The sequence below is a fragment of the Mustelus asterias genome, chromosome 2, assembly GCF_964213995.1.
Source record: "Mustelus asterias chromosome 2, sMusAst1.hap1.1, whole genome shotgun sequence".
NCBI classification, from domain to species: Eukaryota; Metazoa; Chordata; class Chondrichthyes; order Carcharhiniformes; family Triakidae; genus Mustelus; species Mustelus asterias.
Genome location: NC_135802.1, coordinates 165,587,122 through 166,588,800, shown reverse-complemented (window position 1 = coordinate 166,588,800; position 1,001,679 = coordinate 165,587,122). Strand labels below are relative to the sequence as shown.

Here is a 1,001,679-nt window from a genome sequence, read left to right as displayed (position 1 = left end):
AGCACAAGTACCCGTCCAGTTTGATTTGAAATATTCAGCCCACCCCATTGTCACCTGATGTTATCAATTATTAAATTGTTCAGACAAATCAGACTAAAAGGGGGAATTGTCTTCAAGTGGTTATGAAAAGTAAGGGCATGTTCACATTGATGTTTACAAGCGTTTTTTTCAGTAATCTTCCCTCCCCCATATTATTACCGATGACTAATTTCTCCAGCTGAATGTCAAGTTTCAGAATGACTCTGAGAATCTTCAGCTTTTGCTAATCAGGACACTTTGCATAATGAACATTCAAATTGATTAAACTTCAGCGATATTTAGCAGAGCATTATTATTTCCACCTTTACCCTCCCTCGCACTGCACCCCCACAGCAACAACCTGCACCCCCACAAACACCACAGCAACAACCCCCCACAAACACCACAGCAACAACCCCCCACAAATACCAAGCAACAACCCCCCACACCCCACAAACACCACGGCAACAACTCCCCACAAACACCACAGCAACAACCCCCCACAAACACCACAGCAACAACCTGCACCCCCCACAAACACCACAGCAACAACCCCCCACAAATACCAAGCAACAACCCCCCACACCCCACCAACACCACAGCAACAACCCCCCACAAACACCAAGCAACAACCACCCAGCCCCCACAAACACCACAGCAACAAACCCCCACCCCCACAGACACCCAGCAACAACCCCCCACAAACACCACAGCAACAACCCCCACAAGCACCACAGCAACAACCCCCCTCCCCCACCCCCACCCCCACAAACACCCAGCAACAACGCCCCACCCCCACGTTGGAACATTCTCTTGGGAAAAGCTTGCATCTCCAACTGGAGCTCAGATGGCCTTTACGTCGGGAGTTGTGGCTATATCTCGGTTGTTTTGATGATATCTAATAGTTTGAAGCATGTTAACTTTAAATCTATATTAATTACTTGGACAAATTACACAAATACAATGTGGGGTGCGAGCTTTAGGAACTGTCTCTGTGCTCACCTACATTGGGCTCTGTTCAACAGCACACTGACTCAGGGTCATGTTACATCACTGTGTGGGTGGCACTGTACACGGTCACACATTAACCCAGACCCTAATACAAACGTTATAAAGAGTCACTAGAAATCTGCATGATACCCATGAGGCAATGGTTGAAGGGTGTGGAGACCAGAGGTCAGAGAGGACGGGAAGGGGTGGACTGGGGAAGGGGCGGAACAGGGTGGGCCAGAGGAAGGAGGTGTCCTGGGTGTGAGTGGCAGTGGGTGGAGGAGTTCAGGGCCTGAAGAGAGAGTGGGGGGAGGTCAGAGCCAGGAAGTTAGTGTTGGAGCCATGGTGGGGGTTGCACTGTGATGGGGGAGGAGGGGGTGGGGGGGGGGGGGGGGGTGGTGGGTGCTGGGTTGGGAGTGGGGGTGGGGGTGTTGCGTTAGATCCTCTGACGTATCGTCTATGTGCAGGATGTCCCCTGTGGGGCTGGGTCTGGGTCTTTACATAATTACTCTGGAGTTCAAAGTGCTTCTTTTCCTTCTAACTCTTTCAGAGTAACTATCAGGGTAAAGCTGGCAGAACCATCTGAATTTAGTGATTTAAGTCAGTTTCTCGGATGGTTCCCAGCCCAGTCCAACTGTCCAGGGGAAGTTAGCATTTCTGGAGAATTGCCAGGTAAACCCTTACCTGGGAACATCCGAGAGGGATTCCCCAGCGCTTCATTGGGGTAACCCCCCACATGCAACACTGACAAACCCAGAAGTTATGGGCCTCAGTGTTGAGCCCAGCTAAATGATCATCTTCAGTTACTGTCCCGGGCACTCCCTCACACCTCGGAGTCATATCTGGAGATGTTTTGCACATTCGGCAATCTGCAGCTATCTGCAAATGTCAGAGATTCTGCTCGTAACGACAATTAAATGCTGTTTTCAATCAAACGAACAGACTCGGACTTGCTGAAGGATATGGTGCCCTGTACACTCGCAGTATGAACAGGAAGTATACTTACTCCATCAATCTGCAGTTGTAGGGTGACCCTTACCCCCACATAATGCACATGGCGGCTGCTAACATAGGCTGCATTCTTACAACATCTTCATTCTGTCAATTACATCCCTCACCCTTTGCAGATACGATGACAAGGAAGTGGGAATAAAGGACTGGCCCTTCTGAATGGTCCAAGTGCCTGATCTATGTCCTCCCAATTGAAATGGAAATAATTCAGAATAGGAGAGGCGATGATGGCCTAATGGTATTATCGCTGGACTATGAATGCAGAACACAGCTCATGCTCTGATTACCCTGGTTCAAATCCTGTCATGGATGGCATGGGGAAGTTGGGCTGAAGGGCCTGTTTCCATGTTGTAAACCTCTCTGACTCTATGAATTTGAATTCAATAAAAAATGTCTGAAATTAAGAATCTATTGATGACCATGAAACCATTGTTGGAAAAACCCATCTGGTTCACTTCCTTCCCTTCAGAGAAGGAAATCTCAGTGGAGGCCTTATCTGGAGGTTGCAGTTTCATGGGAGCCACTTGAATCAAGAATATCAGGGATATGGGCCAAATGCGGGCAATTGGGACTAGCTTAGGGGTAAAAAGAAAGGGCGACATGGACAAGTTGGGCCGAAGGGCCTGTTTCCATGCTGTAAACCTCGATGACTCTTTGAGAACACTGCGGATGGTGGAAATCTGAAATAAAATTGAGAATGTTGGAAATACTCAGCAGGTTAGGCTGCATCTGTGCAGAGAGCCATTAACTCTGTCCGGATTTCTGTGGCCGCTCACGCCCCATCACTGCTGCCAGAGAGGATGGAGAATTTGACGCTCAGCTAAATCTCCATTCATTGCAGCGGGACTGGAGAATCCTGCTGGTGTGAACAGCCAGAGAATCTTACCCACTGTTTCACTCTCCACAGATGCTGCCTGAGCTGCTCAGTATTTGCAGCAGGTGTAATTATTTCTCAGCTTTACTCTCCAAAGAGGGTAACCAAAAGTTGGGCCGAAGGGCCTGTTTCCATGCTGTAAACCTCTAAAGAGCCTGGTTTAAGCATTGGGACCTCCTGTGAAATCTGTTTCCTGACTCGACACAGCCAGTAATTGTGATCTGAAATTTTACAATTATCTGCAGTAATCTTCTAATATTTTTCTTTCAGTTGCTAAATAACTTTCTACAATAATATATTTTGTGGCATTTTCCAAAACCTTCTTTTTAAATTCCTCCTTTGTAGAAGCTTTACTGGGAAAAATAAAATCTTTCACATTTTCCAAAGTGCACACACCTGTTTGCAAACGGACTAATCTTTTTCGATTCTGAGGTTTGAATTGTGTTTTACATGAAGGTGGCACTTTTCTTTCCCAGATGATTGCTGTTACATTTTTGCTGTTCAAAGACTATTTTATTATTCAAAGGATCTGGCAACCATTTCTATATGTGAGCTTCAATCCTTACAATTTAAAATCTGTGTTCCTCATTTTCTGTCTTGTAGAATAGAATTGCCTTGTCTAACATTTAACCCTGATGGAGGTGAATTATGCATTAGAATTTGGAAATAGTTACTATTAAATCTTCACATGATTCAATTGTGGAAAATATTACACGCTAAACTGGGCTGTCACTCGTTGAAACAATTACTTCAATTTATCTGCAATTTAGAAATCAAAGAGGAATATGAGATCAGCATTAAACATTACAAGACATTATCGGTTCAATCTACATCTTTCAGTCAGTCTTAAATGGTTAATAACTGTTACAAATCCTGCCTGGAAAACTAAATGCTAATAGCACTCAATTCTCTGCTCTAAATTAATTTCCATAATTATTCATGGCATCACCAGAAGACTCAGACACCTCCAGAAAGTATATCCGTGGGAGAACAATCTCGCATTGACAAATCTTGAAGGATGGTGGCAATAAATGTCAACATTCTATGAGGACGGGATAAAAATGCTTTTAGAGACCCATCAAAGTCATCTCAGTAAAGAACGGATCAAAGCTGAAGGGACAGGGCTCCATGTGTTTGCTATGCATTCTTTCACAGGATGTGGGTGGCGCTGGCTAGACCAGCATTTATTGCCCATTGCCAAGTGCCCCTTGAGAAGGTGGTGGTGAGATGCCTTCCTGAATCACTGCAGTGCCTGAGGTGTAGAAACACCCACAGTGTTGTTAGGGAGGGAGTTTCAGGAGCAGTGAATGAATGTAGATATTATTCCAAGTCAGAACCTCCAGATGGTGGTGTTTACGTTCATCTGCTCCCTTGTCCTTCTCGGAGGTAGAAGAAGCAGGTTTGGAAGGTGCTGTCGAAGGAGGCTTGGTGAGTTGCTGCAGTGTATCTAAGTAAATGACACACACTGCTGTTATCATAGAATCAAAGGATCTCGACAGTGCAGAAGAAGGCCATTTGGCCCATCGAGTCTGACTTACCACAATCCCATCCAGGCCTTTCCCCTTGACCCCACAAATTTACCCCGATAGTCCCCTGACACTATGGGGCAATTTAGCATGGTCAATCAACCTAACCCGCACATCTTTGGACTGTGGGAGGAAACTGGAGGAAACCCATGCGGCCAGAGAGAATGTGCAAACTCCACACAGACAGTGACCAGAGGCCGGAATTGAACCCGGGTCCCTGGCGCTTTGAGGCAGCTGTGCTAATCACTGTGCCACCATGCTGCCCGAGTTACAAATCATTGGTAGTACAGAGAGTGAGTGTTGAATGTTTGCGGATGCTAATCAAGTGGGGTGACTTTGCCTGGATGGTGTCGAGCTTCTTGAATGCTGTTGGAGTTGCATTCATCCAGGCAAGTGGGGAGTATTCCATAACACTGTGCCACTAATGTCGCCGTACACATTGCAGCCTGTTTGTCAGGAGATGCAGCCAATTTTCAGGGCACAGGTGAGTATTGCTGCTCTGACACATGCAATGCCACTTTCTGCAAGTTTCCCCAGCAGTTGGCCTTGCTGCACATCAATCTCCCAGATACTCCTGATATGATTGGTGTGCATGGGCCTATAGGAATGATTGGCAGCATCTTTGTGGAAAGGAATGAGGGTGGCAGGACTGGATCATATGCAGGGGGCAGGGCTATGGTTGTGTGCATGGGGTGAGGCTGTGTCATGTGCAGGGGCGGGGCTGGGTCATGTGCAGGGGGCGGGGCTGGGGCCATGTGAAAGGGGTGGGGTCGTGTGCAGAGGGCGGGGCTGGGGTCATGTGCAGGAGCGCGGCTGGGTCATGTGCAGGGGGTGGGGCTGTGGGCAGAGGGCGGTGCTGGGGTCGTGTGCAGGGGGCGGGCCATGTGCAGAGGGCGGGGCTGGGGTCGTGTGCAGGGGCGGAGCTGGGCCGTGAGCAGGGGGCGGGGCTGGGGCCATGTGTAGGGGCGGGGTTGGGGCCGTATGCAGGGGGTGGGGCTGGAGCCGTGTGCAGGGGGCGGGGCTGGGGCTGTGTGCAGGGGGCGGGGCTGGGCCGTGTGCAGGGGGTGGGGCTTGGCCGTGAGCAGGGGGCGGGGCTGGGGCCATGTGTTGGGGCGGGGTTGGGGCCGTATGCAGGGGGTGGGGCTGGGGCCGTGTGCAGGGGGCGGGGCTGGGGCTGTGTGCAGGGGGCGGGGCTGGGCCGTGTGCAGGGGGTGGGGCTGGGCCGTGTGTAGGGGGCGGGGCTGGGGCCGTGTGCAGGGTGTGGGGCTGGGCCATGTGCGGGGGTGGGGCTATGCCGTGTGCAGGGGGTGGGGCTGGGCCATGTGCGGGGGGTGGGGCTGGGCCGTGTGCAGGGGGTGGGGCTGGGGCCGTGTGCAGGGGGTGGGGCTGGGGTCGTGTGTAGGGGGCGGGGCTGGGGCCGTGTGCAGGGTGTGGGGCTGGGCCATGTGCGGGGGTGGGGCTATGCCGTGTGCAGGGGGTGGGGCTGGGCCATGTGCGGGGGGTGGGGCTGGGCCGTGTGCAGGGGGTGGGGCTGGGGCCGTGTGCAGGGGGTGGGGCTGGGGTCGTGTGCAGGGGGCGGGGCTGGGGCCATGCGCAGGGGGCAGGTTTGTGTGATGGATTGGTCTACATTCACGACCTTTTGTAGTGTCTTGGGCAGAGCAGGAGCCATACCAAGCTGTGATACAACCAGAAAGAATGCTTCCTATGGTGCATCCGTAAAAGTAGAGGACATGCCGAATTTCCTTAGTCTTCTGAGAATGTAGAAGCGTGGGTGGGCTTTCTTAGCTATAGTGTCAGCATGGGGGGACCAGGACAGGCTGTTGCTGATCTGGATACCTAAAACGTGAAGCTCTTGACCCCTTTCCACTTCATCCCCGTTGATGGGCGGCACGGTAGCACAGTGGTTAGCACTGCTGCTTCACAGCTCCAGGGTCCCGGGTTCGATTCCCGGCTCGGGTCACTGTCTATGTGGAGTTTGCACATTCTCCTCGTGTCTGCATGGGTTTCCTCCGGGTGCTCCGGTTTCCTCACACAGTCCAAAGATGTGCGGGTTAGGTTGATTGGCCAGGTTAAAAATTGCCCCTTAGAGTCCTGGGATGTGTAGGTTAGAGGGATTAGCGGGTAAATATGTGGGGGTAGGGCCTGGGTGGGATTGTGGTTGGTGCAGACTCGATGGGCCCGAATGGCCTCCTTCTGCACTGTAGGGTTTCTATGATTTCTATGATTCTATGTAGACAGGGGCATGTTCTCCTTTACGCTTCTTGAAGTCGATGACAATCTCCTTTGTTTAGCTGACATTTAGACAGAGATTACTGTTGCCGCATCAGTTCACCAAATTCTTTATCTCATTCCTGTACTCTGTCTCGTCATTGTTTGAGATCCGACCAACTACGGTGGTGTCTTCAGCAAACTTAAAAATCGAATTGGAGGGGAATTTGGTCGCACAGTCATAGGTGTATAGGGAGTATATTAGGGTGCCGAGAACACAGCCTTGTGGGACACTGGGGTTGAAGATGATCATGGAGGAGGTGTTGTTGCCCATTCTGATTGATCTGTGGGTTAGGAAGTTCAGGATCCAGTCGCAGAGGGAGGAGCCGAGGCCCAGGCCATGGAGCCATGAGGCTGATACCATAAATCTCCAGATTTCCCAGAAGAAAGAACAGGAAAGAGGAAAACCTAGAGACAGAGTGCAGTCTCGGTGAGAGAGGGAGAGAGGGCCCACAGACAGACTATTTATCAATTTCATTGCATCTGTCTATCCTCCATCCACTGTGACACAGACCTCAATGCTCAAACTGTGGATAAACCAGGATTTTGCATAAACTAGACAGTTTTTCTTATGTTTTCTGATTCAACTTAAAGGTTCCAAGATCTTGTCTACTGTTGCACCTTGGGTTGCCATTTAAAGATGTTTCCTTCAATATTTCCTGTAGATGTTTTCTATTTATTTGACATTCCCGCTGTCTATGAACCACCCTCAAACTCGTTATTTTGCATTGTTCTACAAAAAACATTTCCACTTTTTGATCTATTTCCTAACCCATCAATATCTATCCACAATTGGTCTACTTGTATTTACAGCCTCTTCCCCTTTACAATTTGGGGATGTTTGATTATTTCAGCTTCAGTCCCTTGCTCCAAATCATTAATAAATATCAGAAATAAAAATGGTTTCAGAACCAATTCTACCCAACTCATTGAGAAAAGTTAATTACAGATTCGATATTTTCTAAGTAGATTAAATCTATTGACTTCCTTTTGTCAATTAAATCCATTATATCTTCAAAGGACCCCAGCATTTCAAACAAGATTGACCATCTGTAATGTGTTGGTGAGTTATTTTTACACAATGTTTCTTCCAATGCCTCATCATTCTCTCTTTCAGGATACAGGGCCCTATTTTACCATTTTGATTCTGAATGCTGGGTGGACTTGAAACTGGGAGTGTTTCAGATCTGACTTTTAGACCTGTTCTCAGGCGCCCCCATACACGCTCTGCCTGAAAAAATACCAGCGATTCCGAATCACGCTGCAGAAGCCTGTGGGCAGGGCTTAACGCACCCGAAATCCTGCAGCTCCGATTGGCGCCTCCAACTGCGCATGCACAGAAAAAAAATGATAGAATGCAGCTCCCCTGCCACATCGCTCCCGGGCCAGATAATGCCTCCATAGACATTGCCCTATCCCCACAACATCACTGACCCCTTTATTCCCTCCACCCCCTCCCACCACCAGACTGATTGTGGGCCCCTCGCCCCTTTCACCCCCTCCACCAATCTCAAGCAGAGAGCCGTTGGATGCTCGGCACTTACCTCCTCACTAACCCTCACTGATGGAGCGCCCAAATTGGCCTTATATGGAGCATGTCTATTTTGCACCGATTCTGGATGGGCGAAAGCGGTGGTAAAGGGGGAAGTGTCGGTAAGGTTGGGTGTGCGGCCCATTAAGTCAATTTAAATGCATGCAAATACATTTAAATGGCTGTCGGGCTTGTTTCGGGCATGGTCTCAATCACGGCGATTTTCGGGCCTTGGTAAAGGGGGAATCGGCGTGAAGGTGGGCACAGATCGCGCTCCCCCCCTCACGCCTGACTTTACCAAGTTTTCACACCTGAAAACGGGTGCAACGCGATGGTAAAATTGAGCCCTTAGTGTATTATCCTGCCCGTGGTGGGTGTCAGACTCACAGATCTGAAGGTTTATCCTTCTGTTTCTGTTTCTCTGATTGGTAGCTCATTCACCTCTCCATCCCCTTTTCACACATATCAGGATATGGCAAATTCTCTTTGCTACCTCCTTTAACTCTCTATCGTGGAGTCTATCAGTCCTCAGCCTCGAGCTCCTCCAGCATCCTGAGTACATCTTAGTGGGCAGATTCCATCAGCTTCTCTTCCTCTTGTCTTCAAAAGTTTCATCTTTTAAATGGAATTTTGTCTTCAGATTTTTCCCACAAATGCACAGAATCCACTTCCAAACAACCATTCTGTTTCCTGCCCTGACTTTAATGATTTTGATAGTTTTATACACTTTTACCTCTTATTCCTCAACTGACCTTCTGCACAGTCTAGCCTCTAGAAATAGTTTAGGACTTATTTGCAATTGTGCTTCTGAAGATATTCCTGTTTCCCGGCAGCGTCTAAAATCATCAACTATAATTGGCATTTACACAGTGCAGTCAGGAGAGGAAAACTTCACAATGATATAATCAATCAACAATCAATATTGAACCAACACAGATATCTGAATGGTCAATCCAAACCGTGGCCAAAGGTTGGGATTTAAGGAGGAGTTTGCAGAAAGTGCAAAGAGTTCATGTCCAGTTGGGTGAAGAGTAGCTGTCAGATACAGGGGAAGGCAGTGTTCCGGGGGACGGGGAGAAGAGAGGAGGATGAAACTACACTGATTAATCCATCATTCTTTTTTGCAATAGTCACCCTTGATTTTGAATTCTCGACACAGTTTGACATTTTATTTGTTTTACTTGGTGATGCTCTCATTAATTCCATACATCTCTGCTTTTTACTATTGGAGCAGATTTTGTTGTCCTCTAATTAGACCTTTGACAGTATTCCAATTACTTTCTCTGCCCACTCTGTGTAAAGTTTACACCAATCCATCATTTTTAATACCTCACTCATGCCCTTAATGTTTTCTTTCCTGAAGTTAAAAAGTCTTTGCTGCGGTCCTCTCATCTTCTCAGTTTTTTAAAAACTCCATCATTACCATAGCCACTGGCAGGAAGCTGCACCATGTCCTGGGCTCTTCAATGTCGAGCTTCCCAGACCATTTAAAACTTGCAGTCACTCACTCTAATCTTTCTCAATAAACAAAGGCTGAAGCCTCCACTGCAAGAATATTATCTCAGTGATAATAAGGACTCTCAGACCCAGATACTTTGAGAATGTTCCAGACAAAGCACTCTCTTCACAAAATTGGATGTTGATAGTGGCTTCTGGACAAAGAATCCAGATTGTTAACTACTTTTATCATCCCATTGGATCATTCTTGTTTTAGCTGGTCACCATTCAGAATTGCTGCTGCAGCTGAGATATTCCAAAGAATGATATCTCACACTCTGGAAGGGATGGAAGGAAAAATACGTCATGTAGAAAACATTTTCGCACACAGCTGAAAGGAAGAACATGACATCAAATGAGAACAATCCTCAATATTCTACAAAAAGCAGGTTGAAGATTAAATGATAAATGTGAATTTACAAAGGCTATGATAAAGTACTTGGTCTTCGTTGTGCAAATGTCGAGATTACTGCCAACCCACCAAAAACCAAGCTAATTACAGAGTTCCCAGCAGCCTAAAAACATTTGAGAATGACAATCGCTTCTTTACATGATCAATCCAGGAGAGAAATTCCAACCAATCTCGGCAGAAATCATTGCGCCATTAAACAGCTGTTGAAGCAAGGTGGTGTTGGAACATTGAGAGGCAAAATGTTGAAAACAAGATCACAAATCTCTTATGTTCATCAGAAATTCTAGCACATTATGATTGAGAATTGCCAATAATTGTAGCAGTGGCTTCATTGGCCGCGGTTCTCCTGATCAGATCCTAAATCCTCCTGCCAGCGGGAAAACAGGATTGTTACCCATTCACCTGCCAAGTAGGATTCTCCCACCTATACGATGCAAATTGATGCATTGCACGAGACATGTCGGCCAGATTGGCTGTACGGAGTTTGGGGTGCTGTTTTTAAAGGGAGCCCCAGTCTCCCTGAGCACAGAGTTACTGATGTAACAATGACGCAATGCCACATAATTAAGTAACTGGATGGATATGGAAATACAATCTCATGTAGAGTTACTGAGATGTACAACAGCTCTGAATAAATGAGTATGGTTTTTACAAATTACAGACTGAAGCAGCTTTCTTATCAGAAAACGCAAAAAACTCCATCGAGACCCTTAACTCAAGGTGAAACAGAATACGGGACTTTCTGCTCTGTCTGTTGTTATTCAGCACCAGATGGTATCTTTATGGGAAGCTGGTATCACCTTGGATCAGCCATAGTCACTCTCATTGCTCCACTCTGTCCTCGACCATCTGTGCCAGTGACATGAGTCTGCAGTCAGTCCCAATCAGAGGCAAAAGTTATCATTCAACTGGAAGACTCGTATTTATGGAACATCTTATCTTAGATTTCAGAGATTACAAAACTCCTCGCATGCAGGGATGATGGGTTACATCACTCATATCACTCCAACTTGAATTAATTTGGTTGAAACAGAGCAAAGAATTGGGGGATTTTGAACATCAGTGAAGTACGCCGATAGCCACTTCCATTTGTATTTTCTGTGATTTAACCCACCAAGCCACACCTGTTGATTAAAACTCAGATCTTCTGACTGGTCTGGAAGATTCGTCAAATTGTCCTCATTTTTACCGAGTAATAAATACCAAGAAACACATTTTCATATTGTCAAAGCCAGATCATGCCTTACGAGCCTGATTGAATTTTTTGAGGATGTGACTAAAAACATTGCTGAAGGAAGAGCAGTAGATGTAGTATATATGGACTTCAGCAAGGCATTTGATAAGGTGCACCATGCAAGGCTTATTGAGAAAGTGAGGGGGCATGGGATCCAAGGGGACATTGCTTTGTGGACCCAGAACTGGCTTGCCCACAGAAGGCAAAGAGTGGTTATAGATGGGTCATATTCTGCATGGAGGTCGGTCACCAGTGGAGTGCCCCAGGGATCTGTTCTGGGACCCTTACTCTTTGTGATTTTTATAAATGACCTGGATGAGGAAATGGAGGGATGGGTTGGTAAGTTTGCTGATGACACAAAGGTTGGAGGTGTTGTGGATAGTGTGGAGGGATGTCAGAAGTTGCAGCGAGACATTGATAGGATGCAAGACTGGGCGGAGAAGTGGCAGATGGAGTTCAACCCAGATAAGTGTGAGGTGGTTCATTTTGGCAGGTCAAATAGGATGGCGGAATATAATATTAATGGTAGGACTCTTGGCAGAGTGGAAGATCAGAAGGATCTTGGGGTCCGAGTTCATAGGACGCTCAAAGCAGCTGTGCAGGTTGAGGCTGCGGTTAAGAAGGCGTATGGTGTACTGGCCTTCATCAATCGAGGAATTGAGTTTAGGAGTCGTGAGATAATGTTGCAGCTATATAAGACCCTGGTCAGACCCCACTTGGAGTACTGTGCTCAGTTCTGGTCGCCTCATTACAGGAAGAATGTGAAAGCCATAGAAAGGGTGCAGAGGAGATTTACAAGGATGTTGCCTGGGTTGGGGAGCATGCCTTATGAGGATAGGTTGAGTGAGTTCGGCCTTTTCTCCTTGGAGAGACAAAGGATGAGGGGTGACCTGATAGAGGTGTATAAGATGTTGAGAGGTATTGATCGAGTGGTAGTCAGAGGCTTTTTCCCAGGGCTGAAATGGTTGCCACAAGAGGACACAGGTTTAAGGTGCTGGGGAGTAGGTACAAAGGAGATGTCAGGGGTAAGTTTTTCACTCAGAGGGTGGTGGGTGCGTGGAATGGGCTGCCAGCAATGGTGGTAGAGGCGGATTCAATAGGGTATTTTAAGAGACTTTTAGATAAGTACATGGAACTTAGTAAGATAGAGGGTTATAGGTAAGCCTAATAATCGCTAAGGTAGGGACATGTTCGGCACAACTTTGTGGGCTGAAGGGCCTGTATTGTGCTGTAATTTTTCTATGTTTCTTCTATGTTTCAATGTATATCCAAAATATTAAGTTTACCAAGAAAATTACCACACTAAGTATGACGATGAAAATGTTAGATAGTTACTTTATTCAATCTGTTTTCAATGATTTATTTTAGAAAGTAACCTTTATACATATATCTGTAACTAGATACGTGTCTTATGTTGAGTGGAACGTATTTGGGCACAGCAGGTGATTTTGAACCTCAGATTCTCAAGCCCTTCACCACTGGGGTCCACCTCATGTCAGGCTCTGTTCTCGACTTAGCGATAGAGATTGATCACTGAGATTAGTTAATAACTCCATTATCATTGAGCATGCAAAAACCAGGGTCGTAGAAATTGATCTAGATGAAGCATCCTAATCTTCAGCCATTAATTCCTAAATCCCGATGAACAATGCTGTTTACCTCCGTGGACCCAGCATCTTACAAATCCTTCATCACGCTCTTTAATTAAACCATCTTTTTTGGTATTAATTCCAAGTTGCATTCTGGCCTCTCGAAGCTTACACATTATTGATTTATATTTTGAGCTGCTGAATTAATTCAGCTTGCCTTCTGGACTTGCAGAATCTCACTGGCTGTCCTGTCTGGAGACAGTACACATTTCTTTAACCTGTGCCTAATGCTCCCTCCACTCACATTGTCTGTATCTTTAAGACTTGATTCGCATTCTAATCAGTATTCTGTAACTTGATTTTGTGTCTCTGTATGCTCTGTTTGAGAGCAGATATCCATTCCATCTGACGAAGGAGCAGGGCTCCGAAAGCTAATGGCATTTTCTACCAAATAAACCTGTTGGACTTTAACCTGGTGTTGTTAAAACTCTTGCTGAATTAATTCTACATCAGAAAAAAAGGTGGAACATACAACCTCCATTGGTGTTTTAAGAGGTTAAAAAGAGAATTGTAAAGTATTCAGAGCACAAAACAGGATTATCCTCCCAGTATGTCCATTCTGGTGCTGTTTGTGTTCCACATCAATGGCCACTCATCCTTCTTTGTCTCAATCAATCAACATGTCCTTGTGTTCCTTTCTCCCTCATATGTTTATCGATCTTCTTCTTAAATGCATCAATGCTATTCACCTAAACTACTCTTTATGGGAGAGAGTTCCACATTCGAATCACTCTCTGTATAAAGATTCCACAATCCCACTGACTGATTTCCCACCTTTCACCCTCCATATATCTGAGCTCATGTAAACGCTACTGCCCCATATCCTAACTTGCAGAATTCCTGCTCATTCATCTCCCCGGTATTGTGATCTCCATTTGTCTCTGGTCCAGTAACTTGTCAATTACAAAATTATCATTGCTGTGTTCAAACGTCTCCGTGGGAATCACCCCTCCTGATGTCTCTGACCTTCTTCAGCATTTAGAACATAGAACATAGAACATTACAGCGCAGAACAGGCCCTTCGGCCCACGATGTTGCACCGACCAGTTAAAAAAAAAACTGTGACCCTCCAACCTAAACCAATTTCTTTTCGTCCATGAACCTATCTACGGATCTCTTAAACGCCCCCAAACTAGGCGCATTTACAACTGATGCTGGCAGGGCATTCCAATCCCTCACCACCCTCTGGGTAAAGAACCTACCCCTGACATCGGTTCTATAACTACCCCCCCTCAATTTAAAGCCATGCCCCCTCGTGCTGGATTTCTCCATCAGAGGAAAAAGGCTATCACTATCCACCCTATCTAAACCTCTAATCATCTTATATGTTTCAATAAGATCCCCTCTTAGCCGCCGCCTTTCCAGCGAAAACAATCCCAAATCCCTCAGCCTCTCCTCATAGGATCTCCCCTCCATACCAGGCAACATCCTGGTAAACCTCCTCTGCACCCTCTCCAAAGCCTCCACATCCTTCCTGTAATGTGGGGACCAGAACTGCACACAGTACTCCAAGTGCGGCCGCACCAGAGTTGTGTACAGTTGCAACATAACGCTACGACTCCTAAATTCAATCCCCCTACCAATAAACGCCAAGACACCATATGCCTTCTTAACAACCTTATCTACTTGATTCCCAACTTTCAGGGATCTATGCACACATACACCTAGATCCCTCTGCTCCTCCACACTATTCAAAGTCCTCCCGTTAGCCCTATACTCAACACATCTGTTATTCCTACCAAAGTGAATTACCTCACACTTCTCCGCATTAAACTCCATCCGCCACCTCTCGGCCCAACTTTGCAACCTGTCTAAGTCTTCCTGCAAACTACGACACCCTTCCTCACTGTCTACCACACCACCGACTTTGGTGTCATCAGCAAATTTGCTAATCCACCCAACTATACCCTCATCCAGATCATTAATAAATATTACAAACAGCAGTGGCCCCAAAACAGATCCCTGAGGTACACCACTTGTAACTGCACTCCATGATGAATATTTACTATCAACCACCACCCTCTGTTTCCTATCCGCTAGCCAATTCCTGATCCAATTTCCTAGATCACCCCCAATCCCATACATCTGCATTTTCTGCAGAAGCCTACCATGGTGAACCTTATCAAACGCCTTACTAAAATCCATATATACCACGTCCACTGCCTTGCCCCCATCCACCTCCTTGGTCACTTTCTCAAAAAACTCAATAAGGTTAGTAAGGCACGACCTACCTGCCACAAAACCATGCTGACTATCACCTATCAATTCATTACTCTCCAAATAACTATAAATCCTATCCCTTATAATTTTTTCCAACATCTTGCCGACAACAGAAGTGAGACTCACCGGTCTATAATTCCCGGGGAAGTCTCTGTTCCCCTTCTTAAACAATGGGACAACATTCGCTAACCTCCAATCTTCTGGTACTATACCAGAGGCCAACGACGACCTGAAGATCAGAGCCAGAGGCTCTGCAATCACTTCTCTTGCCTCCCAGAGAATCCTTGGATAAATCCCATCCGGACCAGGGGATTTATCTATTTTCAGACCCTCCAGAATATCCTGCACATCCTCCTTATCAACTGTAATACTGTCTATTCTACTCCCCTGCAACCCAGTGTCCTCCTCAGCTATATTCATGTCCCCTTGCGTGAACACCGAAGAGAAATATTGGTTCAATGCTTCACCAATCTCCTCCGGTTCCACACATAACTTCCCTCTACCATCTATAACTGGCCCTAAACTTGCCCTAACCAACCTTCTGTTCTTGACATACCTATAGAACGCCTTAGGATTCTCTTTAACCCTATCCGCCAAAGTCTTCTCATGTCCCCTTTTAGCCCTTCTAAGCTCGCTCTTCAACTCCCTCTTAGCCAATCTAAAGCTTTCTAGTGCACTACCCGAGTGCTCACGTCTCATCCGAACATAAGCCTCCTTTTTCTTTTTAACCAACAAAGAAACTTTTTTGGTGCACCACGGTTCCCTAGCCCTACCAATTCCTCCTTGCCTGACAGGGACATACCTATCACAGACTCGCAGTAGCTGCTCCTTGAAAAAACTCCACATGTCGGACGTTCCCAGTCCCTGTAATCTCCTAGTCCAACCTATGTTTCCTAATTCTCTCCTAATAGCCTCATAATTACCCTTCCCCCAGCTAAAACCACTGGCCCGAGGTTCATGCCTATCCCTTTCCATCACTAAGGTGAACGTAACCGAATTGTGGTCACTATCACCAAAATGCACACCAACTTCCAAGTCTAGCACCTGGTCTGGCTCATTTCCCAGCACCAGATCCAATATAGCCTCACCTCTAGTTGGCCTGTCTACATACTGAGTCAAAAAACCTTCCTGCACGCTTTGAACAAAAACTGACCCCTCTAACGAGCTAGAGCTATAACAATTCCAGTCAATATTAGTCAAGTTAAAATCCCCCATAACAATTGCCCTATTACTTTCACTCCTAAGCAGGATTGACTCCGCAATCCTTTCCTCAACCTCTCTAGAACTTTTAGGAGGTCTATAAAAGACTCCCAACAGGGTGACCTCTCCTCTCCTATTTCTAATCTCCGCCCATACTACCTCAACAGATAAGTCCTCATCAAACCTCCTCTCTGACACTGTGATACAATCTCTGACCAATAATGCTACCCCTCCCCCTCTTCTACCTCCTTCCCTACTTCGACTAAAACATTTGAACCCCGGGACCTGCAGCATCCATTCCTGCCCCTGCTCTATCCATGTCTCTGAAATAGCCACAACATCGAAGTCCCAGGTACTGATCCACGCTGCAAGTTCACCCACTTTATTGCGAATACTCCTGGCATTGAAGTATACACATTTCAAACCCTGCTCCACCCCACCTCTGCAATGCCGTGCATTGCAGTCCCCATCCATGCATCCCTCACTTTCAGCCCCACTACTCAGGATCCCTCCCCCCCCCCGAATCAGTTTAAACCTCCCTGCATGGCCTTAGCAAATTTACCCCCCAGGATATTGGTCCCCTTCTGATTAAGGTGTAGACCATCCTTCTCATAGAGGTCACACCTTCCCCAGTACGAGCCCCAATTGCTTAAGTACCTGAACCCCTCCCTCCTGCACCATCCCCTCAGCCATGAATTCAAACCTTCCCTCTCCCTATTCCTCTCTAAACTATCCCGTGGTACAGGCAAGAGTCCAGAGATAACCACTCTGTCAGTCTTGGCCTTTAGTTTCCACCCCAACTCCATAAATCCCTGCCTAATATCCCCTTCCCCTATCCTCCCTATGTCGTGTGTCCCCACATGTACAATAACTTGTGGTTTATCTCCCTCCCCCCTAAGAGTCCTGAATACCCTGTCAGACACATCCCGGACCCCAGCCCCTGGTAGGCAACACACCAACCCTGAGTCCCTACCTTTAGTTCCGACCCTCCTATCTGTCCCCTTAATTGTGGAGTCCCCAATCACAAGGCCCAGTCTTTTACAGCCCCTAACCACCTGAGCTTTCTCACTCGGCTCACCCCCAGAGATCTGCTCTCTATGCTCAGTTGATTCCTCCTCAACTGTAGCCTCCAGCACCGAAAACCTATTATGGAGGGGATCCGCCCCAGGGGATTGTCTTCCCGATTGCTTCTTACCCCTCCTCCTGGCATTGACCCAAGCCTCATTTCTAGGAGTTACTATTTCTCTATAACTCCTATCAACTTCCACCTCTGCCTCCCGAATTATGCGGAGTTCCTCTAACTCCCCCTCCAGCTCCTTTACACGCTTCTCCAGAAGCTGCAATCTAATGCACTTCTTACAACTAAAATCTCCTGAAACACTACTGGATTTCCTCACCACATACATCCCACAGGACCCTCAAATATCTGTGCTCCCAATTCTGGCCTCTTGTGTATCTCTCTTTCTTATCTCTGAATCTTTGGTGACCAGGCCTTCAACAGCTTGGGCCCTATGCTCTAGAATTCCTCCCTCGGCCATAATTCTCCCCAAAAAGTTCCAAGTGTTGAATTCACGGGAAAACCGGTGTAAACCACGCTGATTTTCTCAGTGCGACTTCAGACAAGAATCTCCCACACTCTGTGCAATGCAGAGGTTACTATCGGGAATATCAGTAAAAACTCGGGGGGATGGGGCCTAGTCATGCCAGAATCGGACAGTTCTGATGCCAGATGGGCAGTGCCAAGGTGCCCCCTGGGCATGGGCATTTTGCCCCTTGGGCAGTGCTAGGGGGCACAGGCTGGCACTGCCAGGGTGCCCATGCCCAGGGGGCACTACTTCCTCCACCACCTGACCTCCCGGGGGCCCTATTGCCCCCCCTTTCACTCCAATGGGGACGTCCCGCTAGTTCCCCAAAAATGGGGAGCTAGTCTGAACCCCATCGGAGTGAAATACTTCTGGCGGGGGTGGGAGATGCTAGCGGGGCTGGAGAATTCAGTCCAGGACCCGATAATCACATTAAAATTAGGTTAAAAACAGATGCAAAGTACTTACCTGGTGTTCCCGCCGGTTTCCAGTGCAGCTCAGACGGCGCCGGATATCCCGTGCTGGGCGATGCGCATGCGGTGGGAATGCATGTCCGAATCTCCCGAATCAACCGACACGTGATTCTCCCGGCCTACCACACTAAAACGTTAGCATCTTGGGATGGGAAAATCTCTCCAACTCTCTGTTCTTCTTTAATACAATCAATAAAACCTACCTATTTGAGTAAGTTTTTGGTCACCTGTAGCTCTGCGTGGCTCAGTGTTTCAGCCAATAAACTATCTGGTGCTTTTCCTACATCAGGTGTATGTTGCTGATATTTTAATAAGGCTATAAACATTCAGATATACAGGATAACACAAAAATGTGATTACAAAAATCAAAATACATGCCAGGCCAAAACGAGAAGATGTCTGTCAGGTGATCTGTCTATTTCTAAGAGCTCTGAATCTGAGGGGAGGGTCTGGGAGCCGAGAGGAGTGGAGCAGGACAGAGCCACTGGTGATAGTCTTGGACTTCACCTGGTAAGGATCAATCCTGACGGTGACTGTGCCTCCATGTTGGGGCAGTTGCTGCTGTCACAGACTCTCCTATCTCACTTACAGGAAGAATGTCAAAGTGCCCCCTTCCCCTCTTGTGTTGTCACTATATAAACTCACCATGGTGATGGTGATGGAGTGCAGGCCTGCGCGAATCTCCAGCAGATACTGTGTTTCCATTGGCATCCTCCATCCACCCCATGGAGACCTCGATGTGTGCAGATGAGGGCTACTCTCTATCAGACAGCAGGTGGAGGGTCTCCACTCTGCTGAGGGTTTCCAACAGTTCTTCCTGGTGCTTCTTGCAGGCTTTCCACCGTTAGTTGGAAGATGGATTTCTGAGGCTCATTTTCCGAGGCTCACAGATGTCTCTTTCCCAGCAGTCCTCCAAGAGCCAGGGAGCTCGGATGAACATGCCTCCTCCTGCTGCCGACATGTGTCTGTGTGGTGATCACCAGACTCTGAGATCCTTCCTGAACTAGCATGAATACCCATCGAGACGTGAGTACCTGAGTTGCTGGAGGGTGCAAGTAAGCAGTGTGATGGCTCCATGGGTGTAGAGCTCATCTCTTCCACAACCTCCCGGTTCATCTCTGGGCTGTCACTCAGAATGGAAGAGGAGCAACAGCTGGACATCCCTGGCTCATCCACTCAGAGCTCACAGCTGTTTCTGCTCCCTTCTAATCCCCTCAACCTCTGGCCCCGTTAACCTTGCCCTCTGGCGTCTCAGAGGAAACAGCTGACCCATTGGTGGAAAGTCAAAGTCAGCCAGGGCCCTCCAGGCCTCAGCTCTCCAGAGGACGGCTGCCAAAGTCATCAAAGACAACAGGGCTGACAACCCCACAAGCTGCCCTCACCTCTGCTGCATGTCTCAGGGCAGCACCTAGAAGAGTGTACCACATAACATAATCAGATGTTGATCACAAGTCGTTGCACAGGTGAACACTGTCACTGTGTTATCTGCAAATACATTCACTGCCACTCAGTATGTTCAGTGTTGCCATTCTGCGTCATTGTATAACCCATCACCAGCTCCGCCCACTCTCAATTTTGAAGGCAATGGTCAACATCCACTTTTCCACCCTCACCCCCTCAGTTCCCCTCCCCCAGGTACCCAGGTCCTTGCCCCATCACTGCGAACCACCCTCACCTTCCCCCCCACCCCCCCACTGCTTCACCTTCCTGCACCTTGCAGTTACTCTGCAACCCGAGCCCATCTCCTCCAGAAATCTCCAGGTGATAATGTACATTTCCGACCTGCCTGAAAGACATCTGTCAGCGGGTTGAGTCTGCGGAACTCTCTTCCACAGAGCGCGGTGGAGACAGGGTCATCGAATATTTTTAGGGGCTGAATTAGATTCTTGCTTGACAAGAAAGTCAAACGGTAGGAAGGAAAGTTTAAAAGCTTATTGATTAGTGTCACAAGTAAGCTGACATTAACACTGCAATGAAGTTACTGTGAAAATCCCCCAGTCGCCACACTCTGGTGCCTGTTCGGGTACACTGAAGGAGAATTTAGCATGGCTCATTCACCTAACCAGCACGTCTTTTGGACTGTGGGAGGAAACTGAAGCACCCGGAGGAAACCCACGCAGACACGGGGAGAATGTGCAGACTCCGCACAGACAATGTCCCAAGCTGAGAAGTGAACCCGGGCCCCTGGCGCTGTGAAGCAGCAGTGCTAATCACTGTGCCACCATGCCGCCCCAGTTCAGCCATGGTCTTATTGAATGGTGCAGAATGCTTGAGGGACTACGACTCCTGCTTTCTATCTTTGTATGCTCACTGTTAGAGGTCTGTGCGCTCTTTCCCACTGCTCCTCTTCTTCCTTCATTCACTGATGGAGCTGGAACATCTTTTAGCTTTCTGAAGTTTACACAGACTCTACAATCAAAACTGCAACAAATTGGAGACAAAATAGACAGGGAGATGTAATCAAACTGATGAGAGAACAATTCCAGTGATCCAAACCGAGAATGAGTGCTTGTGAACCGCGCTCAGATTGGGTGGGGGTAAAAGGCAGTGTTTACTCACTCAGAAATGGTGTTTCTGTGTTTAAATATGTTTATTCAAAAATATGTAACAAGCTTCCACCTGCTTCCGACAAGAGTGCAAACATTTAAATCAATGCTGACTTGGAAATTGCATTGAGAAGGTCTTGAGTCATTTTAGGCAATGGATTTTTTCTTACTCATAAAACTGATTGAAGAGACACAACAATGTTTTCCCAGCTCTGCGATTGGAATATTTGGTGAAATTTAAAGAGAGAATTAAAGAGAGGCTGAGAAAATACAACACCCTGAATTTGGAAAATGTTAAATGAGCTTTCAAACCATTGGCAGCAATTAACAATGTGAAGATCACATCACCAGTTACAGACAAAGAAAATAAAGTGAAGGAAACCCAAAGGCCCAGATTTTCTGATCTTAAACAATGGGAGGGAGGGAGGGTGGTCGGTACACCTGGAGAGTTCAGAATCTGGAGGCATGGCTAATCTTAACACAGTAAGAAGTCTCACAACACCAGGTTAAAGTCCAACAGGTTTATTTGGTAGCTAATACCACATCATGACCACAATCTTAACACCACAGCTTTAGTTATAATTGAAGACACACCACTTCCAGCTTAGATGTCCAGTGACAGGAACCCATGGGAATGTCCTCTGGTAGTTTGGTGCCTGAAGGTCATGGTGAGGAGGGTTCCGTAACCAGGGGGGTGGGAAACTAAAGTATCTCTTTGCTTGGTGAATGTAAGATGCTGTTTCAGAGAGTTGGTGCGAATGCAATGGGCCAAATGGTCTCTTCGTGCACTGTAAGGATTCTATCGGATTGCCTTCACTAAATGAATATTTTTCGCCAGTATTCACACTGGAGAGGGACAGGGTTGTTGAGGGGAGTACTGAGATGCAGGCTGTTGGACTGGATGGGATTGATGTTCATAAGGAGGAGGTGTTAGCAATTCTAGAAAGGGTCAAAATTGATAAGTCCCCTGGGCCGGATGGGATTTATCCTAGGATTCTCTGGGAGGCTAGAGAGGAGATTGCAGAGCCTTTGGCTTTGATCTTTGTGTCGTCATTGTCTACAGGAATAGTGCCAGAAGACTGGAGGATAGCAAATGTTGTCCCCTTGTTCAAGAAGGGGAGTAGGGGCAACCCTAGTAATTATAGACTGGTGAGCCTTACTTCTGTTGTGGGCAAAGTATTGGAAAGGATTATAAGCGACAGGATTTATACTCACCGAGAAAGGAATAATTTGATGAGGGATAGTCAGCACGGTTTTGTGAAGGGTAGGTCGTGCCTCACAAACCTTACTGAGTTCTTTGAGAAGGTGAGCAAAGAGGTGGATGAGGGTAAAGCGGTTGATGTGCTGTATATGGATTTCAGCAAAGCGTTTGATAAGGTTCCCCATGGTAAGCTTTTGCAGAAAATATGGACACATGGGATTGAGGGTGATTTAAAGGTTTGGATCAGGAATTGGCCAGCTGTAAGAAAACAGAGGGTGGTGGTTGATGGGAAATATTCATCCTGGAGTTCAGTTACTAGTGGTGTACCGCAAGGATCTGTTTTGGGGCCACTGCTGTTTGTCATTTTTATTAATGACCTGGATGAGGGTGTGGAAGGATGGATTAGTAAATTTGCGGATGACACTAAAGTCGGTGGAGTTGTAGACAGTGCGGAGGGAAGTGGCAGGTTACAGAGGGACATAGATAAGCTGCAGAGCTGGGCTGAGAGGTGGCATATGGAGTTTAATGCGGAAAAGTGTGAGGTGATTCACTTTGGAAGGAGTAACAGGAATACAGAGTACTGGGCTAATGGTAAGATACTTGGAAGTGTGGATGAACAGAGGGATCTGGGTGTCCATGTGCATAGATCCCTGAAAGTTGGCACCCAGGTTGATAGGGTTGTTAAGAAGGCGTACGGTGTGTTAGCTTTTATTGGTAGAGGGATTGAGTTTCGGAGCCAGGAGGTCATGCTGCAACTGTACAAAACTCAGGTGCGGCCGCATTTGGAGTATTGCATACAGTTGTGGTCGCCGCATTATAGGAAAGATGTGGAAGTGTTGGAAAGGGTGCAGAGGAGATTTACCAGGATGTTGCCTGGTATGGTGGGAAAATCATATGAGGAAAGGCTGAGGGGCTTGAGGTTGTTTTCGTTAGAGAGAAGGTTAAGAGGTGACTTAATAGAGGCATACAAGATGATCAGAGGATTAGATAGGGTGGATAGTGAGAGCCTTTTTCCTCGGATGGTGATAGCTAGCATGAGGGGACATAGCTTTAAATTGAGGGGTGAGAGATATAGGACAGATGTTAGGGGTAGGTTCTTTACTCAGAGAGTAGTAAGGGCGTGGAATGCCCTGCCTGCAGCAGTAGTGGACTCGTCAACATTGAGAGCATTCAAATGGTTCTTGGATAAACATATGGATGATATTGGAATAGTGTAGATTAGAGGGGCTTTAGATTGGTTCCACTGGTCGGTGCAACATCGAGGGCCGAAGGGCCTGTACTGCGCTGTAATGTTCTATGTTCTATGTTACACTACTCTCTCTGCTTTAAGCTAACATTATGTGGTATCAAAAATGTCATTGGGCCATATTTTTTAACAATTTTTGAATCCGCAACCTGGGTTTAGACAGAAACTCGATGATGATGATTTAAAATCGTAAACATCACGACATCCAGGAATGCAGCATGCTTCAGTCAATAAGAGTGAGAGTTTTTACATTTAACCCAGCCTGCCCCACATTCTCACGGATAGCTCGGCTCATGTGCCAGCAGGACAGATAACAATTGGTGCAACCCGGGTTTCAGTTCTCTGAGTCTCAGATGATGATGCCTCAAGAGCCTGATTGAAGGCTGGTCTTTCTTACCAAGGAGGAACTCAGACAGAAGAGCAGTGGAAGGATGTGAAGATAGGCTTCATTGGAACCTTTAGCAGCTGTACCAGCTATCTGCCGCCTGTCGTACAATAATGGCAGACATCCTTGCAATGAATGGAAAAACTCTTGCATTTTACTCTCTGAAAATCCATGCCTGGTATAACTGGCTCCCTACAGCCTGTGCCAGCTTGGTGCGTTCAGATATTATTGCTGACATTATGGCAGGTGCAGCCAATCAGGATTTCCTAGTTTGCCTCCTTTGCTGTGGTGTCAGTGAAAGCACGCCGTACTCAGATTACAGGAGATTACAGTAGGCCAGGCATTCCCAAATCTTTGAGATCGGTTCCACTGTCCCAGCTTCTCCTGGGAACAGAGGCCTCCACATCCACTGATCTGCCATGGAAGGTTCATCTCCATCTGCACCTGAATGTGGCCAGAACATCACTCAATGCAATCTGACAGGTGGAATTTCCATTGGGAAACCCACCAAAGCGCACAAAACGCGAAACAGCAACAAGAAACAAAATAAGAAAAATGAGCCATGACTGGTTTAATAATGCATTTACATTGCTGTGCCCTTTAAACACCTTTCTGACCATCGCCTCACGCACAGAACAGCAGAGAATCTCGTTATCAAGAACATCAGTACAATCAAAGCCCTAAAATTCCAAATGTCATCAGTTGGAGACCTCACAAGGACAACAAAGGTAAATTCGATGGCTACAAGTTGTCATTTATGTATATTTGAAATAATTGATCTCTCATGAAATATGCATTCACAAACTGAAGTTTGTAATTCTGTGCAATAACTACTCCATGAGATAAAAGCAAAATACTGTGGATGCTGGAATCTGAAACAAAAACAGAAAAATGCTGGAAAATCAAGCAGGTCCGACAGCGTCTGTGGAGAGAGAATGTTTCGAGTCTGGAAGATTCTTTGGCAGAGTAACTTCATGGTTTACAGGCTGAGAGAGAGAGTCCATAGCAGGGATAGGCAGTGCTGTTTGCTCACTGATCTGATGCCCCAATCTCAGACACAGTGAGTGATGGAGCTCATCAACAGACGTGAAACGCAAAGAACTCAAACATTGAAGTTGAGTTGCAAGAATAATTCTCCAAAGGCCCAGTGTGGGTAAGGCCGGACTCGTGTGCAGTGGCCTCCTTGTCCTCCCTGTTCTCCCTCTTGTCATTGGTGTTCTTGCTGCAAGCACACTCGTCCGTGAGTGAAATAAACTGTGGGCATCATCAGTAAAAATAGATCAACAACTAACCTGTGGGTCAGCAATGAATTTGGCCAATCAAATAATACCAGGTTATTGTAATTAAATATATCAATGTAGTTTGCAATGGAAAGAAATAAAAATAGCCGATTCTATTCTGCGGTTTGATTGCTTTGCCTCTGTGAAGGTTTTTATAATTACGCAAATTAATTTTACTGAAAACATGATCTGTATCTGAACCATTGCAATTTCAAACACATTTTGGTGCGATTGGTCAATTGTGACCAAACATAACCCTGGCTTGAAGGTGTTCTTCGTGATGCTATTTATGGGTGGATATTATGTGTTTTTGGATCCATGGTGTGTGGAGCGTATCCGGCATTCCTGGAAATCTATAAGCTGGCACCCAAGGGTGTATCACCCCTATGGGAACCAGATCAATCATGGGTCAGCAGCAGCTCTTTGAGAACAAAACAAAACGTACTTACCTTGTTGATGGCAGCTTGTTGCTTGGTTACAGAAGCCTAGCTTCTACAGCTATGACTCCTGTTCTATTGCAACCCAATTTCTCACTGGGGGCAGACCAAATCATTGCTTTAGGTAGCAACCACTGCCTGGATAATAGGCTGACCCACTTTGGGGTTGGGTGTATTTCAGGCGAATCTGGGGTGTGAGAGACAACATTGTGGAATTGGTGCTCTCAGGTTTGGGTGCCCATGCAATGAAGTCCAATTTCTACTTCGTCTCCATTAAAAAAATTCAGCCAATTTTCCCATCTGCAATTCAATTTCATTCTCCTCCATTTTTCAAAAACCCTTTTTTGTTTCTTGCTTTACTGAGAGAGAGAGACATGCCACCTTGATTCTTTTAACATCTCCTCATTGCCGAATTGAAATGATCTCCGCAAATTCCAAATCATCCCATGGTTGTCATCACATGTTAATTTTCCATCATTTTTCCTCCCTGAATATTCGCAGCTTCTTCACAATAATATTTGCATACCTCATTCTTGGTCTTTGCTCATGTTGTCCTCTGTTCTTGTTTTCTCTCAGCCTATTCGGGCACTCACCTTGTCTTCCATCTCCAAGATCATCATTCCCTGTGTAGCATCTTCTTCTGATATTTGCCATTTTTATCTCTCCCAATCAAACCTCTACTTAAGAGTGTTTGAAGAATTAATTGAAGGATTTACTGCAGTATAATCTATTGAAGTTAATCAGATTTTTAAAAAAATAATAAACATCAGATTACTAAATTCTGCATAATTTATTGAAGGAACTAAGAACCAGTTTGGCTTTGGGGAATCACGTGCCCACAGATTTTAATGTTGACATTTCAGCTCAGCAAACAAGCTATTTGTGGAATAGTCTGTGGGAAACCTGGCAAAGTTTCTCAACACATAAGTAAGAGAATGTACATAACGAGAATACAGTCCTTCAATTTGGGAAAATAAATTTTAGTCTCTGTTGGCGGTGTGTGAAAGCTATTTCTACATTACTACACTTTGTTGGGCCAACATTATGATCTTCTCTGAGTCATAGAGTCATAGAGGTTTACAGCATGGAAACAGGCCCTTCGGCCCAACTTGTCCATGCCGCCCTTTTTTTTTAAACCCCTAAGTTCAAAGATGTGCAGGTTAGGTTGATTGGCCAGGTTATAAATTGCCCCTTAGAGTCCTGGGATGCGTAGGTTAGAGGGATTAGCGGGTAAATATGTGGGGGTAGGGCCTGGGTGGGATTGTGGTCGGTGCAGACTCGATGGGCTGAATGGCCTCCTTCTGCACTGTAGGGTTTCTATGTTTCTATGATTTCTATGATAAGTTAGTCCCAATTGCCCGCATTTGGCACATATCCCTCTATACCCATTTTACCCATGCAACTGTCTAAATGCTTTTTAAAAGACAAAATTGTACCCGCCTCTACTGCTGCCTCTGGCAGCTTGTTCCAGACACTCACCACCCTCTGTCTGAAAAAATTGCCCCTCTGGACACTTTTGTATCTCTCCCCTCTCACCTTAAACCTATGCCCTCTAGTTTTAGACTCCCCTACCTTTGGGAAAAGATATTGACTATCTAGCTGATCTATGCCCCTCATTATTTTATAGACCTCTATAAGATCACCCCTCAGCCTTCCACACTCCAGAGAAAAAGATCCCAGTCTATCCAGCCTCTCCATATAACTCAAACCATCAAGTCCCGGTAGCATCCTAGTAAATCTTTTTTGCACTCTTTCTAGTTTAATAATATCCTTTCTATAATAGGGTGACCAGAACTGTACACAGTGTTCTAAGTGCGGCCTTACCAATGTCTTGTACAACTTCAACAAGACGTCCCAACTCCTGTAGTCAATGTGCTGACCAATGAAACCAAGCATGCCAAATGCCTTCTTCACCACTCTGTCCACCTGTGACTCCACTTTCAAGGAGTCCTTTGCCAATTTCTCAAGCAGCATGGAACATCAGCTATGTATCACACAGCTGCTTCTCGGTGCTAATGGCAAATTTAACACTCATTAATACTGGCAAAAGAAGAATCTTGCCGACTACCTCAGGTTGAAGATAGCACAGGTACCTGCATCAGGCAGCTTACCTTGAAGAAATGTTTGTCAAGCTACAACCCATGATCTATCACAGGAAGTCCCACCGTACACATTCTATAATGAAGGCTTCTTTGAATTGAATATCACCCGATTCAGAAGGAATACTCTTTCAAGGTCATTGTCATACAGAACATCTGTTGCAATATAATCATCTAATAGTATGAACTGCAGTGTACTGCTTCGTATCTATTTTATTCCAGAATTAGTGTATGAAAAATAAAAGAACATGTTATAAAAACATGGCTGTGATGCTCTACAATGTCACAATTTTAATTCCAGACCTTTATAGGCCAAACTATCTTGACATGTGTAATCAAACTGCCTGTACTTAAACTATAGCACAGTATCTTTTATTGTGGAACAATGAACTTTATTAAACAATAAAAAATATACACCAGGGAAAATATTTTGTTTATTTTTTATATTTTCAAAATGTGTTCTTTTCATTTGTTTGTCGAACCCATCTTTCAAAATATTAAAAGGGCACTTGCTGCTACTGTAAAATTGTGGAACAGTTGTAGCTGGAGAAATGAAAATCAGATTTTTTTGTTGTGTTTTACATACAAGTGTTTTACTATGGGAATGAAAACTAATTGGTTCTTTCTGATTCGTCTACTCCGTACAGTTCTGACAGTTTTTTGAATTGAGGTCCCCAGTCTCCAATATAATTATAATCCTGTTCCGACTGCGTGGTGACTGAATCCAGTGAACTTATTGACCCTGCTATGGACCCATGACCTTCGTACGCGTATGTCTGGAGAGAGTCATAAGGAGGAACACTGAGATCCAGGTCAGCTTCCTGCAGTTTTTGTGTAATAAACTCATGAATGTCAGGGCCGTTTGGGGCTGAGGGGGTTCTGTGTCTGGGCATAGGTTGTACATCTGGTCTGACATCTCGTCGATATCGCACTTCCTCAGCGACTGCAGGGTTTCTCAGAGCTGTGATGTCGAATGCCTCCGTGTCCTCCTCGCCGCCTCCCTCATCATCATACGTCACCACATTCTCTCGGATATCTTCTTCCGAAATAATGAGGGGTTCTTTTTTACTTCGTTTCAGGGTGATGAACAGAACGATGATAGCTGCAGAGACAAGGCAGTTGAGGCAATGAGTTTTCCGGGGAAAAGCAACTTGGGGATTCATCCCTGATCATATTAGCAAAAGTTTGATGTGTTTTCCTAAAATTACCAACAGAGAGATTTCACCCTGATCAGTTTGCTCGAAGATTAATCACAATTCGACTGAATGTGAATTTCAGGAAATGGTGAATACATCGGAAACATGTGAACAGAATGAGAAGAGGGAGCAAAGTGGTTGTAATTTCAGTACAATATTTCCAATAGATAAATCTTAGTGAGAGCGGGAGCAATAAGGGAGCTGATTCCTAACAAACTAATATCTGGGTGCATGTGGTGGAAACACAAACTAACATTTGGCATCTTACCTTCAAAGTCATTTACAATTGCTTCTCAATCCGACAAACAACCCATCACATTCAGGATTCTGCTCCAGAGATTAATTTTTAATTTGCTTATGAGAAATTTCATCAATGCGTGGCATAATAAGAGTTAGTTATGATTCGATTAGGTCCAGTAATGGGGACAAAGTTTGAGATTCCAGTTACTCACTAAGATAATAAAGCTACAGGATTCCATAGTTTGAAGTGAACCGGTGATTTTTGTTTACTATACAAGTCACCAAAGCAAGTGGCCAACATGATGTATCTTAAACTCTAACATCCAGAATTAACACAAGTCAACGTGAATTAACAGGCCAACTGTAGTTGAACACAAACCACAGACTACACACTCAGTGGCAGACACAACTAAGACAAGTCCCACAATTCACACCCTGACATCAGTGATCCAGGTTCGATTCTGGCCTCAGGTGTGTGAAGTTTGCACGTTCTCCCTGTGTCTGAGCAGGTTTCCTCCCAGTGCTCTGCTTTCCTCCCATGGCCCAAAGATGTGTGGATTAGGTGGATTGGCCATGGTAAATGTATGGGGTTATGGAGATAGGGCAGAGAGGAGGGGCTGGGTAGGATGCTCTTTCGGAGAGTCGATGCAGACTCGATGGGCCAGATGGCCTATTTCTATACCATAGGAATTCTATGATTCTATAGAGACAAATGTCATGGGCCAGGATGTTACAATACCATCATCTATCAGCATTGACAATGTTGTTCATATCTTCACATATCTAGGCTCCACAATCACCGACAATCCACCACTTGATGCTGAAATGAACAGAAGCTTTGTGAAAGCTGCAGCTGTTGTGTCGAAGTTGAGTAAGGGACAAAGAAACAACAGCAACCCGACGGAGAAACACCAAACTGTGGATCTACCAAGCCTGTCTCCTCAGAGCACACCTCTCCTGTGACCTGGACAACATAGGCTAGGCTGAACAGTTTCCACCTGCACTGTCTTACAGTATCCTTGGCATCTCTTGGCAGGACAAGGTCACCAACTCTGAGGTCCTGGATCATTCTAATTCTATCAGCATACACTCATTGCTAAGGCAACGATGTATGTCCTGGCATGGCCACATTTAGAGTCAGAGGTTTACAACATGAAAACAGGCCCTTCGGCCCAACTTGTCCATGCTGCCCCTTTTTTTAACCCCTAAGCTAGCCCCGATTGCCCGCATTTGGCCCATATCCCTCTATACCCATCTTACCCATGTAACTTACCCATGTTTAAACTCTTTTTAAAAGACAAAATTGTACCCGCCTCTACTACTACCTCTGGCAGCTTGTTCCAGATACTCACTACCCTCTGTGAGAAAAAATTGCCCCTCTGGACCCTTTTGCATCTCTCCCCTCTCACCTTAAACCTGTGTCCTCTAGGTTTAGATTCACCTACCTTTGGGAAAAGATATTGACTATCTAGCTGATCTGTGCCCTCATTATTTTATAGACCTCTATAAGATCACCCCTAAGCCTACGCTCCAGAGAAAAGAGTCCCGGTCTATCCAGCCTCTCCTTATAACTCAAACCATCAAGTCCTGGTAGCATCCTATTAAATCTTTTCTGCACTCTTTCTAGTTTAATAATATCCTGTTGGATATTTGTTGGTTGGATGATGACCGTATACTCAATGAATTTCGGTTAAGTGAGTTTGCCACAGGAACATTGAACTTAGAAGCTGGAGAAGCCCATTTAACCCTTTAAACCTACTCCATCATTCAATAAGATCATTGCTGATCTGGTTGTGGTCACCATTCCACTTTTCTGTTTGTCCCCATAACTCTTAACTCCTTTGTCTATCAATAATCTGTCTAACTCTGCCTTGAATAAACTCAGTGACCGAGTCTCCATTGCTCTCTGGGGAAGAGAATTCCACAGATTAACCACCCTTTGAGAGAAAAGGTTCTCCCCATCGCTGTTTCAAACATTAGACCATTGGTTATAAATTCTTTCCCCCAGTTCTAGTCTTTCCCACAAGTAGAACATTCTCCCTGTATCCACCCTGTCAAATCTCCTCCTGATTATCACTCACTGCGGGAAAATGTTTCTCCTCATTTTGCTTCTGTCACAAATTATTTTAGTTCTGTGCCCCCTCATTCTCAATCCTTTCACCAATGGGAACCGTTTCTCCCAATGGACTCTGTCCAGACTTCTCATGATTGCGAATACTTCTGTCAAATCTCCCCTCAACATTCTCTTCTTTAAGAAAAGCAGTCCTAATTCTCCAATCTTTCTTCTGAACTGAAGTTCCTCATTCCTGGAACCATTCTCATGAACTTTTTCTGCACAGTCTGTAATGCTTTCACATCCTTCTGAAAGTGTGACACACAATCCAGCTGACGTTGAACTAGTGTCTTATTCAACATTATCTCCTTGCTTTTGTACTCTATGCCCCCATCTGCAAAGGCCTGGATACTGGATGCTTCATTAACTACTCTTTCAAGGTGTCCAGCCATGTTCACTAAGTTATGAAATGACACACAAACACCCAGATCCCTCTGCTCCTACACCACCTCCCTCACAGTCACAACTTGCATTTTATATTGTCTCGCCATGTTCTTCCTACTAAAATGTGTTAGCTCACCCTTCTCCGCCTTGAACTTCCAATGTCATCGACCTGTCCACTCCAATAACCTATGACCTTTTGAAGTTCATAATACTTTATACACTCAGACCCAGAAATTCCATTCAGCTGCATTTCAATGTTAGTAGCAAACCAATCTCAGCTTGACATAAATAAATAAACAAAACTACATGTTTCCATTTATTTAATTTAACAAATTGAATGTTTAGCTTTTTTAGTAACGAGTTATCATTTGAGAGATGGCTGTTAATTTATTACCAAATAAGATGAATCAACATTTGCAATTATGAAAGAACCCGACTAAACTTCCATTAATACCAGCATTACGATTACCTGGGGGAATCGATCCAATTCAGTCGCTTGTCTCTGGCATATAAAGATCTTTCAAAGAATAAATATGTTTGTTGAAGACCTATGTTGTGATTCATTGGCTAAATTATTTTCCAGTAACCCAGTTATGAATTATAAATCAAGACTGTCGATTCATGAATAATTCCGTGTGGATTCTCTGAGTGTCATTATCACAGAATTCACTCACATCAGCATGCTTTCCATATTTTCACAAAACTTAACTGCAACCCCTCATGAAGGTTGTGGTAAATGCTCCAAAGATGTGCAGGTAAGGTTGATTGACCATGTTAAATTGTCCTTTAGTGTCATCGGGATGAGCGGGGTAAATATGTGGGGTTACGGGGATCGGTCCTGGGTGGGATTGTTCTCGATGCAAGCTCAATGGGCCAAATGGCCTCCTTCTGCACTCGATGATTCTATGAATAACATCTTCCCCCAAGCAAAACTGCCCAACATTGAAGCTCAAATCACTCAGAATCTGCTCCCACTGGGCATGGCATGTTATTCACAGACTTCCAAAGCAACTGTGATACTCAGAACTCAATCACGGCAGTGCAGACATCATTGGATTAGCAATGAGTAGATGCTGATGGAATAACATACTCCACCACCTTGGAGCTGGTGACCCTGTCCTCCAGGAGATGCTGTGGGTACATCTGAGACAACAAAGGTGGAAAATGTTCACACTTTCCTCCAGCAAGCATACGTTGTCAAGGACAAGAGGAGTGAAATTTGGATGTAGGCTTGATAGACTCAGTTTGGTGTTCTCAGTCAGGTTGCTGTTGTTCCAACTCTCTCTTACTCAGCTTGGACATTAGGGGCGGGTGATTCTCCCAGCCTGCTGCGCTGTTTTAGCAACTCAGTGGGCTGGGAGACTCAAGCAGAGGCCACTGAGCAGGCTCCCTGCTGGACGCCACATCCTCCGCGAGACTCTGGACACCAGATATCTGGCGCAGAGCTGCATAACTTATTTAAATGCTTACTTAAGCATAATTTACATTGAATTAGCAGGCTCGGGACTGAAATCTCTGTGCCTGCTAGTGTCTATCGCCCTGCCGGGAGTGGTTCACTCCAGTGGGGCAGTGGGGTTTATAATAGCTCCCCACTTCTGGGGAACTGGCGGCCTGACCCCACTGGAGTGAAGGGGGGGCCATCGAGGCCTTCAGGAGGCCGGGGGCAATGGGGGTGCCCCCGGGCATTGTGAACTTGGTGGTGCCAGCCTGGCCCCCTGGCACTGCCCAAGGGACAACGTGGCAATGCCTGGAGGCAGGCCCGGTCATATTCAGGGGGCATGGGGCCAGTGATCGGGCCATGGGGGGATTGGAGGGGCAGCAATGGAGGGTTGTTGTGCTGGCCAGCGATCGGGGGGCTGGCGGTACGGGGCTGCTGCACATGTGCCGATCTCGGCGCCATGCTCCTGGTATCTCCAGCGGGAGAAGGCCCCGCCCACTGATTTCTCATGTAAGTCACGCTAGTGCACTCTGCATTGCACAGAGCGTGGGAGATTCATTTTGAAAATCCTGTTCAAAAAAACAGGATTTACTCCAGTTTTTCTGGGAGAATCCCACCAATAGCTATAGCTTTCGTGATGCATGTATTGATTTCAGCATCAGGTGACAGATTGTTGGTGATTATGGAGCCTAGATATGTGAAACTATCAACAACCTCCAGCATCACATTATTAATGCTGATAGATGGTAGTATGGCAACTTCCTGAACCATTGTCTTCCTGACGGTGGTGGTCAAACCAAACTCTTTACAGGTGAGAGGAGTCTGTCCATTTGCCGCTGCAGCTGTTCCTCAGTCTGGAATGTTATTGTGTCATTGTCAGCATAGAGCCACTCTCTGACCAGGTGAGCGAGGCTGATTCGCTCTCTGTCAGTTCGGGTGTGTCTATAGATGCTCTCTATAGATGAGCTGAAGACAATGACAGTAGCACCATTCAAACATGCCAGAGTGTCTGTGCCAGGAAGTGATCTTCTTAATCCGGCAACTGCAAGAAAATGCCGTGAATAAAAGAGCCGATTGTCTTCATTGATCTCACCACGGCATTCAACCGTGTGAGCAGAGGTGGTCTATTTAAGCTGGTGGAGAAGTTTGGCTGTCTACCAAAGTGGCTGAATGTGATCTCCTCTTTCCATGACAACAGGATGGGTTTGGTCAGGTATGACAGGGCAACATCAGAACCCTCTGAGCTCCACAATGGGTTCAAACAGGGCTGTGCTCTGGCATTTCTTCTCTTTGCTGCTGTATTTAACTTCAGGCCATCTAAAGAACATATACCTAAATACCAAAACTGATGGGAAGCTTTGCTTGCCTTAAGCTAAAGTAGCTTGTGGACAATATTAGATTAAGTGAATTTCTTACTGCTCGTCCACACTTGTCCATTAAGAGCCACTTCAACATTCTCACCTTTTCGGGATATTTCCATTTGATCAAAGCTACAGAATTTTGATGCTGGAATTGCCAACAGGAATTGTTTCATTACAGCAGGCCAGCGAGTGATTTCCCCTTTGTCTCCTAATTTTAAAATTACTATGCTAACCCATTGGGATCCAGTTCAGTTTATTGCCAAGATAAAATTGACACTTGGCCAAGATAGCAGATACAAAGGGCAAAGAAAGCTTGTTCAAACATCTTAAAGAATGAGAGAAATGCTGAGACTAGGAGATATTTAGGGAGGATATTCCAGAGCAGAGGGCCTCATTGTTTGGGCAGTGTGTATGTTTACAAGGCCAGACATTACAGAGGTTGTGCACTTGAATGAAGCAGAGGTAGGGAAGGGCACAGCCTTGAAGGAATTTGAACACAGATGAGAAATTTGAATTGGAGACACTGGGGATTGGGAGTGAAAGTAGGTCAGTGATCAAAATGGCAGTGGATGAAGAGACTTGGTGTGAGTTAAAATAGGAGCAGCGGGACTTCTCAGCAAGTTGTAGTTACGCAATGTGGCAGATGATAATCCAATCAGGAGTGTATCAGAGTCTACAGGTGAGACAAACATGGATGAGGGCTTTAGCAGTTCGGTTAATGTGTGTTTTGATGTTATGGAGGTGAAAATAGTTGGTCTTGAGTATAAAAATTGTCAGGTCATGTTGCAGCTGTACAGAACCTTAGTTAGGCCTCATTTAGAATATTGGTGTACAATTCAGGTTGCCACACTACCAGAAGGATGTGGATGCTTTGGAGAGGGTACAGAAAAGATTTACCAGGACGTTGCGTGGTCTGGAGGGTGAAGGGGGAAAAATATACAGATGGGTACACATAAGATGGCTGCCTGGCACACAAACAGTCACCTGGGAAAGAGACATTAAACAGGCACTGACTTTCAGCCACCTGAGACTAAAACATAAAGGACAGACAGCTATTCAAAGTTAAACATGCAGGAATCAAATCCTACAGGAAGCCAGCCAGGGTTTAAGGATAAGGACAATAGGGGTAGATAATGAGATTAGCTACAGGTGGGATCGGGAATACATAACTGCAGGAAAACCAATTACTCTAAATTACTATATGAATAGGCCGAAACTAAAACCATTGATAGCCACTGACGTAGGAAATGTATCCATTCATAAGACAATGCGATGTTAACATGTTCATGTCTGTATCTGTCTGTATTTGTCTATAACGATGTGTTAACGATCGATCACCTACTTGATTACAATGATGTGATAATGGCTAGATGTCCGGTCCATCTATTGTGTAAAGGGTATAATGATGGACCGCTCCTATTGTCTCATTGAGAGAAGGTTTGCTGCTTGTTAGTGCCTTTTCTCCATGAAGCTTCATTAAAATAAAACTGTATTCTTGAAACCTTCAAGCCTGACTCAGTGGTACATTTCTTACAACAAGTGTATTAGCTATGAGAAGAGGTTGAATAAACTCAGTTTGTTCTCACTGGAACGACGGAGGTTGAGGGGTGACCTGATAGACGTCTATAAGATTATGAGGGGCATGGACAGAATGGATAGTTAGATGCTCTTTCCTCGGGTAGTAAAGTCAAGTACTGGGGGATATAGGTTTAAGGTGCTTGGGGAAAAGTTTAGAGGGGATGTGCGAGGCAGGTTTTTTATACAGAGAGTGGTGAATGTCTGGAATGCCTGGGGAGGTGGTGGGAGCAGGTACAATTGCGGCATTTAAAGGACATCTAGATGAATAGGATGGGAATGGAAGGATACGGACTCCGTAAGTGCATATGGTTTTAGTTTAGGCAGGCATCATGATCAGCGCAGGCTTGGAGGGCCGAAGGGCCTGTTCCTGTGCTGTATTTTTCTTTGCTCTTTGTTCTATGTCTTTGTGCTGGGGAGGATATGGGGTTCGAAGTGAAACTAAAGGTCAAAGGTGATGCCAACATTGTGAAAAGTCCAGTTCCTGTGACAGTGTCCAGTGGAATTGATGGCAAGGGGGCATTGGCTGATGGGTTGAGACTCAGAGACTCTAATTACTATCTGCTAAATGTTGACGTGACTGAGAGGGTGCTAAAAGTATTAAACATGTCCCCCGCTCCCCCAAGGTGCGTCGTTAACCATAGAAGCTTTCATGTCTATAATTCAGGTTCATTCATAACTTATTTCATGCAGACTGGGGAAAAATATTTGCTTCTCATTCCACACGGTGATCTCAATAAATTTTGAAGTTTTATTTGGAGAATTGGAATATTGAAATGTTAGCTTACTAAGTTTTACTGAATCTGAGTACTTCATTGTGATTTATTTTGTAATCACACAGTGTATTTTTATAGTCGAATGATTAGTTGAAAGATATTGTTAAATCTGAAATAAGGCAGATGCAGATGGTGAGGATTACACAGTGAACAGCATGTAGAAAGTATATTTTCATTGTTCTGAACAGATGCCCCATATTCTTTGCTCATGACTTATTTAATTGAGAGCCGTATCTGTAATATCAATGGCAGGTGTTGGAAATAATTTGCTGTTTTGCGGTTTCTCATTCAGTCATTAGCCAATCTGTAGGCTGTTTTATCTAATCAGATTTATTTCCGGACTGCCCATAAGGATGAGAATTTCCTCTGTGGAACACAGCAGTCACCAGCCCTTGCATTCAAATAATAATACAGGCCGATTTGACTCCAATAACCTGATCCTACAAGATTAGTGCATTACAGTTTATGATAAATGGCCTCCTTCCTGGTAGAAAATTACTTTTTGAATCGTCAGAGCATCATAAAAGGACTCACAATAATGTTAGATTCCCGTATGGGAGAAAGTAAGCAACACATGTCTCAGCTAGCTCTTGGAGATAAAATTAACATTGTCTTATATGCTTGCAGTGCAGAAGATAGGAACCAATCAGCAGAAAGGTACACATGGGGTAAATCTACATAAACACCCACATTAATAGTTCACGTTTTTCTTTGTCCAGATACATATGCGGTTTGATTTTTGTTTTCATTTTTGAAAGGGAATCAAAATGAAAGGAAACAAATCATTTCAAAATAGGATTCATTTCAACAAATAACTAATTGAAGAAGTGAAGACACCAGAAACTTGCAATTTTGGAACTCACTCCCAGTCTCTCTAATAAGAGGATGTGCGATGATTAGGAACAATGTGCTGGTTTATTTAGTGTAATTAAAATTAGTGGCGATTTGGGAGGAATTGGAATGCAGTCAGGTGATTGAAGGGCTTGTTTGATATATGACTTATTTGAAACCCTGAAATGAGGTCATTGGCTTGAAGTGAGTGCAGGTATCAGTTACAATCTTTACAATGTATTAGCCAGCCCATTGAGATTGAGGATGACTTGTTTCCCCAATTGTTCAATGTGTTCTGAGACAGCTGATAAATCCAATGCACAATCTGCAGACACTCCTATTACTTCACTCTCTCAGCTCCAAATTAGAGCCCTTAGTAACTGGCAGTTCAGTAGGTTAAACCAGGATGACAAAGATTTAGGGGACAGAAACCTTTTCCTTTTGCCTCAGAGTCATAAAATTGATGAGTTGGATGAGTATATGACCATTCAATTAAAAATAAAAATGGGCAGAAAGTGGGTAATGAGAACAGGAATGTTATACCCCTGCCCCTTCTTCCACCATCACCACACAGCTTTACCCTCTGCAATATTAGCCAAGTTTGGTCTATGTGTGATTTAGAGTGTAGGTGATATTGAGGTTCTGTAATATTGTAAAGACTAACCAAGTCAATTGGCTTTGCTTCTGATTACTGTTTCAAATGATGCTTTAAGTGCATTAGGCTGACGTTATGATGCAACATTTAAATGGTTTAGTGGGATACAATGTGTTCTGTTTCTGCTGAAATATTAAACCAAAACTATTTGTCCATCCTCATGTGTCATTCGGATAAAAATATGGAGATTTCCCAGTGTCCCAGCCAGCACTGACAAAAAATTAGGCCAAAGTTTTTGTGTAGACAAAGAGGCTCTCCATCTCAGCTTGCTATTTCACTCTCTTTGTTGATATAAGCCTGAAGGTTGTCCACAAGACCATAAGATATAGGAGCAGAGTTAGGCCATTTGGCCCATCGAGTCTGCTCCAATATTCAATTATGACTGATACGATTCTCATCCCCATTCTCCTGCCTTCTCCTGTAACCCTTGATCCCTTTACTGATCAAGAACCTATCTATGTCTGTCTTAAAGACACCCAATGATCTGGCCTCCACAGCCTTCTATGGCAATGAGTTCCACGGATTCACCACCCTCTGGCTGAAGAAATTCCTCCTCATCTCAGTTTTAAAGGAGCGTCCCTTATCTGTGAGGTTGTGCCCTCAAGTTCTAGTCTCTCCCACCAGTGGAAACACTACATATCATTGCATGATTAGTGTTGTATGACTGATTTCAGAACCTTTCATTGCCACAGTGGGTGCCTTTTAGTTCACAGTTTAATTAAACAACCCCAAGTGGCTAGAAAGACTTCGAAGTGGGACTATGGGCCCGGTTTTACCATTTTGATTCTAAGTGCTGGGTGGACTTGAAACTAGGAGTGTTTCAGATCCGACTTTTAGACCCGTTCTCAGGCGCCCCCATACGCACTCTGCCTGAAAAAATATCAGCAATTCCGAATCGCGCTGCAGAAGCCTGTGGGCAGGGCATATCACGCCCAAAACACTGCAACTCCGATCGGAGCCTCCAACTGCACATGCGCAGAAAAAAAAAGATAGAGAAGCGCTCCCCTGCCACATTGCTCCCGGGCCTCCCCCCAGCCCCCACAGTCATTGTCCCACCCCCACAACATAACTGACCCCTTTATCCCCCACCACCCCACCACCCAGACCGATGGAGAGGCCCCTCCCCCTTCCCCCTCCCACCGATCACACGCAGAGTGGCAGCAGACCCCCCTTCCCCCCCCCACAGGTTACACGCAGAGTTCCAGCGGATCCCCCCTGCCCCCCTGCCCCCCTTGCCCCCCCACCAGAGAGCCATCTGACCCACCTCCTCCCCTCCCACCACTGATCTGAGTCAGAGAGCTGCTGGAAGCTCGGAACTTACCTCCTCAGAAGCTGGAGCACCTGAATCGGACCTTTGTAGACCATGTCTGTTTCATACCAAATCTGGACGGGCGAATGCGATGGTAAAGGGGGAAGTGCCGGTAAATTTGGGTGTCCAACCCATTAAGTCAATTTAAATGCATGCAAATGCATTTACATTGACGTTGCGCCCGGTCCCGATCGCGGCCATTTTCGGCCCTTGGTAAAGGGGGAACCGACACGGAGGTGGGCGCAGATCGCACGACTTGCCTCACGCCCAACTTTACCAAGTTTTTGCGCCCGAAAACGGGTGCAACTTGATGAATTCCAATGCCTGTTCGGACACACTGAGGGAGAATTTAGCATGGCCAATGGACCTAACCAGCATGTTTTTGAGATTAAAGAAAGTTAAATGGAGTGAATAGGTTTTTATCAATAGGAGTGTTTTTTTTTTAACTGGTGAATTCATCAATAGACACTGAAGAACTTTATTTAATCTCAGCATGTGTCTTGAGGTCTGCCCATGATTGATATTGTGTGAGTTGGCATCGTAGGTGTAAGGGCAAAGGATGGTGAGTGGGGGACATAGATTTGTATGAGTTGTTACTAAGTTGGCATTGTGGCAATAAAGGGCCATTGCGGTAGGTACAGGGGCATAGGTTGGGCCATAAGGAAGGTGGGAGGCATGAGGTGGCATGGTGAGGGCATGATAAGGGCTGCTTTTTGTTTCATTTCATTGCTTTAACAGTGTCAGGCCTTCCACCCAGCCCACCTCCACACCCAGCAACCTCTCAGCTCTTTCCGGGGCTGCCTGTCATGACTCACATATTCATCCTCCTCCGGGATGCAAAATCCTACCTTCCTGAGAACCTGTTCCTGGGTCGGTATGCGGAGCCTGAAATTGCAGAAACTCAAGAAAGCAGCTCATCACCATCTCCTGAGGGGCAACAAAGGATGGGCAATAAGTGCTGATCTAGCCAGAGATGCACTCATCCCATAAAATGAATAAGAAAGAAATTGTCCTCACTCTGCGTTCCCGATCTGGGAGCAAAGCATCAGTCCATGGAGCCCTAACAGCAAAGAAGCAGGCCATTTGGCCAATTGAACCCATGCTGGCTTTCTATAGAGCAATCTAATCAGCTCCATTCCCCTGAGGTTACTGATGTTTGTGGGACATTGCTATCTGTAACAATGCTGCCAAGTACAATACTGACTGCTCTTCACAAACTATTAATTGGATGGAAAGTACAGAGTAAAGTCTTAAAAGAGCTGATGATGTGCTCCATAAATGCAAGCTCTTGCTTTCGTAATCAGCATTTAATACTGAGTTAAATCCCGTATCAGAATCCAAGCTGACTTTAACACTCTCCATGCACTAATTTCTAATTAGTGTTGCATTGGTGCTCAAGTTAAAATTATTCAGAATTCTGACCCATGACCTTTCCTAACCTAGATCTGAGAAAAAGCTTTGGCATGTCAAAATACTGTACTTGTTAAAACGAAACCTTTCCTCACTTGGTTTAAACTAAGTCAAATGTAAGGAAGGGTATTTCACTGCAGTAACATTCATTTAACATTGCAGGAAAGAAAATAAGCCAAGCAAATCCTCCGGGCATCATTTGTGCCTCGCACATCACAGACAACTCTGTGTACTCTGGCTTTAAGCAAAGATAATCTAAATGGATTACAAGATTTATTAGTTTCATTTTTCTTGTCTATGAGTTTATTGGGGAACTGAAACCACTGCTACTGTGTATTAAAAAAAAAGTTTAGCATAGCTTCAAAGTGGCAGCACAATTCTTTAGATGATCAATTGCATTGGAAAAGGTTGCACGAAGGAGTGTCCACATTGAGAGAAAGGGATCGTAGGCAGATGGTTGAGGGGAGTGTACTCTTGTGTCCAAGCCTGTTGGATGGTTGTGATTTTGTATGTGAATCGAAATGCCTGGCCCTGAAGGTTTTGAGGAGATGTCAGCTTGTGAGAAAGCTTATGGGACAAAATGAAATGCTGGTGAGACATACCTGGTGATTCAGAGTGGATCTATAAAAGGAGAGCTTCTGGAAACCTACAGAAAGTTTGACACACCATCATATCGGGGTCCAGGATTTACTCAGAGCAGCTCCCATTCCATGGGTTCATTTTTATTTGGGAAGAATGAGAGATAAATTATGAAAGGAAATGTGCATGGTCAAGGTCGCTGGGCATCATTCTAATTTGCCATGATTGGAGCTGTCCTCCCAGAACCACTGGGCAGGCAACACACTAAGAAGTTACAGCTCTTAAATGCAATCCTTGGGCTCACAAATGTAATTTGCTAATACTTATTCAATTGTATCTTAGTCCAAATCTCAAAAGATCAGCCTGAATACAGCAGAATGATATTTTCACATTCTCACTCACTCATTCTTCTGGCTAATCTGAGAGAGATGATCGATTTCATTCTTGTTTTGTGCTGTGAATCCATGGCAACTAGGACCTTGTTTTAGATTGCTAATCTTCATTCCACAGAAAGTCACAGGAAAAGAAAGTTTCATTTTTATCACCTCGAACTGGGCTGAAGTCTAGACTCAGGTGGAATAGGAAAGTATCCAGCACTACTCTGTCACAAATATGATATAATTAAGTAACATTAATTATTTGTTTACTGCCAGGTCCAGGGCTCACTGAGCCGAGATCTTTTGGTCGTCTGCTTCATAATCCTTCAGAGGAATAGACGGTAAAAGGACCAGCTGATTCACTCTTGCCCAATTACCTTAACAGCCAAAGTGAATTTCAGCCCAGTATCCCGAGGGTGTGTGTGATCCACTGGACTGGCTTCATGAACCCTCAAAACTGATGAAAACAAAACAAAATCTATCAAACACGAATAAGTTAATTGCTGCGGTGATGGTCCGAAATGACTAAAAGAAGTTCTTTAATCACCATTAGTAGAGTATGAAAAAGTAACTAACTTGTCTTTCTGCTGTCACTAACGTATTTCACACGTTACTTGCACATTGGAGTTAAGCAATAACAATGGAGAGGGAGTTGAGAAATTGAGATTTTAAGCCATACAGGATTTCTTCATCTTCTTCACTCCCAACATCTATTTTGTGAGGTAGCACCTTCAATTGGCTTTTTAAAAACTCTAAAAGTCATTCTTTTAGCTAATCAAGAGCTGAGAAGGATATAGTCACAATAAGGATGGAGGCTGGGTGGATTTATAGTGTGCTAGATATTCAAAATAAAGAAGATTGTGAGTTTTCATCTTTACAGGTAATTGTACTCAGGCAGGATCAAACTGAAATTATCAGAAGAAAGATTGAGAAATCAAAGATTCTCCGTACAGAAATGTTTTACCATTTCCACATTTCAGTGGGTCAAATACACCAGCAGAATATTGAATGGGCTAAAATTGATCTGGGTCGATAATGCAAATTGGTCGAGAGTGAATTAACTGTGCTTTTTACCCTCTGTTCCTCCTTTGAAGGGTTGGAAGGCAGAGGGTCAGTCAATGTTGCAATCATTAGTCCAAGGTGAATTTCACCATTACTAAGGTCTTACTGTTACCATTTGTGTACAAAGCACTTACCCAGGAGGATGATGATGCACAGTAAAATGGCTATTAACGCCCCAGTGCTCAAACCGGCTGCAGAGAGATAGGCTTCAGCGCTGCATGTTCGAACCTTGCCATTTCTTTCACAAGCACACACCCTGATAGTGAGAGTGCCTGTGCTGCTCAGAATGGGGTCTCCGCTGTCAGAGACCACCACTGGTAGCTGGTAGACTTCCTGGAGGTGCCGGCTGAATTTCCTTCTTCGTATCATCACACTCGCTGTGCTGTCTACAACAAGAAACATTATACAACAACCGAAACACGAGGTAAGATGTTAAAGAAAAACAGCACCCAAAATGGGTCCTTTATTAAGTGTCAGCTTAGAATTTACATGGTGTGATATTAATGTAAGAATACAAAATTGACCCATATCTGGTACTGAAATTTGAAAATGATTCCAAATTGGAGATTTATTAACAAAATGCAGATTTGCGAATAGCAAATAAATCGCAATTGAAATTCAACAGAGCAAAGTGTGAGGTAATGTGTTCTGGTCGGTGGACTCAGGAGCTGATTGGTCTTTGAATGTGAAGAAGCTAAATGGGAGAGAGGAGCAAACAGAATTGGGAATACAGATACAAACATCACCAATACAGTTTGACAAGTAAACAATGTAACCCGAATACTGGGGTCCATTTGTAGAGGAATTCAATACTTGAGTCAGAGGTGAATGGTCAATTTGTAAAGAACCATGCTCAGAGCACACCTGGAGTATTGTGTGCAGTTAGAGTCTGCAATCTAGTGTAAGATCATTGAAGCATTGGAAAATGGGTAGGAAAGAATTACAACATTGTTAATAGAAATGAGAGCATGCAGCTATCAAGAATGATTCAATAGTATGGGGCTCTTTCTCCTGGGAAAGAGAAAGAGGAGACGTGAAAACAATCTTTAAATTTAGTATGGGAAGCGGTAATTAGATTGGAAGAAGGCTTCCTTTAGTACGTTGGACCTCTGTGGCCTACTAACATTAGTCACAAGCAGGTTTAGCATAACTTCCCAACTTTTCAGTTTTATCCCTTTAAAAATAAATCTAGTGCTTGGCTTGCCTTTCTCATGGCCTTGACATTTTGTGGTGTAACTCTCAGTGATTAAGAGAATGATGATCATCTCCAACAAGCAAGTCGGGATGGCAATAGATGCTGACCAGGCCGATCTCCTGGATGATTTTTTAAATGACAAAAGAGGAAGAGAATTATGTTTTGGGTCCAAAAGAGAAAATGCTGGAAAATCTCAGCAGGTCTGGCAGCATCTGTAAGGAGAGAAAAGAGCTGATGTTTCGAGTCCAGATGGCCCTTTGCCAAAGCTCATCTGGACTCAAAACGTCAGCTCTTTTCCCTCCTTACAGATGCTGCCAGACCTGCTGAGATTTTCCAGCATTTTCTCTTTTGCTTTCAGATTCCAGCATCTGCAGTAATTTGCTTTTATCCTATGTTTTGGGTTGATGTCCCTTCCCTGTAACTGACATTGGAGTCAAAGAGTGATAGCAATATGCATTGGAGAGTGGGAAAGGAAATGGGATCACCATCCTGCACCGTTCCCACCCGCTATTTGCTGCCCCCACATCCCAGCCCACCTCCGGGGCAGTATTAATTTCCATCTATTAACTTTTCTTTTCTCTTCACAAGTGCTGCCTGGCCTGCTGAGTATTTCCAGCACTTTCTATTTTATTTCAGAATTCCAGCATCCTCAGTTCTTTTTATCATCAGATTTTTTTCAAAGAAGGAGTTAGATATAGTACTTGGGGCGAAGGAGATGAGGAAGATGGGATCAGGTTATTGAGTTGGATGATCAGCCATGATCAGAATGGATGGTGGAGCAGGCTCGAAGGGCTGAATGGCCTCCTCCTGCTCCTATTTTCTATGTTTCTATCACATGTAACATAATCTGGACCAAAGAATCATCATCTCATTTTTGTTTGTTTTCTTTCCTGTTTTTTAAACTGTATTTTCATTCGGTCCCTGTCCCTGCGAAGATGGTGATGAATGTGAAATAAAATATTCGTGTCTTGAAAGTAATTTCTTCAAATATTAACATACAGATGTGGAACGCATGCACATGAAATGTCATTATGTCATATCACAAAGCGGGGGCTGATTTGTTTAAAACATACAGTGTAGCACCTCCGTTGAAATCATAGAAATTAAGCATTTATATGCGAAATGAGCAAAGCCAACTTTCAAAGCATTTGTACTTGAAGTTGCCTTTAACACTGGCATGAATCCTCACAGCTGAAAGGACAATGTGAAAGTGATGGTGAATGAGAATGATTCTGTGTGATCACACCAGGTGATCTGAACCTAACTAACCGTGTGAAAATAAAGCAATCAAATTGGATGACTTTCAAAAAGGATGTTATCGGAGAATTATATCTTTGTACCAGTTTCATCATCAACTGTAAATCATGGTCACATTGAGTTAATTGTGCATTCATTTCTGAACTTGTCTACACAGCAGTAAAAGCGTTATTTCAACAACAAGAAATGGCCCAAAAATCTGCTCATTTTTAAATGAATCACTGCACTTGAAAATGCAGTCTTTATTTTTTAAACTTTTAAATATGTGCATTTTTTGATTTCTAACTTCATACCTGTGGTAATGTATTTTTCAATTCAAGTTCAGCTTATGAATTAATTCAAAATGACAGAGCTGTAATTTTTCAGCTCCTTTGACCCACATATTGAAATTTAATTTTCAGTTTAAATCATGCTTTTAAGATGTCAGTCATTGCTCCAAGAAGTAACCTAGCAACAATTGCAAACACCACATCAGCCGTACAGGGGGTTCGCAGTTACCTGTCACTTTGTACAGAAGCTGCAAGGCCAATTAAAGAGAAGGTGAGGAAGAAACACATTGGCACAGAGGGTAGTTACAACATTGGATCCTCTGTCAGAAAATGCTGGTTAAAGCAAAGGTATACATCTTTTCTGAAGACAATGAGATGGTTGCTCGGAAAGATGGTGAAAAATGAAGTGAAGAATGAGGGAAGGCTTTGATTGGTCATGTGAAGATAGTAAGAAGTCTTACAACACCAGGTTAACGTCTTACAGGTTTATTTGGCAGCATCAGCTTTCGGAGTCTCGCTCCTTCTTCAGGTGAGTGAGGACTCACTCACCTGATGAAGGAGCAGCGCTCTGAAAGCTTGTGCTGCCAAACAAACCTGTTGGACTTTAACCTGGTGTTGTGAGACTTCTTACTGTGCCCATCCCAGTCCAACGCCGGCAACTCCACATCATGTGAAAATAGACATGTCTGATGGGTCAAACTGTATGGTTCTGTCTTTAAAAATCTTTACTCCTTAAAATTATTGATCATAGCCTAGAAATGATTGTGTGCAAAATTTCTATATGCATGCTTAATGTAATTATATCAAATTCCTCTTTCCACTAATTGATTATTGGTTTTAAATGGTAAAATCTGTGTCTGAGACTCAGAGAGATAGGCTTTGTGGGATAATATAAAAGAGACGATAGTGAACCCACAGCTTAAGTCCTGTCACCCTCCCCCTATCCCCACCTTGTGCTTTTTCCATTGAAGTGAATGGAGATGAACTTCAGGCCTAGTGCAATACACCACTGTCCATTTTACCTTTCCACACCGACCCTCTGTATTTTCTTTAACACTTGTTCGAGAAGAGAGCCAGATTACAAAGACTTCCCTGACACTTCTTCATGTGATCCAATAGTTCTGAATGTCTTTGATTACCTCCTGCTCCTTTTTTAGATGGCAGGAAAATTGTTGATATGCTGGAAGCAATCAGCATGTCTCACATTTGTACAGGTACCTTGCGAGTAAAGTTTCTAAATCACTGAACTCGAATGGGGTGCTTTCTGTCATCATTTTGGAGGACCCCAATCTCCCATCCAGGAAATCTCAGTGCAGAATTATCCCATGAATCATATTCAATGTTACCTTTGATTTATCAATTCAATCCAACTCATTCTTCATAAGGCTCGAAAATGATGCACCCATAATTGTGCAATAGACCCCCTCTGATGTGCAAGTTAAGTAGATTGGCCATGCTAAGTTGTCCCTTAGTGTCCAACGATGTATACATTGGATGGATTAGCCATGGTAAATGGGGATAGGACAGGGGGCGGTGGGCCTGGGTAAGATACTCTTTCGGAGAGTCAGTGCAGACTCAATTGGTCAAATGGTCTCACTCTGCACTGTAGGGATTGTATGGATCCTATGGGTTGGAGGGTGTGGAGAGTGAGGATACTTTGTAAAGTTCTGACCCCTGGCTTGTAACGAATGTAACCACAAACAGCTCAAACCATTGTGATTCCCGGGGCAAATGGAAAAGGCAATATAATTGAATGTTCAGTGAAGCAGTTTGCCAGAATGTCTTTTTCTGCAATAATGTAGGTGGCTGATAATTTCGCAGTTGGATTCTTACCTTCATTATCCCGCAGTGTAAAATTTGGGTTTGGCGGAAGCCCCTCCACAAAGGAAAAGTAAAACCGTGGTCCATTGGCAAAGTCATCCTTATCAACAGCACGTACTGTCTGAATCACCTGGACAAAAATCAGACAAGCTCCATCAAGCTGTGATAGAAACATAGAAACATAGAAAACTACAGCACAAAACAGGCCCTTCGGCCCCACAAGTTGTGCCGAACATATCCCTACCTTTTAGGCCTACCTATAACCCTCCATCCTATTAAGTCCCATGTATTCATCCAGGAGTCTCTTAAAAGACCCTATTGAGTTTGCCTCCACCACCACTGACGGCAGCCAATTCCACTCGCCCACCACCCTCTGTGTGAAAAACTTCCCCCTAACATTTCCCTTGTACCTACCTCCCAGCACCTTAAACCCGTGTCCTCTCGTAGCAGCCATTTCCACCCTGGGAAAAAGCCTCTGAGAGTCCACCCGATCTATGCCTCTCAACATCTTATATACCTCTATTAGGTCTCCTCTCATCCTACGTCTCTCCAAGGAGAAAAGACCAAGCTCCCTCAGCCTATCCTCATAAGGCATGCCACTCAATCCAGGCAACATCCTTGTAAATCTCCTCTGCACCCTTTCAATCTTTTCCACATCCTTCCTGTAATGAGCCGACCAGAACTGAGCACAGTACTCCAAGTGGGGCCTGACGAGGGTCTTATATAGCTGCATCATTATCCCTGGACTCCTAAACTCAATCCCTCGATTGATAAAGGCCAGCACACCACACGCCTTCTTAACCACCTCCTCCACCTGCGGGGCCGCTTTTAGAGTCCTATGGACCCGGACCCCAAGGTCCTTCTGATCCTCTACAGTACTAAGAGTCTTTCCCTTTATATTGTACTCCTTCATCCCATATGACCTGCCAAAATGGACCACTACGCATTTATCTGGGTTGAAGTCCATCTGCCACTTCTCCGCCCAGCCTTGCATCCTATCTATGTCCCTCTGTAACTTCTGACATCCCTCTAATGTTGAACAAATGTGATATTTTCACATTTGTTCAACATTAGTGTTGATCAATAAGGGGATCAGGGGTTATGGGGAAAAGGCAGGAGAATGAGGATGAGAAAAAAATATCAGCCATGATTGAATGGTGGAGCAGACTCGATGGGCCGAGTGGCCTAATTCTGCTCCTATGTCTTATGGTCTTATGAATCACCAATTCATAATCATGTGTTTATACAAAAATTGTTATATGATGGATTTTGAGAAAATTGAAACCTGTCACATGTTTCTTCCTCTAACTCTGAATGCAAAAGAACAAAAAGGTGTTACTCATACCTACCCGAACCTTGCTTTCCGTATCTGGTCAGATAATGTTCGAAATTTACTGTGGTCAATGCAAATGAAACTTGTTTACCTGACCAGGTCGGGCATTTTCACAAAGAATTGTGTCATAATCCTCAGAAAGTTCTGGAGTATTGTCATTAACATCAAGAATGTTAATGGCAACTGGAACTTGAGTCAGCTGAGACAGGTTGTCTGTGAGACATAAAATCATGACAGAAATAAGTTAATGTCTTCTTTCCCACCCCGACACAAATACATTTGTTAACACAGCACAATGGACCTGACTTTCAAAGATGAATTCATGCAAATCTCTGCTGGAGACCATGAATTTCCTCTACCACTCAGCAGAAAGCTGCAGGATTAGTGGTCTCAATTTCTAGATATCGATTGGCCCTGGGTGAGATGTCCCACGACCAGCACAGACCAAAGATCTGGGCCATGGGCCATGGTCCTGGCTTTAATATGTGTGTTATTTAGCATGATGCAAATCCAACTCAACTTAATTTCCCATGTAACCAGCATATACCTGTATATATCACTGATTTGCTACGAATTATCTAAGAAAAAGCCCAGAGGGGTTAAATGGATGCAGAATATACTGCAGTAAGTGAATGTCTGGGGCATGGGGACAGTGGGTGTATGTGTGGTGTGTGTGTGTGTGTCTGCGTGTGAGTGTGTGTGTGGGTGAGTGGTGTGGGAGTGTGTGTGAGTGAGAGTGTGTGAGTGTCTGTGTGTCTGCATGTGTGTGTGCGTGTCCGTGTGTGTGTGTGAGTGTGTGCATGTGAGAGTGTGTGTGTGTGTGTGTGAATGTGTGTGTGTGTGTGTGAATCTGTGTGTGTGTGAATCTGTGTGTGTGTGGGAGTGTGTGGGAGTGGGAGTGTGATTATGTGTATGAGTGTGTGTGTGTGAGTGTGTGTGGGAGTGTGTGTGGGAGTGTGTGGGTGAGTGGTGTGGGAGTGTGTGTGAGTGAGAGTGTGTGAGTGTCTGTGTGTCTGCATGTGTGTGCGCGTGTCCGTGTGTGTGTGTGTGTGTGAATGTGTGTGTGTGTGTAAATCTGTGTGTGTGTGTGTGTGTGTGAGTGTGTGTGTGAGAGTGTGTGTGAGAGTGTGAGTGTGTGTGTGAATGTGTGTGTGTGTGTGTGTGAATCTGTGTGTGTGTGTGAATGTGTGTGTGTGTGTGAATGTGTGTGTGTGTGTGTGTGTGTGAGTGTGAGTGTGTGTGTGTGAGTGTGAGTGTGTGTGAATGTGAGTGTGAGTGTGTGTGAATGTGTGTGTGTGTGAATGTGTGTGTGTGTGAATCTGTGTGTGTGTGTGTGAATGTGTGTGTGTGTGTGAATCTGTGTGTGTGTGTGTGTGTGTGTGTGTGTGATTATGTGTGTGAGTGTGCGAGTGTGTGTGGGAGTGTGTGTGTGTGTGTGTGTGTGTGTGCGCGTGTGTGTGTGGTGAGTGAGAGTGTGTGTGTGTGGGGGGGGCGGTGGCAGGGGGAGCAGGCAAATTGAAAACAATGGAAAGTAAAATCAGCTGGGGTGAGAAAATGGACAGTCAACCCAATCCGATGCTGTCAATTTCCTGCTGGGTCATTTTAATATTAGCCCCAGATTTTAGCACAGAAATCCAGCATTAGGAAGAGACCAGGCTTTGCAATAATAAATGGAAGAGCTTGTAACAAATTAATTCAGATAGATCGCCAGATGTGGGGTCGTTAAAGCCAAGGAAAGCTTGTCAGCCTGAAGTTTGATTGTTTTTCTACAATATAAGTAAAATATTTCAACTCACGCTTACCAAATTCTGATGCAATGATGGTGATGTTGTGCCAAGGTGCGTTTTCTCTGTCAAGTTGCTTCATGGTTTTAATAACCCCACTGTTTGCATCTACACTGAAATATTCCTCTGCTTCCTCATCATGTTCAATGGCGTACCTAATTAATAGAAAGTATTTCAAAATACTTAAAGACAAAGGAGGAAAATTATGTGTAGAACCAAAGGAAGTGGGTGAGATCCGTAATGAGTACTTTGCATCGGTATTCACAAAGGAGAGGGACACGTCGATTGATGGTGTCTTGGAGGGATGTGTAAACCCTTTAGAACAAGTCATCATTATGAGGGAGGAAGTGTCAGGTGAATTAAAAAGCATTAAGGTAGACAAATCCCCAGGGCCAGATGGCATCTATCCCAGATTAGTGAGGGAGACAAGAGATGAAATTGCTGGGCCTCTAACAGAAATCTTTGTTTCCTCATTGGCCACAGGTGAGGTCCCAGAGGATTGGAGGATAGCCAATGTTGTCCTGTTATTTAAGAAGGGCAGCAAGGATAACCCAGGTAATTATAGGTCAGTGAGCTTGACGTCAGTGATAGTGAAATTGTTGGAGAAGATTCTTAGGGATAGGGTCTATAGACATTTGGAACTGAATGCTTATTAGCGACAGACAGCATAGTTTTGTACAAGGGAGGTCATGTCTCACTAATTTGAATGAGTTTTTTGAGGAGGTGACAAAAATGATTGATGAGGGAAGGACTGTGGATGTTGTCTATATGGACTTTAGTAAAGCATTTGACAAGGCCCCTCATGGCAGGCTGGTGTAGAAGATTAAATCACATGGGATCGGGGTGAACTAGCTAGATGGATTCAGAACTGGCTTGGCCATAGAAGACAGAGGGTAGCAGTGGAAGGGTGTTTTTCTGAATGGAGGTCTATAATTAGTGGTGATCCTCAGGGATCAGTGCTGGGACCTCTGTTGCTTGTAATATATTTAAATGACTTGGAAGAAAATGTAGCTGGTCTGATTAGCAAGATTGCAGATGATGCTAAGATTGCTGGAGTTGCGGATAGTGATGAAGATTGTCAGAGAATACAGCAGGATATCGATAGGCTGGAAAATAAACAGCAGAACCATCAGGAGCAGAGACACACAGATCTGGGAGCACAGGTCCACAGATCCTTCAAAGTGGCAGCACAGGTGGAAAATGTGGTGAAGAAAGCATACGGCATGCTTGCCTTCATCAGCTGAGGCATCGAGTACAAAAGTTGGCAAATTATGTTACAGTTATATAAAACATTGGTTCGGCCACATTTGGAATACTGCATCCAATTCTGGTCACCACACTACCAGAAGGATGTGGAGGCTTTGGAGAGAGTGCAGAAAAGATTTACCAGGATGTTGTCTGTTATGGAGGGTATTAGCTATGAGGAGAGATTGAATAAACTGGGATTGTTCTCCCTGGAAAGACAGAGGCTGAGGGGCGACCTGATAGAAGTTTATAAAATTATGAGGAGTATGGATAGGGTGAACAGTTGGAAGCTTTTTCCCAGGGCAGAAATGACAATCACAAGGGGGCACAAGTTCAAGGTAAGGGGGAAGGTTCAGTGGAGATGTGCGGGGGAAGTTTTTTACACAGAGGGTGGTGGGGGCCTGGAATGTACTGCCAAGTGAGGTGGTTGAGGCAGACACATTAGTGACATTTAAGACTTATCTGGATAGACACATGAACAGATGGGGAATAGGCGGTTGGTCGAGATAGGACATCATGATCGGCACAGGCTTGGTGGGCCGAAGGGCCTGTTACTGTGCTGTACTGTTCCTTGTTCTTTGTTATTTACAAAAAGGTACAGCTACGTGCAAAATAGCAATAAAATGAGGAGCAATAAATAAATGTATTTGTTTGAATTAGACTGAACCTGAATTATTAATTACATTGAAATATGCCCTTCTGCTCTTAGTTGAACAACCATCTGTTTTAAGCATCTTTCCCTTTTACAGTGAGTTGTTTATCACTTTGAGAAATGTATTTATGTTAAGCACCTTTCCAATAATATGAACAATATGACTGAATGGAAAAGTTCACTATTTTTTATTCAGGAACTAAGATTGGAAAGAAAAATGAAAGAAAGGCTTGTATCACTACAGCTACTGTCATAGCCCCAGGACTGACCAACATGTTTTATAGCCAATGAAATGCCTGTGGAGAAAACCTAGCCAGTTTGCATACAGGAAGTACCTGCATGTGGTAACGGTTAGATTATCTGTTTTAATGATGTTAATTGAGGCATAAATATTGACCATGACACTGGAGATGATCCTTTGTTCTAGTGTTGTGTTATTTCCTCGGGTGAATGGAGCGGTAACTAGGGGGCATAACTATAGGGTTCATGGTGGGAGATATAGGAAGGATGTCCGAGGTAGGTTTTTTACTCAGAGACTGGTTGGGGTGTGGAATGGACTGCCTGCAGGGATAGTGGAGTCAGAAACTTTAGGAACATTTAAGAAGCTATTGGATAGGCACATGGAGTACTTCGGGATGATAGGGAGGAAATAGCTTGATCTGGGTTTCAGACAAAGCTCGGCACAACATCGTGGGCCGAAGGGCCTGTTCTGTACTGCACTGTTCTATGTTCTATGTTCTATGTTGTGGGATCACTTATGTCCACCTGAGAGGGCAGATGGGACCCACTGGATTAATGTCTCATCTCAAAAACAGCAGGCGTCCCAAAGCCGTAAGTCTGCCCCTCACCCGCTCCGATTCCAGTGGGGGGCCGGGGGGGGGTGGTGGGGGGGGGCGGTGGCGGGGGAGGGGGGGTACAATTTCAGCCACCATTTCCAACAGTGCAGCACTCCTTTAGTACCACAGTGAATTGTCAGCCCAGTTTCTGGGCTCAAGCCTTTGGAGTGAAACTGGATTGCAAAACGTTTCTGACTTAAAGGCAAGAATGCTCCCATGGAGCCAAAACTGACAAATAAAGAAAAGAGGAGACAGATCATAAGGTAATGATTTGATTCAAAACTCCAACATTAAAAAGGTGTGTCCTCTGTCACACAGATTAAGAAAGGTAAGAGTTATACTGATGAGAGGTTCAGAGAAAGAGTGAATGAGACTGAGGATGTAGGGAGAATAAAGGTGGGTTTAAAATTTTGCGTGGGATTCCCTGGCCTCCTCATGGCAACTTTCCCATGGCGGGAGGTGGCAGACCATTGGCCAGTGGCAAGATCTTCTGGTCCTGCTGCTGTCAATGAGATTTCCCATTGGCTCAACCTCACATTGCCGGGAAACCCACGGAGGGGATGCGCTGTTGGCGGGATCAGGAGACTCCATCAGCGTGAACAACCGTAAAGTTCCGGCCAATACATTTGGAGCTTAAAGGGAAAAGGAAAGCAAATTCCGAGGGTCACTGTTGTATCAATGAAATAAAGGTAAGAAAGTTTGCAATGAAAAGGAATATGATAGAGACCAGGGGTGAGAGAGGCAACAACAATCAAACAATAAACAATTCAGAGACATCCATGGATTCATTCAGAGTGAAAGTCTGATTGGACAAGAGTGGTGGGTATAAAATAAATCCATTGGACGGATGAAAATGTGTATGGTCAACCATTAAACCATCTGATTGAAAATCCGAGCAACCTCAGATGGTCAGGGGCAGTTAACCAATTTATTGGAGTTCTTTGAAGAAGTAACATATGCTGTGATAAAGGGGAACCAGTGGATGTTCTGAACTTCAGATTGATAATGTGCCACATAGAGGTTAAAAGCTCATAACATAGGGGGTAATCTATTGGCATGGATAGAAGACAGACCAGCTAACATGAAACAGAGAGTAGGTATAAATAGATATTTGTAGTTGGCAGTAAGTGATGAGTAGTATGGCACGGGGATCAGTGCTGGGGCCTCAATTTTTACAATTTCTATAAATTATTTGGATGAAGTACTTGGGAGTCTAAAACTAGAGGGCATAGGTTTAAGGTGAGAAGGGAGAGATACAAAAGTGTCCAGAGGGGCAATTTTTTCACACAGAGGGTGGTGAGTGTCTGTAACAAGCTGCCAGAGGTAGGAGTAGAGGCGGGTACAATTTTATCTTTTAAAAAGCATTGAGACAGTACAGAGGGATATGGGCCAAACTCGGGCAACTGGGACTAGCTTAGGGGTTTAAAAAAAAGGGCGGCATGGACAAGTTGGGCCGAAGAGTCTGTTTCCATGCTGTAAACCTCTATGATTCCATGACTCTAAGTAACAAAGATACGGTTCCTGAATTTGCTAATGACACAAATATAGCTAAGATTATAAGATGTGAGGAGGACATCAGGAGACCACAAAAAGATATAGATTTGTTGTTCTGCTCTGACAAAGGGTCAAACTCGAAACGTTGGCTCTATTCTCTCTCCACGAATGCTGTCAGACTTGCTGAGATTTTCCAGCATTTTCTGCTTTTTATTTCAGATTCCAGCAACCACAATATTTTGGGTTTATTATAGGTAAGTTGTTAGTGGGCAAAGTTCTGGGAAATGGAGCATAATGTAGGAAAATGTAAAACTGTCCGTTTTGGCAGGAAAAGTAAAAAAGAAGCTTATTATCTAAATGGTGAGAGATTGCAAAGCTCTGAGATTCAGATGGATCCAGTGTCCAAGTATGCAGGTACAGCAAACAATTCGGAAAGCTAATAGAATGTAGTCATTTACTGTGAGGGGAATTGATTATATAAGTAGGGAGGTTACACTTCAATGGTACAGGACATTGGAGAGACTGTGTACAGTATTGGTCACCTTATTTCAGGAAAGATGTAAATGCATTTGAAGCAGTTTAGAGAAAGTTAACTAATCTAATACCTGGACTGGGTGGGTTGCCTTATGAGCAAAGGTTGGACTGGCTCGGCTTGTATATTCACTGGAGTTTAGAAGAGTAAGAGGCAACTTGACTGAAACATAGGGATATTGACAAGGTGGATGCAAAGAGGATATTTCCTGTTGTAGGAGAATTGAGAACTATGTGTCACCGTTTAAAAATAAGTGGGTCACCCACTTAAGACAGAGATGAGGAGAATGTTTTCTCTCAGAGGGTCGTGAGTTTTTAGAACTCTCTTCCTGCAGTAAGAAGTCTCACAACACCAGGTTAAAGTCCAACAGGTTTATTTGGAAGCACGAGCTTTCAGAGTGCTGCTCCTTCATCAGGTGAGTGAGATCTACTCATCTGATGAAGGAGCAGCACTCCGAAAGCTTGTGATTACAAATAAACCTGCTGGACTTTAACCTGGTGTTGTGAGACTTTTTATTCTTCCTCACAAGGCAGTGGAAGCAGAGTCTTTGAATATTTTTGAGGCAGAACGAGATTGATTCTTGATTACCAAGAGGTGAAAGGTGGGAACATGGAGTTGAGTTAAGGCCACAATCAGATCAGCCACAATCTTCTTGAATGATAGATCAGGCTTGAGGGGCCGAGTGGCCTCCTCCTGATTCATATGTTCATAGGTAATTAGTTCTTGCTCTGCAGTCTTTCAAAAGTTTATTTAATTCGTTTGCTGAAGCATCAATGCCTTTTGATCTTTTCCATTTCTTTCTTGCCTCATTAATCAGTTCCCCCTCTCTCTACCATGGACATACTTTATTAGCTTCAAAACAAACTTACTTTATTTGAAATTAAAGTGAAGGATTTGGCTGAGTGGAAAACAGATACAGCTAAGCTGAAAAAGAGCTTGACTCACCAATCAAAGTGCAATTAAATTGAGTTACATTCTCCACATTGTTTCAATGTGTCTGTTGTCTGGATGACACTTATAAAAACACAGCCTAAAGCATTAAGTGTAAAGAATGGGTTGCACTTCAATTATCATGAGTGGGGAAGCTCCTTTGGAATGACCTCTAGTCTCTATTATATAATATTGTTACATAGAAAATATAATTCCAAAGATATTCACCAGAAGCAGATAATAATTTGAACATTTAAACTAAAAGCAATATTGCCTCAGGTAATTCTTGGATCATACTTCACATCTCAGTGGAATTTAAATTCTGTCTAGCAACATCTATAATAAGTGTACAAGACATTAATCTACCCCCCCCCCCCCCCCCCCCCGCTCTTCTAACATCAAACGCAGTAGACCACTCACTTTCACTCTTGAGGAGTCTTCTCCGAAATTAAGCAATCATTCTTCAAGGGTAACATCAGCGTGGGAGTCAGTTTTAAGATGTATTCACTTACAGATTTAACATTCTCAACCCATTCGGGTTCACATCACATTGTGATTTACATCCATTTTTATTCTAGAACATTCAGGACCTAACATTTCTGGTATTCCACTCCAGCAGCATAGGACTCCAACTGCTGATGACTCTGCCCCTTGACTCTATCCCAAATTTCCGGCTTTTCCTTAGGGAGGGTATCAGCCTTGAATTACTTAATGTTCTTATTGTTTAATATTTATCTGAAGAAGAGTCAACGGACTCAAAACGTTAACTCTGTTTTTCTCTCTCCACAGGTTCACCAATGTCCTTTAGGGAAGGAAATAGAACCATAGAACCATAGAAAATTACAGCTCAGAAACAGGCCTTTTGGCCCTTCTTGTCAGTGCTGAACCATTTTTTGCCTAGTCCCACTGACCTGCACTTGGACCATATCCCTCCACACCCCTCTCATCCATGAACCCATCCAAGTTTTTCTTAAATGTTAAAAGTGACCCCGCATTTACCACTTTATCCGGCAGCTCATTCCACACTCCCACCACTCTCTGCGTGAAGAAGCCCCCCCTAATATTCCCTTTAAACTTTTCTCCTTTCACCCTTAACCCATGCCCTCTCATTTGTTTCTCCCCTAGCCTCAGCGGAAAAAGCCTGCTTGCATTCACTCTATCTATACCCATCAAAATCTTATACACCTCTATCAAATCTCCCCTCAATCTTCTACGCTCCAGGGAATAAAGTCCCAACCTATTCAATCTCTCTCTATAACTCAGCTTCTCAAATGCTGGCAACATCCTTGTGAACCTTCTCTGCACTCTTTCAACCTTATTTACATCCTTCCTGTAAGTAGGTGACCAAAACTGTACACAATACTCCAAATTCGGCCTTACCAATGCCTTATATAACCCTACCATAACACTCCAAATTTTACACTCGATACTCTGATTTATAAAGGCCAATGTACCAAAGGCACTCTTTACGACCCTATCCACCTGTGACGTCACTTTTAGGGAATTCTGTACCTGTATTCCCAGATCCCTCTGTTCAACTGCACTCCTCAGAGTCCTACCATTTACCCTGCAGGTTCTACTTTGGTTTGTCCTTCCAAAGTGCAATATCTCACACTTGTCTGCGTTAAATTCCATTTGCCATTTTTCAGCCCATTTTTCTAGTTGGTCCAAATCTCTCTGCAAACTTTGAAAACCTTCCTCACTGTCCACTACACCTCCAATCTTTGTATCATCAGCAAACTTGCTGATCCAATTGACCACATTATCATCCAGATCATTGGTATAGATGACAAACAACAATGGACCCAACACCGATCCCTACAGCACACCACTAGTCACAGGCCTCCACTCAGAGAAGCAATCCTCCACAACCACTCTCTGGCTTCTTCCATTGAGCCAGTGTCTAATCCAATTTACTACCTCCCCATGTATACCTAGCGACTGAACCTTCCTAACTAACTTCCCATGAGGGACGTTGTCAAAGGCCTTGCTGAAATCCAGGTAGACAACATCCACCGCCTTCCCTTCATCCACTTTCCTGGTAACCTCCTCGAAAAACTCTAATAGATTGGTCAAACATGACCTACCACGCACAAAGCCATGTTGACTCTCCCTAATAAGTCCCTGTCTATCCAAATATTTGTAGATCCTATCCCTTATCACACCTTCCAATAACTTGCCCACCACCGACATCAAACTTACTGGCCTATAATTTCCCGGATTTCTTTTGGAACCTTTTTTAAACAACGGAACAACATGAGCCACCCTCCAATCATCCGGCCCCACCCCCGTGAATACTGACATTTTAAATATGTCTGCCAGGGCCCCTGCAAGTTCAACACTAGCTTCCCTCAAGGTCTGTGGGAATACCCTGTCCGGTCCTGGGGATTTATCTGTCCTTCCCTGGTCTGGCCTACATGTGACTCCAGAGCCACAGCAATGTGGTTGACTCTCAACTGCCCTTGGGCAACTAGGGATGGACAATAAATGCTGACCAGCCAGTGACGCCCATGTCCCACAAATGAATTCAAAAAAGAGGCTGCCCCAGACCCAAGACAAAAGCAAGATACTGCAGATGCTGGAATCTGAAACTAAAACAGAAAATGCTGGAAAATCTCAGCAGGTCTGACAGCATCTTTGGAGAGAGAATAGAGCCAATGTTTCGAGGCTGGATGACCCTTTACTTGAAATGTTGACTCTATTCTCTTCCCACAGATGCTGTCAGACCTGCTGAGATTTTCCAGCATTTTCTGTTTTTACTCCATATTTTGTCAGATTCACAGCACAGAACGAGGTCAGTTTGTCTAACAGATTCATGTGCGGTTGACTCTTCTCCCACCCTTTCTCATCGATACCTCCTAGATTCCTTTCTCCCTACTGTGATTATCCAAGTACATTTTTGCAGTGTCTGCAATCACTCCCTGTGGTAGCAAGTTCCACATTCTGGCCACTCTCTGCAGCCAAGGAATTTCTCCCGAGCCCCGAGTACAAAAAAGGCAAATGGATGCTGGAAATCTGAAATGAAAACAGAAGATTTAGGAAGTACTCAGCGGGTCTGGCAGTGGTTGCAGGAGCGGTACAGAGTTAATGTTTCAGTTCTCTGAGTTTCATCAGTTCTGGGTTATGGAATCACTCGGGGGTTTGGTGCTGGATGTGGGGTCAGTCTGGGTGGGAAGGGTGGATTTAGTCCGAATGTTACCAATCAACGCAAACTGAGAAACTGACGGCCTTAGCTGAGATTGTTTGAATGAACATAGATGGAGCAATGGTTCTGCAACCTTCCAGATTACTAAGGTTCAACATTAACCGATTGAATACCTTACGGGATTCTGACATTATCTAATTCCAATGGGAATTATTTGTAGAATGCTGGGATGTGTAACTTCATCCAGGATTATAGGGTCTTATTTCTCCTCTGGATATATATTGATTTTGCTTCGTAAGATTTTAGACTCTTGAATCTAAGCTGCCAAAAGGCTTTTGGAGCAGGCAGCTGTGCAAACAACTGAGGCCTGCATTGTTTTTCTGGAGTGTATTAGTGTCAATGAGATTGGAGTTGTTCAGTGCGATAGGGCAACATGCTACGTTCTTTATGTTGCCTCACTCAGCAAAAACAAATAGCACTGATTAAATTTAAATCACATCTCCCTTCTGATTGGTTGGCAGATTTTGGGAGTGGGACAATCTTTCTCAAAGGGGCTGACACCAAGGACGGGATTTTCTGTCTTGCCCCAAAACCGGAAAATCCCACCCAAGGTCAACAGACCTTTCTGTGGTCCGTCCCCCCGCCCGCTATGATTCCCGTGGAGGGCGGGACGGGAAAATACCACCCAATGCTTCAGTCAACTACTTTCCTGAACCACGTCAAATAGAGTCACGTCTTTCCCATAAGCTGAGACGGGCTTACTCCAGACCTTCTGGTTGGTGGCAGCACTGCCTCTTTTATGTTAAATCCATTAATTCTGTTTCTTTTCTACAGACGGTGCCAGGCTTTCTGAATATCGCCAGCATCTTCTGTTTTTATAGCGTATTTACAGCATCTGCAGTATTTTATTCTAATAAAGTTTGTGAAATTTGTGTTGACTTTTGCAGTCTTTGTCTTGTTTTTCTCATTTATACTTCCCAATGGCACCATCAAAAGTGAGAGATTTGTCAGTGTTGGAGAATACTTTGGCACTTTTAGCATACATTTTCAGCAATAGGTAATTGCAGAGTCCACTGCAGAGTAATGTTCCTTCAGCACAGCAGGAAAAGAAACAAGCTTTGTCTCACCTCAGGAGAACCCAGTTTAGTTCACGAACCTATTACCCTGCTGGTTTGCTCTCTCTGCATCAACCAATACATCACCAAAATTAATTTCCCACAAAGCAGAGATAGGTTTCATTCAGTGTCAGAGGTGAGATGGGAGTGACTGCCCTTGACATTAAGGCAGCATTTGACTGAGTGTGGCCTCAAGGAGCCCTGAAAAACCAAAGCCAATGAGATTCAGGGGAAAACTCTCCACTGGTTGGAGTCATGCCTGGCACAAAGGAAGATGTTTGTAGTTATTGGAAGTCAATCATTCAACTCCCAGGACATCACTGCAGGAGTTCCTCAGGTAATGTCTCAGGCCCAACCATCTTCAGCGGCTTCAGCAATGACCTTCTCTCCATTGTAAGGTCAGAAGTGGGATGTTCTCCAATGACTGAACAATGTTCAGCAACATTCACAACTTCTCACATACTGGTGCAGTCCATGTCCAAATGCAACAAGAACTGGACAATATCCAGGCTTGGGCTGACAAATGGCAAGTAATAATTGCATCACACAAGTGCCAGTCAATGTCCATCTCCAACAAGAGAGGATCTAAGCATCATCCCTTGGGGTTCAATGGCATTACCCTTCCTTCAAACGGGTGTCCAGCGATTCAACCAGAAATAGATGGGAGAGCATTTTAACATACAATCACAGTCCTATGCCCTTGAAAAATTAATTTTCAAGGAGAAATGGCTAAAGCACCATTTGTGACTCCTCAGATACTGAAGCAGTCCCTATGGAAATGCACCAAGATCTGGACAATATCCAAGCTTGGGCTGACAAGTGGCAAATAACATTCACAAAGAACAAAGAAGAGTACAGCACAGAAAACAGGCCCTTCGGCCCTCCAAGTCTGTGCCGCTCATTAGTCCAACTAGACGATTCATTTGTATCCCTCCATTCCCAGACTGCTCATGTGACTATCCAGGTAAGTCTTAAACTATCCAGGTAAGTCTTAAACGAAGCCACACAAATGCCAGGCAATGACCATCACCAATAAGAGACACTCTAACCACCGCTCCTTGACATTCAATGGTGTAACCGTCACTGAATCCCCCACTGTCAACATCCTTGGGGTTACCATTGACCAGAAACTCAACTGGATTTGCCACATAAACACAGTAGCTACAAGAGCAGGCCAGAGGTTAGGAATACTGCGGCGAGTAACTCACCTCCTGACTCCCCAAAGCCTATACACCATCTACAAGGCACAAGTCAGGAGTGTGATTGAATGCTCCCCACTCGCCTGGATGGGCGCAGTTCCAACAACACTTCTGAAGATTGACACCATCCAGGACAAAGCAGCCACACTTGACTGTTACCCCTTCCACAAACATTCACTCCCTCCACCACTGACACACAGTGGCAGCTGTGTGTACCATTTACAAGCTGCACTGCAGGAATTCATCAAGACTCCTTCAACAGCACCTTCCAAACTCACAATCACTATCATCTGACCTGGACCAAGTTCCTGTCCTGGGGTGGAGGGCCCTGCATTAATTCACTACCTCACTCAGACCTCCTTTATTCTCGTAGTTTAATTAAAGACTGAAATTAAAATGATGGATGTGAATTGACATTTTCTTCGGCTGGTAAAATATTCTCTCAGTGAAAGCAAATTGAAAAATGACCTTGCCCTTTAACTTGATGCAAGGAAAGAAAAATCATTTTTTTGGGAAGGCTAAAGGTAAATTGTTTGTAACTTCTCAAAATCTCGTGTGTTTAACCATCGAATATTACCAAGATTTATTTCTGAATAAAAAATTTACAAACTTTACTCCAGCTACTTGGTGCCAGATACTGTATTGATTCCAAGGTTGTTGGAAAACAGTCGCTCCTGTTATCTCCAAACATGCTTTGAATTTAAAACTAATCAACTCCTAAATCTTGGCTATTTCCCTGAAATACATTAATTCATCGGTCAAGGCAGCATGAGTATTCTAAGTATTAATACAAAGATATTGAAGTAAAAAACTGACATGTTTATGTATGCCATTATTCTACTAATCTGCAGGTCATAGATTGAATAATAACAACCACCTGCATTTATGTAGCACCATTAATGCAATAAAACATCTCAAGCTGCTTCACAGGACAGGCATCCCGCTGCATTTGGCTCTATATAAGGAGATATTCGGGGCAGATGGCCAGCAGCTTGTCAAAGAGGCAGTTTTTAAGGAGCATTTCAAAGAAGGATAGAAAGTAGAGAGTTAGAAAGGTTTAAGGAGGGAATTCCAGAATGTTGGAGCAAGATAACTAAAGATACGGTCACCAACAGTGAAGAAATTTAAAATGGGGATGTTTAAGGATTTTTATTTATTCATTCATGGGATGTGGACATTTCATTTATTGTCCATTCCTGAGGCATTTAAGAGTCAACCACATTGTCGCGGCTCTGGAGTCACATGTTGGCCAGGCCAGATACGGATGGTAAAGTCGGGTGCGAGGCCTTTATCGCGATCTGCACCCACGTCCGCACAGATCGCCACTTTACCGAGACCCACGAATGGCGGGGATCCGTTCCACGCCCAAATCGGGCGCAACGACAATTTAAATGCATTTGCATGCATTTAAATTGAATTAATGAACTGCCCGCCCAGATTTCCTTCCCTAAATGGGTATTAATGGACCAGATGGGTTTTTAACAACAATCAACAATGGTTTCATCGTCATCATTAGACTTTCAATTCCATATTTTTATTGAATTCAAATCTCAACATCTGCTGTGGTGAGATTTGAACCTGTGTCCCGAGAGCATTATCCTGGGTCACTGGATTACCAATCCAGTGGCATACCACTACGCAACTGCCTTCCCTTAGAGAATGTCAGAATTAGAGGAGGACAGATATCTTGCAGGCTTTGGGGTTAGTGGAGTTGACAGAGATTGGGAGGGACAAGGATCTGGAGGGATTTGAAAGCAAAAGTGAAGATTGTAAAATGAAGACTTTGTTTGACCATGAACCACCTAAAGTCAGTGCGCACTGAGCTACTAGGTATATGGGACTTGCTGTGACTTAGGGCATGGACCACACACTGTTAGATGACCACAGTTCACTGAGATTTAAATGTGGGAGAGCAGCTGGGATTGCGTCGCAATAATCAAGTTCAGAGTTTAAAATGGCATCAGTGACGGTTTCAGGAACAGATCAGCTGAGACAGAGACCTGGCTAGGTGTTGTTATGGATGTTCAACTAGATGAGATTAGTAATGGTGCAGTGATATGCTCGGAAGCTCATCTTGGTTAAAATATGACACGAAGGGTGCGAAGAGTCTGGTTCAGCCTGAAAAGGTTGCTGGGAAGAGCAATGGGGTTGGTAACCAGGGAACAGAGCTTCCAACAAAGGGCAAAATCGAAGCATCTTCTTCACATCATCGACAGTGGTGAACACATAATAAGCAGAATCCTCTGTACAAACTAAACACATTCAGCCGGTGTGACACAGCCAGGTATTCCCAAATGGAAAACTTCTGTCATTCCAAAAAACACAAATGTATTGATCTGATGGAAGAAATCTTTATTTTTATGCAATTTTGGAAAGTTCTACAATGTTTGCAAGGGCAGCAGTGATGTGCTCTACTCATTAACTTAGCGAAGACCGCTGTCACCTGCCCCATAATCTTTTGAAGCCTTTAACGTTTCTCAATTCAACGTAGTTAATATTGGCTTTTTGTTTCAGGTATGCTGTGGTAATATTACAAAAATCATTATTCCGAAGCATTCTGGCAACAAGTCAGAACTATTAATGAATGCTTGATGCATTTTTAAAAATGCTGAATCTCATTATATTAAGCTAACCAGATGCTATTTCCCAGTCTTACCCTCCTCTTCACTGCACCTCTCTCCATCTGACAGTCTGGACGATGAACTTCACAACAGTACAAATCGGCTGATGATATTTTTCTCCTCTCATTCAGGTGGAACGTTACACTATACTGCAGTTTCCCAGAAAATGAACTCTGCCTTTGAAGTCGATTTCAATCTTGCTCTATTCAGGAAACTTGCAAATTTCTTATTGAAAAATGGAGACCATAAGCTTCAAATAGAATAACTTAAAATGAACTGTGTGCCTCCAATGCAAACTTAATATAGAAAGCACCAGGAAATTTTGTGATTGTTGTTAGCTTTTGTTTTGAATGTTAGGATCATTTATTGATCAATAAAGTTAAAGTATAAGCGTATGATGGGTCACTAACATTAGTAAGCCTTGAATTAAATGCAGAAAGGTCTTACCTGATGAGATTTTTGGCATTGTCAGGGTCTTGCGCTGTTACTGTTCCAACCACAGTTCCTAACTTTGTATTTTCTTGAACATCCATTACATAAAAGGGCAATGAGAACACAGGAGGTTCGTCCACATCTCCGATAATAATCTTCAGATTCGCAGTGTCCTTGAATGGACCCAACTTCCAAAAGCGAGGATCAATGTGAGTGTTTTCTCCTTCTATTTTTATTGTCAATACCTTCTTCTTTTCATAGTTTAGTGGCTGAGGGACAGTTCGCAGAGGTACGTTACTCGTTGATGATCCAATGGACAACACAAGATCATACATTTCAATTTTACAAAGATAAAAAAAAATCATCACCTTCTTTAGAATAATAACTCCTTCCCTGGTATCTTTGTCTGTGGAAATGGTGAAAGTGCCCAGACCATCTCCATCAATGATATTGTATTTCATATCTGCATTCAATCCAATGTCAGGATCTGTTGCCTTAATCTTACCGACAGCTGTGCCCACAGCAGCTGACTCTGGTACATACAGCTGGTAGTGTTCTGTGAATAAATAGAGGGAGGGATATTTGAAATATTGATTGTTGAGCACAACATAAAGATAATCCCTGTCAATGAATAATCATGAATACCAAACTGCCAGTAAATTAAGTGCATGTGAAGAAGACAGTTACATAGATATAAGGGGAGAGTTGGCTATGCAAATAGATTAAAAAGTGTGTGTTACAAAGAGTAATTTTGAATACAGAATGCTCTTATGCGAAGTTTCTCCTATGGAATTGTCTCACTGGCATCTGTGGAGGATTCTGATCATGTGCGGGTTTAGGAGAGTTTGGCAGGCTGCAAGAGGATGTTCTGAAAACAAAACCTGTTTTACCAGTGCTCCTATTTTCATAGTTATTACTGTGATTAATGTTCTGCTGAGTTACTGTTATTGTTAAACTCTGTTGTTTATTTATATAAAGACAATCATTCTTTAAACAACACATTTGACTATCCTTATTTATGGTCTTAAGTTGTCACAACTTTCTGAGACAAGGAGAAAATAGCAAGTGAACAGAAAACAAAGCTTTTCAATGTTCAGTGTGGCAGCAGGAGGCTGCACACAGCAAGTCGCTTACATCAGGACTCTAATCGATGGACTTTATTTATCAGAAGTTAGCAACACCATTGAGTCTATTCAGTTTTCTTATTGGTCAGCTCTGATCATTCCTGTCTTTAAAAATGATGGCAAGGTGCGCAAATACGGTGACTACAAGCTCACCATTAACCAGGTTTCCAAGTTAGATGCTTATCCATTACCTCAGGTGAAAGATTTGTTTTCAACTCTTGCGGGAGACAAGACATTTTCAAACCTGGACATGAGCCAGGCACATCAACAACTCTCGCTGAAGGAAGATCCAAAGCAGTACATGGTCGTCAATACATGTAAAGGGTTGTTCAGGTACAATCGTTTGGATTTTGGTGTATTCTCTAGTCTGCAGCCTGTTGCAAGGCATTCCTCAGGTTGCAGTCAACTCTATGAAATCTTAATTACGGGAAAGGCTGAGGAGGAGCATCTCAGCAATCTGGATCAAGTTTTTAAAATGTTTTCATTTAAAAGTGCATTTTCCAGACACAAAGGGCCCGATTTTACCAACAATTTGCGCCTGGTTTTGGGCGTGAAATCACGGTAAAGTCGGGTGTGAGGCCTTTATCGCGATCTGCACCCACGTCCGCACAGATCGCCACTTTACCGAGACCCATGAATGGCGGGGATCCGTTCCGCACCCAAATCGGGCGCACTGATGATTTAAATGCATTTGCATGCATTTAAATTGAATTAATGAACTGCCCGCCCAACTCTATCAGCATTTTCCCCTTTACCGCCGCGTTTACCAATCCGGAACCACACTTTTAGGGACCTGCTGAATAAAAGTCTGAATCAGGCGCTTCCTCAGTGAGGGTTGGCGAGGAGGTAGGTGCATGGCGTCCGAAAGCTCTCTGCTACTCATGGGTGTCCTGTTGTTGCGGCCATTTTGCTGTCCTGGGTCGGTGGCGGCTCTGCGAGTGTGTGGGGGGGCGGGGGGGCTGTTGCTGTGCACGATCTCCGATGTCTGTCTGGCAGCACGGACCCGGGTCTCAGCACTGACCTCGGGTCCTGCAGCGCTGCTGGGTCCCAGCACCGCAGCTCACTTCAGGCTGAAGGATGTGCACAAAGCCCTTGCAGATCGCACTGCTGCAGCTTCTCAACGTTACCAGGGGCTGTGACTGTGTGGAGCATGGGGCTGGGGGGATTGGGGGATATGAGGGGAGCTGTGATTGTCGGTGTGCTAGGGGCAAGCAGCGTTGCATGACTCCAACATTTATTCATCTCCACCTCCCCCAATCCACTCCCCCCCGCCTCCCGCCCCCCCCCCCCCCCAACCCCACCCCTCCTTTCAGAGTGACGAGATGCCTTTTGCAATGCGACCAATCGATCTTGCTGTTCTTCTGGTTGCTGCTGGAGTTGAGGAGGAGGACATGGAGGAAGAACTGCGGGCCCAGGAGGCCCGGGCTGTACCACTTGCAGGACCGGAGGGAGACGACCATCAGAGGCAGGAGGTGGCCGCCATTCACCCAGAGTGGGTGCTGCGGAGAAGGAGGGAGCAGAGACCCTGGCAGCTCCGTGCACGAGTGCCCTTCGAGGAGATGTCGGACACCGTGTGCCGCCGACGTCTCCGACTCTGAAAGGATACCGTGCGACACCTGTGCAACCTGTAGAGGCAGGTGGCGGGGGGGCACCCACTCTCAGGGGCTGTCAGATTGACGGCTGCTCTGAACTTCTATGCGACTGGCACTTCCCAGAGCCCGAGCGGAGATGTCTGTGGCATCTCCCAGTCTTCAGTGCACACCTGTGTCAAGCAGGTCACTGAAGCTCTGTCTGCCCGGGCTGGACAGGACATCAAATTCAACCTGGACCCGGCCCATCAGGAAGCCGGGCTGCGGGTTCGCTGCAATTGCGGGGATGCTGAATGTGCAGGGGGCGGTCGACTGCACCCATGTCGCCCTCAGGGCCCCCCTACAGAATCCACAACAATTTGTCAATAGGAAGGGGATCCACTCCCTGAATGTACAAATCGTGTGTGACCACAATATGACCATCATGCACGTCTGCACCAGACACCCAGGCAGCGTGCACGACAGCTTCATTGTCAGGAGGACGGACATCCCGCAAGCATTTGAGGAGGGGCCCAGGCTGCGGGGTGGCTCCTGGGTGATATGGGTTACCCGCTTCGGACATGGCTGATGATGCCTGTGCGGAGGCCTGTGACTGAGGCGGAGACCCGTTATAATGAGGCCCATGTAGCCACTTGCTCGACAGTGGAGAGGTGCATTGGGCTCCTCTAGATGCGGTTCCGGTGCCTGGACCGATCCGGAGCGGCCCTCCAGTACAGCCCCCTGATCTCCTCCCGCATAGTGGTGGTGCGCTGTGCCCTGCACCATCTGGCTCTGCAGCAAGGTGACCTCTTGGAGGAGAAAGAGTACGTGGAGAATGACCAGCCGGCCGTCACTGGAGAGGATGACCAGCAGGAGGAGGAGGAAGGGGAGGAGGAGGAAGAGGAGGATGAGAGCACCGTGGAACACCTGCCAGGTGGTACAGGGCTGGCATCTCAGCTGAGGCATGAAAGGGTGGGTAGGAAGGCTCTGATAACCAGGCGGTTCAGTCACTAGGGGATGGTGATTGTGGGTTCCATTCCCCTCCACCCCCAAAAAATGCCTTCCATTTATCCTGCACATTGTCACACCAGAGTGGTGGGCCTGGGCACACTGCTCGCGATATTTTTTCCAGGCAGGAGGGTGAAGATGACACGCCCATTAGTGACAGACAGCATGGTTTCATAAGAGGGAGGTCGTGCCTGTAAAATTTGGTGGAGTTTTTTGAGGAAGTGCCAAAAATGGTTGACGAAGGAAGGGCCGTGGATGTCGTCTACATGGATTTCAGTCAGGCATTTGACAAAGTACCACATGGCAGGTTGGTTCAGAAGGTTAAGGCTCATGGGATACAAGGAGAGGTGGCTAGATGGGTAGAGAACTGGCTTGACCACAGGAGACAGAGGGTAGCAGTCGAAGGGTCTTTTTCCAGCTGGAGGTCTGTGGCCGGTGGTGATCCGCAGGGCGCTGTAATAGGACCTCTGCTATTTAGAAACATAATGTGGAGATGCCGGCGTTGGACTGGGGTAAACACAGTAAGAAGTTTAACAACACCAGGTTAAAGTCCAACAGGTTTATTTGGTAGCAAAAGCCACACAAGCTTTCGGAGCTCTAAGCCCCTTCTTCAGGTGAGTGGGAATTCTGTTCACAAACAGAGCATATAAAGACACAGACTCAATTTACATGAATAATGGTTGAATGCGAATACTTACAACTAATCAAGTCTTTAAGAAACAAAACAATGTGAGTGGAGAGAGCATCAAGACAGGCTAAAAAGATGTGTATTGTCTCTATTATGTCTCCTCTCATCCTACGTCTCTCCAAGGAGAAAAGACCAAGCTCCCTCAGCCTATCCTCATAAGGCATGCCACTCAATCCAGGCAACATCCTTGTAAATCTCCTCTGCACCCTTTCAATCTTTTCCACATCCTTCCTGTAATGAGGCGACCAGAACTGAGCACAGTGCTCCAAGTGGGGTCTGGCGAGGGTCTTATATAGCTCCATCATTATCCCCGGACTCCTAAACTCAATCCCTCGATTGATAAAGGCCAGCACACCATACGCCTTCTTAACCACCTCCTCCACCTGCGGGGCCGATTTTAGAGTCCTATGGACCCAGACCCCAAGGTCCTTCTGATCCTCTACCGTACTAAGAGTCTTTCCCTTTATATTGTACTCCTTCATCCCACTCGACCTGCCAAAATGGACCACTACGCATTTATCTGGGTTGAAGTCCATCTGCCACTTCCCCGCCCAGTCTTGCATCCTATCTATGTCCCTCTGTAACTTCTGACATCCCTCCAGACTATCCACAACCCCACCAAACTTCGTGTCGTCGGCAAACTTACCAACCCATCCCTCCACTTCCTCATCCAGGTCATTTATGAAAATGACAAACAGCAAGGGTCCCAGAACAGATCCCTGGGGCACACCACTGGTGACCGACCTCCAATTAGAAAAAGACCCATCTATACACACTCTCTGCCTCCTTTGGGCAAGCCAGTTCTGGATCCACAGGGCAGCAGCCCCTTGGATCCCATGCCCTCTCACTTTTTCTAGAAGCCTTGCATGGGGGACCTTATCGAACGCCTTGCTAAAATCTATAGAAACCACATCTACCGCTTTCCCTTCGTCAATGTGTTTAGTCATATTTTCGAAGAACTCCACCAGGCTCGTAAGGCATGATGTGCCTTTGACAAAGCCATGCTGAGTATTTCTGAGCATACTAAACCTCTCTAAATGCTCATAAATCTTGTCCCTCAGGATCTTCTCCATCAGCTTACCAACCACTGAGGTTAGACTCACCGGTCGGGAATTTCCTGGGCTATTCCTATTCCCCTTCTTGAAAATTGGAACCACATCCGCAATCCTCCAATCCTCCGGCACCTCTCCCATCTCCATCGACGACGCAAAGATCATCGCCAGAGGCTCTGCAATCTCTTCCCTCGCCTCCCACAGTAACCTCGGGTACATCCCATCCGGACCCGGCGACTTATCTATCTTGATGCCATTCAAAGATTCCAGCACAACCTCTTTCTTAAAGTCCACATACTCAATCTTTTCAGTCCACCGCAAGCCCGCAGTATATCCACCCAGGTCCTTCTCCTCTGTGAAAACCGAGGCAAAATACTCATTAAGCACCTCTGCCATTTCGACTGGTTCCGTACAGACTTTCCCGCCTTCACCTTTTATAGGCCCTATTGCTTCACGTCTCATCCTTTTACTCTTCACATATTTATAGAACGCCTTAGGGTTTTCCTTAATCCTACCTGCCAAGGCCTTCTCGTGACCCCCTTCTGGCTCTCCTATTTTTCCTTCTTTAGTCCCTTCCTACAAGCCGTATACTCATCTAGATCCCTATCTTCACCAAGCTCTCTGAACCTTTTGTATGCTTTCCTTTTCTTCTCGACTAGGTCCCGCACAGCTTTCGTGCACCATGGTTCCTTTAACCTACCAACACCTCCCTGTCTGCTCGGAACATTGTCCTGTAGAACTCTGGACAGACATTCCTTGAAAAACTGCCACCTCTCTTCAGTACATTTCCCCGAGAATACCTCCTTACAATTTACTCCTCTAATTTGCTGCCTTATGTCTTCATATTTCCCCTTACTCCATACAAACGCTTTTCTAGCTTGCCTGATCCTCTCTTTTTCCAAAGCAAGCATAAAGGAGACAGAGTTATGATCGCTATCCCCAAGATGCTCTCCCACTGAGAGATCTGACACCTGTCCAGGCTCATTGGTCAGTATCAGATCAAGTACAGCCTCGCCTCTTGTAGGCTTGTCCACATGCTGTGTTAGGAAACCCTTCTGAACACACCTAATGAACTCCCCCCCCCCATCCAATCCCCTTACCCTAGGGATATTCCAATCTATGTTTGGGAAATCGAAGTCTCCCATCACAACAACTCTGCTATTGCTGCATCTCTCCAGGATCTGTTTCCCTATCTGCTCCTCCACCTCCCTGTTACTATTGGGCGGCCTATAGAAAACTCCCAGCAAAGTGATCGACCCCTTCCCACTCCGAACTTCCACCCACAGAGACTCTGTAGACAATCCCTCCACAGCATACACCTTCTCTACAGCTGTGATACTATCCCTGATCAGCAGTGCCACTCCACCCCCTCTCTTGCCTCCCTCCCTGTCCTTCCTGAAACATCTGAATCCCGGCACCTGGAGTATCCAGTCCTGTCCCTGAAACAACCAAGTCTCCGTAATGGCCACCACATCACACTTCCAGGCATCGATCCACGCTCTGAGCTCATCCCCTTTATTCACTATACTCCTGGCATTAAAGTAAACACATTTCAATCCTTTGGTCTGAGCTCCCCCCTTCTCTATCCCCGTCCATCCTCCCTCTTGCACCGTCTGTAACCCTTCTCTGTTTGCGAGCTAACTTCCTCGCTCCCAGTCACCTCGTCTCGATCCCCTCCCCCCAGCATATCTAGTTTAAAAACTCTCCCCAGTAGCCTTAGCCAACCTTCCCGCCAGGATATTGGTCCCCCTGGGATTCAAGTGCCACCCGTCTTTTGTGTACAGGTCACACCTGCCCCGAACGAGATCCCAATGGTCCAGGAACCTGAATCCCTGCCCCCTGCACCAGTCCCTCAGCCACACATTCATCCTCCACCTCACTCCATTCCTGCCCTCACGCTCCTGTGGCACAGGCAGCAATCCTGAGATTTGCTTCCCTCCTTCTCAGCTGTCTCCCTAATTCCCTATATTCTCTTTTCATGACCCCTTCCCCCTTCCTTCCCACATCAGCGGTACCAATATGTACCGCTGCCTCTGGCTCCTCTCCCTCCCCGCTCAGGATTTCTGGGAGTCGACCAGCGACATCCTGGATCCCAGCCCCAGGGAGGCAGACCACCATCCGAGACTCCCGTCTGCCTCCGCAAAAACGCCTGTCCGTCCCCCTGACTGTCGAGTCCCCGATTAACACTGCCTTCCTCCTCTTTTCCTTAGCCCTCTGAGTTCCAGGACCGGATTCCACTCCGGAGACACGGCCACTGCTGCTTCCCCCAGGCGGGCTGTCCCCCCCAGCAGTACTCAGGCAGGAGTACTTGTTGTGTAGGGGCACATCCACCGGGGTGCTCTCTATCACCTGAGCTTTTCCCTTCCTGCCCGTCACCCACTTGGCCTCCACCCGTGGCCCTGGTGTGACCACCTGATGATAGCTCTTGTCTATCACCTCCTCATTCTACCTTAACAGCCGAAGATCCTTGAGCTGCTGTTCCAGCTCCTTAACACGACCCCTCAGGAACCGCAGCTCGACACACCCCTCACAGATGTGGATGTCCGGGAGGCCAGGTGCCTTCAGGACCTCCCACATCCTACACTGGGAACAACACGCTGGCTTCACACTCATATTTGCCCCTTTATCCCAAGGTACACAGAGAAAAGTAAACAAGAATGATAAAACTCACCCCTGCTCGCCCTGTCTCCGAAGCTCTATGAGCGAAAGCCCTTGTAGCTCACACTCTGCTTCTCACTCACTCTGCTGCCCACTCCAGACGCTGCCCGCTGTATACTGCAGCCTACCTTTTATACTTCGCGCACTTAAAAAACCCTTCCCAGACTCCCTCGCAGCCCACTTCTGGTTTTCAGTTTAAAATTCAGAAAAATACTGCTACAAAAATAAAGGCAAAAAAACCACACTCACTGAGTAAATAAATAAATAAATAAATAAATAAGTCTCTCACCAGCACTCCTGCCACAAATCACTCCCTCTCTGCTTGCTCCAGTGGAACAATTTGTGATATATATATAAATGATTTGGAAGAAGGTGTAACTGGTGTTATCAGCAAGTTTGCGGATGACACAAAGATGGCTGGACTTGCGGATAGCGATGAACATTGTCGGACAATACAGCAGGATATAGATAGGCTGGAAAATTGGTTGGAGAAATGGTAGATGGAATTTAATCCAGATAAATGCCAAGTGATGCATTTTGGAAGAAATAATGTAGGGGGGAGTTATACTTTAAATGGCAGAGCCATCAAGAGTATAGAAACACAGAGGGATCTAGGTGTGCAAGTCCACAAATCCTTGAAGGTGGCAGCACAGGTGGAGAAGGTGGTGAAGAAGGCATATGGTATGCTTGCCTTTATAGGACGGGGTATAGAGTATAAAAGCTGGAGTCTGATGTTGCAGCTGTATAGAACGCTGGTTAGGCCACATTTGGAATATTGCGTCCAGTTCTGGTCGCTGCACTACCAGAAGGACGTGGAGGCGTTAGAGAGAGTGCAGAGAAGGTTTACCATGATGTTGCCTGGTATGGAGGGTCTTATCTATGAAGAGAAATTGGGTAAACTGGGCTTGTTCTCCCTGGAAAGACGGCGAATGAGGGGAGACCTAATAGCGGTGTACAAAATTATGAAGGGGATAGATAGGGTGAACAGTGGGAAGCTTTTTCCCAGGTCGGAGGTGACGATCATGAGGGGTCACGGGCTCAAGGTGAGAGAGGCGAGGTATAACTCAGATATCAGAGGGACATTTTTTACACAGAGGGTGGTGGGGGCCTGGAATGCGCTGCCAAGTAGGGTGGTGGAGGCAGACACGCTGACATCGTTTAAGACTTACCTGGATAGTCACATGAGCAGCCTGGGAATGGAGGGATACAAACGAATGGTCTAGTTGGACCAATGAACGGCACAGGCTTGGAGGGCCGAAGAGCCTGTTTCCTGTGCTGTACTGTTCTTTGTTCTTTGTTCTGTCTCATGGGTAAGGGATCCAAAACCCCCATACAGGGCCCTTGGGCGGGTGGGTTGGGGGACGGGAGGTCATCGTTCGTGGGTTATGAGAGAACAATGGCTTCCTTTTCTCAGTGACCCTCCATTGAGGGGCCTCCCCAACTGATCTCACCATGAGGCATCCATCGGGTGATCCTCAATGGGGCAGGGAACCTATTCGAGACAACCTATTCGCAGGTGGTTGTGGAGAAAAAAACATTTATTTACAATAAACGTGTTCAAATACTTGTGACAAGAAAACACTAAGGTGCCGACCGTCCTTTCTAACCAGTGCAGCCCGTCACCCCCGTGCCATCTCAGTGCAACTACAACTTCCTAACCTTACGCTGCCTCACACTGCACCTCAGTGACTCCCCAGAATGTACTTCGGAGGTGGAGGGGGCCAGCTGCCGACCTCGCCCCGTGGGCCTGTGATACTCGTGGCGGGCGTCCTCTGGAGGCCCTGGACCTTGAGGGCCCTGGCCGGCTTCCAGGTGTCTGGGATGTTTCCATGACACCCTCTTCATCCCGCTGCCCCTGAGATGCCCCAGTGTCAGGAAGGGGGGAGTCAGAAGGTGTTGCCATAGCCACAGTCTCCTGACTGGAAGGCCACGGCGTGGGCTCACGCCCTTCCTCCTCCCTTGGGGTCTCTTTTGGCCCCTGGGTCACTCCATGGGATACTGGTCCTTCTGCAGTGAGCTCCAGAAGCTCCGGCATCACCTGGCACTAACAGTCCTGGAGGACCACCTGCATCCCACCCATGGTGGTCGACCCCTCCGCGATGGCCACTTGAGTCGCGGGCCATCTCTCAATGGCCGCAGCAAGTGCCCTCTGAGACTGGGCCATACTCTGCAAGCCCTTAGCCGTGGCCCTCTGCGACTGGGCCAGGGTCTGCAAGCCCTTGGCCGTGGACCTCTGAGACTGGGCCACCTTCTCAAGGGTTGCTGCCATTGCCCGCTGTGTCTCAGTGCTGTCCCTCTGGGTCTCCTGCAAGCTCTCGAGCCTCTCAGCCATGGGCCGCAGAATCTCAAGAAGCCTGCTCAGTCCCTGGCCTACTGTGACACAGCCATTGCTTGGAGCCTGCCACCCATGGTGAGGATCCCCTGCTCCAGGCTTTCCACTGCAGACGCCACCCTTGCAGTGTCGCCATTGGAAGCACGCATGACAGGCAATAGCTGTTCCACCTGAAAGCTTTGGGACTCCTCCCAGCAGCCTCGCAGTTGGTCCAGTGTGGTCGTCAGCCCCTCCTGCATTCCCTGGCTCTGTTGCTGCATCTCCAGCAGCTGAGGGAGATCTCAGAGGCCCAGCATGTAGCCTGGGGCCAGCTGAGTCCTCGCCTCCAGCAAACCCCCGCATGCCAGAGGCCTCGGATGTTTCCTCCTCCACCTCTTGCACCCGAAACCTGTGCCTCCAAGAAGTTGCCTCAATGTGAGTGTAGGAATGACAGGAGCTCACGTCTGGACAGCAGACCGACCATGCTGTCGCTGACAGCCCGCGTCTCCCCTTCTCTGGTGAGCTCCAGTCCCGCTCCTCGGACGGGGTGAGGACCTGGAGGTCTGGCTCACCACCCCCTGTCTTCACCCTCTCACGAGTGTTGTGCTCGGTCTTCTTCTGTGGAGACAGATGGAACCATGAAATAAATGGTGGTGTAACTCATGCAGAGAATCAGGTGGTGACCCTTAGAGGGCAAACACAGTGAGGCTCATTGGGGGGAAAGGAAGGAGGTGCTTGGGGGTCAGGAGCTGGAAGCATGCAGGGTGCTGGGAATGGGAGGATCTGGAGGAGATATGGGGGAGCATGCTGAATGGGGTTCAGCACTCACCCTTGCTGCACGGATGAGGTCACTGATTTTTTTCTATCACTGCCTCACGGTTCGGGGGGCCAGAGCCCTGGCACTGACCGAGGCAATGACTGCCTCCCAGGTCTCATGGCCATCAGCCCCCCTGGGTCTGCGTCCTCCTGGGAGGAAGAGGGTGGCCCGCCTCGCCTCTGCTGCATCCAGCAGCCTCCCCAAGTCGTCCTCAGAAAATCGGGGGGCTGGTCGTGCGCACATTGTCCTGGACTGCCTGCCTGTCCATTCTGGAGTTTCTTATGGAGCTGCCCTTCGTTCGGGCAGATCAGCTGCAGACAGTTTGACAGAGCATTCCAGCAAGTTCCATGCAGTTTGCTTGTTAGCATTGAGGGGGAGGCAAGTGAGCACTTGCAGGTGTGCTGCTGGGGAGGGGGGGGGGGGGTGGGTGGGGGGGTGGGGGGGGGGGTGGGAGCGGGGCGGTGGTGGTGGATGAGTGTCTCAATGATTAGTGACAGGGGAGAGAGAGGGGGTGTCACACAGCCATCGGAGTGTAAGTGGGATGGGGCCTTGTGCGGGATTATCCGGCCCGGCAGTGATGTGACGGGCGCGCTTTTCCGATGTTTTTTCTAACTGCACATGCGCGGTTCAGAGCTCCGATCGTTCTGGCAGTGCTAAGCCCCGCCCACAGCGCGAATGGGACTGGAGATGGCTGAGAGCGTATGGGGGCGCCTGAAAGCAGATTTCTAAGTCGGATCTGTACTACGCCCAGATTCGACACTTCGAATGAAAATGGTAAAATCGGGCCCAAAGTGTAGAGTATCTGGAACACAGAATCACTGTACAAGGCTTGTCAACCGTGGAGGGGAAGCGTCAAGCCATTAAGGACGCTCCAGAGCTCAGGAATGTCGGAGCTCAGGTGAGTTTTGGGCTTAGCAAATTATTCTGGAAAGTTCTTGTCAGTCATGTCAACAGTGTTGGCTCCATTGTATCTACTTCCGCGCAAAGAAACCAAATGGAAGTGGGAATCCACACAGAAGAAGACTTTCAAAGATGTGAAAGCTCTGCTGTAATTGGCTAATCTGCTAGCCCATTCTGACCCAGACACAGAGCCTATCCTGTCGTGCGATGCCTCGCCCTGCACTGGGGGGGCAGTACCTTGTCAGTCAATAGCGGATGGGTCTGAAAAACCCATTGGTTTTGTATCTAGGACACTGACATTGGCTGAAAAGGGATATTCACAGTTGGACAAAGAGGGTCGAGCTATTATTTTTGCAGTGAAAAGATTCCATCAATGCCTCTATGGATGTTTATTCACTGCATGCACTGACCACAAGCCAATGATGAGTTTTCTCAGTGAGCCGAAATGTATTTCTCCCATGGCCTCAGTAAGAATACAGCACTGGGTGCTTATATTGTCAGCTTATCAGTACAATATCATGTACAGAGCAGAGAAGGATATTGCTAATGCAGATGTGTTGAGTCATCTCCTTTTACTGGAATTGCCATCCAAGATATTGTATCCTCCTGAGACAATTTTGTGACTCGAGAGACTTGCACAATGCAGGTGATACAGGGTAAGCTGAGAATGTAAGCTGTGAGGACACAAAAGGGCTGGAGAAAGGTTAAGTGAGTGGGCAACAAGATAGCGAGTGGATGGAGTGCAGTGGGAGGAAGTGTGAGGTTATTCACTCTGGTCAAAGCAGAATATTTTAAAAAAGGGATGGAACTTATAAATATGGATGTCTATAGAAACGTGGGAGTGGTCTTGCAAAGAATACAAAAGGTTAGCATGCCAGTATAGCAAATAATTAAGAAAGCAAATGGTATATCAGTCTTTATTGCAAGTGGATCTGAGCTCAAGAATTGGGAGTTTGGTGAGACCACACCTGGAATATTACACGGTCTGTATTGATCTCCATATTTAAAGAAGGATATGGTTCCATTGGTGGCAATACAGCCAAGGGTCATGAGATTGGTCCCTGGGATGAGAGGCTGAGAGGTAGTTTCCCCTGGCTGTGAATTCTGGGACACAGCCTCAGGATGAGAAGCTGATCATTTTGAATGGAGATGAGAAATTTCTTCACTCGCTGTGAAACTTTGGAATTGTCCATCGCAGGTGATTGGCAAGCTCCACCGTTGGATATATTTACAGCTGGGATAGACTGACTGCTGATTGCTCAGGGAATCAAGGGATAGGGTGGGAAATGGGAAATTGGAACTGAAATTGGAAAGATAAGCCATGGTTTTACTGAATGGTTTTACTGAATGGTTTTACTGAATGGTTTTACTGAATGGCGGAACAGGCTCGACTGGCAGTGCAATTTTTTTCTGCTGCTATTTCTTATGTTCTTATCTGAATTAACTAATTATCTAATGACCTGAATATAAAAAAAAATCACAGGCTGCTGGGAAAAGGCCCAGGGAGTGGGACATCCTGAATAACTCTTACAGAGAGCCATCATGGTCACAATAGGCTGAGTGGCCTCCTTCAGCACAATAACCATTCTGTGATTCTGAAGGTGGCTGTGGAACTGATAGACTTTCTCTGGAATACAATGAGGAAAGTAAAATGCTAACCTATCACAGTATCTCAAAGCACAGATGGAAGAAAATGTAGACAGCATTCACAGTGGTTCAGAAAGTAATTCTGATTTGAATTTGATATGATATAATGTTATTACATGTATGTGATAAAAGCTAATAGACCTTCTCTCCACAGATGCTCCCTGACATTTTTTTCTCTTATTCTTTTCATTTAACATGGATGTCACTGGCCAGACCAGCATTTGTTGCCCATCCCTAATTGCCCTTGAACTGAGTGTCTCGCTGGGTTATTTCAGAGGGGCAGTTGAGAGTCACCCACATTGTGGTGGGTCTGGAGTCACATGTCGGCCACACAGGGTAAGAATGGCAGATTTCCTTCCCTGAAGGACATTCGTGAACTCAATGGATTTTTAAAACAAACAATGATAGTTTCAGGGTCACCTTTACTGAGACGAGGGTCGGAAATCTCCGACCTCGCCCGCAGCTGGGATTCTCCGACCTTGCCCCACGGCTGGGATTCTCCCATCTCGCCCGCGGCTGGGATTCTCCCATCTCGTCCGCAGCTGGGATTCTCCCATCTCGCCCGCGGCTGGGATTCTCCGACCTCGCCCGCGGCTGGGATTCTCCGACCTCGCTCGCGGCTGGGATTCTCCGACCTCGCCCGCGGCTGGGATTCTCCGACCTCGCCCGCGGCTGGGATTCTCCGACCTCGCCCGCGGCTGGGATTCTCCGACCTCGCCCGCAGCTGGGATTCTCCGACCTCGCCCGCAGCTGGGATTCTCCGACCTTGCCCGGGGCTGGGATTCTCCAGTCTCACTTGCGGCTGGGATTCTCTGACCTCGCCCGGGGCTGGGATTCTCCGACCTTGCCCGGGGCTGGGATTCTCCAGTCTCACTTGCGGCTGGGATTCTCTGACCTCGCCCGCGGCTGGGATTCTCCAACCTGGCCCACGGCTGGGATTTTCCGGTCCCGCTGCAGTGAATGGAGGTTTGGCTGGCAGCCGTGGTGGGGTGTGCAACATCGGAGGATTTCAGCCGTGCTTTCATATTTCCTGTTTCTAAACCGAATTTAAATTCCACCAGCTGTGGTGATAGCTGGCTTTGAACTCATGTCCCTATAGCAGAAACTAAATCAGTGGATTTATAGTCCACTGAAATTCCCACTGCACTGCTCTCTACTCTAATGTTGCAGAGAGGTAGCAGACCTGATGAGTATCTCCAGCGTTTTCTGTTCTTATTTCAGATTTCCAGCATCCGCAGCATTTTGCTTTGATTTTAATTCATTTATTATTGTCTGACCCTATCACTGAATGCTGACTTTGAAAGGTTACAGTTTGGAGGCCCTTTTTTAAAGAGGTTTCTTCTTGGAACACAGAGGGAAGCATTACTCAGTCCATCGAATATAACAAAGCATTTTATGAAAAAAATTGACACAAGCTTTTCTTTGTATTGGATGAAGGTTGGCAGAAGGAGTCTGAAGTGTCAGTCAGGTGTGTGGATTCAGATATCTATATCGACAGAGCTTGTGGTTTGATGGGGATGTCATGAGAGTCAAGTGGCAGTCAGGAAACCACTGATCCTTCACACAGAGTAAGGGAAACCATTACTTTGCTATTTAGGGAGAATAAATGTTTTCAAAGAGGGTCACAACAGAGAGAAGCATTGCAAAGAGAAAAAGCAATCTGTGAGTAAGTGCACTGTGTAAGTGAAACGAGCAAGAATAAATGTGGTCAAAGACAATGAAAGATTAACAAGGAACGGTAGAACCACAACATGGGAGTTTAGCTCAAAAAATGGACACAGAGAGCAAATCAAACTTGGAAAAGTTTGTGTGGAAAAGGTGCAAATGAAGTGTGGTTAATTGTCACAATCTGCAGTCCAAAGTTGAAGGGGATTAGTGTCGGCAGAGAGCTGAATTTTACAGGCACCCAGAGATTGGGGAGCGGATGAATGCAGCACCCCAGCAGGAAGCTGTTCCTGGCGCTTGCCCATTTAAACTGCCCTGATGCAGGAAATATTGTTTTCACCAGAAAGACAGAGGCTGAGCGGGAGACCTGATAGAGGTCTACAAAATTATGAGAGGCACAGACAGGGTGGATTGTCAGAGACTTTTCCCCAGGGTGGAACTGTCAATTACAAGGGATACAGGTTCAAGGGGAGAGGGGGAAAGTTTAAGGGAAATGTGCGGAGGAAGTTTTTCACACACAGAGTGGTGGGTGCCTGGAACGCGCTGCCAGAGAAGGTGGTGGAAGCAGGCACATTAGTAACATTTAAGAGGCATCTGAATGGGTGCATGAATAGGGAGGGAATAGAGGGATATGGACCGAATAAGGGCTGAAGGTCCTTTTTTAGTTTAGTTAGTGCATCATGATCGGCACAGGCTTGGAGGACCGAAGGGCCTGTTCCTGTGCTGTACTTTTCTTTGTTCTTCCTTGTTCTTTGAAAAGTGCCTGCCCATGGGCCAAATTGAGGTGGTTAAGTGGCCACATTACAAAGAACAAAGAAGAAAGAAAATTACAGCACAGGAACAGGCCCTTCGGCCCTCCAAGCCTGCACCGACCATGCTGCCCGACTGAACTAAAAACCCCTACCCTTCCGGGGACCATATCCCTCTATTCCCATCCTATTCATGTACTTGACAAGACGCCCCTTAAAAGTCACTACTGTATCCCCTTCCACTACCTCCCCGGCAATGAATTCCAGGCACCCATTACTCTCTGTGTAAAAATTCTGTCTCGTACATCTCATTTAAACCTTGTCCCTCACACCTTAAACCTATGCCCCCTAGTAATTGACTCTTCTACCCTGGGAAAAAGCTTCTGACTATCCACTCTGTCCATGCCCCTCATAATCTTGTAGACTTCCATCAGGTCTCCCCTCAACCTCCGTCGTTCCAGTGAGAACAAACCATGTTTCTCCAATCTCTCCTCATAGCTAATGCCCTCCATACCAGGCAACATCCTGGTAAATCTTTTCTGTACCCTCTCCAAAGCCTCCACATCCTTCTGGCAGTGTGGCGACCAGAATTGAACACTATATTCCAAATGTGGCCGAACTAAGGTTCTATAAAGCTGCAACATGACTTGCCAATTTTTAAACTCAATACCCCGGCCGATGAAGGCAAGCATGCTGTATGCCTTCTTGACTACCTTCTCCACCTGCATTGCCACTTTCAGTGACCTATGCACCTGTACACCCAGATCCCTTTGCCTATCAAACTTTTAAGGGTTCTGCCATTTACTGTATATTTCCTAGTTGTATTAGACCTTCCAAAATGCATTACCTCACAATTTTCCAGATTAAACTCCATCTGCCATCTCTCTGCCCAAGTCTCCAACTGATCTACATCATGTTGTATCCTCTGATGGTCCTCATCGCTATCCGCAAATCCACCAACCTTTGTGTCGTCCGCAAACTTACTAATCAATCCAGTTACATTTTCCTCCAAATCATTTATATATATTACAAACAGCAAAGGTCCCAGCACTGATCCCTGAGGAATGCCACTTGTCACAGTCCTCCATTCAGAAACGCACCCTTCCACAGTTACCCTCTGTCTTCTTTGACCGAGTAAGAAGTTTAACAACATCAGGTTAAAGTCCAACAGGTTTATTTGGTAGCAAAAGCCACTAGCTTTCGGAGTCCCAAGCCCCTTCTTCAGGTGACTCACCTGGTGTTGTTAAATTTCTTACTGTGTTTACCCCAGTCCAACGCCGGCATCTCCACATCATGACTTCTTTGACTGAGCCAGTTTTGTATCCACCTTGCCAGCTCACCTCTGATCCCATGCGACTTCACCTTCTGCACCAGTCTGCCATGAGGGACCTTGTCAAAGGCCTTACTGAAGTCCATGTAGACAACATCCACTGCCCTACCCTCATCAATCATCTTCGTCACTTCCTCGAAAAACTCGATCAAGTTCGTGAGACACGACTTCCCCTTCACAAAACCATGTGGCCTCTCACTAATACGTCCCCTTATTTCCAAGTGGGAGTAAATCCTGTCTCGAAGAATCCTCTCCAATAATTTCCCTACCACTGACGTAAGGCTCACCGGCCTGTAATTACCTGGATTATTCTTGCTATCCTTCTTAACAAAGGAACAACATTGGCTCTTCTACAATCCTCTGGGACCTCCCCTGTTGCCAGTGAGGATACAAAGATTTCTCTCAAGGCCCCAGCAATTTCCTCTCTTGCCTCTGTCAGTATTTTGGGGTATATCCCATCAGGCCCTGGGGACTTGTCAACCTTAATGTTTCTCAAAAATCCCAACACCTCGTCCTTTTTGATCTCAACATGACTCAAACTATCTACACATCCTTTCTCAGACTCATCATCCACCAAGTCCTTCTCTTTGGTGAATACTGACGCAAAGTATTCATTTAATACCTCGCCCATTTCCTCTGGCTCCACGCAGTGATTCCCTCCCTGGCTACCCTCTTGCTTTTTATATATGTATAAAAAGCCTTGGGATTTTCCTTAATCCTGCTGGTAAATGCTTTTTCATGACCCCTTTTAGCCATTTAAATGGAGGTGTCTCCCTTTTAGGACCCCTTTGGCCATCAGAGGCCCATATCCAAGCTTTTCACTCCCTCCCCGCAGTTCCCGTAACTTCTGGCCTGTCTGCACCGGCCCCTCCACCTGCCTCATTCGCCCTGCTCTCTGAGCCCTGCCAGTCTGGACCCAGCAGGATCCTAGACTGAACTCAGAGTAGGTTCATTGAGGCACGCTTTCCTGTGGGACTGCTGCAATACCAACAGTGACCATAGCTCCCAGTGGCACAATAGGACAAGCCATCTGATTGGCCAGCATTTGTCAGAGGCAGAGCCTCCTCACTGATGTGGGTATGATGGCTGTTAAATGGCTGTGTGATGAGTCAGCAATGAGCTGACCCCTGACATTCACACTGGGGACATCAGCTCCAGGGTAAAGTTCAGCTCAGCTCAGCAATGTGGAGAAATACAGATACTATATTATGGCATTGGCCATGCTAAATTGCCCCTTAGTGACCCGGGATGCGTAGGTTTCGAGGGATTAGTGAGGTAAATATATGGGGTTACAGGGATTGGTGTCGGTGCAGACTCGATGGGCCGAATGGCCTCCTTCTGCACTGTAGGATTTTTAATGATTCTATACAGTTTTGGGGTGGCACGGGGGCACAGTGGTTAGCACTGCTGCCTCACAGCGCCAGGGACCCAGGTTCAATTCCCTGCTTGGGTCACTGTCTGTGTGGAGTTTGCACATTCTCCTCGTGTCTTCATGGATTTCCTCCGGGTGCTCCGGTTTCCTCCCACAGTCCAAAGATATGCAGGTTAGATTGATTGGTCATGGTAAATTGCCCCATAGAGTTAGGGGAAATAGCAGGGTAAATATGTGGGGTCAAGGAGATAGGGCCTGGATGGGACTGTTGTCTCTGTAGACTTGATGGGCTGAATGGCCTCCTTCTGCACTGTAAGGATTCTCTGATTCTAACATCAGTAATATAATTTTGACTTCTTCGTTAGTAAAGTGGTTAGTATCCCTGCCTGTCACGTGGGAGACTGGGGTTCAATTCCCCGACGGGAAGTTAATCTCCATTCAGCATGGTCGGTGCAGGCTTGGAGGGCCGAAGGGCCTGTCCTGTGCTGTAATTTTCTTTGCTCTTTGTTATCAGTGAAGAATGGAATGAATGGCCTTTGATGGAGAGTGGTGCCCTTAACCCAGGTGATAACTGTGCATGACTCACACAGGCTACATGTGAAAAGGGGACCAAAATTTGAGAGATTAGGCAATTAATACTAGATCACAGAAAAATTAGATGTTGTTCGCTGATGGTGGGAGTTAGGGATACAAATGAGACTGGGCATATTACGCAGCTGGATGTTTGTTATTAGGATAAAAATTACAATCACCAAGTTTTTTCAAACATTTAATGGAAAATACTTCAACCTCACACTCTGAGCAGGGTGTTTGAGATGTGGATCAAAGGCTAAGCTCCAGGGTTCTCATCTATCTCCAATTCATGCTCCCTTGTAGTTCCTCATTGTGACTTGAGCAGATTCTTCTCAGCTCTGCTTTCAACCTGGGATGTCAAATGCATCTATAACTTGCTGATTATTTTGTTTTTTTAATGAAGTATCTGGGAGTTCAAGTTACTATTGTTGTTGGATCTCAATGGGAAAACTCCAAAGGGAAGAAGATTGTTGCACACAGCGGGATCTGACCAGCCCAAACACACTGCACTTTAATCCAAACTTCAAGTCTTATTCTCCTCCCACGCCCCAATATTCAGACACTGAGTTGTTATTTGAAGGGTGAATTATGTCAGTCTCAGTCCTGCTGTTTGCTTTCCATTTGCAACAACAATTTAGCCAAATAGACCAATGTCAGTAAAATGGTTTGTGTTGGTGAGATATTGAAGCTCTTTAAACAATGACAGGGATTCGATTTTCCCAGGTGAGCTTTCCCAGTATAAAGACCAGGTGAAGATTCCCAGTTCCTGATGTATTTGACCATCAAGACCATGGCAGGAAAACTGCTCCCATTTTTATCAGCGGGATCAGTGATAGGAGAGGAGAATCCCACGAGAGGCTCGAACTGCATTCCACACCAGCGTAGAGGCATCGTCCCCATGAGTGACAGAATTCCCTGCCACAGAAGGCGGTGGAGGTCAGGTCTTTGAGTATATTTAGGACAGAGATAGATAGGTTCTTGATTGGTAAGGGGATCAAAGGTTACGGGGAAAAGGTGGGAAAGTAGGTTTGAGAAACTTATCAGCCCTGATTGAATGGCGGAGCAGACTCAATGGGCCGAATGGTCTAATTCGGCTCCTATACCTTATGGTCATCTAACAGGAAGTCAAGATTCAACATTGGATCCATATTACAATAAATTAGCATCACCTTACACCTGGTTAAACCCCACCCTCCCCCACCCACTGGTTACGTGTACATCAACGTGAATTATGACAGCTGTCCCGCAGTGTGCACCTGGCAAACAGAACTTGCAGGAGAGGCTCAGGTAAGTGCATCGCTCAAGGGGAGAGGGTCACCCATAGGCACTGCCCCCGGCTCAGCCTCAGCTGTACCAGGTGGAATTGCTGGGATGTGAGGGGGGGGTGTTGCTTGGGGCAGGAGTGGATGTTTGAGGGAGTGTTCCTTAGGAGACGGAGTGCATGGAAAGGGGTGCGGTGCTGTGTTCTATTTTTAATTTTTTGGACTGGGAGCAACCCCCGATATTTAGAAAGTGAAGCTGCCGGCAGGGGTGGGGGGGCTCAGTCAAAGGGCAGTTGGGGCAGCAGCTTCAAGGTCGCTTTTCCAATCTGCTGTGATTTTAGGGAAAATGCCACTCAATATGTAGCAGGGCATCAGAGACTGCAGAAAGAAAGCAATTGCCTGTACGATCGACCATGCCTTTGTAATACGGCACAAACCTTTGGTGAAGTATTGTGTAATTCTACAATATGCAGCATATTGATTAGAACCTTGTACTTACTTTGTGGGAATCTGGGAGGGTTGTCATTGGCGTCAGTTAGTGTTATATTAATAGTTGTCGAACCCGACAGCCCACCTATCTGTCCAGCCATATCTTTGGCTTGAATGACGACAGAATATTGTTCCCTTGCTTCCCTGTCCATGTTGGGTAAGGCTGTTCTGATGACTCCTGAAAGATAGTGGAAAGAAAATCAGTGCTTCAGCCTCCATGGAATAATAACAGTTTGTTTTGTACAAGACCATTTCTCCACTTGTAACAAAATAAAGGTTTATCCATTTGAAATGTGCCCTGCGCTGGTAAAAATGGCACACCCTTTTCTGAATGCTTTGAATATGAAATAGGTCTCCATAAAAAAAAGCAATGCTGCATGTATTATCAATAAAAGACAAGAAATATGTAATTCCTAAAACAAATCAAATTTTCCTTGAATTTGTTTAATGCTGAAAAAAAGTACAAACATTTGACTAAATTAAGACAACTTATGTTAATTTGCTTAATCAGCGGTTCCCCTTTAAACATTTTAAATTTTAATCAACCGTTATTAATACCAGATAGAATTCCAATGGACAAAATCACTTTTCCTAAATATGTATTTAAATATATAGATAACTAAATTAGGACAAGAACTTCAAATGACTCACAATAGAATTAAAAGATGTTATTCACAATGTAAATGCAAAACATGATTTATATTTCATTTTGTTTTGCCTAACTCTGCCTAAAGGAACCTTTTAATATCTAATCTTTTATGAATACACCGTCCTAAACATTTTTATATCAACTATTTCTGACAGTATGCTCTTAGCAAAGTTGACATTCGCCAATTAATATTTTAGTGAAAAGTAGATTGACACAGGACACGCTAAATTACTATGATAAACAAAACAAACAGGATGTTTAATGATATTCCTAAGCCAGTCGAGTGCCTCAGACGTGACCAGCGGGAAGCTCCTCAACCTCTCAAGACTGAAAGCCAAGACTGAAGTGCAGCAAGTCCTGGTCAGAGAGTTCCTGGATACTGATGATGCTGCATGTGTTTCCCAGACAGAAGGCCAGTTGCACAGGCTTATGGATCATCTGTCATGTGCTTATGTCATATCTTCTTTCACTATCAGTGTCAAGGAAGCTGTCGGTACGAGACGGGGCATTGTGTACCTGCCTATGGTCAGATTCATAAACACACCACTGGATACAGGCAGTAAATTCTATGATTGAATCAATGGTGAGAGACAACTTGCTTCTGTACAGAGAGCTCAGTATATGCATTGGGAAGGCAGCCACCAACTTTGGTCGACTAACAAAACAGACATGGAAAAAACAACAGAACTGACCTGTGGGACATGGCGCTTATGTACAAGGCCTGTATCCCAGCACATTGCTGTATGACTCAGTGCGGCTTGGACAACCTACACCTCCCAACAACAACAAAAGCTCAATAAATTCAATCCAGTGTCTCCAATACATCCTTGACATCGCATGGAAAGACAAAGTTACCAATGAAACAGTCCTTTCTGGGGCAACATGCTCATGGTAATCATGTAATGAAGGCTTTGCTGGTTTGGTGATGTAGACAGGATGGAAGATGGCTGCATTTCCCAAGGATGCACGATGCAGGAAGGGAGCCTGTACCAAGAGACCAATCCAAAACTCTGATTGGAAGATGATGCAAAAAGGAACACAAGAGCCCTCAGCACCGTCACTGAGGACAAATGGGAAACTCTCGCTGATGGTTGATGCAAATGGCGACACCAGCTGTGGGATAGAGTTAGTCACCATGACAACAGGTGGTTTCAGAAGCTCCAATGCAGAGACCAGCCCTGTAAACAAAGTGTCAGCAGAGATCTTAGAATCTTAGAAACCCTACAGTACAGAAAGAGGCCATTCGTCCCATCGAGTCTGCACCGACCACAATCCCACCCAGGCCCTACCCCCATATCCCTACATATTTACCCACTAATCCCTCTAACCTACGCATCCCAGGACACTAAGGGCAATTTTAGCATGGCCAATCAACCGAACCCGCACATCTTTGGACTGTGGGAGGAAACTGGAGCACCCGGAGGAAACCCACGCAGACACGAGGAGAATGTGCAAACTCCACACAGACAGTGACCCAAGCTGGGAATCGAACCCAGGTCCCTGGAGCTGTGAAGCAGCAGTACTAACCACTGTGCTACCGTGCCGCCCACATTCCACACCACCAGCAAAGGACAACTCGCTGTTTGAGACTTGTGACAGACTTGTCCAGTCCTGAATCATCTTGTTCAGCTGTTGAAAGTTCTGCAGCAAATGGTCTCGTCTGATCTCACCAAATTTCTGAGGCTGCATTTCAGCATCTCTGATGTTGAACAGAATATAAATGAGAAGATGTCCAGCCTTGTTCAGTGCCTGTCCAGGTGAGGCCACATTGAAGCATTGTGCTCAGGAAAAGCCACAACGCTCTTCCCGGACATTGAAGAATTAAATGATGAGGAAAGATGGGAGTAACTTCAAGTCTTTAGCTTTTGAAAGGAGAAGAAGGACTTTATAGAAATCTATGACGTACTAACGACACAGTTAAGCTTAACCCTGAGCACTAGAACATGGTTTCCGGGTTAAAACCAATGAAAGAGAAGTCAGGAAACAGTTTCTTTCCCACATGGAAGAGTAATAAACATTTGCAATCATCTTTCAGGTAACATTAGGGAGGCAGAACAGAACTGGGACTCATTCAGTTAGATATGTGAGAGCGGGTCTCTTTATCAGTATGGTTGAATTAGAATGAGATCACCTTATCTATATCTCTCTTGTGATCATGTACGCACACCCATTCTAAACAAACTCATCAATCCAACCCAGTGCGAATGACCGGGAAGGTTGGAATGGACAAATCACACAGGTTCGGTTGTTTCTAGATAATTCTGTGTGAACTTCAACAATTGGAATTACTGACTGGATCATTTAAAATCAAAATGTGCATCAAAATCAGAGCAATGGGACTTTTATTTGAAGTTTAATGGCTTTGCTCACTTTTATAATAGAGAAGGAATTGGTTTCCATAGAAGCACTATCTGATTGTTAACAGCACACATAACATGGATGTGATATTTATGATGTTATTATACTCTTTATCTATCTGGGATTATAAGTGTTATGATAATTCTTCCAGAAAATGTTAATGAAAGATTGCTACTGCTGTTGGGGACATTTCCTGAGTCAGCTGCTTTGCACTGTATTTGCTTATATCTTGCCGAATTCCCCTCCAGGTATCCACTTTCAGTAAGATCATTCATCCTGGATTAGCGACTATAATCTTCAGCATCTTAATGTCTAAAGTGTGTACAGAGATAGAGAATTCAGGCTCACTGACAAACAGGTCTTCAAAACACAAAACTGACACGTTTGGCTGACAATGTTGAACTAACAGTAATGACAATGCGAGTAATTTTCCTCCTGATCCCCATTCTTCTCCAGGAACTGATTTCTAATGCCGCTTAAGTCGATGCCAGTCCAGGATAAATGCTGACCCAGCTGCTTTGTCCTGGATGGTGAGCCTTTTGAGTGTTGTTGAAGCTGCACTCATCCAGGAAACTGGAGAGTATTCTATTACACCCCTGACTTGTCCCTTGTAGATGGTGGACATCTACTTTCTCGGAAGACTCAGGAAATTCGGCATGTCAGCTACGACTCTCAACAACTTTTACAGATGCACCATAGAAAGCATTCTTTCTGGTTGTATCACAGCTTGGTATGGCTCCTGCTCTGCCCAAGACCGCAAGTAAATGCAAACGGTCGCGAATGTAGCCCAATCCATCACGCAAACCAGCCTCCCATCCATTGACACTGTCTACACTTCCCACTGCCTCAGCAAAGCAGCCAGCATAATTAAGGACCCCACGCACCCCTGACATTCTCTCTTCCACCTTCTTCCGTCGGGAAAAAGATACAAAAAGATACAAACATCTGAGGTCACGTACCAACCGACTCAAGAACAGCTTCTTCCCTGCTGCTGTCAGACTTTTGAATGGACTTACCTTGCATTAAGTTGATCTTTCTCTACACCCTAGCTATGATTGTAACACGACATTCTGCACTCTCTTGTTTCCTTCTCTATGAACGGTATGCTTTGTCTGTATAGCGCGCAAGAAACAATACATTTCACTGTATGTTAATACATGTGACAATAATAAATCAAATCAAATTAAAGGATATGAGCAGAAGGATTTTGGATGAATGGGAGCTTGTAAAATTCACCCACTGATTTCTACAAAATGACTGTAAATGGGACACATTGGAGATATTTTTCACCTGTTTCTCACCTGGCAAATGGGGGGTTGGGGGGCAGTTGAAAATTGGAATGAGGGGACATTGTTCTCTCATTGGTGTCTAAAGAGGCACTTTTCATGTAGATTCTAGACTTGGCTCTTTCCGTGGCAAGAATCTTAAATATGCAAATACCCCCGGATTCCAAGATTCAAGGAGAAATGGTTCGAGGGAGGGGAGAGCCACATGTTGACAAATCAGGAAAAAGAATATGTATCCTGAGTTAGAGACTAGGAAAACACACTAAACCAAGGAGACGCAGCTGAGCAAAGGTGACTGAATGCTTGAATTACAAGGGGATTTCAGTAGAATGTTAAAGATGAAGAGAGCAACAGAGATACAAAAACTAGCAGCTTGGTGCAGGTTCTGCCTTGAATGCTTCTCTCAGATGGGGGGGGGGGGGGGGGCAGGATACACAGCTGATCAGAGTCAGGGAACAGATTATAAAAAATTATTGATTAATGGGATGCTGACAATACTGGAATTTATTGCCCATTTCTAATTGCCCCTTGGAAAGGTGGTTGTGAGCTGCTTTCTGGAACTGTTGCAGTCCATGTGGTGTAGCTACACCCAGGATTCTGATCCAGCGACAATGAAGGAATGGTAATATATTTCCAAGGCAGGATGGCGTTTTACTTGAAGGAGAATTTCACGGTGGTAGTATTCCCAGGTATCTGCTGCCTTTGTCCTTCTGGTGGTGGAGGTTGGAAGTTTGGAAGGTGCTGCAGTATATCTTGTAATGTGGAGATGCCGGCGTTGGACTGGGGTAAACACAGTAAGAAGTTTAACAACACCAGGTTAAAGTCCAACAGGTTTATTTGGTAGCAAAAGCCACACAAGCTTTCGGAGCTCCAAGCCCCTTCTTCAGGTGAGTGGGAATTCTGTTCACAAACAGGGCATATAAAGACACAGACTCAATTTACATGAATAATGGTTGGAATGCGAATACTTACAACTAATCAAGTCTTTAAGAAACAAAACAAAGTGAGTGGAGAGAGCATCAAGACAGGCTAAAGAGATGTGTATTGTCTCCAGAATGGACAGTCAGTGAAACTTTACAGGTCCAGGCAGGCTGTGGGGATTACAAATAGTGTGACATGAACCCAATATCCCGGTTGAGGCCGTCCTCGTGTGTGGTCGTCGTTTCTTCTGAATTCCAATGAGTATAGCCCCAGTCTACTCAGTCTCTCCTCATAAGCCAATCCTCTCAAATCCGGAATCAATGTAGTGAATCTCCTCTGCACCCCCTCCAGTGCCAGTATATCCTTTCTCAAGTAAGGAGACCAAAATTGTACACAGTACTCCAGGTGTGGCCTCACCAGCACCTTATACAGCTGCAACATAACCTCGCTGTTATTTAACTCCATCCCTCTAGCAATGAAGGACAAAATTCCATTTGCCTTCTTAATTACCTGCTGCACCTGCAAACCAACTCCTTGAGATTCCTGCACAAGGACACCCAGGTCCCTCTGCACAGCAGCATGCTGCAATTTTTTACCATTTAAATAATAGTCCGTTTTGCTATTATTCCTACCAAAATGGATGACCTCACATTTACAACATTGTACTCCATCTGCCAGATCCTCGCCCACTCACTTAGACTATTTATATCCCTTTGCAGGCTTTCAACGTTCTCTGCACACTTTGCTCTGCCACCAATTTAGTGTCATCTGCGAATTTTGACAAACTACACTTGATCCCCAACTCCAAATCATCCATGTAAATCATAAATAATTGCGGTCCTAACACTGATCCCTGAGGCACACCACTAGTCACTGATCGCCAACCAGAAAACATCCAGTTACCCCCACTCTTTGCTTTCTGTTAGTTAACCAATCCTCTATCCATGCTGATACATTACCCGTAACACCGTGCACCTTTATCTTATGTAGCAGTCTTTGGTGCGGCACCTTGTCAAATGCCTTCTGGAAATCCAGATACACCACATCCACAGGTTCCCCATTGTCCACTGCATATGTAATGTTCTCAAAGAATTGCATTAAATTAGTCAAACATGATTTTCCCTTTATGAACCCTTACCAATGGGACAATTTATGTCCAGATGTCTCGCTATTTCTTCCTTGATGATAGATTCAAGCATTTTCCCTACTACAGACGTTAAGCTAACCGGCCTATAGTTACCCGCCTTTTGTTTACCTCCTTTTTTAAACAGTGGAAATTGCAATTGAAACTGCATTAAAACAATCAAATATTATTCACCCTTAACCAATTGCATTCTATAGATAACATTCCAATGGTCCCAATAGCACATATTCATCAATTATTTATAAAGTTAAAGTTAATTTATAGTCACAAGTAGCCTTACATTAACACTGTAGTGGAGTTATTATGAAAATCCCCACATTCCGGCGCCTGTTCGGGTACACTGAGGGAGAATTTAGCACGGCCAATGGACCTAACCAACACATCTTTCAGAATGTGGGAGGAAACCGGAGCACCCGGAGGAAACCCACGCAGACACATGGAGAACGTGCAAACTCCACACAAACAGTGGCCCAAACCGGGAATTGAACCCGGGTCCCTGATTTGGTTAGCTGTTTTTGTTAGATCCGTTAGATGTTAGTTTGATTTGGTTAGATCTGTTCCTATCCTTAGCTTTCAGTCTCCTCGCAACAGTTCTTTTTCCAACTCTTTTGTTAACCGATTTAATTAACATACCAATAAACCATTTTTTCTGGAATGTTTTCTATAATCCTCACTCTCCAGAGTCGGAAAAAGTAAATATTTCTTCGAGTCTCTAGTCTTGCTTTAGGCTTGTTAATTTTGTATTTGAATCTTCCAGTTCCGTGATTGCTATTTAAATTAAATTAAGTAGAAATCTTGCTTGAAAGCAACAAAGAACTTCCTACCATTACTTTAAGAGTGTGTTTCAAATGAGTACAAATCCAATTAAATATATCCAAATACAGTCAGTGAGGTTAGTTTGAGTTTGTTCAAAGATTATTTGGCTCATGAACCAGCTTTGGGCCCGCTTCCAGCAAACTGAACCAATGGAAAACTGCCCAAGCATCTCTTGTCCACTAAAAACGGGGCAATTCAACCCAGCCAATTACCGTACCACAGTCTACTCTCAATCATCGGCAACGTGATGGAAGGTATTGTTGACAATGCAGCAAGCGCACTTACTCTGCATTTGGACGCTCAGTTTGGGTTTCTCCAGGACCAATCAGCTCCTAACCTCTTTACAACCTTGGTACAAATCTGGACAAAAGAGCAGAACTCAAGAAGTGAGATGAGAGTGACTACCCTTGACATCAAGGAAGGATTTCACCGAGTACATGAGAACTCAAGAACATGAGAAATAGAAGCAGGATTGGGCCATCAGGTCCATCAAACCTGCCCCACCTTTTCATAGAATGATGGCTGCTCTATATCGGCCTTTGCGAGAAGAAATTTCTACGTACCTGTTTGAAATGACCGGCCCTTTATCTTGTAGTTGTGTCCCCTTGTTCAAGACTCCCCCGGCAGTGAAAACATCTCAGCATCTATCCTGTCAAGCCCCAGGATGGCATTAAAAACCCCTAGCAAAATCGAAATCTATGGGAATCTGGGGGCAAGACTCTCCATTGGTTAAAGCCATGCCGCGTACAAAGGAATATCATTATAGTTGCTAACAAGCAATCATTTCAACGGAGGACATTGCTACAGGAGTTCTTCTGATCATTGGCCAAACTATCTCAGCAGCCTCATTAACGGCTTTTCCATCCCTCATCAGATCAGCGTTCAGTTCCAGTCACAAATCCAAATAATGAAGCATTCTGCTCCTACGTACCCTGAATAGCGGACAACATTTAGGTTTGGGCTAGCAAGTGACAAGTGACTCTCCTGTCACACAAGTGTGAGGCACTGACCATCACGAACCAGAAAGAATGTAACCATTGCCCCCTGAAATTCAATGCAATTACAATCACTGAATCCCCCACTCTTAACATCCTGCTGATTACTATTGTGCAGAAAGTGAACTGGATTAGCCATATCAGTCATCATTGGCTGATTTTTCATTGAGGATGATGATGACTCAGGCGCATGAATTTCAGCCAAGGATGTTCATGGAAATGAACAAGCTGATTCTCAACCCACAGATAAGAGTCATAGAGGTTTACAGCATGGAAACAGACCCTTCAGCCCAATTTGTCTATCCCGCCCAGTTTTTACCATTAAGCTAGTCCCAATTGCCCGTGTTTGGCCCATATCCCTCTTTACCCATCTTACCCATCTGTCTAAAACAGTCTTTTTAAAACACAAAATTGTACCCGCCTCTACTACTACCTCTAGCAGCTTGTTCCAGACACTCACCATCCTCTGTGTGAAATAATTGCCCCTCTGGACCCTTTTGTATCTCTCCTCTCTCACCTTAAACTTATGCCCTCTAGTTTTAGACTCCCCTACCTTTGGGAAAAGATATTGACTATCTAGCTGATCTATGCCCCTCATTATTTTATAGACCTCTATAAGATCACCCCTAAGCCTCCTACGCTCCAGAGATAAAGACCCAGTCTATCCAGCCTCTCCTTATAACTCAAACCATCAAGTCCCGGTAACATCCTAGTAAATCTTTTCTGCACTCTTTCTAGTTTAATAATGGTAACAAGTCTCACAACACCAGGTTAAAGTCCAACAGGTTTATTTGGAATCACGAGCTTTCGGAACACTGCTCACCTGATGAAGGAGCAGCGCTCTGAAAGCTCTGATTCCAAATAAACCTGTTGGACTTTAACCTGGTGTTGTGAGACTTCTTACTGTGCCCACCCTAGTCCAACGCTGGCATCTCGATATCATAGTTTAATAATATACTTTCTATAATAAGGTGACCAGAACTGTACACCAAGTGTGGCCTTACCAATGTCTTGTACAACTTCAAGAAGACGTCCCAACTCCTGTATTCAATGTTCTGACCAATGAAACCAAGTATGCCAAATGCCTTCTCCACCACTCTGTCCACCTGTGACTCCACTTTCAAGGAGTTATGAACCTGTACCCCTAGATCTCTTTGTTCTATATCTCTTCCCAGTGCTCTACCGTTAACTGAGTAAGTCCTGCCCTGGTTCAATCTACCAAAATGCATCACCTCGTATTTATCTAAATTAAACTCCATCTGCCATTCATCAGTCCATTGGCCCAATTGATCAAGATCCCATTGCAATCCTGGATGAGCTTCTTCACTGTTCACCATGCCACCAACCTTGGTGTCATCTGCAAACTTACTAACCATGCCTCCTAAATTCTCATCCAAATCATTAATAGAAATGACAAGTAACAGTGGACCCAGCATGGACCCCTGAGGCACACCGCTGATCAAGGCCTCCTGTTTGAAAAACAACCCTCAACAACACCCTCTGTCTTCTGTCATCAAGCCAATTTTGGATCCATTTAGATATCTCACCCTGGATCCTGTGAGATTTAACCTTATGCAACAGCCTACCATGTGGTACCTTGTCAAAGGCCTTGCTAAAATCCTTGTAGACAATGTTGACTGCACTGCCCTCATTTATCTTCTTGGTTTGGGTTTCTCAAACCGGCGGCACGGTAGCACAGTGGTTGGCGGCACAGTAGCACAGTGGTTAGCACTGCTGCTTCACAGCTCCAGGGTCCCGGGTTCGATTCCCGGCTCAGGTCACTGTCTGTGTGGAGTTTGCACATTCTCCTCGTGTCTGCGTGGGTTTCCTCCAGGTGCTCCGGTTTCCTCCCACAGTCCAAAGATGTGCAGGTTAGGTTGATTGGCCATGCTAAAATTGCCCCTTAGTGTCCTGGGATGCGTAGGTTAAAGGGATTAGTGGGTAAATATCTGGGGGTAGGGCCTGGGTGGGATTGTGGTCAATGCAGACTCGATGGGCCGAATGGCCTCCTTCTGCACTGTAGGGTTTCTATGTTTCTATGTTTCTATGGTTACCCCTTCAAAAAAACTCAATCAAATTTGTGAGACATGATTTTCCACTCACACAGTTATGCTGACCGTCCCTAATCAGTCCTTGCCTCTCTAAATTGGGGCGGCATGGTAGCACAGTGGTTAGCACTGCTGCTTCACAGCTCCAGGGACCTGGGTTCGATTCCCGGCTTGGGTCACTGTCTGTGTGGAGTTTGCACATTCTCCTCGTGTCTGCGTGGGTTTCCTCCAGATGCTCCGGTTTCCTCCCACAGTCCAAAGATGTGCGGGTTAGGTTGATTGGCCATGCTAAAATTGCCCCTTAGTGTCCTGGGATGCACAGATTAGAGGGATTAGTGGGTAAAATATGTAGGGATATGGGGGTAGGGCCTGGGTGGGATTGTGGTCGGTGCAGACTCGATGGGCCGAATGGCCTCTTTCTGTACTATATGGTTTCTATGATTTCTATAAATGCCTGCAGATCCTGTCTTTCAGAATACCTTCTAACAACTTAGCCACTACAGACATTAGGCTCACCAGCCTGTAGTTCCTAGACTTTTCCCTGCAGCCCTTCTTAAACAAAGGCACGACATTTGCCAACCTCCAATCTTCAGGCACCTCGCCTGTGACTATAGATGACTCAAGTATCTCTGCTACGGGACTTGGGATTTCCTCCCTAACCTCCCACACCGTCCAGGGATACACTTTATTAGGTCCTGGAGATTTATCTACCTTGATCCGCTTTAAGACTTCCAGCACCTCCTTTTCTATAATATGTACACTCCTCAAGACATCACTATTTATTTCCCCAAGTTCCCTCACATCCAAGTCTTTCTTATCAGTAAATACAGAACCTTCTAAACCCACAACAAACTCTACTGCCAGAAAGAGCAAGGGCAGCAGGTGCATGAGGACAGAACCCTCTTCAATTTCCACTCCAAACACATATCATTCTGATCTGAAAACATATCACTTTCCTTTCATTGTTAAGAACATAAGAACTAGAAGCTGGAGTAGGCCATTTGGCCCCTCAAGCCTGCTTTGCCATTCAATAAGATCATGGCTAATCTTTTTGTGGACTCAACTCCACTTACCCATCTGTTCAACTGTTCAAAAACCTATCTATCCTTGCTTTAAAAACATTCAATGAGGTAGTTTTAACTGCTTTATTGGGTAGGGAATTCCACAGATTCACAACCCCTTGTGTGAAAAAGTTCCTCCTGAACTCAGTCCTAAATCTGCTCCCACTTATTTTGAGGCTATGCCCCCTAGTTATAGTTTCACCTGCCAGTGGAAACAACTTCCCTGCTTCTATCTTATCTATTCCCTTCATAATCTTATATGTTGCCATAAGATCTCCCTTCATTCTTCTGAATTCCAATGAGTGTAGCCCCAGTCTATTCAGTCCCTCCTCATAAGCCAACCTTCTCAACTTCGGAATCAACCTAGTGAATCTCCTCTGTACCCTTTCCAGTGCCAGTATATCCTTTCTCAAGTAAGGAGACCAAAACTGTACACAGTACTCCAGTTGTGGCCTCACCAGCACCTTATACAGCTGCAACATAACCTCTCTGTTATTTACTCCTTCCCTCTAACAATGAAGGACAAAATTCCATTTGCCTTCTTAATTACCTGCTGCACCTGCAAACCAACTCTTTGAGAGTCTTGCACAAGGACACCCAGGTCCCTCTGCACAGCAGCATGCTGCAATTTTTACCATTTAAATAAGAGTCCATTTTGCTGTTATTCCTACCAAAATGGATGACCTCACATTTACCAACATTGTACTCCATCTGCCAGACCCTCGCCCACTCACTTAGACATTGTTATTGGGTCAAAATCCTCAAACTCCCTCCTGTCAGGAAACAGAGGTAGTTTTAAGTAATCTATATTTGCATTGGCGAGTATTAGAAATAAGATACAGCTTTATGTCAGTTCAATTTTGTGTTTCTGTGTGAAAAAGGGTTAAAACTGCAGTTAGCTCATATTAAACAAAGATGCCTGCATGTCTCGTGGGTTTTTGTTTCATTTCAAATTATACTTACATTGCAATTAAAGGGTTTACAATGCAAAGAAAGACTAGGCTGTTGCTTAGCAACCACAGGCCATCCTAGGTTAGTAAGAAGTTTTGAGATTAGTTTTAAGTTGGACCCAGAGGCAGCTAGACAGGAGGAGGGAGCTGCAAAAAGCAGACTTTCCAAAAGAAAACCAGAAAGTTCAGAAATAGACAGTTAAGTTTAATGAATGAAGAACAGGAAGCTGAACAAAGAGAATTTGAATAAAGGGCTGCAACAATGCTGTGAGTTAAAGAGAAAGCTCAAGAACCAGATTTAAAGTCAGATAGAAGCCAAGTATTCATGGTAAATATAAAGTTTGGTGACACCTTAACACAGCCTGTGAAGCAATAGCATTCTGTTGGCATTGTTGGATACCTGAGAGAGTGTGTGGAAGCACGTGGCATTCCAAGGCAGAGGAATACTCACAGGAGAGACAGAAATCCTGGAAATGGATCCTTGGTGAAGGAATCTGAGAGAAAACTGTGTTTGGGAGAAGGTTCTAAGGTGTGTTTCTTTGCAAATGGAGTTTGGAAACAAATGTGTGGAAGTCAGAGTTCCAGTGAGACCAGTTATCTCACAATGGGAAAGGCATCTGGGAGAGTTGATAAGAAATCCACAGAAGTTATATTGGGTGGCATCCGGCATCTTGTTCCACTGAGCGTTGTATCTGACCACAGTTGGCCTGTTGATGTACATGGACTGTGTACTTACCAAGAACATTATAGCATATGATATATTTTGTAACTAGTGTTATCCTTGCAAATCTGTTCATATCTGTGAAGATATAGATGGGGTGAAGACGTGGCGTATTATGAGTAATCTTCTCATGTTTAATAAATATTTTATTATGTTGTTAGAATGTAACCGTCAGTCCTGTGACTCTGTTCATTCATGTACAAAAAATAAAAGTTACAGTCTTTTGAGTAAGGATTCCGTTTGGGGGCCTGATTGTCCAGCACTAACTTCAGCTGGGATCGTCACACTCCCTAATGGCATTGTGGGTGAACCCACCTGACATGGACTGCAGCGGTTCAAGATGGCAGCTTACTACCATTTTCCCAAGGGCAATTAGGAATGGGCAATAAATGTTTGCCAAGTCAGAGATCTCCATGTCCCAAGAATGGAAAAAAAATACATACAAAAGGTAAGTAAAGAAAGCTTTCCATTTGATTTTGGTTTTTGGTGTGGTCAAACCCGATTGCAAGTAGGAACACACCAGCTCTTTGGCAAGAATTCAATTTCACTGTGGGTCAGGAAATGATATTAATTGAAATAACATTTTTGATACATGTTCTGAATGTTTTAAGCTGACAGCCATGTGGAGGTACTTAAAAAAATTAAAATATCACAAAGCTGCAAACGGCAGAATTTATAAGGAAAAGGATGAATGAAATTTAATGCCTTTCTTTAGGGGCAAGTTCTTCTCTGCACAAGAGAATGGCAAACCGTTACAAGTGGTGAAATTATCTCTTTAAAACTGTGTAGTGGTTATATACATGTTTGATGAGTTTTGCTGTTATAATTGCCTTTAGTGTATAATTAAATTGCTCATGTCATTTGTGCATAACTATTAGCTACTCTACTAGTTACAGGGTCAACGCTAGTGGGTGGCCTCACAGCCAGCTGATGAGCTTCTTGCAAAATAGAAAGCTTTTCTGTGACTTCCCCCGGCACACATGCATTTGTTCCAGAGACGTCCTTTCCTGTATTTCATGTAGTCTCTTGGCTTTCAGAGGGTTGCTTCGTGTTATCCTCACCAGTTTGCCTATTGCCTGCAATGCCACTTATGACTGAGTGGCCAAATTCCCCTCCAACTTGATGACACCACCGTATTGGGTCGTATCTCAAACAATGATGAGACAGAGTACCGAAAAGAGATAGAGAATCTGGTGAACTGGTGTGACAACAATAATCTCTTCTTCAATGTCAACAAAACAAAGGATACGATCATCGATTTCAGGGAACGTAGTGGAGGACTTGCCCCTGGCTACATTCACAGTGATGAAGGGGAAGTGGTCAAGAGCTTCAAGTTTCTAGGTGTCCAGATCACTGACAGCCTGTCCTGTTCCCTCCACGCCGATGCTATAGCTAAGAAAGCCCACCAATGCCTCTACTTTCTCAGGAGGCTTAGGAAATTCAGCATGTCCACTAAGGTTCTCACCTAATTTTACAGATGGACCATAGAAAGCATCCTTTCTGGATATATCACAGCTTGGTATGGCTCCTGCTTTGACCAAGACTGCAAGAAACTACAAAGGGTTGAGAACGTGGTCCAGTCCATCACACAACCAGCCTCTCATCCATTGACACCATCCACGCTTCCCACTGCCTCGGAAAAGCCGCCAGCATAATCAAGGTCCCCTTGCACCCCGGACATACTCTCTTCCACCTTCTTCTGTCAGGAAAAAGATACAAAAGTCTGAGAACAAATACCAACCAATTCAAGTACAGCTTCTTCTCTGCTGCCATCAGAATTTTGAATGGTCCCATCATATATTAAGCTGATCTTTCTCTTCTTCCTATCTGTGATGGTAACACTATATTCTGCATCCTCCTTTCCTTCTCCCCTATGTACTCTATGAATGGTATGCTTTGTCTGTATGGCGCGCAAGAAACAATACTTTTCACTGTATCCCAATATATGTGACAATAATAAATTAAATCAAATCAAAGTCCAGCATCAACTTGCTCATTCATACAAAGCTTGAATATCTCTGAAAAGATAGACAGGTTGCCAAATTTATTTTATCTTGCACTCATCAGAACAAATGCAAGAATTCCACATTTAAAATGATCATCACAATTTATTCCGCAGGTAAAAATGGTGCTGATTGGTTGGCCAGTTAACTCTGGTTGGCTGAGGCACTGTCATTGAGAAAGTAAAAGAGAACCTATAGGCTCCCCAAGCTCTGAGGTAACTAAAAAAGGTGTAAGGCTAGAAGATATTCCTTTGGTTTGCAGAGAATGGGTCCTTGTGCATGAATGTGTGTTGCTCCGAGCAATTGGCCGTAGACAATCACCAGCTCTCTCTTGCTATCAGTCAATGCACACATTGGGATTCCTACAGCTTCATGGCTATAAGACTGGCCTTCTCAGCAGTCTGTTCAATGAGGCCCTTACCATTTGCTCATCTTGCGAGTTTGATGCAGAAATTGAGCACAGGAAATCTGGTCAATGGCGAATCTCATCAGATCGTTGTTCACTCTGTACTTCATAAGTTCACACATGGGCCAAAGGCCACCATTCTCTGAGCACACCAGGATGGCTTTTTTACAGCCCAAACTCAAAGCCAATGTGAGTGGTGCCCTCATGGAACACGGATAAAGAGGGAAAATGCATAATAATCACAATGTCCATAGATTTGACCCTCTAACACCTGGTCAAATGGTCAGGATCCAGGACACACATTGCTATGACAGGTTGGTGGTGGTACACAGCTGTGCGCTGCAGCTGGTGGTGGTACACAGCTGTGCCCTGCAGCTGAGCATTTATGTGGTAGCTTCAGACACTACGCACTGTGTACAAAACCAATGTCACCTACCACACCTGTTGGAACGAGCATCAGCAGAAGTCATGGCACCCCAGCCAATCAGCCTCCAACACAGACTCCCTACACCAGTGGAAATGGAATCCCATCCAGAGGCCTGTGCAACAACCCCTGCATCCACAGGGTACACCAATGAAGCAGCCCAGACCGTCCACAATGAGAACACCAGACTGAAAATATCCAGAGCACAACCAAGTGGCACTATCACACACTCAGGGTCTATGAACAAACCAAAGACAAGGTTCACACTGCATAACGTGCAAGTCTACACTTGGCCTTCGTCTTTCTTCTTCATACAACAAAACGGGGCGTAGGGGGGAGTGGGGGGGAGGCACAATGGGCTGGGCACAAAGGGCTGCAACATCTCAACCCATGTCTCCCCTGTGTAAATAGTTAGGTATTGCTAGCCTGTTCAATCTGTATGTTATGAAATGGTTTGTACACAATTGCTGTTTATGCACACTGTTACATCTCAGTACCATCGGCTTTCCAACTTAAAGGGGAAAGAAGCAAACTGAGTTGTCATGTGATGATGTGGTGATGCGGTTACTGAAGAGGTTACGGGCAGAGTACGAGCATGGTGTAGTTGCTCAGCTAAAATAAAGTATTGTTTGTAACAACTCCTTGGTTACCAGTCGTTGGGAACCCAGCACTTCTACAAGTATCATGTCATGTGTCTTCTATTTTCTCTCAATCTCTGAATGGTCACATTGTGTAATTTTAAATTTCTAAACAGATTTCCAGGAGGTTCCTCCTGGAATGAGCTGTTTCATATTTAGGGATCCAGAGTGATCCCTGTTATGAGTGACTTCAGCCTCTATATAGAACAGAGATTGAGACATCAAAGTCAAGTCCATGGAAGCTCCTTCCTGTGTTACCCTTTCCTCGATTGAGTTTAATGTAACTTTTATAGCTGTTATTTTTAAATCTACTCCATAATTTGCTGCATCCTTGCCAGCAATTCTTTGCATTGGAATGTTATTTTGTAGCATATTCTCAGCAACTATTCCTTTCCCTTGGGTTCTGTGCCGCTACTTTACATTAATATTCATGGCCGACTAAAGTGTTCTTTCCAAATTACATGATTTCTTTTGGGCTTCACCTCAGGTGTTTAAAATGATCAGGTAAATGTTATGTGCGATTTCCTCCCTTGTTGGCCGTATCCTTTGCAGGATCCAAGGCCTTGATAAAAACCTACTGCCAACAAACTGCATAAGGAACATGTGTTGGGCACATCGGGGTAAATCTTAACTCTGTGTGATTGAGTAGCCAACCAGCAGCTTGTTTGACATCTCTCACCATTCTTACTTCGATTGAAATGAACCAATAGGAAGCTGCAGGAAGAGGAGAGCTGTTGCTGATTCGCTGCTACTCGTTCTACCCGAGAACACAAGAACACAAGAAATAGAAAAAGGAGTGGGCCATTCGGCCCTTCAAGCCTGCCCCACTATTCAGTACGATCATGGCTGATCTATGCTGGCCTCAGCTTCTTTTCTGTGTTATTTCCCCATTGCCCTCTATTCGATCTATCAAATATTTATCCCCCTCCAGTTTAAATACTTCTAATGATGCAGCCTCCACCACACTGGGGAGGCGATGGCTGAGTGGTATTATCGCTAGACTATTCATGCAAAAATGTAGCTAACATTCTGGGGACCTGGGTTCAAATCCCGCCACAGCAGATGGTGGAATTTGAATTCAATAAAAAAAATCTGGAATTATGAATCTACTGATGACCATGAAACCATTGTCGACTGTCGGAAAAACCCATCTGGTTCACTGATGTCCCTTTAGGGAAGGAAATCTGCCGTCCTTACCTGGTCTGGCCTACATGTGACTGCAGAGCCACAGCAATGTGGTTGACTCTCAACTGCCCTCCAAGGGCAACTAGGGATGGGCAATAAATGCTGGCCAGCCAGTGACACCCATGTCCCATGAATGATTAAAAACAATTCCTTTGGAGCAAAGAATTCCACAGATTCACCACCCTCTGCAAGAAGAAATTTCTATACACCTCAGTTTTAAATGATTGGCCCCGGGTCTCTAAGACTGCCCTGTTTGAATTTGCTTAGCTCCATCTTTCCACGGACAGCTTGTATTCCATAATTAGGTAAAGAAATCTTTTATCATTTACACCCAGTGACTGGGTCACTTTAATGCTTGTGGAACGTTAAAGAACAATTATTACAGAACACTCTGGAGGACTTTTCTTCCTCAAACATGGAATCGCATTTTTTAAGCAGCGATTCTATTAACAGGTTATAATTTTTGAGCAGACAAAGGTAATTCTATCACATTCTCAAACAGAGAATGGCTCGGGACGATTGACATTCTGCTTTCGGGCTAATATTCCTTTGTTCACCATTCTCAATGCGCTAACACATTCTTGTCAAATGCCCATATCTCTTGGCAATTGGTGAAATTGCAGGATGACAGAAAATGGTTCTGACTCCATGAAGAAAGCACAGATAAAAAGTTGCCCCAAACCAGTAAAATAGTGAACCAGTTATCATCCAGAGAAACTTCATCGTCTCAGAAGCAAAGAATAGGCAATTGGACCGATAAACATTGAAGCACTCAAAATGACAATAAATAGTATTAAGGATAAAGTAAATGGAAGGAACCCCAGATTAATCAGTAAAGAACAAAGGTGTTTGGAGTAAATTATAATCAATAATGAAATAAAAGAAAATAAGACGAGAAGCATTGTCATTCCAAAGAAGAAATTTCCCGACACTAAACTTTAGGCCATTGAATAGTTAAAAGTGACATCTTGACATACATTTCAAAATTAATTTCACAAATCATTTTTTGTACTTGCCACATGTCTGAATCACATTCTGCTGTGTACTTTCTATATCCATATTCAGCTAGCTTTTCATTTTAATGATTGCACATAACTGTTTTTTGCTGAAGATTTTTAAAAATGGAAGGTGGGCTTGCCATTGCCACGAGGAATGGCTCAAGTGATCTTATTGCACTGTCCTATACAATGGACATTGCATAGAATAGGCAGCAGAGAAACATGCTGGTTAGCCTCAACATTTCTTGCTGGTGTTTATGCTCCATTTGAACCTTCTTCCAAGGAACTCTATTCAACATGATTTGGACTTTTGCGAATCCCGCAGCCTAAATCTATTCCTGACCAACAGACGTCCGTCAATGCTGGGCTTGTGATGTGCTTGGCAAAAAGGCAACGTGCTGGCTTTGGACCATATGGTGTTGAGCCGGCTGTAGAGCCAGCAGAGTGTGGACATGTCCTAGACTTTGTGGTTTGCCATGGGGAAGAAGCACAATGGGGCTTCAGCAATGTGGAGAGATAGAAAAAAATTGTGTTTGTTCTCTTTAGAATAGGGAAGGTTAAGAGATTTTGTAGGAATGTTCAAAATCCCCAAGGGTTTTGTTGGAGGAAATCAGGAGAAACTGCATCCAATAGTTGAAGGGGCAGTAACCAGAGGAACAGAGATTAATGTAATGAGCATAAGAAGCAAGGGAGAAATTAGTAGAATTTTTTAATAAAGCAAGGTTATTGGGATCTTGAAAACCTGCCTAAAATGGATGGTGGAAGCAGGTTCAAGAGGAATTTTAAAAAGGAATCAGATAAATAGATGCAAAGGAAAAAAACTTGCAAGGGGATGGGGAAAGCGCTGGGGATGGGGCTAATTGGGTAAATCTGTCAACCAGCCCAGACACAATGGGCTGAATGGTCTCTTCCTGCAGGTTTCCGTGATTCTAAGTGAGGGCAGTGGTTTGGGGTGGGGGAATGGGGTAAGGTGTAGGAGGGCTATGTGTCAGCCTGCAGTCTCCATTATTTTTATGGAGCACAGAGCATTCCTCCCCTGGAGCAGAATAATCATGTGAAATGTGAGTTTCCCGAACCACACAGTCTTTCAGCTCACTCCAATCCCTTCTCTCTGAAAATGGCAACTTCTCAACAATGTTTGTCCTTGTGAAATAAGACTGTGATGAATTGTATCAAATGTCAAACAGATTGGGGTCAATGGAAAAACACTCAGTGAAACAGTGGATCAGTAAATTAGCTGATGACACCAAGATTGGTGGAGTAGTGGATGAGGTGGAGGGCTGTTGTAGGCTGCAAAGAGACATAGATCGGATGCAAAGCTGGGCTGAAAAATGGTAAATGGAGTTTAACCCTGATAAATGTGAGGTGATTCATTTTGGTAGGACTAATTTAAATGTGGATTACAGGGTCAAAGGTAGGGTTCTGAAGACTGTGGAGGAACAGAGAGATCTTGGGGTCCATATCCACAGATCTCTAAAGGTTGCCACTCAAGTGGACAAAGCTGTAAAGAAGGCCTATAGTGTGTTAGCTTTTATTAACAGGGGGTTGGAGTTTAAGAGCCATGGGGTTATGCTGCAACTGTACAGGACCTTGGTGAGACCACATTTGGAATATTGTGTGCAGTTCTGGTCACCTCACTATAAGAAGGATGTGGAAGCACTGGAAAGAGTGCAGAGGAGATTTACCAGGATGCTGCCTGGTTTGGAGGGTAGGTCTTATGAGGAAAGGTTGAGGGAGCTAGGGCTGTTCTCACTGGAGCGGAGGAGGCTGAGGGGAGACTTAATAGAGGTTTATAAAATGATGAAGGGGATAGATAGAGTGAACATTCAAAGACTATTTCCTCGGGTGGATGGAGCTATTACAAGGGGGCATAACTATAGAGTTCGTGGTGGGAGATACAGGAAGGATATCAGAGGTAGGTTCTTTACGCAGAGAGTGGTTGGGGTGTGGAATGGACTGCCTGCAGTGATAGTGGAGTCAGACACTTGAGGAACATTTAAGCGGTTATTGGATAGGCACATGGAGCACACCAGGATGATAGGGAGTGGGATAGCTTGATTTTGGTTTCAGATAAAGCTCAGCACAACATCGTGGGCCGAAGGGCCTGTTCTGTGCTGTACTGTTCTATGTTCTATGTTCTAAACATTGGCGGAAAATTTTCAGAGATCTATCTCCACATAAGTGTAATAAAATAAACCTTACAGATAATCTGGTGCCTTTAACAAAGTAAAATAACTTTACAGAAGGAGGGTCAATGTTTACGCGGGAATGATTGGCAGATAACCCCGGGTGGGCAGAGGAGCCGGTAATGAGAGGTGAGAAGGGACAAGGGAGGAAAGTGAATTCCAAGGGTTAAGCCAAGTTCTGGTACCAATGGTGGGGGGGCGGGCGGGCGGGGGGGGGGGGGGGGGGGGCGGGGTGGAGATCGAGCTTCAGAAAGAGAAAGGCAGCAATTGGAGGAAAAGGCTGAGGTTGTGGTGTTGCAAGACCGTGGGGAAATTGGAAACAAAGTGAAGATTTTGAACTCACTGTTGGATACGGGAATCGGAACGGGCGGGACGTGGAGCATGGGCAGGTCCGTTGACCTTGGGTGGGATTTTCCAGTTTTGGGACAAGCGCTGTAAAATCATGCCCTGTGCTACAAGTGACTGTAGCTATATTCTGATGTGAATGGTTAATGTATCCAACAATATTAAAGTGAGCATTCAGCTGATATTGAGGAATTGGTTAAGAGGATGGAAAGAGGTGTTTAGAATGAACATATTGACTATGAATGTTGCAGACAGAATTCCCAGGCTGTTGTGCAATAAAGCAGTCGGGATACAACTGAAAATATGGATACACCCTGAACAGTTGTGTGTGTCAAAGGAATCTCTGAAATAAAGCATTTGTTTGCACAATCCAGTCAAATATCTTTGCTGCAGTTTGCCTCTCATCCTGAGAGTACCTGCTGGCTTTGGAACTGGTGGTAATATCTTCCAGATAACAAAGAGACAGTAGTTGACGTGTTAGCTTTCAGGCAGTGAACAGGACTTGTGGTCCGAATAGGAAATGAGCAGACTTCCAAACATCGCAAGTTGCTTCCATGACTTTTCCCCGCTTTCTCATTTTGAGCTTCGGAATTATTATTGCGCGTTCTGATGTTTCGCCTTTCAGAGCAACAAAAGCAACCTGGTCATTTTCTTCAGGTAATAGTTTCTATTCTCACCATGGCCAAGTTGAATGCAGGGTGCAGTTCCCTGTCCTCTGGAGATATATTTGGATTGCTGTCACTCCTTGTAAATTGGTTGCAGTTTCTTAACAAGTGGATGAAAGTGAATTGAACGAACAGCAGAAAGCAAAGCTGATAGAATTTCTGTGCAAGTTTTGATAGTTTCATTCAGGGATATATTAAATATGACTTGCATTTTTAAGGGACAGATACTTTTTGGTTCATTTATTATTAAAGGATGAAGGGGGAGTGAAATTAATGCTGGAGTATCGGAAGTGTGATATTGTTTGCCCGCAATGTCAGCCTTCCCTCATGTCAGCTGTGACTCAGTTCACAGCACTCTCTGGCTCACATTGTCATGGATTCAACTTCCACTCCATAACCTGGGCAAAAGGATGAAGGCTAACATTTTAATGCAGCACAGCAATAGACAGAAACGGGTCAGGAAGGCAGCTCACCATCACCTTCTCAGGGCAATAAATACCAGTCTAGCCAGCGACACCCAAATCCCAATAAATGAATGAAGCAAACTGTTGGAGGTGCTATCTTTTGGATCAGATGTTAAACTGAGACTCTGTCCTTGCTCAGTGGATGTCAAAGATCCAATGGTACTATTTTTAAAAAGTAGCGTTATTCCTGTGATTCTACTCAATATTTATCCCTCAATCCACATCACAAAAACAGGTGATCTGGTCATTTTCTGCTGCTGGTTGGAGTTGTGCTGTGTGAAAGTTGCTGCTGTGCTTCCTATGTTTTGTAATTATTTTATAAATTGAGTTTGTGTCTTTATATGCCCTGTTTGTGAACTGAAATCCCACTCACCTGACGAAGGAGCAGCGAGCGCTCCGAAAGCTAGTGGCTTTTGCTACCAAATAAACCTGTTGGACTTTAACCTGGTGTTGTGAGGCTTCTTACTGTGTTTACCCCAGTCCAACGCCAGCATCTCCACATCATGACTTCCTATGTTAGACCAGGGACTACACTTCAAAGGTTCTTCAAAGGTTCTTACCAGCCATTCATGCCACGCTCCCACTACAGCAAGGTCGGAGAATTTGGCGCCCAGCCGAATCTCTGTTCACTGCAGCCGGATGGGAAAGTCCCAGCAACGTGAATGGCCATAACGTTCCAGCCAATGTTTCATCTTAACTCAAGTCCAGGAGGATCACCTCAATTTATCCTGTGTCATGTTCTAGTTCATTTAAGTGATGGTTTTGCAGAATGATTGTATTTGTTGATCTGTTGGGGACCTTCGGCATTATAAACCACCCTACGCTTGTACTGAAACTGGCAAGTATTTTCAGAAGTAGGAAAATGAGCCAGAACTTCTCCAGCCTGCTCCAGAATCAACCACTCTCTGTCAAGAAGGGTATTCGTCTGCTCTATGGAATGGATTGTCCCAAGCCTCAGTGCTCGCACCCCTGCCATTTACTTCAGTGACCAATCAGAATTCACCAACATATAAAGACTCATCTGTGCAAATTATCTCAGCATCATCAGCCAATTTATAGATATTGAGGTCATTCAGCTCATCCTACAGGCCCTCTTGGAGAACACCAGCATGTATGGTCCATTGCAAAGCAATGGCATGGGCTTTCAACTTAAAACACTATCACCCAAGCAAAAAATTCAACCTAAGAAGCTGGACCCTTGAGGCTCATGTGCTGCTAATATACCTACCGTGTGGTCAAATTAGCCAGAAATGGGACATTAAAGAAGCATATTCAGACGTTTAAAAGGTAAATGATCTCTCGGAACTGTGAACTCCAGAAATGGCCTGCATTAAATGGGAAACTGATCCCAAAGGCTTTTGAGCAACCAATTTGGCCATAAATTGCTAAATTGTGGAATGTGTCTCAATGTGCCCTTGCACAGATTAGTACTGAACTCAATCAATCCTTTGAAACTGCACTCTACACTGTCACTATCCCACCTCTTGGTGTATGTACCAACATTAATGAGGTGGGACATCCACAAACCTATGATGTGAAGTATCCATTGAATGCACATGTTCCACTGGTTAAGAAGCTAAAGTTCAGAAAAAAATTTTACTTCTGAGATTTGCTGAATCTGTGGAGTGACACGGAGTAAAGATATGAAAGGAAATGATGATGAGTTTAGAGAACAGTTCCTTCAGAAAAATTCCATCAATTCCAGAATTGTAATTGTAATGTAAATATTGAATGTAAATATTGATGGATCCTAAATCAAGCGAGGGACAGGCTGGCAAAGAGCAGTGAAAATCTGACCAAACGGACGTTGATATAAGAAGTTGAAATGGAGTGTGGGAAGCTGAGGTGAACATTTTAACTTTGCCTGATGCAGTCACCCCCTCAGCACCCTGTACTCTGAAGAAACTGTTTGAAATAAATGACAGTAGTAACCACTGACATTGCTTTTGGACACTTTGAGAATGAATAATAACTGATTACACATTGTTAAGTATTCAATCAAATAGAAGTTCTGGAAGTCTATAAAAATCTACAGAAAACGCACACTAGTAATATCCATGATCAAATTCCACAGTTGAATTTTGGCAGTGATTTTTATCCCAAAACCCCATCTGGTATTAAATTACAAGCTGCTTGAATGCCTGCCAGTTTTGCAAGGCTGATCACTCTTAATTAATATGCTCTTTGTCACATTTGAGACAAAGCTTTAAAAAGCAACATCTGCAGGATAAAATGTCATACAGATCCTCATGTTTATACACAGGACAACATCGCGATTAATTATATTATTGGATTGCTAATGGTGTTGGATACTATAAGATGACTAATTATTTAGTTGCTAATGAGGATATGCAAAAGACAAAGATACCAGCAGAAAGTTTGACAACCAGAAACACGGTTAGAGACAATAGAAAAGGGCTTTCCTCTACCAGATAGAGGGATTGGGGAACGGATTCCAGGGAATATAGTTGAATCAGGATCAAATGAAGACCCACCTGCTTGGTCAAGTCTACACAAAAGAATCTATGACCTATTTCAAGGGATTTCTCCCAATACCCTTGCCAATCCTCCCCCGTCAATGAATGCTGCCAACAAAAAAAGCAATTGATTCATTATTCAACAATTTGAATGTTTCCAAGATCACACTGTGTACAAATTGGCAGCTGTGCTTGTCTGCATTAATATCAGTAAGTGCATTGCAAAAGGAATTCTTTGGAGGGAATGTGTGAAGACATCAATATTTTGCTAGTTTTTGTGCTTCTTGCCATTTGAAGAAGAACTTGATTGGCATGTATAGAGGATGATGGATTGCAGGAATGCTTGATTTTCTTTCAGACAAGCAAGAAGAAGGAATTGTGATGTTCTTTATATTGAGAGAAATCCATGATAGAACAATCTATGCCTTAAACGACTTTATTGGCCATGTGGACTTGCTCACTCTGGACTTGTGAATGGGATGTTCCTCGTTATGTCAGGAAATAAGTTTGAGTTCAAACATCTTAATGTAGAAAGAATGATGCACGTAAATATTATAACATCAATGAATTCAGAAAGCAATTGGAGATATTTTTGAAGAGAAAAGAGATTTAAGAGAATGGCAGAGTCCAGAAAAGTCAAAAGAAAACTGGCTTATCTGTTTATTTCTGTACTTAAGAGAAGTTTACAGAATAAAGGTGTACTACAGTAGGTGGGGAGATGATGGCATAGTGATATTGTCACTGGACGAGTAATCCGGTGACCCAAGGTAATGCTTTGGGGACATGGGTTTGAATTCCGCCACGGCAGATGGTGGAATTTGAATTCAACTAAAAAATCTGGTATTACGAGTCTAATGATGACATAAAAACCCATCTGATTCACTATTGTCCTTTAGGGAAGGATATCTGCCATCCTTACCTGGTCTGGCCTATATGTGACTCCAGAGCCACAGCAATGCCCTTAGGGGTGGATAATAAATGTTGGTGCAGCCCCCAAATTACCATGAGATTTTTGACATATTCCCACCACAAGTCCAGCAGCAACAAGAGGTAAGGACTCTGAAATGGCTGGTGCCAGCCTTTGCTGCCAGTTTCTAAGGTTATTTATTTGGGAAAGGACCTGTGCCACCTTAATGTTGAAATGCTTATGGCCATTTATTCCCCGCGGCAAAGTTTCATTGATGTCATTCCTGGATCTTCTGGCTGTCAAACCAGAAGACTGAATAAGAAGTTGTGTAACTGGCTAAAAGTCAAAGCAGGCCAGTGGAAGTTGTATCCATCTGGGTCATACTGAGTTCCAGTATGTGATAGTTTAGTAACCTGTGAACTTCCAGCTCACTGTTTAAGATGAACATAATGGGGATGAATTTCTTTAGGGCTTCTGCCACTCTGCTGCTGGAACGTCGATAAACTTTATCTCTGTATGTAAATATGATTTCTGACATCTTCCTTCAAATTTACAATGATAGAACAGGAAATACCCCAAAACATTCACCTCCCAACCATTCAATATTCTCAGTCGAGTCAACTGAGATATACACTGACACTGACTTTTCTTCATTTCCCCTTACGCCCAGGGACAATTTCATTTTCCTTCACATCATGCAGCAATAAGTACAACACTGATGCTGTGACTATTGGGCCCATGCTTAAGTTGCCAAAACTGGACCCCTGCCAAGACACCACAGGAGCATAGCCCAGCAGAAAACCTGACTGCATTCGCTGCCACTTTGTTAATGATGTAACAGGCAGTCATTGGAGTTAGAGCACCGATTGAGTTTAATTTCCTGTGCATGGCTGTATCTGTGCCTCAAAGCCTTCACTTGGCTCTGACCATTGGAGGACACTCTCAAAGAGGCTTGTGAATGAAAAGGGAAGAGTAGAAGGGTCTTCCAAACTCTCAGAGCATGAGGGGAAGTCAAGGTTGGACATATCTCTGGGTATTTTATTATGTTGATGTTTTAATGGAAAGTGGGGTGAGTTGTACCCAAATGTGCATTGAGTCTTATAGATATGACCAATTAATAATGTCTTTCATTATGACCCAAAACATCAGAAAAATCCAATGTGCGGGTTCGGTTGATTGGCCATGATAAATTGCCCCTTAGTGTCGGGGGATTAGCAGTGTAAATGTGTGGGGTTACAGGGATAGGGCCTGGGTGACATTGTTGTTGGTGCAGGCTTGATGGGCCAAATGGCCTCCTTCTGCACTGTAGATTTTATGATTCTATAAATTAATCTTTAGTATTCAAAATGTGAGTTTTGTTAAAATCTTATTTTCAAAACAATCAGCAAAACTCCTCTAATCGTTCTTATATTTTTAAGTGTTCCATTGCTCACAATACTCAATGTTCTCAAATAATAGTGGGAAAAAGTAAACTTGCTCTGGAATTTAGATGAGCTGACTGGGCTAGTCGACCTCAGACTTCTCGCTTGCTCCCTGGTTTTTAAATTCATTTAAATGGTAAGGACAAAGTTCATTGCACATCCCTAATTGTTTATGTTGTTATTAAGTGAAAATAAAAATCTGATGAATTATAATAAATTAATTATTTAAGAATATCGATTGTAATTTAAAATAGAAAAAGATCTCTATATGCTATCCTAATTGTAAGAGGGCTCAGACCTCACACTCTGTATTTTTATTAAATATATTTATGACAGCACAGTGACATAGTAGTTAGCACTGCTACCTCACAGCTCTCCCTGGGTTCAATTCTGGCCTGGAGGACTGTCTGTGTTGAGTCTGCACATTCTCCCCGTTTTATACATACATTAGGAACAAGAGGGTGGTTAGGGAAAGAATCGGACCTCTCAGGGGCAAAGGAGGGGAATTATGCTTAGAACCAAAGGAAGTAGGAGAGATCCGAAACAGATACTTTGCATCAGTGTTCACAAAGGAGAGGGACATGTTGACTGGGAGTGTCTCAGAGAGATGTGTTGACCCGTTCGAAAAAATCTCAATTACGGGGGAGGAAGTGTTCGGTTTTTTAGGAAACATTAAGACAGACAAATCCCCAGGGCCGGATGGCATCTATCCAAGACTCCTCAGGGAGGCAAGAGATGAAATTGCTGGGCCTCTAACAGGAATCTTTGTCTCTTCACTGGACACAGGTGAAGTCCCAGAGGATTGGAGGACAGCAAATGCGGTCCCATTATTTAAGAAGGGTAGCAAGGATAACCCAGATAATTATAGGCCGGTGAGCTTGATGTCCGTGGTAGGGAAATTGTTGGAGAAGATTCTTAGAGATAGGATATATGCGCATTTAGAACTGAATAATCTCATTAGCGAAAGACCGCATGGTTTTGTACAAGGGAGGTCATGCTTCATAAATTTGGTTGAGTTTTTTGAGGAGGTGACAAAAACGATTGACGAGGGAAGCGCCATGGATGTCGTCTATATGGATTTTAGTAAAGCATTTGACAAGGTCCCTCATGGCAGGCTGGTGCAAAAGGTTAAATCTCATGGGATAAAAGGTGAGCTAGCTAGATGGGTGGAGAACTGGCTTAGCCATAGAATTCAGAGGGTAACAGTGGAGGGGTCTTTTTCCGGTTGGAGGTCTGTGACTTGTCGCATTCTTGGACACACGCATCTCCATTAAGGACGGTCACCTCAGCACCTCACTGTACCGCAAGCCCACGGATAACCTCACGATGCTCCATTTCTCCAGCTTCCACCCTAAACACGTAAAAGAAGCCATCCCCTACAGACAAGCCCTCCGTAAACACAGGATCTGCTCAGATGAGGGGGATCACAACAGACAGCTTCAGACACTGAAAGATGCCCTCATAAGAACAGGATATGGCGCTCGACTCATCGATCAACAGTTCCGACGCGCCACAGTGAAAAACCGCACCGACCTCCTCAGAAGACAAACACGGGACACGGTGGACAGAGTACCCTTCGTCGTCCAGTACTGCCCCGAAGCGGAGAAGCTATGGCATCTCCTCCGGAGCCTTCAACATGTCATTGATGAAGACGAACATCTCACCAAGGCCATCCCCACACCTCATTTCTTGCCTTCAAACAACCGCACAACCTCAAACAGATCATTGTTCGCAGCAAACTACCCAGCCTTCAGGAGAACAGTGACCACGACACCACACAACCCTGCCACAAGCAACCTCTGCAAGGCGTGCCGGATCATCGACACGGATGCCATCATCTCACGTGAGAATACCATCCACCAGGTACACGGTACCTACTCTTGCAACTCGGCCAACGTTGTCTACCTGCTACGCTTCAGGAAAGGATGTCCCGAGGCATGGTACATTGGGGAAACCATGCAGATGCTACGACAACGGATGAATGAACACCGCTCGACAATCACCAGGCAAGACTGTTCTCTTCGTGTGGGGGAACACTTCAGCAGTCACGGGCATTCAGCCTCTGATCTTCGGGTAAGCGTTCTCAAAGCGGCCATCACGACACACGACAGCGCAGAGTCGCTGAGCAGAAACTGATAGCCAAGTTCCGCACACATGAGGATGGCCTAAACCGGGATGTTGGGTTTATGTCACACTATCAGTAACCCCCACAGCTTGCCTCCTGGACTTGTAGAATCTCACTTACTGTCCTGTCTGGAGACAATACACATCTCTTTAACCTGTGCTTAATGCTCCCTCCACTCACATTGTCTGTATCTTTAAGACCTGGTTGGCTGTGGAGATTCACAATCTAATCAGTATTCTGTAACTTGATTTTGTGTCTCTGTGCCCTGTTTGAGAGCTGATTTCCACTCCATCTGACGAAGGAGCAGCGCTCCGAAAGCTAATGGCATTTGCTACCAAATAAACCTGTTGGACTCTAACCTGGTGTTGTTAAAATTCTTACTGTGTTTCCCCCAGTCCAACGCCGGCATCTCCACATCATGACTAGTGGTGTTCCGCAGGGCTCTGTCCTGGGACCTCTGCTGTTTGTGATATATATAAATGATTTGGAGGAAGATGTAGCTGGTGTGATCAGTAAGTTTGCGGATGACACAAAGATTGCTGGAGTTGCGGATAGTGATGAACTTTGTCAGAGAATACAGCAGGATATAGATAGGCTGGAACATTGGGTGGAGAAATGGCAGATGGAATTTAATCCAGATAAATGTGAAGTGATGCATTTCGGTAGATCTAATGTAAGGGGGAGCTGTACAATAAATGGCAGAACCATCAGGAGTATAGACACACAGAGGGACCTGGGTGTACAAATCCACAGATCCTTAAAGGTGGCAGCACAGGTGGAGAGGGTGGTCAAGAAGGCATATGGCATTCTTGCCTTTATTGGACGGGGCATAGAATATAAAAGTTGGCATATGATGTTGCGGCTGTATAGAACGTTGGTTAGGCCACATTTGGAGTTATGAAAATTATGAAGGGCATAGATAGGGTGAACAGTGGGAAGCTTTTTCCCAGGTTGGAGGTGACAAACACAAGGGGTCACGGGTTCAAGGTGAAGGGGCAAGGTTCAACACAGATGTCAGGGGGATGTATTTTACACAGAGGGTGTTAGGGGCCTGGAATGCACTCCCAAGCAAGGTGATTGAGGTGGACACGCTGGGATCGTTTAAGACTTATCTAGATAGCCACATGAACAGACAGGGAATAGAGGGATACAAACGAATGGTCTAGTTGGGCACATGAGCGGCGCAGGCTTGGAGGGCCGAAGGGCCTGTTCCTGTGCTGTATTGTTCTTTGTCCTTTGTGTCTGTGTGGGATTCCTTCGGGTGCTCTAGTTTGCTCCCACAGTCTGAAAATGTGCAGATTAGGTGGATTGGCCATGCTAAATTGCCCCTTAGTGTCAGGGGGATTAGCAGGGTAAATACATGGGGGCTACAGGGATGGGGCCTGGGTGGGATTGTTGTCTGTGCAGGCTTGATGGGCTGATTGGCCTCCTTCTGCACTGTAGGGATTCTATGATTCGATTCTGAGATATAGTGATACCCTCATTGCTGATGTCTAGATTTAAAAAGAACTGGGTAAAGGCACTTCTAAAATGGTTGAAGCTACATCTGTCCGTGACCCTTGGACATTAAGAGCTAATCTGGAAGCTTTGCAGAAACTGATACCTCGTTATCTCTGAAGATCACCCCCTTTTGGCTGCAGAGACCAAATTCTAAAGGAAATATACAAAGGCAATCTACATTTCATGAATGAGGCCTGGCCAACTGGAGCCTATTTGTCTGCTGGGACAAAGAACTCCCCAACGTCCCTTTAAGATGTAATGGCTGGAACATTACCAATCTCAGTGATCCAGACAAAGATACAGATCCTTTGCCAGAGTGGACAGGTGGGAGTCATATGACAGGAACTCCTGGCTGATGGAACCTGTAATGTTGCCTTGTGGTGCTTAAGAATCTCAAGTCTGCCATTTTTCCGTCACCCTCGCAGCAGTACAGCAAAGGGCCTCTGCCCAGACTCAATACTTGGCCCCCATCTACATATTTCTACAACAACCTTCGGGGAGACAATGGCCCAGTGGCATCATCACTCGACTATTAATCCAGAAACTCAGCTCATGTTCTGGGGACCTGGGTTTGAATCCCACCAGAATAGATGGTGTTATTTGAATTCAATAAAAAAAATCTGGAATTCTGAATCATGAAACCATTGTCAATTGTCAGAAAAATCCAACCCATGAATTATCCAGAATCAGTTTTCAACCTGCCTGTCTCGGTGTAGGAATACACCATTGGACTCCGGACTCACGTGAAATAATAACTCTTACATCTGTTGTCTCTGTCCTGTAAATCTTTCTTTCTCTCTCTACTATACGCACACAAAGGAGTCAGCCCTTCTGTGATTTGAGTGTGAACAAATAAACTAACACTCTGACATTATCCAACTAGGTTTGTTTTATCCCTCTGGGTTTGTTGTGGGAAATTAGAATCACAGGAAAACTGAGGGCGAGCAAATTAAAATGCCTTCCTGTTTATGGACGGGTGTTGAAAGAAAATATCAGGGCTGTTTAAATTGAACCTCCCCCCTCCGCCACCCCCCCCCCCCCCCAACCCACCTCATCCCACCCCCACTGTAACGCTAACATCATGTTAACAATATAGTGCTACATGAGACTGTTCCATTAATAGCCATGTTTGGTCAATAATCTATTCATGCTCAGACAGTTTAACATTTAATTAATTAACAATGACAGATAGACTATTGGAATGAATTTAATCATTTGTCACAATTCATCATCATGTGTTGAATGCTGCTACTGCAGTTTTGTGTTGTAGGTGTATGTTATAAATTCTCCATGAATGCAAAGATGTCAAAATTCAAACTTTGATGGATCCCTTATTTAAAATATGAGAAACAGTTCTTCATCTTTTTCCACAATGACTTAGAATTGTCATAATATAATCATTCTGCTTTTAAAATTACAATGATTATAGAATTTGTTCATTAATAGTTCAGCAATATTGTGAGCAATATTCCAAGCCAGTGAATAACAGGCTCTTTAAAATAAATTCTATTTGAAGAATAGACAAATTAAATTAGTGTGACTAATTCACCGGATACATCTATAATTTTATCTGATTGCATAAAAAATGCAGAAGGAAAGTTGTTATTTCTAAAAAGATAAATGAAAAAAATAACAGAGCCTTGTATAGAAGTGCAGCCCTGATTTTTGGGTCCTGTAGCTGGGCTTCGAGGTCCCAAATGGCACTCACAGTGTGCATATGCATTTCCAGTGCAAGTCCTGTAGGACACCATTTTGCTGAGGATGTTAGTGTGCTCACAGTGTACACAACATTCGGCCCATCGAGTCTGCACCGACTACAATCCCCCCAGGCCCTATTCCTGTAACTCCACGTATTTACCCTGCTATTCCCCCTGGCATCAAAGGCAATTTAGCATGGCCAATCAACCTAACCGGCTCAACTTTCAGACTGTGGGAGGAAACCGGAGCATCCGGAGGAAACCCACGCAGATACAGCAAGAACATACAAACTCAGTGACCCAAGCCGGGAATCAAACCTGGGTTCGGGTTCCTGTGAGGCAGCAGTGCCAACCACTGTGCCACTATATCTGCCAGAAGTGTGCAGAGTGGACAGCTTAAGACACCAGAACTGCCATTTTACATTCAACACGCTAGGTGACATTCCGTCTCCATCATGTATGGCTGAAGATGCAATGAAAGACCGCCCTCACCCCCCCCCCCCCCCCACCCAACTACCCTCCCACCTCGCCAATCACCCCCTCCTCTCCCCGCCTCGCCAACACCCCACCTTTATTTCAGCATTTCAACTACATCCCGGTGAATTGTTGACTGATTTCTATTGGCTGTTATCATGGTTATCTATGTATTTGGTGGTATCTAGAGGTATTTAAAGAAATTAAATTCAATAGCGAGTGGGGTGCAGATGCTGAAGGACCTGGTCCTGACATCGAGGCTTCGGCACAACCGATTTTCCCAGACATGGACACAGTCGTAGCCATTTTACTTGGAATACAGCATAACTTGGAGAAAAAGTGGCCACACAGAACAGAACACACTGCTGGAGGGGGAAGGGAAAGAGTCTCCGAGCAGGAGATCTTACCTGCTTATATAGTGTTCAGACAGCAATTCGCACACCTGAACCTCAGTAAGGAATGTTTTCGCAGATGTCTCTACTGCATGAAGGATGTTCAAACTAAAATTGCTACAATCACAACTGCAACCTCAGAGTGGGGCAAGGATGGCTTTGCCCCACACCAGGATAATCAGTGGTGGAAATTTATTCTTCAGACACTATCGAGGCTGCAGCTGGTAAGATTTGCTACATCTCCCAGTTCACCGTCCACTAGTGCATAAAGAAGGTCAGAGAGACACAGCGTTCCGACAGAGATAAATATATTCCATTCTCTTTTGCCAGACAGGAATGGGCATGGAGTTTTGTGTAAATTGATGATGTCCTAAAGATGCCATTCAGTGCACCCACATCACTGTGCACTCAGAGAAGTTCTGCAATTCTGCCACCAAAAGGGGCTTCCACTCCCTGGAGTAGGGCCTTGTGCAGTGAATCATGTTGATCAGTGCCTGGTATAATGACGATGTGGAGATGCCGGCGTTGGACTGGGGTAAACACAGTAAGAAGTTTAACAACACCAGGTTAAAGTCCAACAGGTTTATTTGGTAGCAAAAGCCACACAACCTTTCGGAGCTGCAAGCCCCTTCTTCAGGTGAGTGGGAATTCTGTTCACAAACAGAGCATATAAAGACACAAACTCAATTTACATGAATAATGGTTGGAATGCGAATACTTACAACTAATCAAGTCTTTAAGAAACAAAACAACGTGAGTGGAGAGAGCATCAAGACAGGCTAAAAAGATGTGTATTGTCTCCAGACAAGACAGCCAGTGAAACTCTGTGGGGGTTACAAATAGTGTGACATGAACCCAATATCTCGGTTGAGGCCGTCCTCGTGTGTGCGGAACTTGGCTATCAGTTTCTGCTCAGCGACTCTGCGCCGTCGTGTGTCGCGAAGGCCGCTTTGGAGAACGCTTACCCGAATATCAGAGGCCGAATTAGTTGTAAGTATTCGCATTCCAACCATTATTCATGTAAATTGAGTCTGTGTCTTTATATGCTCTGTTTGTGAACAGAATTCCCACTCACCTGAAGAAGGGGCTTGCAGCTCCGAAAGCTTGTGTGGCTTTTGCTACCAAATAAACCTGTTGGACTTTAACCTGGTGTCGGTAAACTTCTTACTGTGGTATAATGACCACAGTCATGATGCCTTCATCCAGCGACAGGCCCCTGTACCAGTGCCAGTCACCAGAGGGTGGCTACAGGACAACACCTGCTGCCCACATGCCAGTGCACGACCCGTACAGCATGAATACGATGAAAACCAAGCTGCCATGTGAACTGTGTTAGAGCAGACATTGACATATTGAAACATGTCCACTGCCTGGATTACTCTGGTGTCGTCCTGGAGTGGTCAGCACGCGGATGTGACGGTGGGTCGTGGTCTGTTACATGCTGCACACCCCCATCCTCATAGAAACACAACTCTTGCCAGGAGGGATGAGTGGCTGAGGAACTGGAGGAGGAAGAGGAAGAGAGGAGGAACGGCACGGTAGCCCAGTGGTTAGCACTGCTGCCTCACACCGCTATGGGCCTGGGTTCGATTCATGGTTTGGGTCACTGTGTGGAGTTTGCACATCCTCCCCGTGCCTGTGGGTTTCCTCCGGGTGCTCCAGTTTCCTCTCACAGTCCAAAGATGGGCAGGTTAGGTGGATTGGCCATGCTAAATTGACCCTTCATGTCCAAAGATGTGTAGGTTAGGTGGATTAGCAGGGTTAATACGTGGGGTTACAGGGAGAGGGCCTGGGTAGGATGTATTGTTGGAGAGTCGGTGCTCGGCAGGCTGAATGGCTTCCTTCTGCACTGTAGCAATTCTATGATTTTATGGAACCTGTAGAGTCCTGTTCAGGCTGAGTTATCCATAAACAACACATCAGATCTTCACGCCAGCAAATGAAATCCAAATTCATCATCCACTGAGATTCCTCTGCCTCCCTATCCTTCTGTCACTGTGCACCTGACCATACTGCAAAAATAAAAGCAAACATTCCAAACCAAATTTATAAATGCTATCATTCCAGATTCCACACAAGCATTAAATTTGTGAATTCCATTTGAGTCTGTCTTCCATGTGTTTTTATCTGTCCAGTACTCTGACATAGTTCTGACCAAGGGTTGAAGCATGGTTGGTGGAAGCTGGTTGACTTTCACTGGGGGAGATGGCCTTGCAGGATGAGCTTGAGCAGATCTGGCCTTTGAGTATCCAGCCTTGGACTGCTCCATCTCAGTACAGACCACAGAAATCTGGCCTGTTGTAATTAGAGGCCATGATGTGGAGATGCCGGAGTTGGACTGGGGTAAACACAGTAAGAAGTCTCACAACACCAGGTTAAAGTCCAACAGGTTTATTTGGTAGCAAATACCATAAGCTTTCGGAGCGCTGCTCCTTCGTCAGATGGAGTGAAAATGTACTCTCAAACAGACACGGGACACAGTGGACAGAGTACCCTTCGTTGTCCAGTACTTCCCCGGAGCGGAGAAGCTACGGCATCTCCTCCGGAGCCTTCAACATGTCATTGATGAAGACGAACATCTCGCCAAGGCCATCCCCACACCCCCACTTCTTGCCTTCAAACAACCGCACAACCTCAAACAGACCATTGTCCGCAGCAAACTACCCAGCCTTCAGGAGAACAGTGACCATGACACCACACAACCCTGCCACAGCAACCTCTGCAAGACGTGCCGGATCATCGACACAGATGCCATCATCTCACGTGAGAACACCATCCACCAGGTACACGGCACATACTCTTGCAATTCGGCCAATGTTGTCTACCTGATACGCTGCAAGAAAGGATGTCCCGAGGCATGGTACATTGGGGAAACTATGCAGACGCTGCGACAACGGATGAATGAACACCGCTCGACAATCACCAGGCAAGACTGTTCTCTTCCTGTTGGGGAGCACTTCAGCGGTCACGGGCATTCGGCCTCCGATATTCGGGTAAGCGTTCTCCAAGGCGGCCTTCGCGACACACGACAGCGCAGAGTCGCTGAGCAGAAACTGATAGCCAAGTTCCGCACACACGAGGACGGCCTCAACCGGGATATTGGGTTCATGTCACACTATTTGTAACTCCCACAGTTGCGTGGACCTGCAGAGTTTCACTGGCTGTCTTGTCTGGAGACAATACACATCTTTTTAGCCTGTCTTGATGCTCTCTCCACTCACATTGTTTCGTTTCTTAAAGACTTGATTAGTTGTAAGTATTCGCATTCCAACCATTATTCATGTAAATTGAGTCTGTGTCTTTATAAGCTCTGTTTGTGAACAGAATTCCCACTCACCTGAAGAAGGGGCTTAGAGCTCCGAAAGCTTGTGTGGCTTTTGCTACCAAATAAACCTGTTGGACTTTAACCTGGTGTTGTTAAACTTCTTACTGTGTTTACCCCAGTCCAACGCCGGCATCTCCACATCATCTCAAACAGTGCACAGAGACACAAAATATCAAGTTACAGAATACTGATTAGAATGCGAAACCCTACAGCCAGCCAGGTCTTAAAGGTACAGACAATGTGGGTGGAGGGAGCATTAAACACAGGTGAAAGAGCTGTGTATTGTCTCCAGACAGGACAGCCTTGCCTGGTGATTGTCGAGTGGTGTTCATCCATCCGTTGTCGTACATTGTCATACATTGGGGAAACCATGCAGACGCTACGACAGTGGATGAATGAACACCGCTCGACAATCACCAGGCAAGACTGTTCTCTTCCTGTGGGGGAGCACTTCAGCAGTCACGGGCATTCAGCCTTGGATCTTCAGGTAAGCGTTTTCCAAGGCGGCCTTTACGACACACGACAGCGCAGAGTCGCTGAGCAGAAACTGATAGCCAAGTTCCGCACACATGAGGACGGCCTAAACCGGGATGTTGGATTTATGTCACATTATCAGTAACCCCCACAGCTTGCCCCCAGGACTTGCAGAATCTCACTAGCTGTTCTGTCTGGAGACAATACACATCTCTTTAACCTGTGTTTAATGCTCCCTCCACCCACATTGTCTGCATCTTTAAGACCTGGCTGGCTGTAGGGATTTGCATTCTAATCAGTATTCTGTAACTTGATTTTTTGTGTCTCTGTGCACTGTTTGAGAGTACATTTCCACTCCATCTGACAAAGGAGCAGCGCTCCGAAAGCTTATGGTATTTGCTACCAAATAAACCTGTTGGACTTTAACCTGGTGTTGTGAGACTTCTTACTGTAATTAGAGGCAGCAGCAAGGGCAATGCTGGAATTGCATTGGTGGGAGCATGGATGCTGTCATCTTGAGAGAGCGCCTTATCACTCCAAATAATCTACTGGACTAATGTGAGAGCAGGAAAACTTCTTTGCTGTCCACAGCCATGGTGTCAGCAGCCTGAACTTCTGTGACTTCATTCTGAGCTTCCGAATGCCGCAGGCAGTGATTAGCTTCTGCAGAAGGATCATTTAAATCTGATATGTCAGTGTTGTTTCTCTCTCCACAGATGCTGCCAGACCTGTTGAGTTTATCCAGCATTGAGCTGCAGTGGAAGCTGAGATGTCAGTCACATGATTAGATCCGCAATGTCCTGGCGGAGTTGGCCACCATTTCAATACTAAAAACGATCAGCTGATGTGTGATCACACTCTCCGCACCACCACCACTCCTCTCTCCCTGCCCTATATTTGTATCATGTCTGCCCAGTGTCTGCGCACATGTCAAAGCAGCCTCTCAGTTATGTGGTGCAGCTGTCATGGTTGAATAGCTGTGAGATATGGGTGTGCGGCTTGCAGCAATGCTTAGGTGTGAGGGTGATGTGAAGCTATGAATGTTAGAGTTGTGATTGGCATGCGCTGTTGGATGGTGAGGAGATTTATGCGGTTTCTCGAGGGATATTTCTTGATGGGATGATGGGATATTGGTGGAAATAAAGGAGAGTATTAAATTAAAAATTGATGCGTACTGAGTGGCCGAAACTAGTGGGGAATTCGAAGATTGGGAAAGCTTTAAAAAACAACAAAGAACTACTAAGAAAGCGATAAAAGAAAGGAAAGATAGATTATGAAACTAAACTAGCACAAAATATAAAAACTGATCGTAAAAGTTTTTACAAATATATAAAAAGGAAAAGAGCAGCTAAAGTAAATGTTGGACCCTTCGAAGCCAAGAAGGGGGATTTAATAATGGGAAACGAGGAAATGGCCGAGGCCTTAAACAAGTTTTTGTGTCGGTCTTCACGGTAGAGGACACAAATAGCTTACCGAAAATTGACGATCGTGGGACTGTAGGGGGTGAGGTCCTTAAAACGATTACTATTACTATAGAGATAGTGCTTGGTAGGCTAATGGGATTAAAGGTAGACAAGTCCCCGGGCCCGGATGGAATGCATCCCAGAGTACTGAAAGAAATGGCAGAAGTAATAGCAGATACGTTGGTTGTAATTTATCAAAATTTGCTGGACTCTGTGGAAGTGCCGGCTGATTGAAAAACAGCTAATGTGACGCCACTGTTTAAAAAAGGAGGTAGACAAAGGGCAGGTAACTACAGGCCGGTTAGCTTAACGTCCGTAGTTGGGAAACTGCTGGAATCCATCATTAAAGAAGAAATAGCAGGACACCTGGAAAAAAATAGTTCGATCAAGCAGAGGCAGCATGGATTCATGAACGGAAAGTCGTGTTTGACGAATTTACTGGATTTTTATGAAGATGTAACGAGTGCGGTTGACAGAGGGGAACCGGTGGATGTGGTGTTTTTGGATTTCCAGAAAGCGTTCGATAAGGTGCCTCACAAAAGGTTGCTGCAGAAGATTAAGGTACACGGAGTTGGGGGTAAAGTGTTAGCGTGGATTGAGGATTGGCTATCTAACAGGAAGCAGAGAGTTGGAATAAATGGGTGCTTTTCTGGTTGGCAGTTGGTGACTAGTGGCGTGCCGCAGGGATCGGTGCTGGGGCCTCAACTGTTTACCATATACATAGACGATCTGGAGGAGGGGACCGAGTGTAGGGTAACAAAGTTTGCGGATGACACAAAGCTGAGTGGGAAAGTGAATTGCGTGGAGGATGCAGAAAGTCTGCAGAGAGATTTGGATAGGCTAAGTGAGTGGGCGAGGATCTGGCAGATGGAGTATAACATTGACAAGTGTGAGGTTATCCACTTTGGAAGGAATAGTAGTAAAATGGACTATTATTTAAATGGTGAAAAATTACAACATGCTACTGTGCAGAGGGACCTGGGGGTCCTTGTGCATGAATCGCAAAAACTCAGTCTGCAGGTGCAGCAGGTGATCAAGAAGGCAAATGGAATGTTGCCTTTTATCACAAAGGGGATGGAGTATAAAAGCAGGGAGGTCTTGCTGCAATTGCACAAGGTACTGGTGAGGCCGCAATGAGAGTACTGTGTGCAATTTTGGTCCCCTTATTTGTGGAAGGATATATTGGCCTCGGAGGGAGTACAGAGAAGGTTCACCAGGTTGATACCGGAGATGAGGGAGTTAGCTTATGAGGAGAGATTGAGTAGATTGGGCCTGTACTCATTGGAGTTTAGAAGGCTGAGGGGAGATCTTATAGAGACATATAAGATAATGAAAGGGCTGGACAGGGTAGAGGCAGAGAGATTCTTTCCACTTAGCAAGGAAACAAGAACTAGAGGACACAGCCTCAAAATAAGGGGGGTCAGTTTAGAACAGAGTTGAGGAGGAACTTCTTCTCTCAGAAGGTAGTGAATCTCTGGAATTCTCTACCCATTGAAGCAGTGGAGGCTACCTCGTTAAATATGTTTAAGTCATAGGTAGATAGATTTCTGATCAATAAGGGAATTAAAGGTTATGGGGAGCAGGCGGGTAAGTGGAACTAAACCATTATCAGATCAGCCATGATCTTGATGAATGGCGGGGCAGGCTCGAGGGGCTAGATGGCCTACCCCTGCTCCTATTTCTTATGTTCTTATTATTTACTGACCTTGAAGACGCATTTCTTTTTATTCATTCATAGAATGTGGGTGTCGCTGGCTGGACCGGCATTTATTGCCCATTCCTAATTGCCCTTGAACTGAGCAGCTTGCTGGGCCATTTCAGAGGGCATGTGTTAAGAGACAACTGGCGTCACATGTAGGCCAGACTGGGTAAGGATGGCAAATTTCCTTCCCTAAAGGACATTGGTGAACCAGATGGGTTTTTACGACAATTGACAATGGTTTCATGATCATCGTTAGAATTTTAATTCCAGATTTTTATTGAATTCAAATTTCATTATCTGCCCTGGTGGGATTTGAACCCGGGTCCCCAGAGCATTACCCTGGGTCTCTGGATTACTAGTGACTAGTGGATTAAAGTGACAATGCCATTACACCACCACCTTCCCTGAGGTCGTGTATTTAAAGTTTGGAAGGATGAGAGGAGATCTGATTGATGCATTTAAAATACTAAAAGGGATTGATAAACTCAATGGGGACCAAATGTTTCCCCTTGTTAGGCAACCTAGAACAAGAGGTGACAGGGATAGGTTGAGTTGCGTTAGATTTAAAAGTGAGATAAGGAAGAATTACTTCTCGCAGAGGGTGGTGAATTTGTGGGACTCGCTGCCCCATAACACGGTGGAGTCTGAATGGTTTCAAGAAGGAGATAGATATATTTCTCATTTAAAAAAGGAGTCAGGGGATATGGAGAACAGGTGGGGAGGTGGATTTGAGACCAGGGAGAGATCAGCCCTGACCTGATTGAATGATGGAGCAGGCTCAAAGGGCTGGATTTGTCTACTTAGAAACATAGAAACATAGAAAAACTACAGCACAAACAGGCCCTTCGGCCCACAAGTTGTGCCGAACACGTCCCTACCTTCTAGACCTACCTATAACCCTCCATCCTATTAAGCTCCATGTACTCATCCAGGAGTCTCTTCAAAGACCCTATTGAGTTCGCCTCCACCACCACTGACGGCAGCCGATTCCACTCGCCCACCACCCTCTGTGTGAAAAACTTACCCCTAACATCTCCCCTGTACCTACCCCCCAGCACCTTAAACCTGTGTCCTCTCATAGCAGACATTTCCTGGGAAAAAGCCTCTGAGAGTCCATCCGATCTATGCCTCTCAACATCTTATACACCTCTATTAGGTCTCCTCTCATCCTTCGTCTCTCCAAGGAGAAAAGACCGAGCTCCCTCAGCCTATCCTCATAAGGCATGCCACTCAATCCAGGCAACATCCTTGTAAATCTCCTCTGCACCCTTTCAATCTTTTCCACATCCTTCCTATAGTGAGGCGACCAGAACTGAGCACAGTACTCCAAGTGGGGTCTGACGAGGGTCTTATATAGCTGCATCATTATCCCCGGACTCCTAAACTCAATCTCTCGATTGATAAAGGCCAGCACACCATACGCCTTCTTAACCACCCCCTCCACCTGCGGGGCCGATTTTAGAGTCCTATGGACCCGGACCCCAAGGTCCTTCTGATCCTCTACAGTACTAAGAGTCTTTCCCTTTATATTGTACTCCTTCATCCCATTTGACCTACCAAAATGGACCACTACGCATTTATCTGGGTTGAAGTCCATCTGCCACTTGTCCGCCCAGTCTTGCATCCCTCCAGACTATCCACAACCCCACCAACCTTCTGCTACTAATTCCTCTGTTCCTATGAATTGTGTGTGGCATTGTACCCAGACCCTTGGAGCTTGGTTCCTAACAGTGAGTGGAATGGTTTTCCGCTTTCACTGCCTTCACAAAGGTCGCCTGGAAAATTTCCCACCCGTTATGGACACATGACTCCACCCCTCTCCACCTCCAGTGTGGTGTCAGAACATCTGACAACCCATTTTTCCCAATGGTTTTCCATTCTGAGTGTGTCCCGAGTCAAAATCAATTGTAGAATTAGTTTCAGCTCCTGTTGCAGTGAGAGTTAATGCACGTCCCCTTTAAGAGGTGCAAGTGGTTTTAAATGGCTCAGGCGAGGTTTAATTCACGCCAGCCTCTCTGTGACACCCTGCTCAGGTGTGTCGCCATTCCACAATATGCGCTGGCTGAACACTACAACTAGGTTAATTAACTGAGAGCACGAACTTGACCTGCCTCAGAAACAATGGGTTTGGGTTAATCCCACATCACCAGCCCCCATGCATCCACTTTCAGGGGCTGTTAAGGCTCCCCCCACTCTCCCTGCCCCCCTCAGACGATGAGGGAAGTATAATATACGAATAAATAGTTTTGAAATGCAGCAGTATAAGGGATTAAAGTATTAATTCAGTGAGGCTGGAACTGTTCACATTATTCATGATACAAGTGATAAATGATAATTGGCACATTGGCTGAGTGTGAAGAGGCTTGGTATTTGCATGTTAAATTCAGCTGTGTTGATTTGCTGAAGAGCTTTAACATTGAAAAATTCATGATGCTAAATGGCCCCTAAGATAGGATTTAATCGAAATAAATAAGAAATGTCACACTGTTTAGAAATCCAATACTAATGCACTCAGTGGATTGTGAGCAAAATGATCTAATAAGGAGATTTTTTTTACCAGCTTTACATAGAAACTGATAAGAATGAGGTATTTTAGTATTTCAACATATTTTTCCTGCAAGTAGATAAGTCTGTATAAAGTATGTTCTCGGCACCTATTTCATCGGATTTGTGACACAGCTTTTGTGATGTATTTATCATGCATATGAATGAAGAATGGCTCATCAAATTACTGCTCATGTCTAACTCCATAATATTACCATTTTGACATGAATCTGTAGACTGGCTCTTCAAGCAGTTAATTCACCAGTGAATCATAGAATCCCTGCAGTGCAGAAAGAGGCCACTTGGCCCATCGAGTCTACACTAACTCTCCGAAAGAGAATTTTACCCAAGTCCACCCCCTTTGCCCTGTTCCCGTAACCCCACACATTTACCACGGCCAATCCACCCAAAGTACTCATCTTTGGACACTTAGGGACAAGTTAGCATGGCCAATTCACCTAATCTGAACATCTTTGGACTGTGGGAGGAAACCGGAACACCTGGAGGGAACCCACACAGGCATGGGGAGAACATACAAACTCCACACAGACAATGATGTGAGGCTGGCATTGAACCCGGGTCCCTGGCACTGCGAGGCAGTAGTGCTAACCACTGTGCCACCGTGCTGCCTTTATCCATAACAACCAAGAGCTCATTGACTTCTCATCTCTAACACTCATATTTCCAAGCCCGTTTTGATTTGATTTTATAAACACATAAGGGTCATTATTGCTCCCTTGTTACCTCAATGTATCCAGTGTGTCATTCTGTGGGGGTGGGGATTGCAAACCACTTTTAACCCAATGCCTGTTGAAAACATGACAGCGGTGGGCAGCCCCAACACTAACTGCGCACCTCAGCATGGGGTCAATTGCACATCAGGCTAGCATTAATTAAAAGGAACTCGCACCTCATAGAGGGAAGGTGCATTGTGGCTGCCACACTCATTCAGCCGGTTAAGAAACACACTCGACACAGGAAGGGACCTGAGGAATGCCACAGCAGATCAGCGAGAGGGCTCTGAGCTTCTCGGACCTGGCTCTGGAGGCCAGAGTCCAGGATGCTTAAAGGAGCAGAAAGTTGATCCATGTGCAAGGGGTCAGGAGGCCCTCCAGGCAGACAGTGAAGACAGTGGGAGCAGATAACCTTGGAGGCCAATGTCAGCAGCTTGGCCCAAGGACCTAGGAACAGCATCAGATTTATTCATAACCTCACGTGAATGATCAGGATCACTAAATGCACTTTCCAATCTCATATCCCAACAATTATTTTTTATTTATACGTGTGACATGGGCATCATTGGCTGGCCAGCATTTATTGCCCATCCCTAGTTGCCCTTGGAGGGCAGTTGCAAGTTAACCACACATTGCTGGAGCTCTGGTGTCACAAGTAGGCCAGACCAGGTAAGGATGGTAGATTTCCTTCAGCTGACATTCTGTTCAATTCAGCACAGCCTTTGTCACTCACCGATCAGGAATCTCTAGCAATAAGAATTCATGTCCAGATTGTGTCACTGCTCGTTCCTGCGGGTGACATAGAATTGCGATCTGCATATGGTGTGCCCAGGGCACAGGTGGGCTGCAGGCAGGCCAGGATAAACAGTCATGTGGGTGCCAGGTCCCTGGAGTGGGAGAGGTCGTACACAAGGCAGGGGCAGCTGAGGACATGGTTGGAGCAGTGAGCAGGAGAGCAAGTACACAGAAATTCTTGCTGCGTTCTCACTGGCCTGTCACAGAATCTGCTGCCATTGTGATGATGCGTGGAGCCACTCTGCTCAAACTTGGTGCAGAGCTTTGTACAGAGCCCGGAGCACCAGGATGGAAGTGGTGACCAACTCCAGAGCACACTTGTGGACACAGGCCTGATGAAAGGTCTGATGGTCGATGTTGCAGCTTCCATGGCAGCAGTAGCCACCAGAAGGCCGAGTGTTGTAGTGTAAAGGCTGAGCGAGGCTTCAGAGTGACAGCTTGTTGTCAGACAGGTCCAGCTAGCTGCAACAGACTCAGACAGCTGCTTCCATGGCCACAGATACCAGCAACTAAAGAGGCTGGCTGGGTTGGACAATCGTTCAGAAAGGGCACTGCTCAAGGGTGTCCTCCCAGCTACCTGCAGTCTCCCCACTGAATGTCAATAGCCTCCTACGGCCATGCAGAAGCCACTGGGGTGGCACCATGTCGGGGCATTAGGTCAGGCAAAGACACCTGCAAGACAGACACAAATGGAATGCACATGGCTGAAGAACTGTATTCAGTAAGCTTGGAGATTCTTGCACCAGACAGACAAATACTCAGCAGTCAGCAGTTTGCAGGATGTTTTGTTAAACATTTTATTGAGAAACCCAAGGAGAGGGATGAAGGCCAATATTACAACTGAACAAATGAGCTGAAAGAAATGGAGAAGAAGTTAAGCTAGCTCAGGTTCCAGGTTGTTTCAGGTTCCGACATCCAGGGTATCTTGCTTATTTTAGTGAGATACATTGGGTGTGACTTTCCAGCCACACTCCTCCCAAAACCGGAAAATCCTTCCCGAGGTCAACGGACCTTTCCATGGTCTGCCCTTCGCCCACTAGGATTCCCAAAGTGAGCGGAACAGGAAAATTCGCTCCATTAAGTTTGAATTGGAAAGGCCTTTGGATTACAGGAAGAAGCAAAAAGAGCAGAATTTGAGGTCTTCTGTGCGTGGAGTTGTGGTTAGGAGGGGGACTGTGAAATTCCGTGGGTTTCTTTCCTGCCCACCTACCCACTGGCCTCGAACCTGACTACAATTTAATGTGCAATGGCGAGGTCTCGGGCAGCCTGACCCTGCTCACTCCAACTGAGGCCTTTAAATGGTCAGCTAATGGCTACTTACCTGGTAGGGTGAGCTGTGAGGAGGATGCAGAGATGCTCCAGCGTGATTTGGACAGGCTGAGTGTGTGGCATGTGCATGGCAGATGCTGTATAATGTGGATAAATGTGAGGTTATCCACTTTGGTAGCAATAATAGAAGGCAGATTATTACTTGAAAGGGTGCAAATTGAGAGAGGTGAATACTCAGCGAGACCTTGGTGTCCTCGTGCATCAATCACTGAAAGTAAGCGTGCAGGTACAGCAGGCAGTAAAGAAGGCAAATGGTATGATGGCCTTCATAGCGAGAGGATTTAGGGATGTTTTACTGCAATTATACAGGGCGTTGGTGAGGCCACACCTGGAGTATTGCGTGCAGTTTTGGTGTCTTTATCTGGGAAAGGATGTCCTTGCTATAGAGAGAATACAGCGAAGGTTTACCAGGCTGATTCCTGGGATGGCAGGACTGTCATATGAGAAGAGATTAAATCAATTAGGGTTATATTCACTGGAGTTTGGAAAAGTGAGAGGGGAATCTCATAGATACTTATAATGTTCTAACAGGGTTGGATAGGGTGGATTCAGAAAGAATGTTCTCAATGGTGGGGACTCTAGAACTCGGGGTCATAGTTTGAGGGTAATGGGCAAACCTTTTAGGACTGAGGTGAGGAGAAATTTCTTTGCCCAGAGGGTGGTGAATGTGTGGAATTCACTCCCACAGAATCTAATCGAGGCCAAACATTGTGTGATTTCAAGAAGGAATTAGATATAGCTCTTGGGGCTAAAGGGGTCAAGGGAAATGGGGGTGGAGGCGGGATCAGGATATTGAATTCGATGATCAGCCATGATTAAATAGAACAGCGGAGCAGGCCTGAAGGGCCTCCTGCTTCTATATTCTACGTACATTTCCGTCTAAGCCCAGCATCTAATTGTAAAGGGGGTGGGGGGGGGGGGGGGGGTGATTTGTGCCTCTTTCATAGGCCACTTTTCTGATCAGAGGACCCATACCAAAGACTTCCCCCATCACCATGTGCCCATTCCTCACGGGCCTTTGCAGCCTGGCCCCCACCCCTCCTGCCTCCTCTGCTGCCCTTGGTGAGGAACCTCCAAATCTACCTATCACCTGGCTCCTGGCTGTTTTTTGCTGGGGCTGGAAGCAGTTGCAGGAGTGACCACTGCTCCCATTGGTGCCGCTGGGGCCAGCGAGAAACCAATAATAAAAACAGAAAATGCTGGAAAAACTCTGCAGGTCTGACAGCATTTATGGGCGAAAGCTTTGAGTCAAATATGACTCTTCATCAGAACCCTAACGAATCTATCGGGAGTGGACCTCCCTCCTGAATCACTGTCCCATTTCTAGCAGTGCTAGTCAGCTGCAGGGCTGCCTCGCAGGGGAGGTATGGATTTTATGGTGGCTTATTTTGGCAGCGGGACAGTAAACTTCACCCTCTGTAAAGCCCTGCCCAAAACGCGAGTAGATATAAAGTTGGTGCCATTGAAACGCAAAGATAATGGCCGGAATTCTCCATCCATTCATGCTGGTGGGATTCTCCGGTTTCGCCGGCAGTGCACCCCTACCCTTGGGTTTCCTGCCAGGGTGGGGTGATATCAATGGGAATTTCCATTGACAGCAGCGGGACCAGAGAACCCCGCCGCTAGCAAACAATGCGCCACCTCCCGCTGGCGGGAAACACATGGCTAGGAGGCCAGAAAATCTCCCCTGATATAACAGATCCTTACTCCAATAAGTTTACATGTTTTGTACATTAAGTCCGGATTTGCGGAGCTGCCTCTTTCAAAGCGACAATTCAAACAATAAATTCCAGTACCGTACTTTGGTTGAAAGAATCAGTTATCCCAGAGTCTCATAGCTTCAAAATCAATTAATGTATTCAATAATCCTCCATAAAGCCTGTCTAATATGGTTTCCCAAACAAATTGCAATTGATACTGAACAAGGCTCACCAGTGATGAGATTAAAGAACAAGTTAGATTGATCTTTCTGAACTATGCACATGATAAAGTTTGATCAATTAATTTTGTTATCCCACATTGAGATTTGCTTCAAAATGAATCAATTGAATGTTTAGCATGTATAGCACTAACACAGGAGGATGAATGGAATCGAGCCATCTGGGTCTGTGTTGCTCGAAGTTCATAATTCTGCATATTGCCTTTGAAGACTCCATAGCAACACAGTAGGTTCTCACTGCTCAGTTTAACAATTTTAGAATATGCCAGCGCAAGGTTCAATTAAACATCGTGTCGCATAAGCCCTGGAATTGCTGTTGGCATAATGCCACCTGCTACTATCAAATGTGCAATAATGTAAGGGGCATGGTTTGGGGTACAATTTCCTTCACAACTGCTGTAATAATCATTTTTACTTTAAACACCAATGAAATTCATGCCAAAGTACAATTAATGCAGCTTATTGGGCACTTATAAGGAAAGTGTGTCATTTCTACACTGTTCATTTGATGTATTGATTTCTTTCACACAGAATAAGTGCTGCTCAAGGGACTGCAATGCGAAAGCTGCAATTTACATTTCAAACTGATTTGTATCGGATTTCCTCCCCAATTCCTTGGTTTCTGTACAAAATGAGAACTACATTCGGAACTCTCCCCAAACTGGGCTTACATCAAAGGCAGCAAGCAACATACAAGCTGCTGCAAACAGCGTACATTGTGAAACCTCGTTATCACTCTATTATAGAGTGAGCTTCCAGTGCCGGATAATGACAGCAGCGATGTGTCTGAGATATATCAGGAAGCTATTGTCTAAAATCTTTGTACAACATACAAATCAATTCTGCACTGCCAGTAGCAGTCACAATCAGCACAGGCCATGATCTTTATACATCAGCTATTTGCAGATTAGCCCGGGCTACATCCGCAGCATTAACCAGTTTCCTGCCTCATCTGCAGTTTGCAAGCTCCAGCAGCTGACTCAGCATGTCAGCCCTTGCAGTATCTGGACTAAACAGGAAAACCCTCCAAATTCCAGACAGTTCCTTCACAATGAAAGACTGTCTTCATGCAGTTTAGGTGATCATACAGGAGGATCATAATGGGACTTTAAAATAAATATGTATATAACCTTTTTAGCTCCTGTTCACCATTGTTTGCAGGATTGTAATCGATGAGACCTTCAGACTCTGGGACCAACAGCAGTTCTGTCCAATTGTGTTGCTGTTCCATGTCCAGTCACTTGAAAATAATGGTGAAGGTGCAACTACAAAATAATGCACCCGTGCCCTTTCCTTGCACCCTTTCACATTTTTTCAGCTACTTATCTAATGCTCTGCTCTGTTCAGGAAGCAGCCTTATTTTGCAAAAACAATTCTGAAGGGCTAAACTTTAGCTTTTTTAGTGATAATCTTGAATTTTTTAAGCCTTGGTTTTCCTGGAGGAGATACCCGTTTTGCTCCAAAACAACTTTCAGCAACATTCTCACAAATATCGCTCCTGCCATTCCAAGATGGATTAGACACTGGCTCAAAGGAAGAACTGATGTGGAGATGCCGGCGTTGGACTAGGGTAAACACAGTAAGAAGTTTAACAACACCAGGTTAAAGTCCAACAGGTTTATTTGGTAGCAAAAGCCACACAAGCTTTCGGAGCTGCAAGCCCCTTCTTCAGGTGAGTGGGAATTCTGTTCACAAACAGAGCATATAAAGACACAAACTCAATTTACATGAATAATGGTTGGAATGCGAATACTTACAACTAATCAAGTCTTTAAGAAACAAAACAGCATGAGTGGAACAAAGAAAGAACAAAGAAAATTACAGCACAGGAACAGGCCCTTCGGCCCTCCAAGCCTGCACCGACCATGCTGCCCGACTTAACTAAAACCCCTATCCTTCTGGGGACTGTATCGCTCTATTCCCATCCTATTCATGTATTTGTCTAGATGCCCTTCAAAAGTCACTACCGTATCCGCTTCCACTCCCTCCCCCGGCAGCGAGTTCCAGGTACCCACCATCTTCTGTGTAAATAATCTGCCTCGTACATCTCCTTTAAACCTTGCCCCTCGCACCTTAAACCTGTGCCCCCTAGTAACTGACTCTTCCACCCTAGGGAAAAGCTTCTGACTATCCACTCTGTCCATGCCTCTCATAATCTTGTAGACTTCTATCAGGTCTCCCCTCAACCTCCGTCGCTCCAGTGAGAACAAACCAAGTTTCTCCAACCTCTCCTCATAGCTAATGCCCTCCATGCCAGGCAACATCCTGGTCAATCTTTTCTGTACCCTCTCCAAAGCCTCCACATCCTTCTGGTAATGTGGCGACCAGAATTGAACACTATATTCCAAGTGTAGCCAGCTCTGTGTACAGTACAGAAACATAGAAGATAGGAGGAGGAGGCCATTCGGCCCTGCGATCATGCTCCGCCATTCATTAAGATCATGGCTCATCATCCAACTCAATAGCCTAATCCTGCTTTCTCCCCATAACCTTTGATCCCATTCGCCCCAAGTGCTATCTCCAGCCGCCTCTTGAATACATTCAATGTTTTGGCATCAACTACTTCCCGTGGTAATGAATTCCTCAGGCTCACCGGGTGAAAAAATGTCTCCGCACCTCCGTCCTAAATGCTCTACCCTGAGCTCTCTGACTGTGACCCTGGTTCTGGACTCCCTCACCATCGGGAATATCTTCCCTGGACCTACCCAGTCTAGTCCAGTTACAATTGTTTTTTCCGAGTGAATCTGAGTGTGCGTGTATGTGTGTGTGTGATGCTCTCTCTCTCTCGGTATTATGATCGCTATTTCCCAGTGAATCTCTGTGTGGGTGCGATGCTCTCTCTCTCTCGGTATTATGGTCACTATTTCCCAGTGAATGTCTGTGTGTGTGCGATGCTCTCTCTCTCTCTCTCTCGGTATTATGATCACTATTTCCCAGTGAATCTCTGTGTGCGATGCTCTCTCTCTCTCTCGGTATTATGATCACTATTTCCCAGTGAATGTCTGTGTGTGTGCGATGCTCTCTCTCTCGGTATTATGATCACTATTTCCCAGTGAATCTCTGTGTGTGTGCGATGCTCTCTCTCTCTCTCGGTATTATGATCACTATTTCCCAGTGAATCTCTGTGTGTGTGCGATGCTCTCTCTCTCTCTCTCTCGGTATTATGATCACTATTTCCCAGTGAATCTCTGTGTGTGTGCGATGCTCTCTCTCTCTCGGTATTATGATCACTATTTCCCACTGAATCTCTGTGTGTGTGCGATGCTCTCTCTCTCTCGGTATTATGATCACTATTTCCCAGTGAATCTCTGTGTGTGTGCGATGCTCTCTCTCTCTCTCGGTATTATGATCGCTATTTCCCAGTGAATCTCTTTGTGTGTGTGATGCTCTCCCTCTCTCTCTCTCGGTATTATGATCACTATTTCCCAGTGAATCTCTGTGTGTGTGTGATGCTCTCTCTCTCTCGGTATTATGATCGCTATTGCCCAGTGAATGTCTGTGTGTGTGCGATGCTCTCTCTCTCTCGGTATTATGATCACTATTTCCCAGTGAATGTCTGTGTGTGTGCGATGCTCTCTCTCACTCTCTCTCGGTGTTATGATCGCTATTTCCCAGTTAATCTCTGTGTGTGTGCGATGCTCTCTCTCACTCTCTCTCGGTATGATGATCACTATTTCCCAGTGAATCTCTGTGTGTGCGATGCTCTCTATCTTGGTATTATGATCACTATTTCCCAGTGAATGTCTGTGTGTGTGCGATGCTCTCTCTCACTCTCTCTCGGTATTATGATCGCTATTTCCCAGTTAATCTCTGTGTGTGTGCGATGCTCTCTCTCACTCTCTCTCGGTATGATGATCACTATTTCCCAGTGAATCTCTGTGTGTGCGATGCTCTCTCTCTTGGTATTATGATCACTATTTCCCAGTGAATGTCTGTGTGTGTGCGATGCTCTCTCTCACTCTCTCTCGGTATTATGATCGCTATTTCCCAGTTAATCTCTGTGTGTGTGCGATGCTCTCTCTCACTCTCTCTCGGTATGATGATCACTATTTCCCAGTGAATTTCTGTGTGCGCAATGCTCTCTCTCTTGGTATTATGATCACTATTTCCCAGTGAATATCTGTGTGTGTGCGATTCTCTCTCTCTCGGTATTATGATCACTATTTTCCAGTGAATCACTGTGTGTGTGATGCTCTCTCTCTCTCTCTCGGTATTATGATCACTATTTCCCAGTGAATCTCTGTGTGTGTGCGCGATGCTCTCTCTCTCTCGGTATTATGATCGCTATTTCCCAGTTAATCTCTCTGTGTGTGCGATGCTCTCTCTCTCTCTCTCGGTATTATGATCACTATTTCCCAGTGAATGTCTGTGTGTGTGCGATGCTCTCTCTCTCGGTATTATGGTCACTATTTCCCAGTGAATCTCGGTGTGTGTGCGATGCTCTCTCTCTCTCTCTCTCTCTCTCGGTATTATGATCGCTATTTCCCAGTGAATCTCTGTGTGTGTGCGATGCTCTCTCTCTCTCTCTCTCTCGGTATTATGGTCACTATTTCCCAGTGAATCTCTGTGTGTGTGCGATGCTCTCTCTCTCTCTCTCGGTATTATGATCGCTATTTCCCAGTGAATCTCTGTGTGTGTGCGATGCTCTCTCTCTCTCTCTCTCTCGGTATTATGGTCACTATTTCCCAGTGAATCTCGGTGTGTGTGCGATGCTCTCTCTCTCGGTATTATGGTCACTATTTCCCAGTGAATCTCGGTGTGTGTGCGATGCTCTCTCTCTCGGTATTATGATCGCTATTTCCCAGTGAATCTCTGTGTGTGTGCGATGCTCTCTCTCACTCTCTCTCGGTATGATGATCACTATTTCCCAGTGAATCTCTGTGTGTGCGATGCTCTCTATCTTGGTATTATGATCACTATTTCCCAGTGAATGTCTGTGTGTGTGGAGAGAGCATCAAGACAGGCTAAAAAGATGTGTATTGTCTCCAGACAAGACAGCCAGTGAAACTCTGTGGGGGTTACAAATAGTGGGACATGAACCCAATATCCCGGTTGAGGCTGTCCTCGTGTGTGCGGAACTTGGCTATCAGTTTCTGCTCAGCGACTCTGCGCCATCGTGTGTCACGAAGGCCGCCTTGGAGAACGCTTACCCGAATATCAGAGGCCGAATGCCCGTGACCGCTGAAGTGCTCCCCAACAGGAAGAGAACCGTCTTGCCTGGTGATTGTCGAGCAGTGTTCATTCATCCGTTGTCGTAGCGTCTGCATAGTTTCCCCAATGTACCATGCCTCGGGACATCCTTTCTTGCAGCGTATCAGGTAGACAACGTTGGCCGAATTGCAAGAGTATGTACCGTGTACCTGGTGGATGGTGTTCTCACGTGAGATGATGGCATCTGTGTCGATGATCCGGCACGTCTTGCAGAGGTTGCTGTGGCAGGGTTGTGTGGTGTCATGGTCACTGTTCTCCTGAAGGCTGGTTAGTTTGCTGCGGACAATGGTCTGTTTGAGGTTGTGCGGTTGTTTGAAGGCAAGAAGTGGGGGTGTGGGGATGGCCTTGGCAAGATGTTCGTCTTCATCAATGACATGTTGAAGGCAAGAAGTGGGGGTGTGGGGATGGCCTTGGCGAGATGTTCGTCTTCATCAATGTCATGTTGAAGGCTCCGGAGGAGATGCCGTAGCTTCTCCGCTCTGGGGAAGTACTGGACAACGAAGGGTACTCTGTCCACTGTGTCCCGTGTTTGTTTTCTGAGGAGGTCGGTGCGGTTTTTCGCTGTGGCGCGTTGGAACTGTTGATCAATGAGTCGAGCGCCATATCCTGTTCTTATGAGGTCATCTTTCAGCGTCTGTAGGTGTCTGTTGCGATCCTCCTCATCCGAGCAGATCCTGTGTTTACGGAGGGCTTGTCCGTAGGGGATGGCTTCTTTAACGTGTTTAGGGTGGAAGCTGGAGAAGTGGAGCATCGTGAGGTTATCCGTGGGCTTGCGGTACAGTGAGGTGCTGAGGTGACCGTCCTTAATGGAGATGCGCGTGTCCAAGAATGCAACCGATTCCGGAGAGTAGTCTATGGTGAGTCTGATGGTGGGATGGAACTTGTTGATGTCATCATAGAGTTGTTTCAGTGATTGTTCACCATGAGTCCAAAGGAAGAAAATGTCATCGATGTATCTAGTGTATAGCATCGGTTGAAGTTCCCGTGCTGTGAAGAAGTCTTGTTCGAACCTGTGCATGAAGATGTTGGCATATTCGGGTAAGCGTTCTCCAAGGCGGCCTTCGCGACACATGACGGCGCAGAGTCGCTGAGCAGAAACTGATAGCCAAGTTCCGCACACACGAGGACAGCCTCAACCGGGATATTGGGTTCATGTCCCACTATTTGTAACCCCCACAGAGTTTCACTGGCTGTCTTGTCTGGAGACAATACACATCTTTTTAGCCTGTCTTGATGCTCTCTCCACTCATGCTGTTTTGTTTCTTAAAGACTTGATTAGTTGTAAGTATTCGCATTCCAACCATTATTCATGTAAATTGAGTTTGTGTCTTTATATGCTCTGTTTGTGAACAGAATTCCCACTCACCTGAAGAAGGGGCTTGCAGCTCCGAAAGCTTGTGTGGCTTTTGCTACCAAATAAACCTGTTGGACTTTAACCTGGTGTTGTTAAACTTCTTTCAATGGAAGAAGCCAGAGAGTGGTTGTGGAGGATTGCTTCTCTGAGTGGAGGCCTGTAACTAGTGGTGTGCCGCAGGGATCGGTGTTGGGTCCATTGTTGTTTGTCATCTATATCAATGATCTGGATGATAATGTGGTAAATTGGATCAGCAAATTTGCTGATGATACAAAGATTGGAGGTGTAGTGGACAGTGAGGAAGGTTTTCAAAGCTTGCAGAGGGATTTTGACCAACTAGAAAAATGGGCTGAAAAATGGCAAATGGAATTTAACGCAGCCAAGTGTGAGATATTGCACTTTGGAAGGACAAACCAAAGTAGAACCTATAGGGTAAATGGTAGGACTCTGAAGAGTGCAGTTGAACAGAGGGATCTGGGAATACAGGTACAGAATTCCCTAAAAGTGACGTCACAGGTGGATAGGGTCGTAAAGAGTGCCTTTAGTACATTGGCCTTTATAAATCGGAGTATCGAGTAGAAAAGTTGGAGTGTTATGGTAAGGTTATATAAGGCATTGGTGAGGCCGAATTTAGAGTATTATGTAATTTTGGTCACCTCGTTACAGGAAGGATGTAAAGGTTGAAAGAGTGCAGAGAAGGTTCACAAGGATGTTGCCGGCATTTGAGAAGCTGAGTTACAGAGAGAGATTGAATAGGTTGGGACTTTATTCCCTGGAGCGTAGAAGAATGAGGGGAGATTTGATAGAGGTGTATAAGATTTTGATGGATATAGATAGAGTGAATGCAAGCAGGCTTTTTCCACTGAGGCTAGGGGAGAAAAAAACCCAGAGGGCATGGGTTAAGGGTGAAAGGAGAAAAGTTTAAAGGGAATTAACATGGATTGACGATTGGCTGTCAGACAGAAGGCAGAGAGTTGGGATAAAAGGTTCTTTCTCAGAATGGCAACCGGTGACAAGTGGTGTCCCGCAGGGTTCAGTGTTGGGGCCACAGCTGTTCTCTTTATATATTAACGATCTAGATGACGGGACTGGGAGCATTCTGGCCAAGTTTGCCGATGATACAAAGATAGGTGGAGGGGCAGGTAGTATTGAGGAGGTGGGGAGGCTGCAGAAAGATTTAGACAGTTTAGGAGAGTGGTCCAAGAAGTGGCTGATGAAATTCAACGTGGGCAAGTGCGAGGTCGTACACTTTGGAAAAAAGAATAGAGGCATGGACTATTTTCTAAACGGTGACAAAATTCATAATGCTAAAGTGCAAAGGGACTTGGGAGTCCTAGTCCAGGATTCTCTAAAGGTAAACTTGCAGGTTGAGTCCGTAATTAAGAAAGCAAATGTAATGTTGTCATTTATCTCAAGAGGCTTGGAATACAAAAGCAGGGATGTACTTCTGAGGCTTTATAAAGCACTGGTTAGGCCCCATTTGGAGTACTGTGAGCAATTTTGGGCCCCACACCTCAGGAAGGACATACTGGCACTGGAGCGGGTCCAGCGGAGATTCACACGGATGATCCCAGGAATGGTAGGCCTGACATACGATGAACGTCTGAGGATCGTGGGATTATATTCATTGGAGTTTAGGAGGTTGAGGGGAGATCTGATAGAAACTTACAAGATAATGAACGGCTTAGATAGGATGGACGTAGGGAAGTTGTTTCCATTAACAGGGGAGACTAGGACGCGGGGGCACAGCCTTAGAATAAAAGGGAGTCACTTTAGAACAGAGATGAGGAGAAATTTCTTCAGCCAGAGAGTGGTGGGTCTGTGGAATTCATTGCCACAGAGGGCTGTGGAGGCCGAGACGTTGAGCGTCTTCAAGACAGAAATTGATAAATTCTTGATTTCTCGAGGAATTAAGGGCTATGGGGAGAGAGCGGGTAAATGGAGTTGAAATCAACCATGATTGAATGGTGGAGTGGACTCGATGGGCCGAATGGCCTTACTTCCGCTCCTATGTCTTATGGTCTTATGGTCTTATGGAATATTAGGGGGGGCTTCTTCACGCAGAGAGTGGTGGGAGTGTGGAATGAGCTGCCGGATAAAGTGGTAAATGCTTTTAACTTTTAACATTTAAGAAAAACTTGGATGGGTTCATGGATGAGAGGGGTGTGGAGGGATATGGTCCAAGTGCAGGTCAGTGGAACTAGGCAAAAAATGGTTCGGCACAGACAAGGGCCAAAAGGCCTGATTCTGAGCTGTAATTTTTTATGGTTCTATGGTTCTAAGATAGCTGTACCTATTTAGGGAGACCTATTGTGCGGAGAGGAGCAAGGCTTGTCAGCATGTTTAACCTGATATTAATGCTTTGTTGATCCCCAGTCTGAAGTCCAGCATTTGCAGCACTGAACAGTCCTCACAGAAACCTTATAAAGTCAAATGTGAGATGAAGACATCAGACTTCTCAATGCAGCTATTCAGAACTGGTGGCTCCGTTTGTGTGAGAGATTAATGCTTCACAACAACACTGAATAGCTCCTGTACCGACTGCCTAATTGCTTTAATTCTCCTCACCACAAAAAAGCGAACAGGATAATGCTGACATTTCAAATTCCTTTGCAGCAATGTTGTTAGTGATAGGTAATGGGCAATAATTGGATGCACTGGACCACACTCCGATCATAACTGGACAATACCATGCAATTGGCAGTACAATGAAGGTTTATGTTGACTTCAATTTCAAGCCTCACAAAACACTGGCACAGCATTAAATAAACAATGAAATACGTTTTTTCATCTCTGCTGACTTCAAAAGAGCTCTACAGAACAGCAAACACTTATCAGATTATTTGTAGCTTTAATACTTCACTGCTCCAATCAACTTTTCAGGTATTTCCAACTATTATAACTTCTTATTCAGTTCAAGAATGGATGGGTCACATCACACACTGTGAAGATTGCTCTTCTTTATATTTATCATAATGTCAAACATTACAACCTCGCTCATTTCACCATTCTGTGTGCAAAAGAGCATCACTGCACTAAATTTTAACTTATTTCTTCCTGTTCAACCCTTCAATTTAAAGCAGATTCAAAGTTGCAATGTATAATTGAGCAATGGATGACAGCTCATTAAACATCGTTCACTCTTTCAAGTCTACTGGGGAGCGATCAAATGTATCCAGAACTTGGAGCTCATTTTCTTTCATCCATTGCACAAACGAAGCAGCACCTCAAACGCGACTCTAACACACTAACAATGAAGTGTAGAAACCTCAGGGTATCAATGCAGAGGGGGTATAAAAACACAATGCAGGGTTGGAATGACAGCTGTCAGAAGGTATTACAGTGGTTTGAGGAAAATTCTGCATTAGGCACATTGCAATTCATACAAGCATTCGAACAAACCTGCATTGGTTCTATCGAGAATAACCCCGGGCAAGATACATCCGTTTGTGAAAATCTTCTCATTATTGATGCGATCTCAGGGAGCACTCGGGCACAGTTTAGCCTTGACTCACAGTGTGGATAAATGTGCCATTTTATATGCCACAGACCAGCATCAATCAACACAATCACTGAAACATGATGGTGCAGATCCTACATATTTTCCTAACTCTTAACACCATAACATCTGCTCCTGTAAAAATGACAAATCAAAGGGTTAACTGGCTGAGATTATTCTTTTATAGAATTGATCAATCACGGAGGTGGTGAAAATAAACGAATTGGGTGTTGGATTGGAGCAGCTCACGATGAATGCAAAATTGGAAAGATTGCTATTTGGACCAGACCAGTAATGATTGACATTCACATTGGTGAAGATGACGTCAGATGAGGTTTGTCAAAAGGAGGGAAGGTCCTGGTGTTTTACCGGCAAAGGTTCACAATAAGATTGAGGTTGAAATTAACTTTAAATTTTGATATGTGGTTGGGCCAATCATCTTTTCCATCTTCATTACCAGATTGACAAATGTGGGACCATTCCCTCACATGTCAAATAAAAGGAAAATAGGAGCGATCTTCCTGGGGAAGGCAATTGTTTTGGTTTCTTTCAGCATGTAATCCCAGTTGTACAATGTCCTGATCGTTGTTGTGCTCAGACAGTCCACCACAGTGAGGTGGCAGTCTGTAAAACCCTCAGGAGCTGACTGTCTCTCCTTCCTGCTGTTTATCTGCTTTGATCACTGTGTCTATGCGCATCTCTGATTTTCTTCAGCAATTCTCTGATTTCTGACTGCAATCTTTTTTTTTTCTTTGTTTGCTGCTCTTTATCTGATTTTAACTGGATCGTGACTGACCATCTACCTCAACACTATGTTCAAAAGCTATCCCCATATGTCATAATGTCGTTGGTATTAGGAAATCTACTGACTTCTATCTTGAACAGACTCAATGATTGAGCAGCTATGGCCCTCTCAGCAGAGAATTCCAAAGATTCACCCCCTTCTGACAGAAGCAATTCTCCTGATCTTGGCTCTAAATGGCCTACTTCTTATTCTGAGATTGTGTCCCTTGGTTCTAGACGCCCCAGAAAGGGAAATATCCTTCCTGTATCTATCCTGTTGAGCCCTGTGAGAATTTTGTACATTTCAAAGAGGTCACCTCTCATACGTCTAACACTGTCACCTCAATCTCACCTCATAGAACAATCTTGCTATCCCAGGAATCAGTCTGGTGAACTTCCATTGCACCCCCTCGATGGCCAGTATATCCTCCCTCAGATATTATAAGGTAGGTCCATTCAGTAATAAATTCTAGTAGTTTCCAATGATGAATGTCAGGCGGACAGGTCTGTTGTTCCCTGTTTTCTCTTTCTCCTTTCTTAAATAGTGGGTTACATTTCAATCTGCAGCACTCTTCCAGAATAGAATTTGGGAAGATGCATCCAATATCTCTGCAGCCACTTCTTTCAACATTCTGTGATGTAGATCAACAGGCCCAGGGGACTTATAAACCTCCAGTCCCATTAATTTCTCCAGCACTATTTCCTTACTAATATTAATTACCTTTAAGTCCTGGTCCTGGATCTCACTAATCCCTCATCTTCCTAATATTTCAGCGATGTTTTTATGTCTTCTTCTGTGAAGACAGACATAAAGGGCAGAATTTTACCGGCATGTCCGCCCGAGGTTCATACGATCCCGCCCACGGCCAACGAAGAAGGCCTTTCTCCGAGCCTCACTCGCTCCCGGAATCGGGGCGGGCGTGCCAGTAAAATTCCAGCCAAAGGGTGGGATTATCTGGTCTCATGCGACTCAAGACCAGGAATTCCTGCCAAACCTCAACGGACCTTTAAATGGTTCACCAAATTTTCTGTTCGCCCACTATGATTCCCACAGTGGGCAGGACAATAAAATTCCAGCTAAAGTATTTGTTTAGCTTCTCATTTCCCATTATAAATTCTCCAATCTTTGCCTGTAATGGGCCCACATTTGCCTTTACTAATATTTTCACTTTTACATACCTATAGAAGCCATTACAATCCAGTTTTATATTCCTCGCCAGGTGATTTTCATGTTCGATATTGTCTTTTTTTTTAACAATTTCTTGATTTTACTTTGCTAAATTTTAAAATGTCCCCAATCATTTGGCTTCCTCTTTATTGGCAATTTTATATGTTTCTTCCTTTGAACTAATAGAATCTTTAACTTCTCTTGTTAGCCATGGTTGAATCACTTTTCCTGCTGATTTTTTGTACCTCAATGCAATCCAAATGTGTTCTTAACCATATATTAATTCTTTAAACGCGAGCCAGTGCCTTTTTACCATGAAAGGTTAAATTTAGTTCCCCAATCTACCTCAGACAATTTGCCCCGCATTATAGCTCCCTTTGTTTAGAATAAAAACCTGAGTTTAAGATTGAACGACATCACTTTAAAACTTCTTATAAATTTTCATATCATGGTAAAGGCTTCTGTGCAACAAGATTATTAATTAGCTCTTTCTCAGTGCTCAATGCTACATCTGAAATAACCCATTCTCTTGCTGATTCCTCACCACACTATCCCAGAAAACCATTGTATCTGTACCCAGAGGTTTTGTCGTCCTCAGCATTAATGTTAATGAGGTTTCCCCAGCCTATCTAGATATTGAATTCCTCTATGATTACTGTGTTAGCTGTTACATGCACCTCTAATTTATACTGTGTCCAACATTTCCACTACCATTCGGAAGCCTACAAATAACTCCTACAGAAACATGCTGCCCCTTCCTGTTCCTCAGCTCCACCCAAACTGTTTCAGCACCTTGATTGTCTAAGCCCCTCTCTCACCAATATATCAATCCCATCAATTATTAGCAGTGTGACATCACCTCCTCTTCGGTGTTGCCTATCCTTCCCAAACATCAAATGCCTTGAATTTTCAGCTCCCAGCCCTGCTGACTCTGCAGCCAGGTCTCCGTAGGGAGAATTGGTTCATTCCAGTTTACTTCTATTTACCGTCAGCTGAGCTACCATGTGGTGAATTCTGTTTAGCATTCAGATAGAGTGCCCTTAATTCTGTCTTATTATTTTCATAATCCTCAAGCTTCAAGTTTTAAGGTGTCCAGATCACCAACAACCAGTCTTGGTCCCCCCATGCCGACACTATAGTTAAGAAAGCCCATCAACACCTTTACTTTCTCAGAAGACTAAGGAAATTTGGCATGTCAGCTATGACTCTCACCAACTTTTACAGATGCACCATAGAAAGCGTTCTTACCTTGCATCAGTCTTCATGGTGGAAGACACCAGTGGGATGCCAGAGCTCCAGAGAATCAGGGGGCACAGGTGAGTGTAGTAGCCATTACTAAGGAGAAGGTTCTGGGGAAACTGAAAGGTCTGAAGGTGGATAAATCACCTGGACCGGATGGACTACACCCAGGGTTCTAAAAGAGATAGCTGAGGAAGTTGTGGAGGCATTGGTGGTGATCTTTCAGGAATCACTGGAGGCAGGGAGGATGGAAAGCACCTAATGTAACACCGCTGTTTAATAAAGGAGGGAGGCAGCAGACAAGAAATTATAGGCTGGTTAGTCTGACTTTGGTCATTGGCAAGATTTTAGAGTCCATTATTAAAGATGAGATCGTGGAGTTCTTGGAAGTGCACGATAAAATAGGACTGAGTCAGCACGGCTTCATCAAGGGGAGGTCGTATCTGACAAATCTGTTTGCGTTCTTTGAGGAAATAGCAAGGAAGTTCGATAAAGGAGTACCAGTGGACGTGATTTATTTAGATTTCAAAAAGACGTTTGACAAGGTGCCGCATAGGAGACTGTTAAATAAGTTAAGTGCCCATGGTGTTAAGGGTAAGATCCTGGCATGGATTGAGGATTGGCTGACTGGCAGAAGGCAAAGAGTGGGGATAAAGTAGTCTTTTTCAGGATGGCAGCTGGTGACTAGTGGTGTGCCTCAGGGGTTGGTGCTGGGACCACAACTTTTTGCAATATATATTAACAATTTGGAAGAATGAGCTGAAGGCATTGTTGCTAAGTTCGCAGATGATACAGAAATATGTAGAGGGACAGGTAGCATTGAGGAAGCAGGGGGCTGCAAAATAACTTGGACAGGTTAGGAGAGTGGGCAAAGAAGTGGCAGATGGAATACAATGTGAAAAAGTGTGAGGTTATGCATTTTGGAAGGAGAAATGGAGGCATAGACTATTTTCTAAATGGGAAAATGCTTAGGAAATCAGAAACACAAAGGGACTTGGGAGTCATTGTTCAAGATTCTCTTAAGATTAAAGTGCAGGTTCAGTCGGCAGTTAGGAAGGCAAATGCAATGTTAGCAGTCATGTTGAGAAGGCGAGAATACCAGAGCAGGGATGTGCTTCTGAGGCTCTATAAAGCTCTGGTCAGACCCCATTTGGAGAATTGTGAGCAGTTTTGGGTCCCGTGTCAAAGGAAGGATGTCATAGAAACCCTACAGTGCAGAAGGGAGCCATTCGGCTCATTGAGTCTGCACCCACAACAATCCCACCTGGGCCCTATTCCCGTAACCCCACACATTTACCCTGTTCATCCCTCTAACCTACGCATCCCAGATCATTAAGGGACAATTTATCATGGCCAATGCACGTATGTGCTGGCCTTGGAAATGATCCAGAGGAGGTTCACAAGAATGATCCCAGGAATGAAGAGCTTGTCATATGAGGAAAGGTTGAAGACTCTGAGTCTGTACTTGTCGGAGTTTAGAAGGATGAGGGGGGGATCTTATTGAAACTTACTGAATACTCCAAGGCCTGGATAGAGTGGACGTGGAGAGGAAGTTTCCATGAGTAGGAAAAACTAGAACCACAGGGCACAACCTCAGAGTAAAGGGACAATCCTTTAAAACAGAGATGAGGAGGAATTTCTTCAGCCAGGGAGTGGCGAATCTGTGGAACTCTTTGCCGCAGAAGGCTGTGGAGGCCACATAATTGAGTGTCTTTAACAAAGAACAAAGAACAATACAGCACAGGAACAGGCCCTTTGGCCCTCCAAGCCCGCGCCGCTCCCTGGTCCAAACTAGACCATTCTTTTGTATCCCTCCATTCCCACTCCGTTCATATAGCTGTCTAGATAAGTCTTAAACGTTCCCAGTGTGTCCGCCTCCACCACCTTGCCTGGCAGCGCATTCCAGGCCCCCACCACCCTCTGTGTAAAATATGTCCTTCTGATATCTGTGTTAAACCTCCCCCCCTTCACCTTGAACCTATGACCCCTCGTGAACGTCACCACCGACCTGGGGAAAAGCTTCCCACCGTTCACCCTATCTATGCCTTTCATAATTTTATACACCTCTATTAAGTCTCCCCTCATCCTCCGTCTTTCCAGGGAGAACAACCCCAGTTTACCCAATCTCTCCTCATAACTAAGCCCCTCCATACCAGGTAACATCCTGGTAAACCTCCTCTGTACTCTCTCCAAAGCCTCCACGTCCTTCTGGTAGTGTGGCGACCAGAACTGGACGCAGTATTCCAAATGCGGCCGAACCAACGTTCTATACATCTGCAACATCAGACCCCAACTTTTATACTCTATGCCCCGTCCTAGAAAGGCAAGCATGCCATATGCCTTCTTCACCGCCTTCTCCACCTGTGACGTCACTTTCAAGGATCTGTGGACTTGCACACCCAGGTCCCTCTGCGTATCTACACCCTTTATGGTTCTGCCATTTATCATATAGCTCCTCCCTACATTATTTCTACCAAAATGCATCACTTCGCATTCATCAGGATTGAACTCCATTTGCCATTTCTTTGCCCAAATTTCCAGCCTATCTATATCCTTCTGTAGCTTCTGACAATGCTCCTCACTATCTGCAAGTCCTGCCAATTTTGTGTCGTCCGCAAACTTACTGATCACCCCAGTTACACCTTCTTCCAGGTCATTTATATAAATCACAAACAGCAGAGGTCCCAATACAGAGCCCTGCGGAGCACCACTAGTCACAGGCCTCCAGCCGGAAAAAGACCCTTCCACTACCACCCTCTGTCTTCTGTTCTCCACCCATCTAGCCACCTCCCCCTTTATCCCATGGGATCCAACCTTTTTCACCAGCCTACCATGAGGGACTTTGTCAAGCGCTTTACTAAAGTCCATATAGACGACATCCACGGCCCTTCCCTCGTCAACCATTCTGGTCACTTCTTCAAAAAACTCCACCAAGTTAGTGAGGCATGACCTCCCTCTCACAAAACCATGCTGACTATCGTTAATGAGTTTATTCCTTTCTAAATGTGCATACATCCTATCTCTAAGAATCTTCTCCAACAACTTCCCCACCACGGACGTCAAGCTCACCGGCCTATAATTACCCGGGTTATCCTTCCTACCCTTCTTAAATAACGGGACCACATTAGCTATCCTCCAATCCTCTGGGACCTCACCTGCGTCCAGTGACGAGACAAAGATTTGCGTCAGAGGCCCAGCGATTTCATCTCTCGTCTCCCTGAGCAGCCTTGGATAGATTCCATCAGGCCCTGGGGATTTGTCAGTCTTTAACTTCTCCAACAAACCTAACACTTCCTCCTTTGTAATGGAGATTTTCTCCAACGGTTCAACACTCCCCTCCGAGACACTCCCAGTCAACACATCCCTCTCCTTTGTGAATACCGACGCAAAGTATTCATTTAGGATCTCCCCTACTTCTTTGGGCTCCAAGCATAATTCCCTGAGAGGTCCGATTTTGTCCCTGAGAGGTCCGATTTTTTCCCTGACAACCCTTTTGTTCCTAACGTATGAATAAAATGCCTTGGGATTCTCCTTAATCCTGTCTGCCAAGAACATTTCGCGACCCCTTTTTGCTCTTCTAATTCCCTGTTTGAGTTCTTTCCTACTTTCTTTGTACTCCTCCAGAGCTCCCTCCGTTTTTAGCTGCCTGGACCTACCATACGCCTCTCTTTTCTTTTTGACCAGTCCCTCAATTTCCCTGGTTATCCACGGTTCTCGAATCCTACCCTTCCTATCCGTTTTAACAGGCACATGCCTATCCTGCAGCCCTAACAACTGTTCCTTAAAAGACTCCCACATCCAGATGTGGATTTACCCTCAAACAGCCTCTCCCAATCAAGAGCAGCCAATTTCTGCCAAATCCCACTACAGTTAGCCTTCCCCCAATCCAACACCTTACCCTTGGGACACCACTCATCCTTTTCCATCACTATCCTAAAGCTAACAGAATTGTGGTCACTATTTGCCACATGTTCCCCTACCGAAACTTTGAAGACCTGACCGGGCTCATTCCCCAGTACGAGGTCCAGTATAGCCCCCTCTCCAGTCGGGCTATCTACATATTGTTCCAAAGAACCCTCCTGTACGCATTTTACAAATTCCTCCCCATTCAGAGTCCCAGCTCTCAGCGATTTCCAGTCTATACCAGAGAAATTGAAGTCTCCCTTTACAACAACCCTATTTTTCCTGCACCTATCCAGTATCTCCTGACATATCCGTTCTTCCACTTCCCTTGGGCTGTTGGGGGGCCTGTAGTACACCCCCAACATAGTGACTGCGCCCTTCCTGTTTCTAAGCTCCACCCAGAGTGACTCGTTACACGACCCCTCTGAATTGTCCTCCCTCTGCACCGCTGTAATATGCTCTCCAACTAATACTGCTACTCCCCCACCTCTTTTGGCCCCTCCTCTGTCTCGCCTAAAACACTTGTACCCCGGAATATTCAGCTGCCAGTCCTGTCCCTCTTTCAACCAAGTCTCTGTCACCGCAACCACATCCAAATTCCTTGTGAGCATTAAGGCCCTAAGTTCATCTGTCTTACCTGCTACGCTCCTTGCATTGAAGTATAAGCACTCCAGACCTCCAGGCCCAGTGAGGTCATCCTCCCCCAGAGTGCTCTTCTTCTTTGCCAGCCTTGTCCCAGCCCCAAGCTCGTCCCCAGCCTCTACACTTGTAGACCTAATATTTTGATCCCCTCCCCCCTGCCATACGAGTTTAAACCCCCCCGAACTGCACTAGCAAAACTCCCAGCCAGGATATTCGTGCCCTTCCAACTTAGTTGTGACCCGTCTTTCTTGTACAGGTGCCATCCTCTCCTGAAAACTTCCCATTGATCTAGGAAAATGAAGCCCTCCCTCCTGGACCAGTCCTTTAGCCAAGCACAGAGACAGCTTTAAGACAGAGAAAGATAGGTTCTTGATTAATAAGGGGATAAGGGGTTATGGGGAAAAGGCAGGAGAATTCTAAACAGACATAAAGGGCAAAAGAGTAACAGAGGAGAGAGTAGGGCCTCTTAAGTATCAACAAGGTCATCTAAGTGCGGATCCACAAGAGATGGGTGTGATCCTAAATGAATATTTCTCATCAGTATTTACTGTTGAGAAAAGCATGGATGTTAGGGAACTTAGGGAAATAAATAGAAATGTCTTGAGGAGTGTACATATTACAGAGAAGGAGGTGCTGGAAGTCTTAAAATGCATCAAAGTAGATAAATTCCCGGAACCTGATGAAATGTATCCCAAGACATTTTGGGAGGCGAGGGAGGAAATTTCAGGTCACCAAGCAGGGATATTTGAATCATCGATAGTCACGGCTGAGGTGCCTGAAGATTGGAGGGTGGCAAATGTTGTGCCGTTGTTTAAAAAGGGGTGCTGGGAAAAGTCTGGGAACTACAGGCCAGTGAGCCTCACATCTGTGGTGGGTAAGTTGTTGGAAGGTATTTTGAGAGACAAGATAGAAACATAGAACATAGAACAGTACAGCACAGAGCAGGCCTTTCGGCCCACGATGTTGTGCCGAGCTTTATCTGAAACCAAGATCAAGCTGTCCCACTCCCTATCATCCTGGTGTGCTCCATGTGTCTATCCAATAACCGCTTAAATGTTCCTAAAGTGTCTGACTCCACTATCACTGCAGGCAGTCCATTCCACACCCCAACCACTCTCTGAGTAAAGAACCTACCTCGGACAGCCTTCCTATATCTCCCACCATGAACCCTATAGTTATGCCCCCTTGTAATAGCTCCATCCACCCGAGGAAAAAGTCTTTGAACGTTCACTCTATCTATCCCCCTCATCATCTTATAAACCTCTATTAAGTCTCCCCTCAACCTCCTCCACTCCAGAGAGAACAGCCCGAGCTCCCTCAACATTTCCTCATAAGACCTACCCTCCAAACCAGGCAGCATCCTGGTAAATCTCCTTTGCACTCTTTCCAGCGCTTCCACATCCTTCTTATAGTGAGGTGACCAGAACTGCACACAACACTCCAAATGTGGTCTCACCAAGGTCCTGTACAGTTGCAGCATAACCCCACGGCTCTTAAACTCCAACCCCCTGTTAATAAAAGCTAAGTAAGAAGTCTCACAACACCAGGTTAAAGTCCAACAGGTTTATTTGGTAGCAAATACCATAAGCTTTCGGAGCGCTGCCCCTTCGTCAGATGGAGTGAAAATCTGTTCTCCAACAGTGCACAGAGACACACAAATCAAGTTACAGAATACTAATTAGAATGCAAATCTCTACAGCTAGCCAGGTCTTAAATGTACAGATAATGTGGGTGGAGGGAACATTAAACACAGGTTAAAGAGATGTGTATTGTCTCCAGACAGAACAGCTTGTAAGATTCTGCAAGATCAGGGGGAAAGCTGTGGGGGTTACTGATAATGTGACATAAATCCAACATCCCGGTTTAGGCCGTCCTCATGTGTGCGGAACTTGGCTATCAGTTTCTGCTCAGCAACTCTGCGCTGTCGTGTGTCGTGAAGGCCGCCTTGGAGAACGCTTACCTGAAGATCCAAGGCTGAATGCCCGTGACTGCTGAAGTGCTCCCCCACAGGAAGAGAACAGTCTTGCCTGGTGATTGTCGAGCGGTGTTCATTCATCCGTTGTCGTAGCGTCTGCATGGTTTCCCCAATGTACCATGCCTCGGGACATCCTTTCCTGCAGCGTATCAGGTAGACAACGTTGGCCGAGTTGCAAGAGTATGTACCGTGTACCTGGTAGATGGTGTCCTCACGTGAGATGATGGCATCCGTGTCGATGATCCGGCACGTCTAGCAGAGGTTGCTGTGGCAGGGTTGTGTGGTGTCATGGTCACTGTTCTCCTGAAGGCTGGGTAGTTTGCTGCGGACAATGGTCTGTTTGAGGTTGCGTGGTTGTTTGAAGGCAAGAAGTGGGGGTGTGGGGATGGCCTTGGCGAGATGTTCGTCTTCATCAATGACATGTTGAAGGCTCCGGAGGAGATGCCGTAGCTTCTCCGCTCCGGGGAAGTACTGGACGACGAAGGGTACTCCGTTCACCGTGTCCCGTGTTTGTCTTCTGAGGAGGTCGGTGCGGTTTTTCGCTGTGACGCGTCGGAACTGTTGATCGATGAGTTGAGCGCCATATCCTGTTCTTATGAGGGCATCTTTCAGCGTCTGGAGGTGTCTGTTGCGATCCTCCTCATCCGAGCAGATCCTGTGTATTCGGAGGGCTTGTCCATAGGGGATGGCTTCTTTAACGTGTTTAGGGTGGAAGCTGGAGAAGTGGAGCATCATGAGGTTATCCGTGGGCTTGCAGTACAGTGAGGTGCTGAGGTGACCGTCCTGAATGGAGATGCGTGTGTCCAAGAATTCAACCGATTCTGGAGAGTAGTCTATGGTGAGTCTGATGGTGGGATGGAACTTGTTGATGTCATCATATAGTTGTTTCAGTGATTGTTCACCATGAGTCCAAAGGAAGAAAATGTCATCGATGGATCTAGTGTATAGCATCGGTTGAAGGTCCTGTGCGATGAAGAAGTCTTGTTCGAACCTGTGCATGAAGATGTTGGCATATTGAGGTGCGAATTTTGTCCCCATGGCTGTTCCGTGTACAAGACTTCTTCACCGCACAGGACCTTCAACCGATGCTATACACCAGATACATCGATGACATTTTCTTCCTTTGGAGTCATGGTGAGCAATAACTGTAACAACTATATGATGACATCAACAAGTTCCATCCCACCATCAGACTCACCATGGACTACTCTCCGGAATCGGTTGCATTCTTGGACACACGCATCTCCATTAAGGACGGTCACCTCAGCACCTCACTGCACCGCAAACCCACGGATAACCTCATGATGCTCCACTTCTCCAGCTTCCACCCTAAACACATAAAACAAGCCATCCCCTACAGACAAGCCCTCCGAATACACAGGATCTGCTCAGATGAGGAGGATCGCAACAGACACCTCCAGACGCTGAAAGATGCCCTCATAAGAACAGGATATGGCGCTCGACTCATCGATCAACAGTTCCGACGCGCCACAGCGAAAAACCGCACCGACCTCCTCAGAAGACAAACATGGGACACGGTGGACAGAGTACCCTTCGTTGTCCAGTACTTCCCCGGAGCGGAGAAGCTATGGCATCCCCTCCGGAGCCTTCAACATGTCATTGATGAAGACGAACATCTCGTCAAGGCCATCCCCACACACCCACTTCTTGCCTTCAAACAACCACGCAACCTCAAACAGACCATTGTCCGCAGCAAACTACCCAGCCTTCAGGAGAACAGTGACCACAACACCACACAACCCTGCCACAGCAACCTCTGCAAGACGTGCCGGATCATCGACACGGATGCCATCATCTCACGTGAGAACACCATCTACCAAGTACACAGTACCTACTCTTGCAACTAGGCCAACGTTGTCTACCTGATACGCTGCAAGAAAGGATGTCCCGAGGCATGGTACATTGGGGAAACCATGCAGACGCTACGACAACGGATGAATGAACACCGCTCGACAATCACCAGGCAAGACTATTCTCTTCCTGTGGGGGAGCACTTCAGCAGTCACGGGCATTCAGCCTTGGATCTTCAGGTAAGCGTTCTCCAAGGCGGCCTTTACGACACACGACAGCGCAGAGTCACTGAGCAGAAACTGATAGCCAAGTTCCGCACACAGGAGGACGGCCTAAACCGGGATGTTGGATTTATGTCACATTATCAGTAACCCTCCCAGAGCTTGTTGGATTTGTGTCACATTATCAGTAACCCCCACAGCTTCACTCCTGGACTTGCAGAATTCCACAAGCTGTTCTATCTGGAGACAATACACATCTCTTTAACCTGTGTTGAATGCTCCCTCCACCCACATTGTCTGTACATTTAAGACCTGGCTGGCTGTAGAGATTTGCTTTCTAATCAGTATTCTGTAATTTGATTTCTGTGTCTGTGTACTGTTTGAGAACGGATATCCACTCCATCTGACGAAGGAGCTCTGCTCCGAAAGCTTATGGTATTTGCGACCAAATAAACCTGTTGGGCTTTAACCTGGTGTTGTGAGACTTCTTACTTCGATCAGATAGCCAGTTACCTATCCAATCGGTCAACTTTCCCTCTATCCCACACCTCCTTACTTTCTTCATAAGCCGACCATGGGGGACCTTATCAAACGCTTTACTAAAATCCATGTATATGACATCAACTGCCCTACCTTCATCAACACACTTAGATAACTCCTCAGAAAATTCAATCAAATTTGTGAGGCACAACTTGCCCTTCACGAATTTGTGCTGACTATCCCGGATTAATCCGCATCTTTCTAAATGGTCGTAAATCCATCCCTTAAGGATCTTTTCCATCAACTTACCAACCACCAAAGTGAGACTAACGGGCCTATAATTACCAGGGTCATTTCAATTCCCTTTCTTAAACAGAGGAACAACATTCGCCACTCTCCAGTCCTCTGGCACCATCCCCGTGGACAGTGAGGACCCAAAGATCAAAGCCAAAGGCTCTGCAATCTCATCCCTTGCCTCCCAAAGAATCCTAGGATATATTTCATCAGGCCCATGGGACTTATTGATCTTCAGTTTATTCAAAACTGCTAGTACATCCTCCCTCCGAACATCTACTTCCTCCAGCCTATTAGCCTGTAACACCTTCTCTTCCTCAAAAACATGGCCCCTCTCCTTGGTGAACACTGAAGAAAAGTATTCATTCATCACCTCGCCTATCTCTACTGACTCCATACACAAGTTCCCACGACTGTCCTTGACCGGCCCTAATCTCACCCTGGTCATTCTTTTATTCCTCACATAAGAGTAAAAAGCCTTGGGGTTTTCCTTGGTCTGACCCACCAAGGACTTCTCATGCCCCTCCTAGCTCGCCGAAGCCCCTTTTTCAGCTCATTCCTTGCCAACTTGTAACCCTCAATCAAGCCATCTGAACCTTGTTTCCTCATCCCTACATAAGCTTCCCTCTTCCTTTTTACAAGACATTCCACCTCTTTTGTGAACCATCGTTCCCTCACTTGGCCATTTCCTCCCTGCCTGACAGGGACCTACCTATCAAGGACACCCAGTATTTGTTCCTTGAAAAAGTTCCACTTTTCATTAGTGCCTTTCCCTGACAGTTTCTGTTCCCATCTTATGCCCCCTAATTTTTGCCTAATCACATCATAATTACCTCTCCCCCAATTATAAACCTTGCCCTGCCGTACGGCCCTATCCCTCTCCATTGCAATAATAAAAGACACCGAATTGTGGTCACTATCTCCAAAGTGCTCTCCCACAACTAAATCTAACACTTGGCCCGGTTCATTTCCCAGTACCAAATCCAATGTGGCCTCACCTCTTGTCGGCCTATCCACATATTGTGTCAGGAAACCCTCCTGCACACACTGCACAAAAACTGCCCCATCCGAACTATTCGACCTACAAAGGTTCCAATCAATATTTGGAAAGTTAAAGTCCCCCATGACAACTACCCTGTGACCCCCACACCTATCCATAATCTGCTTAGCAATTTCTTCCTCCACATCTCTATTACTATTTGGGGGCCTATAGTAAACTCCTAACAACGTGACCGCTCCTTTCCTATTTCTAACTTCAGCCCATATTACCTCAGTGTGCAGATCCCCCTCGAAGTGCCTTTCCGCAGCCGTTAAACTATCTTTGATTAACAATGCCACTCCTCCACCTCTTTTACCAGCTTCCCTACACTTACTGAAACATCTATACCCTGGAACGTCCAACAACCATTCCTATCCTTGTTCTACCCATGTCTCCGTAATGGCCACAACATCGTAGTCCCAAGTACCAATCCACGTCCCAAGTTCATCTACCTTGTTCCGGATGCTCCTTGCATTGAAGTAGACACACTTCAACCCACCTTCCCGTCTACCGGTACCCACCCTTGATCTTAATACCTTCCCCAATACCTCACCACCCTCAACACTGACTTCCAGACTACAACTCCTTTTCCCACCCCCGACAAATTAGTTTAAATCCCCCTGAAGAGCCGTAGCAAATTTCCCTCCCAGGATATTGGTGCCCCTCGACAGGCATTTAGAGATGCAAGTACTGATTAGGGACAGTCAGCATGGCTTTGTGAGTGGAAAATCATGTGTCACAAATTTGATTGAGTTTTTTGAAGGGGTGACCAAGAAGGTAGATCAGGGCAATGCAGTTGATGTTGTCTACATGGACTTTAGCAAGGCCTTTGACAAAGTACTGCAAAGTAGGTTGTTTTATAAGGTTAAATCACATGGGATCCAGGGTGAGGTAGCCAAATGGATACAAAATTGGCTTGATGACAGAAGCTGAAGGATGGTTGTAGAGGGTTGTTTTTCAAACTGGAGGCCGATGACCAGCAGTGTGCCTCAGGGATCAGTGCTGGGTCCATTGTTATTTGTCATTTATATTAATGATTTGGATGAGAATATAGGAGACATGGTTCGTAAATTTGCAGATGACACCAAGATTGGTGGCAAAGCGGATAGTGAAGAAAGTTATCTGGGATTGCAACGGGATTTGATCAATTGGGCCAGTGGGCTGACGAGTGGCAGATGGAGTTTAATTTAGATAAATGTGAGGTGATGCATTTTTGTAGATTGTACTAGGGAGGACTTACTCAGTTAATGGTAGGGCATTGGGGAGAGTTACAGAACAAAGAGATCTCGGGGCACATGTTCATTGCTCCTTGAAAGTGGAGTCACAGGTGGACAGAGTGGTGAAGAAGGCCTTCGGCATGGTTGGTTTCATTGGTGAGAACATTGAATACAGGAATTGGGACCATAGAACCATAGAACCATAGAAAATTACAGCTCAGAAACAGGCCTTTTGGCCCTTCTTGTCTGTGCTGAACCATTTTATGCCTAGTCCCACTGACCTGCACTTGGACCATATCCCTCCACACCCCTCTCATCTATGAACCCGTCCAAGTTTTTCTTAAATGTTAAAAGTGGCCCCGCATTTACCACTTTATCCGGCAGCTCATTCCACACTCCCACCACTCTCTGCGTGAAGAAGCCCCCCCTAATATTCCCTTTAAACTTTTCTCCTTTCACCCTTAACCCATGCCCTCTGGTTTTTTTCTCCCCTCGCCTCAGCGGAAAAAGCCTCCTTGCATTCACGTCTTGTTGAAGTTGTACAAGACATTAGTAAGGCCACAATTGGAATACTGTGTGCAATTCTGTTCACCCTATTATAGAAAGGATATTATTAAACCAGAAAGAGTGCAGAAAAGATTTATTAGGATCCTACCGGGACTTGATGGTTTGAGTTATAAGGAGAAGCTGGGTAGACTGGGACTTTTTTCTCTGGAGCGTAGAAGGCTGAGGGATGATCTTATAGAGGTCTATAAAATAATGAGGGGCATAGATCAGCGAGATAGTCAATATCTTTTCGCAAAGGTCGAGGAGTCTAAAACTAGAGGGCATAGGTTTAAGTTGAGAGGGGAAAAATACAAAAGTGTTCAGAGGGGCAATCTTGTCACACAGAGGGTGATGAGTGTCTGGAACAAGCTGCCAGAGGTAGTCGTAGAGGCAGGTGCAATGTTGTCTTTTAAAAAGCATTTAGACAGCTACGTGGGTAAGATGGGTATAGAGGGATATGGGCCAAATGTGGGCAATTGAGACTCGCTGAAAAGGCCTGTTTCTGTGCTGTAATGTTCTATGGTTCTATGATAGGCTGAGTGGCTTAATTCTGCTCCTATGTCTTATGGTCTTATGGTCTTTCTGGCTGTAGCACAGCTTGGTATGGCTCCTGCTCTGCCCAAGACCGCAAGAAACTACAAAAGGTTATGAATATAGCCCAATCCATCACACAAACCAGCCTCCCATGCATTGACTCCATCTACACTTCCTGCTGCCTCGGCAAAGCAGCCAGCATAATTAAGGAGCACATGCACCCCGGGCATTCCCTCTTCCACCTTCTTCAGTTAGGAAAAAGATACAAAAGTGTGAGGTCACGTACCAACCAATTCAAGAACAGCTTCTTCCCTGCTGTCATCAGAATGGACCTACCTTGTATTAAGTTGATCTTTCTCTACACCCTAGCTATGACTGTAACACTAAATTCTGCACTTTCTTGCTTTGTTCTCTATATACAGCATGCTTTGTCTGTATAGCGCAAGAAACAATACTTTTCAGTGTATGTTAATACATGTGACAATAATAAATCAAATCACAAATCTCTCGCCTTAACTGTTGGTGCAGTTCAAGCACACTGTCCCTTCCTGCCAGACTCTGATAACCAGTTTCCTTATTGCTATCCTGTACTCTTACCTTCTCTCTCTTTAGTTATTACATCATTCATTCAGATGCTTCTCTTTGGGTCAATGCTTGCCAACATCCTCAACAATCCTTTTCATAATACACTTTCCGCCCTCCTGGAAGATTATTTTCGTCAGTAGATTTATGGAGAACCACACTATTTAAATCTCTGCCCTCATCAATTGCCATCACATTTCCCTCTGACAGGTCCAACCTTTCTGAATTCCTCCTTATTCAGCTCTTTTTTGAGTGGTAAGATTCCTGTCAAACACCTTGGGAAATTTTACTTCGATACAGGCACGATATGAATTCAAGTTGTTGTTGCTGTCATCTACCAGCACATAATCAGCAAACTGTTCCTGAAGAGATAGCGAGGACTCTTCCACTTGGAACATGCCTTTGTAGAAACTCCCGTCCACAGATATGAATTTGTGAGTAGAATTTCCACCTAGATTTTCCTGATCTGCCAATGCAATGTCAGCATAGAATCCCCTACAAATTCCCAACCCATAAACATCTAACATTGAACACAATCTAACACTAATAATAAACATTTTATCATGGGACCAAGGTGCATTCAACCATAGATTAAAAGTTCGCTGCTTTAATTTCTCTGTGCACTGGAATGGGACCGCAGTGTATAGATGAAGTTTGAAACAAGTAAGCTCAATGCATGGGTAACTAACTCTGTGTTCCACTGCAACATTATAAAACTTGTATTGTCTAATCCCATTCACAGACGCATCATAATCCCTCTGTCTAAAATTTGCAGCAAGTGATCTGGGGATTGGATAGGCAAGGAGAGTTGAGTCAGAAGATCAGCCATGAGTGTACAGAGGCAGGTTGAGGGGCCATGTGGTCGATTCCTGCTCCTATTCCTTGTGTTCTTATCTCAACTTCTGAAGGAAATAAAGAACACAAGACAGGAATTTGTTGATAATATCATAAAATGCATCTGCTACGGGATACTCTAAGGGAAACACTTATGTTCACCATGAAGAGGATAGTATTGATTTGTTTCCAGGGTATATCAATGTATTTCTTGGTTTGAGATGAAATGTATTTGCTGTTGTAGAGTTGGTTCAAATGTTTCCTAAAGGTCGTGGATGTAAAAGTTGCACTAAATCTATGTTGCTGCTTGGTGGGGAGTCACTATGTTCCGAATTGACTTTCATACTTTGAAACTTTCTAAATTGGGGCAAGGCCAATTTTGATGGTATCAGGCAGGAACTTTCAACAGTTAATTGGGGGAGTCTATGGGAAGGCAAAAGGACGTCTGGTAAGTGGGAGGCTTTCAAAAGTGTATTACCCAGGGTTCAGGATAAGCACATTTCTCTTAGAGTGAAGGACAAGGCTGGTAGAAGGAGGGAACGCTGGATGACTTGGGATATTGAGACCCTGGTCAAGAAGATGAAGGAGGCATATGACATGTATAGGTAGCTGGGATCAAGTGAATCCCTTGAAGAGCATAAAGGGTATCAGAGTAAAGTTAAGAGAGAAATCAGGAGGGCATTGAGGGGACACAAGATTGTTTTGGCAGATAAAGCAAAGGAGAATCCAAATAGCTTCTACAAATACATAAAGAGCAAAAGAGTAACAAGGGAGAGAGTAGGATCATTTAAGGATCAACAAGGTCATCTATGTCTGAATCCACAATGATGGATGAGATCCTAAATGAATATTTCTCATCAGTATTCACTGTTGAGAAAAGCATGGATGTTAGGGAATTTGGGGAAATAAATAGTGATGTCTTGAGGAGTGTACATTTAATAGAGAATGAGGTGCTGGAAGTCTTAAAGCGCATCATAGCAGATAAATCCCCGGGACCCGATGAAGTGTATCCCAGGACATTGTGGGAGGCTAGGGAGGAAATTGCGGGTCCCCTGGCAGAGATATTTGAATCATCGATAGTCACAGGTGAGGTGCCTGAAGATTGGAAGGTGGCAAATGTTGTGCCTTTATTTAAAAGGGCTGCAGGGAAAAGCTTGGGAACGACACTGCCTCATATCTGCAGTGGTAAGTTGTTGGAAGATATTTTGAGAGACAAGATCTACAGGCATTTAGAGATGCAAGGACTGATTAGGGACAGTCAGCATGGCTTTGTGAGTGGAAAATCATTTCTCTCAAATTTGAATGAGTTTTTTGAAGGGGAAACCAAGAAGGTTGATGACATTGCAGTTGATGTTGTCTATTTTAGCAAGGCCTTTGACAAGGTACTGCATGGTAGGTTGTTTTATAAGGTTAAATCACACGGGATCCAGGGTGAGGTAGCCAAATGGATACAAAATTGTCTTGATGACAGAAGACAGAGGGTGGTTGTAGAGGGTTGTTTTTCAAACTGGAGGCCTGTGGCCAGTGGTGTGCCTCAGGGATCGGTGCTGGGTCCATTGTTATTTGTCATTTATATTAATAATTTGGATGAGAATAAAGGAGGCATGGTTAGTGAGTTTGCAGATGACACCAAAATTGGTGGCAAAGTGGACAGTGAAGAAGTTTATCGAGGATTGCAATGGGATCTTGATCAATTGGGCCAGTGAGCTGATGATTGGCAGATGGAGTTTAATTTAGATAAATGCGAGATGCTGCATTTTGGTAGATCGAACCAGGGTAAGACTTACTCAGTTAATGGTAGGACGTTGGGGAGAGTTATAGAACAAAGAAATCTCGGGGTACAGGTTCATAGCTCCTTGAAAGTGGAATCATAGGTGGAGAGAGTGGTGAAGAAGGCATTTGGCATGGTTGGTTTCATTGGTCAGAACATTGATTACAGGAGTTGGGACATCTTGCTGAAGTTGTACAAGACATTGGTAAGGCCACACTTGGAATACTGTGTACAGTTCTGGTCACCCTATTATAGAAAGGATATTATTACATTAGAAATAATGTAGAAAAGATTTACTAGGATGCTACTGGGACTTGATGGTTTGAGTTATAAGGAGAGGCGAGATAAACTGGAACTTTTTTCTCTGGAGCATAGGAGGCTCAGGGGTGACCTTATAGAGGTCTATAAAATAAAGAGGGGTATAGATCAGCTAGAATGTCAATATCTTTTTCCAAAGGTAGGGGAGTCTAAAACTAGAGGTCATAGGTTTAAGGTGAGAGGAGAGAGATTCAGAAAGGTCCAGAGGGGCAATTTTTTCACACAGAGGGTGGTGAGTGTCTGGAACAAGCTGCCAGAGGTAGTAGTAGAGGCGGGTACAATTTGGTCTTTTAAAAAGCATTTCGACAGTTGCATGGGTAAGATGAGTACAGAGGGATATGGGCCAAATGTGGGCAATTGGGACTAGCTTAGGGGTTAAAAAAGGGGCGGCATGGACAAGTTGGGCCAAAGGGCCTGTTTCCATGCTGTAAACCTCTATGACTCTATGATTCAGTATCTTAGTGACACAATGAGCAGAGCTTTTGCAAAAAATGGCAAAGTGTCAGGTTCTGTCCGAAAACCGGCATCTTTCTTCCCAGGAAATCAGGTGGGTTTTCCATCCAGATTTTTCCACAGTTTGCCATTTTAAAGCAGGGAAGGGGGGTTGTGTTTTGCACCATCACAGTGAGGGATGTAAAAACGCCCACAAGCCAGGCCCACACCAACGGGGGTGCCATTTTGAAAGGGCGCCTTGATCTCAAATCAATCAAATCAAATCAAATCAAATCAGCCTCCCTCCCACCCACGTGAAGCGAGCCCCTACTATGGGGTCAGCCATAGGCCCCACCCACTAGGCCTTGCCCCAGCACTGCCAAGTTGCCAGGGCACTGCTCTGCCATGTCCCTGACCACCCAGGGGCCACAATGGCCTCTGAGCTCTCGGCATGGTTATCCCATTTGGTCTCCGATTTTGGAGACCAGGAGTGATTCCCACTGGCATAACATCATGCTGGCGGTGGGAATATCTGACATTCCTGGACGATTCTACATTAAGCCGGTTTTGAAAATTTAAATTAATTTAATTTAAGGGTAATCAGGTTCATGCTCTCACTGGGCGTGAATCTGATGATGTCGGAGGGCGAGGGGGCGGGGGGGCGGGCGGTAAGATTGCATTCTGAGATCTCGCTGGTATAAGTCCTGTTATGTCCCACTCATGAGAGCTTCCAGCCAAACTGGGATTTGTGTCTGCGGTGAACGGGACGAGAAAGTTGTCCCCGTTGTCTTGGACTTAGATACGCTTAACGGGAAAAGAATAAAGTGAACATTTATGAAAATTAAACCATGGCTACTATTAATATTTATTAATTTTTATAAAACGTTTGGATATTTTTGTTGGGTCCAAGAATTTGTATATGTCTTTTTCATCTTGTGGACCATAAACTCTCATTCACGTCACCCCTTTCACATCAGCAGGAAGCATATAAGTGATCGGGATGTTTGTCAGTGTCATGTGGAGAGGAGAACAAGCCAGGGAGACACAATGGAATTTGACTGGATGAGTAGCTAATTCCCAGAGGTATGAAGTCTCTTCATCTACAAATGGGGAGAGCCGTTGACCTGTTTATTTGAAACAAGTTAAGGTCCTTGTTAAAACGGCTGACAAGAGTTATTAGATACAAGGATATTCGGGCCAATTTTAGGATGTTGCCAGTGGGGTGCATCACCTGTTGGTGAAAAAAAATTTGAAAGTTTTCACTCTCAAACATCCCCACACGAACGTTCACACAGTGCAGTTCCCAGGTTAATAAACCAAAGCACATTCATACAACACAGCATGCAATCTGAAAGAACCACCATCAATAGATCACAAAACATCTCAATATAATTCATGTCACAGGTTCAATTCTTGCCATGTTGAGGTGGGAGCGTTTGTCGACAGTGAGTGTATTTATCATCATGAGGCTGTTTCTGCAAACTGCAATTTCAATTAGCAAGGCTCTTCAACGGGACTAAGGCTACACAAACTTTCCCCTTGCATCTAATTGTTGATTACACCATTTGGTTTCCAGGCAAATGCAATTTCTGAGCACAAAGCAAGTGTTAGGACATGAAGCAATTTGCAAAGTGTTGACAAAAAATGTAATTAGACCTGCTAGACAGCGAGATGTATCGAGCGTCATTTTACAGCACAGAAGAGGCCATTCAGCCCACTGAGATCATGTCAGGACTCGACATCAGGAATTCTGACATGTAGTACCATGTTTTGTGCAGAGAAGAAGTGTCACCTCAGTGTTTCAATTTGCAATGTTTGAGAGCTAATCTTCCTGACGAGCTCAATTTCACAACCATTAACCACTTTCTATCACATCATTGCCACGTACAATAACTCGATATTTGATTAGAAATCGAGCAGTGGAAATTTGAAAGACAAAGGTGAAAATCCTTTGATATTTTCTTGGGGTTTAAAAGAGTCAGAAAACCTGATAATGAAAAACATTTAAAATGTTAAATGCTCTCTCTTCCTGCCCTTTTTCTCCTCCAATGAGGAGAGATTACTAAGACCATCCCAAACTATTGTGGAAATCTAATATTTCACACTGAGAGTTGCATAGTTAGCTGTAACAGCACACAAAGAGGCCATTCAGCCTCCCTCCATCTCGGCCGCTTACCCACACCCCCACCCCCAGCAGAGCTCCCTCCCTTTCCCTACCACCGTGGCAGAGTTCCCCCCTGTTGTGACAGCACACAAAGAGACCATTCGGCCTACTGTGCCTGTGCTAGCTCCCAGGATGAACTATTTCACTGATCACACTTTCCCAATTTTACAGACGAGAATTCTAGGCTGGAATTTTACCAGCGTGGGGAGGTATTGGGCAGCTCACACGCCTGCTGAACAACGGACACCTTTAAGTGGCCAGTCAGTGACATTTCACCCACAGCAGCAGAGCCGATGCCAAGTATCAGTCCGGGTTTAACTGGTTGACAGGAAGGGGGCAGAATGTCTTCTTTTTGGCCCCTGTGCCAATCAACCTCCCTCCCCTGATGCATCAAGGTATCACGCACCCCCCGCTGCGTTTCCTCTCCACTCCCTGTTCTGTCCACCCGAGCCCACCACACCCCCCAGGTTCTAATGAGATCCAAACCTACTTTGATTTGGGCTCCATGGCAACATGTTTCCTTCTGGGGCTTCCCAGCAGGGACCACTGATCCCAATGCCAATGTTGGGAAAAGGGAGCTGCTGGGCAAACGAGGGCAGGCTGGGTATTGGCACCATGTCCACAGTGTACATTTCAGCCCATAGAGTCCAGGAGACCATTCAGCCCATCGTGTCGATTCAAGCTGTCTGTAACTGTAAATTAGCTAGTTCAACTGCCCCACTCTATCAGCAGCAGATTCCTTTCCCTCCAAATGTTTATCCAGTCCCCTTTTGAAACTTATGATTGAGTCTGCCTCTAACACTCAGACTGCACATGACTAATCCTATTCATTCTGTGAATTTTGGCTCTTGATCCTACCCACCAGTGCAAACAATGCAAACATTTAGGACTGAGTTGAGGAGGAACTTCTTCACACAAAGGGTTGTGAATCTGTGGAATTCCCTGCCCAATGAAGCAGTTGAGGCTACCTCATTGAATGTTTTCAAGGCAAGGATAGATACATTTTTTAAAGGAATTAAGGGTCATGGTGAGTGGGCGGGTAATTGGAGCTGAGTCCACGAAAAGATCAGCCATGATGTTATTGAATGGCGGAGCAGGCTCGAGGGGCCAGATGTCCTACTCCTGCTCCTAGTTCTTATGCTCTTATGTTTCTCCCACTGCCTCGGTCCAGACCTCTCATGATTTTGAGCCCCTCCATCAAATCTCCTCCCAACCTCCCCTTCTCTCGGGAGAACAAGCACAACCTTTCCAGTTGTATGGAAAATTCCTCAACCCTGGAACCCATTCTTTCCAGCAGCCTTTTCCAAGGCTTCACATCTTTCTCAAAGTGTATTGGCCGGAATTGAACACGTTACACCAGTTTTATAGAGTTTTAGTGCTACTTCCTTGCTTTTGTCACTTGTGGTCTGGATGTTTTGTAGGTTTTGGGAAAATGGGTTGGCATATTCTGAACTGGAAACCCAACTCATACGTGACATTGGGTGAGATGTTTGTAATTTCATGCAGGGTTTGGGTATTCAGCATAATTGTGTGAGCTGTGATGATGAGGAGTGTGTGTCTATAGGCGGGCTGGTTAGCAGGCTCAACACAGCAGGTCAGCTTGCAAGATCATTTAAAGGCAGCCTAAACCTCATCCCTGACCACTGTTATGGTTCAGGTTAGAATCTCCAAAGTTGTTTTTGAAGCCCATCTGAATCCAAAGTTTTGTATTTTGAATTTGGCTAGGATAAGCATGATATGCTTCATTTCAGGTATGATTCAAGTGACCCATTAGGGAGCTTTTATCAAACAAAGTTTATTTAAGAATATAGTTAACATGTATTGTAAGAAAATTAGCAATAACTTTTATCAATTACAAACAAGAAACAAACAATCATGATAATGTATAACCCTTAACAAAGATCTCTACAATGTTCCAATCAAACCAGTCCCATAGACAAAGGTCCCTTTTCACAGGTTTAACACAGCACAGACTAATGTTCATGTGATACTGAGATCGAGGCCATTAGTTGAATTCTGCAGTCAAATGCTCGGCTCAGAACAGTTTGAAGACAAGACAGCTTCCCAAAACATCAGAGAGATCCTGTTTTCAACTAACCAACAGAATTTTCAAAACAATAGGGAGAGAGGGAAACCACTTCTTTTTAGCTTGCTGTCCTTTCCAAAACCAAAAACTCAAACCTGCAGCTCCAAACTGAAACTGAAAGTGAATCCCTGTCACCTGACCTGCCGACAGTTTGTTTTCTCTTCCCAACAATGACATCACCTAAGGCTGTGAGCATGAATTTAAAAAAAACTCTTAAAGGTACACTGACATCACACTCCCCCTACCCACCCCACATATCACCCTATATACCCTGAAATCCCTCATTCCATCTCCTTGCCCCCATGTATCCTCCACAGTCAACTACCCAGGACCCAATATTTACACACCTCAGGAGCTACACAATGGTAATAAGAATTATTTAAAATGCAGGTGTAAAAAAACCCCATGACTGTGTCATAAAACTCTGCAAAGATCTGTCATTGATAGAACAAAAAAAAATTTCTCCATTGATAAAAGCTATTAAATTGTCTAGACAAACTACCATGTACTCTGAAACCCACATTACAGTATGGTTCATAGAAATCATAGAAACCCTACAGTGCAGAAGGAGGCCATTCGGCCCATCGAGTCTGCACCGACCACAATCCCACCCAGGCCCTACGCCCACATATTTTACCCACTAATCCCTCTAACCTACGCATCCCAGGACTCTAAGGGGCAATTTTTTTTTTTAAACCTGGCCAATCAACCTAACCCGCACATCTTCGGACTGTGGGAGGAAACCGGAGCACCCGGAGGAAACCCACGCAGACACGAGGAGAATGTGCAAACTCCACACAGACAGTGACCCGATCCGGGAATCGAACCCGGGACCCTGGAGCTGTGAAGCAGCAGTGCTAACCACTGTGCTACCGTGCCGTTCATGGATGAGAAGGGTGTGAAGGGATATGGTCCAAGTGCAGGTCAGTGGGACTAGGCAAAAATGGTTCGGCACAGACAAGAAGGGCCAAAAGGCCTGTTTCTGAGCTGTAATTTTCTATGGTTTCTATGTTCACAAGGATGTTGCCGGGACTTGAGAAGCTGAGTTACAGAGAGAAATTGAATAGATTGGGACTTTATTTCCTGGAGCGTAGAAGAATGAGGGGAGATATGATCGAGGTGTATAAGATTTTGATGGGTATAGATAGAGTGAATGCAAGCAGGCTTTTTCCACTGAGGCTAGGGGAGAAATAAAACCAGAGGGCACTGGTTAAGGGTGAAAGGAGAAAAGTTTAAAGGGAATATTAGGGGGGGCTTCTTCACGCAGAGAGTGGTGGGAGTGTGGAATGAGCTGCCAGATAAAGTAGTAAATGCATTTAACATTTAAGAAAAACTTGGACGGGTTCATGGATGAGAGGGGTGTGGAGGGATATGGTCCAAGTGCAGATCAGTGGGACTAGGCAAAAAATGGTTCGGCACAGACAAGAAGGGCCAAAAGACCTGTTTCTGAGCTGTAATTTTCTATGGTTTCTATGAGTATGATATTATAATCTCATAAAACTGATGGTTAATCCCTCCAAAATTTGCATTAAAAAAAACTGAGTTCTCCATAAGAGTTTGGAACTCAGCCAAGCAATCATAATGGTTACAGCTAATAAAACATCATTATAACAACGAGAGCCTGAAATTGAAAGAACAGATGGATTATTCTCCATTTCAGAGCATACTTGCCTGTGGGGGGAGCATGAAATTAGTTTTTATATAACTTTCAAAAGCACTTTTTTTCTACAGTTAAAGCTATTTAAATTCCAGGGCCAAACATGACAAAGGACATTCACCAATGCAGTTTTCTACATTTCTGAATACTAAAAAGGTGCGGTGTATTTGCGTGTACTGGAAGCTACATATATTAATATACAGGGCAGTTGATCTTCACAAACAGAAAGAGCATGTACACACATTACACCTGTTTCAATTAAACAAAATAATTGATGGACATTTGCTGACTTATTCCTCAGGGCAATGCCTTGACCAATCAAGGTCAAACTGCCTCGTTCAAATTTCAAATAGTTCTTAGCAATTAACTGTCAGTCACTTAGTGCATTCTCCACGGCAACACCTCTACCAATCAGAGTCTACTTGCCAACCTTCTCATACATTATAAATTGTTGATATTGGTATTCTTGTGAAGTGCCCTAATGAGTGCAAGACAAAAAAAAACTTTGACATGTTTCTTGTTTCAGCAATGTTCGCCTCCAAATTACTATTTTTGCATAATGACATTTTCTTAAATGAAAAAGGTATTGCACTGCATGTCAACACTTAGACAATGATGGTCAATGTAATGGTTAGCTTACTTTTAACACATTGTATTAAAACCACATCTCCATTGCAATATACTATCTAATAATGACGTTTCAAGGTGTCAAACATTTTAGACTGACCATTCAAAATGTTCCTGATTCCTCAGTCAGCTTCCCCCAGTGGTTACAATTTTTCCAAGGAAGTGAGTTTCATTTTTAGGGCTTCCAAAATCTACACCAACATATACAAATAATGTGCAGCAGGAAATGCAATCTTTCCGTGATCTCAGAATGGGACTCTGACCTCTGAAGAAGAGTGTGTATGTGTGTGCGTGCGTGTGTGCACGGTGTGTGAGTGTGTGTGCAAGAGTGTGTGAGTGTGAGTGTGTGCATGGTGTGTGTGTGTTAATGTATGTAGGTGTGTGTGTGCGGTGTGTGTGTCTGTGTGCAAGAGTGTGAGTGTATGCATGGTGTGTGTGTGTGTGTGTGTGTGTGTGTGTGTGTGTGTGTGTGTGCGTGCTTGTTGCTCCCGAGGCCTTCCTGTCCCACAAAAAAGTACACACAGAAACAGTGTCAGGTTTGGCAGGCACAGAAAAAATGTTTACCCTGGCAAAAAACCCCACAAAGTTTAACAATTTGCCATTCAGTTCACACCTCCATTGGGAAATGGAAATCTGATCCTTAGCTCTATTTATAAACGCTCAGGATCCAGCATGCCTTTTAAACCCCTTTTACCTTCGACAATCAGTGCACCAAGAATTACCTTTTCCTTATTTTTTTTCACAAATTTATCCAATTCCTTCCTGAGCGATACTGTTGACCCTCTTTCCATTTGGCCCTTTCAGGCAGCACATTCCAGACCATAACAATGAATTGTTTAAAATAATACTCCCCATCTTTTCTCTGGTGCTTTTGGTAATTATCTTTGTTAAGCATTGATTGAAGAGTGTGCACCTCATTCATTCAGCTCGGACTGGTCTCAATTGAAATCTGCATTCATTTCATGTGTTCAAATGCCACCTGACAATGTTGTGTATTAAACAGCACTGAGTCAGGAAAGATTCGATTCCACTTTCCCCAGAGATTACTACTCGCCTTCAGTCGGTGAGAAGAAGAGATTTAAGAAACTCCATCAGCCAGTTCTCCATAATCGAATTCACTAACATTGTCAGCTAGTCTCGCAGCCTCAAATGAACCTGTCAACATCAAGACTGAACTGCAGTGAGTTGTTGTTAGGTTAACATGGAAGTAAAGCTGCTTCTTATATTGAACTGCTTACTACCAGCTAATTAGAACATAGAACATAGAACATAGAAAGCCACAGCACAAACAGGCCCTTCGGCCCACAAGTTGCGCCGATCACATCCCCACCTCTAGGCCTATCTATAGCCCTCAATCCCATTAAATCCCATGTACTCATCCAGAAGTCTCTTAAAAGACCCCAACGAGTTTGCCTCCACCACCACCGACGTCAGCCGATTCCACTCACCCACCACCCTCTGAGTGAAAAACTTACCCCTGACATCTCTTCTGTACCTACCCCCCAGCACCTTAAACCTGTGTCCTCTCGTAATTAGTGAACCTTCCCATGAATATAGCAGCAGTTTAACACCAACACCCAAATCTCATCTTTTTAAAATGATGGTATCCATATCTCTCTCTTTCCTTGTGGGTAATTAACTCTCTGTCAGATTGTTTAACATCATTCTCAGGCTGCATTCCATTCTGACCACACGGATATTTGAAGCCAGGATTGATTGGGATTTGGGAATGCTGAGATAACACACAGTATGGGGACTGGTACTTCAGCTGCTGAACCTGGACAATAGACAAGACAAATTAATATTGACTGATCTCCACACTCTGCTCAGTACCAACACAGTGTGAGACCTATGTGAAATGACCTCATCTGGTGATGTGCATGATGCTAAACAAATAAACATCTTACATCAACAAGTCTGACAATGAGTTATGGAAAATTGTTGCAGGTGTAACTGAATGCTCATCTACTTTGCAGAGTAGACCTTAACAGAGGCATGCCTCTCCCTTTCCTCATTTTATCTTACATTATTATTCTAGTTTTAAATTCTTCCATGGTCTCCTACAGCCACACCGCCCCAAGATATCAATCCTCCGCTAATTTCTTCTCTTCAGCATTCCACATTTTATTTGCTACACCATTGGTGACATTGCCTTCAGCAGCCTAGGCTCCAAACTCAACAATTTCCTCCTCTCAGCCTCTCTAGCCCACTTTCCCCTTTAAAATACGTGTTTAAACTCATGTTTCTGACTGAGCTTTTGGCCATCATGCTAATATCTCTTTACGTGTCTCAGTGTCAGGTTTTCCTTCATACTGCTCCTGCAAAGGGCCCGTGGATATGTTATTCTGTTAAAGGCGCTATATAAATACACATTGGCCGGAATTCACCGGTCGTTCACATCTCACACACCGTTGCCAGTGAGAACGGAGACTTTGACTTGGAGTATTGTGAGCAATTTTGGGCCCCACACCTCAGAAAGGACATACTGGCACTGGAGCGGGTCCAGCGGAGATTCACACGGATGATCCCAGGAATGGTAGGCCTGACATACGATGAACATCTGAGGATCGTGGGATTATATTCATTGGAGTTTAGGAGGTTGAGGGGAGATCTAATAGAAACTTACATGATAATGAACGGCTTAGATAGGATGGACGTAGGGAAGTTGTTTCCATTAGCAGGGGAGACTAGGACGCGGGGGCACAGCCTTAGAATAAAAGGGAGTCACTTTAGAACAGAGATGAGGAGAAATTTCTTCAGCCAGAGAGTGGTAGGTCTGTGGAATTCATTGCCACAGAGGGCTGTGGAGGCCGAGACGTTGAGCGTCTTCAAGACAGAAATTCTTGATTTCTCGAGGAATTAAGGGCTATGGGGAGAGAGCGGGTAAATGGAGTTGAAATCAACCATGATTGAATGGTGGAGTGGACTCGATGGGCCGAATGGCCTTACTTCCGCTCCTATGTCTTATGGTCTTATGGTCTTATTAGACAAAGATGGTGACACAATGAAACAAAAGTATATTTCTTGTTCATATCTTCCTCCTGTGACGCTAGTGTGCCTTCAAGAAATGTGTTTTTTTTAAATCATGTTCTCTGCAGTTATAAGCAGCTTTGGTATTTTTCCATTGTTGCTGGGCTGTCTGGTTAGACGTTCTTTTATTGCTGCTTCAGTGGTTTAAATGGGGTTTATTTTTACTCAGGGCCTCAGATACTTTCTGGGATTTTTTATGACCCTGCATTGTTAGGGTGAAGAATGATTGTCAGGTCAGGTGACAGGCATTCTTTCATTTTCAGGTTGGCTGCTGTTTTAGTTTAGAAGGCGTTTGGACATCAGACTGAAAAGCAGTGTTTCTTTCTCTCCCTGGAATTGTAAATTCTGCTGACGAGCTGGAAGCAGATCTCCTGGCCTTCTCGGAGTGAAAATTCTGCAGTTTGGGAGTTTCTCTTTCTCTTTTCCTGGTGTTTTGGGAAGCTGACTTCAAGTTTGTCTGTGGATGTATCAAGAGGATTGCAACATACAACCAAAGGACTAAGTTCCTGCATCATGTAAGCATTCATATTTTCTATGCTAAACCTGTGGTTAGGGTTTCATTTATGGGATTTGTTGGTTGGAATGATATTTCACTGTTAAGGTTGATACAATATCGTGGTTGTTTTGTTTTTGTTTGTAATTGGTAAAAGTTATTGCTAATTTTCTTACTATATATTTTAACTGTATTCTAACATAAACTTTGTTTGATAAAAGCTCCCTATTGGGTCATTTGAACCATACCTGAAGTGAAACATCCCATGCTCACCCTAGCCAAATTCAAACTGCAAAATTTATGATCCAGGAAGGTTTCATAAAACACTTTGGAGTTTCTGACTTGAATTATAACACTTCTTGCAAATTCTTCCCTTTTATACGTCATGTGATTATCAGTCTCGAGAAGTCCTTTTGTAGCTTTCGGTGCAACCTTGGTGTTATACCTAATCATCCTCACAAGTGTTTTTATTTTAATGAGGCTTGTTAATGTTATTATGAATTGTAGATGTTTTATTTATTTCATATGGGCCGGACTAAGTAAGGATGGCAGATTTCCTTCCCTGAAGGATATTAGTGAACCAGATGGGTTGTCACTATTACTGAGAGTAGCCTTTCATTAAATTAGTAATGGAAATGTCTGCTGCTGAGATGGGATTTGAACTCATGTCTCTCGAGCATCATTACTCGTCTATCAACATAACTATTATGCTGCTATTCCCTATGAGAGTGAAATGAGTTTAAAGCTATAATTTAATCTAGGTTTGGATCGTAGCCGCAGAACAAGGCTGTTTCATTTTACTAACCTGTCATTTGAAACCCTCGAGAAAATGTCACTTTCTTGCCGAATTCCTATTATCCATAATTCTATGTTCAGAGTTTGCCGGATGTAAGAGAGATAATCCTGGATAATTTCACAGGTTTTGTAGTAAAAACTCACGTAGATTTGAAAGTCAAATGGAATTGCATAACTCCCCAAATATCACTGCAAAATAAATATCACTTTCTCTCAATGTTTGAAACACTTTGCTGCAAGGTGCAATGTTCATTGTATCCTCTTCAATAACAGACACAGCATTTTGAACAAGAAATTCTACAGTGGAGAAAATGTTGAAGAATTGTTAAGACTTATTTTTTTCAGATACTATTGTGTACACAAAGGCATTTGGTTTCCTAACCTCACTGACATGGCTCTCCCTGCATGGCTGCTGTAGAAATCAGCCCCAACTGTGTTCATGTTTCCATTCCACATTGGCTGTTTTGATGAATGAATATGACAATGGTCACAGTGCAAGCTGCTTCTCCTATTGACTGGGATCCCCTGCAGACCTGACAACTGAAAGGTTGGCAGAGAAACATTGAATATCAATGAAAACTATCTGTAAAAACATATCCCTTTTCGAAACTCATAGTAACATTATTTAAATGAGGTGAACCCTCATTGCGGCCGTTCAGACAAGTCTATCATGTACTGAATATTCCTGTGTTAAGCAAATGTTGCAGTTGATGTTATTTTACCTTTAAATGGGGAGAAAAAGTTTACTATTTCTGACTTGTCATTAAGCCATAATTTCAAAGAGAAAGTTGGGAGCATGGGAGACCAACTGCTGAGTTTGACATCTTGTAGCAATGAATGCTTAAGGCATTTTTGTGTTGGGTACAAGAATAATGGTGCCTCAATAATGACACATTGAGACCTGTCACATCTGCTAACAACCATATGTAACTGTCTCTCTGTTTGTGATTTGTGAAGTAAAAATGAAATTCATGATAATTAACAGATACAAATTAGCAGGAAGGTCAAAGTAACAAACAGCATCTGTGCTTAAGGTCCTCTGAGATATTACCAGGCAACGTTCATGTTCGTGAAGTCATCCAAGGAGTAAGTAAAAAAGGGCAAGCAATCTGGCAGACACAATTTTTGGAGTGAGTGATGATGTCTTTGATGTTACATCATCAGACCAAACTCCCAACATGGCTTGATGATGACTCGTTCATTTACACATCTACATAAGGCACTGTCAGTTGTCAGATTTTGAATCATATATTCTCTTCAATGACATACAAAACATCACTGTTTATGGAGCGCTGTGGAGGTAACTACCTTAAAAGAAATACCCTCTGTTGTACAGTACGGAGAAAACAATTCAAATGTCTTGCATAGATTAATCGAGAAATCAAACAAAAAAATAATTCATCGCTTTGTGGTACTGCACTCGATTCTTGCTGAATAAAAAGATGCTGTTGAAGCTTTTTGTCTTCCACTCATCAGGACAGATGCAAGAATACCAGATTCCAGAGGGGAACAACAATTTATACTGCATTAGAAAAAGGGGTGCTGATTGCTTGGCAACTAGGATTTGATTGGATGAGATGTCACTGTGGTCAATTCATCAAGAAGTTATTATCCCCCATGCTTTTGTTGATTCAAGCAAGGCACACTGCCTGGACATATTCCTTCTGTCTGCACAATACCTGGACATATTCCTTCTGTCTGCACAATACCTGGACATATTCCTTTTGCCTGCGCAACACCTGGACATATCCCTTTTGCCTGCACAGTGCTGGTCTCTGTGTATGAATATTTGTAGCTTTTATCAAATGTAAGTGAGTCACATTGCGAGCACGCCTGATAATCTTAAATTGGTTGTTGGCATAATTCTTGCTACACATGGATTGTTCAGCAAATGCTGCCTCATCATTAAACTGCATCAAATCTTTAGAGATTTTGTTCTGAGCTTTTTCAAGCACAGGTTGAGTGAATACAGTCAGTCAGTAATCTGCCCGTTGCAAACAGCTGAAGGAATGTGCTATTTGGTACGATCCACGCCAGTCATTGGGCCATTGACATTACCGCAACTGCACCATTCTCCCCACCCCCCCCCATGGGATGGAGCAAGTTAAGCACTGTAAGGAAATTACTGCATGCAACTGCTGAATCTTATATAGTAAACATGTCATCTATGTATTGGAAATATGTAAAGGGATTGAGATAAATGGTCATTCCATTGAAAACGTGTTTCTCCTGGAAATCAAAGAAAGAGCTGGCTTGAATGGGGCAGACACAATGACACCATCTACTCTGGAATACATTGTGTGATTAAAGCTGAATTCAATTGCACCCATCACTGAGTTCATAAGTTCAAAGATTAGAGAATTAGACCATGATGGAGGGTCTAGATTGCCACAGTGCATTGACATGACTGAAATATCTATGGTTTCCTTGAGGAGCGCATTCGTGAAAAGGCTCTCAATGTGGAATGAGCACATGGATGTGGCATTGCTGTTGGTGCACAGATCATGTACAGTCCTTGCAAAAGGGAAGGAATCTTTCACCGTGTGTGTGAAATACTCACTCGACTCTGGTTGTTTATAATTAAATAATGAATTAATAATGGCCAGCCATCTGTATTACAGTAAAGGATGAAGGGGAGGAAGGTTAATTAGTGAGTATACCCTAAACTAGGATTTAGTTCCAGCTCACTGCACTCTCACTTTGGAGTCAGAAGATCATTCATTCCTCCCCCGCCTCAGAGACGTATTAAATTCACACCATTGAGACGGACACCTTCATGCAGTGCTGAGGGAATGCTGCAAGTGCCGGCTTTCAGATGAGACAATAAAGCAAGGCTGTGCCTGTCCTCTTGTGTGGTTGTAAAACATCCCACGGCATTATCTGGAAGATGAGCAGCAGAGCTTTCCCTGGCGTCCTGGTCAATATTTATTCCTTCACTAAAAACAGATTATCTGATCACTATAACATTGCTGTTTTTGCACCTTGCTCTGTCCAAATTGCTTGTTACATTTCTCTGTATTACAACCGTAACAATATTTAGTTGGCTGCAGAATGCCTGAGGATGATGTGAGGTTGTAAAAAACATTATATAAATGCAAGTTATTTCCTTTTATCAGATCAGTCAACCTGCTACTTTCTCTTTGCGTTTGCTCATGCTGTCAAGTAAGTCTTCTGTGTTGCAAATGTACGATTCGATTTATAACACGCATCACAGACAAGTGGGTAAACAGCACAGTTTTCACTTCACAACAGGCTGTCCTATTATGCTGCTAATTTGAAAGCCTTGTTACTTGTGTGTGTTGAACAAGGCTGCGAGCAAGGGCTTTTAGAATAGATTAGTGTACACCACAGATCGTGAGGGGCCTACAGCACAGTGACTAATTTATAAATCTGTAACCAAAGGTCAAAACAAAGAGCAGATATTAAGTGCCATTTGTGCGTGTTTTACATAATGGTAGATTATCATGTCAGCATTTTCGGATTATTGAAGAAATCTTGCCCAAATTTAGATAGACAATGACCAAACATTGAGAATTACGGTTGGCTTTTCCAGAACTTTTTCCACATAGTGGAAAGTGTAGAGTCAGGACCCCCCATTGTTTACCTATGTGGCTATCTGAGGATTAAGTGCGGAATTTTCCTGTCTCGCCCACCACGGGAATTGTAACGAGCGGAACACGAACCCTACAAAGGTCTGCTGACCTTGGTCGGGATTTTCCGGTCTTGGACTGAGCGCAGCTGGAAAATCCCACCCCAAGGAACTGTGTTGAAGAGCTGGTCCGATGTTGCAGTGAAGCAAGACGGGATTTCTAACCAATGGCACCCACACCGCTCTGATACTGCCTCATGACTCGGAAAATCCAGATACTGCCTGCTCACATTTCCAGGAGGCGAAAAGACAATGGATGTGGGCAGAGGTGACAGGCTTGGATTTCTGAATTTGATAGTTGGTCCAATTTGCATTTCTCAAGCACAACTTGAAAATCCAGCCCATTGAATCTGACTGTTGGGGGTTGTGAGGAACATGCGTTTCTCACCAGCTGAGCCAGGGCTGTGGCTGGAATATCATGATGTGGAGATGCCGGCGTTGGACTGGGGTAAACACAGTAAGAAGTTTAACAACACCAGGTTAAAGTCCAACAGGTTCATTTGGTAGCAAATGCCACTAGCTTTCGGAGCGTGCTGCTCCTTCGTCAGGTGGAGTGGGAGATGTGCTCACAAACAGGATATACAGAGATACAAATTCAATTTACAGAATAATGATTGGAATGCTAATCAAGCTAATCAATGCTAATACAGCTAATCAAGTCTTAAAAGTACAGACAATGTGAGTGGAGAGAGCATTAAACACAGGTTAAAGAGGGCGGCACGGTAGCACAGTGGTTAGGGCGGTACGGTAGCACAGTGGTTAGCACTGCTGCTTCATAGCTCCAGGGACCTGGGTTCGATTCCCGGCTTGGGTCACTGTCTGTGTGGAGTTTGCACATTCTCCTCGTGTCTGTGTGGGTTTCCTCCGGGTGCTCCGGTTTCCTCCCACAGTCCAAAGATGTGCGGGTTATGTTGATTGACCATGCTAAAATTGCCCTTAGTGTCCTGAGATGCGTAGGTTAGAGGGATTAGTGGGTAAATATGTAGGGATATGGGAGTAGGGCCTAGGTGGGATTGTGGTCGGTGCAGACTCGATGGGCTGAATGCCTCTTTCTGTACTGTAGGGTTTCTTTCTATGATTTCTATGTGTATTGTCTCCAGACAGGACAGCTAGTGAGATTTTGCAAGTCCAGGCAAGTTGTGGGGGTGACAGAATGTGTGACATGAACCCAAGATCCCGATTGAGGCCAACCTCATGTATGCGGAACTTGGCTATCAGTTTCTGCTCAGCGATTCTGCGCCGTCGTGTGTCGTGAAGGCCGCCTTGGAGAACGCTTACCCGAAGATCAGAGGCTGAATGCCTGTGACCGCTGAAGTGCTCCCCAACAGGAAGAGAACAGTCTTACCTGGTGATTGTCGAGCGGTGTTCATTCATCTGTTGTCGTAGCGTCTGCATGGTCTTCATGGAATATCACACAGATTGTCCCATGACCCAGTACTGAAAAAGCATTCAATATCCTGGCTTGGGAAGGCAAGGCAAGTATTGCCTGCCTTAAATAGGACTCCAAATTCTCTTATGAGTAATAGATAAATTGTCAGAAGATTCTTGTCTCTGTGGTTGGTTTTCATCAAGATTGACTTGAGTTGGAAAGAAATTGATTTTCAGAACGTTAGGCATTTCCAAGGTGAGATCCGTGTGTTTGTTTAGCAAGAATCCAAAGGCAAGTAAGTCATAAAAATCTGTTACCATGGGAGACAACCTTTTCTGAGTGGGCAGTTGATGAATTTGACTTTGGCTTTGGAATCCACTGAAATAAAGGTTCCACAACCTGAAATGATTCCTGTCAGATTGACCGTCACTCTCTGTTCCTTTATTTTCTCCTCTCAGGGCAGTAACCAACAACAACAAACAACAGCTTGTATTTATATGGCGCCTTTAAGATTGCAAAATAGCCCAAGGCATCTCATAATTACAAGGCATCACAAAATTAATCACTTGCTCACAGAGGGTGATGTTAGGGTAGATGGGCAAAGGCATTGTCAAAAAGGTAGGCTTTAAGGAGTTTCTTAAAGGAGGGGAGAAAGATGGAGAGGTTTGTTGGGGTGCGGGGAGGGGGAGGGGGGGATTCCACCACTTTGGCCCCTTGCAGTGAAGGAATGGCTGCCAATTTTGGAGCAATTAAAATCAGGGGAGCAAAAGGCTGGAAATGGAGGAGTGCAGATAGCTCAGAGAATGGAGGAATTTCCAGAGTTAGACAGTGGTGGAAGTACAGAGGGTTTTGAAAACACAGGTCTCTGCTCACATGGCACGAGGGCTCATACCCAACTGCCCCAGGGAGCAGGGGCCTCAGCGTGTGCAGGACCACCTCCTCCTGCTCAGGAACACAGGCTAAACTCTGACTGCACCATCTGTGGTAAATAGTTATGTTGGCAAGTTTTGTTCTTACAAAAATGATTTAATGTAATTCTATTTAAAATGTTATAACAGGAAAATGATGACCTCCTTTCAAATCGACTGCCTCATTGCACCAATCACTGATGTTTTTCGATTACAGACAATAATGTAACTATCTTCATTGTTGAATTCTGTTTACGGGTGTATTATCTGGTCATTGTCACATTGTTGTTTGTGGGAGCTTGCTATGCACAAATTGGTTGTCACGGCTCCATATCGACTATGTCCAATCAAATCATTGTTACCTGAGAGTCCATTTATCACACCCTTTATAATAGATTATATTCTAGCATCTTCCCTTCTATTAATGTCAAGCTAACAGGTCTGTAGTTCCCTGTTTTCTCTCTCCCTCTCTTCTTAAACAGTGGGGTGACATTTGCTACCTTCCAATCTGCAGGAATTCCTCAAGAATCTGTACAATTTTGGAAGATGACCACCAATGCATTCACTATCTTCATAACTGTCCTTTTCAACACTCTGGGATGTAGAATTGCACGTCCTGGGAATTTACCATCCTTCAGTCCCATTAATTTCTCCATCACAACCTTTTTACAAATACTAATTTCCTTCAATTCCTCATTCTCCCAAATCCCTTTGATCTCTAATTCTGGGAGATTTATTGCATCTTCCACAGTGAAAACTAACGTAACCATTTAGTTTCTCTGTCATTTCTTTATTCCCCATTATAAAATCTCCAGGCTTTGCCTGTAATGGATCCACATTTGTCTTAGCTAAACGTTTCCAATAGAAGATTTTTCAGTCCAATTTTACGTTTTTTGCTGGATTACGTTCATGTTCCAGTCTCCCAGTCTTCATCAGTTTCTTGGTCCTCCTTTGTTGTCTTCTAAAAATCTCCCAATCTTCAGGTTTGCTACTATTTCTGACACATTTATCTCTTTAAATCTTATACAATCCTTAACTTCCTTATAAAATATGATCTTAATGGCAGAGGAACTACCCAAGGCCAAGAGATTGTGAAATGGCACTGGGGGTATGAGGGCCATGGATTGAGTTGAAGGTCATGGGTTGGCATCGGATGGGGGGTCGGGGGGGGGGGGGGGGGGGGGGTGGCGGGGGGGTGAATGGGAGAATGATGCGGCATAGATTGGTCTGGATGGGGCCTGGCATTCTCCCAACCTCCTGGTTTCCAACAATCAGAACCGTCGCAATGTGGAATGGCCCCAGTCCAAAATCCATTCTCAGCCTGTGAGGACATGGAAGAGAGAGAGGAGAGAGAGAGAGATAGCGAGAGAAAGAGGGAGAGAGAGAGTGAGAGAGAGAGAAAGAGAGAGTGAGAGAAACGAGAGAGAGAGAGAGATAAGAGAAAGACACAGAGGGAGAGAGAAAGAGAGAGGGAGAAGAGAGAGGAGAGAGTAACAGAGGAAGAGAGAGAAAGAGAGAGAAAGACAGAGAGAAAGAGAAAGAGACAGAGAGAGAGAGAGAGGCAGACAGAGGGAGAGAGAAAGAGGGAGAAAGAAGAGAAGAGAGAGAGAGAGACCAGAGAGAGAGAGAGACAGAGGGAGAGAAAGAAAGAGAGAGCGAAAAAGAGAGAGACACAGAAACAGAGAATGAGAGAGAATGAGAGAGAGAGGGAGAGAGTTCGCAATGTTATCCATCTTTTCACTCTAATGTCCTCCCTCATCCCGATGTGGTGCAATGGCTGGAGGGTGTCCAGCCCTCAGCATCTCCCCCTGTGCTGCAAAGCATGATGGCAGCTGCTGTCCACAACATCCAGCTGGTATGGTGAGGCCTTTGCCCCTTGGCCTTCTTCATCATGACCTCCTATCCCCATCAGCCCTCTCTTCACAGCACCTACACAATACTTTTGAATGTGCTGCAAGTGGTGAAGACTGAAGGATATCTTCAATAGGAGATGTGAGCCTCTGGGGGACGCTAGGCTGCACTGACTGACACTGGCATTGGTCTGAATCAGAGTTTCCATCATGCTCTTTAGTGAGACCCAGCAAGCCTCTGGGTGTGTTCCTATCACCCAGTGGGATCAGGATGAGACATGAGGGAGCAGCTGGCACACGAGGACAGCGAGCAGCATGCTTTATGGAGCTTCCCGTGTGTATCAGCGTTGCGGCTGTTTCTGTGATAGGGGCTATCTGACAGCAATGTTTTCTGCTGCTACTGGGACGCCTGATCCTCGTGTGCACTCACCTTTCCCTCAAATGGGGTGGGACTGTGAATGAAGGGAGTTCCATCAGGTGAGCCAATGTCCAGCGCTCATGTAGGGTTTGAAGGGAGAGAGGGTGTGGGCCAGTGACACTTGCTGTGTGTGAGGGGAGCTAGGACAGGGCTGGCCTGAGGTGGGGGTTTCTGCATGAGGATCGGCTATGACAGACTGTGTGAGGTTAACAGGTCCGGGTATGCAGGGGTCTAAATGTCCTCGGTGCATGGTTCCCATGGAACCAGAAGGTCAGAGCGGAGATCAGACGCAGAGGGAACCAACACTTTGATCATTCCGGTGCCTGAAACTGATATGAATGGAGTTAACTGCAACACCTCAAAATGTCAATGGAGGCAGAAGACTTCCCTCACATCACCTCCTTCCTTCCAACTTCACCCCGGTTACTCCCGTTGTGATGGACATGCCCCCTAGGTAAGACCAAAGAGTTTAAAAATGAACATTTACCTCCAAGCTTCCCTCAGACGCCTTGCTGCCAGGTCTCCGCTTTTCAAGAGTAGCATCAAACTACGCCCACGTGACTTCCAGCAGTGAGGGTGGGTGAATCTCATGAGGCTGCTGTGTCTGGGGTCAGTCCCGCTAATGACATTCAATGCAGGTATTTGCATCATTATTGGGCTGCCGCCCGCTCTGGGCAGGAACCTGATCGGAGCCAGCAGGGCAGGGCGGATGAATCCCGATTTCCTTGATGCCTGCCGGGAATCCCAATATTTGGCCGACGTCCCATTCAGCGGGACCATCGAGATTCCCGCCAGCCATCCGAGGTGGTCAGAAGATCACGCTCTTTGTGTTTCTTTCAGCTCCAGACATCTGGAAAGTGGCAATCACCAATTTTGAAATGCCAAGTTCAGCATTGTTAAAGAACCCCGAGCAGTTTATTGTTTCTACTCATTCTCAGAAAAATGGTGATTAAAAATGAATCAAAGTGAAAGAGATAAAGGACTCGAGTGATAATTGCTCCCTATAAATTCTCCAACTGACAGTGATAAAAAAATGTTTAAGAAGTTCCATGCCAAGGCACATATTTTAATTAAATCTCTCCCATGCTTATGAAGGTGTTAATTGATATATAGTAAATTTATAGGATTAAGTTAGGAAGGTAAAAATAATTTTCCACTTTCATAAGAAGACAAGAACACTTAAATGTTACCTTTATCTATAAATTAATTAACCCAACAGAATGCAGGGTTAGAACAGCTTTTGATTGGATGTAGCATAGGAGCTCCCTGTGCCTTTATTATAAAAGTGCTGTCGTTTTTGACAGATAATTTCTTGGTGAAACTCCAAAGATCAACAACAGCAGCAACAAGGAGCTCCAGGATATTTTCACTCCTGAATCCCATTTAAATGTTGCCGGTTGACTTCCCACTCATTCCGGATGGAAACTCACACAGGTTGGAAGCTTCCTGCCAACTCCAGCTAGATAGTCAGTCAGCCTTGAGACCATCCCAACATGTTCTCCCTGAAATGAAGGACTTTTAGAAGCTCATACATTTCTCAAAAGAACAAGAGGAAAAGAAGGTAGTTGGAGAACAATTTTAATCCTAACCTCCACATGGCAGCCGGTTGAGTGCGAAGTTTAAATGTCCCCAAGGTACTAACCTGGCAGAACTTTCAACATCCCTAGCTCAGGTAATCATCCAAACCTGGAGGGGCCTTTTTGACCCTCATTGGAACTGGATTGAAACTGATACCGGGTGGTCTGAACAGGAAGCAAGAGTGAGTTTCACATTCGGAAAGCCTCTGCTGAAGAATTGATATTTACATTTTCTGCAGTCTTTCCCCTCCTGACCTCTGCAACTCCCTCATAATCTCTCATGAATTCTCCATCCCTCTGATGCCAGTTTCCTGTGTAACTTTCTCTACCTTCACCCTATCTTCACAGCAATGCATTCAGCCAATTAAATTCCATTCTCTAGACTGCCCTCCTGTGAACCCTCCATCTCTCCACCTTCCTCCCCTCCTTTATACGTTCCCTCCACCTAAAAATATATCACTCTGCTTAAAATCTGTTTCTCTTTGGCTCTGTTTCTAAGGATACCTCTGTTAATCTACTTGGAGAGGATTTTACAATATTGAAACTGTTTCACTATTAAAAGTTGCTGAGTTGTTTTACTTAAGCAAAGTTCAGATGGGGTTGGTGAACCCAGGTCAGATTGGTAAACTGATCTAAATTGCTTATTGGCAGATCAATGAAAACACCAAAGGCTTGTTGCAATCTCAAAGAGCTGATTGCTGGATTTTGAGAAATTATTTGTTACACTTGACCAACAAATGCTTTAATCTGGAGAGTTGCGAAAATAATGGATTTTTACCGACGAAACAAAGTGTAATGGTTTCCCGAATCTGATATGAATCCGATTAAACTGCACACCTGCACAATGCATTTTTCAGAATTTGTTGATGTTTCATATTGGCCAGCGTCTGTGGGATGCATTATTTATACAACAATCAGAAAAGCTGTCCTCAAGAAAATTAACAAGTTAAAGCCATGTTCGGAAGTATTGTGAGAACTAATTCACAAGGCTATGTTCTCAGCCCCCTACTATACTCCTTATACACCTATGACTGTGCGGCCAAATTCCCCTCCAATTCGATTTTCAAGTTTGCTGACGACGCCACCTTAGTGGGTCAGATCTCAAACAATGACGAGACAGAGTACAGGAATGAGATAGAGAATCTGGTGAACTGGTGCAGCAAAGATAATCTTTCCCTCAATGTCAACAAAATGAAGGAGATTGTTATCGACTTTAGGAAGAGTAAAGGAGAACATGCCCCTGTCTACATCAATGGGGACAAAGTAGAAAGGGACGAGGGCTTCAAGGTTTTAGGTGTTCAGATCACCAACAACCTGTCCTGGTCCCCCCATGCCGACACTATAGTTAAGAAAGTCCACCAACGCCTCTAATTTCTCAGAAGACTAAGGAAATTTGGCGTGTCAGCTACGACTCTCACCAACGTTTACAGATGCACCATAGAAAGCATTCTTTCTGGTTGTATCACAGCTTGGTATGGCTCCTGCTCTGCCCTAGACTGCAAGGAACTACAAAAGGTCATGAATGTAGCCCAATTCATCACGCAAACCAGCCTCCCATCCATTGACTCTGTCTATACATCCCACTGCCTCGGGGAAGTAGCCAGCATAATTAAGGATCCCACGCACCCGGGCATTCTCTCTTCCACCTTCTTCCTTCGTGAGAAAGATACAAAAGTCTGAGGTCACGTACCAACTGACTCAAGAACAGCTTCTTCCTGTCAGACTTTTGATGGACTTACCTTGCATTAAGTTGATCTTTCTCTACATCCTAGCTATGACTGTAACACTACATTCTGCACTCTCTCCTTTACTTCTCTATGAATGGTATGCTTTGTCTGTATAGCTACTCCCTTGTCACTCTGTTTTCTGAGGAATTTGCGGCATTTTTCCATTACATCCAGCATAGAGGATGGACTTAACAGCCTGTTAGCAGATTCTATAATAACTGGATGCAATACTCTAGCTGAGGTCTGAACCAGAGGTTTTTAAAGTTCAGCATAAATTTTCTCCTTTTGTAGTCAATGCTTCCAATTATGAAGCCTGAGATCCCATATGCTTTGCTCAGCATTCTCAGTATGTCCTGCCACCTCCAAAGATCAATACAAATACACCCCCAGGTCACTAAAATACTGTTCAGTGGTTACAATGATTTCAAGGATGTGATTAATGTAAGCAGTCATATAACCACATATTGTATTGCAAAGAATTTGCAATTATTGATTTTCTTTCTCCGTTCACTGAGTTCTGCAGGCTGAGAGAATAATGTCTGGTTTTCGGACAGTTGGATCTGGGATACTGTATCCTGCATTAAATTCCCACTTGTCTGCCCATTCTGTTAGTGAAATAACTCCTCAGAGATTGGTGTCCCTTCACCAGATTCCCTTTATTTACAAACTTATCTCCAATCCTAAGAGTGCTTCAGGTACAAAGTCAGCATCCGAAGTAGCCCTGACACTCTTCTCTATCTACACGGTGAGACTCCCCGATTGGGCAGGCAATCATTACATCAATCAGGCAGCTCAGACTCAAGAGGCCAACCCCATGCGCCTCGTTAAGGTTATTACTCCACGCCTATCCAGATCCAGTTGGAGGTGATTTGTATCATCTTCACTCCTTGCCATTTTCAGTAGCTTTGTGAGTAACATAGAAACATAGAAGATTGGAGCAGGAGGAGGCCATTCAGCCCTTTGAGCCATTCAGATCATGGCTTATCATCCAACTCAATAGCCTAATCCTGCTTTCTCCCCATAACATTTGATCCCATTTGCCCCAAGTGCTATATTCAGCCACCTCTTGAATGCATTCAATGTTTTGACATCAACTACTTCCTGTGGTAATGAATTCCACAGGCTCACCACTCTTTGGGTGAAGAAATGTCTCCTCACCTCTGTCCTAAATGGTCCACCCTGAATCCTTAGACTGTAACCCCTTGTTCTGGACTCCCCCACCATCGGAAACATCCTCCCTGCATCTATCCAGTCTAGGCCTGTTAGAATTTTATAAGTCTCTATAAGATCCCCCCCCCTCATTCCTCTGAACTCCAGCGAAAACAATCCTAACCTAGTCAATCTCTCCTCATACATCAGTCCCGCCAACTCTGGAATCAGCCTGGTAAACCTTCACTGCACTCCCTCGAGAGCAAGAACATCCTTCCTCAGAAAAGGAGCACACAATATTCTAGGTGTGGTCTCACCAAGGCCCTGTATAATTACAACAACACATCCCTACTCCTGTACTCGAAACCTCTCACAATGAAGGCCAACATACCATTTGCCTTCTTTACCGCCTGCTGCACCTGCATGCTTACCTTCAGTGACTGGTGCACAAGGACACCCAGGTCCCGCTGCACGATCCTCTCTCCCAATTTGCAGCCATTCAGGTAGGAATCTGCCTTCTTGTTTTTGCTTCCAATGTGAAAAACCTCACACTTATCCAAATTATACTTCATCTGCCATTGATTAGCCCACTCACCCAACTTGTCCAGATCATTCTGAAGGATCTCTGCATCTCGTCATAGTTCAACCTCCCACTCAACTTAGTATCATCTGCAAACTTTGAGATGTTACACTTTGTTCCCTCATTCAAATCATTAATATATATTGTGAATAACTGGGGTCCCAGCACCGATCCCTGTGGCACCCCACTAATTACTGCCTGCCAATTTGAAAGGGACCTATTAATTCCTACTCTTTGTTTCCTCTCTTCCAACCAGTTTTCTATCCACCACTATATGCTTCCTCCAATCCCATGTGCTTGAGCTGCAGGATGGAGTGAGTAGCAGATATCATTGGCTGTCTTGCTACAGAAAATAATGGCCCATTATTTTTATTTTCTAGCTGCAAGTGTTCTCACACTTTAATGTGTTTCTGGTTTTATATTGTACTTCTGGTACTCATCTGATTGTGCTTTCTATTTTCATTTAGCCAGAAAGAAATATATCCAGCAACATGAAGAGTGGTTGGGAGCACAGTGCTACTCAGATTACTGCAAAGGGGAGTCATTGATCAACTTTAAGTTACACATTTCTGCTGAAGGAGGATTTTCAAATTGCACGGACCTGGGGGAACAAGCCCCACTGTGCAACTGGCAGACGGTGGCTAAATCATTGGTGTCATTTACCTTTATATCCTTCAAATCATGCAGTATTTAAACAACATATCTAATGTGATGTATGTCATGACTTATAGTTTTGGGCTTATTACGTGAAGAAGACCTTTCATTGAAACCATCAGATAGAATCAGTCAACCATCTCAACGTAAATTACTTTGGTTAATGAGTTTCATTGCCCGTTAACAGGAGAAAGATAGGATCGCTCAGACAAGGGTACATTTCACACACATCTCACCAGTCATTTAACAGAATATCATAGAGAATGATTGCAACAACTGGCCAATGTTGACTCATGTTTCATTCAACATGTTTTGCAATATGTGTTGTTATAACTGGGATGGCAGCAGTGCGTCGTTTCTCTAGCACCACTCTGCAAATTGCACGATTAGTTTAAAAGTTTAATGCACTCACTAAAATGACCAATTATTTATTTTTGCTGCTGTTAGCTGCAGGATAAAAGAGACTTTAACCAAGAGACTTTATCCATCAATAAACTCAGAATTGTTGATCTATTATAAAACAAAATTTCCTTTATTAAAACATGTTGCAAGAACTGACCACACACACACAATTGTACAACTATCTATCCCTTTTTAAAAATACTCCAGCACGCAGAATCACAGAGTTGTTTTGGCGCAGAAGGGAGGCCATTCAACCCATCATATCCACACCCACATACACGCCCACACATGCCACTGTTCCCAGTGCAAAAAATAGCTGAGACAATCAGTGGAATTCTTTATGGAAATAACAGTGAAAGTTGGGTACATGGATTTTCAGATGGTGTTGGATATGGTTTTACTTAGGTTGCTTTTGATTCATTTAACACTCATGGAGTTTCAGTTTGACTTTGGAACAAAAGAGTGAAAGGTGATATTGAATCAAACAGACATGGCACAAATCTCTTTGCAATGTCAAAGTAGTGGAAATGTATCAACGGCAGCTAAATCAATATCATTCATTTTACTATCTTCCAAAGTTAAATATACCCAGGTGGATTGCAGTCTGAGTGTTTCTTTCATACTTAAAAGGAGTTAAGATGTGGACCAAGTACTGTGGACAGGAACGTGTGGATTTACCACTGAGCTGCTGCTTATTCCAGTCAGACCAATCTCAATCGAGGTGGCCAGAGCTCCTGATACCAATGGGAACCTCATTAATATCCACAAGTGACACAGTTACAGCCTCTGCCCAGTTACAGACAGATGCTGCTCTCAGTCCCCGATGATTCGAAATGCTGTGCAGTGACCAGTCTGTGTGACCACGAAATGGATCTTTAGCGACGGTTGGGAATGCAGGTTTGACAGATCTCTTTACGCCAGACTTTGTAGGTTTTGACACATTCACCTTTGATGCATGTTTCTGGCTAAGAAGTATCATTTTCGTCTCTGAGGCAGAAGGTCATGGATTGCAACCACACTCCAGATTTTCAACTCAAAATGTGTTTTTGTGACAAAGGAAACACTGTCCAGTCGAAACTGAGGGAGTGCCACAGAATTGAGAGAGGAGTACACCATTGGGAGATACTCGTAGACAGCGCTGCACGCTTGAAGGTGCCATCTATTGGATAAGGTGTTAAATCATTATCCCTCTCGGAGGAGCAGAAAGATCCCATGGCTTTATTCTAATGGAGAACAGGAGAGTTCTCCCTGAGTTACTGGCCAATATTTATCTCTTTAATCAACATCACAGAAACAGATTATCTGGTCATTATCGCACTGTTGTTTGTAGAGTTGATGGTGCACAGAGTTTCTGCTGTCTTTTCTACATTACAACAGCCAATAAACTTCAAAGGTACTTCATTGGCTATAAAGCATTTGGGGTCATCCTGAGACATGAGCAGCGCGGTATATAATTGCAAATCTTTCTTTATCCAGAGGACATCAATCCATCTCAGATAACTGCCGCTGATCTGACATTGTGAGAACTGAGAACTTCCCTTTGCACATCACTCCAATGTTTCATCTTAAATCATAGAATCATAGAAACCCTACAGAACAGAAAGAGGCCATTCGGCCCATCAAGTCTGCACCGACCACAATCCCACCCAGGCCCTACCCCGATATACCTACATATTTACCCACTAATCCCTCTAGCCTACACATCTCAGGACTCTAACAGGCAATTTTTTAGCATGGCCAATCAACCTAACACGCACATCTTTGGACTGTGGGAGGAAACCGGAGCACCCGGAGGAAATGAAGGAAACCCATGGGAAAATATTGCCCAGTTGGGCTGGTTGGTGCCAGAGTGTGTGCCTGGTGTGTAAGTTATAGACATTCCAAAACATTGTTAGATAAAACCAAAGGGTATGTGAATCCTACCTGTGTTGGGATCCACGGAAAAGTATGGCTGCCCCTGCAGGATACTGTACACCACCCTGGCACTGTTTCCATACGTCGGGTCATCAGCATCTGTAGCTGTTATCTGGAGTACAGAAGTGCCTGTATAAAGACACAGAGAAAAGGACTCAACGAAAACTATTCGTAAAATAAAGAATTGTCCCTTAGAAAACCAAAGAATGTTGTTACATATTTGAATTAACTTTTAAATTTTGCTATGCAAGTAACATTACGAGAGGTTTTACTTTTATACTCTGCTCTGATTACATTGAAAATAGTTTATATATTTAAATATTTACTAATGGATCTGTAGGTCCATTGGGTTGAATGCCTCCCCAACAAGTTTAATTCCTGTCCAAATTAAATAAGATTGGATAATTCCAACAAAACTCCCTGAGTCATCAACATGATACAATCCCTAACAAGATTCAGTGAGCATGTTCAAATAGCCATGAAGATGTTTGGTGTGGGAAATAGTTCTTAAATATATTCTTGTTCTTGCAGACAAGAGAAAGAGACGACACATGTCCTTTCCCATTTACTCTCATATCACTTCTCAGAATGAGGAGCGTAAAGATGAACAGCATGGGCAAGATCAATAATGAAACCACTGCTATACTGGGCTCAATCATTGAATGATGAGAGAGGGTCACTCGTGCTTTCTGGGATTGCAGTACTGTGTTCGCTGCAGTTCGGAGCAAAATTTGGAGTCGTCTCTCCAAAATCCCGCCCATTTTTGCTTTGTCAGAGTTCCCCGTGGATTTGCACGGAGTGTTACGCAATGATGTAAAATGAGGGAAAGACATCAGCTGATATGTCCCAAACACTGAAGACCGCTGAGGACCTTGGAGAAAATTTAATCATTAATAAAACATAATTGAGCAAAACAATCTTAGAAATATGGAATAAAAACAGAAACTGCTGGGAAAACTCAGCAGGTCAGTCGGCATCTGTGGAGAGAGAAACAGAATCAACATCCCGAGTCTGCATGACTCTTCTTCAGAGCTATGGATTGCTTTGAGGCAACTGCTCTTCCTCAGAGAATGCAGCTCCACCTTTGAATTCTTCATGCTTTTAGCTCGTGACTCCAGTTGACTGACACTGATTGGGGAGAGATTTTTAACCTGTGGGTACGTTGATATTACTCACTGCCCTCTTTTGATTTGATTTGATTTATTATTGTCACATGTATTAGTATACTGTGAAAAGTATTGTTTCTTGCACGCTATACAAACAAGACATACCATTCATAGAGAAGGAAAGGAGAGAATGCAGAATGTAGTGTTACAGGGTGTAGAGAAAGATCAACTTAGTGCAAGGTAAGTCCATTCAAAAGTCTCATATCCCATTTAGTGCTTCAGTGTCAATGTCTTGTTTTAGAACGTTCTTTTGAAGCATGTTGGGATGTTTTACTGTGTTAATTTTGTTAATGGCACCATATGGATGCAAGTTGTTGTTGTCCTTGTTATTATTTCTTCCAAAGCTGACATTATCCCAGAGGTATATCCCAGAGAATTACCAGTCCAGACATTTTATCCTCGGATTGAACCCTAAGCCGGAATCAGGCAGCTGCGCACAAGAAATGCAGCAAACCACCCAGATATCCCAGCGCAAGGCCCCAGTGGTTTAAAGGGGCATCACCATTAGAATCACATAGTGCAGGAGAGGCCCTTCAGCCCATCGAGTCTGCACCGACACGCGAGAAACACCTGAACTCCCACCTAATCCCATTTACAGCACTTGGCCCATAGCGTTGAATGCTATGATGTGCCAAGTGTTCATCCAGATACTTTTGAAAGGATGCAAGGCATCCTGCCTCCACCTCCCTCCCAGGCAGCACATTCCAGACTGTCACCACCCTCTGAGTAAAAAGGTTTTTACCCACATCCCCCTAAACCTTCTGCCCCTCACCTTGAACCTATGTCCCCTTGTGAATGACCCTTCAACTAAGGGGAACAGCTGCTCCTTATCCACTCTGTCCATGCCCCTCATAATCTTGAACAGATGGAGCCCAGGGCAGGAATGTACTGAACTTGCTGGTGGAATCCAGTAATTAATTTCTGCTGCTTCTGTCCCCATGAGGAAAGGCAAGGAAATTACAATTGACCTGCTGGGAAATCCATGGTTAAGATAGCAACTCCATTGCCAGGAGTGTCGGGCACTGATGTCAAATGAGGGAAAGGCATCAGCTGATACATCCCAAACTGAAGATGGCCAAGGACCTTGGAGCAAATGTAATCCTTAATGAACAGGACATGGATTTATATACAGGGAACACTCCAATTACCTGCTGATCAGAGTGCTCTTTGTATATAAATCCATGTCCTGTTTGTCTCTGCAGAATCCCAGAAAAAATTGTAGCTTGCGGAGAGAGTGCAGGAGGTTGGTGATGAGTCCTCTGGATAATTCAAACTTCCTCCCAAAGGTTTCCATTCAATGGGATGGATCATAATTTGTCCTTTTTTGTAGAATCTTTCTTAATAAGACTATTATTCATCTCCAGCGCAATTTTCAAAATTGCGATAATCTGCAAACAAGCTGCTCCATGATTCTCCTAAGGCAGATCATCCTGATATACAGAGGATATTTTGCATGGCATAGAAACATAATGGAGAGTAGGGTTTACAAACAGGGCATGTATAGACACAGACTCAATTGCAAGATAATGGTTGGAATGTGAATTCTTCGGGTAGGCGTTCTTCAAGACACATGATAACACAGAATTGCTGTGCAGAAACGGATAGCCAAGTTCTGCATGCATGAGGATGGCCTCAACTGGGATCTTGGGTTTATGTCACACTACATGTAACCCCCACCATTTGGCCTGGGCTTGCAAAATCCTACTAACTGTCCTGGCTTGAGACAATTCACACCTCTTTAATCTGTGCTTAACCCTCTCTCCACTCACATTGTCTGCACCTATAAAGACTTGATTAGCTGTTAAGACTCACATTCCAACCATTATCTCGTAATTGAGTTTGTGTCTATATATGCCCTGCTTGTGAAACCTACCTCTCCACTCACCTGATGAAGGGGCAGTGCTCCGAAAGCTTGTGCTACCAAATAAACCTGTTGGACTTTAACCTAGTGTTGTGAGACTTCTTACTGTACATTTAATATCTGAGGCTGGTATTTATACATTGCAGCAAAGCAGTTTCTAAATCACAATAATTCAAAATGACATAAGCCCAGATGCAGATTGTCCCCCATGTGTAAAACCCAGCAGCGTGCAACCCCGAGAGAGGCTGTTTCACAACATTTATGCTGTGTATTGAGTGAAGTACATCTTCAATGCCAGATTCTTAAAAATTGCTGAAAGATTTTTTTTTAAAGATTAAAGAATTACTGACCAGAAGTTTCATCCACTCAAGGTTATCTCTGGAATTGTTGGAATGGGTTCCAGTGTCTGCAATATCAATTGAGCATTGCTTTGCTGTGTGAATTGTCTGGCCCAGTTCTGCTGAACTCAACTTATTTCAGGATTCGTGGGGAATCAAAGGATATGAGAATGAGGAGGAAAGTGGATTTGAGGTTGAAAATTGGCCACAATTGTATTGAATGGAAGGGCAGGTTTCACAGGCTGTCAGGTGGTTTCCATTGCTCACATTCTTATGTTCAGCTGTACGATATAACTGCAGCCTAAAATAACTCAATCTTGTATTCCCTCCTTAAATAAAACAGGAATACAAAGTTATTCTTCAAATAATTGTATTTGTCATAAAATCCAAATTCATAGCTTATATAGTGGTTAAAGGCTTCACCCTCAACGGGTACAATCACAATCACATATTCTAGGCTTGTATAAAACAATATTAATCTAAATAATGAGAAAGCTATTCAGCACATGTGACAGACATTCAGGTCCTGATTTTACCAGTGCGATCTTACGAGCCTCGGGCGGGCGTGCTGGTAAAATTCCAGGCTTAGTTTCATTTCTCAGGGGTTAATGACAGCTGAACTTATTACTATATCATTCCCAGTTTAGCAAGCTTAACAAAGTACTGTTGAGAGAACACATGGTTGTAAAATGCCTCAGTTGTGTTTACATATATACGCAGGATGGAATTTGGGTTAGTCTCTCAATGATTTTGGGTGTGCTTTCTTTTTAATGATATATTGCTGATAGACTGCTGCTGCAGCTCAAATAGTTAAATGGTTAAAACCATTCATTCTCAGATTGCTTTAAGGTTAAACGTGGCAGGGTAAAATTGAAATGACTGCTGTTTAGCTTCTCCTGAGGTGTGAAATGTATTATTCAAACCTGTTAACTTATTTTTGCAGCCACATTCTGACACAAAATAGCCAAGACAGTCTGAAGATAGAAAATGGAACAGTAAGCCATGATGTAAACCAATTGATATCGAATTTGATTTGGTTTATTATTGTCACATGTATCTGTATACAGTGAAAAGCATTGTTTCTTTCCCGCTGGACCGGAATTCTCTGGCCGTTCACGCCCCGCTGCCACTGTCAGCAAGAATGGAGAATTTGGCACTCAGCCAAATCTCCATTCACTGCAGCAGGACCGGAGAATCCCGCTGGAATTAACAGCTGGAAAACTCCACCGCTGGTGTTTGTAAGAACTGTGTACACAATAACATTTGCAACGCTGCAATGAATCAGCTTGTAACGCCGCCTAGAATGATCTTGAGTTTTCTTTAACAATTCGTCGAATTGGGATTGAAAGGATTGGTGGAGGTTATGTCTCAACCCAGGATAAAACAGGTAATTATATTTATTTTCTTGTTTGCCCACTGCTGAAGACATTGCTCATGATCCACACGATAAAACGGTTGTCATATTTGGTTTGTCAGTTTGCAATTGTCTTACATAGCTGAATATTAAATGCACCTCCCACTCCATATCAAAGCATGTCCAGCTTATTAGTAGACAATTGCCTAGAGTTCTATGGAGACCCTTGAAAAGGAGTGGTGATTAAATCGAGAGATATATTGATGACCTTCTCCATTCATCACCTTTAACCTCTGCCCGTAGAGGAGGGGCAGCCTTGCCAAACTTTGTCACACTGCAGTCAGATGACAGTGCTGCAAATAATCAGAATATTATTACAGAATGGTCCAAAGCTTAGAATTTCATAGAATTTCATCAAATCCCTAGGCGCTCAGCCTCTGCGAGGTAGAGACCCAACACCTCACCCCCTGCCCAGGGCACCTTCCCATGCAATTGTAGAAGGTGCAACACCTGCCCCTTTACCTCCTCCCTGCTCACCATCCCAGGGCCTAAACACCCCTTTCAGGTGAAGCAGCACTTCACATGCACCTCCTTCAATCTGGTCTATTGTATTCGCTGCTCTCAATATGGTTTATTCTACATCATAGAAACATAGAAAATAGGTAAAGGTGGAGTCCATTTGGTCCTTTGAGCCTGCACCACCATTCAATATGATCATGGTTGATCATAAACTTTCAGTTTCCCACTCCTGCTTTCTCTCCATACTCCTTGATCCCTTTAGCCACAAGGGCCATGTCCAACTCCCTCTTGAACATATCTAATGAACTGGCCCCAACAGCTTTCTGTGGTAGGGAATTCCACGGGTTCATAAGTCTCTGAGTGAAGAAGTTCTTCCTCATCTCAGTCCTGAATGGCTTACCCCTTATTCTTAAACTCTGACCCCTAGTTCTGGACTTCCCCAACATCAGGAACATCAGAGAGACCAAACAATGACTGGGTGATTGCTTTGCTGAACACCTTCAGTTCGTCTGCAAGCAGGACCCAGACCTTCTTGTTGCTTGCCACTTCAACACACCACCCTGCTCTCCTGCCCACATGTCCGCCCTTGGCCTTTTGCAATGTTCTAGCAAACCCCAACGCAAACTGGAGGAACAGCATCTCAACTTCCCATTGGGCATTTTACAGCCTTCCGGACTGAACATTGAGTTTAACAACTTCAGAGGATGAACTCTCCCCTCCACCTTCACCCCATTTCCATTTATTTTGTTTAACTTTGTTTCTTCTTTTCATCTCATTCATTCACTTTTATCGCCCTTCTTTCTCACTTCCATTTTTCCGTTTCTCCATTCCAGCTCTCCCTCTTGCCACCTCTCCTCACCAACCACTTTCAGGGCAATTGCCATAATCCTCGGGCAGTCCCACCTGTATCTCATGTTAATAATCTGTTCTGCCATTCACGCATTCTGATCACTTAATGGACACTTTTATCACCTTCTCAGCCTTCTGTATCCTCATTTACATTCCCTTTGTCCCATTCCTGTCCACCTCCCCACCCTTGCAGTATAAATCTCTGCAGATCCTCTTTGCTCTCAGCTCTGACAAAGGGTCATCGAGACTTGAAACGTTGGCTCGATTCTCTCTCCACAGATGTTGTCAGACCTGCTGAGGTTTTCCAGCATTTTCTGTTTTTGGAAGTTTAATCTTCCGGGGCAATTCTCACATAGATCTGTGCATCAAGATTTTCAAGGGGTCCTGATGCACATCTTCAGTTGTACATCTGATCTCTGATGATCCAGACGCCAAAAGATTTGTGCCAAGATGCCTCTGGTGTGTCAGTCTAGACTAGAATGACCCGCCGAGATTACCACAATGAACACATCACTGGGATTTCCCATAGAACCACCTGCCACAATGGATATAGATGGTGTTTTAGGCTCACCCGACATCAACCAAAGAACAAAGAACAGTACAGCACAGGAAACAGGCCCTTCGGCCCTCCAAGCCTGTGCCGCTCCTTGGTCCAACTAGACCAATCGTTTGTATCCCTCCATTCCCAGGCTGCTCATGTGACTATCCAGGTAAGTCTTAAACGATGTCAGCGTGCCTGTCTCCACCACCCTACTTGGCAGCGCATTCCAGGTCCCCACCACCCTCTGTGTAAAAAACGTCCCTCTGATGTCTGAGTTATACTTCGCCCCTCTCAGCTTGAGCCCGTGACCCCTCGTGATCGTCACCTCCGACCTGGGAAAAAGCTTCCCACTGTTCACCCTATCTATACCCTTCATAATTTTGTACACCTCTATTAGATCTCCCCTCATTCTCCGTCTTTCCAAGGAGAACAACCCCAGTCTACCCAATCTCTCCTCATAGCTAAGACCCTCCATACCAGGCAACATCCTGGTAAACCTTCTCTGCACTCTCTCTAAAGCCTCCACGTCCTTCTGGTAGTGCAGCGACCAGAACTGGACGCAGTACTCCAAATGCGGCCTAACCAGCGTTCTATACAGCTGCAACATCAGACTCCAGCTTTTATACTCTATACCCCGTCCTATAAAGGCAAGCATACCATATGGAACCTAGGGAGTTCAGGAAGTAAATTGAAATGACATCACTTCTCGCATCATTATTAGATTAATTAAGAATTAATTAGTTAACAATTGCCAGGTAAACAAGCAAAGGAAGGAATTAAAATGACCAATCCCACTTTGTAGCGACAACAAATCAGTAATAAAATTCCAGGCGGCAGTGTTCTGCATAATACCTAATCAGTAATCCCCTTAGCGGTCTGGTAATGCCGCTGTGTTGGGCTGTCTCTCACCATTCTCTACAACACACCAGTGCATTCTATTCATGAGCTTCAAAATGAAGTAAACAAGGGGAGTAAGTGAAAAGACTGCCATTGTTCTGACTCCGCCAATCAGATGCTGCAACAAACACATTGCTGCAACTAAAAGAATTTCAAAAGGCTGATAGATATTTCAGAAAAATTACATAACAACAAATTTGAGACTGATGATGATGAGATTTTGTTTGCTTAAAGATTACTGTTATCATGGTGATGAGTTTTTAAGCTCCTTCCTCCTGCCTAAACACAATTTAATTGAAGCTTTGTTCTGTCGGATATTAAGCAGACTCACACTACACCTAATCCTGCAAAGCTGAAATACACCTGCCTTTTATCCTCAGTAAACAATTCGGGTGAGCCGAGTGAGAAAGCTCAGGTGGTTAGGGGCTGTAAAAGACTGGGCCTTGTGATTGGGGACTCCACAATTAAGGGGACAGATAGGAGGGTCGGAACTAAAGGTAGGGACTCAGGGTTGGTGTGTTGCCTACCAGGGGCTGGGGTCCGGGATGTGTCTGACAGGGTATTCAGGACTCTTAGGGGGGAGGGAGATAAACCACAAGTTATTGTACATGTGGGGACACACGACATAGGGAGGATAGGGGAAGGGGATATTAGGCAGGGATTTATGGAGTTGGGGTGGAAACTAAAGGCCAAGACTGACAGAGTGGTTATCTCTGGACTCTTGCCTGTACCACGGGATAGTTTAGAGAGGAATAGGGAGAGGGAAGGTTTGAATTCATGGCTGAAGGGATGGTGCAGGAGGGAGGGGTTCAGGTACTTAAGCAATTGGGGCTCGTACTGGGGAAGGTGTGACCTCTATGAGAAGGATGGTCTACACCTTAATCAGAAGGGGACCAATATCCTGGGGGGTAAATTTGCTAAGGCCATGCAGGGAGGTTTAAACTGATTCGGGGGGGGGGAGGGATCCTGAGTAGTGGGGCTGAAAGTGAGGGATGCATGGATGGGGACTGCAATGCACGGCATTGCAGAGGTGGGGTGGAGCAGGGTTTGAAATGTGTATACTTCAATGCCAGGAGTATTCGCAATAAAGTGGGTGAACTTGCAGCGTGGATCAGTACCTGGGACTTCGATGTTGTGGCTATTTCAGAGACATGGATAGAGCAGGGGCAGGAATGGATGCTGCAGGTCCCGGGGTTCAAATGTTTTAGTCGAAGTAGGGAAGGAGGTAGAAGAGGGGGAGGGGTAGCATTATTGGTCAGAGATTGTATCACAGTGTCAGAGAGGAGGTTTGATGAGGACTTATCTGTTGAGGTAGTATGGGCGGAGATTAGAAATAGGAGAGGAGAGGTCACCCTGTTGGGAGTCTTTTATAGACCTCCTAAAAGTTCTAGAGAGGTTGAGGAAAGGATTGCGGAGTCAATCCTGCTTAGGAGTGAAAGTAATAGGGCAATTGTTATGGGGGATTTTAACTTGACTAATATTGACTGGAATTGTTATAGCTCTAGCTCGTTAGAGGGGTCAGTTTTTGTTCAAAGCGTGCAGGAAGGTTTTTTGACTCAGTATGTAGACAGGCCAACTAGAGGTGAGGCTATATTGGATCTGGTGCTGGGAAATGAGCCAGACCAGGTGCTAGACTTGGAAGTTGGTGTGCATTTTGGTGATAGTGACCACAATTCGGTTACGTTCACCTTAGTGATGGAAAGGGATAGGCATGAACCTCGGGCCAGTGGTTTTAGCTGGGGGAAGGGTAATTATGAGGCTATTAGGAGAGAATTAGGAAACATAGGTTGGACTAGGAGATTACAGGGACTGGGAACGTCCGACATGTGGAGTTTTTTCAAGGAGCAGCTACTGCGAGTCTGTGATAGGTATGTCCCTGTCAGGCAAGGAGGAATTGGTAGGGCTAGGGAACCGTGGTGCACCAAAAAAGTTTCTTTGTTGGTTAAAAAGAAAAAGGAGGCTTATGTTCGGATGAGACGTGAGCACTCGGGTAGTGCACTAGAAAGCTTTAGATTGGCTAAGAGGGAGTTGAAGAGCGAGCTTAGAAGGGCTAAAAGGGGACATGAGAAGACTTTGGCGGATAGGGTTAAAGAGAATCCTAAGGCGTTCTATAGGTATGTCAAGAACAGAAGGTTGGTTAGGGCAAGTTTAGGGCCAGTTATAGATGGCAGAGGGAAGTTATGTGTGGAACCGGAGGAGATTGGTGAAGCATTGAACCAATATTTCTCTTCGGTGTTCACGCAAGGGGACATGAATATAGCTGAGGAGGACACTGGGTTGCAAGGGAGTAGAATAGACAGTATTACAGTTGATAAGGAGGATGTGCAGGATATTCTGGAGGGTCTGAAAATAGATAAATCCCCTGGTCCGGATGGGATTTATCCAAGGATTCTCTGGGAGGCAAGAGAAGTGATTGCAGAGCCTCTGGCTCTGATCTTCAGGTCGTCGTTGGCCTCTGGTATAGTACCAGAAGATTGGAGGTTAGCGAATGTTGTCCCATTGTTTAAGAAGGGGAACAGAGACTTCCCCGGGAATTATAGACCGGTGAGTCTCACTTCTGTTGTCGGCAAGATGTTGGAAAAAATTATAAGGGATAGGATTTATAGTTATTTGGAGAGTAATGAATTGATAGGTGATAGTCAGCATGGTTTTGTGGCAGGTAGGTCGTGCCTTACTAACCTTATTGAGTTTTTTGAGAAAGTGACCAAGGAGGTGGATGGGGGCAAGGCAGTGGACGTGGTATATATGGATTTTAGTAAGGCGTTTGATAAGGTTCACCATGGTAGGCTTCTGCAGAAAATGCAGATGTATGGGATTGGGGGTGATCTAGGAAATTGGATCAGGAATTGGCTAGCGGATAGGAAACAGAGGGTGGTGGTTGATAGTAAATATTCATCATGGAGTGCGGTTACAAGTGGTGTACCTCAGGGATCTGTTTTGGGGCCACTGCTGTTTGTAATATTTATTAATGATCTGGATGAGGGTATAGTTGGGTGGATTAGCAAATTTGCTGATGACACCAAAGTCGGTGGTGTGGTAGACAGTGAGGAAGGGTGTCGTAGTTTGCAGGAAGACTTAGACAGGTTGCAAAGTTGGGCCGAGAGGTGGCGGATGGAGTTTAATGCGGAGAAGTGTGAGGTAATTCACTTTGGTAGGAATAACAGATGTGTTGAGTATAGGGCTAACGGGAGGACTTTGAATAGTGTGGAGGAGCAGAGGGATCTAGGTGTATGTGTGCATAGATCCCTGAAAGTTGGGAATCAAGTAGATAAGGTTGTTAAGAAGGCATATGGTGTCTTGGTGTTTATTGGTAGGGGGATTGAATTTAGGAGTCGTAGCGTTATGTTGCAACTGTACACAACTCTGGTGCGGCCGCACTTGGAGTACTGTGTGCAGTTCTGGTCCCCACATTACAGGAAGGATGTGGAGGCTTTGGAGAGGGTGCAGAGGAGGTTTACCAGGATGTTGCCTGGTATGGAGGGGAGATCCTATGAGGAGAGGCTGAGGGATTTGGGATTGTTTTCGCTGGAAAGGCGGCGGCTAAGAGGGGATCTTATTGAAACATATAAGATGATTAGAGGTTTAGATAGGGTGGATAGTGATAGCCTTTTTCCTCTGATGGAGAAATCCAGCACGAGGGGGCATGGCTTTAAATTGAGGGGGGGTAGTTATAGAACCGATGTCAGGGGTAGGTTCTTTACCCAGAGGGTGGTGAGGGATTGGAATGCCCTGCCAGCATCAGTAGTAAATGCGCCTAGTTTGGGGGCGTTTAAGAGATCCGTAGATAGGTTCATGGACGAAAAGAAATTGGTTTAGGTTGGAGGGTCACAGTTTTTTTTTTTAACTGGTCGGTGCAACATCGTGGGCCGAAGGGCCTGTTCTGCGCTGTAATGTTCTATGTTCTATGTTCTATGTTCTAAACTCGCCACCCTTATCTCCAGCAAGTACATGGAGCTCCTGGGTTTCATTGCTGATGGTCTTGAATTTCAGGGGGAATTCAGGCAGATAACAGGAGGGGCATTAACAGAGTTCTGCAGCAAATGAGGAAAGGTGGTGGGGTGATGGGGGAGAGGTGCAATTGTAATGCGGGGCACCAGGGGTTGGGGAAAGGCTGAGAGCGGGGTGGAAGAGTGTTGTGAGGATTGGAGGAGCAGCAATTTCGCGAACAGAACTTGCACTCAGCGGTTAATGTATAAACTGCAATGGTCCTTCTAAGGACCACAGGTGAGGCTGTTCAACACCTGATAAAGATGGGTGGGACACACCCTTCGGTCCTGAAACCTACACCAGCATCTGGTGCATGACTGATTGTGCTCGAGGTTCAAGATTCTATTCTAAGTTCTTCAGCTCAGGCACTGGGATTGAAAAAGCAAAGTTAGTGACATCAACTTGCAGAACTGACTAACAAACCTATAGTTAAAAGCCCATTCTCTGATAACTGATACCACAACTGATCCTGGTATTCAAGCTGGAAATGGTAATGTTTGGTTCTTCAGTGTCTGTTTTAGTTGGTGCTTCACTCCTGACCTGCTGTTTATATTCGCAGTGAATGTGGCAATGAAGGATCAGGAATCAGGCAGCTACTTACTAACATTTTAATATTCCATGTATAAAGCCGGTAACCATGCTGATTTATAATTATTAGACATAATTTAAACTACCGTTGCTCTTGCATGAAAGCTAATGAAGCTCCTTCCTCAACCAAAATCAACTCCAATTTGCAGCACTCAGCGAGCAACATTATTTCAAGAAAGCTAATGGCATTCCCATCAAAGGTAAGGCCTGGAATATTATATCTATTCTCACATTGGGCGAGGAAAGTAGTTCAGGCAATGATCATCTCACTCACTGGCTGGACAGCTGGTGACACCCTGCCCCACTTCTTTTGGGGAGAGCCAGCTGGATTGAGTGACAATCAGGCATTTGAACAGGCCTTCCGCAGGATCAAGGACCCCCTGGGTGAAAACCCCACCTCTGAGAGCTGGCACCCAATTGGACACTGGTAGCTCTTCAATGCAGGTAGTGCCACTTGGGGACAGTGGCAGCAACTGGCAATGTATCCACCAATATCCAATGAAGTCTCAGGCCAGAAGTGAGTGAGGGTGGGATAGGGATCACGGCGGGGGTGGTGGGGGTAGTGGTGGGGCTTGGAATGAATGGGAGGGTGGAAAGGGGACTTGAACATTAGAGTAGGAAGCTGACTATTGGCGATCCCCCTCCCCCCCATCAATCAGGCTTCGATTAAGCGCTGAGTGCCTGACAATGAGAGATCCTTCCCACCCTATCCCACCTCCTCACCGGGAGCCGACAAGCCAGAGTTTGCTATTACATAGAAACATAGAAGATAGGAGCAGGAGAAGGCCATTCGGCCCTTCGAACCTGCTCCACCATTCATTACGATCATGGCTGAGCATCCAACTCAAGAGCTTAATCCTGCTTTCTCCCCATAACCTTTGATCCCATTCTCCCCAAGTGCTATATCCAGCCGCCTCTTGAATACATTCAATGTTTTGGCATCAACTACTTCCTGTGGTAATGAATTCCACAGGCTCACCACTCTTTGGGTGAAGAAATGTCTCCTCACTTCCATCCTAAATGGTCCACCTGATTCAGGCTCCTCATGAGGTGACTGTCCCGCTCGCTGCCGGTTAAATATCAGCCAAAGTGGAATGAGGCCTTTAAATGGGCATTAATTGCCTGTGTTAGAGACTCAATGGGCAGTGGAGTGGAAAGGCCATCTCTCAGCCTTCCTGACCAGGATTGAATGAAGTCAGAGGTGGGAAGGCAGTGGAATCCATCCTCTGCCACTCTGCACCCTTCCATCCTACAAAGCGTGAAATGGTTGCCATGCTGACAGACCAGATAAACATTTACAGAATCTTTGGTGTTATTTCAGATTTCCAGAACATTTTTTATTGGGAATTTGATTTCTATCTCAAAACCAAGACATTGTTGAAATGTGCTTTGCAAACAGGGTCTCTTTAGTATGTATTGTTAAACGATTATGTGATTTTATAATAGTTGTCGACGAGGCTGCAATCGGAAGTGAACATCAGCTAACTGGCAACAGATACTGGAGAAATTGGAGCAGAATAAAAGATTGCCACTGGAGACAGGGAATTACTCCCAAATCAAACATATAAATCTTCATATAGGATCATCTTTTAAAATATCTATATCCTATAGCTCATTTGGAAAAGCTATTGAATAAATTATCCCTAAAACACAGAAGGTTTTACTCTGTGATTGTTCAAAAATGAATTGTTCTTAATATCTCCTTCCCTTGTGATTTGTCTGTGTTCTTGGCTCCACCTGATTGGGAACGTTTCAGCAAAACCATTAAGAGTCCTGAAACCACCTCTAACATGTCAACATGAATAATCATCAACAAACTGCCTCATTGGCTGTCCAGTGATTTAGTAAATGAAATACATGGGGCAGAATCCTCTGCACAGAGTGCGGGCTGAGGTGAGAAACCAGGCGTGTGGCAATCCAGATTCTCAAACACTGTGCACAGAAAACCTGGGGCGTGCTTTTCACCGTTACGGTGGTGGGCAGGGCCCGATAGAGCCAGCAACACCGGCTCCACAGAGAGCGGGGAGCACTTTTTAAAGCGCATCCTGATCTGTGCTGAAAAAAATACTTCTTACCTGTGCCACCCCTCTTCCCCCTGCCCCCCAAGGACACAGAGAACCCCACCCCCCTTCACAACCACAAGCTCCAGGACAACGCCCCACATGTATAAGGGGAACACAAACACCAGGGCAACCCTCCCATGCATAAGCGGATTGCCCCAATGGAGTTCCCCAGTGGGCCCACTCCGGCAGTGTTACCCAGGCAATGCCTGGACATGTTCCACTCTCCCCGGAGGCTACACTTACCTTTGTGTCGCCAGTGGGTTCCCCTTGACTACTTCACGTTTTGCAAATTAGTTGCAAACCTGCTTGACGTGAATTCTTTATGTGGCAGGAACAAATGATAGGGAAGCCCTTTAAGTGTATCTAAATTTAGTAAAATGTATTTGAATGAAGTTCCTGCCCTTTCTGGGCAGGAAACTCGTTACATCAACTGTGAGGGGCAGCGTAAATAGGAAAACGTTACTTTTAAAAAATTCATTCGTGGGACATGGGTGTCGCTGCTGGCCAGCATTTATTGCCCATTCCTAGCTGCCCTTGAGAAGGTGGTGGTGAGCTGCCTTCTTGAATCGCTGCAGTCCATGTGCTGTGGGTTGACCCACAATGCCGTTAGGGAGGGAATTCCAGGATTTTGACCCAGCGACAGAGAAGGAACGGCGATATATTTACAAGTCAGGATGGTGCGTGGCTCGGAGGGGAACTTGCAGGTGGTGGTGTTCCCAGGTATCTGCTGCCCTTGTCCTTCCAGATGGACGTGGTCATGTGATCTTTGGTGAATTGCTGCAGTGCATCTTGTAGATAGAACACACTGCTGCTACTGAACATCAGCGGTGGAGGGAATGGATGTTTGTAGATGAGGTGCCATTCAAGTGGGCTGCTTTGTCCTGGATGGTGTCAAGCTTCTTGAGTGTTTTTGGAGCTGCGCCTATCCAGGCAAGTGGGGAGTATTCCATCACACTCCTGACTTGTGCCTTTTGGATCATGGATAGGCTTTGGGGAGTCAGGAGGCGAGTTGCTCACCGCAGTATTCCTAGTCTCTAACCTGTTCTTATAGCCACTGCATTTATGTAGCGAGTCCAGTTGAGTTTCTGGTCAATGATAACTCCAAGGATGTTGACAGTGGGGATTCAGTGATGGTTACACCATTGACTGTCAAGGACCAGTGGTTAGAGTGTCTCTTATTGGTGATGGTCATTGCCTGGCATTTGTGTGGCGTGAATGTTACTTGCCACTTGTCAGCCCAAGCCTAGATATTATCCAGACCTTGTTGCAGTTGAACATGGACTGCTTCAATATCTGGGGAGTCGCGAATGGTGCTGAACATTGTGCAATCATCTGCGAACATCCCCACTTCCAATCTTATGACGGAGGGAAGGTCATTGAGCCTAGGACACTACCCTGAGGGACACGAGCTGAGATGACTGACCCTCCACAACCATAACCATCTTCCTGTGTACCAGGTATGACTCCAACCAGTGGAGAGTTTGCCCCCGATACCCAATGATTCCAGTTTGGCTAGGGCTCCTTGATGCCACATTCAGACGAATGCGGTCTTGATGTTAAGGGCAGTCACTCTCACCTCACCTCTGGAATTCAGCTCTTTTGTCCATGTTTGAACCAAGGCTGCAATGAGGTCAGGAGCTGAGCGACCCTGGCGAAACCCAAACTGGGCGTCACTGAGCAGGTTATTGCTGAGCAGGTGCTGCTTGATCGCACTGTTGATAACCCATTCCATCACTTTCCTGATGATCGAGAGTAGACTGATTGGGCGGTGATTGGCCAGGTTGGATTCATCCTGCTTTTTGTGTACAGGACATACCTGGGCAATTTTCCACATTGTTGGGTAGATGCCAGTGTTGTAACTGTACTGGAACAGTTTGGCTAGGGGAGCAGCAAGTTCTGGAACACAAGTCTTTAGTACTATTGCCAGAATGTTATCAGGGCCCATTGCCTTTGCAGTATCCAGTACCTCCAACTGTTTCTTGATATCACATGGAGTGAATTGAATTGGCTGGAGACTGGCATCTGAGATAGAAATATCGAAACTGGAAGCAGGAGTAGGCCATTCGGCCCTTTGAGCCTGCCCTGCCATTCATTTTGACCATGGCTGATCATCAAATTCAATATCCTGGTCCCCACTTTCCCCCGTATTCCTTGTTCCCTTTCGCCCCAAGAGCTATATCTTATTTCTTCTTGAAATCAGACATTATCCTGGCTTCAACTACATTTGGGGGTAGTGAATTCGACACATTCAACACCCTCTGGGTGAAGAAATATCTCCTCACCTCAGTTTTAAAAGGTTTACCCCTTATTCTCAATCTATGATCGCCAGTTCTGGAGTCCCCCCACCATCGGGAACATTCTGTCTGAATCTATCCTGTCTAACCCTGTTAGAATTTTATAAGTTTCTGTGAGATCCCCTCTCACTCTTCTAAACTCCAATGAATATAATCCTAACTGACTTAGTCTCTCCTCATATGACAGACCTACCATCCCAGGAATCAGCCTGGTAAACCATCGCTGTGGTCCCTCTATAGCAAGGACATCCTACCTCAGATAAGGACACCAAAACTGCACACAATGCTCCAGTTGTAGCCTCACCAATGCCCTATACAATTACTATCCCCATATTCAAATCCTCTCACTATGAAGGCCAGCATACCATTTGCCTTCTTTACTGCCTGCTGGACCTGCTGTACTTTCAGTGATTGATGCACAAGAACTCCAAGGTCTCATTGAATGTCCATCTCTTTCAATTTACACCCATTTAAGTAATAATCTGCCTTCCTATTATTGCTACAAAAGTGGATAACCTCACAGTTATCCACATTATACTGCATCTACCATGCAGATACCCACACACTCAGCCCGCCCAAATCAACTGAAGTATCTCTGCATCCTCCTCACAGCTCACTCTCCCACAACTTTGTATTATCTGCAAATTTGGCAATAATACATTCAGTTCCCTCTTCCAAATCATTAATACATAATGTGAACAGTTGGGGTCCTAGCACAGATCCCTGCAGAACCCCACTAGTCACTGACTGCCAATCAGAAAATGACCCAGTTATGCCAACTCTTTGCTTCCTATCTGCTAACCAGCTTTCTATCCATCTCAAGACATTACCTGCAATCCCATAGAACAATACAGCACAGTACAGGCCCTTCGGCCCTCGATGAAGTGCCGAGCTTTGTCCGAAACCAAGATCAAGCTATCCCACTCCCTATCATTCTGGTGTGTTCCATGTGCCTATCCAATAACCGCTTGAAAGTTCCTAAAGTGTCAAACTCCACTATCAAAGCAGGCAGTCTATTCCACACCCCAACCACTCTCTGAGTAAAGAACCTTTCTCGAACATCCTTCCTGTATCTCCCACCATGAACCTTATAGTTATGCCCCCTAATAATAGCTACATCCACCCGAGGAAATAGTAGCTGAACGTCCACTCTATCTATCCCCCTCATCATCTTATAAACCTCTAATAAGTCGCCTCTCATCCTCCTCCACTCTGAAGAGAAAAGCCCTAGCTCCCTCAACCTTTCCTCATAAGACCTACCCTCCAAACCGGTAAATCTCCTCTGCACTCTCTCCAATGCTTCCACGTCCTTCTTATAGTGAGGTGACCAGAACTGCACACAATATTCCAAATGTGGTCTCACCAAGGTCCTGTACAGTTGCAGCATAACCCCACGGCTCTTAAACTCAAACCCCCTGTTAATAAATGCTAACACACTATAGGCCTTCTTCACGGCTCTATCCACTTGAGTGGCAACCTTCAGAGATCTGTGGATATGAACTCCAAGATCTCTCTGTTCCTCCACATTCCTTAGAACCCTACCATTGACCCTGTAATCCGCATTCAAATTTGTCCTACCAAAATGAATCACCTCGCACTTATCAGGGTTAAACTCCATCTGTCATTTTTCGGCCCAGCTCTGCATCCTATCACTGTCTCTTTGCAGCCTACAACAGCCCTCCACCTCATCCACTACTCCACCAATCTTGGTGTCATCAGCAAATTTACTGACCCACCCGAAAGCACATGTGTTTTAACTTTACATAGTAGTCCGTTATGTGAGACCTTGTGGAAAGCCTTTCGAAAGTCTAAATAAACCACATCCACTGGTGCTCCTCAACTATACTAGTTACATCCTGTGGTGAACCATCGTTGGTTCCCACTAGATAGTACTGAGCCAGGGTCTGGCCAGTACTACAAGTATGTATATATGTTGCTGTTGGGGTTAGGGATGGATTGTTACACCTTGTATTATAGTTATTGTGGTACATCCCAGTCGGGCTCCGCCTCCTGGGAGAGGTATAAAGGTCTCTGCTCTGTCTGGGACCCCTCAGTCTGGGATCGTGTAGAAAATTAGTAGCTTCGTTGTTACAGCAAATAAAAGCCTTTATTTCCTGAGCATCTCAAGCCTCGTGTGTGATAACGCGCATCACATCCTCAAAGAGTTCCAATGGATCTGGGGACCACTGGAGGAGGCCGAGATGGATCATCCACTCGGTACTTCTGGCTGAAGATTGCTGCAAAGAATCTTGCTGGCAAGAATCTTGTTTTCTGATTCTCGCAAGATTTTGCATCCACGTCACTGTTTATGCTCATGGCCAATGCAAAAGCCCAAAATCGCCCCAATAACATTAATGCAAGTTCTTCCTTTTTTCCTGTTGATCTGACACAGTGTGAGGCATCGTCATCAAAATCCTTCAATTCCAGGTTGAAACTTAACATTTTACAAACTAGATCAACTGATCCTTCAGAATCTACTTCCGAAACATGAAAGTCTTTTAGTTATTTTATAAAAGCAAATTACTGCGGATGCTGGAATCTGAAACCAAAAGAGAAAACGATGGAAAATCTCAGCAGGTCTGGCAGCATCTGTAAGGAGAGAAAAGAGCTGATGTTTCGAATCCAGATGACCCTTTGTCAAAGCTTCTCTTTTGGCTTCAGTTATTTCAATTATTCTTATTGTTAAACCATCACAAATCAAATATTTTTAAAATGACCAAATATATCACCGGGGCCAATTCTGTTTTCTGTTTTGAAGGGCAGAGCAGAAGATTAAATGTCTATACTATAATGAAGAATGATTATATTAAGACACAAAGAAAAAGAATATTTTTAGATCCATTAGAAAAATGAATCATTGGATGATTCCTATATTTTAAACAGAAATATATGTTAAAGAGGAACTTAATTTGCAAAAATAAATTTGTTAATTCTTCAATGGAAATACAGTTACCTATTATACAAACTCAATATTCTGAGAGTGATAGAGGTTGAAAAAAGGGAAAAACACTGAAAGATATCACAAGACTGGTCCAAAGAAGGATACATTGGCATTGATGAGCAAACACATCTAAAGAGTTAGATTTCAAAGATTAAAGGAAATTCCAAAGTTTAGGTTTGCAGCTGAAGGCACAACCATCAATGGTAAGGAAAACGAAACTCGTGAAATGCCTTGGGAATTCTTTCCTACATTCTTGGTGACACATGAAAGGAAGTTGATGTTGCCATCAAAAATAATTGTCTGGAAATATCTTCTCCCACTCTATCAAGTTAAACGTCAAAGATTAGAAATATCCCACAATAAACAAGTCAGTGACAGTTTTTCATGTGTGCGTCAAGACTCTGAGTAATGACAAGTTGCTTTGTCTTGGGAAGTACTAAAGACAAGTCTCCGAGAACAAAGAACAGTACAGTACAGCACAGGAAACAGGCCCTTCGGCCCTCCAAGCCTGTGCCGCTCATTGGTCCAACTAGACCAATCGTTTGTATCCCTCCATTCCCAGACTGCTCATGTGACTATCCAGCTAAGTCTTAAACGATGCCAGCATGTCTGCCTCCACCACCCTACTTGGCAGCGCATTCCAGGCCCCCACCACTCTCTGTGTAAAAAACATCCCTCTGATATCTGAGTTATACCTCGCCCATCTCACCATGAGCCTGTGACCCCTCGTGATCGTCACCTCTGACCTGGGAAAAAGCTTCCCACTGTTCACCCTATCTATACCCTTCATAATCTTGTACACCTCTATTAGATCTCCCCTCATTCTCCGTCTTTCCAGGGAGAACAAGCCCAGTTTACCCAATCTCTCCTCATAGCTAAGACCCTCCATACCAGGCAACATCCTGGTAAACCTTCTCTGCACTCTCTCCAATGCCTCCACATCCTTCTGGTAGTGCGGCGACCAGAACTGGACGCAGTACTCCAAATGTGGCCTAACCAGCGTTCTATACAGCTGCATCATCAGACTCCAGCTTTTATACTCTATACCCCATCCGATAAAGGCAAGCATACCATATGCCTTCTTCACCACCTTCTCCACCTGTGTTGCCACCTTCAAGGATTTGTTGACTTGCACACCTAGGTCCCTCTGTGTTTCTATTTCCTATTTGTAGCATTCTATTGTAATCACGATCCTATGTATGCCAGCTGAAATAGACAGGCCCTTTGGCTGTTTGAGGTCACCCCCTCCAACCCCCAGTCTCAGCAGAATTGTAGTGCATGGAATTTCAGAGTATGTGGGACATTACCTGACTCAGTGCTCGAGGTGGCCATGTATACACTGTTAGGGACCAGATCTGAAACTCCAGGGTATGTTATGAAGTTAGCGTAGATCCCAACATTTTTGATTTTAGCATTAGGGTTTGATTCAATTGACCCACGAGGAAGCTTTTACTAAAAAAACACTTTACCTTAGTACACAGTTGGAATATAGCAAAAATAATTAGTATAACTTTTACCAATTAAAATATTTAAACATGACAAAGTATAATTCTTAACAGTGAGCCATCTCTATAATTCAAATTTTAAGCAGTCAGTACCCCATAGAAATAAATCATTTTTAAAAAATCAACACAGATACAGATGCTCATGCAGATGCCAGATTTCCAAACTTTTAACAACTTTGGACAAAAATCCAGACAGACAACTGTCTTCTGTCTCTCATACAGCAGCCTCCAGAGAAAGATCCACTCCACAAACAGCAGAATCTCTGAGAAAGAGATTTATTTCCTGGCATATCCCAGTCTCAAAATCCAGAGAGGAAAAGACAGGCACTGCTCTCTAATAACCCCAAGCAGCATCGAAGCTTGATTTTCCTGTGTAAGCCTGGCTCCACTTGGTCACATAATTTTTCTGTCATCAGCCTCATCAAGTCCTGCTCTGCAAAACCCCAGGGGAACACTAAAATAACAGAATAGTCAATAGTCTAGATTAAAACAAATATTCTAGCAATTAGGAGCAATTATGCTGCTGCAGTAACAACTAGTCAGTTACAGACTAAGTGGCACTGGTGTTGGAACAGGCTGTTTAAAAAAATCCCGCACAAAAACATGACTCAAATGCATATCTTAAAGGCACAGTGCCGTCACAACATTGTGATGATGTATACACAGGAAGTGACTAGTCAGCAGCATGGGAATTCTCCTCCAGTTTGGGCAGACACACAGCATGTAAGAGCTTCTAAGATCTCTCAGCAAAGAGTTTAACTTGTTAGGCCTTTGTCACCATTTCCATTAAACCGAATAACTTGCAAACACAATTGGTAGGTGAGCACTACCCTGTTTATGTCCGACAGATGCACTGCAACTCAGCTCTGCTGAGTGGGAACACTGGAAATAATGCGGAAAGTTAAGATCAACATGCAATCAGATCAAATGTTAACTATGAGCAGAAACAAGTGTGAATAAAATGACAACTTCTCTGAATGAAATAACATGATCAGAAGCTAACCCCTGTTTACCCAAATGTGCTTACATGACTGCGCCTGACTTAAAACCAGGGAGACGGGGAGTAAATGTCAGGAGAAGATTAGTTGCAAATGAGAAGAAGGAATAAGTCTCAAGCACTCAAGACACAGACAGAATTCTGCAAGCTGTTGTGTAAATAATGGAATATCTTTGGAGAAAAAGCAAGTTTACTGACAATTCTCAAACATTTAGGAAAACGTATCTGTTGGTTACATGTCACTGGATGAAAGTGCTGTAGAGTGCTGGATACTGTTTGCTGGGTCATAATCAAGGCATCATAGTCTTAAGTAAGTAGATTAACTTCATGTATTTATTAACTACAAGAACTATGTACATTTTCTACAGTAAAAGTTTCAAACTAGGAGCTGTATCCAATGCTTAAAACTCCTCAAGTTTTGATAAATTGTCAACAAAACTCTATTTATCACCTGCTGACTATTTTCTGCATTTTCTGTTTTTATCTGATGGGGGAATTATCTTAAAAAATGGAGTAAATCCAGTCAAGGTGATGTCAGGAGGCACATCTTCACAGGACATGGTGGGAGTCTAAAAATCTCACTCCCAATGGGTTTTGGATCTTTGACCAATTGAAATTTTCAAGATTGAGATGAGTGGATTTTTATTGGGAAAGGATATCGAGCTGATGTGGAGATTCAGGGGGTTGAGTAAGCCTCGGTGGTGGGCGGTGGGTTGGGTTGGGTTGGGTCAGGCCTGCAGGAGGGGGTGTGTCGGGCCTCCTGACACTGTGGGGGCACAAGTTGAGCACCAGGGTGAGGAGAATCCCATCAGGGGCTGGGGTGGGGTGAGTGGGTGGGTGGCGTGGGGCATTCCATCGAGGTTCATTTCAGTAGGTAGGGGGAGTCCCGTTGGTGGGGAAGGTAATTGTCGGGGGGTGGGGGGGGGGGGGGGGGGGTGGGGGGGGGGACTAGTGGCAGTGTGGAGACAGTCAGGGGATTGGGGGTGTCCCTTGTGGAGATCGATGTTATGGGGGGAGGTCCATGAGAGGTGGGAAAGGGGGTTGGTCTGAGTCTGTACAACAATTACCCAGGAATGATCTCTTGTACCTGTTTCTAGGTAACTATTGGTGTAATCCTGGCGGAACCATCCAACTCTGTGATTGAAATCACATTTTCAGATAGTTCCAATGCAGGGCAATGGCCCAGAGTAACTTAACACTTCTGGGCAAACTCTGACCTGTAAACAACCGAGGGGTTTCCACAGCACATCTCTGGGGAACGCCCAGAGAGGACGCTGGGGAGCTCAGGAGTTATGGTCTGTTAATAATTCTTGACAAGATTAACAATTCTGTGGACAAATGTGGGGAAATTAAAGAAAGCTAGCATGGATTTGTCAAGGTCAAATCATGTTTAACTAACTTGTTTGCGATTTTTTGATGCCATAACAGAGAGGGTTGATGAGGGTAATGTCGTTGATGTGAGGTGCATGGACTTCCAAAATGAATTTGATAATGTACCAGGTAACAGGCTAGTGAATAAAGTTGGAGCTCATGGTTAAATAGTAACAACATGGATACGAAATTGACTGAGTGGCAATCGTAGTGACTGGTTGTTTTGCAGACTGGAGGCAGGTTTATAGTGAAGTTCCCCAGGGATTGATGTTAAGGTCTCTGCTCTTTCTGGTACATGTTTATGAGTTAAACCTTGGTGTACAGAGCACAATTTCAAAATTTGTGAATGATATGGAACTTGGAAACATTCTGAACCATTAGGAGGACAGTGTAGAAATTCAAGGGGACATGGACGAATTGGTGGAACGGGCGAACAATTGACAAATGAAATCTAATGCCGAGAAGTGTGAATGGATTCATTCTGGTCTGAAGAACTTGGAGAAATATTATAAAATAAAGAATCTAAATGGGGTGTAGAGGGACCTAGGCATATATCTGCATAAATCACTGCAGGCGGCAGGACAGGTTGAGATAGCAGTTTCTAGAACGTTAGGAATCCTGGGCATTATAAACAGGGGTAGAGAGCACTAGAACAAGGAAGTTGTGTTGAAATTGCATTAACCATTAGCTCAGCCACAGCCCGAGTACTGCATCCAGTTCTGGGTGCCACATTCAGGAAAAATGTGAATACATTCGAGAGAGTGCAGGAAAACGGTACGGTAGCACAGTGGTTAGCACTGCTGCTTCACAGCTCCAGGGTCCCGGGTTCGATTCCCGACTCGGGTCACTGTCTGTGTGGAGTTTGCACATTCTCCTCGTGTCTGCGTGGGTTTCCTCCGGGTGCTCCGGTTTCCTCCCACAGTCCAAAGATGTGCGGGTTAGGTTGATTGGCCAGGTTAAAAAAATTGTCCCTGAGATGCGTAGTTAGAGGGATTAGCGGGTAAATGTGTGGGGGTAGGGCCTGGGTGGGATTGTGGTCGGTGCAGACTCGATGGGCCGAATGGCCTCCTTCTGCACTGTAGGGTTTCTATGTTTCTATGTTTCTAAAACATTCGTGAGAATGGCTCAAGAGTGATGAACTTCAGTTATGAAGATAGACTGGAGAGGTTGGGATTGGTCTCCTTGGAGAAGAGAAGGCTGAGAGGAGATTTGTTCGAGCTTTTCAGAATCATGAGGGGTCTGGACAGAGGGTAGATAGGGAGAAACTGTTCCCACTAGTGGAAGATGGAGAATCAGATTGTCAACAGAAACAACAGTGATGTAAGGAGAAGCTTTTTCACACAGTGAGTGGTTAGAATCAGGAATACACTGCCTGATGGAAGCAGGGTCAACTGAGACATTCAAAGGGGAACTGGATCATTATCTAAAAATGAAATATTTTCAGGGTTGTGTGGAAAAGGCTGGGGGGTGGGACTAAGTGAGTTGCTCTTTCAGAGAACCAGCACAGACACAATGGGCCAAATGACTATGTTGCAACCACTCTGTAAATGAATAATAAAACAGGCTTAAGGGGCTGAACAACCTTCACCTATTCCTTTGATTTGTATTTTAACATATTAACTGCTTATTTGAGCTAACAAGAAAATTCTAACCCTTTCTTTCCTGTTTCACATTTATTATTCAATCTCAATGATTTAAAGGATTTGAGACAGGCAGGACTTGTCTGATTTAATTCTACTCTTCTCAATCTAACAGATACAGATTCACATGAAAAGGATCAAAATACTTTAAATTTATGACAATTATTTGTAATTCTTTGGAAATTAATGTAAACAAATACAATAAAGATAAACTGGGTACATCAGGCAGTAGGAATTCTCTCGTGACTGATCAGGCTCACTAAGCAGCTGATTAGTTTTGTGATTTTATAAAACAGAACATGTAGAAACAAAATTCATCATGGTCTGAAATGATTCATGTTCAGTAACAAGGTGACATGGAAACTGGAAAAGCCTGTGAGATGTGAAGCAAATAAAAAATATACATTTATATAGCACCTTTCACGACCTCAACCTCTGAGGTACTTCTGTGAAGAGTGCACACTGTTGTAATGCAGGAAATACCACAACCAATGTTCGTCAGCAATTTCCACAAACAACAACATAATAATGGTTAGATAATCTGTCCTCGTTGATTGAGGGATCAGTATTAGCCAGGACGCCAAAGTGTTAGCTTCCCTACGCTTCTTTGAAATAGGAATTGTTTATCACCCACCCAGGAGGGCAGGTGGAATATCAGATTAACATCTCATCTGCAGGGTGGCACTTTTGACAGTGCAGCACTCCCTCAGTCCTGCACCAGATTGTCCACCTAGATTTTTGTGCTCAAGTCCTGGAGTGTGATTTGAACCCACAACTTTCTGTCAGGGATGAGCCTGTAGCCAGCTGAGCCCTGGGTGACAATGGTGGCCAATGACTTCTGCTTTCAATGACAGAAGGAAAAGTTTGCTCAAACATGGCTTCATTCCAGTTCTTTTGTTCAACAGCGAATGCTTTGCTCATCATCCATGGGGAATTGGTTGTAATTTTCCAAAATTCCCTGGATTCTGGAAAGGTCTCAGTGAATTATAAAACCACAGATGCAATATTTCTAATTAGAAAGGAGAAAGAGAGGAAGAAGGAGCCAACAGGCCAGTTAAGCTAACATTAAAAAAATGCTGGAATCCGTTATTAAGAAAGCAGGATGTTTAGAAAATCTAAATCGAGTCAAGCAGAGTCAACACGGTTTTAGAAAAAGGAAATTGAGTTTGTGTCTTTATATGCCCTGTTTGTGAACAGAACTCCCACTTACCTGATGAAGGGGTAGCGCTCCGAAAGCTAGTGGCTTGTGCTACCAAGTAAACCTGTTGGACTTTAACCTGGTGTTGTGAGACTTCTTACATTAAAGGTTACCACACACTATATGAACTCATGGACGGGAAATTTCCCATCCTGCCCACCATAGGAATTATAGCAGGCGGGAGGGGGTTCCATGCAAAGGTCCGTTGACCTCTGGTTTTGGGGCGAGTGCGGCCAGAAAAATCCTGCCCCCAGTGTTGGGGTTCTTGCATTAGTGTGAAAAGAGGGTTGACAAACTAATAGAAAACAAAAACCTAGAATCAATGTGTAATTTTCAAGTCGGCAAACTGTAACTAGTGGAGTGCTGCAGGGGTCAGAACTGCAGTCTCAATGGTGTATAATCCATATTCATGACTTGGATGAAGGGACAGACTGTATTGTAATTTATGAAGGAGAGAAAGATGGGTAGGAAAGGAAGTTGTGTGAAGGACACAGAGGGCCCAATCTTGCCATTGCGTTGCACCCGTTTTCGGGTGCGAAAACATGGTACAGTCATGTGTGAAGCCATTAATGCGATCAGCGCCCGCGTCCGCGCACATTGCCACTTTACCAAAACCCGGGAACGGCGGCGATTCGATTCGCGCCCGAAACAGGCGCAACGGTGATTTAAATGCATTTGCATGCATTTAAATTGAATTAATGAACTGCCCGCCCAACTTTATCAGCATTTCCCCCATTACCACCACGTTTACCGATCTGGAACCACGCCGTAATGGACCTGCTAAATAAAAGTCTGAATCGGGCGCTCCAGCTGCTGAAGAGGTGCGTTCAGAGCTTCCAACGGCTCCCTGACTCAGATCAGTGGTGGGGGGGAGGAGGGAGGCGGGTCACATCATTCTCTGGCTGGGGGGGGAGGGGTGTGAGGCCAGATTGTTGTCTGGTTGGGGGGGGAAAAGAGGAGGAGGCGGGTCAGATGTATCTCTGGGGGGGGTGGGGGGGGGCGGCGGCTGATCATTGTCTGGTGGGGAGGGAGGAGGAGGCGGGTCAGATGTTCCTCTTGGGGGGGTGGGGGGGGCGGTGGCTGATCATTGTCTGGTGGGGAGGGAGGAGGAGGCGGGTCAGATGTTCCTCTGGGGGGGGTGGTGAGTGAGGCCAGATTGTTGTCTGGTTGGGGGGGTAAAGGAGGAGGAGGCGGGTCAGATATATCTCTGGGAGGGGGTGGTGAGTGAGGCCAAACCATTCTCTGGGGGGGGAATGAGTGAGGCCAGATCGTTGTCTGGGGTGGGGGGGGGGGGGTGGGGGTGAGTGAGGCCAGACCATTCTCGGGGGTGGGGGGGGGGGGTGGGGGGGGAGTGAGGCCAGATCGTTGTCTGGGGGGGGGGGGGGATGGAGGGAGGCCTGATCGCTTACTGGTGGTGGGGGGGGGGGGGGGGGCAGATGGAACTCTGGTGGGGGGGGAATCAGATAGATATCTGGGGGGGGGGTTGGGGGGGGGAGCATGGAGGGGGGTCAGGGGGGTCCGCTGCCACTCTGCGTGCGATCGGTGGGGAGGAGGGGGGAAAGGGTGGTGATCGGTCTGTGCAGTGAGGGGAGGGTGAATAAGGAGGACAGTGATGTGTGTGGGTTGTGGGGGGTGGGTAAGGGGGACAGTGATGTCTGTGGGTAGTGGGGGGGTTGATAAGGGGGACAGTGATGTGTGTGGGTAGTGGGGGGTGGATTAGGGGGACAGTGATGTCTGTGGGTAGTGGGGGGGGTTGATAAGGGGGACAGTGATGTGTGTGGGTAGTGGGGGGGTTGATAAGGGGGACAGTGATGTGTGTGGGTAGTGGGGGGGGTTGATAAGGGGACAGTGATGTGTGTGGGTAGTGGGGGGGTGGATTAGGGGGACAGTGATGTGTGTGGGTAGTGGGGGGGGTTGATAAGGGGGACAGTGATGTCTGTGGGTAGTGGGGGGGGTTGATAAGGGGGACAGTGATGTCTGTGGGTAGCGCGGGGGGTGGATAAGGGGGACAGTGATGTGTGTGTGCACCATCGCTCCTGCTTTTCGCTCCCGGGCCGCTTCCTCCGTTTTCTGCGGCCCGGGAGCGATCTGACACGGGCGCGCTTTTGCAATTTTTTTTCCAACCGCGCATGCGCAGTTCAGAACTCCGATCGTTTCGGCCGCGCTAAGCTCCGCCCACTGCGCGAATGGGACTGGAGATGTTATTTTCAGGCTGAGTGCGTATGGGGGGCGCCTGAAAGCAGATTTCCAAGTCGGATCTGCATTACACCCAGATTCAGCACTTCGAATGAAAATGGTCAAATCAGACCCAGAGAGTCTGAAAAGGGATACAGATCGGTTCGGTGGGTGGAGTGGACAGAAAATTGGCAGATGAAGTATAATGTGGGAAAATGTAACGTTGTGCACTTTGACAGGACAGAATATTATTTAAATAGAGAGAGACTCCAGTGCAGAGGGACCTGGATGTCTTGGTACACGAATCACAAAAACGTTACCATGCAGGTGCAGCAAGTAATTTGGAAGACAAATGGAATATTGACCATTAGTGCTGGGGGGATGGAGTATAAAAGTTGGGACGTCTTGTTGCAACTGTACAGTGCATTGGTTAGACCACACGTGGAGTACACATTACAATTTTGGTCACTTACTTAAGGAGGGACAAACTTACATTGAAGACAGTTCAGAGAAAGTTCATGAGCTTGATTTCTGGGGTGAGGAAAAGTTGAGCAGCTTGGGGAAAGATTCTTTGGAGTTTAAAAGAATGAGATGTAGTCTGATTGAAGCATTTAAAATTCTGAAAGGACTTGACAATGTGTATGCTGAGAGAATGTAGCGGAACCTAAAACTGACAGGCAGAATTTCAAATCAATGGATCTCCCATTTAGTGTGGAGATGCTCGGTTTGTGAACACGGCTTCCACTCACCTGATGAAGGGGCAGCGCTCCGAAAGCTTGTGGCTTGTGCTACCAAATAAACCTGTTGGACTTTAACCTGGTGTTGTGAGACTTGTTACTGTGCTCTCCCATTTAGCACAGAGACGAGGGGGAATTACTTCTCTCAGAAGGTGATTCATATTTGGAACTGACTATCTCGGACAGCAGTGCAGGCTGGGTTATTGGATATTTATATATAGGGGAGGTGATGGCCAAGTGGTATTATCGCTAGGCTATTAATCCAGAAATTTAGCTAATGTTCTGGGGACCCAGGTTCGAATCCTGCCACAGCAATGGTGGAATATGAATTCAATAAAAAATATCTGGAATTAAGAATCTACTGATAACCATGAAACCATTGTCGATTGTCGGAAAAACCCATCTGGTTCACTAATGTTCTTTAGGGAAGGAAATCTGCCATCCTTACCCGGTCTTGCTACATGTGACTCCAGAGCCACAGCAATGTGGTTGACTCTCAACTGCCCTCCGAAAGGGCCTGGCAAGCCATTCAGCTCAAGGGCAACTAGGAATGGGCAATAAATGTCTCACGAACGAATAAAAAAAAATACAAAGCTGAGTTAGATCTACAAGGGATGTGAAAGGCAGACAGGAAAGTCGAATTAAGGCCACATCGTATTAACCAAAAGATTACAAAATGGTAGAGCAGGCAGGAGGGGGCCACATGGCTGACACCTGCCCATATTTCTCATATTAACTTCTGAGTTGAAATGTGAAGTTACCCTGTTTAATGGATCATTGCCATGTTTTTGCTAACAGAGCACAATTCAACAGGAGCCAGTAGATTAAAGCTGTGATTTAGGTTTCGGATGTATAAACACATACAGCACATCACAGGGGTTCTGATAAAATTTAAAAACAGCTGGATACTTCTGGCTTTGTGAAGGCAATACATTAAAACATTGCTAATAGCTTCTGCTTCTGAAATCATAACCGATCTCAGTTACATGCTTTTCAGTCTGATTATATTCCTCAGGATTTACATTAGATTTGCATAAAAAGTGCTGTTTTATGTGAGGAATTAATGGAAAATAGCAGTGCTGGAGTTAAGTGTGACCAAAAGAATGTTGCTTTCTGATATACCTCTGCTATTGAATAAAGATGCTGAGTCGAAAGACTCATGCACGTTAATTCAACACAATGAGATTGCATTCGGCCGGGGAGAGTGGGAGCTCTGGAGCTCTGAATAAGAAAATCCGTGGAACACCCATACACTGACTATCATTGTTTTCATTTATTTGGAATTTTACAGATTTAGTGAGATTTATGTTTGTCATTTTAAGGGAAACACTGGCCCTTAAAAAGCAAAAATAATACAAAACCTGAAAGTGTTGTAGATGAAGTTGGAGTATGATAATGTTGAACTTCAAAAGGGCTTGGGCTGGTTGGTGGAATGGACGGACAAGTGGCAAATGAGGTTTAATGCAGTGAAGTGTGGAATGATTCATTTTGGTAGGAAGAACATGGAGACACAATGAAAGATCACAATACTAAAGGGGGTACAAGAGCAGAAGGGCCTACGTGTGTATGTGCATAAGTCATTAAAGGTGGCAGGAGAGGCTGAAAGAGTGGTGAGCAAAGCATACAGCAGCCTGAGCTTTATCAATAGGGGCACAGAGTACAAAAGCAAGGAAGCTGTGCTAAATCTGTATGAAATACTGCTTCAAGCACAGCTGGAGAATTGCATCCAGTCCTGGGAAGGATGTGCAAGTATTAGCAAAGTTGCAGAAAAGATTTGTGAGAATAGTTCTATGCAAATTCATTGCCGACTCAAGGTTAACTTATTCACCCCCCACTTACACACTGCCCGTGGTAACTCATATCCTCCATGCCAAGTGCTCCATGATATGACAATTGCACAATACACCAGATACAACTTTTGCACTTTGTGATATTTTCATTTTATCTGGTGTGCTGAGAGAGGTCATTATGGGTTAATAGTCTGCAATTCATTGGTAGGCCATTTCAGGATATATGTGAGAAGTGGAATATCAATCACACTGCTTCTTCTCCTCATTACTTAGATCTATTGGCCCAACTGAACAAATGATTCCCATGTTGGCATGTGAAGAAACGAAGATTGATGAAGACAAATGTAGGTCCCTTATAGTCAGGCACAGTGGAATTAATAATGGGGAACAAAGAAACAGCCGAACAGCTAAATACATATTTTGTTTTTGTCTTCACAAAGAATCACAGAATTACAGAATCCCGACAGTGTAGAAGGAGGCTATTCAGCCCATCAAGCCTGTACCGACAACAATCCCACCCTGGCCCTATTCCTGTAATCCCATGTGTTTACTCTGCTAATCTCCTGAACACTAAGCAGCAATTTACCATGGCCAATCAACTTAACCTACACTTCTTCACAAAGGAGGATACAAGTAATGCACCAGAAATGTTGGGGAACACAGGGTTTAGCGAGAGGGAGGAACAGAAGGAAACCAGTTTTAGTAAGCAATTCATGGGATTGAGGGCCAATAAATCCTCAGGGTCTGATAATCAAATCCCAGGGTATTGAAGGAAGTGACTCTGGAAATAATGTATGCATTGGTGGTCATCTTCCAATGTTCTATAGACTCTGGAACAGTTCCTATGGATTGGAGGGTAGCGAATGTAAGCCCAATATTTAAGAAGGGTGGGTAGTGGGAAAATTGGAAATTCTAGACCAGTCAGCCTGAATATCAGTAGTGCAGAAAATGTTAGAGTCCATGCTAAAAGATTCAATCGCAGAGCACTTTGAAAACAGTGGCAGGATTAGAGAGAGTCAGCATGGGTTTGCAAAAGGGGAAACATGCTTGATAAATCAACAGGGATTCTTTAAGATGTAACTGGTAGATTTGATGAGGGGGAGCCAGTGGATGTGATTTATTTGGACCTTCAAAAGGCTTTCATCAAAATCCCACAGAAGAGATTAGCGTTAAAATTAAAGCAAATGGGATTCAGATTCAGGTATTGAGATGGATAGAAAACTGGTTGAGAGACAGGAAATGAAGAGTAGGAATAAACAGGTCTTTTTCCAAGTGGCAGGAAGTGACTAGTGAGGTACCACAGGGATTGCTGCTAGGACTCCAGCTATTCACAATGGATATTAATGATTTAAATGAGGGAACTAAATGTAATATCTCCAATTTTGCAGATGACACAAAGCTGGGTGCGAGGGTAAGCTCTCAGGAAGATACAGAAATGCTTCAGTGTGATTTGGATAAGTTGAGTGAGTGGGCACATATGGATAAAAGTGTGGTTATCTACTTTGGTAGCAAAAACAGGAAGGCAGATTATTATCTGAATGGCTATAGATTGAGAGAGGGGAATATGCAACGAGACCTGAGTGTCTTTGTACACCAGTCACTGAAGGTAAGCGTGGAGGTGCAACAGGCAGTAAAAAAGGCAAATGGTATGTTGGCCTTCATAGTGAGAGGATTCGAGTACAGGAACAGGGATGTCTTGCTGAAATTATAAAGGGCCTTGATGAGGCCACACCTGGAACATTATGTACAGTTTTGGTCTCCTTATCTGAGGAAGGATGTTTTTGCTATGAAGGAGTATAATTTACCAGACTGATTCCTGGGATTTCGGGACTAACGTATGAGGAACAATTGAGTTGGCTAGGATTGTATTTGCTGGAATTTGGAAGAATGAGGGAGGATCTCATGGAAAGCTATAAAGTTCTAACACGACTAGAAGGGTAGATGCAAGAAGGAAGTTCCTGATGGTGGGGGAGTCCAGAACCAGGGGTCACAGTCCAAGGATACAGAGTAAACAATTTAGGACTGAGATGAGGAGAAATTTTTTCATTAAGAGAGTGGTGAGCCTGCAGAATTCCCTACGATATAAAGCAGTTGAGGCCCAAACATTGTATGTTTGAATAAGTTATATAATCAGCCATGATTAAAATGAATGGAGGAGCAGGCTCGATGGGCCGAATAGCCTCCCATTGCTCCTATCTTTCTATGAAATACCTAATCCTCAATGTAGACAGACCAAGGAAGATCTTCACATTGCAATGTTATATTTAAGAGAGACACCTTTAATTGTAACTATTCCATCACCTCCAGAGCTGATGTCTGGTAGACCAGTGTGTACAATCTACCTACTCTTACCCATTCCACTCTCTCAGAAACGAGATAGCATTAAACTACAAGAGAAGATGGCCAACATGCAGGTACAGAACTGCACAATTTACAGTTGGGACAACAAGCCCACATCCAGGACCCCACAGAATGTAGGAGACAACCGGCCGATGTGACAAGGATTTGTTCAGAAACAAGATCATATCAAATCATCATACACAAAAACGCAAAGGTGAGGGCAACCAAGAACAAATCCGATCCTTTCCAGCTCCTCATCAACCATACAGCCCTATTGCATCGAGGACTGGATCTAAAAATCAACCAGAAACAGCATCCAACAAACACGATGCCGTAAATCCTTGTGAGAAATTACACAAACCTCCAGAAAAGGTTATTATTACAAGATCTGGATGTACCAGTAATTTAGCGTTACACTTTAGAAACGCAGAGATTCATCAGTCCTATACACTTATTTCATGGTAACTAAACACAAACATGAATTGTAAATAGTTATGCTTACACACACACGCACACACACATGCACGCTTACCCTCTGATGACTTCAAGCTTTACACTTAACTGTTCCCATGTGCCTAGTCTCAATAAATAACCCACAACATTTTCACTCGATCCCTTATGAGGGATTGGTGCCTTGTGTCTTTTAGAGTAAAGAAGCCCAAGTTATTACATTATTATAATAACACGACATTCTCATGCCCTCCTCCCTCCTTGCTGTGGACAGATGAGAATTTGGTCCAAGGCTACAGGCTTCTGTCGCCTTTTGGGGCATTTTTGGAAATGGGTATCCGTTGGCTGTCAGATGATGTAATTGAAGTGAGAGGCTACAACATCCAATCTCACTTCATTTCCATGGAGATACTGGACATGTACCTGTTGCAGACAAGGCATGGGTGGTTTCTGGCCTCCCCATGGCGTGTTTCTCGTGGCCTTTGGTCCCGCTGCTGACCAGGCTTTTCCCACTGACTGCACTCCACACTGCCGGCAAACCTGTGCCGGGGGTGTGTTGGTGGCAGGACCAGAAGATCTGGCTGGTGTGATCATCTTGAAAATTCCAGCCAGAGTCTTGAGGAACCCTGAATTTTCTGCAATAATGTCAAGGAGGCAGGAAGCTGATGAAGCACCAGACCGCTCTGTATGGCATGAGAGAAATGAATGTGTCCCAAGTGCAGCACAGTGGCACAGTGGTTAGCAGTGCTGCCTGACAGCGTCAGGGACCCGGGTTCAATTCTGGCCTCAGGTCGCTAGCTGTGTGGAGTTTGGATGTTCTCCCCGTGTCTGCGTGGGTTTCCTATGGGTGCTCCAGTTTCATAGAACATATAGAACATAGAACAGTACAGCACAGAACAGGCCCTTTGGCCCACGATGTTGTACCGAGCTTTATCTGAAACCAAGATCAAGCTATTCCACTCCCTATCATCCTGGTGTGCTCCATGTGCTTATCCAATAACCGCTTAAATGTTCCTAAAGTGTCTGACTCCACTATCACTGCAGGCAGTCCATTCCACACCCCAACCACTCTCTGCGTAAAGAACCTACCTCTGATATCCTTCCTATATCTCCCACCATGAACCCTATAGTTTTGCCCCCTTGTAATAGCTCCATCCACCCGAGGAAATAGTCTTTGAACGTTCACACTATCTATCCCCTTCATCATTTTATAAACCTCTATTATGTCTCCCCTCAGCCTCCTCTGCTCCAGAGAGAACAGCCCTCGCTCCCTCAACCTTTCCTCATAAGACCTACCCTCCAAACCAGGCAGCATCCTGGTAAATCTCCTCTGCACTCTTTCCAGCGCTTCCACATCCTTCTTATAGTGAGGTGACCAGAACTGCACACAATATTCCAAATGTGGACTCACGAAAGTCCTGTACAGTTGCAGCATAACCCCACGGCTCTTAAAGTCCAACCCCCTGTTAATAAAAGCTAACACACTATAGGCCTTCTTCACAGCTCTATCCACTTGAGTGGCAACCTTTAGAGATCTGTGGATATGGACCCCAAGATCTCTCTGTTCCTCCACAGTCTTCAGAACCCTACCTTTGACCCTGTAATCCACATTTAAATTAGTCCTACTAAAATGAATCACCTCACATTTATCAGGGTTAAACTCCATTTGCCATTTTTCAGCCCAGCTTTGCATCCTATCTATGTCTCTTTGCAGCCTACAACAGCCATCCACTACTCCACCAATCTTGGTGTCATCAGCAAATTTACTGATCCACCCTTCAGCCCCCTCCTCTAAGTCATTAATAAAAATCACAAAGAGCAGAGGACCAAGCACTGATCCCTGTGGCACTCCGCTAGCAACCTGCTTCCAGTCCGAAAATTTTCCATCCACCACCACCCTCTGTCTTCGATCAGATAGCGAGTTACCTATCCAATCGGCCAACTTTCCCTCTATCCCACACCTCCTCACTTTCATCATAAGCCGACCATGGGGGACCTTATCAAACGCCTTACTAAAATCCATGTATATGACATCAACTGCCCTACCTTCATCAACACACTTAGTTCCAATGCACCATATTCCAACGCTGTGCGGGTTAAGTAGATTGTCCATGCTAAATTGCCCCTTAGTGTCAGGGGGACTAGCTGGGATAAATGCATGGGGTTATGGGGATAGGGCCTGGGTGGGATTGTGGTCAGTGCAGACTCAATGGGCCGCCTTCTGCACTGTGGGGAGTCTATTATTCAAGAAGTATCTCAGTCAGGAATATCAGGGCTCTCACATTTGTACATTTTCATTAAGACAGTGGCTTATTAAGATGAGCATCGACCCTTTAGAGCAAATTAATTTACAAGGAAGGGATACACTCGCACAATCGTTGCCCTGAAACATTAGCTCCTGTATTGATACATTAACGTGCAGTGATAGAAAACTCCAATTGTTAAATCAAAACCTTACCAACTTCAGACATTTCGGGGACAGAAGCAGAATAGGGTCCTTCCAAAAACGTTGGTGCGTTATCATTTATATCCTGCACCTTGATGATAAACTCAGATTCTGGTTCAAGGGGTTTGTTTGTTTTTCTGTCCAGAGCTTGAGCGTGAAGAATATAATGTACCCTCTGCTCACGATCTAAACTTTTGGTTGCGTGAATATCTCCTGTGCTGTCATCAATAACGAAAATGGAGCCAGCTCCTTCCCCTGAAAGGATGTACTTGACTGATCCATCACCGTTATCTGCATTCGAGTGAAGCTGAAAGACATATAGGGATTGGTTAAGCATCTGTATATAAATACGGCCACATCTTAATTACATTCTGTGATGTTTACACTTTCTCCTAACTCTTGATGTGATAAGGATTTCATGGACATTGGTCACATTCTGACACCTTATCCAACTACCCACACTTCATGTGATCACATCGAACACTTTGTATAGCTATTCAACCATGAGGTCATTTGAGATAGGTGTGTTTTCACCTGACATTTTCCAGCAAATGCTCATGAGGAATATTGGATAATTTTCTTTATCCTAGGTTAATTTTAGCACAGTAACGATGATTCCAGCTGCGTGATTCCACAGTTGAGTATCAGTCACATAAAGTGTATTTATAAGCTTCAGATCTGAGAATTCCAGCATTTCATTGTCAGACCAGATCATTCCCATCTTCCCAGTTTTGTGTTTAAATTGCACATTGCTGTGTTTTAGTGAGGATATATTCCGTGACACACGTAATTCTTTCAAATTTTAGATTGCGAGCAAAATTACAAAGCTGTTGTAAACAAACAGAAAACAATCGTCAAAGCTCTCACTGATTGGTTTAGAGAGATACAGCAAGTAATTAGAGAAACTAATACGATGATATTGTTTATTGTGAGGAGAATTGATTCCAATAATATGGAGGCTAAGCTTCAGTTGTACAGGGCATTGGTAAGACCACATCTGGAGTATTGTGTACAGTATTGGTCTCCTTATTTAAGGAAAGATGTAAATGCATTAATTCAGAAAAGGTTTACCAGACTAACACTAAAATTATAGTGCCAAGGGGAGCGGGCCAGTGGGGGTCCGGGGGTCCTGATCCTACTCTGCACTCGGAAGTGGCAGAGGGAGAGAGGCCAGAGATATGGCCAGGCACCAGGGTGACGGTGGGGCGGAGGGAGGGGGGGGGGATAGATCGAGGTGGGACAGGGGGGCGTACGGGGTAGTCACCCTTCTCTCCCAACCTTTTTTCCCTCCAGCTCCCTATTTTATTATCACATTCAGCTCATGCTTCATTGAAAACAAGTGGTGAGTTTGAAGTTAGCTGCCTTGAAAGATCGGGAAAAAAATAGCAGCTGCTCTGTCAGCCCTCTGAAAGTTTGCAGTATTGAGCTTCGAGTCCATTCGCAAACTGAAAATTTAAAGCAGTTTGATACGCTAATTTATTTCCTTCCAGATGGAGACAGCCCAGATCCCAGAGCTGTCCGTCACTCGCCTGGATGTGAATGCTTTGAGGTGTGAGATTGGAAGAATTTGTCAAGTTTGTTGCACAGCATTGGAACACAGTAGGACAATTCTGGAGGAGTTTGAAAAGCTGATGTCTCTGGCTCACTGTTGGACACAAGCCATGAATCTTCCCTCATCTCTGTTTCTGTCAAAATTCCAACTGGGACACAGGCAATCAAAAAAGTTTCTCTCATAATATCTTGGACCACTCTTGGAATCAGGAGTTTTATAATGGAAAGCGGCCAGGCTGACAGGTAGGGAGGACTTGCAGAGGATGCCAGGCAATTCTGAATGCACAAAAAATGTTCAGCGCTGCTACAAGACGGAGGAGTGCGGAAAGAGATGAATAATGTCAATCATGGGAAGATGATTGGTTCCACTGGAGATGCAGCTTCCCAAAGGAAGCTGGAATCAGACTTGTAGGTCGCACTCAATATTGGGTTCTTGCTCCATAGAACTGCAGTTACTAAACTTCCCTTTTCCAGTTCCATGACTTGAAATAAGATCTGGCAGGTTGAACAAGAACCTGATTGGTGTGCTGATAAAGTGCCATCAAAAACTTTTACTGGCTTGGAATATCTGTGTGATTGTAACCATAGAGTACAGACTTCTAAGAGTCTGGCTTAGCAGAGAAGGAGTTTAACAACACCAGGTTAAAGTCCAACAGGTTTATTTGGTAGCAAAAGCCACACAAGCTTTCGGAGCTGCAAGCCCCTTCTTCAGGTGAGTGGGAATTCTGTTCACAAACAGAGCATATAAAGACACAAACTCAATTTACATGAATAATGGTTGGAATGCGAATACTTACAACTAATCAAGTCTTTAAGAAACAAAACAATGTGAGTGGAGAGAGCATCAAGACAGGCTAAAAAGATGTGTATTGTCTCCAGACAAGACAGCCAGTGAAACTCTGTGGGGGTTACAAATAATGTGCCATGAACCCAATATCCCGGTTGAGGCCGTCCTCGTCCCGAGGACTATTTGTAACCCCCACAGAGTTTCACTGGCTGTCTTGTCTGGAGACAATACACATCTTTTTAGCCTGTCTTGATGCTCTCTCCACTCACATTGTTTTGTTTCTTAAAGACTTGATTAGTTGTAAGTATTCGCATTCCAACCATTATTCATGTAAATTGAGGTTGTGTCTTTATATGCTCTGTTTGTGAACAGAATTCCCACTCACCTGAAGAAGGGGCTTGCAGCTCCGAAAGCTTGTGTGGCTTTTGCTACCAAATAAACCTGTTGGACTTTAACCTGGTGTTGTTAAACTTCTTACTGTGTTTACCCCAGTCCAACGCCGGCATCTCCACATCATGATTAGCAGAGAAGTACATAGAGGATTATTGTCATCTGTGATTTGGGAATCTGCAGCTACCAAGCAGACACAGTGCGGCATCAGTATTGTTCAGGTATCCCAGCAAGAAGTCTCACAACACCAGGTTAAAGTCCAACAGGTTTATTTGGTATCATGAGCTTTTGGAGCGCTGCCCCTTCATCAAGTGAGTGGAGAGTTGGGTTCACAAACAGGGCATATATAGACATGGACTCAATTGCAAGATAATGGTTGGAATGCGAGTCTTTACAGATAATCAAGTCTTTATAGATACAGACAGTGCAAGTGAAGAGAAGGTTAAGCACAGGTTAAATGGGTGTGAATGGTCTCAAGCCAGGACAGTTAGTGAGATTTTGCAAGCCCAGGCCACAAGGTGGAGGTTACAGGTAGTGTGACATGAACCTAAGATCTCGGTTGAGGCCGTCCTCATGTGGAACTTGGCTATCAGTTTCTGCTCGGCGATTCTGCGTTGTCAAGTATTTTGAAAGCCGCCTTGAAGAACGCTTACCCGAAGATCGGAGGCTGAATGCCTTTGACTGCTGAAGTGTTCCCCGACTGGAAGGGAACACTCCTGCCTGGTGATTGTCATGAACATAGAACATAGAAAGCCACAGCACAAACAGGCCCTTCGGCCCACAAGTTGCGCCGATCACATCCCCACCTCTAGGCCTATCTATAGCCCTCAATCCCATTAAATCCCATGTACTCATCCAGAAGTCTCTTAAAAGACCCCAACGAGTTTGCCTCCACCACCACCGACGTCAGCCGATTCCACTCACCCACCACCCTCTGAGTGAAAAACTTACCCCTGACATCCCCCCTGTACCTACCCCCCAGCACCTTAAACCTGTGTCCTCTCGTAGCAACCATTTCAGCCCTTGGAAATAGCCTCTGAGAGTCCACCCTATCCAGACCCCTCAACATCTTGTAAACCTCTATCAGGTCACCTCTCATCCTTCGTCTCTCCAGGGAGAAGAGACCAAGCTCCCTCAACCTATCCTCATAAGGCATGCCCCCCAATCCAGGCAACATCCTTGTAAATCTCCTCTGCACCCTTTCAATGGCTTCAACATCTTTCCTGTAATGAGGTGACCAGAACTGCGCGCAGTACTCCAAGTGGGGTCTAACCAGGGTCCTATAAAGCTGCAGCATGTGGTGCCATTCATCCATTGTGGTAGCGTCTGCATGGTCTCACCAATGTACCATGCCTTAGGACATCCTTCCTGCTCCTGATGAAGGAGCAGTGCTCTGAAAACTCGTGATTCCAAATAAACCTGTTGGACTTTAACTTGGTGTTGTGAGACTTCTTACTGTGCCCACCCCAGTCCAATGCTGGCATCTCCACATTCATGTATCCTGACCTGTGAAGGTAGTCACAGTAAGAGTTTTAACAACACCAGGTTAAAGTCCAACAGGTTTATTTGGTAGCAAATGCCATTAGCTTTCGGAGTGCTGCTCCTTCATCAGATGGAGTAGATATCTGCTCTCAAACAGGGCACAGAGACACAAAATCAAGTTACAGAATACAGACAAGTTACAGAAAGATACAGACAATGTGAGTGGAGGGAGCATTAAGCACAGGTTAAAGAGATGTGTATTGTCTCCAGACAGGACAGCCAGTGAGATTCTGCAAGTCCAGGAGGCAAGCTATGAAGGTAGTACCAGCAGATTGGCAGAGGAAGTTCTCCCCCGAAACACCACATCCACTTCAGCAGCCATCAAACCGATGATCAGATCATAGAGTCATAGAGGTTTACAGCATGGAAACAGGCCCTTCGGCCCAACTTGTCCATGCCGTGATGTGAAACTACTGAATCACTTGCTGCACTGAAGAGTGATAGGGTGGAATGCACCTGCCACAGGAATCATAGCGGGCAGGGTGGGAACATGCAAAGGTCCATTAACCTCAGGCAGGAATTTCTGGAGAGTGCGGACGGAATATCCCGTTCACAGTAACAGAGTCATGGAGGTATACAGGTATACAGAAGAGAAAAAGACTCTTCGGCATTGCATCTGCGCCGGTCAAAGACCTGTCACCTAACTGCTTTAATTCCACTTTCCAGCAGTTGGCCCATAGCCGTATATGCCTTGGTATTGCAAGTGCACGTCTAAATACTTCTTCAATGCTGTGAGGGTCTCTGTCTCCACCACCCTTTCAGGCAGTGAGTTCGAGACTCCCATCCCCTCTGGGTGAAATTTTTTTCCTCACATCCCCTCTAAACCTCCTGCTCCTTACTTTAAATCTATGTCCCCTAGTCAGGCTTTTCTTTTCCTTCAACAATTTCCCATTCTCTTCTTAGTCTTGTTCCTTGGAAAACATTGCAAATGGACTGAGAGGCCTTTAGCAAAACTCCTTCTTTGCAATCCATTTTAATTTTCTGCATTCCTTTAATTTAACTCACATTCCAGCTTCTCCTGACACTGATGTTCTTTGAAGATTGTCCAAACTTTCAGTGGATTCAACGCTAATAATCGGACAGAGAAAAACTGAAGATAAGGGCAGTTGATGTCATATACATGGATTTTAGTAAGGTGTTTGATAAGGTCCCCCATGTCGGCTTATGATGAAAGTAAGGAGGTGTGGGATAGAGGGAAAGTTGGCCGATTGGATAGGTAACTGGCTGTCTGATCGAATGTGGAGATGCCGGCGTTGGACTGGGGTAAACACAGTAAGAAGTTTAACAACACCAGGTTAAAGTCCAACAGGTTTATTTGGTAGCAAAAGGTGTGTGGCTTTTGCTACCAAATAAACCTATTGGACTTTAACCTGGTGTTGTTAAACTTCTTACTGTGTCTGATCGAAGACAGAGGGTGGTGGTGGATGGAAAATGTTCGGACTGGAGGCAGGTTGCTAGCGGAGTGCCACAGGGATCAGTGCTTGGTCCTCTGCTCTTTGTGATTTTTATTAATGACTTAGAGGAGGGGGCTGAAGGGTGGATCAGTAAATTTGCTGATGACACCAAGATTGGTGGAGTAGTAGATGAGGTGGAGGGCTGTTGTAGTCTGCAAAAAGACATAGATAGGATGCAAAGCGGGGCTGAAAAATGGCAAATGGAGTTTAACCCTAATAAATGTGAGGTGATTCATTTCGGTAGGACTAATTTAAATGTAGATTACAGGGTCAAAGGTAGGGTTCTGAAGACTGTGGAGGAACAGAGAGATCTTGGGGTTCATATCTACAGATCTCTAAAGGTTGCCACTCAAGTGGATAGAGCTGTGAAGAAGGCCTATAGTGTGTGAGCTTTTATTAACAGAGGGTTGGAGTTTAAGAGCCGTGGGATTATGCTGCAACTGTACAGGACCTTGGTGAGACCACATTTGGAATATTGTGTGCAGTTCTGGTCACCCCACTATAAGAAGGATGTAGAAGCGCTGGAAAGAGTGCAGAGGAGATTTACCAGGATGCTGCCTGGTTTGGAGGGTAGGTCTTGTGAGGAAAGGTTGAGGGAGCTAGGGCTGTTCGCACTGGAGCGGAGGAGGCTGAGGGGAAACTTAATAGAGGTTTATAAAATGATGAAGGGGATAGATAGAGTGAACGTTCAAAGACTATTTCCTCGGGTGGATGGAGCTATTACAAGGGGGCATAACTATAGGGTTCATGGTGGGAGATATCGGAAGGATATCAGAGGTAGGTTCTTTACGCAGAGAGTGGTTGGGGTGTGGAATGGACTGCCTGCAGTGATAGTGGAGTCAGACACTTTAGGAACATTTAAGCGGTTATTGGATAGGCACATGGAGCACACCAGGATGATAGGGAGTGGGATAGCTTGATCTTGGTTTCAGATAAAACTCGGCACAACATCGTGGGCCGAAAGGCCTGTTCTGTGCTGTACTGTTCTATGTTCTATGTTCTATAAAGAATTCACTTCCATGACAGTTAGTAACCCACTAATGGCCATTTTGCCTTTACACAGACTGAAAGAAAAGGAAAGTTTAGGCCACAGTTTGAATTTCTGTCTGATCTTCAATTCGCTTTGCTGCATCTCATCAATGTAAAATATTGATAGATTTACATCTTTCCCACACATAAACCTTTCATTTCTACAGGAGGGAGAATGAAGTGTGCTTCACATGAAACAAGAAGTAACATAAAAGTGAAGCAGCAATCGTAGGAGTCCAGTAAGACTCTCTCAAGTACTTGTATGCGTATTCTGTGAAGAAAATCTCACAGCAATCATGATGCTCATGTACGGTGAAATTACAAAAGATTGTTAAGCTTCATTATGCTGCAGTGATCCTATAACTGAGTATGCTAAGTGTCTGAGGATGATTGTGCTTTGTGTCTCGATTGTTATTACCATAGTTATTCTTCTGAACACGTATTTTACTGAAAATGTTGAAATTAAGCCTTTCAACAAAACACAACTGCAACAAAGTATAACACAGTAACATCCATAATTTTGGAATATAAATGGGAAATAACGATACTTGAGTAATTAGAAGGCTGCTGTCTAACCAGGAGGCTGGGAGATTTTGTAACATTATGCCCACAAGAATGAAGCTCAAGTGAGAAAAGATTATTGCTTTGAAATAATTCCCTTAAATGCAAAGCTCATTACTCATCCACAATTCCTGTTTAATGACAGGGTTTGCTAACTCTCAGTATGACTCACTTCAGGGTAAGCAAGTGTGTTTACACCAAAGAATTAAAATCTTGATCTTTTCGATGTAAAGTGTTGGAGAAACACTAGCATTGATTATCAGAAAATACTGCACATGTAGAAGTTCATATTTATAAATTCTATCAAGGGATGTTAAATTAAATAACATTTGGTAAAGGTGTATTTTAAAGCTAGCCCCATTACCAAACACTGTTAACTCAATACGGTGTTCCAACAATAACTTTGAATCAACAATCCAATGATGGAATCTGGGACTTGCAATTGTTACTGTATTAAAATATTCAAATAAAGTAGCCCTCCAAAAGACAACAAAGAACAAACAGAGGAATGTACAGCACAGGAACAGGCCCTTCGGCCCTCCAAGCCTGCACCGATCATGATGCCTGCCTAAACTAAAACCATGTGCACTTACAGAGTCCGTATCCTTCCATTCCCACCCTATTCACGTATTTGTCTAGATGCTCCTTAAATGCCGCTATTGTACCTGCTCCCATCACCTCCCCTGGCAGCGCATTCCAGACATTCACCACACTCTGTGTAAAACACATGCCTCGCACATCTTCTCTAAACTTTCCTCCATGCACCTTAACCTATGTCCCATCGTACTTGACTTTTCTACCCTAGGAAAGAGCATCTGACTATCCACTCTGTCCAGTGAGGTTATGTTGCAGCTGTATAAGTTGCTGGCGAGGCCACACCTGGAGTACTGTGTACAGTTTGGTCTCCTTGACTTGAGAAAGGATATACTGGCACTGCAGGGGGTGCAGAGGAGATTCACTAGATTGATTCCGGAGTTGAGAGGGTTGGCTTATGACTATTCACTCTGTCCATGCCACTCATAATCTTGCAAACCTCTATCAGGTCACCCCCCCTACCTCTGTTGTTCCAGTGAGAACAAACCGAGTTTATCCAACCTCTCCTCATACCTAATACTCTCCAGACCAGGCAACATCCTATTAAACCTCTTATGTACCCTCTCCAAAGCATCCACATCCTTCAGGTAGTGTGGCAACCTGAATTGTACACAATATTCTAAATGAGCCGAACTAAGGTTCTGGACAGCTGCACCATGACTTGCAAATTTTTATACTCAATGCCCCGACCGATGAAGACAAGCATGGCGTATGCCTTCTTGAATATAAGAACATAAGAACATTAGAATTAGGAGCAGGAGTAGGCCATCTGGCCCCTCGAGCCTGCTCCGTCATTCAATAAGATCATGACTGATCTTTTTGTGGACTCAGCTCCACTTACCCACCCGCTCACCATAACCCTTAATTCCTTTACTGTTCAAAGATTTATCTATCTTTGCCTTAAAAACATTCAATGAGGTAGCCTCAGCTGCTTCACTGGGCAGGGAATTCCACAGATTCACAACCCTTTGTGTGAAGTTCCTCCTCAACTCAGCCCTAAATCTGCTTCCCCTTATTTTGAGGCTGTGCCCCCTAGTTCTAGTTTCACCTGCCAGTGGAAACAACTTCCCTGCTTTTGTCTTATCTATTCCCTTCATAATCTTATATGTTTCTACAAGATCTCCCCTCCCAGTGAAGCAGCTGAATTCCAATGAGTATAGCCCCAGTCTACTTAGTCTCTCCTCATAAGCCAATCCTCTCAACTCCGGAATCAACCGAGTGAATCTCCTCTGCACCCCCTCCAGTGCCAGTATATCCTTTCTCAAGTCAAGGTGGCCAAAATTGTACACAGTACTCCAGATGTGGCCTCACGAGCACTTTTACAGCTGCAACATAACCTCACTGTTTTTAAACTCCATCCCTCTCGCAATGAAGGACAAAATTCCATTTGCCTTCTTAATTACCTGCTGCACCTGCAAACCAACTCCTTGAGATTCCTGCACAAGGAACCCAGGTCCCTCTGCACAGCAGCATGCTGCAATTTTTTACCATTTAAATAATAGTCCATTTTGCTGTTATTCCTACCAAAATGGATGACCTCACATTTACCAACATTGTACTCCATCTGCCAGACCCTCGCCCACTCACTTAGATTATCTATATCCCTTTTCAGGCTTTCAGCATCCTCTGCACACTTTGTTCTGCCACCCATATTAGTGTCATCTGCGAATTTTGACACACTACATTTGGTCCCCAACTCCAAATCATCTACGTAAATCGTAAACAATTGCGGTCCCAACACTGATCCCTGAGGCACAACACTAGTCACTGATCGCCAACCAGAAAAACACCCAGTTACCCCCACTCTTTGCTTTCTGTTAGTTAACCAATCCTTTATCCATGCTGATACATTACCCGTAACACCGTGCACCTTTATCTTATGTAGCAGTTTTTGGTGCGGCACCTTGTCAAATGCCTTCTGGAAATCCAGGTACACCACATCCACAGGTTCCCCATTGTCCACTGCACATGTAAAGTTCTCAAAGAATTCCACCAAATTAGTCAAACATGATCTTCCCTTCATGAACCCATGCTGCGCCTTACCAATGGGACAATTTATATCCAGGTGTCTCGCTATTTCTTCCTTGATGATACCTTGACTACCTTATCGACTTGCGTTGCAACTTTCAGTGATCGGTGGACATGTACACCCAGATCCCTCTGCCTGTCAATACTCCTTTGATATGAAATGACTGGAAACTATATTGTGACACATTTACTGATGCTAGACCAAAATCCTGGAACTCCTTCCTAATAGCACTATGGATCCACCCACACCACATGGACTGCAGCGGTTTAAGAAGGCAACTCGCCACCACCTTCTCAAGGGGCCATTAGGAACAGGTTGTAAATGCTTGGCCTAGTCAGCGAAGCCCATAACCCATGGACAAAGAAAAGAAAACTGTGATTGAGAGGACTATGCTTTGTTTAAATTTAAAGAAACCCATTACAAGATGTCATCAGTTCCACAAAATTCCTCGGTCCACAGAATTCAACAGAATGTTTCTTCATTTAAATCTATTATTGTGGACAAAATGGTCCTTTTGGATTTCCATGATCTGCTTCATTTAATCTCCGTCAATCACTGCATTTAAAGCTATTGGTAACTGTTGGATATTTACATGACTGGATTATTTTTCTATTACGTATCGGATCTGCTGATGGAAAAGTACAATTTCATTCATTTATCTACCTTTGGATTTATTCACTACCTATAATTACTTGCAGGAAATGGGATGATAAAAACTGCCAGATGGATACCATTTTGTTGCAAATAGAATATTTTACTCATTAAATTCAAAGCCCCATGGTGTTTGCTAAAGCCACAAATATATGCCAGATACAGGATAAAGCTATCTTTCCTTTGCCCCAATAACATGCTTTATCCCAGCCATATTTATGCGAATTTTTCATTTTCCTCACAACAATCCACTGCATTTTTTTTCCAATGGGATATCAACGTGTTCAAAATGCAGTTTTGTGTTTTAGTTCTGAAACTATTTTGCACACAGATTTTTGTTCAATTTATACTTGAGATGTGGGGCAGGACCATATTTCATTGCCTATTTCCAATTGTCCTTCAAAGGTTAGTTGACATAATCTAGAATCATTTGGTAGGGGATTCTGGGATATTGAGCCTGCAAAAAGGGGACATGAAATTGTTTTGGCTGATAAGGCAAAGGAGAATCCAAAGAGCTTCTACAAATACATAAGGGGCAAAAGAGTAACAAGGGAGAGAGTAGGGCCTCTTAAGTATCAACAAGGTAATCTATGTGTGGATCCACAAGAGATGGGTGAGATCCTAAATGAATATTTCTCATCAGTATTTACTGTTGAGAAAAACATGGATGTTAGGGAACTTGGGGAAATAAATATTGAAGTCTTGAGGAGTGTACATATTACAGAGAAGGAGGTGCTGGAAGTCTTAAAGCGCATCAAGGTAGATAAATCTGTGGGACCTGATGAGGTATATCCCAGGATGTTATGGGAGGCTAGGGAGGAAATTGCGGGTCCCCTAGCCGAGATATTTGAATCATCGATAGTCACGGGTGAGGTGCCTGAAGATTGGAGAGTGGCAAATGTTGTGCCTTTGTTTAAAAAGGGCTGCAGGGAAAAGCCTGGGAACTACAGGTCAGTGAGCCTCACATCTGTGGTGGGTAAATTGTTGGAAGGTATTTTGAGAGACAGGATCTACAGGCATTTAGAGATGCAAGGACTGATTAGGGATAGTCAGCATGGCTTTGTGAGTGGAAAATCATGTCTCACAAATTTAATTGAGTTTTTTGAAAGGCTAACCAAGAAGGGAGATGAGGGCAGTGCAGTTGATGTTGTCTACATGGACATTAGCAAGGCCTTTGACAAGGTACCACATGGTAGGTTGTTGCATAAAGTTAAATCTCACGGGATCCAGGGTGAGGTATCTAAAATGGATGCAAAATTGGCTTCTTGACAGAAGCCAATTTTTGTATAGGTGGTTGTAGAGAGTTGTTTTTCAAACTGGAGGCCTGTGACCAGCAGTGTGCCTCAGGGATCAGTGCTGGGCCCACTGTTATTTGTCATTTATATTAATGATTTGGATGAGAATATAGGGGGCATGGTTAGTAAGTTTGCAGATGACACCAAGATTGGTGGCATAGTGGACAGTGAGGAAGGTTATCTCCAATTGCAGCAGGATCTTGATCAATTGGACCAGTGGGCTGACGAATGGCAGATGGAGTTTAATTTAGACAAATGCGAGGTGATGCATTTTGGTAGATTGAACCAGGGCAGGACTTACTCAGTTAATGGTAGGGCGTTGGGGAGAGTTACAGAACAAAGAGATCTAGAGATACATATTCATAGCTCCTTGAAAGTGGAGTCACAGGTGGACAGAGTGGTGAAGAAGGCATCCGGTATGCTTGGTTTCATCGGTCAGAACATTGAATACAGGAGTTGGGATGTCTTGTTGAAGTTGTACAAGACATTGGTAAGGCCACACTTGGAATACTGTGTGCAATTCTGGTCATCCTATTATAGACAGGATATTATTAAACGAGAAAGAGTGCAGAAAAGATTTACGAGGATGCTACCGGGACTTGATGGATTGAGTTATAAGGAGAGGCTGAATAGACTGGGACATTTTTCCTCTGGAGCATAGGAGGCTGAGGGGTGACCTTATAGAGGTCTATAAAATAATGAGGGGCCTAGACAAGGTAGATAGTCAATATCTTTTCCCAAAGGTAGGGGAGTCTAAAACTAGAGGGCATAGGTTTAAGGTGAGAGGGGAGAGATACAAAAATGTCCAGAGGGGCAATTTTTTCAGACAGAGGGTGGTGAGTGTCTGGAACAAGCTGCCAGAGGTAGTAGTAGAGGCGGGTACAATTTTATCTTTTAAAAAGCATTTAGATAGTTACATGGGTACGATGGGTATAGAGGGATATGGGCCAAATGCGGGCAATTGGGATTTGTTTAGGGGTTTTTAAAAAATAGGGCGGCATGGACAAGTTGGGCCAAAGGGCCTGTTTCCAAGCTGTAAACCTCTATGACTCTATGACTCTAATGGTTGGCACTGCTGCCTCGCAGCGCCAGAGACATGGGCTCAATTACAGCCTTGGGTCACTGTCAGTGCGAAGTCTGCACGTTCTCCTCACAATCCGAAAGATGTGCTGGTTAGGTGCATTGGCCATGCTAAATTCTCCCTCAGTGTACCCCAACAGGTGCCGGAGTGTGGCGACTCGGAGATTTTCACAGTAACTTCATTGCAGTGCTAATGTAAGCCTTCTTGCGACACTAATAAATAAATTTAAACTTAAGGGCCAGGGTTCCATTCCAGCCTTGGGTCATTGCCTGTGTGGAGTTTGCACATTCTCCCCGTGTCTGCATGGGTTTCCTCCGGGTGCTGCGGTTTCCTCCCACAGTCCAAAGATGTGCAGGTTAAGTGGATTGGCCATGCTAAATTGTCCCTTAGTGTCCCACAATGTGGTTCACATTCACCACCAACACCTGAACACTCACCATTAAAATTGCCCCTTTATCTTTCTATCTCGCCTCCTCATGGTCAGGCGGTGTCAAAGGACTTTGCAATCCAGATTCACTCAGGATAGTGACATAAGTTCATAAGACCATTAATAAAACAAAGCACAGCACAGTGATTCATTTCAGGGATAGAGTTAAAAAGCAGATTCTTATAAACTTGTATACAACCTCAGTTTAAGTTTATTTATTGATGTCACAAGTAGGCTTTCATTAACACTGCAATGAAGTTACTGTGAAAATCTTGATCCACCAGTGTATATATTATAGAAGCGATATGGAGATACGAGAGAGGGTGCAAGAAAGATTTATTGGTATAATTCCAGAGCTGTGAGGTTAAACAATTTAAAAAGATTGAATGGGCTAACACTCTTTTTCCTGGAAAATGGAAGACAGAGAGTTGATCTGATTGATGTCTCAAAGATCATGAAAGGATTTGATAGGGTGGATGCTGAGATAATGGGTGGAATTCTCCCATCTGGGGACACAGTCCTCTGTCAGGGTGGGAACGTATGCAGAGGCCGACAGGAAAACACGCCCAAATACCACAGTCCTGACCTCATTAATTATGCACTTTATTCTGTGACAGGGCAATCTTGGATAGCATGCATTCCACTGTCCTATCAGGCATCAGATTACAAAGGTGCCCAACACCACTGACCCACTATTGAAGAAGAAAGAAATCCTGAGAGTGAAGCGGGATCCCTGGGAGCTGCCTGAGAGCCTCCTGAGAAAGAAGATGGATCTCGAAAAACCTTTTGATGCTGAAAGGTGGACGCCCACCTGGACACCAAATCTGGAAGGTCCACTCGTAGACTTGCCCCCCACCCACTGCTCTGATGTTCCAGGATCTAGGGTTGCCATCAGCCTCCCTCCTGGAGGCAGCACCAGGCATTATTCCGGTGATTCCCAACATCTGCACACCACGCTGTTCCAAGTCTATTTAGCACTGGCGTGTTTTCCCAGTGGTATAGTGGAGAATCAGGTGGGTGGGTAACTGGGCCTTCATTAGTGGGATATAAATGAGTTTTCCTCTGGCCTCCAGTGAGTTTCTTGATCCACCACCGTGGCCACCAGTGGAAGGTTGCGCAGGAAATGCACGCCGACTCATCACCAATTTTTGGGCCTTCTGCTGAATTCTCTACGCCACCCCTGCCTGCCGCCCTTGAAACCACCAACAGTGATTTGGGAGAATTTTGCCTAATGTGTCCAATTGTGTGAGACAAGAGCTAAAGCACCATAACCATAAGATAGTCACTAATAAATCCAGAGAGCGGTGGGAATGCAGATTTGCTTCCACAAGGAATAATTGAGGTGAATCATATCGATGCATTCAATATGAAGCTCGGTAAATATATGACAGAGAAAGGAATATAAGGAGCTGTTGGCCGGTTGAGATGATGGACTGGTGATACGTGGATAATGTGAAAATGGGCCAGCTGGGCTGTATGGCCTCTTGCTGTGCTGTAAGCACTCTGTAATTAAATGGTGTGAGTTTGTTTTCATTTATTACATCCACCAAGACAATTAATTGCTTTGTGTTTAAACCCGGGAGAAATAATTTTCATTCAGGGTATGAAAGATGTTCTGCCCAAGTGCCCTTTAGTAATAACTTGCAAGAAATTTTTTAAATTGAAAATATAGTAAAAGTAACACTGCTTCAAATCCTCTGAAATAATGATTCAGAAGGGCGGGTGGCATGGTGGCACAGTGGTTAGCACTGCTGCCTCACAGCAGCACGGACCCGGGGTCAATTCCGGGCTTAGGTCACTGTCTGTCTGGAATTTGCACGTTCTCCCTGTGTCCACATGGGTTTCCTCCGGGTACTCCGGTTTCCTCCCACAATCCAAAGATGTGTGGGTTAAGTTGATTGGCCTTGCTAATTTGCCCCCTAGTGTCCCAAGATGTGTAGGTTAGGGGGATTAGCTCGGTAAATATGTGGAGTTACGGAGATAGGGGCTGGATGGGATTATTGTCGGTGCAGGCTTGATGGGCTGAATGGCTTCCTCCTGCACATAGAACAGTACAGCAAAGAACAGGCCCTTCGGCCCACGATGTTGTGCCGAACGTTTTCTGAAACCAAGATCAAGCTATCCCACTCCCTATCATCCTGGTGTGCTCCATGTGCCTATCCAACAACCGCTTGAAAGTTCCTAAAGTGTATCACAGCAGGCAGTCCATTCCACACCGCAACCACTCTCTGAGTACAGAACCTACCTCGTACATCCCTCCTATATCTTCCACCATGAACGTTATAGTTATGCCCCCTAGTAACAGCTACATCCACACGAGGAAATAGTCCCTGAATGTCCACTCTATCTATCCCCCTCATCATCTTATAAACTTCTATTAGGTCGCCTCTCAACCTCCTCCGCTCTAAAGAGAAAAGCCCTAGCTCCCTCAACCTTTCCTCATAAGACCTACCCTCCAAACCAGGCAGCATCCTGGTAAATCTCCTCTGCACTCTCTCCAATGCTTCCACATCATTCTTATAGTGAGGTGACCAGAACTGCACACAATATTCCAAATGTAGTCTCACCAAGGTCCTGTACAGTTGCAGCATAACCCCACGGCTCTTAAACTCCAACCCCCTGTTAATAAACGCTAACACACTATAGGCCTTCTTCACGGCTCTATCCACTTGAGTGGCAACCTTCAGAGATCTGTGGATATGAACCCCAAGATCTCTCTGTTCCTCCACATTCCTCAGAACCCTACCTTTGACCCTGTAATCCGCATTCAAATTTGTCCTACCAAAATGAATCACCTCACACTTATCACGGTTAAACTCCATCTGCCATTTTTCAGCCCAGCTTTGCATCCTATCTATGTCTCTTTGCAGCCTACAACAGCCCTCCACCTCATCCACTACTCCACCAATCTTGGTGTCATCAGCAAATTTACTGATCCACCCTTCAGCCCCCTCCTCCACGTCATTGATAAAAATCACAAATAGCAGAGGACCCAGCACTGATCCCTGTGGTACACTGCTGGTAACTGGTCTCCAGTCAGAAAATTTTCCGTGCACGGTAGAGATTCAATGAGAATTTTATGAGACAACCTCAAATACGACCACAGTTGTGGTGTGTGTTGCTGAATGTCTCAAAGCACTCAGTGGTGTGATTGTTTCTGTTAACGAGGTACAGCATCAGCTCATATGTAGCAAATGAGACTTAGAGTTGGCAGGAAATAGAAATGGTTTCTGTAGCCACTGTTTTTATTTGTCGCTGGTATTGAAATATTGCTGCCAATATTCAAATGTTGTGTGAAAGGTAATCATAGAAATCATAGAAACCCTACAGTGCAGAAGGAGGCCATTCGGCCCATCGAGTCTGCACCGACCACAATCCCACCCAGGCCCTACCCCCACATATTTACCCGCTAATCCCGCTAACCTACGCATCTCAGAACTCTAAGGGGCAATTTTTAACCTAGCCAATCAACCTAACCTGCACATCTTTGGACTGTGGGAGGAAACCGGAGCACCCGGAGGAAACCCACGCAGACACGAGGAGAATGTGCAAACTCCACACAGACAGTGACCCGAGCCGGGAATCGAACCCGGGACCCTGGAGCTGTGAAGCAGCAGTGCTAACCACTGTGCTACCGTGCCGCCCCGGTAAGGGAAGAAACTTTTCAAAGAAAAAGGACGAACAGGACATCACTTCACAGACACAAAGTATTTTGAACTGTGTTTACCCTTGTAATGAAGGGTTTTCAATCCATAAATAAATACTAATAGATGCAGTTAAAATAAAAATGATACACATACACATGGAAATGTATATGGCTTGTGGTCTGTTTGAGGATAAGTTTACCTTTCAAAAACATTTGACCAATGTGCTCCTGGGAGCTATTTGTTATTAAAAGATAATTTCTTATTGAAAATAATTTCTGTCACCCTGACAGGTGGGCAACTTACATTTTCGATGTGGGTACTCAGTGGAAAATCAGACATCAAGTGGAAACATTGGAAAAGCTGCACATTTTCCACACAGATCACTACTCGGTCATTATGTTCTATTTCTATCGATAGCATAATATTTCCCTGTTATAAAAAGGACATAGAGAAGATGGCTTCCTCCAATGGATCCTTTCAACTCTCGCTCTTAGATTCAAACTCAGCCCCACCTGACTGGACAAAATTCTCCTCTCCTGAATTGAATGCACAAGTCCTAAATAAAATACTCTCCTGAGAATAATGCTTGCCCCAATGAGGATCATGCTGCAGAACAAATGGCTCCTCCTGGTACAAACCTGTCAATCTCTCTCGCAGAGGCCGCAAATAACAACAGAGAAAATGGAAAAATATTGTTCAGAACCTGCACGATAAGGAACATTCTCTGAGATTAGAACTAAGGTTTGTTTCTGAAGGATCTTTATTCTGAATCAACATTGTGATGTATTTATTTTTTGGTGCTAAATCTGGGAACATTAAAGAAATCAATACCTGTTCCTGCTTTGTCATGACCCATCTGATCAAAAGGTTTGTTTAAAGAGACAGTGTATTAGCAAAGGAGGAAATAAAATAGAATTAGGTTGTGAACTGGATTAAGTATGAGAGGTTTGACCATTCACTTTCTACAGTAATTTGTGAATGTTAGCTTGGAGCATGGAACAATAAGATTGGAAAAGTTAATCGAACGCGATAGTGTTAGCTTCACGACAAAGTAGGAAGATACCAGAATCCTGGTAACACCCAGCAAAGCTGAAGTGTTGGTGTTAAAGATATATATAATTATATTGTATATATATATAAAGGAGATGAGGAAGTCCCGTGCCTGGCTAATATTGAATTGAGAATTTGGGCTGATGCTCAAACAGTGATTTTTAATTAAGTGAAAATATTGAAAATTTGCAACAATTGAATAAGTGAGAAATAAATTCATGGAGCAGGAAACCTGGGAGAATGTGATTCTGGAAATTTGGCAGGATTACAACAAGTACCACACTCTGCCGTTGACCTGAATGATATTCATGGGGATCAGTGATAAGGACCAAGTTGACAGTCACAGGAAGATGCGTCTGGGGGATTCTCACCTCCAGCAAAGAGACCAAAATTCCTGGATCACTGGCTCAGTGTCAGGGCCTGGTTTAAATCCAGAAAAAATTCTCTCTCCATCCCCATGGTCTGTTAGATCCTGAATACAAACACAGGCTTGATATCTTTCAGAGGTCTTGTGCTGAATTTTGAATGCGAGCCTTCTTTTAAGAGAATAGGGAGTCATTGATCTCTATCACACGCCTCCTGAAAGTCCAGGACCTCATGAATTTGGGTTCTGACAGAGATTGCACACTTCCAACAAACTCCTGTTGGAATGATTGAGGAACTAAGAGGTCTCCAACTTTATTTGTGCCGATTTAAATTAAAACTCTAACCTTAATGCTGGCAGATGGGATTAGATGGGATTTCAGGTGTTCCTAATGTGTCAGTGCGGACTCGATGGGCTGAAGGACTTCTTCTACACTGTATGATTCTATGATTGCAGTCATTCATTGGAATATTTTCCCAAATCCTGAGAAGTCAAGATACTAAAATGTTTTTCTTTGTTTTAATATATAGTATACGATGTAGCAGAAGATAAAATGAAAAATACAAGTTATATGCCCAGAGACAGAGACCAATGGATTACAAAGAAACTCTCAACTGATTTGATACAGTAGTTATACTGACATTTGATCAATGAATCCAAATCAAAGCTTTTGACATCTTTTTTATTGGTTTATGGGGGGTGGGCATCGCTGGCAAGGCCAGCATTTATTGTCCATTCCTATTTGCCCTTTAGAAGGTGGTGATGAGCTGGCTTTTTGAATTGCTGATGTTATTGTGGTGTAGGTGCACTCACAGTGCTGTTAGGATACAGTTGTTGAGCCTGTGGCAATGAAGGAACAGCAATGTATTTCAGGATGATGTATGGCTTGGAGGGGAACTTGGAGGGTTTTCCTATCCATCTGCAGCCCTCATCCTCGAAGTGGTAGAGATGGGCGGGTGCTGTTGAAGGAGGCTTGGCAAGTTGCTGCAATGCAACTTGTGGATGGAAAGTGTGGCTGGGATTTTACGGCCTTGCTCAACCCGAGATCAAAAACATCCCACCCGAGGTCAAGAGACCTTGCCATTGTCTGCCCCTCGCCCGCTCCGATTCCCGGGGCGGGCAGGGTGGTGGAATTCCGGTGTATATCATTGCTTTTGGATGCACTGCTGCTTAATCTGCAGATGGAGACTTGGCCAAGCAAGTAGCTGCAACCTCCAAAACTGAATGTTGATATTTTATTAAACAGAAGCTTGCTATAATTGAGACACTGCAACTCAAACAGAAAATGTTGGAGTTCTAATAAATGACACGTTAACCAATCTTTTCCTGAGATGGCTGTCTAACTCTCCCATAGGGGTGGCACGGTGGCACAGTGATCATAGAAACCCTACAGTACAGAAAGAGGCCATTCGGCCCATCGAGTCTGCACCAACCACAATCCCACCCAGGCCCTACCCCCATATCCCTACATATTTTACCCACTAATCCCTCTAAACTACGCATCCCAGGACACTAAGGGGCAATTTTAGCATGGCCAATCAACCTAACCCGCACATCTTTGGGCTGTGGGAGGAAACCGGAGCACCCGGAGGAAACCCACGCAGACACGAGGAGAATGTGCAAACTCCACACAGACAGTGACCCAAGCCAGGAATCGAACCCAGGTCCCTGGAGCTGTGAAGCAGCAGTGCTAACCACTGTGCTACCATGCCGCACTAATGCTTCACAGCGCCAGGGACCCAGGTTCAATTCCCAGCTTGGGTCACTCTATGTGTGGAGTTTGTGCATTCTCCCCGTGTCTGTGTGGGTTTCCTCCTGGTGCTCCGGTTTCCTCCCACAGTCTGAAAGACATGCTGATTAGGTGCATTGACCCGAGCAGGTGCCAGACTGTGGCGACTAGGGGAATTTCACAATAACTTCATTGCAGTGTTAATGTAAGCATTACTTGTGACTAATAAATAAACTTTACTTTTACTTTACGTGTTTCCAGCATTTTCTGCTTTTGTTTCAGATTTGAACATTTATTTTAATTTGTACTGTGATTCTGTGTGGTGAGATGTTGTCTCCCCTGGTTGGGGAATCCAATACTCATGGGAATGAGTTCAGGTGAAGGGTTTTGGTCATCAGGACTGAACAGAAATTTCTTCATTCAGAAGGTTGTGCATGTTTGGACTTCCCTACCTCAGAGGGTTTTATTCAGGACAGAGATTGATGCATTGGATACAAATAAATACAAGGTTATGTCAGCAGAAAAGTGTAGTTTTTGTTGAAAGTCAGTATTAATCTGATGAAAGGTGGAGCAGGCTCAAGGAGTCATACGATCAACACCAGGTTCTATTTCTGCTCCTGCCTCATCACAGCCTTGGTCCAAACATGATCCAAAAACTGACATTAAGACATGAGGTGAGAGTAACGACCGTTGACATCAAGGCTGCATTTGAATGAGTGGAACATCAAGGAGCCCTAACAAAACTGCAGTCAATAGAAATCAGGGTTGAAGTCATACCTGGCACAAAGGAAGATGGTTGTAGTGGTTGGAGGTCAAACATCTCAGCTCCAGGACATCACTGCAGGAGTTCCTCAGGGTGGTGTCCTCAGCCCAGCCACCTGCAGATAATTCACCAATGACCTTCCTTTCACCATAAAGGTCAGAAGTGGAGATGTTCACTGATGACTGACCATTCCTCAGATACTGAAGCAGTCTCTGACCATATACAGCAAGACATGGACAATATCCAGGCTTAGGATAATAAATGACAAGTAACATTCATGCTGCAAGTGCCAGGCAATGACCACTTCCAATAAGAGAGAATCTAACCATCACCCTTTGACCTTCAATGATATTACCATCACTGAATCTTCCACTACCTACATTCTGGAAATTACTAGTGACCAGAAACTGAACTGGACCAGCCCATGTAGATACACTGTGGCTTCAAGAGCAGGTTAAAGGCCAGGCGAGTAACTCACCTCCTGATTCCCCAAAGCTTGTCCACCATTTGCAAAGCTCAAATCAGGAGCAGAACAAATGGAACACTATCCATTAGCTTGGTTGAATGAAGCTCCCAACAACAGTCAAGAAGCTTTTCACCATCCAGGACAAAGCAGCCCACTCGATGGCACCCCTTCCACAAACATCTACTCCCACCACCACCAATGCACAATAACAGCAGTGTGCACCATCGAGAAGATACACTGCAGCAATACACTAAGGTTTCTTGTACAGCATCTTCCAAACCAGAACTTCTATCATCTAAAAAGACAAGGGCAGCAGATGCTTGGGGAACACCACCACCTGGAAGCTACACACTATCCTGACTTGGAAATATATTGGCCTTTCTTTCACTGTCCATGGATCAAAATCCCTCCCTAACAGCACTGTGAGTGGACCTACACTACATGGACTGCAGCGGTTCAAGAAAGCTGCTCATTGCCACCTTCTCAAGGGTAATTAGGAATGGGCACAAAATGCTGGCCAAGCCAGTGATGGCCACATCCCGTGAAAGAAAAAAATATCTCATGACCTAATGTTATATTAAATAATTAATGCTGCAGTAATTCTGAAACCAAGTTATTCCATGTTTAATTATTGTCTGCGTAATAAATAATCATGTCATATTAATTTACATAGAAATCATGAAATAAGTGAGTTGCTAATGATAACACCAACTGATTCAGGCAAGTTCACTTTTGTGGTTCTCGACACACGAGAAAATGTAAACGTTTAATTAGAGTGTTATAGTTACACTTGACTAAAATGTTGATAATTAATTAAATGATATATTGCTGCCTTTGATTCACTGAATAATTGATAATCAGTCACCCAATAATGTAACCATCATAGCACATGTTTCAAAACTGCCTTAATACACTCTGAGAAAGATAGCTTGTAAAATTAGTTCACAAGCTATCTCCTCAGTTAAGTTTTGTTAAATAGGTGTCAAGGTGTATCACTGTTGCTACTGATGACATGATGTGGAGATGCCGGTGCTGGACTGGGGTAAGCACAGTAAGAACTCTCACAACACTAGGTTAAAGTCCAGCAGGTTTATTTGGTAGCACAAGCTTTCGGAGTGTCGCTCCTTCTTCAGGTGAATGAGGAGTTGTGTTCACAAACAGGGCATATAGACACAGTGGCACAGTAGCACAGTGGCTAGCACTGCTGCTTCACAGTTCCAGGGACCTGGGTTCGAATCCTGGCTCGGGTTGCTGTCTGTGTGGAGTTTGCACATTCTCCCTGTGTCTGCGTGGGTTTCCTTCGGGTGCTCCGGTTTCCTCCCACAGTCCAAAGATGTGCGGGCTAGGTTGATTGGCCATTCTAAATTGCCCCTTAGTGTCCCGGGATGCATGGGTTAGTGGGTAAAATATGTAGGGATATGTGGATAGGGCCTGGGTGGGATTGTGGTTGGTGCAGACTCAATGGGCCGAATGGCCTCTTTCTGCACAGTAGGATTCTATTATACAAACTCCATTTACAAGATAATGGTTGGAATGCAAGTCTTTACAGATAATCAAGTCTTAAAGGTACAGACAATGTGAGTGGAGAGAGGGTTAAGCACAGGTTAAAGAGGTGTTCATTGTCTCCACCCAGGACAGTTGGTGAGATTTTGCAAGTCCAGGCAAGTCGTGGGGGTTACAGATAGTGTGACATGAACCCAAGCTCCCAGTTGAGGCCGTCCTCATGTGCGGAATTTGGCTGTCAGTTTCTGCTCAGTCACAGGCATTCAGCCTCTGGTCTTCGGGTAAGCGTTCTCCAAGGTGGCCTTCGCGACACATGACAACGCATAATTACCGAGCCAAGTTCCCCGCACATGAGGACGGCCTCAATCAGGATCTTGGGTTCATGTCATACGATCTGTAACACCCACGACTTGCCTGGGCTTGCAAAATTTCACTAACTGTCCTGGCTGGAGACAATGAACACCTCTTTAACCTGTGTTTAACCCTCTCTCCACTCACATTGTCTGTACCTTTAAGACTTGATTATCTGTAAAGACTCGCAGTCCAACCATTATCTTGTAAATTGAGTTTGTGTCTATATATGCCCTGTTTGTGAACACAACTCTTCACTCACCTGAAGAAGGAGCGACACTCTGAAAGCTTGTGCTACCAAATAAACCTGTTGGAATTAAACCTAGTGTTGTGAGAGTTCTTACTCTACTGATGACACACAGGGAGATTCTGAATGCTCCACTCACAGTTGCTCTGTAGCTTGTGTTTCTAGCTGGTATTAAAGGAATTACATTGCTTGGATTGATTTCCTCTCTCTTGCCACAGTGCCAAACAGTGCCAAAGCTCTTCCATCCTGGGAAAGCTTTTTCCCGAGGTGGAAGAGTCAATTACTAGGCGGCACAGGTTTAAGGTGCGAGGGGCAAGGTTTAAAGGAGATGTACGAGGCAGATGTTTTACACAGAGGGTGATGGGGGCCTGGAACTCATTGCCGGGGGAGGTAGTGGAAGCGGATACGGTAGTGACTTTTAAAGGGCGCCTTGACAAATACATGAATAGGATGGGAATAGAGGGATATGGTCCCCGGAAGGGTAGGCGGTTTTAGTAAAGTCGGGCAGCATGGTCGGTGCAGGCTTGGAGGGCCGAAGGGCCTGTTTCTGTGCTGTAATCTTCTTTGTTCTTTATTCTTTAGGGATATGGTCCCTGGAAGGGTAGGGGGTTTTAGTTCAGTCGGGCAGCATGGCAGTGCAGGCTTGGAGGGCCGAAGAGCTGTTCCTGCGCTATAATTTTCTTTGTTCTTCCTCCGTTCATGGGCAGAGTGAGTCTGTGCTCTAAATATATGAAAGAGTAATCAAAATCCGACTGAAAAAAAATGATTAAGCAAGAAGTCAGAAAAAATATAAGTTAATACATTTTTTTTTTGGGTTATTTGTGGATAAAGTGATCCTAAAATATGGTTTGGATGAGTCCTCAACCACACTCGGTGAGATTTAAAAAGGCTTTGACCTGTATTTGAAACTCCATATAACGGAGAATACAGATATTAAAGAAAGGTCAAAAACACCCTGAAGGGACAAGGCGACCCAGAGTTAGGAATACAAAAGACCCAAGAGTGATGAAGACAGAAGGCCCCAGGTCAAGAGGGACTGGAGTCCCACAACAAGGGAGATGGAAGAATCAAGGCTGAAGGAGACAGGAAACTCCAGAGTGAGGGAGACAGAAGACCCTAGGCCAAGAGAGACACAAGGCCCCAGAGTTTGGGAGACATGAGACCCCAGACTGAAGGAGACAATACCTAAGGAAACCATTAGATGGCCACAAAGCTGAAGAGTTTTGTGCAGAAGTAAAGGCTGAGAGACAACCAAAAGGCTTAAAAATAGGCCTCTCTGATAATGTTGATTTATTTTCCAAGCTGCAACAGCAGCTGGCAGTGCAGACTAAGTAGCTAGCTGTGAATGAAAGAAAGCTATTTGAAGCAACCTGAAGGAAATAAAACCTGGAAAATTAAATGAAGCTATTCAATAAGCAAATGTTTGTATCAAAGATGATTTGGAAGAATTCAACAAGAAGTACAGCCAAGCACAACAATGGGCAGAGGATGTTGTCCTGAAAGATTCTTCGACAAATCAATGCATGCCGATGGAATAACATAATGAGCTCAAAGTTACTTTGAATACTTTTTCAGAAAAAGCAGTTTTGGAACGATCAGTTGTGTAAAGCAATGCATTAAAACATAGCACGAGTTCACAAGAGATCAACAAGAAGGTAAACAGTTGAAGGAACTACTGATTGTCCTCCCCTTCAAACAAACGGAGTAAGTAACCCTTGAACAGCATGAAGAAATTAAGATTAACTTGAACAGCAAAATGCGGGAATAGCAGAAGAAACGTAAGGAGACTATTGCATTACAAGAAAACTCAAGACGGAGCAATTGAGCTGCACAAATAAAAGGGAACCTGGTGAAGGACCTTCACGTGCTACAAGGATCTCTTAGGTCAAAGTTTGTTCCTCTCAAAAATGATAAAGAAAATATAAATGAAATTAATGTCACTCTGAATCAGCTGAAGAATGATTTGACAGAGCAGGCTCCACAATTAACAGAAGTTCTATGAAGAAATTGAGGTGTTAATTACATTGTTTAATTAAAAATTAAATTACATTATGTAGAATTATAATCATTGCAAAATAGCCTGCCATCATAAGACACAATAAGTGTGGGAACCCATAAAGAAAACCTTGAATGCCTTACCGCTGGAAGAAAGCCAAATTCCTGCAAGAACCTAGACAATAGACAACATGGCCGTCACGGATTCACAAAACTATTGATATAAACTGTTTTTGTGGAATGCGATAAGAACATAAGAACATAAGAACTAGGAACAGGAGTAGGCCATCTAGCCCCTCGAGCCTGCCCCGCCATTCAATAAGATCATGGCTGATCTGAAGCGAATCAGTTCCACTTACCCGCCTGATCCCTATAACCCCTAATTCTCTTACCGATCAGGAATCCATTTATCCGTGATTTAAACATATTCAACGAGGTGGCCTCCACCACTTCAGTGGGCAGAGAATTCCAGAGATTCACCACCCTCTGAGAGAAGAAGTTCCTCCTCAACTCTGTCTTTTGTTATTGCAATGGAGAGGGATAGGGCCGTACGGCAGGGCAAGGTTTACAATTGGGGGAGGGGTAATTATGATGCGATTAGGCAAGAATTAGGGGGCATAAGTTGGGAACAGAAACTGTCAGAGAAAGGAACTAATGAAAAGTGGAATTTTTTCAAGGAACAAATACTGGATGTCCTTGATAGGTATGTTCCTGTCAGGCAGGGAGGAAATGGCCGAGTGAGGGAACCATGGTTCACAAAAGAGGTGGAATGTCTTGTGAAAAGGAAGAGGGAAGCTTATGTCGGGATGAGGAAACAAGGTTCAGATGGCTCGATTGAGGGTTACAAGTTAGCAAGGAATGAGCTGAAAAAGGGGCTTAGGAGAGCTAGGAGGGGACATGAGAAGTCCTTGGCGGGTCGGATCAAGGAAAACCCCAAGGCTTTTTACTCTTATGTGAGGAATAAAAGAATGACCAGGGTGAGGTTAGGGCCGGTCAAGGACAGTAGTGGGAACTTGTGTATGGAGTCAGTAGAGATAGGCGAGGTGATGAATGAATACTTTTCTTCAGTGTTCACCAAGGAGAGGGGCCATGTTTTTGAGGAAGAGAAGGTGTTACAGGCTAATAGGCTGGAGGAAATAGATGTTCGGAGGGAGGATGTCCTGGCAGTTTTTGAATAAACTGAAGGTCGATAAGTCCCCTGGGCCTGATGAAATGTATCCTAGGATTCTTTGGGAGGCAAGGGATGAGATTGCAGAGCCTTTGGCGTTGATCTTTGGGTCCTCGCTGTCCACGGGGATGATGCCAGAGGACTGGAGAATGGCGAATGTTGTTCCTCTGTTTAAGAAAGGAAATAGAAATGACCCTGGTAATTATAGACCGGTTAGTCTTACTTCGGTGGTTGGTAAATTGATGGAAAGGGTCCTTAGGGATGGGATTTACGACCATTTAGAAAGATGCGGATTAATCCGAGATAGTCAGCACGGATTCGTGAAGGGCAAGTCGTGCCTCACAAATTTGATAGAATTTTTTGAGGAGGTAACTAAGTGTGTTGATGAAGGTAGGGCAGTTGATGTCATATACATGGATTTTAGTAAGGCGTTTGATAAGGTTCCCCATGGTCGGCTTATGATGAAAGTGAGGAGGTGTGGGATAGAGGGAAAGTTGGCCGATTGGATAGGCAACTGGCTGTCTGACCGAAGACAGAGGGTGGTGGTCGATGGAAAATTTTCGGATTGGAGGCAGGTTGCTAGCGGTGTGCCGCAGGGATCAGTGCTTGGTCCTCTGCTCTTTGTGATTTTTATTAATGACTTAGAGGAGGGGGCTGAAGGGTGGATCAGTAAATTTGCTGATGACACCAAGATTGGTGGAGTAGTGGATGAGGTGGAGGGCTGTTGTAGGCTGCAAAGAGACATAGATAGGATGCAAAGCTGGGCTGAAAAATGGCAAATGGAGTTTAACCCTGATAAATGTGAGGTGATTCATTTTGGTCGGACAAATTTAAATGTGGATTACAGGGTCAAAGGTAGGGTTCTGAAGACTGTGGAGGAACAGAGAGATCTTGGGGTCCATATCCACAGATCTCTAAAGGTTGCCACTCAAGTGGATAGAGCTGTGAAGAAGGCCTGTAGTGTGTTAGCTTTTATTAACAGGGGGTTGGAGTTTAAGAGCCGTGGGGTTATGCTGCAACTGTACAGGACCTTGGTGAGACCACATTTGGAATATTGTGTGCAGTTCTGGTCACCTCACTATAGGAAGGATGTGGAAGCGCTGGAAGGAGTGCAGAGGAGATTTACCAGGATGCTGCCTGGTTTGGAGGGTAGGTCATATGAGGAAAGGTTGAGGGAGCTAGGGCTATTCTCTCTGGAGCGGAGGAGGCTGAGGGGAGACTTAATAGAGGTGTATAAAATGATGAAGGGGATAGATAGAGTGAACGTTCAAAGACTATTTCCTCGGGTGGATGGAGCTATTACAAGGGGGCATAACTATAGGGTTCGTGGTGGGAGATACAGGACGGATATCAGAGGTAGGTTCTTTACGCAGAGAGTGGTTGGGGTGTGGAATGGACTGCCTGCAGTGATAGTGGAGTCAGACACTTTAGAAACATTTAAGCGGTTATTGGATAGGCACATGGAGCACACCAGGATGATAGGGAGTGGGATAGCTTGATCTTGGTTTCAGATAAAGCTCGGCACAACATCGTGGGCCGAAGGGCCTGTTCTGTGCTGTACTGTTCTATGTTCTATGTTCTATGTTCTAAACTGACCCCCCTTTATTTTGAGGCTGTGCCCTCTAGTTCTAGTTTCCTTTCTAAGTGGAAAGAATCTCTCCATCTCTACCCTATCCAGCCCCTTCATTATCTTATAGGTCTCTATAAGATCCCCCCTCAGCCTTCTAAATTCCAATGAATACAAACCCAATCTGCTCAGTCTCTCCTCATAATCAACACCCCTCATCTCTGGTATCAACCTGGTGAACCTTCTCTGCACTCCCTCCAAGGCCAATATATCCTTCCGCAAATAAGGGGACCAATACTGCACACAGTATTCCAGCTGTGGCCTCACCAATGCCCTGTACAGATGCAGCAAGACATCTCTGCTTTTATATTCTATCCCCCTTGCGATATAGGCCAACATCCCATTTGCCTTCTTGATCACCTGTTGCACCTGCAGACTGGGTTTTTGCGTCTCATGCACAAGGACCCCCAGGTCCCTCTGCACAGCAGCATGTTGTAATTTCTTTCCATTTAGATAATCATCCAATTTGCTATTATTTCCTCCAAAGTGAATAACCTCGCATTTGTTAACGTTATACTCCATCTGCCAGATCCTCACCCACTCACTCAGCCTGTCCAAATCTCTCTGCAGACCTTCTATGCCCTCCGCACGATTCACTTTTCCACTTATCTTTGTGTCGTCTGCAAACTTTGTTACCCTACACTCAGTCCCCTCCTCCAGATCGTCTATAAAAATGGTAAATAGTTGAGGCCCCAGTATCGATCCCTGCGGCACGCCACTAGTTACCATCTGCCAACCAGAAAAGCACCCATTTATTCCGACTCTCTGCTTCCTGTCGGACAGCCAATCCCCAATCCACGCTAACACCCTACCCCCAACTCCGTGTGACTCAATCTTCTTCAGCAACCTTTTGTGAGGCACCTTATCAAACGCCTTTTGGAAATCCAAAAACACCGCATCCACCAGTTCCCCTCCGTCAACTGCACTAGTCACATCTTCATAAAAATCCAACAAGTTCGTCAAGCACGACTTTCCCCTCATGAATCCATGCTGCGTCTGCTTAATCAAACCATTCTTATCCAGGTGGCCTGCTATTTCTTCTTTAATGATGGATTCCAGCATTTTCCCAACTACAGACGTTAAGCTAACCGCCTTTTGTCTATTTCCTTTTTTAAACAGCGGCATAACATTAGCCGTTTTCCAATCCGCCGGCACTACCCCAGAATCCAACGAATTTTGATAAATAATCACTAACGCATCCGCTATTACCTCTGACATTTCTTTCAGTACCCCGGGATGCATTCCATCCGGGCCCGGGGACTTTTCCACCTTCAGTCCCGTTAGTTTACCAAGCACTGCCTCCCTGGTAACATTAATTGTATTGAGTACCTCTCCTCCTACCAACCCTCTATCGCTAATATTCGGTAAACTATTTGTGTCTTCCACCGTGAAGACCGACACAAAAAACTTATTTAAAGTTTCAGCCATTTCCTCATTTCCCACTATTAAATCCCCCCTCTCGTCCTCCAAGGGTCCAACATTCACTCTTGCCACTCTATTCCTTTTTATATATTTGTAAAAGCTTTTACTATCATTTTTTATATTTAGAGCTAGCCTAGCTTCATAACCTATCTTTCCTTTCTTTATTGCTTTCTTAGTCGTTCTTTGTTGTCTCTTAAAGTTTTCCCAATCTTCCGATTCTCCACTATTTTTGGCCACTCTGTACGCATCGGTCTTTAATTTAATACTCTCCTTAATTTCCTTCGTTATCCACGGCTGGTTATCCCTTTTCTTACAGTCCTTCTTTATCACCGGAATATATTGTTGCTGAGTACTGAAAAGGATCTCCTTAAAAATCCTCCACTGTTCCTCAGCTGTCCTACCTACCAGTCTGCTCTCCCAGTCCGCCTTAGCCAATTCAGCCCTCATCCTATCGTACTTCCCTCTGTTCAAACAGAGGACAGTAGTATGGGACCCTACTTTCTCCTCTTCCATTTGTATCAGAAATTTGACCATATTGTGATCACTTGACCCAAGAGGGTCCTTCACAAGAACATCCTTAATTCTACCTTCCTCGTTACACATTACCAGATCTAAGATAACTCGTTCCCTCGTCGGTTCTGTAACATACTGTTCAAAGTAACTATCCTGACAGCATTCTAAGAACTCTTCCTCCATCCCACCCCTTCCAACTTGAGCAATGAACTATAACAACTTGTCTTGTAACAGCTACAGAGACAAAGACAATTTCTTAAAAAGCCAACTCAGAGATACAGCCACACTGATGTAGGTCAGCCATTTTTAGGGCACAAAGGATTGGGATCAGAGAATTCCCCTTCGTAGGGTGAGACAAAAACACTCCATACTATTCAGAAATGACACCGGATTGTAAATATCATCTTCCTCAAATCAATATTTGTTTGAATATCCAAATTGTTTCTCAGGGTACATTTAAAAATTGTTTGTAACCTTGAATACAATTGTCATGTCATAACTAAATTTAATTACCATATATTATAAAGTATGTATTACTATCATTTAATATATAATTGATTCTTGTAATAAAGATTCATAATCAAGTATAAAAGAGTTGTAATCTCATATTGAGGTCCTTACAAGCTCACACAGGGATAACAATATCCTAGAATTCTGAAGGTAAGATTATTAGTGCCAATATTGGTAAACTTAAAGAAGTTTTTTTTCTGCTATGATATTGCTATTTTTATATTGCATCGTGCAATAACATTGCTGGTTCAAAAACCTCTCAGAGGGAAGACATTTCAGTTCAGGACCCGGTTTATACCTGGTAAAACTGGCAAATCTCCTGTAATGATCTGAAATTTCTCTTAGTTGAAGTTTTCAACTAACAATATGTTTGACTGGGTGGGTTTACCTTGATGGGCAGTAAAAATAGCAGAACCATTAACATAATATTTCAGGAGGAAGTCAGGAGGTACAAGACAAAGGCTGAAGATTGGGGGATTTAATGATAGTAATGCCATTGAAAGTACAGGGGCGATGGTTAGATCCTTTCTTTATTGGAGATTGTCATTGCTGGCAACTGTGTGGTTTGAATGTTACTTGTCCAGGTTATGCTGCATTTAGACATGGACTGCTGCAGTACCTGAAGAGTCACAAATGGTGCTGAACATTGTGCAGTCATCAGCAAACATCCCACTTCTGGCTTTAAGATGGAGGGAAGGTCATTGATGAAGCAGCTGAAGATGGTTGAGCCTAGGACAGTATCCTGAGGAACTCCTGCAGTGATGTCCTGGGACTGAGATGATTGACCTCCAATAACTACAAACATCTTCCTTTGTGCCAGGTATAACTCTCACCAGTGGAGAGTTTTCCCTCTGATTCACATTGACTTCGGTTTTGCTAGGGCACCTTGATCACACACTTGGTCAAATGCTGCCTTGATGACAAAAACAGTCACTCTCACCTCACCTCTTGAACTCAGTTGTTGATGATTAGACCAAGGCTGTAATGATGTCAGAAGCTGAGTGGCCCTGGCTGGGCCCAAACTGAGTGTCAGTGAGCAAGTTATTGCTGAGTAAGTGCGACTTGATGATCTCTTCCATAACTTTACTGATGATTGAGAGTAGACTCATGGGGATGTTGGCCGCTTGGATTTGTCCTGCTTCTTGTAGACAATGGATGGACTTCATGTCAAATTGCAGGCATAGGTCACATAAATAGTGTGGCCAGGGAGCTGGTGCTTGCAGAGATGCCACAGAACTGTCCATTCCACTGAACTTGCTCTATGGTTCTATATTAAGGCAATGTTTGTTGTGCCGAAGTGCAAGATTTGGATGTTGGGATATATCACTAATTAGCTTCACACTGAGGGGACGATTCTCCCATTGCGACCCACAACTTTTCTGGTGGGTCGCGGTGGGAGATGCACGTCACCAGCCTTGCTCTGGGATTTGCATACGCGTATCTCCCAGAACCAGAAAACAGTTGGAGACCAGACCACGCTGGAAACCGACAGGAAGGCAGGTAAGTCTTTGAACCTTTTTTTAATGTGTTTTAAATGTATTTTAAATGTAATTATTGGGAACTTTCCGGTCCCAATTGAATCTCCCACCCAGCCAGGAGTACTTCTTTCCGGCGGGGTTTAGAGTAGCTCCCCACATTCGGGGAACTAGCGGAACACCCTGTTTGAATGAAGGGGGGGCAATTGGGGTACCCCAGGGATGGGCAGTGGGGGGGGTGGGGGGTGGAGCCCCCTGGGCATAGGCACCCTGGCAATGCCAGCCTGTGCCCCCTGGCACTGCCCAAGGGGCAAAGTGCCCATGCCCAGGGGGCATCTTGACACTGCCCACTGAGCATCGGGCAGTGCCAGGGGGCAGGGCCTATTGTGGGCAGGGCCTAGGGCAATCGGCAGGGGTGGACGGTCCCACTGCCACTGTGCATTGGAATTGGTCTGGGATGGAGGGAGGGCAGCAGTTGGGGTGGGCTGGGGGGTGGGTGGTCGTCACTAGTGGGTGGAGGGGGCTGGACATTAGGGTGGTCTGGGGTGGGGTGGGTTCAGGGCTTGCCCGGGAATTGTTGTGGGGTCCACGATCGGGCCATGGGGCAGGGGGGGGGGGGAGCTGGCTGGAGGGGCAGCACTGTGGGGGTCCTGGGCTGGCTAGCGATTGAGCTGTCCAGCAAGCAGGGAGACTGACAGATCGGGGCCATTGCGCATGTGCAGAGTTCCAGAACTGTCAGACTCCAGCATGAATAGGCCCCACCCCCCTGGGCTTTTAATGAGATTCCCGACTGGGACCTCGGCAGTGCACAGAGTGCGGAGATTCGAGTGAGAAGTTGAACTGACAAAACAGTTGTGATCGAGAACAGTTTTCCCGCCAATTCAGCGCTTTTAGGAAAATCACCCCCTGAGTTACAAGCAACACTTACCTGGTGGACATGTCACAGACACAGTACTTACGACACACTGCTCCACGGCACTGATATAGAATACCATTCACCAGGGCCGATAGAGGTCCTTCGTTATTTGTATTTAATCGTCCAGAAGCACCAACAATGACATTGAATGATTCATTTCTGACAGTTTAAGTTTTATTCTATTCTGTCCAATCACCTAATCTCACTGTGCTGACTGAGTTATACTCCTGTTTCAGAGTGAAAAGTGGAATTCATAACAAGGCACCTCCTGTCTTTTTACAACCAACAAAATAGTTTTACATTCACATACCTTATCCCTTCTATCACTGGTGACAATATACATCCCATTGGTGTAATCTTTTAACACTCCCATATATTTCCTGGACAAAGCACTTAATAACTGCCTATGGAACCTCATTGTGACTTCCAAAGCTCCCTTGGAACAGACAGTAACTTTATAGCCTGACAGTTAAAGGAGAAAAGGTTGGAAAAGCAATGGTAAGTACAATATATTGGTGGGGTTCTTTATAGTCCTTCCTTTCACAAATGAATTCCACACCAAACATCAACCAATGTCACTTATATTAGCTTCAAATTCAAACAGTAACAAAGAAAAACCCTGAACCATGGTATACTATGTCCCAATAGAATCCAATTCAGAACAAAGAAATCCACAATGCAGATATAATTAAAGCGCAGGACAAATGCAAACACCTTAAACAAGCACATCATTAATTATGTTTGTTAATATGCAGTGTAAGATTTATGCAAAACATATTACACCAAACAGTTGCCATTAAACAGTCAGAATTTGAGACAAATGGAGGGATTAATTTTCAATGTTCTTTGAGATAATCTTCACAGTACTATGGTCAGGAATAAGTCAGACTTGATTAATTTGATTTGATTTATTATTGTCACGTATTAACATACAGTGAAAAGTATTGTTTCTTGCGCACTATACAGACAAAGCATACTGTACATAGAGAAGGAACGGAGAAGGTGCAGAATGTAGTGTCACAGTCATAGCTGGGCTGAAGAGAAAGATCAACTCAATATAAGGTAGGTCCATTCAAAAGTCTGATGGCAGCAGGGAAGAAACTGTTCTCAGTTGGTACGAGATCTAAGACTTTTATGTATCTTTCATAATTTTATATCTCTATAATATTACATATTCTAGAATGATACAAATTTCCGAACCAACAATTTTATTTTGATAGGTAATGGGGAGCAAGCAGGAAAATGGAGTTAAAGCTACAATCAGACCGGTCTTGATCTTATTCAATGCTGGAACAGGTATGAAGGGCCAAATGGCCTATTTCTGCTCCTCTTTCTGACGTCCTTCTGTTCCTGTTGTCATGATTTTGTTGTTCTTTTGTGTCAATTCGAATCTCAGAATAAGGGGAAGGCCACTTAGGATTGAGGTGAAGAGGAATTTCTTCATTCAGAGGGTGGTGAACTTTGGAATTCTCTGCCCCAAAGGCCGTAGAAGCTCAATCATTGAACCTGTTCAAGGCAGAACTCGATAGATTTCTGGAGACTCATGACCTCAAGGGATTTGGAGATAACATGGGAACATGGCATTGAGGTAAATGATCAAATGATCAGCCGTGATCCAATTGGACAGCGGAGACGGGCTGAAGGGCCTACTCCTGCTTCTATGTTCAAATGACCTCTGCCCTCATTTCATTTTGCATTTCTTTGCTGTTTTGTTTTCCCTCTTGGTTCCTTTTCTTTGCAATCGGACAGCAATTATTCAGGATCCTGCTATTCACACCTCCTCGAGACACATCTGCCGGCATTCTACCGTCCCGCCCACCATAGGAATTGGAGCAATGGGAAGGTCCGTTGATCTCGGGTGGGATTTTCCAGTCTTGGGTTGAGCAAGGCCGTAAAATCCTGCCCATCTTGTCTTCACCAGTCCCTTTACCACTCCCTCTAGTCTTGTGCCATGAAAATCTATGCCACTTAACATCTCCTGCCTCCACCCTATCACAGATCTTCTCTTTTGTTCTTCTTCCCACCCTCCTCCCTTTCTCATCATAGAAATCATAGAAACCCTACAGTACAGAAAGAGGCCATTCGGCCCATCGAGTCTGCACCGACCACAATCCCACCCAGGCCCTACCCCCATATCCCTACATATTTTACCCGCTAATCCCCCTAATCTACGCATCCCAGGACACTAAGGGGCAATTTTAGCATGGCCAATCAACCTAACCCGCACATCTTTGGACTGTGGGAGGAAACCGGAGCACCCGGAGGAAACCCACGCAGACACGAGGAGAATGTGCAAACTCCACACAGACAGTGACCCAAGCCGGGAATCGAACCCAGGTCCCTGGAGCTGTGAAGCAGCAGTGCTAACAACTGTGCTACCATGCCGCCCTTGTTACATTTCATTCATGTTACGTTTGTACCTTTCCAATTTTAATGAGAGGTCACCTCGCTGAAAGATTGTTGGGATTTTCTGGCTCATGCATGGCGGATCCTATTGCAACGGATGCAGTAAGTCAGTTAAACAGCCTTTGACTTTGGCGGGACTGGAAGATGTTGCTGGCAGGATGTCATGTGGAGGCAGTAGATAACCCTGTTTCTCTCAAGACCAAGACCGCCAGGCCCATTGATTTTCCAGCATTTTCTGTTTTTATTTCAGATTTGCAGCACCTACAGAGTTGTGCTTTTGTCGTAGAGAAACTCACATTTTTGTTTCAACCTTTGTGGAAGTCAATAGGAATGGAAAACAATATTTAAAACTTCTCTTTTCATTGCACAGGCTTCATCTTGGGCTTCTTGTTTTGGGTGTTAATTCTGGTTAGCAGGGGAAATGGAATGAAAGCAGATACTGGAGGATTACCAATGAGGATGCAGATAGGAACATAGCTTGCACAGGGGCTAACTAAATCAGGTCCCACTTCTAAATCCTACATTGCACCCTAATCACTGTTGAAAGGTGCAATTACAGCATGTCCCGGCTTTCACAGAGAGAAAAATAAGTGCAAAGAGGATTAATTTTTCTCGCTGAAGTATCTCACACAAAAAGGATTACATTTTTAAAATGTGCTCACAACTCTCCAAAAAACGCTTTGTGGATTAGTTTTCTTTGGTCCACTAAGATTAAACATTCCAGTGAACTGGAAAGTTATGTTTTAATCAAATAGAAATTTACCTGGAATTTTCTGCATTTATCATTGACTATCACGCATTTAATTGATTCATTCAGTGGTAAATCTCCAAAGTTATTGTCATGAAAGCGATTGGATATACTTTCTGATCATTAGTTGAATCTTGATCACCCAATAGCCCAAAACGACCCACAGAATCACAGAATGCTACCATGCAGAAGAGGCCCTTTGGCCCATTGAGTCGGCACCGACGCATGAAAGGCCCTGACCTGCCCACCCTAATCCCACTTGCCAGCACTTGGCCCATAGCCTTGAATGTTATGACATGCCAAGTACTCATCCAGGTACTTTTTAAAGGATGTGAGGCATCCCGCCTCCACCACCCTCCCAGGCAGTGCATTCCAGACCCTCACCACCCTCTGAGTAAAAAGGTTTTTCCTCAAATCCCCCCCAAACCTCCCACCCCTCACTTTTAACTCGTGTTGCCTCATAACTGACCCTTCAAATAAGGGGAACAGCTGCTCCCTATCCACCCTGTCCATGCCCCTCATAATCTTGTACACCTCGATCAGATCGCCCCTCAGTCTTCTCTGCTCCAGGGAAAACAACCCAAGCCTATCCAACCTCTCTTTATAACTTAAATGTTCCATCCCAGGCAACGTCCTAGTGAATCTCCTCTGCACCCCTTCCAGTGCGTTCATGTTCTTCCTATAATGTGGTGACCAGAAATGCACACACTACTCCAGCTGTGGCCTCACCAAAGTTCTACACAACTCCATCATGACCTCTCTGCTTTTGTAATCTATACCCTGATTGGTGAAGGCGAGTGTGCCATATGCCTTTTTCACCACCCTATTAACCTGCTTTTCCGCCTTCAGAGATCTATGGACAAACACGCCAAGTTCCCTTTGACCCAAAGAGTTTAAATCGTTAGCTGTGAATAGATAGATTTCTCACGACTATTAAATGTTTGAACAAAGCAATGTATCTAATAAGTTCCCCTGTCCCCAGTGAATGACAATCTAATTTGTGAACTAAAGCACTCAATTGTCCTTTTAGCAATTTCTAAGTAAAATCCACTAAACTGTCAATAGATTAAACCAAGTGCACAGCAGGAAGCATTTCCTAAGAACGCAAATGCACATTAACTGAAGAACAGCACAGGGAAATGGATTTTTTAGGTCAGGATACACGTGTAATTAAACAACAGCAGGATTAGAACATCTCAACCATCACAACACAATACACAAGCAACCTGAACTCTTCTAAAGGCTGTTTCATTGGACTGTGCAAAAATGATTGAATGATGGAGCCAATAAAAATGACAAAATAGTTATGTGGAATCCAATAAATTATTCAGCAACTATCAATATAGTCATTGTAAATACCATGATAAACAGATAGCTTAATTTTCATTTACTGTGATAATTGTAAGTTGTTTTAAATCAATATCGGGTGGAAGAGACATTCGGAATCTTTGATTGAAGTTTGGTCAGAATTGGAAAGAGTGATGATATTCCATCACATCCTCCTTAACCTACCAGAAGCTACTGCTTTAACAATCATATCAATGGCCGTGAGTTTTGTCCATCTCATCCAATTTTGTCACAAATAGAAATGGGCGGCACGGTAGCACAGTGGTTAGCACTGCTGCTTCACAGCTCCAGGGACCTGGGTTCGATTCCCGGCTCGGGTCACTGTCTGTGTGGAGTTTGCACATTCTCCTCGTGTCTGCGTGGGTTTCCTCCGGGTGCTCCGGTTTCCTCCCACAGTCCAAAGATGTGCTGGTTAGGTTGATTGGCCATGCTAAAAATTGCCCCTTAGAGTCCTGAAATGCGTAGGTTAGAGGGATTAGCGGGTAAATATGTAGGGATATGGGGGTAGGGCCTGGGTGGGATTGTGGTCGGTGCAGACTCGATGGGCCGAATGGCCTCCTTCTGCACTGTAGGGTTTCTATGATTTCTATGATAAACAAATAAATCAAATATAACTCCATGATAAAAATTCATATCAAAAACAAACTACATTAATATTCACTCTTCTCTGCTACAATAACTCCAGGAGTTGGCTGTATTGCACAAAATAAAGTAAAGCAAAACCACAAGCCTGTGGTGAACACAAACAGGTCCCAATCGGTCCAATGCAATAATGGACCCACTCAGGGGCCTGCTTTATACAGGGCTTGCTACATGATCTCCACCTGCTGAGTTAATTACCAATGCCCAGGGAGCTCATATTCAAAGAGTCCGACAGGGAGGTCAATCAGTAATTTCCCATGCAAGTCCTGGGGATTATCATATTTGCATATCATAATTTATACCCTTCAACCTGCAAGTGAAATTATTTCAGAATAAAGTCTGAACACCCTTGACTGGTGTACGATACGCTCTTCTCGTTCAGCTACATGTTAAATAGTATTCTCTAAATATTTACCATCAAGCTCCCATATCATATTGCTACATTACTAGGCATACATACTCTGTGTTTTGTGCTTATTTAATGGTTAATGTAGCAATTCTCAAAAAGATGAAGGCTAACCAGCTTTACCCAGCCTCAACATAGGGTCTCTGAGCTGGATTTAGCACTCCCCTGCTGACAGATTTGAAGTGGAGATGCCGGCGTTGGACTGGGGTGAACACAGTAAGAAGTCTAACACCACCAGGTTAACGTCCAACAGGTTTATTTGGTAGCAAATACCACTTGGCATTTGCTACCAAATAAACCTGTTGGATTTTGACCTGGTGTTGTCAGACTTCTTACTGTGCAGACAGATTTCAAGGCCGGGTGGCAAGTTAAATCCAGCATACAGCCTGCCCACTCCTGTCCCACCACAATTATACCGGAGGCAGAGGTAGGCCCACCTCAAGTAGCCAGCCCAGCAGCTGGGGAGTAGGAGGCATCCACCTATTAACGTCCAATTGGCTGGGGGAGAATGCGGCATGATGGTATTGTCACTGGTTTAGTAATCCAGGGCTCAGGCTAGTGCTCATAGACACAGGTTCAAATCCCCACCGTCATTTAGGGAAGGAAATCTGCCATCCTACCTTGTCCAAACTACATGTGAGTCCCAGCCCACAGAAACTGCCTAGCAAGCTATTCAGTTCAAGGGCAATTAGGGATGGGCAACGAATTGAAGCCTTGTTAGTGACACCCACATCCCAGGAAGGAATAAAGAAGCAATAAAATGACTGAAGGGTAGCTGTTCTTCCCATAGGGAGAGTCTCTGTGACTCTGTAGCTGGGGCAAGGAGACAGTGCTGATTGAAATTCAGCCCAATATTCCAACACAATTAACCAGTGTTGGGAAGTCATATCCTCAATGTGTCTAATAACAAAATAAAAACAACATCTGGCCTCAGCTACGATCATCAAGGTGAAATATCAGTTGCTCCCTCACTGAATTAGAGTGTTCCCTGCAAAACAAATTGATGTCCCAAGGAATTTATATCCATTAGTTGACATTGCAACTTTTAAATGAACAACGCAAAAAGAAGCTGAAGTGATAGTTTAACTTAGAGCAGCTACAGGGTTTGGAGTGACGTATAAAGTCATGTAAGCACATTGCACCAGTCAGCTCATCAGAGAAAGACACAATTACAGAATCACACAGTGCAGGAGGCCATTCAGCCCATTCATGTGTCTGCTTTTCGAAGAAGCTCTCAAATTCATCTTCCCCTCTCCTCACCTTTTCCCCACAGCCCTCCAATTATTCCTTTCAAATATTCATCCAATTCCCTTTTGAAAGATAACGGTGAATCCACTTCCACTGCCCTATCAGGCAGCGCATTCCCCATCACAACAAGCTGAGTGTTTATTAACAGCATTTGAATTCTCACATTGAGATTATTTCAAAGTAAACATACCGAGAAAAATAAATCAATGTGCGATTGTAAGAATGAAATCAGCTACCTTGCCCACGTACTGAGCTTCTGGGCCGATGTGTTCTTCTAAAACAAAGAATTGGTTCCAGACCCAACCACGTTTGGGGCGATGGTGAACTTGCTTCTCTTCCTCTAAGTGCTTGCTTTGATTTCTCTCCACCTTGATCGAGTTCTGGACAGACATTGTGAAGCAAATAAAACCAAGATAGAGCAGCACAGGACACACAGAATGATTGGATGGAGTTTTCATTGTGAGACCAAGACGAATTTGATCCGAATTCTTTTGCTATTTTCAAATGTTTCCTCAGTGCAGATCTGGCACCGATAAATCCAACATCAGAAGGAAATCCAAGGAGATGTTAATCCTTCCATGGTTTGAGTACCACTGGGGAAGTGCCAACATTTATTCACATTGTGGAAGAAATTCTTTACCCACGATGTTGATGTTCTGTGGATCACATCAGATCTTCCTGTGACTTAACATGTTAGACCTATTGAGAAGATAAGCAGAAATAATAATCATTATAATCAGAAAAGCAAATTCCTTCCATTGACTCATACACCTGAGGCATTTAAAAAGCATCCACACGCTTTCTATTATCTGACACCCAGGAACAGATTGTAAAGTTCTTTTCTGAAACGTAATGATCAAAGATGTGAATAGGAACTTGATTCCAGCAAATTCACTGAAACACAAGTTGCATACGGGAAACACCAGCCGTGTTTTACAAAGGTCTTGTATTTTCTGTTTGATCTGTTAACGTGACAAGGCTATGATTTGGTAAAAACATTCTGCAGCTTCCACTTTAGACTGTAAAGGCTTGAATTATTCTCAGTAATCTTTAAGTATTATTACAAACTTGAGTGAAGAAAATGTGCTTTAAAATGCTTTCTGTAGAGAGAAAGTTACAATTAAATCATTTGGTGAAATATAACTCTGCTCATACAGCAAAATGCAAATATTAAGCAATCAGAGAGCAGCTGCTATCTGCATCCCAGCTGTATTATGATGCATCCACCAAACATTTCAGAAATAGTTATAACTGGCATTAATGTAACACCTTTAAAATCATAAAACAACCCAGGGTGTTTCACAGGGAACGTCACAAACAAAATCTGGCACCGGGCCACATAAAACAATATTATTGGATTCCCTCCTGATTTCCCTTTGACAGCCATCCACCCACTCCTTAACTGATTGAACTTTCCCCCTCTGGTTACCCTCACTCCACCAGATCACCCTTATCACCCACTGCCCACATCAACACGCGCACCCCCAGGTCACTCTCACCCAATCACCACACCCCACATTAACCTTTGGAACTTAAGGCTGGCTGATAGTGTTGACATCCAAGAAGCCAATTTCATCAGGATGCCTAATCGGAACCGAACTGGGACCCACAAATTTCCTGAATAATCAGGGTGAGGTAAAGGTCAAAGTTAGGATGGTCCTCTCTGAGATTCTGCATTCCAAAACTCAGCTGCAACTAATTGATAAGAACAGCTTGCAATAACATTACATCTTTTATACATTAAACGTTTCCACAATGCTTCACGGGAGTGAGTACTACACAGAGCCATTAAAAAAACATCGCTGGTGTCAATCATCATTGCTTTAAATCACCAATCCAACAGGTTTGAAAAGGCTTTGACATTTTGGACAAATAGGTACGCATGAAACTTGGTTAAGGATTTTAAATGTTACACACACATCAGAGACAAAGACAGAGTCTGCACAGAAGCTCCAAGCAGACTGGAATCTAAACCAAGAATCAATCTCACCAACTTTTACAGATGCACCATAGAAAGCATTCTTTCTGGTTGTATCACAGCTTGGTATGGCTCCTGCTCTGCCCAAGACCACAAGGAAGAACAAAAAGTTGTGAATGTAGCCCAGTCCATCACGCAAACCAGCCTCCCATCCATTGACTCTGTCTACACTTCCCGCTGTCTCGGAAAAGCAGCCAGCATAATTAAGGACCCCATGCACCCCAGACATTCTCTCCTCCACCTTCTTCTGTCAGGAAAAAGATACAAAAGTCTGAGATCACGTACCAACCGACTCAAGAACAGCTTTTTCCCTGCTGCCATCGGACTTTTGAATGCACCTACCTTGCATTAAGTTGATCTTTCTCTACACCCTAACAATGACTGTAACACTACATTCTGCACTCTTTCGTTCCCTTCTCTATGAATGGTATGTTTTCTCTGTATAGTGCGCAAGAAACAATACTTTTCACTGTATACTAATACATGTGGCAATAATAAATCAAATCAAAGAATAGAGAGTTTATACTGAGTGTGGATCTCCAGAAAGTGTCGGCAGTACAGGAATAAGATTGACACGACTTTCATTACTGAATGCCTCCGTGGCACAATGAATAATTCGCCAAAGCAGTGTTCACACAGAGACTACATATTACACAAAATATGTTAATATATGATTAACATCAAAAAATGGAAACATCATTCGACCATGTGATTGGGGTTTCTACACAGATATTTAACCAACACAACAAATTCTGCCATTTTACTTATGCACAAGACTGGAAATCTATGACAACGGAACAAACCTTTTGAAACAGAAGAACGTCTTCCTTGAAGACCTTCAGAAAATTTATTTTTGCTTCGAGTAAGCCAATTAGCTACCCATCATAGGAAACATATTTTGTTTTAATTATTTTATGGATTGTGGGTGCACTGTCAAGACCAGTCGATACAGCGAAGCAATTTGATAATGTTTCCGTGAAGTTTCCAAACAGGTTTCTATGGGAAATGCAACAAATTAAGATTTTTTTTACTGGAATCTGTTCAGAGCACAGCATGAGGTAATGGTTATTTACTTCTGGGATCTGAAATTTGAAATCAAATTTATCCCAAGCTAAGAGGATTTAAGTTTCATTCAGCTGTTATCTATTTTGGATTTAGATGGAATGAGTTTAGGCAGCAAAATTCAATTCCTGAAGAGCTCTGATCCTCAGTAACAAACTGCCACTAAACTATTTCCTCACATAGGGAGATAACAGGCCGGGCAAGTGGAAAATGTCTCCCATCGATGCATTAAAGGGAATTCTTCAGAAATGAAACTGAGTAATGGGACCTTTAAAAAGAGCAACAACCTGTATTTGCATTGTGCCTTCAACATAATGAAGCATCTCAGTGTGTTTCACAAGAGTGTTATAAAGCTAAATTTGACAGAGTCAGATAAGGCAGGACAGATGTTAAACCACTTGGGCAAAAAGGTAAGTTTTCAGGAGCATCTTAAAAAGCAGGAGAAAATGAGAGGTGGAAAAGTTTAGGGATGGGATCCCAGAGTTTATGAGCCAGGCAGCTGAAGACACAATCACAAATGGCGAAGTGATTAACGTTATTCAATTTGACTATGCTACTTTTCCAAAGGTTTGAAAATCAGATTATAGCAACTACTTCATACTCGTTAAAAAATAGTCATCTTGTTCTGATGGAAGATATTAGCAAATCTTTCATCTTCAATTGGGGCATGAAATTAGCAGCAATTGATTGGCCACTAGTTTATACAATTGACAGGGAGTCCATTAGCTCAGTTGGCTGGACAACTGGTTAGCGATGCAGAGTGATGCCAACAGCGCCAGTTTGATTCCCATACCAGCTGAGGTTATTCGTGAAGGTCCCACCTTCTCAACCTTGCCCCTTGCCTGAGGTGTGGCGATCCTCCAGTCACATCACCACCAGTCAGCTCTCCCTCTCAAAGTCACCTGGGACTATGGCAAGTTAACCGTTATACAACTCACTGAATACCCCTCTCCACTGAAGTGGTCAGGTGGGCAATATCAAGCGAAACTGATCTCTTAGTCAGATTTATACATTGTACAACATTGAACGTTACAATCCTCGCAAGAAACCTTTGCACTTTCTGTTCAACTCACATTCAATGTGACAGTTTCTTCAATTATTGACCCTATTCGTAATCCAAACCAATATTGGAATACTCTTCTACTCTTTAAGACTGAGCAAGTAACTATAATGAATTCCAACAAGTTTAGAATTTGCCGTGCTTGCTAAGTATGGAAATGTAACATTTGTTTTCATCGCCGAACACTTCTATTGCATACGTTGGCAGAGTAATATGTGACAAATATATTTAGTTCTTAGATGCTAACATTGTTTCTGGCTAAAATCTCTCAATTCTGGAAGTTAGGCAAGATAAGTAATTGTGATTTTAATCTCTGTTTGTCAATTTAGTAGAAGAAGATGAGGATTCACTGAATAGTAGCACTGACGTAAGTTTCCACTCGTTATAAGGAATAGGAGGCCATTTGGGCCATCAAGCCTGCTGGCCCATTCAACAAGATCCAGGGTTGATTTCCCTCAGCCTCACCTTCTCACATAATCCTCACAGCGAGGGAAAGCAGATCACCTCACAGACAGTTTAATGTTTTATTTTCAGTCCGAAAGTCTGACTAACGCTAAAGCCTCCAACTTGCTCCATTATTTATAAGCCAATCTTATGCCATGATCTTCGACCTGAAAACAGTACAAAAGGAACATTTGGAATTTGTTTCTTTAAAGGATCTGTGGAATCTGTGATGTGTATAATCCCTCCAATACAGAACGAGGCCATTTGGCCCATCAAATCTGCACCGGCTCTCTAACATATCCAGGTCCTCGCCCCGAACCTAACCCCATCACCCCACACATTCACCCTGGCTAATCCATCTAACCTAGACATCTTGTGTCACTAAAGGGGAATTTAGCATATCCAATCCAACTAACCAGCGCATCTTTTGGACTGTGGGAGGAAACCGGAGCACCCGGAGGAAACCCACGCAGACACAGGGAGAATGTGCAAACTCCACACAGACAGTGGCGCAAGGCTGGAATCGAACCTGGGTCTCTGGTGCTGCGAGGCAGCAGTGCTCACCACTATGCCACCATATGTTTTCAAGAATGTTTGGAAAGGAATTTTAAGAGATTGCATCAATTGCAAAGGGATCAAATATAATTTTCTTGAGTCATAAGAAATATTAGTCATGTGACCTGGTGACCCTTGATCTTGAATCATTACCAGTTGAGAAAGAAGCTGTGTGGCTGACAGGCGCAAATTCGAGCTGCAGAACCCCTGATTTGGGTTCCCTTTGTGAAGGAGCTGAAAGATAGGAAATCAGTCATTTAATTTTACTCCTTTGCATCAATATTCACTGAGTTCCAGGACAGAGTGCAGTAGACCAGAGGGATCTGGGAATACAGATACATAATTCCCTAAAAGTGGCGTCACAGGTAGATAGGGTCGTAAAGAGTGCTTTTGGTACATTGGCCTTTATAAATCAAAGTATTGAGTATAGGAGTTGGAATGTTATGGTGAGGTTGTATAAGACATTGGTGAGGCTGAATTTAGAGTATTGTGTGCAGTTTTGGTCACCTAATTACAGGAAGGATATTAATAAGGTTGAAAGAGTGCAGAGAAAGTTTACAAGGATGTTGCCGGGACTTGAGAAACTGAGTTACAGAGAAAGGTTGAATAGGTTAGGACTTTATTCCCTGCAGCGTAGAAGAATGAGGGGAGATTTGTTAGAGGTGTATAAAATTATGATGGGTATAAATAGAATGAATGCAAGCAGGCTTTTTCCACTGAGGCTAGGGGAGAAAAAAACCAGAGGACATGGGTTAAGGGTGAAAGGAGAAAAGTTTAAAGGGAATATTAGAGTGGGCTTCTTCACACAGAGAATGGTGGGAGTTTGGAATGAGTTGCCAGATGAAGTGGTGAATGCGGGCTCACTTTTAACATTTAAGAAAAACTTGGACAGGTACATGGATGAGAGGGGTGTGGAGGGATATGGTCCAGTTGCAGGTCAGTGGGACTGGGCAGAAAAATGGTTTGGCACAGCCAAGAAGGGCCAAAAGGCCTGTTTCTGTGCTGTAATGTTCTATGGTTCTATGGTTCTAGATTCAGTGAGGCTGGAATTGAACCTGGGACATTGGTGCTGTGAGCCAGCAGTGCTAACCACTGTATCACTGTGCCACCCCACAATGTATGTGGATTCCATTCCCCTCTCCCACTGCAAGAGTGGAATGTACTGGCCGACACAAACTGAAATGTTTCCAGATAGGTTCAGGACTGATGGAGAGGGTACACAGAATTAAACCCCAAATCAGGCAGCAATGGCACTGCAGCATGAATAGGCTTGGCCTTTCAATCCCAGCTCCATTCAGGTGCAGCTCCTGGCTGGAGCACTGGCTCACTGAATCTGTCCGCACAGCAAAGGAATGTCTGGCACTTCGCAAAGATGCAAAGGAATGAAACAAAATGACTTAGTGTCAGGAGGATTAGCAGGGTAAATACGTGAGGTTACAGGGATAGAGCCTGGGTGGGATTGTTGTCAGTACAGGTTCAAAGGGCCAAATGGCCTCCTTCTGCACTATAGGGATTCTATGAGCTTCCAAGTGCAGACTCGATGTGAATTTCCAACATTTCAGACAGCAGGATGTGTGCCCCCGGATCCACCCACCAATGCACTTAGCTAGAGAAATGGAAAATTCTGCCCAGTGTGTGAGTTTCTGAATTAGAGACAAAATTGGATCATTGGATACTCTGTCCTCAAAAGTCTTACTCTCCACATTTCAGCAGGTTAATATTTTATGCAATTTTCTATGTTCTACCCTCGGCTAATTCTTATTAAGTTGCGAAATGATCTTTGGTTGAACCATGGTTGTATTGAACATGGATCTACACTGTCCAACAGACTCAATGTCCACAGGCAGTGAGGGCAGATACTGACTTTGACTTTGTGTGTAACTTGAATAACAGTGAATTGAGACATTTCTACAGATCCCCCACTTTTTATTTCCATGGATTTTTACTTCTACTGATTTGGTTGTTTTGTATCTGGGAAAACCTGTCAAATCCTAGCCAGTGTAAGCTTCGCCTAGACTTGACGTATTTTGCTGATGGATCCTGAATCAGGTAAAATGCTTCAGTTCAATATCCTGACAATTTTTGTTCGAGTTCGAAAGGTTCATTTAGGTTCAACATACGATTCAATTTGTCATCATTCTACCCATTTCTAATGATAACTGGACACTGCAGGCCCACAGAGTGCAGGGGTAGTCTGGAGTGGTCAGTGAGAAGACTTAGGGCCTGATTTTACCAAAACTTCGTGCATCGCAGTAAAGTTGGGCGTCAGGCCTATACCGCGATCTGCACCCGATTCCTAGCAGATCACGGCTTTACCGACACCCGATCCGGGCGCGGGTCCGGCCCACGCCCGAATCAGGCGGCCCGACGATTTAAATGCATTAGCATTGTTCAGCCAGTGCGAGACAGAGAGGAGCGATTTATTGCAGGAGTGCTGGGGTAAGAGATCTACTTTTAAAATACTTTTAATTTAAAAATAATACTTTTAATTTAGTTTAAATTACTTTTTTGCAGGTGTTTTTCTAAAAAAAAACTTTGAACTCTGACCCGGAAGTAGGACGCTGGGTGTTCTGGGAAGGGTCAAATTTTTCTTCAGTGCGCGGGAGGTTTAAAAGCAGGCCGCACTATTCAGCGGACAGCGTCGTTAGCAGGCAGCGGAGTGAGAGCTGTAAGGGTTTTGGCTCTAAGGGCTCAGGCGGAAAGGGCGAGGCGGTGAACGTTTAATTCTTAAGTACGTTTCTCTGTGTTCCTTGAAATAAGAAGGGAAATTATGAGTGTGAGGCCAGTCTGTTGTTTCCAATGTAGGATGTGGGAGGTCCTGGAGGCTCCTCGCCTCCCGGACGTCCATATCTGTGATGGGTGTGTTGAGCTGCGGTTCCTAAGGGACCGTGTTAGAGAACTGGAACTGCAGCTCGAGGATCTTCGTCTGGTTAGGGAAAATGAGGTGGTGATAGACAGGAGCTATCAGCAGGTGGTCACACCAGGGCCACGGGAGGCAGACAAGTGGGTAACGTCCAGGAAGGGGAAAGCTCGGGTGATAGAGAGCACCCCGGTGGATGTGCCCCTTCACAATAAGTACTCCTGTCTGAGTACTGCTGGGGGGGACAGCCCACCTGGGGGAAGCAGCAGTGGCCGTGTCTCTGGAGCAGAGTCCGGCCCTGTAACTCAGAGGGCTAAGGAAAGGAGGGGGAAGGCAGTATTAATCAGGGACTCAACAGTAAGTGGGTCAGACAGGCGTTTTTGCGGAGGCAGACGGGAGTCTCGGATGGTGGTCTGCCGCCCTGGTGCCGGGATCCGGGATGTCTCCGACCGCGTCCCAGATATTCTGAGGTGGGAGGGAGAGGAGCCAGAGATCGTGGTACATATTGGTACCGCTGACATAGGTAGGAAGACGGAAGTGATCATGAAAAGAGAATATAGGGAGTTAGGTAGACAGTTGGGAAGGAGGAAAGCAAAAGTAGTAATCTCAGGATTGCTGCCTGTGCCACGGGAAAGTGAGAGCAGGAATGGAGTGAGGTGGAGGATGAATGCATGGCTGAGGGACTGGAGTGGGGGGCAGGGATTCAGGTTCCTCGATCATTGGTACCTCTTTAGGGGAAGGTGTGACCTGTACAAAAAAGACGGGTGGCACTTGAATCCTAGGGGGACCAATATCCTGGCAGGAAGGTTGGCTAAGGCTACTGGGGAGACTTTGAACTAGAAAGGGCGGGGGGAGGGAATCGTGATGAGGTGACTGAGAGCGAGGAGGTTAGCCCACAAATGGAGAAGGATTGTACACAGTGTAAGAGGGAGAATAGACGGGTGATGGAGAAGGGGAGAGCTCAGACCAAAGGTTTGAGATGTGTCTATTTTAACGCCAGGAGTGTAGTGAATAAAGTGGGTGAGCTTAGAGTGTGGATCGATGCTTAGAAGTGTGATGTGGTGGCCATTACGGAGACTTGGGGACAGGGACAGGACTGGATACTTCAGGTGCCGGGTTTCAGATGTTTCAGAAAGGACAGAGAGGGAGGCAAAAGAGTGGGGGGAGTGGCACTGCTGATCAGGGATAGTGTCACAGCTGTAGAGAAAGTGGAAGTCGTGGAGGGATTGTCTACGGAGTCTCTGTGGGTGGAAGTTCGGAGCGGGAAGGGATCGATAACTTTGCTGGGTGTTTTCTACAGGCCGCCCAATAGTAACAGGGATGTTGAGGAGCAGATAGGGAAACAGATCCTGGAGAGATGTAGGAATAACAGGGTTGTCGTGATGGAAGACTTTAATTTCTTGAACATCGATTGGAATATCCCTAGGGTAAGGGGTTTGGATGGGGAGGAGTTTGTTAGGTGTGTTCAGGAGGGTTTTCTGACACAGCATGTGGATAAGCCTACAAGAGGAGAGGCTGTACGCGATCTGGTACTGGCTAATGAGCCTGGACAGGTATCGGATCTCTCAGTGGGGGAGCATCTTGGGGATAGTGATCATAACTCTATCTCCTTTACACTAGCATTGGAAAGAGATAGGATCGGGCAAGCTAGGAAAGTGTTTATCTGGAGTAAGGGGAAATATGAAGCCATCAGGTAGGAGATTTGAGGTGTAGATTGGAAGGAGGCATTCTCGAGGAAAAGTACTGAAGTAAGGTGGCAGATTTTCAAGGAATGTTTGTCTGGAGTTCTGCATGACAACGTTACGATGAGACAGGGAGGGGTTGGTAGGTTACAGGAACCCTGGTGCACGAAAGCTGTGCTGACCCTAGTGAGAAAGAAAAGGAAAGCGTACAGATTTTTCAGATAAAGCTCGGCACAACATCGTGGCCGAAGGGCCTGTTCTGTGCTGTACTGTTCTATGTTCTATGTTCTATGTACAAAAGGTTCAGAGAGCTAGGCGATGATAGGGATCTAGATGAGTATGCGGCTTGTAGGAAGGGACTTAAGAAAGAAATTAGGAGGGCCAGAAGGGGTCACGAGAAGGCTTTGGCAGGTAAGATTAAGGAGAACCCTAAGGCGTTCTATAAATATGTGAAGAGTAAAAGGATGAGATGTGAAGGAATAGGACCTATAAAATGCGAAGGTGAGAAAGTTTGTACAGAACCGGAAGAAATAGCAGAGGTGCTGAATGAATATTTTACCTCGGTATTCACGGTGGAAAAAGACCTGGGTGGTTGTACTACAGGATTAAGGTGGACTGAAAAGATTGAGTATGTGGACATTAAGAAAGAGGATGTGTTGGAAATTTTGAATAGCATCAAGATAGATAAGTCGCCGGGACTGGATGGGACGTACCCCAGGTTACTGTGGGAGGCGAGGGAAGAGATTGCAAAGCCTCTGGCGATGATCTTTGCGTCGTCGATGGAGACGGGAGAGGTTCCGGAGGATTGGAGGATTGCGGATGTGGTTCCTATGTTCAAGAAAGGGAATAGGGATAGCCCAGGAAATTACTGACCGGTGAGTCTAACCTCAGTGGTTGGTAAGTTGATGGAGAAGATCCTGAGGGACAGGATTTATGAACATTTAGAGAAGTTTAGTATGCTCAAAAGTAGTCAGCACGGCTTTGTCAAAGGCAAATCATGCCTTCTGAGCCTGGTGGAGTTCTCTGAAAATGTGACTAAACACATTGACAAAGGAAAAGCGGTAGATGTGGTTTACATGGACTTCAGCAAGGCGTTCAATAAGGTCCCCCATGCAAGACTTCTCGAGAAAGTGAGAGGGCATGAGATCCAAGGGGCTGTTGCCTTGTGGATTCAGAACTGGCTTGCCTGCAGAAGGCAGACAGTGGTTGTAGATGGGTCTTTTTCTAAATGGAGGTTGGTCACCAGTGGAGTGCCCCAGGGATCTGTTCTGGGACCCTTGCTGTTTGTCATTTTCATAAATGACCTGGATGAGGCAGTGGAGGGATGGGTTGGTAAGTTTGCCGATGACACGAAGGTTGGTGGTGTTGTGGATAGGTTGGAGGGATGTCAGAAGCTGCAGCGTGACATAGATAGGATGCAAGACTGGGCGGAGAAGTGGCAGATGGACTTCAACCCGGATAAATGTGTAGTGGTCCATTTTGGCAGGTCAAATGGGATGAAGGAGTATAATATCAAGGGTAAGACTCTTAGCAGTGTAGAGGATCAGAAGGATCTTGGGGTCCGGGTCCATAGGACTCTCAAATCGGCCTCGCAGGTAGAGGAGGTGGTTAAGAAGGCGTATGGTGTGCTGGCCTTCATCAATCGAGGGATTGAGTTTAGGAGTCAGGAGATCAGCTACTCTTCCCTGCAGGGGTAAGAGAGTGGGAGAGATGGCTGTGGCTGGTAGTGTACCAGTGATGGTGTATCCCTTTACAGGCCCAGCTTGGTCCTTCTCCAGTGTCTCCTCTTGGACTTGTACTGATCTTGTTGCCGGTTTTCATGCGGATCCACTGTGGAATCGGTTGGTTCTGCTTCATCTTCTTAGCGAGGAATCGCTTCATCCTGAAGGTTTTGTGGGATGGCATGGCCGCACGTCCACTCCGGCAGGAGGGATTCGTTCCTCCAGTGGGGAGGAGGGATCGCCCGCAGAGTGGTGGCAGACTTCCGCTGCCCCCTCCCTCCCCACCGATCAGCCGCAGACTGGTAGTGGAACCCCCCCCCGACCAGAGGATGATCTGGGTCACCCCCCCCCACCTCCCCCGCCCCTGCCCCCCCACCACGCTCCCCCAACCAGAGGATGATCGTCAGAGAGCCGCTCTCTCTGCTTTCTGCTTTTTGTTTCTTTTGCGCCCGGGCGGGCTGTCAGATTTTTTTTGAACTGCGCATGCGCAGTTCAGAGCTCTGATCGGTCCGCCAGCGCTAAGCCCCGCCCACAGCCGGATCGGACCGGAGCTGGCAAAACGCGTATGGGCGCGCTGGAAAGAGGATTCCAGGCTCGGATCTATTTGACGCCCAGATTCGGCACTTAGACTCAAAATGGTAAAATCAGGCCCTTAGTGTGGTGTGAAGGTTGGAGGATGGCAGTGAGCAGCATTTGTTAACATAGAGGTCAGAAGATATGATGTTCAAAGGGAGTTTTGAACAAGACTTCAAGTTTATAAACAGTTTGCTTCAGTCTTACAAGATTGCAAGAGGAAGGCATGGAATCAATGACACAAGGGAGTAAAGTTTGTGATCGAGTAAAGAGAATGGTCTTAGTTTTCCCAAAACTATTCTCACCAGTTGACGGTACAGAGATAGTCAACAGGTCAGGAGAGGTGATGGATAGATCTACTTTAAAATATCTCCTTAATCATCTGCCACTGCATCTCAAATGACCCATCCCTTAACCTATTTTTCCCAGTTCACTTTAGCCAGCTCTGTCTTCATGCCTTCATAAATGGCCTCATTTAAGTTTAAAACATTAGTTTTAGATCCACTCTTCTCTCCCTCAAACTGAATGGGAAATTCAATCATATTATGATCATTACGACCTAAAGACGCTTTCACTCTGAGGTCAGCAATTAATCCTAGCTCACTGTACATTACCAGATCGAGTACAGCCTGCTCTCTGGTTGGTGCTAAAACATGCTGCTGTAAGAAATTATCCCCAAAAACACTATGATTGGCAAATTGGCATTAGGACAATTTGATCCCGTCGAGGGTAAACATTGACCTGCATTTGTTTTCCATGTAATTCAGTGAATCTAAATTCCCCAGCCCGAGGCAGAGGGGAAGAGTTATATGAAACTGAAGAAATGCAAAGATAAATGAGTTCAGAAAGTAGATGAGAGGAATATGAAACAAATCATAATTGAGCTGCTGCGGGCAAACTATGTGTGTGAGATTGACTTGAACTGCAATTGAGAATTAAGGAATAGAGCAAATGGTTATTGAATTACTTGCATGAGTGTTACCAAGACAGAAGCTACTCATCACCAAAGCTTTTGCAAATACACATCTGAAATATTGCTTGATCTTCAATAAACAGAACATCAGGAACTTTAAACATTTGGCTGCAAAAAGAAGATTAGAAAACATGAATGACACATGGGCGGCACGGTAGCACAGTGGTTAGCACTGCTGCTTCACAGCTCCAGGGTCCTGGGTTCGATTCCTGGCTCAGGTCACTGTCTGTGTGGAGTTTGCACATTCTCCTCGTGTCTGCGTGGGTTTCCTCCGGGTGCTCCGGTTTCCTCCCACAGTCCAAAGATGTGTGGGTTAGGTTGATTGGCCAGGTTAAAAATTGCCCCTTAGAGTCCTGGGATGCGTAGGTTAGAGGGATTAGCGGGTAAAAAAAAAGGGATTAGCGGGTAGGGCCTGGGTGGGATTGTGGTCGGTGCAGACTCGATGGGCCGAATGGCCTCCTTCTGCACTGTAGGGTTTCTATATTTCTATGACCATGAAGGAACTAAGGCATTAAATTAACTTTGTTTGATTATAAAGATTTAGATAAGCTCTGACATAAAATACATGCCAGACTTCAATCTATTTTCAGAGATTTATTACCTGAAACCAATGTGCATCATTTGCATATCATACTTTTGTGCATGGTGGCACAGTGGTTGGCACTGCTGCCTCACAGCACCAGGGACCCAGGTTCGATTCCAGCCTCGGGTAACTGTCTATGTGGAGTTTGCACATTCTCCCCCGTGTCTGCGTGGGTTTCCTCTGGGGGCTCCGGTTTCCTCCCGTAGTCCAAAGGTGTACAGGTTCAGTGAATTGGCCATGCTAAATTGCCCCTTAGTGTCAGGGGGATTAGCAGGGTAAATACGTGGGGTTACGGGAATAGGGCCTGGATGGGATTGTTGTTGGTGCAGGCCCAATGGGCTAAATGGCCTCCTTCTGCACTGTAGAATATGATTTGTTTAACACACTTTCTTGGACTGACAGATTAGTATTTCATTTACACTTTGTAGGAATCATTTTGAAGTAACACAAAATGGATTTTGTGAGAAAGTTCCTTGTTGTCTTGGCAAAGACTCTGGTCTACATGGGAAAATGACTGGGACCTGCCTGTAGGAAGCATCAAGGTTTCCTTTCACCAATGAGAAAAAGCCATGTGCTGAAAGTGATCAGAGCAGCAACATTCACTGATGAATGTGTCGAGCAGCTTTTGGGTAACGTGTGACACGAGAGAGTTGCCCTGAGGGAAGCTGTGTGGGAATATGTTGCACCATGCAGTAGAAGGAGCTGGTGCATTGAGTTAATGCTGCATCAACCATCCAGTTCCCAGCCTGCCCAACACCGAGGGTGGAATTTTCCAGTCACCCCACAGTGGGTTTAATGGCGGGCGAGGGGAACAATGCGATGGGATTTTTCCTGCCGGAATAATATAATGGTGGAAACGTATGCTCACATCCATTATGGTGGTTTGTAATTCCCACCAGAGACCAGTGTGAAACCGTTTTGCATCCTGTTAATGGAATATTTCCAAAGCTCCGACTGGAATCTTCCCCTGGTCACCCCGCCCAATTATCCACACCGTCAATGGGTTTTCACATTGGTCCAGAATACATCTGTACCAACATCGCGTGCCAATGTCAGAAATACCTGCAAGAGGCCTGGGGGGCTGGCCGTGGGGATCCAAGGGAAGGTGGAGGCCTTCAGCAGCCAGACTCTGGAACATCACGTGCAGCAATAGGTGCAGCATCTACAATGTGGATCTTCTAACATTGGGATCTTCCAGGAGGTCTATCTTCTATTCTCATAAGAACATAAGAAATAGGAGCAGGAGTAGGCCACCTAGCCCCTCGAGCCTGCCCCGCCATTCAATAAGATCATGGCTGATCTGAAGTGGATCAGTTCCACTTACCCGCCTGATCCCTATAACCCCTAATTCCCTTACTGATCAGGAATCCATCTATCCGTGATTTAAACATATTCAACGAGGAAGCCTCCACCACTTCAGTGGGCAGAGAATTCCAGAGATTCACCACCCTCTGAGAGAAGAAGTTCCTCCTCAACTCTGTCCTAAACTGACTCCCCTTTATTTTGAGGCTGTGCCCTCTAGTTCTAGCTTCCTTTCTAAGTGGAAAGAATCTCTCCACCTCGACCCTATCCAGCCCCTTCATTATCTTATAGGCCTCTATAAGATCCCCCCTCAGTCTTCTAAATTCCAACGAGTACAAACCCAATCTGCTCAGTCTCTCCTCATAATCAACACCCCTCATCTCTGGTATCAACCTGGTGAACCTTCTCTGCACTCCCTCCGAGGCCAATATATTCTTCCGCAAATAAGGGGACCAATACTGCACACAGTATTCCAGCTGCGGCCTCACCAATGCCCTGTACAGATGCAGCAAGACATCTCTGCTTTTATATTCTATCCCCCTTGCGAAATAGGCCAACATCCCATTTGCCTTCTTGATCACCTGTTGCACCTGCAGACTGGGTTTTTGCATCTCATGCACAAGGACCCCCAGGTCCCTTTGCAGAGTAGCATGTTGTAATTTTTTTCCATTTGGATAATAATCCAATTTGCTATTATTTCCTCCAAAGTGAATAACTTCGCATTTGTCAACGTTATACTCCATCTGCCAGATCCTCGCCCACTCAGTGCTGAGTCAGTTGATGTCTGGGTGTATTTTAAATATGGAACAAGCCACCCAGCCTGCCCCACTCTGCACAGCATCAGGAAAATCCTGAACTTAATTGTTAATTAGGCCGGCATTGGGTGGTATGGCACAAATTCCCACAGGTCTTCATGGTGGTAAACTTCCCCTCTTCCTGCCCCCGCCATAGAACTTAGTCCTGGAATGGAAAATTCCTACCCATGTTCCGGAAATAATTTTCTCCTTTCCATAATCTTTAATGTAGATCAGATGGTGCTGACAATGTGAGCGTGGGAACAAAAACAATAGCTTACATTTATGTTAAAGGTGCTACATAAATGTAAGGTGACAGGAAATGACAAAGACAAGTGGGCGATTCTCCCAAAAAAATCCTAAGTGCTGAATTCGCGGAAAAACTGGTGTAAATCACGATTGTTTTTTCAGTGGGATTTCAAACAAGAATCTCCCCACTCTGTGCAACGCTGAGGTCACAATTGTGATTATCATTAAACGCTCGTGGGCGAGGTCTATTCACGCCGGAGTCTGACAGTTCCAGAACTCTGCGCATGCGCAGTGGCCCCAATCTGTCAGCCTGCAGCTTGCTGGCCAGCTCGATCACTGGCCACTCTGGGACCCTTGCAGTGCTACCCCCCCAAATCTCCCATAACCCAATCGCGGCTCCCATGACCATTCCCGGGCCATTCCCAATGTCCCCCCCCCCCCCTGCTGTCCAGGAGCACCTCGATCCCCAATCTCCAGAGCACCCTGATCTAGAGCATCCCCAGCAGTGATGATCCCCCCAATCCCCATCCCATCAGACCCCCTCTTGGGAGGCAGAACCCCCCCCGGCAGACCATGCCCCCCCCTCCCCCCCGAGCCTGCCCCGATCACTGACCTCCCTCCAGCCCTGACCGATCCCAATGACAGAATGGCAGCAGGACCCACACCCCCACCAATGACTCCTATTGGGACCTCTGCTGTTTTATATAAACGATCTGGAAGAAGGTGTAACTGGGGTGATCAGTAAGTTTGCGGAAGACACGAAACTGGCAGGACTTGCAGATAGTGAGGAACATTGACAGAGGCTACAGAAGGATACAGATAGGCTGGAAATTTAGGCAAAGAAATGGCAGATGGAGTTCAATCCTGATAAATGCGAGGTGATGCATTTTGGTAGAAATAATGTAGGGAGGAGCTATACGATAAATGGCAGAACCATAAAGGGTGTAGATATGCAGAGGGACCTGGGTGTGCAAGTCCACAGATCCTTGAAGGTGACGTCACAGGTGGAGAAGGTAGTGAATAAGGCACATGGCATGCTTGCCTTTATAGGACGGGGCATAGAGTATAAAAGTTGGGGTCTGATGTTGCAGTTGTATAGAACGTTGGTTCGGCCGCATTTGGAATACTGCGCCCAGTTCTGGTCACCACATGACCAGAAGGACGTGGAGGCTTTAGAGAGAGTGCAGAGGAGGTTTACCAGGATGTTGCCTGGTATGGAAGGGCTTAGTTATGAGGAGAGATTGAGTAAACTGGGGTTGTTCTCACTGGAAAGACGGAGGATGAGGCGTGACCTAATAGAGGTGTATAAAATTATGAAAGGCATAGATAGGGTGAACGGTGGGAAGCTTTTTCCCAGGTCGGTGGTGACGTTCACGAGGGGTCATAGGTTCAAGGTGAAGGGGGGGAGGTTTAACACGGATATCAGAAGGACGTATTTTACAGAGAGGATGGTGGGGGCCTGGAATGCGCTGCCGGGCAAGGTGGTGGTGGCGGACACACTGGGAACGTTTAAGACTTATCTAGATAGCCACATGAACGGAGTGGGAATGGAGGGATACAAAAGAATGGTCTACTTTGGACCAGAGAGCGGCACGGGCTTGGAGGGCCGAAGGGCCTGTTCCTGTGCTGTATTGTTTTTTGTTCTTTGTTCTAAGCCCTGCCCCTAGGCCCCGCCCCATTGGCACTGCCCGATGCCCGGTGGGCAGTGCCAAGGTGTCCCCTGGGCATGGGCATTTTGCCCCTTGGCCAGTGCTGGGGGACATAAGGTTGGCAATGCCAGGTTACCAATGCCCAAGGGGCACCACACCCCTGCCACCTGACCCCCAGGGGGGCCACGATTGCCCCCCTTCACTCCAGCAGGATTCCCCGCTAGTTCCCTGAAAGTGGGGAGCTACTCTAAACCCCGCCGGAATTAAAATGCACTGGCGGGGTGGGCGACGCAAGCGGACTCGGAGACTTCAGTTCCGGGCCTGATTATCACATGCAAATAACATTAAAATAAGATTTAAATCACTCAGCTGCTGTTCCCGCCAGTTCCCAGCATGGTCCGGACTGCGCCGGATATACGGCGCTCAGAGATGCACGCGTCGGGGATGGATGTGCGAATCCCGTGAATCGGCCCATGCGCAATTTTCCCAGTTTGTCGCACTTAAAAATTAACGTGTCAGGATGGAAGAATCGCCCCCAACGAGTGGAGTTTTCCACTCTGTACACTGAGTGCTGGATGAGGTGAGAAAACCTAATTATCTGTGTACACCTAGTGGGTTCCCTTTGCCTGGTTCACATTTTTCAAAAGCAGTTGTAAACCTCACCGATGTGGGGCAGAATTTTCTCATCCCTCCCCACGGGAATCATTGCCCGCGGGGGGAGGGGAGGGGACAACATGCAAATGTCCGTTGACCTCAGGTGGAATTTTCTGGTTTTGGGGTGAGCGCAGCAGGAAAATCCCACCCGTGCTGTCACGTTGGTGAGGGGCAATTTTCCATTGCGGGAGGAACATTGGGCACAGAAGCCCTTTAATTCCATTATAATTTATGGAAATAAGATTCCCGACCTTTCTGGGCAGGAATTATGTCACTTGTGAGTGGTGGGGAAAGTTGGGAAAGGGGATGTCGCTGGCACGAATCTTGTTTTCTGAGTCTCGTGAGATTTTGTGTCCACGTCACCGTTTGCGCTCACGGCGAAAGCGGCCCCACAATCGCCCCAAAGATTTAATTATGTAACAATTACACAATCATGAACCATAGAACCATAGAAAAGTTACAGCACAGAAGGAGGCCATTTGGCCTATCTTGTCCATGCCAGCCCGAGGTATTTAATTGCCCTTTCTAATCCCACCTTTCTGCACCCGGTCCATAGTCCTGTGGCTTACAGCACTTAAGGTGCAGATCCAGGTATTTTTGAATGAGTTTAGGGTCTCTACCCCCACCACCAACTCGGGCAGCGAATTCCAGACACCCACCACCCTCTGTGTAAAAATGTTCTTCATGTCCCCTCTATACCTATTGCCACTTATCTTGAATCTATGTCTCCTGGTTCTAGAATTCTCCACCAAGGAAAACAATTTTATCCTGTCAACTCTATCTCATCCCCTCATAATGTTGTACATCTCTATCTTTCACTCTAGTTTTAATGATGTGTGATAGCATTGGAGGCATTTGTTTCATGTTCTCATTATCAATGGACAGAATGCGTTTCAGGGCTTTTGCTTCCATCTTCAAAATATTAAGCTTCCACAATACTTTCCGCAGACAGTTAATCATTCGGATTATGCATTTATCGGGAACATCAGCTCTCGAGGAAATTGAATATTTTCCGTGTGAAATATCTGCAGGAAGACAGGGTTTTGGTTGCAGTCAGAGTTCAGGCTAATCCATTCGTAACAATCCGAGATTTAAGCAGAATTACTGTCGGCCAATGACAAGGCTTTAACTGCGAACAATCTGAATACCTTGTAGGTGTTAAGAATATAAAAAGTCAACAACTCAAGATTCAACACATTTTCTATTTCAAATTTGCACCAAATGTAAGAATTTGAAAATGTTACGGGTAATTTTAGAAACGTGCTTTTCCAGCAATAGAGTGTCCAATCCACAAGCTCAATATTTTCTCTACTTTCTCAGAAGACGAAAGAAATTTGGCATGTCAGCGACGACTCTCACCATCTTTTACAAATGCACCATAGAAAGCATTCTTTCTGGTTGTATCACAGCTTGGTATGGCTCCTACTCTGCCCAAGACCACAAGGAACTACAAAAGGTCATCGCTCAAACCAGCCTCCCATCCATTGACTCTGCCTGCACTTCCTGCTGCTTCAGAAAAGCAGCCAGCATAATTAAGGATCCCACGCACCCTGGACATTCTCTCTTCCACCTTCTTCCTTTGAAAAAAAGATACAAAAGTCTGAGTTCACGTACCAACCGACTCAAGAACATCTTCTTCCCTGCAGCTGTCAGACTTTTGAATGGACTTCCTTGCATTAAGTTGATCTTTCTCTACACGCTAGCTATGACTGCAACACGACATTCTGCACTCTCTCCTTTCCTGCTCTATGAACGGCATGCTTTGTCTGTATAGTGCGCAAGAAACAATACTTTTCACTGTATGTTAATACATGTGACAATAATAAATCAAATCAAATATTGTAAAAAAGACCATTCTGATCTACTGGGAAAAGATAACAATGAACAGTTTTGTTCATGGATAAACAAGGAGGTTCAGTGGAGCATTGTATTTGTATACAATACTGACATCTTGCTGCCGTTCACACCAATGGGATCTTACATTCTTGCTGATGGCAAGCCTCCATCATGGGTTTCCCAGCAGCGAGAGGTATGGTCAACAGGACACCCCATTGACAATGGTGGAACCGTAAGATTCCACTGCAGTGAGTGGTGCACCGCCTCCCACTGCCATGAAGAGAAAGGAAAATCCCGCCCAATGTACTGAACAACACATCTGCAGAACTATAAATATCAAGTGGGGAGAAGCGGCAGAAAGAATGCTTTTGTATTTTGTATTGTCTGATTTTGAAAATCAGACCCAGAAAACAAAGTAAGAAGTCTGGAGGTTTCTGAGTTCAGGGATTATAAATGGATGCTGAAATGGTTGTTGCACAAAACAAAGGAGTAATAAACAGGCCCTGGAACTCATATGAGAGGAGAGAAATTATGTGGTGTTTATAATGAGAAAACTAACATCGTTACAATCATATTTGTGAGCCATAAGGAAAGTTGTTAGAGCTGTTACTATCTGAAAAAGTCATGGTAATATATCTTGAGGTAGAATGATGGTTGGAATGAAGGGTGATTAAGCAGTGGTGTGGCATCCCAAACAACATGGGAAAAGCTGGAAGGGAAATATTTCATGAGGTAGGTAATGAAGAACATGCTGTGAAATGGAGAGCTATAAAATCAGAGCTAGCTACAATCCAATCTACAAACATTCTGTAGGAAGGGGTCCACTATTTTAACAACCACAGCAGAAATATTAAATAGGAACATAGGAACAGGAGTAGGCCATTCAGTCCATTAAGCCTGTGCCACCATTTATACGATTATGGCTGATTGGACACTTCAATGCCTTTTATCCCAACTTTCCCATTACCCTTTACATCATTGTTCATCAAAAATCAGTCAACCTCAGCTTTAAACAGACTCATGGACTGAGCTTCCACAGCGCTCTGGGTAAAGAATTCCAAAGATTCACAATACTCTCTGTAAAGAAATTTATCGTCCTCTCAGTCCAAAGTGGCATCCTCCTTACTTTGAAAATTTGCCCCCAGGTTCTAGACTTCCCAACCAGGGGAAATATCTGACCTTCATCTACCCTGTCTATTCCTTTAAGTATTTTGTAGCTTTCAATCACCTCTCATTCTTCAATACTCTAGAGAATAGAGGCCTAGTTTCCCCAATCTCTCTTTGTAAAATAACCCTGCCACCCTGGGAACAAGCCTGGTGAACCCTGGGAACAAGCCTGGTGAACCTTTGTTGCATTCCCTCTATGGTAATAATATTTTTTTTCTGAGGGAAGGGGACTAAAGCTGCACACAGTGCTCCAGGTGCAGTCTAACCAAACTCCCATACAATTGAAGCAATACCTCACTACTCCTGTACTCAGATCCTCTTGTGATAAAGGCTAACATTCCAATAGCCTTCCGAATAGTTGGAAGTCATGTCTCCAAGTCTGCGCTGGTGACATCGACCTTTGTCCTCTGGAGTGAATATAGTGAGTGTATTGTCAATGTTTTGCTGCCGGCTAATAATGTCTCCCAGTGCACTGACAACTCACACATTAGCCTCATCATAGGAACTTTCCTTCCAGTGATAGTGAAAAGTGGAAAATCCAGCCTGGGACAGAGTGAGAGAGTTGAAGAATGAAATGGACAGTAACGTATTAAATAGGTATGAAACTTGGACTGAATTATAAATATTATGTATCAGTATTTGCCACCAATTTAATAACGAGTTTAATGGTGCATTCCTTCCTAAATCTGGGAAGTTGTCTAAGAAATTGTACTGCGGGAAAAATATCCAACAAATTGTGATTTGTGAATGTTACTGAATGATGTAGTTTGCATTATTACCAGAAAAGCACACCAGATGAAGTTAAATCTAGCACTGAAAAGTGTAATAATCCTCTTAAATGGAAGATTACTGTCTCTTTATCACTGCTCTACCTCTCTGGTTCAGATCGGAAACAATTGAAATGATGGATCAGCTTGGAAATTGTACTTCGAGATTTTTATCAATGTATTTTTTTGATTTACTTTTGCTGACTGTCTCTTTTGTTTCTGAGCTAATCTTTCTTACTTTCTGTAATCAGGTGAATTAGTGTCAAATAAATAAATGTGAAATAGATATTTATTTGACACTAATTCATCTGAGTTCATTCTCAGCCTCTGCTTCTTTCTCAATCCTGAAACCCCATTGGTCGAGGATATAGATAGAATGGGCAAGTTCTTCCGGCAGTTTACACTGGCTGGATTTTCCAGTCCTCGCTGACGGTGCAACCCTGCCGTGGGTTTCCTGACGACGGGTTGGGGGGGGTGGATTCAATGGGAATTCTCAATGACAGTGGGGGGACCAGAAGATCCCATTGCCAACCAATGGTGAGCTGAGAAACACGGCGTGAGGAGGCCAGCGAATCTCGCCCAATAGGCACGAGCCAAGCCTCAAGCCTCTTCACCTAATAATGCTCAGAGTGGATAGCCACTCATATTATTGAACCCCATCATGGAGATCATTGCCAGGGACTGCGACAAGAATGTTACTCCAATGTTTGTCTCAGGATGGCCAGGTTCAGGGGAGCGCGTCAGAGTGCCAACACTGCTCAGTACCACAGACCAGTGGATACCTCACTGAACTAGTATTCCAAAGCTTGGAATAATGATCCAGAGAAAACAATTTCCATTTCCACCACAATAGCTATGACATTTATATTCAGTAATAAGCAAAGATCATGAATGGTGTACATGAAACTAGCAGCTTATCGTAAACCCCCCAAATAGATTACAAATGACCGACATGGAAGAAAACCTACTGTCCTGAGGACTCTGGATCTGTATTCAATGGAGTTTAGAAGGATGACAGGGATCTCAATGAAACTTACAGAATACTGAAAGGCCTGGATAGAGTGGACATGGAGAAGCTGTGTCCATGAGTAGGAGAGACTAGGATCCAAGGGCAAACCTCAGAGTAAAGAACCTTTAGAACTGAGATGAGGAGGAATTTCTTCAGCCAGAGGATGGTGAATCTGTGGGATTCATTGCCACAGAAGGCTATGGAGGCCGGGTCATTGAGGGTATTTAAGACAGAGATAGATAGGTTCTTGATTGGTAAAGGGATCAAATGTTATAGGGAAAAGGCAGGAGAATAGGTTCTAGAAACCTATCAGCCCTGATTGAATGGCAGAGCAGAGTCAATGGGCCTAATTACCTCATTCTGCTCCTATATCTTATGGCCTTATGGTCCTTGCTTATTCTGGCCTTTCTGAAACACCAGACCTACAGCATTGCCATTCACCCACTGAAATGGAACAGCAAAAAGTCCTTTCCTGGTCTATTTTGAACTAATATTGAGTAATTTTAAAAATCTCACCGCAAAAGGCTGCAACGAATGGTCACCTGCAAGTCACTTGACCTATATTGTGTACTGAAACACCCCCACCCCCCTCCCCCAATCTCAAGAGGGAACAAAACAAACCCTGCAGACTGATGTTGAATCAACGCCTCATCCTGAAACCAATTCAAAAGGTTAATTTCAAATTGATTCAAACACAAAGGCACTCGTTGTCCCAAAATGAAAACATGGGCTGCGCAATCAACACACCGTCCTTGGTTTGGAAAAAAGACTCGGAAGTCACACAATGTGGATGCCAGTTTAGTTATCCAGTCTAAGTTCAACAAATGCTGCTTGCAGAGACAGAACTCCACCAGAAACCATCCAACAAGCTGCAATTCATTTAAGCAGCTAAGGTAAAAAATAGCAATACTTCAAATTGGGAGAAGGACTACTCCCTAAACTGGTTCAACTTTGAGTTCACCTGAGAACCAACTTCCTGGAAATTCAACTACGGGAAACCATACAGCTTCCTGATAATCATTCGATTTACCAAACTATCCCTTCAACTTTTCACCTCCATTTAAGAAACTGTGATAATTATAAGTTGCAACAATATTATTTTATTTTTAAGAGCATCTAATTGTTGTTTGTGTGTGAGAGATTTTGTTTTAAATTCTGGGGGCATGTGTGCGATAATAAAAAACTTCCTTTGTTTTTGAACTCACCCTGAGGCTAAGCTGACACTCCCCTCTTACACAAACATACTGATCATGGGCAGTTGTTGAGAAGGTGGATCACCAACACCTTCTCAAGAGCAACTTGGCCATGGGCAATAATTTTTGGCCTTACCAATGTTGCCCACGTTTTAGTGAGTTAATAAAGCAAAACTTCACAATGTATTGCAACCTGTACAGTGTTTGTCTTGAAGACCAGCAAAAGTAACAACCTCTAAAATATATAATACCACATCCTCTCCCTTCTGTCCACCATCCTCTCCGTTCTCCTCCCCTAATCCCTGCCCCCAGTCCATTCCCTCTCCCTTTCCCAAATCTTTCCCCTTTCACCTTCCCTTCTCTCCCCCACTGCATTCACTCAACTAAAATAGTTCCAGTTTCATCTCTGGTGTCTCAGACTGAAAATCAATCAAAGACTGAAATTAATCCTTCTGGCTTTCTATTTTGCCTTTAACTAATATCTGTGAATAGGAATGAGAATGCATAAGAAGCTTCTGCTTTTGTATTTTCTTCATTATTTCTTCCAAATATCAGCAATCCAATCTGCTTGATTTTCTGAATCACATGGTGAATTTGCAGAACACTTTGTAAATCACAATTATTCTTTCAGTGCTAATTTCCTGCTGGAAATTAGGACACTTTAGGAACATTTAAGCGGTTATTGGATAGGCACATGGAGCACACCAGGATGGTAGGGAGTGGGATAGCTTGATCTTGGTTTCAGATGAAGGTCGGCACAACATCGTGGGCCGAAGGGCCTGTTCTGTGCTGTACTGTTCTATGTTCTATGTTCTATGGCATATTTTTACTTTTAATTCTTCTTATCAATAATCTCACTCACTGCAGTGGATCCATTAGAACTGACAAATAATGAAGAGAGTACAGTGACTATTTCCTTTGTTAATTGGGTAGATGAGAAGAGTGAAATGTGCTCTCATTTCACCGATTTGATTAATAAGTGCACCAGTCACACGTGGGAGTGTATGGAGAGACTGCATTGCTGACCATCTCTCCTCTAGCACAGTGACAGGTCAGATGAGTGAGATTGTGAGAGGGGAAGGACCAGATGACCCACAGAGGTTTCAGACAGGTTTATAGCAGGACAGTTATCGTGCTGATGGTTCACTCAGTTTGTTCAACTCACTTGCAGCGAGCAGATTAAGTTAATACTATGGGAACTATCAGGCCCAATCAGGAGTTGTTTAGTGTGATATACAATTTGCGAATTAAATTAAATTTAGAAAGATCCGTGACTATTTTATTGCAATGCTACATCAGCAAATAAATGGATCCAAAGGCAGCCGGTCGCTGAATCAATTTAATGATGTAATGTTTCTTGTCCCATTTCTTTTAACTGTGCACATGTTTATTAATGATGTGATAGTGTCTCGCCAAGATAGTTAACTTAGTATGCTGTGCCTTTAGCTCAACACAGCTTCCTTTTCAACTGAAATGCCACATTCTGCACGGTACAGCGTGTATGTGAATCAATACTGAAGTGAAGTAGTAAATAAAACCTAGTCAATTCCCCATCACACGAAGCAACCCCTCCAGCTTACCACTAACCAGTTCCATTACTGCCATCCCCTCAAGCCCTTCACTAACCCTACCCACTCAAGCTCTCTATCCGCTTATTACCCTCACTCCGCTGTCACTCACCCTCCCAATCCCACCTGCTCCTTCCAAATTCAAGAACTGAGAAGCAAGCAATCCCCTCAGATCAACAAGTCCATCTTCTCTTCTCTCCAGCACCACTTTTTAAAGTTTAATTTCACCCCCATCCTCTTGCTGTGTTGCTGGATGATCAATTGGAAATCAGAGACTTAAATGATCAGTTTAATAGCCAGCACAAAGTTGGGATAATTCCCTGATTTCAAATTCAAGCAGTTTATTTTGTTTAGAAAAGTCCATGAACTATAATTAACGATTGACACCTGGGATAATCTTAATTTTTTATGACAGTGTAAAACAGATTGTACAAAACTCTCTCTCTTTTACCTCCTTCTCTATCCCCAGTGCAGGGATAATTTCACCCTGAGCTCTCTGGGACAGAAATTCAAGGAATGTGATGGAACACAGATTTTATACCTGCTTCAGTAAAGAGTGAAATCAGAATCATAGAATCCCTACACTGCCGGAGGAGGCCATTTGGCCCATCGAGTCTGCACTGGCTCTTCGAAACAGCATCTTGCCCAGACCCTATCCACGTAACCTCGCACATTTACCCACTATCCTTCTAACTTACACATCTTGGGACACTCAGGCTTAATTTAGCTGTACATCTTTGGAGCGTGGGAGGAAACAGGAGCACCGGAGGAAACCCACGCAGACACGGGGAGAATATACAAACTCTCCACAGACAATTACCCGAAACCAGAATTGAACCTGGATTCCTGGCGCTGTGAAGCAGCAATGCCAACCACTGTGCCACCGTGCCGCCCACAGGTGGGTGTGAAACCAACATTGTTCCCAATCCCGAGTTTCCCGACTAGTGGTGGTGGTGGGGGGAGGAGGGGAGGTGCGGGGGGGGGGGGGGGGGGGGGGGGGGTTAAAATTACCCCCATTTAGACAGGGTTTAAGTTCAGCATTGCACCTAATCCATGGCCTTCCTACCCGATGAGTTTAGATAATGTTGCTTCTCTTCACCTTAAGGTTGTAAGTGTGTAATCAGGACATTATCATCATTTTTCTCTCACATGTACACAAATACATTTAGAAGCATATTATAAAAACACTGAGATTTATCTCCCTGTTTTGCAAAATTGTTTGAATGAAAGTTATTGAGAATCTCGGGAAATATCGGCACATCCTGAAACCACACAATCCAAATCTAGATCTGTTAAATCTACCCAATTCAAATCCAGCTGTTTCAAGAGCCAATGAAAGTGACAGCCGGGTGGCACAGTAGCACAGTGACGGGCGGCACGGTGGCACGGTGACGGGTGGCGTGGTAGCACAGTGATGGGTGGCACGGTAGCACAGTGACGGGCGGCACGGTAGCACAGTGACGGGCGGCGCGGTGGCACAGTGACGGGCGGCACGGTGGCACAGTGACGGGCGGCACGGTGGCACAGTGATGGGCAGCACGGTGGCACAGTGATGGGCAGTACGGTGCCACAGTGATGGGCAGTACGGTGCCACAGTGATGGGCAGCACGGTGGCACAGTGACGGGCGGCGCGGTGGCACAGTGACGGCAGCACGGTGACACAGTGATGGGTGGCACGGTGGCACAGTGATGGGTGGCACGGTGGCACAGTGACGGGTGGTACGGTGGCACAGTGACGGGCAGCGCGGTAGCAAAGTGACGAGCGGCGCGGTGGCACAGTGACGGGTGGCACGGTAGCACAGTGACGGGCGGCACGGTAGCACAGTGACGGGCGGCGCGGTAGCAAAGTGATGAGCGGCGCGGTGGCACAGTGATGGGTGGCACGGTAGCACAGTGACGGGCGGCACGGTGGCACAGTGACGGCTGGCCCGGTAGCACAGTGACGGCTGGCACAGTGGCACAGTGGTTAGCACTGATGCTTCACAGCTCCACGGACCCGGGTTAGATTCCTGGCTTGGGTCACTGTCTGTGTGGAGTTTGCACATTCTCCTCGTGTCTGTGTGGGCTTCCTCCGGGTGCTCCGGTTTCCTCCCACAGTCCAAAGATGTGCGGGTTAGGTTGATTGGTCATGCTAAATTGCCCCTTAGTGTCCTGGGATGCATAGATTAGAGGGATTAGCAGGTAAAATATGGAGGGATATGGGGGTAGGGCCTGGGTGGGATTGTGGTCGGTGCGGATTCGATGGGCCAGATGGCCTCTTTCTGCACTGTAGGGTTTCTATGATTTCTAACTCCTTGAAAGTGGAGTGACAGGTGGGTTGAGTGGTGAAGAAGGCATTCCGCATGCTTGGTTTCATTGGTCAGAACATTGAATACAGGAGTTGGGACATCTTGTTGAAGTTATACAAGACATTGGTGAGACCACACTTGGAGTATTGTGTACTGTTCTGGTCACCCTATTATAGAAAGCATATGATTAAACTAGAAAGTGTGCAGAAAAGATGCTATAGGGTCTTGATGGTTTGAGTTATAATAAGGGGCTGGATAGTCTGGGACTTTTTTCCCCATGAATAGGCTTAGGGGTGGTCTTATAGAGGTCTATAAAATAATGAGGGCATGGATATAGCAGCTTTATAGAAGCTTAGTTAGGCTGCACTTGGAATATAGTGTTCAATTCTGGTCGACACATTACCAGAAAGATGTGGAGGCTTTGGAGAGGGTTCAGAAAAGATTTACCAGGATGTTGCCTGGTATGGAGGGCATGAGCTATGAGGAGAGGTTGGAGAAACTTGGTTTGTTCTCACTGGAACGACGGTGGTTGAGGGGTGACCTGATAGAAATCTACAAGATTATGAGATGCATGGACAGAGTGGATAGTCAGAAGCTTTTTCCCAGGGTGGAAGAGTCAGTTACTAGGGGGCCTAGGTTTAGGGTGCGAGGGGCAAGGTTCAAAGGAGATGTATGAGGCAAGTTTTTTAACAGAAGATGGTGGGTGCCTGGAACTCGCTGCCGGGGGAGGTAGTGGAAGCGGATACGATAGTGAGGTTTTTGGGGCATCTGGACAAATACATGAATAGGATGGGAATAGAGGGATATGGTCCCTGGAAGGGTAGGGGGTTTTAGTTCAGTCAGGCAGCATGGTCGGTGCAGGCTTGGAGGGCCGAAGGGCCTGTTCCTGTGCTGTAATTCTCTTTGTTCTAACTCAGCGCTATCTCGAGCACAGCAAGTGGCATTAACACCCATTTTGTTAATTTTATAAAGTTGCCTTCAGAGGAAACCCTGTAAATCTGGCACTTTCCAACAAGAATATGATGAAGCACCGTCGTACAGAAACATTGAGTGGAATTTTCTCGTTCCGCCCGCCACAGGAATCATAGTGGTTGGGACATGGACCATGCAAAGGTTCGTTGACCTCGGATGGGGTTTTATTGCCTTGGAGTGAGCGTGGTTGGAAAATCCTGCCCACAGTTTACACACAGAGCCAGAATCAGGTTTGGGGACCATCAGCTAAGCCGTACATTGTCAAGCCTAACAGACACTGAGTCCCTTTTCTTCCATATGTTTGCCGGTCTTTGTGAAGATTTGAATTACTGAAAATAATGTCATTCTAATTATCAAAAACGCTTGCCGGCAGAAGCAAAACATTCTAAAATTGCAATTTTTTTTATCAAGTTCAAAAGTCAAACCTGGGCATGATCAAAGCATAATTGCTGAAAATCTGATGTTGTTTAGAATATGAATTCTGAATCTGTAAAAGGGAGGGAGCAAGAAATGGGAGACTACAGATCGGATAGCGTTACATCAGTGTCAGGGAAAATGATGGAATCTATTATAAAGGATGTGATAAATAGACACTTAGATAATAGTGATCTGATTGGGGATAGCCAATGTTGATTTATGAATTGGAAATCATAGTCAATGAATCTGCTGATGTTTTTTCGAGGATGTTAACAGCATTGACAAAGTGGATGTGGCAGATCTGTATTTTCAGAAGGCTTTGATAAAGTCCCATCCAGCAAAACTAGAGCAGCAGGGATAGGAGGCAATATACTGGCATGGATAAAGGAGTGATTAACAGGCAGAACACAGAGTAGAAATAAGTGGGAGGCTGTGAGTAGTGGAGGAGCTCCCACCCACCTGACGAAGGAACAGCCTGTTCCAAAACCAAGTGGCTTTTGCTACCAAATAAACCTGTTGGACTTTAACCTGGTGTTGTTAGACTTCTTACTGTGTTTACCCCAGTCCAGCGCCGGCATCTCCACATCATGTAGTGGAGTAATGCAGGGATCAATACCCGGGACCCAGCTGTTCAAAATTATATCGATGATCTGGATGTGGGAACCAAGTGTAATATTTCCAAAGCTGCATTTAACACAAAGCTAGGTGGGATTTTGTGTTGCTGGAAAGATGCAAAATGGTTCCAAGAGGATTTGGATAGTGAGTGAGCCAGAACATGGCAGATGGAATATAATATGGAAAAGTGTTATCCGCTTCAATGGGGAGGACAGATGTGCAGAGTATTTCTTAAATGGTAAGAGATTAGGAAATGTAGATGTACAAAAGGACCTTGGTGTCCTCATCAATAAGTCAGTTAAAGCTTACACACAGGTGCAGCAAACTATTAGGAAATCTAATGGTATGTTCGCCTTAATCAGGAGAGGATTTGAGTACAGGCTTCAATTGTATCGAATTTTAGAATAGTGTGTGCAGTTTTGGTTCCCTTACCTGAGGAAGGATATTATTGCCTTAGAAGGAATGTAACAAAGGTTCTCCAGACTTGATTGTTCTGAGGATAGTGGGGCTGTCTTCTGAAGGGAGATTGGGAAAAGTGGGTTTGTATTCTCTGGACTTTTGAAGGATGAGACTGATTTCATTGAAAGCTATAAAACATTTATCAGAATAGACAGGGTGGGGACGGATAAGATGTTTCCCCTGGTTAGGGAGTTTAGGACCAGGAAGCATAATTTCATAAAAGGGGGAAACCACTTAGGAGGGAGATGAGGAGGATCTTTTTTACTCAGAGGGTTGTGAATTATTGGAATTCTCTGCCACAGAGAGTTGTGGGAGCTCAGTCATTGAGAATGATTTAAGCAGAGATTGATAGATTTCTGAATACCAATGACATAAAGGAATAACTTGGAAAAAAAGGCATTGAAGTGGAAGATCAGCCATGATCGTATTGAATGGGGGAAGCAAGCGCGGTGGGCTGAACGACCGACTCCTCTGCCCGTGTTCGGATCAGATTGAGAAAATGTCAAGTTTCAAAAGTAAAACATTTAGATTATAGGGTGGGATTTTCCAGCCACGCTCGCCCCGAAACCGGAAAATCCCGCCCGAGGTCAACCGACCTTTGCACGGTCCGTCCCTTGCCCACTTTGATTCCTATGGTGTTCAGAATGGGAAAATTTGCCCCATAAACTACAAAGTGGAAACCAAACAATCCAAGGTGACGATAACTGTCAAATTTGCTTGGAGTCTCCATTAGAAAGACTTTATCAGGAGGAAAACAAAATCTCTTCAAAGATTTTGAAATTTACACCATTAATTCAATGCATCAGTGTGTTACTCACTGTCGGTAAATATGTAGCCATGATGTGGAGATGCTGGCGTTGGACTGGGGTAAACACAGTAAGAAGTCTCACAACACCAGGTTAAAGTCCAACAGGTTTATTTGGTAGCAAAATCCACTAGCTTTCGGAGCGCTGTCCTTTCGTCAGGTGAGTGGGAGTTCTGTTCACAAACAGGGCATATAAAGACACAAACTCAATTTACAAAATAATGATTGGAATGCGAGTCTTTACAGGTAATCAAGTCTTAAAGGTACAGACAATGTGAGTGGAGAGAGGGTTAAGCACAGGTTAAAGAGATGTGTATTGTCTCCAGCCGGGATAGTTAGTGAGATTTTGCAAGCCCAGGCAAGTCGTTATGGGGGTTACAGATAGTGTGACATGAACCCAAGATCCCGGTTGAGGCCGTCCTCATGTGTGCGGAACTTGGCTATCAGTCTCTGCTCAGCGACTCTGTGCTGTCGTGTGTTGTGAAGTCAGCCTTGGAGAACGCTTACCCGAAGATCAGAGGCCGAATGCCCATGACTGCTGAAATGTTCCCCAACAGGAAGAGAACACTCTTGCCTGGTGATTGTCGAGCGGTGTTCATTCATCCATTGTCGTAGCGTCTGCATGGTCTCCCCAGTGTACCATGCCTCGGGACATCCTTTCCTGCAGCGTATCAGGTAGACAACGTTGGCCGAGTTACAAGAGTATTTACCGTGTACCTGGTGGATGGTGTTCTCAAGTGAGATGATGGCATCTGTGTCGATGATCTGACACGTCTTGCAGAGGTTGCTGTGGCAGGGTTGTGTGGTGTCGTGGTCACTGTTCTCCAGAAGGCTGGGTAGTTTGCTGCAGACAATGGTCTGTTTGAGGTTGTGCGGTTGTTTGAAAGCAAGACGTGGGGGTGTGGGGATGGCCTTGGCGAGATGTTCATCTTCATCAATGACATGTTGAAGGCTCTGGAGAAGATGTCATAGCTTCTCCGTTCCGGGGAGGTACTGGACGACGAAGGGTACTCTGTCCACCGTGTCCCGTGTTTGTCTTCTGAGGAGGTCGGTGCGGTTTTTCGCTGTGGCGCGTCGGAACTGTCGATCGATGAGTCTAGCGCCATATCCTGTTCTTATGAGGGCATCTTCCAGCGTCTGGAGGTGTCTGTTGCGATCTTCCTCATCCGAGCAGATCCTGTGTATTCGGAGGGCTTGTCCGTAGGGGATGGCTTCTTTAACGTGTTTAGGGTGGAAGCTGAAGAAGTGGAGCGTCGTGAGGTTATCCGTGGGCTTGCGGTACAGTGAAGTGCTGGGGTGACCGTCTTTAATAGAGATGCGTGTGTCCAAGAATGTAACCGATTCCGGAGAGTAGTCCATGGTGAGTCTGATGGTGGGATGGAACTTGTTGATGTCATCATATAGTTGTTTCAGTGATTGTTCACCATGAGTCCAAAGGAAGAAAATGTCATCGATGTATCTAGCGTATAACATCGGTTGAAGGTCCTGTGCGGTGAAGAGGTCTTGTTCAAAGCTGTGCATGAAGTTGTTTGCATATTGAGGTGCGAATTTGGTCCCCATGGCTGTTCCATGTGTCTGGATGAAGAACTGGTTGTTGAAGGTGAAGACATTGTGGTCCACTCATCATGGACTACTCTCCAGAATCGGTTGCCTTCTTGGACACACACATCTCCAATAAGGACGGTCACCTCAGCATCTCACTATACCGCAAGCCCACGGATAACCTCACGATGCTCCACTTCTCCAGCTTCCACCCTAAACACGTTAAAGAAGCCATCCCCTACGGACAAGCCCTCCGTATACACAGGATCTGCTCGGATGAGGAGGATTGCAACAGACACTTCCAGATGCTGAAAGATGCCCTCATAACAACAGGATATGGTGCTCGAGTCATCGATCGACAGTTCCGACGCGCCACAGCGAAAAACTGCACCGACCTCCTCAGAAGACAAACACGGGACACGGTGGACAGAGTACCCTTCGTCGTCCAGTACTTCCCCGGAGCGGAGAAGCTACGACATCTTCTCTGGAGCCTTCAACATGTCATTGATGAAGACGAACATCTCACCAAGGCCATCCCCACATGCCCACTTCTTGCCTTCAAACAACCACGCAACCTCAAACAGACCATTGTCCGCAGCAAACTACTCAGTCTTCAGGAGAACAGTGACCACGACACCACACAACCCTGCCACAGCAACCTCTGCAAGACGTGCCGGATCATCGACACGGATGTCATCATCTCACATGAGAACACCATCCACCAGGTACACGGTACATACACTTGCAACTCGGCCAACGTTGTCTACCTGATACGCTGCAGGAAAGGATGTCCCGAGGCATGGTACATTGGGGAGACCATGCAGACGCTACGACAACGGATGAATGAACACCGCTCGACAATCACCAGGCAAGACTGTTTTCTTCCTGTTGGGGAACACTTCAGCGGTCATGGGCATTTGGCCTCTGATCTTCGGGTAAGCGTTCTCCAAGGCGGCCTTCACGACACACGACAGCACAGAGTCGCTGAGCAGAGACTGATAGCCAAGTTCAGCACACATGAGGACGGCCTCAACCGGGATCTTGGGTTCATGTCACATTATCTGTAACCCCCATAACGACTTGCCTGGGCTTGCAAAATCCCACTAACTGTCCTGTGTGGAGACAATACACATCTCTTTAACCTGTGCTTCACGCTCTCTCCACTCGCATTATCTATACCTTTAAGACTTGATTACCTGTAAAGGCTCGCATTCCAACCATTATTTTGTAAATTTAGTTTGTGTCTTTATATGCCCTGTTTGTGAACAGAACTCTCACTTACCTGATGAAGGGGCAGCGCTCCGAAAGCTTGTGGATTTTGATCCCAAATAAACCTGTTGGACTTTAACCTGGTGTTGTGAGACTTCTTACGGTAAATATGTAACCAGGGTCCAGGTAAATACCATTAAATAGCTTGTTATTATTTGTCCTTTGCTCCTAAGAGAGTTTTGTTCCTTTCATGTCTTTGTTAGCCCTAAGGCCAAGTAATCTTCTTCAGGGAAAAGTAAATAGTTTATTTTGCAAGGTCTGATGTGCTCCACAAATTTCTTTTATTTCACACACCATCTATTTCACAACCACTTTGTACAAATTCCGCGCCAAGGTAATGCTGCAAACCCAGAACAGCTTTTCCCCCACATAGCATGGAAAAAAATCTCCCCAGAGTTCTCTACTGCCCACTCAGGGGGTCAAACACACAAATCACAGCAGTTAGCAATCCTCCCACCAAAACAAATCAGCAACAAGTGCGGACAAGGAGTAATACATTTATCTCTCTCTTAATTCAAGAAACAGAGGCATCTTTCACCAGAGGGAACACTATCCAGTTTGGAAAAGGAGCATTCCCCAGTTAGAAATGCTGCCTCTTTATTGTTTGATATAAAGCTGCTTCTGGATCCCTCAGATAGAGGAGGGGGGGACAGTAATTGGCAGTTTTGTCTCTTCTGCCAACTTGTAACTTCTGCTTGTCACCAATCAAGACAACAAGTTATTTTTTGATGCTTAAGTCACACTCCCATTGATTATTTTATCCATAAACCTTTTGCTGATTTTTTTCAAAATGGATCTGTATGCACAAGCCAGGAAATGTCTGGATCTAATTACACCTTTGATAATTTATCATTCTAAATAGTGAATTCCTGAAGATTAATGGTCAGTTGATTGATCCGAGAAAGGATCAGTTATTAATCTGATAAGAATATTCACTGTTTGTTTTAGATTGCTCTCTTGAAATTAAATTGGGATTTAACCTTTTCCAAATATTAGGATTTCCGATGTAAATGTGTTGCTAACTTAACCTTGAAGCAATAAATCCCTTAAAATAGTATCTTAGCGGCAACAGGTCATATGATTGATCTCACCACCTGTGCCCAGAGCGCACAAACTTGTGCATGATGCTCATGGCAGCCATTTGGCTCAGATCTCCATCGAGAGTGAAAGTCAATGGGAACATTCCCCAGACTAAACCCAGGTACATTTTCCTCTGAAATGCTTGGGTTTTTAATTAGTATTAACGATCAGAAATTTCAGAGCGGTTTGTATTGAATTTGGAACAAGAAATTTGGCTTCATTAAGTTCTTGAACTATGAGGAAAATCTGCCCCTAATGGTCCATTATTCCCGACAGCTGTACTTGCCAATTGTCCTTGAGTAATATTCGGGGATAATATGCCAATGAGAAAGTGTTTACACTTTATCTAGGAGGTTATGTTAAAACTCACGTGTCCTGACTGATCTACAGGATGAAGGATCTGGTTCCAGTCCCACACCGTTCAGGATATTTCTGTGAAACTGAGTGAGGAGAACTATTTCAGATAACTGTGTCAAACAGAGATGGTAATTTGATTTCCAGCTTGGGTCACTGTCTGCGCAGAGTTTGCGCGTTCTCCCCGTGTCTACGTGGGTTTCCTCCAGGTGCTCTGGTTTCCTCCCACACAGTCCAAAGACCGTGCTGGTTAGGTGCATTGACCTTAACAGGCGCTGGTGTGGCACAACTAGAGGATTTTCACAGTAACTTCATTGCAGTGTTAATGTAAGCCTTACTTGTGACTAATAAATAAACTTTACATTTACTTTGCTTTTCATTTCACCAAGTGAATACTGTTGTTATCACGTGGCAACCAACGAACAACTAATTTAACAGGATGAGCAAATCATAGAGCTCATCGACACAGCATTCCATGTTTAAGATTGTTCCTGAAGTTGAAACTCTACAGTATCAAATATTCACTCAGTTTAAAGTCTAGCTGGAATTTCCCGGCTGTTTGGGTTGTGGGACTTTCTGTTCCGCTGCAGTGAACGGAGATTTGGCTCAGCACCAAATTCTCCATCCTTGCTTGCAGCAGCTGCGGGGCGTGAACAGCCAGAGAATTCATGTCTCCCCTTCCATTCAAATTCCTTGTACAGCAAAAACACATGGCAAAGTGTAAAATCAAATCAAACTTCACCCTCTTAACTTGTGTAAGTTCACTGTTCAAACTGGTAAACTGTAACTTAGCTGAAAAAATCATCAATTGTGGTTTGTTTCTGCTCCTTCATTGGCAATTCATTCTAAACTGTTCCTCATCATTTCAGAACTTTTACCTTTCTGTTTCTTGTCCCATTGTTACACACGATCACATCCATCCTTAAAGTCTGCACCTCGAAACATGGCCTCATTGTTTACCATTTCTTTCATTGCTCTCCCCTATTGCCCTTCTTCATGGGCATTCGTTGCATCTTGAGGAAAGAGGTGGTTCTTTTATCCTTCAAAAGCATACCCAAAGCCCTTTCTTTCTAAAGTTTTGGCAGCTACTATTGGCTGGAGTTCTCTGGTGTCACACGCCCTACCACTGCTGTGGGTGAGGAGTGAAAATTTGACGCTCAGCCAAATCTCCGTTCACTGCAGCGGGACTGGAGAATCCCAGTTGTGGGTGAGGTTGGAGAATTCCCGCCATTAACTCTCAAACCCCAGTCTCATGAATATCATTTGGACAATGCTGCACTGTCATCCACCCTCTCAACGGGAAAGAAAATATCTCATTGCACAATCTGAAACAGCAACAGGAAAAATGTGCCCTGTTGTCCTGCTCAACATCTCTGACACGGATTCTCTGGTCTTTATCATATTGCTGCCTATGGAATCGAGCTGTGTGCAAATTGGCTGCTGCATTTCCGACAACAGAGTCTATCCTTCAAAAAATATTTCATTGGTTGTGAAATACTTTGGGATTTTCTGAGATTTCTTAAAGGTGCAATCAGTATAGAAGTTGTCTCTTTCTTAACTCTGGTCTATTGGCTGTAGAGATAAGCAGTTTACAGCCTTCCCGCCAACAGGAACATCTGGGCCCACCAACAGTGAACTTCCACCGCATCTTTCCTGGCAATGGGAAGGAGGTGCATACAATGGGAATCCTGTTGACAGCGGCGGGACAAGAAGATCACACTGTCGGCCAACGGATGGCCACCTTCACCATGGTGAAGCGCACCACATGGGCGTGTGGTCAATCCCAGCCACAGACTTTGCGGGAAACTCACTGGACTGGGAGACGGGATTGTCATTTGATGCCAAGGAAAGATGTTTACTGAAGGAAGCAAATTCGTTATCTGCTTCTGAGTGACAGGAAGACAAGACAGTTATTGTTAGGGATTTCGACTTGCCTGCCAAAGCTAATCCAAAATCTTTGAGAGTTCTGTTACAGGACACAAAGAAAATACACTATCGTAAGGAGATCATGTGCCCATCATGAACATCCCAGAACTGTGTGGAGGAGGCCATGAGAAACTTCTATGCAAGTGTACATTCTGGCAGCAAAATGAATGTTTCTTTGCTTATTTTATATCTTTCCACAAACTTTTTTCCCCTTTTTGGGAATATTGAGGCAGTGTTACAGGCTGACTAGAAACCTGTATAATCATGTCACAGTGAGGCTAGGTGACATCAGGCAGTCGAGACAGTTGGAAGAGCAGATGCACTGACTGAGCAATCTGTTCAATCCACTGTTGTGTGATCAGCAACTCAATAATCTTTCAAGTTTGAGCTGTTCAAAGCTCCATTGCAGCTTTTTCACGAGGAACGAGGAGTCAACATTGCTGTCCTGTAACTGGAATGTTTCTCCTAGTTCTCCTGGCAGCAGGAGGGAGCATTCTTCACAGGATAGTCCAAGTCTGGCAGTAATTTTTCTTTTGAAGCAAACACGTATGCTAGTTTTGCAATGAGTTAGTTCGACATTACAAATTAATTGTATATATCTTCTGTTCAGCTAAAGATACTGACGATTGTGATTGGGAAATTACAATGAAATGTGTCTTGTTCTACAGATTAATAATATTTCATTTAGCTGGATTGTTTTCTGGTTATGTAAGGCACAACTTCTCAGTTTTGTCTTCAATTTTGTATCTTCCTTTTCTATTGACAAACTGTGCCCAACTTTTTAAACATTTGCTCTTGAGATGTGGGTGTCACTGGCCAGCCCAGCATTTATTGCCCATCCCCAATTGCCCCTTGGGAGGGTGGTAGTGAGCAGCCTTCTTCAAAACACTGCAGTCCATGTGGTGTAGGTGCACCCACAGTGCTGTTAGTTAGGGAGTTCCAGATTGTGACGCAGCGACAGTGAAGGAATGATGATATATTTGAAAGTCAGGATGGTGTAAACTTGCCTTTTCAGAATGGCAGGTGGGTGGATCTGCAATTATTTCTGAAATGTTCTGTTTGGTTTGACTTCTTTTCTCTTGTCGAATATCTGTTGATATTCATACGAAGGGCTGGTGTCTAACTGATGTTAGGAATGTGTAATTATGTCCTTGAAATAGTTATATGCCAAATGTATCCATTCAGTAAATGTACTGTAATGCAATGCAAACTGTTGTGATGGACAGAATACATTGTTCAACAAGGGGCATGCCAATTTTCAACATTGAACCATGTTTTCCCATTCATCAGCACAGCAAGGTTCATTGCTTCAACTCCGTACGCTGATCACTCTGATTTTCAGCGCACTGATCAATGTCAGATCAAAGGCTGGTCTTTCCAGATGAAACTTTGGAAGGACTTTTTAAAATCAACTTGATCCGTTCCAAAAAGTTGCCTCAACTGCAGTGCTTAACCAAATGGCAACAGAGTGTGACCTCCAGGCCAGCCATGCTATGTAAAGTAAGTCACATCATTATCACCTACTAGATGGCAATAGGTTGGTGATAAAATCACTGCTTTGCAAATTACCTCCCAATATCTGTTAATTTTATACCATAACATAATCTTGCATGACATTGACAAATAAAATACGAAATAGATGTGAAAATAAATTGAAGGTGAAAATATATTTAAAACTTTTTGTAATCCATTGAAGGTCCCAATTTCTTGGCAGATTTAATTGTTCCTGCTGTTAAAAATAGAATATTCATTATCCAAAATGAACACTTAGAGACTTTTTAATAAAGCACTTTGTGGATTGGTATTTAAATAATTCCATCTCCCTATTTGAAAGCTTTTTATTCGATTCACTTTATTTTCTGTTCTCAGTGAAAGCTGCTGTCTCAGAAAGCTTGTAGTGCTTCCATTTGAAATGGAAATGTTGGTCTTCAATACTCCAGGGAAAAGCACACTTGAACGGCTGACCAACTAAATATTGAATTAATATTTAAAACACAGCAGGCCAAGTAAAATCAGAATGCAAGCGAGCAATTCAAAAATCCAACCAACCTGACTTCATACCTCAAAACTGCCATTTCCTTCTCCAAAATATTAATTACAATAAAATATTACACTGCTGTAATTCAGAATCTACCAATGGAATCAATCTTACCTTGTGTAATTTTCTTTAGTATTTAACAAGTATTCATGCTTGTCACTTCACCAGCATCTCCGGTGATCCTAGTCCTTTGAGAGGCATGCGACTGTGTGATTTCAAATCTCTAATCTCAGATGAACAGTTTCTGCACATCTAAAGAGCAGCCTCTCTGATTGGCTATGGCTCTGATTCCTTTCCTTTTCATCTCATACTTTCTCTCTCTCTCTCTCTCTTTCTCGTTCTCCCTTTCTCCTCCTTTTCATTTCTGTATGAGTACTTCAGGGCAAAGTAAAAATGATTACGGGAAGCACTGAGTGCCTCAGTCCAAGAAAGTTAATTAATAAAAGCGAAAGGCTTGCAGCCTAATTTGCAGTCCTATTGAAAAATGGCAGCATCTGAGCGGCACTGTAAACTCATCAATCCCAGACAGAAGGGTATTGCCAGTCAGGTGGAGTCACAGCACACAGACGGAGAGATATGAGCCCTTTGGAAGAGAGCTGATCATAAATTTCACACACTGTGCAAAGCCATTGCATCTACTAAACACTTAACTTCAAGCTCATCCATCAGAAAGCCACAATCTACCTCCAACTACACGCTGCAGCTCAGGGGATGTCCTTTAGTACCTTGATTGGGAGCAGCTCAAGGCAAATAGAAATCATTTTCCAAATTGCACCTAAATCCATCAGGGGCAAGAATAAATTGGAAAATATGCAAAAATAAAACCCAGCAGCATCTTTGTTTAAACCTACCTCCAAAATCACAGAGCTGGATATAATTTATACTCTCGTCAGATAAGAACAACAATTCAGATAAGCTTCATGTAAAATTCATAGTGAAATTGTCACCTTGTTCCACTTATACTGTCTCCTTCAGTTTGAATGAAAAGTACTGTAAGACTAAATAACAGCTGTGCTTTTACCTAGCACCATGGATACTCTAGTGAACGTATAATTAATGCAGCATCTGTGCAGGATCTCCGATAGGCACTATTATACGTGTAATCAGAGGGGGATGTGCAATGAACCTGCTCGGACAATTGATGTGGGACAGATCAGTGACAAATCGATGGTCAGCAAAATAGTACACGTTATTGAATGGCCACTTAATTCCCTGGTGAATGTTAGAAGTTGAGTGGTTGTACCCAGTAATCTTTTCCTATTTCACCAACTGCCCCAAGTGGAAATGTGTGGCTGACTTTGAATTGCTCAGTGTCTGCTGTGTTGTCAGGTCAGGAGAGCCCCAGATTGAATGCCCGGCCTCTGGCCACTTAGTTGATCTCAGTCTGAGCAGCTGTCCTGGTAAAGATAGTAGGGTAGGTGGGGGCGAATCAATCAGATTTCTTGTTCTTCCCGCGCTGGGAAGAGTGTGTTATGATTAACTTGGCTTTGATCAACAGTATGGACAGAGGGATGTTGAGTGAGAAACAGGGCTGAATCTTATTGGGCCTGCAGGACGAGGCTGGCAAGGGAGGAAATTGGGAGTGGGGGTGGAATTGGGAGAGGGAGTGGGGGTGGAATTGGGAGAGGGAGTGGGGGTGGAATTGGGAGAGGGAGTGGGGGTGGAATTGGGAGGGGGAGTGGGGGTGGAATTGGGAGAGGGAGTGGGGGTGGAATTGGGAGAGGGAGTGGGGGTGGAATTGGGAGAGGGAGTGGGGGTGGAATTGGGAGAGGGAGTGGGGATGGAATTGGGAGAGGGAGTGGGGGTGGAATTGGGAGAGGGAGTGGGGGTGGAATTGGGAGAGGGAGTGGGGGTGGAATTGGGAGAGGGAGTGGGGATGGAATTGGGAGAGGGAGTGGGGGTGGAATTGGGAGAGGGAGTGGGGGTGGAATTGGGAGAGGGAGTGGGGGTGGAATTGGGAGAGGGAGTGGGGGTGGAATTGGGAGAGGGAGTGGGGGTGGAATTGGGAGAGGGAGTGGGGGTGGAATTGGGAGAGGGAGTGGGGATGGAATTGGGAGAGGGAGTGGGGGTGGAATTGGGAGAGGGAGTGGGGGTGGAATTGGGAGAGGGAGTGGGGGTGGAATTGGGAGAGGGAGTGGGGGTGGAATTGGGAGAGGGAGTGGGGCTGGAATTGGGAGAGGGAGTGGGGGTGGAATTGGGAGAGGGAGTGGGGATGGAATTGGGAGAGGGAGTGGGGATGGAATTGGGAGAGGGAGTGGGGGTGGAATTGGGAGAGGGAGTGGGGATGGAATTGGGAGAGGGAGTGGGGGTGGAATTGGGAGAGGGAGTGGGGATGGAATTGGGAGAGGGAGTGGGAATGGAATTGGGAGGGGGAGTTGGCGGTGGAATTGGGAGGGGGAGTGGGAGTGGAGTCCCCATCTTCTTTCTGTTGTCGTGGTATTTTGTCAACAGCAGAGATGGTGGAAGATTCCCCTCATGCTCAAAGATGGATTGTTCTGTTACGTGGCGATTTAAGGGTATCTCATTGCCACCGTCAGCATTTTACCACTTGTCGATGGGCCTATGGCTACATGGGGAGACTGCTAGTCTCCCTGTTGACTCAGGGGTGGGCTCCCTCCCATCTGGACACACTGTGGCTTGCAGAGAAGGTCCACACAGCAGCAATGGCAGCTCACCCTCACCAACCACCGCCCTCCCCCTCTAGACCTGTCACTGTGTCTTGCTTGACTGACCTTGACAAAGCTTGACCCTCTGTGAGGCCAGCATCATCGATAAACCTTTTAGCCAGTGTTGTGGTCACCCTCCCAATGGCACTGCTGGAGGTAGAAGACTCCGATTAGAGAAGCAGGAGGAGGCCATTCGGCCCTTCGGGCCTGCTCCACCATTCATCTTGATTATGGCTGATCATCGAATTCAATATCCTGATTCCTCACTTCCTCCCATATCCCTCAATCCCTTTAGCCCCAAGAGCTATATCTAATTTCTAATTTCTTCTTGAAATCATTTGGCCTCAACTGCATTCTGTGGGAGTGAATTCCACACATTCACCACTGTCTGGGTGAAGAAATTTCTCCTCACCTCAGTTCTGAAAGGTTTACCCCTTATCCTCAAACTATGACCCCTAGTTCTGGACTCACCCACCATTGGGAACATTCTTTCTGAATCTACCCTGTCTAACCCTGTTAGAATTTTATAAGTTTCTATGAGATCACCTCTCACCCTTCTAAACTTCAGTTAATACAATCCTAACTGACTTAGTCTCTCCTCATATAACAGACCTGCCATCCTAGGAATCAGTCTGGTAAATCTTTGTTGTACTCTCTTGATAGCAAGGACATCCTTCTTCAGATAGCACAGTGGTTAGCACTGCTGCTTCACAGCTTCAGCGACCTGGGTTCGATTCCCGGCTTGGGTCACTGTCTGTGTGGAGTTTGCACATTCTCCTCGTGTCTGCGTGGGTTTCCTCCGGGTGCTCCGGTTTCCTCCCACAGTCCACAGATGAGCGGGCTAGGTTGATTGGCCATGCTAAAATTGCCCCTGTTCTGAGATGTGTAGGTTAGAGGTATTAGCGGGTAAATGTGTAGGGATATGGGGGTAGGGCCTGGGTGGGATTGTGGTCGGTGCAGGCTCGATGGGCCAGATGGCCTCCTTCTGCACTGTAGGGTTTCTATGATTCTATGATTCTATAAGGACACCAAAACTGCACACAATACTCCAGGCCTGGATAGAGTGGACGTGGAGAGGATGTTTCCACTAGTAGGAAAAACTAGAACAGAGGGTACAACCTCAGGCTAAAGGGACGATCCTTTAAAACAGAGATGAGGAGGAATTTCTTCAGCCAGAGAGTGGTGAATCTGTGGAATTCTTTGCCATAGAGGGCTGTGGAAGCTGGGTCATTGAGTGTCTTTAAGACAGAGGTCGATAAGTTCTTTATTAATGAGGGGATCAGCGGGGAAAAGGCAGGAGAATGGGGATGAGAAAAATATCAGCCATGATCGAATGGCAGAGCAGACTCGATGGGCCGAGTGGCCTAATTCTGCTCCTATGTCTTATGGTCTCACCAACGCTCTATACAATTGCAGCAAAACATTCCTATCCAGTGGCACTGATTGGTTGGCAAAATTTAGGGCTTTCATCCCTAAAAGGCACAGGATTGCTGGCGGCAACTCATGAACTGCAAGATGGACAGACTGGAGCTCTCAGAGACAGCCCAAGGAGCAATTACCCCCAGCTTTCCAGTTCATCACCACCCACATAAAATCCAGTCATTGGGATATTTATGCTCAAAACCTGGATATTTATGCTCAAAACCTGGATATTGACAGAATTCCTTGGAATTATACCAGAGGCAAAGTCAAAACTTTCAGGAGAGGGAGAGACTAATTTTCTTTACTTTATATAAAACTCACTCAAAATACAGGTATCCATATTTGGTCTCTGACATAAGCCTATGGTAAGAGCAGGTACATACCCCAAACAGAAACATATTTCTATGAAATACACTGATGGTCATTGCCAGTCATGATGTGGAGATGCCGGCGTTGGACTGGGGTAAACACAGTAAGAAGTTTAACAACACCAGGTTAAAGTCCAACAGGTTTATTTGGTAGCAAATGCCACTCGCTTTCGGAGCACTGCCCCTTTCGTCAGGTGGACGAAGGGGCAGCGCTCTGAAAGCTAATGGCATTTGCGACCAAATAAACCTGTTGGACTTTAACCTGGTGTTGTTAAACTTCTTACAGTCATTACCAGCCCAGGATACCCCAAGGACATTTTCTTACTTCCAACCTTATGGCAAAACAGCCAATCTCAGCGGTTGTCTCAATGGGCAGCTGTTAGTTCAGTTCAGTGTTAATATTTCCTTCTCCTGATCACAGACATTTGCCATCTGGAGCCACTGGGCTCAATGAGCAGTTCCTCTGGGATAAACAAAAGGGAAATCTCAAGTCCAGCCCTGACAGCAGTAAGACACTACCTGTCCATGTAAAGGTCACCGCTCTATTCCATTTCAGCACCTCCCTGAACAGCAAGGTAAGCTCCACAGCTGCAAACTATTCACAAAGTTTCAGCAGAGGAATATCTTCCCCAGTAACACAGTTGGAGAATCACTGCACAGTGCTGACCATGTAAAGAGTGGAATATAAACCAAATACTACAGATGCTGGAACCTGAAAATAAAACAGAAAATGTTGGAAACACACAGTTAGGTCTGATAGCGTCTTGGAGAGAAATGTTTCAAGTCCGTTAACTATAAAGGGTAAATCTTCTGTTCTGTGTCTCTGCCCAAGTGGCAGGGTATGTGATGGCATAACGGTATTGTCACTGGACTTGGAATCCAGAGATCCAGGGTCATCTTTACTGGAAGATGTGAGGGGACTGCACAGAGTTGAGATTTTCCTCCAATGGATGAAGGAAGAGTAAGACAACCTCTGCAACCAATGAGATGCGAATGTAAGTATCTGAGGAGTTAAGCAGAAAAAGTGTGGTCCATCCATTCTGGAGGTAACACACCGACAGGAACTAGGAGCTCAGGAAGGCGAAACATGTGACTGATGCAGCTGAAGGTGAGTGAAGTTACCAATCACCTGTCAATCAGTGATAGTAATTGGTGACAGAAGTGTAATGAGCTGCAGCCTCTCACCTGGCCATGGCTGCAGCTCTTCCAAGGTTCAAAGCCTCTGAATTGTTTTTTTTTAAACTGGATAATTGGTTGTCTGGCAGACATAAAGGGATTCACCACTTGCCTCAGAACACAACCATGGGGAAAATGGCAGAGGGCAGAATGTCATTGAGATTTAACTCACTGTGGCCCCATTTTCCCTCTCAGCTGAAGGTAAACAACTCATGGCGGCACGGTGGCACAGTGGTACAGTGGTTAGCACTGCTGTCTCACAGCGCCAGGGACCCAGATTCAATTCCGGCCTTGGGTCACTGTCTGTGTGGAGTTTGCACATTCTCCCTGTGTCTGTGTGGGCTTCCTCCAGGTGCTGCAGTTTCCTCCTGCAGTCCGAACATGTGCAGGTTAAGTGGATTGGCCATGCTAAATTGCCGCTCAGTGTCCCAAGATGTATAGTTTAGGGGAATTAGCGGGGTGACTATGTGGGGTGCCTGGGTAAGATGCTCTATCAGAATAGGTGCAGATTTGATGGGCTAAATGGCCTCCTTCTGCACGGGAGGGATTTTATGAACTCATGGCACTAATCAAAGAAGATTATAGGAATTCTCACCAGTGTCCTGGCCAATGTTTATCCCTCAATCAACATCACAAGAACAGGCTAGCTGGCATTATCATATTGTTATTGAGTTAGGGTTAGGGTTTTGTTGAGCATAACGTAGCAACCATGTTTCCTACATTACAACAGTGACTACATTTTAAAGCTGCAAAGCACCGTGGGACATACTGACGTCATGGAAGGTACTACACAAATGCAAGTCTGTTTTCTCCTAATCGCTCCATTGATCCATGGACATCACTGTGCCGATGTGAAACCTCATCCTCTGCCCATGGGATCTTGCTATTTGCTCCTTGATCGATGATCTGATGGAGTCCAATCTGTTGTGGCCCTATTGCCAAGGCAGATGCTCACAGCACAAATCCTCAAATACGATTGGCTGTGCACATGGCCATGTGTGGGGCCTCTCTAATCAACATAATCATCTTCCTTTATGTTGAAAACACCTCCTTCCTCTTTACAGCAGCTCCAGACAATATCCCTCTATCCAAGCACCAAAACCTGGGCCTTCACACTCTATCAAATATTCCACCAACCCCCTCACCAAGCCCCTCACCAAGCCCCTCACCAACCCCCTCACCAACCCCCTCCTCACCCCCTCACCAACCCCCTCACCAACCCCCTCACCAACCCCCTCACCAATCCCCTCACCAACCCTCTCACCAACCCTCTCACCAACCCCCTCACCAACCCCCTCACCAACCCCCTCCTCACCCCCTCACCAACCCCCTCACCAACCCCCTCACCAACCCCCTCACCAACCCCCTCACCAACCCTCTCACCAACCCCCTGTGAGCGTATAACTAACTACATCATCAAAATGGCCCTGAAATTGCTGAAAAATATTGGCAGGTCCATGACGCTAGGCATTATTAATTTGTAAAAAGAACCAGCATTTGTGGTGAAGGAGGGAATAGGCTGTGATATTCCACAAATTGCTATTGATTTGCAATACTTTGCCATGAGCCTCAACAAACTAAAACATTGCAATTGCCCTCTGATCCTCCCTAATGAAGTTCATTGCATACCATCATATTTCAGCACTTACACTATTAATGCAATTAATTCAGTGCCATGAACTGGGAATCAATTGGTGGGCGTTTGTTTGATGGTGTATTGTAGGGTACTGACATGACAACATTAGAGACCCATCAGAAATTGATGACTCGCGGAGTCTTGTTCCCATGGACATTAACTTCTTCCTAAAGGTTTTTTAATTTTTTTAATGTATTCTGGCAGTATTTCTGTGCCAATTGTGCCAGCCAGACTCCTGTTACTGTCAGAAAGAAATCATTTTCAGGATGCAAAGCTGAAACAAAGAGGAGGATAAAAGCTGAATGAGATGGGACTTTGTCCTTTCTCATCCAGGAATCCCTATGTTCCTCATTAGGATTATCCTGTTGTTTCAATCCTTCACAGTCAATAATGTCCATATATTTAACACATGCATCCTGCCTTGCATGAATAATATCACATGGACCAATACTACAATTCCCAATCAGGGTTACAATGTTTTCTTGATCTTTTGTTTTATTCACATTCTTGCTTTCCTTTCTTTTCTTAATCTGCATGCGGACGGGGAGGCGATGGCCTGGTGGTATTATCGCTTGACTATTAATCCAGAAACCCAGATAATGTTATGGGGACCCGGGTTCGAATCCCGCCACGGCAGATGGTGGAATTAGAATTCAATAAAAATATCTGGAATTAAGAATCGACTGATGACCATGAAACCATTGTCGACTGTTGGAAAAACCCATCTGGTTCACTAATGTCCTTTAGGGAAAGAAATCTGGCGTCTTTACCCGGTCTGGCCGACATGTGACTCCAGAGCCACAGCAATGTGGTTGACTCTCAACTACCTTCTGAAATGGCCGAGCAAGCCACTCAGTTGTGACAATCGCTACAAAGTCTGAACAAAGAAATGAAACCAGAAGGACCCCCTGGCATCGACCTAGGCACCGGAAAAGACAATGACAAAACAAACAGCCCTGTCAACCCTGCAAAGTCCTCCTTACTGATATCTGGGGGCTAGTGCCAAAATTGTGAGAGCTGTCTCACAGACCAGTCAAGCAACAGCCTGACATAGTCATTCTCAAGGAACCATACCTTACAGATAACCCCCCAGACACCTATTACCATCCCTGGATGTGTCCTGTCCCACAGGCAGGACAGACCCAGCAGAGGTGGTGGCACAGTGGTATACAGTCGGGAGGGAGTTGCTCTGGGAGATCTTAACATCGACTCCAGGCCCCATGAAGTCTCATGGCTTCAGGTTAAACATGGGCAAGGAAACCTCTTACTGGTTACCATGGACTGTCCTCCTTCGGTTGTCCTCATGTCACACTATTTGTAACCCCCACAGAGTTTCACTGGCTGTCTTGTCTGGAGACAATACACATCTTTTTAGCCTGTCTTGATGCTCTCTCCACTCACATTGTTTTGTTTCTTAAAGACTTGATTAGTTGTAAGTATTCGCATTCCAACCATTATTCATGTAAATTGAGGTTGTGTCTTTATATGCTCTGTTTGTGAACAGAATTCCCACTCACCTGAAGAAGGGGCTTGCAGCTCCGAAAGCTTGTGTGGCTTTTGCTACCAAATAAACCTGTTGGACTTTAACCTGGTGTTGTTAAACTTCTTACTCCTTCGGTTTACCAGGATGTTGCCTGGTATGGTGGGAAAATCGTATGAGGAAAGGCTGAGGGGCTTGAGGTTGTTTTCGTTAGAGAGAAGAAGGTTAAGAGGTGACTTAATAGAGGCATACAGGATGATCAGAGGATTAGATAGGGTGGATAGTGAGAGCCTTTTTCCTCGGATGGTGATGGCTAGCACGAGGGGACATAGCTTTAAATTGAGGGGTGAGAGATATAGGACAGATGTTAGAGGTAGGTTCTTTACTCAGAGAGTAGTAAGGGCGTGGAATGCCCTGCCTGCAGCAGTAGTGGACTCGTCAACATTAAGAGCATTCAAATGGTTATTGGATAAACATATGGATGATATTGGAATAGTGTAGATTAGAGGGGCTTTAGATTGGTTCCACTGGACGGCGCAACATCGAGGGCCGAAGGGCCTGTACTGCCCTGTAATGTTCTATGTTCGGCTGATGAATCAGTATTCCTCCATGTTGAACAAAACTTGAAGGAAGCACTGAGGGTGGCAGGGGCGCAAAATGTACTCTGGGTGGGGGATTTCAATGTCCACCACCAAGAGTGGCTCAGCAGCAGCACTACTGATCGAGCTGGTCGGGTCCTAAAGGATATAATTGCTAGATTGAGTCTGCAGCAGGTGGTGAAGGAACCAACAAGAGGAAATAACAGTCTTGACCTCACCCTTACCAATCTGCCGGCTGCAGATGCATCTGTCCATGACAGTATTGTTAGAGTGACCACCGCACACTCCTTGTGGAGATGAAGTCCCGCCTTCACATTGAGAATAACCTCCAAAGTGTTGTGTGGCACTGTCATCGTGCTAAATGGGACAGACTTCAAACAGATCTAGCGACTCAAGACTGGGTATCCATGAGGTGCTGAGGGCCATCAACAGCAGCGGAATTGCACTCCAGCACAATCTGCAACCTCATGGCCCGGCACATCCCCCACTCAACCATTACCATCAAGCCAGGGGATCAACCCTGGTTCAATGGAGAGTGCAGGAGGACATGCCAGGAGCAGCACCAGGCATACCTAAAAATGAGGTATCAAACTGGTGAAGCTAGCAAACAGGACTACTTGCATGCCAAACAGCAAAAGCAGCAAGTGATAGACAGAGCTAAGCGATCCCACAACCAACGGATTAGATGTAAGTTCTGCAGTCCTGCCACATCCAGCTGTGAATGATGGTGGACAATTAAACAACTCACTGGAGGAGGAGGCTCCACAAATAGCCCCATCCTCAATGATGGAGGAGCCCAGCACATCAGTGTGAAAGATAAGGCTGAAGTATTCGCAACAAGCTTCAGCCAGAAGTGCCGAGTGGATGATCCATCTCAGCCTCCTCCAGTGGTCCCCAGCATCTCAGGTGCCAGTCTCCAGCCAATTCGATTCACTCCACGTGATATGAAGAAACGGTTGGAGGCACGGGATACTGCAAAGGCAATGGGCTCCGACAACATTCCGGCAATAGTACTGAAGACGTGTGCTCCAGAACTTGCCGCTCCCCTAGCTAAGCTCTTCCAGTACAGTTACAACACTGGCATCTACCCAGCAATGTGGAAAATTGCCCAGGTATATCCTGTACACAAAAAGCAGGACAGACCCAACCCAGCCAATTTCTGCCCAATCAGTCTACTCTCGATCATCAGTAAAATGATGGAAGGGTCATCAACAGTTCAATCTAGCAGCACCTGCTCAGCAATAACCTGCTCAGTGACGCCCAGTTTGGGTTTCGCCAGGGTCACTCAGCTCCTGACCTCATTACAACCTTGGTTCAAACATGGACAAAAGGGCTGAATTCCAGAGGTGAGGTGAGAGTGACAGCCCTTGACATCAAGGCCGCATTCGACCAAGTGTGGCATTAAGGAGCCCTAGCAAAACTGGAATCAATGGGTATCAGTGGGCAAACTTTCCGCTGTTTGGTGTCATACCTGGTACATAGGAAGATGGTTGTGGTTGTGGAGGGTCAGTCATCTCAGCTCCAGGACATCTCTGCAGGAGGCCTATCAATCTTCAGCTGCTTCATCAATGACCTTCCATAGGCCATAAGACCACAAGACATAGGAGCAGAACTAGGCCACTCGGCCCATCGAGTCTGTTCCGCCATTCAATCATGGCTGATATTTTTCTCATCCCCATTCTCCTGTCTTTTCCCCATAAGCCCTGACCACCTTATTAATCAAGAACCTATCTATCTCTGTCTTAAAGACACTCAATGGCCTGGCCTCCGCAACCTTCTGTGGCAAAGAGTTCCACAGATTTACCACTCTCTGGCTGAAGAAATTCCTCCACATCTCTGTTTTAAAGGATCATGCCTTTAGCCTGAGGTTGTGTCCTCTGGTTCTAGTTTTTCCCACAAGTGGAAACATCCTCTCCACATCCACTCTATCCAGGCCTCGCAATATCCTGTAAGTTTCAATAAGATCCCCCCTCATCCGTCTAAACTCCAACGAGTATAGTCCCAGAGTCCTCAACTGTTCCTCATATGACAAGCTCTTCATTCCAGGGACCATTCTTGTGAACCTCCTCTGGACCCTTTCCAAGGCCAGCACACCCTTCCTTAGATATGGGGCCCAAAACTGTTCACAATACTCCAAATGGGGTCTGACCAGAGCCTTATACAGCCTCAGAAATACATCCTTGCTCTTGTATTCCAACCCTCTTGACATGAATGCTAATATTGCATTTGCCTTCCTAACTGCCGACTGAACCTGCACGTTAACCTTAAGAGAATCTTGAACAATGACTCACAAGTGACTTTTTGTTTCCCTCCATCATAAGGTCAGAAGTGGGGATGTTAGCCGATGATTGTACAATGTTCAGCACCATTTGCGACTCCTCAGATACTGTTCAAAGTCCATGTTCAAAGGCAACAAATCTGGACAATATCTGGGCTTGAGCTGACAAGTGGCAAGTAACATTAGCGCCACACAAATGCCAGGCAATGACCATCGCCAATAAGAGACATTCTAACCACCGCCCCTTGATATTCAATGGTGTAACCATCACTGAATCCCCCACTGTCAACATCCTGGGGGTTACCATTGACCAGAAACTCAACTGGACTCACCTACAAGAGCAGGTCAGAGGCTAGGAATAGTAGGTTAGTAACTCACCTCCTGACTCCCCAAAGCCTATCCACCATCTACAAGGCATAAGTCAGGAGTGTGATGGAATACTCCCCACTTGTCTGGATGGGTACAGCTCCAACAACACTCAAGAAGCTTGGCACCATCCAGGACAAAGCAGTCTGCTTGATTGGCACCACATCTACAAACATTCAATCCCTCCACCACCGACGCTCAGTAGCAGCAGTGTGTACTATCTACAAGTTGAACTGCAGCAATTCACCAAAGATTCTTAGACAGCACCTTCCAAACCCACGACGACTTCCATCTAGAAGGACGAGGGCAGCAGATAAATGGGAACGCTGCCATCCGCAAGCTCCCCTCTAAGCCACTCACCATCCTGACTTGGAAATATATCGCCGTTCCTTCGCAGTCACTGGGCCAAAATCCTGCAATTCCCTCCCTAAAGGCATTGTGGGTCAACTCACACAACATGGACTGCAGCAATTCAAGAAGGCAGCTCACCACCATCTTCTCAAGGGCAACTCATGATGGGCAATAAATGCTGGCCAGCCAGCGGTGCCCTTGTCCCATAAATGAATAAAAAAACTTGGACAATCAAATTAGCAATGGTGGTCTAAAAGATTATTCGTTCAAATTCTTTTATGACAATTTCCTGGCACAATATATTTTGGAACCAACAAGGGGTAAAGCTGTTTTAGATCTAGTATGGTGCAATGCAGCAGAGTTAATTGGTAATGCCACAACAGAAGATCCATTGCGAAATAGTGATCATAATACAATTTAATTCCCACATTTAAGTTTGCAACTGATATACTCCAATCACAAACAAGAATCTTAAACTTAAACAAAGACAATTACAGAGGCACAGTAAGGAACTCCATATCATAATTATAGAGGCATGAGGAAAGAAGTGGCTAAGGATGATTGGATAAATAGATTTAACGGTATGGTGGTAAATAAACAATGCAACATACTTAAAGAAATAATTCAATATGTTCCACTTGAGGTTGAGGAAAATATTAGATTAAAAAGAATGTTGTAAAGAGTAGTAGAATTCATAGAATCCCCACAGTGCAGAAGAAGGCCATTCAGCCCATCGAGTCTGCACCGACCACAATACCACCCAGGTCCTATCCCCATAAACCCACATATTTACCCTGCTAATCCACTGAAACTAGGGTTAATTTAGCATGGCCAATCAATGTAACCTGCGCATCTTTGGACTGTGGGAGGAAACCAGAATATCCGGAGGAAACCCACGCAGACACGGGGAGAATGTGCAAACTCCACATAAACAGTGAACTGAGGCCGGAATTGAACCCGGGTCCCTGGCGCTGTGAGGATTTGGAAACTCGTAATGAGCCACCAAAAAATTAATAGAAAAAGGGAAAAAATTGAACTTGAGAATAAACTTCTCAATTTCTTGGATAGACCTTTTAGCATGATGTGGACCAATATCAAATCTTTTTTCCAGAAATTTGAGAGCTGAAGCTCGAGAAAAGAAGTTTTCATCGTTCTCCAGATTCTCCATTCCAACCATTTCTGAGCCAATGAGTTGTGAGCACTCATTTGGATCATGTGACACCATCTTTGCAGCCCATGCATTTGTAAGTTTTTGGACATAATCCAATTCTTGTGTCTGATTGAATCATCAAGCAAAGTCTACAGAAACTATAGAACAGGTTTTGATTTTTGTGGCCAGTTTACATTTTAGAACTTCCAGACAACTTGCACCAAACATCTGACCAATCACTGCATTGGGGTAGTGGGGGGGGGGGCTAACCAATATTTCAGTATAAAGCAATGTGTTATATCCAGGGGTGTGAAGTATCATTTTGTATTAACTACTGTAAAATACTGTAAAATATTTGCCATGCCAAAATGATCCAATTTTACTGTTGTCTTTTTGTCCTTTGGCAATAGCTTTCCAACACAATTGATTATTTTCCCTGAAAGACAAAATAACCTATCTAGCTTCTTTACATTTCCAACAGCCTCAGGAGTCACAGTGGTGCTGGCATTTCACATGCATTGCCGTAGTGCTACAAGGAATCTGTGATATACTTTATGGTCTCTGTCATTCGAAATGTCCAAAAGGGAAAGAGAGAAGTGAAACACGACATACCTCCTGAATCAGAGTGTTGCTGCCTGTATACATTCATTCTATGGGACAGCATGTCAAACTCTCCCAACCTACTTACTGGATATAGTATTGGAGTTATCCTTCTGCACCCATGCACAGACTTACTCAACACAAACCTCTGTTACAAGTCGACATCACAGAAACAGGCCATTTGGCATTTAAACTCCAAATGAGTCTCCTCCAATTACTCTTCATCTAATCCTATCAACATACTTTGCTATCCTTTGTCATGTGCTGATCCAATTTCCTCCAAATTCAGCTACTCAGCTCAACTACTCCTTGTGGGAAGCAAGTTCCACATTCTCAGCACTCTCTAAGTAAAGACATTTCCACTAAACTCTCTGTTGGACAATTTGTGACCATCTTATATTTATGGACTCTAAGTTTGATCCCTCCCACAAGTGAAAATGTCTTCTCTACATCGACCCAAACAAACCATTTTATTATCTCAAAGACTTGTATCAGGTGACCCTTTGGCTGGCTCTTGTTCAGAGCATAAAGCCCCAGCCTGTTCATTAGAAATCATAGAAATCATAGAAACCCTACAGTACAGAAAGAGGCCATTCGGCCCATCGAGTCTGCACCGACCACAATCCCACCCAGGCCCTACCCCCATTATCCCTACATATTTTACCCGCTAATCCCTCTACTCTACGCATCCCAGGACACTAAGGGGCAATTTTAGCATGGCCAATCAACCTAACCCGCACATCTTTGGACTGTGGGAGGAAACCGGAGCACCCGGAGGAAACCCACGCAGACACGAGGAGAATGTGCAAACTCCACACAGACAGTGACCCAAGCCGGGAATCGAACCCAGGTCCCTGGAGCTGTGAAGCAGCAGTGCTAACCACTGTGCTACCGTGCCGCATTCTTTCCCAATAGATAAAACCTTTGAGATCTGGTGCCATCATTTTTTAATCTTTTTATGAATCTTCTTCAGTGCCTTTATGTTCATTTTATAATACGAAGAGCAGAACTGTGAGTAAAATGGGTTACTAAAGATGTTTCAGCCTGAGATGCACGCAAAAACAGTCACTTAATTAATCCTGTGCAGTGGGAAGGAAGGTCGGAATAAGACAAATTAAATTAAAATCTGTTGTGAATATCTAACAGTGTCGGATCTTAAAACACATGCAACAGAAATTAGAATCGAAACAGAATTTCAATTCTCTCATTAGTTGAATGTACTTGGTGAATCAGATACTTGTGTTCAAAAAGAAGTGTGTCGCTTGCAGTAATATTCCAGCTGCTTCAGTCACACGTGTCAGGTGACGACTAATACATGAATCTTGATGCTGAACCATGTTTCTACATTTAGCATTGACACGGAGCCATTCCTCATTTAATTATTTTCCTCAAAGCAGGATTAAAGGCACCCTACAAGTAATACTGCTCCAAAGTTAAGAACACAGGAGAAACCAGGAAGAAGAAAAGGCAATGCTGCTCACTGAGTCCTATCTTGTCTGGATATTAACTCCTGTGTTTTGAAAAACTGCAGGTTTTTTGCCTCAATCAAAACCATTCCAAATAGTTATCAATCATAGAATCCCTACAGTGCACAAGGCAGTCATTCGGCCTATCGAGTCTGCACCAACCACAATCCCACCCAGGCCTATCCCCATAACCCCCATGCATTTACCCCAGCTAGTCCCCCTAACACCAAGGGGCAATTTAGCATGGCCATTCCACCTACTCTGCACATCTTTGGACTGTGGGAGGAAACCGGAGCACCCAGAGGAAACCCACGCAGACATGGGGAAAACGTACAAACTCCATACGGACAGTGATCCAAGCCGGGAATTGAACCCTCGTCTCTGGTGCTGTGAAACAGCAGTGCTAACCACTGTGCCGCCCTGGCACAGTGGTTAGCACTGCTGCTGGATTAAAGGAGTTAAAGGACAATTAACAGCAAATTAGGAGCAAATCTGATCAAGTGACATTTCATTACAGGATCAACGTGACCAGAATAACTGAATCCCTATTCTGAGATTAATATCCACTGATACGACATAGCGAGGTATGCTCAAACTTGCTACTTAAACACGAGCTACAATATGAAAAGTATTTTTTTGCTTTTGGTCTGCATTTTTTGTGAGTAGCAACTGAGGGATATTTTCAATGATCCACCCCTTCAGGTTTTAAAGTGTAACATAACGCACACTTAAAACCACAAATGAGATCAAGTTGAACAGAATGATTTGCAGGATGCCAAACTTACATTGCAATTCTGCTGGAAAATCTGATAGGATGTCAGCAACTTGATGACATCACTCCCAGTTATCAGGTCTGCACTGATTTATTTACAAATAAACCATTTTGGAAAGTCTGCCAGATTCAGCTTTCAAAAACCTTCATCAAAAGTTTCATCATAAAACAAAGTGAGAATGCAGTGCATGACAACACGGAAAGTGCTTTGCTCGACAGACCTGATTTCGATGCTGAGGTGAGTGTTAACTCTATTTAATGACATTAAAGGACTTCAGACAGCAGGAGGGGTGGAGTGATGAAGAATGTTTCTGTTCCAAAGTAGGTAAGAGCAAATTGCATGAAATAGTGCACTCAGATAGCTTAATTAAAGGTTAATAGTAGTTACCCGTAGTCACCTAGCATAATCCGTCTTAGTTTATATAGAAATAGTTGGGGTGGCACAGTGGGTAGCACTGCTGCCTCACAGCACCAGGGACACAGGTTCAATTCCAGCCTCGCATCACTGTCTGTGTGGAGTTTGCACATTCTCCCCATGTTTGCGTGGGTTTCCTCCGGGTGCTCCGGTTTCCTCCCACAGTCCAAATGACGTGCTGGTTAGGTTGATTGACCATGCTAAATTGCCCCTCGTGTCAGGGAATTAACATGGTAAATATGTGGGGTTACGGGGAGGGGGTCTGGATGGGATTGTGGTTGGTGCAAACTCAATGGGCCAAATGGCATCCTTTTGCATTGTAGGGATTCGAGTTAGCAGAGAATACATTATCAGTAACTCATTCACATCAATATGTTCCCAATCACACCATTATCCTCAAACCTCTTATTTCAAGGATTTTTGGAAAAGTCCTTGAATGAGTGAAAGGGATCCATTGCGATTATATTTAGGTGTTGAGATATATATGTCTTTCCTTTAATTTAAACTGATGGGAAATCCTGTCTTTTGTCTGTTCTTAAGAGTCACAGCACTAAAGGCATTAAAATACTTTGTGCAGAATTTATTCAGCCTGTTCGCCATGGCTGCAAAATACTGCGAGAGGGCCATCATGGGATTTGCGTCAATGAGATTATGGAATACGACCTCCCCGCCCCCCCCCCTCTATCCCCCACCCCCCTGCCCCACCACCACCACCCCAACCAGTGATGTGAGCAGGTTCATGCCCAGAGAGGATGTGAACCTGATTTGGATGAATTTAAATACATTTTAAGGTCATTAAACGGCTTTACACTGTAGTGTTTGGCCATAATGAATCCTTTCCCCTCCCCTCCCAACATTCCCCAACCCCCGGTGGCTGGGTATCCTCTCGGTGCGAAGCCCCAACTGTTTTTTGAGAACCAGTCATGATGACCACGGTGGGGGCACGTAAGTGAATTTAACCCCCAGGTGGTGTGGGACAGCATCTTGGCACTGCCAACCTGGTGCTGCCATGGGTAGACTGTCTGCAGAGCCCCATTGCGGGGGGGGGGGGGATTCCTCTTACGTGTGGGGGTGAGAGGCCCAGTGGTTGATGGGGAGGAGGAGGGGGGGCGGAGTTGTGCATGCACAATGGTACCCCTACAGCTCAATAGCCAGCTTCCCGGAGTGAATCGGCTTTGTCCACTCCCCTTACTGGCAAGAATCACACTTGGCCTCATTTTCTTTTTTAAGTGCCGTACAATTGTGTCTGTGAGCTCACCAAAAAAAATGGGTGTGAATCTCTCCCGTTTTCACATATATTTGGCACACTAAGTTTTTTTTGTTAGATCACCCCCTTAGTTCTACTTCTGCGCATTAATTTGAAGCAATATTCCAGATTGACGCTTTCTATCTTCATAACAAGCTTACACACGCTTATAATATTGTCTCTTGGATGTTTCTGTTCCAAATTGGGATGTTCAAATTTCTGCAATCTTTTCTCAAATAGCCCAGTTCTGGGACCTGATGGTTCCTCTCTGCTTTCAGCAATATTCAGGGACTGAGCAAACTCAAGCTCGAGAAAGTTGAATCTTTTCCTTCTTTGATCTATTTTCTCCTATTTTAGCTTGCAGTTCAACATTCTGTTGGCATTGTTGATTGATGATCTGCATTAATTGATCATTTAGTATCTGGCCATTGTTAGCCATTTCAATACCATGCATATTTCTGCCTTTCTGCAGCTGCAGTTAGGTCCTTTCCATTCTTTCACTGAATTATAGATCCCATCTAAATCGTTGGCCCAAATTTTACAGATAGCATCAAAGGGACAGTGCTTAACAGTCTTTACACAGATTGTGGGGTTTTGAACAGAATGTTGCTGAACCAGTAGTGTGGCACATGTACAGGAGATGAGGCTGTGTAGGCAGGGTAAACAACATCATGTTTGGATTCTCCAGCCCTGCTGCTGTGAATGGAGATTTGGCTGAGCGCCAAATTCCCTGTCCTCACTGGCCGCGTTGGGGGCGGGGGGGGGGGGGGGGGGAAGGGGGGGGAATGTAAACAGCCAGAGAATTCCAGCCCATGTCTCTTCAACCAATCAGATTGAAGAATGCTGACTGAGATACACAGTATAAATCAAGAACTGTTTCAGTTATTTCTAATTTATTCAAAAATCATATACAGGAAATAAAATAAAGTGAGGGAAAGAGATCAAAAAGATTGAATTAAGACAGAGAATTGAAAGAGACAGAAAAAAAAAGAAATAATGAAAATAAGGTTATTTTCATTTTTTTTAAACCTCCAGCAATAATTCAGATCTGAAGGAACAACAATTGCTCACTGGTCAAATTAAACTTTTAGAGCCAGAGAGGTTGTTTTCTAATCATTAAGACTTTATATGTTATTAATGTTGCAAAGTTGCTGCTTGTAAAATTGTCTGTTAAAAAGGTGGGGTTTTTTTCCGAGCTTAGAGTTTTAAAAAAATGTGAGTACACAGAGAGTCCAAAGTGAAACATTTGTATTGAGAGGCCAGGCAGTAGCATTGCCAAGACAACAAGCGGTTTTTGAATTTTGCCCAATCAGTTTAAATTAAGCACCTATCAGATTTGAATTTGATGCTTTGTTAACCTGAGAATCAATGCTATTGTGGGGATGTTGGTATGTCATCAGGGGTATAAGAGACAGCTCTCAGCTCCAGAGAGACACAGCAACTGCCTCTGCCACAACTAATAGCTTTTAGCTCAAAGCCTCATCTGAATAGAAAAGGTACCAAAAAGGAGACAGATTCCAGACAGAAAAAAGAAGACAGAAGATTCCGGAAGACAACAAACCTGGTTGAAATTGAGAGTGACTAAAAGTTCTACTTTTTTTTGTCAATAAGCGGGAATTGTATTAATCTAAACGGCATTCAATTAGAATAGTGTTTTATTTGGTTTGTTAATAGTTTAGTTAACCTGTTCACTGTTAGATAAATAAAGTGTCATTTATAAATTTTAACAAGAGAGTGTCTCAGGTAGTTATTTGGATTTAACCATTAAAAGTTGTTGAAGAGCCGATCGTGCCACTACACACTCACTTTAACAGATTATAAGGTGAGGCACTCCTCCTGGAGTGGTTAGTTCTCAAAGAGGGGATCTCAGCATCCCCTTTATAACATTAAAGAATCATTTCCACCAGAATGCATTTGCCCCAACTCTTTCTGGAATATTTAATGACTATCTAGTGAGTAAATACAGTAACTTCATACTTCCACATGGAATTAATTACCAGGTTTCTGGATTTCAGTATTTGCCTGTGAATGTGCAGAATTTGAAAGTTGCTGTGGGATTTACTCCACTCCTGTTAGTGCAAATCCTCTAACCTTCATTCTTAACTCAAAATCTGGGCTATTGAATTTCTTCCTCATTATGCTGCCTCTTCTAGTTAGATAGCATCTTCAAATCTGACCATTATACATTGATTTTTTTTAGATCCAGGGTGTTTCTTCAATTTGTAAAAGTAGTGGTGCCATCGCTAAGCTCCAAGATAGCTGAGTTCTTAACGACCCACTCAGACACAGCTTCTCTAATGAGTACATGTTATGGAGTTTGGTAGGAAGAATAAAGGATCTGGGTATTATTTAAATGGGGGTGCTGTGTTGGGTCCCCTGGGGGGAAAACGGGGGGGGGTCATGTGTATGCGGGGTGTCCTATGCGAGACTGGGTCTGGGTGCTTAGATAGTTACTCCAAAGTTCAAAGTATTTTTTCCTTCTAACTCTTTCAGAGTAACTCTCGGTAAAACTGGCAAAAGCATCCAAAGATAATGATTTCAATCACTTTTGTCAGATGGTTTCCAGGCCAGCACACTTGTCCATAGGAAGTTAACAGTTCTGGTAAACCCCTACCTGGCACTTCCCAGAGGGATTCCTGAGCGCATCATTGGAAAAAACCCAAATATCACACTGGGGAACCAGGAGGTTTTGGGCCAATGGTCGCATAACCAATTCCAATCATTTTTATGAGAAGGAAAAGTAAGCTGAATGTATTTGACATAACTTGTGTCTGTTGTGTGATTCTATTTTAATATGGGCGCACATTGACCTGTTCCCAGACTCCAGCACCTCCCCTATATCCATGAACATTCCCCTAATGATTGTCACGGATCTACAAATCTTTCCCCAGCTTTTTTCAGCATAATTTAGCTCAACAAAAAGACCATCTATCAATGGAGGATTTATTTGTTTTGAGTCCAATTAGCATGTCTGGGACTTCCATCTAATTTAGAACCAAGTTATTGATTTTATTGGAATATCTTTGTTTGGTGGAGCTTAAATCTTCCCTTGTGAATACTTAATTAAAACCAAATTGATGAATCTCCATGATATATCTCAGGTGCAAATGCAAAACTGATCTACCAATTTGGATATAAAACAGGGTATTAGGTTCTTCTTCTTCTCCTTAATAAAAAGGTTTCTTGCTGAAATAGGCTAAGGTTAGAAAATGACCCACACAGGAAATCCAGACATCTACAGATCTACAGACATCCAAAGATGCCAAAAGATAGTACTGGACAAGGTGGAGTCCCAGGCTAGCCACACGGACCCCTACAGACTATGGCAAGGTCTGCAAGACATAACAGGCTACAAGATGAAGGCATGTAAAATCGCTGGTCGAATGCATCGCTCCCCACTGAGATCAATGCATTCTATGCCTGTTTTGAGCAAGAGATCAGTGAGAGCACACCCTCCACCCTGGAAGCCTCGGACAAGCCTGTATCTGAGGTCACCATCGCAGATGTCAAATCAGCCTTCTTGAAGGTCAACCCACAGAAAGCGACTGGCCCGGATGGGGTACCCAAACGGACACTTAGATATTGTGTGGACCAGCTGGCGGGGATATTCGCAAACATCTTTAACCTCTTTGCATCAATCTGAGGTCCATATCTGCTTCAAGATGACCACCATCATTCCAGTACCAAAGAAAAGCCAGGCAGCGTGTCTTAATGGCAATCGTCCAGTGCCTCTGACATCCATCATTATGAAGTGCTTCGAAAGGTTAATCATGGCACAAATCAATTCCAGCCTCCCAGATTGCTTGGTTCCACTACAGTTCACCTATCACAGGTCCACAGCAGACACCATCTCCCTGGCCCGACACTCAACCCTGAAAAACCTAGATAACAAAGACACCTATGTATGGACTACAGCTCAGCCTTCAACACCATTATTCCGACAAAACTCATCTCCAAACTCCGTGGCCTGGCGCTCGGCCCCTCCCTCTGCAACTGGACCCCAGACTTCTTAACCCATAGACCGCAGTCAGTAAGGATAGGCAACAACACCTCCTCCACAATCATCCTCAACACCGGTGCCCCACAAGGCCCCTTACACACCTACAACTGTGTGGCCAAATTTCCGTCCAACTCAATTTTCAAGTTTGCTGATGACACCACCGTAGTGGGTTGGATCTCAAACAATGATGAGACAGAGTACAGGAAAGAGATAGAAAATCTGGTGAACTGGTGCGGCAACAATAATCTCTCCCTCAATGTCAACAAAACAATGGAGATTGTCATCGACTTCAGGAAGCATAGTGGAGAACATACACCCGTCTACATCAATGGGGGCAAAGTCGAAAGGGTCGAGAGCTTCAAGTTTCTAGGTGTCCTTCCATGTCAAAACTATAGTCAAGAAAGCCCATGAACAGCTCTACTTTCTCAGAAGATTAAGGATTAAGGAAATTTGGCATGTCATCTACAACTCTCACCAACTTTTACAGATGCACCATAGAAAGCATTCTTTCTGATTGTATCACAGCTTGGTATGGCTCCTACTCTGCCCAACACTGCAAGAAACGACAAAATGTTGTGAATGTAGCCCAATCCATCACGCAAATCAGCCTCCCATCCATTGACTCTGTCTACACTTCGCACTGCCTTGGAAAAGCAGCCAGCATAATTAAGGACCCCACATACCCCGCACATTCTCTCTTCCACTTGCTTCCTTCGCAAAAAAGATACAAAAGTCTGAGGTCACGTACCAACCAACTCAAGAACAGCTTCTACCCTGCTGCTTTCAGACTTTCAAATGGACTTACCCTGCATTAAGTTGATCTTTCTCTACACCCTAGCTATGACTGTCACATTATGTTCTGCATTCTCTCCTTTCCTTCTCCATAAACGGGATGCTTTGTCTGTATAGTGCGTGAAACAATACTTTTCACTGTATACTAATTACTAATACATGTGACAATAATAAATCAAATCATCCATTCATCCAACAGCACCTCAAAAAAAGTGAAGATATCAAGAACATGAAGCAAACCGACCGATTCAACATCATTGAAAGTTTAAAAAAGTATTGAAGCCAAAGGAGCTGAAACCACATTGATAGCAGACGGATGTGAAACTGTTCACCAGTAGAGGACAGGTTACTAGTCTGTCTTGTTTGTTCACTTGTCAGTAACTGATGTTTATCCAGCAGAAGAAACTCTTCAGTAGAGGCAACAAAATGAGACAAAACTGATTTCAACTTACAAATCAAAGGAACAGGTTTAGTAAAGAAACTTCATTACTCCAGCACTTGAGGCCTCACCCTGGGCCATTCCAAAGCTCCCACAAACCCCAGCAGCTTCTTATTTACACTAGTTCAGTGACAGACAGCATGGTTTTGTAAGAGGGAGGTCGTGCCTTACAAATTTGGTGGATTTTTTTGAGGAAGTGACAAAAACGGTTGACAAAGGAAGGGCCGTGGATGTCGTCTATATGGATTTCAGTAAGGCATTTGACAAAGTCCCACATGGCAGGTTGGTTAAAAAGGTTAAGGCTCATGGGATACAAGGAGAAGTGGCTAGATGAGTGGAGAACTGGCTTGGCCATAGGATCTGACAATGCTCCTGACGAAGGAGCAGCGCTCCGAAAGCTAATGGTATTTGCTACCAAATAAACCTGTTGGACTTTAACCTGGTGTTGTTAAAACTCTTACTTGGCCCATCGGAGACAGAGGGTAGTGGTCGAAGGGTCTTTTTCCGGCTGGAGGTCTGTGACCAGTGGTGTTCCGCAAGGCTCTGTACTGGGACCTCTGCTATTTGTGATAGATATAAATGATTTGGAAGAAGGTGTAACTGGTGTTATCAGCAAGTTTGCGGATGACACAAAGATGGCTGGACTTGTGGATAGCGATGAGCATTGTCGGGCAATACAGCAGGATATAGATAGGCTGGAAAATTGGGCGGAGAGGTGGCAGATGGAATTTAATCCAGATAAATGCCAAGTGATGCATTTTGGAAGAAATAATGTAGGGAGGAGTTATACAATAAATGGCAGAGTCATCAAGGGTATAGAAACACAGAGGGACCTAGGTGTGCAAGTCCACAAATCCTTGAAGGTGACAACACAGGTGGAGAAGGTGGTGAAGAAGGCATATGGTATGCTTGCCTTTATAGGACGGGGTATAGAGTATAAAAGCTGGAGTCTGATGATGCAGCTGTATAGAACGCTGGTTAGGCCACATTTGGAGTACTGCGTCCAGTTCTGGTCGCCGCACGACCAGAAGAATGTGGAGGCGTTAGAGAGAGTGCAGAGAAGGTTACCAGGATGTTGCCTGGTATGGAGGGTCTTAGCTATGAGGAGAGATTGGGTTGTTCTCCCTGGAAAGATGGAGAATGAGGGGATTTCTAATAGAGGTGTACAAGATTATGAAGGGGATAGATAGGGTGAACGGTGGGAAGCTTTTTCCCAGATCAGAAGTGACGATCACGAGGGGTCACGGGCTCAAGGTGAGAGGGGCGAAGTATAACTCAGATATTAGAGGGATGTTTTTTACACAGAGGGTGGTGGGGGCCTGGAATGCGCTGCCAAGTAGGGTGGTGGAGGCAGACACGCTGACATCGTTTAAGACTTACCTGGATAGTCACATGAGCAGCCTGGGAATGGAGGGATACAAACGATTGGTCTAGTTGGACCAAGGAGCGGCACAGGCTTGGAGGGCTGAAGGGCCTGTTTCCTGTGCTGTACTGTTCTTTTGTTCTTTATTAGTTAGTAACTGGAACAAACTGGTTAGAAGGGGCTCAATTAAATGTTCAGTCTGTGCTGAATTGGCTGTACTCAGGGAACAGGTTGTGGGACAAGTCAATTCCTCATATTATTCCTGAGGTATGAAGGGAACGTCAGCCTAGTTTTCCACTGTTGATCATTGGCACTTGGTGCAAAATGATGCTTGAGTGTGAACCTGATTACGCCACTGGCAAGGGGTGACAAAAATCAGAAATCGTAATCTCACCAGTGAGGTTCGCAATTTCTCAGCTGCGCGGATGTAACCCCATAAGACCATAAGACACAGGAGCAGAATTGGGCCACTCAGCCCATCGAGTCTGCTCCGCCATTCAATCATGGTTGATATTTTTCTCATCCCCATTCTCCTGCCTTTTCCCCATAACCCCTGATCCCCTTATCAATCAAGAATCTATCTATCTCTGTCTTAAAGACACTCAATGACCTGGCCTCCACAGCCTTCTGCGGCAAAGAGTTCCACAGATTCACCACTCTCTGGCTGAAGAAATTTCTTCTCATCTCTGTTTTAAAGGATCGTCCCTTTAGCCTGAGGTTGTGTCCTCTGGTTTGAGTTTTTCCTACTAGTGGAAACATCCTCTCCACGTCCACTCAATCCAGCAACACCCGCAGTCCCAGTTGACATTTCTGCGGACGGTGAGATGAGACTCAAGATCCCACCCATAGAGTCATGGAGTTTTACAGCACAGAAAGGGGCCCTTCGGCCCATCGTGTCAGTGCCGACCATCAAGCACCTATCTATTCTAATCCTATTTTCCAGCACTTGGTCTGTAGCCATGTATGTTATTGTGTTTCAAGTGCTCATCTAAATGCTTCTTAAATGTTGTTGTGAGGGTTCCCGCCTCTACCACTCTTTCAGGCAGAGAGTTCCAGATTCCCACCACCCTCTGGGTGAAAAAGTGGTTTACTAAATCCTCTCTGAATGTCCTGCCCTTAACTTAACTTGGGGAGGTGATGGCCTAGTGGTATTATCATTAGACTATTAATCCAGAAACTCAACTAATGTTCTGGAGACCCGGGTTCGGTAGAATTTGAATTCAATAAAAAATATCTGGAATTAAGCATCTACTGATGACCATGAAACCATTGTCAATTCTCGGAAAAACCCATCTGGTTCACAAATGTCCTTTAGGGAAGGAAATCTGCTGTCCTAACCCAGTCTGGTCTGCATATGGCTCCAGAGCCACAGCAATGTGTGGTTGACTCTCAACTGCCCTCCAAGGGGAACCAGGGATGGGCAATAAATGCTGGCCAGCCCGCGATGCCCATGTCCCACGAAAGAATATATAATCTATGCCCCCTGGTAATTGACCTCTCTGCTAAGGAGAAATGTGTATTCTGTTCCACCTTATCTAATTCCCTCGTAATTATCTACTCCAAAAAAAACAACCCCAGCCTATCCAGCCTCTCTTCGTAACAGAAACACTCGAGCCCAGGCAACATCCTGGTCAATCTCTTTCTCACTCTCTCGTGCAACCACATCCTTGCTATAGCGTGACTGCACATCGTACTCTACCAATGGCCTACTCAGCATTTTATACAACTTCATCATAACCTCCCTACTTTTATATTCAATGGCCGCAATCTCCCTGGCCCGCTTGCTAACTCGTATGGGATTTTTACCGAGAAGCTCTCCGAATGATCTTCCCCTCCCCCCCCCCCCCCCCCCCGCCAGTGATGTCTTCATGTAATCAGATTCATACCCAACAGGGATGTGAAACTGATTACCATTAATTTGCATTGATTTAAATATTCCTAAACAGCATAACACTGTATCTTCAGAGGAAGTCATGTTTTTTCCTTCTCCGCCACCCCCCGCCACTGCTCTCCAGGTACAGAGGGATCTGGGCGTCCTGGTGCATGAATTGCAGAAAGTTAGCATGCAGGTAAGCTAGTGATTGGAAAGACAAATAATATGTTGGCATTTATTGTGAGGGGAATGGAATTTAAAAGTAGGGAAGCTATACTTTCACTGCACACAGACTGTTTTTAATTCTTCCGACCAAACTGGGCAAGTTCATGTGTTATTCTCCATGTGCCAAATTTTTGCTGCCTCACTTAGCCTGTTTCTGTCCCTTTGCAGGCTCCTTATGACCTCTTCAAACTTACTTTCCTACCAATCTTTGTGGCATCAGCAAAGTTGGCAACCATAAATCTGGTCGTTCACCCAAATTATTGATATAAATTGTAAATAGTTGAGGCCCCAGCAAAGCAGAACTCCACTTGTTATAAAGGATCCACTTGTTACAAAGGGATGACAAAGGGTCGCCTGGACTCGAAGCATCAGCTCTTTTCTCTCCTTACAGATGCTGCCAGGCCTGCTGAGATTTTCCAGCTTTTTCTCTTTTGGTTTCACTTGTTACATCTTGCCAATCCATGCATAGCCAATTATGCCTATTCTTTGTTTCCTGTTAGCTGACCAATCCCAATCCTCTCTCCATGCCAAAGTGGTATCCCCACTCTTGCTCTATAAAGTAACCATTGATGTGGCACCTTGTCAAATACCTTCTGAAAATATAAGTAGAGCGCATCCACAGGTTCCCCTTTAGCCAAGTTACTTTTTGCTTCCTCAAAGAACTCCAATAAATTAGTCAAGCATGATTTCCCTTTCACAATGGATGACAAGAGAGATTGTGAGCTCAGTGTAAAAGAAGATGGAGACGAACATCAACTTCAGAAAATTGAAAACGGATAAGGCTCTTCAGAAATACAAAGATAGCAGGAAAGAGCTTAAACAGGGACTTAGGAAGGCTCAAGGGGCCATGAAATGTCCTTGGCAGGCAGGATTAAGGAGAATCTTTTTATGCGTATATAAGGAGAAAGAGGCTAGCTAAGGGTAGATCCACACAAGGACAGTGGAGGGGATTTGTGTGTGGAGCCAGATGAGGTGGGCGAGGTCCTTAACGAATACTTTACATCAGTATTCACAAAGGAGAAGGATGTTGTGGATGGTGAGTGTAGAAAGGAGGATGTTAACATTTTAGGACATGTTGAGATAAAAAGGCAGGAGGTATTGGAGGTTTGAAAAAAACATTAAGATGAACAAGTCCCCAGGGCCAGATAGGGCTTATCCCAGAATACTGAGAGAGGTGAGGGAAGAAATTGCTGAGGCCTTGGCCAAAATTTTTGTATCCTCTTTAGCTATGGGTGAGGTACCAGAGGATTGGAGAGTAGCTAACATTGTTCCTCTGTTTAAGAAGGGCTGAAGAGACAATCTGGGAAATTACAGGCCTGTGAGCCTTACATCAGTGGTGGGGAAGTTATTGGAGAAGATTCTTAGGGACAGGATGTACTCACATCTGGCTTATTAACGATAGGTAGCATGGTTTTGTGAAGGGGAGGTCATGTCTCACAAACTTGATTGAGTTCTTTGAGGAAGTGACAAGAAAAATTGACCACGGCAGGGCAGTGGATGTTGTATACATGGACTTTAGTAAAGCCTTCGATAAGGTTCCTCCTGGCTGACTGATACAGAAGGTGAAGACATATGGAATCCGAGTTGAGCTGGTAAGATGGATACAAAACTGGCTTGGGCATAGAAAGCAGAGAGTAGCAGTGGAAGGGTACTTTTCTAACTGGATGTCTCTGACAAGCGGTGTTCCACAAGGATCAGTTCTGGAGCCTCTGTTGTTTGTAATATACATAAATGATTTGGAGGAAAAAGTAGGTGGTCCGATTAGTAAATATGCAGATGATACAAAAATTTGGGGAGCAGCGGGTAGTGAGGAGGATTGTCAGAAGATACCGCAGGATATAAATCAGCTGAAAGATGGCAGATGGGATTTAATCCGGACAAATCTGAGGTGATGCGATTTGGAAGGTCTACTGCAGAAGGAAATTATAGAGTAAATGGTTAAATGGTAGAGCCCTTTGAAATATTAGCACACAGAGGGATCTAGGCATGCAAATCCACAGTTCCCTGAAGGTGGAACTCAGGTGGACAAGGTGGGCAAGAAGATGTATGGCATGCTGCCCTTCATCGGTCGGGGTGTTGAGTATAGGAATTGGAAAATCATGTTGCAGCTGTATAAGACTTTGGTTAGGCTGCATTTGGAATATTGTGTACAATTCTGGTCGCCACACTATCGGAAGGCTGTTGAGGCATTGGAAAGGGTGCAGGAGAGATTTACCAGGATGTTGCCTGGTTTGGAGGATATGGACTATGAAAAAAGGTTGAACAAACTTGGATTGTTTTCATTGAAGCATCAGAGGATGAGGGGGGACCTGATAGAGGTTTTATGATAGGCTTGGATAGAGTGGATAGTCAGAGTCTTTTTGCCAGAGTCGAAGGGTCAATTACTCGGGAGTGTAGGTTGAAAGTAAGAGGGGGAAAGTTTAAAAGAGATGTAAGCTTTTCACACAGAGGGCGGTGAATGCCTGGAACGCGCTGCTGGAGGAGGTGGTGGAAGCAGATTCTATAACAACGTTCAAGAGGCATCTGGATAGATACATGAATAGGCCGGGAATAGAGGGATATGGACCACATAGAGGAAAGAAAATATTAGATTCGAGAGGCATCTGTGTCAGCACAGACTTGGTGGGCCGAAGGGCCTGTTCCTGTGCTGTACTGTTCTTTGTTCTTTGTTTGAAACCATGTTGACTCTGCATTAGGATTTGTGAGGTTGCAGATTTGGAAGGTTCTGTCAAAAAAGCATGAGTAAACTCTTGCAGTGCATCTTGTAGCTAGTACACACTGCTGCCACTGTGTGGCACAAGTGGAGGGAGTGAAAGTTGAAGGTGATGGATGAGGTGTCGATAAGTGCTGAATGTCCTGAATTGCGTCGAGCTTGAGTGTTTGTGGATTGTACTCAATCAGGAAAATGGGGGGTGGGGGGGGGGGCGTGTGGTTTGCATCATAGTCCTGAGTTACAGGGAGTCTTTATGTGATAACCCCCCGGACTTGCATGGGGAATCACTGATTGACCTCCCTGTAGGACTTGTTGAATATGAGCTCCTTGGTGATTGGTAATTAACTCACCATGTGGAGCTTGTATACCGAGCCCTTTATAAAGGTTCTGCCTTTATAAAGCAGAACCCTGAGTGGGTCCATTATTGCATCATCCCAGTTGGGACCTGTTTGTGTTCACCTCAGGCTTGTGGTTTTGCTTTATTTTGTGAAATAAAGCACTGTTCCTTTACAGCTGACTCCTGGAGTTATTATACTTTGGGGATCAGGAGCTGGTTTATTTGTTGCAGAATTCCCAGCCTCTGATCTGCTTTTGTTGCTACTGTACTGATATGGGTCGTTCAATTCAGTTTCTGGTGAATGCTGACCTCCAGGATACTGACACTGGGGGATTGAATGATGATAATGCCATTAAATGTCAATGGCAAATAGTTAGATTATCTCCAGTTGGAGATGGTCATTGCCTGGCAATCATGTGGCATGAATCTTACTTGCCATTTGTCAGCCCAAGCCTGGATATTGTCCAAGTCTTGCTGCGTATGAACACAAACTGCTTCAATATTTGATGATTTCCAATTGGTGCTGAACATTGGGCAATCATCAATCAGTGAACACCCTATGATTGAAGGATAGTCATTGACAAAACAACACCTCTGAAAATGGTTGGTCCTAAGATACTGCCTTCGTAGAATCATAGAAAGGATACAGTGCTGAAGGAGGCCATTTGGTCCATCGAGTCTGCACCGACAACAATTCTACCCAGGCCCTATCCCCGTAACCCCACATATTTACCCTGACACTAAGGGGCAATTTAGCACAGCCAATCAACCTAACCCACACATCTTTGGAGTGTGAGAGGAAACCGGAGCACCCGGAGGAAACCCACACAGACACAGGGAGAATGTGCAAACTCCACACAGACAGTGACCCAAGGCCAGAATTAAACCCGGGTCCCTGGTGCTGTGAGGCAACAATGTTAAGCACTGTGGCACCGTGCCCTGAGGAATTTTTGCAGCGATTTCCTGCTACTGAGATGATTGACCTCCAACAACCACAAACATCATCCTTTGTGCCAGGTATGGCTTCAACCAGTGGAGAGTTTTCCCCCTGATTGCCACTGACTCCAATCTTGCTTGGACTCCTTGATGCCACACTCAGTCAAATGCTGCCTCAATGTCAAGGGCTGTTAATCTCACCTCACCTCTGACACTCAGCTCTTTTTCCATGTTTGGACCAAGACTGTAATGAGGTCAGAAGCTGAGTGATCCTGGCAAAACCCAAACTGAGCGTCACTGAGCAGGTTATTGTTGTTTAGGTCACACTGCAGACAATTCCTTCCAAACCCTCCAGGATTGGCCTGGTGTTTCCACAAGTTCAGTATCAATCTCCAGGATTCTGCTGTGTGAAATCCTGGATAAAAATTATCAGGTTATTCATAAAAAAATACATATCACCATCTTTGAACATTTATTTGTACAAGATGTAAAAATGTTGAAAATGGGAAGTTGTCAGTGAAGTGTCATTCTGATTTGTAATTAGCATAGTATGGATGTGTTGCTGAGAATGGCAGAGGCATGGGAACAAGTCAAAGCTCCAGGAACATATTGAATCACAGTTGGAAACCCTGCCTTCCATGTCTTTATTGGTGATTGAAAGAAGGTCAGTGAGGCAGTAATTTGCTGGATTGAATTTGTCCTGCTTTTTATGGACAGGATTTATCCGGGAAATTTTCCACATTGTCAGATAGGTGCCAATGTTGTACTCTGAAGATTCTATACGATCGTAGTCAGCACTTTGAGGCATTAACTTTTTCCAGAATGATATGCTTAATTATGTTGATATTCCCGGTGTCATATTATCTTTATGATGACACAGTTACTCGTATCTGTGTCTGAATTTGAACAACTACCCATCAGTCTTTGCACTGTCATGTAACTTATTTGCTCTTCTTCTGCATCACAGTTTACTAAATTGAAATCTGAATATTTCCATTTTCCCCGTGAGAGTTTATCCCGCACTCTGTCTGCAGACTGTTCTATTTAAAACACAAATACGATAAGTCCAGCTGGTGTGCTCTGAAAAGCTTTTTAATAGCTAATAATATCAAAGCATTGGCAGAGATTTAGCAGCAAGCTGGCTATTTATCCTTTCAGTAAGGGAGGATATGCGGCTTCAGGAGTCAACACAAATAACGTTTGCTATATTTGTAAAAAGAATTGGCATTAGACATTTGTTATGTCTTCCATAGTGTGTTCCCGACTGGTTGATCAATTGAGTGATCATCAGAGCAAGTGTAAATATTTGCACATTTTAAATTAACAATCCCAGTGCAGAGTTTGAGTGACAGGAATGCACACCAGCAAGGCGGAGATGATACAGCACAGATGGAGACCACTCAACCCATCATCCCTGTTCTAGCTCCTTGAAATAGCTATTCAAGTCATCCTACTCTGCAGCCAACCTGATTCATAGTCTACAAAATTTTTTAACCCTTAAAGGTAAGAAGTTGGCATTAAAAAGCACTGCAATTAAGGTAATGTTATGGCAACTGCAAGCAGGCCACTGGCAAAATTGTAACCCGAGTGTCTCACCACATGCTTTCATTCATCAAAATCTGAGCAGAAAATTAGCTAACTGAAATGCCAACATGGAATGTTTGTTTGAGCTACTCCTCAGTAAACCAAAGGTTTCACCAACAGATGTTGACATATTTACTTGGCAGTGGCTGTTCAGCAACAAATATTTTTTATTTAGCTCAATCTCTGATAAAGCAACAAGAAATAGTGAAACAGCTCAGAAGTGGGGCGGCACGGTGGCACAGTGGTTGGCACGGCTGCCTCACAGCGCCAGGGACCCAGATTCAATTCCGGCCTCGAGTGACTGTGTGGAGTTTGCACATTCTCCCCGTGTCTGCGTGGGTTTCCTCCGGGTGCTCCGGATTCCGCCTACAGTACAAAGATGTACGGGTTAGGTGCATTGGCTATGCTACATTGCCCCTTAGTGTCCCAAGATGTATAGGTGAGGGGGATTAACGGGATAAATACTTGGGGTTATGGGAAACAGGTCTGGGTGGATTGCCCCTTAGTGTCAGGGGGATTACGTGGGGCTACAAGGATGGGGCCTGGGTGGGATTGTTGTCACTGCAGACTTGATGGGCCAAATGGCTTCCTGCTGCACTGTAGGGATTCTATGTTGGGCAGTTTTGGTCACAAATACAAGCCTGATATTGGGAGCTATTTGTAAATTCTGAGCTGCTTATTGTTCACATCTTCGCATTCTGATCAATCTGAGTGAATCTTCGCGAGCATGTGGTTTCACTGAGTTTCAAATTAAAACAAAAATGAGTCACGCTGAAAGTTGTTTCATCTTTATTCCAGTCCTGTGGACATCCTGAGAACAGCAATTCCGCTATCTGACCTTTCAGCAGACATTTAATTACCCAACAGCACTGATGTAAAGCTTATGTTTTCAGGGGGTTAACTGCTTTGTCCGACAATTTAAGCTCAATGACCCCATGGATGGTATTAGTAAATTTGGGGAATATTTAATTCACACTGACTGGCAACTCATTTTTATGTTTCTTTTCCCTTGCTGCATCACGATATAACTGTCTAGAAACTGCACTCATTTAACGTGTAATAAAAAACAGATTTCACTGGAGTAAATAAAGGGAAACATGGAGAGTGGGGGAGGATTCGCCGCCACAACCGCCCAAGTCCGGAAATTCCCACCTGAGTTCAACGGATTTTACATAGTCCATCAAATGTTCTGTCCCGCCCGCTATGACTCCCGCGGTGAGTGAGACAGGAAATTTCTGGCAGTGGCGGTAGACTGTACATAGAAACTAGAAGCAGGAGAAGGCCATTCAGCCCTTTGAGCCTCCTCCGCCATTCATTGTGATCATGGCTGATCATCGAATTCAATATCCTGATCCCCCACCCCTCCCCCACTCCTCCCCCACTCCTCCCCACTTCCCCATCCCTCCCCACTTCCCCCATATCCCTTGATCCCTTTTGCCCCAAGAGCTGTATTTAGTTTCTTCTTGAAATCAGACAACGTTTTGGCTTCAACTACATTCTGTGGGAGTGAATTCCACACATTCACCACCCTCTGGGTGAAGAAATTTCTCCTCACCTCAGTTCTAAAAGGTTTACCCCCTTATCCTCAAACTATGACCCCTAGTTCCGGGCTCTCCCACCATCAGGAACATTCTTTCTGAATCTACCCTGTCTAACCCTGTTAGAATTTTATAAGTTTCTATGAGATCCCCTCTCACTCTTCTCAACTCCAGTGAATATAATCCTAACTGACTTAATCTCTCCTCACGTGACAGACTGAACATGAACAATTTCAATACAGGCATACTTTCACTGACTTCCAAGCTCACAATGAAGGTTCCTCTTATCAGGACCCACGCCATAACACCCAATAGGCTATGGTTCACACACTCCCTCCTGATAGGCCCCAGGAAGGTCATGTGGCCCACAAACACCCACCCCTTAAAGGGAACACGCTACCACAACAAAGTCTGTAAGGGAATGCCTCTTTTCTTAACCAGCTTATGAAAGCACTGTTTGCATCTACCACTTTCATACTCTTGACTATTACAAAGTGATATAATTTAGGGGGTGGCTGCGGCATATTATAACCAATCCATTTGAAAAGGTCTGCGAATGGCTATAAGCACAATGGAACTAAAATGAAACCCTTCCCTTCATACACAACTGAGTTGTTCCATAAGACTCACAATCTTGTCTCACAATATCTGACTGCAGAATGCTTTGAAAACTCCAGGAGAGTCACTTATGTATTAGAATCCTCCCCTCTCCAACAATGCCCCCCATGGATCCCAAAGTCACATTTATTGTGAGTGTGTCTGACATTAGACTGTGCTTATGTAGAAACAGGGCTATAAAGAATACTTCCTCTCAGTATGCTTTAAATAAAAGCTCCCATCATTTGACCTCAAAGGTGACTTGAACTGTGAAAAAGGAGATTCACATTAAGCTGGTATGACATTTCTGAGGTGAATCTCCAACCGCTTTTACCAAATAGAGAAAAAGTCAGCACACTTATCAGGCAGGTAATTGCCAGCATGGCAGTGCCTGAACTAAACCGAGGCTGCTCTAATTACAAACTGCAGGGGACATATACAGCTCGAATCATCAGACCCCAAACTGCATGCACTCTCTGTGGGTCTGTGAGTATAATTGGAGCAGGAAAGTGCATGTTTCCAATCTACTTGAGATGAAATTTAAAACACAAGACTGTTATGTTGGTTATTAACTGAGTGAATTTAAGTAGTAAGGTATTTCAAAGCTAATCTGATAAGCTCCTGCTATTGTTAGAGATGAACTTGTGTTTAAGAAGGACAACAAGGCTCGCAATAAATAAAATGAACCAATTCTGTCAACTAATTTTAATTCCAAATGGCTATTGAGCACGGTATACTAAAGGAAAAATAGACTTTAACAGATAACTGCACTATTAGTTAATGTTGAACTTCTTCTACCAATCATCCCCATTCACAATATTACCAATATTAATAACCCCAGTAGCAGCACCCTACCTTTCCCATATTCAGGTATCGGAGGTGTGCATTCATCAATAAAGATAATTGGAAAAATGTCACACTAATCTCTATAGGCACAAATCTGCTTTATTATTCATATCAGGAGGTTTGGTAAAATCTATCCCAGTCATCAAGTGGGATAAGTTTTTGTTTATCAATGAACTACCTTCATAAAAGCATGAAGTTAACTTGTATAAATGAACTCTGTCATTTAAAATATTTACTGAGAGCAGAGATAAATTCCATACTGTGTTTTCCCAAGTTCCTCGTGGTCCCAGAGGAGATTTGTTAATGTAAAGTGAAGATACCAGCTCCACTTCAGGATAGCTTAAAGAAATTTCCCAGCATCTTCAGCCAATTATTTTTTTTTCTCAGCTGCCTCAGTCACAGCTCTCCCTTCACTTTGCAATCAAGACAAACGGTCCGTAAGGATCTTCTGCAGCCCTGCCTGAACTTGCTCCTTTCTCTGCTCTTATCTCCCCTCGTGTCCTCTCGTGTTTATCTTCTCCACGAGATCTAGCTCCTGTTCTCCTGATACCATTTTCCTGAAACGGCTGACAGCTCAGATTCCTTCTCTGGTCCCCATGATTGCTGACATTATAAATCGTTTCCTCTCCTCAAATCCCATCTTCTTCACAATTCCCACTGTCGATCCCCACCCTAAAATAAAATAGCTTGACCCCCTCTGTTCCTGAGAAATATCGCACCATTCTTATCTTCCTCCATCAGTCTGTGCAACCTTTCACATGTTCAATCACATCCCTTTTCCCCAACTCTCAGCAAAGTGAACCTGTCCTCACTGATCCAATCATGCCTAGAACATTCCTGGCAATGGTTTCTGTTCTTTCGTTCTTACATTGGATGTGGATGTCACTGGCTAGGCCAGTATTTATTGCCCATCTCTAAATGCTCTTGAACCACTACAGTCCGTATGGTGTAGGTACACCATAGTGCAGTTAGCCTGCTGTTTGACACAGGGACAGACAGGAAAGTGGAGTTGAGGCCACAATCAGATCAGTTGTGATCTTACTGAATGATAGAGCAGGCTAGAGGGGCCGAGTGGCCTCGAGTCACTAATCTGTTTCTTATCATCATGGTACAGTGGTTAGCACTGCTGCCTCACAGCACCAGGGACCTGGGTTCGATTCCCGGATTGGGTCATTGTCTGTGTGGAGTCTGCACCGAGGAGGGCCGAAGGGCCTGTTTCCTGTGCTGTACTGTTCTTTGTTCTTTGTTCTTCTCCCTGTGTCTGCATGGGTTTCCACCGGGTGCTCCGGTTTTCTCCCACAGTCCGAAAGATGTGCTGGTTAGGTGAATTGGCCATGCTAAATTCTCCCTCAGTGTACCCGAACATGCGCCGGAGTGTGGCGACTAGGGGGTTTTCACAGTAACTTCAATGTAAGCTTACTTCTGACAATAATAAATAAACTTACGGTTTTATGTTTTTTTGAGTGAGGTTTGCTCATATTTGGCTTGGGAAGACTCAAAACAGATGGGGAATCATTAGAATTCCGGTGTTTCATGATCATGTGAAAATGTGAGAATAACGATATTGACATAAATATTTATTTGTGGAGCTTTGGTGAATGAATTATTTACTTCACAGGAATCAATTAATAAGGACTCGAGCGGACATGGTAAAAGGTTCTGCCCAATCCTTGGGCTGGTATTAGGAATTACATGAGGTTTAGCACTGGTCTACACTGTTGCTCCTGACCATTCTACATGAGATCAACAAGGCACAGCGCAGGAATAGAGGCAGCAACAGTCAGCAGGAGACAGCTAGAGATGGGTTTATTGGCATTACAAATGGTTATAATGCTACACATTGTGTTGATTGGCAGAAAGAGGGGCTTTGAAATGGAGATAAGTTGGGTGAGTGGGTTGACGTGGATGAGTCAGACAATAAGGTGGCTGAGCGTGTTCAAATTAAAAACAGCATCAGAGAATGGATTGTTTGTGACAGAACTTAGTGTCACAGAAGTAAGCAGTCGAGTCATAGGTTTCTCCATTACTGCTTCAAAACTTTAATCTCCCTGTCAAAAGCAGCACTAACTTGTGGAAGGCAATAGTGAATGGGTTACAGCACCAACTGAGAGTTAGGCTTAAAAAGCATGGACCCCCTTTGAGCTGCTCCAGTAAAACAGCAAGGTAGTTTCTCTTCTTCCCATTAGACTGTGTGAAGTAATAAGCTGCTGAGCAAATCCTTACTTTAAATGAGCATTAACCCACACATGTTGCCAATCTTTGATCCTTCCCTGTTCTCATGGGTGAATCTCACAGAAACCTATAAAATTCTAACAGGAGGAGACAGGGCAGATGCAAGAAGAATATTCCCAATGTTAGAGTGTAACCGGTGACAACTTTGTATTGGTTGTAATGTGACCAGTGGGAACAAGATGTAAGGGTCAGCTGACCCAGTAAGCTGTGGAACGAATTACAAAGTGATGTAATAGTCAGCTGACCAGCTGGTTCACTATAAATAAGAAACATGTAGAATTGCTGGAAGCTTGGATTGGCCCAGGGCCAGGCTCCAAGTTTGAAGTAATGATGTTTCTTTATTAAACCCTTTCTTTGATTTATAAGTTGGAGTAAGTTTTGTTGTATTTTTGTTATCTACACTTCTGAAGACTTCTGTCTGAAGAAACACCCAATGGTGGTGGAATCCAAAATAGGGGTCACAGTCTGAGGATACAGAGTAGACCGTTTAGGACCAAGATGAGAGAAATGTTTTCACCCAGAGAGTGGTCAGCCTGTGGAATTCACTACCACAGAGAGTAATTGGGGCCAAAACATTGTATGCTTTCAAGGAGGAATTAGATATAGCTCTTAGGGCGAAAGGGTTCAAAGGATATGGGGGGGAGGGGAGAAGGTGGGATCAGGTATTGTGTTGGATGATCAGCCATGATCATAATGAATGGCGGAGCAGGCTCAAAGGGCTGAATGGCCTCCTCCTGCTCCTGCTCCTATTTTCTCTTTTTCTATGTTTTTCTGTAACGATTTTCCATCACAATGTCCCGAATTCCCCGAAGCAGCAACAATAAAGTCACATCCGGAAAAATCATTACAAAATTTGGACTTTCACCATAATCTATCAGAGTAGTTAAATGACATCTGGTTATTGGTAATAAAGAATTTTACTTGAATTAACTACATACTTTAATCTCATTATTTGAATCTGAATATGAATCTGTTCGTATTGAGACAGTTTAATCTATAGTTGATGGGTGATATGTTTCTATGATGAGAAAGAGGGTTACAATGCAGCAGGATCTTGTATTTGGAATTTACTTTGTTCTTCTGTTGCAAATAAGTCTCACTAAACATTTTCTCTAATGCTCGAGAGTCAGGTCATGGGATACCTGGAGTCAGTTCAGCAATGGGATGAAGGCCCATCAACTGTCTTGAGGCTCCTATTGAGAAGGATCCTGTTGTTGGACAGGGATTTCAGTGAATCCAGAACAATCGTGAGAGGATGTCCCAAGGTAAAATCCAAATTGGTTTTAATTGATCCCTCCCTACATGGAGGGGACAGAGATTTGAATCCCTTGACATCTTGACAGTTCTGATGAGCTTTGACAGTTCCCTTGACAATTTAATGGTTCCAATGACTTTATCCACTTTTTACACAGAGTCATGTCTACTTTTAACAGTCCCAAAGGGCACCTGATTTCACACAAGAGCCACTTTATAGAACATAGAACAGTACAGCACAGAACAGGCCCTTCGGCCCACGATGTTGTGCCAAGCTTTATCTGAAACCAAGATCAAGCTATCCCACTCCCTATCATCCTGGTGTGCTCCATGTGCCTATCCAATAACCGCTTAAATGTTCCTCAAGTGTCTGACTCCACTATCACTGCAGGCAGTCCATTCCACACCCCAACCACTCTCTGCGGAAAGAACCTACCTCTGATATCCTTCCGATATCTCCCACCATGAACCCTATAGTTATGCCCCCTTGTAATAGCTCCATCCACCCGAGGAAATAGTCTTTGAACGTACACTCTATCTATCCCCGTCATCATTTTATAAACCTCTATTAAGTCTCCCTTCAGCCTCCTCCACTACTGAGAGAACAGCCCTAGCTCCCTCAACCTTTCCTCATAAGACCTACCCTCCAAACCAGGCAGCATCCTGGTAAATCTCCTCTGCACTCTTTCCAGCGCTTCCACATCCTTCTTATAGTGAGGTGACCAGAACTGCACACAATATTCCAAATGTGGTCTCACCAAGGTCCTGTACAGTTGCAGCAAAACCCCACGGCTCTTAAACTCCAACCCCCTGTTAATAAAAGCTAACACACTATAGGCCTTCTTCACAGCTCTATCCACTTGAGTGGCAACCTTTAGAGATCTGTGGATATGGACCCCAAGATCTCTCGGTTCCTCCACAGTCTTCAGAACCCTACCTTTGACCCTGTAATCCACATTTAAATTAGTCCTACCAAAATGAATCACCTCACATTTATCAGGGTTAAACTCCATTTGCCATTTTTCAGCCCAGCTTTGCATCCTATCTATGTCTCTTTGCAGCCTACAACAGCCCTCCACCTCATCCACTACTCCACCAATCTTGATGTCATCAGCAAATTTACTGATCCACCCTTCAGCCCGCTCCTCGAAGTCATTAATAAAAATCACAAAGAGCAGAGAACCAAGCACTGATCCCTGTGGCACTCCGCTAGCAACTTGCCTCCAATCCGAAAATTTTCCATCCACCACCACCCTCTGTCTTCGATCAGATAGCGAGTTACCTATCCAATCGCCCAACTTTCCCTCTATCCCACACCACCTTACTTTCATCATGAGCCGACCATGGGGGATCTTATCAAACGCCTTACTAAAATCCATGTATATGACATCAACTGCCCTACCTTCATCAACACACTTAGTTACCTCCTCAAAAAATTCAATCAAATTTGTGAGGCACGACTTGCCCTTCACGAATCCGTGCTGACTATCCCGGATTAATCCGCATCTTTCTAACTGGTCGTGAATCCCATCTCTCAGGACCTTTTCCATCAATTTACCAACCACCGAAGTAAGACTAACCGGTCTATAATTACCAGGGTCATTTCTATTCCCTTTCTTAAACAGAGGAACAACATTCGCCACTCTCCAGTCCACTGGCACCATCCCCGTGGACAGTGAGGACCCAAAAATCAAAGCCAAAGGCTCTGCAATCTCATCCCTTGCCTCCCAAAGAATCCTAGGATATATTTCATCAGGCCCAGGGGACTTATCGACCTTCAGTTTATTCAAAACTGACAGTACATCCTCCCTCCGAACATCTATTTCCTCCAGCCTATTAGCCTGTAACACCTTCTCTTCCTCAAAAACATGGCCCCTCTCCTTGGTGAACACTGAAGAAAGGTATTCATTCATCACCTCGCCTATCTCTACTGACTCCATACACAAGTTCCCACTACTGTCCTTGACCGGCCCTAACCTCACCCTGGTCATTCTTTTATTCCTCACATAAGAGTAAAAAGCCTTGGGGTTTTCCTTGATCCGACCCGCCAAGGACTTCTCATGTCCCCTCCTAGCTCTCCTAAGCCCCTTTTTCAGCTCATTCCTTGCTAACTTGTAACCCTCAACCGAGCCATCTGAACCTTGTTTCCTCATCCCTACATAAGCTTCCCTCTTCCTTTTCACAAGACATTCCACCTCTTTCGTGAACCATTGTTCCCTCACTCGGCCATTTCCTTCCTGCCTGACAGGGACATACCTATCAAGGACACCCAGTATTTGTTCCTTGAAAAAGTTCCACTTTTCATTAGTGCCTTTCCCTGACAGTTTCTGTTCCCATCTTATGCCCCCTAATTCTTGCCTAATCGCATCATAATTACCTCTCCCCCAATTGTAAACCAGTCCAGAGAGATTGTTTATCTCTCTGGACTGTTCTAGAAGGGAATCTCCAAAGTATTCTACGAACTTTGGACCTTCTCCTGATATTCTCCATCACTACAGAAATACTCCTACCAACTACCTGGCAGCTTGAATTCATAAAGAAAACATAAATTATTTGAAAAGTGGAAAAAGAACAGACTCTCAGTGAATACATTTAAGGGGCTGATTTTCCCACTCTGCCCTGGGATGCGAATGATGACCTGGGTGGAAGTCAGGTGGATCAGCGAGGATGACACATCCTCCATTATCCCTGGGTGGGATTCTTTATAGGTGAACTGTTTCCCACGTCCAGTTGTCTTGAAGTCCGCCCCGGGGATTATTAACATTATGATCGAAAGAGGAAAATCTGCTGCTGGGTTCCCCAGTGAATTGCAGAAATTTCAGGACAACCAACTTGAAAAGATGCCTGTGCAGTCCAAAATCAGTCAGAGTTTAACAACACCAGGTTAAAGTCCAACAGGTTTATTAGGTAGCAAAAGCCACACAAGCTTTCGGAGCCTTAAGCCCCTTCTTCAGGTGAGTGGGAATTAGAAACATAGAAAAACTACAGCACAAACAGGCCCTTCAGCCCACTAGTTGTGCCGAACACATCCCTACCTTCTAGACCTACCTATAACCCTCCATCCTATTAAGCTCCATGTACTCATCCAGGAGTCTCTTAAAAGACCCTATTGAGTTCGCCTCCACCACCACTGACGGCAGCCGATTCCACTCGCCCACCACCCTCTGTGTGAAAAACTTACCCCTAACATCTCCCCTGTACCTACCCCCCAGCACCCTGAATTCTGTTCACAAACAGGGCATATAAAGACACAAACTCAATTTACATGAATAATGGTTGGAATGCGAATACTTACAGCTAATCACGTCTTTAAGATACAAACAATGTGAGTGGAGAGAGCATCAAGACAGGCTAAAGAGATGTGTATTGTCTCCAGACAGGACAGTCAGCGAGACTCTGCAGGTCCAGGCAAGCTGTGGGGATTACAGATAGTGTGACATGAACCCAATAACCCGGTTGAGGCCGTCCTCATGTGTGCGGAACTTGGCTATCAGTTTCTGCTCAGCGACTCTGCGCCGTCGTGTGTCGTGAAGGCCGCCTTGGAGAACGCTAACCCGAATATCAGAGGCCGAATGCCCGTGACCAAAATCAGATATGGATGCAGACCCTTTACCAAATGTAGCGCACATAAAAATGCAAATGTTCTGTTTATTTTAAAAGGATATTTCCCATTGAATTGCAACATTCAGAACGATTTAGTTAATGATAAATAGACCGAAGAATCATCCAAGTTTGGCCAAAAGATGATGATAAAGACAGAAAGGCACGTGGAAGATGTAACAAATAGCCAGTGTTACTTTGCGTCATAGAATGTTATCTTGTGGGCTACTGTCCACTGAAAGCTTCCCTGCTGTCTGTAGTATTGCAAATTGCTCAATCCTGTTGTTAGTATTAATGAAAAAGCAATGTGGCTTGTCTGTATCTGACTCTTATCCTTTGCTGGTTGGGTAAATACGTGGACTGAATTCAAAATATTTGCAGCCATGTCCAAAAACATTATAGAGACAACGTTTACACAAAACAAAAAGACAATTTTATAAACCTTTGATCACTGCTTTGCACATACCTGATGTAATGGATCAGAATTTAACTAAAGTGTATCATTGCATGGTACATAATCGAAAGAAAATAAGCCTGGGCTGACATTCCAGCGCATGTACCACATTATCACAGATGCTGAATTTGGCACAAGGCATGAAACCAAACTTTGATGTTTCAGGGGGATATCAAAGATTCCATGGTACTATTCAGAATAAAGAGAATAGATGTCCCATTTGAGCCTTCCTCCCTCAGTCAGATCATCAATCATTAAAATAACAACTGGCATTTATATAGGGCCTTTATTGAACAAGAAAGTCCCAGTGTGCTTCACAGGTACATTATCAAACAGCCCTGTGGCACTGTGGTTAGCACTGCTGACTCACTGTGCCAGGGACCCAGGTTCAATTCTGGCCTTGAGTCACTGTGTGAGTGGAGTTCACACATTATCCCCTTGGCTGCGTGGGTTTCCTCTGGGTGCTCTGGTTTCCTCCCACACTCCAAAGATGTGTGGGTTAGATTGATTGGCCATGGTATGCTTGCCTTTATAGGACGGGGTATAGAGTATAAAAGCTGGAGTCTGATGATGCAGCTGTATAGAACGCTGGTTAGGCCACATTTGGAGTACTGCGTCCAGTTCTGGTCGCCGCACTACCAGAAGGACGTGGAGGCATTGGAGAGAGTGCAGAGAAGGTTTACCAGGATGTTGCCTGGTATGGAGGGTCTTAGCTATGAGGAGAGATTGGGTAGACTGGGGTTGTTCTCCTTGGAGAGACGGAGAATGAGGGGAGATCTAATAGAGGTATACAAGATTATGAAGGGTATAGATAGGGTGAACAGTGGGAAGCTTTTTCCCAGGTCGGAGGTGACGATCACGAGGGGTCACGGGCTCAAGCTGAGAGGGGTGAAGTATAACTCAGACATCAGAGGGACGTTTTTTACACTGAGGGTGGTGGGGGCCTGGAATGCGCTGCCAAGTAGGGTGGTGGAGGCAGGCACGCTGACATCGTTTAAGACTTACCTGGATAGTCACATGAGCAGCCTGGGAATGGAGGGATACAAACGATTGGTCTAGTTGGACCAAGGAGCGGCACAGGCTTGGAGGGCCGAAGGGCCTGTTTCCTGTGCTGTACTGTTCTTTGTTCTTTGTTCTTTGCCAAATTGCCCCTTAGTGTCAGGACAATTAACAGGATAAATACGTAGAGTTACATGGGTAGGGCCTAGGAAGGATTGTTGTCAGTGCTTGCTGGATGGGCCGAATAATCTCCTTCTGCATTGTAGGGATTTTATGTTTCTATAATTTTGAGATTCATCCATGTAAGATTATGGGATAGGTGGCCAAAAAGCTTGGTCAAACAGGTACATTTTATGGAGCATCGTAATGGTGAAAAGAGAAACAGAGACATTTCTGAAAGTAACTCCAGAACTTTGCGCCTGTCTACCCATCATAGAGCAATAAAAACAGGGGATGTGCAAGAGCTTGGGTTAAGGTTCCTGACGTGCTGTGGTGAGTAGGAGCTAACATGGATAAGGAGCTAAAGAAGAAATGAAGCAACACAGGGTTTGGAAATCAAGGAATGAGCCTTGTTTGACTACAGAAAGTATCATTGCAACTCCAAGCATCATTCACCCAGTGAAGTATTGAATATTTCCTCTGTGATGGAGAAACAATTATAAAATTAGGTACAATTTTTTTCCTTGAGCAATTAAAAACATTTTTAATGAAGATATGTTAGATGTTAATGTAAGCACTTTCACCCTCATTAGAACGATTTCAGTTTGAGTATTATTTCTGCTACAAGGTTACTGGACCTTAGCCGCTGACTTTTTCAGGTTAGAGGTTGTGCCACATTATAAAATTCTCATTTTAACAGACACCTCATTATAATAGGGAAAATATGCAATTCTCAAGGGTCGTATTATAACGAGGTTTGTGTGTGCTGAAACCATTAGAATCAGCAGCTCATCAGCCTACGAACACTGAGGTAAGCAGATGCTGACACTATCTAATCCTTTATTCAAGACAGGATGTTTCCTCTGCACCTGGAACTGTCATAACTCAAACTGGAGAATTCAGGCCACATCTCTGCTGAACAGTCACGACAGTGCAAGAATTGCCAGGAATGAAGGATTTCAAAAACTCCCAAAGGGCGGGATTTTCCAGCCCATCCCGCCAGCAGGATCTTCCAGTGCTGCTGAAGGCGATATCCGTGGTGCATTTCCTGGGAGCGGGATGGGCGAGCCACACAAAATGCCACAGACATTGACGGGACCAGAAATTCCTCCGGTGGCCAATGGTGAATGGCCTCTACGACTGGAAAATATGTCACAGGGTCAGGAAACTCTCACCCTCAGCTTTGGACTAACCAGCAAGGGGAGGGCTGGAAACAATTATACCAACGTTAACCAGCATTACATACTTCTCAAGTAGCTAGGATAGAAAAAAAAATAAAGGGAATGATTAAAGGATTCAACTGAACTCGTTAAGGAATATCCATTGAAAGCTCAAATGTGCCAAGTAGAAAAAAACACAGCATCTCAAAATTTAACAGATAAAAGAAAGAGGGTGAACAAGGAGAACATTAAACAGAAAAAATAAACTGATGATATCAGGTAAATGCACAAAGGTCCAGATGAAGAGATTTGGGGATAATACTGATTCAGTGTGATGATGTAGAACAGGTAGAGCAAATCAACAAGTCACTGTGGCCTGCATTCTGGCAATCATTCCTTCAGCAGAATCTCCAGCTGGAGGTGAGGGTGGCAGCAATGATGATAAGTAAGTGACACTTATACTTGGGCGGGGAACAGCCAATTAGCTAAAGCATATGTGAGGAGTCCAGCAAATCAAGTGGCGGGGAAAGCAGGAAGTTGATCACTCCGCCAATACATCGAGAGGTCATTGGTCTGGGCGCCATAGTTAAAGGGCAACCAGAGAAGCATTCATTCCCTGCAAGCCGGGAGCATTATTCTCACTGCCTGAGGAGCCATTGGGAACAACAACTGCTGCCACCCTCCCTTTCCACCTGTTGATTGTCTCACTTGCTATGTCTGAGTGTGAACGGTGACGAGCTCGCTGCTCAGTGACGCCTCACTGCAGGTTCTTCTCCAGGTCTGGGAAAGGTGGTAGGTCCTGTTCCCCAGAGATGGCATCAAAGGACGTCCTGCCAGGCTAAGGCAGCCTGGACAGAGGTAACAACACAGCTCAGTGCCAAGTGGGGCCACAGAAGAACCTGGGCCTAGTGCTGAAAAAGGGTGAATGATCGGTAAGGGTAAGTGGCACCGTGTAGTTACTGCCTCCTGAGGGCACCAGGCAGTGTGAATGTGCGAGCGCAGAGTGTAGTCAGCCTGGGTTTTAGGCCTTAGCAGGAGGTGGGACTTGTAGACTGAATGCATTGGACCCACTTCCTGTTGTGAATGTTGTACGAGGTGGGGGACAGCGTGGGTGTCACAGGGCTACTGGCGAGAGTTCAGGAACAGCCATTGGCTCATTAAGTGATTATTCACCCTCAGAATGACATCAATCATTCTGTCTGTCTAGAAGAGAATCAAGCTCATAACTGGAGGGAGTCTGATAATGACGAGGGGCGTGGGGTGTCATTGGCATAAAAATCCTCACAGCACTTTGAGGAGGAGGCCATTCTGGGGAAAGCCATTACTGAGCGCACACCAATGGAGGGAGTGGAATCTCAGAGTAATCCAGTGGGACAGACTTCAGTCTGCTGTTGACAGATGGACATCAGGACTAACGTCTGAAACATTGTCGAGAAAAGGGAGTGGGCAGAACCATCAGCTAATTCTTTTTGTTTTGTACTGCAGATCCTTGCAGCAAGACCAACCGGAGTTAGCCTCGCTCCACTTCCATCTCTCCCTCGGTCACTACCTCTGACGATGGTGATTCAGAATTCTCACAAGATACACCATTGCCGCGTTCACCTGCACATATACAGAACAAAACCTTAACCTTGGTAAATGTGAAAACAGAAATGTGAAAATTTCTGAAGCTGCGCTGTTGCTATGAAGCCCTGCCAGACATTAATGCAAACTGAAGATGAGGCTTATTTCTCAAAGTCATTCACAAAAAGCAATATGGAACCTTACAAAATTTACCCTGTCTTCCGCGACAATTTAAACAGGAAGGAAATAAATAACTGTGAAAAGCAGACCTTGCTTTAAGATTTTAAAACGCGATTCTTCATCAAGATTGCCATTTGTCTCACCTTTCTGGTGATGACTATGCTTCATGTGAACTCTAACCCATCAGAGCAACACAAAGGAATGTAGCTAACCTTGGAAACCAAGCTGTTCATTTTCCTCACAATTAAAATGGCAGCTAGCATTCTAAAATGGCTGCCTTGATTGCCTCTGTCCATGATGTTTATTCTCTTATCTGCACCGATACTGGGACTAATAATCTCAGACTGACAGAGGAGATACAGACAGACTGAAGAGCGAGCAGGAAGGATGCACAGAGATACACTAACCTCAATTGTGAGACAAAGTTGAGGTCCTGGGGTGAAAAAAAATAGAAAAATAAACTTGAATAGAACTGGTTCACCTTTCATTTTGATTTTTAATGTGTCCATTTTATTTATTATTTGATTGTGAGTCCTGATCAAGCACAACTGGTTTTGCAGAGTTGCCAATCGAGTGATAAGAATTGAGTAATACAATTCAAATAAAACAAGAAAAGAAGCCACAATTTAATTTGCTTCACCCTGCACAATACTTTAACGCTATTTCTCAATAATCTATTCGACAACTGAGGAAAACAATTCCAAAAAATTCAGAGCAATGAATTGAGCACAAAGATAGACCATTAAATTAATCAGAATTCTGAACAATGGCTTTTAATTTTGTTAAGGTTTATTCATTAATATGCTAAGCTGTTCCAGGGTCTGATGAGGAGTAAGCATATATCTTTTAAAATCAGCTGTAATGATTTGCCTTTACACAAGAATAGGGCAATCTGGGAATCTATGTTTAAATTTAATTTCTGTGTTCCTGAGGCAGACGATACCTCAAAACTGAACTGAGAATGGAAGTGAAAGGGAAGCAGAACAGATAAAAATGGAAATGAAACGCAACTTCCCAATCACTGAGGAAATCAGTAGTAAGGTGAGGTTGGTAACCTTGTTGAGAGATATAAAAGGACACAGATCAGTCCGATCTGAGCTGTACATAAGAACATAGGAACTAGGAGCAGGAGGAGGCCATTTGATTTGATTTGATTTATTCTTGTCATGTATTGAGATACAGTGAAAAGTATTGTTTCTTGCTGTTATACAGACAAAGCATACTGTTCATAGAGAAGGAAAGAAGAAAGTGCAGAATGTAGTGTTACAGTCATAGCAAGGGTGTAGAGAAAGATCAACTTAGTGTGTGGTAGGTCCATTCAAAAGTCTGATGGCAGCAGGGAAGAAGCTGTTCTTGAGTCGGTTGGTACGTGACCTCAGACTTTTGTATCTTTTTCCCGAAGGAAGAAGGTGGAAGAGAGAATGTTGGGGTGCGTGGGGTCCTTAATTATGCTGGCTGTTTTTCCAAGGTAGCGGGAAGTGTAGACAGTGTCAATGGGCGGGAGGCTGGTTTGCGTGATGGATTGGGCTACATTCACGACCTTTTGTAGTTCCTTGCGGTCTTGGGCAGAGCAGGAGCCATACCAAGCTGTGATACAACCAGAAATAATACTTTCTATGGTGCATCTGTAAAAGTTGGTGAGATGCCAAATTTCCTGAACCTCCTGAGAAAGTAGAGGTGTTGATGGGCTTTTTTAACCATACCATCGGCGTGGAGAGACCAGGGCAGGTTGTTGGTGATTTGGACACCTAGCAACTTGAAGCTCTCGAGCATTTCTACTTCATCCCCATTGATGTAGAGAGGGGCATTTTCTCCACTCGGCTTCCTGAAGTTGATGACTATCTCTTTCGTTTTGTTGACAGTGAGGGAGAGATTATTGTTGTTGCACTAGTTCACCAGTTCAATCCCTTGACACTGCTCTGCCATGCAATACAATCATGGCTGATCTCATCTTGGCCTCATCTCCATCTTCCTGCCCACTCTCCATAATCCTTCATCCCACTGCAATTAAAAACCTATCTATCTGCTCCTTCAATGTGTTTATTGTTCCAGTGAAAACTGCATTTTGGGGTGGAGAAGTCCACAGATTCACCACCATTTATATGAAGTAATTCCCCCTCATCTCTGTTTTAAATCTGCCACCCTTTTGCCTAAAGCTATGGCCTCTTGTTCTAGAATGTTTAACAAGGGGAGACATTAGATCTACATCTACCCTGTCAATGCCCTTTAGCATCTTACAGCATAATTTATACCTCAGTTAGATTTCTTTTCATTCTTCTAAACTCCAGCGAGTATAGGGATAAATTGTTCAATCTCTCTGCAAAAGACAAGTCCTTCATCCCTGGAATCAATCTAGAACCTTCTCTGAACCAGTCGTTGAATCCACTGGAGTAAAACAGACAAGCTGAAGAAGTTACAAGAAGAAGAGACTAAATCTAGGAGCTGATGACAGGCAAAGAGAGGAAGTTGCTGCAGCTGTTTGTGTTACTGGATGGTAACAGTAGTGGATCTACACTAACCGGATAGATCTGAACAGCTTCTCCAGATGTGTGCTCTTAGTGAAAAAGACTGTGTCCGTAGAACTTGGGATGGTGTTACTGTCAGCTGGGAATCTGATTAGCCTCTCTGACCAGAAGGAAGAGCTTAAATTCTTCATGAGGAAGACAGAGTTTGAAGGACTTTATGACTGACTGTCTTCACTATAAACTGAGTGGAATGCTAACACCATTCGTATGATCTCTCTTAGTTGTGAGTGTTACTTAAGGTGCAATTGATAGAAGTTAAAGAAATTATTGGTCTCTACCAAGATCAAATGAACATACGAACATATGAATTAGGAGCACAAATGGTGGTACAGTGGTTAGCACTGCTGCCTCACAGCGCCAGGGACCCGGGTTCAAAGAACAGTACAGCACAGGAAACAGGCCCTTTGGCCCTCCAAGCCTGTGCCGCTCCTTGGTCCAACTAGACCAATCGTTTGTATCCCTCCATTCCCAGGCTGCTCATGTGACTATCCAGGTAAGTCTTAAACGATGTCAGCGTGCCTGCCTCCACCACCCTACTTGGCAGCGCATTCCAGGCCCCCACCACCCTCAGTGTAAAAAACGTCCCTCTGATGTCTGAGTTATACTTCGCCCCTCTCAGCTTGAGCCCGTGACCCCTCGTGATCGTCACCTCCGACCTGGGAAAAAGCTTCCCACTGTTCACCCTATCTATACCCTTCATAATCTTGTATACCTCTATTAGATATCCCCTCATTCTCCGTCTTTCCAAGGAGAACAACCCCAGTCTACCCAATCTCTCCTCATAGCTAAGACCCTCCATACCAGGCAACATCCTGGTAAACCTTCTCTGCACTCTCTCCAATGCCTCCACGTCCTTCTGGTAGTGCGGCGACCAGAACTGGACGCAGTACTCCAAATGTGGCCTAACCAGCGTTCTATACTGCTGCATCATCAGACTCCAGCTTTTATACTCTATCCCCCGTCCTATAAAGGCAAGCATACCATATGCCTTCTTCACCACCTTCTCCACCTGTGTTGCCACCTTCAAGGATTTGTGGACTTGCACACCTAGGTCCCTCTGTGTTTCTATACTCCTGATGACTCTGCCATTTATTGTATAACTCCTCCCTACATTATTTCTTCCAAAATGCATCACTTCGCATTTATCCGGATTAAATTCCATCTGCCACCTCTCTGCCCAATTTTCCAGCCTATCTATATCCTGCTGTATTGCCCGACAATGCTCTTCGCTATCCGCAATTCCAGCCATCTTCGTGTCATCCGCAAACTTGCTGATTACACCAGTTACACCTTCTTCTAAATCATTTATATATATCACAAATAGCAGAGGTCCCAGTACAGAGCCCTGCGGAACACCACTGGTCAATTCCCAGCTTGGGTCACTGTCTGTGCGGAGTCTGCACGTTCTCCCCGTGTCTGCGTGGGTTTCCTCCGGGTGTTCCGGTTTCCTCCCACAGTCCAAAAGACATGCTGGTTAGGTGCATTGGCCGTGCTAAATTCTCCCTCAGTGTACCCGAACAGGCGCCAGATTGTGGCGGATTTTCACAGTAACTTCATTGCAGTGTTAATGTAAGCTGACTTGTGACACTAATAAATAAACTTAAACTCAAACAGGAATAGGCTATTTGTCCCCTCAGGCCTGCTCTCCTTTTCAATAAGATCATGGCTAATCTGAATGTGGCCTAAACTCCACTTTTCTACCTATCCCCTCTACCCTCTGATCCCTTTTCGATCAGGAACATATCTCATTCAGCCTTAACAATATGCAAATACCCTGTCTCCACCACTCACTGGGGAAGAGAGTCATCTCCCCACCCTCTGAAATCTCCTTTCAGCACCTAACTTGTCAATCCCCACAGAATCCTCGATGTTTCAATAAGATCACCTCTCAATCTTCTAAACTCCAATGAATAAAGGCTCACCTTGTCTCACCTTTCTTCATAGGATGATTCCCTTATCCCAGGAATCAGTCGAATGAACCGCTTCCAAAGCAATTATATCCTTTCTTAAAGAAGGAAAGTAAAGCTGTATGCAGTATTGCAGATTGTAACACAAAGAATAACTTGACAACAAATGCCGACATCAGCTCTGACTTTCAGGAGTGTAATAAACATGCATCTTGCCTCAGGGAATTTCTCAGCAGATCTTCACACATCATTTCAGATTGTCTCGCTGACTGAGGTATATTTGTCTTCATAAATCTTGTTCATTGCACCCATTGTACAGAGCATCATTCAAAGTATCATGAGAAAACTAACGACCTGCCCTACCCTACCCTACATTCCCACTTTGGGTTCATATGCTAAAGTACCTGTGTATTACTGAACATCATCTCTGCAATAACTAATTGAGGACCCAGGGAAATGCACTGGGACCTGAGTTCAGATTTCGCCATGGCAGATGATGAAATTTGAATTAATTAAAACTCTAATGATTACTGTGAAACCATTGACGATTGTTATAAAAACCCATCTCGTTCACCAATATCCTTTAGGTAATCTGTCATCCTCACCTGATCTGACCGACATGCGACTCCAGACCCATAACAATGTGGCTGACTCTTAATTGCCTTCAGGGATGGGTAACAAATGCTGGCCTAGCCAGCGATGTCCACACCCCATGAACGAATAAAAACTGGAGGTCTGTGGGCATGTTGGGGAAGTCCTGAGGCATCCTGACAGCTGCCCCAATCATGCAGATGACCCTACTGCTTTCATAGAATCATAGAATCAAACAGTGCAGAAGAGGCCCTTTGGTCCATCAAGTCTGCACCGACATATGTGAAACACCTGATCTCCCACCCAATCCCATTTACCAGCACTTCGTCCATAGTCCTGAATGTTATGATGTGCCAAGTGCTCATCCAGTTGCTTTTTAAAGGATGTGATGCAACCCGCCCCCACCACCCTCCCAGGCAGCACATTCCAGACCCTCACCACCCTGTGAGTAAAAATGTTTTTCCTCACATCTCCCCAAATCTCCTGCCCCTCATCTTGGACCTTGCTCCCCCATGACTGACCCTTCAACTAAGGAGAACAGCTGTTCCTTATCCACTCTGTCCATGTTCCTCCTTGTACACCTCGATCAGGTCGCCTTGTGTCCGCTGTTACCAGTACCCTGCACAGCCACACTTTGGCCAACAGCATTAGCCCCCCTCCTTCATATCTGGGTTAAATCTCAATAATGAATAGATGGGATGAGTTCCTTTTTTTCCTGCAAAGCAGTTTTAATGTCACTCCATGTGTTTGTAGAGTGACAGTAAATTATCCTTTATTTAGACCAATTGGAATGATTATGCCTAACTCTTCAAATTACTTTGCAATTAATTTTTAATGCTACTCTAACTGAAATCAAAAGTATTTATTTCAAGCAAGTTAAACTTTCAATTTAACAGCGGGTAAAGAATATTCTTCTGGTATGTTAACTAGGTGTACGGTAATGCTAGGAGACGGTGGGTGGAATTAGTAAATCTCCCTGTGGAACAATGGACTGTTTAGAACATAGAACATAGAACAGTACAGCACAGAACAGGCCCTTCGGCCCACGATGTTGTGCCGAGCTTTATCTGAAACCAAGATCAAGCTATCCCACTCCCTATCATCCTGGTGTGCTCCATGTGCCTATCCAATAACCGCTTAAATGTTTCTAAAGTGTCTGACTCCACTATCACTGCAGGCAGTCCATTCCACACCCCAACCACTCTCTGCGTAAAGAACCTACCTCTGATATCCGTCCTGTATCTCCCACCACGAACCCTATAGTTATGCCCCCTTGTAATAGCTCCATCCACCCGAGGAAATAGTCTTTGAACGTTCACTCTATCTATCCCCTTCATCATTTTATACACCTCTATTAAGTCTCCCCTCAGCCTCCTCCGCTCCAGAGAGAACAGCCCTAGCTCCCTCAACCTTTCCTCATATGACCTACCCTCCAAACCAGGCAGCATCCTGGTAAATCTCCTCTGCACTCCTTCCAGCGCTTCCACATCCTTCCTATAGTGAGGTGACCAGAACTGCTCACAATATTCCAAATGTGGTCTCACCAAGGTCCTGTACAGTTGCAGCATAACCCCACGGCTCTTAAACTCCAACCCCCTGTTAATAAAAGCTAACGCACTATAGGCCTTCTTCACAGCTCTATCCACTTGACTGGCAACCTTTAGAGATCTGTGGATATGGACCCCAAGATCTCTCTGTTCCTCCACAGTCTTCAGAACCCTACCTTTGACCCTGTAATCCACATTTAAATTAGTCCTACCAAAATGAATCACCTCACATTTATCAGGGTTAAACTCCATTTGCCATTTTTCAGCCCAGCTTTGCATCCTATCTATGTCTCTTTGCAGCCTACAACAGCCCTCCACCTCATCCACTACTCCACCAATCTTGGTGTCATCAGCAAATTTACTGATCCACCCTTCAGCCCGCTCCTCTAAGTCATTAATAAAAATCACAAAGAGCAGAGGACCAAGCATTGATCCCTGCGGCACACCGCTAGCAACCTGCCTCCAATCCGAAAATTTTCCATCGACCACCACCCTCTGTCTTCGGTCAGACAGCCAGTTACCTATCCAATCGGCCAACTTTCCCTCTATCCCACACCTCCTCACTTTCATCATAAGCCGACCATGGGGGACCTTATCAAACGCCTTACTAAAATCCATGTATATGACATCAACTGCCCTACCTTCATCAACACACTTAGTTACCTCCTCAAAAAATTCTATCAAATTTGTGAGGCACGACTTGCCCTTCACGAATCCGTGCTGACTATCTCGGATTAATCCGCATCTTTCTAAATGGTCGTAAATCCCATCCCTAAGGACCCTTTCCATCAATTTACCAACCACCGAAGTAAGACTAACCGGTCTATAATTACCAGGGTCATTTCTATTCCCTTTCTTAAACAGAGGAACAACATTCGCCATTCTCCAGTCCTCTGGCACCATCCCCGTGGACAGCGAGGACCCAAAGATCAACGCCAAAGGCTCTGCAATCTCATCCCTTGCCTCCCAAAGAATCCTAGGATACATTTCATCAGGCCCAGGGGACTTATCGACCTTCAGTTTATTCAAAACTGCCAAGACATCCTCCCTCCGAACATCTATTTCCTCCAGCCTATTAGCCTGTAACACCTTCTCTTCCTCAAAAACATGGCCCCTCTCCTTGGTGAACACTGAAGAAAAGTATTAATTCATCACCTCGCCTATCTCTACTGACTCCATACACAAGTTCCCACTACTGTCCTTGACCGGCCCTAACCTCACCCTGGTCATTCTTTTATTCCTCACATAAGAGTAAAAAGCCTTGGGGTTTTCCTTGATCCGACCCGCCAAGGACTTCTCATGTCCCCTCCTAGCTCTCCTAAGCCCCTTTTTCAGCTCATTCCTTGCTAACTTGTAACCCTCAATCAAGCCATCTGAACCTTGTTTCCTCATCCCTACATAAGCTTCCCTCTTCCTTTTCACAAGACATTCCACCTCTTTTGTGAACCATCGTTCCCTCACTTGGCCATTTCCTCCCTGCCTGACAGGAACATACCTATCAAGGACATCCAGTATTTGTTCCTTGAAAAAATTCCACTTTTCATTAGTTCCTTTCTCTGACAGTTTCTGTTCCCAACTTATGCCCCCTAATTCTTGCCTAATCGCATCATAATTACCCCTCCCCCAATTGTAAACCTTGCCCTGCCGTACGGCCCTATCCCTCTCCATTGCAATAACAAAAGACACCGAATTGTTTCTTCAGCTTTCTCTGAGATGCAGTGGTGAAGCAGACTATTGTAAAGCTTTAGCCTCCATCTAACTGTACCACACCTGCCCTAGGGATGACTGATGCTCATATTACATACTCAAAATAGAAAACGTCCCATTCCTCTGCATTAACGTTCTCCATTTTAATGAGTTCAGTGCATGAAAAAGCTGTAAGAACATGAACCTGAATGAGACTTTACTCACTCAAGGTTGCCAGGATAAATGAAGATGGCAAGGCTTTAAGGAAACCAGTATATTCTTGCAGGTTGGAATACAATGATGACTGTGGCTTTGAGAATCAGAATTCAATCACCTAGAACTGAAGAGTAAGGAAGGATTTCATCGCTTCAGATTTAGCAGCTATGAAAATAGATAACTATACTGATCGCACTCCAGAAACATAATGAACAGGAAAAGCAAAACATTCAGACACTCCAGAATAACTGATGGTGAATGAAAGAAGATACAAATTAGACCAAAAATGAATAACTAAAACTATCATTGAAATAAAAATAGATACTGGAGTTAAAAGCACATGACGAGCATCTCTAGTGCAGGTATTCAATTATGTTACCATTTCAGTTCAGCTGCAGACTACAGAAATCCTTTAAAGGAGTGATCAGTGATGTACTGAGAGCACAGCTCACACTGTGAGGCTCAGAAACATGAAATAAATAACCTTAGACCAACCTCCGTGAAAATTAATGGAAAAATAAAGATCTGAAGTGGGCCACCTTTGGCATCGTGAGAATTCTCACACCGCTGAAGTCAAATTAGGGCCGCTGAGGATAATCACTGCATACAGATTAAAAACAACATAAGACACGCATCAGCAAGAACTCCAGTACCTTTCTCTCCCATTATCCCCAATTTGCTCTAATTTCAGTATCTCCTCCCTGAGGTGGCCAGATTGAAGTCCCCCGGATGTGTTTTTCCAGGATGTTCTTGATCTTTCATACTTTCAAGAACAAAGAACAAAGAAAATTACAGCACAGGAACAGGCCCTTTGGCCCTCCAAGTCTGCACCGACCATGCTGCCCGACTGAACTAAAACCCCCTACCCTTCCGGGGATCATATCCCTCTATTCCCAGCTTATTCATGTATTCCTTTTCCTCTTCAGTGCTGCAGGGTCTTTGATTGTGGCTGGAGTCTGGGTTAGGTGAAATGCTTTTGCCTATGATTTCTTTGACTGTCTTATTCATCGCTGACTCTATCCACCTAACTGGGTGTCTTGTGGAGTCATTCCATCACAGTGCCTGTGCACTCTGCAGCCAGGGATCAGCTGTGGGGAGCTCCGCACTCTGGAACTGGTGATTGACCAGGCTGGTGAGGTGGGTGAGGGTGCGATCGACCGGGCCAGTAGGGGGATGTCAGGGCAACATCCAGGTGGGGAGGCCAGTGATATCTGTGGGGGTGGTGGGTGGCGGGCGATATCCAAGGGCTGCGGGTTCTTGATCGATCTCTCTGTTCTGTGCAACAGAGTAGAGAGATCTGATCATGTGCAATTGTGCCCTCTAGTGTGTGCAGCTGGCTTTCAGGTGAGCTTAGGCCTCCACCCCAACCCCTGCCAGCAGGAATCAGATCATGCATCATTTTCTAAACTATGCGTCGTAAGATTTCATTCGTGGCCTTGCCAAAAAAGTGGATCTGTAACTCTCCCATTTTCACGCTCATTCAGCACTTGGAATGTTTTTAGTAAGATTGCCCCAGAGTTTTGTGACTGAGATTGATGAGGGATGTGCTGAGTGAACTGCTTAGCTAATTTGATCAACTTTAGTTCTTCCTGCTATTCAATGTGTAGTTTATAGTGCATTATCAAACACAATTTGCCTGTGAACTCATGTTTAACTTGATTCTGTAAATGTTGATTCTAGGTCTTCAAGAAGAGGTGGTAACTCAAAATAATATTTAGTGTTTGCTTTGTTTGACTCATGTACAGAGAAAATTATTTCATTTAAACTGTGGAATCTGGTTACTTAAATTCTTCAAGTGGAGCAGAACAGATCTACCAAACTGATTCCTGGGATGGCAGGTCTGATGTATGAGGAGAGATTGAGTCGATTAGGATTATATTCACTGGAGTTCAGAAGAATAAGGGGAGATCTCATAGAAACCTATAAAATTCTAACAGGACTAGACAGGGTAGATGCAAGAAGGATGTTCCTCATAGTGGAGGTGTCCAGAATCAGGGTCACAGTCTAAGGATACAGGGTAGAACGTTTCGGACGGAGATGAGGAGACATTTCTTCACCCAAAGAGTGGTCAGCCTGTGGAATTCACTCCCATGGAAAGCAGTTGAGTCCAAAACATCATGTGGGTGATTCTCCCAGCCTACTGTGTTGCTCCAGCAATGCAACGGGCCGGGAGACATCAGCAGAGGCCGTTTAGTGGGCCTTCTCCTGGGTGCCATGGCCTCGGCGCATCTCTGACTCCAGGTTTTTTGGAGTCATCATCTCCGCACCAGAAATAGCTAATTTAAATATTTCAATTTCAATGTCATTAGCAAGTTCGGGACTGAGGTCTCCAGGCCCACGAGCGTGTCCACCTCTCTGCAGGAGTTCACAACAGCCTCCCACGGAAGGGGAACTGGTGGCCACTGGGGGGATCAGAGGCCATGGAGGCCCCCCTGAGGAGGTTGTGGTTGGGGGGGTGTCCCTGGCCAGTGCAAGCCTGGCCCCCTGGAACTGCACAAGGGGAAATCTGACAATGCCCATGGGGCACCTTGGCACTGCCTACACTGCATTGGGCAGTGTCAAGGAGGTGGGTCTGTTGGGGGCAGGGCCTATATGGGCAAAAGGAGGGGGTGGCGGATCCCCCGCGGGGGATCCCGCTGCCACTCTGCAGAGGATCACAGGCAAAGGGAGGGAAGGGGGTAATCAGGGCTGGCCATCCGGGTGGGGTGGGTTGGGGCTGCTGCGGGGATGAACGAAGTCGGGGATATCGGGGCTGGTGGGATGGGGGAGACATCGGAGCTGGCTCGGAAAGGTCTGGGAGGGATAGGGGCGTGGGGAGGTCAGAGTGGCAGCCTTGTGGGGTCACGGAACTGGCCAGCGATTTGGAGGCCAGCAGTGTGGGGCCATGGCACATGAGCCATTCTCCGCTCTGAAAGATCGGCGCATGCACAGTGGCCCTCTCAGAGCTATGCTGCCGGCCTCTCCAGCAGGAATAGGCCCTGCCCACTGATTTTCAGTGGGAATCCCGTTGGGGCACTCTGCAGTGTACAAAATGATTCATTCTGAAAATCCCGCTACAAAAATAGTGGGAGTTACTCCAATTTTCATGCGAATCTAGCAATTATTTTGGGAGAACCACCCCCTCTATGTTTTCAATAAGCAGTTAGATAAAACCCTGGGGCGAAGGGGATCAAAGGATAGGAGGGGGAGGCGGGATCAGGCTATTGAGTTGGATGATCAGCCTATGTTTAACTAAATAGTTAGAATTTCAAATTCTTTCTTTTACAAATAAAGGATGACATTCTCCCAAGTCCCCCTCCCCCAGAGACTGGTTAATGCTGGGATAAAGATGCAGCCACAATCCCTCTCACAAGATTCTCTGTGATGTTAGTGTGAAATCACGCTGACATGAAACACCTTCAGAACTACTTAGGGTGCAGATGTTGGGACTCAACTGGACAATGCCTGGGGCCGCCTTCGTAGTTCAGGATGGAGGTCGCCTGCAACCCTGGACCAGGGAACACCACAGCAGTGGGCAGCAACTGAGGTGGATGTTCCAGTTTCGGTGCCCTGGAGAGGGTCCATCTTCCAGCCTCAGAATGTTCCTGGAGATCCATCATCGTTTTCAGGAGGTCCACCTTTTTCCCCAATGATGGGTCAGCGATGTTGGGCACCTTTTCAATATGGCGCCCGGATAGGATGCCATCCAAGCCCAGAATATTGTGCAAAACACCTGGGTGCATAATTACTGAGGGCACAGTGAGAAAATTTGGCTTGTTTTCCCGCCAGCTGCCGCAACAGGAAACATTCCACATTCCCGCCTGCACCACGGGATTGAGTCCCAAAATGGAAAAATTCCACCCAATGTTATTGACCGCTACAGAGATCGTAACAGCAAACGGAGAGCAAATCTATGAGACAGCTCAATCAGTTTGATGGTAATTAACGTGGGTGTGATGTGTGGCTCAGGAGAAACCAGTTGAATTGAGTTAAGCTGCTCCAACAATGATACTGTCAGAATTTCCAAGGAATACTCTGTCCTGGAGTGACAAGGTCTGTGTCCCAATGACCTTGCTGCATTGCCTAGCACCAGGTGCAATCCCAGTGGATGCACTCATTTGCTCTAACATTGACTTTTTGTGTTGTCTTGCCCATGTTATAGTAACAATGCCTCAGACTTTTAATCAAGATTCTGTAGGTCGAATCATTCTCTCAACAATCCTAAAAATATCATTGCATCAAGTGGCAAGGCCATTTGTAGCAGTGGAGACAGGGAAGTGACCTGAAGCCATCAGAATGGTCACAATAAAGCCCACAACAGAAATGCAGACAAGCCCGCAGCGAAGACACAACTAATGAATATTAACTAAACAGAGACTCCACAATATGATAGTCCATAGTATCACTGCCTGAGATATACAGCATTGTCTGTGATACAGGGATTTGGCTATCAATTGTGCCTGGAATAGTTTGCACATACAGAATACCAAACAGTTAAAATAACTCTCATCTGGCTAATAACACACAAACAACCTCACATAGGCTGCTTCTAAAACTGAAGCAATATAATGCTAATTAACTAATAAAATAGCTATTTTCCAATATTATTTGATAAAGACGTCCAAATTATTATTGCAACAGCAGATGATCAAAATAATGAGGAACAAATAAAAACAGGAAATGCTCAGTAGGTCTGACAGTGTCTGTGGAGAGAAACTGAGTTAAGGGCCTGTGTTTTCCAATGGTTGTGAGGTTACTGCTGTCAGGACAGTATGAGGTCTGAGTTTGCTTCCGTTGTCTGCACAGCAGCCCACACAACGTGCTGGGAGGTGACCTTGTAATTGGCTCCCTCCTGGCGATGGGTCCCACTGCAGCAATGTCAGCCCAATTAGTTCCAGTTTCCTGCCCAGATCACCTTTGCCAGTAGATATTGGGGATTTTTTTTGTGTATAACCAGTCCCATGCAATAAATATTCCAACAAAATCAATAGAAAGGCAAAGAAGTTATTCCCTAATTCAGTGTCCCTGCACCAACAAAACATGACTTAACAGCACAACCCAATTACAAAAGGAGCTGGATTTCTCCTCCTTTGGTGGAGGTCGCAGGATGCAAGTTGAATGCCTTGCACTGAGGCCAAAACACAAATGATTTTGCCTCCTGATTGCTGTTCCCAAACTTGCTAAAATAAAAAAAAACATCTACACTTATTGGCACCAGACAAAAATATCAGCCTTAGTTTCCAAAGGAAGCAAACCCACCAGCAGCCAGCCAAAGGGGTTAAACATCCAATTGACTGGAATTTTCCATTGCCCGTGTGATTATTAGGTTGGGACAGGGTGACATGTACAGGCAGCCATCTTGTTTTTCACTTCTCTGATGCGAGGCAGTGGCTGCGTGATGTGTTTGGAGTTCAGCTGAGAGTTTGACGTCCCTTTCTTGTCGACATTTCAGACCATTCCTTCTGTTTGTCATGAGGTGTTTATATTGTTTACCTTGTTCCTCTGGTAATTCCTGTCAGAGCATTTCTGCCCATTGCAACCTGCATTTCTGCCAAGGGGAAAGTGTCCTCTGCTGGGGGCACCTCCTCTGAGGAGGAGGAGGAGGAGGAAGAGAGGGGCAGAGGGCGGGGCAGAGGGCGGGACAGAGAGGGGGCAGAGTGCGGGGCAGTGGGCGGGGCAGAGGGTGGGGCAGCAGGCGGGGCAGAGGGCGGGGCAGAGGGCGGGGCAGAGGGCCAGGACAGAGGGTGGGGCAGAGGGTGGGGCAGAGGGAGGGGCAGAGGGCGGAACAGAAAACGAGGAGACCAGGTGCTCACAGGCAGCATTGCAGGGAGAGAGCCCTGGATGAGGACCCCAAGGCAGCTCCACACTTCTCAGCTACTTCAATACGTACGAGGTCCAGCTCTGCAGGAGATGCGGCCTCCCCAGGTACACTGTGACTTTGTTATGTCACATGGTTGACCTCCAACTGTGTGGATGGATATCTAATACCTGGAGGTGGCAGCTGTCCTTGGGGTCAGTGGGGTATCTGAGTGGAGTGCCCCAATCAGCTCTCCATAGCTGCACCAAGCTCATAACTGGTGCTCTGTTCAGACGAGTCGATTCATTCATCTATTACGAGGCCAGGCTGAGTGAGCCAGAGGATTCACAGCTATTGCTGCGCCCACATCCAGGATGCCACATGCTGTACCCATGTGGGTGTCAAGGCTACAGTGGGTCAGTTGTGCAACTTTTTTGAGTAAGAAGGGTTATCAGGCCATGAACATCCAGATAGTGTGTGACCACAGAACTGAGATTCAGCCAAGTCTGAGCGAGGGACCAAGCAGCTCCCGCGATGCACATTCTGTGACACTCCCAGTACCAAGGCTGTTCATGTCTCCAGCTCAGCTGGATGGTTGGTTGCTGGGTAACAAAGAGTATTCATTGAAAAGATGGTTCATAATGAATGTCACTCTGCATCCTCGCACAGAGGCAGAAGACAGATACAATCAGTGTCATGCCTCCACAAGGCAGTGGTTGAGAGGAGAGTCGGGCTATCCAGAATGTTCCGGGCATTCCCTGCAATACCCTCCAGAGCGAGTGTCACTTATTGTCATGGTCTGCTGCACTCTGCACTGGCAATGAGGGGGGACCCCCCCCGAGGATGAGGACCCCAAGGCAGCTCCACACTTCTCAGACAAAGAATCTGCAGATCAAACAGAGGAGCTCACGAAGGCACAGGGTCAGAATGAGGAGGCAGTATTGAGGAACATTCCGGGAGGCAGAGACATCAGTGGGACATTGATTCTGTGCTCCTTCAGCTAGGCTGCTAAGACTTGACTTCCACCTCAGTCCATGGGCACCGAGTCAGTCACACACATTTCTGACCAGGCAATGCCATGAGCCAGTGTTACCCCACAGCCTCTGTAATACAGTTTGTTGCCCCAGCCTTCCAACATCAGACACTGATGAGGCCAACACCAATGACAAACAAGAGGGAAACTCAGGTCATCACAAGACAATATTTATTGATATTCTTATCAAACAAGGAACTAACACAGAAACAGAACATAACTTTGATGAAATGAATGACATTCACCCATGGAAGCCTATCGTTGGCATGGCATTGGGCGCAGGTTGCTGCCTCTGCTTCCTCTTGGCCAGGATAACCTTAGCAGCTCCAGCTGGCTTCAGAAGATGCCACAATCAATGGCAGGGGTGCAACGGAGCTGTTGTCCTCATCCACAGCACCCTGAGAGGAGCCCACAGAGGTGCCAAGCAGCTCAGCCGCCAGTGTGAGGCACGTCTGCACCTCTCTGCTTACCACAAATGGACGGGCACCTCACGAAGAGACTTGATGCCCCATCCATCTCTCACATTAACACTGACCCCCTGGGTAATCGCCGGTGTGAGGGTTTGCCGGTCTGAGTGCAACTTCAGGAGCCCCTGGTTCTGTTCCTGGAGCTGCCTGTCTCAGAGCTGCTTCTCTCTCAATCCAGGAGGCTGTGCATTCAGTGCTCAGGATCAGTGCAGTCCTAACATTCTGCATGGATTCCTCCACATTCTGCATGGCACGCAGACCCTGAGCATCGCCATCGGATCTTCCCACACACCCTGCTGGACATCCAGAGGCTGGGCATTTGCCTCGGACCTAACCTTCATCTGGTCTCATGCAGTCCACTGGTCACTGGCATGCTGAGATCTCATTAGATCTGCTAGCTCCTCCAGTGAGTGTGATGTGCCCGAACCACGATGCACTCCAAACTGAGCCAACACACTATAAACCATCGCAGTGCCTGTATCTGTGCTGGTGCTTGGTGCAGGGACATGGGTGCATCACTCAGTGGTTCCTCGCCGGGTGTTAAGGGGGGGCTCCTCAGGGTTAGTGTTCTGAGGGAGTAACCCCTGATGTCATTAAGAAGATTCTCACTATGTGTTTGTGAAAGCAGCCAATCGCTTGTCTCAATGATCATGTGCTTCATTGGGAAATTGTGAGTGGCCAATCTCTGGGGACTCTGGACTTACCCCTCACTGAGTGCCACAGCCCAGCCCATCCTGCACATCTCCCCAGCCTCCCGGCCACCCACTGAACACTTAACATCCCCTCAAACCCCTGCCTCACCAACACGTGAGGACTTTGCTCCTTGTTTCCCTTCCAGGTTCAGGACGTCTGTCCCAAATGTGGACATGAGCAGGATGTTGGACACCACCACCAGTCTGTGTGCATCCCAGCATGCTCTGCTTTCTCTTCTCCTGAATGTGAACAAGTACATCATCCATCCAGCCCTTATCTACTCCACCATTCCCACCTCAATAGTCCCTCCCCAGAAGGGTCAGAGTGCTATTCTTCAAGTTTCCTCACACACTCCAAAGATATGTGGGTTAGTTTGATTGGCCATGCTGAATTGCCCCTTAGTGTCAGGGGGACTAGCAGGGTAAGTATGTAGGGTTATGGGGATAGGGCCTGGGTGGGTTGTTTGTCAGTGCAGGCTTGATGGGCCAAATGGCCTCCTTTAGCAGTGTAGGGATTCTATGATTCTATGAAGCCTTTTCCAACACTGCCTCCATGCCTGCTCACCTGCGCAGACACCTCTGTCCAGATTTTGTCTGGTTGGGGAAGGGGGCTCCTCTGACCGTGAGAACTTCATGCCTGGCACTCTCTGCCTCCATTGAAGCAGGCAGGCTGCTGTCCGAGATTCATGGAGCACCAGCATTGCCAGGCCGCTCGCTGTGCTCATCAGAGGCTGAAAATTCCCGATTCCTCATCAACAATTCGGCTGCTCCCAAACTCCTGGCAGCTTTCCGTGAGCTGCCAGGGTTCCTTTCATGCTTCCCTCTTGGTTACCGTCCGACGTGGTGCCTGCCACGATCCCACCCCCATTGGCAGTGCTGCACCAGTGCTCAGGTGTGTTCTTTGCTGACCACCTCCTAATGGGCCAGCCAATGTGAAATCACGGCCAATGCGACCACATCTGGCCACACTGATAATGTGCTCGACCAGCACAAACTTCAGGACACGGTCTTTGAACCGTACTGGAGGAGGCTATTTGGCCCATTATGACTGTGCTACCTCCTTGGAACTTAATGAATCGAATTTCCCCAAATTGCTGAGAATTTGGGTTCCCACCAACATGTTCATTTGTGCCATCAATGTCTGTGGTACCAACTCATCTACAAACTGATGTGAACACAAGGTAAATTTACAATTTACCACTGAGGCATTAAGCACTGCCTGGGCCACAGGGAAATCTGCCAGGGAGCTCTAGATGCCCATTGCTCAGTCAGGCAGCTTCGTCACTCAGTAATGTCAATGAAATCAAAATGAAGCAGGTTTCTGGCACAGGTATGCAACCCTCCCAACCAGAGAAATTCTCATATCGTCAGACCCCTGATTTCCACATCAAAAGAGGTTTTATACCACACCAGATTTGGCTTTGCACAGATTTCAGGCAAAGCGGAACAGGGCAGCATGTAAAACAGGTGATTCCCATCAGATCGGTTCAGTTAATTTGCTACACAAATTCTCCAAACTCTGCCGTAACACAGCAACGGGACAGTTTCAGATTTGGTGAAAGCGGACAACAGTGAGATTCAATGCTTAAAAGGAGAACAATTTAAAGGTATCCCTGAACAAGAATGTGAAAGTGCAAAGTCCTTGTTACCATTCATGTAAATGACACCACTTTACAGGATGTTCCACCATGAGCACCGCTGAGATCAGACACATAGAGAAAGCTGCAACCTCTGCCTCCTGCAGCCTCTCAGCAACTGAGCTGACGAAAACACAGGTAAGAGGGAAATAGATAAAGATTAATTGGCTCATAGTACTGAAGGTATTTTATTCAACATGCACAACTGTTGCTGAAAACAGTCCAAGAATTTTTATTCACGAGAGGCTACAAAGGGAATTGTGGCAACAGGAACATAAATCTCACTTAAAGTTTTTCACATGAATATGCATTGAGATATTGTGAAAATATGCCACTGTTGTCCTGAAGGATTTTAATCAACTTATAATCAAATATTCAAATATAGAGGCTGTTGAGTGAATGTGAAAAAATAACACTTGCTGATGTTTAATGATAAAATTGTCTCAGCGAATGCCATCATTCTTTTTTGAGCAGGTGATAATTGTTGTATTAAAACACAGCAAACACATCCAGATTTTACATAAGAACATAACAAATGTTATGAATGGGATTTTAAAAATCACTTGTTCCAAAGTGGTTTTTATCTTTTTGTGAATCAGTCTCACTGAGCTTCCTTGTCATGATATTTCTCAATCCCTATTCGCCTCAGAAACAAAAACACAGTTTAGTTTTTCCCTTTATTCCCTCGGTGTTAACAATCACCTGGTGAGAACAGCAAGGTGAAATCAGACATGGAGAATTCACACCAATTACAGAAACCAACTCATCTTCCCACTGTTCGTTAAAATGTTAGAAAATCAATTCAGCTCTTTTACTGGCTGACAATCTTCCCTTTATAGTTTCCTTCCTATATTCCAATTAGGGGAGAGAGGCAAAATTCTTCCCTATTATTCTCAGATTGGTACCTATTTTAAACATTCATTCACATCTTCCTCTGAATTTCCTGATTATGTTTTACGATTTAAATTTTAATTTCTTCCTTCACCACAGCAATCAGTTTGTCTGATCAACACTTGATTAATATTATGTGTGTGTGTGTGAGAGAGAGAGAGAGTGTATGTTTGACTGTTTGCCTGTGTATTTGTGTGTGTTTGTTTGACTCTGTGGGCCCGATTTTACCATTTTGATTCAAAGTGCTGAATCTGGGAGTGTTTCAGATCCGACTTGGAAACCTGTTCTCAGGCGCCCCCATACACACTCTGCCTGACAAAATAGCAGTGATTCTGAATCGCGCTGCACAAGCCTGTGGGTGGGGCTTATCACGCCCGAAATCCTGCAGCTCCAATCGGAGCCTTCAACTGCGCATGTGCAGTAAAAAACATTTTGAAAAACGCCCCCCTGCCACATCGCTCCCAGGCCGGATAATGCCTCCCCCCCGGCCCCCACAGGCTGACCCCCTTATCACCCCACCCCCTCCAATACCCAGACTGATCGCAGCCCCCTGCCCCTTCCCCCAACCAATCCCCCACAGAGTGGCAGCGGGCTCCTGCCCCTGCCCCCATGCCCCCCACAACCAGAGAATGATCTGACCCGCCTCCCTCCCCCACCCAACACCAATCTGAGTCAGAGAGCCGCCGGAAGCTCTTAACTTATCCGCTTCAGAAGCTGGAGCACCCGAAACAGACCTTTGTGGACCATGTCTGTTTCGCGCCGAATCTGGATGGGCGAACGCGATGGTAAAGGGGGAAATGCTGGTAAGTTTGGGCGTCAAGCTCATTAAGTCAATTTAACTGCATTCAAATGCATTTAAATTGATGTCGCGCCCTTTTTGGGCGCGGTGCTGAATGTGGCCATTTTAGGCGCTTGGTAAAGGGGGAATGGTCGCGGTGGTGGTCGCAGATCATGCTACTCAACTCACGCCCAACTTTACCAAGTTTTTGCGCCCGAAAATGAGCGGAACTTGTTGGTAAAATTGGGCCCTGTGTGTGCGTGTGTGTGCGTGTGTGTGAGAGTGTGTGCGTGTGTGTGAGAGTGTGTGAGAGTGTGTGCGTGTGTGTGCGTGTGTGTGAGAGTGTGTGCGTGTGTGTGAGAGTGTGTGTGTGCTAAAATGGTGTCCCATTGGAAAACAGTTTGGGAACCACTGGTATAGAGGTGCAGATTAAGAACTTGAATAACTGCCTTTGATTGTATATTATGAATGCATTGGGATTTACAAACCTTAACTACATTTATGAAGGAGTGCATTGCTTAACTGTCGATGAAGATGAATTTTATTCTGGATCCCTGTACATTTGCGCTTCAGCTCTTATTTTCACGTGATTGCGTTTAAAAATACACTCCGTGGTGTCTTGAAATGTTTTATGCCTCAGATACATAGTTATAAGAAGTTCACACACACTTGGTTAGACATTCTAACATTACTCTATCAGTAAGAAAATTACAAAATCATGAATGCCTGTTGCCCCCAAGCATTCTGGATTGGCAAGGTTACCGTGCAACAAGATGGCAGCCACTGGGGAGGTTACAGTGCAACAAGATGGCAGCCACTGGAGAGGTTACAGTGCAACAAGATAGCAGCCACTGGAGAGGTTACAGTGCAACAAGATAGCAGCCACTGGAGAGGTTACAGTGCAACAAGATGGCAGCCACTGGAGAGGTTACCGTGCAACAAGATGGCAGCCACTGGAGAGGTTATAGTGCAACAAGATGGCAGCCACTGGAGAGGTTACAGTGCAACAAGATGGCAGCCACTGGAGAGGTAAATAAGATGGCAGCCACTGAAGGTGGGCCTTGTCTGCAGGTGGGGTGGGGGCGAGGGGAGGGGGGGGGCTGTATTCACTAAAATCCTTATCATTCAGGAAAATACAATACTCTTTTATTATTGTGAGATGTCAAAAATTACGTTAAAATTTTATTCAACCCATCACGAACTTCTGCAAAGCCGAAGGGTCAACTAAAAATGAAGAACCTTTCTTGCAGCTAAGCAAAAAACTGCCACTTACTTTAACAATCAAGCTTTGAGATTTTAACTCATTTTTTCACTCACAGTTAGTGAACAGCTTTGCCTTGTTCCACATTGCATTGTTGTATCATACAAACAAAATTAAAACTGTAATCCCTCTTGATAGCGTTTCATTTGATAAATCTGCTTCTTTACATTTAAAGAAATTTCACTAAACGATAAGTATCCGTTGAAAGTATCACCTAATTTTTTTTCTCCTGAAACATCCAGAATTTTGCCTTTGATGGCACTGGACCAAGCACACCTTAGTTTTTAAACATATTGGCATCAGAAAAATAGATGACGGCTCCAAAATCTGTTGATACCTGCATTGTGAATAGAGAGTTCAATACATTTGAACCTTTAGTTAGAAGGGGCTGTGTGAACTGAGATGTATTACACCGAGTAAACCTACTGGTTTGATTAGTAAGTTTGCGGATGACACAAAGGTTGATGGATTTGCAGATAGCGATGAGGACCTTCAGAGGATACAGCAGGATATAGATCAGTTGGAGACTTGGGCAGAGAGATGGCAGATGGAGCTTAATCCGGACAAATGTGAGGTAATGCATTTTGGAAGGTCTAATAATGATAGGAAATATACAGTAAGAGTATTGATAGGCAGAGAGATCTGGATGTACAGGTTCACAGGTCACTGAAAGTGGCAACGCAGGTAGAGAAGGTAGTCAGGAAGGCATACGGCATGCTTGCCCTCATTGGCCGGGGCATTGAGTTTAAAAATTGGCAAGACATGTTGCAGCTTTACAGAAACTTACTTAGACCGCACTTGGGATATAGTGTTCAATTCTGGTCGCAACACTACCAGAAAGATGTGGAGGCTTTGGAGAGCGTACAGAAAAGATTTACCTGGATGTTGCCTGGTATGGAGGACATTAGCTATGAGGAGAGGTTGGAGAAACTTGGTTTGTTCTCACTGGAGCGACGGAGGTTGAGGGGAGACCTGATAGAAGTCTACAAGATTATGAGAGGCATGGACAGAGTGGATACTCAGAAGCTTTTTCCCAGGGTGGAAGAGTCAATTACTAGGGGGCACAGGTTTAAGGTGTGAGGGCAAGGTTTAAAGGAGATGTACGAGGCAAGTTTTTTACACAGAGGATGGTGGATGCCTGGAATTCGCTGCCAGGGGAGGTAGTGGAAGCGGATACGATAGTGATTTTTAAGAGGTGTCTGACAAATCCATGAATAGGATGGGAATAGAGGAATATGGTCCTCGGAAGGGTAGGCGGTTTTAGTTAAGTCGGGCAGCACGGTCAGTGCAGGCTTGGAGGGCCGAAGGGCCTGTTCCTGTGCTGTAATTTTCTTTGTTCTTTCTTTGTCTACACAATGGGCAGTGGCTTCAGTTTAATTCTAGTCATGTCATCATAATGACCTGAATTGATTGTGTTACAATGCAGCTATTTTTCACATTCTTTACAGTAGCACACAATCAGCCTGGATCAATCTGTCTGATGTGCAAACTCTATACTTTGGACCTGTTGAAAAACTACTTTTTCAAACATCATTTAAATTAATTAGCTACGAGGTACATATAAAACTCAAGATAAGAAGTGAGAGAGCAGGGGAACCTGCAGGAAGGAATCATGGAAGCAGAGGAAGAAGCCATTCGCTCTATCATGTCACTGCCAACTCTTCACGGCAGCAACTCGACTAACTTCAATCCCTCTCCCCCCCCGCTCAACCAGCCCTACTCTTTTTCTCGACAGATAATTATCTAATTCCCTATTATCAGCAAGATGTGAAATTACAGACTCGGAACAGGTCCAGGTTTGAAATTTACTCTGTAAACAGTACCTTTTCAAAACGATACAACAACTCAAGCCCACACAAACAATATGCCTTATTTCCTGTAACAATCCCTCACTCTAATGCCATCAACATGGAGCGAGGCATTGGTTTACCGGTCCTACTGAAGAACAATAAATTGCCTTTCCATTTCTCTCTGAAACTTACCTCTAAAAGGAGATTCTCCCTGAGCTTGAAGCCCATTTATGTGGAAAACCAGTTGCGGGAAGTGGACGCACCTTCACGTCCTTGTAGCACTGCCAACTGTGGTCAGAGTTAAACAAAACCCCAAACCCTGTTACAGGACTGAAGGGCAGAGAAACAAACTGCAGTTCTAATTCTGGTAATTCCTTTCTAATCCCTCTTGATCACCTTGGAGAAATAAATCCTATGAAAGGATAATCTTAATAAGTGATTTACACAATAAAATGTCATTTGTGTTCAATCGCACGTGTTTTTGCATTCGAAAGAGGACTACAAGGAAAGGGAGTTGGAATTCTAAAAAGAAAGACATGTGCAGTGTTGGGAAAAGAAACCAGGCAAAGGGAGTATCTGCGCATAATTTGTAAAATTAATCCAGAGTTTGTAATTCTAATGAAAGATAAACTCAAATATCATTTTGCATCTTTAATTATTCTCATGAAGGTTTAATCATGAAGATTTGTGCCAATTTCAGGAGCTTTGCTTGATTATAATTTCTCAAAGAAAGTGCATCTGTATTCCCATTGTTCATAGATAATGTAACCAACTCAATAGACATTTGCAACAAGTATACATCACTCAGGAATCATAAAATCATAGAATCCCTACAGTGCAGAAGGAGGCCATTCAGCCCATCGAGTCTGCACCTACCACAATCCCACCCAAGTCCTATCTCCATAACCCCATGCATTTACCCTAGCTAGTTCCCCCTAACACTAAGGGGCGATTTAACATGGCCAATCCACCTAACTTGCACATCTTTGGACTGTGGGAGGAAACTGGAGCATCCGGAGGAGACCCACGCAGACATAAGAACATAGAACATAAGACTAGGAGCAGGAGTAGGCCATCTGGCCCCTCGAGCCTGCTCCGCCATTCAATAAGATCATGGCTGATCTTTTTGTGGACTCAGCTCCACTTACCCACTCACCATAACCCTTAATTCCTTTACTGTTCAAAAATGTATCTGTCCTTGCCTTAAAAACATTCAATGAGGTAGCTTCAACTGCTTCACTGGGCAGGAAATTCCACAGATTCTTCACAACCCTTTGTGTGAAGAAGTTCCTCCTCAACTCAGTCCTAAATCTGCTTCCCCTTATTTTGAGGCTATGCCCCCTAGTTCTAGTTTCACCCGCCAGTGGAAACAACTTCCCTGCTTCTATCTTATCTATTCCCTTCATAATCTTATATGTTTCTATAAGATCTCCCCTCATTCTTCTGAATTCCAATGAGTATAGCCCCAGTCTACTCATTCTCTCCTCATAAGCCAACCCTCTCAACTTCGGAATCAACCTAGTGAATCTCCTCTGCACTCCCTCCAGTGCCAGTATATCCTTTCTCAAGTAAGGAAATCAAAACTGTACACAGTACTCCAGGTGTGGCCTCACCAGCACCTTATACAGCTGCAACATAATCTCGCTGTTTTTAAACTCCATCCCTCTCGCAATGAAGGACAAAATTCCATTTGCCTTCTTAATTACCTGCTGCACCTGCGAACCAACTCCTTGAGATTCCTTGCACAAGGACACCCAGGTCCCTCTGCACAGCAGCATGCTGCAATTTTTTACCATTTAAATAATAGTCCATTTTGCTGTTATTCCTACCAAAATGGATGACCTCACATTTACCAACATTGTACTCCATCTGCCAGACCCTCGCTCACTCACTTAGACTATCTATATCCCTTTGCAGACTTTCAGCATCCTCTGCACACTTTGCGCTTCTTCCCATCTTAGTGTCAGCTGCGAATTTTGACACACTACACTTGGTCCCCAACTCCAAATCATCTATGTAAATCGTAAACAATTGCGGTCCAAGCACTGATCCCTGAAGCACACCACTAGTCACTGATCGCCAACCAGAAAAACGCCCATTTATCCCCACTCTCTGCTTTCTGTTAGTTTACCAATCCTCTATCCATGCTAATACATTACCCGTAACACTGTGCACCTTTATCTTATGTAGCAGTCTTTGGTGCAGCACCTTGTCAAATGCCTTCTGGAAATCCAGATACACCACATCCACAGGTTCCCCATTGTCCACTGCACATGTAATGTTCTCAAAGAATTCCACCAAATTAGTCAAACATAACCTGCCCTTCATGAACCCATGCTGCGTCTTAACAATGGGACAATTTATATCCAGATGTCTCCAGACACAGGGAGAATGCACAAACTCCACACAGACAGTGACCAGGAATTGAACCTGGGCCCCTGGAGCTGTGAGGCACTGTCCCCTGACACTGACCCCTGACATTGTCCCCTGACATTGACCCTTGACACTGACCCCTGACATTGTCCCCTGACACTGACCCCTGACACTGACCCCTGAGGCACTTCCTAGCCCCCTACAATTTTCATGGAGTCAGGCTAGCTTCTCCATGGCCCGTGGGTCAGTCTCTCACAGGAATCATGAACCAGAGTCTGCATTTGGAAACCTTTTGAAAGGCAAGTTCAAAAAATCTGATCCTTGCCCCATGCACCCTCCATGGCCTTCATGCCCTCTCTATGTCACTCCCATGACCCCCATGCCACCACCAAGCCATTCATCCAATACTTATCATGTACAGAACTACTGAACCCTGTAATAGAAATGGCAAGTATTGAAATGCTGATTTAAAAAAACACCTATTCCGAAATCTTAGAAAAGAAATCTGCTGTTCCTAAAGCCCAACGTAAGTGCCAATCTGACAAGAAGTTATAATATCAATAAGGAAGTTTCAATTGCTTCATACCTCTTAATATTGCTTAATCTTGTCGAATAAACACGCAGGCATTGACAAAAGAGATCGCAAATGACAACTGATTATAACCATACAACGTTGTTAATAAAGCAAAGTAAACACTCTACTTAGTTGTCAAAACAGAACACCAGCTGAAATAATGCATTGAGAGCATTGGAGCTCAGCCAAGCCTTCACTATGAGCACAAGTGGAGAACCAAGATGTCTGGCCATCTGTTTCAATTGAAAGAATTCCCAGGTGGCCTCATTTTCTCAACATACACCCAATCAAGCGCGTTAATAATTGTAGGTTTGAATGAGAGCACCTCTCATTCTTCTAAACTCTATGAATGTAAGCCTAGTGTTTATTCAGTGGGCAAACCCTTCATCCAGGAACTAGTCGAGTGAACTTTTGTCAACAAGTAACTATTGAAATTGCAATGTCCTTTTTTCTAACTGCAGGCTGGCAGCATTTGTTTTAATTTAAAGGGAAAGGGATTTAAATAACTTGACAGCTGGACAGTTCCATAGATGTTATCCACTTGTTAAACACATTTACTATGAACAATGATTACAATGTACAGTTTATTGTGTTCACTTTGCAATGTACCAACTGAAAAGTTTTGTTCAATGTTAAAGTAGAAGTATGGGGCAGAATTTTGCCTTTTATTGGCAAAGTGTTGTCTCGGGCAGGAGAAGCAGAGGGTAACTCACCTGCCAACTACACTGCCAACTTTTCTCAACGCAGTTTTCGGCATTTTGTCAAAAGAAATGGATAAGCCTTCCAGCAAATTTAAAACGTAATGGTGCAAATTTAAATCATGCCCTGATTAAAAAGAAAAGAAAGCCCTCCCCTGCAATGGAACTCCCTGCCCCTCACCACAGGACTCACCTTCCTCCCCACCATGAAAATCCCCCCACTTCCCCACACCTCTCCCACAGAATGACTATCCCCCTCCAGCACTGCCCCAGTACTTCACCCCCGGCACTGCCCCCAACACTACCCTGGCACTGTCCCCAGACACTGATCCCTGACACTGTCTCCTGACACTGTCCCCGGACACTGTCCCCTGACACTGTCTCCTGACACTGTCCCCGGATACTGTCCCCGGACACTGTCTCCTGACACTGTCCCCGGACACTGACCCTTGACACTGTCCCCTGACATTGCCCCCTGACACTATCCCCTGACACTGTCCCCTGACACTGTCCCCTGACACTGTCCCCTGACACTGACTCCTGGCACTGTCCCCTGACACCGTCCCCTGACACCATCCCCGGACACTGTCCCCTGACACTGTCCCCTGACACCGTCCCCTGACACTGAACATGACACTGTCCCCTGACACTGCCCCCTGACACCGTCCCCTGACACCATCCCCGGACACTGTCCCCTGACACTGACTCCTGGCACCGTCCCCTGACACTGACCATGACACTGTCCCCAGACACTGCCCCCAGCACTACCCTGACACTGTCCCCGGACACTGTCCCCTGACACTGTCCCCTGACACTGTCCCCGGACACTGTCCCCGGACACTGTCCCCGGACACTGTCCCCGGACACTGTCCCCTGACATGTCCCCTGACACTGTCCCCAACACTGTCCCCGGACACTGTCCCCGGAAACTGTCCCCGGACACTGTCCCCAACACTGTCCCCGGACACTGTCCCCGGACACTGTCCCCAACACTGTCCCCGGAAACTGTCCCCGGACACTGTCCCCAACACTGTCCCCGGCATTGCCCCCCTGACACTGACCCTTGACACTGTCCCCTGACACTGTCCCCGGACACTGTCCCCAACACTGTCCCCGGAAACTGTCCCCGGACACTGTCCCCAACACTGTCCCCGGCATTGCCCCCCTGACACTGTCCCCGGACACTGTCCCCTTGACACTGTCCCCTGACACTGTCCCCTGACACTGTCCCCGGACACTGTCCCCGGACACTGTCCCCGGACACTGTCCCCTTGACACTGTCCCCTGACACTGTCCCCTGACACTGTCCCCGGACACTGTCCCCGGACACTGTCCCCGGACACTGTCCCCGAAACTGAACCCGGACACTGTCCCCTGACACTGTCCCCTGACACTGTCCCCGGACACTGTCCCCGGACACTGTCCCTGGACACTGTCCCCGGACACTGACCCTTGACACTGTCCCCGAAACTGAACCCGGACACTGTCCCCTGACACTGTCCCCTGACACTGTCCCCGGACACTGTCCCCGGACACTGTCCCCGAACACTGTCCCTGGACACTGACCCTTGACACTGTCCCCGAAACTGAACCCGGACACTGTCCCCTGACACTGTCCCCTGACACTGTCCCCGGACACTGTCCCCAACACTGTCCCCGGACACTGTCCCCGGACACTGTCCCCGGACACTGTCCCCGGACACTGTCCCCTGACACTGTCCCCCTGACACTGTCCCCCTGACACTGTCCCCCTGACACTGCCCCCTGACACTGTCCCCCTGACACTGTCCCCCTGACACTGCCCCCTGACACTGTCCCCCTGACACTGTCCCCCTGACACTGTCCCCCTGACACTGTCCCCCTGACACTGCCCCCTGACACTGTCCCCTTGACACTGTCCCCTGACACTGTCCCCTGACACTGTCCCCGGACACTGTCCCCGGACACTGTCCCCGGACACTGTCCCCTTGACACTGTCCCCTGACACTGTCCCCTGACACTGTCCCCGGACACTGTCCCCGGACACTGTCCCCGGACACTGTCCCCGAAACTGAACCCGGACACTGTCCCCTGACACTGTCCCCTGACACTGTCCCCGGACACTGTCCCCGGACACTGTCCCTGGACACTGTCCCCGGACACTGACCCTTGACACTGTCCCCGAAACTGAACCCGGACACTGTCCCCTGACACTGTCCCCTGACACTGTCCCCGGACACTGTCCCCGGACACTGTCCCCGAACACTGTCCCTGGACACTGACCCTTGACACTGTCCCCGAAACTGAACCCGGACACTGTCCCCTGACACTGTCCCCTGACACTGTCCCCGGACACTGTCCCCAACACTGTCCCCGGACACTGTCCCCGGACACTGTCCCCGGACACTGTCCCCGGACACTGTCCCCTGACACTGTCCCCCTGACACTGTCCCCCTGACACTGTCCCCCTGACACTGCCCCCTGACACTGTCCCCCTGACACTGTCCCCCTGACACTGCCCCCTGACACTGTCCCCCTGACACTGTCCCCCTGACACTGTCCCCCTGACACTGTCCCCCTGACACTGCCCCCTGACACTGTCCCCCTGACACTGTCCCCCTGACACTGTCCCCCTGACACTGTCCCCCTGACACTGCCCCCTGACACTGTCCCCCTGACACTGTCCCCCTGACACTGTCCCCCTGACACTGCCCCCCTGGCACTGTCCCCCTGACACTGCCCTCTGACACTGTCCCCCTGACACTGTCCCCCTGACACTGCCCCCTGACACTGTCCCTCTGACACTGCCCCCCTGGCACTGCCCCCCTGACACTGCCCCCCTGGCACTGTCCCCTGGTGTGGAGATGCCGGCGTTGGACTGGGGTAAACACAATAAGAAGTTTAACAACACCAGGTTAAAGTCCAACTGTCCCCTGGCACAGCCCCAGCAATTATATGTCCTGATATGCACAGTTAAATTGATGCAACTCGGCATCCCGGGGGGCATGGGGACAATCGAGCAGGAAAATCCTGCTGGTGTAAACATTGTTCTGGGACTCCCGCTCGATTCGCTGCCCTCTCCACCGTTCCTGCCTCCCGAAAACAGGAGCTGAATATCACCTCCGTGTTGTACGGTTAGAGTCAAAACATTGATCAGAGAGACAAGAAACTACTTTGGTTTTCAATAAATGAGCAAAGTAACATGACGATATTCCTGACATGTATCTGGAGGAAGCTTCAGTGAACAGCTGTTAAATGTAATTTTATCCTCAGGTATGAGGCAAATCAGCTCCCAGAAAGATGTGACTCACCTATAAGATAATGGCAACATGGCATTGTCTTTTTGCAGCAAATTCTTACCCGCCACTTGAGTGATTCTCACAAAGATAAAGTACCTGGCGATTCTCAGTCCAGCAGTTGCTTTCCTGTCAGCTGTTGTTCTGCCATTTCAGTGTCACAATATTTAAATTAAATGTCATCCTGGACTCTCACCTCTGAGACAGAAGGTTGTGGGTTCAAGTCCCACTTAAGACACTTGAGAATATAATCCAGGCTTGCACTCACAGTGAAATTTATATTCCGTTTTCAGGTTCCAGTTGGACTATTGGGGATATTCGGATGAGATGTTAAACTAAGGCCCACCAGCTGCTCCCTCTGTTCAACGCAAATAATGGCATGGTTCCAAGGGCAGAGGAATTCTCTCACAGCCCTGATCAGCAGGAGGTGGTGGCATTGGGGTAATGTTGGTGGCGAGTAAGCTCGAGACCCAGGCCAGTTCTCCGGGGACATGGGTTCAAATCCTACCCCGGCAGCTGGTTGAGTGAAAATTTGGTTAATAAATCTGGAATTTAAAAAAGCTTGTCTTAGTAATAGTGACCATGAAGCTATTGTCGATTGTTGGAAAAGCCCATCCAGTTCACTGTGCCCTTTTTTGGGAAGGAAATCTGCCATCCTTATTTGGTCTAACTGACCTCTGAAATGGTGCAGCAAGCCACTCAGCTTCTCGAGGGCAATCAGGGAGGAGCAATGACTGCTGGTCCAGCCAGTGACGCCCACATGCAATGAAAAAATAAAAACTGTAACCCTCAACCTACACCATGAAACAAATTACCTCGTAGTTTATCTCACTGCTGTTTGTGGGATCTTGCTGTGTACAAATTGGTTGCCACATTTCACAGTGGCAACAGTTCAAATAGTCATACAATGATTTGGGATATCCTGAGGTCAGACTGCTTTTATCCTGAATTCACTTTGAGCTCTGACTGCGACTTTTACATTTCCTCTTTCTGCCTGTGGCTTCAAATCAGCATCTGAAGTCAGGACTTCAGCGTAAACAGGGAAAGTTTCCCCTCAACAGAACCACAGGAATGCACAAGACTGGAAAGCACAATATCCATCTCCCAGCAGAGATCCCAAATTTAAAAGGAGAACAGATTCCACAATCTCAATTCCAGATTTGATATTCTCACTGAATTCCTGTCAAATTTCCTTCCAACATTTCTAATGCACCATGACGAATCACCTATTGATGAGAATCTATTGGCTTGGTGCTGTTGTGGGTCCCATCTGCAAAAGGACAAGCCAGTTAGCAGGAACACTGCAGGAACATAATGATCCATTTATTATTAATATTTGTACACCCCAAGTAGACACAGAGTTTTCTCATTTTATGCCTAGGTTCAAGAAATATAATCTTTGAATTTGGAACTCACCAAGGTTCTTAACCCAGCACCTTCCAAATCCATGACCACTAATACCTCGAAGGACAAGAGCAGCAGGTACCTGGGAACACCGCCACCTGGAGGTTCCTCTCCAAGTCACGCACGATTTGACTTGGAAATATATCACCGTTCCTTCACTGTCGTTGGGTCAAAATTCTGGAACTTTCTCCCGAACAGCACGGTGGATGTACCTACACCCCAGGAAGGCAGCTCATCACCACCTTCTCAGGGGCAATTAGATATGGGCAATAAATGCTGGCCCAGCCAGTGACTCCCACATCCGGTAATTGAATAAATACATGGATAAGAATCACCAGAACAGGGGGCTCGGATCCTCTGAAAATGCATCTGCAAGTTATCTGCAGATAAAGATCTCTCCAGTATTTATTTGATTCACTTAACAACTTACAAAATGGAAGCTGCTGAGGAATCCAAGTCTGAGCTGGGTTCCTGCTTTGGCTGAACTGGGCAATAACTTGCTTCTGTTGCTCAGTATATTTTAATATGCTTGCAGCATCACACTGAAAGTGGATAACAAGAAAATGTCAGGAGCGGAACAGGACAGGAGGAAATGCTAAAGGCCAAATGAACTGTGATATCAAACAGTAGGTAAAACCAGCCTGAAATCACACACTCAAACACACACACTTACACACACACACACTCACACACACACACTCATAGAGTTATAGGGTCATAGAGGTTTACAGCATGGAAACAGGCCCTTCGGCCCACTTGTCCATGCCGCCCTTTCCTTTTAAAACCCCTAAACCAATCCCAATTACCTGCATTTGGCCCATATCCCTCTATATCCATCGTACCCATGTAACTGTCTAGATGCTTTTTAAAAGATAAAATTGTACCCGCCTCTACTACTACCTCTGGCAGCTTGTTCCAGACATTCACCACCCTCTGTGTGAAAAAATTGCCCCTCTGGACACTTTTGTATCTCTCCCCTCTCACCTTAAACCTATGCCCTCTAGTTTTAGACTCCCCTACCTTTGGGAAAAGATATTGACTATCTACCTTGTCTATGCCCCTCATTATTTTATAGACCTCTATAAGGTCACCCCTCAGCCTCCTACGCTCCAGAGAAAAAAGTCCCAGTCTATTCAGCCTCTCCTTATAACTCAATCCATCAAGTCCCGGTAGCATCCGAGTAAATCTTTTTTGCATTCTTTCTAGTTTAATAATATCCTTTCTATAATAGGGTGACCAGAATTCCAATGTGGCCTTACCAATGTCTTGTACAACTTCAAGAAGACGTCCCAACTCCTGTATTCAATGTTCTGACCGATGAAACCACTCTGTCCACTTGTGACTCCACTTTCAAGGAGCTATGAACATGTACCCCTAGATCTCTTTGTTCTGTAACTCTCCCCATCGCCCTACCATTAACTGAGTAAGTCCTGCCCTGGTTCAATCTACCAAAATGCATCACCTTGCATTTGTCTAAATTAAACTCCATCTACCATTCGTCAGCCTACTGGCCCAATTGATCAAGATCCCGTTGCAATTGGAGATAGCTTTTTTCACTGTCCACTATGCCACCAATCTTGGTGTCATCGGCAAACTTACTAACCATGCCCCCTATATTCTCATCCAAATCATTAATATAAATGACGAATAACAGTGGGCCCAGCACTGATCCCTGAGGCACACCGCTGGTCACAGGCCTCCAGTTTGAAAAACAACTCTCTACAACCACCCGACAGAAGCCAATTTTGTATCCATTTAGATACCTCACCCTGGGTCCCGTGAGATTTAACTTTATGCAACAACCTACCATGCGGTACCTTGTCAAAGGCACACACTCACACACACACACACACACTCACACATCGACACACAGACACACACACTCACTCACACACACACACACGCACACACTCACACACTCACTCACTCACACACAGATACACACACACACATACACACACACAGACGCACTCATACTCACACATTCACACACACTCACACTCACGCACACACATGCATGTACACACACGTGCACACACACACACACATATAGAGACACACACACTCACGCACACACACGCACTCTCACACATACACACACTCACACACACACTCATACACACACACTCCCACACACACACGCACACACACAGACACAAACACACTCACACACACACACACACTCACACATGCACACACACACATGTGCACACACACACGTGCATGCGCACACACACACGCACGCACGCACATGCATGCATATACATACACACACACACACTCAAACCAAAAAATAAACAAGAAACGTTGATCGATTGTAAAAAAGCTGCAGATAGCATTACTGCTAAAAAGGGTCAGGAAACCCTTTTCATGAAATCAGCACACATCATCCTGCCATCTTTACGAGTGAAAAGTGGGACAGGAACACTGCAATTGTTACTTGTGGACTGTTTGACCAAACACATCATTTCTGATCATTTATTCCCTGTGACTTGTCCTCATGTTGAGTTTCAAAATAATATGAAAGAAGCTCATAGATTCAAACATAACAGAGTCGCATCTACTGACAAATAGGGAGCCATAGAATCATAGAATCCCTACAGTGCAGAAGGAGGCCTTTCGGCCCATCGAGCCTGCACTGACCACAATCCCACCCAGGCCCTATCCCCATAACCCCAGGCATTTACCCCGTTAATCCCCCTGGCACTAAGGGCCAATCAACTTAACCTACACATCTTTGGAGTGTGGGAGGAAACTGGAGCACCCGGAGGAAACCCACGCAGATACGTAGAGAATGTGCAAACTCCACACAGACAGTCACCCAAGGCCAGTATCAAACTCGGGTCCCTGGCACTGTGAGGCAGCGGTGTTAACAAGTGTGCCACTGTGCTGCCCCAATCCCCTTTGAAAATCAATGCAGAAGGCTCCATAATCACTGACCGTACATGCATACTGTTTCCAAGTACGTGTGAAATGAAATGGATCCCACGCTGCTCCATAATGAAACAAGCTGCAGTGTGTAACAAGGTGAACCTTTTGGCACGGACTGGCAGACAGGCTATCCATCAACATGCGATTGCTGCTTTACCTCATTATCTTACTATTGTGTTTACTTCAATCATTTTCTTACGCTCTGAGGAAGTCTGAAGCTTGTTAATACTTGAAATATTGTATAATTCAGCTGCAGTGCAAACTATGTCACACACTTTACGCCACAAAAAAAAATGTAAGGGCTGCATTTCCATAGAGCCTTTCAATATCTCTGCAGTCCTAAAACACTCGACAGTAAATGGGGAACTTTGTTATTTTGGAATGCAGTTGTTGTGATTGACACGGGTAATGGCCAATTAATGCACAATAAACTCCTACAAATAGCAATGTGATCGTCACCAGCTCACCTGTTCTAAGGTGTTGGTTTCGAGAGAAATATCACCTCTGCCTATGGTGGATGCAGAGTGTATCAAAGCTTTCAAAAGGGAACTGGATAAACATTGAGAGAAGAAAAAGGTTGCTGGGACCTGAGGGAAGGGCAGTGAGTGGGACTAACTGGTAGCTCCAGAGGTGCTGCTGCAGATTTGATGGGCCAAATGGCTGTTTTTGTATTTCATTCTATGACATGGGCAGAAAGCTGTAGCTCACGGTGAAAACAGTGACACAGAACAAAACAAAAACAGTTTCACATTCACCAGAGGAGGCACTTCACGTTTAACAACTCACATCAAAGCCAGCACCTCTGACAGTGCCACACTCCCTTATTGCTGCAGTATGAATCTGAATTATGTGTCTAAGACTCTGCAGTGGAATTTAAACCCACAGTTTTCTACTTGAGAGGTGAGAGATTTATCTGTTGTGTCACAATTACACCTTTTTACAAATGGCAAAAACAAAGAGTAAATTGAAACTGTTTTACTTTAACTGCCACGAATGCAGGGTGAATTATTTTGGGTTTCACAGTGTTATAATTGCAAGGTTTATAAGATGGTTTTACTTCAAATTTAGGATAAACAAAGGGGTCATGTGACCTGTGCTGTCGGCAGTCTGCTGAGCAGTAAGCCCGGGTAGTTTGATTGTTAGGCATCAAAGGAAGGTTTAACTTGTTTGATTGAAAAGATGGTACAGGGTTTTTATGCTTGTTGGTAGGAATCTCTGACTGAGTCTCCCAAAATCCCAGGACAGTGCTCTCAGTATCCAGTTATAAACAGTGTTACTGTCAATTTACTTCTGAGGTGAAAGAGAGTTGATTAGCATTTCTATCCAGATGCAAGGTTAATACAGCCATTGGTGAGGGAGTGGGCAGAGGAAACCATTTTTGAGATCAGGTTACAGGCTTCCCTCCAAATAAGTGCATATCATAAACATGCAGCACCTCTGTGTTGAGCAGGGAGAAGACGTTTCCTGAGTTTGCCAGCTACTGCAACCAGATAGTGGAGGGAGGTGGCCTCTGGTCAAAGAGACACATTCTGTATTCCAATAGATTTATTCTGGCATGGCAATGGGGAAGAAAATCATTGTAACTGCTGTTGATGGACTTTAGAAACTCTTCATAATCAGAGGAAAGTGTCAGGAGATGCCCACTCAAATATTATTCGACAAAATGGCAATACAGAAATACATTGCAATCTGGGAGAAACCCTGGACTGCTTGCGAAAAGGGCTATGATTCCATGGGCAACCTGATGTTTGAAAAGTAAACACGGGGATCATCACTTTCTGTACTTAAAAGTATAAGATATCTACAAATAGAAAGTAATTTTTGGTCAATAGTGCTTTTAGTCATTTGTTACAATAAAAGTTTTAAAACATAAATTCTTCCCATACCATTATTTCAGCTCCAGCAACTAGAAGTTCAAATCTCTTTCGAAATTCATCAAACTCAATGGAGACAAAATTACAGTCAATAAAACTACATCAAAAAATATCAAAAACCTGATTCTGTCGAGTGGATGTCACCAGTCCACTTTGCTCCCAAAGATAAACCCTGTGTCTTCAGTTCTCCCAGTTTCCTTCTGAAATCTGCTACAAAGAACAAAGAACAATACAGCACAGGAACAGGCCCTTCGGCCCTCCAAGCCCGCACCGCTCCCTGGTCCAAACTAGACCATTCTTTTGTATCCCTCCATTCCCACTCCGTTCATGTGGCTATCTAGATAAGTCTTAAATAAGTCCCAGTGTGTCCGCCTCCACCACCCTGCCCGGCAGCGCATTCCAGGCCCCCACCACCTTCTGTGTAAAATACATCCTTCTGATATCCGTGTTAAACCTCCCCCCCCTCACCTTGAACCTATGACCCCTCGTGAACATCACCACCGACCTGGGAAAAAGCTTCCCACAGTTCACCCTATCTATGCCTTTCATAATTTTATACACCTCTATTAGGTCACCCCTCATCCTCCATCTTTCCAGTGAGAACAACCCCAGTTTACCCAATCTTTCCTCATAACTAAGCCCTTCCATACCAGGCAACATCCTGGTAAACCTCCTCCGTACTCTCTCCAAAGCCTCCACGTCCTTCCGGTAGTGTGGCGACCAGAACTGGGCGCAGTATTCCAAATGCGGCCGAACCAACGTTCTATACAACCGCAACATCAGACCCCAACTTTTATACTCTATGCCCCGTCCTAGAAAGGCAAGCATGCCATATGCCTTCTTCACTACCTTCTCCACCTGTGACGTCACCTTCAAGGATCTGTGGACTTGCACACCCAGATCCCTCTGCGTATCTACACCCTTTATGGTTCTGCCATTTATCGTATAGCTTCCCCTTACGTTAGTTCCACCAAAATGCATCACTTCGCATTTATCAGGATTGAACTCCATCTGCCATTTCTTTGCCCCAATTTCCAGCCTATCTATATCCTTCTACAGCCTCTGACAATGTTCCTCACTATCTGCAAGTCCAGCCATTTTTGTGTCGTCCGCAAACTTACTGATCACCCCAGTTACACCTTCTTCCAGATCGTTTATATAAATCACAAATAGCAGAGGTCCCAATACAGAGCCCTGTGGAACACCACTAGTCACAGGCATCCAGCCGGAAAAAGACCCTTCCACTACCACCCTCTGTCTTCTGTGACCAAGCCAGTTCTCCACCCATCTAGCCACCTCCCCCTTTATCCCATGAGATCCAACATTTTGCACCAAGCTACCATGAGGGACTTTATCAAACGCCTTACTAAAGTCCATATAGACGACATCCACGGCCCTTCCCTCATCAACCATTCTAGTCACTTCTTCAAAAAACTCCACCAGGTTAGTGAGGCATGACCTCCCTCTCACAAAACCATGCTGACTATCGTTAATGAGTTTATTCCTTTCTAAATGCACATACATCCTATCTCTAAGAATCCTCTCCAACAACTTCCCTACCACGGACGTCAAGCTCACTGGCCTATAATTTCCCGGGTTATCCTTCCTACCCTTCTTAAATAACAGGACCACATTAGCTACCCTCCAATCCTCTGGGACCTCACCTGTGTCCAGTGACGAGACAAAGATTTGTGTCAGAGGCCCAGTGATTTCATCTCTCATCTCCCTGAGCAGCCTTGGATAGATTCCATCAGGCCCTGGGGATTTGACAGTCTTTATATTCCCTAAAAACCTAACACTTCCTCCCTTGTAATGGAGGTTTTCTCTAACGGGTCAACACTCCCCTCCGAGACACCCCCAGTCAACACATGCCTCTCCTTTGTGAATACCGATGCAAAGTATTCATTTAGGATCTCCCCTACTTCTTTAGGCTCTAAGCATAATTCCCCACTTTTGTCCCTGAGAGGTCCGAATTTTTCCCTGACAACCCTTTTGTTCCTAACGTACCACTGAGGGAGAAATCATACAATCTCTACAGTACAGAAGGAGGCCATTCAGTCCATCAAGTCTGCACCGACAACAGTCCCACCCAGGCCCTATCCCCGTAACCCCACATATTTACCCCACTAATCCCTCTAACCTTCACATCCCGGACACTAAAGTGCAATTTAGCATGGCCAATCAACCTAACCCGCACATCTTTGGACTGTGGGAGGAAACTGGAGCACCCGAAGGAAACTCATGCAGACACAGGGAGAATGTGCAAACTCCAAACAGCCAGCCACGCAAGACCAGAATCGAACCTGGGTCTCTGATGCTGTGAGACAGCAGTGCTAACCATTGTGCCACCGTGCTGCCCATTCTGTGTCAGGAGCACAATTTTGTAAAGCTAAGTGTGTTTGCAGCTAAAATGATGGCAAACTGAGATTGTTCTGTCTGGATTCCACAGCAACATTGTCTAAACTGAAGAATGTTGGGGCATCAAGCAGCAGTTATGACTCTGTGCGAAGGACTCTGGTTTCTGAGTCAGAGACTGTGGATTCTAATCCCAGTCCAGAGACTTGAGCACAAAATGCAGACTGATAGTCCCGGAGCAGAGCGGTGGAAGAGCTGTACTGTCAGACTGCTGTCTCTTGGATGAGACACATGAATCTAAACCCTGGCTGTATTCTTAAGCACAATAAGAAGTCTCACAACACCCAAAGGGGCAGCGCTCCGAAAGCTAGTGGCTTGTGCTACCAAATAAACCTGGTGTTGTGAGACTTCTTATTGTGCTTACCTCAGTCCAATGCCGGCATCTCCACATCATGTATTCTTAAATGCATTCAAAAGATTCTGTTGCTTTATTGTAAGTAAAGCAGATGAGTTCTCGTGGTATCCTGATTAATATTTATCTCTCAATAAACATCACTAAATCAATAACTGGTCATTATCTCATTGCTTTATGAGGGATCTATAGAACCATAGAATCTCTGCCATGCAGAAAGAGTAAGAAGTCTCACAACACCAGGTTAAAGTCCAACAGGTTCATTTGGTAGCAAAAGCCACTAGCTTTCAGAGCGCTGCTCCTTCGTCAGGCAAGTGGGAGTTCTGTTCACAAACAGGGCAAATAAAGACACAAACTCAATTTACAAAATAATGGTTGGAATGTGAGTCTTTACAGGTAATCAAGTCTTAAAGGTTGTCAGAAAAACCCATCTGGTTCACCGATGTCCTTCAGGGAAGGAAATCTGCTGTCCTTACCTAGTCTGGCCTACATGTGACTCCAGAGCCACAGCAATATGGTTGACTCTCAACTGCCCTCAGGCAACTTGGGATGGGCAAAAAATGCTGGTCAGCCTGTGACGCCCATGTTCCATGAATGAATAATTGGTGTCCTAATCTGAAGGATGTCCTTGTTATAGAGGGAGTACAGTGAAGATTTACCAGGCTGATTCCTGGGATGGCAGGTCTGTCATATGAGGAGAGACTAATTCGGTTAGGATTATATTCACTGGAGTTTAGAAAAGTAAGGGGATCTCATAGAAACTTATTAAATTTTAAGAGGATTAGATAGGGTAAAGTCAGAAAGAATGGCTGGAATTTTACCACCCCACCCACCACGGGAATTGGAGCGGGTGAGGGGTGGACCATGGAAATGTCTGTTGATCTTGGGTGGGGTTTTATGGTTTCAGGGGCAGCGAGGCCATAAAATCCCATCCAATGTTCCCGATGATGGGGGAGACCAGAACTAGAGCAAAAAGCAAAGACAGCACAGGGACAGGCCCTTCGGTCCTCCAAGCTTGTGCCAATCATGATGCCCTAACTAAACTAAAAAAAACAACCTCCAGCCCTTACTCGGTCCATATCCCTCTATTCCCTCCCTATTCATGCACCCATCCAGATGCCTCTTAAATGTTGCTAATGTGCCTGCTTCCACCACCTCCTCTGGCAGCGCGTTCCAGGCACCCACCACTCTCTGTGTGAAAAACTTCCCCCACACATCTGCCTTAAGCTTTCCCCCTCTCACCTTGAACCTGTGCCCCCTTGTAATTGACACAATTTAACACCGGGTTGATGGGAAAAAAGCCTCTGACTATCCACCCTGTCTGTGCCCATCATAGGTCATAGTTTGGAGATAAAGGGTAAACCTTTTAGGACTGAGGTGAGGAGGAATTTCTTTACCCAAAGAGTGATGAATGTGTGGAATTCACTATCAAAGAAAGTAGTTGAGGCCAAAACATTGTGCGATTTCAAGAAGAAATTAGATGTAGCATTTGGGGCTAAAGGGATCAAGGAAAAAAAGGGGTAGGTGGGATCAGGAGATTGAATTGGATGATCAACCATGATCATAATGAATGGCGGAGCAGGCTCGAAGGGCCGAATGGCCTACCCCTGCTTCTAGTTTCTATGTCAATCCCAGCGGATGCGCAGAGCACCAAATTCCCCATGACCAGGATTCTCTGATTTAAAAAGAAGTTGCACTAAAAGCTTGTTGACATCATTTCTCCAGGACCTCAATAATATGGAGAACTCTGCACAGTGTGCCAAATATTCTCTGCTTTTCAATTCTTTTCTGAATGAAGAACAATGGGCAGGTTTTTACTCCTCGCTCACTGGAAATTTTCGTCCAAGGTCAATGGACCTTTCCGTTGTCCACCCCTCGCCCACTCCAATTCCATGGCGGGTGGGATGGTAGAAATGTGGCGAAAGTGTTATTTGCCTTTTTTAAAAATGACCTTATTAAGATATACACAAATCACCACAACTAGTCGTATATGCACTCCAGGTCCCTCTGCATCTATGCCCCTTTTGGATCCTTACCTTTGTCTCAGTATGCTGCCATGATAGATAATTCCAGACCCAATGATGATGATGATGACATGGTAACATCATGAATGAAGGCTCAGACTGTATTGTCCAACTTGCTGATGATACATAAGAAACCAAGTTGTGAGGAGGATACTAAGCGCCTGCAAAGCGATCTTGATAAGTTGAGAGAGAGGAGAAAAATGGCAGATGGAGTATAACGTGGGAAAATGTGAGATTGTCCACATTGGCAGGAAGAATAGAAAAGCAGAATATTATTAAAATGAAGAGGTATTGCAGCATGCTGTGGCTGTACAGAGGGATCTGGTTGTCCTTGTACATGAATCACAAAACATTAGCATGGAGGTATAACAAGCAAGTAGGAAGTGAAATCGAATCTTGGCCTTTATTGCAGGGAGATTTATAAAAGTAAGGTTGTCTTGCTACAATTGTATAGGGTATTGGTGAGACCATATCTGGAATACTGTGCACAGATTTGGTTTGGGTTATGGAGTGTTAATTTGCACTGGAAGCAGTTCAGTGAAGGTTCTTTATTATACTGTCTTGGGATAAGGAGGTTGTCTTATGAGGAAAGATTGGAGAGTCTGGATCAGTGCTCATTGCAGTTTAGATGAATGAGAGATGATCTGATTGAAACATATGATTTTGAGAGGGCCTGATGGAATAAATGGTGAGGTGATAAATCCCCTGATGAAAGAAAGTAGGGAGCATAGTTTCAAAATAAGGGATCTCCCTTTAAGTCAGAGGTGAGGAGAAAGTTCTTCTCTTAGAGGGTTTGTCAGGAAAGCATGTTTGGACAAATAATCTTCCACAGTTCGCTCAATCTATTCCCTTCCACAGAGAGCAGTGGGGGCTGGGTTATTGAATTTATTCAAGGCTGAGTAGACAGATTTTTGATTGACAAGTGAGTCAAGTTACAGGGGCAGAGGTTGGAGTTCAGGTCACAATTCGATCAGCCATAATCTTACTGAATAGCGAAGCAGGTTCAAAGGATTGAATGGCCTGCTCCTGCTTCTGTTTCTTATGACCTTATGACCTTAAAGTGTTCTTGAATTATAATTAGTGGGTTGTTGCATGCATCGTGTAGATAGTAAGGTATTGTGCTAATGGAGGGGCTTTATCCAGTGCCAGGGATGTCAAGCAAGTAAAATGTTGTGTTCATGATATTGTCCAGCTCCTTTGGTATTGGTTCAGTGAATGGTGTCACTTTGCTATCCTGATTTGTGATATTAGATAAGCTTTAAGGAATTAGATTGTGCCATGTGCAATATTCAGCTGTTGCCATGTTCATTGAAACCAGATTGCTAATAAGGCTGATCCAGTGAAGCTGTTGATGGAGATGACACGATGTAACAGAAAGGAACTGAGTGCTGGTCGTATCTTTGAAGGTATTTGAAATTGTCATTGCCTATGTCACCAGCAGGAGAGCAGGGTCAATTTAAACTACCCTGATTTCCCCATTCTATACACATCCATGAACAGAAAGATTTGTTTATGTTCCGATTTCCCCCTTTATAATTGGTGGAGTATTTTCCCCAACCTTTACATCTGGAAATTAATGAGGTGCACAGAAAACTCGAGGAAGGATGAAAATAAAAGGGTTGGTTTAATTTTACACACACGCAAATGCGTGCGAGAGGGATTTTGCAACCTCCAGCCTTTTTTTATGTTCACACAATAAATGGGGTTAAGGAGGGTTCAGGACATGACCACAATAAAAATACAAGTTTTGGTTTTACATGCATCCAGAGTCTGGAATCAGAAGTCAATTGGCATGTTCATTCCAAGGGGAGATTGACCAATGTAGAATTCCCCCTTCTGTCCGAGAGTGAGGCTGCATGGCAGGAGAAGGCATATAGAATAAGTTAATCTGGAGGCATGAGTTCCACAGTTCCAGCAGTTGGCAGGTCTGATGAGAGTTCAAGGTCTTTCTGCTTCCACCAGCTTAATGATAGACAGCACAGATAGTTGTCTGGAGATCTGTTCACATTGGACACCAGACAGTAACTACTGGAGTTCAGTTCCAAGACACCACAGTACAACTTGGAGAAGGTCATGTGACACACCTCCTCCTATAAAGTCATAAAATGACTTATAAAATAATCCACCTGATGACTAATGTACATATATATATATTTACATCTCAACTCTGATACCTGGCAATGTAGTGGTATGGACGTTACTGTTACTTTTCAGCCAAAATGCTGTCCATGTCTGGCATAAACTGGCATGGGTGGTTTCATTATCAGAGGAGTTGTAAATGGAGTTAAATACTGTGTTGATGAGCAAAGAGCCTCAGTGATGTCCTTCTTCAAGAGGGGAAGGTCACTGAGCAAACTGCAGAACATGCCCCAGCACGCTTTCCAGGCAAACTCCAGCAGTGATATCTTGGGATATTTGACCTCCAGCAACCACGACCATTTTCCCTTGTATCCAAGAAGCAAGGCTGCAAATACCGGGTGGGAATCTTCTCATTTTTAGGCAGAGTTGTGCAACGGGTGGGAAATGAGGCAGTGGGAAGAGCCGGCCCCAAGGGTAACCTCCTATTTTTAGGGACCTAGAAAATTTGTTAAGCAGTGGGTCCCACAATGTGTTGCTGGTGGACAGTGCCAGGGGCAGTGTCAGAGGCAGTGCCGGGGACAGTGCCAGAGGATAGTACCCGGAGGCAGTGTCAGAGGCAGTGCCGGGGACAGTGCCAGAGGATAGTACCCGGAGGCAGTGTCAGAGGCAGTACCGGGGGCAGTGCCAGGGGACAGTGTCAGGATACTGCCAGAGTATGGCACACTCCCCCCTGGGTGGGAGGGGAGGAGAGGAGGGGGGGAAATGCACTCACCTGCACATCTCCAGTGGATTCTGTGCGCCAAGGGAATGTCGTGGGGGACCTGTCGGGATTTACATTATCGTGAATGGACAATCTAATGGGGTAGAGTCGATCAGACATAAAGACCTGATGAAATTTAAATACATTTAATGTCAGCATTATGCCTTTGGCAGCAGGTGGGGACAATCAGAACAAGAAATCCACCAACATCAACCATGGTTTGGAATTCCCCCAGAATTTCCTGTCCTCACAACCTAACCCAGCCCCCAAAAACAGGAACAGAAAATTCCCACCCCCTGGATGGCTTTCCATTGACCTCAGTGACTTTCACTTTGCTCGGTTTCCTTCCTGGTGGGTCAACCTAATAAAGAAACTAACTGCTAAGAATATGCAAATAAAGGGATTAGATTTTATCACTGATTGCCAAGCATATTTGAATATTAATTGTGACTATAATAGGTGATATTAGCTTAACAAGGATTGTAAAATTAAAGTTAAGCAATAAAAATAAATAGACATGAGAAACACTGAAAGGTACGAATACATTGAAAATAAAATTAACATTTGCAAATCTCATTAATTATTAAATATGCAAATGCATTTGCAAGATTTTTCAACAGGGAAACTTTCACCTGTGGCAACATGAACCGTTCATCACAGTGGGAACCGCAGCAACATATATCTGTGCAATGAACACCAGTGGTTGTGACACAATGGTTTTGAAGGGCAAATTCTCAACACACACACACACACAGGAACACACACACACAAGTGCACGCATGCACACACACACATGCATACACACACAGGCACACATGCACACACACACACAGGAACACACACATGTGCACGCATACACACAGACACACACGCACACACACGTGCACACATGTACATACACACATGCATGCACACACATGCACACACACACACATACACACGTGCGCTGGAATTTCACTGCTCTGCAGAAAAAACAGGAATTGGAGCGCGTGAGGAGGGGACAATGGGAAGCTCCATTGTCCTTGGGTGGGATTTTATGGTTTCGGGATGAGCGAGGCTGGAAAATATCGCCCACAGGATTAATTTTCAGAAGGAGCAGAATTTTCCCAAGCCTCAGCCAGGCACGGGCACCACAACAAATCAGGAAAACCACTGGAGACCAGAGTCAATCCCATTTGCATCCTGCTGATAGGCCAGTATGAAATATGTGTGGAACAACATGGCGTGCAGATGTCAGGATTCATCTGGACAATGCCTGGGGCTGCCTTGTGAGCACAAGATAGATGCTGCCAGCAACCTGGATACTGGAACATCACAGCAGTGAACAAAGAACAAAGAACACTACAGCACAGGAAACAGGCCCTTCGGCCCTCCAAGCCTGTGCCGCTCCTTGGTCCAACTAGACCAATCGTTTGTATCCCTCCATTCCCAGGCTGCTCATGTGACTATCCAGGTAAGTCTTAAACGATGTCAGCATGTCTGCCTCCACCACCCTACTTGGCAGCGCATTCCAGGCCCCCACCACCCTCTGTGTAAAAAACATCCCTCTAATATCTGAGTTATACTTCGCCCCTCTCACCTTGAGCCCGTGACCCCTCGTGATCGTCACTTCTGATCTGGGAAAAAGCTTCCCACCGTTCACCCTATCTATCCCCTTCATAATCTTGTACACCTCTATTAAATCTCCCCTCATTCTCTGTCTTTCCAGGGAGAACAACCCCAGTTTACCCAATCTCTCCTCATAGCTAAGATCCTCCATACCACGCAACATTCTGTTAAACCTTCTCTGCACTCTCTCTAACGCCTCCACGTCCTTCTGGTAGTGCGGTGACCAGAACTGGACGCAGTACTCCAAATGTGGCCTAACCAGCGTTCTATACAGCTGCAACATCAGACTCCAGCTTTTATACTCGATACCCCATCCGATAAAGGCAAGCATACCATATGCCTTCTTCACCACCTTCTCCACCTGTGAGAAAATCTCCATTACAAGAGAGGAAGTGTTAGGTTTTTTAGGGAACATTAAAACTGACAAAGCCCCAGGGCCTGATGGCATCTATCCTCGACTGCTCAGGGAGACGAGAGGTGAAATTGCTGGGCCTCTGACGGAAATCTTTGTCGCTTCTTTGGACACGGGTGAGATCCCTGAGGATTGGAGGATATCGAATGTGGTCCCGTTGTTTAAGAAGGGTAGCAGGGATAACCCAGGAAATTATAGGCCGGTGAGCTTGACGTCCGTGGTAGGGAAGTTGTTGGAGAGGATTCTTAGAGACAGGATGTATGTGCATTTAGAACGAAACAATCTCATTAGTGACAGACAGCATGGTTTTGTAAGAGGGAGGTTGTGCCTTACAAATTTGGTGGAGTTTTTTGAGGAAGTGACAAAAACGGTTGATGAAGGAAGGGCCATGGATGTCGTCTATATGGATTTCAGTAAGGCATTTGACAAAGTCCCACATGGCAGGTTGGTTAAGAAGGTTAAGGCTCATGGGATACAAGGAGAAGTGGCTGGATGGGTGGAGAACTGGCTTGGCCATAGGAGACAGAGGGTAGTGGTCGAAGGGTCTTTTTCCGGCTGGAGGTCTGTGACCAGTGGTGATCCGCAGGGCTCTGTACTGGGACCTCTGCTATTTGTGATATATATAAATGATTTGGAAGAAGGTGTAACTGGTGTAATCAGCAAGTTTGCGGATGACACAAAGATGGCTGGAATTGCGGCTAGCGAAGAGCATTGTCGGGCAATACAGCAGGATATAGATAGGCTGGAAAATTGGGCGGAGAGGTGGCAGATGGAATTTAATCCGGATAAATGCGAAGTGATGCATTTTGGAAGAAATAATGTAGGGAGGAGTTATACAATAAATGGCAGAGTCATCAGGAGTATAGAAACACAGAGGGACCTAGGTGTGCAAGTCCACAAATCCTTGAAGGTGGCAACACAGGTGAAGAAGGTGGTGAAGAAGGCATATGGTATGCTTGCCTTTATAGGACGGGGTATAGAGTATAAAAGCTGGAGTCTGATGATGCAGCAGTATAGAACGCTGGTTAGGCCACATTTGGAGTACTGCGTCCAGTTCTGGTCGCCGCACTACCAGAAGGACGTGGAGGCATTGGAGAGAGTGCAGAGAAGGTTTACCAGGATGTTGCCTGGTATGGAGGGTCTTAGCTATGAGGAGAGATTGGGTAGACTGGGGTTGTTCTCCTTGGAAAGACGGAGAATGAGGGGAGATCTAATAGAGGTATACAAGATTATGAAGGGTATAGATAGGGTGAACAGTTGGAAGCTTTTTCCCAGGTCGGAGGTGACGATCACGAGGGGTCACGGGCTCAAGCTGAGAGGGGCGAAGTATAACTCAGAGCTCAGAGGGACGTTTTTTACACAGAGGGTGGTGGGGGCCTGGAATGCGCTGCCAAGTAGGGTGGTGGAGGCAGGCACGCTGACATCGTTTAAGACTTACCTGGATTGTCACATGAGCAGCCTGGGAATGGAGGGATACAAACGATTGGTCTAGTTGGACCAAGGAGCGGCACAGGCTTGGAGGGCTGAAGGGCCTGTTTCCTGTGCTGTACTGTTCTTTGTTCTTTGTGTTGCCGCCTTCAAGGATTTGTGGACTTGCACACCTAGGTCCCTCTGTGTTTCTATTCTCCTGATGACTCTGCCATTTATTCTACAACTCCCCCCTACATTATTTCTTCCAAAATGCATCACTTGGCATTTATCCAGATTAAATTCCATCTGCCATTTCTCCGCCCAATTTTCCAGCCTATCTATATCCTGCTGTATTGCCCAACAATGCTCATCGCTATCCACAAGTCCAGCCATCTTCGTGTCATCCGCAAACTTGCTGATAACACCAGTTACACCTTCTTCCAAATCATTTATATATATCACAAATAGCAGAGGTCCCAGTACAGAGCCCTGCAGAACACCACTGGTCACAGACCTCCAGCCGGAAAAAGACCCTTTGACCGCTACCCTCTGTCTCCTATGGCCAAGCCAGTTCTCCACCCATCCAGCCACTTCTCCTTGTATCCCATGAGCCTTAACCTTCTTAACCAACCTGCCATGTGGGACTTTGTCAAATGCCTTACTGAAATCCATATAGACGACATCCATGGCCCTTCCTTCGTCAACCGTTTTTGTCACTTCCTCAAAACACTCCACCAAATTTGTAAGGCACGACCTCCCTCTTACAAAACCATGCTGTCTGTCACTAATAAGATTGTTCCGTTCTAAATGCACATACATCCTGTCTCTAAGAATCCTCTCCAACAACTTCCCTACCACGGACGTCAAGCTCACCGGCCTATAATTTCCCGGGTTATCCCTGCTACCCTTCTTAAACAACGGGACCACATTCGCTATCCTCCAATCCTCAGGGACCTCACCTGTGTCCAAAGAAGCGACAAAGATTTCCGTCAGAGTCGGGGGAAGCAACTACATGTGGACCTTCCAGATTCAGTGTCCTGGAGGGTCTCCATCTTCCAGCCTCAGAATGTTCCTTGTGATCCATCTTCTTTCTCAGGAGCTCCATCTTTTGGTCTGAGTTTTCCTGGAGATCCATCTTGATTTTCATACGGTCCATCATTTTTCTTCAATAGTGGGTCAGTGATGTTGGGCGCCTTTTCAATGTTGCACCCAGACGCAATGGCAAACTCTGCAGCATCAGGCCTGTCCCAATATGAAAACAGCACAAAGCCCCTGGGTGCATAATTCCTGCGATCGGGCTGGAAAGATTGGTGCATTTTCTGGTGGCCTCCACAGTGGGAAACATTTCACGTTCCCGCTCTCACCACGGGACTGAATCCAAATAGGAAAAATTCCACCAATTACTGAGGTGGCTATGAAAGATTCTGCCTCATAGTTCCATAGCTATTCTGTTACATTTACATTATCGTATTATTTTTCTGTGCAGACTGTGGTTTGCGTGGTATTTTGGGTTTTTTTAATTGATGTTCTTCATTGTTGACTTCTGTTTCAATCAGTCAAACCCATCCCTTACCAACCCAGAGTTGTCTTTTCCTGTCCTTATTCTTTGTAAAGCTAGCATGCCCAGGACTAACAGAGGTCACTTGTTCTTGTAACTCTACTTATTGGAATGTGAAATCTTCCCCACTTTAATCAATGGAAGACACTGCATTGATCAATGAGCCAGTTCCTTGAACAGTAATGTGGTTAGTGAAGAGTGCTCAATGTGAACATTACAGAAACATAGATACATAGAAAAAAGAAGCAGGAGTAGGCCATTTGGCCCTTCGAGCCTGCTCCGCCATTCATTTTGATCATGGCTGGTCATTGAATTCAATATCCTGATCTACCCTACCCCACATATCCCTTGATCCCTTTAGCCCCAAGAGCTATATCTAATTTCCTCTTCAAATCAGACAATGTTTTGGCCTCAACTACTTTCTGTGGTAGTGAATTCCACAGATTCACCACTCTCTGGATGAAGAATTACAGATTCAAATTAATTACAAACATTACTAATTGCCTCAAAATGTCAAAATAGCAGAGTCTTGTGCTGCACTTATAAATGCAAATCTGACACGCAAAGCTCTTATATCGCAATCTGTCAGCTAGAATCCTCTGAATAGGCTTCTGTCTTTGCTGCTTTCAGCCCAAATGCTAATTTCACAGGCAACTAGTTAAATACCTATAGTCTGAGGGTCTTGGCTACCATGCTGTCCGCAAAGAATCACATCCTCACCTCACACACACTTCGAGTCTTCTGTTGATTTTCAGAAGAAAAGTATTCCGTCTGTCCACATAAATATCGCTTCCACTTCCAGTCATTTTTAAAGATATCTCTTAGCCTCTCTGTTTGCAGTTCACCAAATTAACAAACTGACCACATCTAACAGAACAACACCAAAAGAGCAATATGTCAAAAAGTATTTCTTAAGAATAATGCCTCTGAACTAAATCTATTTTTTTCAATATGTATTCACTGCATCTTGAAAATATGAGTGGTCCATAACTTCAACCCAGTTTGTGCTGTGACTGTAAAGGAAGTAAATCCAATGAATCATCTATTATAGATGAAAAGGACTACATCTATATAACATGGGTTGTATGGGCAGATTATTTAGCTGTGGTGAAAACATTTAACTGGTTTAATCTCCATGGTGTTTGATTTTAACAATATAAAATGTTGTTCACATATTTTTCCCTGGGTCACTGTTTTATTTTTATTATTTTTCCTTTTCTCTTCTTAACTTATGTTTTAAAAACTAAGCAGAAAAATATATTAAGTTCAATATTGTTTGACAGAAAAAAATCATTGTGCTATTCTTTACTGAAATCTGCAGCTGTCAATTGTGGTTATTATTCAAAGTTATAGCTTTCCTTAAATATGTTTTGAACATCTTTAGATTGTTGTAATTTGTGTTATCAATTATTATTCACTATTACTTTTTAATTATCTGCATATAGTTTTACAAACATACTCACCAAATAGCAAGCTCCTCTACAAAACAGAATGATTTATAAAAATTAATCAAACAGATTTAGCATTTTTATTATTAACATATTTGTTTCAATGTTAGATTTTATTTTGGGCAGTTTTATATGAATGTGTTTCAATCAAGTTAAATTAGAATTGTGTTTTTGCATCTTTATTCTTCAACCTTTTATTAGGGATAGTTTTTTTTAAACTGTAGCAGCAATATAAACTAACCAAGAGGCATCTGCCCATCAGACGAACATATAAAGGGATTCTAATTATTGATTATGTGCAAATTGAACTAAAGTAATTTGACAAATCAAATCATACGCTCCTGAAGGAAGGATAAATCACTGTCGACCCACAGACCAAAGACTTTCAGGTCACTTTGTTGTGGAAATATTTGAGTTTGCAGCTTCTCTGGCAGTGCTGACCTATTCCCTGGTGATCAGTGTGTGACAACAAGCTGCCTGGGAGAGACAGTTACAAGTCTTGTGCTGAATTTCTGGCATTGGGCAGTAGGCTTGCAGCTTTCATTCAGTCTGTATTGGAGGGACCAGGGAAAATCGGAATAGAATAATCTTCATTCTTAATTGCCATAATCATCTCACCGGCAAACTCCAACATCAACCTGTGCCCGTACAGAACCTTGAACATAATAACATGGGGGGTACGGTGGTTAGCACTGCTGCCTCACAGCACCAGGGACCCGGGTTCAATTCCACCCTCGGGGAGCTATTTGTGTGGAGTTTTCACGTTCTCCACATATCTGCATGGGGTTCCTCAGGGTGCTCCGGTTTCCTCTCACAATGGCACAGTGGTTAGCACAGCTGCCTCACAGCGCCATGGACCTGGATCCAATTCCGGCCTTGGGTGACTGTCAATGTGGAGTTTGCACGTTCTCCCTGTGCCTGTGTGGGTTTCTCCCACAATCTAAAAATGTTCAGGTTAGGTGGATTGACCATGCTAAATTGCCCCTTAGTCTCCCAAGATGTGTAAGTTAGGTGAATTGGCCATGATAAATGCGTAAGGTTACGGGGATAGGGCAGAGGGGAGGGCCTGGGTGGGATGCTCTTTTGAAGAGTCAGTGCAGACTCGATGAGCCAAATGACCTCTTTCTGCACTGTAGGGGTTCTATGGTTCTATGTCCCAAGCTACGTCATAGAAATGCTATTTTCAAAAAAAACATAAATGGAAATATTACAACAGGTGATACCGTAGCTTTTAAGGAGTATCTTAAAGGAGAAGGGGTGGATAGGGGGAAAGGTGAGGGAGGGAATTCCAGAGCTTTGGGCTTTGATATTTGAATCCAGGAACAGCTATGGTGGAGTGCTTAAAATCAGGGATATAAGAAGCCAGAAGTGGAAAGCACAGACATTGAAAACATAAATGTGTACATCTTAGGATTCCCCAGCCCTTTGATGATGAGCTGGGAGGTGGGAAGGCTGTAAAAATGGCAGTCGGAAGGTGTCATGGGTACCCGATGTCTTCCAGACCATTTTGTCAGTGTTGAGAAAACTAGCAGATGGGTTGCCCATCAAGAGCCCAATTAATCAACTTGGTGGCCCTCTTCCTGAGGGTGGGGACAGCATTAAAGGAACACTGGGAACAAGCAGAAGCTGATATGACTGATTTCATCTCAGAGAACATTGATGCTTCCTCATTCCAAATAAAAGAATTGAATTAGATTCATGCACACACTCCTGGCCTTGGAGTGAAGCAGCATAAGAACAAGGTTTAATGAAACGAAAAGTGCCTCAAACTCCCTGGTTGGAAGGTAAACTATTGATCTCAAGTGCAGTCAATATTTGTCTAATATTGCCCAATGATATTTGGAAGCAATTGGGTACCATGTTGGTACAAAGCAATAAAATTCAGCAGGATTTCAGCAGCTGTGTCAGGCTGACATCAAGTTTACATTAATCCTGTAAATGTTGCTGCCAGATGTCATTTGACATATAAAACTGAGGAGAAATCTGCTCATATGATTGGCAGCTAACACAAGTCCATTATCGGATTAACTGCATCGCCTTGTTGAATATTCATGATTTGTCCAGTATTTGAAAACAAGTTTCCCATTAAAAGGGACGGTCTTTCTGTTCTCATTTTTCCCCAAGTTTGAAAAAGTTAGTAACAGACGTGTGGGGAGGGGACTTTCTCTTGATGAGGGACGGGAGAACGCTGTTTTATTGACTATAAACAAACAGTCAGCTAATGATAGCACATTGTGAGAAATTGCAGGTGTTAAAGCTGACAGATTCACAGTTTATTGGTAGTCATTTGTTACGAGTACAGACAAAGGTAGCATCATGCTTATCAGGTGTAAATGGGTAAACAGAATAATCTAGGCACAAGGACAGAAAATGTTGGAAAACTCAGCACGTCTGGTAGCATCTGTGATGAGAGAAACAGTTTCAAGTCAATGGCCGGAATTCTCCGGCCGTTCATGCCGGTGGGATTCTCCCGTGGGGTTCCCGCCGGTGTGGGGTAACATCAGTGGGAATTCACATTGATAGTGACGGGACCAGATAATCCCACTGCCAGCAAACAATGTGTCACCTCCCGCCAGCGGGAAACACGCGGCTAGGAGGCTGGAGAATCTTGCCCTATGTGACTCTTCAGAGCTAAAGAGAGAGAGAGGAATATGATGGATTTTATACATTACGGGGGAGGGGGGGGGGCAGCTGGAAAAGAGTAAAAGGTCAGTGATTGGTGGGAGCTAGGAGGGGTTGCAACAAAGATGTGTTGGTCATGAGACAGAGGAAGTGTTAATCTCAGGAGGCCGTGTGAGTAGTTACTTAAAGGTAAGATATTAGAATGTGTTAATGGGAGATAAAAGGTCAGCGCTCGGTGAAAGCAAAACTTAAGAACAAGTGACAGATGGCCCAGTGTGGGTGGTGGGGGTGGGAGGAGGGGGTGTGGGTGGTGGGGGTGGGAGGAGGGGTGTGGAGGACGATGGGGTAGGGGTTGATTTTTACATCTAGGCCACTGATATTCATGGAAAATCTAACAGTATTGGTAGAATTCCCAAACTACTGGTCACAATTTTGCAACTCAATGCAGTCAAAGTGGATTGAGATCTATTCAATGATCATTCATCGATGCTGCTCAAGATTCACCCACTAACACTAAAAATGTTATTCATGGACAAAGAAGTGTAACAACAATTACGGTTATTTTCAGTAAGATAATATGTGATGGTGATGGGGGAGCGGGTGACAATGAACGTGGGATGTGGATCATAAAGAAAACAGGAATAAGGTACAGGTTAGAAATAGCAGAAACTGGAGATTAAATTTAGCAACAGCAGTGATCATTCTGAAAACGGAGGTCATCAGTTTCAGCAAAGAACGAAAGCCAGCTTCAAATCATCTATCTACTTCTTGTCAATAAGACTAAAGGTAAGGAACATTCATCTTCTCCCTGAACACTGGCAATATCTTCAACTAGACTGCTTTCAATCCCTCAACAATGCAGATCACCTCAGTTACTGGTAAATATACATACTAGAATATTATAGAACAGAATACGGCAATAGCCTGTGTGGAGACAAACTTACAGTTAAAACTGTGCATGAAAAGAATGTAAGAACATCACACATTTAATTCTGTCTAATTTTGCTCTATAATAAATCATAGAATCATAGAATCCCTCCAGTGCAGAAGGAGGCCATTCAGCCTGCACTGACAACAATCCACCAAGGTCCTATCCCCTTTACCCCACGTATTTACCCTACAAATCAACCCAGACACTAAAGGGACAATTTAGCATGGCCAATCAATGTAACCTGCACATCTTTGCATTGTGAGGGGAAACCAGAGCACCCCGTGGAAACCCACGCAGACACGGGGAGAACGTACAGACTCTGCACAGTGACCCGAGGCCAGAATTGAACCTGGCTCTCTGGCGCTGTGAGGCAGCAGAGCTAACCACTGTGCCACGATGCCGCCCCATAAGCTTGTGAAATGCCTTGGAAAATGTTAAAGGTGCTGCATAAACAAGGATGGGCCCGGAGGGGGAGGGTGCAGACAGTACCAATCCCTCAGATAAACCGAGGGCTTCTGACCTCGCCTGTGGCTGAGTTTCTCTGGTTCCACTGCTGCAAGCAGAGATTTGGCCAAGCGGGGCAGGCGAGAATGGAGAATTGCGGCCGGGTTTCTCGCGCTCCAGACAGAGCAGCTGGAGCAGTAGCCAGCTTTAAATAAATTGGAGAGTTTGTAAAGTCAGTCTGTCAGTGTCAATATCACTGAGATCCTGTCGTGCTGCTGCTGACCTTCAGGCAGCTTTGTGAATCCAATGTTTATTTTTGAACAACCCGCCAGTAAACTGAAGCTGCCTCTCGGGATCAACAGCAGCACAGCAACTGTCAAGAGAGTGTTCATGCTTGAAGATTAGTAGGTATGTGTGTGTGTGTGCGTGCGTGTGTGTGTGTGTATGTGTTGTACATGCATGCATGTATGTGTTTGTGTATGTGTGTGCACGTGTGTGTTTGCATGTGTGTGTACGTGCATGCATATGTGCGTGCCCGTGTCTGTGTGTGTGTGTGTGTATGTGCCCACACACGTGGGAGTTGGACCAAGATTGGGGGAAGGTTAGAAGGGGGAACATTGCGCCTGTTTCAGCGAAACAAAATAAGTGATACCCATTCTCTTGTTCATTCCACAGGGCAATGCCTTGACCAATCAGAGTCAAGCTGCCGAGTTAAAATTTCAAACAATACTTGGCAGTTAACTGTCAGTTGCTGTTAACTAGTGCATTCTCCATGGCAACACTTCTAGCAATTTGAGTCCACTTGCCAACCAATCAGCACCCTCTTCTCATCCAGTGTGAAGTTGTTGTTTCCCCTGACATTGGTATTTTGTGGTTGTCCTGATGAGTGAAAGACAAAAAGCTTTGACAAATTGCCTTTTCTTCAGAAACATTCAAATTCTGTGCAGCCAAACGACTGTAATGATATGAATTTACTGTCACCACATCCTTATGGTGCAATGTGCAGGAGATGTTAGTGAGGGCTGAAGAGATCACCGTGTTTCACAGTGTTATTAATAACCAATGGGTATCTTTTCAACTGAACAATATTGTACAATGCTGTTAAAGTTTGCAATTGCTGCTTTGTTTAAAAGTCATGGTGGAATGCAATGTTGGCATTCATGTCGAGAGGGCTAGAATACAAGGCAGGAATGTACTTCTGAGGCTGTATAAGGCTCTGGTCAGATCACATTTGGAGTATTGTGAGCAGTTATGGGCCCCGTATCCAAGGAAGGAACTGCTGGCCTTGGAGAGGGTCCAGAAGAGATTCACAAGAATGATCCCTGGAATGAAGAGATTGTCGTATGAGGAACGGTTGAGGACTCTGGGTCTGTACTCATTGGAGTTTGGAAGGATCATAGAAATCATAGAATCATAGAAACCCTACAGTGCAGAAGGAGGCCATTCGGCCCATCGAGTCTGCACCGACCACAATCCCACCCAGGCCCTACCCCCACATATTTACCCGCTAATCCCTCTAACCTACGCATTTTAGGATTCTAAGGGGCAGTTTTTAACCTGGCCAATCAACCTAACCCGCACATCTTTGGACTGTGGGAGGAAACCGGAGCACCCGGAGGAAACCCACGCAGACACAAGGAGAACGTGCAAACTCCACACAGACAGTGACCCGAGCCGGGAATCGAACCCAGGACCCTGGAGCTGTGAAGCAGCAGTGCTAACCACTGCGCTACCGTGAGGGGGGATCTTATTGAAACTTACAGGATATTGCGAGGCCTGGATAGAGTGGACGTGGAGAGAATGTTTCCACTCGTAGGAAAAACTAGAACCAGAGGACACAACCTCAGGCTAAAGGGACAATCCTTTAAAACAGAGTTGAGGAGGAATTTCTTCAGCCAGAAAATGGTGAATCTGTGGAACTCTTTGCTGCAGAAGGCTGTGGAGGCCAGGTCATTGAGTGTCTTTAAGACAGAGGTAGGTAGGTTCTTGATTAATAAGGGGATCAGGGGTTATGGGGAAAAGGCAGGAGAATGGGGATGAGAAAAAAATCAGTCACGATTGAATGGTGGAGCAGACTCGATGGGTCGAGTGGCCCAATTCTGCTCCTATGTCTTATTGTCTTATGATCTTCTGGAATCGCCTATAGTGCACACACAAACCAATGCTGCATTATATTGTTGATGCTCTCATTAATCATCCATGCTGGATATATCCCGGACAATATTTGTAACCAGATGCCAACAACGGGTGTTATCCCGTGTGGGAATGCCTTGTTGTACTATCACTAGACTATTAATTCAGAAAATCAGCAAACATTCTGGGGCCCCAGGTTCGAATCTCACCATGGGAGCTGGTGGGATTTGAATTTTAAAAATATATCTGGAATTAAGAGACTACTGATGATCAGGAAACCATTGCCGATTGTCAGAAAAACTCATCTGGTTCACCAATGTCCTTTAGCGAAGGAAATCTGCCATCCTTGCCTGGTCTGGCCTGCATGTGACTCCAGAGCCACAGCAATGTGGTTGACTCTCAACTGCCCTCCAAGGGCGACTTGGGATGGGCAAAAATGCTGGCCAGACAACAACGTCCATGTCCCACAAATGAATAAAAATTAGTCATTCTACTGGGACCTTTCCGTGATTGTTTGGCAATTGACTGGTGGATCTTAAAAGGGGAAATCATAATGCCTGATTGAGGGGGAGGTTAAAATGGGTGGGGGTAGGGGGGGGGTGGGTGGCGACAAGGCGAGTGGGAGGGTTTAAATAAAGAGAAGCGTCGGGACCCATCTTTCCCCTCCCTGGGGCTCATACTCATTCAATACAACATTAATGACAGACGATATAAACTGGAAGGGCACAAATATTCTGGCCGGAAGGTTTGCTTGTGTCACATAGGAGGAGGTATTGGGGTTCTTGAGAAACATTAAGGTAAACAAGTCCCCAGGACTGATGGAATATACCCCAGAATACTGAGAGAGGCGAGGGAAGAAATTGCTGGGGCCTTGAGAGAAATCTTTGTATGCTCACTGGCTACAGGGGAGGTCATGTCTTTATATGCCCTGTTTGTGAACAGAACTCCCACTTACCTGATGAAGGAGCAGTGCTCCGAAAGCTCGTGGCTTTTGCTACCAAATAAACCTGTTGGACTTTAACCTGGTGTTGTTAAACTTCTGACTGTCTTAACGCTCTCTCCAGTCACATTGTCTGTACCTTTAAGACTTGATTACCTGTAAAGGCTCGCATTCCAACCATTAATTTGTAAATTGAGTATGTATCTTTATATGCCCCGTTTGTGAACAGAACTCCCACATACCTGACGAAGGAGCAGCGCTCTGAAAGCTGGTGGCTTTTGCTACCAAATAAACCTGTTGGACTTTAACCTGGTGTTGTGAGACTTCTTATTGTGTTTACCCTAGTCCAACACTGGCATCTCCACATCATGACTACAGGGGAGGTCCCAGAGGATTGGAGAATAGCCAGTGTTGTTGCTTTGTTTAAGAAGGGTAGCAAGAATAATCCAGGTCATTGCAGGCCGGTGAGCCTTACGTCAGTGGTAGGGAAATTATTGGAGAGGATTCTTTGAGACAGGATTTACTCCCACTTGAAAATAAGTGGATGTATTAGCAAAAGGCTAATACATCCTTTTATGACGGGGAGGTCGTGTCTCACTCACTTGATCGAGTTTTTCGAGGAAGTGATGAAGATGATTGATGAGGGTAGGGCAGTGGATGTTGTCTACATGGACTTCAGTAAGGCCTTTGACAAGGCCCCTCATGGCAACTGGTACAGAAGGTGAAGTTGCATGGGATCAGAGGTGAGCTGGCAAGGTGGATACATAACTGGCTCGGTCATAGAAGACAGAGGGTAGCATTGGTAGGGTGCGTTTCTGAATGAAGGGCTGTGACAAGTGGTGTTCCTCAGGGATCAGTGCTGGGACCTTTGCTGTTTGTAATATATATAAATGATTTGGAGGAAAATGTAACTGGTTTGATTCGTAGCTTTGCGGACGACACAAAGGTTGGTGGATTTGCAGATAGTGATGAGGATTATCAGAGGATACAGCAGGATATAGATCGGTTGGAGACTTGGGCGGAGAGATGGCAGATGGAGTTTAATCCAGACTAATGTGAGATAATGCATTTTGGAAGACCAATACAGATAGGAAATATACAGTAAATGGCAGAACCCTTAAGAGTATTGATAGGCAGAGGGATCTGGGTATACAGGTACATAGGTCACTGAAAGTAGCAACGCAGGTGGAGAAGGTAGTCAAGAAGGCATATGGCATGCTTACCTTCATCGACTGGGACATTGAGTTTAAAAGTTGGCAAGTCATGTTGCAGCTTGAGAGAACCTTAGTTAGGCCACACTTGGAATATAGTGTTCAATTCTGGTTGCCACACTACCAGAAGGATGTGGAGGCTTTGGAGAGGGTACAGAAAATATTTACCAGGATGTTGCCTGGCATGGAGGGCATGAGCTATGAGGAGAGGTTGAAGAAACTTGGTTTGTTCTCACTGGAACGATGGAGGTTGAGGGGCGACCTGATAAAAGTCTACAAGATTATGAGGGGCATGGACAGAGTGGATAGTCAGAAGCTTTTACCCAGGGTGGAAGAGTCAATTACTAGGGGGCGTAGGTTTAAGGTGTGAGGGGCAAGATTTAAAGGAAATGTATGAGGCAAGTTTTTTACACAGAGGATGGTGGGTGCTGATGCACGATTAAATCACTCGGGAGGCTAGATTGTACCCTGGAAATAAAGGCTTTTATTACTGACAAGAATGGAGCACACTATATACAATACAATCCCAGACTAAAGGGTCACCAGGCAGTGCAGTGACGTTTATACTTCCCCTGGTAGGCGGAGCCAACTGGAGTGTACCACAGAACAATATCAGCAGGTAGAACAGCCCAACCCTAACACCAACAGTAACTACAGTAACATATCTACAAAAACCCATAGTGCTGACCATCCATGGCTCAGCACTCATAGTGGTAACCAACTAATGGTTCACCACATTCACCCCTCCTTTAAAACAAAGGCCGGCGGGGCAAAAAAAACCAGAACAACTGTTCATACATTCACTAGTTCAGTCGTATTGGAGGACCGCACCGTCTCTGCGACCTCCTCAACACTGGCAGTAACGCTGGTTCTGGTAACCGTGGTGACCTCCTCTCCAAGGCGGTGTCCAGTGACTCCTCCAGTTCCTCACGGACAGGTGGATCACGAGGTGGCGACAATCTGCTGGACTCGGGCACGCCTCGAGGTGGTGACAATCTCCTGGACTCAGGCAAGCTGTACACGGGAGTAAGAGGATTAAGTGGTGGTCCCGATACTGCCCGCGCCGTGTCAGGAGGGGAGATAAGGGTCGGGGGTCCCTAACTAGGGGTGTGGAAGCGACTGGGGTTTCCAAGTCCCCTGCAGGCGCCAGATCTCTAATAGAGACCGTGTCCTCTTGCCCGTCAGGATATGCCACATAGGCATATTGAGGGTTGGCGTGGAGGAGGTGGACCTGTTCAACCAAAGTGTCGGACTTGCGGGTCCTAACATGCCGCCGCAGGAGGACAGGTCCTGAGTGCGTCAACCAAGACGGTAATGAGGTCCCAGAGGAAGACTTCCTAGGGAAGGAAAACATCCTCTCATGTGGAGTAGCGTTGGTTGCCGTACACAGGAGTGAGCGGATAGAATGGAGCGCATCAGAGAGTACCTCTTGCCAACGGGAGACTGGAAGACCTTTAGACCTCAACGCCAGTAAGACAGCCTTCCAGACTGTAGCATTTTCTCATTCAACCTGTCCGTTACCCCTAGGGTTGTAACTCGTAGTTCTACTTGAGGCAATCCCTTTTGAGAGCAGGTATTGCCTCAAGTCGTCACTCATGAATGACGAGCCCCTATCACTGTGGATATAGCTGGGGTAACCGAACAGGGTGAAAAGATCCTGTAATGCTTTGATAACCGTGGCAGTGGTCGTATCAGAACAGGGAATGACAAAAGGGAATCGTGAGTACTCGTCAATCATATTGAGGAAGTACGCGTTCCGATCTGTCGAAGGTAGGGGGCCCTTGAAGTCCACACTCAGTCTTTCGAAAGGGCGAGTGGCTTTAATGAGGTGTGCCCTGTCAGGTCGGTAGAAGTGCGGTTTGCATTCAGCACATACCTGGCAGCTTCGGGTTATGGACCTGACATCCTCCACTGAGTAGGGTAGATTCCGGGCCTTGACGAAATGGAAGAGCCGAGTGACCTCCGGATGGCAGAGATCATTGTGGAGGGCCTGTAATCGATTCTCCTGCACACTTGCACATGTTCCACGCGACAGGGCGTCTGAGGGCTCATTGAGCTTCCCTGGACGGTACATGATATCATAATTGTAGGTGGAGAGTTCGATTCTCCACCTCAAGATTTTATCATTTTTGATCTTACCCCGTAACGTGTTGTTGAACATGAACGCCACGGACCGCTGGTCCGTGAGCAGGGTGAATCGTTTACCCGCCAAATAATGGCGCCAATACCGAACGGCCTCCACAATGGCCTGGGCCTCCTTTTCCACCGCAGAGTGCCGAATTTCGGGGCCTTGGAGGGTGCGAGAGAAAAAGGCGACGGGCCTGCCCACCTGGTTAAGTGTGGTGGCCAGGGCGAAATCAGATGCATCACTCTCCACCTGAAAGGGGATGGACTCATCAACAGCGTGCATCGTGGCTTTTGCGATGTCGGCCTTTATCCCTTCAAAGGCTAAGCGAGCCTCTGTTGCTAGGGGAAAGGAGGTAGACTTGATGAGCGGATGGGCTTTGTCCGCATAATTGGGAACCCACTGTGCATAGTATGAGAAGAAGCCTAAGCATCTTCTCAGTGCTTTGATGCTAGTGGGCAGGGGAAGTTCCAGGAGGGGACGCATACGGTCTGGATCAGGGCCAAGGACCCCGTTTTCCACCACGTATCCGAGAATTGCTAGGCGGAGCTTGCTAAATACGCACTTCTCCCTGTTGTAGGTCAGATTCAGGCGAGACGCAGTGCGTAAAAATCTAAGGAGGTTGGCATCGTGGTCCTGCTGGTCATGGCTGCAGATAGTGACATTATCCAGGTACGGGAAGGTAGCCCGCAGCCCGTTCTGGTCCACCATTCGGTCCATTGCATGCTGGAAGACCGAGACCCCATTCGTGACGCCAAAGGGAACCCTTAAAAAGTGATAAAGACGACCATCCGCCTCAAAGGCTGTGTATTTTCGGTCCTCTGGGCGAATGGGGAGCTGGTGGTAAGCTGACTTCAAGTCAATGGTGGAGAACACCCGGTACTGCGCAATCTGGTTGACCATATCAGATATGCGCAGGAGAGGATACGCATCCAGCTGCGTATATCTATTAATGGTCTGACTGTAGTCCATGACCATCCGGGGTTTGTTTCCAGTTTTAACCACCACTACTTGCGCTCTCCATGGACTAGAGCTCGGTTGGATGATTCCTTCCCTGAGGAGCCGCTGAACTTCAGATCGAATAAAGATCCGATCCTCAGTGCTGTAACGCCTGCTCTTGGTTGCGATGGGCTTGCAGCCTGGCACAAGATTCTCGAATAAAGATGGTGGGGTGATTCTGAGTGTCGAGAGGCTACACGTGGAGCGTGCTGGGCAATTTGGAGGCTGCTGTGCTCCCACTGAAAGTGGAGGTAGTGGCCCATCGTACTGCAGGGTTACACTCCTCAGGTGGACCATAAAGTCTAGTCCCAGGAGCATCGGAGCGCAAAGGTGCGGTAACACAAGGAGCCTGAAGTTCTCGTAAACTGTGCCCCGCACCGTTAGGTTGACCACGCAGCTCCCTAGCACGGTAACAGACCGGGACCTCGACACCATCAAAATTGTCTGTCTGACAGTCCGTACTCGGAGACCGCACCGTTTCACGGTGTCAGGGTGAATGAAGCTCTCCGTGCTCCCGCTGTCAAACAAACAATGAATTTGGCGTCCATTTACCTCTATGCCCATCATGGACTTGTCGAGTCTGTGAGGCTTGGCCAGGTCCAGGATGATTGACGCCACCGTTGGGTCTTGGGTGCCACTGCAGGCAGCTGAGATGGTTGATGATGATGACCCCTGCTGGTCGTCCGCGGTCGGTGCCGACCAAAATGGCTGCGCCCATGGATCGCACGTGGTCGGTGGCGCTAAAAGTGGCGGCCCCTGCAGGTCGCACGTGTCTTGCGTCTCCGTCGTCAGGAATGGCGGCGCTCTGGAATCGCACGTGGTGGAAGACCTCGAAGACACTAGAGACAAGGAGACAGGCTCAGGAGAATCACACGCCGCACTGCTATGTTTGGAGAGTGGTTTGGTCCTGCAGACTTTGGCATAATGTCCTTTCTTTCCACACGCGGAGCACAATACCGTTCTAGCTGGACATCGCTGCCGAGGGTGTTTCGCCAATCCACAGAAGTAACACCGCGGGCCTCCTGGAGCTGCTGCCGTCGTCAGGTCCGAGGTTGGAAACACAATCGCGCAGTTTTTCGGAGCCGCTGAATAAAGTAGAGTCGGTGGCTGTACTTGCCACGATGTTCCCACGCAGTTAGTGAGGTACGTTTCTAGACTTCTAGAGGCCGTCTCCATAGCGTCAGCCAATTCTACTGTCTTAGCGAGGTCTAGATTACCTTGCTCTAGCAGCCGAAGGCGAATATACGACGAGCCGATTCCCGCCACGAACGCATCGCGAATCAAGTCGTTCGTACACTGGGCCGCCGACACTGGCTTGCAGTTGCAGGCTCTGGCTAGCTGCTGAAGTTCACACAGGTACTGTTCTGTCGTTTCGCCGGGCTGCCGCCATCGAGTGGCTAGAAGGTGTCGAGCATGGATCTCGTTTGGCGATTTGTTATACCGTTTCCTAAGTAGTTCGATGGCCCCTTTGTAGTCTTGGGCATCGCGGATTGATAAGTATACAGTGTCACTTACCCTCGCGTGGAGGACCCGCAGTCTATCGGCGTCGTTTTGAATGGCTGTTGGGGCATCGATGTAGTCTTGAAAACACTTTGACCAATGGTCGAAAGTGTTCGACGCTCCTGACGCATGTGGATCTAAAGTAAGCCGATCGGGTTTCAACATTTGCTCCATGGTTTTTAAAAAAAATTTTTGTCAGTAATAAAATTGATGCGCGATTAAATCACTCGGGAGACTAGAATGTACCCGGGAAATAAAGGCTTTTATTACTGACAAGAATGGAGCACACTATATACAATACAATCCCAGACTAAAGGGTCACCAGGCAGTGCAGTGACCTTTATACTTCCCCTGGTAGGCGGAGCCAACTGGAGTGTACCACAGAACAATATCAACAGGTAGAACAGCCCAACCCTAACCCCAACAGTAATTACAGTAACATATCTACAAACACCCATAGTGCTGACCATCCATGGCTCAGCACTCATAGTGGTAACCAACTATGGTTCACCACAGGTGCCTAGAACCCGCTGCCGGGGGAGGTCGTGGAAGCGGATACGATCGTGACTTTTAAGGGGCGTCTCGACAAATACATGAACAGGATGGGAATAGAGGCATACGGTCCCTGGAAAGGTAGGGGGCTTTAATTCAATTGGGCAGCATGGTCGATGCAGGCTTGGAGGGCCGAAAGGCCTGTTCCTGTGCTGTTATTTTCTTTGTTTTGTGTTCTTTGATACTCCTGTACTCTTGCCTTGCACTACACAATCAGGAGAACAGCTCCTTAAAGGCATATCATCTCAGAAAAAAATAGACTTGCATTTATATAGCACCTTTCATGATCTCAAGACGTTCCAAAAGTGCTTTACAACCAATGAAACACCCGTGCAATGTATACACTGCAGCAACAGCAGCTGGTCATGTTTATTTTTTATTCGGTAATATACCAAAAGAGCAATGTGGAACAACGCAAATGGTTAAGACACTAAAACCATTTACAATCCCTTCTGTACATTTTCTTTCCAGGAAATTTGGAAAATGGAATCTCTACATCAACAAGAAGAAGAGTGAAGCTTGTGCTTATTATTTGCTTTGAAAAGATATAAATGTTTCATGAACACAAAAAAAAGCTAAAAATAAAATTTGGTTCTTTGCAATAATGTTTCTGGGAATGATCAGAGATTCAGGAATACAGCACCAGTCCTCTGTCATTCGTGCTGACACATCTCAGTTTTAGCACCAGGGAATCACTGAGCTGTAGCCAGGAATGTAGAAGCCATTGATCATACTTGTAAGATTTCCGTAGACCCATCCAATTTAGCAGATATCACAGCATCACTCATTTTGCTCAGGTGTGATGATCCTACATAAAAACGAGGAAGCGTTGTTGCCAGCACAGCTGCTGTTTCGGATAAATGAAAGCTGATTATCTTAATCTGCAATGGAGCAGGTTGGTGGTACCATGGGGAGTAGAATGTTTCAACAGGACGTTGCAGCTGTTAAATGAAGGCAAATTGAAAGCCTACCACTGACCAGATAGCAAGTCGAGGCAGCAACAATATGGTGCGGAGCGAAGCTGGCGAAATTAACCCTTTGTAAAATTATCAGATTCCCAAAAAGCAAAATGAGGAACAGCGGCCTCCAGACCTCCAGTGCCCTGTTATCAGTAGGATTCGAGTGACAAATCCAGAATACAACAAATATGGTGGACGAATATTTGGGGCGAATGGGATCAAAGGTTATGGGGAAAAAGCAGGATTAGGCTATTGAGTTGGATGATCAGCCATGATCGTAATGAATAGCGGAGCAGGCTCGAAGGGCCAAATGGCCTCCTCCTGCTTCTATGTTTCTATGTTTCTGTGTTTCTTTCTATGTTTCTATGACTGGAAATTTCCTGAATTTGGTCCCAATATGGGCTGGGGTTCTCTGACCTTGTCCGCAGCTCAGATTCTCCACTCCCGCTGCAGCGAACGGAGACTTGGCTGATCGCCAGATTCTCAATTCTTGCTGGCAGCAAGGTGAACGAGATCGGAGAATTCCAGCCATGCCATCTCACTCAGTGGGTGCAGAAAAGAGAATTGGGTGGACAAACCTCAGCACCTCACTCTCTGATCTGCACTCCTGTAAGGCAGTGGGACTGAATTGTCCACTTTTAAAGCTTGTATCAGTTAGAGTCTTAGAGTCATAGAGGTTTACAGCATGGAAACAGGCCCTTCAGCCCAACGTCTCCATGCCAACCTTTTTAAAAAAAAACCCTGAGCTAATCCCGATTGCCCGCATTTGGCCCATAGCCCTCTATACACATAGAACATAGAACATTACAACGCACTACAGGCCCTTCGGCCCTCGATGTTGCGCCGACCAGTGGTACCAATCTAACGCCCCTCTAATCTACACTATTCCAATATCATCCATATGTTTATCCAATAACCACTTGAACGCTCTCAACATTGACGAGTCCACCACTGCTGCAGGCAGGGCATTCCATGCCCTTACTACTCTCTGAGTAAAGAACCTACCTCTAACATCTGTCCTATATCTCTCACCCCTCAATTTAAAGCTATGTCCCCTCATGCTAGCCAACACCATCCGAGGAAAAAGGCTTTCACTATCCACCCTATCTAATCCTCTGATCATCTTGTATGCCTCTATTAAGTCACCTCTTAACCTTCTTCTCTCTAACGAAAACAACCTCAAGCCCCTCAGCCTTTCCTCATACAATTTTCCCACCATACCAGGCAACATCCTGGTAAATCTCCTCTGCACCCTTTCCAACACTTCCACATCTTTCCAATAATACGGCGACCAGAACTGTACGCAATACTCCAAATGCGGCCGCACCAGAGTTTTGTACAGTTGCAGCATCACCTCCTGGCTCCGAAACTCAATCCCTCTACCAATAAAAGCGAACACACCGTACGCCTTCTTAACAACCCTATCAACCTGGGTGCCAACTTTCAGGGATCTATGCACATGGACACCCCGATCCCTCTGTTCATCCACACTACCAAGTATCTTACCATTAGCCCAGTACTCTGTATTCCTGTTACTCCTTCCAAAGTGAATCACCTCACACTTTTCCGCATTAAACTCCATTTGCCACCTCTCAGCCCAGCTCTGCAGCTTATCTATGTCCCTCTGTAACCTGCTACTTCCCTCCGCACTGTCTACAACTCTACCGACTTTAGTGTCATCCGCAAATTTACTAATCCATCCTTCCACGCCCTCATCCAAGTCATTAATAAAAATGACAAACAGCAGTGGCCCCAAAACAGATCCTTGCGGTACACCACTAGTAACTGAACTCCAGGATGAATATTTCCCATCAACCACCACCCTTTGTTTTCTTACAGCTAGCCAATTCCTGATCCAAACCACTAAATCACCCTCAATCCCATGTGTCCGTATTTTCTGCAAAAGCTTACCATGGGGAACCTTATCAAACGCTTTGCTGAAATCCATATACACCACATCAACCGCTTTACCCTCATCCACCTCTTTAGTCACCTTCTCAAAGAACTCAATAAGGTTTGTGAGGCACGACCTTCCCTTCACAAAACCGTGCTGACTATCCCTAATCAAATTATTCCTTTCTAGGTGATTATAAATCCTATCTCTTATAATCCTTTCCAATACTTTGCCCACAACAGAAGTAAGACTCACCGGTCTATAATTACCAGGGTTGTCCCTACTACCCTTCTTGAACAAGGGGACAACATTTGCTATCCTCCAGTCTTCTGGCACTGTTCCTGCAGACAATGACGACACAAAGATCAAAGCCAAAGGCTCTGCAATCTCCTCTCTCGCCTCCCAGAGAATCCTAGGATAAATCCCATCTGGCCCAGGGGACTTATCTACTTTTACCCTTTCCAGAATTGCTAACACCTCCTCCTTATGAACATCAATCCCATCCAGTCCAACAGCCTGCATCTCAGTACTCCCCTCGACAACACTGTCCCTCTCCTGTGTGAATACCAATGAAAAATATTCATTTAGTGCCTCTCCTATCTCTTCAGACTCCACGCACAACATCCCACTACTGTCCTTGACTGGCCCTAATCTTACCCTAGTCATTCTTTTACTCCTGACATACCTATAGAAAGCTTTAGGGTTTTCCTTTATCCTACCTGCCAAAGACTTCTCATGTCCCCTCCTGGCTCTTCTTAACTCTTTCTTTAGGTCCTTCCTGGCTAACTTGTAACTCTCAAGCGCCCTAACTGAGCCTTCACGTCTCATCTTAACATAAGTCTCCTTCTTCCTCTTCACAAGAGATTCAACCTCCTTAATAAACCATGGTTCCCTCACACGTCTGCTTCCTCCCTGCCTGACAGGTACATATTTATCAAGGACGCGTAGTAGCTGTTCCTTGAACAAGTTCCACATTACAATTGTGCCCATCCCATGCAGTTTCCTTCCCCAACCTATGCCAGCTCATGTACCCATGTAACTATCTAAATGCTTTTTAAAAGATAAAATTGTACCCGCCTCTACTACTACTTCTGGCAGCTTGTTCCAGACACTCACCACCCTCTGTGTGAAAAGATTTCCCCTCTGGACGCTTTTGTATCTCTCCCCTCTGACCTTAAACCTATGTCCTCTAGTTTTAGACTCCCCTACCTTTGGGAAAAGATATTGACTATCTACCTTGTCTATGCCCCTAATTATTTTATAGACCTCTAATAAGGTCACCCCTTAGCCTCCTACGCTCCAGAGAAAAAAGTCCCAGTCTATTCAGCCTCTCCTTATAACTCAATCCATCAAGTCCCGGTAGCATTTAGAATTTGTGTGTGGAGCCAAATGAAGTAGGTGAGGTCCTTAACGAGTACTTTGCATCAGTATTCACAAAGGAGAAGGATGTGGTGGATAGTGAGTGTAGAAAGAAGGATGTTGATATTCTTGGACATGTTAAGAGGTTTGGAAAAACATCAAGGTGGACATGTTCCCAGGGCCAGAAAGTGTCTAGCTAATAATAATGAGAGGCGAGGGAAGAAACTGCTGAGGCCTTGGCTGAAATCTTTGTAACCTCTTTAGCCACAGGCGAGGTACCAGAGGATTGGAGAGTAGCTAACATTGTTCCTCTCTGTTCAAGAGGGGCAGAAGAGACAATTCGGGAAATTACAGGCCTGTGAGCCTTACATCAGTGGTGGGGAAATTATTGGAGAAGATTCTTAGGGACAGGATGTACCCACATCTGGAAAAGAATAGGCTTATTAGCAATCGACATGGTTTTGTGAAGGGGAAATCGTGTCTCATAAACTTGATTGAGTTCTTTGAGGAAGTAGTTGGGAGATACCCTGGGACAGTTTTTTTTTCCCACAGAATAGTCCAAGTGTTTAGTTTTGATTTAGCTGCAGTTAGAAACTGGATGAGGTTGGCAGTGTCTCTGTCTCTGTCTCTCTCTCTCTTCAGAGGAAAGTTCTAGGATTGGGAAGCCTCAGAGTTTTAATCCAACATTCAAAAGACCAATTCATAGTAGGTGCTAAAAAGCTGCACAATCCAGCATCACGTGAGCAAACTTGCTTTTTGTGACAAGTCTAGAAAATTGTTGTAAGTTTGTGAGATGTTATTTGACTTGGAACATCATAGATAGCTAGCTGTTAAGGTTTATACTGTATCATGTTCGATTCATGTCAGTGGTAAAAGTTATGCTGTATATTATTATATTTTAACTATGTTATTAAATAAACTTTGTTTGATAAAAGCTTCCTTGTGGGTCACTTGAATTATACCTGCAGTAAAATGTCTTAATGTCAACATTAAGAGCAGTCAAATGGTTATTGGATAAACATATGGATGATATTGGAATAGTGTAGATTAGAGGGGCTTTAGATTAGTACCACTGGTCGGTGCAACATCGAGGGCCGAAGGGCCTGTACTGCGCTGTAATGTTCTATGTTCTATGTAAAACACCTTATGCTTACCAATGCCAAAATCAAATGTAACAATTTAGGATCTAGACTATTTTCATAAAACACCTTGGAGTTTCAAGCCTGGGTCCTAACAACCACTTCGAGAAGGGCTCCAATGGGTCCCGTCCATCAGTCCAGAACAAGAAAGTTGCACTAGACAACAATGAAAGTTTATTTTAAATAATTTACAACAAGTCCCTCAGTAACAAGGATTCTGATTGGAATAGGGGTCAGATACTGGAGATGATGGGAACAGGCTGGGGTTTCACTCAACCTAATAGTGGAATGGACAGCCACTGTGAGGGTAAATCCCATTGGGAGGGTAAATCCCAGTGGGAGGGTAAATCCCATTGGGAGGGTAAATCCCAGTGGGAGGGTAAATCCCATTGGGAGGGTAAATCCCAGTGGGAGGGTAAATCCCACTGGGAGGGTAAATCCCACTGGGGAGGGTGTAAATCAGGCATTGTTGGGCATAGCCAGTGCTGGAAGATGTCAAAATGCACACTGTGATACACAAGATTCAGCGCACAGAGGTCTTCAGGCCCATAGTATATATGTAGATCAGACACCTTTCTCCTTAGAAAGCAATGGTGCACCTGTCCTTGGTAAGATAAGAATGAATACAGCTCTTTGTTAATAAGGAGAGGATATGCCTCATCACTACATCTGAAAGCTAATATTGACAGGTCAATTCCGTCAGGCTCCAGTCTTCAGGAACAATTGCAGGTAGAATTTCACTCAGTGTCATTTGCTGAACAATCAATAAGAGCTTATTTTAATAAGCATCAAAAATACCATCTTCCTAATCAGCTCTCACAGTGTATTGCAGACCCCTGACTGTCATCATAGAATTGAAACATCTGTTAAATTAACAGTTAAGATGATGACAGCACGCTAACATTTGATAAATAATGCAAATAGAAGGTAGCTGTTCATGCCTTTCGCTGCGAGATTAAACTAACCATGTTTCCTTCACTGTCTTGATCCCACGAGTAGCTGTTCCTAATACTGACACTGGAGAACTGTTAATAACCAGAGTGAACTAATTACAGATTTTTCTGCCTGTTTGCCTGACAGGATTGATTGAGAGAATAAACAGTGGGTGTTGCTTACTTACACAGTTCATGATGGAAAGGCTATTATAGCATATGGGAGATAGATTCATATTGATCTTGTCCAAAATATCCCTGTTATGAATTCAGGCCGACACTAGGCACCTTGCTGGGTCCTGTAGCATCAATCATTTGAGCAGTTTGAGTGTCTCACTGTTATGGGAGTTGACTCACATTGCCCTATATCTGGTTTCACAATAGTATAACCCAGAGATGTACCAAAGGCATGTCACTGAGTGACTAGGAGCAGATATTAGTTTGTTTCTTCAATCTCTCCAAAGGTGGATTGAATAAATATATGGGGAAGCATGAAATATGTATCATTATGTTGCTTTAGTCTGAACATGCAGAAACGCATAATGCAATCGTTACTATCCCAGCTGATGTTAATACTGGACAAGTCAGATCCCAGACTGAAACCTGGCTTGATAGATTTAACTTTGTTTTTTCAGAAAATCATGGAGGTTAGCTACTGAACATATTCACAATAAATCTGCCAGTGTATTTTTAACACAAAGGATGAAACATTTATTAAACACGAAAAATGAACTATATTTCATTAAATGTGGGTAAGATTTCAATGCAAATGCCAGAAAATGATTCAATCTCATACCGTTCCTGTTATCCCCATAATACCCTTACAGACACAAAAACTCCAGTGAAGATTTACCACTTTTTGAACACCATGACTTCAGCTGGCTAAGTTTGAAACTGTTTTCCTCTGCTGGACTTCTGAATATTCACTAGATACTCTTCCTCAATCGGTGTCTCTTGTCGAGACACCCAATAAACACACTCTAGACTCACCATTACTTTATCACATGAGTTCCCTAAAATCAGGTCCCTGGCAGTCTGGCAGGATTTCTTGCTGGAGAGCCTTTTTAAAAAAAACACATTTATTAGTCACAAGGCTTACTTTAACACTGCAATGAACTTACTGCGAAATTTCTCTGGTCGCCACATTCTGGCACCTGTTTGGGTCAATGCACCTAACCGGCACATCTTTCGGACTGTGGGAGGAAACTAGAGCACCCGAAAGAAACCCACGCAGACACAGGGAGAACGTGCAAACTCTGCTTAGGCTTAGTGACCTAAGCCGGGAATCGAACCTAGGTCTCTGGCGCTGTGAAGCAGCAGTGCTAACCACTGTGCTACTGTGCCGCTCTTTTAGACCTTTTGTGTGAGGCTCTCTGGTACACATACGCTAAGTGACTGAACTTATTTTCTCTTTTCCTGTGTCTCTATCCCTCTGTTCCTGGCACCAGCACAGTTTTTTCTACTTTATGTTTTTGTTTTGACTTCACTAATACACTAACTCTTTGGTAACCCATCTCTTCAGTTCAAGAGTTGTAACTTCACATGAAAAATGTGTACAAACATGGCCGTTGACATGCCAGTCCCCAACTCACAAAAAAGCTCAATGTGAAATTAGACTGAGGTTTCATCTTTCTTAACATACAAACACAAACTATAAAAATCTAAAGCTATACATTGTTACTGACACAATCAACACAGTCTTTGCATGATAGTACTGATGCACCATCAATCAAGCAAAGACTAGTTTGCATACAAGAACAAATAGGCTTTTATTAGCAAAAGACTTGGAGCACACCCAGGCCGATGAACTGGTCCAGACTGAGGCAGGAGGGTGGGGAGCAGTCGCCTTTATACCTGGACCAGGAGTCCCGGGCAGGGCCGGCAGGGACGCGTCCAGACATGTCACACACACAGGTAATAAGCTAACAGTGGTTTACCACAAGTACAAAATCAACTACATCCCATACGACTCCACATCAGGAGTCATCTTATTGACTTAAACAACATCTCCTAAATTCTCCTCCTATTGGAGAGTTACCATGGGTTGGAATCAACATCGGGCAATGTAAAATCACCAATAATCTACCAGGGTGATCTGAATAGCCAAACAGCCGAGTGTTAAAACTACAAAATGATCCTTCATTTAGTTACTAGCTCTGGGTCAAATGGAGATGTAGTCCTCGAGCAGCCAGTTAAAGGGCGGCATCACTTTCAGCAAATTGACAGAAAGAACAGCAGCCTCGGGGCTGCTGGAAAGATTTCCAGTGAACCTGGAGGAGCTGCTGTTGACAAAAGTCTGGGTCAGAAGGGACTGTCTGATGGGTATAACTGGTAACAATGTCCTGCAGGCTGTGTAGAGAGTGGTGAGAGGGCAGGCAATAGCGTCATGCTGCTGGAATACAGGCCACCACTTGTGTTGGGTTCTGAGTCTGATTAACAATGCGTGGGGGGAGTGGGAGGGGGAGGGAGAATACCGTCCAGATGGTATTAGCCAGACTCAGAGACATGTTACTCAGAAACACTTGGCAGGTGACAGATAATTTTCAGCATTTATTTCAAGTGATCTTCAGGCGTTTAAAGCACCCAATACACCTTCATTGATTGGTCCAGAGAACTTTCTGTCACACGAGATCAATCTCAGCATTCCAGGCGTCCTTGTTAGCTCTGGTGCAACAACAACTTACAATTATATAATGTCGGGGACCTCAATGGAATATATTTGTATCTCATTATCGGGCCCATCCACCAGAATCATACCATCCATGCAGGGGCCTGAGAAACAGGAGACACGGTTCACAGCATTGCTGTCTGATGGATGATGCAGTGCTGGATCCTCACTTGGTTTATTGCTGCTGACCTCACCATCGTGATGTGGAGATGCCGGCGTTGGACTGGGGTAAACACAGTAAGAAGTTTAACAACACCAGGTTAAAGTCCAACAGGTTTATTTGGTAGCAAAAGCCACACAAGCTTTCGGAGCTCTAAGCCCTCACCATCAGCACAGGAGTGATCGATCTCCTCTCTGGCCAGCTGGATGGCTCTGTCCTCAAAGTCCACAAGCACCTTCAGCTCTGGCACTCCTCTGCCTGTCTCTAACCTCAGCCTCTTATCTTCTACCAAATTTTCCTGCATGAATGTTGCGAGCCAACATTGCCTGCATGAAGACAATGGAGAGAGTGTAAGCAGGGCGTGTACCAGAGCAGATGCTAAGAATGCCTGGCATGTGTGATTAGGGAGCGGAGCCAGTGAAATAATGAGGATTCATCCCACAGGGGAGATGTGTGGGAGAGCGAGTGGTGGGTGTGCCTTGAACTGTCAATGAGTGAGACCTCTGTGGATGTGTGCTGAGTGTGTGAGTGTGTGAGCTGAGAGTGATTGACCCTGGCAGAATGGAGGAGATCATTCATCCTCTTCCCACACTGGACACCTGTCCTCTTCTGCAGGGCATTGGCAGTGACCACCACTGCCACTACTGCCCATGCTGGGTTGGTGCCCGTACTGGCTGGTTTTCTTCCTGAGTGCGGCACTTCACATCGGCACAGAATGCCAGCACATCACATCGGCCTCTACAGCATCGAGCAGCCTCTCCAGGGAGGCACTGGAGGATTTTGGGGCAGTCGTTCTCCAGCGATCTGTGAAATGTGGCTGCTGTGGACTGGGCGGCCTATCAATGTGGAGCTCTGATGATGGCAGCGCTGAGGTGATGGCAGAGCGGGCGAATCAGAGGCTGCCTTCCAGCGATACGGCGTGGAACCCATGCATGAACATTTTTGGCACTAAGTGCCGCACCATCTCATGCATTGTGTCAAATCCACCTCAGACCTCGAGACTAAAGATCACATTGAACTCTGGTGTGGATTTTGCTTCTTATCACAGAGCCTCTTCGAAGGTCTTCTATATCTTCAGGTGAATAGATTGGTAATCCACCTTCCTTCTTTATAGAATAGGACTCTACATGGGCTGAGTTGAGAAGTTTAGGAGCCAGAATTTGACTTCTGCAGAGTCTCTGCTCTCCAATTTTGCCTCTAACTTTCTATACATCATGCAAGAATTGAATTAACAAAAATCTTAAAAATAGAGATTGGAACTGGGATTTAGGTAGAGCAGGAAGTTTACCGAGATTAGTTTGAGAAGGTTGTGAGTGGCAATTTCTATCTGAAGTGAATCTCCTCAAAGTGTAAAGAACATTCTTGATGCATTTTCAGTCATTGACCAAGGAGTCCATTCCTCCATCCACCCTGATCCATTCAGAGGACATGTTTACTTTTTAAATTCCGTTTCTTTATTGCTGCTTGTTTCTTTGATTTTATTGCAATTCTTGTCACCCTAGTAACCTGCTTCATCTAGTGTGTCCTTGCCTCTTTGAGAAGCAGCAGGTTTTGGATTGTTCTCTGGGACCAAGTCTTGGCTTCCCTTCTGGGAGTATCTCAGACCAGTCTCCCCACCCCCATCTCATTCCCAGGTATGCTTTACATGGCCTCCAGGAATTTATTAGAACATACGCTGATTTTCCAGGGTTCCCTATCTGCAAAGAGCATAAGGCCCATTTAGGATTAAATCCTTATCTCTGGAAGATTCCCATCCCAGGGATATCGGATGCATTACTAGCTGTACTTACACACCTCTGCAGATCAGTTTGCTGACCCTTCCACTGACTGCGGAGTTCACCACGTTGACACTTAGTGAATGGAAGTCTCACACATTACAACTCTAGTGATGCACTGGAGCGATTGAAATACCAGTCCGTTTGTGCTACAGTTCTACAACTGCAATTTCTGCAATTACATTCGACAGTGTGGTACTGCTCTGTAATTATAATTACACAAGAAATTAAATAGAAGATTCTTTGACTTCATGGTAAATTTACCATGCATGAACATTTCAAAGAGCCTTGATGTGAATTTGAGATTCTTTACCTAAGGGCAATTGAGCACAGTGGGATAAGCATCCAATTTGTAGTAAATGTCAGTGTCATCCAGAGAGACTCAAGTTGGGAATGCAGTTTTGTTTTGAAATTGTTGGACATGCAGATTTGGTGCAGTGTGAGGCACCAGAATGGATGCTGTTCCTTCTTACACATCCTATCATTCTGTGTTCCGGTATTATGCGCAATTATTCATTTCTGTTTTACTCATGATGGCTGATGTTATCTTTCTGAATTACCAAAGTTTTTGGAGCTTGAAAATCAATGAACTTTTGAGTGATGGCAATGGAGACAGAGTGGCATCTCATCAGGCAAATGAGTTTGCTGAAAGATATATTACCGTGCTGACAAAACTGTTATCCTTCATGGTTACAATGCAGCTGAACCAGCACAGAGTACACGGCAGGAGCCCAGACAACAGCTTCTGGGGGGGATTTTGACCAAATTGCACAGTGGGTTAGGGAGAGATTTCAAAGTTTAAAGTGTTGAAATTGACAGAGCGTTAGAAACCCAGTTCAATCACAGCACCTTCCACTTTCACTGCAGCACACTGGGGCTGCACGTGAGAATGCCCCCCCGCCCACCCCACCGCCAACCCCCCGCCCCCCCACCCCCCCCAACCCCCCCCGAACCCCCCCCCCCCGCTTTGAGAGGCGGATTGCCAATGTAATTATACCAATAACTCTTGAACAGCTGTTTTAACACTGGTTTCTAAATGTAACAGTGGCTACACTGGTTTCCCAAGCTTCCTAGAACCAGCCAGTGAAAGAGATGCAAGAGGTGAGAGAGAATTGAAGGAGAGCAGAATTAATAATCAGCAAACATTTCTCCAACTATGAATCTTCCTTGTCTGAGTGAAAAGCCTTTGTTCAAAGGGTTTGTTTACAAAGTGTGCTTTCACTGTCTTGCAGATCATTCCTGCCAGTTTGGAGTGCAAGCTACACTTTCCACGTGTTAAACAGCAGGTCAATAAAGGTGCCACTTTCCCTGGGATCTCAGATGGGGATTCTGATGAGGAACAGCAGCAGCACAAGGGGAACCTCAGCAAGGAGCAGCAACAATCCTCTTCTCCCCCATCTACTGTCCCACAGGAGAGAAAGGATAGGCACAGAGCTCCAGCTTGTAGGAGGCCAGAGTTCTAGTAAGGGAATATAATACAGTATAATATATAACAAAATATATCATATAATATATAAAATATCACTTAATATAATATAATAATATATAATATAACATAATAATATATCAAGGATATAGACAAAGGATCAGTTTATTTGCGGTCCTGCCCAGACCCAGTGCCACAGGAGGCTCAGGCTATCATTCAGGTGCTGACATTTGCGACCTCCTGGAAGCAGACTTGCTGCGAAGTGGACCAGGTGAACACAGATTGTCAGTGGCTGTCAAATTCATCACCGGCCTAAATCTCTTCACCTCCAGCTCCTTCCAGGGAGCTGCAGGGTGATTTGTAGCATTTTGCAGTCTGCTGCCTGCAGATACAGCTGGTGATCAGTGTCATGGTTTCCAGGGGCAGGAACTATGTGCAGTTAGCCAGTCAGAAAGTTCTTAGAACATAGAACATAGAAAGCCACAGCACAAACAGGCCCTTCGGCCCACGAGTTGCGCTGATCATATCCCCACCTCTAGGCCTATGTATAGCCCTCAATCCCATTAAATCCCATGTACTCATCCAGAAGTCTCTTAAAAGACCCCAACGAGTTTGCCTCCACCACCACCGACGTCAGCCGATTCCACTCACCCACCACCCTCTGAGTGAAAAACTTACTTTAAGTTTATTTATTAGTGTCACAAGCAGGCTTACATTAACACTGCAATGAAGTTCCTGTGAAACTCCTCGAGTCAATGAGCAAGCTCTGAGCTTTGCCCTACTGCCTGATTTTCCAAATGTCTGCGGAGGCATTGACTGCATATGAGTGGCAATCAGGGAGCTCGCAGATCAACCTGTGGTCATCAGTCACTCTGCCTTCCAGTCCATCAAGGTGCAGCTCATGTGGAATCACGGAAAGTTCTTGCACACACATCTTGTGTGTGTGTGCAAGATTCCCAGAGCTTTAACTCTGCCCAGCCCACATTCCTGAACACTATACACCAGTGTTAGTGATTGCCTCCTTGGAGATAAGGGCCACCTATTCTAGAACTGTCATTAAGAAAGCAATCAGAATGCTGAAGATGTGCTTCAGATGCCTGGACTGATCTAGTGGATCCCTTCTCTATGCAGGAGATCAGGTCTTGAGAATCTTTGTGATCCACTGTGCTCCGCATAGCTGCGCTTTGCAGCTGATGCAGAAGAAGAGGCTGATTGCAGTGACTGTTCTTCAAAGGAGGAGCAACATGAGGAGCTTGAGGAAGAGATTGAGGGATGTGGCATGGTTGGGACGCCAACAACAGTGCACATTCCTCCCGCCATGGTCCAGTTCCGACAAGTTGTAGTTAGATTGAACCCCATCTTCTTCAAGCTTCAAGCTTTTAGGTGTCCAGATCACCAACAACCTGTCCTGGTCCCTCCATGCCGACACTATAGTTAAGAAAGCCCACCGATGCCTCTACTTTCTCAGAAGACTAGAAAAATTTGACATGTCAGCTGCGACTCTCACCAACTTTTACAGTTGCACCATAGAAAGCATTCCTTCTGGTTGTATCACAGCTTGGTCTGGCCCCTGCTCTGCCCAAGACCGCAAGAAACTACAAAAGGTTGTGAATGTATCCCAATCCATCACGCAAACCAGCCTCCCATCCATTGACACTTCCTGCTGCCTCAGAAAAGCAGCCAGCATAATCAAGGACTCCACGCACCCCGCACATTCACTCTTCCACTTTCTTCCTTCGGGAAAAAGATACAAAAGTCTGAGGTCACGTACCAACCGACTCAAGAACAGCTTCTTCCCTGCTGCTGTCAGACTTTTGAATGGACCTACCTCGCATTAAGTTGATCTTTCTCTACATCCTAGCTGTGACTGTAACACTACATTCTGCACTCTCTTCTTTCCTTCTCTATGAACGGTATGCTTTGCCTGTATAGTGCACAAGAAACAATACTTTTCACTGTATACTAATACATGTGACAATAATAAATCAAATCAAATCAAATCTAAATTGGCTTGAGCCCTCCACCCCGCCCCAATCACAAGTCAACAAAACGTCACATCACCTATGAGTGGTCCTTACCTCTTGTCTTAGCGATTATCACAAGGCACAAAGCCACTTGCCAGGCAACAGGTAAAAATGGGTAAAACAGGAAATATTATAAACGATTATATTTTATGTCATGAAAAATTGAACAGAAACTTAATATTGTGATAAGCTCTCATGTGCACATTTCTGTTGCCATGTGAACATTTCACCAATAATTTCCAATGTTTTAGGAGTAAATGATGTTAACATAGAAAGCCACAGCACAAACAGGCCCTTCGGCCCACAAGTTGCGCCGATCACATCCCCACCTCTAGGCCTATCTATAGCCCTCAATCCCATTAAATCCCATGTACTCATCCAGAAGTCTCTTAAAAGACCCCAACGAGTTTGCCTCCACCACCACCGACGTCAGCCGATTCCACTCACCCACCACCCTCTGAGTGAAAAACTTACCCCTGACATCCCCCCTGTACCTACCCCCCAGCACCTTAAACCTGTGTCCTCTCGTAGCAACCATTTCAGCCCTTGGAAATAGCCTCTGAGAGTCCACCCTATCCAGACCCCTCAACATCTTGTAAACCTCTATCAGGTCACCTCTCATCCTTCGTCTCTCCAGGGAGAAGAGACCAAGCTCCCTCAACCTATCCTCATAAGGCATGCCCCCCAATCCAGGCAACATCCTTGTAAATCTCCTCTGCACCCTTTCAATGGCTTCAACATCTTTCCTGTAATGAGGTGACCAGAACTGCGCGCAGTACTCCAAGTGGGGTCTAACCAGGGTCCTATAAAGCTGCAGCATTATCTCCCGACTCCTAAACTCAATCCCTCGATTAATGAAGGCCAGTACGCCATACGCCTTCTTGACCGCATCCTCCACCTGCGAGGCCGATTTAAGAGTCCTATGGACCCGGACCCCAAGGTCCTTCTGATCCTCTACACTGCTAAGAATGGTACCCTTCATTTTATGCTGCTGCTTCATCCCATTGGATCTGTTTATGTCATTCCTTTGGCATATAGCTGAGTGAAGACAGCAAACAAATCTGAGATTGCCTATCAATTTTACATTGAGGGTGTTTATACCCTAAACAACACTAAGATTGCCACAGAGTTATGATAATACTGAGGACAAAACCTGTAAACTGGGACAAGTCCCAGATTTAGCTCCTGAAATAGATTAAGATGACAATGTCCTTCAGCCATTTATCCTTCTCTTGTTGTCCAAAGCAATGTTGTCTTGTGAGTTCTTGCTATATCTCTAAAATCTCCTAAAAATAAAAGTAACAGCTGATAGCTGTATAAACACAAGTCTCGCATTTCAACCATTATCTTGTAAATTGAGTTTGTGTCTTTATATGCCCTGTTTGTGAACACAACTCCCACTCACCTGATGAAGGGGCACTGCTCCTGAAGCTTGTGGCTTGTGCTACCAAATAAACCTGTCGGACTTTAAGCTGGTGTTGTGAGACTTCTTACTAAACACAAGTGTGGCAGAGCTAAAGTCCTGGCCAATCCCTCGCCATCAGCCAGAGACCTATTCTCCACCTCCAAAACAGAGTTACTTACAAGGCAAGGGTGCATTAGTATCGCCTGTCTTGACTATCCTTGCAGGCAATTTGGTCCACAGTTGTGTTGCATCTGGGGTCAATTAGCTTCCACCATTAAAGGTTTTGGGGTTTTAGTCATTCGTCCCACTGAGGTTGTTCAATGGTGTGAAGGTTAAAAGCTGGGAATTTCTCACAACATTCCATTCACGATGATGTAGGAAAGAGCATGTGAAAGACCTGAATGTGTCCCCTCCCAACAGAATTCAACAGGTCTGGGCAAACAGAGTCAAGTCAAGTTCCACCCCAAACTCCCAGATTTCTGGAATCACCGTTCAGTAATCTCTGACTGCCAATTTGTTTTTGTTCATTCACAAGATGTGGCTGTCACCGGTTGGCCCAGCATTTGTTGCCCATCTCTAATTGGCCATGAATTGAGTGGTTTGCTAGGCCATTTCAGCGAACATTTGAAGAGTCAACCACATTGCTGTGGGTCCCAGACTGGATAAGGACGGCAGATTTCCTTTCCTAAAGGACATTAGTGAACCAGATGGGTTTTTACAACCGGCAATGGTTTCATGGTTATCATTAAACTTTTAATTCCAGATTGAATTCAAATTTCATCATCTGCCATGGTGTGATTCGGGCCCGGATCCCCAGAGCATTACCCTGGGTCTTTGTTTAATAGTCCAGTGACAATACGGCCACTGCCTCCCCTGGTCCAATTCTCAGTCTGGATTTTACCAAAATCCTAAATAAGACCCAACCCGAGAGTTCTCAATAGGCCTGCCATTTGCAATTTGTGCAGATGTGTGTCTTATCATGTTGTATCCCTGATGTTCCAGTCACTGTCATGGAGAATATCCCGATTTACATGTAGCATTCTGTTTTAAAGCTGAACCTGGGTGATGGGCATGTGCAGACTGGCTAACCAATGTAGCATCACCACCCAGACAGATATATTTCACGCCAGTCACTGAATAGCAATCAGTGACAGGCTAGTTTCTCTCATCTCCAACCCAACAACACAAGGACAAATTGCTGTCATTCTACCTTTACCCTCGCTGGGATCAGCCTTATAAATCCATGTTGACACTCTCTGATCAACTGGAATTCACCACCAACCCAGATCAAAGCTGCAATGTTATTGATTTGCACATCCACATTCCCCTGGGGTAGAGTGCGCATTGATTCACTCGGTCAGTAGTCAGCTTAAATATTCTACTCAATACTATTCTCAAATCTCAGTCTAATGCACAGTAATTGTTGTCTCTAGATAGCCGTGGTCACAAATTAATTTCTCCATAATTGGTGAAGAAAACACTGCAACATAAATTTGGCATTCGGAAGAGCTGCTGAAATGTTTCAGTGACAGTGACGAGGGCTGTGTGAGAGAGAATGATGACGAGATTCCCAAAAGGTCACATTTACATGTTTGCTTTCTCCTCGGTATTCTTCATCCCTCAACTGAACTCCGTGGGGAGAAATGAAAGAGCACTGTTGGATTTACTATCAAGGTGCAAATGTGGTATGGGTCGCAGAATAATTACATTGCATAAAATGGAGATCTAAAGGGTGAAATGTTTTCGCACCAAACAATCTGACTTATTATTGATTTCTAAAGCTAGTGTCACAAACTGATAAATATACAACCTGAAGGTAGGTCACACTCCAAAATAATAACATAAATAAACAACAGCTTGTAATTACTGCAATAATTTTCAAATGCAGACACTGCAATTGGTAATTAAACTGAACCTAATTTTTCAAGATCTCGTTTAGGAAGTAAAGAGAAGCAATTAGTTGTGACTTCATTAATCATTGGACTGTTATTATCAAAAGGCAAGACTCTAAGTTATAATGTCTGTGACAAAATCAGGAACCCAACCGAGCTTTTGTAATTTATTTCAGAAATCTGTGAAAAAGCTCTGAATCTAAGTATTTATTAACTCGTGTGTTTTTGATAGAAGTCGCTGTGATATAGTCAGGGAAGAATTCCTTGATTTTATTTGTTACAATATCGCAATCGTACTTGTGAATGTCTCTTCTGTTTTCTCAAAAAACAATCCAAGTTCTAAAAGAATATGTTGATGATTCATTGAAAATATCAAAGGGAGGAAATCTTCCTGAGAATTCATTTCCAATGTTGCTTCCCTTTGAACATTTCACCATAATAATGGTCAAATCCACCCAATTACAAGAGATGGCTTCAGTTTTTAATTTTTTTTGATCACCTTTAGCTGAAACAAAATAATCTTGAAGAAATAAAAGGTTTCTTTGGTTCAAATATGAAGTTAAAGTTTTAAAGTCTATTTATTTATTAGCGTCACAAGTAGGCTTACATTAACACTGCAATGCAGTTACTGTGAAAATCCCCCAGTCGCCACACTCCAGTGCCTGCTCGGGTACACTGAGGGAGAATTTGGTAGGGCCATTCGGATTGTGGGGGGAAACCGGAGCACCCGGAGGAAACCCACGCAGACACAGGGAGAATGTGCAGACTCCACACAGACAGAGACCCAAGCCGGGAATCAAACCCGGGTCCCTGGCGCTGTGAGGCAGCAGTGCTAACCACTGTGCAAATATCTTCATTGAGAGAGGAGAAAGGTGTCGGCAGCAATTTGTTAGGATACTTCTACCATGCAGAAACAATTTGATAGCAGCTTTAACATAGTGTAAAGTCCTAAGTTGCTTCTCGAGATTGTTATCAAACAAATTTTGACACTGAGGCAAAGAGTCAAAGATCGAAACCTTGTCGCAGTTGAACAAATTGTAAAGAACATTTAAATGGAGAAAGGAGAGGGTGAGAGGTGGAGATATAAGGGAGGAAGTTTCAGAGTTTCCACTCGCTGTTCACATTATTACACAAAGTCAAAATCTACCCCATTGCTGCCAATATCCCACACTTTGCTTTCTGATCTCCAGTTGTAATGGGGGAAGGCTGGACCCAGAAGAAGAATCACAAGAAAATGTTTTCAGCCCCTCACACTGCTTCTCTGCCTGAATTACAATGGGAGATCAGGAGAAGTCCTGAGGAACATCAGGACCATTCATTCTAATTAAATACTCATTGACCTCTGAGCCATGTTCAAGAACAAGTTAGAGATACTTTGAATACGACATGGTATGGCAAATTTCCCACTTACAGCATTGAATATGATAGATTTTGTATTTGAAGTAAATATCGGTTCCAGTATCAATCACGGAAGTGTAATCTTGTCAATCTAACTAGACTCAGTTATCTTATCCAGCGTCATGCGACTTACTGCCCCCTCTAGATGATAAGTGCTTAACCCAGTCACTGGTGAAGCTCCAGATCACATGACCAACTTTTTGGTGGGAAATGGAAAGGGGAGGCGATTGAAAATTGATTAAAATGGAGGAATTAGAGTGTTGTTTGAAGAGGAAGAATCTGCACGGTAACAGGGGGAAGGCAGAAGAATGGCACCAAATGGAATCAGGGGAACTCTCCGCTGGTTGGAATCATACCTGGCACAAAGGAACATGGTCGCAGTGGTTGGAAGTCAATCATCTCAGCTCCTGGACATCACTGCAGGAGTTCCTCAGGTAGTGTCCTAGACCCAACCATCTTCTGCTGCTTCATCAATGACCTGCCTTCCATCATAAGGTCAGAGGTGGGGATGTTCGCTGATGACTGTACCATTCGTGACTCCTCAGATACTGAAGCTGTTCATATCCAAATGCAGCAAGACTTGGATAATATCCAGGCTTGGATTGACAAGTGGCAAGTAACATTCGTACAACACAAATGCCAGGCCATAACCATCACAAATAAGAGATAATCTAACCATCACCCCTTAATATTCAATGGCATTGCCATCACTGAATCCCCCACCATCAAAAACCTGGGGGTTACCATTGACCAAAAACCAAACTGAACAAGCCATATAAATACTGTGGCTACCACAGCAGATCAGGGGTTAGGAATCCTGCAGAGAGTAACTCATCTACTGACTTCCCAAAGCCTGTCCACCATCTACAAGTTACAAGTCAGGAGTGTGATGCAATACTCCTGTAAGGGACTGAGGAAAATTTGTGGGGAAGACATTTACCAGTGTTTTTTGTCCCTTGTGGGTTTCAGTGTCCTATTTGCCGGGTGGGTGCAGTGAACAGGATGCTGTTGGTTGAGTGATGTGGGCTGGGCCAATGGGATTGCTCTGGGAGCGGGAAGAAAAAAAAGGCGCCAGGAAGTGAAGCAGCTGCAGAGCTGGGGAGGGAGTGTGCAGAAGAGGGACAGCCACGTTTTTTGAAGAGAAGCTTTTCAGAGGCAGTAAAAACTCAGTTCGAAGTGAATCTTTCTCAGGTAGAACTGCTTGGTTTTTCATGACTGCCGAGGAGGACAGCCTTCTGCGCACTGGACCTGCGTTACTACACAGATAGCTCGTGGCACCTCTGCCTCGTGTGCTTGCTCCATCATCTTCCCTCTCGTAGACCCGTCTGGACTGTGTGTGTGTGTCGGGGTTAAGTGAGTACTATCAGACAGGAACGGTAACAGAATGTGGTTTTCTTCAGATGTGCACCAACGGATGGGCCCCAACGTTTAAAATTCAAAGTGCTTGGTGATATTCTGAACATTTCTCAGGTTAAAACTGTTATTTGGAAAATCTTCAGTTGGGATTCTTTACTTGTTTATATCTGCTAATTATATTTGTTATTAAATTTTTTTGTTATTCCGTTTACCTTGTTGTTCCAAACCTTTTCTCATTATAAGGTTTATCTCAACATTTTTGGAGGCACCGCACTAAACATACTCAAATCCTTTCCATGCAAGCCTGTACTGGCATTTATGGGTAAACAGGAAATTTATCCAGCTCTCCATCAACTGCTAGGAATTCAGGATCCTGTAAATCGAACAGTTAAATAGTAGCCCCATCTAGTGATCAGCAGGGGGTTACACTCCCCATTTGCCTGGATGGTGCAGCTCCAACAACACTCAAGAAGCTCAACACCATCCAGGACAAAGCAGCAAAATTGATTGGCATCCCATCCACGCCACATTACACATCCATTCCCTCCACCACTATCGCACAGTGGCAGCCGTGTGTACCATCTCCAAGATGCACTCCAGGAACTCAACAGTGCTCTTTCAAAGGTACCTTCCAAATCCACAACCTCTGCCACGTTGAAGGACCAAGGCAGAAGATACCTGGGAACACCACCACCCACAAGTTCCCCTCCAAGTCACTCAGCATCCTGATTTGAAAATGTATCACCATTCCTTCACTGTCACTGGGTCAAAATCCTGGCACTTCCTCCTAAAATGCGTTCCTAGCAGTTTATGAAGGTAGTACACCACACTCTCAAGAGGAATTAGGAATGGGCATTAAGTACTGGCCTAGCCAGTGATACCCACATTCCATAAATTGCCTTGCAAATACAATGGGTGGAATGGTCTCCTTGTGTGTTGCAACAACTCTGTGATTCTGTGAGAAAGTTTACCAATTTCTACTAAAATATGTCCAGATGATTCTTTTGAAATATGTCCCTGTGAGAAGGCATGATGTGGAGATGCCGGCGTTGGACTGGGGTGAACACAGTAAGAAGTCTCACAACACCAAGTTAAAGTCCAACAGGTTTATTTGGTAGCAAATACCATAAGCTTTCGGAGTGCTGCTCCTTTGTCAGATGGAGTGGAATCCTTCTACTCCATCTGACGAAGGAGCAGTGCTCTGAAAGCTTATGGTGTTTGCTACCAAATAAACCTGTTGGACTTTAACCTGGTGTCCTGTGAGAAGGGGCAGGATCAGACGCACCACAGGACTGGAGTTTGACACTTGGTTTCGAAAATCCTGTTAATACTCCTGGGCATGGAGGATCTTTCCTTTGGTATCCACTTGGTTTGAAGGGCAAGGGCTCACCTCACTAACGAGGTCTACTTGAAATGTGCCTCGAGACATCCAATCAGTCTGTACTGGAATCAAAATAGAAAATGCCGTAAAGACTCAGCAGGTTAACTCTGTTTCTCTCTCCGCAGCTGCAGTCAGACCTGCTGAGTTTATCCAACAGTTTCTGTTTTTATTTCAGATTTCCAACATTAGCAGTATTTTGCTTTCACTACAGTTCCTGCTGGATATATGCTTATGTCAAAAAGCTATCTATAATTGAGTGGCAACTATTGCTAAGTTGACAATCATAAAAAGGCAACTCCAGTGACTGATCTGGGAAACGGGAACACTCAGGTTAGCACAACAGCAGGTCATAGATGTCTGTAAAAAAAAAATTCCTGTGGCAGACGATTGAATATTCATCCTGATTGGCTGTCACTGAGTTTGGAGTGCTTGATGCTGGATAATTAATGTGATGGCCTTTGATCCAGGAGTGGAACAATGAGGACAATTTATAATTTCTTTAAAATGTCCATGGAATCTGTAATTATCTTTAAGCAAGTTTGAAAAGAATTGTTAATAATTTGCATGAATTGCAAAGGGACAAACTGTAATTCTGCTACATAATAAGAAACACTGGTCCATGTGACCAGGTGACCCTTGACCCAGCATCGATACTAGGAAGGAAGGTAAGATGTGAAAGCCACACACTGAGGAGACAGAAAATGAAATTACTTCCATTGACATAGACAGTTGTGGATTGAAGGCATTAGCGCACATATGCAGACACATAGATTAAGCAGACAGACAGAAACAGGAACAGAGAGAAGAAATAAAATCTCTCCCTCAGGGAGAAGTCAGTTTTTCTGTTAGACAGTAAAGGAGACAGCAGCTCTTGCAAGTAGTGTGTGAGCTGACTAAAAGGGCCTAACATCTGGAAAGCTCTGTGTATCACTCAGCAAGGCTGCTGGGTGTTTATTTTGCACAACAGTTTTATTGGTTGGTTAGTTTGAAAAGGAGCTCTAAAAAGTGACACCTTCAGGACCGCCTGACCTGAGGGAGAGAGGGTTCAGAAAAATGTGATGATAATACTACCCATTAAATTCAAAGGTAAAAGCTGTTGTTTGATAGGGCTCATGACCGACACCGCGTGAGTAATAAGCAGCATATTGTGGAACGGTGTAGCTATGTAGTGCTACGTGTATGGGTGGGTGATGTGGGTGCTTGTGATAGTGTCAGACATGTCTTGTATAGACTATTTAAAGAGGAATTTATCTTTTTATTGGAACTCTTATTCACCTGTTATTTCATGTTTAATTTACAATGATTGTGTTTTATGTTAAAGTAAAAGTTACAAAGAGTGAAATTTAGTTGGTAATTTCTATTTTGAGGGGGTCATTCTGAAAATGTGATTATTTTTGTTAAAACTTTGGCCACAGAGAGCCTAACATTAACAAAGTCAAAAATATTCTGCTGCTTAGTTGCTTATGGATAGAAATTGATATATTTTTCTCTGTAATTATCTAATTCTCACTGTCATTCTCTGCCTACCAGTCTTGGGATGGCTGGACAGATGTATGAGGCGAGATTGAGTCGGTTAGGATTGTTTTTGCTGGAGTTCAGAAGAATGAGGGGAAACCTCATCAAAACCTATAAAATGCTAATAGGTCCAGACAGGGTAGCTGAAGGAAGGATATTCCCGATGGTGGGCATGTCCAGAACTAGGGGTCACAGTCTGAGGATACAGAGTAAACTATTTAGGACAGAGATGAAGACAAGTTTCTTCACCCAGAGACGGGTGAGCCTGTGGAATTCAATACCACAGAAACCAGGTGAAGCTAAAACATTGTATGTGTTCAAGAAGGGGCAAAGGGGATCAAAGGATATGGGGGGTAAGGTGGGATCAGGTTAACGTGTTGGACGATCAGCCATGAACATAATGAATGGTGGAGCAGACTGATGCACCATCAATCAAGCAAAGACTAGTTTGTATGCAAGAACAAATAGGCTTTTATTAGCAAAAGACTTGGAGCACACCCATGCTGATGAACTGGTCCAGACTGAGGCAGGGGGGTGGGGAGCAGTCGCCTTTATACCTGGACCAGGGGGGGAGGAGTCCCGGGCAGGGCCGGCAGGGGCATGTCCAGGCATGTCACACACACACAGGCAATAAGCTAACAGTGGTTTACCACATTCACCCCCTGTTTTTAAAAAAGAGTCCGGCGGGGGTGAGGTGGGTGGAACGATATTTACAGAATTACAAATTTAGTCTCTCTGGGGGCTTGATCTGCCGCTGTGACCGCCGTAGTGCCGGTTGTGGTGTCGGTTCAGGTGGCCACGGTGTTGGATCAGGCGCCAGGTCTTGGTCGCTCGAGTCGTCTGTAGTCCCTTCAGATTGTCAGCTGCGTGGTGGCGGCTCCTGGGGCTCAGGCGTGCTGTATATGGGGCTAGCGGAGCATGCTGTGGCTCTGGTGCTGTATGGACAACGTTGGGGGTTGGGGGTGTGGGGTTGTGGGTCGTAGTGGTCCTTGGGGCACCTACTTGCTAGGTCTCGAATAGAGACCGTGTCCCCCCGCCCGTCGGGGTATGCCACATAGGTGTATTGGGGGTTGGCGTGGAGGAATTGGACCCTTTCGATCAGGGGGTCCGACTTATAGGTCCTCACATGCTTCCGGAGCAGGACAGGGCCTGGGGACGTCAGCCACGACGGTAGTGAGGTCCCCGAGGATGACTTCCTGGGGAAAACAAACATTCTTTCATGAGGGGTAGCATTGGTAGCTGTGCAAAGGAGTGATCTAATCGAGTGTAGTGCATCAGGGAGGACCTCTTGCCAGCGGGAGACTGGAAGACCTTTAGACCTCAGACCTAGTAAAACAGCCTTCCAGACTGTCACGTTCTCCCTCTCTACCTATCCATTCCCCCTGGGGTTGTAGCTGGTGGTCCTACTCGAGGCTATGCCTTTGGAGAGCAGGTACTGTCGTAGCTCATCACTCATAAAGGAGGATCCCCGGTCGCTATGGAAATAGCGAGGGAAACCGAACAGGGTGAAGAGGCTGTGCAGGGCCCTGACGACTGTAGCCTCGAAAGCAGTATATTGGTGGTCCTCCGGGCGGATAGGGAGCTGGTGGTATGCAGATTTTAAGTCGATGGTGGAGAACACTCGATATTGCGCAATCTGATTTACCATGTCAGATATGCGGGGAAGGGGGTACACGTCCAGCTGTGTGTATTGGTTAATGGTCTGACTGTAGTCAATGACCATGCGATATTTCTCCCCAGTTTTAACAACTACTACTTGGGCTCTCCAGGGGCTGGTACTGGCCTCAATGATCCCCTCCCCGAGGAGCCATTGTACTTCGGACCTGATAAAAGCTCTGTCTCCAGCACTGTACCGTCTGCTCTTGGTGGCGATGGGCTTGCAATCGGGGGTGAGATTCTCAAACAGTGAGGGGGGGGCGACTTTAAGGGTCGAGAGGCCGCAGGTGGTGCATGGTGGGCGATCTAAAAACTGCTGATTGCAAACGGAGAGCGGGGGAAAAGGCCCATTATACTCCATGGTGACGCTCTGAAGATGACTCAGCAAATCTAGCCCCAGGAGTACGGCAGCGCAGAGTTGTGGCAGCACGAGGAGCCTGAAGTTTTTGTACACTGTGCCCCGTACAGTCAGGGTCGCCACGCAGTACCTGAGGACATCCACCGAGTGGGACTTTGAAGCCATGGAGATCGTTTGCTTCACTGTCAGTACTGAAAGGGCGTAGTGACTCACTGTGTTAGGGTGAATAAAGCTCTCCGTACTCCCAGAGTCAAATAAAGTTTGTAATGTGACCGTTTACCTCGATGTTCATCATGGACCTGGCAGGTTGGTGAGGCCTGGACTGGTCCAGCGTAATCGAAGCCACCGTTGAATTTTGCGAGTGTCGCACGCGGCTGACGGCGTCCAAGATGGCAGCCCGCATGGCCCACACACAGCTGATGGCATCCAAGATGGCGGCCCGCACGGCTCACACACGGCTACCAGCGCCCAAGATGGCGGCCCCCGTGGGTCGCACGTGGCGCTACTGGGCTTGGAGGTCGATTTCGCTCTGCATACCTTCACATAATGGCCCTTCTTTCCACACCCGGAGCAGATCGCATCCTTTGCCGGGCAGCGTTGTCGGGGGTGCTTCCCCTGGCCGCAGAAGTAGCACTTCGGGCCTGCCGCAACGGTCGGGTCATTGGTTGGGCGTGGTGTGGTGTAGGCCTGCGGCCCTCCCGAGTACAGAGGTGACGGCGACCGCGGTGTCCACGATGCGCCCCCGTGGTCGGGGGTGTAGGCCTCGAGATTACGGAAGGCCACCTCTAACGAGTCGGCAAGCGCCACAATCTTTTGTAGGTCCAGCCCACCCTGTTCCAGCAGTCGTTGTCGGATATAGTTTGACCTGACATCCGTGACATAGGCATCTCTGATTAAGTCCTCAGTGTTTTGGGCGGCTGTTACGGTCTTGCAGTTGCAGGCCCTGCCAAGTGCTCGCAACACACGCAGGAATTCGTCACCCAATTCTCTTGGCTGTTGTCTGCGAGTAGCCAGGAGATTTCTGGCATAGATTTCATTCGACTGTTTGTTGTACTGGCCTTTTAAAAGTTCGATCGCATCCTTGTAAGTTTCAGCATCTCTACTCACGATGAATACTTGATCGCTTACCCGGGCGTGGAGCACGTGTATCTTGTCGGTTTCAGTCCGGACGACGGAGGAGGCGGTGAGGAAAGTTTCAAAACAGCGCAGCCAGTGATCGAAGCTGTTAGAGGCTCCTACAGCTTGAGGGTCCAATTCGAGTTTGTCGGGTTTCAGTATCTGCTCCATCCCAAAACTTTTGCAAATAAAATTGATGCACCATCAATCAAGCAAAGACTAGTTTGCATGCAAGAACAAATAGGCTTTTATTAGCAAAAGACTTGGAGCACACCCATGCTGATGAACTGGTCCAGACTGAGGCAGGGGGGTGGGGAGCAGTCGCCTTTATACCTGGACCGGAGGGGGGGGTGGGGGGGGGGGGGTGGGAGTCCCAGGCAGGGCCGGCAGGGACGTGTCCAGACATGTCACTCACACAGGCAATGAGCTAACAGTGGTTTACCACACAGACTTGAAGGGCCGAATGTCCTCCTCCTGCTCCTATTTTCTATGTTTCTATGTTAAGTTCACATACTCACTGATTCTCTTTATGACTCTCACACATTTCTCATTGTGACTTTGTCTATATTCAAGCTGTTTTTTATCGATTTTGCTTTATCACTCTGGGGTTAGATTTTGACTTGGAGTGACAGTAAAAGAAGTGTCCGTGAGTCAGCAGCCGGCTTTATGTGTCCTTTACTCTCCACCGATTTTAGTCAGGAGAGATGTATAGCAGGCGATTGATCCAATACTACCCCTTTTACACCATAATTCAAAGTCATATTGAACAGAGTGTAAATGTCACTGCTGACATGTTGGTTGCCACCAGGTCAGTTTTCGATAAGAAATGTATGAATCCCAGGAACATCACAGGTTGTGGATAAACAACAGAGGCTGGAACCAGAGTGCAGGCTAGTCGCAGCGACTCTGGGATGTAAGTGGATAGTTAAATTGGGCAAGAGTCTTCCTTCAGGATGAACACCTAATCAGTTAATTCGATTCAAAGAGAACAAGAGAAAATGCTCACAGCAAAGATTAATGGCAGAGCTCCGATCAAATACTGCTATTTTCCAACAAGTTTGGGCCGTTTTGTTCGGCCTTTTGTGACCATGGGAACAATAACCCCATTTGTTCCCAGAGACTCATCATTTCTCTAAAAAGCAATGGAAGTGACAAGATGAAAGATAATATTCAACATTTTTATTAATATTCATAGATAGAACTTCATTAATGAACCGTTAAATAGTTTTAGTGCTTTGAACTGTGACAGAAATGCACAAATGCATGGTTAATTTTCAGCTTGGCCGTTTGAGGAAATACAGTGAAGGACAAACAAAAAGAAAAGAGTCTTCTAACCTTGAGGGCCAGGATAAACACCTCCACTAACTTGTTTTGATTAATGGGCTCCTCCTTCATTTGTCTCAGGCTACTCCACCCAGCAAGCTGGTAAATAATGAGTGTTAGTGAGCAGATTGTGTGTGGGCGTGGGCAAAAACGGGGAGAAAATGTAAAAATAAATATTTTAAATCATCAGCGTGAAACAAGCAATTAACTTCCCATTAGCCAACGTTGGAAGTTCAGAGCGACATTCAGAGGAACCGCAGTTACAAGCTCACAGCCACATGATCCAACCTCCCAACTGAGGTATTCAGAATGACTGAATGAGCGGTTCTGGTTCTAGTTGACCATACAGTCACAGTGAATCATTTCTGACAAAACTGGCATCTGATGAATTTATTGAACATTTCAAATGAAAAGTTATTTAATGATTTTTTTACTACAAACATCATCATGTCACCCATGGTAACCCCAGTTGATCGCGGTGATGCCCCAGCCACAGAAATCAATGCAGCCTGTGAGGTGCATCTGAATCAGAGAGGCTTCACTGAGGAATATCACTAACACTCTCAACAATGCTGAGCACATTCTTCCACTCCTGAAGCTCTTACCAGTAATTCAACAAATCAGGTAAGTAATTAGTTACCAGTGATGCAGTGATGATTATATAATTCCCAGAGTTGCTCTCAGTAGAAAAACAAACTTATCAGCACAGGAGTTTGAGCATTCACTAAGTCGTCTTTCACACCCTCATAGTATGATGAAGGTCATAGAAAATGCCGGAACACCTACCTACGAGAGGAATATAGAGGCCAGAGAAGACCATTCAGCACCTCAAACCTGTTCTATCATTCAGTGGACTCATGACTGATCTGCATCCCAACTCTATTCACTTGACTTGGTTCCAAATCCTTCAAAATCCCTTCCCAGCAAAGCTCTATCGATCTGCAAATTATAATGATTGATTGAGCTCACATCCGTTCTAATGGGGGAGAGAGTTCTAAACTTTTACCACACTTTACGTGAAGAATGTTTCCCAGCTTCTCTCCTCAATTACCTGGCTCAGATTTTAAGATGACGTCCCCTTGTCCTCGACAACTGCACCAAGAGAAAACGTTCCTATCTACTCTCCCATTTTCTTCCAAAATCCTAAAACCTTCCGTCAAATCTTCCATGTTTCAAGGGATGAAAGATTACATACATAATCTATTCTTGTAATCTAACACTGGGAAATCTGATATTAGTCTGATAAACCTGCCTTTAGTGAAGGACAGGAGAGATTTTAGCAGCTACCCATAAGGCAGTAAATGTCATTGAATGCTCCTCTAGATGAAGCGCTGACTCTTCAATATCAGATATGCAGATCTTGTCATCATTCGTCCTTCGTTATTGAAGAAGACCAACTTCATCAGTCATCCAGGCGATGGGCTGTGCGGGTGTTAAGGTCACTGATGAGTTCTACCTTAGCATGAAACATTCGCGTGCACTGAGAGCAGGACAATGAGGCTGGAGGGTAGTGGGGGGGACATTCTTCTCATGGTTTTTATGTGCTGCGCGCTTGTTTTGGACTGACACTATCCATTGCTTCTTGTTTGCTGATAGACCTTTGGAAACTGCATTCCTCCAGGCTGAACAATCCTGGGCAAGGGTCTCCCATGATGCAGTGTCAGTTTCAAACTCCTTGAGGGAGGCTTTCGGGGAATCCTTGAAGGATTTCCTCTGGCCGCTATGGGAACATGCAGTTCTGCAGCTCACCGTAGAAGATTGGCTCAGGGAGCCTGGCATTCTGGTGGCATGTCCAGCCCATTGGAGCAGATTGTGTTGTAATATTGTGAGGATACTAACCATGCTGGTTCTCCCAAGGATCTCTGTTGCTACTTGATGTTGAGCTTGCTGAGGCAACAATGGTGGAAGCGATTTATTTTCTTTGCATGTTGCTGGTGGACAGTTCGGGACTCACTCACGTAGAGAGGAGTGGAAAAGACAAGTTTGGTTTTTAGGCTCCCCCGTCTCGGTTCCCAAACTGAATAGCAAAGTCTTCCAAAGGACACACAGGCCTTGGCAATTCTGGCATCATAAGTATGAACACAGCGTGAGAGAGAGCCGCCTGTAAGTGAACTTGCTCACAATGGCCAGCGGCTGATTATTTACTCCTCATTGGGCTTTCCTGGAGCAGGTTGAAATGTAACTTCTGTTTTCTTTGTGATACGCAGTTGTAAATATTATAAAACAGCTAAAACCCACTAAATTAATGCATAGATGGTCCATATAGTTACCCATGATTTAGTGGATTGCATTTTCACCTGCCGAGCCTGCCGCTTGGCATGGGACTTCCCCTCTGCCAGTTTAAATACCAGTGTTGGCGGGTGAGGCCATGAAGGATCTCAATTAACCTGCTGGTGGGTGGGCCAACTAATGCCACTCACGCTGCTAATGGCAGGAACAGACAGTGCTGGATTTAACCCTCTCCACCCAACCCCCAGCCTTCAGACCCATCGCCAGGGTAGTTTAAAAGTTAAGCCCATTCTGTTTCTCTCTCCACAGAGACTACAGATCTGCTGAAATTCTTTCCAGCACTTTTCTTGTTAGTTCTGTGCATTAACTGACTTGTTCCAGCAGCGAGGCAGCTCACAAACCTATTTGGTCACCCACATTGTTTCAGACACACATCAGCTGTTTTGGTCTTAACCACAGTGACAATGTTTGTAGGGGAGGCAGCAGCATAGTGGTATTGTCACTGGATTAGGAATCCAGAGACCTCGGGCAAGCTCTGGGGACTTGGGCTCAAATCCCCTCATGGCAAATTGTGGACTTTGAATTCAATAAAAATCTGAGATTAAAAGTCTAATACTTTAAATTAGACATAGCTCTTGGGGCTAAAGGGTGATGGGGGGGAAGGGGAATCAAGATATTGAATTTGGTCATCCATGATCATAATGAATGGCGGAGCAGCTTGAAGGGTTGGATGGCCTACTCCTAGTTTCTATGTTTTCCTCACTCATAGAGGTTTACAGCATGGAAACAGGCCCTTCAGCCCAACTTGTCCATGGAAACAGGCCCTTCAGCCCAACTTGCCTCATTCAGTAAGTGAGACATTTGTACGCAATGAAAATCGCTCCAGGATTCTCCCTTGATCATGTAACAGAGACATGCAAAGAGATATTGCACCAATTCTGCTGCTAGTTGTACTGCAAGGTGTGGTTTCAGTGTAAATTCGATGGAATGTTCAGGCACTGAGGAAAATCTAGCCCATCTTGTTGTGTATTTTCCAGAGTTTGTGATTTTTTTCCTTTACGCCTCAATTAATTTCTCCTGCAATTTTTGCAGTGTGGCCAAATAATTAGTATAGACTTCAGAAAAGATTACAATTTTATAATAAAACAGATTAAAGCCTCTGTAAAGCTACCAGAGAAAGAATTATCATTTGAATCTGCTGAATGACCGGCTAATACTCACACCAGCAATAAGTTCTAGTTTATGTTGCCCTTTTGTCAAAAAGATTTATTTCCTTTCACTGGAAATATGAATTATCATTCCCTGCAATCATTAAAAAAAAAACTGCACTCAAATATAATCTGCAAGACCAGGACTGGGCAGTTGAATTTGTTTGTCATTAGGTCGATCCAACTGACAGGTTCAGAGTGTGAGCTTTGCAATCTTTTCTGCTCCTATTGACTATTAATCTCACTCCTCACATGAGTCTGTCATTGTTGCCACAAGGATTATTTGAGGTTTTTCTCCTCCTGTTTATCGCACACCCGTCCAAACAACGTTCATTACGAATGTGATATTAATCTCCAAACAAATAAGGCAGACAAGGATTGGGGGTGGAGCTGAGGGGGGCCTTGGAGGTCGGGTAAGGAGCGAAATGTGGGTAACGTGATGTCACCTTGCTGCAAATGTTTCTGTCTCGTTCTGTACAGCGGTGTGTCGCAGGCTGTCTCAGAGTCTCACTGCAGGCATGTGGGTCACTATTAGCATATTTCAATTGAGCTCCCACAGTGCAAGTGGAGGCTCAATTTAAAATTGATTGTAGCTGCTCCAGTTTCCAAGAGTTGGGAAATTGGGCAGTGAAATGGAGGTGGGAACTACTGACTCCACAAGGTCAGTGACTTTTGCAGCACTGCTTGTGGGCCAGGAGGAGCAGGTGTATTGGAAGGCGACATACTGAGGGAAACTATAACCAGAAATTGGACAATGTGCAGTTAAAATGGAGCTTGGAAGTTATCCAATACTTTCTAATCGGACTGACTGCAATTTAAAATTAAAAAAGACAAAAAATCAGCATCAAGTTTAACAAGCTCCGATTTTAAATACACAGGTTCGAGCTTCCCGCCGACAAGCCTGCCAGGAGAAGGCCAGAAGAGGGCCAAGTACATTTACATTTTGAACATATTAAATGTTTCCCTGCCTTAGGCTCGCTCTTGCTATCCATCCCCAAAGAACAATGGTTCACACTGAGCTCAAGGATTGTGTCTGCTTCAGGAAGGATTTGAAGGCATTACAGAAAGTAAGGACGGTCCCAGGCCTGACAAGCCTTAGTGACGTTTGTAGTTTGGAGACGCTGAGACAGTTTTCTCTGGAGAAGACCGAGAGGAGATTTAACAGGTATTCAAAATCAGGAAGGGTCAGGACAGAGCTGTTAGTGAGAAGCTGCTCCCATTGGGGGAAGAATCAGGAAGCAGAAGGTACAGATGCAGTGAGAATGAACAAAAGAAACAATGGGGATGTGAGGAAAAATATCTTCACACAGCCAGTAGGTTTTTTTATTCATTCATGGGACATGTGCGTTGCTGGCTGGCCAGCATCTATTGCCCATCCCTCATTGCCCTTGTTCAGAGGGCAGTTAAGAGGCAGCCATGTTGCTGTGGCTCTGGAGTCACATGTTGGCCAGACAGGGTGAGGACGGAAGATTTCCTTCCCTAAAGGACATTAGTGAATCAGATGGATTTTTCTGACAATTGACAATGGTTTCATGGTCATCGGTAGATTCTTAATTCCAGACATTTTTATTGAATTCAAATTCCACCATCTGCTGTGGCTGGATTTGAACCCAGGTCCTCAGAACATGAGCTGAGTTTTTGGATTAATAGTCTAGCGATAATCCCCCCCCCCCTCCACTCCACCCTCCCCCCCCACCACCCCCCCCCCATCTGCCCCCCCACCACCCCTTCCCCCCACCCCCCCTCCCCAGTAGGGATTGGAATGCACTGCCTGACACAGTATTGGAGGTAAGTTCAATTGAAGCTTTCAAAATGAGATTGTTATCTGAAAAGGAAGTATGTGCAGGGTTACAGAGAGAAGGTGGGTCATGATCTGAGGTGAATTGCTCCAGCAGAGAGCTGGTGCAGACATGATTGGCTGAGTGACCTTCATCTGTTCTGCGACATGATTCTGTGATCTCCACTGAGCCACCCATAATCCTTGTATCTGACGGCATGGAGCTTTCCATTGGATGCCCTGCTTGTAGCTTCCCAAATCCTCACTCCATTTCCTTGGCCAGGCACATATTCCCACTGGCTTTGGAATGGAGTGCAATCTATCTCATGTAAATGAGGCCCAGGAGCTAAAATCTCTCCAATATAAATCAAGTGAGAAGTTCTGTCAGACTTAGTCAGACATGATGAAGCACACTGCTTCTGTGAATTCAGAGGGTAAAGCGGCAGTCTTCGCACGCTCAGCACCTGTGTATGCAGATGTTCCGCAGACTTTGTGTACCAAGAGTGGAAGAAGCAACCAGGGTCATCTTCAACATTCTAGAAGCAAAGGTTAGGGAAGCGAGCGAGAAATACAAATGTTCCTGTCATTCCAGCAATGTCTGAAACATTGTCCACTGGTTTATGCACATTATCAGAGGAACTAGCAAGACATTTGCGCAACGGGTTAGATTTCACAGTTCTGAATATCTAAAAGAGGGATTAAGGTGTTTCTGGCTAATCCTAGGGCTGGTACTAGCTCTTATATGTTGTTTGTAAAAACTGCAATGACAACAACCTGCATTTACATAGTGCCTTTTAGAGCAAAACATCCCGAGACAATTAACAAGTGCATTGTCAATGAAAACATTTTTGGCATCACACTACATAGGGGCATACTAGGACAGTTGACCAAAAACTTGATGAAAGAGATAAGTTTTAAGGAGCACCGTTAAAGGAGGGAGAGGCAGAGAGATTTAATTTGGGAATTCCAGAGCATGAAACCCGGGCAGCTGAAGACAAAGCTCCCAGTGATGGAATGATGGCCAGAACTGGAGGAATATCACAATCTCAAAGGCTTGTAGGGCTGGAAGAAATCATAAAGCTGAGGAGGGATCTGAAAACAAAGATGAAGATTTTTGTTATGCTGTAGCTGTTGTGGCGTTGTCAAGAGATTTCAGATGTTGTGAAATAACTCCTCAAAGGCCAGTGTCCCTTCACCAGATTCCTTTGTTTGCAACTCTATTCCACTCCTAAGAGTGCTGCAGATACAAAGTCAGAATCCAGAGAGTCGGCGGACCGGACATAAATATATACACACACAGGTGAGGCTCGCTGATCGGATAGGCAATCATTACCTCAATCAGGGAGCTCATAGTTCAAGAGACCCACTCCATGGGCCTCATTCAGATCATTACACTTTGTTAAGAACAAAACGTAAATACTAATGTGGGAAACGTAGGTCCAGGAGGTTTATGGAGTGTGAAGGTTGTCCTGGGGCAAAGCACAGTTCTACATGCTTACTCCATGGTTCCAGAAGTGAAAAGTCTGAGACAGGACTCTCTCTCTCTCCCTCTCTGGTGTGATCACTCACTCTCCGTTCCTATTGGTCCCTCAAGTCAGGTCACTCACTTCTGCTGTACTGTCTTAAAGTGACAGACACCACACACGCAACACTTTTTAACGAGGATGAGGATCTAAAGAGTCATTTTGGACTCAAAACGTTAACTTTGTTCATCTCTCCACAGATGCGGCCAGGCTGGCTGAGTTTTCCCAGCACTTTCTGTTTTTATATTAGATATGAGGATAACAAAGAACAAAGAACAAAGAAAATTACAGCACAGGAACAGGCCCTTCGGCCCTCCAAGCCTGCACCAACCATGCTGCCCGACTGAACTAAAGCCCCCTAGCCTTCCAGGGACCATATCCCTCTATTCCCATCCTATTCGTGTATTTGTCAAGACGCCCCTTAAAAGTCACTATCGTATCCGCTTCCACTACCTCCCCGGCAATGAGTTCCAGGCACCCACTACTCTCTGTGTAAAAGACCTGCCTTGTACATCTCCTTTAAACCTTGCCCCTCGCACCTTAAACCTGTGCCCCCTAGTAATTGACTCTTTCACCCTGGGAAAAAGCTTCTGAATATCCACTCTGTCCATGCCTCTCATAATCTTGTAGACTTCTATCAGATCGCCCCTCAACCTACGTCATTCCAGTGAGAACAAACCAAGTTTCTCCAACCTCTCCTCATAGCTACTGCCTTCCATTCCAGGCAACATCCTGGTAAATCTTTTCTGTACCCTCTCCAAAGCCTCCACATCCTTCTGGTAGTGAGGCGACCAGAATTCCAAGTGCGGCCTAACTAAGATTCTATAAAGCTGCAACATGACTTGCCAATTTTTAAACTCAATGCCCCGGCCGATGAAAGCAAACATGCCATATGCTTTCTTGACTACCTACTCCACCTGCATTGCCACTTTCAGTGACCTGTGTACCTGTACACTCAGATCCCTTTGCCTATCAATACTCTGAAGGGTTCTGTCATTTACTGTATATTTCCTATCTGTATTAGACCTTTCAAAATGCATTACCTCACATTTGTCTGGATTAAACTCCATCTGCCATCTCTCCGCCCAAGTCTCCAACTGATCTATATCCTGCTGTATCCTCTGATGGTCCTCATCGCTATCTGCAAATCCACCAACCTTTGTGTCGTCTGCAAACTTACTAATCAAACCAGTTACATTTTCCTCAAAATCATTTATATATATTACAAACAACAAAGGTCCCCATCACTGATTCCTGAGGGACGCCACTTGTCACAGCCCTCCATTCAGAAATGCACCCTTCCACTGCTACCCTCTGTCTTCTTTGGCCAAGCCAGTTTTGTATCCACCTTGCCAACTCACCTCTGATCCCATGCGACTTCACCTTCTGCACCAATCTGCCATGAGAGAGCTTGTCAAAGGCCTTACTGAAGTCCATGTAGACAACATCCACTGCCCTACCCTCATCAATCATCTTTGAAACTTCCTCGAAAAACTCAATCAAGGTCGTGAGACATGACCTCCCCTTCACAAAACCATGTTGCCTCTCACTAATACGTCCACTTATTTCCAAGTGGGAATAAATCCTGTCTCGAAGAATACTCTCCAATAATTTCCCTACTACTGATGTGAGGCTCACCGGCCTGTAATTACCTGGATTATTCTTGCTACCCTTCTTAAACAAAGGAACAATATTGGCTATTCTCCAATCCCCGGGGCCTCTCCTGTAGCCAGTGAGGATACAAAGATTTCTCTCAAGGCCCCAGCAATTTCCTCCCTTGCCTCTCTCAGTATTCTGGGGTATATCCCATCAGGCCCTGGGGACTTGTCTACCTTAATGTTTCTCAAAAACACTAATACCTCCTCCCTTTTGATCTCAACATGACTCAAACTATCTACACACCCTTTCCCAGACTCATCATCCACCAAGTCCTTCTCTTTGGTGAATGCTGACGCAAACTACTCATTTGATACCTCACCCATTTCCTCTGGCTCCACGCATAGATTCCCTCCCTTGTCCTTGAGTGGGCCAACCCTCCCCCTGGCGACCCTCTTGCTCTTTACATATGTATAAAAAGCCTTGGGATTTTCCTTAATCTTGCTGGCCAATGCTTTTTCGTGACCCCTTTTAGCCCTCCTTACTCCTTGCTTAAGTTTCTTTCTACTTTCCTTGTACTCCACACTTGCTTCATGTGTTCCCAGCCTCCTAGCTTAGACAAATGCTTCCTTTGATGTGAAAATTGAGCCATTATTAGACTGGGAGATGAGTGGATGGACCTTGAAACGGGCTAAGTTACAACAGCCTAATTTTGGATGACCAAAGTTTGATGCAGCGTGAATGATGGGAGAGCAGCCAGAAGGGCGTTGGAGTCGTCAAGTCCAGATGTGTCAAATGTATGGATGAGGATTTCAGCAATGGATGAGCTGAAGAAGGGTCATAATTGAGTAATGTTGTCGTGTGGAAGTAGCAGTCTTGGCGATTGATCGGATGTGTGGTTGGAAGTTCACTTTGAGATCAAATACAGCCTAAGGTTTGCACATTTATCTTGTCACTTTTTTTTATTTGATAACTACACAGCATCCAGGTAATGTCGTCCATTCAGGTGATTTAGTTCCCTGTGTAATAAGGAGAAGCAATAAGTCAAAAATCTCAGAAAGGAGACGTTATAAATCTTTGCTAATACAACAGCCCTGACTGTTTTTAACTTTTCCCACTGACAGCATAAAACTGGGACTAATTTTTTCAAGCAATGGTGGGCAAACTGAAGACCTTTGGCAATTGTTTAATGTAACGTTTAATGGAATTGTTTAATAGAATGGATCTTCTGCTGCTTTTGACACATTCACTGAGTTAACATTTTATATTTTTGTACCAAGAGTTGGATTTTTCCCTTCTCAGTCTTCATGTTCAGTGTCTCCTGGAAAGAGGTTTACAGGTGATGGAGAGACGACATGCCTTTTCTTCCATTAACTTAAGTAGAAGGACATTTGGAACAACTCAATTATGAATGAAGAGTTTGGCTTATTCAACTCTCTTAACGGCTCTCTGCCCTGGCAATGTTCATCAGGGAAACAGTAAAGATAATCATCATTACTTTCTCAGCAATCTCTGGACAACAGACTGTAAACCCTGTTCACACATGGATCCTGTTTAGCCCAGATCCTCAGTGGAAGGAAGTTATGGGAGCAAATCAGTCAAATCCCAGTGCAGATTCTAGCAAAAGGCTCATCCCACATCATTTCCTTGATTTAGCTACATAAACATGTCCAGGATAACACATCTTTTAGCTGGGATAAACGATCAGAGCAATGCAATATTCTCTGACAGTCAGAGGGGAATTGGCTCATGTAAAATTGCCAATACCCTCTTTATACTCCAGGCATCACCCTGTGAAAGGTGTTGAATGAAACAAACCACAACATCATCAGCTTTACTGTTCTCCTCATCAGGTGTGTTAGACTCTGTCCAATCCACTGTTGACCCTCTTCACCCACTTCTAGTCCTCACTCCAGTTCAACCAATCATTTGGCTTCACAGAAGCAAGCAGGATAGAACATAAAACATAGAACAGTACAGCACAGAACAGGCCCTTCGGCCCACGATGTTGTGCCGAGCTTTGTCTGAAACCAAGATCAAGCTATCCCACTCCCTATCATCCTGGTGTGCTCCATGTGCCTATCCAATAACCGCTTAAATGTTCCTCAAGTGTCTGACTCCACTATCACTGCAGGCAGTCCATTCGACACCCCAACCACTCTCTGCGTAAAGAACCTACCTCTGATATCCTTCCTATATCTCCCACCATGAACTCTATAGTTATGCCCCCTTGTAATAGCTCCATCCACCCGAGGAAATAGTCTTTGAATGTACACTCTATCTATCCCCTTCATCATTTTATAAACCTCTATTAAGTCTCCCTTCAGCCTCCTCCGCTCCAGAGAGAACAGCCCTAGCTCCCTCAACCTTTCCTCATAAGACCTACCCTCCAAACCAGGCAGCATCCTGGTAAATCTCCTCTGCACTCTTTCCAGCGCTCCCACATCCTTCATACAGTGAGGTGACCAGAACTGCACACAATATTCCAAATGTGGTCTCACCAAGGTCCTGTACAGTTGCAGCATAACCCCACGGCTCTTAAACTCCAACCCCCTGTTAATAAAAGCTAACACACGATATGCCTTCTTCACAGCTCTATCCACTTGAGTGGCAACCTTTAGAGATCTGTGGATATGGACCCCAAGATCTCTCTGTTCCTCCACAGTCTTCAGAACCCTACCTTTGACCCTGTAATCCACATTTAAATTAGTCCTACCAAAATGAATCACCTCACATTTATCAGGGTTAAACTCCATTTGCCATTTTTCAGCCCAGCTTTGCATCCTATCTATGTCTCTTTGCAGCCTACAACAGCCCTCCACCTCATCCACTACTCCACCAATCTTGGTGTCATCAGCAAATTTACTGATCCACCCTTCAGCCCCCTCCTCTAAGTCATTAATAAAAATCACAAAGAGCAGAGGACCAAGCACTGATCCCTGCGGCACTCCGCTAGCAACCTGCCTCCAATCCGAAAAATTTCCATCCACCACCACCCTCTGTCTTCGATCAGACAGCCAGTTACCTATCCAATCGGCCAACTTTCCCCCTATCCCACACCTCCTCACTTTCATCATAAGCCGATGTTTTTTGATTTAATGGTCTCTCAGCATTGCTTTCCCATCCCACACAACAAACAGAATGGAACAGTCACAGTGATAGCCCCAGCCACCAGATGGTGATCCATTGACAACCAAGCTGTATGTGAGGGAACTCCAATGGATTAAATCCCAAACTGGCAGCTGCTATTGTGCCATTGGAATTCCCTTTCACACCAGGGCCAATTCCCCACGTAAGTGAGCTGCCTGATCACCAGAGGCTGGTCAGTGCTGGCAGCTCCACCCCCTGTGGTGGCCACTACCAGTACTGCAATAGCGAGAATGAGCATTGATGCTGGAGCTCCAGAACTCAGGTAAATTGGTTTGAATTATTTGGCACAATCGGGGAGGCAAGAGGGGGGCAGTGGGGGGGGGGGGGGTGGCGTGGAGAATGGTAGTCATTGTGAAGGAGGACAAGTTGTGGCCTTTCTGCAAATCCCTTACTTGTTGCCAGTGGGTCCCACCATTGGGCATAACCAGCCCGACAAGCAAGGAACCAAAAGGGAAAATGCTGGAAAATCTCAGCAGGTCTGGCAGCATCTGTAAGGAGAGAAAAGAGCTGACGTTTCGAGTCCAGATGACCCTTTGTCAATGCTGTTTGACAAACTTGTTTGAGCTCTGTCAAAGGCTCTTCTAGACTCGAAACGTCAGCTCTTGTCTCTCCTCACAGATGCTGTCGGACCTGCTGAGATTTTCTAGCATTTTCTCTTTTGGTTTCAGATTCCAGCAGTAATTCGCGTTCATTCCGACAAGCAAGGACCCCCCCACCCCCGACCACTCAACCACCCCCCGCAACCATTCACCCCCCACCCCCCCGCACCCTCAACATCAGGCTGTAGACATGCTCACTGCTTGAGCCTCTCAGTTGCAGTCCAGTAAAGGAAACACAAATCTGCTTCTTCATAAACTCCTTTATTTTGTGATTCAACTCCACATACACATCTCCAACACCCAGTGCCACCTAAAACCCCTTTATATGTCCCGGTGGTACGATTAAAAAATTTACATATAAATTAGGTCCAAAGTAGAAGGTAGCAGTTCACCTATTGCTAACACCTGTCAGGAATTAGTTGGCTGTTTCTTCACAGGATGTGGCCCCCACCTGCTGTTGGTTGGTTACCTATGACAGTGGAATAAGGCCCTTAAATCAATCATCATAGAATCATAGAAGCCCCACAGTGCAGAAGACGATCATACAGTTCATTGAGCCTGCACCAACAATGAACTCACCCAGGTCCTATCCCTGTAACCCGACGTATTTACCCTGCTAGTCCCCCTGACAGTAAAGAACAATTTAGCATGGTCAATCAACCTAATCCTCACATCTTTGGACTGTGGGAGGAAACCGGAGCACCCGGAGGAAATCCACGCAGACACGGGGAGAACGTGCAGACAGTTACCCAAGGCTGGAATTGAACCCGGGGCCCTGGCACTGTGAGGTAGCAGTGCTAACCACTGTGCCACCGTGCCGCTGTGCAAGGGCCTCAATTGGCCTGCAGGCAGGAAGATTGGTCTCAACCTTTCTTGAACTTAATTAAGTGGAGTTACAAATTTGGCAAGCTGTCCATGCCAAGCCTTTGCATCCCATCAAACAACCTCCTCCCCACCTCCCAACCCACTCCCAGGGAAACATTACAGTCTGCACAATATTATTTGATTATACCGAAATGTAGAAACTCTTCATGGCCTTCTTATCCTGTGGCAGCACTTTTTTGGTTCTCATTTAATCTAGGACTAATTTAAATGTGGATTACAGGGTCAAAGGTAGGGTTCTGAAGACTGTGGAGAAACAGAGAGATCTTGGGGTCCATATCTACAGATCTCTCAAAGTTGCCACTCAAGTGGATAGAGCTGTAAAGAAGGCCTATCGTGTGTTAGCTTTTATTAACAGGGGGTTGGAGTTTAAGAGCCGTGGGGTTATGCTGCAACTGGACAGGACCTTGGTGAGACCACATTTGGAATATTGTGTGCAGTTCTGGTCACCTCACTATATGAAGGATGTGGGAGCGCTGGAAAGAGTGCAGAGGAGATTTACCAGGATGCTGCCTGGTTTGGAGGGTAGGTCTTATGAGGAAAGGTTGAGGGAGCTAGGGCTGTTCTCTCTGGAGCGGAGGAGGCTGAGGGGAGACTTAATAGAGGTTTATAAAATGATGAAGGGGATAGATAGAGTGAACGTTCAAAGACTATTTCCTCGGGTGGATGGAGCTATTACAAGGGGGCATAACTATAGAGTTCATGGTGGGAGATATAGGAAGGATATCAGAGATAGGTTCTTTACGCAGAGAGTGGTTGGGGTGTGGAATGGACTGCCTGCCGTGATAGTGGAGTCAGACACTTGAGGAACATTTAAGCGGTTATTGGATAGGCACATGGAGCACACCAGGATGATAGGGAGTGGGACAGCTTGATCTTGGTTTCAGATAAAGCTCGGCACAACATCGTGGGCTGAAGGGCCTGTTCTGTGCTGTACTGTTCTATGTTCTATGTTCTAATTTTCAATTAGAAAGCTGAAATATCAGAAATCGGAGCACTTTTATACAGACCTTCCATGACTCAAGAATTAACTTTCATCAAAATATCATTCAGAACAGAGTGTTCTGAAATTGTTCTTTCAATACAATGGTAAACCCTTCCAACAGAAAAATGTAAAGTGCTTCTACATTTTACACTTGCTGCTTTGCGTCAGTCTTCACAGTAGAAGACATGAGTAATATCCCAACAATTCAGGAAAGTCAGGGGGCAGAGTTGAATATGGTTGCCATCACAAAGGAGAAAGTGCTAGAGAAACTAAAAGGTCTGAAAATTGATAAATCTCCGGGCCCAGATGGGCTACATCCTAGAGTTCTAAAGGAGATAGCTGAAGAAATAGTGGAGGCGTTAGTTATGATCTTTCAAAAGTCACTGGAGTCAGGGAAAGTCCCAGAGGATTGGAAAATCGCTGTTGTAACCCCACTGTTCAAGAAGGGAACAAGAAAAAAGATGGAAAATTATAGGCCAATTAGCCTAACCTCAGTTGTTGGCAAAATTCTAGAATCCATCGTTAAGGATGAGATTTCTAAATTCTTGGAAGTGCAGGGTCGGATTAAGACAAGTCAGCATGGATTTAGTAAGGGGAGGTCGTGCCTGACAAACCTGTTAGAGTTCTTTGAAGAGATAACAAATAGGTTAGACCAAGGAGAGCCAATGGATGTTATCTATCTTGACTTCCAAAAGGCCTTTGACAAGGTGCCTCACGGGAGACTGCTGAGTAAAATAAGGGCCCATGGTATTCGAGGCAAGGTACTAACATGGATTGACGATTGGCTGTCAGACAGAAGGCAGAGAGTTGGGATAAAAGGTTCTTTCTCAGAATGGCAACCGGTGACAAGTGGTGTCCCGCAGGGTTCAGTGTTGGGGCCACAGCTGTTCTCTTTATATATTAACGATCTAGATGACGGGACTGGGAGCATTCTGGCCAAGTTTGCCGATGATACAAAGATAGGTGGAGGGGCAGGTAGTATTGAGGAGGTGGGGAGGCTGCAGAAAGATTTAGACAGTTTAGGAGAGTGGTCCAAGAAGTGGCTGATGAAATTCAACGTGGGCAAGTGCGAGGTCGTACACTTTGGAAAAAAGAATAGAGGCATGGACTATTTTCTAAACGGTGACAAAATTCATAATGCTAAAGTGCAAAGGGACTTGGGAGTCCTAGTCCAGGATTCTCTAAAGGTAAACTTGCAGGTTGAGTCCGTAATTAGGAAAGCAAATGTAATGTTGTCATTTATCTCAAGAGGCTTGGAATACAAAAGCAGGGATGTACTTCTGAGGCTTTATAAAGCACTGGTTAGGCCCCATTTGGAGTACTGTGAGCAATTTTGGGCCCCACACCTCAGGAAGGACATACTGGCACTGGAGCGGGTCCAGCGGAGATTCACACGGATGATCCCAGGAATGGTAGGCCTGACATACGATGAACGTCTGAGGATCGTGGGATTATATTCATTGGAGTTTAGGAGGTTGAGGGGAGATCTGATAGAAACTTACAAGATAATGAACGGCTTAGATAGGATGGACGTAGGGAAGTTGTTTCCATTAACAGGGGAGACTAGGACGCGGGGGCACAGCCTTAGAATAAAAGGGAGTCACTTTAGAACAGAGATGAGGAGAAATTTCTTCAGCCAGAGAGTGGTGGGTCTGTGGAATTCATTGCCACAGAGGGCTGTGGAGGCCGAGACGTTGAGCGTCTTCAAGACAGAAATTGATAAATTCTTGATTTCTCGAGGAATTAAGGGCTATGGGGAGAGAGCGGGTAAATGGAGTTGAAATCAACCATGATTGAATGGTGGAGTGGACTCGATGGGCCGAATGGCCTTACTTCCGCTCCTATGTCTTATGGTCTTATGGTCTTTAGATTCCATAACATAGTTACGGTCAAATCCCTGACTCGAGATTTTTCTTTTCATAAAATAAAGTGTACTCTCCTATTCCATTGCAGAGAACAAAATCCCATCAACCTTGAGTTTGGGCCTTTATTTTGTGCTACCTTCAACTTCAGCTGGTTTATGAAAGCGCTGTGAATCATTGCAATCAGCAGTACTAACAATAAATTTGCTCTCATCCGTTTTCTTAGGGAAGAAGAAAATGGAAACTTCCTTCTCTCTGTATTTTTACATTCAATCAATGGCTTCTTTCAGTCCGAGGAGTGTAATATAATGGACTATTTTTTTCTCAAGGATCTTAAAGAGAATTGAATGATTGGGAAACAGCTGCAAACATGTTTGTTTTATTCTGAGGCATTTAAGGTTTTACAAACATTCAAGTGAATTTGTCTTCAGAGGTTAGTTGGTAATTTTTTCCTTAACTCAGTTTCATACCACTCAGTAATTCTGACTCCCTCTAGATATTCCTCATTGTGAGGGGCGAAGACCTCATTCAGTATAATTTTTTGAATAAAATACATAGAGATATGCTCATTATTGTCACGATTAAAAATTTCAAACTGGACAAAGACCTTAAATGGCTGAATCTATGCCTGTCTGTAACTCAGAACAAAAGAAGCTAGCCTGCATCACTGAGCAAACTCACACCTCGCTATCCCTGAAGAACCCGTACACTAATTACCTCTGTAAGCTGCCCAGACCAAATTCAAAGGGAGCTACACAAAGGCTATCTGCATTTTTGTAACAAAGGCTGTCCAACAGGTGTCTCCTCGTCTGCTCAGACAAAGGAGTCTGCAGTCTTCCTTTCAATTTTAATTGGTAAGACACTTAGCAATCTTGAAGACCCAGACAATGGAAACACATCCTTTGTTAAAGACAGTGAGGAAGGTGGGAGTCACGTGACATGGGCTTCCAGTTTGTGTAACCAGTAATATTGCCTTGTCGAACTGCAACGTCTCAGTCTGTTGTTTACCAACTAACTGGCAGCCTCACAACCCCCCAGGTCGAACACTTGGCCCCATCTGCATGCTGGAAATTCTGTACCATCGCCTACAGGACTGATCCATCTCGGTGTGTCTATCTCATCACGTGAAGTCAATACCATTGGAAAAGTTAAAAATCCAGCATTGATTTTCAACCCACCGACATCCATGAGGAAATAGTTCATTGGACTTTGATTCTTGATTCCTGAATACATCTGAAACAATATTTCTTTTCTCTGTGGTCTCTGCACGGTAATCTTTATTTCCCTCTCCCAGTTACTGTTTGAATGCAAAGAAGGTAATGTTGCGATCCTTCTCCTGTGTTCTGAGTATGTGCAAATAAACCAACCCTTTGTACTCATCCTATCTGGTGTTTACTGTGGGCTGAAGAATAGAAAGTTGGATCGCACCAAAAACTGAAGGGTTGGGAAAGATGCCACTCGGTATAAAGAAATCAAAAACACCTTTCTGTTTACAGACCGGCATTGAAAGGAGGTATTAGTGCTGTTGAAATTAACTCCCCCTCCTGTTTGTAACATCATCTCAGGGCTGAGCAACAAGCCATGTTTATTTCAATGCTGGTCATCTAGCTCTCTGCCTCACTGTGGGAACTGAAATTTTGCATCAGCATTATCTTTGCAGTCATCAGGCAGTTCTGGTTTCCTGGATCAAAATTTATGTTTTGATTATGCTAAATTACATTTTGCCTCTACACTCAATAAAAATATGGCCATTAAATGCACCACAGTACAGGGATCAACGCTTCCTTCAGTACATGCTGGCAGTTAAACAGAAAGTGCCCATTCTGCAGCACCAAATCACATTTAATCCATTATTATTCCCAATTGATTTTACAGTTATTCAGTCAAACTAAGTGGGCTCAGTAAGCAGTGACAGTAACAGCACCAACTTTCTTGTGTGTAGTGTAGTTAATAAAACAAGCATCCCAAGACACTTCACAGCAACAACTGTTATAAGACTAAATTTGACCCTGAGGTCCAGATTTTGCTGGAGCTGCACTCAGGTCATGCTCGTTGGTTAGACATGTTTATGCACATTGAGGTTTTTCATCCTTTTTTGCCACAAATTTACTGTAATTGTTTGCTGCTAGCAGGAGAGGAATGGGATGTCTGGGACCCAAGTGAGCAAGAGACAGCTTATCTTGTTAATGAGTGAGATTAAAATGTTGAGAAATACGCAGAGGGCAGATTGAGGAAGGTGAATTACAGTAAGCGAGTTCACATCAAATACAGAGAAATAAAGAGAGGAAAAAAAAGATTGAATTAAAAGAGAGAATAAACAGATAAGGAAAAGCAAGAAAAAAAATGTTGATATTTTTAAAATCTCGTGAAACATTTCACAGCTGAAAAGAATGTGACTTCACACTTTGAGATTGTTTTCTTTCTGGATCAATGAGTTTGAACTGCAATGATCACATCATTAGTCGGGCAAGTTTGCTGCTAATTACTAGAATGAACTTTCTGTGATGGGTTTAATGGACAATAATGTACACAAAGCAAAAACGTTACAAAACTCCAGGAGAGGTTAGATATGTTGGTGATTTTGGAGAGTTTACGATGGAGAGGTGCAAATTGTCCAACAGTTTGGGATGATTCACAGGATATCTTTGCAATGCCGAAAGTTGTTGCTGGTTTGGGCATTAATGATGACATGACATCACTCTGTTTTCCTCTGGCCCATGAAGATAGACAACCATAAACCTGCTCAAAGAAGTAGGTTTTAAAGAGCATCTTAAAGCAAGAAATGGAGATAGAGGGGATTGGGAAGTGAGTTATGGAGCTTTGGACTGGGACAGCCAAAGGTACAAGAGGCCAAAAACAGAGAAGTTCAAAAATCGTGGTGTTTTCTAGCTGTGGCGGAATTTAGAGACACGGTGGAGGTGTGGGAGTGGGACATGAAAGATTGTGAAAATAAGGATAAACATTTTAAATTTCAGGCATTCCCTGCCTCTGAGAACTGGCTTGATGGGTGAGTGGGGCTTGTGGAGAGATCAAATACAGGCAGCAGCATTCTGAATGAGTGCAAGTTTAGAGATGGTGTAATATTGGAGGTGGCTAGGAGAATATTGGAATGGGTAAATCTGGAGGTTAAAAAAGAAACTGCATCCATCCAGCAGCAGAAATCCTGAGGCAAGATTGGAGATGGGTGATGCCATGAAGTGGAAATATGAGGTCTTTGTAGAGGTCTAGCTCAGCACAAGTTCAACTTCAGGTCAAATAGGACATGAAGATTGGGAATGCTCTGGTTCATCTTCAAACAGCTGCCAGTGATGGAATGGAGTCAGTGGCGAGGGAACGGAGATTGCAGCAAGGCTGAAAACAATGCACTGACTATCCTGGAAGTTTTGGAAATATCTGTTCAACCAATATGGAATACCAGACAAGCAGGCTGACAAATTAAATTCAGTGGAGGGCTCACAAAAGATGATGGTGAGGGACAACTGCAAGGTACATGTGTAATCTTAATGATGCGTTTCTGGAATGTGTCACTGAGGAACAGCACAGAATGGAATCCTGTCACTTCAGTATTTATACCAGAGATCGGGAATCCTTTGAACAGGAACAATTTATCAGAATGATTTGTGGTATCATGATTTGAAACAATGGCCATTCACCTCTGGGACCAATATTCCAACATAATGTCAACCATACTCGTCATCATTCGTCCTTCAGTATTGAAGAAAACCACCTTCATTTGTCATCCAGGTGTTGGGCTGTGTGGGCGTGATGGCGGCTGATGTGTCCTATCTTGATGTGGAGATGCCGGCATTGGACTGGGGTAAACACAGTAAGAAGTCTAACAACACCAGGTTAAAGTCCAACAGGTTTATTTGGTAGCAAAAGCAACGAGCTTTTGCTACCAAATAAACCTGTTGGACTTTAACCTGGTGTTGTAAGACTTCTTACTGTGTCCTATCTTAGCAGGAAACATTCTAGTGCAGTGAGAGCAGGACAAGGAGGCTGCTGGGTTGCTGGGGGAACATTGTTCTCATGCTTTAAAGATGGCGTGCACCTGTTTTGGACTGGCACTATCCATCGCTCCTCATTTGCTGATGGGCCTTTGGGAGTTGCGCTCCTCCAGGCTGCGCAATACTGGGCAAGGGTCTCCCATGGTATGGTCTCGATTTTAAAGTCCCTGAGGGAGGCTTTCAGGGAATCCTTGAAGCGATTCCTCTGGCCGCCGCGGGAACATGCTGTTCTGCAGTTCACAGTAAAAGATTCACTCGGGGAATCGGTTGTCAGGCATTCTGGTGGAATGTCCAGCCTATCAGAGCAGTAACATTGTGAAGATACTGACCGTGCTGCTTCTCCCGAGGATCTCTATTGTTGAGGAGCTTGCGGAGGCAGCAAAGGTGGAAGCAATTGATTTTCTTTATGTATGACTCCAGTCCAGCTCTCACTTGTGTCACAAGAAGTGGAGAGGATGACTGTTCAGGAGACCGTGAACTTGATTTTTAGCCTCCCCCCTCTCCATTCCCAAACTGAATCACAAAGTCCTCTGACAGGAGCACAACATGTCCTTTCTGTATTTATACCAAAGATCAGGGGGTGATTTTCCTAACCCGCTGTATCACTTTTGCAGCGCAGCGGGCCAGGAGACTCGAGCAGAGGACATTCCACAGGCTCCCCACTGGGCGCCACGGCCTCCACACATCTCCGGCAGCTGGATATCTGGCGCTGTGAGCTCCGTGCCAGAAATCAGCACAAAGCTTAATAATTCATGCAAATGCTCATTTAAATGCTATTTAAATATTATTAGTGGGTCCGGGACTGAAATCTCTGGGCCCACTTGCTCCTTCCCCCTCCCCACCAGGAGTGGTCACTCCAGCGTGGTTTCCTATAGCTCCCCACTTGTGGAGAGCTGGCAGCCTGACCACATAGGACTGAAGTGGAGGCCATCGAGGTGAGAGTCGGGGGCCGGGAGTGCCCCCTGGGCATGGGCACCCTGGCAGTGACAGCCTAGGCCCCCGGCACTGCCCAAGGTGCGGAATAGTGTGAGGTGATTCACTTTGGAAGGAGTAACAGGAATACAGAGTACTGGGCTAATGATAAGATACTTGGTAGTGTGGATGAACAGAGGGATCTGGGTGTCCATGTGCATAGATCCCTGAAAGTTGGCACCCAGGTTGATAGGGTTGTTAAGAAGGCGTACGGTGTGTTAGCTTTTATTGGTAGAGGGATTGAGTTTCGGAGCCAGGAGGTCATGTTACAGCTGTACAAAACTCTGGTGCGGTCGCATTTGGAGTATTGCGTACAGTTCTGGTCGCTGTATTATAGGAAAGATGTGGAAGTGTCGGAAAGGGTGCAGAGGAGATTTACCAGGATGTTGCCTGGTATGGTGGGAAAATCATATGAGGAAAGGTTGTTTTCGTTGGAGAGAAGGTTAAGGGGTGACTTAATAGAGGCACACAAGATGATCAGAGGATTAGATAGGGTGGATAGTGAAAGCCTTTTTCCTCGGATGGTGATGGCTAGCACGAGGGGACATAGCTTTAAATTGAGGGGTGAGAGATATAGGACAGATGTTAGAGGTAGGTTCTTTACTTAGAGAGTAGTAAGAGCGTGGAATGCCCTGCCTGCAGCAGTAGTGGACTCGTCAACATTAAGAGCATTCAAATGGTCATTGGATAAACATATGGATGATATTGGAATAGTGTAGGTTAGAGGGGCTTTAGATTGGTTCCACTGGTCGGCGCAACATCGAGGGCCGAAGGGCCTGTACTGCGCTGTAATGTTCTATGTTCTTAAGGTGAAAAATGCCAATGTCCTGGAAGGACCAAGGCAGTGCCAAGGGAGATGAGGCCTAATGGGGTGGGGCCTAATGTGGACGGGGCCTCTGAAGGGCAATCGGTGAGGGTGGGTGTCCCATTGCCACTCTGCACTTGGGCTAAGTGACAGAGGGAGGGATGCCAGCGATTGGGGCTGGTCATCGGGGTGGGGGGAGGGGGAGGGTCAGTTTGCTGGTTTGAATACAAAGCAAAACTCTGTGGATGCTGGAAATCTGAAATAAAAACAGGAAGTGCTGGACAAACAGCAGATCCAGCAGCATCAGTGGAGAGAGAAACACAGTTAACGTTTCGAGTCTATATGACCCTTACATAGAACTGGCCGTCTCTCCATGTACTACAAGCTTTTTATTCAAAGATAAATTGTTCATCTACACCATTAAACCATCTTGATTTTGAACTCACTGCTTTCAGCCTAAAGTCGGCCGAATCACCAACCTGAAAGAGTGATATGTTATCTAACTTTACTAGAATTTAAATTGCTTAACCCATCCGCCCACTCCAATATATTTGTGTGTGTGTGTGAACTCTGAGTGTGTTTGGAAGTCAGGGTGTTTTTATTATTTTTCTTTGATCTGGTTAAGTACAATAAATTCTCCTTTTCAAAATCTCAAGGAAACCTGCCTCTTTGTGCCTATTGCAATCATAGCACGTAAACAGCTAAACCACTTACTCAATTCACAAGCATATCCTTTTAAAAGCCTCTGCCACAATCAAACAAGGAGTGGGAGAAGAAATTAGCTATCTTACTCCTCCTCACCTGGTGGCAACAACTGCAACAAAACCCCCTTGTCACAAATAATGAGGAATTCAGGGCAGAGCTTAGCTTGGAATATTGAGCAGTTGTGTATGGGATTTTTCCAGAAGTTCTTTGAATTAGAGCTGGAAGCTCTCAAGTTAGTGCGTGTAATCCCTGAGCTCAGCAGGGAGATAAGAGCTGAGAAACAGCTGTAAGCCAGAAGCAAAAGACCAATCAGAAATCAGGAGTATTTCTGGCACTAACCGAGAGTGCAGAGGAAGCCACACTGGAGCAGAGAAGTCTATAGTTGTCAGGCTGCAAGGCAGATTTGGACGGTCACTGAGCCAAATGTTAACTGAAGGATGTCAATAAAATTTCATGCCTCAGAGCATAGCTGGAACACTGTAGAGAAACAAAGTGAATTCCAGAGAGCTGTGGCACTTAGGTTTGGTCAAAATAAGTAAAGAGATCTCAAAAATTTTAATAAGGAGAAATTATAAGAAAAAAGGGGAGGGGGGGTTCAGTTGAGAATTTTAACCTAAAGGATATGTGATTGTGTTTTAAACTGTTTTCTAATGCAAGGTATTTGTATTTACCCAGGAAAGTGGATATTTAGCTGTGTTTGTTTTATTTGTTTCTTTGACAGTAGTGTTCATAGGTTTTAAACCATAGAATTGCGTGTAACTTATTTTAGTTTTTCACAAGATGTTTGAATTTTTCTTTAGTGTTAACAGTATCACAGTCTCTCGGAGGAACATAACACACACCCCCTTGAGGAAGTATAGCTGTTTAAATCCCATTGTTGCTGCCCAAATGGATGCCTGATCTTTGAAGCAGGACAAAGGCACTGTACCAATCTCTGACCACTCCTCCTGCACCTTCACTACTGTCAACCTTCACCCACTAGAATGCCGTTGTAAATTATATCTTAATGCCTGGCTTTGCTGTAGGTTCCAAAATGTTTTCTTTGGTCTGTCAGCAATGAATGCAGACACGAACCTGCCCGGCCATCATCCACAGAACAAAGAGTGAGTTTGGGGATTTTAGCTGCTCCATACCCACCTCCTAGCAGTCATGATGTTGATGAAGATGCAGCATCAAGAGAAGTCCTCCCCCTCAGTTCTCTGATCTCCTGTGTGTCGGCCTTGGAGCACACTGTGATCATCTCTGATACTGGAAGCTGTCTCGGGTAACACTGGGTTTCCAGATGCAGGTTCACTGCCACCCCTCGCACTTTCTTTCTGTCTGGGGACAGTCTGAATGGAACAGCACAGATCTCAACATCTTTTCAGTACTGCTGTCCGCTTTTGAATTTTTGAATGTGTCAAGATCCCAGCATGTGCTGTGGAGGTGGCTGCACAGCGGGAGGTCCAAGATACAATACATTTGGGGTGTTTAATTAATTTGTCAGCAGTGAAACAAAGTGATTGGGTCCCCCTGAGCAAAACCTATGCCAGTGCAGTCACATGATGGAGATTCACTCTCTGCCTGCGTAGCTTTTGCTCTTCAGTTCTCTTCACCTCCATGTCATCACTGCCCCCTCCGTCCTCCCCACCATTCCCACCGCCCAGACCCATCACAGACCCCCTCCCTCCCTCACCGATTGCATACAGAGTGGCAGTGGGTCCCTCTCCCCCATTTCCTCCCCCATTGGCCCGCCCCCATAGGCCCCACCCCCAGGCACTGCCCATTGGGCATATCCCAGGTGCCCAGTGGGCACAGTCCAGGTGCCAGGGTGGCACTGTCCAAGGGGCACCCCAACTTGCCCTCGGTTTCCCCTGGGACCCTCAACAGCCTCCAGTTCCACTGCCGATGCCAACACGACTGTTCTCCGTTCATGGGGAGCAGGTGTTTTCCTTGCTGGAGAGAACCTCTCCTGGCGAGGCCGTAAAGGCAAGCAAGCCTGGACGATTGAGTGCCGGGCTCACTAAACACATTGAAATCAACATTGAAACAAATTTACATAAATTAATCAGCCACTCGCTCATTTCCAGTGAGAGGCTGACTGCATCGGAAATCCAGGTGTCGCAAAATCGCGACAGGCGCGTAAACCAACGACATTCGTGCTAGCCACTTTACACCCAATTTTACAAAATTTTCCCACCGCAAAACGGGCATAAAGAGGTCGTAAAATTCCGCTCTTTACGATGCTGCGTAAACATTTCAGTTGGCAATTGGCAGAATGCAGCAGAAATTCAAACCATTATCTCTGACCTACAATACCACGCATTCACTATCTAATGCTTGTTAAACAAAGACCTAAAATAACCATTTTCCTGTTGCAAGTGATAAAGTGTTGCTCTGATAGTGAACTACAATTAAATTAAAATATATGTGAGGAAGAATTACAAAGCTATAGTGAATAGAAAGTCCATTAACTGCATCACAAAAAATTCTATTAGCATTTGGAATATCCATCTTAATTGATTATGGATTGAACCTTGGTTAAGCACCGTTTTTTCCCACTGCTTTCTTTTAATTGCTTCTTTCTTCTACTTCAGTTGGAGCTGCCACTGGATAATGGGGATAAATCTCCGGGTTTTATTGCTCACCTTTATTTGTTTAGCAGAATATTTAAATCTAATACATAACTTTTCAGCTGAAAAGCCAAAGATGTCTATGGCGATGTGTTGAGAAAGAAGGTATGAATGCATTGTGGATCAGGTATGGAACCCTAGCCCTCTTCAAGTGGAATATTCTGCTGTCTCTGAGAGTCTAAATTGTGGACATGCTCTAAGCAGGAGACAGGGATATAGGGACTGGGCAGGAAGGTGGAGTTGAGGTAGGAGATCAGCCATGATCTTATTGAAGGGTGAAGCAGGCTTGAGGGACCGGAAACATCAAATGTGAAGTAAGTTACTTTCCAGCTTTGCATCTCCAGTGCTGCAGCTACTGAGGGTTGATGTGGGCAGGTTGGACTGCAGATAAAGCGGGAGAATGTGGCAAGGCAATGGGTGGATTTCAGATTGAGAATGGGAACCCTGAAGTCAGGTCACTTTGGCACAGAGAGACTGTGAAGATTGGAGAGCACAGTAAGAAGTCTCACAACACCAGGTTAAAGTCCAACAGGTTTATTTGGTAGCAAATACCAGTAATACTGCTGTGAGCGGGAGGTCACAATGCACGGCATTTTGAATAAGTTATGATCTATGGGAGGCAGAAGTGGGCTGATTAGCCAGGACAGCATTAGAGCTGATAGACGTATTTGTAGCAAAGTAGAGAGGAGTAAACTCAGTGTGGATTAAATAGTACGGTGACATTCTACATTCTTGTTCAGCTTGAGGGGCACCCTGGGAGCTTGATATAGTCAGGAGTTTGTAGCTGCGATTGGAGGCAGAAAGGATGCCTTTGGTTTTGCTGTCATTATGCTCCAGGATGCTGGTTAGTTGTAATATTTGATAATTAACTTGGACAGGATGGAATTCCATTAAACATTGGCATAATTTCCTCTTCATTTCTTTCTCCTTCACTCGGTTCAGTTTGGTATTATAATTACAATACATCAGGGAGTTCTTTGCCTCCAGCAGGGACTCTGATTGTGCAGTGGTGCAAGTCCCTGAACGTATGGCTCCTTATAGAAAGTTTACACTAAAGGAAATGGAATTAAACATGTAACATCGTCACTGAACTTCAGAATCTTGATGAGCTCTTTGAACTCTTTAAATCTCAATGAATTGATGTGGACCTGGATATCAGACAAGGCATGATGCCCCTGACAATCTCTGCTGTCCACCTTAATGTCCCCAACTCTACAGCTAAACTTTCCCAAAATCTTACTTTGTCAAAGTAACATACCAGTTGGTATTTTTCTCACAGACAGCCATTTTCTGTTAACCTTTATGCGTATTATCAAATAAAACAAAAAAACACTGGAAAGATCGAGCACAGTAACAGTTTTAACAACACCAGGTTAAAGTCTAACAGGTTTATTTGGTAGCAAATGCCATTACCAAATAAACCTGTTGGACGTTAACCTGGTGTTGTTAAAACTCTTACTGTGTTTACCCCAGTCCAATGCCGGCATCTCCACATCAAGATAGAGCAAGTCAGGGAAAGGATAGAGATTTCAAACACAGGTAGACAGATTTTTAAGAGTTAAGAACATTAAGTTGGAGAGAGAAGGGTTGTCCAAAATTGGGCACTTTATTGTTCAGGAAAACTGCAGATTGTTGAATAATATATCAAGAGAAAACATTTCTCAGACAATAGGAAGAAACACCTTAATAATTCCAGACTTTCAGCAGAACAAAACCAAGCTGTGTTCTCCAGGAGCATTCTGATATCACTATATTGAGTTGTGACTGTATATTTCTATGATTTGGAATAATTGAATAACTGGAGATTTATTCACCAAAGTCACTGGGACAATAGGCTGGGACTTTCCGACAGTTCATGGGATTTTCTGTCCTCACTCACGGTGCGCCCCTGCCGTGGGTTTCCTGGTGGTTTGGGGAGTGTTCAATGGGAAATCCCATTGACAACAGCGGGACCAGAAGATCCCGCCACCGGCCAATGGTGCGCTGCTTCCCGCTACAAGGAATATGCTGCGGGGAGGCCGGGGAATCCCGCCCTAACTTTAACGTAGGAAGCTCAATGTCCGGTGCGGATTTCACTACAGTGCACCATGATCTGTTGGTTTTATTGGAGGGTAAAATCAGACCGGATACAAACAATGTAGTAAAATTTAACGAGTGGTTCCCCACCTCCCCCATTGAAAAAAAATGAGCGGGGAACGCACCCTGCTCCTGATTGCTGCCCGCATCCTCTCCCCCCCCCCCCCCCAAACCGCAGGTCATTCACAACCCCCTCCCCCCGGCACCCCAGCTCATCCACTCTCTGCCATTCGAGGAAGAAATCCCACTTCCGTGAGCTGCCAGCCAGTCCACCCTGGACCTCGCCCAGCACCTTGCGAGGTTAGGGTCGGGTGGCTGGGCCACAGGAAAGTCCCTTGTAGAATTTCCTGGGCCTCCAATGCTGCAAATCCTCCTCCACGGGGCTGTAACATTCTGCCCCATTGCACCCACACTGTCAATGTCCTGAGGGGCAGGTGAGTCTCTATCTCCCACCTTTTGGTGGGTTATCATTTCACCCAATCCTGCAGGTCCCTCATCTGGAGAACTGGGCTGAAAATAGCCCCAGAATTTAAAAAAACAGTCGTCAAGTTCAAAGATACACTCTATCTATCCTTAAAATTCTTCAAAGTAATTTCCAGGGAAGTGTCATCTGATCATCTCCTGGATCTGCATTTTCCTCACAGACGCCTGGAATTTCTGCTTTCAAAAAGCTTTTAACATCTTTGTGATTTATTTAGGTTTGAAATTGATGTCGTGTCCAGAACCTTGTAAGGATAATTGATTTTTATATTTCATTTGTGCCCTTTTATGAAAGGTCCCCAGATTATTCCCGGCTATAAGACGGTTCTTGGGTTGCGAATAAGGTGCACAAAGACTGAGGCAATATGAGATTCCTGTTTTGATTTATGACTCTGGAGTCTATTAGATGGTATTACCATTCGCCAAGAAGTCATTGACTGATTATGGTTAAGTGTTCGGTCCACAGAGTGGTCTATGCACCTGGTAGAAGTAATCTGATGGCTGTAACATGGAGAGGCACTGTGTGAACATAGCTGCTTTTTGAATGGATCTTAAATGAGGTTCAGCACAGAACCCGACTGACCTTGACAATAGCTGCATTAAACACTTTTTAAAAATTACTTTTTTTCCCCCAAAGTAATTCCCTTGAGCCAAAATGTCAGGAACTCACTTTTTTCTGTGTGAATATCACAATATCCCAACAAGAAATACACGTGAAATAATGACTAACTTTTCAATTAAACATTGCTTCAATATGCCCTTTCTTTACACAGACCACCAGGGGGATAGGAAATTAAATTACTTACAATTCTGGAGACGGCGTGAGGGGAACTCCTCAATTATAAAAATATCTCAGCTAGTTAATCTTGCCGAATTTGGGGCAGCTTGCAGCAGAGACCATCTTCAAAACGTACATCAGTGACATCAATCGGAGAGGGGAGGGTCTTCTCTGAAAAGCCTAAAGAATTGGAAGATAGGCAATTTTAGGTTTCACTTCTCTGGTGCAGCAACAAACATACATTTACAAAAATAGAGGAGAGAAGATGGTGAGCTGGCGTACTGGCACGCCGTGGCCCACCTCTATTCAGAGGACATTTGCAATGCCTAACCCCGCGCATACCCACAATTCATCAAATGGCAAATGGCAAATTAACGGGCCACCTCCCCATTTGCCATCGTCGGGGGTTTCCAGGGGACAGAGTTCAGAATGTTCCTCCTCTGCAAGGGAGGCTGGAGGCCTCCAATGTATGAGCAGCGAGGTCCTCCTGAGGCCAAAGTGCCCGGAGCAGCAGCAAAACCTAGGGAGTGGCTGTGTCAACAGGAGACTGTGGAAATCAGAGACATCTGTCTCCACAAATTCCACCTGCAATGTGAAGTCTTCCTCGAATCAATTAAATCTCAACCATTCGTAACGCAGCCTTCAGCTGTGAAATTGCCTCCTCCTATTGGTCAGACTACGGACACAACAGAAAGACCGAGACACAGGCCAGATTCTGCTCACATTATGCCCTCACTTAACTATCTGCTTGCCACTAAAACAGCGCTGGTGTGTTTCCACCTCCCGAGAATGCATAAGGAGCCAGGAATACATGAGGCAGTTAGGCTGAAGCTTTCATGCCTAGAATTCATCACTCTCACACCTTTAAATCTACCTCTCAGAACTGGCAACACCACAACCCATCATTCTCATTGCTGTCTAATCCACACACTCCATTATCACACAACAGGCAAGCGGCAGCATGAGAAACACACTAAACAGCGGAAACCCTCAGACTGACTCAGAAATGAACCTTGGGACATCCCTCTCTGGTCCATAAGGCAATCACACATGCCCCTGGAGAAGACAGTCACTGAAAGTCCCCTCGATCCCCCCTCCAGCTTCTGCATGTAGACATGTTGGTCACACTCAGGAACTCATTCCACCTCCATCTAAATGTAACAAATCCACAGATATAGATTTGAACTCACTTTATTTGATTTGATTTATTATTGTCACATGTATTAACATACAGTGAAAAGTATTGTTTCCTGCGTGCCATACGGACAAAGCATACCGTTCATAGAGAAGGGAATGAGAGTGCAGAATGTAGCTTCTTCCCTACTGCCATCAGACTTTTGAATGGACCGACCTTGCATTAAGTTGATCTTTCTCTACACCCTAGCTATGACTGTAACGTTACACTCTGCTCTCTCTCGTATCTACATGCAGAAGCTGGTCAGGGGTTAGAATTCACTCAATGTTGAAAATGCAATCCCAGCTTCACAATGGCTGGGGGCTGATGCTAAACACAGCAGGAAGGGGTGGGCAACAACTTGATCGATCAGCCTCTGAAAAGCTGCAATCTACTCATGGTTTCCTGCAGTGGGAAGCAACTGGCAGCAGCCACTCACTCGTCTCACTCAACAACAACAACTTTCATTCATATAGCATCATTCGCGTGGTAAATCATCCCATGGCACCTGTTGTACAAAAGGCAGTCGATGTATCCTCGCCCATTCTCCTCCATAATTGAAGGTGAAAAATCAGCATTGTGTTTCTCCTCAAATGCTCCTTAAACCAATCTCTGACCCAGCAATTCAATCAGACTCAATGGAAATCCAATTTCGATCATCCATTAATCAAACTGTGCCGGGGTTGGCAGGAAAGTGGAGTCAAGGCCACAATCAAATCAGCCATGATCTTATCAAATTGTGGGGCAGGCCCGAGGGGCTGAATGGCCTACTCCTGTTCCTAATTCATATATTTATATGTAAATATATAAATGCAAAGGGAATTTGTTAAATTCCAATCCACCAAACAGAAACATAAAAATGATGAAGGAATCTACAAGCTCAGTTATTCTGCATCATCACATTTGATGCCATCACCTCGATTTTCTTTTCCCTGAGAACTATAAAATGCAGTTAGTTTGTTGCTGCCAGCACTGAATTGATCCTGGTCATCCATTACAATAACTTTCGGTGTAGCACATCCACTGGGTGGTCTCACTCTGATTTTTTTATTGTACCAGCAACATCAGGCGAATGCTGTGTGAATATCTGATCTTACAATTATGGATAGAGAGAGAAAGAGACAAAGTGGGACTGAGACAAGGTTTGAAACACATGTCATTTCTGTCCACTCCCATTAAACAACACGGTTAATCCTTTGATGTACAAATGGAGATTAATGAATTAAGTCATGATGAAAACAGTGAAAGTTAATGCTTCGTCTTAACAATTAAAAGGTAATTAATTTCCATTTGAGTTGAAACTTGCATTTGTTGAAACTTGAATTATTGGATTATTATTTTTAATCAGATAATTCTGCAGTGTGCACGAAGAAGTACAAAGCAAGTCGTTTGTTGTATGTATTTAAATGCACTTGTGAGATCCCATTAATTTAATGAACATAATTTGTTACAGCGCTGTAGATTGTCTCTCCAAATACCATTAACAACCAACAGAAAGATGCACTTAAATTAGAATCAAAAGGCTCCACCAGCTATTAGGAACTAGGCTTCTAATCGAGCCAGACCAGTAAGATGCAAGTTTCATTGACAGCCTTATGTGAAATGAGTTTGGACAATCTTAATTCAGTTCCAAATAGGCACGGACCCAAACACTGAACTACCCAAAGTTACTGCTAAACAGCTCCAATTTATCAATGTCATTGGTTGTTTGGTGTGGGGAATGGATGGCTGTCACACTGATTGCAACAACCAGTGCAACTCTTCAATTAGAGACAGCTTTAGTCTTCAGATAAGTGTGATATTCCTCACCTACAAGTCCTTGATGGTAACACTAGAAATGTTGCATTAACCCTATATAAACCAAATTTATCAAGCTAAAATAATAAAGCAAGATTAAAACCAACAGAGCATTTTGGTTTAGTTCTATAAATTACATAAATAATGTGGCCTCTCTAATCACAAAGAAATTAAGGGGGCTTTGACATTTTTCTGCAGTATTTGGGGTAGAAATTGATAGGTTTGTGCCTGTTTCTTGAGCCACGTCAAAGGCTTGTGCCTTTGAGGAAACAGATGTGATAAAAGCTCTAATTGTTTTTTGTTAACTTCAGTGCAACAAGAAAACAAATGCTCTCCTCTTGAGTTACATCATTCACTCCTTGATGTTCAGTTAATACAAAGAATGTCCAACAATACAATTAAACAAAATTGTCAATCAGACTATTAATCAGAACAAACTATTCACACAACTGAAGAACAAAACAGAGCTGTAAGGATGGTAAAGAGGGAGCTTGTTGCCTCAGTCATAGAGGTTTACAACATGAAAACAGGCTCTTCAGCCCAACTTGTCCATGCTGTCCTTTTTTTTAACCACTAAGCTAGTCCCAATTGCCCGCATTTGGCCCATATCCCTCTATACCCATCTTACCCATGTAACTCTCTAAACGCTTTTTAAAAGACAAAATTGTACCCGCCTCTACGACTACCTCTGGCAGCTTGTTCCAGATACTCACCACCCTCTGTGTGAAATAAATTGGTAAGAAGTTTAACAACACCAGGTTAAAGTCCAACAGGTTTATTTGGTAGCAAAAGCCACACAAGCTTTCGGAGCCTTAAGCCCCTTCTTCAGGTGAGCAGACAAGATACCGAAAGGACTACAGATCAGGAACCCACTCAGGTCAACTTATAACACAGACTAGGCTGAGAGACTTTGCCGTCGCACTTCTCTCACCCTCCTCAAACACCTCATACACCAGCTCTACAGCAAACGCCGCAGCCTGGAAACCAAGATAGAGTCCATATTCTCAACTTGCGTTCAGGATGCAGACCAGCTGCGAAAATCTGCCAAGCAGACGAGACAAAGGAACTACACCATCTACGTGCACACCAAGAACAGGAAACTTGAGAAACTCGGCATCACCACCAGCAGCAACCAAGCCTCCCCCGGTACCACAGGAGAAAACAGTACCACTGCAGGGAAGTCCATTGTCAACTTGTCCGACTACACACTTCAACCAGACGAAATCGAAGTTCTCAGCCGAGGGCTTAATTTTTGCCCCACCACCAAAATAGACCCCATCAGTCTCGCAGCGGACACAGGTGAATTCATCAGGCGAATGAGGCTGCGGGAGTTCCTCCACAAACCCCAAGAGGCCAACAGCAGACACAATGAGACAACAAATGAACCGGAACAGCCAACAGAGAGATCCGCAGTGCATCCGAAGAGGAAAGAGTCGAATTGGACTCCTCCGGAAGGCCGCTGCCCTCGACTTGACATGTATGCCCAAGCCATCAGGAGGTGCGTCAACACCAAATTCATCAGCCGTACTCACAAGACAGCCCCGAACATCACCCAAGCACAACGTAACGCCATCCACGCTCTCAAGACACACCGCAACATTGTCATCAAACCAGCAGACAAAGGAGGGGCCATCGTCATACTGAACAGAACGGATTACTGCAAAGAAGTGTTCAGACAACTAAACAACGAGGAACACTACAGACAGTTACCCGCAGATCCAACCAAGGAACACACCCGTCAACTCAACACTCTGATCAAGACCTTTGATCCGGACCTTCAGAGCACCCTCCGTGCTTTCATCCCAAGTACTCCCCGCATTGGAGATCTCTACTGCCTCCCAAAGATACACAAGACAAACACACTCGGCTGTCCCACTGTATCGGGCAATGGGACCCTGTGCGAGAACCTCTCCGGCTATGTCGAGGGCATCCTGAAACCCATTGGACAAAGAACCCCCAGCTTTTGTCGCGACACGATGGACTTCCTACAGAAACTCGGCACACATGGAGCAGTTGAACCAGAAGCGCTCCTCGTCACAATGGATGTCTCGGCACTCTACACCAGCATCCCCCACGATGATGGCATTGCTGCAACGGCCTTAGTGCTCAGCGCCGACAACTGCTAGTTTCCAGATGCAATTTTACAACTCATCTGCTTCATCCTGGACCACAATATAGATCATAGATCATAGAAAACCTACAGTGCAGAAGGAGGCCATTCGGCCCATCGAGTCTGCACCGACCACAATCTCTCCCAGGCCCTACCCCACATATTTACCTGCTAATCCCTCTAACCTACGCATCTCAGGACTCTAAGGGGCAATTTTTAACCGGGCCAATCAACCTAACCCGCACATCTTTGGACTGTGGGAGGAAACCGGAGCACCCGGAGAAAACCCACGCAGACACGAGGAGAATGTGCAAACTCCACACAGACAGTGACCCGAGCCGGGAATCGAACCCAGGACCCTGGAGCTGTGAAGCAGCAGTGCTAACCACTGTGCTACCGTCAACCTTCAACAACCAGTTCTTTATCCATTCACACGGAACAGCCATGGGGACCAAATTCGCACCTCAATATGCCAACATCTTCATGCACAGGTTCGAACAAGACTTCTTCACCGCACAGGACCTTCAACCGATGCTATACACTAGATACATCGATGACATTTTCTTCCTTTGGACTCATGGTGAACAATCACTGAAACAACTATATGACGACATCAACAAGTTCCATCCCACCATCAGACTCACCATGGACTACTCTCCGGAATCGGTTGCATTCTTGGATACACGCATCTCCATTAAGGACGGTCACCTCAGCACCTCACTGTACCGCACGATGCTCCACTTCTCCAGCTTCCACCCTAAACACGTTAAAGAAGCCATCCCCTACGGACAAGCCCTCCGTATACACAGGATCTGCTCAGATGAGGAGGATCGCAACAGACACCTCCAGACGCTGGAAGATGCCCTCATAAGAACAGGATATGGCGCTCGACTCATCGATCGATAGTTCCGACGCGCCACAGCGAAAAACCACACCGACCTCCTCAGAAGACAAACACGGGACACGGTGGACAGAGTACCCTTCGTCGTCCAGTACTTCCCCGGAGCGGAGAAGCTACGGCATCTCCTCCGGAGCCTTCAACATGTCATTGATGAAGATGAACATCTCGCCAAGGCCATCCCCACACCCCCACTTCTTGCCTTCAAACAACCGCACAACCTCAAACAGACCATTGTCCGCAGCAAACTACCCAGCTTTCAGGAGAACAGTGACCACGACACCACACAACCCTGCCACAGCAACCTCTGCAAGACCTCGACACAGATGCCATAATCTCACGTGAGAACACCATCTACCAGGTACACGGTACATACTCTTGCAACTCGGCCAACGTTGTCTACCTGATACGCTGCAGGAAAGGATGTCCCGAGGCATGGTACATTGAGAAAACCATGCAGACGCTGCGACAATGGATGAACGAACACCACTCGACAATCACCAGGCAAGACTGTTCTCTTCCTGTTGGGGAGCACGTCAGCGGTCACGGGCATTCGGCCTCTGATATTGGGGTAAGCGTTCTCCAGGGCGGCCTTCACGACACATGACGGCGCAGAGTAGCTGAGCAGAAACTGATAGCCAAGTTCCGCACACATGAGGATGGCCTCAACCAGGATATTGGGTTCATGTCACACTATCTGTAATCCCCACAGCTTGCCTGGACCTCCAGAGTCTCACTGGCTGTCCTGTCTGGAGACAATACACATCTCTTTAACCTGTGCTAATGCTCTCTCCACTCACATTGTTTGTATCTTAAAGACTTGATTAGCTGTAAGTATTCGCATTCCAACCATTATTCTGTAAATTGAGTTTGTGTCTTCATATGTCCTGTTTGTGAACAGAATTCCCACTCACCTGAAAAAGGGGCTTAAGGCTCCGAAAGCTCGTGTGGCTTTTGCTACCAAATAAATCTGTTGGACTTTAACCTGGTGTTGTTAAACTTCTTACTGTGTTTACCCCAGTCCAACGCCGGCATCTCCACATCATGAAATAAATTGCCCCTCTGGACCCTTTTGTATCTCTCCCCTCTCACCTTAAACCTATGCCCTCTAGTTTTAGACTCCCCTACCTTTGGGAAAAGATATTGACTATCTAGCTGATCTATGCCCCTCCTTATTTTATAGACCTCTATAAGTTCACCCCTCAGCCTCTTACACTCCAGAGAAAAAAGTCCCAGTCTATCCGGCTTCTCCTTATAACTCACACTAGTCATTGCAGCTTGTGGTCTTTTGATGGCCTGGTACAATAACACATTAAATAAATTGTAACTGTGGGAAGATCACAGCCTGAGTATATGAGTATTAATCATTTCTTTCATCCAGCTGAACTGTGGAAATGCTCTCTTGTTTAACTGCAAAGTGACTGAGTGCATTTTCCACTGGTCCCAATTTTAAATATTTCTTCAAATTTAACTAAAATAAATCAAAACAGTAGGCGCGATCTTATCTCCCGCTCATGCCACGTTCCCAATTGAAGATGGAGATTTTGGCGACAAGTTAAATCTCTGTGCTCTGCAGCGGAATGGGAAAATCCTGCTGGTTTGAACGGTCGGAAAATTCCTGCCAGTAAATCAGTCATACTCAGTGAAAAGCAACAAGACACTAATAAAGGTGTCTGCATCCAGAGAGACATACTGCTCCCCACGAGCATTGCTCAATTTAATATGACACAGGAAGATTCAAAGCCAAGAATATATGGATAGGTGGTGGACATGCCACTGGTCCTGGCCCCTTTCTTCACTGCCGTCAAGTGTAAATGCTTGTGAGTTCACCTGTTTCGAGTTCCAAGCCATTCTCCCCAGAACAGCGGTATACTATGCTGGGCAAACTGCATTATGTCTATAGCATCTTGAGAATTTGGAGATAGATACAGGAGAAGATGGAAAGAACGTTTTCCCAACAGCATCATGTGACAGGTCAAGGCTCCAAAGTTCTGACAGCTGTCATCTCATGTTGCAGGACCAGTCCTTTGCAGGAAAAGCTGTTGAGGTATAATGCCCAACTGAAACTTTTGCTGCAATCACTCTTGGATATTCTACATGCCAGCTAATGTTATGGTCAATTATTAATGTTTCAGGGGGAATTGGAGGTGTAGTGGTAAGGTCATTGGACCAGTAATCCACAGGCCCAGCCTAATACTCTGCGGACACAGGTTCAAATCTTCCCACAGCAGCTGGAGGAATTTAAATTTAATTAATAAATCTGGGATTGAAAACTAGTCTTATTAATGGTGACGAAGAAACCATTGTAGATTGTGTTATGACATGGAAGATGTAAATGATGATCTCCGCAAATCCCAAAGGGATTTGCAATTTTGTATTATGAGGAGGTTTACAGAAACGAAGAAGTAACTTCTCGGACCAATTGTGATTATTTTAAATAAAAGTTACACATTAGTAAAACAAAGAGTTTTTTTAAATGACATTGAAAGCACAAGGACACTTTAACGCTGCTAATGGTACTTTTAAACCTTTCCAAACAGATCTTGACTTAAATCACTCAAAGCTAAAACCCCTTAAATGGCAACAGTCCTTATAGATTTTCTAATCAATAAAATTCCAGTAACTTCACCACACAACGCTTTGCTGCTTGTAAGGTGTACTCCGAGCGTGACAGCAAACTGGTTTTTCAGGTCTGGCCTCATCCACATACTGTCTCCTCTGAGATCTCACCAGTTACCATCCACACAGTCTTCCACATTTTCTTAAATCTGTTTTTCCCCTTTGATTTTGTCTTCTGTTTCCTACAATCTTTTAGAAGTTCCATTATTTCAGACTTTATCGACCCATTTTTTAAAAATATGTGGCTACGATATTTTAAAAGTGCACTTACCTTATCTTTCTTTCTTTATTTACTAACTTCCAATTTGCATTTGTACTTCTTTGGAATACAACAGCCAACTTCAAACCACTTTTTTTTGTGTATGCAAATTTTTATTCGAGCTCTCCTGGGTTCCTCTGTTCATCAGCATATCAAACCAACTGACCTTTCTTATTGACGTTTGGTATTTGCAGTCTTTCTGTCTTTCTTTTATTCATTTATGGGGCATGGGCATCGCTGGCCAGCCAGCATTATTGCCCTTAGTTGGCCCATTTCAAAGGACAGTTGAAAGTCAACCACATTGCTGTGGCTCTGGAGTCACATGTCGGCCAGACCAGGTAAGGACGGCAGATTTCCTTCCTTAAAGGACATTAGTGAACCAGATGGACTTTTCTAACAATTGACAATGGTTTCATAGTCAACATTAGATCCTTAATTCCAGATATTCTTTATTGAATTCAAATTCCACTATCTGCTGTGGTGGGATTCGAACCTGGGTCCCCAGAATATTAGCTGAGTTTCTGGATTAATAATCTGGTGATAATACAACGAGAATATCGTTGCTCTGATCCAATTAAACAAGTCACACCCCCAGAAGCTGGATTTGCACTATATGAGAATATGACAGTGAAATTACAAAAGACAAAATCTTAAAACTCTAATTTTCCTGACACCTCTCTCCTCTTTTGGAAAATGAATGATCACAATTCAAAGAGACAGCTTCATTTCCTCAAACCCTTTGAGTTCCTCAGAGTATTCTCCGAGGCCCAACTATCTTTAGCTGTTTCATCATAGCCTTTCCTTTCATTATAAGATCACAAGTGGGGATATTCGCTGATGACACTATGTACAGCACCAGTTGTGACTCCTCAGATACTGAAGAAGTCTGAGTCCATATGCAGTAAAACCTGAACAGTATCCACACTTGGGCTGATAGGTAGCAAGTAACATTCTCCAAAATCTTACCATCTCCCATTGACGTTTCATGGCATGAACATCACTAACGCTCCCACTATAAATGCAAGGGAACACCACCACCTGCAAAATCCCCGCCAAAAAAGACAACATCCTGACTTGGAACTGTATTGCCATTCCTTCACTATCTCTGGGTCAAAATCCTGGAACTCTCTTCCTAACAGCACTGTAGATTTACCTACACAACATGGACTCCAGCGGTTCAAGAAGGTAGCTCACCACCACCTTCTCAAGTGGCCACTAGGGATGGCTATAAAATGTTGGCCTAGCCAGAGACGATCACATCCCATGAAAGACAAAAGAAACATCAATATCTTGGGGGTTACCATTGACCAAAAACTGAACTGGACTAGCCATATAAATACTGTGGCTACAAAAGCAGATCAAAGGCTAGGAATCCTGCAGTGCGTTACTAATCTCCTGACTCCCTAAAGCCTGTCCACCATCTACAAGGCACAAGTCAGAAGTGTGCTGGAAATCTCCCGACTTGCCTGGATGGGTACAGCTCCAAAAACACTCAAGAAGCTCCATCCAGGTCAAAGCAGCCCCGCTTGAATGTTACCCCTCCCACAAACCTTCACTCCTTTCACCACTGACGAACAGTAACAGGCATGTGTATCAGGTATAAGATGCACTGCAGCAACTCACAAAGGCTCGTTCAATATAACACCTTCAAAATCCATTACCTCTACCACCTAGAAGAACAAGAGCAGCAGATACCTGGGAACACCACCATAGAACATAGAGAAGTACAGCACAGGAACAGGCTCTTCGACCCATGATGTTGTGCCGAACATGATGCCAAATTATATTAATCCCGTCTGCCTCCCCTTGGTCCATATCCTCTATTCCTTGCATAATCATGTGCTTATCTAAAAGCCCCTTAAACACCCCGATCATATCTGCCTCCACCACCACCCCTGGCAGCACATGCCAGGCACCTACCACTCTCTGTGTAAAAAACTTGTTCTCACATCTCCTTTGAACTTTCCCCCTCTCACTTTAAGTGCATGCCCCCTAGTATTAAACATTTCAACTCTGGGAACACCTGGAGGTTCCCGTGTAAGTCACTCACCATCCTGACTCGGAAACATATCGCTGTTCCCTCACTGTTACTGGGTCAAAATCCTGGAAGTCCCTCCCTAACAGCATTGTGGCTGTACCTACACCACATGGACTGCAGCAGTTCAAGAAGACAGCTCACCATTGTTAAAATGTAACCAGTGACAACTTTGTTTTGGATGTAATGTGACCAATGGGAACAAGATGTAAGGGTCAGCTGACCCAGTAACCATGGAACCAATTACAGAGTGATGTAATAGTCAGCTGACCAGCTGATTCACTACAAGTAAAGAACTGTGTAGAATTGTGGGGAGCTTGGATTGGCCCAGGGCGAGGCACCAAGTTTGGAGTAATGATGTTTCTTTATTAGACTCTTTCTTTGATTTATAAGTTAGAGTAGGTTTTGTTGTATTTTCATTAGCTGCATTTTGAAGAGTTCCTTCTGAGGAAACAGCCACCACCTTCTCAAGGGCAACTCGGGACAGGCAATAAATGCTGGTCTCACATCCTATGAATGGATAAATAACAAAATACGGAGTCAGTGATGTCTGGAGATCTTTGCATATTGCTTCGTTCCAGTTTAACAATTTATTTCACAAACACATGGACTGATTGTTTTTAGATTCATAAATCTGCTTGTATGCACAGTGACCAATGACTTGCTAAATTTTCATTTATGAAATTCATACGAGGTTGACAAGTAGATTAATAGCTCAACAAACTTACAGCGTATAATTTTGTTTTGAAATGAGAAACATTATAAGATGTTTTTTCCACCTGCCTTGCCAGCTTTTTCTTTCAAAATGCTAATTCCGTGTAACGGAAAAAAGAGGAAAAAGGACAAATTGCAACAGCAAAAGTTGATTGTTTTGTCAGCTCTCGGCAGGAGTCGCCACACCCACCTTGGATAAAAGCTGCTATTTAACGTCTGACGTTGTCTCACCGGACAGGATATTGTTACGGAGACCCCAGGGAAGGGAGAAATGGGTGTCCAGATCTGGAACCTTTCAGCATTGGGATCAGATCAGCGATTATCCTGGAGCGCGACTCTTAATTGGCTGCCTAGTAAGGATGGCAGGCGGATTCTCCATGGTGCCCTTCCAATCAGAGGGCTGGTCAATCTCTAGTTTTACAGCCCCACAGTGAGAGCTGCATGTGGCTGAGGTCGGCTGAAGACTGCAAGGCCGCCTCAGCAGAGATGGCCTTTTAAAGCAAAAGTGAAAATAAATAAATCAGAGGGGTGAATATGGCAATCTCTAAGTAGGTTGGAAATCCCTTTAGTTGAATTGTTGGAGCCACAGGAAGCAGCCAATCCAGCTTTGACAAAGGGTCATCTGAACTCAAAATGCCAGCTCTTTTCTCTCCTTACAGAAGCTGCCAGACCTGCTGAGATTTTCCAGCATTTTCTCTTTTGGTTTCAGATTCCAGCATCTACAGTAATTTGCTTTTATTTAAGCAGCCAATCCTATTGGCCACCACATCTCTGGGGAATGAAGCCTCCAACCAATAACACAATCTGCAAGCCACAAGTCAGGAGAGTGATGGAATACAGTTGGAGTATTGTGAGCAGTTTTGGGCCCCATATCTAAGGAAGGATGTGTTGGCCTTGGAAAGAGTCCAGAGGAGGTTCACAAGAATGATCCCTGGAATGAAGAGCTTGTCGTATGAGGAACGGTTGAGGACTCTGGGTCTGTACTTGTTGGAGTTTAGCAGGATGAGGGGGGGGATCTTATTGAAACTTGCAGGATACTGCGAGGCCTGGATAGAGTGGACGTGGAGAGGATGTTTCCACTAGTAGGAAAAACTAGAACCAGAGGGCACAACTTCAGGCGAAAGGGATGATCCTTTAAAACAGATGAGGAGGAATTTCTTCGGCCAGAGAGTGGTGAATCTGTGGAACTCTTTGCCACAGAAGGCCGCGGAGGCCAGGTCATTGAGTGGCTTTACGACAGAGATAGATAGGTTCTTGATTGATAAGGGGATCGGGATTATGGGGAAAAGGCAGGAGAATGAGGATGAGAAAACTATCAGCCATGATTGAATGGCGGAGCAGACTCGGTGGACTGAGTGACCTAATTCTGCTCCTATGTCTTATGGTCTTATGGTCTTACTCTCCTCATAGAAATCATAGAAACCATAGAAACCCTACAGTGCAGAAGGAGGCCATTCGGCCCATCGAGTCTGCACCGACCACAATCCCACCCAGGCCCTACCCCCACATATTTTACCCACTAATCCCTCCAACCTATGCATCCCAGGACTCTAAGGGGCAATTTATTTTTTTTAACCTGGCCAATCTACCTAACCCGCACATCTTTGGACTGTGGGAGGAAACCGGAGCACCCGGAGGAAACCCACGCAGACACGAGGAGAATGTGCAAACTCCACACAGACAGTGACCCGAGCCGGGAATCGAACCCGGGACCCTGGAGCTGTGAAGCAGTAGTGCTAACCACTGCTGTTGGCTGGGTGAGTGCAACTCCCAACTGCACTCAAGAAACTGAACACCATCCAGGACAAAGCAACCATCTTGATTGGCACCCCATCCACAAACATTCACTCCCTCCACCATTGACACACAGTAGCAGCAGTGTGAGCCATCTACAAGATGCACTGCAGGAACTCATCGAGGCTCCTTAGGCAGCACCTTCCAAACCCATGACCACTTCCATTTAGAAGGACAAGAGCAGCAGATACTGGGAACACCACCACCTGGAAGTTCTCCTCCAAGTCACTCACCATTCTGATTTGGAGTCATATTGCTGTTTCTTCACTGTCACTGGGTCAAAATCCTGGAACTCCCTCCCTAACAGCACTGTGGGTGTACCTACACCACATGGACTGCAGCGATTCAAGAAAGCAGCTCATCACCACCTTCTCAAGGGCAACTAGGTATGGGCAATAAGTGCTGGCCCAGACAGCGACACTCACATTCTGTGAATAATTTTTTGAAAAATGCCTGCAGGCCTAACTTTGGAGGTGACATAATGTGATGACAATGAGACATTGTCTCTGAATGATCCAGCTCGCTCTGCCTAAACCAGTCATGGTGGTTCCTCAGCAACAGAGTGATCGATTCAGACAGACTATCTGTACCTGCCTTCCTCCCTCGTTATTAACTCCTCATCCTCATCCAAGTTCAGGTGTGTGACTGAAATTCCAAAGGAATTTCCATCCTCAACTGTTTAGTTGCAGCAGGTCGATGGCTCAGAGGAGAAGTTTACTGTGTGAAAACTCTTGCATACAACCGTGTCACAATCCAACACCTCACACACTTTGAGCAGCAGGGATAAACCCAATCTCAGAAATGTGTATAAACAAATAAAGAGTCCAAGACATTTTCAGCAGCTTTTCAAGAGGTAACATTCAGGATAAAGTTTCGGAATGATTTGTGCTGGGTTAAACACGCTCAGTAATCTCTCTGGATCGATGGTTGTCAGACTCTCAACCAATGGGTTTCCTCACATAATATCTGAGTCTGTTGTGGACCACTTGACAAAGATTGATTGTTTCATCAGTCAACAACTTCATTCTGGCGATGTCATCGCACCGCCATGGCAGAAGGTGCGCTAGATGGCTTTCAGTCTTGTTAATTCTGATGTTGTGATTCAAAGATCTGAACTTTAAAGTTCAAAGTATCTGTTGTATAAGAGCAAGCAGGACTGGGGTGGTAAAGATCCCCCCCAAACTTATGGAAATGTCTCTGGCCTTCATGGCCATGAATATTCATAAATCATCAGTTTGTCAGGAAGCTTTGCCTCTTGTGAGGTTTCCATAAACATTCTGACCTAGATTTTCATCATCAGGTTGGGTAGCGGAAACTGGGAAAATTCACAACTTATCCGCCCACCTTGGCCTAAGGGATATTGTATCATAATCCAATTTTTTCATTTTAATAAAAGTTTTCCCTTTATTGTTAAAATTAATTTGCGGTGCTGTGAATCTATCCCTCAATGTTTTGTGATAAAAGTAAAAGTTATAGCTCTTTGAGCCAGGGTTCCTTTCTGGCCTCTTTCTGTCCAGTTATGACACCAGCTGGGAAGAGTAACTCTTTAAACATCTGGCCCAATTCCACGAATATTAAGAGGAGTAGGACATGCGGCTCTCTGCATTGTAGCCGGAGAGATCGGGAGGGTACGGCTTTCGACAGGAACCAGCTTCCACTCTTTAAAGACATTCCTGAAAGCAGGCAACTTGGGAATGGGGTCTTGGATCCTGGAATGGGGACCCACACGCCATTTTGAAGGGACTCTCTAATCATCCTGACTCTGTGAAAATTCAGTCCTTACACTTTTGAGCATCAGGAAGTTGGCATGATTGATGTGAAGCCTCGTTCTGTAAACCAGGATCTCAGAACCCCCACCTGCAGCAAAAGCCCACCATCAGCTCTCCGTCTAATCTGCTGACCACATCGGAATTCCAAATCATTTCAAGTTTCATGCCATGGATCTCTTAAAAATTCCATCTTTAGAGGTTCTGATGATAACAGCAGAAAACTGCAGGTGAGCAAATCATTTGCAACAGTCTAAATTTACAAGAAATGGCTTTGAAAAATTCAAGTGAATAGCATTAGCAATGTTTCAGTAAATAGTTTTTGTAGTTGTGAACATACAAATTAAGAGCCAGAATAGGCCATTCGCCTCTTGAGCTCATTCTGTTATTAATAAGATAATAGCTGATCAAATTGTTGCCTCAAAGTTCAGGTATCTGCAATTGGCTCTGTTAAAAGTTTCTAGGTGCTGAAGGATAATTGGAGATTTCAAGGCTGAAGACATTCCCTTTCTGTTGGGTAAGAACATGGAAGAATATGAAATCAAGATGGAGTTGAAGTACAGATCAGCTTCAATCTAATGAGATGGAGATCTGGACGAGGAACTGAATGGTCTCATCCTGTCCCTATTCAGTGCAAAACATATACACGATTGGTCTTAACTGACTCGATAGAATGAGTTATAAACCATCGGGGAGAATTCCTCTGACTGCTCCAGAGAACATTTACATTTGGCCCACAAATTTTTCTTCTGGGCCATATTCCTATAAAAACTGTGAAGAATTCAAAAAATAGATCCATGATTTTATTGGAAATTTGTAATGAGAATAACAGTCCACATGAAATCCAGGGCTTTCTTCCCCCAAACCCGACCGATTCCCTACTTGTTCCAGCATATCTTACGGTTCATTTGATTCAGCCTTGTTAGTTAGCGACTGCTTCACCGCAGCTTCACCTGAATAAGATGGTGAAGCTCCGAACTCTGAATGGAGGGAACATTTTGAGAAGTGCCCAGCTGGTGGGGGGGCTCCCTCATTCTGTGTGTCTGCTGGGAACTCAGATCGTCACTTTGTAAAATCAGCTCAGCTGATCTGATGTGTCACCAAGAGTATGTGCAAGAGAATAATCATTACACGTCACGTTCTGGATGCCTAAATTATTCTGCTTTCTTATGAAAAATATAACAATTTAAGAAGCTGTGTCTTCAGCAAACAGATTGGAAGTGAAATTCTTCCAGCAGATAAAGAATATGCAATGTGACTATCTTCCTCACACACAAACTCATCCACACAAACTTCCACTCTCACACACAGTCACTCCCTCTTTCACACACACACTTAAAGCATTATTTCACACACATACCGCCCCGCCCGCCACGGAATCGCAGTGCCCGAGGGACAGGCAAAGGAAATGTCCGTTGACCTCCGGCAGGATTTTCCTGTCTCGCTCAACCGAGGCTGTAAAATCCTGCCCTCAGTCTCACACACACTCTCACACACACTCTCACACTCTCTCTCACACACACTCTCACACACACTCTCACACACACTCTCACACACACACTCTCACACACTCTCACACACACTCTCACACACATCTAAACACTCTGTCTCACACACTCTCACACACACACACTCTCACACACACTCTCACACACACACTCTCACACACACTCTCACACTCTCTCTCACACACACTCTCACACACACTCTCACACACACTCTCACACACACTCTCACACTCTCTCTCACACACACTCTCACACACACTCTCACACACACTCTCACACACACACTCTCACACACACTCTCACACACTCTCACACACACTCTCACACACATCTAAACACTCTGTCTCACACACTCTCACACACACACACTCTCACACACACTCTCACACACACTCTCACACACACACTCTCACACACACTCTCACACTCTCTCTCACACACACTCTCACACACACTCTCACACACACTCTCACACACACTCTCACACACACTCTCACACTCTCTCTCACACACACTCTCACACACACTCTCACACACACTCTCACACACACACTCTCACACACACTCTCACACACTCTCACACACATCTAAACACTCTGTCTCACACACTCTCACACACACACACTCTCACACACACTCTCACACACACTCTCACACACACTCTCACACACACACTCTCACACACACTCACACACACTCTCACACTCTCTCTCACACACACTCTCACACACACTCTCACACTCTCTCTCACACACACTCTCACACACACTCTCACACACACACTCTCACACACACTCTCACACACATCTAAACACTCTGTCTCACACACTCTCACACACACACTCTCACACACACTCTCACACACATCTAAACACTCTGTCTCACACACTCTCACACACACTTAAACACTCTCTCCCACACACACTCTCACACACTCTCACACACATCTAAACACTCTGTCTCACACACTCTCACACACACACACTCTCACACACACTCTCACACACACTCTCACACACACTCTCACACACACACTCTCACACACACTCACACACACTCTCACACTCTCTCTCACACACACTCTCACACACACTCTCACACTCTCTCTCACACACACTCTCACACACACTCTCACACACACACTCTCACACACACTCTCACACACATCTAAACACTCTGTCTCACACACTCTCACACACACACTCTCACACACACTCTCACACACATCTAAACACTCTGTCTCACACACTCTCACACACACTTAAACACTCTCTCCCACACACACTCTCACACACACTCACACACACATCTAAACACTCTGTCTCACACACTCTCACACACTTAAACACTCTCTCCCACACACACTCACACACACATCTAAACACTCTGTCTCACACACTCTCACACACACTTAAACACTCTCTCACACACACTCTCACACACACACATCTAAACACTCTCTCACACACACTCTCACACACTCTGTCTCACACACTCTCACACACACTTAAACACTCTCTCACACACACACTCTCACACACACTCACACACACTCTCACACACTCTCTCTCACACACACTCTGTCTCACACACTCACACACACACTTAAACACTCTCTCACACACACTCTCACACACACTCTCATACACACACACACTCTCACACACTCTCACACACACTCTCACACGCACTCTCTCACACATACTTAAACACTCTCTCACTCACTCTTAAACACTCACATACACACTCTCACATACACACTCACACTCTCACACACACTCTCTCATACACACTTTCTCACACACACTCTCTCACACACACTCTCTCACACATACTTAAACACTCTCAAACACTCACATACACACTCTCACATACACACTCACACTCTCACACACACTCATACACACTTTCTCACACACACTCTCTCACACACTCTCTCACACATACTTAAACACTCTCTCACTCACTCTTAAACACTCACATACACACTCTCACATACACTCTCTCACACTCACACTCATACACTCTCACACATACTTTCTCACACATTCTCTCTCTCTCACACACACACACACACACACACTGACTCACACACTTTCTCATACACACTCTTACAGAACACACACACAAACACACACGTCTGAAGTTCTTGCAGAGTAAATGTGACTGATTATGCAAGTTTGATTCAATTAGATGCTGTTTCAAAAATTTTTTGATGTTGTGATAATACTTAATGTAACCTTATAATCTTCTGCCAGTGATTATATCAATCACTACATCTGGTGAGATATGCTGATACTGATTCAGCGTTTATTCCATTCCATGCTCAGTAATTAGGGGATATAATTAGCTTATAAATCTTGGCTAACCAATTAACGTCTTTGTATGCAATTTCAAAAAAGACACAGTAATAAAATGCGATTGTTGAAAGGAAAGTGTTGCCTTGTGTAACTCTCATTCGGTATAATTCAGTCAAAAGAGGTTCTGCAAATGTCATTTAGGGTCATTTTAAAGAATAAACAGAGGGAACACATCAAAGCAGAGAATAATCGACAAGATTTTTATGTTGAGAAATGAAACAATTATGATTCAAAAGCACCATTAAAAATAAAGATTTGCATATCTATAGCTGCTTTCATGTTCTGAGACATCCCAGAGTGATTCAGTGAACACAGTAGTGTTTGAAGTTAGAATATCAGAAATGAGGCAGGAATTTGCTCACACCAAGCTCCCAGAAATAGCAATCAAAGTGACCAGACTATTGGGTCCCTCTGACTCCCAGTCATACAGAATCGAAACACTAACTCCTTTCCTCTCTCCACGGATGCTGCCAGACCTGCTGAGTTTATCCAGCATTTCCTGTTTTTATTTCAGATTTCCAATTTCTGCAGAATGTTTTTTTTAAACCAGGCAAACAGCTTGTTCAGCAATGCACTATGGCCATGAAAGCCTGGAGGAAAAGGTGGCGGCACGGGGGCACAGTGGTTAGCACTGTTGCCTCACAGCGCCAGGGACCCAGGTTCAATTCTGGCCTCGGGTCACTGTCTGTGTGGAGTTTGCAAATTCTCCCTGTGTCTGCGTGGGTTTTCTCCGGGTGCTCCGGTTTCCTCCCACAGTCCAAACATGTGCAGGTTAGGTGGATTGGCCGTGCTAAAATTGACTCTAGTGTCAGGGGGATTAGGGGGGTAAATATGTGGGGTAATGGGAATAGGGCTTGGGTGGGATTGTGATCGGTGTAGACGCGATGGGCCGAATGGCCTCCTTCTGCACTGTAGTGATTCTATGAAATTATTGGTCGGAAGGGATATAGATAGGTTGTGAGGGGGCAAAAAAATGAGCAGATACGGTATGATGTGGGGAAATGTGAGGGTGTCCACTTTGGCAGGAAGAATAGAGAAGCTGAATATTATTTAAATTGAGAGAAACTACAGCTTGGTACAAAGTAAATTGGAAGAATCTGTTCCCACTCTTGAAAGGATCGAGAATGAGACAGCACAAATATAAAATAATTGTCAAAAGAAACAAATATATTAGAAACATTTTTCACATGTGCAGATGGTTACGGTCTGGAATGTAATACCGGACAATATGGTGGAGGCAAGTTCAACTGAGGCATTCAAGGGGGAATGAGACTCATTTGTTTTCAATACCTGGGTCATAGTTCATACTAACATTTTACAGGTAATGAATAGGGAAGATTAAAGTACATCTGTAGGAAATGTGATAAATGCAACTAAAGCAGAGTGAAGACTGTTACATTTAAAAGGTTGAAGCCATGTTGTGTTAAAGAGTTGACAGTGAGAAAGGGAAGATCATAAGGCAGCCGATGGGTTTACTTCACAGGCGAACTGGAGATGGGGGTGGGAAAATCCTGGCTGTTCAAACCGGCGGGTTCTTCTGGTCCTGCTGATGGTGCACACCTGCCGCAGGCTTCCCGGCAGTGTGGGATGAGGCCAATATAAAATCCAGGAGATCCTGTGTGGATGAACAGCGTGCTGCCTCTCACCATAGGAAACACACCATGGGAAGGCCAGAAAATCCCCCCCTTACCCCGACCCCCGCTCTCCCCGTCTACACTGCTTTCAATGAAATGTAGCTCTGTTCTGAGAGTTGTTTAGTTTTGGAAGTTAGTGCTACAATTAATTTAAAAGGATTCTGTAAGACTTGGAAGGCTACATCGTCATGGAGATGGGTGGAGTTTAAGGAAGCTCTAGCGTTTCAATTTATCTGTGTGTTTGTTGAAGGAGTGAGTGTCCTGCACTAGAGGAAAAGCCAGACTAAAAAGATGTTGCTGTCATTAAGTCACCGAGTGAATTGAAGGAAGATAAGGGGCTATGCAAACTTAAAATGATAAAATCCTTCATTATTCTTTCTGAAGTTGACTGCAGCTCAGTAGTTCTTTGTCGGCCTTTGAGCAGGTTATGCACTCATGGCCTCCTCCAGAGAATTGAGCAATGACATCAAGGCTGACACTCTGGTGCAGCACGGAGGGAATGCTCTATTGTCAGACTGAGACATTGAACTAAGACCCTGTCTGTTCTCTCAAATGGACTTAAAAGATTTCACTGTTTCAAAGAAGTGCAGGGAAAAGTTATCTATAACAACCATAAGATCATCACAGAATGTTTACAGCACAGAAAGAGGCCATTCAACCCATCATAAAGGTGCCAGTAAATTACAGATTCAGTCCCCTACAAAGGATTTAGTTCCTTGAACTTCCCGGAAGATATTTTGGGTGGGGACATGCCTTTGCTGGTAACCAACTTTGCGGATGTATCTGGATTGGATTCATGAGCCATTTCTGAAAGTGATAAAGTCCTTGTCACTGAGTACCCAGACAATGACCTGATGGTCTTGTTGGAAATAACATGGCCGAGCGAGCGGATCGGTGCAGGATCAGTGAAACATGACTCCTGCTCGGAAATTGGACACAGACTTCTGTGACGGTTGCTGAGGGAGCAGGATGCTACTCTGCACAAAAAGACACCAGTGTAATGATGGATAACAACCAGAGCAATGTGGGTGCAATCAGCAGCACCTTGCAGGATAAGGAAGACTGAAATATGCCTGAGAATGAATGCAGCAGAATCCTCATACATTCTGCCCATTGGGAAGGTGATATAAGATTCCACTTACAAAACCACTGTGACCACTTGGCCATAACAACATGGCAAATGCTGCTGATGTCACCTGCAGCAACCTGGAAGGAGCCAATAACATAAGGCAGTGCCGTCCATGGCCTTGAACAAGGCCCGAGCAGGTGACAGAGCTCAGGGACAGGCAGCTCAGTGAGGTCAAAGTGCCTGAGACATTTCTCTCTGTGAAGAGACATTGCTCCTTAATGATGTGCTGCAGAGATAGCCTTCTACACAATCTCCTTCTCCTCCTGTTTCTTCCCCTAGCAGCTCCAGCTCTCCCCTGTCATCTCCACTGCTCCCTCGCATTCTACAGGAGAATTATGACACCACCCGTCACTGGAATAAAACTGTTCTGAATGCATCTAAGAGCTATCCAGCACCAGGAAAACCTTGTTGGCACAAATCAGTGTGAAGGAAATGTTATTTTTATATTTTTCTGGAGACGACTATGGTAATCTGTAAATCAGGGTTTGAGTGTTGTGTGTGTGTCTGACTATTTTACTTAAGCTGAGTGCCTACGGGTTTGAGAATCTTAAAGCAGCTCGGTGTGAAAGGCAGGCATTTGAAGTGAATAGGGCCGAGTTGGATGTTCTACAGGCAAATAAGACATGGATAGAAATTTGCATTAGGAGATAAAAAGGTTTTTGTGTTTAGTTGTTAAATTTCAAAGGGAAGTAAAAAGGAGTTTACCACTGGAAAAAAATCATCCACAAATAAGACCAAGTTATGAAATTTTCTTTTACTGGAAGGTTGAAAGGAGAACTTAGCAGATCTGAATTTCCTGGGAAAGGTGAGAAGGATAAGGACAATGGGAAAAGATGAAAAAACATGTTTAAAGAGAGGTTGGGAGCTGCGTTGAGGTGCAGCTGCTGAAGAGAATGCCCTATGCTGGATCAGAACTGTGAATAAGTGAATTGAGCACTTTCACAAAGTAGGGTTTTGGTTTAAAGTCTTGAATTTCCATAGCCTTATGAGAAAGAAGCCTTGTGAAATACTTCCCCTACAGGAACAGTGGGTTGTGCTTTATGGTAATATTACTGGAATTTTATCGATGTAACATCCATTAAGACTATTGACTAAAGGGGTGTTTATTTGTCAGACAAACAAGTGAGAATATTTTAGGGGAATGTTCTGTAAGATTAATTTTAACTGTATAAATATAAAATTGAGAATTTTCATTTCTCAATAAATGTTTTAATTTAATATTTATATATTCAAAAGTGTTACTGGAACTTGTGGCTCCTAAATTCAATACACAGGCTCTCGTAGTAAAATACAAATGGGAAATAGTTGGGATCACTTGTCAAGTTTCCCTTTTTGGGATTTGATTCGCAAGACGCTTACCACTGGATCATGACATCAGAAATCAGTTGCAAAAAACAGAAAATAGACCAAAAATACCCAAAAGTTAACCAACTAAAGAGGACAAACAAGAAACTAAGACGTAGGTGAATTCTATAAACGATGTTTGCTGCTGATTTTATGTAGGGTTATGACGTATTGCGCAGGGTTATGTTATCGTCTGTCAGTTGCTGGGGAAGCCCAATTTCAAAGAACAAAGAACAAAGAAAGTTACAGCACAGGAACAGGCCCTTCGGCCCCCCAAGCCTGTACCGACCATGCTGCCTGACTGAATTAAAACCCCTTACCCTTCCAGGGACCATATCCCTCTAAATCCTTCCTATTCATGTATTTACTAAGACACCCCTTAAAAGTCACATTACGGATCCTACAACAAACATAAGATGTATATGTAAAATATTGTAACAAGGTATTTTAATACTTCTGAAACATTTTAATAGCGAGTGCCTTTGGAAGAGTTTGATCCAGTGCAGCAAGAAATGCAATCCTGGCCCAGATTGAGTACACACATTCTGCTTGCTGTTTTGCCACATTAGCACCCTATCTGTGCCAATGACATGGGTGAGACACGATTGAATTTCTAGGACCTTAGCTTTACTGCACATTTAATTTCTCCCCAGATAAATTTTGAACTTTCAATCTGACTCAGAGTTCTCATGTCTCCTCAGTTTGTTACACTGACTCTAAGCAGAGTGATTTGCCCTTTGGTGATTCTTCTTTCATTAATATATCTTATCACGTGCACAATATACTGGCTCATATAAGTGGAAACAGGAGCAGAAGCCACCTTTACTGAAGTGACAGACACCGCAGCCTGCAATCTGTCAGAACTGCACCCTAATACTCAGAGGACCAGAAAGGACTCAATTCCAATTCCATATCATGCTTCATCCAGTCTAATAATGGAAGTCTGTGTGAAGAAAAATAAATACTTTATTTTGTAAATTATTTTTAAATGAAGAAACATAAACACTTTAAGCGTACATATTCCCACCTCTGTATTGTTATGTAGAACATTAAGTTCTAAATTAGTCATTCTTGTGAATTCTTCCTCTTCTCTGCAATCTCACTCTGCTGAACAATCGCTCATTGTGAAATTTAACTAACAGAGACAAGCACAAAACAAGTAACGTGTCACAAGTAAGTGACAGAAGATGGTGGAGAGAGAAGCAAGGTGGAGGTGGATTTTAAAATGAATAATTATGCCGACCTGCTGTTCCATTCCAATGTGGACATTGAAAACACTCGTTCTAAATGTTCATTGTAGCATTTTACTTTATACAGATTAACTTGCAGGGAAAGTTCAGTTACATATTACAGAGATAGCAATAATGAAAATCGGCCAAACAGAACACTATTTATGCAATAACAGCTCACTATAATTCAATATGATCATCTCAAGAGTCTTATTTTCCTTTGTGTAATGGAGTTATCAGTTGATAGCCCTGGGGTGCTCATTACAGTAACTATGTTAAGTGTATCAGTGATGGTCAATTACTGCTTCACAATTCTCTGAAAAGGCTGATATTGCCAGGACTGGGTGACTGTGTAAATCTCTGCAGCAATTGTCTGTACTGTGTTTTTATTAAAATAATTCAATTGGACCAAAAGGGAAACACTCATGGTATTAAATATGAATGGTTTGAAATTGTCATCAATAACCTCATCACAGTGGAAGTAAGGAAGAGATGTTACATATTGATTAACAAATCATGGAATAAGAAGACATTGCTGTAAAAGTGACATGGTTATTATCACTAAATGATGTCGAGTGGGTGGTTGAGGTTCAGGGAGGTGGGTGGACAAATCATTTCTTCAAGACATTCAACTAGATTTGGCAGATGTGTTCCACCCTGCGCCATTCCACACTGGCACTCTTTGATCAGCTTATATTAATCCAAATACAAATTTATCCAACTGGATTTTCAAAGGGATGTGTGGTTGGGGCCCACTGCGAGAGGATTTGAAAATCACAGCCCCAGATGTTGCCCCAGAATGTGGATGCTCTGGGATAATTTAACAAGGTCGCTGCGTGATGGAACAGGAAGCCCGCTCACTGCCAAATAACAGCCCTATTAACTCCTCATGGAGCTTGGTGAGGGACCTGCCCAGTGCAGAATTACATTTTAAACTTGATTTCGGCGAACCCAAATATCCACAGCTGTTAGGTTCACCCTGGGGTCAATTATCAGGGCTGTCATTTTCCGGCTGTTCACGCCTTGCTGCCACCGCTGCAAGTGAGGCTGGGGAATCTGGTGCTCAGCCAAATCTCTCTTCACTGCAGCGGGACTGGAAAATCACACCAGCGTGAATGGCTGGAAAATTACAGCCCATCTCTCAGTATTTGATTTTTTACCTATCGTGAAAGTCGATGTAAGTGCTGGGTCTTCATTTTGACTTTCTGGTCCCTTCCAGTCCCACAAATGCTGCTGACCCTTTCCTCCCAGGAACTCCACCTCCCTTTGATTGAGATCCAAACATTCCCAGAAAACCAAGGAGAACTCTCCTAGTGCCCTCCAGAATAGCACCATGGGCTCTTTTAGGTGCTCCTGACAGGACAGACAGGGTCTCAGCATAAGATCTCATCCAACAATACAGCGCTCTACAAGAGTGTCTATCTAGATTTTTGGGCTCAAGATTTGATTCTGTAAATGTCTGACGAAGAAGGCAAGAGTGCCACCCATTGGCTGACCCTGAGAATGTAGTGAGTTAGCAGAGACTTAAAAGAAATTGAGGCAGAGATTTGTTGACAAAAGAGAAGAATATCGAGTAGCAGGTAAACCTCGAGTTAGTTCAAAGCAAAATGAGGGGCTTTCATGATGAATAAGAGGAGTCTTTTTGTGAAGTTCAATGAGCTAAGATGCTGATGGGCAACAGCTCAGGATGCATGTGGAATGGAAGAAGGAACAACATAAGCAAAAGGGGAGATGATGGTGTAATGGTAATGTAATGTCACTGGGCTAGTAGTCCCTAGGTCCAGGCGAACGTTCTGCATCTTAAAGCAGAATTTTTTAACACTCCAGAGTGATATTGTCAGGTCAGGTTTAGACTGTGACACGTCAGAAGCTGACGGAGTAATCCAGGTAAATTGTAAAACAATTAGTTTAACAACTCTGATCGTGAAATATTCTTTGATTAGAGGTGAACTTATTCAAATTTAGATAAAGTGAAAATAATTCGCAGCTTGGCGCATGCATTTTTGAAAGAAAAAATCAATTTAAAGTTTTAAAAGTTTATTTTATTACTTACAGGTAAGGCTTACGTTAACACTGCAATGAAGTTACTGTGAAAATCCCCTAGTTGCCACATTCCGATGCCTGTTCGGGTCAATGCACCGAACCAGCGCGTCTTTCAGATTGTGGGAGGAAACCGGGGCGAAGGAAACCCACACAGACACGGGGAAAATATGCAAACTCCACACAGATAGTGACCCAAGCCGAGATTCGAGCCCAGGTCCCTGGCACTGTGAGACAGCAATGCTAACCACTGTGCCACCATGCCACCCCAATTTGTTGAATCTGAGAGTTATTTGAGAACAAATAACGAGGGATACCAATTTCTCGTTGATTTGAAGAATGAGGTTTACGAGTGGATTCAGAAAGGACATTTTCCTGTCAAACACTTGGTGATATCTGACATTTATTTTCTACTTTGCAAGTGTTCAATGTATCCATCACTGTCAACGTTATTTAGGTCATACATTGTCATTGTACTAAAAGTTCATCTTTTCATGACTCATACTTTTAGAAAAATCGATAACAAGTCAATGCAAAATACAATTCGAGATAATGAATAGAAACAGCTCAGATTAATCTTAAATAATTGATCCTCTAAGTAACATTTAACATTTCATATAAACACTGAACCATCAGTGTCAGAATTCAATACATTGAAGTTCAATTAAGAGTCAATTTTCCCACATTTTGCGAGAGATTCGAGAAGATTATAAACAATGATCCCGAGGTTTCATTGATCCTCTCCAGGTTTTTCTCCATAAATCCAGCATTTTAGTCGGCTTTTCTCAGGCTGTGCTGGTTTCCTGGGGATTGGGAGAGGTCCTGGGGAATTTCTAGGCCACTAAATCTGGATTGGGAACCTTGGCAATATATTTAATCTCAAGGGACCTTTAGCAAGATGCACATGCACTCTCCAAAATATAAAACTGCAACCTTTCTGTGGCACACCCTCACCCGGCAGTGTTCAGCCGCTGATTGTACCTCTACACAGTTAAACTCGACGGGCGAGGCATATCAGGATGACTAATTTACATCATTTTCAGATATTCCAACTACAACCACAACATTAAGCAGTATCTCCAATGTAATAAAACATCCCAAAGTGCTTCACACAAGCACTTTGAAGCAAACTCAGACTCTGGGCCACATAAGACAATATTAGGGCAGGCGATCAAAAGCTTGATCAAAGAGCTAGGTGTTCATCAATGTTTTAAAGAAAGAAAGAAAAGTAGATTTAACAACTTTAATCAGACAATTGAGGTGGGCCTGTTAGAATATGAACTCCCTGATTAAAGGCCAGATTGATGGGCCAATCAGGGAGCCTCTTGCTTTGTATTTAACCAGGCGTGTCAGTTCCTCTGGGACTCCGAGTACAGACTGCGAAATGAAAACAGTTTCTATGCTGTTGTCAGACTTGTAAATAAAGGGATTTTGATGAAGGGACTTCTGCCTCCGAGGACTTATTACAGTAGAGTCAGTGAGGTTCCATGAGGGAATTCCAGATCTGAGGATTGAGGCAGTTGATTAGAATCAAGGATGCTCGAGAGACCAGAATTAGAGGAACGCTGATATCTCAGTGAATTGTGGGACTAGAGACGGTTACAAAAATAGAAAGGGGTGAGGCTATGGAACAATTGGCACACAAAGGTAAGAATTTATAAACAAGGGGTTGCCGGACCGGGAGCCAAAGTAAATCAGCGAGCATGAGGCGGGAGGGGAATGGGACTCAGTGTTGGCAAGGACATTGGCATCAGGGGTTTTGATGACCTCAGGCACTGAAGATGTTTGGTCAGGAACAATGGATGCTTCCAGCTAGTGATTCATCATTTTTTATTTGCTCTGAATCAGATGGCTTTCTGATATGGGTGGGTCGGAGTAACTGGAATGAACCAGTGATGCTCCAATTCAGTTTTCCCAACACAAACTCCATTTCTGTGTGCATTCCAAATGGTATTTTTTTCAGTTTTAATTGGATTTAGATTTTTCATCCACAATATGGGAATTCATTTAATTTCCATGCAAGTTTGAGCTCCAATTAATCATTTGCAAATTCCTAATACACTTAATGCTGTCTGCCTTCACTGGGGTCCACAACTCCATGACCAATGATACAGTGTGCTCATTGTTGCATTATTAATCCCTTAACATTTCAGACAGATTAAACACACAGAGAATAACATTTCTGCTATTTGGTAACTGCAGTGAAAATGCATCTTGATATTCAACTGATGGTTTTGCTGAAGTCAGAACGCACCCAGAAATCTCCCTCAAGATTACAGGCGTGAAGCAAATAACAGAACCTGCCCCAGATTATAACCATCCACTTGCCGAGTCACTGAAGCATTTACTTGTCATTAGCATCATGCCCGTTATTTACCAGGAAATATGCCGCTGGGGTTGTCCACTGTGCCAGCCACAAAGCAAGAACAAAAAACATAAATAAAAACATTTGATCCAAGCACTTAAATACATACATGAGAGATTAACAGGAAAGTTAACATTGAGAGATGATGTTGGGGAGCATAAATCTCAGCTTCCTTCTCAATCACTGTGACTAACGTTATCATAACCAAAGTAAAACATTGTCAAGCCTCTTAGAAGTCCAAGATTTCTCATTCATCATGTGAATTACAAGGTAAAATGCCAGTGACAATGATCTAGACGAGGAGATGGATTCGGTTTAGTGACATACATTTTCAGGTACAAATAAGTAGGAATTTGTTCTGGTCAGGACGGAATTGGCAATGTGATTAATTCCCACTTTTAGCAAGCAGTAAAAAAGAAATGTAAAATAATAACACATAGATTTAACCACATCTTTTATCAGATATGACTTTCTGGTTATTACTCTGACAGAGGATGCCATTGTGTCTCACTGAGTCACTTTCCCTCACTCCTGATCATTGTGTCATCCTTTCTCAATGAGTCTGTACTCTTACCTCTGCCTCAGGTAATGAAGGTAAAAAAAAAGGCCAAGATAGATAGGAGCTTTGATAATGACAGAGGAAATATACTCATTGAGTCATTGAGTGTGTTTAAGACAGAGATAGATAGGTTCTTGATTGGTCAGGGGATCAAAGGTTATGGGGAAAAGGCAGAAAAATGGGGTTGAGAAACGTATCAGCCATGATTGAATGGCGAAGCTGATTTGATGGGCCGAATGGCCTAATTCTGCTCCTATAACCTATGGTCTTATTGCCTGAAAATTGCTGCAGGAGTAAGAGTCATAGGGCAGAATCTTATTGGATTGGCCAGTTTCCCGATAGCAGGGCTGGAAGTGAGACAGACTTCTGCTCGGAGGTAGATGGCTGGGAGTGCACAATCACATGGCAGCCATCCACTAGCCAATTAACTATGGGCAGTGGAGTTGCCCAGCCAATTGTGTGATGGGGAGGGCAGGAAATCATTGACCCACCATCACCTCAAGCCAAGACACTGCTCCCTGCAACCCAGCATCCTTCTGCCTGTCTGAGAGGAAGATGGTAAACTTGAAGAGTTGTCACCCTCTCCCAAGTTACCACACTTGGATCCCTGGAGATCAAAAACATCACCCAGCAACCTCCATCAGTCTCCTTAGACCTTCCCTCCATCAACCTGGTCCTGCCTTTTCTGACCCTCGAGTCACCCACTATCAACAGTCTGTCATCTTTGATTTGTCCTTGCCAGCATCATTCAGCACCAAACATCACCCTCAACATTCCTGACCTCAGCAATGACCCACCCTCAATCACCCACGGTTTTCCCTCTGCAGTGCTTTCAGCAGAGACTGACTTTCCCTCTCTTACCCAGCTCCCACCCCCAGTCCAGCTCCCACCCCCAGTCTAGCTCCCTCCCCCAGTCCAGCTCCCTCCCCCAGTCCAGCTCCCTCCCCCAGTCCAGCTCTATCCCCCTGACCAGCTCCCTCCCCCAGTCCAGTCCCCTTCCCAGTCCAGCTCCCTCCCCCAGTCCAGCTCTGTCCCCCAGTCCAGCTCCCTCCCTCAGTCCAGTCCCCGGCCTCTGTTCAGCTCCCTCCCCCAGTCCAGCTCCCTCCCCCAGTCCAGCTCCCTCCCCCAGTCCAACTCCCTCCCCCAGTCCAACTCCCTCCCCCAGTCCAGCTCCCTCCCCCAGTCCAGCTCCCTCCCCCAGTCCAACCCCCTCCCCCAGTCCAGCTCCCTCCCCCAGTCCAACCCCCTCCCCCAGTCCAGCTAACTCCCCCAGCCCAACTCCCTCCCCCAGTCCAGCTCCCTCCCCCAGTCCAACCCCCTCCCCCAGTCCAGCTAACTCCCCCAGTCCAACTCCCTCCCCCAGTCCAACTCCCTCCCCCAGTCCAACTCCCTCCCCCAGTCCAACTCCCTCCCCCAGTCCAACTCCCTCCCCCAGTTCAGCGTCCTCCCCCAGTCCAGCTCCCTGTCTCTGTCCAGCTCCCTCCCCCAGTCCAACCCCCTCCCCCAGTCCAGGTCCCTCCCCCGGTCCAACTCCCTCCCCCGGTCCAACTCCCTCCCCCAGTCCAACTCCCTCCCCCAGTTCAGCTCCCTCCCCCTGTCCAGCTCCCTCCCCCAGTCCAGCTCCCTCCCCCAGTCCAGCTCCCTCCCCCGGTCCAACTCCCTCCCCCAGTCCAACTCCCTGCCCCAGTCCAACTCCCTCCCCCAGTCCAGCACCCTCCCCGAGTCCAGCTCCCTCCCCCAGTCCAGCTCTGTCCCCCTGACCAGCTCCCTCCCTCTGTCCAGCTCCCTCCCTCAGTCCAGCTCCCTCCCCCAGTCCAGCTCCCTCCCCAGTCCAGCCCCCTTCCCAGTCCAGCCCCCTTCCCAGTCCAGCCCCCTTCCCAGTCCAGCCCCCTTCCCAGTCCAGCCCCCTTCCCAGTCCAGCCCCCTTCCCAGTCCAGCTCCGTGCCCCAGTCCAGCACCCTCCCCTAGTCCAGCTCCCTCCCTCTGTCCAGCTCCCTCCCCCTGTCCACCTCTCTCCCCCTGACCAGCTCCCTCCCCTAGTCCAGCCCCCTCCCCCAGTCCAGCCCCCTTCCCCAGTCCAGCTCCCTCCCCCAGTCCAGCCCCTTTCCCAGTCCAGCCCCCTCCACCAGTCCAGCTCCCTGCCTCTGCCCAGCTCCCTCCCCCAGTCCACCTCCCTCCCCCAGTCCAGCTCCCTCCCCCAGTCCACCTCCCTCCCCCAGTCCAGCTCCCTCCCCCAGTCCACCTCCCTCCCCCAGTTCATCTCCCTCCCTCTGTCCAGCTCCCTCCCCCAGTCCAGCCCCCTCCCCCAGTCCAGCCCCCTCCCCCAGTCCCGCCCCCTTCCCAGCCCAGCCCCCTCCCCCTGTCCAGCTCCCTCCCCCAGTCCAACACCCTCCCCCAGTCCAACCCCCTCCCCCAGTCCAGCTCCCTCCCCCAGTCCAACACCCTCCCCCAGTCCAACTCCCTCCCCCAGTTCAGCTCCCTCCCTCTGTCCAGCTCCCTCCCCCAGTCCAACTCCCTCCCGAAGTCTAGCTCCCTCCCCCTGTCCACCTCTCTCTCCCTGTCCAGCTCCCTCCCCCAGTCCAGCTCCCTCCCCCAGTCCAGCTCCCTCCCCCAGTCCAACCCCCTCCCCCAGTCCAACTCCCTCCCCCAGTTCAGCTCCCTCCCCCAGTCCAGCTCCCTCCCCCAGTCCAACACCCTCCCCCAGTCCAACTCCCTCCCCCAGTTCAGCTCCCTCCCCCTGTCCAGCGCCCTCCCCCAGTCCAGCCCCCTCCCTCAGTCCAGCTCCCTCCCTCTGTCCAGCTCCCTCCCCCAGTCCAGCTCCCTCCTCCAGTCCAGCTCCCTGCCTCTGTCCAGCTCCCTCCCCCAGTCCAACCCCCTCCCCCAGTCCAGCTCCCTCCCCCAGTCCAACACCCTCCCCCAGTCCAACTCCCTCCCCCAGTTCAGCTCCCTCCCCCTGTCCAGCGCCCTCCCCCAGTCCAGCCCCCTCCCTCAGTCCAGCTCCCTCCCTCTTTCCAGCTCCCTCCCCCAGTCCAACTCCCTCCCGAAGTCTAGCTCCCTCCCCCTGTCCACCTCTCTCCCCCTGTCCAGCTCCCTCCCCCAGTCCAGCTCCCTCCCCCTGTCCACCTCTCTCCCCCTGTCCAACTCTCTCCCCCTGTCCAGCTCCCTCCCCCAGTCCAGCGCCCTCCCCCAGTCCAGCCCCCTCCCTCAGTCCAGCTCCCTCCCTCTGTCCAGCTCCCTCCCCCAGTCCAACTCCCTCCCGAAGTCTAGCTCCCTCCCCCTGTCCACCTCTCTCTCCCTGTCCAGCGCCCTCCCCCAGTCCAACCCCCTCCCTCAGTCCAGCTCCCTCCCTCTGTCCAGCTCCCTCCCCCAGTCCAACTCCCTCCCGAAGTCTAGCTCCCTCCCCCTGTCCACCTCCCTCCCCCTGTCCAGCTCCCTCCCTCTGTCCCCCATTATGCTTCTTCGGACCTACATGATCTCCTCTGATCTCTCTGTCTCAGACAGTCACATCTTAACCTCACTGACAACCACCACTCAAACTCAATGCAACAGCTCAATCCCTTCACTTCTGGTCTAACAGGCAAGGAAGGTAATACTCCCTCCAAATCCAGCGGTAAGACAATGTTGCCTATGGTATGCCACCCTTCATCACTCATGAATCACAAAGCAAATATTTAGCATTTGCTGGTGGCGTAATCACAAAGGTACAATTTAATTTGATGACTGTTGATCGTGGTTGGAGTTTTCCTAATACCCCGCTGCCGGTTTCATTGGTGGATGGGGGAGGGGGTGTGGGAGGATTCAGCAAGAGGCCTAAAAATTGGTTTTATGCCAGCGTGAATTCCTCACAAGATCTTCCTTTGGTTCCCACCATGGCGGATCAGGAATCCAATCGGATGCTGGTGCGAGACTGATTTGCATCGTGTCAATGGGATGCAGAAGAAGGCCCAATCAGAATCTTCCCCCCCGTTCCGATTCTCCGTGATGCCAATGCGACAAGACGCCAGTCCAGAAATTTAAGTTTATTTATTCGTGTCACAAGTTGGCTTAGATTAACACTGTAATGAAGTTACTGTGAAAATTCCCTCGTCGCCACACTCCGGTGCCTGTTCGGTTACACTGAGGGAGAATTTAGCGTGGCCAATGCACCCTAACCAGCACGTCTGTCAGACTGTGGGAGGAAACCAGAGCGCCCGGAGGAAACCCACACACGGGGAGAATGTACAGACTCCGTACACTTGAACTTGTGCCCACTTTAATTCCACACTCTTATTCTTTCACCATAGCCATGTAAATTTCACCCTTTCAAATATTTATCACTTACCATTTTGTGTGCCATCTAATGACAATGTAGCATTGTCTGCTTCCATTATACTGCATCAGCAGTGTGTTAAATGATCATTATATTGCATGTTTGGTGCCATTAGATTTGTTCTTGGTGTTTTGCATTGTACATGTTCACTGCAGAATATACACAGGATTATCATTAACCATTTCCTTAATATTAGAAAGCAGTTAAATTTACCGAACATCACTGGAGAGGAACAGTTTTCAAACATCCCACAGCAGAACCTCTGGTTTGTGCCACATTATCAATCTGATTTGGAGCAGTTACTTGATTGTCCTTTCTCAAGGACAGGATTTTTTTCTGAATGTCATTTCCCTGGCTGGAGCTAATTGTAAGAAAGGGAAGGATTATCTGTGGAGGGATACAGCCAGCAGCACTGAGGCCTTCTCCATGCACTGAAACAAACTTCATGGCTTGGATTTTCCAGCCCTGCCCACCACCAGAGAATCCTCTGATCCCATCACAGGTCAATGGACTTTTGCTGTTCCACACGCGCACCCTACCCCCTACCCCCCCCCCACCGCCCCCTCCCCTCCCCCCTGCCCCTTCCCAGCAAGTCCTGCAAGGATGCGGCGGGGAAATGGAGGCCAGAGTTTGATGCATGCCCCATGAGCACTTTATGCACAGATCCGAAGTTCTCTTAAATAAGCAATTGGTTTAAAAAAAGAACTAATCTATGGCAACACTGACAAAAATAGCTGAGGTTTAGATTAAAAATAGTCCACAGAACTTGCGTTGGTGACCATCCCCAAAAAGGCAAACTCTGTCACATTTAAATGACTGCAGAGAAATAAAATTTGCAGATGAGGGAAAGGCTTAGACACTATCTATAAATTTCTAAACAGTGCATATTTCAGCATAACAGTGAGATTGTGCTGTGGTGCATTGCTGCCTTTGCTACTCAGATAGGAAGCCCAGCAAAGATTAAAGCAAAATGCATTCATATTTCTGAATAACTGACAGATTATTAATGAAGCTCTGTGCATTAAATTTAATGATTTGCAGTTGAGACTCGCCAAATTTATACCTATCAACAGATGAGAGGTATCTCATACTAGCTGATCTTCAATCAGAGCTGGAGAGGTTCTTGTTTGCTGAGGTTTGTGTGGGTGGAAAGCTGGAAATTCCTCCTAGTAATGTTTATATTCAACAGCAACGAGAACTGAGAATCGAGACCTCCCTGCTGATGTAAAAGTGGAGAGGAAGTCGCACATTACATTCCCATTCTGTCCAAACTCATCACAGCCGTGGCAGGAGTATTAATGAAGCATTTATACTCGATCGGAGCATCGTTGGGAAAAGGAGGGAAATTCAGGCTGGATTTCCGACTCAGTGATTCTTGTCAGATAGTAAATGTGGGGATGGTGGCAAGAAACAAGTTCAGACTCTGACATGAGCCGACCCAAATAAACCGTCAAAGCAGACTATTCCAGTTCACCCACGAGGAATGAGCTCTTGTACAAGACACTGGAGAACCACCAGGAAGCAAAGAGCAATAATACAAATAATATAGCCTGAGTTTGGATGATAAATGAAGCCAAGACATCTTCTGTGTTTTCAGGTGGACACATCCTATGCTTCTATTCAGAGAGGGTGTCCTAACTACTCTTCAACCCTCAACCAGTACTGTATAAAACAGATTTCCTGTTGCTGTGCGTGGGCTCTTGCTGAATACAAATTGGCAGCCACATTTCCTCACATTACAACAGGGATTCTAGAAGTGCTTCACTGCGTGTGAAATGTTTTGGGACACACAGAGGAGGTGAACGGTGTAATGTAGACAGGCACCAAATTCCTCAAATGTGAGCATGTGCCCTTGAGCCATTAAAGCAACTTCATTTAATTGAAAATACAGGACAGAAATGTGCTTTCCTCATCTTCCAACAAGGGCTCTACCTCCATAAAACCATAGAGCTGTCGAAAAGTTACAGCACAGAATGGCCTCCTTCCTCACAGAAGGAGGCCATTCAGTCCATCTTCTCCATGCAGCCCAAGTACACCCAGGTGCACCTTCTAATCCCACCTCCCTCCACCCAGCCCATAGCCCTGTAGCTTACAGCACTTAAGGTGCAGATCCAGATACTTTTTAGAAGAGTTTAAGGTCTCTATCTCCACCTCAGACAGCAAATTCCAGACAGCCACCACCCTCAGCATAAAGAAGTTCTTCCTCATGACTCCTCTATACCTACTGCCACTCATCTTGAATCTATGTCCCCTGGTTCTAGAATTCTAAATAATTTTTTTAATAATGCATCTCCACATCTCGAATTCTCCACCAAGGAAAACAATTTTATTCTGTCCACTCTGTCTCATCCTCTCATAGTTCTGTACACCTCTATCAAATCACCCCTCAGCCTCTTTTGTTCCAAGAAAAATAACCCCAACCGATCCAATCTCTCCTCATAGCTACACAGTTCTAGCCCGAGCAACATTCTTGTAAACTCCATGAGGTAGTGTGCAAATGAAAAGGGACAAAACTCATTAGTTCAAAGCAGCCAGATGTATGGTGGTGAACTTGTCCCTGGCGACAGCACAGCAGGTGTGATAAATCAATCGGCTGCTCAAGTCTCCTTTCCACCAACTTCAACTGAAGAGAGTATTGGACGGGCGTGAAACAAGACACCGATTTGCAGCTTCCATTTTGAGCTGCTGGAGAAGAATTAATTTCACCACCTTTAAATGTCTGCCGCTGACAGACCTACAGTGCAGCCTGCTGCACAATACTTGGACTTAATAAGCAATCAAACAGATTTCTTGCCTTGCAAGTTTCATCTCAAAGCCTTGGAGTAAGCCTGAAGCCAGGTTCCTTGTAAAGGTGAGTCAATAATTCTCATTGAAACACATCTATGAACTAACACAAAGTCTTTTTACTCTTTTACTCTCTGAAATCTCAGAATAACATATTCAACACCACATCAGGTTATTCGCAATGCCTCAGTCACACACCTCTATATTTAACCTTACCTGCCTGTAATGATTTGAAGATTCTGCTGCATGGATGCTTTTCTGAGAATACACTGACAAGTCTTTCTCTTTTCAAATATTCATCCACTCACAAAAAAAACATTTGAAAGGTCATTCGGCTGAACAGTTTATCTGAGGAAGTGGGGGAGGGGTTGTGGCGGGGACAGTGGAGGGGGTGATGATCCCTGAATTTCCCTGACATGCAATCCTATGGCACAAGCGGAGTTTCTGTTGTCGTAGCCACTGGCACAGCCATGAAGCTGTAGTGATCATGTCTGATCCCAGGACACCGATCTGCCTACTCGTGTACTACTGAAGGTTAATCCCCACTGAACAAAATACAGCCTCAGTATTGCATCTGGAAACTGTGCAGTATCTCAACAAAGCTGAAAAGCTTTTAGTGTCATCTTATTTACATGCTAATAATTCAGGCAGCCCTTTAATTATACAATGAGTGGCCCAATCGGCCTGGCAGAGCTGAAACTTTAGTTAATTATATGTAATCTTTGATGCAAAAACAATAACATTACTTTTATGAATAATACTTTGTTCCAGTCATGCTTTCTAAATGTAATTAATCAGAAAGTAATGCTTGATATGTCATAATTAACATGATGAGAATGCTTATTTATATTTTCCATTTCTATCCCCTCTGTCCTGATGGTGTGCATTCCTGTGAAGATGCACTATCACAGACTCCATTAGAGAACACAGAGGTATTTATTAATAAGAATTGTACAGCAGCTGCATAGCTATACCCAGCTCCCAAAATGTCTCTGCCTCACAGCCTCTCTCACCATTGGATGATTCCACACTCTGAGTCCCTATTGGCCATACAAGGCATATGACCCTTACTCTGCTGTGTTTCCCTTAAAGGGACAATCTTAAGACCATAAGACATAGGAGCAGAATTAGAACACTCGGCCCATCGAGTCTGCTCCGCCATTCAATCATGGCTGATTTTTTTTCTCAAACCCATTCTCCTGCCTTTTCCTCATAACCCCTGATCCCCTTATCAATCAAGAATCTATCTATCTCTGTCTTAAAGACACTCAATGACCTGGCCTCCACAGCTTTCTGCAGCAAAGAGTTCCACAGATTCACCTCTCTCTGGCTGAAGAAATTCCTCCTCATCTCTGTTTTAAAAGATCATCCCTTTAGCCTGAGTTTGTGCCCTCTGGTTTTTCCGACTAATGGAAACATCCTCTCCACGTCCACTCTATCCAGGCCTCGCAGTATCCTGTGAGTTTCAATAAGATCCCCCCTCATCCTTCTAAACCCGAACGAGTACAGACCCAGAGTCCTCAACCGTTCCTCATACAACAATCTCTTCATTCCAGGGATCATCCTTGTGAACCTCCTCTGGACCCTCTCCAAGGCCAGCACACCCTTCCTTAGATACGGGGCCCAAAACTGCTCACAATACTCCAAATGGGGTCTGACCAATCACCACATTTCTCTCCCTTTAACTCCTTTATACAGTATTCAATAACTAATTCATTCTGTCCTAAATACTAACGAAACATTAGATTAAACAGAGTGTGAATACCAGAATCACTTGAGGTCGGCTTCTCCAAAGTGTATACTTGTAACATTTTGGTTGATTGATCATTCGCCGATCTTGACTTAGCTTTGCACTGCTTTATCAAACGTCCTCTGTTGTGACAATAAAAACTCTCAGCCTCCTTTAGCTGACATGATTCAGGAGAGTGATTACCTCCATACCGGTAAAATTCCCCTTTAAACATAACTGACTGACTGCCTATTCTGTACCTTTCTGTTTTGTTGGTGGCTTTATTTCCCCCTTTGTGGATGCTTTGGCAGTTTTGGCAGGCTGCAGCTTCCTGCCCTAACTGGTAAATGTCACCATTTTGTGCACTCTGCAACTCTTTTTGCCTTTTTCAGCACTTTCCATGGCCAGCCCTATCTCCATTGCTCATTTAAAATTTATGTCGACTTCTGCAAGCAATCTGCATTGAATAGTATCATTGTTCATGCCACAGACTAACCTATCCCGTAACATGTCATTTAGGGTGGCTCCAAAATCATATTAGTCCAATAATTGCTTCAGTCTCGCAATGTGAGTTGTGATCGATTCACCAAATTAAATTTGAGTCTGTGGAGTATGGCTGATGGTAAGGTTGCAATTGAGCCTTCACTAAATTCACAAGCTCATTAGGTGATTTGGAGGTGGGCATGCTTGTGCCTGAAAGACTGTGAATAAGTTTCCACAAACCCTTAGGAGACCAACTTTACATTTTGCCTCCTCCCCATTTCGTTTGCTCAGAAATAATACCCCAAGTGTTTAAAGTATTGAGTCCAGTTTGCTGTGGAGGAGTCAATGGTCTATTCATCCAAAGAGAGGCATTCTGGTGAGTATTTCTTTTCAGACTTTGATTAAAACAGGATACTCACAGGTGTCGTGCCAGAGGCAATGTCAGGATAATTTATTCTGATTGCCAGATGTAAAGATGCACTTTCAGGGACTTCATTAGTGAACGCAAAAGGTATTTATTAATAAGAATTGTACAGCAGCTTAATGGCTGTAGCTAGCTCCCAAATGTCTCTGCCAAGGAGCCTCTCGCACCATGGGATGATTCCACACTCTGAATCCCGATTAGTCACCCAGGCCAGGTGACTCTTACTCTGCTGTGTTGCCCGAACAAAGAAAATCACCACACCTCCTGCTGCAGTGTTATTACACTATTAGGAGCACTAACACTCTTTGATACTATTCCCATTCTTCCTGGCAGTAACTATGCTGCAAATAGTTCCTTTAGACAAGTAATGGAACACAGGTTTAAATATAGTGACTCAGAGAATAGGCAGCATAAAACTGGTAAGAACACATCCCAACAGTTACAATGGAAGTGAATTACAGGGTGTATCCAAGGAGAAAGAAGAAGCAAGAAGAGCTGTATGGGTGCAGTGTGGAACATTATGAACATGAGGCTGATTCTCTGATTGGCCATACAGTGAGCTGTAAATATTGCAAATCTTCGAAATCTTCCAGAATGACATTGACAGAGGCTGGGAGCAATTCACCTGCTAACTTTCTTTGGAGACTGTGAAAAAGTGTCACTCATTTTGATTCAAGATTGCACAAACATTTAGTGACACTGATGGCTTTGTTATCCTGGGGTAGCATGCGGTGAACAGAAACTAGATTTAAAAGATAAAAGTGTGTGTATTTCTCTTCACAGCCGTAACATTCCTACACCTAATTCCAACCTGTAATGTGAGACACAGTGATTGTTCCATTTCCCAGCACATAGAGACTGACCTTTACATTGTAGGGTTAACAACATTCCTGCTAGAAAATTGTTGCCAAATTGGGCCAAATTGGGCCAAATTTCCCTCTGGCTGAGGAGCTGCCACTCGGATGGTGAATGGCCCCAGTGTGATAGCTTTGGAAGAAATGTAATTTCCCTCTGCATGAGATGAGGTGAGAGTGATTGCTCTTGATATTAGTACTTCAAACCTTTACTATGGCCAATCCATCTAGCCTGCACATCCCTGGACACTAAGGGACAATTTAGCATGGCCAATCCACCTAACCTGCACATCTTTGGACTGTGGGAGGAAACTGGAGCACCCGGAGGAAACCCACGCAGACACTGGGAGAACGGATGAACTCCACACAATCACCAAAGGCTGGAATCTAACCTGAGGTTCCTGGTGCTGTGAAGTAGCAGTGCTGACCACCGTGCCATCCTGGGGCAAGATGAACTTGCAGAGAGTTGGCACAGACTCGATGGGTCGAATGGCCTCCATCTGCACTTGTAGGGATTCTATGATTTTGTGACAACTGAGGTGAGTGACTGACTGCCATTGACTGAGGTGAGGGGGACTTCGCTTGACATTAAGGCAGTATTTGCCCGAGTGTGGCATCCAGGAGCAAAACTAAAGTCAAAAGAAATCAGGGAAAAAACTCTCCACTGATTGGATTCATATCCAGCCCAAAGGAAGATGGTTGTGGTGGTTGGAGGTCAATCATCTCAGCTCCAGGACATCTCTGCAGGAGTTCCTCAGGGTAGAGTCCAAGACCCAACCATCTTCAGCTCCTTCATCAATGACCTTTCTTCCATCATAAGGTCAGAACTGGAGATGTTTATTGATGATTGCACAATGTTCATCACCATTTGTGACTCCTCACATACAGGGGCAGCCCCTGGATAATATTCAGGTTTGAGCTGACAAGTGATACGTACCATTTGCGCCACACAAATGCCAGGTAATGACCACCTCCAACAAGAAAACCATCTCCCCATGAAATTCATCACTGAATCCCCCATTATTAACATCCTGGAGGTTATCATTGACCAGAATCTTAACTGAACAGCCATATAAATACTGTAGCTTCCAGAGTAGGTCAAAGGCTCGAAATCCCGTGGTAAGTATCTCAACTCCTGACTCCCTAAAGCCTGTCCACCATCTACACAGCACAAGTCAGGAGTATGATGGAATATTCCCCACTTGCCTGGATGGATACAGCTCCAGCAACACTCAAGAAGCTCAACACCATCCAGGACAAAGCAACCCCGCTTGATGGGCACCCCATCCACAAACTCCCTCCACCACCGATGAACAGTAGCAACTGTGTGCATCATTTACAAGATGCACTGGAAGAACTTACTAAAGTTCCTTAGACAGCACATTCCAAGCCCATGATCGTTACCATCTGGAAGGACAAGCCAACAGATACCTGAGAACACCAGCATCTGGATGTTCCACTCTAAGTCACTCACCATCCTGACTTGGAAATATATTGCTGTTCCTTCACTTTTGATGAGTCAAAATCCTGGAATTTTCTCCCTAACAGCATTGTGGCTGTACCTACACCTCATGGACTGCAGCGGTTCAAGATGGCAGCTCACCAGCACTTTCTCAGGGGCAATTGCACAATACTGGTCAAGGTAAGAGTTAACTTACCTTGGCAGGATAGACCCCAATGATGAATCAGTACAATAAAAACACATTCACATTTTCCAACATTATACCCCATTTGTCAGTCCTTGTCCACTCACTTAACCTATCCACGTCTCTTTGTAGCCTCTTTAAGTCCTCTTCACAACTTCACGCAACACCACTCCATGATTCCTCAGATTTATAAATGCCTTCTCTGTCTCCCAAACTTTGAGTGATGTTTCTGTTTTTCCCAAGCTGCACTGTTACACTGCTGACTTAGCAAAGCTTCTGCTATTTGTTGCTGCTTCTTCCTGTGCCTATGCTGATCAGCTTTATAAATGCACCCAGCAATTTCAGGCCAGTTCCATAAATTCAGGATGAAGACTCGTGATCCTGTCTGCTCAGGCTGCTTTCCAAACAGGACAATTAATAAATTTGGAATGGACTAGCTTATTTGTATTTCACCAGCAAGGACAACCTTAGAACTTGTCAATGACAACATCAGGAGCGATTTGTGCAGGCTGTTCTCTTCAGAGCAATTTATTAAAGAAGACTGCCAAGAATTAAATTGAATACAAACATTTCTGCAGCATCTATCTTTATTAATTGATGCTTTATGTACATGCTACGTTACCCTGTGGTTTCACAAGAAAGATGATTTAACATCACAGTGGTCATTGACTGATACATTTCACCAATGAAACACAGAACACGTCCGATCAAGTATCACACAACTAATTAACTTATGAATGCATCATGATGCTGGACATATTTACTGGAGCACTATCACACTGAACAGACTCCGGAACGTAGACCCCTATTTTAATCTGAGCATGAATTGGGTCAGACAGGAGAGGGGGTAATTGTCAAACCCCCCATTTCAGAGGCTGTATATTTACAAAAGGCCTCATGCTGCCTTCGCTATCTGCCCAGAAGACTGTGGGAAAGGTGGGGATGTTTCATGATGGGTTTCCCAGGTGATATGACCTGTCCACCAGCCTAATTCCTCCAGCCTAAGGTAAACATCACGCTATGGGGACATTTTTCCTGAGGATTACTGAAAACCTGAACTGCTCACTTTTGTATCTTGCAAAATGCACACGTGACTAGTCCGTGACTTTACTGAGTAAGTTTGTATTTTCAAACAAAGTTGAATTTCCAATACATTTATAAGCTGCTATGGAGTATGTGAGCATCATGGGTGCAGAGGTGGAGCAGTCAGCAGGTCAAAGTCAGTTATCCAACAGAGTAGTTTAGCTCCCTAAACCTCAACCCTGACCCCACCCAGACCCATGAAACGCCGTGTTCCCTCAGATTCCCCCCACATCACCCTATCCCTCCTTAGATTCCCATATGCCACTTCACTTTCTCTATGTAACATCTTGCCACCTCCATGCTTCCCATGTATCCTCTTGAGTTGCTCACCCAGTCTTCAGTGCCAGGCAATAACAATCATAAATATTTTTAGATCATTAGGAAAAAAATAAATCACATTCTAATTAATCCTCTAATTCAAATCCACTATCATTGACTCTGCAAAAAAAAAACACTCCAGTGTAAAAAAATGTAATCCTTTAAGTGCTTATTAAGTCTGAAAACAAACAGAAAGATCAAATCATAGCCATATTCTGTTATTACAGCTTCTTACAAGTGTCAAACATTCTTGGATCAATAGGCCACCTGCTGAACTGAACTAATTTGAATGCTTTTGAAACTCAGCCAAGCTTTCACAATGGCTACAATTGTCATCACCAAAGCTTTCAGTTCCATTGCTTGAAACTAACAGAACAGAATGTCTAACTTCCATTTCAAAGCAGCGTTTATGTCAATGGAGAACAGAAGGTGCAGAATTTATTTTTCACTTTAAAAGCAGAGTTATTTTTTGAACAGCCAGAGCTGTTGGTCAATTTAAATCTCGTCCAGTTCCAAATGCAGCAAAATCTCAACAATATCCAGGTTTGGGCTGACAAGTGGCGAGTAACATTAATGCCACACAAATGCCAGGCAATGACCATTTCCAACAAGAGAGGATTAACTATCACCCCTTGACATTCAATGGTACTGTCATCACTGAATCCACCCACCCCCCCATTTCTATCAACATCCTGGTGGCACGGTGGCACAGTAGTTAGCACTGCTGCCTCACAGTGTCAGGAGCTCGGGTTCAATCCCCGGCTTGGGTGACTGTGTGTGTGGAGTTTGCACATTCTCCCCGTGTCTTCATGGGTTTCCTCCGGGTCCTCCAGTTTCCTCCAACACTCCAAAGATGTGCAGGTTAGGTTGATTGGCCATGATAAATTACCCCTTAGTGTTAGGGGGTTAGCAGGGTAAATTAGTGGGGTTATGAGGAGATGGCCTGGGTGGGATTGTGATTGGTGCAGACTTGATGAGCCAAATGGCCTCTTTCTGCACTGTAGGGATTCTATGATTCTATGTTACCATGGAAGTGAACAGGACAAGTTATATAAACACTGTGGCTATCAGAGCAAGTCAGAGGATAGGAATTCTGTTTTGATAGGAATTCATAAGTCTGACACTTATGTATTCATAAGTCTGAAACTATATGGATTTCAGTAAGGCATTTGACAAAGTCCCACATGGCAGGTTGGTTAAGAAGGTTAAGGCTCATGGGATACAAGGAGAAGTGGCTAGATGGGTGGAGAACTGGCTTGGCCATAGGACAGTAAGAAGTCTCACAACACCAGGTTAAAGTCCAACAGGTTTATTTGGTAGCAAATACCATAAGCTTTCGGAGCAATGCTCCTTCGTCAGATGGAGTGGTCTCTGAGAACAGAGACCACTCCATCTGACGAAGGAGCATTGCTCCGAAAGCTTATGGTATTTGCTACCAAATAAACCTGTTGGACTTTAACCTGGTGTTGTGAGACTTCTTACTGTGCTTACCCCAGTCCAACGCCGGCATCTCCACATCATGATTGGCCATAGGAGACAGAGGGTAGAGTCGAAGGGTCTTTTTCCGGCTGGAGGTCTGTGACCAGTGGTGTTCCGCAGGGCTCTGTACTGGGACCTCTGCTATTTGTGATATATATAAATGATTTGGAAGAAGGTGTAACTGGTGTAATCAGCAAGTTTGCGGATGACACGAAGATGGCTGGACTTGCGGATAGCGAAGAGCATTGTCGGGCAATACAGCAGGATATAGATAGGCTGGAAAATTGGGCGGAGAGGTGGCAGATGGAGTTTAATCCGGATAAATGCGAAGTGATGCATTTTGGAAGAAATAATGTAGGGAGGAGTTATACAATAAATGGCAGAGTCATCAGGAGTATAGAAACACAGAGGGACCTGGGTGTGCAAGTCCACAAATCCTTGAAGGTGGCAACACAGATGGAGAAGGTGGTGAAGAAGGCATATGGTATGCTTGCCTTTATAGGACGGGGTATAGAGTATAAAAGCTGGAGTCTGATGATGCAGCTGTATAGAACGCTGGTTAGGCCACATTTGGAGTACTGCGTCCAGTTCTGGTCGCCGCACTACCAGAAGGACGTGGAGGCGTTAGAGAGAGTGCAGAGAAGGTTTACCAGGATGTTGCCTGGTATGGAGGGTCTTAGCTATGAGGAGAGATTGGGTAAACTGGGGTTGTTCTCCCTGGAAAGACGGAGAATGAGGGGAGATCTAATAGAGGTGTACAAGATTATGAAGGGTATAGATAGGGTGAACAGTGGGAAGCTTTTTCCCAGGTCGGAGGTGACGATCACAAGGGGTCACGGGCTCAAGGTGAGAGGGGCGAAGTATAACTCAGACATCAGAGGGACATTTTTTACACAGAGGGTGGTGGGGGCCTGGAATGCGCTGCCAAGTAGGGTGGTGGAGGCAGGCACGCTGACATTGTTTAAGACTTACCTGGATAGTCACATGAGCAGCCTGGGAATGGAGGGATACAAACGATTGGTCTAGTTGGACCAAGGAGCGGCACAGGCTTGGAGGGCCGAAGGGCCTGTTTCCTGTGCTGTACTGTTCTTTGTTCTTTGTTCTTTGTCAGACTCCTTCCTATTGACTATGGCTCAGCCTTCAGCACCATTATGCTTACAAAACTAATTCAAACTCCATGGCCTGGGGCTTGGATCCTCCCTCCGCGACTGGATCCCAGACTTCCTAACCGTAGGCCACATTCAGTAAGGATAGACAGCAACACCTCCTCCATGATCATCCTCAACACCGGTGCCCCACAAGGCTGTGTTTTCAGTCACTTACTGTAGTCCTTGTTTACCTATGACTGTTTGGCCAAATTCCCCTCCAACTTGATTTCCACATTTGCGAATGGCACCACAATAGTGGGTCAGATCTCAAATAATGGATGAGATAGAGTAAAGGAATGAGATAGAGAATCTGATGAACTGGTGCAGTGACAATAATCTCTTCTTCAATATCAACAAAACAAAGGAGATTGTCATCGGCTTCAGAAAGCGGAGTGGAGAACATGCCCCTGTTTATATCAATGGGGATGAAGTGGAAATTGTCGAGAGCTTCAAATTTCTAGATCACCAACAACCTGTCCTGGTCTCCCCATGCGAACATTAAAGTTACGAAAGTCCACCAACGCCTCTACTTTCCCAGGGGGCTAAGGAAATTTGGCATGTCTGCTACGATTCTCACCAACTTCTACTGATGCACCATAGAAAGCGTTCTTTCTGGTTGTATCACAGCTTGGTATGCTTCCTGCTCTGCCCAAGACTGCAAGAAACTACAAAGTGTCGTGAACAAACCCAGTCCATCATGCAAATCAGCTTCCCATCCATTGACTCTGTCTACACTTCCCGCTGCCTCAGAAAAGCAGCCAGCATAATTAAGGATCCCATGCACCCTGGACATAGCCTCTTCCACCTTCTTCCCTTGGGAAAAAGATACAAAAGTCTGAGGTCACCTTTCAATCAACTCAAGAACAGCTTCTTCCCTGCTGCCATCAGACTTTTGAATGGACCTACCTTGCACTAAGTTGATCTTTCTCTACACCCTAGCAATGACTGTAACACTACATCCTGCACCCTCTCCTTTCCTTCTCTATGAACGGCATGCTTTGTCTGTATAGTGCACAAGAAATAATACTTTTCATTGTAGACTAATACATGTGACAATAATAAATCAAATCAGAATCAAAGTGAGTAACTCACCTCCTGACTCCCAACAGCCTGTCCACAATCTGAAAGTCAGGAGTGTGACGGAATACTCTCCACTTGCCTGGATGGGTGCAACTCCAACAACACTCAAGAAAGTCAACACCGTCCAGGATGAAGTAGCCTGCTTGATTGCTACGCCTTCCACAAACATTCAATCCTTCCATCACTGACGAACAGTGGCAGCTGTGTGTACCATCTACATGATGCACTGCAGCAACTCACCAAGGTTCCTCAGGCAGCACCTTCCAAATCCACGACCACTACATCTGGAAGGACAGGAACAGCAGACACAGGGGACACCTCCACATGGAGATTCCCCTCCAAGTCATGCACCATCCTGATTTGGAAATGTAACTCCATCCCTTCACTGTCACTGGGTCAAATATTGCAATATCTCTCTCAATCTTTCCACAACCTGACGGTGCATAGATCAGACTTTGATCTGTTTCTGTAGCTATTTATTCCTGGATCAGGTTGCTAGCCTGTCACCAGGAGCTTGTCGCTTGAGGGGCACTGCACCACATCAAACATAGCCACATTCACTCAAACTGATGGTCAATTTAGCTTGGCCACTCCACGTAGCCTGCGCTTCTTTGGAGTGTGGGAGGAAATCGGAGCACCTGGAAGAAACCCACACAGAGGGGAGAATGTACAAATTCCACACAAACACTGGGCCCCTGGTGTTGTTGTGGTGAACCATAGTTGGTTACCACTATGAGTACTGAACCATAGATGGTCAGCACTATGGGTACTTGTAGATATGTTACTGTTGTCACTGTTGCGGTTAGGGTTGGGGTGTTCTACCTGTTGATATTGTTCTGTGGTACACTCCAGTTGGCTCTGCCTACCTGGAGGAGTATAAAGGTCACTGCACTGCCTGGTGACCCTTTAGTCTGGGATTGTATTGTATATAGTATGCTCCATTCTTGTTATTAATAAAAGCCTTTATTTCCCGGGTACGATCTAGCCTCCCGAGTGATTTAATCGCGCATCAGTTGTGAGGCGGCAGCGCTAACCACTGTGCCACCATGCTGTCCTGCATTGCAATATAGCATCTAATACTGACAATGTTCAGTGTCAAAACATTTTACATTTACCTTTCAAATGTTCCCAACAGGCTTCCAATGGTCACAAACTCTCCAAGGAGGTGTGTTGGTTAGGTTTCCGTCAACAAATAGCGTACAGGAAGAAATTTAATTTTCCCATGGCCTTAAAAATGGAAGAAGTGCCATGAGCTTTCTGTACCAAGGCCTTCCTGACCTGTGACATGGCTCGGATTGCAAAGGTAGAGGAAAATTGTTTTTCCAGCAAAGAAAAACTAAATTCAGTGTTCCACAGCTTGATTTGTTCCTCCATTGTCTCTCTCTTCAGGAATAATAGATTTTATAGGATAGAACAGACGAGGAAAGTGAAATAAATGTAAACTGGGAATATTATAGATTAATATGAGGCAGCACTTGGTGACATGTTGGTCGACAAACTGGTGACATTCGTGACATCTGTGACATTAGTAATGAATATGTTAAGAGTTCAATTCTGCTAACTATTTGCAGAATGTTAAATGTTGGCCCTGACTGTTTCCATGACATCAAGGAGCATTTCAATCAGCTAATTCAAGTCTTGTGTTTGTTACTGACTGTGTGCCAAGAAAACTCATATCACATAGTCCAGAACTCTTTTGTAGTGGCTAATCAAAGGGCAAGGATCAGCAGAGTTTAAACATTCAGTGTTGCTCCAGAGAACTCTGGATAATTATTATCTTATGAGATCAATAACACAGCCTGTATTCTGACACCATGCCACTTGTAATATCAATAACTGACTCTCATTGCGGTTTAAATTTTATTGTCAGTTTTGTGCCTTAATCTCTTCACAACATCAGTGAAATGTCAATGCTGAATGAATGCTGACAGGTAACTCACTGACAGTAGAGATGAGACATCCAGTCACTTCTCCACATTGCTGATCCAGAAGGAAATCACTTGTGGATGGCACAGTGGCACAGTGGTCAACACTGCTGCCTCACAGCGCCAGGGTCCCGGGTTCAATTCCAGCCTCAGATGACTGCTTGTGTGCAGTTTGCACATTCTCCTGTGACTGCGCGGGTTTCCTCCGGGTGCTCTGGTATGTTCCCACACTCCAATGATGTGCAGGTTAGGTTGATTGGCCATGCTTAATTGCCCCTTAGTGTCAGGGAGGTTGGCAGGGTCAGGGTATGGGTGTAATTGTGGTCGGTGCGGGCTCACTGGGCCAAATGGCCTCTTTCTGCACTGTCGCGATTCTATGACTCAATGAAAAGAGCAGTCACAGAGAGACCAACTGCAGGTGGAAAGGCCTCTGTGCAAAAGCAGGAGAAACAGTCACCATAGCTCCACAGGGAGCCCAGTGGGAGAGTCACAGAGCACAGATACACAGGGACTCAATTCACCCCCTGAGTGAATCACAGGATCTTGTAACAAAGCAAGTCAGCGTCCACTCTACAGAAGGAAGGAGACCAAAGTTTCCCAAAACTCAATTATGTCAAGCTCAGTGTCGCCCAGTGGCCAATGGCCTGAACAGCCAGACCAGATACAGAATTGGACAATTTAAATTAAACAGCAGCCAGGCCTGATGGGAATTTGGGCAGGCCAAATTTAAGCACAGACACAGGTCAAAGGTGAGCAAGAGCACGCCTGGACTTGTCCTGGAAGCTGGGACTGGAGGTGCTTAGCCCTGACCAAATATGGACATTGTTTTGTGCATTTGTAAATATTAGCCAAACTCACTGGCACCTCAGTTATCCCTGGGCTACATGCACTCCATGCACCAGAGGATGGGCATCTAGGGTGTTCCTGGCATCTTCCATATATGGAATTAGCAATCCGGGAGCTGCAACCCCCACCCAGTAATCTAACTGGCTGGAAGCCGGAGAACCTCCCAGAAGGGTGCAAAGAGGGGGGAGTAAGGAAAGACACTTGGACGACACCCCCTGTGAAGACTTGACCATCCAACAAGGACACAGTGACAATGGAAGAGGGCGTGTGAGACCAGCCTTCACAAAGAAGATCCGGATTCAGAGGCAGGATCTTCAGAGTTGGCAGAGCTCAGTGAAGACTCAGAGTCGAAGCAGCCTGGCCAAGTTCAACTGCACAGGTCTCACATAGACAGTACAGTGTGTGAATAATTTCTGTTAAGAGTTAAGAGTTATTTTTTAATAGAGTTTTGATCATAAAGTTCTTTAATAAAATAGGGTTGGACTGCAAATCCACTCGTCATTTATTCGTCTCATGACTGAGAGTATCTGGGTAAACCTGTTTCAGTATAAACTTGTCAGAATGTCGAACGTCAGAGACAATTTCGGCTAGTGTAACTCTGCTGGGCTAGAACATCCTGAGAAAGTAGATACCTGATGGCAGGAACAGGAGGAACCCTTGATTCTTTGACAAAACCATTGTAAGTACAACGTTTTATCTCACCTCTTGTAAAGGGAGATGATTGTTGCTGTTTTGTCAATGTTCAGGGAACAGGCTACATTTGGGGAACACCCAAATGCACACTCTGCAGCTTCCTCACCATCGCTCCTGAGGCCTCACAGCGAGTTGGCAACACATTGCAGGGCCAACATTGGATGTCATCATGCACAGATTCTAACAATGTGGCCAGAATCAGAGACTCGAGTGTTATCAGGGTCTGCATCTCAAAATGATGCAGTTGAGAAGAGTCCTTAATGAACTTTGGGTATTGTTCCATCAAAGTTCTGGTGCAGGGCAGCCTGGAAGGACAAGGCAGCAAAGATATTCAAAGCAGCTGTGACCTTAACTGTTAGAAGATGCATGGGAACCGGCCAGGCTACCAATAAAGAGAGTGTTTCTGACAGTTCTGGGCAGCTACAGCTGCCTGTGTAATCAGGCCTGAGGGGAGAATGGCATCCTGGGCAGATGCCTCACACTCATCAAAACCTCCCTGCTTCATAGCTTCACGACAGAAGACTTTGAATGTTCAAGCCAGTGAGTCAATTCTGAAAGCCGCAATCAAATTCAAATCACTGAGGCCGCTTTCTGAAACTGCACATCATAATAGCCTCTAAAACTGTTGCATTTCTTAGAATCATAGAATCCCTACCGTACAGAAGGAGGCCATTCAGCCCATTAAGTCTGTACCGACCACAATCCCACCCAGGCCCTATCCCCATAACCCCAGGCTAAATACACCTTGTGGATTCGGAATTAATGTCTGACTTTTCCACAAGCTCATCTGTATTGGTTAGAGACAGAAATTAAACTCTCACACCTTTTGAGCAATGGAACTAAAGGGTGGATTTTAGTCGGAAGGGTAGAGGAGAGTGAGATGTAAAATCCTTAAAAACCTGAAATCTAATCACACAAGTCCGATTCTGGATTTGACAGAGACGAGTCTTGGGGGCCAACCAGCAATCTACTCCTGGTAGGTGGATGGCAATTTAAATATGTTAATGAGGCTGGCAGCTTCAGACTGAACAAGTTTTGCAGGTTGAACCTTGGTTAGTCAGATTTCCCAGGCCTTGGGAAACCCAGCAGCTGGTGGGAGACAAGTGTAGCATTGGCAAGAAGGTGAATGCATTTACATCAGTGCTTGTGGGCCAAAAGGAGCAGGAGACATCTCTGGTAATCCCTACACCTCTACGCTTATCTACTTCCCTGGTATTGAACATGTACCCTGGGATCAGTCTCCCCTGCACCCCTGTGACCACCCACCCCCACATACACACTTCCTGGACTCCATCTGAAAGTTGATCCTGACAATATCAGGGCCTATCTGCCGGTTAGAGACCTCCATTAGACAATGTATCCTGGCCGAGTATAGATGGGAATTGGTCAATTGTGCCCTGGTGCCAATACGTCTACAGCAATGAGAATAATCTACCCTCATGTCAAGGCCAATTGCAAGTCTTTTGAAAACATCAAGTGCTTTGAAGAAATGAAGGCACCTTTACTTCAGTTTCCAGCAGACGTCAGTAGTTGCTGCCATTTTGCAGACGGAAGTTTCCGGCACACAGATCAACATGCCCAAAATGAATACTACAATCACCAATCCCGTCTCATCAGCTCATTTCAGTCAGCTTGACAGAACATTCCACAGAGACTCCTTACACATTGTTAGACATTGTGTACAGCTGTGTGAAGCCAATTTCAGAGTTCAATAAGCAAAAAGCAAACTCATTTAAAAAACTGCTGCTTTATGACAAAGCAGAATTATGACCAAACTAACAAACTATTTTCCATTTCAATTCTTCTTTAAAAAAACAAATGTGCAGGAGGCTTTGAAATTGTGCATAATTTCAGCATTTTTCTGAATGTGTGGCTATTAAAATGAGACACTTTGAAGTTATGGGCACAGCGAATAGTGTGCACATGAAAGAGATACCAGACATATTTTCTGCTTTAATATTTGCATGCTTTGAAGTGTTATGTCCAAAAGACATTAAAGATAGATTTTCCATGGAGTTTAGGATTCTGGAAATGTGCAATTTGCCTGTGTTTGCCTGCAATCTCAGTTAATGTCTTGCAAAATTGCACAAATGCAAATACACAAATCTCGGCACAGCTCCTGAAGCTCACAGTGCACCAGGAAACATTCTACACATACAGAGGATGCGCTCCGACCACTGCTTATGAATTTCTAATCTAGACTTAGATATTATGGGGTGGAATTGCAATGTGCATTATTAATATCAAAGAGATTAGGGATGGGAGTTTCCAGCCATGCTCACCCCAAAACTGGAAAATCCCGCCCAAGGACAACGGACCTTTGCATGATCCGCCCCACGCCCACTACAATTCCCGTGGCGGGTGGGATGGGATAATTCCCCCCCCCTCTCCCCCCCAGGAAAAAACAGGGCACTTTTGGGTTAGCCAGCTGCAACCGGCTGAGGTTCAGACCTCAGCTGGTTATATCAATATCATCTATCTTGTTGTATATAGGATGGGGCTAAGCACGCCATATCCAAGTTTGCTGATGATAAAAATTTGAGTGATGCAGTAAGCAGTAAGGAGACTGCAGCGGGATACAGATAGTTTGGGAGTGTGGTGAACCATCGTTGGTTCCCACTGTGGGGTTGTTCTAATGTTGTTGTTGGGCTAGGGTGTTTACACTGTGGGATTAATACACCTGTGGTTGTTGCTGTTGTGGCACATCCCAGTCGGGCCCCGCCTCCTGGGAGAGGTATAAGACCCCCTGCTCGGGCGGGACCTCGTCAGTCTGGAGTGGTGTACTTGTGTTCTAATAGTTCCATTGTTAGGCAATAAAAGCCTTCAGTTACCGAAGCCTTGTGTCTTGTGCTCGATTGACGTGCATCAATTTTATTGTCTAACACTAAGCTCTCGACGGAAAGGAGAGTATGGAACAAATACTAAAGCCAGAGCGTCTGACGCTGGATCCACGTGCGGTCGGCGCCTCTAACACCTTCGACCACTGGCTGAAGTGTTTCGAGGACTACCTGGCAGCCTCTGCAGCGGTCATCACAGATGACGACAGACTCCGGGTCCTCCATGCGAGGGTAAGCGACACTGTCTACCTCGCGATCCGTGCGGCCACCACTTACCCGAGGGCCCTCGAGCTTTTAAAAAAGCGCTACACGAGACCTCCCAACGAGATCCACGCTCGTTACCTCCTCGCTACACGACGTCGGCAGTCGGGCGAAACCATGGAGGATTACGCCAATGAGCTCTTGCAGCTTGCCAGGGGCTGCGACTGCAAAGCTGTGTCGGCTGAGCAGTATATGTATGACCTCGCCCGAGATGCGTTTGTGGCAGGGGTAGGGTCTTCGTACATCCGTCTCAAGCTGCTGGAAAAGGGGAATCTCAACCTGACCCAAGCTATGGAGACGGCTGAAATGCTTGAGGCGGCTTCGAAGAGCTTGGTCCTGTATCCGGAGGACCACGTGGAGACAACGTGGCAGGAGCAGTCACAAATACCTCCTCGCCCCACGGCCTCGAAGTGCAGTATTATGGCGTGCTCCCATATAGACCCGACGACGGCGGCAGCCCCAGGCGGCCCGCGGTGCTACTTCTGCGGAGGAGCCAAGCATCCACGACAAAAGTGTCCTGCTAAAGCGGTGGTCTGTAATCAATGCGGTAAAAAGGGGCACTACGCGAAAGTCTGCAGATCGAAGCCCAAGAACGGCAGTGCAGCCTGTGACCCTCCAGAAAGGGGATCATCACCATCGACGTCGAAGTACCCATGGGGTCCGTCCACATGCGAGTCCAGGACGACGCCATTGTGGTCGGCGGAGTCGGAGGAGGAGGATGACCACCAGGAGTCGCTACGCAGTGGGAAGTGTAGTCAGAGTCAATGGATGGGAGGCTGGTTTGCGTGATGGATTGGGCTACATTCATGGCCTTTTGTAGTTCCTTGCAGTCTTGGGCAAAGCAGGAGCCATACCAAGCTGTGATACAACCAGAAAGAATGCTTTCTATGTTGCATTTGTAAAAGTTGGTGAGAGTCGTAGCTGACATGCCAAATTTCCTTAGTCTTCTGAGAAAGTAGAGGCGTTGGTGGGCTTTCTTAACACAGCAATAATTAGGAAAGCTAATAGAATATTATTGTTTATTGTGATGAGAATTGAATACAAATATTGGGAGATTTGGCTTCAGTTGTATACTGAATTAGTGAGACCAAACCTGGAGTATTGTGTACTGTATTGGTCTCCTTATTTAAGGAAAGATGTAAATCTGTTAGAAGCTGTTCAGAGAATGTTCACTGGACTAATTCAGAGAATGGGCAGGTTGTGTTATGAGGAAAGGTTGGAGAGTTTAGGTTTGTATCCACTCGAGTTAAGAAGAGAAAGAAACAATACTTTTCACTGTATAATAACACGTGACAATAATAAATCAAATCAAATCAAAGTCAGAGGCAACTTGATCAAAGCCTTTAAGATGCTGAGGGGTATTGACAGGGTGGACGTGGAGAGGATGTTTCCTCTTGTCAGAGAACCTAGAACTAGGGGTCGCTGTTTAAAAATAAAGATTCGCTCATTTAAGACAGAGATGGAGATTTTTTTTTCAGAGGGTGGTGAGTCTCTAGAACTCTCTTCCTCAAAAGCCAGTGGAAGCAGAGTCTTTGAATATTTTTAAGGCAGAGCGAGATAGATTCGTGATTAATAAGGGGATGAAAGGTTATCGGGGGGGTAGTCAGGAATGTGGGGTTGAATTTACAGTAAGATCAGCCATGGTCTTATTGAATGGGGGAGCAGATTCAGGGGGCCGAGTGGCCTCCGCATGCTTCCAATTGATATGTTACTATGCTCATATGAAGAAAATATCTGCCCACATACATTGCTTTGTGCTGTCAAAAGCAGTCACTTTTTAAACCTTGGAATGTATTGAGGGGTCAGGTCACCTGCACAAGCATTAATGTACTTTCCAAATTATGCTAAAATACAGAAGGGAATCATTCGGCCCATTTGTCAGTGTTAGCTCTATGAAAGAGCTATCGAATTAGTCAGACTCCTCTGCAAATTTTCCGCTTCAAGTAAAAATCAAACTCTCAGAAAATTGCAACTGAACCTGTTCCCCCGGCCTTTCAGTCAGCCAGAGGTAATGGTTGTAAATTACTGAGCTCGGCTGACCTTGGGCTGTGGTCAGAAATGGAAATTCAACTCTGAAATGGCCCTGGACACAGTAAGGTTTCCGCTTAGCATCACCTCCAGGAGATTCAAGTTTCAGATTGTGACTGGAGATAGCAACGGTTTGGTAATTACTGCAACCTCCTCCACTTTTCACCGAGTGGAGAGGTATCCGGGAAAAGGGAATGTGATATTAAGGGAACAGCTGGGATAAGGGTGCATAAAGAGAGGAAAGAAAGGGATGGATGGAATATATAAATCCTGCTTGACCATACCTTGTTGTGTTGTGCTTGCATCTGATGCAAGATTAAGCCTTAAAGCTGAAGGCTGCTTGGAGGTTGCATGCTCAGCAAACTACCCATCCAGCAGGTCCTGCCCCACAGCCTAAATCATCAAATCATCAAATCATAGAATCCCTACAGTGCAGAAAGGGGCCATTCAGCCCATTGAGTCTGCACCAACTCTCCCACGGAGCACCTTATTCAGGCTCTATCTTCGTAACCCTACGTATTTACCCTGCTAATCCCCCTAACCCACACATCCTGGGACATTAAGAAGCAATTGATCATGGCTAATCCCCCTAACTTGTATATCTTTGGACACAAAGGGGCAATTTAGCATGGCCAATCTACCCAACTAGCAAATCATTAGACTGTGAGAGGAAACCGAAGCACCCGGAGGACACCCACACAAACACGGGGAGAACTTACAAACTCCACACAGACAGTGACCTGAGGCCGGAATTGAACCCGGGACCCTGGCGCTGTGAGGCAGCAGTGTTGACCACTGTGGGTTTGGCTGGTGACAATAGCAGTCCCAGAACTCCGTCAGCTGGGAGGGCTTCTGTAATATTACCTTGGCATCACTTCATGCTCATACAACAATGAGAGGCCAAATCAAAAGTTTCCAGCTGTTCAACTCCTAGAATTCCTGCAGTTTGGAAAGATGACCCTGATTCTGCAAACACCTTGGGATAGTTTACTACATTAAAGGTGCTATCTAAATGCAAGTTCTTTTTGTTGCTTAGCTATCCATTCTGCTCCACCTGCTATCCCCATGGCAATGTGTTATTGTTAAGCACTCAGAGAGATGGAATTTATTCCTAATTATCTCAAACAGAGCATTGAGAAAAATATTGCCACCATCAGCAGGTATGTCGATGCAGACCTGGCATTCTTGAAGTCACATGTGCTCTTATCCATGAAGAAAGGAATGAAGAGAATATTTTCAGATCACTCTAAGAGGTGGAGCCAGATCCCATATGCAGGAGAGGCCTTTTGTTCATTGCAAAAACACTGGGGAGTTACTCAGAACTTGTGCAATAAATATAATTATCATCCAAACACTGAATGTTCTGCTTGTAGCAGGAATACATATTTAATTTTGTTGAGAAACAATCTGATCTGTTTTACTCTCACACACAATGTTCTACGAGCTGAGAGAATCTTTGAGGCCATATTTACTGATCGTGGTGTAATGGCCAAGTCTGGTATCAGGTTAGTCTCTGAGTAAGAAATCATTGTTAAAACTCAGTCCCACTGGACTCGCATTTTGCTTTCAATTTGTCACAACACCAGCCTACTCCCGGACTCAGAATCAGGTGAACTCACTGGCTGAACAGAATGAAATATTGACCTGATATTTCAGTCTTATTGTTGGGTAGAAAGCAGACAGGGTGGACTGAAAATTTATTTTACCCACCACCTGATGGTTTGAACATGTCACAATATTCTCAGACCTGGAGTTGCACAAAACTGCAGGAGAAGGCATTGTGCGTAGGCCAACAATTAATCGGCTTTTTATTGCAGTTTAAAATACGATCGACTAGAATTGCGCATTGCCCATGTGGATTTTAGGTTGGCACACCACCATCCTGCTTTTTCACTTTCTTTGCAAAACGACTTGACATTCCACATAGAAAATATTGGTTATTGCAATAAGGTAATTCTTTAAATAGTTCAATGTGTAAAAAGAAGGAATGAACTGACTTTATCTTGTGAAAAGGAAGAGGGAAGCTTATGTAGGGATGAGGAAACAAGGTTCAGATGGCTCGATTGAGAGTTGCAAGTTAGCAAAGAATGAGCTGAAAAAGGGGCTTAGGAGAGCTAGGAGGGGACACGAGAAGTCCTTGGCGGGTCGGATCAAGGAAAACCCCAAGGCTTTTTATTCTTATGTGAGGAATAAAAGAATGACCAGGGTGAGGTTAGGGCCGGTCAAGGACAGTAGTGGGAACTTGTGTATGGAGTCAGTAGAGGTAGGTGAGGTGATGAATGAATACTTTTCTTCAGTGTTCACCAAAGAGAGGGGCCATGTTTTTGAGGAAGAGAAGGTGTTACAGGCTAATAGGCTGGAGGAAATAGATGTTCGGAGGGAGGATGTCCTGGCAGTTTTGAATAAACTGAAGGTCGATAAGTCCCCTGGGCCTGATGAAATGTATCCTAGGATTCTTTTGGAGGCAAGGGATGAGATTGCAGAGCCTTTGGCTTTGATCTTTGGGTCCTCGCTGTCCATGGGGATGGTGCCAAAAGACTGGAGAATGGCGAATGTTGTTCCTCTGTTTAAGAAAGGGAATAGAAATGACCCTGGTAATTATAGACCGGTTAGTCTTACTTCAGTGGTTGGTAAATTGATGGAAAAGGTCCTTAGGGATGGGATTTACAACCAATTAGAAAGATGCGGATTAATCCGGGATAGTCAGCACGGATTCGTGAAGGGCAAGTCGTGCCTCACAAATTTGATTGAATTTTTTGAGGAGGTAACTAAGTGTGTTGATGAAGGTAGGGCAGTTGATGTCATATACATGGATTTTAGTAAGGCGTTTGATAATGTACCCCATGGTCGGCTTATGATGAAAGTGAGGAGGTGTGGGATAGAGGGAAAGTTGGCCGATTGGATAGGTAACTGGCTGTCTGATCGAAGACAGAGGGTGGTGGTCGATGGAAAATTTTCGGATTGGAGGCAGGTTGCTAGCGGAGTGCCACAGGGATCAGTGCTTGGTCCTCTGCTCTTTGTGATTTTTATTAATGACTTAGAGGAGGGGGCTGAAGGGTGGATCAGTAAATTTGCTGATGACACCAAGATTGGTGGAGTAGTGGATGAGGTGGAGGGCTGTTGTAGGCTGCAAAGAGACATAGATAGGATGCAAAGCTGGGCTGAAAAATGGCAAATGGAGTTTAACCCTGATAAATGTGAGGTGATTCATTTTGGTAGGACTAATTTAAATGTGGATTACAGGGTCAAAGGTAGGGTTCTGAAGACTGTGGAGGAACAGAGAGATCTTGGGGTCCATATCCACAGATCTCTAAAGGTTGCCACTCAAGTGGATAGAGCTGTGAAGAAGGCCTATCGTGTGTTAGCTTTTATTAACAGGGGGTTGGAGTTTAAGAGCTGTGGGGTTATGCTGCAACTGGACAGGACCTTGGTGAGACCACATTTGGAATATTGTGTGCAGTTCTGGTCACCTCACTATATGAAGGATGTGGAAGCGCTGGAAAGAGTGCAGAGGAGATTTACCAGGATGCTGCCTGGTTTGAAGGGTAGGTCTTATGAGGAAAGGTTGAGGGAGCTAGGGCTGTTCTCTCTGGAGCGGAGGAGGCTGATGGGAGACTTAATAGAGGTTTATAAAATGATGAAGGGGATAGATAGAGTGAACGTTCAAAGACTATTTCCTCGGGTGGATGGAGCTATTACAAGGGGGCATAACTATAGGGTTCGTAGTGGGAGATATAGGAAGGATATCAGAGGTAGGTTCTTTACGCAGAGAGTGGTTGGGGTGTGGAATGGACTGCCTGCAGTGATAGTGGAGTCAGACACTTTAGGAACATTTAAGCGGTTATTGGATAGGCACATGGAGCACACCAGGATGATAGGGAGTGGGATAGCTTGATCTTGGTTTCAGACAAAGCTCGGCACAACATCGTGGGCCGAAGGGCCTGTTCTGTGCTGTACTGTTCTATGTTTCTATGTTTATAATTCTCCCTGGGTCAAGGCTTAACGAGCAGTTGAACCCATAGATGGGGGAAAATAATTGCATTGTAATCTTTGAAGCATTAATTGGGCGTAACATCATTATCACTTACGATCTGAATTTGTGACATTGTGACTATTCTGAAACTTATTCTCAAATAGGATTTCACACTGTGCAAAATCCTCAAACCCAGGGGCTACATAATAAAACACAGTGGGAATCCCGCTGCACAGCCTTTTATAAATCATTTCTGTATCAAACAGATTGCAGACTTCCATTTTATGGAAAATAAGTCAGTATATTAATGGGACAATTTCTGACTAATGTGGTGACTTTAGCAATCTTCTATAATCTTTTGGAGCGATGCTTCATAAAAGCAATGGTACGAAGCTTAGACATCATACATGGCTGCTGTTAAATGTAACAGAAACAGAGGATTGAAATTGATGTCTGATCAATAATTAGTGCAGGTCACTGGCAGCTATCAAATCCGTCTCATTTATAAAGGCTTTTCACAGTGCCTTCACTCACTGAGATGGGTAAAGACTGAATTGAATACATTTCATTCAGTGTTATCCCGTTTACATTGGATACAGGAATCTGTATCCAATGTAAACCAAGTTTTAAGGGGAGTCTTGACAAATACATGAATAGGATGGGCATAGAGAGATATGGTCCCTGGAAGGGTGGAGAGTTTTAGTTCAGTCGGGCAGCATGGTCGGTTCAGGCTTGGAGGGCCGAAGGGTCTGTTCCTGTGCTGTAATTTTCTTTGTTCCTTGTTCTTTGTTCTTTCTCTCAGACAACACTCTTTCCAGAGAAAATTGGAGACAAATTGACTGGAACTGCAGGACAAGCAGAAGACAATAATAAACAACCCAGCTGCTCTTTGAATGTACTTTATAACTTAATTTTTCAAAAACAGAGGCATGGGGATAATAGAATCATAGAAACCCTACAGTGCAGAAAGAAGCCATCTGGCCCATCGAGTCTGCACCGACCACAATCCCATCCAGGCCCCCACCCCCCACCCCCACCCCCCCCACCCACCCCCCCACCCCCACCCCCCCCACCCCCACCCCCCCACCTCCACCCCCACCCCCCCGCCCCCCCCACCCCCCCCCACGCCCCCCCCACCCCACCCCACGCCCCCCCCCCCCACCCCCACCCCCACCCCCCCCCCACCCCCACCTTGCCAGCAACATCCACATCCCATGACAGAATAAATTTAAAAAAAACTAAACCCAAAGTAATGGTTTTCTAATAAGCTTCTTGTTCTTGCAGTTTCAGGGAACATGTTCCTGAATTATTGACTTTCAATTTGATTTTGTTGCATAAAGCATCCTATTCTGTGTGATAAAGCTCTCATTCTCCACATTCAATTGTATGAACAACTTGTTAATCCCGCTTACTTGTCTTTCACTGTTCTCCAAATTCTATTCAAGCTGTTTATTTTTGTGCTATGAAGTAAAGATCAAAAACCAAGTGTGGTAGAAATGGAGAAAGTGGCTGGAACTCACTGCTGCATAAAAGAGACAGCTGGAGAGGTGTCCTGGTCAATGCCTTCAAGATAATGAAAGGATAGACAAAGAAAAAATGTTTTCATTTCTGGGGGAAACCAAAACTAGAGGTCCTGAATATGAGAGGAAATATGAGAGTCATAGAGGTTTACAGCATGGAAACAGGCCCTTCGGCCCAATTTGTCCACGCTGCCTTTTTTTTAAAACCCCTCAGCTCGTTCCAATTGCCCATATTTGGCCCATATCCCTCTATACCCACCTTACCCATGTAACTGTTTAAACGCTTTTAGAAACATAGAAACATAGAAAAACTACAGCACAAAACATGCCCTTCAGCCCCACAAGTTGTGCCGAACATATCCCTACCTTTTAGGCCTACCTATAACCCTCCATCCTATTAAGTCCCATGTACTCATCCAGGAGTCTCTTAAAATACTCTTTTAAAAGACAAAGGCTTTTTAAAAGACAAAATTGTACCCGCCTCTACTACTACCTCTGGCAGCTTGTTCCAGACACTCACCACCCTCTGTGTGAAAACATTGTGCCTCTGGACACTTTTGCATCTCTTCCCTTTCACCTTAAACCGATGCCCTCTAGTTTTAGACTCCCCTACCTTTGGGAAAAGATATTGACTATCTAGCTGATCTATGCCCCTCATTATTTTATAGACCTCTATAAGGTCACCCCTCAGCCTTCTCTGCTCCAGAGAAAAAAGTTCCAGTCTATCCAGCCTCTCCTTATAACTCAAACCATCGAGTCCCAGTAGCATCCTCGTAAATCATTTCTGCACTCTTTCTAGTTTAATAATATCTTTTCTATAATAGGGTGACCAGAACTGCACACAGTATTCCAAGTGTGGCCTTACCAATGTCTTACCAATGATCTGCCTTATCAATTATAATAAATCTTGCAGAGAATTCAGGAGAAACTTCTTCATCCAGAGACTGGAGACAGTGTGGAGCTCTGTACCAAAGGGAGAAGTTTAGATGGATAGTGTGGTTCATTTCAGGGGAATCACATGAGGGAACAAAGAACAGAAGGATCTGCTGATGGGTTAAATGAAGAGGGGTGAGAGGAGGTTTGTATGGAGCATAACCACCAACGTTGTACAGAATGGCAATGCAATTAATCAGGCAGTAAAATAAACACCACTTCAGCTGTGGTTTGGGTCTTTGTCACTTGATTCAAACTGAACTCAATCAAAGTAACTAAACAAACAATTGGAGCATTAAAATCCACTCAGACCGAAGCTGAAACAGGCCAGACAAGGTTTCAAAAGGGACTCACAGCCAGAAGCATGTGTATGATGATGAGAAGATAAAGCTGAAACAGATCACCGCTATCTAGGATTTTGCGCTATGCTGTTTGAGGCTAGATAGCTCCAAAGAGAAACCTATTTTCAGCACAAGCTTGCAACACAATGCCAGGGAACAGAACATCACCAAAGATCACACTTTGTTAAGAAGTCTATTTTTTCTGAACATTGATTTTCCACATTGTTTTCAAAATGTTCATCAGTAATCCATACAACAGATTAAATCTCACTGGCAGTCATCTACTCAAGGCTGCAGAGCAAGAGAACCTGGGATTTTCACTTCCTACGTAACTGAAGGAGTTGAGACGTGGCTATGGAAATTAAGAGGGTTTTAGGAGATATATTTAGGGCAATTAATTCTCAAACTGTCAACATAATTCATTCATTGTACAAGGCATTCAGAGAGTATCCAGTATGGCAAAAAGATCACAAGGCCTTAGAAAGCACTTAAAAGCAGGCAACTCAAGCAGTAGCTAGATTAAGGTTCTCAGTTAAAAGGACAAGTTTACACAGCAGTGCTTCGTATTTTGTCAAGCTACAGCAGGGAATTTACAAAACAGGGTTCCATCAGCTCATTTTAGTTAGCTTCCTTCAAGGTGTTCCTCTAACTCAGCGGCAGTGTTCTAGGATTTGTTGGCCACAGGAAGGGTGTTTGGCATGGTGTGGCATGGTAGCACAGTGGTTAGCACTGCTGCCTCACAGCACCAGCGACCCAGGTTCAATTCCCAGCTTGGGTCTGTGCGGAATTTGCATGTTCTCCCCGTGTCTGCGTGGGTTTCCTCCGGTTTCCTCCCAGAGTCCGAAAGATGTGCTGGTTAGGTGGATTGGCCATGCTAAATTTTCCCTCAGTGTACCCGAACAGGTGCCGGAGTGTGGCGACTAGGGGATTTTCACAGTAACTTCATTGCAGTGTTAATGTAAACCTACTTGTGACTCTAATGAATAAACTTGAAACTTTAAAAAAAATTCATTTGAGGGACATGGATGACACTGGCTGGCCAACATTTATTGCCCATTCCGAGTTGCCTGAGGCAGTTGAGTGTCTACCACATTGCTGTGGTTCTGGATTCACATGTAGGCCTGACCAGGTAAAGATGGCAGATTTCCTTTCCTAAAGGAAATTAGTGAACCAGATGGGTTCTTCTGACAATTGGCAATGATTTCATGGTCACCAGTAGATTCTTAATTCCAGATATTATTTATGAATTCAAATTCCACCATCTGCCATGGCAGGATTCAAACCTGGGTCCCCAGAACATTAGCTGAGTTTCTGGATTAATAGTCGAGCAATAATACCACTAGGCCATTGCCTTCCCGGTTCAAAAGGGTGCATAACCAGCATGCAAATTCTCCCAACACTGCCCAATATTCCCCAACAAGAAATGTGTGTGAAGATATGGAACACAGAATTTAGCTTCCATTCCACCCACAACAGTGCAGTCATTTAACCAGCAAACCTTAGTAATCTCTCACCTCCTCACACTCTGAGCAAAATGTGAAGGAGGTGGGTGGGAAACAGCTGCTGGCCAAAAAGCAGCTTCTATAATTGCATTTCCTTAAACCTGCTGAGCTTAATGTGCATAAAAGATAGTTTCTGAGCTTCAAACTTTAATTTTCAGAGCATCAGTGAGATTAAAAAGTAAAGTACGTTGACGACACAGGCTGTCATCTTTCCTCACTCCCTGATATTTTATGCTGATTTCTATTTGCTGCAGCCGTTGTTCCATTCTGGAATATTCTTATGAGATTCTGAGGATTTTCCACACTGATTTCATCATCAATAAGGTGGCTGCAGAAATCACTGGAAATTCTGAAAGAATTTCACTGTAAGGCAGATCGAGGTCCCTTTAACTCTCTAAAATATTTGACAAAATGTAACTGCTCTCATCATTTTTATTTAGCATGTTCATTTCTGTTTGTGTAGGAAAATGTCTTGTAACTTAAAAATTAAACTTTGTTCCTGCGTTAAAAGTAAGCAATTTCCCCAGGTTTCTTGGTAACCTCCCCCCTTTATTTAGATTGCTTTCCCCTCACCCTAGTCTGGTTCAATATTGCTTTGTTATGGTAAAAGCAAAACGCTGCGGATGCTGGAACGTGAAAGAAAAAACAGAAAATGCTGACAGCATCTGTGGAGAGAGAGTGGAGCCAATGTTTCGAGATAGGATACTTGAAGGGTCATCCAGACTTGAAACATTGGGGGCGATTCTCCCAACCCGACGTGCTAATTTGTTAGTGTGGGTTAATTTTTCCGGGCCGGGAGAATCGCGTGTGGGTCGATTTGCGGGATTCGTGCATGTGTTCCCTGTGGAATTCCCTGCCCAGTGAAGCAGTTGAGGCCTCATTGAATGTTTTTAAGGCAAGGATAGATAAATTTTTGACAGTAAAGGAATTAAGGGTTATGGTGAGTGGGCGGGTAAGTGGAGCTGAGTCCATGAAAAGATCAGCCATGATCTTACTAATGGCAGAGCAGGCTCGAGGGGCCAAATGGCCCACTCCTGCTCCTAGTTTTTTTGTTCTTATGTTGTTCGCACTGCGCACATCCCCTCACGCCGGATATCCGGCACCGTCTGAGCTGCGCTGGAAACCGGTGGGAACACCAGGTAAATACTTTGCATCTGTTTTTAACCTGACTTTAATGTGACTAAATTCTCCAGGCCCGCTAGCATCTCCCACCCCGTCAGGAGTATTTCATTCTGCTGGGGTTTAGAGTAGCTCCCCACATTCGTGGAACTAGTGGGAGACCCCGCCGGAGTGAAGGGGGGCAATCGTCGCCCCCCCCCAGGGGGTTGGGCGGCGGGGTATGGTGCCCCCAGGCCATGGGCACCCCAGCTGTTCCCATGCCCAGGAGGCATCTTGGCACTGCGCACCAGGCATCAAGCAGATTACGAAGTGGAGGGTTACCAAGCAATCTGCCTCTTGGGATGGGGGAGTGGGTGGAATGCGGGGGGAGGGTGGGGTTATCGGTGGGGGGGTTCTGCCGGGGGAGGTGGGGGGGATTGTCATTGTTGGGGGAAGTGGGGTTTGGAGATCGGGTGGTCCGGGATGGGAGGGGGGTCAGTGCTGGCCCAGAAATGGTCGGGGGGGCCGCGGTCGGGCTGTCGGGGGGGGCTGGACTGTGGGCGTCCCGGGCTGGCCAGCGATCTAGCTGACCAGCACGGTAGCACAGTGGTTAGCACTGCTGCTTCACAGCTCCAGGGACCTGCGTTCGATTCCTGGCTTGGGTCACTGTCTGTGTGGAGTTTGCACATTCTCCTCGTGTCTGCGTGGGTTTCCTCCGGGTGCTCCGGTTTCCTCCTACAGTCCAAAGGTGTGCGGGTTAGGTTAATTGGCCATGCTAAAATTGCCCCTTAGTGTCCCGGGATGCATAGGTTAGAGGGATTAGCGGGTAAATATGTAGGGATATGGGGATAGGGCCTGGGTGGGATCGTGGTCGGTGCAGACTCGATGGGCCGAATGGCCTCTTTCTGCACTGTAGGGTTTCTATGATTCTATGAGCAAACTGCAGGTTGATAGTTCGGGTCTACTGTGATAGTGACCTCTGCATTGCACAAAGTGTGGGAGATCCTTGTCTGAAATCGCACTGAAAAAAACATGATTTACACCAGTTTTCCTATGAATTTGACACTTTAAAATTTTGGGGGAAAATTGCGGTGATTAGCTCTATTCCTTCTCCACAGATGCTGTTGGACCTGCTGAGATTTTCCAGCATTTTCTGTTCTTGTTTAATTTTGAGATTGTGCTTCTGGTTCTGCATTTCCTCAGCAGTGTAAATAGTTTCTCTGCATGAATTTTAGTCAATTCTTACTCCATTCCAAGCTCTAATTAGATCAGCTCTTAACCTTCTCAACTCCGGGGAATAGAATCCAAGTGTTTGCGACACAGGGAATCGGGGGAGGAAGAAAGTTGTGATCTGGGTTTGATCATTAGTGTTGATGTGGAGATGCCGGCGTTGGACTGGGGTAAACACAGTAAGGAGTCTGACAACACCATTCATTATTCATTATTCTGTAAATTGAGTTTGTGTCTTTATATGCCCTGTTTGTGAACAGAACTCCCACTCACCTGACGAAGGAGCAGCGCTCCGAAAGCTAGTGGTGTTTGCTACCAAATAAACCTGTTGGACTTTAACCTGGTGTTGTTAAACTCCCTACTTTGACCATTAGAACATCTGTGCCAGTTCTTGGTTCCAGTGATCACACAATGATTAACATAGAGGCAATTATTCACATTCATTTCTAGGCAGGAGCTTGCATTCCCTGTCTCAAACTGCTCTAACCAATAAGAGTCACGTTACCCACAGAGTATCTACAATCACAGCAGAAAATCCGAATGTATCATCTTTTTCAGCCTGCAAGTGTAATCAAAATGCACAAACAACAACAGTGCGTATTTATATAACATTTTCAAAGCATTAAAATGCCCCAAGATGCAGCACAGAGGCATTAGCGAACAAAAACTGACAACAAATCGCATAATGAGACATTAAGGGCGGTCATCAAAAATCTGGATCATAGAGGGAGCTTTTAAGGGATGAAGGATATATAAAGCTGAATAAAATTAGTATGTGAATGCAAACTCGCACTCCTGTGGGTAGTGTCAGTGTTGTTCTCTGCTGAGAGTGCTGATCAGACACAGACAGCTTCACATCAGCACTCCATTCTCCTGACAGTGGAAGAACGATCACTTACACATTAGAAAATCAAGTGTGTGAAATCCAATGAACTGACAAGCCTCCCTACCCGCAAAATAAACCATCATTTCCACTGATTCCCATTCCCTCCAGATAGAGTTTAATCAGTTGACGCACTGTAGCAGCTAAAGATAAGTTGGCAACAATAAGGTACTAATCTGCCACTTTCAAAATCTCAGTGGTCCCCGTGTAAACAGATGGAACTGATAGATTTCCACTTTAGTGTGGGAAATATTGTCAGGAGCTCTGGTGGCTGTTTTTATCTAAAGTCATAAAACTGGATCTGCAAAGAGTAAGGAACATCAGAGAGCAATTATACAAATATAATTTATCAGCTTATTGCTCTACTGGTTTTAGAACAAAGTGAATTCAGACATTGAAAACAGCTGCAATAAATGAAACAAAATTTCATTAAAAACATTGGCCCAGAAATGCAAGGTCATTTTAAAACACCACTTCCCCACACCCACCACAACTGACCTGGAACCAGGTAGGAAGGCTGCAGGTGGGGGGAATGTATACAATGCAGGTTTGGGGTCAACAGTGCAGAGTTGAGGTTAAAGGTTGGGGTTAATAGTGCAGTGTTGAGAGTAACAGTGCAGAGTTGGGGTTAATAGTGCAGGGTTTGGGGTCAATAGTGCAGAGTTGGGGGTAACGGTGTAAGGTTGGGGTTAAAGATTTGGGTTAACAGTTGGGGTTAACAGTTGGGGTTAAAGGTTGAGGGTAACAGTGCAGGGATTTACTGAACCATACCCTTTTTCTTGTATTCTGGAAATGAGAAGAGAACGCACTAATATTAGCAGCAGTAAATTCACTAACACTTTTGGGATTTTCAAATTAAGAGTAAAATGTTTATTAACAAGAAGAAAGTTTGTTCCAGACTTCAACCACCCTCTGGGTGAAATTTATTTTCCTCTCATCACTTTTACTCCCTTTGCCTATTATTTTCAATCTATGCCCTCTGGTTCATGATGCTCTTAACTATTTACCCTGCCCATAACACTCGGGATCTTGAATACCTCTCTCAATCTCTTCTCAGCCTTCTTTTCTCCAAGGAAAGCAGTCCTAACCTCTCCAATCGACCCTCACACCTCCAGTTCTTGATCCGTGGAATCATTGTTGAGAATCTCCTCTGCACTCTCTCCAATGCCTTCACATCCTTCCTCAAGTATGGTCCCCAGATCTGGATGCAGTGCTCAAGATGAGGCCTAACTAGTGTCTTATACAAGTTCAACATGACCTACTTACTCTTATACTCAATATCCCTATTAATTAAATCTAAGATACGATATGCTTTACTAACTGTTCTCTCAACATGACCTTCAATGGTTTACATATATACATATACCGAGATCCCTTGATCCTGATGATTGACATCCAATAATTACAATCACCTTGTGCCAGTTATGATTCCAGCCAGGGAAGAATTTTCTCCAGATTTTCATTGACTTCAGTTTTGCGAAGGTGCCTTGGTGCTACACTCAGTCATACCCTGCTTTGACATTAACCTCTTCCACTTTCATCTCACCTCTGAAGTTCAGTTCTCTTCTCCATGTCTGGATCGGCTGTAATGAGAACTGAAACTGGGTGACCCACTTGGAACCCAAACTGAGCATTGATGAGCAAGTTATTGCGATGTAAGTGCCACACCAAAGCATTGTTCTATCATTTGATGAGGATTGAGAGTAGAGAGATGGGACAGTAATTGGCCAGGTTGGATTTATCCTGCTTCTTATGAACTGGGCATACCTTGGCAATTTTCCACATTGTCAGGTAGATGCCAGTGTTGTAACTGTAATGGAAAAAAACTGACTAGGGGCACGGCAAGTTCTGGAGCACAATTCATAGGACTATAGCTGGCAATACATCAGCTTCATAACAAACTTTCAAATGGCAACATTACAAATGAATGTTCCTTGCAGCCTGTAACAGAACACCTACACTAAACAAGAAAAATAGAAATAAAAGGTGGAATGCTACATTTCTATTTCAGCAGATTTTGCTTACCAATTCACCAGGGCTATGTTCCAAAGGTTATTTTGAGCATAAATCACTGTTTTCAATATCTTTTCTCCATTATACACAACAATAAACAGACAATAAAACAAGATACTTCCCACAGTCTGAGGGGAAGGAGCTCTAATCATTCTTGAGGGTATTATAAAACGATACATCGCGTCGAACCCAGAATGGGTTCAAAGTTTTTATGTCACCAAAATCATTGTAAAAATAACATAAAAACAACCGACATCTGGCACCGTTATTTTAATGAGTCTTCAAGCAATAATAAAGTATGATGTTTGATGAAGTGATCGTGAAAACACTAATGGGCATCATTTATTAAAGAGGCAGTTTCCTCTTTTTTGCCTTGTACAGAATAAATAAAACAATAATATTTCTAGCAATGTGGCTCGTAGATCGAGGCTGGAAAACTGTCTTTGGTGGGCTGTACTTGACTTGGATCAAACTCACCCTTTCATTCATGGCTAGATCAGTCCCTTAATAATGTTATGATTTTTGACTTTTTTTTCGTTACATAATATTCTTTTACATGGTTACAATCCAGGAGATGACATCTTCATTGACAATTAACCAAAATTCAATCATCAAAAAATGCTTCCTAAAAATCCAATCAGGTTTTGCACCAATGAGACCTTTTTGAATTGTACCAGTTTCCTTCCTGAATCGGCAGACACACACACACAAATACTGCCCAGGGAGCACAGACGGAACTACACAGTGCTTCAGGGAGTTTACCCCGACTACATTTGTTCTAATTACATTGTGGTTTATCACCCATGGAAATTAATTGTTGGAATTATTAATTATTAACGATCTTGAATTTAATCATTTTGGCCAGATTTTTTTTGCCACAGTGGTTCCTAACTCCGACCGCAGCTGCATTTCCTTCACGAGGGCTGATCAGAATTCTGACCACAGCAGAGGAACCTCATCAGTCCTTGGTGGAAATTCCGCTGTCAGACGTACAAAGCTAATGTGTGTTGATGATATAAGTGAACCATGTTGTTTAGGCATAAATGACTTATACCCACTACTTGATGGTGATTCTATTTTTAAAAATAATTAATTAAAATTAATACTTAAAAAAGTAAAATTAATTACGAATATTTCTCAGCCACACCCTTCCATTGTAGCTGCATCTCCCAGCTGACATTTGTGGAAAATCTTGTTGCTTGCATCATTAAAAGGCTCCAAAATCAGCAAAGCAGATTGCAAAATTCATATAACCACTTCAACCGTAAAGATTCTTTTTTTGTTATTTCAGAAAATGCGATTGTGGGATCAAGTACGTACCTGAGTAACTTAAGATATGTTTGCCGGAATTTTACCGGCGCGCCCGCCCCCGATTCCAGGCGAGGCTCACAGAACGGCATTGCCCGTTGGCCTCGGGCGGGATCTTACGAGCCTCGGGCAGACGAGGCGGTAAAATTCCAGCAGTTGTTCGGGTATCTTCAGACCAATATACTGTTTTTTTTACCTTTGGGGAATATTTGGGAAATGATGGAAGGATTTCCTGAGCTGATTATCAGCCTGTTGAATGCACCTTACATGGCCAACAAGTCCTGGTGCTGGACTTGAACCCGGAGCTTCTGTGCCAGCGGGGGGCACCACCCACTGTGCCACAATACCTCCTGTTTGAGACATGACTTGTGGCGTGTTCTCGGGAAGAGCAGGTGATTTTGAGGCCTCTGAATCACAAACCTTTGAACAATTTGGGCTTCTCCTCACCTTGGGCAGAATTTGATGTTGGCAATGGAGGCTTTACCCGCTGGCTGAAGGACCGCAGATATCCCACATTGCCTCCACTGGGGAAGGCCTCACAGAACTGTGGCATGGCGGCACTGCTGCCTCACAATGCCAGGGGTCCGAGTTCAATTCCGACCTTGGGGGGGCTGTCTGTGTGGAGTCTGCACATTCTCCCCGTGTCTGCGTGGGTTTTCTTCGGGTGAACAAAGAACAAAGAAAATTACAGCACAGGAACAGGCCCTTTGGCCCTCTAAGCCTGCACCGACCATGCTAGCTGACTTAACTAAAATGCCCTACCCTTCCGGGGACCATATCCCTCTATTCCCATCCTATTCATGTGTTTGTCAAGACGCCCCCTTAATCATGTACAATTCATTGCTGTCATCAGGAGAAACAGTCATATCGTATCTGCTTCCATTACCTCCCCCGGCAATGAGTTCCAGGCACCCACCATCCTCTGTGTAAAACATCTGCCTCGTACATCTCCTTCAAACCTTGCCCCTCGCACCTTAAACCTATGCCCCCTAGTCATTGACTCTTCCACCCTGGGAAAAGGCTTCTGACTATCCACTTGTCCATGCCTCTCAAAATCTTGTAGACTTCTATCAGGTCACCCCTCAACCTCCGTCGTTCCAGTGAGAACAAACCAAGTTTCTCCAACCTCTCCTCATAGCTGATGCCCTCCATACCAGGCAACATCCTGGTAAATCTTTTCTGTACCCTCTCCAAAGCCTCCACATCCTTCTGGTAGTGTGGCGACCAGAATTGAACACTATATTCCAAGTGCGGCCTAACTAAGGTTCTATAAAGCTGCAACATGACTTGCCAATTTTTAAACTCAATGCCCCAGCCAATGAAGGCAAGCATGCCGTATGCCTTCTTGACTACGTTCTCCACCTGCATTGCCACTTTCAGTGACCTGTGTACCTGTACACCCAGATCCCTCTGCCTATCAATACTCTTAAGGGTTCTGCCATTTACTGTATATTTCCTATTTGTATTAGACCTTCCAAAATGCATTACCTCACATTTGTCCGGATTAAATTCCATCTGCCAACTCTCCACCCAAGTCTCCAACTGATCTATATCCTGCTGTATCTTCTGATGGTCCTCATCGCTATCCACAAATCCACCAACCTTTGTGTCGTCCGCAAACTTACTAATAAATCCAGTTACATTTTCCTCCAAATCATTTATATATATTACAAACAGCAAAGGTCCCAGCACTGATCCCTGAGGGATGCCACTTGTCACAGCCCTCCATTCAGGTACACACCCTTCCACTGCTACCCTCTGTCTTCTTTGACTGAGCCAGTTTTGTATCCACGTAGCCAGCTCACCTCGGATCCCATGCGACTTCACCTTCTGCACCAGTCTGCCATGAGACTGGTGCAGAAGGCCTCCGGTTTCCTCCCACAGTCCAAAGATGTGCAAGTTAGATGGATTGGTCATGCTAAATTACCCTTTAATGTTCCAAGATGTGTAGGTTATGTGGATTAGTGGGGTAAATATGTGCGGTTACAGGGATAGTGCGGTGGCTGGGCCTGGGTAAGATGCTCTGTCGGCGAGTTAGTGCAGACTCAGTGGGCCGAATGCCCTCCATCTGCACTGTAGGGATTCTGTGGTTCTAATTAAGAGTCTGTCAGGCACTTAACTGGCCAGCAGTATGCCCTCTGCAGGATTTAGGTCCACAGAGATGGAAGTGCCACCCCCAAACAGAGGCCAACAATTCTCTAATACAGGCAGTGCCAATGGAAGCTGTGCCTACTGTTGGTAATGTAGTCACAGTAAGAAGTCTCACAACACCAGGTTAAAGTCCAACAGGTTTATTTGGTAGCAAATACCATAAGCTTTCGGAGTACAGCTCCTTTGTCAGATGGAGTGGATATCTGTTCTCCAACAGTGCACAGACACAGAAATCAAGTTACAGAATACTAATTAATCCAGTCACCAGATACAGGTACACAGGTCACTAATGTAGTCACCAGAGGCCGAGGATCGCTGGCAGTAGATGAGTGAGGATGAGATGGGGGTTTGCTGGCTGGGGATTGCTGGGCATGGAGGTGATGGCAAGAGTTGGCATGGGGCTGTCTCTCATCTATTCCCCCCTTCCTGATGTCAGGATTATCGATCAACACCAGGTATCTTTCTATGAGGGAATGAGGACCCCCAACGCAAAACTCCATACCCCCTCAGCCATACCAACCCGGAGCAGGTCCTGAGCTTCCCACATGGCAACACCCTTGCCTGCCATTGGTAAAATCCCTGGGGCAGTGGAGTGAGACATTAATTGCTGACTCAAGGGCCTCAGTTAGCATCTGGGCGAGAAGACAGTCCATGAGCCTTCCAGCCATGGATTTAATTGGGCAGAGGTGGAAAAACGGCGGGAACAGGGTGGGTTGGGGAGGGGGTGGGGGGGGAGGTGGGGGGGTTGAGGGAGGGTCCAAGCACCACACCCTCTTGTCCAATTAATTGCCCCCTCCCTCCCAAAACCCCACTTCCAATGTACTAACTGGGAGGGAGAATGAACTCTCATCCCTCATGCCTACATTTACTTCAGGCTCACTGGTGGAGATGGATGACTGTGGCTCATTAACAGCTCCTTTATCATTGCATCATCCACCCAGGATTCTGTGTCAGTATTCAGATATTCCAATAGCGACTCAATCTAAAATGGGGCAGAGAGAAGACTGGAAGATTTGAAGGAGTGGGAGTGGGATTAATCCAGCTGAAATATTGTTATTTGGCCCAGTTATTTGTGTTACTAAGATGTCTTATTTAAATTTGTTGAAGATATTTATTTCACCAATGAATCGTGTACAATTCATTGCTGTCATCAGGAGGAACAGTCATTGCTGGGGACTCAGAGAGCTTTCTCTGACAATGTTATTGTTATGGTGGAATTAAAGTGATGGACACAAAATGGTTACCTGGCACACAAAATGGTTACCTGGGAAGGGACATTAAAAGGCACTAGCTTTTAGCACAGACAGTTACACAAAAAGCTAAAACCTGCAGTATCTAAATTGCTGCAGGAAGCTGGTCAGAGCTTGAGGCACTTTAGATAAGAGCAGACCCAGAACAATGTGTCTGATAATAAGGTCAGCCACGGATGGGGACATAAATACATAAATGTAACAAGATCAGCCACTGAATGTATAGATCGAAACCAGTCATTGATAGAGGACATAACTGCAGAAATGTATCCATTCTATGAACAATTATATGTTAACTGTCCATGTCTGTACCTGTCTACTTGTAACGATGTGTTAACTATCGATGTCCGTATCTGCCTACTCAACTTGTAACGATGTGTTAACTATCGATGTCCGTATCTGCCTACTCAACTTGTAACGATGTGTTAACGGCTAACTTCCGCAATGCCTATTGTCTAAAAGGTATAAAAATGATCAACTACCATTGTGTAGTTGAGAAGGTAGCTGCCAAGTACTGCGGAGTACCAATGCTTTCTCCCAAAGCTTTGTCCAAAATAAAACTGTATTGTTGAAACCTCCAAGCCTGACTCCGAAGTGGTAAATTTCCCACAACATTATCAACATATTGGGTAGAATTTTCCAGATGGCAGGGTTTCCCAGCATCCCACTGGACAGGTTGGCGGGAAACGCAACACTGCTGATGTCAGCAGCCCCAGAGCCATTTAAGTTGGAACTTAATGAGGGCAGCCTCTGGGGATGAAATCCCACCTCAGAGCTGCCAGCCAATCAGATTGGAGGATTAGTGCGGGCAGGTGGCTTGGTCAGTTGCCTTTAAAAGGCCAAAATGAGAGAGGGGAGCATCTCAGGACAGGGTGTGTGTGGGGGGGGGGGGGGGGGGGGGTGCGCAGGGGGAGGGAAGGGACAGAACCTGGTGGGGTGGGGGGAGGGGGTCTTGGGAAAGGGGGTCAGTAATGGAAGCACTGACACCTCTCCCTTTCCTGCCTGAGGGCCGAGCACCCCATCCCTGATCTCCTCCTTAAGGAGATATTAACTGGTGGCTGAAAGGCCTTGGCCGGGGCGAGGGCACACGCGCCCACCCCAGATTTGTCCACTTACCCTTCGCCAATTAAAGTCTGACAGCTGGGGATAGATGGGTGGGTGGTGGGAATGCCCTCTCCTGTCTGTAACTCACTGGCAGGGAACTGGAAAACTCTGCCAATTATTTTTGAATGCATTTGCAATTTCACTGCATTGAGAAAATCATTCCTGCATATCCAATTGTTGATGGGAAATTGTAGAAGACAAATTTGATTTTCAAATTACAATGGAACTGTGGTCGTGTTGGTGATTGCTGCTCTGAATGTCAGTAAACAGGTAATGAAGGTAAAAATTATTTAGTGCCTGGTGCCTGCAGCTCTGTGGAATGTGCACTATAGGGGCAACACAATGTTAGAGAAAGGGATGGAATGTAACATCAAGCTTATGAAGCGATTGTTTGATATAAATTTACATTTGGTGGTTAATGCCTCAATGAAGCAACTCTGCGACTTAATAAAGAAAAGGCTGGAACAAAAGCATTTCAGCACAAACACATTCCCTTCATTTAAAGAAGAATATAGGAATCATTGGAGAGGAACAAAGAACAAAGAAAATTACAGCACAGGAACAGGCCCTTCGGCCCTCCAAGCCTGCACCGACCATGCTGCCCGACTGAACTAAAACCCCTTACCCTTCCGGGGACCATATCCCTCTATTCCCATCCTATTCATGTATTTGTCCAGTCGCCCCTTAAAACTCACTACCGTACCTGCAAGACCAATCCACCCAGCTCACCTTCTAACTTCCCAGTTTATGTCATTTGCGTGAGATGTTAGCCTCCACCTCAAAGCCCTTTTAACTGTCTGCTGAAACCTTCTCAAAACTTTGAACATTTCTATTAGATTCCCTCTTGATTTTTCTGCTTCAATGAATATTTAATTTATGAAATCTCACAAGATAACTCCATCCATCTTAGTCCTAGTTAAGTCCTATTAACCCTTTTCCCTGGCTTCATTATCCTTTCCCTGTTGGCAGGCTAAACCTGTACACAGAATTCCAGCTGTCATAGCGTTGCATAAATTTACCATCAGCTTGCTGTCCTGTTCCAATGTCTCTGGGTGTGAAACACTGAATTTCTTTCACCTCTCATCCTGCTTCTGACAACATGCAGCAATGTTTCTGTCACCCCCAGAAATCCACTTCCATCAGTAACTTCTGACTGTGAGCATTACACCACTCGGAACCCCAGTGGCTGTCATTGCTGACGTCCGACTGGAAGTTAGATGATTGTTTTTTTTTCATTTCTCTGGGAAAAAGCTAATCCTTTAACAAGGATACTTACCTCATGCATAACAGGTCTCTCCAGTTATTACAACAGTTTTGTTTTGTGAATTGTGCTGCATTGGGTTCCCAGAGGTGAAGCAATCAGATTTAATGTGTGACGTTTGGAGGGTTAGCCTTTGGTAACCAGGGTTACTGATCTTCCAACTGAAGCTTGAGTTACAATGACTGATTACTTCACAGCTGCAACACATAGGGGTAAATGTTCTGATCCTGCCCGCCACAGGAATCATCGTGGAGACGTTTTAACCATTAAAAGGTCCACTAGCCTCAGAGAGCAACTTCTACTCCCTGGGTGGGTGGGACCAGAAATCCTACCCATAACTGTCAAAACAACAATGTAGCAAACACTTTGAGATCACAAAGATTCTATAAGCCTTAGCTCCTGTCTCATCTTCCATATTTTTTTTCCACAGTTAACAGAAGATACAACATTGCAATGTCTAGTTATAGGACACTGGAAATATTCAAGTACGAATACCAAAGTAAAAAAACAATGTTTTAGTACTCAACAAGAAACCTTTGCAAGCTGTGAAAAACCTTTAACTCCCCTTTGAAATTTAACAACAGATGTCTATGTATCTCCTAATGCAAATGTCTAAACCTAGCCTATTTACTTGTAAACCACTTGACCAGGAAAGTCTTGTTATAAATGTATGCATCTGGTGCCTTTAGTCTTTTTCCTCAACTCTTCCATGAATCTTTCCTCAGCTTAATGAATCATTTACACACATATGCATACATACACGTACACATGCACACATGCATACAGGCACATGCATGCACACACACACACACAAATACAGCCAGACATCTATGTATGCACGCACGCATATGCATGTACGTATGCACATGCACAAACACACACACACTATAGAATAAAACAAATTTTCTCAAAAATATAAACAAGATTATCATCGATTTTCACACCTGTTTGAGAAATATCATGAAATCAAGTGTTCTTTGGGTGCAAAGGCACTTTAAAAAATGGTTTACAATCTACTCAACTCACTTTTCACAGGTGGAGGAAAAAAAAGACAGGTTTAAAATATGTAGTTTTTGTGATAAACCCATTCTCAGTTCTCACACTGCAACAAATTACCATTTAAATACGTTCAGGAATAGATTTTAATGTAAGGGAATAAAGTAAATCATTCCATTCTGAAATGCTGCCCCATTGCATTGGTTGATGACAAATCTTATGTTTGTGATTAAATAAATAATTTTCAATGGAAATTTGAACCACAAGTTCCCTCTGGAAAATCAATGCAACTTCAAGAGTGACTTGTAGCCAGATTACCATCTGCACCCAAAACAGAAACTCTACCCTATTCTTCTCATGCTTGGCAATAGCTGGTGCGGAACGTCTGGTACAACGGTCAATTGAGACATTGACCTTTGACTTCAGAAACCTGAGTCTGAGAGGTTGGAAAGTCTCTTATAACTACAAGGTTCACAGATCTGGAGTAAAACTATTGCTGCCGAGTCCCAACCCAATCTCAACACGGAAACAATTTTCTGTTGCCCAAGATCGCTCGTAATCTAGTGCTGAATTGCCAATAACATAGAAAGCTCCAGTCTGAAATGCATTTTACAATAGCCTCTCAGCAAGAAATTAAACAGCAGCTGAGAAGGATGGTGGCAAAATTCTTGTGGTCCGCGATGGGTGTGACGGTAAACAGACTTTTAGCAAGTTATTCAGATGAGTCAGAACACCGAATTTACAATGTGCTCCGGTTCGCAATCTTTGATACTTTTCAACACCAAAAAGTGATTCACATGCACATTACGGCAGGAAACTGATGATACGACAGCCATTAGCTGGGAGAAATTATGTATCTGGCCATCCATCTAATCAGCTGACACTCAGCTTAGCGTAAGAGCACAGATAACAATTATTATTACATACTGTGGAAACAATTGGAAATATATCACCATTCCTTCACTGTCACTCCCTCTCTAACAACATTGTGGGTGTGCCTACACCACATGGACTGCAGCTGTTCAAGGCAGCAGCTCACCATCACCTTCTCAAAGGTAACGAGAGATTAGAAATAAACGCTGGTTTAGCCAGCGACGTCCACATTCCAGGAGCATCAAACAGGCGATAGCAAGTTAGTGGTTTATTTAACACTCTGCTTAATTCTCTTTCTGATTAAGTTTGATAATAAAGAAATCAAATGGAATGTTGAATGGACAGTAAGTTCATCATCACCCATTTTGCACCATTCTCTGGAAGAGAATCTGTCCTTGGGAAAATGTTAGGAGCTACTATTAAAAAAGATAAAACAAGGCACTTGAATAAGCTTGAGTTAATCGGGCAGAGTCAACCTGGTTTTCTGAAAGAGAAATCATGTTTAACCAACTTATTGGAGTTCTTTGAGCTGGTCGTATGTGCTGTGGATAAAGGGGAACCAGTGGATGTTCTGTACTTAGATTTACAGAAGGCATTTGGTGCCACATCAAAGGTTATTGCAGAAAATAAAATGTCACGGTGTACGGGGTAACATATTGGCATGGATAGAAGATTGGCTGGCTAACAGGACACAGAAAAGTGGCATGAATGGGTCTTTTTCAGGTTAGCAGAATGTAACAAGTTGCATGCCATACGGATCAGTGCTGGGACCTCAACTGTTTAAAATTTATATAGATGACTGGATAGAGGGGATTTTTAAAATTAATATTATGGATGGGCACTGTTGGCTAGACCAGCATTTATTGCTCATCCCTAGTCGCCTTTGAGAAGGTGATGGTGAGATGCCTTCTTGAACTGCTGCAGTCCCTGAGGTGTAGGTATACCCATAGTGCTGTTAGGGAGGGAGATCCAGGATTTTGATCGAGTGACAGTGAAGAAGGGGTGATATATTTCCAAGTCAGGATGGTGAATGGCTTGGAGGGGAGCCGCCAGGTGCTGGTGTTCCCATGTGTCTGCTTCCCTTATCCTTCTAGACAGTGGAGGTCGTGCGTTTTGAAGGTGCGATCTAAGGATTGAAGTTATGGTAACCAAATTTGCTGATGACGCAAAGATAGGTAGTAAATTAAGTTGTGAAGAAAATATAAGAAGGCTACAAAAAAGATATAGATAGATTAAGTGAGTGGGCAAAGATCTGGCAAATATAGAGTCTAATGTGGGAGAATGGGAAATGGTCCATTTTGGCAGGAAGAATAAAAACGTATGCCATCTAATTTTTGAAAGATTGTAGAGTTCTGAGGTGCAGAGGGACCTGGGTGTCCTAGTGCATGAATCACAAAAGGTTAATATGGAGATACAGCAAGAAATTAGGGAACCTCCAGGTGGTGGCGTTCCCAGGTATTTGTTGCCCTTGTCCTCTGTTTGAAAGTCACTGTTCCATCACTTCGACAATGGGGTAATTTTTTCAGTCCCACCCTCTCTGGGAATGGTCCATTGATCTTGGGTGGGAATCTTTGGAATCTTTGATTTCAGGCTGGGAGTGACTACAAATTCCCGCCCAATGCTGTTTGAGTATGGTCCTCGGAGTTGAATTTGAGATTGTGTTTGGAGCCTAAGAAAAGTGCAGAGAGTGATACTTATATTATTTTAAGGAAGACTGTAGAGTTTTGATGGAATGCACATACAGCTACAAGTTAGTGGCTCATTTAATATTCACTTAATTCTCTTTCTGATTAAGTTTGATAATGAAGAAATCACATGGATTGTTAAATGGACAGTAAGTTCATCATCACCCATTTTGCACCATTCTCTGGAAGAGAATCTGTCCTCAGGAAAATGTTAGAAGCTACTATTAAATAAGTCATAACAAGGTGCTTGGATAAGTGCCCTGAACACCAATCAGAATGATCTTGAAAATACAACACTTACCTCAAGGACAACTCAACTGCATTGGATTTGGAGAAGGATTGACAGCCAATCACAGTCACGGCAAGTTCTCCAGTTCAGCAAGTTCTTTTCATCTAACTTTCTATTACTTTCGAGTCTACTTTGCTGATGAGGTGATTGATGACTCCGTATCTGTAAAGAAAAACAACCTGCGTTAAACATGATGGAATCAATGTGAATCAGTAAGGCACAGACAGAAAGGAGAATACCGCAAGACTTGCAGCAGAGGTAATTTACTATTCAGTATTCTGTTTGTAAATTCTGTGTAATACACAAGAACAAAAAGTTTCACTGTCAGGCACATTTTTAATATGAGTTATTGGAAATTCATCCACAAGAAGCAGTTTTGATTTGCTTGGCAGAGCCATCTTGCAAAACTTGTCAATAATGATTAGAAGTATGAATGATGAGGAGGTTCATACTCTGCATTTTGGAAACCCTTCACAGAATTTGTTTAGGCTTCTAGCTCCCTATTTATTTTTCATTCTACTTAGTGAACAGAAATGTACGCCTTCCAATCTGGACTGCAAGCAAAGGTTAACCCACAGCAGCAGTATGTATGAACAGATAAAATCACAGCAGAAACAGAATTCAACCCTATGTCTTCCTCCACCTTAAAAATATTCAATCACTCCACCTCCACTACCTTCTGAGGCAGAGAGGCCCAAAATCACAAAACCCTCTGACAGAAAAAACGTTCTCCTCATCGCCATTCGACAATAGCAACCCTTAATGTAAGACAGTGCCCCCTGGTTCTAGACTCACCCCAAGAGGAAACTTCCTTTCCACATCCACCTTGCCCAGGCCGTTCAGGATCTTATAGACTTCAATCAAGGCACGCCTCACTCTTCTAAACTCCAGTGGAAACAAGCCCAGTCTGTCCAACCTTCCCGCAACCAGCTCATCCTGGGCACCAATCCAGTAAACCTCCTCTGAACTCGCTCCAATGCATTTACATCCTTCCTTAAAAAAGGAGATTTAAGGGGTCAATTCTTTCATTACACAGCAGTGGGCGGGGGGGAGGGGGTGGGGGCGTGGACGAGGAGGGATATCTATCAAGTGGATCTTCCAGCTTCAGTTTCACTGAGGATGCCTATCTTGCAGCCTCAGTGTGTTCCTGGAGTTTCAGCTTCTTTCTTCAGGCAATCCATCTTTTCTATCAGTGATGTTTGGTTCCGTTTCAATATGGCGGGTTGTGCAGCATCAAGCCCGCCCTGCCACAGAAAATGGCACAAAACACCCAGTTGCATGATCAATTACGCTGGGACAAAATATCTGGCATGGTTTCCATTGTCCTCAACAGCGGGAAACATTCTCCACCCCTGTTTCCATCCCGCTCCCTCCACCATGGGACTTATTCCCAAAAGAGAGAATTCCACCCAGTATTAGAGATGTAGGCTGGAATTTTCCGGTGATTCATGCTGGTGGGATCTTCTGATCCCGTTGCTGATGGTGCACCCTCATCGCGGGTTTCCTGGTGGTGTGGGGTGCAGTCAGTGCGAAATCCCATTACTGCCTCCCGCTACTGGATCACACTGCGGAGAGACCAGGAAATACCCTCTTGCCCATGGTCTAGCCCCAGAAATATAACATCTAATGGCACCTAATGACACCTAAGCCTTTGACATACAAACCTTAATAAAAATACAATCATATTTGCACAAAATATCTAAAGATGATTTGTTACACATAGATTAGTTTTCAAACAATTATGAAACATCTACATAGTAATTATATTGGAAATCATAGAATCCCTAGACGACAGAAGAAGCCATTCGGCCTATCGAGTCTGCACCAACCCTCCAAAAGCGCACCCTACTGAGGCCAAATTCCCGCCCTAACCCCATAACCCTGCAGATTGATCATGGCCAGTCCACCTGAGCTGCACATCTTTGGACTGTGGGAGGAAACTGGAGCATCCGGAGGAAACCCACACAGACACGGAGAGAACGTGCAAACTCCACACAGACAGTGACCCAAGGCTACAAATGCTACAGGACATAGGTTTACTTCTTAACTGTATATTTAATTCAATATTGTGAATCACATTGTACAATTAGATTAATTACATATAGATGAAAATACCATAAATTCATCAAGAAATGCTGTGAACAAGTTAACATTTCAAATTCTTTGTCAGTCATCATCAATGTTAATTGGATAAATCAGGTTGCTATTTTAAAGACTTTTGAATATTTAGTTGAAACAAAAACATTTGGCAACAAGACATGATCAAGCAGGGTATCGATCATCACCTTTCCGGACCACCTTCAGTGTAGTCTCTGGAGGGCTAGCCTATCTCCTGATGTTTTGAAGTATCCACTTAATTAATTGATGCTGCTTTGCTTTAGAAATTAAAGAAATCATGAAATACGCAGATAAATTGAATCAAATAACCATGGCCAAATGTTGAGTTAATAATCATAGATTCCTGAGAGTGCAGAAGGAGGCCATTCGGCCTATCGACCCTGCACTGACCACAATCCCACCCAAACCCCATCCCCGTAACCCCAAATATTTTGCCCTGCTAATCCCCCTGACACTCAGGGGCAATTCAGCATGGCCTGGTGGGATCTTCTGGTCCCGTCACCGATGGTGTATCCTCACCACAGGTTGTCAAATGTTTTTGTATAAACTAAATATTCAAATGTCTTTAAAATAGCAACCTGACTTATCCAGTTTAACAGTGATGATGACTGTCAAACATTTAGGGCCGGCACGGTGGCACAGTGGTTAGCATTACTGCTTCACAGTGCCAGGGACCCGGGTTTGATTCCTGGCTTGGGTCACTGTCTGTACGGAGTCTGCACGTTCTCCCCGTGTCTGCGTGAGTTTCCTCCAGGTGCCCCAGTTTCCTCCCACAGCCCAAAAAGGTGCAGGTTAGGTGCATTGGCCATGCTGAATTGCCCCTCAGTGTCAGGGGACTAGCAGGGTAAATATGTGTTGTTACGGGGATAGGGTTTGGGTGGGATTGTTGAGGATGCAGGCTCGATGGGCCGAATGGCCTCCTTCTGCACTCTCTGGATTCTATGATTATCAACTCAACATTCGGCCATGGTTATTTGATTCAATTTCTCCTCGTATTTCATGATTTTTTAAATTTCTAAAGCAAAGCAGCATCAATTAATTAAATGGACCAGATACTTCAAAACATCAGTTGTCATTTATCTCAAGAGGCTTGGAATACAAAAGCAGGGATGTACTTCTGAGGCTTTATAAAGCACTGGTTAGGCCCCATTTGGAGTACTGTGAGCAATTTTGGGCCCCACACCTCAGGAAGGACATACTGGCACTGGAGTGGGTCCAGCGGAGATTCACACGGATGATCCCAGGAATGGTAGGCCTGACATACGATGAACGTCTGAGGATCGTGGGATTGTATTCATTGGAGTTTAGGAGGTTGAGGGGAGATCTAATAGAAACTTACAAGATAATGAACGGCTTAGATAGGATGGACGTAGGGAAGTTGTTTCCATTAGCAGGGGAGACTAGGACGCGGGGGCACAGCCTTAGAATAAAAGGGAGTCACTTTAGAACAGAGATGAGGAGAAATTTCTTCAGCCAGAGAGTGGTAGGTCTGTGGAATTCATTGCCACAGAGGGCTGTGGAGGCCGAGACGTTAAGCGTCTTCAAGACAGAAATTGATAAATTCTTGATTTCTCGAGGAATTAAGGGCTATGGGGAGAGAGCGGGTAAATGGAGTTGAAATCAACCATGATTGAATGGTGGAGTGGACTCGATGGGCCGAATGGCCTTACTTCCGCTCCTATGTCTTATGGTCTTATGGTCTTATAGGCTAGCCCTCCGGAGACTACACTGAAGGTGGTCCGGAAAGGTGATGATCGATACCCTGCTCGATCATAATTCCAGAAAGATTCCTGTTGTCAGATAATGGAGGAACTGAAAGCTTGCCAACCCGAAGCTTGCAGTCAATACTCTGCCCATTTCATCAAACAATATTTTCAATTTCCAATTTTCAATTCTTAAATCGCTGCATAATTTTGCAGACTTCCAAACGGAAAGTCATAAAAACACTTCATCACATTGGAGTTCTCCTTTGTGCACTGAAATTATAACTACTAACAGGATTCTGAAAGCAAGTTGTTTTTTGTGAAAGAGGAGAGAATTTAAATTTAATTTTGGTTTTCTTTTGGAAAATATTTTTTTCTCTGCACACTATCCAGAACAGTCATCTTACAGTGGGCAAACTGAAAGGAGATGATTGTGACAAGACAGTGACAACACCAACAACCTGCATTCATATAGCATCTTTAATTTAGTCAGCCATTCCAAAGTGCTTCGCAAGAGCATTATCAAATTAAATTTAGCACCTAGAAACATGAGGACAAATTGAAACAGATCACCAAGTATTTGGTCAAAGAGGTATTCGCCCGTGCTGTCAGACTAAAATAACCAACTACCAGCAGTACTGAAACAACGTTTTGTTTAGAAGTATAACCAAAACATGCCATAAATGGACAAAGTACCCTTGGCACACTTATTTTCTTAAACACTGACATATTGTCAGAGGCTTGCGAGGTGTTGAAGTACATTGATTCTTTGTGCTTTTAATACTAAATGATTAAACTTAACACGGGAATCCAGGCTGGATTAATGTTCCTGCCACTGGACTCAGTATCCATTCCCTACTCCACTACTGCACGATGGCTACAGAATGTACATGCTGTGGGATGCACTGCAGCAACTTGCTATGATTACTTAGACAGTTCCTCCCTGTGTTGTGACCTCTACCACAGAGAAGAACAAGAGCAGCAATGTTGTGTGAACACCATCATCTCCATGTTCCCTCCAGATCACACATTGTCCTGACTGTGACAGGTATCATTGCTTTCTCATCATTAATGCATCACTATCCTCAAACTCACGACTGAACACATCATGTGAGAGCATCTTCACCACGAAAACTATAACAACTCAAGCAATAGAACTATTGGCATCTTCTCATGGCAACTGGTGTAGGACCTTGCTCCCTCTTGTCTATTTTCCAAGAATGAGTAAAGTGGCGATTCACTGTGAAACTGACGGGATGATCACCTACAGGGAAACGTAATTGGTCAGGATTGTTGTATGAAGCAAACAACAGTGAATCTGCAGCCTGTTATACACCATGTCTTCTCCATTCAGGAATAGAATCTGGCAAGCATGTAAAATCATCGACTCTCCACTTATCGCTGTGACGAGGACAAATTTCACACCCCGCACTCTAACATCATACTCTCCTTTCTCATTGTCTCATGTTAAGAGTGGAAACTCCAGTTCAATATGATCTGTTATTATTCATTGCTCAGTCATCTCTTAATCCCTGCTCCACCCAAAGATTTACAAATTCTATCCACATTGACTCCATGCTGCAGGGATCACTCTCTTTGACAACAGCTAATATTAGTTGCTTTATCTGTGGCTGCATTTCACACTGAAGCAGTGTATTTCTTTGGCAGTGACTATATCATATTTGTATCTGGTAATAGTTTCACCAGCTGGAATAATCAAAAGTAATTTATGTGAAGGATCTAGCCTGATATCTTTTGAAGTTATTGGCAGGAAGACTGTTTAGAAAGCCACTTCTGCTTCAGTTGTGCCAACATCACAGACTAATATTCATATTCCATATAAAGAGTGCTGGTTAAACCAGGCAGGACCTCCTGAGATGATAGTCCTGATCATTAAAACCATAAATTGAAGCTAATCTAAAGTCGGGTCTTGAAGATATCCACTGATGGGTTGTGATTAAATATCAGCTTGTTCCTTTGTGGGATTGTCCTCGTGAGAAATATTGTTGATTCATTGTCTTGGAAACAAATAGCCTTTGTAGTTTGTGAGGACGGTTACTTCATGTTTTGACATTGCCAGAGGACACCAGATACTCGTTTCTGCCCAATTCCCACCGCTACATTCCATATTTTCTCAAACATGGTTAGTCTATTTTTCTCCTTCCTTTGCTGTAGTGATTCCTCATCCAAACCTTTGACTCAGGATGTGAGTCTGGTTTATTTCTCACTCTGATCCAGACAGTCTGGGGAATACAAGATGCACTGCAGCAACTCACCAAGGCTCCTTCAAAAGCACCTTCCAAACCCATGGCATCTACTATCAAGGTAAAATACTGCAGATGCCGGAATCTGAAACAAAAACAGAAAACGCTGCAAAATCTCAGCAGGTCTGACAGCATCTGTGGAGACAAAGTGTCATCCAGACTCAAAATAGACTCAAAACATTGGTTATATTCTCTCTTCTCAGATGTTGTCAGACCTGCTGAGATTTTCCAGCAATTTCTGCTTTTGTTCCATAACATCTATTGTCTAGAAGGACAAGAGCAGCAGATACCTGGGAACACCAGCACCTGGAAGTTCCCCTGCAAGCTAAACACCATCCTGACTTAGAAATGTATCACCATTGCTTCACTGTCGCTGGGTCAAATTCCTGGAGTTTCCTCCCTAACACTACCGTGGAAGTACCTAGATCACGAAGACTGCAGCGGTTCAAGAAAGCAGCTCATCACCACCTTCTCAATGGTCATTGTTCAAGAAAGGGGCAAAGGATAACTCAGGAAACCACACACCTGTCAGTTTGACATCAATAGTGGGAACAATGATAGACGGGTTAAGATGAATATGCACTTAGGGAAAAATAAGTAAATAGTAGACAGTCAACATGTCTTTGTCAAGGGCAAGCCATGTCTGGCAAATATAATTGAGTTCTTTGATGAGGTGGCACAGGTAATGGATGAGGGGAGTGCCACAGATGTTGTATATTTAGACTTTCAGAAAGCATTTGATATGGTGCCACATGGCAGGTTGGTTCGCAAATTTGAAATGTTTGTTATTGGTGATTCCTTCAGTGCAGTGCTGAAAGAGAGCTGTACGGTCAGGTATGTCATTGCTGGGATCAGCTATTAAACTGAGCTTCTGTCTGTAGTTAATGTGGATGTTTAACATCCCATGGCATATTTAAAAGAAAGCAGAGCATTCTCCCTATGACCTAGCCAGAAAATCTCTGTCAAACAACCCTGCACAACATAATGATAAAAGAAAAATAAATCAGCTCTGATGAAGGGTCATCCAGCCTCGAAACGTTGTCTCTATTCTCTCTCCACAGATGCTGTTAGACCTGCTGAGATTTTCCAGCATTTTCTGTTTCTATGTGTGATGAAATAACAATAACTCAATTGTAGGATCTTGAATGTCACAGAATCATAGAATCCCTACAGTGCAGAGGGAGGCCATTCAGCCCATCGAGTCTGCACCAACCACAATCCAACCTAGGCTCTATCCCCATAATCCCATGCATTTACCCTAGCTATTCCCCTGACACTAAGGGGCAATGTAGCATGGCCAATCCACCTAACCCGCATATCTTTGGGCTGTGGGAGGAAACTGGAGCAGCCAGAGAAAACCCACGCAGACACGGGGAGAATGTGCAGACTCCACACAGTCACCCAAACTGGGAATCAAACCCGGGCCTCTAGCGTTGTGAGGCAGCAGTGCTGACCACTGTGCCACCATGCCGCCCCTAATGTGAACAGAGACTGATGAGTTTATTATGGAACAGTCAACACATTTGTTTTGTGAGCTTGGTGTCAAAGCAAGAAGGATATTTTGTGCAGATTCATAATGAGCAAAATCAAACAAGCTCAATGGCCTGAATGGCCTTTTCAATGTTTTCTTCTGTCCTGATGAGTCATGTAGTGGTGTCCACAGAGGAGGAATGAAAGGTCCAGATACTCAGAACAATGATGAAGAAAGTGTTCTGACTGTGCCCTTTCTCTGACTCTCACAAAGTCTCACATTGTCTTTGCTGCCCTGTTCAAACACACCAATACACTTTCTGCCAAAGTGATCCACTCTGCTACCAAAAGCTAGTGAAGCATATCCAGGCAAAGTCTGAAATGACGGACTGCCTGCGGCTGTGGAGACATTACATGCACAGATAATGATTTTGGAGAACTTTCAATATGTCTAAAAGAGTCATTTTTTTGAAAGATAAAGTAACGCATGTTAATAAGAATGCCATCTCAGTAATTAAACTCAGACCTAGGGATATTGCAGGAGAGTCTAATTGCTCACCACTCAGAATGAAATACTTTTATACGTTGTCGCTGAGCTCTCTCCGGTTCCAACTCCTTAATTAGGCAAAAACAATAAACTGAGAGTCCAATCAAAGCATCAAAAACACTTCTGATTATTTACTTTTCATTTACAAGTGCAGAAACTGTTGGCGCTAATTGACGAATTTAAAACCTCAGAAAGTGCTGCCTTCTCCACTTTTCAATTAGAAGCATAAAGGAGCCATAATTTAGAAAAACACAGAAAGTGTTGCTAAACGAGGTCTGAGTACAGAGCAGTCAAAGCAATGTGCATTCTACAGTGTGTTCACAGTGTCTGAAACTACAGTCTCCATAAGGCAATAGAATATCTGAGTTTACATCTGAAATTGATTTATTTATTGCAAACTTCACAAGTTTTGATGCTTAAAGGGGCCTTCCTTAAAGTATAAAGTGGAAAATACTCGACAATTCCCCTTAATCCCTTCCTGTTGAATGGAATGAGCTCTGACCATCAGTCGATAATATCACAGCTTGTTCCAAAGGCTGCGAATCTTTTAAGCCAGCAGTTGTTTAAGAAAAGCCCCAGCAGGATATACTACAATAGCTAATGAGGGGCAAAAGCTTTTAGTTTGACTAAGGTACAGTGAAACCTTTATACGGGACATTTATTTCTTAAACATAATAAACTGCCCTGAAAATTCAAAGCCTGTGAGTGGACCTAACACTGAGCTCTCTATGTGGAGATTCATTGGGCACCTTGCTCGTCCCTAAACTGTAAAATCTCACCCATGATCAACAGACCTTCCTATTGTCTGCTCCTCGCCCCCTCCGATTCTCATGGTGGGGGGGCGGGGAGGGGGGTGCGGTAAAACTCTGGCCAAATTGTATCAGTTCTTAGGTGTTGCAGACGTGCCTTCTACCAAGTGTGGAACAGTTGCAGACAGAGCATATTTGCCGGAGGTTCATGCTCGATTCTGTGCTGAGTTCACTGGGCAGGTGTTTCTTTATAAGAACATAAGATCTAGGAGCAGGAATAGGCCATCCGCCATTCAATAAGATCATGGCTGATCTTTTCGTGGACTCAGCTCCACTTACCCGCCCACTCACCATAACCTCTTAATTCCTTTACTGTTCAAAAATGTATCTATCCTTGCCTAGAAAACATTCAATGAGGTAGCCTCAATTTGGCAGGGAATTCCACAGATTCACAACCCTTTGTGTGAAAAAGTTCCTCGTCAACTCAGTCCTAAATCTGCTTCCCCTTATTTTGAGGCTATGCCCCCCAGTTCTAGTTTCACCCGCCAGTGGAAACAACTTCCCTGCTTCTATCTTATCTATTCCCTTCATAATCCTATATGTTTCGATAAGATCTCCCCTCATTCTTCTGAATTCCAATGAGTATAGCCCCAGTCTATTCACTCTCTCCTCATAAGCCAACCCTCTCAAATCCGGAATCAAACTAGTGAATCTCCTCTGCACCCCCTCCAGTGCCAGTATATCCTTTCTCATGTAAGGAGACCAAAACTGTACACAGTATTCCAGGTGTGGCCTCACCAGCACCTTATACAGCTGCAACATAACCTTGCAGTTTTTAAACTCCATCCCTCTAGCAATGAAGGACAAAATTCAATTTGCCTTCTTAATTACCTGCTGCACCTGCAAACCAACTCCTTGAGATTCCTGCACAAGGACACCCAGGTCCCTCTGCACAGCAGCTTGCTGCAATTTTTTACCATTTAAATAATAGTCTATTTTGCTGTTATTCCTACCAAAATGGATGACCTCACATTTACCAACATTGTACTCCATCTGCCAGACCCTCGCCCACTCACTTAGATTATCTCTATCCCTTTGCAGACTTTCAGCGTCCTCTGCACACTTTGCTCTTCCACCCCTCTTAGTATCATCTGTGAATTTTGACACACTACACTTGGTCCCCAACTCCAAATCATCTATGTAAATCATAAACAATTGCGGTCCCAACACTGATCCCTGAGGCACACCACTAGTCACTGATTGCCAACCAGAAAAACACCCAGTTACCCCCACTCTTTGCTTTCTGTTAGTTAACCAATCCTCTATCCATGCTAATACATTACCCGTAACACTGTGCACCTTTATCTTATGCAGCAGTCTTTGGTGCGGCAGCTTGTCAAATGCCTTCTGGAAATCCAGATACACCACATCCACAGGTTCCCCATTGTCCACTGCACATGTAATGTTCTCAAAGAATTCCACCAAATTAGTCAAACATGACCTGCCCTTCATGAACCCATGCTGCGTCTTACCAATGGGACAATTTATATTCAGACGTCTCGCTATTTCTTCCTTGGTGATAGAATTAAGCATTTTCCCTACTACAGCAGTTAAGCTAACTGGCCTATAGTTACCTGCTTTTTGTCTACCTCCTTTTTTAAACAGTGGTGTCACATTTGCTGTTTTCCAATCTGCGGGAACCACCCCAGAGTCCAGCGAATTTATTTGGCTCCAGAGAAGTTGGACTCTTAAGGAAAATAAATAAACAGCCAGGCACGGGGATATATAATTTTCACTTACTGAAATGAAAAAACAGACCTGAAGTGGTCAAAAAGGAAGAGCACTGGGAATAATTGGATAGTTCTTTCAAAGAGAGAGCAGACAGATAGAATGGGCAGAATGGCCTCCTGCAGTGCTGTACCTCTGTGATTTGAGTTTGGTGAGTCAGGTTTGATTAGATTGCTGTTGCTGCCTTTGGAACAGAGAACTCCAGAGTGAAGCAAGGATTTCCATCAAGCCTACTGCCACTGCAGAGAAGAGACAATCAGGCTTCCCCAAAGTCTTAGATGCAATTTGCTGGCCAGTGGTGGAAAGGGGGCAGCTAAAGTCTGCAAACTCTACTTGAACTACAGTAACCTGAAGCTTGAAACTGGCTTGAAATGGTTAAGCTTATTTAGTTATAAAGGAAATGTTGTAAGGCATAAATCCTTATTTAGCCAAAGAGTAATGAGATCATCCTACCTCGGACCTTGGGCTGGGGCCAATGATGGAAGGATACAAAATAAGCGAGGGAATTTGAACCAACAAAGAAACCGCAGCATATTTCGGAGAGATAAGGGATCGGGTATGTTACGACATGGAGGTGATGTTTCCATCTGCATAATTTGGAACCACCCAAAGGAAGTTATTCCACCCATAGGAAGTTATTAGTTTAGGTAAATTAAAGCAGGATTGGACACTCTCTATCATGAACAATTAAGAGGTCTTTATTTTAAAATTGGTCTCAACCTTATTAAAACAATTAACAAACTGAATAAACTCCCCAATAGAATGCTGTCCGAATAATACAAGACTCATGAAGGAAACAAAAGCTTAAAAATTCCAGTCATTCTCAAAAGGATACATATACAACCAGGTACTTGTTAGAAGTCTGCAACTCTTTACTGTTCAGGCCTGACATATCTTCTGAGTTGATCTATTTTCCGACTGTGGATAGTAAGTTTTATGAAGACGTACTTTAAACTGCAAGATTTGATATGAGAGGTTCACCACTCCCTCCTTCTGACTAAAGAGGTGGCAAGATTATGCTCAGTTATTTCTCCTTGGTCCGGGTTTAAATACCGAGAATTACCTCACAGTATTCCCGCAATTTGAGTGGCTTGAGGCTGTCAACAACACTCAAATTTGAATTCAATTGGTTCTGTGCCTTTGAATGCTTGCTTTAAACTCATTGGTCCAATTCAAAAGCCTGTTTTGCGATGCTGGAACTCTGGCTGCTAGGCTTTTGTCACAGTGTTGCAAAATTGGCTTCTGCAGCTGGCTTTCTTCAATTTAAAAATGCAAGCACAAAAACACATGCTTTTTAAAGAGACAATGCTACATGATTTCTTTTGGTTTTCTTCGCATTTCTTTTCAATATTTACATTTGTCAAACACCACATTTTTAGCCTTATATGTGCAACTGCATAACAGATAAGGATGGGAGTTTCGTGACCAGCTGCAGCAAAACTCTGAAGACTAACCGTGCAGAAGAGGAAGACCCTACATCTGAAGACGTGGTGATGGCATCCAGAGAGAAGACAGACACCTGGCCAGCATAGCTCTATTTCTCAGTAATATCTCTCATATTCTGTGATCGCTCAGGATTTGCAATGGAAACCAATGGGAGTGCATTTTAAACTGCATAGTTTTGATACAAACGGCATGATTTAAGTTGTACACTGACTAACAACGATAAGTAATGAAGTGAATTACTTATAGATTCTCTTTGTACCGAGCTGATAACCATTACCGGTAAGATACGGAAAACAAAGTTAAATGTATAAATAGAGTGTGAAGACAAGCGATCCTGAAATCTGTCTGAACAATTTCAGGGAACTCTGAAGTCTAGTGAAGTTGGGTGGCACAGCGGTTAGCACAGCTGCCTCACAGCGTCAGGGACCCGGGTTTGATTCCGGCATCAGGTGACTGTCTGTGTAGCGTTTGTATATTCTCCCCGTGTTTGTGTGGGTTTCCTCCAGGAGCTCCGGTTTCCTCCCATAGTCCAAGGATGTCCAGGTTCAGTGGCTTAGCCATCCTAAATTGTCCCTTAATGTCTGAAGATGTGTAGGTTAAGTGGATTGGCCATAGCAAATGTGTGTGAGATTACAGGGGTACAATTGGGGAGAGAGCCTGGATAAGATACTCTGTCGGAGGGTCAGTACAGACTTGATGGGCTGAATGGCCTCTTCTGCACTGTAGGGATTCCATGGTTCTATCATCCTAAAATAATAAAATAAAAATACTGTCACAAATATCTTATTCTAAAACATAAAGTGAACTGCAACTTTAAAAGAAATTAATGTGAAGAGTGAATGGAAAATCCTATTATGTTTAAAGGGAAATAATAATTATACATTTCACTTCTTTGTTCCAGCTTATGAAAGAATTTGGTTTGCCTCCAGTGCAGATGAAAGAAGTTAGGCAAGAGATAGCAAAGACATGATTACAATATATATATAAATTATCATTAGAAAAAGGAATAAGACCAACGGTCTGGCAGACAGTAATGGATTTACTGTATTTAAAAAGGAAGATAGAACAAGCCCAGGGAACCATTCAGCAATTAACTTAACATCAGTGGTTGCAAAGATAATGGAATTCGTAATCAAAGATATAATGGAAAAAGCATCTAGAAATGGAAAATATAATGAAGAAAAATCAGCACAGATTCCAAATGGGAAAGTCATGCTCCAATCGTCTTTCCTTATTGAATTCTTTAAAGTAGCAACGTAAAGGGTAAATAAAGGTAATACATTAGATGTAATACATTAGAGGCGGAATTCTCCCACCCGTCAGTCCTGTGGCAGTGTGGCATTAGCATCGGTATATTTAAGGAGATAAAAGCTTTCCTTTGGTATTTAAGGGGAAGCTGGAAGGAGGATAAACTAATGGCTTCATAGAATCCATACAGTGCAGAAGGAGGCCATTCGGCCCATCAAGTCTGCACCGACCACAATCCCATCCAGGCCCTATTCCCGTAACCGCACATATTTACCCTGCTAATCCTTTGACAGTAGGATCAATTTAGCATGGCCAATCAACTTAACCTGTACATTTTTGGACTGTCGGAGAAACCGGAGCACCCTATCCGTTCCTCCACCTCCCTGTCACTATTGGGCGGCCTATAGAAAACTCCACACAGACAGTGATCCGAGGCCAGAATTGAACCTGGGTCCCTGGCGTTGCACTGTGCCGCCCACGGCTTGTGTGGAGCATAAACCCTGGAACAGAGCCACTGGGCCAAATGGCCTGTTTCTGTGTTGTTAATACCCTGCAATAACTTTCATCAACCTTTGGTATGAATGCATTCTCCTGCCACCAGAGATTGGCATTATAATGGGACCAGATATTCGCCATAATTTCCTTTACTTTCTCAACAGTTCCACATTCCAAGTTCTGGACAAATGTGAGGTAATACATTTTGGAAAGTCTAATAGAGATGGGAAATATACAGTAAATGGCAGAACCCTTAAGAGTATTGATAGGCAGAGGGATCTGGGTGTACAGGTACACAGGTCACTGAAAGTGGCAACGGAGATGGAGAAGGTAGTCAAGAAGGCATACGGCAAGCTTACCGTCATTGGCCAGGGCATTGAGTTTAAAAATTGGCAAGTCATGTTGCAGCTTTATAGAACCTTAGTTAGGCCGCACTTGGAATATAATGTTCAATTCTGGTCGCCACACGACCAGAAGGATGTGGAGGCTTTGGAGAGGGTACAGAAAAGGTTTACCAGAATGTTGCCTGGCATGGAGAGCACAAGCTGTGAGGAGAGGTTGGAGAAACTTGATTTGTTTCACAACAACGACGGAGGTTGAGGGGCGACCTGATAGAAGTCTATAAGATTATGAGGAGCATGGACAGAATGGATAGCTAGAAGCTTATTCCCAGAGTGGAAGAGTCAATTACTCAGGGGCATAAGTTTAAGGTGTGAGGGGCAATGTTTAAAGGAGATGTACGAGGCAGGTTTTTTACACAGAGGGTAGTGGGTGCAAGCCCACGGATAACCTCATGATGCTCCACTTCTCCAGCTTCTACCCGAAACACATTAAAGAAGCCATCCCCTACGGACAAGTCCTCCGAATACACAGGATCTGCTCAGATGAGGAGGATCACAACAGACACCTCCAGACGCTAAAAGATACCCTCATAAGAACAGGACGTGGCGCTCGACTCATCGATCGACAGTTCCGACGCGCCACAGCGAAAAACCTCACCGACCTCCTCAGAAGACAAACACGGGACACGGTGGACAGAGTACCCTTCGTCGGCCAGTACTTCCCCGGAGCGGAGAAGCTACGACACCTTCTCCGGAGCCTTCAACATGTCATTGATGACAACGAACATCTCGCCAAGGCCATCCCCACACCCCCACTTCTTGTCTTCAAACAACCGCACAACCTCAAACAAACCATTATCCGCAGCAAACTACCCAGCCTTCAGGAGAACAGTGACCACGACACCACACAACCCTGCCACAGCAACCTCTGCAAGACATGCCGGATCATCGACATGGATGCCATCATCTCACCTGAGAACACCATCCACCATGTACACGGTACATACTATAAGACCATAAGACCATAAGACATAGGAGCGGAAGTAAGGCCATTCGGCCCATCGAGTCCACTCCACCATTCAATCATGGTTGATTTCAACTCCATTTACCCGCTCTCTCCCCATAGCCCTTAATTCCTCGAGAAATCAAGAATTTATCAATTTCTGTCTTGAAGACGCTCAACGTCTCGGCCTCCACAGCCCTCTGTGGCAATGAATTCCACAGACCCACCACTCTCTGGCTGAAGAAATTTCTCCTCATCTCTGTTCTAAAGTGACTCCCTTTTATTCTAAGGCTGTGCCCCCGCGTCCTAGTCTCCCCTGTTAATGGAAACAACTTCCCTACGTCCATCCTATCTAAGCCGTTCATTATCTTGTAAGTTTCTATCAGATCTCCCCTCAACCTCCTAAACTCCAATGAATATAATCCCACGATCCTCAGACGTTCATCGTATGTCAGGCCTACCATTCCTGGGATCATCCGTGTGAATCTCCGCTGGACCCGCTCCAGTGCCAGTATGTCCTTCCTGAGGTGTGGGGCCCAAAATTGCTCACAGTACTCCAAATGGGGCCTAACCAGTGCTTTATAAAGCCTCAGAAGTACATCCCTGCTTTTGTATTCCAAGCCTCTTGAGATAAATGACAACATTACATTTGCTTTCTTAATTACGGACTCAACCTGCAAGTTTACCTTTAGAGAATCCTGGACTAGGACTCCCAAGTCCCTTTGCACTTTAGCATTATGAATTTTGTCACCGTTTAGAAAATAGTCCATGCCTCTATTCTTTTTTCCAAAGTGTACGACCTCGCACTTGCCCACGTTGAATTTCATCAGCCACTTCTTGGACCACTCTCCTAAACTGTCTAAATCTTTCTGCAGCCTCCCCACCTCCTCAATACTACCTGCCCCTCCACCTATCTTTGTGTCATCGGCAAACTTGGCCAGAATGCTCCCAGTCCCGTCATCTAGATCGTTAATATATAAAGAGAACAGCTGTGGCCCCAACACTGAACCCTGCGGGACACCACTTGTCACCGGTTGCCATTCTGAGAAAGAACCTTTTATCCCAACTCTCTGCCTTCTGTCTGACAGCCAATCGTCAATCCATGTTAGTACCTTGCCTCGAATACCATGGGCCCTTATTTTACTCAGCAGTCTCCCGTGAGGCACCTTGTCAAAGGCCTTTTGGAAGTCAAGATAGATAACATCCATTGGCTCTCCTTGGTCTAACCTATTTGTTATCTCTTCAAAGAACTCTAACAGGTTTGTCAGGCACGACCTCCCCTTACTAAATCCATGCTGACTTGTCTTAATCCGACCCTGCACTTCCAAGAATTTAGAAATCTCATCCTTAACGATGGATTCTAGAATTTTGCCAACAACTGAGGTTAGGCTAATTGGCCTATAATTTTCCATCTTTTTTCTTGTTCCCTTCTTGAACACTTGATACTCTTGCAACTCGGCCAACGTTGTCTACCTGATACGCTGCAAGAAAGGATGTTTCGAGGCATGGTACATTGGGGAGACCATACAGACACTACAACAATGGATGAATGAACACCGCTCGACAATCACCAGGCAAGACTGTTCTCTTCCTGTTGGGGAACACTTCAGCGGTCACGGGCATTCGGCCTCTGATCTTCGGGTAAGCGTTCTCCAAGGCGGCCTTCATGACACACGACGGCGCAGAGTCGCTGAGCAGAGACTGATAGCCAAGTTCCGCACACATGAGGACGGCCTCAACCGGGATATTGGGTTCATGTCACACTATCTGTAACCCCCATAACGACTTGCCTGGGTTTGCAAAATCTCACTAACTGTCCTGCCTGAAGACAATACACATCTCTTTAACCTGTGCTTAACGCTCTCTCCACTCACATTGTCTGTACCTTTAAGACTTGATTACCTGTAAAGACTCGCATTCCAATCATTATTTTGTACATTGAGTTTGTGTCTTTATATGCCCTGTTTGTGAACAGAACTCCCACTCACCTGACGAAGGGGCAGCGCTCCGAAAGCTACCAAATAAACCTGTTGGACTTTAACCTGGTGTTGTGAGACTTAGAAACATAGAAACATAGAAAACTACAGCACAAAACAGGCCCTTCGGCCCCACAAGTTGTGCCGAACATATCCCTACCTTTTCGGCCTACCAATAACCCTCCATCCTATTAAGTCTCATGTACTCATCCAGGAGTCTCTTAAAAGACCCTGGGATATTCCAATCTTTGTTTGGGAAATTCAAGTCTCCCATCACAACAATTCTGCTATTATTGCAACTCTCCAGGACCTGTTTCCCTATCCGTTCCTCCACCTCCCTGTCACTATTGGGCAGCCTATAGAAAACTCCCAGCAAAGTGATCGACCCCTTCCCACTCCGAACGTCCACCCACAGAGACTCTGTAGACAATCCCTCCACAGCATACACCTTCTCTACAGCTTTGACACTATCCCTGATCAGCAGTGCCACTCCACCCCCTCTCTTGCCTCCCTCCCTGTCCTTCCTGAAACATCTGAATCCCGGCACCTGGAGTAGCCAGTCCTGTCCCTGAGACATCCAAGTCTCTGTAATGGCCACCACATCAGACTTCCAGGCATCGATCCACGCTCTGAGCTCATCCCCTTTATTCACTATACTCCTGGCATTAAAGTAAACACATCTCAATCCTTTGGTCTGAGCTCTCCCCTTCTCTATCCCCCGTCCATCCTCCCTCTTGCACCGTCTATAACCCTTCTCTGTTTGCGAGCTAACTTCCTCGCTCCCAGTCACCTCGTCTCGATCCCCTCCCCCCAACCTATCTAGTTTAAACTCTTCCCAGTAGCCTTAGCCAACCTTCCCGCCAGGATATTGGTCCCCCTGGGATTCAAGTGCCACCTGTTTTTTGTGTACAGGTCACACCTGCCCCTAAAGAGGACCCAATGGTCCAGGAACCTGAATCCCTGCCCCCTGCACCAGTCCCTCAGCCATACATTCATCCTCCACCTCACTCCATTCCTGCCCTCACCCTCCCGTGGCACAGGCAGCAATCCTTAGATTACTACCTTTGTTTTCCTCCTTCTCAGCTGTCTCCCTAATTCCCTATACTCTCTTTTCATGACCCCTTCCCCCTTCCATCCCACATCAGCGATACCAATATGTACCGCTACCTCTGGCTCCTCTCCCTCCCCCCTCAGGATTTCTGGGAGTCGACCAGCGACATCCTGGATCCCGGCCCCAGGGAGGCAGACCACCATCCGAGACTCCCGCCTGCCTCCGCAAAAACGCCTGTCCGACTCCCTTACTGTCGAGTCCCCGATTAACACTGCCTTCCTCCTCTTTTCCTTAGCCCTCTGATTTACGGGGCCGGACTCCACTCCGGAGACACGGCCACTGCTGCTTCCCCCAGGCAGGCTGTCCCCCCCAGCAGTACTCAGGCAGGAGTACTTGTTGTGTAGGGGCACATCCACCGGGGTGCTCTCAATCACCCGAGCTTTACCCTTCCTGCCCGTCACCCACTTGGCCTCCACCCGTGGCCCTGGTGTGACCACCTGATGATAGCTCTTGTCCATCACCTCCTCATTCTCCCTTAACAGCCTAAGATCCTCTTACTGTGTTTACCCCAGTCCAACGCCGGCATCTCCACATCGTGATCTCATAGAATCATAGAAACCCTACAGAGCAGAAAGAGGCCATTTGGCTCATCGAGTCTGCACCGACCACAATCCCACCCAGGCCCTACCCCCATATCCCTACATATCCCTCTAACCTACACATCTCAGGACACTAAGGGGCAATTTTAGCATGGCCAATCATCCTAACCTGCACATCTTTGGACTGTGGGAGGAAACCGGAGCACCCAGAGGAAACCCATGCAGACACGAGGAGAATGTGCAAACTCCACACACATAGTGACCGAAGCCGGGAATCGAACCCAGGCCCCTGGAGCTGTGAAGCAGCAGTGCTAACCACTGTGCTACCGTGCTGCCCACTATCTCTGCCATGTTTTCCAAGTGCTCTGCTATTACATCCTTTCTAATAGACTCCAGCATATTCTCCACTTCTCCATATTCTTCCACTTACTTGTCTATAATTCTCTGTTTGCTCTCTACCTCCCTTCTTTAATTGTGGGGTTACATTAACTACCCTCCAATCCATCGGAACTATTCCAGAGAATCTTGGAAGATTTGGGCCACTTCCTTAATTAATCTGGCATGTAGATTATCAGACCTTGAGATTTATTGGCCTTCAATACCATCAATTTCCCCAACACCATTTCCCTACTAATACTGATTTCCTTCAGTTCCTCCTTCTCACTAAACCCTGTGTTCCCCAACAATGCTGATATGTTATTTGTGTCCTCCTTTGTGAAGAGCGAACCAAAGTATGCTCAGTTGGTCAGCTATTTCTTTGTTCCCCATTATAAATTCCCCAGTTTCTGACTGTAAGGGACCTACATTTGTTTTCACCAATCTTTTTCTCTTCACATCCCTACAGAACCTTTTACATTTAGTTTTTATGTTCCCGCAAGCTTACTCTCATCCTCTATTTTCCCTTTCTTAATCAGTCTCTTTGTTCTCCTTTGCTGAATTCTAAACTGTTCCCAATCCACAGGTCTGCTGCATTTTTATGGATATTTTGTGTGTCTCTTCCTTGGATCTAATACTATTCCTAATTTCCCTTGTGAGCCATGGTTTGACCACCTTTCCCCTTTCATTCTTGCGCCAATTATTTTTGTGCCAATAAACAATTGTTAAAGTTCACCCATATGCTCTTGAATGTTTTGCCATTGCCTATCCACTGTTGTCCCTTTAAGTAATGTTTCCAAATCCATCGTTGACAACTTGTGCCTTACACCATCTTGGTTTCCTTTATTAAGATTCAGGACTCTAGTCTCAGAGTCAATTATGTCACTCTGCATCTTGATGAAGAATTCTATCATATTATGGTCACTCATCCCCAAGGGGTCTTGCGCAACTAGGTTGTTAATTATTCCTTTCTCATTATACAATACCCAGTCTAGGATGACCAGTTCTCTCGTTTGTCCCTCAACATATTGGTCCAGAAAACCATCCCATATACATTCCAGAAATTCCTTCTCTACGGTATTATGATGAATTCGATTTGCCTAATCCACATGCAGATTAAAATCACCCATAATTACAGATGATCCTTTGTGGCCTGCATCTCTAATTTCCTGTTTAATCCCATCCCCAACTTCATCATTACAGTTTAGTCTATAAACAACCTCCACTAATGTTTTTGTCCCTTGGTGTTTCTCAGTTCTACCCATACAGTTCCATACTGTCGGAGCTAATATCCTTCCTCACTATTGTGTTAATTTCCTCTTTAACCAGCAATGTGACGCCACCATCTTTTCTTTTTTGTCTGTCCTTCCTCAATACTGAATACCCCTGAATGTTTAGTTCCTATCCCTGGTCTCCCTGCAGCCATGTCTCTGTAATCCCAACCAAATCATACCCGTTTACATCTCTTTGCATGATTAATTCATCCACTTTATTGCGAATGCTCCACACATTAAGGCACAAAGTCTTAAGGCCTGACATTTTAACATTACTTGTCCTGTTCCCACTATTTTCTACTATGGCCCGGTTTGATTCTGGCTCTTGATTTCTCTGCCTATTGCATTTCTTATTCTCCTTTCTGTGTTTGGATTTTGTCCTTGATTCCCCCTCCTCTGACACCTTGCATACGTTCCCATCCCCTGCCACCTTAGTTTAAATCCTCCCCAACGATTCTCGCAAATATTCCCCGGGGCACATCAGTCCCGGTCTGCCCAAGTGTAACCCATCCAGTTTGTTCTGGTTCCATCTTGCCCAGAACCGATCCCACTGTCCCAGGAATCTGAAACCCTTCCCCTCACACCATCTCTTCAACCACGTATTCATCTGATGTATCCTGGTATTTCTACTCTGACTAGCATGTGGTATTGGTAGTAATCCTGAGATAATGACCTTTGAGGTCCTACTTTTTAATTTGCTTATGAATTCCCGATATTCTACATTTAGGATCTCACTTTTTTTTAAATCTGTGTCATTTGTACCAATGTGTCCCACAGCATTGGCTGTTCACCCTCCCCCTTCAGAATTCCCATAACCACTCTTGTAATATTCCTGACCCGAGCACCATGGAGGCAACATACCATCCTGGGGTCTTGTTTGTGGCTGCAGGCTAGCTATTAACCCAAGCGAATCCTCAAAGAGGAGGGGCCTACTGCCAAGCTCCACAAAAACCAGTCTGCAGCACTGGATTCTGACTGCCCTGTCCCAGATTCTTAACAAGGGGGTCCCACCGCACCCACAAACCAACCTGCTTCCGACCCAGAAGTTGGCCAGATCATCCAATGTTGTGGCTGCCATGTAGGGAGCTCTCTGACCGCAGCCCAACAACCCCATTCTAACATTAAAGCAAATCACTGCGGATGCTGGAATCTGAAACAAAAACAGAAAATGCTGGAAAATCTCAGCAGGTCTGACAACCTCTGTGGGGAGAGAGATTGGATCCCACGTTTCGAGTCTAGATGTCTCTTCGTCAAACAACTCTGACGAAGGGTCATCTAGACTTGAAATGTTGGCTCTATTCTCTCCCCACAGATGCTGTCAGGCCTGCTGAGATTTTCCAGCATTTTCTGTTTTTGTTGTAATCCCCATACTAACACTCGGTTCTCAAATAGGACAAGCGCTTCCCACGAGAACTATCGTTTGATCACAACAACCAGCCTCCCGGGGGAAATCCAACTTTGTGTAGTCTGATTTGCATAGAGAAACCCATTTGCTTTTTCCTTCGTGAATCAAAGTGTGACACTTTGAAACCTTTTAATTGAAAATAGAATGTTTGCAATGTAGGATATTGTATCAATACATCAGACTAAAATAGGATAAAATCTGAATTGACAATTAATTTAGAACAGATAATGGATCGATCAAATCAAAGCATTTAATAGCATCGAATTACTGATAAGCAGTGTAACAAACTAAAGACAAGATATCTTGTTTCAATAACTGGAATGATAGTGATTAATAAGGTAATGAAATTGTATCCACCACAATCCTATCCATCATTTTGATTAACAATATCAGATTTATCATAATTATCCAATCACAGGTTTGGATAATAGGTCATGTTGCACTTTTTTTTTTACAGTGGTGTTTCGTGAAGACCCAACTTAGCATTAATTAATCCTCTTACAGTGATATTATTCTTTTCTAATTATCTATATTTATGATGAAAACTATTGAAGTAACTGGTATTCTGTTGAAGCATATTTATTGAAAGTTACACATTCTCCTAACAATGTCATTGCTTTCCTCCCTATTCACCCTCTAATTGCACTCTCGATCTGACAGGTTTCTGTAGTCACAAGGCTTTTTTAATATTTAACTCACTTTTAGACTAATTTATTTGACATAATCATGCGCCTATTACCTGTCACAAATGCTGCTATGCTAAATATTGTTTGATGCTAAAATGCTTGAGTACAAGTGAAAATCTTCACTCACACAATATTCATCTCACTCTCATCCTATCCAATTACTTTTGAGAGGTTTATTTTTTTTTAGTTGGTTTTGATTTGTTGGGTATTCATTTTAATTGTCCCAACAATCCACTGTCACCAATTAACCTAATAAAACGCTTTCAATTTTCAAAATATGTGTCACTTTTCTTGTTTAGGTAACTACTTCCCATCAATCTCTCTGAATTGCATGTTACAACCAAATTGCACTGATCCTTGGAGTCAAAGGACATGCTTTAAGGATACATCATCATGAATAAATACATTCAATAAATGAATCCCCATGTCCCCCTAATACTGAGCCAGGAGACTTCCCTTATGTCCCATCTGTAACATAAAGCAATCCATAAACTGTAAATGATTTTGGAATTATATAATGCTTTGTGAAAAAGTGTGATTGAGGAGTATGAACCCATGGGACTAGCTGAAGAATTGCAGTCCTTTTGCAGTCCTGCTCTTTCCTATATATCTTGTAGAAAATTACAGAACCATCAAAATTTACGATGTGGAGTTGTCGGCGTTGGACTGGGGTGGGCACAGTAATAATCTCACAACACCAGGTTAAAGTCCAACAGGTTTTTTTGGTAGCACGAGTTTTCCGAGTGCTGCCCCTTCATCGGGTGAGTCACCTGATGAAGGAGCAGTGCTCCAAAAGCTCGTGCTAGTAAATAAACCTATTGGACTTTAACCTGGTGTTATCAAAATTTACAACAGTAACCATTGAGAGAACCATTCCTTTATTCCAAATCACCTGCCAGTTTAAGCATGTCCTTTTAAATGTTCCTTCTTCAAGTATCTACTTCCTTTATTTGTTAAGGTGTTGTACATTTTGCTTCGGTCATTCTTTAAAAAGTGAAAGTTTTCATGTCCCAACAGACTTGTTTTAAAAGTTTATGTCAAAAGTTTCCATTGTTCTTTTGAAGTTGACCTACCGTTACACCACAATCAGTCTTCCTCATTTATTTCATTATCATCCCTCATGCTTTGAGACAACTCCAGTTCTTATTGTTCAAAAAATCTGATCAAACTCACTAAATTGATATCTTTGTAAGCTCCTTTTGTATAATCTCCATAACATTAATATCTTGACAAAAGCAGACATCTAAAACTGACCACAACGGGTGAAGAACCTGAAATGGAGACAAAAAGGATTACATTCTTGTGACTATGTCTGAAGACGCCTGAAAGACATCCAACCCAGGTTTTCTGGTACATTCTAAATGTGTCTTCACTGAGCTAGTGTTGAGCTTGTATCACTCAGGAATGCTTGATCTACCTAAGGATTGACCAGCAAGGGCCTAAAGGGCTGAGCTTTTTCCTATATCCATATCTGAGCATATTGTAGGGAGGGTAGAACTTTCTATTACAACTCTTTCTCATTATCAGTGACTGCTGCTGCCCACTTGTGACCACTGGCTGTTCTAAAGCACTCACACCCATCACAGGTTATATCCCAGGATCACTGCTGGCAAGAATTTCAACTCAGATTGGAGGCTAGTAAAGTGATGGGTTGCCTCAGAATCTGTAGGAGACACTGAGAAGTTCAGTCTAAGTATAAAGAGAAATTGCAAGGTCTAGATTTAGGAACCCTTTGCATCAAGGGCAGCACAATGGTTAGCACTGCTGCCTCACAGCTTTGGGGGGCTAGGTTCAATTCCAGCTTTGGGTGACTGTGTGGAGTTTGCACATTCTCGCCATATCTGTGTGGGTTTCCTCTGGCTGCTCAGGTTTCCTCCCGCAGTCCAAAGATGTGATTAGGTGGATTGACCATGCTGAATTGCACCTTAGTGTCCCAAGATGTGTAGGTTAGCTGGATTAGCAATGGTAAATGTGTGGGATTAGAGGCAGAGAAAAGAGCCTGGGTAAGATACTCTATCAGAGAGTCGGTGCAGACTCGAAGGGCCGAATGGTCTCTTCTGCACTGTCGGGATACTATTGTATGAAAAAAACTCTTTGGGCTGTGTGTACACTATGCAATTCAACATGTTGCCTCTATTTACAAAACCAAGGATTTTGGGTTTTTTTTAAAGTATACATCAACTGTGCTCCCAGTTTTGAAAATGTATACAACTGAACTCCATAATCTCTCTGCTCTTTTCTTCTCCCTTTTAAAGTTGAACATCGAGTAAGTTGCAGATTTGCTGCTTCCTGTGTATGCTTACTCACAGAGGAGAAATTCTAGGAACCCCGAACTTTCTTATCATGAGTCTCTCTGAATTTAAATTATTGGACAGAAAATTGGGCAGGTTCTGTTATGTCTTCTGGTTCTCAATTAGTCCGAAATAATCACATTTTTAAGGCAAAATGCCAGAGCGTGATTGAGTGCATATCTTTCAGTTTTCTTTGTGGTTTATGGGCTGGTAGACTAATACATTGTAACTTGGCTTTTGACTGCAGTGAAACAGTAAAATGAGGCATCCCAGATGTGCACTTTCATAACAAGTAGCTTTGATTTCTTTATGAATAACATAACATCTCACATTCATTATAATCCCTCTGTCTCAATATAACAATTTTAATCATTAAATTTATTTTACTAAAGAAGATTAATTTTCATAATTAAACTGAACACTTTAAGAGACATCTACAGCTTGTTTTCTTTTTAGAATAATATTATTCATGGTATCACATGGGTGGTAGGATGCTGTGTCTCCATCTTCGAGACTTGGCAATCATCACTCAGTGGCGAGTTGGCACACTGTACAAGGCATTGTTGCTCCCAGTATTGTGGGATTTCTGTTTGATATCACTAATGTTGTGTCAGTTGTGGTGACATTGTTAACATTGCACCATTTGTTAGTAATGCCGTTAATGTTGGAGGGCTGGTTCATAATGTCGCTGGTGTTAATGAACTTTTCTTCCAACTCAAATCATGGGTCTAAATAGGGTTTTTTTAGGGTTTGCTTGTTGCCCTAAGAATGCTATCATAAACTGTTCATTGTAAAAACCACACTTGTTTGTTCACAGGTCTATATATAAAGTTAAAGCTTATTTATCGGTCACAAGTAGGCTTACATTAACACTGCAATAAAGTTACTGTGAAAATCCCCGAGTCACCACACTCCGGCACCTGTTCGGGTACACTGAGGGAGAATTTAGCATGGCCAATGCACCCTAACCATAACGTCTTTGGACTATGGGTGGAAACCGCAGCATCTGGAGGAAACACATGCAGACACAGGGAGAATGTGCAAACTCCACTCAGACAGTGACCCAAGCCGGGATTCAAACCCAGATCCCTGGCACTGTGAAGCAGCAGTGCTAACCACTGTGCCACTGTGCTGCCCATCTTGGTACTCTACTTGAGATTGTACTCCTGCTTCCCACCAGAATTCAGTCTCTTATTTATGTCACATATCCCCCAAGGTCTTCGTCCCAAATATTTCTATATACATATATCCTCCTACATCTCCCTGCAAAGTCTCAGACTTGGTAAGAGTTTTAACAACACCAGGTTGAAGTCCAACAGGTTTATTTGGTAGCAAATACCATTAGCTTTCGGAGCACTGCTCCTTCATCAGATGGAGTGGAAATCTGCTCTCAAACAGGGCACAGAGACACAAAATCAAGTTACAGAATAGTGATTAGAATGCGAATCCCTACAACCAGTCAGATCTTAAAGATACAGACAATGTGAGTGGAGGGAGCATTAAGCACAGGTTAAAGAGATGTGTATTGTCTCCAGACAGGACAGCCAGCAAGTCCAGGAGGCAAGCTGTGAGGGTTACTGATAATGTGACATAAATCCAACATCCCGGTTTAGGCTGTCCTCATGTGTGCGGAACTTGGCTATCAGTTTCTGCTCAGTGACTCTGCGCAACAGATGAATGAACACCGCTCGACAATCACCAGGCAAGACAGTTCGCTTCCTGTGGGGGAGCACCTCAGCGGTCACGGGCATTCATCCTCTGATCTTCGGGTAAGCGTTCTCCAAGGCGGCCTTCACGACACACGACAGCGCAGAGTCGCTGAGCAGAAACTGATAGCCAAGTTCTGCACACATGAGGATGGCCTAAACCGGGATGTTGGATTTATGTCACATTATCAGTAACCCCCGCAGCTTGCCTCCTGGACTTGCTGGCTGTCCTGTCTGGAGACAATACACATCTCTTTAACCTGTGTTTCGGTGAGTCGATGTAGACCCGATGGGTTGAATGGCTGCCCTCTGCACTGGAGGGATTCTGTGATTCTATGATCTCAGAATGACAGCCATCCTACCCAGTCCCCCTGGCCCTATCCCTGTAACCCCACGCATTTATCTGCACACCTCGGGACATTAAGGGGCAATTTAACATGGTCAATCCACCTAACCTGCACAGCTCTGGAATATGGGAAGAAAGTAAGCACCCGGAGGAAACCACACAGAGACCCACTTCACAGGAGTGAAAGTTGTGGTTAATGGAACTGACTCGAGCGACTTGCCTCAGCTCCAGCCCCTACAATGGATTGCCTGCCTGCTTGCACCCACTGGATTTGACTTTGCATCAAAGTCGTTGGACAATAAAACTGAGTAAGAGTTTTAACAACACCAGGTTACAGTCCAACAGGTTTATTTGGTAGCAAATACCATTAGCTTTCGGAGCGCTGCTCCTTCGTCAGATGGAGTGGTAAGATTTCCACTCCATCTGACGAAGGAGCAGCGCTCCGAAAGCTAATGGTATTTGCTACAAATAAACCTGTTGGACTTTAACTTGGTGTTGTTAAAACTCTTACTGTGTTTACCCCAGTCCAACGCTGGCATCTCCACATCAATAAAACTGATCCAGAGGTAAAGTGGATGATCAGTGTGATGCTGTCAGTTTCCCACTGGACATGTCGAATTGGAATGATCTCTTGCATTGCAGAAGTCATCAAAGAGAACATGAAACAAAAACAGAAAAAGCTGGAAAATCTCAGCAGGTCTGACAGCATCTGTGAAGTGAGAATGGAACTAATGTTTCAAATCAGCATGACCCTTCGTCAGAGCTGAAGACAACAGAAAATAAGATGCTATTTATAAGGGTGAAGGGGGGAATTGACAAAGATGTCGTGGACAAAAAGACCAAGGGAATGTAAATGGCAGTGATCATGGCTGAGAAGGGTGCTAATAGCGGCCAATAAGAGATCAGAATGTGTAAATGGCACAGCAAAGGTAAGCAGAGCATCAAAGGACAACCTGAGACAGGTAACAGATGGCCCCGGTGGAGTGGGGAGAAAATGTGAAGATCACAAAAAAAAGACAATTGTGTGGGATCAGGTGATTAAACAATAGGACCAGAAATCAACAAAGACACTGCACACAGAAAGGGAAAATGGAGAAGCCTTAGTGGCACACGGAAAGAAGCACAGCTGTTAAAATAAATCCGACCAAATTCTACAAGATTACCCGAAGGTCAAAATTCCTCACTGGATCAGCATTTATAGATCTTCCGTTTTGGTGCATCCTATCCCAAATAAAACCAAATCTATAGCTGAATGAATTTATTTCCTGATAATTTTATTTGAAGCAATCCATCTCGAACATTTCTTTGCAAGAAACAAAATTAGACTGGGAGAATCCTTCTCACTATCTCCCTTTTCATCGACCACATTGAGAGCATTTGTTATTGCTGAGAGACCACTCTCTCACTTAAGTGTTATTGTGGAGTGTAACAGCAATCCTGAGCCGAGATTCAGGTGTATCAATAGCCCTGAGTTAATTTGACATTAACACTGCCTGCTGCAATCTCACTGAGGGACACACATAAAATACCAATCCCTCATCCTCTCTCTCTGTCAGACACTGAGCTGCGGTGCATTTTCTCTCAGACCACACTATGGGTTTCTATTTATTTTCCTCCAGGAAGCTCCCCCTCATTTGGAGATAGAAAGAAAATTCTCACAGAATATAGCTGCACAAAAAGGAAAAGCGATTCCTCCAACACATTTTTTGATGTAAGAGTCAGTGGATGTTCATAGAGCTAAACTGATTTCAAGCCATATACAAAAGCTCCAACTGCTGTCAATTGCTGATATTTTAAGTTGCCTTAATAAGATGTTCAACACTTTGTTTCCAACTTCCTGCATCATTCACCATTGCCCTGACTGTAAATTAAGATTCTAGCTTGTTCTTGTTGGATGATTCAGATTGTCCAATTTTTTTTCTCTCCAGTTTTGGGCAAACATTTAGTCAAACCGTACATCCTTTCAAATTAATAGTGAATTCAGGTTTTACTTTTTTGTTGTTCAACACATTTTGGCAGCGACCTGTGCCTCGAGGCATCCTTCCCCCATGTTCTGTATGATCAACACATTCAACAAACACCGAAGCTAAAATGACTGACCTTTAAAATAATGTTGCATCAAATGAATAACAAAAATCACTTTAGGCTGCGCAATCGTGTCTGACTTAAAGTAAACCAGTGCATCTGCAAGGAGGGTCAGGGAAGCAGCACATCGCAAAGGCATCAAGGACAGACAGGACAACTTGACGTACAAAAGCATAACCTGCCAATTACCATAGTGGCAACTTCAATTCCTGCACGCATATACACTTGTCACAGATCATTTCAGACACAGTCAAATGATGTAACTATGAATGATTAGCTGCAATTTGAACTTGAGGAACTGACAGGGTCCTTTATTTCTTTGACATTCTCACGTCCTCAAATGTAGACGAAATGCCACTCTGTTCAGCACCTTCGTAGCCCAGTAGAACAGATTTACCATGCTTGAGGTCTAAGGAGGAACAGCAACCAGAACATTTCATGCTTACATTGATAACTCTTGACTGTTCTCAGCCTCAATCTATCAGCAAAATCAACCACGTAACTCTCTGTGGAATATTGAAATAAATTCTTTATTTAAAAATGATATGAGGTTGTGATGGACTGTCACATATGCTTTATTTAATGGATCCAAGAGATATCTTGTAATACATTCCCACAATATATTTGTGCTAGTTTGATTAACAAAAGCAGAGAAGACCTCCAGAGAAATTATTTCTGGTGCTTTTTCATGCTCTGTTAATATTTCATTCCAGCACGTAATGTTTTAGAGCTGATATATACACACTGCAGTCATTAAAACTAGACAGCAGCAGTTCTATTGTAGTATTAACTATAGTCTAATACCTGGACTATCAGCTATTTGAATATGTAGATGTAATTTGCTCTCATGTGGCTCTGAACTGTTGGCTAAAGGTGAAACCGTCTATCTATTTGCAAAGTGACTGAAATAAAGAGAAGACATAATCATTTTCAGCAGCTACATCCGAGGCTTGATTCTCAGGCTCTGCTGAGAATGGAGATGCTATAACTGCCCATAACCTGCAGGGGTTAGGAAGAGGAAAATATAACCATAGAGGATTCATACACTCGATCATTATCCAGAAAAGCCTAATGCAAGAAGACAAAGAGATTAGAAATTCTTTGAATTCTATCAGATTGGCAGTTTTAATGAGGTGCGAATCATAGAATCCCTACAGTACAGAAGGAGGCCATTCGGCCCATCGAGCCTGCAATCCCAGCCAGGCCCTACCACATGTTTTTATCCTGCTGATCCCCCGATACTAAGGGTCAGTCAATTTAGCTTGGCCAATCAACCTAACCCACACATCTTTGGCTGTGGGAGGAAACCGGAGCACCCGGAGGAAACCCACGCAGACACGGGGAGAATGTGCAAACTCCACACAGAAAGTGACCTGATGCCAGAATTGAACCTGGGTCCCTGGCACTGTGAGGCCTCAATGCTAACCACTGTGCCATCATGCCGCCCCATTTTAGGTGTGCTTCTAGGCATTAGGTATAGTGGCATCTACTTTGTGATTGGATACAATACCGTATTTAAAACTGGGTCTATCCAAATTTAGGGAGACAAGTATGCCTCAGTTTAAATCAACCCAGCAGTGATTAGTGCTGCTACCTCACAGTGCCAGGGACCAAGTTCAAATTCAGCTTTGGGTGACTGTGTGGAGTTTACACATTCTCCCCGTGTCTGCGTAGGTTTCCTCCAGGTGCTCCGGTTTCCTCCCACAGTCTAAAGATGCGTGGGTTAAGTGGATTAGCCATGGCTAATGTGCGGGGTTGTGGGGATAGGGTGGGGGAGAGGGCCTGGGTGAGACACTCTGTCAGAGAGTCAGTGCAGACTCAATGGACTGAATGGCCTCCTTCTGCACGGTCAAGATTCTATGATTCCATGATCTGAAACATGTCTCAATGTTGGAAACCAAAACCTTCATATCCAAAAATAATAATCGAAAATGGGGATCTCGTCTAAAAACAAAGATAACATTGCTTTATTCTGTGTAGAATTCACCATAGCTTGGTGAGGTTTTCTGAATACAGTTTCACATTATTCTACAAGAACGAGGCTGGGGTAAATCCAAATATTGTAATATTCAATATTCAGTTCCAAAACAGCATTTCAATCTCAGTAACAGATTAAACAATAAAATAAAACATGCTCAACATGCTGGTTAAATTTTAAATCCCTGGAATGTTGTATCATGGCATATCTCTGTGCCATAGGAATGTCAAATGAATGTCAATTAACCCATCTGTTCATGTCACTTTTTGCACTGTTAGAGGTTGCTGAGATCTGAATGAGGGTTGTCCTGGAAAGACGCAAAGCTCTTCAACACAGACTTTGCTAATCACCCCATCCAAAGATAATTGAGAGAAAAGTGTGAATTCACCAAATCAATGAGCAAGATCCTAGCATTGCCTCCATTTCAGAAGATGTTTCTTAAATAATTCAAACACTGTCACCTCCATGAATTGTGTTGGATATCCATTCAATGAGTTGATCATTCTTCAGATGAGAAAAAAGTTCCTGATATCACTTCTCCCTTTCATCAGTTGAATCTGTTCTTTTTCCTATACTCCTGTAGTATAACTTGAAGCTTTATCCTGTCCTTTCATTGCTGCTACCTCTCAAAGTGAGGATATCCTGCAATCTTTCTTCGTCGCTCAGTTTACTCAGGTTATGGACCATCCTCACGTACCCTTTCCTGAAGACAACAAAGGGACATTTTACCCTAACAAACCAGATGGGAAAACAGGGTTGGGTGGAATGCTGACTTTGCATCTGCCCAATATTCCTCATTGCTTTTAGGAGGGACTAAAATTGGGAAGGTAGAAAATGAACATTGCATCCAATCCCATCAGCATCCTGACTGTAGGGATTGATTAAAATTGCCCCCATTTTATTAACCACTAAAATTCTTCTGAGGGGCTTAGCAGGAAAATGACCTAGCAAAATGAGTCATTTTCTCAAATACTGAATAACCATCAGGAAATACTGAAGAGAGTTCCAAATGACAACAGTCTGTCTGCCTGTTCCCTCTTCCAGGCAGTCTGTACCTCTGGAGAGAATGAAAAAACATCAAAACAGTTTCCTATCAGAACCAACCTCAAAAAGATTTCGAACAGTAGTGCTTCTTGGGGCGGCAGAGTGGCACAGTTATTAGCACTGCTGCTTCACAGTGCCCGGGACCCAGGTTCAATTCCTGGCTTGGGTCACTGGCTGTCTGGAGTTTGCACGTTCTCCCCGTGTCTACATGGGTTTCCTCCAGGTGCTCCAGTTTCCTCCCACAGTCTGAAAGACGTGCTGGTTAGGTGCATTGACCCGAACAGGCACCAAACTGTGGCGGCTAGTGAAATTTCACATTAACTTCATTGCAGTGTTAATGTAAGCCTTACTTGTGACTGATAAGTAAATAAATTGTTTAATTCATTTGGAAAGAAAATTATTATTCTCTTTATCCTTTTTAAGAAATCAGAGAAACCCTACAGTGCAAAAAGAGGCCATTCGGCCCATCGAGTCTGCACCGACCACAATCCCACCCAGGCCATACCCCTATATATTTACCCACTAATCCCTCTAACCTATGCATCTCAGGACAATAAGGGGCAATTTTATTTTAGCATGGCCAATCAACCTAACCCGCACATCTTTGGACTGTGGGAGGAAACCGGAGCACCCGGAGGAAACCCACGCAGACATGAGGAGGATGTGCAAACTCCACACAGACAGTGACCCGAGCCGGGGTTCGAACCCAGGTCCTTGGAGCTGTGAAGCAGCAGTGCTAACCACTATGCTACCGTGCCGGTATTTTATATGAGGAATAGCTGTCATAGCTTCACAAATAAATAAGTTTTTTTAGTTTATTTAGTATTGTCACAAGTAGGCTTCCATTAACACTGCAATGAAGTTAGTGTGAAAATCCCCTAGTCGCCACACTCCGGTGCCTGTTCCGGTACACTGAGGGAGAATTTAGCATGGCCAATGCACCTATCCAGCACATCTTTCGGATGATGAAATCCAGAATCCGGAGCACCCAGAGGAAACTCACGCACACCTGCCTACCACCACCACCTCACCATCCCCCCCCCCGCCCCTCCCCCCCCCCCCCCCCCCCCCCCCCACCACCACCTCCAAGATCGCAATCACTGCCCTTTCGACCTCCTCGGCCAATCAGTTTGGCCGACAGCTCTCACTGGCAGGACTTCCCTTGATGGAAGTCCTGGCCACAGCCAATCAACACTCAAGTTGATGGTGGGAAGTCCAGAAGCAGGGGTCACAGCCTGAGGAAAGGGTAATGAACAGGGCCTGAGATGAGGAGAAAATTCTTCACCCTGGGAGTGGTCATCCTGTGGAATTCGCTTTTTAGTTTGGTTTTGTTGAAACCAAAACATTGAATGTTTTCAAGAAGGAGTTAGATGTAGCTCTTGGGTGAAGGGGGATCAAAAGATACGGGAGGAAGGCAGGACTGGGATACTGAGTTGGATGATCTGCCATGATCAAAATGAATGGTGGGCTCGAAGGGCTGAATGGCCTATTTCTGCTCCTATCTTCTAGCTTCTATGTTTAAGTGAGCATTAAATAGCAGTGGGAGTGCGAGATTAGGCTGCAGATTAGGCACCGACTCTTGGGATAGCGAGCGCCAATCACTCTCCATCTTTAAAATTCTACCACATATTTCTCTCTTCACAGAAGCTGCCTGACCTGCTGAGTGTTTCCGGAACGTTCTGGTTTTTTTCAACTTCAGGTTTTTAACATGCGCAGCATTTTCTTTTGGTTAAATCAAACATTAAATGAATAATAATCGTTTTGTAATTCTGCTATCAAATTAAAAAGCTGGGTTTTACAAATCATCCTCTGTGTCTCCTGCACTGACCTCCTCCTCTCGAAGGTAAAAATGAGCACTTTAAAAATAGCTTCGAGGTCAACCTTAATTTCAAAAGGGTTGTAAAGATTGTCTGCGAACTTGTTTTGAGAAATAAATGTGAAATAACAATCACTCAAGCCAAAGAAATGATGCACTTATCACTGTTGCACCAAGTGAATAATACAGACATAATACACACTCAGATTAGCACAGCCCGGCAATTTGCGGGATAAAGCTCAGAATGTTCTGGAGCTCACACCAAGGAGTTCTTTCTGACCAAACTTTCTACCTCAAACTTCAACAATTAGCAGCTTAAATAATAAACCGGTGAGTGAGCCAGTGCCTGTCAACTTAAAAACATTGATGAAAGTATGCTCAGGAACCAGTTAAAGTTGATTCCTATCAATGTGAAACTACTATTTTGTTGTTTATTATGCTAAAGTCATATTTTCAACATTGCGGTATTTTTCTACTGGGGGAAAGATGAGAGTTCCTGAGGTTTTTACAGTTCTTTAATGATTTGCTGGTTGGATCATTGATTGAATCCTAACCGTGAACAATATGGGAAAGCTGGTTTCTTCCTTAATGAATATCACATTTGAGTTAATCAAGTGAAAGTGTGGCAGGAATTTGCATAATAAGAATGTGGCATCTAAAATCTGACAGCAGTCAATCCAATTCATTAACATTAAATTTACCTCGAGAGACAGAGAGAGAGACTGAGAGAGAGAGAGAGACTCGGAGATAGGGAGACTGAGAGACAGAGACTCAGAGATAGTGAGATAGAGTGAGAGACAGGCAGAGAGAGACTGAGAGAGAGAGAGAGAGGACTGAGAGACGGAGAGAGAGAGAGAGAGAGAGACTGAGAGATAGAGAGAGGGATTGAGAGATAGAGAGAGAGTGTGAGAGGGTGGCACAATGGCACAGTGGTTAGCACTGCTGCCTCACAGCGCCAGGGACCCGGGTTCAATTCCAGCCTCGAGTCATTGTCTGTGTGGAGTTTGTTATTCTCCCTGTGTCTGAATGGGTTTCCTCCGAGTGCTCCGGTTTCCTCGTGCAGTCCAAAGATGTTTGGATAGGATGTTTGGCCATGCTAAATTGACCCTAGTGTCAGGGGGATTAGCAGGGTAAATATGTGGGGTTACAGGAGTAGAGCTTGGGTGGGATTGAGGTTAGTGCAGACTTGATGGAGTGAATGGCCTCCTTCTGCATTGTAGGGATTCTATGATTCAATGAGAGATAGAGATAGAAGGATAGTGAGAGGGACTGAGAAATAGAGAGAGAGAGAGAGAGATAGGGACTGAGAGATAGAGGGAAAGAGAGATAAAAAGAGACCAGAGTGAGGGACAGAGAGAGGCTCAAAAGAGGGAGGTGGTGGGAGAGATAGACAGGCAGACAAAGTTGGAAAGAGAGACAGGGAGACTGAGAAAATGTTCAAGAGAGGAAGATAGAGGAATCTGGAGGTAGAGGTTCGGGAAGAGATAGAGTGTAATAGACAGAAACAAAGAAAGAAAGAGAAATTGATGGATTAAATTGGATTGGAAACCTGGATACCTAAATTACAGCAAATGGACAATTTTCTGCTCCAATCCAGTGACAATCTGGTCCACCGAACTCCATTAACTGGTTTATCTTATATTGCTTTCTAATTATTTGTTCAACTTGAATTTTATGGGCTTGGAATGTGGAACTAGTTAACCTTAATGTCATTACTTATTGGCAATAAACTGTAAATGAAAAGCTCAAATCTATGACCTACAGTTTAGATGCAAATTAATGAGAGCATTGATTTAACTTAACATGCAGCCCTTGTGTCTGCATCCAAGTGATCCTGAGTGGCAAAAGGCTTGGACTCCCCAACAATGATCAGAATATTGATTATAAAATTCTGGGCCCTATTTTACCATTTTGATTTTAAGTGCTGGGTGGACTTGAAACTGGGAGTGTTTCAGATCCGACTTTTAGACCCGTTCTCAGGCGCCCCCATACGCACTCTGCCTGAAAAAATATCAGCGGTTCCGAATCGTGCTGCAGAAGCCTGTGGGTGGAGCTTAACACACCCGAACCCCTGCAGCCCCGATCCTGCTGCTCCCCTGCCACATCACTCCCCGGCTGGATAATGCCACCCCGTGGCCCCCAAAGACATTGCCCCACCCCCACAACATTACTGACCCCCTTATTGTCCCACCCCCTGCCACCCAGACCGATTGCGGCCCCTTCCCCTCACCGATCTCAAGCAGAGAGCCGTCGGACGCTCGGCACTTACTCCCCACCAACTGGAGCGCCCAAATCAGACTTTTGTGGAGCATGTCTGTTTTGCACCGATTCTGGATAGGCGAACGCGGTGGTAAAGGGGGAGATGCCAGAAAGGTTGGGCATGCAGCCCATTAAGTCAATTTAAATACATACAAATGCATTTAAATAGCTGTCGGCCGGAATGCGGCCATTTTTGGACTTTGGCAAAGGGGGAACCGGTGCGGAGGCAGGCGCGGATCGTGCTATCCACCTCAGGCCCGAATTTATCAAGTTTACCCACCCGTAAACAGGCACAACGTGATGGTAAAATCGGGCCCTCAGAGTCCACCATTAGATTTGCTTATAATATATACAGTGAGCAAAGATTAGAAATAAGAATGATTCACATTATAGAAGTAACATTAAATATATGTTCAAAGTGATCATCATTCAGTGCAGTTATTGGAAGCATTTTGAGCTGTGGGTTCCAGTTGAATACCAGTAGCGAGTGGTGAGCTCCATGGCAGCTCACTGATTGCAAGATGGTCAGAAATTAACCAGATACAATGACAGACCAGTCAGTGGGTGGTGGGGAGTGAGGGAAGATGGGCTGATGCCAAAGTGAGTGGGGCAACAGGGCCAAGGGGACGATTATTTGTCACAACTGCCTGTAATCTTTCAGTGGAGCATCAGAGAACAAGCAAAATGCATGGGATTATGGGGATCGGATGGAAAGGAGGGCTTGGGTGGGATGTTCTTTCAGAGAGTTGGTGCAGTCTTGTTGGGCTGAATGGCCTCTTTCTACACTGTAGGGGTCTATGGTTCGATGGTACTGGGTGAGGGAGTTTTTTGAGGAGCAGTAGTCGTTAGTAAAGATTAAAGGCCACGTAATACAGAATAACATTGTACTTCAAGCACAGAGGCAGAAGATTTGGCTGAACTGGCAGATCTCAATGTTTGTGCACCACACAAGCCTTACTGCATGAGTTCAACCACCTTTGTTCAAAACTGCAAAAGGGGGTCTGACAATAGGATCGTGGTTTGTATATTTAAATCGGCAGTCACCCACTCTCCCATTGTCAACTGTCAAGAAATCCCGGCTGATGTGATTCTGGAACAGAAAATGCAGGAATGAAACGGAGCAAGAAGAAGACATGAGACCCTGGGTGGGTGCCATACAAGAGAAGAGTCCCAAGACACGGTTCAGGGAGTGAGCACATGGAAAGGTTCCAGAGAGAAGGAGAAAGAAGAGCTCTGGGAAGCAGCCACAAAGAGGTGGAAACATCGGGGAGAGAAGCAAAGAAAGAAGCTCCAAGCAGTAGAAGTCTTGTGGTTAGCAAGGTTCAAATGGTGAGGGTTTGAGTAAAACACTGAAAATCTGAGGAGGTTCCAGAAGGCTGGTGACCTCATATAATGGGCTAATAGGTCAACGGTAACTCTATTGCTCAGTGGTGTTCTGCTTGGAGTCGCTAAAGAGCGTGACGTGGTGCGAGAGTGCAGGCTCAGGAAAGTGGGAGAATAGAGACTCAGCAGACAGGATTGGAAGCCTGGGAGCTGAGCAGTCTTTGAAGCAGTCTGAACTGGATTGGATATTGAAGGGAATTCAAAGGGACTGAATCCCTCATGAGAGACAGAGAGCAAGCAAGAGAGAGAGCGAGAGCAAGAGACAGAGAGCGAGAGAGAGAGTGAGAGACAGAGAGAGTGAGAGCAAGAGAGAGCGAGCAAAAGAGCGAGAATGAGAGTGAAGAAAGAGCAAGAGAGAGAGCGAGAGAGAGTTTCAACCAGATTGGTTGACTCAGTGTTCACTGAAGCCTGAAACTAAAAGAAAAAATGCCGGAAAATCTCAGCAGGTCTGGCAGCTTCTGTAAGGAGAGAAAAGAGCTGATGTTTTGATTCCAGACGACCCTTTGTCAAAGCTTTGACAAAGGGTCGTCTGGACTCGAAACATCAGCTTTGAAAGAGTGCAGAGAAGGTTCACAAGGATGTTGCCGGGACTTGAGAAGCTGAGTTACAGAGAGAGATTGAATCGGTTGGGACTTTATTCCCTGGAGCGTAGAAGATTGAGGGGAGATTTGATAGAGGTGTATAAGATTTTGATGGGTATAGATAGAGTGAATGCAAGCAGGCTTTTTCCGCTGAGGCTAGGGGAGAAAAAAAACCAGAGGGCATGGGTTAAGGGTGAAAGGAGAAAAGTTTAAAGGGAATATTAGGGGGGGCTTCTTCACGCAGAGAGTGGTGGGAGTGTGGAATGAGCTGCCGGATAAAGTGGTAAATGCGGGGTCACTTTTAACATTTAAGAAAAACTTGGACGGGTTCATGGATGAGAGGGGTGTGGAGGGATATGGTCCAAGTGCAGGTCAGTGTGACTAGGCATAAAATGGTTCGGCACAGACAAGAAGGGCCAAAAGGCCTGTTTCTGAGCTGTAATTTTCTATGGTTCTATGGTTCTATGGACTCTAACACCCAGCCTTATACTGAATGTTAAGAGGGGAAATCTCCCACGCTCAGGTCAGGAAATTGAAATGGGTGTTAGGGTTTGGATAAAGGTTGCCTGAGGAGTGATGTTCAAACGTGAGTGAGAAAGAAACTGTCTGAGTGATCGCCGGGTTGAAGGAAAAGCCTTCATGTGAAAGCTGGCTTAATAAAAATATAGTATAAGTGGTGGTACGGAGGGATCTGATCACCCCTGACAGGTATCACCGAACTCGGATAAGAGCAACCTAGGAGGGGGAGAGCGAGAAAGGAGAATAGAAGGCTCCACATGGTGCATATAAACTTATCAGTGTTATGGCGGGACAAGGACAGTGGGGGCCCCGGAGTCCCTGATAAATGAATATATGACTAAGAGGGACAAACTCATTAAACAGATGAACAAAGGAGGGTGGGATCTAGACCACCCACTAGACCAACAACAAAAATGGTTGAAAAAGGAAAAGAAAGACAGAACTAAGAAAATTGGAGTTCTCTTAGTTCACCAATTGGCCACTAAATCAAAAGGTACCTGTTACAATTGCGGGAAACCAGGCCACTTCGCTCGAGATTGTAAGGCTCCAAAGGCGGCGGGGGGGGGGGGGGGTTAGTGAAGTCTGCGAAATGGCAGATAATGAAGTAATGAGGGGATCTGCAAGTCCTCTCATTGAAGTGTACATGACAAACAGACAAGCATTAACAAAGAGGATGCAAAAGGATGGCTGAGATACGTCTCAGACCTTAGAGCAGCAGAGAAAGTGGATAGATAAAGAAAAGAGAAACATGACAAAGAAGATAGGAGTATTGTTAATACATCAGTTAGCTGGACTAATTGAGCAAGATAAAGAAAAGATTAGAGAGTTAGAATCCAGAATAAGGGAACTGGATAAACAAAACCACGTGTTAGAAGACAAGCAGTGGAGAGGGGAAACTGTTCCTCTACCTCCTAATGAGTCCACACAACAGGGACCAACCGCTCCTCCAGAGGAGTGGGAAGCGCTAGAATACAACTTAGCACCAGTAACCCGAAGGGGAACAGATGCGCAGCCAAAAGCAAATTACCAACCCTTCACCCAGTTTAAAACAGAGATTCAGAGGGTATTAGGGACTGCTCCCACTTACTGGAGCAGAATTACCATAACAAAACAGTTAAACCTAAAACTTGGGTAAGGTTGAAGTGGGAATGTGAGAAGTATGAGAAGGATGAAAGAGATAGAGCAGAACAAGAAAGACTGCAAAGGAAAGATGAGACCGAGAAAAAAGGATTCGTACAGCAAGCCGAACAAAGGAAAGATAAAAAACCGGAGGCATCAGTCTTGCCAATGTTGTTCCAAAATACCGATACGGATGAACAGGAGGAGGATTGGTGGAATCGACCCAGTGTACTTAATCACCAGAAATCTAAGGTAGCCGTCAATGCCCCAATGAATATAACAGACACCAGCGCCAGTGCCGCTGCAAAGGCACAAGGGACTCATATCAGGTTAAATAGGTTAGTTTGAAGCGTGATAGATCAAAGAGGGGAGTAAAGGGTTAAAAGAAAACAAGCAGGCTGTAAGTCTCTCTTGACAGAGAGAGAGGATGTAATTGTGTGATCGAGAGCCTCATGTGGTGGAATAGGGTACAGCAGATCAAAGTGAATTGCTTCTCTGTGTGTGAGTTTAATAAATTACTTTCCCCAGTTGAGTGTTTGTTACAAACTGTTAGAGATTAAAATGATAAGATTTCTTGAATTTACTTCTGTTTTGAGTTTAATTACCGTTTGGAAGACAGAAGAATAAAAGCGACTATTAATCAACGTTCTGTATTCTCAAGTGTTTTACTTTCATCCCAGTTTAAGATGTTAAGTTTGAATGAATGTTGGAAGCTTCCACGTGTGCCCATGTTTAACAAAATGGATGTTTTGTTGTTGTTTGCTTTAATGTTTTAAGAAAGGAGTTAAACCTTGGAAGGACCATGTCCACTTTCCTTGTCTTGAAGTTGAAATTATAAGAGTGTAGTTGAGAAGTTTAAAAAATAAGTAATTTTGTGAAAAAGTAGAAAAGCAGGAACAAAAGAATGAGGTGAATATATTGTCTATGCATCAGTTTAAAGTATATCAAGTTAGTGAAATGAATTGTAGTTCTGATTACTCCAAGTTCCAGCAGGAGATTAATTAATTAAAACCTCAGTTGCCAATGCAGATAAGTTGTCATTGAGTATTTTTAATCTGCATTTGTTGCCAAACATTGCTAAACGTTGTAACACTATGAATTGTTGGAACTTGTGTTGCCAGTTAGTTCTAAATGACATTTGGAAATTTAAGGCTTGTATTATGTTGTTTCGTTAACATGCAACAAATTACATCGTCTAACATTGATGATAGTTCTGACTAGCCCATCCAATGGAAAACCTGACTACAGTACTAACTTCTGGAGACCAACACCAATGCAAATTGCCCAGTTAGAATGCAGTATTAAGGTCCACAGAATAAAGTGATTTACGAACGTCTGATAGTTTAGTATTCTGTAACTGGTTAAAATTATATACTGCTGTTGGAATTTCATGTGCCATCTATTGTTCAAGGTTTTCCAAACATGAAAACACTGCAAAGCTTAAAACCTAGCCAGCTAGGAATCAAGCCAAAACGTTTCTAATCAATTAACTATTATTATATGTATTGTACCTACTTTGATTTTGATTTGGCGCCTGTTTTTCTAAAATGCGGGGGCTTTTGATTTGGAGCTCCGTTTAAAAATAGAATCAACTTAAATTAAGAGAGTTTGGATATCACATTTATGAGGTGTAAAGTGGCAACTGCCGCTCGATTATTATACAGTATAATCACTGCCATATAGACCCGAGAATAAAATCAAATCCTGAAAAGCCTTAACCAATTTATATAATATACTGTGTATTGATAAAAACATAATTCTGTAGGAGAAAAGACTATTTATTCCAAGCTAAATGTTGGTGTTTTGGTGTTTTAGTGGTACTTTGTGAAGTACTGTAATGCTTACGCGCAACCAAATGATCAAATTAGACACAATGTAAGAATACATTACAATTACTCCAATTGCAGGGGTGTACAGACAATGACTGATCTCCAAGCAAGCTGAACGGGTTCGCGGGAAGTTGCGCGCGGGCAGTATAGCCTTTGGACCATTGTATAACGGTTGCGCAGGTTATTAGTAAGTGATAAGATGCTTTTCGTGCTGCTTCTCACGACCCTGGCCCTGTTAGCCATAGCGGGAAAGTATAGATGGAATTATGAAGATTTAGGGGTAAAGCACAGTGATCATCTCTGTAATGATGACTCTGTCTATTACATGAATACTTTTGTGTATATGTCTTATCTGTATGCATCACAATCGAATCTGAGCAAGTGCTGGGTCTGTTCACACATTCCCACGCACGGAGGAAAGGGAGGAATTCCTTTATTCCCTATCCCTTTATCAGCTCCAGAAATAATAGAATGGGTTTTAAATCAGAATGGAACCCAGGAAGGGACAAGGAAACTGCCATTTAAAACCCCATCGGGTACCACCATGCAGGGTATCAGCAAAAGTGATGTTGTTTTAAGGCTAGGGGGCGGAGGGTGAACTTTATCGACCTTTAAGAAACATTACCAACCCAACTGACAGATCAGATTCCCCACCCTACTTCATTGTGAAAAATAAACAGAGGGGATCTATCTGCCTGATAAGAAATGGAACCATACCTGTTGGCTGTAGCTACTCTATACAGCAGATTGATATCACTAATGACGCTTGGGCCACAATCCAGTGCCCCATAGCCACCATCCCGGTTAGCTTCTCCTCCGCTTATGTAAGCAGGTACCTATATAATGGTACCTATTTTGTCTGTGGAAACAATGACTCAGTAAGAAGTTTAACAACACCAGGTTAAAGTCCAACAGGTTTAGTTGGTAGCAAAAGCTTTTACTACCAAATAAACCTGTTGGACTTTAACCTGGTGTTGTTAAACTTCTTACCGTGTTTACCCCAGTCCAACGCCGGCATCTCCACATCGAAACAATGACTATCCATGGCTTCCCTGGAATTGGGCAGGATCGTGTTATTTGGCTTATGTGGTGCCTTATATTCACCGTTACACTGACTTACGGGACCACCCTGAGATACACCTGCTTAGGGCTAAGCGAGCCATTGGTGAGACAGAACGGTTCTTCCACTTTATGGGACGGCAAAGGCAGCACAGGAACTTATACGGGTGGCCTCGACCCTAGAGAGAATTGCGAATGAGACTAAAGATCCTTTTGAGGAGGTGAGCACGGCCGTCTCTGAAATATCAGCAGAGGTCGTAGCTATTCGGACTGTGGTGTTACAGAACCGATTGGCACTCGATTATGTGCTAGCCTCCCAAGGAGGAACATGTGCCATAGTTGGTTCCGAATGCTGTATGTATATTCCCGATGCTTCGTAGAATATAACTCACTTAGCAGATCATATTAAACACGTGGCGAAAACAATACAGGATGAGGAGAATCAACATCACAATTATAACACTCTGGGCTGGCTGGGGCAATGGTTCGGGTCGTGGGGTGCATAGCTGATGCATGGATTGATTGTATTAATTGTAATTGTAATTACTTGCTGTGTTTGTATGGCATTATTGAACGCTTGCTGTAAAACGGTAACAACGCAGATTATGCCGGGTGCAAGTGTACAGGCAGAGGGAGCAGACCTCCCAACAAAGAAGCTGGGCCCATTCACCGATAACATGTGGTTCTGAATTGGTCATAGGGCCATGTTTAGACCTGGCCCGACCAAAAGGGGGGAAATGAAGATGGGAATAGGTTAATAAACTTTGTAACACTTATGCATTGAGACCCGAACTCTGTGATTTTGTGAGAAACACTGCAGAGCCCATGTTTTCGTCAGAGTCCGGTGTTTTCATGTCTGTAAAGCCTGTTTACATGTATCTAAACCAGATAAGAGAGACAGCTGTCCTTGCTGTTCCCAGCTAATTGTGTATCAGGAATGTGGCGAAGCAGAATCAGCTAAGCAGGCTCCATTTTATGTTCCTTTCTATTATGTACCTTTGTTTAACACGGTGGAGCTGACATGTATGCCTTCTGTCATCGTACAACAATAGATTCATATATATTCATTATATGCTATTCATCTATTCTATTTATACTGATATAAATTGCTATATAGGCTCCTGTGTTTTAGGACTATGACGACGCCATAGTTAACCTGTTTGTGCAAACTTAAAATCTAAACAACCCACAGGAGTCCACATAGAGGCGACAAAACACAGCCTTGAGACGGCTACGATTACGCGGACTACACGAAGGATGGAATCGCTGAGACAGCAATAATCGTGGGAAGATGAGGACGTGACCAGGGGCAGAAAATTATGTATAAATGTTTGCTCTTGACCCGTATTCAGTAAGAAGTCTGAGGCTGTGTTAGTCATCGGACGTCTTCCACAATTGTGAAAATAAACCACTGTACTTTGACTTACCACGAGTCTCAGAGGTATTATTTTACCTACAGCAGTCTGGGTGGGTTGCTGAGAAATGAGACCTGTCTTGATCGCACCTGCCTTTTATTGTGCAGTGTAGTGTGTTTGACCACAGTTTGCCTGTTGATTCACATGTAGCTCATAGTAACCCTGAATGTTGGAGTGCAAGATAGATATTGTAAATAGTTTCACCCCTCTGACTTTGCATGGTAAAATCTATTTTACTTGTTCAGAAAGCATTGAGTCTTGCGGCTTTATTTTCTTAGTAACCAGCTTGGATCTCAAACTTCGTCTAACTTAGACAAAAGGTTATTTTTGGATCAAACCAAAATCTTGGAGATCTGGTCCAGGATCATCCACAACTGAAACCATCTAACTCAGTATAAATGAGAGATTGAAATTGGGATTTTGCCAATCCATGTGAATTTCTAAAAGAAAATGTTCTTTGTTATCAACAAGGTGATATTCCAGCCTCCTCCCCCGCTGCATCATGGAATGGAAATAAAGTTATTCATTGACCTCTATCCAATATTTAACCTTTGGATGGAAAATTATACAAATACCTGTCATTTCCACAAAAGGTCAAATAAGGTAAAAACATGCCTTTCATTCCAATTATTCGAGCTGTGAATGTGCTTTTCAAATCCTGCTTTGTATTTCACTCCAAGGAGATCATTGTGATAATCGAGTAATGTTTTAATCAAGGCAGCATTCAAACATCTGATTGTCCATTCTTCAAAGACTAAATTACTCATTCTCTTCAGGTTTATAGCATCATTGTAATCTGAGGTTTCAGCCAATTATTTTTGGGCTGTTTGTTGACATCTCAGCATGCATGGGAGTTCTTGACCCAATGAACACTGCTCACTATAATACCTGTATCTCATTTTGTAATTAGAAGATAATTATTCCATTAAAAATACACTTGAATCAAGATTTATTCAGCATGCAATTAAAACTTTACAGGTCAGCCAGCGAGATGGTTTATGAATATGTAACAAAACAAAATAGACACTAGAGTCATACTTAAGTTCAGCTGAGGATCCCAGGTTAATGGACATTGCAAATAGTGTAGAACTCCATGGAGACTCCAAACGGACAGAGACAACAAAATACCATGTTAAGAGAATGTAGAGGACAGACTTAGCTTGTACAAGTTTCCAGCACTAAATGAGTAGGATAATACGAACACATCCTTGATATCAGCCCCAGGCCTGTTGAAAATCAGGCCTCAAGTCTCCCAATTGGGTACCTCGATTTTTCTTTGACAATGCTGGAAGTGTACACTCTAACTATTACATAAATGGTTAAAACTCAGAACTTGACAAATAGTGATTACCCTACCAGAAATCTGTGGCTTACACATCTCTGGGATATCTCCGAAGAAAATATTCGGTTATGCGGAGCGCTTCCATAAAAACGCCAATCTCCATGCTGCAACATCCAAGCAACCACCAAGAAAAGAAATTAGACCAAACCACGAAATCTTATATGACAATAACAAAAGGATACACAAGGGCAGAAGATTTATGAGCCCAGGTCCACTGGTTAATGCAGGCAACACTTGTTTCCAAATGTCTGGGACTTTGACATTATAACATTGTTTAAGCATTAAACATTATTCCCATGGTATGCATAAGCTGATAACAAGAATATTTGTGCATACTACAATCAGTATTCTGCAGTTAAGGATATTAGCTGGATAGTCAACATCTTTTCCCAAAGGTAGGGGAGTCTAAAACTAGGGGGCATAGGTTTAAGTTGAGAGGGGAAAGATACAAAAGGGTCCAGAGGGGCAATTTTTTCACATGGAGGGTGGTGAGTGTCTGGAACAAGCTGCCAGAGGTAGTAGTAGAGGCGGGTACAATTTTGTCTTTTAAAAGCATCTGGACAGTTACATGGGTAAGATGGGTATCGAGGGATATGGGCCAAATGCGGGCAATTGGGACTAGCTTAGTGGTTAAAGAAAAGGGCGGCATGGACAAGGTGGGCCGAAGGACCTGTTTCCATGCTGTAAACCTCTATGACTCGAAGACTCTAAGGAGTACAACAGAAGGTCCAGAATAGATACACAAAATAGTTATTTATTGCATGAATTCTTGAAATACATCCTATTGCTAATAAAATATATTAAATATTTGGGCGGCACGGTAGCACAGTGGTTAGCACTGCTGCTTCACAGCTCCAGGGACCTGAGTTCGATTCCCGGCTTGGGTCACTGTCTGTGTGGAGTTTGCACATTCTCCTCGTGTCTGCGTGGATTTTCTCCGGGTGCTCCGGTTTCCTCCCACAGTCCAAAGATGTGCGGGTTAGGTTGATTGGCCAAGCTAAAAATTGCCCCTTAGAGTCCTCAGATGCTTAGGTTTGAGGGATTAGCGGGTAAATATGTAGGGATATGGGGGCAGGGTCTGGGTGGGCTTGTGGTCGGCGCAGACTCGATGGGCCAAATGGCCTCCTTCTGCACTGTAGGGTTTCTATGATTCTATGATATGTTCATATTGCTACATATAGATACATCCCATGATTTTCTTTGATTGTTAGAGATGTTTCAACGATAGGCTATGAATGACTTGGCTGCTAGTCATTGTAGGGATAATTATCCCTATCCAATATATTCCAACGCAATATGTCCCTATCCAATGTATCCCTATCCAATATATTCCAAACCAATATATCTCTGTCCAATATATTCCTGTCCAATATACCCATGTCCAATAAAATGAGATAAAAATCTTGCTGTTCTATTCCTCAAGATGTTGATGTGTCTGTAATTCACCAACATAAAAAACAAAACAAATTCAAAATAAAAATCTTGTAACTTATAGTCCTTGCTGACTTTGAGACTGAAATATCATTCCCACCATACCTCTAACAGTGATTCCCCATTAATGTGAAAAAAAGCCTGTTCCTCCAGCCACTAACAACATACATCTTAGTGATTATAATTGAGAGATTCTGAGAGGAAAACAATAAAGGTGATAGTAAATATTTTCCTCTGTCCTCCTCCACTCCAATCTCTCCCCACCCCCAACAATTTCTCTTCGCCTTTCTAACGTTGCAGTCTAACAGGAAGGGAGTGCTGTTGCAGTGAACATTAAGAATCTCGTGCCATGATTTGAAGACAATCAAGGATTTTATTTGTGTGGACCTGACGAACATTTCTCTCTCGACCAAACACCACCCCAAAAAACACATCAATTAGTTGCTTATTTTGCTTTGCTTTTTGGATTCTGCAATACCTAAAATGGCTGCTGCATTAGCATATTCACTGCACCTCATGGAAATTCAAAGCATGAAGAATACATTCTCCGAAGTTTTAATCTTACTGGAGTATGACTCCACAGTTTGTTTTCAGCTGACAAATGTTAACAGCCTAATCATACATTGGAAAGCAATAAATATTCATTGGGCATGACACACTATCCTGTCATAATTTCCATGCCAAAATAGATGACACCAAGATAACCATTTTTGATTTTAGCAATCTGGAGCAACCTGATTAACCATATATATTGCCAAGATCCAAAGGATTAATTTAGCACCATCAAGCTGTCACTTTATACACAACAGTGAGTTAAAGAGCCCTTGACTCAGAATCACTGAATCTTTACAGTGCAGAAGAAGGCCATTCGGACCATTGAGTTCACAATGGCTCTCCGAAAGAGCATTCCACTCAGTCCCACTCCCCTGCCTTATCCCCATAACTTTGCACATTCTTTCGTTTCAGATAGCAATCCAACTTCCTTTTGGAATATCTCAATTGAACCTGCCTCCACCACCCTCTCAGGAAGTTTGTTCCAGACTCCAACTACTCCTTGGTTGAGAGAAATGTTCTTCACATCACTTTTACTCCTTGTGCCCAACATTTGGAATCCATACCCTCTGGAAGTTCCATTACATGACTGTGACCCAACTCTCTTGGCATTTTTGGCCAACATGTACATACCACCTCTCTGAACCATTTGGAAAGCAAAAATACTAATTTCCCAAATTGGATGTTGACTGGCCATCAAACAACTTTTCTTCCCATTTTCAATAACTTTATATCTACTAAAGAGAAATGTTCAAACAAAATGACAAGAAAGCAATTGTATTTAACGTCCCAATGATATTTCTTCAGGATTGCACACAGCAGTGTCCTGGAGATTGATCCTGGGGATTCCAGGTCAATCTGAGAGGGTGGGCAATCCTATGTTTGAGGCAGAGTTGATTTTTCTAAGTGGATAGGGTTGGCAGAATGGCCATTCTTGGGCCTATTTATCTTGCGATTAGTTGCCTTTGTGGACGAGGGCAAGAATTCAAGTTCTATCAGCAATTCCTCTGGGAACATAAATCAGGAAGTAACTCTGCCTTGTTTAATTTGCTCCAAGAATGTGTTCTACCATTTCAAAAATAAAAATGAATTCATTAATCAGGCACAACGAATTAAGATCTGTATTATGTTTGTGTTTATCAAGCCTGAAAATGTTGCTGCCAAGAAATTGGAATACTTCCAAAACTTAGACACCCTTTTGCTATCATCAAGCATTTCTTAGTCAGATTCAGCTGTGCAGTAAATCACTCCCAAATCTGTACCGACAACATGTCAAAAATCCAAACGCAAATTAAGACTGTGATTTTCCCCACAAAAGCCATCATTCTGATTCTGAGACATTGGGCAAGATCTTAATGGCACAGTGTTGGTTCTGGCACCATTAACGGAATGTTTCCACCAACCGTGCCGGCCTGTTTTCAGGCCGAATCCTATGCTTCACTAGCGATAACTTTTATGCCCACGAGTTTCACACTGCTCCAGGGGCATTTCCCTTTAATTCAACTGCCCCACAACAACTTAACTGCTGCAAGCATTGGGGGTCTCTGTATGAATGGCCCCCCCAGCACTTATCCCACAGGGGATGGCGGTCGGAAGGCAGCACTGCACTTTTCAGAGGGTATCCTCACAAGGATGCTGCATGGAGTGGAGCAAAAGCTGAACACACTCGACCTCTGCTTCAGGAGACGGCCTTCCAGCAGGGTAACCACACCCACCTGGTCAGTGCAAGAACACTCCAGAAGAGGACGGAGCAGCAGTGTCGGAAGAAGATGAATGGTCTTCTTCCCTCAGCCAGGGTAAGTGAACCACTCCCAATCTCCCCTCATTGGACCCCCTCACATACCCTTGCACTCCCAACCCTTTCTCTCATTCAGCCACCTTGGCCTTTGTTAACACCAGGCACCAGATTCCTCCCTCCCACAATCACCATGTTCCTTCAGTAGCTGCCATGCTCCTCACACTCCAGCTCCCATCCAAACCCCACGCCTGCCACACCTCACCATCATCTTAGATGTCAACACTCCCATCTACACTCTTCCTCTCTGTGTCATTGCAGGACAAACTCAACGACAACAGGCGTCAGTGGGCACAGGCAACTGGAGTCATGCACAAGCTGAAAACGCCTCACACATTTTGAGGAGCGAGCCTTCAAGTTGGCTGGGAAGAGGAAGCACATGCTTGCACCTCAGGGTGGCTGTTCAAGATCTAATCATTGCCAGATGAGCAGATCAAATTTTTCTTTTAATTTATGGGATGTGGGTGTCACTGGCCAGACCAGGTAAGGACGGTAGATTTCCTTCCCTAAAAGACATTAGTGAACCACATGAGTTTTTACAACAATCGGCAATGGTTTCATGATCATCGTGAGACTTTTATTTTCAGATTTTTATCTGCCGTGGTGTGATTCGAACCTGGATCCCCAGAACATTACCCTGGGTTTCTGGATTATCAGCCCAGCAACAATATCATTACCCCACTGCCTCCCCATAAATTGGAAATGAGAGTCGGAATGTTCCGGCCATTCATGCCGATGGGATTCTCCGGTCCCGCTGCAGTGAACGGAGATTTGGCTGAGCGCCAAATTCTCTATCCTTACTGGCAGCGGGGGTGGGGGCGAGGGGGGCGGGGAGAGGGGGCAAACAGCCGGAGAATTCAGGCTGATATTTTTGCATGCACTTTGCAATTTGTGGTCAGTTTGATAAGATATATGAGAAAGTCTGTCGTGTGTTCTCCACATACAGTGAATTTAAGCTTTGAAATTGCTACATAAAATTAAATATCATGAACGTTTATTGGGCATGTATGTATTTTCGGTGAAACAATATTAGCATCTGAAAATCAGATCTAAACGGCAGTTTAATAGCTGCAGAGAAGCTTCTGATGAGAAACTGATCAGACAGCTTGGGAAAAGTGTGACAGCAAATGAAATAAAAAGCATTTTATGAAGAAGCTCGAGACGCCATTTCAGTCAATTTCTTCAAGTGTTTTTTCTTACATGTCGGAATGATCATCAGGAGGAAGCAGGATTTACAAAATCACCATTCCTTCTGCAGCCGATTCATTCCAGGACAGGAGAGTGAACACAGTTGAAATCTCGGGTCTAGCAAGTAGTTGGTGCAATGCACCATATTCATCTTCATTAGGAGAGCTTCATACAGCCAATCACAGGCACATTGGCTCCTCCATGTGAAAGTGGCATTTATTACATAGAATATACAACGCAGCAACATTGAAAGCCCTATAGCTCAACCAGTTTATGCTGGGGTTTACTCGGCACTTGAACTTCTCCCATCCTTTGGAATCAGAGTCCATTAGCAGAACCTCAATTTCTTTCTCCCTCATTTACTTAATTGGTTTTCCCTTAAACACACTTGTAGTATTCTCCTCAACCAATCCCAGTGCTGCTGTGTTCCACACTTACATTTCTCTCTGGGTAAAGAGTTTCTCCTGAATTCCCTGTTTGACTTTTTGATCATTATCTTATAATGATCTCCTCGCTGTCACAAATGGAAACACACCGTCAAAAAAAAGTAACAATTTTAAAGACCTCGATTAGATTATGTCTCACCCATCTCTTTTCAGGAGAAAAGTGACTATGCCTGTTCATTTTCTCCTAATAAATCTATCCCCACATTTCCAACATCATCCTTGCAAATATTTTGTACCCTCTTCAGTGCCTCCCTCTATATATATCCTTTTTTATTGTGCTAAGCAGAACAGTAAACAGTGCTCCAAGTGTTGTCTAATCAAGCTCTGATGCAGAATTATATATTTTAAAACTGTTCCAATTTCATCACTACAACATTTTTGGAATGAATCTGATTGTTAATTGTTATCACAAAGCCATGCATATTTCATGTAAAATGTTGGATATTCCATATAAGTTTGTGTATTGAAATATTGTTAATGATAACCATCTGTGTGTTGACAGTGTTGACAGCCATTATTGTTGGACCAAGGATACATCATGTGTTATTGGATGTTGTAGGCTCAGGAAATAAAATAAACTATTCGAACTATTATTTAAATTGTAAAAAATTGCATGCTGTTGTGCAGAGGGACCTGGGTGTCCTTGTGCATAAATCACAAAATATTGGTTTGCAGATGCAGCAGGTAATTCAGAAGGCAAATGGAACTTTGTCCTTAGTTGCCAGAGAGATGGAGTTTAAAAACAGCGAGGTTATGTTTCAGCTGTATGACGTGCTGGTGAGGCCACACCTGGAGTACTGTGTACAGTTTTGGTCTCCTTGCTTGAGAAAGGATGTACTGGCACTGGAGGGGGTGCAGAGGAGATTCACTAGATTGATTCCGGAGTTGAGAGGGTTGGCTTATGAGGAGATACTGAGTAGACAGGGACTATACTCATTGGAATTAAGAAGAATGAGGGGAAATCTTATGGAAACATATAGGATTTTGAAGGGAATAGATAAGATGGAAGCAGGGAAGTTGTTTCCACTGGCAGGTGAAACTAGAACTAGGGGGCGTAGCCTCAAAATAAGGGGAAGCAGATTTAGGATTGAGTTGAGGAGGAACTTTTTCACTCAAAAGGTTGTGAATCTGTGGAATTCCTGCCCAGTGAAGCAGTTGAGACTACCTCGTTGAATGTTTTTAAGGCAAGGATAGATACATTTTTGAACAGTAAAGGAATTAAGAGTTCTGGTGATTTTGATTTGATTTGAGTAGATTTATTATTGTCACATGTATTAACATTCAGTGAAAAGTATTGTTTCTTGCGTGCTATACAGACAAAGCATATCGTTCATAGAGAAGGAAACAAGAGAGTGCAGAATGTAATGTTACAGTCATAGCTATGGTGTAGAGAATGATCAACTTAATGCAAGGTAAGTCCATTCAAAAGTCTGATGGCAGCAGGGAAGAAGCTGTTCTTAAGTCGGTTGGTACGTGACCTCAGACTTTTGTATCTTTTTCCCGAAGGAAGACGGTGGAAGAGAGAATGTCCGGAGTGCGTGGGGTCCTTAATTATGCTGGCTGCTTTGCCGAGGCAGCGGGAAGTGTAGACAGAGTCAATGGATGGGAGGCTGGTTTGCGTGATGGATTGGGTTACATTCACGACCTTTTGCAGTTCCTTGTGGTCTTGGGCAGAGCAGGAGCCATACCAAGCTGTGATACAACCAGAAAGAATGCTTTCTATGGCGCATTTGTAAAAGTTAGTGAGAGTCATAGCTGACATGCCAAATTTCCTTAGTCTTCTGAGAAAGTAGAGGCATTGGTAGGCTTTCTTAACTATAGGTGAGCGGGCGGATAAGTGGAACTGACTCCATGAAAAAATCAGCCATGATCTTATTGAATGGTGGAGCTCGAGGGGCCAAATAGCCTACTCCGCCTCCTAGTTCTTATATTCTTATGAAAGTACTTCTTGTGATCTTTTATGTTGAAAGACTTCTTAGTAATTGAATTTTCTTTATAATGTACAAAGGCATCTGTGCAGAATGTCCGGGAGCCTAGAGTGTTATTGGATGTAATGGAATTCGACAGGACATGTAACAATGCAGATGGTTCCAAGTCAAAGTAAAACAGGGCAGCTGGTGCAATGAAGTCTCTCTGACTATTATTATTGTGTGGAAAAATGTTTATATATTCAGGCATTTGAAGCAATAATACCGGCTGTTAAACCTAGCGATTTATGCACACACGGTCTTCCCAACTGACCTTCTTCTCAAAAATCAAACTTATCATGAGAACAAGTAATAAAGGGTAAACCTGTTATTTACCCTTTTGGCTGCCCTGGGGTCCAGCGGACCTCCAATGCTCTGGGCTATTTAGATTTCTGAAGCTACTTCTCTGCAGAATCATAGAATAGAATAGAATTACTGCAGTGTAGAAGGAGGCCATTCAGCCCATCGAGTCAGGACTGACTCTCTGACAGAGCATCACACCAGACCCTTTCCCCCACCCTATCCCTGTGAGCCCATATATTTAGCATGGCCAATCCACCTAACCTGCACATCTTTGTACCGTAGGGGGAAACCGAAGCACTCGGAGGAAACCCATGCAGACACAACAAGAACGTGCAAACTCCACACAGACAGTGACCCAAGGCCAGATTTGAACCCGGGTCCCTGGCACTGTGAGGCAGAATGCGATGGAAACCCCGGTTAGGATTTAGGAACTGGTTTCCACCAGTGAAGAAATGACAGCAGATCCAAGGAAATTCAGACTTTGCTTTCAACAGAAAACCAAAACAACAGCGAAATGACAGTACTAAAGCTAGAGAGAAAATGAGGACAACATATTCACTCCCTGCACAACAGGGGGTCAATTTAGTGACTGTTTGGAAAGACATGAGTTCATCAGGGACAGTTAACAAGAGTTTGTAAAGTGCAGTCATACTTGACTAATCGAGCTGAATTGTTTAAAGAGATCACAGAGTGAATAAATAAAGGGAAGTGGCAAATGAGTACACAATTTTCAGAGGGTGTTTGATAAGATGCCACATTAAAGAGCTCTTCCATGCTATTGAAAGTAACATATCTGCGTGAATAGCGAATTGAAAACAACAAGCAGGTGTAAATGGACGGCTGATGGATGGTTCAGTTGCGTGGGCAGACGTGCCTTGGAGATCTATGAGTTCTAAATGTCTGTGGTGGGGCTGCTTTTGTTTTCGATTTATATAAGCGAATTGGACAAAGGAGTGACATTCAAGTCTGCTAATGGTTCCCACATTCAGGGATTAGCAAACTGCAAAACAGAATGCAGAAAATTGTTGAATTTCACAGACAGATTAAAAGTGGACCAATCAGTCGCAGTCACAGTAAGAAAATGCACAGTAATATGTTTTGTGAGGAAGGATTCCAGAATGAAGTATAGCTTAAATGATGAAATTCCTCGAGACGTAAATCTTCAATGATAAAAATATCAGGAAAAAAACATAAAAGAGAAATTGAATTCTGAGTTTTATATTTAAGAGTGTGAAAGTAATTGTATTGAATCTGACATCTGAATTTGAATAAGACATTGGTGAGGCTGGAATTGAGAGCTTTGGGCAAAGTTCAGGTCACTCCATTATAGTGAGGATAATAAATGTCCAGAATTGTGCAGATTCACTGGAATAATATCAGGGAAGAGAAAAGCGGTTCAGGCATCATCAGGGCTAGTTTGTCATTGAAAAAGACAAGATCAAATGGGGGAGGGGGAGGGCGATATAACAAGATTCCAGAGAGTAATCAGATGACAGATTGTTTCTCTTTGTAAAACGACTCAGTAACAAAAGGGTACACACACTGAGGATTCTGATCAGATGAATCAAGGGAGACATCTCACAAAGGTATTGTATAAGGGGCTGGTGGACACAAACTGGAGGAACAACACCTGACCTTCCGATTAGGCACTTCACAGCCTTCCGGACTGTACACTGAGTTCAACAACTTCAGAGCATGAACTCTCTCCTCCACCTTCACTGCATTTCCAGTTATTTTGTTTCATTTCTTTTCTTTTTATCAAATTAATCCATCTTTATATTCTTATCATTATATTTAATTTTCATTGTTTCCATCGTTTCATTGTCCACTTAATAAAAATCTCGCTTTCTATCTTGTTCAGGGGTTATGGGGAAAAGGCAGGAGAATGGGGATGAGAAAAATATCAGCCATGATTGAATGGCAGAGCAGACTCGATGGGCTGAGTGGCCTAATTCTGCTCCTATGTCATATGGTCTTATGGTTCCTTCTCCCCTCCCCCTCCCCCACCATTTACACATTCCCCCCCCCCTCTCCCCCTGTCCCTGTCCTCCCCCTCTTTACACACTTAGTGTCATCCAGCCTCGAAATATTAGCTCTATTCTTGCTCCGCAGATGCTGTCAGACTTGCTGAGATTTTCCAAGCTTTTCTGCTTTTGTTGTGGTTTAAGACTCTGGCACATGTGTTTAATTTGGGACTGAGTATTGTACCGTCCACACAGTGATGTAAGAAGGCACATGACCCAGAGCCAGTGGCAGTCTGGAGGTGTGCAAAGATCTGGGATGGAGTTGCTCCATTCCTGCACCCTCTACTATGTATATGTACACAGTAATGAGTTGTTAATAAAGACTACGGAGCTGACTTCATGGTGTCAGAAGCGGAATTCTTCATGGTGGCAGCGTCCGGAAAAAAAAGATTATCCTATCCTATCCTGCATTATCCTAATGCAGAAAAACTAAAAAAAGGAAACCTTCAATGGATTCTGATCTGACTCGCAGAACATGATTCCCAATTTCAGCAAAGAATAAAATAAGAATATAATCTACTCCGAGTATCTTGTGACCATCTGATTTCCAGAATAGCAAGCCTGCAATTCTTTTCTACCCATACTGACTTGTATCGCTATACCGCTAATTAAACTGAGTCAGTCGCCAGCCCACCCATGCAGCCAATGTGCGACCATCTACTTCAGACAGAAGTGCACCACGGCCATTTTGAAAAGCCTGCCAAAACTGGCATGCAAAGATAGATCCATCTGTTCAGCAGTGAACAATGACACCATCTTGGAAGCCAGTAATCTCTGAATGCTTTACCCACACCTTCAAAACGAGCCACAAATCCAACTCACTGGATCGATTTGGACCAAACCCACGGCAAATCCAACAGGGCATTCGGCATCCTTGAGAAGTAATTCTTCACATTACTTGAGTACATCTGGCCTCAGTAAAAAAAATCAGAGGAAAACCAGATTAATTATTTTTTTACTGGTTTAGTGATCTTGCAAATCACATTGTCCTGACGCAAAACACTGATGAGTTCGAAACCATCCTCAGGGATCTGTGAAAAGCCTTTGACGAATACTTTAAACTTCCAGTTGAGGAGAGTTCTGAGGCAAAGGGAACCTCCAGCAAAACGACAGAATGGTAAAAATTAGCACCTAAACAAACTATATAAGGATTCCAGAGAGATGCAGAACTCTCCGGAAGTCTTAATGATATACTTTATGGAGAGCCTGGGGCAGAAGTCTCAAATGATTTCCTTTTCGAAGATGTGGACACTTCTCCAGAAATGTACACGGTGGATGAAGAGAAAGAAGTGATTCATTCAGAAAATGTTTTTTTAAAATTCATTTACAGGATGTCGGTATTACTGGCTTGGACAGCATTTAGAAGGTGGTGGTGAGCTGTCTCCATGAACCGCTGCAGTCCATGTGTACCGTTCTGGCCAACTGTGTACAGTTCTGATCACCCGATTACCTATTATAGAAAGGATATTATTAAACTGAAAAGAGTGCAGAAAAGATTTACTAGGATGCTACCGGGACTTGATGGTTTGAGCTATAAGGAGAGGCTGGATAGACTCGGACTTTTCTCTGGAGTGTAGGAGGCTTAGGGGTGATCTAATAGAGGTCTATAAAATAATGAGGGGCATAGATAAGGTAGATAGATAGTCAACATTTTTTCCCAAAGGTAAGGGGAGTCTAAAATTAGAGGGCATAGGTTTAAGGTGAGAGGGGAGAGATACAAAAGGGTCCAGAGGGGCAACTTTTTCGCACAGAGGGTGGTGAGTGTCTGGAACAAGCTGTGGAGATGCCGGCGTTGGACTGGGGTAAACACAGTAAGAAGTCTCACAACACCAGGTTAAAGTCCAACAGATTTATTTGGTAGCAAAAGCCACTAGTATTCGGAGCGCTCGCTGCTCCTTCGTCAGTTGAGTGGGAGTTCTGTTCACAAACTTGATTACCTGTAAAGACTCGCAATCCAACCATTATTTTGTAAATTGAGTTTGTGTCTTTATATGCCCTGTTTGTGAACAGAACTCCCACTCACCTGACGAAGGAGCAGTGAGTGTTCCGAAAGCTGGTGGCTTTTGCACCAAATAAACCTGTTGGACTTTAACCTGGTGTTGTGAGACTTCTTATTGTGGAACAAGCTGCCAGAGATAGTAATAGAGGCGGGTACAATTTTGTCTTTTAAAAAGCGTTTAGACAGTTACATGGGTAAGATGGGTATCGAGGGATATGGGCCAAATGCGGGCAATTGGGGCTGGATTAATGGTATAAACTGGGAGGCATGGACATGTTGGGCCAAAGGGCCTGTTTCCATGCTGTAAACCTCTCTATTACTCTATGGTATAGGTACACCCTGAGGGCATTCCAGAATTTTGACCCAATGACAATGAAGGAACAGACATGGAGAAACTGGTCAGTGGAGAGAGTACAACATGGGGCCGTGAACAGGTGTTGGAGCTGATGTACGATGTCTGATACCAGCTTTACTCTCTCCTGAGCAGGGATGCCTGCAGAGCCCTGGATCACCCCGGAATCTCCACATCATCACCTCCAGATGGCAGAAGATGTCAAGGCGATCTCGGGGTCAGAGAAACACAGTCCTGTGTTCTCAAACACTAAAGAGTACTCAGACTCTGATTTCATTTGCGATCACTCTTCTCTTTCCGTATCGCTCTTCTCTTTCTGTGGAGCAGGTTTGTGCATCATCATTCCAGATCCCGAATGTCCCCAGCGGTCAGTCCAACCATTCACAAAGAGGATTTTGTTTTTAATTCATTTTTATGAGATTTGGACATTGTGACTGGGTCAGCATTTATCACTCATTCTTAATTGCCCTTGAGAAGATGGTGCTGAGCTGCCTTCTTGAATCGCTGCAGTCCCGAGGTAGGTCCACCCACAGTGCTATAGGGAAGGATTTCCAGGATTTTGTCCCAGTGACTATTTCCAAGTCAGATGGTGAGTGACTTGGAAGGGAACTCGCAGGTGGTTGTGTTCCCATGCAACCAAAATCTTCCAGTGAGTTGTTTAAAAGGTCACCAATATTCACAGCTGGGTTTGGCAGGACTGCAAAGCTTAGATCTGATCTGTTATTTGTAGAATCGCTCAGCTCTGTCTATCACTTGCTTCCTATGCTGTTTGGCATGCAAGTAGTCCTTTGCTGCAGCTTCACCAGGTTGACACCTCATTTTTAGCTATGTTTGTTGTTACTCCTAGCATGCCCTCCTGGACACTCCATTAAACCAGGTTTTATCCCCTGGTTTGATGGTAATGGTAAAGTGGGGGATATGCCAGGCCATGTGGTTACAAATTGCAGTTGAGTGCAATGCTACCATTGCTACTCTGGCGATTTCATTGAATGGAGGAGCAAATTTGATGGGCCAAATGGCCTACTTCTGCTCCTATGTCTTATGGCGTTGTGGTCATATGGTGGAAATTGCACCAGAGAAGAATGAACAGTTGGAGGTGTCTCTACCACCAACTACAATGATGGTACAGTCGGTGGGCATACCCACCACTGGGCGCACATGGCAACTTCCAACCAGCATTGCAGAACAACAGTGCGACGCTGAAATCTCTCAGCAGTCTCACGTCATCAACAACAAATACCTGTCCAGATTTGTAAATGAGAATGTGACTTGGAAACTGATCTAATATGATGCAGAGGTTGAGTGTAGGTCAGAGAGGATATGGCTCATAGACGGGGCAAGAATGTGGGCAGCAGAATTTTAAATGATTGATATTTGTAGAGATGAGTTTCAGAATGAAGGGGTGAGAGTGTTCGTGAAGCCGTGCCTGGAGGTACTTACAAGCAACTAAACCCGTTGCAGGAATACTCTATTCAACTCCTCGAGCCTGCTCCGCTATTCAATAAGATAGTAGCTGATCTCACTGTGGCCTCAACTCCACTTTCCTTTCTACCTCATATGCCCTTTGATTTCCTTGTCGATCAAGAATCTGCCACAACCAGATCAGCCATGATCTTATTGAATGGTGGAGCAGGCTTGAAGGGCCGAATGGTCTACTCCTAACTCCTATGTTTATATGCCCTAATACAACCTTAAAAGTATTCAATAACCCTGCCTCCACTGCTCTCTGGGGAAGAGGGCTCAACACACTCATGACTCTCTGAGAGAAAATAAATGGCCTTATCTCTATCTTAAATGGTAGATTCTTCATTTTTAAACTGTGTCCTCTTGTTCTAGTCTCTCCCACAAGAAGAAATACCCTTTCAGTATCCACCCTGGCAAGTCCCCTCAGGGTCATTCATATTTAAATATGATCACCTCTCAATCTGCCGAACTCCAATGGACACAGGTCCAACTGGTCCAACCTTTCCTCATAAGATAAGCCCTTCATCTCAGGAATCAGTCCAAAACTTTCTCAGAACTGATTCTAATGAAATCATCTCCTTTCTTAAATAAGGAGAGCAAAGCTCTACACACTATTCTAGATGCAGGCTCACCAATGTCCTAGACAACTGTAGCAAAACATCTCTACTTTTATATTTCATTCCCCTTGCAATAATCAACATCGTTCCATTTGTTTTCCTCATCACTTGCTGTACCTGCATACTAACTGTTTTGTCATGCACCCTCCAGGGCACCCAGATCCCTCTGCACCCCACAGTTCTGCAATCTCTCTTCATTTAAATGAGTTGCAGCTTTAATATTCTCCCTGCCACAGTGGAAGTGGTACGGTTGAACTAAGAAATCAGGTGAAGGCAGGTAATGTCCCAGAGGTGAAAAGAGGCGTTTTTAGTGATGGATGGGTTATAAATTTAAAATTTAACCCAGGGGTCAAACATCAAGGTTGCACACCATCATATTAAGTGTGAGGAAGCAATCTGGCTGCATTCACAGCCTGGGAGTGTGGTGAAGGGAGATTCCTGTGGGAGGAATGCAGGATGGCTTTGCTTTACTGATTTTATGTGTGGTGTGTTCCGATTCATCCAGGACTTGGCTTCGGTCATGCACAGCAGTAATTGCCCAGTAATCAGCAGTAAAATGGTTAAACTGAATGTCATCATAATGAATCTGGAAATCTAGCTCATGGTTATGGCGAATACAGGCGCGATGTAGCAAATAAATACCAAATAGAAAGAAGCAAGAGATGAGTTTGAGCAGGAAACCAAACAAATTGTGAGAGAAATTATGTCCACATTATGACAGGTGGGAATAAATTTCTGAGAAAGTCAAACATGGAGGAGACCCAATGGAGGACAATGCAATAGTCAATGTGTTGAAGGGAACAGAGAGATCATAGAGGTACAGCAATTGATGAGGAAAACAAACAGAATGATGCATTAGTGCAAGGGGAATGGAATATAAAAGTAGAGATATTTTGCTACAGTTGTCGAGGGCATTGGTGAGACTGCATCTAGAATAGTGTGTAGAGCTTTGCTCTCATTTAAGAAAGGAGATGATTCCACTAGAATGGAATGGCTAGGATCTCACTGTTTAGTCAGAAGGACTGTCATCTAAGGGTAAATTGGAAACCAAACCATGAGGCTGATATTATAAAATGAGCAGAACTATGAAGAATATTTAGAAATTGAAATTAAATATTTAGATATTTTGGTTGGCATTGAGGATCAGGAGGATGTGACCAATAATGAGGCAGGTAGAGGGATAGAGAGCAGAGAGTCATGGAGATGCCTCAGACTTTGCCACTGTCAACTAGGTTCTAATAACACTGTGTGGTTGGAAGTGAAGTCTGCGTGGTGCTGAGCAGACAGGCCATGGCACCATGATACAGGAAGCCGTGAAAGTGAGGGGAGCAAACAGCAATGTAGTGGCAATATGGGAGAGTATAGTGAGGGGGATTAACATCATTCTCTGCAGCAAAGAACAAGAGGCAAATTTCCCCATGCTGCCTACCACGGGAATCATAGTGGGCAGGGGCAGACCATGCAAAGGTCTGTTGACCTCAGGTGAGATTTCTGGTTTTGGGGCGAGCATGCCTGGAAAATCTCACCCCAAGAGTCCAGACGGCAATGTTGCCTGCCTGATGCCAAGGTTCAGGACTTCAGGACATCTGCTCAGATGGAGAGGAGGTTGCAGTGGGAGGGGGAGGACCCAGTCATTGTGGTCCATGTAGGAACCAATGGCATCGACAGGGCAAAGGAAATGATTCTGTAGAGTCAGTATTAAGAAGCAGAACCTCCAAGTTAATAACTCTGGATTATTACCTGACAAGTGCAAAATTGGCATAGGGCAAATAAGATTAGAGAGATAATTGTAAGGCTCAAAGAAGGGTGTTCATTTTGTGGGACACTGGCCCCAGTACTGGGGAAGTTGGTGCTGTACCTTTGGAAGGTCTACACCTGAACCATGCTCGGATGTGTGTTCTTGCAAATCACGTAACTAGAGAAGTAGGGAGGGTTTTAAACTAAACAAAGGGGACGAAGGATTAAGCTTGAGTAGATGTAGCAAATCAAAGCATAGATTCAAGACAGGAGAGCAAAATAAAGATATGGAAAATGAGTGTCGGAGAATGTTGGAATTTTACTGCCTCGCCCACCCGAGGCTCGTAAGATCCCGCCCGAGGCCAATGGAGAATGCCGTTCTGCGAGCCTGCGTGCCAGTAAAATTCCGGCCCTAGAGTCAGAGCGCCAAACAACATGGAAACAGGGCCTTCGGCCCAACCCGGTCCATGCTGACCATGGTGTCCACCCAGCTAGTCCCAATTGCCCATGTTTGGCCCACCTCCCTCTAATCCTTTTCCATCCATGTAGATATCCAAATGCTTTGTAAATGTTGCTATTGAACCTGTCTCAACCACTCGCAGGAAGGGACAGAGAGATGAAACATAAAAATACACCAACAATCGAGACTCGATGTTACAAAGATAGTCAAAGGACAGAGTTAAAGCCTCTGCAACTGAATGCATGTGGCATTTATAACAAAGTAAACAAATTGACAGCGCACAATGAAGTAAATAAATAAAACACAAACAGATCAGTCATGGTCTTATCAAATGGCAGAGCCGTCTCGAAGGGCCGAAAGGCCTATTTCTGCTCTTATTTTGAACATTCCTAGGTTTCTGTAAAGTGTTTACAGATCGAGGCATATTGCTGCTAACAGCATTGACTGAGTGTGATGCAGTTAATTTACAGAGTGAAGGTGGGCATTGAATAATCAAAAATTATTCGTTCACCTCGGGAAAATGTTGAGAAGTTGGTTATTACAGTTTGAAAAACCAGCAGACCATTTTCTCTGAAATTACCTGGGGTTGAATTGTGATTGCACTCAATTATTTTGTCAGCATATTCTATTTACGCTTATTTAAGATTAACTCACTTGAGAGATGAACAAAGATTGCATTCCAGCTTCATCATTCCAAAAGAAACCAAGCTCCGCTTTTACTGCCTCTTTGCAGCGCATATTTGGTAAACCAGCCCAAAATTTCCTGGGAATTTGCCCCATTGTACTGGTGCATCTCCAGCATAGGGACACGTGAAAGGTGCAAATAAAAGAGCAAGTTATGGCGTGCATGACTTACACCACTAAATTGATACCTGGAATGAACGGGTTCTCTTATGGGGAAAGGTTCGACAGGCTGGGCTTGTATCCACTGGAGGTTAGAAGCATGAGGGGTGATTTGATTGAAGTTTATAAGATCCAGAGACTCTTGGCAAGGTGGACATGGAAAAGATATTTCCTCTTGTGGGAGAGTCCAGAAATCAGGGGGTGCAATTTAGTAGGTACGTTTAGGGGTAAATTAGAGGTAAATTCAGTAAACATCCTCTGGAACATATTTACACTCCCATTTTTTCCTCGAGTTGAGTATCATGAATGTATTAAGTTATTCCCTTTACATTGGGTATTCTTGAAAATCTCCTGATTCCTTAAAAGTGGCAGCCCAGGTGAAGAAAGTGGTGAAGAAATGGCATGCTTGCCTTCATTAGCCAGGGCATCGAGTATAAAAGTTGGCAAATTATGTTACAGTTATACAAAACATTGGTTAGGCCATATTTGGAATACTGTGTCCAATTCTGGTCGCCACACTACCAGAAGGATGTGGAGGCTTTGGAGAGAGTACAGAAAAAAATTACCAGGATGTTGCCTGGTATGGAAGATATTAGCTATGAGGAGAGATTGAATAAACTGGGATTGTTCTCCCTGGAAAGATGAAGGCTGAGGGGCGACCTGATAGAAATTTATAAAATTATGAGGGGCATAGGTAAGGTGAAGAGTTGGAAGCTTTTTCCCAGGGTAGAAATGACAATTACAATGGGACACAAGTGCAAGATAAAGGGGGAAAGGTTCAGTAGAGATATGCGGGCAAGCTTTTTACACAGAGGGTGGTGGGGGCCTGGAATGCACTGCCAAGTGAGGTGGTTGAAGCAGACATGTTAACGACATTTAAGACTTATCTTGATAGACTAACGAACAGACGGGGAATAGAGGGATACAGGCGGTTGGTCTAGATACGACAATGTGAATGGCGCAGGCTTGGTGGGCTGATAGGCCTGTTTCTGTGCTGTACTGTTCTTTGTTCTTTGTAGTGCAGGATGAAAAGCTTTGATGTGTGTTTTTTTTTTAGCGATACTCAAGTCCTGTCCTACCAAACAATTGTTTTCCAGGACAATTGCGCCATGCTCCCGCCATTCTCATGGAATACAGTGAGAAAATATTTATCATAACTCAATGCACATTAAAGTTCGCAGTCACGATTTTCCTGTATTTTATCCAGCTTTCATTCCACGCCCACCAGATTGCTAAATAAATGCAATGGTGACCTAGAAAATGCATGACTTACTGATTGAAAATTTATTCACTGATAATTTTGCATTTCAAAGATGTGTCAATGTGCAAAAGTCAGCTTCTTAACCCATTGCATTGCCATATCAATAAAAGTAAAAATTAATTATTCAAGCACATTGGAAGGACAAACCAAAGTAGAATGTACAGGGTAAACGGTAGGACTCTGAAGAGTGCACTTGAACAGAGGGATCTGGGACTACAGGTACAGAATTCCCTAAAAGTGATGTCACAGGTGGATAGGGTCGTAAAGAGTGCCTTTGGTACATTGGCCTTTATAAATCGGAGTATCGAGTATAAAAGTTGGAGTGTTATGGTAAGGTTATATAAGGCATTGGGGAGGCCGAATTTGGAGTATTGTGTACAGTTTTGGTCACCTAGTTACAGGAAGGATGTAAATAAGGTTGAAAGAGTGCAGAGAAGGTTCACAAGGATGTTGCCGGGACTTGAGAAGCTGAGTTACAGAGAGAGATTGAGTAGGTTGGGACTTTATTCCCTGGAGCGTAGAAGATTGAGGGGAGATTTGATAGAGGTGTATAAGATTTTGATGGGTATAGACAGAGTGAATGCAAGCAGGCTTTTTCCGCTGAGGCTAGGGGAGAAAAAAACCAGAGGGCATGGGTTAAGGGTGAAAGGAGAAAAGTTTAAAGGGAATATTTGGGGGGGCTTCTTCATGCAGAGTGGTGGGAGTGTGGAATGAGCTGCCGGATAAAGTGGTAAATGCGGGGTCACTTTTAACATTTAAGAAAAACTTGGATGGGTTCATGGATGAGAGGGGTGTGGAGGGATATGGTCCAAGTGCAGGTCAGTGGGACTAGGCAAAAAATGGTTCGGCCCAGACAAGAAGGGCCAAAAGGCCTGTTTCTGAGCTGTAATTTTCTATGGATCTGTGATTCTAAGCATACTTTCCACTTTCTTAACTATTTCATTTTGCTATGAAGAAGACAATTGAATTAATGGCAGAATCACTCACGGAAATAAAATAGGTCGAAGAATGCAATAAAAGATGTTAAGTTGTCGAAGAGATTCACCAGGATGGTGCCTGGGCTGGTGTTTAGTCTCTTTAGAGCAGAGAGAGAGAGGGGGGGCGGGGGGGGGGGGGGGGGGGGGAGAACATAAGAACGTAAGAAGTAGGAGCAGGAGTCGGCCATCCAGCCCCTCAAGCCTCCTCCGCCATTCAATAAGATCATGGCTGATCTGATAGTGGGTTCAATTCCACTTACCCGCCCGCTCCCCATAACCCTTAATTCCCTTAATGGTTAAAAATCTATCTATCTGTGACTTAAACACATTTAACGAGGTAGCCTCTACTGCTTCATTGGGCGGAGAATTCCAAAGATTCACTACCCTCTGGGAGAAGGAGTTCCTCCTCAACTCTGTTCTAAATTGACTCCCCCGTATTTTGAGGCTCTGCCTCCTAGTGAGAAGGGTCAATAGCTAAAGGATTTAAGGTAACAAGCAGAAGAGAGGGGATTTGAGGTAAAGCTTTTTCACCCAGAGGGTGGTGGGAATCTGGAACTCACTGCCTGAAAGGGCTGTAGAGGCGGGAACCCTCAGAACATTTCAGAAGCATTTAGATGAACACTTGTAACACCATCGCATACAATGCTACAGACCAAATGTTGGAAAATGGGATTAATAGGGATAGGTGCTTGATGATTGGCACAGGCGTCATGGGCCAAATGGCCTCTTTCTGCACAGTAATGACTCTAAAAATATCAGCCGCTCAAAGTTGTAAGACTTTTAGATAACTTTAGTAAATTTTTCCTTCATATTTTGATTAAAATACTCTCACTGTCTGGAATGCCACTTGTATGGATTTTTTTAAGGTAATAAAATTTGACTTTTGTTCAACATTGGAAAAGGGTTGGAATGAACTGGAGGGCAAACCTATTCCAGCCCAAGTGTTTGTTTCCCTGCAGTATTAACTACGAAGATAAATATCTGGATGGTTTCTGTCGCCATTTCTAACAATTAATCCCGACTGCCCCATAAAGGCGAACCACTGAATGTATTCATTAAACTGTTGGGATGAAATGTTTGCATTGCTGAAAAATTCCCAGCACGCTAGCAAGTGGTGTAAATAGAAATGCAGGAAAGTAAGGAGCAAGTTAGCAGCAGTGAGACTGGAATGCAAGGCAGAAAAAAAGATACTGGTCAGAACACTCCTGTCTCGCACACCCTGCTACCACTGCCAGCGAAAACAGAGAATTTGGTGCGCAGCCAAACCTCTGTTCACAGCAGCGGGACTGGAGAATCCCAGCCACGGGCAAGGTCGGAGAATTCCAACCACTGTGCACATTGATGTTGCTAAAAATCTGAAATCAGAGCAAAGATCAGGTGATTTGTGAGTTCAGAAAGATGTATTTGAATTGGATGCTAGTTTTGATATTATTGTTATAACTGTAACATCAGAAGTGATTGTATAGCATCTTTAACAATGATTGCAAGTCACAATAAGCCTCAGTGCAATGAGCTCCTGACCTCATTACAGCCTTGGTTCAAACATGGACAAAAGAGCTGAATTCCAGAGGTGAGGTGAGAGTGACAGCCCTTGACATCAAGGCCGCATTTGACCAAGTGTGGCATCAAGAAGCCCTAGCGAAACTGGAATCAATGGGTATGAGGGGGCAAACTCTCCGCTGGTTGGAGTCATACCTGGTACATAGGAAGATGGTTATGGTTGTGGAGGGTCAGTCATCTCAGCTCCACAACATCTCTGCAGGAGTCCCTCAGGATAGTGTCCTAGGCCCAACAATCTTCAGCTGCTTCATCAATGACCTTCCTTCCATTATAAGGTCAGAAGTGGGGATGTTCGCCGATGATTGCACAATGTTCAGCACCATTCGCGACTCCTCAGATACTGAAGTAGTTCATGTTCAAATGCAACAAGATCTGGACAATATCCAGGCTTGGGCTGACAAGTGGCAACTAACATTCATGCCACACAAATGCCTGGCAATGACCATCACCAATAAGAGACACTCTAACCACATTCAATGGTGTTACCATCACTGAATCCCCCACTGTCAACGTCCTTGGGGTTACCATTGACCAGAAATTCAACTGGACTCACCATATAAACACAATGGCTACAAGAGCAGGTCAGAGGCTAGGAATACTGCAGCGAGTAACTCACCTCCTGACTCCCCAAAGCCTGTCCACCATCTACAAGGCATAAGTCAGGAGTGTGATGGAATACTCCCCACTTGCCTGGATGGGTGCAACTCCAACAAGAAGATTGACACCACCCAAGACAAAGCAGCTCACATGATTGGCACCACATCTACAAACATCCACTTCCTCCAGCACCAACGCACAGTAGCAGCAGTGTGTACTATCTACAAGATACACTGCAGCAATTCACCAAAGATCCTTAGACAGCACATTCCAAACCACAACCACTTCCATCTAGAAGGACAAGGGCAGCAGATAAATGGCACCTGCAGTTCCCCTCCAAGCCACTCACCATCCTGACTTGAAAATATATTGCCGTTCCTTCTCAGTCGCTGGGTCAAAATCCTGGAATTCCCTCCAAACGGCATCGTGGTCAACCCATAGAACATGGACTGCAGCGATTCAAGAAAGCAGCTCACCACCACCTTCTCAAGGGCAACTAGGAATGGGCAATAAATGCTGGCCAGCCAGCGACGCCCATGCCCCACGAATGAATAAAAAAAATTACACTGAAGTACATTCATTATCCAGTTTAAAGCTCTAAATACTGATTGAACAATTATCTTTTCATGTTGACCAATCCAGGTCCACACTTCATCTGTAAGTAATATGTAATCCATTGAGTATCTGTTAAATTGGGGGAAAAAATCCCAGACAACTTTAATTTAAACCACTTGTTTGCAACTGGAAGCAAAGATCGTTGTTCATTCAAATTTAAGTTTATTCTATTTAAGTTGACAGGTTAAGTGAAGTATGTAGCTCAAGACAATGAAGGAAGTTTTGCTAATTTACCTTTAACTTAAGATGTTTTTGACTTTACCTATAATTGGTCTTTTTATCCAAACCAATTCATTTCATTTTTCCCTTTGTAGTTACGTGATGATAAGACGTTTCAACAAATTGGACGAATAAAATGTGCCATGGTTACTGCCGGAATGCACATCAGCTCAAGATTGGCCCTGTTCATTGGTGTTGTAAACTGATATTTCTAGCACAGAACCCGACATCCATATTATAAAATCCTATCTTCAGGTACACAGCTCCAAACATTCAGAAAGGATGTAATCATTTCATTTTTTCTTGCCAGCTGAAGTGTAACATTGCATAGGACCAAGTAATGAAGCTTCAGAAGTTTCTTGTGATACAGAATGCATTCTCAGAAAATAAAAATGAAAGGGGTCTAGTACAGCTTTGACAAGCTCATTATCAGGCAAATTCTTACACATCATTTTTTTTTATCTTGTCTGCAGCTTTCACCAAGGCTGCTGGCGTCACTTTGTAATTTTTAAAAAACTTTATTTTTGATGCTTCCAAAGTTAGATCTGACTGCGGAAGTTTACATTTTACTCAAGATTCTCAATAGCTGTCAAAAATGAACAGATTATCTCCTTTTGAAAAGTAAAATAAATGCATTTTGACAATTGGAACACTATCCATTTGCCTCTCAATCTTTAGTTTAAAAAAACTCAAAGGAGGGGATATAATTATTCTTTGACAGCCATTGAGAACATAAACGACAGTAACTTCCCATTCCTGAGGGAACACATGTATCTTTCCAACATAAAACTATCAGCTTCACAAATATTTGTAGTGTTAAAATTATTTTCCAGAGAAATCTCTTAAGCCCCAAATAAAAACAGATATAGCTTTGTTAATTGTTTCAATTGATTTCCCATAAGTATCTTTAAGTGCCAGAGGGCGAGAGAGTAGCAAATCGAGTTGGAGGGGAATTTGGCCACACAGTCGTAGGTGTATAAGGAGTATAGTAGGGGGCTGAGAACACAGCCTTGTGAGGCACCGGTGTTGAGGACGGTCGTGGAGGTGATCCTTATTGATTGCGGTCTGTGGGTTAGGAAGTTTAGGATCCAGTCACAGAGGGAGGATCCAAGCCCCAGGACACGGAGTTCGGAGATGAGTTTTGTAGCAATAATGGTGTTGAAGGCTGAGTTGTAATCAATAAATAGGAGTTTGACATAGGTGTCTTTGTTATCCAGGTGTTCCAGGGTTCAGTGCAGGGCCAGGGAGATGGCATCTGCTGTGGACCTGTTGGGGCGATAGGCAAACTGTAGTGGATCCAGGCAATCTGGGAGGCCAGAACTTATCCGTGCCATGACTAATCTTTCAAAGCACTTCATAATGATGGATGTTAGAGCCACCGGCCAATAGTCATTAAAGCAAGCTGCCTGGCTTTTCTTTGGTACTGGGATGGTGGTCATCTTCTTGAAGCAGGCAGGGACCTCACATTGGTGTAAAGAGAGGTTGAAGATGTCTACAAATACCTCCTCCAGCTGGTCTGCGCCGGATCTGAGTGCTTGTCCGGGTATCCCATCCGCGCCAGTCACTTTCCGTGGGTTGACTTTCGAGAAGGCTGCTCTTACATCTGCGATTATAGTCTTCATACTTGAGGTGTCGGCTTGTGGGAAGATGCAGAGGTTGGTATGTCTATCCTCCCACTTAATATGTAAGATCATCCAAGGGCAGCATTGATAGTCTCACTCCTGTTCTTTCAGAGGTCTCCTGTACAATGTTCATGTTTCAGCCCCGTACTGTGAGGAAGAGATCATGACCACATGGTAGACCATGAGCTTGGTTTTAGTTTTGCTATTGTGATCTTCAAACACTTACTTCCTCATTTGGCCAAAGGCTGCATCAGCAGCTTTCAGTCAATGCTGGATTTTTTTGTCAACGTCAGCCTCCTGTGAAAGATAAATTTCAAGAGACTGGAAATGAAGCAGGTGAAGACTGATAAGGACTTTTGGAGAACATCCATAATCCAGCAGAATCTTCCAAAGTCCCTCAGGATTTACAGAGCCAAAGTCTTTGTCAAATCAAAGAACACTATGTAGAGAGGCTGGTGTTATTCATAATATTTTTCTTGAAGTTGACAAGCTGTAAAAATCACGTCAGCCATTGCTTGATTGCCTCAACCTGCACTGAATTTCAGAAAGTGTAATAAGGCAATTAGATAGGCTGTTGTCTTGATCCTGCAATCAGAAAGTGGGGAGATATCTCTGTAATTTCCACAGTTGGATACGTTCCCCTTACAGATTGTCACAATCATGGCATCCTTCAGATCATTCGGAACTTCCTCTTCATTCCATATCTGTAGGATGGGACATGGAGCTGTATCGTTAGTTCCTTGATTCCATGCTTAAAGATTTCAATGGAGATTCCAACACCTCCTGCAGTTTTGTTGGTTCTGGTGGCTTTCATCACCACCAGAGGTGTTGGCAGAGTTTTTAGCTTGTCTCTAACTGACAGCTGCGGGATGGAGTTGAAAACACAACTGATATGTGATGGAAATGGTTTTTGAAATTCCCCCCTCGTGGCCCATGGCCTGTGCACATGGCAGATGGTGACATGGATGTGACTTGCAAACTTGCACGATGGAGGGTAAAACCAAGCCAATGAAATCACTTGCAAAGCTGTGTGATGTCACCACTTTGACTGCTGGGAAACTGTGAAATTGGGACGTGTGAAAATGTTGCATTTTCTGGCACATAAACAGTCCAAACAGCTGATAGAAACTTCAGGCAGTTCTAATTAACTGATTCTCCCTTTTCCAACTGCCTCCTGTAATTGTTAACACTGTGAGTTCGCTGATTAAAAAATCAGGTTTCAGGCAGTTTTGTAAGTACTCACATTCTTACATTACAGTCAAGACTTCATTTAAAAAGTACTTCATTGGCTGTAAAAGACTTTGGGGCATCCTCATCTCATGGAAGGCAGAGTTATAAATGCGAGCCTTTCTTTCCTAGCAATTGAGCTGCACAAAGAAGCTCGTGTGTTTAATACATCGTAAGCTTCACCTTTGTAATTGGCATTCATTTTAATGGTTACCATGATTTGGCTGGTGCAGTTGACTCTACAGGATTAATATAAATGGGATACTTAGTGAGATCCTTTTTCTCAAGACAACTACATTTATTCCTATTCAATCTGCCGGATATGCCTTTGTTATAAAAGCAAAATACTGTGGGTGCTGGAATCTGAGACAAAAACCCAAAATGAAGGAAAATTTCAGCAGGTCTGACAGCATCTGTGGGGAGGGAATAGAGCCAACGTTTCGAGTCTGGATGACCCTTTGTCATATGTGCCTTTATTACTTTGTTTACCTAAATCCTTTCCGTCACTGGGTGTAATGTGGAAAAAGTCAGACGATCGCTGTCATCACCCATTTGATATTGCAGGTGCACAAACTCTTTTATCAATTCATATCAACATTTATTTTGTTTATCCTGACCATTTCTCAGTGGCAGTTTGAAGCTTTAGGTAACAACATGGTTCGGTCTTTATTCATTGCAAGCAGCAGTGTTGAACTGTCCTATAATCAAAGTAAATTCATTTAAGTTTAAAAGTCATAGAATCCCCATGGCACAGGAGGAGGCCATTTGGCCCATCAAGTCTGCACTGGGTCCTATGCCCATAACTCCATTTACCCTGCTAGTAAGTACTGAAGTTAGCTGTCTGCATCTGTTTACTGGAATGGATAAAGCTAACTTAGTTTTATTGATATTCATTTTTTAAAGTTAACTTATTAGTCACAAGGAGGCTTAACACTGCAAGGAAGTTACTGTGAAATTCCCCTAATCGCCACACTCCGGCACCTGTTCAGGTCAATGCACCTCACCAGCACGTCTTTCAGAATGTGGGAGGAAACCAGAGCACCTGGAGGAAACCCATGCAGACACGGGGAAAATATGCAAACTCCACACAGACGGTGATCCAAGCCAGGAATCAAACCCAGGTCTCTGGCGCTGTGAGGCAGCAATGCTAACCACTGTGCTACCCTGACACCAAATGAACATGAACATTTATTACTTGCATGCATACACCATTTAATCTGAGATATAAAATGTAATCTAACCCACTCTAAAATTTATGTCATAGCATTATTGTACATATAACTCAGTGCACATAGCAGCAATTAGACTTACTATGTGGTTAAAAAACTGTTTTTGTATATTTCCACATGTTATTTCCTTGATTATCCAAATATCAACACCCCATAACCATTCGGGAATACATTGGACTATACCTTCTTGGGGAATATTTTCCTACTCTCCTGACAAGAATTAATCACACAACTAAACCGAATAGTGCAATGAGGAAAATTGCCCAGATATGTCCTGGCCATAAAAATCAGGGCAAATCAAATCCAATCAATTACCACCCCATCAGGCTACTCTTCATCATCAGCAAAGCGATGGAAGGTGCCATTGTCAGTGCTCTCAAGCAGCACTTAACCAGCAATAACCTGCTCACCAATACGAATTCTACCAGTAACCTCATTACAGCCTTTATGCAAACATGATCTAAAGAGCTGAACTCAGAGATGAGGAGTGAGAGTGCCTGCCTGAGCATCAAAACAGCATTTGACTGAGTGTAGCTTCAAGGAACTCTTGAAAAGCTGAACTCAATGGTAATCGGGAGAAAATTCTCCATTGGTTGGAGTCGTGCCTGGCACAAAGGAAAATGGTTGTGGTGGCTGGAGGTACATCATCCCAGCCGCAGGACATCACGGCAGGAGTTCCTCAGGATAGGTTCCGAGGCCCAACCATCTTCAGCTGCTTCATCATAAGACCAGAAGTGGGGATGTTCGCCGATGATTGCACAATGTTCAGCACCATTTGCGACTCCTCAGATACCAAAGCAGTCCATGTCCAAATGCAGCAAGACTTGAATAAATTACATTTGTGCCACACAAATGCCAGGCAATGACTATCTCCAACAAGACAGAATCTAACCATCGGCCCCTGACATTCAACAGCATTTCAACTGCTGCATCCCCCACAATCAACATCCTGGAGGCTACCATTGACCAGAAACTGAACTGGACTAGCCGTATAAATACTACAGCTACAAGAGTAGGTCAGATGTTGGGAATTCTGTGGAGAGTAACTCAGCTTCTCAAAGCCTGTCCATCATCTCCAAGGCATAAGTCAGGAGTGTGATGGAATACTCTCCATTTGCCTGGATGAGTGCAGCTCCAACAACATTCTCCCCGTGTCTGCGTGGGTTTCCTCCGGGTGCTCCAGTTTCCTCCCACACTCCAAAGATGTGCAGGTTCGGTGGGTTGGCAGTGCTAAATTGCCCCTTACTGTCCAAGAATGCATAGGTTAGATGGATTAGCCATGGTAAATATGTGGGGTTACAGGGGTAGGGCAGGGGAGAGGGCCTGCGTAAGGTACTGTGTCAGAGAGTTGACACAATGGGCCAAATGGCCTTTTCTGCACTGCAGGGATTCTATGAACACTCAATCAGCTCAATACCATCCAGGCCAAAGCAGCCCCACTTAATTGGCATCCCATTGACCACCTTCAACTTTCACCCCCTAAACTAGTGGTGCAGAATGGCTGCAGTATTTACCATCTATAAGATACACTGCAACTTACCAAACATCCTTAGACAGTACCTATCAATCAATCTCTTGAGCTCTACCACCTCGAAGCACAAGGGCAGCAGATACACGGAAACACCACCACCTGGCGGTTTCCTCCAAGTCACTCAGCATCCTGATGTTGAAATATCTCACTGTTCCTTCATTGCTGCTGGATAAAAATCCTGAAATTTCCTCCCTAACAGCACTGTGGGTGTACATACACCACATGGACTGCAGCGATTCAAAATGCCTTCTCAAGAGCAATTAGGGATGAGCAATAAATGTTGGTCGAGCCAGTAATCACATCCCAGAATAGAACATAGAACATAGAACATAGAAAGCCACAGCACAAACAGGCCCTTCGGCCCACAAGTTGCGCTGATCATATCCCTACCTCTAGGCCTATCTATAGCCCTCAATCCCATTAAATCCCATGTACTCATCCAGAAGTCTCTTAAAAGACCCCAACGAGTTTGCCTCCACCACCACCGACGTCAGCCGATTCCACTCACCCACCACCCTCTGAGTGAAAAACTTACCCCTGACATCTCCTCTGTACCTACCCCCCAGCACCTTAAACCTGTATCCTCTCGTAGCAACCATTTCAGCCCTTGGACATAGCCTCTGAGAGTCTACCCTATCCAGACCTCTCAACATCTTGTAAACCTCTATCAGGTCACCTCTCATTCTTCGTCTCTCCAGGGAGAAGAGACCAAGCTCCCTCAACCTATCCTCATAAGGCATGCCCCCCAATCCAGGCAACATCCTTGTAAATCTCCTCTGCACCCTTTCAATGGCTTCAACATCTTTCCTGTAATGAGGTGACCAGAACTGCGCGCAGTACTCCAAGTGGGGTCTAACCAGGGTCCTATAAAGCTGCAGCATTATCTCCCGACTCCTAAACTCAATCCCTCGATTAATGAAGGCTAGTACGCCGTACGCCTTCTTGACCGCATCCTCCACCTGCGAGGCCGATTTAAGAGTCCTATGGACCCGGACCCCAAGGTCCTTCTGATCCTCTACACTGCTAAGAATGGTACCCTTCATATTATACTGCTGCTTCATCCCATTGGATCTGCCAAAATGGATCACCACACACTTATCCGGGTTGAAGTCCATCTGCCACTTCTCCGCCCAGTCTTGCATTCTATCTATGTCTCGCTGCAACTTCTGACATCCCTCCAAACTATCCACAACACCACCAACCTTGGTGTCGTCAGCAAACTTACCAACCCATCCCTCCACTTCCTCATCCAGGTCATTTATGAAAATGACAAACAGCAAGGGTCCCAGAACAGATCCCTGGGGCACTCCACTGGTCACTGACCTCCATGCAGAGAAAGACCCCTCCACAGCCACTCTCTGCCTTCTGCAGGCAAGCCAGTTCTGGATCCACAAGGCAACAGCCCCTTGGATCCCATGCCCTCTCACTTTCTCAAGAAGTCTTGCATGGGGGACCTTATCGAACGCCTTGCTGAAGTCCATATAGACCACATCCACCGCTCTTCCTTCATCAATGTGTTTGGTCACATTTTCAAAGAACTCAACCAGGCTCGTAAGGCACGACCTGCCCTTGACAAAGCCGTGCTGACTACTTTTGATCATACTAAACTTCTCTAGATGATCATAAATCCTGTCTCTCAGGATCCTCTCCATCAACTTACCAACCACTGAGGTTAGACTCACCGGTCGGTAATTTCCCGGGCTGTCCCTGTTCCCTTTCTTGAATATAGGGACCACATCTGCAATCCTCCAATCCTCCGGAACCTCTCCCGTCTCCATCGACGATGCAAAGATCATCGCCAAAGGCTCCGCAATCTCCTCCCTCGCCTCCCACAGTAACCTGGGGTACATCCCATCCGGTCCCGGCGACTTACCAACCTTGATGCCATTCAATAGTTCCAACACATCCTCTTTCTTTATGTCCACATGCTCGATCCTTTCTGTCCACCGCAAACCAGCAGTACAACCACCCAGATCCCTTTCCACCGTGAATACCGAGGTAAAGTATCCATTAAGCACCTCCGCCATTTCTAACGGTTCCGCACAAACTTTTCCCCCTAATAGAATAACAAAAAGAACATGTTTTGATGCCTCAAACTATGAAAGTCTAATTCAAGGTTACGAGGAATGAATTTCCCCTGATTGGAGACAGTGAAACTAATTAATATAGATGCAACTTTTAAATGCTGCATACATACTATAGCATTTTGCCAATTTTCATTTCTATTTGCTTTCAATGATTGAAGTAATACTTGGTCATCGAGTGCTGATGCTTCTTTGAAACGTCTGTTGAAGGATGAGCAAAACTGCACAACCTTCAGTATTCTGACAGCAGGACCAAACACAGCATTTCCCAACAGCTAACTGTTCCTAAAGTTAAATGGCAATCTGCCTCCCACAATGCACTGTGATGTAATTATACCCTTCTGTTGTTGGAAGTTTTAATGGTTTTCTCTGGATACTGAGAGTAGATATTGGGGTGTTTATTCATCTTTGTATGTTGTTTATCCTTGCAGTTACATCCATCCACATCGCAGGTTTCAGTCAGCTTACTGTGCATTTCAGATCTATTGGGGTGTCCATTTTGTTTTCTGGCCAATTATCAAAGAAGTTACTATATATTCTTGATTTTGATTTGATTTGATTTGATTTTGATTTGATTTATTGTTGTCACATGTATTAGCATACAGTGAAAAGTATGGTTTCTTGCACGCTGTACAGACAAAGCATACCGTACGTAGAGAAGGAAAGGACAGAGTGCAGAATGTAGTGTTACAGTTATAGCTGGGGTGTAGAGAAAGATCAAGTGAATGCAAGGTAAGTCCATTCAAAAGTCTGACAGCAGCAGGGAAGAAGCTGTTATGTGACCTCAGAGTTTTTAAGTCGTTGGTATGTGACCTCAGAGTTTTGTATCTTTTTCCCAACGGAAGAAGGTGGAAGGAAGAATGTGCAGGGTACGTGGGGTCCTTAATTATGCTGGCTGCTTTGCTGAGGCAGTGGGAAGTGTAGACAGAGTCAATGGATGGGAGGCTGGTTTGCGTGATGGATTGGGCTAGATTCACGACCTTTTGTAGTTCCTTGCGGTCTTGGGCAGAGCAGGAGCCATACCAAGCTGTGATACAACAAGAAAGAATGCGTTCTATGGTGCATCTGTAAAAGTTGGTGAGAGTCGTAGCTGACATGCCAAATTTCCTTAATCTTCTGAGAAAGTAGAGGCATTGGTGGGCTTTCTTAACTAGAGTGGCGGCATGGGGGGACCAGGACAGGTTGCTAGTGATCTGGACACCTAAAATCTTGAAGCTCTCAACCCTTTCTACTTCGTCCCCATTGATGTAGACAGGGGCATGTTCTCCTTTACGCTTCCTGAAGTCAATGACAATCTTCTTTGTTTTGTTGACATTGAGGGAGAGATTATTGTTGCCGCATCAGTTCACCAGATTCTCTGTCTCATTCCTGTACTCTGTCTCGTCATTGTTTGAGATCCGACCCACTACAGTGGTGTCGTCGGCAAACTTGAAAATCGAATTGGAGGGGAATTTGGTCACACAGTCATATGTGTATAAGGAGTATAGTACTATACTCTGAGGGACAAAGTGCCAAGTGTTTCTACCCTCTCTCTTGACCAATCAGGATACAGCCTGATAGATTTAGGTTTCAGGGAACCAACTGAACCACCTCTGTAATTCCAACACTAACGCTTGCAATCTGTAATTAAGAAATAAAGCCTCAAAAAATCGTTGTTCAATTCTGCCAGGTTGGTATCTTTCCAGAAATATGCAAGACGATTTACAAATTTAGCCTCCAAGTTATCTCATAAATGATTTGCCCAGAAACCAATGAGAACAGACATGGTTCAGCAGTAGATTTATTTGCTCCAAACATTTGCAGAACAAATAAAGAGAGCTTTAAAGATCGGAGACTCACCCAACTGGAACTGAGCTTTGAAACAAATTGTAATAACACAAATTGTCTGACACATGTACCAGATTCCCTTCACCTGTGACAAATATTAGTATAATCCCTCAAATCCCTGTGTTCCGATCGGAAAGTTTACAATCGCTTGCCATCTGCGATTTCTCTAATTGTCAGCAAAAAACAGAGCTCTGATGACTTGGCCTTATTCCCAACAGTGTTCTATATCCCCATGACGATAGGCAGTTTCTGTAAACAGATTAAGAACTGGAATGTCCTTGGAAAAGAGTTGGGGATGAATCTCCACTTGTTGCCTTGGCAACCACCCCACCACCCTCAGGCTGATATCCCAGATTGTAGAGTTCAATTTACTGGGCAACCTCCCCAGCAGAATCACCACCACACACTGAAAAGCTCAGTGAATTTCAGGAACATTATAGATGTTTCCACATCTCACCAGTTCAAGGAAGAGACACAAGGGTTACAAGTAACAAGAAGATTTCCAATCAAATGTGAATGAAAACTATCTGAGCCCCAGGACTTACAGTTGAAGATAAGGGAGGAAAGAGGTGGAGACCGGTGCCCAATTATCTGGCCTTTTTGCCAAGAGTGAGATTCCCACCATAGTCCCAGAGCGTGTTGTCATCCTTCACTGGGTTAGGCAGTGTAGAGGTGGGAAACAGAAAATTAAAGACACTACTGTGAGCATATTGTCTGGCAGATTGCTTTGATACAACTTATTGGGTTTAACATTTGCCAAGGCATTCATAGAATTCATAGAAACCCTACAGTACAGAAAGAGGCCATTCGGCCCATCGAGTCTGCACCGACCACAATCCCACCCAGGCCTTACCCCCATATCCCTACATATTTTACCCACTAATCCCTCTAACCTATGCATCTCAGGACACTAAGGGGCAATTTTAGCATGGCCAATCAACCTAACCCGCACATCTTTGGACTGTGGGAGGAAACCGGAGCACCCGGAGGAAACCCACGCAGACACAGGGAGAATGTGCAAACTCCACACAGACAGTGACCCAAGCTGGGAATTGAACCCAGGTCCCTGGAGCTGTGAAGCAGCAGTGCTAACCACTGTGCATTAAAAATATACTTTCTGAAGTTTGAGAAGAAAACCCATGTACCTCCCTTTACATTTTCCTGGCTGCTCAGTTTGGCATTGTTAATGGAGAGGTTACAGTGCAGCAGCTGTTGGATGTGGTATGGAGTAACCTTTCACTCATGACAGTTATGAGGATGATAGACTGGCCAAGAGGGCATGCAGCTACCTGGATCTGTCAGGGAGAAGGCGCTTTAGCACCTGATAGGCTGAAACCAAGGCAGAGGAAGGTGATGCCACAGAGAGGGACATGACTGGTATTTGCCATGGAGAGGACGGCTGGGTAAGCGCTCACCTCAGGCTCAAATATAGAGGACACTGAGGCTGTGAACATTCTGGTTTAATTCGAGACACAGGACATGGAGAGAGGTGAGATTGGACACTTGGTTATCAGATTTGTGATGTGGAGATGCCGGCGTTGGACTGGGGTAAACACAGTAAGAAGTTTAACAACACCAGGTTAAAGTCCAACAGGTTTATTTGGTAGCAAAAGCCACACAAGCTTTCGAGGCTCTGAGCCCCTTCTTCAGGTGAGTGGGAATTCTGTTCACAAACAGAACTTATAAGACACAGACTCAATTTACATGGTTGGAATGCGAATACTTACAACTAATCCAGTCTTTAAGAAACAAAACAATGGGAGTGGAGAGAGCATCAAGACAGGCTAAAAAGATGTGTATTGTCTCCAGACAAGACAGCCAGTGAAACTCTGCAGGTCCACGCAACTGTGGGAGTTACAAATAGTGTGACATAAATTCTGATTCTAGGATCGCATGATAAAGACTCAGGAGGAAAAAAGCAGAAATATTTATGTGAAATAGTGTGACATAAACCCAATATCCCGGTTGAGGCCGTCCTTGTGTGTGCGGAACCTGGCTATCAGTTTCTGCTCCGCGACTCTGCGCTGTCGTGTGTCGCGAAGGCCGCCTTGGAGAACGCTTACCCGAATATCAGAGGCCGAATGCCCGTGACCGCTGAAGTGCTCCCCAACAGGAGACTACCTGATACGCTGCAAGAAAGGATGTCCCGAGGCATGGTACATTGGGGAAACTATGCAGACGCTGCGACAACGGATGAATGAACACCGCTCGACAATCACCAGGCAAGACTGTTCTCTTCCTGTTGGGGAGCACTTCAGCGGTCACGGGCATTCGGCCTCTGATATTCGGGTAAGCGTTCTCCAAGGCGGCCTTCGCGACACACGACAGCGCAGAGTCGCGGAGCAGAAACTGATAGCCAGGTTCCGCACACACAAGGACGGCCTCAACCGGGATATTGGGTTTATGTCACACTATTTCACATAAATATTTCTGCTTTTTTCCTCTTGAGTCTTTATCATGCGATCCTAGAATCAGAATTTATGTCACACTATTTGTAACTCCCACAGTTGCGTGGACCTGCAGAGTTTCACTGGCTGTCTTGTCTGGAGACAATACACATCTTTTTAGCCTGTCTTGATGCTCTCTCCACTCCCATTGTTTTGTTTCTTAAAGACTGGATTAGTTGTAAGTATTCGCATTCCAACCATGTAAATTGAGTCTGTGTCTTATAAGTTCTGTTTGTGAACAGAATTCCCACTCACCTGAAGAAGGGGCTCAGAGCCTCGAAAGCTTGTGTGGCTTTTGCTACCAAATAAACCTGTTGGACTTTAACCTGGTGTTGTTAAACTTCTTACTGTATCAGATTTGTGACAGGGCCAAATACAATTTTGATCTTCCTGGTATTTAACTGGAGGACACAATGCAATTATTGAAAGTATTCTACAGTCACAGACTATCACATTAGAATGAAAATCCTGTTCAAACTCTGACCAGGAGTCAACACGAGGAAAGTGCATTCAACAAATGTGGATAAGCTGACATCGAAACCCCCACAGGCAGAGTTACATGACTCGATCTACCAATTTGAATAAAATAGCAGATGTCAGCCAGTCAGAAACAATAGTTTACCAAGCACATACAAAGACCTCTTCATGTTTCTCTTAAAAGCTGGTTCAGATAAGAAACACAAAGGAACGCTTTAGATCCTTTAATGTTTAGCATCACTGCACAGGTGAAAGTGGTGAATGAATGATGCAACACTCATGACTGGGACCATTTAATCCAAGATATCAGAACATTCATTGTGGGCCGTCCAATGCCTGATATGTCAGTAAAAAAAAATCAAAAGGAAGGGTCAGCATTCCATTTGTCCTGCAACTTTTCCTGAAATTAACACAACTCTATTTTCCTAACTTGAACGCCAAAAAGCTGGAAGAAATCTGGGATATATTCCAACCAACTTGTGGGAAGTCAAGTTTACTGGGAGATTTTACAGGAACTAATCTTTTAAATCTTTTCCCATCCATGATTCTGATTTGCCTTGGTACGTCAGTACAAATTTAATTGTCTCCCTCCTGACCAGCTCTTTAACCTTTGCTCACAGCGAAGGTATCATGCAAGACACGGCAGATGGACTGGGCTAGTCCCAAGAAGCAAGATCCCACTGCTTTCCAAATCCAAAAGTCAGTATACAGCAGCTGCACTGTTCTAATTAACAAATTACACAGATTTGCTTCTACAGTTTGTTCAAATCCCTCCACCAAACGCTGCTGCGGTATCAGACAGAACAGATGATGTGGCTGGAACAAAATGTCCACCACATAAATAATGGGGGCATTCAGATGTTACATTCATTCTTTACTTAACACCAAGGGTTGAAAATAAGTGATGTGCATATACAAATAGTGAAACGATAAAACAAAGTCATATTTACTGCATCCATCCAAGCTTTCAATTGCCCATCTGTTTCAGCTGCTCTTATTAACACTGACCAGTTACCGAATGTCATCTCCCTTATGGTATCACTATGCTTCACATCCTTGGCACCAAGTACACTGATTAAGAAGAATAATCCTTGTTTTGTTCAGAATCAACAGGGCGTACTAACATTGTGTTCTGTATTGTAAATTCTGTTTATTGCTGAAAAAAAAGCACGAAGAAAACCTTTGATTAAAAGAATGACCACAAATATATTGTTGCAGTAACAAATGTACCATGATGTTAATTAATTTCATATCAATTCATCCAATTTAAAACTTTCAGTGTGTCAAAGTGACTCTTTTTTTTAGGGTGGCAGAGTGAAAGTGTGGAGGCTCAAGGGTGATTCAATCCACATCATAATTAAATATTGCAGCACTTCTTTTAACATTTTGTCAGTCTCTGTCAATTTCATAAACTCACTCGAGCAAACAGTGTCTTTATGTACAATTATTCTTGTAAATCAATCAGAAATTCACTCATTTTGTTCAACATTTTTCTTTCCAAGGAGAAAGTTTATTGAAGAGAGAGACCACAATTTGAAACAAAAATAGCAAATGGAAAACACGACTAGTTTTCAGTCAATCATACAGCCAAAGGAAAAGTGAAGCATCCGTGGTCCCAGATTTTCACCATGATCACGAATCTCTCCATCATGGCAAAAGAACAAAGATCAAAGAAAATTACAGCGCAGGAACAGGCCCTTCGGTCCTCCAAGCCTGCACTGACCATGCTGCCCGACTTAACTAAAACCGCCTACCTTCCGGGGACCATATCCCTCTATGCCCATCCTATTCATGTATTTGTCCAGATCCCCCTTAAAACTCACTATCGTATCCGCTTCCACTACCTCCCCCGGCAGCGAGTTCCAGGCACCCACCGCCCTCTGTGTAAAATACCTGCCTCGTACATCTCCTTTAAACCTTGCCCCTCGCGCTTTAAACCTATGCCCCCTAGTAATTGGCTCTTCTACCTTGGGAAAAAGCTTCTGACTATCCACTCTGTCCATGCCTCTCATAATCTTGTAGACTTCTATCAGGTCGTCCCTCAACCTCCGTCATTCCAGTGAGAACAAACCAAGTTTCTCCAACCTCTCCTCATATCCAATGCCCTCCATACCAGGCAACATCCTGGTAAATCTTTTCTGTACCCTCTCCAAAAGCCTCCACATCCATCTGGTACTGTGGCGACTAGAATTGAACACTATATTCCAAGTGCGGCCTAACTAAGGTTTTATAAAGCTGCAACATGACTTGCCAATTTTTAAACTCAATGCCCCGGCCAATGAAGGCAAGCATGCCGTATGCCTTCTTGACTACCTTCTCCACCTGCGTTGCCGCTTTCAGTAACCTGTGTATCTGTACACCCAGATCCCTCTGCTATCATACTCTTATGGGTTCTGCCATTTACTGTATATTTCCTATCTGTATTAGACCTTCCAAAATGTATTACCTCACATTTGTCCAGATTAAACTCCATCTGCCATCTCTCCACCCAAGTCTCCAACCGATCTATATCCTGCTGTATCCTCTGATGGTCCTCATCACTATCTGCAAATCCACCAACCTTTGTGTTGTCCGCAAACTTACCAATCAAACCAGTTACATTTTCCTCCAAATCATTTATATACATTACAAACAGCAAAGGTCCCAGCACTGATCCCTGAGGAACGCCACTTGTCACAGCCCTCCATTCAGAAATGCACCCTTCCATTGCTACATTCTGTCTTCTATGGCCGAGCCAGTTTTGTATCCATCTTGCCAGCTCACTTCTGATCCCATGTGACTTCACCTTCTATACCAGTCTGCCATGAGGGACCTTGTCAAAGGCCTAACTGAAGTCCATGTAGACAACATCCACTGCCCCAAAGAGCAGGTATAGCTAAAAATCCTGAATCCCATCCCCGAAAATGGCATTTCCTATTTTCATGAAGGTGGGACTGGAGTCGGACTGGGGTTCACATGCAGGAGTTTACAGAGGCAGTTGGCCATTTAAAGAACCAGCTGCCTCCACTGATGTGGAATTTCAGTAGCCCAAAAGTATGAAACCGTAAGTTTGCAGATTATACCAGGTAAGAGCTGGCCTGAACTTGGTGCGTTTTTTTGGATAACCAGGGTACCCCTTTGGGGAGGTAGAGCCTCCCTTAGATATGGCCCAAGGACACCTTTGCGAGGGGTAAGTCACCCTTTGGGAGAGGGTAATGCGTCTTTTGGGTTTGTTGACAGTAAATATGATTGTGCATAAAAAGTGAATAAATTCACTGGAACTTTCAAAGCTGTTAAAGAACTGTCAAAATGCATTGGAACTGTCAAACTGTCAATGGATTTAATTCTGCTGGGCTTTAAATTTCTTTAAAAAGTGTCTATCAAAAAAGATATTTCATTCTGTCTGTTTACACAAGCTTAAGGGTTGTCATTATCGGACTTGTACCACAATAACTTATTTCACAAACTAACATTATCACATGCTTGTTAAGTAAGCTGTTTGATAAACAACTCCAAATAGTTATGGAATGGAAATGTTTATTTTCATGAGAGATTAGTTAGAGGAATTTCTATTTTTAAAAAATCAATGATGGTGTTTTTGTTTAAAGTGGCGACATCATCACTAGAAACAAAAACTTATTTAATGTCAACATGACTCATGAGGTTTGCCCATGGTGGGTAGCAGATGAGTTGGCATGGAGGGTTTAAGGGAAAAGGGTGGTGGAGGTGGGGACATGGGTTGGCATGAAGTTGGCATGAGGAGCACAAAGGGACTTAGAGATGTGGGTGGGGCATGAGGTGGCATAGATTGGCATGGATGGTCCACGGGATGTGTGGGGGGTGGGGGTGAGGGGTGAGGACTGGACGACTTTGTTTCATTTCAATAATTGTTTTGAACTCAAGTCAACTAGTGCTGGAGCACAGAGCCTCTGCACTCATTCGGTGGAAGGCAGGCTCAATTCCTGATCCAGTTCGCCACTTTCCCACTACTTTGACACAAAGATCCTATTCAAACCATCGGCAATAAGTGAACAAAAGGTAATAAACCTTTAAGCAGTTACCGAAATCAGCTTTGACAAAGGGTCATCTGGACTCGAAACGTCAGCTCTTTTCTCTCCTGACAGATGCTGCCAGACCTGCTGAGATTTTCCAACATTTTCTCTTTTGGTCTTGAAATCTTCAGGTGGTCACTGTTCAAAGTGAGCGTTAGTTCCATTGCTAACTACCAGAATATCAGACAGCATCATACTGAATACTAACAGGCAATTTAACTCGCAATCACTTGCTTCATGATGCTCCTTATGACCCTCCTTAGTGCCGGCTTCAACTCCTTTACCAAAGGGTTAACCACAGACTGAACAGGCACTTCACCTTTAAACCTCAACCTTGGAAACTCTGAGGAAATTCTGCTGCAATTTTAGCCAGTGATTGTCCATTATAGAACAATAACAGCTGCAACCAATCATCGTTCTAGAATGAGTTCACGGAATAAAGACTAATTGGAATGTGTAAGTGAAAGCAAGTTCCACGTTGGGGAATTAAGCAGATTTTGAAAACCATTCATGTTTTGTTCTAGAAGACTACTTTTGACATCTGGGGCGGCACAGTGGCACAGTGGTTAGCATTGCTGGCTCACAGCGCCAGGGACTCGGGTTCAATTCCGCCCTTGGGCCACTGTCTGTGCGGTGTCTGCACGTTCTCCCCGTGTCTGCATGGGTTTCCTCCGGGTGCTCCGGTTTTCTCCCAGTCCAAAGATGTGCTGGTTAGGTGTATTGGCCATGCTAAATTCTCCCTCAGTGTACCCAAACAGGTGCCGGAGTGTGGTGACTGGGGGATTGTCACAGTAACTTCATTGCAGTGTTAATGTAAACCTACTTGTGACACTAATAAATAAACTTTACTTAAACAAAATGCAAGGTGCAGGAATTTCTGAAAGAGTAAGTGCTTGGGTTCCATTAAAGCTTATCTTTTGTGCCATTCTGCTTGAGTAACTTGCAGCATTTGAATTTCATCTTGGTCTGATGTCAACAGCAAAATTGTTCTTTTGTTCAGTTTGACTTTCCATAAAAAATAAAAGTTAAACTCTGTACATTACAGAGAAAAACAGAGGATCTCAGAAGTCATAATTCAAAAACAACAAAATGTGTTTCCAACACAAATACAACCACTTATTCTGATACATTAACTCAATCTCTCCAAGATTTGAAATTTGTGGAACTCCTAAATTCCATTTTTGGAATTATTTCTGGCAAGGCCATCATTTATTGCCCATCCGCAATTGTCCATGAGAAGGTGGTGATGAGCCACAGTCTACATGAGGTCGGTTCACCTACAGTGCTGTTGGGGAGGGAGTTCCTGGGTTTTGACCCAGTGACAGTGAATGAACAGTGATATATTTCCAAGTCAGGATGGTGTGTGGCTTTGAGGGGAACTTACAAGTGGTGGTTTTCCCATTTACCTGCTCCCATGTCCTTTGAGGTGGTGGTGGTCAGAGGTTTGGAAGGTGTTGTCAAAGGAGACTTGGTGAGTTGCTACAGTGCATCTTGTGGATGGTACACACACTGCTGCAGTTGTGTGTCAGTGCTGGACGGAGTGGATGTTTAAGGTGGTGAATGGGGTACCAATCAAGCAGGCTACTTTGTCCTGGATATTGTCAAGTTCCTTGACTGTGGGTGAAGTCTGCTCCTCAAGGCAAGACAGCATTCCATCACATTCCTGATTTGTGCTTTGTTGATGGTAGATATTAGGGATTCAGGAGTTGAGTTACTCACTCCAGAATTCCCAGCCTGTAACCTGCTGTTGTTCCCACAGTATTTATATGGCTGGTCCAGTTCAGTTTCTGGTCAATGTAATTCCAGTGTTAAACCCCAAGATGTCTTCATACAATTTTAAGCTTTTATAATCCAATGTTGGAATCATTATTTGGTCATAGTTTTTAAAACATTTATACATTACTCTCCTGAATTTTTCTGGTTGTCCTTAATCATTGGCCCTGCAGTAAAACAAATATTTTGATGTGGAAAATATTTTGAATGCATTAGGCTGTGGCAGCATTGAAACTGGGACAAGCATCCATGTGATGCCACAACCAGGTGAGATGATTAAGCTTTTGTAGATCTGGCTTGTCAAGAAAATGCTCTCCAATTTTCATTTTTCTGCAGCGTAAGACAGGAACACCGATGCTGGTTGCTGTGATATTCACTGTCCTGTACACCTCAGCCAAGTGATCAATATTCATGTTGCAGTTCTGATGAAATCTCTCATTTGGAATCAGTAAACATTTTGGTTCTATTCAGTTACTGATTGGCCTGCTGTGTGCTGCTCAGATGTTCCCTTAACAGCGTTCATGGTTTGTATTTCCAGTTCCTGTTTTACAATAATGAGGATTGTAAACTGTCTACCTTTCGAGATGGCAGCTTGATGTCTCCCTTTCACTCCTGTTGTTGAGCATAGACTGATCGCTCTTGAGCATTATTTGTAACCATTAGACCCAAGTTATACTGCCTGTGATGCTTTGCTGGGAGTCAGAGAGCAGTTTGGATTTATGCGCAGAATTAACTCCCTGGACAGGCAAATGTTAAAATGTCACAATACAAGCAGTGAGAGGTATGTTTGTTTATAGCTTTAAAAACATTCATGAGTAACTTTGAAAGTTCCTCAGCATGCTTGGGCACCTTCAAAATGTGATCAACTTACACCAGCTAGACTTACATGACAGCTTGTGAAAAATGCAACGATTGGAATTGCTAAACGAAGGTAGCCTCACACCTCTCTGCAGGAATTGATGAATATTCCAACAACTTTTGCATCAAAATACATACACAAATTAATATGAGTACTTCCAATTCTAGCTGTAAAAATTGCCTCAACATTTTATAACTATATAGGATGTGGAGGCTTTGGAGGGAGTACAGAAAAGATTTACCGGGATGTTGCCTGGTATGGAGGGTATTAGCTATGAGGAGAGGTTGAATAAACTGGGATTGTTCTCCCTGGAAAGACGGAGGCTGAGGGGCGACCTGATAAAAGTTTATAAAATTATGAGGGGTATGGATAGGGTGAACAGTTGGAAGCTTTTTCCCAGGGCAGAAATGATAATTACAAGGGGGCACATGTTCAAGGTAAGGGGGGAACGTTTCTGTAGAGATGTGCCGGGGAAGTTTTTTTACAAAAGGGTGGTGGTGGCCTCAAACGCACTGCCAAGTGAGGTGGTTGAGGCAGGCATGTTAGCGGCTTTTAAGACTTATCTGGATAGACACATGAACAGGCGGGCAATAGAGAGATACGGGCAGTTGGCCCAAATAGGACATTGTGATGGCGCAGGCTTGGTGGGCCGAAGGGCCTGTTCCTGTGCTGTACTGTTCTTTGTTCTTTGAAAGCATTGTACATATGAAGGTTTGCTCATTTTATATCAGTCATTCTTTCCTGTGCCATTTATCATTTGAAATGTTTGCTGAATATTTACATACAAAAAAATCATAGAACACCCCAGTGCAGAAGGAAGCCTTTCAGCCCACTGAGTCTGCACCCACTGAGTCTGCACCCACTGAGTCTGCACCCACTGAGTCTGCACCCACTGAATCTGCACCCACTGAGTCTGCACCCACTGAGTCTGCACCCACTGAGTCTGCACCCACTGAGTCTGCACCCACTGAGTCTGCACCCACTGAATCTGCACCCACTGAGTCTGCACCCACTGAGTCTGCACCCACTGAATCTGCACCCACTGAGTCTGCACCCACTGAGTCTGCACCCACTGAGTCTGCACCCACTGAATCTGCACCCACTGAGTCTGCGCCCACTGAGTTGGCGCCCACTGAGTCTGCACCCACTGAGTCTGCACCCACTGAGTTTGCGCCCACTGAGTCTGCACCCACTGAGTCTGCACCCACTGAGTCTGCACCCACTCTCCAACACAGGATCTCACCCACATTTCACATCAAGATGGAATAATAAGTGAAGATGTCACACTGAATTTATTTCATTCACTACAATACCCACAAGACAACAGTACACTGAGCAAACTGAATCCACTGGGCTGGATCTATGTGTAAGGATTATACATCTTTATCGAGAGGTTCCTGACCTTTGTCAGACATGAGCTTCTATGCTAAACCTTCAGGAGTTACGTTATATCAATCACTGGTTAAACCTTAGCTGGAATATTGGGCCTAATTTCAACTTGGTGTAGGTGAATGAGATTCATCTGAGTCAAAATCTCACTCGTATATAGTCCTAAGGAAGGATGTAAAAGAGAAAGTGCAGAGGAGATAAAGCAGAATTATAGCAGGGGTGATATAGATACACAAACATATGAATTAAGAGCAGGAGTAGGCCATTCGGCCCCTCGGACCTGCTCCGTCTTTTGATAAGATTGTGGCTGATTGGATTGTGGCCTCTATTTTCCTGTCTACCTTCAATGTCCTTTGACCCCTTTGTCAAAAAACTATCTAACTCAGCCTGAAAAATGTTCAAGATGCTCAAAGCTGGGATTGTTCTCCTCAGAGCAAAGAGTGTGATGTAGATGTGGCTGCAGTGGTCCTTTTGCCTACCTGCCCCATGCTAATTACATTTAATCTCACAAAGTGTGATGTGGAGTGATGACATTCCTTGTGGCTCTACATCCAGGTCCCTGGGCCCAGATTTTTGGGAGTTGCCCATTGCCCTCCTTGACTACCTGCTGATGCGCTATCAATAAGGCGAAAGACTACCGGTGTGCCAATACAAGTGTAGGCTTTTATTCACAACAGAATCAGGAGCAGATTCCAACAAATAACCGACCTGGACGAGGGGGAGGAGACAGCCACCTTTATACTAGGTGCCGAGGGGAGGAACCAAACTGGAAGGGGAGGTGTCCAGGTATGACAAACACACACACCGGTGGTCCATATAGGACAAAGGCACAACTGAGGTCCACCACACCTGCGCCTAATCCCTTCTGAGGTGAGGCCTTGAGGCTCACCACATCCACCTCCCCCACTGTGGAACCATGGTCTCTCTCATCCCATTCACCTCCAGCGCTGCATCCAACACCCTGAAAGCCACTGTGTGACCTGATATATTTTTTCATCATTTAAATTACAACAGTATCCTTCAGTGAGGCAGTTTGTCTTTAAGAAGAGGAGGCTGGTTACACATCAGAACATTGTTTGCTGCCCACCCTGCCCCCTGCCACCTGCCCCTGCCCCTGCCCCCCCACACCCCCTGTTATGTGCAGAGATAATCGGGATATTGGGTTCATGTCACACTATCTGTAACCCCCAAAACTTGCCTGGATGTGCAAAATCTCGCGAGCTGTCCTGTCTGGAGACAATATACATCTCTTTAACCTGTGCTTAATGCTCCCTCCGCTCACATTGTCTGTACCTTTAAGACTTGATTAGCTGTAAAGACTCACATTCCAATCATTATTCATGTAAATTGAGTTTGTGTCTTTGTGCCCTGTTTGTGATCAGAACTCCCACCCACCTGACGAAGGGACAGCCTGTTCCGAAAGCTAGTGGCTTTTGCTACCAAATAAACCTGTTGGACTTTAACCTGGTGTTGTGAGACTTCTTACTGTGCTTACCCCAGTCCAACGCCGTCATCTCCACATTGTGTGCAGAGATAACCAGCAATGCAAAAAGAGACAGCAGGAAGCCAATCAGCTCCATATTATTATCAGGTAGATACACTGGGAGCACCACATTTGCATGCTTGGCACCTCCAACACAATCTGGTGCAGACAAGTCACAAATTACAACCCTCGTATTCAAAAAACAGGACAAAGACATTTTCAGCCCATATCATTTGTCTTTGTACCATGGCCATAATAGTGTCTCAGAATGTCTCGAGTCAGTCTTATTTCCATGTCTAAACTGGTATCCTTGAAGATGAACTCAATAATGGAAAAGTTATTACTGCAAATTTATGTTCTTTATTGATCAAACTGAAAGACAAGGTCAATTCTGGTTTCAATCAAGCAAGGGAGACACAAAATTAAAAACTACTTCCAAATGTTGCACTGTTGGTTTATTTGCAATTTTCAGTGATTAATGAAAGTGGAAGGCAATAATAATTCAAATATCCACAGACAACATTAAGAAACAAACCAAAATTACCAGGCTGTGACATTCACTTACACAGATTCAATCAACTGTTACTTATAGTGTACAGGCTCTTGATTGCAAAAGCGATAGATTCCTGCAATCTTCACTCAGGAAAAGCTGGTTGTTCAACAAAGGAATAATTATTGGGTGTTGCATCAGTCTACTGAGATATAACCAAAATCTCTGTATGGCACCCAGAGAGATATTTCCATCAGTTCAAAAATAAATCAGAATAAACACATTGTAATCTATCCTGTCCAGAATGCTTGGGATAGAATCATTTCTGGATTTTCAAATTGTTTGGATTATACATTGACATTAGAATGCTGAATCACAAGTGGGAGTGAACCAAAAAAAAACGCTCATGCCAAAATCTTGCTGCCATTCCCGCCTGCGGAATTTTACGTTCTTGCTGACAGGTGCACACCAGGCAGGCAGTGGGATGAACTCCTAAAAGTAGGTTTTAATGAGTTAGGAAGGAAATTATAAGCAGAGCTTCAAGAGCAGTAATCTCAGGATTATCCCCAGTTCCACAAAATAGTGAGCATAGCAATAGGAGGGTTGAGTGATTGAACACGTGGCTGGAGAACTGATGTAGGAGGGAGGCTATCAGATTTCTGAGGTATGGGACTGGTTCCAGGGCAGGTGCACAAGATGGATGATTTACACTTTAAGAGGACAGGGACAAGGGCCCGGGAGATTCGCTGGTGCTGTTGGGAAGGGTTTAAACTAACTTGTCAGGAGAATGAGTAAAACTGGTAATGGGAAGTAGCAAGTAGCACATTAAATTAGAATGCTGGTGAAATGAAGGCAAATATCAACTAAACCTGGAATAGGGAAAATATCAAAAAGACTGTCCGGATAGTGGGTCAGAAACCCCAAGGTATACTATAAAGTCAGACTAGCCCCCAACTATTTTGTTATTTTAGCAGTAATATGAGGATATGATGTTTTACTCCAGGCGCGATTCTACTGACACACTGGGAAGCTTTTATCAAAATAAGTATCATTTAGCAACGCAGTTTAACTACAACAAATGAATTAGCTTAACATTTAACAATTGAACAATACTGAAGCGTGACTCAATACAACTCTTAACTGCTAACATATCACCATGAGTTCCAATTCAAGCAACATTCCTTTTGTAGACTTAAAGTTCTCTTCAGCAAAACACAGGCAGGCTTGCTTATCTCAAGTTAACAGTCCTAGAGCTTTCAGAACACCTCTGGACAGAGAGAGAGAGAGAGACAGAGAGAGAGAGAGAGAGAGACCTGTTTCTTCTGACAGTCCAAACAGCAACTGCTTGTCTTTAAAAATGTAACTGAAACAGTATTTCTTCCCTATAAGCTTCGCTCCTCTGAATAAACACATGATTCTGTCCCTGTCAATCAACCTAATCAAAACTTGACACTGAAATCGCCAGGGGAGTTCCAAGTAAACACAAAAGCTGTTCCTTTTACTTCAATCATGCACTGCAATGTGAGAGTGAATATTTACATATCAGCCTCACATTGTCTGAACCTTTAAAGAATGATGAACCCTCAGTCGCATGTGTCCCAGCTGAGATGAGGTGCCAACTGCCCCAGCATCAGACATCATAGAGCATTGCCTCTTCAAGCATCTTTCCAGTGGCAATGGCAGCCGACATGAGGCAGGAGCCCATGATCCTCACTGGGTGCACAGCTGCATGTCTTCAATCTGACAAGGCCCCTCGAGAAAATCCATCTCAAACAACAGTACCTCTCACTCTGTGTGACATCAATGGTGAATTTGATCATTCACAGCTGGAAAAAGGCAGCCAACGACATTCTACTGCTGTGAATGTAGCAACCAAAACTGTCAGCTTTAGATATTGTAGGAATTAACTTAAAATCAACACAGCTGTTTTCAAGGAAAGGGATCCAGAAACATTTCCACCACTGACATTTATGTGGAGCCTTTAATTGTGTGTGATTTCAAGAAAGAATTAGACATAGCTCTTGAGGCTAAAGGGATTTGGAGAGGAAGGCAGGATCAGGATATTGAATTTGATTATCAACCATGATCATAATGAATGGCGGACCAGGCTCAAAGGGCCAAATGGCCTCTTCCTGATTCTATTTTCTATGTTTCTAATGAAATAAAGTATCTGAATGGATTTCACAGATGTTTTATCAAACACAAGTGACACTGAGTCGCATGAGGAGTCAGTCGGACAGGTGACCAAAAACTTGGTCAAAGACATCAATTTTATAGAACATAGAACATAGAACAGTACAGCACAGTACAGGCCCTACGGCCCACGATGTTGTGCCGAACCTTTTCCGAAACCAAGATCAAGCTTTCCCACTCCCTATCATTCTGGTGTGCTCCATGTGCCTATCCAATAACCGCTTGAAAGTTCCTAAAGTGTCCGACTCCACTATCACAGCAGGCAGTCCATTCCACACCCCAACCACTCTCTGAGTAAAGAACCAACCTCGGACATCCCTCCTATATCTCCCACCATGAACCTATATTTATGCCCTCTAGTAACAGCTACATCCACACGAGGAAATAGTCTCTGAACGTCCACTCTATCTATTCCCCTCATCATCTTATAAACCTCTATTAAGTCGCCTCTCAACCTCCTCCGCTCTAAAGAGAAAAGAACATAAGAACATAAGAAATAGGAGCAGGAGTAGGCCATCTAGCCCCTCGAGCCTGCCCCGCCATTCAATAAGATCATGGCTGATCTGAAGTGGATCAGTTCCACTTACCCGCCTGATCCCTATAACCCCTAATTCCCTTACCGATCAGGAATCCATCTATCCGTGATTTAAACATATTCAATGAGGTAGTCTCTACCACTTCAGTGGGCAGAGAATTCCAGAGATTCACCACCCTCTGAGAGAAGAAGTTCCTCCTCAACTCTGTCCTAAACTGACCCCCCTTTATTTTGAGGCTGTGCCCTCTAGTTCTAGTTTCCTTTCTAAGTGGAAAGAATCTCTCCACCTCTACCCTATCCAGCCCCTTCATTATCTTAGAGGTCTCTATAAGATCCCCCCTCAGCCTTCTAAATTCCAATGAGCACAAACCCAATCTGCTCAGTCTCTCCTCATAATCAACACCCCTCATCTCTGGTATCAACCTGGTGAACCTTCTCTGCACTCCCTCCAAGGCCAATATATCCTTTCGCAAATAAGGGGACCAATACTGCACACAGTATTCCAGCTGCGGCCTCAGCAATGCCCTGTACAGATGCAGCAAGACATCTCTGCTTTTATATTCTATCCCCCTTGCGATATAGGCCAACATCCCATTTGCATTCTTGATCACCTGTTGCACCTGCAGACTGGGTTTTTGCGTCTCATGCACAAGGACCCCCAGGTCCCTCTGCACAGCAGCATGTTGTAATTTCTTTCCATTTAGACTATAATCCAATTTGCTATTATTTCCTCCAAAGTGAATAACCTCGCATTTGTTAACATTATACTCCATCTGCCAGATCCTCGCCCACTCACTCAGCCTGTCCAAATTTCTCTGCAGACCTTCTACGCCCTCCACACGATTCACTTTTCCACTTATCTTTGTGTCGTCTGCAAACTTTGTTACCCTACACTCAGTCCCCTCCTCCAGATCGTCCATATAAATGGTAAATAGTTGAGGCCCCAGTACCGATCCCTGCGGCACGCCACTAGTTACCATCTGCCAACCAGAAAAGCACCCATTTATTCCGATTCTCTGCTTCCTGTCGGATAGCCAATCACCAATCCACGCTAACGCCCTACCCCCAACTCTGTGTGACCCAATCTTCTTCAGCAACATTTTGTGAGGCACTTTATCAAACGCCTTTTGGAAATCCAAAAACACCGCATCCACCGGTTCCCCTCCATCAACCGCACTAGTCACATCTTCATAAAAATCCAACAAGTTCGTCAAGCACGACTTTCCCCTCATGAATCCATGCTGCGTCTGCTTAATCGAACCATTCTTATCCAGATGGCCTGCTATTTCTTCTTTAATAAGACCATAAGACATAGGAGCGGAAGTAAGGCCATTCGGCCCATCGAGTCCACTCCACCATTCAATCATGGTTGATTTCAACTCCATTTACCCGCTCTCTCCCCATAGCCCTTAATTCCTCGAGAAATCAAGAATTTATCAATTTCTGTCTTGAAGACGCTCAACGTCTCGGCCTCCACAGCCCTCTGTGGCAATGAATTCCACAGACCCACCACTCTCTGGCTGAAGAAATTTCTCCTCATCTCTGTTCTAAAGTGACTCCCTTTTATTCTAAGGCTGTGCCCCCGCGTCCTAGTCTCCCCTGTTAATGGAAACAACTTCCCTACGTCCATCCTATCTAAGCCGTTCATTATCTTGTAAGTTTCTATCAGATCTCCCCTCAACCTCCTAAACTCCAATGAATATAATCCCACGATCCTCAGACGTTCATCGTATGTCAGGCCTACCATTCCTGGGATCATCCGTGTGAATCTCCGCTGGACCCGCTCCAGTGCCAGTATGTCCTTCCTGAGGTGTGGGGCCCAAAATTGCTCACAGTACTCCAAATGGGGCCTAACCAGTGCTTTATAAAGCCTCAGAAGTACATCCCTGCTTTTGTATTCCAAGCCTCTTGAGATAAATGACAACATTACATTTGCTTTCTTAATTACGGACTCAACCTGCAAGTTTACCTTTAGAGAATCCTGGACTAGGACTCCCAAGTCCCTTTGCACTTTAGCATTATGAATTTTGTCACCGTTTAGAAAATAGTCCATGCCTCTATTCTTTTTTCCAAAGTGTACGACCTCGCACTTGCCCACGTTGAATTTCATCAGCCACTTCTTGGACCACTCTCCTAAACTGTCTAAATCTTTCTGCAGCCTCCCCACCTCCTCAATACTACCTGCCCCTCCACCTATCTTTGTATCATCGGCAAACTTGGCCAGAATGCTCCCAGTCCCGTCATCTAGATCGTTAATATATAAAGAGAACAGCTGTGGCCCCAACACTGAACCCTGCGGGACACCACTTGTCACCGGTTGCCATTCTGAGAAAGAACCTTTTATCCCAACTCTCTGCCTTCTGTCTGACAGCCAATCGTCAATCCATGTTAGTACCTTGCCTCGAATACCATGGGCCCTTATTTTACTCAGCAGTCTCCCGTGAGGCACCTTGTCAAAGGCCTTTTGGAAGTCAAGATAGATAACATCCATTGGCTCTCCTTGGTCTAACCTATTTGTTATCTCTTCAAAGAACTCTAACAGGTTTGTCAGGCACGACCTCCCCTTACTAAATCCATGCTGACTTGTCTTAATCCGACCCTGCACTTCCAAGAATTTAGAAATCTCATCCTTAACGATGGATTCTAGAATTTTGCCAACAACTGATGGATTCCAGCATTTTCCCAACTACAGACGTTAAGCTAACCGGCCTGTAGTTACCCGCCTTTTGTCTATTTCCTTTTTTAAACAGCGGCGTAACATTAGCCATTTTCCAATCCGCTGGCACTACCCCAGAATCCAACGAATTTTGATAAATAACCACTAACGCATCCGCTATTACCTCTGACATTTCTTTCAGTACCCTGGGATGCATTCCATCCGGGCCCGGGGACTTGTCCACCTTCAGTCCCGTTAGTCTACCAAGCACTGCCTCCCTGGTAACATTAATTGTATTGAGTACCTCTCCTCCTACCAACCCTCTATCGTTAATATTCGGTAAACTATTTGTGTCTTCCACCGTGAAGACCGACACAAAAAACTTATTTAAAGTTTCAGCCATTTCCTCATTTCCCACTATTAAATCCCCCCTCTCATCCTCCAAGGGTCCAACATTCACTCTTGCCACTCTATTCCTTTTTATATATTTGTAAAAGCTTTTACTATCATTTTTTATATTTAGAGCTAGCCTAGCTTCATAAGCTATCTTTCCTTTCTTTATCGCTTTCTTAGTCGTTCTTTGTTGTTTCTTAAAGTTTTCCCAATCTTCCGATTCTCCACTATTTTTGGCCACTCTGTACGCATCGGTCTTTAATTTAATACTCTCCTTAATTTCCTTCGTTATCCACGGCTGGTTATCCCTTTTTTTACAACCCTTCTTTATCACCGGAATATATTGTTGCTGAGTACTGAAAAGGATCTCCTTAAAAATCCTCCACTGTTCCTCAGCTGTCCTACCTACCAGTCTGCTCTCCCAGTCCACCTTAGCCAATTCAGCCCTCATTCTATCGTACTTCCCTCTGTTCAAACAGAGGACAGTGGTTGAGCCCTAGCTCCCTCAACCTTTGCTCATAAGACCTACCCTCCAAACCAGGCAGCATCCTGGTAAATCTCCTTTGCACTCTTTCCAGTGCTTCCACATACTTCTTATAGTGAGGTGACCAGAACTGCACACAATATTCCAAATGTGGTCTCACCAAGGTCCTGTACAGTTGCAGCATAACCCCACAGCTCTTAAACTCAATCCCCCTGTTAATAAACGCTAACACACTATCGGCCTTCTTCACGGCTCTATCCACTTGAGTGGCAACATTCAGGGATCTGTGGATATGAACCCCAAGATCTCTCTGTTCCTCCACATTTCTCAGAACCCTACCTTTGATCCTGTAATCCGCATTCAAATTTGTCCTACCAAAATGAATCACATCGCACTTATCAGGGTTAAACTCCATCTGCCATTTTTCAGCCCAGCTCTGCATCCTATCAATGTCTCTTTGCAGCCTACAACAGCCCTCCACCTCATCCACTACTCCACCAATCTTGGTGTCATCTGCAAATTTACTGATCCACCCTTCAGCCCCTTCCTCCAAGTCATTTATAAAAATCACAAATAGCAGAAGACCCAGCACTGATCCTTGTGGTACACCACTGGTAACTGGTCTCCAGTCTGAAAATTTTCCATCTACCACCACCCTCTGTCTTCTATGAGATAGCCAGTTACTTATCCGATTGGCCAAATTTCCCTCTATCCCACACCTCCTTACTTTCTTCATGAGCCGACCATGGGGGACCTTATCAAACCCCTTACTAAAATCCATGTATATGACATCAACTGCTCTACCTTCATCGACACACTTAGTTACCGCTTCAAAAAATTCAATCAAATTTGTGAGGCAAGACTTACCCTTCACGAATCCATGTTGACTATCCCGGATTAAGCTGCACCTTTCTAAATGGTCGTAAATCCTGTCCCTCAGGACCTTTTCCATTAACTTGCCGACCGCCGAAGTAAGACTAACCGGCCTATAATTACCAGGGTCATTCCTATTTCCTTTCTTGAACAGAGGAACAACATTTGCCACTTTCCAGTCCTCTGGCACTATCCCCGTGGACAGTGAGGACCCAAAGATCAAAGCCAAAGGCTCTGCAATCTCATCCCATGCCTCCCAAAGAATCCTAGGATATATCTCATCTGGCCCAGGGGACTTATCGACCTTCAGGTTTTTCAAAATTGCTAATACATCTTCCCTCAGAACATCCGCCTCCTCCAGCCTATCAGCCTGTATCACACTCTCATCCTCAAAAACATGGCCCCTCTCCTTGGTGAACACTGAAGAAAAGTATTCATTCATCGCCTCTCCTATCTCTTCTGACTCCATGCACAAGTTACCACTGCTTAAGAAGAATATTGAAGGATAAGAGAGAGGTGGAGAGGTGTAGAGATTTAAGGAGTGAATTCCCAACAGACCAGAATTGGAGAAGCGCAACTATCTCATTCGAGTTGTGGGATTGGAAAAAAATTCCAGAGGTACAGAGACATTTATTCCTGTTGGGGTTCTGGAAATGGCTGCAGCGAGGTTGTCACCGGCATTCTGGCCAGTGGAGAGGCCCATGGTGGTTGCCATTAAATTCAACAGATTTTGCCCCTTGCAGGCACTGCATTAATAACCTGCTTGATACTGTTTTCACAATGTTATTGCTTTTTGCTGTGGCACCAGGAGTAAGATGAGGCATAAATGTTCAGGGCTAAAGCACTCAGTGTTGTGCCCAGGATGGAACTCGAGGTAAGTTTCACAAATGTGACACCACTCTGCCTCATTCTTTTTGATAAAATACAACCTCTGACAAATGAGCCCCAGTGACAAAATCAGAAGTAAATATGAAAGTGAACAGCAGATACAGGCGTTGTGACGGTCGCGGACTCTGCAGTCGTTGGCTATTCTCTCTTCTTCTTTGTCCTTCAAATAGCAAATGGAAAGGTTTTCCAATTAAAATGCATGGATCTAGATTGGAATGGCACAAGATAACAATGGCCATTTCCCAACCTTTGGCATTGACATTTGTAACTGAAGACAAGCGCAAACAATGCCAATAAAAAAGCACTGCCAAAATCCTCTTAGGAACTGGAGTCGGCCATTGGGCCTGTAAAGCCTGCTCCATCATTCAGACAGATCGTGGTTGATCATCTATCTCAACACCATTTCTCACCACCACCGCCACATCCCTTGTCGTCATCAGTATTTGAAATCTATCAACTTCTGTCCTGTAATCACAGCTTTTCATTCGACATGGCGACTCACTTTTAAATTCTGAATATTGACAGGGCTGAATCCAGCAAACCTGAATGCCTATTTTCCAGCAGTAAGATTATCAATAAGTGCATTTCCATACATGAAATTAGAGACACTGGTTGGCTGTTCATTCATGGTCATTTAGATGATATTTGTTCAGCTTCTCAATTGCAGTGCAGTAATAAAAGCTTCTTCACAAACTCACTTCATTCTCTTTTACAACTCCACATATACTCCCAGCACCCAGTGAACCTATAACGCCTTTATATATCCCGGCGAGTACTATTAACCAATTAACATACAAATCAGGTGGAAGGTTGCAGTTAACCCATTCCTGACAATATTTACCTTGTTGAAGCTTTGCCTCTTTTTGGCAGGAATTTCTTGCACAAAATTCCCATCTGACCAGCTGTGGAACATTTTCCAGTGAACAAATTGCCTGAATCAACATTGTCAATTTCCCTTCAAACTCTTCAAAACTTTGATTACGTCTCCTTAAAGAATCTTCCTTTCCAAAATGGATCACTGTCTGAATCTTCCCTCTCAACTTAAATTTCTGATACCCAAAACCATTTTTCTGCTCATCTTCTCTCAAGGACAACAATCTCTTCATTAGGCCGATAACTGGGTAGGGACGAGTGAATGGAAACCAAATTCCAATTCCAAAGGAGGAATAAATCTATGGTATGGAAATAAACAGCACTTGTGAAATCTGAAACAGACACATACTGAGTGGCACTGTGAAGTTTGCAGCACAGTGAATATTTCAGTGCTTTCTATTACAGTTTACTGGCTGTTTTGCTGATTTTGCAAAAATGCACTCATTGCAAAGTGGGTCATACCTAGCACTTAATTGAGGGTGTCAGCAGTGATGAGGAAATGGAGAGAGTAAAAGTGGAAACCAAGGACACAATTCAAATCAGCTAAGCCTGCCAGATGCAGGCAAATCATTGCTGTTGTAAACTGCCTTTTAGGGTGATGCTGTGAAAGTTACAGTTCTTGAATTACATTTATCTGGGGAGAATCATTTCCCCAATGTAAATGTGTTGAGATCAAAGCCGCAGACGTGGGTAAGAGTATATACCCTAGAGAACGCTCTCTGCTGAAGTGGGAAATAGATGTCGAACACAATAATGGGATTGACGAGAGAATTGTAGAGACAGATCCAACCTAAAGACGCTCGACTCTTAAAATGACATGTTAAATTAAAATTCATCAATTAAATAATACTTTCCTGAAATTGCATTTCAAGCACTTTTCGTGTCTAAGGTGTTTTAAAATCTTCCAATTGAGATCACTAGTTCACACGCTTAGCTCCTTAACTATGCTATTCTGTCTATATTAACATTGTAATGTTATTTTAGCAGCTTTCCTGAACTGTCAGAAGGACGGATAAAGCATAATAGCAACAATAGCTTCTGTGCCGGATTGTAGTTCAGCTGTGACCTTTCTTTATGAAGCAAGGGTAATGCTTCAGATACTCAATTGTGTATATGAATTGCATATTTCCAAAAGATAATTATCTTTGTAGTTCTTGACTGGTAATTGATTTCATGTGCAGTTGTGCACTTATACAAAGGCCATACAGGGATTTCCAGATTCCCTGTAGTAATGGTGCAAACAGCTTTACTCAGCCATTCAACCCATTCCTCTGGAGGATCCATTGGGTTCCTGCCAAAGATTTTGTGGGATAATGATACAAACTCCCAAACTAATGTGGCTCTTTATTCCTTGCCATCATTATCTAATAAAAATGTTTACCATACCAGCACATGAACTAGGAGCAGGAGTCGGCCATTCAGCCTCTCTACTCTGGCTTAGGAGAGCTATCAGAAAAGCAACTCTCTGCTCACACCTTGGAAAGACATTCTTTCTTAATCTATACATATACCCCTTCTACTATCCTCAAAATTTGATAGCCAATCATAATTGCTGATAGTTTATTGCCATAACAATGGGATACATTTCATTTCCGTGCATCTTGGCCTACCTTTTAAAGCATTTGCAGAACACACCAAGTGACACTGTATCTGAACCTTATTACAAATACATTGTCCTGAACGTGATCCCAGATGTATTTTAATTTTTATCATTAGTAAGTCAGAGTGCAGTGCTTTCAGAAATGCTGGTCCTTTTGGAGGTCTTAGATACAGTTCTGGTGGGGAAAAATTAAACTTTCTGTGGAGTCACAATCCATCAGGACTTTGTTTCCTTATCCCATCCTGCAAACTCCAACTGATGACTGGTTGAGGTGGAGCACTTCCTGCCACATGTATTCTGTCAGGGGAGGGACAGGGGGGGTGAAGTTACCAGGATTCTTAAAGAAATCCCTGTGCGACCATGCAGATCCAGGGGGACTCGGCACATGGTCACTTACATCCTTGCCAACCAAAAACCTCCAGGTGAAATTGTGTCGAATGGTAAAATGCTCGTGAAGAGCAAAGAAGATCAAATATTTTCAGCAATTTTCAGTCGATAATGGTTTAAGCCTGTCCCTTTCTGGTAACCCAGGAGAGTAAATGCCTCCATTACACCGCTACAAGCGTAACTAACTGCCCTGATTATTCAAATTACCATTTTCCTGCTGTAATACTTGACAGGGTCTTGGTGAGAACCAAACAACACATAAAAATCCGACACCAGCATGCTTCCAACTCATTTTAAAGATCCATGGATATTCTGGGCTCGGGTTTCATAGAAAGTCCAAAGATGTGTGGGTTAGGTTGATTGGCCAGGTTAAAAATTGCCCCTTAGAGTCCTGGGATGTGTAGATTAGTGGGTAAATATGTGGGGGTAGGGCCTGGGTGGGATTGTGGTCGGTGCAGACTCGATGGGCCGAATGGCCTCCTTCTGCACTGTAGGGTTTCTATGATTTCTATGAAAGAAAAAACCTTTACGCAGTTCATCATTTCCAAAACTTTAAATAATTCAGCAAGATAATTGCAGTGGGTAGTGCCCCCAGAGGCAGAAGCTTTGGGTTTAAGTCCCATTCCAGGACTTGATAGCCAAGAAAAGTGCGCTCCGAATACAACCAAAACAGGTTACGTTTCAACTTGTAAATCCTTCCAGCACACCCCAATAGCAGACAGTAAAAGTGAACGGGATGCCTGGTCAGCTATGTGATGGAAAGAAATCAAAGCATCTACCATACCGCTGCACAGACTCTGGCTGAGAAATGCATGTTAAAATGTACATTGCAACAGAAACGCGGACTCCTTGGCAAGCCAGTTGGTGCGATGGCTGGTGTGGATCAGATTGGGGCTAACAGCATGGGGCTTGATCCCTGCTCCGGGGTGGATATGGAACCAGCATCCTTGCCCTTCCCAAGACGGAGGTTGTGGCACAGTGGGCCAAACTTGCCTTTGGGAATAGAACTGAATGACAAAGATTGTGCGGTAAAGAGAGGTGGTGTCATGAAGATAATTTACTAAAAGCCTTAACTTTATGTGGATCTGGTTTAACTCTATCATCACTGACAAATGCCTGTTCATTATTGTGACGCTGGCATCTGCTAATGTCTCCAGTCAGAGTATAATCCATGATACTTGGTGCCCTTTCGGGCTGATGGTAACTATGGCCAGGATTTTATGACCGAGGCGAATGGAGAATTCCGTTCTGCGAGCCTCACCAGCCGCGATTCCGGGGCGGGCGTGGCGGTAAAATTCCGGCATATAACTCTGTATGGGACTCGGTAGAACATAAAGTTAAAAGTTAAAGTTTATTTATTAGTCACAAGAAAGGCTTACATTAACACTGCAATGAAGTTACTGTGAAATTCCCCTAATCGCCACACTCCAAAAGACCATAGGAGCAGTGTTAGGCCACTCGGCCGATCGAGCCTGCTCCGCCATTCAATCATGGCTGATATTTTTCTCGTCCCCATTCTCCTGCCTTTTCCCCATAACCCCTGATCCCCTTATTAATCAAGAATCTATTTATCTCTGTCTTAAAGACACTCAATGACCTGGCCTCCACAGCCTTCTACGGCAAAGAGTTCCACAGATTCACTACTCTCTGACTGAAGAAATTCCTCCTCATCTCTGTTTTAAAGGATCGTCCCTTTAGCCTGAGATTGTGCCCTCTGGTTCTAGTTTTTCCTACTCGTGGAAACACCCTCTCCACGTCCACTCTATCCAGGCCTCGCAGTATCCTGTAAGTTTCAATAAGATCCCCCCTCATCCTTCTAAACTCTAAAGAATACAGACCCAGAGTCCACAACTGTTCCTCATACGACAGGTTCTTCATTTCAGGGATCATTCTTGTGAACCTCCTCTGGACCCTTTCCAAGGCCAGCACACCCTTCCTTAGATACAGGGCCCAAAACTGCTCACAATACTCCAAATGGGGTCTGACCAGAGCCTTATACAGCCTCAGGAGTACATCACTGCTCTTGTATTCTCGCCCTCTTGACATAAATGCGAACATTGCATTTGCCTTCCTAACTGCCGACTGAACCTACATGTTAACCTTAAGAGAATCTTGAACAATGACTCCCAAGTCCCTTTGTGTTTCTGATTTCCCAAGCATTTTCCCATTTAGAAAAAAGTCTATGCCTCCATTCCTCCTTCCAAAGTGCATAATCTCACACTTTTCCATATTGTATTCCATCTGCCACTTCTTTGCCCACTCTCCTAACCTGTCCAAGTCCTTCTACAACCCCCTGCTTCCTCAATAATACCTGTCTCTCTACTCCGGCGCCTGTTCAGATCAATGCACCTAACCAGCATGTCTTTCAGACTGTGGGAGGAAACCTGAGTACCCGGAGGAAACCCACGCAGACACGGGGAGAATGTGCAAACTCCACAAAGACAGTGACCTAAGCCGGGAATCGAACCTGGGTCTCTGGTGCTGAGGCAGCAGTGCTAACCACTGTGCCACCAATGATCTCTAAAATGTGGCAACAAAAGTTGTAAAGTAGTTCTCGATGCAGAGGTAGTTGTCGAAACCCAAATCATGAAGTACCAAATGAGAAAAACATTCTCCAGATAATTCGGTGGCCTGAGATGTGGAACAATTTCATTGTTTCAATTGTATGGCTTCATTATGATTTCAGGTTACAGCGCTGGACTTTGCATTGAAGTTTAAAACTGGGAACAATTGGCCCACAATATTATAACGAGTTCCTCAATGATATCAGCTTTTACAATTTGTTTGAGTTCTTCGGAGAATTTTCAGGAATGGGACTGAATCAAAGAGATTCATTCTCAGAAAGGTAACACTGTTCTCCAGTCTCATGTTTCAGCAACTCTACATGATTGAACTTATATCTTCTCATTTTTTTCCTCTTTCCACCAGGGTCAGTTTCGAAACTGACCCAAAACCTAAAAAAAATCATTAAAATATGATCCACTAGTCAGGAAAATTTGAAGCTCGCATTCTTCCACCTTCTACCTAACATATCTTCCTTACTAATTCGATATCTGTCCTGGGCTATATGGGATATAAACTGATGGCTCTACCAAGGGACATTGAGGTAGACACAAATATATAATGTTGTAGCATCACAGTGGCATCTGCAATAGCAGTGATTTAAAAATTCACAACACTCTCATTTATCTTTATTAGAACATAGAACATAGAACATTACAGCACAGAACAGGCCCTTCGGCCCACGATGTTGTGCCGACCTTCATCTGAAACCAAGATCAAGCTATCCCACTCCCTACCATCCTGGTGTGCTCCATGTGCCTATCCAATAACCGCTTAAATGTTCCTAAAGTGTCTGACTCCACTATCACTGCAGGCAGTCCATTCCACACCCCAACCACTCTCTGCGTGAAGAACCTACCTCTGATATCCTTCCTATATCTCCCACCATGAACCCTATAGTTATGCCCCCTTGTAATAGCTCCATCCACCCGAGGAAATAGTCTTTGAACGTTCACTCGATCTATCCCCTTCATCATTTTATAAACCTCTATTAAGTCTCCCCTCAATCTCCTCCACTCCAGAGAGAACAGCCCCAGCTCCCTCAACCTTTCCTCATAAGACCGACACTCCAAACCAGGCAGCATCCTGGTAAATCTCCTCTGCACTCTTTCCAGCGCTTCCACATCCTTCTTATAGTGAAGTGACCAGAACTGCACGCAATATTCCAAATGCGGTCTCACCAAGGTCCTGTACAGTTGCAGCATAACCCTTTACTTATCATATTTTTGTCCATCTTAACTAACTAACATATCAGGAAGAATGATGCTGAGTCATGTGATTGATAATTGGTAGTTGTCTGTTTTTTTTACACTGATTAGTTCAAAACAGTGCACACAAACAAATATACAAACATGAATTAGGAGCAAGAGTAGACCACTTGGCTCCTCAAGCCTACTCTGCCTTTCAATAACATCATGATTGTTCTGATTGCAACCTCAATTCCACATTCCAATCCTCTCTCAATAACCTTTCACCTCTATATTTACAAGAATCTATCAAGCTCTGCCTTAAAATATTCTCAAAGAAGTGTCGTAAAGGAGGAGAGATAAAAAAAACAAAAAATCAGGGAAGGAATGCCTGAGTTTCGAGTTTTGGCAACTGGAGGTACAGCTGATAACAGTGGAATGTTTGGTGTCAGGAATGAGCGATTGGGGAAGCACCAAGATCTTGGTGGGTCGTAGAGATGGAGGAGGTTACAGATATATGTGGAGGGATTTAAAAACCAGAACAATGATTTTAAAATGGAGGCATCATCAGACCAGAAGCCAATGTTGTTTAGCGAGCACGGGAGTGACTGGTGACTGAGATGCGAGTTCAGAGACAAGCGGCAGAGTTTCACATGTTTACATAAACTGGAAAATGGGAGCCCAGCCAGGAGAGAACTGGAATAATCAGGTTTAGAGTGATAGAAACCGGAATGAGAATTTCATCAGCAGGCAGGGGTGGAGGCAGGCAATGTTACAATGTGGAAGAAAGTAATCTTGGTGCTAGAGTAGCCATTGTATGAAGGTTCCTCACTGTTGGTGAATAATACTCGATGCATTCCATTGTTTCTGGAGACAAGGTAAATGATTGGAGCAAGGAGTTTGATGGGACATGTAATTAATGGGACATGTAATTGGGCAGCATGGTGGTTAGCACTGCTGTCTCACAACTCCAGGGACCTGGGTTCGATTCCTGGCTTGGGTGACTGTCTGTATGCATGTTCTCCCCGTGTCTGCATGGGTTTTCTCCGGGTGCTCCGGTTTCCTCCCACACTCCAAAGATGTACGCGTAGGTGCATTGGCCATGCTAAATTGACCCTTAGTGTCCTGGGATGCGGTTGGTTAGAGGGATTAGCGGGGTAAATATGTGGGATTACGGGGATAGGACCTGGGTGGGATTGTTGTCGGTGCAGCCTCGATGGGCCGGATGGCCTCCTTCTGCACTGTAGACTTTCTATCTTCTAAAGAACTTTTGACGAAGTTAACAGTCTCCAAAGTTCAACCAATCATAGTGCTATATTTTAAATTGTAACCTTTGAACACACAAACAAAGGTTTTGATTCTATCCACACAGAACAGCTGGATCAACTTATAATTTTATTTTTCCAAAACATATGTATTTCCTTTTGCTGCAATAGAGTTTATTACAAACGTGGTTGTTGCTCGAGTAGTCACTGTGATGGGTTCATGGCTAATCTTCTGAGACTTTGCCACAGCACTAAAAAATATTGAAAACCATAATAATAAAAATCAAGTTAATAGCGTCACATCACAAGATCCAGAAAGAGAAGAAAACAAGTTTTCTGCCAAGTGTAGGGTGCATTTTTAAAAACTACCGGCCAACCTGCTCAAGATCAACAGTTTGCTGCTGGGTCAGATCGATACCGATCTCACACTTTACTGCTCCTCACTTTGGCTTCAACAGTCCATAGATTGGGAATGGGCAGGGTCTGTGTGTGTGTGTGTGTGTGTGTGTGTGTGTGTGTGTGGGGTTGGGGTGGGGGTAGTGTAGTGTGAGAGACACCCCAGGACCTCAGCACTGAACTTTGTGAGGTTGCAGGTGGTCCTTAAATGTCCATGGCAATTGCAGTCACCGTGTGCCCGACATGTGTCTAGCTGAAGTGTGGGCGACTGGCACATGTTGGGTTTTGCCTCAGGAACATCCACCGCAACACATCTCTTCATAAAGGATTCAGGCCTCCAGATGAGACCCACTTTGCTCTGTTAGTTCATCACAATGTCCCTCCAACAAGCCTGAGCCAAGCTTGTTTTTTATTCATTTGTAGGACATGGGCGTCGCCGGCTGACCAGCATTTACTGCCCATCCCTAATCGCCCTTGCTCGAGGGCAGTTGAGAGTCAACCACATTGCTGTGGCTCTGGAGTCACATGTAGGCCAGACCGGGTAAGGACAGCAGATTTCCATCCCTAAAGAACATTAGTAAACCAGACGGGTTTTTCCGACAATCAACAATGATTTCATGGTCATCAGTAGATTCTTAATTCCAGATTTTTTTTTTGATATCAAGAACTTCTAAAGTTGGAAATCTTTATACCACTTACACCATCCAAGCACCCAACCCCTCCCCTTTGTTCAAGGTAGGCAAATGGTCTAACCCCAAAACATCCTCCCAGAAAAGCAATGTAAGGCCAGGACCCAGTAGCATTAAGGAGCACGTTAGAACACTTCCCACAAAGGGTTAACCACAATAGTCTGATATTTTGTAGAAGGAAGTGACATATACTCAAAGTGATGTGACAGTCCAGGAGGAAGCAGCATGGAAAGAAGCGAGTGTGAGGGAATGTTCTCATAACTGTAACAACACTGCAATAACGGAGTGTTTGCAGCTGTCAGTCTTTGGAAGTTAGTGAAATTACTTCAACCCAACAATCGAACCCACAGACCCCATTTGGCAGCGCCCCGTCTCCATTTGGAACTTCACTGGGAGTGAGTCAGAAGGGTCACAGATTTGTAGGGTACTCTTCGATTTGTTGGACTATTCTATTTCTGCCGAGTTGATCTGGTGCCATCACACATTCACAAAGATGTCTGGCGACCACATTCTTCAGGCCCTCCGATACGTTGTTGAATAAATATACAGAGTTAAATCGAAGCCTTTTCTCAAACAAATTAACAATTCAAGTTTCTTTGTGTTAGTCTATGAATCACTGATTATGTCAATGTCATTCTACACAGCAGGTATCACAGATTCCTAATGCTATTAAGTGCTTAAATATAATAGATTCTTGGCAATCAGCAGGGAGAGTATTATATATTTAGGCCCAGTCAAAATGCAAATCACTTCAATAATTGAATGCAAGTAAAATGATCAACTCCTGTGCAACTGGCAGTGTTACCGACACAACAGGTTGCAAGAGAACAACTAACAAATTGATTATTCTACTTAAAGGCACAGAATCGTGGAGTTCTGAGGAAGATCATCTCTCCCATCTTAACTCATCCAGTCAGAATGACACCAAAATATCCACTGCTTCATTCAATTGGTTCTTAAATAATTCCAGGGATTTCATGACTCTTTCCTGGAATCCTTTCCAATTGTTAATCATTGTGCAAGAAAGAAAATATTAATGCAGCAGTCATGAATTTGCTTTGAACTGATTTGTACTTGTGTCTCGTTATCCTCCTCCCAGTTTAATTGGAGATTGCTATTGCAGATTCACTTTATGCATTCTATTTGTTAGCAATAAGGTTGCAGCTCAATCATCAATTTTCCAGACTCAAATGGACCAGACTCTCCAAACCACTCTGACCCAGGATCAACCCCATGGCGCTTGCTGCAATGCCCTTCACGGAGGCAGTTCTCCCAATAAAATTTGAATGTTGAATTTGTGTAAAAACTGGAGTAAATCCCACTGTTTTTTTCAGCGGGATTTTGAAAATGTATCTCCCATACTCTGTACACTGCAGAGTGCACCAGCGAGAATCACTCTGAAAATCAGGCGGTGGGGTCTGTCACTGCTGGAGAGGACGGCAGCATAGCACTGAGCGGGCCCCTGCGCACACGCCGATCTGTCAGTGCCGAGATCAGTGCATGCTCAGTGGCCCCGCATTGCCGGCCTCCTGATCGCTGGCCAGCCCCGTGGCCCCACAATGCTGCCTCTCCAACCCCCACGGCCTGATCACAGACCCCCTGGATGTGTTAGGGCCTGCATCACCCCCCAGTCCCCACCCATCCACCTCGATCTTCCCCACCGGAGCCCCAGGCCCAACCCCCACCCCCCCCCTCCCCCCACCACCCCGCCCCGCAGCCCTGACCCCACCGACAGGCTGAGCCTCCTCTCACCCCAATGGCCAGCCACAATCACTGGCCTCCCTCCCTCTCTCACCCAGCCAGACTGCAGAGTGGCAGCAGGACCCCTCACCCCCACCGATCGCCCCCAGAGATCTCACTCCTTGGCCCTGCTGCCTTGGTACTGCCCGATGCCAGGTAGCCAGTGCCAAGGTGCCCCTGGGCTTTGTCACTTTGCCCTTTGGTCAGTGCCGGGGGCCAGGCTGGCAATGCCCAAGGGGCACCCCCACTTAGTCCTGACCTCTTGGGGGCCTCAATGGCCTCCCTCCACTCCAGGTATTTGGGCCGCCAGCTCCCCGCTAGTGGGGAGCTATTGTAAACCCTGCTGGAGTGAAACACTCCTAGCAGGGTAGGAGACGCTCGTGGACTCGGAGACTTCCGTCCCAGGATGGAATTAGATGGAAATTGTATTGATATAATCATTTGAGTAAATTATACAGCTCCACGCCGATTTCTAGCACGGAGCGGACGGCGCCAGAAATCTGGTGCCCAGAGACTCGCGGTGGCCATGGCACCCAATGGGAAGCCCGCAAAATGGCCTCTGCTTGAGTCTCCCAGCCTGCTGCGCTGCGCAGTGGATTGGGAGAATTGTGGCCCAGTTGTCTTCTTTATTTCTTTATAACCAGACTGGGTACAGTGTCCAAGCTGTGGTCTGGCCAAAGCTGCCTTATCTTGTCTGACTCTCGGTCTGGAGTTGCGGCTGTTCAGTTTAACATGCTCTTGATTTTGATAATCGCTGCTCTGTGTTGTTGGACTTTTGAGCTTTTAACCGACTGAAACATCATGGTCTATTTCACCACAGAAACAGAAAATGCTGTAAAACCTCAGCAGATCTGACAGCATCTGTGGAGAGAGAATAGAGCCAACGTTTCGAGTCTGGATGACTCTTTGTCAGAGCTTCGTCAAGTCTTTTTCAACTTCATCCATGGCTAATTCGACAGCATTTGTGGATGAACTCATTGCTTAACTTCCAATCCTAAGAAGAATATTTGGCATGTCTTGGTATTAAATTTTATTGCCATTGTTCTGCCATTGTATATCTGTTGTGCAGCTCATTTTGTCATTTCCATGTTACCTTTTCAGAATCCATGTTGCTCCCTGTTCGGCCAAATTTCCAAATGATACCAATGTTAAGTGAGGCAATGTTATTGTAAATGAGAAACTCTTGTGTGACACAATACAAATCCTTGGCAGGGGGATCCACTTTCTACTCAATACTCCACTGCCCCCAATCTAACTTCTGTCCTTGAACAAGTACTGAGAATTTTTAAAAGCACCCAACTAACTTTATATTCATAACCTATATTTCCACAAAATTGTGATTACCGATTGGCAATTGATGAGGACCTTTGTCAGGTCCCTCCTGTGTTAATGTTAAAGTTACGTTAATGGGGCTTACCAGCAGATACTTAGAAGGCCCCAATCAGACCAACCATACTGAATGGTTGAACAGGTTCAGGAGGCCGAATAGCCTCCTGAATAGCCATGTCCATTTCTTGTCATCTAATGAACTGGAGGACACCAATTTAAGATGCATGAAAAAAAGCAATAGTGACATGAGAAAAAACTGTATTTATGAAGCAGGTGGTTAGAATCTGGAATACATTGCCCGAGAGTGTGGTGGAGGAAGATTCAACTGTGGCTTATAGAAAGAGAATTGGACCATTATCTGAAGGGAAAGAAATTGCATGGCGACAAGGAACTGGAGGCAGGTGAATTGCCCTCACAGAGAGCTGGTGCAGACACAACGGGCTGAATGGCTTCCTGTGCTATAACCAATCAATGGCTCTAAATCCGAGAGTGGGACGCCTCTACTTTCTCAGGAGACTAAGGAAATTTGGCATGCCAGCTTTGACTCTCACCAACTTTTACAGATACACCATAGAAAGCATTCTTTCTGGTTGTGTCAGAGCTTGGTATGGCTCCTGCTCTGCCCAAGACCACAAGGAACTACAAAAGGTCGTGAATGTAGCCCAATCTATCACGCATACCAGCCTCCCATCCATTGACTCTGTCTACACGTCCCGCTGCCTCGGCAAAGCAGCCAGCATAATTAAGGACTCCACGCACCCCGGACATTCTTCCACCTTCTTTCTTCGGGAAAAAGATACAAAAGTCTGAGGTCACGCACCAACCGACTCAAGAACAGCTTCTTCCCTGCTGCCATCAGATTTTTGAATGGACTTACCTTGCATTAAGTTGATCTTTCTCTACACCCGAGCTATGATTGTAACACTACATTCTGCACTCTCTCGTTTCCTTCTCGATGAACGGTATGCTTTGTCTGTATAGCGCGCAAGAAACAATACTTTTCACTGTATGTTAATACATGTGACAATAATAAATCAAATCAAATCAAAGGGACTTGAACCCACAACTTTCTGACTCAGGAGTGAGAATGTTATCAATTTAGGCTGACTACAGAGTAAATGAACATAGAAAGAGGAATGAAAGAACTTGACCAGAGAAAAATAGTTCTGCTGTTTCTAGAAAATTGATATTTGGGGGTTTTGATAAACATCACATCGACCCTGTCCCTTAAAATGCTGCACTGCTGTGTCTTTGGGCTGATAGCAATAAATCACACCAAATGACCTGACCTTTCCTGCACTAATGTTGTGTATGCATTGGAACATTCAAGCTTAGATGATGTATACACGAATCAGATTTGGTTTTTGAGAAAGCCTGCTTAACATTATACAGATATTCTGCTGTAATAAATGAAGGGCTCCTTCTCTCCGACAGAAGCTTTGAAGCCATAATTGAAAATCTGCAAGGTGAAGCAAGGCAATCAAGGCACGGTGTGTCATCAATTGTCTCCAGCTGTTAGTGCTCGAACCTGAGCAGCATAAGCAAAGACTCACAATGGCCAACAAGTCGGAATCAAAAATTCAATGTTCAGTCCCGGGTAACAGGTTAGAATTGTTTTAAAATATGCTGCATTCCTTCAGAATGCTTCGATCGTGGGGTGTGGGAATTCTGCCTCAGAACTCAGCACATTTGACGCAATCCATATCATTACAAAATGCAACAAAATAAATTGTTAGAGGATTGGTGGCATATCAATACAAAATCTAATGTTCAACATAACGGATAAAGAGAAAGTAGAGTGACGATACAACATGCCAGCCAAATGGATTGACAAATCGATCAAAAATTAAATAAGGTCTGAATGCTACAGTGTGGGAAAAGGGGCAAGCGTTACACCTCAGCAACTCAATGGAGGGAAAGTCAGGCTGCCAGAACCAACACATCTGTGCAGAAAAATAAATCAAGCCAATGCCTTTTAAACAGGAAGTATATGATCACAATTTTATTCAGATAGTTGAAAATGTTAACGGGCTTCACTGACTTCTGCATCCAACTGTTCCAGGTGCATGAGGCATTTCTAAACATTTCCAAAACCTGAGCTCAACCTTCAATTTTGATGAGGTGTAAAAGAGGCGTCAGAGAATTGGTTACCCATTACGCTCAACACACAGGCTGCATGGTGAACAGAAAGGAAGATCAGGAATTGACAACGACATGGTTTCTGCCCAAGCCACTGTGGAAAATACTGCTGGATATTTCTGAGATTTTTCATCTGATCTTCCTTGAATGGGTCTTTGAATTATGACGAGATATGTACAGAGCCGGACTAGTCGATATCGGAGAAGATAGAAGGAAAAATCTGGTTTCTTAAAATACAGAAAGGAACAGAAGATGTCGGTGAAAGCAAACTATTTTACAGAGTGTGCAATTGCAGAGAAAGATGAACATGAACAAGCGTCAAGTCGAACATGAGATTCAAAGGAGTTCTCTCATCTCCACAGGAAGACTATTCACTATCTGTAACAAATAAAATAGAAATGCAAAATGCTGCCAGTGCTGGAAATTTAAACAAGAACAGAAAATGGTGTAGACGCTCAGCAGTTAGGCAGCATCCGCACAGAGAAACAGAGTTCATGTTCCAGATCGATGAACATTCATGGAGAACTCAGGCTCCCCTTCTCTGGGGACTGCCTGCAATCCCAGCAGTGGCCACCATTCCTGGTAGCGCTGCAAAGATACGAGCACTCTAGCCATTTGATTGACTGGCAGATCTCAAAGGTGGGACTTGCACCCCAACAGGGGCAGAAGACCAGCCTCATCCAATTAAAGGCCCCAATGACCATTAAATATGGCAGGGACTCTGCCTCCCTGTCAACCCATGTTTGGAGGATAGCAAGTTAGGGATAAAAAGTCAAAATATGAAGATGGAAAAATATCCAGGAATTTTCTTTCATGGTCTTTGAGGATCATTAAATATGTTCGTAGAATTTGTCTTCGATTTGCTGCCAAGGTAGCAATGTGGCACAGTGGTTAGCGCTGCTGCCTCACAGTGCCAGGATTCAATCCCGGCCTTGGGTCACTGTCTGTGGAGAGTTTGCAAGTTCTCCCTGTCTCTGCGCCGGTTTCCCCCAGGGTGCTCCATTTTCCTCCCACAGTCCCGAGATGTGTAGGTTAGGTGGATTAGCCATGGTAAATGTGTGGGGTTACAGCGTTAGGGCAGGCGAGAAGGCCTGGGTAAGATGCTCTGTCAGAGTCGATGCAGACTCGATGGGCTGAGTGGCCTCTTCTGCACTATAGGGATTCTTTGATTCTATGAAAAATGAATTGGATGGAACAGAATTAATGATTGGAAGAATTGTGAAAGTATGCAGGAAGGATAGGCTTGAGTGACATTTGGCATTTCATCATGAAATGAGCTGATTGAAGAAATGTATACACAGAATCAAGTTGCACAGTTCAGTAAATTAGTAACATCTGAACGTAGGAACAGATGTAGAACAAACGGCCCCTCGAGTCTGCTACACCATTAAACAAGATCATGGTCGTTCTACTTGTGGCCCCAATTCTACTTTCCTGTCAATGATGATTCTGAATCTGCTTTTCCGAATGGTCATGTGCAGGTCCTGTTGAAAGATTAAAACAAGGCAGAGGCATTGCTTCCAATCAACTGCCCAAGTTGCTGTAATCCGCTGGAACTGAACTAAGATGTGAAATGGAGATGAAAGGGCTTCGACCGAAATGAGCCCAAACTCCTGAGGGTGGACATGTCTCATGAATTTGATTGGCCAATACAGGTCAGCCTTTCACCCCTGAGCAAAGCAATAGGACAGTCACCTGAGGATAACAAAGTTTGGAAGTCAGAAGTGGCCAGTGTTGACACCATAAGAAACTTTTCTTTGTTACAGATTTGTAAACAAATGACATTCTAATCACACGGCGTTAAATGAAAAAGCTTATTTTTAACTTGTTTAATACACTTTCTGTTTGTGTCAACTCATCTTTTAGTCAACATAGATTCACAACAAACATCAATGCTTCTAATCTGATGTTTGGACTGTCTTGTCAGTAATAGAGAGGAAGGCATCACATCAGTCCCAATGCATAAAGCAGTGAGACAGACATTGTAAAAACATCAAAAGCATCTGGTTTCCACATAACTTAAAATATAATTCATTGGGACAATCAAAGTCACTCATTTCTTTAATGATTGAGTAATTGCAATAGCAGTTCACTGCCTCACGCTCAATTATACAGATATGAGGTCAACTGATAATCTCATCATCTCGGGAGAGAGATAAACTCTAACTGAAGAACTTTGTTAGTTTGTAGAATTATGTTAAATGATGTTCAGGTAACAAATCATTGTACCTTACTGCATCACTGTAACCTCATCATAAAATAAAACTGAAGTGAATTTGCACTATTCACAGATAATTACCAAGCTGCATTGTTGTCATAGAGTCATAGAGGTTTACAGCATGGAAACAGACCCTTCGGCCCAACTTGTCCATGCCGCACTTTTTTTTTAAAAACCCGTAAGCTAATCCCAATTGCCCGCGTTTGGCCCTCATCCCTCTATAACCATCTTAACCACGTAACTGTCTAAATGCTTTTTAAAAGAGAAAATTGTACCCGCCTCTACTACTACCTCTGACAGCTTGTTCCAGACATTCACCACTCTGTGAGAAAAGAATTGTCCTTCTGGACACTTTTGTATCTCTCCCCTCTCACCTTAAACCTATGCCCTCTAGTTTTAGACTCCCCTACCTTTGGAAAAAGATATTGACTATCTAGCTGATCTGCGCCCCTCATCATTTTATTGACCTCTATAAGATCACTCCTCAGCCTTCTACGCTCCAGAGAAAAAGGTCCCAGTCTATCCAGCCTCTCCTTATAACTCAATCCATCAAGTCCCGGTAGCATCCTAGTAAATCTTTTCTGCACTCTTTCTAGTTTAATAATATCCTTTCTATAATAGGGTGACCAAACTGTACACAGTATTCCAAGTGTGGCCTTACCAATGTCTTGTACAACTTCAACAAGACGTCCCAACTCCTGTATTCAATGTTCTGACCAATGAAACCAAGCATGCTGAATGCCTTCTTCACCACTCTGTCCACCTGTGACTCCACTTTCAAGGGGCTATGAACATGTACCCCTAGATCTCTTTGTTCTGCAACCCTCCCCAACGCCCTACCATTAACTGAGTACGTCCTGCCCTGGTTCAATCTACCAAAATGCATCACCTCGCATTTATCCAAATTAAACTCCATCTGCCATTCGTCAGCCCACTGCCCCAATTGATCAAGATCCCGTTGCAATCTGAGATAACTTTCTTCACTGTCCACTATGCCACCAATCTTGGTGTCATCTACAAACTTACTAACCATGCCTCCTATTGTCATTCATAGAAAATTAATCAAAAAATTCATGAATAAGTCCTAACTGCGTTGGTAAGATCAATGACTCCATTGGCAGAGATCAGTTAAAATGAATACCAGGCCAGGCTTGGAACTGGGGCTACAGTTTTATAAAGACAGACTTAATTGCAGCTGGTGAATGATCTCAGAAATGCCACAATGAAATAACAAAATCACATCCAGCCACACAGCAGCTAGACTGCGATGTAACACACCATGCAATTAGATTCAAAGTCCTTCCTCTCAGGAGTTCTAATTTTGCTGATGAAATAAATTTAAATCTGCATAAATATTTTTGAATCAATTTAATAATGTTTTTGCTAAAAAATATGGAGCCAGCAGACAACGAAATTAAATCCCACTAAGTTAAAGATATTTCACAGCGTGTGCCCTGCATTTGAAATCTGCATGCAGCGTTATGTTACATTATGCAACCTATTCCTCAGCAGTGGGAGTAGGAAGGCTAGTGGAATATTAAAATGGATATTTTAGAGAGACAGACTTCAGTTTAATGTTGGACTCACTAATGCTCAAATTCAAAATTATTAATTGTGTGGTAACACCATACAACACCCAAAACTGACAGTATTTCCAGCTTGGTTATGTGAGTTTGCACCGTGCCACCACTCTGTTTATATCATCAATTTGTCACTGTTAGTGGGGCTGGGGGATTATCTGTTCATGTTTCTTTTCTGCGAGAAGAAAATCTTCCACAATCTTAATGATGTAGACTGTGCATTGGTCTGCATTATTAATTTGCCTTTGCTTCAAGAATTAGCACACTGGAGGCCCTCTGAACATAGAGGCAAATTCCCAGAGAGAGTACATCTCAAGGTATTGCAATCAGTCACATTTATTTTGTTCTACGTTACACCACAACCCTGACGAAGAAGCTGAGAACAAGTGTTCAGGATTTCTAACCTTGACATCTCTGCTCCTTAAACATTCACAGCCCTGAATTTCCAGCCCTGCGATGGTAAACGCAGCAGAACAAGACATCCATCTAACCTGTGTCGACCCATTCAGAGATTCTGATGGAAAGCTATGTTAATATTCTGGAGATACAAATCACACCAGCAATTACTGGAGACTCACAAGGCACGGTGGGAGTGGGGTAAAAGCACTTGGAAAGTACCTGTTAATGCCATTATATTAATGGTTCACAATCTTTTATATGTCATGGCACACTGAGAAACTGTAAAAGGATTCTGAGGAACACCTCCGATTTTCTCTGTCTTCTTCCCCTCCTGGGAACTTTGTTTTTAACTTCTCCCTATCCTCTCGCCTGCTTTTATTTTTAACCTCTCCCTGTCGGTTTTGCTTCTACAGTAAGAAGTTTAACAACACCAGTTTAAAGTCCAACAGGTTTATTTGGTAGCAAATGCCACTAGCTTTCGGAACAGGCTGTCCACTCGTCAGGTGGAGTGGAGAACTGCTCACAAATAGGGCATACAGAGACACAAACTCAATTTACAGAATAATGACTGGAATGCAGTCTTTACAGATAATCAAGTCTTAAAGGTGCAAAAAATGTGAATGGAGGGAGCATTAAGCACAGGTTAAAGAGATGTGTATTGTCTCCAGACAGGACAGCCAGTGAGATTCTGCAAGTCCAGACAAGCTGTGGGGGTTAAAGATAGTGTGACATGAACCCAAGATCCCGGTTGAGGCCGTCCTCATGTGTGCGGAACTTGGCTATCAGTTTCTGCTCAGCAACTTTGCGTTGTCGTGTGTCGTGAAGGCTCCTTGGAGAATGCTTACGCAAAGATCAGAGGTCGAATGCCCGTAACCGCTGAAGTGCTCCCCAATAGGAAGAGAACAGTCTTGCCTGGTGATTGTCGAGCGGTGTTCATTCATCCATTGTCGTAGCGTGTGCATGGTTTCCCCAATGTACCATGCCTCGGGAGATCCTTTCCAGCAGCGTATCAGATAGACAACGTTGGCCGAGTTGCAAGAGTAGGTATCAGGTACCTGGTGGATGGTGTTCTCATGTGAGATGATGGCATCTGTGTCGATGATCCGGCACGTCTTTCAGAGGTTGCTGCGGCAGGGTTGTGTGGTGTCGTGGTCACTGTACTCCTGAAGGCTGGGTAGTTTGCTGCGGACAATGGTCTGTTTGAGGTTGTGCGGTTGTTTGAAGGCAAGAAGTGGGGGTGTGGGGATGGCCTTGGCGAGATGTTCGTCTTCATCAATGACATGTTGAAGGCTCCGGAGGAGATGCCGTAGCTTCTCTGCTCCGGGGAAGTACTGGACGACGAAGGGTACACTGTCCACTGTGTCCCATGTTTGTCTTCTGAGGAGGTCGGTGCGGCTTTTCGCTGTGGCACGTCGGAACTGTCGATCGATGAGTCGAGCGCCATATCCTGTTCTTATGAGGGCATCTTTCAGCGTCTGGAGGTGTCTGTTGCGATTCTCCTCATCTGAGCAGGTCCTGTGTATACGGAGGGCTTGTCCGTAGGGGATGGCTTCTTTAACGTGTTTAGGGTGGAAGCTGGAGAAGTGGAGCATCGTGAGGTTATCCGTGGGCTTGCGGTACAGTGAAGTGCTGAGGTGACCGTCCTTAATGGAGATGCATGTGTCCAAGAATGCAACCGATTCCGGAGAGTGGTCCATGGTGAGTCTGATGGTGGGATGGAACTTGTTGATGTCATCATATAGTTGTTTCAGTGATTGTTCACCATGAGTCCAAAGGAAGAAAATGTCATCGATGTATCTAGTGTATAGCATTGGTTGAAGGTCCTGTGCGGTGGAGAAGTCTTATTCGAACCTGTGCATGAAGATGTTGGCATATTGAGGTGCGAATTTGGTCGCCATGGCTGTTCCATGTGTCTGGATGAAGAACTGGTTGTTGAAGGTGAAGACATTGTGGTCCAGGATGAAGCGGATGAGTTGTAAAATTGCATCTGGAAACTGGCAGTTGTCGGCGCTGAGTACTATCGTGGAGGATGCTGGTGTAGAGTGCCGAGACATCCATTGTGACGAGGAGTGCTCCTGGTTCAACTGCTCCATGTGTGCCGAGTTTCTGTAGGAAGTCCATAGAGTCGCGACAAAAGGTTTTGCTTCTCCCAGGATTTCTGCATCCTTTTTGAGTTTTCACTTTTTGTGCGGGCACATGGGGACCCGTGTCCTCAGCTCGAAGTCCCATTGGCCAATGTGCATGGGTCTGACCAACGTAAAAAATCTAATCCGCACACATGCAGCTCTCTCCCAGCCGGAGCACGTGCTGAGGCCCAGGATTCATCGGGTCTTGGAGATGCCAACCAGAGGGCTGAAGACAAAGGTTAGTTCTAGTTTAATTACATGAATTTGGAGTAATTTTGAATATAGTTTTTCACAGCATGCTTGAGGGGCAGGTGTGGGGGGGGTCTTCACAGAATCGCTGCATTATGTCAACGGTAATTTATTTAACAGTTATATGAGAGCTTGTACGTAAAATATAAAAGTTACACAGTTCAAGGATACATTTGAACACAAGTGGAATTGAGGGATGGGGTGTGTCATTTAGGCATCTGCTCATGCTTTTCATTCACAATATAAACCGCAGCAATGGAATTATAGATCCAAAATTGAATATTAACAAAGCAAATACCACAAGACAAAGTGCAGAGATCACATGACGTACTATGTTACAAGGCTAGATCTGCCACAGATACCTCCTTGGGGACAGTGGTATCAGTTGTTCTCATAAGTGGTCTGAGCATCTTCTGGTTATTAAAGTTGGTTCATATGTCTAGTTGCATAATAGCATGACAATGATAGCTGTGTGTGATCTGGACTGGGGGCCTGTGTGTTTTGTATGTTAACTCCTTCATCTGGTGAAATTACATGAAACTTCCGATCTCTTTATTTCACAGAAAGGACAGCTGTTATAATCAGAACCATTTATTTCCTTTGATACAAATTAGAAAAATATAGAAATTGGGAGCAGGAGTGACCATTTGGCCCTTTGAACTTACTGCACCATTTAATGATCATCTTTTTCATAAAATAAATATATCACATGACCGCTCAACAGTGGTCATCTTACTCGACTTAGAGAAGATAGCTTCAAACAATGCTACGGCCCCCTCAACCTCCTGAACTTACTGAAAGCACATCAACGATGTTACCCGTCACGACTCGCTTTGCAGTCTTCCATTTCTAAAAGCCCTTGCTCTGAGACTGTCTCAAGGTTTTCTCCTTACCTCTCTCGCTGTTCACAGACACACAAAAGGATCAAAGACTTTCCAGTACAATGGCACATAAGAATTAGGAGCAGGAGGAGACCTTTGTGGTTTTGAGCCTGCTCCAGCATTCAATAAGATCATGATCAATCTTCTTTCTCAACTCCAACATCATGCCTTATCCCTGTATCCCTTCATTCAAAAATCGATAAACCTCACTCTTGAATTTCCTCAATGACTGAGCATCTATAACCCTCTGAGTTAAATAATTCCAAATAGTTACAATCCTCTTAGTGAAGAGAGTTTTCCTTGTCTCAGTCCTAAATATCTGACCCCTTATCTGACACTATATCCCTTTGTTCTAGCCTATCCAGCCAGGGAAAACAACATCTCAGTGTCTACCCTGTCAAGTCCTATAAGAATTGTATATGCTTCAATGAAATCACCTCTTAGTATTCAAAACGCCAGAGAATATAGGCTTCATTTACTCAATCTCTTCTCATTTGATAACCCTCTCATCACAGGAATTGGAGCAAGACTTCCCTAAATAAAAGCAAAATACAGAAGATGCTGGAATTCTCAAATAAAACAGAGAATGCTGGCGGTATCTGTGATCAGAGAAACAGAGTTAATGTTTCGAGTCTCTATGATTCTTCTTCAGAACTAAAGAGAGAAAGAAATGTTATATTGTTGATGAGGGCTGGAACACAAGGTCAGGGCTAGTTGGGAATTGGGAGAGATTTGACAAAGACGCCAGAGCACAAGACAAAGGGAGTATTAATGACAGTGTTAAAGACTAAAGAAGGTACTGAAAGTGACATAAAGGTAAGTAGCAGAAAAAAGGACAACACTCTGTGAAAGCAAAACAGATGGCTCTGTGGGGGAGGGGTGTGGCATTGAGATGGAACAGAATGGGAATAAATGTTGGGGGGTCAAGATGGAGGAGATAGTTCACAGTCTGAAGTTGTTGAACTCAGTATTGAGTCCTGAGGGCTGTAACATGTCTAATGGGAAGATAAGGAGCTGCTCCTGCAGTTTGCATTGGGCTTCATTGGAACATGCAGCAAGCCATGACGGACATGTGGCCTTCCTTACTTTTGTTATTCTTTCTTACTTCTGCATTAAAGATGAATGTATCATTCACCTTCTTAGTTGTTTGCTGTTCAAAGAATAAAGAACAAAGAAAATTACAGCACAGGAACAGGCCCTTCGGACCTCCAAGCCTGCACCGACCATGCTGCCCGACTTAACTAAAACCCCCTACCCTTCCGGGGACTATATCCGCTATTCCCATCCTAGTCATGTACTTATCAAGATGCCCCTTAAAAGTCACCATTGTATCCGCTTCCACTACCTCCCCCGGCAGTGAGTTCCAGGCACCCACCACCCTCTGTGTAAAAAATCTGCCGCGTACATCTCCTTTAAACCTTGCCCCTCGCATCTTAAACCTGTGCCCCCCTAGTAATTGACTCTTCCACCCTGGGAAAAAGCTTCTGACTATCCACTCTGTCCATGCCTCTCATAATCTTGTAGACTTCTATCTATTAACTTTGTATTTTCTATACAAGGACACCCAAATCCCTCCAAATTATAATGTTCACTAGTCTCTCGCCCTCTAGAAATCTTCTGATTTTCCATTATTCCTACCAAAGTGGATATCGTCCCATTTCTCACTTTGTACTCCCTGACCTCATGAATTATATTTGATTCCCTCAAAGTCACGAATATGGATTGTACGTTGCTGAGGCCCAAGTTTTCCTGCTTGTGGTATTCTATTAGTTAGAATCCATCATCCTGAAAATAACCTAGTTATTCTTTTCTGTTGCCTGTACATTGACCAACCTTCAGTCCATGCAAATGTATTATTCCCAGTCCCATGAGGAGCATTTTGTCTCATAGCCTCTTGTGTAGCATTTCATTGAATGCTTTGTGAACATCCAAGCCTGCTACATCCTTAGATTCTGCTTTATATACCCAGTTAATTGCAACCTCAAAAAACTCCAACAGATTTATCGGAGGCAATTTTACTTCCATTAAATTGTGTTGAAGTAAACAGTGATTTTCCAAATGCCCTGTTATCACATCTTTAATAACAGATTAGAACATTCTCCCTCCCTCTGACATTAAGGTAAACTGGTCCATATTTCCCCATTTACTCTCTTCCTATTTTGTCACCTTTTTGCTCCCTTTTAATCCATGGGATTCATTCTAAAATCTCGGAAGTTGTGAAGATCACAACCAGTGCACTCACCATCCCTTCAGCCACCTCTTTTAAAACTCTAGAACGTCAACCATCAGATCCAGGAGACTTGTGTTAACCAGTGACAACGTTGTATTGGATGTAATGTGACCAATAGGAAGAAGATGTAAAGGTCAGCTGACACAGTAAACCATGGAGCCAATTACAAAGTGATGTAAGAGTCAGCTGACTAGCTGATTCACTGTGAAAAAAAGAACTGTGTAGAATTGTGGGGAGCTTGGAGTGGCCCAGGGTGAGGCACCAAGTTTGGAGTAATGATGTTTCTTTATTAAACCCTTTCTTTGATTTATAAGCTGGAGTAAATTTTGTTGTATTTTCATTAGCTGCATTTTGAAGAGTTCCTTCTGAGGAAACAACTTGTTGGTCTTCAGTTTCAATAATTTCACCAGTACATTTTCATTACTAACTTCATCTTCATTAGAATTGTATTTCACCACAATTCCTTTGTGTCTTTTAATGTGAAGACAGACACAATATATTCAACTTCTCTACCACTTTCTCCATCCCCATTCCAATGCATGTCATTTACTATTTTGAAGAATTGTGCACAAATTGGCTGGTGCTACATAACAAGAAGTCAACACAATTCAGAATTAAATGTGTCGAGCATGTTGTTCGGGAGCATCACACAATATGACAATATATCATGGTTTCAATTCATAGCTGATAAAAATGTTGACAAAGTCTGGAGCTTTAACCTGTTCTGACAAAGCAATTATCCTTTTTCAAAAAGGATGAATAAGGAATGTGTGTTTTTTTTCACCCTTCTCAGTATCTTATCACAAGAGAGTATTATTTATTTACATAGTCTTATGGTTTCTATAAATTAATGCAGAATATCCAATCATAACAGAGGAGGCCATGGGGTGATATCTGACCCTGCTATCGGGTTTAATTTTCTGTTCCTATTAAGAAAGCATGGTTTGCATGTTCTCTGATATTAATACATCTCCAGAAGCAAGTTAAAGCTTATCAAATTTGTTTAGGTGAGGGTAGGGAATTATTTGCTTCATTTCCTTTTTAAAAAATTCTTATAATGTTTTAAACTTAAAGGGTTTAGTCATGGCCGGAGAGCTTGAAGCTGTGGTTTGATCTTCTTGCTCCATGTGGGAGGCCGGGCACATTTTCAGTGTCCGGGGCCAGCATGTGTGCAGGAAATGTGTCTAGCTGCAGTTCCTGGAAGTTCAAGTTTCGGAGCTGGAACAGCGGCTGGGGACACTGTGGAGCATCCGTGGGTTTGAGAGCATTGTGGATTGCACATTTAGGGAGGAGGTCACACTGCAGCTGAAGGGACTTGAGGAAGGAAGGGAATGGGTGACCACCAGACAGTCCAAGAGATGTAGATAGGTACTTCAGGAGTCCCCTGGGGTCTCGCTCACAAACCGGTATTCCATTTTGGAGGTTGATGAAGGTGCTGGATCCTCCAGGCAGTGCAGACAGAGCCAAGCTTCTGACACTACAAACAGCCTGTCTGTACAGGAGAGGGTGGGAGAGAGACAGGGCAATAGTAATAGGGGTTTCTATTGTCAGGGGTACAGATAGGCATGACTGCGACTCCAGGATGGTATGTTGCCTCCATGGTGCTAGGGTCCAGGATGTCAATGAATGGCTGCAGGGCATTCTGAAGGGGGAGGGTGATAGGGCAGAGGTCATGGTACATGTTGGTACCAATGACACAGATAGAAAGAGGGATGAGATCTTGCATCAAGGATTCAGGGAGTTAGGCAATAGACTAAGGAGCAGGACCTCTCGGGTTGTAATCTTGGGATTACTCCCAGTGCCACGTGCTAGCAAGCACAGAAATAGGAGGATAATGCAGATGAATGGGGAAGGTGGGACCTGTACAAATGGGATGGTCTACATCTGAATTTAAACTAATTTGGCAGGGGGAGGGCACACAGACTGTTAGCAGAATAAGGGCACAGAATCATACAGCAAAACAAACAAGTCAAAGGGAGTGCAGCTGTATTAAGTTTGAAGGGAATAAGGCCAGGCTGGATGGCGTCTATTTTAACACCAGGAGTATTGCAGGTAAAACGGATGAGTCGAGGGCGATGATTGACACATGGAAGTGTGATATAGCCGCCATCACAGAGACATGGTTAAAGGAAGGACATGATTGGCAACTCAACATTCCGGGATATGGAATCTTCAGGCGAGACAGGGGAATGGGTAAAAGAGGACGAGGGATTGCATTATTAGTTCAGGAGTCAGTTACTGCAGTCAGGAGAGATGATATCTTAGAGGGGACATCAAATGAAGCTTTGTGGGTACAGCTTAGGAATAAAAAAGGAGCAACCACATTGTTAGGTGTTTATTATCGACCCCCAGATAGTCAGCGGGATATTGAGGAGCAAATCTGTGCTCAGTTTGTGTTAGTGTGTAAAAACAATAACAATAGGGTTATTATATTAGGTGATTTCAACTTTCCCAACATTAACTGGGATATACATAGTGTGAAGGGCTTGGATGAAATAGATTTCTTGAAATGTGTACAGGAGAACTTTTTAAATCAATATGGGGTGGGTCAAACAAGGGAGGGAACTGTGCTGGACCTGATTCTGGGGAATGAAGCTGGACAGGTGGTTGAGGTGGTGATGGGGGAGCATTTTAGTGATAGCGATCACAACATGGTACAATTCAAGTTTGTCATGGACAAGGAAATAGACAAGTTGCAAAAAAATGTTTTGGATTGGAGAGAGCGGATTTTAGTAAAACAAGATTAGATCTGGCCAAGATAGATTGGGAACAGCTATTAATGGGAAAATCTACAGAAGAGCAGTGGGGGGCATTGAAAAAGGAAATGGGGAGGGTGCAAGCCCAACATGTTCCCTCTAGGATGATAGATAGGAATAACAAGCCCAGAGAACCATGGATAATCAGAGATTTTCAGGATACAATGAGAAGGAAAAGAAAGGCTTTTAAAAAATACAAGGGGATCAAATCAGTGGAGGCATTAGTGAGGTATAGAAAGTGCAAAGTGGAGTTTAAGAAAGCAGTTAGGAATGCAAAGATGGGATACGAGAAAGCTCTGGCTGGTAAAAGTAGGGAAAATCTTAAGATATTCCATAAGTATATCAATGGGAAGAAGATAACCAGGGAAAGAGTAGGGCCCATCTGTGGGTGGAGCCACAGGACATTGGTAGAGTGTTGAGTGAATACTTCACATCCGTTTTCAAGAGAATGAGGACGATGGTATGGAATTCAGGCAGAGAGACTGTGGGGCTCTTGAGCAAATTGATATAGGGAAGGACAAGGTATTGGAGCTGTTGGCAGCCTTAAAAGTGGATAAATCTCCAGGTCCAGATGAATTACATCCCAGGCTGCTGTGGAAGTCAAGGGAGGAGATTGCAGGGGCTCAAATTTTCAATTCCTCTCTGGCCACATGGGAGGTGCCAGATGACTGGAGAACAGCTAATGTGGTTCCGCTGTTTATGAAGGGTTGTAGAGATAAACCAGGGAATTATAGTCAATGAGACTCACATCAGTGATAGGGAAACTATTGGAGAAACTTCTGAAGGAGAGCATCTTCACCTGGAGAGGCAAAGCTTGATTAGGGGTAGTCAGCCTGGCTTCATCAGAGGGAGGTCATGCCTCACAAATTTGATTGAATTTTTTGAGGAGGTGACCAAGTGTGTAGATGAGGGTAGTGCAGTCGATGTAGTTTATATGGATTTCAGTAAAGCCTTTGACAAGGTCCCACATGGGAGACTTGTAAAAAGGTAAATTCACACGGGATACAGGGTAATTTGATAAAGTGGATTCAAAATTGGCTCAGTTGTAGGAGACAGAGGGTGATGACAGAAGGCTGCTTTAGTGACTGGAAACCAGAGTCCAGTGGCGTACCACAGGGATCTGTGTTGGGCCCCCTATTATTCATTATTTATATAAATGACATTGATGGCTATGTGGGGGGTAGGATTAGTAAGTTTGTGGATGACACAAAGATTGAACGGGTGGTTAACAGTGAGGCGGAGTGTCTTGGGCTACAAGAAGATATAGTTGGAATGGTCAAATGGGCAGATCAGTGGCAGATAGATTTAACCCTGAAAAGTGTGAGGTGATACACTTTGGAAGGAGCAATTTGACAAGAAAGTACTCAATGAATGGTAGGATACTAGGAAGTTCTGTGGGAAAAAGGGACCTTGACATGTTGTCCACAGATCTCTGAAAGCGCAAGGGCATGTTCGTCGGGTGGTGAAAAAAGCATATGGGACACTTGCCTTTATCAATCAAGGCATAGATTACAAAAGCAGGGAAGTCATATTGGAGTTGTATAGAACTTTGGTGAGGCCACAGCGAGAGCACTGTGTGCAGTTCTGGTCGCCACATTGTCAGAAGGATGTGATTGCACTGGAGGGGGTGCAAAGGAGATTCACCAAGATGCTGCCTGGGATGGAGCATTTAAAAGTTATGAAGAGAGATTGGATAGACTTGGGCTGTTTTCATTGGAGCAGAGAAGACTGAGGAGCAACCTGATCGAGGTATACAAGATTATGAGGGAGATGGACAGAGTGGATAAGGAGCAGCTGTTCCCCTTAGTTGAAGGGTTGGTCATGAGGGGACATAGGTTCAAGGTGAGGGGCAGGAGGTTTAGGGGGGATGTGAGGAAAACCTTTTTTACCCAGAGGGTATTAACGGTCTGGAATGCACTGCCTGGCGGGGGTGGTAGAGGCGGGTTGCCTCACATCCTTTAAAAAGTATCTGGATGAGCACCTGGCACATCATAACATTCAGGGCTATGGGCCAAGTGCTGACAGATGGGATTGGGTGGAAGTTCAGTTGTTTCTAATGTGTCGGTGCAGACTCGATGAGCTGAAGGGCCTCCTCTGCACTGTATGATTCAATGATTCTAAATTTAGCCAGCGTAGACATGATGGGCCGAAGGGCCTCCTCTGCACCATAACAATTCTGTGATTCTGTGAATTCTGCTGAGAACACAAATGGAGGAAGTTGCAGCGAATGTCGCAAAAATAATTTTTTGGACGATTGCAACAACACAGGAAACAATATTGTGTATGTAATTTTAAACATGGAGAGACTGAAAAATCTGGGATATGAGCATGAGACAAATGGAATTGAACATCTAGACAATATGGCAAATCAATGCAAAATATGAAACAAGAGAGCAAAATATTAATTGACAGAACTTCAGTTCAGTAAATACATTTTGCCTCTCCTACAATGTTTGGTCACTATTCTGCAACAGAATTGAGGATTTTGGTGACATAAAGGAGACTGATGCATGTCATACTTGTTAATTTAATGAAGGCACTAATCTCTCTAAAAACATAATAATTGGATCAACTTCTTTTGATGGCAAAACTTTCAATGTTAGGAACCAGGGAAAGAAAGATTGTCCTCAACTGCTGGTGATGGCGAACAGCTTGAGGAGGAGTGTGGGAACAGAAGGAGCCCTCTCCACCGGTAAGGTTAGCAATGTCACTTTCCCCGTTTGAAATCCAAGAGAACCAACAACTGGAGCAGACTCAAAGAAAAAAGAACAAAGAACAATACAGCACAGGAACAGGCCCTTTGGCTCTCCAAGCCTGCGCCGCTCATGTGCCCACTAGACCATTCTTTTGTATCCCTCTATTCCCAGTCTGTTCATGTGGCTATCTAGATAAGTCTTAAACAATCCCAGCGTGTCCGCCTCAATCACCTTGCTTGGGAGTGCATTCCAGGTCCCCACCACCCTCTGTGTAAAATACGTCCCCCTGACATCTGTGTTGAACCTTGCCCCCCTCACCTTGAACCTGTGACCCCTTGTGTTCGTCACCTCCGACCTGGGAAAAAGCTTCCCACTGTTCACCCTATCTATGCCCTTCATAATTTTATACACCTCTATTAGGTCGCCCCTCATCCTCCATCTTTCCAGGGAGAACAATCCCAGTTTACCCAATCTCTCCTCATAGCTAAGACGCTCCATACCAAGCAATATCCTGGTAAACCTTCTCTGTACTCTCTCCAAAGCCTCCACGTCCTTCTGGTAGTGTGGCGACCAGAACTGGACGCAGTATTCCAAATGTGACCTAACCATCGTTCTATACAGCTGCAACATCATATGCCAACTTTTATATTCTATGCCCCGTCCAATAAAGGCAAGCATGCCATATGCCTTCTTCACCACCCTCTCCACCTGTGCTGCCACCTTTAAGGATCTATGGACTTGTACACCCAGGTCCCTCTGTGTGTCTATACTCCTGATGGTTCTGCCATTTATTGTATAGCCCCCCCCCCTTACATTAGATCTACCGAAATGCATCACTTCGCATTTTTCTGGATTAATTTTGAATCGATGGGCCAAATGGCCTAATTCTGCTCCTATATCTTATGGTCTTATGACCTTATGGAGTCTCCTCTATGGAGTCTTGTATGTGGCTATCCGATTCAGATTGTTGCATTTAAATGTCTCATTACCATTCAGCTCATTTACATTCCAGACTAGTTTGTTTTTCAACCTACGGCAGATGGCGATTTCCAAAAAGGAACAAAGAAACTTAAGAGAAGCAGCAGGCCATTCAGCCTATCAAACCTGCTTGCCAATTCAAGGTGATCATGGCTAATCATCTACCTCTATCAAGAAGGAAATATATTCTTCAGTTCCATTCCTGGGGATCTACTATCCCTCAAAGAGGGCAACTTGAGCTCTCCCACTCCTTCCTGTGATTGTTCCAAGGCTGTAACTGACAAGTAGCACTGAGTATCTGATTAATCACAGAAGAATCAGAGAATCAGCAGAAGGAAGCCATTCGATCCATTCGTGACTCTCCGATAGAGTGTCTAATCCAGGCCCACCCCCCACCCAATCCCCGTAACCACACACATTTTACCATCGTTAATCCCAATCTGTATAGCTTGGGACACTAAGGGGCAATTGAGCCTGGCCAATCCACCGAATCGGCACATCTTTGGAGTCTGAGGGGAAACCGCAGCTCCCAGAGGAAACCCATGCAGATACGGGGAGAACGTGCAAACTCCACACAGACAGTCACCTGAGGCCGGAATTGAACCCGGGTCCTGGCGCTGTGAGGCAGTAGCGCTAACCACTGTGCCACCACATTGTTGACAGCTTGGGTTTTTTAAGAGATGAGGCTTGAGGTTTCACTTCCAATCAGCCCTTGGCTCATGTCTCTGGGTGTATGTACCAGGCATGGTATTTCAGGCAGAATTTGAATGCTGCTTGAATTTCTCCACAATGACCTTTATTGCCAATGTCACTGTTCTGCATTCCTAATCACTGAAGCAGCCTCTGCCTAAATGCAACAAGACCTGGACAATATCTCGGCTTGAGTTGGCAAGTGGCAAGTCACATTCACACCACACAAGTGAGAGGCAATGACCATCACCAACAGGAGAGAATCGAACCATTGCCCCTTGACATTCAATGGCATTATCATTGTTGAATTCCCCACTAGCAACATCCTGGGCTAACCATTGACCAGAAACTGAACTGGACTAGCTATGTAAATACTGTGGCTACAGGAGCAGGTTAGAGGCTAGGAATCCTGTGGTGAGTAACTCGTTTCCTGACTCCCCAAAGCCTGTCCAACATCTACAAGGTAAAGACCAGGAATGTGATGGAATACTCTCCACTTGCCTCGATGTGTGAATCTCCAACACCATCCAGGACAAAGCAGCTCGATTGGCATCCAATTCCAAACATTCAGTCCCTCCACCATTGACACACAGTGGCAGCTGTGTGTACCACCTACAAGATGCACTGCAGGAACTCACCAAGGATCCTTAGGCAGCACCTTCCAAACTTACAACTTCTACCACTTAGAAGGACAAGAGCAGGAGATAAATGGAATGACCACCACCTGGAGTTTCTTCTCCAATTCAATCCCCATCCTGACTTGGAAATACATCACCTTTCCTTCATTGTCACTGGGTCAAAATCCTGGAACTTCCTCCCGAACAGCACTGACGACACCACCATAGTGGGTCGTATCTCAAACAATGACGAGACAGAGTACAGTAATGAGATAGAGAATCTGGTGAACTGGTGTGGCAAAAATAATCTCTCCCTCAATGTCAACAAAACGAAGGAGATTGTCATCGACTTCAGGAAGCGTAAAGGAGAACATGCCCCTGTCTACATCAATGGGGATGAAGTAGAAAGGGTCAAGAGCTTTAAGTTTTTAGGTGTCCAGATCACCAACAACCTGTACTGGTCCCCCCAAACCGACACTACAGTTAAGAAAGCCCACCAATGCCTCTACTTTCTCAGAAGACTAAGGAAATTTAGCATGTCAGCTACAACTCTCACCAACTTTTACAGATGCACCATAGAAAGCATTCTTTCTGGTTGTATCACAGTTTGGTATGGCTCCTGCTCTGCCCAAGACTGCAAGAAATTACAAAAGGTCATGAGTGTAGTCCAATCCATCGCGCAAACCAGCCTCCCATCCATTGACTCTGTCTACACTTCCCACTGCCTCAGCAAAGCAGCCAGCATAATTAAGGACCCCACATATCCCGGACATTCTCTCCTTCACCTTCTTCCTTTGGGAAAAAGATACAAAAGCCTGTGGTCACGTACCAACCAACTCAAGAACAGCTCCTTCCCTGCAGCTGTCAAACTTTTCAATGGACTTACTTTGCATTAAGTTGACCTTTCTCTACACCCTAGCTATGATTGTAACACTACATTCTGCACTCTCTCATTTCCTTCTCTATGAACGGTATGTTTTTTCTGTATAGCGCGCAAGAAACAATACTTTTCACTGTATGTTAATACATGTGACAATAATAAATCAAATCAAATCAAATCAAATGGATCGTCCTACACTTCATAGATTGCAGCAGTTCAAGAAGGCAGCTCACCACCACCTTCTCAAGGGCAATTAGAGATGGGCAATAAATGTTGGCCGAGCCAGCGATGCCCACATCCCATGAATGAATTTTTGAATTGATGGACTTGAATTGTTTACAGATTAACTGCACAAATTAGAAACTGCATCAGAAACTCCGCAATAAAGGTACCAATGGAGGTTCGGGGACATGCATTTCCTACTGTATCATCTCGTTTGACTGCTTAATTAACATTTAAGCTATAGAATTATCAGTACTGGAAGCGGCTGTCGGAGCGATTGCTTTTAGTTTAGACTAGAGTGATTGTAGATTTCAAGTGTGGCTATAGAAGCAGCTGGCTATGGAGATCAGTGGGCAATATTTCCACAAGACAAAGTCTGTAGCAACAGCAGTAGAGCACGCACAAGTCCCTCGCTGAATTTCATGCTGAAGATCAGAGATAATCTGGAAATCATCAGCATATGAACTATAGATTGGCTACACTCGAGCCTTGTGGAAGGAACACTGCTGAAATTAAATCTCTGGGTTCTTCAACCGAGGGACATTGAACTTCTGTTTGCATCATTTGTTGCAATGTCTCAAATTTCTTTGAGTGTCGTGCACAGATACTTAGAGAGTGAAGAGAAAACGTTCTGTATGTGCCGAAACTCCCTAGTGCGTATACCGATGATGCAGCTGTATAGAACACTGGTTAGGCCACATTTGGAGTACTGCGTCCAGTTCTGGTCACCGCACTACCAGAAGGACGTGGAGGCATTAGAGAGAGTGCAGAGAAGGTTTACCAGGATGTTGCCTGGTATGGAGGGTCTTAGCTATGAGGAGAGATTGGGTAGACTGGGTTTGTTCTCCATGGAAAGACGGAGAATGAGGGGAGATCTAATAGAGGTGTACAAGATTATGAAGGGGATAGATAGGGTGAACGGTGGGAAGCTTTTTCCCAGATCAGAAGTGACGATCACGAGGGGTCACGGGCTCAAGGTGAGAGGGGCAAAGTATAACTCAGATATTAGAGGGATGCTTTTTACACAGAGGGTGGTGGGGGCCTGGAATGCGCTGCCAAGTAAGGTGGTGGAGGCCGACACGCTGACATCGTTTAAGACCTACCTGGATAGTCACATGAGCAGCCTGGGAATGGAGGGATACAAACGAATGGTCTAGTTGGACCAAGGAGCGGCACAGGCTTGGAGGGCCGAAGGGCCTGTTTCCTGTGCTGTACTGTTCTTTGTTCATATTGATTGCGAATTGTACGTATAATGTAATACTCAGACTATAAATCTAAAAAAACAAAGCCTATATTAAAAAACAGATAAACAACAAAATCTCAGCAAGACAACATAATCTAACTTCTCTTGAGATACCAATTCCTCAAGAGGATGCTGTCACGTTGGAAACCATACAGCCCATTTTCAGAAACTGTGAGTGGCTTAAACCAGAGGCGTTCCACGAATTAAATAGGAGAAGATACCTTGGGAAGATGGTGCTGATCCCCGGCCTGTCAATTAGCCAGAATATCTGGAAGAAGTTACATCTTTCTCCTCCTTATCATGAATCTCAGCCAAGTCACTGGAGCAATTACAGTAAACTGGAGGGACCCACATGTTCCCCTCATCACTGTGAGCCTGTATAACCAACAAGACTGATTTAACTGGAGGACATCAATTCCTCCTACAATAGTGAAAGTGAACCAGTAAGATTTATTGAGGCTTCCAGAAAAGGAAGTGCGAGATAACAATGTTCCTCCTATTATAGTTTAAGTTTATTCAGCCTTAAACAATTATCTTCTTAAAAATTAAAATTGAAGTTTACTAGCCCTGATTTACCAAGAATATTCCCTCAATCTCCTTTGATGAGGCATCAGCAGAATCCCTGGAGGGTTGGTTTTGATGGTCGATTCCCTGATTTGCCAGCATTACAGCTGCTAATGAACATCCAGGTACACGTCTACTGAATAAGGGGATTACAGATACTCTCTTAAAAATCTGGCATGTAAAAGGTTCATACACTTTCAAGCTGATTTAAGGACCCAGCCAAATTTTCTCATGTCCTTCGGATCCATGCTTTCAGACAGCAGGAAGAAATCTCAGGGGACCACTCGAAATAGGAATCAGTGGGTGGAATTTTCCCCATTCACCAAACTCCCTCACTCACTGAACTACCCCATTCACCAAACTCCCTCACTCAACAAACTCTCCCCATTCACCAAACTCCCTCACTCACCAAACTCCCCCATTCACCAAACTTCCCCATTCACCAAACTTCCCCCTCACCGAACTCCCCCCTCACCGAACTCCACACTCATCAAACTTTCAGATATGCACTCAGTTCTTCAGCTGCACTCATTTGTCTTAGCTGTATGAAAGAACCTTGAATTTAAACTTTGGAAGCCCATAGATCAGTATTCTCCCATTGTACCTTTGTACCTGATGTGGAGATGCCGGCGTTGGACTGGGGTAAGCCCAGTAAGAAGTCTCACAACACCAGGTTAAAGTCCAACTGGTTTATTTGGTAGCAAATACCATAAGCTTTCGGAGCTTGCTGCTCCTTCGTCAGATGGAGTGGTCTCTGTTCTCCAACAGTGCACCAGCTGTTCTGTCTGGAGACAATACACATCTCTTTAACCTGTGTTTAATGTTCCCTCCAACCACATTATCTGTACCTTTTAAGACCTGGCTGGCTGTAGAGATTTGCATTCTAATTAGTATTCTGTAACTTGATTTCTGTGTCTGTGCACTGTTGGAGAACAGAGACCACTCCATCTGACGAAGGAGCAGCACGCTCCGAAAGCTTATGGTATTTGCAACCAAATAAACCCGTTGGACTTTAACCTGGTGTTGTGAGACTTCTTCCTTTGTACCTGTACAGCTCTAGACTTCCTGTTCAACTCAATGACCAATACCTATTCCAGCAGAGAAAACAAGATGGAAAAATGCAAAAAGGACATGAGCTATCAAAATGTTCTAGTGGATATGCCCTGGACTTCCTGTGCATTTTTGTACATGTTCCTTCTCTGAAAATCTCAAAATGTGGTGCATCTTAACCCCTCACCCCAAATGTTGACTGATAGAGTATTTCAGTACAGTTGAGGTTCAAGTTCAGTTTCCTCTACACTCATATTCACAAGATAAGTAGAGATATGAAAGGTCATGCAGCTTATTGTGTTCAATCTTCCAAATCCTCCGACTTTGTCAACCATCCTTCTTTAATAAATGATTGTAGGATGTCTGTCACACTTGGATATTTGAACATCCATTCCAAATAGCATTCGCTGTGAGAAGGACATCATTAGCCCTAAATATACCTTTCACTAGTCCTCTTTACTAGGCACCTGGCTCACAATTTAAAGTAGGAACCTAATTACTTCCATTCACTATTTTGTTACCCAGTACAATTGCTTCTTGCAGGCAATTGACTTGCAGTTTTCCACAGAAAAAAACAAACAGAACTGTAGAATGTGATCCCCAAACAGTAATAAAAATCCTGAAACCTAAATGTAATAAAAAGGAATTTAGTCAGCTTGGAGCTATAGTTCTTGTCACAGGTTTCTATTCGGAATGGTTTTTCAGTTGTACATTGTGGTTTCTGAATTCTCAGCATTTTGCGGCTTGTATCAACTCTTTATGTACTTTCTTCTCAACTTCTTCAAATTTAGCCAATTGGTATGTATACTTATGTATGTTTGGAAACATTGCAGGCAGTGCTGCGAGATATTTCCACAGTTTTAGGGAATTGAGATATGAAGGGAGATTTGAGAAACTGGAGCTTCTTAGCCTCGTAACTAAATCCCCCTCCACTGCTTCGCGCCAAAGTCAGGATAGTAAGCCTTTGTGTGCAAACAGGACCCTGACCTTCCGGTTGCTGCCATTTTAACACATGACCCTGCTCCCGTGCCCACATGTCAGTCCTTGGCCTGCTGCAATGTTCCAGTGAAGCTCAACGCAAACTGGAGGAACAGCATCTCATCTTCCGGCTCGGCACTTTACAGCCTTCCAGTCTCAACATCGAATTCAACAACTTCAGATGATTCGCTCTACCCCACCTTGACCCCTTTGTTTCCATTCTATTTAATTTTTAACTGTTCTCTACCTTTTATTTCTTTATTGTCTTTCTTTGTTTCCCCCCACTCCTTCCCCCTAGTTTATCCCCTTTTTTCTTACCTTTTCTCTCCCTTTGCTTCCCTTTTCCCCCTTTTTCTCAATTTTACCTCTCTTCCATCCATCTCTCCCCACCCCCCGCCCCCCCTCCCGCTCACATCTTCATCTGTCACAGCTGGCCCTCTGATTTCAGCTTCTCTGCCGTTCAGCCATTCACACTTTCTACTCTCTCTATGGGCTGCCATTAGGCACAAAACAGCCTTTCCCCTTGTTTTTGTGGCTATGACTCATCTTTCATTCCCTCACCCTACAGTATAAATATCTCCCATTCTCCATGCCTTTAAGCTTTGACAAAGGACTCAAAACGTCAGCTCTTTTCTCTCCTTACAGATGCTGCCAGACCTGCTGAGATTTTCCAGCATTTTCTCTTTTGGTATTAAAACAAAGCCTCATTTGTTTGTTAAGGTGGTTGCAAAATATTCTCTGGCAGTATTTAGATGAGGAGCATGGAGTTATCCCTGGTGCCTTGGCCAGTATTTATCTCTCCATCAACTCACCACGACTTTTTAGACAACATTTCCCAAACAGGCAACCGCTACTATCTAGAAGGACAAGAACTGCAGATACCTGGGAACATCACCACCTGCAAGTTCCCCTCCAAGCCACTCACCATTCTAACTTGGAAATATATTGCTATTCCTTCACTGTCACTGGGTCAAATCCCCTAACAGCACTGTGGGTGTACCTGCACCACATGGACTGCAGCGGTTCACCACCACCTTCTCAAGGGCAATTAGGTATGGGCAATAAATGCTGGCCTGGCCAGTGACACCCACATCTCAGGAATTAATCATTTAAAAAATCATAAGGTTATCATGTCATTATCACATTGTTGCTTATGAGTTTTCACTGTGTCTAAATTAGCTGCTGCAACAGGGTGTCATACACTTCAGAAGCTACTCCAGTGACTATAAGGCACTTTGAGATGTCCAATGGCCCTGACAATCATGTCCTTTTACATAAGGGTTGAGGTAGAGCACTCCCAATGTGAAACACCTCCAGAGATATGCAACAGTAAAACACAATAAACCATTTCTGTGAGGGGACAATCTTGTAATGATAAAAAGTTGTAACCTTAGCCTCCCTATCCCTTTCCTGTTTTGACTAGTGTCCTGCATTTTTCTAACATGTTTATTGTGAAGTAATGTCATTATGGGTCATCAGACTGATTTCCAAAGTGCTCTATGGGCTCTAAATCAGAAGCAAGTGACATCCTGGTTTTATATAATTGAAGCTGAGAAACAGAGTACATCTGAGTATTGCCTCGTGCAAGCCAGAGACTTCCGTAGGTGGAGGTTCCACCATCTCCAGCATGATGCCACCATGCACCAAACATATCTTCCCCTCCCCCAGCATTCCAAAAGGAGCTTCTCTCTGTGGCACCCTGGTCCATTCCTCCCTATCACCCCAACGTCTCATCCCCTTTCCACTGCACCTTCCATGTAACCGCAGGAGGTGAAACACCTGCCCCTTTACCTCCTCCCTCCTCATCGTTCAAGTTCTCAAATCATTCCTTCCAGGTTAAGCAGTGTTTCACCTGCACCTCTTTCAATTTAGTCTCACAGCTCCCAATGTGGTCTCCTCTATTGGGGAGGCTAAACACAGACTGGGTGACTGCTTCACACAACACCTTCGCTCAGCTCACGAGTAAGACCTTGACCTTCCTGTTGCAAGGCATTTCAATTGCTCTCATGCTCAATCCTCAGACTGCTACAGCATTCCAGTAATGCCCAACTCATCTCCCAATTAGTCACTTTACAGCTTTCTGGACTCTACATTGAGTTCAAAAACTTCAGATCATGAACTCTGTCCTCCATTTTGAATGTTTTCCTCTATGCAGGTTTGTATCTTGTTATGTTTTTGTTTTCAGATCTGATAATTCTCCTGCTCCTAAAACTTACTCCAGGCCAATTTTACCACCCCCTTTGCTTTTTAGGCTTTGCATCTTTGCTATTTAATCACTGCGGCCCTCTAACCTATCGCTTGCCTTCCCTTTTGTTCCACCTGACCCTTCCCCCTTTTTAAACAGCATGAAACCCACTACATTCCTGTCTCTATCCAGTCCTGATGGAGAGTCATATTGGACTCAAAACATTAACTCTGTTTTTTTCTCCGCTGATGCTGCATGACATGGTGAGATCTTCTCACACTTCCTGCTTTTATATCAACCACAAATCCCACTGGTACATAAGGAGACCCAAAAAGTTGAATCAATAATAAAAGTATATCTGTTTCTGGTGGATTTATTGTGCCACTTTGTTGTTACATTTAGTTCCAAGCAGATTGAAACTCCATAGTTATCCTTCCCCAAGTTAAATAAAGAACAACTTATACCAGCCCAACAGCTGCGGCTGCTGAATAAAATCATACAAAATGGAATCTTTCACATAAATCCAAGGGCTTGAATATGAAGAGAAACTGCTGGACTGCTGTTAATGCTTCTGGGAAATGTAAACATCTTTGGTGCCCAAAGCTAATGTTCCAAAACCTGATTCAGATGATTCTATATTTCAAAAAAACACACAGGATGAACAATGATATTTAGCCCAATTGTTGCAATTTAAATCTATCTGGTCTGTTAATTTTTAGTTTGACTAGAATTTGAAAATCCATTTGTATATATAGTAGCAATCCACATAAAACAAATATTCTAGACCTACGCTTCAGATGTACCAAACCAGTTTCTCTCCATTAGTAATATGGCTATTTTTCTCTTAACAACTAATATATTATGCATATTTACCACTTTGTTAGCGATTTTATTTCCGAGCTTTATAAGAGTCAGTGTTATCTTGCAGATGTGCCATGTATTTTTTTAAATTTCTTGTTTCTGGTTCAATCCACAGGAATGCTAGTCGTTGCAAAACTTTGTAAACACAGCAACATCTTGAAAAAGAAATACAATGTGTAAGATTGGATTGGATTGGATTCACATGTGATGGAGAGTAAGGGATCAAACTGGAAGGAAGTTTAGTTTGACAGAAGGAAAATCATACCAATAGCTTAATGGTTTTCATTAAAACATAGAATATAGAACATAGAACATTACAGCGCAGTACAGGCCCTTCGGCCCTCGATGTTGCGCCGACCAGTGGAACCAATCTAAAACCCCTCTAATCTACACTATTCCAATATCATCCATATGTTTATCCAATAACCATTTGAATGTTCTTAATGTTGACGAGTCCACTACTGCTGCAGGCAGGGCATTCCACATCCTTACTACTCTGAGTAAAGAACCTACCTCTAACATCTGTCCTATATCTATCACCCCTCAATTTAAAGCTATGTCCCCTCGTGCTAGCCATCACCATCCGAGGAAAAAGGCTCTCACTATCCACCCTATCTAATCCTCTGATCATCTTGTATGCCTCTATTAAGTCACCTCTTAACCTTCTTCTCTCTAACGAAAACAACCTCAAGCCCCTCAGCCTTTCCTCATAATACCTTCCCACCATACCAGGCAACATCCTGGTAAATCTCCTCTGCACCCTTTCCAACACTTCCACATCTTTCCTATAATACGGCGACCAGAACTGTATGCAATACTCCAAATGCGGCCGCACCAGAGTTTTGTACAGTTGCAGCATGACCTCCTGGCTCCGAAACTCAATCCCTCTACCAATAAAAGCTAACACACCGTACGCCTTCTTAACAACCCTATCAACCTGGGTGCCAACTTTCAGGGTTCTATGCACATGGACACCCAGATCCCTCTGTTCATCCACACTACCAAGTATCTTACCATTAGCCCAGTGCTCTGTATTCCTGTTACTCCTTCCAAAGTGAATCACCTCACACTTTTCCGCATTAAACTCCATTTGCCACCTCTCAGCCCAGCTCTACAGCTTATCTATGTCCCTCTGTAACCTGCCACTTCCCTCCGCACTGTCTACAACTCCACCGACTTTAGTGTCATTAGAACTTGTTCAGGTTTAAACTAATAGTTCTCACTGGAACAAATGACAATCAATATGAAATAAAAATGGCCATTTTAAAAGAAGCGAAACATCTCATGCTTATCCCAGCCAAAGTCAAGATGCAAAACTTGTGATTCAGGCAGGCTTCATAAAACACTTTGGAGTTTCTAACCTGAACCATAACACTCTTGAGAAGGTCTGACATCAGCAATGGCGACCTTGGATGCAGGTCTTCCAGGATGGAGGGCATGCTCTCACTGACATCTTGCTCAAAACGGGCATTGAATGCTTTGAGCTCATCAGGGAGGGTTGCATTGGAGCCGGCAATTTTACCTGCCTTCACCTTGTAGCCAGTTATGTCTTGCAGACCTTGCCATAGTCAACGGGATTCCGTGTGGCTCGTCTGGGATTCTAGCTTTGTCTGGTACTGTGTTTTGGCATCTTTCATGGGTCTCCGTAAATTGTATCTGGCTTTCTTTCTAAAATGGTCGTAAATCCTATCCCTCAGGACCTTTTCCATTAAGTTACCGACCACCGAAGTAAGACTGACCAGCCTATAATTACCAGGGTCATTCCTATTTCCTTTCTTGAACAGAGGAACAACATTCGCCACTTTCCAGTCCTCTGGCACTATCCCCATGGACAGTGAGGACCCAAAGATCAAAGCCAAAGGCTCTGCAATCTCATCCCTTGCCTCCCAAAAAATCCTAGGATATATCTCATCTGGCCCAGGGGACTTATCAACCTTCAGGTTTTTCAAAATTGCTAATACATCTTCCCTCAGAACATCTACCTCCTCCAGCCTATTAGCCTGTATCACACTCTTATCCTCAAAAACATGGCCCCTCTCCTTGGTGAACACTGAAGAAAAGTATTCATTCATCGCCTCTCCTATCTCTTCTGACTCCATGCACAAGTTCCCACTACTGTCCTTGACCGGCCCTAACCTCACTCTGGTCATCCTTTTATTTCTCACATAAGAGTAAAAAGCCTGGGGGTTTTCCTTGATCCGACCCGCCAAGGACTTCTCATGACCCCTCCTAGCACTCCAAAGTCCTTTTTTTCAGCTGATTCCTTGCTAACTTGTAACCCTCAATCGACCCAACTGAACCTTGTTTTCTCATCCTTACATACGCTTCCTTCTTCCTCTTGACAAGGCATTCAACCTCTTTTGTGAACCATGGTTCCCTCACTCGGCCATTTCCTCCCTGCCTGACAGGGACATACCTATCAAGGACACGCAGTACTTGTTCCTTGAACAAGCTCCACTTTTCATTTGTGCCTTTCCCTGACAGTTTCTGTTCCTATCTTATGCTCCCTAATTCTTGCCTAATCGCATCATAATTACCCCTCCCCCAATTATAAACCTTGCCCTGCCGTATTGCCCTATCCCTCTCCATTGCAATAATGAAAGACACCCAATTGTGGTCACTATCTCCAAAGTGCTCTCCCACAACCAAATCTAACACTTGGCCCGGTTCATTACCCAGTACCAAATCCAATGTGGCCCCACCTCTTGTCGGCCTATCCATATATTGTGTCAGGAAACCCTCCTGCACGCACTGCACAAAAACTGCCCCATCCGAACTATTCGACCTATAAAGGTTCCAATCAATATTTGGAAAGTTAAAGTCACCCATCACAACTACCCTGTGACTTCCACACCTATCCATAATCTGCTTTGCAATTTCTTCCTCCACATCTCTATTACTATTTGGGGGCCTATAGAAAACTCCTAACAACGTGACCACTCCCTTCCTATTTCTAACTTCAGCCCATATTACCTCAGTCGGCAGATCCCCCTCGAACTGCCTTTCTGCAGCCGTTAAACTATCCTTGGTTAACAGTGCTACTCCACTTCTTCTATGGGTCAGGGTCGCCTGGCTTGAACCCCTCAGACCTGGACTTCAGCAAGCAGTGGATATCCCTGTTCATCCATGGTTTCCGGTTGGGAAACATGCGGATTTGCTTCTTTGGCACACAGTCTTCTACACACTTACTATTGAAGTCAGTTACTGTAGTGATGTACTCGTTCAGGCTGGTCGCAGAGTTTTTAAATACTGACCAGTCCATTGACTCCAAGCAGTCTTGTAAGAGATCATCTGATTCCTCAGACCAACATAGCACGACTCTTTCTGACAGATTCTCTTGTTTCAGTTTTTCCTTGTAAACTGGGAGCAGGAGCACAGCCTTGTGGTCTGATTTGCCAAAGTGTGGGTGGGCGATAGAGTGATAGGCATGTTTGATATTTGTGTAGCAGTGGTCTAGCATGTCTGAGCCTCTGGTGGAACAGGAGACGTGTTGGTGGTATCTTGGTAGGACGCTCTTGAGTTTGACCTGATTGAAGTCCCCAGCCACGATGAACAAGACCTCGGGATGTTTTGTATTTGTATGTGGTGGCGTATATGTCGTCCAGCGTGGTCTTCACGTCCACATGGGGTAGGATGTAAACTGCATTGAATTATCAGGCCTCAGCATCTGAATCAACCCCTCCCCTCATCAGAAAATCCATGAGAGTAGAAAGGTGTGAATCATGACTGGTCTCCCAAGTCTGCACCTGGCAAGGAGACCTCCCAGAGGCATCGCTCAGTGGGGAGAGGTTCATGCCCATGCACTGCCCCCTTGCACTGTCCTGGCAGTGCTGGGGGGAGTTTCCAGGTCAATCTCTTTGCCCTGAACAGCTTTTAAAAATGACGCTTCAATCTTCAAGTGACTGAGTTGTTGGTGGGAAGGGGCAAATCAGAGGCCACCCCGCCAGCGTTATGTCATGGGACCCGCCTCGTGAGTTGTTTTCGCCCATACCCATTAAATGCGGAGAAGACCGCTGACAATGCCGCGGTTCGGCCTTTGCCGAATTCTGGGAAAATTCTGCCCAGGATCAATCCATTTGAAATAAAACCTGATGATAAAAGCAGGATACCACACGGTGGACAGGTTTAGCAGTTTTTGTATCTGAGGCAGACTCTGTGGCAGTAAATTCAATTTTAGAGACAAATGAAATACAGGGGAAAGGAATCCTTTTTTAAAAAATGTTCTCTGGACATTGAAGGGAACATAAATGCTCTAAGACCATGAGACCATAAGACATAGGAGCAGAATGAGGCCACTCGGCCCATCGAATCTGCTCCACCATCCAATCATGGCTGATATTTTTCTCATCCCCATTCTCCTGCCTTTTCCCCATAACCTCTGTTCCCCTTATTGATCAAAAATCTATCTATCTCTGTCTTAAAGACACTCGATGATCTGATACCAAATTTGATCAATAGCTTTTCCGTTTCCGGCAGTGATTTGAAAGTAGCAACAGGTTTTGATGCAACGTAACTTAAATGGGATTGGAGAGACGTGTGGAACTTTGCAAAAAAGGTATCTGGGATAAGGAGGTGTCAATTCTTATTAAATAATTTGAATCCAGATTACAAGCAGAAATGTGCGACATCATTTTTTTTATTATTGAAGGGGTTTCATCACCGTTATACACAAAACTCTGCAGCAGTAAAGAACTGCAGTGAAATATCTTAATCAGTCATTTCTCCTGAGAATTGTCAAACCATTTTTATTCGCCTTTGCACTAAAGAGAATTGCAGAAATTAAGCATCTGCTTAATTAACCCGAGACCGGGCCTTGGTTCAGTGACACTTTGAACAGGAATTACTTCTGACAATTGCTCAGCAAATAACTCAATTATAATAGGTGGTGGAGAGTCTTTTTTATAATAAAGCTACTGTGCCTGTGTGGAATGACATCTGGTATTTAAATATAACAGAAAGGCCTCGTTCAAATAACTATAATCCTCTGAGTACATTTTAAATCCTGAGGTAATAGTTTAAAATATCCACAGATTAATGTAAACCTATTCTGCTATTAACCACATCCAACAGAAAAAGACTGACATAAAACTGCTGCATTATCACAGAGCCATGACGGCACAGGCGGCCATTCGGCCCATCAGTTTCATTACCCTGCAAATTGATTTCCCACAAGTGTCCATCCAATTCCCTTTAAAATCATTCATCATCTCAATTTTCACCACCCCAATCCGAACCCTAATACGGCCTTTCCTCACATTCCCCCTTCATCTCTTGCCCAAAACCTTTAAATTCTGCACCTTCCACTACCCCGCCCCACAACCCCCCCATCCCCTCCTCTGCCCCCCCGCCCCCCCCCGTCCGTGGACAATCAGCTTTGTCTAAACTTGTCACTGTTTTGTACATCTCTATCAAAGCTCTCCTCGATTAGTTTCTTCAAGCTGACCTTGAAGCTAAAATCCTTCATCCCTGGAACCATTCTGGTAAATTTCTTCGGCACATTCTCAAGGAACCCGCACATCCTTCCTAAGGTGTGGTGGCCATGTTTATGTGTAAAGCTGTACTTGTGGCCTAACCACCTGCACATCACTGATAGGTGCCTCCGTCCCAGCACGCTTTACAATTGTGCCATTAGGACTGGAATCATAGGATCCCTATAGTGCAGAAGGATAGCATTTGGCCCATCAAGTCTGCACTGGCTCTCTGACAGAATATCCCACCCAGGCCCACCACCCCGTGCATTTACTATGGCCAATCCACCTAACTTACAAATCTTGGGACACTGCGGGAGAATTTAGCATGGCCAATCCACCTAACCTGCACATCTTTGGACTATGGGAAGAAACCGGAGCACCCAGAGGAAACCCACACAGACGTGGGGAGAACATACAAACTCCACATAGACAGTGACCCAAGGCTGGAATTAAACCCAGGTCCCTGGCACTGTGAGGAAGCAGTGCTAACCACTGTGCCACCCCAATATTGCCTTTTCTTCACCCTTCTGCCAAACTGCATCATACTTCTCTGCATTAAGTTCCATCTGCCACTTGTCTGCCCATTTTGTTAGCCTTACATCTGCGCAGTCATCATCCTCATCATTTATCACACATCCAAACTTGGCACCATCTGCGAACTTTGAAACTTTACTTTGCATTGGGAAATAAATAGCATGTTAGTTAATATTGACTCAGCCACAAACTAAAGGCAATACCTGGTTACAATTCCTATAACATAAGCAATGACCTTTAATCTGACTCCGAATGTGGATGCCTCAGTTTAGGTCCCTCAGTATCCAAAAAACATAATTCAATCAAGTCAAAAATCTTATAAAGTGGTTCTTTGGGATCATGAGCTGAAAATCCTCCGGGTCGCCCCGTATTTTTAGGAGTAACTGATGAATTACGTACAATTCCGAATGAGTCAGTTTTCAAAATTAGATTAAATGAAACATCTTGATGCAAAAGCTTTGGGCTTGGTTTCACCCTTACTATTTAATGTATAAATAATCCATGAATACGCAACCCAGTTACACCAATATTAAATCATAAGTCATGGTCCATGACAGCATTAAGTTAAAAATAAATCATTCAAAATATTTCAAAGCAAAAGTTATAATTTGTTTAGCATAAATTCATGAATAAAGGTCAAAGATGACAACTGCTTTTGATCCAGGGCCAGATATATAAGGTGAGGACGATCATTCAACCCACCCGGCTCACCCATGTAGACAGTTGCCCATCATAGAATCTAGCCAGAGATGGGTTCACATATTTTGCTCACATATTCTTCCCACAAATCCAGGTCACACGTTAAACATGCTTTTGTGTGGAAAGAAATTCTTGCGATCAGTCTGACTGCATTTTACTGAGATGTCCATCCATGAACAAAATGAAATCTCTTATTGTGAAGGGCCATGGTTTACCTTGAAATAGTGTTCAGGATTTAAACTTTTCTTCATCACATTTGATCAGATGTGAGCTTTGTTATGCACCACACACAGTTCAGTAAACAAATGCAATGATGGTTTTTTTTTGAAATCAGTGAAATGGAGTACGTTAATAAAGAATGCAATGTCACCAAGCATACAGGTATCACCTGAGTGCAAGGTGTGAAAAAAAGCAAATCTTTGATTTCGGTACTTCATTGTCGAATATATTGAAATTCTAATCTACATTGTTATTTGACTTGCAATATCAACCATATTACAGAGACTGAAATTGTCTCATTTATAATGTAATACTGAAATTGGAGACAGAATTGACAATTATATTCGTTTTATTTCAATATCTTTTTAATGACTGGGATGTGGAAATCACTGGCACGACCAGCTTTTATTGCCCATCCCTAGTTGCCCTTGAGAAGATGGCGGCTCACCGCCACCTTGAACTGCTACAGTCCCTATCATCTAGATACACCTGCAGTGCTGTTAGGGAGGGAGTTCTAGGATTTTAGTCCAGCGGCAATGAAGGAGCGGTGATATATATTTCCAATTCAGGTTGGCATGTAGCTTGAGGGGAACTTGTATCTGCTACCATTGTCCTTGTGATGAAAGTAGTGGGTTTAGAAGGTGCTTTTAGAGGTGTACGGTAGTTGCTGCAGTGTACCTTGTAGATGAAAGGGACTGCTGCCATTGTGTGCTGGTGGTGAGAGCAAATGCGTAATGTGATGGACTGGGCACCAATCAAGTTGATTGGTTTGTCCTGGATGGTGTTGAGCTTCTTGAGTGTTGTTGGAGCTGCATTCATCCAGGCAAGGGGAAAGTATTCTAACACACTCCTGACTTGTGCCTTGTAGATTGTGGACAGGCTTTGGGGAGTCAGGAGCTGAGTTACTCGCCACAGAATTCCCAACCTCCCACCTTTCTTGCAGCCACTGTAGTTATCTGGCTAGTCCAGTTCAATTTCTGGTCAATGGTAACCCCCCAGGATGTTGATAGTGGAAATTCAGTAATGGCAATGCCATTGAATGAGAGTGAAGGTGGTGATATTATCCCTTATTGGAGATGGTCAGTGCCTGGCATTAGTAAGGCGATAAATGTTGCTTGCCACTGATTAACCCAAGCCTGCATATTGTTACTGCATTCAAGCACAGACTTCTTCAATATCTGCAAAAGTGATAACTGTACTGAACATTGTGCAGTCATCAAAAAACATCTCCATTTCTGTCCTCAGGATGGAGAGAAGGTCATTGATGAAGCAGCTGGAGATGGTTGAGCCTTGGACACTACCCTGTTAGAACTGTCCCCTAAGGTGTTTCCCTGATGGAGGTTTGGCCTTTATTTGGAGCTCCGAGCTTGAGCTCTGCCATATCGTTTGTTTGGTATTGAAGTTAATTTACCAAATGACATGATTTCACCAAGTAACTCAGGCGAATTACAGCAACTCACAGAATGCAGTTTTGTTCAGTTAAACATTGGTTGAACAGGTGCAGAGTAAACCAGGTACAGCGTACACCAGGTGGAGCGTACACCAGGTGGAGCGTACACCAGGTGGAGCATATACCAGGTGGAGCGTACACCAGGTGGAGTGCACACCAGGTGGAATGTACACCAGGTGGAGTGTACATCAGGTGTAGCGTACACCAGTTGCAGCGTACGTCGGGTGGAGCGTACACCAGGAGAAGTGTGCACCAGGGGGTAGGGGGAACTGAGTGAGCAGTGGGAGCTGGTTGGGCAGGGGAGGTGGGTGGACAGGGGGAGGTGGTGGGCAGGGGGAGGTGGGTGGGCAGGGGGAGGTGGGTGAGCAGGGGGAGCTGGGTGGACAGGGGGAGCTGGTTGGCCATGGGCAGCTGGGTGGGCAGGGGGAGCTGGGTGGGCAAGGGGAAGTGGGTGGACAGGGGGAGGTGGTGGGCAGGGGGAGCTGGATGGGCAGGGGGAGCTGGATGGGCAGGGGGAGCTGGGTGGGCAGGGGCAGCTGGGTGGGCAGGGGAAGCTGGGTGGGTAGGGGGAAGTGGGTGGGTAGGGGGAAGTGGGTGGGCAGGGGGAGCTGGGTGAGCAGGGGGAGCTGGGTGGGCAGGGGGAGCTGGGTGGGCAGGAGGAGCTGGGTGGACCAGGGGAGCTGGGTGGGCAGGGGAAGCTGGGTGGGCAGGGGGAAGTGGGTGGGCAGGGGGAGGTGGGTGAGCAGGGGGAGCTGGGTGGGCAGGGGGAGCTGGGTGGGCAGGGGGAAGTGGGTGGGCAGGGGGAGGTGGGTGGGCAAGGGGTGCTGGATGGGCAGGGGAAGGTGGGTGGGCAGGGGAGCTGGGTGGGCAGGGAGAGGTGGGTCCTTTAGAGCCAGGTACTTTGAAGTGCTGTGTTTGCAGAATCCTTTACTCTGAATGCATGACCTGGAAAATCTCTTCTAAAATGTACCGTGGGCTACTGCAGCCAGAACAGTGACTCGCACTGTGCTACTGAATACACAAATCCTTCATCCTCTTCATCCACTGAATTTAACTGTAGCTTGCTTTTCCATCTCTCTCAGGACAACCTCTCCTCATTTCTCCTCTGCTGGGTGCTGGCCAGTGGCTCAAATGGCAACAAATAAAACCCCCTGCCCTCCTCCTCCCCCTCTCAACCCCCCCCCCCGCCCCCCCACAATGCACATTGCAATCACCAATCCACATTACAATCACACCCCCAATCCACATTGCAATGCCCTCAGTCCACATTAGAACCTCCCCCAATCCACATTACAATCACCTCCAATCCACTTTACAATCACACCCCCCAATCCACATTACAATTTCCCCCCAAATTCACATTACAATCATCACCAAGTCCACATTACCATCCCCCAAACCACATTACAATCACCTCAATTCACATTACAATCACCCCCCATCCACATTACAACCACCCCTCCAAACCTCATTACCATCACCCCAATCCACATTAGAATCACCCCAATTCACATTACAATTCCCCAATCCACATTACAATCACCTCCCCCAATCCACATTGCAACCACCCGTCCAAACCTCATTTCAACCACCCCAAAATCCACATTACAATCACACCCCCCAATCCACATTACAATCATGCCACAATCCACATTACAATTATGCCCCAATCCACACTATAATCACCCCGCAAATCCACATTACAATCCTCCCCAATTTCCTTGATTTATGTGTATCAAGGTGCAACATCATACCTGTCATGACAAAAAAATGCAAAATAAATATTTGAACAGATTGTGTGACACCCACTCATTTAAACATTAAACCAAGCTGGAATAATGAATGCAGAGGATCGTATAGATTTTGACAGTTTTTACCCCCATTGTCAAATTGATGAATTCCACTATTGCACAGTGATGGTTAAATCTGACCAAAAATATGACATTTCCTACAGTGTAAAAGGTTCAAACAGTGACGCTGAGTTAAAGAACCAATCAGCAACGAGCTGCATAGACATCTATGTTGAGTCAATCAATGGTGAAAGACATTCACCAGATAGAACATGAGCCAGAGAAAAGCACATCAGATTAAATCTGTTTGTTTTTTTCCTGTTGCTGGTTTTTTCCCTCTTCTAAATGTGATAAAATTGACAAGTCAAATGGTACAGGAACCAGATCTACTGCTAATATATTCCTGAAACTGAGGAGTGACTGAGACATGAATACTGAGATTGCCAACTGAAAGCTGCCCAATTTTCTTTTTACTCATGTATGGGATGCGGGTGTTACTGGCTGAGCCCGCATTTGTTGTCCATTCCTAATTGATTGCCTATTGAACTGCCTGGCTTGCTGGGCCATTTCAGAGGGTTTTTAAGAGTCAACAGCATTGCTGTGAGTCTGGAGTCACATGTAGGCCAGACAGGATAAAGAAGGCAGATTTCCTTCCCGAAAGGACATTAGCGAACCCGATGGTTTTTACAACAATGGTTCCATGAACCAAAACAGAAAATGCTGGAAATTCTCAGCAGGTCTGACAGCATCTGTGGAGAGAACAGAGCCAACGTTTCAAGTCAGGATGATGCTTCATCAGAGTTGGCAATGCTTTCATGGTCACCATTACACTTTTAATTCCAGATTTTTATTGAATTCAAACTTCTCCATCTACCGTGGTGGGATTCAAAACCAGGTCCCCAGAACAAGTTGTTACCGAATGCCACTTATTTGTTCATGGAATATGGACGTCACTGGTAAGGCCAACATTTGTTCACCCTCCCAAACCTGCCCTTGAGAAGGTGATGGTGAGCCGTTATGTTCACCCGCTGCAGTCTGTAGAGCTAAACTCCACCTGCTTGGAAAGGTCTTCCATAATTTTGACCCAACAAAGCAACAATGATGCGTTTCCACGTCAGAATGATGCAGGAATATTTCGGTGCCAGAGGTGGATCAGTGAAAGTCATTCTCAGGCTTCTCACAGCTTCATGATCACTAAGATGTCTGCTTCTGATCAGCGTATTTACTGGAAAATAGCACGATGATGAGAGAATGCATGTGACTGTTGTTGCTGCTCCAATTCCATCATCACAGGAACTGCAATGCACAAACTAACGGATTTAAAGGAACTTTACAGAGGTTGTAACACAATCCGACTGCTGGCTCTCAGCAGCGTGCGTTGGATTTGACTTGGATTTAACCCTGAAGAAAGAAGGATTTTTTTTTGAAACATCTCAGAAGGTGTGATTACCTAAACTGAGCTGAGGAAATGTAGGTCAGGATTTTCCTCCGCTCCAATTGTGATCTGCTGCTTGAGGAATCGACACTGAACCTGAAAGTAGCAGGAGCACATTCAGAATATGTTATTTATTGAAAACAGACAACTTGGAAATGGGGAAGGAAGAAACGTCCATAGGAAACTGACTTGAATTGTTTGGGATCAAATTCTCCCAAATCCAAATGCATTTTTAAAGTTGCTGTTAAACAAACTACATGACATTAGTAACGTTTTTTATATATTTCTGTATTCCACCATTACAGAAAGCACACAACACATAGATCAAACCAGTCAAACAGCTCAACTGTTTCATATTTCTCTGCAAAATCAATACATCACAAAAATCAATTGTGATATAATACCAAAAATGAAATGTTGCCACACTCAAGATGTTCACAAGATGTGTTGGGTTACTTATATGTGTTTCCACAATTTTAAGTTCTGTTTTGAATATCCATTAATCTCGCCAGTAAAGCACTGTGGGGGCAAAAGATATCGGTAAATATTATCCTCGAAGTAGAACTTTCAAACAAGAACAGAAGGGCAAAATAAAAACTCTGCGCGTTTGTTTATTGACTAAGTCGCAGAGTAAATACTGTGTTTCCAGTGATTCATCAATAAAATACATAAATCTCCAATAAGCAAGGAGTCATGTGATTGCTCAGTTTCTGCAATTGCTCAGAACTGCCATAAGGTGGTGAGAGATGTACATTTCACTGACAAATGTACGAAAGTCCTGAGACAGCATGGATAGATACTGAGTATGTTTTTTTTCCTATAAAACAGAAAAATGGTAGGAGTGTTTCTTTGGCAAAGGCAATGCATATGGAAGGACAGTGGTCATGGATGTCTTGTTAGATTTCCACGGAATACATCAACTTAGACACTAAGATTTGCACGGAGTAAATGTGAAATGAACAAGAGGTACTCTGCTGTCAAGTAAAGGCATTTACTCAAACCTCAGCCATCTACACACCACCCCCACCCCTCCCCACCCCCCACCAAATACTGGAGCATTACAGATTAATAGTTGCAAACACAGAATATTAAATAATTCATACTGTGTGTTTCCAAATGAAAGAAATGTGAATTTTAAAGTATCAGTTTGAACTTGTCAAATGTGTCTTCAAGCATGGGACTTTCCAAATGGATCGGAGATTATTTATAGATTCTGGCATCCTCTAAAGTATAAGTAGTTAAACTAGTGAAGCTGTAAGAAAGCAGAATAACATGAAAGAGATCTTTGACAAATTGTACTGCGATAAGTTTAATAATTCAAAATAGTTGGGATTTACTAAATTACCAGTTATCGATATTCTAAAAGAGCATTAATGTATAGATCAAGCATGCTGTTGTCTTCCAGAGCTTATCCATTTGTCTTCTGGATTCTCTTCCCTAGAGAGCAGTAGAGGCTGGGTCATTGATATATTCAAGGCTGAGTTAGAGAGGTTTTTGATAGACACAGAGTCAAAGGTTATGGAGAACAGATAGGAAAGTGGAATGGAGACCACAACCAGATCAGCCATGATATTATTGAGTGGCAGAGCAAACTCAATAGGCCAAATAGCCTACTCCTGCTCCTACTCCCTATATTATAGAATCATGGAATCCCTACAGTGCAGGAGGGGGCCATTTGGCCCATCGAGTCTGCACTGACTCTCTGACAGAGTATCTTATTCAAGCCCTCTCCCCTGCCTCATCCACTTAATCCCACACATTTCCCATGGCTAATCCATTTTACCTATACATCTTGGGACACTAAGGGGCAATTTAGCATGGCCAATCCACATGACCTCCACATCTTTGGAGTGTGGAAAGAAATCAGAGCACCCGGAGGAAACCCACGCAGACACAGGCAAAATGTGCAAACTCCACACAGACAGTCACCCAAGGCCAGAATTGAACCCAGGTCCTTGGCGCTGTGAGGCAGCTGTGCTAACCACTGTGCTGCCTTAATTATCACAGAATAATTTTGTCAACTACAAAAATGCTACATGCATTTTAAAATCCCATGTTGGGACTCCAATATGGTCACCTGTTAGACATGTAAATATGTAATATTAGGTGGCACACGATGACATTTAACATACTTCGATATAAAAGGAAACAGTTCATGGTAAATTGTCCAAAGCCCAATTACTTCCTTTTCTGGGAGATGAGATTTCAACAAGTTATGCGCTAGGCATTGATGCACAAATTAAAAGATATAATTAGAATCAAAGCAAAAAGTCAGTTATTCTAACTGGTTTTGGTCTACATTAATAAGAAAACCAGAACATTTTGAAAGTTTCTAGTCATCTCATCCTGCTTCTCGGTGTCATCAATATCAGTCTGCGAGCAACACCCAGCAATGCAGTTTAGGATGGATAATCAGTGGGAAACACATTGATTCTGTGTAGTGTTCAGTTCAAGGCTTGAAAACTCCAATATTTCACCACTATGCAGTATCAACAATTCATCACACCATAACCTGAGTACTGGCAAGTTGTCTACTATCTCAACGTTTAAGCTGTTCCATTATTTCACTTTCCAGTTCAGCTTGCAGTAGTTATATAATCAAAGTCAGATTGTAAATAGTCAAGATCGAAGAATATTATAAATCAATAGCTATTTCTCTGAAATTATGATGCTTCATTAGCACACAAAACATGCTGCTAATATTTTAAAATAATGAGTGAAATATATAAATCTGATGAGAGGATCTTGCTGTCCAGATATTAAAACTAATTATTAATTAAAAATAATTAACATTTTTTGTATTAATTTGTGGGACATGGGCACTGAAGTTGGCCAGCATTTATTGCCCATTCCTAGTTGCCTTTGAGAAGGTGGTGGTGAGCTGGCCTCTTGAACCGCTGATACAACTGAGTGGCCACTTCAGAGGGCAATTGAGAATCAACCATATTGTTGTGGCTCTGGAGTCACATGTAGGTCAGACCAGTTAAGAATGGCAGAAAATTAGTGAACCAGATGGGTTTTTCCAACAATCAACAATGGTTTCATGGTCATCAGTAAATTTTTAATTCCAGATATTTTTTATTGAATTCGAATTCCACCACCTGCCGTGGCGGGATTCGAACCCTGGTCCCCAGAACATTAGCTGAGGTTCCCTTTAAGTCTCTCCTATAATTCAGATGAATGATTGGTAGACATAGATCTTATTTTCAGCAGCCAATGGGCAACTTATTTAAACATTCAAACCCAAGTCTAGTTCACCCATTCTCACCAACATCAAAAAGCAATGATGGGAAAATATGTCAGACACACCAAGAGTGTGTAAGCTTCCAGGAGGTTGTAGTAGTTAATTGTACCTGAAATTATTTTCAGGAAAGTAACAGATACTAGTTCCATTGTTGATTATGAATTTAAACTGAACATCACCTCTGTTCAATCTTCATTGTTGATATCTTATTGCATCATGTACTCAGTTGAAAATTAATAGGAGCAATAGTACCATTGAATGCATTGTTGCACAGCTTTTGAGAGAGTGATCCAAAGGTAAAGCTGATCAGATTAACTCACAGATAACTGAATTTCCCCCACACCGATGAATGCTTGTGCAAGTCAACAATTCCATCAGTTGAACGTTGTTGTGTATTTGACCAGTTCACAGCCAAACCACTAGATGGTGATAATGAAAACATTAACCCAGTTTCTCTCTCCATAGAGGCTGCATGACCCGCTGAGTATTTCCAGCATTTTCTGTATTTATTCCACTGGATGTTCCACTAAGCTGGGGGTGGACAGCTGATATACACGGCAAGAGGCAAGTAGCCTGATATATATGCCTGATTAGCTGTCTGAATATATTATTGCATTGTGATAGAGGAGGAATGCAAATTCAAATTAAAAACTGGTGTTTCATTACCCAAAACCTGTGCTTATCAAGCTGTGTGTCGTACTCTATCATACTTTGATGAATTTTTCCCTAGTGGGCATCTTTATGAAGAAGCAGAATCTGAATTTTTTGCATGCACCAATCCTACATTCAATGTGCACAGTGTCACACCGTGTCACACAAGAGAACAGCTTAACCTTGGAGCTAATTTTCAGAAACAGGAGTTCCTTTATTTTACTTTTCCGACAATGTTTCACAAGGGCCAGAAATCTCATACAGTACAGTTTTATCAACCATGTGTATCTCCAGAATAAAACTGAAGCTGGATATAAGCATATTGCATCACCTTACTCCTGGATTCACTTGCTTGCTGGTTTTTGCTTTACAGATGCACTGCTTACAAAACCACAGCAGGGGAAAAACAGTCTTCTAGCAGCAGAGAATACAGACGCTTTCATAGAAACAGAATTTCTAAAAAGCAAAATGCATGAAATTACAACTGAACGAAAGTTTATGGTGAAAAAAGACTACACAGAAAATACAAAGAATCTTTTTGACTGAACATTCTTGTGGTCAAAATCACTTGTTTCCAGCTGATGTAGGAAGTAGTGAGTGCTTTGTGGTTTTAAGACTCTATAAAAGATGGAATACTCACACGCACACAAACACAGACACACAGACACACAGATATTATTTAACAGTTAGTAAATAACACATTTAATGAGAATTAATTATTTACCTGCCAAATATGTTTTGATGAGAACCTCTAAATAACACTAATAGGAATACTCTCGGCACATTACAGATCTTACATCTTAAGCCACAGAGAAATAAGATCCGAGGGCCAGATTTACACACTGTTCTGTTCTGGGCACTGGAGAAAGTACTTCATTGCCAACACCTGTGCTATCAAACATAGTTTCACTGTCACCATCCATACCTTCTTCATCATCAACAACATCCAGCTGGATTTTCTGTCTACGACAGGGCAGTTTTCAACATTTTTCTTACTATTTCAAAATGAAATCTTGATTTCAGAAAACAGTTAATTATTCAACAACAATATGCAACTACTTTCCTAAATTAAGTTTTTTTCCCCCTTTATAAGATTGGATATAAATATTTAACACCGATAGATGGATAATAATCCTTATGTTACTTGGCAGTTTTATTTTCACTTGCCAAAGAGAAGGCAAGAAAGCACATTTCAGCCCCTGCTGCAAACACTAGCTGCCTATTCCATGTGGATATTCTCAGTGCTTTAATTTTTCAATACATGTTTCCTACTTCAGTGAAGGTTGACACTATTATAGCAGCTGGTTTGCCAGCCTCTCCAGCTCACATCAAAACGCAGTGAATGAGGCAGCCGACGTGAATGACAGTGCAAATCAGCACCTCACATTCAGGCAGACAGCTAAACCTCTGCCTTCTGCAGTCACAATGATCTGTTGGAACTTTTACTTTGTCTTTTATTTCTTTTCTTTCATTGCAAAATGATTCAATTATCCAGGACCCAATCCACGTCCGGCCGGGTCTGGGATGGAAATGCTGCATCGGAACCACTCAGCCCCAGCGCAAATAATCATCTTCTCCTCAACACCAATAGTGGGAGACAGGATAAAGGCAGGGAATAGAGAAGTTTCACTGAGCGCAGCTCCTTCAAAGGGAGCGGGGATCTGAGCCCTGTCTCTGCGCGTAGCAATGAAGCATCCTCCTGACAGCACCGCAATATCCGCCCCGGCACCCAGACAGGCAGAGGGGGACATCACCGGGACACTCCACTGCTGTCTCTGCACTCACCATTCACTGCAACTTATGAGCAAGTGGCCAGAGGTCCCCCTCACCCAGCAGCACAGCATTCCCAAAGCACACTCAGTCCCTCCGGAAAGGAACAGCTCAAAATATCCCCACAACTGCAGCTGGCCAGAACATTACTTTCATCTCAACAACAAATACTTGTCTGCGGAGCACATCCCACATCCCACAATACACATCATACACACAGGCACTTACCCTCACACACACACACACACACAGGCACATATCCTCTCACACACACAGGCACACACATGCACTCACCCTCACACAGGCACTCACACACACACACAGGCACTCTCACACCCTCACACACACCCTCACACATACAGACACGGGCACTCACTCACACAGGCACTCACCCTCACACACACATACACTCACACAGTCACTCACCCTCACACTCACCCTCACACACACTTCCTCACACTCACTTTCATGCACACTCATACTCACCCTCACATACACTCTCGCACACACCCTCACACTCACCTTCACATACCCATATTCACCCTCACACATACAGACACGCACTCACCCTCACACTCTCACAGTCACACTCACACATTCACAGCCCGCTGCTTCGCTTTTACTTACAGTGCAGGAACGCTGTTTAAATCCTCTTGCAGATCTGATTTAAGTTCCTTCACCGGATTTTTTTGAATGCCTCTGATCACTCAGACCTCTTCCTCACAGATCAAGGTGCTCAGGGATGGCTGGTGACAGAGAAAAGCTCCCACAGAGTCCGGATAGTCTCTCCCTCTCTCCACCCCCCTCTCTCTCTGTGTCTCCCCAGTGCCAGGCAGCCAGGCTGTAGTTGCTGAGACTCACGCAGAGAGAGTGGGAACTGTACAGCCCTGCCAGCTTTGCAATGTCCACACACACACAGATGCCTATCAGAGGGATGAGGCTCCTTGCAGTCACATCATGATGCGAGTCGGTTCTAGTAGCTGCGTGTCTGCGTTCCTGCTCCTGCCGGAGAATCAGTCTAGCCTGACTGAAGCTAATAGGCCTCTATTTAACCAGCCAATCAATATCCAGGATTCCTCAGCTCATCCCTTGGGTGTTTTACAGTCTTCACACAAACAATAGGAGTTTCTCCCAGTTGAAGCAACCTTTATATTAAATTATACACCTGTTTTTAAAATAAGAACATCAGAATTTTAAATCACATTTATAAAATGACCTTCAAACAGAAGTAAACAGCTGGAAAGGTTGTGTGCTGGAATTATTGATGCATTCATTTAAATCAGGCCAAGATTGCAAAGGTATTTGAACATTGCTTCAAAGTGCATAAAAATGCCACTTAAAATATTACTGTTTTTTTGTCTCGATCTTAGCACTGACTTTATAACTGGCTTGCTGACACTTTACACAAAATGTGCAGAAACCTGTACTGGTCTTTCATTTTGAATTGACAATAATTGGATTGTTGGCCACCACTGGATAGCCAGAAAGTTTATAGTGTGAGTATTTGTAGTGAATTGAGCAGAAGAAGGATCCTGGGTTCTATTGCAGGCCAGGATGGAGTGAACCATCTCCGCCAGGGCACCCCTTGAGGTTGTAAGAATTGGGTTCAGCACCTATAAGCTCAAAGTAGAGAATACAACGCAGGTTCTGGCCCATGAATGTAACCCAGTGAGCACTGCTGTAAAGTACATGAGCTGAACATGGGTTCATTCTGAACTGCGATGTAATTCCCATTGTGGAACTTCCAGCATTGATGCAAAATGGCTGGTGAGGGAGTGAAACAGGATCCCAGTGGGAATGATCGACTGAATGACAGGAGGGGAAAACATTCAAACAAAGTGGGTAGACAATGTGTTTTTCACAAACTTTCCTTAATTGCATAAGACAGGGATAAGGAGAATGTTTTCTCTCAGGCGGTTGTGAGCCTTTGGAACTCTCTTCCTCAAAAGCAAAGTTTTTGAATATTTTTAAGGCAGAGCTAGATAGATTCTCGATAAGCAAGGGGGTGAAAGGTTATCGGGGTGTCGGCAGGAATGTGGGGTTTAGGTTACAATCAGATCAGCCATGGTCTATTGAACGGCGGAGCAGACTGGAGGGGCCGAGTGGTCTACCCCTGCTCCTAATTTGCATGTTCATATGCATTTTGATTTAGAGTTTAACAAATCCAACCAACAGTTAGCAGAGGGAATAATTTCCAATTGTGCCAAAATCCACTTTTTCTTAACTGGGTGGCTTGATTTGCATTGTGACAATTGTAATGTACTGTGGAAAATTAGGACTATCACGGCTATTAACAATGACAATGTATGCAGAATTGATCAGGAATATATTTTTAAAGTCATTCTCTGAGTGGGTTCCATCAATCTTTAATCTGCATGACCAAGATATGTGGTAGATTGGCAGTAAATAAATGAAGGGGGAAGTGGAGTGTGGGGGGTGGGGAAGTTGTTGTTTTGTCTCGTTGCTGTGACCCACAACTCACAAACCATTTCACACAGGATTCTGATGAAGGTCAGCAATTGATGACGAATAAACCAGTTACGAGAGATATATTTGGTTTGTTATAACTTTGAGGTTACTGGCACGCCCAGGCTGTCCTACAAAACCCCTTCCTCTACCAAAAGGGTGAACATCCAGCACATGGTGGATAAACAGACTCTTTCTTCAGTGAAATAGTGAGTGGGGATAAATGGGTCTTTTTCGGGATGGTGAGCTGTAACTAATGGGGGGAGCACAGTGTTCAGTCCTCAGGTCCCAACTATTTACAATCTATATTACTGACTTGGACGCAGGGATAGAAGTCACTATAGCCAAATTTGCAAATAATACTAAAATAGGTGGGATAGTAATTTACGATAAAAAAACAAGAAATTTACAAATGGATATGGATAGATTCGGTGAGCAGGCAAAAATTTGGATCATGCTTTCCCCAGGATCTAGAAGGTGAACTAATTGGACCTTGACCTTTCTCACATTTTCATTGACAGTACATTGCAAATCAGCTTACTCATGACAGGCATCCAAGATGAACCAGAGGAAAGAAGTCACTGACACCCATGACTGTGATTATACAGAGATAACGGAACCTAGCAGGACTGGACACTAGCTTCGACAAGTTCATCAGGATCTATTTGCTGAATCACTTCCTTCAAATCATTTGGATGTACCTCTGGGTTAAGAAAGGAATGGTCAGATGGAACACCAACCCCTGGGAATTTGATGTCTTCCATCTTATTATCATCTCTACTTCAGATATTGTAGGCCACAGTTGTCAGAAAATCAATGTCAATACTCTCTCTCTATATATTTATATTGCTATGGGAGATTAACAGGCACTAAAGTGTTTCCTAATTCCAATGTCACCATTTGCAGATCTATACAGCTTTCAGAATAGCATCTACATACAAATCTATTTGAGCAATCACTTCCCATCCCACCAAATTCATGTCGACAGAGATATTTCTCCAAATGTTGACAGCCAAGTAAGATTAAAGCAGTTGAGAAAGTTTCACAAGTTGTTAGGTGCAGATATAAATGTTTAAAACCACTTCCTTTGTGAAGAGTGGTCCCCAATCTAGCTCTGTTATAACACAATCATAACATTTATCTCAATCATTAAAAAAAAGACTTGTATTTATACAGCATCTTTCAATCTCACCAGACATCGCAAATTGCTTCACAGCCAATGAGGTGTCAACAGCTTGTTTGGATGAGAGTGGGGTTGCAGAGTGAATGAGCAGAATGATCATGGCACTGGTACAGGATGCCATTCAAGTTGGGGGAGAACAGAAACGTAGTGGTTGCAGTGGGTGGCACAGTGGTTAACACTGCTGCCTCAGAGTGCCAGGGACCCAGGTTCAATTCTGGCCTCGGGTCATTGTCTGTGTGGAGTCTGCACGTTCTCCCTGTGTCTGCATGGGTTTACTCTGGGTGCTCCGGTTTCCTCCCACAGTCCGAAAGATGTGCGGGTTAGGTGGATTGGCCATGCTAAATTGCCCCTTAGTGTCGGGGGATTAACAGGTTAAATGCATGGGATGACAGGGATGGGAGTTGGGTGGGATTGTTGTCGGTGCAGGTTGATGGGCCGAATGGCCTCCTTCTGCACTGTAGAGTTTCTATGATTCTATGAAATGCACAGGGCTACATGGATAAGGCAGGGGGGAGTACCTGGGTGAGAAACTCTTTTGGAGTGTCAGTGTAGACTCAATGGGCTGAATGGCCTCTTTCTGCACTGTCGTGATTTTATGGTTCTATTCTGTGGTAATATAGTGAGGGGAATTGACTCTTCTCTGCAGCAAAGGACACGTGTCCAGATGGCTGTGTTGCCTGCCCACTGCCAGGGTTCAGGAGATCTGCTTGGGGTACTTGCAGTAAGAGGGGACTACTCAGACATTGTGGCCCATCAGTTACCGATGACATAGGTAGAACAAAGAGGGACATTGTGCATACTCAGTATGAGTAGCTAGTCACCAAATCAAGAAGTAGAACCTCAAAGGTCATTATCTCTGGATTATTACCTCAGCCACATGCAAATTGTTCTAACACTCAACAGATTAGAGAGATGAATACACAGCTCAACGCCTGGTGCGGGAGAAGTGGGTTTGTTCCACACTGGCACCAGTACTGGGGATTAAAGGAGGGAGCAATTAGTGTGTGAGAGGAAGTTAGCCAAAAATATAAAAACAGATTGTTATAGTTCCTAGAAATATTTAAAAATGAAAGAGTTAACCAGGTGAGCATTAGTCCTATAAAAAGTTAATCTGGGGAATTGATAATAGAAAAAAAGGATCCTAATTTTCAGGCCGCTTAAATTGGGGCCTGGGCAGGATTCCTGTCCGAAGCCTGGTCCGCCCCACCATAAGATTGTACCTGGGTCAGTGTGAGCGGGATTCCAGAGGGAATCCCACCCATACAGTTTTACACTCCCCCCACCTCAGAACCTGCCAGAAGGGGTAGGGGAGCCCAACATTCCGACTAAGGAGATGGCAGATGAATTGAATAGGTATTTGGCATCAGTCTTCATTATAGAGGATACAAGTGACAACACAGAGGCAGATATAAACCAACAAATGTGAAGGAGGGAGGATTTCAGGAAAATTGCTATCACCAAGAGAAGCGGTACTGAATAATTAGTTGGAACGAGGGCTGACCAGGGCCCAGGTCCTGATGTGGTCTTAAAAGAAATGGCTATGATTTACATTGATTTTCATTTTTCAAAACTCCCTAGATTTGTGGGAGGTCCCATTAGATTGGAAGATAACAAAGGTACCTCCTTTAATCAAAAGGCAGGGAGACAGAGAGTGAGAAACCACAGGCTGGTTAACTTATCATCTGTCATGGGGAAAATGTTAGCAGATACTATTAAAGATGTTATAGCAGGGCACTTAGATAAGCTCAAGGTAATCAGGCAGAGTTAATATGGTTTTGTGAAAAGGAAATCATATTTAACCAATTTATTGAAGTTCTTTCGGGAAGTAACATGTACTGTGGATAACAAGGAAGCAGTGGATATACTGCACTTAGATTTAGTAAAGTGCCACATCAAAGATTAATGCAGAAAATAAAACCTCATGTATGGGGGTAACATATTGGCATGAATAGAAGATTGACTAACAGGAGGCAGAGAGTGGATAGATGATTAACTAACATTATTTCACCATTGGGGGAGGTGGCCCACCATTGGTTGGCAGCAGGATCTTCTGGTCCTGTCATTGTCAATGGGGTTTCCCATTGAATGCACTACCTCACCACCATGAAACCCATGGCGGGGGTGCACTGTCAGCGGGACTAGAAGATTCCGCCAGTTGAAAGGCCGGAAAGTTACGGTCTCCATGGTTAGAATGTGGAACTCACTATCACAGGGAATAGCTGAGGTGAATAGCAGAGATGGCTGAAACTTTAAATAAGTTTTTTATGTCGGTCTTCACGGTGGAAAACACAAATAGTTTACCTAATATTAACGATAGAGGGTTGGTAGGAGGAGAGGTACTCAATACAATTAATGTTACCAGGGAGGCAGTGCTTGGTAGACTAACGGGACTGAAGGTGGACAAGTCCCCGGGCCCGGATGGAATGCATCCCAGGGTACTGAAAGAAGTGTCAGAGGTAATAGCGGATGCGTTAGTGGTTATTTATCAAAATTCATTGGATTCTGGGATAGTGCCGGCGGATTGGAAAACGGCTAATGTTACGCCGCTGTTTAAAAAAGGAAATAGACAAAAGGCGGGTAACTACAGGCCGGTTAGCTTAACGTCTGTAGTTGGGAAAATGCTGGAATCCATCATTAAAGAAGAAATAGCGGGCCATCTAGATAAGAATGGTTCGATTAAGTAGACGCAGCATGGATTCATGAGGGGAAAGTCGTGCTTGACGAACTTGTTGGGTTTTTATGAAGATGTGACTAGTGCGGTTGACGGAGGGGAACCGGTGGATGCGGTGTTTTTGGATTTCCAAAAGGCGTTTGATAAGGTGCCTCACAAAAGGTTGCTGAAGAAGATTGGGTAACACGGAATTGGGGGTAGGGTGTTAGCGTGGATTGGGGATTGGCTATCCGACAGGAAGCAGAAAGTCGGAATAAATGGGTGCTTTTCTGGTTGGCAGATGGTAACTAGTGGCGTGCCGCAGGGATCGGTACTGGGGCCTCAACTATTTACCATTTATATAGACGATCTGGAGGAGGGGACTGAGTGTAGGGTAACAAAGTTTGCAGACGACACAAAGATAAGTGGAAAAGTGAATCGTGTGGAGGGCGTAGAAGGTCTGCAGAGAAATTTGGACAGGCTGAGTGAGTGGGCGAGGATCTGGCAGATGGAGTATAACGTTGACAAATGCGAGGTTATTCACTTTGGAGGAAATAATAGCAAATTGGATTATTATCTAAATGGAAAAAAATTACAACATGCTCCTGTGCAAAGGGACCTGGGGGACCTTGTGCATGAGACGCAAAAACCCAGTCTGCAGGTGCAACAGGTGATCAAGAAGGCAAATGGGATGTTGGCCTATATCGCGAGGGGGATAGAATATAAAAGCAGAGATGTCTTGCTGCATCTGTACAGGGCATTGGTGAGGCCGCAGCTGGAATACTGTGTGCAGTATTGGTCCCCTTATTTTCGGAAGGATATATTGGCCTTGGAGGGAGTGCAGAGAAGGTTCACCAGGTTGATACCAGAGATGAGGGGTGTTGATTATGAGGAGAGACTGAGCAGATTGGGTTTGTACTCGTTGGAATTTAGAAGGCTGAGGGGGGGATCTTGTAGAGACCTATAAGATAATGAAGGGGCTGGATAGGGTAGAGCTGGAGAGATTCTTTCCACTTAGAAAGGAAGCTAGAACTAGAGGGCACAGCCTCAAAATAAAGGGGGGTCAGTTTAGGACAGAGTTGAGGAGGAACTTCTTCTCTCAGAGGGTGGTGAATCTCTGGAATTCTCTGCCCACTGAAGTGGTGGAGGCTACCTCGTTGAATATGTTTAAATCACGGATAGATGAATTCCTGATCGGTAAGGGAATTAGGGGTTATGGAGTTATGGTGATCCACTTCAGATCAGCCATGATCTTATTGAATTGCGGGGCAGGTTTGAGAGGCTAGATGGCCTACTCCTGCTCCTATTTCTTATGTTCTTATGTTCTTAGATGACCTGAAGGAAAGCTGGAAACTGCATGAGGTGGGAAAGTAGAGAAGGATATACAGGGTTAGCTAAAAGAGGCTCATGTGCAACCACCAGGATGGAGCAGGAATACACCGTGACTTGTTTGGGTGCCACGTTTGTATGTAATTTTAGGTACCACCAATGCATGTTCTCATCACATTGTCAAGGCTGATACATTACAGCTGCGCTGTCTACTGGCTGGAGGAACAGTCTTTAGGATAAGGTATCTCATCAGTTAGACATAAATTCATCCATAATCTATATAAAATGCAGTGGGAGAAAGTCCTAGCAGATCAACAATTATTTTGAAATCAGCAGCACAGGCAAACAGATTTCTGTTCATTTATCTCACCGTTCCTGTGCAAATTGGCTATTAGGCCTGCCTATTTAAAAAAAACAGTGACAGTAATTAATGGTCTGTAACACACTTTAGGGTTTCCTGGGACATGAAAGGAATTTGATAAAAAGGCAAGCTTTTTTCTGAATGTTTGACTTAACAGAATAGGAAAACGAGAACATGAAATTTTAAAAAAATTACATTTTGAGTTTGCAAAATCTTATAAATTTATTGATAACTTTAAAGTTTAAGTTTATTTATTAGTGTCACAAGTAGGCTTGTATTAACACTGTAATGAAGTTACTATGAAAATCCCCTCGTCGCCACACTCCGGTGCCTGTTCGGGTTACACCGAGGGAGAATTTAGCATGGCCAATACACCTAACCAGAACGTCTTTCGGACTGTGGGAGGAAACTGGAGCACCCGGAGGAAACCCACACAGACACGGGGAGAATGTGCAAATTCCACACAGACAGTGACCCAAGCTGGCAATCGAACCCGGGTCCCTGGCACTGTGAGGCAGCAGTGCTAACCACTGCGCCACCGTGGCGTCTGCTTTGAAGAACCGATCCCATTAGAAATGTGCACTATACTGGTCAGGAGTTATTATTTTATTTCCCTGATCATTCCCATTTCAGAAGAGATGTTAAGCCAATGCTGGGATTCTCTTGGAAATCGGCAAAGGCCAATGTAGGACGGGAAAAGTGAGGTTGAGCTCGCTGACAGCAATGGTGGCTTTTGACGCCATACAGTGCGGTACCTAGAGCCAAAAATGTTCATGCATGTGTTCCACACCCTATTGCTGGAAGGCAGCCTCTGATTCACCCGCTCTGCCATCACCAGAGCTCCACATTGATAGGCCGCCCAGTCCACAGCAGCCACCTTTCACAGGTCACTGGAGAGTGATGGCTACTTGGAAATCTGTCCCAAAATTCTCCAGCGCCTCCCTGGAGAGGCTGCTCGGTGCTGTAGAGGCCGATGTGATGTGCTATAGCTGCACTCAGGAAGAAAACAAGCCAGCAAGGGCACCAGTCCAGCATGGGCAGTAGTGGCAGTGGCGGTCACTGCCAACACCCTGCAGAAGAGGACAGCTGCCCAGTGCAGGAAGAGGATGAATGATCTCCTCCATTCTGCCAGGGTCAGTCACTCTTCTCATCACTCACAACTCACACACTCACACACTCAGCACACATCCACAGGAAGCTCACTCACTGGCAGCTCAAGGCACACCCACCAATCACTCTCTCACACTCATTTTCATCTCCCCTGTGGGACGTGTCCTCATCACCTCACTGGTCCCACTCCCCATTCTCAGATGCCAGGCATCATTAGCATCTGCCCTGGTACACATCCTGCTTACACTCTCTCCATCTATCTTCATGGAAGTGTGTTTCAGGGTTTGGATGAAGCGTTCTGCTGGTCTATTAGTAACAGGGTGATACAGTGCAGAAGTATTGTGTAGAATACCGTTTTCTTCTAGGAAACTCTCAAATTCCTGCAAGACAAATGCATTGTTGCTTACCATCTGCTCAGGAAATCCAAAGCTCATAAATATTTCTCCAAACTTCCCAACAGTCTTCTCACATGAGGTAGATGTCATCACGGCAATCTCTGGCCATTTGGTGTGAACAGCAACTATTATTGAGAACAGATGTCCTTCGAAAGATCCTGTAAAATCCACATGCACACATTGCCAAGCTTCTTCAGGCCATTCCCATGGATGCAGCGGTGCTGGGGGTGGCAAGTTTCTAACCTTCACAACAGAAGAACATGTTCTAGTTTTCTTCTCAAGTTCCGCATCAGGTCCACCAGAAATAAATTATTGCCATTTTCTTCATGCGGACGACACTGGAATGGCCCTCACATAGCTTCCCCAGCACCCACTTCCTCAGTCTGAACCCCTGTAGGAGACATCCTGACGGTACTGACAGCTCCATTCTCCTGGAGTGGTCAGGTTTCAGGTTAGGTGTCAGTTCCAAAGTCTTTCTTCATAAAACCATATCCATCACTTTTGAGATAACAGGATCACTCTGAATGTTTTTTCTCATTTGCCTATAAGTAACAGGTGTGTTGTCCGCTTGTTCAAGGTAGAAAATATTGCCCTTCGAGCAGTCTGACAAGCTGCCTGGTAATGGCAATCTTGAATGTCCATCTGCGTTACAACGTAAACTAGACTGGCAGCATTTAATGGTGTAGATGTCTGGAGGCGTCTGCAGTCTACTTGATACACATGTCGGAATTCCCGTGTGTGGTCCAGATGGTTCGTCAGCAATATAAACTCTCTCCCATACAGGGACTAATGGAATTTTGTGACTCCAAATATGATCCCTAATGCTCCCTATTCAGCCTGGCCATAGTTACTTACAACCTTACTCATGATTCAAGAAGCAAAAGCAATGGGTCTTTCTTCACCCAATAGCATGATGTGGGAGACCTCCGCTCCTACACCATTGGGGGATGTATCACTATCTAACTGTACAGGTAAAGTAGGATTAAAGTGCATGAAGGCTTCAGACTTAAGTAACGTTTCCTTGGCCCGTGTGAAGGTGTTATTGCATTGATCTGACCATTTCCATGTCTTGTTCTGGCACAAGTGGTTATGTAATGAATTGTTGCCACGTTTGGGACAAAATTCCATAATAATTCAACAATCTCAGGAAGGAACGTAACTGGTTAATATTCTGAGGTGCAGGTGCCTCTGTAATGGCCTTAACTTTAGAAGGAGATTTGTGAAGGCCAGTGACATCAATCACATGTTCCAAATACCCAACCGAGGATTGGAAAAACTCACACTTGCCCTTATAGACTCTCAGACCATCGTCTTCCAATCTCTGGACAGTGTGATCCAAGTTTTGAAGGTGTTCCTCTTCATCTCTTCCTATGGCTAGGGTGTCAACCAGATAGCACTGGACGCCACTAGGTCCACTCAGGATCTGTTCCATTGCCCTTTGAAACAATGCAGGAGCTGAGATGGTACCAAACGGCAGTCTTCGGAACCAACACAAGCCTTTGTGTGTCACAATTGTTAGAAGTTCCTTGTCCACATCCATTTGCAAGTAGGCCTGGCTCAGGTCAATTTTGCTAAAGGTTTGGCTTCCTGCTAATGTTGCAAACAGGTCTTCAATGCGAGGCAATGGGCACTGTTCAGCACATAACACTGGATTTATGGTGACATTGAAGTCTTTGCACATCGTTAAAGGTCCATCTTTCTTGATGACTGGAACAATAGATGTGACCCACTCACTGATGCTGAGAGGTTCCAGAACTCCAGTCTTCACCAGTCGCTCCAAGTCAGCTTCCACTTTCAGCCAACAGCATATGGTGCAGACCTTGCCTTCAAGAATCTTGCTTGGCTTCCAACTTTTATTTTCAGTTGGACTGTAATGTCGTTCTGCTCATTAATTCTCCATTGAAAACAACAGTATGTTTCTTGAAAATTTTCATGAAGTCTGATTCTCCATTGGCCATCACATGGACTTCAGCCCAGTTTAGTTGAATCTTCTCCAAGCAGACACAGCCCATCATCTCTGGGTAGTTTCTCTTCACTACTCATAGTGACAAATCTGCTGTTTGCTCATTGAGTTGCAAATCACTTCAATGCAGCCTTTCAGAGAAACTACTTCACCTGTGTATGTCTTCAGCACTTTCCTTGATGGCTTTAAGGTATTATGTTGGAGTTTCTCATTGTAGTCTCTGGCACCAGCAAGACTGCTGCCCCAGTGTCAACCTCCATCCTTACTGATTGTCCATCCCACAGTGGAGTGACCCTGTAGTATCTGTGTGTAGTACCAGCGATGGTTGGCACAGTTCGTGACAACTCCTCCTTTGACTGTGAGTCTCTTCACACTTTCTGATTCTGTTGTACAGCATGGACATTTCTCCTTTCAGTTTATTTAAATGCTGTCTTGGTTTGTTCTTGTTTCTTATTTTTATTGATAGCTTGTTTTATCTTCCTGCAGGCACGCTCTATGGACGGGATTTTACGACCTCACTTGAGCAAGTCCGGAAATTCCTGCCAGAGGTCAATGGACAGTTCCTTTGTCTGCCCCTCGCCTGCTCCGATTCTGTGGCAAGGGGAGCAGTTGAATTCTGGCCTATGTGCCCTTTATTCCAAATAAGAAGTCTCACAACACCAGGTTAAAGTCCAACAGGTTTATTTGGTAGCACAAACCACAAGCTTTCAGAGCGCTGCTCCTTCATCAGGTAAGTGGGAGTTCTGTTCACAAACAGGACATATAAAGACACAAACTCAATTTACAAAATAATGGTTGGATTGCGAGTCTTTACAGGTAATCAAGTCTAAAGGAACAGACAATGTGAGTGGAGCGAGGGTTAAGCACAGGTTAATGAGATGTGCATTGTCTGCAGACAAGACAGTTCGTGAGATTTTGCAAGCCCAGGCAAGTCGTAGGGGTTATAGAGAGTGTGACATGAACCCAAGATCCCGGTTGAGGCCGTCCTCATGTGTGCGGAACTTGGGTATCAGTCTCTGCTCAGCGACTCTGCGTTGTCGTGTGTCGTGAAGGCCGCCTTGGAGAACGCTTACCCGAAGATCAGAGGCCGAATGCCTGTGACCGCTGAAGTGTTCCCCAACAGAAAGAGAACACTCTTGCCTGGTGATTGTCGAGTGGTGTTCATTCATCCATTGTCGTAGCATCTGCATGATCTCCCCAATGTACCATGCCCCAAGACATCCTCTCCTGCAGCGTATCAGGTAGACAACGTTGGCCGAGTTGCAAGAGTATGTACCGTGTGCCTGGTGGATGGTGTTCTCATGTGAGATGATGGCATCCGTGTTGATGATCCAGCACGTCTTGCAGAGGTTGCTGTGGCAGGGTTGTGTGGTGTCATGGTCACTGTTCTCCTGAAGGCTGGGTAGTTTGCTGCGGACAATGGTCTGTTTGAGGTTGTGCGGTTGTTTGAAGGCAAGAAGTGGGTTGTGGGGATGGCCATGGCGAGATGTTCATCTTTATCGATGACATGTTGAGGGCTCCGGGGAGCTGTCATAGCTTCTCCGCTCCGGGGAAGTACTGGACAATGAAGTCTGTCCGCCATGTTCCGTGTTTGTCTTCTGAGGAGGTTGGTGCGGTTTTTCGTTGTGGCGCGTCGAAACTGTCAATCGATGAGTTGAGTGCCATATCCCGTTCTTCTGAGGGTATCGTTCAGCGTCTGGAGGTGTCTGTTCCCTACAGACATGCCCTCCATAGGATCTGCTCAGATGAGGAGAATCGCAACAGACACCTTCAGACGCTGAAAGATGCCCTCATAAGAACAGGATCTGGCGCTCGACTCATCGATCGACAGTTCCAACACGCCACAGCAAAAAACCGCACTGACCTCCTCAGATGACAAACATGGACACGGTGGACAGAGTACCCTTTGTCGTCCAGTACTTCCCTGGAGTGGAGAAGTTACGACATCTTCTCTGGAGCCTTCAACATGTCATCGATGAAGACGAACATCTCGCCAAGGCTATCCCCACACCCCCACTTCTTGCCTTCAAACAACCGCACAACCTCAAACAGACCATTGTCCACAGCAAACTACCCAGCCTTCAAGAGAACAGTGATCACGATACCACACAACCCTGCCACTGCAACCTCTGCAAGACGTGCCGGATCATCGACATGAATGCCATCATCTCACATGAGAACATCATCCACCAGGTACACGGTACATACTCTTGCAACTTGGCCAACGTTGTCTACCTGATACGCTGCAGGAAAGGATGTCCTGAGGCATGGTACATTGGGGAAACCATGCAGACGCTACGACAACGGATGAATGAACACCGCTCAACAATCACCAGGCAAGAGTGTTCTCTTCCTGTTGGGGAGCACTTCAGCGGTCACGGGCATTCGGCCTCTAATCTTCGGGTAAGCGTTCTCCAGGGTGGCTTTCACGACACACGACAGTGCAGAGTCGCTGAGCAGAGACTGATAGCCAAGTTCCGCACACATGTGGACGGCCTCAATCGGGATCTTGGGTTCATGTCACATTATCTGTAATCCCCATAACGACTTGCCTGGGCTTGCAAAATCTCACTAACTGTCCCGGCTGGAGACAATACACATCTCTTTAACCTGTGCTTAACCCTCTCTCCATTCACATTGTCTGTACCTTTAAGACTTGATTACCTGTAAAGACTCGCATTCCAACCCTTATTTTGTAAATTGAGTTTGTGTCTTTATGTGCCCTGTTTGTGAACAGAACTCCCACTTACCTGATGAAGGAGCAGCGCTCCGAAAGCTTGTGGCTTGTGCTACCAAATAAACCTGTTGGACTTTAACCTGGTGTTGTGAGACTTCTTACTGTGCTTACCCCAGTCCAACGCCGGCATCTCCACATCATCCTTTGTTGCCCACAGCTTTGACATTCCCTGTCATTACACCAGCATTCAGCAGCAGAATGCTCTGGCTTTGCAAACTGGTAACATGTACAAGTCTCGACGACTTTGGGTGTCGATTCAGTGGGCATTTTGTGTATTCGAGGATGCAAACTCAACTGCTGGGCTTCCTTTGCAGCCAGTTCCATAGAAACAGTGATTTCAATGGCCTTCTGCAGAGTAAAATTACTTTCAGTTAACAGATGTTTTTGTTTCCAAAGTTTTATTTATCAGTATCACAAGTTGGCTAACATTAACACTACAATGAAGTTACTGCGAAAATACCATATTCCGGCGCCTGCTCGGGTGCACTGAGGGAGAATTTAGCATGGCCAATGCACCCAAGCAGCACGTCTTTCAGACTGTGGGAGGAAACTGGAGCACCTGATGGAAACCCACGCTGACATGGGGAGAAGGTGCAAACCCCACATAGACAGTAACCTGAGCCGGGAATTGAACCCGGGTCCCTGGCTCTGTGAGGCAGCAGTGCTAACCACAGTGCCACCATGCCACCCATCATGCCACCGTGCCGCCTAGTGTCGCTTCACTGCAGAGACCACAAACAAATCTGTCTCTAATAGTGTCACTCAGAACATATCCAAACTCACAAAATTCTTTAAGGCATTTAAGCATAGCTATGAATTGCATGATTAACTCTCCCTCCTCTTGGTTTCTTTAATGGAATCTGAAACACTTTGCAATGCTAGGGGTTTCAGTGAAAGATGTGCTTACAGAATGTCCACGATCCGTTTGTACAGTTTAATGCCGGATTTGTCAGGTTGCATTCAACTAACGAGGAGATTAAAAGATTGTTGCCCCCATCACGCTCAGGAAAATGAACACCACAATAACTCCAGCTATTTCGTTTGTCAACATGAACCATGACTTTGGACTTTTCACAATACTTTCCACTCCCATCACTGAACCCAGACAATGTGAATGGGATGGGAAATCCCCAACCCAACCCCCGGCATGTTTGGTCATGTGTAGGCAATATATCCATTTATCTGTTTTCACTGTTTGGAAACAATGGGAATACTCAGTTGTTGCTCATGGATTATCTAATCATCTATCTAATTACGATTTGCTTGACTTGCTGTGAATAAAAGTCTGAAATGTTTCCCTGCAATATGCATTAAAAAAGCTTCTTTTAATTGCTCAACATTTTCTGACATCATAAAAGGAGCTTTATAAATATGATTCTGAGATGAAATAAGAGCTCATGAATTGGCTAACGACAGGAAATAGAGTCGGGATAAATGGCTTATTTTCTGATTGGCAAATTGTAACTATTGGACTGCACAGGAATCAGTGCTGGGGCCTTAACTATTTGCAATCAATATTAATAACTTAGATGAAGAGACCAAATGCATGTATATTCAAATTTGCTGGCGATATAAAGATTGGGAGGAATGCAGATTGGGAGGGAGACACTGAGGGCCCAATTTTACCATCGTGTTGCGTCCATTTTCGGGCGCGAAAACTTGGTAAAGTCACCCGTGAGGTGAGTAGCATGATCCACACCTGCCTCAGCATCGGTTCCCCCTTTACCAAGGCCCGAAAACGGCCGCAATCGGGACCATGCCTGAAATGGACACGATGGCCATTTAAATGTATTTGCATGCATTTAAATTGACTTAATGGGCTGCACGCCCAGCCTTACCGGCACTTTCCCCTTTACCACCGCGTTCGCCCACCCAGAATTGGCGTGAAACAGACATGCTCCACAAAAGTCTGATCCGGGTGCTCCAGTTAGTGAAGAGATAGGTGCCGAGCATCCGACGGCTCTCTGCTTGAGATCAGTTGGGGGATGGGGGTGGGGGTGGGGGGAGGGGAGTCCGCTGCCACTCTGCTTGAGATCAGTGAGGGGGGAAGAGGGGTCCGCTGCCACTCTGCTTGAGATCATTGGGGGTAAGGGGGAGGGGCCACAAGTGGTCTGGGTGGTGGAGGGGGTGGGGGAATAAGGGAGTCAATAATGTTGTGGGGGGTGGGGCAATGTCTGTGGGGGCTAGGGGGAGGCATTATCTGGCTCGGGAGCAATGAGGCAGGGGACCCGCATTCTATCATTTTTTTTCTGCACATGCACAGTTGGAGGCTCCAATCGGATCTGCAGGGTTTCGGGCGCGTTAAGCCCCGCCCACAGGCTTGTGCAGCACGATTCGGAATCGCTGATATTATTTCAGGCAGGGTGCGTATGGGGGCGCCTGAGAACGGGTCTAAAAGTCGGATCTGAAACACTCCCAGTTTCAAGTCCACCCAGCACTTAGAATCAGAATGGTAAAATAGGGCCCAGAGTGTACAAACATGTTATATATTTTAAAAAGGATGCAGGTTGCTTTAAGAGCTGATTACATGATTTGATGATTTGGATGTATGATCAGGCTACTGTTTTACTTTCAGTTTTGTACTGGATGCAGAGCAGAGAGCAGCTCTTCAATAAAACCTGTTGTGTTATTGATGGAATCTATTGGCGGAATTTACCAGTACGTCTGCCCAAGGTTCGTACGATCCCACCCGAAACCAACGGAGAATGCTGTTCTCCGAGCCTCACCTGCCCCCGGAATCAGGGCGGGCGTGCCGGTAAACTTCCAGCCTATGTGTGCAAGCCACGTTTTTTACTTTCTGTTAAAACCCACAACGCCTGACATGGTTAGAACATTACAAAAAGGATATGGATAGACTGACTAAGTGGCAGATGGAGTGCATAAGACCATAAGACCATAAGACATAGGAGCGGAAGTAAGGCCATTCGGCCCATCGAGTCCACTCCACCATTCAATCATGGTTGATTTCAACTCCATTTACCCGCTCTCTCCCCATAGCCCTTAATTCCTCGAGAAATCAAGAATTTATCAATTTCTGTCTTGAAGACGCTCAACGTCTCGGCCTCCACAGCCCTCTGTGGCAATGAATTCCACAGACCCACCACTCTCTGGCTGAAGAAATTTCTCCTCATCTCTGTTCTAAAGTGACTCCCTTTTATTCTAAGGCTGTGCCCCCGCGTCCTAGTCTCCCCTGTTAATGGAAACAACTTCCCTACGTCCATCCTATCTAAGCCGTTCATTATCTTGTAAGTTTCTATCAGATCTCCCCTCAACCTCCTAAACTCCAATGAATATAATCCCACGATCCTCAGACGTTCATCGTATGTCAGGCCTACCATTCCTGGGATCATCCGTGTGAATCTCCGCTGGACCCGCTCCAGTGCCAGTATGTCCTTCCTGAGGTGTGGGGCCCAAAATTGCTCACAGTACTCCAAATGGGGCCTAACCAGTGCTTTATAAAGCCTCAGAAGTACATCCCTGCTTTTGTATTCCAAGCCTCTTGAGATAAATGACAACATTACATTTGCTTTCTTAATTACGGACTCAACCTGCAAGTTTACCTTTAGAGAATCCTGGACTAGGACTCCCAAGTCCCTTTGCACTTTAGCATTATGAATTTTGTCACCGTTTAGAAAATAGTCCATGCCTCTATTCTTTTTTCCAAAGTGTACGACCTCGCACTTGCCCACGTTGAATTTCATCAGCCACTTCTTGGACCACTCTCCTAAACTGTCTAAATCTTTCTGCAGCCTCCCCACCTCCTCAATACTACCTGCCCCTCCACCTATCTTTGTATCATCGGCAAACTTGGCCAGAATGCTCCCAGTCCCGTCATCTAGATCGTTAATATATAAAGAGAACAGCTGTGGCCCCAACACTGAACCCTGCGGGACACCACTTGTCACCGGTTGCCATTCTGAGAAAGAACCTTTTATCCCAACTCTCTGCCTTCTGTCTGACAGCCAATCGTCAATCCATGTTAGTACCTTGCCTCGAATACCATGGGCCCTTATTTTACTCAGCAGTCTCCCGTGAGGCACCTTGTCAAAGGCCTTTTGGAAGTCAAGATAGATAACATCCATTGGCTCTCCTTGGTCTAACCTATTTGTTATCTCTTCAAAGAACTCTAACAGGTTTGTCAGGCACGACCTCCCCTTACTATGCAATGTGGGAACTGTGAGGTTGTCCACTTTGGCAGGGAGAATAGGAAAGCAATATATTATTGAAATGAAGAGAGAATGCAGAATGATGCAGTACAGAGGAATTTGGGTGTCTTCATTGATGATCCACAGAATGCTGGAATGTACATGCAGCAAGTGATTAGGAAGGTAAATGGAAAGATAGCCTTTATTGCAAAGGAGATGGTCTATACAGGTAAGAAAGTCTTGCTACAACTGTACAGGCCATTTAGGAGACCACAACTAGAGCACCGTGTGCAGTTTTGGTCTTCTTATTTAAGGAGGGATAGCCTTGTATTGGAAGCATTTCAGAGAAGGTTCACTAGGTTGATTCCTTGGATGCAGTGTTGACTTTTGATGAAAGGTGAGGCAGGTTTCCCTCCCGAACAGTGCTGTGGATGTACTTACAGCATACAGAGTGCAGTGGTTCTAGGAAGTGGCATTCACGCCTTCTAAAGAGCAATTAGGGATGATCTAGATGATACTCGATATTAGGGGTGAACGATTAAAAATAAAAGGTTGTGTTTAAATTCATTGGAGTTCAGAAGAAGGAGAGGTGATCTGAGTGAAACTGTAAGAATCTGAGGGAGCTTGATAGGGTAGATGATGAGAGGATGTTTCCTCTTATGGCGGGAATCTAGAACAGAATAAGAGGTCTCCCTTTTACAATGGAGCAGAGGAGGATTTTAATCTCTCAGATCAGTAACGTTTAGAATTTGCGATCTCAGTGAGCGGTAGAGGCTGCATCACTAATTATATTCAAAACTCAGTTGGACAGGCCTTTGATCTACAAGGGAGTTAATGATTTACGGGGAAATAGCGGGAAAGTGGAATTAAGGCCACAATCAAATCATTCATGATCTTGTTCCTACAATCTACAAAATAATGAGAGGCATAGATAGGGTGGATTGTCAGAGGCTTTTTCCCAATGTGGATGGGTCGACTACAAGAGAGCACAGGTTCAAGATGAGAGGGGGTAAGCTCAGGGGCGACGTGTGGGGAAAGTTTTTCACACAAAGAGCGATGGGTGCCTGGAACTCACTGCCAGTGGAAGTGGTGGAAGCAGGCATGTTAGCAACGCACATAGTGTATCAAGATACACCATGTACATTGCTAACATGAATGGGAGACGGACAGAGGGATAGAAACCGTGTATCGGTACAGGCTTGGTGGGCCAAAGGGCCTGTTTCTGTGCTGTATTGTTCTTTGTTCTTTCCTGAATGAATGATGGGGCAGACCCACTGGGCCAAATGGCCTCCTCCTGCTCCTATTTTGTATTCCTTTTTAGAATGGATCAGGGAATGTGGTGTCGGCAGAAAAATGGATTGGGTAGGAGGCAACTGAGAACTTCAATGACATACATTACAGTGTTGGGTTGTGAATTCAAGGGAGGTATGACAAATGATTTTACTAATTTAATGAACTAACTGCAAACCATAGCTTCGAGTATAAAAAGTTAAATATTTAGTTCAGTCCTTAATTGCGATTCATGCAGGAAGTGGTGGTTGAGAGTGGCAGGGAGGAACATGATTGATTTCCACTCATTCTCTATAGCAGAAGAATATGGTGTGCTCATCATTGTGAATTCACAGCTGATTAATTGCCAGCACAATCCTATGTTTTAACCATTCCAACTCATGTACAATAACCCAACTCTTCCACCAGAAAACCCACTATTTGCAGAACACTGTTGTTTTAATAATTATGGAATGGAAAGACGTGTTTGCAAGCTAAAAAGATTGCACAAGAAGCCATGTTAGTTTGGTTACAAAAATGCAGACCCTATTTTTATCTGGATATCAAAAAGCCAAAATTGAAGGTAATAAAATATTGACTGTGATGTATTCTTCATGAAAAATTCATATGACTAGGAATAGACCAGATACACATAGAAAGAAATCTTTCCCTTGAAGGGAATGCTCTACAGTAGAAAGCATCATCCATTTGGTATGGATAAACTCTTCAAGTACAAAGCTAATTAGGATTCACTGTGATGAACGAGACGTTATCAAAAATCAACAAAGATTCTGAGGAAAACAAGGAAGGAAGGATGTTGGTGAGACAAACCATAAACAAATGAGTCTTCATGTTCAAGAATATTTTGTGTTATAATTAGGATTGTCAGAAATATGAATTTATGCATTACAGCTCAGCAGCTGTGTCACTGTTGACACACTTTTGATGTATAGAATATTCTCAGTTGCTTCACATGAACATTAACAAAGAACATTTGATACCAGGGCACAAAAGGACATCTTAGGTTGGATGAGCAGAAATTTGGTTAAAAAGGTCCACTTTAAGGAGTCGAGAGAGGTGGAGAGTTTTAGGGAAAGAATTCCAAAGTTAGGATGGAAGCACAGCAACAAATGTGGGAATGATTAAAACTGGTAATGAGCAAGAGGGCAAAATTGGAGGAGCGCAGAAATCTTGGACCACTGTAGATGATCGAGATAGGGAGGATTGGAGCCATGGAGGGATTTGAAAACAAGGATGAGAATCTTAAAATTGAAGCATACCTGGAGTTGATTCACTTTGGTAGGAATAACAGTTGTGTTGAGTATAGGGCTAACGGGAGGACTTTGAATAGTGTGGAGGAGCAGAGGGATCTAGGTGTATGTGTGCATAGATCCCTGAAAGTTGGGAATCAAGTAGATAAGGTTGTTAAGAAGGCATATGGTGTCTTGGCGTTTATTGGTAGGGGGATTGAATTTAGGAGTCGTAGCGTTATGTTGCAACTGTACACAACTCTGGTGCGGCCGCACTTGGAGTACTGTGTGCAGTTCTGGTCCCCACATTACAGGAAGGATGTGGAGGCTTTGGAGAGGGTGCAGAGGAGGTTTACCAGGATGTTGTCTGGTATGGAGGGGAGATCCTATGAGGAGAGGCTGAGGGATTTGGGATTGTTTTCGCTGGAAAGGCGGCGGCTAAGAGGGGATCTTATTGAAACATATAAGATGATTAGAGGTTTAGATAGGGTGGATAGTGATAGCCTTTTTCCTCTGATGGAGAAATCCAGCACGAGGGGGCATGGCTTTAAATTGAGGGGGGGTAGTTATAGAACCGATGTCAGGGGTAGGTTCTTTACCCAGAGGGTGGTGAGGGATTGGAATGCCCTGCCAGCATCAGTAGTAAATGCGCCTAGTTTGGGGGCGTTAAAGAGATCCGTAGATAGGTTCATGGACGAAAAGAAATTGGTTTAGGTTGGAGGGTCACAGTTTTTTTTTAACTGGTCGGTGCAACATCGTGGGCCGAAGGGCCTGTTCTGCGCTGTAATGTTCTATGTTCTATGTTCTATGATGGGTGAAGTAAAATCAGGGAGAGCTAGAAAATGAGCAGCAGATATTTGGATGAGCTCAGGCTTGTGCAGGGCGGAAATTGGGAAAGCAGCCAGGAGAGCACATCCTCGATTGCAAAATGTGGTTTGATCAAATTCATTATAATTGACATTAAGGGGTGGATTCTCCGACCTACCTGCGTGCAGCAGGGATAATCCGGTCCCGCTGCTGTGAATGGAGATTTGGCTGAGCACCAAATTCTCCGTTCTTGCTGGCAGCGACATAGAACAAAGAACAAAGGATAGTACAGCTCAGGAAACAGGCCCTTTGGCCCTCCAAGCCTGTGCCGCTCCTTGGTCCAACTAGACCAATCGTTTGTATCCCTCCATTCCCAGGCTGCTCATGTGACTATCCAGGTAAGTCTTAAACGATGTCAGCGTGTCTGGTGGAGTAGTGGATGAGGTGGAGGGCTGTTGTAGGCTGCAAAGAGACATTGATAGGATGCAAAGCTGGGCTGAAAAATGGCAAATGGAGTTTAACCTTGATAAATGTGAGGTGATTCATTTTGGTAGGACTAATTTAAATGTGGATTACAGGGTCAAAGGTAGGGTTCTGAAGACTGTGGAGGAACAGAGAGATCTTGGGGTCCATATCCACAGATCTCTAAAGGTTGCCAGTCAAGTGGATAGAGCTGTGAAGAAGGCCTATAGTGTGTTAGCTTTTATTAACAGGGGGTTGGAGTTTAAGAGCCGTGGGGTTATGCTGCAACTGTACAGGACCTTGGTGAGACCACATTTGGAATATTGTGTGCAGTTCTGGTCACCTCACTATAAGAAGGATGTGGAAGCGCTGGAAATAGTGCAGAGGAGATTTACCAGGATGCTGCCTGGTTTGGAGGGTAGGTCATATGAGGAAAGGTTGAGGGAGCTAGGGCTGTTCTCTCTGGAGCGGAGGAGGCTGAGGGGAGACTTAATAGAGGTGTATAAAATGATGAAGGGGATAGATCGAGTGAACGTTCAAAGACTATTTCCTCGGGTGGATGGAGCTATTACAAGGGGGCATAACTATAGGGTTCATGGTGGGAGATACAGGACGGATATCAGAGGTAGGTTCTTTATGCAGAGAGCGGTTGGGGTGTGGAATGGACTGCCTGCAGTGATAGTGGAGTCAGACACTTTAGAAACATTTAAGCGGTTATTGAATAGGCACATGGAGCACACCAGGATGATAGGGAGTGGGATAGCTTGATCTTGGTTTCAGATAAAGCTCGGCACAACATCGTGGGCCGAAGGGCCTGTTCTGTGCTGTACTGTTCTATGTTCTATGTTCTATGTCTGCCTCCACCACCCTACTTGGCAGCACATTCCAGGCCCCCACCACCCTCTGTGTAACCCCACCACCCTCTGTGTAAAAAACATCCCTCTAATACCTGAGTTATACTTCGCCCCTCTCACCTTGAGCCCGTGACCCCTTGTGATCGTCACTTCTGATCTGGGAAAAAGCTTCCCACCGTTCACCCTATCCATCCCCTTCATAATCTTGTACACCTCTATTAGGTCTCCCCTCATTCTCTGTCTTTCCAGGGAGAACAACCCCAGTTTACCCAATCTCTCCTCATAGCTCAGACCCTCCATTCCAGGCAATACATAGACCCTCCATACATAGGCGTGAGAGGCTGGAGAATTCCGGCCTAAATCTTGGGAAGAGTTTTTGCAATACTTTAGCATATTGGTTAAGTGACACTACTTAAACCAGGATCTTGCACAATTAGTATGAACACATGTAGCAATAATTATGGGTCAAATTAAATCAAATTAACACCAGTCATTAAACCCCATAGATCTCAAACTCTTAAGCAGAGCATGTATTTATTAATTACACTTTATTTCACAAATTGATTACTCCAAGTTCATGCTGTTTGGACCTAAAAATGAAGTTCAGCTAATGGTGAAATGTAATTATTTTCTTCAGTTCATCAATTTTCTTTTTTACAAAAAGCACTTCTCTATTATTTCAACTGTGCCATTTTTCCCTCAATTAGTTTACAAGCTGCCATATAGTAAGGTTTATGTTACATATATTAATCTACCCTGGGATGTGTATAACATCATCCATTATCATCCTCAATGTTGGTGCCCCACAAGACTGTGTTCTCAGCCCCCTACTATATTCCTTATACGCCTAGAACTGTGTGGCCAAATTTCCCTACAATTCGATTTTCACGTCTGCTGATGACACCACCGTAGTGGGTCGGATCTCAAACAATGACAAGACAGAGTACAGGAATGAGATAGAGAATCTGGTGAACTGGTGTGGCAACAATAATCTCTCCCTCAATGTCAACAAAATGAAGGAGATTGTCACCAATTTCAGGAAGCGTAAAGGAGAACATGCCCCTGTCTACATCAATGGGGACGAAGTAGAAAGAGCTTCAAGTTTTTAGGTGTCCCGATCACCAACAACTTGTCCTGGTTCCCCCATGCTGACACTATAGTTAAGAAAGCCCACCAATGCCTCTACTTTCTCAGAAGACTAAGGAGATTTGGCATGTTAGTTCCGACTCTCACCAATCTTTACAAATGCACAATAGAAAGCATTCTTTCTGCTTGTTTCTGAAAGCATGCTTTCTTGGTATGGCTTCTGCTCTGCCCAAGACTGCAAGGAACTACAAAAGGTCGTGAATGTATTCCAATCCATCATGCCCATACATTGACTCTGTCTATACTTCCCACTGCCTCGGCAAATTAATCAGCATAATTAAGGGTCCCACTGAGGCCAAACGGGCCACCTAAAATGGCGATTTGTAAAGCACTCTGGGACAATTGGGCAAGAACTAAAACGACAGGCTGCAGCCTAAAATATCCACTCCGTCTGACGAAGGAGCAGTGCTCCGAAAGCTAATGGCATTTGCTACCAAATAAACCTGTTGGACTTTAACCTGGTGTTGTTAAAACTCTTACTGTGCAGCCTAAAAGACAGAGATAAACAGCTGCAACCCAGACAACTGAATACACAGGAAATAGGCCATCCCAAAGACAATGGACACTGTCTGGTCAAACATACTTGTTTACCTTAACACCTTATTTGGGAGGGAGGTCTGTGACCTACGTGCCTCCAGCATGGCCGTTGGGTACACACCCAGAGATCAGTGTGGCAACACCTGATTGGACTCTTATCGATCAGGGTGATCAAGTCCTGATCAATTGACTGACAAGAATCAGGAGACCGCCCTAAAAGGACACAGCACCAGGGAGGGATAAAAGCTTCTGCACAACAGAATCTCTCTCTCTCTCTGACCCCACGAACGAGTTACAACAAAGGTGACCGTCGCCAACGACGACCAGCACGAGGAGAGCCACCACACCCGAGAAGGAAGGAAGACCAGAGCCAGAGTGCCAGACCAGACCAAAGGACCAGACTACGCAGAGGACGACCGAGACCAGCGCACAGATAAAGGCCAATATCTGCTTGGGTACTTGCCAGTCACGCAAAGTTAAGTCAAGGTCTTGTATTGGACTTGAACTCTCATATTTTCTGTAAGATAACTTATTGTTGGTTGGGTGGGTGATTATTGATTGTGTGTCTTAAATAAATATTGGTTGTCCTAACAAGACGTCTGCTCGCAGTTATTTGGCCACCGTATAAGGGTTAAAACAGACTGTGCGACAGGCACAACAATTGGCGACTCTGCCGGGACATCGACAAGAAGTAACTTTGTTGTTCCGATATCGAATCCCACAGAATCTATATTGAAGGATTATTTCAAACTCAGAGCCAACAGGTGTAAATTCCTTATTGGACAAATAACTGCTTTCGGGAAATTTTTTATTATGCATGCATTGTTACTAACAAGGAGGATAGGGTAAACGCCGTAGGTTTACATTAGAATCCGGAGGGATTAGGACCGGAACATAGCCCAAAGCCGCACCCGCAGTCCGATCAACTCCCTACCCCTTGTCGTTGAATATAGAATGGCAGGAAACAGCACAGAGACAGAGAAGTGTCCCATATGGGAAACAAAAATCAGGGAATTTATTAAGAAGAAAGGGTGGCCCCTATGGGCAGAATCTTGTGCCAATACTGAGACGGGACCAGGATCCCCAGGGGAGAAGTATTGGGACGATCTGAGGAAAGTTCGGGGAAAACGGGCAGGCAAAAGTGAGAAAGCGACTGCCATTGTGAGCTGCTTAGGACAGCTGCTACGAACAGAAAAGGAGTTAAACACAGTTCGTAAGGAACTGGAGGAATTGAAGCGAGCACAGGAGGAAAAGGAGGAGGAGATTAAGAAACTAAGGGAACAGCAGCAGGAGAGGATAGAGCAGATAAGAGCCGAAAAGGACAGAGATGAATTAAGGAGAACCAACCAGGCAAATTTATTACATCTGGGCAATTTTCAAACCCAGTATGAGAGAGCCTACCAAGACGCCCAGCGCGCTGTCTTGGCCAAAGGTGAAGCCGAGCGGGCAGTAGCACGATTGGAAGCTAAGTGCGCTGATCTGCAGGCAGCAATAAAAGCGCTACATCAAGCCAGTAAAGAACAGAGACAGGCAAACACTGACCACTCCAAATACCAGCGAGAAATTTCACAGCTGTAATCCCTATTATCGGTTCAGAATGGATTTATGTGGAGAGAGAGGATGCAGATTGGGAAGAGTTAAAAGAGAATGCTAAGCTGTACATTATGCAAACCGAGGGGTGGGGTCCACCACCATCTTTCCCAGGGGAAGTCATACATCCAGATTCACCTCCAGTACCGATGCACCCAGTGATGACTGAATGTCGGGTAGGACAGTCTCAGGACCCAGCTGCAACCCCGTTTACGGAGGCACAATTGGCCGAAATTGCGACAAATGACATTTGATTTTAAAAAATCAGCACACAGTTTTCAAGAAATGAGTTTTAACCATCAGTTTGCTTTCAAAGAGTCTTGCAATAAGTTACATGAAAAGGCTGCTGTGTAGGAAGATCTTTCATTACTTTTCAGGGGCAAGGAAAATGACTCAAAAGTAACTGGGTACATTGCTGGCAATATTCAACTTGCGGTCTCAATCCCTCGACAGACGTTCCATGCCAATTTTCCAAGTGAAGGCATTTAAATTCATTAAAAGTCACACGGCTTTTATTTAAAGAAATGTTCAATCCTCATAAAGAGTTAACCGAGTCAACAACTGGATAACAAGATTAATCATGATGAAAATGGTTTTCTAGCATTTTAACATAAAGACAAATCAAATTTCATCAGATACTGCTTTCTGCAGTTCCAGGAGCCATTTTAGGAACAAGGTGGGAGATTGATCCTGAATCTGACAGAAATGCTTCTCTTGCTTTGATCAGTCATAGTCCCTGTATGAGCAGCCTCCGTAACCACCACCACCACCGTAGTAGTATCCACCTTGGCCCTTGTACCCACCCGAATAGCTATCCCGGTCTCCTGTATCAAACTATAGCTTCCTCTCCTGCCACTATCCCAATAGCCACTTCCTGCTCCTCTCCTGCGGCCACTATTACTGTAGCTGCCACTATAGCCACCTCGACCATACCCACGGCCGCCTCCAGACCTTTTCTTGGCATGACCCACCCAGATCTGGCGCCCATCGAGGGATTTTCCATTCATTGTCTGCAGCGCATCCCTGGCGTCCTCTGGATTTTTGAAAGTGATGAAGCTGAAACCGCGGGACGCCATGGTGTCTTTGTCTTTAATCACATTCACCTCAGAGATCTGCCCGTACTCAGAGAAAACCTCTTCCAGGGACTGCCCGTCTGTGTTGAAGTTCAGGCCGCCGACAAACAACTTTCCTGCTTCAGTCATGGTGGCGGGATTGCTGCGCACGTGAGTGTGTGAAGCTCTAGGAGCTGGTCTAACTGGTGGAACCGATGGTCTTGGGGACCGTGTATGTGGCGGGGGTCTCCTACAATCTCGGGCGAAGTGTCCTGGCTGCCCGCGATTCAAACATGTCCCTCTATCTCTCCCCAGGGCTGCTGTGTAAGGTGGAGCTGTACCTCTCTGTTGTTGGGGATCCTCTCTACCCTCATTCCTCCATACTCGATCCTGGCTAGCCCTCATCGGAAGCATTCTCGCCTCCCTTTCTGACCGACATTGGGGCTCCCTGAACTTCCTGTTCCCAGACTCGAGCTAAGCGTCGGAGAACCCATGCTTCATTGTGTGTGGTCTCTGCAGGGTCAAAATTAGCGCAGGCTTTCTTGCCTTCCTCTGTGGTGTGCGAGACTCATGTCCGAGCCCATTTGGATGAATCAGCTTCATTTAATCTAGCCTGATCTAATTCCCCATACACTCCTGTGAAGTGGATCCATAAACGACCGGCAAAGGCAGTCGGATGTTCCCCTTTCCTCTGTCTACATTTATTTAACCCATCTACAGGATCCCCTTTATTAAACCCTACCGCGGTCAATATCGCTTCCTTAATTTTGTTTAAGGTTCCTTCTCCGACATTTTGAGGAGCTGGCTGGGCAGACCGTACAGACTTGCTTAAGCACATGACTATCAGCTTCACTTCTTCCCTTTCATCCAGCCCATGCATTATCTTCTGCTGCCTAACATCCTCAAAGAAACTGTGTGGGTCAGCCAATGGCTCAAAGGTTGTGATTTTATTTGCAATTTCGGCCAATTGTGCCTCCGTAAACGGGGTTGCAGCTGGGTCCTGAGACTGTCCTACCCGACGTTCAGTCATCACTGGGTGCATCGGTACTGGAGGTGAATCTGGGTGTATGACTTCCCCTGGGAAAGATGGTGGTGGACCCCACCCCTCGGTTTGCATAATGTACAGCTTAGCATTCTCTTTTAACTCTTCCCAATCTGCATCCTCTCTCTCCACATAAATCCATTCTGAACCGATAATAGGGATTCCAGCTGTGAAATTTCTCACTGGCATTTGCAGTGGTCAGCGGTTGCCTGTCTCTGTTCTTTACTGGCTTGATGTAGCGCTTTTATTGCTGCCTGCAGATCAGCGCACTTAGCTTCCAATCGTGCTACTGCCCGCTCGGCTTCACCTTTGGCCAAGAATCTGAGCTCACATACCAATCGACTCAAGAAAAGCTTCTTCCCTGCTGCCTTTTGAATAGACCTACCTTGTATTAAGTTGATCTTTCTTTACACCCTATAATTGTAAGACTACATTCTGCACTCTCTCATTTCCTTCTCTATGAATGATATGCTTTGTCTATATAGCGCGCAAGAAACAATACTTTTCACTGTATGCTAATACATGTGATAATAACAAATCAAATCAAAACCTGTAGAGAAATGGGATGCCATTTTGAAGTTTAATATTGTGCTCAACCCTCAAAACAACTGAGTAAAATGCTTCTTCTAGTATAGAATCATAGAATCCCTACAGTGCAGAACGAGGCCAACAAGTCTGCAGCAACTCTCCAACCGAGCATCTTACCCAAGCCCTATTCCCGTAGCCCCATGTATTACCCCGCTAGTCCCCCTAACCTGCACATCCTGTGAGACTAAATATCATGGCCAATCCACCTAACCCACAGATCTTTGAAAAAACCGGAAAACCGGAGCACTCAGAGGAAACACACACAGATACGGAGAGAATGTGCAAGCTCCACACAGACAGTCACCCAAGGCAGGAATCAAACCCAGGTCGCTGGCAGTGTGAGGCAGAGGTGCTAACCTCTGTGCCACCATGCCACCCTCTATAATTGAGGGTAACTTGTTCACTCTTTATCAACGTGTTCAGAACTCAATCTAGTTTACATGCAAAATCAGTAAAATTTGATCTGATACCAATTGGTTTGCTTCAAATCAACTGTATTAAAGTAAGTAAGATGGAAAGGAGTGGGTGGAGTAGGTTTGTGTGGAACAGAAACACTTGTATAGACTAATTGGGCAGAATGTCCTGTTTCTCTGTTGTCGATGTGGTCTAACTTAATTTGAACAGCACTTAATCAAAATACATGATCTTGTTGAAGGCTTCATGCTAGCAAATCATACAGTTTCATTTTTAATAATAAAACCAAATGTTTGCCGATAATGTATTAATATAATGTAATAATATTTCACAATTTTACCTCTGGACTAATTTGATGCAGTTTCGTAATTTCAAATACTCAATGATAAAAAAATGTAAAGGGTAATTAGTATTCATTTTCCGTGTGCACAATCTATTCATGGCAAGCGGCTGAATGAAAAGAATGTCTTGTAAATTCTTATTTTACTGCCAGCCCATACGTTTCTCTTCCTATTGGCTTTTCAGTAACACTCTGCAAGCTTGACATCCCATTTCAATCTTCCATAGTAACAGCCTTTAGTTATCAATCTGAACATGATGACTTTAGAATAATCTGCTTTTAATCATTGACCTTTATCTTCACAAGAGTTATGGAAACAGTATGGCTATCACTCAGCTGCAAAGATTGTCTCGTATTTATTGAAGCAAAACAAAATGGACTTATAATAGGGAGAGGGCTGGCTTGGGAAGTCTTTGAGTAAGTGACAATTGAAGTGATCCTGGGAAGGGAGTGTGAATAACAGTAACCACAGTAAGCAGAATGAGGCCCAAAGTAAAGGTTTTTCTGTTTGTTGGTAAGAAAAATCTGTTTTAGTGGAGCTATAATTGATTGTGAAGTAATAATTTATTAAGAAATACTCACATATCATTGCATGGAACAAACTGGTGAACATATATTTTACCTGAAATAATCTTGATTATTTGCACAAATACTTAGGAGGGAGCAGCTGGAACATATGGGAGTGACTGGGAAAATTGAGGGTAGTGGAGCAAGGGGAAGAAAAAGTTTAAGTTCATTTATTAATGTCACAAGTAGGCTTACATTAACACTGTAAAAGACAGAGGGTAGCAGTGGAAGGGTGTGTTTCTGAATGGAGGGCTGTGACAAGTGGGAGTTCCTCAGGGATCAGTGCTGGGACCTTTGCTGTTTGTAATATATATAAATGATTTGGAGGAAAATGTAACTGGATTGATTAGTAAGTTTGCAGACGACACAAAGGTTGGTGGATTTGCGGATAGCGATGAGGACTATCAGAGGATTCAGCAGGAGATTGATCAGTTGGAGACTTGGGCGGAGAGATGGCAGATGGAGTTTAATCCAGACAAATGTGAGGTAATGCATTTTGGAAGGTCTAATACAGATAGGAAATATACAGTAAATGGCAGAACCCTTCTGAGTATTGATAGGTAAAGGAATCTGGGTGTGCAGGTACACAGATCACTGAAAGTGGCAATGCAGGTGGGGAAGGTAGTCAAGAAGGCATACAGCATGCTTGCCTTCATCGACCGGGGTATTGAGTTTAAAAATTGGCAAGTCATGTTGCAGCTTTATAGAACCTTAGTTAGGCTGCAATTGGAATATAGTGTTCAATTCTGGTCGCCACATTACCAGAAGGATGTGGAGGCTTTGGAGAGGGTACAGAAAAGATTTACCAGGATGTTGCCTGGTATGGAGGGCATTAGCACTGAAGGGAGGTTGGAGAAACTTGGTTTGTTCTCACTGGAACGACGGAGGTTGAGGGGAGACCTGATAGAAGTCTACAAGATTATGAGAGGCATGGACAGAGTGGATAGTCAGAAGCATTTTCCCAGGGTGGAAGAGTCAATTACTAGGGGGTATCGGTTTAAGGTGCGAGTGACAAGTTTTAAAGGAGATGTACGAGGCAGATTTTTTACACAGAGAGTCGTGGGTGCCTGGAACCCATTGCTGGGGGAGGTAGTGGAAGCGGATACGGTAGTGACTTTTAAGGGGCGTCTTGACAAGTACATGAATAGGATGGGAATAGAAGGATATGTTCGCCAGAAGGGTAGGGGGTTTTAGTTAAGTCGGGTAGCATGGTCGGTGCAGGCTTGGAGGGCCAAAGGGCGTGTTCCTGTGCTGTAATTTTCTTTGTTCTTTGTTATTTTGCAATGAAATTACTGTGAAAATCCCCGACTCGCCACACTCCAGCGCCTGTTTGGGTACACTGAGGGACAACTTAGCATGGCCAATGCACCTAACTTGCATGTCTTTCAGACTGTGGAAGGAAGCACCTGGAGGAAATCCACACAGACACAAGGAGAACGTGCAGACCCCGCACGACAGTGATCCAGTGCCAGAATTGAACCCAGGTCCCTGGTGGCAGCAGTGCTAACCACTGTGCCACCGTGCCACCCTGCAAATAGTTTTAATTACTCTGTGTTTCAGGATGGCACAGCAGAGCTGCTGTGGCATTAAAGCCCAAGTACTTTGACTAGTTAAAAAGGTGGAAATACACCGGCCGTCTGAGAATTAGAGCAGATTTGAGAACACCAAGATGTTAGCTGCTATCAAAGCCTGTGAAAGTTAGAGAGCCCTAACTGATAACATTGCAAAACATGACAGCTAAAGAAGGAGTTTTGATGATATTTTTATAATGCTATTTTAAATGATAAGCAGGTAGGTTGAAGCTATAATGGCCTGGAATTTCCTGGAATGGTGTGAATTAAGCCACGCTGTAACATTTGTACTGCAAACGTACCTCAAACTTGCCTGGGAAAAAATAACATGAATGTGCAGCAGCGAATTGGTGAATGAGGAACCTCAAACAATGTAGCTTACTCCATCTGCATCACTGAGCCAGCATGAACTATTAAACCGCAAATCCTTTCAGTGCTGAACTTGATCACTTGCTGGGCTATGTACACACAGATGCTCCAGTTAGTCCACCGTTACTGTAAAAGGTGAAAGTAATAACTTAGGCTAGTGATAACATAGAAACATAGAAGATAGGAGCAGGAGGAGGCCATTCAACCCTTCGAGCCTGCTCCACCATTCATTACGACCATGGCTGATCATCCAACTCAATAGCCTAATCCTGCTTTTTCCCTTCGATCCCATTCGCCCCAAGTGCTATATCCAGCCGCCTCTTGAATACATTCAATGTTTTGGCATCAACTACTTCCTATGGTAATGAATTCCACAGTCTCACCAGTCTCTGGGTGAAGAAATGTCTCCTCACCTCTGTGAGGCGCACAACCCAGGGGATGCATAGTTTCAGCAAAGGCATTGGCGAAGCAACACAGAACTGTCAGTTCAGAGTGGTTGGGGTGTGGTTGGGGTGTGGAATGGACTGCCTGCAGTGATAGTGGAGTCAGACACTTGAGGAACATTTAAGCGGTTATTGGATAGGCACATGGAGCACATCAGGATGATAGGGAGTGGGATAGCTTGATCTTGGTTTCAGATAAAGCTCGGCACAACATCGTGGGCCGAAGGGCCTGTTCTGTGCTGTACTGTTCTATGTTCTATGTCAGGAAATTAAATAATGGCACTACTGACTTATGCAAGAATTTCCTTGACTTTTACACTGGAAAACTCATTAAACACCCTGAACATGACATTACATTGGAACTTGTCTCCAGGAAATTCTGGGCCAATGTCTCCATTCACATAGATTGCATAACTGTTAAATATCTTATTTCGTTTCACTTTTCAGTGACTTCAATGAAAAAGGAAAATTGGACAGGGAGTAAGAATAGTGACCAAGCTGCCATCACTTTCCTACTCAGAAAGTCAACACGATCCCAAATTTTACCCTTTGAGCTACTGAGGCAGGGAGGTCGCAGGTTTGAGACGTAATTGGTGCTGAGATCATTGATCCCAGGAGGAGATTTGCAAAGCCTGTTAGCTGTGGCTCAGTGAAATCATTCTCGCCTGTCATAGATCCAACTCGACACTTGAGCACAAACTGTCGGTGTCACCTGTGTGTAACATTTGAGGCTGTGCTACCTGAGGAATGCTGTCCTTCAGAAGCGATGATAAAGTGAGGTCCAGGAGCTGGCTTTGGAGTGAACTTTCATTTGTCCTAACCAGTGGTTTTAACAATTCTTGAAGCCTGGCACAGTTAGCCCACACCCTCTTGAAATGATACTGGGTCTGGCCAGCTCCCCAGGGTAGCAATGCAAGTATTTACCAGATGGAATTTGAATTTGACTACATTTGCAAATACAATATTTCTCATTAAAAATTCAAATGAAAAAACCTTAATGCTACAATCAACAACAGGGATCATGCTGGTAAATGGAAAGGGTGAGAATGATGAATATTCACTGGAGATTAATTTAAACAGGCACCTGGAGCCAATATTGACATAGTACACAGATGGTTAAAATGATAGAAGGTTGGGGTGGAGTAGTTTGAATTAGACTGTTTGCTGCTATTGAGAGCAGAAGTATATATAAGTGATCAGTGATACAAGATTAAAGGCAAGTTATTTAGCACAAGAGAATAAGGGAAGTTCCTTTACACAAGACTGGCGAAGAAATTTACGTCTAAGATTCAGAGTCAATGTAGAAACTAAAGGAATAATTTTCAGCCAGCACCCCGACCCCCCATCACCCCCAATCCCCCAACACCACCCCACCCCCGATCACCCCCCACCCCCCATCACCCCGACACCCCACATCACCCCCCACCCCCAATCACCCCCAACTCTCCATCACCCCCACTCCCCGCATCACCTCACTACCCCCATCACCCCCCTCATCCCCCATCACCCCCCCACCCCTCCATACCCCTCCATCACCCCCCACTCCCATCACCACCCCCACCCCCCAATCAGCCCCCCACCCCCCCATCACTCCCCCACACTCCCATCACCACCTTCAGCCCCCCATCACCCCTCCACCCCCTTATCACCCCCTCAACACCCATCACTCCCCCATCACTATCCCATCACCCCGCCACCCCCCATCACCACCCATCACCACCCCATACCCCATCACCACTCCCTTATTACCCTCCCCACCTCCAACACCACCCCCACCCCGCATCATCAGCCCCACCGCCCCATCACACCCCCACCCCTCCATCACCACCCCACCTCTCATCACACCCATCCCCATCACCACCCCCAGCCCCATCACCCCCCACTTCCACATCAACCCCACCCCCATCACCACCCCCACCCCCCATCACCACCCCAAGCCTCCATCACCACCCCCACCCCACCACTCCCCCATCCCCCATCATCACCCCAACCCCCCATCACCACCTCCACCCTCCATCACCACTCTCCCCCCCACCACCACCCCCACCCCCATCACCCCCCCACTCCCATCATCACCCAACCCCCCCATCACCACCCCACCCCCCGATCACCCCCCACCCCCCAAAACCACCCCCACAACACCAGATCCACACTTTTCCCCCATTACATCAATGACTATATCGGTGTCGCTTCATGCTCGCATCTGTTACTAGAACCAGAGGCACAACCTTAGACTGAAGGGACGATCCTTAACAACAGAGATGAGGAGGAATTTCTTCAGTCAGAGAGTGGTGAATCTGTGGAACTCTTTGCCGCAGAAGGCTGTGGAGGTCAGGTCATTGAGTGTCTTTAAGACAAAGATAGATAGGTTTCTGATTAATAAGGGGATCAGGGGTTATGGGAAAAAGGCATGAGAATGGGGATGAGAAAAATATCAGCCATGATTGAATGGCGGAGCAGACTCGATGGGCCGAGTAGCCTAATTCTGCTTCTATGTCTTATGGTCTTATGGAACTACAAAAAATTATCAATTTCACTTCCAATTCCCACTGCTCTCTCACCTTCATGTGGTCCATCTCTGACACTTTCCTTCCATAACCGCTTTGTCTATATTTCTGGCAATAAACTGACAATCAATGTTCATTACAAACCCATCGACTCCCACATTTACCTTCACTATATCTCCTACACCCCGCTCACTGCAAGAACTCCAACACATTCTCCCAGTCCCTCCGCCTCTGTCACATCTGTTCCGATGATGCTATTTTTGAAATGGTGCATCTGACATGCCTTCCATTTTCCTGAACCAAGGCTCCCCCCCATCACCACTGTGATTGACAGGGGATTCACCTGGTTTTGACTAATTTCCCACACCTCTGCCCTCACTCCTTCTCATCCCTTCCAGAACAATGATAGAGTCCCCCTTGTCATCACTTTTCACCCAACTTGCCTCCATGTTGAATGGATCGTCCTCCAAAATTTCCACTAACTCCAGCATAATGCTACCATGAAACACCTCTTCCCCCACCCCCCGTCCTGTCAACATTCTGCAAGGACCGCTCCCTCATTACGACACCCTGCTGCACTCCTCCAGCACCCCCAACTTCTCATTCCTTCCCACAGCACCCTCCTTTGCAATCACAGTAACACCTGCCCCTTTACCTTATTCTTCCAGGGCTCCAAACACTCCTTTCAGGTGAAGCAGCATTTCATTTGCACCTCCTTCACTTTGCTGCTTCCAATGTGCTCTCCTCTACATTGGAGAGGTTAAATGCAGACTGGGTGACTGCTTTGTGGAACAGGCTCAGTCTCTCAGTATGACACTAACCTTCCTGCTGCATACCATTTTAATTCAGCATCTTGCTCTCATGGCCACATGCCTGTTCTTGGCCTGTTGTAATGTTCCAGTAAAGCCCAACAACAACTAGAGGACCAGCAGCTCATCTTACAATCATGCGCATGACAGCCCTTGGACTCAACATTGAGTTTAACAACTTCAGACTGTGACCTTTCTCCTCCATTTGACCCCTTTTACATTATCCAAAGCATTTTTTCCCCCAAAACATGGTAAAGTCGGGTGTGAGGCCATTAACACGATCCGCGCCCTCGTCCGCGCAGATTGCCACTTTACCGAAACCCGGGAATGGCAGTGATCCATTTTGTGCCCAAAATGGGCGCAATGATGATTTAAATACATTTACATGCATTTAAATTGAATTAATGAACTGCCCGTACAACTTTATCAGCATTTCCCCCTTTACCACCGTGTTTGCCAATCCGGAACCGCGCCGTAATGGACCTGCTTAATAAAAGTCTGAATCGGGTGCTCCAGCTGCTGAATAGCATGTTCAGAGCTTCCAACGGCTCCCTGACTCAGATCGGTGGTGGGGGGGAGGAGGGAGGCAGGTCAGATCATTCTCTGGTTGGGGGGGGGGGGCGGCGGAGAGAGTGAGGCCAGATCATTGTCTGGTTGGGCGGGGAGGGGGAGGAGGAGGAGGTGGGTCAGATGTCCCTCCAGGGGGTGGGGGGTGAGTGAGGCCAGACCATTCTCTGGAGAGCGGGTGATGAGTGAGGCCAGATCGTTGTCTGGAGGGGGGGGGGGTGAGTGAGGCAAGATCATTGTCAGGTGGGGCTGGGGGGGGAGGCCCGATCGCTCACTGGTGGGGGGAGGAGGCAAATGGACCTCTGGTGGGGGGGGGGAAGGGGGTGGGGTACAGATGGATCTCTGGTGGGGAGGGCAGATGGATCTCTGGTGAGGGTGTGGGGGGGCAGGGGGGTCTGCTGCCACTCTGTGGGCGATCAGTGGGGAGGGAGGGGGGCAGGGGTGGCGATCGGTCTGGGTAGCAGGGGAGGTTGTGGGTGGATAAGGGGGACAGTGATGTGTGTGGGTAGTGGGGGGGTGGATAAGGGGGACGATGATGTGTGTGGTAGTGGGAGGGTGGATAAGCGGGACAGTGATGTGGGTGGGTAGTGGGGGGGGGCAGTGGCTAAGGGGGACAGTGATGTCTGTGGGGACCATCGCTCCTGCTTTTCGCTCCCGAGCCGCTTCCTCCGCTTTCTGCGGCCCGGGAGCGATCTGACACGGGCGCGCTTTTGCAAATTTTTTTCCAACCGCGCATGCGCAGTTCAGAGCTCCGATCGTTTCGGCCGCGCTAAGCCCCGCCCACAGCGCGAATGGGACTGGAGATGTTTTTTTCAGGCTGAGTGCGTATGGGGGGCGCCTGAAAGCAGATTTCCAAGTCGGATCTGCATTACACCCAGATTCAGCACTTCGAATGAAAATGGTAAAATCGGGCCCTGCCAGTAACACTTCCTCTGTCTCATGTCCTACACCTTTTTGTTGCCACCACTCCTGGTTCCCACCAATCACTGATCTAATCTGTTCCACCCATTCCACCCCCTCTTATACAGTAAATATCCATCACATTTCTCCCTCTCTTTAACTCTGAAGAAGAGTCATACAGACTCGAAACTTTAACTCTTGTTTCTCCCTCTCCAGATGCTGCCAGACCTGCTGAGATTTTCAGCATTTTCTGTTTTTATTATTATTAATGTTTCAGGTTGATTACCCTTCATCAGAACAGGAAAATTAACAAAAGGAAAGTTGGGAGCGTTGTTCTTTGAGCTCCCTTCCACCCTGTGGAGGAGGCTGAGGACATAGAGCACAGGGTGGTTTATTTGTTGGTAAACTTTTCAGAACAAAAATCATGGATGAGACAAATCATACATCATCCATGAATTGTAATCTTTTGCCAGTACAGAAGAATTCGCAGAATCTCATTGAAATATTAATGATTCTAAGAGAATTTGGCAGGGTCGATGCTGAGGGAACATTTCCCTTGTCTGGAGAGTCTCGAACGATGGAAAGTGGCCTCAGGATAAGGCCATCTTGGATGTAGTGTGGAGAAATTTCTTCAGAAGGTTCTGAACCTTTGAGGATTTCTACCCAAGAGAGTTGTAGATTCCCATTTTGAGCATATTCAAGGCTGCCAATAGATCTTTGAGCTCTAAGAGAATCAATTAAAAAATAGTGTTGAGGTCAAGGATCAGGTATGATCTTATAGCATTATCAAATGACCACTCCTGCTCCAACTGCTTATGCGTCTTACATTAATATATTCCCCTCAAACTGACTCTAAACTTGCAACTGCCAAATGTCTATGCCCAATGTTAAAGCAGGGACTATTACCATAGAACCATAGAACCATAGAAAATTACAGCTCAGAAACATTGAACATTACATTGAATGTCACTGAACAACTGCTCAGGTCATGTGAATACATGTTGGTGTCTGACCATGAACAAATCAATTAGCAGCTTGGACAGATTTCACAAATTTCCAATAATATTTTCAGAACTGGATGAAATAAGATGCAGCAAGCAGTCGCCAGCCAGTTTTACTTTGCAGCTTAAACATGAGAACATTCGGAAATGATGAGTCTGGGAACAATAATCGCTTTCTCTACCCAGTGAAGTATCAAACATTCACAATCAGGAACAGTATAGATTAGATACAGGGTAAGGTGACCTGAATAGTACTCCAACAGGGTCTTTAACACAGTCTCAAATCATCTCCTACAGTGCAAGCATGACATTTCCAATTTATACACCAGCCAACCATGTGGCTCTTTGCAACAAGACTGCCAATTCCTACTGATTTAGAAAGACTTTTGTCCTTTGGACTCATGCCCATTCCAGAATGAATTCCAATCCATTTCTTCACTTACTTAATGGCTTTTAGTCTTTTTGTAAAAAATAAATCCTGCAATTACATTTCTGTTATTATTTATAAAACTGTTACACGCATTAGAAAAATATTTCAGATACTTTTAAAGAAAGGAATGCTGGAAATCCCTTGTGGATTCTCCCAGTGTGTGGTATTTTGGTGGGAGACTGGCAGAATCCCTGGAGAAACAGTTTAACAAACTGAAAACAATAATTGTTTCTGTCTTTTCTTTGGGTGAGTGGAGAGGTGGGAAGCCTTCATTGAAGATGCAAATTGGAAGAATTCCTTGAGATTTGAGGGTTCGAACCTTTAAGTACACTGATGTCATTCATAAAGATGTTCAAAATAGTGCCAGGCTATTATTTCAATAAATAATCTGACAATTTGTTGAATTTTGGGCAAAGAGGATGAAATACATGTTGTAACTTAGTGAACTGGATGATACATTGCTGCTTTATACTTCCCACCGCGGTTACCCTTTAAGTCCATGGATAAACACACCAGGCAATGTATCATTAAATCATACAGACAAGGAGAGTCACAAATTCAGTCATGAGAACTGTGTTCGTTGATCACAGCTGGAGTGGCAGAAGGGAGCTAGCCTTTCCAGCCCAAGAATAATGACTACTTCAGCACCCTTGAGCAAGAGAGGCAAAAGAATACAGCATTCCTGCTGTTTAGTCAGTGAGCCTTGCTGGAAAATGCACACATTATGACCACCACAAGAGAGTAAAAATAGAATCAGCTGTGTGCCTGCAAGGTCAAAGAACTTCCCAACACGATCTAGATTCATACAAATGAAAAATTACCAGTTAGAAAGAATTTGCATTGTCTTTTGTTGCTACACCTTGAATTACAATAAATTTAAAAAATGAACACTACTGGTCTCAATGGAAAAATTGCCATGAAATTGCCATATAGCATCAGCGTCACCTTTAAGACATCACTTTAAACATCATTCTTTAGAATTGTTTAATTTCTTAGTTGAGTTTATTCATTAGTGTCACAAGTAGGCTTATATTAACATTAAGTTCTGAAAACGGGAAACATTCCGTTATGCAATGGACCGTGGAGAATGGTCTTCAATGAGACCAGGTAACTGAACTGATTAACAACTAAACATTATAATGGGAAGATCTGAACTGAGAAGATCAAATCGATGACAATGTCGCTTTCATCTGAATTTCTTTTATGATCCTCTGAAAAAAATTATAAATACTCTTCAATGTTACCAAGCCAAAAATTAGTATTTTTCTCAAAGAGAAATACTTTGCTACAGTGCTATACTTTTTTCTCAGAACAGCATATAGTGCAGTTTACACAAGAGATATCCCAGTATAAAATCATAAAAAGCCAACTGATTTCCAATTCATTTTATAAAGCTGAATGTTTAATGGAGAATCAAAGGTGATTGCACAGAAACTTTAAAATATAGCTGGTAATTTCATTTCTTCTCCTTCAGACATTTAATAATGTTACTTCAAAATATACACGACAATTTAGATTTTTTTTCACATCCCGTACAAACATCGCTGGCCTTTGGCCACAATAGAAGTTGACTTTAAATGAATGAATGAAAAATAACTGTTTGGTATATATGACAGAAATGTGAGTGTATTGTCACTTTACAAATCTGTATTCATCTTTTTTACAACTCCCTGAATATTTCCCGTCTGGTTTCTGCCTCTATTGTGGGGCTAAAACAACTCTAACCCATTGATGTGTTTCAGTTACACAGTCTTTGAATCATGTGATGGTGTCAGCAGACATGCCCTAAATATATTGGTGTAATGCTCCTCTGTCCACTAATATTAGAAATAGTAATTTCAAGGCTTATGTTTGCATTCAACCAATAACTTTGGTCTTATAATTACCAAAGAAAGATACAAAAAGCGTCATAGAAAGTTGGATCTCTAAAATGCACAAGAGTACAGGAGAGCAGTGAAAAATTAATTAAGGAATTTAATTTAAAGTAGGATTTGTTGATCAGTTTAAATTTGGGTAAGAGGTAATGCCAAGAGGAACTATCACAAAATTCCACACAGTAAAAATTTTCTCCAAGGTGTAATGGATGAAAATGATGTATCTGGGAGAACCAAAGAACAAAGAACAATACAGCACAGGAACAGGCCCTTCGGCCCTCCAAGCCCGCGCCGCTCCCTGGTCCAAACTAGACCATTCTTTTGTATCCCTCCATTCCCACTCCGTTCATGTGGCTATCTAGATAAGTCTTAAACGTTCCCAGTGTGTCCGCCTCCACCACCTTGCCTGGCAGCGCATTCCAGGCCCCCACCACCCTCTGTGTAAAATACGTCTTTCTGATATCCGTGTTAAACCTCCCCCCCCTCACCTTGAACCTATGACCCCTCGTGAACGTCACCACTGACCTGGGCAAAAGCTTCCCACCGTTCACCCTATCTATGCCTTTCATAATTTTATACACCTCTATTAGGTCACCCCTCATCCTCCGTCTTTCCACTGAGAACAACCCCAGTTTATCCAATCTCTCCTCATAACTAAGCCTTCCTTACCAGGCAACATCCTGGTAAACCTCCTCTGCACTCTCTCTAAAGCCTCCACGTCCTTCTGGTAGTGTGGCGACCAGAACTGGGCGCAGTATTCCAAATGCGGCCGAACCAACGTTCTATATAGCTGCAACATCAGACCCCAACTTTTATACTCTATGCCCCGCCCTATAAAGGCAAGCATGCCATATGCCTTATTCACTACCTTCTCCACCTGTGATGTCACCTTCAAGGATCTGTGGACTTGCACACCCAGGTCCCTCTGCGTATCTACACCCTTTATGGTTCTGCCATTTATCGTATAGCTCCCCCCTACGTTAGCTCTACCAAAATGCATCTTTTGCATCAAATGCATCAACCTGGCCAGAATTCTCTGCTTCATAAATTCATAAGTTCATAAGATATAGGAGCAGAATTAAGCCATTTAGCCCATCGAGTCCGCTCCACTATTCGATCATGGTTGATATTCTTCTCATCCCCATTTTCCTGCCTTCTCCCCATAACACTTCAACCCATTCCCAATTAAAAATCTGTCGAACTCCTCTTTAAATTACTGTCTCAGCATTCACCACGCTTTGGGGTAACAAATTCCACAGATTCACAACCCTCTGGGAGAAGTAGTTTCTCCTCAACTCTGTTTTAAATTTGCTAACCTTACCCTAAGACTATGGCCTCTTGTCCTAGAATGCCCCACAAGAGGAAGCATCCGCTCCACGTCTACTTTATCCAGACCTTTCATCATCTTATATACCTCAATTTGATCTCCCCTCATTCTTCTAAATTCCAGAGAGTTTAGGCCTAAACTGTTCAATCTCTCTTCATATGACAAACCCTCATTTCTGGAATTAATCTACTGAACCTCCTCTGAACTGCCTCCAATGCTACTACATCTTTCCTCAAATAAGGGGACCAAAACTGTGCACAATACTCCAGGTGTGATCTAACCAATGCCTTGTGTAGTTGCAACAATACTTCTTTACCTTTATATTCTATTCCTTTAGCTATCAATGCCAACATTCCATTTGCTTTCTTTATTATTGGGATGGTATGGTAGCACAGGGATGGCACGGTGGCACAGTGGTTAGCACTGCTACCTCACAGTGCCAGGGACCCGGGTTCAATTCCCAGCTTGGGTCACTGTCTGTGCGGAGTTTGCACATTCTCCCCGTGTCTGTGTGGGTTTCCTCTGGGAGCTCTGGTTTCCTCCCACTGTCCAAAGATGTATGGTTTCGGTGGATTGGCCATGCTAAATTGCCCTTTAGTGGACTAGCTAGGGTAAATGCATGGTGTTATGGAGATAGGGTTTAAGTGGGATTGTGGTTGGTCCAGACTCGATGGGCTGAATGGCCTTCTTCTGCACTGTAGAATTCTATGATTCTGTAATTCTATTTTTTTATCTGCTGTACCTGCATGCTAGTTTTCTGAGACTCATAAACAAGGGTACCCAGATCCCTCTGCACTGGAGTACCCCAAAATCTCTCCCCATTTAGATAATAAGTCGCCTTCCCATTTTAGCGACCAAAATGCATGACCTCTCACTGATCCACGTTAAGCTCCATCTGCCACATTTTGACTCACTCTCCTAACCTATCCATATCCATTTGTAAGGTTCTTATTTCCTCATTGCAACTTACTGTCCTGTGCATTTTTGTGTCATCTGCAAATTTGGCTATAGAACCTTCTATCCCTGTATCCAAGTCGTTAATATAGACCTCGTGTGTCCCACTAGCACTGTCAGTGAGAACGGAGAATTTGACACTCAGCCAAATCTCCGTTTACAGCAGCGGGACCGGAGAATCCCAGCTGGGGGCGAGGTTGGAGAATTCTGCCCCCTAGGTTTCCAATACATATACCTGACAGGCACTCATACCACAGAGCAATCTCTGCTGATCCAATGGAGAATTAAATTACATATCAAAGTTAAAGACCGAGTTCAAGAGTGGGTACTGAGACCTGTGAAAGATAACTTAATTCTCCAGCCATTCCCGCCCCGCCGCTGCTGCCAGCGGGAACGGAGAATGTGACATTCAGTCAAATCTCCGTTCACTGCAGCGGGACTGGAGAATTCCAGCTGTGAGCAAGGTCAGAGAATCTGGCCCATGGTATTTGGAAATGTAAAACATGAGATGGAAAATTTGACAGAACAAGACAACAGCACATACTCGCGAATAATTCCAAAATCAGTGGAGACCCTTTGGTGCCTTCCCAAAGTGAAACTTAATTGGTAACCCTGGTTAGGGTACATTAAAGCTGAGCTATATTCAGTTCCATTGTTCCTCATCTATGCGGTGAATGTTGGTTTGGAATTGTGGCCAAATATGTTGAGGCGAGTTCTAGTACTCTAATGGTTCACCTGGGCAAGAACCAATTTGAGAACCTTTGCTATTTGCTACAAAAACATATTCTATTTACAAACTTAGCTATCAAACCTTCAGTAAGAACATTTTCAAAAGGATATAAAAATAGAAAAACATTGCATTTGGATGAAATACAAAAATCAGACTATGCAAAAACTGCTGCCAATTAACTTTACGATTTGATCTCGGAACAAATGGTTGGAAATTAGGTTGTTTGAATATTAGATTAATATATCAAATGAAATTCCCTTGTCTGCTATTTTGAAAGGACTTACTCACTGAAGTCAGTGAAGTGGCACAATGCTTCGAATAAAATAGTCAACTGAGAAATTTTTTTTAAAAGGGGCAAAGCATTTGTAAGTGAATATCCATAAAATCTATTTCAAAACAAAATACTTTTGTCTGAACACTGGAAAAAATGTGAATGTTAATGCCAGTTATATTAGAAAGCTATTACACTGTGCACTGTAACCCTGCTATAACATTTATTCCAGCGTTTATATATGAAAGACTGGTTCAATTGTCACCTGAACATTTGATTGCAGTTGGAATCCAGAAATGGTGATAACAATTCTCCAGTGTGAGGGCCGCACATTATGAAACTAATTGTGGCTATTGAAAATGCTGAAGGAAGGAGCAGAAGGATGCTAAAGACTACAAAGGGCATAGACAATATTCTGAGGCTAAAAGAAGATATCCTTTTTCACCCAACATATTTACTGATCCAACAGCTGAACAAGAGCAGACAGAATTTCGAAAGAACGCAAAGCCACTTTGCACCTGCAGATTTTTACAATATAATCATTCTACAATAACCACCGGTAATGAAAAAAACAGGATAGAATTTTCAGAATAGAGATTAAATTCAAACACTTAGAATAGAATATTTCTGGAATCAGTCAGTGTAGCCTAATTCTGTGAGTATAAAAATTAAATAAACATTGGTTGATGTATTTCCCCATGAATCATTGTAAATTAACTTCAGATTCACATCCGAGCAACAAAATCACATTTATTTCACATTCTTATCTTGTAAAGAAGCTAGGCTTTCATATACCGTCTCTGCTATTATTTGCAATCACTGTGAAACCAATAACTCATGAATGGAAATTAATATTTGTTCCTCAAGCTTTTCTTTCCATAATTTAGACTTCCATGGCATTGAATCATTTAAGTCATTCCTCGAACCTTTTTCAATATTGTCTATTGGCTCATGTACAGGATGAACACAAACTTGGACTGCTTGAGCCAACTGGCCAGTTTTAATAATGCAACATCTCTGTACTTTTGTGTAACACATTGAGCATATTTCAGTGTGAATCATGGCTTAGTTATTAGCCCCAATCGGAAGTTCATGGGTTCCAGTCTCACTCCCGGACATCATGACAATAATCAAGGCAGAAATTCGAGTGCAGCACAGAGGGTCTGTTGCACTGTTGGAGGTGCTGATTCTCAGATGAAACATTAAACTGAGGCCCAACCTCCCCTCTCAGGTAATTGTGAAAGATCCCATGGCACTATTTCAAAGAACAGCAATGGTGTTATCCCAGCACCAACTCATCAGCTCCTCAGCCAACCCAAGCAGAACATCACTGCTTCAAAGGGGCACCTTTGCCCCAACAGTCCACAGCATGGAGTCACCAACTTTCTGCTGAATTTTCACTGTCCAGGGTAACCCCTGATCACTTACTACATGGAGCCTGTCAACTACAGCACTTTTACTGCTTGAAGCCTCTTTCTTTGCTCCTCTTGCCAATGGTCCCTGTTCGTAGTCTCTGTCCTCATTCACCCCCAGGAGATGATCGGTCACACCCCCTCTCCTCCCCCCTCCCTCCCCCCCCCCCCAGGGGATGATCGGTCCCCTCCCCTCCCATCCACCCCCAGAGGATGAAACATCACACCCCCTCTCCTCCTCCCAGCCATCGCCCCCCCCCTCCCCCCTCCTCCCCCCCAGAGGATGACCTGGGTCAGAGAGCCGTTGCAGTCTCTGGCCCCGCTCTTCGGAGGCTGCAGCGGCGACTTCAGATTTTTATTCGGCAGGTCGATTAGAGCGCGGATCCGCATCGGACCAGAAGGCGGTAAAGTGGGATTTGGCGGTAGAGTTGGGCGCGCGGTTCATTAAGTCGATTTAAATGCATGCAAATGCATTTAATTCGTCGAGCCGCCCGACTCGGGCGCGGGCCGGACCCGCGCCCGAATCAGGTGTTGGTAAAGCTGCGATCTGCTCGGAATCGGGTGCAGATTGCAGTATAGGCCCGACGCCCAACTTTACCACGATTTTGCACCCGAAAACGGGCGCGAAGTTTTGGTAAAATCGGGCCCATGGTGTGTGGGCGTCGCTGGCTGGGCCAGCATTTATTACTGATCCCTAGCTCCCCGAGGGCAGTTGAGAGTCAACCACATTGCTGTGGCTCTGGAGTCACATCTGGGTCAGGACGGCAGATTTCCTTCCCTAAAAGACATTAGTGAACCAGATGGGTTTTTCCGACAATTGACAATGATTTCATGGTCATCGGTAGATTCTTAATTCCAGACATTTTTTATTGAATTCAAATTCCACCAGCTACCATGTCAGGATTCGAACCGGGTTGCCCAGAACATTAGCTGAGTTTCTAGATTAATAGTCTAACGATAATACAACCAAGCTACCTCCTCCCCAAAAATGTGTGTGAAAATGTGCCGTGCAACTATTGTCCAGCATATTTTGCAACTAAAAAATAAATAATTGCAGGTTTAAATGTTGAGCAAGCACTTGGATCAAAGATTTTATAAAAATGGAAGTGAGTGATACATTGGAATTCTCAGCTTGAGTCTAAAATGCTTTGATAATGTGTGTGCTTTTCTGGAGGCAGTAATTGCTCATCTGCAGTTGATAAGCAAAAAGCTGGAAATGTTAGAATTCCCTAATACACAGATTCCGTGCTCGCAGTTAAGAAGTAATCGACATATCTGTGGTCTAAAGGTTGAACCCACTGGTTATTTTTCAATTTATTTTGTCAGTGAGATCCAACTGAGAAAGCTTTAGTAATTTTTTACTTCAAACTAGACAGAATTGATAAGCTGACAACATATTTCTTTTTGGAGCTATCTGCTATTTTAATTACTGTAACAATTGCAAATATTGACAGCTCCACTGGGGGTTCAGTTATTATTTGAACTGTTACTTTCACATCACATTCCTAACTTGATTTTTAATGTTTTCCTCCTCCCTCAAAGCCTGGCCATAACTTGAGGTTATTGAAGATTAGGTTCAGTGTAAAATGTGGGAGTCAACCTACCACATTTATCCAGATTAAACAGTTGCCATGGAAGCAAAGATCAGTCTGTGAGAGATAGGGTTTCCATCACACAATAACAGTCAGCAAAAGATGTCTTTGAACGTCATACATTTCGATTAAGAATATGGTAATTCTATGAATACTCTTGCAACATATTTAATGTGACAATATCATATTTACAAAATTGAGTAGTTATATCATTGAATGTAATTATAGAACCCCTACAGTGCAGAAAGGGGCCACTAAGCCCATCACATCTGCATGATTCTCCAAAAGAACATCACACCAGACCCTCCCCTCTTCCCTTTCCCCTTAATTTACTGTGGCCTAGCCTCCTAACCTTTAGATCCTTGGCCTGTGGGAGGAAACTGTAGCACCCGTACAGATGCAGGAGAACATGCAGACTCCACACAAACAGTCACACAAGGTTGGAATGGAACCCGGGTCCCTGGTGCTGAGGTAGCAGCGCTGACCACTGTGCCAGCATGCCGCCCTCTGTACTTGATTGCATGTTTACACCTAACCCAACAACTGCAAGCTACTAGCTTACTGAGCCTGGATTACCTCTCACTCTTGATACTTCAATAATCATTGTTAGTTGAAAGAAAAAAAGTGAAATGTGTGTCCATGGTTAATTCCTGTAGGCACCTGCATAGCTCTCAAAGATGTCACTCCAGCAAAAGAACAAACAACAAAGAAAAAAAACAAAGAACAAAGAAAATTGCAGCACAGGAACAGGCGCTTCAGCCTCCAAGCCTGCACCGACCATGCTGCCCAACTGAATTAAAACTCTCTACCCTTCCGGGGACCATATCCCTCTGTTCCCATCCTATTCATGTATTTGTCCAGACACCCCTTAAAAGTCACTATTTTATCTGCTTCCACTACCTCCCCCAGCAGCGAGTTCCAGGCACCCACCACTCTCTGTGTAAAAAACTTGCCTTGTACATCTCCTTTAAACCTTGCCAGCCTTGCAACATCCTTTTGGACTACACTGAATGGGGATAAGTTGATTAGTCTGCACCCTAGCTATGACTGTAACACTACATTCTCTACTCTCCTTTCCTTCTCTATGAAGGGTATGCTTTGTCTGTATAGCGTGCAAGGAACAATACTTTTCACTGTATGTTAATACATGTGACAATAATAAATCAAATCAAATTAAGTTGGTTTTTCTCACATTTCTTCAGACCAGTGCCTTGACACAGCTGATTTGATTGAAACATGTCATCAGTGGGGCAGTCATCAGTGAAGTAAATTGCAGATTGTAGAGTGTTAGTAACATGGATGGGGAGTGTGAGATGGGGTTCACCAATTGTCCATGCAACTGTCCAGTTCTGACCAAAAATTGGCAAATTGGGTCCAATTTATGTCATAGGACTGCAGACTCCAAATTAAAAAGAGGCTGAGATGCTTTGAACACACAATGGCGGAACTACATTAGAACCGGAACCATTTTCATCACCCGTATTAACTGGGAAATAAAATGTCATGGCCCCATTTCAAGACAATACTGTCTGTTAACACCAGATGATGGGCAGTCAAAATCAAACCTGTGTTTAATCAGGAAAGTCTTTTTCATGACCCAGCACTCTGCCCGTGCGTGAGGTCCATGTACTGGAAGGTGAATTTTACAATGAGATGAGCTTTCAGTGACCTATCAGTGAGGAGCCTGCAAGCAGCCTCAGAGTGAAAACATCTCTGCCAAAACCATTAGTGTGGCGAGGTTAATATAAATTCATTAAAAATCGTAATTCTTCTCCACGCAGAGTCTTTCAAATTCAACCTCTGATATGATCATTTTTTACTCCGCCTATCCTTTCCAGGCAAGCATAATAATTTTGTAATTAAGCGCATTTAATATCAATTACTGGGACATTTAAGATGGAACCACTTTGCACTTTCCTGGTAAGAAATTTAAGTTTATCATAATTACAATCGTCATTCATTCCTTTGATTTAAAAATTAACATGCACTCTCTTGAAATCAAAAATAGAAAATCTCATCTTTAGTCCTCTCGCTGCCTGTAGGGAAACTGTTAATGAGGAGTAGATTCAGGTTTTTGAAGATTTTTATATGAGGCAGTCAGATGCTGTGTCTCATTTTCCAGATCTCTGAACATGGCTTCGTGCCAAAATCCACCTGAGTCCCAGGCAGAATGAAAAATCGAAAGAATTAGGATTATTAGACAGATTGCCAAATGAGAAAGCTCCATCTGCCTGGTGTAGATTATTAATATTATGAAAAAGGTTTGGTAGAGTAGATGTCAGTGGGGGGGGGGGTATTTTCCCGTCCTGTCCACCATGGGAGGGCGGGGGCGGGGAACATGCAAAGCTCCCCTTGATCTTAGGTGGGATTTTCTGGTTTTGGGACGAGTGTGGCTGGAAAATCCTGCCCGTGGTGTCTGGCCATTTTAGTGGGGACAGGAGAAATTCATGAGACGTTGGAGAATAAACTGAACTCCATGAAAAAGCAACGAGAAAACAAGAACAAGTCCTGTGAAGAATTGAATCAGGATAATTAGAGCTTGAAGATGAAGAAGTTTATTGAAGGATTTAAGCAGCACAGTGCTTATAAAACTGAGATCGAAGAATTGGGTATGGAACTGTCAAGTCTCAACCAGGAATCTGAAGAAACTATTCAGAGCGTTCAGAAGGAAGTTGAAGAAGCAATGTTTTACAATGAAAAATTAACCAAAGAGGTAACAATTTTGAAATTGACAGCAGAATCAGCAATTCAGGCACAGAAAGAGACTGAGATAATGAGCCGATTTTACCATTTTGATTTTAAGTGCTGCTGGGTGGACTTGAATTTGGGAGTGTTTCAGATCCGGTTTTTAGAACCGTTCTGAGGTGCCCCCATACACACTCTGCCTAAAAAAATAGCAGTGATTCTGAATTGCGCTGCAGAAGCCTGTGGGCGGGGCTTATCACGCCTCAAACCCTGCAGCTCCAATCAGAGCCTCCAATTGTGCATGCGCAGTCAAATAAAATAGAAAAACGCTCCCCTGCCACATTGCTCCCAATCCGGTTAATGCCTCCCCCCTGGTCCCCACAGACATTGACCCACCTCCACAATATAACTGACTCCCTTATTTCCCCACACCCTCTGCTACCCAGGCCGATCGCAGCCCCGGCCTCCTTTCCCCCACACCGATCGCACGCAGAGTGGCAGCAGACCCCCTTTCCACCCTCACCAGAAAGCCATCTGGCATGCCTCCCTCCCCCCCACCAGAGAGCCATCTGACCCGCCTCCCTCCCCCCCACCAGAGAATGATCTGACCCACCTCCCTCCTCCCCGTCCCCCTCCCCCCACCAGAGAGCCATCCTTGCCAAACTAAAGTAATGAAGGATATAGTTAACTCTTTAAAAGATGAGTTGAAGAAGAGGAAGGCATGAAAGCTATATCCTATTAACAGAGAAAGGAACTTTACCACATGACCAGAAAGACTGAGTACGACTTCACACATGACAGACTGAGATATCGAAGACTTAAGACCGTGTTGTATTGTGATAGAAAGTATTCTCTGTTAGCAAGAAGGAAAAGGCTTTGAAAAAGAAAGGGGGGATCTGATAATAAATGGCTGCATGCATTATAATTAAAGTTGTTTAGCAGAGCAAGTGTTAATGTGGGACTGGAGAGTAGCATCACCCATAGTGTGATATATGTCGCCACATGGTCAGAGAACAGTCTAGAAGAACACTCTTTAAGCAGTTAGCCTGCCTTGTGGGAGCAACACCATGAAAGACCAAACTTGGAACTGCAAATAGTTAAAGCCTATCAATGAATGTGTTTCTGTTTAAATACAAGCCTTAAGATCTCATCAATGAGCCACCACCTCAGTAACACAACAAATCCATAAGAAGTCTATATTATGACAGATATGACAATGGTGACTACGGGCCACACTGGAGTCTTGGAAACTATTGGACTGGGGTTATTGATCATATTTAACCAGGTTCTGACCTCCTCTGCTTCAAGTGTCAAGCTCACCCAGTATCCGCATTGAGTATCCTTTTGCTTTGACGTTTTCATTATGTTTCGATATTTGGTTGCATATTTCTACCTGGGTTCGATCTTATTGATTTGGGATGTGTTTATTTCTATATTTTTGAAAACACTTTCTACAGCAGTAATTCTGTTTGATGCTGCAGCAATTTAACTTGTAACAAAGGTGGAGAGGATTGGAATTCCTTTGGGTAATTCAAAAGTGCTGCATGATTCAAATGTGAAAGACGAGTTCAGGAAGCAACAAAATCTTTTTTTGCTGACACTAATTGACAAATTTGGAAGTGTTAATTCCTCTGAACTGACTAATCTCATCATGGCAAGTACAAATATATGCTAGCAAACTTCCTGCAGAATTATCTCACCCTGAAGAGTGGCTCAGAGGTTCTATAGGAACAAGGGTGTCAGGAATTGTGGTTTCTGACACAGCATCATTTTGAAGAGGGGTGAGAGCAGGTTTGTGTGGAGCAGAAATGTCAGCTTCGACGAACTGGGCTGAATGGCTTGCTCCCGCATGATAGACCCCGTGTGACAATTGTCCTGAAGCCAATATAGAGAGAAACCTGCAAACATAATTGCATTATGGCAGGAAGCACAAGTAGTTTTAAGTAATTTATGTTTGTATTGTTGGATATTAGAAATAAGGTTTAAGTAAGTTTAATATAGTATTTCTGTGTAAGAAAGAGTTAAAACTCTAGTTGGATTTAAAGAAAGGTGTTTACATATTTGGGGGTTTTGGTTTATTTCACATTGTGTCTGTATTATGCTTAGAGAGTTTATGACGTAAAAAGAAACAAACAGAGCTTAGAGAAGTAATGAGGCTGCTACTTAGCAACCGGGGTCACCTTTAAGTTAGAAAGGCCATCTGAGTTTAGTTTTAACTAGGTAACTAAGTGCGTTGATGAAGGTAGGGCAGTTGATGTCATATACATGGATTTTAGTAAGGCGTTTGATAAGGTCTCCCATGGTCGGCTTATGATGAAAGTAAGGAGGTGTGGGATAGAGGGAAAGTTGGCCGATTGGATAGGTAACTGGCTATCTGATCGAAGACAGAGGGTGGTGGTGGATGGAAAATTTTCAGACTGGAGGCAGGTTGCTAGCGGAGTGCCACAGAGATCAGTGCTTGGTCCTCTGCTCTTTGTGATTTTTTTTAATGACTTAGAGGAGGGGGCTGAAGGGTGGATCAGTAAATTTGCTGATGACACCAAGATTGGTGGAGTAGTGGATGAGGTGGAGGGCTGTTGTAGGCTGCAAAGAGACATAGATAGGGTACAAAGCTGGGCTGAAAAATGGCAAATGGAGTTTAACCCTGATAAATGTGAGGTGATTCATTTTGGTAGGACTAATTTAAATGTGGATTACAGGATCAAAGGTAGGGTTCTGAAGACTGTGGAGGAACAGAGAGATCTTGGGGTCCATATCCACAGATCTCTAAAGGTTGCCACTCAAGTGGATAGAGCTGTGAAGAAGGCCTATAGTGTGTTAGCTTTTATTAACAGGGGGTTGGAGTTTAAGAGCCGTGGGGTTATGCTGCAACTGTACAGGACCTTGGTGAGACCACATTTGGAATATTGTGTGCAGTTCTGGTCACCTCACTATAAGAAGGATGTGGAAGTGCTGGAAAGAGTGCAGAGGAGATTTACCAGGATGCTGCCTGGTTTGGAGGGTGGGTCTTATGAGGAAAGGTTGAGGGAGCTAGGGCTGTTCTCTCTGGAGCGGAGGAGGCTGAGGGGAGACTTAATAGAGGTTTATAAAATGATGAAGGGGATAGATAGAGTGAACGTTCAAAGACTATTTCCTCGGGTGGATGGAGCTATTACAAGGGGGCATAACTATAGGGTTCATGGTGGGAGATATAGGAAGGATATCAGAGGTATGTTCTTTACGCAGAGAGTGGTTGGGGTGTGGAATGGACTGCCTGCAGTGATAGTGGAGTCAGACACTTTAGGAACATTTAAGCGGTTATTGGATAGGCACATGGAGCACACCAGGATGATAGGGAGTGGGATAGCTTGATCTTGGTTTCAGATAAAGCTCGGCACAACATCATGGGCTGAAGGGCCTGTTCTGTGCTGTACTGTTCTATGGTCTATGTTTTGGACCCATGGCAGTTGGAGCTAAGCAGCTGGAGAGGGAACACCTCTCCTCTCATCCCCTCTCATATTTTTGCCAGAAGCAGAAACAGGACAATCGAGCAACGTAAGAAATCAAGTACCAGAGACTAAAGAACAGATAGTTTTAAGAACCAAGGAATGAAAAGAGAGTTCTCAGAACAATTGAAATTAAAAAGGCAAAGGAAACTGGAATTTGAACAAGGAACTGTTGATTGGAATTCCAGAAAAGGCAGAAAAAGGGCTCTGAGTTAAAGAGACAGCTGCAGTAACCAGGTTTAAAGTGGGCTACCAGACATCTGAGGTAAATCAAAAGTTTAGTGACCTCTTACTACAGCCTGTGAAGCAGCAATGTTCTGTTGGCATCACTGAGTATCAGATAGATGGTTTGGAAGTTTGAATGTATGTGGTAGTTTAAGACAAAGGAATATTGAAAGGAGAGCTGGAAGTCCTGGAAGTGGACCCTTGTTGAAAACAGCTGCAAAAAGCATTGCTTGGAAGACGATTCTAAGATATGTCTTTTCGAGAATGGAGGTTGGGAAACACTTGATTGTGTGGAAGCTGGAGATCAGTGAGACCAGTTTGCTGACAGCATAATAACCATCTAATGGAATTTGAGGAGAAATCGACAAAAGTCCATTCGGGTGGCATTAGCCACTTAGTTTCAGAGTGGCGTGTGTCTGACCACAATTGGTTTACAGGGACTGTGTATTTACTGAAAATATTAAAGCATAAGGTGTATTTTGTAGTGTGTGTTATCCTTAAAATCTGCATACATTTGTGAAGATAAGTGGGACTGAAGGAATATTGTAAAACAGTAAAACTTTTCACTTTGAATAATTTTGAAAGCGAATTGTCAATCCGATGTCTCTGTTCCTCCACATCTTCCAAACAAAGTACAAGTAACATTTTTTTAAGCCAGGGTTCCATTCTGGGATCTTCCTGTCCAGTGGTAACATCAACTGAGATTGTAACAATTCTTCAGGTGCTAAAGTCAAGAACACCACAGAGTTTTTGGGAGGAGTTAACCTGGTTCCTAGTTTGTAGTCAAATCGATTGATTTTTGTTAGACATATAGAACCGATGCATATCGATGGAATTAATTTACAGATCAGACGTTGCTGAATTGAATAGCAGAACAGGTTTAATGGGCTAAAAGGCTTCTTCTTGTTCCTATGTCAAGGATAAATCAAAAGCATAAAAAAGGAATAGGGTAACAAAAACAAAGTAATTAATAAACATCTTCCATTGCCATAAGGGGAGCCAGTGAGGGCAGATACCTGTGTGACTGAGTGAAATTATCTGTCAGCTGATATCAAGGTGAATGAAGTGAGCAACTTGTAAACAGTACCTGAGTGTGATTGGAACATTTGTCTTGCTAGGCTAGGAGATGGTTATATTTTGTGTGAAAATATTAGTTTTCAGAAATAAATGTGTCATATTCTGTGTAAAACAACGTAGATATGACAGAGTCATCATGGAATAGATTTGCTCCCTGCGTCAAAGAATAACTTAGCTGTCATCAGTCCAAATCATACTGGCCAATGTTTTCATACGTTGGTAACAGTAACATTGTGATTATGTTACAGAACTGGAAATCCTAGAGCCTGTGACTAATTATCCGGAGACATGAATTCAAATCCCACCAGGGTAGCTGAAGAATTTAAATTCAGCTAATTAAATAAATCAAAAAAGTTTCTTTAAGTAATGGTGACTATGAAATCACCAGATGGTTATAAAAACCTATCAGGTTCACAAACATTCTTCAGGGAATGGAATTGCTAAGTATTGACATGCCATTCCACTCTTGTGCAGTCACCTCTGTACAAGATCCATTGATCTTTCTGAGTGTACAACAGTGGCTGTCTGCGGATGCACTGAATCTTACCCTGATATTTGTTTAAAGTGATGCTGCCACTTTAACGCTAATGCACTGTGTCTTGGGCTGTCCTCCAATAAGGAAAATGCCAGGTACAATAAAGGTGTGAGGTACGAGATTGATTCCAGGAGGGTAACACCAGCACTAAGTGCAGTATAACTCCAGTTTAAACATTGTGCAAACAAGTCAAAGCTGCCTTTAAGTGCCTCTTTGTTATGAAGCTCAAAGCAGTGGAAATAGCTGCCTGAGTGATTCTCCTGCATCAGCTTGTGTACCTGAGATCCTGCTGCAGTTACAAGAAGTGCACTTTAGTGGAAATGAAATTGGCTAGCTTCTGTAATGGGCAGACAATCCACTCAGCCAGGTTACCACCCAAACAGTGATGCCACAAATTGCCCTCATGATAAATATTGTTTGTTGCAGATTCCTTCATTGTGCTGAGTGCAGGAGGCTTCCAGAGCTGCCGTCTCTGTGAATTGCAATGTGAGTACTGCATTTATTTCATTTCAAGGCTATAATGAATCTTTCCTTTGTGTCTACACAAAATGTGAAATGCCTTCTTGTGTTTCAAGGAAGATTTGTTGATCCTACATTCCCAATGGGAAGTGAAAAGAGCAGGCTGAGGGAGTTGGTGTTGGAGTGGCGTAGGGCTTTTTAATCTGTTTTACAATTGAACTAATTTCCTTATTCACGGAGAAGGTTTTCCCTTCCATCCATTCACTTGATTTTTATTATTATTGAGCAAAGAAACTCACTAAGAAGATCCATTCATTCTTGTCCTTCATTTCCATAACAAGGCACGTTCCTATCTCAGCTTTACTTATGTGTTATTTTTCAAATAATAGAACTTATTGCTTAACTCAGCATAGGTCCTCGAGTTGGTTGATCTTGAACTGATCTGGTTGATATTTTGTCATATTGGGGGTGATCTTACCAGCTCATCACGTCAGTCGATGGGTGAGGTGAGCCGATAAGATCGTGTGAGAGACAAAGAATCGGGTTTGCACGGGATTTCTCACCTGTCGCTATCTTACCGGCACCAGATTTCCTGCATAATCAGCCTTGCGCCCTTCCTGGATGTGAGGCTGATTTTAATATTTAAATTCTAATTTAAATACAATTAATGAGCCCGGGATGGAACCATCTTTCCTTAATGGCCTCACTGGTGAAGGTCCTTACATATGGTCTCCGTCAAACAAGACTTGATCTGGTGGCCCCACTGGTAGGGCCGGGAGCCAGGTGTTCGGGGACAGGTGAGCATTTCAGTCAGGCACGGGGTGCGGGGGAGTAGTGATCGACTGGGACATGGAGCAGGGGAGGCAATCGATCAGGCTGGGAGGGATGGAGGGTGATATCGATGGGCCAGGAAATCCAGTGATCAGCTGGGAAGTCCAACAATCAGAGGGTGGGGGGTGGACGATATCTGGGGAGAGGAAGGGGGTGACTGACAGATCTCTCTGTTCTTTTGCACAGGACACAGAGATATGCACATGCGTGATTGCGCCATCTAGTGTGAGCAGCCAGCTTTCCAGCGAGTGGAGGCCCTGCTCCCTCCCCCTACTGCGAGAATCAGATTGTGCATCATTTGTTGCACTAAGTGGCATCAGATTTCATTTGTAGCCTCGCCAAAAAATGGATCTGAAACGCTCCCGTTTGCAGGTTAGTTTGGCACTTATAATTGTTTTGGCAAAATCGCCCCCATCGTTTCTTTGATCTGGTCCATGTTTGTGAGCCATGTCCATCCAGAACTAACGAGCAGTCAGTTTGTATTTTTCTATTTTTGGCAGTGTAGACACAATGGGCTGAATGGTCTCTTTCTGCATTGTCACTTTTCATGATTCTACACTTCGATGGTTAAGGGCATCTTTCAGTGATGACCCATTCTGGGTGGTTTGACAGGGGAATCAGATCATGGAGAAATTCCTCTCCTGGAGGTCCTCACACAAGTTGGCAGAGAGCTGGAGATCTTGTGGGGGGTGGGGGGGAGGTCTTGACCTGACCAACAAAAATAAAAAAAGTTAAAGCACCTTGACCTGTTTCTAAATAGCTCCCCAGCTGTGAATATGGAGACCATTGGCTAAGCCACTCAACTCCAGTTCAAATGTCCCCCAGTCTGAACTGCTCCAGCTGCCCTGCTTAGGGATCACTCAAGATGTTGGTGGCCAGACAACCAGAATAAATAGGTGACCCAAGGTCATGTTAATGTCACCATACTGGACAACTGGACCAGGTTTCTGAGAAGTACAGAAAGTTAATGTTTTATCAATGAAAAAGGCAGAACTTGTTGTCCCTTAGTTGTGTGGGGGGGGAGTGGGGGGTGGATTTGTACAGAGGGGGTGTGGGTCTATGGGGTTGGGGTTTTGGTGTCAGCTCTGCTCTAGGGTATGGGAGCGTGGGCCAGATGTTGTTTCACTCCAGGAGGCAAGTTGAGGTGGTGGTCTGGATCAAGACAGGGTGGACTTAGAGTCAGGCCCGTGGCTTGGAGGGGAAGGGATGGGGAATCCCAAAGGAGGAGTGGGGGAGTGGATGTGGCAGGGAAATGTTCCGAATATCCTGGGTGTTGATTAATCAGGTGATGGGAAGTCTGGAGTGTGGGACGTTCTGTGTGGGGCTCAGTCTGGGTATTTAAAATAGTTACACTGAAGTTAGAAGTGGTTTTATTTCTGCTAACTCTTTCAGAGTAACAATCGAGGTAAAACAGGCAGACCCATTAGAAATTAGTGATGTAGATCATTTTGTCGGACGGTTCCAGCCCAGCGCAATCGTCCAGGGGAAATTAGTGCTTCTGGATAATTGTCAGGTAAACCCTTACCTGGGAACGTCTGAGAGGGATTTTCCAGCGCATGATTGGGATATCCCCCCAAACCCAACACTGTTATGAAGTTATGGGCTATGAAGTTATGGGCCAATAGTCTGCAAATTAACTGCATAGACTGGGATTCAAAAGATTCATGGTAAGGTGAAGATGGGTGGAAGGTCGGAGTGGGAAGGGGTCGATCACTTTGCTGGGAGTTTTCTATCGGCCACCCAATAGTAACAGGGAGATGGAGGAGCAGATAGGAAAACAGATCCCGGAGAGATGCAGTGATAGCAGAGTTGTTGTGATGGGAGACTTTAATTTCCCAAACATAGATTGAAATATCCCTAGGGTAAGGGGATTGGATGGGGGGGGGAGTTCGTTAGTTGTGTTCAGGAGGGTTTCCTAACACAGCATGTGGACAAGCCTACAAGAGGAGAGGCTGTACTTGATCTGATACTGACCAATGAACCTGGACAGGTGTCAGATCTCTCAGTGGGAGAGCATCTTGGGGATAGCGATCATAACTCTGTCTCCTTTATGCTTGCATTGGAAAAAAGAGAGGATCAGGCAAGCTAGGAAAGCGTTTATGTGGAGTAAGGGGAAATATGAAGACATAAAGCAACAAATTAGAGGAGTAAATTGGAAGGAGGTATTCTCGGGGAAATCTACTGAAGAGAGGTGGCAGTTTTTCAAGGAATGTCTGTCTCGAGTTCTACAGGACAACGTTCCGAGCAGACAGGGAGGAGTTGGTAGGTTAAAGGAACCGTGGTGCACAAAAGCTGTGCGGGACCAAGTCAAGAAGAATGCGAAAGCATACAAAAGGTTCAGAGAGCTTGGCGAAGATAGGGATCCAGATGAGTATACGGCTTGTAGGAAGGGACTAAAGAAGGAAATTAGGAGAGCCAGAAGGGGCCACAAGAAGGCCTTGGCAGGTAGGATTAAGGAAAACCCTAAGACGTTCTATAAATATGTGAAGAGTAAAAAGATGAGATGTGAAGGAATAGGGCCTATAAAAGGTGAAGGCGGGAAAGTCTGTACGGAACCAGTAGAAATGGCAGAGGTGCTTAATGAGTATTTTGCCTCGGTTTTCACAGTGGAGAAGGACTTGGGTGGATGTACTGCGGGCTTGCGGTGGACTGAAAAGATTGAGTATGTGGACTTTAACAAAGAGGTTGTGCTGGAATCTTTGAATGGCATCAAGATAAATAAGTCGCCGGGTCCGGATGGGATGTACCCCAGGTTACTGTGGGAGGCGAGGGAAGAGATTGCAGAGCCTCTGGCGATGATCTTTGCGTCGTCGATGGAGACGGGAGAGGTGCCGGAGGATTGGAGGATTGCGGATGTGGTTCCTATTTTCAAGAAGGGGAATAGGGATAGCCCAGGTAATTACCGACCGGTGAGTCTAACGTCAGTGGTTGGTAAACTGATGGAGAAGATCCTGAGGGACAAGATTTATGAGCATTTAGAGAGGTTTAGTATGCTCTAGAATGCTCAGCATGACTTTGTCAAAGGCAGATCGTGCCTTACGAGCCTGGTGGAGTTCTTTGAAAATGTGACTAAACACATTGACGAAGGGAAAGTGGTAGATGTGGTTTATATGGATTTTAGCAAGGCGTTCCATAAGGTCTCCCATGCAAGGCTTCTAGAAAAAGTGAGAGGGCATGGGATCCAAGGGGCTGCTGCCCTGTGGATCCAGAACTGGCTTGCCCAAAGGAGGCAGAGAGTGGGTATAGATGGGTCTTTTTCTAAATGGAGGTCGGTCACCAGTGGTGTGCCCCAGGGATCTGTTCTGGGACCCTTGCTGTTTGTCATTCTCATAAATGACCTGGATGAGGAAGTGGAGGGGTGGGTTGGTAAGTTTGCCGACGACACGAAGGTTGGTGGGGTTGTGGATAGTCTGGAGGGATGTCAGAAGTTACAGAGGGACATAGATAGGATGGAAGACTGGGCGGAGAAGTGGCAGATGGACTTCAACCCAGATAAATGCATAGTGGTCCATTTTGGCAGGTCAAATGAAATGAAGGAGTGCAATATAAAGGGAAAGACTCTTAGTACCGTAGAGGATCAGAAGGACCTTGGGGTCCGGGTCCATAGGACTCTAAAATCGGCCCTGCAGGTGGAGGAGGTGGTTAAGAAGGCATATGGTGTGCTGGCCTTTATCAATCGAGGGATTGAGTTTAGGAGTCCGGGGATAATGATGCAGCTATATAAGACCCTCGTCAGACCCCACTTGGAGTACTGTGCTCAGCTCTGGTCGCCTCATTACAGGAAGGATGTGGAAAAGATTGAAAGGGTGCAGAGGAGATTTACAAGGATGTTGCCTGGATTGAGTGGCAGGCCTTATGAGGATAGGCTGAGGGAGCTCGGTCTTATCTCCTTGGAGAGACGTAGGATGAGAGGCGACCTAATAGAGGTATATAAGATGCTGAGAGGCATAGATCGGGTGGACTCTCAGAGGCTTTTTCCCAGGGTGGAAATGGCTGCTACGAGAGGACACAGGTTTAAGGTGCTGGGGGTAGGTACAGGGGAAATGTTAGGGGGAAGTTTTTCACACAGAGGGTGGTGGGCGAGTGGAATCGGCTGCTGTCAGTTGTGGTGGAGGCAAACTCAATCAGGTCTTTTAAGAGACTCCTGGATGAGTACATGGGACTTAATGGGATGGAGGGTTATTGGTGGGCCTAAAAGGTAGGGATATGTTCGGCACAACTTGTGGGGCCGAAGGGCCTGTTTTGTGCTGTAGTTTTTCTATGTTTCTATTTCTATGTTTCTATGAAAGCTGCTATTTGACAAACGAAACCAATGCACTTTGGTGACATTGGGCAGGATTCCTCCCCTCACCCCCCTTCCCATCATGAGCGGGATGGAGAAGGAAACCGAATGACTTGGAGTCAAATCAGGGGCAAACATTGAAATAAGGAATAAAGATCAGGCTGGTGAAAAGAGAAAAACAGATACAGAAAAGAAAAGTAAGAAATGGTGTAATTTTTGAAATAATCTCTCAGAACAATTCAGTAGCTGAAGAAATGAAGCTTCACAGTTTCACTTGGCCATTTTCTGGGCCAGAGGATTCATTAGCATTGCATTCTTAATTATCAGGATAATTTGCTTCAATTAGTTAAATGGGCAATTAAATGCAAATCCAGGAAGTTGTTAAAAGTACCAGGGAGGCTGAGGGACAGATGCCAGCCAGGATTCTTTGACCTCCCTGCCATGTGTTTCTCATAACCGGAGGCGGTGTGCCATTCGCCAGCGCGGGATCTTCTCGCCCTGTCGCTGTCAATGAGATTTTCCACTGATTCCACCCTGTGCCACCAGGAATCCCGCGGTGGGGGTATGTCATCAGCAGGACTGGAGGTTCCCACTCGTGTTGAATCCCGGCCACCATTTGTATGAAGTAAACGATGGCGCAAAGGTTAATCCAACCATAAATTCTAAAATTTGCAGCTCATTATTTATTCTTTAGGATGTGGATGTTGCTGGCCGGGTCAACCTTTGCTGTCCACCCATAATTCCTCTTGAACTGAGTGGCGAGCAAGGCTATTTCAGAGGTTATTTAAGAATCAACCACATTGCTGTGGGTCTGGAGTCACATGTAAGTCAGGTACGGATGGCAGATTGCCTTCTCTAAAGGACATTGGTGAACCAGATGGGAGTTTACAAGAATTGATGAGAGTTACCGTGGTCACCATTGCTAGGACTCGCTTTCACTTCCAGATTCATTAATTAAATTAAATTCTACCAACTCCTTCTGTCCTCAGAGTATTAGCCTGGGCCTCTGGATTACTCGTCCTGCGGCAACACCACTATAGTTCTGTCAAGCTCTATAGTGTGCCTCTTAGTATGCCAGTTGATTGGTGTATCAATCATGCTTTGAGTTGTTATACTTCGAGCAAGGCCTAGCCTAATAGTTCTGTTACAAAACATAGTTGGCACAGTTACAAAATTGTCAATTAAATTACTTCTGTTTTATTAAAAATCAAAATCAGTTTAATCATTAACATTAATAAAACATCTCGACTGGAACATCATGAGCAAAGAATGCAATTAAAGCTCGCCCATGGTTCTATTAATTACACATATATATTACACCCAAGTAGCTTACACTGCTTAAATATGAACTCAGATTAGCACAAAGCTTCATTTACATTTCAGTTCAAAATACAATAAGCTTCATACTGTTCACTTTTGCTTCCCAACCCTCTGGGTTGCTGTTTTCTGTTATCTCCCCCTTTTGATTTATTTTATTCTTGACAACAATTTCTTATTCTGTTAAATGTCTCTGTTCTGTGATTGATTGAGTGTGCTTTTAACTTATTTCAGACTTTATTCCTGCATTTCGTTGACTTTCCCAGTTTATCAGTATCCAATGCCCCCTTCAAACAAGTTTTATTCTGATTCCGCACTTGAGCTCAAATTTATTACAAAGGACTTAAATTATGCCAAGGCAGCAATATGATCACCATTCTGAAGAGGAAATGTTTGACATCAGCAGTACCAGGTGAATTCCATTCTTGTGTTTATGCTGGGGTCAATCTACATCTTCAGATGCTTATGAAAACAGTTAGTTTGCAGAAAACAAAAGTTGCACTCTGTCAGAGCAAGCTGCTGAGCATCTACACTTACTTCTGGGAGCCAGAAGAGAATTGGTCAAGTGAAAGGTTGGGAAGGGTTTGGGAGGAAGCGTGGCAGGGGTGGGTTCAGCTGGTGGGTGAGGGAAGAGGTGGCTGCCAGCGGTGCATGCTTTTCACATGAAACTGCGATCACTGCTCCTGCTTTTCCCAGCTCCATGTTCTTCACAAACTTACCATGTTGGTGACAGCTGAGGGAATTGACTCTTTAAGAGCCATTGGTTGATTTCTGTGTGTGGATCTGGTTTGCCTCAACATAGCTGACCCAACCCTGACTGCAGTAGAGCAACTCACTTTCGCACAGGGACCTCAAACAGTCTCTCATTTGTATACACAAAGGGCTTATCATCTCTCTCAGACTCAATCCCCGGATACCTGCTCATTTGTGAATACCAATATAGAAAGTGGCGAATTTCAGCCTCTTATTAACAGGCACTCACTCCCCGCCAGGTTCAATAAACAGGCACCCATTTCACATCAGGAAACTGATGTGATGCCATTGAATTTCTTGTCCTGTTTGATTCTCTCCCATTCAACCCTATCACAGATTTTCACTTCTGTTCTCTCCTTCCTTCCCTTTCCCTGCCCCTGTACTTGCCGAAACCAATTACTTCTTTAACTTTTCCAAAGTTCAGTTAAAGTTTATTTATCATTGTCACAAGTAGACTTACATTAACACTGCAATGAAGTTACTGTGGAAATCCCCTAGTCGTCACACTCCAACACCTATTCGGGTACACTGAGGGAGAATTTAGCATGACCAATGCACATAAACAGCACATCATTCGGACTGGGAGAGGAAACCGGAACATCTGGAGGAAACCCACGCAGACACGAGGAGAACATGCAGACTCAGTGACCCAAGCAGGGAATTGAACCCAGGTCCCTGGCGCTGTGAGGCAGCAGTGCTCACCACTGCCGGCTACAAGTTAAGATGGAAGGTCATTTATCTGAAGTACTCTCTTTCTCCCTCTTTGCAGATGCTGTTTTTTTTCCAGTATTTTCTGTTTGAATTGACTGCTGTATTTGGTTCTAAAACAACAGTCACCATATTCTCAAAAGCAATGCCTTGGTTGGAAAATGCTTCCATGTGGTCTGTAGATGTAAGAAGTGTTATTTAAAAGCAAGTTCTTTTTTTATATTGAGCGTTGGTTACTGAAATTGAAGATCAATTATTAAAGTTCATTCAAAGATCACAAACACCGTTCATTGCTTCAGGATTGGTTACAAGAAAGTCAAACACCTTTGTCAAATAGTTGGTCTCAGTAAAGGTATTGACCCTGACATTATTGGCTCTCTCACTCTCAGAATCCTATCTGAGCAACATTCTGTTTCTTTGTGTTTCTGTCTTTATCTATCTCTGTCAATAGTATTGTCCCACTGCAGCGGAAAGCAGAGAACCGAGGATTTTCATCAGCGAGGTAGGTAGCAGGAGTTGGGAGATTTCCCATCTTGGCATGTCTGCCTCAGGAGAAACTGTGGTGAACCATAGATGGTTATCACTATGGGTACTTGTACATATGTTACTCTTGTTACTGTTGGGGTTAGGGTTGGGGTGTTCCACCTGTTAGCATTGTTCTGTGGTACACTCCGTTTGGCTCCGCCTTCCTGTAGGAGTATAAAGGTCACTGCACTTCCTAGTGGCCCTCAGTCTGGGATTGTATTGTTAAGCAGTATGCTCTATTCTTGTTGCGAATAAAAGCCTTTATTCCCGGGTACGATCTAGCCTCCCGAGTGGATTAATCGTGCATCAATTTTATTTGCAACAAATTTTGTTCTGAAAAAAAAAAATGGAGCAGATGCTGGAACCCGATCGGCTAACTTTGGATCCGCATGCCGCGGGAGTGTCGAACACTTTCGACCTTTGGTTGAAGTGTTTCCAGGATTACATCGACGCCTCAACAGCAGTCCAAACCGACGCCGACAGATTGCGGGTCCTCCACGCAAGGGTAAGCGACACTGTGTATGCAACAATCCGTGATTCCCAAGATTACAAAGAGGCCATCGAATTACGCGAGAAGCTGTACCATAAACCACCAAACGAAATTCATGCCCGTCATCTATTAGCAACTCGACGGCGGCAGCCCGGCGAAACGACGGGACAGTACCTGCGCGAACTTCAGCAGCTAGCCAGAGCCTGCAATTGCAAGCCAGTGTCGGCTACTCAATACACTAACGATCTGATCCGAGATGCGTTCGTGGCGGGAATCGGCTCATCCTATATTCGCCTGCGGCTGATACAGCAAGGTAACTTGGACCTGGCTAAGACGGTAGAATTGGCTGATGCGATGGAAACGGCCTCCAAAAGTCTTGAAACTTACCCCACCGACCACGTGGGAACATCGTGGCAAGTACAGCCACCGACTCAACTGTACCCGGCAGCTCCTAGGAACTGTGCGATCATGCTCTCGACTTCAGACCTGACGGCTGGGGCAGCTCCAGGAGGCCCTCGGTGCTATTTCTGTGGATTGGCGAAGCACCCTCATCAGAGATGTCCGGCCAGAACGGTATTTTGCTCCGCTTGTGGGAAGAAAGGGCACTATGCAAAAGTGTGCCGAGCAAAGCCCCCTTCTAAGCCAAGCAGTGCTGCGTGTGACTCCCCAGGATCCGTCTCCTTGTCTCCGGCTTCGTCGATGTCTTCAACCACGTGCGATTCATGGGCGCCGCCATTCCTGATGACGACGACGCAAGTCACATGCGACCTGCGGGTGCCGCCACTTTCAACGCCATCGACCACGTGCGATCCATGGGCACAGCCATTTTGGTCGACACCGGCCGCAGAACACCAGCAGGGGTCCTCGTCGTCGACTATCTCAGCTGCCTGTAGTTACACTCGGGATCCAACGGTGGCGTCAATCATCCTGGACCAGGCCAAGCCTCACAGACTCGACAAGTCCATGATGGACATAGAGGTAAACGGACGCCTGACACATTGCCTGTTTGACAGCGGGAGCACGGAGAGTTTCATCCATCCAGATACGGTGAAATGGTGCACTCTCTACGTGCAAACTGTCAGGCAGACAATCTCTATGGCGTCGAGGTCCCGATCTGTTATCGTTCTTGGGAGCTGCGTGGTAACTTTAACGGTGCGAGGCACAGTTTATGAGAACTTCAGGCTCCTCATGTTACCACACCTATGCGCTCCGGTACTCCTGGGGCTAGACTTTATGGTCCACCTGAAGAGTGTGACCCTGCAGTACGATGGGCCACTCCCTCCACTTTCAGTGGGAGAACAGCAGGCCTCCAAATTGCCCAGCGTGCTCCACATGCAGTCTCTCGACACTCAAAATTACCCCACCTTCCTTATTTGAAAATCTCGTGCCAGGCTGCAAGCCCATCGTGACTAAGAGCAGGCGTTACAGTGCTGAGAATCGGATCTTTATTCGATCTGAGGTTCAGCGGCTCCTCAGGGAAGGGGTCATTCAACCTAGCACTAGCCCATGGAGAGCACAAGTCGTGGTGGTCAAGACTGGAGACAAGCCCCGGATGGTCATAGACTATAGTCAGACCATTAATAGGTCCACGCAGCTGGACGCGTATCCTCTCCCGCGCATATCTGACATTGTCAACCAGATTGCGCAGTACCGGGTGTTCTCCACCATCGACTTGAAGTCAGCCTACCACCAGCTCCCCATTCGCCCAGAGGACCAAAAATACACGGCCTTTGAGGTGGATGGCCGTCTCTACCACTTCTTAAGGGTCCCTTTCGGCGTCACTAATGGGGTCTCGGTCTTCCAGCGTGAGATGGACCGAATGGTGGACCAAAACGGGCTATGGGCTACCTTCCCGTATCTGGACAACGTCACTATCTGCGGCCATGACCAGCAGGACCACGACGCCAACCTCCTGAAGTTTTTACGCACTGCGTCTCGCCTGAATCTGACCTGTAACAGGGAGAAGTGTGTATTCAGCAAGCACCGCCCAGCAATCCTCGGATACGTGGTGGAAAACGGGGTCATCGACTCCGATCCAGACCGTATGCGTCCCCTCCTTGAACTTCCCCTACCCACTAGCATCAAAGCACTGAGAAGATGCTTAGGCTTCTTCTCGTATTATGCACAGTGGGTTCCCAATTACGTGGACAAAGCCCGTCCGCTCATCAAGTCTACCTCTTTTCCCCTGACAGCAGAGGCTCGCCTAGCCTTTGAAGGGATAAAAGCTGACATTGCGAAAGCCACGATGCACGCTGTCGTTGAGTCCATCCCCTTCCAGGTGGAGAGTGATGCATCTGATTTCGCCCTGGCCGCCACACTTAACCAGGCGGGCAGGCCCGTCACCTTTTTCGCTCGCACCCTCCAAGGCCCTGAAATTCGGCATTCCTCTGTGGAAAAAGAGGCTCAGGCCATTGTGGAGGCCGTACGGCATTGGCGCCATTATTTGGCTGGAAAACGATTTACCCTGCTCACGGACCAGCGGTCCGTGGCATTCATGTTCAACAACACGTTAAGGGGAAAAATTAAGAATGATAAAATCTTGAGGTGGCGAATCGAACTCTCCACGTACAACTATGATATCATGTACCGTCCGGGGAAGCTCAATGTGCCCTCAGATGCCCTGTCGTGTGGAACATGTGCCAGTGTGCAGGAGGACCGGCTACAGGCCCTCCACAATGATCTCTGCCATCCGGGGATCACTTGGCTCTTCCATTTTGTAAAGGCCTGGGATCTGCCCTACTCCATAGAAGATGTCAGGTCAATAACTCGAAGCTGCCAGGTATGTGCAGAGTGCAAGCCGCACTTCTACCGGCCTGACAGGGCACACCTCATTAAGGCCACTCGTCCTTTTGAACGACTGAGTGTTGATTTCAAGGGCCCCCTTCCTTCGACAGATCGGAATGTATATTTCCTCAATGTGGTTGACGAATACTCCCGATTCCCCTTTGCCATCCCCTGTTCTGACATGTCCGCTGCCACGGTCATCAAAGCCTTGCGGAGTCTTTTTACCCTGTTCGGCTACCCCAGTTATATCCACAGTGATAGGGGTTCGTCGTTTATGAGCAACGACTTGAGGCAATACCTGCTCTCTAAAGGAATTGCCTCAAGTAGGACTACGAGTTACAACCCCAGGGGTAACGGGCAGGTCGAAAGAGAAAACCCTACAGTCTGGAATGCTGTCTTACTGGCGTTAAGGTCTAAGGGTCTTCCAGTCTCCCATTGGCAAGAGGTACTTTCTGATGCGCTCCATTCAATCCGGTCACTGCTGTGTACGGCAACCAATGCTACCCCACATGAGCGGATGTTTACCTTCCCTAGGAAGTCTTCCTCTGGGACCTCACTGCCGTCTTGGTTGACGTACTCAGGACCTGTCCTCCTGCGGCGGCATGTTAGGACCCGCAAGTCTGACCCTTTGGTTGAACAGGTCCATCTTCTCCACGCCAACCCTCAATATGCCTATGTGGCATATCCTGACGGGCGAGAGGACACGGTCTCTATCAGAGATCTGGCACCTGCAGGGGACCTGGAAACCCCCGTCGCTCCCACACCCCTGGTTAGGATTCCTTCGCCCTTTCTCTCCCCTCCTGACATGGCGCGGGCAGCATCGGGACCTCCACTGAATCCTCTTACTCCCGTGTACAGCTTGCCTGAGTCCAGGAGATTGTCGCCACCTCGAGGTCCACCGGTGCGTGAGGAACTGGAGGAGTCACTGGACACCACCTTGGAGAGAGGGACACCACGGTCACCAGAACCGGCACTGCCGCCAGTGCTGCGGAGGTCGCAGAGACGGTGCGGACCTCCGATACGACTGAACTTGTGAACATATGGACAGTTCGTATTGTTTTTTTTTACCCCACCGGCCTTTGTTTTTAAAGGAGGGGTGAATGTGGTGAACCATAGATGGTTACCACTATGGGTACTGAACCATAGATGGTTATCACTATGGGTACTTGTACATATGTTACTCTTGTTACTGTTGGGGTTAGGGTTGGGGTGTTCCACCTGTTAGTATTGTTCTGTGGTACACTCCGTTTGGCTCCGCCTTCCTATAGGAGTATAAAGGTCACTGCACTTCCTAGTGACCCTTAGTCTGGGATTGTATTGTTAAGCAGTATGCTCCATTCTTGTTGCTAATAAAAGCCTTTATTCCCGGGTACGATCTAGCCTCCCGAGTGGATTAATCGCGCATCAGAAACTGTCTGCAAAGCTGGGATTTTCTGACAGCAAACAGAGGGTCGGGATAAATGAATCCTTCTCTGGTTGGCCAAATGTAACTAGCAGGATGCCACAGGGGTTAGTCCTCAGACCACAACTGTTTACAATCTATATAAATGATCTGCTAGCAGGGACAGAGTGTAACAGAGCAAAATTTGCAGATAATACTAAAATAGGTGGGAAAACAGGCTGTGAAGAGGATTTTACAGACGGATATAGATAGACTTGGAGAGTGGGCCAAAATTTAGCAGATGGCGTTTAAAGTGGATAAGTGTGAGGTTGTCCATTTTGGCAGAAAAAAATAGAAAGGCAAATTATTACCTAAATGGAAAGCAGATTCAAAATGTTTCCGGGCAAAGGAATCTGTGTGTCTGTGTTAACGAACCGCAGAAAGTCGGTACGCAGGTGCAGCACACAATTAAAAAAGACAAATGGGATGTTGGCATTTATTGCAAAGGGACTGGAGAATAAAAATAGAGAAGTGTTGTTGCAATTGTCTAGAAGAGGTTCACCAGATTGATTCCGGGGATGAAAGGGTTTGCATATGAGGAGAGATTAAACAGTTTGGGCTGGTACTCACTGGAGTTTAGAAGAATGAGAGGGGATCTGATCAAGATCTATAAAATTTTAAAAGGGATTGATTAAGTAAATGTAGACCAAATATTTCCTCTTCTGGCTTTGTGCCATTCTCCAGCCTTTTCCCCATCCCCATTTACATTGTTTCTAGTTACTCCCTGACAAAGCATGACCAGTTCATGTTTATTTTCCAATAGTCACATGCCCTGGTCAGTCTCCTATGCCATGCTGAAGAAGACATTGGACTGGCCAACCCTGACAAGGTAGTGTGGGGGTGTGAGGCTAGGGAGAGGAGCATCTGCATTTTTCTTGACTCCACAAGAAAAGTCTAATCCCTTTTTGGCTCCTTCACTGGTCAGGATGTGTACAATCACACACTGAGCAATCCTGACCAAAGATAGCATGATAGAAGTGAGTACTGTGAGTGATCAGCAATAGACTGGTTGAAACTGTTCTAGCTTTGCTATGAATACCAATAAAATGCTAAGGTTAATGATCCCATTTTCAGGTCTTTTCCACCATTTCAAAGAGATGAAAATTGACCTTGTTGATTCCTTGCTTGTTGTTACAAATTGACCCGACTACATGATCATTTCTCAGGGTCTGTGACACCAATTGACAAGGAAGTGGTCTGAGAATCTGGTCGGAGTTGAACTGATGCCAGCGTATATCATATTTGTGTATCCCAGGAAAGTAACAGCGGGAGTGCTTGTGATGTGAACTGGATATTCACGTCTTTTGCATGGATACTTCTTCAACATCTCCAAAGGTTGGCTGAACATTCAATGACAGGAACCTCAATGTGAATCAATAGGTTGCTTTATTTCACAGTTAGCTGAACACGACATGGAAGGTTTTTTTTTACTCATTCATGAGATGTGGCATTGCTGGCTGGGCCAATGTTTATTGCCCATCTCTAATTGCCCTTGAGAATGCTGGCATCTGCCATCTTGAAACACTGCAGTCCATTTAATAATCACACACACAGAGAGCATTCCATGCTGATTTACATCTGTGAATCCATCCTTAAGCAAAGTTATTTCTAATTGCTCCTCACATATTCACGGCAGCTTAATTTTACAAAAACATTCTGCGGCTTTCTCTTTCGAAATGTTATAGTGGGCATAAAAACATACTCAGTTTCAAAAACATTTATTGCTGAGTCTCAGGGCCTGATTTTACCATTTTCATTCTAAGTGCTGAATCTGGGTGCTATTCAGATCCGACTTGGAGATCTGCTCTCAGACGCCCCCATACACACTCAGCCTGAAAAAAAATCACAGGTCTGAATCACGCTGTGGGTGGGGCTTATCGCACCCGAAACGATCGGCGCTCTGAACTGCGCATGGACAGTGAGGAAACAATTTGAAAAACGCGCCGCTGTCACATCGCCCCCAAGCCGCAAAAACGGATCAAGCAGCCCGAGAATGAAAAGCGGGAGCGATAGCCCCCACAGACATCACCCCCACCCCCACAGACGTCACTGTCCCCTTTATCCACCCCCCCCCCGACTACCCAGACCGAACATGACCCCATGCCCCCTTCCCCCCCCCACCGATCGCCCATAGGTGGCAGTGGACGCCCCGTCCCCCCCACCAGAGATCCATCTGACCCGTCTCCCTCTCCCCCCCTCCCCCAGAGAATGATCTGGCCTCACTCACCGCCGCCCCCCCCACCCCCCAAAAGTACATTTGACCTGCCTCCCCCTCCCCCCAGCACTGATCTGAGTCAGGGAGCCGTTGGAAGCTCTGAACTCACCTCTTCAGCAGCTGGAGCGCCCGATTCAGACTTTTATTCAGCAGGTCCATTTTGGCGGGATTCTGGATTGGCGAACGCGATGGTAAAGGGGGAAATGCTGATAAAGTTGGGCGGGCAGTTCATTAATTCAATTTAAATGCATGCAAATGCATTTAAATCGCTGTTGCGCCCATTTCGGGCGCGAAGCGGATCGCGGCTATTTCCAGGCCTCAGTAAAGTGGCGATCTGCGCGGATGCGGGTGCGGATCGCGTTAATGGCCTCACACCCGACTTTACCACGTTTTCGCGCCCGTACGCAATGGTAAAATCGGGCCCTCAGTCTCCATCTTAAATATTTCTCCATTCACTGTCAGAGAAAATGATCAATGGCTGATCAGTTTAATTGGAATATGTATGCGAGGTTTCTCCATTACTGTGGAAAGCTAATAAATAACGTCTCGCTTACGGGAAAACAATATCACAACCTGCTCACTGACATCTTAACTGGAAATCGGTCAATACTTTTTCTCTTTCTGAAACTTGGCTCAAGCTGCTGAAGGGTTAAAATTCCTCAAGTTTATTTTCTGGCCTTCACCTGACTTGAGGAATCCCTGGAGAAGCAGCTGAAGTTCTGCTGAAATATCAAGAGATCCTGCATGGAACATCAACCCTGATGTATTTAAGAAAACGCAGTATTGAAATTAAACCTTTCTTCCAGCAATTTGCCATGAAAAGGACTTATAAAAACCTAAAGGGTAAGATCGGAATTGATGCCACAGATTTCACTCACTGAAGATATCAAACCTTAACAAGGGCCTTTCCCAGAAGAGTTTGCAGCACTATTCTGATTTTGCTGTTGTTGCTGTTGCTTTCCAGTAGCCTAAATTCCCACACTACAGAATTGGATACAGTTGAACGTTTGTGGCCAGAATCTTGCCAAGTTCATGTCATCAGGATTTTCCCATCCTGCCTCAGTGAACGGAGAATTGGCTGCCCGCCAAATTCTCTGACCTCGCTGCAGTGGGAGTGTGGCGTGATTGGCAAGTAAGATCGTGCCCAATATGTTGACTCATAAAGAGGTATACAGGTTTATGTGGTTGAACAATAACTGTTTATTAATAAGGCATAACTATATACATATCTACAGAATACAGTCCTGACTAGATGCTATCTTCATGCTAACTTCTACCTACACTCTGCTACTCCCGTGTAACTCTCTACATCATAATGTGGCCAATACTCTTTCTTCACTCCCACATTAACCTTTACAGCTCTGGAGGCCCCAATATATCAATTATTCTTTAGCCCTGTCCAATGGGTGTAACATGATGAATCATACCTCAGTGTATCATTTTCCTGAACTGTGGAGATTAATGTCACATGTTCTTCCTGAGCTGCTCTCCTTACTGTAATTGATAGAATCAGTTCAGTTTCAGTGTTGGAGACATGGCTCAGCCACTCAGTTGTTCCACCATTGGAGAGAGTCAGTGAGTTGTGAAAACATTTCCTTCATTTCCAGTTTCCATGGGATCTTTCCTGCTTCCTCCTGATCTTTATGAATCCAAGCAATATTATTTGAAGTGAAGCTGGAATGTGCTTCAGAAATCCTGTATCGCTCATTATCAGGGACACAATAAAGAACAATTTTGGAATTAGATTGCAGCAATTTCTCCTTGTAGAAGAGTTAATTGAACTCTTGGATCCTTCAAACTCTATGGTCCAGGTTCTCTGACCTTGTCTGCGGTTGGGATTCCCCAGTCCCGCTGCTGTAAATGGAGGTTTGGCTGAGTGCCGAATTCTCCATTCTCGATAGCAGCGGTAGTGCGGCGTGTGAGGCTGGAGAATTCTGGCCTACATGTTCCTTTTAGTCATGATTTCAAATCGCAAAGACAAGGGTAGTTAGGGATGGCCAATATATGCTGTTCTTGCAAGTGGCGCACACTTCCCAAGGAGCAATTTAACAACAGGTCTTAGTCAGCATGTTTTATCATGAGGTGATTAATACAGGCCCCTAACTTCCTCAGAGTGACAATCGCTGTCAGATTGCCGCAGTCGACCTACCTACTCACGCTGGCATTCCGAAGCTCCTGTCTCGCCCATCTTCCCTCGCTCAGGCTGAGTGAGACAGGAGCTGTCCTGTACGCCTCCTGCAGCATGGGCACGGGTAAACTGGGGTGCAGGGAGGTGAGCAATGCCCACTTTTTACAGCAATAGCTGCTGCAAAGTGTAAGGGAGAAGTGGCTTACTGGAGGGGGGAGGAGGAGGTGGACACTAGAGGAGGGAGGGCGGACTGGGAGCCAGTGAGGTGGTGGGACAAGTTGGACTGGACCGGGGGCGGGGGGGGGGGGGGGGAGGGGAGGGGGGAGTGTCCCAGATTGAAGAAGGGGAGTGTAGGGATTGACTAGGAACTGGGAGCTATTTTGGTATGTCCTCTGGGGCTGTCACAGGCGAGGCTGGGTGGTTGGTTACTGTGAAGTTAGAAGTGATTTTTTTGGTCCTAGCTTTCATAGTAACTATCAGAACCATCTGAAGTTCTAAATCGCTTTCCCAGCCCAGCACAATTGTCCAGAGGAAGTTTGCACTTCTGGGAAATTGCCAGGTAAGTTCTTCAGTGGGAAATTCCGAGAGGGATTCCCCAGCACATCATTGGAGTAACCCTCGAAATGCGATGCTGGGGAACCAGGAAGTCATGGGCCATAATGTTAGTATTGTTGTATATTTCATTCCTGGATACTCCTGATATCACAACTCTTTTCAGCCAGAAATGGCATTCAGCCATCTACCCTGAGCCTTCTAATCGTAGAACCATCATATTGTTCAAAATACATTACACTGAGGGCTTTCACAGAATGATTCAGTCACTTTATCAATTCCTGTCTAAAGTGAGCCAACTGAAGGAAACATCTTTCATCTTCTTGCACCAACTGGATCAATGATTGGACATTTTTATGACCAATTCTTTTTCCTGTTTCTAGTCGGTCTCCTGTGATGTTACACACAGTAAATCAGGCAATATATTTCCTCTCTTTTTCTCTCTCTCTCTCACCTGTTCTTGACCCTATTCCATGCCACTTACTCTCTCAGAAAGCATTTGTTTGCTTTCAAAATTCAACCTGTTTCTTTTTAAGAAATAAAATTCAAATGAGCAATAAGACACCTGTTTACCTCTCTCTCTCTCCTGTCATTCCCTTTACTACATTACTGAAATTAGAATCTTTTTCTCACGGGTAAATGCAATTAGAATTAACCTTTCCTGACAAGAAAAGTCAGACAGAGATAATTAATTACTTTGAAAATTCAACTGGTATTTTTTTAAAGTCTTGATAAACATTAAATGAAGAAACAGCAGACATCCTCACACTTCAACTCCCCCTCTCCAGTATCTTTGCTCCCTCTCTCACTCTCTCTCTCCTCTCCTCAGCTTAACATGCCTTTTCTAGGATAAATAAAGGATGCAGCACGATAATTTCTGTTGTGCAATCACACTCAATCAAGGTGATTTTATTCAGAGGTACAATGGATGCCTGAACATATATTTGAAAATTAATAGTGATTATTGATCAATACAGTAGCTTCATGTTGAATAAAAACAGAAAATGCTGGAATACTCAGCAGTCAGGCAGCATCCGGGGAAAGAGAACTAGAGCTAAAGGAGGGCATTGTCACGTCCTCCTCTCGCAGCGTGTCCATGGCGGTGGAACTGGTCCACCATTGGCCGATGGCAGGATCTTCTGATCTCTCCGCTGTCAATGGAGTTTCGAATTAATGTAACCCCTGTGCAAGTTTCCCGGTGGCAGGGGTTCACCTGCGGTGGGACTGGAAGATCCCGCAGGCAGGAACGGCTGGAAAATTCCAGCCAACATTTCAGATTGATGACATTTCATCAGTCCTGAAGAAAGATCAGTGACTTGAGAGAGAAAGAGACTTGACAGATTCTATCCTGCACTTCCTATCACTTTGCCATGATTGTACAGTATTTATGCTAGGATAGGGTCGTGAATCTGCGGAATTCTTTACCATAGATGGCTGTCGAAGTTGGACCGTTAATTATGTTCAAGGCTGAGATAGACAGATTTTTAATCAGTAAGGGAATCAAGAGTAATGGGGATAAGGCGGGAAAGTGGAGTTCAGGATTATCATATCAGATTCGTCATGACCTCATTGAATGACAGAGCAGACTCAATGGGCTGAATGGCCAGCTTCTGCTCCTTGGTCTGATGGAATGCTGGAGGTAAGGTCTTTAGCATACAAACTGTACTTTGATTAGTGAATCAGTCAGGTGTAGAACATTGTTTCCAGGACTGATTTGATTATACCTCATCAAACCATTGATTGGGCATGCAAGACTTGGACAAGACACAAACTATTTGTCAATCAAATTATGTCCTGTCCAAGAGGCTCTATATATCCTGTTCTCTGTCTTGATTGACAGCTATGTCCTTGAGGACATTTATGTTCTGATGAATGTAAAAAGCTGTCAGAGCAGTTTCTCCAATTTAATTAGATCCATAGAATTCCAGTTCTGTTCAGTGAGACAGAGTGGCAAGGCTTGTACTAATGGAACAGCTCATCAAAAGATTCATTTTAATGGACATTTCAAATTGTTTGATATTGCATTTGGGAAGTTTAATGTGCTAAAAACATTGGTTACTTTTGTTTATATTCTTGGAAGCTGTCACAATGTCTTTGACAAGATCCAAACAGGCAGATAAGATAGGATTTAAACTCTTATCCATTGGATCACACATCTGACAATTCAACACTCCCTAAGTACCACATTGGAGTAAATCATAGAATCCCTAGAGTGCAGAAGGAGGCCATTCGGCCCATCAGATCCTCACCGACTCTCTGACAGAGTATCTTACCCAGGTCATCTCCCCAGCCCTATCCCTGTAACCCCACACATTTATCATGGCTGATCCTTCTAACTTGCACATCTTTGGATTGTGGGAGGAAACCGGAGCATTCGGAGGAAACCCATGCTGACATGGGGAGAATGTGAAAACTCCACACAAAGAGTCACCCAAGGCTGAAGTTGAACCTGGATCCCTGGAGCTGTGAGGCAGCAGGGTTAACCACTGTGCCACCTTGCCAGAGAACTTTATCCCTTTAAATCCTGTGTGTGTTTGTGTTCATCAGTTTCCTCCCACAGTCCAAAGACTCAGTAAGAAGTCTCACAACACCAGGTTAAAGGCTAAACCTACCCCAGTCCAACGCCGGCATCTTCACATCATAGTCCAAAGATGTGCTGGTTAATTGGATTAGACATGGTAAACATGCAGTGTTACATAAGAACATAAGAACATAAGAAATAGGAGCAGGAGTAGGCCATCTAGCCCCTCGAGCCTGTCCCACCATTCAACAAGATCATGGCTGATCTGAAGCGAATCAGTTCCACTTACCCGCCTGCTCCCCATATCCCTTAATTCCCTTATCGATCAGAAATCTATCTACCCGTGATTTAAACATACTCCACCACTTCAATGGGCAGAGAATTCCAGAGATTCACTACCCTCTGAGAGACGAAGTTCCCCCTCAACTCTGCTCTGAACCGGCCCCCACTTATTTTGAGGCTGTGCCCTCTAGTTCTGGTTTCCCTTCTAAGTGGAAAGAATCTCTCTACCTCTACCCTATCCAGCCCCTTCATTATCTTATATGTCTCTATAAGATCACCCCTCAGCCTTCTAAACTCCAACGAGTACAGACCCAATCTGTTCAATCTCTCCTCATAAGCTACACCCCTCATCTCCAGTATCAACCTGGTGAACCTTCTCTGCACTGCCTCCAAGGCCAATATATCCTTTCGCAAATAAGGGGACCAAAACTGCACACAGTACTCCAGTTGCGGCCTCACCAGTGCCTTGTACAGTTGCAGCAAGACTTCCCTGCTTTTATATTCTATCCCCCTCGCGATAAAGGCCAACATTCCATTTGCCTTCTTGATTACCTGCTGCACCTGCAGACTGAGTTTTTGCGATTCGTGCACAAGGACCCCCAGGTCCCTCTGCACAGTAGCATGATGTAATTTTTCTCCATTTAAATAATATTCCAATTTACTATTATTTCTTCCAAAGTGGATAGCCTCACATTTGCCAACGTTATATTCCATCTGCCAGATCCTCGCCCACTCGCTCAGCCTATCCAAATCTCTCTGCAGACTTTCCGCGTCCTCCACGCAATTCGCTTTCCCACTCATCTTCGTGTCATCGGCAAACTTTGATGCCCTACACTCAGTCCCCTCCTCCAGATCATCTATGTAAATGGTAAACAGTTGAGGCCCCAGCACCGATCCCTGCGGCACGCCACTGGTCACCAACTGCCAACCAGAAAAGCACCCATTTATTCCAACTCTCTGCTTCCTGTTCGATAGCCAATCCCCAATCCATGCCAACACCTTACCCCCAACTCCGTGTACCCCAATCTTCTACAGCAACCTTTTGTGAGGCACCTTATCGAATGCCTTCTGGAAATCTAAAAACAGCACATCCACCGGTTCCCCTCTGTCATCCGCACTCGTCACATCTTCATAAAAATCCAGTAAATTCGTCAAACACGACTTTCCCTTCATGAATCCATGCTGCGTCTGCTTGATCGAACCATTCTTATCCAGTTGCTCTGCTATTTCCCCTTTAATGATGGACTCCAGCATCTTCCCAACTACGGACGTTAAGCTAACCGGCCTGTAGTTACCCGCCTTTTGTCTACTTCCTTTTTTAAACAGCAGCGTACCAGTAGCTGTTTTCCAATCAGCCGGCACTACCCCAGATTCCAGCGAATTTTGATAAATAACTACTAACGCATCTGCTATTACCTCAGCCATTTCTTTCAGTACCCTGGGATGCATTCCATCCGGGCCCGGGGACTTGTCTACCTTCAGTCCCATTAGTCTACCAACTACTACCTCTTTAGTAACAGTAAAGGACCTCACCTCCCACCAACTCTCGATCTCTAACATTCGGTAAACTAGTTGTGTCTTCCACCGTGAAGACCGACACAAAGAACTTATTTAAAGTCTCAGCCATTTCCTCGTTTTCCACTATTAAATCCCGCCTCTTGTCCTCCAAGGGTCCAACATTCACTCGAGCCACTCTATTCCTTTTTATATATTTGTAAAAACTTTTACTATAATTTTTTATATTTTGAGCTAGTTTAGTTTCATAATCTATCTTTCCTTTCTTAATCGCTTTCTTAGTCGTTCTTTGTTGTTTTTTAAAGCTTTCCCAATCCACTAATTCTCCACTATTTTTGGCCACTCTGTACGCATCTGTTTTTATTTTAATACTCTCCTTTATTTCCTTCGTTATCCATGTCTGGTTATCCCTTTTCTTACAGTCCTTCTTACAGAGTGGATCGGTGGGCCTGGGTAAGAAGCTCTTTTGGAGAGTCCATGCAGACTCAAAGGGCTGAATGGCCTCCATCTGCACGATAAAGGTTCCATGGTGTATGTGGAATATTTGGAACAACAAGGTGGCATTGAGATGGTGATTATTGTGAAATTGTAGTGAGAATTTTTGAACTCCTACTCCTCATGGTCACACTAGAATATATTCTCAAATTCTCTTTTAGAGATCGCCAGTGGCAACCCTGATTTGACTTGATTTGATTTATTATTGTTACATGTGTTAGTATACAGTGAAAAGTATTGTTTCTTGCACACTATACAGACAAAGCATACCGTTCATAGAAAAAAACACGAGAGAGTGCAGAATGTAGTGTTACAGTCATAGCTAGGGTGGAGAAAGATCAAATTAATACAAGGTAGGTCCATTCAAAAGTCTGATGGCTGTAGGGAAGAAGCTGTTCTTGAGTCGGTTGGTACATGACCTCAGACTTTTGTATCCTTTTCCCAATGGAAGAAGGTGGAAGAGAGAATGTCCGGGGTGCGTGGAGTCCTTAATTATGCTGGCTGCTTTGCCGAGGCAGCGGGAAGTGTAGACAGAGTCAATGGATGGGAGACTGGATTATAGAAACATAGAAACATAGAAAACTACAGCACAAAACAGGCCCTTCGGCCCCACAAGTTGTGCCAAACATATTCCTACCTTTTAGGCCTACCTATAACCCTCCATCCTATTAAGTCCCATGTACTCATCCAGGAGTCTCTTAAAAGACCCGATTGAGTTTGCCTCCACCACCACTGACGGCAGCCGATTCTACTCGCCCACCACCCTCTATGTGAAAAACTTCCCCCTGACATTTCCCTTGTACCTACACCCTAGCACCTTAAACCTGTGTCCTCTCGTAGCAGCCATTTCCACCCTGGAATGGTGGAAATGTGATGGATCGGGCTAGATTCACGACCTTTTGTAGTTTCTTGCGGTCTTGGGCAGAGCAGAAGCCATACCAAGCTGTGATACAACCAGAAAGAATGCTTTCTATGGTGTTCTGTAAAAGTTGGTGAGAGTCGTCGCTGACATGCCAAATTTCCTTAGTCTTCTGAGAAACTAGAGGCGTTGGTTGGCTTTCTTAACTATAGTGTTGGCACGGGGGGACGAGGACAGGTTGTTCATGATCTGGACACCTAAAAATTTGAAGCTCTTGACCATTTATACTTTATCTCCACTGATGTAGATGGGGACATGTTCTCCACTACACTCCCTGAAATTGATGACAATCTCCTTTGTTTTGTTGACATTGAGGGAGAGATTATTGTTGCTGCACCAGTTCACCAGATTCTCTATCTTATTCCTGTACTCTGTCTCGTCATTGTTTGAGATCCGACCCACAATGGTGGTGTCGTCAGCAAACTTGAAAATTGAGTTGGAGGGGAATTTGGATCCTATCCAATCAGATCTCAAATCTACATTTGAATTATAAGACAGAGGAAACGGGAACAACAACAAAATCTAAGTAAGGAAGGCAGTTTCATTCATCATTCCAATTTGAACAATGTTTTTAAATAAAGTTGAATTTTGAAAGCAAGCAAATTGTCTTTGAAAGAAACTGATTGGAAGGGAGGATCAGCGAGAAGGAGGGAAACTGAATGAATGTGAGAATTGCATTTGTCTCTTGAGTTTTTAGTGAGATGAGTGAGAGTGGGGAAGTGGGTGGTATAGTATCAGAGGGCGGAGGTTTCCAATTTCTATAGCAAAAAAAAAAATTGCCCTTAGTGTCCTAAGATACGTAGGTTAGAGGGATTAGTGGGGAAATCTGTAGGGATATGGGGGTAGGGCCTAGGTGGGATTGTGGTCAGTGCAGACTCGATGGGCCGAATGGCCTCTTTCTGTACTGTAGGGTTTCTATGTTTCTATATTTCTAAAGTGTCAACTAGGATGGGAAATCTGGCATGTTGTCCGCTGTTGTCCTGGCCAGGGTATTTGGACTGTGAGGGTTAATGTGGGACTGGGGATGTGGTCTGGCCCACGTTACGATGTAGAGAGTCACATGGGAGTGGAGGGGTGTGAGGGGGTGTGAAGGGGTGTGGGGGTGTGAGGGGGTGTGGGGGTGTGAGGGGGTGTGAGGGAGTGTGGGGGGTTTGAGAGGATGTGGGGGTGTGTCATAGAAATCATAGAAACCCTACAGTGCAGAAGGAGGCCATTCGGCCCATCGAGTCTGCACCGACCACAATCCCACCCAGGCCCTACCCCGCGTATTTACCCACTAATCCCTCTAACCTACGCATCTCAGGACTCTAAGGGGCAATTTTTAACCTGGCCAATCAACCTAACCCGCACATCTTTGGACTGTGGGAGGAAACCGGAGCACCCGGAGGAAACCCACGCAGACACGAGGAGAATGTGCAAACTACACACAGACAGTGACCTGAGCCGGGAATCGAACCCAGGACCCTGGAGCTGTGAAGCAGCAGTGCTAACCACTGTGCTACCGTGCCACCCCATGTGTGTGAGGGTGTGGGGGATGTGGGGAGTGTGAGAGCATGTGTGGGGAGGGTGGGGGGTACGGAGGAGGTGTGAGGGGGTATGGGGGGTGTGGGGGGATGTGAGGGGGTATGGGGGGTGTGGGGGGTGTGAGGGGGTATGGGGGGTGTGTGGGGGTGTGAGGGGGTGTGGAGGGGTGTGGGGGTGTGAGGGGGTGTGGGGGATGTGAGGGGTGTGGTGGGTGTGAGGGGGTATGGGGGTGCGTGGGGGATGTGAGGGGGTGTGGGGGGTGTGGGGGGTGTGAGGGGGTGTGAAGGGCTGTGGGGAGTGAGGGCTGGAGAGTTGACTTTGTTTAATGCATTAAAAAATATCTTTGTCATGCTGCCTTCCTCCCAGCCCACCTCTGCACCTGGAACCTCCACCCTCTCTCCAGGCTCACCCAGCCCAACCACCATCTCAGAATGGAAATCCCAACCTCTGGAACATTTTCTCCCTTTGTGACTTTGTGGAGACAGAAATGAACTAACTCTGTGCTCCCGACCCAGCTGTCCCGCCCAGTCCCTCCCGCTGCTTGGTCTGCTGAGTTTCTGCTTTGTTTCCAACAGAAATGCCCAGTTGGTCAAAACAGAGATGATGCAATCAGCTTTCACAGGCATGGAGGCTGGATCGAGATGAAATTACATCCAACTCACATCAGATTTGATTGAATCAGAAATGGCCAGGTCTGATCTACTTAGTCATAGAAACAATGAAAACAGGTACAGGAGGAGGCCATTCGACCCTGTGAACCTGCACCACCATTCAATAGGATCATGGTGGTGTACATTGTGGAGCGAAATTGCAAAATAGAAGGAGTTCAATGCATTGAGTAGATTAATTTCAGTATTCCACTCCCACTTTCTCCCTTTAGCCACAAGGGGCACTTCCAGCTCCTTCTTGAACATATCTAAAAAACTGACCCCAACAGCTTTCTGTGGTAGAGAATTCCACAGGTTCACAACTCTCCGAGTGAAGAAGTTCTTCCTCATCTCAGTCCTGAATGGCTTACCACTTATTCTTAGACCGTGACCCTTAGTTCTGCACTTCCCCAATATCGGGAACATTCTTCCTGCATCTAGCCTGTGTCCCATCAGGCTTTTACATGTTTCTATGTGATTCCCTCTCATTCTTCTAAATTCCAGTGAGTACAAGCCCAGTCGATCCAGCCTTTCTTCATATGTCAGTCCTGCCATTCTGGGAATCAGTCTGGTGAACCTTCGCTGGACTCCCTCAATAGCAAGAATGCCCTTCCTCAGACTAGGAGACCAAAACTGCACACAATACTCAAGGTACCAAGGCCCTGTATAACTGCAGCAAGATGTCCCTACTACTGTACTCAAATCCTCTTGCTATGAAAGCCATTTGCTTTCCTCACCATCTTCTGTACCTCCATGCCAACGTTCAGTGACTGTTCCACCATGACATCCAGGTCACGTTGCACTTCCCCTTTTCCTAAATTGCCACCATTCAGATAATAACCTTCCTTCCTGTTTTTGCCACCAAAGTGGATAACCTCACATTTATCCACATTATATTGCATTTGCCAAGTATCTGTCTGTCCAAGTCACCCTGCAGCCTCCTCCTCACAGCACACACTGCCACCCAGCTTAGTGTTGTCTGCAAATTTGGAGATATTGAATTCAATTCCTTCATCCAAATCATTAGTTCTCCTGGACCATTGACCAAACGTCTGGAAATTATTTTGCTAACAAGTGGAGATGGTCATTTATTTTTGTTGCCCGCGCCATTAGATAACTGGATAAGAATCTTAACAAATTCATTTTGTTTGTATCTGGAGGGTAGAAAAGATAATATCCAACATTCATCAATCGTTCCTCTGTCTTTGCTTCAAATTACACTACAAGTTGATACAAAGGGTTATTAAGTTGCGACTACAGACTTTTGATTTTAAATTTCTTTTGTTGTCGTTTTAAATGAGTTTCTGGCAGTAGATATTCAGCATGGTTTCCCCTAAGGCACCAGGAATCAGGTAAACTGTTACAGCTGTCTATCAGTAACAGAGAGGTTAATGCACCAGTTGATAAAATGAAAGGGAATTTCAAACGCTGTACTGACAAAATTGACTGATATAAAGAATGAACAGAATTGCTCACATTTTAATCATAACATATTCACGTGTGCATTGTGGAGCGAAATTGCAAAATAGAAGGAGTTCAATGCATTGAGTAGATTACTTCACTATCTATTTTCTTGACTTATCTCAATACTCCAACAGTCGGACACAATTCAGAATGTGCCATCTTCCAGAACAAATATCTTGAGCAATCAGAGATGGATTAGTTCCAGTTTTGTTTTCTTAGGTCATTGAATTAGAAACTTTCATTTTTTCAATGGCCAGTAATATGTGTCACCTCCAGCTGTGCAGAATTAATGAAGTAGCATTGTCCGATTTGGAGGCTAGCCGCTCTGCGTAGCAAAAACTCGTTTAACTCTTCAAATATCCAATCAAATTTAAAAGCAATATCAGCCATCTCCGGTTTCCAGACACAGGGTTTGAAATGGGATGTGCTCACTCAAAGGATGTGAGCTCATATACAGCACGATTGTCTGGGGTAACTCTGGCATCTGGTCAGAAACAAGGCTGGAGCCCAATTCAGCAAGGTGCCCTCCTTCAGGAAGAAGTGAGGAAGATGCGATGCAGTGGGAGGTCCAATTGTAATTGGGGCAGGGGGAGGAGAGGTGATGGCATTGTGGGTGGCATGTCTGGATGCTATTCTGGGGTTACCAAAGAATCATTGCCAACAATTTAAAGATGAAATCAATGGGAACTAATGTCTGTAGACAGCAGCTCCAGCTAATGTTGTGGGGAGGAGGTGAACTCATTGGAACCCATTCGGTGCCCGCTACCATTATCCAGAAGGGTTCATCAACCTGCACATTTTGAGCCATTAGACAATTGCTCCTCGAATATAGAGTGTGGCAGGATGCCATGCTGATATTCAGGGGTTGTGGTGGCTAAGTGTCCAGGTTATGTACCAAGGCCGTAATCACTTAACCCTGTTATTTAACTTGGGTCTCTGATCAAGCTGACTGCCTGGTGAGAGTAAGGGTTGGAGGTTTAACCAGTGCAATAACAACAAGATTTATTCCCAGCTGCTTTTGTTCATATTCTTTGAAACATGTAGAAATACCGGATTGGAATTTCTCCCCATTGATTGGAAGAACTCTTGCTGTATGTCATCAAGAGATCTGAGTAGCTAGCAGCTGCGTTTAACTTTCCATGTCACAACCCAGCAGAAAATACTGGAAAAGTTCAGCAGGTCAGTCAGCAACTGTGCAGAGAGAGAAAACAGAGCTAACATCTCAGGCCCATATGACATTTCTTCAGAGCTGAAGACCTCTGTTTCTCTCTCCACAGATGCTGCCAGACCTGCTGAGATTTTCCAGCATTTTCTGTTTTTGTTTCAGATTCCAGTGTCCACTGTATCTTGCTTTTATTCAAGTTTTCTTGTGTTTGGAGACTTCTTTCTGTGTATGATGCATGTTACATGAAGGCAACTTGTTGTTGACTTCTGTGCTTCAATATTTCTCCTCAGTGTCTGGCTTGGTGGGGCTACTTCCACTTAACTCTTCTTCTCCAATTGTTGTTTGAACACAAAAGACAAGTCTGACCTTCCAGGGTATTCATTCCAATGCAGCACTGAGGGAGTACTGCAACATCACTCCAGTGCAGCACAGAGGGGGTATTGCAACATCACTCCAGTGCAGCACAGAGGGGGTATTGCAACGTCACGCCAGTGCAGCACTGAGGGGGTATTGCAACATCACTCCAGTGTAGCACAGAGGGAGTACACAGTCTAAAGATGTGTTGGTTAGGTGGATTAGCTATGTGGGGTGATGGGGATAGGGTGGGGAGTGGACCGAGTTGGGATGTTCTTTCAGAGGGTTGGTGCACACTCAATGGGCCGAATGGCTTCCTTCTGCACTGTCGGTGATCTATTGTATTTTGGGCTCACTTTGGCTTACCTCCCACAGCGCCCCCAAAACTCTGCACACCTCCAACCCTGGCACTTTGTTAGTGGCCGATTCTTCAGCTGTTTCAATTCCTTTCTCTGGAATATCCTCCATGAAACTCTACATATTTCCCTCTCCCCCTTAAAATCCCTTCTCCTCTTTGACAAAGTGGTGATTCCTCTTAACCTTTCGCAATTTACCACCCATTTTTGTCTGATTAAAGCTCCGTGAGGCACTTTGGGGCATTTCTCAACATTACAAGTGTGAGATAGTGTTGTTATTGATGGGACTAATTTCCAACAAATTTCTTACTCATGAATTACACCAACTTACACCTACAGTGAAAAAAAATATTTCAGATCAGTTTGATTTTTGTATCTGGAATTTTCTGATGAAGCTGAGATTAGATTTCAGTGTCATCAATGTAATGGTGTTTAACTTCAGTGCAACAGCCAAATCACCTGCTGACAGGCGGATCCCTATCTGGAACTTGATTTTAATGTTAGCATCACACTCAAGGTGGTTACAGTTTATGACGTTCACACAACAGCACAAAGTTTAAAGTTTATTTATTAGTCACATGAGGCTTACATGAACACTGCAATGAAGTCACTGTGAAATTCCCCTAGTTGCCCCACTCCAGCACCTATTCGGGTCAATGCACCTAACTAGCACGTCTTTCAGACTGTGGGAGGAAACCGGAGCATTCAGAGGAAACCCACGCAGACACGGGGAGAATGTGCAAACTCCATGCAGACAGTGACCCAAGTCAGGAATCGAACCCGGGTCCCTGGTGCTGTGAGGCAACAGTGCTAACCACTGTGCCACCATGCCAAGTAAAAGCCTACATGAAACCTTACTATTTTCTTAAACATCTCTCGAGCAAATCCTCAACAATGAACAATGATTGTCATTAATCACATTATTATTACAGTTTCTGAACAATAAGGTCTTAAAGAACATGTTACCTGAGGCTACATGTGACAGCTAAAAGCTAATTGACGTACATATGGCCTGACTTTCTAATAGTCCAATATCAGCTTTCTTTTAACTTTGCTTACTGGATTTGTGTCACTGCCAGCTTGATAGAAATCATTCTTCTAAATGTAAGAAAACTCATTGTTTGTAATTATCTTTTCTCTCAGTGAGTTTAACCTGATGGTCTGTAAAAATCTGCACACTCGAGGTTGAAACATCTGTGAAGATTCCATACGAATGATTGACAACGTTTACCAGTAAATGTCAAGGAGACTAATTATCATTCTGAAGTTGTAAAAACAGAAAATGTTAGAAATACTCAGCAGGTCAGATAGCATTTAGAGTTACAGAGTTCTATTTTCACCCTAGAGGCAGGCGGTGTGAGTCAGGAAACCTCCCAGCTTGCTGTGGTCACTTTCCCACAGATTCCCACAGAATCTCTACAGTGTAGGAGTAGACCATGTGGCGCATTGGGTCTGGACTGACTCTCCAAAAGAGCATCTTACCCAAGCCCTCCCCTTCCCTATCCCCATAACCCAGTGCATTTCCCATGGCTAATCCACCTAACCTACATATCTTGGGATGTTAAAGGACAATTTATCATGACCAGTCTACCTCCGTTGCACAACTTTGAACTGTGGGGGGAAATCGGAGCACCCGGAGGAAACCCACGCAGACACGGGGAGAACGTGCAGACTCCACACAGACAACCATTCAGTGCCAGAATCAAACCCAGGTCGCTGGCGCTGTGAGGCAGCAGTGCTAACCACTGTGCCACTGTGCCATGCTATTTCAAAAATCAAATGGATATGTACTGGACACCCAATTCATTACTGAAATAGTTAAAATTACCCCAGTGAACACAGTAAAGTAGAAATTCAGCTTTATTATTCAGGAGCAAGTGCCCACAAATGTGGGATTTTCAACCTGGGAACATGATTGTTTTGGTAAATCAGACTGGTTTGGTCTACTCTTGCCCTGAGGTGATTGTGGTAACTGTCCTTTAAGGGGGTCACCTGGCTTGAGGGACAAATTGGGACTGAGAATGGGTAATCACCCAAAGGAGTGGAGTCCTCTCTTGGCCAGTAGACATTCTGAAGACAAGACAGGGGCAGCCGGGGGTTGACGGTGGGGCGGGGGGGCAGGGGGGTGGGGGGGAGCGGTGCCTTCCGGCCTCTGTGCAGCTTTTCCTTATTAATAAGTACCCTTATTTCCCTGACAAAGTCTGTGAGTGTGCACCATTACATGCCCCGAGTTCTTCTGTTTATCGGCTTTTATATTGTATTGTCAATCAGCCTTCCTGTCAGAGTCCCTTTGCAATCAATACACTCAAACAAGTCAATTTCTTCAAAGCACTGGCTCTGATTTTAACATGATGTCGGCTGGGAACCATGCGCACAATGAGTGATGCACTTCAAAATGAGTAAGAGTTTTAACAACACCAGGTTAAAGTCCAACATGTTTATTTGGTAGCAAGTGCCATTAGCTTTCGGAGCGCTGCTCCTTCGTCAGATGGAGTGGAAATCTGCTCATAAACGGGGCACAAAGACACAAACTCAAATTACAGAATACTGATTAAAATGCGAATCTCTACAGCTAATCAAGTCTTAAAAATACAGACAATGTGAGTGGAGAGAGCATGAGGCACAGGTTAAAGAAATGTGTATTGTCTCCAGACAGGACAGCCAGTGAGATTCTGCAGGTCCAGGCAAGCTGTGGGGGTTACCGATAGTGTGACATGAACCCAAGATCCCGGTTGAGGCCGTCCTCATGTGTGCGGAACTTGGCTATCAGTTTCTGCTCAGCGACTCTGCGCTGTCTCGTGTGTCGTGAAGGCCACCTTGGAGAACGCTTACCCAAAGGTCAGAGGCCGAATGCCCGTGACTGCTGAAGTGCTCCCCGACAGGTAGAGAACAGTCTTGCCTAGTAATTGTCGAGCAGTGTTCATTCATCCGTTGTCGTAGCGTCTGCATGGTTTCCCCAATGTACAATGCCTCGGGACATCCTTTCCTGCAGCATATCAGGTAGACAATGTTGGCCGAGTTGCAAGAGTAGGTACCGTGTACCTGGTAGATGGTGTTCTCACGTGAGATGATGGCATCCCTGTCGATGATCCGACACGTCTTGCAGAGGTTGCTGTGGCAGGGTTGTGTGGTGTCGTGGTCACTGTTCTCCTGAAGGCTGGGTAGTTTGCTGCGGACAGTGGTCTGTTTGAGGTTGTGCGGTTGTTAGAAGGCAAGAAGTGGGGGTGTGGGGATGGCCTTGGCGAGATGTTCGTCTTCATCAATGACATGTTGAAGGTCCAGGAGGAGATGCCGTAGCTTCTCCGTTCCGGGGAAGTACTGGACGACGAAGGGTTCTCTGTCCACCATGCCCCGTGTTTGTCTTCTGAGGAGATCGGTGCGGTTTTTCACTGTGGCGCGTTGGAACTGTTGATCAATGAGTCTAGCGCCATATCCTGTTCTTATGAGGGCATGCTTCAGCGTCTGGAGGTGTCTGTTGCGATCCTCCTCATCTGAGCAGATCCTGTGTATTCGGAGGGCTTATCCGGAGGGGATGGCTTCTTTAACGTGTTTAGGGTGGAAGCTGGAAAAGTGGAGCATCGTGAGGTTGTCCGTGGGCGTGCGGTACAGTGAGATGCTGAGGTGACCGTCCTTAATGGAGACGCATGTGTCCAAAAATGCAACCGATTGCGGAGAGTAGTCCATGGTGAGTCTGATGGTGGGATGGAACTTGTTGATGTCATCATATAGTTGTTTCAGTGAGTGTTCACCATGAGTCCAAAGGAAGAAAATGTCATCGATGTATCTAGTGTATAGCATCGGTTGCCTGGACCTGCTTGCCTGGACAGCTTGCCTGGACCTGCAGAATCTCACTGGCTGTCCTGTCTGGAGACAATACACATCTCTTTAACCTGTGCCTAATGCTCTCTCCACTCACATTGTCTGTATCTTTAAGACTTGATTCGCTGTAAAGATTCGCATTCTAATCAGTATTCTGTAACTTGAGTTTGTGTCTCTGTGCCCTGTTTGTGAGCAGATTTCCACTCCACCTGACGAAGGAGCAGCGCTCCGAAAGCTAATGGCATTTGCTACCAAATAAACATGTTGGACTTCAACCTGGTGTTGTTAAAACTCTTACTGTGTTTACCCCAGTCCAACGCCAGTATCTCCACATCTTCAAAATGAGAACAGCCTTTTAACATCCAGATAACTAAGATTGGCAGGATGGACAGGCAATCACATCTAGTAAAGGCAGCATGCCATCTAGTGGGATTCATGATGCTCATGGTGAACTCATGGTGGACTCATGGTGAACAATCACTGAAACAACAATATGATGACATCAACAAGTTCCATCCCACCATCAGACTCACCATAGACTACTCTCCGCAATCGGTTGCATTCTTGGACACATGCATCTCCATTAAGGACGGTCACCTCAGCACCTCACTATACCGCAAGCCCACGGATAACCTCACGATGCTCCACTTCTCCAGCTTCCACCCTAAACAGGTTAAAGAAGCCATCCCCTCTGGACAAGCCCTCCGTATACACAGGATCTGCTCGGATGAGGAGGATCGCAACAGACACCTCCAGACGCTGAAAGATGCCCTCATAAGAACAGGATATGACGCTCGACTCATTGATCAACAGTTCCAACGTGCCACAGCGAAAAACTGCACCGACCTCCTCAGAAGACAAACACGGGACACAGTGGACAGAGAACCCTTCGTTGTCCAGTACTTCCCCGGAGCGGAGAAGCTACAGCATCTCCTCCGGAGCCTTCAACATGTCATTGATGAAGATGAACATCTCGCCAAGGCCATCCCCATACCCCCACTTCTTGCCTTCAAACAATCGCACAACCTCAAACAGACCATTGTCCGCAGCAAACTACCCAGCCTTCAGGAGAACAGTGACCACAACACCACACAACCCTGCCACAGCAACCTCTGCAAGACGTGCCGGATCATCGACACAGATGCCATCATCTCACGTGAGAACACCATCCACCAGGTACACGGTACATACTCTTGCAACTAGGCCAACGTTGTCTACCTGATACGCTGCAGGAAAGGATGTCCCGAGGCATGGTACATTGGGGAAACTATGCAGACGCTGCGACAACAGATGAATGAACACCACTCGATAATCACCAGGCTGTTGGGGAGCACTTCAGCGGTCACGGGCATTCGGCCTCTGATATTCGGGTAAGCGTTCTCCAAGGCGGCCTTCACGACACACGAGACAGCGCAGAGTCGCTGAGCAGAAACTGATAGCCAAGTTCCGCACACACGAGGACGGCCTCAACCGGGATATTGGCTTCATGTCACACTATTTGTAACCCCCACAGCTTGCCTGGACCTGCAAAGTTTCACTGGCAGTCTTGTCTGGAGACAATACACATCTTTTTAGCCTGTCTTGATGCTCTCTCCACTCACGTTCTTTGTATCTTAAAGACTTGATTAGCTGTAAGTATTTGCATTCCAACCATTATTCATGTAAATTGAGTCTGTGTCTTTATATGCCCTGTTTGTGAACAGAATTCCCACTCACCTGAAGAAGGGGCTTGGAGCTCCGAAAGCTTGTGTGGCTTTTGCTACCAAATAAACCTGTTGGACTTTAACCTGGTGTTGTTAAACTTCTTACTGTATCTAGTGGGAGGCCATGACAGTATTTAAAAGGGAGTTCAGCAAGGAGATTGGTGTATAAAGTCTGAGACGTCATCGAGGGGAATGGATTCTAAAGAGCGAGACTTCAGCGAGGATAATGGGGTATAAAGAGAATGACTTCAGCAAGGAGATTGAGGCATTAAGGGTGAGACTGCAGCGAAGAGACTGAGGTGTATTAGCTTTCCTAATTACTTACTGTACCTGTATACCAGCCTTTTGTTAGTCATGCACTGGGACACCCAGATCCCTTTGTACATCAGAGCTCTACAATTTCACCTTTAAATAATGTGCTTATTTTTTGTTCTTCCTGTCAAAATGGACAATTTCACATTTGCCCTCATTATACTTCTTTTTTGCCCACTTTATGTATCTATGTTCCTTGTGCCCTCTTCACAATTCCTTTCCTATTTATCTTTGTGTCATCAGCAAATTTAGCGACTATATTGTTGTGATGGCCATCGAGGATGGTCAATAGATCTCCCTGTGGACCTCCTACACCACGGGCTCCCCGTTAGGTGAGTGGAGATTTGGCCAATAGGGAAGGAGCAGTGGGGAGGTTTGAAACTAGCTGGCTATCCCTTATTCACATTGTAAATAAAGGGTGACGAAGGAAGACTGGCCTCGGTGAGATTATTACACACACCTTCAGTCCCTTTGTCCAAGTCATTTATATAAGTTGTAAATGTTTGTGGCCCCAGCACTGATTCCTGTGGCACAGCATTCATCATTCTGTCAACCAGAAAAAGACTCATTAATGCCAATTCTGTTTCTTGGAAACGAGCCAATCTTCAATCCATGCTGATATGTCACCCCCGACACCATGAGCTTTTATTTTCTACAATAACCTTTTGATGTGGCATCTTATCAAATGTTTTCTAAAAGTCTAAGTACAGTACATCCACTGGTTCCCCTTTATCTGCAGCACATGTGACTCCTTCAGAGAACTCTAATAAACTAGTTCAATCTGATTTGCCTTTCACAACACCATGTTGACTCTGCCTGATTACCTTGATTTTTTTCCATCTTCAGTAATGGCCTCTAATGTTTTCCCTATAACAGATATTAAGCTAACTGGCCTGTAATTTCCTATTTTCTGTCTCCCTCCATTTTTGAGAAAAAGAATTACATTTTCTATTTTGCAACCTAATGGAACCTTCCCCAAATCTTGGGAATTTTTAGAAAATTAAAACAAATACATCAGCTATCTCATTAGCCAGTTCTTTCAAGAGCTTAGTTTAAAGTCCATTAGGACCTGGAGATTTGTCAGCCTGCAGACCCAACAATGCCACTTCCCGGCATTTGTAATTTTCCTGAGTTCCTTACTCCCTTCAATTTTCTGAGTTACAGCTATTTCTGGGATGTTACTTGTGTCATTTAGTAGTGAGGACGTGTGCAAATGAATCTGTTTAATTCATCTGCCATCACCCTGAATTCCCCAGACTCTTTTCCTAATGGACCAATGCTCACTTTGTTAACTCTTTTATCAAATATCGAAAGAAACTGTTACTATTTGTCTTGGTATGACAAGCTGGATTTCTCTCGTACGCTAGATTTTTCCCTTCTCAATCTTTTTGTGATTCTTTTATGTTCTTTATATTTTTTCCAATCTTCTGACTTACCACTCATCTTTGCAAAATATAGGCTTTTTCTTTAATTGCAATACTGTCTTTTACTTTTTTAGTTAACAATGACTCACAGTGGTTTACCACATGGATACTTACCTAAACCTCGAGCAAACTGGAATAGGGTAAATAAGATTAGGGAGTTAGATTTGTGGCTCAAAATTTGGTGTGGGAGAAATGGGGCTAGGTTCCTGGGGCACTGCCATCTGTGCTGGGGAAAGTGGGAGCTGGTCCATTGGGATGGTCTATACCAGTTCTGGTGAGTTGTATAACTGGGGCAGTAGAGAGATCTTAAAACTAAATAGTGGGGATGAGGGAAGGTATAAAAACTAAAGAAAGAGAAGGTAAAAGAGCAGGAGAACAATAAGGGAAGTTGTTATCAGAGTGTGGCAGGAAGGTACAGAGCGAACAAACATTAGAGAGTGCCAGCAGCTAAGGATAGAGATTGAGAAAATAATAAAACAGAATGAAAGGCACTATCTGAAAGCAAGGAGTTTGATGAACTGAATACACAAATATGAAAGGTACGACCTAATTGCTATTACAGTGATGTGGCTGCAGGTGAGTAAGGTTGGAACTGAAATTTCCAGGGTATTGACATTTTGGAAGGATAGGCAACCAGGAAAAGGAGGCTGGTGATGCTCTGTTAGTGAAGGATGGGTTCTGTACATTAGGGAGACAGGGTGGTAGATCAGAAGGTCAAGGTGCAGAATCAGTTTGTGTGAAGTTAAGAAACAATCAGGGGCACCAACTTTGGTTGGAGTTGTTTATAGACATCAAATAGTGGCGGTAATGTAGAGCACGGTATGAGTCAGGAAGTTAGAGGTGTATGGAAAAAGGGTAACACAGTAATCATGAGGATTTTAATCTCCGTATAGACTGGGGAAACCCAATTAGCATTAATGCTGATGAAGACAAAGTCCTGGATGTATACACAATAGTTTTCTAGAAAAGTAAGATGAGGAATCAATCAGAGAACAAGCTATTTTAGATGCAGTGTTGAGCAATGAGAAATGGCACATGAATAATATCACTGAAAAAGAGCCTTCAGGGAAGAGTGACCATAATATCACAGAATTGAACATGAAGTTTGAAAACAATGTAGTTCAATTCAAAACTAGTGTGATGATTGGTACTTCTTTAAAAAATTGGGATCATAGTGGTATTCTGCAAAGAAATGTGCGTGTGTTTATGTCTATGTGTGTGTGTATAAGTGTGTGAGGTTAATAGAGACAGCTTGTCTAAGAGAACAGTGCGATTAGAGGGTAAAGATGTTGGTCGGAATTCTCCAGCTGATTCTCAGGTCTTGCCGGCAGTACACCATGGGTTTCCCATTGACAACAGTGGGACCAGAGAATCCCGCCACGAGCAAACAACGTGCCACCTCCTGCCGGCAGGAAACACATTAATACGTTTGTAATGAGAAGTTATGATGAGGTTGGGTTGTGAGCAAATGAGTAAATTTACACTGCAAGCTGAGTGGGGACTTGATTTTTCAGCTGTTGAGTTTCAAAGGGGAGTTCAGAAGTGACAAGAATATTTTTTATAACTTACAAACGTTTCATAGGTAAATGGAGGAGGGCATATTACATTTTATTGACCTGAAAACAGAGGCAATAGAAAAGCAACAGATTTTTATATTTTGGGAAGTTGAGGTCAAAGGTGTTTGAGAACAGTGGAATTCAAGGTGAAAGAGAAAACATATTTAAGGAAAGATGTTCAGTGGAAATGTCCGAAGAGCAGGTTTGTGTCTTGGGAAGGTTTGAGAGTTGTGAATTGCAGCAGTTTTAAGTCTTTGTTTTCAGAAAGCAGTTTGTTTCTGAATCTTCTTGTTAGATTTCCACATTTGAACAGGAATGTTTGAGACATTGTGTGGTAACTATTATTAAAGTGACAGCAATTTCTTGCTTTGGGTAATATTGCTGAATTTGTATAATAAAAAAATTACAAGGAAGTTGTTACCAAGAAGGTCATTTACTATGTAGTTTTGACCATGTATTTTCTCTCCGTAAGAATGTTTTGATTATGTTGCTTTAATCTTGTGCACTTAAGTTTTTTTTTCAATAAACCTTTTATTTTTAAATCCTAAAGTTGTTAATAGAACATAGAACATAGAAAGCCACAGCACAAACAGGCCCTTCGGCCCACAAGTTGCGCCGATCACATCCCCACCTCTAGGCCTATCTATAGCCCTCAATCCCATTAAATCCCATGTACTCATCCAGAAGTCTCTTAAAAGACCCCAACGAGTTTGCCTCCACCACCACCGACGTCAGCCGATTCCACTCACCCACCACCCTCTGAGTGAAAAACTTACCCCTGACATCCCCCCTGTACCTACCCCCCAGCACCTTAAACCTGTGTCCTCTCGTAGCAACCATTTCAGCCCTTGGAAATAGCCTCTGAGAGTCCACCCTATCCAGACCCCTCAACATCTTGTAAACCTCTATCAGGTCACCTCTCATCCTTCGTCTCTCCAGGGAGAAGAGACCAAGCTCCCTCAACCTATCCTCATAAGGCATGCCCCCCAATCCAGGCAACATCCTTGTAAATCTCCTCTGCACCCTTTCAATGGCTTCAACATCTTTCCTGTAATGAGGTGACCAGAACTGCGCGCAGTACTCCAAGTGGGGTCTAACCAGGGTCCTATAAAGCTGCAGCATTATCTCCCGACTCCTAAACTCAATCCCTCGATTAATGAAGGCTAGTACGCCATACGCCTTCTTGACCGCATCCTCCACCTGCGAGGCCGATTTAAGAGTCCTATGGACCCGGACCCCAAGGTCCTTCTGATCCTCTACACTGCTAAGAATGGTACCCTTCATTTTATACTGCTGCTCCATCCCATTGGATCTGCCAAAATGGATCACTACACACTTATCCGGGTTGAAGTCCATCTGCCACTTCTCCGCCCAGTCTTGCATTCTATCTATGTCTCGCTGCAACTTCTGACATCCCTCCAAACTATCCACAACACCACCTACCTTGGTGTCGTCAGCAAACTTACCAACCCATCCCTCCACTTCCTCATCCAGGTCATTTATGAAAATGACAAACAGCAAGGGTCCCAGAACAGATCCCTGGGGCACTCCACTGGTCACTGACCTCCATGCAGAGAAAGACCCCTCCACAGCCACTCTCTGCCTTCTGCAGGCAAGCCAGTTCTGGATCCACAAGGCAACAGCCCCTTGGATCCCATGCCCTCTCACTTTCTCAAGAAGTCTTGCATGGGGGACCTTATCGAACGCTTTGCTGAAGTCCATATAGACCACATCCACCGCTCTTCCTTCGTCAATGTGCTTGGTCACATTTTCAAAGAACTCAACCAGGCTCGTAAGGCACGACCTGCCCCTGACAAAGCCGTGCTGACTACTTTTGATCATACTAAACTTCTCTAGATGATCATAAATCCTGTCTCTCAGGATCCTCTCCATCAACTTACCAACCACTGAGGTTAGACTCACCGGTCGGTAATTTCCCGGGCTGTCCCTGTTCCCTTTCTTGAATATAGGGACCACATCCGCAATCCTCCAATCCTCCGGAACCTCTCCCGTCTCCATCGACGATGCAAAGATCATCGCCAAAGGCTCCGCAATCTCCTCCCTCGCCTCCCACAGTAACCTGGGGTACATCCCATCCGGTCCCGGCGACTTACCAACCTTGATGCCATTCAATAGTTCCAACACATCCTCTTTCTTTATGTCCACATGCTCGATCCTTTCTGTCCTCCGCAATCCAGCAGTACAACCACCCAGATCCCTTTCCACCGTGAATACCGAGGTAAAGTATTCATTAAGCAGCTCCGCCATTTCTAACGGTTCCGCACAAACTTTTCCCCCTTCACCTTTTAAGGGTCCTATGCCTTCACATCTCATCCTTTTACTCTTGACATATTTGTAGAAAGCCTTGGGATTCTCCTTAATCTTACCCGCCAAGGTCTTCTCATGACCCCTTCTCGCTCTCCTAATTTCCTTCTTAAGCTCCTTCCTACATCGCGTATACTCCTCTAAATCCTTAACACCTCCTAGCTCTCTGAACCTTCTGTACGCCTCTCTTTTCTTATTCACCAGGTTCATCACAACCTTCGTGCACCACGGTTCCCGTACCCTACCAACACCCCCCTGTCTCATCGGAACGTTGTCATGCAGAGCTCCAGACAAACATTCCTTGAAAATCCTCCACTTTCCTTCGGTACTTTTCCCCAAGAATGCCTCCTTCCAATTTACCCGTCTAATTTCCTCCCTGATGACACTGTATTTCCCTTTACTCCAGAGAAACACTTTCCTAGCCTGCCTGACCCTATCTCTTTCCAATGCTATCGTGAAGGAGATAGAATTATGATCGCTATCCCCAAGATGCTCACCCACCGAGAGATCCTCCACCTGTCCAGGTTCATTAGCCAGCACCAGATCAAGAACAGCCTCTCCTCTAGTAGGCTTATCCACATACTGTGTCAGGAAACTCTCCTGGACACACCTAACAAACTCCTCTCCATCCAAACCCCTAGCCCTAGGGATATTCCAATCTATGTTTGGGAAATTAAAATCTCCCATCACGACAACTCTGTTATTCCTACATCTCTCCAGGATCTGTTTCCCCATCTGCTCCTCAACATCTCTGTTACTATTGGGCGGCCTATAGAAAACACCCAGCAAAGTTACCGACCCCTTCCTGTTCCTAACCTCCACCCACAGAGATTCCGTAGTCAGTCCCTCCACGGCGTCCACCTTCTCTACAGCCGTGACACTATCCCTGATCAACAGTGCCACTCCCCCCCCTCTCTTGCCTCCCTCCCTGTCCTTCCTGAAACATCTAAAACCCGGCACCTGAAGCACCCAGTCCTGTCCCTGAGACATCCAAGTCTCCGTAATGGCCACCACATCACAATTCGAAGCAGCAATCCACGCTCCAAGCTCATCCACTTTATTCACTACACTCCTGGCATTAAAATAGACACATCTCAGACCTTCAGCCTGAGCACTTCCCTTCTCCCTCACTCGTCTAACCTCCCTCTTACCCTGTCTACATTCCTTATCTATTTGCGAGCTAACCTCCTCGCTCTCAGTCCCCTCATTTCGTTACTGGAGTTCTATGCTTTTGGGGTCAGTAGTTCCTCCTTGTTTGCAAAATGATTAATAAGACAGGCTTCCCTCTGCAAAAACATCTGCTGTGGACATAACACTAGGATCTTAAATCTAAACCAAAGAAACTGTGAAGGTATGACATGTATGTTGGCTCGGGGGAGCGGTTGGAGAACTACTCTCAAAGGTATGATGGCAGACACTCAGAGTGGGATTCTCCAGCTATTCCTGCCAGCTGATGATCTTTCAGTCCCGCCACTGCTGATCCCCCTGGCAGCTGAGGGTGTGAAGAAGGACAAACCCAATTGAAAGCGGCAAGACTGGAAGATCCAGTTGCCGGTCACTGGCGGATTGACTCAGCTGCCACAAAACATGCCGAGGCTGGCTGGAAAATCTCCCCTCAATGTCTAGCATTTAAAGAATCAGTTCATGGTATACAACAAATTTACATTCCTTTAAGGCACAAGAAGCCAGCAAGAAAAGTGATCTCACCGTGGATAGCAAGATTCCATCAAATCAAAGGAAGAAACATTTGAAATTGCCAAAAAGAATAACAAGCCTGAGGATTGGGAGAATTTTAAAATTCAGCAAAGGGGAATCAAGACATTGATAAAGAAACAGAAAGTAGAATATGTAGATCAACGAGCGAGGAATATAAAAACAGGAGGAAGGGGGAAATCTGCAGTCGGGGACGATCGTGGGGGGAAAGGAAATCTGTAGATGGGGGTGATCTAGGAGGGGAAGGGGGTACTCTGCAAATGGGGGTAATTGGTAGGGGGAAGGGAACTCTTGGGGCGGGGGGTGGTGATCAGCAAAAGGGGGATCTCTCCAGAAGGGGAATTGATGGGAGTGTGGCAATGCCTGTGGGACAGGTGGGGAGGGAGAGTGACACAGGAGGTGAATGGCAGGGGTGCCCTGATCCCCATAGGGTGGATGTGTGTGCGTGTGTGTGTGTGTGTGTGTGTGTGTTGGGGGGGAGGGCAGCAGGAGATCTCCCAGTACACTATCCCTCCTGCTGGTGACAATCGCATCCTAGCACTTTTTTTGCACAAAGTGCAATATGATCCAGAACTGGCTTGCCCACAGAAGGCAAAGAGTGGTTATAGATGGGTCATATTCTGAATGGAGGTCGGTCACCAGTGGAGTGCCCCAGGGATCTGTTCTGGGACCCTTACTCTTTGTGATTTTTATAAATGACCTGGATGAGGAAGTGGAGGGATGGGTTGGTAAGTTTGCTGATGACACAAAGGTTGGAGGTGTTGTGGATAGTGTGGAGGGATGTCAGAAGTTGCAGTGAGACATTGATAGGATGCAAGACTGGGTGGAGAAGTGGCAGATAGAGTTTAACCCAGATAAGTGTGAGGTGGTTCATTTTGGCAGGTCAAATCGGATGGCGGAATATAATATTAATGGTAGGACTCTTGGCAGTGTGGAAGATCAGAAGGATCTTGGGGTCCGAGTTCATAGGACGCTCAAGGCAGCTGTGCAGGTTGAGGCTGTGGTTAAGAAGGCGTATGGTGTATTGGCCTTCATCAATAGAGGAATTGAGTTTAGGAGTCGTGAGATAATGTTGCAGCTGTATAAGACCCTGGTCAGACCCCACTTGGAGTACTGTGCTCAGTTCTGGTCACCTCATTACAGGAAGGATGTGGAAGCCATAGAAAGGGTGCAGAGGAGATTTACAAGGATGTTGCCTGGGTTGGGGGGCATGCCTTATGAGGATAGGTTGAGTGAGCTCGGCCTTTTCTCCTTGAAGAGACGAAGGATGAGGGGTGACCTGATAGAGGTGTATAAGATGTTGAGAGGTATTGATCGAGTGGACAGTCAGAGGCTTTTTCCTAGGGCTGAAATGGTTGCCACAAGAGGACACAGGTTTAAGGTGCTGGGGAGTAGGTACAGAGGAGATGTCAGGGGTAAGTTTTTCACTCAGAGGGTGGTGGGTGCGTGGAATGGGCTGCCAGCAACGGTGGTGAAGGCAGATTCGATAGGGTCTTTTAAGAGACTTTTAGATAAGTACATGGAACTGAGTAAGATAGAGGGTTATAGGTAAGCCTAGTAATCACTAAGGTAGGGACATGTTCGGCACAACTTTGTGGGCTGAAGGGCCTGTATTGTGCTGTAGTATTTCTATGTTTCTATGTTTCTATGATTACATTTTCAAACACTCCCCTAAAAACAGGTCTTAAACTCTCCCATTTTCTTGCTCATTCAACCCTTAGAATTTTTTTCATCTGATCGCGTTCACCATATCTGTTTTCATGGAGGAAGATACAAAAATTCTCCCTGCAATACTGATGAGATGGGGGATGAGCGAGATTGATGACTTGAAAGAAATTAATATTAGCAAAAAAATAGTGCTGGAAAAATTAATGAGACTGAAATTTGATAAATTGCCTGGTCCGGATGATCTATATCGCAGAGTATTGAAAGAGTTGGCTGTGGAGATAATGGATGCGTTGGTGATCATCTTTCCAAATCCGATGTATTCTGGAGCCTGTGGTTTGGAAGGTAACAAATGTCACTCCACTATTTATGAAAGTAGGGAAAGAGGGAACAGGGAACTACAGACCTGTGAGCCTGGTGTCAGTAGTTGGGAAAATGCTAGAATCTATTATAATGGATGTGATAATTGGACATTTAGAAAATAAGGGATATGGAGATAACGCAGGAAGAGGTGAAAGGTCAGCCATGATCGTGTTGAGGGACTGAGTGGCTTATTCCTGCTTCGATGAATACATCGCTTAGTTAGAGGGAGGTTGTATTTATTAAGCAAAATAGCAGTGGAGATACGACAGAACTTTGTCGGTTTCAGGATGACTCGCAATGGAGAGAAACTGGATCCTTAGTTTCCCTGTTGCCTGTCTAGGTGCATTGCTATCTATTGTAATGACAAGAGGGACATCCTGTTCCTTTAAACTGGGAAGTGTAACACCAGGAAAATGTGGCTGAAGGTGGCAATTGGCGTATTATCCAAACAGTCTAACTAAATTGCCGGAAAGGATTCACCAAACCATTTAAAGTGCGTTTAATCTCCTCCTTCACCTAAGCCTTGCAGTCTGCTTGCCCGCAGTCTCTCTGTTCTCCTCCACTAATTGCCACTCTTCAGCCAATTCCCTCAACAGCAATGGTACATTATATTGCCTGATCGTCTCTCCTGCCTCCCCCTTTCATTCCCACACTCATGGCATCATGTTCACACCCACTCTCAATATTTTAACCACTTCCTTCACTACATCTACTCAATTCACATGCAAAACATTTACAATGTACTCATGACCCCAACAATCTCATAACATTGCTCTTCTTCCCTCTCTCACCTAATGCACCTCATCCAAAACCATCTTGGCTGCCCACTCAACTCTTTCCTGCCATGTTGGGTGGCATGGTGGCACATTGGCACAGTGGCACAGTGACGAGGGAAGGGCCGTGGATGTTGTCTATATGGACTTTAGTAAAGCGTTTGACAAAGTCCCTCATGGTAGGCTGGTGAAAAAGGTTGGATCTCATGGGATAAAGGGGGAGGTGGTAAGATGGGTGGAGAACTGGCTTGGTCACAGAAGACAGAGGGTGGTAGTGGAAGGGTCTTTTTCCGGCTGGAGGCCAGTGACTAGTGGTGTTCCGCAGGGCTCTGTATTGGGACCTCTGCTGTTTGTGATTTATATAAACGATCTGGAAGAAGGTGTAACTGGGGTGATCAGTAAGTTTGTGGACGACACAAAAGTGGCAGGACTTGCAGATAGTGAGGAGCATTGTCAGAGGCTACAGAAGGATATAGATAGGCTGGAAATTTGGGCAAAGAAATGGCAGATGGAGTTCAATCCTGATGAATGCGAAGTGATGCATTTTGGTAGAAATAATGTAGGGAGGAGCTATACGATAAATGGCAGAAACATAAAGGGTGTAGATACGCAGAGGGACCTGGGTGTGCAAGTCCACAGATCCTTGAAGGTGACGTCACAGGTGGAGAAGGTGGTGAAGAAGGCATATGGCATGCTTGCCTTTATAGGACGGGGCATAGAATATAAAAGTTGGGGTCTGATGTTGCAGATGTATAGAACGTTGGTTCGGCCGCATTTGGAATACTGCGTCCAGTTCTGGTCGCCACACTACCGGAAAGACGTGGAGGCTTTGGAGAGAGTACAGAGGAGGTTTACCAGGATGTTGCCTGGTATGGAGGGGCTTAGTTATGAGGAGAGATTGGGTAAACTGGGGTTGTTCTCCCTGGAAAGACGGAGGATGAGGGGAGACTTAATAGAGGTGTATAAAATTATGAAAGGCATAGATAGGGTGAACGGTGGGAAGCTTTTCCCCAGGTCGGTGGTGACGTTCACGAGGGGTCATAGGTTCAAGGTGAAGGGGGAGAGGTTTAACACGGATATCAGAAGGACATATTTTACACAGAGGGTGGTGGGGTCCTGGAATGCGCTGCCAGGCAAGGTGGTGGAGGCGGGGACACTGGGAACGTTTAAGACTTATCTAGATAGCCATATAAACGGAGTGGGAATGGAGGGATACAAAAGAATGGTCTAGTTTGGACCAGGGAGCGGCACGGGCTTGGAGGGCCGAAGGGCCTGTTCCTGTGCTGTATTGTTCTTTGTTCTTTGGTTAACACTGCTGTCTCACAGCGCCAGGGATCCGGCTTCGATTCCCGGCTTAGGCGATTGTCTGTGTGGAATTTGCTCATTCTCTCCGTGTCTACATAGGTTTCTTCCAGATGCTCCAGTTTCCTCCCACAGTCCAAAGATGTGTATTGTGGATTGGCCGTGCTAAATTACCCCTTAGTGTCAGGGGGATTAGCAGGGTAAATACATAGGATTATGGGGAAAGGGCCTGGATGGGATTGTGGTCAGTGCAGACTCGATGGGCCAAATGGCCTCGTTTTGCACTGTAGGATTCTATGATTCTATGTTGGCAGTAGATAATGCATAGTAATCGGGAGAGGAGTGGAGAACTGCCGTGGTTTGTGACCAGATTTCAGCACAGTATGAAAGGCTGGAGATTAATGTTCCAGGAAAGTAATCTTTGACCCTTTGTGAGCAGAACCCCCTCACTGTCTTCTGTGAGGTTATTTTTCTTTTTGAGTCATTGGCCCCTTCTCCTCCTCCTTCTTCTTCCTCATCCTCTGCCTCTATCCAGCAGCTAAAGCAGTCACAGAAGACTTAAATTTGTTTTCTTTATTTGGCTGATTTGACCCCTCACTCACCCCATCATCACACAGTAGTGAAGGGATTTAAATTCAGGGTTAATGTGCCCATTGATGACTTCCAGGGAAGTTAGAGTATCTAGAGTTTGAGCTTGTGTTAACAATATTCAGCCCTGTTGTTATGGTCTTTGCAGGTTCTGGCATTAAAATTAAAGGAAGTATTTGACAATTCCGTAGTTCTTCAGGCTGTTTTACCATTCCACTTTCATCATGTAATTGGATCAAATGCATTTTGTGGTTTGGTTGTGAATCCATTGCCCTGAATTTTGGATTGTTCCAAGTTTGGACCTTACTTGTTTTGTGCAGTAAATGCATTAAAAGCTTTGATTTCACCTCCAAGGAGAAGTCAATCTTCACCTGCTCTTTGCAATATTCGGGGTCATAGAATCTCATTTTGAGCCTTTCAACCAGTGCGGTTAACATCTCTGCTTACACTGAAGTACATTAAACCGTAATCCCAAGTACAGCAACCTTTGATACTTGGCAAAAATTCAAACATTCATCAATGCATCTTCCTGAATTGACAAAATCCTGATTTTCTCTGAAGTTATGTTCTGACCAGAAAAAGATGCTTGAAGAATTTGATGAGTCACAGAGCTAACTTTTGGGAGCTGGCTATATAAAAAAATCTTTAAAAGCTTCACTTATTGGTCAAAAAATAATGAAATAATGGTGGTGGCTTAGATTGATAAAAGAATAAAAGAAAGGACTGGCATTTCTATAGCACCCTGTAGGATCTGAAGATATTCCAAAGTGCCATATAGCCAATTAAATGCTTTGGAGATGTAATCCTATAGGAGGCGGTGATGTAGTAATATTGACCTGAGTAATCCAGGGGACAAGGGTAATGCTTTGGGAACCCAGGTTCAAATCCCATCATGGCAATAATATCTGGAATTAAGAATCTACTGATGGCCATGAAACCATTGTTGATTGTTGTAAAAACCCACCTGGTTCACTAATGTCCTTCAGGGAAAGACATCTGCCGTCCTTACCCGGTCTGGCCTATATGTGACTCTCGAGTCACAGCAATGTGGTTGATTCATAAATACCCTCTGAAATGACATGGCATTGCCCTAGAGCTCAGTTTAAGAGAAAAAAGGCAGATAATGAGAGAATCTTCCCTAAATATATCGCAGAATCTTTTATATTTACCAGATGGGGTCAAAATCCCATGGGCCTGAATTTTGCACTCGTCTCGCACATGATCGGTGGGCCCGGCAACAATGTTCGCTTCCTTCTGCAAGCGTCGGAACAACGCGATTTCACACTGGCCAGGAAGAAACATGCCTTATCATTGGTGCCATGCTGCCAGCGTAATAATGGAGCTGTCAATGAGAGCATGGAAAATTTATCACGTGACAGCCTCAGCACCAGATGGGCAAGGCAGGTAGACTGCCAGTGCTGGTAGGTACTCAGTCCCATGATCCTCATATGCCAGTCTGTACATTACCTAGCATGAAATACGCATGCTGCAGGATGGCGGGTGGAGATGCCTCCCACCAGATCTTCTTCACGATGAGTGGCATGAGTACCGGGTCAGGTGTGCGCTTGCCTGAGCAACGTACAATTCTGGCCACATGTTTTAAAAATGAACTTCACTGTTGGCATGGATTGAAGAGTGGCTGGCTAACACAAAACAGAAAGTCAGCATAAATTGAGCATTTTCTGCTTGGCAGTACGTGATAAGCGGTGTGCCACAGGGATCAATGGTGGGGCTCAACTGTTTACAATTGATATAAATGACTTAGATAAGGGGACTGAAGGGATGGTTGTGAAATTTTCTCATAGCCCAAAGATAGGTAGGAAAGTAAGTTGTGAAGTAGACATAAGGAAGCTACAAAGTGATATGGATAGGTTAAGTGAGGTGGCAAAAAATCTGGCAAATAGAGTATAATGTGGACAAATTTGAAAAGTCCAGTTTGGCAGGAGGAATGAAAAAGAAGCTTATTATTTAAAAGTGAGAGATTGTAGAGCTCTGAGGTGCAGAGTGATCTGGGTGTCTTCACAAATCACAAAAGGCTAAGATAGAGGTACAGCAAGCAATTAGGAAAACTAATAGAATGTTATGGTTTATTGTGAGGAGAACTGATTACAAGAGTCAGGAGGTTATGCTTCAGTTGTACAGGGCATTGGTGGAGACCACATCTGGAGTATTGTGTACAGCATGGGTCTCCTTATTTAAGGAAATAGTTAATTGCATTAAAGCGGTTCAGGGAAGGTTTACTAGACTAATACCAGGAATGGGCAGGGTGTATTATGGGGAAATGTTGGAGAGGCTAGTTTTGTAACTAAGCGGGTTTAGAAGAGTAAGAGGCAACTTGATCAAAACCTTTAAGATCCTGAGGGGTATTGACAGGATGGATGTGCAGAGAATGTTTCCTCTTGTCAGAGAATCTAGAACTTGGTGTCACTGTTGAAAAATAAGGGGTCACTCATTTAAGACAGAGATGAGGAGATTATTTCTCTCTCAGAGGATGGTGACTCTCTGGAACTCTCTTCCTCACAAGGCAGTGGAAGCAAAGTCTTTGAATAGTTTTAAGGCAGAGCGAGAGAGATTCTTGATCAACAAGGGGGTGAAAGATTATCAGGGGTGGCAGGAATGTGGGTTGAGGTTACGATCAGATCAGCCATGGTCTTACTGAATGGTGGACAGGCTCGAGGGGCCGAGTGGCCTTCTCCTCCTAATTTAACAGTTTATATGTAATTATATTCTTGATATGAGCTTTCTCTTCAGCGCGCTTGTTTAGAATCTCAGCACATTCCTCTGTACTTAGAGGTTCTGTATTCTGCCTTCTAATTAGGTACGTTAGCTGTGCTTCACTGTTTCTCTTTCTGATTGTGTGGTTGCTTTAATCTGATAACCTGCACTGCTGATGGAAAGAAGACACAAGAATTTTCCAGAATTCTTGAGTAGGTTTAGAATTTTACAGGTTCTGTGGCTTCAGTGGATTGGAGATTCAAGTCATGTTTCACAAATACTGCTTTGGATTTTTGCTTCATTTCCAAGAATTGTTTCACCAAGAATTGCTGTTTCCAAAATGAATTACTTCAGTTGATGAGACATGTATTTCAGCTGCTAGCTTGGATGGAAGGCCTTTTGGCCATTGATATCATCACTATCACAACACTCAGTTTGACTTTCTGATCCACAGCTGAAGGGCGGGATTCTATGGCCGCACTCGCCCCAAGACCGGAAACTTCACCCCAAGATCAACGGACCTTTGCGTGGCCCGTGTCCTGCCTGCTACAATTCCTGTGGGATGGGAAAATTTGACCCAAAATCTTGAGCTTTTCCTCTCTTCCTTGGATTTAATATGATGACCAGAAGATTCTGGCCATTCACGGCTTCCCGACGGAGAGGGGTGGGATCAGTGGAAAGCCCCATTGACAATGGCAGGACCAGAAGATCCCGTCCCTGGCCAATGGCAGGCCACCCCTGCCACCACAAGTCATGCAGCAGGTTCTGCGAAAAATCCCATCCAATGTCTCAATTTATGTAACAATTTCCGTTTTTATAACTTCATTCACAGGATGTAAGTCTTGCTGACAAGGACAGCATTTATTATCCATCCATAATTGTCCAATTAAAGGTGCTGGTGATGTGCTGCCTTGAACCACTGCAGTCCATTTGCAGGTTGGTACAACTGAGTGGCTTCGATCAGTTTAGAGGCGCATTTAAGAGTCACCTACAATGCTATGGGCTTGAGTCCCATACAAGCCAGGCCAGGTATGGACGGTTAATGTCCTTCCTGAATGCTCAATAATGAACTAGATGAGTTTGTACAGCAATCTGGTAGCTGCATTTCAACATTGCTGATGCTCACTTTTAATTGCAGATTTAATTAATTAAATGAATAGAAATTAAATTCATCGGATGCCATGATGGGATTAGTCTAGGCTGCTGGTTTACCAGTCCAGTAATGTAAGCGCGATGTTATTGTGGCTAATAGATGATTGTAATTGATTATAGGTTCATGTAACAGAACTATAAAGTCAATTATCAACCAGCAAAGAAAGGGGTAGTTAAATATACATAAAACAATCTTCTTAATAAAAAACAATTTGGAGCCTTGATCAACATAACATTAAGTGATTTTAACAGCACAAGCTATCTTGAAATGGAACAGTGGTTATAAGTTGTTTACAATTCAATTTCCGAACATTATTACAACAATTCCATTCCTGGGAGTTTATACTTTTCTCGTCGTGTGACACATTCATGAGAATTTCATTGTGTGTTATTTTAGTTCTGTCTTATCCCATTCTGAAATAGGTAAGTGGTTATGTTAAAATAGGCCACTAAATGTTGCATGAGCAAAAATAGTCAGTTCACCAGCAGATCATAGAATCTGTACAGTGCAGAGGAAGGTCATTCGGCCAATCGAGTCTGCACCGACTGCAATCATACCCAAGCCCTATCCCCATAACCCCCCATATTTACCCTACTAATCCCCCTGACACTACAGGGTAATTTAGCATAACCAGTTCACCTAACCTGCACGTCTTTGGACTGTGGGAGGAAAGCAGAGCACCCGGAGGAAACCTACGCAGACACGAGGAGAATGTGCAAACTCCACACAGACGGTGACCCAAGGCCAGAATTGAACTCGGATCCCTGGCGCTGTGAGTCAGCAGTGCTAATCACTGTGCCGCCCTTAAGTGAAACACCCAGCTGTCATTCAGTAAACCCGAATTGCCAGTATGGGCTGGGTGAGACATTTCTAACCGTTTACCAATGTTACATTCTACTGCCGTGAAGGAGACTTAGAATGTCAGAGACTGATGCACCATAATATGTCACTTCCCCAAGCAAGGAAAGGTCCGAACATTATGCTGAATTCTTCTCCACTCCTTACATTGACTGAAATCTCCAAAGAAACAGCAGATAGCAGTAAAACAGTGCTTTGTCCCTTTAAGAATTTTGGGGGTTTCTCTGATGTGCCTGAGATAACCAACAGAAAATCCAGGGACTTGTCTCTGCCCAGGCTCGCTTGTCAAAGTCTTGACTGAGATTAGGAATTCTCCACAGAGAGAAATTTGATTCAGAGTACAACATCTCGCTTCTCAATGACACCAGCCCTCTCAATGGCATGTGATATGCAAAGTTTGTTTGTGTAATAATTTAACATATTAATTTAAAAGTGTTCGATGAGAGTGTTAACATAATATACAAAATAATTTTAGAAAAATGCATTCTAAATTACAACAGTACAAGCTGTCTCTTTAGGCTGTCTCTTAATGCTCTCCTTTTAGTCAAGACGAAAGACTATTTGAGATTGGTAGGGAGAACTGTACAACATTGCACGTACATTTCTGTGACTACCTGACAGATTTGAGTACCTTACATTCTCCTACAGTTTGCTACATAAATTAATGTGCTCTTAACAATCCTGGTTGCAGGTTTAATTAAAAAATGTTACATGGCAATATGCAAATTTCTACCTCCAGGTTTTATCGACAAAATTATTTTTGATAACTAAATTTGAAAGTGGAAAATAAATTACTCCCATCCTGCCATACAAAAGCATTAAACACAAAAGAATACAATGGTGAATGAATTCCATGGAATGTAAGTTTGGATCTGACAAGGTTCTTTGTATAATTGTATTTTTGAAATGTGTCTTAAAATAGGCAACCCATTGAGTCATAGAGGTTTTCAGCATGGAAACAGGCCCTTCGGCCCAATTGCCCACATTTGGCCCATATCCCTCTATACCCATCTTACCCATGTAACTGTCCAAATGTTTTTTAAAAGACAAAATTATACCAGCCTCTACTACTGCTTCTGGCAGCTCGTTCCAGACACTCACCACCCTCTGAGTGAAAAAATTGCCCCTCTGGACTCTTTTGTATCTCTCCCCTCTCACTTTAAACCTATGCCCTCTAGTTTTAGACTTCCCTACCATTGGGAAAAGGTAGGGGAGTCATTGCTGAGATCAGTTGATGAGCAAATGCCTGACAGCTTAAATCATTGCACCCTTGACTTCCAACCAGTTCCTCTAAACATCAGGATTGTTTAATAATCAAGAACATTGGCCTGAGTTGGGAATGAAAGGATGATCCCATATGATTTTCCATGTGGAATAGCATTTAAAGGCGGGGGGGGGGGGGGGGGGGGCAGGGTGAGGTGCTCTTTAATTAGATGGTACAAAGAAACAATTCATAAATCTCCTGTTATCATCTTTTTGAATTCTTTTTGTAAACTGACCAGGAATCTGGCAGAACTTTCCGCCACAAACCTACCCAAAATTGAGTTGTGTTTAGGCAAAAAAAATGTTAGAGAAATTAGGGAAGAGAGATAAATCTGGCCCTAAGACTGAATGGTGCAAGCAAAAGCTCAAAAACCTCATCAGTGTAGTCCAGGGAAGCTTCTGCTTCCTTGAGACTTTCTTGCTATCCACACATGTATTGTGATGATTGGGGCTAAATTTGAGGCACTGCATATGAGGGGAGCATATCTGACATTGCTGCTTTTGTGCCACAGCCTTGGTTGCATTTCAGTCTTTTAAGACTTCTTTTTGATGACACAGCATAGAAAGCTCCACCACAAAGTCCATCATGCCTGAAACACCTCTTTGACAAAGCTATACTATGAGTTCACTTCTTGTCATTTCAATTAGCCCTTCAGATTATCCAATACTAACCCTGGGAAAAACCACTGTGCACTCCCTCGAGTCTGACAAACAACTGCTCACCACTACTCTCTACGTTCTGTGCATTAGCCAACTACACATCCACACAGCCATTGCCCCTGTAATCCCATGGAGTTCAGTCTTATTAAAAAGTCTGCTGTGTGATACTTTATCAAATGCCTTTTGAAAATCCTTTTACTGATTCACCACACTACCCTCAAAAACCCTTTCAGTTATTTCATCAACAAGCTGATCAAGTTAGGCAAACATGATTTGCCTTTAAAATATTTGTGCTGGCTTCATTTATTAACCTATTTTTCACCCAAATATCATTGGATGCTGTCTCACATAATTGTCTTTTAATGTCTCCCCAGCATAGATATTAGATTTACTGAACTATAGTTGGCAAAATAATCCCCTCTCCTCCTTTTTGAATAGAAGGATCTTTTTCTCTTCCACCTTCTTCCATTGGGAATAAGATACAAAAGTCTGAAGACACGCACCAACTGACTCAAGAACGGCTTCTTCCCTGCTGCCATCGGATGTTTGAATGGACTTACCTCGCATTAAGTTGATCTTTCTCTACACCCTAGGTATGACTGTAACACTACATTCTGCACTCTCTCCTTTCCTTCTCTATGAACGGTATGCTTTGTCTGTATAGCGCGCAAGAAACAATAATTTCACTGTATACTAATACATGTGACAATAATAAATCAAATCAAATCAAATGTAACATTTACAATTCCCAAGAGATTGACACCACTTCCATATTTAAGAAGATTAGGAAGATTATGTTCAGAGTTGTATTATTTCCACCTTTGCTTCTTTCAGTAATCTAGGATAAATCCCATCAACACAGGAGACATTACTACTTTGAGCGCTGCTAATATTTTAACTACCTATTTTCATCCTATCCAATTTCTCTACAAACTCACCCTATATTGTGATGTTGTGAGTAACGTTTTTATTTTCTTTATAAAAATAGTTCAAATAATGCTCAAATAGAAACTATAGTATATATCTGGAGCCTCAAATAAATTTTTAAGTTTCAGTGCACCATCAGCCTATTTAAATTAACTTTTGATCTGGATTTACAATTTCAAAACCCAAAACGTTCTCTGTGGAATTATTCTCATTTCCATGAGTAACTTCTATTGAGCTGTGTCCATGATGTTTAATTCGAACACTTATCTTTTCTCCTGATCTGCTTGGGAAATTTTCAATATGAAATGCATATGGTACAAAACAAATTTTCTCAGGTCAGATGAAAGATTGGGTTTATCAAGTTCTGGAGCTACGCAGATGGATAGATAAAAACTGTGGACTGCATGTCATAAAATGAAGGCAAACAAGGCGAGAGAAAATTATAGGTGGTTATTAGAACTATCGTGAGATAAAACCAACAGTAAGCACAGGGTGGGTTCCAATGAGGGTAGCTATCAACTGCAAACATTTAATGCCTCTATCAATGTTGTCGGTCCCGCCATCGCAGAATCCAATTGACTCTTGATTGATTCCTGAATATTTGGCTCCATTAACTTGCTTGGGAGACCACTGCAGATAATAATGTCCATCTGTGTGAGAAGTGTTTCCTCACATTAGTGGCAAAGTAATCATTTAGGAATTTCTAGCTGTTCCCCTTTGCTCCGAGAGAGTAGATTCGCCAAGTACTGCAACCAACAAAAAACTGCAAATTGTAAAGTACCTTTCATGTCGGGTAATGTTTTCACAGGAGTGTATGGCCACTATAGAATGTGATCAGCACTCCATTCACACACCTCCTTCAGCAACTACACATAATGCAGTCCTTCCCACCATGGTTGCAACAAGTCAATGGCCCTGGCATCTTTCAAGAGGCTGAAACACTATAGCACATATCGATATGTTGTGTGAAGTTAGGAAGGCAAATGCAATGTTCACATTCATGTCGAGAGGGCTAGAATACAAGAGCCGGGATAAGGATCTGGTCAGACCCCATTTGGAGTATTGTGAGCAGTTTTGGGCCCCCCCATATCTAAGGAAGGATGTGCTGGCCTTGGAAAGGGTCCAGAGGAGGTTCACAAGAATGATCCCTGGAATGAAGAGCTTGTCGTATGAGGAACGGTTGAGGACATTGGAACTGTATTCATTGGAGTTTAGAAGGATGAGGGGGGGATCTTATTGAAACTTACAGGATGCTGCGAGGCCTGGATAGGCTGGATGTGGAGAGGATGTTTCCACTCGTAGGAAAAACTAGAACCAGAGGGCACAATCTCAAACTAAAGGGACGATCCTTTAAAACAGAGATGAGGAGGAATTTCTTAAACCAGAGAGTGGTGAATCTGTGGAACTCTTTGCTGCAGAAGGCTGTGGAGGCCAGGTTATTGAGTGTCTTTAAGACAGAGCTAGATAGGTTCTTGATTGATAAGGGGATTAGGGGTTATGAGGAAAAGGCAGAATAATGGGGATGAGAAAAGTATCAGCCATGATTGAATGGTGGAGCAGACTCGATGGGCTGAGTGGCCTAATTCTACTCCTATGTCTTATGGTCTTATGGTCTATGCTCATGCCTGTGTGACAGCTGCTTAGCAAGGCAGCTCCATGATAAAACTAATTTGTTAATGATTAGTACCTGACTCTCTCAAAAGAGAGCGACATCCACACGGCACCAGCTCTCCAAACGTTAGCTCTCATGGCTGAATAGTGCAGAGGCTGCATCTTGATACTAAGCCCCATGATGCCAACAGCCATCAGGATGCAATAATCTGTTAAACAATAGCATGCACCCAATGCTGCAAGTTATGTTAGCATTATACTCACAGAGAGTGGTGCAGCACGACCATTGTGCAATTAGTGACAAGCATTCATGAAGTCTGCCAAGTTTACCTTCAGCATTGTATTGGTATTTGGATGAGTTGAGAGCCAGCCAGCTTTGACACAGCAGTCAATGATAAATTATTCCCTTCGTAGATACTGCTGAATATCCAGGATGGAACATCGCTTTTGTACCATTGCAGTTCTAGACATTGTCCATCCTACAAAGGCCAATCACCAAAGTCAATGAGTGCACAGTCATGCAGTGAATTCCATATCGATTTGCATCGGTGAGTGCACAGAGGGATTCTCTGAAGCATTGCTCAGCAGCTGTTCAGCAGAAAACTAATATCCTCAAAGGTAAACGGTCAGGTTCATCAAGATCAGCACATCCTTTAACCTCTCATACTCACTCCCCACTGGCAGATATTTCAAATTGCACTGAGTGGAACCAACTTCCATCGCTCTGTGTCATGGGGAGAGAGGGGTCTAACAAAGGAATAAAGTTCACCTTTTAAGAATGGAGACAAAATACCACTGCAGGGAGACGATGAATACTACTATTTCTAAGACCTCACAGTAATAAAATAACCACCATTACAAAGTTCACTTCTGTGAAAAGACTCCAACGCTGGTCACGACAAATAAGTATAATATCCACATCCTACAGAATTGAGAGCGACAGCATCAGGATAATTGCTAACCTTCATGAATAATTCTCATGAGGTCACATATGTCTGCCTGAGATGGAACATGCCAAAATGTGGACAAAAATAAGAAATAGGAGCAGAAGTAGGCCATTCAGCCCTTCTAAAACTTGTTCTGCCATCATGACTGATCTGTTTAAGTTCTCCATTCCCTTTTACTCCTGGTAACTTTTGATTCCCTTGCTTAACAAGAATGTATCTACCTCCTCCTTCAAAAATTCAATGACTTCACCTCCTTCTGAGTCAGAATAATCCTAAGTCACACAACCCTCAGAGAAAAAATGTCTCCTAAACCGTTTCTAAAAGAGTCCTAATTTTAAAACGGTGCCCCAAACTCTGGACTCCCCCAGAAGAGGAAACATTCTTTCCTCATCCAACTTGTCAATTACCATTCAGGATCTTATATTCTTCAATCATGTTACCCCTCACTCTTCTAAATTCCAGTGGGAACAAGCCCAGTCTGTCCAACCTTCCCTCAGAATAACTCATTCATTCCGGAGATCAATCTAGTGAACCTCCTCTGAACCATTTCCAATGCATTTACATTCTTCCTTAAATAAGGAGACCTAAAGTACACAGGTTTTGAGATCTGGGGTGGAATTTTATGAGATTTCTTCTAAGTGTCCACCTCATCTGAAAATGGGAGCGTTCCAGATCCATTTTTTGAGTTTTCATTCCAATCTTATGCACTCTGTCTCTGAAATTTTGAACTAGTCAGTTTCCAGCCAGAGGGACTGTGGGCAGCAGGTCTTAACTCGCCATTAAGCCTGTAAAGGGAGGTATTGCGCATGTGCAGATCTCTGATGCTGCATATGCGCATTAATAGCAGAGAGAGCTGTCAGGCCCTTGCTATTGCAGGCAGCCTCAAGTAGCCCGTCCAACCCCCCCCCCCCCCCCCCCAATCGGGGGGGGCCTGTGGCCCGAGGTGCAGCCCCACAATCCACCCGTCGTCCAGCGCAATCGCAGACTCCCTCCCTCCCCCACTGATTGCATGCAGAGTGGCAGCGGGCCCCCCTCCCCCAGGCGCTACCCTAATTGGCCCCACCCATCCACAGGCCCTTCCCCCCACCCACAGGCCTGCCTCCAATGGCCCCAACCCCTGGCACTGCCCCCCACAGGACCCGCCCTCCATTGGCCCCACGCCGGCAATGTCCACATAGGCCCCACCCCCATTGGGCCTGACTACTCACAGGCCCCACCCCATCGGCCCCACCCCCTGGCACTGCCTGATGGGCATTGCCCAGGTGCCAGTCTGGCACTGCCCAAGTGGCACCCCCGCCTTGCACTCGGCCTTCCTGGGGGGTCTCAATGGCTTTTAGTTTGATTGGCAAGGCCAAGTCGACTGCTCCCTGTTCATGGGGAGCAGGTGCTTTCCTTGTCAGAGAGAACCTCTCCCGGCGAAGCCATAAAGGCAAGCAAGCCTGGACGATTGAGCGCCAGGCTCACTAAACACATTGAAATGCACAAAAACATAAATTTAAATAAATTAATCAGTCTCTGGCCCATTTCTGTTGAGAGGCTGACCCCGACAGAAATCTGGGTGTCGTAAAATTGCACCAGTTGTGAAAACCGGTGCAAAATGGGTGTAAAGTGGCAGTAAAATTCCGCCATGGTCTCACCAATGTCCTGAGTAACTGAAGCGTAACTTGGTTACTTTATTTTCTATCTCTCTCATAATAAAGGATAAAATTCCATTGGCTTTCTTAATTACTTGCTGTACCTGCGTGCTAACCTTTTGTGACTCATGCACTATAACGCCTGGATCCCTCTGCACCTCAGAATTTTGCAGCTGTTCTCCGTATAAGTAATATTCTGTTTTATTTATTCTAATTCTGCACATTTTCCCACATTATACTCTATCTAACATATTTTTGCCCTCTCACTCAATTTATATCTATCTGTAACTTCCTTATGCCCACTTCACAAAATACTTCCCTACCTCTCTTTGTGTCATCTACAAATTTAGCTAATGTGCCTTCACTCTCTTCATATAACTCACTGAGGCTGCAGCACAGATCCTGCCAGACTCCACTCATCACATTCTGTCAATCAGAAAATGACCCATTTTTCCATACATTATTTGCCAGGTAGTTAATCTTCTACCTGAGTTAATATGTTACCACCTACACTTTTATTTTACACAAAAACCTTTCATGTGGCACCTTATTCAGTGCCTTCTAGAAATCCAAGTACAGCATGTTTACAGACTCCTCTTTACATCGAGCACATGTTACATGATACCCCTTTCACAAACCCATGTTGGTTCATTCTGATTACCTTGAGTTCCTGCAAGTGCTCAGCTATAACCTTCTTAATGATCAATTATGACAGACATCAAGCTAACTGGCCTATAGTTTCTTGTTGTCTTCCTCCCTCCCTTCTTGAATAAGGATATAGGATGGCATGATGGCACAGTGGTTCGCACTGCTGCCTTACAGAGCCAGGGACCGGGTTCAATTCCTGCCTTGGGTGACTGTGTGGAGTTTGCATGTTCTCCCTGTGTCTGCATGGGTTTGCTCCAGATGCTCTGGTTTCCTCCCACAGTCGAAACATGTGTCGGTTAGATGGATTGGCCATGCTAAATTGTCCCTTCGTGTCCCACAATGTGTAATTTTGATGGATTAGCCGTGGTAAATGCACGGGGATTAAGTGGGGGTGGGCCTGGGTAAGATGTTCTTCAGGAGAGTCGGCGGAGACCTGATGGACCAAATGGCCTCCTTCTAGACTGGAGGGATTCTATAGTTCGATAAGAGCTGGGAGTAGGAGTAGGAATTTCAAGCCCTCAAGCCTGCTCCGTCATTCAATATGATCATGGCTGATCTAAACTTGGCCTCAACCCCATCTTCCTGCCTGTTCCCCATAACCCTTCATCCCGCGACTAATTAAAAATCTATCTATCTTCTCTTTAATTGTGTTTAGTGTTCCGATGCCCACCTTCACTGGGGTAGAGAATTCCACAGATTCACAACCCTTTGAGTGAAGTAATTCCTCCTCATTTCTGTTTTAAATCTGCTACCCCTCAGCCTAAAATTATAGCCTCTCAACAAGAGGAAATATCCGTTCTACACCTACCCGGTCAATCTCCTTTAGCATTTTATATACCTCAATTAGATCTCCTCTCATTCTTCTAAACTCCAGCGAGTGTGGGCCTGAACTTAACAATCTCTTCATAAGACAGGTCCTTCATCCTTGGAATCAACCTAGTGAACCTTCTCTGAACCATCTCTAAAGCATTTACACCCTTCCTCAACTAAGGGGGCCAAAATTGTGCGCAGTATACTATATGCAGTCTCACCAATGCCCCATACAACTGGAAAAGCATTTCCCTACTTTTACATTCTATTCCACTAGCAATGAATGCCAAAATTCCATTTGCCTTCCTTATTACCTGCTATACCTACATACTAACTTTCTGTGATCCATGCCCAAGGACACCCAGATCCCTCTGCACTGAAGCATTTTGAAGTTTCTCCCCATTTAGATAATGAGTTGCCTTTTTATTCCTCTGACCAAAGTGGATACCCTCACACTTATTCACATTAAATTCCATCTGTCAAATGTTGGCCCACTCTCTTTGCCTATCTATATCCATTTGTAAATTTCTTATTTGCTCATTGCAACTTGGTATCCCACCTATTTTAGTGTCATCTATAAATTTAGCTATAGTATCTTCTATCCCTGTATCCAAGTCATTACTATAAATTGTAAATATTTGGGGTCCGAGGACTGAACCCTGTGGCCCCCCACTAGTTACAGCTCACCAACCCGAAAAAAATCCACTTGTCCCCACTCTCTGCTTTCCGTTGGTTAACCAGTCCTCTATCCATGCTAATATATTACCCCAATCCAGTGGGGTCTTACCTTGTGTACTAATCTTTGGAGTGGCATCTTATCAAATGTATCCTTGGAAGTCCAAGTACACGACATCTACAGGGCTCCCATTATCCATACTGAACATAGAGGTTTTACGTGCAGTATGATGGAACCTTTTCAGAATCTGGTGAATTTTGGAAAATTTACACCAACGCATCAGCTACCTCAGTGGCCGCCTCTTTGAAGACCCGAGGATGAAGTCCGTTAAGGTCTGGAGACAGCTCCATCAGTTTGTTCATACAGTTTCACTAGTGATGGTAATTTTACCAAGTTCCTCTCTCCTGATTTACAACCATTACTGGAATGTTTCTATATCCTGTATAGTGAAGACAGAAGCAAAATACTTGTTAATTTCACCTGCCATTTCCATATTGTCCATTATTAACTCCCATTGTCATTCTAGAGAACCAACATTTACTTTACTTACTCTTTTTGTTGTTAAGTACCTGCAGAAACCCTTGCTATCCATTTTTACATTTCTCACCATCTTTCTTTCATGCTCTAATTTCTTTCTCCTTTTAGACATTCTGTGTTGCTCTTTACATTCTGACCGATCATCTGACCTCCCACTCATCTTTGCATAGTTGTATGCTACTTCTTTAAGATTAGTGCTTTCCTTAACTTTATTGATTAATCAGGGATGGTGGACTTAGAATTTTTCTTTATATTAGAAATAGATATATGAGTATTCTGAAATATCACCTTAAATATCTGCCACTACTTCTCTATTGATGCATCCCCGAGGCCAGTATCCCAGATCACTGCAGCTAGCTCATCTTTCATGCCCACATAGTTGCCCATATTTAGGTCTTGAACCCACTCATCCCAGTCAAACTGGATGTAAAATTCAATCACTTAATGCTTGCTGCCACCTGTGGGGTGTCTTTACTCTGAGGTCATTAATTAATCTTATCAGATTACACAATCCAAATTTTATATAACCTGCGGTCTGATAGTTTCTTTGAGTGGAACATTCTGGAACCAACCTCAAAGGCATTCCATTACCTCGCCATTCAGGTTAACAATGCCGATCTGATATTTCAAGTTCATATGTAAAGTCACTCATGATTATTGCCGTCCCTTTATCACAAGAACCTAATATTTTTCTTAGATACTTTATCTTACATTGTGGTTACTGTTAGGGGGCCTCTAGATCACTCCCACTTCTTTCCCCAATTATTCCTCATCTCCACCCAAACTAATTCCACTAATTCTTGATCTTCTGAACCAAGGTTATTTCTAACTATTGCTGCAATGCCATCCTTGATTAACAGTGCTAACCCTCCACCTTTATCAAGCTTCCTATTCTTCTTGAATATTATATACCCCTCAATATTCAGGACACAATCCTTAACCCCATCCTTACAGCCATGTTTCTGCATGGCTATAAGATCATATTATGTATTATTTATTGAGTTAAATGCGTGCTATCAGTCCATTTACTTTGTTATGAATGCTATGTTCGTCCAGGTACAGAGTCTTTAATATTGTCTTTTTGTGACCTTTGTAATGAACAGCTTGATTCATTGAAGCCTTCAGTTTATCATACATTTTCAAAGATTCCTTGAATATTGCACTTCAATTGCTTCAGTTCAGTTCTGATGTGGACATTTTCCTTTAGAACAACTATTTACTATTTGCATGCTTTGCTTCTTTTGAGTTTCCTCAGATAGCTTTCCTTCATTCACAGCAATCTTCTCATTCCACACTGCCACCTGCTGTTGCAGTTTGGGTACAGTGTCAGCATTTTCAAGAAAATCTATCTTGAAGCCTTTTGGCTGTTTCTCAGTCATTTATTTCTTCTGCACTAAATTCTTTGGCTCATTATTGCAGAATCTTGTGGTTTACTTGAATATTTACTGGAATTTTACTGGCACATCCGCCCTAGAATCAGGGTGGATGCAGCTAACAGATGGGCATTCCCTATTGGTCTTGGGCAGGATCTTACGAGTTTCGGGTGGGCGAGGCAGCAAAATTCCGGCAATTGTCTCCCTCGCTCTGGGGTCTTTTGGCTCCCTATCTCTGAAGTCTTTTGTTTCCCATAGTGCTTCCTGAATGTTATGCTGGACATTTTTCTAGGAGCTGCACTCACCCAAACTTGGAGCTTAAAATATCTGTCAAAACCTTGTAATAAAAAGAACAAAGAACAAAGAAAATTACAGCACAGGAACAGGCCTTTTGGCCCTCCAAGCCTGCACTGACCATGCTGCCCGACTGAACTAAAATCCTCTACCCTTCCGGGGACAATATCCCTCTATTCCCATCTCATTCATGGACTTGTCAAGATGCCCCTTAAAAGTCACTACCATATCCGCTTCCACTACCTCCCCCGGCAATGAGTTCCAGGCACCCACTACTCTCTGTCTTGTACATCTCATTTAAACCTTGTCCCTCGCACCTTAAACCTGTGCCCCCTAGTAATTGACTCTTCCACCCTGGGAAAAAGCTTCTGACTATCCATTCTGTCCATGCCTCTCATAATCTTGTAGATTTCTATCAGGTCGCCCCTCAAACTCCGTCGTTCCAGTGAGAACAAACCAAGTTTCTCCAACCTCTCCTCATAGCTAATGCCTTCCATACCAGGCAACATCCTGGTAAATCTTTTCTGTACCCTCTCCAAAGCCTCCACACTCTTCTGGTAGTGTGGTGACCAGAATTGAACACTATATTCCAAGTGCGGCCTAACTAAGGTTCTATAAAGCTGCAACATGACTTGCCAATTTTTAAACTCAATGCCTCGGCCGATGAGGGCAAGCATGCCGTATGCCTTCTTGACTACTTTCTCCACTTGCATTGCCACTTTCAGTGACCTGTGTACCTGTACACCCACATCCCTTTGCCTATCAATACTCCTAAGGGTTCTGCCATTTACTGTATATTTCCTATCTGTATTAGACCTTCCAAAATGCATTACCTCACATTTGTCCAGATTAAACTCCATCTGCCATCTCTCCGCCCAAGTCTCCAACTGACCTATATCCTGCTGTATCCTCTGATGGTCCTCATCGCTATTCGCAAATCCACCAACCTTTGTGTCGTCCGCAAACTTACCAATCAAACCAGTTACATTTTCCTCCAAATCATTGATATATATTACAAACAGCAAAGGTCCCAGCACTGATCCCTGAGGAACACCACTTGTCCCAGCCCTCCATTCAGAAACGCACCCTTCCATATCTCGTCAAATGTTGTTGCAGATTGATCTATACATTGGCAGTGAAACCAATACCAGTAGAAACTTGTCAACTTGTACTGATTGCTGACTTAATCCTCCTGTAAAATAAAAATGAGAGTTCTATCTGCTGGTTGCAATGGTGGGTTTCCGTGTTGTATCGTTCACTTCCCACCACATTAATTACATGTGCATGAGACACATGCTGGATCGCGAGCTGTGGCCTCTGATTCCAGAACTTTGAGCTCACAGCTTCCTCGCTCCGGGCACTGTATTTAAACATCACCTGCACAGTGCTCTGTCTGCAGCAAACAACTGCTGCAGGTAAGAGATCGACACAAATGGGAAGCAGCCCCCAAGTTGATTAGGAAAAACATCACGGCCGTACTGAGAGGAGATATATCCGAGGGTTTGGCCACTGAGTCTATGTGGGTAGAACTGAGAAATAAGAAGGGGGAAATCACTTTGACAGGGTTGTACTATAGGCCCCCAAATAGTCAGCAGGAAATTGAGGAGCATATATGTACGGAGATTACAGATATCTCCAAGAACTATAGAGTGGTAATAGTCGGAGTTTTAACTTTCCCAACATTGGAGTATTGGAGAGAAATTTGTTGAGTGTGTTCAGGAGGAATTTCTCATTCAGTATGTGGATGGCCCAACTAGAGAGGGGGCAAAACGTGACCTCCTCTTAGGAAATAAGGAAGGACAGGTGACAGAAGTGTTAGTGAGGGTTCACTTTGGGACCAGTGACCATAATTCCATTAGTGTTAAGATAGCTATGGAGAATGATAGGTCTGGCCCAAAAGTTAAAATTCTAAATTGGGGCAAGGCTAATTTTGATGGTATCAGGCAGGAATTTTCAAAAGTTAATTGGGGAGTCTGTGGGAAGGCAAAGGGATGTCTGGTAAGTGGGAGGCTTTTAAAAGTGTGTTAACCAGGGTTCAGGGTAAGCACGTTCTGCTTAGAGTGAAAGGCAAGGTTGGCAGAGGTAGGGAACCCTGGATGACTAGGGATATTGAGGCCCTGGTCAAGAAGAAGAAGGAGGCACATGACATGCATAGGCAGCTGGGATCAAGTGAATCCCTTGAAGAGTATAGGGGGCGTAGGAGTAGAGTTAAGAAAGAAATCAGGAGGGCAAAAAGGGGACATGAGATTGTTTTGGCACATAAGGCAAAGGAGAATCCAAAGAGCTTCTACAAATACATAAAGGGCAAAAGAATAACAAGGGAGAGAGGAGGGCCTCTTAAGGATCAACAAGGTCATCAGTATTTACTGTTGAGAAAAGCGTGGATGTTAGGGAATTTGGGGAAATAAATAGTGATGTCTTGAGGAGTGTACATATTACAGAGAAAGAGGTGCTGGAAGTCTTAAAGCGCATCAAGGTAGATAAATCCCCAGAACCTGATGAAGCGAATCCCAGGACATTATGGGAGGCTCGGGAGGAAATTGTGGGTCCTCTAGCAAAGATATTTGAATCATCGACAGCCACAGGTGAGCTGTCTGAAGATTGGAGGGTGGCAAATGTTTTGCCTTTGTTTAAAAAGGGCTGCAGGGAAAAGCCTGGGAACTACAGGCCAGTGAGCCTCACATCTGCAGTGAGTAAGTTGTTGGAAGGTATTTTGCGAGACTGGATCTACAGGCATTTAGAGATGCAAGGACTGATTAGGGACAGTCAGCATGGCTTTGTGAGTGGAAAATCATGTCTCACAAATTTGATTGAGTTTTTTGAAGGGGTAACTAAGAAAGTAGATGAGGGCTGTGCAGTTGATGTTGTCTACATGGACTTTAGCAAGGCCTTTGACAAGGTACCACATGGTAGGTTGTTGCATGAGGTTAAATCTCACAGGATCCAGGGTGAGGTATCTAAATGGGTAGAAAATTGGCTTCTTGACAGAAACCAGAGGGTGGTTGTGGAGGATTGTTTTTCAAACTGGAGGCCTGTGACCAGTGGTGTGCCTCAGGGATCAGTGCTAGGTCCACTGTTATTTGTCATTTATATTAATGATTTGGATGAGAATATAGGAGGCATGGTTAGTAAGTTTGCAGATGATGCCAAGATTGGTGGCGTAGTGGATAGTAAAGAAAGTGATCTCTGATTGCAACGGGATCTTGATCAATTGGGCCAGTGGGCTGACAAATGGCAGATGGAGTTTAATTTAGATAAATGTGAGGTGATGCATTTTGGTAGATTGAACCAGGGCAGGACTTATTCAATTAATGGTAGGGTGTTGGGGAGAGTTACAGAACAAAGAGATCGAGGGGTACATGTTCATAGCTCCTTGAAAGTGGAGTCACAGGTGGATAGAGTGGTGAAGAAGGCATTCAGCATGCTTGGTTTCATCGGTCAGAACATTGAATACAGGAGTTGGAATGTCTTGTTGAAGTTGTACAAGACATTGGTAAGGCCACACTTGGAATACTGTGTACAGTTCTGGTCACCCTATTGTAGAAAAGATATTATTAAACTAGAAAGAGTACTGAAAAGATTTATTAGGATGCTACCAGGACTTGATGGTTTGAGTTATAAGGAGAGGCTGAATAGACTGGGACTTTTTCTCTGGAGTTTGGAAGGCTGAGGGGTGATCTTATAGAGGTCTATAAAATAATGAGGGGCGCAGATCAGCTAGATAGTCAATATCTTTTCCCAAAGGTAGGGGAGTCTAAAACGAGAGGGCATAGGTTTAAGGTGAGAGAGGAGAAATACGAAAGTGGCCAGAGGGGCAATTCTTTCACACAGAGGGTGGTGAGTGTCTGGAATGAGCTGCCAGAGGTAGTAGTAGAGGCGGGTACAATTTTGTCTTTTAAAAAGCATTTAGACAGTTACATGGGTAAGATGGGTATAGAGGGATATGGGCCAAATGTGGGCAATTGGGATTAGCTTAGGGGTTTTAAAAAAAAGGCAGCATGGACAAGTTGGGCTGAAGGGCCTGTTTCCATGCTGTAAACCTCTATGACTCTATGACTCTAAGTTCAGTGACACCTCACTGGAATACCTGCTGGATGCTGAGGGGTTGGGGGGTCATTGTGATTTCCTCTACCCTGCCCCGTGATGGCCTGAGGAGGTCCACCAAACTCCCCACTCCGGCCTGGCAGGCGGTGGCAGTGTGGGTCAGTGTTAATGCTGCACTGAGGAGGTCAGCAGCCAGTGCAGGAAGAGGGTGAATGATCTCATCGCTGCCGCCAGGGTAAGTCAACCTCCTCATCACTCTCAACTCACTCACCAGCCCAATGCTGTATATTGGAGAATGATGCGAGGGAGCATGGAGATTTTAAAACAACGGAACTTTATTTACAGGTGTATATTCTCTGATATGACTGCTTCTTTGCTGCCTGTTTCCCCGTGCTAGGGACTTTTGACGTCACTTACAGTGAATGCATTAATGCAACAGAGCTTCAGTAAGCTCATCCAAACACACAACACCCAGCACACACTCACATTGATCTGACACAGTGCCAGCTCACGGGACATCACCACTCACTCTCTCACACACACCCTCACATCTCCATCTGGCCTCACCTCCTCTGCAGTTTGTATCTTCATCCTGTCCATGGCTGCACTCACCATCCACACACGGCAGGCGTCCTGACCACCTGTCCTGGCGCGTGCCCTACTCACACTGTCCGTCTGTCTTCATGCAGGAGACACTCACACACAATCGAAGGGAGAGGTCCCAGAGCAGGGTGGAGCAGCCGATATCAAGGTCCTCACACAGTACAAGAACAGAGCCATCGAGTTCACCAAAGAGGATATCAACCGTGCCGACATCAACAGTGAGGTGAATCCTCCCTCAGACAGCCGCACTCTGAGCGCTTTGTCCAGTTTTAGAGGCAATGGCTGTGCATTAATTATCTCTCCTTTCTTTCAGAGGCTGCTGTGGAAATCTCCTGAGGGCGTCCTTGATCCAGAACGTCATCTTCAGCCCCGGCGACACCTCATTGAGGAACCAGAGAAGAGCACCATTGATGACCCGTCCCAGCGCTCAACCACACCCTCCACCAGCGCTGAGACACACACCTCATTGCACCGGGTTCTCCAACAGACTCAGGGTCACAGTCTGGGTCAAAGCGCACAGTCTGGGCCTCAGCGCACAGTCTGGGTCAAAGCGCACAGTCTGGGCCTCAGCGCACGGTCTGGGACACAGCGCACGGTCTGGGACACAGCACACTGTCTGGGACACAGCACACTGTCTGGGTCAAAGCGCACAGTCTGGGCCTCAGCGCACAGTCTGGGCCACAGCTCACAGTCTGGGCCTCAGCGCACAGTCTGGGACACAGCACACAGTCTCGGTCACAGTGCATAGTCTGGGTCACAGCGCAGAGTCTGGGCCTCAGCGCACAGTCTGGGCCTCAGCGCACAGTCTGGGACACAGCACACTGTCTCGGTCACAGTGCATAGTCTGGGTCACAGCGCAGAGTCTGGGCCTCAGAACACAGTCTGGGCCACAGTGCACAGTCTGGGCCTTAGCGCACAGTCTGGGACACAGCACACAGTCTGGTCCTTAGTGCAGTCTGGGCCACCGCGCACAGTCTGGGACACAGCACACAGTCTGGGACACCACACACAGTCTGGGCTACAGCACACAGTCTGGGCCACAGCGCACAGTCTGGGCCTCAGGGCACAGTCTGGGCCTCAGGGCACAGTCTGGGCCTCAGGGCATAGTCTGGGCCTCAGGGCACAGTCTGGGACACAGCGCACAGTCTGGGCCTCAGCACACTGTCTGGGCCTCAGCGCATGGTCTGGGCACAGCAGGCAGAGGCAGGGACAGCCGAGGTCGCCGGCACTCAGAGGAATGTTGGCGATAACAATTCTGCTGAGTCGCAGTCAGATGTCGAGACTCCGGACTCGATCCTAAATCCGTTGCTGGAGCTGCAGCGAGAATCACTGGAATATCGGGAAGGGATGTGAGCTGTATTCCTCAGACTGTAACGCACAATGGAGGAGTCTGTCTGCGTTCACTCTGAGGCAATAACGCCGGAATTCCAACGCACCGAGGACAACATTGGCAGGATGGAGGCACAGTAAGAGTTTTAACAACACCAGATTAAAGTCCAACAGGTTTATTTGGTAGCAAATGCCATTAGCTTTCGGAGCGCTACTCCTTCGTCAGATGGAGTGGAAATGTGCTCTCAAACAGTGCAAACAGTCTGCTTTCTTGCACTGTTTGCACTGTTTGAGAGCACATTTCCACTCCATCTGATGAAGGAGCAGTGCTCCGAAAGCTTATGGTATTTGCTACCAAATAAACCTGTTGGACTTTAACCTGGTGTTGTGAGACTTCTTACTCTGATTGGCTGCAGCTCTCATTGGCAAGGACTTTCCCCACCCTCAGGGTTCTGATCCCTTGAAAGGCCTGCCTGATTGGCTCACGTTACGGCAGGTTCACCCAGGGAGAGACAGGGCCGGTTTCTCACCAGTTCTTCAGCAAACGTCCGAGACCCCTGTCACCTCCATAAAAATCCTCCCAGAGCTTCAAAGATCAAAGATCAAAGAACACTGCAGCACAGGAGCAGACTCTTCGGCCCACCAAGCCCATGCTGGTATGCAGTTTCTATCCCTCTGTTCACCTCCTGTTCATGTGCCTATCAGGATACACCTTGTATGTTGCTAACGTGCCTGCTTCCACCACCTCCACTGGCAGTGCGTTCCAGGCACCCACCACTCTCTGTGTGAAAAACTTTCCCCGCACACCTCCCCTAAACTTACCATCTTTTTAGTTTTATTGTTTTATAAATAATTCAGAAAATGGTTAGAGCACACATGTAGAGACTGCGCAAATATGAATCCTTATATTAGATGTTCAACGACAATGTTAATTACTAATTTTTCATTCACACATCATAAACCCAATTAACAACATCTGGATTCGCAATATGAGACTAATGGTTACTGTATTGTTCAATGATTGTGTTAAATCCGGCTCACTACTCCCCAACAACTAGTAAAAAATATTGTACAGTAAAGAGTAACAAGACTGATTCCAACTATAAATAGAATGAGCCACAAAAGAGCAGTGAGATTTTAGTGGTTATTTTTGCCTCAATATCAACATTACCTGCACATGAAGAACTGAAGACACTCAATAGTTGGCAGTCCAGTGAAAGTGTTTAATGAGGTAAATCCAGAATAGTGCATCAAATTAAGGCAAGAAAATAGAGACAGATGATTTAAATTGAAATTTGCAAAAAGCAAGCAGATATTAGGAAGTGTTTTAATCAAAGACTTAGCAATGGCTGCAATAATCTGTGGAACCAGAAAAAAATAGGAACTCTTAATGGGTTTATCAGATATTTCCCTGTTACTTTCATGGCAGCTTTCACCCATATCTGTTAAACGTAGCAGAGCTTCTTCAGAAATAATGGAGAAAGAAACTTCCAGTCAACATGTTAAGTGTTCGTATACTCGTATATTCCACTGAGTCATTTGAGGGGCTAGTTTGTTAAAAGTGCATCTGGATGCTATAATGGGTGAGTTAATGTAATAGAGGGATGAGTTTTAATTGACTAAATGGCTTTTTCCTCTCCTCTGGTTTTCTTGTAATGCTTTCCTGATTATTTTAGTAATTGAAGTCAAACTTGCGTCGATTTAAAAATAAATCACAAGCTTCTCTTTGTTTAAAATTATGAAAGGGTGGGACAAGGCAGATAGAACCAGGCTGTTCTCAGTAGTTTAATGGTCATTGAGGCATAAATCTAAGGAATTTCAAACAGAGGGAAGGGGAAATTCTCAGTACATGAAGCATCATGTGCAGATGGAATTCACTGCCTGGTTCAGAGATTGAGAAAGAAACTACATCAACATTCAAACTTATATTGGATTGGTGATGAAGGGGAATGGACGGAATAGATGTGTGAGTGAGATGAGTAAATATGGGTAAAATTATTTACACTTGTAAAGAATGACACAGACTGGTTAGGGCTGAATGTTCTGTTGTGATGTCGTAATACCCATAGTCAAAATTGTCCCATCTCTCCCACAGTGGGAATCGTAGTGGGCAGGACAGAAAATGTGGCAGAGTTTGGGCAGGAATTTCCAGTCTTGGGGTGGACGTGGCTGGAGAATCCCACCCCATGTAATTTACTGACCTGAAATTCAACCTTAAAATGGATGAAAGCGGGTTCTCCATGACTATAGAACAAGCTGTCAATCTATTGAATTCACCTTAGAGCCACAACAGGGAATGACCTTCCATACTGGAAGCTTACTGTGTTACTGCTTCCCTCGACATATGTCTCAGCTATTGTAGATATTTCCTGGCACATTCATTCTGCCTGATGCAATCTCCCCTGAGATTTGCGATAGCTCACATAAATATATATATATAGTAGCTTCCAGTTTAAATTACTCACCGTACACTTGCACACATCATTAATCAACTGCACTCAATTGCTTCTTCCTGAAGTTTTATCAAAGTATTGATGCAGATATTTCCAGCGTTAGCTTTTTACAAAGGAATAAAGGAAAAGAAAGATAAAAGTAATTAAACGCTTAAGGGGGAGGGGTGGGGGTGGGGCGGGAACGGGAGGATGTTATTGGAAATGCCTCCTCCAGTGAATTGCTTGTCAGTTTTTTATATTCATTCACAGGATGCGGGCATTGCTGGCACGACCAACATTTATTGCCCATCTTCAGCAAGAGGTTCCAGGATTTTGACCCAGTGACAATGAAGGATGTATTTTCAAGTCAGGATGGTGTGTGGCCTTGGAAGAGAATTTTCAGGTGGTGGTGTTTTCATGCATCTGCTGCCCTTGTTCTTCCAGGTAGTCGGAGTTGCAAGTTTGGGAGACGTTGAAGATTAAGCGATAAGTAAGATTCTTTTAACTGTGACTACAAGCAGCTGCATAAGACCATAAGACATAGGAGCAGAATTAGGCAATCGGCCCATCGAGTCTGCTCCGCCATTCAATCATGGCTGGTATTTTTCTCATCTCCACTCTCCTGCCTTTTCCCCATAACCCCTGATCCCCTTATTAATCAAGAACCTATCTATCTCTGTCTTAAAGACACTCAATGACCTGGCCTCCACAGCCTTCTGCGACAAAGAGTTCCACAGCATTCAACCTCAAAAGCAGTAAGTACATTTCAGTTCTTCTCTTGTTTAAATATTGCAGTTAGGAACAATAGGGGGACTTGAGATGCATTCAAGCGTGAAGAAGGGATAGCTTCCAACTCCAAGCTCACTTTAGGCCCAGCCAGCAGGATCTGAACTGTCTAATTTTTAATGACCTGATAGGTACTTCCTGCAGATTTCCTGGTTGCTTTGGCTGAGAGGTTAGTTGGTTGATGTGCCATTAAAATCGGTTCAGCTTCCCCTTTTCCACTCTCAGACTGGCACTCATTAGGTCACATTCATATCCACGACTTAAAATTACCCCTGTGGTCTGCCTGAATTTCATCTTGGTTGGATTGGTACCAGATATTGCTCCTCTGGTTGGGAGCTTGCTCTGCCCTTTGCCTGGCCACGGATTGCTCTCCGGCTCTTCCTTGATCCTCCTGCACCAATGAGAAACTTGTGGCTGCAGGCAAGCTTCTGTTTGAATGGATATCTCTTTGTTCAATCCCTGCTGGAAGTATGCCAGCCCCCTCTGCTGTTTATCTCCAGCTTTTTTCAGGCATGGTTAAAGCATCCTGCACATAAAGTTCTGCCTCAGTAAATTTCCACAAATGCTTAATTGCTCTTAAAAAACCTTCGCCTAGCCAAAAAATAAAATGATTACACCCATGCATCAATGCACAGTGACCGTATTCATGAATGTTTATGAGCTGCAACTACTTCAGGACAGGAGCTGAAAGTGGAAATTGGGTCACCCTCCAAACTGCAAGATGACTTTCATCACAAAGATACCACACAAAGTAGCTGTAATACACAGAGTATTATGCCTCCCGCATACAATATATGCCATGTGGAGACTTAAAGGGGAGATTGCTTAATTTACTGAAACCATTTTATCAAAAAATTACATTTTCAATTTATGATATTTCCAAATGCCTTCCACAGGACGCCAGTACTGTCGATGTTAATCCTTCATTCGCCACCACTATGCCGAATTTGTCCTTTTTGTCATTGAATTGGAATGAAGGTTGTGAAGTGTACACTTCTTAAATTAATTGACAGGATGTGGGTGTTGCTGGCTAGGCCAGCATTTATTGTCCATCCGTAATTCCTCTGAGAAGGTGGTGGTGAGCTGCCTTCTTAAACCGCTGCAGTCCACGTGGTGTAGGTCCAAACCTAGATAGGGAAAAGTTCACTCATTAACATTCATGTTCTGTGTATCTGAGATATTAACATAAGAGCCTAAGAAACAGGAACAGGATTGGACCATAAGACCCAGCGAGATATCAATATGATCCATGGTTGACTTTCTGCCTCACCTGCAAATTCCTGCCTGCTCTCCATTTCTCTTGATTCCCAGAGGTACCAAAAACTGTAAGTTTAAATATATTTAATGATGGAGCATCTTCAATGCTCTGGGATTGAGAATTTAAAAGATTTGTAACCTTATGCGTGAAGGAAACCTCCTTATTTCAGCCCGAAATATTTGTTCCACTATCTCCAGTGTCCTAGATTCCCCAGCCAGCAGAAGTAACCACTCAGACACTATCCTGTCAAGCCCCTTCAGAATCTAGCACATTTTAATGAGTTCACCTCTCATTCTTCTAAACTCCAGAGAGTACAGACCCAATTTACTCAGCCTCTCATCATAGGAAAGACCCCTCATCCCAAGAACTGCTGCCAATGTAAATCTGTCCTTCCTTAGACATGGAGACCAAACCTGTACACAATGCTCCCGCTGTGATCTTATCAAAACCCTAAGAAATTGTAGCAAGACTTCCTTCTTCTTGTACGCCAACTTTTTACAATAAAGGCTGAAATGCCATTTGCCTCCCTAATTGCTTGTTCTACCTGCATGCTTTTCTATGTTCCTTGTACAAGTGCATCCAAGTACCTCTGAGCATCAACATTCAGAAGTTTCACACCTTTTGAAAGACAGGGGGCTGCAGCTGAAGTAAGCAAGAAAGGCGAGCATAGTATTAGCTGGGGGTGATGGGGGGTCGACGGTGGATGCTGGCTGGGCATTGCAGCAGTAGTAGGAAGGGTGTTGGTTTATAAGAACATAAGAAACAGGAGCAGGAGTAGGCCATCTAGCCTCTCGAGCCTGCCCCGCCATTCAATAAGATCATGGCTGATCTGAAGTGGATCAGTTCCACTTACTTGCCTGATCCCTATAACCCCTAATTCCCTTACCAATCAGGAATCCATCTATCCGTGATTTAAACATATTCAACGAGATAGCCTCCACCACTTCAGTGGGCAGAGAATTCCAGAGATTTACCACCCCCTGAGAGAAGTTCCTCCTCAAATCTGTCCTAAACTGACCCCCCTTTATTTTGAGGCTGTGCCCTCTAGTTCTAGTTTCCTTTCTAAGTGGAAAGAATCTCTCCACCTCTACCCTATCCAGCCCCTTCATTATCTTATAGGTCTCTATAAGATCCCCCCTCAGCCTTCTAAATTTCAACGAGTACAAACCCAATCTGCTCAGTCTCTCCTCATAATCAACACCCCTCATCTCTGGTATCAACCTGGTGAACCTTCTCTGCACTCCCTCCAAGGCCAATATATCCTTCCACAAATAAGGGGACCAATACTGCACACAGTATTCCAGCTGCGGCCTCACCAATGTCCTGTACAGGTGCAGCAAGACATCTCTGCTTTTATATTCTATCCCCCTTGCAATATAGGCCAACATCCCATTTGCCTTCTTGATCACCTGTTGCACCTGCAGACTGGGTTTTTGCGTCTCATGCACTAGGACCCCCAGGTCCCTCTGCACAGCAGCATGTTGTAATTTCTTTCCATTTAGATAATAATCTAATTTGCTATTATTTCCTCCAAAGTGAATAACCTCGCATTTGTCAACGTTATACTCCATCTGCCAGATCCTCGCCCACTCACTCAGCCTGTCCAAATCTCTCTGCAGACCTTCTACGCCCGCCACACGATTCACTTTTCCACTTATCTTTGTGTCGTCTGCAAACTTTGTTACCCTACACTCAGTCCCCTCCTCCAGATCGTCTATATAAATGGTAAATAGTTGAGGCCCCAGTACCGATCCCTGCGGCATGCCACTAGTTACCATCTGCCAACCAGAAAAGCACCCATTTATTCCGACTCTCCGCTTCCTGTCGGATAGCCAATCCCCAATCCACGCTAACACCCTACCCCAACTCCGTGTGACCCAATCTTCTTCAGCAACTTTTTGTGAGGCACCTTATCAAACGCCTTTTGGAAATCCAAAAACACCGCATCCACCGGTTCCCCTCCGTCAACCGCACTAGTCACATCTTCATAAAAATCCAACAAGTTCGTCAAGCACGACTTTCCCCTCATGAATCCATGCTGCGTCTGCTTAATCAAACCATTCTTATCCAGGTGGCCTGCTATTTCTTCTTTAATGATGGATTCCAGCATTTTCCCAACTACAGACGTTAAGCTAACCGGCCTGTAGTTCCCCGCCTTTTGTCTATTTCCTTTTTTAAACAGTGGCATAACATTAGCCATTTTCCAATCCGCCGGCACTACCCCAGAATCCAACGAATTTTGATAAATAACCACTAATGCATCCGCTATTACCCCTGACATTTCTTTCAGTAGCCTGGGATGCATTCCATCCGGGCCCGGGGACTTGTCCACCTTCAGTCCCGTTAGTTTACCAAGCACTGCCTCCCTGGTAACATTAATTGTATTGAGTACCTCTCCTCCTACCAACCCTCTATCGTTAATATTCGGTAAACTATTTGTGTCTTCCACCATGAAGACCGACACAAAAAACTTATTTAAAGCACCACCATGTATCCAAAGTTTGGTTTGGATACATGGTGGTGCTGTTTGGTCTCCACAGGAGAAACCTGTAGATGGACCCAAGGTTTAGACTTGCAGATGATCCTCACGTACACCTATCGTCTGGGATATACCCATTGGCTGGCCAGGCTTACCTCCACTGACTATCCGCCAATTCCCTTTGAAGATATAATAATTGATGAGCTCCTGATGTTGGAAGCTCCTCTCTCTTTCCTCTTAAGGTAATGCCCTGGCAAGGCAGAGGACACTCATCACCAACACAATCTTCACTGAAACATTCACTGTTAAGTTGAAACCAGGTGTAGCTGGGGCCTAGGTTTTCAGCGATGGACTATAACCTGTTTTGGGGTAATATATTCCATGGAACTGTTGTGGATTGAATGAGATATAACAAGGCTAGATCTATGAAACCTTAATAATTTAACCAAAGCATTTTGGAGCTTTAGTCTCACAAAATACACAACTGTTTATATTGGAGTCACATGGGTGAGGTGGAAATTTAAAATCCATGCTCTTATTAATTTACACACATCACATATGAATAAACCTTTTTTTGGAATTAAGATTTATTGACCTATAAACCATTCTAAAAATAGACCTTTCCAAACCTCCAGTCAGAAAAAAATCAAACTGGACAAACTCACAAGCAAGAGTTGTGAGCAAAATAAAACCTGGGTCAGCAGAGATTCAAGGTGCAGATTACTCAGAATGAGGAGGATTGCAGGTTAGATTTTCTAATTTAACACACAAGCTTCCACAAGTAGTTCAGTGCTGTGTCGATACTGAGAATAATTTAAGCATCATTAATAGCACTGTGGTAATAGTTAGACCCCACTTGGAGTACTGCGCGCAGTTCTGGTCACCTCATTACAGGAAAGATGTTGAAGCCATTGAAAGGGTGCAGAGGAGATTTACAAGGATGTTGCCTGGAATGGGGGGCATGCCTTATGAGGATAGGTTGAGGGAGCTTGGTCTCTTCTCCCTGGAGAGACGAAGGATGAGAGGTGACCTGATAGAGGTTTACAAGATGTTGAGAGGTCTGGATAGGGTAGACTCTCAGAGGCTATTTCCAAGGGCTGAAATGGTTGCTACGAGAGGACACAGGTTTAAGGTGCTGGGGGGTAGGTACAGAGGAGATGTCAGGGGTAAGTTTTTCACTCAGAGGGTGGTGGGTGAGTGGAATCGGCTGACGTCGGTGGTGGTGGAGGCAAACTCGTTGGGGTCTTTTAAGAGACTTCTGGATGAGTACATGGGATTTAATGGGATTGAGGGCTATAGATAGGCCTAGAGGTAGGGATATGATCAGCGCAACTTGTGGGCCGAAGGGCCTGTTTGTGCTGTGGCTTTCTATGTTCTATGTTCTATGTTAATAGGACAATGTTAAATGATTACTGACAGATGTGATGATACGGTGCCTTTAAGAAATGTATTTTATATCATGTTTCTGGTGAAAGGTGCGTTTATCAGACAGCTCTGTTTAATAGTACCAATGTGCCTACTAACAGAAACCCACAAGCTGAGACTGCAGAAGGATAATTGCTCCTAATTATTAGATCGTTTGTTTTAAACTGAGCTAATGCATTCTTGTTATTCTTGGGATGGCACAGTGGTTAGCACTGCTGCCTCATAGCACCAGGGACCCGGGTTCGATTCCTGGCTTGGTTCACTGTCTGTGTGGAGTTCGCACATTCTCTCCTCGTGTCTGCGTGGGTTTCCTTCGGGTGCTCCAGTTTCTTCCCACAGTCCAAAGATATGCAGGTTAGGTGAATTGGCATGCTAAATTCTCCCTCAGTGTGCCTGAACATGCACCTGAATGTGGTGACTTGGGGATTTTCACAGTAACTTCATTTCAATGTGAATGTAAGACTACTTGTGACACTGATAAATAAACTTTAAACTTTAGGGGTTTCAGACTGGGGTTTTAATTAGGTTGATTAACAAGAAGAAAATCATGTGAATGTGCAGAGCTAGACTTATAGAGAGAAAAATCAGGCAGTTGTGTTTGAATTTGGAAAATAAACAACAGCTCTTTCCCTCTCTCTCTTTGGAAATTGAAGTCTGGGAATATAGGTATCTCTCTCCATTTATGTTAATGATTTGGATGAGAATATAGGGGGCATGGTTAGTAAGCTTGCAGATGACACCAAGATTGGTGGCATAGTGGACAGTGAAAAAGGTTATCTAGGATTGCAACAGGATCTTGAACAATTGGGCCAGTGGGCTGACGAATGGCAGATGGAGTTTAATTTAGACAAATGAGAGGTGATGCATTTTGGTGGATTGAACCAAGGCAGGACTTACTCAGTTAATGGTAGGGCGTTGGGGAGAGTTACAAAACAAAGAGATCTCGGGGTATATGTTCATAGCTCCTTGAAAGTGGAGTCACAGGTGGACAGAGTGGTGAAGAAGGCATTCGGCATGCTTGGTTTCATCGGTCAGAACATTGAATACAGGAGTTGGGACGTTTTGTTGAAGTTGTACAAGACATTGGTAAGGCCACACTTTATAAGGGTTATAAGGAGAGGCTGGATAGACTGGGACTTTTTCTCTGGAGCATAGGAGGCTGAGGGGTGATCTTATAGAGGTCTATAAAATAATGAAGGGCACAGATCAGCTAGATAGTCAATATCTTTTCCCAAAAGTAGGGGAGTCTAAAACTAGAGGGCATAGGTTTCAGGTGAGAGGGGAGAGATACAAAAGTGTCCAGAGGGGCAATTTTTTCACACAGAGGTGATGAGTGTCTGCAACAAGCTGCCACAGGTATTAGTAGCGGCGGGTACAGTTTAGTCTTTTAAAGAGCATTTTGATAGAGCATTTGATAAGATGGGTATAGAGGGATATGGGCCAAATGTGGGCAACTGGGATTAGCTTAGGAGTTTAAAAAAAGGGCAGCATGGACAAGTTGGGCCGAAGGGCCTGTTTCCATGCTGTAAACCTGTATGACTCTATGACTCCAGATGTCTGCAAAAGGCAAGATGTGCTTTCTCCCTCTTTCTCTCTGTGAGTTTGGCTGTGTGAAGACAGATCTTTCTCTGGAGGCTGAGAGTCAGAAGACAGGTATCTCACTGTATCTCTGTCCAGAGGGGATAAGAGGCTGGCGGACTGGCAACTCACATAAGCCTGTGTGTTTTGCGAACTGATTCTGAAGAGGAGTTTACATCTATGGGGATATTACTTAAATTGGAGCTAATAGAGATTGCGAGCAGTAAGGAATTATACTTTGTCATGTTATATAAATTATTTTTGTCATATTTTAACTGTATAATTGAATAAGGTTTTAATAAAAGCTGCTCAGTGGGTCAAGAAAATCACACCTGGAGTGAAACATCTTACGCTAGCACTAATGCCAAAATCAAAAATAGTTGGGATCTAGGTTAACTTCATAATAGACCTTGGAGTTTCTGAACTGGTCCTTAACATAGGTTACAGACACAACTGCCAATTATTAGGCGTGGATCAAATTACTGGATGAGGTGAGGTTCCCCAAAGCCAAGACCTCCTCGATTTGTCACCAAATTGTTACACACCTGGGTGAGGAAGGATGACTTTGTGTCTTTATTCAACCCACGTGCTGCTGGGAGCAACAAAAAGTTTAGTCTAACAAAGATCTCTTTCCCTTGGATTCATTTTCCACACCCAATTGGTATGTTTAAAAAGGAAGCAGCATAACCAGGCTTTCCTCAGTTAAGACAGAGTAAGTTTATTAACAACTAAAAAAATAAGAAGTGGTCAAACATATGCATCTACTTTCATTTGGATTGGAATGAAGAATTGAATCCAAAAGTAAATATAAATAAAAAGTTATAGAACATAGAACATAGAACATAGAACAGTACAGCACAGAACAGGCCCTTCGGCCCACGATGTTGTGCCGAGCTTTATCTGAAACCAAGATCAAGCTATCCCACTCCCTATCATCCTGGTGTGCTCCATGTGCCTATCCAATAACCGCTTAAATGTTTCTAAAGGGTCTGACTCCACTATCACTGCAGGCAGTCCATTCCACACCCCAACCACTCTCTGCGTAAAGAACCTACCTCTGATATCCGTCCTGTATCTCCCACCACGAACCCTATAGTTATGCCCCCTTGTAATAGCTCCATCCACCCGAGGAAATAGTCTTTGAACGTTCAATGGAACAGTCTTTGAGATGCGAGGAGTGGATGATGACATGTTGCAGGGATACAGGTTGATTCCAGTAGTTGATTGTTCAGTTCTGGTGTTCTATTGTTCGGTAGAGAGATTTTAATATTTTTTCCAGCTGCAATCTTTCTGCTGGCTGACTGACTTTCATAGTCAGAGACAGAGTTTTAGAGGTTCCTGCAAAAGCTGGCTATTTTTGCAGGTGCTTTGTCTCAGTTACTGTTACACTTCATTCAGTATGCCAAATGTCTGCACACACACACACATGATGTGGAGATGATGTGGAGACTCCATCTTACGAAGGAGCAGTGCTCCGAAAGCTTATGGTATTTGCTACCAAATAAACCTGTTGGACTTTAACCTGGTGTTGTGAGACTTCTTACTGTGCACACACACACACACACAGACTGACAAATATACAGACACTGGGCAGCTCTCCTGGCTGCTAACCCCCATCTATGTGTATTTGAAGTGGAGTTCACTCATCAATCTAGGTAATTATATCCAGGGTCTTTGGATGAGATAGCCATTATGTCCCTTTGTCTTTACCAGACATGATAATTAGTCTTTGGATTTTTTGAGCATTATCCTGCCTGGAACCACAGGGAGGGATTCCATTGTACGTTCGAGAAAATCCCAGCAGCTGCTCCTGACACAGGCTGGAGTCTGCATCCACTTTTGAAATATAAACTCAGGTCTTTTTTAAAGTCCAATATTTCTGTCTATAACTCCAGGGTTTGCTCTCTATCATCATAACAAAATTAACTGTCCATGATAACCTCTCTTGCTTTCATTTCCTTTTGACTTCAATGGATCTTCAAATTTTGCATCACCGTCACCAGTGAAAAGAATCGGCAAACCAGGAGACTAAAATGAGGATTAGTGTTGGAAGAATAGCTACACAGGTAAGGGTGGATTAGAAATGATTAACATGGTTTTGTCCTGTTACTGAATTTAATTGAATTGTTCAGGAATTGATCAAGTGCACAGAAGAAAAGAGTGTAGGCAGTGGCCAGAGTTCTGCCTGTCTCTGAGGTGAGCTTGCTGGTGGGAGTGTTTAATTGGGGGCTGCAGAGTTTGGGGACCCTGCCATCTACCAATCTGCACCCTGGCTAAGTCCACAGTGGGAAGCTGTTGGGCAGACTTCCCCTGTCCTTAACCCCTCTGTTAATTATAAATGGACAATTATTGCCCACTTAGAGAAATACAGCACAGAAACAGGTCCGTCGGCCCAACCACTCCATGTCGACCATGGTGCCCTCCCAGCTAGTCCCAATTGCCCGCGTTTGGCCCATATCCCTCTAATCTTTTCCCATCCATGTACTTATCTAAATGCTTTTTAAATGAACCTGCCTCAACCACTTTCTCTGGCAGCTCATTCCATACACGCACCAGCCCCTGCATGATGAAGTTACCCCTCACGACCCTTTTAAATCTTTCCCCTCTCACCTTAAACCGATGCCCTCCAGCTTCCAATCCTGCTTCCCTGAGAAAAAAACTATACATGTTCATCCTATCTAAGCCCCTCATGATTTTCTACACCACAATAAGATCACCCCTCAATCTCCGATGTTCCAAGAAATAAAGCCCTAGCCTGGCCAACCTCTCACTATAACTCAGGCTCACCAGTCCTGGCAACATCCTTGTAAATCTTCCTTGCACTCTTTCCATTTTATCAATGTCTTTCCAATATTTAGCAGTGTCATCCCACTGGCACAGGGAGTCACCCTGCAGGGAACACAGGAAGCAAACTCATCCTGGGCTACGTGTGTCCTCCGGGGGAGGGAAATGGGGGTCACTCATTCAAAAAGCACTAACTGTCTGATCAAGAGAATGGGTGGGGGGCTGCTGTGATTCACCCACATCCACTCTCCCCCACCCTCCCCAGTCTGGGCGGCATGGTGATACAACGGTTAGAACTGCTGCCTCACAGCACCAGAGACCTGAGTTCGATTCTCGGTTTGGATCACTGTCTGTTTGGAGTTTGCACATTCTCCCCGTGTCTCTGTGGGTTTCCTCCAGGGCGCTCTGGTTCCTACCACAGTCCAAAGGACGTGCTGGTTAGGCGCATTGGCCATGCTAAATTCTCCCTCAGTGTACCCGAACAGGCACCAGAGTGTGGCGACTCGGGGATTTTCACAGTAACTTTATTGCAGTGTTAATGTAAGCCTACTTGTGACACCAATAAATAAACTTTAAACTTTAACCATATCGCTAAACTCCAGGGAGGGACACGACAATGATCCTACCTCCCTGGCGGCACTGCCAGCAGAGTTGCCAACATCTGATTGGCCACTAGCTCTTGGTGGGAAGGCCTCCACTTCTCCACCTCCACCCCCCCAATCCCCCAATCCCTCCACCCCCATCCACCCCTGGGGTTGTTGATCTTGGACCAGGTACGCCACTGGCTGGTTAAGTATCTGAGTGGTACATAATTTGAAGGGTTTTCCCTGAAAGATTTTGATTTGATTTGATTTATTATTGTCACATGTATTAACATACAGTGAAAAGTATTGTTTCTTACGCGCTGCACAGACAAAGCATACAGTACATAGAGAAGGAAAGGAGAGGGTGCAGAATGTAGTACAAAGAACAATACAGCACAGGAACAGGCCCTTCAGCCCTCCAGGCCCGCGCCACTCCCTGGTCCAAACTAGACCATTCTTTTGTATCCCTCCATTCCCACTCCGTTCATATGGCTATCTAGATAAGTCTTAAACGTTCCCAGTGTGTCCGCCTCCACCACCTTGCCTGGCAGCGCATTCCAGGCCCACCACCCTCTGTGTAAAATATGTTCTTCTGATATCCGTGTTAAACCTCCCCCCCCCACCCCCCCCCCTCACCTTGAACCTATGAACCCTCGTGAACATCACCACCGATCTGGGAAAAAGCTTCCCACCGTTCACCCTATCTATGCCTTTCATAATTTTATACACCTCTATTGGGTCACCCCTCATCCTCCGTCTTTCCAGTGTGAACAACCCCAGTTTACCCAATCTCTCCTCATAACTAAGCCCTTCCATACCAGGCAACATCCTGGTAAACCTCCTCTGCACTCTCTCTAAAGCCTCCACGTCCTTCTGGTAGTGCGGCGACCAGAACTGGGCGCAGTACTCCAAATGCGGCCGAACCAACGTTCTATACAACTGCAACATCAGACCCCAACTTTTATACTCTATGCCCCATCCTATAAAGGCAAGCATGTTACAGTCAGAACTAGGGTGTAGAGAAAGATCAACTTAATACGTGGTTGGTCTATTCAAAAGTATGATGGAAGAAGCTGTTCTTGAGTCAAGTTGGTACGTGACCTCAGACTTTTGTATCTTTTTCCCGACGGAAGAAGGTGGAAGAGAGAATGTCCGGGGTGCGTGGGGTCCTTAATTATGCTGGCTGCTTTGCCGAGGCAGCGGGAAGTATAGACAGAGTCAATGGATGGGAGGCTGGTTTGCGTGGTGGATTGGACTACATTCACGACCTTTTGTAGTTTCTTGCGGTCTTGGGCAGAGCAGGAGCCATACCAACCTGTGTTAGAACCAGAAAGAATGCTTTCTATGGTGCATCTGTATAAGTTGGTGAGAGTCGTAGCTGACATGCCAAATTTCCTTAGCCTCCTGATAAAATAGAGGCATTGGTGGACTTTTTAAACTATAGGGGGGAATTTTACCATTTTGAGTCCAAGTGCCGAATCCGGGCGTCAAATAGATCCGCGCCTGGAATCCTCTTTCCAGCGTGCCCATACGCGTTTTGCCGGCTCCGATCGGAGCTCTGAGCTGCGCATACGCAGTTCGAAAAAAATCTGACAGCACGCCCGGGCGCGAAAGAAAGAAAAAGCAGAAAGCGGAGAGAGCGGCTCTCTGACGGCCATCCTCTGGTCAGGGGGGCTGGGGGGGAGGGGGGGGGGACGGGGTGTGGGGGGGGCGGCGGGATCCAGATCATCCTCTGGTCGGGGGGGGGGGGGGGGGGCGGGGGGATGTCACCGATCATCCCCTGGGCGGGTGGGGTTGGGGAGGGGGTGTGGCGTCTCATCCTCTGGTCAGGGGGGTCCCGCTGCCTGTCTGCTGCCGATCCCTCCTGCCGGAGTGGACATGCGGCCATGCCATCCCACGAAACCTTCAGGATGAAGCGATTCCTCGCTAAGAAGATGAAGCAGAACCGGCCGATTCCACAGTGGCCGATTCCACAGTGTAAAGGGATACACCATCACTGGTACACTACCAGCCACAGATCACTCTTCTGCGCAGGGGCAAGAGAGCGGGAGAGATGGCTGTGCCTGGTAGTGTACCAGTGATGGTGTATCCCTTTACAGGCCCAGCTTGGTCCTTCTCCAGTGTCTCCTCTTGGACTTGTACTGATCTTGTAGCCGGTTTTCATGCGGATCCACTGTGGAATCGGCTGGTTCTGTTTCATCTTCTTAGCGAGGAATCGCTTCATCCTGAAGATTTTGTGGGATGGCATGGCCGCACATCCACTCCGGCAGGAGGCATCGGCCGCAGACAGGCAGCGGAACCCCCCTGACCAGAGGATGATATGTCACACCCCCTCTCCTCCCACCCCTCCTCCCCCCCCCCCCGACCAGAGGATGACCTGGGTCAGAGAGCCGTTGCAGTCTCTGACCCCGCTCTTCGGAGGCTGCAGCCTTGACTTCGGACTTTTATTTTGCAGGTCGGTTATAGCGCGGACGCGGATCGCGCCAGAAGACGGTAAAGTGGGATTTGGCGGTAGAGTTGGGCGCACGGCTCATTATGTCAATTTAAATGCATGCAAATGCATTTAAATCGTCGGGCCGCCCGATTCGGGCAAGAAGTGGGGGTGTGGGGATGACCTTTCTTGCCTTCAAACAACCGCACAACCTCAAACAGACCATTGTCTGCAGCAAACTACCCAGCCTTCAGGAGAACAGTGACCATGACACCACACAACCCTGCCACTGCAACCTGTGCAAGACGTGCCGGATCATCGACACGGATGCCATCATCTCACGTGAGAACACCACCTACCAGGTTCACGGTACCTACTCTTGCAACTCGGCCAACGTTGTCTACCTGATACGCTGCAGGAAAGGATGTCCCGAGGCATGGTACATTGGGGAAACCATGCAGACGCTACGACAATGGATGAATGAACACCGCTCGACAATCACCAGGCAAGAATGTTCTCTTCCTGTGGGGGAGCACTTCAGCGGTCATGGGCATTCAGCCTCTGATCTTCGGGTAAGCATTCTCCAAGGCGGCCTTCACGACACATGACAGCGCAGAGTCGCTGAGACGAAACTGATAGCCAAGTTCCGCACACATGAGGACGGCTTGGGTTTATGTCACACTATCAGTAACCCCCACAGCTTGCCTCCTGGACTTGCAGAATCTCACTGGCTGTCCTGTCTGGAGACAATACACATCTCTTTAACCTGTGCTTAATGCTCCCTCCACTCACAGTGTCTGTATCTTTAAGACCTGGTTGGCTGCAGAGATTCGCATTCTAATCAGTATTCTGTAACTTGATTTTGTGTCTCTGTATGCCCTGTTTGAGAGCAGATATCCACTCCATCTGACGAAGGAGCAGCGCTCCGAAAGCTAATGGCATTTGCTACCAAATAAACTTATTGGACTTTAACCTGGTGTTGTTAAAACTCTAACTTTCTTCTATGGGTCAGGGATGCCTGACTTGAACGCCTCAGACCTGGACTTCAGCAAACAGTGGATATCCCTGTAAAGAAGTGAGCCAAGGCTCTCATTAGCTGTCCAACTGGTGGGCAAAACTCCCTGTGCCTTAGGGTTTCAGTTGATGTGCAATACATATAAAAGGGGAAAAATTGCACCGTAGGAGACATGTTCTGAATATTAATGTTCTTGCATTTGAAGTGGTCGCATGGCATAGAGTTGAAGTAAATAGATTAATTTTTAATTGATAGGGTATAGTTTATCAGTGTTCTGTTCTGCGGAGTTGAATAGATTTAATCGTGAAATTCCTACATTAGCCCTTTACCTTCGATTTCTGAACTGCAGTGAGTTGGGATGTATCTCTGAGGGGAAAGACTGCAAACTCCATCTCAGGAAAACAGTACCTTTGATCTGGGCGGATTACTCAGTCGCTTGCCTTGCAGGTGCTTGAACTTCATATTTGAGTTTCTCAATATCCAACCAATCAAACAAAATCCTTAAAAACTGCTTGCCGGTGAAGTGAATCCCAGAATGCGAGTACACATTATTCTGTTTTAGATATTCAGTCACTAAGGACTTGATGCTGATTCTGTGTGAAACACTGTTTAAGCCGTAATTAGAAAACTTATAGGCAGCTACGAACACCTTATCATTAAAGAACATGTGGACCATTGAAAGAATGCAATGTATATTCACGGTAACACCAGGATTGGCAGAATATAGTTAAACAGAGATACTTCAACATGAGGGCTGTTTCCATAGAGGCAGAAACGGCAAAGGGGAAATGTAACCAGAGCATTCAAAATTCTGAAAGATTTGAACCGGTGACAGTGGAAAGCTATTTCCTCCTGGGTTATTCTGCTTTATGGATCTGTATTTCAGTTGATTTATTTTCTCTTTATCTCAGACGATTCATTTCGCTGATTGGTGAAGAGATCATAAATTTAGGATTAGTGCGATGGTTTAAAAGGGGTGATTACAGAGAAAAATTTCACAGGAAACAAATTAAAATACAGAATTCTTCAATTCATTTGATTATCAAAGTAGAGATAATTGCAACACTTCAGAGGCATCTGGATCAAGAGGGAAATAACAGCAAATATTAATTGGTTTCAATTATCTGTTTGGTACCTCCTGGTCATTTCCACAATGTAGCTCAGAAAGTGGAGCTGGCACTGATATAGGCACAATAGATTGAGTAACCTAATTTATGGGAACATAGCAACATAGGAGCAGGAGTAGGCCATTCAGCCCATCAAGCCTGCTCCACCATTCAATATGGCTGATCATCCACTTCAATGCCTTTTGCTCACACTATACCGATATCCCTTAATCTCATTGGTATTTATAAATCTATCAATCTCTACTTTAAACTTTCTCAATGACTGAGCTTCCACAACACTCAAGGGTAGAGAATTCCAAAGATTCACAATCTTCTGAGTAAAAACAAATCTCCTCACCTTGGTCCTAGGTAGCTTCCCTGTTATTTTGGAAATGTGTCCCTTGATTCTAGACTCCCAACCAAAATTAACATCTGACCTGCATCTACCCAGTTTATTTTGTAGATTATGTTGCTGCGCCTGCCGCATAGTCTGTTTTAACCCTTATACAGTGGACAAAGAATTGCAAGTAGACTTCTAGTTAACACAATAATATTTATTCACACACAATTATTAATCACCCACCCAATCAACAATAAGTTATTTACAGAATACTAAAGTTCAAGTCCAATACTAGACCTTGACTGAACTTTTGCGTGGCTGGTGAGTACCCAAGCAGATATTGGCCTTTATCTGTGCGCTGGTCTCGGTCGTCCTCCGCGTAGTCTGGTCCTTTGGTCTGGTCTGACACTCTGGCTCTGGTCTTCCTTCCTTCTCAGGTGTGGTGGCTCTCCTCGTGCTGGTCATTGCTGGCGATGGTCACCGTTGTTGCTGTTTGTTCGTTGGGTGAGAGCGAGAGATTCTTCTGTTGTACAGCATCTTTTATCCCTCCTTGGTTTTGTGCCCTTTTGGGCGGTCTCCTGATTCTTGTCAATCAATTGATCAGGACTTGATCACCCTGATCGATAAGAGTCCAATCAGGTGCTGCCACATCGATCTCTGGTTGTGTACCCAACGGCCATGCCTGTAGGTGCTGGAGGCACGTAGGTCACAGACCTCCCTCCCAAATAAGGGCTTAAGGCTCCCCTTTGTCTGGTAAACAAGTATGTTTGATCAGAGAGTGTCCACTGTCTTTGGGATGGCCTATTTCCTGTGTATTCAGTCATCTGAGCTGCAGCCTGTTGTTCTCTGTCCTTTTAAGGCTGCAGCCTGCCTGTTTCATTGCTTGTCCAATTATCCCAGCATGCTCTGTAAATCGCCATTTTAGGTGGCCAATTTGGCCACATTTTCAATGAGATCACCTCTCATTCTTCAAAACTCTAGAGAATAAAGGCCCGGTTTCCCCAATCTCTCTTCACAAGTCAGTCCCACGATCCCTGGAACAAGTCTGATGAACCTTTGTTGCATTGCCTCTATGGCAGCAATATCATTCTAAAAGTAAGGGAACCAAAAGATAGTATTCCTGATGCAGTCTAACTAAGATTCTTTACAATTGAAGCAAGACTTCACTACTCCTGTACTCAAATCATCCTGCATTAAAGGCTAACATATCATTAGCCTTCCTAATACCTTGCTACATCTGCATATTGATTTATTGATGAGGACAGGCCAATGCCTTTGTACATCAACACTTACTAACATCTTACCATTTAAGAAATACTCTGCACATTTATTCCCCCTACCGAAATGAATAACCTCACATTTTTCCAAATATAATTCACATGTTTTAGACGTGTAACTTTAATTTTGTGAATTGAATTTTTAACTGTAGGATTATTGAGGAAAATCAGCATCTGAGAAAATGTTGAACACCTTGAAGATAATTGCAATTCACAGAATGGCCCATGTTTACTCAAGGGTTAGAGTTAAAGATATGAAAACAACTAACTAACTAACTTCAGAATGGAGCCACTTGCCGGAATTTTACCGCCTCACCCGCCCGAGGCTCGTGACTTCCTGCCCAAGGCCAACGGAAAACATTCTGCGGCCGGTAAAATTCCAGCAACTGTGTCTTGTAAGATTGCAGTTGTTCCTATTAGAGGGATACATTTTTCATTTGGGTCCCAGAATCACCGGGATGTTTTGAATGTAAAGTCACTTTACTTCTCTATCTGCGACATCTCAAGTGTGCCAATAGATTAAAGGGAGATTTCTTTTGAAAAGCGAATCCCTGAAAGTTGTGCGTTAGGATCCCCGCTACGAGAATACTGGACAAATCTGACACTCATAGGGATCTGACTTGATAGACCATAACCATTTAAAGAATGTGATGCATAGAAGAAACAACACTAAGGAGTTAAGCAGCAGAGCTCCAAGTTTAAATTGAAACATCAAAAGATTCTTTACTGTACAAACCTGAACAAAACAAACACAAGCATTAATGAGGCCAAATCATTGTATGTTTTCAAGGAGTCAGATATAGCTCTTGGGGGGAAAGGAATCAAAGGATATGGGGGGAATGTGGGAACAGGAATTGGATGATCACCATGATCATAATGAATGGTGGAGCAGACTCGAAGGGCTGAATGGCCTCCTCCTGCTTCTATTTTCTATATTTTTTATGTAAATAGGTACACTATGCCAATAAAATACTAGTTTCTACCTTAAACTCAATCCAACAGACTTAGCTCAGCTTAACCTTTTTACTGTGGTTCTCACTCTTAGAGGTTGATAAACATACTCTGGAAGGCAGTTTCTTTTCTCTGGGTTTGGCTGCACAGCTCACAGCTCAGGCGTCTAGCATTTTCTCACCAATACAACCTCCTGGTCCAAGTATAGGTGTCACTGAGAGCCACATTCCACAATGCACTGAAAACACACAGACACTTAGGGACTTTATAACCTCGCTCGGACAAGATCGTAAAATCCTGCCTGAGGCCAATGGAGATTTCCGTTCTGCGAGTCTCACCCGCTCCGATTTGGGGGCAGGCAAGGTGGTATAATTCCGGCCTTAGTGTCTAATGCATAGCTGGACATATCCTCCCTTTACAAAGCTACTTGGACCTACCCAAGTCTTTAGAACTCCCTCTTTTCCTCTCTAAATACACAGAGCTGATTTCTCTGGATAAACCCAACAGGCTGGATGTCTATGCCCTTCAGATCAGCTTCTCTCATGCTTCTTGCTTTCCGAAGGAAATCCAAAATCCACGGATTTTCCTTTCAGAGGATAACCCCACCCTCAGCAACCTCCCGACTCTCCTCTAAAAGCCTCTCAGCTGGGTCAAAACTATAAGCGTTGTTGGTAAACACAGCCAGGGATTATGGTGGACTTCAGTTGTGCCCTTTGTCCTGCCGGGACCACCGTTGTGTGTTTGTCATGCCTGGACACATCCCCTGCCGGCTCCTCCCCTTGTCACCTAGTATAAAGGCGGCTGTCTCCTCCCCCTTGTTCAGTTCGGGTCGGTTATCTGTTGGGATGTGCTCCTGGTTCTGTAATGAATAAAAGCCTACAGTTGTATTGGCACACAAGTAGTCTTTTGCCTGATTGATAGCGCATCAATTTTATTCATTACATTTGACTGACATGGAGCAGCTTTTAAAACCCGACAAGTTAACATTGGACCCTCAAGAGGTCGGAGTTTCTGATAAATTTGACCATTGGCTGATCTGTTTTGAAGCCTTCATCAATGCCTCTGCGGTCGTCGACTCCGACGGCGATAAGCTCCACGTGCTCCGCGCCCGGGTAAGCGATGCAGTCTACGGTATATTCCGGGATGCTACTCCAGACGTGGACGCTATAGAACTCTTAAAAGAGCAGTTTCAAAAGAGCCCTAATGTGGTCTACGCCAGACATCTCGTGGCTACTCGCAGGCAGTAGCCAGGAGAATCGTGCGCCCAATTTCTGCGCGCCCTGCGGGTTCTAGCTCGAGCTTGCGACTGTAAGGCTGTTTCAGCCGCTCAGAACATGGAGGACCTGATCCGGGACGCCTACGTCGCAGGTGTTGAGTCTACTTACATTCGGCAGCGCCTGCTTGAACAGGGTGGCCTGCATCTCCAGCAAGCGGCCACGATGGCTGAATCCCTAGAAGCAGCCACCCGCAATCTTGGGGCCTACCCTGCACCCCGTTCCATCGATGGTTCCACCGCGGCGGCTGCTCCAGCGGGGCCCAAATGCTACTTCTGCGGCCTAGCCAAGCACCCTCGGCGTCACTGCCCGGCGAAGGATGCGATCTGCTCCGGATGCGGTAAGCAAGGCCATTTCGTCAAAGTCTGCCGGGTGAAGCCGATCGTGAAGTCTCGTGGCGCCGCGTGCATTCCGCGGGCGCAGCCATCTTTGATGCAGTCAGTGGCTGCACGCGAATCGCCATCTTTGATGCAGTCAGTGGCTGCGCAGGAATCGCCATCTTTGATACAGTCAGCGGCGTGGAAATCGCCATCTTGAGTGCCGTCATCAAGGCGCGCCAAGCGGGAAACTCCACCCATGACGTCATCAGACGTGGACGAATATGAATACTCACCGGGTTCGACGGTTGCATCGATTTGTCTGGACCAATCTCAGCCTCACCAACTCTCCAAGTCAATGATGGAGATTAAGGTAAACGACCATGTAGAAAACTGTTTGTTCGACTGCGGGAGCACAGAGAGTTTTATACACCCTCGCACAGTGCGTCGATATGCCCTTCCCGTGCGGCCCTGGAGACGGACAATCTCCATGGCTTCGGATTCTCACTCAGTGGAGGTCCTTGGGTGCTGTGTGGTGACTCTGACGGTACAGGGCACAGTCTACGAGCGTTTTCGGCTCCTCGTGCTGCCGCGACTCTGTACAGCTGTACTGCTGGGGTTAGATTTCCTCACCCATCATAGGAGCGTCACTTTGCAGTATGATGGCCCTTATCCCCCGCTCTCTGTCTGCAATGCGCCGTTACTTAAGCACCCCCCGCGCACCACCTGCAGTCTTTTGACCCTCAAGATTACCCCCCCTCTCTTTATTCGATAATCTCACCCCAGATTACAGGCCTATAGCCACCAAAAGTAGGCGCTATAGTGCGGAAGACCGGGCCTTCATTCAGTCCGAAGTACAACGTTTGCTCAAGGAAGGGATTATCCAGGCCAGCACCAGCCCCTGGAGGGCGCAAGTGGTCATAGTTAAATCGGGGGAGAAACACCGCATGGTGATTGACTATAGCCAGACCATAAACAGGTATACGCAACTAGATGCGTACCCTCTTCCCCGCACCTCGGACATAGTCAACCGCATCGCGCACTATAGGGTTTTCTCTACGATTGATCTAAAATCGGCCCACCACCAGCTCCCTATCCGCTCGGAGGATCGCCCATATATTGCCTTTGAGGCGGATGGTTGCCTCTACCAGTTCCTCCGAGTCCCTTTTGGTGTCACCAATGGGGTCTCAGTTTTCCAGTGGGCCATGGATCAAATGGTGGACCAGCACGGGCTACGGGCCACTTTCCCGTATCTGGATAATGTCACCATCTGCGGCCATGACCTGCAGGACCATGATGCCAACCTACAAAAATTCCTTTGTACGGCCACTCTCCTGAATTTGACATATAGCGAGGCGAAGTGTGTCTTTCGGACAGGCCGCCTCGCTATCCTTGGGTACGTGGTGGCAAATGGTGTCCTTGGTCCCGATCCAGCCCGTATGCGTCCCCTTATGCAGCTTCCCCTCCCTACTACTCTCAAAGCACTGAGGAGATGCCTGGGCTTCTTCTCCTACTATGCCCAGTGGGTTCCCCGTTACGCGGATAAAGCCCGTCCGCTTCTCAAATTGACCTCTTTTCCCCTGGCGGAGGAGGCCCGTCTGGCCTTCGACGACATCAAAGCGGACATCGCGAAGGCCGCGATGCATGCTGTGGATGAATCCGTCCCATTCCAAGTGGAAAGTGATGCGTCTGACTTTGCTCTAGCCGCCACCCTTAACCAAAGGGGCCGTCCGGTGGCCTTTTTTTCCCAGACCCTACAAGGCCCTGAGATTCAACACTCCTCGGTTGAGAAGGAGGCCCATGCCATCGTGGAAGCCGTCCGGCACTGGCGCCATTACCTTGCGGGCCAACGATTCACCTTAATTACGGACCAGCGGTCCGTTGCCTTCCTGTTTAACACCAGGCAGAGGGGCAAGATCAAAAATGACAAGATCTTGCAGTGGAGGATTGAGCTCTCCACCTATAGATATGACATCATGTACCGGCCTGGGAAGCTCAATGAGCCCCCAGACGCCCTGTCCCGTGGAACATGTGCCAGCACCCAACTGGTTCAGCTACAGTCCCTCCATAACGATCTCTGTCACCCAGGTGTCACCAGATTTTTCCACTTTGTCAAAGCCCGTAACCTGCCCTACTCCCTCAAGGAAGTCCAGTCGGTTACCAGGCAATGCAGGGTCTGCGCTGAGTGCAAGCCGCAGTTCTATCGGCCAGGTGAGGTGCACCTTATAAAGGCCACTCGTGTGTTTGAGCTCCTCAGCATTGATTTTAAAGACCCCCTCCCTTCCTCTAACCGCAATATATATTTTCTGAATGTCATCGATGAATATTCGCGTTTCCCTTTTGCCTTCCCCTGCCCGGACATGACCTCGGCCACGGTGATTCGGACCCTGAACACGCTCTTCACCCTGTTCGGCTTTCCATCCTATGTTCATAGCGACCGTGGGTCCTCATTCATGAGCGACGAGCTGAGGCAGTACCTGCTCGCCAAAGGCATTGCCTCCAGCCGCACCACTAGCTATAACCCCAGAGGTAATGGTCAAGTAGAGCGGGAGAACGCAACTGTCTGGAAGGCTATTCTATTAGCGCTACAGTCTAGGGGCCTTCCAGTCAGCCGTTGGCAAGACGTCCTCCCGGACGCACTACATTCAATTAGGTCACTCTTGTGCACAGCGACCAATACGACCCCTCACGAGCGGATGTTCACTTTCCCCAGAAAGTCCTCCTCGGGTACCTCTCTCCCAGCTGGGCTGATGTCCCCTGGGCCCGTTCTGCTTCGGAAGCATGTCCGGACCCATAAGGCAGATCCCTTGGTCGAGGAGGTCCAATTGCTACATGCTAATCCTCGATACACTTATGTAGTGCACCATGATGGGCGGGAGGACACAGTCTCTGTCCGTGACTTGGCACCCGCAGGTGCCCCTGAGGCCACCACGTCCCTCCGCCCCACTGTCCCTTGTGTTGTGCGCCCAGAGACCGCTACGCCCCTCCACCCTTCAGTCCCAGTCTCCTATATTGTGCGCCCAGAGCCCACTACGTCCCTCCACCCACCAGCCCCAGCTCACTTCACTCACCCCTATGTACAGCTCGCTTGAGTCGCCGGTGCCGTCGCCACGCAGTACCCGACTACTGGACGGGATGACGGATGGGTCGGCCTCACACCACCTGGCGCCTCCTCTCGACGCTCACTGCATGGAGCCTGGGCTGACTCCGCTCTCTGCTCGGACGACGCTGCAACCGGCACTACGACGATCGTGACGGCGGATCAAGCCATCGGTTCGTCTGAACCTGTGATATTGATTCCGCTTCACCCCGTGTTTTTTTTTAAAGGAGGGGTGAATGTGGTGCACTTCAGTTGTGCCTTTGTCCTGCCTGGACCACCGTTGTGTATTTGTCATGCCTGGACACATTCCCTGCCGGCTCCACCCGTTGTCACCTAGTATAAAGGTGGCTGTTCCCTCCCCCTTGTTCAGTTCGGGTCGGTTATCTATTGGGATGTGCTCCTAGCTCTGTAATGAATAAACGAATTTAGTTGTATTGGCACACAAGTAGTCTTTTGCCTAATTGATAGCGCATCAGGGATATTACACCAAACTGCAAGTACACAACTCCCAATTCAGCTTCAACGGAAACCAGAACTCTGCATTCTTACCCTCGAATATAACCCGGAATAGAGACAGCAATAGGATCTGTCTCAGTTTGATCCTAGGAGAGGTGCAGGATTTCTCAAGCTCCTGTAAAATGTTGGGAACTCATCGTTGGAAATAAAAGGATGAAGGAAAGTGGTCTGCTGAGGGTTGTGAGTTTAAAGTGTAAGCGTTTGTGAACTATAGGCTGAAGATTTACCGTCACGCCCGCCGTGGGAATCATAGTGGATGAGACAGAAAATTCAACGGACCATTTAAATGTCCATTGAGTTCGGGTGTGAATTTCCGGTCTTGGGTTGGGTGGGGCCAGAAAATCCTGCCCGCTGTGTTTTGTTAGTAGCACTTGTCCTGTTTAATTGTTGCACTGTAACCATGAAATCCCGCAGCGTAACACTGTCAGCTAATAACTGCGAGCTTGAATTTATTTTTTAAAAATGACTAGTCTCTCACAAGATGTTTCCTGTGCTGAAATATTGCTGATTCTACTGCTGCATCGGTATTGATAAGTTATATGGGATATATCAAGTAGTGTGTAAGGTGGGATGGAATCCCGAGGATTTTTTTTATTTGGCAATAACAACACACAATCAAAAGGAAGAAAGAACTAATATTTGTCTTTCATATTCTCAGGATGTTGGCTTGTCCACAGTGTACAGCCAATGGAGCAGCTTTTGTTTCACAGAACACCTATTAGATCTCCCATAGCAATCTGAGAGAGCTTCAGTCTGATGTCCCATTCAAAAGGCAGCATTCCAATAATGCAATATTGCTTCACAGATCAGCTTGGATTGTGTGTTAGCAGAGTTTGATCAATGACCTTTTAGGTGGGAAACAAGTATTGTACATTCTAACCTCACGTCAAGAGCAGCATAGAATATTCTGAACCTCTGCATTAACTTTAGGCTGATGGTATAGTGTAATGGTATGGGACAGCATGGTGGCACAGTGGTTAGCACTGCTGCCTCACAATGCCAGGGACTCAGGTTCAATTCCCGGCTTGGGTCACTGTCTGTGTGGAGTTTGCATGTTCTTCCCATGTCTGCGTGGGTTTCCTCTTGGTGCTCAGGTTTCCTCTCACAGTCCAAAGGTGTGCAGGATAGGTGGGTTGGCCATGCTAAATTGCTCCTTAGTGTCAGGGTGGCTAGCTAAGGTAAATGCATGGGGTTATGGGGATAGGGCTGGGTGGGATTGTGGCTGGTGCAGACTCGATGGGCTGAATGGCCCCCTTCTGCACTGCAGGATTATATGATTCTATGAATCCAAGACAACTTTCTCTGATGACTCAATGGATAATGCACCATCTGATGTGACACTGGGTAACACAGAGGAGAAAGGTGTTGGCTTGAGGCGGGCAGCTCGACCCGCCAGCCTTTGGAGAATGTGCCCACAAAGGCGGGATCTTCACTACTGGATTGTGGGTGCAGGCTAAAATCGGGGCAGCCAACCCGGGAGAGAGTTCATGAGGAACCAGAGGGGCTGCCAAGTTCCAAGGCAGCTGTTGTAAAGGCTCACTTTGGTGCTGTGTTAAAATCAAATCAAAGAGGAGACTCCAGTCCTCACCACTAACGCCTACTCAACCTGCCAGACACTCCCCATGCCCCAACAATACCACCGCATGCCCTTGCCTATCATATGACCCCTCATGCCCTGATGCCAAGTGTTACAAAACTCCAATATTTACCTGTGGAGTTGGAGCTCCACTTCCCAGTGGGTCTCACACCTTTTGCACATGTCAGCTGGGGACTGGGCACACTTGCATAGTTTTACATTTTTCGGGTCCTCCTTACATGTGCCAACCAGGAAGTGGCACTGAAGCACAGTTAATGTTTTCTGTCATTCTTCAATCTGTGCACAAGAAAGGAATCAAATTAGTAAAATGGTCCAAAACAGCAGCTCAGGTGACCTCAGCCAGAGCATTATTGTGCTGTTTGTGCTCCGGGGGCAGGACATGGGAGAGAAGCAGGGAGAAGGTGCCAAACTTGGAAGTGGGTCAGAAAGAGATACCCGAAGGAAGTCCCAGGCAGGGAAAAAGTCAGGGATTAGAAAGAGGTCTACAAAGCCAAGTTAAAAGAAAATAGCAGAGCAATACTCTTTGAGTTAAAGGGAGAGATGCATGCAGCAGACTGGAGGTGAAGCAGACTGAAAGGAGCCCTGAAGATCTGAAGATTGGTAACTCTGTGCTGTAGGATTTTTGGAGCAGTGTTGTTTTGCTTGGCCAGAGATCTGAAATTGTGCTTGTGAAGCCTGCGTGGACTCAGAGATTCAGGGATCCTTGTTGAAGCCATTTGAGTGGGAGTGAATTTTGAAGAGAATTCTAAGGCAGGTTCTTCAAATGTGGTGATTGGAACCCTCATGAGAAAGATAAAGTTTCAGTGAGATTGGTTTGCTCACAATGTGGCAAATAGCTGGGTGGATTGTTGAGAAATCCATGGAATCTGTTCTGGTCACTTCTGTCACTTATTTTGGAGTGTGGTTTGTCTTGCCACAGTTTACCTGTTAATTCATATGTACCTTATGCTGACATGAATGTTAGAGTATAAGATATTTATTATAAATTGTTTATCTGTCTGAACATGTTTGTGTCTGCGAAGATATTGCTGGGGTAGATGAAGAGTTTGATTTGAATCATTTTCTTGTGTTTGTATTGAGTTGTTTCTAATATTTGTGCCTGACATAAGATAGTTCATTTTTTTTGTTTAATAAATATTTTATTTGTGTTAAAAGTTCATCGGCAGACTCCTATGAAGTTGTTCAGTAAATTTCCTCCACAATTTAAAAAAAATAGAATCTACCAAACCAAATTTCTCTCTGGGATGTTACTTGGCCAATATTGACATCATCTGGGATTGTAACACAAGCTATGACACTTCCATGCCCTTTGACCCATTATACACTGTACAGAACAATGAAACCTATACTCACAGTAGGATATCATAGAACCATAGAATCTACAGTGCTGAATGAGGCTATTTGGTTCATCGAGCCTGCACCGACAACAATCCCACCCAGGTCCTGTCCTATCCCCGTAATCCCACATATTTACTCTCCTAATCCCCCTGACATTAAGGGGCAATTGATCATGGCCAATTAACCTAACCCGTACATCTTTGGACTGTGGGAGGAAACCAGAGCACCTGGAGGAAATCCACCCTGACGCGAGGAGAATGTGCAATCTCCACAGGCAGTAGCCCAAGGCGGGAATTGAACCCAGTTCCCTGGCGCTGTGCACATTGGCAACAGTGCTAACCACTATGCCACCGTGCATAAATATGGGGGAAAAAAAATCGACTATGTTAAAAAAGTAATTTCATGAGAACACAATAAAAGTATGAATCATCCAGACCCTTTGAAGTATCAACGATAAATGCTATAAACCCTTGATATCACTTAACCTTGTGTAAATAAATATTTTGACATTGGCCACAGATTAGAGAGCTTGAGCTGTCAATCAAGCAATGCTTACTCTTGGGTGCAGCTGTTTCAACAAGGGTAATAGATGCCTAAGCTTTCTACCAAGTCTCATTATGTATTCTTGGCATTCAGGGGCATGAGGATGATGTTCTGAACTTATATTTTAAAAGGTTACTTCATGCAAACTATAATTCACAACTCTGCTGAAGGACCATGAACCATAAATCTTTAAAAATCTGGTCTAATATCATGATAATTGTGGAGTGGAATGTGCCAATGTCCACAATGGAGGTGAGCAGGTCGGGTGTGCTGGAATTGGACTTTTGCCATTTTAAAGGGCTCCTTAAGAAACCTGACTTGGTGAAAACCCAGGCCATTGAGTGCAAGGCATGGTCTAAGTTGGATTAACTGGTCTCAGCTCAGGTAGCCATGGTCGGGCTACCACTGTTCTCAGTGTCTCTGGGTTAGGGATTGGGAAACAGTTTTCCCAAGTTTTCACTCCTGGCCATCATTCAGAGACACCTCACGGAATGGGACAGCAAATAAAGGGAAGATGAAAATCAGTTCCGATGATGTCTGGATATCAAATAGTATTTGGCACTTACAGATTTTAGGTTCATATCTGATTTATGGGTGAATAATAAAGGGAATGTTTTTCTCTATGCAGTCATTTCTTCTTATCAAGCAGCGATGTTGACTTTTATTGATCCATGTCTTGCTGGAAGGGAGGAATGGAGCAGGAGCAGCAAATTTCTTTTTGAATATTGTGCCAACCTGCCATCTCACCCAGCTAATTTCTCACTAGAAAGCTTCAATTGGTTGCTTTCTCCATCTGCATAGTGTTTCCCAATCCCTCTCACTGTTGCTACTGATGATGGAACTGTATGTCTGTCTTTTCTCTGTCATTTCATACAGGGAATGCCAATAATTCTCACCAACAACCACCCGGCGGCACATTTTAAGAATTAGATTTGAGCTATCCTTCAGCCTTATCCTTTCTGGAAGACTTTTTAATTATTTTGTAATGTAGTTTACAATGAAATCGCAAGCCTTGATGATAATTCAAAGACTGATATGGTTTGTTTTAAGTTAATTTATTATGCTGATGTCAGGTTATGAAAGATATTGAGAAGATATTTTTTCAATTAAAAACATGGGCAAGTTGAAGATTTTTGATTGCTTGATTGGAACGAGTTTGTGAAGATTATTTGTCAGAACAAAACCAGCGCAATATATATCTTTAAACTGGCACTCACCTATTAATTTTCATTGGCATGTAAGGTGAATGCTCCATGAAAGATATTATGGAGTAATAATTATATTTTTCTGTTATCAGTTTTCACCGTTCTCATCCTCCCCGAGGGTGATGAATCATTGTACATTCCATGGACAAACATCACCTTTTGATTCACTCCTCCAGCTCTCCAACCCTCTGAAATCTCTGCTGTTCCGATTTGGGCCTCTTGCACAGCCCCAGTGTTAATCACTCACCTATTGGTGTGTTTGCCTCCAGCTGTCTGACCCCTAAACTTTGGAATTCCCTCCTTCAATTTTTCCACCCCTCTATCTCTCTCTTCCTTTAAGATGCTCCTTAACATTGACCTTTTTGATCAACATTTTGGTCACCTGTCCCAATGTCTCCTCGTGTGAAATGATGCATTAACAATCCTATACATATGAAAGTTATTGTAGGTGCTGTGGTCATTATCTGAGCATGAGCCATAAGAGTGAGTATTGGTGCGACCCAGAGGAGACCGTAACCAAGTCCGCCATCTTCTATCCATTTATGGAATGTGGGCATCATTGGCTGGGCCAGCATTTATTGTCCATCCCTAATTTAAGAGTCACCTACATTGCTGTGCATCTTGACTTGGCCAAACAAAATGAGGATAGTAGATTTCCTTTCCTAAAGGACATTAGTGAATCAGATGGGTCTTTATGACAATCAACAGTGGTTTTGTGATTAACATTAGACTTTTAATTCCATATTTTTGTTGGATCCAAATTTCATCATATGCTGTGGCAGGATCTGAAACCCCTGCAACCCCCCCCACACCCTATAGCCCAAACCTCATTTGATATTACACAGCATTAAAGTTAATAGGGTATAATATTCTGTCCTACCTGCTGAGTTAGACTAAATACATCCCCTTTCACTTGCCTCCATATCTGACAGACCAAGTAACTGACATTGCAAATAGAATCAATGTGGCTATCTCACACTTCATGTTGAGATGGAATATGTACAGCAAGCCTGGCGTAAATAAACAACTAAAGAGAAAATGCGGCCAGAGAAAGCTGAATAATAATCACCACATCCAATGGTCCAAATCCTGACTGCTGTCTTTCCATCACGCACTGGCGCACAGAGAGACTACGGACTCCACTCCACTCCCAAATACATTACCCAGCTCTACCCTGCCTCACCTTATTTGCTGCCGAAATCATAATCTATTTGTTTCCTCCAGACTCGATTAGTCCTATGCAGTGTTGGCTGATCTACCACATTGTTGTCTCAGCAAATTTGCTATCATTCAAAACTCTACTCACACCAGGTTAATCAAGGATAGCTTAACGGCTGCGGAAAGGCACTTCGAGGGGGATCTGCACACTGAGGTAATATGGGCTGAGGTTAGAAATAGGAAAGGAGCGGTCACGTTGTTAGGAGTTTACAATAGGCCCCCAAATAGTCATAGAGATGTGGAGGAAGAAATTGCTAAGCAGATTATGGATATGTGTGGGGGTCACAGGGTAGTTGTCATGGGGGACTTTAACTTTCCAAATATTGATTGGAGCCTTTGTAGGTCAAATAGTTCGGATGGGGCAGTTTTTGTGCAGTTAGTGCAGGAGGGTTTCCTGACACAATAGGTGGATAGGCCGACAAGAGGTGAGGCCACATTGGATTTGGTACTGGGAAATGAACCGGGCCAAGTGTTAGATTTGGTTGTGGGAGAGCACTTTGGAGATAGTGACCACAATTCGGTGTCTTTTGTTATTGCAATGGAGAGGGATAGGGCCGTACGGCAGGGCAAGGTTTACAATTGGGGGAGAGATAATTATGATGCGATTAGGCAAGAATTAGGGGGCATAAGTTGGGAACAGAAACTGTCAGAGAAAGGAACTAATGAAAAGTGGAACTTTTTCAAGGAACAAATACTGGATGTCCTTGATAGGTATGTCCCTGTCAGGCAGGGAGGAAATGGCCGAGTGAGGGAACCATGGTTCACGAAAGAGGTGGAATGTCTTGTGAAAAGGAAGAGGGAAGCTTATGTAGGGATGAGGAAACAAGGTTCAGATGGCTCGATTGAGGGTTACAAGTTAGCAAGGAATGAGCTGAAAAAGGGGCATAGGAGAGCTAGGAGGGGACACGAGAAGTCCTTGGCGGGTCGGATCAAGGAAAACCCCAAGGCTTTTTACTCTTATGTGAGGAATAAAAGAATGACCAGGGTGAGGTTAGGGCCGGTCAAGGACAGTAGTGGGAACTTGTGTATGGAGTCAGTAGTGATAGGCGAGGTGATGAATGAATACTTTTCTTCAGTGTTCACCAAGGAGAGGGGCCATGTTTTTGAGGAAGAGAAGGTGTTACAGGCTAATAGGCTGGAGGAAATAGATGTTCGGAGGGAGGATGTCCTGGCAGTTTTGAATAAACTGAAGGTCGATAAGTCCCCTGGGCCTGATGAAATGTATCCTAGGATTCTTTGGGAGGCAAGGGATGAGATTGCAGAGCCTTTGGCTTTGATCTTTGGGTCCTCGCTGTCCACGGGGATGGTACCAGAAGACTGGAGAATGGCGAATGTTGTTCCTCTGTTTAAGAAAGGGAATAGAAATGACCCTGGTAATTATAGACCGGTTAGTCTTACTTCAGTGGTTGGTAAATTGATGGAAAAGGTCCTTGGGGATGGGATTTACGACCATTTAGAAAGATGCGGATTAATCCGGGATAGTCAGCACGGATTCGTGAAGGGCAAGTCGTGCCTCACAAATTTGATTGAATTTTTTGAGGAGGTAACTAAGTGTGTTGATGAAGGTAGGGCAGTTGATGTCATATACATGGATTTTAGTAAGGCGTTTGATAAGGTCCCCCATGGTCGGCTTATGATGAAAGTGAGGAGGTGTGGGATAGAGGGAAAGTTGGCCGATTGGATAGGTAACTGGCTGTCTGATCGAAGACAGAGGGTGGTGGTGGATGGAAAATTTTCGGATTGGAGGCAGGTTGCTAGCGGAGTGCCGCAGGGATCAGTGCTTGGTCCTCTGCTCTTTGTGATTTTTATTAATGACTTAGAGGAGGGGGCTGAAGGGTGGATCAGTAAATTTGCTGATGACACCAAGATTGGTGGAGTAGTGGATGAGGTGGAGGGCTGTTGTAGGCTGCAAAGAGACGTAGATAGGATGCAAAGCTGGGCTGAAAAATGGCAAATGGAGTTTAACCCTGATAAATGTGAGGTGATTCATTTTGGTAGGACTAATTTAAATGTGGATTACAAGGTCAAAGGTAGGGTTCTGAAGACTGTGGAGGAACAGAGAGATCTTGGGGTCCATATCCACAGATCTCTAAAGGTTGCCACTCAAGTGGATAGAGCTGTGAAGAAGGCCTATAGTGTGTTAGCTTTTATTAACAGGGGGTTGGAGTTTAAGAGCCGTGGGGTTATGCTGCAACTGTACAGGACCTTGGTGAGACCACATTTGGAATATTGTGTGCAGTTCTGGTCACCTCACTATAAGAAGGATGTGGAAGCGCTGGAAAGAGTGCAGAGGAGATTTACCAGGATGCTGCCTGGTTTGGAGGGTAGGTCTTATGGGGAAAGGTTGAGGGAGCTAGGGCTGTTCTCTCTGGAGCGGAGGAGGCTGAGGGGAGACTTAATAGAGGTTTATAAAATGATGAAGGGGATAGATAGAGTGAACGTTCAAAGACTATTTCCTCGGGTGGACGGAGCTTTTACAAGGGGGCATAACTATAGGGTTCATGGTGGGAGATACAGGAAGGATATCAGAGGTAGGTTCTTTACGCAGAGAGTGGTTGGGGTGTGGAATGGACTGCCTGCAGTGATAGTGGAGTCAGACACTTTAGGAACATTTAAGCGGTTATTGGATAGGCACATGGAGCACACCAGGATGATAGGGAGTGGGATAGCTTGATCTTGGTTTCAGATAAAGCTCGGCACAACATCGTGGGCCAAAGGGCCTGTTCTGTGCTGTACTGTTCTATGTTCTATGTTCTAAGTCCCGTTTCCCCATTGCCCACTCTGTGCATTGACCTACACTGGGCAAGCAATACCCCAAGTTTAATCACTCCAACAGTGATGTCTATGCCTTCAGTTGCCTGGGCCCTAAACTCTAGAATTCCCTCCCTGCACCTCTCTTCCTCGATCTTCTCCTTGAAGATGGTCTTTAAAACCTACCGTATTTACTAAATGTTGGGTCTGCACTCCTCTATGTGTCGAATTTTGTTTCACAATGTGAATGTGAAGTCTGTGGGATATTTCATGACTTTAAATTCACTCCATTAATACAAGTTGTTGTTCTCAATACACAAAGATGATTGGCCGGTGGACACAGACAGGATTTGCACAGGATTAACTACATCAGAATTTGCCAAGCATGGAAAAGTAAAGAGTGAGGAACTGTAAATATTTTCACAACAACATTGAAAGATTAGTGAGATAAACAAATGGGTGGCTGATGGAATTTAATGTGAAGATGGAGCAAACTGAGACACTTTGCGTGGAGAGTGAGAAGGACAAGATCCCTCATTGTAACATTGGCAGAGAACCCAGGGGAATGATGGGAAAGATTAGTTGTGTTCTTCTTCTGAGAATTCCTCCAGCCTTTCGCTGAGGGGGAATCAGTAGACTATCGCTGGAATCTACAATCTATGAGTACATTATCTCTCCACCTGGTGGATGTATAAATATAAGTGGACGTAATGGACCTACAAAGGGTCGTGAATGTAGCCCAACCCATCACGCAAACCAGATTCCCATCCATTGACTCTGTCCACAATTCCTGCTTCCTTGGAAAAGCAGACAGAATAATTAAGGACCCCACGCACCCCGGACATTCTTTCTTCCATCTTCTTCTATTGGGAAAAAGATACAAAATTCTGAGATCACGTACCAGCCGACTCAAGAACAGTTTCTTCCCTGCTGCTGTCAGACTTTTGAATGGACTTACCTCGTATTACCTCCCTACACCCTAGCTATGACTATAGCACTACATTCTGCACTCCTTTCCTTCTCTATATACGGTATCCTTTATCTGTGTAGCACGCAAGAAACAATATTTTTACTGAATACTAATACGTGACAATAATAAATCAAATCAAATCAAAAAAATGTGATCTGGTGAAATGGGTCACCTGCATTTTATAAAACCGACCTGACATTCATCCTGTTAATTCCAATGTAGTAGAAATTGGACCTAGACTACAATTCATGTTGCCAGGTTACCATCCAGACAGTGACGCTCAACATTGATCTGATAGTACCAAACATAATTACTGGGTATAATTTGTAAATGCCATTGAATATTGCAAAGCACAGTGGCAGAGTCCTTAGCACTGCTGCCTCACAGCGCCATGGACCTGGGTTCGATTCCACCCTTAGATGACTGTATGTTTGGAGTTTGCACTTTCTTCCTGTGTTGGTTTGGGTTTCCTCCGGGTGCTCCGCTTTCATCCCACACTCCAAAGATCTGTAGGGGCACCAATTTAAGACTGAGATGAGGAGGAATTTCTTCTCTCAGATGTTCGAGAGTCTTTGGAACTCCTTGCCACAGAGAGCTGTAGGGGACAGAGTCCTTGCGTATATTTAAGGCTGAGATAGATTTTTGATCAGCAAGAGAATCAAGGGTTACAGGGAAAGGGCAGGAAAGTGGGCGTTAGGAATGTTGGACCAGCTACGATCCTATTGAATACTGATGGAGCAAGCTCGAGGGGCTGAATGGCCTGCTCCTGTTCCTATTTCTTATGGTTTTACGGTCTTAGATTAGGTGGATTGGTTATGCTAAATTGCCCCTTAGTGTTCCAAGCTGTGTGGTTTCAGTGGATTAGCAATGGTGGACACACGAAGCTGCATTGAAGGCGCGGGGCAGTGTGCCTGACTGGGATGCCCTGCCAGAGAGTCAGTGCAGACTTGAAGAGCCGAATGGCTTCCTTTTGCACTGTCGGGATTTTATGGTTCTAAATGGGTTTTGAATTATATTTTATTTTATTCATTCTTAGGTGTGGATATCACTGAGATATTTATTGCTCATCACAAGATGCCTTTGAGAATGTAGTGGGCCTCTCTGAACTATTAGAGTGTACATGGTAAAGGTCTAGGTCATGAAATGAAACCAAAAGGGAAAATGCTGGAAAACCTCAGCAGGTCTGGCAGCATCTGTAAGGAGAGAAAAGAGCTGACCCTCCGGGTCCAGATGACCTTTTGTCAAATGAAACGAAAGTTAGATTTCACATTGACAATAATAGATTTGAATAGTGATGAAAGATCTAATTATTTTTCCTTGTTTTAATCAGAAGGAAAGTCAGACCAAAGGAGTACTAAACAAAATAATGACTATTTGGATATGTAGCAAATGTTGGGTTGCGTAAACAATTTCCCTCGGCTTCTCTAAACAAGATTCATCTGGGATCCTGAAAATTCTAAAAATTCACTGCAGTCAGTCTCTGTGTCTTTTACCCTCACTTTGATTGGCAATTTTGACTAATTGGCAAATTAGGACTGATGTTATAGTCTGCACAGCTGGTGGGGAGTCCCCAGCCCCCCGCCCTCCCCAGGAAGACACGATAGAAATTCAGGGATGCATGACTCATAACTTTTTTGACCATTCTGTTTAATGGTCAGAAAATAATGGTGTGTTTGTGCCTGGGTTTCTGATGTACTCTCCCGGCAGGCAGCATTTCCCATCTGAAACACAGACTCATAAAATTACCCTGTTTGATCTTCTTTTGCAGCAGCCCTCATCAAAGGGAGATGAAGGCTATAACTAAGGTTGCAGGCAGCTGCCTTTTGCTTACATTCTCACTTGGCTGCTCTGAAAGCTGGGGAGAGGGAAAAATGCAAAATTGCTTTCCTCTCATAATAACTAGCTATCGGAGACACTCGGTCTAAATTAAGAGGTTTAATTTAGACAAATGCTTGAGTTGAGGTGTTTATTGTTTTGCAACTTATGCTGTAATTATGTGAATCTCTAATGAGGCCTGTTGCTTTTTTTTACTCTTGTTTCTGTTAACCTATATATTTTTTTTGCAGATGCAAATGAGAAGCTTTCAAACTTCAGGTGTGGGAGTAATATTCCTCTTCACAATTTTGCAGCAAACTGGTGCAATGGATTATTCCTCCTCTATAAAACCAATCAGATTACTCCCCAAGCAAGGATTGGGAACATTCCCCTGTGATCTAAAAGCTAGCTGTCATTTTCAGAGATGTTGTTGAGGGAAACTGGGAGAACCCAAATTATTTCCAGTGTGAATACAATATCAGGAGCACTTATTGCTCACTCTGCAGTCTGCTCTCCAGATTACTGAGTGTTTAAGATCAGCCATGGGAGTGAAGATTTGCCTCCAGAAGCAAACGTCTGTGTTATATGCAGGAACACGGTATTTCCAGTGTGGAGAAGCTATAATTGCTTATTTAAATAATTGTGCTTGTCATAATTTTCCCTGTTAAATGGCAAACTTAATGATGTCATCCTGAATATAGCTGAGGAGGACACTGGGTTGCAAGGGAGTAGAATAGACAGTATTACAGTTGATAAGGAGGATGTGCAGGATATTCTGGAGGGTCTGAAAATAGATAAATCCCCTGGTCCGGATGGGATTTATCCAAGGATTCTCTGGGAGGCAAGAGAAGTGATTGCAGAGCCTCTGGCTCTGATCTTCAGGTCGTCGTTGGCCTCTGGTATAGTACCAGAAGATTGGAGGTTAGCGAATGTTGTCCCATTGTTTAAGAAGGGGAACAGAGACTTCCCCGGGAATTATAGACCGGTGAGTCTCACTTCTGTTGTCGGCAAGATGTTGGAAAAAATTATAAGGGATAGGATTTATAGTTATTTGGAGAGTAATGAATTGATAGGTGATAGTCAGCATGGTTTTGTGGCAGGTAGGTCGTGCCTTACTAACCTTATTGAGTTTTTTGAGAAAGTGACCAAGGAGGTGGATGGGGGCAAGGCAGTGGACGTGGTATATATGGATTTTAGTAAGGCGTTTGATAAGGTTCACCATGGTAGGCTTCTGCAGAAAATGCAGATGTATGGGATTGGGGGTGATCTAGGAAATTGGATCAGGAATTGGCTAGCGGATAGGAAACAGAGGGTGGTGGTTGATAGTAAATATTCATCATGGAGTGCGGTTACAAGTGGTGTACCTCAGGGATCTGTTTTGGGGCCACTGCTGTTTGTAATATTTATTAATGATCTGGATGAGGGTATAGTTGGGTGGATTAGCAAATTTGCTGATGACACCAAAGTCGGTGGTGTGGTAGACAGTGAGGAAGGGTGTCGTAGTTTGCAGGAAGACTTAGACAGGTTGCAAAGTTGGGCCGAGAGGTGGCGGATGGAGTTTAATGCGGAGAAGTGTGAGGTAATTCACTTTGGTAGGAATAACAGATGTGTTGAGTATAGGGCTAACGGGAGGACTTTGAATAGTGTGGAGGAGCAGAGGGATCTAGGTGTATGTGTGCATAGATCCCTGAAAGTTGGGAATCAAGTAGATAAGGTTGTTAAGAAGGCATATGGTGTCTTGGCGTTTATTGGTAGGGGGATTGAATTTAGGAGTCGTAGCGTTATGTTGCAACTGTACACAACTCTGGTGCGGCCGCACTTGGAGTACTGTGTGCAGTTCTGGTCCCCACATTACAGGAAGGATGTGGAGGCTTTGGAGAGGGTGCAGAGGAGGTTTACCAGGATGTTGCCTGGTATGGAGGGGAGATCCTATGAGGAGAGGCTGAGGGATTTGGGATTGTTTTCGCTGGAAAGGCGGCGGCTAAGAGGGGATCTTATTGAAACATATAAGATGATTAGAGGTTTAGATAGGGTGGATAGTGATAGCCTTTTTCCTCTGATGGAGAAATCCAGCACGAGGGGGCATGGCTTTAAATTGAGGGGGGGTAGTTATAGAACCGATGTCAGGGGTAGGTTCTTTACCCAGAGGGTGGTGAGGGATTGGAATGCCCTGCCAGCATCAGTAGTAAATGCTCCTAGTTTGGGGGCGTTTAAGAGATCCGTAGATAGGTTCATGGACGAAAAGATATTGGTTTAGGTTGGAGGGTCACAGTTTTTATTTTTTTTAACTGGTCGGTGCAACATCGTGGGCCGAAGGGCCTGTTCTGCGCTGTAATGTTCTATGTTCTATGTTCTATGAATGTTCAATTCTTTCCCAAAGCATTCCTCCTCTGATATCAAAAATGTTTAATTAATAACATTGATTTGATGGAGATGGGATAACCGGAATGAACCACTAATGCAGGTAAAATCGACCCAGTATGTGTGAATGAATCGTAACTCCTGTTTCTAATTTGCAGCTATGTATTGAGCAGGTGGAAGTTTCCAGTAATTTCTGTGTAAATTGTACATATGAACATACAAATTAGGAGCAGGAGTAGGCCACTCAGCCCTTCGAGCCTGCTCTGTCATTCAGTAAGACCACAGCTGATCTAATTGTAACCTCGACCCACATTCCTGCCTAATCTCAATAATCTTTATCAAGAATCTATCTAGCTCAGCCGTAAAAATATTCAAAAAATCTGCTTCCACTGCCTTTTGAGGAAGAGAGTTCCCAAGAGTCATAAACTTATGAGTGAAAATAAGTTCTCCTCATCTTTGTTTTAAATAGGTAACCCCTTATTTTCAAACAGTGATCCCGAGTTCTAGACTCTTCCACAGGAGGGAACATCCTCTCACATCTGTCAACATCCCCTCAGGATCTTATATGTTTCAATCAAGTTGCCTCTTATTCTTCATACAGGTCCAGCCTGTCCAACTTTTTCTCATAAGACTACCCAAGACCGCAAGGATCTACAAAAGGTCGTGAATGTAGCCCAATCCATCATGCAAACCAACCTCTCATCCATTGACTCTGTCTACATATCCCACTGATTCGGCAAAACAGCCAGCATAATTAAGGACCCCACACAACCTGGACATTCTCTCTTCTACCTTCTTCCTTCAGGAAAAAGATACAAAAGTCCGAGGTCACGTACCAACCGACTCAAGAACAGCTTCTTCTCTGCTGCTGTCAGACTTTTGAATGGACTTACCTTGCATTAAGTTGATCTTTCTCTACACCCTCGCTATGACTGTAACACTACATTCTGCACTCTCTCCTTTCCTTCTCTATGAATGGTATGCTTTGTCTGTATAGTGCGCAATAAACAATACTTTTCACTGTATGTACATACATGTGACAATAATAAATCAAATCAAATCAAATCAAACCCATGTGCTTTCAATAAAACAGCTCAGGATATTTATTGTAAGTGTGGTAAAAGTTACCAGAGGAGAAGGAACAATTAACAAGAATAGTGCAGCATGAATCAGTGTCTTAAAGAAAAGAGAGGAAATTAGGGAAGACAAACCCAACAAGATCAAATCTTTCTTGAGCCTGGGTGTGTATGTTGACCGACCCAAGGTAATAGGCAGTGAATAGCATCTATGGAACCAAACTGAATTCCTATTAACTTATCCAGAAAGAAAATCAAAGCAACCCCTTTCCCAATTATCTGATTTTGCTCGATACATGTCTGAGCACACGGGTTGGAAACATTGGCACAATACCTTTAAACAAAAGAATAAAAACAAAAAAATGCTTGGATTGCTCAGGCAACATCTGGGGAGAGAGAACATTTCAGTTCTGAGGAAAGGTCGCAGACCCAAAACATTAATTCTGTTTTATCTCCATAGGTGCTACCTGACCTGCTGAGTATGGAGTTTAATGCGGAGAAGTGTGAGGTAATTCACTTTGGTAGGAATAACAGATGTGTTGAGTATAGGGCTAACGGGAGGACTTTGAATAGTGTGGAGGAGCAGAGGGATCTAGGTGTATGTGTGCATAGATCCCTGAAAGTTGGGAATCAAGTAGATAAGGTTGTTAAGAAGGCATATGGTGTCTTGGCGTTTATTGGTAGGGGGATTGAATTTAGGAGTCGTAGCGTTATGTTGCAACTGTACACAACTCTGGTGCGGCCGCACTTGGAGTACTGTGTGCAGTTCTGGTCCCCACATTACAGGAAGGATGTGGAGGCTTTGGAGAGGGTGCAGAGGAGGTTTACCAGGATGTTGCCTGGTATGGAGGGGAGATCCTATGAGGAGAGGCTGAGGGATTTGGGATTGTTTTCGCTGGAAAGGCGGCGGCTAAGAGGGGATCTTATTGAAACATATAAGATGATTAGAGGTTTAGATAGGGTGGATAGTGATAGCCTTTTTCCTCTGATGGAGAAATCCAGCACGAGGGGGCATGGCTTTAAATTGAGGGGGGGTAGTTATAGAACCGATGTCAGGGGTAGGTTCTTTACCCAGAGGGTGGTGAGGGATTGGAATGCCCTGCCAGCATCAGTAGTAAATGCGCCTAGTTTGGGGGCGTTTAAGAGATCCGTAGATAGGTTCATGGACGAAAAGAAATTGGTTTAGGTTGGAGGGTCACAGTTTTTTTTTTAACTGGTCGGTGCAACATCGTGGGCCGAAGGGCCTGTTCTGCGCTGTAATGTTCTATGTTCTATGTTCTATGTTCTATTTCCAGAATGTTCTGTTTTTGTTTCTATTTTCCAATATCAGAGTACTTTGCTTCTGTCCTTTCAAAAAAAGATTCATGTGTATAATTGTTTTGATGCTAAGTAATGCATTATCTACCCCATTTCTGGTTAGCAAAAGAATTGCTAGCTTCTGAGAAACGTACTTCTATTACCGTGAAAATATTAGTTCATTAATAATTTTTCTTCTTCTATTTGCTTCTGCACAACCTGCAAGCATCAAAACTCTGCTATCTATTTTTAGCCTGCTAATAATGAGTTGATGAGTTCCCCTAACATTGTCATTAATTTGTTAGTTGTAATTGGTTAATATAAACTTGTTTGCCTGTGCACAGACAGATTTCAGCCCTTTCAAAATGCACTCATGTTTTAAATTTCAATCTTTATGCTGTCTTCATGAGTGCAGACTCAGTCATAGAGGTTTACAGCATGGAAACAGTCCTTTCGGCCCAACTTGTCCATGCTGCCCTTTTTTTTTAAACCCCTAAACAAGTGCCAATTGACTAAATTTGGCCCATATCCCTCTATATGAAAGGTTGAGGGAGCTAGGGCTGTTCTCTCTGGAGCGGAGGAGGCTGAGGGGAGACTTAATAGAGGTTTATAAAATGATGAAGGGGATAGATAGAGTGAACGTTCAAAGACTATTTCCTCGGGTGGATGGAGCTATTACAAGGGGGCATAACTATAGAGTTCATGGTGGGAGATACAGGAAGGATATCAGAGATAGGTTCTTTACGCAGAGAGTGGTTGGGGTGTGGAATGGACTGCCTGCAGTGATAGTGGAGTCAGACACTTTAGGAACATTTAAGCGGTTATTGGATAGGTACATGGAGCACACCAGGATGATAGGGAGTGGGATAGCTTGATCTTGGTTTTAGATAAAGCTCAGCACAACATCGTGGGCCGAAGGGCCTGTTCTGTGCTGTACTGTTCTATGTTCTATACCCATCTTACCCATGTAATTGTCTAAACAATGGGCTGAATGGCCTTCTGCTGCTCTGTAGGGATTCTATTCTAATTCTATGTCTTTTTCCACATTTTCATGACAAAAGATTGAGGTAGATTTAATATAGAACAGTACAAAGTTTTAGACCCCAAATTAATCCACAGTCTTTAACATTTTCTTGATGAAAGAGACTTGAAATTGATCCTTTCATGTTGACCTGGAGCTGCACAACTCCATTCATCAGATAGCTGGGAAATATGTCCTGAAGACAATTAGAAATGATTGTGATGGAAATTAAGTCTGCATGCACACAGTCTGTTGCTTCTACCAATTAAATCACTGCCTTTATGTATGTTTGCAAGGTTATCTATCAGCCTTTGCTGTGACCTTCAGCTGTTCTGACTTCAATCATCAAACTGAATTTGGTCTGCCGATGATTACCTTTAATTTCCAGAATCCAAATGATTGGTCTGATTCTGCTGAATAACATGGAATTACCATCAGTGCAGCCTGGGAGTAAATGGAACTCTGGCACTGGGGTTTTCTTTCCGTCACATTGAGGGATTGCACAGGAGATAGGAACAGTTTGAGAGCATCTTTTTTGGACGTCAGATTGAGGGGATAAGGCTCTAGTGTAAATGCTGAAAAGTGGAGTAAAATTAAGAATCAGAAGAGAAGTATAATTGGGAAGCTAATCTGACATACCCGATGTTGCGACATATATAAAGTCAGAATTAGCCTCCCCGGGCTTGCAGTCTTGTAATGACTTCAATCAGGCCATTGAGATTGGCCTTTTGGAGCATGAACTCCCTGATTAAGGATTATATTCGTGGCCAGGTGTCCCTGGAGAGGGAGCATGTGGTGTCCACGGACACAGTTGATGCTTTCCTCACCCGCTGGGCACCGCAGGGGCTGGGGTGTATTGTCAACCCCGATAATCACATTATGATTTAATGTTTTAAGTTTCCTTTCGGCTTTGTTTTTTGTTCGGGCTGTTCCTCCTCCTTTTAATTTGTCCCTAAGTTAATTTGAGTTTGTTTATTTGGTTGGTATTGAAAGATATCCCTGATTAAGGATCCAATTGATGGGCCAATCAGGGAGTCTTTGCCTTGTACTTAACTAGGAGTGTCAGTTCCTCTGACACCCCAGGAGATAGGTGACTAACTACCAGCAGTCTGTACTGTTGTTAGAGTTTGTAAATAAAGGGATTTTGGTGAAGGGACTTCTGCCAAGTCTCTAATGGGATCACTCTTTCCGAGAACTGCCTGTTGCCTTTAAGGTCTACCTGTGTGCAATCATTCAAAGGGAAATATGTCATTTGATCCAGTCTCAGCTTCACTTTGGCTTGTGAGCAGAACACAGCACAAACAGCTTTGCTGCTGTTGCCTTCAAGATATATATATGTTCCTGAAGATTTTTTATTTACTTTTTAGAATGTAAGTGGCACAGGCGAGGCTGGCATTTAATGTTATAATCTGGCAGGTGGTAAGTGTGATGCAAACTAAATCTCAAAGGGAAACATGGCAAGCTATCACAACACTGTGCTTCTTGTATTTTTACCATATCTCTCACTCTCACTCTGCTGTGGAAATTCAAGAAACTTTAAAACAAAACTCTGCTTTCTGAAAATGCAAACACTTTCCTGGATTGCCTGAAGCTGCCTTGCTTTGCTTCTTCACAGCTCCACCCCTGCACAGACCACACACTATCTTACATGGCCACCCTGCAAGTTCTTTGAATCTCTTCTTAGTCACTACACCCCCCGCCCCACTCACTGCCCACCTCTTTCATCTTGATTCCATTGTCCTTATCCCACATTGAAATTTAGTTTTACCAGAATATAAAAATCACTCCCAAACAGAATTGAATCATTTTCCCTTATTTATTTCTGACCTTTTACCAAGATGTAAACTCTCTTTACTTCCCTTTGAAATTTAACACTGAACATAACAAACCTTCTTTATAGAAATCTTTCATAGAATCCTCCAGTGCAGAAGGAGGCCATTCAGCCCATTGAGTCTGCACCAACCATAATCCCACCCAGTCCCTATCCCCATAACCCAATATGTTTACCCTAACTAGTCCCCCTAACACTAAGGGTCAATTTAGCATAGCCAATCCACCTAACCCGCACATCATTGGACTGTGGGAGAAAACCGGAGCACCTGGAGAAAACCCACACAGACACGGGAAGAATGTGCAAACTCCACACAGACAGTACCCAAGCCAGGAATCAAATCCTGTCCCTGGCGCTGTGAGGCATCAGTGCTAACCACTGTGCCACCGTGCTGCCCTGATGTAATCCCCTGATGTAATTTTTTTTAACCAATGTCTTACTAACTTATATAAAATACAACTTAGCCATATCTAATTCTAGTGCCTGCCTTTCACACAGAGACAATTTTGATGCCCTCTTCCTGTAGATACCCAGTCCCTAGCTTAATGAAATTATGTTCACACACAGACACAGACGCACAATAACCATAAGCCTAGTTCATAGAATAGCACAATGAACATTATGTAATCATCAGCGAACATCCCAACTTCTGACCTTATAATGAAAGGAGGATCATTGATGAAACAGCTGAAGATAGTTGGGCTTCGGATATCACCCTGAGGAACTCCTGTAGTCATGTCCTGGAGCTGAGATGAATGACCTTCAGCAACCATAATAATCTTCTTTTGGGCCTGCTATGACTCCAACGAGTGGAGGGTTTTCCCATTGACTCCGATGGACTGATTGACTGAATTACATTGACTCCAGTTTTGTTAGGCCTTGTCTTGATGCCTCATTCAGTTAAATGCTGCCTTGATGTTACGCGCAGTCACTTTCACCTCACCTCCGGAGTTCGGCTCCTTGGTCTATGTTTGAACTAAAGCTGTAATGAGGTCAGGAGTTGAGTGGCATCGTGAAACTAAAACTGACTGTTAGTGAGCAGGTCTTTGCTGATCAAGTGTCACTTGATAGCAATGTTTCTGACTCTTCCATCACTATACTGATGATCGAGAGTAGACTGACTGAGTGATAATTGGCTGGGTTGGATTTGTGCAATTCAAATGCCAGCAGCAAGAAGATGAAGCAGTGAAGGATTCCACACTACATATCATTGAAGGATGGCCAGATTCAATTCAGCTAGTCCACAAACACTTGAGACTATTTTGGCCTTGCCTGGATGAGCTGGGCATCTCCCAGGAAGTCATTTTTAAAAGCAGACAGGTCATCCGAATCAAATCTTAGTGATATGGTATTCTACAACAACCTCATAGATCGACAAGCAGACTCACAAGAGAGGGAGTCTGTTGGCCGCGTACAAACAAGGTTTCCGGCCTACACTACCTTCCCAGGCAGAGCATTCCAGATTCACACCACCCTCTGTGAAATTATTTTTTCTCAAATCCCCTCTGAATCCCCTGCCCCTCACCCTAAAACTGTGTCCCCTCGTGATTGACTCCTCAACCAAGGGGAGCAGCTGCTCCCTACTCGCCCTGTCCATACCCCTCATCATCTTATACACCTCAATCATGTCCCCCCTCAGCCTTCTCTGTTCTAAAGAAAACAATCCAAGCCTATCCAGTATCTTCTTATAGCTCAAAAGCCCCATTCCAGACAACATCCTGGTGAATTTCCTCTGTAACCCCTCCTAGTGCTATCACATCCTTCCAACAGTGAGGTGACCAGTGTGATCCTGTCTTAGTTTCACTTTGGCCTCTGTCATAGACTCATAGAGGTTTACAACATGGAAACAGGCCCTTCAGCCCAACTTGTCCATGCCACCCTTTTTTTCAAACCCCTAATCTAGTCTCAATTGCCTGCATTCGGCCCATATCTCTCGATACCCATCTTACCCAATGTAACTGTCTTTGTAAAAGATAAAATTGTACCCGCCTCTACTACTACCTCTGGCAGCTTGTTCCAGACACTGACCACCCTCTGAGTAAATAATTGCCCCTCTGGACCTTTTGTACCTCTCCCCTCTCACCTTAAACCTATGCCCTCTAGTTTTAAACTCCCCTACCTTTGGGAAAGATATTGACTATCTAGCTGACCTATGCCCCTCATTATTTTATAGACCTCTATAAGATCACCCCTAAGCCTCCTGCACTCAAGTGAAAAAAGTCCCAGTCCATCCAACCTCTCCTTATAACTCAATCCATCAAGTCCCGGTAGCATCCGAGTAAATCTTTTCTGCACTCTTTCTAGTTTAATAAATATCCTTTCTATAATAGGGTGGCCAGTACTGTACACAGTATTCTAAGTATGGCCTTACCAATGTCTTGTACAACTTCAACAAGACAAAATACAGCACACAGCTCTGCTGCTGATGTCTATTCACGTATATATGCCCACATGCACCCTGTTTAAATAAATGAAGCCTCAACTTATTTAACCAATCCCTTATGATTGATTGGTGCTTTTATATCATTCTAAGAACATGAAACTGCCCTTCCTTTGTTGTCTGAAATAAAACTACGTGATTTCAGCTAGAAAAATCTGTTAAGCCTCAACAAGGCTGCACCTGATTGGGTTAAAAAGATGAAGGTTATTTTCTACTCTGCAAACAGGCCCTGGCTTAAAAAGCTGAGTTTCAAATGCTGCTTTCGGGGAAGTAGATATTACAATAATTGTAACTGATGGGAAAGGTTCTGTTACAGTCTGGATGAATAAGAGAGTTGGGTTCTTGTAAGGATATACATACATCAGAACACCCCAACAACATGCATTTCTACAGTGTCAAATGCTGCAAAGTGTTTCACATGAGCGTAGTCAAACAACATGTAAGATGGAGCCAATGAGGAAATATGAGGAAAGGTGATCAAAAAGCTTGGTCAGAGGTTAGTTTTGAGAAACATCTTAAAGAGGGAAAGAAGTGGTGAAGCTGGAAGGTATCAGGAAGGAATTATGTAACTTCGGGCCCAGGTACGTAAAAAAAGCAACCCTCAACAGTGAAGTGATTTAAAATTGGGGATGTGTGGGTGGCCAGAGATCCCAGAGGACCAGGGTCTGGGTGTGGTTATACAAACAGAGGGAAGTGAAGTCATGCAGTGATTTACAAACAAGGAATTTGTCATGTTTTTAGTAAGAGGATCCAACTGAGGTCAGTGAGCACATGGGTGCTGGGTTTTCGAACATAGCCATCAGAGTTTTGAATCAACTCAAATCCAGTGAGATTATTGGAATCAAATACATGGTGGAAATAACTTATTGGGTCCATCAACCTGTACCTTTGGCAAACTATATGCAATTTACCTTATCACAAAATTCACGTTCTCCATTTAATCTCCTGTTTGAGGTTTCTGCAGAAATACTGCCTGAACTGTTAAGCTAAACACCACAATATCTATCCATCTCCACAATCTTTATGATTTGAGTGGCCACGGTCAGAATTTTGCCCTTGCTCTTGCACCAGCAGCACACAGACACGCAATACAATTTACAATTGGACTTTCTCCCTTGCTGGCAGAGCTTGTGGCCACAGCTCTGAGTACTTGGCTATTTGATAGTGTTGCTGACAACATCTATTTCTATTTACTATGGTTCAGTGTGTGTGTGGTGAAATGCTTGTGGTTTGTTTAAATGTTAACTTAATTTGTACATGGCATGTTTATATTATTTATGAATTATTCACGAGCAGTGTGTTAGTATTATACTTAGGATTTGTAAAAAGTAATATTGTTTCATTTCATGTGGAATTCATTACCCCAGGAAGTAGTTGATGCCAAAACATTGAATGTATTCAAGATGTGACTAGATTCAGCACTTGGGATGAATGGGACCATAGGTTGTGGGGAGAAAGCAGGATTAGGCTATTGAGTTGGACGATCAACCATGATCATAATGAATGGCGGAACAGGCTTGAACGGCCAAATGGCCTCCTCCTGCTCCTATCTTCTATGAATCTATGAATTAACACAACAGCAACTCTTTTCAAAGTGTGATTCGCCAGACTCCTCCTGCTCATCCGTGGGTTAGTCCCAAATGCAAGTCACTGATGCACAACACCACGACCAAGGCCTGAGAGAATAGGCCACAATCCTCATCCCACCACTTGTGATGTTAGGCAACCAGGCAGCGAACCACGTGTACAACATGGGACAAGTGTTTTATTCATAAGTTGTTTATAAGTTGTTTTATTCATAAGATTTATGTAACTGTTAAAGCATACAACTGCAAGATCGTATCTTCAGCACCTGTGGAGCTGCAGACAGAGACAAGGAACTAGTTGAATGTGGAGCCCGATATGAGACTGAAACTCTTCAACTTGGACATCACGTCAAAAGTAACTCCATTCTTTCCATTAATTCTGAGCAGATCTGTTGCTAAAGGGTAGGGTAGTGTAGGAGCAGTAAGTAGTCTGAAGGATCTAATATCCTGCCTGAGTGGTCTGTGGATGAATATGTTCGAGAACCACTGCACAATAGGGATAAATGTGCAAACGTGTGTCTTTGGTGCAGAGCTCTGAGTGACAGACAAGCATATTTTCCCAAAGGTAGGGGAGTCTAAAACTAGAGGGCATAGGTTTAAGGTGAGAGGGGAGAGATACAAAAGTGTCCAGAGGGGCAATTTTTTCACACAGAGGGTGGTGAGTGTCTGGAACAAGCTGCCAGAGGTAGTAGTAGAGACAGGTACAATTTTATCTTTTAAAAAGCATTTAGATAGTTACATGGGTACGATGGGTATAGAGGGATGTGGGCCAAATGCGGGCAATTGGGATTAGCTTAGGAGTTTTTTTAAAAAAGGGCGGCATGGACAAGTTGGGCCGAAGGGCCTGTTTCCATGCTGTAAACCTCTATATTGGGTAGGTTGAGTATAGAACTTCATGTACTTTTAATGATTTTACATCATTAAAATTTAACAGATAGGAAATCATGTGAGGCATCATCTATGTGACTGAATTCTTACAATACATTTCCATTATGGAAACCATGCACCAAGAATCTGGCCTCATAAGCTGACACTAAAATATATGAATGGTGCCAAATTTTCTTGTTACATTTGATGTAAAAATGATCTAATTCAGGGTTCTTCACTGAGAACTGCAGAGAGCCGCAGGGTCCCATGAAGGGTCACCAAGGAGTACATGAAGCTGACAGCCACTATGTGACTGGCGAACTCCAGTTCGAATGCTCAAAATTTAAATGCGGTGGGGGCGGAGTGGGGGTGGGGAGGGGCGGCGGTGTCAGTTCTGGCCTTGGGAAAAGGGGAATGGATTCAGACCTCGGAGAGAGGACTTCGGAGTGAGTGTGTTTGTGTGTATGTGAGGATGTGTGCGTGAGTGTGTGTGTGTGGGGGGGGGGGGGGGGCGGTGCGGGAGGGATGGGGGTGGGAGAGAGAGAGCTGTGTGTGTCCGATATTAGAATCAGCTTTCCAGCATCATTCCTCCCATTAAAAATGACCAGGAATATGACTTTAAACTGAGGACTTTTTAATTATTACCAGATTAATATATACGCATTGATATGGCAAGAAATTAATTTTTACATTTGATTTCTGCTTTGTACCTGTTTCAGGGCAAAAACAAATGGGTATCACCTGTATGAGAATGCTTGGGGCTGACTCTCCGATGCTCTTGGGAGGTCACTAGGAGTTTTGTGGCTTTAAACGTTTGGGAAACCCTGATCTAATTCAAGTAAAGAAAGCAGTCAGCCCAGTTCCAGGAGGAATTGCTGGAAGGCAATCCATGTGTTAATTTTCTTGCCTCGTTTTTTAGTTTTCTTTCTCTTTCTAGATTTTCTCTTCAGTGTCTCGGTTTCTTCTCTTTTCTTGTTTTGTTGCTTTCGGTACATTTTCTAATTTGAGTTGCTTGGAGTTACCATCCTGTTCGGCTGCTTACCAAGCATCTGCAGCAAGGCCATTCAGCCCAACCAGCCCACACCTCGTCAGAAGTAACAGGTGGTGAAAATAACTGCAGGTAACTGGAATTGCTGGTGTCTGAATGGGAATAACATTCATTAATAAAGTAAAGTTTATTTATTAGTCACAAGTAAGGCTTACATTAACACTGCAATGAAGTTACTGAGAAATTCCTCGAGTCGCCCCAGTCCGGCACCTGTTCGGGTCAATGCATCTAATCAGCACGTCTTTCAGAATGTGGGAGGAAACCGGAGCACCCGGAGGAAACACACGCAGACAACGTGCAAACTCCACACAGAGAGTGACCCAAGCCGGGAATTGAACCTGGGTCCCTGGCGCTCTGAGGTAGTAGTGCTAACCACTGTGCTACCGTGTTCCTATCCCTACTGACTTGAAACAATTGATCTCCATATATTTCACACATTGGACAATTTCCTGATGAAAATGAGGAGACAATTTTACCCGTATCCTTCTGACAATAACCAGGCCAATATCAAGGAGAAGATGTGTGCAGAGCTTTGGAGAAGATTGCTGTCCACAAATTCAAGGTGTGGAGGGGAAATAGCAACAGGGGAATCAGGATTGAAATTAAGATGTTAATTTAAAATAAACTTCGAAATCCTTGTCAGAAATAAAACTGAATTCAAGACACCTCTAATCTTTTATTAACATCAAACTAAAGTCTATCCATCCCGCCCACCACGGGAAATGTAGCAGGCGGGGGGCGGACCATACAAAGGTCCATTGATTTTGGGTGGGATTCTCTGGTTTTCAGGCGAGCGCGGGCGGAGAATCCCGCCCCATATCCATAAAGAATGTGGCTACCTGTATAATATCATTGAGCTCATGCTGCTTTGCAGTGTGATTCGATTTGAGAGGTTTGGATTCATGCAGAGCCCGCACTGATGGAAATGTATAACTAGTTGTGCCAATCTGGTGGTTTAATAAAGGATGACCTGAGAAAAGTAAACATGTGGATTAGGCTGTGATAAAAGATAATTATGTTGAAGGTCAGGTGATTTTTCTTTCTTGATCCTTTTTTGATTGTATTTGTTTCTGGTAAATATTTCCTGCTGTAATCTTTGCTGTCTGTGTAGTGCTGGGAAAACAAAATATGAGTGGAACGGTGGTACAGTGGTCAGCACTGCTGCCTCACCGCACCAGGGACCTGGGTTCGATTCCTGGGTCCTGTCTGTGCGGAGTTTGTACGTTCTCCCCGTGTCTGCGTGGGTTTCCTCCGGGTGCTCCAGTTTCCTCCCACACTCCAAAGATGTGCAGGTTAGGTCGATTGGCCACGCTAAATTGTCCCTTAGTGTCAGGGGGACTAGCTAGGGTAAATACATGGAGTTATGAGGAAAGGGCCTGGGTGGGATTGTGGTTGGTGCAGACTTGATGGGCCAAATGGTCTCCTTCCGCACTGAAGGATTCTATAATTCATGTTTTAGATATGAATCAACTTGGTTTCTATTGTCCTGCATTTGGAAAATGTAAATACCAAGCACACTTGCATAAATTAACTGCTGAATTGGACATGAGAATTACGAGCATGTTTGCTATTCTAACACACTTTGGCTTTGAATGGTGATGGGGAGGAGGTCCTCCCTTACTTAGACATGGAGACATTGGCAGAGGGACAGTAAGGATGGAACTCTCCTTAAACTTGGTATTTTGCCTTTCATTCACACTATTCATTCACCCATTCATTTTCACGCACATAGATGCACATTGAGCTGTTTTGCCATTCCTTGTGATGTAAGATGGATGTTTCACTGCGAAACATTCTGAAACATGAAGAGTGCAATTTTCTCAGCCTGGAGAGATGCTCTTTCGGAGAGCTGGTGCAGATTTGATGGGCCAAATGGCCTCCTTCTGCACGGTAGGGATTCAAATTGACCCAAAGTTGATGCCCATAACTACAGTTCCAATGGGAAATCTTCTTCCTACTTAGAGCTGTTCTTCAGCACAAAAGCTGAGCCAGAATCTTCACAGCTTCTGAATGCTGTACTCAACACTAGTCCCAATTAAATTGTCTGCAGGAAATTTGTCTCCATCTTATCTTATTGTGGAAAATGGTGATCTTAGTTTCTTATCCTCAAAAATTCTTCCCATTGCCCACAGTGGAATTGTCTCACACAGAACAAAGTGTGGCAATCTTAGAATCCTTATAGTGCAGAAAAGGCCATTTGGCCCATTGAATCTGCACAAACTCTCCGACAGACTAACTTACCCAGGTCCTCTCCCCCACCCTATCCCTGTAACTCCACACATTTCCCATGACTAATCCATCGAACCTACACACGTTAGGGACACTAAGGAGCATCTTGGCATGGCCAATCCACCTTACCCACATATCTTTGGCCAATATGATCACTGCCAACCGAAGATGAACATTCTTTCCAAAATACCATTGGAAAATCATTTCTCCTTTGTGAAATGTCTACAGGAGCTTTGTATTGTTCTTTTCATCATCCAGGTTCAATGGAATCTCAGATCTTCAATATCTTTTTCATCTTCGATACAGTAGTGAATGATATAGCTTTGAGAGTCTTCATTGGAGTTGAGGATCCTTCATCTTCTCAGGTCTTTTCCAGAGTCTCCTGAGGAAATAGAACATTTTTAGAGAGCCCTATCTTCTGCTCTTCTGATTTAATCGAGTCCAAAGGATGATGTCCTTTAGTCTTCTCTTTTGTATCAGACTTTCATTGCACAGGATGAATTGTCCTTACTGTTCAGCAGTGCTGAAGTCTAAACTCTGATCACGACCAATCCTGTAAAGTTCATGTCTCTGATCTCTGATCATGATGTCCTCCAAGGTAAAGAGGCATGCCCACCTGTTGAGAAGATATCTTCCCTCAGGGCCAGAGACGCTGTGAGACGGAATCCCTCAAAACAGTGACTTGGGGAGGGGGAAGAGTCGGAGTTGGGTAAAATCTGTAGCTGTGAAAGGGAGTTACAGAAAAACCAGTGTAAATAATTAAAATCGTAATTTCATACTATTGGTGGAAGCATTGGGGTCTGGTGTACTGTGATTGGTTATTAGAATGGGAATGTTGATGATGATGTATCACTGACATGAGACAGCCATGACTCTCTCTCGAGGTTGGAATACATTGTACTCACAAGCAACATCCGCTCTGTAACCTGTTTAGGTAGAGTCTTAATAAATCAGTTCAAAGCGGCCAGAAGGCTACAGTCAGTCTAGGGGAGAGTGGTCATGCATACCTGTAATGAAAAACTGCTCCTGGAGTCCGTAGATTATGGTGACAATCCAAAATATGTACCACCCAACCATTCCCCACCACCTTCCTGTTAACATCTCAACTGCGACTCTGGGTTGTGGCGAGACAGTGTGCCTCCCTCTACCTCCAATCTGAGTGGCAGCTGGCTGGCACGATGAATATGAGATGAAAATTGTGAGATATCTTTAAAAGACGCCACGGAGTGTCTCACCTGATCCTCCTGAAGAAGCCTGGCTCCGATCACAGTGCTCTGGATTTTCTCTAAGAGAAAACTCAGGTGTCTAACCATTGCATTAAATGCAGTTAACTGGTGAAAGATTATACGAGAAACCTTCATCAAACTCTTCCATTCATGCACTTCCAATTTTGAGTTTCGATTTCCGACATTCAGGTCCTTATTGCTATCTCCAGATAGCCTGCTGTGCAGAATATAAATGGACATCGGATCATGACTGACACAGTCTCAAAACTCAAATTTCATTTCAACTTTCTGAGATATATTTAAAATGTCTTCATTATGTGGTTCCAAACGGATTGATAAGCCACATTGTTCACTTTATCTAAATTGAATTCTCTAGGGAGCAGTGAAGAGCATTTTTGATTTTTTTTATCAAGAATAACAGTTGTATTCTTTTTATAGATTCCAAATAAAATTCTTCACCATTACTCATTTAATTTCTTTGACTCTTACCATGGATAATGTTTGTCCACTAAATCAGCATAATGTATATTATTTCCTCGTTTTCCAAGTGTCATAACCATGTAAAAGCCATTCCGTGAGTAAGGATTTGTGTCTGTATGTAGCCTTTTACTCCATTTAAAAATAAGCCAGCAGACTTGTTTAGTCTTATAAGTTCATAAGTTCAGAAGATATAGGAGCAAAATTAGGCCATTCGGTCCATCGAGTCTGCTCCGCCATTCGATCATGGCTGATATGCTCCTCATCCCCATTTTCCTGCCTTCTCCCCATAACTCTTCAACCGATTACCAATTAAAAATCTGTCTAACTCCTCCTTAAATTCACTCACTGTCCCAGCATCCACCGCACTTTGGGGCAACAAATTCCACAGATTAAACCTTAAACAAGTCTTAAACAAGATAAAGGTTAGATTAAAGAAACTACTGCTGAAAGTTATTTAAGTAAAAAGTGATAAAAATATGAACTCAGATAAAAAGATTAAAATGTAGATAAAGGAAAAAGATGCTTAAAGGCGAGATTTTAAGTCAGTCTCTGTGAGATAGCATTGTGGGCTTATCACCTGTGTCTCTTACTTTGTGCAATGAAGGGAGTTGAAACTTAAAGTGTTGTTAGCAGCTGAGATAGCTTCTGCAGTCCACCAGTCAGTGTTTGCCTCTCTCAGGCAACAGTTTTCTTTGGAGAGAGAGAGATGGTTTCCTTTTCTGCATTAATTGTGCTGTCATGGCAATTGAACATTGCCTGGGCTTTTTGGTAGCAGCAGCAGTTGATTTCTTTAAAAAAGAACTTTACTCTTTGTCCTCCCTTGGCCAAGAACCCTTTCTTAAATTGTTTCTCGGAGTTCTTCCTGGCATTCTCCACCCAGAATGGCTCTTCAAGTGTGGCTCCCATATTTGGCATTCGGGTAGCCTGGGGCACTGTCCCATTCAATGTGTTTTTAGCTGGGGTGATTAACATTTTAAATGTCTCAGTCCTTAACTTGAATGATTTTCACTGTCCCAGGTGTGAGGAGATCGGAAAGAGCTAATTACTCCTCTCGGGAAATCCATTGTCTGTGTGAGGACAGGTTTTTCCTTTCGAAAGGTTTTCATGTCGGGGAATATCTGTCTGGAAACCACTCAGATCCTTCCGGAAACTTGACAACGCTGCAGTCAAGGAAAGGTCAAGTTACTTTTTACAACCATCTTGAAGGCTTTTTGTGACAATTTAAAAAAGGAACACGAGTTCTCTTTGCAAAATCTATAATAACGCAGGTACGCTTTTATGAGACAAGGAAGAATTTTTTTTTAAATGAGCTGATTGTTTTGAAGGTAAGTCAGGAAGGCATTTTGCAAGATGCCACAAGCAGTTATGTGACTAGAAACCTGTCAATCTCTTTTATTTGTGGTATTCTTTGAGAGAAGAATGTTCTCTGTAAAGCAGTAGGACAGTAAGAAGTTTAACAACACCAGGTTAAAGTCCAACAGGTTTATTTGGTAGCAAAAGCCACACAAAAGCTACCAAATAAACCTGTTGGACTTTAACCTGGTGTTGTTAAACTTCTTACTGTGTTTACCCCAGTCCAACGCCGGCATCTCCACATCATGACTACCATCGACTAAAGCAGTAGGAGGCAGATAGGACCCCTGGACTAGTACTTTGTTCCTTTACTGCAACTTTGCTGTGAGGAATCGTCGGATAAGACCTGTAACCAGAGAGAAAAATACTAATAAATGTCCATGTGTCTTTGTCATTCATTTTTATACACAGTTGATGGACTTGTGGGGGGTTTTCGCTGAGGGTTAGGGGTCTGTGTGTCAGGGAGAGGGGGCATTCAGAGTGATCCCTGCTCCAATATAATCCCTCAGATTTCAAACCCTCCATCACTCCCTGAAGCTCTATCTATGCAACTCGCCCATCCTCAGAACTGTTTCTCCACATCTTTCCTCAAATCCTGGCTACATCCTTTGTCCCTCAGCTTCTCAAAATGTCAGCATGGTTCATTTTTTTTTCTCTTTCTACAAATCTCTCTATCTTTCATTCTGTCTCTGAAACATTGTCACTCTCTCTTTTCAATGCACCCCCCCACCCCCACACCACCATATATTTCTCGCTGCGTCGCATGTTGTATCTCAGTGCCCCCCCCCCCCCCCCCGCTCCCCCAACACCACCGCTCTGCACATCTCTCTCTCTGGATCATTTTACCTGAATCACAGCAGCATGCTCTCTATCTCCATCTCCAGCTCTCTGTGTCTGCCCTTCTCTCATCGCTCTCTCTATCTCTGCTCTCTGTTTCCTCTCTGACTCTTGTGGGGCAGGACAGATCACGGGTTTGCTGTTCCCAAGGATCCCGGTACATGCGGCAATAGTAAATCAAATCAGAAACCATTACCACTCTTTTGCTTTTTCCTCCACAACATCCTTGTCATTCAATCTCCCTCCACCCTTTAACCTATCTCTAACCTTCCCTTTTTGCTCTACCTCACCTTCCCGTTTTCTGTAGAGTGTAAAACCCATCACACTTGTACATTTCTGACAAAGAGTCATATTGGATTTGAAACGTTAACTCTGTTTCTCTCTCCAGAATTGCTGCCAGACCTGATTTTTTGGCTTTATTTCAGATCTCCAGCAAGTGCAGTATTTTGCTTTCATTTCAGGGCCCTGGTTTTAAAGCCCCGAACTTTGCAGTAAACATGATGGTGAAGCGATTCGAGTTTGGTTCCTATTACCAAAGTCTAAATCGAACAGCGAATTCCAGGGCAGCACATGTAACATTCATCAGGAAGTTGCTGTCTGAGATTATGGAAGAAATTTCCTGTCCTGCCCGCAGGCGGGGCGGTGGGGTGGGGGGAGGGGGGGAGGGGGAGGGGTGGAGGAGGATGTGGTGGTGGAGTGTGGAGGGGTGCAGGGGTGCAGACCATGCAAACGTCCGGTGACCTCGGGCAGGATTTTCCGGTTTTGGGGTGAGCGCAGCTGGAAAATCCCACCCACAGAGTTTCACAGCATTCATACCTCACCAAGAGATTCAAGACTGAAATAGCTGGAATTCGATGAAATCCTGAATAATGACAGTCGGGAAAGTTTATCCATTTCAGGCTTGTTAATCTGTGAATTTCATAATCAATCTCGTCAATCAATATCTCCCAGCCCCAAAAACTAACTTACGGCTTGGAGATTTAAAAATTAAACGGAACACTTTTGTTTTTATAACTTTTCCTTTCTGTTGTATCTCTCTCTTCATCTAATCTCTCTTTCTTTCTGTCACTTTAATTTCCTACATCTGATCTAACATTGAATTAAATATTATTAAACTGTCTGCTTCAAATTCTGTGCTACTTTTCAACAACCTTTCAATCTGATTGGGTAAGGAGATACAGACCTGGACCTCTCCGCAGGCCGCAGGAATCCATAATCAGGGCCAATCTGGAGGCCTGAATCTTGGAATGACCAATGGCATGATCCTTCATGAGGGAAGCTCTTAATTGGTCACCTCTGGGTTCACTGTCCTATTATGGTAATCGAGGGGCTCCCCAGGGGGCTCCCGATGCTGGGACCTGAATCAGAGGATGGGATTCTCAGGAGCCTGGCAGCCTCAATAGGGCAAGTGGGCAGGTTGTGGACTGCGAGGGCCCCTCAGCATGAAGACACTCTCAGAGGCGTGGATGGATAGAAAGATATCAGGGTCAAAGCTGGCAGGTCCCTCAGAGTGGAAGGGGATTCCCTCTGGGAGGATCTTTCAGGACACGGGTTCTGATAGGGAGGTCCCTCTTTGGGAATGGAACCTCTGAGTGAATTTAACAATTATGTTCTTAGGACTTTAAAGGCGTGTTAAAGGCCGGTTGAGATTCCCGACAAACAATATTGGGAAGCCTTTGTGTGAGTGTTAGTATGTCACGCATGCTCATTAAAATATCATCCTGCCAGAATTCAGATTTTCCATCAAATTAAATTCCAACCCAGCGAGAAATGAGAATGTTCACCTCTATAAATGCATGTAAGTAGTATGCATTTGGTGAAGTAGAGTTTCTGTCTGGTGAGTTGCTGCTGCATTGTTCTCTTTGGAGAGTGGCTGTAAATGCCAGTCTGTGTGTGAGACTGGGTGGTGACAGTGCCAGTCTGTGTGTGAGACTGGGTGGTGACAGTGCCAGTCTGTGTGTGAGACTGGGTGGTGACAGTGCCAGTCTGTGTGTGAGACTGGGTGGTGACAGTGCCAGTCTGTGTGTGAGACTGGGTGATGACAGTGCCAGTCTGTGTGTGAGACTGGGTGATGACAGTGCCAGTCTGTGTGTGAGACTGGGTGGTGACAGTGCCAGTCTGTGTGTGAGACTGGGTGGTGACAGTGCCAGTCTGTGCGGAGGATGACTCAGGAAGGGAGGAAAGGTTGGTGGGGAGGGGTGGAGCAGTGCTCGGAGAAAGATGGAAGGGGCAGCGCAGGCTGTCTGGGGTGCCCTTTACTTGTGATGGCCAGACCCTTTGACCCAATGAGATCCCAGTGGGGACAACGACTTCCAGCCTGCCCTTACCGTGGGAATTGGTGTGGTCCTCACGGATGCATAAATAATGAGCTGAACAACACCGAATTGTGTGTAGTTAGCTGTCTCCCCACTCCCAGTGTACATTACATCAATTTTCACTGAACATTGACTCCAGAATGGAGCACTCCAGCCTGTGTGGATTTAAATGTAATAAACTGCTTCCGGCAAAATTCAAACAAATATCTGGCGGAAGATCAGGAAGGTTTCTATCATTTTACTGTCAATGTTTTGTATCTTTGCACCTTGTTGAGATCATGTAATAATGTCCCTTGAACATATCAGATGAGGAAATTATAGGAATTAACTCTTTCAAACATGTCACTTGCAATTAGCAATTATTGCAGTCTGAACCTATTGCAAACCAATACCTGATAATTAAAAAAACAGAGAAACAGGTTGGTACTTTCAATATTTTTCAGAATTTTGTAGAATTGAAAATGAATGATCAAGGTGACAGCTCCCCATGGTGTAAGACCATTGTGTCCTCCAGTCTGGTTCACTCTGTGTTCAGCATCATCTGCTGTGGCTCAGCAATCTCACACGGGCTTGGCTGTCTCTGCTTATGTTGCTGACGCTGGGCTGAGAAGGTGCACAGGAGAAGGAGGGAGGGGAAATCCCAATTGGGAGGGATGATACAATGGGGAAGGGGTGTTTAGTTATGGTAATGTATTCCCATCATTGAATTGCAGGAACCCCATTACATAATTGTCAGTGGAGTGCGGCGGGGTGGGGCGGGGGGAGGCGGGGCAGGGACAATCCAATGGGAAAATCCCAGCAGCATGAAAGCCGTCTTGTAACTCCCTCTTGATATTCCACCCTGGCCACCATTCCTGCCCACCGAAAATCATCCCCTAAGTTTCATAAATCTCTGCATTTACATATCCAACGGAATTGTACCGCCCCATTCACCACAGGAATCGGAGCAGGTGAGGGGCGGACAATGGGAAGGTCGATTGACCTCGGGTGGGATTTTCCGGTCTTGGGTCGAGCGTGGCTGTAAAATCCCAATCGCATCATTTTCTATGACCTCAGGATTTACCAAAATGCTTCCTAACCAATGAAATACTTTTGAAGTGTCGTCAATGTTTCAACGTTAAAAACATTAACTAAAGAATGTTGGAGAAGACATTTTAAAATTTCTCAGGCCCACTTTTTACTCTATAACTTTGGCCATTTTGAGTGAGTCAAAATTAGGCCCAACTCCTATGATTTTTTGTGCCTTCTGGGAAATAACATAATCCTTTTGAATATCTGCAAGTTTCTAAAGTATTGTAATACCTGGAGTAATTTGCGCACTGCTATCTTCTTATAAAGATGATGTAGAGGCATTGTCAAAAAAGATTTGCAGTGATTGGACAGGAAGGAGTTTATAGTTCTCAGGAAAGACATTACAAGTTGGATCTCCTTTCTCTAGAAAAGAGAAGGATGTAGGGTGGCCTGATTGTGATCTTTGATAGGTAGATATGGCAAAAATATTTTTACTTGTACGAGAGACAATAAGGTCATAACTATAACATATATTATAATTATGACTGTGATATGCCTATAGTAACTCATAAATCAAAGTGGAAATGGAGGAGAAAGTTCTTTACCATTGAGTGGTGAGAATGTGGAACTCGTTACTACAGCAAGTAGCTAAGATGAATTGCAAAGGTGAATTTAACGGGAAGTGAGGTAAGCACACAAAGAGAAACCGTATAGCAGGATGTGCTGAAGGGGTGAGATAAAGGGGATTGGCAGGAGGCTTTGAGTTGTATTAACACCAGCATTAGCTGTTGGGCCAGATTAACCTATTATGTGCTGTAAACATAATGTAATTTAATTTAACATGGTACAGTTAATGGTATCTTCTAAGAGTGACAAAAATTCACCAGTTTTACACCTGCGTGGAAAATAAAAATTTACCTTTGTTTTCTGTGGCTTCACAGTATATCAACGTCAAACTCTGAAACGTTACGAAATGCAACATTTTGACATGTGGAGTTTGAATTTATTATTGGGAACAAAGCGAGTTTGAGCAAAGAGCCCAAACTCAAACCTGAAGACCAAGAAGTTAGACTTGCAGAACAAAACATATTGGGCTGATTTCCATAGGATCACGGTGTGGTGAACCATCGTTGGTTCCCACCAGGTAGTACTGAGCCAGGGTCTGGCCAGTACTATGAGTCTGTATATATGTTGCTGTTGGGGTTAGGGTTGGGTTGTTCTACTTGTTACTGTTGGGGTTAGGGTTGGGCTGTTCTACCTGTATTATAGTTATTATGGTACATCCCAGTCGGGCTCCGCCTCCTGGGAGAGGTATAAAGATCACTGCTCTGTCTGGGACTCCTCAGTCTGGGATCGTGTACTATATACGGTAGCTTCATTGTAATAGTAAATAAAAGCCTTTATTTCCTTGAGCATCTCTAGCCTCGTGAGTTATATCGCGCATCACACGGGTAATTTTACCAATGACTCTGATGATTTTTAAAAGGCTTTATTGGGACAGAATTCAATATCAATAAAAGTAAGTGTAGCGGGGCCACCACCAGCAGGTGGCGGTGATGATGGGGAGAGCATTGAGCAGGGGAATTGGTCAGCTCCAGTGGGACCTTCTCTCCAGGGAGCAGTGTCCTTGGCAAACTGAGGGCTGGAGTCAGATGTCCTGTGGCAGCAGCAAAGACAAATCTAGGCCTTGTGAGTTGCAGCAAGGGCAGCACAAAGGCTATCTATACCTGTGGTGGGAAAAGTGGACATATAGCTGCTGGAGACATAGTCAAAGTAATGAGATAGCACCCTGATTCTGAGAAGCCCCAGGGAAAGGAATTCCTCTCATGTTTGGGAGACAATGTAATCTGAATCATGTGGGGGATGAGCAAAAGGAGATCCATGAACTGAACTCTGCTACCCAACTGATTAGAGATCATGAGTTAAGCTCTTGATAGTCACCTGTTGGATCTGTTGTGTTGTTCCCAAAGACCCATCATAAAATAGTCAGTTTCATTAAGTTAAGCTCAATTAATGTTTATAAAGATTGATGTGAGTGGAATCAAGAATCTGTGTTTTATAACCTCTGTGAAGGCGATGTGTTTGAATTACGCAGGGAATGATTTGCCCAGACCGATTGCTTCTTACGCATCCTGTCCAATCAGGACCATGTTTTTTCACAATTATCAGTCCACAGAATTGGAGCAATTAACTTGATTCTCGGTGAGGAGACTTTGAGTTGTATTTCTCAAATCAGGAAAATCTAAATTGATTCAAATGAGTTCTCCTTATATTAATAAAAATGGAAATAAATCAGTCAATATTCAGCTGTACCCACATGAGGCAATATAATCTGCAAATTTTATGATATTGGAAAAGGGGAAGCCACAACAGTTATGCCAATTCTATGATAAAGGTTCGTCAGGAAACTGAGAGTCACCTGCAGGATATTAAACATTTCAGGTGCAGGAGCTTTGTGATTGTGTTAATTAATGGTGGGACACCAAGTATCAGATATGCAGCTTGTCTGTCCTGTTTAACCAAGATCTTCTTTCTCTTTGTAAAGAGGGAGTGCGATGTCTCTGTGCCTGTGGAACATGAAGACTTTAGGCTAAAGAAGCTCCATCATTAATTTTATTCTTGTGTGTAAGCAGGCTCGGCAGCCTGGAAGCACAACATGACCTGGGGACACAGAATCGAAGGACGTTAAAGGCTAGCTTCATAGTTGATAAATTTGTTTCAAAGAAAAGCTATTGAGATTCTAGGTTTCAGATTAGGCAATATAGAAAATAAAATCCAAGAGGTAGATGTTTGACGTAAACCTTGGCAAGACTTCTTCAGTTAGAATATAAATGTGCAACATTCGGCTGCACGCTGTCGGAAAGCATTGACGCTTTCGAGAGAGACGAGTACATTCACTGGTTTTAACGTTTGCAAATTACAAAGAGTTGCAAAATTGGATATTTCTTTGAAATTCAATGCAGATTAAAAAAGAAATACGATGAAAGAGTTTGAAAATAATGAAGGGGGGAGATAGAAACGGCTGAAAAATGGCAAATGGAGTTTAACCCTGATAAATGTGAGGTGATTCATTTTGGTAGGACTAATTTAAATGTGGATTACAGGGTCAAGGGTAGGGTTCTGAAGACTGTGGAGGAACAGAGAGATCTTGGGGTCCATATCCACAGATCTCTAAAGGTTGCCACTCAAGTGGATAGAGCTGTGAAGAAGGCCTATAGTGTGTTAGCTTTTATTAACAGGGGGTTGGAGTTTAAGAGCTGTGGGGTTATGCTGCAACTGTACAGGACCTTGGCGAGACCACATTTGGAATATTGTGTGCAGTTCTGGTCACCTCACTATAAGAAGGATGTGGAAGCGCTGGAAAGAGTGCAGAGGAGATTTACCAGGATGCTGCCTGGTTTGGAGGGTAGGTCTTATGAGGAAAGGTTGAGGGAGCTAGGGCTGTTCTCTCTGGAGCGGAGGAGGCTGAGGGGAGACTGAAGAGAGGTTTATAAAATGATGAAGGGGATAGATAGAGTGAACGTTCAAAGACTATTTCCTCGGGTGGATGGAGCTATTACAAGGGGGCATAACTATAGGGTTCGTGGTGGGAGATACAGGAAGGATATCAGAGGTAGGTTCTTTACGCAGAGAGTGGTTGGGGTGTGGAATGGACTGCCTGCAGTGATAGTGGGGTCAGACACTTTAGGAACATTTAAGCGGTTATTGGATAGGCACATGGAGCACACCAGGGTGATAGGGAGTGGGACAGCTTGATCTTGGTTTCAGATAAAGCTCGGCACAACATTGTGGGTCGAAGGGCCTGTTCTGTGCTGTACTGTTCTATGTTCTATGTTCTATAAACACTTCTGGTAACTGAGGGGTCAAGAATGAGAAGTCATAGATACCAGGTTACATTAAGAAGATTTAGAACAGAGAGGAGGAGAAACAGTTTTCCTCGGAGAGTTGTGATGCTGGGGAAGCAGCTTCCAGGGGTAGCAGCTGGATTAGACGAAAGAAAAGGTGATAAAAAGATATGGGAACAGGTTGGGTAAATGTGCACATGTAGAGGGTAAAAACTGACAGACAAGTTGAGCTGAATATGTTATTTCCATGTTATAGGTTTCTAAATGCAATGTTCTCAGAGAGAAAACAGCAACAACAACATTGTAAAATGTGAGCCAAAAATCCTGCATGTTTATCTGAGCAATTGTGTTGAGAAGAAGTGAACAGTACAATACCTTTCACAGTGTTAATATTTCTGCAAACTGTTCCACCATTGTTGTTCCATTTGGAATAACTGTCAGGGTACAATGGAATACTACGTAGGATGATGTGAAAGATACAATAAACACCAGGCTCTTCAGCCCTCCAGTCCATGTGGTCTTTGAGCTCCACTCACGCCTCTTCTCATATTTTCTCATTTAAATCTCTTGGTATAACCCTCTATTCCCATCTCATGTATACTTGGCTTAAACCTTCTCTTTAAATACATCTTTACTCACTAGTACAAGTGATACTCACTAATACTCTGATCTCTCTCACTCTGATCTCTCTCACTCAGATCTCTTTCACTCTGCTCCCTCTCACTCTGATCTCTCTCACTCTGATCTCTTTCACTCCGATCTCTCTCACTCCGATCTCTCTCACTCTGCGCTCTCTCACTCAGATCTCTTTCACTCCACGCTCTCTCACTCTGATCTCCCTCACTCCGATCTCCCTCACTCCGATCTCTCACACTCCGATCTCTCACACTCGCGCTCCCTCACTCCACTCTCCCTCACTCCGCTCTCCCTCGCTCCGCTCTCCCTCGCTCCGCTCTCTCTCACTCTCATCTCTCTGACTCCACTCCCTCTCACTGTGATCTCTCTGACTCCGATCTCTCTGACTCCGATCTCTCTCACTCCGATCCCTCTCACTCCGATCCCTCTCACTCCGCTCTCCCTCACTCCGCTCTCTCTCAATCTCATCTCTCACTCCGCTCCCTCTCACTGTGATCTCTCTCACTCCAATCTCTCTGACTCCACTCTCTCACACTCCGCGCACTCTCACTCCGATCTCTCGCACTCCGCGCTCTCTCTCTGCTCTCTTTCACTCTGCTCTCTCTGCTCTCTCTCACTCTGCTCCCTCTCACTCCGCTGTCCCATCTCTCTCAATCATAGAAACCCTACAGTGCAGAAGGAGGCCATTCGGCCCATCGAGTCTGCACCGACCACAATCCCACCCAGGCCCTACCCCCACATATTTACCCACTAATCCCTCTAACCTACGCATCTCAGGACTCTAAGGGGCAATTTTTAACCTGGCCAATCAACCTAACCTGCACATCTTTGGACTGTGGGAGGAAACCGGAGCACCCGGAGGAAACCCACGCAGACATGAGGAGAATGTGCAAACTCCACACAGACAGTGACCCGAGCCGGGAATCGAACCCAGGACCCTGGAGCTGTGAAGCAGCAGTGCTAACCACTGTGCTACCGTGCTCTATCTCACTCTATCTCACTCTAATTACTCTCAATGTTTTTATTCTCACTGTTTTCACTGCAGTTATTCTATCAAACCCTTTTTTAATTTAAAAGACTCTTTCAATTCACCACTAATGGAAGGAATTGGAAACAATAAAGTTCATTTTCATCCTGATATATATATATATATATATAGATAGCCTCAGCCGCATTATTTAAACTTTCACTGAGAGTTTTGATTTGCTGAATACATTTACATACTGATTTTTATTATACTGTGTTTAAGCTTGTCTTACCTTCATGTACCTGTTCGCTGGCTGCTTCCAGAATCCTGCACTGGCAAAACGTTCCACTTTGGAAGCTGAGATCTGCTCATTCCTGTGGAAGTGGGTTGGGAGGTGGGAGGATGGGAAATCTGGTGGGGAAGATGTCAGGGGGTATATTGCCAGCAGTAGTGCGGGTTGTGCAGCCATGTTTCATTCTTTATTTGAAGACAAGGCTGTGGGTGGAATCTTGCATTCTGGTGTTTAATCTGGTAGTAGGAGTGGAGGTTGGAGTCTTATATAGTGGGCAACCGGACAGACTCCCTTCGTCTGCTGACCAGGCCCTACCCCCACTCCACACTATATCCTGCACCACCCCCCCCCTCCCCCCTCCCCCCTCCCACCTCCCACTCCTCTCCCCCCCCACTCCCCCCCCACTCCCCCCCACTCCCCCCCCACTCCCCCCCCCCACTCTCCCCCCCCCACTCCCCCCCCCCCACTCCCCCCCCCACTCTCCCCCCCCCACTCCCCCCCCCCCCCCAGCATCAGCCTTTGTGCACTCAAAACGAAAGGCAACAACACAGAACAAAATAGCACTTAGCTACAAAAACGGCTATACCCTTGTAGAATTAAATCAACCCCATTATAAATCTACTTTCCTAAATTCTGAGAATATACCTCCCCCAAAAAAAATCCCATAAGTTTTGACACTGAGTCCGATTTTACCATTGCGTTACGCCCGCTTTTCATAGAAATCATAGAAACCCTACAGTACAGAAAGAGGCCATTCGGCCCATTGAGTCTGCACCGACCACAATCCCACCCAGGCCCTACCCCCATATCCCTACATATTTTACCCACTAATCCCTCTAACCTACGCATCACAGTACACTAAGGGGCAATTTTTTAGCATGGCCAATCAACCTAACCCGCACATCTTTGGACTGTGGGAGGAAACCGGAGCACCCGGAGGAAACCCACGCAGACACGAGGAGAATGCGCAAACTCCACACTTGGGCGCAAAAACCTAGTAAAGTCGGGCGTGAGGCGAGTAGCGCGATCCACGCCTGCCTCCGCACTGGTTCCCCCTCTACCAAGGCCTGAAAATGGCCACAGTTGGGACCGTGCACTAAATGGGCACATTTGCATGCATTTAAATTGATTTCATGGGCTGCACGCCCAACTTTACTGGCACTTCCCCCTTTACCACCACGTTCGCCCATCCGGAATTGGTGTGAAATAGACCTGCTCCATAGAAGTCCCATTTGGGCGCTCCAGTCAGTAAGGAGGTCGGTGCCTAGCATCCGACGGCTCTCTGCCTGATATCAGTGGAGGGGAGGAGGGGGTCCGCTGCCAGCCTGACTGAGATTGGTGGAGGGGAAGGGAGGGTCTGCTGCCACTCTGCTTGATATCAGCGGTGGTAAAAGGGGGTCCGTTGCCACTCTGCCTGAGATCGATGGAGGGGAGGGGGGGAGGGCCCGCGATCGGTCTGGGTGTTGGGGGGGGGCAGTGTGGGAGGATAAGGGGGTCAGTAATGTATGGGTGGGCCAATGTCTGTGGGGGCCAAGGGGGGGCATTATCCGGCCCAGGAGGAATATGACAGGGGAGCCGCATTCTATCTTTTTTTTGCACATGGGCAGTTGGAGGCTCCAATCGGATCTGCAGGATTTCGGGCGGGTTAAGCCCCGCCCACAGGCTTGTGCAGCGCGATTCGGAACCGCTGATATTTTTCCAGGCAGAGTGCGTATGGGGGCGCCTGAGAACGGGTCTAAAAGTCAGATCTGAAACACTCCCAGTTTCAAGTCCGCCCAGCATTTAAAATCATTACCACAAATGATATATATCTTTCTGGTCTTCTTCAACTGCAAAAAAATCCAGCTAAAACTAAAACTTGAAAGGTTTTTTTTACCTTACAAGGCCCCAGTTGCGAAGCAATCATTGCTAGTTTACTCATGCTTCAAGCCATGGACCTCTCTGAGCACAATAGAAACACAAGTTGGAACTGAACCAACCCCCACACATACAAACACCTTTCTCCTGCATGAATTTCATTACAGGTTTACCCTTCCTTCCATGGACACAGTAAATTAAACCCATTTAAAATTATACCTTATTTCTAATGTTTAATAATACATATATAAATCCCTTAACACAACCTTTCTTTTCCTAATAATTCTTGTTTCTTTACAGATCTATATATATATCACAGTAATTCCACTCAAGGACATACTTCTCACCAGATTTAGTTACTGAATTATGTGACATTACATCACAGTTACATCAATTTTAGATGTCCCTTTACACTGTCTGAAACATCTAATTAAGACACTTCACTTTCAGGCAGAAAAAAACAGAGTCTGTAACCTTTCCCTAATTTCCTGAACACTGATACTGAACAGCATCATCATGCTTATCTTGTGTACTGTCTCTGAAGTTTGGATTTTGTGTCTTGACAAGAGCCAACCGGGTACTTGATGTAGTCATCACAACTTTGTCAAGCCTGTATTCAACTGTTTTGCTCATGTAGTTTAATCTCAGATTTGGTTGGTTTATAACATGATTATGTTTAAAGCATTTAAAAATGAGAGGAATATCACTTACCAGATGATGAGCTTTCCCTTTAACCCTTTTAAGAATGCAAGAAAATTACTAGAAGAGACTCTTCAAATATAATAGCAATATTCAAGTATTTAATAGATGCAGTTTGAAAGAGAATTAACAGTTGTTGGCAGGAAAATGAACATTTGGCATTAAAGAGGAAGCTTTTTTAGCAATGCAGAGGTTCCAGTTGTTGTAATTGAAGATAGGGAGGTCAATAATGAAGGAGACAGCTGAAGGTACCCATTGTCAATGGTCATTGTCCATTTAGAGCATTGTCCACTGTGCTAGGATCTGAACATGGTTAATGCTCAGGTTCCAAACGCGGTAGGTGCTTCATACGCTTGTCTTCTTGCACTAAACATATTGGCCCTTTTATGTGGCTCTCAAGGTTCTATGTGACAGTCCACAATAACCAAAGACTTGGACACTGTTCTGCTGAGATTAGAATAGTTAAAGTTGATTTATTAGTCATTAATAGGCTTATATTAACACTGCAATGAAGTTACTGTGAAAATCCCCTCGTTGCCACACTCTGACGCCTGTTCAGATACACCGAGGGAGAATTTAGCATGGCCAATTCACCCAACCAGCATGTCTTTTGGACTGTGGGAGGAAACCAAAGGACCCAGAGGAAACCCACACAGACACGTAGAGAACGTGCAAACTCCACACAGACAGTAACCCAAGCTGGGAATCGAACCTGCGTCTCTGGTGCTGTGAGGCAGCAATGCTAACCACTGTGCCACCGTGCTACACTTATAGTAATGCACTGGTAGTGTGAAAATCCAAGAACAAACAGCAGCTTGTGAGAGAGAAATGTTGCAACACAGTCGTGTTGCGACATTTAGACCTATTCTTCTATCTCACACAGGAAGTACATTGTCGAAATCTTGGGAATGATTTCCATCAATTAAAATGAATAAAGAGACAATCACTGGGTGTAAACAACCAGAACTGACAACGGCCTTTAGGCCTCTCATTTCCACCACACCCAGGATGACAGGCCCATCTCTCTTCTACTTTTCAATGCCCCTGATCTCACTTCCCCACCATTATCTCACCATTGTTGGTCCTGGGTCTCCATGCAAGCTGTCATTCTCCAGCTTAGGTTTAAGGTGAGAGGGGAGAGATACAAAAGGGTCCAGAAGGGGCAATATTTTTCACACAGAGGGTGGTGAGTGTCTGGAAGAAGCTGCCAGAGGTAGTAGTAAAGGCGGGTACGATTTTGTCTTTTAAAAAGCATTTAGACAGTTACATGGGTAAGATGGGTATAGAGGGATATGGGCCAAACACGGGCATTTGGAACTAGCTTAGTGGTTAAAAAAAGGGGCGGCATGGACAAGTTGGGTTGAAGGGCCTGTTTCCATGCTGTAAATCTCTATGAGTCTATGACACTCCTTCTTGGTGCAGTAGAGTTGAACAACTCTTGGATATGGTTGAAAATTCTACATAGAATCAGAGGATCACAGAATCCCTACAGTGCAGAAGAAGGCCATTTGACCCATCAAGACTGCACTGGTTAGGTGCATTGGCCACTACATCCCACCCCTGAACCCAACATTTCCCATCTCTGCTGGGGGCAGGATTGGTTTTAGGCTGGGGTTCATGCATGCATGATTCACAAAGGCAGCTGGCCATTTAAATCACCAGCTGCCTTCACTGAAGTGGAATTTTGGAAGAATAACTGTGTGGAATCCAGCATGTGCAGAGTAGAAGTAATAGGAGGTCTGCACTTGGTGGCTGAGTTTGGGTAACCAAGGTATCCCTTTGGACAGGGTTCAGCAACATCGATAGGAGAAGTAAGGGACCCTTTGCAATTGTTAAAAGAGAACATTATTATGCACTTTTTACACACAATACCATTGAAACTGTCCAGCTGTTAAGGTATTGTTAAAGAGCTGTCCAATTGTCAAAGAACTGTTAAGGATCTGTCGATCTATCAAGGTATTATCCAGTTGTTGAGGGAATGTCCAGCTGTCAAGTCTGCCAAAGCTGTTTAGGAATTTAAAAACTCCCAAGGAATTGTCCAAGAATACTCGATGAGTTGGCATGGAGGAGTTAAGGACAACGGGCAGTGGAGAGGTTTCATTGGATGTCATGAGTTGTAACTATATTAGCATAGTAGGTATGGGGAAATGGGTGTGGGTAGAGAGGCTGAAGTTGGCATGGGGTATAAGGGGTTTAGCACGGGGTTATGTACTAGACAGAGGGAATGTGTCAAGGGGAAGAGGGGGTGAGGCTTAGATGAATGTTGTTTGGTTTATTATTCTTTTACAGTACAGTTGCTGTGGTACAGAGGCAGCTTTGCACCCAGCCCACCTCTGCATACAGCAGCCTACACATTAGTTCCGGGGCCACTTGCTCGTCTCCTGTTTCAGCCCAGAACCTGGGCCTTAATCTCTGCATCTCGACCCGCAATCAGGGAATTGCAATCTTCACTCCTGCCTGATTCAGTCATCTCACACGTCACATTTTACAGCTTTGCAGGTTCCATAAAACCCTCCATGCGTCTAGTATTGAGATTACTGAGTTTGCCAAACCTCATTTGCATTTACCTGTCACTTCCACTTTAGTCTTTCCGGAGCTTTCTTTTCAATATTCCCTTGAAATTTTCATAACTTTCTGCAGATACGCACTTTGTACGTTTTTAAAAACACATTCCAGTTTCTTAAGGAAAAACATCTGGATTGATTTAAGTTCACTGAAAAATAGGGTGTCGTATTCCAATTGGTTTAATCATTTAAACCCAGTGGTTTTTTCCCCTTTATAGATTGAATATTTCAAGGATACATTTCAAAAGCCCTGACTCAGAGATTTCACGGCCCCAATGCTTCTGTTATTTCCATTATTTATTTGGTCTAATAATGCTTTATATTGCTTTTAGTCAAGGCTATTGATCTTGCTCAAACAAATGTACTGTATAAGTAGACTTGACTAAATAAAAACTTCAGAGGGCAATTACTTCCCTTTATTTCACCTAAGCAGCTATTGCAACGGGATATACATTTTACCTGAACATCAGGAAAAATGAAAGTGCAGTGACAATCGAGTTGTGTTAATCTAACGAGCGGGCCTGCATTAACAGAGCGAGTATGGTGTGAGCTGGAGACATTGGCATTGATAGGTAGTTGGCACTCATCATAAACCAACATTGTAGATGTAAAAGCAATTAATGTGTTGGCTTGTGTTAATTGGTAGGCCGCTACTGGAGGCATAACCTCAATGTTGGACATACTCGACAAGTTTCCCACCACAGAAAGCTTTGAACATTTGATTCTTTAATAGTTGTACTTTTACTTGATTTTAACCGACATTTCTGTTTCTGAAAATATTTCTATTTTGTGAAGTTGTTGTCGCTTTGGCATCTCACAAACTGACACTGATGTCACTTAGAAAGTACATTTCAATCAGTTCTTACTTGCCGATTGCTTCTAATTTATTTCCAATGTTTCTTCAGTAAAACACCTTGATTCCCCTTTCAGCCGTGTGGTGTGGAGATGTGCTTGTGCAAAGGCAAAGTTACTGTCAGATGTGTCTTATATTCTCAGTCACTTTGTACAGAGCAGAGCAATGAACACCCTGATATTCACCTCAAGATTTATAATGGATTTGCGAATCCAAGATCACGACACAAAAGATTCTTCCCCCCTGCCCCGCCATCCTCCCCAATCCACGCACCCACTCTTTCAAATTTGTTTGAAATTGTGGAGCTTCCAATTAACACAGGAATAGACTAAAAATAATCAGACATTGCTGAAGGGTGTGAGGCACCTTCATGCGAAAAAAAATCCCATTATCTTTTCCTCACAGGGTGTATTAGGTTTCATTGTGTCGCAGAAACATCTTGAATCCTCATTTATGATTTTTTTAAAAAATCTTGCAGGAAGGATCTCAAGATGTTCCTTTAATCAGGATGAGAAATTCAGCCACTGAAGCAATTAGATGTCAAAGTCGACACTCCTCCAGTCCTCCACTCCAGTCCTCCTGCTCCCAAAAAAGAGGTAGAAGAACTAAAGTGTGTGAGAAACAATATCACAAATGTATCACTGAAATGTAATTTGAAATAAGTTAATCATGAATATAAATTGTATTCATAAAATTTATAACACTGGCTTTATAAATAGAGGAATAGAATGTGAAAGCACAGAGAGAGTACAAAAACTTGACAAATCACTGCTTAGACCTTTGTTGAAATACAGAGAAGGATTCTGGATTCCAGACTTCAGGAATGATGTTAAGGCTTTAGAAAGGGAATCAAAGAGGTTTGCCAGAATGTTACCAGGATTGAGTGACTTCAGTTTTGGAAAGAAGTTAGAAAGGTTAAAACTGCTCTACTTGTACCAGTTCGGGAAAGTTAAACGGTGAGCTAAAACAATGAGAGATTCTGGTAAGAGTCAAGATAACAATTCCCTCTGGTGTGTAGGTCAAAGAGTCAAAGGACAAAACAAAGAACAAAGAACAGTGCAACACAGGAACAGACCCTTTGGCCCACCAAGCCTGCGCCGATCACATTGTCCTACCTAGACCAACCGCCTGTATCCCTCTATTCCCCACCTGTTCATGTGTTTATCCAGAGAAGTCTTAAATGTTGCTAACGTATCTGCCTCAACCACCTCACTTGGCAGCGCATTCCAGGCCCCCGCCAGCCTCTGTGTAAAAAATTTGCCCCACACATCTCGACTGAACCATTCCCCCCTTATCTTGAACTTGTGCCCCCTTGTAATTGTAATTTCTGTCCTGGGAAAAAGCTTCCAACTCTTCACCTTTTCTATGCCCTCATAATTTTATAAACTTCTATCAGGTCGCTCCTCAGCCTCCGTCTTTCCAGGGAGAGCAATCGCAGTTTATTCGATCTCTCCTCATCGCTAATACCCTCCATACCAGGCAACATCCTGGGAAATCTTTTCTGTACTCCCTCCAAAGCCTCCACGTCCTCTGGTAGTGTGGTGACCAGAATTGGACGCAGTATTCCAAAGGTGGCCGAACCAATGTTTTATATAACTGGAACATAATTTGCCGACCTTTCCACTTGATGCCCCGGCTGAGGAAGGCAAGCATTCCCCTGGGATTAGTGCTGGGACCTCTGTTGTTTGTAATGTATGTAAATAACTTGGAAGAAAATGTAGCTGGTCTGATTGGCAAGTTTGCAGATGATACTAAGATTGGTGGAGTTGCAGACAGTGATGAAGATTGTCAGAGAATACAGCAGGATATCGATAGGCTGGAAAATTGGGCAGAAATATGGCAGATGGAATTTAAAGTTTATTTATTAGTCACAAGTAAGGCTTACATTAACACTGCAATTAAGTTACTGTGAAATTCCCCTAGTCGCCACACTATGGCGCCTGTTCAGATCAATGCACCTCACCAGCACATCCTTTGGACTGTGGAGGAAACCGGAGCATCCGGAGGAAACTCACGCAGACACGGGGAGAACATGCAAACTCCTCACAGACACCGGTGCTGCCACTTTTAAGGATGTGTGGACCTGTACTCCCAGATCTTTCTGTGTGTCTATGCTCTGATGGTTCTGCCACTTATTTTATAACTCCCACCTGAATTGGATTGACCAAAATGCATCACCTTGCATTTGTCCGGATTAAATTAAAGGGGCGGCACGGTAGCACAGTGGTTAGCACTGCTGCCTCACAGCGCCAGGGTCCTGGATTCAATTCCCTGCTTGGGTCACTGTCTGTGTGGAGTTTGCACATTCTCCCTGTGTCTGTGTGGGTTTCCTCCGGGTTCTCCGGTTTCCTCCCACAGTCCAAAGGATGTGGTTAGGTGCATTGATCCGAACAGGCGCCATAGTGTGGTGACTAGGCAAATTTCACAGTAACTTAATTGCAGTGTTAATGTAAGCCTTACTTGTGACTTTCTTACTTACTCACATACATTTTCTTACTTACATACATTACAAATAACAGAAGTCCCAGCACTAATCCCTGCAGAACACCACTAGTTACAGCCCTCCATTCAGAAAAAACACCTTCCACTGCTACCTTCTATGGCCAAGATGTGGAAATGCCGGTGTTGGACTGGGGTAAACACAGTAAGGAGTCTAACAACACCAGGTTAAAGTCCAACAGGTTTATTTGGTAGCAAATGCCACTAGCTTTCGGAGCGCTGCTCCTTCGTCAGATGGAGTGGAAATCTGCTCTCAAACAGGGCACAGAGACACAAAATCAAGTTATAGAATACTGATTAGAATGCAAATCTCTACAGCCAACCAGGTCTTAAAGATACAGACAATGTGAGTGGAGGGAGCATTAAGCACAGGTTAAACAGATGTGTATTGTCTCCAGACTGGACAGCCAGTGAGATTCTGCAAGTCCAGGAGGCAAGCTGTGGGGGTTACTGATAATGTGACATAAATCCAACATCCCGGTTTAGGCCGTCCTCGTGTCTGCGGAACTCGGCTATCAGTTTTTGGCTATCAGTTTTTGGCTATAAGATAGCCAAGTTCCGCACACACGAGGACGGCCTAAACCGGGATGTTGGATTTATGTCACATTATCAGTAACCCTCACAGCTTGCCTCCTGGACTTGCAGAATCTCACTGGCTGTCCTGTCTGGAGACAATACACATCTGTTTAACCTGTGCTTAATGCTCCCTCCACTCACATTGTCTGTATCTTTAAGACCTGGTTGGCTGTAGAGATTTGCATTCTAATCAGTATTCTGTAACTTGATTTTGTGTCTCTGTGCCCTGTTTGAGAGCACATTTCCACTCCATCTGACGAAGGAGCAGCGCTCCGAAAGCTAGTGGCGTTTGCTACCAAATAAACCTGTTGGACTTTAACCTGGTGTTGTTAGACTCCTTTCTATGGCCAAGCCAGTTCTGAATCCATCTAGCTAGTTCACCTTGATCCCGTGTGATTTAACCTTTTGCTCCAGCCTGTCATGTGGGACCTTTTCTAAGTCCATGTAGATAACATCCACTGCCCTTCCCTCATCAATCATTTTGGTCACCTCCTCAAAAAACTCAATTAAATTAGGGAGACATGACCTCCCTCCTACAAAACCATGCTATGTGTCGCTAATAAGACCATTCAGTTCCAAATGTCTATAGACCCTATCCCTAAGAATCTTCTCCAACAATTTAACTGTCACTGACATCAAGCTCACTGGCCTATAATTACCCAGGTTATCCTTGCTACCCTTCTTAAATAACAGGACAACGTTGGCTATCCTCCAATCCTCTGGGACCTCACCTGTGGCCAACAAGGAAACAAAGATTTCTGTTAGAGGCCCAGCAATTTCTTCTCTTGTCTCCCTCAGTAATCTAGGATCGATGCCATCTGGCCCTGGGGATTTGTCTACCGTAATGCTTATTAATACACCTAACACTTCCTCCCTCGGAATGGTGACTTGCGCTAAAGGGTTTACATATCCCACCAAGACATCATCAATCAACGTGTCCCTCTCCTTTGTGAATACCGATGCAAAGTACTCATTACGGATCTCACCCACTTCCTTTGGTTCTGCACATAATTTCCCTCCTTTATGCTTGAGTGCACCAACTCTTTCTCTAGCCAGCTTCTTGTTCCTAATATATGTATAAAATGCATTGTGATTCTCCTTAATCCTGGCTGCCAAGGACATTTTGTGACCCCTTTTTGTCCTCCTAGCTCCCTGTTTGAGTTCTTTGTTACTTTCCTTGTATTTTCCAAGTGCTTCATCTGTTTTTAGTTGCCTACACCTTATGTATACATCCTTTTTCTTTTTGACTAGACGTGCAATTTCTCTGGTTGTCCACGGTTCCCGAATCCTGCCTTCCTGTCCTTCCTTTTCACAGGCACATGCCTGTCCTGCACTCCAATCAGCTGCTCATGCCTGATCTGGATTTACTGTCAGTCCATGGAGTACTGGACTGGAGTCAGTACTGGAGATCCAAGTGGAGGCTGAGGTGACTTTTTTTCATTCAGTTATCAGGATCTGGAACGTTCTAACTACATAAGGTGCTGGAAACTAATTTCAGAAATAATGTTAATAGAGAGATTTAGGATTACAGACAGAAAGTGGGGATGTTGCATGAAGCATGATTGTTCCTTCAAAGGTCCAGCACAGGAAGAATGTGCTGAATAGTCTGTTTCATGGACAGTAGGTTGGTATAATCCGTTGTCACATGGTGCCACTAGATTCTGATTCAGAAAGGCAGAAATTGGATTTTGCGCTGGAGGATTGGCCAGCAGATGGAGCACACAATAGTTACAAAGGATTATCTTTTTCTGAGTGGGTCGCAATCACATTATTTTTGCTATTCTGTCAGCCTAAACAAACAAGCATCAACAGTACCACAGGGAAAGAATCCATCACTCTGTCATCGGAACTGACAAGGGCCTTGTGAATATACAAAAGCTGAAAAGTAAAAAAAAAAATCTGGAGGACTGTGTTTTGTGAGAGGCTCCTTCATTCCTTCTGGTGCTATTCAGTATTCTCAGCTGAGAGTGTAGAATCTGACAGCTCTATTAATATCTCCCTCATTCAGCTGGGGAAGAATGGCCTGTGGTGATTTGTCTACCAATCTCCCAGCATTTCCTGCAGTACCTGCCTGATTTCCACCCATCATTCATTGTGTGGTACGGATGTGATGAGGAACCCAGTGTGCAGGAAATCAGAAGCATCAGTTGCCGGTGTGATGTGCAGACTAGTTGCATCACTACTGAAGATGAAAAAAAAAGTCTTATTAAATACAAGGGGTTACAAACAGAACATTTATATTTAGAGTGTTTCTCTCAGGTGATCTTAGTTTATATAGGGTCATTATGAGCCCTGCTTACCTCAGTTTTATTTATCACAGTCTAAGAAAATCATCTACCCAATCATAATTCATCCATCCAGAATGAATCTAACCTCCTCCCTCTGGAGTAACGCATTGTCTCTGAAATAATTCCACATTTTGCCTGCACTGTATCCAAAAATTGATTTTTCAAGTTAGTCAGTCTTTTTGTTATGATGTGTAAAGTTATCTTCTACGAGTTTGATATAGAGGCAGTGGAGATGTACTGGAAAAATACTAGAACCAAGAGGTTAAATCATGAACAGGCTGAGGCTGTTTACGCTAGAAGTGTCCCACATCACTCAGGGTGATCTGAAAGAGGACTTTAATCCTACACAAGACTTTGATAGGGTAGATATAAAGATGCTTCCACTCGTAGATGAGTTTAGAACTAAAGGCTATCAGTGTGGGATAAATCCAAAAGATATTCAGAAGGAATGCCTTTATACAGAGAGCAATGAGAATGGAAATGTACAATTCCCAGGAGGAGTAGTAATCAGAAATGGTATAAATACAATTAATGGTCAGTATGCAAGGACTGAAAGGTGATGTGGATGGGGCTAGATGAAGAAGATTGAGGAGGTAGGAGAGCAAAGCTCACATGAAGCATAAACACAACATGGACCAATTGGGCTGAATGACTTCCTCTGTGCTGTAAATTGTTACAATCCTGTTTGGGACCATTATCCCCATAATTAACTGACAGAACAATGCCACAAGATTTCACATTTTTAAACAAAAACATCTTTAGCAAATAGAAGAATTAATCAAAGTAAGCAGTATGCCATGAACTTCAGTTCTGCCCTTAATTTACATTCACCCCAAGAATTCTTATATATATTACACAAATATTTAAAAAAATAAAAGCAAATTACTGCAGATGCTGGAATCTGAAACCAAAAGAGAAAATGCTGGAAAATCTCAGCAGGTCTGACAGCATCTGTAAGGAGAGAAAAGAGCTGACTTTCGAGTCCAGATGGCTCTCTGTCAAAGCTTTAAGGCATAGAAAATGGGGGATATTTATACTACAGGGGGAGGGAATGAAAGATGAGTCAGAGCCACAGAAACCAGGGAAAAGGACTGCTAATGGCAGCCCACAGAGAGAATAAAGGATGTGAATGGCCAAACGGCAGAGAAGCTAAAATAAGAGGGTAAGCTGTGACAGATGAAGATGTGAGTGGATTTGGGGGGGGGGGGGGGGGGGGGTTGGCAGGAAATGGATGGGACAGAGGTAAAATTTAGAAAAGGGGAAGCAGGGGGGAGAAAAGGTCAGGGAAGGGGGATAAAGTCGGGGGAAAGAGTGGAGGGGAGAAAAATGAAGAAAGGCAATAAAGAAATAAAAGGTAGAGAACAGTAAAAAATTAAATAAAGTTGAATCAAAACAAAGGGGTGGAGGTGGGGTCGAGCGAATCATCTGAAGTTGTTGAATTCGATGTTGAGACCGGAAGGTTGTAAAGTGCCGAGCTGGAAGATGAGATGCTGTTCCTCCAGTTTGCGTTGAGCTTCACTGGAACATTGCAGCAGGCCAAGGACAGACGTGGGCATGGGAGCAGGGTCATGTGTTAAAATGCCAACCGGAAGGTCAGGGTCCTGATTGCACACAGACCGAAGGTGCTCAGCAAAGCGATCACCCAGTCTACGCTTGGTCTCTCCGATATAGAGGAAACCATATTGGAAGCAGAGAATGCAATAGACCAAATTGAAAGAGGTACAAGTGAAACGCTGCTTAACCTGGAATGAATGTTTTGGGACTTGGATGGTGAGTGTAGAAGAGGTAAAGGGACAGGTGTTACACCTTCTGCGATTGCATGGGAAGGTGCCATGAGTGACGGGAGAGGTGTTGGGTATAGTGGAGGACTGGACTGGGTTATCCCGGAGGGAACGGTCTCTGCGGAATGCTGACAGAGGGAGGGAAGGGAAGATGTGTTTGGTGGTGGCATCACGCTGGAGTTGGTGAAAATGATGGAGGATTATGCTTTGCATGCGGATGCTGGCGGGGTGAAATGTGAGAACAAAGGGGACTCTATCCTTGTTCTGGGAGGAAGGGGAGGGGGTGAGAGTCGTGGCACGGAGATGGACCACACGCTGTTAAGGGCTCTGTCAACAACTATGGATGGGAATCCACGGTTGAGGAAAATGGAGCTCATATTAGAAGCACCACTTTGGAAGGTGGCATCATGGGAACAAATGTGACGGAGGCAAAGGAGCTGAAAGAAAGGGATGGAGTCCTTACAGGATGTAGGGTGTGCAGAGCTGTAGTCCAGATAACTGTGGAAGTCAGTGGGCTTGTAATGGATATTGGTAGATAGTCTATTGCCGGAAATGGAAACAGAAAGGTCAAGGAAGGGAAGGGAAATGTCTGAGATGGACCAGGTGAAGGCAATGGAGGTGTGGAAACTGGAAGCGAAGTTGATGAATTTTTCGAGGTCTGGACGAGAGCATGAAGCGGCACCAAAATGCTCATCGATGTTCCGGTAAAGGAGTTGTGGGAGGAGACTTGGGTAGGCCTGGAACAAGGAATGTTCTACATACACCTTAAAAGGACAAGTGTAGCTAGGATCCATGCGGGTACCCATTGCTACTCCTTTGATTTGGAGAAAGTGGAATGAGTTAAAGGAGAAGTTGCTGGGAGATAGAACCAGTTCAGCCAGGCAGAGGAGAGTGGTGCTGGATGGGAATTGTTCAAGTCTCTTTTCAAGAAAGAAGCAAAGAGCCCTCAGGTCATCCTGGTGTGGGATGGAGGTGTAGAGAGATTGCACATCCATGGTGAATAGGAGGCGGTTAGGGCCTGCGAACTGGAAACTGTCAATATGACTGAAATATGAAATGTTCATTCACCTTTCCTAGGACCAACGCAAAGTAAAGCAGCAGCCCAGCAAAATTCAATTTAAATTCTCCTTATATTCCAGCTATACTCCAAGATCTGAAATTTCATGGGAATCCTTCCTTTAGCTTTGGGTTCAGGGATCCTCTAAATTTTCCACAAAACCTCAGGCCTTCTTAGCTCAAACTTAATGTCCACTCGATTCTCACTGAGGAATTTAAACACTAGGACCACCCCTGGTGTCCTCTTTGCTCCTAGAACTACTGTACAGTAGCTGGTCCCACAAGAATCAAAGGGAATGAAACAAGCTGGACCAACTGATGTTGATCCAGGCACCAGAAACAAGAATGGCAAAACAAACTGCCCTATCAGCCCCACAAAGTTCCCCATCATAACATCTGGGGGTTGTGCCAAAATTGGAAGAGCGATCCCATAGACAGGCCAAGCAACAGTCTGGCACAGTCATGGTTGCTGCAATTGTATAGTATGTTGGTGAGACCATGCATGGGATTTTACATCCTCGCTCGAGTGAGACCGGGAATTCCTGCCCAAAGTCAATGGACATTTCCGTTGTCTGCCCCTCGCCTGCTGCAATTTCGTGGTGGGCAGGGCGGTAGAGTTTTGGCGCACATCTGGAGTATTGTGTCCAGGTTTGGTCTCCTTATTTGAGGAGGGATGTGGTGGCATTGGAGGCAGCTCAGAGGAAGGTCACCAGATTGCTTCCGGGGATAAAGGAGTTGACGTATGAGGAGAGATTGGACAGTTTGGGCTTGTACTCGTTGGGGTTTAGAAGGATGAGAATGGATCTGATTGAGGTATATACAATTTTAAAAGGGATTGATAAAGTAAATGTAGACCAAATGTTTCCTCTTATGGGGCAATCTGGAACAAGAGGTCACAGGTTGAGAGGCAGTAGATTTAAAACTGAGATCCACTGGTTGTTATTTTCCAAAATTCTTTGGACTCTGGAATAGTTTCTACAGATTGGAGGGTAGCTAATGTAAGCCCGCTATTCAAAAAGGGAGGTAGAGAGAAAACAGGGAACTATAGACCAGTGAGCCTAACGTCAGTACTGGGGAAGCTGCTAGAGTCCATTATCGAGGATTTCATAACTCGGCATTTGGAAGGCAGTGATATAATCAGACAAAGTCAGCATGGATTTACAAAAGAGAAATAATGCTTGATGAATCTACTGGAATTTTTGGAGGATGTAACTAGTAGAGTTGATCAAGGAGAACCAGTGGATGCGGTTCATTTAGACTTTCGAAAGGCTTTCGACTAAGTCTTACATAACAGACTCCTATGTAAAGTTAAAGCACATGGGATTGCAGGTAATTTTTTTAAATGGATAGAAAGCTGGTTAGCAGATGGAAAGCAAAGAGGTGGCATAAATGGGTCTTTTTTGATTGGCACTCGGTGACTAGTGGGGTTCCGCAGGGATCTGTGCTAGGACCCCAACTGTTCACATTATATATTAATGATTTGGAAGAGAGAACTGAATGTCCCATCTCCAAATTTGCAGATGATACAAAGTTGCGTGGGAGGATGAGCTGTGAGGAGGATACAGAGATGCTTCAGTGTGATTTAGACAGGCTGAGTGTGTGGGCATCTACATGGCAGATGCAGTATAATGTGGATAAATGTGAGGTTATCCACTTTGGTAGCAATAATAGGAAGACAGATTATTATTTGAATGGCTGTAAATTGAGAAAGGTGGATACTCAGCGAGACCTTGGTGTCCTTGTGCATCAGTTGCTGAAAGTAAGTGTGCAGGTACAGCAGGTAGTAAAGAAGGCAATTGGTATGTTGGCCTTCATAGGGAGAGGATTTGAGTGTGAGGATAGGGATGTTTTGTATAGGGCATTGGTGAGGCCACACCTGGAGAATTGTGTGCAGTTTTGGTGTCCTTATCTGAGGAAGGATGTCCTTGTTATAGAGGGAATACAGCAAAGGTTTACCAGGCTTATTCCTGGGATGGCAGGTCTGTCATATGAAGAGAGATTAAATTGGTGAGGATTATGTTCACTGGAGTTTAGAAGAGTGAGAGTGAATCTCACAGAAATGTATAAAATTCTAACAGAGTTAGACAGGGTAGATTCAGAAAAAATGTTCCCAATGGTGGGGGAACCCAGAACTAGGGGTCATAGTTTGAGGATAAGGGGTAAACCTTTTAGAACTGCGGTGAGGAGAAGTTTCTACACTCAGAGGGTGGTGAATATGTGGAATTCACTACCACAGAATCTAATTGAGGCCAAAACGTTGTCTGATCTCAAGATATAGCTCTAGGGGCTAAAGGGATCAAGTGATATGGGGAGAAGGGAAGGTCAGCCATGATTAAAATGAATGGCGGAGCAGGCTTGAAGGGCCGAATGGCCTACTCCTGCTTCCAGTTTCTATGTTTTTATGAGGAGGAATCGTTGAATGGTTTCAAGAGGGAGATAGATATATTTCTAATAAAAAAAGGGAAAGAGAGATACGGGGAACAGGTGAAGAGGTGGTTTTGAGACCAGGGAAATATCAGCCATGATCTGATTGAATAGCGGAGCAGGCTTGAAGGGCTAAATTTGCTTATTTCTGCTCCTAATTCCCATGTTCCTTTGTTCCTATGTCACACTAACAGAATCATACCTTACAGATAACGTCCCAGACACCACCATCAACATTGCTGTGAATGTCCTGTCCCACCAGCAAGACAGACCCTGCAGAGGTGGCAATAATGTGGCATACAGTTGAGAGGGAGGCATCAACGTCGACTCTCAACTCCATGAAGCCTCCTGGCATCAGGTCAAGCATGGGCAAGGAAACATCCTGCTAAGTACTCTGGGTGGGAAACTTAAATGTCCATCACCAAGAATGGCTCGGTAGCAGCACCACAGACTGAGCTGCTGGGTGCTGAAGGAGAATGCTACTGGATTGGGATTGTGGCAGATGGTGAGGGAAGTAACAAGAGGGAAAAACATACTTGACTTCACCTTACCAACCTGCATGCCACAGCTGCATGGTGGTTGGAGGTCAATCATCTCAACTCCAAGACATCTCTGCAGGAGTTCCTCAGGATAGTGTCTGAGGCCCAACCATCTTCAGCTGCTTCATCAATGACCTTCTTTCCATCATAAGGTCAGAAGTGGGGATGTTCGCTGGTGATTGCACTATGTTCAGCACCATTCATGACTCCTCAGATACTGAAGCAGTCCATGTCCAAATGCAGCAAGACACGGACAATATGCAGGCTTGGGCTGACAAATGGCAAGTGACATTTGCGCCACTCAAGTGTCAGATAGTGACCATCCCCAACAAGAGAGGATCTAACTATTGCCCCTTGACATTGCCATCACTGAATCCTGCACTATCAATATCCTGACAGTCACCATTGACCAGAAACAGAACTGATCTAGCCAAATAGATACTGTGGCTGCCAGAGCAGGTTGGAGGCTGGGAATCCTGTGGTGTGTATCTCACCTCCCCAAAGCCTGTCCACCATCTATAATGTGCAAATTAAGTTGGAGTTGCACTCATCCACTTGCCTGAATGGGCACAGCTCCAACAACACTCAAGAAGCTTGATAAACCAGTCTGCTTGATTGCTACCCTTTTCAAAAACATTCACCCCCTCCACCACCAATGAACAGTGGCAACTGCGTGTACCATCTACAAGATGCACTGCAGGAACTCACCAAGTCTCCTTAGGCAGCACCTTCCAAACCCATAATCTCCACCATCTAGAAGAACAATAGCAGCAGATACATGGAAACACTACTGCCTGGATGATCCTCCCCAAGCCACTCACCATCCTGACTTGGAAATATTATATCGTTCCTTCACTGTCATTGGGTCAATATCCTGGAACTCCCTTTTTCACAGCAATGTGGGTGTACTGACACCTCAGGGACTGCAGCGGTTTAAGGACACAGCTCACCATCACCTTCTGAAGGGCAGCTAGGGATGGGCAATAAATGCTGGCCTTGTCAATGATGCCCACATCTCACAAATGAAAAAGTCGATATACAGCTTCTGACAGATGCTTTCTCTCTGACTGTTACAAGCTGACTGAGAAGCTGCCTGAATCTAATATCACAGCAACTGCTTTCTGTCGCAGAGCTCTATGAGAATCCCTACAGATGTCTTCCTTCAGCTTTTACTAATCAAATTTTTCCCCCCAAAGGATCCAAATGAAGCTCAGACTTCACCTGCATCTCACACAGTGAACAATAAATCCACACTTTCTCTGCTTAAGATGCAGGCAGGGCTAACATTTGTTTACTTTCACACTCTGACCTCAACGAGCTGCATCCAAATCAAAACTGGAACTATTTCCTGTGAGAAACACCCAGATAAATTAAACGGAGGAATATTTTGACCCGCAAGCCTATGTCCATGACAATGTGGCATACTTTATGATGGTTTCAAACAGAATTGAAAATCAAATATTTTACATTCAACAGAACTCATACAGTCATAGAGTGATAGAGGTTTATAGCATGGAAACAGGCCCTTCAGCCTAACTTGTCCATGCTGCTCTTTTTTTAAATCACTAAGCTAGTCCCAATTGCCCGCATTTGGACCATATCCTTCTATATCCATCTTACCCATGGAACTGTCTAAATACTGTTTAAAAGACAAATTGTACCCACTTCTAGTACTACCTCTGGCAGCTTGTTCCAGACACTCACCACCCTCTGTGTGAAAAAACAAATGCCCCTCTGGACCTTTTGTATCTTTCCCTTCTCACCGTAAACCTATGCCCTCTAGTTTTAGACTCCCTTACCTTTTATGGAGCCTGCCTGGATCATAAGTTTTTCACCTTGAATTTAGCTAGGAGAAGCATGAGATGTTTCACCTCAGGTATGATTCAAATGACCCACTAGGGAGCTTTTACCAAACAAAGTTTATTTAAGAATATAGTCAACATGTATAGTAAGAAAATTAGCAATAACTTTTATCAATTACAAACAAAAACAAAGCAACCATGATAATGTATAACCCTTAACAAACATATCTAAAATGTTCCAATCAAACAAAATCCACACACAAAACCCTTCCACAGGTTCAACGCAGCAAAAACTAATGCTCATGTGATACTGGAACTGAGTCCTTTGGATGAATGCTGCAGTTTTCTTGAGGCACACACTGACATGTTTGGAGTTAGAACAGCTTCCCAAAACACCAGGGAGAGACTCTGGTTGAGCTGCCAACAGCAGATTCACGACTCCAGGGAGGAAAGAAGCCTTGTTTTCAGCTAACTAGCAGAATTTCCAAAACCAGGTAGAGAGAGAGAGAGAGAGTGACACTACAGTCCAGCTTGATGTCCCTTATAAAACTAAAACTCCGCCAGTCAAAGAGAAAATGAAATGTTAAAATCACAATGAAAGAAAAGCTGTCCAAAACACATGACCTGCCACCAGTCTTCCTCCTAACAATGCAGGGTCATAAAACATCCCTGAGTAAAAATAAACAAACCCCATTTATGTAGCAATAAAAGTACTTCTACAGAGAACCCAGCAATACTGAGAGCTGAGAGCTGTAGAGAGCATGATTTTTAAAAATATCTCTTAAAGGTACACTAACATCACAATGTAGATTAACTTTTAACTATGATTAACTCCAAGCTTATTTGAACTGCATTTACTTCAGGGTTGCTTATCAGTTTTTCAATCCGGTGTAAACATTTAAAGTTTAAAATTTATTTATTTGTGTTGTAAGTTGGCTTACATTTACACTGCAGTGAAGTTACTGTGAAAATCCCCGAGCCACCACACTCCGGCGCCTGTTCGGGTATGTTGAGGGAGAATATAGCACGGCCAATGCAGCTAACCAGCACGTCTTTCAGACTGTGGGAGGAAACCGGAGCACCCGGAGGAAACCCACACAGACACGAGGAGAACATGCAGACTCCACACAGACAATGAGCCAAGCTGGGAATCAAAGCCAGGTCTCTGGCGCTGTGATGCAGCAGTGCCAACCACTGTGCCACTGTATATTATCTTCCAACCCAATGGTCATGTTCCTAAAGTTAAAAGTTATATTCTAAAACAGATAAATTATGAACTAGATATTCACAAGCAGATATTATCTAATACTTTCTGATAATTCTTGAATCTTACCCTTGATTTATTTTATTTTCACTCTGTCAGATTTTATCCTTCATTCTAAACAGCTTACAAAAGCTGACTGGCAGCCACAGCAAACATGTACACTCCTCAAAGAGGTTACAAGTGAGAAACAGTCTTGAATGTAAGCATAACTCATGTCAAAACAAATAATTAAGCTGGAAGTGCCTTAGGGACTGAGTTTTGCAAATGGAGCTGCAAGCTTAGTCAATATTCCTTCACTTGTATTGGTAAAAACAAGTCAGTAACTTAAAGTTTTAATGGCAACTTTTAAAAGTACAAGGATTATTTCTACCCAAAAAAGTGTCGATTTTTGTCGCGTTATTCAATGTTCTGTGCAATATCTGAAATCCACATTTCTGTTCATTCGCTTCAAAAGGAAGGAGCTTTTGTTCAATTCTATCAAATGTACTCTCTTTAACATCGAGAGGAATGATTTTTTTTCACCTTTATATTTTAAAACAATTTTTTATCTGAATTCAAATAGAATTGAGGTCGTAGTGACTATAAATTAATTTCAGGTTGTGTTATAGAGAGAATAGACATGTTGAGGGTAATTTCTGTGAATATAATTCGCTGGTGCCCTGGTTCTGATGCAGTCATTACAACCTTGAAACATTACCTCTATTTCTGTCTCGACAGGAGCTATCTGATCTGAGGATTGCTAGCATTCGCTGTTTCATTTCAGATTTTCACGAGATGGAGTATTTTGCTTTTGCATACAAGGCAAATACTGTTTCTGCATTTTTACCCTTCCCTCCGATACACTTTTTTCTCTCTTTCACTCGATGTCTCTCTTTTTCTCTCTCTCCCTGTCTCTTTCTCTCTTTTTGTCTCTCTCTCTGTCTCCTTCTCTCTCTCTATCTCTTTTTCTATCTCTCTCTCTGTCTCTTTCTCTCTCTCTATCTCTTTTTCTATCTCTCTCTCTCTCCTTTTCTTTCTTCCTCTCTCTTTCTCTCTGTCTTTCTTGTAATTAGACATAGCAGACAATTAATTTTTAAAGAAAACCTTCACTTTGTTGGTGATGACCATTCTCCAATTATCGAGGAATCGGGTTAATCGGAAATGTTCATGTTCACCAATGATGTTCAAGCCACAGATATTAACTAACCTGATTTATAATTTCTTCCATTTCCCAGCGTGGTAAGATGCAAAGTAAAAATAAAGTGAGTAAAATTAATATAAATTACATTTGCTTTCAGAGACAGAAAGAGAAAAAACCTGTCACAGGCAGGGAGCGGATTTCTTTGGTTAAGTTACTGGGTTAGTAATCAAAGACCACAAGTTTAATTACTGGCATAGCCTCTATTGATGTGAAATTGATTCCACAAAAGCAAATACTTTGTGAAACCAATGGCCATCGCAATAGCTGGATTTTTGGGAAAATCCAATAGTTTCACTGATGTTCCCCAGTGAAGAAAGCCGAATGTAACGAGTTCTGCATAACATTGCAGAACCTTAGCAATTGGGAATGGGCACGACTGACCCGGTTTTTCCATCAGGTTGCGCCCGTTTTTGGGGTGAAAACTTGGTAAAGTCAGGTGTGAGGTGAGTAGCGTGATCTGCAACCGCCTCCTCGGCTGTTCCCCTTTACCAGTGGCTGAAAATGGCGGCGATCGGGATTGCGCCTGAAACAGGCGCGACAGCGATTTAAATGCATTTGAAATCGGCGTGAAACAGACATGGTCTACAAAGGTCCAATTCGGGCGCTCCAGCTTCTGAGGAGGTAAGTTCCAAGCTTCTGGTGGCTCCCTGACTCAGATCGGTGGTGGGCGGGGGGGGGTGGGGGGGGGGGGGGGTGGGGGTGGGGGGGGGAGGCGGGTCAGCTGGCTCTCTGGTGGGGGGGGGAGGGGGGTCCACTGCCACTCTGCATGTGATCGGTGGGGGGGAAGGGGGACAGGGGGCTGCAGTCGTCTAGGTAGTGGGGGGGGGATAAGGGGGACAGTAATGTTGTGGGGATGGGGCAATGTCTGTGGGGGCCAGGGGGGAGGCATTAATCGGCTGGGCAGCGATGTGGCAGGGGAGCGTTTTTCTAGTTTTTTTACAGTGCATGTGCAGTTGGAGGCTCTGATTGGAGCTGCAGGATTTCGGGCGGGTTAAGTCCCGCCCACAGGCTTGTACAGCGTGATTCGGAATCGCTGATATTTTTTCAGGCAGAGTGTGTATGGGGGCGCCTGAGAACGGGTCTAAAAGTCAGACCTGAAACACTCCCAGTTTCAAGTCCACCCAGCACTTAAAATCAAAATGGTAAAACCGGACCCCGAATGCAACCACACACTAATGTCATCCCAATCAGAAGATCAAGTGTCAAAAAGTAATTATTCTCCAGCCTATTTCTGACTTTTACACCCGTTCTCAGGCACCCCCATACGCACTCTGCCTGAAAAAATATCAGCGATTCCGAATCACGCTGTACAAGCCTGTGGGCGGGGTTTGCAGATGTATGGGATTGGGGGTGATGTAGGAAATTGGATCAGGAATTGGCTAGCGGATAGGAAACAGAGGGTGGTGGTTGATAGTAAATATTCATCATGGAGTGCGGTTACAAGTGGTGTACCTCAAGGATCTGTTTTGGGGCCACTGCTGTTTGTAATATTTATTAATGATCTGGATGAGGGTATAGTTGGGTGGATTAGCAAATTTGCTGATGACACCAAAGTCGGTGGTGTGGTAGACAGTGAGGAAGGGTGTCGTAGTTTGCAGGAAGACTTAGACAGGTTGCAAAGTTGGGCCGAGAGGTGGCGGATGGAGTTTAATGCGGAGAAGTGTGAGGTAATTCACTTTGGTAGGAATAACAGATGTGTTGAGTATAGGGCTAACGGGAGGACTTTGAATAGTGTGGAGGAGCAGAGGGATCTAGGTGTATGTGTGCATAGATCCCTGAAAGTTGGGAATCAAGTAGATAAGGTTGTTAAGAAGGCATATGGTGTCTTGGCGTTTATTGGTAGGGGGATTGAATTTAGGAGTCGTAGTGTTATGTTGCAACTGTACACAACTCTGGTGCGGCCGCACTTGGAGTACTGTGTGCAGTTCTGGTCCCCACATTACAGGAAGGATGTGGAGGCTTTGGAGAGGGTGCAGAGGAGGTTTACCAGGATGTTGCCTGGTATGGAGGGGAGATCCTATGAGGAGAGGCTGAGGGATTTGGGATTGTTTTCGCTGGAAAGGCGGCGGCTAAGAGGGGATCTTATTGAAACATATAAGATGATTAGAGGTTTAGATAGGGTGGATAGTGATAGCCTTTTTCCTCTGATGGAGAAATCCAGCACGAGGGGGCATGGCTTTAAATTGAGGGGGGGTAGTTATAGAACCGATGTCAGGGGTAGGTTCTTTACCCAGAGGGTGGTGAGGGATTGGAATGCCCTGCCAGCATCAGTAGTAAATGCGCCTAGTTTGGGGGCGTTTAAGAGATCCGTAGATAGGTTCATAGACGAAAAGAAATTGGTTTAGGTTGGAGGGTCACAGTTTTTTTTTTAACTGGTCGGTGCAACATCGTGGGCCGAAGGGCCTGTTCTGCGCTGTAATGTTCTATGTTCTATGAAACCCTGCAGCTCCAATCAGAGCCTCTAACCGCACATGCACTGTAAAAAAACTAGAAAAACGCTCCCCTGCCACATCGTTGCCCAGCTGATTAATGCCTCCCCCCTGGCCCCCACAGACATAGGGGCGGCACGGTAGCACAGTGGTTAGCACTGCTGCTTCACAGCTCCAGGGTCCCGGGTTCGATTCCCGGCTCGGGTCGCTGTCTGTGTGGAGTTTGCACATTCTCCTCATGTCTGCGTGGGTTTCCTCCGGGTGCTCCGGTTTCCTCCCACAGTCCAAAGATGTGCAGGTTAGGTTGATTGGCCAGGTTAAAAATTGCCCCTTAGAATCCTGAGATGCGTAGGTTAGAGGGATTAGCAGGTAAATATGTGGGGGTAGGGCCTGGGTGGGATTGTGGTCGGTGCAGACTCGATGGGCCGAATGGCCTCCTTCTGCACTGTAGGGTTTCTATGATTTCTATGATAACAAGCAAATCCTATTCTTATTAAAGAATTCCTGTTCATAAAAGGAGTTCCTTTCTTCATCACCTTGAGTGAGGAAGCAGCATTTCCTCCTTTCAGTTCACTCTTTCCATGCTGCTATTTTCTGTGAGTTCTCAGATGCACAGGCATAAAGCACAAAGCAGATTTAACTGCTTAAACCATTTGTAAACTTTTGTTTAAAAAATAAAGCATTGATTTTAAGTGCAAAGGTTTCATTTGAACATACATATAAACATACGAACGAGGAGCAGGAGTAGGTCATTCAGCCCCTCGAGCCTGCGCCGCCATTCAGTAAGACCATGGCTGATCTGATTGTAACCTCAACCCACATTCCTGCTGGCCCCCCCAGTAACCTTTCACCCCCTTGTTCCTCCTTAAGAAGCAAATGTAGAATTGTATCCGTTTCTTTCCAAGAAGGTACTGCCCTGCCCATCTTCCTATCCGACATCTCTGCCGGGGGGGTAGGGGGTGGGGTTAGGTCGGGGTGAGGAGGAGGGCGGATGGGGGGTTAGGGGGTAGGGTTGGGTCGGGGTGAAGGGGGGGAGGGGGATGGGGAGTTTGGGGGGGTGGTGTTGTGGGTACAGAAGCACTATCCACCACTCTGGTGAATTTGTAATGAAAAGGAAAAAAGCACATACTAGGATGTACAGCAAGAATGAAGCCATCAGCACGGCAGTGGGAAGTAAATTTGATGGTTCCTGCCTCTGATAATGAAGAAGGAAAGCTATTGTTGTATCATTGTGTAGTTCAAAGTCCTCAATTAACCTTTCAGTGATCACAAGGACAAGAAAGAGATTATCCGTGTTTGTGCTGTTAACAAGCTGCCTTATTCAACTGCACCTGCAATTGCAATCATTGCGTTTGTTGATGCCCCAGGAACATTGAATGAAGCAACACTGAAGGAAAACATTCAGCCCATTGACTCTGTGTTGGATCTTTGGAAAAGTGATCTGATTTGTCCCACTACCTCACTCTTTCCCTCTAAACTTGGGAACCTCTTTCTCTTTCAGCAATTATCCAATTCTCTTTTAAAGTTTCTGATTGAATGTGTTACCTTTCAGGCAGCACATTCCGGATCACAAGGACCACAACAAGGATACTGTTGACAATCAAACTCCAAAATTACAGAGCTTTAACTGTGTTCAACTCAGCATGGCGGCACAGTGCAGGGGGTGGGTGGAGGGGGGGGGGGGGAAGGGGCACGATGGCACGGTGTGAGGGGGGCATGGTCGCACAGTGGCACAGTGCTTAGCACTTCTGCCTCACAGCACTAAGGACTTGGCATCAATTCTGACCTTGGCTTACTGTCTGTGGAGTTTGCACATTCTCCCCGTGTCTGCGTGGGTTTCCTCCAGGTGCTCCAGTTTCCTCCCACAGTCCAAAGATGTGCAGGTTAGGTTGAATGGCCATGCTAAATTGACCCTCGTGTCAGGGGATAAGCAGGGTAAATATGTGGGAGTTATGGGAATCGGGCCTTGGTGGGATTGTGGTTGGTGCAGACTCGATGGACCAAATGGCCTCCTTCTGCATTGTAGGGATTCTATGAGTCTGCGAACACAACACGTCGATGCAATGTGAAACTGAAGACCTGTTTGCCCTCTCAAGTGGACAGAAAAGTGGCTCTATTGCAAAGGAAAGTTCTCCCTCATGTCCTGACCAATAATAATCTCTCAATCAATATCACTGAAAACAGATGTTCAGGTCAATGACGTTGTGGGATCTTGTGGTGCATAAATTGACTGTCTAATTTCCTATATTACAACAGTGACTACACTTCCAAAGCACTCTTTGTCATGGAAGGTGCTGTAATGTATAAATATATCTTCTTGCCTGCAAAGGTATTAAACAAAATAAACCGATCAATGTTGACCTTTATCTTCCTTGCTTCCCATTGTCAGATTTGGCAGGTTACTCCAAAGGTATAGTGGGGAATCTCTCTCGGGCGTTCCCTGGTAAGAGTTTACCCGGCAATTGTCCCAAAGCACTAACCTCCCTGGACAATTGGACAGGGCTGGCAACCATCCAACAACGTGATTTAAATTGTTAATTTCGAATGGTTCTGCCAGTTATACAACAACACTTAATCTGAAATAAAACCACTTCTAACTTCAGCGTAACTATTTTAAACAACCAGATCACTTCCCGCTTGGGACCCCCCTCTGACACTCCATTGGGTACTCCCCCATCTCTGCATTATGCACCCCTCTCCTGCAAGGTATTCCCTACTCTGACCCATCCAAATCTGACCCCTGCCCATTCTGACCTGACCCAATCCCCGACCCGACTTGAGCCTCCTGATCTGACACCCACACCCCTATGTCTGCACCTCAATGTCCTACGCTGCCTAAAGAATAAATGAAACAGTAATTTAGTGATAGTTATATTTAAAAAGTTAATTTTTGTTTTCTCTAACTGTTATGCCATTTTGTGATGACTTGCACTCCCAATACAGTTTCAAGACTCTCTTTTTTGGAACCCTGTTTTGTTTTTCTGGATCTGTTTCCATACGCCGCTTCACAATCTCAAAGGAAAGCAAAGCAAATAGTACAATATGTTCTTAGTAGCTGTTCTGGCATGATTTCAAATACAACTCGGGATTTTTCTTGAAGATACTGCTTGTGGGTGATCCTCAGACAATGGGAGAAATTCTCCAATCATTTACACAGAATGTAAAGCACAGAAACAGGCCATTTGGCCCAACTGATGCATGTTCTTCTTCATGCTCCATACCTCTCCTCTCAGCACTCTTCATCCCATCCCATCAGTATATTTTCCTATTCCATTCTCCCTCAGGTGTTTATCCAGCTTTCACGAGAATGTATCTGTGTTATTTGCCTCACTTGATCGCTGCGCTGGCTAATTCTTCATCCCTCTCTCGATAAGGAGGTTTGCCCTAAATTTCCGATTGGACTTATTAGTTACCATCTTATAATTATAGCTGCTAGTTTTCGATTTCCCAATAAGACAAAACATTTCTTTGACATCAGCTCTTTCACAATCTTAAAATTCTCTGTCAGGTCACTCGCTAAGCTTTCTTCTTTCCACCTTTCTTTGCAGTCTAACCTCGCAGTTCTGATATTATCCTTGTGCCTGGAAATCAATGAAATAGAAGTCAGGCAGCTTCTATCAAAGGCAGGTGATGCTTTGTGACTGATCACAGGCTGGTTGTTGAAGAAAATAATCTTTTCTAGTTTCTTTGTGAGGTTATTGAGCCATTGTTTGCCTTAGCAGAGCAGACAGTTAGATTGGTCCTGGCCCATTTAAGCATGTGATTTTCTAAGCTGCTGAAGAGCCCACAGCGAGGGAAACAGGGCATCTGGGAGCTGGATGAACAGAGAAACCAATAGACTATCTCCTTAGAAACATAGAATGGTGACTCTTCCCATTGGTGGAAGGATCGAGAACCAGAGGACACAGACGTAATGTAATTGACAAAAGAAGCAATGATGACATAAGGTAAAAGCTTCTTCACACAGTGAGTGGTCAAGATCTGGAATCAAAGAATAGAATCCTGACAGTGCAGAAGAAGGCTATTCGGCCCATCGAGTCTGTGCCAACCACAATCCCACCTAGGCCCTATCCTTGTAACCCCACGTAATCCCTCTGACACTCGGGCAATCCTACCCATACCTATTCCCCCTAACCCCAAGTATTTACCCCACTAATCTCCCTAACTACACATCTTGGTACTTTAAGGGTCAATTTATCACAGAATCCCTACAGTACTCATCAAGTCTGCACCGATAACAATCCCACCCAGGCCTTACCCCCACTACCCCACACATTTACCCCACTAATCCCTCTAACCTACACATCCCAGGACACAAAGGGGCAATTTTAGCATGGCCAATCAACCTAACCCGCACATCTTTGGACTGTGGGAGGAAACCAGAGCACCCGGAGGAAACCCATGCAGCCACGGGGAGAATGTGCAAACTCCACACAGACAGTGACCCAAGCTGGGAATTGAACCCAGGTCCTTGGAGCTGTGAGGCAGCAGTGCTAACCACTGTGCCACCCAAAAAGCATGGCCAATCCACCTAACCTGCACATCTTTGGAGTGTTGGAGGAAACCAGTAGCACCCGGAGGAACCCACACAGACACGAGGAGAATGTGCAAACTCCACACAGATACTGACCTGAGGCTGGAATTGAACCCGGGTCCCTGGTGCTGTGAGGCAGCAGTGCTGTCCACTGTGCCACCATGGGACGGCTATCTGAGAGTGTGCTGGAGGCAGATTTAACCAAATCTAGTTAAAGATTTGAAAGGGAATTAGACTGCTATCTGAAAAGGAAAAATGTCCAGAGAAACGGGAGGGGAATGGCAGTTTGTGAATTGCTCCTTCACAAAACCCCGCAGAGACATGATGCGCCATGGCCTCCTTCTGTGCTAACCACTCTGTCCGGATCATTCATGACTTTGAATGCCACTGTCAAATCTCCTTTCAACCCTGTCTCCAAGGGAAACAATCCCAACTTCACCAATGTTTCTACATAACTGAAGTTCCTCATCTCACACAAACATAAAGTTAGGAGCAGGAGGAGGCCATTCAGCCCATTGAGTCTAATCCACCATTCAACAAAACTGTGTCTGATCTGATTGCAACTTCAACTGGAACCATTCTCATGAATCGTTTCTGCACCTTAACCAATCGGATTGAAAGACTGCAGCATAAGGACTGAGGAGCATGAATCATAGTGGGTGAATTCAATGTTAAATCAGGTACAGAAAGAGGGCGGCACAGTGGTACAGTGGTTAGCACTGCTGCCTCACAGCTCTAAGGATCTGGGTTCAATTCCCGGCTTGGCTCACTGTCTGTGTGGAGTTTCCACATTCTCCCCGTGTCTGCATGGGTTTCCTCCCACAGTCCAAAGATGTGTGGGTTAGGTTGATTGGACATGCTCAATTAACACTTAGTGTCCCAAGATGTGATAGGTTAGAGGGATTAGCAGGGTAGCTAAGTGGGGATAGGGCCTGTGTGGGACTGTGGTTGGTGCAGACTCGACGGGCCGAATGGCCTCCTTCTGCACTGTAGGGATTCCATGATTCTATGAAATAAAGAAAGGGACAAATTGCATTAAGGGAGAGAAAGGAAAAATAAAAACAATTCATTTTACATTTCAAAAAAATCTCCTACCAGAATGAAACCCTAAAGGAATGAAACCTCACACTTCATAACAGTTAATTATCTGTGGTAGAATGATGAGCAATAATTTATCATGATCACATTTTTAAATTGTACTTAGACTCAAATGGACAAAACAAAACTGTAATAAATCAAGAATGACTCGATGAAGCTAAAGAACAAAAGACTTTATTGCCAATGAACAAATAAATGTATTTACAACAAGCTTCAACAGAATTTGGGGCGGCACGGTGGCACAGCGGTTAGCATAGCTGCCTCACACCGCCACTGACCCATGTTCAATTCCGGCCTTGAGTGAGGAATCATATGAATGAAGCAATCATATGCTGCCTGACCTGCTGAGTTTCTCCAGCATTTTCTGTATTCATTCCACAGTCTTAGCGTTTTAAAAAATTTTACTGTCCTTTCACAGGATGTGGATGTCACGGGCCAAACCAACATTTATTACCCATTCCTAATTGCCCTTGAGAAGGTGGCGGTGAGCTGCCTTCTTGAATTTCTAAAGTTCATGTGGTGTAGGTACATCCACAGTGCTGTTTGGCAGGGAATTCCAGGATTTTGACCCAGCGACAGTGAAGGAATGGCGATATATTTCCAAGTCAGGATAGTGAGTGACATGAAGGGGAACCTCCAGGTGCTGATGTTCCCAAGTATCTGCTGCTCTTGTCCTTCAAAGTGATAAAGCCGGCTGGTTTGGAAGATGCCTTGGTGAGTTTCTGAAGTGCATCTTGTAGATGGTTCACACTACTGCCACTGTGTGTCAGTGATAGAAGAAGTGAAGGGTGAAGGTGGTGGATGGTCGCCAATCAAGCCGGCTGCTTTGCCTTGGATAGTGTCAAGCTTCCTGCGTGTCATTGGAGCTGCACTCATTCCAGCAAGTGGAAATTATTCCTTCTCACTCCTCACTTGTGCCTTGTTGATGGTGGACAGACTTTGGAGAGTCAGGAGCTGAGATACTTGCTGCATAATTCCCAGCCTCTGACCAGCTTTTGTAGTAATTATATAGCATTAAGGTGCTAATCACTTTAAACCGTGATGTGAAGATGCCGGCGTTGGACTGGGGTAAGCACAGTAAGAAGTCTCAAAACACCAGGTTAAAGTCTAACAGGTTTATTTGGTAGCACGAGTTTTTGGAGTGCTACCCAGTCACCTGATGAAGGAGCAGCGCTCCAAAAGCCCGTGCTACCAAATAAACCTGCTGGACTTTAACCTGGTGTTGTCAGACTTCTTACTGCACTTTGAACCGGTGCTAGTGGGCAGGGCATGTTGGTTTTTTATTCCTGACACATGACACCCAAAATAAGTGCTCTATTTGGAATTCAGTCACAGCAAGGGACTGCAGGAAGATAGTGGAAAGACTTTAGGGATAGCCTCAAACCATTCCTGAAGAAATCAAACACCCTCATTGACTCAGGGGACTCCCAAAATGGAAAAGGTTAATTCAGGGAGACACAGAATGCATACTTTATTGGGAAGCAGCAGAGGGGAAGTTGAAGCATCAGAAAGAGAGCACAAACCCTCAAACAACTCATCACTCCAACCCTTCAAACACAATCAACCCACATGGAAGAGTAGGCAGACTGTACATTGGACTGATCGGTCACCTCAGAACCCAGCGAACACTTTTGGATCTTCGATTCTGAGAGACTGCCAAGGAAGAAGAATTAACAACAAATCAGAGCCCTTTTATATTTTGTGTCACATCAGAGTCACAAGCTGTTGTGCAAGAAGCAACTTTAACAACAGATGCCTGTGGATATAAATATCTATTCCTATATTCCCACTCCAACATACTAACTGACCAGTCTTGATTTCTAATTTGCAAATCTCTGCTTTGAAGTTCCAAAAGATGAATGATAATAGTGGAGCTGAAATTGTCTGCCTTTGTGTGATCTCAGCTTGCTGATGGAAGCTGAAGTCTCCTCCTGATAAGAGACAAAGGTAGAATTGAGAGCTTAATTGGAAAAATGCAAGAAAGGAGTGATTTAAGTCCTTTATTTTCGTAATTGTGGTTCTGTTGGATTATTTGTTTTAATTGTGATCAGCTAATGAATTTAATACTTTGTTTATCCACCTTCAATCTCATAACTCCAATCTAGTTCGGTAACAACACTGAAATTGAATGTGTCTCTTGCTTTAACCCTTATGCTGCTGCTCAGTATTGAAGAGTTGTAAATTCCAGTTGCGAATACCTAACTCCTGATCAGGGTTATGGTACTGTTGTGGCATTGATGGAGTTTTGTTTCGACTGTATATTGTCATCAAAGTGGGCTGTAGATGATGGGTGTGAGTGGCCTGACTTGGTACCTAAAGTATTCAAAACGTAATCATGTATAAACTGGATTTGCATTGGATATGCTAACTGAAGCAAAATGTGATACATTCAGACAGTTGTTGCATGACCTGCAGACTTCATAAACGCTTGAATGTGATTGGTCAGAGAGAAGCGATGTTGTTCCTCATTCTCTCCTAATATCAAAAATGAACATGAGGTGGAGGTGCTGGCGTTGGACTGGGGTGGAAGTCTCACAACACCAGGTTAAAGTCCAACAGATTTACTTGGAATCATGAGCTTTCGGAGCACTGCTCCTTCATCAGGTGAACCAACCAAACAAAAATGAACTAGCTGAGGCTTTGTGAACTGCACATGGTCTTTGCACACACAGACAATAGGGATGATTCTGTGGTTTCAGCACTCAAAGCTTGCAGCAATGCTCATATGCAGATGCTCTTGGGAAACTATAGTTGCTTTCTTTTCATTTTAAGGTAATTTAGTTTGAACAGATAAAAAAATCATGGTGTGTGTTTACTATTTTCAGAGATAATGATGTCACAGCATCCTAAGAAGGACATTCAGCCCATCAAATATGTTCACCATTCAGTGTGATAATCATGGCTAATTCCTGCCTGAAACCCCATCTACTTGACTTTCAACCCTGGCTAATAAAAATCTATCAATGTCAGTCTCAAATATTTTAACCAACCTATCACCCAAAGACATTGTGGGGAGTGAGTTCCAGATTTCCCCTGCGCCTTGTGTAAAAGCTACTTCCTAATTTTATTTTTGAGATATTCCCTAACGCAAATTTTAAGATGAGGTCCTCCTAGTCCCACAGAAGGAAATTGCTTCTCTCTATCGATCCAATTGGGCGCCTTCCTTATTTATAAACATGATGTGGAGATGGACTGGGGTAAGCACAGTAAGTAGTCTCACAACACCAGGTTAAAATCCAACAGGTTTATTTGGTAGCATGAGTTTATAAACACCTCAGACTTTTAAACACAGGAATTTACAAATTTCACAGCTTAAATTCTGTTCCGTGATTCCTCCACGTGTAACTTTCTCTGGAGATGCTCAATTGCAGTTCTGGTGTCGGTATGATAACTGCTACATCACACTACACAGGTATTATTGTTGGACTGGTATCCACACTGATGGCCAGGTCACTCTCTAGAGACACTTCACAAAATTTGTCTGCTCAACTATTTGAAGATCTTGTTGCTCTAATCTCCATTGGAAAATCCCACCATCAGCCAATGATGGGTTGTCTCTGCTTTAGAACACACACTGCAGGAGGTGGAAATCCCTCCGCGTCCCCCACCCCCACCCCCCGACTTTTGGCGGGTAGGATTGGCAGTGGGGTGGAGAATCCAACAGGAGTCCCCAAACAAATGGCATAGTGGGAACCCCATTAGCATAAATTTTAACATGATTAGTTGGCTTCCCCAATCTGATTATCCCCCACTCCCCATATTAGGACTCGCCCTGCCCCCTTTCATCGATGTGCCATCATGTCAATGGATTTTATAGCAGCTTTTGTCAAACAGGATCCTGGGAAACAGTCCCCACTGGGGTGCACAGGTAGGCACAGCCCCCATGGGGGAGGGGAACTTGCCTTGGCAATAGCCTGGCAGTACCTGTGGGCAGTGTTAGGGGAGACTGCAAGTAGACAGTTCTGGGGTTGGGGGCTTCCGTTGGGCAGGTTTGAGGTGGAGGGAAAGGGTTCCTCATGTCCGTGAGGGGCTCCACTTGGGGGTGTGCATGGCACGAGAATCCCGCGTCGATGTGGGGGTTTCCTTGTATTTGTTTTTTGGTAGATCAGAGCGCCGTTTCTCTGCAAAACCGATGTTGCTGGTGAGGCAAGATCTGTCAGTGTGATGTTGTGGGACCCATCTCCTTGATTCCTTTTACTGAAGTGTCAAAAAATATGGCAGGAAAATTTGGCAGTGGAGTCAGCTGGCTACACGCTACCGTTCCTCCTTGAGTTGACATTTAGGGGCCGATTTACCAAATCGGCTCTAAGTGCCAGGTGCGGTCGTAAATCAGACCCGCGCCCGGCAGCCGCGCTCCAGCGCCCCATACACCTTTTTTCGGTGCCGGTCCAGTGGGCTGGGCCTAGCGCACTTGCATCTGTCGGAGCACCAAACTGCGCATGCGCAGTTCGAAGCCGACAGCACTCAGCGCGCCCGAGCGCAAAGTCAAAGGCAGCGCTGACAGCACTGCTCTCTGCACTGCCTCTGACTTTCCCTGATGGGGCGGTGGGGGGGGGGGGAGGATGTGACGTCTCTTCCCTGAGGGGGGGGGGGGGGGGGGGGAGGGGGATGTGATGTCTCTGCCCCCCCCCCCTCAGGGAAGAGACGTCACATCCCCCCCCCCTCCCCCTCCCCCTCAGGGAAGAGACGTCACATCCCCCCCTAACCCCCCCCGCCCCCTCAGGGAAGAGATGTTAGATCCCCCCCTAACCCCCCCCCCGGGGCAGAGACGTCACATAAAGCGATTAAGAAAGGAAAGATAGATTATGAAACTAAACTAGCTCTAAACATAAAAATAATAGTAAAAGTTTTTACAAATATATAAAAAGGAATAGAGTGGCTAGAGTGAATGTTGGACCCTTGGAGGACGAGAGGGGGGAGTTAATAGTGGGAAATGAGGAAATGGCTGAAACTTTAAAAAGGTTTTTTGTGTCGGTCTTCACAGTGGAAGACACAAATAGTTTACCGAATATTAATGATAGAGGGTTGGTAGGAGGAGAGGTACTCAATACAATTATTGTTACGAGAGAGGCAGTGCTTGGTAGACTAACAGGACTGAAGGTGGACAAGTCCCTGGGCCCGGTTGGAATGCGTCCCAGGGTATTGAAAGAAATGTCAGAGGTAATAGTGGATGCGTTAGTGGTTATTTATCAAAATTCACTGGACTCTGGGGTAGTGCCAGCTGATTGGAAAACGGCTAATGTTACGCCGCTGTTTAAAAAAGGAAGTAGACAAAAGGCGGGTAACTACAGGCCAGTTAGCTTAACGTCTGTAGTTGGGAAAATGCTGGAATCCATCATTAAAGAAGAAATAGCAGGCCATCTGGATAAGAATGGTTCAATCAAGCAGATGAAGCATGGATTCATGAGAGGAAAGTCATGTTTGACGAATTTACTGGATTTTTATGAAGATGTGACGAGTGCGGTTGACGGAGGGGAACCGGTAGATGTGGTGTTTTTGGATTTCCAAAAGGCATTCGATAAGGTGCCTCACAAAAGGTTGCTGCAGAAGATTGGGGCACATGGAGTTGGGGGTAGGGTGTTAGCGTGGATTGGGGATTGGCTATCCAACAGGAAGTAGAGAGTTAGAATAAATGGGTGCTTTTCTGGTTGGCAGATGGTGACTAGTGGCGTGCCGCAGGGATCGGTACTGGGGCCTCAACTGTTTACTATTTACATAGATGATCTGGAGGAGGGGACTGAGTGTAGGGTAACAAAGTTTGCTGACGACATGAAGATAAGTGGGAAAGTAAATTGCGTGGAGGAAGCAAAAGGTCTGCAGAGAGATTTGGACAGGCTGAGTGAGTGGGCGAGGATCTGGCAGATGGAGTATAACGATGGCAAATGCGAGGTTATTCACTTTGGAAGAAATAATCGCAAATTGGATTATTATTTCAATGGAAAAAAATTACAACATGCTACTGTGCAGAGGGACCTGGGGGTCCTTGTGCATGAGTCGCAAAATCTCAGTCTGCAAGGACAACAGGTGATCAAGAAGGCAAATGGGATGTTGGCATTTATCGCAAGGGGGTTAGAATATAAAAGCAGAGATGTCTTGCTGCATCTGTACAAGGCATTGGTGAGGCCGCAGCTGGAATACTGTGTGCAGTATTGGTCCCCTTACTTGCGAAAGGATATATTGGCCTTGGAGGGAGTGCAGAGAAGATTCACCAGGTTGATACCGGAGATGAGGGGTGTAGATTATGAGGAGAGACTGAGCAGATTGGGTTTGTACTTGTTGGAGTTTAGAAGGCTGAGGGGTGATCTTATGGAGACATATAAGATAATGAAGGGGCTGGATAGGATAGAAGTGGAGAGATTCTTTCCACTTCGAAAGGAAACCAGAACTAGAGGGCGCAGCCTCAAAATAAAGGGAGGTCAGTTTAGGACAGAGTTGAGGAGGAACTTCTTCACTCAGAGGGTGGTGAATCTCTGGAATTCTCTGCCCACTGAAGTGGTGGAGGCTACCTCGTTGAATATGTTTAAGTCACGGATAGATGGATTCCTGATCGGTAAGGGAATTAAGGGTTATGGGGATCAGGCGGGTAAGTGGAACTGATTCACTTCAGATCAGCCATGATCTTATTGAATGGCGGGGCAGGCTCGAGGGGCTAGATGGCCTACTCCTGCTCCTATTTCTTATGTTCTTATGTTCTTATCACATCCACACCCAGGGGCAGAGACTTCACATCCCCCACCCGCCCCCCTCCTTAGGGAAGAGATGTCGCAACACCCCCCTACCCCTCCCTACCCCCCCCCCCCCTCAGGGAAGAGATGTCACATCCCCCCCCTACCCCCCCCTCAGGGAAGAGATGTCACATTCCCCCCCTTACCCGCCCCCCCCCCCCCCCCCCCCCCCCCAGGGAAGAGACGTCACATCCCCTCCCTTCTCCCCACCCCCCCTCAGGGAAGAGATGTCAAATCCCCCCCCGCCTCCCCCCAGTGAAGAGACGTCATCCTACCCATCAGGACCCCCGGAGCAAGGCCAGGATCCAGGATCACAAGATGCTTTCGACGGACACCAGTGATCAAGGTAGGTCAGGGCTCTGAGGGGTCCGATCCTGAGGGAGGGGGCTGCTGCTGGCGGGGCCTGTGTCCCTGGGTGGTCCGATCGGAGGGGTGGGGGGGGGGGGGGTGGGGTGGGGGGGGCGGTGGGCTGCCGGGGTGGTTCCCAGGGGCGGTCCGCGAAGGGTGGTCGGGGGCGATTCGGCAGTTCAGTTGCTGAGTTGAAGCCCTGTCGGACTTGAATTCAGCAACACGGTAAATGCGCGGGCGCCGATCGGATCGGAGCCTCGTAAAGTAGGAATCCTTGGGTAAGTTGGGCACGGGCTTCATTATGCCGATTTAAATGCATGCAAATGCATTTAAATCGGCCCACTGGCCGATTCGGGCGTGCGACGGATCGGCGCCTGGATCGGCTGTTGGTAAAGGCGCAATTGGCCTTGGGTTGGGTCTGGACCGCGTTTTAGGCCCAATACCCAACTTTACCACAATTTTGCGCCTGAAAAGGGGCGCGAAATTTTGGTAAAATCGGGCCCTTTGATGAAATAAATGATCACTTTCTGCCCTTGTTCTTTTACAAACTTGGTCCCTTTATCCAGTGAAAATGCTGGCTGTTTCTGGAAATTTAGTGGTGAATATATCTCTGATCACTTAAGGGATTTACTGTGAGGGGGATTCGTTCCCTCTTGTACAAATCTCCAATACCTTACAAGCCTAATGCTTTAGCTCTGTGGCATTCTGACCTCATTGTGATGCTGCACATTTACAATCCATTCAATCTGAGAGTGTTAGTTTCCACATTCCATTCCACTCTGTAAGACAACCCCAAAAATTCCAAATTATCCAACCAGACGTATTCAGAGAATCATAGAAACTCTACAGTGCAGAAGGAGGCCATTCGACCCATCGAGTCTGCACCAACAACAATCCTACCCCAGGCCCTATCCACGTAACCCCACACATTTACCCCACTAATCCCTCTAACCTACACCTCCCGAGACACTAATGGGCAATTTAGCATGGCCAATCAACCTAACTTTGAGACATGAGGCAAATAGGACAGAAAACAACAATACCAGCTGATATATAATAAACATAATGAAATGCCTTTTTTAAGCTAAACGATCTGATGGCAGTAACTTTACTCATGTTTTATTTTAAGCAACAATCTGTACATACTTTAAATCTCACTTTCAGGTTGATTCAGCCAGGACCTCTCTGGTTCTCCTGCTGCTTATGGTCGAGCCTTTTCTTTGCTTTCTGTTCTCAGGCTTAAGGCTGAAGTGTCTGATTGGCCACAAACCACTTGCACAGTGTGTCCCAGGTATTATAAAATATATTTCAATAGCTTTATATCTCCCACCGACAGCCATATCTAATGATACACAGGAGGGTGTCATTCACATCTCCCACACAAAGTCTTCCTGGCTGAATTAACACAGTGATATTGTAGGGATATCAGAGGCAAAGTATTACTCCTGGAAACTATACGTATTGAAAACAAACAACCATTTTATAAAGCATTTAAAATTGTGCACAACGGATTTTATACATTTCGATGCATAGTTAGCTCTGCCTCCACAAAGAGGACAGCTTCAACCAGGATCTTGGGTTCATGTCACACTACATGTAACCCCCACCATTTGGCCTGGGCTTGCAAAATCCTACTAACTGTCCTGGCTTGATACAATTCACACCCCTTTAACCTGTGATTATCCCTCTCTCGATTTGTACTGTCTGCACCTGTGAAGACTTGATTACCTGTAAAGACTTACATTCCAACCATTCTTTACATTCCAATCTGTAATTATCTTGCAATTGTCTCTGTGTCTGTATATGCCGTGTTTGTGAATCCACCTCTCCACTCACCTGATGAAGGAACAGTGCTCCAAAAGCTCGTGATTCCAAATAAACCTGTTGGCCTTTAACCTGGTGTTGTGAGAATTCTTACATAAGAACATAAGAACTAGGAGCAGGATTGGCCATCTGGCCCCTCGAGCCTGCTTCGCCATTCAATAAAATCATGGCTGTTCTTTTCATGGCCTCAGTTCCACTTACCCGCCCGCTCACAAAAAATCCTTAATTCCTTTACTGATCAAAAATCTATCTATCCTTGCCTTAAAAACATTATACAAGATAGCCTCAACTGCTTCACTGGGCAGGGAATTCCACAGATTCACAACCCATTGGGTGAAGAAGTTCCTCTTCAACTCAGTCCTAAATCTGCTCCTCTCTATTTTGAGGCTATGCCCCCTAGTTCTAGTTTTACCCGCCAGTGGAAACAACCTCCCTGCCTCTATCTTATCTATTCCCTTCATGATTTTATAAGTTTGTATAAGATTCCCCTTCATTCTTCTAAATTCTAATGAGTATAGCCCCAGTCTACTCAATCTCTTCTCATAAACCAACCCTCTCAAGTCCGGAATCAACCGGAATCAATCTCCTCTGTACCCCCTCCAGTGCCAGTATATCCTTTCTCAAGTAAGGAGATCAAAACTGTACACAGTACTCCAGGTGTGGCCTCACCAGCACCTTATACAGCTGCAACATAACCTCCCTGTTTTTAAACTCCAGGCCGTGAGCAATGAAGGACCAAATTCCATTATGCAGTGACAGTCAGTTGTCACAGGATTCTAAAACAATGATACACTTCCATATGATTCACTTTTGTTTTTAAACATCGCAAAGTCAATTCAATCAATCTATTTGGGTCTATGGCCAAACTCAAAACAGATACCAAATGTCAAAAAAACCTTTTCCGAATGTTTCTGATGTCTGGATGGAAAATGAAATTTGACCTTGCCTATGGATAATTCATTCATTTACATACATTTCATTTACTGAATAAACATTTGATGGGAAAATGAATACAACTTGGACAAGTTGGGCCAAAGGGCCTGTTTCCATGCTGTAAACCACTAACTATCTGGAAAGAACATGGCGTGAGATGAGGAGGAATTCCTTCTTTCAGATGGTAGTAAATCTGTGGAATTCTTTACCACAGAGGGCTGTAGAGGTGGGGTTGTTAAGTATGTTCAAGGCTGAGATGGACAGATTTTTAATCAGTAAGGGAATCAAGGGTTATGGGGAAAATGGGGAAAAGTGGAGTTCAGGATTATATTAGATTAGATATGATATCATCACATGGTGGAGCAGACTTGATGGGCCGAATGGCCTACTTCTTTCTCCTCTGTCTTATGGTCTTAATCTTCAGCTTTAGTGGCAAAAATATTGAGGCGGCACATATGAATGATCTTCCTTACATAACTTGTATCACAGGCCCATGAACTCTGGAATGGGAATTAGGAGAAAACTTTCACTGGTTGGAGTCATACCTGGCACAATGGACGATGGTTGCAGATGTTGGAGGTCAAACATCCTCAATCCCGGGACATCACTTCAGGAGTTCCTCAGGATAGTGTCCGAGGCCTAAACATCTTCAGCTGCTTCATCAATGAGCTTCCTTCCATCATAAGGTCAGAAGTGGGAATGTTCACTGATGATTGCACAATGTTCAGCACCTTTTGCGACTCCTCAGATACTGAAGCAGTCCATGTCCAACTGCAACCAGACCTGGACAATATCAAACCTTGGCCTGACAAATGGTAGGTAACATTCTTGCTCCACAAGTGCCAGGCAATGGCCTTCTCTAACAAGAGAGAATCTAAACATCGCTGCTTGACGTTCAATGGCATTTCCATTGCCGAATCCTGTACTATCAATGACCAGAAATTGAAGTAGACTAACCATCTAAATGCTGTGGCTACAAGAGTAGGTCAGAGGCTGGGAATTCCGTAGCAAGGAGTTCAACTATTGACTCCCCAAAGCCTGTCAACCATTTCCAAGTCACTCGCCATCCTGATTTGGAAATAATTTGCTGTTCCTTCACTGTTACTGGGTCAAAATTTGGGGGTGGCACGGTAGCATAGTGGTTAGCACTGCTGCCTCACAGCGCCAGGGACCCGGGTTCGATTCCTGGCTTGGGTCACTGTCTGTGTGGAGTTTGCACTTTCTCCCCTTGTCGTGGGCTTTCTCTGGGTGCTCTGGTTTCCTCCCACAGTCCGAAAGGCATGCTGGTTAGGGTGCATTGACCCGAACAGGTGCTGGAGTGTGACGACTCAGGGAATTTCATAGTAAGTTCATTGCAGTGTTAATTTTAGCCTTACTTGTGACCAATAAATAAACTTTACTTTAATTAAAATCCTGGAGCTCCCTCCGTAACAGCACTGTGGGTGTACCTACACCACATGGACTGCAGCAGTTCACGAAGGCAGCTCACCATCACCTTGTCAAGGGCAATTAGGGATGGGCAATAAATGCTGGTCTAGCCAGTGATGCCCATATTCCAATAAAAGAAAAGAATAAATAAAAGATTCTTTGGGTTTCTGTGCCATCAGGACTGTCCTGAATAAGAGAAGATTCGTACACCTCATTGGTGTGACTGGGGACATTGGTGGAACATAGCTGCTGAGGAATGTTGTCAAGAGCTGAAGTAATTGAATGGAAATTGAGACTGTCTGTAAGGTGGGGGCTGAGTTTGAGAGACTGAGATATTACATGTGGAGCCATGTTCGTGTAGGAAGTGATGTGAGTGCGTGTAACTACGTGAGTTGTACCTTTGTTGTATTGAGTAAAGTGTAATTTAGCTTTTCATTTGAAATATCCTTCACCAGTTCATTTAATGTTTGAATGAGTTGATTTTGGTAGCTTTGCTTCAGTAGATGTTTTGAAGAGTGAAATGTTGTCTGTGAGTTTCATCAATTTTCTTTCTATTGCAACTTTGAGGATTCCTTCTTTTTAAAAGTTATTAGTCTCTGCAGGTATCGTAACAACTTTTATTTTTATTCAGCGGGAATAAGGTATGGAGAGCTGTGAAACAGGCTGTCGATTCACTTTCACATGTTCTGGAACATCGCACAATGTGAAGATCTATCCCACTGACTTTTATAGATCAACATGTGAATCGTCTTTTGTCGTAACTTTTTTCAATCAGTTGTACATGGAATGCCGTCACTTTTGAACCTTTAGGGACTTGAATATTTCATAGCCCAGTAAACAGCTCAGTTATTGATTTTTTTTTCAGTCTTGCACTGTCCATAAATTTAAATATCCACCTGAGACTTTGGGCTGGTACAAGAGGTATGTTACAAAGCAGCAAATGATTTGTCTGTGAACGAGAGAGGAATGGAAGTAGCTGTGTAAAGGTGTCCAAATTCAATCAGTTTAATTTCCAGGTGTTGAAGTACATTGATATGTGACATGTTCTTACAGATTGTACCTGCTTCATTTCAGGGGAGGTTCCCACCAGGGGTGAAACCAAGAAGGGTACACTTCTTCTTGGTATTTTAGCTGCGATCAAAGAACAAAGCACAAAGAAAATTACAGCACAGAAACAGGCCCTTTGGCCCTCCAAGCCTGCACCGACCATGCTGCCTGACTGAACTAAAACCCCCTACCCTTCCGGGGACCCTATCCCTCTATTCTCATCCTATTCATGTATTTGTCCAGACCCCCCCTTAAAAGTCGCTATTGTATCTAGGGGAGAACTTTCCTGTCCCACCCACCTCAGGAATCCTAGCGGGCGAGGGGCGGACCATGCAAAGGTCCTTTGTCCTCGGGCGGGATTTTCCAGTTTTGGAGCAAGTGCAGCCAGAAAGTCCAGCCCGAAGGGTCAGACCAAACCCAAGATGGGGGGCAATGCTTTATCTTGTCAACTTGGATCTTGTTTGTCTCTCTTGTGGACATCATAAATTGGATGGATTTTTTGGAGCAAGCAAGGAGACAAATTCCGTGCTGTGCTTTGGCTTTGTAACATTCATAAGGGAATAAAAATAACATTTGGATAACATCAAATATGCTGACCAAGAGCACAATCCAACTGGTATCAGAAATCTTTGCTAATGTCATGTGAATTGCACATATTTTGTGTTTTCTTTTTTAGGTTTTTCTTAATTCATAGAATCATAGAATCCCTGCAGTGCAGAAGGAGGCCATTCAGCCCATCGAGTCTGCACTGACCTCAATCCCACCCAGGCCCTATTCCCGCAACCCCACATATCCATCCTTCTAACCCCCCTGACATTAGGGTCAATTTAGCATGGCCAATCAGCCTAACCTGCACATCTTTGGACAATTTTTGGGACAGTTTTTGTCAATTTGGCAGAAAAATGTGTAATTTTACTTTGAGGCCCACATGTTTCAAATAAATATTTGGTAAATTCTAGTTGAAGTGATTAATTTGCACCCTCCCATCTCCCTGTTCTGTACCTCAGTGAAAATTGATTTTTTTTTTCTTCTAAGGATGCACTTGCACTGTTTGGAAGATGTATTGGGAACTGAACATGGTCATTGAGAGCTATAGAATTGAACTAATAGGCTATCGGATCTAGAAAACTTTCAAATTTTGAGAATATCAGCAATTTTTCCCAACAGGAGATGGTTCTGTGGAAATTCGAAACAGGAGACAAATGGTTGGACTGCATATTTGCAATATCCTGGAATCTTTTTTGCTTTGTACATTCACAATTAGTTATCTCTGGAACTTGTCTATAATATTAGCTTTTTGCTACAGAATCATAGAATCCCTAGAGTGCAGAAGGAGGCCATTTGGCCTATCAGGTCTGCACTGACCACAATCCCACCCAGGCCCTATTCCCGCAACCCCACGTATCCACCCATCTAACCCGCCTGACACTAAGGGACAATTTAGTATGGCCAATCAGTCTAACGTACACATCTTTGGAATGTGGGAGGAAACTGAGCACCCAGGGGAAACCCACACAGACACTGGCAGCACGTCCAAACTCCACACAGGTCAACCAAGGTCGGAATCAAGCCTGGGTCCCTGGCGCTGTGAGGCAGCAATGCGAACTACGCTGCCCCTGTGCCGCCCTTTTCTTGTCATTTATTTCCACAATTCTATAACTTGGTAGGTGTAAAAACTTTTTCTGATTTATTTTCTTTCTTGGGCCCTTTACATTTAAATTCTTCTCTGTCATACATAACTCACCCAGATCAACTTTGCCATTTCTCTTCATATTGGAAATGTCAATTGGATTACCTTAAAGTCTCTTTTCCAAAATTCAATATCCTTAACTTTCTCCTAAGTTTCATTCGCAATATCCAGAATCAGCTTCATTCATTCCAGTCTAAACTCTCTCAGTGTTATAGACTTGGGGTGTGCAGGTGCAAGCACCACACCTTTGGACATTGAAGTGGGCTGATGCCCAGGTGTTTTATAACTTCACACATGCAGCTCATTCCTGCTCAAGTTGCACCTGGAGTCATTTCAAACTTGCTCTGAATACAACATCATCTGGCATTCGCATTCCTATTTCTCACATGAACACATCAGATTAGAAATCAAAATGAAAACACAGCCTTGCTCCTGCACACTGCTTTCCACTATAAGAAATGCCAAAATGATAAATCATTCACAGTTTGCAGAAAACATTTCTTTTCTCAAATCTTTTCTATTATGAGCGATGACTGTTTTGCCAGTAGGAAACTGTTTTTTTCTCTGTGCTACCAGCTGCAGCTTTTATTTACTGAGAGTCTTCTGCCTCTGACCTGTAACCTGGTGTTCAGCTGTGCGATGAGCTTCTGTAGACTGGGGATCAGCACTTCACTAACCTGTTGTGTTGTGAATACGTTTCAAGTCAATCCATTGCAAAATAACAATGACATAAGAGTTGTGATAAAGATTTCAGAACACAATCCTTTTGCAAAAAGTGAAGAATTCTGATTTCTGTATGAAACTTCATTGCACTGCGATGTCATTGATTACATTTTTCTAAGATCTTTGTTTTTGATATTTTAACAAATCAGGATTCTAAAGTCACTAACTCTTTACATAATAAACTATAATAAAGAGAGAATTGTGCCGTAAGGCTAAATTTCCTTTCAAAATGTTGCATATCAATGATGTAACTTTGTTCTGCAAAAGTCAAAATAACAAATTGTTATGTATGTTGGGGGCATGTCCCTTTAAGAGAACGGGTCAGGTGTCCATCCTGGGTAGAGCTTGCCAAGCTAGTCTTATGCAGACTGTACTAGAGATACGATGGCCTGAGGTCAACGGACCTTCACATTGGCCGCCCCTTGCCCGCTCCGGTTCCCATGGCGGGTGGGGCGGTAAAATTCCAGCGGATGTGTTAATAACCAGTTTTGTTAGAGTACTCCCACTTACTGCGTGGTCTTTTGTTGATCCATATTGGGCCTCATACATAATACAAATATGCCCTCGAACAACAGTTTCATAAAATATGAAGCTGGCTCCAATTTGAATAATCCTGTAGCATTTGCTATCATTCCTTTTTATCAAACAGTTTGATTTCTTTGCTTCAAATATAAACAACTTGGTCACTATTGCTTAGTATTTCCAGTCAGTCAACCCAACATGGATTTGTTAAAAGCAAATCATATCTGACAAACCCGATTGAGATTGTTAGTAAAGTCATGGAGAGGGTGAATATGGGCAGTTTGATTGAAATTGTCTCCACATACTTTCAGAAAGTATTTGACAAAGTGTCACATTATAGATATATCAGGAAAATTGAAGCCCTTGTGAGGTTAAAGGGGCAGTGTCAGCTTGCATACAAAATAGAGGAAGGGATGGAAAGTATAAAGTGGTGCTACCCAGGGGTGAATGGAGGACCACTTCTCTCTTTGATATATATTGGGTCTTAGACTTGGCACAAAGGCACAATTTCTCAGTTTGCAGAGCCACAAATCTTGAAACTGTTGTTGCAGAGAATAGTAACAGAGGTTCAAATCACATGGACTGCTGAAATGGGCAGAAACATGGGAGGTGAAATTGAAGTGGAGATGCCGGCGTTGGACTGGGGTAAACACAATAACTTTAACTTGGTGTTGTGAGACTTCTTAAGGTGAAATTGAATGCAGAGAAATGTGAAATTATATATTTTAGAAAGAAAGGTGAGAAGATGCAATATAAATTCAATGGCACAGTTTTAAGGGGCTGTAAAAATGGAGAGACTTGTGATTGTAGCATGAGGTGTCAAGACAAGAAGTCTAAAATCACAACAGTGGTTTATTGAAAGATTTTTGTATCTATTTACAGACATGCTCAGTGCAGATACAGATCTAATCCCACTGACTCCCAGGCTCACACAGCAGGCTTCACCTATCTGAACCCACGCCCTAACACCCGATAGGCTGATATTTGCACGCTTCATTCCAATAGACTTCAGAGGGTCATGTGATTCATGAACAATCACCCCTTAAAGGGGCCAAGCAATTGCACTAATCTCTGAAGGTGATAGGGCAAGTTGATAAGGCTTTTGCAAAAGCAAATTGTTTTCTAATTCGAAGTTTAGAGGACAAAAGCAAAGTGGTCATAGTCCATGGCCACGATTCTCCCATGCCGCTGCAGCAGGCTGGGAGATTCTCATGTGGCCGATTCATGAGGTTCGCACATAACCTCCTGCCAAGATAGCATCTCCCAGCACCAGATTTCCAGCAGCGTCAGCTCTGTGCTGGAAATTGGTGGGGTGGCGTGGAAATCATTTAAATAGGTATTTGAATCTCATTTAAATGAGATTAGTGGGCCCAGGACTGAAATCTCTGGGCCCGCTAGCCTCTACCACCACCGCTCCCCCCCTCCCCCCCACCCCGGCCCCCGTTTCCCACCAGAGTGGTTTACTACAACAGGGATTACAGTAGCTCCCCACTACCGGGGATCTGGTGGCCTAACCCCGCTGGAGTAAAGGAGGGGGCAATCGGGGATTCTCCGGACATTTGGGTGCCAGTCGGGTTTCCTCTGGACATTGGTACCCTGGTAGTGCCAGCTTTGCCCCCGGCATTGCCCAAAGGGCAAATTGCCAATGCCCAGGGGGATCTCGGTGTGCAGGGGACAATTTCAAAGTTTGTGGATTATACAAAATGTGGAAGCATTTTAAATAGTGAAGAGGGCAATGAAGAATTTCAGAAGGACAAAGAAAAGTTGATGGAGTGGACAGATGAAGTTCAATGCATAGAAGCGTGAGGTGATTCAGTTTGGTAGGAAGAACATGGAGAGACAATAAAAAATGCAGAGTACAATTCTAAAGAGGGTGTAGGAGCAGAGGAACCTGGGTGTATTTGTGCATAAGTCATTGAAGATGGCAGGGTAGGTGGAGAGATCAGTTAACAATGCATACAGTACCCTGGACTTCATTGATATAGGCGTGGAATACAAGAGAAAGGTGGTTATGCTGAACTTGCATTGGATACAAGTTAGACCTCAGCTGGAATATTGTGTACAGTTCTGGACACCACTAAAATGGGACGGATGTGAACACATTGAAGAGAGTGCAGACAGGTTTACAAGAATGGTTCCAAGGATGAGAAACTTCAGTTATGAGGATAGATTAGAGAGGTTAGGACTGTTCTCCTTGGAGAAAAGAAGGCTAAAGGGAGATGTTCAAAATCATGAAAGGGCTGGACAGAGCAGATAGGGATAAATTGTTTCCACTTGTAAAAGGATCAAGAACAAAAGGGCACAGATTTCAAGTGATTTGCAAAAGAAGCTAATGCAATGTGAGAAAAAACATTTTCAAATGCCAGTTTGGGTTTGGACTGCACTGCCTGAAAGTATTTTGGAGGCAGGTTCAATCGAGGGCATTCAAGAGGGCATTAGATGATTGTTTGAATTTTTTTAAAAGGCGGAATTCTGCCCCCCCCCGACCGTGCACCCTCCTTCAACTCCCCCCCGCCCCCGCCTCGCCCCACCCCCCTTCCCTCAGTGGTTTATGTTGGTGTGAATTTGTTACGGGATCTTCTGTTGGTGCCTGTCACAGCAGATCAAAAACTGATTTGCCTCCCACTAATGAGATGCAGATGAAGACTCAACTAGAATCATCCCCCATGTCCAATTCTCCGCGATGCCAGTGAGAAAACATGTCGATCTGGAACACATCTGGAATAACATGGCTTGCAGCAGTTGGAACTGACCGGAAGAATGTCTGAGTCTTCCTTCAAAATTCAGCATGGAGGTTGCCAGTGACCCTGGACCTTGGAATGTCACAGCAGTGGGTGGGAGCAGCACCTAGCAGGTGAACCTTCCAACTTCAACATCTTTGAAGAAGTCCATCTTTACATTCCTGTACAGCTTCCTTGTGTTTTCTTCACATCTTACTATCCTGGCTGTCTTTATGTCTCAACAAATTTAGTAAACATACCTTGGGTTCCTTCATCCAAGTAATTCATATAAATTATACAAAGGTGAGGCCTCAGCACTGATCCCTGTTGTGTACCACTTGTCACTTCCTGCCTACTCTCTGTTTCCTGTGAGCTAACCGATCTTCAATTCATGCTGACATGTTACCATGTTCATGCTCATTTGCTTTATTTTCTGCGATAATCTTTGATGAGGTATTGAATGAAATGCCTCTGAGAAATCTAAGTTCAGTACATCCATCAATTCCCCTTTATCCACAGCATGGTACTGCTTCAAGGAACTCCAATAAATGAATTTAACATTCCCAGTCACAAAACCATGTTAACTCTGTCTGATTGCCTTGAATTTTTCTAAGTGCCCTGCTATAACATCTTTAATAATGGCTTCTAACCTTTTCCCTTCGACAGATGCTAAGTAACTGGCCTGTACTTTCCCCGCTTTCTGTCTCCCACCCTTTTTGAATACAAGAGCTACATTTGCTACTTTCCAATCTAATGGAAATCTCCCTGAATCTAGGGAATTTTGGAAAATTATACACAATATCTCACTGGCCACTGCTTTTAAGATCTTCGGGTCAAAACCATCATCGCCGAAGACTTGTCAACCTGCAACTCCAACACTTTCCTCAGTACAACATCCCTGGGGATTGTAATTTTCCCAAGTTCAGAATAAGAGAGGGTACAATTTCTCCGGAAACAGCCAAGGGAAAAGACCAAAGTGCACCATCAGCTGTCAATACATGAGCCAAACCTGTCAATATTCTGGTATGCTAAAAGCGAATCCATGTTTCAAAGCATTTTCGCAAAGAAACTGATGCTGGCTGTGCAGTCGTGCAGTAACGGAATTAAAAGGAAATTATTGTGAAAACAGAAGCTGCTGTTGGTTAACTGACTTTTTTCTTGCAGAACAAAGTCTGACCACAGAAATCTAGGCTGTGGAAATGGAAGAACATGTTTCTTAAAGAATGCAGGGTGGAATCTTACCGCTCTTCACACCGGTGGGATTTTTCCATCCCACCGAAGTGAATGGAGATTTGACCATCTTCATTGCAATGGGAGAATGCTGTGAATGGCAGTTAAGATCACGCCTGTAGTCTTTTAAACTGAAGCAGTCAATAAAGGCCAATTTCTGAGGGAGTTCTGCTACTCATCCATCACAACCTCATCCATTAGAACTGTAGAAGCTGCAGACACCATTCTCTAAGGACCTATCCCCGCAGGCCACGATCAGGGGACCGAAATAGAATCATAGAATGGAGCAAAGGAGGCTGAGGTCACACCTAAGGAGAAAGAAACTTATGGCTTAATGCCCTCACCCTAGATTAAACAGAGAACACAGCTTGTACAAGGTCCTTAATGAAGAGATGCTTATTGGAAGAGTGCACTTTGACAAAGAGGCAATGGGGGTACATGTCAACAATTGCAGAGAACTTCCAGTCATGATCATTTGTCCACCTTTCCTCTCCCTCCAGCCAGGAAGGTGAACAGCACCCTCAAATTTAAGGGTACTGGCTTGTTTCAATCAGTTATGGGTGATCTCTGAAACGTCAGCCAGGGGTTAAGAATATGAAGATTGCTCAGAGGTTGGCTGCTTCACTGGGATGCCAAGCTGACAAAGCTTCATTGCTGTTCCAGTAACTGCAGCATGGAAATCTGACGATAATTGAGAACTCTCCAGGAAATGTGTCATATTGTAAAATCGAATGTTAAGGGGTCTTTCAGTCAGAGATAATGAAGTTATCAGGTTCAGTTTTAATTAGTATTTCTGTAGTTGCTGAGGGACACATTTGTCTTAATTGAGATTTTTATTTGTTGCTGCCTCACACGTTGGAATGTTATTCCCCAAAGATTGGGTTATACAACAGACATCTTATTACTGAGAATGTGCCCCGAGAATCAACATTCTCATATAAAAATTAAAGATAAATTTTCCCCAAAATTCAAACTCAAACGTATTGCACAACGTGATTTCCACATTGTCCACTCAGCTACCATCCTGGTTGTTGAGGTATTCAAGTTACAAGCATGCTCAGCTGACTGATCATCATGAACTAATTTAATCTGCTTTCCTGCTGTCTCTTTTTCTGTTGGAAAGTTAGAATCCATTTGACTCCACTGTTAGCGCTGCTGCCTCACAGCTCCAGAGACCCGAGTTCAATTCCCGGCTTGGGTGACTGTGCAGAGTCTGCACAATCTCTCTGTGTCTGTGTGGGTTCCCTCTGGTTGATTTGATTTGATTTATTAATTTCCTCCCGCAGTTCGAAAGATGTGCTGGTTTGGGTGCATTGGCTGTGCTAAATTCTCCCTCAGTGTACCTGAACAGGCGCCGGAGTGTGGCAACTTGGGGATTTTCACAGTAATTTCATTGCAGCGTTAATGTAAGCCTACCTGTGACACTAATAAATAAACTTCAACTTAAAAACTACTTGCATCTATATTAACGACTTAGATGAAGAGACAGAGAGTAATGTATCAAAATTTGCAGACAATATCAAGCGAGCTGGGAAAATAAATGTGGGAATGTCAAAAGAGAGGCTGCAAAGAGATATTGAAATGTTAAGTGAATGGGCAACACAATGGCAGATGGAGCATAATGTAGGGAACGGTGAAGTTTTCACTTTGGTCATAAGAATAGAAAAGCAGAATATTCCCCCAAGCCAGGTGACCCTCTTCTGCTGTGTTGCCCTTAAAGGGACAATCACCACACCCCTCCCTCTTTAACTCCTTTGTACAATCTTCAATAACCAAGTTACTCAAGCCCAAATTCTAACTAAACATCGTATATGAGTTGGACAATAATAAATTGTGACATTGAGGGGTTTATCCATTTGTTTTGAACGGTGTAATTCTGTAATCTGAGATGCTTCCACCAAATCAACATAAAGAGGAACTGCAATAACGGGTACTTCTGCTGGCACAGGCAGTTCATCACAATTCGCTTCCACAAAGACCTCAGCTACATCTATAATAGGTCGGTCTGGTACTTCGGTGCTTACAGGTTCGAAAACATTTCTTGATGGCAACACTGACTGCTGGAGCATTTCTCTACTCCTCCAGTGGTAAACATGTTTACAAATGATTGGCCCCTCCATGTCCACTTGATATGAAAGGGGTCCAGTCTCAGAGACAATAATTCCAGGGATCTAACTTGATCCATGACTGAAGTTTCTTATTATGGCATCATATCATATTATGAATTTAGTATGGATTATTTTTAAATTGTTGCAGTGTTAATGTCTCATGATGAGATCTTGAAGCTTGTGTGTTTAAACATAAATACTTTTATTGGTAGGCTTTAACCATGTACAATTCCAAATATAGTCTTGTATGGAGCTGTTCCATCCAGGCTTGCTGCTTTTCCAGTCACATGACCAATTCAGCAATCTTGTTCTGGGAGTAATCTCAGTTTCTTTCTCTGTCTGATTTGCTGATTCTGCACCAATTTCTATGTTTTTACCTTTTCAGTTAATTTCTCGTTGTCAAGCTTCCTTCTTTAAACTCCTACTCCCTTGATTCAATTCTTCACTGGACTTATTCTTACTTCTCGTTGCTTTTCATGGAGTTCAGCTCATTCTACATTGTCTCCTTAAGTTCTCCTTCTTGACTTCACTTTGTAATTTCTTTGCACCTTTTTTCAAGTTTGCTGTCAATCATTTCATCTCATTGTTTTAATGTCTTCTCTGGAGCTTTAATTCTTTTTGCTGATGCCTCTTTATGTTCAATAGTTCCTAGTTTCTATTGATTTCTGCATTTCTCCCAAAGAAAATCCATCATGTTTTCACTGGACATTTACATTTCACAAAGGGAACATTCATTTCCACTTGTGTTAATTTCAGCTGAATCCTTTTTGACCTCATTGTTTTCTGACAAAGTGTTGACTGGTTTCCATTCTGCAATTATCATGTTGTCCTTCATTTGGTAGCCATGATGTGGAGATGCCGGCGTTGGACTGGGGTAAACACAGTAAGAAATCTCACAACACCAGGTTAAAGTCCAACAGGCTTATTTGGTAGCAAAAGCCACTAGCTTTCGGAGCGCTGCCCCTTCATCAGGTAATTACCTGGTGTTGTGAGACTTCTTACTGTCCTTCATTTGGTCATTCATTGTCTCTCAGTGCCCTCCTTCAGGGGTCTTTCGATGTCCAGTTTCTGAGGTATTTCAGTGCCCTCCTTCAGGGGTCTTCTGTTGCCTCTTCCCTGAAGTTTTCATTGCCTCCTTTGGTCTTCTGTTGCCTATGGATCTGTTTGAAAGTTACCCTCTCTTTGGGGTCTTCTCCAATTTCCCTGTCCATCATGTACTTTACCACATTAAATGTATTACCACTTTAAATGCCTGCTTTAAATGCATTACCGCTTTAAGACTATCATAGTTAAAGGGACGGATAGGAGATTCTGCGGGAACGAGAGAGACTCGCGGTCGGTGTGTTGCCTCCCAGGAGCCAGAGTCCGCGATGTCTCGGATCGTGTTTTCAAAATCCTTAAGGGGGAGGGGGACCAGCCCCAAGTTGTGGTTCACATAGGCACTCAAGACATAGGTAGGAAAAGGGGTGGGGTGTAAGGCAGAAATTCAGGGAGTTAGGGTGGAAGCTTAGGGCTAGAACAAACAGAGTTGTTATCCCTGGTTTGTTACCCGTGCCACGTGATAGTGAGGAGAGGAATAGGGAAAGAGAGCAGTTTAACACGTGGTTACAGGGATGGTGCAGGAGGGAGGGTTTCAGATACCTGGACAATTGGGGCTCTTTCTGGGGTAGGTGGGACCTCTACAAACAGGATGGTCTGCACCTGAATCAGAGGGATACCAATATCTTGGGGGGGAGATTTGCTAATGCTCTTCGGGAGGGTTTAAACTAATTCAGCAGGGGGGGGGGGGTACCTGAATTGTAGCTCTGGTGTACAGGAGGTTGAGACTAGTGAGGTCATGGATGAGGTTTCAGGGTCGCAGGAGTGTACTGGCAGGCAGGAAGGCGGTTTGAAGTGTGTATACTTCAATGCCAGGAGCATCCGGAATAAGGTGGGTGAACTTGCAGCATGGGTTGGTACCTGGGATTTCAATGTTGTGGCCATCTCGGAGACATGGATAGAGCAGGGACAGGAATGGTTGTTGCAGGTTCCAGGGTTTAGATGTTGCAGTAAGTGCAGGAAAGGTGGTAAAAGAGGGGGAGGTGTGGCATTGTTAGTCAAGGATAGTATTACAGTGGCAGAAAGGACTTTTGATGAGGACTCGTCTACTGAGGTAGTTTGGGCTGAGGTTAGAAACAGGAAAGGAGAGGTCACCCTGTTGGAAGTTTTTTATAGACCTCCAAAAAGTTCCAGAGATGTAGAGGAAAAGATTGCAAAGATGATTCTGGATAGGAGCGAAAGTAACAGGATAGTTGTACTGGGGGACTTTAACTTTACAAATATTGACTGGAAAAGCTGTAGTTCGAGTACTTTGGAGGGGTCGGTTTTTGTCCAATGTGTGCAGGAAGGCTTCCTGATGCAGTATGTAGATAGACCAACAAGAGGCGAGGCCACATTGGACTAGGTAATGTACTAGGTAATGAACCAGGCCAGGTGTTAGATTTGGAGGTAGGTGACACTTTGGTGACAGTGACCACAATTCAATTATGTTTACCTTAGCTATGGAAAAGGATAGGTATATACCAAAGGGCAAGAGTTATAGCTGGGGGAAAGGAAATTATGATGCGATTAGGCGAGATTTAGCTGGCATAGGTTGGGGAAGGAAACTGCAGGGGATGGACACAATTGAAATGTAGAACTTGTTCAAGGAACAGCTACTACGCGCCCTTGATAAATATGTACCTGTCAGGCAGGGAGGAAGCAGACGTGTGAGGGAACCGTGGTTTACTAAGGAGGTTGAATCTCTTGTGAAGAGGAAGAAGGAGACTTATGTAAAGATGAGACGTGAAGGCTCAGTTAGGGAGCTTGAGAGTTACAAGTTAGCCAGGAAGGACCTAAAGAAAGAGTTAAGAAGAGCCAGGAGGGGACATGAGAAGTCTTTGGCAGGTAGGATCAAGGAAAACCCTAAAGCTTCCTACAGGTATGTCAGGAGTAAAAGAATGACTAGGGTAAGATTAGGGCCAGTCAAGGACAGGACTGGGAAGTTGTGCGTGGAGTCTGAAGAGATAGGAGAGGCACTAAATGAATATTTTTCATTGGTATTCACACTGGAGAGGGACAGTGTTGTCGAGGGGAGTACTGAGATGCAGGCTGTTGGACTGGATGGGATTGAAGTTCATAAAGAGGAAGTGTTAGCAATTCTGGAAAGGGTAAAAATAGATAAGTCCCCTGGGCTGGATGGGATTTATCTTAGGATTCTCTGGGAGGCTAGAGAGGAGATTGCAGAGCCTTTGGCTCTGATCTTTGGGTCGTCATTGTCTACTGGAACAGTGCCAGAAGACTGGAGGATAGCAAATGTTGTCCCCTTGTTCAAAAAGGGGAGTAGGGACAACCCTGGTAATTACAGACCGGTGAGCCTTACTTCTGTTGTGGGCAAAGTATTGGAAAGGATTATAAGAGATAGGATTTATAATCACCTGGAAAAGAATAATTTGATTAGGGATAGTCAGCACGGTTTTGTGAAGGGTAGGTCGTGCCTCACAAACCTTATTGAGTTCTTTGAGAAGGTGAGCAAAGAGGTGGATGAGGGTAAAGCGGTTGACGTGGTGTATATGGATTTCAGCAAAGCGTTTGATAAGGTTCCCCATGGTAAGCTTTTGCAGAAAATACGGACACATGGGATTGAGGGTGATTTAGCGGTTTGGGTCAGGAATTGGCTAGCTGGAAGGAAACAGAGGGTGGTGGTTGATGGGAAATATTCATCCTGGTGTTCAGTTACTCGTGATGTACCGCAAGGATCTGTTTTAGGGCCACTGCTGTTTGTCATTTTTATTAATTACCTGGATGAGGGCATAGAAGGATGGGTTAGTAAATTTGCGGATGACACTAAAGTCGGTGGAGTTGTAGACAGTGCGGAGGGAAGTGGCAAGTTACAGAGGGACATAGATAAGCTGCAGAACTGGGCTGAGAGGTGGCAAATGGAGTTTAATGCGGAAAAGTGCGAAGTGATTCACTTTGGAAGGAGTAACAGGAATACAGAGTACTGGGCTAATGGTAAGATACTTGGTAGTGGGGATAAACAGAGGGATCTGGGTGTCCATGTGCATAGATCCCTGAAAGTTGGCACCCAGGTTGATAGGGTTGTTAAGAAGGCGTACGGTGTGTTAGCTTTTATTGGTAGAGGGATTGAGTTTCGGAGCCAGGAGGTCATGTTGCAACTGTGCAAAACTCTGGTGCGGCCGCACTTGGAGTATTGCGTACAGTTCTGATCGCCGCATTATAGGAAGGATGTGGAAGTCTTGGAAAGGGTGCAGAGCAGATTTACTGGGATGTTCCCTGGTATGGTGGGAAAATCGTATGAGGAAAGGCTGAGGGGCTTGAGGTTATTTTAGTTAAAGAGAAGAAGGTTAAGAGGTGACTTAATAGAGACATACAAGATGATCAGAGGATTAGACAGGGTGGATAGTGAGAGCCTTTTTCCTCGGATGGTGATGGCTAACACGAGGGGACATAGCTTTAAATTGAGGGGTGAGAGATATAGGACAGATGTTAGAGGTAGGTTCTTTACTCAGAGAGTAGTAAGGGCGTGGAATGCCCTGCCTGCAGCAGTAGTGGACTCGTCATCATTAAGAGCATTCAAATGGTTATTGGATAGACATATCGATGATATTGGAATAGTGTAGGTTAGAGGGGCTTTAGATTGGTTTCACTGGTCGGCGCAACATCGAGGGCCGAAGGGCCTGTACTGTGCTGTAATGTTCTATGTTCTAACTTTTATTTTCACTGCGCTGTCAGCAGTTTCTGTCTGCATTTTTCCTGTGGTTTTGACGTTTTGGCATGAAGCCTAGCTGTTCCTCTCTTTCAAACCCCCAAAACTTCTCCTTTTTACCACTGCAAAGCTCCCTCAGTGGTCTCTGCAACATTTCTATCTCCTGGTCATTTGGAGACTCCCCCTGCTGTTGATGTGCCTGTTTCTTTTCTAGGTTTTATGGGAAGATCCCACATTCTCGAGGTCCCAGGGGCTGTTTTCAAAACCTTCAAGGTTTTATTATAGACAGGTAGAGGACTTCTCTCTGAAGCTTTGGAACCTCGCTGCCTGCAGTCCCTCAGTGTAGGGACCGCTTCCTGGAGCCACTGCAGGCTTTGCTTTGATCGGGACTCAGACAATTGCAACCTCTTCAGTTTCCCACATTTTTGAAGGACTCACTGCAGTTACTTAGGGCATTCTTTCCTTATCACTCAAACACTGCTTTCTGTGCTTTCCTCTCTGCTTTCTTTTCTAAAAAAACTTTGCAATAACATTTTGTTTCTTTTTCAACTTAAGTTTCACTTTTCTCTCAAAGTAACAATCATAGTTCTTGCTTCTGAGGGCTATTTTCTTATATTCTCTCTCAATAAATTTTTAAACCTCTGACTGCGTTGGGTCCACTCTACCCGTGGGTATGTGGATATCATTTTCCTTCAGACTTTGATTAAAACAGGATAGTCACACATGTCAGACCAAAGGCAGTGTTCTCATAATCCATCCCATCCTTGTCGCCAAGGTAATGATGCACATTTGCAATCACTGTCAGGAACACAAGAAGTATTTACTTATAAGGAAAAACTGTACAGAGGCTCGCATCAGCCCACCCACCCTCCTCCCCCTGGTTATCCTCGAGCAGCCCATTGGCTGACCCAGTTCCTACAGTGAGAGGGTGGTGAATCCGTGGAATTCATTGCCACAGAAGGAGGTCATTGAGGGTATTTAAGGCAAAGCTAGTTAGGTTCTTGATTGGTAAGGAGATCAAAGGTTATGGGGAAAAGGCAGGAGAATGGTGTTGAGAAGCATATCATGTGATTGAATGACGGAGCAGACTTGATGGGCTGAATGGCCTAATTTGGCTCCTACATCTTATGGTCTTATTTCTTCTACATGTCTTCTTCCAAAGTGAGGGTTCCACCCCCTGGGCTGATTACCCACTCTTCATCCTAATTGGTCCCTCAAGCCTGTTAGAGTCATAGAGTCATAGAGATTTACTGGATGGAAACAGGCCCTTCGGCCCAACTTGTCCATGTTGCCTTTTTTATTAAATCCCTAAGCTAATCCCAATTGCCCACATTTGGCCCATATCCCTCTATACCCATCATACCCATGTAAATGTCTAAATGCTTTTTAAAAGACAAAATTGTACCCGCCTCTACTACTACCTCTGGCAGCTTGTTCCAGACACTCACCACCCTCTGTGTGAAACAAGTTAACCATCTTCTGCTGTATTGCCCTTAAAGGGCCAATCACCACAATGACTGTGTTGGAAGTTTAGTGAAGCAGTGTGTTCTTTTTCAAACTGACAGCTATTTTCTAAAGTCATTCCAGGATATTTATGTTCCAGCCACAGGACAAAGCCACATTGCTGGCTTCTCCCACTCCTGCTGCATTAGATACTTCTCGAGATTGTCATTATCAAACCATCTCGCTGCTCCTTCATTGCTTCTAACTGGGCATTTCAGAACTCTTCACCATTTGGAACAACCAATGGCCCACCAGACAATGACCCAGGTACCAGAAATGGCAATGGCGCAGCCAACCCAGTTTATCTTGCAAAGACTTCCTTACAAACATCTTGAGACTTGTGACAAAATTGGGACAGCTGTCCCTCAGTCCAATCCATCACCAGCCTGACATAGTCAGACTTATAACATCCTTGACTCCAGCATCATCCTCCCTGAGTGTATACTGACCCACCAGCAGGACAGACCCACCAGAGGTATACAGTTGGGAGAGAATTTACCTGGGAGTTGTCAACATTGATTCGAGACCCCATGAGGCCTCATGGTGTCAAGTCAAACATGGGCAAGGAAGTCTCCTGCTGATTACCACCTAGCACTCTTCCTCAACTCATAGATCAATACTGCTCCATGTTGAACACCATTTGGAAAAGGCACTGAGGGTGTCAAAGACATAGAATGTACCTTCATGGCCATCATCAGGATTGGCTCAGTAGCACCTTCATGGACTGGTGCTGGTGGTGTTACGAGCCCATGGTGTTAAGGGTAAGATCCTGGCATGGATTGAGGATTGGCTGACTGGCAGAAGGCAGAGAGTGGGGGTAAAGGTGTCTTTTTCAGGATGGCAGCGGTGACTAGTGGTGTGCCTCAGGGGTCGGTGCTGGGACCACAACTTTTCACAATATACATTAACAATTTGGAAGAAGGAACTGAAGGCACTGTTGCTAAGTTTGCAGATGATGCAAAGATATGTAGAGGGACAGGTAGTATTGAGGAAGCAGGGGGGCTGCAATAGGACTTGGACAGGCTAGGAGAGTGGGCAAAGAAGTGGCAGATGGAATACAATGTGGAAAAGTGTGAGGTTATGCACTTTGGAAGGAGGAATGGAGGCATAGACTATTTTCTAAATGGGGAATGCTTAGGAAATCAGAAACACAAATGGACTTGTTCAAGATTCTCTCAAGGTTAGCGTGCAGGTTCATTCGGCAGTTAGGAAGGCAAATGCAATGTTGACATTCATGTCGAGAGGGCTAGAATACAAGAGCAGGGATCTACTTCTGAGACTGTTAGGCTCTGGTCAGACCCCATTCGGAGTATTGTGAGCAGTTTTGGGCCCCGTATCTAAGGAAGGATGTGTTGGCCTTGGAAAGGTTCCAGAAGAGGTTCACAAGAATGATCCCTGGAATGAAGAGCTTGTCGTATGAGGAATGGTCGAGGACTCTGGGTCTGTACTCGTTAGAGTTTAGAAGGATGAGGGAAGATCTTATTGAAACTTCCAGGATACTGCGAGGCCTGGATAGAGCAGACGTGGAGAGGATGTTTCCACTAGTAGGCAAAACTAGAACTAGAGGGTACATCCTCAGAGTAAAGGGACAATCCTTTAAAACAGAGATGAGGAGGAATTTCTTCAGCCAGAGAGTGGTGAATCTGTGGAACTCTTTGCCGCAGAAGGCTGTGGAGGCCGGGTCATTGAGTGTCTTTAAGATAGAGATAGATAGGTTCTTGATTAATAAGGTGGTCAGGGTTTATGGGAAAAAGGCAGGAGAATGGGGATGAGAAAAATATCAGCCATAATTGAAGGCGGAACAGACTCGATGGGTCAAGTGGACTAATTCTGCTCCTATGTCTTACGGTCTTATGGACTGAGTTGGCTAAGCGTTAAAGGACATAGCTGTTTGACTATGGCAGGTGGTAAGGGACAAACAAGAGTGAGAAAATCTACATAGCTTCAGCCTTACCAATCTACCTGTCACAGATACAACTGTCCGTGTATGAAAAGAAAAAATTAGATTTGGGGATGTGCATGTGGCCTGAATTGGAGGAGCCCAGGGGTCCTGGTGGGTTGTAGGAGGCCATAGAGAGAGCAATGGGTGAAGCTATGGATAGATTTGAGAAAATACAATAAATAAATGCAACAGCTTAGGTTTACACAATAGATTAGTATTGATAAAACACTTCTACCAATTATAGCAGTGATACAACCTGTATTGACAGAAAATACATTCAGTCTTGTGTTCTGCTTGTGTTGTTAATGCCACATGATTGTTTGGGTTTTGGGTCAAGGTGGCTCAAGGTGAGTGTGATTTTTCATGCTCCGATGTTGCAAGGAATTCTGTTACTGGCTCAATGTTTGCTTTTGACTGACTTTTCCTGGGTGATTCTGTGGGGCGGTCCACCCATTTCCGATAGCAGCCTGATACGATCCTGACTTTGTAACATGTGTCGAGACACTCTCAGAGTTTTAAACCTGTTTTGCGGACTGGATAACTAAACATCATTGACACTGGATTTGCTGCAGTGCATTAACTGCCAACTTAACAGCAAGCGTTTAAATGGAGCTCAGGGAAGGTTTTCACAGATCATACTGTTTACTTTTGCTCAGATCACAGTTGTTAATGTTTGGAATTGATTGTATTTTCATGCTAGACTTTGCAAACAAAGGAAGCAATTGGCAAAGATGCACACAGCACGCTTAACACATGGATACACATCCAAACAAAACTGGGCGCCAAGGGAGTACAATTCCAATTACTGAAAAAATTAATCTTTTTTTTCTTTTTTTTAATCACTTTCCCAGGAAATGCAAACTTGTGTCATGGTGAATGTTTGGATGTGTTCAGATAAACTCGGATTCACCAGTGACTCAGCGGCCAATTGGAAATCTGCAATAATAAAGTCTGTTCTCTAACCGTGGTACTGGCTGCATTCGTGTGGTCTCCGGCTGCTCCTGGAAACAGAAAACTACACAAAAGCTGGAGATTTTGCACAAGATGCTGGAAGTACTCAGCAAGTCAGGCAGCGTCTGTGAAGAGAAACTGAGTTAATGGACAAGACCGAAGCTCCGAGGTCAGGTTGTCAGACTTGGCAAATTTCCTTTCTCCACAAACCTGATTCAGGAGAAGCTTCCCTGAATGGTCGGATATTCATTCTGGAGGTTGGGTCCTAACTGGTACAGGGTCGGTCACCCCCTCAAAACAGTGCTATAGCAGCCACTGAAGGGAGAAGTGAGCTAGTTAACGGCCCACCTCAGTGCTCCGGAACTTTATCCCAGTTATAATGAAAACAGGCCCTCTAAGCTTCATCCCTCATCAACCCACCCACTCTTCATGCCCCAACCATGCCAATGCATGCCCCCATCCATCCCCCGTGGTCTTTTATACACTCCATGCCAGCTCACAACAACCGTACCCCTCCCCCCAATCGTCACCATGGCTCTTTACAGTCTCAATACCAACTTAATGTCAACTCATGTTCCCGCTCCAACATTTGCGCTTACTCTCTCTATGCCAACTTACCCGTGTCAATCATGAGCAGACCTGTGGAGTCACACTCAGATGAAATTTAATGAAGTTCTAAGTATCTATCGCACACATCAATGCATATAAAGGAGCATTTTTATTGATAAAAGCCCATTAACCCATTCAATATATTTAAATTTTTCAAGTACGTGATTCCTTATTAAAAAGAACCATCCACATTCATAGGCCCACATCAAAGACACAAATCTCTTTATAACCGCTTGCATCTGTCAATCAAACTGTGATCTTAAGGCCCCCATTGAGTTAGTGCTAGGTTCCTGAAACAGTCAGAGTCCTAATATTGTTATAATGATAACTCTTATGCAGATGTAAACAAATATCGAATTGAAAGCACCAAATGCAGGCTGTTTCTTTTCAAAATTTAATGAGCACAGGGTCTTAAATGCCTTGACAGTCTAACAGTTTTACAGATCTTATAAACTTTTTACATATATTCATGTCTACTCTTAACAATCCCAAGGGCTACCTTCCCTCTCCAAAGAAATCCAGCAGGTTTCCTCAAATTTGTAAAGTCCACAAGTCAAATTTCACAAACCTGAGTGACAACAATTGCTTCTGATTGAAGGTTTTCAATGTGTCCCTGCCTCAGTGAACCATAGATGTGCAAAATACATCCCATCTTGTTTCCCACTCTCCCGCAAAGAAAATGGGTGCTGCATATGTGGGCAGGACTTCTGGATTCAGTACTCTGGTGCCATTTTAACTCAGACCTTTCATCTCCACAAATATTTGGGCCAATGTTTCAGGTCAACATTCCGATCTCCATAGAAATCAAATCATTTAAAAATAAATTCACGTTTCCAGTAAATAACTGAACAGATGACATGACAAGATTTCACAATTTAAGATGTTTACTGTAACAAACAGACGAAAAGCACTGTTGACTAAACATTACTTTTTAAAGTTTATTTATTAGTCACAAGCAGGCTTATATTAAGACTGCAATGAAGTTTTTGTTGGTGACTAATGCTCAAAAAATACAGAATGGTACTTTTAATATATCCAAAAAACCCACTGCCAGTGTTTTAAGTGGACATTCAATTCTGTCAGAATTAGTCCAAAATGTTTCTTAGTTCCTGATTATTTATATCTAACCCTTTTCTTAGCAAGATAGATTTTAACTCCAGACTTATCTGTCAGTGTGTGTTTTCCTGGAAATACCTCCTTCGAGCTAAAGCTCGGCAAATCTTCCAACTTTGTTTCAACTTGAATTAAATGGAAAGTTTGGAACATAACTAGTTACAATCTGACCTTCTTCACACATTTTTCTTGAGACTTTGGAGACTCACTGTCTACCCACTGTTAGCACATAGGCTGCTGTCATTGTCTGTAAATTTAAGCATTTAGCACATTCTCCCCAGAATCAGAGTGGTTATTGCACAGGAGGTTATTCAGCCGAATTTGTCGGCACTGCCTCTCCAGAGGAGCAATTTATCGAATGCCACTCCCTACCTTCCTCTCATTGCTGTGTACATTCTTCATTTCCAGATAATCATCCTATGCCTGAGCGAATGCCTCGAGTGAATCTGCCTCCATCACACCCTCAGGTTTTGCATTCATGACTCTAACCACTTACTGAGTGAAAATGTTTTCCCTCATGTCACCATTTTGCCAATGACCTAAATCTGTGCACTCTTGTTAATCATCCTGACACCAACGGAATAGTTTTTCCCGATCTAGTCTCTCCAGGCTCTTCATGATTTTGTGTATCTTTATCAAACCTTCCGCCTACCTTCTCTTATCCAAGGAAAACTGTCCCAATTTCTCCAATATATCCATGTAACTGAATTTCCACATTCCTAGAACCATTCTCATCAATCTTTTCTGCAACTTCTCTGATGTCTCATGTACTTCTTAAAATGTGGTATACAAAACTGAATACAGTACTCCAGTTGAGACTGGACCAGTGTTCCATACAACTCTCTTGCCCTTGAAGTCTAACCCCTATTTATAAAGCCAAGGATGCTGTATGCTTTATTAACTGCTCTCTTAGCCTGTCCTGTCAACTTCAATGTGACATATGCATATATACCCAGGCCCTCGTGCTTTACGAATTTGATTTGATTTATTATTGTCACATATATTAGCATACAGTGAAAAGTATTGTTTCTTGCGCGCTATACAGACAGCATACCGTTCATAGGGAAGGAAACGAGGGAATGCAGAATTAGTGTTACAGTCATAGCTAGGGTGTAGAGAAAGATCAACTTAGTGCGAGGTAGGCCCATTCAAAAGTCTGATAACAGGAGGGAAGAAGCTGTTCTTGAGTCGGTTGGTACGTGACCTCAGACTTTTGTATCTTTTTCCTGACGGAAGGAGGTGGAAGAGAGAATGTCCAGGGTGCGAGGGGTCCTTCATTATGCTGGCTGCTTTTCCGAGGCAGTGGGAAGTGTAGATGGAGTTAATGGATGGGAGGCTGTTTTGCGTGATGGATTGGGCTACATTCACGACCTTTTGTAGTTTCTTGCGGTCTTGGGCAGAGCAGGAGCCATACCAAACTCTAGAGGTTCTTAGAAGGCCATGTCTAATAATTAGCTTGTTGTTCAATTATGTGCCATGACCCAAATAATCAAAGTATATCAATTAATCTGATATAATTCTCTGTTTAAACAAGGTCAATGTAAGATACTGATATCACACCATGTTAGCCTTTTTTGTAACTGCATGTTTACTTGACAAGTGAAATACCACATGACTCTAGGCTGATGCAAAGATCACTTTCATGGTGTAATGATAGAACAAGTGCCGTGAAGTCAATCATGGTTCGAGGTGCTGCTGAATGCTTCAGGGTCCTCTTTTTGCCCACTCAAAATCAAAATGTATTATTTCACACTTTTCTGCATTAAGTCTCATCTGCCATGTGTGAGTCATTTTCACAGGTCTGTCTCTGTCTTGTCGAAACTAACTACAACCCTCCTCACTACTACATTTCTGAGTTTCCTATCATCTTTGAACTTAGGAACTGTATTTTACTGAAACAAATAGCAGTTGGAGGGGGCTTCGAGGACAGATGCAGAGGAGTGTTCTAACATCACCCCAGAACTCGGGGACACAGTTTCAGATTAAGGGGTCTCCCAGTTATGATGTCAATGAGAAGGAATTTTTTCTCTCAGGGCTGTGGAGTTTTGAAATTCTCTTCCTCAGAGAGCAGTGGAAGCTGGGTTATTGAATATACTCAAGGCTGTTAGACAGATTTTTGACAGACACAGGAGCCAATGGGCAAGCAGGAAAGTGGAGCTGAGGCCGCAGTCATATCATCGATGATCATATTGAATGACAGAGCAGGCTTGGAGGGTCAAATAGCCAGCCCTTGCTCTGATTTCTTGTGCTCTTAGGAATGCCTAGTTCAGATTATGAATATATATAAAAGGGCAGAGGTCCCAATACCAGTCTCAAGAGGCTTGCTTATATTTATCTGCACAGGAAAACACACCTTGTAAACATTACCTTGGAAGTAGATCATTCACAGAAACATAGAGGATAGGAGCAGGAGGAGGCCATTCGGCCCTTTGGGTCTGCTCTGCCATTCATCACAAATCATGGCTGATCGTCCAACTCAACAGCCTAATCCTGCTTCCTCCCCATAACCTTTGATTCCATTCGCCCCAAGTGCTATATCGAGCTGCCTCTTGAATACATTCAATGTTTTGGCATCAACTACTTACTGTGGTAATGAATTCCACAGTTCAAATACACATACATGGCAATGCACACTGTGGGCCCGATTTTACCATTGCATCACGCCCGTTTTCGGGTGCGAAAACGTGGTAAAGTCGGGTGTGAGGCCATTAACGCGATCCACGCCCGCGTTCGTGCAGATTGCCACTTTACCAAAACCCGGGAATGGCGGCGATTCGATTCGCGCCCAAAACGGGTACAACGGCGATTTAAATGCATTTGCATGCATTTAAATTGAATTAATGAACTGCCCTCCCAACTATATCAGTATATCCCCTTTTACCACCACGTTTGCCAATCCAGAACCGCAACCTAATGAACCTGCTAAATAAAAGTCTGAATCGGGCGCTCCAGCTTCTGAAGAGCATGTTCAGAGTTACCAATGGCTCTCTGACTCAGATCAGTGGTGGGGAGGAGGAGGAAGGTGGGTCAGATCATTCTCTGGTTGTGGGGGGGGAGGGGAGTGAGGCCAGATTGTTGTCTGGTGGTGGGGGGGCGGGTGGGGGGGGGGGAAGAGAAGGCGGATCAGATGTATCTCTGGTGGGGGGGAAGGGGGAGGGCTGACCGCTGTCTGGTGGGGAGGGAGGAGGAGGCGGGTCAGATGTTCGTCTTAGGGGGGGCAGTGAGTGAGACCAGACCATTCTCTGGGAAGGGTGAGTGAGGCAAGACCATTCTCTGGGGGGGATGAGTGAGGCCAGACCATTCTCTGGGGGGGTGTGGGTGAGTGAGACCAGATCGTTGTCGGGGGGTGGGGGGAGGAGGGAGACGGGTAAGATGTATCTCAGGTGGGGGGGGGGGGTGCAGATGGATCTCTGGGGTGGGGGAGGGGGCAGATGGATATCTGGTAGGGGCACAGAGCGGGGTGGGGCAAGGGGCTCCGCTGCCACTCTGCAGGCGATCGGTGGGGGGGGCAGGGGGGAAGGAGTGGCGATCGGTCTGGGTGGCGGGGTGGGTCGATAAGGGGGACAGTGATGTGTGTGGGTAGTGGGGGGGGTGGATAAGGGGGTCAGTGATGTGTGTGGGTAGTGGGGGGGTGGATAAGGGGGACAGTGATGTGTGTGGGTAGTGGGGGGGTGGAGAAGGGGGACAGTGATGTGTGTGGGTAGTGGGGGGGGGTGGATAAGGGGGACAGTGATGTGTGTGGGTAGTGGGGGGGTGGAGAAGGGGGACAGTGATGTGTGTGGGTAGTGGGGGAGGTGGATAAGGGGGACAGTGATGTGTGTGGGAAGTGGGGGGGTGGAGAAGGGGGACAGTGATGTGTGTGGGTAGTGGGGGGGGTGGAGAAGGGGGACAGTGATGTGTGTGGGTAGTGGGGGGGGTGGATAAGGGGGACAGTGATGTGTGTGGGTAGTGGGGGGGGTGGATAAGGGGGACAGTGATGTGTGTGGGAAGTGGGGGGGTGGAGAAGGGGGACAGTGATGTGTGTGGGAAGTGGGGGGGTGGAGAAGGGGGACAGTGATGTGTGTGTGCACCATTGATCCCACTTTTTGCTCCCGGGCCACTTTCTCCGCTTTCTGTGGCTCGGGAGCGATCTGACACGGGCGGCTTTTTCCAATTTTTTTCAATCTACGCATGCGCAGTTCAGAGCTCCGATCGTTTGGGGCGCGCTAAGCCCCGCCCACTGTGCGATTGGGACTGGAGATTTTTTTATTCAGGCTGAGTGCGTATGGGGGGCGCTGAAAGCAGATTTCCAAGTCAGATCTGAATCACGCCCAGATTCAGCACTTAGAATCAAAATGGTAAAATCGGGCCCCGTGACTGCACGCCGGGAACTTGTAAATGAAGGTGATTGAGATTTTAATATTCATATTTGAAACAGGCATGTTATTTTATCAAGGGGAAATATCTGGAAATCTCTTTACATAGTGTGTTTGCTACATCCTGAAAAAAACTGCACACATTCTGCTGTTCTGAACAAAGCTCTAATGTACCCATAACTGTTACTGATCAGAGCTCAGCAGAATAATCAGAGATACAGCATTACATGTTTGACAGCTGAACTGAGCAAATGAAATAGCTGTCATCTCCTGTCGTTATTAGACAGAGGTCATTCTGACAGCTGCTACTCTACCCTTGAGTCAATAACTCACTCAGCTGCCCTTCATTTCGAAACTGTTTCCTACTCTTAATTGAGTCCAGTGACAAGTAGGACAATGATGTGAAAATGCCATTAGGTAATGAAAAATTACAAAGCTCTCAAATTCCTCAGTTGTTTGGGTTAATGTTGTCTTCACCTTTTCCTGTGCATAAAAGAAGATGGCACCTTTACACTGCTGTGCATCTCAAACACGTTTTCCATAAACCACTTAAATCAAATCTGTAAATTTGAGTTAAAGGTTATAAATGGTCAGAATGCCAACAGGGAAACAACAGGAGCCCAGTGGTTACACAGATGCTTCTAAGCGTCAATGGTTTTTCAGTAAAAAATAACAAAAGTTGAAATGCCTAAATTGAAACATTAAATTTGTTTTTACTTTTGGGTGTTCTCTGTTTTTTTTGTTTGATTGCAAAGTTTATAACTTGTTTCCTTGGCTGTAACCTTTGGGCATTTTTAAAAACTTGGCAGCTTGAAGCTGGAACAACATTTATTTGAATGCTCGGGATCTGTGGCTCCGCTTGCCTCACTATTAAAGTAGAATAATAAGTTGTCAATTCTGGGAGTAGTGTTTTGTCTATCAGTGCACTATCCCTCCTTTCCTCAACTTTAACTCTGCTTGCATGAGGAGCAAAGATCAGTGGTTCAAGTACACACGTTTCGTGCTATAAATTTTTCCTCATTGCAGAGACATCAATATCATCATAAGGAGTTACACAGAATTGGACAGGACCTTGCTGCAATTCCATCCATGGAACCAATAGATTGGACAACTAAACAGCCTTGTGAAGTAGAGGATGGCGGAGATAAACCAATTTATGCAGGGCAGAATAAAATCCTTTATTTAAAAACTGAAACTTCTAAAGATGAGCTTCTTGGAAGATACTTATTAAAGTATTTTGAACAAAGTGTGAGATAGAACACCTTTAAGTGACATTCAAATATAGAAACAGCCATAGGCCTGGGATAGGATCAAGTATGAGAGAGTATTGTGAACGAGAAGAGGACTCAGAATAACAACCATTACAATAATCTTTGCTGTTGGGAGTCTTCACATTTCAGTTTGCTCTGCAGTACATGTACTTACATTCCTCAGGGAGAATATTGTGGAAATCACAAATTATTTATTCAACATTTTGTCATCACTCTGTGTCCCACTCACCCATCACCCTTTTACACATTGAACTGCATTGGCTCTCAGTTACGCAAAACGTCAATTTAAAATTCCTATTTTATTTTCTTATCCCTCTGTGGTCTTGTCCCTCCCTACCTCTGTGGTGTCCTCTAGTCCTACTACCCTCTGAGGTATTGGTGCTTATCTAATTCTGTCCTCTTGAGCATCCTTGATTTTAATTACTTCACTGTTGGTGACTATGTTCTCATGTGCCAAGGCCTGACGCTCTGAAATTCCCTCTCCAAACCTCTCCAACACTCTAACTCTCTCTCCTCTAACACATTCCTTAAGATCTACCTCAGCTTTGATCATTCATTACAACGTCTTCCTCTGTGGTCTGGTGTCACATTTTGTTTACTGATTGGTCTAGTGAACTGTCCAGGGATTTTGTACCATGCTGGAAGCTCGATATGAAAAAGTGTTGCCGTGGATGGTGTTCGCATTTTGATGTTGCTTTTGTCCTTCCTGGTGGTCGAGGTTCAACTCAATCAAAATTAAAATCGAGAAAGTTGTAAATTGGTTTGACACCATCGCAAACGTCATGGACAAATCTTTTATTTATCTTGTCAATGTCATCGGGAGTGAAGGAGTAAACATTAGTGGAATGAAGTGATTGATAAGAGATCTACCCTCTGAGGTATTGGTTCTGAGAAACTGCTTCATGCTGTTTTTTTCCTCCTGAAATCTACACGGGGAAAAATCTGCCAGGAATTCCTTCAGTCAGTGTTTTTAATTCAAAGAAGAAAATGCAGAGAATATAAGAAAATTTCTCTCTAAGTTAATGGAGGAACTTCACTGATGCTGTTGTCTAGTTTTCAAAACCACATTCGACTGAATCACATGCATTTTCTTCCCATTTTGAAAATATTGTCACCAATTTGTTTTATTGTAGCATGTAGCTAAATAATAGAATTTTTCCATCCATTATCTCTCATGCTAAATCCTTGCTTTGTAAATCTCATGGAGGGGGAGGTGGGGACAGTCTCTTTACTGTTGCCTGGTTGGTGTCCCTGACAATCTATTGGAGCTGCTATCAGCTGCTTTTCAGAATTGTAAACTATCAGTTTGAATGTGATAGGAATCAGTGGAAGGAGATAATGATTCAGTGGCTGCAATGAAGCTCACACAGTTTTCCATCCCTTTCACGCACAGGGATTTGAGCGGGTTCTGCTATGAGCAGGTCGATAGTTATGCTTCAGGACATCTGAACTAAAGCTGCTCGAGTGTGCTTTCCGTAAGTGGGAGTGGGTGGGAAAGAAAGTGTGCGATTCCTGCTGCTTTGGATTTTCAGAAGTTCACAATGGGGAAGTTCTAAGGAACAGTATTTGTTTAATGTCGGGAGAACATAAGATTGAAGAACTGAATATGTTTCTACCCCAGTGGTAGAGATATAAAGATGGAGCCGGGGTTAGCACTGCATTCACAATGTGCTGCTACTCCCCTTGTCCAATTTAAAGCGTGCTTCACTTCAATGGCAGCCTTAAGACCACAGAACATCCTTGCAATGCAAATGCCATTTTAACTGAGAGTTGGAATAAGACCCAGACCGTCACTGGCAGCAAGAATATCCACCAGAGAAGAGATTTTTTGCAGGCTCTTATGCACCAACGGATCCTCTTGACTTCTCAACGATATCTTGGATGTGATCTGCTTCAGGCTTCGTTTCATCAGCACCAGCCCCCTCCCACATTTCCCCACCTAACATCATTTCCATCAGTCTTCAGGCAAGACAAGAGTCCTGGTTTACTAATGAGGCAGAAAGTTAAAATCTCCCGAGCCCTGCAAACTCCAAGTGCTGAATGCTCCACTACCCAATTTGACCCCCTTTCAACTCCACTCACTGAGATAATCACCACATTTCCATCCCCAGGTAAAATCTACCCTGGAATGCAATATTTAAAAATAAATCATTGGTCGACAAGAAATGTCTGACATTCATAAACCACTCAAGTGTCAAAGCTGCTGAACTGAATTACATTCCGACATTCCGCAACCAGCCATTTCATATCCAAATTTCATAAAAACCTTTTCTGGTAGCTGAAAATAAAAACGTCTAAATACAGATAAACACACTTGATTCAAGGGCACACACACACACACCCACACCCACTCACACACACACACCCACACACACACACTCACACACACACACACACCCACACACACACACACTCACACACCCACACACACCCACCCACACACACACCCACGCACACACACACCCACGCACACACACACCCACACACATACAGATGCAAACACAAACACATACACTTACAATGTACACAGAGCTCACACACGTACACAGACTCACACACAAACACATATACACTCACACATACACAGACTCACATACACATATAAAGTCACACGCAAACACAGACTCATACGCACACATACACACAGGCACACTCTGTGTATTAAGGATATGAAAGCACCAATCACTCATAACGGAATGTGTAAGCATGTTGTGGGTTCATTTATTTTCACAAGCCACATGAGAACAGATGTATATCGGGTAGAAATCTTGAGGACATCATCAGCAGAACTGTGTGTGTTGTGTTCTACTCACAGGCCAGAGTAAAACTGAGGCGGGATCACATGACACACTTCCCTTCCAGTGATCATAGAATCATAGAAACCCTACAGTGCAGAAGGAGGCCATTCGGCCCATCGAGTCTGCACCGACCACAATCCCACCCAGGCCCTACCCCCACATATTTACCCGCTAATCCCTCTAACCTACACATCCCAGGACTCTAAGGGGCAATTTTTTAATGTGGCCAATCAACCTAACCCGCACATCTTTGGACTGTGGGAGGAAACCGGAGCACCCGGAGGAAACCCACGCAGACACGAGGAGAATGTGCAAACTCCACACAGACAGTGACCCAAGCCGGGAATCGAACCCGCGACCCTGGAGCTGTGAAGCAGCAGTGCTAACCACTGTGCTACCGTGCCGCTGCTATTGCTTAAAGGCATATTACAACATTCCCTAAGTGTATTGATGAATCGATTAGTCTCGAAAATACGAATGTAATCCGCTGGTGTACCCAAATATTGTAATGGTTACTTTGTCTGGTGGTTTCATTAATTGCTCACAGTGGTTTGTGGGCTTTTCATTCTTGGATGTTGCTTCCGGTTGCGTCTTTGATCTTGTTCCTGTTGCAAAGGACCGCACGATGGTTGAGGAGCTGAAATGGATTTGATTTGTTCTCAGTTACACCTCACCATTGAGATGTTTTGTGCGCTGACTTCACTGGACGTTGGTTCCGACCAAATCCTTTTCACTTCAACTGGATGCCACAGACTTTCCGCGGGTTCCTGGAAACGAACTTGTTTCCCAACTTCCAGTTTGGCAGTTCTGCACACGCATAATTATAGAAACACAGAAACATAGAAAACTACAGCACAAAACAGGCCCTTCGGCCCCACAAGTTGTGCCGAACATATCCCTACCTTTCAGGCCTACCTATAACCCTCCATCCTATTAAGTCCCATGTACTCATCCAGGAGTCTCTTAAAAGACCCTATTGAGTTTGCCTCCACCACCACTGGCGGCAGCCAATTCCACTCGCCCACCACCCTCTGTGTGAAAAACTTCCCCCTAACATTTCCCCTGTACCTACCCCCCAGCACCTTAAACCTGTGTCCTCTCGTAGCAGCCATTTCCACTCTGGGAAAAAGCCTCTGAGAGTCCACCCGATCTATGCCTCTCAACATCTTATATACCTCTATTAGGTCTCCTCTCATCCTACGTCTCTCCAAGGAGAAAAGACCGAGCTCCCTCAGCCTATCCTCATAAGGCATGCCACTCAATCCAGGCAACATCCTTGTAAATCTTCTCTGCACCCTTTCAATCTTTTCCACATCCTTCCTGTAATGAGGCGACCAGAACTGAGCTCAGTACTCCAAGTGGGGTCTGACGAGGGTCTTATATAGCTGCATCATTATCCCCAGACTCCTAAACTCAATCCTTTGATTGATGAAGGCCAGCACACCATACGCCTTCTTAACCACCTCCTCCACCTGCGGGGTCAATTTTAGAGTCCTATGGACCCGGACCCCAAGGTCCTTCTGATCCTCTACCATACTCAGAGTCTTTCCCCTGATATTGTACTCCTTCATCCCATTCGACCTGCCAAAATGGACCACTATGCCTTTATCTGGGTTGAAGTCCATCTGCCACTTGTCCGCCCAGTCTTGCATCCTATCTATGTCCCTCTGTAACTTCTGACATCCCTCCAGACTATCCACAACCCCACCAACCTTCGTGTCGTCGGCAAACTTACCAACCCATCCCTCCACTTCCTCATCCAGGTCATTTATGAAAATGACAAACAGCAAAGGTACCAGAACAGATCCCTGGGGCACACCACTGGTGACCGACCTCCAATTAGAAAAAGACCCATCTATACACACTCTCTGCCTCCTTTGGGCAAGCCAGTTCTGGATCCACAGGGCAGCAGCCCCTTGGATCCCATGTCCTCTCACTTTTTCGAGAAGCCTGGCATGGGGGACCTTATCGAACGCCTTGCTAAAATCCATATAAACCAATCTACCGCTTTCCCTTCGTCAATGTGTTTAGTCACATTTTCGAAGAACTCCACCAGGCTCGTAAGGCACAATCTGCCTTTGACAAAGCCATGCTGAGTATTCTTGAGCATACTAAACCTCTCCAAATGCTCATAAATCTTGTCCCTCAGGATCTTCTCCATCAGCTTACCTACCACTGAGGTTAGACTCACCGGTTGGTAATTTCCTGGGCTATCCCTATTCCCCTTCTTGAAAATAGGAACCACATCCGCAATTCTCCAATCCTCCGGCACCTCTCCCGTCTCCATCAATGACGCAAAGATCATCGCCAGAGGCTCTGCAATCTCTTCCCTCGTCTCCCACAGTAACCTGGGGTACATCCCATCCGGACCCAGCGACTTATCTATCTTGATGCCATTCAAAGATTCCAGCACAACCTCTTTGTTAAAGTCCACATACTCAATCTTTTCAGTCCACCGCAAGCCCACAGTACATCCACCCAGGTCCTTCTCCTCTGTGAAAACCGAGGCAAAATACTCATTAAGCACCTCTGCCATTTCTACTGGTTCCGTACTGATTTTCCCGCCTTCACCTTTTATAGGCCCTATTCCTTCACGTCTCATCCTTTTACTCTTCACATGTTTATAGAACGCCTTAGGGTTTTCCTTAATTCTACTTGCCAAGGCCTTCTCGTGACCCCTTCTGGCTCTCCTAATTTCTTTCTTTAGTCCCTTCCTACAAGCCGTATACTCATCTAGATCCCTATCTTCGCCAAGCTCTCTGAACCTTTTGTACGCTTTCCTTTTCTTCTCGACTAGGTCCCGCACAGCTTTCGTGCACCATGGTTCCTTTAACCTACCAACTCCTCCCTGTCTGCTCAGAACATTGTCCTGTAGAACCCTAGACAGACATTCCTTGTAAAACTGCCACCTCTCTTCAGTAGATTTCCCCGAGAATACCTCCTTCCAATTTACTCCTCTAACTTGCTGCCTTATGTCTTCATATTTCCCCTTACTCCATATAAACGCTTTCTTAGCTTGCCTGATCCTCTCTTTTTCCAATGCAAGCATAAAGGAGATAGAGTTATGATCGCTATCCCCAAGATGCTCTCCCACTGAGAGATCTGATACCTGTCCAGGCTCATTGGTCAGTATCAGATCAAGTACAGCCTCTCCTCTTGTAGGCTTGTCCACATGCTGTGTCAGGAAACCCTCCTGAACACACCTAATGAACTCCTCCCCATCCAATCCCCTTACCCTCGGGATATTCCAATCTATGTTTGAGAAATTAAAGTCTCCCATCACAACAACTCTGCTATTATTGCAACTCTCCAGGATCTGTTTCCCTATCCGCTCCTCCACCCACCTGTCACTATTGGGCGGCCGATAGAAAACTCCCACCAAAGTGATCGACCCCTTCCCACTCCGAACGTCCACCCACAGAGACTCTGTAGACAATCCCTCCACAGCATACACCTTCTCTACAGCTGTGATACTATCCCTGATCAGCAGTGCCACTCCACCCCCTCTCTTGCCTCCCTCCCTGTCCTTCCTGAAACATCTGAATCCCGGCACCTGGAGTATCCAGTCCTGTCCCTGAGACATCCAAGTCTCCGTAACGGCCACCACATCACACTTCCAGGCATCGATCCATGCTCTGAGCTCATCCCCTTTATTCACTATACTTCTGGCATTAAAGTAAACACATCTCAATCCTTTGGTCTGAGCTCTCCCCTTCTCTATCCCCCGTGCATCCTCCCTCTTGCACTGTCTATAACCCTTCTCTGTTTGCGAGCTAACTTCCTCGCTCCCAGTCACCTCGTCTCGATCCCCTCCCGCCAAGCTATCTAGTTTAAACTCTCTCCAGTAGCCTTAGACAACCTTCCCGCCAGGATATTGGTCCCCCTGGGATTCAACTGCCACCCGTTTTTGTGTACAGGTGACACCTGCCCCTAAAGAGGTCCCAATGGTCCAGGAACCTGAATCCCTGCCCCCTGCACCAGTCCCTCAGCCACACATTCATCCTCCACCTCACTCCATTCCTGCCCTCATCCTCCCGTGGCACAGGCAGCAATCCTGAGATTACTACCTTTGCTTTCCTCCTTCTCAGCTGTCTCCCTAATTCCCTATATTCTGTTTTCATGATCCCTTCCCCCTTCCTTCCCACATCAGCGGTACCAATATGTACCGCTACCTCTGGCTCCTCTCCCTCCCCCTCAGGATTTCTGGGAGTCGACCAGCGACATCCTGGATCCCAGCCCCAGGGAGGCAGACCACCATCCAAGACTCCCGCCTGCCTCCGCAAAAACGCCTGTCCGTCCCCCTGACTGTCGAGTCCCCGATTAACACTGCCTTCCTCCCCTTTTCCTTAGTCCTCTGAGTTCCAGGACTAGACTCCACTCCGGAGACACGGCCACTGCTGCTTCCCCCAGGCGGGCTGTCCCCCCCCCAGCAGTACTCAGGCAGGAGTACTTGTTGTGTAGGGGCACATCCACCGGGGTGCTCTCAACCACCCTAGCCTTACCCTTCCTGGCCGTCACCCACTTGGCCTCCACCCGTGGCCCTGGTGTGACCACCTGATGATAGCTCTTGTCTATCACCTCCTCATTCTCCCTTAACAGCCTAAGATCCTCAAGCTGCAGTTCCAGCTCCTTAACACGGTCCCTCAGGAACCGCAGCTCGACACACCCCTCACAGATGTGGATGTCCGGGAGGCCAGGTGCCTCCAGGACCTCCCACATCCTACACTGGGAACAACACACTGGCTTCACACTCATATTTGCCCCTTTATACCAAGGTACACAGAAAAGTAAATAAGAATGAAAAAAACTCACCACTGCTCGCCTTGTCCCCCGAAGCCCTGTGAGCCAAAGCCCTTATAGCTCACACTCTGCTCCCTGCTCACTCCACTGCCCGCTCCCAACGCTGCCCGCTGTATACTGCAGCCTACCTTTTATACTTCGCGCACTTAAAAAACCCTTCCCAGACTCCTTAGCAGCCCATTTCCGGTTTTCAGTTTAAAACTAAGAAAAATACTACTACAAAAATAAAGGCAAAAAAACCACAGTAACTGACTAAATAAATAAATCTCTCACCAGCACTCCTGCCACAAATCACTCCCTCTCTGCTTGCTCCAGGGGAACTATGAGGGTGATCCTCCCAGATAACTGACTTTTATCCTGCACATTGGTCATCTTCTCATGCAGGTTTGAAAGACGCTATCTAGTTTCTGAGAGAGTAGAATGTATAAGAGTCAGTAAATTGGTATGCACTGACCTGTTGATCATGAGGACTGTCTGTGATGGAATAGTTACACTTGCAGGTGTCACTCTCAGATGTAACACTGCAATGTGTAGACCTTGCTTGGTCTATATACATTTGAGAATTAGGGATTTCACTGTGCAAGTCGTACATTCAACCGGGTCAATGAATATATGGTAAGGAGGAGAGCAGGCAGTGAAAATGATATTCCTCTTTTCACACATACCCTGAAATGATATATCAATAAATTGCAGACTGTTATCCTTAATGATCTCTCCGGGTACGCCAAATAAACTGAAAATAGCGTTTAGAATGTGTGTGCCAGTTGGGTTTGACACATTGAACAATTGTTGAATGATGGGGTATTTGATGACAATGAAATTAGTGTCATGGATATGAATGAGGTTAGGGACAATTTTTGATCAAGGATGGGCAGGAACTGCATGTGGAATCAATGGTTCTTTGGCTGACTTTGAAATGCTCTTAATAGGCCTTCCTGATGATGATTGTTCAGACCTGGCCAATAGACTGTCTCTCTTGCGAGGCTTCTCGTCTGACCTATACCCATGTGTGAGTGATGAAACTGTTGAAGAATATCAGATTCCAAACTTTCTGATATGATGACCTGCCTGCCTTTAAAAATGACTTTCCAGGAGCTATCTCGCTCATCCTGATGAAGCTGGAATGGTCTCACTTGTTCATGGATTTGCTGAATTGAATCAGGCCATTCTTCAATGACAGTTTTCACAGTTTCTATTGTTTAGGATCTTTCACCATTTCTTCCTGTAGCTGCTGACAGCTGCACTAAAATGACAGCCAATTTGGAGATCACCAAATATTTAGCAGAGACTTGTGATCAGTCTCTACTTCAAACATTGAAGCTAATGCTGCCTACTCGATGTTGGAGTAGTTAGATTATTGCTGACAGAGCGCTTGATGCAAATACAATCAATTTGCCTTTCTATAGTATCCATACTCCCGGAACTTTCTGCGAGGTGTCGATCTCCAGTCTCCATGGGATCGTCAGATCGCAATGTTGATGCTCTGATAATGCCAGTTTCAGAGCTTTGAAGAGGAATTGGTGGCAAATCCTTTCTCAACAATCCCCTTTGCAATGATGGTTTTGGAGCAAAATTGGGAATGTACGCAGACAAGAAATTAAAGATACCTGGAATTCTTCGAACATCATTATCTCGAGTAGTTGGCACGGCTTTAATATCCTCTATTTTATTTGGATCAGTTTACAAAAAAAAGAACAAAGAACAATACAGCACAGGAACAGGCCCTTCGGCCCTCCAAGCCCGCGCCGCTCCCTGGTCCAAACTAGACCATTCTTTTGTATCCCTCCATTCCCACTCCGTTCATGTGGCTATCTAGATAAGTCTTAAACGTTCCCAGTGTGTCTGCCTCCACCACCTTGCCCAGCAGCGCATTCCAGGCCCCCACCACCCTCTGTGTAAAATACCTTCTTCTGATATCCGTGTTAAACCTCCCCCCCTTCACCTTGAACCTATGACCCCTCGTGAACGTCACCACCGACCTGGGAAAAAGCTTCCCACCGTTCACCCTATCTATGCCTTTCATAATTTTATACACCTCTATTAGGTCACCCCTCATCCTCCGTCTTTCCAGTGAGAACAACCCCAGTTTACTCAATCTCTCCTCATAACTAAGCCCCTCCATACCAGGCAACATCCTGGTAAACCTCCTCTGCACTCTCTCTAAAGCCTCCACGTCCTTCTGGTAGTGTGGCGACCAGAACTGGACGCAGTATTCCAAATGCAGCCGAATCAATGTTCTATACAACTGCAACATCAGACCCCAACTTTTATACTCTGTGCCCCGTCCTATAAAGGCAAGCATGCCATATGCCTTATTCACTACCTTCTCCACCTGTGACGTCACCTTCAAGGATCTGTGGACTTGCACACCCAGGTCCCTCTGCGTATCTACACCCTTTATGGTTCTGCCATTTATCGTATAGCTCCTCCCTACATTAGTTCTACCAAAATGCATCACTTCGCATTTCTCTGGATTGAACTCCATCTGCCATTTCTTTGCCCAAATTTCCAGCCTATCTATATCCTTCTGTAGCCTCTGACAATGTTCCTCACTATCTGCAAGTCCAGCCATTTTCGTGTCATCCGCAAACTTACTGATCGCTCCAGATCGTTTATGTAAATCCCGAACAGCAGAGGTCCCAATACAGAGCCCTGCGGAACACCACTAGTCACAGGCATCCAGCCGGAAAAAGACGCTTCCACTACCACCCTCTGTCTTCTGTGACCAAGCCAGTTCTCCACTCATCTAGCCTTTATCCCATGAGATCCAACCTTTTGCACCAACCTACCATGAGGGACTTTGTCAAATGCTTTACTAAAGTCCATATAGATGACATCCACGGCCCTTCCCTCATCAACCATTCTCGTCACTGCTTCAAAAAACTCCACCAGTTTAGTGAGGCATGACCTCCCTCCCACAAAACCATGCTGACTATCATTAATGAGTTTATTCCTTTCTAAATGCGCATACATCCTATCTCTAAGCATCCTCTCCAACAACTTCCTGACCACGGACGTCAAGCTCACCGGCCTATAATTACCCGGGTTATCCTTCCTTCCCTTCTTAAATAACGGGACCACATTAGCTGTCCTCCAATCCTCTGGGACCTCACCTCATCAGGCTATGAACCAGCACTAAAATTAACAGAACAAAAGAAATCCATCTGCTTACATTGATGGCATATTTCACAGAATCACATCAATGAGGTTGCTCCCTCGTCTTCTCTGCTCCAGAGAAAACAACCCAAGCCTACCCAACCTCTTTTCATAACTTAAATGTTCCATCCCAGGCAACGTCCTGGTGAATCTCCTCTGCACTCCCTCCAGTGCGTTTACATCCTTCCTATAATGTGGTGACCAGAACTGCACACAGTGCTCCAGCTGTGGCCTCACCAAAGTTCTATACAATTCCATCATGACCACCCTGCTTTTGTAATCTATACCCCGATTGATAAAGGCGAGTGTGCCATATGCCTTTTTCACCATCTTATTAACCTGCCTTTCCACCTTCAGAGATCTATGGACAAACACGCCAAAGTCCCTTTGTTCTTCGGAAATTTCCAGTGTCAGACCTTTCATAGTATACTTCCTTGTCAAATTACTCCTTCCAAAGCGTACCACCTCACACTTTTCAGGGTTAAATTCCATCTGCCATTTATCTGCCCATTTGACCATCTCGCCCATATCTTCCTGGAACCCAAGGTACTCAACCTCACTGTTAACCACCCAGCCAATCTTTGTGTCATCGGCAAACTTACTGATCCTATCCCCCCACATAGTCATCTATGTAATTTATATAAATGATGAACAATACGGGGGCCAGCATGGATCCCTGTGGCACGCCACTGGTCACTGGCCTCCAGTCACTAAAGCAGCCGTCTGTCACCACCTTCTGTCTCCTACCGCTAAGCCAATTATGAATCCATCTTGTCAGATCACCCTGTATCCCATGTGCATTAGTGTTCGTAATAAGACTCTCATGTGGAACTTTGTCAAAGGCTTTGCTGAAATCCATGTAAAACTACATCAACCGCACTCCCCTCACCCATACACTTGGTTACATGCTCAGAAAATTCAATCAAATTTGTTAGGCATGATCTCCCTCTGTTAAAACCATGCTGACTATCCCTGATCAAACCTTGCCTCTCCAAATGGAGATAGATTCTCTCCTCCAGAATTGTCTCCAGCAGATTCCCAACCACAGATGTGAAACCCACTGGTCCGCGGTTCCCTGGCTTGTCTCTACAACCTTTCTTAAATAGTGGGACCACTTTAGCTGTTCTCCAGTCCTCTGGCACCTCCCCGGTGGCCAGGGAGGAATTGTGTCCCAGGCTGTTATGGGAGGCAAGGGAGGAATTAAAAAGTCCTCCCTTGCCTCCCATAACAGCCTGGGACACAATTCATCCGGAGCTGGATATTTGTCCACTTTTAAGCCCGCCAATACCTCCAATACCTTATCACTCCCTATGATAATTTTCTCTAGAGCCTCACAGTCTCTCTCCTTGAGTTCCATAACTACCTCCTCATTCTCATGGGTGAAGACAGGTGTGAAATATTCGTTTAACACCCTACCAATGTCCTCTGCCTCCACCCACTGATTTCCCCCTTGGTCCCTAATGGGCCCTACTCTTTCCCTGGTTATCCTCTTCCCATTTTAGAATATCTTAGGATTTTCCCTACTTTTACCAGCCAGAGCTTTCTCATATCCCCTCTTTGCTCCCCTAATTGATTTCTTAAGCTCCATCTTGCACTTTCTGTACTCCACTAATGCCTCTGTAGACTTACTCCCCTTATACTTGTTAAAAGCCTCTCTTTTTCTTCTCATTGTATCCTGAATGTCTCTGGTCATCCATGGTTCTCTGGGTTTGTTCCCCCTTCCTATTACCATAGAGGGAACATGTTGGGCCTGTGCCCTTCCCATTTCATCTTTGAATGCCCCCCCCCACCCCACCCCCCCCCCCCCCCCCGCCCACCTCCCCATTGTTCTTCTGTAGATTTCCCACAAGTAACTCATTCCAGTCTACCTTGGTCAGATCCTGCCTAATTTGGTTAAAATCTACTCTCCCCAATCCAAAACCTTTTTCTGCAACTTGCCAATTTCTTTATCCACAACAAATTTAAATTGAACCATGTTGTCATCGCTATCACCAAAATGCTCCCCCACCAACACATCAACCATCTGTCTGGCTTCATTCCCCCAAATTAGGTCCAGCACAACTCCTTCCCTTGTTGGATTCTCTACAAATTGACCTAAAATGTTTTTCTGTGCACATTTTAAGAACTCTGCTCCATTTGAACCCTTAACATGATGGCTATCCCAATTAATGCTGGGAAATTTGAAATCACCTAATATAATTCCCCTCTTATTATTTTTAATTTCTTCTGTGAATTGTACATATATTTGCTCTTCAATTTCCTGCTGGCTATCTGAGGGTCTATAAAAAAACACCTAACAATGTCGCTGTCCCTTTTTTATTCCTAAGCTCTACCCACAAAGCTTCATTTGATGCCCCCTCTAAGATATCATCTCTCCTTACTGCAGTAACTGACTCCTGAACTAATAATGCAACGCCTCCTCCTCTTTTACCCCCTCCTCTGTCTCGCCTGAAGATTCTATATCCTGGGACGTTGAGCTGCCACTCCTGCCCCTCACTCAACCACGGCTCTATAATAAGAACATAAGAAATAGGAGCAGGAGTAGGCCATCTAGCCCCTCGAGCCTGCCCCGCCATTCAATAAGATCATGGCTGATCTTATTGAATGGCTAATGGGTATTGTATCATAACTACATGTGTTAATCCTCGCCCTTAACTCATCTGTTTTAACTTTAATACTCTTGGCATTAAAGTAGAGGCCCTCCAGCCTTGTCTTACTCCCTTGAAACTTACTCCCGCTGTATTCCCTCTGACCTGTCTGCTTTTCTATGTTACACTGTGTCCCGATTCTGCTAACAGTCTGGATCCCCTCCTGACAAAGCTGACAAAGCCATGCTGACTGTCCCTAATCAGTCCTTGCATCTCTAAATGCCTGTAGATCCTGTCTCTCAAAATACATTCCAACAATTTACCCACCACAGATGTGAGGTTCACTGGGCTGTAGTTCCCAGGCTTTTCCCTGCAGCCCTTTTTAAACAAAGGCACAATATTTGCCACTCTCCCATCTTCAGGCACCTCACCCGTGACTATCGATGATTCAAATATCTCGGCTAGGGGACCCGCAATTTCCTCCCTAGCCTCCCACAACATCCTGGGATATACTTCATCAGGTCCCGCAGATTTATCTACCTTGATGCGCTGTAAGACTTCCAGCACCTTCTCTGTAATATGTACACTCCCCTCAAGACATCAATATTTAATTCCCCAAGTTCCCGAACATCCATGCTTTTCTCAACAATAAATACGGATGAGAAATATTCATTTAGGATCTCACCCATCTCTTGTGGATCCGCACATAGATGACCTTGTTGATCCTTAAGAGGCCCTACGCTTTCCCTTGTTACTCTTTTGCCCTTTATGTATTTGTAGAAGCTCTTTGGATTCTCCTTTGCCTTATGTGCCAAAACAATTTCGTGTCCCCTTTTTGCCCTCCTGATTTCTCTCTTAACTCTACCCCTACATCCCCTATACTCTTTAAAACATTGACTTGATCCCAGCTGCCTATGCACGTCATGTGCCTCTTTCTTCTTCTTGACCAGGGCCTCAATATCCCGAGTCATCCAGGTTTCCCGACTTCTGCCAGCCTTGCCCTTCACTCTAAGAGGAATGTGTTTACCCTGAACCCTGGCTAACACACTTTTGAAAGCATGCCACTTACCAGACGTCCCTTTTCCTTCCCACACACTCCCCCAATTAACTTTTGAAAGTTCCTGTCTTGCCCCAATTAAGAATATTAACTTTTGGGACAGACCTATCATTCTCCATAGCTATCTTAAAACTAATTGAATTATGGTCACTGGTCCCAAAGTGATCCCTCACTAACACTTCTGTCACCTGCCCTTCCTATTTCCCAAGAGGAGGTCAAGTTTTGCCCCCTCTCTAGTCGGGCCATCCACATACTAAATGAGAAATTCCTCCTGAATACACTCAACAAATTTCTCTCCATCCAACCCTCTAATACTATGGCTGTCCCAGTCAATGTTGGGAAAATTAAAATCTCCAACTATTACCACCCTATTTTTCTTGGAGCTAGCTGTAATCTCCGTACATATTTACTCCTCAATTTCCCGCTGACTATTTGGGGGCCTTTAGTACAACCCTATCAAAGTGATTTCCCCCTTCTTATTTCTCAGTTCTACCCATATAGACTCAGGCACAGATTATTATCATGTAATTATGATCATGTTCTTGCTTTGTTCTTCCCACAATAGCAATGTCATTGGTGATTTAGATGTATCCTGGCACAGTAATTTCTTGTGGAGTAAAAGATATGTTGGCTAACTGAGAGCCTGAAAGGAAGCAATTCAAAATAGTATCGTCCAAATGAGGTACGAATGTTGTACGTTTTTGGGAGCTCTTTACGAGGTGCACTGACCAGTAGTCATGCTTGGTATCAAGCTTCAAGAAGCATTTTGCAACTCTAAATTTCAGAGTTAACACTCCTAATGTGGATATTTTCTGACACAACATTTCACGCACCCCGGACATTCTCTCTTCCACCTTCTTCCGTCGGGAAAAAGATACAAAAGCCTGAGGTCACGTACCAAATGACTCAAGAACAGCTCCTTCCCTGCTGCCATCAGATTTTTGAATGGACCTACCTTGCATTAAGTTGATCCTTCTCTACAGCCGAGCTTTGACTGTAACACTACATTCTGCACTCTCTCCTTTCCTTCTCTATGAACAATATGCTTTGTCTGTATCGCGCGCAAGAAACAATACTTTTCACTGTGTGCCAATACATGTGACAATAATAAATCAAATCAAATCAAAGCTGTCTTCAAATGTCATGGGCTGAAATATACCCTCAATGATTTGCCCTTCTTTATGACATGATTGAGTTGCATAACCTGGGGGCTCCTGTACTCTGCTGACAAAGTTGCTTTTCTCCATTTTGTCTTGTTCAATCTTTAATTTGTCCTGTAGGTGGATGCTGCAGCCAAATTGGATCAACATACATTGGATGCACTTTCTGTTGAAAATTCCTTGCTTTGTTTTGCATTGGTTTCGCTGATTTAATCTGGATAGTTTTGAAATAACCAGTGCCAATTAATGGAAACTCTACCTGGACATATATAAAATTTTAAAAGATGAATTAAAATAATTTTCCATCATATGGTTCAGACTCTTTCTAAATTTATGGACAATGATATCTTCAACATATAAGTAACTGTAATCCAGGATCAGTGTTATTTCTGGACCATTGGTTGTGTCTTTCCAGCTCACTTCTTTTCATCTGTTCAGTTTCATGTTCAGAGGGGAGGACACAACAAAAAAACCCGTGTCAATGCAGCCTTGGCACAGGGTCAATACGTTTCTGCTCTTTGCTTCAGGAATTGGCTTTCCTTAAGAAAATTGGCAAAGACCCATCACATCAGGTGTTCCCCACATTCAGTTACTGCAGAGTTTCTTGAGTGGGTAATTACAGAAGAAATAACTGATAGATGCTCAGATGTTGCAATTATTTTTGTCCCATGGAAATGAATTGGTGTGATTTCCTGCCCCCACAGCATGTTTCCTATCAGTGGAGGCTGGTCAGCATTGGCCGCTGGAAGGATCTTCCTGTCCTGCCAATGCCAATGGCATTTTGCCTGGCTCACCCACTCCACCACCAAGGAACCTGCCATGGGGGCATTGCCTTTGGTGGGTCCAGAAGATGCTGCTCGCATGAAGGGTGGAAAATCCACCCATTTTATTAAGCCTATTGGGCAATTCAAATGGGAGTCCGTTCCAAATCATCGCCAATTCCTTGATAATTAATTTGATGAATATTGTTTTGCTTCTGGAATCATTGTAGAATTCATGTCAACACTTCAAGAAGCAGGGAGCGTAAGGATAGTGAGCAATTCTGACTTTGGGTGATGGTGTTGAATGAGCAATACTGGATCACTTCTACCAACACCCATTGCCTTCAAAGTGGGTTTGTGTTTTATAATGGGCCATTGTTTAAATATGACTCATTTTATACTACTCTGCATTATTAAAATTAGCAAACCTGTCTGCAAACCTGGCGTTTAGGATTGATTGAGATCGTACTAATTAGCCCTGCTGGAAAGCTTGGAATGGACACTGGAGGTTGCATGCGCATCAATTTTCATTTTGTTCTCATTTCCACTAAGGTTGTAAGGAAACTCTGGGACAGCAGTGCAGAACCATCTTTCAGACTGCCCCACAGCAGTGGAGTGGTTTAATGAAATGATCAAACAGCAACACACACTCAGCAGTTCAGTGAGAGAAACAGAGTTCAAGTGACCTTTCATCAGAGCAATGTTTTACTTGCAAAAAGCAAATTACTGTGGATGGTGGAATCTGAAACCAAAAGAGAAAATGCTGGAAAATCTCAGCAGGTCTGGCAGCATCTGTAAGGAGAGAAAAGAACTGACGTTTCAAAGGGTCATCTGGAGGCAAAACGTCAGCTCTTTTCTCTCCTTACAGATACTGCCAGAACTGCTGAGATTTTCCAATTTTTTACTGTGTTTCTTGAAAGAAGCACAAATGAAGGAAAAGCTTGTCAGGGAGACCAGGCTAGAGGCATTTTGTACCACACACTGACAAGGATGTACATACCTTCAACCAGTAGAAGAACAATGCTTGCGGAGGAATTAATTTGATTTGATTTGATTTATTATTGTTACATGTATAAGCATACAGTGAAAAGTATTGTTTCTTGTGCGCTATACAGACAAAACATACCACTCATAGAGAAGGAAACGAGAGAGTACAGAATGTAGTGTTACAGTCATAGCTAGGGTGTAGATAGCTAGGATGTAAATTAATTTACAATGACCGTGATGACATCACTGTGCCTCATTGCAGACACATATCTCCATAGCCATTAGCACCATCAGGTCGATGAGACTAAACTACTGTTGCTGTTTATGTTTTACATTTATTTCAGGCAATATCTGGAGATCCTGCAGCTAAACACAAACAATTAAATGTTCATTGGTAAAGTATGTGTTCATTCTCGCAAGAAATTCATTTTCCTTCCCATGGACCCAATAGCAATACAGTATAATTTTACAGCATGGCAGAATTAATCAACAGTGCAGAGTGTAATAGACCCTCTGCCCTTAGAGTTCTTTGATCTTCAAATAGTGCAGCCGAATATTTCACATCAACTCAAACTGGTGAATTGGGAGAAAGTTTGGCATCTCATCAGAAAAGCAGCACTCTTAATTAGGCAATGCTCTGTCAGGACGGAACTAAGGAGTCAGCCTAATTTACACACTCAAGTCCACAGAGTGGCCTGGACCACGTCTCTCTCAAACTGCTACCATGCATCATCTGCACTGTGCTCCTCTGATCAGATTCTCTGTCAGGATCATTCCACAGGGTATTTACATATTGTAACTTAACACAAGGTGGCCCCTGGACTTGTGAGCACATTTTAGAAATCATACTTTGGCTGGGATTTCCCCCCATTGAACAAAGTGCGAGAGTGGGAGTGAAAAATGCGCGATTTGCCCAACAAAAAATGAAGTGCCCAATGGGCAGGAAAACGGGAGATTTTCTCGCCCATTTATTTGGGCGCACTCAATGGGATGGATTTCCGGCACTCTCCGCTTTACAGAGCGCCGCTCAGGGATTTGCGCTGGCAAGGGGGGTGGGGCCTAATCCCACCCAAGAGATCGGCATCAGGGTGCTGAATGAGCCACTGCACATGCGTCAATCTCCCCACTGACAGATCAATGCATATGCACTGCCCCCCCAACACTAGCCCCCCCACCCCCCACCAACCTCCCGGTCACCAGCTTCATTGGTTGCTTGCCTGGCAACTCCCCACCCCACACTCCTGATTGCCAGCTTCCCTGATTTGCTCCCCCGATTAGAGGCCTCCGTGACCCCTCAGCCCCTCTCCAATCGCAGGCTTTCCTGATTGTCAGCCCACCCTCCATAGCCAGCCTCGATCACCCTCCTCCCTCCCAACATAAACAAACCCTTATGCAGAGTGCGCATCAGGCCCCCCCACCTCCAGTAGGCTCCATCCCCTCAGGCTCCACCCACTTGGCACTGCTCAGTGCCCAGTGGGCAGTGCCATCATGCCCAGTGGGCACGGCCAGGGTGCCTGACTGGCATTGCCAGGGTGCCCAGCTGGCAGTGCTCAATGGGCACCCAACCCTGGCTCTTATTCAATTATTGTCTTTGTTATTTTGGATTACTTTGGGATGTTCAGGTATAATTGCAAATAAAAACACTGTCAGTTATTAGCCAAACAATTTGTGCGTGTATTTGGGTGAAATAACGATTTTGTCACATTTTGTGATACTTCATGATGGATGTTAATATTTTTAATAGGTGGTTTTATATCTCTCATTTAATCACAGAATGATGATTATAACTCCTGTCATGTTTTTACACACAGCAACCAGCAGCCACTTGGCACCCAATCAGCCCAACATTTAGTTTTAACTTTATGTCCCCACTCTGATGATCTATATCCACCTGTCCCGTGTGTGTGTGCTTTAACATTTGAACTTTGGTAGAATTAAACTTCAAAATTTGGGACAAATTTAATCTTACTTTGGGGAGAACAGGAGAGCTGGGAATGGGATAAACAGCTACAGCTGAAAGAAATTAATTCAGACTTTGGGACAATGGGCTTTAAGGATGAACTGCGTAGATAATGGAGCCTCACATACAGTGGGCATTGGAGAGAGTTTGTCTGCCACATATTCACTGGAGACACCCATCCACCATTAATACATTCCAATGGGCTTTGGAAAGAGCCCCGCAGTCAAAAAATAATTGCTACCATCTGGGAATGACTGAAATAAAGAAATACATCCTCCATATTATTCAGTTGAGCTTTAAGGGAACCGAAACAGCCAGGGATCAAATTGAATAAATTTCCACTGAATAAATACAAATTGGGCTTCAGCTGCAAATTAATAAATAAAGCATATGTTTCTGAAATAGATACAGTGCAGTTCTGGGCAGAACTGGCCCGCGATGAATTAGTCAGTCAAAGAAATGATAGTTTATAAGATAAATTCAGCAGATAAAATCAGGTCTTATGAAGAGGGTTGCAGCCACTATCTGAATGATTAATTCTTTCACCTCAGTATCAGATTGGAGAATGGATAAAGGATAAAGTGGAAGGAGGGATGTTGGTCCAAGCTCAATAGGTTTAATTGTGGTGATTTGCCCAAAGTGAAGTGTAAAATCAGGGAGGGGCTTTTAGGAAAACAAAGGTAAGGGTTTTGTATTTGTATTGGTAAACATTTGAAGCAAGGCGGCACGGTAGCACAGTGGTTAGCACTGCTGCTTCACAGCTCCAGGGACCTGGGTTTGATTCCCGGCTTGGGTCACTGTCTGTGTGGAGTTTGCACATTCTCCTCGTGTCTGCGTGGGTTTCCTCCGGGTGCTCCGGTTTCCTCCCACAGTCCAAAGATGTGCGGGTTAGGTTGATTGGCCATGCTAAAATTGTCCCTTAGTGTCCTGGGATGGCGTAGATTAGTGGGTAAAATATGTAGGGATGTGGGGGTAGGGCCTGGGTGGGATTGTGGTTGGTGCAGACTCGATGGGCCGAATGGCCTCTTTCTGTACTGTAGGGATTCTAAGATTGTTTTAAGTGGGTTTATTTTAATATTTCTGTGCCTGGAAAGGTAAAACCTCTAGTTAGATTCAAGCTGGACAAAGGTGTTTGTATGTGTGGGCTTTGGATTCTATTGTGCTTAGAGGGTTATGGTACGAAGAATAGTTTGTAATAGCAGTGTGTGCTTTGCAACCAGAGGTCCACGAAAGGCAAGAAAGCTTTTGTGCTGAATTCTTCCATTTTGAGGCAAAGTGCCCAACGCCGGTGCATTTTCCACTGGTGCTGGCATCGTCTGTCAGGTGGGATTCAGGTCATTTCGAACAACTCATTAGACAGCCCCGATGTTCACAGGTCAGGCTGCCTTTTTAAAGGGCACCCAAATCTCCATGCTTGGAGCCAGACCCCCTTCCCCCCAAAATTTAAATGGTGCCTTCCCATTGACCAGGCATACGCCATCAACCCCTCACCAAAGAGGGGAATCCTCTCTCCTACTCACAAATAATGGGTAACCATCCCACACCACACAGGCATGAGGGTACCTGATCCAACCCTCTCCCCACAGACCCCCACTCAGACCCCTTTCCCTCTCAGACTCCCCAATCAGGCCCTCCACCCCCTCAGACCATCAACTCAGGGCCCATACCCTCTTCAGGCTACGTGCCTTGGCATTGCCCACAGTGCACTGTCACCTCGCATCCTGGCACTGATACACTGGCCTGGCACCTTGGGCCCCAAGGGGGTTACGGAGTTAGGTTCAGTGGCCATTTGTCCCTCTGCTGCTGCCAGGCTCAGGGGAAGACTGGGGGTTGAATGGGCTCAGTTTGGGGACAAGGAGTTGACCTTGCCACTCTCCAATGGGATGTTGTGGCTGGACTGCCCCTTCTAGCCCTGGCAGACCTGAAGATCAGCATTTGCAATCCTGTCTGTCAGCTGTGCAAATTCGGAAGTGTCCAGGTCACTTTAATCTCCATGCCTCCCGGTGACCTGGCAGGCTTTTAAATCACTGCAGCACTCTATATCCAATCTCTTCTCAGTTGCCTTCTTTCCAAAGAGAACAGTCCCAACCTCTCCAATCTATCCTCAAAAGTGAAGTTTCTCATCCCTGGAACCATTCTTGTAAACCTCTTCTGCATTCTTTCCAATGCGTTTACATCTGTTTTATCATGTGATGCCCAGAAAATGTACATATTACTCCAACTGAGGTCTAACTAGTGTCTTGTATCAATTCAGAATAGCCTCCTTGCTCTTGTACCCTATGCCCCTACTAATAAAGATCAGGATGCTATGCGCTTTATTAACTGCTCTCTCCAACCTTTGTTACCATCTTCAATGATCTATGGACATTTACAGCCAGGTCCCTCTGCTCCTGCAGCCCATTAAGAATTTTACTCCTTATTTTATTTTGTTTCTCCATGATCTTCCTACCAAAATGCATCACCTCACGTTTCTCCACATAGAACTTTGTCTGCCACCAATCTACCCACTCCACCAACATGCCAGTGCCAGTTTGAAGTTTAGGGTTTTGAAAGGATGCGATAAAAAAACATGGGGAATGGCACTGGCTCAGCCAAGCGTCCCATTGTAGAGTGACACTTTGCTCAGGAGACAATTCAGGACATTTCAGAAGCGCTAGCGTAGGAAACGGTTATCACAAAGCACAAATATAGGAAACAAAAAATATTCAACTTGAAATGAATGGCTAGATTTTGAAATTAATTCATAAACAAGCTCATTGTAATCATTTCATACAAACATGAATTAATTCAAAAAGTTGTTAATCAATTTAAAAATTAATGCTAAATGTGCTTATTAATTCAGACATATTTTGCCTAACTTTGATAAGTGAACCTTTTAATTACAAATTATACTGGTGTTAAATTGAAAGCTGTATAGTAACAAATTACCCAAGTGACGGAGAGTCAGAGGTCTTATGTTATACATTAAGTTTCATATTTGTTTATGCTTTTTTAAACATTTGATAAATATATGTTTAAAATAATGAAATGAATCGGTTTAAATTGTGCATGAAAGAAAATTTGTTTGTGACTCACAAGATGTGACTTTCAGTGAGGCTGAAGGCTCTTTTTCTCTTCCTCTCTCTCTCTCTCGGAATAAGTGTGTCATTCAGTTTGAGAAGCCAACTCTATAAGAAACTTACCAGTGAATCAAGATCTCATAATAATTGCAGCATCTCCTACATCTGATCAGACCTAAGTGTGATGAGAGATGCATAGTTTTATATTTTTGTGGTTATGTTTTCTGTGTAGTTTGAAAAAACTGTGTTTGCCAGTTACCAGGGTTAATTAAACAGGTTGTCTGTGAGGTTGCCAATGAAGCCTAATCCATCTCCAGGATGGCACGGCAGCACAGTGGTTAGCACTGCTGCTTCACAGCGCCAGGGGACTGGGTTCAATTCCTGGCTTGGGTCACTGTCTGTGTGGAGTTCGCACATTCTCTGCATGTCTGTGTGGGTTCCCTCCGGGTGCTCTGATTCCTCCTGCAGTCTGAAAGATGTGCTGGTTAGGTGCATTGACCCAATCAGGCGCCGGACTGTGGCGATTAGGGGAATTTCACAGTGACTTCATTGCAGTATCAATGTAAGCCTTACTTGTGACTAATAAATAAACGTTAACTTTTAACTTTATCACTCAAACCAGCCTCCCACCCACTGACACTGTCTACACTTCCCACTGCCTCAGAAAAGCAGCAGCATAATTAAGAACTGCGTGCACCCTGGACCTATTGTCTTCCATCTTCTTCCATTGGGAAAAAGATACAAAAGTCTGAGGACGTACCAACTGACTCAAGATCAACTTCTTCCCTGCTGCCATCAGATTTTGGAATGGACCTACCTGACATTAAATTGATCTTTCTCTACACCCTAGCTATGATTGTCACACTATATTCTGCACTCGCTCCTTTCCTTCTCTATGAACAGTACGCTTTGTCTGTATAGTGCGCAAAAAACAATACTTTTCACTGTAAACGAATACCTGTGACAATAGTAAATCAAATCAAAAGGTCTAAGCGATGAATGATAACAGTTGCTAGGTTTGTGCTTTTGTAACAGTGGGTTTCAGTTACAAGTAAATAGATTGAGTATGAAATTTACATAGTAAGATTATATTTTTCAGCTGTTGAATTTCGAAAGGAAGTCTGAAGGTAACAAGGAACATTTGAACCTGACGGAGCTTCCAGGGTAAACAGGGGAAGGTATGTTCATTTCTTGGACATGAAAGTAGAGGCCAGATGGGAAACATGAATGCTTTTTATATTTGGAGAAGTTGAGGTCAAAGAGGTGTTTGAGATGAAAGCGAGAAGAGATATTTCAGAAAGGGAATGTTTAACTCAGTTGGAAATTGCTGTGGGGGAAAGCCATGAAGACCAACTTCTCAATGTCTAAGCTGCTGAGAAGCTGTGGAACTTTTAAACTGGAGGCAGCCAATCAGAGTTAAGACAGCAGAGTCTTTGTTTTAAGGAAACAGTTTGTTTCTGAAACTCCTAAAATTTCAGATCAGGTTGGAAGGGGATGAATTGTTTTGAGGTGTACCTTTATTAAAGTGACAATAATTTCTTAATGCGGTAATATTTGTCAGATGTTTATGATTAAGAATCTTTTGACCAAGCATGTTCTTTTTTTTGGGGGGGGAGGGTGGCTGTTGCTCTATAAGACTGTTTTAACTGTGTAAGTTTTATCTTGTGCACTTAAGTTTTCTTCTGTTCAATAACTTGTTTAAATTTCTAAGTTCCATACTTGTGACGTCAGTAGCTCTTCCTCCACAGTTTCACAATGAAAGAAAGGTTTATGATCAGCAAGACGGACATCGCTCAAGGGTTTGACTTGCTGAGTAACAACATTAACTGTGATCATAACACAAGATGCCAATTAACCTAAACCGCCATTGCATTTCGAATCAATGATGAAAGGACAATAGTGGACACATCAGATCCCAGAGTGAAACATGACTTGATATTTGATTTGATTTGATTGATTATTGTCACGTATTAACATACAGTGAAAAGTATTGTTTCTTGCGCGCTACACAGACAAAACATACTGCTCATAGAAAAGGAAACGAGAGAGTGCAGAATATAGTATTACAGTCATAGCTAGGGTGTAGATAAAGATCAACTTAATGCAAGGTAGGTCCATTCAAAAGTCTGACAGCAGCAAGGAAGAAGCTGTTCTTGAGTCGATTGGTATGTGACCTCAGACCTTTGTATCTTTTTCCCGAAGGAAGAAGGTGGAAGAGAGAATGTCCGGGATGCGTGGGGTCCTTGATTATGCTGGCTGCTTTGCCGAGGCATCGGGAAGTGTAGACAGAGTCAATGGATGGGAGGCTGGTTTTGGATAGATGCTAACTTTGTTTAGTTTCGAATCTGTGGAGATCAATTAATGAACACATTCACAAGATTTTCCCAGTGTACTTTGGACGCAAAAAATAAAATGTTTATTAAGCAAGAAAAATGAACAATATTAACATGACAAAAATGTTGGAAAGATTTCAATGCAAACATCAGAAAATGATTTCAACTCACACTATCCTTTAATTCCAGCAATACAGACACAAAACCCCAAATGAAGATTTACCACTGTCTCGATGCCATGGCTTCTTTCTTGGGCTGGCACAGTTGCAAACAGTTTTCCTTTGGCAGACTGCTGAGTGTTCAATAGATGTTTTTTTCTCAGCTGCTATCCCTACCTGAGATATCCCAACAAAAATCATAATCTAAACCTCCTACAGTTTTAACTTCAGAACAAACACCCACATTTCCCAAACACAGCTCCCCAACAGCTTTGCAGGATTTTCTTACCAGAAAGCTTAGAACTTCTCTCCCTTCACTCTCTGCTAAACACACACTGACTGAACTTCTGTTAACATAGAACATAGAAAAAAAAATACAGCACCAACAGGCCCTTCGGCCCACAAGTTGCGCCGGTCATGTCCCTACCTACCGAGGCTTATATATAGGCTTACCTATAACCCTCAATCCTATTCAGTCCCATGTACTCATCCAGAAGTCTCTTAAAAGACCCTATCGAGTTTGCCTCCACCACCGCTGATGGCAGCCGATTCCACTCACCCACCACCCTCTGAGTGAAAAACTTACCCCTGACATCACCTCTGTACCTACTCCCCAGCACCTTAAACCTGTGTCCTCTCGTAGCAGCCATTTCAGCCCTGGGAAAAAGCCTCCGAGAATCCACCCGACCTATACCTCTCAACATCTTGTACACCTCTATCAGCTCACCTCTCATCCTTCGTCTCTCCAAGGAGAAAAGACCGAGTTCCCTCAGCCTATCCTCATAAGGCATGCCAACCAATCCAGGCAACATCCTTATTCTGTTCTGTTTTTCCCATCTGCTCTGTTCTGTTTTTCCCATCTCTCTATATTCCTAGTCCCTGCCAATCAGTGACAGCACAGTTTTTTCTACTTTATGTTGTTTTCCTAAATTCACTGAAATACCAACCCCTTTGTAGCCAATCTCTTCACTTCAAGGGTTGTAAACTCTCTTTAAAATGCATGTGTATAAACAGGGCCTCCAAACTTCCCATCACCCAGCTCAGAAAATAGTTCTAAATGAAACTAGAACTGTTTCATCTTTCTCAGCACAACTTTGCCAGGATTCTTCAAAAAATTTCTAAGTTCCCAACGTTTAGGAAAATGGGAGTAAAGCCCGCCAGTTTTTTTTAGTGTGATTCCAGGAATGAATATCCCACACTCTGTGCATCACAAAGTAACTCAGTGCGATTTACTCTGAAAATCAGGGGGCGAGGCCCATTTCCACCCAAGTGTCCGGCAGCAGAGCTCTGAGTGGGCCACTGCACATGTGCTCATCTGTCAGCGTTGAGATCGGCACATGCGCCATGGCCTCCGATTGCCGGCTTCCTGATTGCTGGTCGGCCCGATCTCTGGCCTTTTGAACCCCCTGCTCCTCATCGCTGGCCTCACGGACCTCCCCGGGTCATCTCCTTATGTCCACCCCCGGCCAGTCCCAAACTCCCCGACCTTACCCCAGACAATCTTGACCCCTCCCCAGTCCCAATAACCAGCCCCATTGTCCCCTCCCCACCCACCTGCTAGCCCCCGATCTCTAACCCCCACAGTCCCGAGCCCCCCTCGGTGACCATCCCCAGAACCCTTAAGAAGCACAGAACCCCCTCCCCATGGTTTACAGCCCCAATTGCCCTCACCTCCTCCCTCCCCCAACAATCCTGATTGCAGAGTGGCAGTGGGTCACCCCCACTAATTGCCCTAATAGGCCCCACCCCAGTAGGCCTCACCCCCCTCTGGCTCCACCCCTTCCCACTGCTCGATGTCCAATGGGCAGTGCCAAGGTACCCTGTGGGCAGTGCCAGTGTGCCCCTTGGGCAGTGCCAGTATGCCAGGGTGGCACTTTGTCCTAGGGGCAACCCCCTCCTTACCCCTGATTTCACGGAGGTGGTCCTCAATAGCCTCTCTTCCCGTCAGCAGGGCCACGTGTTCCTCAGTAGTGGGGAGCAGTCGTAAACCCCGCTGGGGTGAATCACACCTGCCGGAGGGTGGGAGGGGGAGTAGACGCTAGCAGACCCAGATACTTCAGTCCCAGGCCCGCTAATCATATAGAAATGGAGATTTCCATATGGTAATCTGCTCCACGCCCATTTCTGATGTGGATCTGATTATGTCAACAATCTTAGGGTCGGAGACGCGTGCAGGTGGTGACACCCAGCTGCTCGAGCAGTGCAGCGGGCCTGGAGAATCCCCCTTTGTTTCTAACTCTGAATGACTGCATGATGACACCAAGATTGGTGGCATAGTGGACAGTGAAGAAAGTTACCTCTGATTGCAACAGGATCTTGATCAATTGGGCCAGTGGGCTGACAAATGGCAGATGGAGTTTAATTTAGGGAAATGCGAGGGGATGCATTTTGGTAAATTGAACCAGGGCAGGACTTACTCAGTTAATGGTAGGACATTGGGGAGAGTTACAGAACAAAGGGATCTAAGGGTACAGGTTCATAGCTCCCTGAAAGTGGAGTGACAGGTGGACAGAGTGGTGAAGAAGGCATTCAGCATACTTGGTTTCATCGGTCAGAACACTGAATACAGGAGTTGGGACGTCTTGTTGAAGTTGTACAAGACATTGGTAAGGCCACACTTGGAATACTGTGTGCAATTCTGGTCACCCTATTATAGACAGGATATTATTAAACTAGAAAGAATGCTGAAGAAATTTACTAAGATGCTACCGGGACTTGATGGTTTGAGTTATGAGAGGCTGGATAGACTGGGACTATTTTCTCTGGAGCGTAGAAGGCTGAAGGGTGATTTTATAGAGGTCTATAAAATAATGAGGGGCACAGATCAGCTAGATAGTCAATATCTGTTCCCAAAGGTAGGGGAGTCGAAAACTAGAAGGCATAGGTCTAAGGTGAGAGGGGAGAGATACAAAAGTGTCCAGAGGGGCAATTTTTTCACTCAGAGGGTGGTGAGTGTCTGGAACAAGCTGCCAGAGGTAGTAGTAGAGGCGGGTACAATTTTGTCTTTTAAAAAGCATTTAGACAGTTACATGGGTAAGATGGGTACAGAGTGATATGTGCCAAATGCGGGCAATTGGGATTAGGTTAGGGGTTTAAAAAATGGGCGGCATGGACAAGTTGGGCAGAATGGCCTCTTTCCATGCTGTAAACCTCGATGACTCTATGAGTCTATGAGGGCTGAGTGCTGAATATCACATTTTGTATTATTTTTATCAGGTTTAGTCGTTTATGAATTTTCTCTTTCTTTGACTCAGGGCAGGTTGATATTCTGATGAAGAAGGCATATGAAATCCTTTCATTTGTTAGCCATGGGATGGAATATAAGAGCAGGGAGGTTATGCTGGAACTAGGTGAAACATTAGCTAGTCAACAACTTGAGCACTGTGTGCAGTTCTGGTCACCTCATTAAAGAAAGGATGTTATTGCATTGGAGAGGGTACAGAGGAGATTGATGAGGATGTTGCCAGTAATGGAAAATTGCAGCTATGAGAAAGGTTTGGCGAGGCTGGGTTATTCTCCTTGGAACAGAGGAGGCTGAGAGGAGATTGAGATGTACAAAATTGTGAGGGGCCCTGGCTAGAATGGATGGGACTTTAGCATCGAGGTCAGTGGCAAGGGGGCATAGATTTAAAGAAATTGGTAGAAAGAGTAGAGGGGAGATGAGGGGAAAGAAAATCACCCAGAGGGTTGTGAAGGTCTGGAACTCATTGCCTGAAAGGGCAGCAGAGACAGAAATCCACAACTCATTGAGAAGGTGTCTGGATATTCACCTGAAGTAACCTGTAGGGACATGGACTGGGTGCTGGAAAGGAGTGTGGCTGGGTGACTCGTTTCCCGTCTGCTACAGTCATGATGGGTCAACTGGCCTCTTTCTGTGCCATTAACTTACCACAATTTTCTTCCATAAGCAAACATTCTTTAATTGGCTCCTTACTGCTCACTGCATCAATAGCTCAACACATTTGGATTCAGAAAAAAGCCATATACTCATGGAAAAGAAACTGAAACCTTTGTGGTGACCAACCAAGGAATTTGAATAAAGGGGAACCAGTTCATCCCTTCTCACTCGTTGCAACACACTGGCTGCTGTGGACCAGGTAAGTCTAAATGTTCCGGCCTCTTTGGGATGCCAGGGAGGAGGTAAGTGGGTGAGTGGTTCATGTGCTCGGAGTGGTCAGGAGAGTACAGCAAAGGTAATCTGGTGGTCCAATGGAGGAGATCAGAACATGGTTACTCACAAATCAGAAGTGCTTTAATAGTTCTAGCTTTTCCTTGTAACTATTCTCAAAGAAAGTTGGAACAATCTGAGGACTCTAATTTCAATGATTCCAAGTGCAGGGTAATATCCCATCAGACGTTTGAACTTCCTGGGCAATTCCCGTGTAGTCCTTGCCTGGGGATTTCTTGGGGGTTTGCGGAGTGGAGGGGGGGGGGGGGCGGTGGCGGAGTCCCCCGGCACATCTTCTGGGTGCCTCTGGGGTATGAACATCTCCCCAGGGAATGGAAGATCTGATATATGTTTTGAATGTGAGTTATATGGATATGGGCATTTCCCAATCCTAACTGTTCTTGAGAAGTTGATGCTGATTCACCTTTCTGAATCTCTATGACTCTGTGACTCTCCCATCCTTATGATGTAGATAAACCCACAGTGCTGTTAGGGAACTCTGAGATTTTCCCCAATGATGATGAATGAATAGTGATATTAAACTGGGAGTCAAAGTTTGAGATGGTGGTTTGCCCCTGCACCTGCTCCTTTCTTCTACTGTGTGGTAGAGATTGTGGGTTTGGAAGGTGCTGTCAAAGGAGCTTCAGTAATGGCCTAGTGGTATTATCGCTGGACTATTAATCCAGAAACTCAGTTAATGTTCCGGGGACTGGGTTTGAATCTCGCCACGGCAGATGGTGGAATTTGAATTCAATTTTTAAAAATCTGGAATTAAGAATCTATGAATGACCATGAAACCATTGTCGATTGTCATAAAACCCATCTGGTTCACTAATGTCCTTCAGGGATGGAAATCTGCTGTCCTTATCTGGTCTGGCCTACATGTGACTCCAAATCCACAGCAATGTGGTTGACTCTCAACTGCCCTTGGGCAACTAGGGATGGGCAATAAATGCTGCCAGCCAGTGATGCCCTTATCCTATGAATATAAAAAAAAGTTCTTGCTGTGCACATCCTGTGGTGGGGGAGAAAGTTTCAGATGTTGGGTTGGATCCTGACCTACTTCGTTCTGGATGGGGTTGAGTTTTTTCAACATTAATGACGTTTCATTCACCAGACAAATGAAGAGTATTCCACCATAATCCTCACTGGTGCCTATGTGCTGATGGGATTTGGGGAGTTATGAAAAGAGTTACTACCACAATTCCCAGCCTCTAACGGCTCTTGAAGTCACAACATTTATGTGAGCTTTTCCATTATCTGGTTAATGATGGACCCAGGATATCAATGGTAGGGGAATCTGGTGATTGCAATAACAAAGAATATCAAGACAGATGGTTAGGCTCATTCTTGTTGGAGATAGCCATTGCCTGACACTTGTGCAGTGTGAATATTCCTTCAAATCATTGCATCTTTCTATTTATGTAAGATGATGGGCAATGCAGCAAGTTGGTGACGGGATAGTTACGCATGGTGCACATTTACTGATGCTTGAAGCGTCCATTCTGTGAGGGGCCTCTTTGAACAGTTACATATCAGATGCTTATCCAGTGTCATTGTGACTTTATGATGATATTTGTCAGTGCACAGGTAATGTCGCCATTTTTGTTTGTTATTGGCTAGTGTCTCCCAGGTGTGAGAATAAATTTGCAAGTCATCTCTGAGCGGAGATTTTGGCGTTGCTCTGGGTTTTTGCCTCCACTGTTTTTTATCTCACTGTACAGAAAATTCTTGGGAATATGTCAGCTTCAATCCTGTGAACATGCCCAAGCCAATAAAGCTGTGTCTGCTTTCAGAGCTCTCACACTTGGCAGATTTTCCTTCGAGAGGAATTGCATTTGTTGTCAGGGAGTCCAACACTGCTGCTGTGACATGCTGTGGGAGAGCTATAACTCCCAGCTGTTGGGGCACAGGGAAGCACGGGGAGCTGTGATATTTTGCTCAGAGCAGGTAGAGTGGTGCAGTAATTAGAAGCTGGGGTGAATCTAATGGCACACAGTCTTGGGAGAAGTGATGAGCAACTGGGAGGCAGGAAGTTGCTCGGGTTGACTGAGTAGGAGCAGCCATTGTGGAAAATCAGAATCTACATCCTAGAAATAAATTCTCAATGAAGAAGACAGAGTGTAGGATTCTTCACTCTGCCTGTGCCGAGCTTCATGGTGAACTGGAGTGGAAAATGTAGCGAGATTGAAAGAATCAGTTTTCCACAGATATAAAAACATTCCACAATTTTCTGCTCCAGCCTTCAATTGCAGAATTGCACACTGCAGTTTGGAAGGAATGCCTTTTGCAGCTCGTTATCAACCTGGTTTGCCAGAACAATGTGATTCACCACGGGATAACAAACAGAGTGTACCTGCTGACCTCCACTTTGTGACTTTGAGGTCCATTCACCAGCTTTGCATTACGCGGTACTCACAGCCAGCAATGACAGACTCCTCAGGCAGCGACACACTGCTCTCAGGATAGTGTCATAGACCAGCGCTAAGGCGGGAATGGTGTTTAATAGCTGCAGGGCTAGGGCTGTACAGGGGGTTACAAGTGGGGGAGGGTGCACTCAGACAGGTGACTGGAGGGGGGGCTATGGGGGGGAGGCTTTGAAACCCGTTTGGAGCTCGTCTTGCTTTTCTGTTCTCTCATCCGTGTACTCTGGTGGGGTAACATCCTCAACACTAGGATGGGGGAATGGGGAGAGAGCACGTTACAGAATGAGCCAGAATGGGAGGAGCGCAGAGTGAAGAACTGTCTCAGTTTACGTTATTGAGTTTGCAAAGACTGTCCTTGTCCCAGTCCAGGGGTTTGTCAGGCCAGTCTCAGTTGTACCCATGCCTCAGTCCATGGGCTATCTGGCATCATAAAGGGCTGCAGGTGGCACATTCAGTCAGGGGAGGCGTCTGCAATCTACAGTGTAGTGGGTCTGTTTCCTTTACTTCACTCACAGGCTGGTATCGGTGTGCAGCAGTACCTGTGGGGTCTCTTTCCAGCGGGCTCTGAAACTTCAAAGCCGAGGAACGCCGCACTGGGGCCGTCTCCGCTGGAGAGAGCGCTGGGCCAGGCCCACTGTTTATACCTAACCAGTGACCTGGACCTTATTCCACACCAGGTACCCTGACCACCACCAATGCCTGGGTGATTCTCTCTCTCGTTGGTGGAGCAAATGGCCACCCTGTAACCACCTCACTCAGGTAGTTTCCACGAGAGAAAGAAAGAGGGAAACTGCACTGTTTATCCCTGACCAGTCGCTTCCCCCGAGTGAGCGTTTTCGAGGCGCTCGGATCACCCTTGGTTCTAGACTCCGGATTTACGGTGAGAGCCTTGAAATTGTGACCCCGCCAGAGTACACGGATCAGAGAACAGAAAAGCAAGACAAGCTCCAAACGGGTTTCAAAGTTACAATAATTTATTCAAACAGTAAATCAACCTTCCCAACACCACACCATACAATAACAAAGCTTATACTTTAAACTATTTTCTATGGGAGGAAACACTATCGGCACAACGTAAATTCTTACTTTTACACAGTCTTATCACACTGAACTTCAGTAAACACCACCCCCTTTCAACCCTCGTCCTCTACCTTATATCGGGAACTTCAGCAGGCGGAGGTACTTACAACTTTGAGAGCGGCTTTACTTGTCTTGATGTGAGTCCAGCTGGCGGGCAGGAGCAGGTACACGTCGTGCGAGAGTTGAAGAGCTAAGTGCCAGGAGGAAGAGGCGGAAAGCTAAGAAAGCACACATCGGGAGCAAGAGAGAGAGCGAGAGCCAGAGCTTGCTTGTCCCTTTTTAAAACCTCACCGGTGATTCTCTCACATAAAACAGTTTCTGATCACTGGTAGTTTTGATCGACTGGAACAAAGGGCCGGAACTGTCGGGGCCGCCCTCAATCGATATTTTAATGTCTTTTAAATGTTTTCTGAATCAGCCTGATTGGTATCCCATCAGCGAGATGGGTCTTAATGTTGTCCGAGGATGGACTGATCTCTGTTCTCATTGTCTTGCTGCTGGGCTATTTAATCCTCTTCTGCTGGCCATGGATTCTCCTTTGTTTCCTGTTGATTAGATCATCCCTGTCTCGACCTTCTCATTATTCCCAGCCTCTTGCATATTCATGTGGTTGTAAAGGTCCTGACAGCCAGCCAGCCATTTTAACAAATTGTCCATTCTCCTCATCCCTGGGTTCTTTAATCATGGAGGATTTGCCCAAAACTTACAACAGGTAGGGAAAAAGGCATTCTGGGAGTCTCAGACGGTGTGTGGGAGTGGGGGGTGTGTTTAACTGTACAAGTGGTCACAAGTTGGGGAGGGGTGAGCTCTACACAGGGCTGTTAAAAGATCCTTCTGGTCTTTGTCACTGAGGTTGGACATAACTGGAGGACATGGACAAGTTGGGCCGAAGGGCCTGTTTCCATGCTGTAAACCTCTATGACTCTATGACTAATTGCCTCAGAGAGGGCACAGAAAAGATTAATTACAAAGAACAAAGAACAGTACAGCACAGGAAACAGGCCCTTCGGCCCTCCAAGCCTGTGCCGCTCCTTGGTCCAACTAGACCAATCGTTTGTATCCCTCCATTCCCAGGCTGCTCATGTGACTATCCAGGTAAGTCTTAAACAATGTCAGCGTGCCTGCCTCCACGACCCTACTTGGCAGCGCATTCCAGGCCCCCACCACCCTCAGTGTAAAAAACGTCCCTCTGATGTCTGAGTTATACTTCGCCCCTCTCAGCTTGAGCCCGTGACCCCTCGTGATCGTCACCTCCGACCTGGGAAAAAGCTTCCCACTGTTCACCCTATCTATACCCTTCATAATCTTGTATACCTCTATTAGATCTCCCCTCATTCTCCGTCTTTCCAAGGAGAACAACCCCAGTCTACCCAATCTCTCCTCATTAGACTGATTCCAGGGATGAGAGGGTTGTGTCTGAGGATAGCATGAGCCGAGAGTCTCAAGAGTTAAGAAGAATGTGATGTCATCACATTGAAACATGTAAGACATTGACAGGGTTTGCTGGGATAGATGTGGAGAGGCAGCACGTGGCTGAAGTGGTGAGAACTAGAGGTAGTAAACTCAGGATATGCGTTGGCCACTTAGAATGGGGATGAGAAATTTCTTCATAGACGGTTATGATCTTTGGAATTCTATGTCACAGAGAGCTGTAAATAATCAGCCATTGCATACCCTCATAGTTAAGAAGGGCAGGGTTTTGGATTCTACTGTAGCAGGATGTCGGGGCTGTGTAAGAAAGTGGAGAAAAGGTGAATCAGCCACGATAGAGGTTGAGTGACGACCTGATAGAAGTCTACAAGATTATGAGAGGCATGGACAGAGTGGATAGTCAAAAGCTTTATCCCAGGGTGGAAGAGTCAATTACTAGGGCATAGGTTTAAGGTGCGTGGGGCAAGGTTTAAAGGAGATGTACGAGGCAAGTTTTTTACACGAAGGCGGTGGGTGCCTGGAACTCGCTGCTGGGGAAGGAAGTGGAAGCAGATATGATAGTGACTTTTAAGGGGTGTCTTGACAAATACATGAATAGGATGGGAATGGAGGGATATGGTCCCTGGAAGGGTAGGGGGTTTTAATTCAGTCGGGCAGCATGGTCGGTGCAGGCTTGGAGGGTCAAAGGGGCTGTTCCTGTGCTGTAATTTTCTTTGTTTTTTTGCTCTTTGTTCTATGGTAGAGTTAGCTAGAGGAGCAGAGTGGTCTACCCCTTCTCCTATTTCATATAGAAACAGAGAAAAACTACAGCACAAAACAGGCACTTCGGCCCCACATGTTGTGCCGAACATATCCCTACCTTTTAGGCCTCCTATAACCCTCCATCCTATTAAGTCCCATGTACTCATCCAGGAGTCTCTTAAAAGACCCTATTGAGTTCGCCTCCACCACCACTGACGGCAGCCAATTCCACTCGCCCACCACCCTCTGTGTGAAAAACTTCCTCCTAACATCTCCCCTGTATCTACCCCCCAGCACCTTAAACCTGTGTCCTCTCGTAGCAGACATTTCCACCCTGGGAAAAAGCCTCTGAGAGTCCACCCGATCTATGCCTCTCAACATCTTATATAGCTCTATCAGGTCTCCTCTCCTCCAAGGAGAAAAGACCGAGCTCCCTCAACCTAACCTCATAAGGCATGCCACTCAATCCAGGCAACATCCTTGTAAATCTCCTCTGCACCCTTTCAATCTTTTCCACATCCTTCCTGTAATGAGGCGACCAGAACTGAACACAGTACTCCAAGTGGGGTCTGATGAGGGTCTTATATAACTGCATCATTATCCCTGGACTCCTAAACTCAATCCCTCGATTCACAAAGGCCAGCACACCATACGCCTTCTTAACCACCTCCTCCACCTGCGGGGCCGATTTTAGAGTCCTATGGACCCGGACCCCAAGGTCCTTCTGATCCTCTACAGTACTAAGAGTCTTTCCCTTTATATTGTACTCCTTCATCCCATTTGACCTGCCAAAATGGACCACTACGCATTTATCTGGGTTGAAGTCCATCTGCCACTTCTCTGCCCAGTCTTGCATCCTATCTATGTCCCTCTGTAACTTCTGACATCCCTCCAGACTATCCACAACCCCACCAACCTTCGTGTCGTCGGCAAATGTACCAACCCATCCCTCCACTTCCTCATCCAGGTCATATGTTCTAGATACTGGAGGATATACACAAGGGGAGTTTGTTCGATTCAGAATCCTTCAACGTGAGGTCATTGGTTTATTTGAATTGAAATTGAGAATTAAACTATTTCCTGCGGAGGGATAGACGTTCCCCCAGGGTCACCTTTCACCCCAGTCCAGGGGCAGACCAACAGGCATGTGGATCAGCATTCAGAATTCGTCAGGGAGAAACCATGTTCATTAACAGCAGGGCCCCCATTAGCTGCGAGGGACAATTCCTGGTTGGTCTTTGTTCTCTGAGTTAGAGGGCATGGTCCCTGGAAGGCATCGAGTCACAATCTCTGACCAATTCCTACCCTAACACCTTCATTATGCATGGAATAAAGTATGGAGGAAAGTACTTGCAGCCATGGCAAATGTTAAGATAAAAGCAAAATACTGCAGATGTTGGAATCTGAAACAAAGGCGAAATGCGGGAATATTTTAGCAGGTCTGACAGCAGCTGTGGAGAGATGACATCATTTACTTTGCCTTTCGCTCTGATGAAGGGTCATCTGGACTCAAAATGTTGGCTTTATTCCCTCACACAGTTGCTGTCAGACTAGCTGGGACTTTCCAACATTTTCTGTTTTTGTTATGGCAAATGTTAACTTACGTTTCTCTGAATTTAAATATTTTGGGGGTAAATTGAGCCAGCTGTAAGAGAAATGCTGGTCATATCTTAACAGTTTCCTGCTAGCTGGTCAGGCTCACCTTACCCTTTGACTTTTTATTAAAGAACACATTTTATTTTGAAAGCTTACTGAAGGAAACCGATTCCAAGGCTGAGATATGGAAGTGATTGAATAAGTGAATGTTTGACTGACATTGGGGCTAAATTTAATTCTTATAGTCATTTGACGATATAAAATGTGAATATTGGTGAAAAAAGTCATTTTGTCAAAGCTTTTTGTCTTGCACGCATCAAGACAATCGTAAGAATACCAACATCAGGGAAAACAACAGCTTTATACTGTATGAGAAGAGGGTGCTGATTGGTTGGGAAGTGGACTCTGGTGAAGATGTTACCATTGAGAATGCACCAGCTGATGGGGGCTGACAGTTAACTGCCAAGCATTGCTTGAAATTTAAACCAGGCAGTTTGAGTTTGGTCAGTTTGGTCAAGGCATTGTCCTGTGAAATGGACCAGTGGATGTCTATCATTTATTTTGTCTAGTTAAATCAGGCACAATGTGTACCTGTTCTTATTGTCTGTCAATGACAGGGCCTAGTGTGTTAATATTTGTAGCTTCCAGTAAATGCAAATGTGCCACACTGGCAGCCTGACTGACAATCTTAAATTAGTTGCCAGCGTAATTCTTAGCACACTGAGGGTTATTTAGCAAATGAGGATTATTTAGCAAATTGAGCGACTCAAGAATAGCTTCCCTGCTGCTGCCAGACTTTTGAATGGACCTACTTTGCATTAAATGATCTTTCTCAACACCTTAGCTATGACTGTAACACTACATTCTGCACTCTCTCGTTTCCTTCTCTATGAACGGTATGTTTTGTCTGTATAACACGCAAGAAACAATACTTTTCACTGTATGTTAATACATGTGACAATAATAAATCAAATCAAATCAAATGTCCAATTGTGGAATCGCATCTAATATTGGACATTGTGTTGTGCACTTTGTAAGCATAGGCTTGTTGGTACGGTCTGTACCTTGCCCATTGCAATCAG

At 44.6% G+C, this 1,001,679-nt stretch overlaps 1 protein-coding gene across 3 annotated transcripts; it reads right to left on the bottom strand.

The window, feature by feature from the left end:
• Positions 1 to 27,911: 27,911 nt before the first annotated feature.
• LOC144480545 (cadherin-18) lies at positions 27,912 to 707,916 on the bottom strand. Of its 3 annotated transcripts, none has more exons than XM_078200126.1 (15): positions 707,554 to 707,916; positions 633,055 to 633,202; positions 551,898 to 552,047; positions 472,243 to 472,394; positions 266,741 to 267,203; positions 226,583 to 226,877; positions 190,533 to 190,652; positions 86,070 to 86,237; positions 65,215 to 65,402; positions 64,862 to 65,115; positions 50,664 to 50,800; positions 48,953 to 49,074; positions 47,541 to 47,658; positions 43,121 to 43,372; positions 27,912 to 28,782 (listed from the first exon to the last, which is right to left on the bottom strand). In XM_078200126.1, the coding sequence occupies exons 5-15, from the start codon at positions 266,960 to 266,962 to the stop codon at positions 28,292 to 28,294; spliced, it is 2,367 nt and encodes a 788-aa protein (XP_078056252.1). In that variant the 5' UTR covers positions 266,963 to 267,203; positions 472,243 to 472,394; positions 551,898 to 552,047; positions 633,055 to 633,202; positions 707,554 to 707,916; the 3' UTR covers positions 27,912 to 28,291. The 3 variants fall into 3 exon arrangements, with proteins under 3 accessions (XP_078056252.1, XP_078056267.1, XP_078056260.1); XM_078200141.1 differs by lacking the exon at positions 633,055 to 633,202 and adding an exon at positions 302,001 to 302,070 and having other exon boundaries at positions 707,554 to 707,885; XM_078200134.1 differs by lacking the exon at positions 633,055 to 633,202.
• Positions 707,917 to 1,001,679: the final 293,763 nt, after the last annotated feature.

What these genes read in the sequence shown, in the direction of transcription:
- LOC144480545 (XM_078200126.1), bottom strand. Translation starts at nt 266,962, where the DNA reads ATGAAAACTCCATCCAATCATTCTGTGTGTCCTGTGCTGCTCTATCTT. An exon ending in CCCTCCCAGATTCCCACAAA is followed by an intron (nt 65,403 to 86,069) that starts GTAAGTACAAGG and finishes ATTTATTCACAG; the next exon opens with AACACTACCAGCTGTATGTA. An exon ending in GTGCATCATCATCCTCCTGG is followed by an intron (nt 28,783 to 43,120) that starts GTAAGTGCTTTG and finishes TTGTCTCTGCAG; the next exon opens with CTATCATCGTTCTGTTCATC.